The following is a 1,153,433-nucleotide window of genomic DNA, read 5'->3' as shown; positions in this document are numbered from 1 at the left end:
TTGAGATGCCATAAGAGTTTTATTAACAAACCAGAATACATGAAGATTTAATCAAGCTGTCATCTTTTCTGCTTATATTTTGTACGTAACATGAAGCAAAGACAAATCTCTATGGTTTTTCTTCCTTGCAAAGCACGTATGCAGTGGATGTACAAGCAGAAGAAATGCATAGCAGAGGGAACCTCACATTCAAATATTTGTTTGGTTTTTGATTGTTTTTTTCGAGATGAGTTATTCTAAATATTCTATAACTGAATAAAATGTGGATTCAAGGTTGAACTGCGAACCAAAGGAGACTCAACTTTCCAGCTGCAGATCACATGAGGAAGATGTTGTTACTACCTCAGAAGTGCACATAAATCTCCTGATGCGGAGGAAAATGAGAATAAATGATTTTCCTATCAGTTTTTATTACAGCACTACTCTGATCATCTGGATCTGAGGTGCAAAGCTATCCATCATTCCTGGAGCTTAAAAATTGTATATCATACACCAAGACTCCAAGCAGCTGAAGATAAAAAGAGAGACAAAGATGAAACTCACATTGCAAAACACTTGCTGCACCAGAAGTGAGAAAGACGACAGATAAATGTGTACAGAGCTGAGGGACTTGTAAGGAAACGCCAGACTCAGTGAGACGGGAAGGGCTTTTAGCGTATTAGCAGAAGGCTGCAGACAAATTGTCATCAGGAAACAAAACAGGAAAGAATTTAAAGGGCAGATGTGGTGGAGCAAAAATGAAGGGCTCAGTAGGTTTTTACAGGGAATTCAATTCCTTCCCTGTATAAGAACAGTATGGGGAGGACAAAACTTGTTTAAAAGCTTCAAAACTGAAGGAGACAAATGCATTGCAAGCTAAGCGAATGATGGATTGCACCTTCAGTTTTGAGGACGAGTTCTGAAACTGAAGACAAACAGGTTCCGCGTCGCACACGTCTGGGGATTCCAGCTCCCCAGCACAGCAAACACGTCAGCACGTGGGAAGCAGCAGAGTTTGAAAACGACCTTTGCAGCAGCACCCTGGATTGACACCGGGAAGCAAAACCCGATTCTGCAACCCTAGAAAAACGAATGATGCGATAATAAACAGCCCAAATTAGTATTTATCAATGTGAACCTCAACAAAAGGCTGAATTTAGAAGCAGCACACACACATAATCACACTTAAGGAATCACAGCCACAGCACCCAGGTCTTGTTTGGTTTTTAATTTTGACTTGGTAATAATCTGTAAATCCTGAACACTTACTACATACACCGCAGGCTCTTTAAAGAAATAGGTCAGTAGCCTCCAAAACAACATTTTAAAAAATATGTTTAGGTATTTGTCTTTTCAATCTGTACCTGAAGGATACTCTCACACACAGAATCAAAGCTGAACGCAGCTCATTATGCCTTTCTCCAGCTAACAAAACTCGAGGATAGAGGTCTCTTTGGTTTTGTAATTAAAACTGAAAGACGAACCCTTTCTTTCTGGAGTCTCAACTCCCAGCTCCAATTTCAAACCATTTACCTTGATGTTTATTAAAATCTCAACATGTCCAAAGTATTGAATTACTCAACACTCAGCAGCTGCTTGACCTCTCTCATTTAATCTCCTCCCCAGGTGAACACCCAAATTGAATTAAATGTTTACTAAATACGTGGCTCAGGGTGGAAATCTATGCCAGTTCTGAGCCTTATGCTATAAAAGGATGGTGTTGGTTACCAGCAAATAAGTAATTCAGATTTCTTTAAGCCAACAGGCAGTTTTGCTGCAAGAAATACAAAACAATGTGCCAAATTCATGGCAGAATAAGCAGAAGGGAAAAGACTTCTAAGAAGCTTAACAGATTCTCTTAGAATGTATTTACCTACCATATTTCTGTGCTTTGTTATTTTGACTTTATATTACACCTCCCTTCAGCATAGAATACCTATAACTTCAATAATAAACCTTCCAGAACGTAGCAGCATCTTTACTAAGCCTGCTCCTATTTAAGCGGCTCTAGAGTTTTACATGGTTATTCATCCAATTAAGCCTCGAGACTTCTGCTACAACTTTTGTGCTTTTCTTTTAACCTTTAAAATGAAAAAACACCAGCTCTGTGAGCTTGTGTTCTTCAGTTCATCAGCTAATTTGCTTCATTTCACCTAAATCTATACCTTTAAATAGAAAACTGCAGAGATAACCTCAGCCATACTTCCTTCCCATATGTTCATGGAAATGACAGTAATCCAAAGAGTTCCTCTCACTGACAATGTTCCTGTACCATGTTCATTACTTTGCAAAACTCGAGGCGGAAGAGCTTCATTTTGCTGTTTGCATTCATGGACGGTTGGGCCAAACCTTTAGGGACCCTTTGCTGCTGTTCCCTCTTATATATCGGAGAACATGAAATCTCCTAAAAGTTATGTGCTTCTAGCAAAGCGCATCGAATAAGGCAAGACAGTGCTTGATCCAGGCCCATCCATATCACATCTCTAAAGCTGTATTGGGAGAATTTTTTAAATTCTTTCTGTATTATTTTATGCACATTTTCATTTCTTATTTCTTTACTCTTTACATTATCAATCGAATTGTGTTACTCTGCTCACTTCCCCACTGCGCCCCATTGGTACTTGTCTCAAGTGCAAACACTTGCAGTCATCCTGCCATAGTCTCATCCATTCCTCAATTGCCATTAAAAATGAACCAGTAGCTACATCAAAAATAGACAAAAGGCAGCTGGTATTAGAGAAGCTGACCAAAATCCCAGCCTACACGCACCTACCCTGGCAGCTAACAATGAGCTCATGCTGCCATCTATTAGATCCTTTATTCTCTGTAGAGGCCAACAGCTATTCTTAAATAAAAGCCATGGTACTACCCAATTTTATGCCCTCAGACCAAATTAAATAACTATTCTGTCCTTTGGTTTGTGAGCATTTCATCCTCCCAAGTATGAAAGTATTACTAGCAGTTGTTATCCATGTGCTTAGTTCCTTTCTCCACATCAAATTACAAGCTAGCCTGTGCACATCAGTAGCTCTATGTATAATAGGATATATAAGTCATGGCAAAAGCACAGAATAGAAAATACTACAAGAAGATAACACAACAAAGTACATGCACATCAATTAAATTAAGATAAACTGAAAATTGAACACCAGCTTCAAATAATTCATATGACGGTACCACCCAGCCAAATATTAGCCATCTATCTGGTACGCAGTGTCCCCAAATTCTGTTAGAAAGCTCACAGCTCCAGTCGGACACCTGCTGAGCTCTTCTGTGTTCCTGCTGCAGCACATTTTCTACTGATTTAATTAAAGCTAACAAAGCAATGCCATCTACCCAACTTATAACTTTCCAAGGAAGTCACATGCCACATGAATTCTGAAATATTATTAGAAATATCATAAATCAAGGTAACAAGTCATCCAGTAAAATGTGGGCAAGAGGGAAAAAGCTTGGAATTGTTATACAGAAGTGCAGATGCTAAAATGCTTATACTAGAAGAAGAAAAACCAAAAACTTTGACAACTCTAGCAAACAAAAGAGACTTAATTCATAGGATTAGGGGTCATTTGGAAGCATCAACTATATCAGAGCATCTTTATAGCCCAGACCTCAGCTCAATTCTAGCTCTGTTACCAAAATTATGCAAACTGACTAAAACTTATTTCTCCACCTCAAAATAGGGGGGAAGAGGAGGAGGAGCAGCCTTTACCTACCATTTTTCTAACTATCCTATTTATTGAACTTGTGTTTCCCTTATGATCAAGCTGTTGGGTAGATGAACAAGCACAGGCTTTGAGAGAAATCCAAGTGCCTTTCTGAGTTTCTGAACTGGAGAAGCCCTCACCCTGTGTCTGGAAAACAAAATATTTAAATCTGAGGCAAAGCTGCTCACGACTTGAAAGAATCCAGGACTAATAAATGTTAAGTTGAACAAACACATCTGTATTATTTAAATCAAAACTTCGCTCTTTGAACTACATCAATAAACTTGTTAAAATAGTGCAAGAAATAGTAAAACATACATTTTCAGATGCTTCTGTTCAGAGGAAGCAGTTTTTTAAATGCACAGGGAATCAGCAGCTTCATAAACTGAGAGACTAAATCCCTGTGTATCATACTAGCAATTTATGTCAGCATAAATCACCACTACAGCAACTCTGTGTTTCGTGTATTACAACAATATTAAAAGGAAAGCAATAAGCCGTGGAATGCAATGTCAATACTGTGAAGTGGGCTAATGTAGAGGTCAACAGTTCTCAGCAGCAGCGATCGCTAAGGAGATGCAAAAAATTCCCTTTCCTCTCGGACTGTATCAAAGGAAGGATTTCTGCAAAAACAGCTCCCTGTCCCGCCAACCTCTGCAGAGACATGGGCAAAGCAAAACCAGAGTGACCGCAGGGACATGGAGCTCAACTACGGACTGACCAGAAACAAAAGGACACGCAAGGAAGGAGACAAAGCTGCAACACCCGTGGCGACGCCGGTACCTGAGCTTGGCTGGAGGCTCCTCAGCGCAGGGACACGACGCGGCAGGACAGGAGGACGCCAGGCAGGACCGGGCTGCGCGTCCAACCTGCCCCGGACACGGTTCCACCCACACAGAGCACAGCAGGGTCACTGTGATGTAACAAGTGAGCCCCAAGACGTCACACCCACCCTGTCACCCCACCGGGACCAAAACGCCAGGCAGGAGGCATCACTCGATCCGATTCCTGTACGTGTTTCCAAGCAAAATCAGCCAAACCATAATCTTCGTTCCACAGCAAAAGAAAATTACCATCACGTATCTGTCTCCTCTTCTACAGTCATGGCAAATGTAAGCACACACCACACCTCTCACATGGCAACATTATCTATGCTGTCTGCTAAAGACATTAGGTATCAAAGTTAAAATACTTCTGCGTTTGAAGCAGCAACTAACTAAGCATATGCAAGGTTATCCCACAATGCTTAAAACAGAGCGGCAGACAGGGAGGCTTTAGACTTGCTAAATCCTCTGCTTTTTTCATCATAAATTACGCTCCAGGACACAGGCTGTTATAAATTGCCACTACCAACAGTCATTTTTCAAGCTATAACTTTTAAATCTAGCGGAGAATAGGCAAGAAGAAATCTCACATACTTAACTAAAGTCTATATCCCAGATAATCCCACAAACCATTTCAGATTTGTAGAAGTCTTCTAGCCGTTTTCTGAACTGTGTTTAAGAATAACAATGCTAAGAATGAAGCAAGAGCCAAAGGGAAACCAAACAAGACCACTTCAAGTTTTCTTTCCAAGACAAGCAGCAGGCACAGTAGTAAAAAGCCCCCTGTGAGCTAACAGATAAACACAAGCCAGCGCAGGCTTGCGGCATGAATACTACCCAAGGAAAGAAGCACTGAGACGTCCCAGGGTTGCCCAAATGACACTCTCCATTTGTCTAGCACAGGAAGACGCGTCTTCATCAAAAGCACGTACAAACATTTCACTGCCGAGGACCTGAACACGACCCCACGGGCCAGACCAGGCTCTGGCTGCAAACACACCATCCGTTACTTGTGACTGCTCCAAATAACACTGTGGGATGCAGTCCCCAAGCTGAACCAATAGCAGGAAAGCTTTGCAAAGAAAATAGAGCTTTTAAGACTTGGGCTTCCAGGGATGTTTAACAGCACTTCCATCTGGTCTTACTTCACTTTTCATCTAGGCTTCGTTTCACCCCAGGAGTACGTGTATAAGCCTTTGCACCACCTCTCTCTTCAGGCACAAAAAATACCTAATCCAGTGTTGACCACTGTTTCAATCAGAAGAAGCTGCTGTATAAAGAAGCTCAGAGTTGAAGCTAAAAACCCACATAGAATTAAGATGAGGAGAATTAATTGTTAAGGGCTAAAGAACAGCATTTGTCATGGAGAAAAGGCAACATAATACACACATAACACGTGCCTTGAATCACTTGAGTGACTCACTACATGAACGTCCCTTCTACTTAATACTATAGACTACGAACACTCTGGGGACAAAAGCCTGCTCATTATATGCGGCTGGAAAGTATCTATGCAATAGGAAATAGTATTTATCTGTAAAAACCACACAAAAATAGTGCTCACCTAAACAGACCTCACACTGGTCTATCTTGGTGGAGCAAAAAGACATCTTAAAGTAAAAATTGTATTTTCCCTTAGACCGGCCACACACAGACAGATCAAGAAGAGACAAAATTACAGCAAAGGAAGTTAGAACAAAGTTAAAACTTAGAGGATTGGTATGAAGAACTATCATATACAAAGTGGTACAAAGACTGTAAAGATGAGACACCCACAAAGCCAACAACAAAATTTTAACAGAAAGTGGCATGGCACCAAAGTGTTAGTAATCATGAAATAATTACAAAGTAAATTACTTTAACAAATTGCCAAGTAAATTTGCAAAGCTATCAATGCATGAAATGTGTACACTCGCTGTAAATAAGATGTTAGAAATTACTGGCTTTTAATTAAATATATTCTGCAAATTTAATAAAAATCTACTCCAACTAAAAATCCACCTCTGCAAACACAGCAATTGGCTGGAACTCTTTGATGTTGTTTAGTAGCATAAAATAACAACAAATTCAACACCTTTGCCAAGCCTAAGCAAAATTTCTTTAAAGCAAACAGCACCATCTTCAACTTCAGGAAATCCAGGAAAAGTTAAAAACCATGTGCCTTGGTGTTAGACCACCCACATTAAACAACACCTTATTTTCGGGAAGCGCTTGTATAAAATCCCATCAGCACTAGTATGAAGAAGGCAGCAATCAAGTCCTTCTGAATTCCTTGTGATGGCAACAGCACTGAGTTTCCCAGGTTTGCGCTGAGGGGAGGAAGCTCTGGCAGCCCCTGGCTGGTGAGGCCCATGGGGGATCCACTCGGATGAACAATTGCATGAGTTGTGCTTCTTTACTAGATAATTATTTTGTTCAAGCAACCTTCAACAACCCCAGAATAACCTGTTTCCTCCATAAACGTGTAATGCCACCCGGAAACAGGATCTACTAAAGCTCTCTCTAAGGGGATGTACTTCTTCAAGGATTTTCCCACATGTGTACAGTCCAAAGTCAAACACAGGGGTTTATTTGTTTGGAGGAGGAGGTCAGGAATTAAGTGCTGGCTCAAGGTGTGAAATCAGGCGCACAGCTGCCACCTCTGACATGCCACAGTCCAGTCTCCTGTCCCGCACATCAACAGCTGCATACAGCCTGGTGACCATCCTGGTGACAGTCCTGGGGACCCCTCAGCCAGTTGCCAGGGCAATGCAGCTGAGGATGCAGCAGGATACGGGTGCCAACTGCACAACCCGGGCAGGCAAAGGGGGAGGCATATCTTGTTCAAAAACACGATACTTTTCATTCCCGTAGCAACGCTTGAGTTTTGAGCTCTTACGCCGCAGCGGTATTTGATATCTGTATCTGGACATGTCATTATTCCTATGCCAGATTATAAATTCATTTTCCAATCAACATGGAAAGAACATGACTGCACTTGATAGTCAAATACTTTATGGGAAAATGTATGTTCCAAAACACAGTGAAAACAGGATGGTTTAAACAGAACACCCAAATATTTAGGCTGTTACATCAGTTCAAACTCATGTAGTAGATGAAACAATGAATTCAGAGGCAGTTGAATATTCCTAAAGGCATATCTACGTACATCAAAGCTGAATTGCTGGCTATTTACTCATTTCAATTCCTGAGCTATATAGTGTTGGCTTCATCACATATCTGGAAGCCGTTTGCTTTTTAACAGTTCAAACGAATGAGGATTGATTCATCAGCCCACAGCTGGACTGCACGGAGCTGCTGGTCACATACAGCGATTCTGCTGCAAGTCTCATGGCATTTGATGGCTTAAAACTTCAGGTTCAGGAGCTGGGAATTAACACGAAATTGCTGGCTTTCATTTTAAGAAAGATTCCAGGAGCGGTTCCTTTTTCACATGGAAAAGCTGAAAATTGAACTAAATCATGAAAAAAATAAAAGGAATGAGAAATACAAGAAAAACACATTTTATTTTCAGTGCTTGACAAGCCAGTTTTATGTCACTTCAATGAAATGGTAATTTTTCATTTTAAAAAAGAGTGCTTATACTCAAAGTGCTAGGAAATTCTGCAGCTGTTTTTCCTATCGTTCTCCTTGAGATTCGGAACTCGGTTCCCTGCTAAGTTTCCCTCTGAAGAGCTTTGCCATCCACCAGCACTTGGACGACGAGCTCTCCCGCACGCGGTACCACGGGTGTCACACAGACCCGCAGGGGACAACACTGCAACGCAGGGCTGGCAGGAGGAGAACTTCCCAAACAAATCTAATATAAAAAAACCTAATCAAGTAGCAAATATTTCATTTGAAGAGAAACCCAGTGGTAGCCTGGTTACCGAGAAACTTTATTGATAGCAGTAATTCAAAGGTTGGTTTGTTTGCTTGCTTTGCAGATACACCAAACAGCAATTTTGTCTAAATATTTACGGATATAAGATTGCTTTCCAGGCACACGGGAAAAGATAATACAGAAAACACTCGCTGAATAACAGGCTACCAAAGCAACACTAGCAAGAATGCGCTAGAATTGCCATCGTCATTATTTTAAGTTAGTAGTTGTGAACTCTTTGAAGGTGCTGGAGAAGTGAAGAGTCCAAATACCCGCCTGACCCTGGACCTCGCTTTGCTTTCATGTTTTGCTGCACCTACGTGGAGGGGATTTCTCTGGGTGGATCCAGCTGCAAAGCCCAGGTCTGTTCTTCCCGGGCTGCAGCACCGTGATGGGCAGCAATGGGAATGTCAAGTCCTTGTTTTCTCACAAATATTCTGAGCAGAATGGCACGATTCTGCCTAAAGAGACCTGCTAAATTGAACACTACTTCAAACTAGGTTCTAACATCAATATTATTATAAAAACAAAAAGTAAGAAAGCAAATATTCAGCATGTGTTTAACATTAAACGGCTATCCACAAAAAAAGAAAATTTTCCATTATGGTCAGTAGCAAACTTGATCAAAGGATTTAAACCCTTAGAAGAGATAATTTCTAATGATCTCCAATAATTAAAAGTGCGTTTTAAAATCCAAGAGTTGTTTGTTTGTTTTAATGGGAAAGAGACTTTAAAAACTCTAATTTGTGACCTTAAATGGAACTTACTAAATGAAAAAATAACCCTCTCATAATAACAAATACTAATACTGATGCTGAAAAAAATCCATACTTCTAAAATGTAAAAGCAATGTTTTAAAAAGTTGTGTGTCATAAGCAATGGTCCAAGAGCCATTGGCAAAAACGGAGAACAGACCTGCAGAAATTCCCACCTCTAAATTGTTGGGTTTGGGGTTTTGCTTCCATTTTAATACCAGTCATTTGAATTCTCATTTAAAAATTCAACAGGCATGGAAAAAACCATCTCCTTGCAGGAACGGCAGCAGTTGTTCCCAACACAGACGGCTCAGCACGCTCGAACAAGAGAATGTGCTGCAGAGCAAGGGCAGGTCTCTCTTCACCAAGACTTCGAAAACAGAGAGACAGGAGAAGAAATGAAACGCAGACTTTTTTTACTACGCGTTTAAGTTGTCCCGGTCTTTCCAAGTTAAGTGGAGTTTAATGTTTTCTCTGGACTGCCAAGTAACTCCTGTCAGAAAACCACATGCGCTTCTACATAATAAGCAGCCTCTGCTCAAGATCTCTCCTCCGAGAAAGAATTACACACCTCACCCACGGGCAGGGTGGTCTTTCACATTAATGCTGAAGCCTTTCTGGCAGGGCAGAGAGCATGGACGAGTGCCTGGTACACAGATAAAATGAGAACAAGAAGAATTCTGCAGCACTTCATAGCCCCAAGCCTGAAAAAAACCCCTCTCATCTTTGGTGTCTGCAAACCCCGCTCACCCTGCTGGCTGTCTCAGAAATGAAACATCTTTACTAATCTACGTACACCTGAGTGAACGCTGAACTCAAGATATTATTTGTGACTGTAAAGAGAATGTATAGGGGTAAAATAAACCCCACCAAACCAGCTGTGGAATCTACCACAAACTGTGCCGTGGTGCAATCCCAGCCCAGCTCTCCCAGTCCTGCATCAGGAAGCCGCCACTTCACTGGGGTCGGCATGTTGGAGTCTCAAACACACCGACAAAACACAGCCCGGCCGACTTTGCTGCCTTTGTCAATGCCGTGACAGTCCAACGTTCACAACATCCATTTCTGAACGTGTGCTACCGTGATCACATTCCCTTCAGACAAGGGCTCCGAATGAATAACGTACCTTTGTCACACTACGAGTGCTCTTGCTGAGAGGTGGTACGAAACAGGGCTGGGTTTCCTTTGCTCGCTGAACGCAGAGGTGTTCAGGTTAGATTTGATTTCAGAAGCCTACTTTTTCCTCCAAAATAAATGGGAACTACCCAACTACTTAAAAAAAAATAAATTGCTTTCTTAAAGATAAAATTAATGCAAAATCTATCAATTGTAAGTGATAATATCATTCAGGGCACTACAGGACTACGATAGAGCTGGGACCTACAGCACTAGATTGCTTCAGAAGATAAATTGCTGTTTATAGACTCTCACTAATAAGCTGTGTAATTTGGATTTAAGTTAGTTTCAGCACTTAAACAGAGGTTTCAACCAAAGTGTGGTTGTCTGTGTGTCTGTACCCCACCACAGAAACCAGGTGAGCTCACCCAGATCTGTGCAGTGAATGACTACAGATGCGATGCTGATGCCCTACGCGGGCACAAGAGCAAGAGAGCAGCTGTAAAAGATGCTGATGAGACTTCTGACAACACACTGCTCCAGTGCCTATGACCACACAGCTCAGGAAGAGACATACAGTCAACTAGAGAAATCTGGGTACCAGCGTACTGCATGAGAGAAAATGAAAAGATCGTGGCTTGGCCGAGTAATTGGGGTTTCACGCTCAATGCCAAAACAGCAGAGGGTTTGTGTTAAGAGATCAGAACACATATCCTAAATCCTGTGGAATCATCAAAGAAAAATAGCAAGGGAAAAGAGAAGGGAAGATGAATTTCAGAGCCTGCTGAGGAGTGAGCAGGCCCTAACACTACTGCTTTGCAAATCGCAGCTGCACCAGTTCTGCCAAACGCTCCTTCCCTCCTGCCTTACCTTGCTCTGAGTGCCTGTATTCTCAGCCTCCTGCCGTGGATCTAGAGGGGTGCACTAATCCACAGCATTAGCCAAATGATGAGAAAACTAGAGCTTTTTACCCTGTTACACCTCCAGGCAAGCACATCAGAAACGCTGAGCATCTTCCACTCATTTACATCTCTTTGCTCAGACTCAACACTTCTTGCCTTTTTCAATCAAAGGCATATCAAATTACATATTCTAATCCATTATTCACAAGTGATATTTAGAGGAAGAAGCAGCAGGCAATTGCGTTTTGGGACTAGGAGCTCTCTAAAGCATTTGGCTAAGAGAGCGAAGCCCCCTAAAGAGAGTGTGTGCGGTAAAGCCAGAGAGACTCGGCCAGGGAAGCAGGACTTCAACCTGCTATGGAAGAACAACTCTTTGTTCAACCAGCTCTCCAAACCCCACACCATTCCATTGGAGCTCATCAGAAATTTCCATGTAAAACAAGTCATCGTTACAGAAAAGAAACAGTGGTTGAGTTACAGGCTTCTTGGTTTAAGACCCTGGATGCAGGACATTATTGAAGCCCCAGGCAGAGTCCCAATGGTGATGGAACCCACTCAGGTGTCAGGTGGCCCTGGGGATGCAGCAATCGCAGCTGCTCACAGAACATGATGCTCGCTGACCCTGTCATGGCCTGGGAGCTCCCAGCTTATCAGCAGCTATTTGGTTTGGGGGGCTACAGGGGTTTGCTTCTGTGAGAAGCTGCTAGAAGCTTCCCCCATTTCCCAGGCTACGAGAAGCAAAATCGCACCAGGGAAGGAAAGCACTGACCAGCCCTCAGCAAGATGAACACACTCAGAAAATAGCAATCCCAAAATGGTTTTTTAACGTATGTGAAACTTACTTTAAAGAGTAAGGGGTTGCCATTGCAACCATTTACTGTAAAATTGTGGCCTATGACTCAAAGAGCAGGAGGAACAGTTAAATTTGTTTCTTTCTATAAGGAAACAAGTTTAGGCAATTGCACACTTAGCATTTTTATGACTGCTAACAAATGGGAAGCCCACTTGAATGTATAGACATATTGACACAGGGGTCATCACTTAAGCATTTTTTTTCATATGCAGCTGAGACTTCTCAATATTGATAATAATATAAGTTTTTGTCCCTCACATGCTACAGACAGAAAAGACAAACAAACGTATAAACCATTACCCTTTAGTTCTCATTACTTTTGTCATGTACTCTGACACGGGAACCCTTCTGTTTAGTTGTCTTTGCTCCTTTATGTTCTGTGGTAAAAAAACAGTTAAACTTTCGCAAGCATCGCTGCTTGTTCACTGGCACTTTTACAAGTAGTGGAAATACACATAACATTTTAATTAATCACATTCTTCTTACAGTTAAGAAATGAAAGCTAGGAGCACATTCTACCCCTATTTCTGTGAAACATCCAGAATTTCCTGCAATATCCTCCAATATTACAGCAGTTATATTTTGCAGCCTTCTGGCCCTTATTGATCAAATAACAAAGTTGTGCTTTCCATTCTAAAATATGTTCCAACACAATTATTCAATTCTTCAGTAAATCTACATTATATATACAATGAAGATAGCTTTATATATATTATCAGTATTATAAACACATTCTCATACAACTGCAATAGGATGGAGAGAAGGGAAATGATAACCTATATCACGCTGTCCCACTGCTCTGTTAAATAGGTAAGAACTATAAGCATCTCATGGAAATCTCCAATGTTTGGAAAACCCCAATGAGCACTGACATTTCCTCAAATACTCCAGGAAATGAGCAGTTCAAGACTCCACACTATTTCAGCAAAAAAACCCATTGTCACAGTAAGACTTCCTATTTAAACACAGTATTTCATGCATATTTCCTACTCGTTCTGTTCAAACCACAAACCAAGAAGGGGTCAGAAGATAAACATATAAAAGCTTTCTTATAATTTTATCAGCATTTCTAGCAGGAGTACTTCTGTGCCACATAAATATTATCACCCGTGCAAAGACAGGGCTGTTACTCACTGGGATTCTTGGATATTCAACATTTAACTATTTTTGACAGTGATCTGGTGAAATGCTATTAAAATAGCAAAGAGATCAAAATCAAACAACCCGGTGTTTTTTTCTGCTGCCGTGTCCTGGTTTTGTTAAAAACAAGTTTCTCTTTTAGTGAATTTGCCTGTCAGCTAAAGCTTCATATGAGCTGCATGTTCCTGGAAAACCAGACACATGTTTTGGTAAACATAGCAATGGAATGTGAAGTTATTGATAAGGACAGATTCACATCTCCTGAGAGGGGCAACGAGAAACAGGTGACCAAGAAACTGACCAACGAAGTATAACATCCCATTCACCCGAATACTTCATATAAAAGTGGGAGATCATGAGGATCTCGTCCCTTTCCCTTTCTTTTCCCTTATTCCATATGGCCGACATTAGGAGAGGACCTTGCTAGTCGTCCCTGTGAAACGAGGCCTAGCGAGAGACTGAATCCAGCTCCGGTTGGCTGCAGAGTCCAGTCCAGGACTTCGGGTGCTGGCTCCACAGTTGCTGAGACTTTCAAGATTGTTTTGTATATTTTGTATTATTTTCTCTATTCTTACTAGTAGTAACATTTTTAATTTTTCCAACTCTCTTTTCTCTGTCCTTCTTTCCCTCCCGATCACCTGTCCTGAGTGGGAAGGGGGGGGAGTGAATGGGAAAGCGGATGAGAGTGGGTTAACAATACATCTGCCACAGTTTTATTGTCACCCCGCAATCAAAAACCCTCGACGTGCCGTAAAGACGAGCAGCTTGCAGTTGCCTTCCCATCCGTTGCACTTCGGGCATCTCTTCCCCATTCTCCCAGATGCTCCCATAGATGCTGAGAAATATTCCAGCTGCTTTTTCATCCTCTCCTGTGACATTTCCGCCACTGCTGCACTGGGGACTCTGTCCAAAGACCAGCACCAGTAATTCATTTTTCTGTTCTTGTATTTCTGCGTGAGAGCTCTATAAAAATGTGTGACCACATGAACCTCCTCCATGAAAGTAGGACCCATACCACAGAATCCCTTCCACTGTCTATTTCTACAAATATTCATGCATTTATACAAATAAATTCATTGTATTCTACAGCGGTATCAACGCATTTTAGCTTTCTCCAAGTATATGAACACAAAGAGAAAGATTGGTAGTGTCTAAGCAAAACATGTGAGTACAGTAGAAGAGATTTTATACTCAATTCTCAACATATTTCTCAGCATCTAAATTTAGAAAAGAAAAAAAAGAGATACAACCCTTCTCCTGGGGTGTGAATATTGGATTTCAGATCTATTCCTTCTTTCTTCGTGTTTTTATGAAAACCCCTTCAGATTTAATTTATGTAATTTCTAAGAATATGGAAACTGTAACTTTCTGCAATAGAAACAATAATAAAACGATTTTGCAGAGAGATTAATTATTTACTCTGCATAAAATTCCTCCAAAGAGCCTAAGAATGTTGTGTTCCTGGTTCAGCATAGGAAACGACAGAAAATATTCTGAAATAATCCCAAATTGGCGATGAGAACGGTTTGCTGAAGCCTTTGTGAAGACAGCAGACACAAAAATTAAATAAAGCAGGAGCAAGGAAGCTTCCTTCTTAAAAATATGGTCTATGAAACAACAACAACAGTTCTATCCAAATTCCAGGCTTGGAACATAAGTGGGAATAAAACGAAGTGGTTTAAAGCTGGCCCCTGGCTGTGGTGGTGTCAGTACTGCTGAGAACTCTCAATACTCATTTATGTCAACAGGCATTAACAGCTCTTAGAGCAGGATTAAGCGCTTGCACTTCTGGCCCCTTTACCATTCAAACATCAAATGTAGACTGTATGTCGGGTAGACCTTAAGAAATAACACACTAAGGCTAAAAAAGAATAGGGTGGGGTTTCCCAGCCTGAAATACAGTTGTCTCCCGGATTGATTCAGATGCTGTAATTGCTGATCTGGACTCCACACTACCTCAAAACTCTGAGACCTTGCCTAGATCACCGCTACCAAATCCCCTGGCACAACAGAGATCAAAGTGCTTTATAACACCTGTTTACCCTCTCTTCATGCTCCAATAATTTAAAGATGGCAGTCTCCATCGCTCTCAAAAACTAAACGTAGTTTGACACAACTTTAGAGCCTATGTAAGTAAGAAAAACTCTACAAAAAGTACAAAAAATACTTGACTGAACAGTCTGTGATAGTAAAAAAAACCCCAAACCACTACACACAGCACACACAACAATAACAAAACAACATAAAAAAGGGGGGGTGGAGGAGAATAAACATCGACCTTTGGCTGAAGATCCAAGGGAAGCAAAGGATTTGAAACATGCAAGAGAAAACAAATCTCTTTTTATTATGGAAACTACAACTCAAGAGCTGACCAAAGAGTGTGAAATCAAATGTCAGTCAAGCAAAAGAGAATGCAGTGGAACGACTTCGTTCCTTCTCGTTTCATAAAGAAAATGTAAAAACAGAGCATTTAATTTCTCAATAGAGAAATGTTCTTTTTATTGAAATGTTAAGCAGGGATTAAAGATACAATAGGTTATAACTCAATCCTTAGTTATGTTTGGTTTTCCTGAAGCATCATGGGATATTTTGGAATGAGCAGTTTTTTTCTTGTTTGCCTCCTCAGAATCAGGTTCTTTAAATTATACACTGGTTTTGTCATTCAAAATAAATTCAGTTTATTACTGTCTTTTAGACGCCACTTGAAGTATAGTTGAACAATACTCAGAAATAGCGAAAAATCACAGATTTGAATTGCTAAATGACTCATTCTCACAAAAGATCCAAGGGTGCCAGAGGCCACACAAAGTCCTAATATTAAGATAGGCATCTCATCGTATGAGTCTTTACCCGGCTTACTTGCCTTTCTCTGAGAAAGTACTCTCAAGCAAAGTTATACCCTATGCAACATCAAATAAAATGTGAGCCTTTTCTGTAAAAACCCGTGCACCCAAGCGGGATTTAATGCCGGCATTGAGCGTGGATTGCTCTTCTAGCTGATCCCAATAAATGGCACTGCAAACCATTTGTGTGCCTCCAACCCGGCAAACACAGGGCAGAAAATAGTTGCAGTGATTTTGCTGTTAGCGCAGAACATCAAACAAACCTCCCGCTAACTGCAAACATCAAGCTGTCAAAGCAACTGGTTTCTTTCCCTGGTAAAACAGTCATGCGAAACACGCTTGACAATATTTCACGAGCACACGGACAAAAGCCGGGAGCAGGAATTTAAGCAGGACTCTTAATTAACTTGTTACAGTAAGTGCCCAAGGGCTGTTTGAGACACAGTGGGCACAGCCTGAGTCTCAGGCTCTCAGCGTGCTGAGTCAGCACGCCAGCACAGAACTGGGGGCTGCATGTCAAGTCACCTCCCAGTGTGGTTTGGGTTTCTGGTGTTTCTTCAGGGTGACAGGCACACACACACCTCAGATGGACAGGATGCTTCATCTGGGCTCCACGCAAGTACGTGGAGATGTCTGTCATCCCACCTGAGTCAACTCAGTGTGTCTTTATTTTATAGCCTTCCCATCCAACTCTGAAAATGGAACGGCAGCTCGCACTCCTACTTCCTGCTTCCATGGGAAATGTAGAGTGGAGAAAGGCTTTAGATTAGAGATGCCAATGCAGAGTAAATGAACACAAAGCTAAATACTTTTTTTCCTTAGACTAACCTTTATCTGTTCGCTGCTGGGACACATTACAAGCCCAAACACTTCTGTTAAGAACAGCAGCTTCACAAAAACTCTGTCAGGTGAAGAAGACAAGGTCAGAATCTTTAATGTCACCCATGAAACAACTATCAGCATCTTCTCCTCTGAAAAGAGACTCCTAGGAACATCATAGGACGTTTCTTCAGAGGGATATGTTTATCAGGTGGGTGAAGAGATACCCAGGAGCCCTCACACTGAGCACTGCCATTCCCCTCTGCCTCTCGCATCCACACACCAGCTTTGAGGAGATACAGGTGCGCAGTGGGACACCGCACATGGCACACTGCTGGGAGATTTAACAGGTATTAAACACTTTCTCATCATTGGCTTCCTTAAGCAGCTATGTTCAACTCACATAAAATTGCCATGTTCCATCCTCAGTGTCATCCACTTCCAAATCTGACACATTTGTGAACAATGAATTAAATGGTTAAGGCTCATAGTTACTGCTTTTTTGGCTTAAGAGCCCTGTTCGTGAATTGAAAGCATTCTCTGCCCAAAATACCTTCTGTGACTACCATTTTCTGGTACTTCAGTCATCGTGGTGGCTAAAATCAAACAAATCTCCTGCAATATCCAACTGAAGGATTGGAGCTGTTTGGTACAGTAGGCTGCCTACTTGGTGACTTCATAATTACACTGCATTATTTGCAGATGTTTTTCTCTGAAAATGAATCTTTAACCACGCTAACAGTGAAAACGCTCACTGGCAAATTGCTGTCACAGTAGCATCATGATGAACACACGATTTTGTGATCACAAGTCAGGTGGTTTTCAAGAGTCAAATGGCTTTATTATTCCACTCTATGGAACAAAAGAAGATGTCAAAAGGACGCTGAGGTAGTTAATCTGAGCGAAGCCTTGCAACCAGAAAAAAACCCACACATCCTAAAATAGTAAACAGGTGTACAAAAGGGGAGGTCAAAGCAAACAAGAAATAGATCACAATAGTTTTCTGAAAGCATTTCTATCAGATATAGATACCCAGGAGGAAAAACAAAGCTCCATCTGCTTCAGTAATGTATCTCCTCTAGCGGCCAGGAGCTCTTGCCTGGGGTATTTCTCTGCAAGTAAGGAAAATACTGAACATTCTTGTCTCTATGCTAAAGGTTAGATCTAAACTACTGTGATTAATAGCCCCTGACAAAGACAACAGAACCCCCAATTAGCATTTAGGAGGTAATAAAGAGACGTAAAGACCTAGAAATAGTTGAACAGCATATGACCTATTACATCACCTATCAAAGACATGCAACTAAACATCCAAGGTGTTGCAAATCCAAAGTAATCCTTCGGCTGTGAGCACAGTCCTAACACACTGTTCTAAAGATAATATTGAAAATAATCTTCACCTTTACCAGCCACAGATTGTGCAACACTGGAAGTTATAGACAAAGCTGACAGCAAAGCAGATAGCAGAAAATGTCCAATGTTTTGGAAAAGATAACCCTCTTTTCAGTTACTTTGTTTTTCCCCCCAAAATAAGCTAAAAATTTCAGCAAAAGTGATTCTACAATTTCCCAGCAGGTTGTTAGAGAGAAATAGTTTGCCCATACGATGCATTCTTCTACAAATCTTTTGATCAGAACCAGCTGGACTTGTGCAGCCACAAGACCTGCGCACCTCCAGCAGCAACAGAACCGCGTGAAGGAAAAGCACAGACCCCACCAGCCGTATTAACAGTGCATGTGTACGTCCCATCCCCCTCACCCCAGCCAAGTTTATCCTCGCTTTGGAAATGCAGAGCCTAAAATAAGAGAGAATCCCTTCCAGCGCTATGAGAGCTGCGGCAGCATCGGCTGGACAGGCAACACTAACAGGGATGACAATTCACTTGCTCTTGTTGCAGGGATCGCCCCTATCGCACATTAGAATTTGCAACCACACTGAATTCAAATGAAATTAAAAGAACGCCACATATCAAGAAACGTTCATGCGTCTTGGGCAGAAATATTCAAACCTGCCTGTTTGTGACAGAGCTTCCTTAACTAGGCCACTCATTTTAATGTGTTTTCACATAACTAACACTAACCAGAAATTATGTAAAGCTCAGCCCTTCTGAATGCATGTAACATCAAAAAATGTGTCAGGTATCTCAACAACAATCTGTTAGGAATAGCGGAATCTATATATAGTTTAATATCTCCTGAGCTCAGATGCATATTAGCAGCCCGTTTTAGCTGTTAACTACCACAGGATTTATCATGCTGTTGTCAGAAAGTTTGCCCACTCTTTACATATTTGGAATTTTATCTGTTATCTGATATGATGTTCGGGGAACACTGGCTTTTATACACAGTGCACAATCCCTTCTATTCAGCAATTAATGCAAGATGCTATAGTACTCCCTATGTGAAAGTTAAACATCCAAAGAGCAAAATATTACACTTATTACACTTGCAGAAATTAATACCGACTTGACTTGTCCTGCGTTCACAGGACATCACTGAATAAATCTTGGAGATGATTTACAGAGACGTCCCTTCCACATGGCTCCTATCAAAAACAAGCAAAACATAAGCCTGCTTTGGTCCACACTGTTTATATTAATTTCTAGTTTGCATCACAAAAATAGATGATCTGTAATCATGGCCTGGCAGGCTGGTTCAACAAAATGAACGTATTTTTTGGTTTGTGTATGCCTCCACCATCTCTGTATATTGGTTTAATAAAACAGTAGTTAATCTAAATAGGAATGTTAGCCTTCTGTCCCAAAATAATACACCCAACTTTCAGGAATGCTTAATTTTAGAACCTATATGGGCAATAAATGATACAAATATTTATAAGTTTCAAAATAAATTAAACTGGAAAAAAAAACACTTTGCAACTGCGCTGTTTGTTCCTCCTCGCAGAGCTGCAGTCTGTGTTTGGGAGATGTACACTTTCTCTCCATGTAAAACCTCCTCTCCTCGACACTGTCATTTCCTGCACGCTTGGAGACAGAAGATGGATGTTCAGCACAGTGCACGACTGTGATTGAACTCCCAGCGCTTTCTTCATCTGCAGTCCAGCTGGCAGAGCATCCCCACTGTTCCTCTGCTATGGGAGAAGATTCTGATGTACAGAGCTTTGCAGAAAGGTGTTGGATTAAAAAAAATATAATAATCTCAAAAGACTCTCCAAAATTTATGATCCCAATACGTTATCCCTTCCTAAGGGATAAAAAGTGGAAGGTGTAAGGGCTCTGCCCAATCTCAGGAACTGTCTTTTACAGAAAAACACATTAAAAGGGAAGTGAGCCTTTACCTGTTCGTTGTGCTTTGATGTTAAATTCATAGTTAAGAACTGTTTCTCCAAACTTTATGAAGCAGTATAACATGTTTTTATAAAGATTACAACAAATACCTATGTTTTTACCACCTCTCACCACAGCCACATCCCCCCATGCACAACTCAGCAGTGACACAGCAAAGCACAAGGAAGCTTCGTTTCTTTTCACGCCAGTGCCTTCCCTACCACAGCACAAATAAAACTTCTACAAACTGCTGCCACTCAGCTCTCCCGTGTACCCATCACAGGGTGGCAGCAAGGAGTACTAAAGGCAGGGTGGACCTGTTCAATTATTTCAAGAAGCACAGGACAAACATGTCCCAGTTAAAGTTCTCAACCAGAAATTAGCTCATCCTGTCTCCCAAAACTACAAGCCTTTTACAGTCTCACATAAGTGCATTACAAATTACAGTAAAACATCACTTTTCAAAACCTGTATGTTTTTTAACCTGTGCTGCCCACATAGCACATTCCACAGCCAAGACATGAATCCCAAACACAGCTGTCTACACTGAGGACAAACGGTACCCAAGAGCAAAGTCTCTCTTCGATCTCTATGTGTCCAGGAAAAAATGAAGTCCCTTCTAAAAAAATCTCCCAAACATCTGCACATTCTAAGCTTTGAACAAATGGTTTCCTTCTGTTCACATATTTTCCATTCTCCTGGTAGTTTGGCATCCTTGCAGTTTCTACAGGGTCTCAGAATAGGTGACACTGGAAGGGACACCTGGAGGTGGAGTCCAACACCCTGCTCAAGCACAGCTGTGTCCAGTCAACCAAGGTGATCTCCATCACCTCTCTGGGCAGCCTGTGCCAGTGTTCTACAACCCTTGTAGGTGAAAAGGTCTTCCATATTTAAAAGGATTTCCTTGTGTTTCCACTGGTACCCATTGCCTCTTGCCCAGTCACTAGGCACCACTGAGAAGAGCCCAGATCTGCCTTCTTTAGTCCCCTTCATCAGGTATCTGTACACACTGATAAGATCCCCAGAGCCTCCCATGTTCCAGACTGGACAGTCCCAGCTCTCCCAGGGCCTCCCCGTGTGTCAGACACCCCAATCCCTTAATCAATCGCACGGCCCTTTGCTGGACTCATTTCAGTAAGTTCACATCTGTCTTGTGCTGGGGACATCAGCACTGGACACAGCTCCCAGATGTGTCTCAGCATGTCCTGGTGCAGGGGCTTATTCCTCCCAGGTGCAGGATGTTGCTGAGCTTCAGGAACACATCAGCCTGTTTCTCTAGGCTGGTGGGATCCCTCTCAGTTCTGTACCTGGAAATTTTCACCTTCTGAAATGGGAGGCTAAAACAAAGATAGATGCACAAGCTAGGGGGACATTCTGTTAAAGGAAAGTAAATCTGTAGTCTGCAGCTCAACAGATTTCCCTTCCACACCACCAGAATGACTTTCACAGAAATGAAAGACTTCCTTCAGCTTTAATTCACTCATATAAGCACTCAGCTTAAGTGTAATCACTAAAATAGGATTATGCTGAGAAGTCTCCCTTCGGGTCTAGCTTCCATCTGGGATTTTTGTTTTACATTTTCCAGTTGTCTGCAAAAGGAATATCTGTTATAGACACAGAACTCCATCTAGCAACACCCAGTTATTCAACTAACAGACTTCTGCTTTGCAGGGAAACAGGTCAGTGGTAATCTAGATAACATTTATTTTATGACTGGCTACAGTATATTCTATGCAGAACACACAGACTATCAGACACACATTCCTGTTCCCTAATTAAGCTCTAGGAAATACCTACTCCTTTAAGAAAAAAAAAAAACAGGCAACTTAAAATTTCACCCATCCAGTCTTGATTTTCCTTCCCCTCACTCCTCCTCTATCACTAGTACCTGTTAAATCTGTCAAATGTTCCCTTTCCTGATGCTTCCTAACTTCACAGACTCCTACTGTCTCTGATCTCCAACCATTTTCCTTATGTTTGCAGCCATGCATTGCTATACATATACAGACCTTTTAAAGTTATCAGTTTACACATGGATCTCTCTTAAAAAGAAAATACACAAACTGGAAGTTTTCCTCCTTACACAAGCACGTGTCCGAAGCCGCGGTACAGCAACGTTTGCAGCCCAAGCTAAATTCAGTAACAGAGACTGGGGCAGCCCAAATCCCGCTACAGAGCAGAGAATGGCCTATTTAATCAGTCACAGAAAAACTTCCCTTTCAGGCAATCCGTAGCAGACAGCAGAATCACCAAATCACAAGTGTTTGCAGTAATATTGTATAACACGCAGCAAGACTAAACTGCTGTGCTAGAACGCGGTCGACTTTTCAAAATACTATTGCCTACGAAGTTTCTTCTCTTTTTTTCACAGTCTTGTGCAGTTGCATAAAATCCTTCTGTGAAACTGAATCTAACACCCCTTCCATCCGCCCGTTAATTAAGGAAAAACAGAAAATGTGGAAAGATTGCTTTATGTTAAAGCAGAATGTACCAGTTGTATAAGAGCCTTTGGAGAATTTCCAACTCTATTGAAACTTCCCCCTTCAGAGGAAGGAAAAAAAGGGGGTCAGAAAAGGCCTAAATTACCTTTTTGATTATGGAAAGGCTTTACCCAATTCACATCACACATTAAAAAAAGTCCTCAGAAGCTAAGCGAGGTTTCACAGGAGCCTGAAGCACTGTGAATTCATAAAAAATGAATTTAATCGTCAAAGCTGAGACCAGGAAGAACTGTTCTACATAACAAAAAAGTTCTCAGCTGCATTATTAAAATCATTGCTTAATAGATCCATTTATTTCAAAGGGTTAACTCCCTGCATTAGAAGTTATCAAAGAGACGTGATCTAAAACGAATCTTTACCAAGCACAGTATCCATCTGCTGTAACTCCAACTCTCTTACAATTGCAATGCTTACGATCATTTTGTGTATCTGTGGTTTTATTTCTATCTAAATGTAGACATAAGATGGCTGCAAAGTCTGTTAAAGACAGAAAATGGCAGGACTGATAACACCAACAAGTGTCTTGCTTAACTGAAATAATGTTCGTATTTCCTTCGACTTCCATATAAACCATTAGATTCCATTTGGTCCCCATTCTAAGCCCAAACTGTAACCTGACGGACACAAAATAAACTGTACATACCCATCGGCTTTAATCGAAATACCCCCTTCAACAGATTGAGATAGGTTCCAGAAAACTAATACCAACATAAAGGTAAATCTGAAGGCAAAAAAAAAAAATCACTCCTCCTCTCATCAGCAACAATTTCTCCCCACACGGAAGGAAGCCTATGTACACCTGCCATGTGTTCTGCATGATGCTCGTACAAGAATGAGAATAAGTAAGGACTGAAGCCAATTCCTACTCCTCAGAAAACATATAGAAAAGCAAAAAGTCAGAAGGTGTAAGGGCTTTGCTTCTCAGTATGGCACTTTTCCCCCCTCAGTTCTCACATGTTATATTTAAAAAAGAGCCAAATTTCAACAACTATAGGTAACTGGAAGAAAAAATAAAGGACCACAAAATTAAAGAATTCCCCCTGCCACATGAATAGACCATAATAAGATTGATGTAGACATTTGGCCTACGGGTTCCACTTAAATGTAATCTACACAACCCAGAAATGCAAGTGTATTTTGCAAGACCATAATACCTCACAGTATCCACCTTACTTTCTGATTGCCCCTTAAAAGAAGTCATCACTCAGTACGATGTCTCTCCAGTCTTCTCTCTTCTTTTAAAAGCACATGTGGCTACTAAGGCGCTCAACAACAGACCGCCCAGCTCCTTTAATATCCCATCGTCTGTATTTGCCTCCGCTTAAAAGATGTAATTCTGAGAGTCTACTCTTTGTGAAATACTCTGATATAAATCTTGATGATGAGGTTTTGGACCTATAAATAACACAAGACCCCCATTGCTAACTGCGCTGTTGCTTCCCAGTAACTATGGGAAACCAGATGAAATCTGAACCCATTCATCACCACAGAAAATACTCCTCCTTCCAGCGACGGAGATTGTGCTTGTAGTATCTAAGTCACTAAACAGAACGTCGTTTCCCACTGTTACAACGTTAGATCATTTATTATACCTGCTGATAGCAAACCAAACATAAATAGAAAAGAAAAACAACCAGTCACCCAAAATAGTAATAATAAAAAAGAAATTGCTTCATCCTTCCATTTAGGAAACACCGGCATTTTTGAAACAGAATAACAAGTGTTTGCCATGAGTCCCGCTATGGATGTTGTTTAATGGGAAATAATTATTAAGCTCAAGCTTCCAACACAAGACAACGTGTAATAATGTGGTTTTAAAACAGAATGGCCATACATTTAAAATGGCAACTCTAGTCTGATACATTTAAACTCACTAATTTGGGGTTGTGTGCACAAATCTGTTTGCTTTGGTAACTCAATTTCCTAATAATTAGCTACAAGTTAAATGCTAGGAATGTAACCATCTCAGGAGCCTGCAAAGTTTTTTTACAGAATATGGTTTTAATTGCAACTTAGGTCCCTCAAAAAACTACACAGAGATAAACCTGGAAATGACAAGCGTCTTAATATCTACTCATTTATAAAAGAATATTCTCCTAAGCTCATACTAAACAACAGCTCCTTCTCCAAATATTATCAGCTTGTTTCCTCTTGTTCTCCAGTAACTACTTGTCTGAATTGGAAAGCTCCAATAAACGCTGCCTTTATTTTAACATCTGTTATCAAAGCTTGCTAGCCATGATAATTGCAATCATGCTCCAAAAATAACACAGAAAGGCAAAATTAAAGGCTAACTCCCCATCTTCAATTTGCTGTTACTACTATGGAACACATCACTTGCACAAGCTACTATGGGCAGTGCAATACCTTCTATTATGTCATAAAACACCAGGGCAAAGGCTCAAATAACCAGCTGGGTTGTAGAGATTTCCAGTTCCACATGCAGAATGCTCAAATGCTTCAAGATTCACACCTTCCCTGCGCGGCGGCTGCGAGTAACAACTGCAGCCGGAGTGCTGGTGATATTTTCTGCAGGACTGGCTGCCAATGTCCAGGTACTCAGCTCTACAGCGAGGAAGAGGAAAGTCTTATCTCCCATCACGGCATTTAATTCACAAGTGCTGCTGCAACAACTATTCAAGGTTAGGCATAAATCTGATTTCAAGACAAATGAGGTCTTGGTTCAATTTAACTTCAGTTTTCTACGGGGAATAACAAAACTTAAAATTGATGCAAGACCGGGCTTAGTCCAAGCAAACAATTCACCTTGAATTTTACCAGCTCTTGAAACACAAGTGACCATTCCACATCCTATTTTTGACAGCCAGGAGTTTTCAGTGGAAGTTCGAGACAAACAGGCTTGTAGGTCCTAAATCTCCCATAATTTATAACAACTTCATCAGGAACCAGGAGACAAGGCAGAGGAACTAGTTAGCAAGACCCAGTTTGGAGACAGATCATACCTCTGTCATACATGCCAAGTACGGTCCAGAAGGAAACAATGAGCCAAGTAAAATTACTGAGCCTGTTACTGCTGCAGATGTCATGATGTGATCAGAAAACAAAAACACTGCAGGCATTGCAAACTAAAATCTATGAAGCCACACCAATGGTAACTAGGCCTTGAGGACATTCTGGATTTGTTTCTCGCTCGCACAGGGCCATTTGGCTCAAGACTTATGAAAGTGCTTCAGCAAGGTAAAGGAAAAAACATCACTTGAAAACTGCACTGACACTGACAGATCAGGTCCCACAGTAGTGAGCATCATTCCTATGTGACTACACTAGAGCTATACAGCTAGAAAAACAAACAGCAAAGACTTGTAGTTTACACAAGGAGTTGAGTTTCTTAAGTGTTTAACGAGGAAATTATTAAAACCCAACAATTTTTACCTCCAGAGGGGAGTATCAGCCTTATCTGTGGGCTCTGTGTTTTTATTTGCTGCTTGTCACAATTACAAACTTTCAGTAAGGAACTGGACCAGTCATGGTAATTTAGTAAGAGATAAAGATCTATGAAGCCAGCTAGTAGCTCATGCTAACAGCTACAAATTGCTAAATTGGCATGGGAAATCAAGATAGTTATCAATTCATTATTATTATTTCATGTTTTCCATTCCTTCTCTATTTCTATCTTAACTATTTAAGCAACCTAGACAGACATTTTAACCCATGGTTGCTATTTTCCATAGCTATAGCTAGGGCCAAATGCAGTGATCTGAGAAGGGATGGCAGTTTCAGACCATGTGAATGTGTACTCAGTTATTTCAACTAAAGTCACCAAATTTAGTCTATAAATGTAAACATTTTGCCCATCATACACGCTAATGACTTAGCAAAGTCTCTCCTTCAGTAACCTTTATATTTCCAATACCACAAAAACAATTTAAGACTTTAACATTTCACATCCAAAGCTCAAATATAAAAATTGATGCCACCCTCACTGACAAAACCTCCTATTGTTTCATTTCAGTTACTACTTAGGCAAAAAAAACGTTTGCTGAAATTTGACCATGTCTAATAACCTCTTCCAGCGATAAATAATCAAGGTAGAGATAAAAGGTGGTTTGTTTGACCTTTGCAAAGTCTATCAAGCTTTATTCAGCCAGGACAGCTTTTAAAAAGCTATTTTAGTTTCCAAGGCTTAGATTTGTTGGCCAGACTGGACGTGTCTGCGCAGGGTCTGCATTAGTGTCTGTAAATGCTCAGCTGAACGGGACAAGCTCAGCGGAGGAAATGAATTCACACCGGGGGATCCTCCAGTTGATTAACTTCACCCGGAGCTGGGGATGTCAGTCATGGTAATTGGAATCAATACACCGCAGTTAAGGGGGCAGAGGGATAATCAGGCAGGGCAGGGGACAGGCCCATCACTTCTTAAAATAAGCTATCTGTTAACAACTTACAGTGGCATGTGACAAACCTGCCCTGCAAAGGAATGCAAAGCATCTCTAAAATTCCAATTTAACACACAAATAAAGATTATTTGGCAACACTTAGGTTACAATCTAGCAATAAAGGAAACAGTCATTACAAATTAAATCAATGTTAAACAGATCAAAGTGGTAAAATGAGAAATTAGGCTCCCAGAAAAACTTATAGGAAATCCTTGATCCAAATTTACACAGAATAAAAAGGGAAGCTAAGGTCTTAAAATCCTGCCATAGATAATTTTAATTACGCCCAGCTGCAATTCTATTGTACACCTGAGGCTGCAATTCAATGTGCAGTTTCAAAAGTGGTAATAGGCCACAAGATGAAAAGAGAATAATATCCCAAAGTTTTTCTACTCTTTAGGTGAGAAATCACACAGGATAACATTAGAATAGTCACATCTGAAGCATCTTTTTCTCTCTCACATCTAGTCCAGCACTGTGCCTTGTTCCTCCCACTCTGCAACCCAGCACGCTATCCTGACCTGGAAATGCAAGATTTGCAATGTCTGATACATGGGGTGTTGGAATAAGACACATCTAAGTATTAATGCCACACACAGAAAAGCCTCTTGGACAGATCCCACCAACAATTCCTGCAGAAAAATACAGTCTGGTCTGTAGCACCATGAGTCCTCCAAACATGGCCGGGTGCTGGCCAGGGCTGTGATACACCAGACGTCAATCCCTGTGGCATGAGAAGTTGAGAAATACGTTCCAATACAATACTAAGACAAATAATGCACCTGTAAGAAAATGTATCTTCATTTCTTTCAGAATAGGAAGTATCACAGAATTTTATTTATTTTTTTTTTTTTAAAAAAAGGAGTAAATTAACCTTTGGGCAAAGGCTTTGGTACCTTTATTCCCTTAGGGAGTGAAATGAATGCCAGATGTTTCATTGCAATATCTTCACTCTCTACAGCAAATATCTCCAAGACAGGATCAGTGTATTTTATTTGTCATTACAAAGGCATCAAATCATATTTAACAGATTTATAGAAAAGCTGTAGCCATCTTCATTCATTCTTCCCATTAAACTTGACCTAGCCTAACCAGTTAAGTGCACACATTAAGATCACAGGTTCTTTCCTCCTCAGACCTACACAAAGACTTCATGAAATCTGGTTAAGCACTTCAAGGTGGGAGGTTTTCTGTTCACCTCCTTAAGTCATTATAAAGTATAACAAAAGGAAAGGAAATAAGAGCATCCTACTCTTTACTGTCAATATCAACTGGTCAGCTCCTCTGCAAATATATTTTACAGAGCCCACAGTTGTTAAAAGAGCTCGAGTGAATCAAAAGCAATGATTTCCCCTTCAAAAATCACAGCTCTGCCTTTATAGTTTCTGCCACCTACCAGTGCTAAAATACTGACCTCATCATCGAGCAGGTCAGTCTTGCTTTGTAGATGATGGTGTCTTCCATCCACCTTAAGCTCACTTGGATATCAAGGGAAGGAGAGACATTCAGTTTGCTAATGCAGAGAAAAGAGTTTTTTCAAGCAAACAGGCTCAAAGCCATGGGCACATCACAATGAAACCTTGTTTTGAATTAATTACAAAGAAAGATTACTGATATCGCTCTGCATTTTGAGAACTTTAAAAGAATCATTTCCCAGTTCACTGGGGTTATGCATCAACATGTCCTCTGTTTCTCTATAATTATGTATCAGAACAGCCTTAGGAGATAAACCCAGTACACGTGAAAAACATTCCAACCAAATATTGCATGACTTAGGGTTCTTGAGGCTTCTTTTAGGAAGTAATCTTCTCTCACCATCTTATGCAAAGCAGCAGATCCGGTGTTGAGGGGTTTTTTTAATTCACACTATTTGCGTGATTTAAGGTGCCAGTGTGTTTTTTTGTGAAAAAGGTTCCATTTTCAGGAAGAACGTGAACACAAAGCATGGCAGGGCAGGGTTTCCAGGCCTGGATTATGTAGTAGCTGGCCTGACATCAAGTTTCTGAGTGCTCTGGCCAGAATAAGCCACCACACGATCTAGTGAAAGTCCATACTATCTCTTGACTTTCAGTTTCTTTGTATACAAAAACACTAAAATTACCACACCCAACCAAATACTGTTTAAAGTTTATGATCTTCAAAATAAATGCTTTTCTTAACATATATCTTACAAAACAAAAAGTCTGTCCACACAACAGTAAAATCTGAATGTAAACCAGACATTAGAGCACTGTACTTCTTGGGGCATCTACCTTAATTTTATGCACATTCCCACATCAACTACTTCAACAACAGGCAGAATCATCACTTGCCAAGGGAAGACTCAGATGTCAAACCAAGAGACTTGCCTATACAGGCTATGTAATAGCAGCAAATGCACAAGGTATAACATAAAAACACTGACTGGATTTCATCACCTCACTACAGTTTAAAATTTCCAGCAAAAAGGGCAGATAGTTGGACAATTCTCAAGATTATTGTTAAGTATGGGCATAGCTGGTATGATTTTTTTCCTTGGTTAAATGAAGCATAAATGAAGATGCAGTGGCTTCAGCAAATAATCTGCTTTCAGAGAAAATTCACCTGGGAAACTCTCAATACCCAAAGTACTTATTCTAACCTTTTAGTTTAATAACTGTTTTCATCAACTAATAGAGGTGATCTGGTAAGACAGAGGAATCACAAAATATCAGGGGTTGGAAGGGCCCTGGAAAGCTCATCCAGTGCAATCCCCCCATGGAGCAGGAACACCCAGATGAGGTTACACAGGAAGGTGTCCAGGCGGGTTGGAATGTCTGCACAGAAGGAGACTCCACAACCTCCCTGGGCAGTCTGGGCCAGGCTCTGCCACCCCCACCGGGAACAAGTGTCTTCTCAAACACAAGTGGAACCTCCTGTGTTCCAGTTTGTACCCATTGCCCCTTGTCCTACCACTGGTTGTCACCGAGAAGAGCCTGGCTCCATCCTCCTGACACTCACCCTTTCCATATTGATTACCATGAATGAGGTCACCCCTCAGACTCCTCTTCTATAAGCTCCAGAGCCCCAGCTCCCTCAGCCTTTCCTCACACGGGAGATGCTCCACTATCAGCTAGGCTGATATTTCTAGCACTCCTTTGGGTGAAAAGAAGAAAAACAATTATCCTTTGCTTTTGCAGAAAGCTAATTTATTTTCTTGTATTTGCCTAACTCACTTAAAATCTTCAGGCATTTCACTCTAATAGGACCACATGCAGAGCACTATGCTCTATCCTGTACCCTGTCTTTACCCCAGGAATAGACAAAGCAAAGAATGAACAAGCACAGGTTGAAAATTCAAGTAGGGTGCTCTATGATGAGTGTGCTGAACTCCCTATAGCAGGTGTGGGATCCTGGGTGCCAATGGCACTTTGGTAAGAGAATCAAATACCTTTGCTTGAAAACATCCATCCACCCCATGCTCACTAGTGGCCACACTACATTTTCAAGCTGCAGAACCCACTGAATTTCCATTTACATATTGATCTACCCAAATGCAGAGCTCCTGTCTATCCCGTGTCATTTCCTGATTGATACTGGTACACTTGCTCACTTCCAAATGGCAGCCACTGCAAATACAAGTCAATCCAACTTCATTTAAATGGAGAAAGTCAGTATCTGTATGGTTCTGGAATAAATCCCCAGTGAAGTCTTAGACCCATAGCAATTCAAGCATCAAGTTAACAAATTTTTTTTTTCAACAGTTTTGCATTAATAGATGCAAACAATATCAGTTCAACTAGACCAAGAGAAGAGACCAAGGCAGTAGTCTTGACACAGCATAGGAGTGCGAATGAGTTCAATGTGATACACTGTCAAATTTAATAGCTTTGAAAATAACAAATTAGAGATGTAATTTGAATTTTAGCTTGTTTCTGAAGCAAATAACTTCTCTTTTTAAGCAAATCAAGACTGAGGGAATGTTCTTGCATTTTCATCCTAAACTTGGAACACTATCAAAAGTGTACATGGATGAAAATGAAACAAAACGTAACGTTTGTGTAAGTATAGGATACTTTTTGCATTATTTTCATACTTTAATAATCAAAAAGCTATTGCAATTCACTTCTAGAAGAGATATTCAAACTTAAGGGATATTTGTCAGCTTCCAGAAAATAAGGATTTTCGTTCCACCATCACAAATAGTTTCAATCAAAACTTGTGTCTTGTTCTGACAGCATGTACATTTTTATATTAGCTGTATCATACCTGGAATTTTTTATATAAACCTTAGAACTATTTCTATAGTTGGTTTCCATAAACTGGGAGGAGTGGCTGACACGCCAGAAGGCTGTGCTGCCATCCAGCAGGACCTGGACAGGCTGGAGAGTTGGGCAGGGAATAACCTAATTAAATTTAACAAGGGAAAGTGTAGAGTCCTGCATCTGGGCAGGAACAACCCCAGGTTCCAGTATAGGTTGGGAAATTACATATTAGAGAGCAGTGTAGGGGAAAGGGACCTGGGGGTCCTGGGGACAGCAGGGTGACCATGAGCCAGCACTGGGCCCTTGTGGCCAGGAAGGCCAATGGTACCTGGGGTGGATTAGAAGGGGGGTGGTCAGTAGGTTGGAGAGAGGTTCTCCTGCCCCTCTACTCTGCCCTGGGGAGACCATGTCTGTAATCTTGTGTCCAGTTCTGGGCCCCTCAGTTCCAGAATGACAGGGAACTGCTGGAGAGAGTCCAGCACAGGGCAACAAAGATGATTAAGGGAGTGGAGCACCCCCCTTATGAAGAAAGGCTGAGGGAGCTGGGGCTCTTTAGTTTGGAGAAGAGGAGACTGAGGGGGGACCTCATTAATGTTTATAAATATATAAAGGATGAGTGCCATGAGGATGGAGCCAGGCTCTTCTCGGTGGCAAACAATGATAGGACAAGGGGTAATGGGATCAAGCTGGAACACAAGAGGTTCCACTTAAATTTGAGAAAAAGCTTTTTCTCAGTAAGGGTGACAGAGCACTGAACAGGCTGCCCAGGGAGGTTGTGGAGTCTCCTTCTCTGGAGACATTCAAAACCCGCCTGGACATGTTCCTGTGCGACCTCACCTGGGCGTTCCTGCTCCAGCAGGGGGATTGGACTAGATGATCTTTTGAGGTCGCTTCCAATCCCAAACATACTGTGATACTGTGAAACTGAAAAGGATTAATAATTTTAACTAGTAATTTTTTAATTCCAGCCAGTTCAAGTATGGATGTTTTATACACAATGAAGACGAGCTAGTTCTAACAAAGTCCAGTTTAACTGCCTGCATCTTGGCATAGTACTGAGACTTGCTAGGTCAGCACTATGGGTCTTGACCACCTTTCCAGATGTGAAGAGGCTTACGGGGTAAGCAAGACCACAGGTCCTTCAGACTGGAAGGGTGAGAATTAGCTGACAGTACTGGCTGCAAACATTTAAATTATCTTGAGAACTGTTAAATGCCTCTAATCGATGGATGAGGCCTGGTTCTCCCAAGGCAAGAGGCATTTGCACCTCTGGCCTATAATGCATTGATAGCTGGTTCTGGAGGAACTGAGCCTGTTACTGACATAAGGAATCACACAAAAATCAGTTAACTGAGGAATTCATACTCTCTCTCTCTCAGAAAAAAAGAAAGCTTGAAAAGCATCTGATTAGATAAGCCGTGTTTCTTATTAAATGAATCAACGCAGTATGAGCAGTCACTAATGTAAAATACTGTAAACATTTAATTAAAAATTGGCAAAGTTAGTCTAAGTCATTTCACATACCTAAAAGACTGTAAATATGAATAAGGGCCGAGTCCCCCAGCAAGAGCAAACCTAAACCTGATATTTCCTGGAATCACACTAAGAGGGCTGGTCCTGGCATTGGGTGAGCAAACTGCCAAACCCAGCTTACCCCAAGTGTCCCTCCTGCTCAACACTATAACCAGTCAGCGCTTCTTCAGGGGTCCCACTTAACAAAAGACTGCACTTAATTCAAACTGAGCAACCTAAAAAACACCATGTTACCTTTTGAACCAACAAGATGAACACAGGATTGAGGTTGAAAGTCGAAAGGAAAAGGAGCCTTCTCGGTGAAGCAGTCGGTGGGAGGCTTACTTGAGAAATTCGGGGTTTTTTCCCAATTTATTTCCTTGAGACACAAACCATATCTTTATTGAATACATATGGTACTCCATTCTTCATGAGAGTCTCTAAATACTATCTTAATAAAAGCAACACAACTAAACCCAAATATGTGTTTTGTAGTTCTTCTGAAATACATGAGAAACCAGCTCAAATATGAAGAGCTGCCAAGTACAGGATTCCCTGGAATTCAAGTGCATACAATTTGTGTTCTTACAGATTACAGTGCATCAGCCTTGCAAAGATCACATGCCCTAAATTGCTTTTTTAAAAATTTCTTTTTATCTCAGCATTAATACGCCAGCTGTATGTTTTAGAAACAAACTACATCAATCAACAGTTAAGTACTGTTGGGATTTCAGGGCTTGTCTCTTTTATTTTCATTAAAACCCATCCTTAGTTCTTTTGGCATTACAAAATTTCTCTCAATTATTGTTGCCTTACTCCATATTAACTGAAGCTACACAGAAACAACATTAATTGAAAGGTCAGAAAACAACCAACTCAGTCCCACCACATCAGTCTCAGTCTGGCTCACCCTCTGCTCTCAAGATTGCAAACCACATTTTACAGAAATACAAATGTGAGGGGGATAGCGGCCTAGAGAGAAAACGAGACAGAAATTTCCTCAGGCAGGTAGTTAATACAAGTTAGAGAACAGAGTCTTCAGCAAAGGGTAAGGTACCTCTGGAATCGAAGCTGAAAATACTCCTCCAACAGAGAATCCAGCAGGAAGGACCAGTCACACTCCATGCAAAAAGCTAATTGGGACTGCAATGAGAGCTGGTAGGAGGGACCTAAGAAAAGCAGCAGCTGATGCCTATCTAGTAAATTAATGCACAAGTGCAGGACATCAGCACTTAGAGTTCCAATCCTAAACTCAATTAACAATTCTTAGTAAAGAAGAGCAAAACTGAGAAAACCTGCCTGCATGGTAACTTCATACAGCAGTCAATCACCTTTCTGCACCCTCAACACACATTTTCTCCATTAGAGATGGACTGATGGCAAAAATCGATCTAGAGCACCCTAGAACTGCTGCTGAAAAGTGTTTAACTCCTATACCACGATTAGGATCCCTTATTGCCAAGACATGTCTTGTAAAAGCTGCTTGGCAAAAACCACAATAAATGTGCTTTGTGCTTCAAGAAAGAACTAGAAGAGACAAATGATGCTATCGGATTACCGATACACTCAACACACAGTCAAAACCAGATGCCTTCTCCTTACCTAGATGCAAAGCTCTGAAAGAAGGTTATAAAAACAACAAAGTTCTCAGCATGGCTTAAGTAGTCACAGAATTCTTGCATGCACATCATTATTTTATTAGCTACCACTCAACCACAGCATTCATGTGTCTACCTGGTTATTCATGGAAATGCATAACTAAACAGAAGATTTTTTACTCATTGCTTACTTAGATTTTTGTACTTTGCTCCCGCCAGTGTAACAACGAGTTAGTTAAAAAGCAAGATGCTGCAAGCTGAGCCGGACACAAAACAACCAGCTACAACACTTAGAAACCGGAACAGAGGAAAATGTCTCAACTAGACCAAGTTAAGTGTCATTAAAACAGCCCTAAAAGCTATTTTATTTCTTTGAGTCAAGTTGTGGCTATTGAAGTGTAGAAATTTGTCTGACAAAGAAGGAACACATGCCCTTTTCTCGAATGACTAGCAAGCTTGGGGCTGCTAACGAGAGATAATGCTCAACAGCTGAATTCATACAAGCCCCAAACAGCTCAACTCCTGAAAGAGCAGCTCCTGCTGCAAAGGTGGGTTTACACTGTACATGCCATTAAACCACCCTTGTATCTGAGAGACTATTGACAAAGCAGCTTGTTAACTCCAGGTCTTTGAAGCTTTACATAACTTTTACATTAAACTGATATATTTTTAAATCTGTTGAGTGTTGGGGGTTTTTGGTGGAGGGGTGGGTGGTTTTTTGTTGTTTTTTTTAATCAGCCTACAATTCATTTTTATTCAGGTGCTTCATATATTTATTATTCTTTAAAGATAAAACCACTTATAGTCACAAAGTTTAACAAGCACTTTATTTTGGAAAGATCATCAGTATCAACTGCAAAAATCAGGAGACAATGGAAATGGGAAAGGCTCAGCCTTACTACTGCTTTAAAGTTATTAAAATAGTTTTTTTGCTCCTACCAACACCTTCCTGGGGCAAGCAAGGGGTGGAATTTCTCACACTATTTAAGTACTTTGGTATTGATAACTTCAGGAGAACTGTTACTTTCCTAACCCTATTACATGCTGCCTTCGACTTCTTGTCTTACAGTAAAAGCCACTTGCAAACTGGCTACACATGGCATGCAAAAACTAGGGAGAATACTGCACAGAAAGCTTTGTATGATGTCTTGCATTGTAAATCTGACTCCCTGTCAGTGTTTAAACCTGTGAAATGCAGAGGGAATTTAAATAATAATTTAGTTATGGGAACAGGTGGTTGTTCAACTTGCTGAATGTTCATCCTGCTGCTAACAGCTTACACATTTATACTACAGTACATGAAACGGCACAGCACTAGAAAGAATATAAGGTGTTAACAACCACTACAAAATATTTCTGTAAGGGTACATTTCCTCAATTTCCCATCAACATAAATTCTGACAACAAAAAACAAAGTTAATCCATGCATTGATTCATCTTTAGCATCTGCTTTTAATTTACACATTAATAGAAGGCTACATTTCATAATTAATGGGGTTTTTATTAGTCATTGAATCAATATTTCTGCCTCTTTGGTAGTGTCAGTTCATTAGTTTCCTGAACCTGATCAAGTTTATCCAGATATTTCAAAAGGAGCACATATTCTATTTAAACAAACAGACAATGTAGACCATGTTGCTTCACAGAGGCTTCACTGCACATCTGCATCTCTTTAAGTGGAATCACTTCGTTAGCAGCAGAGCCTTCCCTTCCCATCTAACAAACTGAGCCAAGTTTAATCCACATGTAATCACACCACAAGAATGGGCACTTCAGTACACTCATGTCACCAAAGGCCATTTAATTGGAAAAACCACACAATGCCTGTGCCAACACAATGGTCCATATTCTGTCACCAAAATAATTGTTTTTCTAGCTCGTACCAAAATACACTCTACGCTTACGACTATGGGTGCAAATTCTCCATAGTTATAAAGTCTTTGGTAATACCAAATAGCGCATAAATTTGCAAGCCCCTTAGATAACACGTCAAAATGCGCCGGTTTAGATTTAGTAACACAGCGTAAACACAGGGCTGTTGTGAAATCATTTTTCAACCAAATTCAAAATTAGCAAAACTATCACAAATGGTGGAGAAAACCCTGACAGCAGCGTTCCTTACCAGCGCTCAACTGGTATTGTCAGAAAATAACACAGACAGATTTTGCAGCCAGAAAGCCTTTAGGCAGCAGCTTTACACTTCGGGCACACAGCACCGTGCTGACAGATCCATTTCATCCACCGAGGAAATTTTTAGGCTACCCCTAAATTCCTCTGCAGTTCTATGAGTTCAGAAAGAAGCTGTAATACAAATTCATGATGATGGGAGGGATAGAGCACCTGATCCCTTTGGAAATAATTTGCAGCAGTTAGATACGCTGTCCTTTTTCTTCTGCCAGAGATTAGAGCCCTGACAGCAAAAACTATCATGGGAGCAAGTCCATAATCCCTTCCCCTGCACAGACTGTGGTCAAGTGCTCTTTACTGCTGAACCTGCCACGGAAAAGAGACATTGTAATATCTTAATCATGATGGCTAAATTTTGAGGGGTGGGGGGTTACAAAACAACCACCCACCCAACACTTTCTTACTGTGCTGTATTAGAGGAGCAGAGACAACTGTTGGCAAGCAGTCAGCTCCTTCCTCCCAGAGAAAGCAATTGGTTGTGCACTGCGTTGCATTTAGAAACACACAGATACTACAGAGTATTATTCATTCACCTCTTCGCAGACAGTTTTTCACCCAGCATTCTGTATTCAGGACTGCTGAGGGGTTGGTTTTGGCATCTGTGTTTTGTGGTGGGGTTTTTGTTTGGTTTGTTGGGGTTTTTTTTAAGAATTTTGACAGATACCTAAATGCAAGTTGAACTAACGGAATGGCTGCAGTTGCGAAGCAAATAGTGAGTGTAAACGATGAACAATATTCTTTAGTGACACTGAAACCTGGGAAATAAGTGAAAGGCAGTTTATACAAACAACAGCTTCTGTAGCTGCATAAAAGGAGTGAGACAGCTGACAAAAACATATCACTTTTGTACTTTCAAATAATCTGTTTTGACAGTGTCAGAGTAGAACACATCCATTAGTGATTTCTCATTTGTATCAGCTTCACTGGTGGAGAATCAGAGCTAATTTCCTAACTAAAGTAAACCACATGCGTGTTTTACCACTTCCTGCCGTTTGGTAAAGTTGACCTGCAGTCCCAGCTTAGGACCCAACTTCACAGTTTCCTTTGGAAGATGACAGGAATCCACTAATGATGTTGACGACTACAAAGTTTCAGAAATTGAGACAATTACCTCTTTCAGTCTCAAAACAGGTCATCAGTTGTGACCAACTTTTCTCAATTTGCTAACAATCAGTACGTCTTAACTAAACATTCAAAAGCATACGGACTTCATTTAAAAGTTTAAGTAGAATCAGTATAAAACTTAAATGACACCATCTGTTCTTAGCAGACCACATTCTTTAAGTGTTTTAAGTAGAACAGGGCTGTACAGATCATCAAGAAAAAGAAAACCGCATGCTACAATTAAGGCAATCTATTGAAATTCAACTCCAGAAATATTGTGAAGCACTTTCTTAATTGTTATCTACCACCAAAAGGCAACATGTCCATTCATATTGCATATGCCACTGAAGGGCATAGAGGAAAACAAAAGAAGTAAAACACACCACAAAACACACCACACTGGGATTTGAGAGTAAAAGAACTTCAGATAATAATGTACGGTAATAAGAAATCATGGTTTAACTCCAATTTGTTCTGTAAAACCAGAAAAGGTGTACAAGGACTTAAATATATAAAAATATAAATAAAGTTTTAATAAGCTGGTACGGTTTTCTAATAAGCTACGGTGAAGAGAAAACACACACTAAAACTAAGTACCACAATTTCACCACAAAACCATGTCATATACTCTATAATGCTACATTCTAGTGCTTTGACAAATAATCTGATATAAACCACAGTGAAAACCTGCAGCCTGTGTCCTGTGTGGAGCAGTCAGAAACTTCAGTGTCCCCTCTGTTACGATGAAAACTCAGGTGCACGCACCACAAACCATTCTGCTTCTGCTCGTTAAGACTTTACTTAAATGATTATGGAAGTTCAACACCAGCTTCTACTAGAACGAGGTTTAACAGCAGCTAAACCCTTGGTGTTTGTCGCACTAGTCAGACTAGCTCTTCCTTTATGCAGAGCACTTGAAGTGGATTACTTGAATTTCTTTTCCCTCTAGTATTTATTTTCTGATTTGCCACCCTTGTTGAGGCATAGTTGTGATAGGGGAGGGAATTCAATAATTCTTTGCTGAAAGCCTGTTAGAAAAACTGCCAACCAGGGAACCTAAGCCACTCGTCCCTTTCCTGAAAGCATCACACTAAACACAAGGGAGAATTTGCAGCTGATGATAGCAAGCAGTGTCTTTCTCAAATATACAAAAGCCTGTCCTGTTAGGCTGGTGTTTTAGTAAGAGTTTCTGAACAGAGCAAAGGCCATAAATCACAATTCCAAGGCCGGGGTGAGGGCCGGGCCTGGGCCCGCAGGTGCAGCCTCATTCCAGCTACTCAGGAGACAAGTCACTTTATAAACCTTTGCTCTCACTCTGTCATCTGTAAAATCTGTACAAAAGCCTAAGTGATTTTCAGCACAGCGTTAGGACACACACCACATCCCAGCTACAGCAACTGTTATTTCCGCATGGATGGAAAATGATCTGGAGACACATTTGCAACCTACAAGAGGTTTGTTTCAGATTTATGAACCTACCTGACTCCACTCCAAGGCACTATTGCATTCACGTGCATAAAGCTTTCCAGCAGCGCAAGAATCTCAAAATTAATGGAGAGTACAAAAAAGTTGTGCTATAGATGTGTATTTAATATTATGGTTTTTATACCAACTCAGCCAAACCACAGTTTGCAATTGTTTGGGTTTTTCCAAGTTAAGCCTTCTGAGTTTTCACCATATACTTCTGCTGGAAAATCTCCTATAACAAAATGATGGAGAACACAAAATAGACATGAGTCTATTTTGAATCCCTGCCACATGTACTGTTATAAAGAACTATACACTTAAAATACGTCAACACCAGTGCTCAATACCCACAGAATAACACTATCTTCAGGCTTATTAGGGAAGCTGGAATAGGAAGAGGTTTATTAACCTCAATTAACCAGCATCAAATTTCCATCCAACCAAATCTTGAAACTACAAAGCCTCACAAGGAAATTATTCTCAGAAGATATGCAGACTACACACGTTTAATACCAATGTGTTAAGAGCCCTAACCTCAACGCGGCAAGTCTGCACACGTGGATACGCAGACAGAACAACAACAGCTCTTCCGTGACTAAGATTACACCCTTTTTCCTGCCCTCTGAAGCATCACTTTCCTCCCCATCTCAACAAAAAACTCAAACTTGTCTTTTCCACTGGACAACAAACAAGTCCTCGCTCAGTTACCATCTTTTACAAACATTATAATCTATTACTGAACAATTAGTGACACACCAAGAAAAAACATTATCAGCTCCACTTGGAAATACTTTTGATTTATCTATGGTCCACTATATGAAAACAGTCACTTAATCACTGCCTTGGTTTGCCATTCTGTACCATATAGACTTTGAGAGCCAGGAGACTGACATTTAATACTACTAAGTATTTTTATTTCTTGGTTTTCATTCCAATGAACTGAAGGTATCAGCTGCTATAGAAGAGTACTATATTCTCATTCAGAAATGGACAAGAACAAATTTCATGCACATTATATCATTTTCAATACTAGTACACTTTTATTCTTTATAGATTACGTTATTGATTTTCACTTTCGTTTTATAGAGAGGAAGACATTTCAGTTACTATCACTTCATTTATAAAAAGGCTATAAATGAGACACAAGTGAGATGCATTGCCTGGAAACTGCTAATATGAGACTCAAAATGTGCTGAAATACCTGAATGCAATTATTTAGCTATGATTGTAATTAGCTGCTTTTAAATCATAGTAATGAGCCAATGGAGTAGCACTCATGCAGAGGAAGTCAATGGGAATCCATTATAAAGCTAATTAAAAGACAGTCTCTAAGAAGAGTCATGGGTTCTTTTCTCCCTATTAGGTCACATAAACTACTGAATTGTGCACTTGGAAAATTTCTGGTAGCAAAGCTGGGAAGCACCACCCCCCTTGTGCCTATAAAACCGCAATCAATTTTGCTTTAAGGGAATCTTCTACTTTAAAAAAAGACAGGAAAATATTTCATTCTGTTTTATGTGCGAATAGAATACAAATAGGAGAGGTGTAATAAAGAATATGTAGGGGACACACAGCACTCATAATTACTTGCTGAATATTTATGCTGCATTAGCAATGAAGATAAATGCCAAACAACTGGGTAAGATAGAACTTGGCCAACCCTTTCACCCTTACTTCAGCGCAGAAGGAAACCTTCAAGAAAGAAAACAATGTAAAGTCGTTCACAATTTAATAATACTAACTTTAACAAAACCTATACTGAAATATTTTAGTAATGACTTGTAATTAACCCAACAGCTAAAGAATCATGGAAGATTCAACAACAGCAAAAGCAGAAGGAAATACCTGAGCAAAATTGCATTACTATTTCAGGTTGGGTAAAAAGAAAAGAGAAAAAAAGATGCCTAGAAGGCAAACATAGCTCCTAACTCATTGGTTACAGCAAGGAGCAGGATGATGAATGACTGTGCTGTGCTGAAAGGGCACATGACAAGAGGATGTTGTTCTCACCTGTGGACCTCGACTTCACTCAGATTTTAATGAATCATAGTCCTTTCAGTTCACCCACAAGTCTCAGCTCTTTACTCTCCGTACAAGAACTTTAACTGTTCCCAGTGTTCGTAAAACTACTGTTGACTGAATAATTTATTGCTCAGTGGAACTGACAGTATGCTGGAAACAGAAGAGATTTAGTCTGTCTTTCTATACATTCTCAACAACATCTCATTTTTACTCAGGAAATATTCATCATTTTCTAAAATGTCCCCCCTGCTCCTTTAGCTGCAACACAGCCAAGGAGTCAAAGAATAAAACTGTGCTACACATACGAAAACACAGACTTACTGAAAGGTTTTATTTAAAGCTTTTATTATAACTGTAGTCACAGCACAAGAAGAAAGTTCACTATACCATCACTAATGCAAAAATTCAATTTCAGGCTGCAATAAACACTTTACATGCCTCTCCTTTAAATTGAATTTAACAGAGACGTCTTTCTGCACCTATCAAAGTCATAGCATCTAATGAGGGTTTTTAATGTTTTGCCATTCTATTGCACCTGACAAATAAGCAACTGTCCAATAACCCAACAAACTGCACGTAGGTGTTTCGCCACCCTCAAAAGTTAAAGACAAAGATTAAAGTCCGTAAAGCAAAGTCGATTTAAGCTTTTCGTTAGTTTCTAATAAAAAAATAATAGAGTAAATATAGCATCTTTGATGGAACAAAATCTTCACTTTTTTTTTTTTAAATCTACGCAGTGGTGTCCAGTCAATTCTGTGCTGTCTACAGAAGCAAATCCTTGCTTCCAGGTATTTCCCTGTATTCCAACAGAAAAGCTGCAGCTTTGCAGCAACTTGCAGAGTCTCATGTTGACTATTTGTTGCCAGCGGCCACAATTTTTATTTTGCCAACACTAGAGGTTCCAACTAAAATTTGTGTAAAGCAAGAGATGGTCTACACTAAGTGCTGATAGAAGAATAGTAATTAACGATGCAACAAATATTAGTAACATATTTTTGCCTGTGACCACACAGCTAAACACCAGCAAATCTATGAACAAAACAAGTTTTCTGAATCCCAGTACAGCACCTTTTATTGGCTCAAGTTGCTTCCTGCTTTATGTTTTAGGACTCAAGAGTCCCAATACCTTCTACATTGGCACTGGAAGGTATGATACACCTTGCTTGTGGAAGCCATTTTCCATGATAAATCCCTGCTCTTGAAAGGTTAGATCCTTCATTAAGCCTAAAAGGTTAGGTTTGGGCACCAGAGATTAAGCTTTACCAAGTTTTGGGAAATGGGAGAGGTGCCTGAGGACTGAAGGAAAGCAAATGTCACTGCAGTCTTCAAAAAGGACAAGGAGGAGGACCTGGCCAGTCAGCCTCACCTCCATCCCTGGGAAACTGATGGAACGACTTCACCTTGGTGCCATCTCAAGGCATATCAGGGCTAAGAGGGTCATTAGGGGCAGTCAACATGGCTTCACCGAGGGGAAGTCGTGCTTGACCAACCTCATTGACTTTGATGAGGACATAACAAGATGGATGGATGATGGCAGAGCGGTGGACGTGATCCACCTTGACTTGAGTAAGGCATTTGACACAGTCTCCCACAGCATCCTCACAGCTAAACTGAGGGAGTGGGGTCTGGATGAGCGGGTAGTGAGGTGGACTGTGAACTGGCTGAAGGGAAGAAGCCAGAGAGTCGTGGTCAATGGGGCAGAGTCCAGTTGAGGCCTGTATCTAGTGCAGTGCCTCAGGGGTCAGTACTGGGGCCTGTATTATTAGATATATTCATCAATGATTTGGACAAGGGAATAGAGTGGCTGTCAGCAAGTTTGCTGATGACACCAAGCTGGGAGGAGTGGCTGACACACCAGAAGGCTGTGCTGCCATCAGAGACCTGGACAGGCTGGAGAGTTGGGCAGGGAAAAATTTAATGCAATATAACAAGGGCAAGTGTAGAGCCTTGTATCTGGGTAGGAACAACCCCAGGTTCCAGTATAAATTGGGGAATGACCTATTAGCGAGCAGTGTAGGGGAAAGGGCCCTGGGGTCCTGGTAGACAGCAGGATGACCATGAGCCAGCACTGGGCCCTTGTGGCCAGGAAGGCCAACGGTACCTGGGGTGGATTAGAAGGGGGGTGGTCAGTAGGTTGAGAGAGGTTCTCCTGCCCCTCTACTCTGCCCTGGTGAGACCATGTCTGTAATCTTGTGTCCAGTTGTGGCCCCTCAGTTCCAGCAGGACAGGGAACTGCTGGAGAGAGTCCAGCACAGCCACCAAGATGTTGAAGGGAGTGGAGCATCTCCCGTGTGAGGAAAGGCTGAGGGAGCTGGGGCTCTGGAGCTGGACAAGAGGAGACTGAGGGGTGACCTCATTCATGTTTACAGATATATAAAGGGGGAGTGTCAGGAGGATGGAGCCAGGCTCTTCTCAGTGACAACCAATGGTAGGACAAGGGGCAATGGGTGCAAACTGGAACACAAGAGGTTCCACCTAAAGATGAGAAGAAACTTGTTGGGGGTGAGGGCGGCAGAGCCTGGTCCAGGCTGCCCAGGGAGGTTGTGGAGTCTCCTTCTGTGCAGACATTCCAACCCGCCTGGACACCTTCCTGTGTAACCTCATCTGGGTGTTCCTGCTCCATGGGGGGATTGCACTGGATGAGCTTTCCAGGGCCCTTCCAGTCCCTGACATCCTCTGATTCTGTGAACTAAAAATTACGCTTCGAAAATATTCATATCATCTCAGAACTAAAACTCAAGCAATCATGTATTCACCTACAATAGTCATCTAAGTGGTGTCTTCCAATTTATCAAATGCTCTTAAACAATGCTGTTTTTCCATTTGGAACAACTGGCATCTCAATCCTGTAAACTGACTCCAGTCTATCAGCAGTCTATGTCCTCTACAGTCATTCAAAATAGCATGTGCTGTAGTCAAATTACTACCAACAGTAAAGCTAATTAAGCTAATGATACGGGCCATCCAAAAACATGCTCTGTGAATGGGCAGACTCTTTTTTTTCCTAATACAAAGTCATTCCAGAGCCTTCAAGCAGTTTTGGAGATTGAAACAGTGAAACAACTGATTGCACTTTTATTTCAGAAGGGTGTCACTTAAAAAGAAAAAGTCCTATCTGTCTATCAATCTGGTATTCCAAATGAATTTGAGAGCAGTCTCAAAAGTAATTATCTGTGCTTTCCTAGCACAATTTAGAAACACTTCCTTATACTCAACCTCATAAAACTCTTCTCATGTTACTAAACCTGAATAACTGCTCTGTTCTGAAACCACAGGCTTACACCTCACTAAAAAGCATTTAAGCAACTGAACAGTAGGAACTAAAAAAATACTCTGATCTTTGTGTTAAGTAATCAGTGCTTTTCATTTGTACCTGTCCATGTTATATAGTGTGTTTAAAAGGACAATGCTTTGGCCTACTTAATGAGGTGAGCAGTTACTTATCAGTGCCTACAACCTTTCCAATTTCAACCAAACCAAACCCATGGGTGGATAAACCTGCAGTATTTTACCACGTCCAACATGTGCTAATGAAGGATCATTTCTTCTGCCATCCTCAAACAGCAAGCATACGACAAGGGGCTGTGCCCTTTTGATAATTGTAGTGTTTTTGTTAAAGCGGAATGGGGAGAATTGGGCCCAGCCAGCAAAAATTGACACCTCTTGTATATCTTGTCCTGGCTGTCATGTTTTGCTTCCAATGGAACCTTCTAGGGAAAGAGCTGAACCTTCTGCAGACGATGAAAGGCACAGCAAGACGGCACAAATCTAGAGTTCATCTACAGATTAAAAGAATCCTGAAAGGACCATCTTAATTCTTTCTAAGAACCCTAACACAAAGAGTAAACTGAAAATCTGTTTGGGCTGATGAAGAAGAGGAAACTTTTCTAAAAGGACAAGAAGTTACATGACATGTGTGGGAAGGCAAGAGTGCTCTGACAGACCTACTGAAGCAAAGGATCCACTCAGCTGGAAATAAGCAGCGACAGGAGGAAAATGCCTTGGTTAACTGGAGCTCTGGAAATCAGATTCCAGTGTATGTCACTGGTTATGTCAGTGAATCGTAGTGCGACCTTTACAACATTTCAGGACAAACACTCAGATCCCCTGACCAGCTGGCACTACTATTACCATCACAAGTAGAGGTGCACACAGTAGATCTGAAATCAGAACCACAATTTCTTCAGTTTTATAAAATGAAGGACACACACTCACCTCAAATCTTTCCTTTAACTCATTCCTGGAAACACCACTGCAGTAGAGGATACTTTATTATCAGGTCTACAATTACTTAGATGTTTCAGTAATGTTTAAAAACTCTTGGTTTTTTTCTATGAAATGCTTTCCTCAGATATCAAAAAGTAACCACACATTTAAAAACAAATAAAAGGGAAAAAAAATCTGCATTTAACAGTGAAGTTGGATAATATTGCTACGCTCAGCTTCAGAAGGAGCCTTATGTTATTATGGTGAAGCAAGGCAACACATGTGCACATGCAAATACTTTAACTAGAATTTCCTATCATCCTTGCTATTCTCACACAGCTCCCAAGAGGAAGGTTCCAAACGTGTGTCCCAGTGCGGTGAGCCCGGCCAGGGTGCAGCTCTGGGTGTCCAGGACCTGCACCAGCCTCGCCAATGGAAAAACACGACGGGTTTTACAGGCTGCAAGAGCTAGTTATGCGTAGGCCGCACATTGTAAATTCTTTTACTGTTATGGAAATTCCTAATGCTGTGTGGCCTTGAAAACTAATATGACTCCCTTTCAAAGGCCTTTTTTCAGAGTTTCCAAGCTCTGGCGTTTTCCTACCATCTTTCCCAGATTTTTTGGGTTCACCTTTGCAGAGCTGCAGGGCTCGAGGATGAGCTGGGGGCACAAAAGGAGACATCCCAGAGCAGTGCATGCTGTATATTCGACTTGGGTAACAGCACTGTAGGTCGCGTTTGGGTTTAATTCCCTTCTGCCTCATTTAAAATATCAATTCTTACCTACGTTCCTGCCAAAAACTTGCAATGTTGCATAGTCAATTCCCTCAACCCCATTTCTCTTGAGCACCAAAGGGAAAAACCTTAACTGGCTGGTTTTAGTCACAGCTTTAATGTTCTGTGAATTCTTTCAGCTGTGCAATGCAAACAAGGTTTTATAAATAACTTGGGAGAAGGTTCTCAGATAACAAAATAACTGAAATTGAGGTTCTTTTTTCCCAATCCCATCATCATTTTCTTCTTGGTCTCTCTGTTAGGAAGGTGATCAGTCATTTAAAAGACCTGTTGTTTCGTTATTACCTTCAGACAACCTGCTTGTGCACCAGAGGTGATTTCAAAGCACTTATAAGAACGAAACCCCAAACCAGACTAAATACATTAGCAACACCCTCTGAAAGAGGCACCAGTTCTGTGTCAGCCTGTGCCTGATTTCAACCTGTTCAACAGCTGATATTTTAAAAGCTAAGATGCTCCACTAAATCTCTACATTCTGATCCACAGAACGCCAGGTAGAGAACAGTATGTTACTTCCCCTGAGGACTTAATAACAGGCTTTGAAAATCTTAGGGTTTAGATGTTTAATGATTCACATTTTGGGAGTTTCTGTTCCTTGGTAAATTAGAGCATCTTTGTCCTCCATTCATACATACAAAAGAAGGAGTTATACTACACTTAAAAGCTGTCTCTGAAATGAAATGAGGAATTGTAACAGAAATCACATACTGACCAAACAAAGAAAAATCTACAGAACTCCAAACCTTCACCTGAGTGCCCATCACCATCACAAAATAATACAATTGTATTAAAAAACTCAAAAGATATTGTTCTTATCTACGCACAGTAAATGTGAGCCAGGAAACTATAAATTCTTAATGAAAGTTTACTGTGTACCCTCAAATTCCTTCACAAAGGCAGCAGGAAGCATTTACTAATCTATAAAGACATTTCTTTTTACAACAGATTTCCAAGGGAGGTAAAATTTTTTTCTGACAGATCTATTTGTTGTTTGGAGAACAATCTTTCTGACATTGCATAATACAAAACTTTGGTATAACCTCCAAGTTCACAACAGCAAACAAATCTTCCTCAAAAATAATTTATAGTGTATTTACGCTCAACAGACAGTCCTTCTGCTCCTACTGATATTTTCAGTTAGGAGTTATTATAAAGTAACAGTGTATACGTATGTTTGAAAGTGTAATTTACTGTCTATATAAAGAATCACTTCTGTGCGATTACTCTGTTACCATGACAGTATTGGAGAAATATTAGAGGTATCAAGTTTTGGATGGTAGACCGTCTACTTAAACTTTGTGACTGTCAGGCAATGTTTTCATATATAAAGCTCCATTTATATGACTAAAGTAGATCGACTGGTATCAAAAAGATTGCACTCTAGTATTTTCGTCTGACTTGCTCCCAATTTTGCCTGAAGATAAAGCAGTGAAAGGGTATGGGCTCTATCAACTATGAATTTAGAAGCATTAAACCTCATGACATAATACAGGCAAATTTCATTTTGTAATCCTTGCTAAAGCATACAAAGATGATTGGAAGAGGGAATATATTATATTACAGACCAAATGACCCCTTTTAAATTAGGAAAAATCCTTAATGAATTGGACCCTGGCTACAAAAGACTGAAAACCTGCACTGAGTGTCGTATTTGCTCATCGCACAGCAACCAGCGTGCTGCTGGATGCCAGGAATGGGCTTAGTCCAAGTTAACACAGGCGAGCCTCCACATTAAGCCGTATCTGAAGCAAAGCAACTAACAGGAAATTGTTCTTGTGATCTCCTGTTCTTCAAAGCACCAGCCTCTCAAATCTGTTTATTGGTTCAAAGTTTAATTACCCATCTCCATGCGGCCAATCTGCGCACAGCGGGGAACACAAAGCACTGTCGGGGCTGCGCTGAGACGCCCCGGGCTGCGGGAACACTGAGCCTGGCGTTCCGCAGCGGCTCCCCGGATACCTGCGCACTCCTACAACCATGACATGTGCTCTGCACCTTAAATCCATAAGATTTCCCTTCACATTAGGACGCCAACTGCATTCCTGGAAACACCACTGCAGCAGAGGATACTTTATGGAACAAATACACCAAGGGAAAACACTTTTGGTATCTACAGTTTGACTGTTCTAAGAGCCCAAATACTAATTGCCAGGTTCTTAAGCTTCTATCTCAGCTGCCCTGGAAGATTTTGCAACGCAGCAAGTCCAGTTTCTTTTCTCAGCAGCAGACCTTCAGTTCAGAAACTAGTTGACAAAGTAACTAACAAAGTGACAACATGATTTCATGTCAGTAAGACAAGTTATGTGCTTAACATAGTTGTACTGGACTAGCAAAAAATTGTACGGATGCATTTTGTGGTAGACAACAATACTTCAATAGCACAAATGTATTTTAGTGGCTAAAAATACACAAAACTTATGGGAAAAAAACCAAGTAGAGTCCTACAAGTTTTTCCAAAGTTTGTGGAACGTCATACAACTGACCTACATGCTACAGATGAGGAAACTATTTCAAATCTGCAGGGAAATTTATCTAAAAAGTAGCAGTAAAAAAGAAGTTAATTGATTAAAAGGGTTTTATAACATAATTCCTATATGCAAATGGTGAGGGTGAATGAAGAAAAAGAAATCTCCCGACTCAAGTTCCATAGAAGTAGCTCAGAGAAAACTAAGTACTACTTCGATGGCATCAGCTCAGATTTATTTAAAAAAAAGAGCATAAAACCATCAAATAGTTTGGGTTGAAGGGACCTTCCCCCAGTGGCACCCCTGCCATGAGCAGGGACATCTCCACCAGCTCAGGTTGCTCAGAGCCCTGTCCAGCCTGGCCTTAAGTGGGACCGTATCTTATCTGATCCTGTGAAAACTCTAAATCAAGCCCATATTTACATAGCGATAAAAGCAAATTTCTCACTACTGACAGTGAAGCAATTGCTGTCTAGTTGCCCTATCAAAAGGGATGAAGGAAGCAAAACAAATTAATTACACAGCTCTTAGGGGCACTGACGCACCATCTGGCACAACCAAATCCCATATGCAGAGCACTCACGCACACCATCGTGCATGACAAAACCGGGTTTTTTCAGAGACCTACTTGGAGTCTAACACCCAAGTCACCCATTTTGAGAGCTGACTAACTTAATTCCTCATACAAATAATAAGAATAAAAATTTGCATTAGGGAAGGAAACCTTCTTATTTTTCTGTGTACTTGCCTATGGATCAAGTGATAGGTCCCAAACCGCTATCCTCCCTACACAAGGACAAGGAGCTGTGTAAAGACTCAGAGTTAACATTAAGTCCTTTAACTTGCTAATGGAAAGAAATGCAGAAAACCACTGAAGCCAAATTAGTTGGAGGTACCTGTAACACACAAAAAAAACGTTAGCTAAATAATCAGAAAAGTTCAATCACTGCCGGGATTTTTGATTACGCAGCAGATTTTATATTAAATGCGAACAGATTGTAGATGGTATTTTAAAAGTTTATAAACTACAAAAGCTCTCATGGCTAATGGAAAAAAAAACCAACAAAAGAGAGATAACTCATGCTTATGAATGCAAAGGGAGGAAAGCAGGAGAGTTTTCCAAAATGATATCCAGGCAAGGCTGCATTCCTGCTTGAGAGAGCACACCTGGGCCACTGCTCTGCTGTGCAAGGGAAACTTGGCACACAAAAGGTCAAGAGGAGAGTCTGACAGGCACACAAACACGGGAGGTAAACCAGAAAGCAATTTGCCACCTCCACAGGGCTGGAGATTTTCTAAATTCATAGCATACTTTGTCATCAATAAGGCCTGAAATAAAGACCAGACGCCAGAGTGAGTCAGTGCAGATAGCATTCTTTCCTTACTGATTTCCAATTTATAAACCAAACTTAGCACCTTGGAAAAAAAAACTCTGCTACTGCCCAGGGAAAGCAGAAAAAGAGACTGAAAGGTATTATGAAGTATAACTTATGATTTCACTTAATCACCACTAAATCTACACTTGGCAATTTCTGAGTACATTTACTGATTTTTAAGCAACTTACTACAAAGATTAACTGCTTTGCAAAAGAACCACCATTCAATGTATGGCTAACTTTTCATGGCTGCTTTGGAAGGAGAGAATTATTGTACAGTGCCACTTCATTTAATCCTGATATCAAAAAACTTCAGTACTACAGTTTAACTCTTGCCAAGTTGAACCCCCCCTCTGGTATACTTTCAAGCAGCTTAAATTGTGAAACTGCAAAAAGAATATCATCTGCGTTACAGAGCAAACTTTAAGAAGAAACAAGGTTTAAGGAGCAAAAAAAAAAAAATCTCTCTCAATCAATCTAATATCTCAGTAACTGAATAAATATTATTGATACATATTGATACAACAGGAAAATATTGGGGTTAAAAAGGGAGTAACAAGAGCAAAGCTCATGCATGGAAACAGCAACCTGCATGGTACAAACACACACCAAATAACCAGCTTTAAAAAGATCATAAGCTATACTTCCTACCTATATATTGCTATTTTATTAAAGAAAAATATACACACATATATATATATATATATATATGTATATATATATTTGGGGGGGAGGCTTGGCTTTGCTCCAACACAAAACCCCAGGCTTCTGAGAACATGCAGTTCCTAATCTTTCCTCCAGAATCCCATAGAAAGCAGGAGCCTCACAAACCACCGGCATGTTCCCAGTCTCCCAGGTTCCCGGTTCATTACTAAAGAGCACACTGCCAAAGAACTGTTAATTTTTTAAGTCTCCTATTCCCTAATTCTGTAGCAAATAAATCTTCCCCGAGCCCACAGCTGCGAAAACAAAAACATAGAAATACATCTGAAATATGAATGAAATTTCCAGAAATGGTGGTCCTCTCTCACTATCCCACCTACCAAAAAATGCGGGGAAGATTGCTGCAACATACTGAGGGGTTCGGTACCCTTTTAAAGTCTGTTTTTCCAGGGACATCTCATTTCTAACAATATTTCCTTTTAAATCAAGGAAGCAATTTGGACAGGGTAGAGCAGCTGTTGTATTTTGTTTCTTCTTCAGCTGAAGAGCCAGTGGAGCCAGGCGAGCAGGACCCAGCTGCACACATATTACCTGCTTTGCTGCAGGAGACGGGACTTCAGATTTATTTTGGAAGGGAGCGCTTACACCAAGGAAAGACATTCTATGTATTTTTTGCTGAACCAGTTTAGCTCTGACAGGTGTAAACAGGAAAAGAGAGATGAAGGGAAAACACAAAGTTTTCTTCTGTGAGCCCATGCACAGTCTTCAGAACGGGATACAACTGACACGTCAGTAGTTTTATGATATTCTACAGTCTCAACTACAAAATGACAGACTTTCCTAACTCTTCACATATCCTGTTTCTCCAGGATTGTCTTCCAAAAATAACACTAGTCTTACTATATAACACTGCATTGTGCTTAATTCGGCTCTTACACATGATGCTTCTAATTCCCATCACTCACTTTGCAGCCTTTAGCACCCAATTTGTTGAATTACTGTTCTGTCGCACTAGGCAGACTGTGAGGGAAAAAATATATAATAGATAGGAGATTTTTTAAATTATTTTCATTTCCCAGAGAAAAATAACAGATTTAAAAGCCCTCATATTAATATGCTTACTAACATTAAGAATACTTATAAATGCTAAACTAATTTTCATGTATTTATTCATCCTTCACACTATTTTTTTAATTCTTTTTTTTTAAAGCAATAAGCAATGGAGCTTTCATTACGCTTCAAGCATTGACTAATTCAATTAATGGTGGACTAAAAATGTCTTGCACCCAGATTTCATCTCCACAGGTAAATACAGATATCTGCTTAAGCATCGTACATCCAATAGTACTTAGTTCATTTAAAAGGGATACAATTTGAACTATACTGTATTTCATAATAAAGTTGCTGAAAAGTCTGGTCTACAAACAAACGTGCTTTCCTAAGGAGATCAACAATTCAGTCAGCTACCTGCTGTCTGCAATGAACAGCTGGAGTAGCTGTGCTATAAAGAAAAGTTGGCCCTTGCAACTTTATGTTTCTCCCTTTTTTTTTTTTTTGTAACTGTGCCATTTCTGGTTCTAGAAGAACTTGTTTCATTGAATGCACAGGATCAGCCATCCTGAACTCCTCCATATGCCTCTTTTCCCCACCAGTGAGTGGTTAAACAGGGTTGCCCAGGGAGGGGATGGAGTCTGCATCCTTGGAGATGCCCCAAACTCCAGTGGACACGGCCCCAAGGAAGCTGCTCCCGCTGATCCTGCTTTGTGTGGGCAGGTTGGACAGGATCTCCAGGCTCCTGCCAACCTCAGCTGTTCTAAGGTTCTGAACTGCTGGAATTCCTCTTATTCCAATTGTTTTCCCATCCTCCTATGTAACAAAATCTTTCCTCTTACAAAAAACATTGCGGGACATGGGGAAAAAACATTCCTTTTTCCATAACTTCATACTCAATTGAACATAGCAGTTTAGAAAACTAAATTCTAACTTCCACTGTGCTCGCATGCTGCAAAAGAGAAATGAAGTGAACATCAAGAAAAAGCAGAAAGGAGATGGAAAGTGCAGAGAAATATTCTGTGGTGGAAAAAAACAAAACAAAAAACACAAAAACAAACAAACAAACAAACCCCACAACTCCAGCTGCTGCAAAACATGACTTATCTCAGAAATTTGTGCGAGCACATGTCTCAAAGAGATGTGGTATACACAATCATTCCTCTTCTATTTCTCCAGGAAAGCTCTCTGGACCACCATTGGCAATATGTCCCTCAGAAGATGTTGTTTTCTTTTTAGTTAAGTAGAACCACACCATATGTGTCCAAGTAATGTGTTGCATCATTCCACAAAACACAGACCTACACAATAAACTCCACAGTAGCACACTTCATTTTGTCATCTTTGCGTGCTCTTAGCATATTAAGTACAACCTAAGGCTAGAACAAAGCAATATTAAATCCTCACTGGTCCTACCACTGGGATGTATTAAAACAGGGAAACAAAACCAGAAAAAAATTAGGAGGTTCTAGAGTTGATAATTCCCTCCATAAAGAATTGGGAATAAAGCTTGGAATCTTGGTCCTGACCTTCAAAAAAAGCTCTAAATTGATCCTGTTAATCTTAAAAATCTACATGTAATCCCAGCTGAAGAGTATAGTCAACATCTTAGCTCCTGTAGCACATGGGAGCTCTCCCTCTTATTCAGAAAGAGATCAGGCTCCTTGACCATAAAACAACCTCAGGATGAATGCTGAGCTGCAATCACTGTTGGATTCAATGCACTCTATGGCTAACATACATTATTTAGTTGTTTAAAGCATTCCTCAGACACCTGTGTTAGACTGCTTGAAGACAGATGTTGGCAAATCAACAATTCAAAGTTTGATCTCTGTTTTCTCAATAAAAATGTGAATATAAGCAGCAGAAACTTCTTAAAGACTGGCAGTTCAGATCAGATTTGTCTTTTCATTTATTTCAGTGAAGGTCTTTACATGCGTATGAATTAAATGAAAATTCTCCAATTTATTTATTTCAGAAGTTCTTGACTTCAGAACTTAATAGCCAAGAACTGTTCCTTCACTCCATGAGGATTCAGGTTCAAACACTTCTTAAAATTTTTATTAAACATAAGTAACAGAGTATAGGAAATTCCAGAACTGAATACTCAGCCGAATGATAAATTTCCTTTTTATAAGACTTCAGGAGGCAAAAATTGAGTGCTGAATGCTAGTTGGACAACTTCGGCTCTAGAGTCAAGTGAAGCAAAAGAGCACACATGGAAAATGAACCCATATCCCAGCAATCTGTCAAGAGGAATGCAGAGCAGCTCGACACAGGCGGACTGCAGAGTGGCTGCAGGTGAGCAGAGACTCTGCCCAGTATCAGCTCCAGATCACTGCAAACAATGGGATGTGCAGAGCCAGCCCCGCAGTGACACCCAGCAGCATGACAGAGCAGCCTGGACTGGGATCACCAGTGAGAGAAGTCTGGATGGGAAGTTTAAAAAGAGCACAGAATAACGTTCACCTTATGAGATCACAGAATCCCAGAATGTCAGGGGTTGGAAGGGCCCTGGAAAGCTCATCCAGTGCAATCCCCCCATGGAGCAGGAACACCCAGATGAGGTTACACAGGAAGGCGTCCAGGCGGGTTGGAATGTCTGCACAGAAGGAGACTCCACAACCTCCCTGGTCAGCCTGGGCCAGGCTCTGCCACCCTCACCGGGAACAAGTTTCTTCTCACATTTAAGTGGAACCTCCTGTGTTCCAGTTTGTACCCACTGCTCCCTGTCCTATCATTGCTCATCAAGATGCAGCCTTTTTATCCAGAATAACTTATTTAGAATTCTAACTGAGGCTCAGCACCTCCAGAATAACAAGCAGAGATGCATTTGAATTTATTTCATATTAACAGCATTGAAAGATGAGGTTTGAGGTGTTAGAACGTTTCTGCCTGGCTGGTGCGTTATCTCTGTATAGCTGATAACATCGGCACCTGAATCAGGAAGGGCAGGTGCTGAGCTCTTCTCTCTGTGACAGCACCCAGGGAATGGCAGAAGATGTGCCAGGGGAGGGTCAGTTGGACATGAGGAAAAGGCTCTTCACACAGAGATGCTGGACACTGAACAGGCTCCCCAGGGAGGTGTCACGGCCCCAACCTGACAGTGTTCAAGAAGAGACTGGACAACGTCCTCACGGTGTGACCTGTGGGGTGTCCTGTGCAGGGACAGGAGTTGGACTCCATGAGCCTTGGGGGTCCCTTCCAGCTCAGGACATTCTGTGATTCTATGAATCACATGTATTAAGCTTTCATATCCTGACAGTCTTGACCAAGTTCACATTTACCTTATGAATATCCACATTAGTCAAGAATTTCTCTTCCCTTTCCCCAAAATACTCAAGCAAAATTGCCAGCTATATCAAATTCACTTCTTAATCCAAATAAAATACATGAAAAGTTCAGCAGGTAATTATCACAGGTTAATTTATACATTTCTACACAGAGTGGCAATTTTTTCTTTGCATTGAGTCTTTTGCTAATTCACTACTGAACAGATTAACAAAAATGATAAAACTATAAAACGTATAGACACACTAAATTGCTTAAAATGAATACTATGAAACAAGAAACAACTACCAACACGAAGAACACTATCTGCCCATTCCGCAACATGCGTTCAAGATATTAATTATATTCTGAGCAATTACATAATCTAAAAATAAGATTGACCAGCTGTGCAACCATTTACATTGTCACTCCCTACGTTCTATTTATTTTTCTATTTTAAATTTACATTCACAGTCCCAAATACACCTTTCCACACCTTGCAATGCTATGTTCTTAAGACTTTTTTTTTCAATAGTAACATATGGCATCTTATCATCTTCTTTATCCCCCAGAAGTTACTTTAAGCATCACTGTTTGCTACAGTATGAACACAAAATGGAATGACTGAAGATCACTCCTTTTTTGCACTAGTAGCAAGAAAGATGTCAGGAATGTTTCACTGGATGATATTTTTCACTTCCTACTCTGTACATTTGCTTGTTACGAAGAAATTTTTGGGAGGAAATCTGAGTGTTACCACATCCGGGGATGCATATGTATTTGATGTTGTTTAGAAGAATATAGTATTCATCTTCTGCCAGAGCTTAAGCACTCATGTCATATTTAAGGGAAACATCAAATTGCATTTAAAAAAAAATGGGTAGAACATAGAGCGAGAGGTTATTCCTCCAAATTATACCCTTGTTATGCCAGAAATAGTCTTTGCCTCTAACTGCCCTTGCTTGGTGACTGAACAATCAAGGGAACAAACGCTGAGTGTTTGCAGCCTTTTCTGTCTGTGTGGTTTCTGCTCACAGAGAGCTTGGTTCCCTGCCTGACCACCTGGAAAGGAGACTGAAAACAACCGAATGTCTCCCAGATGTCCAGAGATGCAAAGCTCCAATTGAGCCACCGACATAACTGGCAGCCACCGCTCCTGGCACTCTTTAAAAGAGTGATATGGTAATTTAACAGCCAAATTCTCCCAATTAAGCAGCTTGGGCAACTTCATCCACCTCAAAACATCAGTGCTAAAGTAGATGGAGAAGCTCTTTTTTCACTAGATTAGGAGTGTCTTTGTCCTGTCCAAAGCTCTAACAGCTTCAAATCCACGGTTTGCACCTCAGCTCACTGTGCATCAGGCAGGATGATGGGAGAACAGGCTCAAGGGAAGGGGGTGGGAGGCCTGGACCAGCACTTTGGGGTGCACTGCAAATACCCTCCTCAGTCTCTCAGAGATAACTGTGACACCGCAAGAGCCATTTATGAAAAACAAGATTTTTTTTCTTCTTAAAACCAGCTGCATAACTTACGCTTTTTCATTTTTGCAGCTCAAGATTCACCATTCCTACATTTCCTGGGATAACAAATCCAACAAGGATGGGGTGTGTGAGGAGTAATTAATATCCAACAGCATAGCCAAGGTGGCAGTTCAAAGCCCTGCAGGATGTTTTTGGGGATTCACTGTTGGTGTTCCCAACAGCACTATGCTGACTCCTGAGCATCATCACCGTAATGAGAGCATCTATTTCTTTATTTTCTCAACGAAGAGTCCAAGCAACCGGTGAAGGAATGAGAGCACAACATTATAAACAGAATGACAGTACACGGATCACCGCACCAAGTAAAACAAGTTGGTGTTCTTATGTTGTATTGCACTGAAAAAAGTTCTTACAAGAAACATCTGTCTTTTTCCTTATAATAAACAATATCCATTTACAAAAGCCCGGCTTGCAAAATGATTACACAAACTAAAGAATCATTTTTATCAAAAGCAGAAGAACAGAACACTCCAAGAATCCTCACTTGCAGGAAAACAAGCACAGAGATCCCTATTTTTTTTGTTTGGTTCACATACCCTGCACAACTGTGTACTTCAGTCACCCCGAACTGAGCCAGCGAGGCTGCACCGGGGGGTTCTGTCCCCCGGATTGTCCCACCAGGGCATTTTGGACAGCACAGCTGAGTTCACGCGCCTGCCAGCACACACTGACACAGGCTGCAGTCCACAGTAATGACAACTCTATGGTATTTTACATCTTTTAAACAGAACTTCTAAAACCAACCCACAATTGACCTTTTTTTTTTGTAAAAAAAATAAAAAAATAAAAAAATAGTTGTTTTAATACATCACAGGTTTTCAGAGACTCTTGTCCACCCGCAGATCTTTAACTGCATTCAGGCACAAACGATGTTATATAAGTAAAATACAATACCCACATGACTTATTAAATAATCAAGCTATTGCGTGTGCTTTTTGAAATGACACCTGTGTTCACTGGAGAGTGAGGAACCAGCCAGTTCACTGGCACAGATTTGAGGGTTCTGCAAGCTAATGCATATGGAGCACCGTCCCCCTGTATTTGTAAAGATAGATTTCTAATGATCAAACGACTTAATTTACAAGTTTCAAGCTTCATTGAGTCTTAAGTATTGTTCTTCTTGTGGCACAGCTGAATTCTTGAAGGATTTAATTGCCCTAAGACATGTTCCATTGGGATAAACCTGATATTCAGCATCAGTAAAGATGAAACTCAGACATCGATGTGTTCCACAGATCCTCTCTTCTATATTGTACCATGTTGTCATCTCACAAAAACACTGCGTAAGTACGGATTCAATGCTGCTTCCCAAACACAAAAATCCCCCAGTACAGAGCTAAAAGAGGAATATTTGAGATGTCTGTATCTGAACTCAAAAACAAAAAAGAGAATTATACTCTCAAATTAACTCACATCTCCCAGAACGTTCAACTTCTCCTCCTAATGTTTGCTCTTTCCAGAACAGTCATTCAACAGATTTTTTTCATCATACACAACATCAGTTTCCTCATGCAGATCGCACTTATTAATTCTTGTGGAACAACCTAAAGGACTTATGAAGCAACGTAACAGAAACATACATCAGAATAGCAGCTTATTTGCAAATATCTATGTCTGGAAAGGGAAAGACTTCAAAATATTTTCTTCAGGGATCACCCCCTGCAGAAGTGCATGTCAAAAGTCCTCATTAACAGCCGGACACATATAATAAAACACCACAGAATAACAAGATGTAAATTAAATAACAGTTACGAAATAAAAGGAGCATTTAGTTTGCACCTTCTTAGGTATTAGATTTATATTTGGCATCTCCGAAGCCTATGTATGCTTCAAAGCATAAAACTAGAGCAGGTATTCAGGACTACATCCCACACACAGCAGAGCTGACCTGTAGGTGACATTTCAATTGTCGTAAAGCTTGGGAATCACAAATTAAAATACACTTATTTTATAACAGGTAATATGCATTAAAGAGCTCACACAGAGAGTGTGAAATACATGGACTTGGGCTGGTTTAACCCACGACATGCACTAGTGAACCCTCTGCCAAATTTTATTCACCAGGAACATGGCTTGTTTAATTGCCTTGGCAATGACATTGGATAAACATGATTTTGACATTCAGGGCCAAATTTGACAGCCATTAAATCGCAAAACAAATCAATTAATAGAAATAAGACTGGATTAGATTCATCCCAGACACACTTAGACAAACATTTGATTTCAGTTAGTGATACATTGATTTACTCAAGTTTGAAATAAATTTCATACCATTTACATAAATTTTCTTCTTAAAAACAGATCTGTCTTTTACACATTGAAGCTGAAAAGATGCCTTCAACAAGCGGGGGATTTTCTGGCACGGGCCCGTGCTGAAAGCCGATTGGTAGAATTTTCTACTAACTAATTAGTGGCATGCCCTGTTTTCCTATTGATTTATAGCTTCTGATCAGGCTGGTTGTGGAACGCATTACAAAACAGCATCACATCTGAAGTTTGTTTTATTTTGGGCTAGCCTGTTACTCATTTTCAGATACAGAGATCCTCTTAAATAGAACGTAAAATGAAGGCTGTCCTAAGTATAAATTTGCGTACAATCGAGTTCTATTACACGCTTTCATTACAGAAACAGAGGTCTTAACCCACATCTTTCCCTGCTCAACTCAGACTGCCTATTTTATGCTCTTTACATGGTTATTAGTGCAACCACTGAAATTAAACCAAGACTGCCTTAGCGTTCAGTGTAGTATTTTTGGGAGCCTCTTTTCCTCATGCTCAAATCTCACACGCACAAAAACCCCATAGTCCGTTCTTCGATAAGTAATTTCTGCAAAACTCAATAGGACAACCTGGGCAATGCTTCACTGTCCACTTCTGCAAATAAACTAGAGTTCCTAGAGATTCTCCTTAGACTTCGCTTGTTCTAGTGAAATGTTGTTCATCATCATAGCTTAGGATAAACAAGCCAGACCTTAGAGAAATTTAAGACCATGAGAATTTAGACAAACAGGCCACAAACGTCAGGCATCAGCTAACACTGCCAGCGTGCCAAAGCAGAATCAATATCTGCGAGTAAATAAATTTCCCAGTATGAATCATAAAGCCAAATGAGAAGTGCACAAACATGTTAAGAAGAAAAAACAAAGCATCCTCGGACTGTATAATCCTGATGAGGCTTCCAGGCCACAGAATGCAGGACAACCGCATTCCTCCCATACCAAGCCCTTGCTTCAAGAAATCAGGCCTGGAATCAGTTTCTGAAACGCACTGACAGACCTGCTCTGCTTTTCCCAAAGCTCAGAGAATAGACTGAAATTCAAACTAATTTGCACATGTGAAAAACAATGAATGCTCCTAATTAGTCAATCACTCCCCCAAAAAGTTTGAATGTCTCCCTATTTTAAAAGTATTTTTAAGCTTATGTAGATGTTAAAATATGATAATTTCACATGCATAATGCTAAAGGAATTTCTCCTTAGAAGTCACTAACTGTTAAGTGGTTCACAATAGTTCAGCTGGAAAAGAACAAATGTGCACAAATCAAAGGCATGTGACAGACAGGAACTGCAATTCTGGAACATTGCATTTTCCCCAAAGCCACACGCAGGATGGTGCCCTGAGTCGCAGAGGAAAAGCACGGTGGCTAAACATATTGTACAGGGAAAGAGTCACTGGAAAATTCAGTAGCAGAAGGAAAGGCCGTGTAGCAAAGGACTTAAATATCTCAAAATGAACTTCTGTTTAAACCTAAGTGAAACCTATATCTTGAGATCCTCCAAATCCCTATAAAACAATTTTAAAGTACTAGTACATTTAAAAGAAAAAAAAAACGCCTTCAAAAAACAACACCATTTGAAAGCAAACAACCCTCCAAATCGCACAGAGCTGATAAGAAAGTCAAAACATGGGCAAGTGGCAATACCGAAGTGTCCATCAACATTCCTTTCTGAAAGAAAAACATGTCTGTGGAATAAAGACCATTTCATCAAGAATTTCTTTTTGCTAAATCTGACAAAATGGTCTATCACCATTATTGTCCATCCATCCACAGCAATAATTTTCAAAGCAATCTGCAGTCTGAGTGGAAGTGTTCTACATTTTGTTAAATGCTCTCTTCTCAAAAAGAATTCAAAAGTAGCTTATCATATTTGGGAGCGACCCAGATGTGTGTGTGCATGGCCCGATGCCATGACTCCCTTTTCTCCAAGGTGTCTGTGTGTGCCTAAGAAGACTGCAAATCCTACTTGATTGTACACATACAAAACCCATTTACAGATGCACAAGGCAACTAATTTACTTATTTGGGATTAAAATCTGTAAATCAACACCACACTGGCCACCTTGGGCCTCCCCTGGTAATACTGCCTGCTACTTAGGTAGTACAAATTCAACTCAGGAGAATGAGATTTGGTTTGCCTAATGAACCACACTTAATAAACATCCTTCTTGCATCTGTCTCTTAAACTGTTGTACATCATGTTTGTTCCTACATAATCATCCACATATTACTCTCTTTAAAGCAGAGTTTGCTGATGAAGTGGCTGCTTCACACTGGCTTAGGACTGATCCTTCAGTGAAGTCTATCTAACACCACTTTTGCCTTCATGCATCTTCAAGCCTGTGTTTCCGGTTTCTTTCAACTTAAAACATGTAGTTTAAAGCTTTAGAGAAAGAATAATCTGGTATTCTGCTAAATATTCATTCAAGCAGACAATATGTTGAGTTTTTTCATAAACATATTGCAGAAGTCCTCTGATTTCATTCCTTAAAACATATTTTGTTCAATCAGCAAGAACTCCTCCAAGTAGCTGTTTGGAGAAGCTGTTAGTCTGTCTTTGCCCTCTTGCTTCACACCCAGGTTGGTGTCACTGCACCATGCTCGGCTCCTACTGCAGACAGACACCTTTCTCATGCCACTGAAGGGTTCACCTGACCAAGATGCTTTGTTCAAACAAATCACAACAGATCAAAACCACAAGGCAAATTCTGCTGGACTTGGACAGTGTCAGCTTCCATGGCTTGTTCCAACCCTTGCAGCATGGTGTCAAGCCCTGTGCTCGCACCAGCACATTTGTGGAACTGTGCTGTATGCTAGAGCATAATTTATTAAGAGAACAGTGAAGTCAGTTTCCCATTGCAATTCATCCTGTGCCTGTAAATACTGCACAGATACAGAGAAGATAGTGGTCCTACCATTGAACAGAGCTTTCCTAAGCACACAGCTCAGGAAACACCAATGCCTGTTCCTGCCTATGCACCACAGTTGAGCGCTGCCTTACCTGTGCCAGTAGGACTGGGGGGCATTCAGCTTTAATACATACAATCAGATTGAGAAAAAAATCCATACTGCAGAAAGAAAAAGACTATTGATAAAGCAGATGACTTCAGGGAGGTCCACAATCAAGTGCATCAACAAAATCAGGAGAGCTCCAGCCCGGCAGCAATGGGAAACCAAAAGGAAGGGTGATGGTACATGCAAGCAGCTTCCTTACACGCAAGGCAACATCTCAAGAAACTGCATCCTTAGACACAAGGCACCAAATAAACCTGCAGGAAACTGGTGCTTTTCCCCTGCTGCTCATTGAATGACTTAAAATCTCAAGGATCTCATGTCTCAGCTTCCCTTCTTTAGAGCACACGTTTCCCATCTGTGCTGTGCACAGTCTGACTCCATGAGGATTTTGCACACAAATAAACCAGAGCTACGTTTTGAAGGTAGTTCTATATTACCGGATGTAAAACTCCTTGGAAGAAAACATTTTATTACATAACCATGTGAACCACATGTCCACGCACAGAGGAATCAGCGTAAATGCACTCTCCTTGAAATGTAAAAGCATTTGCCAGTAGACACCAGTTGGGTGTAGAGATTGTGAGGCACATAAAAAGAAACAAGGAAGAGTGATATTCTCCATAACTTCCTTTTCAAACCATGCATAACATACAGACCTATGAGCTCAGATCCAAACCTGGATCCTCTTAGGCCACCCAGATACAACCGCTTAAGGTGGCAAGCCTAAACAAGAAGAAATCTATGTGCCCAAAATCAGAGTTTCATTTTTTCCCCCTAAGGAGCCATAAAAAGCCCAAATGAAGAACTGAATATACAGCTGAGGCTAAATTTCTGGTTGTCATCATAAAACATTGTACTCCAGTATATTAATTAGTAAACATTGCTTGTTTTCTGTACAACACTATCAGTTTACCTGACATGACAGAAACATTTAAATTAATTTTTTTAACTTAGGTCGCTATGTTAATGACACATTTATCCTAAACAGGAACCCAACCATCCGTTTCTTTGGAGATTGGCTTCATGGAAAATCTCAGCCACATCTCACCTCATCAGATCCAATTCGACACAAGTCAGCTTGTCATTGATGACATCCGAAATGGTGCCTACCACCACAGGCTCTGTGAACACCTTAAAAATATCTCTAGCAGATCCAAAGAAAGGTGTAGTATCTGCAAAAGCAGATGGTGCAATAGGTCTGGGCCAGTTGGAGAAAAGCCCAGGTTTTCATACCTTAGAATCATTTGAAAGCTTGAGCAAAATGAATCCAGCAGCTTTCTGAATATGTCCAGATTTGCACCTCGGCATAGTTTTTGCATGAGCAACCTTTCTTCACAGTCTGGAACAGTGCTTAACAAGACAAATGGAGAAAGCATGTTGCCACATAATGAAAGTAAAACCAGAATCTAGAATACAATAGTCCGTACTCAGACCGGCGAGCAGTCAGGTATAAGAAGAAAGCAAACTGGAGACAATATCACTAAGGTCTTCCTAGCAATATCACCACTAAACTTCAGGTTGAATTTGTTAATTTGTTGCTATAAAGGAAATTAATAAGCTAGTACATAGTATTAGTAGAGAACACTATGATGTACATGCCTGTGATATTTGTAGATGCAACTACAGCTACTAAGTAATTGTCAGTATTTACACCAGAGGTCCATTACAAGCTGTGACTGCAACGCTCAGGACAATCAGTGCACCACGTGTAGCCCACAGGCAGCTCAAACTCAGACCTGCCTGCAAAATACCACCTAGAGATTTACACCGGTTTTCCCTGGTCTTAGCACATCTTTGTCCCGTGGCCTTCCAGCAGCTGCAATAAACAGGACCTTGTAAGATCTAAAACAAACTGAGCTGTGCAGTCAGGTTTCATGCCCACAAGCACCTCCACAAATTCAGCAGCAGCCACATGTGTACCTGCTCACAAGCTATAGTTTGATTTACAACCCAGCTCTTCGGGAAAATACATCCTTGTCTTGACTTTGCAGCTTTTCCCACAATTTAACTAGAAACACCTAAGGAGCTGTGCAAATGCACCACTCCCCAACAGCTTTCTGCCATCACCAGACCATTCTGCTGGCTCCCCAGCTGCATTCAAGACTCCCCTTCCAAAATGGGCCTCTTGCTACAGCCGCCCTCCTCAGCACGTTCAATACATAAGGCAAACACATCTATTCAAACATCGTTGCCTTTTGACCTTTAACTCACTCGCATGCCAGTACCTCAAGGACCTCTTGATGTTTTGTGTTGCAAATTTTATGTTGCACAATAAGTTCTTGTCAAATGAACTTCAATACAATCAGCGAAATAACAAAAGGTTTCATGGTCTTTTACGCCTCTGTGAAGACAGTGGTAAACATGGACCAGAGCAGCTCCGTGAAAACATCACCACACATCAGGTTGAGGTGTTGTAATCAATGCATGTTACTAATTAAACTCACCATGCCCATAATTACTTGGCTCTGCTTTTGCCATCAACTCTGCCTTTCAGGTTATTCTCTAACTCGCTAAAGCTTAATGACAACCCATTTTTGACGCCTGTGCTTTCCAGGCTTCCCGCTTTTGAGAGTGCAACAATCTTTCCAAAAGACTTTGAATCTGCGAAAATAAAAGGCTTGAAAAACACTATTTTATATGCTCCAAAGAGCAGCATTTTGACACAACATGGTACAGTCTTTTAAAACTATGTTTGGCCAAATTACTCAGTGACACAATAGGGAGATGATTTTTTTTTTTTAAATTGGCAATATAATAAGTGAGATCACAGAATATTTCATTTTTTTCAAAGTCCACAGACAAAAAGGAAAAGCTGCTAATTCTACAGCAGCATTAAACAAACAAACAAACAACTTCTGATGTTTGCCTCAGAACGACCATAATTAGAATGATTCTGAACAGAAAAGCTTGTGTGTCAAAAGCTTTCCACTGAAACTAAAGAACACTTAAAACAGACTAAAATGCTTCAGCTTTTATCCAAATTGCAGGTACTGTTTTCATTACTTTGCAACCAGCTGCTGCAGCTCTAATGCCCACAGCTCTACTTTGTGGCAGCATCTCCAACCATGGGTTGGTATGTGACTGACAACCAAATAAAGCTCATGATTCTATGACAATTGTTTTACTTGGTTTACAAACTAACTGGCCAGTTATTCAGACCAACAGTTCAGCCCTCATTCATGTTTTTCATTCTGAAATGACTACCACTTAAAAAAAAAAAAAAATGTATCTATTAGTCCCCCTACAGCAGAAACCAGGACCTGGGCTATTTTCTCGTGAACATCATGTTCAGGCTTCCTTTGACACTGCTCCAAAATGATCACAACAAAGGAGCAAAATACACTCTTTCAATGACAGAATAACAGACTCAATGAAAATCAGACACTTGTTTTATCTGGTTTGAATGGCACTTGTAGGTCAGACTTTGTATGTTTGCTTACATATAGGCATTAAGGAAAAGAGAGTTACACTGGACAAGCAAGTGGTACATACCACGCAAACCTGAGGAAATGCCAATACATTTCCTCTCATCGACTGTGTCAGCCATAACTTCAACTCCAGTACAGGAGGCTTTCAAGTACCAGTGTCTAACAAAAACCACTGAATTTACCCTCTACCTAGCTTTACACGCACAAACCAACAAATCATGTTTTTCTCATGTTTATATGTAAGAGTAGTTTTAAGACTGCAAGAGAGTCTGCAACATTTAATCAGTGAGCTCAGGAAAAGCTCATCTGACAAGATCATGATCACACTGTAAAATAACTCCAGGTAGGAACAAAGGGCATCAGCATGTGCCACACATCTCCAGACAGACATTACAGCTTTGTTCCAGCTAATCTGAAACTTAATCTTGACAAGGAAAATGCAATATAATAAGGAAAATGCAATATAATAAAGCTTTAACTTTCTGAGAGGCTTTTCAGCCCCGAGATTACTAACTAAGGTTTAAAACTATATACAACACGTAGTATTTTACATGTTTTACCTTGTCTTCTGATGATCTGGTTATATCTTAAACTCAGTAAGTTGACTTTTTTTTTTGTATGCTGTGTGACTTTTTGGCTTTAAAAATATTTTGAGTCTTTAGGAAAAGATACAGAAACGTAATTCCTGCCCAGTGGTAGAATTTCATCCAAGTACCACCTCTGTGAGCAGAGAACCCTTGGAGCATGTCAGGAACAGCCCCACACATCCCCTGAACAGAAAGATGCTTGAACACAGCAGTTGTCTGCGAAAATGAAAAATTTATCTGCATTACCTTCTCTTTTAGCCTTCAGAAAAATCCATAATCCAAACAATGTTTTGCACATGCATTTTATACAGTTGTACCCCGGCTTAAAGCTACTGCAGGGATGCCCAGGAACATTCAGGCTCTAATCGTCCCTTACAGGTGCAAATCCAGCAGAGCCACCATGGCACCCAAGGCAAGGGCAGGACACGATGAGCACCACCACTCAATGAGAACCCAAGGAAAGGCAGGACCAAACCAGCAGATCTGGAGACACCGGAGTGAAGCTGTGAAGAATCACACATCACAGCTTTTATCGGGATCGGGAGCATTCTGTGACAGCTCTTTATGCAATATAACACATTGTATCTCACAGGTTGGGATGTCAAAGTGACAAATCACAGCAATCCTTTGCCAGCTGACTGCTCCATTCCATCACACCAGCCCATTTTTTTTACATAAAGGTTTCTGATTATCTACCGTTTAATCTAGTGCTTCATCCAAACTTTCAAACCTGAAAATACAACTTAGAACACAACGTATAAAAGGTATTCCTGGGGGAGAAGGGACACTTTGTATGGGATTATTTTTCATTTAATATCTGGTTATGGATTCAGATACATCATAATAGCTGCTGGAGAACAGTAACATTAATAAAAGGATGGTTTCCATGGAGAACAAAAAAGGTCAAATGATAATTTATTGAAAAGAATTCAACTTCATCAGTTAAGACTGGTACATGCTCTTAAAAATAATGTTTAAACCTGCCATCTATGTCAATTGTTTACACTGCGTATCATCTGCAACTCAAAGGCAGCATCTCAGGTAAAAGGTGTCATGGAAATAAATTTTTATTGAAAATGAGAAGTTGACGGGAAGAGAAAGCAGGTGAAAATAGCTAAATACATGTCCTGCACTCACGGTGTGAGGTGTGCGCATCGAATTTAACTTCTGTAATTAAAAGTCAGCTTACAAAAAGCAAGAATATAATTAGTTTAGCATAATTTAGTGCCATTCAGATGGAACTGGAGCCTTGTGTACTCTCCAAACAATTTGTACTAAAACAACACAAGCTGTTCAAATAAATTGACATTTTTAATTCCTACATATAACAGACCTTTATTACCAGTTTCTGAGATAGGATGTTTATTACAAATACAAAATCTTTCAAAATACTTTAGGAAGGATGAATGTAGAAAATGCCAGAGCCATTTACCACAAAATAATCAAGTCAACATAACGCTGCAATAATATGTATCCACTTACTAGGAACACCTAAGGAGAGGTAGCATCATATGAAAAAAGAAAAATTAAAATCTGAAGGTAATAAATTAATAATTTAGTTGGGTTACACAAAACCTTCTGCACTGAAAAGACATTTGAGTATTTCTCTATAAGGAGGTGGAATATGTGCGGGAAATGTGCTGCTCTTGATATTGGTCCAAATCCTCCCCGCTTCTGGCATTATTCAAACATCCTTTTCTCCAAGCCACTCAAGAACTGAACTTGTTCAGCATTTAAGCCCAAAGTGTTTCAAAATCAAGTGCAGTGCCTCAAAGGTCAGTACTGGGGCCTGTATTATTCAATAAATTCATCAATGATTTGGACAAGGGAAGAGAGTGCACTATCAGCAAGTTTGCTGATGTCACCAAGCTGGGAGGAGTGGCTGACACACCAGAAGGCTGTGCTGCCATCAGAGACCTGGACAGGCTGGAGAGTTGGGCAGGGAAAAACTTAATGCAATATAACAAGGGCAAGTGTAGAGTCTTGTATCTGGGTAGGAACATCCCAGGTTCCAGTATAAGTTGGGGAATGACCTATTAGAGAGCAGCATAGGGGAAAGGGACCTGACCTGGTGGACAGCAGGATGAGCATGAGCAAGCACTGGGCCCTTGTGGCCAGGAGGCCAATGGTACCTGGGGTGGGTTAGAAGGGGGGTGGTCAGTAGGTTGAGAGAGGTTCTCCTGCCCCTCTGCTCTGCCCTGGGGAGACCACACCTGGAATCTTGTGTCCAGTTGTGGCCCCTCGGTTCCAGCAGGACAGGGAACTGCTGGAGAGAGTCCAGCGCAGCCACCAAGATGCTGAAGGGAGTGGAGCATCTCCCGTGTGAGGAAAGGCTGAGGGAGCTGGGGCTCTGGAGCTGGACAAGAGGAGACTGAGGGGTGACCTTATTAATGTTTACAGATATACAAAGGGTGAGTGTCAGGAGGACAGAGCCAGGCACTTCTCTGTGACAACTAACAGTAGGACAAGGGGTAATGGGTTCAAACTGGAACACAAAAGGTTCCACCTAAATATGAGAAGAAACTTGTTCCTGGTGAGGGTGGCAGAGCCTGGCCCAGGCTGCCCAGGGAGGTTGTGGAGTCTCCTCCTCTGCAGACATTCCAACCCACCTGGACACCTTCCTGTGTAACCTCATCTGGGTGTTCCTGCTCCACGGGGGGATTGCACTGGATCAGCTTTCAAGCTCCCCTCCAATCCCTAATATTCTGTGATTATGTGAAAATATACCAAAAACTGTGATTAAAAGGAAATAAACATCCTGATGTTCCTAGAAGATGAAATAAATACCCATGATCTTGAGATAAGTCAATATCTGAAATCGTTACTCAAGAAAAAAAAAAAAAAACAAGTCATCAAGGGTAAGGATTCAGATAAGAAAAACCTACAACCCAAGCTATAAGATCCACCCCTTACTAAAATGAAAAAACTGTTAATTATTGCAAAATGTGATTAAGTTAGCTTTTACCTGTTTTTAACTTTCCTCAAAGCATTTCTGCATCAGACTACATGCAAAAATTTCCACTGGTGCTACTTTAAAAAATACAATCTTCTTCTTCATCCCAGTCAACACAAGTAATCCTACACTTTATGCATTTATCGCTAATTGTGTTTGGAATTTGACTCCTGTTGCTACCTAGTCTTAATCTTATTTAAGAAAAGATTAACCTTTATTGACTTTTCACCACAGAATCAACTCTTGAGAATCACAGTGTGAGAAGAGACACGTGACGCTCATGCATCCTGTGTCATTAAAGCACATTGCCAATTACTCTCATATTGCCTGTCTCAGGCCACATTAACTGTTTACAAGAGAAAATTTCTGTATTTCATGAAATTCTAATTAGCAAATATCAACGGACGTGTCAGAACAGTCAGTTTCTGCACAAGACAGAAAATGTTTTGATTGCAGAACACAAAGTAATTACTTCTACTTTACAGCAATGGTAGATGCATAAACACTTGTAGCTGAGTAACTATGGTAAAACCTGGCTAAAATATTCAAATAATTTAAACCACATCTATACAAGCTGAGCAATGCTGACAGTGAACATGACTTAGCTGAATGAAAAAGAGCACTGTTCCCCTCCAGAATGATATTCCCAAAGGCGGCATTTGAAATTAGGCTCCATATATATTCTTATATTTTGAATAACCCACAAAGGTTCTTAAGGTTTCCACTTGGAGTTCATTTTTATTTTTAAATATATACATGGGGGAAGGGTGTGAAGAAGTGTTGATAGCATATTAAGAAAAGGGAAGAAATTCTTCCAGAAAACAGTTCATGCACAGACGCCATAGCCTTAAATTGACAAAAAACCCATTTTCATTGAAGAGGAGCGTTCCAGAGAGCCACCAATGGTCCAGCAGTGAAACAGAGAGCACTGGGCTCTTCGATCAGTTCTACAACTCTCATCCCAAACACTGGGGCTTTGCAGAAGGAATTGTGAAGAGACCTCTTCTCTAGAGCTCCACACGGGACACTGAGATGCATCCATACGCCTAAAAGTGACTTTGTGATGCCTGGTGAAAAGCGCCTAAAGGCACACATACAAAGTAAGGCAACTGTTTGTGTTCTGAATTCACACTCTGCCAAATACTTTCTTAAGCTAATATTGATATTTTAACCACAGCTCAGTCTTTGACTGAAGTAAATATGCCTTTACAGTGGATTGCTTTTTCTGGACATTTGCCACCCCAGACATTATAGTTCGTTAATGACAGAAATTGGACTAGCCCTTGTCAAGAAATATCTTAAAAACACACATTCTGGTTGTTAGTTGTTTTTTGTTTTTGTTTTTTTTTAAACATAGAATGTGGAAAACATTAACTTAGTCAACTATAAACAGCAAATATTTCTTTAAAAATTAAAGATTTGAACTTCTTTTAGTACAATTAATTCTCATCTCCAGGTATTTTTTAAAGTATTACTCTTAGATGTCCTTGAATTCAGACTCTATTTCATCTCTGCAGAGCTACCAATGTCAGATAACTTATTTGATTCGTCATGCTACAGTGAGTGAAACACATTATACCACTGATTTTAGAAGACCAAGTGAAATGACACGTTTCTTGCACATTATGAAACTATATATCAATAGTATGTACAGCCTCTATGGTGCATTCACACACAGGCTCTGGAATTCTTTCTAGCCTATTACTTCTCAACTTAAGATTACTCTTAAAAATTTACTATTAATAAAAGCTGATCAGTGGAACTATAAATATAATGATATTATTAGTACAAGTACGATATAAAGATGCATTGCCTCTTTGTGGGTTTGGATGTTTTTTTCAATACAGCTCTTCTTCCATTAACAAGAGCATGTCAGCTCTACCGTCAGTAAACTGATGCCAATGAAATCATGTAATCACCAATAATTCAGACTAAGAAAACAGGCGAAAACAATGATGACTCATCTGAGGTGACATCCTAACAATGCATCAGCAAGGAAAATCAAAGAGATCATGGCTACAAGCAAGTCATGCTGATGCCAAGACAATCACAACAGCTGTTGGGAAAACCTTGAGGGACCATTTTTCTTCAGTTGCTGTTATTACACATGAACATTAAAAAGTCTAAAAGTGAATAACATTTTTTCCTTCAGAGAAAAGCACAAAGCAATTCCTCATTCTTAAATTTCTGAAGGAGTTAAAATTTAAGGAGTCTACTGCTATTTCTTTAAAGACAATTTGTAACATCATGTGTTTCAAATATTCTCTTACCCTGTTTTTTATTATTAAAATTGCTTGACAGATACATCAGAAGCCATTCCTATGACAATCATCACAAATAAGCAAAGCCTTGAAGAGCAGACAGGAAACTACTGGGAGGCAAACACTTCTTCCACTTCTGCTATCTTTCTGATACACTAGCAACTCCATTCACCTGTGTTCATTTTAATTACTCTGTATTGATCTTTTCTCTTTGGACAGTACCTTTCTATGAGCAAGAAAACTAAACCATCATGTACTATATAATACAAAGTTCAGGAGAGCGCCAGTGAGATCTCACAACTGTCAGCAGTTAACTCTGAACTGTATTTGAATTGGTTTGTGAAGTTGTAGGTTCAACTACCTTGGTGAAGTGGATCTGCACTTGGCAAAACCCACATGCAGAAGTTTCAAAGTTGTCAATATCTGTTTTCAAGTAGTGACAAACACTGAATTTCCATTTGTTTTACAACTCCATCAAGATTCAGAATCTTCATGGCATTAATTATATGACTCTTGGAAAAGGGAAGAAAATAAAGATGAGACTTTGCAACCCATACGTACTCTCTCAGCCCATTGTGAATTCCCAAAAATTTGTATTGGATATTTAAAGACCAACTAATGCTCAGATTCTTACAATTGCCCATAAATTAAAGCCTCCATAACTGTAATAGGAGAAATTAAAAAATTAAGGAAGATATATGCCGCAGGGGCTGGTATGAGAGGCTGCCACGCAGAGATTATTTCCCACTGCGGTGAGTGATTTAATTTTGATTTGTGTTGGGTTTGGTTGGTGTGGTTTGTTTTGGTTTGGGTTGTTGTTTTGGTTGGTTGGTTTTTTGTGGTAGTTTGGGGGTTTTGTTTGTTTTGTTTGTTATTGTTTTATGAATGTGAATCAACTGTTGTAAACACAACACTGAATAAGACAAGTCACTCGCCACTTCCCTTCCTATTGTATTCTTTGCAATGATTATTCAAGAACAGCCTTTTGCAAATCACTTTCATTTCAAAAAAGATATGAAGCTGATATAACCCATTCCCGTATCATTTTCTCCCATACCTTTTGCTCCCCTCTGCTCTTTCACTCATAACCTACAGTGAAGTAAAAAAACCTCAAAGTACTTCTGTATTTTTCTTCATTCAATTACAATTTAAGTTTCAAAGATACCAAATGACATTCACAGACTTCTGAGGAAAGAAAAGGCTGTTATTGGAACTATTCATACATAAGTATAGAGTATCACTTAACTCAGCAAGCAGCCAAGCAATAGTTCAACACACAGAAATTACTTGAATTTAAGTCCTATTCTGCATATTGGGGAGACAGAATTTCTGCTACATGGAAAAAAGCATCATAACACAATCTGCTGTTATAAGAAAGCACTGCCCTTGCACAGCCAAGCTTCCTAACCACTGTGCTGTATTTCTCTATCCTGAAAAAGATCTGTCTCCACCTTAGAGACTTAAAATAATTAAGTGATGGGGGGAGGAAGAGATTTGGTTTGTTCGCAAAGCAGAGAAACAAGAACCAAGTACAGAAAAGCTGAAATAAAGATTCTACAACACAATTTAACAAAAAAGTAGGATCAAGTTGTCACAAGGTTCTACTTAGGAGAAAAAAAAAAGTCTTCAATAAAATTACTAATTCAGTTTCAAACAAGTGCTGAATTCACATAACAGCCAGTCCTACCAATTTCCTAAATGCAAGAGTTAGTTTCTCATTCAGAGCCAGATTCTCATTACCTAATTTTCTAGGAGAGTTTCTCTCCACTCTAACCTATACATGAGCTCACCTTGGAATTAGTGTTTGTTTTTTAATTTCACTAATAACTTCACAGAATGACAAAGTCACAGAATGTCAGGGATTGGAAGGGACCTTGAAACCTTTCTCAACCTACTAACCACCCCTCTTCTAATCCACTCCAGGTACCATTGGCCTTCCTGGCCACAAGGGCCCAGTGCTGGCTCACAGTCATCCTGCTGTCTACCAGGACCCCAGGTCCCTTTCCACTAATGCTACCCTGGGAAACATTAACTTACAATTAGGAGATACACACTCAACAGAAAACTGCAGGACTTATTATAATAATCTTACGCTTTCATGACTGAAGATGAATGACCTCAGGCTAAGAAATCAAGTAATAGCATTCAAGCTTCGTTCAGAGTATATTTAGTACAAAATGTTTTTCTGTCTAAAATTCAGCTTGCTTTGCTACATATAAAGCATTCCCACTAATCCAGCTTTACTGACAAATCTCACTGAGCTACAAATACATGTTAAAAACAAGCAACACGTTACACAGTGGCTATTGCTGACACTAAGAGAGTCACAGAATCCCAGAATGTCAGGGGTTGAAGGGCCCTGGAAAGCTCATCCAGTGCAATCCCCCATGGAGCAGGAACACCCAGATGAGGTTACACAGGAAGGTGTCCAGGCGGGTTGGAATGTCTGCACAGAAGGAGACTCCACAACCTCCCTGGGCAGCCTGGGCCAGGCTCTGCCACCCTCACCATGAATAAGTTTCTTCTCAAATTTAAGTGGAACCTCCTGTGTTCCAGTTTGAACCCATTACCCCTTGTCCTATCACTGGTTGTCACTGAGAAGAGCCTGGCTCCATCCTCCTGACACTCCCCCTTTATATATCTGTAAACATTAATGAGGTCACCCCTCAGTCTCCTCTTGTCCAGCTCCAGAGCCCCAGCTCCCTCAGCCTTTCCTCACACGGGAGATGCTCCACTCCCTTCAGCATCTTGGTGGCTGCGCTGGACTCTCTCCAGCAGTTCCCTGTCCTGCTGGAACTGAGGGGCCACAACTGGACACAAGATTACAGACATGGTCTCACCAGGGCAGAGTAGAGGGGCAGGAGAACCTCTCTGACCTACTGACCACCCCCCTTCTAACCCACCCCAGGTACCATTGGCTTCCTGGCCACAAGGGCCCAGTGCTGGCTCATGGTCACCCTGCTGTCCACCAGGACCCCCAGGTCCCTTTCCCCTACACTGCTCTCTAATAGGTCATTCCCCAACTTATACTGGAACCCGGGGTTGTTCCTACCCAGATACAAGGCTCTACACCTGCCCTTGTTATATTGCATTAAATTTTTCCCTGCCCAACTCTCCAGCCTGTCCAGGTCTCTGATGGCAGCACAGCCTTCTGGTGTGTCAGCCACTCCTCCCAGCTTGGTGTCATCAGCAAACTTGCTGACAGTCACTCTATTCCCTTGTCCAAATCATTGATGAATATATCGAATAATACAGGCCCCAGTACTGACCCCTGAGGCACTGCACTAGATCCAGGCCTTGACTTGACTCTGCTCCATTGACCACGACTCTCTGGCTTCTTCCCTTCAGCCAGTTCGCAGTCCACCCCACTACCCGACCATCCAGACCCCACTCCCTCAGTTTAGCTGTGAGGATGCTGTGGGAGACCGTGTCAAATGCCTTACTCAAGTCAAGGTGGATCACATCCACCACTCTGCCATCATCCATCCATCTTGTTACGTCCTCATCAAAGTCAATGAGGTTGGTCAAGAACGACTTCCCCTCGGTGCAGCCATGCTGACTGCCCCTAATGACCCTCTTACCCCTGATATGCCTTGAGATGGCACCAAGGCAAAGCTGTTCCATCAGTTTCCCAGGGATGGAGGTGAGGCTGACCGGTCTATAGTTACCCAGGTCCTCCTCCTTGCCCTTTTTGAAGACTGGAGTGACATTTGCTTTCCTGCAGTCCTCAGGCACCTCTCCCATTTCCCAAGACTTGGCAAAGATGATGGAGAGTGATCCAGCAATGACCTCAGCCAGCTCCCTCAGCACCCGCGGGTGCATCCCATCCGGACCCATGGATTTACGGATGTCCGGATTGCCTAACTTGTACAAACAGAATATTTTTTCATTATAATTGAACTGACTCTGCAAAGTCTTTTGGAATATCTGAGAGCCAATCTTCTTACTGAATTCATCAAATTCTATAATAATTGTATTTATATAAACAAAGACAGGTAGCTTCCCATAAACACTGAGAAATATTTAGAAATGTAAAAATCAGTTACATGCTATTCACTAGAAATATCTGACTTTACAATTCAGACCTGTCACATATCACAGACACAGCTTTTGAAATATTCACAAAACCCGAACAAAGCAAAAAAAAACTAACAGAAAAAGAAATGCTAACTTGGTAAATTTAAACAACACACTCATTGTCTGATGATAGTGAACAACAGTTTGCTGAAGGAGTTATACACTAAGTTGTTCTTCATGCTCTCGTGACTTACCCAAGGACAAGGAGGTTTCATACATAAATGTTTCAGGTGTCATATAACCCAACAACTAATGTAAATTGAATACAATCAACTAAAGTGGTTGGACCCCATTTTGGCTGATGTGAGGTTACACAGAAAGGTCCTAATCATCTTAATGGGACTTGTTGGCATAGCTAAGCGCACCAGCAACTCAAACTCTGGCTAGAAGCTGATAATACAGCAAATAGAAAAGTTAATTTCTTTCAAAAAAGCACACCAAAACAAAAAAAAAATCTCACACATGCCATGCAGAAAGAAGAACAAATTCAGGAAGCAAAAAAAAAAAAAAGGCCCAGAGGAACTAGCTGCTTATTACAACAAATTATATCATGAACATTGACCTCCCAAATACTGCAAAATTCAGTCATAAAACTGTGCTTGCCTATGTACATCCAGATAACACAAGTTTTGAAGAGTCAAAAGAACCTCCAAACCTAAAGTGGTTAAATATCCCCAGACACATGTAAAGCTCTGCTATTAGAAACCAAACAAGTGAAACACCAACCCGCTCCGCGCCACCCGTGCGCTTGTTCTGCTGAGCGGGGATTCGGATCTTCCCAAACCTCCAACCCGACAGCTCATGTCCAGCAACTCCCCCCTTTGCTCTGGAAAACAGACAAGAGAGGGCTGGAGGGCACCGAGCTGGTCCTGCTCATCTCGTAAGTACTTGGGGATCTTCTCACTACTGTGATATACCCGTAAGTGTGCGAAACAAGAAGCAGGAGCCACCTTGCATGGGGAAAACAGAGGTTTAACTATTTAAATTGCAGCATCTCCTGATGACAAGCAAACCAGCTGTTTGTAGAAACTCCCCATACCTAAACCAAGAAGCTTATATGTAGCTTCACAAGTGTTATTTTACAAACTCCTCAAGCTGTTCACCTAATAAATCTTGAGAATTAAGATCCATTGCATCTGCAGTATCTATTCTATACTCTGTTATTTCTTAATTTTAAGTAGGATTTCTGATGATTCTGTAGCTTATAAATTGCAGCATATTTCTGCCTACAACTTTACACGTAGGTTACACAGCTGCCCTGTGAAATTAAGCAAGTAGCTGTAGTTACTACCTGTGTTTAGAACGCCAAAAAATAACAAATCTAGCTTCATGGGACCAGCCACCCCTGTTAGCAAATCCGTTATGACTGAAATACCGCGACAACTTCTCAAAAGATAAAGTCAGATTCCGAGTCTCCTTTCTTTCCCCATCTGCTCCCAGGCGCGCAGGGGAGGCACAAACACGTCCTGTCCTTAGGCAGGTTCTGCAGCACATGAAAATAAACAGCTTGAGCACCGTGTTCGCCTTCCAAATAAATACCTCTACGCTCTTTATTTGGGAAAGATATTTATGAAGACAAAAGATGACAGAAGTAGCAGCTTTTGTACAGGAAAGGAAGATGATCTGTAGGAGCTTTTAAAAATAGTCTATGCAAAACATACTTTTTTCTCTCCATAATCAGCAAAAGTTTGTATCTTTAAATGTCATTATTTTGTGTGTAATCAGACACTTTTGTCCAAAGGTTACAATTATCACTGATTTGCTCTGAGCTGCTATACTAATCAACCTGTAATGAGGCAGTTTTTCAATTAGGAAATGTTCATCTATAGACAAAAGTAAGACTCAATACTTAAAAGGAACTACTTTTTAACGTACTTTGTACTTCAAAAGAATGAAAAGTACATAGAATATTTATTCTTTTAAATTCTCAGATAGCTAATACAGACAACTTTAACAACTAGCTTCCTGCCTAAATAAGTACAAAAAAAATGTCTGAGTTATTCAGCTGTTTTTCTAAAAGCCCAGAAGACAAACATACATAGATTTCCAACAGCAAATATTCAGAATATTTATATTATGTGGCTCCACGTCCTTATTTACCTCTCAGGAATGGTCATTAATGAAACCTTCTCCGCTTAAAGTACCCCTGGATGCCACTATTTCACACCCATCTCTGCACTTCTTTGCTGACTTGGAACAGGAGTCATTCTTCTACACAACTGTAAGAATCTGTTCAACACTTAATAGGACAAGCTCATTTATCCTCATTGTTCAGCTGTCAGAGGAAAGATTTCATTGCCTATGGGCACCTGCAGAAATATTTTGTTACTGTACATAGCTTGTACAGCTTTATCCAAACACTTCCCATCTTAATTTCAGTGCAAACACAAACCATCAGCTGTTCTAGAAGGGCACACAGCCTAAACACGGGTCACACACAAGTGTGGGTCACTGATAAGTGGCACAGACAAAATTCATTCTTATCTGTCCCCTGAGACTTCTGCCAACAAGGGAGAAGCTGAAGAACAAGGCTTTAAAGTCTGTCTGCCTTTTTAGGATAAGGAAAACAAAAAAACCCCACCAAACAGCTGTACACTCTTTTCTATTTAAAGACTGACTGAAGCCTTCTGCATCAACAGCTCACTAATAGTGTAAACCCATTCGGAAGTAAAGCTGATGAGCAGTCCTTCTCCCAAAATGACTAAATCACAGATTTAATCTCATCTCCTTTTTAAGTTTATATTTAATTTTCTGTTTCTCTGCATGGTCTCTCTCTGCAGCAAGCTAACAGGTTTTTTAATCATACAGCGTGCATCTAAAAATGCAGTCATTAACAATGTATTCTTCCATCACATCAAAATACAATTAAAAATATCATCTTGGAGGGGGGAGGAATCAGACGGATCAAGTGAAGCATTGTAAATATAATCTCTTTGATACTGATATATTAATTCTACAGAGTATCCATAGAATAGACACATGAAAATGATTTTACACCAGATTATAAGAAGTAAAATGGTAAGTTTATCTGGCCACAGATTCCTTAAAAAACACGCAAGCAAAAATAAATAATATAGCACATTCCCCTACCCAGAAGTGAGATATTATGGTAACTGCACCTTCAACTTTGCTTTTCTGCAGTACAGTCGATGTTTGATTTATCTTGGAGCCCAAACTAAACATTAGACAAAAATAACAAAAAATGTGACTAAGTCACAGCTGGGATAAACAACACTTACCATGGAAATAGCAGAGACAGCAATGATACAGGCCATTGAAAGTATATACTTCTTACCTCTGAAAGACAAAGCCTTACAGCTTCCATCTTAACAGTAAGAACAGGCTCACCTATATAAATATTTTCTCATTTTTACATTTGCAATAACAGGTTAGCCCTAAGTTGCAAATAACCAACATCCTAACACTAAGACTAAATACATATTTCTTCATTTAATTTTGCAGTTTTAAAGAGTGTTAAAGTTATTTTAAATGTCCAAAGCAATAGAGATTAATGCTTTACTCTGTCTGTTAAAACAAATTCACGTCTGTTTATGAGGTTGCAAAGGTCGGCGTTTTAAAGCTGTCCCCACAAACAGGACTCCAGAAATACTCCAGACACATCCAGTCAGTCTCCACTGCCAAGTCACCTCCTCACTCCACCCTTGAGTTGTGGAGCTTGAAGGAGTCCCAGGTACCATTTAAGACCAGAATCCCGCCCCTAAATGTTGCAAGCCCAGAAATGAAACAGGATCAAGATGGAACCACTTCAACTCCCACCCACCCCCATGCAGTCAGCCCCATAAGCCAAACCCAGGCAAGGAGGGTTGGATACAAAATCCAGCTCCCTTGCTCAGCGTAATTCATCATCCCCACGCTTAACCAACACTGCCAGTCAGTTTCTCTCTAATTTTACATCTGTTGAGAACTATTTTCTTATCTGCTGCAACATTTCTACTCGACAAGACTTTCCCAATGCAGGCTGATGAATAGCATCACGCGGCTCATTCTCATTATCCCAACACACAGAAATGGACAAAGAAAACTATGAGCTTACTAAACTTTAATTTCACAGAACATTTACTAAGACATAGGACATTGGCTCACAAGCCCATCTTCCCTACAAGAAGCCAATTGAGAATACAAAAAAAAAAAAAAAAAAATTACCTAAAGTGACAAGGAAATGACAAACTCATGCAAAAGATTTCCAAAGCTTGAAATGAGGATCTTCACTTGGCTTATCTCAGAGACAAAAAAACAGAGACTGGCTGAGACCTGGAACAGCGCATGTTCCGTTTACACACAAATAGTAGCGCTAGACCAGTGTACAGCACCCAGCTGAGTTCAATATACAATGATCTGCACGGTGCAGTTGTAAGCATATCATACATGAACCGAATGCAACTTCGAGCTCTAATATCTCTATGTAAACAGGGAAAATGTGATTGTAAAATGAACTGGTTTTAAATCAGGCATGCTATTTTTGGTTGCTATTGTTAAGCCAACATTTTGTTGTACTTGTATTGCGTACATTCCTACGGCAAGAAATGTACTCCATAAAGACAGAGATGACTTCGAACCCCTGCCCAAATGCTAGCATGAAGAGATCTTTCAAAGCATAAAACAGTTAAGACTAACCAACATAAATTAGTAAGTTACATCAACAGAATCTAACCTAGAATTAATGGACAGTCTGCTCCATTTCCCACAACTTGGTCAATTACCTTATCAAAAATGTATTTCAAACCCTTTCTAGAAAACAGGATCACTTAATGGGATCAAATATTATTCTGTTCAGTTCATTGCAAGTTTTTACTCTAGTCACTAGATTTTCTGTTCATCTGAATAAAAGACTGAAACATTGAGTACACTTCAGCACTAGGCCTGGGCTATGCTCTATACAAAAGGAAAATTCCAATTTACTCCACCTGGATTGGTACAGTCTGTTTCTCTTTCAATAGCCCAAGAACCACTCAAAAAATATTTATGTGAATTAAATACTATGTTCAGTTATGTCTTGTTATTCTAAAAGCATCAGACTTCTCTCTGAATTCAACACTCACAGTCTCCATTCTCAGGAGACTTTTTCAACGACTAGAGAGAGAAAATTCTGCTTAGAATCCCATAGGACAGCAAAGAGTCATCTGAGTGCTAAATCCTCCTCCTGATCTTGTCTGTCAAAACCATCCCCAGATCTTTTACAAACACCTTAGTAAACCTCCATCTGTCTTGTGGCAAAACAGCAAAGCTTCACCAGAAGCACTCAAGTGTCATTTAGGCTCTAATCTGAATGTCTAATCTCTCATTAGTTTAGAATAAACCCCACAAGACTACCCTGCACTTGGTGATATAACAGTGCTGGCAAATGGACTTAGATAACCAAAACCTGGCCGGTTTCTCTCTCATCACTCGCCCTCCCCCTTTCTGCTGGCTAATACTTGGATGGCAGCTCTGATTTGGTAACTTTGGCTGCCCTCATTCAGTAGCAATGCAGAAAACCTACAGAGCAATCCAGGTAACTGTGTCCTAAACAGTAAGGTGCAAAGCAAAAAACAGCAATAAAATCAGTCCCACAAAACTCAAGACAAGGTTAGAAAACGAGTATGAAAAAAAGTAAAAGTCCAAAAAGTTTATCTAAGGCATCCTGTTTACAGAAACACAATTCCCTGACTAACAAGTTGATTTGCCCAGCGCTTAAGAACATCGTCCAGGTGCAAATCACAAACTCTCACCATTATGGAGTCTTTTTTGCCACGTTCATTCAAGAGTCCTGTTCCACCAGTCTCAGAATGGAAAATGACTCTAGGCTCTCTTTTTAAGGGCCCTCTTTCCATGTTTCATAATATATTGTTGTCCTGGGGGGAAATCTCTTTTAATCTTTCTTTCTGTGCAGAAGATTAGTTCCCCAAAGCCACACATGCGAAACAGTTCTCATGATTTGCAGTAACTGCTATTGAAAATTATCTTTATCAGGCTCGATATGGAAGTAGGTAATGAACTGCAGTAAGTTGGGCATGTTTCCAGAAGTGATTAGAAACTGTCAGTTTTTGGAATGAGTATGTCACAGAACAGCAGGGTTTCCATGAGGAGTCCGATGGACACTGAGCAGCCGGATTGGGAAGTACCACATGAGGCAACCACAGCTACTGCAAGGCAGCTACACAGAAGTAAGACGCTGTATTTAAACAGAAGCAGATTTTTTTAAACTTTAAGTCGTCCACTATCTGTTTCCTATGGCTCTAGTTCTGAGTCCAGCATGCAATCTCATTAAAGGTGCAATTTATAGCCTATCTGTCTCCATGAACTGCAGTCACTCCTTCCCATTTTGCCTTTTGAAACTTTTCATCATTTTCATGGCATGTGTTTTCCCAGCAAATAGTTCCTCACACACACCTCTCCCTCCAGCAACCAAACTGCAGTAATTTCATTACTTGGAAGACACATTAGTCTGGAAATGTGGCCTCATGTTAGTAAGGCAGCCAATAGTAAAAACACGTATGCTTTGCTGTTAGAACAACATGATCTGATCTCTGACAACAGAATCCTTGCCCATCAGGAGTTAAGACAGTTCTTTACAGATACATTTCTGGAACATTAGCTGCTACATTTCCAGTATGTTAATCGCCAGAAGACAGACCACACAGATCACAAAACGCAGTTGGACGGAGTTGTATAACTGTGCTAAATTTTGAAAGAGACAATAAGTTACCATATTTATTAATTTGCTTTGTGATTTGTTTTGTGCTGTCAAACTGCTGCCAATGACAAGCCTGCTACATACACCCTCTCATTCCTCTTTAATATAATACCTTCAGGGATCCCAAGAACCAAGTCATCTTCAAAACATGCATGAATACTTCACATATGGCAACCTTCAAAGACAGAAGATTTCTTACCATATTCTTCACACAACTTTCAGCAGTTCTACATTTCCTTTTCGGTCTGAGATGATGATGATGGGGAACAACATGCCAGTATTTCCAGGCGCAGAAATGCACTGAAAAAGCTCTCACACCATTCACGCTGTGCAGACCTAACTCCTCTTCCTCTGTGAGATCAAAATATTTCACACACAGTACTACATGAAAACAATGTAATTAAAAACATGCTTCAAAGTCATCATGTGTGTCATTATGGTATCCACACATTCAAACTAGCAATCTCTTTTACACACCTGGGCATTTTTATGCTTTCATCTTGTTTAAGAATGCAGAAAACTCAGAGCTATTAACATACATTGCCGGATGCCTCTGTTACCTCTCCATCCTTTGAAGGTTGTCCTGTGCTTCCTTCCTGTTCTTCCCTTCTCCCTCAAAAATTTGCCAGAAGCAGCAGTATATTTTGTCATTGGTTACACTGGAACACGCTCATCACCATAGCATAGCACTGCCTCATCCTCTGACTCCAGTATTACATGTTAGAAGTTCTTGCAGTAGCTTCTTAATCCCTCTATTAAGATGTTAAGATTTCTTCTGAGATACCTTTCCAATCCTGCATATCACTCTATGCAAACAGAGCCCACAACAGCACACTGCTGACAATACAGAATAGATCTGCATTTTATGCTTATCAATCCTATTCATCCTGTAGGAATGAGACATGCCCCAAATCTGGAGTCTCCCATCAAAGCAGAGACTCTGATGTCACCATAGGTGAACAACTTTATTTCACTGAAGCTCCTGCCTATTCTACTTCAGCTACTTTTTAGTGAAAAAACTCTCATTTAGGAAATGGATGTTTTTCATAAGACAACATATGAATCTCAAGCACTATATGTCCTACTAGACCGCTGCTATTGCTTCAACCTAACCTTACAAAAATATATGATAAAAAACACAGATCCATTCCAAATACTTTTTATATACTGCTTACACTTTGACAGGTTTGGGTTTTTTTGAGCAAGGGAATGCACCAGTATTATCACTGTGAAGACAACGCGTGTCCTCCAGCCAAACGCTTCCTGCTTCATCTGTGATGTCTCAACTGCTCAAACAGTCTCTCATTTAAATCTGGGGCTGCAGCAAACAATTCTCGGCTTCCACAGCAGATATTAAACTGTGTATCATAAATCACGGATGATTCTGCTGCTTCTCATTGCTCTGTGCAGAGAAGCAGAGGAAGGACGGCTCTACGTGGGAAAGAGCTCCAGTGTTTGGTATAGAGGTCTGCAAACCTCTGCTCATTTACAGTATTATTCTTGAAACATTGACCAGTAAATGCTTCGCAATCACTAAAGAAATAGGCTGGATAGTTTAATTCAAACAATCAGATTAACACAACCACTATAATTACTGACATGTAAATTGCAGGGACTCAAATTTAAGCTAAGCTTTCTGTAACATTCACATGAGTAAAGAATGTGGAATTGCATTTACTGAAATGTATTTAGTAAAACATGTAAGGAAATGAAAAAATAATGAAGATCAACTGGAAATGTCATTAGTATAGTGAAAGGAGGGAGCAAGAAATAAATAAAAGCAGTCCAGCCATCAGAAAATAAATCTCAGTCCTATGTAAGTCCTGACACACGGGCTGTTTGCAAACTGTTTGATCAGCATTTCTTTCAGTTGCAGTTGTGGCATCACCAGCCTTCACCATTTCAACGGCCCCTGCCTTGCCTGGCATGCTAGCAGCACCTGCCCGGGTGATCGGGAAACAAGGCTGCATGGCTTCAGAGTTAACACAGGTAAAAGGAATTGTCTTGTTTCCCGCCCCCCACCCCCCCACCTCAGTCAGTTCCTCCCTCTGGTCACCATGCAGAGGAGCATGTTCCCCAACCAGGGAGCTCAGCATCCTGATGCTCAAAAACCAGAGCAGGTGACTGGCAGCAAGAGCAGCGTGACCATGGTCACTGAGACTCAGACTCTAGACAGGAGGAATGCCAGGGAGCCCACACAAAGCACCCACGCTTTCCACCGCTCTTCAGGGAGGTGATTCAGAAAGGACCTGACTAACTCCTTGCGCTGTGGGTTCCTACGGTGAAACAAGCTGCTACAATCAATTGGATCTACAGCCTGTTCCCGGAGTAATTCAGAAGTATTAAAAACATGGGGTGAGGGGAAAATGAATGGTTTTGACTGTGGTTGGCCTCCACCTGTCTCAGGGAGCAGTGGCACAACCTCTCTCTGCTCAGAGCTTGGCACAAGAGCTGTTCCCAGACCCATGGGGTGGGAAACAACCACAGCAGCGCAAAAGCAAGTGCCTCTGTTTACTTAACTGAGGTGAATGACTAAAGGGGTTTGAGTCGGAAAACTGCAGCGTCCCAGAACTAGGAAAATTCTACTTGAGAGCACTCACAAATCATACCCACAGCAGGCCTGACCAATGTGGCAGGTATTTACAACAGCTTGCCTCACACCACGATTCAATGCATGTTAGTGTATTGAAAGTAGTTTCGGTTTCCTGCTTCGCTTTTCTTGCCTACAGTCATACTGTTAGAAAAAAAAAAAAAAAAGTAAAATACTTTAGCTTATTCCCTCAATATGCTCCATGATTTCTTTCAATTTAAGATTCAGGAAAAAAAACAGTTTAAAGCCATTTTGGGATCACTAATACACACAAAAAAAGACCCTTTCCTGTAGGCAAATTTCATAAGAGAAAAATCAGTGCTGATTCATGAGAGAATTCTTTTAATCCAAAGAAAAAGCAGCTGAGTCGCTATTAACTTTTCAGATTTCCTTCTCTCTCCCCCCTTCCCACTTCGCTTTTCAACAAAGTATGGCAGCAATTTGATAGCCCAGCAGTGTTTTGCCCTCCTGAACCCTGGCAATGACCCAGAGGATTTGCACTCTCCTGCTAATCAGGAGTCTGGCTGTGGCCATTTCCCATGACATAGCTGAAATTCTCCCCAACCTGCCCTCTCGACTCCACTAGCCTCGCCATGCTGAAACTATTTGCTGTATCCTTGGGCTGTCAATCACAACGCGCATCCCTGGGCCCTGCTGCACCAGCCCCGTGGTTTCGGGGCTGCAAAACCTTCCACCCGCACCCCTGACCCGCAATCAGAGCCCAGAGCTCCGTGGGGAAGCGGCTCCTTCTGCAAACCTGCTTTGCAACCACCGCAGCAGGTGCTCTTACCTGACACACGCTTTAAAAGCAAACCAAGCATTTTGGTTTGAAACTTTAAAAAAGTACTCTTGTGGACATGAATTACATTTCCTACTCAAGATAAAGCAATTTCAGATATTTCATTTTTTTCTTCAAAAATAAACCTTCCTAAAATTCAAATACTTGTATCATTCACACAGTTAAAAATCACTGCATGTTACCTATTACCTATGATTGTCATACCAGTCTGAACAAAGTAACTTTTTGGCTGACTAGCTGAGAACTCTAAACTAATTAATCTGTATAAACACAAGTGTTAGGATTTTGGAATATTTTTGATGATTTTGTATACACAAGGCTCCCACATGAATTCTGTAAGGATCTGGGGGGAGGGGAAACACTACTCTTAAGTAACTAACTCAAGTTGATCCTTTCCCATGAAGCCATTCCCTTCAGTGTGAGGTGAACTGATAATCATACAAGAAACAGTGTTATGTTTTCCTTAGCTGGAGCTTTATGACAAGTTTCAAAATTGGCACACTGGATTTCCAAAACACCCAGCGATACCCTTGAGGTTTTTCCATAAGCACAGATGATATTAAAGACTACAGACTCAACGCTATTTGTCTCCACAGGGTCATCCCAACTCTACCACCTCATTTTATATATCGTTAAACCTATTTGAATCTGCTCATCTTTTACTTCACTTAACAAACCCATGACATTGGCATAATTTAAAACATCTGAAATTCAGCATAACCCAGTGGACGTGAAGATAACATCTCCTTTTAACCATCCTTTTAAAATAGTTGGGATTTTTTTGGTAATTTAAATAGACTGCTGACATAGTAACATTACCTTAGAGGCTGTTTGGAAATAAACTTGCAAATTAAATCAAGATCATCAAGATTAAGATTAGAAAGAGAACAATCATATTTCTGTAGTTGCAACCTGAAACTAAGTTAATATAATTTAAATTCAAAGGCTGTGTTCTTAGATATTGCGAGGTTGAGACCAATTTGCCCTCCTTTCAAATTTTACCATTAGAAACATCCACAAAAATGCCACAGAGCAGAAGTGAAAATCTTGGCAGATTCAGTCATGTGCGTTCTGAAAATAATTTAAGCTATTGTAGCGTTTTCAATAATGAGAGCCCAATGCTATTAGAAAAACTGCAGGCTGGCATTATTGCTACAGCACCATGAGCACCCAGACTGTGGCCAGGAAGGGCAATGGGCTGGTAGCCAACTGGCAGCTGCCATCTCCACCACAAGACCTGTAAGAAGCTACAAATGGTACGAGCAGTGCCAACCCCGAATGTCCTGCTGGGCATCTCACCACTCGGCCTCCTGTACAAGGCAGAAAAATACGGGTCCTGCAGAAATAAACCGTGAGCCATCTATACAATACTCCCTTATTTCCTTATTATTTTTGGAGGAGAAATGGGGAAGCACCTATGTGTATTAAATTATAGAATAATCCTAACACAGCCTACTGTGCAAGTCATTCTGTTGTTACAGGGTGGTTTTGAGCAGGGCAGAATCAGGTCACATTCAGGAAAGGGATATAGCAAATAACTTGCTCTCACAATGAGATGCTAACAAGATAAAATGTAAAAATACCAAATACCAAGGCACATCCTACCTCTGAAAAGTATACCAAAGCCAACTTTACAAGCAGATCTGAACAGCACAATTTAGGGCAAGAGATAGCTAAAAATTACTTACTTTAGCAGCAGTTCATCAATTCCAGCTCCTGATGACTTTCAAATTTTGTGGGAGTTGAGAAACCCCATCTCACACTCTGCAAGATCCTGGTGATTGAGCTCAATCTTGCAGCTCTTAAGCACAATATCTTCCAGCACCCACAAAAATCCTGTCTACTACATTGAATCTTTAGTTTGGAATAGGAGAGGGAAAAAAAAAACAAAAAACAACCCACAGTCTAGTATCCCATCCACATTAACTGCCAAACCTTGAACCAGCTAAAAGCTTCCAAACCATGACATTAAATACCGTAACTAATATATTTAACCACAGAATATTTCAGGTTGTAGGGGACTTCTGGAGGTCGTGAGGTTCAACTTCCCACTCCAAGCACAGCCAGTTTCAAAGTCAAGAGAGCTTAATGCATTCCATTCTTAAACAACAGCAAGAAAAGCAGGAGAAACAATTGAGGTTGACAATGTGACAACATGAAATCCTTAAAAATTAAGCATATTCATGGGGAAAATAAAACACCCCTAAACACCCCAGTGACTGCTCATTCAAGACAAGCCACTGCCTCTATTTATACAACTAATCCTCACAACCTGATGGTCAAACACTGATGTAAGTACAGAAAAAAAAATAAGCTGAAGAAACTCTCTGCTGAACTTCTCTCATTTTGGGACAAGGCTACAGTCACACTAGAGTCAAAAGGTCTCACTTTCCCCTACATTTTGGTATGTTCAATGTGCCTTAAATGAAGAGAGTAATATTTTTTCCTTTTGATGGCATTATTGTCAAAGGAAGTACTCTATGAAATTAATTAGGAGATATTTAAAACAAAAGACAAACAGACTAGTAACAAATAAGTGTCCACTTTTAAAGGTCTATCATTTACACTTTCCATAAAATTGTATTTATTTACATACATAATCTACAAATTTTAGCTACCTAGTTTAAAGTAATCTACCCTACATTTTGCCATCAGACAAAAGGTCCATTATCAGCTACTTGCATCCACAGGCCAGACACTCTAGTGATTGGTTCTTTATTCACGCGCTTACCTAAACAGCACAAAATCGGTTTACCTCATTAAAAAGGAGCTGGAACGAGCCGCAGCCATAAGAGAGTGAGGTGGTCCTCATTTTTAAAAACTAGCAATTCTATTTGGGAACAAGAGTAACAAGCAGTGAAGAAAAAATTCCCTTCAAGCAATTGAAATACCAGTTTTGAAGACAAAATAGTGAAAAACCTGAGGCCAGTAAAAACAAACATTATTTTCTTTTGAAATTCACCACCAACTGGGGCAAGTAGCATGTTGCGTTCCCCAGGCTTATTGGAAATTTGTTTCCTGACATGTCAGGAAAAAAAATACCATTATTGCTCTGGTCTCTCTGGAACATGTAATTACTGACACATATAAATTACACTTTATCAAAAAAATCTGAAAAATGTTGCCTTGAAAGTCAAAACTAAACAGTCATCCTGAGCAATGTTAGTCTGATTCTGTTCCCATTAGAGGAAGGACTGGTAGAAATGTAAAGGATGTACCATCCACATGTATTTCCCAGTTCCATGACTGATACTGGAAAAGAATGATGGAGCTTCACTAGATAATAATTCCTTCAGGTGAGCCATCGCCTTCCGGGACAATGCTCTTGCTCAGGGTGAGATGTGCCACTACATACTCTCAATAAACCAAGTACAATTACCTTGCTAGATTTACGTGCTTTATTAAGCCAATCTTATTGCAACACAAAATCCATGGACTGGTATTTCAAGTGTAGTCTTTGGCAGTCATAAAAGTACTTACTACAGCAGAAGAAATCTGAAGCCTCTCGAGTAAATGAAGGAAGTTGTTTAAGTGAAGTACCTCCTACCGACCAACAACTACTCCCAGCAAGTAACACCAACATCAGACATTAGAACAGCTGCCACTTCTGGGTAAAAAGCTCAAGTGCTAACAAAAGCTCAGCACAATACCCCAGCAGCTCTGCCGCAAATAACGGACTGCAAGGTGTGGGGTTAATTGAGCAATTATTGGGATAAAGTAGGAAAGGGTGGTATGAGTACAAGGGACAAGAAATAAAGCAAAACTCCCATTCAAATACTTTCAAAGATTATGTGCATATGCTAGTTATGGAAAAAATCAGTCTACAGCTTGGAGACTGATAAGATCCTAGTGCACTCAGCAACCTTCTTCACTTTAGTGGTACAGAAAACACACTGAGGCAGGACCAACCCAGTGATGATTATCAGAACTAACACAATAGGGAGTTCTATTCATGTGATTGTCTGGTAGGAAACAAGATTACTCTCTTAACAAAAGAAACTAGCTGTGTAAGTATTACATTTGGTTTCGTGTCAGATGCATTCAACATTTTTCCCCTCATAGTTCATTAAGCATTGGCATTGTATCTTGCATGTAAACCACTCAGAACATGAAATTTAACATTCCTCCATACATCAATAGGAATGAAGCAAATCCATAGCCTTTTCCTGGAGAAAAATCCTTCATAGATATGTCTCTAGTAACAGCCCATCAGTGAGTCTAACAGAGCAAAGCAAAACACAGGTACTTAATTCCAAATATGCTTTGTTCAATTTTCTCAATAGTATTTGCAATTTCATTGTAGAAAACCTCAAACTTCAACAGCAGCAATTACTGTATGTTTAGATAATCCCACTAAGTTCCAAAGCATTATGTAAGGGAAACATATTAAAAATCAGCTCATGGACTTTTTATAGCACAAGGAGTTATAAGCCTTCATTTTCGGTATGTCACACTGAGTAAAGAAATAAAAGCAGCTCAAAGGCACGCTGGGTATGACATCCTTCTCCTAATCAGAATAAGATAATAAACTGCCCTTGCCACTCTATTCTTGTAGCACCATTACATTTAATGACTTGCACAAGTTATTTTCATTTTATTTCGTAAATAGTTTCTACTCTTACAAGTTTTACAACACAGACTGCATTTGAGACATGAAACTGCATCAGCCTCTAGATCAAATACCTCCTGGTTCAGCTCCGCGTTGACCCTTCTGACCGGCACACATCTGCCTCAGAGCGCGATCCCATGGCTGCTCTCAACTCATTTGAATCATAATGAAAACCTGGATCATTTATGACTGTATTACAAAAGTAACCACAGTGCATTTAAAAGTAATAGCAGTATTCATTTCGGTGACCTTTAAGTGTCAGAAATACTTTAAACAGGCGTGCCCTGTTACCCCGTGAAGCATTTTGAAAAGTTCCAGAAAGCCCAACTTAAGCTTCCCATTGCACACATTACAGTTGTCAAGAATAAAACCAAATGAGAATTAAAACACAGAAGTGTCTGGTCTTGCATCATTTTACCCACCATACCCTTAGCTCACGGGGCGCTTGGATCACACAATAAATCTCTGCTGCTGAAGCCGAGTTCTGCTGCTGGGAAACAGCAACCAGTAGAGCTGGCTGCCAGAAACCAGTGACGGGAAATGGCTTTTCAGTTTTGATGTTGCTGATCGAAATCAAGACTTCATGTTCAGTGCTTATAATTGAGCCCTCATTAGTACCTCTAGAACAATGACCACGTCCCCCACTTCTACTACCTACTTGCACACCAAAGGAAAATCTTAGAATTTGCAATGTATTTCCAAAATATTAGAAAGGACTTTTACAAGGCAACAAATGTAAACTTATCTTTAACCTCAGGATGATAGCCTATTATGGACAGCAATAAAAATACTTACATTATCATTGTTATATTTTTTCTGTTACACAGATGAGACATCTGTGCTTCATGTCACCAGGTCTATCTGCTCCTACATTCGCCTTGTGTGAGCAAGTGGCCTCAAATATGAAAAAAATGCTAAACACTCCTATTCTAATCTCCTGTTCACCAAAATATGAAAGTTACATTTATTCTGCATTTTCTCCTAGTTGCAGTAATGAAAACTTCCAAGTGAATTTAGCACTGTTCATTCTAACTGTGGCCAGTACTCCAGGAGTTCCATACCACCTACTGAACTAACCATTTGACAAAACGTTTCTCGGCTCCTTTCAACGTACAGTCAATAGGGAAAGTGCAAAAAATATTCACACATGAATTGAATAATTAAAAGTGGTATTTAAACAAGAAAAACTATATCCATATAGCAACAAATTATGTGCAAGTACACCACAATGTGCTGACATTTGCAGGATAGCTCTAGTAGCAAGGCCAAAAAGCCATGTTACCAAAGCAAATCTGACTCTGACAAACTTTGAGCGCACACAATCCAGCTAACAGGGTTATGCAGTTTGGGAAAAGAGGCTGCCTATAAACCATCAGGTCAGGATAACTACAGGTATAATACACGTGAAGGTACAACCTGCCTGTGCTCTGACCACAGTCTACACAGCTATCCAGTGCTGTCGAGCAAAAGAACAAAGTTCTGAAGACTAATGTTAGAAAATGGTGAGCCAATAGCGCCCACCCACAATTACTGTATTGTGAGAACGCTGTAATAGCTCTGTCATGTGAAAGCCCTCCCAACAAGGAGCTGAGTCACTGTGTTTTTCCCAGTTTTAACTTGTCACTCGAAACACCCAAGTTGAAACGCGTGAAAAAAAGATGCATTTCAGAGCTTATGTGACCACCCTCAGAAACCCCAGCTCCAGCTATCGAGGTGATGACTGGCCGTGGAGTCCTCCTTGAGTTCTCATTGCTGCAACCCACTTAAAGCAGAAACTCAGCCTGTGGAAGCTCTGAAAAGCCTAATTTTGCTAAACGTTTCCATGATGTTCTCAAATATCCTGACTGTGGAGAACAGAAACCTTGGGAATTAATGTCTAACTGGATAAAGTGACTACATACCAAATTTTATCAGCATCAAATTTTTTGATACTAAGAAGAAATTTAAGAAGCATCAGAAACTATTTACAACAGCCCTGTTGATGTCAAGTCCTGAGATGGACTTAAGTGTACAAAGCTACCACTGGTGTTAGTTAAATAAATTTTCCAATCCAGGATGGCATTGAGCAGGCAATAACAGCAGAATAGTTTCTAATGTTATCTCAAAGACGTGCAATTGGAAACCAGAACGTGTTTGATAGTGCTTTAAAAGTAATCACATTCAGGAAAACTGACAGCCAGCAACATGGTTAAGGCTACAAAATAACTTAGTGGCAAATTTATCTCACAAATTGTGAGCCTCGGTTTCTTGAGCTGAACACCAACCCAAAGAGCACGTTGCCTTTCTAACTGCATAGGAAAAAATAGTGAAAATGAAAGGCTGTAGTTAGCTGAGTAAAACAACTTATTTACAAAGACTGCACATGTGGTGTTTTTTTCTAGAAATGTAGAATTCTTTGCCACAAACCACCTTATTACTAAGATGACCTGATCACAGAAGTTGGCAATAGATGTCTTTGCAGAAGAAAGACGCCACTAAAACCCAGAAGTAATTTTCACAAAGAGCACCCTTCCTTCTCCAATTGCGCCTATTTCCCCTAAGAAGGGAAACAATCCATCTGGAGACTGTACAATTATAGATAACCAATTTTATACAGGGGACAAAGTAGCATTGAGGAGGGAGCCTTCTGTCTTTTTGACATATCTTCATTTGTTTTCTACTCTCACAACAATAAGAAAAATTATTAACTTTTTTTAAAATTAATCTTCTGCACTAATTTAAACAGGAAAAAATCCTTAGACTCTCCAAATAAAACCAGTATACTTGTATTAAAAAAATTGCTACATACGTTATTTAGAATCAGAGCCAAAAAGAAGATACACAGAATGACTTCAGCTTGATAAATGGTATAAATGTCATCCAGCTATCTGCAGCACAAGCCTCTGACCTAATGCACATCTTTCTCAAGCCAGAAGTGCACCCCAGAGACCAGCAAACACTTACTGTAATTATTTACTGTCTTCTAAAAAGACCTGCTGTGATCTATACACAGTAAAACTACAATTATTGGATGTGGATAAAACCACAAACACACACTGTTACAAGCCCATGCTATTTTGTCATGGCAACACCATAACTCAAAGCCATGTAACAATTGAATTGTCAGGATCCTGCTTTCATGTGAGATGATAATGGAGCTCAGAGTCAGCAATCTGTGAGATATTTCTTGCTGGAAAAAGGAACAAACAGAAAAACAAAGAGGACACTGAGGCAATTTATGAACTGATTGCTTTTGCAAACACAGCTTCTGAAGACAGCCAGGAGATAAAAGACTGAATTTGATCAGGAGTCATGATTTGATACTTCAGGCTTGCTAAGGAGCAGGCTGCAAAGGAGAGTTTACAAGGGGCAGCTCTAGCGAGGCTTTCAGCAGCAAATTCTTGGCAAATCTACACATGCGAAACAGCCTCCTAACTACAATAAACATCCTGGCTATAAACGCACCCGACAGAAAGGAGACATAGGTAAAACCTCATGCGCGCTGCCCTGGTCAAGCTCAAACCCAAAGTCACTGACTCAGCCCAGCCAACTTATGCCTGCAGGCACAGCACACAAGAAAGACACCATATTGCACATGAGCACCTTTATATTTCTGTTCCACAAGGTCAGTTTCCTAAGCAGAGCAGTAACGAGTTCCAGCTACCCCTACTAGGAATTACCTAATGAAACTACTTACACAAAATCAGATATACACACTGCACAAACACAAAAAACATAAGGAAACACACAAATCGAGAAAGGAGACGGCAAATAGTAATGTCTAAAAATAAAACTAAAAGCTAATATGATAAACAATGTAACAGACTATATAGGTCTAATACATTTATGATCAAAATTGCTTGTAAGTATGCACAGCCACACAGTAATATGCATTTCTCGCCAGCACCTCCAAAGTGTATGAATTACAGAATGAACCATTGCTTCCAGGCAGGTTTCATGTGGTTTTAACACCTAGCTTGAGGAGAAAAATGGAGCAATTAATGTATTAAAGCCAGCAAAAATAATAAAACTTGGCCTGGAAAGTCTTCAGAAGCATTTGCTATGTTTTGTGTGCGTGCACTTTCTTGTTTCTAACCTGCCTTTAAAAATTAATAACAAAGGTCAAACAGATATTCAGTTTTTCCTGGTCCTCCTATAGGCATCGCACTTGCATTTATGTATTTGACTGGTTTACACTGATACACATACCTCACTAGCTATTAACATGCATTTATTGCATAATGAACTAGAAAACTTAGATCGTCTAATAAAATGCATGGCTGTAGCTATAAAAAGCAGATAAGATGTATATCAGTGTTTTAAATTATTTTGAGGAAGAAAACATTAAATTAAATATAATAAGATAAAACACATTTTAAATTTCATTACAAATGACAGTGGATCAAGTTAAAGTTCTTACTTATTATCCTCCTTCATCCTCCCATAAGCAGCAGTTGCATACAGAGAAAGATGCCAGATAATTCCTGACAACCACTAACCAAAAGGAACATCATGATGTAGTGGGTCCAACAAAAGATTCCCCTGTATTATTTTAGAAGTTCACTAAGTAGCCCCCTTTCCCCCACTTGAGCCTTTTTTTGTTCCATGTTTGAACATTGAAGTGACACATTTCCCTTCCCAATTTGTTTCAATGAAGCATTACCTAATTACTGTCTGAGTAGCACTTTAAAAAGCCAAAGGTAATTACTGATAGTCACTGTTAGTGACTACTTGTCACTAATGCTACCCTGGGAAACATTAACTTACAATTAGGAGATACACACTCAACAGAAAACTGCAGGAGTTATTATAATAATCTTACGCTTTCATGACTGAAGATGAATGACCTCAGGCTAAGAAATCAAGTAATAGCATTCAAGCTTCGTTCAGAGTATATTTAGTACAAAATGTTTTTCTGTCTAAAATTCAGCTTGCTTTGCTACATATAAAGCATTCCCACTAATCCAGCTTTACTGACAAATCTCACTGAGCTACAAATACATGTTAAAAACAAGCAACACGTTACACAGTGGCTATTGCTGACACTAAGAGAGTCACAGAATCCCAGAATGTCAGGGGTTGGAAGGGCCCTGGAAAGCTCATCCAGTGCAATCCCCCCATGGAGCAGGAACACCCAGATGAGGTTACACAGGAAGGTGTCCAGGCGGGTTGGAATGTCTGCACAGAAGGAGACTCCACAACCTCCCTGGGCAGCCTGGGCCAGGCTCTGCCACCCTCACCATGAATAAGTTTCTTCTCAAATTTAAGTGGAACCTCCTGTGTTCCAGTTTGAACCCATTACCCCTTGTCCTATCACTGGTTGTCACTGAGAAGAGCCTGGTTCCATCCTCCTGACACTCCCCCTTTATATATCTGTAAACATTAATGAGGTCACCCCTCAGTCTCCTCTTGTCCAGCTCCAGAGCCCCAGCTCCCTCAGCCTTTCCTCACACGGGAGATGCTCCACTCCCTTCAGCATCTTGGTGGCTGCGCCGGACTCTCTCCAGCAGTTCCCTGTCCTGCTGGAACTGAGGGGCCACAACTGGACACAAGATTACAGACATGGTCTCACCAGGGCAGAGTAGAGGGGCAGGAGAACCTCTCTCAACCTACTGACCACCCCCCTTCTAATCCACCCCAGGTACCATTGGCCTTCCTGGCCACAAGGGCCCAGTGCTGGCTCATGGTCATCCTGTTGTCCACCAGGACCCCCAGGTCCCTTTCCCCTACGCTGCTCGCTAATAGGTCATTCCCCAACTTATACTGGAACCCGGGGTTGTTCCTACCCAGATACAAGGCTCTACACCTGCCCTTGTTCCATTTCATTAAATTTTTCCCTGCCCAACTCTCCAGCCTGTCCAGGTCTCTGATGGCAGCACAGCCTTCTGGTGTGTCAGCCACTCCTCCCAGCTTGGTGTCATCAGCAAGCTTGCTGACAGTCACTCTATTCCCTTGTCCAAATCATTGATGAATATATCGAATAATACAGGCCCCAGTACTGACCCCTGAGGCACTGCACTAGATACAGGCCTCAACTGGACTCTGCCCCATTGACCACGACTCTCTGGCTTCTTCCCTTCAGCCAGTTCGCAGTCCACCTCACTACCCGACCATCCAGACCCCACTCCCTCAGTTTAGCTGTGAGGATGCTGTGGGAGACTGTGTCAAATGCCTTACTCAAGTCAAGGTGGATCACAGCCACTGCTCTGCCATCATCCATCCATCTTGTTATCTCCCAGCTTGGTGACATCAGCAAACTTGCTGATAGTGCACTCTATTGGTTGTCCCATTCCATTAAAACAAATCATTTGTCTACAATATCTCCATTCTGCTTATCTTGCTACTTTAATGTCCTTTGGAAAGAACTATAGATGAATACAGTAAGACATCGGGCCACTCATAACTACAAAGCTTAAAAACCTTGAGATGTAACAGGTGGCTCCCAGGGCTCTGCTCTCACAGCGCTCAGCTTCAGTCTCAATTTTAGATTCTGATACTACCATAAAAAGTAAACTAGTTTATTTCAGAGTCTAATGGATACCTCAACTAGTCAGTTTTGGTACCAGATTTCAGTATGTTTAAGTTTCCAGAGCCTGGTTTGTTTTGTCAAGTGACAACTAGAAGAGTCCGTTAAAAGTGAATGGACCCAATAAATGGTCCATGGGTGTAAATTTGGTGGAGGTATTAAACCTCACTGCAAGATCTGAGTTTAGAGCACTTTTAAGAGTTTTTTTCATCTACACAAAGGAATTTTACCTTGACTACTTAGTGTTATGGCTTTAAGTATGGAAGTGACAACAATGAAACAAATATTTCCTTACATGATGGGGTGTTGGTGTTTTGTTTTTAAAGATATTTAAGTACTTCATGGACCACTAACATACTTGGGCTTTAGTGAAAAGCAGATGCACTCTGATCATTTTATATACCAGCTGTGCACAGAAAGGAAACTCAGGATCCCAGCATGCACAAAGCTTTGTTTACAAACTGGGCCAATAAATTTCACAAGTTGTTTTGGCTATTAGAAAATAATTGTCTTGGAATCAAACCCCAGTTATATACCTGTTAAATTATGTTTTGGTATAGTTTACTTTTTCTGTGCATTTCATCACTCATTTATATTAATAGTACTATTTATTAATATCTAGCCATAAAGAAAACAGTATCTGAAACTATATATAAAAAAATCTTGCTTGCATCCATTTCTGAATTTATTAAAAGCGCTTTTTCTTTGATTCAGTTTTCTCATTAAAAGCTTCTGTGGTTTGAATTATTAGATGCTTATTTATCCAAGATAAAATATTTAAGCTGCTTTAAAACCTAGGAAATCAAGGCAACAGAGCAATTGCAAACATTTCCACTAGAGAATCCAATCAAGGGTCCATTCACCATCCAACTTAAACTTCAAACTCTGATCTAAACTAAAGCAAACAAAACACACGAGTCTCAAAGCCACTCTTTCTAGAAGACAAGGCCCAAAATCTTATGAGAAACTCATTTTGTGGGACGTTTCGCATTCCATCTGAGGTTTATTCCCCTATATATGTATTCCTGCTTCTAATATCAACCAGATGTGACAATGAAGACTAAGCAGCACTGTGAAAGATGCAAGGGTATCTTGTAGCTCAGCATTGCAGGAGAAAAAAAGGCAAAGGTACCGGAGCTAAGTGACTGAGGAAGTCGTTCTAACCCAAGAAGCATTCTAAATTAGATTCTTTTACTTATTAGACTGCATTTCAGTGAAAATGCAGAGTGTCCTGCCATAAACACGCTCTGGTGACAAACACAAGCCACCAGGGACAACAGCAGAGTTGTCCCAAACTATGACAACATGTACATGTGAAACAAGAGAAGAACCTGATGTCACCAAACAGGTTTGTCCTCCAGCTTTTGAAACACCATTGATGGGAAAAATTAACATTCTACATTTCAATTTCTGGCAGCAACAAGGCTGAAGAGACTTTGACACTGGACTAGATGAAAAGGTTTGTTCCTTTAGTCTACTCAGCGGCAGATTTCAGCTCAGGCGACAGAGTGCTGTGAGAAGTCTTCACGTTTGTTTTGCAACCTTTAACTGCTCCTGAAACATTAACGGGTTCTTCCCTGAAACCCTCCAGTGTACAAAATTCCTGCGTGTTTAAGCAGGGCAGTCACTCCATCTCCACCTAATTCCATTAATGCTAATAAATATACCCAACTTTCGCACGATTATCAAGTTATCCAACGTAAAATGTCCCCTTTGAGTTTAGTTTTATATTTTAAAATAACTGAATCTGCACTTTCATTAACAAAGTCATAGGCTGTTACAGTTCACCACATGCCTGCTAAAGACAGCAGCTGTAAGAATCACTGCTGATTGCATCTGTATTTGCTATGTGGACAAGACCACATATGAGCTGCTCTTTCCAGCAAATAAAGTCAAATTTTTCATTTTAGCCATACCACATAGCAATATTTAGTTCTTGAAACTTTGCACCTCTGACGCTGTAGCAAGCTTAACAATTAAAACACTCAATTTTGTACTTGGTGGTTTATCAGGATCACAGCTATTAGAGTAAAATAACTGACTCACAGCTTAGTAGCCCAGACTCAGTTTGCAAATATAACAACAGAAGTAATATACCTATACTATGGAAAAGAAAAATTGAGATCGCTCTTATCTACAGTTCCTAACATCCGTTTTAATTCACTCATTGTAAATTCCAGAGATAAGTCATAACACACTTGTTATGGGAGAGAACAGCTCAGAAATTCGACCAGCAGTAGGACCAAGACAGTCACACACCCAAAGAAAAGGAAACTAACCCTCTTAGACTCACATTTCTGTTGTGCGTCAAAGTATGAAGATGCATATACATGCATGTATTTTTACAAACTCTACTGGGTAGCATATTGTGCATTCTTATGCCATCACTGAAAAACATACAACCAAACCGCAACTGGAACTGTAACAGTTCACTCAGCTAGGGTTGACTTAAATAAATATTGTGAATATTTTAAGTAACACTTGTATCTTCAAAATAAAAGGCAAATTTCTACTAACAGTGCTGAAGTGATCTGTCTAAAACATCATTGAGCAGCAAGCAAGACCCTGAATGAATGTCAGCCAATAAAGACAATGTTTCAACAGCACCCGTTGGGAGGCATTACAGAAAAGGGCATTCTTATTAATCATTTAATATAACTTGCTTGCAATCTTTATATTCTAAACCCAAAATTATTACCCTTGTTTTTAAGAACTATAAGGTATCACGATTACATGATCACTCTGGTATTGAAAAGCCTCAATTAATGTCACTTCACTTCTTTGTGCAAGGTTCCCTAAGGCAGATGCACACAAGTTCAACACACACAACCTTCCCTCGAAACCACAAATTACCAGAAAGTTCCCTTCAGTTTGATGATACCACGTACAGCACAGCCTCTCACAGAGGAAGTTCCAACATGTTCAACTGGAATTTGTGTTAGTGGATACATCTAGACTCTAGAAAAAACAATTATCTTGAAAGCATCACAACCTACATAAAGCAACTCTTCTATGAAAAAAAATATAACTGGCATCTTCTGGAGACCAGATAATGGTATCTGCAAGTCAGTACCGGCTCACACTTGAGACTCAAGAGAAGTTTCAAGATACAGAATTTCAAACACATGCAAAAACAACATTAGGAAATAGAACCAAATCACTCAGCCTTAGCAAATCCATTGAGCAAACAATTTCTAGTGCATTCAAAGGCCGCAACAAAGCTTGCAAAAACAAGTCTAACAAAGATTTTTCAAGCAAATTTTGAGATTAAGACACAGCTATTATTTACAATTATTAATATTTGTATACATATTTTTCATCTCTGAAACAACGTCATTCACTTGAACAGTTTTTCCAGAAGCATGTTGCGGCAACAAAGTTGATTACAGAAATTCTCCAAAACTGTATTAGTATCACCCCCTGGACAACACCGTTCAATGTGTCTGCTTTTAAAACATCAAAGACTCTATTTGTCTAATTAGTCAGCTGATTCCAAAATCAGTTTTCACCATCACCATGTGTTTTATATTTCCACAGGAAGAAAAACATTACTTCACTGGCTAAATGGTTTGTTTGCATACAGGGGTATTAAAACAATTATGAAAACCCCACATGGCTCTCAGCTTTTTAAGTCTCTTTTATAAATCATCCAGTCATTGTGCTAACACCCAAAAAAAAAGCCAAGCTCATATTAGTCTTCTCTCTCTGTTCAAACTGGTCTTGATACCATCTAAACATTTGATAACATGGTTTTTATTTTTCAAAGAGATCAAAAATTCTTTACCTCTCAATATTTCTTCATCTTCCTGACAAGCCAGCAGCCATAACTTTGCTAATCTACCTGACAATGCCTGAATTTAAAAATATTTTTTTAAAAACTAAAAAGAAATAACAACAATCTGTATTATGCCAACAGGCTCATTTTTAAATAAAAGCATGCCACCTCCCTCTGTGGACATCTAGACTACACTGGTGTGGCAGAATGCAAACCCCCCTCTCTCCCCCTCCCTCCTTCGATATGGAAGGAGTAGACACATCTCCCTCTCTCTCTGCTGCTTGAGGCTAACAGCATTTTTTGGCCGCAGAGCCCCTGGCCAGGGCCATTAGGAGAAGGGAGTGCTGAGGCGCCAGGAGCCGCTGGGCACCCACAGCCAGTGTGGGGGATGTTTGGAGGCTTCAGGGGCACCCACAGCCAGGGTGGGGCTGCAGAGAAGCTTCTGGAATGCCCACAGTCAGATCTGATCAGCCTATAAAAATGGGATTCTTGTCAAGACTCTGCCCCTTGCGCACGATCTCTCGGAGTTACGAGCTGAGCCACTGCCGCCAGGAGCCACTGCCCCCCGTCCCAGGACAGAGAGTCCGCTTGGCTTGCCGTCACATGTGTGAGTAAAATTAACCCTCACAGGATTACGAGTGTATCTACTTTCCGTGCACATTTGCATGCGTATTTATACTTTCCATGCTCAATACAAGCATGTGTATAAATTAATCCTCACAGAATCGTGAGTATGTTTTCCTCCTGTGCTTCCACATAAGCACATATAATATTCCGTGCACATTTGCATGTGCATTGCTCCTCACAGGATTGCGAGTGTATTATAAATTTACCCTCACGGAATCGCGAGTGTACACTTTCCGTACTCAATACGAGTACGTGTAACTCTTTAAAGTGATCCCACACCGTGTTCAGGCAAGTGTGGACTCTTCCCAGACTCAGGGACGGCTCCAGCACATTATTTTGGGTGAGGTCACGTGCATGCACGCTGTGGACCTCTTGTTTTATTAGTTGCTGCCCCTTAATAATTTTTCTCAACTGATACCCAAACCTGTATTCAAGCCACTTTTGGAGTGCTAAAACCCTCTTTCTCACCAGTTTATTAAAAGTTGTTTTGAACCCTGTTGTCCCTTAAACTAACCTCAGGGTGCCTTTGTGACAACTGGATATGAAAAGGTGACACTTTTCATAGTTGCTATAATTCTTTACAGAAGGTTGAAAATAACTTACCTTGAGGTCATCATGGTAAATATACAAGAAACGGAAAAAATATGTAGTTTCTCTTCCCTCTGATCTTTATGCTCTACTGAATTATGGCTACACAGATGCAAACTTAAGTGTTCTCAAGATCATGTGTTATCTAGCAGTTTTAAGTTCACAGAAATTAAATGTATCACAATAGTAAAAATACAAACATGCAAATCTGAATAATAAGACACAAACAACAGAAACAAATCAGATCGTACTTACAATCTCGTCAACTTCTGTGTGTTCTGAAAAAGCAGCTCTGGAAGAACTTGCAATTTATTCTTGTTCAGACGCCTAAAGAGAGTTATAGTTAGAAAATTAGATTATCTTGAAATTTAAGAAGGTTATTCCATTATGCATAAACACAATCGTATTAAACCTCATGCTACAAACTCAGCATAGAATGCATTTCGTATGTTATTCATACACAAGCCAAACAGATCATGCCATCTGGAGACCGCCTGCCTATGTGCTTCAGGTAGGGAGAGAAATGACAATCACCACAAACTCTGAATGTTTTAATGCAGATGAGTACACAAATATATTTTCTTTAATTTTGCTCTGGGTGCCTCCTAAAGGTGAGTCCTACAGCCCTCAAGGTCAGCTTCCACCTCTCCAAGAGTAGTTACCAGGAGGTATCTGGATGTCCTCTCTCCTTCTAAAAATGTAGACACGGTAAATTAAGTAATTTGACCAACTGAGACAACTTCCAGATTAGCTATTATTTCTACGGTATATACACAAGATATTACTTTAAAGAATTGCCATATGAACATACAGGTAACCAGGGTAACCAAACAACTATAGGTGATTTGAAATATTATAGAATCCTCATCTTTAAGATTCTTCCAGAAACATTGTAGACAACTGCTTGATGTTTATACATTAGTCCATTTTACTAACTGTGAAAAGCTCTACACTGATGACCACAACAAGAAAACAACTGTTCCAAGTTGCCCCAGCCTGGTAGCTATAAAAAGCTTCAGCTTCCCCTCCTTCCTAAAACACACGACAGCCCTGCAGATCTCCACAAGCCATTCCGCTTAGCAGCAACAATCGTTTTCTACAATCCTTTTTCTGCTGACAATGAAAACAGCTGATTTCACAGCCCTAACACTTATTTACATAATGAAACTGACCTAAATTACATACAACTCCACTGTTCTAAATAGGAAGCTGACTCTGTCGTGTATGTTCACGTATAAGCCTGTATTTCTGCCTCCTTTGTTCCCAGCCTACCTGAAAAGTTAACTTTGATAACAGATCTAATTTTGCTAGAGTTGGGATCTCAGCAGACACCTGGAACTTTCAGATAAGTATTGAATAGCTCAGCACCCAGTATCTGGTTTCCGGTTTTCTTGCACACTGGTAATTTCACTACCAGAATCCAAGAATTTTTCAAAATTGAGAAGCCTTCCTCAGAGATCAAACTAGTGTTGTGGGGTTTTCATACAGCAGAGTTTTCATATGGCTACCATATGAACACGTCTCGCAATATAAAAGGGTGATGGGGGAGAGGGGAATATTTCCTTCTCTTCCTGACACCTAGACCCGATCAAAGGCTGCACTCACAAGCTTGCTTACAGAGCCTAAATGTTATGTGTTATGCACACCACGGTCCAACTTAAGCAGGTTGAATAACTGGTTATTTCACCGTGTTTTTGATGACTACCCAATTACATTTGAGATAAATGAACAAACCAGTAAATGAAAAACTACACAAGAGAGACACTAAGCATTTGGGAAAATACACAGGAAGGTTTTAAGCTGGATTCCTCTACTCAAGTGAAATTTCACACTTTACGGCAAATTAAACTTAATCTTCTTTAACTTAAGGTTGATAGCAATGTGCTACTTAATCATGAAATTCATATTTTCAGTTACACATGTTCATATTCTAGAATAGTTGATCTGCTGAGCAAGACAAAATACTATGAAAAAAACTAGTTATGATAATACAGGTCTTAGCACTCTTGAGTTCCATCCTCACTCATTAAGACCATCAGTTCTTGAGAGACACTAAATATGTTGAACTTAATTATCGATCAGACGAAATCAGGACCACCAGTGAAATGCATCAATTCCACAGAGTTGTCTGATGTTTATGACTGTGTGTGATCATCATTTCAGCTCTCACCATGTACCTGCAATTAGCCACTGCCAATCCAAAGTCATGTACCTTATCTCAAAGCGATGTCCAAGGAATATGTTTTAAGAACCTTATCTCTGTGTGCCAGAATTTCACAAATGCTGAGTTTATGCTTATTGTTGTAAACCACAGAAACTAAGCCAAGTCAGATTAAGTTTCTACAACAGAACTTTGAATAGCAACAAACAGACAAGAAAATGTATATACAAACAAAATACTGTATTTTCAAGGTTCGAAAGTTAGTAACCCGAGAACTCAAATATTTACAATTTACAGTGACACAAACAACTACTTAAATAAAAAAAGGCTAACATCACTTTCTTCCCCCTAGTTCATTACAAAATTAATCCAGATCATCAAATATGTTAAGTAGTTTTCTATTCTCTGTATGGGCCCTACCTGTGACAGATGAAGAAGCAAGTTCTCAGCTGCCTTTTAAAATTGTCCTAAGCATTTTAGCATTTCATCCTGACATTACCTTAGTATTGATTTTCTTTCAAACATCACATGAAGTAAAGTACACACAATGATGCATTTGAAAAGCTCGCATTATGACCTACTGTTCACTGGCAGCAAACATTTTGTATTGGTCTAAATTTAATATTTTTAACATTATATTGTTATAAATGAAGTGTTGGTCTTTCTATCCTGCAGCAGTAAGCAAGCCAAACCCATCTATCAAGACTAATAACTTGGTGACGTTATTCCTTTGCTTTAACTCATATAAGTTCGATTTTCAAAATATCCCGTCAGCACAGGTTAGTGCTCCTGCACTGCACGTGGCCCTGACCTCAAAACACCGCACGGGCACAGCACTTGTGTCACAAGGAGACCTTGCAGCCCCCAAGCCAAGGCTATGGTAGAAAGTGATAACTAAGTGAATCTTAGGTAACAACAAACATCTGAAGAGCCCATGGCTACTGGTGGCTCTCTTCGAGCTATGGAACTCTCCAACCATCAGTTTTCTAAGATTTACCTTAAGTTGGAATTCCTGCCAAAATAATTTTATTCATCATTTGATTCTCAAGGGAACTCAAAATGAACAGGGTTTTGTTTCTCTTGAACATCACCTACTGTGTTTAAATAACTCCTACTGCAGTACTCACTTCAGTGTAAGACTAGATCACCTCATATAAACTTAGACACACTTGATGCCGGATAGATTTAACATGCTTATATTAATATTTATTATGTGCCAGAACACCACCAGTAGCCTAGGAAAAAACCCAATTACACATCTTATTTCTCCTCCTGGGCTGGAGAGGAAGGCCATTAAGAAAGTTCTCAATACAGCAGTATCAATATACCAGACAGGATGTTTTTAAATCCTATAAAAGAGACACAGAAGTGTTTCAAAATTATATAATGAAAAGAGCAAATGTTCTGAATGGTCATTTATAAGCGCTGTTTCCTCCCGTTTGACAGAGAAGTGCCAAACAAATGAAATGTAGTGGAATGGTTCCCAACACACCATTTGACAAGAACGTCACTTCATCCTCATCTATCAGTAAGCTCCAGGATAAAATACAGAAATTTCAAATACAAGGAGCGGGATTGCGAGCCCGGGACAGCACAAGCTCTAATGCAGCTGCTCCTTAGAAGTAACTCACAAGCACAGGCTGAGCTCAGCGTAAGAAAACCGGAGTGCAGCAGCCCCTGCGCACACAAAACACCCCAAAGGCAGGTATTGAAATTCCTTATGCTTGCCTATGAGAGCCTTTCACCATCATGTTACTGCCCGAGTCTTTCTGTCAGGTGTTTAATTCTAATTACAACAGTGTTTCTGATTTTATAACATACCCTGGAAAAAGTGAAGCCATATTTTATTACAATAAAATAAAAATAATCTGCAAGAAAATCATAATGAAATGAGCCAAAATCTTGTAAAATGATTTTCTGGACATTGTTCTTGTGACTGCACTGTACTAACAAATACAGATATTCCAAATTTTAAATTAGTGACTTATTTGTAATAGAAATGACATTAAGATATGATGTCTGGAAACTGGATTTAAAAGCCAAGACATTTTTGCAACTGCAGCTTACTACATCATGGAGGAATTACATCAGTTCTGTGAATCTGGAAAGCAGACCAGAATTAAAGACAGTCTCATTTACACTCTCTCATGAGCAAAATCAGCCAGATTTCGACTGTCACACTGAATCCTTTGCTCAAACTGGGAACAGCGGCTGGGACTCCAAGCACACCAACTAACATCTTCGATCCTCTTCTCTCACATTAGAACATCCACCCTGTGTTCAGCACCTGTGCACACACAACACCAACCATCGCCAGACCGGTACCAATGGACACCAGGGAAAGGAGGGAATCTGTGGCACAGAGCCAGATGAGATCTGGTCCAGGTTATTTGACCTGGGACTGCTGGATGAGAATGCAGCTGTTCAGTCTCTGTAGTATTTTGAACTGAATGCTTTACAGCTAGTAAGACCTGCAAAGTATTCCGGGAATTCAGAGCACTGGGCAGAATGATGCATAATCATCTAAAGATTAGCTCTAGTGCTGGATCAGAAGCAACTCTGGATGTGCACAGCATGGAGTCCAGACTAATAAAACCTCCTGGAAGCTGAAGAACTGTGCAGAGAGGCTCTCCAGGAGTCATATCAGCTCTGGCAATACTTGCATTGAGTCAAATTTATTAAGTCTGACTAGACACATGCTGACTGTACAGTCAACAGTCTCCATACACCGCAACTCCCTCCATCTTCCAGATTACTTTAACCACTATTATGCATCAAAAATACAACTTAGCACATTGTTTTGTTAGTCTGCTCCTCAGGTCCCCATAAGTGACTCATAAAAGCCGACCGACCACCAACCACGCACAATAGTTCTCAGCATGGAAGCAATGGGCCCCCAGGAGTCCATAGGTCACCTCCAAGGCATCCAGGTAAGATCACCTTTCTGGCACAAGGTCCTCTCACTAGTCTCAAATGTATATTCACCAGTGCTGCTGTTGGAAGATGTTTAGGAAGCTGTACATGGTAAAGGCGGAAAACCTGTATTTCTGTATGCAGGAATTCACTATAAAAGTGAATTAGTGTTTCTTCTGAAATTATTACTGGCACACTTTCCATAACTAAGATTGCTTAGTAAACCAAAAAATTCAGTCCAGGATATAAGCTTATCTAGGAATTTAGTTGTGTTTGCATACAATATGCTTTCATCCTCTTAAAATCCCTCATATGGAATCAGACGTATAAATGGTTCAACTCTTTTAATCACATTATAAAATAATAGAGAGTTAAAACTTCAGTGTATGAAGTACCAGGGTGCTATGGGAGCACTTCTATAAAATGTGTATATTATATATAATCATGTCCGTAACATCTATATGCATAGTATCTCTCCCAACCACAATGGTTTTGAATGACAGCTTTATATAACAGAAGTTGATACTTACTAGATGTGTTCATGAATTTTTAATAGAAGAAGAGCAACTCCTTCTTTCAATGCTGCAGACAGTGAGACATGTCAGCATTATTTTCTAAGATATACAGCTCAGGTGACTTGGTGACTATTGTTCTGAATATTGCATGACATTATTTTCAAGGCAGATACAAAATAACCATGAAACAAAACAAAAAAAATGAGATGTTACCTACAAGAAGATAACTAATCATACCTTTAAAAGCAACTGGTAAGCTATACACTAAGAAAGGGCTGCTTTTCTGAAACAGTGCTAAGCTACCTAATGGGCAGAAAAACAGACAAGTAGTAGGGAGAGAAGAGTGCAAAAAGAGACCAAGAAATCAGAATGCAAATAAGAACATTTTTTAAAAATTAAAAACCAAGAGACTTGCTTACTCTTCCCAGAAGGCAGAGTCTTCCACAGTACAGTCAAAAACGGGAACTGCTGGAAACAGTCCAGCACAGGGCAACAAAGATGCTGAAGGGAGTGGAGCATCTCCCGTGTGAGGAAAGGCTGAGGGAGCTGGGGCTCTGGAGCTGGACAAGAGGAGACTGAGGGGTGACCTTATTAATGTTTACACATATATAAAGGGGGAGTGTCAGGAGGATGGAGCCAGACAACCAGTGATAGGACAAGGGGCAATGGGTTCAAACTGGAACACAAGAGGTTCCACTTAAATTTGAGAAGAAACTTCTCAGTAAGGGTGATACTGGCCCAGGCTGCCCAGGGAGGTTGTGGAGTCTCCTTCTGTGCAGACATTCCAACCTGCCTGGACACCTTCCTGTGTAACCTCATCTGGGTGTTCCTGCTCCAGGAGGAGGACTGGACTAGATGAGGTTTCCAGGTCCCTTCCAATCCCTGACATTCTGTGATTCTGTGGGAAAGAGTAAGAAGGTCACCAGAAGCAAAAAAGAACTTCTATGCTGGCCCAAACTGCTCTGCATACTCATAGGTGAGCCAAAGAGTTGGAGGTGTAGGGGATAACAAAATTTGTTGAAGATATGAAGTGAAGGCTGATAAACACCAGAAAGAACTGATGGTATTTAGTGCCTGAATGGCAAAAAGACATTTATAATTCATAGCAGGTAAAATTTAACAGATATGCAAGGAAACACGTTTTAAGTCCATGCACGCAACAGCAGTCTCAAACCTGAAAGTCACTTCTTAGGAAGCAGAGCCATGAAAACATCAACTCACAGCTCTGTAGCAATCAATAGAGCAAGTGTTACAATTGTTAGAAGAGTAATGGATGAAATTGTAAACCTGTGGTATATCCACATGTCAAAGACTGAAAACTTCTGGAATTTCCACTGAGAAAGGATCCCATGAAGTCTGGATAAAGATAGCAAGGATGATCAGAATTACAGAGCAGCTTCCACATTGGAACAACTTAGACACAGACTCCCCACAAGGAAAACAGCTGACAATACACTAAAGGGCTGTACAATTATGATGCAAAGGAAGGTGATAAAAAACAGTTGTTCTCATCTTCTGTAATACAAAAAAAACTTGGAAGTATCAAACGCTGTTGATGGTAGCTTCAAAAAACAAATGGAGTTAATTTTCTCATACAACTTGCAGTTAAATTGTGTAATAACCGACTGCGTATCAACAGTCGTTACTGTGGATATAGAAGACAAACAATTAAGAAAACACATTAATATTAATTACAAAGACCAAATTGATCATTCAAGTGATCTCTGCCATTATGTAATGCACATGTATTTATGTACATATTCACTTTTTCTTCATTTCAATTGGAAATATGACACCACCTGACTTACACTTAGGGTCTCAGTTACTATGGCCATTATCTTCCGGTGCAATTTTTCTGTTCAGTCTCACCAGAAAAGAATATAAACTCAGTACTAGAGATTTTAATTGACACTAAACAACACTAATGTAGATTTTAAGCCTCTATTCAAAGCACCACTGAAAAGACTCCAGACTGTGACATTTGCCTGCTGCACAAATCCAATGTGTTCCTAATATAGGGCTTAAAAAGACTATATGAACATCAACAAGCAAAATAGAAGATTCTAATTACAGTTGCAATTAAGAGATAGTTATACATGTACGTATGAATATAGGTATATGTATATCCACATATCTGTGCATATAGCTCTAACATTACTTCCCTCTCATTTTATTTCAGCCAAAGCCCCTGTGTCCCAGCTTTGACACCCCCACATGCCTCCAAGTGAGGTCTCTGCTCCTCCTGGTTACATTGCATGATGACTTCTACTCTCATATGATATAAACACAGAAATGTCTATACTTCACAGTTTTATCACATTACAAACTGCACTTCTTTGCTTTATGATTCAGATAGCCTAAACTGTAGATTTCTAGAATTGGTGACCTTTAAAAGTCCCAAGAAGTATGCATGCAACATCGCCCTCCAGCATATTATTATTTTCTTTAGAGCAGCTACATATAGCATCAAACACACTGTTTCCACGAAGGACACACTCCCTCTCACCTCCCAAAATTATTTTGCTGACATTCACAAGTGCCAGTTTCTCCCCCTCCTGCCCGCTTGGGAGTTCTTATGTCCTGAAGGGAAAGGGACACAGGAAAACAACTTCAATGTCAATCATGGACTATCAAGGGCCCTTAAAAACAACAATGGAGAAGTTATTAACTGTGAAATTCCTACCTTCCTGGCTCCAACCAGGCTAATAAAATTTCTTCCTCTGTCTGAAGCGGGGATAGGAGAAAACTTAATAGTTAAGATTTCCCTGGCTATTGAAAAACAGAGTAAGAAACTATCACAGGAGCTTGGAAAGAGGCAACGCCAGCCCAGAGGTAGATTGGAGACATTGTCAGGACCATTCCATGAAATAAAATGTGGAAAGACCTACACTTTATAAGGGTTATTTTTACCTTTATTATATTTTTGCTTTATTCCTTTTCTTGGCCTCTGGATAACTTCTGGACGAGGAAAGCATCTCAATTTTGATTGGAAAATTATCAAGCTGTTTTCAAGCCAGAGGTCATGTTTTCCTGGAGGGGAAACTTCTTGGGGGTACTGACTCCAGCTGCATCCCTCGTGTTTACACAGTGGCAGGGTCACATCCAGCTCGGGTACTGTTGTCTCATGGATTTCCACTCACAAGAAAAGCAAACAGAGCTGAATCTAATCTATATCAAAGGCACGATCAGTGTAGATGGAAAAGAACAAGATGCATACAGAAGCTCAACTGTAACAAAGCAAGAAGCCAGCGGCAGCTTCCCCTGCCCTTTCCACCGACCGAGACAGTTTGCATTACAGTAAAATGACTATTCTTTTATCTGCCACTGCAGCCACATGTATTTAAAGCCTTTAGCTGCTCAGCTCTCAACCTTTTATTTTTTCCCCCAAGAAGGATCTAATCATATTTTTTGTTACTGCAAATTATGAAGGAGAAAATTTCAACCACCATACAGCATAATACTCCTTACATGCAGAATATCCCTTCCTTTTCAAGGCTTCCATCATCATTGAAAGTTCAGAGGAATGTCAGGGTTCAGAAGCCAAATAAATGGGTAAAAGAACATGTTAAATCTCAGAGACCTATGCATTCCATATACAATTAATTTGGAAAACTGGAAACTGTTTAAGGCAATCACACTCCTTCTTGATAGTTTTCAACTCACACATCACTATTTCTCTGTGAGTGAATGTATTTTTCTGTAATCTGCAACATGGCAGATGTGGGGTTAAGATATTACTGTTACAGTGACTTCTCTGGTTTATTTACACCAAAAGTGGACAAACACATGCTTAGTGTGAGTCTGACAGAGCAGCAACTTCAACAGATCATATCAAATATCATATAAAATACAATTGTATCCAGTATTTTCAGAAGGAACATTTTCACCTTCGTGCTTCATTCTCACAGCTGCAGAACAGTTTTACTCTGAGTAAGAAGCAAACCTCTACACTCCTTTTCTGCAAAGTTACAGTGAGGGGATGCCCAGTAACTGCATGACAAATTTCCTCAAAGACCCCGAGAGGCATTCACCTCCTTCCCATGGAATGTGTCATCAATATAAAATCCCAATGCAAAAGCAATGCAAGTGTTATTTATTCAAACTTGAGAAATTGTGCAATTTTCCAAGGCAGTTTCATTTCCCATTGTGCTACTGACTTCATTTGAAAATTATTAATCCCATAACATCAGTAAAACAGGCTTCATGCACATGGCAAATATTGAAGGCGTGAGCAGAAGTCACCACATTGACATGGCTACAGAGGAAAAAGGAAAGGACCCGGCTTCTAGTAGAAGATCTCACAACCAAAAGCTCTTACACACATCATCATTTTCTATTTAAAATATCTTGCAGTGTTTTATTTCCTAATGCTATTCTTCTATATTACTGAACACGTTCCACCTAGAAATTTAAGTTGATACACAGGCTACGATATAAACTGTCAGTTATCTGGCTTTAGCCCCATTGGCCTCCAAATACTGTGTCTGCTTTTCTACTGAGCACTGACAGCTTTACTACCAAATCCAAGTACTGCATATTTGTCATGAAATAAGTAGTACTCCATTCCTTTCCACACAAGTTCAACAACTTGAAAATTTGATTTATCATCTATATTCACATTGCTACCTATTATACAACTCAGTCTCCAACAGAAAATAAAGTCTACGGTGCTTTTAATTTTTTAAAACCGGTAGCTTTAAGGAAGCAGCCCTGGTACTCCAGCATTCAATACATAAAAATTATCCAAGTAACTTCAGGTTCACTCCCCAATTTGGTCATTTATTTTATTTCACACTTAAAACATCTGAGTCTCATTTTTGGCAATAAACAAGCTAGTTTTTTTTTCTCCTTTGTTATTAAGAGCTCTATGGCATTGTCCTCGGAGAACAGCCTCAGGGAACATGATGTAGTTGAAGCAGTTTCTAAGAGTCGGTTTAAGGGAGAAGCGGTTACATCACAAGCTTGGGCGTAACCAAGAAGCAATAAAAATGAATTAATGCAGAACAGGAGACTCAGATAGAAAGACAGAAGTTACTGAACTCTAAGGAGTGACTAAGTTTTCTCCTTTGAACAGCACTGACTTGGGAAACAGTACAGCAGGAGCACAGTCCATTTCATTCAATGGTTTCACAAGAAAATCCTATTAGCATCGAGAAATGCGTTGTGGTCGTTAAGTTGACCTCTTCCTTTGCTTTGTATCCCTTCCTTTTTGTAAGGGAAAACAGTCACGATACAGCACTCATTAAAAAACTCAACCCTGATCATTACTTTCTGTCAGCACCTCTTTATATTACTACACTAGGAAATAAAGCCAGATGACATATAACGGAATTTCAATAAGGTTGCTACAGGAAGCACAGTACAACCATAGTATAGGATTCTGGTGAAGAATAAAAGAACTTCTTTATTTACATGACATGCTAATACAGAAGCTTTTCCAAAAACTGAGAGAGATACCACTGCATGTCGCTAAGGAACTGGTTTTAGAAGGAAAACTGTTTACAGCAGTTACAACTTAGAGATCCTTTATTATAAACACAGCAGACTGGGTGGTCCTGGTTCACATTTCCAAAGCTGTCAAAAGTAATAACCTTTATTAGTAACTTTTCATTAGACTGAAAAAGATCATCTACCCTCTATCAGAAGCAGACTACATTTCCTCGTACAAAGCAGCACCATACCAACTGGTAGATCTATAATAAGTTTTAACTATAAAAATCTCACTTTATTTCCTTTTTTTTTTTTGGATCCCTTCATATGAAAAAAATCTGACATTAGGATGAAGGACAGAACTAGTATGTAAGCATTATACACAGATTTCCTCTAGCTAGGAACAAACTAGTAACATCGTCAAAAAAAATGAGGAAGAGGTTTAAATGTCAAAATTTTCCCAAAGCCAACATGAAGAATAAAGAAGTCTAAATACATTCATGTATGCATTAAATACCAAGGTGAATGCTCTACATCATACAGAAATGGACAAAAGGGTTGGTACCGGCTTAATTAGAGAAGGGAATAGAGACTCTTAAGTACCAGAGAGTGCTTATTAATGACAACGTCAAGAGCAAGAAAAGCTGTAAATCCAGAAGTAGCAAGCAAAAGTCCATGGACAATCTCTTAACTCACTGCATATTTATATAACCAATCAATTACCTTCATGCAGTATGGTACTTTAGATCTGCCTTTCTCAGCCTCTAACCTACAAAAATTTACAATTTTTATTAACTATTACACAAATTTAAAAAAGCTTGATCAATAAACCCTCAAAGAGACAGTCTCTGCAGAAGCTCTGTTTCTCAGCATCTGCAATGCTTTGAGTCAGTTCTCTAACTTCAAATTTAAAAAAATTAGAAATTCACAAAATCTTCCAATTTTCGCATTTTCAAAACTCTAATATGGATTGAGAAAGAGTCATTATTTTCTCATTATTCCTCCACAGACAATGTGAATACAACAGGACTTCATTCAAGGAATATAAAGAATCTATTGCAATAATCCTATATGTTGATCACTTTTAAAGCTTGGTCAATTATTTTAAGGACAATAAGAGTAAGACAGAAATAGTTAAACCATTTTCTTACACCAGACAGTAATCTCTCCAGATCAGGGCTGAAGTCCTATGAAGAAAGCAAGAAGTAACTTTTAGCGTGTACATCTCCAAGCCATGTTGTGCTTACCGACAAGTCTTACAAGTCTGTATTACTCAAACTAACCATTTCCAGAAGCCAGAAATAGCTGTGAATAATTAGCAAGAAAACTTGCAAGTAGAACTATTATTGCCGTTTTTACCAGAAGAAATAGAACACTATTCCTATTTGATCTGTTTTAATAACTCGATACCAGCCTGGCTCACCACGTCTCTCCATATATAGTCAAGAATTCTTGTGTGGCACCGTGCTCCTCCTCCTCCCTGGGGCTATATGCCAAGCAGAACTATTAAGAAAGGAAGACTAGCAGAATCATCTCCTGCCTGAAATCAAACTGGATGCTTCACAAAGGATGCATCATCCAAAGCCAACAGAATGAATATAAGGAAACAATTAAGTAGAACAAAGAGCACCCTGTACACTTGACTTAAATTTGAGAACGAAAAAGCAGCTCTTGTGAGTGCTTTATCCCAAGCCTGTGGGAATCACCTATCGCAACTCATTCAAAGGACATTTTTGCACTAGTAAGCCACAAGGAGTACCCGGCCACAAAATCTGTTGCTGTTAAAGCAAAAAATTGAGCACACCCAATTTCTGCAATAATTACCTCTGATCCACTTCCACTTTCCCAGCAAGTTATCAAATGCAGGGGGTCATATTGTCTGAAGTGCTTCAGTACCTACCAGTTCCTATTTATGTCTTGTATTCCTAATATACCGCATCACACCTATCCTACTCAGACTTAAAGACTAAAATTAAAACGTATATGCAATACCCATAACATCTGAAGGAACCCTAGAACCCTCTTCTTGTGATCCTCATACTATATCACTTTGAGAGAAACATCTGGCGAAGATATCATCTCCAAGCAACTGAGTACATAATACTATACCGTAAGATTGACTACAAGACAACGTGAATTAGTTTATTCTGTTCTATATGGAAGGCTGCAGCCTTCCATATAGAGTTAAATAGAGTTATGCCAGAGGAAAACCAAGATCAAAACTATCCCAGTCTGCCCAATGACAAAGTCTTCAAGACCTACATGTTCATATAATCTCCAAGAAAGAACTAAAAGCTTAAGTGCTTCAAATTCACCATCAGTGGTTCACTCAGGAACAGGATCATTTAAGGATTGCAGTGCTTGACAGCATGAAATTCAGCCAGTAACACTTAATGGTACTTCTAAGATGGCAAGCAGTATAATCCTTCTAATATGTGGAAGCTCAAAAAAACAAAACCCTTTTGATACAGTCATTTTAGCTAAACAAAGTTCATACGAATTATTCCAGACCAGTGATGCAGCAATTCTCATCCAACAGTAACTACAGATGCTGGAGAAATCACTGCTAAATCCTTAAGTGTTTTGCTTAGGCAAATTCTCCCATAAATCTTTAAAAAGTATAAAAAAAGTGCTAAAAATCAAACAAACATGCCACAGAAAAGAATTATGTTTAAAACCTCTGACGTAACATTCAATGCTGACCAGCTATTCCAACTGAATTATGGTTACATTGTAGTGGAAGTGTTGATAATCCATTTGCTTTGTAACCGTCGCTTCCAGAAGCTGAAGAATCCCATGGTTACAGAACCTCTTGTCTACACAAATGAAACGCAAATTTGTTTCTCCATGAGCTCTTATGGGTCAGTGACCTACTAGGAAAATGTTTTGCATGAACCCAGGCTCGTTTATTATCATATTGTTGAAACACCCCCCTTTGTTTTGTAGCCCTGGTCAGATGTACTAATGCAAACCAAACCCGCTCACTGGAGCATGCATCCTGCTTTCTGCGAGCTGCCCTTTGCCTGTGTTTGGATTCCTCCTGTGCAGACCTGTTGACAGAGCTGCTAATGGCTTCCTTCAGAAAAGAGGTGCCAATTTATATTTTTCTAATGTTTACAAAAGAAATAAAAGGTTCGCTCTTGCATCAGCAAAAAACAAAAAAAAGGTCTGGCTGTCCAGCAATGGCTGAGTAATATGTAACTATATAATTATGTGTTATAGACAGACAGACACAATAAACTATGAAATTTGAGGATATTAGTGCCCTCTAGGAGTCCACAGTACATAAACAACGTAATCAGGAACTATCATTTTCCCAAATGTGTAGATCCATTAGAAGACATAACCACTACACATTATATATCTACACATCTTCAAAGATTCCTTATAAGTGGTTTCTCATAACCACTTATATTCCTCAAAGGGTAAGAAAGTGACAGCTACTGTATCATTTCAAAATTTATTCCAACAACAGTCCCATATAAATAAACATGTATAGTTCTTGTTCACTTGATTTATGATAGAGTGGAAGGCATTAATCTTTGAACTAGTTTATCATTCACTATAACAAGCTTAAGAAATTTTTTGCTAAATGAAGATGGTCCCATCTAAACCTTGTTTTGGGGAAAGGTTACACTGGTGTAGAGCAACAGATAGTGCAGACTCAAAACCACCAACTGATCAGCAAATACACATCTCTTCTTCCTTGTTCTTTCCATTTTACCTCCAGATTGTGTGCACAAGATCTAGCTCATGCAAGGTATTTATCAATAGTAGAAGCCAAAGGGTAAAATTCCTACCGTTTAAGTGTGTTTGTGCCACTCACATCAACCACAATTCAAAACTAAAATGTCCTTCTGATGTGCAAGGACACACAATCAAAGCTACTGTTGATAGATATGAAGCAACTTTCACCAAGTTGACAGTGGATTTCTTTCCTGAATTGAGCTGAAACTACTTGTTCAGTCCTGAAACTTCAGGTACAGCAATCACATAGTTTTGCAGCAAACTGACAGTTCCTGTGTTTTTATAGGATAATAGAAAAAATAAGGTAATTATTACTTTTTTTTCCTCAAATGGTCATGAGAAATGTAAACTATTTCCAAGCATATAACCACTAAGTGCAAATATGTGTACAAAAAACACTACACAGATTTCAATGCTTGAAATAATGCTTGACTAACTTCAATAAATAAAGTTATATGCTTTAAAATAAGGAAAAAATGAACATCAAGATCCAAAACCGCAGATGTCTCCCATCTGAGGCAACACCCTGATCAGAGTACATTACATGGCCAGGCACTACTGGATATCTAATACACAATGCCCACAGAATGACAAAGCATGCCTCCAAAAAAACAAACAAAAAAAGCCCAAATATAGTTTTTCATGTTAAATCTTTTCTTACACTTATAGAAGAGTCATGTTTCCAGTGATGTTTCTGAAACTTCTCTGACCTTTTTACGATGTGGCTTAAACTACTTAAATATTTTGAAGCAGAAGGGTAGCAAGCTTTGTTAAGACAATAAACAGGACATGGACTTTATGCATAAGCAACATGCAGCCTGGGCATCTCTCAGAATTACCAGGTTTGGCTTCTACAAATCGTTTCATGCTTATTTTCTTCCACCACAGTCTTATTAGACTAGTGATCTATACTTAGACTTGAAACACTGTGGTCCAAAAAAAAACCCCAAGTTCTACCTGTAAATCCCTATTGACATAGGAACATAAACACTAGTTAATCTTGAGAAACTGAGACATGGATATCACAGAAGTGTGTGTATATACATATCATGCACTCACTGTGTTGTACAGTTAGCTTATATCTTATCAAGTTGTAACCTTGAATATAACACGTTCTTAGGATTTTAGTAGCTAGCCCCCAAAACTTTCTATTCTGCCTTTCTAAAATAGAACATGAATTCTTTTGTTTCAAAGTTCTAATGACACCTCAGTCCTGTGGTACATCTTTTAAAGAAAATTCAATAAGCTCTTATTAATAGGAACTAACCAAGCTTGTGGCTACAGTTTTTGTTACACAAATATGTTTTTTGAACATGCATTGTACTGCCTCACACTTGGGACCAGACAGCTTCTCAGAGCTGCAAGAAGTTGTACAGGCGTCTGAAGTGCCCAACTGCCACTTGTTGGAAAGATTTCAAGGACCAAAATCATAGCAATCGACACCACACACAGCTGGACTACGGTGTGACAGTTCACAGCAAAAGAGCCTCAAGGAAAGGCTAAAATAGAGAGTTTCACTAAACATGAAATCAACAAAAGGTATGTTGGACTTCAAAAATGTTAAGATGATCTTAAAGCTTTGATAACACTTCATTTTGGGATATGTGTTTACTGCTCACACTACATTTAAGAAATGACTTATTACTGGACAGTATCATTCTACTACAGACAAAGTAACACTGAAAATTTAATATAAATGACAGAATACATTATTCACTATAGGAACTGGGTATCTGCATGAAATAGGCCATACTCAAGTATTTTTTTCACTCCTTAACAGCTGGGAAAAGCCTGACTCTATATGGAAATGTATGTACTGGAGAACTTACAACATCCCTTTGCAACCAGAACAACTTTTTGGACTAATACTTGCAAATTCCCCTCCCCTCCCAACAAAAAGCCCAAACCTCTCCTGACCATATCTAGTATGTCATTTACACAAATGACTAACATTCCTCTAAATTACTGACAGTTAAGAAAAATAAATTTCAGTGAAATCTTCCAGAGCATCCAGCTTATAGTATTGACAGATAAGCGAAGTATGCGAGTGATATCTTGGCAACATTTATTTTAGCCATTTGAGCCAAGAGCAACACAAAGTGGAATCAAAAGCAATATAAAATTAATAAACTTCCTTCTTTCCTTCCAAGAATTAATAAAGGTGAGCTGTCAGCTTGAGCCAAAATGTGATTTGATAAGATATAGCACTTATATTCCCCCTCTATGATTTACTGAAGCATACTATTCACACTCAAGCTGTCAAGATCTGTTTTATCATTTTGTTTTTTCTTTGTAGACACACAAACCACATCTATACTAAGAACTACCACATTCTTGCTGGTTTTGTCCTGTGTGATTCCAAGTGTAAACTGAGGCATCAACCACACAGCTAAGTAAACCACCATTTGCATCTTGTACAGCAGTTTCCATCATGAAAAAAATCTGTGACTATTATTTTATCTTCTCATTATCATTCACGTTTCTCAGGATAGCTACTGATTCTGCCTGTTTTTTTGTTAATCAAGCCTTATAGGAAGCAAGGATTCCTATACCCCCCCCTCCCCATTTTCCTGTTCTTCAACCCTGAATTGCATCTACTGTATCACAGTCACTCAATCTCATCAAGTGCTTCTACAATTCCACATTAAAACTGGCCATGAAGCAGTTTTCTGGAAAGCAAGGGTCATGAGAGATAGGGCAGCTTGGGTCTCAACCACTCTGCTCACAGAGTTCATCTTTATCCTGCAGGTTATTTTACAGATAACCCCAACAGCGCAAGAGGCAAATTCATACATGTTGTTCTGTAAGAAGGAAGGGTCAAGGCTCGAGGTCTTGGCTCATACTTTAGCCAGTCAAATGAGTCAAGCCAGTTCCAAAATGTTTTGTCTGGCTGGAAATGATACTCATGGTTTAGAAGACTGGTCAATCTACCTACCAGTAATTGGATAAAGATTTAATGAAGAGCACCAAGGTTGTATTCAGAGAAGAGACCGTCAGCTGCAAGAATGAGTCAAACATTCCTGATTTAATGTTACCCAGCCCATGAGCACACAGACACAACAATTTTCTCTTGAAAGAAAGGAAAAGCATTGGTGAAGACCAGCAGCACACAAAAGAGCAGAACATCCCTGTGGTGAGACATGGGCTGTCTGGGGAACAGCAAATCATGCTTTTATCACAATACATGAAAAGATGGCATAAGGTAGGAGATCACAGCACTCAGACCAGCACCACATGGTGCGATGAGCACAGGGGAATAATGAGAAAGCAGAAGTAATGACAGAGACCAGTAAAACCTGTAGTAATCCAAGCCCACAAAAGAAACCCACAAAGCATCTCTTGAGCAGATGCCCAAAGAACTATTATACACAGTACCACAGGAAGATGCAACATTTCACTGATGAATTTGCACAAAGCCTCAACACAAGAACACTTAGGGACTCAACTTTTTTCTTCATGTGGGCATTGGGAAGCAAGAGCTTCCACTTGGCTTGTTCCACACGTGATGAACTACAACTCAAATACTGCTCTCCTGATGTCACTTTGGGACAGCCACTCTGAGATTCAACGGTAGAGACAGGAAGAATGATCCTGCAATCTGTAGAAAGAACAAGTGTGCTCTTCTCCACAGTGCAAACACCTCAGAGAGTTTAGTCTTCCTCTAGACCTGTGGTTCCAAGTCAGAAGCAGGATCAAACTGTGGAAGACTTTTAATGTAATAAGTTGATGAAGGGGCTCGTGAACTTAGAAAGCTGCTATAGGAGGGTGTTGCTGCTACTCCACTGCTATCAGGGTCAGAAAACTATGCAGATGAAGTAGTTGATGAAGTAGTGCGGCCCTCACTTAAGCAGTAAAAACTACATTATGGCCACTTGAAACAGAAGACCCACATTCCAAAACAAAACAATTCTTGAGGAATGTAGTAAGGCTGTACCCATGCAAGTTAAACCAAATAGTTGCTCCAAATACATTCATAATTTTCCCATGTATTTTTCTGAGACACTGTCTGAGAGGAAAGCCTTGGGCCAAACCCCAAGAAAAGGAAAAAGGAATGGAAGCGACTTCAAACAATACTGGGAAGATCCTGCAGTACAGCATGCTCTACTCTCCATGTTTGTTCCATCTGCATCTAGGAATAAAACCAATGGCACCTCCTCAGATACTCAACACCCCAAACATCACAGACTTCTCACAATGTGAACAGTCACACAGACACCCATTTGAAATGCAATTCTAAGCTCTTCTCAAAATCGCAAGGTAGAAGAGACTGCCTTTCTCAGATGTTGGCTATAGTATCCTTTTTCTTTAACTGGAATAATTTCTCAAAAGATATGGGACAAAAAATACTAACAATATTAATTAAATATATATAATTTTATATCCTTTGCCAGCTCCTGGGAAGAGCTGTTAGACTTAAAACTGTTGTCTTTTAGAAACTGGTTTGCCCACTTACAAAAGATACACCATTGACACATGTGATCTGGGACTAGACAGCACGGGTTCATTTTACCCCAATGACAATGGGTTGTTGCAGCAGTAACTCTGCCCAGTGTGGAAGATGAACTCAGGTTTTGACACATGCTACACCCAGTTCCTCAGAAGCCAACTGGGGGATGCTACTGTCTTTGGTATGAATGCAAAGAAATCCATCCCTCCCAGATGCAAAGACACCAGAGCTTCAAGATGCCCCAGTTTGCCATCCACACCTCCCCAGAGGGGAAAGGCCACGTGCGAGGAGCCATCTTGGGAGCAGAACAGGCAAAGGTTCCGTTTCTCACACCTAAAGCACCACCTGGTCCTGGGGACTTGAGGAGAAAACCTGGTACTGCACCAACTTACACATGATGGTTTGAAAAAGAAGAGCGAAGTACGCAAGTAATAAAATTAATTCATCATCACGCTGCAGCTCTAAATCCATTTTTGTGTGTCTTTGTTCTCCAGCATTTCCAGGTAAGCATCTTATAATCACTGATTTCCAACTAGTTATGTTATGCATAATGGCGTAGGGAAATGGAAACTCAAAACAATCAAGTTTTTTTTCTGGAAGGTTACATTCAAACTGTCTTACATTTTTATAAATCCATATGGCTTCCCAGTGTAGTATATGCTGTTCCAGCAAAACATCTAAACTGCATACACTGCAAACCTTGTATAAACACTATAGATTTGTCCGTGCTGCCAAAGATTTGCAATAAGCTTTTGTTTATAAGAAATGTCCAATGCTTTTATTATTTTGCCCGCTACTCTGAAGCACTTAGCAATCTTTCCACTCAGCATGTTAATTATGGAAGATGCTTTTTGTATTACATGATTTATTTAAAGCCTGTTCAATCTCAATTTATGAAATCCAGATTGTAAAGCATCACATAACAATTTATTCTTCTCCTTAGCATCTTTGGTCACTAATAGCGGTTTTACAGTACACTATGCCAAATAAATCTACTTTAATACCTTAATCAGGCATTTAAGAAGCTGCTTACAAAGACTCAATGCCCAGTAGCATCTCTGCAAATAAAGGTCAAACACAATTTTGATTTTGACCTCTGTCTTAGCACATGTAAAGCCACAACCATATATCTATATGCTAGGGTTAAAATCTGGATTCTAGTCAGCCTCTTTTTTTTTTTCTAGTTAATTATTTTTCCCAACTTCGAAAAGATTTTATTTGGCCATGCTTACACATTTTTCCCCCCTCCTTTAAACAACAAAAACACGTTTTTAGTGTTTTCAGATGTTGAGATCTTTTATGCTAGCTAAAGACACTAATTTGAGTAGAAAGAACCAGCCATCAGCCAAAGTCCAGTCTTTTGAAGATAATACAGCTACGTGACAATTTCTGGCAGTTGGCCGTGGAAAAGTCAGGATCAGTTGGTGTCTTATATCCTGCCTCGTTTTTCACATGAATATGTGACATACATCTGGCTCTGGAAGAAACTTCAGTTCATCTTTTAGGCCCACCAATACTCTGCTTTCATCTTGATCCTCTTAGCCTATGAAATTTCATAATCATTTTATCTTAAAATCATACGTTGTGTTAATAGCAAAGCATACAGCTGAAGTGCTAAAATGCAAAATAAATTTGGGTCTAATTGATTGTGTCAGTCTAGCACTGTGTTAGTGTGAGCATACACATGCTACTTCAAACCACAGAAAACAGGACCAGGAGAGAGGATCAAAGTCAGGCCTTTCACAGTTAACTACCAGGAAAAAAACTGCAGAAGGGAACTAGGAAAACAAATAATGAGTTTCTGAACCCTTCCTTCTGTACACCAAAAGGCATAGGTGGTGTTCTCTGATGGTTACCCTACTACTGGCAAGAAGGGCAGACTATCAAAATTTACAACTGGCATTTTCAAGTTTCAGCAGAACATTTCCATAGCTTCTTAAACGCTTACTGAACATAGACATATATTTGCCTGCAAAGTCTACTCAACATCAACTAGTGGTATTTTTGGGGAGCCAAAGGAGAGGGGATGGCTGGAAAAGCCGGGCAGAACCCACTGCACAACAGGGCAGCTATACCTGTGTGCACCAGTTACATCCACTCATCTTGTCTCCCGGCTGCTTGACTTTCAATGGTCAGCCAGCTCACCACTGATCTATATGTTCTGGAATAAAACTGGAGAAACTTATTGGAATAAAACCACTAGAAACACTTCTGGTTTTCCACTATGGTGAGAACCACTGGATATTCTGAAGAGTTCTGAATCTTAAGACTCAGCAGAACAACTCCTAAGAAAAACACCAAATTTTGCTAAGAGGCATTTCCTGCATATCTGGAAAGCTGAGTGAAAATATGCCAAAGAAAGAAGTGGTTTCCACCTTCCACATCATTCCTCAACTTTGTCCTGCTTGTCACCTTAACATACATTGCATTATGTGCTTCCTTCAATGGATATTCCAAAACTTTGTTAAGCTAATATATAATTTTGCCAATATCCTGCCCTTTACCTACCTATGCCTTTAGATGCTCCATTGGGATTGTGAGCAGTTATCTCCCACCAAGAAAAAAGAGTAAAAAAAAGAAACATCCAAATAACTAGAGCCATCACCACGGTGTTTTTGGCAGCACTAACAGCTTTACAGACATTTTATTTAATATTTACTTAGACTGTTATGCAGGACATATAAAAGAAAATTCTGTTAATTTACTCAGTTAATACTGATGGATTTACTTCAATATCCAGACAAGTGAAAATAATATTCACCTAAGGTTATGCCCTTCAAATGATATCACAGGGCACAGAGCAGAACAATATACTTCCGCTGTTACTCTGAATGCCAGACCTTTATATATGGTATTTTGCCAGGAATAGAAATTACTTCTATTTTTTTCAAGTCTGACCCAATGCAGCTGCTTTGTTTAAAAAGAAGTTAATGATCACTTCTGCATCCACTTCAACAGATCAAAACCAAACATTATTCCAAAATCGAAGCAATATAAGCAATTTTTGTTATTTGAAAGAAATTAAATGGAAGAAAGCCAGTTTTTTGAAATTCAATCATACTGTCTTCATTAACATTTTGCAATGTTTGACAATACTTAATAAAATAGCTTTAATATTACCTCAAATGTTGCAATTAAGCCTTTATAAGTTATGCCAAACTTTCCAGAGTTCATTCTCTAAAGCCTACTGACTCATAGCAAAAAAATCAGATTTATAGTTTTGTCCTAAAAATGATTTAAGCTAAAATACCAAAAAGTTGCAAGTTTCCAGACCTCCCTTTCATGCTACGTTCATTTAGGAAATACTTTAATGACGAGCAATCCTAAAAGAGAAGCCGAGATGCAGTATATTTAACGGGCCAAGTTGAGAGTTCACACAGGAAAAAAGGAGTAAGGCTTTAAAAGATCACACACTTCAACAGGCACTATTAAAGGTAGCGTATTTCCTAACTTCTGATATGAGAAAATCCATTTGCTAACAGAGCAGGCTCTACAGAGAAACAATACATTAAGACAACACTTGAGTATCTACCTAGATCAAGATATAGAAAAGATTATATATATACACACATATATAAGATAAGCTTAAAACTAGGACTTGAGATACTGACTCGAAGACAATCCATAACATGAAAAAAGGTTTTCTACAGTGTCAGGCTATGCTTAATTTTGGAAAATTAAGCTGGTTATTATTTCTTACTGCCCAAGAAATGTGAAATAAATCAAGTATGGCAAAACTATTGTCCTGAAAGTGCTTTCTGAAAAAAAAAAAAAGTTAGAACTATGACTTAAATCTCATCACCCTTATTGCCACAGAGCTTTGTACCTCGAGACAAAAATCACTTTAAAAGTTCAAGGACTAGTCAAAAAACTTAAATGCAAATCTAATCCTGAGATCATCTGAAACAGTTTTAGCACAACATATGGTCAATACTCCAAATTTCTTTTGAACAATTGCTAGTGGGAACTTAACTCTTGAAAGCTGCTTTAGAAAATACCTCTTAAAAAATACCAAGTTCTACAAAAAACACCTTGCAGACAACTGAGTTAACAGAAGCATAAAACCCCTGTTTCTCCACTTAAACAGGCATTCCACACCAGCAAGCCGTTTTGTTCTAGTCACCTTCCTCTAGCAAGGAATAATTCCCAGAAATATTGCAGTATTGCAGAGATTTTGTTCAGCTCCCATCATATGCAGACAAAATTAACCCAACTTCATGCAGACCTAAACAACACACCCGACTAAGAATGGCAACTCCGTATAGCATCGCTTTCGTACTAAAGTTTGAACTCTTGCAGGGCCAGTAGTTTTCTATAAATCAGATTCTGTATTAAGAGAACTCTCATATTCACCTGTTTTGATAAAAGAATTTGCCATCAAAAGCAGAGGAAATCTACAGTCTTTTATCCACTAAGTCTAGCATGACACCCTGGAATCCACTGGTATGCAGTATGCAACTTGAAAGGAAATTAAGCTAAAAAAAAAAAAAATTAGGTCTAAAGGCAGTTTTAGAAATACTGTGGTTCTCAAAGGATACAGTTGCAACCTCCGTTGGCATAGATGTATACATATCTATATATAAAATTACAAATGTATGTAATTATTTCATGTTACTAGATATAAACAAAACTTTCTTCACCTGCGTATCAGTTTTAAGACTCGGCCAGATCATGTCCTTTTGACAACATTGTTAAGATCCTGGTGTCACCGACAGTTGTATTTTCTTGGCAAGCAATCGTACATTTTATTTCAAGTATTAGTATCATGCAATGGAAATTCAACCGTGTTTAAGAGCATAATTTAGGCAGGTACCCATCTCTCTTAAAGGAAGTTAATTTTCTAATCATGAAATACTATGAATGAACATTAACAGTGAGGTAGAAAAACTGCAGATTTTCCATATGTATATTAATAGAGATACTTACAGCCGTTCGAGTTGTTTTAGATCCTGAAACGCTCCACGTTCTATCACACTAATCTGATTTTCTTCCAAGTGTCTGCAATTCCAGAAATACTAGTTAATTTTTAGACAACAGAATAAAAGAACTTCCCCAGTTCTCTTCACACGTGCTAGAAAATTGCTTTTCACAGAAGTACCCATAACAGTTATAATTATAGATTATTAAAACAATCTGAACAGCACAGCACTGTTGCTCTTGGTCACTTAGCAGGGCAACGATTCAAAAATTGACTCTTGACTGCCAGATCTGGTTAATGTTTTTGACTCTGAACTTCCATAACCATAACAAATACACTTATAGAGCTGTCAGTCTAGAGGTTGATTGTGACATCCATACTATATTACTCTTAGTTTATATAATGTAATTGAGATAATTGACTCCTACAGCCCATAGCAGGAACCATGTGCTGCTCCTGCAAGAGTGCCCAGACACACGGACCACATCTCTAGGCTGTCTGAACATATTATGTGACTTCTGCTAAAACATGGAAAGGAACAACTTAATGCAAAGTAAAGTCTTAGCTAACTAGCGAAAAAGCACTACAGGGGGTTTCAAAAAGATGGACCCAATGTCAAAGCAGCAGTGATTTCAGAAAGGGTCCATCTTTATGAAATATCATGTATCCTTGTCTGGTACAAACAGCTGCTCCTCTGCACCTCAATCTATGAGGATGCTGAGAGCTGTTCAACTGGGTAACAGCTGAGAAAACAGAGAGCAGAGAGTATTCCCCAGCTACAACCACATATCAAGGTTAAAAAAAACCAACAAAACACAAACTATAAAAACCCAATGACATGAATGGAAGAGGCATGTTCATTCCTAAAAGAAGGGGGAGAAAAAAATGCATGAGGAAAGGGGGAAAAAAAAATCAAGTTCAGGGATAAAAGCAAAATATTCCTTTGGGCACTTTTTTCATGTATGTTGGCCATTTAAGGCCAGAAGCTTTTTTCTGTTTACTGTTCTACCAGTTTCTGGATCCCTTGTTTGTTGTCCTCATTCTGATGACTGAAAACAGGACTTTTCTAGGAACTCTGGGACAGACTTCATGTGTCTGTGCTTCCCACTATACCCACACCACACATGGAGAGGAAAAAAAAAAAAGGAAAAAATAGGTGGTCAGTAATACAGAATAGCCAGAATTATGAAGACACCATAAGAGAAAGCAAAGAAAAAAACATCTGAAGGACTTCTAGAGACCAGAAGTGTAGGAAGTAAAAGCTGCACAAAGTAAAGTAAGAACAACTGCAAACTCATACCAGATACGACAGGAACACAGAGCACAGGGAAATAAGTAACAGTGAACAAAATTGGGTATGTCAGCAGACAGTGAAATGGCATGTCTTGGGCTTCCAGGCGGTCTTCATACATCAGAAGACAAAGTTAATACAAAATATATATACTTTTTAATAGGTGTATTCTGGTTTTATTGCTAATGACTTCTGTGGCAAACACTACACTACTGAAAGGCTGAACACACGTTACATAAACCTGTAATGAACACGGAACAAAAAAATTCATGTAAAGATGGCAATCGCATATTTTGCTTATTGTTAAGGGCGTTAAATATAAATGACTGCAGCAGCATTAGGCAATGCTATAAAAAACCAACCAAACCAAAACAGCTACTGACATTAATGATAGTATAGTACATGTATTTTAATAGACTTCCAAAATGGTATCGATGGTTGACACAGGAGCCAAGAAAATCTAAGCAAGTCCACAGCTAGAGAGGAGAGAAACATCACAGGAATGAAAAGAGAAACACCATAGGAACAAAAAGTTTTCCAATGGATTTTAGAAGTACCCTGGGCATAGAACAACTTGTTCAAAAGTGGTAAGGTAGCAGAAGAAAAGATTCAATTATCACTAAATAACTGTAACAGCTGTACTTTTAAGGACAGAACTTTGGAAAACAGTCAAAGGAAAACAGTAACCATAGAGAATTACAGAAAGGAAATTTAGGGGTTGCTGGTCAGATGACTTGTGTGTTTCTTAACTTCTGACAGCTGTTTATTTCAGAAGTAGTCAAGAGAATGAGAAATTAGTAGCATTTGCTCTCTAGAATGACAAACAGGACTAGCACCCAAAACAGTCTGTTAAAGAATGACAAGTTTCATGTTTACTCACAAGACACGGAGATTCTTCAGTCCTGTGAAGTCTGTCTTCGTGATTCTTGTGATATTATTCTTTTCTAGATCACTGTGGGGGAAGAAGAAACCAGCATTCAGGCACTATAACCGACACCCAAAAATCTATTGGCAAAAAGCATTTCCACCAATGCAGCATCTATTGGCTGCTCAAATTGTACAAACTAATGTTCCCATTAAAATCTCAAAAACAAGTCATCAATCCTGATGCATTTTGCCTCCTCTGATTACACTGCTCCCACACAGGAAGATTCTTCCACTTTTATTTCTAGTATCAGTGACCACTATATGCTGCTTTCTCCCTCAAGACTAAAATCTTGTAAGAGGCTAACTATATTCGAGACCCAGTTGGTCTAATACAGCTGAAACAGAGTACTATGTGCCAAAATGAAGATCAGGCTCTGGGGTTATTCTAAACCCAACTGAGGCCGCAGAAACGTTGGCTACGCAGAGCTTGAGAACATCTTAACTTCAGTGACTCCCAAGTGCGGTCCTATCCAAATGATCGGAAGACCTGCAAAATTATAGAACAGGTTATGATTTTGTTCAAGCACCCTAAGCAGGCAGCCACCTGACGCCGGCTTTTTGGAAGTACTCTTTTCAGAAGATGCTGTTAATTGCACTGACCTGTTTCCCATGTGTGTTCACCCTTTGCCAGTTCCTACATTCCGACTTAAAACTCTCCATTTCCTAACACCTCTGTTACGTGCTGACACATTTCCCTCAGCTGGTCACATCTCGAGTGTTACCTCTTGCAGTCTCTTTCAGTCTGTGCTAATTTATGCTCTACATTCAAAATTAATAAGTAACTGGCTTCTTTTTCACAGGAGTGAAAAGCCACTTAATGAGACCTCGAGCTTCCCACTTTTCTGCAGCTTCTCTTTGGAGTGAGAAATGCCAAAAATACAGAAGAATTTAATGTCCAAACTTACATCTTAATAGAAAAGACATGAAAATAAGACACTCCAGTTTGAGACAAATTCTATTTAATTCAAAGAAGAGTCAAATTAAAAATAAACTATTTTATAAACTAATCCTCCTTGCCAGACTGATCCTCTACTTAAGGACAGATCCCCATACACTAACTCGGGTGCTTTTAGAGTCACAGCAAACCAAGAATAACTCCTTTTGTTTCACAATGTCAAGTCTTTGTTATTTCATTTAGAACGAATACACCAAATAGCTGTTTGTGCTATAGGTCCTGTGTTCTCTCCTATAGACTTGCCTTTGCTCGGCACCTCTCAGGTTCTTCTGGTTGACCATGTCCCATTTGGGGTTTATTTGGATTTTTTTCTGTTCAGACTATTCTACCTGATCTAGTGCTAACTTACATGGGCAAGGCAAACAGCTAGTCTATCTCAGATTAACTGATATGGAGTTAATCTCCTTTTAGTGTCATTTAACATGCTGGTGCATTCACTTACTGGGGAAAAGCAAAACAAAAACAAAACCCACACACCACAACACACCACAAACCTGAGAGTCAAGAAAAATATCCTGCCTATACGTCTACAGCATTTGTGATTTGTGCCAGAGACAAACCAGCTACAGCTTAAGATCTCCATCTTTTCCACAGCACCTTAATTGGCCTTAGACAACCTGAACAAAGAACAGATTAAGGACTATTTATTTTAATTTATTTAATCCCTACATCTCAGCTATGACTATATGCACAAGACAGACAGTATCCCTGCTTGACTTACATCAACTACATTTAAAAAAAAAAATCCATTAAAGAAAAAAAATCCACATAACTACAGGGCACTTTGATTTCACGTCCCAGCCATTCTCTTCCATTTGCATTTATCCTGTTGATTGAGTTGTACTTTTCTCCAGGAATACGTTTGAATCACTGCCCACATTTTTCAGATTTTCCAGCTTAATTTCCTCTTCTGTTCTCAGTTCAGTTCTTCCACCCTGGTGCATCATTAACTACTCACTGGTGCGCCAGGGTGACCTGATTGTGAGATGCATTGGAAAGAATTAAGTTTGGAGTAAGCAACACAAATAGCTTCTGTTTTACTTGCATGATGTTTCCCATCTGCTTTTCATATCATTCCTTCACCAGTTTTCCCTTGCCTGTATCTCAGAACAGGTCTAGCAAAGCGCAGCATTAGGCTGGTCCGAATTCTGCAGGGCAGATGGGAGTCAGCCAAGGTATACAGGGCAAGGCGGTGTCATTGGTCCTGCTTTTTGTGCGTTCTCCTAAGACTTAATTTTCAGCCAGCCTGACTCAGCTTGAGCAGGTGCATGCAGAGCTGCGTTCCCGTCCTGTACATCGCAATCTCTCCACCTCACCACCCTTCCTGCCAGTCTGTGAGACCAACCATCAGCCTTACCACTCTCTACTTTCAGCCCCAAGAACACTCCTGCTAGTCAACATCCTTCCCCTGGTGAAGTCTCCAGTTTCCTATTCTGAAACAGACTTTAACATCCCTTGATCAATACATATCTTGAGATGGCTCTTTCCTCCTGCAGGTTGGCACAGGCTATGCTGTGCACATAAAATCCATCTATTAATCCCTTCTGAAGGTTAGTATCTCAGTCGAAGGTTTCCAGTTCTATAAGTACAATTACCTGGACAATGCTCCAAGACAACAGTTTTTCATGAAGTTCACTTTCTTTAAACCACTTATGATTTAACTGATAACCACTGCCTTTATTTTAAACAAAGCTGTATTTACCTTCTGAACAATTGTCTGTCCCACCATGCTCTAACACCTCAAGGTTTATCAGCCATCTGAAGAAAACCAGACTCCAACCTTGATGAACCACAACATAACACTCCTCCTCCTGCTCGCTGTAGGTCTAACACCACTGCAGAACAGATTGCCACAGGTTACTCCATCAGTCAATTAAACTTTGTGAAGTTCCTGAACTAATGCAGACGTGAGTGGTTTACAGCCAGTATTTGTGGGAAACATAATATTTTACGTTTCCTTTATAAAGTTTGGCAGCTGATTATGGGCTCTCTAGTGGGTTTCAGCTACAAAAAGCTAAACCTTAACATGTAATCTTGGTTGGCTTTCAAATACATCAGCATTCGTAAGAACTGCTGGAAGCAAACACACAGCTTTCAAAATAAATTGTCTGGGTCAAAGACATGGGGAAAATTCTACTGCAAAGGTGAATTTAGTTCATATTTAACTTGAACAAATACCTATGTGCAGATACATTCATTCTACATAAATTATTGTGCAGGATTCCAACATTTTGCATAGTATTTGGTGCCAAGCGGATCTCAGATCTTACTCAACACATCTACTTTACCCACACATACACAAGCCTGGATGCTACACTTTGTCATTTCACATTCAGGTGACATTGTTCCATCCTGTAAGAACATCTAAGGACACTGCATTAAGGAAAACAGGTCTCTTCTGGTGTGTCAGCTGCAAAGTTGATAGAACTCAAAAATAGACTAAAACCGTCACTTATACCAGCTTTAGTAAACCTGTTGGTATTAGGTCTCTCTTGTCAAAGTATTTTTCTTTTTAGCGTAAAACCTGCTCAGGACAACGCAGGTGTAGAGGCAATTTAAGCAAACAGACATGGAAGGAATTATTTCAGTGGGAATGAAACATGGACTAGAATGGTATAAGACATCATGAAAGTGAGTTCAGATCAACTATTAAAGTGAGCTTTACTCACATACGCACCCTGCTATGCTCTAATAACACTTAATTCAATACATATTTTGTAGATGTTGAAGACTAAGTCACACAATGTACACACAGGGATATTTGGAGCAACTAGAGCAAATCCTTCTTCACAGCAAGAATTCCCCTGAATTGCTTCATCTTTCATTCTTCTCTAAAGACAATTTACTGAACTTAAGACACACTTTTAGATGTTTTAAAGCATCTCTAATGTTCTCTGCAGCACGCTATTATCCAGCTTCAAATTGCACAAGGCATTCACAGATTACCTTTGTTACATTACTCACACTTCAGTTGATAATTATTCTACTTAGTCATTCTACTCTTCCAGAAGACCCAGACACTGCTCTTCTTAATCCCCACCTTCTTCTTGGACTGCATAAAGTTTATGACTTGAAAAGTAAATCCACTTGCTAGTTGAAAGCACATGCTTCTGTCCTCTAGACTCACAAACATTGGCAAATATACACACTCATCTTAGTTCTAAGCCTACACTTATTTAACATAAAAGATCAGAATTGACTTGGACAACACAACACTACCACCATAGACATTACAACTCTTACAAAAGAGCCAATAACAAAGACAAGCAAATGCTTAAGTCCTGCAACAATCTTCAAAGCAATAATACAGTATTTCCACATGAATAAAAAAATCCTTATACAAAATATAAATAATCTTATATACAAGGATGCAAAAATTCAAAACACTGCTACTAGATTGTAGCAAGTTCCTATTACTCAGATGTCATTTTGCTACCTGTTGAACCCCCTACACATTGTACTCCCCAAGATAATCCAAACTTTGGGCCCTCATCATACTTGCGAGTCTTGAACATAGCCAGGTGAACCCCTAACTTCATGCCTCAACTCTTCCAAGACTACAACTGTTTTTTTAAGTCCATTGCCCATGTTGGAGTTCACTCTGGTTGCCTACTCGTGCTTCTCTGGGCACGCAGAAGCCAAAGGCAAAAGCCTTCCTAGAGCATCAAAACCAGTTAGCCCTGAGTACAGCTCCCTCAGACTCTTGGCCTAACCCTGGTCGCTTTTAGTCAGAAGAGAAGTTGCTTAAATGTCTTTCTATTTCTAGAAGAAATAACAGTTATTTCATTTGGTTAAAGCCATTCACTGTCAATAAGTGTTGTGTAAAAACAGAGTCTTCCCCCTTCCAGAGGACTCTCAGGTGTCAATCTGGCAAATGCAGGCGCATTCGTAACAACAAAACTAAAGATCACCTCTGATGCCCAATAATTTCAAGGCAGCAGCTGATCTTGCATCTCAACGGCAAACACAAGACCTAGCTAGGAAGTACTTAGGAAAATATTAATCCATTTGTCTTTAACCTAGGGAGAAATGACATTAAATGAAAATAACCTGCAATTTAAGAAGAAGGTAATCTAGAGTACCAGTTCCAACTTCATTCAAAACCTCAGATGTTTATTCATTTACATTAATGAACAAATAATGTGATAACAGCAGTAGAGAAACTGCATACTGTATTTAGAAAAAAATAACTGCCATACACTCCAAAGGCCAGCTCCTGCCCAAGTTACACGGCACTAGGATTCTTCCCTGTCCAACTGCTTCATAACTAAGGTGAGAAAGTTTTCTAGTCATGGAACCTCAAACACAAAATCTCATTTCTGTTCCCGCTCAGTTTTCAAAGTGGCCACCATGTACCAGCCTGAAGCCACACACATTTGTGTCAATCAGCAGAAAACCCAATACTCTAAAAACAATCTTGATTAAACCAATCCTCCGTGTAACCTAGAGGGAAGATGCCTTTCTCTTCATCGCAGTTTTTGGTATTTCCCAAAAAGAGATGCATCAAATTTGGCTCACACAGAACAATGCACTTAGGAATTAATTTTTAAAAATATCTATTGTCCCTCTGAACCAAACAGGTCAGGATCTAACACGCTATCTAGAACTTATAGCAACACAAACCTCAAGCTACAACAATTCATGGAACTTCCAAAAGTTCATGAAGACCAGAAGAAAAATAGTTTCCCCCAAAAATTTAAGAGCAACTCTTTTGAAGCTAATAGCACACACTCCTTGTTATGATTTATTTTAATACATTCCAAAGGATTTATTTTAAATGATAAATTAACTTGGCAGTAACATCCAGAATGCGGAAGCCAGAATTCAAGTGATAATAATTGGATCTGGATTCCTGATCTGAATATTTTTCATTTGCCCAATTTCTCTGAATAACTCAAGCAGCACATATTCTTGGGAAACAAGGCTTTTATTGTTTTGCCATCACACTGCTGAAGAACCTTCTTGATCCAGATGACCTGCTAGAATGTCAGCTGAGTCATCCCTTTAGAATTTTCCTGCTTGATTTCGTTTCCCAGCCCCCGATCACTAGGCAAGGTAACCATGAGCACGCACATCTGAACTGGAGAAACAAGCATTTTCACAGCTAAGTTAACCATTCACTCGGCTACCTGCAGAAGCTCAGAGGCAGGAGGAACACCCGCTTTATTTTCACAAAAGCTCCCTGCAAGGTTGGAGGCAACAGGTTCTTCACTAAAGCGCTCCTCCCTTTACAAGTACTTTTGTTGTTAGCTTGGGAACATGCTAACAGCCATACCCATTAAAAAGGAGAAAAATCCACTCCCATGTGCGAATGTATCCACAGAGCAGCTTTTGGCTACCCTTTGCATTCTTTACACACCCTGTATACTTTGTTATTTCAACCATTTTACAGAATTTCAGCTAAAGAATGTATTTGTCTTTAATGGGCATGGCCCGCCACTAGTCTCCTAACCTTAAATGACTATAAATCCCCATAGAAAACGCTTGGCAATTCTCTTATGTCTTCAATCCAAAAACTTCAAAGTTACAATGATAAACTACTCAATTATAACACTACCCTAAAACCCTCTGGCAGCACAATCTGCATATCTTCAGATTTAACATATTTCCATCTCAACTTCTGCAATGCACAAAATAAAGTCCTGGGACTGGATTTTGTGAAATACACAAACACCATCAGTTTCTAAATCATTTGGGCAAGTAGGAACATCACTTATAAAGAAAGAGACAAAAAACTTCAAAATCATGTTCAGATGAAGTAATTTCATTTGCTTACAAGATGGTACATGGCTTCTCTAGAGAAGAAGGTGTTTTGGTTTTCAGCTTTTTTTTTCTTCTTAAACAGTTGACTTTGTAAAGGAGCATGAGAAATTTTAAGGGGACATCTTACTCCAGTCTATAACTACATAGTACAGGGGTATCAAACTCATTTTCACTAGGGGACACATCTGCCTCGCAGTTGCCTCCAAAAGACCAAACAGAATTCTAGGACTACATAAATGTAACTACTCCTACATTTACACAGTCCTAAAATTACATTAGGCCCTTTGAAGGCAACCACGAGGTTGATGCGGCCTCCGGTGAAAATGAGTTTCACATGCCTGACCTAGTAGGTATGAGAATCCAGACTCACTTCTCCAATTTACAGCAAGATCAGGTCAGACGCGGAAGAACATCAGTAGAGCAAAAACAAGCCCTGCTACAACCACCAGTTCTTAAAAGGATTTAAAAGTTCTTCATAACTTCAGTAACAGGTATTGCACAGAGTGTTTTAACACAGTAATACCGGGATTCAGGAATTTTGATATTCCTTGCTATCCATGTTAAACCAGAACAATAAACTTACAATCCACCATTTAATAATTTTTTGTTATTGGCTAATACCACATGCATGACACTGGGAAGTTTCAGTCTCCAGAATAATTTAAATGTAATTAAACAGCCACACAATAGCTGGAATGTGCAAATTCTGTGCTGCAGTCCATCATACTTTTGTAACACACCTACACCATACAACTTTTAATTCAAAAAAGCTAGATCATTCCTTGTGATTACGGAAGGCTTTCAGGTATGACTCAGACTGTTTTCTTTCTGTCTCAACAATGAGAGAACTGATCTTAGAGGTTAAGTGCTCTAATTTTGTGAATACGTTATCCATTCTTAAACCCATTACAGAAGTGCTTGGTTAATAACTCACATTAAGTGTCCAAATGATCTGGAACTGCTTGCAGGCAACACGCTTCTGTCCCCATCCTTATAAAAATACAATAAATGGCCTGCCAAAATCGAGGTGTTAAACACCAAGGAAGGAAAAACAAGAAAAAACACTTTTGCAGCTTGTGCAGTGGCTGAATTCCTTACTGAGCAGATTGCTGTTGTTGTACCCAAGACCTGCAGAAAGCAGCATAATGGGCTGAGTAATTCAAGTACTCTGTTTCTTGCAAGGAAACAGGTTTGTCCCAGCCTGCAGGAACTCCCAATTATTATCATTTGCAGGTTATTATTTATAAAGGAAATGCTATCCTGGAAGAATTGATACTCCCATACCCTTCACCTTTGTCCCAAAAGTTTTCTAGCTACTCTTGATGTGTTCTAGATGTCACTTGGCAGCGGCATCCATGTGCTCGTGAAAGATAGAGAACCTGCAGGAAGAACAAAACAGGCGGAGAGGATGTACTGGCACAACATGTGCCACCACACAAACACAAAGCTTATGAAACAAGGAGGAAGAACCAGTGTTTTGAGTACAGATGGAGAAACGCAGCACCACTGGAATCACTAAGATGGCGGAATAGCTCTTTTTGTGATACATACGTTTGGCGATGGTTGAGTAGACAGGCGAGGAAGAGGAGGAGAGGCTGCCCTTCACTGGAAGGAACAGCCCAAATGTCTGGTGCTCAGAGTCAAGCTCAGTGAAGGTGACATTACAGTAGGATCTTGTTGCCAACCAACCACTCAGGGTGAAAGAGGTACCAAGAGTCCTCTTGAAGGAATAGGAGGAAATCTCCAGAAGTATGAAGATTAATGGTATTACTACAACTTATGGCAAACATTTATACTTTCCCAAATTTTTAATAATCTCTCCAGCGTGTTTACTGCTTATTTAAGGTTAATTAAGGACTTGTGGAACAGAATCTCATCAATAAAGTGAAAAACAAGGACTGGCAAAACATGCTGTTTCTCATGAGACTGTTTTTCACCCTGACTCTTCTATACACTGTCAGTTTTGGTTTTTAATGCTATACACAATGCAATAAGCTCATCTGGTAGAAAAAACAAATGCATGTAAACTTCAGAAAAATTCACACTGCTTTATTTTACAAAGTCAATACCTGACGTTTGCATTTAAGTTTATATTTCATTTAACTATGTGCTATATGACTGAATATAATTGCAGTGAAGAGACCGCTATCTGTTTAAGTGCTCTTCACTAATACAGACAATTTGATGTTTAAAGACTTGAGATATTCCACACCTGCTCTGACTGCTGTAATTCATGATGGCTTGGGAAAACATTCTACCAACAAACAGGTTATTTTAGTGAAGCTTGACAAGAAAAAAAAAAAAAAAATCAAGCCTTGATTTCATCTCCTTGCTCACTTTCAGACATGCACCAGCTAGAAACTCTTCCCAGGAGATCTTTTCCTGGAAAGGTTACAGACGCTTGTCTTTGTGTTTGGAGCTTTTTGTCGCTGTTATTCAGGTTATTTTTTTAACAAGCATCCAGTTTCACCAACTCCATCCCTTCCAAGAAGTACCACACTGAGCGTTCACATCTACTGCAGCCACTAAGGAGCAGATTAGGCCAGTTAGTTGCAGTAAAAGATGGAGAACAGTTTTAATATGCAGAAAAAAAATGTGAAGGAAGTTGTGTATTGACTTAAGTTTGGATCTAGATGTTACAATGACAAGTGATTCTCTCCATTCTCAAGTAGAGTCCAACCTTCCCTATCCCCCCCATCATCCTAAAACACTTGTTTTTCAACAGTGGACTTGCTGGAGTGAACCTGAATTGATTTTATAATGTTTGCTAAATGAATACAAAACTCAAGTTTTTCTAAACAAGACTTGGCACATATTTGATGTTTCAAGTTCCTGAAACTACTCATGTTTATTAAACCACCTAGAACTAAGCCTGCTACATACCTGAGAACTACAGATTAACAACCTTGGAAAATATCTCTTCTAAAAAATAAGCTAACATCAAATGGGATTAATTCATTTTCAGTTTCAAAAAAACGTAATAAGCAATTAGCTAAAGAATTTCTCAGAGAAAAAAAAAACACACCACATAACACACACACCCCAAACCACCCCCAAAAAAAGCCATAAAACACTTTCGATTGCTCCTTATCTCTTGCTGCCTTTTCATATGTTATCTATTAAAACTCTCAACTCCAAGGATCATTGGGCTGTTTCTTATACTTTCACATTCTTATCTGTGAAAGTTATATCCAGATGTGTGTTTTCATCTCCCTCTGCAGAACCAGCTTTGCCTTGGGGCTTTATTTCTCCATATCTACTTTCACTTCTGGAAAACAAGTTTTCTTTGCTCAAGAATTTTACTTCCACGATTTGCTTCAGCACTTGAGTCTCGCCTGCAGCTTACCTCCCTCCTGCATTTGTTTAGGCATTTCAGAAATGCACAATTGCTTCCCACTGCTATCCGCTTACAATGACTTCTCTTCTTTGCTCCCCAGCTATATTCTTAGAACACAACCTCTAACCGGCTCTACCACTTCCAGGGGATGAGGCAACTTGCCTCTTCTCATCACTCTCCAACTATGGCAGAGAAGCTCGTGACCCACAAGTTCACACCTCGCTAAGTGATGCTGTAACCACTGCCAGACTCACCAAGGAAAAATGTTTCCAAAATACCTTCCAAAAAACTGTCCTGAATATAATGCCTTCTCAGTCTAAACAAAACCATCACACCGACAAAAGATGAATTTGGAGAAAAACCTGGAAGCTAAGGTCCCACTAAAGTCCACAGAAAACACACTTTGTGACTAACAGGTAGGCACAAGCCATTTGAACTGCTTTCAGGATGCAGCTTTTTCTTGCTTAAACTTATTGGAGTCATATTTCAATAACACAAGTGTTTTAATTACACATTAGTGTTTCTGTACCTGTGGACAACCAGTATGCATATATGCAGTAATTAATTTTAATGGGCTTGCTGTCATGTGATAACATTTGTTATATGAGCTTTATTTGCTATGTATTATATTCCATAACAGAGACAATGGGCAACAAAACCTTGGGCAGACAAGGATTCTGTGCTGTTTCATATTTTCTTACTGTGAAGTGGAAAAATAATGAATATAAATCTAAATGATATTATTACACAGAGCTCTGGGTAACAATTGAGAATTTCTTTGGTCATCCATCTTCTACAAGACAGCATGTCCCAAGGAATATGACCACAGATTCCTAGGGAAATGTCTTGCATTTTAGGATGAGCTTTTTGGTCTCTCTAAAGAATAACTGAAGTTAGGAGATTGGATCTTTTCGACTTGGGGGCAAGTTTTTTTTTTGTGGAAAAAGCTCTTCCAAGTGAAGTTGTTGTATTAAGTCAGTATTATGTAATATATGAAAATATATCTACTGCTAACGCTAATAACCTTTTTTGCCAGACAAGCGATACCTCTTCAACTTTAAAAGCTGCTAAACTATCTGAAGAAGTGCTCATTATTCACCAGTGCATACTCAGCGAAAACAATACAGTAGGACAGTTTGGCTGAGCGGACTGAAAAATATATAGTTCTGCTAAGACCTGTGAAAGTGCATAATGCTCACAACTCACAGGCCATATCTTTTGAAACTGTCAAGGTTATTAACTGGGGTCCCATAACAACACGCACCAGTAATACCTTACAATCTATCAAAATATTTATTTTGTACAAGTCAACTACACATTCCTTACTGGCCACTGCAATAAAGGAAAAAAAGACCAACTGTAAAAACAAAGATTAATAAACAGTCTTCTAACTATTAGTATGCACAAGAATGCACCTCCGCATCTGCTTTCATCAGGGTATTTTCATAATAATTAAGTGCTTATCTTTTGAAAGATTTCATAATGGTCATTCACGTCCTCTCGCCTTCCCCTCCAACCCTGACAGATCCGAGCTCTTCGAAAATAAAGAGTTTGGAGCCAGACAATAAAAACTGCATTGTACAGTGCTGTGATTTTGGAGATCAGAACCTCAGATGCACTAATATGAAATTGATTACCAGTTGTTATTGTGCCTAGGAGCACCCTGACAATAGCTCAAGATTTCATCATGTTAAGCGTTGCACAAAAAAGTGCCAAAGGGCTTTCAAAGACAAAAGGGTGAAGGGATGAAGACAAACAGATAAAACAGTACTGACCACCACACCCCACATCTACAAGCATGTTGGCAGGCTGCTAAAATGGGTTACTGATCTCCAAATCACCCACCTCCAGAGCAGTTTAGCCCTCCACTTACATGGAGCCCTGGTTGAAACAGAACCACCAGTCTCTTACTACGTGGACAAGAACAACTGTAAAGCCACACACAGGAAATACTCTGGAAAATTACAGGCAAGTGATTTATCTTGTTCTTTTGGGCAATTGCCTGTATGTACAGTCACAGCATAATGTACTACAGCATCCCCACACAGAGGAAGGTTGAAGCATCTCTACTGAAACTCCTAAACAGCATCCCTGCTAAAAGCCTCATACCTCCACCTGGAACAAACTGAAGTCCACACAGCAGCCAGTGAGCTATCAATGATAAGAACAATATCTCCCAAAATTATGAGCGCTGCTTGGACTCTAAATACATTTAATAGCTGTTTGTGTCTTCATTAGTAACCTGATAGTACTTCTACAAGGTTGATACTTCACCCTGAGACTGCAGTTGAGGGCAGTCATGCTTATCTCTCTTCTGCAGAAGAGAGAACAGAGGGCTCTCATAAGAAGTCCCTTTGACACAAGAATTCAAAAATAATTCCTGCAACAGCATTGCAAGCTTTCAGGAAAGGTAAAAGTGAGTTGTGGTGAGCAACACAATTCTGAAATTAATTTAGAAGTAAACTTCAAATAGGTTTTGTAGATTGCTTGATGGAAAGTCAAGGCAAGACCAGCTTTAAACCACTGAACTTTCTTCCTCATTTTAAGTGAGCTGATGCTTATTGAACATGCCCCTTCATCAGTGACAGTAGAGGAAAGAATACAGCCATTGGTCAAAATTATTTCTACCTGAGCAACAAAATTAAATTAAGGTCTCAGAAAAAGAAGCAACTCACAGCCAGAAAGGTAAAAATCTAATTAAAAGTTCCAGAAATCCATCAATCATAAGATTAAAAGCATATATTGCAGCCAAACAGATGGTGTAAAACCGAAATACAAGACAAATTTATTCTGACAGATACAACTGACAGACCAGATTCAGTTGAGGTGGAAAAAAAACACTGAAAATAACTAGCAGAGAGGTAAGAAGCAGCAGCAAACTTTTGCTACAGATGTGGCCCTCAACTCATCTAAAATTTACTCTGAGTACAAGACCACAGACCCATCCTCCTTATGTAAATAGGTAGATAGGTCTTTTATGTATTTAGCATCATTAGAAAATACTGTCAGTTGCTTACAAGGCCATTTCTCTCAGTGGGGAAGAACAAGTTCTGGGAATTCCTGAGAGCCATTCAAGACTTTAAATTATACATCTGACTGGGCAACATTGGAAACAGATTGGAAAACAGAGTATTACGGATCTCTAGAGAAAAGACTTAAATAGTGGAAACAGAATAGCTTGGGCCACTAGAATATTACTAGAACCCAGCCCTCTCTGAGCCTGAAAATTACATGAAAACAAAAAAAGTCAAATTGATATGGCTTAAAACTGGCAAGCAAAAGCTGTTAAGGAACATAAAAGGGAGTGAAAACAGCAGCCCCGAGCCAGAATTGGTACAATACTACAGTGATGCACTCAAATCAACAGGAATTAATAGAAACTCCCTGTCACCTGAGGAGCAGGAAGGAGCCAAGGGCAGGAGGCACATTCTACCTCCTGCCTGAATCACAGACTTCAACAAAAGGACAGGACACAAAATCTACCTCTAGGATAATAACACTGAACACCGCCACTCATCTATACATCCTTGCAACAGGGACATACAGACAGACAATCACTAGGAGAGATCTTGGCCACACATTACTTCTAGTCATTCTCTGTGACATCACTGACATTATCTTTCTTCAGAAAGCTTGGCCATTTGAAGTTCACTTCAGTTTTTCTCCCCGAAGTTATCCTGACTCCTTCCTTCCTCACCTGAAGTTAGAAACTTGTTTCCTCTCAACATAAAGAGGACAAACACTACTTTGCCTTGAACGAGAAAAAAATTTCAAAGAGCCAAACAGAAGAGAATCCCCTTAAGGGAGCTGTGGAACTACAAGACTGAGGATGTGCATGTTGATCGCTACAGCTGCCATCATCAAGCCTCCACCAGAAAGTTGGCCCTACTTAAAACTACTACATGTTCTGCATTTGCTCCCAGTCCCACCTTCTCCCCAGCCACAGACTGGCCGCTGGTGAAAAGGGTTTCAATACTGAGCCACAGAAATTCTTTACGTGCTCCAGTATCTGTCTGTAGTTGCAGAGAGTAAACAGGTGAAAGAACTAAGAGGTACTAGGTTACTTATGAAGAACATTCCACCACCTCCTCTTGAGGTTAATACAACATTTGAGAGAATTCAGTAGTTACAGTATTACAAGGCAGACTGAAACTTACAGTGAGACCAAAGTCCCACAGCAGACCTGCACTTCATATAAAGCATTTGAGTTCATCAGGTTAACCTGGAAAGGAAGAATCATCCCTTTAATCACAAACGCTTTAAAAGAGCCTCCAGCCTTATGAGGCTGTAGTAAAGACAAAAGAGGCTCCAGAACTTGCAAGCTCACAATCATTCCAAATTGGGAACAGCTCGTTATGCTACTTCAATAGTAAGACTTAGTTATATTATGTAGGTTCAAATTGGAGAGGCAAGTAAGGTAAAAAAATAGAGAGGAAATCAGGAATTACAGGGCAGGGAGAGGTGGAAATTTACTTCTTAATTAGATATCTTTTTAAAACCCACAAATAATTTCATTTTCTTGAAAAATTACTTGAGTGGTCAACTGCAGTCCTCAGCCAAAGACAAAAGAGAGCTCAATTCAAGTTCAGTCTTTGGAAAATTCATCTGAACATTACACCGCACTTAGGCAGGTGCAATATGTGGAAAATAAAGAGCAACACAGTTGTGATTAGGAAAAGATTCTTACAAACTGCAACTCTGAACTTGAAGCAGAACAGTTTTCCATTAATTTCTAATGAATCAAGTGCGAGCCAACACAACTACAATATTAAGCAATGGCTTCTATTCTCCATCTTTGTTCAGGAATAATTATACCTTCTAATCAAGCTAAAATGGATCCCACTAGACCAGCAGCAGACAAAAAGCTTTCCGTTTTAAAAGGTCAGCTGCAGCAACAGACAGCCAAGGGAAATCAAGCACTGTGGGCACCGCAAGAACTGTATCAAGAGTTGAAGAAAAATTAAGCTTCCAGTCACTTGAGTTGTTAGTTTCTGCGGGGGAACACATCCTGATTTAAGTCCTCTGAACAATGTCTCCAGTAAACATGCTTAATTCTTAACATATGGTGTCTGAAACTTACTCACTGAATATCCTTATTAGAGCCAAGTTCTTTTCCTCTATCATCCTTACAACTCCCCAAGCGTCTTGTGAGACTCTTGTGGGAAAACCATCTTCTTTCTGCTCTGTGGAAGCTGAGGAATAGCTTAGATACTACTGAAATGCAGACAGCAAATCATATCAGATATGCATGTCCACACAAGACAGGATATTTTTGGTTTAAATCTCAGTGGAAATTCTTTAAGTAAAAAAAAAAAAATTTAAAAAAAAAAAAAAAGTTCAGCAGTGACATTCCGAAAGATTAGTGACAGTACTCACAGTGAAGGTCAAATAACTTCATAGCCGTCAACGTACAAGTGACAGAGTGTACAATAGTAGGATTTTATACAGATTACTGTACAAATAAGAACATTAGGAGTTGCTTATTTTTGCCTCACAATTAATCTATACAGGTAAGCTAAGCCGACTTGGGTACACACATCCCCCAACTCTCAGACACACAAATTCTAGGGGGAAAAAGGCAACACTCATCTTTCAGGACTTCCTAAAAGACAACAGCTGTTGTTTAGAGGGGAAACTTTCACCTAATTCTCTTGCATGAACCCATACTCAGCTGCCAAAGTAAGAACATGGATAAAAAATGAACAGTCTCAGAGGAATGTGTTAGAATTCTGCAGTAAGTACTCTGGTTCTTCTGATGTCAAAACCTGATCCAAATTTGTGCAAACAAATACAGACAAGGTGACAATGGTCACTATTTGCTTCCATTGAGCTAATTTCATCCTCCTTCCTGGTTCAATCATTCCAAAACAAGGTAACATTTAATACTGTAAAACTCTGATCCTAGACAAGTGCATGTCAATGGCCAGTCAAGTGCAAGTAGTCTGCATCTTGTTAGTAAAGGGAAGTGTCCAAATTAAATTAAGCAACTCAGTGATGTTTTCCCAGGATGAGCACCTCCGAGAACAAGCCCTTTGAAGCAAAAGCCATGTATGTCCAGTTATTGACACATGAACAAGGAGAGGGGGGAAGAAAGAAAAGGCAGGAAAAGGAGGCTCCATGCAAGGTTTTGGAGAATATTACTACACAAACGAGTGGTAATGCCTAGTGGGAACAACTCTAGAAAAACAGAATATTAATGCAAGAGTCAGTATAATTATATTTGCATGTGTTTAACATTGCCTTCTGCAGTAATATGGAAGCATTCAAGACAGGAGCTTAGATTTAATGTGGAGACAAAATTGAGGAAGTTGAAGACTTATTACAAGCCAGTGCAACTTCAGCAGCTACATGCACCTAGGCCAAGAACACCATAATAATATATTTGTATAACAGAAACCCCAGACCACATGAAAACTCCAGAGTAAGCAGATGACTAAGCTACTAAATTGCACCTAAATGCGGACACACTCAATTTAGCTACTCAGACAAAGCACAGAACAGATTAGTCTTGCAAGCTTTATCAATTTAGCAAGGTAAAGAAGCCTTCAAAGTAAAAGACAAAACAACAATTAGCACAGGAAAGCTATCAATTAAACAAGATTCTAAGCCACCAAGCATAAATTCATCAAGAATTCAAACATGGCTAAACTCTGCGAAGTAGCCTCTATCCACACATAATGTGCTGCTAATAGACAGGGAGAGATCTAGACACAAATGGAAGGAAGGACACAAAGGCTTGTGCTTCATGTTCAAACAGAAAGCAGATAGTGATCCAGAAGACTCAGGCAGTTCCTCCCTATCACTTGTTCCTTTCAGAGCTGAGGAACACAACTGTCAGGCAGGTGGCTTTGATCTGCTCACTGCATTTACACAGCATCTCAAACTAAACTTGACTATCAGAATTATTAAGTGTTATAAAAAGCTACATGTATAATATTTTACATATATAGAAAACATTTCTACTGAAGAAAATTATATATGATTCTCTATTTACGTAAAAACTGAAGTGCTGCTACACAAACTCTAGTCAGAGGAGTCTGATGAAGCAGTCCTAAAGCACCTTTCAAAAGGATAAAAGATGAGAGATTTTTATGGTTGTCTTTACATATTCTTAATTTCTAACCTTTAACTTCTGGTTCTTTACTAGCACAAAACAGCAATTGCATAGCTTAAGAATCACTGTGCTCACCAGCAAAAGTTAACCATTACATTATTAGATTTCTCCACAACACAACAAGTTTATAAACTCACTTTGTTTTTAGTATGCTAAGCTATTTAGTAAATGTAGAACAGCTCAGTAAATACTAATGAGAAGCCCCAAAGTCAGCCATATCAGCCTGCTCATGTACCAGGTCCTCTGTGGAGCATCACATCTTGTACTTTCGGGAAAAGCCTTAGACTTAATGTCACGGCTCTCTTTTCCTGTGTGAGCTGATGGCTGCTCTGGGGGTTCCTTCTCTAGAACAAAGGTAAATGGAAGTTACTCCTTGGAGGTGACAAATATTTGTTCCATGACTTATCTTCTCCAGCCTGAATCATTTCTTTGTGTAGTACACACCGTTCACCTCCTTTCACCTCTTCATGAAACCTAATTGAGCAAAAGCTTCAATCTATACCACACAATTAGACTGCTGTAGAATGTAATAACAAGGCAAACTACAAAACAAACCTAGTACTACTTGCTATATTTGTAAAGCTGCTATTAAAAGATGAATCTGTGTAAAAAGAAAAAGCTTAGGCTAGTTCTACAACCCCATTTCTGTGATCTCTGGTTAATCTGTGAATTCCTCTCAAGACAGAAATCACAAGTACAACTATTTACACAAACTACACCTTCAAAGCATGCAAAAAATAAATTTTAAAAGTATGCATCACATTTCTCATAAAGACTCAGTAATCAAAGCTCTAAATGCCCATTTTTCAGGGTAGGAGATGATCACCAGTTAATTTAACAGAGCTCAATGATTTTCCCCCCCTAAAGAGATTTTCAGTTTTTCCTTAATGTTACATTTTCAGTTTTCCTGGGGTTTCATATTAACACAAATTTAAATAATATTTAACTTGGCTCCACTGGCCATTCTGTGACAGTTGTACAAGCATAACTCTAAAAGCTTAGTGGCAAAATATTTTAAGTGCTGCCATTAGATCTCTTATTAACTAAAGTAAAAAGTTCCCAACTTGAACACGTATGCAGAATTTGTAGCTCAAAAGAACACAGATGCGAAGACCTTTTCATAGCTTAAGTGTGTGGCCATCAAGAAACTTATTAAAAATATTTTCCTAACACATAAATATTTCTCTGAGATAAAAAATATCTTTGTCATTTCAGATATAATCAATTCAGGTTTATTTACAAATGAAACAAACTAGTTGAAGACTACACATCAAGCCAGTGTTATGTCATAAACAGTTAGAGGTTGCCATGGACCATAGGGAAAAAAATGACTCTCTGATATACCCAATAGCTGATTGATGTTTCACCTATGACCAGAATTCAGACCCAGGAGAACATAGTGTCTTTTTCTCTCTACTGCTTACATTGGAAACATCAAGTTAGTGTAATCAGTAGCAATCTAGGTTTGAAAGAGTTTATAGAAGCTTTAAAACACAGTCATAATGAAGATGACAGTGAACATCATGAAAACAGTAAAAGGCCTATCGTGGACTAATAGAAGTGAAGACAGTATTTAAAAATATGGAATAATGTGTTACTCTGCAATCCTCTGTATGCTATTTCCACAAAGTTTAAGTCACTGAATGCTCCAATAATATACTACTTGAAAAAGAAAACAAAGCATCCAACACTGCTACATTTCCTATTTGTCAGTAGTAAATCTGAGGTTAAATATTCAAACCCAATATTGTGAAATAGCTATTACTGTTCTTCATAGAGCCAGTAATCTAAAATCTAAATCTGCAAGTAACACATATTAGGACCAATAGCACAGTTATTACACTGTCTTTCATTCTTTTTAATGCTTAAAATGACAAGAAACTCTTTCAGCTTGGCCTCTTACAGAAGGCAAGGAGAAGCAACACCTCTGATGAGCATATTATCACAAATGAAACCCAGGAACAAAATTAATTCAATCCCCCTAAAATTTAGGCAATAGCAAATTACCATTTTCAAATTCTTCTCAGGTGGCCAACTGACATCACTCTTGTGAATCCCTTTTAACCTGCAACTCAAAAGCATGATTCTAGCTCTCGACCCTTAAGCCACACAAACACACCTCAGCAATGACATCTGTGTTATCACACAGACCTTGGCTGCTATCTACTTCAGGAGTGGTTTGTGGTGGAGCTTGTTGCTTTGTTTGCTTAGGGGTTGTTTTGTTTGGGTGTGGTTTTTTGTTTTTGTTTGTCTTGGGTGTGGTTTTTGTTTGTTTGGGGTTTTTTTTGATGTGTTCGGGGATTTGTGTTTTTGTCTTTAAATTGCCAGGTTGCCACCCGTTAATTCTCAAGCATCCACAGTTTCATGCACAGAAGTTAAGCTTGCTATAACACTGCCACCTGAAAACTATTGTTCACACAGCTGGGGTTAAAAGGAAGGCTGATAGGGCCACAAAACATTAAAGATGGTGGAATAATCTAGTAAGAAACAGAAACCAGCGTATTGCTATCATTTAAGAGGTCTCAGCACTAGAAAATGCATTTATAAACATTTAAGGACGCTATAAAATTTCGTTCTGGGACAGAACTTAGCCTTTAAGAGGACTCAGGACAAAAACTTTGTTTGCTTAGTAACCTCATCTAGCTTTCATTCTTAAAGGAAAAATTGCTTGAGAGTTTGAAGTTTCCTGAACTCTCTGACCCAGAAGGAAATAAAATTGGGAGTCAGGCCATACAATCTACAGCATTTGCTTACAAGTTCAAAAACATTTTAAATTATCAGCTAATCCACATAAAGCACAACTAACTACACTCTCCCGAGGTCATCTGCAGAGCCCAGCGCAGAGCCACGCCGAAGCTCTGTTTAACATTCCGGTCTGGACATCTTCCTATCTAGCAGCACCGGGCATCTGCTGAAATATGCCATATGCTCTGCATTAAGCAACATCAGAGACGCCGTCCCCTACACCAAGCAAGTGCCAAAGCTCTATCAGAGAACTCAAATTTGCTTTCAGCTCTCTCCTTCGAAACTTGTTAAGTAAAAAGAGTCAAGTAAAAAAATCCTGAAAACTTATGATACAGAAGATTTACTACGAACACGTTCATTACGTTCTCCTGTGCCAAGGTTGGAAGCACTCCACAACGTTACACTACTATTATAAACCCTGAAGTAGACTAAAAACTAAATAACCAGTTTCTCCACAGCAGTTTAAGACAGAAATTAGATGCTGCTTTAATGCGACTTCTTATCCATTTTGAGGGATTTATGGCAGCAGTCGATTTTTCCATGGTGATGAAGTCACCATGCTAAGAAATAAGGAGAAGCTGCTACCAGCAACCAGGTGAAAACAACCAGATTTCTAATTGCATATTAAATGGTTGTTTGCATTGACAATTATTATTGCTGGGAGCACCACAGGGAGAGCTCTCAACTCCACTGCAAATCACTACAAAACCCAATCAGTTCATAAGTGAAACTGAAAAGACAAACTCTTAAAATTATATTTTCTTTCTTTTCTTTTAAAGCAAGAAGAGCAAAATAGCTATGACTTCTAAAAAGCTCCTCCCCTTCTCTCCTGAAAACATTAACCTGTGTTTGGTTACTGAAACTGCTGTTAGGATGCTCTTTGCACTGATACACAGGTGCTAAGAAACTCATCTCAGGTGCTTCTACAAGCACTTGAGGAGCCCTTAACAGTTTTTACTTACAGTCTCTCTGCATTCCTGGGAATATCCCTCGGTACAGTTTTGAGTCCTAGTCCATGACAATCCACGTTGGAAGCAATACACGTACATTTATGCGGGCATCCTCCAACAGGCATCCAACTTGCGGAGCTCCAAAAGCTCAAGACCATTCCAAGGTACAGAAACGCACTTCTTCCACCCGACAACATGGTTTCTCGATCGCTTCGGTGGGTATAAAAGTGCGTGCAAGCAGCCGGCCCTTAAAGATGAAACGCCTCTAAGAAGAAAGGGAAAAGAAAACAAGAGGCTCTTAGTGCAGCCCAAGGGAACCCACCACTGCCATCACCGCCGGAGCACCAGCCAACCTTCAAAGGCGCCTGAAAAGGTTACGTTAGGTGGAAGAAGGTGGGGAATTGCCTTTCGGGCTCAGGTTTCTTTCTGTTATCTGCGAAGGGTACCAGAAGGCAGATAGTTTAACAGAGCTTGAGCCAGATGCGTCCTCAGATGAAAGAGAAACCGGGAGCGGAGGTAAACACACACAAAACATCCATCAGAAGCCGCGGCAATCTCCAAAGCAGCCTCCTCCGCTCTGCATCGCCCCACCTGGGCCGGGCAGGTAACCCGCGGAGGAGATGGCTGGCAAAAGCCACCCCGCTGCGAGCTCTTCAGGCGCTGCCTCCCGCCCCTCGGCTGCTGCTGCCGCGGGCCCGCACCGGGGGAGCCGAGACCGGGAGGCGGCGAGAGGCGCCGGTGTGGCCGGAGGTGGCTGCGCTCCCCGCCGGCGCTGCGCTCGCCGGCCGCCCGCTCTCCATTCACTGTGCATGGCAGCCGGGCGAGCGCCCGCGGCACCGTGCCACCCCTCCCCCCGCCCTCCCAAAAATATCACCCGCAGCGCCCATTGGCTGCGCAGGCCCTGACGTCACGAAACTGCTCAACTTTTGGAGCGGAGGGAGGGTGAAAGTTTGGGGGCGCCCCCGGTGGAGCTGGGCCGCCCGGGCCCGCCGCGTCCCGCAGCCCCTTCCCCAGCCCGATGGCGCGGCCGGGACGCGGGTGCCGCTCGGCTCCGCGGTGCCCAGTATAGGGGCGAGCCCGCCCCCTTCCCCCGGTTCGGGTTTCGGAAAGGAATGTGCGGGCTGGAGCACGGGAACCCCCGCCCGGCGCTCCGTGAGCCGGGATCAAGTTTCCCCCCTCCGAGGAGAAATTCACCTCGTTTTGTTCCCCGCGTTTCCACTCCCCGAGTACCCTCTGGTGGCGGCAGGAGGACGGTTCAGCTCCCGCTCCCAGCACCGGGGCTGCCCCGAGCAGCTCTGCACCCCACTGCTCTAGCGGCTGTGCTTCCAGCTCGAAAGTTCAGTGCCATGTTGAACTTCAGCAACATTTTGTTGAAATAAGAGCGACGGTAATTACGTGAGTTTAAGGCTCAAAACATTTTACCTAAACTACTGAAAAGGTACAAAAAATGCTGCACACTCTGAACATTTGTTAACATGTAACAATTGTGAGTTCTGGGAGACATAGAAGAAGGTATTGCTTTATGTCTAGGGACAGACTCTTTACCACAGCCTGTTGCAATAGCACAAGGGGAAACAGCTTTAAACTAAAAGATAGCAGATATAGGCTAGATATAAGGAAGAAATTTTTTTACAATGAATGTAGTAGAACACCAGCCCAGGGTGCCCAGAGAGGTGGTGGATGCCCCAGCCCTACAGACATCCCAGGCCAGGCTGGACAGGGCTCTGGGCAAGCTGAGCTGGTGAAGATGTCCCTGCTCATGGCAGGGGTGGCACTGGGGGAGCTTCAAAGGTCCCTTCAACCCAACTCTTAGATGGTTCTGTGATTCTAAGGTATGTCTTAACCCATTAACAGGCTGTAGAGCACAGGTGTCAAACCTGTTTTCATATTTCACTGTAGAAAGGTAACTACTCCTACTGTAGAAGTAGTTCCATTTATATAGTCCTAAAATTCCATTCAGTCCTTTGAAGGCAGCCACGAGGCTGATGTGGCCCTCAGTGAAAGTGAGTTTGACACCCTTGCTCTAGAGCATTTCCCTGTGAAAACAAATTTGCTGAAGAGCACATACACAACCACGGGTTAACCTTCGCCTCTCCAGTTCTCCCAGAAAAAGCAATAAAGTGGTTTTCTCATTTTATAGGAGATTTACATAAACAATTTCATTTTTATATAGAAAGCATTTTCATCAAGACTTAAAATTGAACCACTAACATGACTAGACTCAAAGCTCAGTTAAGTGGTCCTTATCTTTGAGTATCCAATGCCAGATGGCTCAGTGACAAATGACAAGGTTTGAAAATGCACGGAGGGACTCAGCTGTCACCCCTTTAAGAGGCTGCTTTATGCTGCTTCAGAAAAGATTAGAAAATACTGTTCTCCCACCTCTCTCACATCTACAGAAGCCCAACATTTGAGAAGGTGTATGTAATTCTGTATGGATACCCAAATGAACCAAAAAGCAAAAGGCAGAGGAAAATTGCTTTAACTTCCAGGATTAACCGATAAAGTTAGGAGCAAAGCCCCAACAAGCCCCTCTCCAGCCCTACAGTACCCAAAGCAGCAATGATAACTGCAGGAGCTTGAACCGTATCCCTCTCCTTTACCCTCTTGAGAGGGCAAAAGCACAGGCAGCTCCAGGCACATCATTGACACTCATCACTATCTATTCTGAGGCAAGCACCCTCAATCAAGTGTGAGCCTACATGAGACCAGCTCTTGTACAAGGAACAGCTGGTTCAGGCCAGACAAGACAGAAATTGCACTGCTTGGGAAGACAAAGTACACTGAAAATTCTGAAGTCTCCTTCACACAGACTGAAGATATACAGCCTTAGCTCATTCAAGCAGAGAAAATACTTTTGTTGGAAGCAAACTTTCCTTGGCAGCCCAGCAACATCATTCCGAAGAAAGATTTTTTTTTTTCCTTTCTAGTTTACTAGCAAACATCTTCCCAGCTACAAAGACATGGAGAGGCACACACCTCTCAACCTACATAAGCTATTGGATACCAAATATTATTATAAGTAATGCAAATGTCACAGCCTGATGTTTGGGGTTTTTTTCAGTTACTAATGCTTAGCTGTGATGAACTTCAAATTCTAAGAGATGCTGAAAAAACCTCTCTAAAACCCCTCCAATGCTAATCCACAGCAGTCAGCATATTCCATGCTTCACTGCTGATCTTTCACAACAAAATTTCCCTGAAAAGGACAAGTGAACCAGACAAAGTGGCAGGAAAAAAAGAATAGATAAGCCAAAAGTCAACTCCATCCTTGAAACACCATTATGGTAAAAACTAAAGAGGCTTGTTTTCCTACATTCCAGTTAAAATAGCTCTTAAGAGAAGATGATCACATATTCTCAAGCCATGCCACAGTGAAACTGACTGTTGACTCTGCTGGTTTGGTTTTTTTTAATACACCTACTACAGCTTCTGGCTCCTGGCAATTGCTGGTAGCTGGCAAACGAGTCACTATTCATCTGAGTATGCATTTGGCAGCGGTCAGCACAGCATATGTTACACAAAACAACAGATTATGGAATAATCTGCATCTATACAGTGTTTCTTGTTTGTATTTATACTAATTTAAACAAGTTATTTTTATGAAGCCATCTAAAGCCAGACAGGTTTCATCCATACCATTTCCTGAAGTATTAGAAACCTCCAACATTTCCATATATGTATAATAAAACTCCCTACAAACAAGATCATTATCAAAGGTGTGCTGTCTACTCGGCAGGGATTTAAATCTTGCCTGCTGCTTCCACTGTAAGAAATACAGTTCTTAGAAAATGAGTAGCTTCTTGTATTTTAGAACATCTTTGCATCAATTTGGAAACTATTTAATAGAAATTAATTTTTGTTTTCAAGTATGAAAAAAGTAGTTTTGTTTCTTCCTCAGAGTATGAAAGGACATTTACTGAACAGATGTTCAGAGTCCATTTATATTTAAGCAGTGCTGCCACCTAAGCAGTTCTGTAGGTGCCTTCTCTCTTGACCCTGCCAAGTATATCCTCACCACCTCCACCAGTAGCTCCACCTTGCAGTAGTGCCCACCACACCTCGTACAGTAGAGAACAGAGCACCAGGGGGACAGGGTGGACAAACAACAGATCACGGCAGCTGCCTGGGGAAGAGGTTAACTGAAAGAAAGTTACTTCTCTAGACAGTTTTGAACTTCCAATCTCTTCACAGAACACAAAAGCACAATGACTGGTTTAGAGTTAATTTCAAGGTACACTACGTGGTGTGGTATGCATAATATCACCACATTTCTTGTCAGGGATTTCCTGGGCAGTTGTGCATGCACACACACAGCATAGCAAGTGTGACATGTCTGAGAAACATGGGACTCACTGCCCTTGTGTTGTCCATGTGGCCTGCACATGTGCAGTAAGTCTGATGGCTTTCAAACCTGCTTTTCTGCATGCACAACAGACAGTTGCCTAGGGCTCCAACAGGAAATGTGGCATGGCCTGGTCAGCTGGCTGAAGCTCTGAAGTCTGAAAGTTTATGGATGAAAACTAAGATCTGTTTAAGAAATTCAGACATATGGTAACTCTGGTTCAAGCAACATAAGACCATTGCAGAACCTCATACTGCAGGTCTGCCTACAGAACAGAACAAAGCCTCCACCATCGCCAACAGTAACTGAGAGGGTGGAGAGGAAATGAGTAATTTTGATTACTTCAAAGGAATCAGGCCTCAAATCTTATCATTTAGGTCACAGCGCTCCCTGAACAGCTCTAAGAGGAGCCTCTCAAGCACATCCACCACAGCACTTTATGCTTCATCACATGATCAAGCTGATGTCTGCATTTTAAACATGCTAAGTTCAAACTCCACCTAATTTTAAAGTCACTGATGCAATCATTTGGGAAGCAATGACATATACCAAGTTAAATAAAGTATCTCAGTACATTACCTAAAAAGGACATAAAACTAACAGTTGAGAGCCCTGTCAATGCTAAGGAATTTGAACTTGATTTTTATTAGAAACTAGAAATGGAACATAGGTTAAATATGACAGATGTCAATATTGCCACGCTATTTCAGAGCACATGGCATCCTAAGCACTCAGTGATGCTCCAGCAGCACAAACACCTGTGTGCAACGCAAGAGCAGGACTCGGTGCTGCTGTCCGCAGCCTATGTTGTGTGGCGATGCCCTCTCCTGGCTGCCCAGGTCATTTGAAGATGTTGAATACTATCTGAATCTGAGAGATGGTAAAATGTGTATGCAGATATCGCCAAAGCTCTGGACAAAATAAACTTTAGGAAGATAACACCACAGAGGAGAAAAGATTCAAATCTAAGTCGAACTACGTTTTTCACTAAGTTTATCTGGGTGCTCAGAGGTTTAATGCCACAAGATTCATAAAGATACTGGTATTTTCTGCTCCTGTTTCAAGAGGAAAAATAAGCATCAATTACACACTGAAAACTGGCAGCTTTTATAAAGCTCTTCCCCTGTTACCTAAGAAAATTATTTGTTTTCTTTGTTAAGAATGTGTTAGGTTGAACAATGTTTTTACCTGTGCCTTTGTTTATTAAATCTTATGCTTATTGAAATAAGCTTGAGCTGATCTTAATATAGTCAAACTATAAAATGAAAACAACCATCAGATCTAAGACACTACTAAAGGCTACTACTTGATATGAAACATCAGATGGACTAGAAGGTCTAGCAACTGAAGCTCACCTTAGATGCCCTTCAAACAAAATAAACACATGAATATTAGCAATCTGCAAATCTTCACTCACAAGTCCATGATTCTCATGTTGAGATGTGGTAATAAGGAAGATGACTGCATGCAAGAAAGCTTACATCACTGTGCCACCTGGCACCCCATCATTCACCACACAGTCCACAAAAAGAGCAGCAATTTTGAGAAGCAAAGAATTTAAAGAGGATTTCTTCCACTTGGAGTGGGGCTCCCATTCATAGTGATTATATAGAAGACTATGAATGAAACTTAATAACCAACTGCTTTCTCTCTTGCTTAGATTCAGAGACAGAACTGCAATTGGCCTTAAAATCTGGAATTAGTTTATTCTGTCCGTTTAATTCTAATAATGGATGTTATGGAATTTACCTGCTCCTTCTTCAAGTTTCTAATATACTTTTGCTCAGGTAGTTGAAGTCAAACTGGGAAGTAGTGGAATGCTAATTGACCAACATAGAGAAAAGATCATGAACCTTCTCTGCTCAAAACATTTTAAAGAATTTTAAATTATATCTTATGAAGAAAACAAATAAGTAGTTCCACTAAAAGCTTGGTAAATTAAATTATGTTCTTTTGTATTAGATTTGTAGCATACAACAGAAAGAACACAGAAAGCCTTCCACATATTCCCTCTGTTACCTACTGTGCCATATATTGCATCAGCTACAGACCATTAACTATTGGGTTACCTTTGTCTTACAAGGTTCACATCCAGATACAACTTACTACAGCTTTTTCTGCTTCACACTCAGCAAATACTAGAGAAAAAGAACAAAAATGCAGAACACCACCTACTGCTATATGCTTTTAGTGTACAAAAGCTACCTAATAAATGAGCATTTAGTTTTATAAGGTCGGTAGTCAATAAGAATATGGCTTGCACAGAGCAGGCAATATTCAATTTATTTGATTCCATTCGCAGGTCATAGAGGCTTCTAAGAGGAATTACTGAATTAGTTGGAAAATCTAAATAATTTAAATACTTGTGGAACACATGGAAGGCTAAGGAGGCCACAGTACAGCATCCTTTCAGGCTTAAAGGTGCTACTTCAGACACAAGGCATAGCAAGTTTCAGCAACGGTAACAGGAGAGAGCAGAGAATCAAAATGCGTAATATCACCTGCGACCTTCACTGCTTCATGAAACAGTATTTCCTTGGCTTTAAACTGCTTTCTTTCAACCAGAACACTAGTTAAAGCTATTTAGAAATTCTGCAAAAGAAATTTAAGTTTTTAAAAATTATTTTTATTCAAAGCATACTAATTCATGGCTGTCTGCACCAGCAGTTGTCAAAGCAACACACCACACCACACACAAAACAAAAACCCCACACAATTCAAGGGGCACAATCATAGCTACACTAGACTATAAACATAGTCTAGAATATGTAACCCAGGGGTGTCAGACTCCTTTTCACTGGGGGCCACATCAGCCTCACAGTTTATACCAGTTTCTGGTATAAACGTGCTTTCTCTCTTTGTACTTCAGCACACAGAATACTGACAACCTTTAAACATACACAACACAGCACAGTTTCAGTGGTGGAACGTGATTTAAAATAGTACTATTTCGGCAAAAGTATAGTAGATGAATATGTTGAAGATGCACTGGTTGTAACACAAACTTGCCACAGAAATAAAGCCCATACAAACAAAAACCATTTCTTGAACTCAGAGGCTACTTGCACATAAACCGAAAGCCCCCCATTGAATAACAGTTGTGCATTCAGAATGAAGTCATATCCATTTTATCACCCCAGAAAGGTAGAAGAGGTAAGCAGAGAAGGTGCCCAGAAAAACATATTCAAAGACAGGCTCCTAGCTCAGCCGCTGAAATGTATTAAATGCAAAAGTTTTCAGAGCAGTAGACTCAGAAGAAAATAATTCTCTTAGAGAAGAGCTAAGAGCTCCATTACTTTGAGACAAAGCAGTCCTTGGGATGGAGACTATCATCTTCATAGCCTAAAATACAGATATTTAAAGTTGAATATTTGAATATTTTTTCACTTTGGAACTCAAATTAGGAGGATGAGGCTATGTACACCTATTACTCTAAATGAAGCCTTTTCACATTGAAAAATATTTATTACCTCACACTGTCTTGGAAGATGAGGCCAACCTGAAAGTCTTGACAGCTTTAGAGAAAATAAAGCATTCAAAACTGTTACTAATAGCTTCTGTATTTTGACTGAATATTAACAACTGCACATAGAACAAGCAATGTCATTGCCACAACATGAAACATTTCATTATCTCAACTGTGAATGGTTCACATTGCTCAATATGTCAAAATAGAATTGTCTTGTTTAGAAGCATAAGTAGCTTCCTAAAACTTTTCCTTCAAAAGATGCAGAAGAGAAGTAAAATAACATTTAGCATGTGCTGTCATTAGAGTTCCATATCTTAATCTATTCACACCACAATGGTTCCCCACTCCTGACATTGAAAAGTTCTCAAAAGTTTAAAAATATGGCCAGCATAAAGCTCAGGCAACTAGATCCACATTATGTCAATACATGGAATTAAAAGCTCTTAACTACAGAACTGATATATGTTGTGCTTAGAGAAGGAACCAGAAAAATCAGGATTTGGTTTCTGTGTTACTTACAGGCTATGACCTTGGCAAGTGAGCCTTCGGGCCTCCATTTACTACTTCATAAAGATTTATAACACACAAAGTCATGTAACAGTCTGAGCTTTACATAGTGTATTTCAAGCACTTTTTTTCTGTTCAACTTAAAGTCTACAATAAATATCAAGAAATGGAAGTATTTTGTAAATATGCAATATTCACAGAATCACACAATGTCAGGGGTTGGAAGGGACCTGGAAAGCTCATCCAGTGATGAGGGCACAGTGCTGGCTCATGCTCATCCTGCTGTCCACCAGGTCCCCCAGTTTCCTTTCCCCTACGCTGCTCTCTAATAGCTCATTCCCCAACTTATACTGGAACCTGGGGTTGTTCCTACCCAGATGCAAGACTCTACACTTGCTCTTGTTATATTGCATTAAATTTTTCCCTGCCCAACTCTCCAGCCTGTCCAGGTCTCTGGATGGCAGCACAGCCTTCTGGTGTGTCAGCCACTCCTCCCAGCTTGGTGTCATCAGCAAACTTGCTGACAGTCACTCTCTTCCCTTGTCCAAATCATTGATGAATATATTGAATAATTCAGGCCCCAGTACTGACCCCTGAGGCAATCCGCTAGATACAGGCCTCAATTGGACTCTGCCCCATTGACCATGACTCTCTGGCTTCTTCCCTTCAGCCAGTTCACAGTCCACCTCACTACCCAGTCATCCAGACCCCACTCCCTCAGTTTAGCTGTGAGGATGCTGTGGGAGACTGTGTCAAATGCCTTACTCAAGTCAAGGTGGATCACGTCCACTGCTCTGCCATCATCCATCCATCTTGTTATGTCCTCAAAGTCAATGAGGTTGGTCAAGCACAACTTCCCCTTGGTGAAGCCATGTTGACTGCCCCTAATGACCCTCTTATCCCTGATATGCCTTGAGATAGCACCAAGGATATGTCATTCCATCAGTTTCACAGGGATGGAGGTGAGGCTGACCAGACTATAATTACCCAGGTCCTCCTTCTTGCCCTTTAAGACTGCAGTGACATTTGCTTTCCTCCAGTCCTCAGGCACCTCTCCCATTCCCCAAGACTTGGCAAAGATGATGGAGAGCAGCCCAGCAATGACCTCAGCCAGCTCCCTCAGCACCCACAGGTGCTTCCCATCTGGACCCACAATCAGCACCCACCTCCTCTTCAAGATCCAGGGCCTCAAACCTATTATGGAGGGGCACCGGTGGAAGCAAAGCAGGTAGGGAGGGCTATTGCCCATAGCCCCAAACTGGAACTAGCTTCCAAGCCTCATCATCTTTTCTGTCCCCTACCTCAGCCTGACAGCGACAGGGCAGGGGCTGTCTCAGGTCTTCTCCCTCTCCCCAACAGGGCAAGGGGTTCATCACCTTTCGGGAGGTATCCCCCTGGAGCCTCTCTGAGTGGCACACCAGGGAGTTACTCCACCAGTCAATTTCCTTTTCACACTCCCTGATGGTCCTCGGTGTCTCAATCTCCTCCTTAAGCTTTGCAACCATGCTGAGCAGATGTTGCACCTGCTCACACCTCACACAGGTGGGATGCTGGCCATTGTCATCCAGCAGCAGCAGGCTCTGGCACTCCCTGCAGCCAGAAACCTGTATAGCCACGGTTCAGGGCAGACAGTCTGAGTTGCTACAGTCTTCTTCAGACAAGCTGTCTTTCTGGTCGAGACCATGGTTGGCAACAGTACAAGACAGTGGCAATAGGTGAGAGAGTCTACCTAGCAAAGGGTGACAACCTCTACACCCTAGTGCACGAGTTACCACACCCGCTGCTGCAGCACAGCATGGGTGCTACTCACCCGCGTCACGAGCCGAATGCCCCTTCCAGCACATGGTGGGCAGCAACACACATCTGTCCTCCCAGAAGCTTTTTCAAGACAAGGGGCATGGGGGTGATCTCCCTCGCCGCGGTAACACCTACTCCACATCAGCTGCTCTCACAAGGGCTGCTGGGAGCTGCCAGATCTCTCAAGAACCAAAGTGCCCGATTCAGAGAAAAAAAGACCCGAAAAAAGGCTTCTCTGTACCTTGAAGATTTCACTTAATCGGGACCCACCAAGCTGCCTCCAATCAGCTGATCTCAAGAACTGAGAATTTGTAGTAGACCTTCTAACCCATTCCATCGAATTATTGCTGAAATCCCTTAAGTGTTCTGGATCTGCTTAATACAAACATTATGGTTCTAACTGACTACTGGACTTGGTTTTTTTTAAGCTCTTGGACACATATTTTCATTGAGCATCTTCAAAATTATTACCATTGAGAACTCTTACATCTACAAGATTGCCTTTACCCAGAATGCAAATACTTTTAAGAAGAAAAAAAAAGTATTAGAAGTTATGTGGGTTGTTGTGGCTTTGTTGTTTTTGTTTCTTTGCCTTTGTGCCTGTGTGTTTCTTTATCATAATTTCGTTACTAGCTCACTGTTCATCTGCCAAATTAAGTGCATTACTACAAATTGCTATTCAGATAATGAATACCAAAAGTACTCTTTGAACAGTATCTGAAAAGTTCATTGCATTAAATTACTTGTTTCAAACATATGTTGACGTTTAAAATTTTAGGCTGAAACTAAAAAAAAAAAGCAAAGAGAAGAATTCATTTAACACAAAAAAGGAACAAAACTTCAACCATTATTCATCCTGAAGTACTTTCCAAAATTGGACAACAATCACTTATGGTGTCTACTGAATTGCAGAAGAGAGAATCAGCCCATTTCATACACTAACCAATGTAACTCTGCACGGTTCTTTGAGCACCCAGCACAACTGACTTTTGAAACCTCCATGGATGGAAAAAAATCTCATGTAATTTTCACTGCCCACTGCTGAGCTACCTTTTAAATATTCACTGATGTATTTATTCACTGTGAAAACCAAAACCCTTAGAGTCACTGTAAAATAAAAAAATAAGCATCACCTGTGAGAACAGAAATCAATATATCTTAACTAGATCTTTTCACACTTTGCACCAAGTTATTTTTACTCAATATGATGAGGAAAAGAAACAGCAGAAATATCAACTTGTTTCTGAATTTATACACTCAGTGCCCTGGTAATAATAGAAGCATGGAATCATCTAGGTTGGAAGAGACCCTCAAGATCATTAAGTCCAACCATAACATAAGCCTGGCACTAACCCATGTCACTAAGGAACTCACCGATGTCTTTTAGACACCTCCAGGGATGGTGACTCCACTGTCCTGGGCAGCCTGTTCCAGTGCTTGACAACTCTTTCCAGGACAAAATTTTTATCTGAACCTCCCCTGGTGCAACTTGAATTTTTATTTTATTAAGCTCAGTACAGACTCTTTGTGGTCAGTGCTCATTACAGGAAAACAGTATAAGATGGATGAATTTTCTTCACACTACAAAAGACCTAAAATATTGAGTAAACTATGTAGACTAAAAGCACATGATAGTTGGCCTTTAAAGGCTTAGAGAATGGCAAGATACTAGCAACAATAAACAACCACCACCCCTTTCCACACGTTAATCCATCACAGGTTATCAACAATGCTCAGTGAACTTAATTGTTCAAAAGTCACTTTCAAATTCTGAAACCAACAGCTATTCTCACCACAGAGGTCCCTCCCAGCTCAAGCTCATTCTCTTTCTAGCATTTTGAGGAGCACAGAAAGCAGGAAGGAATGAAGCAGTTGATATGCTGCCAACAGCATGTTTCTCTGCTCTGCCTATATTTGTTAATTCTTCAGCATTACTGCCACAAACCTTTCTGAAACTCAGTTCACTACATATGACTCTCCATTCCAAATTTAGAAGTTACAAGGTTAGTCATCACCCTCTAAGGTACAGTTATAGAATTTCAGTTAAAATGACACATTATGCAGCTATTGCTCATCAAGTGCGAGTGTGAGCGCACACACCCATCTGTCTCTCACAGCCTTTGCAGCTCCTCAACATCTGCACAAACACTAACAGTTCAGACCCAAAGCATTTAGTCTGTGTCACGAATTTGGATTTCAGAAACCCATTTTTGGAACACAAAATTTCTACAAGTCCGCTGTAACAGCTCAGTGTGCTGAAATACATGGGCAAAGTACTTTCCAGATGTAAGCAACTCAGTGTCTTCCTATCACAAGTAAAGCTGATGATTTGTGCTACTGTGTGCACCCCATCTCTAAAGCTTCAGCCTGCAGTCAGAACGTCACAGCTCCATGAGCACAAGCTGTTTGACTGATGTCTTCTTACATCATTCCAGTTTCTTCCTGAAGAGCAACACATGTTGCAATAACAGATCTCTTTCATACAGCCTTTCATGTTCAGGGGACAACTGGCATAGGAAAAAAAACCCCTGATGCTAAATTGCTTTAGTGGGTAAATGCTGTTTAAACCAAAATAATCTGTCCTGATCAAAGCTGCACAACAGCCTTTTTACTCCTTACCTGCGTACTACACCAGTAAGTTCAGAGACTTATAATACAGTCAGAGATGCCTCAAAGTAAAGAAGTAGAATAATAGCATGCAGAAGTACAAATTCAAGGATCACACAGCAGGAGTTCTGCACATGGGTCCTCCGTGGCAACTACTGGTGGAAGAAAATGAGTCAAACAAGGAAACCTTCAAAATTGCATTATTCTTGCAGTTGAATAACAGAAAAGAGATACTGAAAGGCTCAGCTTACGTGCTAAATCCTGGCCCAGGATAAAATTAACTTAACATTATTAATAAAGGCCACATCTTCTCTAATAACTCCTTAAACAAATTGTGATGACATTCTGAAAGAGAGCATTTGTACCAACTAAATATTGCTGTGAGGTAACAGCTCTTAGGGGAAAAAAAAAATATTGTGGTAAGGTGGCAGTAGATTTTTTTTCTTTAAATACTCAATTCAAAATAGATCAGATACATGCTACACATTCATTATTCACATATGTCTTTCAGCCTAGGCTCTGATGTCTTCAGATGTATTTACTTATCCTTATAAGAAAAATCTACCAGGCAAAGGAGCTAGCTATCGTTCTGTATGATACTGTGATTCAGTAGACATCCATTTAATGGCATTAAACTCAAAGGTAGGAAACTTCCAGAAAACAAAAACGTTTTCTTGTGATTACTAGTAGCCCATTTATACTCCTGTCAAATTAAGACATATCTGCTTGAATACATGTTTGAATGTTATCCTGACTATGAAATTAAACTGAAGCTATAGACAATAAGATTATTTATGTTGAACTCCAAGGAAGACATGGGAAAGCTTTGGACAGCTAACTAACATGAAAGGATATCAAGCACAGAATTTATCCACCTGTATTTAACAAGCTATTTAATGATTAATACACCTGAAAGACCTACCATAACAGTTCACAGTCTGCCACTGTTTTCAGCTGTTGCCATGTGACACATTAAAACTGAGGCACCTGTAAGAACATCCTTATGAGTCAGATCCCAAAGTGTAATGTTAAGAGACATATCAGAAATTTTTTGGCAAACTGTCACCTTCTTAAGGGACAGAATTAGTGTCATTAAAGCATCCCATATTAAGGGAAAGACCCCTTGCTGGTTTTAACTCTTAAATCAATGCAGCTATTAAGAGTTCAAAGAATCCTGCTTCTCCACTGGTGTACAGTACCCTTTCATGTTCATTTGGGCCACCATAAATTGGACCTGGTAATTCACTGTTATTTGACCACCAGCTGCCTGCCAAAAATGAGTTTTATCTTTCTGTATTCATGAGCTTCCCAACTTGATTTTTCTACAGTTACAGAGGTGAATTTTTGTGCAGTCATAAATGAATGTTTGGCGTAATCCAAATATTACTTCTGTTTCTGATGAGACTTAAATACACACACGAAATCTAAAACAATTGTTACTGACAACCCACAGACTTCCCAAAAAGACAAGGCTGGGAAACATTCCAGAAACATCCCCATGCAGCAGACAGAAAATATACATTGCCAGGATGAACAAGGTACACGCATTTTTTGTAGAGAGGACAAACCTGTCAGAATATTTTGACTTTCCTTTTGAAGCCAGTTATTAAGCCACTGAAGTATCAGACTTCACCCCCTAAAACAGCTAATTCGCAAGCAGTCATCACAAACTATGTTTAAATAGGAAGCATGTTTGCGTTGTCTTCAGTTTTGTTATTACAAAGAACTAAGGATGAGAAGCATTTTTTATCTTGCATATGTCTGAGCATTAAACTACTTCTGCACATCACACTAAGACAAAATAACTCTCTGAAATTCTAAGCATCATACACTTAAAGTCATCCAGAATTCTCTATTGAGGAAAAAACCCCTAACAAGAACATAAAACCCCAAAACTCACACTATTCTCATGTTTTCTTGTTAACACAATAGTTCTTGTGTTGCTGAAAAAAATATTATAATTAATTAACAACACATGTGGAGAATACTCTTAAGATCAAGTTGTGCTACGTGTTCCTTGAAAATATTTGTCCTTTCCTGCACTGAAAAACATCCTCAGTGTGCCTCTCAAACCTAGGGCCGAACTCCGACAGACTGTGCAATGCAAATGTTTAATAGGACCACCGGTGTCATTTATGGAGAGAGAGAAACTGTGCACATAGGATTACACTTAAATGAATTCTGAAGTATATCTTTGACTTAGTTATTTTTAAGTTTCTAATATAGTGACATGTCTTCTTAAAATTAAAACCAGCTGGATTACTACAGACTGGAAAATGCTTGTAAAGTCAATACTATCATGTCACATTGCAGGACGTGTACCAACCTTAAGAAACTTCCAATGTTTTAAGATTTAAATAGCTTAGAATTAATTACTAGGGAAAATAGCTTTTAAAAAACAGTATCTAGTAACAGCTAAATAAGTGATGAGTATGGATGTTTCTGTCAAAAAAGGCTTATACAATGGTCTGAGTGAGACAAATTATCCCAAAAGATTGTAGAGGAAAGTGACAGCAAGAGCTATTGCTTCAAGCTTGTGAATAGTCATTCAATTCCTACTAGTAACATCATAAATTAGCATCCCTGCCATCTCTAAGTATTCCATCTGAATAATGGACCTCTAAGCAAAGCAAGGAGCGATAAAAGCTCCAGAAACGCCAGGCCTAAAATTCCTTTGGTTCCACACCAGAGACACTGTAACTAACAGTGGGGGAACGCAACGGGTGGTGACAGTGGTCCAGAATATGACAATCAGAGGTGTTGATATGTTCTGCATACTGTGAATATTTTGTGTGTGCCTGTAGCAAATTCAGATGCCTGGCAACCTGCTGTGTAATAAAATCCAACTTTTGTATATGTGTCTGACAGTCTCTACTTTGTATCAAAGAAAAATTGACTTTTATCCAGTGGAATCTAAGCTTTCTACTAACAAAATACATCCATACAACCTAGTGCATGCACAGCTGATTGTTGACTGGCACAATCCCTCCACAGATACATCTCCACTCATCACTTGGCTCAAACTCCCTTGTTTTCAGAATAAGCCTGAGGGACAGGCTCCTCTTGCTTCACATCACATCACATCTGCCAGATCTGCAGATAGCCTCAAACTGATTAACTCCCCACAGCCACAACTAGCTTTGTAAGATGGGTACTGAATTAAAAGCAATGGCTGCACTTGTATCTCACACCTGGTAACTGTGACAAGGAGATACAGTCACTGCCTGCTCCTCCCCTTTCCCTATTGCAATTGAAATGTGACTGTATCTGACTTTCCCAAAAAGAATTCTAATAAAAATTAAGTTCCCTGTACCCCAAGCCTTACTGTTGTGGAGTGACCATGCGTCTCTAATCCTGCTGTGACAGTGACCAAGAGGTACCTGCCAGATCAGTGGTTTGGTTTCTTCTACATTGTCTGTGACAACCACAGTTGGACAGTGGGGCTGCATCTCAGTTGCACATCCATGCACATTCTGTTGGAGAAAGCTGAAGCACCTTCTTTCACACCACATACCCTGGCAAGTTTTAAAAGGCAGGGTAACATGTGGGTTTAGTTCATCATTCATGATGTAGCTATTAACTCTATTTGTGCTCTTACCTGATTTGTGACATATCAGCTTCATTGCATTTATGCTGAGCACAAGTTGCCTCATTTTTGCTGTGCAATAAGACTGCACAAAGGGGATAGGAAAACGTGAATTGCATTTAGTTTATTACCAGAAATGTACAAAAGGTCATAGAAATGCAGAAACTGTAGGTGTCATGAGGTTATCTATAGCTCCACCAAACCCCCTGCTATCCACTTAGCAGCAATCAATAAAATCATTCATTTGGCAACATCCTTTGCTCAATAATCCAAAACAATGAAACATGGACAGCTGAGTATCTCGGACTCCCACTTTCTGTGTGTGTTTTTGGTACGTTCTTCTTAATTGCTTCAGCATTTACATTTAAATATAACTAGTCAATACATTCTTCCATAAACAGGAAATCACTTTGAGATACTTAGCATTCTTGTCAGCTTCAGTGATAAGGGGAAGCAGTAAAATCCTCAGATCATTACATTCCTCTGCTTACTGATGAACGTATTACTGCTACATCTTCATTAAAAAACACACACCAAAAAAACCCCAATGAAAAACAAAAAGAAGCCCACGCCACCTTGTTCTTTCAAGCTCCCTTTCATTTCAGAGGGACTCCCAGAGAAGCCGGCTGGCACTCACAAACTCTCACTAGTTATTTCAAGACAAATGTTTACTTCCTTTATGGAGTGCTAAAGTAGCACATCAGTGACAGTTTAATTCCAGGGCCAAAAGCAATTTCCTGTAGAAATGAAAAAGTAACCCTGATTAAAACGATCAAGACCCGATTTTGAGACACTAAGTTATCAGCTACAACAAAGTCTAGAATTGAGTCCTGATTTTTTTTTTTGTAGCATCCTTTATTCCACTGAATAGAAAAATAAATTTTCTGTTAATTAACTACTTCAGAATTTAAGTATTGTCTTGCAGCTAAATAATACTCAGTGGTGATTCAGAGGTCAGCATGTGGGTTTTTGCGGTTGTTGTTTTTGGTTGGTTGGTTGGTTTTGGGCTTGCTTTGTTTTTCCTTCCCTCCTCCTCCCCCCCTGCCCCGTTATGTTATGAACAATCAATCTACACATTCAGATAGATGTAGGTTTTTGTTTTACTTAGTCATGAAGCAATAATCACCACCTACTGTTGTAAGGATTCCCATTGCCTTATCTTTTACTATAATTGGGAGTCTAATTTTGAGAACCTTCTCTTATCCAGCTTTGAGCTCAAACTGCTATTCCAAACCAGCTACAGGAAAATTATCTTCCATGGGTTTGGAGAAGAGACTTATTCCATGCAAGACGTTAACAAATAATAGATTTCTACTAAGGTACACCTAGCTTAATTATGCTGTCTTATAATTGATGTACACATACACTGCAGTCCATTTTTCCAACTCAAAGATTTTTCCTGTACCAGAAATAGAGTAACACATCCTAACAGTAGCTGCGTAACAGCATAGTTTGATTTTATATAGATTCCAAGATAATAAGCTTACAAAGTGAATAAAACCAAAAGCACCCCAAAGCATTAAACCTCACAGCTGTTCACTGTCTGTTTCTTCTGTGGCCTTTTGAGAGTTTAAGACTAACACTTTCTGTAAAACTTTGATCCCCGGCCAATTGCTTCCTTTTCCCCTGACACATACCAGCTTCCTGCAACTATTTCCTTGGGTTTCCAACACCTCCCCTTTTCTTAACTAGCTCATCCGTTTAGTTTAAAGCTTGCTTTGGGATATGGAGACTTTATGTATATGCTTCTATTCTTGCTCTAAAGAAAAACTATTTAACCACCTTTTCTGTAGTAACTCTGTTCTTTCACGCATTTTATCTTTACAGCTGTTAGTCAAGTCTTTCACTCACCATGAAAACTACCTGGGTATACTATACAGGGCAACAGTCAATGTGTTCCCACTGCAGGTATGATCCCACAAAGTCACACGTTCATTTCTTTAATGTTGTAATAAATGATATAAGGATACCTGAAAATATTAATATCATAATACCAGTGACAGGAATAATTTGCCACTGTAACTAAAACAACTCCATAGAAGTAGAATAAGGCATTCTTGAGTTATCTTCCTTTTTATTGCTCTTCTGTGACTTGGGATTTCTGTCAATTCATATAACCAAAGAAAACAAGATGAACAGATTCGGTGGGTTTTTTAATAAACAGAGGTATGACTATATAGTTGCCTTATGGTTTCTGCTTAAGACAGTAAAGACTATATTATTTTTTTTTCTCAGCTGGTCTTAACTGACCCATTTTTCGGTTGACCCAGTAATGAGTTCTACTCAATACAGGCTCATCAAAATCTCAGGAACTCAGAACTGACAGGATTGTGTTCATACTAGTGGACTGGTTTAGATAATTAGAATATTAGAGTAAAAAAATAAAATAAAAATCCATCAGGGAGAGTTTAAGGATTCAAAATTTTAGTTTTTAAAAGTATTTTGTCCATATAGAATGAACTACAGATACCCCACAGAAATATGGACTAGGTTACCAACTATGTTACTAAGTACCAAAACTAGACAGTAACACATGGTTGGCAGCAAATTATTTAAGGGCTAGTGATCAATATATAGTAAGGGTTGACAGCATTTCAAATTTAAACGGTAACAGGGACCTGACAAAATGTAAAAAACCCAACCAGTTGTTATTCTAAATCACAAGTCTTGACCAAAGAGAAGGAAATATCCATTCTTTCCTTAATAAGATCACAGGTACAAGCACAATAATCTGTACTGAGATCTTAACCACCAGGAAAATCACTCAAGCAAATTCTTCTAAATCCTCAAATTGCAACAAAAAAATGAGTGGGAAGAATACCAAGTTATCCTGTAATCAGTTAGGTAACTGACACATGTAAATAAGCACTTGGAATGGTAGGCTAATCAGGAACCAATAAATTGATTTCTAAGCACTTCTTCCTGTGGCCTTAGGACATGAACTAATCCAGGCTGAAACTTTTTAAAAGTCTAATTAACTCATTAGCTTAAACCTATAATTTTAAGTCAGACCTACTGAAACACCCACATGAACACTAGTTTGATGCCTGCTAGAGCAGATGATCTGAACTGCACTGCCCAAAACATTAAAGCCCTGTAATCAGATTGACAGATGTGGTATTTGTACATCACACAGCAATTCTCTAATCACAGTAGGCAGGCTCACAAGGCTAACTCCAAATACTATCCTTTAAGTCAAAAAACAGCTTAACAGTTGACCTAGAGAACTAAAAACAACAACACACCTTAACTGGAAAACTCATTGCATTGGGTTGGCAAACAGCAGGCAAAAGACCCAGAGGAAAGAAAATCTCCTTCCTGAACTGGCTTGCAGAAAAGCCTGAATTATTAAATTGACTGAAGTTCCTATTATGCAGATGCTGTATGTATTTTGCCCATCTTCAAGTGATAAGATACCAACAGCATTTTCGCACGCAGTTAATGTTATAATTTAACAGCACTAATGGTGAATATACCATGATTAATGGAATCTGATTATGAGTTAAAATACTATTAATTTTATAATTAAAATATAGTTTTCAGAACACTACGTGACAACCACCTAACACATCACTATTACATTTGTACTACTGATTCAATTTTTTTAAAATAAACAGGACTTCATAAGGGCAGATTCACTTAAGTTTTTTTCCTTGATTATGTCATTAACAACAGTTTGGAAGTTAAAGACCACAAGCTTAAGACTTGTATCAATAGGAAACATTTAAGAGAAACTCTCAAACGTTTTAATTTCAACTTAAGCCAGCTACTTAAAACACCTATTTTTCTCTTGATAACTCATTTTTGTTATTATTGTGGTAATAAATGTTCAATAATTCATTCTTAGTCTCTTCATCTGACATCCAAAGTATCCTATCAAAGAAAATGAGATAAATCAGCCAGCATTTGAAGTGACCATGTGGTTTCTATGCAAATTTTTTCTGTTTGCATCGTAAGTTCAGAAAAGCCTACCTAAACTTGGAGATAAGAAGTGGCAGCAGACCTCCCAAGTGGTACTGTGGACATCTATGCCCAGCTGAAAAAAGTAGACTTGAAGTTGAATAAAATAAAGACCAAAACCACAGCTGCTCCCTGTAGTTTTTACCTATGGAATCTGTGTTATCTGTGTTATACAAACTAATTTTGTATTTTTCTGGCATAGTTTCAAAGCAGTTTCTCCCTTCGCCCTGGAAATTTTTTACTGCTCAGATGTCAACCTAGCTCCACAGGCAGACAAATCAGTTGTGCAAGAAAGCAGCAGCAGAGTGCAGCTGAAAGCAGGTTCTTCAGAACTCTGGGGTATTGGCAGATCCTGCTTCTGTCTCAGGACCTGGCAGGGGAGGTGTATTTTTTTCAGGATTTGACTGGAGCAGGAAGGAATTCATTCACTCAGTCAAGCCTGTACTTATACCTAAGATTGAGTCCTGAGCTGCAAAGTATTCAAACCTTACATCCATGTGCAAAACCCCCAGGAAACAAAAGGTTACAGAAGAATGAGAACATCACAGGGGCAGCTTAGAGATATTTCTCAAAAAGAATAAATCATGACTTCTCAAAAAGAATAAATGGGGACTTGGTGACACTGTCCATTAATACCTCTCAGAATAAACCAGTTCCTAGCTTTGCCACTGCTTCTCTTCTTATGTAATATACAATTATGTTCTACAACTTCCTATCACTAATGTAAAGATAGCGAAGGTTTGCTTAAACCACAAATGCGAGAAGTATGACACTGTTCCTGTTTCACAGATAGCAGTTTCCCAGCTAAAGAATATTTTTCTCCCCTTTGGCTTCATCTGTGCAAAACCACAGGATAGTCATTCTGCTGAACCAGAAGAACATACATCAGTAACAGCAACATATAGGAAGGAAGGGAGAGAACACATCACTAAAATATATGCCTACAGGTGAGGCCCTTGCTGAACATGTGAAATAAAGTCAGAAAAATAGTTTTACAGAAGTAACACACGAACACAAACCATAAACTGCTTGTATTATTTACATAATTTGCACATACACAGAGGAAATCACAGAGGACATATAAAAGTTAATTCTACCGCATAGTCTGTTTTTAATGTTTGCCCTCTGGGTTCTGGGTGATTCCTACTATTTCTAGCCTCACACTAAATTTGCGGCTGAATACAAAATCTGAACAGTTGCTGCTGAATCAATGCTTGAAATGAAAATTATTGCAAACTAAAATATGACCAAAACTAAGTAGGTCTTCGCAAAACCTATCCACAATTTTTAAAAGCTCAGCGCTTTGGACAGAAGCAGATATGACTAACACCAGAATTTCACCACTAGATGGCCTTAGTTAAGTGTAGTAGTAACCGAGCATCCTTACAAAGGTGTATGAAGGAGCAGGCAGCATATAAACACTACCCAAGCTCCTTTTCTCAGTATGCAGGAAAATCTGACACTGTTGCAAGGAGCATTCCAAGAGCACCACTGCTCAGCAAAGCAGATGCCCATTTGCACCAACACAAGCAGCTGGAAATTCACACTTAGATCTGAGGCCCTGAGCCCTGTCATAGCACAACACAGAAGTTTGATCTCAGCTCTGCTCATGTCTGCAACAGTGGGCCTCCTCTTCCAGACCTCAGCTGTGTGTGTCTGTCAGTTATGATACACCAAGGCTCAAAAAAACCCAGCTGGACCCATTCCTATCCTGACAAATCACAATTTCTGATCTCCCACGACAAATATTTCAGACTGTTCTTGACCTCCAGGCTGTCTCACTGTCATTTCTTAATCTACCTTTCCTTCTCTGTTGCACTTGAGTCACAGTTAATGTGCCTCTGCATGTACTGGCAGTATTATATCTTGAACAAAGGCAAGGTGAAATTTAACCTTAACATCCAGAACCACAGAGCATTTATCTTCCTTACTTCATAATAGTACCAATACCCAAATGAGGGTAAACAACTGTGACCACAAATTCTGATAAAGACTAAATTCTGACAAAGCTGGAATAATTAAAAATAAATTTGGAAGACTTTCACCCAAATAATTAGAGTTGGGGTAGAAACCTAACAATTTTGTTCACTGAAAAGAAATACTCATGACAGAAGTCCTCCTTAGGAACAGGATCTCAGCTACCAAATAAAGTAAGAGTTTAGAAAGCTTTTTTCCTTTATGCATATTTAATGGTGGCTACATCTTTGTTTGATTCAAACTATCTTCAATAATTATCCCCAATCACTAACTATCAATTATTTATTAACTTTTAATTTAATATTTATTACTGAAAGCAATTTTGCCTCATTAACCATGAAATCAAAAGTCATGCGATACCTACAATACTTCCCAAATCTTTAAACCCAAAGATTTGGTTACTCCTGCAAAACTCAGTGCAATAACATGAATAATTCAGAGGCAGCAGATTTGTTCCCTCAGGGACCACTTGAGGCACCAGTACATAACACTATAAAACCAATAAAAGTTAGTGGGGGGAAAAAAAATATGTTCCCCAGGAAAAGGAGGTTTTCTTTGTTTGCAGGAAAACAACATGAACGTTGAAGTGACTTGTACCTCCAGTAACTCCACAAATTCATTTAAAATGATACAAATTAACACAACTGCATCAGAACTATAAATCCTAAACTAACTAACATACCAGTAAAGAATATCACAGTAGAAAGCCTACTAGCCTAGCCTGAAAATTGTTACCCTTAAATTAGTGTGATAAAATTAATTCTGTTTCAGATCAATTTTGAAACAATTTCAAGCTCCTTCAAACTTCCTAATCATTCAATTTTAAGCATCACAGAATCCCAGAATGTCAGGGATTGGAAGGGACCTGGAAAGCTCATCCAGTGCAATCCCCCCACGGAGCAGGAACACCCAGATGAGGTTACACAGGAAGGTGTCCAGGCGGGTTGGAATGTCTGCACAGAAGGAGACTCCACAACCCCCTGGGCAGCCTGGGCCAGTGTCTGTCACCCTTACTGAGAAGAAGTTTCTTCTCAAATTTAAGTGGAACCTTTTGTGTTCCACTTTGAACCCATTACCCCTTGTCCTATCATTGGTTGTCACCGAGAAGAGCCTGGACCCATCCTCCTGACACTCACCCTTTATATATCTGTAAACATGAATGAGGTCACCCCTCAGTCTCCTCTTGTCCAGCTCCAGAGCCCCAGCTCCCTCAGCCTTTCCTCACACGGGAGATGCTCCACTCCCTTCAGCATCTTTGTTGCCCTGTGCTGGACTCTCTCCAGCAGTTCCCTGTCCTGCTGGAACTGAGGGGCCCAGAACTGGACACAATATTCCAGGTGTGGTCTCCCCAAGGCAGAGTAGAGGGGAGGAAGAACCTCTTTGACCTACTGACCACGCCCCTTCTAACCCACCCCAGGTACCATTGGCCTTCCTGGCCACAAGGGCCCATTGCTGGCTCACGGTCATCCTGCTGTCCACCAGGACCCCCAGGTCCCTTTCCCCTACACTGCTCTCTAATAGGTCATTCCCCAACTTATACTGGAACCTGGGATGTTCCTACCCAGATGCAAGACTCTACACTTGCCCTTGTTATATTGCATTAAATTTTTCCCTGCCCAACTCTCCAGCCTGTCCAGGTCTCTGGATGGCAGCACAGCCTTCTGGTGTGTCAGCCACTCCTCCCAGCTTGATGACATCAGCAAACTTGCTGATAGTACACTCCGTTCCCTCATCCAAATAATTGATGAGTATATTGAATAATATAGGCCCCAGTACTGACCCCTGAGGCACTGCACTAGATACAGGCCTCTAGCTAGACTGCGCCCCATTGACCATGACTCTCTGGCTTCTTCCCTTCAGCCAGTTCGCAGTCCACCTCACTACCCAGTCATCCAGACCCCACTCCCTCAGTTTAGCTGTGAGGATGCTGTGGGAGACCATGTCAAATGCCTTACTCAAGTCGAGGTGGATCACAGCCACTGCTCTGCCATCATCCATTCATCTTGTTACGTCCTCATCAAAGTCAATGAGGTTGGTCAAGCACTACTTCCCCTTGGTGAAGCCATGCTGACCGCCCCAATGACCCTCTAATCCCTGATATGCCTTGAGATAGCACCAAGAATGTCATTCCATCAGTTTCACAGGGATGGAGGTGAGGCTGACCAGTCTATAATTACCCAGGTCCTCCTTCTTGTGCTTTTTGAAGACTGCAGTGACATTTGCTTTCCTGCAGCCCTCGGGCACCTCTCCCATTTCCCAAGACTTGGCAAAGATGATCGAGAGCGGCCCAGCAATGACCTCAGCCAGCTCCCTCAGCACCTGCAGGTGCATCCCATCCAGACCCATGGATTTATGGATGTCCAGATTGCCTAATTGCTCCCTAACTCAGTCCTCATCAACCAAGGCAAACTCCTCCATTGTCCTGCTTTCCTCTGGGACCTCAGCGGTACAGGGCTCCTCAGGACAGCCTCTGGCAGAGTAGACAGAGACAAAGAAGGCATTCAGTAACTCTGTCTTCTCTGTATCTTCTGTCACCAGGGCACACACCTCGTTCATCAGTGGGCCTGCATTGCCTCTGGTGTTAGTTTTATCTGCCACGTACGGGAAAAAGCTCTTCCTGTTGTCCTTGACCCTTCTCGCCAGGTTTACTTCTAAGGAGGCCTTAGCTTTCCTAGTTGCCTCCCTGCGCCCTCTGACAACAGCCTTATATTCTCCCCAAGTGGCCAGCCCCTCCTTCCATGATCTATAAACTCTCCTCTTCCACTTGAGCATACCCAGCAGTTCCCTGTTTAACCATGCAGGTCTCCTGGCTCCCTTCCTTCCATGCTCAGAAAAACAAGTGGAAAAAGATACATTTTCCCGTGAGTAGTTTTGACATCATGTCACTTGATATACATAAAAGAAAAATTGAGAACTGAGCCATAAATCAGCAGTGATCAATTCACTATGCAGGTGGAAACTTCAAGATAAAGAACCACAAGAAAGTGAAGTAATAAACGGCTTTTTAAAACCTGTAAAATTACAATTGGGATGCCACTAAAACCTCTGAATATGGCAATGTGGCATAACTCTGCAGAAAATAACTTTTTCATTGCCTACCTTGCAAGTGATGTTTTACAGATGCTTTCAACCACAAAAGAAAAAAACCACAACAATGCACAAACACACACAACCAACCTGAAAGTCATTCTTCTGTAGTCTTAACGTTATATAGAAAGGCTTAACTCCACCCCATTTTTCTTTGAAATAATATCTTTGATATCTTTGAAGCTACAAAGGAGCAAATGATAGATTTGCCAAGTGAGGCAAGGTAATAGTAAGCTATAATAAAGACCCAAAATAAGCAAGAATGTAACTTCTCCATTATCTTCCATCTCTGCTTCAAGGTTTAGAAGACTCATGAATTTCAGTGGTCAAAAGTTACCTGAAATTGTTATTATAGACTTGACTTAAAATGCTTAAAACATTTCTTCATTTTGTTCTTATGCTCTAAGGTTTTGCCAACTAATTTAAACGTGGTAAAGAAGTGGTGACATAAGTGAAAGTATTTCTTCTGAGGACTCAAATCTGCAAAGACAGTTATTCTGCCGCTTGCAAGGAACCACAGCACATACAGAGCTCAGTGAAAACTATGATCTTCCCAATTTCCATAAATCCAAGAGCCTTGATGTTTCAACACCACCCCTGTCTTAGTGTTCTGGGCAGGTAAGAACAGATCTGGTCACACCTGACATGACTGTGCTTCAAACACGCTTTCTAAGAAACAAGCAAAGAGAAAGCTCAGCTTTCAACAGCATAGCCTGATTCTCCAGTATTTGTTCAATTCACTGCTGGCAGTTACGTATGTTTGTTTTAGAACCTGCTCAAGTTAGTTTTTCAACTTTTGCTAGTAATTCTCCCTACCTCACTCATACAGTATTTTATTTTCTGGCATTTGTTGTTTTATTAACTGCTAGGCATTAAAGTGGCAGACTGTGAGAAAACAAATAGACATGAAGATGAAGCACAGCCAAAATTCTGGAACACTGGCTAGTTTGTTGAAGGTGCTGATGGAAGAGAGAATTGCAAACGACTCCTCAGCAGAGGAACAGAGCCAGGGCTCAGGGCTGCAATCCAAAAGTATTTTCCAGGGCCATCAGCAGGACACTCCTTGGAGGGTCACTTGATCAGATACTTCTACTAAGAGAGCATTGCCAACACTGTAATCATCATTACAGTGCAGAGTGCTTAAGGACTCCCTAGAAAACTGACCAGTGTGCAATGGGGTTTGTTCAGTGACTGAGGAAATCCATTTCAGAAAAATATACCTGGAGAATATATGGGATAATTTGCCCACAGAACATATTAGAAACTGCTTGAACTCAGCAGCTGTTGAGATTTACAGTTTCTCATTCTTTTCAATATGAAAAACTAAACTCAGCAGTTCATAAATTCTACTTCTAGTCACAGAGAACAACTTCCTGTGATAACATTTTTAAGCTCCAATTCACACCAACTAAACCTAAAATGCTTCTAGATCAACATCATTTTTCACAGAAATAAAGTGTCTGTATTTGGTTTAGGCATGAAGACACATATTGCAACAGCTAAACAAAGTTCCAGTGTTAAATATTGTGTGGAAGCCTCAAAGCCCAAGGACAGATACAGCTGGTGCCTTGGCTGGGAGGAGGAAAGGGGAAGGAACATCTGTCAGCACACCTGGCAAGAAAGCAGGTTATGAAAGAGCTCAACTGTCTCTCCAATAAAGAAGTTCCAGTTATGCGAATACAATGGAAGCAGTCAGTAAAGCTCCATTTTGTTAGCAGTGAACATCAGAAATTAATGGCATTATAATTCTGCTCATTAGCTCACTTTTAATTATGGAGAAAAGATCTACCTTTGTACAGTAGTGCAGAGGTATCCACTGCAGTCAATGGCTCATTTGGGGATATGAAAGAGACATTTAGGAGCCTATTGAGTGCATGTGATAAGTCATGTAAATGTTTTACTGCAACATATAAACACCCATCTTTTCTAACATTACTGATCATCGTGCTATAAATAACTATGCTGAGGAAAATTCAGCATTTTGTTCCCACTCTTGTAGGTCATAAAAACTGAGAACAAAGCAAGAACTCCACATACTTTGGACAAGTAGCTTAGGGGTGTTGAGGGGACTGCAGGATGAACTTGTGTTACACACCCCAATCCCAACTAAATTGTGAGGTATATATTTTTATGTGTTTGCATACATTTTTGTACAATTTGACCTTTCAGACAAAAGAATGCATCCTTCCTTCCCCAAAAAGACTAAGTTCAGAAAGAATGCTCAGAAAATACACTTCTCATAATGCAACATTTCTATTCCAGCACTCTGAAAGCTACACACAACCTGATTTCAGTGTGTCAAAGCTAAGGAAAATAACCACTACTGTCATGTTATTTATTTGAAAAACTTCAGTTTCTTAGCATGATAGTGATGAGCACTGATAATAACACTGCAAAATAGTCACAGGCTCTTCCCTAGTAAACACAGAAAGGTCTTTTACATTATCTTGTAGTTGACCCTTTTTCACCAGCTCATATTCCTATCTGCAGCCTCTATGTCAGTGTATCCAATGTTTGGAGGAAAAGAAAGTCTATCAGTGCTTGCACAGAGGTTCAATAAATACAAATTTATCTCTGTAATGGTGTAACTAGAGACAGAAAACAAAATTCTGCTCTGTCAATATCTAGTACAGGAATTTTATAACAGGGTCCAAGCCCTATATTATTGTGTATCCAAACAAAACATACAATAAAAATGAAAGAAGAGCTTGCTAAAACATGTGACACTGAAGCCATTGTCTGTTTCTAAAACGTCTGCTAATCAATCCTCAACATTAGCCATCTGGCAACGCTGTAGTCCATAGAAGAAGTAACATTTTGGCATTTGCAAAACTAACCTAAAGTGATGGCTGCTGTACAGTTTGCAGGGACTAAGACCACAGAGGAAACAACTGCAAGTAATTCACTCTATTTGTGCAGTTCTGACTCCACGTCAGAGCTGGTGTACTTCCTAAGAGCTTAAGAGCTAATGGAATTCAAGTATAACTCATTTAAGAGATATAATACTTCACCTACTCTAGTATGAACAGTATGAACATCCCTTCACTGCAAAGCAGAAGACACAAAGAGAGCTTCATATGTTTTCAGCCCTGTGTGTTTATTCCATATTTTTATACTGATGCAATCTAAGTGACAGAAGTAGCAGGAAAGGACATTAGAATAGACGATACTTTATTACTCTTGTAAGGATAAAGGATAAATGGCTTTCACTGTTGCTTTCCCACACATCATATACAGTTTACTCTCCATTTTCTACCACTGCTAAAAGGATTTCCTTTGTTGTTGCTGTTTGTTGAGGGCATGGGAAAGGGGGGAAGCAGACTTCCCACAAGGTACATTTTTAACACCTTGAGATATGTACAGACTTAATCAGTGTTCAATATACTTACATGCTTAACAGAAGTTAAAAAGGTCTGTGTTAAAAAAGTCTAATGGAAAGATCAGTCAACCACCAGTTCTCAGGTAAAAAGCAACTACTGGAGCCAATACCATGATTTCATGTATCCAACATTATCTGTCTAGATATTATTATGATTCATACTTACAGAAAAGCATGCACTTCAATCTTACAAACAATGATTCTCAAGTCTCTTAAATCAACCTACCAAACCTGAGGTACAAAGTTCATAGCTCTTTCTTTCCATAATTGAAAACTACTTTTGTAGGTGTAGAAGTATACAGTGAAGCATCAAGAACTTGCGATAGAGCACCTTACAAAATAAAACAAAAAGACCTCTAACTTGCATTTAATTTGGTGACTGCAGTAATTCAAACACATTCTTCTGTATGCAGAAACTCTTACCTCCCTCTACCATGACTCATTTCAGCAGAAGCTGAACATTCCTGGGAACTCAGTAAATCAACACTCAGCATGCTGGAGATTTTGGTTATGGGAATATCCATTCACCCACAGCTGGTAAGTCTGCCTGGTCAGTTCTTGACAGTTTTTAGGTCAAAAGATAGTTTTACTGCTGCAAAAGCCCCATCATAGCCATGAGATATACACAGGTAAGAAAAAAAAATGAAAGGAGATGCTCTAACAGGTGCATGATTTCTTTCTGTCACTGTCATCACTGGATGAATATTCGGGCTGGTACCGTGTCAATAGATTCTCATCATTAGTGTAAATGACCACCTTCTCTGAAAGCACAAGCCAACTTGTTTCATCTTGCAATAGAACTGACTCAGCCTGCTTCTACTCAATTGGAGCCAGTTACAGGAGTGGTAAATCAAATAAATTTGTTTGCTTTTCATCACTTTTCAGAAATTTGAGTTAATTAAATTACTGATTATCAGAATGAAGACAACTCCTAAGGCTGAGGCTTTATATGAGTCATCTTACTTTCAGCCTAGTGTGCCAAAAATCTGTGGGGCCTACACATTGTTCCAACTAGGAAGATAATGGAGTCTGGCACCTTTGATGCCATCTTTTTTTTCTTTATAATTACAGCCCACTATTGTACTTCCCTCAACACAGCAGAAATCAAAAAGGGCAATCTTTGTTTATAGTTCCAAACCACTTCTAATAAGACCTTGAACCAGAAAGCTTTTACTTTTTTTTTTTGGCAGTGAATAGTGGGAGGGTGGGGATGGAAGGTCACACCAAAAAGCTTTGCTCAAGGTATATTTACAGGTTGCTTGATCCAACCTTGGGGCCCTTTTCTGCAGCAGCTCTTCCTGTTGATCTCACATCTCTTCTGTTGATGCGGTACCTCCCAGAAGGCAAGTCTCTCTGCCTCTGATTCCTGGAGGGCTCCACTCCTGGAGTTAGAATCTCCTAATTGGAGCATTTGAATTTGGTTTACTTCAGGGTGAGAGACACACTAGCAGATCTTGGTGAGGGACACACTAGCAGATCTTGGTGTTATATACAACCTTGTATAAAACTGCAGAGTATCAGTTTCCCTCACGCGCAGAATAAAAGCAGCCCAGTTAAGGTTTTTTTGTACATACACAGAACTTCTTGTTATGATCTCTAGCATGTTGTACAGACACTACAGAAAGCAAGACAATAACTTAACCAATATTTCCTAGCTAAGAGAGAACCCAAGCCAACAGTTGCTTGCAAAGAAAAGTAACCCAAGGAGCCATGCATCTAAATTAGCCAAACAGCCTGTTTCATTTCCTAAACGTGCAATTACCCTAGAAGCAATACAGGTGAGAACATCTTAGACATTCCTCTCAAGTGCATAAGTGGCAACTTAAATTCCCTTAGTAACAGATATGTAGGGCAAAAGGCAAAACTCTCCCAACTCCCTCTTCCCCAACACTACCGGCCCCAGGGAAGAAACAGCATCAACAGATTCAGGATGTTTGCTTGGCCAACTAAGGTTTATGACACCTCTGGCATCAAGTGACAGCACTCTTTCTGTGGAGAAAAGAGATATTCATGGTAAAATTGCTTATCTTTCCTTTGATTTGCTTAGTAATATTCTTTTAATAGTTTTCATCAGCTATAACACTGAAGGTAAGAGCTCAGTTCCCCACTGAATAGAGAAACGTAAAGAAAGAAGCAAAGAATTCAAATGCTGAGCAGATCCCCGAGCACTGTCACTACTGCACGACCAAGTCTTCAGTCTAGGTTGACTCACTTCATTGCCAGATTACATCAAATTATGTTGCATACACATCACAAAACCCAGGATCATTGTTACCCCAAAACAGCTTCATTAAATGCAAAATTAATTTTAATGCTTAAATATTCCAAGTGATTCTGATCTGACACCATTGTGTTTTTCCTAACTTTTAAAAATCAGTTCTCTTTCGATTTACATTTATCTTCAGACTCAACTAGTCTCACATTGAAGTTTTAACATAAATCCCAACGGCCAGAAGTTCTCCCTAAGAGATCTGGTTCTCAGTCTTCTAATCCCAGCAACTCCAGTAAAGCTACAAAACAAAATTCAAGTAGTCCCAGTCAGAAGGCTTAATTGAAAGAAGATGAACATGTATTTATTAATAAACACTTGACCAGCTTTCAGTACAATTACTAGAATATTGAGATCTTAAAACACAATACTATTAGGTGCATTTTATGACCATTTTCAGCCTTTTTTTCCTGATCCTTATCTAAAATCAAGTTACTATACTTCAAACAAAAAGAGTATATTTCCTCATACTATACAAGTGAGCACTCTTGGAACTTAGATTGGAAGATCTGTATCTACTGTAGGATAAATTTAATTTCATCATTGGTTCACTAATAGAATTTTCTTTCTAGTTCTTCAAAGAATTAATCCAGTAAATGAGGAAATAAATCTGTTGATCCCACAGATTATCTACCTTAAAGTTTTTATATAATCCATATATCTGTATTCCTTAAATTGTGCATCATTTCTACTTTTTCACATCTTTATGTTAATGGATATTAAACTAGTAAACACTTCAAGGACTAGAATTGGTATTCAGATTTATTTGACTCAATTTTTACTGATCAAAAAAAGCCCTATTTGCAAGGAATCAACACACATAGAAATACAGTTAGTGAACAACAACAAAAAAAAGCAGCTTGACAATGCTGTTCCACTGTGGACAGCAAACCACAAGATTTCACTTCTTACATTTTATTTGGCTTAAGTAGCACAGACTTACTAGGAGTTCACCTGGTCAGTTGCCCCAATGCCTGTACTTAGGGCACTATTACCTGATAACTGTAAGCAGCAGCATTGCTCTGTGCTATAGCTTATGCCAGAACAAGGCTCCATAGCTCTGAAGGGAATTGCCCATGTACTTGACAACTGTGAAGCATGAAGCAGACAAGCCCATTCAGACAGTGGTTCAGCCCGGCTCACTGCAGATCAGCTCACTACCAGCCTCCTGCTCCAAGGCTTCGATAAGATGACCAAGAGCCTGACATGATCCAGGACATAACTTTTTCTGAAAGCTATTTCTCTTTATATGACCAGACACTCCTACTAGATACATAACAGTAAGCCTTAGGAAGTTCTGTATATAACAGGTCACAAAGCTTGATCTGCAAGGACACTCAGGTGATCTGAAGTAGCCAGCCAAAACACACCTTCCAAGTACTCCACAAAGCAAAACGATTCTTGCATGGCTAGTCAATACAAAAGGACTATCTTCATGGGTCATATCCAATCCCCAAAGCTGCCATTGCAACATAAAGAACTCTCATGTATCAAGGCCTTTCAAGAAAGCAAACTAGGAAAAGAAACAATCACCTCATCACTTTAGTTTCATATCTTCTGTTTTATTTTAAGGCTTACTAGTGAGGGCTTTCATGTGTCTGGGGAACTTCATATTTGTTTAAGTTTCCAGTCCTAATGTTTGCTTAAAAGAAACTATTTGTAAACTTACAGCATTGCCATGTCCAATCTCTATTTGTATTTGTTTCTCCAGCATTTTTCCTCCCTCCTGTGTTTATTTCTGTATTGACACATCAAGGGAGGGCCTACTTTTGGCACACGCTCTTGCCAAAACAAATTGTTTTATGCACAAGTTCCTTTCATCAGATCTCCAACATATTAACAACACAGTATATTGCATACAAGCATACATCAGGGTTGAAACAAACTGATGTGGGGAAAAAAAAAAATGGAGCACATGTTGAGGCAAGAAAGATTAAAGAAAAACAGTTCTCTGAATTAAATCCCTCTTAGCAGTGCAGTTGAAACGCTACACCCTAAGTTCTGTTTTGTCCTTAGACAAATTCACCCCCCGATCAAATCATGTTTACAAATATTTTGGGATCAATCCTCTTCTAGAAACAGTCAACAAGAAGTTTAAAGCAGAACTCTCTCTTTTTGGTGGGGGAGGGAGACAAGGGGGCAGGTTGTTAAAAGTTAAAGTTAGAAGAATAAAACTGAAGCAATTGGCTATTACCACTATCTCAAGTTTCCCTGTGAACTGAGAAGTAAAACACACAGCAGCTTAAGCAAATGTGCTTGGGTATATTAGGTAACATTGGTTCAAGTCAAAATCCTCCACAAAGGCCAGGTAAGTATTACATTAACCTTTGTGATTATTTTCCAGATACAGATTTGCAGATGTTATCTAGAGTAAACAACACAATGAGCTTAGCACTTCACATTCAAAATTGAGATCTAATACAGTATATTAGGTAATGTCTGTTGAATGATTTAATTGGTATCTGGCAAAAACATTTTTGAGAAAGGGTAACCGTCAAAAACATCATCTTTCAGATCCTGCTCTGAGATAGCCCATGCTTCCTTTAAAATTCTGTTCATTTTCAACAAGTTCTGTTGTTTCAACAAGTAAAGTTGAAAGGCTTTATGCCAGCTAGATTATTTTGCAGAAGTCACTTGAGAAGGTAGTAATGCAGTGTAGAATAAGCTGATGCTCATTATCAAATCAATGTTGTCACACAAGGTTAACGTATAGTCAAGTAGGTAGGAACTGACCTCCAACATACTTGCTTATGTGTTTCACTATTCCAAAGGCACTAACTGCAAGCTATTAGCCAAGGAATACCAAAGAAGCTATGGAGAAGTAGGCAGTTTGCATACGACAAGTTCACTTGGCAGTCCAAGAAGCTTGTGCATTGACACTTACCTTACATCACCAGTAGTATCCTTTAAGGACAAGAGATCTTGCAGACAAGTCACAGCACACCATAGGATTAGCATTTCATAGTTGTGTGTCAAATACACATAGCATGCCTTTCACTGATATGTGAGGAAACTTCCCAGACATGGTAGCACAAAGAAAGCTTTGTATTGCATTTGTATTGTATTAGTATTTGCATTTGCAGCATTTAAGGCTTCTTAGAAAAATAACCAAAAAGCTTGCTTGCTTTTGGTAAGTGATGAATTTATGGATTATGATTAAGAGATGAGTTAGTGGTGATGTTTGTATGTGAACATGAGCTCTGTTTCCTGTCCTCATATTTACATTAAAACTTGTTGGGTAAAATTTGACCAGCATGGAAGTTGGTTTCAGGCTCTGAATTTTAATTAAAAAAACCCACACACCATAAAACACAAAAACAGAACACACAACCACCACGAAACGAGTGTCATTTCAATGAGATCCTGAAAGCAAAGACAAGTGTAGAGGAGTCAGTTATACAAGTACCTAATTTGAGGTGAATCTGGCTGTAATGGGACTAACCTCTAAGACAAACCACCAAACAGCACTACAAATTCCCTTAGCATCTTCAGAGGAATGTTTGCCTTGATCATTCAAGTGTGTACAGGACTATTTGCTTAGATGTCAAAGGATATCATTAGCATCCCACCACCATCTTTCTTAAAACCAGAACTAATGACTATTAATTTATGAAGGTCAACTGACCATCTTCATGCATTAATTACATTTCAGTCAGTGTTATTTATGAAGCAGCTCTACCTTCAGAAGTCACAGGTGAACAACATAAATGTTTCCAAAGATTACTTGGCAACTTCCCAGTTTTAGACCAAAATAACACCTGAATCATGTTCACACCTGTGTGCCAGGACAGGAGGAAAGCTCAGGTTATCAAGATGAGCAAGATCTAAGGGAAGAGACTAAGCACTGCTCCCTACCATCCATGACTGAACTTTCTCCTTTAAATGAGAAGTCTGCCTCCTTATAAGACAAGGAATGGAGATTATGCACCAGTTTATGTTTAACAGACTATCTGGATAAAATACTCTCATTAAGGAATATGACTGTTCAGAAATATGGCTTCGTTTCAGATCACAGTAACCCTACTAGTTGTAACAAAGCAATTTAGTTCGAATCATTTGGCTGACACATAAGAGTCAGCATATACAGCCACTACCTCACCCTACTCTCCCTCAGTGTTGTGAGTACAGTGTAGATGTGGTGCAAGAAGAGTACAATCCATCTAATGTAAGCCAAGCTTTTGTCATGACTCAGCAGTATTTAAGCCACAAAACTCCTTTATAAATGTATATCCAGTGCAGGAGGAATTGACAGAATTAGGGAAAAAAATTCCAAAGTTTCTGAGCAAGCTTAGAAACTGACTGGTAGAGATGCAGAAAGGTTATGCAGAACAAACGCTATGAAGCAACTAGCCACAAAACAGTTCATATGAAATTCAGGTCTTTCTTTATGCAATGAAATATTTTCCTGAGATGACAAGCAGATCATGTAGTTACATTTTAAAAGCCCACCCATCACCATGTCCAGCCTCACAATAGTCTTACAAGGAAAAAAAAAAAGAGAATGGTCTAGACGAAATCTTGTAATTTTAAAGCCCAAGTGAATTTATGGGTTGTTTAAGTACATGTGATATAGCATTTATATACCTCTTCCCCTCAAATACTTGTAGGCAGCAGCCTTCAACCTCTCTGATCAAGCTTCAGTCTATTCTTTTCCTAAACCCAGAACAACCTTTTATGGCAATGGGTTCCCTGGTCTTCAATACACAGCAAGGGAGAAAAGGGGAAAGATGTGAAGCTGAAGAGATTTGGTGTGGAAGCAGAACATTAAATCAAATCAGTTTTAGTGTTTCCATCCTTTTTCAAGGAAAAAGTTTGCTTCTCCACATAACCAGTTTTCTCAATACAAATCGAATAGGGATAACAGGCAAACTACAGAGAGAACATGAAACACACCAAGTTAAAATAAATAGAGGGCAGATGTAGTGCTATCGCATCTTTAAAAGAGAATGTTAGCATATTTCACTTAAGTTCTACAAGTATTGGTGGTTCACTTATTAGTCCTAACATAAAGAGAAAATTTTCCTTTTAACTCGCAAAAGAATAAGGACAGTGTAGTAATCATTAATCATAATGGTGCCATATGTTATATCAATAATGCCAATTTCATAATATCCGGTGGAAACGTGTCCTCTTTCTTTTGCTTATTTCTGAATTATCAGCTGTTTCTTACAATGTATTCTTACAGTGTTCAAGTTACTGACTCTTAATAACATGACAAGATTGTAGCTGAATATCATAGCAGTAAGTCTTCATAAATTTAACTGATATTAACCTCTTTCTTAGAGAATTCCTCCAGCTGTCATGATACTGAACATCCCCTGTTCTGACAGCTTTGTGTAGTGGCAGAGAGCCCAATCATTTTCAGGGCTGGTAGGTTACATACTAGCAGGATTTTAAACTTGTTGTACAGATAATAACAGATTAAAAGAGATTGTAGTTCTTTCACAGGGTTTAATATTTGCAAGAGAACTGTAGGTATCTACTGTGTAGGCTGGAACAGAGGAACTGGGCAAAAAAAGAGACGACTTAGAGGGGCTATTTTATCCTTTAATGTTTGCTGAACAACCTGCCCATAAAGTTCTGGCGATGCTAGCAAAACTTCCAACTCAAAGACAGCTATAATACACAGAATTATTTCTGCATCCATTCACCTGTTTGTAAATACTTTCTCCACACACAAATCTGCTCTTGACACATGGAATATAAAATAAAAATCTTGCTGTGAACTAACATGATTACAAGATGCCAATTTTTTTTGTTGGTATTTTTAAAGTAACTGCATTGTGGTACACACAATGTTTTGGACACTTTGGTGCATCCAGTTTGGAAGATAAATTGAATTTATTATGAATTCTTAGCACAGCTTGAGTGAAAGATCTGTGATGATGTTAATGCAATTCATGCTATCCTCTTCTATCATCTTATCCTCATTCTAGGCTACCTCTGCAGGCTCTATATTGTTCCTTACAATCTCTGCTTTTATCACTGTCCTGCCCATAAGCACAGCATTAATTTTGCTTATGGTCAAGGCTACGGTCTCATGAAACATAACTACTAGTATGTACAAACTCTGATGAAAGGATCATTCCACAGATACACAAAGGCAAATGGCTCTGGACCCCCCACTGACAGTAAAGAGAACTTGAAGGAAGGTAAAGCAGGGAGCTGGCAGACCTAATTACACTTTCATAAGATGGATAAGATCTTACAAATTCATAAGCACTGGAACACTTCTGTATTATGTACTCAAGACCCCAGTCACACTTGCTATGATGAAAGAGTCTGTGAAACAAAACAAAACAGAAAAAGAACAAACCTACCCAGGTCTCCAGAGGATCAAGAGACATCTGCCAGTCAAGTGCAGCTCTGGCATTGAATAAAAGATTTTGATCTTGCCCAATTTTGATTAAGCAAGATAAAGCTTCAAAAGCAGCAGCACTGCTACCTACCAGGCCTTGTCCCAAAACAAAGTTCAGATGCACAGGAGACCTTTTGTCTCCAGACTGGCTTTTGCCTACAAGAATTGTTCCAGTCCCATGGGAGTTGATCACAAAGAGTGATCAGAAAGCAAGGATACACTCTGAATAGAATAAAAATACAACTTGCCAGAAATACTAAACATCTTTCAAAAAAATCACAGGTCCTTTAACATCTTGATTTGGGGAACTAGTAAATAAAGCTTGTTAAGGACAACAGCAGCACAATCCCTGAGTTGTTAATTCTTATGCCATTTTCCTTGAATTTAACATCAATAAAAAGAGATCCAGCTGTGAAAACTTACATAGAAGCACAGAATTGCAGGGCACACATGGGAAATTTTGTAATGCAACACCACAAGTTACTTGAGCAATATGAATGCAACACAAGTTTCCCTTTAAAAATACAGCTACTCATTTGGCATCCCATACAAATATACCAGATGAGCAGTGATAAGCAAGGTAAGTGCTAGGAATATTGCCTCCATGTTTTTCTCCTCTAACCTTTTCTCCATGATCGCACATGCTTGTGAGTCAGTTACAAAAACAGCTGACATGAACATTTTTATTTGGTTCAGGATGTGGTAAGCTACTTGATTAGTTATTACACCTTAATTTTGCAAGGCCAGCTTTTCAGTAACTCAGCAGCACACTACCAAGTATTGCTTTCAGAACCTGGAACAGGTAATTTTTGCCAGAGGATAGTAATATGACTTCACTGCTGGAAGAAAAGCTTTCATTATTTAAGTTACTGGCAGAATTCCATATAAGAGAATGCAGAAGATAAGCTTTCCATAGAATTTTCCATTCAGGCACATACCCATATCTTTACCTGTCTTTGTCTTAGAAATTGCAGTTTCTCTATGATTCACCTTTCAGCTCTTATAGTTAGTATAGCTTGAAAAAATCCACCCCATTAAAGACTTAGATAATTGAAAGCCCCTAGGTGAACAGAGTTCAGCCCTTTACGATACATACCAGATCTGTATCAGACTCAGCAAATGACACTGGAAATAACTTTCAAGAATAGACTTTCTAGTTAAAAAAAACCCTCAGGACTGTTGTATCCCTAGATGACACACTTAATTCTAGAATGAAAATTCACATGCACTGGGACATCTACATGGCACAGAAAGAGCTATGCGGAAATAACAGCTTAAGGGTCATTGGACACTATTTGACTACCCTCGATGGCAGTACAAGGCCCAGCCTAGGCAATAATCTTGTGATTTAGCTATATTTGCTCTAGTCCAAGAAATTAAGCTACTCCTGTCCTGGCACAGACAGCACTACAAAAAGCTGAGCCAATGGAATAACTTTGGGAGTTTTAAGATGAGCTCCATGCAAGTTGCTATGAAGTGCCAAGGATTTTTAAGAACTCTTTAAAGTTGTGTTTTAATCTCAGAATAAAGAAGATAATCAACACTTGAAAAGTTTATTCTAGTAACAAAACAAAGTGGCTGAGTCTAGATGCTCACTAGCCAAGGTCTGACATAGATACCCTGGCAAACCATTCACCATTATATCAGTTTAACATTTTTCTCCTGTTGAAGTTACTGCCAGAGTGAAGTCAAATGCCAGCGTCAATACTTATGCCAAAAATTGTACATACTAAGGCTTTTGGTAGCATACAAGCCCAACTGGAGTGGCCTTCACAGTTTATCCCCTACTAGTACAATTTTGGCGTTCACAAATGCCCTCCTTAGCATCCCTCTAGAACTGGGGTATCAAAGTCACTTTCACCTACTTCTACATTTATAGTCTTGAAATACCATTTGGCCCTTTGAAGGCCACTAAGAGGCTGATGTGGCCCCAGAGAAAGTGAGTTTGACACCCCTGCAAAGAAACACATCAAGTAACTCCAATATATACAAACAATTTCAACACAAGTTCATTATTTCCTTTTACTTCACTTAACCCATTACATCAGGGAAAATTCCAAGCCATCAGTATCTACAATATGGATTCAATATAGGCACAGACAGTGTTGTAGCTTCAAGCAGCATCACCCCTAGAGAGCTCACCACATACCTTGAAATCTAAATCCAGACACAGTTAACCAAGGCATAAAAACCTCATAATACGTTTCAAGCCCAACAATTTCTATAAACACATGCTGCAGCAGTGATGTCATTACTACAGCTGTCCAGAACAGAAATATAAATGTAGCCTTCAGAAATGACCAGATGACACCATAAAACTAAAAAAACCCCAACTAATTCCAAGCAATAAAAGCTCACAAATGTAAAACAATTATTTTTATCCAAGTGCTAAATCTTTGGTTTTCAAATCCTAAGTGCAGCTGCTTTCTTTAGCTAAATTCATGTGGCATTTCATTACTTTACCTTGATCATTCAGAACACTATTTTATGTTTGCTAACAATTTTCCACTCCAGAGCATTCAGAATGGTGCATATACAGCTCAGGCCCACCATCCCACTACTTCAGAAGACAGGATGTTTGAAGATTTGAGTAAGTCTACCTCTCGCCACAAAATCTCACTGTCCAAGGCAAAACAGAAGAGTTACATGAAAGCAGTACCTTTCCATGGTTAAAATCAGCATCTAGATAGCTATTACCATTAACCACTGACATTGAAACTCACGGTCCACTGAGAGCCATTAAGAGAAAAGGAATCATTGTATTTCCTTTTGATACTACTCCCAGACAGAGGGGTTAGGAAATTTTAACAAAGCCTAAAAGATTAATTACTGGTCAATACTACAAATGGGAAGCTGCTTGGTGTTTCTATTACATTAAGGTTAACTTTTACTAGTCTTCCTCTTCAACTTCATCACAGATGTTCTTACTACTTCAGTAAGAACTGAAATTAGAAATGTATTTTTGCAATGAAAACAGCAACATCTAAAGCAAGTGATACGAAAAATAGTTGATGTAATGGTGTCTTTCCTGTCCACTACAGAAAATTCAAACACTGCATGATGTTCTATATTAATCTGATTCAGTGTATAACATTTAATAACCCACTATACACACTGTGTCCATTTGCCAATAAGAACAAGGGGTTAGATTTGAAAAACACAAATTTGTGCAAGTATTTGCATTTATTTTCTAGCAGTTTTGGTGGCCAATATAATCAAACCAGACCAAATGCTTAACATGAAAAGCTTCAATTATTCCCTTCTTGGAATGTACATATCAAAAATTTCCCCAAATTAGTAAGCAATAACTACAGCAGAAGTGCCTAAAAGCTCTATTCATTTTCCAAGGTATTTTTCAACTGGCAAGAGAAGTTACCACAACCTTTTCAGTGTAATAACAGCACACTGCGTGCACATCAATGCTGGCACAGGCAAACAAAATCTATAATCTTGCTATGGTTTCGACAACACAGACAGTAAATGGCTAAACCCTGTCAGGACTCCAAAGGTTCCATCCAAGTACAATAAGAAACACTCAGCAATTTTTCCTGTTCGAAACCTTAACATTTTGAAGATTTAGGTTGACAGTTCTAGATTCGGGGAAATAAAGTCTGCTCTTCATGTGCCACTTCAGTGGCAACTATGTGTCCTCTCCACACTTGTAAATCTTAGTTGCAGAAGTCTCCTGCTTCACTGCAGAAACTTTAATGAAGTTTCTAATAAATGCAGCATTCTATAACACAAGTTTAACCAAGGACAGGAGAATTTTCCTCTTGCAGTTGATAGGTAAACTCATCTGTCTCTAACAGGAATCTTAGAGCCAAAATATTTATATTAAAAATAGACTTAATTACCCACCTAAAAAAATATCAAGCCTTCTAGGGCAAAGTAAGTGGAAGTCCATCAGTAAACAGTGTATTCATGCACTCTTGGAAGTTAACTATTTCAGGACATTTTTGTTTATTTGCTCTCATCATACTAAAACTGAGTTTTTCTCCACCTAAGCTTATATCCCATACATTTTCAACAAACCCAAAGAAAAACAATATTACATTGCAACTTCTAGAGGAACAAGTCAAAGGGTCTTCAGCACAAACACATACTGGAGAGTTATCTTTTCTCAATGCTGCGTCTTAGAGAGAAATACAGAAGGGCAACAGTTTTGCTTTTCACTGGAAACAAGTTACATTTCATATTCTTTAGGAAAGGTCTATGAATTAGTGAAATTAGCTCATCTACCACTATTTGACAAAAGCTACAAGGCAGATTACTAAAGGCAACGTTTTCCAGATGAAACAGTCCTCTAATTAGGCATAAAGAGTACTTTTCCTCCTTTTTCAGATGAGAATGCTGTGAGGCAACACAATAGAAATGGCACCATCTGCTAATAATCCAGTTAGAGAATTTCCAAGCAACAGCTAAAAAAACTAGCTGTTACTGATTTATTTTTCTAAACATATTTTTCAATTATACCACATGGAGGTCCACATGCTTTCCAATTACATTCTAGTTGGAAACTACAACAATTCATGAGATCAAGGAGAAATCACATCATGTAGTAATACAAAACATGAGCTTCTCCCAGTTATATTTTTGTCTCCAGTTGTGACAGAAAACAAGTGGCTTTACCACTTTCTGTCATATTCCCCCATGATGTGAGATAGTCAGACATATTGGAGATAATTTTTTGCAGAAAATTCTAAGGAATTATCTAGGATACACCCTCTCTTAACACTTGGTTTGCGGTCAAAATAATTATCAGATGCTCAAAGACAATGCTAACTTGACTACTGTGACCAAGTGTTGTATTCAGGAAGAAATTCCTGCTTATTGTCCACAATTACTTGAACAGAGATGGGAACTTGGCTGACATGGTTCAGGTGGGTCAAGTGTTTATTAATGCCAAACAGCTCATTGGCTCTTGGCCTCTTGCTGAAGATAGCCAAGTTCAAGATAACCAAAACAAGAATCGTTAACATTTGAATATGTCCCCAGAAAAACTTCTTGGAAAAGTTTTATCCTCCTTACAGGAGATGCACAAACTAAATTACTTGCTCAAAGCCTCACAACAAGTATATGGATTAATAACATACAGAATTAAATGCACATCCTGAAGTATTAAAGCACCCTGCTTCTAATACCACAGAAAGCCATTCTGTTATATGAACAGAAACGGCCAAAGGATTCATATGGCCACACATGACACTGAACACAGAACCACAGCATTAAAATTGCCTAAGGATTAGAAGCAACTTATGTTGACAAGACCTTTACTCAACCTAGATGTTTTATTTCTCATTCTGCCCGTATATCTTTACACATGTTGCAAGACAGATGTGAAAAGAACCCCACCACTGACCTCTGCAGGCAGAACCCAACTTCAGTAGGAAACAGCTGAAAACACAGTGTGAACATTTATTAATAGCTTCCTGAAATCAAATGATCAGTCTGTCCTTCAGCAAGTACACTATTCTTTGTTGCTAAAGGATGACACACTGATAGCAAGGAAAAGGGATCATCACCTCAGTTTGACACCTCTCTCTCATCATGTGATTAGCTCTTTTAACAACGAATTCTTTTAAGCATACACATCCGATTTGATCAAATACGATGTGCTTCTTTGTATTCCTGGTACATGATAATCCATGAAGATAAGTTTCATCTACATCTAAAGAAAAGATAAGCATAGGCCAATTCTTTCTGCTTAACTTGCATCCTTAGTCATCCAATGCTGCATTTCTAGAAAATAAGCATTCTTGAGGTTATTCTGCTACACACTGGAAACTGTCATTCAGAGGGTGAAGTTTCTCAGAAATGTGAGACTGACTTCAGAGAACTTGTGAACATGCCATATCATGCATTCATTTCTAATTTAAATGGATAGCCTTAATTACCTGCTGTAGCTAACTTTTAACACTGTCCTTTTCTAATTCCATGTTCTGGTGGATCAAGCAGCAAACAAAAACAAACTGGAGAAAATTCTCGTATGAAATTAACTGTACAAATGAGAAGTGGTTTCTATAGTGGGCATCTACATAAAATCCAGCTTGCATACTCACAATGGCAGAACTCCTGTGAAAGCTAATGCCCTCCTATTTGAATATGTCATTAACAAATCCTTGATAAACACCAGTGCTCTATTAAGTTCCTTCATGGAAGAAACCTCTTCTGGTCAAAAATGTTAAGGCTGAACACAAACCAGGCTAAGCAGACTTAGTCACTGCATTTGGAGATGCTTAGAACAGAACAGATGGTCAAAGAAATCAGCCCAACCCGCTGCAGATGAACCCTGTGTGGATGAGAAGGTTGGGACATCCATGCAAAGATCCCGAATCCTCACAGAATTCTAACCTAGTCACTGTTAGATACATAGGAGATACACTGAATGTTAGAGATAATTTTGCATTTGAAGCAGGCTATATGGATTGAGTGATTGACTACTACTGTCAGCCTTATGCCATCTGCATTCAGTTCTTCATTGTTCCTGTGGCCTATTAAAATAAAACAGAAACCAACCAAAAATAAAAACCCCTTTTCAGAAATGTGTCTGTAATGATATCACTCATTATTACACTATAGTTAGCAGAACAGTGAAAGCTTGCAGTCCCAATGCAGGAGATGTGGGCAGCAGGGGGTCCCTATGGGGAGATGCCCCCCCCATGCACCCTGAGAAGAGCTGCGCTGCCGTGCACCTGAAAGCTGAGACTGTTAGACGCCAGTTTAAAACCTATTGACAGAAATTAGTTCCGTTTTAGTTACATTTGCTGTGTAAAAGGCACAGGACCAGAAATGAACTTGCATGTCAAGGCCAAGCATTCATTAAACCCTTGACAACACTAGGGAAAATATATTTTAGTGCTGTACACTATGGAGGAACACCATGACACACTTCCTCCACTACAAATTTAACACCTGTATTCCTCTTAATGTTTTACCTAGATTTTTTCACTCTGAAACCTGTTGCATTTGAAAAAGCCAAGCAGAGCATCATTCAGATTATGCTTGCCTTATTTGCTTCACAATTTAACTTGTTTTTTCATAGCAACTGTATTCCCATTCCTCACTTGAGTATGCACTATGCCAAGATATGAGGTCACAGTGAGGTTTTAAAAAAATAAAAAAAAAAAAAAAAAAAAAATCAAGAAATATCTGCATGATAAGACACTGAGATCACATTTGATTGACAGCTATCACTTCTGTTTGTAGCATGCAGTTCAAAGGAAAGATATCTTCCTGAGCCATTTAATTCTGGTTTTATTCAGCTTACTTGCTGAGACAATGAAATGGTATGATAGCACAATATTTTAATGCAATCTATTTATTCAGTACATGATAAGCAAATGTGATCACCTATCACAGAATATCTAAAACTCATTTCAGGCTTTAACCTCTATTTTCCATAACTAAACTATAAAAGGAAAAGCAGAGCACACACAAATGTCTGACAAAGACATAACAAAAATGAAAAAGGCAACTCCCCACACACACCACCAGAAAGCTACTGGATATTTAATAGAGATTCTTCGGCCATGCTTGCACATTTAATATTGAGAAATGAGTTATTTGATCAAAAGATGAAATTCCACAGGTTTTCCTTTAACATTAGTTACTAGAGCCATATCACTTTCTGTAGAATAGACAATCAATTACAGACCCCAAAGACAGCTAAGCTGTTGCTTCAGGTGGTCACTGTTTCTCTGTTCACAGGGAAACACACACATTTCACTGGCCATTGTGAAATCATTGTCTGTAAACTCATCCCCAAGTAAACCCTTCAACTAGCTTGGCTTACATATCCTAGCTTTCTTTTGGAATCCTCAGTTTTACAGTACTTGAAAATTTGAAGGTTCATTACCCACATTTAGTACTTACATTCAACCAACTACTGTACTCCAATCTGGAGTGGACATAGACTGTCAATATAAACTGACCCCTAATACTTTGGTACTTGTATAAATATAAATACCACATAGGGCTCCAGTAAAAATTTCAGAAGAGACAGCTTTAGCATGTGCATATAGCTACACTTCCCTTTGTAACTGTAGTTATCCATTAACCTTCTGGTAACACAGTGTTTGAGGAAAAAAACCATAAAAGCTATTCAAAATATTATTAACAACTTGGTTTGCCAACACAAGCTTTATGTTCATTGTAAACACAGTATTTCCCAGCTTATTAAAGTTATACCAGACCTATATATGCATTCTGGTCATTGCAAATCATATCCCAAGTGCCTACAAACTAAAGTATATTTTGATTTTTCTTCAATAGCTGTCTGTTGATACCTGTGTTAAAGCAACAGAAGCTTCCGCACCTAAAAACACTCAATGTAGCAAGTTAAGCATGGTAATTTAAATACAAATTTAAATTTAAGCATGGTAATTTAAATTCAAATTCCACTCTCATTCTCCAATGAAACCAATTGTTGATAACCTGAATGCCTTTCACTGACAAGTCTGCTGTATTAAGTATGTTTCAGATTGCTCTCCTCAACAGTTCTAACCCCAAGAAAAACAAAAATGTTTCTAATGTACTCAAGTCCTGCAGCTACAATGGCTGCTTTCCACCTTGTACTTTTTAAACTTGCTTCACTCACCTGTAATTCCAGAAGCAAGACGACTAGACGCAAAGGCAAATGAAGAGGAAGCTTTAAGGGCTAATATGAGTGCTGTGCTGCAGATTAGTTACACATAATGGGAGGGAGGAGGGGAAAAAAATCATAATATGACAAATTATCTATTAGCCAAGATACACCGGGATCTGAATGACTGTACTTAAGGCTGGGATCCTCAGGACTCCTGAGGAAAGGCAGGTGCTCAACATGTAACTACTACAAACACTTCACTTGTTTGAAGATGCCAGCCAAAGAGATTAAACCTAATGTGCTCCAATTCATTTTAATTCATATTCTCTTGGAAGGACTATTAATTACATAAACTTTTGCCAGTCTTCCGCCTAAAAATAAAGCACATTTGATTCTATTCCCTTGAGGGAAAAGTAGGAATAAAGTAATTCTATCATTACAAAGGTATATGAGGAGTCAGCATAAGTGATCTCAAAACCTGTGGTAAACAATCAACTCAGTGGATGAGTCCTCCTACTCCCATCACATTTAAAGTTCGCCTGAGGAAAAGCCTTAACTGGGACTTACATTCTCTAACTGGGAAGCAGCTGCCAAAGCAGTTTGTGCTAGAAATTAAAAAGGTAAAAAAAAAAAAAACCCAAAGTACCTAGTAAGTGATCCAAGATGAAGGAAGCTCTTAAATTTAAAGTAGGACCTGATTATTACTTACAACTTATGTAATTTATGTTATTCTTCTAGTTGGTAGCATACTGTACTTGTGTAACATGACAGGACAGAAGTGGGAATAATACATAGACCTCAACTTTGTGAAAGACATACAGTGAAAGTGTAGCTGGTTCTACAGACCCATCATTTTCTCTCACTACAGAAAATAAAGCAATGGCCAGAGTAACCACACTGCCTTTTTCATAACCCCTCTGCAGGTAAAGCCATGCCTATCAGGAAAATCAAAACCAGCAATTACCTATCTTTATACTTTATCATAGTATCTAAAATCTGCGCTTCACACTTGCAGAAAGACAGTGACATCCAGTGGCTCACTATTTAGTTGGTGGTGCATTTTCAGAAATATTTCCTAAGTCCTATGACTCATCTAAATAGGATCACTTAAACTAAAGTCAGATCCCAGCTGCTCAAATCAGCACACAATTTAAAACAGATCCTGAGACACTACAAAGACATTCTGCAGACCACAGAAAAAAAAATAAGCTTATTGCAATCTTAATATTATTATTCTTTGATATGATCAGTGTGGAAAAATATCTGTTAACTCTTAAAGAACACTTGACCTCACACGTCTATGTCCTTACTGCTACAGTCAAGAATAAATGGTTCTTTAATGAGCCTAAAATGAACATAAAAGCATCTGCTACGTTGTAAATCAAGTTTTATATGTGTATATATTAAAGGAATAATACATTTGTAAATATAATAATATATGTTTGTAAAGGAAAAGACTAAACCAAAAGCTTTTCACTATGCTACTTAATTATACTCAAAAAAAGATAACTTCAGTGCTTTATTTTGACAATCTGAGAAAACATGTAATATCTCCGTCACAGGACTGTTACTGTGTTTTGTAGCATTCACTGAGGTCACAAAAAAAGTTTAACAAGTTTCTTCAAACTAAAGTATTTTATAGACCTGATACTACCCAAGATGAAAATAAAAGAAAAGCGTTAAGAAAATACAGCAAAAGTAACAAAAACTCAAGGAAATAATGTTGAAACCAACCTCTTCATAGTAATATTTCCCGGCTTACACAACATGCACTATCACAATAACGAGAACTCAGGTAAAACACTAAGTTTTCTATTGTATTCATGTTTAACTTCTCTGTCACCTTACTCTTCACCAGTGAGAATCTTTCAAGTGGAACTACTAACCCCCTTCACACTGAACTAACAAGCAGAAAACAGCGCTCCAACACTTTGTGTTAAGCAATTATGTCTTAAGTCATAGTATAATACAGCAGATTCAGTTCACCAAAAATTGACCATAAGTGCTGAATGAAGTAACCATTTGGTTGCTTTCCTAGTTAACCCCTAGAATAAACTCCATGTAGATTGAGTAAGAAGTGTCTCAGTGCCCAGAACTACTTGCATTTTGACTGTAACTGAAAAAAGCATTTACGTGTCACTGCTGTTGAGATATTCCATGGCAACTTGCCCAAATGCACACCAGCATTCTCTAGTAAATGTTGCCCAAGGTAAGACTTTGTAAAGGCTAATACATCACTTCACATTCAGATTAAACTGTTCTGTATTTTGAGATACCGAATGAAAATTTAACAACGAAATAAAAGTCAATTGTGTTTAGAACTTCAAAATTAAAACTAGGATGTAAGCTGTTGATCTGCCAGTACAGCTATTAATTAAAATAACTATGCAGCAAATTAAGTTGGGACTAAAAGCATCGCACTATTTTCCCAGGCTACGCAAATCCGCAAAGAACATATTCAAGTGATTAGACCCTTCGCTTTCATCTTTCCAAATTTACCCATTTTACAAAGTACGGTTCACTTAATTACTTTTATTTTTCCTTTTGTTTTCAAAAGTAAGTATAAGGGTGGGGGTTTTTTTGTTTGTTTGTTTTAAACAAACCTTTTCCAGAAGCTTTATTTCAGTCCTGGAATGAAACTATTGAGTTGCTGTGGCTGATGATACACTTGTGAACTGGTAGGCAAACAGGCAGCTGAAAATAGGAAAAAAAAAACAGTGTATGAAGTAGCCCAAAAAAACCTAAACCCAATAGACTTCTAGACTGCTGATTCTCTGTATGAGCAAACAAATAGCAAACACTGTTACCCTGGTTAACTTTTAAAACATTAATTTCTGGTTTATGCGGTCTCATCATGTTTATGCATCTCTACAATCAGAACAGAACCACTTAGCGCCAAACAGCATCATATAACCTTTCTCAAAAGAAAAAAGCACTTTTCAGGTTTTCCTAAAAAAGTTTTCTAGCTCACCTTTTAAAATGACATAGATGACCAGTGATTAGCATTAAAAGTAAAAACATAAATATTTACTCTGACAAAGTAGAAAAACTAATTAAAAGCACTCTCAAAAATTGAAGCTCTAGACCTGAAACAAAACAGAAAACCCTACAGCTCAATTTGTGACTCTTTATATTACAACCTAGGATAAATACACTTCACTAGGCTTAAAAAAAAGAGAATAACGCCTCCCAGTCCTCACCCCAACCACATACTCTACAATTTAAACTTTTAGTTAGCTATAAAACAATAAACATCAATCAATGAAAACAAGACTATATTGCATACATGCCCATGTGAGGCTGCTACAAACTATCCACATGTTACATCACCTACAGCATTAGCTTTATACACAACATAGGATTATGTTCATGGCTTAATTCAAACCCTTTAAGAACAATCTCAGCTTGAACACTTCACAATATTAAGCAATATCAGGCCTTAAAAGTGAAAACTATTCCCCAAGCAAAATGTTTATGCATCAAAATACAGCTCTTAAAACTCACCATACTTCAGTTTAGTTTCTGTTCTTCTTTATTGGGTTACAACTATATAACCACTAATCAATACTTCCACAGTAGAATAAAGCCTATAACCTAAACAAATACCACACATTAATACTAATAAATTCTAAAATAAACTCCTTCAGCCACAACAAAACACTTACACTACCAAACCTCCAAAAAAAAAAATGAAGATGTTTCATAGCAGGCCTGAAATGAGGTCCAGGTGAAAGCTAAATTGGCTTTGATGATGCAAAAGCTAATGACCTCCAGCTGCAACACTGATTAAACGTTTTACTCCGTTTGATTAGAAATACACAGTAACAGCACCAAAATGATTGTCCAGAATGTAGCTGATGATCTGTACAAAATTAAATTTAATCAAAAGTAAAGATAATTACCCTATCCAACTTTATACTGAAAAAAAAAAGCAGAAAATTAATTTGAAATGCACCTTTTATCAAAATGAAGCTACACTGCCTCATTAAGTAACATTTTCTCGCTGATGTTCAACAGCTATTACCTACTTCTTTTAATACGTGTGTCTGGTCATGAGAAAGAAAACTTCTACAGGGTCAGTGAGGGGCTGTGGGCCCCACTGCAGGGGCAGCTGGGGAGAGGCCGTGGAGTGAGATCAATTAATGAATTAATGAGTTATAATAAGTAGTTTTGGAGAATAGTAAGATGTTTGCCTTAGTTATTGGTTGTACAATTAGTTTTAATTATGATGTCTATACATACATTTCTATATAACAAAATGTGGCTTAAAATGCTCATTTAATGCTGTTTTCAAAATGCTTTCCTCTTGAAGAGGAGAGTAGCTGCGTGTTAGTGGAATAGATTGAATGAGAACTGGTGTCAACTAATTAAACTCGTGTGGAGAAGAGCAGTGGGGGCTCTGAAGCACCATTAAATTGCAGATTGATTGATAATGGATATCTGAATTTATACTGAAGATGAACTTAAAGGGACTTTTCTACCTACTGACTAAAGAAAGAAAAGTTAAAATGAATTTGAGTTACAATACACTCCAGGTTTTATTACAAGTTGATTTATTAAACTTGTTATGAAATTCACTGATCTCTAGAGTTACCCCAGGTATAAACAAACAAAAAAAAACTCCTGAAGTTAATATAATAAAAATTATATCATTATCTTGTTGTTTATAACAAAATCTTGCAATTGGGACTTTAATGATGGATATTTGGAAAACTTGAAAGATGCATCCAGTTTGGCCTGATATTAAAAAAGAAAAAAAGGATGCAAATCTGGAAAAGGGAAAGTGTAGTCTGCAAGATGCTTGTTGAGTCATAATGTAAATTTCTATCATAGCTTGGCTCTGAATTTACATACTGAAGTATGTATATTTTTATAATTAGACCCCTCAATTACAGAAATCCAGGAAGCTTATTGTGGGGCTCCTAACCCATTCAGGCAAGCAGTAAAAAATGTAACAAAACTAAATAAAAGTAACAGAAAGTTTTCAAGTAACTGACAGTTTTTATTTGAAAGAGACTCTCGCACCTACTTGATAGATTTGCCATGTCATCATGTTTAGCCACAGAAGGCTGGTTAAGGTCAGGTTGGTGAGAGAAATACCAAATGCATCTTTGATTAGCTCAGGTGACTGAGAGTGAGATGAAGTGATTTGCATGAGGTCAGTCACTAATAGTTTAGAGAGGATTAGGAACAGTATGTTACTGGCTCTCAATCTGTTGCTGTAATTACTGAGATACTAAAGTTCCTTGCAAAAGAGCTTCGGTATTAGTACTGCTGTTCTTGGAATTCACAGTAATAAATTAAAACATATAGACTCGTGAATTCTATTTAATGGAAGGTGGAAGGTCTCATCTCAAAAAAAAAAAAAAAAAAATCAATCTTTGCCGACTGAAAAATGTGAAAAGGGTTAAATCTGGGCTTTTATAAAGTTGCACTGAAGAAGCATGGCTTTAAATCATGCAAAATTAAGTGTTCTTAAAAAAATGAAGAGCGAGAACATGAAAACAAAACAACAAATAAACTAATCTTGTGATGCTCCAAAAACTTTTACTATAATGAACCCCAGATGTTGTGCCAATATGACTTTCACTGCTAGTGATCAGTTGCTTCTCAATAGCATTTTGGACCTTACATACAAAGAGTAAAACATTTGTCAGCTGCTATGTTACACTGAGCAATTAGCAGGGAAAAGCCAAGAGGGCTTTTTAATACCATTTTTTAATGTACAGAATGGCAACAAGCCTCCTCTTCAAGGGGAAAAACAAACAAACAAAAAACCCCAACCAACAACAAAACCAACACATCTACTTGCAGGACAAAATTATTTGTCTCCACAAAGCCCAATTTACTACAAACTATGGACTTAATGGTCTTGTCATTCTATGCTCTTCTACAACCTCATAAAGTAAAATCTAGCTTCAAATCTAAGTACAACTCAAGGAATCCTGGTATATAGTGAAATTGTAAATATTGGTATTATGTAACTTAAATATTTTGGAACACTGGTGAATAATCTTGAAGCGTTCTGACAACATGGCTACTCCACTTGACAAATCTGTATTATAAATAATTTATTAGCAACCGATGTGTATACTTTACATTCACAAGAAGCAGAAGTGATCTGTAAATGAGTATCCTAGTTAGTGCCAAATTCAGATAACAGTTCTGAAAATAATGGCATGTTTTAAATAATGATTTGGTTACTTTGTATCTAAACTCTTTGCTCTGTTATAAAGACATAAACAGAAATTCTAAGCTGAGGAAATTATTATGGAGTTTGCTAACATATTTCAGGCATTAAACATCGGCTGTTACACGTGACCATGGAACCGAAGGTGGGGGAAACAGCAGCTATTTTAACTGTTCTATGATTTAGTGTGCTACGGCAGATAATTACCTGCTGGAATAATCATAATACTTAGAATTTACAATGTGCTTTCTATTTTTCCAAGACACACTCAACTGTCAGAAGAATTATATGGATTTGTTAATTAAATCACTATTATTCTTTTAAATAAGGGGGTTTAGCTGTGGGTATTTGGAGTGGTTAATCACACAGTAAATGCGGCAGAATCAGAATGGGATTGCCTTGTTTCCTGTCCTTGTTTCAATCAACCTGGCATTCTTGCCTGTCTAGACCATTCTGTATTTAATTTTTATTCTCATTTCTATTGACATAAGCTAGACCCACACATTTTGATAGAAGAGTAGACGTAGTATAATTCTGATAGAAGTAGTAGTAGTTTTATTGGCTTCCTCTGTAGAATTTTACACTTTGTGCGTATTTTCCAAGCCCCTTGTATCTTAAGACATCTATTTCAGTCCTAGTTTCTCCAAATAGGATTGTTATCCTTACATCTTACATCCTTACATCCTTACATGAATTTAAACTTGCAAGTTTCTTTAAAGATGGATTTTGCTGTTGTACGTTTCTGTGCAATGGCTTTTGTTAAGCATGTCACACTCTTTATGAGAGTAAACCTGCCATACTAGCTGATGTGGTTGGAAAAACTGCAAGAAATATGTTAATCTTTCAGGATAGATTAGAAATTTAAACACTGCTTAAAAGGTAAAAATTACTCATGCTTTCTTTTGGGGCAGAGAAAATGGCACATAAACGACTATGCTTTGACCCTCAAACAACCATCAGACCTGCATGGTGAAATGCTTCAGCTGATTCATTTTGCTCTTTGTGTACATCATTCACATCTTCACCAGTTTAGGAAATTTACGAATTCTGGGCAATGTGGCACTATGAAATCCCTCCCTGGTGCAGGCAGGTGAGTGGAAACCAGAGCAAGACAGAGAGAAAAGCAGGAGCTGAGGAGCTGGGCTGACAGCTGTGCCGCGAGCACTGGAACTTGCCGTGCGGCTCTTGCAGTTTGGGCCAAAGCCCCCAAGGAAAGGTTTGGTTGGGTCGGACTGCGCTGACGTTCCCTGGGGCGGCAGCCTCGGCAGTCCCGCCGAAGGACATTATTGTACTTGATGTGGAAAGTGGGTAGTGGGATAACCCAGACATGGTGTCTCCTGTTAGCAAACCCTGTGTGGGATGAGTGGATTGCACCTTGGTGGGATTCTCAGATCACACACAGCACTCTTTGCACTTTGACACCCGTCACTTACTCTTTCTGCTTTCTCTGAGCAAGACGGCATTGCCTGTGGCTCTAGAGCCAAGCGTGTTCATGGCACTTCCAGTCTGCAGTGCTCTGCCCTGAGAACCACAGCTCACTCTTTTTGCAAAATTTCTCACAGTCTCTACAGAAAACATCCTTCCGCGCTGGCATCAACGGACTCCATGCCACACACCAGGCTGAAAGGAGCCACTTTCCCCTCAGCACGCAGGACACGACCTCATCGCGGGCGGCCGCACAAACGCCGTTTCCCTGACACTTCTCCTCAGGGGCTCCTCCCGCGCGCCCCGCGCATGCGCAGACCCGCCCCGCGGGCCGCCCAGAAGAGCTGCGGCGGCGGCGGTAACGGCTGCTGTCGCGAGACCTGATTTGAACTGCGCGAGCGGCGGCACTGAGGTACCGCGCGGTGCCCGTCTGTCCCTGCTCTGTGGGGCTGTTGTTTTCTCTTTGTTGTTTCTTTTCCTGCGGTCTTGTCCTGTCTCCCTCCCCCGTTTTCGTGCCGCTGCGTGTTCCTCGATGCGTGGCCTGCAGGTCCTGCCCTGCCATGGTCTTTTTGCCTGCGCCTTCTCCTTCGGTCTCCTGCGGCCCCCGGAGAAGCTGTGCCCTGTGAAGGGTGGGACACGCTCTCTACGTGCTTTTTGCCCGTACCTGTGCGGAGAACATCTCTGCCCGTAAGTCGCCGCCTGTCGTGTGTGTAGCGGTCCGGGTCTCTTTCCCAGAGCCGATTGCAGGGCCGGGCAGGTGTGTGAGTGGAGAAAACTGTGGAGTGGCCGGCCCGGCATGCCCAAGGGCCCTGTCCCCAGGTAGAGAATAGATATTGCCCTGCACTGTTCAAGCCAAGTGCTATCAGAGCCAGCTGCTGGGTTGTTGAGTACTTTGTAGTGAGTGAAAGATGGGGCTGATTTGATTTCTCTTTCCACTCACCTACAAATGTATTTTGTGGAAGGCGATGACCCCGAGAAAATTTCAGCGTGAGCGTGTGACTTGGGAGCTGAAGAGATGGACTTGTTTAAGAAACAGAAGTGAATTGTGAAACTTGGGATACTTGACTTGAGGGGGGGGAAACTCTTGCTAATTGTGTTAGTGATCAGAAAACTAGGCAGGTACTTGGGATAGATCAGAATGTTACAGAGTTGCATCTGACCATTGGGAACAGCATTTAAATAGCAAAAGTTCTATAAAGCGGGACAAGGAAGTTTTCATGCTGGGAGGTTGCCTCCTACCCTGTTATGTTTATCAAGAAGTACTTAAATGCTTGAATAACCAAGGTCTGGATCCATCAGTTTAGAATCTGTTGTAAAATGTTTGAAAATAATAAGCCAAAAGTGAGTAGCTCTCAGTAGAACAGATGGAGACTGATTTATATTATTTTGCCTCCTACATGTTGGTCTTACTGCTTATTTATGTTATCTTAAGCAACTGTTTAAGGGGTAGTTTATTAAAGCTCAGGTGTAATATTAAATTGCAGCAATTACTTTCCCATATGACAGTCTGTGTTTATGAACAAGCTGCTGGGCCTTGTCTGATTTATTTCATCTGAAATTGACCAAACAATGTTGAGGCTGGCTGTGCTCTGAAAGCTGTACTTGCTGTTTTCCCTGAAAGTTGTTAAGGGATGTGTGAGGAGGAAAACAATTTATCTTTTTCCTACGTGTTTTAACTACAAAATTAAAGTCTAAAATATTTCTTTAATATTAACCAGTACATAATTTACTAAGAGCTAGAAGATCTTGTATGTGAAACTGGAGGAGAGCATGCACAAGAGATTGAAGTAGGAGGGAGCAAGCTAAAATCCTCAACCAACCGTTACAAATCGTATGTGTGCTAGAAGAAGGTGACCCTGTGTGCAGTCTGTTTACTTGCCCCCCAGGGCGAATGCAGAGCATCCATCCTTTGGCTGCTTTGCCTGGTCTGGCTGTTTCTAAACTATCTGACAGCTGCCTCAGCTGCGATTTGAATAAGGTTTGTATTTCTCTGTGGTTTTAGTATGTGATCTGCATTTTCATGAGGAAGCCACAGGGGTTAAGCCTTTTCAGAAAAGGGCTGTGCTGTAATGGCAGCTTATAGTTGTCTGCACTAGACAACTGTTGCTTTTTTCTCTTTTAAAGGTGGAGTGTGAGAATAAGGTCAAGAAAGACTCAAAAGGACTACTGAAGGTGAGTTAAAATGTTACTCAAATTTAATTTAGGAAGCTAGGAGCAAGTAGATTGTTATGTTGCCTCTGTAGTGTTGTTTGATCAGAAAATCCTGTTTATGAAGTGAATATCCTGTCTTTCAGCAGCATGTTTTAGCGTAAGTGTGCAAAACTAGTATTTCAAGTGTTGCTGTGGTTAGGTGCAAAAAACTGCAGTTTTGGAGCCTGGCTGGATAAAGCCTCTTTGTGTGTGTTAACCTTGAATAACAATTAGTGATGAAAGACATGAAAACCAGGATTTGTTAATTTGTGTCTTATATGTCTGAAAGGAATTACCACAGTTTTGGCCTGATGTATTTTTGCCTGTTAATTTTGATTTTTCAATTATTGGAAGGTGGGGTTACCAATCTTTAAGAAAAGTTAGCAAAAAAAAAAGTGAAAATGTTACATTGCAATAATGACTCTTAAAAATAATCCCTCCTGTGCTGAGCTGTGAAATTTGCTCTTGATTAAGACTAGCATCTTGCTAACATTAATAAGGATAATATATATGCTAAATGGCAACAATTAAATTGTTTATATAAAGAGCAAAAGCACAGGATAGGGTCTTCAATGAAGAATTGCTTGCATCTTGGAGTTATATTAAAATTGATAAATCAACTGTAGATTTTTTTTGTTTGGTTGGTTTTTGTATGTAATTGTCACTGCATATATTCTGAGAGAACTCTCTGTCTGTCGTTCAGAAGCCTAAGTTGCTTAGCGGTTTCTGACTTAATAGGATTTTTTGGCGGTATGCTGATTTAGGAGATTTGGGAGCAAGCAGTCATACAAGCTTATAGGATTAGTTTGACTTGATTTTTATTCTTTTAAATATTTTGTTTACTTAGTTTTATTTTTACTAACTTTTTGCCAAATTCCTCTTTTGTCTTCTCTTATGATATAAGAATAGAGATGGATGGATTTTTCTGAAACATGTGACAAAGACTTCGTTATTAACAAATAGATCACCTGCAGTGACTTCAGTTTAAAGCAGAAAACAGTCAGGAAAGACTCCATGAAGCACTTAAGTAAAAAACTCTGTGTTAACAATCCAAATATTTTAACAGGGTTTCTGTGTTTGACTCTTTCCTTCAATTACTTTTGTCTGTTTCTATATCCCACATAATGTTATTAGGAGTAAACTACCCTGCTAATACAGCTGCCCACATGAATCTTAAGTGTTATTTGTGTACACAAGTCATGTTACAGTTAGTGTGGCTTTGTTTATAGTACCACAGAAAATATTGCTAGCCAGATGCATGAGTGTGTTTTTAGAGGGTGATTTCCTAACCTTCTCTTCCATATGGCAAGACAGCTACATATGAGATTAACTGTGGTTCTCGTGTGCTAACAATCTGGGCTGGGGCCACAGGAGCTGTTCTGCAGCGTGCTGTTGCTTGAGACCTAGTAAGGAATGACATGTTGCCTGATTTCATGGAGAAATAGCTATTGTTTTACTGTTCATAGGTCTGTTTGTTCATGAGCTTTTTTTTGTCTGTGTGTTATATTAATGCAGGAATTTATCCTTGTATCCCAATTAAGAAAGGAAATCCAATTACTTATTTCAGGTTAAGTACTGTAACTTACTGCAACATACTTTTTAAATAATTTTGATTTTGCAATGTTGAAGTGACAAAACATGGAAGCTGAGACCATCTTAAGTCTTAAACAGCAACTGAAGGAAGCAGAGAATGAGCGAAGGAAGGCCGCACAATATGGCTTGTGTTTACTGGAGTCCCAAAGTGAAGTTCAAAATCAGTTGGATCAAACTCGTCGTGAATTGACTGAGAAAATGGAGGTGATGTTTTAAATTTTCAGTAAAAAAAAAACCAAACTGTGAAGAACTTTTTATTCTAGGTGTTTTATGAATGTTGCAGGTGTTTTAAATGCCTTTTAGAGTCTAAATTATTTTTACTAAACCTGTTTGTGGTTGTAGAGAAGGCTTTTTATTTCTACTCTAAATTATTAAACATAATTTTATCTAACTGGGATAGAGTTTCATAGCTAATTATGCATTAAGTGTTCAGTACTGTGTAGGAATAGTGACCTATAATGTGGAGTAAATACTAAGTGCTGAAGTAATTTGTTTTAGAGCATGTGTTTTGTGTATGTTTAGCAGTTCATTCATGTTGTGCTCTTCCTACAAGCTTTGTATCACTTAAAGCTGTAAAAAGAATGCAGGCAGCAAGGCTGTGAAATTGATTCTTCTGTAGTGAAGGTTTTGAAGTTCTGAAATACCAAGGGATTCTGAATTTATTAGTAGATTTATTTACAGCTCAGAAAAGTAAGTAGTGTAGTGCTGAAATACAGAGGTATTATTGAGTCAGTTTTCTTAGTAGTTACACAAGAAAATTCCACTCAGGAGAATCTCTTCCACTTTTTATCAACGCTTTAATTTTGTTTGTTTTCAGACTGCTGTTCTTCAGGTTTACCAGTTCTTTCTATAGCCTGTTTCTGGCTGTGCATCCATCCCTTCTCCTGTGATAGAGCTAAAATGGTGGTGGTTTTGCTGCAGGTTTTGGTTTAGCAGCTGGAGAGTTGTAGCACCCTGTGTTTTGGAATGAACCCCAGTAACTTCTTTGGATCAGTTTGCTGTTACTAAGCTTGGTGCAAGAGAGGCAACTGGAAAGCAGAAGTGATAAGGCAGCAGGGCAGGGTCTTCCTTTTCTGCAGACAGCCTGGGACAGCAGCCACTGCTGTGTGAAACTGCTCCTGTACGTTCTAATCCAAAGTTACAGGCTGGAGCAAAGTTAGGAGCTAAGCTTTTGTGAACCAGATCAACGAATAACGCAGGACCTGTGTGCTTTCATACAGCAGAGAAACATCTTCTGTGGGAGCTGTGGTTACCCAACAGATTTTTTTCAGCTTTTGAGTCTGTGGCTCACTTTGGAATCTGAGAGCTAAAGCAATTACTGTCAATTTAAGTGTGAATTTTAGCAGTAGGCACAAGAGCCTCTCAAAAATCTGTGTTTGCTTTGGTAAAAGTTAATGTAGACACACCATACTAGATTATTTTGCCTTTCTGGGTCTGACCAGCTGTGCACTCCCAAACCTTTTCTGTGTGCTGTGTTTTGGGTTAAAACTCCTGTCCTCTCTATTTGAGAGCTAAGCCTGTCCCTGATGAGCTGGTGTCTGGGCTGTAGACATCAGTTTCATACCTGACAGCTTTTGGTTTTGTTAGGTTCCTTTTCTAAGTGCTGGTTTGTGCTTTAAGGGTTAATTTATTAAAAAAATATCCTGTATTTTATACTGATTTGGTTTTGGTATTTGTTTTCTGCTTCCAAGACTCTCGTTTTTTTCCTTTCCTTGCTAGCTGAATGGAAGAGTAAAATGAAGCTGCCCTTTCTAATTAGCAAACATATACAATCAGGCATAGAGGGAAGCTGATTGATAAGTTGTTCTTCCTTCTGGAGGGGTGCTGTGATTTATTACAAAACAGTAGGTAATTGAGATGTCTTTACCGAACATGAAACCCATCTGCTCTGCACTAGGGGCAGACTTGACACGTTGTAACAATTACAACATCATTGGGTTCCATGGTGGTAAAAAGGACATGTAGACTCTTGCTAAATATTTTTGTTACGCTTGCAGAGAAGATGCCCATACCCTTCATGTTAGGTGCAAAGAAATATACTGTTTGCACAAAGGAGAGAATATTACGCAACCAAATAAGTAATAAAATTTCAGAGCAGTTTGTTGTTTGTTTCTAACATAGATATGACAAGTCCCTAATTGGGACTTCAACAAAGAGTTGAACAAGCTTCAAGTTTTAGCATTTAGTGCCTTGGTTCTGAGCCTGTATTCAATACGTTGGTTACTAAGGATTTATTAATATTACACCTAGATTTATTAGTATGTTATTTCTTTCAGAAATTTGAACAAGAGAAATACAGTCTCCAGAGAGAAATTGAACTAAAGAATCGCATGTTGGAGAGCTTGGGATTTGAATGTGAATCCCTTAAACAACAACAAAACATGCAACTGGATAAACAGAAAGAACAGCTTGCCAGAGTCTATGGACAAGAAATCAGGGACCTTAAAAACAAGGTTTGGCAACTAATATGTAGCTGAAATGTTGTCCATAGCATTTTAAAGAATATGTGTTTAACTCATAATTGCACACTTGCTACCAAAACAAATCTAACAAATAGTTTTAATGTGTATTAGTTTTATTTAGTTTATTATGTAGCTTTAGTTTTTTTAATCACACAGCTGCAGTTACATTGTGAATTACATTATTTTGAAAAGTTTGCTTGGGTTGTATTTCTAAGACATTTTTGGTAATTAGAATAGAATTAAAATTATTGTGCTTTTCAAGAATTTGTTATAAAATAGTGCTATTAAGTTGTCAACTGTTTTTAAGTTGGAGAGCTTGAAAGCAGAACTGGAGGAAACCCAGCTGTCAGAGAAACAATTAAGGCAGAAGGTGGATCATCAGAAGGAAATAATTGCTGCCAAATCAGAAGAACTGCACATGATGTCTGAGCGTGTACATGAGACCATGTCTTCAGAAATGCTTAATCTGCAGCTAGAGCTCACTGAACTAGAGCACGTGAAGGTGTGTGACTAGTACTTAATAATTAGCGATGCAGGCTAGTTGGAGATAAAATTCTGCACTTTTGCTCGTTTTATTTTTAGATGCTTTGTGTGTATTTCTGTCTTACAATTGGCTTATTATTAAGAAAATATGTACAAAAAAAGGCCTTTCATAACTAGACTTTAATACAACCTCTTCAAGATATATTCTGTTAAAGCTATTTATTACTAACAAGCCTGTTTGATTCACTTGGGCCTGCTTTTCTTCAAGTTGTTTCATAAATGTTTTATTTCATACTTGTTTGGGTTTGTGTGTTGGGTTTTTTTTAGGTCAGTGTTGAAGAACAGCTGAATGAACTGCGGTATAGTAAAGAACAATTAGAACTCACCAACAGTAACTTACGTCATCAGCTGGAGCGTCTACAGGGAGAAAAAGAAGAGAGGGAAAAAGAAGTTATTTCTTACTGTAATGCATTAGAGGTATTCTCTTAATTTTATTCAACAGTGGGAGATATTGGGTAGATAATCCTTAAATTCCTCAAGTTGTGGTGCTTGCTTCTGATTGAAATTGGAGGAGTTTTGAGAGAGGAGTTTGGAGGAGGGAAGGCAAAAGAGAAGGGGAGGTGGGGGAGGAAGGTAATCGGGCAGTTGTTTGGTATCTCCTGTTGCAAAGTACTCTCTATGTTGACATTCTTTTGTGGAAGGCTGTGTATGCAGATCCCTTGCAGTATTCTGCTTTGTGACAGGACCTTCTCACAGGTCACTCATATAACTAATTTTTATTTCAAGTTGCTCCTGAATGCCTTGGAAAATTTTGCACTAGAGAGTAGAGGATTTGTGACTAAACAGCACAAGAAGTCTCAATACCATTAATCCAATTGATAAACATTGAAGTTTCACATGAAAGGTTTTAGTTATGCTCTTGTCCTGAAGAGCAAGTGTAATGTTAAGCCTATTCTTGAATGAAAATAGTATCTTGCTGACTAGAACTGCATGCACAGTGAAGTACTGCAGTGTAAGATAATGTGCTAAAGGCATAGGAAGTGAAGAAGAAGTAGAACTATCTGATTAAATTCATATATGCAGTATCAGATGCTAAAATGACTAATGTCCTCTTTAATCTAGAAAGCTCGTGAAGGTAATCGGGAGCTTCAAATTCAGCTGGATCATGCACTACAGCAATCTTCAGACCCTACAAGTAAAGGCAATTCTCTCTTTGCTGAGGTACAGTTATGCCACAGATATCTGTGAACATACAGAGGAGAGAAATACTTCTTAGGTTGTATTTTTTATATTGCATCGAAAATATTAGACTATTTGTACTTGATCTGGCCAGCATGAATCTCCATTCTTCAGATACTCCTAAGTTAGTAAACTTAATGGAACCATTTAAAGTTACCTGGCTATTGAGGTAGAAGATGGGACTGGGGGTTCATTGCAGTTTTGTCTGTAGCTCTTAGCTCGAAGTGGTTTTGTTCAGCTGTTAAGCCTTCTTTAATACAGAAGGCAATATATGAAATACTAAAAGATGCTGTTAAATGCTGTCTCTTAAAAATATGCTGAAAATGGCTAGATGCATGAGCATTTGGGAGGGGTTTTGAATTAGTTTTTGAATAGGAGTTCAACTGCTGCTAAATGCATAGGAAGTTATTTTGTTCTCTGATAACATCCATGGAATGGGTTGAATTGGTACACAGGTCATATTTTTCTTAAACTATTTGTTCTGATGCCAATGGACAAAACTATTCTACAGCAGCACTGAAGCATATGAAATGTTATTTCATTTTGATATCAAAAGAACAGTAGAAAAACGCATTGCAGTTTACTCTTAGGGCTTCAGCTGCTGCAGCTTCTCAGAGGTAATGATGGTAGTGTCATTTGTTGTTGTTTTTTTAAGTACTGTTGCTAGAAAAGTGGCATTTGCAGAAACACCACCAATTGCTAGGTAATGTCTACTTGTAAAACTCCTCATCCAAGTGACAACAAGTGTTTTCATAATTTTCATAGTACTAATTGTTAACAATGTTGTGTAGGTGGAGGACCGCAGGGCAGAAATGGAGCGACAGCTGATCAGTGTGAAAATAAAGTATGAGTCACTACAAAAACAGCACGCGTTCACTAGAGAGCAATGGCAAAAAACGAAGGTATGACTGTTACTGTAATACTCCAGGGTTTCCTTGGGTATTGATGCTTTAGTACCCAGGCCTAGGGTAGTTGATGATCTTTAAAATATGATACAGTAGCCTGGAGGGAGGGCAGTGGGACAAAAAGCAAGTGATATGCCATTGTGCTATTTGACTTTTATGGCACTTCAGCATTTTTATGTTGCTACTGGTGTTTTTCCTTTATTGTAGAACTCTGAGTTATGCTGAAGATAATATGTTTACTCACTTTGGCCATAGTTGTTAGATAGATAAAACACAATTCCTGTCAGTCAAACTAGCGTTCAGTTTATCTTGACAATTGACTTATCTGATGGTCATAATACATGAACCACTAATTTGTGTATTGGCTGTGGTTTGAAGGAATGAATGTAAAGAAAATGGCAGGCTTTTATGGAGAAGTAGGTTGAAAATAATTGAAACAAAGTTCTTAAAGAACAAGAAAAACTACTGGTGCAGCAAAGGAATTCTCTTACTGAAATCTGACCCTGAGAGTTAAAGATTTGAGCGAGTAAAATGATTGAATAGGACCAGTATCTTCAGAAGTTTTTTTCCTTGTAATGTGAGGGTCCATCATACTCATTGAGTGGTTTAAGAAGCATTCCTAATGCTGAAGGTTTTCACCAAGAACTGTTGATCTAGCTTGTATACAGAATCATCGATATCCTGTGTTTGGCATAAGAGATTCTGGAGGGTAAATGTTTTTCTCATTTTCTGTTAATCTGTAGTCTAATTTGTTTCAGTTGATCCTTTCCTTGTGACTTCCCCAGGTGTCCTACAGCATTACTTTGTCCATACTGACGTGACTAATAAAAAATGCTCCCATTACTACTAATACCCTGTTCAGACTTTCCATTATTGCATTTCATATTGTTTTTCCTGTTCTTTAAATGTCTGTTGTATCACTTCTAACTGTATGTGTCAAGGCCCTTGTATTGGGATGTTAACAGCATCATAAAAATCTGCTATAAATGCAGGACTCTTTGATAAACTTCTTCTTCTGTAATGGCGAAGGGTGTTCCTTTGCTTGTAAAGATGTGTTCAGCTGAACACATAGAAGCTGAAATTCTTGCTTTAATGTTACACAAAGCAAACTTAGCATTATCTGTACCTCTGAATCAGAACTGTAAAAGAAAAAAGGGCTTTTTAACTCCTTGGTGAAGTAGGGTGTTTTTCCTGAGTGAATTCTTCATAGATGCATTTTAGCTCTGATAAATAAGTCTGGATTGTAGTTTAGTTCTAGTTGACTTGGTGTTTACAGTTTGAATGTGACATTGCATGTGTGCACTTGACACATAGGTCTATAGGTTCCTTAATCAATACAGAGAAAGATACTGAACAGAGTCGTCCTGATGTTTGATAAGTTTACAGCTGTCCTGAAGATCTTCAGTGTCAACCTATGATGGTAGTTGTGGAGACTACTGAGTTTAAGCATTCTGTGTGCTTCTATATTCAGAATTAGAATTACAAGGCTTGAGTCCCCTAGCTGTTCTGGGTAGGAGATGGAGATTTTTCAGTCGCTTAACCCAGTATTTGTTTTAAGGATCATTTTTTTCCTTTTTTTACAGCTGCAAATGGCTGCGTTGCTACGGATTAAAGGATCTCAGGCAGAATTTGAGCAGTTGGAACGCTTACAGTCGATGTTAGAACTAAAGAATCGTGAGGTAGAAGATCTTCTTAGGCAAGTGAGGCAGCTAGAAAAATTTAAGGTATGTGGTCCATAATTAAGTATACAAATCATAATCAAAAGCTAAAACATGAGAGTAGTTATGAAAACTATCTGAAGTTCATGCTCAGATTTGAAAAGGGATCCAAAGGCTACTTGTACCTTTATTGACCCAAGTTCTATTTTACAACTGGAGCACATATATCTCTGAAGTTCAGAATAGAAGAAAATTCTATACTGCCCAACCCCTGGTTTGGAGAAACAATCTTTTCTGGATTCCTGTGTGTAGCATCTTAGTATTTTACATAGTTACCTGCAGTGTTTAAATTCAATTCCTTCAATTATGCAATGCTATTTGAAAAGCTTCTGGGGTTGTTTACTTGCCTCCATTTCTTTCAGTGAATGAGAGAGAACTGTCAGTTCCTGTGCTATTTGGCACTTGCAACAAACAACTGAGCTCTTGTGTGTTTAAATGCCCTTATGATAAGTCCACTGAGCTGTGTTACCTAGTGTTTCTCTTGGAAGACATAACCTTTTCATGCTTTTGCTGTGTGTACTTAGGCTCTTGCCTAAGAAGACAAAGCCTATATTGGATTTCTTGGATATTTATTTCTTTTGTCTTTGCGGTTGTAGCATGCTCTTTCCTAGAAAAACTGAATTGCTTAATCATTGTTGTAAAGCAATTTCTTCAGTGCTCTTATGCAACTTGGTAGCATCCTGTCAATATTTTGGAAGGTGAGAAATACATGATGATATCTGTATGCGCTATTGTAATGTTACTGATGTTTGCATTTGTACAGAGTAAAAAACTGTAACCTTTCTTAATTCCTTGCATACTTCTAGACTTGATTGGCACTTTCTTATCACAGCTTTGGAATGTAAACTGAGGTATACTAGCTTATGCAGTAGGATTATGCCTTCCAGGATAGTGTTCTCCATTCTGCATTAACCAAAGTGGCATAAAGCTAGGCTTAACCTGTTTTAGTAACCAGCTGAGACTGCCTGATTGCTTTACCAGTTGTGTCATGTATAAGCTTGATTGGTATTTATTTTTGTCTCTATGCCATAAATAAGTAGTGTCAGGAAATTAAGTGATAGGTTCAAGTAACTGTTGAAAGTCAGTGACTGACAGAAGCTCATGAGATGAGTGGGACAGCATTAAATATCAGTACTGCTTGTTCAGGAAAAAAACAAAATAACCAAAACCTAGACACCCTAGGATGTCACACATTACTTATTGCATTTATGGCATCTTTACTGTCAACCATCTAATATAAAAGGTGGGATTGATTTTGAGATTTTGGCTGTGGGTTAACATGGCTTGTATTCCTTACCTTTGGGGTCTAGCTGCTGAAGCCTGGAAATAAAGGCTGGAAAAAATTCCCTGTGGGTTAATTAGATATCCTGTATTCTCAGGTACAAAGGAAGATAAAAATTATGCAATGCTATTTGAAAAGCTTCTGCGGTTGCGTACTTGCCTCCATTTCTTTCAGTGAATGAGAGAGAACTGTCAGTTCCTGTGCTATCTGGCACTTGCAACAAGCAACTGAGCTCTTGTGTGTTTAAGTGCCCTTATGATGAGGTTTCTGTAGAAGAATGTGTGGAAAAAATCCCCTAAGGACTAAGTTAATGTGCTTCTGAAATGTTACTATTTGGCAACCTGACTTCTTTTTTTTTTAATCAGACTTTATATGAGAATATGAAAGAATCCAGACCGAGTAGTAGCTCGAAAGGAGGACAGTCTGAAGATGATTACTATGCAGATTTACTGCAAATGAAACTTGACAACTCGAAGTATGTATTTAATGGTCTCTTTGTATGTAGTCCCTTGAGTCTACGTGCAAATATGCTCACTGTATCATTTTTCTAATTCTGTGGAACCATTCTATCTTTGTTATAGGACTGAAAGTTGTTTTGTCATTTTATTGTTGAAAAAGATAGCAAGACTATTTTATATTGTAGTTGCTTTCTTCTAGAAATGTTGTTAATGCTCCTAGATACAAGATAATTGAGAGCACAGGGGACATGCTCTGACTATTAACATAATTAGTTTTGTGTTGGTCAGAATAACACCTTTGTGTAAAGCTTGTCTTGTTAGTTATAGAAGAAGTTATATTAATTTATATGCAGGCTAAAAAACCCCTGAGTTAACTACTGAATTTGTAAATTAGGGAAAGTTTCTCAAACCAGTTAAGCTGTGTGCCACACAACACATACATGCATTGTTTCTAACAAGCATTATATCTCTGGTAACTAAAGTCACTGCTCTAGGTCAAGTGAAAACTTTCATTGTACTGAAAAAGGTCTCTCTCATTTACTACTAGTGTATAAATACAAATTTCATGTCAAGTTGATGAATGCTTAGTTGACTTTGTTTGCCACTTTACTAAAACAGAACAAACACAACCCAACAAAACCCAACCAGGTCTGAGTGACTGTATAATTTTTCCTTCCACCCCAGCAAAGAAGTTGAAACCTTGAGAAATGAACTGTCTGTGGAGAGGATGAAAGCTCTGTGTGAGAGCCAAAGGGTTCTGGAAGTCGAAAGGAAGCTCTTCAAGGCTGAGAGGCTTTTGCAAGCTTGTCAGAGTGATAATATGAACTTGCAAGTTAAGCTGGATGAGCTAAAAATGAAATACGAACCTGAAGGTAAATAGTTATTTTTTTCCATATCAAAAAGTAATATCTGATCTTCCCAACCTTCACAAGTTGAACGACATTAAACAGAAGACACTGGGTTAGTTCCAGATATAAAGGAATGTTTAAATGGCTGCCTTTTTGATAATAACCTGGTCTAAAACCTGCTGAACTGAAAACAGTGAAGTCATACCTTGCTGAAGGACTTTGGTATGTGTACTAACAGTTTCAGAAGACTTAAGACTACAAGTCACAAAGTTGAGATGTGTTCGCATATCACTAGGTAACCATAGTGAAGTAGGGTGGGAACAAATTCTCAGGAGGTGCTTTTCATTATAGTAGCAGTATCTCTTGGAGACATAGCAGCTTTTGGAGTGTAGACAGCTGATATGAGTTTTGTAGTAAGTGTGAAGCATTTAGAGGAAAAACTGTTTAGTAGCTCAAGTTATTATAGTATGGATTAAGTTGTGAGAATAGAGCCCCACCTGAAAAACAGCTGATACCTGGGTATGTGCAGAAACAAGACAGTTGTAGCCTGTGGATGAAGATGAATGGGGAACCAGATGGGTGAGTTGGTTTTGGTACTTGTTCATAGCGAAGGATTTCAGTTCAAAATCCTCGTCGTGGAAGCCTACCTTAGCAGCCTCCAAAATGGAAATGAAATAATTGAGCATATTGATGTAGTTCAGAGCGTCTAATTAGAAGCCTTGGGAAAGAGGGCGAGTGGATGGGGAGAAATATTTTGTCTTTTTGAAGTTAACTTCTTTTGGGATACTTACTTGCTGATAACAGATTATATGAAAGGACATTCTTTAAGGGATGTATGTTGTCTATTAAGAATTATTACAAGGTCTTTAGTCATGTCAAATGTTCTTTCTTTGTTTTATTATGAGCATGTTGGCAGGAAAGTTACCTCCATCTTCACTTACGTACAAACACTGTATTCTTTTTCTTCAGAATTATTTAAAGATACTAAAATAAAAAAGAGGAGGGAGAAAATACCAGTGGACAGTACTGGTGAATTCTCGGACACTAAAAATGCTTCAGTAGAAGAAGTTGCTCTCGCTCAGTTGCCAAGTAAGGAAGAAACAAAGATGACTTCGAAGAATGTGGAGCGAAGTGGTGCATCTCTGAAAACACATGCTCTTGAAGTACCACAGAAGGAGACAGCTCTTCAAGCAAGGCAAAAAGCAGTTGAACCTGAAAGAGAAAAAAAGAGAGTTAAAATTAAAGATGAGGACCATGATGCCTCTACTTTGTGTAGGCCAAGTGAAAGTAATTCCTTGACTTCAGCGGCCCCCAGGTCAGTGTCAGCTTCTGTCTATGGTCAAGGCAATCAGCACAGACCTGCATCTCTTTTCTTTCGCTGCATGAACTGTGCTATCCACTTTTTTATCTATTTCCTCAGTCTTGCATGCAATGTAATTCCTCAGCTCCGACTGCCTACGTTGAACCTTTCAGAAGCTCTTAGAAAGACTAAAATGATGACTAATGAAAGACTCTTGAAACCATAACAATCTTTGAAACAACTTTCCCATTACTTGAAAATGCTTAAGGCATGCAGATAGCATGACTGTTCACTTGGTTTGCTCTAACTTCAGAAATCGGACCAAAATCCAAGCTGCCACACAAGGTGTTACATATCAAAGCAGCAAAGGCAATAGATACCATGCTTCAGTTTCATACCTATTTTCAGCCCTCATCAACTTTCACATTTAGCTAAAAGCCTGTGTATTATTTAAATGAAATCATTCTTAAACTGAATAGGGTTAATAAAACTTCCATTGTACAAGATAATAGGCAATTAATTATACTATTTCTGTTGTCTGATAACTGACTTCCACAGTCTAGATGCACATTAGCTAGAAACAGAACTGCTGAAATAAGATCAAGTTTTTCCCCCAAACTGAGAATCCGAGTTACTTTTTGTCAGATGGTAAAGTAACTTAGTACAGTAATGAGCTCCAGCTTTTGTCTCGATAAAAGGAATGCTGATTTTTGTGTTCTTTTTGTCCCCCAACTTATGTTTTTGTTTTCTGTTCATATTCATAATCTTAGTAAAAACATGTTTGAGGGGCGCAAAAAAAAGTCTCTGATAGTCTACATGTTTTGATCTTGCAACTTGCTATTGTCTGCTAGTAACAGTAGTTTACTGAATGCAGAAAGACAGCAGCTTCAAAGCTGGAGGGAGGTCTGACACATGGAAATCTGTACAGCATATCCCAAATCTATGGCATTTAGAAGGAGCTGGATTGATGTTTTGACTCTCAGATCAATTATTCAAGGTTGCAGTGGATGCAATTAACAGATTTAAAGTAACAGTATAATCTTTTGAAATAGGCTGGAAAGAATATGGCAGAACTAGCAGTTTAAGTAGCTATGTCAAAATGTGGAGGGGCTGTTGCTGAGCAGGAAAGGTTGGGGAGGTTAAACATGGATGGTGAAAGTTGAGAGGAAAGATTGGATAATTCAGTGATGGTGTTATGCTTTGACCATGTTCTGTACACATAAAACATGTAACATGGGTGTTGGAAGTTTGACTTTATTTCCTTGTATATATTTTGAAAGGAAGATGCAGTGTCTGCCAACAGAAACTTGTTGGAAACAGTTTATATGAACTGAAGGGATAAACCTACCAGAGAGGGAGTGGGGAGAGCAGAACACTTTGGGGTTGATGTTTGAAAACAGAGCGTGTGGGAAAAGTGGAATGGCAAGATGAAGTTGTCAAAGTTCAGAGGGGGGTTCTAATTGTGCACCCGTTGCTGTTGGTTCAAATAAGGGATAAAACATACATCCAGTAGATCTAAAAAAAAATAAATACCATGAACACACCACCACCATCACAAAACTCCAGATAAGCTTTGAAGTTGTTTTCTGTGGTGGTATGAATCTGTAAAAGGCAAGTCCAGGCAGAAAGTTCTGTTTGTTTCTGATCGTGTTAATGAACTACTAAATTTGCAGTTAATGATGTTGTTGAGATAACACCGAGGATTTACTCAACCCTGATCTGTTATGATTTATTATGAAATAGGAAGTCATGATAGAATCTGATGGAGAGGTTGGCTTTCTAAACACTAAAAAAAAAAAAAAAAAAAATTAAAAAAAATCTCTGGACTGATCTGTGGTGGATGTGGCCAAACCTTATGCAGGACTACAGCTAAAGGCCAGGGCATGAAAAATATTGGCTACTGGAGCAGGAATGTGGAGCTAAAGTTGGAGAGTTTGGGGGAGACAAAAATAAATGGCATGTGCATGGTGGATAATTTTACCTTCTGTTCAGTAAAATGTGATGCTCTGGCTGAAAAGGCTGTTGTGGTCATTGGGGGTTATTTCTGTAACTGGAGTAGGTTTTGTGCAATTATTAGTTTAGCTCGACCATTGTTGCTCCTTGAAATGTAGCAGTGAAAAGAGCCAGAGTAACTGTGACAGGACTACAAACTTTATTTCCGGAAAATTGTGTTTAAGAAGCTTTGTCACCTTAGCTTAGGGGGTAATGAAGAAGTGGTCAGAAGTGATCTGTATATACTTCTAGGGGTGACAAATTTCCTTCTTTGAAGAGTCTTGTTAATGTGTTTTAGTAAGGTAGAGCTAGATAACCTTCAACTAACAGCATATGTACATATCTGCAGTGTGCATTACATCTAGAGATGTTTAAAGCAAGTGAACACTGGAATACTTCCTTAGGTGATGGCACTGATTAGGCAATGGTATGTGAGTTGAGAACTGTCATTGAGACTAAAGATTTAAATATTGAAGTGTTCATTGTTAATTGCTAGTGTAATTCATGCAATGCAAAGGTTATAGGCAGTAATATCTTCTGTTAGGACAACTGGTCAACAAAAAGATACACTTCTGTATGGAAATGCTTTTCTTCACTTCTGAAACTGAAATAACAGATTCCAGCCTTTGCTGCTCAACTTCCTTTGCATTTAGATTTGTGGTAGTTTGCTTTAGTTTGATCTAAAGAAGGGCTTGCATGCCTAAGAGCTTATTTGCTCTAATTATTGAGTTGGATTGCATTTACCCAATCTACCTCCTTTGCACTTTGTTCAATATGGGTATGTAGGCTGTAGGCCATGCCTGCAGCCATTTGGCTCAGCAGGAGATCTGCATAACTAATATTTCCACTGAGGGCCTTTTCATGGCAGTTGTCCTCAGGAAGCAGAGCTCCTTCTGAGACTGGTTGATCTTCTGTAAATGGGTGAAGGAACCCCTATTCCATCTGGGGTTGGGAGTCTATGAAGTCAAAGCTCAGTGGAATCATGTCACAGCTCTTTTCATAGTCCTCATTTTCAGCTCTATCTCTCTATTGCAAATAAATCTCTAACAAGAACAGTAGCAGCTATTCTTGTTTGGAAAACCATCACTGAAAGCAGCTGTGGATTGTTGTGGGTCTCTCACTGAAGGTTCTTGAGACCATTAGAGATCCAAGAGGTCACTATAGAGAACTGCTTTTAACAGATGGGGTGATGAATTAGTGTAGAATTCATGTTGGTATGTGAAGTGTTACTTAACTTGGAACTTCATTTTTCTATTTTTTTTTTCCCCTGTGGAAATAATTTTGTGTAGTAGGCGGTTGGCTGTGGGTGATTTGTTGAGTAAATACCCATTGTTCATCAACTTGTTCTAACAACGCATTTTTGTTTATTAAGTAATTCTTAAATAATCAAAGCATACAACTGTACTCAAATGCCTAAATCTTCTTTTTAACTTCTTTAGCACCCATGTGGCAGTTAACATGGTATTCCCATTTACATTCCCAGCCAAATGAAAACATGCCAGTAGACAGATGATGGAACTTAGAGCCTGGCAATTTTTTCCCAACTACTTCTATTCACATCTTGAGGCATTAAGATAAAGGCAGTAGTTGTGCATAACAAGTAAGCATAGTCCTTTTTTGGTGCAAAATGCTTGACTTAATCGTGTTTGTATTATGTTGCTTGGAGTTGTGCTTCTGTGGACCTGATCCCATTTCTGTGCATGGCACAGTCACTGTTCATTTTAAATGCTGAGCCCAACCAATTAACACATTCAGTAACTTTTTTAAGCAGATATTTCAGCAGATGAGAGGCAGGGTGAAGGCTATGCTTGAAATGATGCAATGTGAGCTGATATAAAAATGTTTTAGTCTCATCTTATTATTAAACTCTGCCTGCTCTGTCTTTGCATATCGTCAGTATTCTGTGCCAGTTGGCTTGTTGATTTTGCTTAAAGCCTCTTACCTTAGCCCTGTTTATTTAACTAAACATGTATTCAGAATGGTTGCTTTGCCTATAGGTTAACAGCTGAATCCAGATCTGAAACTACAGAAAAAGAAGACAAGAAAGAAGATGAAGTTGGAACTGTGAAGAAAACTCAAAAGAAAAAATACACAGCAATACATTTATCTTCTAAGCCAACTTCTGAAACAGAATGTGCTCAGCAGTAAAATTTAAATAAACCAATTAAAATCCACTGAATAAAAGCTAAGAAATTATAATGTATGAGCTGTGTGTTGTCGTCTTTTTAGGAGAGAAACCTTAACCTTCTGATGACGCTTCTTGTAGAATGATTGTGAGAACACTTACGCAAGATCATTTGGCTCCTTATGCTGTAGTTCAAGCTTCCTATTGTGAATGAATCATCTGCTTTCTAAGTAAAAGACTCAGTAGTTAAGATAAAAGCTCTTTAAGACTTGTCCTTTTAAATCCCTTATGAAACATATCTTGGAAGAATGTTACAAGCCAGTGGTTTGTAGATTTGACAGCTTGGTATGTTAACTTTCAGTGGTACTTTATAATGTAGGAGTCCTAGCATGGCTCTGTATTTAAATAGATGTGACTTCAAGCTGATGTCAGGTACCATCCCCAAGGGATAGTAAAGGTAAATGTGCTATACAAAGAATTTATTTGTTGTATTCTAGCTTGGGTTAAATTGCTATTTCATTTGGTAGCTTACACCACAGATGCTGACTGTAATTTTTCCTACCACCAAGGGAATGGTTCCAGATAATGTACTTTACAGAGTCTTTAAGTCATATTCTGTAGACATGTAATGTTTTTTGTTACAGGCTTGCAGTGGAAGTAGTGTCTTCCATAAAAGTTTGTGCGTAGCTTTTGGAGAACCTGTGTCCTTATGAATCTGTTGAATGTTCTGGTCTGAGAGAACTGTTTGGATCTGTGTGTTTCCAGCTGTGCCCGTTCAGAGTTCTGTTAACCCTGGCTGTGCACATGGGTGGCTTTAGCTCCTCAGTCACTCATCTCAACAAATATGAATCTGGAACATTTTGAGTGATAACAGCAGTGACTAAAGGTGTATTAGTGTAAACCCAAAGGAGCAGATGTGGCTTGTCATTTCCCAGTGCAGTTTGAGCTTGTCACCAGTCCATTTCTCCATAGTTAAATTTAGGCACAGTCTGGTACCTGTTACTCTTGTTGTTAAACAAAACAAACATAAATCCATGTCTCAGAATCTAATTGTATCACTTCATCAATCTAAGAGATCTACTTATCCAATTCCTTTAGTCTTTAATTATGGAAGTCTCTATCAACTGAGAACATCTTATTTCTTGTTAACTTTTAAGATATTCCATGATCCTACAGTAAGCTAATACTTATCTAAGAAATAGTTGTTGCTCTTCTTGGCTTTGACTGTACATGTGAACTTAAGTAATACTACACTGAAGAAATCAAGCTTTATATGCTACGAACTTTGAGAAGAACATGTTTTTATGCAAATGGTGAAGGTTAACTTTGCTGTCACTGTACACTGAGATGCAGATAGCATAAACCGACTGAAATATGTAATTGTTTTCATTAGAGGAGAACCATCAATAACTTGACATTAGAGGCATATGCTTTGGGACTACTGAACTGCAGGTTGTCTACTAAGGCAGTTATGCTGAGCTATTTGGTATATGAGATTTGTAAATGTTTGCTTGTTTTTAATTGAATTAACTTGCTAATTAATGCCATAAACAAAACTAGGATGTCATTTCAGCAGCTGAGTTAAACTATATTTAAGGTTATCTACCCCCCAAAACCACTTCTACCTGTATTGCTGTAGGTCACTTAGAGTGTGTTCTGTCAGCTTAGACCATACATGCATGCTTTGGTCTCTTGCAGATTACAACCAGCAGGTGGGGGAAGATGTCTGGAATTGAGGCTTTTGTGCCAAAACATATGTAATGTCTTCTCCTTTAAATGTGTGGAAATAAGTTGTATGTTTTCTCGTGTTTTGTTGGTTTGGTTGCTTTCCTGCAGCTGTGCTCACAGATCCTGGCAAATACTAAAATTCAGAGCCACTTAAATGCAGCTGGGGTATTCTGCTTAATTTCTGTGTAATGGAAGTTAGCATAGCTAAAAATTGGTAATTAGTGAAAGCTCTACCAGGTCTTGTTTTCTGGAATCGATAGCAGTACTAAATGCATGATGAATTCTCTCCTTGCTGCTTCTGCCTGCCCCCAGTCCTTGAAAAGGTAAGTTCTACCCATGTATTCCCTTGGCACAAAGAGTTTCACCTCTTGGAAGTAAGGAGTTTTCTACTTGCCTGTGAAGACCTGCCTGGAAAAAGAGTTAAGGAAAAGATGGTAAGGTATGTGAGGGTGACAAATTATCTGGTACCATTTTCTGTGGAATAGTAATTACATTAAAAAATACTTGGAATAAAAAGAGTGTAACTGTTACCCATATTAATTTTCTAGGACCCTTGTTGGTGTTTGTTTTCTGCTGTAGGAACCCAGGATTTTAGGGTTACCATGCATGCTTTACTCTGGATGCTTTTTTTTTTTTTTCTCTTTAGGCTGAAAAAAAGAATTTGTTGCTCAATCCATTTATTTGAAATTATAACGATGGCTTTTTCAGACACAGTGAGACATGGAGACTGTGTAACTTAGGGGAAAAGGGTAATAGGTGCCAGCAGCAAAAGAGTTGCAAAAGCACCATGAGTACGATGGGAGGAAGCAAGAACAGCTGTGCACAGCTTGGGGGGGAAAGGGTGGCGGGGGGAGCAGCGATGACCTGAGGAGCTTGGGGTCTGGAGCTGGGGCAGCTGTGGTGAGCTGGGGTGGTAAGAAGGAGGACATGGCTGCTGAGGGGACAGAGCTGTGTTCAGATGCACGGGGGTGTTTGGGTGCCCTGTGCTCTGTGGAATCTGAGCTGGAGGAGATTCAGAGCACTGGAAAAGTCTTGCAAGGTTGATCCCAGTCTGGAGGTGAAATTTCTGCATACCGTTTCCTTTTGGAACATAATAGTGTTGTATTAATTAGGTTTATTAGACGTCCGTGCTGAAGCATCTGTTTGAGTGCTCGAAAGGAACCATTTTCCTCAGAACTTTTGTATTACAGGGAAACATAAGGAGGAAGAGCAATGTAGAACAAGAAAACAAGTCACAAGCTCTGGGCTGGATAGTACATGGGGAGGGGAGAATTGCTGCAGCCGAGACTCAAAGGAGTAAGGAAGATACTTATGGTAGTTAGGAAGTTCTTGCTCAAAATACCTAGTAACGGAAAAGATTAAATGGTTCAGCCTCAATCTCTTCTTGACAGATAAACAATATAAATTGGATGTTCCATGGGAAATATTTAGGACTCTCAGTTGTAGCTGATTGTAGACGGACATAATGTGAGTTGCTCAGAATCTAGCTCACTAATAACATGAATTCAATGTTATTTTAGGGGGTGGATAACTAGTTAAAAAAATAACTAGCTAAATGCTTTTACTAAACTAGTATGTGGACATGGTTATGATTAGGGCAATTCAAGCAAATCCGTGGTGAAGTTTAAGGGTTTTTTTCTCCAGGAATAGGTATCAGAATTCCATGTGCGATGAGATGGTAGTCTGTGCTTCTCGTAATTGCTGGTTCAACACATGATGTTAGTTCTTAATTTATCGAAAATAACCTGACAGATGAAACACAGCACTCTTAAACGCTTTTGGTAAACAGTGATTTCTAAGTTGCAATGCAATATCCAGAGGACAGGGTTGTCGTATAACTTTTGTACTGAACAGGAGATAAAGAAACAGTCAATCTTCGAAAGCATTTTCTTGGTCTTGTTTTGTTTTGCCTTTTTGTTGTTGGTGATTTTGTTTTGTTTTTGAAGTTCCAAACTGTAAGTGAAGAACATGAATGAAGCCAATGTACTTGCCTTCAATTCTCTATGTTGTGCTTCATCTGAATTAAAAGCAACTTGGCATGATCTTTGCACAACCAAAAGGTCATTATGTAAGTTAGTTCAGCTAGTAGCCTGTGTGAAAGTGAAGGCTGTACATATACAATAAATTAGTTTTCAAAGTTTTGTCTCGACAGTATGTCTTTAAGACAGCGCTGCTTTGTTTAGAGAATAAGGAGAAACTCTATTACTTGTTCCTCTGAAGCTAGAATGTCAGAAATAAAAAGGAATGGGTGCAGTTTGAAAACTTGTGGCTTTGTAATCATTTCATTTTTCTCATGAGGGGTAGTCTGCTGTGAAAAACAAATCCCCATTCCAGGACAGGTTAGAAGAAAGATTTTAAGATGTAGTGTCTTGTCTTGTGGAGTCAAATCTCTAAGAGTGGGTTTTGATGACATTTAAGAAATAAGGCCTGTTGATGTTTCAGAACCCAACTAACTGGTGTACAGAGTTTCTGTTTGCACACAGTAGCCTTCCAGCTTAGATCTGAAGTTTAGGGGTGGTGCGGGAGAGGACTGGGCTGGTTTTGCTCCTTTTTGTCTCCTTATGTGTTACAGCAAGTATCATGCAAAAGCAACACCCAGTTTGGGATTCCCCTCCCCCATGAGACTGGGGTACAATATCTTGAGAAAAGAGGAAGGAAGCTCAGAAGAGCAGCAGATCTCGCAGAGCCCTCGCAGCTGCCGCAGCCCGCTGGTCCTCAGCAACAGCAGCCGGGAAAGAGATCGCGGTGCCGGAGCCTGTTTGTCATCCATCTTGAGGGCCGTGTCCTACAAATCTTGGTTTCCTTGGTGGTGAGCATCCCTCAGAGCCTCATGGATTCACGTGTGATGGCGAGATGGCACAAGACAGAGAAGAGTGGCGTGGGTATGTAACTCAGTAAACTGCCATTTGAGTTTTGTCTTCATAGCTTCTGAACAGGATGTGGGTAGGTGTTTTCTCTAGTGTGATGAGTTAACACCCTCCGCTTTACCATGGTGGCTTAATTGAAGTGATTAATTTCATACAGAGTTTTAATCTTTCAAACAGAATGACAAGATGTACATGAGGGTCAGCTTGGGAGATGTAGCCCTTCCTCCCCACCCTCTCAAATCTTGAACTCTCACACTAATGCAGCACTTCCCATCTCAGTATTTTAGAAACAGCTTGAGTAAGTCAGTAGTACGTAGTATAATAAATAGCAGCTAAAAGTTATGGGGAACAAATGCAGGGGAAGGGGAATCCTACAGTTGCTTCTGAGAGACGGTCAGTGCTACAGAAAAATCTGCTTATGAGTGGGTAAGTAATAAGATTGGAAGGAAAGTCATTGTCCAACATCAGTTTATCTTAAAATGAAAGATGTTAACTTGCATGAAGGGCTGAATTGCTGTTTTTTAAAAGCCTTAAAATTAGGAATTGGTGCTGAAGTATATGAAATAAATCTCCTGCTGAAGTTAACTGCAGGTTCTCAGTACAGAAGACAGTTTATCTTGTACATATTACATTTTACTTTACCTACTACTGCATAATTATTGATCTGGAATCCCCAAATTATTCTAAAAGACACTTTTTATTTTAAGGCCACAATATTTTGTAGTATGCGTTAAAAACAAAAAACCCCACCCATCAGGCTTCATGAAATAAAATGAATCATCAAGGAATTACTAAGAGGAAAAGAATGTCTTCTTGTTCAACTTCCATATGCAGCGGTAGCAGAATTGTGAAATGGATGTAGCCTGTTCTGGTAGCAGTTTATGTTACAAAATAAAGGCCGTACATATTTTCTGTTTCAGTTTTACAAATAGTAGTGAGCACTGTATTTGCACTTGTTTTTCTGAGAGCTGTTGATTTGAGGGAAGAGAACTGGATTTGTTGGATGTGGTCTCTGGTATCCCTGTACTCGTGATGGATGTTACAGTGCATATGGATGAAAATATTAATCAGTTATTCACAGCAATAATATAACACAAGCTTCGCTTGTAGCAGCTTTTTACAGGGAGCGTTTTGGGTCAGTTTCATGTAACGACAAGAAAGGTTTGCTATTCCTGTACTGTAACTTTTAACGTTACTGGGGCCAAAGAACCTGACCCCATGCAAAGTGTCATACAGGCCTGTGATTTCTGGCACATACCCTTGCAGTGGATAAACCTGCTGGGTCTGACCAACGCCTGTCCCCTAGAAAGGCCCCTGGTTGTCATCTGTCACCTGTTCCACAGTCACCGTGCCCTGCTCTGTTTTCAGGGAAGTTTGGCCTGTTTATAACTTCATAGCCAGTATGATTACTGAGTACATAGAAAGTTAGTATGATCTAGTAGTCATACTTTGTAAACTAATGACAATGTCGTGAAGTGTTATTTTCATGAAGGCTGCAGAGCATTTTGACTGAACAATTCACTGAACTATTGGACCTGAACTATGATATTCAGAATGCACTGTTTTGTAGAGCAGTATTGTTTTCTAGCTGTGATCTAAGAAAATGTATTTCAAAATCCTAAGCTGTTAACTGAATCAGTTATGAATATTTTTAGTGCATAAAAATAAAGCAAATAATAGAAAAGAACATTTAATGGCAGTACTTGAATACTGTTAAGTTTAAACTGCTGTAGAGACAAGAAGAAGCCAGGAGTTCCAGAAAACTCAGAGGACCAGATTTTATGTGATCTGGCAGTGGACCAGTGTTCTTGCTCATCAAACACTGTCCGCTCGAACAGCTCTGGCCCCTCACTGTGGAGTATGGAACATACTCAAGAGCAAAGACTGCACAACCTTGCCTCTGCAGGACCAATAATGGGATAAATGAGATTAGGCCTTCTGTTTATAAAAATAATTCCTTAAGTTTTATGCCTGCAAGGCTTGGGGTAAATATATTTAGTTTGTAAAATTTGTAGCTGGCAGATTAGCAGATCTTAAGAAATCCACGATACAAACCGTTTCAAAGCTGGAAAATAACAGTAGCTCTTCGACGCTGCCACATGTGCTTTGAATATACATTCCCTCTACTGTAGCTACTATAGCCATAACCAATTATTGCACTGCTCTACCATATGGTTTAGACGTGCCCTCTGCAGACTGAACTGCTCCTTGAAGAAGGGTGGGTGTGATTGTGCCTTCCAATGGGAAACCCAAAACAGAGTATCATCATTAATGATCTAGAGTACACGATGGGAGAACTGATGCTGCAGACCTGGTAGTATTTGCTTTCTACTGTGCTTGTTCCCCTGCTGTTCTAGGCAACAAGAACATATGTGACTTGGTTGTAAAGGAGAATCTGTGCAAGCTGTGTCATCGTCGATGGCAATAGTACCCCCATTTGCTGTTTCTTGGCTCACCCCAAGTCAGTCTGTTTCCTGGGCTAAAGAAGGCTCTTCTGTTAAACATTGTACTATAAGACTTTTCATATTTGTAAAAAATCACAATCGTAGCCACATCTGTGGTTTAGTCTGTTGCAAAGCAGAATAGAGAAAATGAGAACAATAATCAAACGGACTTTCCAACCATAACGGAATACGAGTTATATAAGCTGCGGCGATTAGGAAGGACACATACCAGGACGCAGACAGAAATTCTTGCAGAGACGGAGATCTTGTCCTGGAAAAAGCACAGAGCCTGGCCAAGCAGAGAGCTGACCTAGGCCGCTTTCTTTATTCACCATTCACAATTTTATAGGCTTTACAGGTACATCAGATGTTTTTCCAATAATTGTTATTAAAAACACACTAAACTCATGTGGTATTTGTCTCACTTGTTTTTCCACTCATTCACAGACCAGGCCCAGCGACATTCACACATCTCACGCATTTGGGGGCGGTTATCCGGCCTGAGATACCATTCTCACAAGTCTGGGCTATAACTCTTCACAATTATGAGAAATGTATTTCAACACAATCTGTCCAAGGCCCTTTATATTTTATTATGATCTGATTATGTTAGTATTATGTCTTTGACCATGGTGGCTGGAACTACACATCTTGCATTCCCACCTTTTTACTTTCCAACAATAAGCACTCATACATGTAACTTTTTCTAGTAGGTCATCCTCAGTAAGGAGCGTTCCATTTCCGCTTATGCATAATTGCTTTAAGTTAATAGATAACTAAAAATTCAACAGCATATAGCTTCTACCCTGGAGTTCCTTATCTCAGACAAGCTGTTGGTTCACTGTCTGTTTATTTTCCTTTATTTATCTTGGATACTAAATATATTTGTTGTTTTCTTATGGACTTTGTTAAGAATAGTGGGAGAAAACCCCAAGTAAACATACACACACAGCACCACCCCCAGCTGGCCTGGCCTGTGCTTCCCCCTTCCCTTCCACCCCTAAAAACCATCAGCTGGGAAAATAGTCATACTGAGGATTTAGTTTGGAAGGGAGTTCAAAGGAGGTGTTAAAAGTTAAATAAATATATGGTCTTAAAAACTAGAGGGGAAAGTAGGGTAATTGTTAAATTTTAACTATAGAAAGTTCATGGAGTAATGAGGCCTGGAGTACGGGGTACTGACAACCGTAGTCACAAAGTACTTTTTGAGTGTAAGGTCTGTTGTAGGCATGCTTTTTGTGCCTCAGGAAAATCAAGACATATGGGCAAACCGAGTCTACTGAGACCAAGTCTAAAAGTTTACAAGCTTTTGGAGTAATATAGACTGGAACTTCTTAATGATTTAGGGATATTTTTTCTCCTATGTTTTCAAAGATCTTTGTTTTCAAGTCTCTGATGAATGATTCTCATGTTGAGTTTCTAAGTCTCTTATCAGAAATGTGCCTGACACCTTCAGTTTGCACTGATCAGCAGTGTGAGCTTGTAAGTGTCTGACCCAACCTTTGGCTGAGCAGATGAGGGAGACCACACAGTCCCCACGGGCTCCTTGGTGGTGCCAGGGTGGAGGCTGTGTGCCAACTTTGGGGTGTCACACAGTTCAATAGGGTACTCCAGATAGCGGATATTCAGCTTTGCGCTTGGAAACCTCATTGCTGATTTCCACATGAGGCTAGTTCTTGGTCTTGAAGCATGCCCAGCACAAATGTATGCTACTTTTATGGGTGCTACAGGACAGGCAAGTCATGGTAGGCTGGGGGGTTTGGATGACAGTTTCCTAGTAATGTGCAAGAGGAAAAGTGCTTGAAATCTACTCAGACATTGAGGAAACAATGATGTTTGTGAAAAAAATATGAGCTGGCAAATTATTATGTCGGCACATTAAATTTAAGTGTCAGAGTTCTGTACTGCTGAATCTGAAAATGGGTATTTGTCTACTAGAAGCATAAGCTGGGGGTACAAGTGGGTGACTTCTTTGAAACTATAGAAAAGCATGTGCCTAAGTGCAAAGACTGCTTTGTCAGATTTCAGCTGCTGAGGACCTCTGGAAATGATTTTACACCTATGTGAGATCTGTGTGGGCTGAGCCGTAACGGAGGCAGAGCTTTGTTCAGGGTGGGTGGCCGACTCCAGCAACTGCAGCCCCTGAACCCAACAGACTGTTCTTACTGCTTGGGAAACAACAGCAGTTTCATGAAATACAAGAGGCAAACTGCAGTAAGATGAGGACAAAGCTGGGAAAGGAAATTCTTTCTCTGCAATTTTTCAATAAAGGAAAAAAACACAGTTAAACCCTCTCTTCTTCATAAAGGCTTCTAGGGAAAATGGCCATGCTACTATTTCCTGTGAAAAGGTAAAGAGTCAGAAACAATATGTTCGTAAAACTAGTTGGTTCTTATACGGGCTTTATTGTTGTTTAAGAAGGAAAATAAGTAGCTCAAGTCAGCTAAAACCTCCATCTGGTGCCAAGGCTAAGCTTGTAAGAACTGTGTATTTAATTATTGTCTGAGAACTGATCCTTTGAGCATGATTTGCAATAAAATCAGCCTCTAACCCACCTTGAGCTGTGGTGCATGTCTCTGACCTGTGAAATATTAATTAGAATGGAAACAATGTCATGTTCGTTACAGAACACTTGCTCTGTGAGATTGAAGGTTCTGGGAGATCCTTAACTTGGAATATTAGACCACTAATTTTACAAGTTTCTTCCCAGAAGTCAAGAAATCCTATTAGGACTACATGATATTTCCACACGTGGTTTGTCACTGCGCCTGAGGTACAATTCAAAGCCCACTTGTGCTTGAGCACAGTGCAGTTTGGAGATTGTTTTGTGTTAGCAGTTTGACACGGTAGTTCTTAGACTTGTTTTCTGAAGCAGTATTGTTGTAGTGGTGTGTTGGCCTTCAGCTCATCTCCTGCGGGAGCTATAACAAACACCTGGAATCTAAGGGAGGTTTGGATTGTGTTGTGCTGTGTTTTGTGTGTTGTGTTTGTTCTGCTATAAAATTACCACTGAGTTTATGGTGAGCTCTAAAAAGGTAGCTTTTATTATTTGCTGATCCAGGGGAAAATTTGCAAACTGTATTCTCAAGCAACTGCAAAGTCGGTATTTAGGAGCGCTGTTTTAAGGCTGGAGTTCCCGGGCATTCTCTGTGCCTTTCTGGGAGGCTCTGACACACCTGTGTACAGACAGAGTGCTGATGGGAGCACCTCAGCCTAGCGCTGCCTGCTGGGGAGGGACGTGCTGTCCACCGCTCTCCACCAGCCTGGCTGGGACCTTGCTCCTGAGGTCACTAATTGCTATTGGAATTCAGAATGAACGCTGGTGTCCCCAAGCAGGTCACCTCGTGTGCCTTGAGGATACTGTCACCTTTTGTATTTATGGCTGGGATGGAGGATGCCAGGGAGTGGAGTGGTTCTTCAGAGTGATTTTGAAGGGGCCTTTATTTCTACTGGCTGGTGAGTTTATTTAATACAAACAAACAGACAACAACAAAAAGCAGAAAAAGAAGCCCACAAACCAACCAAACAAAACCCAAACAAGAAACCAAACACTACCACCACACAAACAAAACACTTGTGAGTCTCCTACCAAAACCCCTTTAAGTCCATGCAGGTTTTCATAAGTGAGATTTGTGTTTGTGCACACAAATCGGCATACGCACAACCCCGAAGATCTCAAAAGGGGCTGAAGGAAAGGGAACCCTCCTCTTGGCTGGTGAGTTCTGATGTGATACTTGCAATATAAGAGCGTCACAGTTTGTAAGGGAAATTATATCAGTTACAGCTGACAGAAGATGTAACTGGCTATAACAGTAGAATTTTCACAGTTAATAATCGAAAAATCAGCAAATGTGATAGTTAAGCTGTCTGGTGCTGTAGATAATATATCTGGATGCAGCTGATTGTATTAGGTTGATTGTTCACAGAGTTTTTTGCAATGGTATATGGGAAATAATTTATCAAAGAATGTCTGGATAGATTGATAGCTTAAAGCTCTGTCAAGTACTTTGTTAAACTCATCCTATCAAATGATCCACATAACACAGTAAAATCTCTCTCATTAAGTTTCCACTTGCTCATTTAGAGAAGTTTTAGCTGATATAGTCACTTCCTTTGCCAGTTTGTTACTACACTTTTCAATATATTCATTGCTGTTAAATGAAGTTTCTAAGAAAGCAAAGCCAATATGCAATGTGGATATGACTTCCCCTCCCAAACACTCCACTGGGACTATCTCTTTAAACATACCTCACCATAATTTAGGAGAGTTGTTTGCCTTCTTCTAGTTATTGAAATCTGTGTCAGGACTAATAAAAGGAAGCCAGTTAGAATATAACTACACATACCATACACATCTACTACTTAAATTCAATTTTGTGTTGAGCTAAGGCAGTTTTCTGAGGATCACCATGGAAATGTCTTCAAGATTCTCTTGAATAAGTAGCTGCATCTCTGAATCTGAACAGCAGCGCCTCACTTCACTGCTGTGTGGGGGGTGTGTGTGTGTTGGTTGTTTGTGTGTGTTTGTTTGATAGTTTTTTCTTTCCCTGCTTATGTTGGATGATTCAGACCCTGTTTTATCCAACCAGGAAGAAGAACCACTTCATGACAATAAAAATAAGAACTTATTATGGTCTAATAAGCCTCTTATTTAAATCTGAAATTCCTTCTAATTCCTGTTCCAGAAATATAATGAATATAATGATGGCAAAAGAAACAAGATACATAATTTATGGCACACTTGAAAAAGTGAAGAGGATTATTTAGCTCTACACTTGTACTGCAGGCATTTTCATGAAAAGCAATTTAATTTGAGACTTTAAACCTAATGAAGTAAAGTGTTTAAGCAAAATGTGTCATTAGGGTACGTTTTGGCCTAGCAGAGATGAACATCCTGCTTTAGAAGCCGGGAGGGGAGAGCAAAAGGAATGCAGGAATAGGCTGAAGGCAGGCTCAGCTTTCTGGATCAGTTTTCCACCATTCCCAAATGGTCCAAGTGTGGATGCTCTGTCTGTGTGGATGGACCGGAACACGGTCATGAGCAAAGGAAGAAACCCCTGCTGACCAAAATCTTTCATGCACAGCAGAGGTCCCGGTTAGCAGCTAGTGTCCTGTTCCTGCTCGTGCAGATGAATTGTGGTTTCAGGCGTACATGTTTGAATCAGTTTCCCTGTGCGACACTAGCTTCAATAGCCATTTCTACTCTATAATGCTATTGTAAAATAGCATTTCACTAAGCATTTTACATTTAACTAAGCCTGTGGAAAAAAAAATATGCAGAAACAAATGCTTGCCATAGCAGCCCACATCCTGTAGCCCTAGAGTGTAAGATCTAGTCAAGAAGATTGCTGTCTTGAATTCTTGCTGAAACTTAGCTGTTCGTTAACCACATATAGATAAGCTTCTGATTAGAACCCTTTTAAAATCTGCTGCTCCTGTGTTCTTTTCAGAGTGATTAAATACAGAAAATGACTGATATTTCTACTCTTTCCATATGAAACACAGTTTCATGTTAAGATGAAGCATCTAAACCCAGGAAAGAATCTAGTAATTTCATTTTTCATATGTGTCTCTGCATCCCTTGTCAACAGTGTCACATAAATTTCTGTAAACTGTGCACTTAAATTCTTAGTCAGCCCAGTAGACTAACAATTCTCCAGCACAATGAACAGGTATATATTGAAGACCTGTATCTAAGTAGGTGCTATTAAATCATGTGCAGAACAATTGTTATAAATAGCTGTTTTCGTGCATATACTGGATTTTTTTGGTTTTGGCACTAGCCATTTTTAACACCTCTGCATATTCATGAGAAAATATATTAAGTAATGGTAACAGATGAAGTTTGTTGATAGGTTTATGGTTCTGTTTATTTATTCTAGTTCGTTTACCCTAGTATCAGAATCTTAACCATGTATACGTTTTAGTTTAACTGCAGTGTATGGCCATGTTGAAAACCAGTATTTTTGTCCTTTAACTTTTCAGCTATTTACAATTTCAAAGGCACAGGAATACCACAACTACCTCTACAGATCGGTGATGTGGTCCATATCTTGGAGTCCTGTGAAGGTGAGTCAGTTCCCTTCAGGCTATAGGTTTCTCTGTGTGAATAACTTCATCCTTTTACTTCACAGTGTTTCCCCTGTTACTTCAGTAGTTTTCTAACACTCTTATTTGTATTGGTGGTGGGGGTTCTGTTTTGAGGAAGAACCTGTTCATTTTTGGATAGCCAAAATCAGAAGTGTTTCAGTCCATGTGGTTTCTTGGGGAAGCTATCACCAAAGGAGGAAGTCATAAAGGTGCATGTGAAGTATGTGAAGTTCATGTCAGCTTGTAGTATATCTTATGGAAGTTAGGTTAGATTTGATTGAAATTTTAATGGAGTACATTTTTGCCTCTAAATGAAAGATTTGTTGCTAGGAGATACTCAGCAGCTTCATAATCCTATAGCATAAGATGGAAATCCAGCATGTTGAATCAGTCTGTAGGTCAGCATGACAGAAATGTTTCTGAAAACCATCCAACTTACTGAAGATGCTAAACAGCTGAAGTCCATGTGGCCAACTGGCATAAGTGTAAATTAAATACAAGTAATGAAAAAACAGGTGAACATAAAATTTTATACATTTGTGAAGCTGAATTAATTGTCGATACTGTAGTGATAATGTATTTCTCCATATTGGTTTCATCTGTACCTTCACAATCTGACTGAATTCTAACAAGTCTGCCAGACCTGTTTAAGTTTTTATTACTATAAAGCAATAAGGGTGCAATTATTATTACTAACTCAACTGTTAGGTATCTGGAAAGCGTCTTTGAAATAGTAATTTATTGTCAATCTGCAGTGATGTTGTTGACCAGGTAAGAGCTTTAAAAAAAATCAAGTGCTTCAAGCTTTTCAAAATGCAATGTAAAAATATTTTCGACTACCTGCTCCCACTGTCTGTCAGCTGGATCTTATTAACTACAGTTATGTTCAAGAGAAAGGCCAATTGCTGCATTATGCAGTTATGGAGACAGCTCAGTGTTGCAAGACACTTTGGATGTTGTGGTCATAAGGCTGCAAAGAATCTGTAGCTGTTTGAGCCCAGCCCATTCCACTTCAGAGACCTCAGGTTGTTTTGCCTGGAACTCTTTGGGAGAAGAGCATCTGTGAAACTATACCTACTATGTTTTGGAGTACAGAAGTGTGTATACAAATATAAATGAATATATAAATTTATTTATCTATTTATCTATCTATTTATTTATTTTTTTTTTCCTATTTGCAAGAGAAATTCAATATCTCTAAGCATTGGTGAGCATACTGATTTCACTCATTAGACAATTAGTCAACAGATACTTTTCTTTAAGTCATGAGTAACGATTTGTGTTCTCTCCTAAAAAACATGAAAGGTCTGCATAGTTGTTAAAACCTCCATTCTAAACATTTTGGCTAAGAAAAAAATATATTGGCAAACCAGAAACCTCCTCATCTATACATTGGCTCTGTGAATTTCTAAAACAGCACTTCAGGTTTCCGACTCCTGTGGTACAATTGTTGTCAGGCCAGCCTAATAAGTTGAGTCATCACCTTATGGGGTTATTGTTTTATCTAAAAGTCTTTCCTGAATCTTCTGCCTTTAGCACGCTGTGTCATAGTTTCCTTTATGAAATCTGCTTGTCAATGAACAAGTAGAATCTTTCATATTGTGCCAGTGAGGAAGTTCATCTTTTATCAGGTATCTTAAAAATATGCTGCCAGCTGCAGCTGAAGTGTAACCACCAGTAACAGGTTATTTCCTGTGTTCATTTTATGTGCTATTTTAGTTTGTTTTGCATGCACAAAATACATTCACAGAACACACATGTGCAGTCAGAGCAAATATGGTTAAATAGATTTTATGCACTTGGTTGTAAATTGGAGACTATATGCAAATAATTCAGTTTTAGAAGTCATTCGGAATTTCATTGTTGAGAAGATACGTGGTAAAAACCTGAAAAAAAATTCTGTCCTGAGCTTGTCCTTGAGGTCAGCGGTTGTCCTGTGACTTTTAACGTTAACTTTCTCACACTACTGTTTGGGTTTGTTTTTTTTCTGATGCTTTTGTTGCGTAGCTGAATCACCTGTGCTATGTTAGAAATGGTAAGAGTGAAATGGTGGTAGGGAAGAGATAATATCTGTTCATGAAACTTTACTCAAATGCATGCTTTCAGTCATAAAATGCTTTCTTTGGGATGAAATAGAAGAAGTATTCAATGGAGTTGAATACTGTTGCTGTGCAGGTGATGCTTAATGTTGGAATGTGTACACATTAGATGTGGCTTCTTCTGTAGCTGAGTAAGGTTGAACTCTTCATTTCAGGTTCTATGTAGAAGTTTATTGTGACTCAACTGGGGCATAGAGGCAACGAAGTCTGAATTAGTATTTTAATTGGCCCTACTGCAATGCTGCAGTCTTTTCCTTCAGAAGAGCTATGAATGGAGCAGGAGCCCCATAATAGCCTTTCTTTTCTTGAGGTTCTACCTTGAACTTTACACTAGGAAGATGGTCCTTCAAGTTGGGTCCAAAAGCTGTGATTTGTCATGCAGAAATATGGCTTACTCCTCTTACATTCAAGGAAGTTGGATATACAACAGCCATGTACTGGATTGAGCAATACTAGAACACAATCGGGAGAGCTTCATGGGCTATCCGGTATCATGAGTGATCGTGGTTGAGAGAGATAAATACGTGCATGTGTGTGTTGTAGATTACATTACAAGACAGCTTTTTTATGTGAGTGTGCGGGTGTTTAACTCTGGGTAAGATTATGTCTACTTGTTATGCAAGACTTGAAAGTAGACCACACAATCATATTTGTTAAAGTGCAAGCCATGCTAAATATGCTTACTCATATTCACTTTATGTTCATCTATGTATTTATGGAGTAACTATTAATTTTTAAACATCTTATGCCAGATAGTCCTCATACAAAACAAACTCTGTGACTTTATTATATGCTTTTTATGCAAATATTCTGCATACTAAGTGTACCCTTTGTTCCTTTTAGGTTGGTACAAGGGTTACCTAGTAAGACATAAAGGATCAGAGGTAAGAGCATGCAATTCATTCCTATGAGACTATTTTTAAGGAACCAACCCATGAAGTGGGGTTTTTAGTAGCTCTTATCAGATAGTCCTATTCTGATCTCTGAAGCCACATATCTCCATTCTCTTTTCATTTCAAGATGAATAAAATGATCAGAATTTGCCCTGTGCAATGTTGGTAAATACTAGAAGTGAGGACTGGGAGGAGCAGATCAAAGAAATAAAAATTACTGTGCTTTCAGGTTAACAGACTGATGAAGACAACATTTGAAATAACTTTTTGAATTGATGTGCCTGTTTATGCACTTTTTGGCTAAGGATTCTTTAGGCTCCATTCAATATAAGTAACTCCCATCAGGCTTAAATAGATCTCTAGTGTTCAAAAATCACATTAATTAAAAAAAAAAGTCAGTATTTTTGTACCTAAAGATTGAAACCCACAAAGTAAGTTTTTTCCCTGGGTTATACTCCTGAGTTAAGCAGCAAGAAAAACAGTGTAAAAGAGGTGGGAATTTGAAGTTAGAGGCTCATGCCTATATTGCAGTAGAAATATTTGGTGGAAGTTGCTTTTCTGTAGCTGGGAAAAAGGATGTACAAAACCTTGACAGTCACTCATAAAAGGATATTTGGGATATCTGGGGAGCAGAGGGCCAGCTGTTGGCAGAGAATATGCCATCAGAACAAAATCAGACCAGTCTTAAGTCTCTATTTCTCATTTTTCTTATTTTGAGTTTAGTTGCTTGCAGGTATTAGCAATAACTTGCATTAGCTTAGAGCAACTAATTAGTGTCTGTTTTCAAACTGTATGTGATAGTAAATATTTTAGTTTCCTTTTGAAATTATTAGATGCTTCATTTACTGTTTTACTTCATTGCTCAATGACTAGACATCCTAAAAGACAGAGGAATGTATGAATGTTTGTGAAGTTCTAAAACACATGCACCCCAACTGAGAGATGCTGCAAGTTACTGCCCACTGCAAAACAACACTGGAGAGGTCTAATCACAGCATGTTGATAGGCTTTAAGTATTCAGTCAAGGTCAATTAGTTAATTTGCAAGCAGAATTTCAGATAACCTATGAAAATAAAGCAGATCTGGAGAGAAGCTTACAAAACTGATACCACAGCCTCCAAAAACAGACTACATTTTGATATGCTTAAAAACACCTTATTTTTGTTTCTTTCACCAGGGAATATTTCCTAAATCTTTCATCCACATCAAGGAAGTTACTGTTGAAAAGAAAAGGTATTGAATTTCACTGTTTTATTACATTAAGGATCTAATCTGCTAAAGAATGAGTTTTAAGACATTTATGTGCCTTGAACACAGTAGCTATAAAATAAACCCATGAAATGCAGAAACTCTTTTTTTAAATTTTCATTGTGTTAAATTTTCTTCTCTTTCCTAGACATACAGAAAATATAATACCTGCTGAAATTCCTTTAGTTCAAGAAGTCACCACTACCCTCTGGGAATGGGGGAGCATCTGGAAACAGCTCTATGTGGTATGACATTTTTGCACGCTGTGTGTGCCCTCTTAATTAGTCCTATTTATGCATATTGGGTCCTTGTTCAAATTAGTCTCTCTTCTTAGGTGCAGGGCAGTATCTGTGAGGATTTAAGAAATTACTTCTTCATCACTGCTTAGATGATTGTAATTTTCTTCAATGGCTTTAAATTAAAAGGCTGACACTGCTGAGGTGTGGTGTAATTTCATGCCTTTAGTTTCAACCTTGAATATCCTGTACATGATAAGCTTTGCTTAGTTCTTCTTTGTAGAGTTGGCAAGTTTCAAGATAGGAGTATCAAACATAACTAAGATAAAAGAAAGAAGATTCACCGTGTTCTTGGGATGCTAGAACAAAAGTTCTGGGATTGTGTAGCTATTAACAGTTGGCAATTTGAAGAAGCTGGTCTTTTTACCTTCACTATCTTAATTTTACATTTCTTAAAGAAAAACATGTTTTTTCCATCTTGAAGAAAATGATTTTTTCCTTTTCTGAATTTATCTTCTTATTTTAATTGGACCTGAAATATTTTTGCAGGCCTCAATGATCCTTTATACGGAGACCAAACCCTTCTTATGTTATACCTGTTCTTGGACTACAAGACTGAGAGATAAAACTCGAATTTGAAGTGTAGAAGGCTAATATTTACATGTACATAATAATTTTGCATGTTGTAATCCTACGTTAATCCCTGCTGATTCTAGTGACTTGTTTAAGAATTTTTGGCTGTCAGACTTAGGTTGAAATGTTGACTAGAGAAACCTCAAAATATGGTGAATTCTCTAGTACCTGAGTAGTCTCTTGTAATGGATAACTGGTTTCAAAATCTTGCATTGACTGCCTCAGGAATAAATCTTGAATATGGTGTAGTTTTTCCTCATCGGTTTATTTTCTGAAACATGTAACGTCTTAGTGTTCCTCTTGTTAAAGTCAACAATTAAAACTTGTTTCACCGAATGACGCTGGAACTGCTTTAGTGACTTCTATGCATTCATTCTCTTTTCTCTTAAATGTATTAATACCACAATCCAGTGTTACTGTTCCCAGCATGTTCTAATCACTATCTCATACAGAAGTAAATTGGTTCTATAATGTTTTCTCTTGATGAAACTTAGTTAACGAATTTTGAAACAGCACAATTAAATAAAACAAAAATCATGTTGTTTGCTGTCCCCAGACAAACTGCTTCAATTTAATGTCATTTCTTTATGGTCACATGGGAAATTCTGTCCTTCACAATTTGTGGGATGAGAGGAGGAAAGAAGCCAGGCTCAGTACTTTGCCTAATTCTTGCTCATGCAATCATTTAGCATTAAATATGACAAGTTCTTTAATGCTCAAGACCAATGTTTCGCTTCAACGTGAAGGCTGAAATCTATTATTGTCTTCTTTTGTCTCAGACAAATAAGAAAGAGCGGTTCCAGCAGGTGCAGTCTATGATGTATGACTTAATGGAGTGGCGGTCACAGCTTCTGTCCGGGACTTTGCCAAAAGATGAGCTCAAAGAGCTCAAACAGAAAGTCACTTCCAAAATTGACTATGGGAACAAGTAAGTAGTGTACGTTGCCTCTGGAAAACATGATTTTGAAGCACCCAGCTAGAACAGAGATCAAGGTTTTCTGTTTGCACAATGTGAGGGGTAGATATATTGCATCTTCCTTTTCAAACTTGTCCCTGTTATTTCTGTGATAATAGTAGATACTGTGTTGAGGCTTCCCATAGCAAATCACTTAAATATTAATTTAGTTGTTAATTATAGATATATGAGCTTGACTATTGTAAAAATTTGAGGTGAGATAACTGGCTTTTATAGACATGTAATGTTAGTGTACTTGGCACCCAAAACTTGTCCATCCTGGACAAAAATAGCCCGCCTCGAGTAGTGTTATGCTACCATTTCAGATGTGGTCCTGAGCAAAAGTCTGAGAAGTCTGAAGTGTACAGAGCCTTGGCTGAAGCCCCCACACCACCACCCTACCCCCCAATTCACTAGAGAATTTCCAGGCAGAACTCTGGTTCTGGCAATAGATGTGAAACTACCAGGGATAGACTAGTTATTTGACAAAATGCCTTGTCTGCTTCTTGCTAATGAAAAGTCACTGCAACACAACATATTTTTGGCAAAAATGGGGTTATGTGTGGTCAAGTTATGATCCATCCTCTGAGAAAGAGGGAGAACTTGGTAAACAAATCTTTGCAGTATTGGTTTTGTCGACATTGGAATCTATTTATAAACTGTATTTATCTATTGCAAGTGACTGTGGTTGTTGTGGTCTCGAAGCCTTATATGCAACTGAAAGTCTTTAGTTACCTGTGGCTAGACATGAACGATGACCATGAGATGTTATCAAACTTTTGACTTGCTCAATACGATTTGGATGCACAGATTTCTGATAAATTGTATTCTTATAAAACATGCTATGGGAATCTTTGCTACACTATGTGGGACTGAATGGTCATTCCAAGACAGATTAAGAAAACGCTAGCATTTCTTTGCTTTCAGACTTTTGTTTTCATACTCTTCTATCCAAAATATTAGACAGTAAGGTTCCTCCTTCCGAGCAACAGAGGTGAAGAGTTGTTTAAAATTGTTTGGGATTGTATAGAGGAAAAGTGCAAGTGGAAAAGTATGTGTAGGTGCCCAGAAGTGTGGGGTTGAGTTGTGATGTGTGAAGGAAACTTGCCAAACTGCAGAGAAGAAATACAGGGGAATGGCAATGGAGGCTGAGTGGGTCATTGGGGGAGAGGAGATTGAACACCAGATCAGATCATCATGAAAGGTGATGAAGATGGCTTGGAGTCCGATACAGGCTGCTTCAACAACATAAGCAGTGCCAAAAGGGCAGCCAGTCCATTTCAGACACTGTGAAAGGTACAGTCCAGCATGAACTAGATCAATTTTAGGGGGGGTGAAGGAGTGAAATCCTCGGTAGGCGAGAAAGGGTATCTCTTGCCTGAGGTGACACCATGACACTATTGGTAAGAATATGTAGGAGTTATGGAGGCAAGATTTGATTTTTGAATGTTGAGGTCAAAAAAAAAAAAGGCATGATTTGTATGAGAGCAAAGGACAACAGAGCGTAGTAGCCAGTTGAGTAATGGGACCGGGAGAGTAAGGGAGCAACATAAAAGCAAAAGGTAATAGGAAAATCCTACATATCCTGATCACATAGGTTATACGTAAAAAGCAGAAACAATGAAGTCTGCTTGGTCATTGAACATGGTGAATCTGTTTTATGTGATAGGCATTTAAAAGCTTAGGTGACATGACTATAAATTCCTAAAACATATAAATACTGTACAACAACTTGAAAAGAAATTTGAGAGGTTTAGCTACTTTTTTTCAGTCAAATATTGTTGCATGTATTTAAACTTAGTTTATTGCTTTGAAACTTGAAGCAGGTCTGTCTGCATATGTTTCTAAGCTTTATTTTTATAGAAGGAAATAATCCTGACATTTATGTTTTTTATATTTTTACAGGATACTTGAGCTAGATCTAATAGTTAGAGATGAAGACGGAAATATCTTGGATCCAGATAAAACCAGTGTCATCAGCTTATTTCATGCACATGAAGAGGCAACTAATAAAATCACTGAGCGAATTAAGGAGGAAATGGTAGGAATGACTGGCCCAACTTAATTCTTCTTTTGCTAAAATCAAAATGAAAGCCGGTACAAGGGTTGAAGGATGTAACCTTCTACTGTAAAAGCTGGTAGATACTTTCACTGACTGAACTAGGAGTAGATTCATGTGTTATAAATACAGCTAAGCCTCAAAATGCGTTAGTTGCATTTGTATACTGGATTCAGGCTGTGGGCTAGGCTGAAAGCCTGTGTCTAAAGCTGGTTCTAAATCCATTCTTGGATTCCTAAATGAAATACACCTCCTTTTCCATCTGTGGGCTACTCAATAAGCTGATTTGTGTAGCAAGCGGTTCCATACTTGGAGTTCAGGCTGCAAGCTAAGACTAACCAAAGCTCCAAAGATCTTGTGACAACAGTAGTTGTTTGCAGTGTGTTGCTGCTTGTTAGTTAGTCTGGAGTTGAAGAATCCTGCACCTTCTAACCTGCTAACATTCTAGCGTCATAGTAGAAAAGGATGTTGATACACTGGTGAAGCATCGCTGAGGGTTGGGAACTCATTTGCTAGTCATATATGTGTTATTAAGCAATGTCATTCAGAGGAATATACAGGGCAATGCCTATTTGCTGGAAACAAGTGTTTTTATCAGAATTTTCTATGATTTTTCAAGAGTAACTGTTACATATGATTAAAAATTAAGACTGCTTGTATCTCACCATGTTAATTAATGGATCTAGCTAATGATTTTTCTCCTTCTGAGTAGTCAAAGGATCAACCAGATTATGCATCATATTCCCGAATGTCCTCATCCCCCACGCACAGCCTATATGTCTTTGTGAGAAATTTTGTTTGCCGAATTGGAGAGGATGCAGAACTCTTTATGTCACTATACGATCCTCAGAAATCAAAAATTATAAGGTAAGCTTTCTTTATTGCAAAAGAGTAGCAAAAGGAGCTGGCCAGAATGAAGTAAAATAGTTGCCAATATGATAGTATTGTGTACAATATATAAAGAAAAGGAAGAAAAGCAGAAGGAAAGGAAGTGCGGACAGATTTAGTTGTTGGCAGCTACTAAAGAATTCTAGGATAAGGGATCCCAAATATTTTGACAGGTAATTACCAAATTGAACGTTTCAGAATTTTGGAAAAGCCTCAGACCATTTAAAAGTGAAGAGATTATTTTCGGTGGGGAATGTTATGGTGTTTGGACTTAAGTGCTGAAACAGGGGAAGGGGACAAAATGGGAGTAACTTGTAAATTCAAAGATACTTTAAGATTCTGTTGAGTGTTCCTGTCAAACACACCGTGATGATGGTAATGCTTCCTCCAAAAAAGGTGCCATTCCCTCTTAGGTTCAGAACTTGTTGATGGTATCTTGTATAGCATTCTACTTGTCTTTTTAGTCTGGTATTAGATTTTAAAAATCACCACAGACTGTTATGCAAACTTTGTTCTGTACTGTGTCTTTAATTTACTGTGGAAGGGAAGAATTTTTAAATCACATGACAATAAGGTATTTATCTTAAAAACAGTGAGAACTACTTGGTGAGATGGGGGAGTAAAGGCTTTCCAAAGGAAATTGATATGCTCAACAATCTCAAAGTTGTGTTCACAGTAAGTGTTTTCCAGTTTACCTTACTTTGCAAATGGGCTTGTCTCTTCTCTGTGGTCACTATCAGAACTCCTGAAGATCAAGCAAGATGAAGGAAGCAGAAGTAGTCTGCAAAACAGAGCAAGATGACCAATCATGAGTGCTTTAAGGCAGTGACAATGCTTCAGTTTACTGCCTCACAAATTTACTAATGACTTGATATTTTTGCTGTCTGTTCTACCTCTTGATTGCTGCTCTTTTCTCCATTTATCTTACCTTATATTTTCACCAAACTTTAAACTGTCAGCTTTTTCATCCTTTCTGTGGGTTCAGTTTGTGTTTGTGTGTTGTGGGTGTTGCTTTTGTTTTATTTACTTATTTATTTTTTTCATTGATTACTGAGGCTCAATTTATTACTGGAGGTCCTGTTTAAATTTCACAGTTTGGTTCTTTCCTAAATAATATTTCAATTCTTTTTTATTTGTATCATAGGATCTTGGAAACAAAGACCTTAGCAGAGACAAAATTTATTTAGTTTGTCAAATAGTCCGAGTTGGAAGGATGGATCTTAGAGACAGTAACTCGAAGAAATACACACAAGGACTAAGGCGGCCTTTTGGAGTGGCAGGTAACGGATGTATCCTGTGCTGCATCTGAAGGAGGACCCAAGGGATACTTGCCCACCCTGGGCCATAGAATCTCTACTGAGATAGATTAGAATACAAAATAGCTATATCAACTATCTTCCATATTTAATTTTTTTAAGTCCCTAAAGGCTGCACCTACATTAGCATTCTTCAGGCTAGAAATGTGCTGTTGAATTTAATTTCCTAATAATTCATACTTACTGCTGCACAGTGCAAACCAAAGCACAGTACCAAATTATAGAATTCATTGTAAAAGAAATAAAACCAACTGTCCCAAGAGCTCCACCAATGTAATCATACCTGTATTTTCAGGGTTAGACCAAAACTGGCCTGAAGTAATTCTCCCTTTACGCAATGCCATGTTCATAGTGTGGAGTTTGCACTAAACTAAACAAATCTACCCCTGGTGGGCTACAGTGCTTGCTAGTGAAAAATTTATCTTAACCTTGAGGCGCAAGAACATTAATGGACCTCATTGATAGATAATAGGAGATATTTTGTGATGCTATTATATGTTTTGATGATTTTTCTTTTCCTCTTCTAGTTATGGATATTACAGACATCATAAAAGGAAAAGCTGAAAGTGATGAAGAAAAGCAGCATTTCATTCCGTTTCACCCGTAAGACAGTCATAGATAACTTTTTTATATGCATAAAAATATTTCTGTATATTTTTGCTTTAATGATCTGAAATGTTTCGAGAATTTTATTTTAATAATTTTATGTTTTAATAGTGCTAATTATTTAAGTACCTCTAAAAGACATTTAAGACTTGACAGGGGTTACTGGGCGTGTAAAAAGATTGTATATTTCTATGAATGTGCTCCTTCACACAGTTGGTACCATGTCCTATTTAACAAAACCCAAGTTTAATAGTTATACATACCCAACAGCAAGCTTGACAAGTATGGATAACTAGTAATTTATGTGCTTCAGTCTGTTTTGAATGTGAGAAAAATCTGAGTAAAAATTTGTCTCTGGTTTAAAAGAACTTGAGCTGTCATACACTAACTACATTCAGAGAAACAAAAGTCAGACCAGCTGCCTAAAAATGTGATACTCACAGATCAGATGCAGTTCTCACTGGAAACGTATTTGTGCATTCTACATAGCACTGCTGCTATCTACTATGGAGACCAAAAATAGTTTACAATGCAATCCAACATATTTGTTATGTGAGAGTTTATTCTCTAATTTCAAAAGTAGCTGAAGAAAAATCCAAGTTCATCCGTCAGGCTGTTTATCCAGGAAGTTGGACTGGACTGGCATGTTGGTGAATGCGTTCAGGTTGTGCATCCCTACAAAATGCAAGCCTTTCATATTGTCACTCTGTCACAAAATGCCATTCCTAAAGTTGTCGATTTAATCTTTTTTCACTTCAGTGTGCCTATAAGCTTAATGGGTGAGTGTTCTGCAACTTGGAGTGAGAGGTAATGAAATTACAAATGAATAATAAGGTCAAGTACTGCAAAGAAGACTGAGGGCTGTCTGTCATTTATGTTCTCCATGTTGCTTGATATATTTAGCACTTAATTCCTAGCAGACATTGGTTTTTCTCCTGCAGGGTAGTGGCAGAGAATGACTTTTTACACAGTCTCCTAAGCAAAGTCACTGCATCAAAAGGAGACAGTGGTGGACAAGGTAAAGTAGATTATTGTTTTTCTTCCTTTAAGTAAAGTAACAAGTAATTTTTCAGGCACTTCATTTTATATTGTTTACATTCTAGAGAAAGGCTTTCCTGTTAGAGCTGTAGCAGCACCATGGAGGTGGGTCAGCGCTGAAGCTGCAAGTCAAGAATCATGAGTTTGTTGCAGAATCTTAGGAGCTATTTAAATTAGTAGCTACCGTTTTGCATTACAGAGTTCTTTCACCTAAAGGAAACGGGGGAAGTGAATTCTTATCACTGTTTTGGTGGGTAGAACAAGCAACCATCTGAAGACAGATCACTTTTTCTTTTTCCCCTTACCATAAATGTAATATATATATTTTTTTCTCTTAATAGGTGTCTGGGTAACTGTGAAAATGCTTGTTGGAGATGTGATTCAAACTAGGAAGGACTATCCGCATCTTGTAGACAGGACCACAGTTGTTGCTAGAAAGCTAGGGTTTCCTGAAATAATCATGCCAGGTAGGAGGTGCTTTATTCTCTAATGGGAATGGATATTATTTCATTCCCTGGGTTAATGAGCATCAGCTGCAGCCTTACTTATTTACTGCTGTAAGGGGTAACTCAGAAGGTCATTAGAATTCACGCTTCATTGTAAGTTTTGTTCCAATATTAGAGGCTTATGTAAAATAGTGAAATCCTTGGAAAGTTTTTTTAGTACTTAAATAGAAAAAATAAAATTAAGGCAGTAAGGGATAATCCCAGCTCCTTGTACATAGCTTCCTTGTGTTCTATGTAGATTATGGTGGATGCTTACTTGAATTTTAAATTAACTTTATTTTCGTGTAATAATTATAATGAACATGAGTTTACAATCTCTTTTTTCCATTTGTGATATTGTCCAATTGAAGTCACTCACTGCAGTGTTCTTTTTTAAAAAATAAACAGCATTCCCCACATCAAATCCTTCACGTCAACTCTCGATACTTTAAAAAGTCGTATTAATTTGTTCACAGGAGAAAACGAAAATCTGAAGCTCCCTCTAGAAAGAGAGCTGAGCATTTGGGGAAAGTCCAGTAACGACATAACCGGCCACTTCACCAGCAGGTGTCAGTGCAGGACGAGAATTGCTTCAAGTCACTTCGAGGACCCTCCTTTGGTTCCTTTCACATCACATTGTAGTATCTTTTCAGTTAAGAATAACAGAGCTGAAAGTTAATTTCAGGTGGAAAACAAGACACTTGTATCTGTTTCAATGCAGAAAGAGGTACTCTTGTGAAGTTGTTGACCCTATGCTCTTACAGCACTTTCATTGATTTTTTTAATTGTTCCATTTCTTTTTTAGGAGATATAAGAAATGACATTTATATTACATTGCTGCATGGAGATTTTGATAAATACAATAAAACAACTCAGAGAAATGTGGAGGTGATAATGTGTGTCTGTGACGAAGAAGGAAAAGTGATGCCAGTAAGTTTTCTTTTTTCTGTATGATAGACATAGAAATGAGTTACATTTATAAGTAAGCCTTAAACTTATAATTTTTTATAAAATACCATTGTTAAAAATATTGCAGTTCCCATCCTGAGCCATCTTGTGAAATCTTGTGACTGATAAGTTTTATGATGTTTAAAGTGATGCATCTGTTAAGGTCCTATAAATGTCTTGCATAAAGCTGTAATGAGGACTACCACTGAATGACCTATTTTAGCTGTGCTAAGGAACAAGTGCTATTTTTGACAATTACTGCATTCTTACTCTAGGGTTTTTCTTGTGGAAATTCCCAGAGGAATACAATTTGTAGATTTAAATGTTTAAGTACATTTTCTGCTACATAATAAACCCTTGATTTGGGCAAGGAAGACTGTGTCATTGTTCCTTGGATGAATTACATGACAAATAATTAGTGACAACAGAGGAGTGTGGATGCTGTACATATGCAACTTAAATATTTACAGTGTCTTTTTGCTTATCTGTTTCTGTTTTAAGGAATTTTTATATTTTCCTTAAGGATTTTTAAGACCAGTTCAGTATTCAGGGGGATTTCTGGCCTTTCCTTTTCTGAGTTTTATACTGTTCACTAGATCAGTACTGTGATCATGAGGGTGAAATCACACTGACACTTCTTGAGATAAAATACAGATGGAGTAACTCATTATGGTTCACGACTTGCTGAAATGTGTTTATGAACTACCATTAAACGCTTGACCTAAACTGTAACTTCAAAGCTTGGATGAAGTAAATGCTAAACTCATGTAACGCTTAGGGTCCACACGACAAGTTGTAATCCTGATTACTAAACGCTACCTGTACCTCTGAAAACACGACTTGCATGTCCAGAAGTTGGCTCTGCTGTGAAATTGACGTCACCAACCTCTGTCCTGTCTATTCACAGCTAATAAGCTTAAATGCATATACCAAAGAATTAAAGAAATTAACCTATTGTAATGCATTCAGTCTTGCATTCCAAGTTTATGTTCATTTCTGCATATGCATTGTTTCTCCCAGTGCTGGGAGAAAGTGGATTTGTCACTCTATGATCTGGAATGTATGTTGAAATCATGACTCTTTTCTGTGGGTGATATGTCTTAGACTTGTTTAAATGACAATTTTGAGGAGTCAATTGAAGTGCTGTTGAATGTAACTAATAACAAAAGTAACAGTTTTCCCGTTTTAGCCTTCAAAATCTAAATTAATACCAATAAATTTTCAAACCTATTAATTTATATTATTTTCAATGTTTCTAACTACCCACAGATGAAAACAGGTTTATGTTCACTAATCAGGAAACTCATTGGCTCTGTTTAGGTGTCACACCATCTTCAGCTGAAGAGCTAGCACTAGATTTACAATTTTAAGCAACAGGCCTTTTATTTCAAATAAATGTCACAGGATACATTCAAGCAAGTTGGTGTAGAAACCTTGAGAAATCTGGCTTCAGGCAGATGAGACATACCTTTCTTCAGTTAAATTGCTCTGACCAGACCTTACAAATCGTCTTTGGGTATCAGCATCACAGCCTTCTTGTTTCAAGGCATCCTGATGATCCCCACCAGAGGAGGTTTAGATTGGATATTGGGAGAAAATTCTTCCTGGAAAGGGCTGTTGGGCATTGGAACAGGCTGCCCAGGGCAGTGGTGGAGTCACCATCCCTGGAGGAGTTTAAAAGGCATTTAGATGAGGTTCTTTGGGACATGGTTTAGTGCTAGATTTACTTTATGATTGGGCTCAATGATCCTGTGAGTCTCTTCCAACCAAAATGATTCTATGGTGTTTGAAGCTGCCTTTGAAGATTCACTGGATTTTCAGTGTGAAAATTGCACCTTTGCAATATTTAATGTAGCTTATATAAGGTTAGTTTCATCTGTGCTTGGATGAAAGGCCCTGTCCTTCTGGAGCTGAGGGGCCACAACTGAACACAATATTCCAGGTGTGGTCTCCCCAGGGCAGAGCAGAGGGGCAGGAGAATCTCTCTGACCTACTGACCACCCCCTTCTAATCCACCCCAGGTACCATTGGCCTTCCTGGCCACAAGGGCCCAGTGCTGGCCCTGCTGTCCCCAGGACCCCCAGGTCACAGAATCACAGGTCCCTTTAGCCTACACTGCTCTCTCATAGGTCATTCCCACCTTACACTGGAAGTGGACCTGGTGCTGGCCCAGCCCGGGGCATTGCAGCCCAGGCCAACAGAGGGTGCAGCTTGCGCAGGGCTGGCAGTGCTGAGGTGAAGCCGCCATCATGGGCAGGGATGGGAATCCCGGGGAAGGCTCCGGGTCGGTGCCTGCCTGGGCTGGTTGGTTTTGCTCAAGTCATAAAACTTTACACAAAGTTAATGAGCCACTAAGCACGGTTTTCTTCCTTTCTTTTTGTAAGAATGCTGTCTGCCTGGGAGCGGGGGACAAACCTGTGAGCGAATATAGGTCAGTTCTTTACTATCAGGTCAAACAGCCTCGTTGGATGGAAACGTTAAAGGTATGGTGTAGGTGATTTTCACTTTTTTTCACTTTGTTTCTTGCTACCTCACATAGAGCTTTGTACAGCATCAGCTTTTTGTAAAAAATAATGTAGTCCCGAATACAGCTGGAAGGATGGAGCCTCAGTCATACGTCAGTTATTAGAGATACATGGTTACTGAGGCTTAAAACTTGGCCTAGAAAACAATGTAAGATTTTATTTAGCAAAGCAGATGAGCTCTTATTAGATAACCTTATATCCTAACATGGCTCATAAAAAATAGTGCATTTGCTCCTATTTGGTGAAACAGTGGAGATGAGCTTGAATTGCATGACCAGAAACTAAACCGAAACAAAAACCATATCCCACCCACCTAAATATTACAGTTTAAGAGAGAAAAGACTGTCTTGGATTTGGAGACAGACCAGTAATTATCCAATTTAGGTTTAATATCTTTGACTGGAAAATGCCCAGAAATTTCTAGTAGTTCTTATCGAGCATGCCTCAGGCTTGCTAGCAAGCATACTTTTTGAGGACAAGTCTTGAAGAGGATATTGTCATGTATATTAAAACTGTGATTAGTACACTAAGGTATATTGCTGAAATTGAACAGGACAGGAAGGAAATGGAAGTATAATTTGAAACAAGCTTATTAGTTGTTTTGAAAACATTGAACCATTCTGTTTTTTGCTTACTGTATTAGATTCTGGCTAAGCTTATTCTGTAATTCAGACGTTTATACAGAATCATTAACAGCAGATCCTTCTGAAAAGCATAGTTAAGGTGAAGGAGTGTTATTCAGTAACATTTGTAAAGAAAAGTTGTGAACGAACACAAACGAATACAAGTCTTGTCGAGTTCAGAGTTCTAAAACTTGAAATATAACAACTTGTGCTTTTTCTTACGCAGTTGGCCTTTATTGTTGTACATTTGTTATGAGTAGGTATGGTATTTTAAGAATAAAGCAGTCATGAGTTTCTGGGATTCTACTCAACCCTTTGAAATGGAAGAATTTAATAACAAAAATGTACTTAATTTATTTCACTAGAATTTTCTTAACTTTTTCACTTGTTTCTTAAAGTGGTTGTCAGTCCATGTATAAGAAAAGTGGAATTTTCATAGTGCAGAGGTGTTGCATAATTCTATATGGTTAAGGGAGTAGGTAATAAGACTGCAATATACTTTCTAGCATGCAAGCACCTGCGTGCTTTAACTCACTGGGTTCAGTACCTCACTTCTTTGGTGGTGCTAGACTTTGAGCAAAGTCCAACAGGTAACTGCTTATAAGCCACCTCTTCTCCTACTGTGATCAGCCTCAATTGTTTTAAATGGTCTTTGAAAGGCATTATGGACCCAGCAGAAGCGGTGCTTGTTTGTTCTAAGATAGGAGCTCACTACATGTGAAATTACCTGCTCCCCTTGCCCCCCATAACTCTATTGATTGTTTTCTGATTTTACAAAAGGTAGCTGTCCCCATTGAAGACATGCAAAGAATACATCTGCGCTTCATGTTCAGACACAGGTCATCTCAAGAGTGTAAGTAGGGAATTTTTACTTGAGTGAACTTTAATCCGTTGGTGGGTAGTCAACTGAAAATATTTTGCTTTGCAGCTAAAGACAAAGGAGAAAAGAATTTTGCAATGGCCTACATAAGACTAATGAAGGAGGATGGAACAACTCTTCAAGATGGAACCCATGACTTGGTAGTCCTAAAGGTATTGGATCAATTTTTTCCTTTCTTTCCCCCACGGGACACCTTTTTTCACGCTGTTGCCTTTGACTGCATTGTTCATTTTCTTAGTGCTAGGATAAATTTATTTTTCTATCAAAGAGAAATATTATATTTTTCATTTAAACACAGAAATGATGCAACTTGCTCCATGGTCAGTAAACATGGCTCTACATTCTAATTAGAGAGAGGCATTATCCTAAGCACTATGAAAGACCGTTGCTCTTTCTACTATTTTTACTGAAGTTTGTGCTTTTGACCTTCTGTAGTATAGAGGAGGTCATGCTAAAGCTCAGTACCTGGATGGTGTTCCATTGCTCTTGCTGAAGCGGGAGAAACGTGGTGTTCTGTTTCATTTAGAATCTTTGTCACATGGGAATGTGATCTTAGGGAATTGGTTGTTTGAAACTGCTCTGTGTAGTTACTTAGGTACAATAGTGAAAGTATAAGGAATTTGACTTGGGATGTGAATATCAGTTTTGCTTAGCTCTCATTTTGCGCTGAACTGAAGCAGGGAAAAGATACCTCAAGATTTGTTTTTAGTTGGTGTATTGTGGTGTTTTGTGTTTGTGTGTGGGGGGGGGTTTTTTTGTTTGTTTTGTTTTGTTTTGTTTTGTTTTTTTCCTTCCCTTGGAGAATAGTGTCTGTCAGAAATTAAGAACCAGAAATCACTTCCAAGACAGAAGAATTTTTGCTTTAGGTATTTATTAATGTTCTTTCCGTGAAACTAGTTTGCTATAACATTAAATTAGTAAGTGAGATTCATAGAACTAAATCAAGTTGTTTAGGTAGTCCAACAAAGATGAATGGCAGTGTATAGTTATTTATCTTCTCTTCATTGATACCAACACTGATAAATACTCAGACCAGAAGGAAAATAATGATCACATTGTATGGCTGCGTGGTTAATGTTGGTTGTGAAATTTCGTCTTATTAATTCCTGCATCAACCTTGTAATTTTTCCCTGAGCGACACCTTAGATGAGGAATGCTAAACAGAGTTGACCTAGTTTATGTTAGGGAGAAATGGACAGATTTTCTGACATATGTTTACCTATTCTAGCATTAAAAACAGTAATTGTAAGCTGTAAATGTTTTAAAGAGTCGTACATCTGGCCTCTCAAAATAAGTGATTTGAAAACTGCAAAGTTTAAACAGTGTACTTCATTTTTACTGCCTTCGGGTGTTGAATCATTTTAAAAGACTTTTGGACAAAAATTTGAAGTCTTTTCCCCATTGTCTATCTAACTTGTCTCAGAGGAAGTCAAGATTCTCTTCTGGTTCCAGAAATTCTGAGAAGTAATTATTTGGCAAGCTTGATACAATCTTAAAATGCTGTCTGTTTTGCTGCATAAGGGTTTTGCCTGTCTGTCTAGGTCTCTTTGTGGTCAATTTGTAGTCTATGCCCTGTGTACAGTATTCAAGGTGATGCTCAGTAGTCTATTGTGTTCTGTAGCTACTGACATTTTTATGAGAAATCAGCTCTTGCTTTTACTTTGTTAGTGATGTAACCCCTCATAGCTCCCTACAGCACCTTAAAACACGTACTTTTATAACTTCAGTGTAGTATTTTCCCTGCGTAGTCATTGCAGCCTTTCTTGCTGACCAACATTGACACGTGCTTTACTTTGACAAATCATGCTGGGACATGGACGTTTTTTATCCATTATCCAAGTCTAATTTTAAATCCAGTGGTGTGAAATATGTAATGCATAGTATGTTGTTTTTCAGGGGGACAGTAAAAAAATGGAGGATGCTAGTGCTTACTTGACATTACCTTCTACACGTCAACACGTGGAAAATAAAGGGGCAACCCTACTCAGGAACTCAAGTATTGTAGGGGGGCTTTCAGTAAGCTCACGAGATGTGTTTTATATTTCAACTCTTGTTTGTTCTACGAAGTTAACTCAGAATGGTATGTAACTTCTGAACAGGTAGGAGTTCTAGAAGACTTTTCCACAACTGATTAATCATATTTTAAATGTTAATATCTGCCAATTTATCTTCTATTAGTGGGCTTACTAGGTCTCTTGAAGTGGCGTATGAAGCCAGAGCTGCTTCAGGAGAACCTGGAAAAACTGAAGATTGTGGATGGAGAGGAAGTTGTGAAGGTACATCTTTGTATAATTGTTCCAATAATTGTTATTCTTGATGTCCCTTCATACCATGGCAGAAAAAGCGCTGCATAGTTTCAAAAAGAAACTGGGGAGTCAGTTTCGGTAAACATAAACACAGTAGTATTGGCTACTATTAGGCGGTGGAGATTTGCAAGATTACTAGTCAAATATGCCTGCTTTCCTGGTAATTAATTTATTAGGATCCTTTTCTGCTTTCTGTTGTTTTATTTTGCTGGAAATTTTGTGCATGGATAGAGAATTCAATACTGAGAGTATTATTTGGAGTCATTGTTGCTTTGATCAGGTGTTTGCTTATATGTCACAGGTAAACTTTAATTTTGAGCATGCACAGAAAGTTTTCTTTAAAGACTTGATAGGATATGAAGGCAATAACAGTAAAATATTTTCCACAATCTCTACAAGTATCTGCTTTTGTCTATCTGAAACATCACAAACAATTCCTCTTGATTTCTTTACAGTTCTTAGTATTAATTTACATGTTGATTTTTTTAAGAAAGTTTCTTATGTATCCAGTGAAGTACCTTGTTAATTTAATTGAGTATAATATGAATAAACACTTGTTAATATTTTGGAAAGCGGCAGGCTCCAGTATTCAGATTAGGAGTCTATTACATTTGTGTTACTCTTCATAAGCATTAGATGCCTCTCTGGAGAAAAGGAAGAAGAGCTGAAAGGGTGGTGTTTTGTTTTGTTTTGTTTTGTTTTTTAGCCAAACAAAGATTTGGTTCCCAAGTCAGTGGCTGCTTTCCTTTGATTTAAAGCAGGCTTTGAATCAGACCACAGAAGTATGAAGAGTCTTTTTAATCATCATGTGTATGTGAACACAGCAACTGTTAATCTGTGTCACTAAGGAACTAGGAATGCAGTTTGAGATAGTTAGGTCACTTGTATGATATTTTTAGATTTTCCATAAGCTTTGAGCTAAGCATATATTATTGTTTGCTCATGTATCTGTGGATGTAGGTTCTTAAAATTGAAGAAATTAGATCCTAAATCTGGAAATGTTACTGAATTTAAGTGATGTTTCAGTGAAGGCCTTTAAAATTCAAACTTGAGAGAAACCAAGACTGCTATCTGAAAACTGACTTGTGAGATTTTTCGAGTTGAATTGGTTGCCAGTTTGTCATTTCATGTCGTTCTATAGTTCCTGCAAGACACGCTGGATGCCCTATTTAACATCATGATGGAACATTCACACAGTGATGAGTATGACATCCTTGTCTTTGATGCATTGGTAAGAATCAGCTCCAAAGGATTTTATTTGTCGAAGTAAGGAACCTTATAATTTTGAATGAGCTATCATGTTGTTTATTTCAGAGAATTAGTTTTAAAATCTCTGTAGAACTGATGAAATGTCACTATTTGGCTGAAAAGCAGGTTTCTTTAGAAACAAATTGTGAATTATCAAAAATATTTCAGAAGACTAGTACTGACATTTAAAATGTGACTTTATGAAAAATGCTAATTATGTCCATGTCTGTTTAGATATATATCATAGGACTCATTGCAGACCGTAAGTTTCAGCATTTTAATGCTGTTTTGGAAGCATATATCCAACAGCATTTTAGTGCAACACTGGCGTACAAGTAAGTTTGTTTCCTTTTCTTTTTTCTCTTTTTTTTCCTGAACCTCCACCATCACATTAGAGAAAGTAAATCCTGTTTGTGACTTTTCTGATGTAATTAATGATGACTGCTTCTTTGCTGCTGTTTGCTTATCTGGAAACAAACCTGGCTGTGAGACATTCGCATAAGTATAGACAAATAGTAATTGACGTGGGGTTAAATGCCTCTTTGGCATTCATTCTTTCTAGTCTGGATTGTGCTGTGTCTGAGCAGTTCACCTGCATCCTGTCAAATCTGTCAAAACATACTTTGCTGTAAAGCCTCTCTCTTTACATTTCTGGCCTTAACCTGAAATCTCTTAAGTGAGGACTTGAGGATATCCTTCACACATTTATATAGGTTTTTCACATATTCTTTTACAGCGAACAAACTTATAGGGAAAAAAAGTTGTTGGGAACTATCAAGCCTTCATATGCAGTTCACAGTCTGATGTTTTCACTGCATCAAACTGGAATTCTGGTATTTGTTACGCGCTCTGCTGTGAATTGGAGTCTTGGTATTAATATTTGCTATGTGATCGTGCCAGTGGGTAGATGGACAGACTTTTTGTGCTGGTTTGCTTTTTATTTTTGGAGCTTGCAGATAATACCCAGATGGGAAGACATGGATTCATAGAAGAGAATAAAAACTGTTGAATCATGTTATGCAGTAAACTGAATGCTGGATTCCTACTTTATTTTAAAAGAGTTTTTACTGATGATGGTAGGATAAAATGCTTTGAATGGTGAAGAAAGGTAACATCTTCACGTAGTGCTCATCTTGGCGTAGTGCTGTAACAGGATAGACGTATTTTTTAATCTACCTGAAGTCTTGTTCTGGCAGCTAATGGAGTGGCAGATTGAAGCAGAACTTTAATTTGGGATGCGAATAATAGATGGAAGACTTTAGCTGAAGCTTTGGAATAGCTGAGGATATCTTGTGGTGTCCTGTGCTGAATTTGCATTAGTTCCAACTCAACAGGAAATGTCAGACAGATCGTGTGTTAGAACATTAGTTTCCTAGAACTGAAAGGCAGTGGTGCACAATCAATCCTTTCTCACAATCTAGGGAAGCTGAAGTTAGCATTATTGGGCTCAGAAAGCTCTAGCTCAGCTACCTGATCTTCCTTAGTCCTCCTTCACTCCATATGTAATAAGCACATGTAATTTAATGCTTTATATTATTGTGAAAAAAGAGAAGGTTGGGTACGGAACCTCTCAGGACAGAATTATTTGCTTAAAACATTTCTAAGACTTACCCGACTGGGATTTTCAGATGACTTAATCAAAGTGGAGATGCAAAATAATGTTTATGATGGTTCCCCATATTGCGAGTTTTCTTGGCAACATAGGTTCCATCATGGAAGATGTACTCTGTTTCAAGAATCATTTATGAAATAAACAAATAGCTGTATGTGGCCTAACTCATAGTTAGGAAGGAGATATTATGTCCTAGACATATTATGACCATGTTATGATAAGGTATTTTTGCCAAACTGTATTTATTCAGTTACTATGTAGTCATATTTTTGTACCTACCTTTTAGAGTTCTGAGTGTGCTTAATGTTGACAGTTGAGGGACCTTGAGCAGACTGCCCCTGCATACAAGTTGGATAAATTTTGTTTCAACTAAGTACAAAGCTGTGGATTCAGGGAAGCTATAAAAAGGACTAAATGGAAACACACAACGGATGTCATGCCAAGAAGGCTGAGAGGCTGAAAGCGTGATATTTGGTCCTGAAATACGAGTTAAACTAGTGCAGTGGGGCTGAGGATGTGTCTATTAGTTACACAGATAGAGATGTGCACACACACACATCTACCTACCTACCTATCTACCTACTACCTACCTACCTACCTATCTACCTACCTATCTACCTATCTACCTACCTACCTACCTGCCTATCTACCCAGCTATCTACCTATCTATCTACCTACCTACCCAGCTATCTACCTATCTATCTACCTACCTACCTACTTATCTACCTATATTCTGTGCAATTCTTGAAGCTGCTATTTGCAGCATGATATTTCCAAATATCATGGTGGTCAAGTACTATTGTTTCATCAGTCCAGTTGGTGAACTGTTAAGTTTAATCAACGTACAAGTGCTGGTTTGGTTTTTGTTGTTGGTTGGTTTTATTTGTTTAGGGTATGGACTGGTAGGTTTCCATTTTTGCGGTGTTATAAGAAAAGAATCAGCCACTCATATTAAGGCTACATTACAATTAGAATTAAGATTACATTATTAATATTAGTTTAATAGATGAAATTTAACTATAAATTAAGGGAGTTATTTTTAGATTAGATTTTGCACTTTTTTTAGCAGATTGTGTGTTTAGCAAAAATATTGCCTTTGGATACAAAGCAAGGAAATGTTTAGCTATAAAGAACAGATATTGCTGCGTACCAGAATATTGTACTGTTTACATGCAGTTAATTTAAAGCATGTAGTGGTGTTTAATCACTGCTTAATGTAGGTAGGCAGAAATAACATTTTGTGTTACCTTGTGCGTGTATATGAAAAACTTCTATAAAAGTACTTTCAAGATTGTGTAAAGTTATGCTACTGTTTCAGATTTCAGATTGCTTTCTTGCTTACACAGTTAAGAATTTGCTTGTCATTTGTTTATACTGATAGAACTTGTGCAACATAAATGCAAAAATACATGCAGTACATTTTGTTGTGTGTGCTTGACTAAGCATAAACATTTATTTCGAGTAGCCAAACAAGTGTTGTGGGTTTGGTTGTTTGTTTTGTTTTGTTTTTAAGATGGTTTAAAAGATGTTCTTTAACTTCAGGAAATTAATGACTGTTCTAAAGACTTACTTGGATACCTCCAGCCGAGGGGAGCAATGCGAGCCTATCCTAAGGACTCTGAAAGCACTGGAATATGTTTTCAAGTTCATTGTTAGATCAAGGACATTATTTTCACAGTAAGTACCTCGGCTATTTCCGTTTAACTAGTAGTTCACTGTCAGAAATAGAAGTAGAACTGAGAATTAAAAAAATTGTTCCAGAACAGAGCTGTTTTCTTTGTTCTTACAAACAGAATATAAAATCTGGCATTTGGCCTAAAATACATTCCTGAGGTATGTTTTAGAGAGGGGATCTTTAAAAATCTGCTTTCTGGTTCACAGTGCTAGTTCCAGAGATCTATTTAGTGATAGCAACTGATTTCAAGGCCTGATTATTCTTTGCATCAGATGACTTGACCTAAGACCAATGGAGAGCCAATGCTGTGACAGGCGGCTTGAAGTTGGATGCTTGTCCTTGAGATTATGGTTTTCAGCGCAGACTGTGTATAGAATGATGTAATTTTCAGTAATCGGTGTGCAACTGATTTTAGGATTTCAGTTCTCCAGTTAAGGAATTTATAGGAAAGACTCAATGGACTATGTATATAGCTCACACAGGTGAGGTGTAATATTTAGAAGTGTTATTCAAATTTAGGGAAAAGAGGGATGGGGAGAATGAAGATGATGAAAGCTGGAAGGAGAAAATCATGGTAACTGTGTCCCCCACTTCGTCCACTAGCCCTTAAGGGCTCTCCCCACATCCCACAGACCCTATCCAGATTCTGTTTCTTCTTTTCTTTTTCATCTTTCTCCATTTATTCGTAGCTGGTTTCCCCCTGATGCTTGTGCTGTTGTCCCTCTGCTGTATGACAGAGGGAAGTTTTGCAGTGGCAAACTCAGGAGTATAGGTAGACAGAGTGGCTGGATGTTGTTTGTGACTGGCAGTCAACAGAACAGAAAGGTGATCTGGTTTATCTGTCTTTTGCTCAGTGGGAGCTCTGATAAAATTTTTCTGTTATTCAACTACCCATTTTTTAAAAAAATCCATGTAGTTTTATAGTTTTGTAGAATTAAGTATGTTTGATAAATTATGAAGTGTTGGTTGGAGTAGGAGTAGATTGAGAAGTTATTTGCTGCTGGAAGATAGTCCTTTAGAAATATTCTTGTCTCTAGGAATTTACTGTTTATAGATGGATACAGATAAAGGTGAAAAGCTGTATAGGGAAGGAGATGGTGCTTACGAGAATATAATATCACTAGTAGTTCAAAAGCTTTATTTTGAATATTATTAATAGGCTTCATGGCAAAAGGGGACATTAAGAGTTTTGGAGAAGGAAGCATTGTGTAGGGGATTATGGAAATTTTCCTGTATGGATAGAAGTCAGGAAGCAGAGTTTTGTTGCAGGGAGAACTTTGGTCTCCATTGTAATCCCTGGTATTGGCTGGCAGCAAAACGTGTACATTGGACAGTCTGGTAAACTAGGTTATTGCAATATGCTGCATATTCAAGTGGTTAGCTACATATATCTGCTCCTTTGAGTTTCCCCTGTAAATGCCTTATCTGGAGGTCTGAAGCTCTAAATTCTGTTGGACAATTATCATTACTATAGGCACTAATAGCTCTTGCAAATGGCAGTCTCTGGCAAAAATAACAAAACAGTGAGCAGTATAATTTCATAGTGTATTTCTATCTATAAATGTTGTGATCTAACTTTAACAGTCCATTTGCTTTTGTCAGACTGGTCACGAAAAAGAAGAAAATATGGGGGGAAAAAAAAAGACTAATTTATTTTCTTCCTGTGAGAAAATTTAGGATTTCTGATTACCGCACTTCACTTTCAAGGGTTGAGATTAGCCTTCTTGGAGACAAATATTTTGAGTTAATAGAGCTAAGACAGATCTCTAGGTCATTCTCTAATTTGATGTGCTGCTTAAGAAACTAAGATGCCTTTTTGAAAGGTAGGAGACATTACAAAATGAAATTTGTATAGGAAAGAGAGGAATAATGACTTCTAATATTAGACATAAAATGTGAGACTTTTTTAATCTCGTTGTCAAGCAAATGCATTGAAGATAACCAAGTTCTGCTTTAATTTGCATTCACTGAATCCTGTTAAAGCTATAGAGATGTAATGAAAGCACAATTTTTTTTACTCCAGTCAGCTAAACTAACGTTGTGTCTTGCAGCTGTTTGTTCAGTGACTGTTTTGTAGAAAGGTCATATGTATTAGCCAAAGGTTTACATAATACAGACTCGGAAAACATGAAATGTTTACTTTGCTCCTTTCATTGGCCTAAGGTTATTTTTGGTGGTGAAATTCATGTATGCTGTTGTGATGAAGTTGTTTCCAAGCAAATAATTAGGCATCTTTTAAAATTTCCTTTCAGAACAAGCAATTTTTAAGATGAAATTTAGCACAGAAAATTGTGTCTAAATGGAAACTAGATGGTGAATCAGGAAATAGAATTATAATTAAACCTGGCTTAAATTAGTCCTGGTGTAAATTCAAAATGCATTTTTAATACATGTTGTGTGATGCTTCTGCCTCTCTTGTTGCCCCACATGTTTAGTCAAGAAAGCTTCAGATTTCTACTTGCACTAAAAAAAGTGTTCAAGGAACTTCATCTATTTTTTTACAGCGGCGTTGTGTAGTCAGTAAAAGCTGTATCAGTACCTTAGCCAGGTAACTTTAATTAACACTTAGACTGAGGCAGTCACGTTGTTACAACTTAGTTGTACTTCATTCCTATTGAAAAACAATTTTGAATAGGCTCCACATACCATGGTATGTTAAAAAAAAATTAAATCATTTAACCAAAAACCAATCTTCTGAAATACCACTTGATAATGAAGGTGATAACTTTACTATTCAAGTGTGCTTGTACTTCAACTTATTTATTTCAAGATGCCTTTCACATCTAAGTTTTTCTTGCATGCATATTTATACAGCTATCACACCTCAGTAGGGGTGTACCTCAAGTAGTGTGTATCATATATGTTGCATGCATCTAGATATAATTTTTTTATAATTTTTATAATTTTTTGCTCCCCATGTAATGTTCTGGATCTTGGGGTTTCTTTCTAATAACTGACTTAAGTCTCATTGACAAGCATTGACCTTAGCAGTGCAGAGGCCATGGGCCTAGATAGTATCGCTCTGTGTTTTGCTTTCCTCAAAGCTTCTTGCCAGTCACTGTATGAATAACAGGGGTTGGTTTGTTTGTTTGTTTTCCTTGCTGTAGACAAAAGCGCTTGATTTGCCTTTAGTTTTCTTAAGGACTTTAGTTTGGGGTTGAAAAAGAGAAGCACACGACACTGGAACACATGACTTGAAAAAGAGGGATTTTTCTCTTCTGATAGAGAACAGAGTACATCAGAGGTGCAACATTGAGTTCACAGTATCCACACACTTCAGGCTTCTCTTGTTGCCTTGACATTTTTCTTAACTTGTTTTTCTCTAACTTTTGACAGCTCTTTCAGGTAACTAATGTGTCACCAATTTTTTTTTTCGTGTTTATGTAAGGAATATTTAGTATTAATAGCTAGTATGAGCAATACGGGAGAGATAATCTGAAAGATTCAAACTTTAGGACAGGGAATGAAGACATAATGGAGTGAGCTTGATATAAATTCACTTTTTAACTTTCAAGCATCAAGTAGAGACCTTTCAGAAAGCAAACTGGTTAATGGAGACAGCAAAAATAGTTACTTGAAAAAATGGCAATAACAGCAGAATAAAGACACAGTGATAATATGCGAAAAATGTCCTAGAGTAGCTCAGTTGTAGTGGGAAAAGAAATCAAAAGCTTTTTGCATATAAATCACTTTGAAAGTGAAGTGACTTTCTTATAAAAAAGTTCCAATCTGGGAGGTGTTCTTTAAGGGCTTCCAAAATGTGAAAATGCTTCTGTTTTTACACAATGCAGTGAAGAGCAGATATAACCCACTGGTGAAATAGCTATGGAGTTAATATTGGATCAACTGATCAACTTATATATTTTTAAGGTAATGCTAAATCTGATCCATTTAGGACTATGAAACTTTCTGATTCTGGAAGGATAACCTCATGGATCTCTCAACAGATTGTATGAAGGCAAAGAACAAACAGAATTTGAAGAATCTATGAGGAGACTCTTTGAATCCATCAACAACCTGATGAAAAGCCAACATAAAACTGCCATTTTGTTGCAGGTTGGTGTGTGATCGGAAACAAGTTGGGTTTGTTTTTTCGTGTGGCTTTGGTTTGTGCGCTTTTTGTTTTTGTTCTTTTTAAACTGAGGAAAATACTCTTAGGAAATTTGTCCTTTGTGGCTCTTGTTATTCCCCCTCATTAGAAGATCAAGTTGTCTAATAAATTTGGAAGACTAGGTTGGAAAGGTCAGGAGAAGAGACATTCATCTAATTTTATGAATGTAGCGAGTGAAAGAACCAAAACAGAGATGCTGGAATCTTTCAAGGAATCTAATGAAGTGAAGCCTCCAGTGGGAGCTGAATGTTTAATTACCGAGTTTCTTCAGGTAATGCTAAACAGAGATTGCACTGTCTTAGTTTGAAAAGTAAACATAGTATCAGCAGTTTGGAGTTCTGCTATTTAAAGCTGAAAATAGGATCCAGTTTTCCCATTCATGTCAGTCTTAGTTATTCTAAACTTTGCAATCTGATGTTTTAAGAGAACTGGAAAAGTAGGAGCTATTAAGATCACTAGTAACAAATAATTGGTATGTAGTTCTGAATTAAAATGGAAAACTATCAGAGCTTCCTGTTAAGTAGGAAGCAGAAGATTTTATTGCACAATATTGACGCTTCATGCATTTTTATGATGCAGTTATTATATTTATTTGGCTTGACTTTTCCTTTGGTTTTGTTTTGATTCGTTTTGCTGTGACTTCCACTAGAAGTAGAATCCAGTGCAAAAGTTTGTCCTGAATAAATCCTCAGATCTTGAGATGTGTTGTCTGACACTTCCTAAAGTGTTAATGTGCAACTGCAAAAGAGCTAAGAATGTCAATGCTGCTTTAATTCTATCATACCATGATTACAGGAATCTAAATGCATATGAGAATCATTCAGATACTGTCTGCTGTTATTTAACTATTCTGTAGAGGTCTTCCTGGCAATAGTTTATACATGTGGAACACACTGCATGAGAAGCAGGTGAAACTTTGGAAGAAGAAGAAAAGTCTTTACTACAAAGTAATGCTGAAAGAGAGAGTTTATATAATAATGTTTACTCTTTTGGTACTTGTACTGTATTAATAAGTTAATTAACAAATAGATCTTGGAGGCTTTCATGCTCTACCGGAGAGGCTTGTCATATAACTGCATGTCTCCCTGCCTTAATCTCGGAACGCTGGGATTGTCCATCTGTGTTTACTGTAATGAGCAGGGTCATTTCTTCTCGAGAGTGACAAGGAGGAGTTGTAGAAGACTGTTTTGCTTGCTTGCTTGTTGCTGGGCCAAATTAATGGGTTTGCAAGTGGCAATACTGAATCTGAAATGGCTGTCAGGTATGTTTAAAACCAGTTGGTATTGTAACAGTAATGGCAGTATGGCATTGGATGTACTGATGAATGTTGATTGCGTTTACTCTGATTGACATATTTCCATATTTAATGCTAGTTCTTAATATTACACTTGTTCAGCAATATACTATATCTTTTCTGATGCTCTTAGGAAATAGCAGAACCTTGAAAATATAACATCTCTTGGAAGGACCAGACAAAATAAGTCTATGCTAACTTTAATGGGCATGTAAACATGTTTCAAAGATAGACTAGCTATTTAACAGTTATGCTCTGCTCAATGCCATCTTAAACGTTAATATTTTGGTTTTCTAAGGAGTGCTGTCAGTTGTGAAAAGTGGATCGTATTTATTCATAACCATGAAGCACTAGCAGGCTTTTAAGTATCTAAATCTGTGCCAGCCACTGTAAGTTTTCTTTTTAGCTGAAACATTTCATGGCAGATCTGAGATACTGGTTTATATCATAACTTTGCTGTTGTCCCTATTACTGGTAACGTGTACCGACATATTTCTGAAAGAAACCTACAAAGAGATTGCTTTACATACAGTAAATAAAAACTACTGCATTAACGTAATGAAATTCTAGTAGGAGAGAAACAGAATGAGAAGAGTCTATTGGAAAAACAGACTATCAGAACATCAAACCAGCCTCAAATATGTCACATTTGAAGTCATCTTTGATATGAATTAAAGGGGAACATAGATTAGTAGGATCAATTAAATGAGTTCAAGTGGATTACACTCTGAAGATATCAGAGAAGAAAGTTTTAGGAGCTCTGAAGAAAGTTAAAGTAATTTGTTTTCTCATGATATTGAAACTTAAAATGAACTAGTTTGCAGAGCCTCAGAATGCAAATTCTCAACTCTTATTTCACCCTTGGTTGTCCAAATACCTTTAGCTTTAGAAGATCTAAAGAATTATTTTGAAATGTCAGCCGTTCTCTGCTAATGATTTTTTTTTTTTTTTTACTTGGAATTCGGTATTTTAGTCAGTAGTAATTTCCCTGTCATTTTTACTGATAGCAGTCATACTCAGATTTGTGTTGAATATTAATTCAGGCAGGAAAATTTTGTTTATAAAATGACATATCATGCAAAACAGCCTAGTCAGTGCCAGAAGCACTTTATTATTTCAATTTAACCTTATCTTCTGAGTGCTATCTTACTTCCTAATCTGTTATGTGCTGCATGACTTGACAGCAAGTTAAAAGTCAGCTTTTCAATCTCTCATTCTAAAGCTGGCTGAGGTGGATAGGTGCTGTGACTTACTGAATTGTTAATTTATTGTTGGTAAACTAAATATTTACATGTAAATCCAAATTAGCCTCTTGGTTTTGGTTTGTTTTACTTCTGGATTTTTGTTTAAAGGTACAGCCAGGATGCTTTTCAATTGCAGCATAGCATGAAGACTTCTTACTACAATTAGGATTATCATTTCAATATCCTGATTTAGCTGCTGTTTGAAAGCAACCATATGAACTGGAGAGTGACCTGTTTTCAGGTCCTGGGGTGTAACTTTCTAAAGAGATTGGTCCTTGTAGTCGAGATTCAGATCGTTATAAATCCACTAGTACCAGTTTCATTGTGCATGTGTATGGTAAGGATTCCTCCTTTTAAGAGACTTTTCACATATTTTTATTGTGATTGTTTAAAACCATCATTTCAAAACTTATACTGACTTACTGGTCATAGTACTGATCCTCCTACATACTAGACTTAGACCTTTTTTTAACGTATTTGGCAGGTGTGATGTTACAGCGTCGTTTCATTTATCAGTTCTTCTCTGTACTCATTGCTGATGAATTTTTGTAGTTTTCAGAGATAGGTTTTCCTGAAGTCCGTACTTCTAAGGATAGACTTCGTGAAATAAGTTTCCAGAACCTGCAAATAGTTTGATCAAGGGGGAGTCTGGAAGTGAGAGGGAGTAGGGAGGTGTTAGTACCTTCTTTCCTTTCTCTTAGCGTTAAGGGGAAAATCCGTCATTTTCTACAGATATGTTTTTTGTCTGTGTAAATTAACCTGTGTTTCTGGGAACAAAATCTGTTGAATTATTTTTAAATTTCAGATTATATGTTTTTATGAATTTGTACTGTTGATGTCTGATTTGTAGTGAGTGTGCCCTTTCATTGACCAGCTTGTACTCTCAACCTTGAATTACAAATCAAGCACCAGCTTCTTTTCCAAAAGCTGTTCTGTCTCCCAATGGATACACCACATTCAACCTACGGACGGTCTTGTCTTTTGCATATGTCAGCTATGTACAGCTACCTTGTAGGCACTGATTTTAGAAAGTAGTACTCTTAATTTTATGCGTGCTTTCAGAAACCTTATATGACATGTTCTTAAGGTCAGGGAAGCATGGGAAGAAAAAATGGTCTCTGTCATTGAAAAGTATGAAAACAATGTATTATGAAGATGCTACCTTTCTCCTCTTATTCTTTTCCACACATTTTTGACCCATCCATACTGCTGCAGTAGATTCTAAGAATTTAAAACTGTACAGAGATGCGTAGATTACTTATGAGAGAAGGTGGCTAGAAAGGTGCTGACAGTGATTGTGGTATACAATAGAGGATGGCACAGTAACTTGTTAAAATAGCCTTTTTAGCAAATAAGATTAGAGTAAGAGCACTGATGATTTCTTCCAACGTTCTTTTCATCTCATGGGTACTTTACTTTCATGAATATGCATAATGTGATGTTGCTAAAGAGGGCAACTAAGAAAATGAGCTTGGCAAGGAGTAAACGTTAAAATAAATGTAGCAGTATATTGTACACGTAAGAAATAATTTTCTGCAATGCTGTGGGCTTATCCGTATCCCACTTAAAAAATTAATCTCTGAGGTCTGAAGAGTGCAGAACATCTTGTACTGCTTACTAGGAGATTTTTATGACTTCATTAAGGGCAGTGCTCAATTGTGTCCACAGTGCATCATTTGAAGCAATCATTGCAAATGAAACTTGAGAGTTTAAAAGAATGCAGGGGATATACTTGTTATTGTACTTCACTTGGTACTACAGATTTGCAGAGCAATGACAGATAAATGCTTCCCATTTCCTTCCTCATGCAAGTGCAGAATAGGGAATATGTGGGAAGGGAGACAGCACAACAGACCAAGTGTCATTGGAGTGCTGCTTGGAATATTTTGTGGCCACTGCTGGTGGTGTCTTTTATCAAACATCTTTCACAGTAACTGTGAATTGGTGTAAAATGAAATTGGCATGCTGCCATTGTACTGTATCATCCTACAGTATTTGCTGCGTGAAGAGCAAGAAACAACACATGGCTGAAGCAAAACTGGGGCTAGGATGAGTTTCTAGCCCAGCCCAGGTATTTGTGTGGGTGCTTTCAATAGCCTCACTGTTTCTCAGTTGTGTGTGGTGGTGTTTTTTTTTTTTTTTTTAAACAATCTCCACTTCTTTTCCTCAGCCTATTTCAAGGACCTAATGATGGCTAAGATCAGCAGAAGATACAATCTTTTTGTTGAAGTGGCAACAGCTTTTAAACACGCCTTTGACCTTCCCAGGATTGTGTGTGAATGTGGGGATGAGATTTGCAGAGGAATGAGTTTATCTGAAGTCATCTTAAGCCAGCATTATTGAGCCAGTTTGACATGCTGTACGCACCCTTGCTGCAGACTAAATTCTTCCTTTTTGAAACAAGACCTGAATAGTTTGTTCATTTTTTATTTTTTAAATCTTTTTAAGTGGCTACTACAGTGGAAGCTCATAGAAATAAAATGATAGCTTTATAGTGTTTAAAAAGGTCTAAATGGGAGCCAAAGGAAGCTGTACTCTGATTGCCTTTATTCTAACCTTCCTGCCCCCAATAAAGAAGAGATTAGGTTTTTAACAAAGAGTTTGCTGTGTAGAGAAATAGAGAAGTATTGAGCCTAGACAGGCTTCGTTCTAAGGCTTCATGGCTGACTGTTTCATCTTTGTTGAAAGTTTCAGTATAGAAGCGCTGTGATGTTGATAGCTACTGAAGAAACAGTACACAGCTTCTCATTTAGTGACAAAACCAAAAGCTTGTCAAACTGTCAGCGTGTTACAATTGTAAATTGGTAACTGGAAAGAAAAATGCTTATTCCTTGGTCTTTGTCATTTCAGCTGCATGTTTCGTTAGATGTTTTATTGTGTTTTGTGGCCGAGATTCAGTAACTTGACTGCATGCAATATAATTCTGATAGATATCTATACATTTAGCTGGAATTCACTGCACAGGAGCCAAACAGTAGACACTATTTCTGATACGATATTGTGTGGTGTTGCTTAACCTTTCTTTTTTTTTTTTTCTCTCTTTAGTTGGGAAAGGGATGAAAGTGGTGCAAGAAATTACAATTGGTCTGTTTTAAAAGGATAGCAGTCATATGGTAGTATGTTTTCTTACCCTGTTTGTTCAATTTTATAAAAATCCAGACCAGTGTGACTAATCCTAAATCCTAAAAAGGATCTACTGTAGGTGACCTACTGAAATAGGATGATGGGAGGGAAGGCAGAGACTGATGTCCTGCTTCAGACCTATATTAACGTGGCCATGTTCTCCTTCTTGACATATTATGTAGCATTTTACCAAAAATACTTTTAAAACCACGTAGTCTGTTTTTGCTTGGAATTTATTACAGCCCCCAGCCAAGAAGTGTGGCATAGCCTTTTAGGTATGTAAAGTCTTTGAGAGGTACGAGTTTGTTAGTGAGAATATAAGTCACAAGTCATTTTTGTGAATGTAAAAATTATCGTAGGCAGCTCTCAATACCTAAAGTGTAAGTAGAGAAATGAGTGGACAGTGGTGCAGCAAGTGTTAAATATGTTTAACACCTTTGTGTTTTAGTGCAAGACTTTTCACTGTGTGTGCTTTCAAAAGGTATTATCAAGGCTAAATACTTTCAGCCTACAAAGGAACTTTATGACATAGTACTATATGCTAGTCTTTAAGAATGTTAGTAAATCATCACTAGTCAATTATTATTTTTGAGCCTGAAAATTACCTGCGTAAGTATTCTTGTCTTTTTCTTACAATTGTAATCTTTTAAGGTTTAATTATTCCACTACACTGTCAAAATATACCTTGGAACTCTACAGGATAAGATAGCTCAGCTACAGGTGGCTGCTTAGGGAGATGACACTTCATTTTGGAGGTTGTAGCATGGAGGGGGTTGGTCTCTTCTCCCACGTAGCAAGTGATAGGACGAGAGGAAATGGCCTCAAGTTGTGCCAGGGGAGGTTTAGATTGGATATTAGGAAAAAATTCTTCACGGAAGGGGTTGTTGGGCATCCCTGGAGGTGTTTAAAAGGTGTTTAGACGAGGTTCTCAAGGACATGGTTAATGCCAGTGTTAGGTTACGGTTGGACTTGATGACCCTGAGGGTCTCTTCCAACTAAAATGATTCTATGACTTAATATATTCTGGAAGGCATAACTTTGGGGTGGACAAATGACCGTTATCCTGACTTCTGCCTCCTCCACAGCACACTTCTGCGGTGGAATCAATACAAAGTATGATCAAGAAGCTCCTGCTTTGATCAGTGCTTGTTTTACATATTTGCATCATAGCAGCAGTCTTGGTGGTCTACAAAGAAAATATTATCTACAAAGATGGTCTGAGCCCTTTCAGTGGTCTACGAAGAGAATGCAATCCTCTTGGTGCTATTGTATTTAAGTTTCTCTGCATATCCTCAGCATAAGAGCCTCTGCATGACTGCTACTTTTTGGTGAAATTAATATTCAAATGTGATTTAAAATTTCAGTCTGAGGAACAAGTCCAAATTTATCATTGTTTGTTTTGTTGTGCATCTGTTTCAGTAGTGTGCTGTATTGTTTGTGTGCTGTATATGCAGATAAACATACAAAACTAACAATCTATGTATCAATTCAGGTTGCTGCCTTGAAATACATACCATCGGTTCTTCATGATGTTGAAATGGTCTTTGATGCCAAGTTGCTGAGGTGAGCTGCTTTTGAACGTTTAGTAGGTGTATCACATAGTGTATACAAGTATTGTCGCTGTCAACAGTGAATTCTTACTGATCAGTTTAAGTCGAAAAAGCTATGCCAGTTTGTACTGAATAAGACAGTGGTGGAACTCTGGACATACATTTTTGACACGGAGTTCTCATCCGACTTGCATACTGACAGAATTCATTATGGTGACCCAATAATTAAGCAGCACTAATTTGGTGAATGAAATGAGGAAGTGCAACAATCTGTTTTTTCCCCTCTTCCTCCCCCTCCTTTGACTAAGCCCTATTCCAGAAAACCAGATCTGATTTTAGCAGTTTGAAATAAACATCACTCTTTATTTGTTAGACAAGGATAAATTGTCTCTACCACACACACAAATATTTTTCTTCCATTGAAAACAATAGTAAGTAATAAACATTTGTAAACATGGCTAAAATCTAGCTCATCCTCATCATTTTTCTCTTGAAAGTTCTCTTTCTAACCTTCTACTGATCTCTTGTCAATGTTTGTGATATGGTAAATACATCAAAGTTTTTAAAAGAAATAAATGTTTAGAAATAGATGGTCTTTTGCTCCTTCTGTCTTCATTAACACATGATGAATTAATCTGTATGGTATTTATGACATTTGTTCTTTACATGCAGCCAGCTACTATATGAATTTTACACTTGCATTCCACCAGTGAAACTACAGAAGCAGAAAGTGCAGTCCATGAAGGAAATAGTGCGCAGCAACCTTTTTCAGAAACAAGGTAAATCTAAGATGCCTTTAAGGCTTTAAATAAATAGGTTCGAAAATATTGACTGATGTGTATTTTGTGCAACTCGTGTTTGAAATTGAGTAGCGTTAATGCTGAGAGAATGTGAATGCCAGAAGTCTGACCTCTGGAGAGGATTCACCTCTTTCTACAAGATGCGTGTTTGGCAAAACCTGATTGCTAGCCTAGAACAGTTTTTTGTATTTTTCCTATGATATAATGATTAGATGGAGGCAACTATTTCTATCATTTCAACCCATTTGTAAGCTCTGTAGTGAAACAGGAACATGAAATGGAAGCTTGTGAACACAGCTTGTTACATAAGGGTCCTGCCAGGGCACAGGAAAAAGACTGTGCTGTAGTATAGCATAGCTGCAACATAACTAACATGTTACTGCTGCCTCAGTGGTGTTACCCAGGGATCTGTTAGGGCATTTAGTCAGAGTTTCTCTTTAGGGTGATGATCTTTACAACATTGCTTTCACCCAACTAATGGCAGAAAACCAACCTTGGGATAATTGCAAGGTGTTTTATGTCTAACTGATATTTTATGATTATTTGAATTTGTTTTGTTTTCATATTGCTTGGATTTAACCTTCAAGATGTAGTTGCCAGAGGGGAAAGTCCACAACACGTATAAGGAATGTGAAAAGACCGATACCCGGTTAAGTATCTCTGATATTGTAGTACATGAAGAAACATCTATACTGTGCTACTGTAATATTGTGCACAGTAAACAGCAAACAAGTCCTTCTTCTTGTACATTGCTGTGGTTTAAAACAGAAAATTCCGAAGATGCTTTTTTTCCTCTACGTTAAATACAGTTGATTCTGAAATTAATTGGGTAGAGAACCTCTTGTGTTCGTAGGGTGTAGACAATGCCTGATTCATTACTCCAGGCAATGAGGTGGAAGGTAATTTACAAGAATGAAAGCATATGTAGTGTATCACGAAATAGGAAGCAGCATGATAATTAAAGTAGATTGCCAACAGTATCATTAACTAAAGTTCACATTTACCTAGAACAGGTAGTATTTTTTCTGCCATAAATATGGAATATATTTAACTACTTGGCTAATTACAGTGGAGTCTATTAATTTTCACGTGTTTCAAATTATCCATTTTTCCTCTAGGCTTTAGCATTTAGTCTCTTTCCATGTAGTTCATTACAGTTCCAGTTCAATTCATTTACTTGAATTCCCAATGGTGTTGTCTTTTATAGTTTAATTGGATTTCATATATTGATATATCTTTTCCTTTACTCATTGATGTTCGCAGCATTTCTAAGGAAGTAGACTTGTGAAAACATGAAAATGTGTTTTCAAAAGATAAAAAAAGCCAGTGATGTTTGTTTTTATTTAATAAGTTACACATGAGCCTGAAGTTGGAAGCCTTGAAGTCAATCTGAATTTGGTGGTATGTACTCCTAGGCATTAGGAAGTTTTCACTGTAGACTGTCATGGAATAGAGTGCTTTTGGCAAACAGTATACACAGTCCTGTTGACTGCTACTGTAATTAATCTTCAGATCAACAGCACTGCAGGACTGTTACAAACCTCTAAATTACATTGACAGTTGTTTAAGGTGGGGTTTTTTTTGTTTGTTTTAGGCATTGATTCCTTGTTCCCGCTCTGTAACTACAATATAGCTTACAGGGGTTTTAGTGGTTCAGGTGTTTGAGTGGCTGAATGTAGCAGAACTGGTGCTTTCAACTGCTTGTGTATGTTACCATAACATTTAGGAACATACTAACAGGATGTCTGATCAAATGGACAGACATTCTTATGGATTTCTCTTCAGACAATATGATGTCGTTCTCGATCAGAGAACAGGAAATGTTCTTAAACTTAATTTTTAACACTTTCCTCTTAGATCACTTGATAATTCATTATTTAAAAATATCAGAGGGAAAGAAATGGTTGTTTTGCCCTGTATAAGCATCTCTAAAGGGATTTCAAAGTCTCATTTACGATGTAAGAAACTGTCTCCTGTCATATATCTTTCATTTGTATAGCGGAATGTAATGGATTATTCTCTTCCTCTGGTGAAATTCTCTATTGGACCTACCAAAGAGCAGTTTGATTAGAATTGCTTCATTTCTATGTAAAAGTGAATTCCCTGACCATCTCTCCATTTTTGAGAGATCACCAAATTAAGACAAAGCTGTTTACAATTACAAGCTATTTTTATTGTAGTTAGTGTTTCTGAGCTTATAGTATTTGGGGATAGATTTTTATTCTAAGCTGACCGTGGATTATTCACTGACATTATGCCAAAATTTGTAAATAAGTTAATATTGGCATGAACGTTTTTTATTGGTGTGAAATGAATATAAAATGCTTGAACATATAATCAAATGTGTATGTATTCACACTGCTTTTGACTTTGTATTCTCTAGAGGTCCTCTCCTGGTTAGGAGTCTGTGCTGTAGCAGAGCACTGTGAGATCTGCTCCGAAGAATATAAACTCTAAGTAGGTCACACAGATGGTCACTGGTAGGGGTGGGAATAGAATTTCAGCCTCTTGGCTGGAAATCCAGGTCCTCTGCTCACTGTGGCTGTAGACATAGCTACTGCATGTTCAGCATATGTGAACCGCTTGCTGATTTTGGAAGAACAGCAGCAGGAGACATATGTTAGCAGTAGGGGTTAATTTGCCAGCTGCCAGAGGAAAGGCTGAGACTATAGTGGGTTTTTTTCCCTAACTGAAGAACTCTTTCTGTTGTACTATTGTTTAAACAAGATAGGTACTTGCACACCCCCATCATTAGACTGGTTTCTTAACATCAGTATGTACATTACCAGGTTTTACCTGTGAAATATTCTGACTATTTCATTCCACTTCTTTAGAAGTATTTGTAGTTGCATGTGTTGGTGATCCAGAAGAGCAAAGATTTACGTCAGATCTGAGATAAATTCCTTAATAAATAATGCACGTATAAATGTGCCCTAAATTTTTGAGGTGTAGCTGAGGAAAGTTGTCAGTAGGTCAGTACTGTGCTATGAATATTGTATGTGTGTTATTAATCATACACAGGTTAAACTATGGCATCTTTTCAATTAGGTTATGGCCCTAAATACTGTAATATTAAATATAAGCAGAACCAGTAAAATAAAACGGGTTAACTGCAATATAGCATGTGTAATATAGCATGAAGTGAATGCAAATGGGTTTAGTAATGTTATGTTTTTGTGCAGTAGAGCCTCAGCAATCTAAGATAGTCCTGCTAGACTCTTTAATGAACTTTGCTGTCTGAAAAAAAGAAAAAACCCAAACCACCACCACCAAACTCCCAAAAAACCCCAAACAAACCAGGAAGATAATCACGTGTGCTTTCATGTTCTTTGGAACATGCTTAATATTACTATTAGTAACTTTTTGTTAGACTTGACCCATTATGGCAGTTTTGGTTATATTTTTTTTTTTAAATCTTGATATACGGGGAGAAATCTAAATCAAGTTAGGTGAACTAGTTTTAACAATGAACTTTTAAATGTATGTGTAAAAAAACTCTGTTTATTATACAACTACTTCAAGGAGAAAAGAGAGAACAAATAAGCATTACAGAATTTGATATGAAGCTGTTACTTGAGCAAAATTTTGTGTGTCAGTTAAATGAAACGTGGAAACATGCAAGTTGGAATTCATCAATATTCCATAATCCAAACACAAGGCAAATTTTTAAATCTGCCAAGGAGGATATGCTGACAAGCATTTGTGGCAGACTGGCAGACTATAATGGTTGCAAGCTGGAAAAGGCAGTGAAGGTGTAAAGTGCTGTTTTGGCTACCGCAGTGATAGTGTTAGATGTTGCTCTGGCTGCTGTCAAATACACGTGGCATTGCTCAGCTCCTGTGGGGAGCGGAGAAACCTGAAGGTAGGTCTTGAAGTGGGGCAGTGGGTGTGTTCTGTAGTGCTATGCTTGGTCGCACTGGTGTGCTGTGACTGTTAATGCTGTACTCATTCTGTGTCTAATCTTAATTGCTGACACCTCCTTTGAATGGTCAGCAATAGTGTCGTGTGCTGGCTTCACAAGATCAACTGTTGTCTTTGTTTTTCCAGGAGACAAAAAGAATTTGCATTTCATAGTGCTGTCTCCAGGTGACTTATTGTACCTTCCCTTGCTGTGGCTCTTATCTAAACTGTGAAATTGGAGTTTAGATTTAGCAATGATTAAAATATATACAATTTAAAATAAATAACTTTTGGGCTCCCAGCAAAGAGTTGAATGGCAAATAATGAAGAGAGAAGGCTTTTAATAGAAAGATGCCTGCAGTTGTGAACAGATGTCCTCTGTGAAGAAGCATGGCACTTTAATTGAGTGCTGACTGCCATCACAAGTCTCTCCTCATTGAAAGGATGGCATTTGCTGTTTTTTTTTTGTTTGAAGGCTTTACTCTAAATCTGTGTTCAGGTGACATCTACGTCCTTATTAAATTGGCATGCCAGTTTTTAAGTTGGCATGAAGCCATCCTAACAGATGGATATGACTACAGGCATGCCAGGGAATCAAGAGTAGTGTTTCCTAAGGGACACAAAAGTGGTGTTAAATCTTTATTACCATTTTGGCTGCACATATGAGGCAGTCAAGAATGAAGCCCGTCTGTGATTTTTGCTGAAGGAGACCCAAATGTCTTTTTTAATGACATTATTGCATTAATGACTTAGAGTTTGAATTTCACTTAAGTGGTACAGAAGAAACCATTAGGTATCTTTTGAAGGAGAATAAAATGAATAGAGGGGTTAAAAAAACCCAACTCAAACAAAAAACAAACAAAACAACCAACCAACAAAAACCAACCAAATAAAACCCAAACACAGATTACCAAATCTGAGAACATGTAACTGCTTAATCTTTTATGAGAATGAATCTATGTGTCCTCATTCAGGAATGTGCTACCAGGGAACTTCTTTCTGAGAAGCGTGTTGGAATTTGGGGTTGATAAATACATAGAACCTATTGTCTTTTGACAGACCTTGTGAAGTAAATGCAAGATGATCAAACTGTATCTTGATGTTTTATGTGTTCAAATACAGTTGGGGCAGCACATGTCTTATTCTGGCTTCCAGGAAAAAACAAAACCACAACAAACCCAGAATGGTTGATTTTTCATGGGTTTGAACATTAAGGAGGAGTGTATCTGTCTTTGGCAATGTTATCACATGATTTATCAAGCAAGAAAGCAGCTAGTTCTTAAATAGGCGTCTGCCCCTCCACCATGTTTCTCTCCCTTCTGTCTTGAGCTTTCTTAGGGCAGGGGGGTGGGCAGAGTATTTGTGTATGTGTGAATTGCTTAATCATAGGATTAGAGAACCAGTTAGGTTGGAAAAGACTTCTAAGATCAAGTCCAACCATAAATTTAACACTGCTAAATCCACTGTTAAGCCATATCTACATGTCTTTTAAACATCTCCAGCAATGGCGACACAACCACTTCCCTAGGCAGCATGTTCCAATGCCGGACAACCCTTGAGGCAGTTTCTTTGTGTCATAGAGTCATTGAATCATTTTGGTTGGGAGAGACCCACAGGATCGTCGAGTCCAATCATAAAGTAAAGCTAGCACTAAACCACGTCCCCAAGAACCTCATCTAAACGCCTTTTAAACCCCTCCAGGGATGGTGACTCCACCACTGCCCTGGGCAGTGTTGTGGGGTTTTTTTGAAGGAAATAATATAGCTAAAGCTAGTTAAGTGACCTTTAAATTTCCATGTAGCTTGACACTTCAACATTGTTCACATCTGAAAATGCACTGTAAATAATTCATCAGCTGCATATGTGAAGTCCTTTTAACAGATTCTGTATGTGTCAAATATGGATCAACTTTTAATTTAGAATGCCAAGTATGACTGCGAGTCATGAACCTTACAGAGTAATTAGGTCTTAAAACTGGAGGAAATCAATTGTACCTTCTACCTCAGGTGTCCTCTTAGTACAGCAGGAAAACTGTCTATGCAAGAAGCTTCACTATCTTAATGCTTAAGAAGTATCAAATGACTTTATGCAGAAGAAGAATTATCTCAAAGACTTGTTTCTGTTGCCAAAATACAGGTGTGTGTGGTTTTTTAAAAGAGTTATATATAACGGGGGGCATTTTGCATTCTCATAGGATGAGTTTGAAATGGCCTCTGAAGCCCTGGTATGGAGGAGTTTTGAATTCAATGAAGTTTACTTCCACTCCTCTTTAAAGGTGTCCAGCACAACATGTAGCTCATGATCTCTTCTGTCCATCCTGATTATTGGTCAAGGGTGTAAGACTGGCATGTCAAGTCAGATGTGATTTGATGATTAATGTACACATAATACTTACCTTGAAGTCCTAGTATTTTTCTATATGAGTACAAATTTAAAATGTCTGATAGCTAAAGTAGAAGGTTCTTGATCAATGACTTTGTTCAGTCTAGTCTTACTTTACTTTTGAAATAAAGCTCATTAAATATAGATTTTTTTTAATTATGCTTTATTATCCAGTTGCTTCCTGTAACGTTAAAAGCTCCCCAAAGAGAATTTTTATATTTGCTAGCTGTCAGACATTTCAAGGGAGATCTTAATAGTTTAAAAATCGAGATGGATATTATTTTGGAGAAGTGTGAGCAATAAGTATGTTTATCCTGGCAGATGTGAAACTGACATGTGCATATAGCATTTCATCCTCTTTGCAAGTGGTTACAAGTGACTGAGATGTCAAGTCACTTGATATGACTTTGAACTTTGTTATGAACAGGCGTGTTAGCATAACAGTCCCTACTGATTTTTTTTTTAAGTAGAAATATTTTAAGGGCACTATTTTTAAGAATGGTAGTTATAAGAAAACAGTTGCCAGCTGAGTTTCTTATGTGCTGTTGATTTGGAATCTATATACTTATGACATGTGATTGTAGATTAAAGTTTGGATGTGTTTGTCTAGTCTGGTGACTACAAATCTCCCAGTATTGATAACTTTTGGAGGGGAGTTTGTCTCCATGGACACAAACCCACACTGAAGTGCTTTAGGAGCACTAGTACACCCTGTAGTATGATCTACTAAGTGCTTTGTAAGTGCAGCTGTTTGTGTTCTGAATTGGAGTAGTTTGTGGCCTGCATTAAGTGCAGGAAGCTTGTTTACGTGCAGAATTGGTCACATAAATGAACTGTACGCTGTGTGAAATTCCTCATTATGCTGCTCTTTGAACAGGTCTTGTGTCAATATGTGTTCTTTAACTGGTGTTTTACTACTGAGTTCGTAATTTAGTCATTAAGTAAGATGCTTGGAACAAGGGTTACAGAAAATCAGATAAATAGCCTTTTATTAATGTTGTGGCGTTACCAAGAGCAGAGATACTTTGAGGCAAGAAGTCATGCTGCCACTTAGACGTGACTACAAGCTCCTGGCTTTATATGGCTTGGAGCTGTAGCTTGAAGCAACAGAAGCTACCCATGCAGATTATTCTTACGTCATCTGTAAAATTCAGAAATTTATAATCTACTTCCCTTCTTTTCCTCTTTTTCATTCTTACCCTCCTGTCTTCCTGCACTAGCACCCTTATTTTGGGGGGATTCTGAGCCCCCTGTTTGTTTTAAATCACACTGGATAAGGTTTCACTATGTCTCACGCTCCACTTGTTCATCAGTGATTATTCTCTGTGTCAGGGTATCTGTGTTCTGAATAATTCTTGAAAGAAAAAATAAAAAGCCGCATTTTAATTTTTCATTAAGAAGTTATCTAGTTTTGTTCTATTATTTTTTAACAATGTGTTATTTTGTATTGATAGAAAATAGTATCCAATTGGTGATATACTTATTTTTCCAGAGACTTAAGGCAGACAATTTTAAGCAATAAGAAATCAGTTGAGTGGAAATGAGTCAGAATTTCCGCTCACTGTCTGTGGCTAGAATGCTTATGTAGTTCTATACAAATTTTATTCTGAGATGGAACCTTTGAAGCTACATTTAACTCTGTTTCTTCCTAGGTTATTTTCATTAATATGACAGATATTTGAAGCATCTGCTCAGAGTTATTCACATTATTGTGCTGTATTCTCTTAAATTACATACCACTGTACAAGTACGTTGTTATTTAAATCATTCAGTGGCAGATATCAATTAAATTAGGAGAAAAAAATCTTATCTATCTTTGATTCCTAGACAGACAGTGCCTTCATTGAAGTTATTTCAAATTTGTGCAGCTTGTTCTCCTGACATTTCCTATAAGCACCTCTGTCTTAAAGAGTCAATGTATATGTGAGATTGAAGTATAGCTTCCAATTTGTGTCAGCGTCCTTAGATTTAAATAAGGAAGAATGTATGCATAGACCGCTATTTAATCATAGCTTATTTCCAGGTGCTTTTTATGTAAAATAAATAATTTGTCCCTAAGTGTTCAGGACATGCTAAACAGCCTTTAGAATTTGCATTTTTCATATATGAGGGATACTGTTTACTTACAAAAATACTTACAAGTTTAAGAGTATCCCTGAGGCATGATTGGAAAATCAACAATTCTATGTTGGAAGGGACTGTAGCCGTTAAAGCACATTGTGTTTCACTGGCTGGAGGAGGGTTTATTTTCAAGTAGTATTTGATTCATATTTGTTCTTAAGATAATTTTCTTGCCTTCAGAATGCAGGGACATTCTGCTTCCTGTGATTACAAAAGAGCTGAAAGAGTTACTGGAACAGAAGGATGATCAGCAGCTCCAGATCCAAGAGAAGAAGTACTGTGTTGAATTACTCAATAGCATCCTGGAGGTTCTGAGTTGTCAAGACCCTGTAAGTATTGATGATGATGTAGATGGCTCAAGTCTGTAGTAAGCCTGAGCTGATTAGGTAGTAAATTATTGATGCTGATGAATTCTCATTTAAATTTTTAATACAAAGTCAGTGGCAAGTTGAACTTTTCTCCTATTTTTCATAAATGTAAGTTAAAGGGCAGTTTAGGTATTAAAGGTGACGTACTGAAATTTATGCCATCTTTTTTTTTTATTTTTCAATTTCATATTCTTTAAATAGTCATCTGCTGCAAATCACCAGAGTATTATTAAAAGCAGTGAGGCTGCTGTGTTTTTTCCTAGAAGAGGTTTAGGCCTTCTATGTTTTGATGGGTAAAGTTCAATGGAATACATACTGAAATGAATTAGAATGTTCTGACACCGAACTGATTATTGATAGTGTTGATGACACCAAGCCGAGTGGTGCATTTGACACACCTGAGGGACAGGATGCCATCCAGAGGGACCTGAACAAGCTCAAGAAGTGGGTAAACGTGAACCACATGAGGTTCAACAAGGTCAAGTGCAAGGTCTTGCACCTGGGTTGGGGCAGCCACTGGTATATCAATCCAGGCTGGGGGCTGAAGGAGTTGAGAGCAGCCCTGTGGAGGATGTAGGTGTGCTGGTGGATGAAAACCTGGACAAGGACCAACAATGTGTGCTGGCAGCCCAGAAAGCCAACCATATCCTGGGATACATCAAAAGAAGCATGGCAAACAGGTTGAGGGAGGGAATTCTGCCCCTCTACTCTGCTCTGGTGAGACCCCCTGCAGTGCTGTGTCCAGCTCTGGGGTCCTCAGCACAGAACAGACATGGACCTGTTGGAGAGGGGCCGCAGAAATGATGGAACCCCTTACCTATGAGAACAGGCTGAGAGAGTTGGGGTTGTTCAGCAAGGAGAAGAGAAGGCTCTGCAGAGACCTTATTGCAGCCTTTCAGTGCTTAAAGGGGGCTTATAAGAAAGGTGGAGACAGACTTCTTAGTAGTGCCTGTTGCGATAGGACAAGGGGTGATGGTTTTAAACTGAGAGGAGATATTCAGGCTGGACATGAGGAAGGAATTTTTTACACTGAGGGTGGTGAGAGCCTGGCCCAGGTTGGCCAGAGAGGTGGTGGATGAACCATCCCTGGAGACATCCCAGGCCAGGCTGGATGGGGCTCTGAGCAGCCTGAGTTGGTGAAGATGTCCCTGCTCATGGCAGGGGTGGCACTGGGGGAGCTGGGAAGGTCCCTTCAACCCAAGTATTTGATGGTTCTATGAGTGTTCTAAGTATTTAGAATAATTTTCAAATTTTATCTTGCTTCATTTATAAAAACCTTTTTAATTTCTGAATAATGTTTTTCCATGTATAAATGTTCTAGGTTATGGTTTCTGCTTTCAGCAATACCTGTGTAAAACAGATTCCTTTTCACTATACTTCACTTTGGGTCTGTACTGTAGTTTCTTCCTCAGACTCCTGAAGTTCTGGAGCACTGTAAAAATTGTGATCAGGGTGGTTACTTTTCTCATTTGAGATAGTATTGAATTGACTTTTTATTCCTTTGCTTTTTAATGAGCAGTAGGTTATTTGATCGAGTTTTGAGGAATTTATTCAGAGAAAACCTCATAATTTATTACATTAGGAAAGTTGTAATTTCCTCTATGAATATGTGCTGATTTCTCCTGAACCACAGTTTTCTGATACATGTGTTCAAACTTTGCAGGCTTTGGATAAAGGCAAGTTGTCATTTTTCACTATGGATCATTTTTCTAGTAATGAAATCACTGCAGCATGTTGCTTGGTTTCATAAAAATCTTTGAGTTTGAAACTGAAGAGGCTTGTCTGTTTGCACAGGGCAAGTTTTGCTTGTGTATCATGAGTTATGTTCAGCATTGCTTTAGACATAAAAACTTCAGGAGGGGTTGATACAAGGTGATACTTGGGAGACATTGGAACATTTGGATTTCAAATGGAATTCATAAGAGAAATGTTGGAAGTATGATAGGGCAAAGAGTGAAGTTTGAAGTTTATAGGGCTGTAATGTAAAGTAAACCAATTTCATTACTGCATACTTTAAAAGGTGAAACACAGCCATGAGGCAAGATGAGTTAATACTCTCTGCATGTGTAGCACATAAATTAAGTTTATTTTCGAACTGAACGATTGGAGTCCATAGTAACAGAAGCTGACATATTAAAGATTTGTTAGTGCTGACTGAAAATACGGGTTTGTAGCTCATGTTTGTGTGAGAACATTTCTGTGTGCGGTACAGCATGAAGAAGTCGAATACTTGTTGCTTGGGATGCACATAAGTAACTACATGCAGTCTGAAGACTAGTTTGTAGATTCTAACTTGTTTATTTTCCAAGAGTAGGAACTGATATACCCAGAATGATGTAGCAACACAATGGGCTGGTTTCCAGAGAAAAAGTATTTGAAAATGTAGGGGTTTTATTTTTAAAAAATGCTATTTTATTCATTTCTTGAGCAACCATTTCTAAAGAAAAACACCCCTTTCAACCTGTATCTTATTCATATTTTAAGTGCAACTCTTGGCACACAACCAGTTACTAAGTACAATTCCTGTTAATAAGTATTTTTGTTCATTTTTGGAAGTGCTTGTTAGTTTCCATCTTGGGGAAAAAACATTTAAAAGTATAGATATATTTTATTTGTTTATTTTTCCTTAATATTAGTAGAAACATAAAGCTTGAGGGATGGAAGATGGCCAATATCTGAACTGATACATCTCCTATAGAAATGTCTATAGAAGTAAGGTGTAAATTAAGTGTTTGTTTCAGTAAATTCCACATTTGAGAGGTTTCTAACTTTGTTTTGGGCAGCTCTGTGAATGAATTACTGTATGTGTGCCTCAAGGACTTGAAACGATTAGACAAATATTGTAGACTTCATTTGGGAACATTTTAATTGAAAACTACTTGATTAGTGTGTGCTGCTGAGAGCTTTGGAAAAGCTCAATTATTTTTTCTTGAGATGTTCTCCCTTTGATATTAGGCAAATATTTAGCTGAATATAAAATCACATGCATTTTATAATTGGGGAGAATGTTATGTTTAATAACAGTGGGTGGTTTGTTTTTTTTGGTGGTTTGTGGTTGGTTGGATGGTTGTGTTTTTTTTTTTGCTTGGTTGTTTTTGTGCTTTGTTTTGTTTTACCACTCAGTATTACATGTGTGTCCAGATCAGAGGTTTAAGGGGTGATTGTACTCTTCACAGGTTTGGACTTCAGTCTTCTAAAAATCCCGTTCAAATTATAGAATTTGTCTAGAATGATGTTGTTCAAAGTATACAATGCATTCTGTGCTTTTACTTCTATTGAAGAATGTAGCCAGGCAAACTTTGTTGAATTATGACAAAAAATTGCTTTTTAGGCAACATGTAACCTATTATGTCATGAGAATTGCGGAAAATTTAACATGTGTATTTAAAAACTCCAATGCATTCACCCTTGTTTAAAACAAGTGTCTTTTCTTCAATAATTTATTTTTAGGAAGGTTGCCTATAAACTGGAGATTCTCTGTGAGATGTTTGGTGGCAGTTATCTACAGATTGTATTTGTAATAAATACTGATGAGTTTCTAATATAAGGAGAAAAGTCCCTTGGAGTAGATTTAAATCCAACAGTGGTCTCAGCATTGATGACTCCTCTGGAGATGTCATATTCAGGAGTATTAGAAACACTGTAGAATAGCTGGGACATGAACAGAAGAACCAGGTGCTTTTGTTGAGAAAAATACATACCTTGGCATGCCTGCTGGCAATACAATTCCTGACCAGAGATAATGTGGGTATTAGAATATATTAAGATATATGTCATTAAATACAAGACGGTGTTGTTTTAACTACAATGGCAAATGCACCACTGTCACCAGTATTTTCTTCTTTCCTTGGCAAGCAATCCATGGGTTACGGTCTCATTTTTTTAGCTATGCTAGACACTGGTCCTGCTTAAGTACTAAAAATCTGCTTTTGATATGACTTATCTGAAGGTGAAAGAAGACCAAAGGAAAGGAACCCCTTCAATACAGCAGTATCTAAGACATCAGGCAGTAATTTGTCTTTAAGACACAGTGCAGATTTCTCTTGAGTGCAGCACAGATGTTTATTTTCCAGCTAAAGTGAGAAACTTTGTGTCAAGGATATAAAATTCTGACTTGCAATGGGAAATACTGCGTATCACATACTTGTCCAGGGAAATGAAAAACATATGGCTAGTTTGTTATTATATGATAGTATTCAGGTATTCAGTGTGATCTACATATAGAGAATTATTTTGTTTATTAACCAGATTATTTCTTGTGGAATTGTACTTGAACATTAAGATTAATGCCATTTTCTGTTGAATAATTAATTTCCTGTAACTCTTAGTATCTTTATAAGAAAATGGATGATTTGACCTGCTAGAGGAGAAAACTTCAGGTATTAGTGGCAGACTCACTTTACAATATTAATTATAAGCCTAACTTTGTCTTGAAAACACCAACATCTTGTCCGTATTTCTTATTTTTTTCCCTCTGATTACATAAATCTGGTTTGGGATTAGTGTTTAAAAATTCTTGTAACTAATCTTCGGTATTTGTGCATTGGATTTATTCTGTTAAAATCATCAGAAGGAGAATATAAACGTAAGACAGATAAGAAGCACGTTATATGTTTTGTGTGGTCAAAATGTATATTGTGAGGTGACCTTTGAAGTTGTTACAGGATTTTTGAGGAGTTTATTTTCTTTGTCAAAGAGAAAGATGCTGTGAAATTACCAGCTCTGCTCTGCTGTTCTGCCCTACGTTGTTTGGTGAGTGGGAACATGTGAATCATCAGATCCTTGTGTTCAAACACTTGCGTCTTCAGCTGCTGTCGAGCTGCTGCAGGTAGCAAGTATGTTGTTAAGAACACTGGTCTATGGTAATGACTTCATTTTTATGAATAGACAGTCATTGTTAGGCATCTGGGTGAGATGCTTATTTTGGATTTTAAATTGCCCCTACAGCAACCAGCGTTTGGACATAGACAGCATTGTTTTGACTGAATCGTGTCTATAATTAGCCTCATAGCTTGAGAGATGCTTTTAGCACCTGTGAAATACAGTTAAAGCTTGGAACTGCAAGTAAGTTGTTGACGAAGAACATGGTGAAATCGCTGCCTTTTTGGTTGTGTTTTAATTGAAAACAGTTCCCTTTTCCCCATTTACAACAACTTTGCGTGCAATCTGACGTATGTCCTGTAGTTTAATATTTACTGTACTGGAACAAGCTTTTACTTATTCAGCTTTACATGGTTAAATGTAACAGTAAACTCTTTCTCCTGGAATCTAAAATAAAATCTTCATTTAGACTACAAATTAAAGTGAGATGTATAATGTGCACAAAGTTAGTAATTGGCAGAAGCTACATTTTAAGCTGTTGATTATGTTAGCAAACAATTCTGGAAGCATTTTAGAATTGTACAGAAATTTGTAAATAATTTGGCTAATGTATGGTATCATTTGCCTAATGTGTGGTTATGTTTTACTAGAAGAAAGTACAATTTTGTCTCTAGAGGTTTTTTAGGTGATCTTTTTTTAAAAAGAGAAAAAACAAGATAGAGACAAGGAGAGTATTGAGTTAATTATTAAAGTTGATATGGGGAGACATGCACTGTAGGTTTTTATTTCTAGTTTCACTGTTATTTCCACTGCATTTAAAATACGAATACAGTTTATGGTTTTCATATTATTTGACTGACATAAACCTTAAAGCTCAGAGTATACATATTGAGAAGTAGAGGAGATGGTAGAGAAAGCATCCTTGTCAAAGCACCCTGACAAATGTCTGCTGTGCAACAACTCTAAGGTGCCGTCTTTTCATAAATATGGGCCCGCACCAGAGAAACTTAAGTTGAAAAGATAACGCCAACTGCAAGCAAATTATTCTGTGAATACTTTGTTCATTTATAGAATATACTAAATTTTGAAACGCTGTAACAGGTGAGAAGATCGTTTTAGGCTTTCATGTGTCATAGCCACAGGACACAATAGGGTTAAATGGTAATAGTAAATAAATGAGTAGGTATGAGTGAGGTCTCTGTTGCAAGGGATGCTGGCCTGATCCAGGTTAATCAAAAGAGGAGAAAAAAAGGAGAAAATATTGGATGTCTCAGATTAAAAACAGAGTCAGAAGTGGTTTCTCCTGGAGCTCAGCCACCTAAAATATTGTTAAGAGATCACCGTGGCTTCTGTGATTGTGGTGTTCTTTTCATATGACATGTGATGACAAGAAGTGCCTTGTTTGTTGTAAGCTATTTCTTTTTCTGTTAGAAATTTGTTTAGACTTTGTTTCTTTGATTATTGAATGCTAGTTTCCAGAGTTGTCTAGTGATCAGAGTAAGGTCAGTGAAGTTGTTGAATATTGAGGTTATACCCCTCTGCTCAGTGTTCTAAAATAAACAACGAAATGTCCTTTTGCAGACAACATGTCAGAGGTGCTGATCATTTGATGTGAGTTGGTGACTATTTGCCATTGGGATGCCAAGATGACTCAAAACTTGGTTGTGACAGCTGGTGGGTCTCCAGGGGAGTGTGTCAGCCAGGTTGACCGGTACCTTGGCAATGGGGCAAAAGAGTGGACCATCTTCAGTTTGTGAAGATGAAAGGAGAAAACTTTCTCTTTGAATAATTATATACTTTGTGACTGCAAGCTAATATAATTACTGAGCTCCAGACTACCCTGAGGGCTGTTGACAGATGTGGAAAACTATGAGACAATTTGCCTCAGTTATCTGGTACCAGGGCTCCTCAGTTATTGGGAAAACATGAGTCCATTGAGTGAGGGATGTGCAGTGAATATTTCAAACCAAAACCAGTTATGGGATAGGTAGGGCTAAAATTGGACTGTGCCACTTGAAATGAGGATTCCACCAAAATTACTGCAACTAAGGAGCAGTAGGAGCCAGAAGAATTGGTGGTGTTCTTTTAGTAGAGGGGTTATATTATACAACTTGAACTGTCAACATGAAAATAGTTGGTTTCTTCTTCCTTTTACAAGACATATGGATTTAATACCAAAACTGTTTTTTTTTTTTTTCATTTACAGGCATCAACTTATCACCATATTCAAGAAATAATGGTACAGTTATTACGCACAGTGAACAGAACTGTTATTACAATGGGACGAGATGATCCCTTAATTGTGAGTAATATTTTAATGTATTTTTAATGCTTTGAAATTAATTTTATAGTTATCCTGAAAAAATGCAAATATGGTATTTGCAGAGTCCTCATTTGTGTGCTTTTTTAGGTTTAGGGTAAGAGGTCTAAAGCTTTCCTCTTTTTTCATTCAGCTGTGCGTCTGTAGTTTCTTTTGAAGTGTAGTTGAATATTGTGAGATTTGTGTATTCTCAGAAACAAATAAACACTAAAGTTAATTGCTGTTTGCAAAAAGAAGGGTTTACAAACCTACATAATAAAGGCGCACTTCAACATATTGAAAATAGTGTTTCTATCAATCTAAAGTGGAAGTGTGTGAGTAATACTAACAGAAAAAAAAACGCTATTCTGAATAGCTTACGTAAATAATTGATGGGTGCTCTGTTTTACTCATGCTTTTCTTTTTGGTGGGTTAGAGTTGCTATGGAACAGCTGCTATTCCTGGCTCTGTTTCTGGAAGGGGAAGATGATGCTCTGTGTGCACAGGGAAAATATCTGGGGATGAGCTGGCACAGAACACTCACCTGAGATTTTTGTGGAGTTTCCGTGGTTTGGGAGTTATATCCAGGGACAGATTCTGCAATTTATTCAGATTTAAGAACATATTTCATGAGCAGTCCTCTTGATTTAGAATATTTGTGAGAACGCAAGCCGGTTGTGTTCAGCAGGAATTATGGAACTTGCCATTCAGACTGTGCACTTAAGAGAAGATGTATATTAATTGTCAGTCTTTAGAGATGTACGTTATTCTGCAAAATCATGAGCAGCATTTACTTGATTGTTTTGCCACAAGAGGTACATTGCACATCTTTTAAAATGTGCTTTGTTTCCTTATTCATTTCGGAAAACAAAAAACAACAATTTTAGATCGTTGCCAGTCAGAGCATGTGTGCTAATCATTGAGGTCTTCAGAGGACATATTTGCCAATGGTTGCTTCAAACTCCCTGCTGGTATATCTGCAAGGTTCAGAAATTGTATCATTAACTGTTTATCACAACTCTAGTCTGTTATTCTTTTTGTGACCCCCTGGTTTGCACACATGGTCATAATGGGCAGAGGCTTTCAATGAAGACCCAGTTGCAAAGAAAGCAGCATGTGAGTGTCATGGAAAACGTAATCAATCTCTTAAGGAGTATTTCTGGGTACCATAAGCAGTAAATGAAGAAGTAAAATGAAACTGTAATAATTCGGCAATAAAGATCCTTATCATTAGGAAACAAGCTGGTTACAGTAAATTGAAATGGCTTCAGAAATCTGTTGTGATGTTTTTTTTTCCTCATCTACTGTAATTTGTTCAGCTGTTTTTACCTTAAAAGATCACATCCAGTATGAATTTTGAAATACAGATGTCTGCTAATAACGCTTATAAGCACCTATGCGTATGTGTATATTAAGCATTTTAGAGGTTTTTCAAAGCAGAGTTCCAATAAATTATAAAGTCTTCTAGAGCTGAGACAAGATCTCTCAACAGAGCAGTCTTTGACATGCGACACGAAGAAGTTGTTTGTAATGAACAAAGTAGCCTTGCATTCAGAAAGCACTGTTGAATTAAGCTCAGCTCATGCTCTGTGTACTACCTTCAGTTCACCCAGTTCATTTGCAGGTCTGCTTTAAAACTTCTTGAAAGGACCAAACCTGTTGAAAGCCTGAGTGCTTAATCTTTTAAAAATGAAGCACGTAGTCAGAAATTATGGCTTTCTGAGCTAAAGTTGCTGGAAGTATGGCGAACTCTGCAAGTCTAGGTGGGATGTATGGAATAGCTGCTGGTTTAAATTTACAAGACCTGTAATTCCTTGCAAGTTTAAATGTCTTGCACTGAGTAGAGTACTGGATTTTATTTACCCAAGGTTTCTTTTGCTTTCTGACAGCAATAAGCATGTTAATTTTCATATTCAGGTGTCCTTTTCACAATCTTCTACCTTGTTGGCAGAGAAGGAGTTAAAAGGATTTTGGGTTACAGTTGCCTTTATTTTTCTTGCTATAATGCCAATTGAATCTAAGGGAAGGTGCTGTGCTCAGCTGGTGAAAGCCTGCTGGGAGCTTTGCTCCTGTAATTATTGGGAAGTGAAGGCTCGGAGGACATCATCCCTTCAGGACAGGGTGTCTGTGATGGAAAAGTAATTTAGCTCTCTGCAGCTACTGCAGAGAAGACTTACTTAAACGCCAGTCTTGCCTTCATTGTGATGTTCTGCCACTTGAAGGCTTTAACAGCTGCTGGGTTATCTTCACGATATAAAAAAAATCCTTGACTGTTTGTAGTTGAAGTGCTTTTAGGCTTGTAATAGAGGGACAAGTTTGTTGTCAGAAGTTGGCTATTCGATCTTTGTATTTAATACTTTATGAAATTTAAACTCTTAATTAAAGGGTGTTGTGATGTGGTTAAGTCCCTGCTGCAGTAATTGTAGAAGTAAACCATATAGGAGCATGTGGTGTGCAGAAGTACTTGGTTAGGTAAATAAAAATATCACATTTACATTTTAAAGCTTTCCTTTGGTACTCCCAAACTTGATTTTGTTCACAATATGAATTTAGCATGATGAAGAGACTGTAGTTATGCTACGCAGAAAAGGTCTTAGAAAATATTTATGTAAGATATTGTACTAACACTTTGCAGGAAAGAAAACAGTGTGCTCAGTTAACCAAAGCTCCTCTAGATAGCACACAAGTCTTTGGGGAAATAATGACCATAGAAACAATTTGAGAGAGCTGCTGTGGTTGGAGAATATGATGTATTCAAATATACACACAGCCTAGCTGAAAGTTCCAGCTTTATTCAGTGTTCCAGTTGAAATTGAAATCCTTTTCAAAGCTACAGAATGATTTCACAAAAGAGATAAATTTCCCATTCATTTTTCTTTTCCAAGGAACAACTGTTCACTTCCTTTGTAACGTAAATGTTGTTTGTTATTAATTGACTCCTGAAACCTAAGAAAAATATCTCATTTTATTGCAAAACATAACATCACATTTAAAGAACCTAGAAATTTAGAAAATATACATTAGATAATACATTTCATTAGGAAGGTGCTTTGTATCTAAGCTAGCACAATTACTAAGGATTGTGGCTTTTTCGAAAGACCTGTAGTCCACAAAATTCTAGCAAGTCTGGTGTGAAATGCTGTTACATGAGAGACAAATCAGTATTTTATTTTCATACATTCTATATTTTTAAAGAAAGTTAGGTTGACTCCTTAAAACAGCAATTTCAAATACAGTAGTTCTGGACTCTGCCATGTTCTGTGCAATGCTTTACAAACAGCATTTTGTCATTTAAATATGTATTTCAGAGAATCCTACAATATTTTCTATGCAAGTGCTGTCAAGTAGCTTTGGGTTTGTGTTATGGGTTTTTTGGGGGGTGGGTTGTTTTTGTTTCTATTTTTTTGGGGGTGTGTGTGTGTTTATTTTCAATTTAATTGGAGACCATGTTTGTATGTATTTGTAACATATATTTCCTACTCTGGTAGCTGGTTTTAGGCATTACACTGTAATTGTCTAAATCAGAGAGGTTTTTATAGCCAGTACAGTTATCTTCTAATGCTCTACCCATTTCTGTTGCTTTTCTAAATTTGATATCATAAATTGCATAGTGTGCATCTGGTAATTTTCTTAAATTTCCTATATTAATTAATAATTGATTGCTAAAATACTTAAAAATATTAAACAAGAAAACAAAAAGCAATGCTTATATTTTTTCACATATCTTAGATTCCCCAATTATGTGTTGCAAAGCTATGAAATGTTAGGTGTTTTGTGTTGCTAGGATATCAACATTTCTCTGTTAAATCTAAACAAAACGTATAGCAACTAAGCACTCTTACCCTCTTGCTGTGGCTGATGCATACCGTGACTAACACTTTCCCACTGTTACCTTTTAATATAATAAATAGCCTTTCATGCTAATGTTGTCTAAAATTCTACGTAGAAAGCCTATTGTGTGTGAGGTGCTGTGGAGAAGACTGGGTATGAGAACTTCTTGCACTTAGGAGGTGTGGCTTTATTGTGGAACTATGATGCTTATCCTTTTGTAGGAATAATTGACTTCTGGCCTACTTTTACTTAATTTTCAGTCAAAGTATTGCATGATTGTTGTTGGCAGTCGGACTCTGGAAGAAGAATGAGGTACTTCTGTCTGTGTTTTAGATAAGTCATTTGTTTGGATGTTAAATATGTATTTTAGAACTTGGCTGGCTGGTGCTACTACTGCTTACTCAAGAAAAATCTCCTTTATACTGAAGTTCTGAAGTAGAGAACCCTGGGAGCAACCTTTCTGAAGGACAGTGCTACAGCAGCACTCTAATTTCATAGTTTCTTTCAAGGAAAATGAATGCCTTGAAGGGGGGGAACTTGAAAACACTTAACAGAGGGCAGGCTGAAAGACAAGTGAATGTTCTTAAATTGCAGCATTGGGAGCTGAGAGTCGGCTGGCCCAGATACCTGGAGTGTTCCTCTGCTGCTGGGTGTGCGTATGTCAAAAAGAGAATTTCATATCCGTATATAAATAATACTTACTTTAGTGATAGAGAATTGAAAAACAACTGACGGAGGAATACGGAGAACAAAGACTAATTTTGACTGAAAGATTAAGGATTAAAAATAGTCTAAAATTCTGAATCCCATCAAGATCAGACATTAAAATATAGAACCTGTAACCATTTTAATCAGTACATTTTAGTTTTTCAGAAGTACTGGTGTTTGTGCAGGTCATAAGAAAGACTGAGAGCCTTACTTAGAACTATCTTTGGTTGGACTTTCTTAAAGTAAATAGAGTATTCCTGTTCTTGCATAGTTTTCCTGACCCCAGCAATCGATTTTTGCTATGTGGTGAATCAAAATACTGTGGTTTGTTTAAATAGAATAATCTGGATACTTTGGAAAATATATTGAAGGCATCATATTAATTACGCATGCAAACCAAAATCAGACAGCTTAAAATGAGTTTTTTGTGCTTATTAACAAAAAGAAAGACAAAAAAATTGCTTTTACATGGTAACAAATTATTGAAAATAAATTTACTACAGAAAAATAACTTACTGGTTTCTCTAGTGTTACGCAAGTTGGTATTGCTTATTATTATACCTTTAACACAGACAATATTAATCTTAACATGTTATTTTAATACGCAAGGAAAACTTATACACTTATAAGTCCTTCATTGTATCAACTATAGAGACTAATGCAAAACGGGAACGCTGTTGGCATACCAGCATAAGCAGTATATGTATTTGAGTGTAATATAATGACATGCTCTGATGTAATAATTGAATTCTTACCTTGTTATACCTGCAAATTATTATTGAAGAGCACTTCTGACTCACTACATGCATCCTTTTTGCTCATAAGAAATTGTATAAGGCTTTTCTTTTGAGAAACCTCCAAAATAATAATGTTGTGCCTGTCATTTCCATCCTGACTGAACTTAACATGAAAATGTTTCTTGAAACTGTCAGTCCTTTACAATTTTGATAAAGTAAGCCATGTCACATATAATGTGCTCTTTTAAATGAAATCTAGTTTTATCAAAAAACTTAGTTCTTCCAGACAAAATTCTTCTGTGCAAAATTGTTTTTAATGTGTTTTTATATGTGTAATTAACCCTAAGAATTGAAGGAACACAGAATTGTACAAAAAGTGTACAGACATTTTGAACTAACATTGAACAGTTAATACAATATAAGTTAGAAAAATAGGATCCAGGAGTTAATTTATTGAATACCCTGGCACCATTTGAACTAATTAACCAGAGTCACTTCTAAGAAAAGGTCTGCAGTACATTCCACTAAACATAAAATACATTATTTGGGGTTTCAGGGTGCCCTTTAAATTTGCTTTGGAAAAGCCTTTTCCCCTCTGCCCCCCATATGAAACGTACCCATGTTTTTATGAGCAAAATAATAATATCACCAACTATTAGGTTACATTGTCATACTCTGTGCTAGCTGGTAACTCAATTATATTTGAAGGAAAGAAATAGATGCATTGACATCTGATAAAATCCTTTCAATACACATATTTTTTGGATATAATACAGATAAGTTCATTAAATAGTATTTTTTATTATCAGTTTTGTATCATGTATCAACTTATATCTTAAGGCAAAAAAACCCCACATCTTGGGACATTTTGGTATAGAGGGACAGGTCTTAAATAATTTAGCAAGACTGTAGCCAAAACGGTTATTATCCTCTGTTCAGCAGTTGTGTGATGGCATCTGAGGCGTTGTGTCCAGTTTTAGGCTTCCAGATAGATGAAAGACATGAGTTACTGAAGGGAGAGTGCCAAGGTGAGTGCACCTGCACGTAAAAGGTGAGGAGAGACAGTGAAAATTGCATTTGTTCAGGCTTTAATAAGTGTAAGCTTAGGAGAGAGGCTTTATTATCCATTTCATTCTTCTGGAAGGTGTTTTTGGATGGGGCAAGATGTAATGGACCAAAGTTAGAACACAGGAAATTCAGATCAGAAGTTAAGAATACAACTGGAACAGCTTGCGCCAAAAGGTTGTGGATCCTTGTCTATGGAGACACTCAAAGCTCAAATTCACCTAGTTGGACCTTATTTGAGTAGGGACTTAACACTCGAATTCCAGAGATATTCTATTGTCTTATGACTCTTTTTCAAAGAAGTCTTGTTAAACAGCTAAAACTTCTAAATGGGTGATTTTTAAATGGAACCAATAAAAGGACAGAATAAAACTTAACCTGAAATTCATTTTTTTGTTGTTAAATGTTAGATGACAGAAAAAAAAATCAGTGGTGATGTGAAATAATTTTAATTGTCTCTTTTGAAGAGAGATTGGTTTGAAAAATGTAGATTTCCCTGAATTTGTTCTTGATTATGCAGTTTGTTTAAAGATCAATGAAGTTTTTTACTTTCAGTCCATTTTGCTTATAAATAGGAATTAAAGAGTGTGTGGCACCATTAGCTGTGTTTACCACCATTTTTTTAAAGTAGATATTTAAACCTCTTTATTTTTGGAAAGTTGAAAAAAAATGTCCTTACAAAGCATATGAAAGTGTCCTTGTCAAAAATGAGAGCTTCCTTCTGAAAGAAACCATTTCTTTTTGAAAACAGCATCTTCATGTGCCTTTGCTCAGTGAGATGATGTAAGTAAATTCAATACTTTTGGTTTTTCAGATACTCTAATTAAACATTCTTTAGCTTTGCAGTTCTGTAATAGCACATTTTCAGGCGTGTGCTCTCCGACCTCTTTCTCTTCCAGTGTCTTTTGAAATGTAAAAGGATTCCTAAGGAAGTCAAATCCACCAGAAGCATTTTCTTTTCACCTTTTTGGTTTTTCTTCTGAACTCCTTTTTCTCGGGAGCTGGGGGATCAGGTGGCAGCTTCTGCGGTGAAGCTGAAGCTGGATCTTGGTCTACGTGGTCCAGCATTTTCAAAATCTGATGAAATCTTCCTTCTTGTTGTCTGAAGTCGTATTCCACACTATACAAAAAGGAAGCGATCTAAGTTAGTGAGAAATTCCCTCTTTAAGAAACACGTGCAAAGGATGCTTACCTCATTAGAATAATTTGGCATTAGTCGATATTAGAGCTTGGTTAAAACACAAAGGTATATAAGTTGCTACTTTGAAAATAAATCCATTCTTAAACTTTTCTGAGGGGAAACTTTTTCTTATATAAGAACTCCAGCATTGTGCCCAGAACAATGCAAAAAGAATAAGTGAGAAGAAATGAAAATGTACTAGCATGACGCTTTATCAATTTTATTCAATAGCTAGATTTTGATACTGTAATCTAATTCTGTCATATGTTTGGCATGAATTCAAAACTCTCACGTGTTTAACTTTATTAAATGTGAATGTCTCCCGCTAGGATACCTACTAGGACCAAAAAGACATGAAATTAAGCAAATATATAAGTCTTTGAGATAAGTGGTATTAGCTAACAGGAAAGTAGAATGTAACTCATTTTCTCCATTGAGACCAATAATTACAATTGATGACAAATGAGAGCCAAGATGTTAATTAGATAAGAGCAGATATGTGCATAACGTGAGGTTCGAGACAATCAATGCGGATCGTGATTAAGCAGCCTGATGCAACCAGCACAGTTAAACAAAAACAAAGAAAAAGTTAGATAAGATGCAATGCTGTCTGGTTTTTCTTTATTTCACCCATCATTTCTGGGCAGGAGAGTGGGCGCTGTGTCAAATATGTCTGCTGTGCAAGTTTTAGCAGGTGAAAGGGAGAGAAGAAAGGAGCGGGTTGTATTCTCCATAGTGCAGGAGCTTTGGGAGGAAAGAGGAGGCATCATCAGAGGGATGCTGGATGTCACCGGAATGGGGCACTGAGTAGGAAACTCTCTAAAATTAGTAAATATGCAGATCCTTAAACATTATCAGTTGTATTTGTATGCATATAGAAATCCATAAACATCGTTGAATAAATTGTTGAAATTAACTAGAAGCTTGGTTGCCTTATAATGAATATGTTTTAGGGTTTTTAATAAAATGAAACAACTCAGTTGGCAAAAAGAAAGCAACAGGAGTATTCTAATTTAGAATATCTGGAGAGGTATCTCAGGACAGGGAGCAATACATAATAAATATGAAAGAAGCAGAAGAAAGTGATATAAATGGTAAATTTGATCAGTGTCCCCAATTTTATCTGAATATTGCTACTACTGCAGCATAATGCTTTTCAGTATTCACAGATCACAAATACTAGAGAATTAAATGTCTGGTTTATAGTGTATGTAAGGACAGCATCTGCTAATGTTCCTGTTTTCTTCCCTTTTTAAAAGTTTTTAAGTTCATGTTTGAGTGATCATTTCTAGAGGCAAGAGATTCAGTCTTCATTTAATACTGTGCCTTATATGCTGAGATAACTGTTTTCCGTTGCTACTTGCATTGGCTTATTATAATACAAGTATTAGTCTTACAGGATCTAGATTGAAAGTCGCAAGTCATCTCGCATAACCTTGCTGGATAGTTAATAAAGCTAAACTTAGAGCCACTGGAGACCTATTTCCTGCTAGACTGAAAAGCTCTTTATTACTTTAGTGATCAGTGTAATCCACATTTGGATTGATATGAGATTAGGATATTGATTGACTTGAGGACTGCTTAAAATGTGCATGATAAAGATGGTTCAGTGAGAGTGACCCAACATTCTGCTTGTGCAGTGTTTGAATCACTGAGGTTCTTCAAGAGCAGGAAAATGGCGATCAGGATGAAATATGTGAATCTATAGTTAATGGCAACAGTGATGTTATGTTAGTGGAAAAATTACTTGCATGGATTTTTAGGCTACATAAATCACAAGAATTGCAAGGGTTCGTCTAGAGTAAAACCTGATAACAATTACCTCTTTCAGAATGGTGACTACTGCATATGTTATGAACATGAAATATTAGTTACTCAGGATGCTTTTTTCTTAACCATGTCTTGTGGAACATCTCTCTAAAGTGAAAACTATTATGTTTCCTTGCTGTCCTCTGTTTTATCTCTTTAAATAGAAACTCTTTAGAGGAACTGCGTTCTCTTGTATGTATTCTACTAATCATTGCACTGTAAGCCTCCAGGCATCATTATCATTATAAACTTCCTAGTAAATCAAAAAGGCACATTAGTGTTTCATTTATTCCTCCATTCTTTCCTTCAAATACTTGTGCTTGTCACTCAGAATCTTTCCTGTATTCAAACAGTGTAAACTAAAAATTCAGGGTAAGCATCATAGTTTATTCTGAAGAGAGAAAACATCCTGTGGTAAAGGGTAGTTTGTACATAAATTCTAGAGTGACCTCTGTTCCTGTCAAAATACACAGGGGTTATTTGTTCAGAGACAATGACCAAGTAAAGGAAATCTTCCTTTTTATGCAGCTTCAGCCTGTGCTTTTGGATAAGTCATGTAATTTCCTGGAGTATCCGGTGGACCGAGAAGACTAACAAATTTGTCTCAGAGGAGTTGTGGTGTTTAACGTGTGACATATCAGTTACTTTGAGAGTTCATTGCCAGAGGTTTAGGACATTGGCACTTGACTGAGTTGTATGTTGAACAATTGGGTCTAATGCTCTGTCCGTACTTGACTTTATCTAACAAGCTTCCTAAGCTTGTTGTGCTCATAGTGCTAACAAACTGGCAAAGCTCATGGTCTGACATATTCTTTGCAATAAAGGCAAATTTTTCAACCTAAAAGAGAAATTCTCTTACTCTTTATTTTTGTAAATGTAAAAATATTTAGCCATCTATAGCCTCTGGATTACTAATAAGTGTAAATATCTTTGAGGGTATAAACAATTTCTAGGAGATGTTTCAAATCAACTTCTCCTTAATTTTGCAGTGGAATGTCTAACCTGAACCCCCTATCTTCACAATATGTGACTGGAAAGCTTATTTTCCACTGAGCTTTTCAAAAAACCTGAACTTTAATACAGTACAGCACATCAGAAAGATGATACATATAGCAAGCAAAATGAGCATGCGATTTAAGTAACTAGCTCATCAGCTGCAAAGTCCTTTGAGTCTCCCTCACAAAAAAAGGAATGCAAAAAGATAAGATTAAAATAGCAGTATTATAATTTCTCCACTGCCTTTGGTTTGAATACATATTCTCTGCTTCTCCAAATAAGGCCTAAGACACCATATGTGAATGTTGACCATGCATTCACTTTCCTCTTCATCCTCTGAAGTCTGCAGCGTGTGGCACTACTGGAGAGGATCTAAAATGGCAAAGTGTGAGCTCCAGCTCCGATTACGCTGCAGTTGTGCAATATGATACTTAATATCTTGTGAAGCCCAGTAAATCTTAATCACGTAACTGAAGATGTGTGTTTTCTGCCTCATAACTGAGGTTGCAGAGAATGTGTTTACAAATTGGTGGAAGCCTTATAAAATCCTGAGTAGACAAGCTATGTGTGCGGCATAACCAAGCCTTGGTCCGTACTGTCGTTCTGGATAGTGGCTGGCGAGCTGAAGACTCTTACAGAGTGTTTGTATAGACTCAGCATTTGAAACATGCACACCTTCCAGAACACAGCACGTTCAGTCGTAAGAGCTTACCATAAACTGCAGTTTATATTTGGAGTAACTTACGCTCAAATTGCACTCTCTTAAAATAATAACAAATAAACATTTACTGAAGTGAGATGTGTGGGAGTTGTTTTTCACATAAGCATGAACTGTAGCTATAGCTTCCTGGCATTTGGAGAATTGAGTGCTTATCTTTTCCAAGATCTAAATTTGGGAATTTCATCATCTGAAACAGCATGAAAGGTTTTCAAAGCATGCTAGTGATAATAACGCTATGAAACATTAGTGGGAAATTTCTATTTGAATTTTAAGTACAGTAACTCTTTCAGATAATACCAATATGAATTATTTTCTACTCAGGAAAACAACCACCTCACATGTACCACTTCATCTTCTGTTAAAAACTGGATTAATAAAAAGTAAGACCTTTTATAGCTGTGAGCAAAACATTGTATTGTACATTTGTGAGAGAGACAGACAATACACAGTTCTGTGAAGGAGTGAAGTACCTGTAAATGATACATGCAGTGTTCTGACAGGTGCTGCAGTTGTTGAGGTCTTGACCAGTGTGATAGAAATTACGCCTGTAATAGACAGTAGTTCATTTATAGATGAATTAACAGATGTCTGAATCTTTCATGAATAAAAATAGTTCTGTTCACCACTTATTTTATCTTTATTAAAAATTCTGGTGTCAAACTCTAAATTAGAAAGTTGCTTTAAAATCCCCAAACTTTATGTTGATTTATGTTTTTATTTTTTTGTCTTCCCTATCTCATACTGTTAAGATTCTGATGGTCGGTTCTTGCATGAATACTTGTTAGGAAAACACAGATGTGCGACTGCTTCTTATAAACACACTTATATTCTTATAAACACCCTTTAAAGTATTTGAATATCCATGCTTTTGGTGAATCAATCTTATCTCTGCCCTTATGCTTTAAATTCTTTCCCCTTTTCATGTTTCCTCACTTAACTATAAACAAGTCAGGTTTTTACTGTGGGTACTATACAAATCTGGAGTGTTGAGAAAACAAGAAATTGGACTTAACACCAACTAGAGTTGAATTATTTTGATGATGGAGAGATCTGCATTATAAACAATTTGTGGTCGGTAGCTCATCTGAAGGATGTGTAACACACACTTAATGAGTGTAAGTTATTTGAAGTAGGGGAGTTCAGTTGATACCAAATAATTTCCTGATTTATTTTGGAATTAAAGTGGAGGTTCTTCAAGTACCTCATTGTGCTACTTCCACAAGTACTTTTATTATGGAAACCGTGGAAACTAACAGAAGTATTTTTTATATTAAGAGCCAGATGAACATTACTCAAAATGTTTCAAGATAAAAAAGATTATCTCTACAGAGTAAAATGAATGCTAACTTGATTTATGTTATTTTAATGTTTTAAATGAATATAAATTCATATTTGGAGCGTGAGTGGGAGAGTTATACATCAGAAATGCAAGAAGGTAATTTTAACTCCCAGATAAAATACTTTGAGAAAGAAAGAATTCTTCAAAATAGATTTACTTTTCTTCAGAAGTTGCAGGAAAATTGGAGTGTATAAAATCGTGGCTTCAGTCAGGTAAGTCCTGACAGTTTTTGCACACCCACACAAACCTCTTGTGTCCACATGGGAACAAGTGCAAAGAGTTGGTGCTGAGCCACGGGAGCAAGTCAGTGTCACATTTCGTGCTTATTCTATGCAATTGAACCTACACAAAAATCTCGATGCCACCTTCTTTTTGTCATTGCAGAGTTTGTAGAAATGTGGAAGATTATCAGATTGATTCCTTAATTGTAGTCAGTAAATACTGTTGATACCAATTATGCATAAATGATTATTCTCGATGCCTAAGCTAGCTGTGCCAAGTAAATCTATGAAAATGTAGGCTCCATGTTGTTATATCTTTAAAAAATAAATGTAAATGGAACCTTTATTCTCTTAATATTCTGAATGACAAAAATTATTTGACGGATTATAGGCCACTCTCATAAAGCAGAACTTTAAGATGTATCCTAGATGCATTTACTGTAAGTAGGAGCTGCTTAGAATAGAATAGAATGCTTTAGAAAGCATTATTAGGATATTCTAAAACCTGTTTTGAGCATAGAAATATATGAAATTCTATTTTATCTTTGTCCTACAAAGGTGTCCAATCTCTAGACATTAGTTGCATTTATAATATTATTATTATTTACAATGAGTAAGTTGCATAAATAAGCTACTTAAATAATATTTGCAACCTCGGCTAATAGTCACTGTGAGAGCAGACTGAAAATAAATACAGGTCATGAATTCTTATGATAGCGCAGAAAGTCATTCTAAAGTCAGATTCTGAAGTGAGTTCTTGCTAACAATCTTCACATGCTGTATGTTCATGGTTTTAATCCCTTTTAAACACCTACCTCCACCTCCTGTGAAATCTTCCTGACATATTGAAGCTCCTGAAGTTTACCTGGCCTCCTGCCTTTTCCTGGTTTTAAGGCGTTCCCTTTAAGGCTGTTTGTGGTGACACAAAACGTAACTGGTCCCCAAATGTCTGCAGATGCTATGCTTTAGACACTAATACTTTTGCTTGCTTATGAAGGCAGTAATAATTTACTGAACAAAAGCATGGGTTTGCTGATATAAACTGTTTCAGCAAGAGGACTGCTTTGGCACTAAGTGCGTATCTGGCCTTGCTATTTAAGGGAGAACTGACTTGCCATATGTTTCTACATACGTTATTACATTAGACTGTTGGGCTTTGTTGTTCTACTGCATAGATTTTAGCTAGCTGGAGACTGCCAACTTTCAGGTGTCAGTGGCTTTGTATCTGCCACGATAAATCTGAATAAAAAAATGAGTCAATAAACTGTGTCTCACACTGGATTTAGTAAAGGCAGTGTCATCTAAAGCCAAACTATAAAGAGACTTCCTTCTCTGTTGAAGCTCGAATACCAGAAAAAGCGTGAGATACTGGTTTTGCAAACTCATCGTTAAATATTGCAGGAAAGATTTTTTTCAGTAGCAAAGCTTAAAAGAGTGCTAACATCTACTTTACATTTGTGATGAATTACTGATATTAAAATGCACCATACCCTTCACTGAGGGCTCTGGATTTTTCCAGGTCTTGGATTACATTCAAAAGGACTTTAATCTTCTCCTGGTTTGACTGCAAGGATTCCTCTACAGACTGCAGCCTGCCTTGTAGGGCACAGAGTTCGCCATGTGCCAAATGAATTTGATTTATTTCGCTAATCTCTGTCTTGCTTTGTGGTTTTATTTCATTCCTTGGCAGATAAGACTTTGTGTGAAATCCTTCTAAACAGCTGTTACACTGAGAGACATCCGACTGGGTAGAATTTTTCTCGATTTCAGTATTACATGACAGAATAGATTTTGACGCATTACTGCTTGTCGATGACATTATTGTGTGATCATCGTTTGTTAATGTCGCACAGCTTGAATCCGTTTTGTGCTCTCCTGCCTGTTGATAGTTTCTGAGGCAACAAGGAGATGAACTGTGGTTTGATGGAGGTGATAATGGAGCAGTTGTCTTGCTGCTTGAATCTTCACTGGTAACAGGCAACTCAGAATCACTTTTGTCTGCTTCACAAGAGTCGGAATGTGGATTACATTCACTGCAGTTAGTAGAATTGCTCAGGCAAGGGTATGGTTTTTCAGAATTAGATGACAGCGTTCTGTTTTCATTATTTTTGTTTCCATTTATGACAGTAGAAGAATGTAGTGAGTTACTTAAATTCATGGTTGTGTTTGGTGCATCCCTGCAAACATTGCTGTCTTGTGGAAAACTCACATGTATGTATTCAGGTACCTGTGTAGAAACAGTTGTCTTCTCTGCTGCTGAGAAATCATCGGAGTGGATTGGTCCATTGCTTTGTGCTTTTGATGGTCTTTGACTTAACTGACCATTCACTTCACTATTCCTAAATCCATCTTCAAAATGATCAGTTATTCTTAAGTAACAGAGATCCGAAGACATAATGTCTTGTTCAGAAATATTGCCATTTACTTGGATAGAATTGGCAGGCTCAGTTGGCATTTCTGTTAATGACTTGCTTACTGTCAGCTTTTTCTTTTTAAAAACCGGGAAGTGTTTCCTGAGGCTGGGAGATGTTTGTATGGCAATATTCCGAAGCCCCTTCTGAGCTTTTGGGAAAGATGGAGATTGATGCAGCAAAAAATTGTGATCCTGAAATATTTCTGTTCTTCCAGTGCTGAATGCTAGATTTTGGGCAGGATTAGTATCCAGTTCTGCCTTTGTGTTCACACCATCATCCTTGAATCGAACTTGCTGAGATTTGCTCCTGCGGTGGTGTGGCTGTCTCATGAAATCAGCTGAATCTAGACTGTTCCTTTTCAGTAGCACTGGGCGCATTTTCATGTTTTGCTGGGCCATTGAATCACAATTTAAAGTCTGTAAGTAACGTGTTTATTTGTGAGCCATTTCATTTGTCGTTTGAACTGTATGTTATGGTTGTTCCTAAGATGCACAGGAATATCTTACACCTGAAGAAGCTAAGTTTGTCATTCTTCTTCTCATTATGTAGACTTTTAACTGACATACTCTCTTTATGGATGCTTTTTCAGAGTTAATTGCTGATTAGACCAAACACTAAAATAAAGAAGTTAAATATCAAATGGAAGGAGAGATTTCTTGTATCTAGGGAAGGCTGAAATCCTTGTGTTCTGAAGCTAATGTGATCTTTGCATTACCAAGTTGTAACAGGCTGTTTTTCTTACACATAACTAATTCAAAGGTAAGATTGAGTCTATGGCTTTTCTGATGGCTCTTGTTTGACAGTCAGCTCCATTAGTCATCCGGCTTTTTTTATGACTGACCAATCACATATGTTTTATTTGCATGTTGTCTAAACAACAACCATAATAACTTAGGGTGGCATTTTCATTTCCATTGCATAGTTGTACTGCTGGAATATATCCATTAATACCAAACTGATTTGCTTTCTTCAGAGAGAGTTTTTCTTCTTCAGCCATCTTTTTATGTTGCAAAGGAAACTAATCTTCCCAAACAGTTATGCAATGTGTAACCACTTTTGACCAGGCGAAAATCCACCATCCAGTGGGTTTCAGTGAGATGAGTTATTGACGTGCAGTTGTTATTCAGTTCATGCAGATCCAAGGCCAGTCAGATCCAAGGGACTGTTTCCTTTGGGGAAGTTCTGTACATGCTGTGGCATCAGAAGGGTGATCCAGACCAGATAACCAGGACATGCACAACAACAGCAACTGTTTCCTGAAAGTAAAAAGACAACAGATGTAGATGAATAAACTAATTTTCTTCTGCTGTCTCCTAACGACTTTTCACCTCTAGTGATTTTGTAACTTTGGCAGTGGGATACTTATATAGAAACTGAAAAATGTTTTATAATTTTGAAGTGACTAAGGTTTTCTTCATATTAAACACAAAGCACCAAAAATGGATGTAAAATATTCAGAGCAGCAGTTTTCTCCTAGTGATCTGTACTCATGTACGGGCCTTAATCTGGTCCCAAATACAGATCTTAAAACGTAAATGTTCGGATTTGATAATGGCTGTTAAATCCTGTTATGGATGAAAAGTCAAAAAACTGAACAAAACAAACGTGAACTCTTATTCTGGAGGCAAGTTAGGGTTCAAACAAAACTGGGGTTTATTTTTAATTATGATTCTTATTTTTTTAGAGTTGCTTATTTCAAAGTGTTCATATTTGAGTACAATTCTTGGTCAAGGAAAAAATTATTTTAAAATGTCATTAAGGCAAATGGAAACTTTTCTGGGGAGAAACCATCTTTTTCCCATGATGTATCAATTATTTGGGTATCAAGACTCAAATTGGCTGCACAGACAATGTAAATTGTCCTTGTCAATTTGCGTGCAGGAGATTGGCCCGTAAAGCCGTGATTTGTCATGTTTGGTCCAGAAGAAAACGAACATTAAACATTTTGAGTGACCACTAAAACTTACATTTCTAAAAAAAACCAGGCCAGTATTACAGTCATAATGAGCATGTATTACATTAGAAAGACTGGAGTAAAGTAAAAGGTGACATTTTATTGTGGAGCCAGCTGTTAGCAAAACTTTACTTGCAAGTATTTTAGTCTTTATCAAGTGTAATATAAGACCTAATCTTTTTGTAGACCCTAAAATAAAGCTTCAACACATTTTTCCCAGCTGGCTTTTCAATTATGATAATGTTTGCTGCAGTGACATCTTATTCACAGGTGAAGGGGTAATGAGCATTGACCTCTTCCAAGATCTCTCTGTTCTATAAAAACAGTAGTAGTAGTAGTGAAATTTGAAGTGCTAATGAATAGTCGCTCCAAATGCAGACCATGGATGCATCCCCTGCCTTGAGCAGCAGGATGGGCCGTTTGTATGTTAGTACTCAAGTGTACAAGCGGATGATGGATTGAAGCTGGTAGGGCGGCCAGGCTGGGTGATGGGGGTTTGATGGGTTGAAGGGTTGGGCAGTGCATTGTTTCCTTTTCCCTGGCATAGGAACCCATGATGTGTTGACCGGTGGCACAACAGGGTATGATAGAGATATGTAACAAGACATTGCTAATGAAGATGTGATATACTAGAGCTGCAAGAATAAAATATGAAGCCAGTTAAAGTGAAATCTAAGGCTTGCGCTTCAACCATGTGAGTAAGTGACTTCATATATAACTAGCAATCACATAGGCCAAGACGCATCTTGTTGCTTCAATATTTTTATGTCAAAATATAATTACTTCGATAGAATTATTGTCGGCAACCTTTCTGTTACAAATTCAGATTTGTTATGGCTTCCTGAGGTGGAACATGTAGGTGAGGGCATGTCATATATTGTTTGAATTATCTACATTTAACTTCTTTACATTTTAGCTAGGACTTCTCACTGCATATTTCTGTAGTGTTAAGGGTGGTTTTGCTGTTTTTTACCCAAATAATCACTGTGATAGACTTCCTCACAAATGTGAATTCTCCTACCCAAATCATTCCAGAATAGTTTGAGCTGAAATTTGGTATATGCAATGAATAGTGCTAACCAGCAGCAGATTTTAAGTACTGAATTCAAAATTCATTCATGAGATGTACCTCTATGTAAAATTTTCCCTGTATTTTTAATAAATTATACTACATCTGAAACCATCTGCTAGAACAGAATAGGGATAACGGTAAATTTATGCAAAACATGGGGAAATATTCTATGGGATTTTTAATAATCAAACGTAGTTTGCTTTTAGGATTACAGTGATTTTAAAGATGCACTGAATTCACAGCATATTGTTAATTTACTATTAATCCTGTTCCCTGTTAATTTACTGATGGCTTCATATAGCCTTACTACTTCCGTCATCTTTTATTTAAGCATTGCACAAACTTCACCATATTTAATTTACAAGAATTGATGAGATGGGTGCAATGGGAAGGATCTTGTTAGAGAATATATATCGATCTGTTATGTAGTCTCAGGTAACATTTAGGCAATATAATATAATTTAAGCAAAGTAATAATGTGATGTTGCTCTATTATTAAGTTTTAGAAGAAAGTGAGTGTTGGATGGTTTCACTGCACAGCAAAATGTTGCATAAGCTATTGAAGAAACAAATATGTACGTTAATACCAAATTTTGTTTTCATGATATGCTGGCATTAAGTCACTTAAATCACGGTACTGCTTGTTCACTGCAAACAAGTATACACAATAAACAAGCCAAAGAGTTCTGCAAATAAGGTTCTAGTGCCAAGTTCTGAATTCTCCTGTCATCCACTAATTACTGGAGGCTTTTTACGGTTTTGTTTGAGATTTTATCCAAATATTGCTGTAGTGTTCTCCACTTCCCATCACAGCTGCTGTGCTCCAGGCAGATGGGCTACTTTAAAGGTTATACTTGCCCAATTAAATTCAGAAAGAAGCTTAGAAATCTAATCCTTTGTGTTTTAAATACAAGTAAAAAGCCCTTAACGGTTTTGGGAGAGCTCTCTACTTTAGCTGTACAGACATGTGAGGTAGATCCTTGCGTTATTAACTTGCAAATTGCCATTTTAATGCTATGTGATTTTTAGCTGCCTTGGCATGCAATAGTCTGGGGTTCATATGAATTGTTGTAATGACAGTTTTGATGCTGTTATTTATATTAAATCAAACTGAAATAAAAAAAAAAAAAAATAGATAGGAATGCTCGAATTGAATTGAAAACCCAAATTAGTGAATTCCTATGATTTATAGCTGTCTGTTTAGATTCACAAATCAGTGTAACATTGGCAATTACTAAATTTAAATAACACGTTCCCTTGCCCAGGATGGAATTCCTCTTTCTTTTCTGGCTCGCAACTTAGAGGTCTTGTTTTGCTCGTTATTTCCCATGGACTGAAGTGTGAAACATTCTAAGGACCTATTTTATAGAAATGCTTTCAATGTACTCATTTAACTTCTGTCACTTATAACAAAAACACATATGTCAGTTTAAAATTTGTCTTGCAATGAGAACGCTTTTGGCAGGAGAAGTTCGCTGGGATTGAATGTCTCCAAGGTTCCATCACCGCACATCCAGCCCCCTCCTCCCCGTCCCTTCCCTGGGCAGCTGCTCGTCGGTGCTGTGGCAATGCCTTGTGCTTCGCTTGTTCTGTGTCATTACAACTCTGCTTGATACTTAATATTAAATGGTGCATATTTCATGCTTCTCTTTTCAATGTTTTGAGCGTGTGAATCTGACTGATAGATATCATTGCATTTTTTTCTTTTATTCTTGGCTTATATTATTAAAGCAAGTCTTAGAATTTTTGAAGTCTCTACAAGCTTTCTGCACACACTTCTTAATGGCGATAGTTACTCGCCCGTGTAACTTTATTCTAGCTGTAGTGTAATTGTATAACTGGGTGTAATATGTGAATTGCCTGGAAAAGACTAAGGTGCAAAGTCTGCCACCTCCAAATAGCAGTGGAACTGGTTTTCCAACCTCCAGATTGTGTTTTTGAGTTCTTAAATATGCACTCACAGTTTAGTCAGTCAGCCAGGCAGAAGAAATTCGACCGTAAGATATATAGATATAGATATATTTTAATAATTATTCTTCCATCTGTCCTGCCCCTGCCTTCCTGATTCCTTGAAGAGTGTCACACACAGTCTTTTGGTTGATATATCAGTGTAATGACTGAAGCTGTGGGTAGAGGAGTGCAGCTGGTAAAGATATGTGGAGATTATGGTGAAAAGCACATATAACGGCAAAGGGCAGTGGGGATCTTGGAAGGATGTAGATGTGCGAGTGTGGTGGTTCCGGGTGTTTCCTGCAGTTTGTGGGAAAAGTTAAATATTTGACATGGTTTTCAGACTCAATTGCAGTTTAACACCTTAATTTTCCATTTTACTTAGTTTGCTCAGAAAAAAATAATGTTTTTACTTGTGTTGGAAGTGTGATATATGTTTGTAGTATTTTGCTTTTATTTTATGCATGTGTTAAAGCCAGTATTTATTGAAAAACAAATTTGGACAGACCCTGTTCAATAAATAAAACTACTAGGCTAAAAGCTTTTTGTGAGGGCTTTCAACAGAAAGATTATTTATGTCATTTTCTATACTGTACTTTTGAGCATCAGCACTTCAAACTCCCTGATTCACTCTAAATTTTTGCCACTTCCACATGACACATCTACCAAAGATTAAACAGCAGATGAATTCAAGCATTACTGATACAATGATAGCTGACAGAACTGTAATAACTGTAAGATAAAACTACTCAGTCTGAATATATTATGTCGTGTCTGATTTGTGTTTTATATAATACAGATTGTCCATGATATGCAGGTAGATGGACATTTTCATTTTAAAGAGTTCTGTTGATTCAGTGTGGTTTGTGTTTGATAATAAGCTGTTCCCTTGGTGGGAGAATCATGACCCTCAGTTTCTAAGAAATATGTGTGACTGTCAGTTTCCCTTCATACTGCAAATCTCTCCGATATTCTGAGCAGTTGGCAGGACAAGAGGCTGTATGTGCTGCGGCTGTTCCGAGCTGCGTGTCTGTCAATGGCTGGATGACAGACTGAGCACTGCAGAGGACCCATTCCATATGCAGCTTCACCCCTGCCTTTCAGAAAGGAAAATCAGTGTCTGAAATGAAACTTTTTTGATTAATCAGCATGCGTTCATGCTTTAAGTGCGTTGGTTTGGATGTCAGTTGTCTTCATGTTCATTTTCTCTCTCTGGCAGGAACTTTGACAATAGATGTTGGCTGGGCTGTTTAATTTAGTCCTACCTCTACTTTTGATAAAACTCATGTTGGCTTTTTCCTCAAACTAGTGATAGGTGCTGAGGATAAGCTTAGATATGCTTCTGAAATCACTGCAGATTGAACTAAAACATGTATCACCAGATAACATGAAGAGCTAGAGATGGATTTAAAACCATTGGAATTGGGTGGTGCTCAAAAATGTCTCTTTTCCCCTTTTCCTGCCCTCTGTTACAATAACACAACCTTAGCTGAACTGCATTGGGTTCCCCTCGTTCCTGAGTCTAAACATAAACACTAGTTTGAAGCTGACTTTGTTCTCCCTCTGTCCACAGACTGAGCCAAGTTTACACAGTTTGCCTTTTTTCCTCTTTTCAGTGCAGCTCAAGTTTTAAAACATGTATGTTGGCAAAAATATGATGAGACAGATTGCTACATATTTTTGAGATGTAAAACTTAGAGCTGGGTTGAGAAATATCCAACATGGAAGCAATCCTTAAAATCTAAAAGTATAAAGCAATTTAATACTTGAATGGTTCTGTAACTGTCAGAATTTTTAATGTCATTATCAAAATTTTTCTTCAGTATTCTCTCAAAGGTAACCTCTAAAGCACCAATCACACTAAGTCATTCTAGGATGGATTTTAATGAATGTCTTACTTTTTCAAGCTCTAAGAAACCTCAGTGGATTTTACAGCCCTATTTTCTGCCAACCTCTGAGCTCAGTAAGGCTGGAAAGGGATTCATCACAGCCTGCTGGACTGCAGAATTGTTTTTAATAGTTTCATCCTTAATTTAAGGTAACCTTTGTGTTTATAGCAGGCTCTTCTATAGTAGTGTCAGATTATTGGGGGATTTTGAGAGTCTGTAGTAGAATGGCAATAGAATAATAGAATACTATTGTATAAGCAACTTATAGCATTCTCTTGATGTGAGTAGCTTTAAATATAGAATAAATAAGGGTTGTGCTTCATTAAAAACTTCCTATCCTTTTGCATCATGAAAACATTCCTATGGTATACCTTTTGCACCATGAAACCATGCCGATGTTATGCTCATTCTAAAATGTCTGTTGAGTATTTTTGAAACATTATTCTTTTTCACTATTGAATTAATCAGTTTTATGTATATATATATATATCTATATTTAAGTGCAGTTTGTAACCATATCAGTACATACTTCTAGGTTAATGTTCTGGGGAAAAATAAAAGTTATACTTGAAGTATCATTTTATGAGGAAAAGGTAAGATTGCTTCTGAATAGATTTTTCGTTTGCATATTTTCCTGCATTGTCTCAGGTTGCAGGGTGTTTTCTAATGTTATCATCACTTATTTGGGGATATGTATTACGGACACTGCAATTTGATGCTATCTTTCATCTGCCACTGTCACCAATTAGTTTCACAGTATTACAGTTTCCGGTTTGGAGGTAACTGAAATGAATAATGTTTGTGGCAGTTCTTTAAGAGTCCAAGTCAGTCTTAAAAGTGAAGTGCTGAACTGCACATGAGAAATGAAGTTGTGAACTATGATCAGCATTATATGTCATGACTGGATATCTTGGGCCTAGATGCCTGAATACCTCTTCAGATCCGCATTATCGGCCCCAGGGGTACACGGCATGCTTCTCACATCAGCATCACAGTTCTGTTGGAAAGCTTGACTCCAGAATTTGCTGGAATACTACTACGGGTTTCTGTCATATCTGAGAACATTTTTACTGCTTGTCAAAAGGGTTTGTGGCAAAGAAGAGACAAAAACCACATCACACTTTGCAGTTACCTGATGTACCACTTATATTCTTTAGGATACAGATATAATTAGCAGTTGAATTATTTTAATAGTCATTAATAGTAAGAAACTGAACTCTGGCCCCCAAATTTGTATTAGGGTCTGCAAAGGACTGTCTTGAAAATTCCATAGATGTCTTGATTTTTTTCTCTTTGTCATTCATTGTGATGTTACCAGAATACAGCTGTTTCTTGGATATGTTTTGATTTGCTTCTTGGGTTTTGCTGTTACAACTGACTTGTGTGGTGCTTGGCCCACTAATAATGTTGCTGTAAGAACGGATTGTGAGAGTCCTCAAACCAATTCCTTTAGTCTGTTTTATTTCACTATTTGCATCTGTGCTGCCAAATATCATCTATGCTACAGGCCCACATTTTGGCACAATCTTAGTCCTCTGTTTCCATCTGTGTACCCTGGTTTTATGCCCAGTGCCAGGGCAAGGGGGTAGCTGTGCTGAGCTCCCCCTGGATCACCGAGGCTCTTGGCAGACAGTATGGATGCAGCCACAGATTTATACTGATTCCCATTCTTTTCTCCCTGCTCAGGACAGATGGACTGGTGAAAAAAGCTCTGTTGTCAGGATGCATCTTTCTCACATAAATAAAAATCTAGTATGTTTCTTGGAGCTTTTGAAAAACTTAAAGGAATTGTGAAAAGGGCTAAAAGGCAAAATCAGAGAAAACTTTTTTGGCTTCCTTTTGTATTGTGCCACATGAAAGCTTCATTTTTAAAGGTCTTGCATAAAAAGCCAGTACATCCGCTTTTGCAGGAAAAATAGTACACACACTCAAACCCTGCAAAATCCAGGTAGGTACCACTTGATTTTCCTTCAAGTGAACCTCTTTAAATATAGTGTGATGCTTTATGTTTCTGGAGCAATTTTATTCACGATACCTCATTTAATTTCATCTTATAAAAGGTGGATATATTTATTCATTTAGCAGTTTAGGCTTAATTTCAAAATGGCAAAATTCTGAAATGGCAAGGTTTTAATGCTCAGAAGACTTATGTAGTATCTTTCTGAGAGCTTAATTAGACATTCTAAACCATATCGCTTTTTCCTTGCCTTTTGAACATAAAATATAAGCAGTATCTACTGAAGAGACAGTCACCAGCTTTATGTGCTAATGGTAACATGAAATGCTGTATTCTAATTATTTTCCAGTCATGACTTTTCTTCAGCTTGCAAACATCCAAAAATTGTTGAGAGAGTCAGAGACTCAAATGAACCTCAGGTTCTTCCTTCTATGAAGTTCAGAGGTAGCACATGGTGATCACATGTATTGGTTGCTAGTAAAGAACACAGAGCAAGGGCCGTCTGTCATGCAGTGAATGGATCGGTATGCAAATCTTGATGATTTCACAACATTTTCTTCCAGGATCTCATAGGCAGTAAAACAAAAAGGTTTTCTCTTTTGAAAAAGAAAAATCTTTAGAAGCAAATTTTAGCAGACAGTTTTTAGATAATGTTTCTTGCAGAAGGAAATGGATGAAAATGTCCTGAAAGTTACAGATGAACTGCAAGGAGGCTTCTGAAGGGAATATTTTCAGATTAGAATGGATAAAAGATGCAGAGCCTCAGAAGTAAAACCAGTCCCCCAAAAGGGCAAATTAGCAGCTTATTGTGATACACAGGAAAAAGCTGGCAGAGAAAAGGAAAGACGAAGCTGCTGAGATTTTTAAATGGCTCCTGTGTGCAGGGGCCAATTATTGATCACAACAAGGAGTCTTATTGCTTTGGGTCCCATGGAATAAAGCAAAAAGCTATTTATGAAGGTAAATGTGTTTATTATAAGAGACTGGATAATTTGCATATCATAGTTTGGTATCTGGAGTTTTCTCCAGTGCATAGGTTGTCTTGTGTGGTGTCCTTCTATTCCTTATTCTCACTGGCCTGCACGCAGAATATCCTATTTGGATTGTGAGCGCTGCCACAGAAGAGTTCTCTGTGTGTTCCTGTATGTGCTTAAATGTTCCCTGTTGGAAAACCCCATTGTGGGTTTGGTAGTGCTGACTGAACCTTGCTTGAGGACCTAAGAAGAAGGCGCAAACTCTTTTACAAATTGTGCTAGCAGGTTTTGTGAACCACCTCGAGGTAGGATCAAAGTGAATGGAGAGGATGATCTAACGTAGATGAATAATGCAGGATGTAGGATGTAAGCTTCTGACTTCAGAAAGGGAACATTTCAGTGATGGAAGAGATTATAGGATTTTTATCTCTGAGTAACATTACAGCAAGATTTGAAAGTTACTTCAGGTTGGGGAGGTTGGGTAGAGAAGATGCTGTGATATTTACTGCAGCAGAAAAATGGACTTAGCTAAGCAAGTTTTAGGAATGAAAATTCAATGTGGTTTCACTATATTTTGATTGAGATGATGCAGTGCCATTCTGCATGAAGTGCTGAAGATGCACTGAAAGATAAAATTATCATCATCATTTCTGAATGTAACTTTCAGAACTATGGTACTTCAAATTCCTTTATTATACTCTAATAAAAGTTCAGCCATCTCCTTTGAGGAGATGATACATTCCATTGGCTGTTTCAGAACGAAAGGCTTCATGGATTAGAACACATTTCTATCTCAATATTTCTTTTGGAGCATATATGTGAAATTGTTAGTACAAGGTTTACTGTCAGAAAATAAGATATAACACATACTTTTATCTTAAGGGAATAAATTCAGTCACATATATACAGTACACAAGTTGGGTTTTTTTTTTCCAGTGTTAGTTTGCAAAGACAAGTGTACTTAAAACAGAAATTTCTCTTAAGAAATGCTTGAGTGCCTACAGGGAGATGGGAGTTATCCAATGTGACAGGTTGGTGAGCTGGAAAGTGTTCAAATAGCTGGTTCATAACATAAAATTTCAGTGCTGTTTCTCACATAAATCTGCTATTCTTCCATTTTCTTGGTAGTTGGAAAAATACTGGGAAGTGCTTGATGTTTGTGTTAAAGTATACATACTTATGACACCTCAGATTGCTGTAAATTTCTATCCAGGCTTTATAAAATAATCTGGATCTGTATGTAGTCTGTGCCTAGGCAGATGTGCACATCTGTGTGTGTGTACGAGAGGTATCATGCTGCTTTGCAGGCCTTAGCAGTTTGATTGCAAATGTATTTGTTCATGAACCTGTGGCTATTCTTCAGGTGTCAGCTGCTCATATATTAACAAAAGCTGCTTCTCCATGTATTGGGGGGGAAAGGAGAGTTGCTTTATCTATCTATCTGTCTGTCTGTCTATCTATCTATCTTCCTGGTAGTCCCTTATCCACCTGGATATTTCAGCCCTTGTTTCATAGTGTATGTTGTTTTCACTAGTAGATTATCAATAATAACTAAAAGTAGCAACATCTGGTGATCTCATGTGCTTATTGTCTGAATTTTTGGGCTTGTTTACTCAAAATGATAGTGCAGGTGAGAGGAAATATCAGAAGTGTGTTTCTACCCCCTTGGACTTCCAGAAGGTTAACATCCCTTCATAATATACGTGCTGAATTTCTTCCTTTACAGGAACACTCCTTTTTATTTCTGCACCTGGGTAGACTGCATCTTTTCTAGACAGAAGATGAAGAGTCAAAACTATCTGAAGTGTTTTCATGGTGATTCTGTAAGAAAATCCTTTCTCATCATCCCACAGGATCTTGTTTGCTATGCTCAGAACAACAAAAATTTATGGACTGGTTGTTGTGGCACAGAAGTAACTTCATTACAGAATTCACTTCTCAGTGCTTGGCTCACACTAATATTTTCAAGGATTCTTTCTTGCGTTATGCACAGATCTATAGTATTCTTGTTGGCTGTAACATGCAGTGATAACTTTCACCTTTTAAAATGCGTCATAGTGTAGGGAAGTAAGTATCCAACTGAAGCCACTGCCTGCATAGAGAGGGATAAGTAATAGGGATCCAGATTGTGGTTTTGAAATATTTCCAGTTGTTTTAACTTTGGCAATGTATTATTCACCTTTGAATTCCATTTCATTGCATATGGAGACAAGGTAACTTTAGTTTAAATCATACTGATTGAGACAAACTGCTTATTTCCTTATTGGAATTACTTTATCTTCCTATAAGTAAAGTTCCTTTCAGGAAAAGGAAACAATCACTGCCTAGACTTTCATACACTGAACATGATTCTTCTGTCTTCATTTGCAAGCTGCAGAACTCTGATTTGATTGTGATTGATGTCCATGCAGTATGCAGGAAGACTTTAAGTGTGTAAGATGAAAAATTTTGCTATCTTCTCTAACAATGTTCTCAAGTTTTAGAAAACACTGCGGTTTTTATTGCTGTGCTTCTGGATTTTGGAACAACATTAAAAAAACTAAATATTTTCCTACAGTAACTATGTATGTTGGGAATGCTTAGCAACATGACACCATCTGCCCCAAGTTGTGTAATTTGTTGTTATGTGTATTCATGAATGATGTCGCTTGATTACTGAAGACAATTTTGCTGTTTCTGAATAGGCTGTTTAGTACAGCAGTGCACTCTAGGCGGGAATACCGGAATCTTGGATTAAGTCCTAATATTAGACACTGTGATTCCATTTAAAATATGTGGGCCACTGCATTAACAGTGCAGTTTAGCCCGACTGAGAGGTGGAACATTATTTCTTTCTGCAGAGCTCCCAGCTGACCTGTAAGTGTGATTTATAGGTTAGAATTGGCTCTCAATGAATCTGTTGAGAATATGACTAGAAAGACTGTGATTTGTCTTCTCTCCCGTGAGCAGACCCAGAAGATGCTGCAGGCAGGGAACGGAATCCAGCATTAGGCCTGAATGGACAACTGGGGGAAATAATGATTGTCTGCGTTCTGTGACTCTGCTGTTAGTCTTCCGTGTTCAAATGGATGTGCAGACTGGAAATAGAGTGAACACTAGTATTCAAAACAGAGAATTATGTTCTTTGTATATAGGCTTATATACTTGAATTTTCCAGGCAGATTTGTTCTGGATTCCTCAAGAAGTTACTGTATTAGGTGCTTTTAAAAGTATAGACAGATTTACTTTGCATCCATGCAAGTCTGAGTATTTGATGGAGTATTTCTTCCATTCCTGTCTATTTGGAGGGTGCATAATAAATTCTTCATATTGGGGTTGTTGGGTGAGTATGAAAGGAAGACTAGGGGGGTAATACTGTCATTGTACATTAAGAGCTGTTTTCCTTTTGACCTTTAGATGCATTGAAAAGATTTGAATTCCTGGAAACAAAGACTGTTTAAAAGCAGAGTGAAGCACTTGCTGAAGACTGACTTTTACACTTGAGTTGTTTTTATCATTACAGTATGTACTTACTTGCAAAAAACAACTCTTGAGTGTACTTGCTGCAGCCCCTTTGCTTTCAGTTGATTTCTGTATTTTCTGTTTTTTCAATTAATTTATCACTTCAGAGCACGAAGAATGACATGGCGAAGCTGACTCCCAACATATTTAGCAGTCTGCTGTGCTGCAGCTGTGCGTAATTCCGCCTAAGCATGGTGGTTTCAGTTGTGATTCTTCAGGATCTCCATAACGTCATCTTTTTCCTATTTTTTTTTTTACCACTTGAGTATGTGGGAGTATTCAGTAAATGTAAGGAGTCAACTGTTACTCTCACTTATATCACAAACCTTCTGGATATATTGGGAGATGGTGAGAGAAGAAATCATGCCGGGTTCTTGCTGAAATACATTGCACCATGGTTTCTGGGTTTCCTACAGAAATATTGAAACCTGTGTGGAAAGGCTGAGCCAGATCTCATCGTGATAACAGGGCTGGAATTTAAAATCTGCATCTTGAGGATTTTTTTTTACCTGTATTATTCCTTCAGGCATGTGAATGACATCAGAAACGCAAGTGGCACTGTATTTTGTCCTCATGAGACGTATTTTGTGTACTTAGCTGAATATACCTTGCTGTATCTCTTCCCAGCTGCTGGTTTTGAAAAACATTTTCAGTGTGAGGGAATTGAATTATGGCAGTTTGGAGACTGGGTTACAAGGAATTGGCTGACAGTAACTTCTGGAGAGACTGAAATTGTGCTTATTGGCTTTGGCAGGATATATGCAGAGAATGACATTTCCCATAAGCTCCCTACTTCTGGTGTGAAAAGCTGCAGGTGGAGAAAGAATGTAGGTTGACATATAATGAGCTGGGGAATCCTCTGAGAAAATCTGGTCTCAGTATCAGAGGAATCTTTTCTCAGGTTTTATCTTTCTGCAGTGTAGTCTGCTAAGACAGTCTAATGTATTGGCGTGTTTTGTCTTTCAATGATTGCAAAACAGAGCAGTGATATTATTGTTGGTAGTTTGGGTTCTTGTATGAATTCTGTTTCATTCTGTCTTCAACCTGCCATGAATGAGAATTATTCATTCTGGAGGGGACTGGTGAGAAGAGTAGAACAAAAGACAAAGCTCTGTGTATTGAGTTCCTGCTAGAAGTCATTTTACTTCAAAATACACCAACCTGATGATGTTGGAGAGATAAATGGCATATTTTTGGGCATTACAATTAAATAAATGAGAATTATATGACAGAAAAGTCTCTGGGCATGCTTGTTCTCTTCTTTTGGCTCTGTATTGCAAATTTTAGGTGGATTTCATATTGTCTCTAGTGTAGCATATTTTGCTTTTCTCACATCTGATCTGTTGTGCAGTACTTCTCTGCCAATCTGTGAGAAAGGCTGCAGGTTTAGTTTCTTTCATGAGCATTCTGAAAGTGATTGTTTTCAGTCTGGTACACCAACTTATCTGTAATTCTCTCTGACTTTATTCTGTCATCTTATAGATCACTTCCATCCTGTATATTTTAATGCTTTATGGTTCAATGTTGCTTTGAGGTACAGAGATTACTATGCAGGGCAGGTGCCTTTAAAACCGAATTGTAGCATCATTATTTCCTGAACACCTTTTCTAAAGGAGAGAGAAGCTGCTTATCAAAAGCCTTGCTGTTTGTGAGGAGAGGATTTGTAAAAAGCCCACTTCAGTTAATTATTTGCAGCCTGAAAAATGAAGTAGTCTTACAATTGCTCTCTAAGATTTGCACCACTCCCAGTGTTAGGAGCCCCAGGCATTGAGTGTAACCTTCTCCACTGCTCATTCTTTGACACAGGTACCAATTTTAAGTTACAGCATTATTGCCATATGTAGCATTATTTTAATCTATTAATGGCTAAATACTATTCATTCTTCAAAGCCACAGAAGGTCATATCAGTCAAATCTGTCCATGCTAGAGTAAGACAACTGATGATTTGTTCTTCACACTTTATTCAAATACTATTATTATTATTGCTGACTTAAAACAGGTTATGAGAGTTTAAAACTACCTCAGTATTAACAGGTACTGAGGAATGTAGGAATATTAAGTGTTCAAAGAGGAAAAAAAAAATCAAACAGCTCTGTCCCTTGATATTTAGATAGAAAATGTGGTTTTCTTCTTTATGCAAAGCTTGTTTATTTGTCAATGCAGCAAGCTGGAAAAGGTCTGAGTTACATAGGGACTGGACACTCCGCTGGAACCCAAATGCTCTTGATGATTGAGGTGCTGAGGGTGACTTGTTACAAACAAACAAAACCTGGGAGGATTGATTTATAGGTTTCAACCTTATACCTCTGTGAAGTAATTGCTTTGGTATATTCATCTCCTAATCTTCATGATATTCGTTACCCTTAATTTTAGTTTTAAAAAGCCTATATAAAGAGAATGAGACTGCCGTTAGAGGTTATTATTGAGATGCCACAGTGTTCTAAAGTCAAGGGCTGAGATGCAGTAGCTGTGGGTCTTTTGGCACACTGCATAACTGCGTCTAGAAACAGGATCAAGAACATTCTGGGCAATTGTGTAATCTTAGGAGGACAAAATACAGTAAGATAATGAAGTGGCTTTAGTGCAGGTAGTGACATGATAAAATCAATATGCTATTTAAAGGGAATGGCAGGAAAAAAAGAAAAAAGTGAAGTGATACTTCAGTATGTGTTGAGATGGGGGGAAGACAGCGAGATCTTGAAACATACTCAAGTATCGTATATTATATATATATATGTCTTCTGCTCGTGGCACTTAAAATCAACTGGATCTTGTGCCTAGTCTGTCCTGGCATGCCTCCAAAAAGCAGAGCTGCAAGAATCTGGCAAAAAACTAAAATTAAAAAAAAAAAAAAAGAAATCACAGAAGCGTAGATAAGCATTTCACTGTCCTCTTGGGAAGGGCATTCCTTAAACTTGTTGAGTTTCTAAGATGATGAAACACAAAGAACAGTAGCTCATTCTTTAATGATCTACTGATGTGGTCACTAAAGGGAAGGTTGAGATCTGTGAACACAGCAAGGGCTCTGGACTTGCTGCAGAAGTTAACTGCACATTGCTTCTCTGAGCAACATAAGCAAGTGTCCCAGTGATGCCAAGAGCAAAACAAAAGCCTATTTCTTTGCTTTTACTCATGTCAGATATTTCTTAATATCTGTATCTTGTAACTGGTTTTATAACTTGTATAAAATCAAATTTTATTTTTAGCTAGCAAAGTTATTAAACGGTCAGAGAAGTTAATCATTGGCAGACATTTCTAATAAATCTGTGCTGTGCTGAGCTGTGTGGCTCTTACTTGTCATTCAGTGTTGGGTTTTTTATTATTCAGTCTTAGGCTGGCATTTTGAAGAAATCCAGAAATTGTATGTGGGAATCAAAATAAGCTTAACTCAAAAATGGCGTGGAAATAACATGTTTTTGAGGATACTTCTATTCTGAAATTAGTTTTCCACAAGTGAAGGCAGTAAACTTCAAATCAGACAGGAAGGTAGAACATATGCACTAGGTTCTACAAATTAATAGGAAGTCCTGTTCCTCCTATGTTGCGAAATATGTGAAAGCCTTAAAAAGTAATATGTGAGTTAATCACATAAGTAAATTCATCTTGCCTTAAAATCACTTTCCCTGTGCTTTCTGGTGCTACAAATGTAGAATGGCTCATGTAATTGAGTATTTCACATGATCAAAGCATCTCTTGTGAGTTGGAGAAGAAAACAACAATGGCTACATAATACGTAGTATGGCCTGCCCTGCTTCCGTGTCTCTGGAATGAAGAACAGCTTCCTTCTTGTTTTTTCCTGGGATGTTCTCCTGGGGCCTGTTATTGTGATGTCAGTAATTTTATAGAAGTTACTTCCTTTCTTCATTATGCCTTACAAGCAGTACATTGCCTTAGTGGCTCTGCAGTGAGGTTATTGTCACAAAATTGTAGAGGTTTTATTTTAAACAATAATTTCATTCTAAAAGATCTCCTTGGGAATAGCTTTAGGTTTAACTTGGGTAAGTAGCACTCTAATTCAATGAGTATTTTGAAATTGTATTCCTGCTTTATTAACAAAACATATAAAACATAAAGACGTGGTTTCTTGGTCTCATTTCAGACATGACTGGGCATGCAGTTTTTCCAATATTTTCCAAATAAAGTCGAATGAGAAAGCAAATGGCTACCTTGCCATAAAGTTGAGTTAAGCAGGCAGCCTAGTATCCATTAGAGCGGCTTGGGTTATCTTATATGGTGTTAGCAAAAATAATTTGGTATGCATTTCAGGTTGTTGATTTCGATGGTGTTATATTCATGTGAAATTAAAACAAAACAAATCAAACAACACTTGGAAAAGATGACAGAACCTACAAAAATGTTACTGTGTGTAATCTGTCAATATTGCTATGTTTTTCTTACTATAAACCCAGAAAAAAGCCTTATAAGGCAGGAATAGAAGTCTGTCTAACTGGCAGCCTAAAGGCATGTATATCCTTGTGTAACAAGAGAGACCTAGTTCAGTGGTAACACCCTCTCCTCTCTGTCATTTTTTTCCTTTTTTTTTTTTTTTAGTTTCCAGATTTTGTATGTTGATAGAGATGTTTGTGTTCCTGATATTTGCTTTGTGAGTACCTTCCAGAAAACCATAGGATTCACATGATTATGTCTACAATAATGAACATTTCTCTATCTGTTATCAGACTGTGAATACTTATTTTCATACACTTGGCATGACCCCATGGTGCTCATAGGCTGGTTTGTTAGGTTGTTTCCTACCTTAGCTTGCCTTGAAGTGCTGATATGCCCCAAACCTGGGAGGGGGTGGGGGGGCTGCACCAGTGATAAAGGAGGAAGAGCCAGCAATAGAGAAATGCATGTCCATATCCTACATATTTATTTTCTTTAGTTTCTTTGCTGCCAAAGAACCTCTTCCCTACACAGTGCTGTGAAGTCCTGGAGAATATGTTCTTGAATTCAACAGAATGCAAGTTCTTTTTCTCTATCCTCCAAAATCCGGGTGGCTATATTATTGGTTTCCTGTTTTCATGCTTGATTACTCTGCTCTTCCAGAGCATCTGTGACTTGAGCTGTACAACCTGCTAAGTCTGACCTAATGTCCTGGAACTCTCTAATTGCAGCACTGCCATTTAGATTTTTTTATGAAAATCTGGAAGGGGTAAGGGAGCTCCACTACTGTTCATCTATTTCCAATTTGCTGCTTCTCTGTTGCCTTGTTCATTTGGCATCATATTGATGCCATATATACGATATTCTTTCACCTCGTTTGGTTGTAACTCCTTTCTGTCTTTGCATTTTTAACAAATGATTTGTAATTAGTTGCTAAAATTATTTAAACACTTAAATGTTTATTCATAGAATGGTTTGGGTTGAATGGACGTTCCCAGCTCCCCCAGTGCCACCCCTGCCGTGAGCAGGGACATCTTCACCAGCTCAGGTTGCTCAGAGCCCCGTCCAGCCTGGCCTGGGATGTCTCCAGGGATGGTTCATCCACCACCTCTCTGGACACCCTGGGCCAGGCTCTCACCACCCTCGGGGCAAAAATCTCCCCTCCTTTGGTTTAAAACCATCACCCCTTGTCCTATCGCAACAGTCCCTGCTAAAAAGTCTGGCCCCATCTTTATTTTATTTAGCAATCTCTGAGGTCAGGATATTCTACCAAGAAGAGATTAAACAAGTTACTTGTGTTTTCTAAATATGAGAAATTCTGTGGGAAAGACAGTGCAGCATCTTGTGCTGTCTTTTTTTTTTTTTTTAAATTAAGAAAAAATACTCTATGCTACTGAATTCCTGGCATTAAGCTCTGCAGTCTAGTAAGTTCTGTTTAAAACTATAAAATATTAGCACTAGCTTTTACAATAAAAACTGAGCAGAACAAGTCACTTTTTTTTCTTCTTAATAAAACATGCCTTGAAAATAATGATAATGATCTAAACGGGAGATTTGATTCCAGTCCCCTTTGAAGTTAAATAAGAGCATGAGAATCAGTCCTAGTTTTCCATATTCTTTTCTCAATATTGTACAGTTGCAACCAGGATTCTGAGGGGGCTTTGTTTCAATAGGAACCACACAATAGATCACAAGATACAGGCTTAAGAAGCTGTAATGTAGTATCCAGCACAATGGGTTCATGCTAACTGTAATGAGAAAAGAATTAGTTTATAGAACATACAATTATGATGTTGTCGGGAGGTTAGTTATCTTAAAATATGTTAATTTCTTTCAGATATGTGTTGGCGTAGCATATACCAAGTGCTTGCTCTGCCCTTCAGTTCTATAGAGGTGATTGTATAATATACTCATTACTAAATTAAAATAACAAAAAATTACTTGCTTCATAAACAGATCCTTTTGTATCATTTCAGTGGAGTGGTACAAGAAGGATGATTCTACATACCATCACCTAATAAGCTTTTACGAACAGTTTCAGTAGTCTAGTTCTAAAATGGATATTAAATGTAATAGCATTAATATAGAAATATAATTAATAGATGGGTAGGTTGCAATAGTTCTAATCACAACCTTCTTTTCTATATCTGCTCTCAGAAATATACTGATGCTCCCACGCATTCTGTATTGCAGTGACTGATCCTAAAAATAAGAGCCTTGTAGGACTGTTTAGGAGATACATACGCTAAATATCAGAGGCATAACAGATTATATTTTTCATATATGCTATTTGTCCGGCACTCCCGTTGATCAAGTCTGTTTATAAACGAGTGTGATTCTGATTTTGTTTGTTTTCTGCTAAGAATGCCATTCTCTAACATTTATCGACACCCACTGTTTCTCTGTTTGCTAGATTCAGGAGATGTTAGCACCCTGGTTTGTTAGTTAGCAAGACAATCTATTTAAATGAAATCCCAGTTTAGTGCCGAGGAAAAATAAAAAATCACTGCAAATAGCCCTGAATGTTTAGGTAGTAAAGCAACGCAAAGAAAGAAGCATCTCTCTCATGGCATATAGTTATCATCCTCCAAAGAAGTTCATGTGGACAGATGACATGGCACCACAAAAAATGTTGATATTCATGTTTGTTAAAATGCTGAAAAAAGTTTCCAAGTCAGTTTATGTTTGGGAAGAAGTGTTGTAACACAGTGCTGTTATATCTGCATTCACCTTTTATTCTGAGGAGGATTTATGTCTGGGTTTTTTTTGTGTGTGTGTGAGATGAATTTCAGAATGAATGTCAGAAGGATTTAATGCCAAGGTAGCAGAGGCATTGCCTTTGAGCGTGCTTATGTGTGTTACAAAAAACCAGCACAAATGTGGGGAGCAAGGCCAGTGTTTTGCCATACACTGTGTGACATTTTCTTCTGCTTTGACTAGTGGGAATGAGGGGAGAACAGGGATGGAAAAAATGAACTGTGAGTGGTCCATGTGGAAGAGGATGAACTCCTGTCCTGCTGCAGTTTTAGGATTTGGAGGGTCCTACATTGCATTTATTGAGAAACTAAGGGACACTCACACTACTGATGGAACATGAGAATATTCCCTGATTTAGTTATTCAAAGAAATTTCCACTCCTGTCTCCTTTTTTAGTTTTGTAGTAAGCACATAAAAAAATTCAGCTCTCATTGGACTGGTGCAGAGTTACGAAAGGGGTATGTATTCCTTACTCTGCCAGAGCTTGGGTATGGTTTGTTGGTATGACACAGTCCCTCCAGGAGAGATGAGCATGTGCGCACAAGGCTGTTTTGATAAGTTTTGTCCTGTATTATCACAATTTCACCGTTCTTTATTTCTGTGATCCTATAACAGAAACTAAATCAATTTGGCATCTGCGAAGCGGCAGTCCTTGCAAAGAGCCACAGCTAAGAAGGATGCTGCTTTGGGAGGAGTTTGCAGAATACCCACTAGAACATCATTCTGTCATTTTTGAAGTTTTATCCTTCAATGTTTATACACGTGTTCTCATGGGGTTTTCTCCTTTCACTGAGTATTCCTTATGGTTTCTATTAAACAGCTACCCAAGATTCAGTGTCTTAGGAAGACTTTTTGCTATAAACTTTCTTTTTTAGCCAGTTACTCTGCTAACCACACGCAGATCTTTTTAATGTTTAAAAGTAAAGCTCACTACCACAAAAAACCCAACCCAAACCAAAGAAACAACCAAAAAACCCAAACAAACCTAATATAAAGCCATCTTAGATATAATTTAAATATTTTTTCATATTGCATATGCAAAATAAAACTGTTACAACAGTTGGTAGTTACTCCTTTGGTTTTACTTTAAAATGAAAATATTCTTTCTGTGCACTTTGTCCCTGTTTTCATCGGTGATAGGGAGTAGCAACTTGACAGCAATATGAAGAAGTTGATATAATACCTTTTCCTAGTCTAGCTGGCTTTAAAAGCCATATAGTATTTTATCCTGTGTAGGAGTTATATAGTTACAAAATTACATGAAATTGTACGCATGCTGTGTTACACGAGCCAAGATTTATGTCAGTACATCTTCCTTCCATGATGGAAAATTCCCCATTTATGCAGACTTGGATGCATTCTATATCATTGTCTATTGATGTAGGATGAATTCTTTTTTTGTGGGGGTAAATTCACATCTCTATTTGAGCTCCTTTGTATACACATGCATGAATCTATTTCAATTGTTCTGTTTTCCCCTACTGTAGCTGTGAAAAAGCAGAGAGCAAAATTATTCTAGTGAGAGTCCCTTTACCATGGTCATGTTGGTAAATGATGGAGATAATAGGGCAGCTTCAGGGCAATTACCTCTGCATTTCCATTTATTTCAACTGTTTTGTTACCAGAATCTTGAGAGCTCTAGTGGAGGATTCAGGATGGATTTAGATATGTTGGTGCCCCTCCACATGTTCATTGTCTCGGTCCTGGGGACACCTCTTTATAAGCATTTGTGTAGTTTCCCGAAGAACTATGTAACAAGTTAACTTCTTTTTTTAAGGCAGTCTGAATGTAAAAGATTGCTTTGAAGGAAAACGTACACATTTCTCCTGGCTTTAGTCAATGTGTATTTGTGGTGTGTGCTGAGTATTTCCTTTGGTCCCCTTCAAGCACCTCCACAGAGCAGGACAGACGCACAGTTAGGCAGCTTTCACCCCGCCAGAACAACAGTCAAAACAATTTTGAAATATGGAGGCGAAGATAAATTATTATTCTTTGAAAGAAGCTATAAATGCAACGGTGATTTATTAATTCTTATTATTTCCAGTCTGATTTCATCATTCTTGTCACAAAATTAAACAAATTACCAGAGTACCAATGCAATGCTCTTAATGTGGAAGGGGGCAAATGACAATTGGAACTGCCAAATTAAAAGCACCTCAGCACTAGTGCACATTTAAAATATCAGGGAGAAGTACCAGGCTCCTTACATAAAAGTTAATCCAGTTGCTACAGCTGCTAGAAAAAGAACAGTGATTTTAAATAAATTTAATTTTAATTTCTCAGCAACTTGGATCTTATGGCTTACTTATCTAGGCCTAAGTAAAAGGACAAACTCTGACCTAAGAGAAGGGATATCAACCAGGTAAGGCATTGGGGGTTTAATCTCAGTCTAAGAGATGGCTGCATATTAGCAATTACAAGTGTTTCAATATGGGATTGCGCATACTTTGACAAAAGCAAGATTTACCCATCAACAAGAATGTCTGGTACTAAACAGAGTTGAAGAATTTGGTGAGATTTTGTTGGCCTGGTGACAAAAAACATTGTGTTTTTTGGAAGCTTAAGTGCAGCTGTCCTATTGCTTAAAAAGAATTAATAAAGTCTTACATAATTGACAATAAAATATATTAGTGGATTCCTTAGAGTTTGCTATTAATTAATCCTAAACATATGCAGTTGATAGATTTGTTAGTGTAATGGATATGAGTTGTTGGAAAATTATTTTTATTGGGCCTTATTTTCTCTGTAAGATCAATTTATAAGCAAGAGGAAAGTTTCTGGAGCTATATGACTTTCAGCAGTTGTAAGCAGAATTATTATCATAAAGCTTTGTTTTAACCATTCACAAATATATTGTATTAGTCTCATCTCTGATCATGTAGCTGAAGTTTAATTTAATTTTCCTGTCTTCAGTGAGTGCAGCTGAAAAAGAACAAAATCAATTAAAGGGTGACTTAGTTCTGAGAATACAGGAGGTGGCTCTGTTTAGTTTTAAGGAAGTGAATCAGCATCCAAGACATTCACCCTCACAATATGTGCCGATTCAGAATATGTGGATTAGGAGTAAAAGACGTTACTGCACTTTAATGAAGTTAAATTGCTCAGTTCTACCCTTTTGTGTCTGCCCCAGTTGTTGATCTCTCTTGCAGCCAGCGCATTTTGCATTGTAGTCCCATACAGCTGGCAATTCCCTCTGCGCTTTTCCTGCTGTTAAGTGTTACACCTCTGGACAGGGGATTAGCTCCAGCTCAGCCCAGCCAATGTATCATTTCCTTCAAGTTCCCAGTCTGGTTTCCAGTGCCTTTAAATGCAAGAGACTGGGTAACCATTACTGCAATAAATAAACCAGGGTTAATACTTTTAGTCTGATTCTTTGCTTGTATTTTGTGTGCACGCTGTCAGTGTTTCTGTGGAATCCCGACTGCACCATCTCTAACACGGGGATGAGCGCACTGGGCAGGACAAGCCACGCTTTGCTAATGTGACTGACCAGCTGGTTTAGTGGCACCAGGGAAGTGGAACAGCACTTGGAATGAGAAATTAGTGAAATAACCAGCCTGACAGCACTGGGATACGTGGGATTCTCAGTGGATATCTTACGTACCAGGGCAGGAAGCTTATTCTGGCCTCTGAGACTAGTCTGGAAAGTAGCTACAGTAATTGTGGTGAAGCAATTAGTGGATTGCAGAGGATGAGGGAAGAGGTGCAGCATAAAGGTACATGGAGCCCTGCAGGCAAGGATGGAAGATTTCAAATGAGACAGCACAGCTGTGACTGGGAGTGTGGGCAGCATGGGTTAAGTGAGGAGGTGGAACAGCTGGTTTTTTGGGGAGCTGTGCTCTGGATGAGACAGTTCAGGTTTCAAGCTGTGATTGCTCTTTCCAAATGGTCGTCTTCTCACTTCATCCTAAATAGTGTTATCCATAATTTATTTGTACATAGGCCTTAAAGATGAACACAATGTTAATATTCTGGGAAAAGTAATAAGTTACACAACTGTGTTTGAGCACAGACTTAAGTTGGAGCAATTACAGTAGAGTGTTCATCCTAGCCAGAGACTGCAGTAGAAGTTGTGGAGTGGATTTATAACACAAAACCAACCAAACAACAAAAACATTGCAAAGAATGAAAAATATTTTTGGAATATTGCTGGGAAACCAACACAAAGTTTAAAATAAATAAAAATTAATGGCAAAGGCTATTTTCTTAAAAAATCGTCCTGCTTTTGTCATGTCATAAACCATTGTCTATGGCTTTTATCTATGTCTGGAAAAGTCTTAAATGAAATAATTTTGAAATGGCCTTGATTGTCTAACTTGTAACATATATTTAAATCTTACAGAGCACTGCTATCACTTTTTCATTGTGTTATGAAATTGTCCTATATTTTTCCATCTGGTAGTCTGCTGTTTTTATAGTTGTATATTCTTTTGACTAAATCATACGAGTATATAGAAAACAGCAGAACAAAGTAAAACAGCCCAGCATGTGTTCAGTCAGAAATCAAAGGGTGTCAGTGAGATGCAGGAATAAGGTGCCTGAGCTTCTGTTCAGTCAGCCCGTAAAGTCAAGACGACAGACCCAACGAACTGTGTGAGTGCATAAATGGAAAATTAAAACCTTAGACCTACTAAGAATAGATGAATCTGTTATTGTAAATTAATTATCAGTAAGCTGCACTCATTGGCAAGCTACAAGTCTGCGTGCATTAAGAGCTGTTTCCCATTTCAGACACATTCTACAGATCTGGTGAATACTCCAAGTTGGTGCACAGCAGCCTGTTTTAATATTTATATTCTTTGTGCCTTTACAGCTAGAAAATGTACAGTTTAGTACAGCACATGCATTGGCAGTGACATCTGTTTCTAGAGAAGAAACAGAACTACATTAGCAGGTCACTTCAAATTCTGCTTATCTTTTTATTTCAGAGTGGCTTTGTTTAGTGTTTGCATAATACGATAAAGATGTTTGTGCTACCCTTTACATATGGTGCTGTTTTAGCATGGTTTTCTGCTGAACTGTGACTCCAAACCACTGTGGTTCTTCATGGCATCATGTCTGGTAATTACATTATTCTTTGCCTCACAATGCTCAACAGTTGTCAAGACTCAATTCTGTGAAAACAGTATATTGGGAGGTCTTCTCTATTATGTGCTTGGGCTATTAACATAAATATTGATGATTTTTAACATTGGATTGAAACAGTTGATTGGTTAACTTTTCTATAATTACATTAAAGATAATATATTTATCACTCTTCCTTTAGAAAGATTTGCAGTTGTCTCTAAACAAAACAAAACAAGAACTGCTTAGCCATTAGAAATTCTTGGTCACCCTGTTTATGTGGGCCATTTTTACAATTGCTCTCACTAAGATACAATGTGTTTTGAAACATCTATTTTAACCTGAAAAGAAGTTGAGAATTAGATCTAATCTACGTGATATGGTCGCTTCATACTCCACAAAAAGGTGTGATCTTCTGAAGATTCTTCGCTCAATACAGAAAACTGTTCATTAATCAAATGTGCACCAACACAGGGTTACAGATTGTGAGGCTGATGGCAATAGTGAGTAAAATGAGCATTTAGAACATCCAGTATTCGGCTAAAAAGGGAATATAAAAATAACTACATCATCTTCGGCCTTCAGAAATCTTTGAATTATTAGGAATTATTCATGTTTCTGTTTTGTCTGCTTTTTAATGATGTGCATGTGATTATATATTTAACTCAGGCTCTACGTTGGTGAAGTGCTCTATTAATGAGGATAAATGTTACCCAAGTGCCTACATGAAAAAAACACCCTCTTTAGTCCTTCCAGAAGTACAGCTGCATGATTACCTACCCTCCAGCCACTGAAACACTTCTGCTAGATGAGAATCCAAATGTACCTTCATTCTACGTTATTTCTGTTGCTGTTTGTTTTTCCAGTGCTTTATTTATTCTGGTGGTGCTAGTATTATCTGAAGTTACTACGGCAACCTGTCACCATCAGCTGTTATAAAGTATGCTGGGATTTAGTTGCTAGGTGGTGAAGTTTGTCATCTTACTCACATGACCTGAACGTTTTTCAGATGGTTCTTTGCCTGTACATGTTGCATCCACAGCTAATACGAACTTTCACAACAGCGGGAAAGATTCCGCATTCTTTCCCCTTGACCTTAGAAAGCCCTACGTGTTTACAGTATATGTCTATGATCCCTTTGGATGTACTTTGTACATACCGAACCAAACCAGCATTTCCTTTACCTTAGCCACTGTTTAGCAGTATTTCTATTACAGCCAGCATTATAGTTCATTTAATTTTGATATTATGTTTTGGGTTTTTTTTAAGTGGACAGGGAATTTGAATGTCTCCTGAGACATTTTTCCCCCTGTCTCATTTTCATTTGACCACCTATTTATTCATGTTTCTAACCCTGATGGAAGTGCAGTGTTCACACTATCAGTTTCCTTATTCCTTTACCCATTTTGAAAGACTGTCAGCCAAATGCTTAATTCAAAAATGAGAATTCAGTGCTGTTTCTGTTCCAGGGTTTTTTATATTTAAATGAAGATTCAAGTTTTTCACTCGGAAAACATACATCTTATTAGATCTCTTCATAGCAGTGCAGTGTATTCAGAGTTCTTTCTGTTAATTTTCCTGGTAGTATTCTCTCATTAGTCAAGTGTTTACCTTGATGCATTTATTTTTGATACATTTGACCTAGTTCCTATCAACCTGTTCTGTGGCAGTTCACAGGATAATTCCTGACATGACTGAAGAACTTCACCTTCTCTGCCATAACCTTTTGTACACTATTCAATTCCTACAGACAATGTTTGACTTAATGCAACTTTTTTTTTTAATCATAAGCATTATACTACTGTATTTGCAGGTGGTACTTTATACTGAATTTCTTCTGCCCTTCTAGTGAGGATGCAGTCTGCATCCAAAGGGTAATGCATAGTTATTGTGCAGAACTTACTGTATTTTCAAGCAGCTCATGCTCTTTGCACATTCTAGTAATAAGTACTTACACAGCATAGGGGAATTTAAGTGAATACATAGAGATACGTGCAGATTTGATCACAGCTCTTTATAGTCCTGTATTCCACTTCAAGTGCTGCCCGTGAGAATGGTGATGCTGAGAGCGTGTGAGTACTTTAAAGAGCCGAGGCTGCGTCTGAGAAGCGAATCTTTATTGCTGGCGTTTGGGGATTAGGAGGGAGGGGCAAGCTTTTAACCTATAAAGAAGCTAGCAGTTAATTTCTAATAGTTGAGATTGCTGGATTATTAAAGATCAAATAGTGTATGTTTTCCTGCTTTACAGTTACCTGGAAATGATGGAGGAAGTTTTTGTAGCAAACCAGCTTTACCATCACCTTCTTTTTTAGGTATCATTAAGTCCCACTGATGTAAATTTGACAGGTTTGGTGTGAGTTACTGGCCAGCAATATATGATCTTTGCTTATGGCTCTTTTCAGTAATCACAGCTTATCATTTGTTAATTTAAAAAGCACCACACACAGTTACTAAGAATAGGCGTCCATGCAGTACCATAATCACAGATATAGCTAGCCACGTTTTAGAAGTTGGTTTCAACAAAAGAAATAACCTTCTTAAAGTCTTTATGCCTTTAAGCAATATAATACATCTATTCAATGCTTATGAAGAAATGCTGCTTATTTCAAGAAGTGATTATTTAACGTGAACATAGAAAGGCATTCTGTGGCAAATGTTTAACTACTAAAAATACAAGCTGTTTTCTATGTACAATTCTCTAACTTGTGTCAGTATTTTTTTTTTCAAAATCAAAGCATCAGAAGAAAAACCCCTCACGATTTCATTACTGAATCCTTAGCAATTCATTATTACTTTCAGCTATACGTTTAACATCACAGAAAAGATTTGTCTGATTCATAACTGTAAAAGTGAACTACTACAGCAGGAAAACCAGCATTTCTTTTTAGAAGAGCATCGGTACCCGACAACACACGATTCCTTACCTGAAAGCTTTTGGTTTACCTGCAGAAAATCTGTCTTCTTAGTCTTAAAAAGTAGGCAAGCCACTCACTAGCACTAATGTTACTCCAAAAGAAGGTATAGTAGGTCCTTTATATCGTAATTTTCACTGTTTGTATGCAAGAAGTGTGCTGGCTCTGCTCACGTAGGAATAAATAAATAAAAAAAGGCAGTATAAACTGAACAGCAGCTAACACATGAAAGTAAAAGACCTCTAGTGGCCATAACCTGCAGTTAAAGCAGGCTTCCCTGCTCGGAGGGACAGACAAAATGGTTGGGTACCACAAACCGCAGCTGAGACTTCGGTACCGAGTGCCATCGGTGCCTTTTGATGGAGCAAAAGGAGAAAATGAACTGGAGTTAAACAGAGAACCTCATCAGTGTCGGCTGGAAATTCAGTTCTGGCCAGAGGGGCGGGGGAGCCCCTTGTGTCAATTCTAAACCAGTATGATGCAAAGATCCAAGTAAATCGAGAACATTATTTTGCATGCTCAGCTATTTCATAGTCTCTTACTTTAATGAAATCAGAGGACTTAAAGCAGGTGCACTTGTACAGTTTTAAAACAACTATTAAAAGTTCAGCAAATTGAAAGGCATCAATAAGGAGGATTCTTCACTGTCTTAAAAGCTGCACATCATTAAGCTCACTATTAGTGCTTGAGAGATAAATATCTTTGTGACTTTCAGTAAATTACAGTGAAAAGCTACGATTATAAATCGGTTTCTATTTTTCAGCAATTCTGCTTTAGGAATTGAGAAATAGTAAATTGTGTATTTTGAGCAAGTTTGCAAGAAGTTTTGAGAGGTGAAAGTTAACAGTATTCTATACAAGTTTTATGGAGTTCTTTAATAGCTACTTAAATGCCTGAGGAATGTAAAAAAAATGGCCTTTCTTTTCCAATATTTATCCCTGTGAATAACCTATGTTTCTAGAGTGATTAGAAAATTTTAATGCTAATGTATTTTTTTTCCTATGAGTTTCTAATGGAAGAATCCCAGGCAACGTCATGTGCCTTTTTGAAGTCTTAAAGTAACCTTGAGTTTTACTTTCTAGATAAAGTTTTCTTGTCACAATGTGTGATTCCATGTGGAGTTTCATAAACGATGCGGCCCTCTCACCAGAGCCGACCCTTTGTCAGGACAGCTTTTGAATTATCCTTTTTGAGTTCTTAGTATGTTTCTTTCATCTGGGCTTGAAAAAGCTAGACTATTATTTTATTTTTACATACATAAAAGGATTTATTAGGCATTTAGAGTAGTTCAGCTTTTGAAAGAATACAATCAAATATCTCATATAATCCGCATGTGTTGATTTGTGTCTGGATTTCTTTCAGAGTCACTTTGTGGCATGCATGACAGCGATCTTAAACCAGATGACCAACCAGCATTATTCAGTTTACATTGAAACTTTTCAGACAAGTTCAGAACTAGTGGTGAGTACAACATATTTGTAAATATTTCCTCTGAAAAATCAGTAGGATTGTTCTGGAGTATCTCATCTGATTCCTCTTAGAACAAAGTCTGTTTCTGTATGTTGTCTTTCTCTGTCATTGTGTTCCCTCCCTCTTCTAATGGCGACATTGGATAATACTGTAATCAGAAATTTGGAAAGAGATAAATGTCACTGTTGTTGACCCTTGCACCAAAGTGGTAATCTAATAATCAAGAATAAGTAATGCAATCTTCGTTTTGTAGTTTTCTGAGGGGAACAAAACAACAAAATCAACCCTCAACTAAGCGAACCCTCGCTCCCCGCTTTGCACATGGGGATCGCTTTCTACTTTTCATTTTCACTTTTGAGTCTATTACTGGTTCAGATAATGTTGTATGGTAAATGGACTAAATGCCTTATCATTGTAACATATCTTTTTATTCAAGTTCTGTCTGGCGATTGAATGATATTTGGGGTATATTTTTAGTTTGTACCACTGGTTACTATGTTATAAAGGTTTTGGTAGTCCTACGTCTGTTCTTCTATACTCCTCACATGACTCTGAAATAAGTCTGGGTATTGGCAAAGGTTTTGATTACACTATCAACATTTCACGGAGGTAATGTTTTCAGTTGGCAAGATTTGTCCAGTTTCCTTTTTTCTCTTAGAGTCAAAGTGGTGCTATAACTGAAACGCTAAAAGATCAAATCTTGGGTAGCTTTTGCAATTTTTCCTGTGCTTTAGCTTACTTGAAAATATAACAGTATGTTAACATAATTTCAGCTTCCAAGCAGTTTGGGTGCTCGATCCTAGAAGTTTTAGTAATCCATAAACTGCTTAAGTAATTCCTGGGGGGGAGCAAGAAGCAGGGGGAAGGTCAATATGATCAATGGATTTTGCTGTTTTTAAAGGCAATGGTTTGTTGTCTTGTCCTTTTCCACAACATATGTCAGTGAAGATGACAGAGATTTGTTTTCTAATAATGTTGTTGAGAGCTATTGTTCACTTGGTTCTATGTAAGTGATAGGACAAGAAAGGGTACAGACTTCACCAAGAGCTGCTTGGGAGGTTTTGGTGATACATGATGACATTTCAGGTTGTTCATCTCACAGACTTCTAGTTCAAGGGTAAAACCACATATGTGCACTATACATGAAATAGACCTGAAATAATTATGTTCATTTTATTTAAATTCATGGTACAGTGATCTCTAAATGCTTCTAGGAAAATAAATAGTGTTTGTTTTGATTGGAAGCTTTCAGTGCCTTCGATTTTTAATTTAGAATACTAAATTTAGACGAACTGGACTAAATAAAAAAATACAATTTTTTTCAAATCTGTTAGTTCTTTATGGATAGCGAGACTGTTTTGCTAATTAACAAATTTAACAGTGTTACTCCCATTAACTTTCCATTAATTTAGGGCTTATCTTTTCTTAAGAACCCAATGTAATGACTCTCAGCTTTCACCCATAATCTGAGACTGCTGTTTTACAGGACTTCAGTTCCAGTTTTGGGCTTACTGATACACCGGGAATTTTTCCATTGACTGCACTGGGAGTCAAGTGGAGCCCTCCATCTTAGTTCTTTAATCACAGACAGGGACACTTAAACTTTATGTCACACAGTAACCAACATATTTTGTTGTTCTAGGACTTCTTGATGGAAACATTCATCATGTTCAAAGATCTCATTGGAAAGAATGTTTACCCTTCAGACTGGATGGCCATGAGCATGGTGCAGAACAGGTAAAATGGGGCTGGAGGGAGGATTTGGGCTCATATTCCATGTGCTTGTGAAAAGCAAACTAGTTTTTCTATCTTGGAGTTTCGCCGTGCAGTCTAAGATGATGATATCATTCCAATTTGATGGATGCCAAGAAGGTCATAATCTGAAATAATTTACTGAGAATACGTTAAATTAAACTAGCTGCATGTGCTTTAACTACACTTAAAATGGAAAAGAAAAAACAACATATTGAACAGTAAAGTAGAAGTACATAGTTGGTCTCCATGTTGACAGCCAACAGAAGTCAACTGTAAAAAGCCTGTTGAATCTTAATTGTGTGATTTCTGCACAGGGTTAGAATATTGTCACTAATACATCAAAAATTCATTGTGATGCATGTTATCAAAAACAGTTTTCTTTCCAATGCCCTGAGTTTGCTTTGCTTGCTGAAAGCACTGATGATAAAGACCAAATCTTTGAGTGCAACACACTGTTTGTAGAAGGTGTCTGGATCCATTGTGTTTACTGTAGCTCACATTGTTGAGGAAATGTATTGGTATGCTATAGCTCGTTTGGGGTTTTGTCATGATTGATTGCTTCAAACTCAAGTATATTGCCTTTGTAGATCAAGGTGGCAACTAAGCAAAAGTTTGTATGTTCAGATTTATCATGCTCCATATTGTTTGCTCTATGAGAGCTTGCAATTAGTAAGAAATCTTTGAGTACTCTTATAATATAAGATTTACTGAAGGAAATATCTCTTGGACATAAACTGTGCAGATTGTATGTCTCTGCCTGCAGCTATAATCTGTCTGTTTTGGTGCCGCCATAAATTATGGTGGATAAACCAAGTATTGCTTGAGCCACAGGACCGCTGCTGTCTTGGTGTCAGGGTTGCAACTCACATAAGTTCTTTTCTTGAGATGGGAGTTTTTTTGTTTGTTGTGGGCATCAGTTACAAACGATAGTAGTTTCATCCCACTTCTTTCTCTGTCTGAGCCAGTCTTTGGCTTATAAAGGTAAAATTTAATTCAATGCACATTATGTTGCTGCTGATGGTGCAAATTGCAATTATTTTTGATGTAGCAAAGATTACTCTTAAAGTATCAGTTTAGTACTAAAGTATCACAGTATCACAGTATGTTTGGGATTGGAAGGGACCTCAAAAGATCATCTAGTCCAATCCCCCTGCTGGAGCAGGAACGCCCAGGTGAGGTCGCACAGGAACATGTCCAGGCGGGTTTTGAATGTCTCCAGACAAGGAGACTCCACAACCTCCCTGGGCAGCCTGGGCCAGGCTCTGCCACCCTCACTGAGAAGAAGTTTTTTCTCAAATTTAAGCGGAACCTCTTGTGTTCCAGCTTGATCCCATTACCCCTTGTCCTATCGTTGGCCACCGAGAAGAGCCTGGCTCCATCCTCATGGCACTCACAGTTTTATTTTGTATGTAACTATATAAAACCTTCCATATGTAAAACTGTTTCTCTTATTTAGAAAATGCTGTTAACATCTGCATTATTCACAAGTATTGCATTTTTTTACTCTGTTGGGGTGGGGGAAGTGTCAGCCCTTGTTCATTGAATATGCCTTTGGGGCTTGGGGTTTCGCCTGGTGGTATCTATATTGCCTCAGTTTCTGAGAACTGAAATCCGTTTGTGATATTGTATATTTGTTGATAAGGCCTCCTAAAGACTCTGAACTTTGTGGGACAATTTGGTCCAGTCAGGCTTTGTTGCTCTAAACCTTATCATGTGTTGGACAACGCAAATGAAAATATTTTAAGAAAAAAGTCAGCATTAAAAAAAAAAAAGTTTAGCAGCTATTTAACAGTGCTTCTGCAAACACTTTGCTTAACTAAATTGACTTGGCAGTGTTTATAGTCTTTGATTATGCTGTTGTTACCAAGATTACATGGAAATGAGTTATTGATCTTACTTTCATGTTTTAATTTTATGTTATATCAACAACTGCGAGGGGGGATTTTTATTATCAGTCTTGATAGAAATTTAGGATTGGTTTTATTTTTTGTTTGGGATTTTTTCTTGAGAGGACGTGGGTGTTCTATGAAATAAATTGAAGACTAATTTAGATTTCTAGTTTTGTCTTATTAAGATGCTTTTCTCCAGACTGAAGAAGTAGCAAAGAAAAAATATCACAATGAGTCAGGCTAGGGTCTCTTATAATGGAGAGGGAGAGACCCCACAAAAAGTGCTCGCACAGCTGAGATTTTGCATTCTTAATTCATCTGCTCTGAGTAGGAGGATACATGCAGGCCTTTTTACAGCCTGAAGAACATATTTTACCTTAAGAGTCTCCCATTTCTGATTTTGCAAAAATATTAGTTCCAGGCTGTAAGGCACATCTGCTGTGTAACCTCAGCAATGGCAGAGTGTGGTTGGCACTTCTTCCCTCCGGGCATTCGACAAAGCCTGACAGGCTCCTCAGGATGATCTCTCGTATTTTGTACCTAGCAGGGGAAGTGGGCACTGGAGGAATTTTGCTCTAGGATATACTGCAGTACAGAAACATAAAACCAGAGTACATTTACATAGAGGCAGAGGAAAGGGAAGAGCTTCAATAGTACTGTTGTACAATTGGTCCAGTTTGTGGTTAAAAGGTGTTCCTAATGAGCAGGACACTCTAATGACTCTTAAACATAAATAAAAGACAGACATTGCCTGCATGATATCAGGGATATTTCCACTAAAGGTTAGATGTCTGGCATAGATAGGGCAAAAGAGTTAAAGGTCCTGGGGATATATTTTTTTCTATTAGAGAGAGGGTATGCCAACCGGGAAGGGAGACACCTCTGTCCAAAGGAAGGGAGAATGTACACACTCATGTCCAGGAGAAGCTGTGGTAGGAGAGTTTGAAAGAACGCGAGTAGAAGCTTAATTGACTAAACTTACTTAGTCAAGCTTTGCCTGCATCAGGATGGAATAATTTAACTCAAATTAATTTAAATCACTATTATAAATAACATACTGTTTACTCTCAAAGCAGGTTCTGATTCCCAAAAGCCATTTGAAGGAGGCAGAATCTGTGTGTACTAGTCCCACTGGACTGGGAGTATTCTGTATTCTGTCAGCAGCTGAGTATCAAAAAGTGGAATGATCTGCTTTCCCCCCCCCTCCGCCCTTCTCCTTCTGTCAACAGCAAGATGGCAAGAACACTTCTTCTGGTATGCTAGATGGGGCAGAACACTTGGGGAAATAGTGAAATCCTCATTGAGGTCATGAGGATATAATATCCAAGTTATTTTTGTGATTCTCCATGGTAGATTCAATCGACTTTTGTTCTAATGAAGGTTGCTTACTGCACACTTCTTACTAGTTGCTACTGCTTGCAGGTGCACTTTATTCCACTTACGGTACTTAGACTATTGGCCATTAGCTTATTAAAAGCAGTATTTCATAGGTATGTGGCATTTGTGGGGAAATGCTTTGCTGGTTTAGATAACACCATGTAGTCTTCTTATCTCTCAGCTGTTTATAATTTTTAATTTAGAGGTACATCATTCCTCCCAGGAAATTCTTGTACCTTATTTCCACACAAAGAGCATAGGGAGTCAGATGTGCTGAGCAAAAGAAATGGTTAGGAGGGTTAGCAACTAGAGGGAAGTGTTCACATCCCTTCCTCTGGTCCTTTGGGCTCTGCAATGGTAATTGCTCAGATAGAGTTTGATCTCCTCATTATTACTACCTGGAATCAATTTTGGTTGGTGTCCAATCTAAATTGGCTTAGAAGGCACTTTCATTGTTTGGGTGTCCATTGAGTTGGTTTTTGAACCTTGTTGACATTATATTTAGGTATTTGAAAAGGAAACAGGCTTTCGACAGTATATTTCAAGGTCAGATTGTACTTGCTGAAAATCTCATGTGAGATAACACAGTAGGGTATTTTCTAACACCAGTACTTAGGCTTTTTCTAAAATATGTTTTCATTACCTGTATATCCAAGTGTTTTCAGACATCTGTTGGAGTCAAGTGTTCCCCAGCCCTTTTTAAGTTCAACTTGAAAGGGTTAGCACTGCAGGTATTTGGCAAAACAGCTGGAAATGTTGCCAGTTTTCTTTCATTATACACACTAAAAATAGCTGCTTATTTGCTGATGAGCTGCTTTGTAACACCCTCAAGACCTGGTTCTCATGGAGCTCACATGTTGCAGCAGCATTATTAATTCAGCAAAATCTCATTATGGCTTCAAATCAGTGCCACCTGCGTTCCCAAGCACCTCACCATTTCTCAGCCTGCCAGGAACTATAGATTCTCTTGGTGTCATTAGGTCCTGGCCAACCTGCAAAACGAGGCAGAATAAGTTCCTATTTGTTGCCTAGCAAGGGGCTGTAGGGATTTATTTTTAAGAGAGGGACAATAAGGATTCCTGACTTGAGGTTTTTTTATAGATCACCTGTGAATTACTCTGTTAAACAAGACTTCTGAAAACCATGTTTTTGACACTATACATATGCATGTTTCCAAACAAGTCTGCCTTTGAATAGAAAGATATATTTTCAGAATAATTAGCTGCTCGTTGTCCTGTGAAACTCAACAAGATGTTGCATTATGAAGACAAATCTTGAAGTAACAAGCACATATAGCAAATCCAGTAGCTCTTGGACTGCTTTTTCTTTTAGATTTTCTGAAGAGCAAACCTGAAGAGCTGGTAGTCACAATTTCAGTATATTTGTCTTGGGTCTGGCTGAGGCGCAGTTCCCTCGCTGGGCTGGGCAGAGGGGACACAGCTGGCCAAAGGGACTCAATGACAAGGTCTCTCTCCAAAGATGCAGAGGGTGCCCTGTGCACACGAGCTGTGCGGAGGAAGGTCGTTCTGAGTGTCCCAGCACTGATGTGTTGCCCAGATAACCCTCAGTGGTCTGCAGTGCCGGCTTCAGACCTGTAGCTGTCTAGTCACAGGATGGTTCATCTCCACCTTTCAAGTGTCATAGTTTTACTGTTGTTCTCCAAAGATGTAGTGGGAGTTAAGATTCTTTTATGTAACTGAGGTTGGATGAGGGTGTTGCATTTTATTTTGCACAAATAAGGCAGAATTCAGAAGGCTGATCTGCTGTATACAACTCCTTCCTTTGATCTCATTTTCCTCTGACAATTTTTGACTGGCCCAAGCATACTTGATAGAAATGCAGTTGATTTTCTTAAGGGCTTGAATTTTCAGGGGTCACAACACATTTACATGCAGGTTTATAGAGTATTGCACAACTTTATTTTTAATATTTGAAAAAGCACTTTAAGCAATAAGTGTGAATGTCTAATGAATATATTTCTTTATGCACATGTGCACAAAAGGGTAAATGAAATACTCTGACAAGTTGAAACAGTTTCTATTTTTCAGTCATTGCTTTAATCATGTATAGTAATAAGATGTGTTCTTGGGCAGTTTGTTTTTGCTATGAGACTGAAGATGTTCTTGCTGAAATGTAATTTCACTATTAATATAAAGTCCCTTTCAAAGGCAAGGGACATGTTATTTATTTATTTATTGTTTTTCTTGCTGGGGAATGTGGCACACGGTTTCTCAATATTTGCAGGTTTGTATCTCCTTTCCGCTACATCCAGGTGGTTGTTTCCTGGTTGTCTTCCCCAGTCCCTACAAAAGGCAGTACAGGGCAAATGGCATGAGGCAGAGAAAGAGAACAGGCAGTTGTTTCACTGTGCGTTGTAATTTTACTTCCATGGAGAGTTACACTTCCAGCTGTGGCTGATGTATCTGACTGAGTCATCTAATGCTCCGCTGTCAGCTGTGAGCTTGGCAGAGAAGTCTCTTCCATCTGCAGGTGCTCAACTCTGGTTGTGCTTGATGTAACCCTACTTCTCCATCGCTTACATCTTTCTAGCACCAAATACTACAAGATGCTTATGTTGCACTAACTCTGCATGTTGCTGGTTGTTACCCATCTTGTGGAATTATCTGCTTACTAAGAAGCTAAACAATTATGTGGTGACTGCAGCAGATCATTGCTCAGCAAGACAGGCGATTGCCTGTCGTGGTACCCAGCGGATGCCTATTACATTCTGACTGCAGTCATTTAGTCTTGTATCTGTCACACGCTGGGAGATGTCCCTTTCCCACTCCCACTGCACAGTATCTCATCTTTCTTGGTATTGACTCCTGGGATGCTCCTGCTCTTGGAGTCTGAGCTCTCCTGAACTAAAAGCAAAGTCTTCAGTGGCCAGAGCAACTCAGCACAGAAGAACAACTTGTTAGTTGGATGTTTTCAGTAAGATAAACTGTTATTTTTCCAGATACAACTTTGATTTACATATAGATATCTCTAAGGTTCTTTGCTATGTGGCCTCTTATAAAATATTTGTGTATGTTTTCAGGTACTTCAATTTTAGTAAAACATTTGAGGGTTAAGACAATAAGTAGGATTTTCCACTCTGTAGCACATACGTGCAAATGAGTTAAAAAATAATGAAGAGATTACCCATGTAAACTGTTCTAAATATGTTACTACAGAAAAGACTGAAAATATGAATTAAGTATTTGTAATTTGCACCAGGCATTGTTAATTACATTGAGCACTCTTTGTTTTCCACTTTCTGATGAGTAACTTTGGGCAGCACTTCATATCTTAAGAGATTTTAAGGAAATTTAATATATACTGTTTTATGACATTTAACGTTATTTTGTACCTTTATTTTTGTACTTTAAACAGCAGCATCACAAAATAACTGTGCTGGTGTATCATGCGTTTGCTGCATAATGATCTTTTTTTTAAAGTCTTAATTTGCTGATTCAATGCAACTCCTTTATTGATACAGTTTTGGCTGTAAAGTGGTAAGCTTGAGTGAGCAGCAATTAGACAAGAGGCAGATGCATAGTTGTCAGTACCTGTAATTACAGATCATATTTTTAGCTTCAGAAAAAGCTAGGCTGCCCTAAAAGTACAGAAGTTGTGTATTCTAGACAAAAGATATTTGCCTGCTAAATATTTCCAACAAGAATATCTGAAAAATCAGAATTACCTGTGCTGTGTTAAAATAGAATGGAGATACAGAGTAGGGAAAGCTTATGTAACAGGGGGAAGAAAAAGCAAAGCCTAAATAATACTACATTTTATCTTTAAAGTTTTATTGTGAAATTATCTGTAAAATACAGAGCTACCAAACCACACAACAAAAAAGCCAGTCCCCCAAACCAACAGTAAGCCCCAAACACCCCCAAACACTAAAAGCAGTGATAGCACTATCCAGTGTTATCCGTTGTTTTCATGTAGTTCTCTAATTCTAATCCTTTGACTTGTGAAATAATAAAAGTATTTCTAGAAAGAGGCCCTAGAAACATCCATGGAAATAGATTTACCAAAGTATCACCTCTGCACCATTCTTAGATCTATAGAAATGAAGACTAAATGATATGTACAAATATTCCAGTAAGGGTAAATTAGTGTCAAAAGGTGAAAAACAAAAATCAGTGGAAGAATGAAGAAGTAATTTCATCGTATCAGTTCAAACCTTCTTCAAAAGTAAAGGCCATGAGAGTTTTTATTAGTGTATGATATCCTGATATACCCCTGTGAAGTCACTACATTCATTTATACCAACTGGGTTTCAGCTTTGTATCTTGATCTAGCACCAAAGACACCAGGTGATTCTTTTTATTTTTCAATTCAGATTCTTTCTGCTCTGCAAACAATTAGCTGGAATGTGCAATGAAAAAGGAGAGTAGACGAAAGTGAGAAGATACTCACAATATAAGGAAAAATACTGAAAATACCTTCCGAACTGAGTTACCTCTATCAGAGTGCATTATGACAGCTTTTCGTATGCTTAGTTTCCAAGCTATGAAGTTTCTTAAAGCACGTTAAAAATCACATTTTCGAATTACTTTGGTGAACCTAATATGCGGTTTTGAAAACGTATGTTGATTCCTAAATTGGAGTTAAATGGTCTTTGAAACATGCTCTAGGTAGACACTGAAGGAAAAGCCACGTGCAAAGAGGCCGTTGCTGAAGTCAAGAGATCTCAAATGGAAACTCCGGTTGGAGGCATCAAAGCAATTGCTCATTCTTGTCTTTCTCTAGGTGTTGCTTTTGTACTGCTGTCAAATTATACATTATAGCATGTATTATTTTGTATGCTTGGCACAGCTATTCAAGGATAATTTTCAAATAATACTAATAAAGAAAATGAATTGTATGTAACAGTTTAAAATTGAGAAGCTGGATAGCAGTTAATTTTTAAGCAGTTATGTTCTGGCCATGCTATTTAGATAGACTCTTGGACTGTACAACGAAAAAGAATTTAGGAAAACGACAGTTGCTTTATCATTAGAATACAATATGACTGGTACAAAAATTATTCTTCCATCTATAGTGATACTGAGTTGACACAGAGGAGAAATATGATTAAATTATACTACTTTCTTTGCACCACTGGCCATATTTTTCCAGTTACCATGGAGTGGATTGCTTCCTAAGGCTTGCCATTATTGTGCTCTTAATAACTACGTTTCACATAGCTACAAGGTTTTTAAATAGTGTTTCCATCTTGCATTGCCCTTCATTTCTAAATCAGTGGTAGCTTGCTACATTATTAGGAGATAATTTCTGCTGTTGCTTTGTAAAGGTTTTTTTAATCTTTTCACCTGTTTTCTCAGCTTTTTTCCTGCTGCTCTGTTTTGGTCACTGAAATAGTAAATGTGAGTTTTTAATCTCTCCTGTCACACTTGTCTGTTCTCTCTTCTGTGTATTTTATATCTTCCAGGTTCAGTTTAATTGCTGGTCAGTGTTCAGTCATTGACAATGCTCAGCCTTTGGGACTGGGTCTGTCCCACTGTGCTAGTTTCTTTATTTAGCTTCCTTCCTTCTAGCTTTGCACACAAGAAGGAAGAGGAAAGCTGACAGAAGCCTACAAGAGAATCAGTTGGCTTCAGCTGCCTTTCCTTTGTGCTTGCTTCATGTTACAATACCTGTCAGATGTCTGCTGCAAAGCTTCTTATGAAGATGGAACTACCAACTCAGCATAAATTCTGGGAGTCTTATTTCAGCTCTGCTATTCTCTATTCCAGTTTTCATGTAATTGGCAGAGTGGCAAGACCATGTCTATCAGAAATCAGAAGAGATCTTCAAATAATCATCAGTGCATCATCTAGGCTTTGAAAGAACTCCCCTTATGTTCCTCATCTGCCTAAGTGGAGGGTTCACTGGTGGAAGTGCTGATTTTTCAGCCTTTGGGGATTAGAAAAAACAACACCTGCCAAACTGCTTCTGACTTTAATTTGTGACCAAGTTCTCTGAAGGAAAAGTATTTAGGTTTCGTGGGAAGTCATTTTGAGTTTTAAAAACAGTCCGTGTCTTCATTGGCTTTCAGACGTGATTTTTAAGAAAACATATTCCAGCATTTTAATGGTTTCTTTCAGTAAGAGCTTTCACAACACAGGAAATAATATTCCTTTAATACTTATCTCTATTTTTCTGTGTCCTGTAGAAGTTTGTACTTGATTAATTTTTTCCACCTGTCACTATATCAGTGTAATCACAGCTTTAGAAGACACAGGAAACATGAGTTTGAGTTGATGCTCATAAGTACCCAAGTTAATTCAGCCTTCACCTCGGTGTCTGGATTACTCATCTCAAATTTGAAGCAGTGAACTCCCAAATTTTAGTCTTGTGACCTCAAAAAGACTTTGAAGACATCTCATAGTTTTAAAAGAATTCATGTGTAAGAGTCTGAGGAAAGGTCAATTTATGATTTTGGAAAGATTTGTAATTCTGTACCCGATTTAGGCATCTTTCCCAAAATAGTTTTGCGGACCCAGAAGTGTTCTATGTCTGAAACTAGGTGCAGGAAAAGACCAGCTTCTGCAAAGCCACCTGAGAAGAGGCAGTGCCAGTTGGAGTTTGGGGATTTTGTTGTGGTGGGTTGTTTTGGTTGGTTTTTCACTGAGATCATCTCTTTGTTTGATGCTGCAAGAAGCTGATGCACTAATTCTAACATCTTTGCTAAAAATAACTTGCAGCTCTAGATCTATATTTTAGGTTTATCACCTATTTGCACTTCAAAAGCAAGGACAATGTGCAGACCTATTTTTCTGCTAAATAGAGTCATCATATTCTAAGGAATAGCCTTGAAATCCTGCTTTAAGAACATGTTGATTATGAAGATGCAATTTGTTTTTTGCTCTATCTCAGCCCTTCTCTTTTATTTTGCTTGAGGGAGAGTCAGTTTGAAATCACATTTTTATCTCAGGCTCACTTACAAATTTTCAGCTTTGTCTTTATTTATGTCACTTATGGCACTGTTCTGCTCCTGTTTAGAACATATATCAGAGTATTTGAAACTAAGTGAACTTGCACAGGATGCTACTTTATCGGCCTTTCAAGCTAAAATTTGAAAGAAATTTCTTTGACAATACAAGAAAGCGAAGCAAAAGCAGCAGGAAATATAGAAAGGTAAAGCGGATAGCAGCAGTGGAACCACAGCAGTTCTGTCACTGTCCTAAGCCAAGGCCTTGCCTTTTTATGCCCATATTAAGCCCAGAAGCTCTAGCCTTTGAAGATCATCCAGAGACCTTCAGTCCCAAGTGGTGGGTATGAACCCACCAACTTCTCATCAATGAGAAGCATTGATCCCCATACACTCAGGAAATAGCAAGGAAATTGTTGTGAGTAAAGGAATTTACAACAATTTTAGGTCACAGTTATTTAAACTGATGAGAAATTAATTAATTGCAGAAAAGTTATCATAATTAACACCTGAAAGAACATATTTGTAGCCCTATGTGATTATTAAAGGAAAATGTGACAAGAGGAGAGTGCTAAACAGAACAAGCACCTAACGGCATTATCTGTATGAGAAATCAAGATCCTGGCCTTTGGTCAGTCTAGATCAGTCTAAACTTGCAAAGCAAAAGTGAGCAGCAATCCCCAGGTTGGGAGGAATGGTAAATTCCAACGAGCTGTTATAGAAATATGGGAAATTAAGTTATATTACACTGTGACAAGATAATCCCTTTCAGTAATTTTAATCAATAACTTCTTCTGGAGTCAGACAGTACATACTGTGGTTTTCTGAGCTGTTCTGGGGGAATGCTTTTTTACCATCTTGTTTTTCTTGCTGTATCTTCTCCATTATGTCAAAATTGATAAGGGATGTTATGAATAACCATGTAAGGAATGATGATTTCTCCAATCAAGTTACTTGAACTCTCTTCTCTTGGAGCAATGTTTAGTTCTTTAAATAGGAAGATGATCTTGGTAATAATTAAAATAATATTTTCTCAGAGTGTTTTGTAAATACCTGTTTAGCTTTGTACTTGTGGCTGGTTAGTTAACACCTCTATTTTGTGAAAGACTGAGACATATAGCCATGAAATCACCGAGGTAGGACAGCATGGCATTGGCAGGAGCCAGGAATAGAATTCAAACCTCCTGCCTAACTGACTTCCAATGACAGGAATAGAGACACGCTTTAGGCAAAATACAAATGCATGAAAATACTTGGAACTTGACAGCCTGGAAGTATTGCGTGCTTCCTGCAAATATGTCATTCCGGTATGTCAGATAAAAATATCTGTGAGAATGAAAGGGATATTCACAAAAAAATAGCTTACATGTAATTATGTGATTTTTACTGGACATTAAGTTTCTCTGTATTTCTCAGGTGTCCTTGGGGCTTTTTCTGTATGGCCACAATCTCTTCACAAAAATTTAAAAATATGGCACACAAGAAGTATGTTCATATTATGAAATAGATTCGCACTAATAGATTTCATGTATGCTTAAGTTTTGATTATTTCTACGGTATCTTATATGATATTTCTGTGCTAAAAAAAAACCAAAGTACCTAAAAGTGTGAGGTCTTTTTCTGATGTGGCACAAATTATCAGCACCACACCAGATCCTGCCCAAACAGGGTGTTTTAGGTGCTGGAGTAGTGTGTCAATTCACAGAAGCTGGGAAATAAAGTCTCAAAAATGAAGGACACCTCCTCCTACCCAAGCAAAGACTTTCTGAGTGGAGGGAAATGCTGCTCTTGGAGCAGCTGGAGCTGAAGAACTTGATTATGTGAGTTGGCAAGAAATATAGTTGGTAAATCAGAGGAGAATGTAGAGTGATATAGTTCTACAGCAAAGACATGATGCTAAAAAGGCCTTGACCCAGAACTCCTACTTGGAAGAGTAATAGGGATGCTGACAGACAGAATAACATGTGGGTGTCCCTAATTCTGTCTAGCCGTGTATTTTTTGTGCTGTCTGAAGTAGAGCATGCCTTTCATTCATTTTAAGAATCTTAAAATGTTTGTGCCAAGCATCAGGCAGTTTTGTAGAGATAAATGTACCCATGCGAGTGCAGCGTTAGGGAAAAATGTGTTTATTTTCTCGTGGGTAGTGTGGGGCAGCTTGCATAGGAAATCACGTTTTCCGGAGTAAGAACTGATCACATAACAGGCTGAAAAGAAGTTACAATAGCCCGTTCAGAGCAACACAGGCTGAAATGGCAGTGGATACACAGGGCAATTCTGTGATCACGCAGGGGATGTTTGGGAGGGTGGTGACAGCCTGCAAGAACGGTACTGGGCAAAATGAGGTTTCTCCAATGTGAGATGATTTCATGACACTCAGCATTTCACAGATCAAACCCTTACTTCAGCTTGCAAGATTAACTGAGCTAGTATTAGTAAGATGAGCTCAGTCTATGCCCTAGCCCATTGGAAATAGCTCATGTGAATGTGTGGGGATGTTCAGGAGGGCAACACAGCACTCCGTTACCTTCCAGTGCCACAGTTACTGTGCTGGTTTAAATGGTAGTGTCCCTCTGATCACCTTAAAAAAAGGACTTGGCACAATGGAACACCATGTATAAATTACTTAATTGATTTGATCACACCAGCATTACAGAGATATGTTACCTGGACGGAAAGAAAACATTCTATAGGTTTTTGTAAAGCATTTTTTCCTCATTCAATACCATAATCATAACAAAGGGTTTCAATCTAGCCAGTCAGGTCATTGCCCTAACGAAGCTGTGTGCTTCATCAGACTGTTGCTTAATGGTTAAATAGGATTCCCTGTCATAAGCCTGCCAAAAGGTGAACTTCTGCTTTAACTCCCTCATGAAGAAAATGAATTCAGTGACTCCTGTTCCTGGCCGTGGCTCATGACCAGCTGCCTGGGGAACAGTGTAACAGCAGAGCTGGGGAGCAGTGATGCTGGGCTGTGCTATCCTAGTGACCAATGACATTTAGTCCTCCCTTCATTTCTGTCTTTGAAATGGCTGAGTGCTTTTGAGCCAGTATAAAATTCAGGCATTCATGGAATCCTGGAGAAATGAGATGCATAGCTGAGCAAGACTAGCATAAAAACTAGCTCTTTATGCTTATTTTGAATGCACATTCGATTTATTTATTATTTTTTGTGCTCTCCAATGCTCGTATGAGAAACAGTGAACAGCAAGTCTCTCATCTCCATGGTATTTCAATTTTATAGATTCTACCATATCCCTCCTCAGTCATGTAGCGTCCTCTGGCCACAGAAACCAGGTCACAAGCACAATCCATTACGTGTTTGATCATTTCTTTGTCACATTTATGTGCTTGTTTTCTTCCTTCTTTTTTACTTTCTGCATTTGCTTATGGTTCTGAGATGGGAGACCAGAGCACCACACAGAATCCGACACAAGGATGCAACATTGCTTTGACAGTAACATACGGGTATCCTGGGGTCTCTTAATCTTTTGCTAATCATTCTAATTATTGAATTATTGCTTTGTCTGATGCTACTAAACACTAAGGTGGTGGGGGTTTTGTGGACATGTGTGTTACAACTATTAGATCTTTTGCATATCGGTAGTGGCTATTTGGCAGTCAGTCATTGCAACTGAACAATTAGGATTGTTTCTTCCTCGTGTTCACCGCTTTCAGGTTGCGGTTTGTTTGCCCTCACAGAGGTTCCCCTAGAAATATTGCAACTTAAAACTTTACCTTTTACCTTTTACCTTTTTTTTAAAAACTTTTTTTAACTTTTAAAAGTTTTACCTATGCAGCAGAGATAAATGGATCCGTTGTTTTCAAAATTGTAAAGGGAATGAAACAGAATTATTTAAATAAACTTTATAAATATTTAGAGTTACAACTGACTTTTGTTTTACAAATCTACTGTGCTGGAAAGCTAGACAAAGAAATTAGCTTTAGAAACATAACTTTATCTTGCTGCATTCATAATGAACATAAATAGGTGGAGCTTTTCAAGCTATAAGCATGATGTTCACACTCTTCCTCTTGGAAAAAAATAACTGGACGTTAACTCAGCTTTTAATGTGTTTTTATAAAGAACCTGAGGAGGAAGATGGGCAGAGATGTCATCTTCCCCTCACAACCTGTGTTGTATACAGTACCTTTTAATTGGGAAAGTGCAGTGGCAGCTCCTAATTGACAATGTCAATACAAGGAACTCTTTCAGCTGTCAAACCGCGAGGAGGAGGCAATAACACTCTTGTAAATGTTTTGGTTTTGACACGTAGAAGGTAAAATTGTATTTGAAAGAATAGTTCTCTATGTCTTCTCATTAATGCTATGCAGTGTGCAGCAGAGGAAAAGAAATCATATTGTCTGAATTTTTCAGTGGAGACCAAGAAACTTTTGACAATCATGTGGTTAATTTTTTTTAATGTATAACAGACTATAAATAACATAGAATCATAGAATGTCAGGGGTTAAAGGGCCCTGGAAAGCTCATCCAGTGCAATCCCCCCATGGAGCAGGAACACCCAGATGAGGTTACACAGGAAGGTGTCCAGAATGGCACAGAATGTCACCTGCTGTGTTCATGCGTGTGGGACTTCTGCATCTTCCAGCATGTTCAGTGTTGACATGTGCTTCCACCAGTATCACACGTGGTTGGAATAGATTCCCAGAGATACATTCATTTACCTGTGTCATTGCTTTTCTTTTGTAGGGTGTTTTTGAGAGCCATCAACAAATTTGCGGACACAATGAACCAGAAATTTCTGGAGAACATGAATTTTGAAGTCCAAGTAAGTGTTCAGGCTTTTTAGCTGACTCGAGGTGGCATGTGCAGGTACAGTCATTCTGGTCTGTCAGAGCCTCTTCTGCTTCTTTATATCAGTATCAAAATGACTGTTGATTCGAGCTTGGCAGGATTAGGCCATCTTTGATATGACATGAAAGTGGTGCTTATGGTAAGGCACCCAAATAGAGCATTTTGTACTTTGATTCTTTCCGAACTGGTAAGCTGAGACTTTCTTTTTTTCCTTAGCCAGCCAGGTGTATTCAGAAAGGCAATCGCTGATGGAATGCACGGAGCCTGTATGGTGTCACTCCTATGTATGTAGGGCAGAAAGAGCTTCACTTTGTTTGAATCCAAGAGTATTTAGCACTTAGAATTTATTTTTATTTTTAACTTGTAGTCTTCCTTGACAAGACCGACTTTATTTATTTATTATCCTTTATTTTTCAGTAGTTCTTTCTGAAATAATTTAACATTGGGCTCGTTTTTTTAGTGTACTCAATTTCGTTTTGTATAACTTAACTACATGGTCATGCATTTTACCATATGTTTAGCTTGCTTCAGATAGAAATGGAAATGTCTCTAGTTTCCACATTCATTAAATTTTTATTAAAATGTAAATATAGCTTTAGAATCAGAATTTGTCACTAAATGATGCCTGACTATGGTACGTACTATAGATGGAAAACACACTAACTAAGTAGAGTATGAAAAATTATCCTATTTCACTCTATATTAACTGCAGCTAAGAGTAAATGTTTTCAGTTCAAAAATGCTTCCTGATTACAAAAATGTGTTCATGAGATAATAACTTATCGTCCCTCACTGTGAAGTTGAGAGAAAGTTCAGGGCTCTGCCTTCTTGGCTTCTTGGAGTTCAGATTTTATAGTTAATCTTGTAACTTGCAACCTGGTTTAAGTGATTCTACTCTACTGCATGTGAACGTTTCGGTTTACGATGTGAAAAACTGTTTGGGTATTTGTGGTAAATAGCTACAGGGCCATCATGGAACTGGTTACATGGGAGGGGTTTAAAAGGCAACAGTAAAAAGAAACGTGAAATATTCAGTTCATACCCAGTTATAATGGCCTCCAAGTATGAAATGTAGAGCTTTGTCCTCATTTATCTCATTACAAATGTTTCAAAAGGTGTGACTTTACAAATGTAGATATGTTTAATGTCAATTAAGGCTTTTGAATCAGAGGGAAAGATGTTGCTTCTGACAAACTTAACATTTCTTTTTAATAAACATCCCTGTGGGAAACTTAAATCCTTGACTAAGTTAGGCTATTTCAATTTATTAACAGCCAATTTGTAATCTATCATTTCTATAACATTTTGTCATTTTTACTGCAGAACGTGTCAGTAATTTTTAAAAGCAAATAAATTAGATCTGGTGGTCACCAGTTTGTGTAGGCTTCCGAAAACCTGCGGACTACTATTCAGCCTGAGTGCCTGCCACAATTTGGTTGAGGATTACATTGGTTATTCACATGTGAACCTGAACCTGGCAATTGGGTTTCAGATCAGTTTCCTGGGGCAATTCCGTGTATTCTGGAATGTTCTCGAACAACCAGCAATGTTGGAGTTCAACACTGAATGTTGTCGTTCAGGGAAAAGCATTAATGCTCACGCTTGTAGTCATGACTTGTCAACTATCTGGAGGCTTTGAGTAAGCTAAAGGACACTGTAGTAAATGAGTAGTGTGATCTAAAGAATTGTAGCACCCTTCTAGTTTTCAAAAGAGACTTAAAAGCAGAAGGCAGCGTGATACCTCTTCTACCATGACTAAAAGGTCTGAAAACCTTCTAATATGACCCTTAATGTACCTATTTTAAAAGCTACTACTTGACTAAAGAAGGTCTGAATGCATATTGTCTAATATTTTTAATTAAAAATTAAAATTATTTCCCACTCTTATCTGTACATATTCAGATCACTGATAGCTGAAAATTTTAATATTTTAAAGGCTCTTTTACTGTTTTCCATATTTACATTCATTAAAAAAAAAAATCTGTAAATCAATGTCTTGCAACTATTCAGACTGTGAAAACTTGAACATAGAGAAGAACTTAAAACCAAAAATGTTATTAATTGAAAGGAGAAACTTGAGCGGTCCTCTAGTGGACATTCTTCATTTTCTAAGGATCAACTGTATCCAAACAATTTATAAGAAGAATTTTGCCCAACTATTCTAGAGCCTTTCATGGTAAGAAAATAGTTTGTGTCTTCCCTTAATTGTTGTATTATCCTTAAATTATCAAGTGTTCTTAAAATGCTCTGAAGCACTGAGACATAATGGGCAGGAACCAAGAGTATGGAGTGGAAGGAGGAAGAACTTCAACCAGTTTTTCTAACAAAAACTTAGTCTTTTGAAGTTATAGCTTAAATCCTTTCTGGCTGTGGAAGTTTGGTCCTGGAGGTGTCATTTCTCTTGTGGATGGCACAGGATGGATCTTCTGTGAATTCTTCTCCCATGGTATGGATATGGTTCAAGAAAGTTCTTCTGCATCACCAGGAAATAAGCAAACGATAAAAAGAGAGGCAATATATATTTTTAACATCAGTGTGTCTTGGCTGTAAGCAAACATGAAGAGTAGTGAACTCCGAGTAAATGAGAAACTTCTGTACTTTATAAAATAGTTCAGTTTACAGTTTCAGCCTCTGGGGCTGTTTTTCTTTTTAGATTTAATATTTGTTTTTCCTCAGTTGTTTTGGAGTATTTTTAGCTAATAAACAAACAAGCAATCCTTTAAGCAGCTGTTGCAGCCCTTGTATGTTTATATTTTAGCAATTAAGGTGGTATAAGACTAATATCATAAAGTAGCTTTTATTTTAGCAGCTGCTTTGCAAAAGAAAACTCTGAATCAAACTTACTTCCGTTATTATTTATTAATTGTTAGGCTTTTTGGATACAGAATAGTGATGCGAAACTAGAGCAAAACTTGAAGATACAGATCTTTGGGATTTCTTTGAGGTGTCTCTAAAAGAAATGCAGGAGTTTTAGAGAAACATCTGTTTTAACGAAAATAAGCAATATATCATGTTCCCGAGGGAGCGTAGTCATTGCCAAAAACCATATGGTAAGTCTGCAGATGGAAACAAATGCTGGTGTGTTATTTCTTTAGTATTCACTTCAAACTATTTGGTAATAAATATTACAATGCAACAAAAGTATCAGTGGGGGAAAATTGACAATTGTTGGAAGCTCCACGTCACTGAGGTGCATTCAAAATGTCGAACAGTTTAGAATCTGTGTAGCTGTATTCTTTGTGTGCATATAGAAAAATTATGAATTGGGACTGAAACCCAGGACAATAAAGAAAGGACAGCTAAAAGGCATTTGTTACAGAGTTTTTACTATTGGGCTGGTAAGACAAAACTGTTATCTCCAAAGCATATCATTAACAGGAGAGAAGGGAATGAATTTTCATTAAGTGATTGACCAAAAAGAAAATGTGAAGCAAGGATGAATGAGGGCTCACTATATTTGTGGTGTCTTAAGCTTGAAAACAGATATAGTACCAACATGCATTCTTCAGTACTGAAATTAAGCTGGAACACAAAACGCTAATGCACAGAAGTCTGGAGTATCAGTAGCAATTACTAGAGTAGGTAAAAGCTTTCAGTATTTAGTAGTTTATATTCTATTGCTGTCTCTGTGTTTGAAAAAGATTATTAACTTGCACAGATCTAAGCACAGTTGTGTACTGAAGAGCCTATCTGGAAAGGCTAGGGAACATCTCTCACTCAGAGGCTGCACAGAGTGGATTCAGCAGACATCTGTCTGAAGCAGTTTAGCAGATCTTGCCCTGGGATACGGAGCTGGATCAGCCGACCTCTCAGGTTTCCTGCCGCATTTAAGTTCTGTGTTTACAACTGGAAGACGTTCACTGAAGTGTAAATCATGTCACTGAAGGTTTGCAACTGTGGGAAGTGTAATCAGGGGATAAGTGGCTTTCCATAAGCAGTCTAAATACCTTTACCCCACACAAGAAGTGTCTTTGTACACCCATTGCTATTTTATACTGAAGAACATCCCACTAATTGCTTTGCCATTTATTTGATTCACAAGAAAGCAAAAATTTAACAGCTGTATTTTATTTGTCCATATGGATATAGACATGTAGGTATGAAATTTAAAAAAAAACGTACAAACCTTAATTAACATTTTCTTTGTTATATAGAAATATAATGTTTAAATGACTTTCCTGTTTACCAGATGTCTTAACTGTCAGCAGTTGCCTTATTTCTATGAGTGCAGAACTGGAAAAGAAGGTTTTATTTCAGCGGCAATCCCTTATTAAACTTGCAAGTCATAGGTGTTTTCCTTTTGATTTATTTTATTTATATTTTATTTTCATTTATTTTGATTTATTTTATCAAACTATTCCAGGCTTATTTACCTTGAATGAAACATAAGCTAGTCTTCTATCAACAGTAAAATGAAGATAATAATGTTTAATGGCTCGCTTCAAATTTTCAGTTCAATTTTCCAGTGTGCACGTTCACCTTTGTAGAACCTATTTGGACCTCGTATGACATCGTGTTGTTTGTTAGCAGCTGATGTCATTAGCTATTAATAGGCGTTACCTTTGTCTCGGAGCCCAGAGCACTTCTGGTCTGTTCCTGTCACCTCTGGGCTGCAGCGGCTTTGGTTTGGTCAGTCATGCCCTGTCTAGGAAGTTTTTCCTCTCAGCGCCTGAGCGCATCAGCCCCGTGACGCAGTCACCATCCATTGCCACCGCCAATGCCACTTCATTCATTGAAATGACGGGTTTTGTGCAATATTCCTTTTATAATGTTTCTGATTGGAGGTGGCAGCTCCTGACGTATTTGGGACAGGGAAGAGCGAACAAACAGCAGCTATTTCGTTGTGGTCAGGCAGAGCTGTCGTAGGGTTTCTATTTTGGAAAATATGGTGCTATCGATTCCTGTTCCTTCACACCCTCTCTGTTAGCAGGGTTTTTACAGGGTGCTAGGATGGATTGTATTTTTAAATCTGTACTGTTGTAGCAATTATAATGTCATATTAATCATCTATATTCCCACTACAGAATTTTATTATAGACGGCATAGTCCACCTTCCATTATAATGTCAGTCTGATTTAAAAGAAAATTCCTATGTTTCATTTTTTCCTATAGTTCTTGCACCCACTAGGCGCCACTAGTGCCTCAGCAGTAATGAACTAACAGAATTGTGCAAATTATTTTTTTATTTTAAAACTTCAGTTAGAAGCCCCAAAATCAAAAGCCTCACTGCAAATATACAGGGAAAAATATACACTATATTGTACAAAATTATATGTATGATAGCAGTAGACATTGTATAAAACCCTAAGAGATGGCTGATGCAGAAGTTAATACAAGTCTTACAAAATTTAGCTAGCTGTATTAGCAATGTTACATTTTTGTATATTGCACATCGTATTGTGCATTTGAAAAGTATCAGATCTCAGAGTTTAAAGTTTATCTCTGATTTTCTACCAACATATAGTTGGGTCTTCCTAGAGTGACTTGGGATGAGGAATTTTTTAATGTTTATCTGCAAATTTCTTTGGCCTTTAGACTCATTGCTCAGAATGGAAATTAATACAGAGGTTATAAATTCTGTACAATTTTGCATATATGGAACTCATTTTTACTGGATCTGGGAGTGCCTTATTTCAGAGGTTGGGCATGTTTTCCAACATACACATGCTAGACGTTTGGAGTAGAAACTATTTGCAAGTGTTTTACTTAAGTTGCATCATTAAACAAGAAGCATATGGCAAGAACAGGGATAGAATGGGATTATGACATGAAAATCTTTAAAAACTAAAAAATGAATAAAAGATACATTTGTTGGTTTATAATGTGCTGTGTTTCTTCAAAGCTTCTATAAACATATTCTCATTAACCTGGGAATTTTCTGCCTTTGTTCCATGCTTTTGAAGTACATAACCAATGCAAAGAAATTTTGGCAGAGGTCCCAAAGGATTTTCATAGTTCTTTACTTTGAGATGCTTAATAATCTCTCTTTGACCTCAAAGAAGCCACAGCACCTGTTGTTGTCATGACCCAGTGTGTGTACCACAGGAATCAGCCCTAAATGTTGTGCTTGTAACTTCCAAAATTTATGAATGAGTTGTAACTCTGAACATTATGTTTGTCACGACTCCGCTTAGACAGAATGCAATGCTTACTTTACTCAGTTTTTAAAGTTTATCAGTTGGTGAGTTTTTCCAAATTCTACTCTTCACATTCCACTTGTGCTTCTGTTTGGCGGTTTGTGTTCTTCTAGTGTCGCATTCTAAAAGACAATGCAAAATTATTTTTGTGAATGTTGGTTCAAAATTTCAAGGCTGCATGATGCTGCATGTGCAATCTTTTTTCTGTACAGATTAATGAAAGCACGTTAATATTCTGCCCCCTCCCCAATCAAATATACTTTTTACTTTATTTTTTGTTCATTTTCTTGGAGCACCATTTAAATGGGAAGTTTGTGATATCCTTCTAATTAAAACACGGATATATCAGGTAATTTATCTTCCCAGGAACATCTAAGTCATGATCAAATTTCGGTATCTACAGTTGATCCAATTAAGCAATTTATTTAAAACCCAAGTTGTTATTCATTTATTTAAAATTGTTTGTACTCAAAAGGCTCACAAAACTAGCCAAAATAGATGTTCATTTTAAAATATTTAGTTTTAAGGGATGAAGAAATGTATTCCAGTATGTGAAAGGGAACATTACCAAGGCAAAATCATCACATATTGAGAAGGTCACACATCCTGGAAATCAGTGGATCATTTCTTATAAATGTTATTTAAAGGTTATTTCTGGCTAACCTAGCTCAATAGCTGTGAGAACTACATATAGTTTGCAATTCTGCAGACAATGCGGAAAGTTTGTAAGTGCAATTCCTCTCCAAAATCACAGTAATGAGCCCACTATCTATCTAAAATGTATTATAGCTGCTGGTCTCAAGGGGCTGAGCTTCCTTTCACCATCATATTTCAAGAAAAAAAGAAATAGAAGGGTCGTGCTGTCTGGTTGGTTCTGTGAAATGCTGGAGTGCATTTGGTATCTGCAATGATTCGTCAGAAATTCAAAAGACTTCCTGTTTCTCCTACAATATCAAAAAGAACTGAGCAAAGATGTCTGTAGAGAAAACCGTGGCTAAAGGGAGGGGTTAGTGCGGAACAGGCTTTGCGTTCACAGGTGAGCTGCGGTCACACTGGTACCATCCTGAAAAACCATCCATCTCTTCTGTGTGAGATGGCTGGAAATGTCTTACTAAATTATTTCCACATTTTCCAATCCAGCAGCTGTCACATTTCCAAGGGGGAAAGTACCTCATGTTATGTGAAAAACAAACAAACAAACAAACCACAAACAAACAAAACCAAACCAGAATGAGACATCTTCTTTGCAGGTCATTAGCCCTTACATCGAGGAGCACTGGCAGAGGTGAAGCCCTCTCAACACGGGTGGTTAGTGCCACGCTCAGCCCCTTCAGCCACTGCCTGTCAGCTCCTGCATCTCGGCAGGAGTGTGCAAGGAGTCACTGACACAGAGAAGGGTCAGTTCCAGCTCTGGCCTGGTCTCCAGTGCTCAGCCTGGCAGCTCAGCACTGCAGAGCAGGAGCATCGCCAGAGCGGAGCACGAGCGCTCGGGTCCTCTCCTGTCGCTCTGCTGCTTCCCTTCAGCCCTACCACACCCTGCGTAACTGGGATGTTCAAACACAAGACATCTTGAGATGTTATTGTGGGCATTAGAGAAAGATAAACAGGCCTCAGAAACATATTTATTTGCATTTTTATATTCTGTTTCTATCAGCTTTTGCCATTTTCTATTTTTTAGAGACTACTTCGCCTCGTGGGGTTTTAGAGTGAGTTTTGGTACTGAAAAGCTTGCGAGTCCTAAACCTGAATGTGCTATTGAAATACAAAGAATCATACTTTTTCAGCCATAATAGGGTACTCTAAGGATGAAATGTGTTTTATAAATAAGGATATTGAGTCTTTAGGATGGGTCTCTGACAATGACAGCATTGAACTGGAAATCATTAAGTGAATAAATAGACCATTAACTGTAGCAATAAGGCTTCATTTTTTTCCCCCATAATCTAGAACAGTTTGAGAAATTGTCTATTTTACTGGTGTAATTGACATATACAAATTATATTCCCTACACATTAATAAATATGGCTTCTCAAGGGACTGAGAACTGTAAATTGGTCAAATTAATATTTTAAAATCTTTGATAAGGCAGGAAAACAGGAATTTGAAGGCATAAACAACATTTATCCTGCAGAAAAAATGGCCTGAATTAGTACCTACTATTAATATACTGTCAAAAATTAGATATGAATGTAATTTAAATGCTTGTATTAAGGGAAAAACAAAACAAAACAACCTTCTGCCTTGCTAGTGCTTATATTCAAATGTAGTTTTTAATAAGGCTGTGGAAGATATGGGTGAATTCAGAGCATCTCTGAGTAGTGTAATATGTACCAGATGAGTAATTGTCTTGGGCAAATGGTCCATGAGGCCGAGTATCTGCAGAGGGGAACAGGCTTTCTGGCCCGGCAATACCTAAAGGCACAAACAGCCTCCAAAGGGCTTTTAAATAAGCAAGTCTGCGAGAAGAGCTGGACTTGGACCTCGAAGGGAGGATAAAATAAATGCAGGATCTTCTTCACATTCTAGAGGACGCTTGAGAATTTTCTTTATTATAGGAAATGTGTGTGTTTCTGTGTGTTATTTGTTTTTCCTGGTTATTTGTGCACAAGAGAGTTTTCCAGGTTATAAAGGACACAGATCACTTAAGGTTTTGATGAAACATTATATTTCTAGGCTATTTAGTGTGGGTTCACAACACAGGGTTGTAGTTCATCATGTTCTATGTTTTGCTTCCATCCTTTACATTCCCACTAAATACATTTACTGTTGCCTTTCTACTGTCTCCCTGGTACATATCAGACATATTTTTAGATGCGGTAATGTTTTGACAAGTGTCTAAAGCCATCGCTGACTGCTTAGAAGCTTCTGAAAATAGTATTTACTTCCTTTACTTCCTTCTTTTTTCCCTTTTTGTCTCTAGCACATGAGAGAAGTGCTCCCTTTGGACTGGCTGCAGAACAAGCCATTTGCTTTCAGCAATGAAGGGCTGTGCACTGCAAATAAAGGGGTGTTCTCCTAGTTCAAGTACATGACTCAGTGCTAATAGCAGTTATTTAGAGATGTATTTTGTCTTCATTTCATGTAGAGAGCTCTTAACAAAATATATTGGAATTTCACGCAAATCGATGTTGAATTAGAATCCAAAGAGAAGAAAGTAGATGCCTTTTGAAGTAGTTCACAAATCCAGTGTAATTACACTGGGTGCCTTTAGCTCCAGGTTGTTCAGATTCTCTGGCATGTCATGGATTTCCCTAGTCCTGCTCGGGTTCGTGGTTTAATGCTGTTAGCTAATGAATCTCATATGAATCCTTTTTTAGGAATATTTATTCAGCTGCTGTGTTATTAAGAGCAAATGTGTAGTGGTTGTTATTAAAATTCATCTTTCTTGCTTTTCTGCTAATTGCATAATGCTAATGATGAACATCTTTTTATAATATAAAAATCTCATGTTGCTTGCATCATTTGGTTTCATAAATTATTCAGCATTGTGCATAGTTTAATATTATTCCTGCTTTTCTCAAAACTATTATAATTTCCTTATATTCAATTTACAGCTGTGGAACAACTATTTTCATTTGGCTGTGGCTTTTATTACCCAAGATTCACTACAGCTAGAGAACCTTTCCCATGCAAAATACAACAAGATCCAGAACAAGTAAGCAAAAACATGCACTTCAGGTGATGTCTTTAATTTTGCAGTTCAATGATGATAAAGATACTTTCATAGTTCTTTTTTTTTCTAGATATGGAGATATGAGGCGTTTAATTGGCTTTGCCATCCGTGACATGTGGTACAAACTTGGTGAGTAGGCAAATGAACTTAATTGTAAATGAATCCACAGCATATTGCTTGTTTCGTTGGAAAATATCTGACATGAAGTGCTTTTGTAAATATTGCGGCTACACAATTTGCGTTTCTGTTTCAGGTCAGAATAAAATTTGTTTTATTCCGGGGATGGTTGGCCCCATCTTGGAAATGACTCTTATTCCAGAAGTTGAACTACGAAAAGCCACAATCCCCATTTTCTTTGACATGATGCTTTGTGAATATCAAAGGACAGGAGAATTCAAAAAGGTAAGTAAAAATACTTTGTGTGAAAATTCGTTAAAAGGTGATGTGGTCGTTTTTTTTTTGGTGAATATCTGTTGTGTGGGCTTTTCTGCTTACACAAAGTAAAATCAAAAATATGAAGAACAAAAGGAAGAGCCCTTGTGCAAGTGAATAGGGGCTCTCCAGAGTGATTTAGCTGGACTTCAGTAAAACTTTTGTCACAGTGACAGCAATGGGCACCGGAATAGGGGCCCAGGGAGGTTGCAGGATCTTTATCGAAATTTTCAAAGTTCTTCTGAATAAGGTTCTGAGCAAGAAGAAATGACATTGAAGTCAGCCCTCGGTTAGGTAGCAGGTAGAATTAAATGACCTCTAAGGCTCCATTCTAATCTAAACTTTTTATGATACGCCTTCCTTGTGACCTAGATATTTATAAGCCAAAACTTCTGATTTTTAATACAGAATATCTGACAAAAGTAAGAGTGAATGGTTAATTATATATTGTCAGATTTCTCCGGAAACTATGACTTGTCTAAATATTTATTGTGATAAAAATAACCATTATGAAGAATTGACATTCATAAAATATTTTTGACAGTAATTTTGAAAAGGATTTTTAAATCACAAATATAAAATATTTTTGATAGAGTAGAAATGGGGCTGGTGGGACAGGACATTTGGCAATGTAATCTGAATCTTGTCGTGCCTGCCTGGGCAGTGTCTGTCCGGTTCTTTCCTAGCTGGCTTTTCCATTCTCTGCAAGCTCTTTGGGCACAGACTTCCCTCATTCTGTGTTTGCACACTGCCTTTCCCAGCACTTTTAAAATCAGGGAGTCAGGCTTTGTAGTTACACAAACAATTCATTTAGAACAATCTGTGTAATGGTAAGTGACAAACAAAGAGTCATATCTTCGATATTCATAAGAAAGTAAATCTAAATATGTCACTCATATACCCAGCTGTGTTAAATACTTTAAATCATGTGGGGCATTTCTGTGTCGACTAACTGTGGAATAAACGAGCAGATGGAATTTCCATTTTGGTCTGTATTCCGCAGTACAAAGTCTTTGGTTCAAGGCCAAGATTAAAAACCACTTTGCTTCTGTGCATCTGTTCCCTCCGTGTCGTAATAGTCCTGTGTTTGCCTTCTTAAAAATGTTTTCCTGCTCTTGGCTTATGCTTCATCTCTTGGGAGAGATCTGTACAGACCAAAAATCCTGAAAACTCATCAGTCATACTGAGCGATTAGCAAGAACAACAGCTTAGGAGCCTGGAAGATACCAGGCACTTAGGTGACCCCTCAATCACTTATGCTACAATAAATAAGTTGCAGATGATATTTTTTCAGTGCTGAGGAACAAGGACATTCATTTTACTGCAGCCTAAAAATAAGAGGTAATTTTTGTCAGATGGCACTAAAACTATTTCATAATTGAGCAGTTGAGTCTCATTGGAATCTAATGTTCTGCTATAGAAGTTGTGATCATTTAGTGGTCAAGAATTGTGGGTTTTATTTTCTCCTTTCCCGTGGATGAGGTAGTTAAGATAAATTTCTTAAAATTGCATCTGTCAGTTTGGCAATTCTGTAAGTTTTTTAAAATATGTATTTTAAAGGAAAGGCACATTAAGTTTTATTACTTAAAACTGTTACCATCTTAATTAGAAAAGGCAAAGAAGTAGTACGTATGGAAAATTATTTGATAAACACATATAATCTAACTTTCACTAGTGAACAATTTAAAAATACAAATTGGCATTTAGTATTATAAATGATATTTCCTTAAAGGTTTAGTATAAAATTTTGAGAATGCTAACATGTTATTCCAAGACTGCATTAGGCACTCAGGAGCCTAGATTGACATTCAATTAAAACATAATTTTGCTGAATTTTAACAATAAAGAATTAACTTCTAGTGCCATCCTCTCTAATGAGAGATGGGAAAACACATAGAGATGTTTTTACAATGCGCAAACAAGAGATGTCTTTACTAGTTGAGTCTGTACCAGCACAGGAACTAGAGCTTGTCTGGTACCTTCCATGTGGTTTAATAGACTTAACCAAAAAGATGGATCTGTTACCTTGGTGTGGGGCAGCGCTCCGTTCTGGGTGGACATACACATGATGTTGGTGCCAGCTCAGGAGGCTGTGTCCTCCTTTATGTATATAATATATGTGCAATAAGGATATAAAGTTATTTAGATTTACTAAGCGGGAATTTGATTTAGTTTAGCTATTTCTAGGAGGTGAACTAATCCCAGAGAAAACAAAATTCCACCTCTAGTTATCTCAAGAATTACATAGTACACAGATATATCTAATGGAATGGAATGGATACATAGGTATATGGCGTAATAGGGCATTTACTTCATGATCCTTACTTTAACTTTGTACATGTGACTTCCATTCACCCAGAAGAAATGTTGTATAAGCTTGTAGTTTTAACTCTAATTGAAGATGTAGGGAGGAAGCCATTAGTATCTACTAATTTTAGCTATCAAGGTTCTGTCTGTTCACCAGCTCAGAGAGCTAAGAATCTTGGAAAGGCAATTTATCCAACTTACATTCAGTGTCTGTGGATAAAATTACTCCTGCAAATACATCCCTTTTTCCTTCTAATACAAAGGAAATCTAGTTGCCTCTGTGATAGACACATGATGTTAAAAGAATCCCATGCTCCAAAGGTTGACAACCCATCTTTCCTTGAAAGATCCAGTTGTACATTTGTTTTAAGACTTCCTGAAGACAGAAACATAATGAAGCAAACTAGTACTATTTGTTCTAGCTGATAGTTTTGTTAAGGATTTGTTAAGGATTTAACTTGGCTTAGGAAAGACTATTTCATTGATATTTATATTTTTATTTTTATTCAAATAAGTCATTCTGTTCTTGTTTGGTATTTTTAATTTAGCATTTCTCACTGCTTCCACCAATTGCTGAAGCCATCTAGGGAAGTTTCTCTACTGGCTTTCCTTCCCAGCTGTTGGGCTGTGGCACAAAGTGCTGAGGGACGGGGTGATTCGGGCTCACCCACCTCCTGGCGGGTGAGAGGACACATGTTCGGTCTTAGGGAAACTCTTGGAGTCTGGTACCTTTCCAAGCTAACAGCTGTACAAGGGTACTAAATGAGTGAAAATAGGTGCTCTCAGCAAGCTCCTCTGGCGCATGTGATTCATTATTGCTGTAAATACTCACATTTCTTGCTCTCAGTTCTTGAAATTTTATTTTGTGTAAGGATTTCAGAAGGATGAGAGATCGTCCCATTAGCAGAACCTATGTTTTGTGCTTTGGTCTTGAAGTGTGTCCAGAGACGTGGAGATTTCTTAGACCTATTGGATAGATAAGCAGGTGGTTTTAAAGCCAAATTGGTGCCAATGACAACTAGGCACACTGTTAAGTTAGAGAAGAAATACCCTTTCCTGGGCTTAGTGTGAGCACAGGCACATTAAAACTTTGTTCTATATTTCTGCCAGCTTTTTTATTTATTTTGGTGCAAGCAACTGACTTTTTTGCAGCTTGTTGAGAAACTGCAGGAAAGATGCTTAGGAAGAGGGTTTTTTTGTTCCGATCCAGCATCTGTGAAATTATTACTTAGAGAAGTAATCAATTCTCTACATGCTGAATAAGTGCTAGGAAGGATTTCAGAGGTGGATGATTTTTAACTGGTGCTTGAGTTGCAATGTATTCACAGATTTCTGTCTTACTGCATTAAGCCCACAGACTTCAACTCTAGAAATTGACTGGATTAGATGCTTTTGCTCAATATTGCCCTGTCTTGAAACTGCCGTGTACCTGTGTCACCAATAAACATATATACACTAATATACATACTATAATACATACACATAGAAATTAATTCTGAGCCCTTTAAACTTATTTTTTAGCCTGGACAAGCTGGAGTAATTTTTTTGTTTGTTTCTGGATATTTCAATGATAGCTCTTCATTCTCTGGTCTTGGTGTAGTACATACTGTTCCTCAGGCATTCTTTAATGTGTTAGCTAATTACAGAGAATGGGCTAATATTAGAGCAGCAAAACCTGCAAGTGGATGAAGAGTAGTTCTGGATCACAGAGTACTGGTACTCCTAACAAACCAAAATTCTTTGTGGCCTCTGAAGAAAAAATAAGGTTCCTTCTTATTTGACACTCCTATTAAAAATATTTAAGAAACAGTAGTAGTGTGGTAGTCCTTTCCTTCTGCTCAAATCAGAAATGGGATTGTTGTTTCTACTGAACAATTTATAGCTTTCTCTGAGAGCATTCCGAGAAGTAGTTCTTCAGTGGAGACTCGGAGATCTGAAGTCATTAAGTATTTTGAGGAGCAGCCCAGATCCTGTTCACTGTGTCACAGAGATTACGCATTTACCACCAACTTCTGTGGAAATACTGGGTGGCTACACGCTGCTCAGTTCTGCACAGTTAGTCCTACACCGCTAGGAATGTTTCTCATGTGTGTACTCTACAGGTTTGCAAATTCACATTCTGCAATGACCTTTTGTATGTAGGCATCTCAGTGATGATAAATAGCAATGTATTTTCTCAATTTTCCCCTTTGGCCAGGCAGCAGAATATTTTTACCATTCTATGTCTGTTTAAAACAGCGTTTTCTACTCTGTCATCTTCAAATATGCTGTACCTGGTGCTGAGCTGGAGAAGTTGCCTCTCTGTGCCATTGCACAGTGTGCACGCAACTTGTACCCGGTTTCTGGTGTATCACATTGACCACTGTGAAGTGTTTAAATATTTCTTTTTGAAGCATATCTGGTGCTGCATTATGATCATACAAACGATTTTGGTTTCTCACATTTACAGCTGTGGTTGTTTGCTGTTTTGACTTGGTCAGAGAAATATGAAATGGTTGAAATTGCTCCCTCCTCCCTCCCTTCTGGAGAAAAGAGGAGTGCATCTGTATTTTCTGCACCGGTTTTTGTTGCTTGTGTGATGAGTGATCTTTGACATTTGCTGGTCCTATTAACTAAATCTCAGGAAAAAACGGAAGGACATCAAATATTCTGGAGAAATGTGGGGAATGCTCGGCCCTTGTTATTTAAAAATGCTGAGTAATTTTTCTGAGTGTAGGGTTTTAATTATGACCATCGTAAGGAAAGTACATGTAGTGATGTGTTTTGAGCTAGAATGTCATGTTGTCTACATCTGGAAGAATTGTACCTTCCACAACAGTAGTCTGAAGGGTGTGCACGACCTGCTTGGTGTTCTAAGGGGAAGAATTATGCTCTTATACACAGCTTTGGGCCTGGCTTCTTCAGCTCAGAGCTGAACTTTTTGATGACGAGATATAACTGCATTGCAGTTATCTGAGAGTACCGCATATAAAATAGTATAGTAACTCTTCCTGCCATGGAAGGCTTCCAGTTCCCTGATGGGATGATCTGGATCCCAGTCTGCCCAAGCTCTCAGTTACACAGAATCACTTCAGGGAGAAGACAGAATTATTACACTGAAAATTGTGTGAAATTTTGTGTGAAAGAAAAACATGAAAATTTGCTGTTAGTACAGTAGTAAACTCTGTCATTTTTACAGTGCTTTTAATAATTATATCCATGTAAGCAATAGAGCATTATTTTAATGAAGACCTTCCTGTTTTCTAATGCTTTCTCTGTGCCTCTTGTTGTGATAATGGCTTGTCTAGAACCTGGTGGTAGATCTTTCCCACCTCTTCTTGAAAAATACTATGCCAAGGTTTCTTTTATTTGAAGCTCAGTCTTACTGGGACACAAATTTTACTTTAGCAACTGGAAAAAACTCTTTTAAACTTGCTTCCTGCTTTTCTCAATGTCTCCTATTTGCACTCCTGTGCGTGCTTCTCTCACTAGCGTTTGTGCTTACTCTTGGAGCATGAGTGGTCTTTCATTTTTAGTATGTCTATGCTTGATTCATAGGGCAATAAACACACAACATAAACAAGCAGTCTTGCCTTTCTGCTACCTCCCTGTACTCTATGTAACAATGAAATATCCAGTATATATGTATATATGTGTTTATGAATATACATATTTTTATGTAAATATCCATAGATATAAATTTTACTCAAGGATTTTAGTAGAAATCTTGGGGTGAAGGGATTGCGACATGTTGTGACTGCATGAAGAGGGCATCGACAGCAGCATTAGAAAGGTTTAAAAAAGTGCTGGCCTTGAAACTGTGTCATTCTCTAGCTATGCAGATTCTTTACAAATCTGTATCAAGTTGTTTTCTCCTATGATGATAACTGAACATGATACAGTAATTTGGATGAGAACAAAGAATGACTCCAGCTGCACTAAGACTTTGAGATTTGTGTGTCACGCTCCCTTTCCCAGGGCAGACCAAAGGCAATGGCAGCCTAGTGAATGGGTTTGTCCCAGCTTCCAGCAGCGCTAAAAGCCCAGACTAGGAATCAAGCCTATCAACCTTGGAATGCTTTTGTAAATTCCAGAGTTTTCATACAACAAGCCAAAAGAGATGTTGAAGAATGAAGAATCAAAGAATATTACCAGACAAGAGGCTTAGGAGCAAAAAAGGGATTCAGGAAGGGCTGAGCACCGTAAAAGATCAAACGAATGTAGGTAACAGGGAGGAGAAGTGTTGACCCGGCAGTCACAGCACAGGCTGGCTAAGGGAAGGATGGCTCTGCCTGCACGGGATTCCCACTGCTGCTGGACTCCTGTCTGTGCTCTTTCCAACCTACAGCTGCAAAGCCATACCTGCGTCTTCACAGCATCATATTTGTAGCTTGGAAAAAATTATGCTGATGGTCTGGCTGCTTTTTAGTGGATTTGTTTTTAACGTCTTAAAATCTGCAACATTTTAATATTTATTTCTGCTAAGCTTATTGTATTCAGTTATTTTCTACCATGCATTATTTTTACATTACATTAATGTTAATTATTCTTCTGTTTTCCAAGATTGCTATATCAGTTATTTTAAAACACTTAATTATTTGAAATGTTTTGGGGTTTTTTTTGGTTCCTGATCATGTCTGAAAGACAACAATAGGCTAGTACACCCAGTAATTTTGTTCAAAAATTAATATTCTGCATAACATTAACAGGGGTATATTTTCCTTGCAACCCTCTCTGTAGATTTCCAACTGAATTAAGCTCTTTTTTTTTTTCATATTCCACTGGCATTTTTCATTTTATATTGAGGGAAAAAGTAATTTCTTGTATTTCTTTTGCAAGTATACTACATAAGTATCAACTATTTGAGGACATTTATAGAACATGCAAATCTTAATGCCTTAAGGTGCTTGGAAAGGGGAGAAGAAAACCAAACCATATGTATGTATTATAGTTGCCATGGTTTTCATTTCCCAGACCTGAATGCACCTGCATAATATATGGAAACTAATTAAAATTCTGATCTAAACATGTTAGATTGGCTTAACCCTTTAAAAATTATAAAGCAGTTGCCTATATATAATGTATTGTAAAGCAAATTACAATTGTATATTTATATTGCAACAACACAATAATATTTAAAGAGGTTTCACATAATTAAGGTATGATCCTGCAAAATATTGTTAAAATATAATTCAACAAGTACTTCCATTTCTTTAAGAAGTCATTGTATATTACTATGGTATATTACCTAGAAATTCTACAGAGATGTTCCTGGAGTTTATTACACTTTAAAGATGTCAAGCTGTTGTCACTGATCATTTGCGTGCCTGTTTGTAACAACAATTTTTCAGTTTAGCATTAGTTTCTTAGCTAACTTTTTCTTTACCAGCGTGACAATCTTTGAAAATAGGCTTTATCTTTTTCTGAGTATCATGAGACGTTATGCCTTTGCTTAATTATGTGAAACTACCTGAAGAGTATATGAGAGATTGTTACAGGGTGTACCAGGAACAGCAAGTAAACAATATGGATGACATCTTTGGATACCCAGCTTTGAGAAACTCATGATGGGAATGACTGGGTCCTTACTTTTGGACCTTACAAGTAGAGAAATAAGGCTGTTAATAGCTCCAAATGACATGGTATCCTAACTGTAAAGAAAAACTGAAGAAATTATGCAGTAGAGGGGAAAAAATTGTGTTTAACTACAAAAATAGCTTGTTTGCTGTTTTTGTTTATATGCCATTGTTTCCTAATTAGGGTCTAGATAGACCTAACAAATAGCAATTGCAGACTGTAGGACTAACAAATAAGCTGTTGAATACTATAGGATTGTTCATGTTTTATCTTGGTGAAAGAGATTCTACTTACTCTGGAATCCTGCATTTGAAATTAGAGATGTTCTATGAAAACCCATAACAAAGACACTGTTAAGCCTGTTTCCTCAGGTTATTTTATCAGTTTGTACTGAGAAACAGGTATCTGGAGATAGTCAGATGTGCATTATTCAACTGGAATATATTCCAGCGTTGAACCCTGGGGAATATATGATATAACTTTACAAAGGTATTCTTTTGATGCCATATTGAAATGCGTTTGACCTCTGGATATCTGCTCAGTGTTTTGATTTTTCCTTCTTTATTAGTTTGAAAATGAAATAATTCTGAAGTTGGACCACGAGGTGGAAGGCGGGCGAGGGGATGAACACTACATGCAGTTGTTTGAGTCCATGTAAGTAGTGCATGAGAATAAATGCCCAGAGGATGTGTCATTATCTTATTATTCCCACTTCTCAAGTTGGTAACCTCACTTAAAAATAAAACACAATCTTTGCAGCTATTTTTATGAAGGGACTGGAAATAGTATACTATTTTAGTAGGCCTGAAGAGGTGCTGCAGAGGTGTTCAGACTGGCTTTTGGTAAGACCAAAACCAGGCCTTGCGAGTACATAGGTTTCCTAATAATAGTGCTGCAAAGCCTGGACCACTAAGCCTGGCTGAACTGTTGCTACAATTGATCATCTCCAATACTGGGGATTCAGCTGACACAGTAGACATTTGTGCAGTGCTAAACTTGCCCTGCTGCTAGTAAGTTGTTTTTTTTTTTTTCCAAATATCCATACTAAATCTGCCTTGCCTCAGTTTAAGCCAATTAGTTCTTGTTTTACCCACAGGGGACACAAAGAATCATTTATTCTGTTTCTCTTTGCAGCAGCCTTTGACAAATTTGAAAGTTGCTGTCAAGTTTCCTTCAGTCTTCTCTTAAGGGGGAGCAACCCGGTATTTCAGTTTATCATATGCAGTGTTTTCTGGACATTGCTACGGTGTCTACATTTATTTTGAAATACTATGTTACCTAAAAGATGGAGACAATATTCAAGCTGAGACTTCATCAATGCAAAGAGAAAAGCTTCCTTCAGATCTTGTGTATAAGACTCTTTGAAGTTTACCTTTTCTGAGCTGCGTGATGTTGTTTGCTTGTCCTGTTCACAGTTTACTCTTGCATTCAAATATTTTTCTAGAGAACTGGTACCCATCAAGTTAAACCCCATCTTTCAGCAGTGCAGTTCAATAGTCTCATCATTCTATGTAGTATTTGATCTTCCTGCCTTTCCAAGGTATCCTCCTTTCTTTGACTTATCTGTTTTTTCTTCTCGATACTCTGCCATGTTCTACACGACTTCAAGTTCAAGGGGGCCACATATCTAAGGATGTCACTTCATATTATTTCCAGATAATATTTTTTGTTCCATCCTTGAAGCTGTATAATTATGCCTGTAGAGGCACAGCTGAAGCAGAAGCTGGTGATCTGTCTGTGATAGGACCCTGTTCTCTTCTGGGGTTTTGTTTGTTTGTTTTTGAATCTTCCTACTTCACACCTTTCAAAGCAGGGATTTCAAGCCTACAACTCCCTGTTCCAACTAGATAGACACCCAGTTAAATTGGGCTCCAGACTTGTTCATGTGGTCATATTTTCTTCAACTAATTTCCTGTGGCTGTCCACCTTTCTGCAGAGTTCCGGTTGCCACCTGAATGCAGCTATTGAGCAGTAGTCAGTGTCTTGTGTGCTGCTGCTCCCCCCTGTACTCACAACTTGCCCCACTGGCTGGTTGCTGGGAACTTCACACTCAAGCTGAGCAAGACTACTTTTGAAACCTTCCCTCACGAGACAGGTCTTCCCCTCTCCTGTTCATGTTGTAGTTCTCCTCTACGTGTACTCCAGTTTGCCTGTCTTCAGTGACTGGAGTTCTGTGCTGTATGCTGGCTGAGACCCGGCAAAAGCTTGTGGTTTATGTCAATGTATATAAAAAAATGCCGTTTGTCAGATGGAATGCCAATGCAAAACCAGAATGCTAAGGAGAAGTTCTTAACCAAAGAGAGAAAATAATCCTTAATGAGATGCTGGTAATCACTTCATAATGTTTAAACAGTCAAACTTTGAAAATGAAGCAATGATAGTAATGTGAAATACCTACTCCTAAATCACTTCAGTGCTTTATAGAAACAACATATGCTAATATTTTGTTAATGTAAATTGGAATCTGATGATGATGGTGTATAAAACTCACTTTCCTATATTTTTATCAAAAGAAAAATAGCTGCTTTTTTAATCTGCAGAAAGTTTGTTTGTTTTCGTTTATTTCTCAAGGGCAAATTGCTCTGGTGAGATCTTATTCATGAATGTCTTTCTTGACTGAAAATTTATGTTAGTTTGAGCTTTCTACTCACACCTAACTGCACAAAGAGAAAGAAATAAATATCACATTTTACGTTGTACAGCAATAGAGGAAAGGAAGGTCTAATGTTTATTGCAATAGTGTGGCATTCCAAAGACTTGAGTTTGTTATATCACAGATGCAGGTTGCTCCTTTCTGCAGTGGTGGGTATACCCTTGAACTGGAAGTCATTTTCAGACAGGAAAACTAAATGTTTCATGTTTTTCCTTTTGATTTATATCCCATCTGTCTTCTAGATATCTAAGCTACCAGCCCACAAAGGGAGTTTCCAGTGCATTCTGCAGTTGCTTTAGCCCTAATTCAGTATTTCCTTTCAGATCCAAACAGTTTTTCAGTTGCTGGACCACTACTTTTCATAGTATTGTAATAACATTTTGTGTGTGTGTTTGCAGTCTTACAGAATGCGCATGTCAGCATCCCGGCATTTGTACCTTGGTTGAAAGTTTTGTCAGCCTGGTTAAAGGCCTCCTGGAGAAACTGCTGGATTACCGAACGGTGATGAATGATGAAAGCAAGGACAACCGCATGAGCTGCACTGTCAACTTACTGGTATGTTCTAGTGTGAGAAATGGGAAGAACTTCAGAATCCATTTACTGAAGATGAAGGTAAATCTTCCTGGGGACAGGAGTGGTCGACAATGCTCAGTAGTGATTTAAACTCTGAGGCAAGAGATTTTTGTATCTGTTTGCATGGCTATATGCACAAACCTGAAAGCAACGTCCACTCAGGTCTGTGGTTTTGGTTTTATGTTTTCCACTTTGATTCTGCATAAATAAGGAACTCTACTGGTCATGTGCCTTGACCTTTTGACAGGCTTTTGCCAGAGTCAAGGTTTGCATGAAGAACTGTCCTACCTGCTGCTGTAGCAACTCAGCAAACAGGGGTTTTAAATCTGGGAAAGAAATCTGCAACTTATGCTTGCAGTAAGTTGTCAAGATTTTATATTCTGATCTGGTTCTAGGCCACCGTGTCTTTTTTTCTATTCCTACTCTGTAATGAGGATATCTCGTCTAGAGATTCCTTGAAGCTGAAGAGGAACTTTCATCAGCTTTGAAGGCTGAAAGCGAATATGATTAATACGTGTTGTAATCACATACTCTGTTCCTCAGTAATCGCTGTGCAATGTGGTATAAATTTCTGCAACTCTTCAGGAGACAATTCCTGTCATACATTTAGCACAGCCTGTAACTCATATACCTGCAGAAGCGGTATGGTGACAGAAATGGAATTATTCCTGGAATTAGCCCCTTCAGAGGTTTTGCACAGCAGTGTTACATATCAACCTCAATAAATACCACCTGCTTTTCTGGCCATCAATTGTAGCCAAAATATGCAGTTTATTATGTTAATGCATTTAAATAATCATGATTCCCTCTTCTTCAACAGAAAAACTTGCACTAATGATTTCAGTAGTGAACTAGGAGAACTATACCCATGTATAATAACAACACATACTAATAAATAATTAAAATATTAATTGAAATAGTAATGCCAGGTTTAAACTTACAGTAGTCTGTAAAGAATATTTCTTGTGCTGTCCAGCTAGCAAGACAAGCAAAACCTCAGCATATTTTTTTCTTGTGTTTTAATGAAAGACATTAGGAGATAACTTTTAAATGTTTGTGTCCCTAGAATTTCTACAAGGACATTAACCGTGAAGAGATGTATATCAGGTATGGCAGTTGTTCTGTTGGATCTGTTTTGGAGAGAGGAATAATATTCTCTTATGTATTTTGGTTTTATTATTGTACTTGAATTTCTATTAGTTATTGTTAGCTACTGTCCACAGTGATGCTGTTGTAGCCCTGGCATTGTTTATATTCTTATTGCATTGTTTGATTAACCTTCAGTGATTTGGAATCAATCATATGTATTCAGCGGGTGCACTTTTTTCCCCAAAGAATCAGCTTTTAGTCGAGCACTCAACATTCGTTGTCTATTGTTTTAAAGAAAGAAAATACCACTAGATTTGAGGCTTGAGGGAGGGTGTGTCATAAATTTAGAATGGTAGAAAAAACATTTGAGTTTTGTAGAATTGTGCAGTCTGCCAAGTCTCTTTAAATATGCAACACTACATGCAGTGCAGAATTACTAGGAAGGTGTTTTTCTGTAAGAGCTATAGCTGTACTGGCAAATTCTTTCAGATGTGACAGGTCTCCAACGGTTTTGCATACGAGCTGCAGCAAATCTTGCTGTTCAAAAGCTTGCTGTTTGCTGCCTCTCATTCTGCAAAACCCACAGAACCACCTGCACCTCGGTCAGTGCAGTGCAAAGCCCAGAGTCCCAGCTGAGCTGAGCGCTGAAGGCGAGGCAGAGCTGGATCGGGAGCTGTGAGCTGGAGGGGCCAAGGAGAAACAGCGGGCATTGCTATGGGGGACATGTCTCCAGCTGGACTGACAACTGGGCTGGTAACACCATGCACTGCGGCAGCAAGGTGTCAGAGTTCCCGTGTCCAAACACCTGCTGTGTGTCAGGGTAGGATGTGCTTTTTGTTTCTCGCTGCTGGAAAACATGTCTTGAGTCACATGATGGACACTGGTTGTGCCGGTAGCAGTAACGCTGCCCCAGGGATCAAGAACACTGGCAATGTGTAATGTAGAACAACTCTTCTGCCCTTCCCACTTTCCCAACTGTACAGGGACTTGCTCTGTCTTTCTAGGCTGGTGTTTTCCAGTTTCTGCTTTACCTTGAGTTTTCTGTTGTGCTTACATCTGTTTATATGGACCATGTTTACAAACAATTGAAAAGTGCTGCAGAGAAAGGAAGGTATCATGAGTAACGGCTCAGAGGTCTGACTCAGAGCTTGAGTCCGGTTCTTCTTCTCAGAGGTGCAGCTGGCAGGAGCTCACAGGAGGAGTTCGGCTCTTTCTTCTCCTCTTGTGCACAATGTGTCAGCAAAGAAAACACAGAAAAGTCTGAACAAGAGTACAGACCTTTAACCCCTTCTAGTGTGTCCTTAAAGACTTTGGGTAGTGACTGTATGACGTCTATAAAGTCTACATTACAGAGTTTTTCTAAAACATTTTTAACACTTAATATTCCAGTAATGTCAATATCTGCTCTAATTCTTGTTTTCTCCTCTGACAGATATTTGTATAAGCTGCGAGATCTTCATTTAGATTGTGAGAATTACACAGAAGCAGCGTATACCCTTCTACTCCATACGTGGCTCTTGAAGGTTAGAATTTCTGAACTCAGTACATAAACAAGCTTTTGCAATTTTCAAATTTGTAAATTAAAAAGTGATTGTCTTAATCTCTGATTTACTGCAGTAGGTCATACAAATCTAACTATAATTGTTGAAACTCTATTTTCAATAGGTGATTAAAAGCCACATATTGGTAAAATTAAATACTCTAGCCAAAATCGCTTTTTCATCTGGGTTTTTTACGTGGTTTTGTTCTCAGTGGTCAGATGAACAGTGTGCACCTCAGGTCATGTCAACAGAGTTCCAGTGTTCACAGACCTATCGACACTTGAAAGAGAATTTGTATGAGAAGATCATAGAATACTTTGATAAAGGAAAGGTAGGTCTGTAGAGTTCTTCCCCCTGCCACAGCTCTTTTTACTGTTACTTTGTTTAGCAGTATTTAATGAATAAGATCTGTATAAGAAGTTTGTGTAGGAAATCCTCTTTGAAATGTGGGTCAAGTAAAAATTGTGTCCTGAAGGCTTATTCAAAGAGTATATCTGTTCTGTGTGAGCATATTTTTGCAATAACCATATTCGCAGATAAAGAGGGCTAATGTTTATACTGGTCACAAACTTCTCTGTCAAGCAGTAATAAAATAGTAAAAATCATTGAATGTACCTTCCTTTAGTAGGAAAAAAATATGGCCTATACAGATTGCATTTTAAGCCATTTGGTCATTATCTCTCCCCCTGCCCCGCCCAAAAAAAATCAAAATGGACATATTTGTTTCAGAGAAGTCTGAAAATTGGATCCCAAACTCCAAATGTAGTAGTTCAATGTTCAGTACCTGGGTTTAGCTCAGCTTTAAAAAAATCTGTTAATAAAATTGCCTGTCAATAGAATGACAGAGCTGAGATTTTTGGAAATAAAGCAAAAGACTAGAAAGCAGGGAAAGATTCTGCAGTGCTGGGTGACGAATCTTATGACCCAATAAGGCCTTTAAGTCATTATGTCGTTAGCTGCAGCCAAAGGGATGAAGAGGGGAGGCAATTCATTACTGCCTCTTGCAAAATAAAGGTGTAACTCCCTCACCAAAGTCCCGTCTGTAATTCAGAGGACAGAAAGTTCTTGGTGCTTCAGCACTGTGCAGGAAAATGCAGTGCTATTTATAATTCTCAGCGCTTTTTGTTGGCATCCGAAGGAACTGCAGTGTGGCAGCCCCCACCCACTTTATCGTAATATTCAAGTCCTTCTGACTTGTGTCATTTGGATTCTCCCCAGACAGACCAGAGCTGGTTTGCAGCAGCTGAACACATCATGTTCAGACCTACCCAGCCTGGGGAGTCCATGGCACCGGGTACAAGTGGTCATAACGTGTGTGACCTCCAGTGTCCTCACAGCTGTAGAAAATCCTGCTCACAAAACCCCCTTTGTTTCCTTTATTTTGAATAGATGAGAAGACTGACAGAATTTGAGAAATATCCTCAAGAGAGGGAGTTTCTATCTGCTTTAAGACCACTTTTGTGCTGCATACATGAAGTGCCTATAGCAGATGGGAAAAACTGTCCTTGTCTTTCCAATGCAGTTCTGTAATTCCTCACAGTCATTTGCAGAGGTAGCTATCAAGTTGTGTGGAAAGGAACAAGCTGCTACTCTGGGCAAGGGGCAATTTAAGTCTAAGCCTTGTGCTTTTTTTCTGCTGACTAGGAGAGCTGTCACACACAAGGTTACCTGTGACTATGTATGCTGCAGAATTTCTTATGAGATGAAGTGTATGTGTGTGTTTTCAAGAGAGACAAGTGGCAGTCCCTTCATACACTGCTCTTGTGCTTGGGGTATATTCTGGATGTTATGCACCTTAGTGATTCACTCTTTTAATCTATCTGCAAGGCTAGGTGATTTTTTTATTATCTTATTGTAAACATAAAGTAGTTTTACTTATTCCTTCCTATAATGAACCATAAAACACTTTTATTTTTTACATTAATCTGTTTTCCTAAAGTTTATGATTGCCTTGAGTCTTCCATTCCAAATGTGCAGTTAATATATGACTGGAATTTAAAGTTAGCATAATCAATAAAACTGTAGTTAAGCAGTGATGCATTAAAAAACTTATTTGTTGGTACTGGATTTACTTTGGGGATATGTGTTTGCATTGCAGATGTGGGAAGAAGCCATATCTCTATGTAAAGAACTTGCAGAGCAATATGAAAAAGAAGTTTTTGACTATGAACTACTAAGTCAAAACCTGGTAAGATTATATAGAGGTCTTCAAATTATTTCAGTCACAGAAATTGATACTTTTGAGCTATCAAACAATAGGGCTACTTATGAGCTCATTGTCTACAATTCATTTTTAATTCATTTGTCAAGAGTTGCTATTTTTTATTGTAACAATCCAGTGGTAGAGATTCATAAAGAACTGCTTGTTAAAGTTGCACAGACATCTGCTTGTTGAGATATTTTGAAACTTCTAGAGATGGCATAAACATATTCTCACTTAGCACAATTTAAAGGCCATGTATAAAAGAAATATAACAGGTTTTGAGGCCTTTGTACTGCTTTAGGGTAGAAAAAGTACCTGGATGCATTTTTTCCCCTTCATTTTTTTCTTTAAGTTTTAGGAACTGGAATCTTGACAAACCTAAAGAATTCTGTCCTAATCAGGGACTGGGAAGTAATACATCGCAAGTAATTAGAACTAGGTTCAAAGGCCAGAAGGAAAAATTTAAAAGGAGATGAAATGTTTAATTATTTGTTTTTATTAAAATTGAATTACTCTAAATCCCCCGCATACCTTACCTTCTTTTTTTCTACCCTCAATATTCCACACTTGCATGATCTTGAACAAAGAAACCATGGGAATCAAAATGTGGTGTTCTTGTGTATTAGGGAAGCTTGTTTTCCTCACCATCAGTTTTGCTTTTATCATCAACAAAAATATAGAAACAATATTTTTTGCCAATACCACTTAAGTTTCTGAGGTATGGATCCATATATTTGAGGCAGGGAGTTTTTCAGTAATGCTGTTCGTTAAGTGTTTCAAGTACCAAGTATGACTTCGGTGTTTCCTTTTTATTTTTTATGCCAGTACATTAAGGATAAGCCTGATTCTGAGGCCATATAATTGAAGTTGAAGCCATACACATTTAGCTGTGTATTATATTTGCATATAAGTGTCAACAATATTTAATGAACCACAGCAGTGTCATGTGCATGCTAACCGTTGCTGCTCTAGCTTACCACTGATAATGGATAGCTCTTGCATATTCACCGATAGCTGTAGTACTTTAGTGTGCTACTACTGGACAGGTCAAAAAGTAAATGGGAAAAAGCCCCAAACAAGTAATTGCGGTTGGTTTTGCTTTCAGATTCAACAAGCAAAATTCTATGAAAACATCATGAAAATTCTGAGACCTAAACCGGATTATTTTGCTGTTGGGTACTATGGCCAAGGATTCCCCACATTTCTAAGGGTAAACCTGTTTTTAATTCTTATTTTTCTCATCTATTTTCATGTGCTTCTAAAACCAACTTCAGTATTTGATGTTATTTTGTAGAAAAACAAAAACTTTTCTTAGATACTGCAGTGAATATGGCAGCTTTCCTCACACTTGAAAGACAATGAAAGACCTCTCTTTCCATGTTTTAAGGGCAAATTTGCCTTGAAAATGTTGGAAAAAATAGGGAAAAGGTATGCTAATATTACACCAAAGGAAATGTGGACAACTTTTCTGGTATTATAAAAGTTTCCTGATAAATGAAGCAAACTGAACTGCAAATGAGTACATTTGGGGTTAGACTGTATTGTAAATGAGGACATGTCATAATACCAAGGAGAAGGAGCAGGCAGAGGAAACCCATATATTGGTATTAGAAAGCCATAAAACCTGGACCCAGAATGTATTTTAAAGCAAATCCTTTTACCTGATAGTCAAAAAGAAAAGGAATTTTCTATTCTGATTTTATTCTGCTCTGCAGGAACATCCTCAGTGATGATGCCAGTTTATCTTCATTCAGTCTAACAGCATAAAGTATCATCCCTGGGGAGTCAGTGCTGCATTCCAGCACTTGGTCAAAGACGTGTCTTGCTTTATGGTTAATTAATATTTAGAAAATAGTAACATTCATTCCAATATTTGGAGCGTCCCTTGTATTATTGTACTGATAAACATGCATCTGTAACTTCTGCCTCAGCATCATACAGCCAAAGAAAGCAGCTGTTTATTCCTTGCAGAACAAAGTGTTCATCTATCGCGGGAAGGAATACGAGAGGAGAGAGGATTTCCAGGCACAGCTGCTGAGCCAGTTTCCCAGTGCAGAGAAGATGAACACCACCTCAGCACCTGGGGACGCCGTGAAAAACTCTCCTGGCCAATGTATCCTGGAACATGGGGGAGATCACAAAGTGGAGGCGGGTTGGGGAAACCTTGTTTTTAGCAAGAATTTATCTATGTGGAACAATCATTTCCTAAAAAGGATGAAATTTATTAATGTAGCAGCTCAGTTTGCAGTTTTACTTATTTGTCTTGCATGGCTTTTATGGCTTGTTCCTAACATATTCCTGGTTTTCTCACCATTCTAACAAGTGTGTCTTGTTAAGTCATCGCAGATTCATAGAATCATTTAGGCTGCAAAAGTCTCTTAAGATCAAGTCCAACCATGAACCTAACACTGCCAAGTGCACCACTAAATGATGTCCCTTGGCTAGGGTTAAGGCGGCAAATTGTCTGTTACCGCACATTCCTAGCTGTTGAGTCTTCCTGTCTTCCTTGAGCGTTGTTCTGACTGGCACTGCATGTGAGTATCACCTGTATTTCTTGGCAACATAAATACACCTTATGTCACTCTCAGAGTTTTTCCTGGGAAGATTAACTCATAAACATCGTTAACCACCATTTAGAAGCCCCTAAATTATTCTTGTTTGGAAGTATTCTGACAGTTGCTTGCACTCATTATATTTTTCTTCATGTTCTGATTTAAATCACTACTGGCTGAGCAGACGTGAGATCACCTCATTGTATCAGACATTTTTTTTTCATGTGTTGATTTTCCTTTATTAATTTTCAAGTTAATATCTTAACACTTCACGTGCTCTCTTGGGTTTATTCTGAAGGAACCTGCTAAATTATATTCTTATATATATATATATAAATTATATATAATAATATATATATTATTCTGAAGGAACCTGCTAAAGGAGAAAAGGAATGCTGCTTTCTTTTCCCACTGTTGGGGCTGAAGAGTATTACAGGCTTCTCTAAAATAGTACATTAAGTCTGAGAGCCAAGATCTCATAAGTCTGTCCTTGTGTCTTAACTAGTTATTTCTTTTTTTGAGATGTGTTTCAGTCCTTTCTTAAAGTAGAATTTGTTCAAGTTTATTTGCAACTACTCACTACTTATGCACTTAACAAAAAGCTACGGAATCTAACCAGAGGACATGTTTCAAATATACTGAAATATGTAAGAATATGATCTATTTACTTACAAATACAGTATTCAGATTAAAAACTAACATTTCCATAGACAAAGGAAGTCTCAGTTAAAAGGGCTGCTCAATTACCAGTTTCGAAGATGAAATGCTAAAGATCATGTTATTATGCATACTCAAAGCTGAATAGTGAAACTGTTATCAGATGTTGCTGATATTTTTGTAAGTTGGCTTGGCTTTAAAATTTAATGAATGAATGATTCAGTGTGATAAATTCAGCTACAGATACTCAAGCTCAGTAAATAAAAAAATATACAGTTCAAAATTAATATTAATATATATTCACTGGTTACTGCTGGCAGATTTTTCCTTTTTTTTTGGCCAAGAAAGCACCAGAAATGAAACCCTGAACCCTGCAGATTTTTCATCAGGAAATGTCATTTTTAAACCTTATTATTTTTTTCCCCCACAGCCTACAGTATTTCATGCTGGTAGTTAGTAACATGCCCTTAACTTTCACGATTTCAGATATCCAATGTTTTACAGTGCAACCAGTCCTGGAGGAGCAACCTAGATTCAAAAATAAGGCAGTACCTGATCAAATTATAAAGTAAGTGAATCTCTGTAATAAATAATATAGTGAAAGTCAGTCCATATTCCTAAATTGACAACCACGATTTTGTGAACTCAGTCATTTGCCAATGAATTCTATAGCTTTTATTGTCTTAGTTTACTGTCTTATGTATTCCCCCGGAATTTCATTAAAGATCATCTACCACTTGAGGAAGAGTGGATGGTTATAAGGTGGGGAGGTAGAATCCATGCTGTGGCAGCAAGTTACTGCATTTTCACCAGAGCTTCTTAGACAAGTGATGGAGAGAGGGGTCTTAGAGGTGACTAGCTCTAGGAAGACTGTTGGGTTGAAGGGTCTTGTACAACAGAATCTTGTTATGACTTCTTGCCAAGTGCAAAGCCCATGGTGGCAGAATGGTTTCCATTGATACTACAGTCAAGATTTTGTCAAGGAATGAAGAAAACCAATGTCCAAAGTATTTTGAGAACAGATTGGTAACATTTCCAAACTCCTAACTCAGTGCAGAACAGGATGAATGTACTACATGCTCCTAATTAAGTGTTCTGGCTACATACATGAAAAGTGATGGACTGTTCTAATAGATGGTGCCAAAATTGCCTACAGTACCTACTGGAATATTGGCTGATTTCAGGCTTGGGAGATTTTTTGGCTCAAAATCCATCAATATGTAAAGGAGGATTATAAGAAAGATGGAGAGAGACTTTTTAACGAGGCCCCTAGTGACAGGATGATGGGCAATGGTTTTAAACTGAAAGAGGGTAGCTTTAGATTGGATATTAGGAAGGAATTCTTCACTGTGAGGGTGCTGAGGCCCTGGCACAGGCTGCTCACAGAAGCTGTGGATGCCCCATCCCTGGAAGTGTTGAAGGGCAGGTTGGACGGGGCTTGGAGCAACCTGGTCTGGTGGGGCTGTCCCAGCCTATGGCAGGGGGGTGGAACTAGATGATCTTTGAGGTCCCTTCCAACCCAAACCATTCTATGATTTATATGATTGCAAAAAAGGTCCGTAAAACTGTTGCTTATCACTGAAACCTGAGTGGGTAATTTCAAAATAGTGTTTGTTCATTTGTAATTCAAGGACATCAAAAAGTACAAGCACCTTTCACTTAAGGCAGGCCATATTTTCTCCCTATTCTTGTCAGGGACTGGTGAAAGAACAAGGTATGACTGTATCTCCCTAATTAGAACTGTTTAAAACAGGCATCTTAAGTTAAAATTTCTCCAGGTAAACTGAGGCACCTGCACTTTTAATGCAAGAGAGGCCTTGAAATTCATTCTCCACATTTGGACAGCAAAATACAGGGCATTTCAAAGAGATGGACCCAATTTGACATCACTGTATCTCTGTAACCATGAACCAACCCAGGCCGCGGTGCAGCATGCATTTCAGCGGTGTGTTGGCATTGATCTGCCAATACCAAAGAGCATTTGTTGTTAGTACCAACAATTTGAGGAAACAGGCTGTTAATTTATTAAATTGGGTCCATCTTTTTGAAACACCCTGTACTTAGCCATAACTGTGCAATCTCTGCTCTTTCCAATTAGCCAGTGCTAGAAGTGCGGTGGTTATGAGTTTAGTGAAAAATATGTGCTCACACTGATTGAGATTTTTTTTTTAAGCTAAGTAGACTAGACCGTAACGTGCATTTGCAATAGATTATTTATATTGATGTCTCCTTCTACAAGTGTTTATATGTATTTTCTTACCTATGACAAGAATGATTATGAATGGCTTCAAATATTTAGTTTATTCAATAACTATTGTTCTGCATTGTGAGCAGAGTTGTTAGATGCTATTAAACTGATTTGGCATGTGCCATGGATGAAAAAGCGCGTGTGTTTCAGTCCAGAAGAATATATCCGCTCTGTCCAGTCCGTTATTTTTAACAAAATGTACTCCTTTTGGATGCCATTGTAAAGCAGAACAGCAGTGTGCGTGCCACAGCAAGAATACAGGAAAGTCAAGATCTTTTCCGGACCTCTATCTGTAGTTTTTAATATTAACCTGGAAATTCTGGAATTTTTATGCTTGGAAATTAGGCTCAGTCACAAGCCGAAGCTTAATATATGTAAAATAGAGTTTGTTGACTCCGATTTGTAGAAAAAGTAGTTGTCTCCTGAGTTTTCAGCAAGTGTGATTTTTCTGAGCAGTAAATTTGATTTAATTAAAAACTCACCTGACTCAAAATTGAATATTTCACTGTGATAACAAGAACCATACCTTTCTGATTTCCGTATTTTACAATAGTTTTTGTTAAATCTTTCAGTTTTTATAAGTCCAACAACGTGCAACTGTTCCACTATTCAAGACCAGTCAGAAAAGGATCGGTTGACCCTGAAAATGAATTTGCTGTAAGTAAATGAATGGCAGGGTGACGGAGGTAGTGTGACTGAATTTTAATCTAGATTCTTTCTTAGTCTCAGATTACTTATTACAGACACCCTAACTTTAGGATCTGGTTCAAAAAAAAACAAACCACAAGATTTCTTTATTTCAGCACTACTCCTACTCAATGATATATCACTGTTTCAATTGTGGGTAAACATTATGTAGTTAAGTATGCTCAACATATTTGTGTTAAGCAGTAGCATTTTCTGGTACAGATTTTCATTATGGAACAAGATGACATGTAAATAAATATCAAATGGTAGTTTATAACACTTGTGTCAGCTGCGAGCTTGGCAGTGAGAGGTGTGTGTTGTCTGCTTTCATCAGTCCTCTGAAATCTTTACAGACTACAGTGCTACCCATGACATTTTAATTCCCATTCATAATGGTGTAATGCTGCGAAATAGACTTCGTTGTTCAAATATTCTAGGAAATCTGCAACATCATAAATTATTTTTCAGTGTCATGCATAAAAATGTGGTGAATTTATATATTTTAATTTTACAGATATCTGATATTTTATAGTCTGTAATGAAAGCCATACCTTCCAATCTTTATGGCTTAATCTGTGCTCTTGGGAGACTGAAAGGAAAAGCCATTTATTTCAAAAATGTACAATTTCAGTTATGTGTGTGCTGATCAGTAGTGTCAAGAGTCTGATGTAAGGAGCTTCTTACCTGCTGTTAAATTAAATGCTTCAGATGCAAACTCTGCCCTGACATCCCAGCTCCGTACCATGTTGTCAAGACTCATGATGCACATTGGCTTCCTTTGCAAATTGAAGAGTTTTGAAACCATTTATGAATACACCTTGAAATGGCTCCACAAAAATTAGATTATAAATATTTTAGTTGCTGATGACAATAGGTAATATGCATGCTTACTTCAGACAGGTGGAAACTGGGATAGCTGGAGTGCATCTTCATTGCCTTCGTTATTATGTTTCTCAGTACTGGCAGTTTAGATGAGCTGATATTGGTAAAATAAGGAACAGTAGGTTAAATGAGCTGTGGTATTTTTGAATACCAGCAGCTAGTCAGCTAGTCTTATACTGAAGAGGAAAAAGAATGGAGGAAATAAAAAAGAGTAAGAATGCTGCCACATTGTTATAGGGCTATTATTGCTTTTAATTGCAGAAAATGAAGAGAGAAATTATGACCTGGTAGAGGTGAGAGTAACTCATTTAGTCACAGCCACTCAATCTGTAAGGGCAAAAATAGGAATAGATACTGAAAGATTCAAGAGTAATTTTCTTTTTTCTCTGCTTTGTACAGGCTTAGTGCCTCAAGATGACCTAATCTGAAATCAGAAAAATGATTTGTGCAAATTGCTGTGCTCAATTCATTTTACAGTGTCCTTTTATGCAAAAGTGTGCGTTTTCCATCTACATTCTTTTTGCTCTGACATTTCAGAAAGCAGAAAAGATTAAAGTTGAAATCCTGAAGTATCATTCTCTCCTTGCTGTGTTTTTTTAATAGTCTATGTGGATTGAGAGAACATCATTTGTTACAGCATACAAGCTTCCTGGAATTTTACGGTGGTTTGAGGTTGTCTCCATGTCACAGGTATGTATTAATGGGATAAAAACGTGCAAAACCTGTCTATGTGAATCCTTACGTACAAAATAGTTTGCAAACTTATCACGCAAGGCTGTTGTTGTTTGCTTATTTTTATACATACCAAACTATTATTACTTATGTTGTCTCTCTCTACTACTTATGTTGTCTCTCAATATATCTTACATCTGACTTGTAGCTTCAGGTCCAAGTCTTAAGAGAACTGAACAAACCTGTGGTTTTTTGCTGAACTATAAGAATATAGTGCATATACATGAAATTTTATAAAAACAAAAAGACCTTTTTATCTCTTTATAAACCTGAGAAGTCTTTTGTTTCTTTATAGACTACAATTAGTCCTTTAGAGAATGCTATTGAGACTATGTCCACAACGAATGAAAAAATTCTGATGATGATTAACCAATACCAGAGTGACGAGAACCTTCCTATTAATCCACTTTCTATGCTTCTAAATGGAATTGTTGATCCAGCTGTTATGGGTGGCTTTGCTAAATACGAGAAGGTAAGAGCTTTTAAGTCAATGCAAAGAACATATTCAGATATTAATATATTATTTCATAATCCTCCTACATCCTTTATTCAAAGTGGCAGTGGAATGTGGGCTGGGAATATGAAAGCCCTGACTCCACTGATTAAGGGATCCTCATATCCTGGTCACAGCTGCCTTTGAAAGCAGAAACCAGCAAACTAGAGTAACTGAAGCTCAATATTAATTGCACTTGCGGGGGTTTTCATATACATGTGAGACGAGATGCCCCTTTTGTCGTGAAATAAGATTCGGTCTGGAGTAAACGAATCAAGTTTCTCCTACAGTAGGTCTGGGGTATTTAGATGTGGGTCATCAATTAAACCATTATCAGGTTTTCTCATTGACTGCAGCCATTCTGCATAGCAGGTTTTGTTGTTAAAAATGGGAATCCAAATAAAAACTGTTCCAGCAATAGATGTAAAAAAGAATGTCTTAAGAAACTGAATGGTAGTAAAGTTGTCCCTGAGACCACCTTGTGAAGCGGGGGCAGGAGAGAAAACAGGAATTTTAAAACCTCATATAAATCGAAATTCTAAATCATTACTTATTAAAATTTTGCATAAAAATGGATGTGGGGTTACTCCACAGTACATTGTGTAACACTGGCTAGTGCTAGTAAATAGAGTACTTGAATAAAATTATCATTTATCAATGTAAATCATGACACTCCAAATGTGCGCCTTTTCAGTTTCAGTGCAAGATTAATAAAAGAAAGAAAAATTGGGTTTCAGAGTAAGGGTCTCAGACTCAGAGTATTGGATAAAGACTGAATACCTTTTAAAAAAATGATCAGATCACCTCAGTTCTCAACTGATACAACAAGGAAGTGTCACTAGCAGCATCTGGTTAAGGAGCATGTTTGTATGTCTCTCTTATTTAATGACCAATATTAAGGATGTCAGATGGAATCAATGGAGCAATCACTGATTTCTGTACCTGTTGAAATGATGGACTGAATTATTCTTTTTGTCTAAGGCTTTCTTTACAGAAGAATATATCAGAGACCATCCAGAGGATCAAGAAAAGCTGAATAGACTCAAAGATCTGATTGCTTGGCAGGTAACCCCTTATTGACAGCAGTCATCTGAGGCTTCATCAGCTATTCCTTTTTTCTGTACCTTTTTAGCAGAAGAATGTAGCATTTAGATAGTTGTGTCATTTTTACTTGGATATTTTTGTTGTCGCTGCTGGTTTTTACCGTTTCCCCAAGGCAGGGAGTGCTCACACAGCTCCTGCCTAGTTCTGTGATGAATTCATAGTATTTTTTTTTCTTAAAAGGGACTCAGTAAAATATTCTCTCTTAGACTAAACCTTCTATTTCAGAGTATGTGTAGTTATAAAAGGACTACCTATTTATTACCTTATTTAGATATTAGTAGTTTCCCTTAAGTAGGAAAAAGGGCTTCAACCCCTTCAGTTTTGGTGTGTCTAACAGGAAGCAGCTATTCCATTACTAACACACTAAGATCACTGCCAAAGCAACATAATTCCTTATCGTCTGGAGTGGCATGTTGCTGATAAAACATCTGTGGGGATCTAAGCGATCCTGTGCGTGAACTGGAGAAATGGCTTAATTATAAAAATCACATCACATTTCCTGAGGAAGATCATCATCATAGTGTCTGTTAAGAGTCAGTCGAAATGCTACCAGAACCTGAGGAATTACCCATGTATCACCTCCTGTCCTCGGGAAAGCAGCAGGCCAGAGAAGTGCTCTGTACAGCACCTCACTTGGAGTGGTTTATCAAAAGCCACACAGAGTGGGTTGTATTTATGGTTAAACGGGGCCAGGAATTCAAACTCTGGTTATATTCCTGAAGACAAAAGTGAGAGCATGAATAAAGTCACAGGGACTTCATGAGTTGCTGGGAAAACAAGCATTTGCAAATGTCAGAAGTTCTCTTGGGAAATAACACTTTCCTAGAGGTGATTGTTTCTTGTTGTTTGTTTCTGGTGTTCTATTTTTGTTGTTGTTTTGTTGATTTTGCTTTGGTTTGGATTTTGTTTGTTCGTGCTTTTGGTTTTGGGTTTTGTGTTTCTTGTGGCTTTTTTTGCTGTTTCTTTGTCTTTTGTTTTGTTTTTGTTTTCATTAGAAATCTTAATGGACTGATAGTTGCTCACAGGAGCTATTTTCATGCTCAATGACCCTTCAAGATTGCTGCTATACTTGTCTTTTACGTGACAAGTAACATGGAAGACCATTAGTAAATATTAAGTTATATCTCCAGAGGAAAACAGAATATTCTGCCTATAGTAGCAGCACTGAGGTTTTGGTTTTGTTGGTGTTGGTTTTGATTTTGTAGTGAGTTGAGGTTTGGGATTTTTTTTTGTTTGGTTGGGGTTTTTTTAAGTTTTCACGTACATGTGAACAACCAACCAACCTGCAGAAGCCTTTTGTCTTCAAAGAGGAAAATGGTAGCAGAAAAATTTTTGCTGAGATTCAAGGGAAAATGGCTCTTTTCATTGACCTAAGCATTTATTATATCAATGAAGGGGAGAAAAACAACGATTGCTATCAATATATGGCAAAATGAATGAGACTTACATTTTTGCACGTAGGTACTTTGTTAAGAAACCACTCACTGCTCAGTCCTCTGAAATGTAGATGATTTAAGTTTGTTGTGTATATGACTGGGCATAGTAATTGCTGTATCAAGGCATAATATATGATCTGCCTTTCCAGAGGGATGTTATGAAATAGTGTAGATGAGAAACAGCGAGAATTAACCCTTTATTCCTCTCTCAGCCTTGAAATGAATGTTCCAGATACTTTTAATGGATTTTTGGTACTACTTTCTGAATGTTTAGAAGTTTATTTTTGTTTCATGTTGATTAATCTGAATTTAGTTATTAGTTTGAGTCACCAACATTTACAGCTTTCTCCTGTGTCGTTGCCCACCACAGGCTCTGTGTATGGTTGCTTTCTGACCACAACAAACACTCAGTGGATGCAGTGGTATAATTTGACCATTACACCATCTGGCATTAGAAAATGAAGTAGTAATTTATATCTATCCCGGTAAATCCCTCTAAAGAGGACACACAGATCTGTCTGTAATATATGGGCTTTAATACCATGTTTTTAAAAGTTGTATTCAAGTTGAACTTCCATAAAATATCATCGGGTCAAAGAGTGGACCAATGTGTACAATTATTAATAATATTTTTAGGGTCAGAACACAAAAAGAAAGTATGGAATCTAAGTGGATTTTATAAAAAATCCCCAAACGTTCATGACAAATAGCTGAAAGTCAATGGTAAAGCAGTTAGAAAAGGTTACTGGCAGAAGGCTAGCTGAAATATGTTGCACAAATCTCATAAATCACGATCTTCAAAGACTAAAGAGTAATAACATGTCTTTATATTTTAAAGAGAAACACTACAAAGTTTCTCTTTGTGAATACATTCATTATGAAAGAGCATGTCAAAGTGTGCTGTCGTTATCTTTGAAGATGAGATTTGTTTTGTTTGCTTTTAGCTGGATGCTATTACACTAATATAACAGCAAAGATGATAGTAGCAATATAATAGCCAAGGAAAGCATTGTAGGAAAGAGGGGTTAGAAATGTAATATTACTATAATTTGCTTCATTATAAGAATTTACTATTTTTTTTAAGCAAGCCAGCAAGCTATTCTCTCTGAGAAAGGAGGTGGGTTTCTTAAGAAAATTAAGTGGAGAGAGAGAGTTAATGAACAGATAACCTTTTCCTAACCTTTTTGTCAGGTGTTCTCCTTTAAAGAAGCAGGGATCTATACTTTTCCTGCCTAGTTTTTAAAAGCTATTGTTATATACAGAGATCCTAACCCCTTTGGTTACTTGTCGCTGACTCCAGCCTAAAGGATAAGCAGCAAAAAGAAAAGCACAGGAGTAAAATTGACTGACTAACCAGTCAGACTGGTTAGTGCAAGCTGCCTCTGGTTGTGTTTTGAGTTGTTCTGTTTTGTATTGAACCTTTATCTTTCTGAATTTTTCTTGAGATGCGGGGCATGCAGAGGATGTCTGTAGAGTCAAATGAGGAGAAAGGAAGAGATCATCTTCAGTAATCAGACATTAACCTATTAAATTGCTGCAGCAATTATTGAAGTGATCACATGATTCGTCCTCAGTAGATGGATTTAAACCTTTCCCAGCCATCAGCTTGGAAAGAGCTTGAAACCACCTGCCTGGAATCCACTGGGATATTTTTCATCCCAACCCTTTTTCTTGTAAACTGTGGCAGGCACCTTCATAAGCAGGTGGACTGATAGTCTAAGAATTTATTAAACTCTCACATGGTGTGTTTAATTTCATAAGGGGTTAATATTAAAATACACAGAAGAGAGAAAAGTCCCTATGAGGCAGCCAACATTCTTCAAGAATGTACTGAGCAAGCCCATTTTTCAAGAGCCCTTTACATCCTGTACTTGCTGCTAAAAGCTGAAATCAACTGAAAACCTGTCGGCTGATCACAGTAAGAGTTTTGCAGTTGACTTAGCAGGTGCTTGAAATGGAGCTAGAGGGGTTGTCAGACCCAGTTTAATATTCTCATTCTTTTCCTTCTTTTTTTTTTTTCCCCTTCTTCAAGATACCTTTCCTTGGGGCCGGAATTAGAATCCATGAAAGAAGAGTTTCTGATAATCTTCGTCCTTTCCATGACCGTATGGAGGAATGTTTCAAGCATTTGAAAGTTAAAGTGGAAAAACAATATGGGGCCAGAGAATTGGTATTGCTCTCCTTTTAACCTCATCTGCACTTTTTCTTTGCTTTATACACTCGTTCTTCTAAACAAAAACATATACTAAGCTTTCATTGTTTGTGGGTTTTCTTGTGATCTGAAGGTAGCAGGACCTGAGTTTTATAGTCAAAGAGCTGGTTCAGTTCTCTGACATATCAAATATTCCTCATTCTGGATGATTTGGGTATTTTATTATGTCTATTAAAATTGCAATTCTTTTCTGCCTTATTAAGGAAGTAAAAGCAAATTTTCATGTTTCTCCTCTTTGTAATTTTTCATAGTGGTTTAGGGCTTTGATCTGCAATTGATCTCTCCCTGTGCTAGCCACTTCCAGCTGGGTTGTAAAGCAAAGCCTACCGTGTGTATAATACTATAAATATTAGTTGAGACCAAAGTGAAATATGTGGGAATTGAAAGATAACTTCTCAACACAAACTCTCCAGAAAATTCTTGAATCAAATAGTCTATCTGAGCTTGTGCAGGCTAGCAGGAATGCTCTTGGCTGGGTTTAGGGGTTGCTTTGGAAATTATTTTACATTGTCACTTTCAGCATTGATGATTTTATAAGATGGCTTATTTCTTCTGTTATAGGGGAAAAAACAGCAACCTGAATTTTGGATGTTGTGCTGTGCTATATAGCTATATGATGAAAATTCTATTTATCTCAGAATGTTTTTCTTATTTTCACTCTCATGCCACCATCCCTGCAATAATAGAGAGGCTGTAATCTGCAATTATCAATCTTGCCTAATGCTTGGACCCTTCTGCACTCTTATAGATCAGCACTTAAACAAAAGCAACGTGTTTAAAATTTTTTGGTGGCTGACCTGAGCTCTTCTATTAAAAGGAAAAAACAAAACAAAAAACACACCAACAAAGTTCTGCAGTTCTGGCCATTCAAAGGATGGGCAGCGTGTGAATTCATTGTACATAAACTCTGCAAAACACTTGAAAAAAATTATTGAAACTACAAGTGTTTCCAAGTCTCCTGCTAGACACCAGAGTCTTGGTGGTAAATGACATCAGAAGCAAAGTATTAGCACAATTAGTGTTTTGGAGCAAGGACTAACTGAATCTATTTGCCCAAGCAAGTACTTTAATGGCGTGCCCCAAGTCTGTTCCAAATAAGATCAACAGACGCTATTTATTTTAATTTCTTTTTCCAAAATGAAGTTAATTATGTCAATTGTAGTTTATTTAGCTACTCACTGTGTCATTGAGTTTAAGAGGTCTTTAAGTAAACCCAGACGGAAGAAACAATCACAGTAATTAACGGTAGCAAATAACTTCATTCATGCCAAATGTTAAAATGTCTCTGCTGTCTTTAAGACCTGGTGAAAAGGGATGAAACAAGGGTCACACAAAGTTGTTTGATAGAAAATGTTTCTCTTTTCCATCCTGCAGCCAGATTTTGATGACAAGAGAGTAGGACGGCCAAGATCAATGCTGAGATCCTATCGTCAGTTGTCAGTGATCTCACTGACTTCCATGAATTCAGACTGCAGTACTCCAAACAAAATTGCTTCAGAAAGGTTGGTTGTGAATAATACAATACCAATTTTCTTCCAAGTCCAGGTTTTTAAACAGGTTTATGGAATGAAACTGAAAGATTTAAAAAACTTTAAAAGGTATTCAAGGATGAAGACCACTAGCGGTCTCTTCAGACTAGGCCAAAACTATTTTTAACTGTAGCTGTCACTTCCTCCAGGCTGAAGGCTACAGTATTTCAACCTTAATAGACAAAATATACTAAAGTCTCACGGGAAAATAGTGTCATTTCATTTTCAGGCAGCAAGTATTTTATTATTTAAACGACATTTCAAATAAATACAAAGATCTGGGTTTTTTGCAATTTTCTCTTTCTACAACTTTTAATTAGCATCTTTTTCACCTGTAAAAATTGGAGAGGAAGAGAAAAGCCTTTACAAACTTACAAGTAAGGAGGTGGAAGGGTTTAGTAAAGACTGTGGTAACTGAAAATGCTTTGCCTAATATGCTTCCTTAACTGCAGTGCTGGGAAACACAAAGACTTTAAAGTCTGAGAGAACAGTTATAGGTGTATTGATTAACTTTTTCACCCACAAATTGTTTTGATCACTTTATAAATTATCCTTTGGGCACACAGAAATTCTTCCCAAGCGAGGCACAGATAAAATTGATCTTGCTGAGCAATGTTTGATTGTGATTTTTTTTTTAACATCTGATCTCCCTTTTTGAGCAGTTTAGTTTTAAAAGTTTTAAACAATAAAAAGTACGAAAACGTATGACCCTAACTTGGAAGTGTTTCTTCTTAAGACACCCCTCTATTCTTGCATGTTTGACTGCCAGTGCATTGTTTAACAACAGTTAATTCTATTTTTTGAGCTGTCCAACAAAGATGTGTAGTATCACACGCCCTGGGCTGCTCTTCCTGCCCTTCAGAAGGAGGTAGCACAGAAATGTGAATTGTAGTGGATCTGCCAGCTCCTATGGAACCAGGCAATGATACTTAAGCAACTGAATCATGTGCCTGTTTTTAAGTCTTGTGATGCTAATTTGTTTCTAGGAAGCACAGGTCAACAAATTCACCGTATTACTTGCTTTAACAATTATTGTTGTAAAATAAGTTCAGCCCTATGTCCAATAGGCTAGTCACATCAGCAGAGAAGAAAGTAAAACCAGCATCTATTTCATTTTTTAAAATTAAAAATAGCCCAATTTTTAAACTGTAAAAACTAGAAGAAGGAAGGAGGGGTTTTTTTATCACTACTTATGTGCATTGTTGTCCAATATGGTGAAATAAATAAGAGAGTGTGTTTAAAACAGGAGAATAAATAGTAATACTCTGTTCCACTGTTTTCAACAACCAAAATAGCATGTTTTGCTTTCAGCAGCATCATTATCGTGTGTAAACTTGCCATTTGAACTCTAACTCTCTTTAGTTTAAATATTCTTAAGCTGATGCACAAGTCTTTAAAAAGGGTTTTGCACTCATATTAATATTTTACATTCTTTGCATCATTTTAAGACTATATCATACCTCCTGAAGGCATCTTATTTGTATCTACAGTTGCTAGCTGAAGCACGTTGTACATTTTTTTGCCAAGAGCTTGCAAGGCTGCATAGAAAGTCAAAGGAAAGGATGACCCACATTTATATTTCATGGGGAAATGACATCAGAACACCAGTGGCTTTTAAAATATCACTCAGCAACTTGTACTTTTTTCTTTTCCTGCTGCAGCTTTGATCTGGAAGTAGTGCTACCAAAGCCAGTAAAAGCAGAATCAGAGGAGACTGCTCTGCAAATTAATCCCCACCCTGAAGTCAAGATGAGAAGGTCCAAAAAAAGAACAAAAAGAAGCAGTGTGGTGTTTGCTGATGAGAAGACAGCACCTGATATTTCTATCTCGGACATGAAATGTGTATGTTACTGAGTTAGAATAGTATTTTAAAATCCATAAAAAAGAGGACATTACTTCTTTGCTTAGGGAAAGAAAAACATATCACACAGAACTCTAGGTGTCACAAAGGGAAATAGGCAGGATGCAGAGACTGTGTGCCTTGCCATGAATGAAGCGTGCAAGATGCTGAGGAGGAAAGAAATCAATGGAAAAATCAGAACATCTTTACTAGCTTATGATGACAGATGATATAGCCCTCAAGGTGCAAATTCTGAAGCTTGCTTAGCTTGAAATAGAGTACTATATTGGGAGGGTTAAGCTAGCTTTCCTGTGGAGAGACAATTGACTGTGCTGACATTTCATGGCAGCTCCTCGCAGTCAGGGCTATTGCAGAAGTGATGAGCCCTGTACGTTTTGTACCTTGTTATGGAATGTGCAGCTGTTAGGAAATTGCAAGATTACAAACAGTGTTCCTTAAACGGTGCTAGACTGAAACTTGGAAGCACTGGCATCTCTTGCTCCATAGATCATCTGAGTGCTGTTATTGCACTGCTAGATCATTAGAATGACTGATATAACTTATATTGTGCACTTTTTTTTTTTGGTAGTTTAATTCTAAGGAGGCTTTTAATATAAAAAGAAATTTAAAAAAAATGGAAAGATGTCTTCTGATATACAAGTCCTATCTAAATTAAATGTCAGGCAATAAAAGATTATTGAGTTACTTGGAGAGTGCCTAAGTCATTTGATCAAAACTTTTTGGAGGAATCATCTAAGGCAACGTGAATTCAATAGAAAGCTGAGATGCTTTTGGGAAATGAAGAGAAACTTATGGAGAATCATGATTGTCTTACACTACATGTCCTCTTACATAAAAAGAGAGATAAAGCACAGTCATGGTCTGTAAAGCATTAATATACAAAAACAATTAACATCTTTGTCTTCTCATTAGATTAGGTAACGCAGACACCTGACTGTGGGAATCTCACTCCATATTGAATTACAGGATTGTTTTTTGACTTCAGAAAAACCATGTCAAGCTGAGCTGGCTGTGTTAATGCAATAGGAAAAAATGTTTTAAAACTTTTTTTACATTGCAGATCACAGTCAGAGCTGGCTGATGGTATTATTGCAAAGATATGGTGGGAATACCATCCTACAGTTCCAGATTTAAGAATCTCCTCTAACTAGCTTTTTTAGAGTAATATTTCTGCTATGTGGAATGAGAAGTATTTATTTAACTATATATCATCTGCAAAGTCGTTGCATGTTTTTAGCTAGTGTATAATATCACATGTGAATCCAATACTACTGCTTCTAATTTCTTTTATTGTTTACTCAGCAAACAAACCCGTAAAGAACTCAAGTTAGACATGATAGTTTGTTTATTAATTTTTATCTTTTATGCTTTTCACAAGATATTATTTTCCTTAGATCTTTGTTGCTCACATCTCAGTTGATCATTAAAAGCATTTTTCTTTTTAATTAAACAGCTGTCAAGGAAATACGAGTTCATGAGTGACACCAACCTCTCAGAACATGCAGTGGCGCCTCAGAAAACATCTGTCCTCAAGCAGATGAGTTCTGTCAGTCGTTCAATGCCAACTATCCCAGGTAAGCTCTTACAGTAAGAGAAGAGTTCTCACTTCTTTATGACTATGCTAAGAAAACACGGCAATAAGGGGTTTGCTCCAAGCAGAGCAGGCAGCTCTCTCTGTGTGGCTCCGTGCCCCTGAAACAGAGATTACAATGTAAGCGTGTATTGTGCACGTGAGGCTGGACTGCTGCTTGTGCTCGGTGACACTGTGCTGTCTAGTGCTAACAAGCAAATGTGGAAGTGTTACTTCTGGAGCTCCAAATTTTGCTTCCTTGTATAGTGTGGGCATTCCCCCTACCTCGAGAAGAACAAAGTTTATCCATCCTCCTTGCTGTGTGGGCTCCCACTTGCAGAAGCAAGGGTTTCTGCACTCTGCCCTCCCAGCTGAGGGCAGCGTTTGAGGCAGGAAGAGCTGCTCTGTACTTGCTTTGCCAAATATCCCCAAAGCTAGTTAAGCAGGGCTTAACTTCTGCTTTTGACATTACAGAGGGATCTCTTAAGCATCCCTCACATCAAGAGAAAGAGGAAACAAGGTAACACAACTGCCCACTTGGAAGACTGACAGTTGCCCGATAGACAAGGGCGAAGTGTAACTGAAGGTGCAACACATTTCAAAGCCAAACAAAAAAATGTGCCCTGCATCAGTACTCCGTACCCCCTACTGCTGTCCCTCCCATTGTCCCTGACTTTCCAGATGTAGCAAACATTAGGCACATTAAGCACAACAGACTGTCATGGCCCACTTCTTTTCCATGTATTTATCTTTTTTTTTCTTCTGTGACCAAATTGGTTCATTTTTTTTCACTATTCAGTTCCAGTGTAATGAAGTTTAGTGCTTCCCCATTATTTCTTTTTGTATTCTAAGGATATAGTTAAAATTAAAACGTCTAATTTCTTTCCAGTAATTGCAGTAGTTAATTATTTCAATTGCTGCTTTATCTTACACTCTGACTCTCCTTTCTTGGTTTTGTTTTGTACAACCAATATTCTGCTATTCTTAGGATTAACTCTGTCTGTCGGCCCTGTGGCACCTGATGAAACTATTGCATCACATAGGCTGAGTCATCCAGTGTTTCCTTCCACCTCAGACAGTGACAAGAAAACCTTCAAAAAAAAGAAAGTGAACCAGTTATTTAAGACAATGGTAAGTTCTGTGTGTTTATGGGGCAAAAAAAGAAAGTGTTACCTCTTTGGAAAAAAAAATAAAATAAAATCTATGCTTTGGAAATTAAGTGATTTTAAGATACAGTAAGATCATAAGTCAAACACTTATTTTTCGTTGTTGTTGAGTTTTGTTGTTGTTGAATTTGGTGGTGGTGATGGTGGTGGTTTTGTCTGTTTGTTTTTTGAATGGAAGCTCTGTGGGGAAGCAAAACTTGCCTCTGGCTCTGCTTTCAGGAGTATGGATGTGCAGCTTGTGTGTGTGTTTAACGGAAGGCTCAGATGGGCAGTTCTGCATCTGTACCACAAGAGGTCTCATTTGACCGACTGATTTTCTCTGCTTTACTTTAGACAACATTTATTAGCAAAAGATGGAAAGCAATTGTTTCTTGTTTGATTTCATTACGTTGATGCTAGTGCTAACTGCCCACAGCAGGGCAAGGACAGAATGTGTTGCAAAACATGCACAGTGTGAGTTGCATTCTGAAGTCAGAGGTGCTTATTTGAAAGTAAATACAGGCTTACACTGTAGTCATTAATGTAGCCTTCCCTTAAAGTAGGAAACCTTTCACTGATTTCTGCAGAAATGTCACGAAAGTAAATCTATTGTATTTAATGTAACTTTGGAAAGAAAAAAGTGTATTCAGTGCAGCTAATAAGATTCAAAAGTTGTATATTTTTCCTATTTTTTCAGGTAGTGGGACAGTGCAATTTAATGCAGATGTTGGTAGCTACTGACATGCATACTGCATAAGCATTCTATGGCACTTTCAATACTTTATGTGTCAACTCTTTGCTGATCTTTCAAAACAAAGGTTGTTTAAAAAATGCATTTTTTCTGGTGAATCGGTTTCATTTTCATCCATTAGGTTCTGCAGTCTTCTAAAAAATATAGATAGTGCCTTCAGGGATTATAGAGCAACATTTAGGAAAATCTGCATGTAGTTGTGTTCACAATAATATTTTTCTGGTAGGAACAAGAATAACCTGCTAATTTGGAGTCTGTAACACTTCAGTTGTATTCATTTTATCACAGACTTGTTCTTTTCAGACCCAGAAGTAACAGCTTTTCAGCATGATCTCATCCACTCACATTTAAAACTAAGCAGCATATAAAATAGGGACAGATTATCATAGAATCATAGAATAGCTTAGGTCAGACCTTCAGATGTCAGCTTCCAAACCTGAAATTCCAGCTGGCTTCCCAGGTAGGTGACACCTGAGGAAATTACAGACAGGCTTGTATCAGGTTTGGGCTGTGATTTTGGTATGGAGACTAGATTAAGGTAATGTTTTAGTGAGCAAAATTCTGTATTCATAGAATTATAGGATGTTTTAGGTTGTAAGGAACCTTCTAAGCTCCCCCAGTGCCCCCCCTGCCATGAGCAGGGACATCTTCACCAGCTCAGGCTGCTCAGAGCCCCGTCCAGCCTGGCCTGGGATGTCTCCAGGGATGGTTCATCCACCACCTCTCTGGCCAACCTGGGCCAGGCTCTCACCACCCTCCGCATAAAAAATTTCTTCCTCATGTCCAGCCTGAATCTCCCCTCTTTTAGCTTAAAACCAAGTCCTTTTTTACAAGTCTCAGAAAGAACTGAATAAAGTGAAATATCCGTTTGTATAGTGCTTCACAGCATGATGGGAATCATGTGGATGGGTTTAAATACAGGTTTATTTTTTTGCAGGGTCGAGAAATGAATTCAAAATATTCAGGATTTGTTCAACATGGATCTCTAGCTGCAGCTTAAGGCCACAAGCTAGTGCATATTACTGAATCCAATACAGTAGTTTTTTAAAATATTACTCTGTTTTTTTGATTTTGTTTTGGTTTTTTTTTGCAGCGCATTTCCAAAGTTCTCGAAGACGGAAAGCAGTCTGTGGAGCACCATTTCAAATCTCCATCTACAGATCTGTAATTCATCCCGTTATAAGACCATTCCTCAAAAACAATTATATATACTTAACTATCATGTTTTAAAGCACCGTCTACTCTAAAGAAAAACACTGATACCATAGATGGCCAATAGACAATATGAACAATATTCATGGGTGCTCATAAATTACTTGTGGTACAGTTATAGGAATAACATTTGAAGAAGATACTACAGGATGTGCCCATCGGGATATAGAAGTTCAGTGAGCCTCTGGTTATACAGGTCAAAGGACATTGTGTGTGCCCTAGTGACAAAACTTGTTCTTGAGAAGAAAGATGTATTAAAAGGCCATCTGCAAGGCTTACTAGATAATGTAAGTTGGATCTTGTTCTTTTCAAAGAGCACAGAAGTTATCGTTTTGCGTAGCTTGTATAGACACGCTCCAGCTATCTTTAAACTAGATAGTGTAGTCAAGGCAACAGATGGCTCAGCACAATATATAATAGCCACTGACAATTCACTCTGTGGCTGTAGCTGGATTTACAGTCCTCAGATTCCCCTGCTGCTCTCACCACACTGCTCTGGATCCTCAGTCTTTTTCAGGGTGATGTCCATGGCTGTGACGCCATATGCCTGAGTTACTTTCAGAACAGCATCTATCATGTTGAAAACATGTGCAAAAGTTCACTTACACACGTACAAATTGACGTTACATCCAGCAGTATGATAAACAAAAGCTGCATTTTCTGCTGTTCATCAATAAAATGTTAAAAATTTATTTGCCTTGAAACTTTCTTCTGGAATTCTCTAAATATCATCGTATATAAGGTATTACTTTCTGACAGCAAATGGAATTCTACAAACTCAAGTCTCTGCTTTCAGAATTGATTTTTCGTTTCTCTCCAACTCATGAGGTAGAGTTGGAAAATGATGTCTCATTGCCACGAAGCTAGACAGCACTGCAAGTCAGCATCTCGGGTTGCTTGATAACCTGTCAGTTCTTTCTAAAGGCAAGTATGTTATCCAAATATGAAGCTTTCTAAAAGGCAAATAATTGATTTGCTTCACTCCTCCCTTTATGTTTCAGGCACCTGCATAGGTTCATATTAGTTAAATATAATATGACCATGTATAGTGTAGTGGACAGGAAACACTGACCTCGTTACCATTTCTAGGGATATGGGAAAGACAAAGAGATTAAAATTATTCCTTGCTGAGTAAATGAATCGATAGAAAGACATCTTCAGTTTGTTCTAAGCCTCACTACTTCTATAAACACTTTTACATTCAGCATGAATAATTGATTTAATGAATTTAGGCTCCCTTTGCGGGTTGTCAGTGTGAAGCTGTTTTCTACAGAACTAATTAGCGATTGTTTTCTGGGAGAAGTTTGAAATATTTGCCATTAGAACTAATAGTGTGCCAGGAAATACTTTTCACTGGAATAATCACAGACAGCAAAACAAAATGGGTCCAGTTTTAACACTAACTACAGTGTTTGTTGGCATGGACACTGATAGACTGTTTGTTTCATTTGCTTTTCACAGCAACTTTATACTGCATCTGAGGAAGGACAAGGCTTTTCTAGGAAAAAGCTCAGTTTAATAGAGTAGGTTATCTGTGGGTGGGAGAAAGTGAAAGGCTGAGGGGTGCATGTTTAATGTCTTGCTAACCTGGGGGAAGAAGAACGAAGGTACCAAGGTTGTTCTTCAATATTATTTGCTGATTGAAGAAATATTGATATCACAAAATAAAAAGTATTTTAAAATAAAAGGTTTGGTTCTGCTAGGAACGAGTGAGAGAAGGATGATTAATCAACTGTTTATTCTTTGTAAAGATATCTGTTAAAGGTTGTCTTTTGCTTATTGTATCTTGCAACTGTGTTTTCATGTAAGAGTGGACTAAAACAGTTTTAGATCAAGCTGTTGTTAAAAATTATAATTAAAGTGCTGTGATTCAAAATAAAAAATACAAAGAATGAAAGAGAAGGAAGAAGGCAGGACAACAATGTCCAAATAAAGTTTGGTGGTGAGTGCTTAGTTACTGGTTCAAGATTCATGCTTGCATTTTGCACAGGTTTCAATATAATTTTTGATGAAGTGTTTAGATTTGCACTTAATTTACCAAATATCAGCAAAAATCTTATTAGTTGTCCCACATCACAGACTGCTGTCTTCTTGCCAGCCCAGATTTAGATCTGTTTCAAGCCTGAAATCATGTAAATAAACTCTGAGCAGAAAAGCAAAATTAACTACGAAAAAATTACTGCCCAGAACTGGAATTTTAAGGATGTTTGGAGGACAAGTTTCCAGAACCTGGGGATATGGACATGTAGTCCAAATAAGCAGCATAGCATGAAGAAGAGTGGTGCTCTGGGATAATGAAGTGTAAGTACAGCAATCTGGCAACGTCTGTTTAAAATGTAAGTCAGCATGGATTACTGTCATTTCTGTCATGAGCTAAATGGACCTTTAGTTCACATACGCAGAGGAAGATCTATTCAGGTGCAGAGAACCTATTTATTTTACATTCTTTGAGGTGAAGCACAGAGAGCAGACATTTACTCCAGAATAGGGTCAGGCTTTGCCTGCTGTCCCAGGGAATTAATGAAGCAGGGGAGCTTCACTTGTGATCTGTATAGCCCTGCCAGCTCTCACCATGCAAGGTCAGAAAAGCATTTCTGGGCACAACAATGTTTTCATATGCTTTCTGTATCACTTCTCTCAGGCATTTCAAACAGTCAGGACAGTAACAGTCTGGTTTTCTGGCTTGCATGGCACTAAGACAGTGACAAGGTAATGTGAGTCTGTGATAAATCATTTGTTTAGCAGGGGGACTGCAGGTGCAGCAGGATTTTATGTGCTGACCTGGGGAGAGCTGTTACACTGCAATAATGTCAGATGCATTGCAGCTGCATGCCATGCATGTTCAGTCAGCCGGATGTCTGAGTTTTAGATGCAGGCACCTGGGCTTTATGTCTCATGGACTGCAGCGCTGTGGTAGTAAGGATGGTCTGGCTCCAGGAGAGCTGCTGTGTCAGTGCAGGGGGGGAGGAGTTTAATGCTCTTTATATTTCAATGAAAATTACCTGGTTTGAGCTATAGGAAGGGGTTCAGAGTATAAGCCAATAAGCATCAAGTTTCTGAGCAGGAAGGAGAGTTTTATTAAAGATTTTACAGACCTTAGGAACACATTGTGTTCTTGAACTGAGAAGTAATGTGTGATAGACCTGTGTATTTGTTGCAGGTACTGCTTGACATTGAACTTTTTATCTGTATCACATGCAGTCTGTAACCTTTTTTATTAGATTATAGAAATTGTGCGTGAGTAGAATTATAGAATGGCTTGGGTTGGAGAAGATCTTAAAGAGCATCTAGTTCCAATCATCAGTGGAGGTAATGTGTGCCATACTGGTTATTCCGTGTGGAGTCCCCAGACACATTAGGCATCATTGGAACTCTGTATTCGTTTTCCTTGTTGATATTGTTTGGTGTGGCTTTTAGCGTTTTCTCTGGTTCTCAGATTTATTTCATCAAGTCCTTGATCTGATTTTAAAGACTCGTTAAGGCGGGATTATTACTCTGTCTTTGGAGAGAAAAAGATTGGATTTCTTCATAATTTCAGAAGTGCATAATTTTAAATTAAGAATTTTCTCGTTTCCTAGCCTGTTCATAGTTGATAGAAGGTCACAACAAACAAGTAAAATTAACTCAGACCAATATGTTAAACCAAAGGCAGTACAACTCGTGGAAGTAGATTTTCCTGGATGTGTTACTAACGCATCACATCAAGACTCTGAGAGTCTGGAATGTGTCCAGTTTCATCATGCTTAAATTGAAGGAACCTTGTGCCATCCTGGTCTCTGAAGAACAGAACTCATATAATCGACATGGTGAACTATACTGCTTTCCATATGAGATTTGAGATGCAGAGGCAGTTTGCTCCCACAATTACTAATCCAAGGAAGCTGTAGTGGAATACCACCCTAAAATTTTCCTCAGTCTGTAGGGCCTCGAGTAGCCAGAGTGGTGATGAGGAGTTTTTAGCACCAGCTACTATATTTTAGTCAGTGTTTTTAGTCAGTAGCTATTTTACTGTAAAAACTGGCTGAAGAGTATGTCCTAACCTGAACTGGCAAAAAGCAATAAACCTGTCCCAAGCCCTTGTTCACAGATCTTAAAAAATCATGGAACGGGTACACAGGTTAATGCTTTTGTGTCATGTTACTAAAGTGACTGAAGTTTCAATTACAATTGAGTTGCTCTCTTTAACCTATTTGATATTCACAGCTTTTGTTGTTTGGCTGTTTTGCTGTTTGCTTCATTGCTAGTGGCAATGATGGGGCAGACTCTTTCATTCAAAGTGACTTGAAGGTCTGTGTAAGGAATCCTACAAGAAAAAGCTTTGGAATGATGAAGGGGAAACTGCTGAGAAAGTGAAGCGGATTTAGATGATTTGACTTGATCGGTTTGAATATCAAGTCTCTTAGCAATTCAACAACTGATGGCTGGTAAATCACACAGTACAATCTATACCCAGAGTCATAATGAGATTTTGCATTGACTGCACTAATGAGCATACATTTCTGCTTGGACTAGGATAAATCCATATGCGTTTTATTGTACTTACAGCTATACAGACTCTGAATCAAAGCTGCTTGCTGATGTCCCAGTATTGCAGCAGCTGTATCACGTCTGGCTGCTTATCAAGGGATTTTTATTTCAGCCCAAGAGCAATGGAAGCATCTTTGAAATAATTATGTAATTTAAATCTCGAAAAGCTTGTCAAGCTCCCAATAGGTCCGTTCCACCCTGATCATGGGATGAGGGCACTTTTAAACAAAAAAAGCTGTTAAGCATGTTTTTAACATAGCAAGGCATGGCAGAAGAAGGTAGTTTTGTTTGTAATTAAATCTGGTTTCTGTTTAAGTCAGCTTAGGTCCAGGAGTTGTGTTTAAAGCCGTCTAATCACATAATTCTCTGTGCTAACTTGCTCTTCCATTTAAAGGCTTTTAGCTTAACTCTCACAAAAAGACCAAAAGACCCATTTTTATTACAGCTTCAGTGCAATGCTCTTATATTTAACAGATGAAATATTTATGCCAAACTCTGGTTTCATATATGCCAACATCCATGGGAATCATCTAGACCAAGGGCATTCTGTTTAAAACAATGGCACAGGTCAGTTCTCCAGAGTGTAGGAAAACATGTAACTTAGCCAAACACTGGATCCTTCTCATGTAGAAATCAAGAGAATTTAGCCAATTCAAAGCCAAAATCTCTTTACATTATCCATTTTTAAAGGGAGGAAAAAAAAAAAAAAAAAAAAACAATTTAAGGACCCTTTCTCTCAGTTTTTGGAGGTGGAAATGTCCATCTTTTTTACCTGTATCTTTTGTTTGTTTGTTTTTCCAAGGAATATGGAAGTCTCCATGAAAAAAGCTTGCAGCTATCTCCTATCCTGGATGCCTCAGAGTAGTCACTAGTACTACAGTATTTACTTATATTTCCTTCTGAGAACTGGGTTCCTACTTGCTCTTAGGCATTCAAGGTCCTTTTGAGAGGGAACATTGAGCAACATTCCAGGGGCTGACCTCAGTTTAAGGACTTCAGCATTGGCAATGTTTACTGCCATGGGGTGAGGAAAGTAGTTGTTCATTATTGACTCAGTCTGTAATTTTCTCCTCTGATTTGCTATCATGATGCAGTGTGTGCTAAAGATTAACACTGTAAACGAATAATTGCTCTGCAAACAAACCTCAGGTAGGACATGGATTTAATAAACTTTAAAATGTTAGATAAATTTAATCACGGTTTTCAAGTGAGGACAGTTTGATCTGATTGTTTTTTTGATAGACTTATCTCTTTTCAGTGTAGGTTTTGTCGTCCAGGATGGCAGAAAGCTCCACTGTGCTATGAGTGATCTTTTGTGTGGCCGACCCTAGAATTACACGGCTGCTGTGAACGTCTGTGCTGTAACAAATACAGTTTCTGTGTTCATGATTTTTTTTCATGGGTATGAGTGTGTGTTGTTGCTCCATATGCCCCATTATGCACGTTGGTATTCAACTTGCATTCACGAACAGGTCAGTGAGAGAGCCGTGAGTAATCTCTCATTCCCAGTTAACATTTCATAGGCGTTCCCGTTAACCCGAATTAGTTCTGCTGATGGTAGGTGTCTGTTGATGGTGTTACAATGGGTTTAGGTGGTGACTGATTCAAAAGGCACAGGAATGGTGATGAGGATCAGAAACCAGTCACTTAAGGTGTCTGTGCCTTGAAATGGCAGGTCAGCAGTCAAAAAAAAAGAGACTTATCTAGGGGAAGTAGTAGGAAACTTGCACTGTTGTTGTAACTACAAAAGTCTAAGTAAACTCCATGTTTGACAGATATTTTGAGGGAAGATTTTCCCCACAATGTTTGCTTATATACTTATGTTATTATACATAAAAATACAGCCCTGCATAGAGTTGCTTTTTAGACGCAGCTCTTTTAGCCAGGAATATTGTATTTTATCACACAATAAGGCTTGTTATGGTTGGGTACCTGGATTCTACAAATAGTAATACTCAATGTGAAGTCTTTACTACATGACTTCAGTTGCTTTGACACACTCAGCAATGCTTGAGTAGTGCTTTGACACACTCAATAGTACCAATGCACAATGCCCGGATTTGTAGTCTTTTTTATCAACCATATTTAGACTTCTTTCACGAGACAAGAAATCAGTACATTTGGAGGTCTGTAGTGGAAAACAAAAGAGCAAAGGAAACAAACCTGAAAGAAAGACATAGATCTCTAAAATTACCAGAATTTCTGCAGAGAATTTCAAAGCAAAGGAAGGATTCTAACGTGAAAAAGTTAACGATGTTTACATATACGATTAATTATTTTTACAGATCCCAGAAATACAAATCCAGGTATATATAATATTGCTAAGGGGCCAGTGATCATGCCAGTATTAAGACTTGTTACTGACTAGGTTGTCTGTAGGGGAGATCCTGACTAAATCGGTACATTTTCAAAAATTGTCACTAGGGGGAGATAAGTAGTTGCAATACTTTGCCATATACTAGAACTCCAACAATTGATCTGTCTACCCAGATACTGGGAAAACTAAAGTGGAGCAACTGAAAAGCAAGGATTATTAACACAGTAAATCATCCTATTCACAAGTTAGATGATCTTAGTTTACTGCAGTTAAACTCTGGTTACATTAAAACAACCTTAAGTTTATTTATGACGGGGTGTGTCCATAAAGTAGTTCACTGCACTTACTTGTACCAATTCACTTATCAGTTTTAGTTGCTAATTAATTTTCCCCAAGTGTTTTGTTGTGCAAGTACTAAAGGGTGTAGAACACTGTGAACAAAACATAGAAAAAAGAAGGAAGTTATGTTTTCTGAAAAATTCTTGGTTCTAAAACGTCTTTTAAATGAGATCTCCATTTAAATTGTGGAGTGGGAGGCGCTGATTTATCTATACAAGCAAATACCTTGATGCTGAAATCTGAATCAGAAGCATTAGCATGTTACTATTTTTTGTATAAATTCTGTTCTGCTTCTCATTGAACTGCACAAGAGAAAAGTGTATAGATTAATTTATTTGGTAAACACAATTGATGTTCATGCAACACCTAATTTGATTTTTAGCAGCATTTATTTCTAGTATAAACAAACATTTAGTAGCAAGCATAGAAGTATAAGCAGGTAATCTGAACGAGGCAAGAATTTCAGCTGTTCAGAAGCTGATGTGTCAAAATGTGATTGATTGAAGTGTCTCTAGTTGAACTAATTTCCCATAATTGAGAGATGCCTCAGATTTTAACATGAGGTAAATTTGTTGCAGAATCTCTCCATGTATGGTTTAGACTTGGGGTATCCTCTGTGGCAGGGCTGAGCATGTCTGTGTATCGAAATGCAGCAGACCCCATGGGAGCCATAGGCAGCCAAAGAGAGGCTGTGGATTTCTTACCTGCCTATGGCCTGTCATGACTGATGCATGAGTCAGGGGACACCTAATCCCTTCTACCATATTATAAACTGGCAAGATGTTGGAAGGTCTTTGTCGAAGCAGGAGTTATGACTTCTTTTATTACCACAGTTCTCATGGTCAAAAAGAAGCTACTAGCCCTTATGAGGTTTTACAGTCTTCTAAAACCTTGGTTATAAAGTTGCTTTAAAAAGCCACAGTGGTTTTATTCTGAAAGACTTAAAAAGTCTAAGGGCGTTGTGGCATTGCAGCATCTGTGGCACAGGTCCAAATTATATTGCCTTTTTCATTAATTTAATGTTCAACCTTCATTTCTAGAAATGAAATTCAGTTGCCTTGTTTTGCAATACTATGTTTTACATTTCCTATGCTTTTGTAATGGCCTTGAGATGACATTGTTTTGCCTGCTGTACCTTGTTTCTTTTGCTGCTGTGGTTTATATTGTGCATACACTGTGCAGATGTTTATTGGAGTAAGACATGAAGACTTCTGCAAGTAATTAATTAGACTACTAAGAACACAAATACTTTGTCATTATATGAAAATGTATTATCGATGAACACTGAAGTTTCTTTATTCAGTGTGTGGGTTCTTTGAAACTAGGTGGGTTGCTTGGTATACTGAGTTGTAGATGGACTCTTCAAAAGAAACTTTTCCCTCTTTGTGACCACATACATATCTTGTATGAACTTTTCTCCAGCAAGGTGTTGAACTGTGATAATACACCAGGACTGGGGTTATACACGATGTTAACAGTACAGCCTAAAGCTTCATATTCATTAAAAATAGATCTCTGCACTGTGGGATTTTCTGGGAAATACATATCATGATCTGAATCAAGTGTGTCTAATTTCTGACTAATTAGCTGAAGTACCTGATGCAGACTGCTTTATGTTGGCTACATGAGGAGCAGATGATATGCAGTATGTTATAAGTTTGCCAGGATGAAGTTACTACTACAAAATTTTGAACCTGTTTGAGTTCTTGGAGTGGGTTTGCCCAGTGTTATACTTTGCATCCTGCAGGCATGGGGCTTTTGATCTAAGTTCTGTGTTAATCAAACTATCATGCTGTGAAACAGCACGATGACCTAAAGGTGCTTGTGAGACTAGCAGGTATTATGCTGCATTTTGCTTTATGATTTCAAAAGATCCAGTTAAGAAGGCAGTTAGGAGTATCTCAGCCAAAACATGACAAAAGCATACAAAGAGTTCCCCATGTTATTGTCTGCCTTTTATCCCCTGTGGTTTTGCTTCCTACCGTGTGCTGGTATACATGCACTTCTCCCAAGTCACTGCGCTTCAGGAACACTGAATGTATAGGCTACTTTGGAGTACATGTGAAAAGGTTGAGGAATCCTAGTTTTAATTAACTTAGTTTGAACTTTTCATAACCCAAAATTTCAGACAAATATGGTTTTCCTTTGCAAAAGGGCAATCAGTGTGAAGAAATATTACTATTGGCTGGAGGAGAGGGCTACATAGGAGCTGACCTGGAAAACCCATGGAGAGAGACGGTTCTGCGGAGGCTCAGCTTCAACCTTGCGGATTTTGGAGCTTCACTTAAGAAATCAAGAGGAACAAATCTTTAACACAAGAGTAGCAAACAGTCCTTGGTTTGACAACGATTTGTGGTTGATCAGGGTTCTAACTGGTAGAGGTGTGAGTTGTACAGTACCATACTGTAGTAAAAAGAAATGTTTAAAAAAATACATATTCTGCCTACAAAGACCTCACCAAAACCAATGTATTATGATGTTTGGAAGTAATGATAACTAATCTATGACTCCAGCACCAGCCTCCATTTTATTTCTAGAGTTTTTCAGCCCTAAATACAATCTATTAGCATAGCTTGGCCAGCATCTCACCTTTTCCCAGCCTCTTGATATGGGAGCCTCACCAGTTTTCCTTCTCCTTTCTCCACTTCTGGGATTGCTACATTCTCCTTCCAGCCCTGCCAAGAACAGGGGTCTCAGTGGTGGGGACACCAGGACAGTATTCCTCGCTAGACCCAATAAACTGCAGTTCTGACCAGCCCTGCTCAGCAATCACAGCTTGAGCAAAGATTATTCTTTCCTTGCTGCCTTTTGCCTGCATATGAGTATCTGCATCTCAGGTGCTGGACAGGAACATGTGTTGTAGTGATTCTCAAGGTATGCCCATAGTACTGACAAAGTACCAATTTTAGTGGCATTGTTTATACTCCAATCCGAATAAGTCAGGCATAGTCAGAAGAAAAACGTTGCTGATGGGGTCGTGTCTGTGCTAGAAGCTGTGCCAGTGCACACATGGCAGGGAGGGATCAGACCTTTGCACCCTCTTTCAGAGCTCCACAGGCAGAATCCTACAGTTGTCTTTGTAGTTCATTGCTCCAGAAGCAGTACTTGCCATTCTTCACCTCAGCCCTTGTTCTACTTTGTTTTGTGTGATCCTTTACTCAGATGTCACATCAAGGTATGTCTGGTACTCAAGCAGCTGCAGAATACAGTGAGGGCTTGACCTTGCTAACAAGCACTGTACCAAAACTTCATAAAGATTAATTTGCAGAGTAAGTTTTACAACCTTCATCAGTCTCTGGTTGCAGAAGTAATGTGTTTTTTTCCTTTGCAAAGCCTGGCATATTTTCAAAGCATGTATTCACTCAGCACCCACTTCAGTGTATTTTAACTGTGATTATGTGTGCAGAGCACCTCAGGGAATAAGTATTTTAGATACTACTCATCCAATTTCATAATGCAGTTAGCCGAAAGTTTACTTCTTGGAATATACGAACCCCAAGCAGTAATAAATTTGCAAGTTTTTCTTGTTTTCAGTTGTTTTTTTTTTGTCAAAAAGGTAACGTGCTGAGAGGATCAAAAATATATTGTTTTCTTTTCATACTATATTCTGGGTCTTAGTTCATTGTAAAAGTGACTCCTGTTTTTACTCATCTGAGCATTTCTTAAATGTTTTGTTACAGTACTAGGGGTTTGTATCAGCAACAGCTGTAACACTAATATTTGCAGGACTACAGATGTGCATTTTGAAGTACATCTGTGTGTTAGTAAGTTAATTAGGAAGCTGTAGGCAACGTTGCTCCAACAGTTTTTTTGTATGTTTGTACTCAGATTCTTACAGAGAAAAAAGTTATTTCAGATGGCTTTCATGAGGAGGGAGGTACTTGTGGTATTATTTCCTGAAAAATGAATCATCATTTTGTTTTTGTCCAAGTCGCCTTTTGCACAGCAGTTGTCACTTAGAAAATAATCCAGCCCCACTAAATTCCACTTTTGTCTGTTTATTGTGTATCTCTGCATAAGCTAGTTAGCATTTACAAACTCTGAACACAGTTATTCAAATTAAAATAGCAACTTGTTTGTCCATAGTTGTAGTACAAATGATTTTATATGCAGTGAAAGCATGTATTTTATAAATAACAGCTGTAGAGACTCATTTCTGAGCTGGCAAGTTGGCTGGCTTTGTCACTCCATACTCAATATTTCAGCTGTATTTCCAGTGAAGTGTTTTTTGAACCTTTCAAAGCAACAATGATATGAATGTGACATTGGTCGATCACTAATGCTTAGGGAGGGGGGAAATGGTGGTGGTGCTGCAGCACAGAAGATAAAGTGAATTGATGAATGTGCGACAATGCAAAACAGTCTTTGGTATAGCCAGGAATTCAAATCTACAGGTCGAAACTTGTGCTTCTGCAGAAATTATAGGACTAGAGCCATCTTAAAGGCCTTGTCATACCAGGTCTGTTTTTAACTGCATGGGTTATCAAAGCTGAGTGAAGTTCCAAATGTACATTTGTGGTTTAAACATAAAAAATATGCAAATATCACTTCTAAATGGAGCTGTGACTATGCTTTTAACTACCACACAGTCTGTTCTTCAGTGACACAGCCATAAGAGCTGTCCTCACTCTGAGGCAGGTGTTGGTGAGATTGCAGCTCTGCTTTTTCCTCCTTCGAAAGTGCAGGGCGCCATGCAAAGCAGTAAGTTTTTTTTCCAGGTCATAAAAGGGCTAGAGGTTTTTCCTTCTTACTTAATTTTAAGGAATCAACTTCTGTCTGCACAGATATAAATGAAGTTATTGCAAATGAGCTGAAAAGAGCTGTGCCGAACACTGCCTCTTTCGTCTTTGGAAATTCTGCTAAGAGTTTTTATGAGCTCCCTGCACCAATCCTGCAGGAAAGAGGAGGCAGCAAATAATGATTTCCTATTTCAGTTCACCAATTTAAGCTCTAAAGGAAGGTTTGATGATTAAGCTTGAATTTTTTTTTCTCACAAGATTAATTCTTACTTTAGAGAATAATTCCGTTTATATCAGTAAGATTGCTCACGTGAGTAACCAGCTACAGAACTAGCCTGTAGTACTGTGATTGCCTAGGGGGAAGTACAAGCAACACTGCAATTAGAATTACAGAAAGAAAAGGAGGTCTGACCTTTACTTTCTTTTTTTTTTATTCAAGTGTATATCTATGCCTACAGTTTCATTGATGAGTGACAATTGTTTTTGCATTCTGAGGTCTTACTAGCAGCAGCAAAAAATGGCTTTTCTTTAAAGAGAAAGAAATACTTAATGCTGAAACTTCATTGTGAAAGGTAGAAATAGGAGGATCTCTGATTAGGGGTTTTAACTTCAAGGCACCTTAGGCTTGCTTTATGTGCATCACATTAGTGGAAAATTCCTTCATTTAAGAAGATAAACAGTTGTAACTTTCACATTTGGTTGATGTGACATCAGGGACTGACTGGAACTGCCAGCATTCCAAAAAGGATATCGTCCTCATCTGCAGCCACTCAGGGCTGTGGGGTGGAGCCTGCAGCACAAGCTGGAACATTTACAGGTGCATAAGTACGTAGGGAAGGGCACAGGTGATGCACCTGTCTCAGGAAAGGAGCACTAGCACAGGAGTGTCATAACTTATCAGCTGCCTGTGTTAGAGCATGAGCTCCTTTGATCCGCAAACGCACTCTCCACCACGCTGCAGCCCACAATTTCCAAACATTGGTCAAGAACCTCCAGAGATGAGCATCTACTATGAGAACTTTTTCCATCCACAGAACATCCCTAGTCCACAGCGACCGAGCACCTTTGAGACAACGGATTACAACACCACTCCCAATCCTTACCTCTGGCTAAATGGACCTTCCATTACCCCACCACCATATCTCCCGGGATCCAATGCCAGTCCCTTCATTCCTCAGTCTTACGGGATGCAAAGGCAGCTCTTGCCTAACATGCATGGCTTGGGAGGAGCTGACCTTGGCTGGCTTCCTCTCCCATCCCAAGAAGAGCTAATGAAGTTGGTTAGACCTCCTTACTCCTACTCAGCACTTATTGCCATGGCTATCCATGGAGCACCCGAGAAGAGGCTGACTCTCAGTCAGATCTACCAGTATGTGGCCGACAACTTCCCATTTTACAACAAAAGCAAAGCTGGCTGGCAGAACTCCATACGGCACAACTTGTCTCTCAACGACTGCTTCAAGAAGGTGCCCCGAGATGAAGATGATCCAGGTATATCTCTCTCCCCCTCTTTTGAACTCCCTCAAGTCAAACTTGATTAATTTAAAAATGCCTAATACATTTGCAAAGAGACATAGCCTAGGTACAGGACATACACATAGTAGGTCTTCTATTTTCTTAAATCTGAACTAGAAAGCAACCATGCAGAGATGAGATCTGAATCGGTGTTGCTGTTAAATCCCTGCAGGGAAGTGGATTCTTTACTGCTCTGGGTCTTCCTGAGAGCTAATCAATGTGCTGAGCATGAGGCTCAGCAGGTATCAGAGCAGTCTGAGCAAGTCACATTCAAAACCCATTTGGTGTAATACATATGACTTGCGTCAAACTTAACTGGGAATTAATGGAAACGGGATAAGGCAAACACAGAGTTGTCAAAGAAATCCAGTAACTTTAGGAAATCAACAATAGTTCTCAAGAGGAGAGCAGGCTGTTTGTTTCAAATAGCATTTTGTTTGGAATTGCACCTCTGTTTCCAAGCCCTTGGCTGATATGCTGTCAGATTGTTCCTTTATTTATTGTTTTCTATCAATAGCTGTTAAGAACCATTGGGAACATTTAAAACACATTCAATTATGCTGATGCAGAGGGCCAAAGATCTGGTTCCATCTCATTAGAAACCTATCCTACCCTCCTGAATCTGGAGGAGCAGCCCGGAATGGGATTTGATTCCTCTGCTGTAAATTCGGAAGAACAGCTATATACTGAAACCCTACTTCTCTCACCAAGAAAACAAGACAGCAACCCCTCCCAGTCATTCCACTTGTAGTCTTACCTGTGTGAAGAGTCAGGGCTAAAGGATACAGCCCAAAACCTATACACTTTTTAATGAACCCAACAGACTTCTGCTTTTGTGTGAGTAAAAAATACATGTTTTTTGCTCATGCAATTGTTCTGTTTCTGTGAAATGAGAGAAACATTGTAAAGCCCTAGATGACTGCTCTTTTCTGTGTGTGCATTTTAAACTAAAAATGTGGTTTTGTCCCCTACGACAGGAAAAGGGAATTACTGGACTCTGGACCCAAACTGTGAAAAGATGTTTGACAATGGAAACTTTCGCAGGAAGAGGAAAAGGAAGTCTGATATTGGGGCTAGTGCTGCTACTCTTGCATCTGAGAAATCAGAGGATAGTGCCCTGAGTGGCAGCCCCAAAGCTGTAGAGCATCAGGATATCTTGGAAAACTCATCACCTGGGACTGATGATTCCCCTGGGAAAGGCTCTCCACCTCCCTCTTCCAGCGGCCCATGCCTCAGTAACTTCCTCTCCAGTATGACTGCGTATGTTAATGGCTCTAACTCAGGGAGCCGCTCAGTGCCTTTGGGACTCAACTCTGAACCCATTGACAAAATGGGACAGAATATGGTAGGCTTTAATTCCTACTCTCCGCTCTCTAATATCGCCAGTCATGGTGTGGGAGACTGGTCCAATTCTATGCCTTCTAGCCACCTGGGCCACAGCAACTCTGTGCTCAACCAGTTTAACACCCATTTTTACAGTAGTATCGGCACAAATAACACACTGTATTCGAGGGAAGGAACAGAGGTCTAAATGAAGGATTCTAAGACACTGAAGCATAGCTGTTTATGAGAGGAAACGATCTGTGGGCAGATGAGTAGCGTTAGCCTGTTGTCTTGGGATCTGTGCTGCATCCTACCTTCTGACAGCTGCAGACTTGTTACCCATTATACTTACTCAGATCACAAACACTCCACATATGGCAGCTCCACGTAAAAAATCAGGGATCAAAACAGCAAGAGTAGTGAAGAGTTCTCCTGAGACACTGCTTGCATTGCTGCAAACCATGGTCCTCTACAGCCACCCTTGAGAAGTTACCGTTTGCCTTAGGCATGAAGCTTTTTTTTGCATGGTCCTAATACTGCTATGCTTTTTAAAGTGCTAACAGAAATGTGGTTATAGTTTTAAATATCCTCTCTTGCTGATATAGACTGCCTGTAGTACACATAGCAAGTTCTTATTTGGCTAAAGCCATTACTCAGACACTGAAGGATCCCAAATACTACTGTATAGTGAGTAACAACCAACACTTGAACACACTGTTTTCTCATGCTAGAGCGTACTTTGTTTAAATTTGATCCTCTTTTTAACTCCAAGGGCAATATGGCTGTGGAGCAAGCTGGCATCAGTTATTTTGAAACTGAAGGAAGCATAACGAAGTATAATGGAATTGTCTTCTGCTGCTGCAGTCAGATCTTAATGTTTTCAATTCTAATTACAGGGTATTTTTTTTTAATTGCCTTACACATGCAAATCTATTCACATAAGGAAAACAGGATCTGTCCTGAATATAGACATATTTAATATGTGTGTTTTCTAAGAAAAAAAAACATGTTTGTTCTATCTCGATGTTCTACATGAATCATTTCTATTGAGTGAAGACTTTGAATATTGAGGGGTGGGAGAGGGAAGAAGGAAGGGGAAGCAGAAAGTTTATGTGTCTCTGAGTTTCAATTCCAAAGGCTGAATCTTTCAAAGTATCAACTGCAGATACTGTAAAAAGTCCCTGTACTGTATATTTTTTTTCATTTTGTAAAAGTCCATGCTGTTCATCCTTGTGTAAATATTAGAAATAATGTTCATTTTTTTTTCTACACTCTAGCCACAAACAAACTTTCAAAATGTATGTTTTTTTCAAACCAAGACTTGAATCACGTTCCACATTTATATAGAGTACTGTCTCAAACTGGATAGCCTGCAGCATACATAGACAGCAAGTTTAACTGTTCACAGCTGGCCACTGACCAGACTTTTGGAATGACAGAAAACATATTAATGTTTTGTAACAGATACCATTTTGTCTTGATTTTTTTTTTAACTCTACATTGTTATAGTTTTGTTACAGGCCACCCCAGAAGCATTTTTAATAAAGCATTTGTATAGAAGAGTGTGTACTTGTGTGTGTGTGTATTATACTACTTATGTCTTTAAAAGTCTCCTTAATAGTTTGACTTGAACAATTTGCCTGAGGAAAAAGCAGTATAATATTCACAGAAGGTCAGAGACTGAGATAGCTCATGTCTAGGCAATCAAAATTTGCATACCTGGGGATTATAATTGGCTGCTATGATGCAAAATGCTAAATAAAAGTCATCGTTACAGTTTCCCATGCTGCAGTTAAGTGTGCCAATAATTTAAAATTTCAGAAACCATTCTTCATTTTCACCTGCTAATTGGCAAATATGACTGCATTATTTTCTGTGTTCTTATTTATTATTTTATGTTTAAACTTCTTCATTATTGAGGCTGCCCTGACTATGAATGCTTTTGTACCCACTATAGCAAGTTCTCCCTTTGGAGCTGAAACCTTCCTCGAGTGCTAACATTGTTGCTTAAGAAAAAAAAGTATAATGACCTTCTGGTGTCCTTCTGCCATGACTCCAAGTTCCTCTGAAATCAGGTGTGTGCTGAGACTTGAGCTGTGACTCCTGCCCTCAGAATTTTACAGCCCTTCCAAGAGTCTCAGCCCAGTAGGTGGGCCATAATAAGCCCTGCAACTCAGCAGCTGGCAACATTTTTTTACAGATACTTACTCACCTGGTGACTGAGAAATGCATCGTCTTGCTGTTATGTCTTGCATTCAACAGACCTACAAAAAATTGCCCAGAAACATAGTTCCTGTGGAGTGGATGGTTCACAAAACTGAGAGGAAATTGATTTCTTTAGTGGTGAGATGGAAAATGTTCCACTATGGACTTACAGAGCAAAAGTGTGGGGACAAAATAAGGTGCATATTATACTCAGAAGAATCACGTTGCTATACAACAGCAAACAGTAAAAAACAACTCCTTTGTCACTCAGCATTTTGTTTGACTCTCCAAGTTCCCAGTTCCCAATAATAAAAGGACATCCATATAGGTACAAAAAGGACAAGAGTTTGTGCCTTGTTGCTTTCCAGATGCTGTCAACCAAGTACCGCTTTTGGCTCACATGTAATGAGGAAGAGCTGCCAAAATGTCAGTTCTCCGCAGACAAAGGTATGTTTTCCAGTGGGTCCCCTGGCCACAGATTAATCTGCTCCCCTGTGACCATTCACCTGGCGCAACACAGCAGTTCAGTTGATGAAGCTGCTGTTCAAGGAGAAGTGGAAAGATGACTGCAAGCAAGGTAATCCTATTTCTCCTCAAAACAGAGCTACTTCCTGACAAAATAAATTAGGAACACCCTTCTTCATCCGTATTTTTGTGTTTTTCAGAGAGAATTATTTCTAATAACCAGCCATACTGATACGTTCTTGGAGCTCTTGCCCATCAGTCTACTACCTGGAGGGAAATTTAAATTGCTGTGCTCACATGAGCAGAAGTACAGCTTTGCCAAGGGTAATGATTCTATTTGTGTATTCTACCAATATGGTAAACATAGGGCATTTGGAGGCAAAAGCATCTGGGTTTAGGGGTGATTTTCTTGTCTTTTTTTTTTTAAGTATGCTATTAAAGAGGCTGTTAAACTGGGACCTGTAACTAAAATATATTTAAAACACTGCTGATCTTTACAGACCTGTAGTCTGATTTACAAATGTATTTACTGACTGATGCTACTTCAAAAGAGAATTTGGGCTACAAAAACTCAGTAGTTTTGCCTGTAAAGATTCTTGATTGATTATTTAATTCTTACAGTGTGTTTTGTGTTGAGATGCAACTGTCTTCACGTACCACTGTGACCACTGTGTTCCATAACTCTGCAGTTATTCATTCCTGGTTTAAATGCCAAGTTAACACTTAAAGGCTACTCCCATCTTACCACAAATATATCCAGTTCTAAAGTGGTCAGAGTAGGTTACTACCTGCTCTCCTTCTGCCATAGTTAAACTGCAAGTATTAGAAGTCTTCACTGGCAGGCAGTGTGTTTTGACTAGTGATAAATGAGTAATGAGCTCCTATGTCTGAAGTATACTGCTGGCGGATCCCTGGGACATCTTCACTGTCAGTGATCTCCTTAGATACACCTTCCCTGGGTTCTTATCCCATAGTTTCCTGGTTCCGTGTACTGCAGCAGTGACTCTTTAGCCCTGGCTCTAGTACCAGGGAGGATGTCGAAACTCAAACCATGTTGGTGATTTGGGGTTTCACAGCAGAGTTCTGGGCAGTTAGGGATCCCTCGTACCATAGCCTCAGGGCTTTCCCACCTAGCCATGGGAGCAGATGCAAGCCCTGGAGCCCTGCAATATGAGGTGCTGCGTCAGCTGAGAACATGGAGCTTTCAGGGTCCTTCATGCCCAGCAGTCCAGGTAGAGCCCCATCTACATCTCAAGAAATTTTGCTAAACCTATTACACTGTGAACAAAATGTTTCATTATTAACAAACTTTATATATATATATAAACAATACAACCCCACAAAATAAAACAAACCAAAACAAAACCCCAAAACACACAAAAAACCCCACACATAGAAACAATCTAGGTTTAAGCAAAATGAAGGCACAACAAGGAAACATAAATGTGAGACTTGCTCATCTGCCAAATCCAAACCAGTTCCTTGACCAGATAATTGCAGGCAGCTGAGGAGAAGCGTATAGAGGAGCAACATTAGATGCAAAGCTTGCAGTAATGATGAGGATACAATGGGGAGCTGTTAGCTGTAAAATCTGCTAAATCTCTTCTTGCAGTCAACATGCAGGAAATGTAATTAATCTGTATGGAAATTTTACTCTGTGCTTCAGATTTATTTTAACAGCCAAGCTTGTTGTGAAGCTCTTTACTGGATTAGGCAAAGTATTCAAAGATCATTATATCCTGGTATTTACTTCATTAATGATAATCGTTTGCCTAGATTATGAATGCAGGGTTTAATATTCACTTTCAAGCTACTGCTGCACTGTTGTGGCTGCATGTGAACTTCCCACCACTCATCACCCCCTGCTGGTAACTCTACCTGTGCAAATGCTTACGTAATCATTTCTTACTTTCATTGTCAGAGTGAACAGGGCTCAAGAAAAATGCAACAAAGGCTTGCTAACATTAACCTAAATAATTTGTGCTGAGTCAGTTTTGGGATGATTGTGATGACAAACTTGAGTGTGCAGATGCATCATCCTTTGTGACAGGCTGGGGGACAAAATCATCCCCATTTCATCAGTGGCAAGTGACAGCCAGCACACAGTGCCCTGTGAAACCATTTTGTAAAGGACAGGAAAAATTTGGTGTGGCTATTGCAAACCTTGGTTGACTTCTGTAAACAATGGGAGACTTCTAAATCACACACCAAAACAATCTGAAATGCTGTAGCCTCTTGACACAGTGATGAACATTCTTTCAATGCTCAGTAAAAATTAGTGATATAAATGTCTGGTTATGATTTATCTAGTTTTTCCAAATGTAGTATGACATTCCTAGTTATTTGATCATGTCTGAAAAAATATTAGTAAAAGAAACTGCAGGACACTGAGCAAAATATTATTAAACTGTTTAGAAATACCTTTGTTTTATAAGGCAGGCATGAAGGAAACCTAACATCTAAGACGGTGATATTCTTACAAAGTGGAAGAAGAGTAAAGTTATACCACAAGGCTTAATGATTTGTATTTAACTGTAAGATTTTTAAATGCCTGACTTTCCAAATTATAAACTGATGAGAGCTTAAATGTTACTCCTTGATCAAAGATGACACCAAGAGATGTTGTACAGATATCTGTAATGGAAAATCATATTCCAGTCCTGCCAGTATTTACTTCTCTAGTAAGTAGCAGTGGGGACTTCACCAGATGATACATTCTGAACTACAATGCACTAACCTTTCTCTCATTATGGGATACGTTAGGAAATTCTTCACTGCTTAGGAGTGTCAATACTCTACTAGTTGCTTCCTGTGAAAAGATTCCCAGGTGAGGAAAATAATGAACTTCTTCCCAGTAGTTTTGCCAATTCGTAACACTGCCAGTTTATGGCACTTTATGGTAATCCTAATCATTTACAGGTCCTAATCATTGATGAGTTACAGTAATTAGTTCCCCTTGCTTCTGATCCTCTGACAGATTCCAGAAGATAACTAAGGTAAGCGGGCGCTAAGGAGGTGTTAGCATTCCAAAAGGTGAACAGGGCTAAACCTCTGCATGCTGATACTTTCCATGAAGAGCTGTCAGAAGCTCTCATGTAACTGCATGCCATGTCAGGAGAGTTTTTCCCCATATTTAGAATTGTGTAGGTGACCTATGATGTCAGCATGTCCAGCTGGACCAGTAACAGGCTTTTACTTCTGCGAGGCCACCAGGTGCAGAAGCAATCTGCTCAATGTTCTAATGCCAAAAGTTTCATGGACTGATGTATGCTTCCAAGCAGCACACTGAAAGAGAGGGGTAACGTTTGTGTCACCAGGGAAAGCTTTTTATACTTATGCACTCTGGATACGGTTCGTCTAGGACTCTAGATTTCCCCCTTTCAGGATGTTCCACAAAGCAATGGAGATCATTGGGACTGTGGCACAATGAGGGATACAAAGTTGCTGAGTTATTCCTTTTTGTTGACTCTGTAGAGGTGTAGATTTGCTGTGGCAAAGTATCAGCAACACGGAGCAGTAGAGCAATACTGCTGTGCCTTACAGCCAGCTATTTTTGTTGTTTTTGTTTGAACAGCGTGTCCTGACATGAGCAGGTTATTGTTTGCTGGTTCATAACAGGAGTTTTGTGTATGCAAACTTGCATGCAAATCAGGCTTAAATTATTATGCTTCCCTCCAATGAGAGTGGAGGGAAAAAAAACAAAAAACACCATTAACTTCAGCAATTCATTTTCCTATGAATAGGGCAGCTATTAAATGATTCATGGAAAGAATGCTAAGAATGCAAGAAATGGAAAGAAAGTGGAGGGATATATTTTTTTTCCCCTTGTCAGCTGGGAACCTGGTTATTTAATGCTGAAAATGCCACCATCTAACTTGACTTAAACTGTCATGTCCATAAGACATACCTGCACTTCACTGTATCACAAGTGGGCATATGCCTAATTATAGGTTTTCTTTTTAAAAAATAGCAAAAGTTTTTTGCACAATTCTTGCATGGCAGAAAAAAATGATGAGGGGTTTGATATTTTTCAGTCTCCGTGTCTGTGCTTTGCAGGGAACAGTGCGGCTTCTGCTGCAAGAAGGGTTCCTGAGATCCTTCCCTCCCCCGGGCCTGCCCCAGCTGTAATAGCGCAATTTAGCTCAGGACTGAGGAATTCTCCTTGACCTGCTCTTTAATTTTGGCACCAGGAACTAGTGTTCCTTGGACAGATTCGGGTTGGGATTCTGAAACTTCTTTAACTCCCGGACTTGCATGTTGATTTCCCTCAGGTAGTGAAGGTTTGTTTGCAGTATGTTATTTCTGTTTTTCACATAGAATGTTATTTAAAGCAAATGTTATAAATCTATGCAGTTTTGGATGTTAGTATTTATGCAAATAAATATGTAAAGATGCATGGCCTTTTATCCCCTGGCAAGTTAGTAAGGTAGCCCTTAAATGTTGAAAGACCTCATAAAACAGTCAATCAGGACTTTTTTTTATTTCCTCCATTGAAGTGTGTTCAACATTCCTAACTCTGCACAGAAGGGGAAAAATAAGTTCATAGTTGTGGAAAAACCTGTAAATGATAACTGATAATATGAAAATGAAGCAACCTATGGACAGCATAGGTCAGGTCCACTTAAACAAAAGCGAAGTTAGAAATGCAGTGATAGGAACATGAACATTCTGGAATGCGAATTAAACAGCAGCCATCGATTGTGGTCAGATTAATCCTTTAATATTGCTGTTATTTCCTTGCCATGTGGGAAGGTGATGGCTGGAATTGCCAGTTATCCCAAATAACTGCTTAAAGGGGGAATAACATCAACAAACATGACAGAGAAAGGGCTAATCTAAACTCTGGAGTGGGACTTCAGAGCACCAATGAGCAAACAAAAAGTCTGCAACTTGAGAATTTTCCAAATGTTTGTTTTAAGCATGAGTGACAGTAGAGGTGTATAACCACCTCCTGTTATTTGTGAACATTAATGTTATAGCGGTTTCTGCATGACTTTTACAGTTCTTTGGGTGGCTGGGGTGTCATTAGTCTTATCCATGTGATCCAACAGTAAAGTCGTCCACAGTATAACAGGTGTGCTTTGCAAGACATATAGTCCTTAATTTGGCATATTTCACATAATACTTGTAAGATAAAAGCAGAAGAGGTACAGAATAGTTGAACCCTGTTAGGACATCCCTCACATGTTGAGGATCATATAGTCACAGAGTAGTTTGGTTTGCAAGGGACCTTCAAAGACCATCTAGTCCAACCGCCCTGCAATGAGCAGGGACATCAACTTCAACTAGATGCACGTTTATGAAGAGGCTTTCCACTGGCTGAGTTGGTGCATTTGGTTCCTGACTGCATTAATTCTGTTACCATGCAATTTGTAGCACTTCTGTAACAGAAGATCATCTAAGTAATAAGAATTGAAAACACTGTACATTCAAATAAGATAACTTTTTATACCACTACAAACATAAACAGCACATGCAACCTAAGAATCCAGCGTAAAAAGATATGATCATGCATACTAATAATCTTAGAATGTAGAAAATTAGTGAAACATGCAAAAATAAACAATCTTTTTGTTATGCATTATTTTAATAATGAAAATATCTTTATAAATTTTTGAAGTTGTGTGCTGAAATAATTTACTTCTGTTTAGATTATTTTTATCAGTTTAATATTACCTGAACAACCTAAAAGATTATGAGGTTAATATTTGTTTTGTTCAGTTTTAGTTTTTGTTTTTATTCTTCAAATGAATTCTTTAGAAGACATATTTGAACTAAAATTATTGTAGGTCTTCAAGCCTCTGACTCATAATAATATGCAAAGAAACACATAATATGTGCTGTTATATGTGCCCCGTATGTGCTATTAATGAGAAGGAAACATGTATGAAAAGAGGTTCCATAGTGTCCCAAGATACGGATATGTCACTTCTATGAATAACTAGTTCAAATTTCTCCCACAAGACTTTTGAGTATCCTTCCAAAAAAAAAGAGTTTCTAGTGTATGATTTATTTCATTTCACAGGAACTTAAGAATCATGTTAATGGTACAAAATGATAATGCTATAAATAGGAAAACACAATCATATATTTTAGATATTCTGTTTCAAGTGCAATGTGACAATACTGAAATTACCTCATAAAATCCTCTGCAGTTTGAAACAATGGGGAGAAGGATCCATGTGGCAATAGCAGCTCTCTGTGGTGAGGAATTCTGAATCTGTATAAGGAAAAACAATGGGGAAAAATATCTGCATTAACAGTCATTTAGATAGAGATATTTACAGGACAAAGACATAACCCAGTAATGTTCAGAACAGGGAAAACCAGAAATAGTCATTCTTGTAATACTGCCAGAAAAATATAATGTTCATTATACAGTATGGGTATATAATAAGGCATTGAATTGAAAAATATGGAAATATCTTTTACATTTTTATCTTCCTGAAAAATTACATATTTTTACATATTCATGTTATGTCAAAAACTCGACAGGTAATACCAGTGTTACTGAAAGGCAAACCTAAGAGTTTTACTCTAATATGAAATTAGAGTCATGTGTAAGTCACAGGTTTCTGCTATAGCCACCTAAAATTCATTAAAGTGAGATCAGAATCAGGCCCAAAACACAATTATTTGGGGGGCAGGGGGGGAATCATAGTTCTATGTTTATAATATTTAGCAATAAAATTTACAGCCCTGTTATCTGCTAGCTATGCAAAAACAAACACTTGTACAGGTGGAGCGTGCCACATGTTTATATGTAAACAAATGGCCTAATCCTGCCTTAGGGCATTGCAATGTTATAGCACACAGAGCTGCAGTGAGATAGCATTGGTTTGAGAGAAACCAGCCAGTACAGGAGAAAGTTAATTTGTCTAAATTACCTAGAGGCGGCGCAAGGTAAATTCCAGTCAAAGCTAAAGTTCACGTATATAATATAAACAGACTGTTGATTAGGCATAGATCAGAGCAGAGTGAACAAGTAAAGCAGAAATCTGAGCTTGTCCAAATCACTTCCATGCGAAGCCTGTTTAAGGAGAGCTCTGTGATGCTGCACGGCTGCCAGTGTGTTGGTGCAGAACGATGTTTGCTCTCCATGCCTTCCCCCATGGTCTCGCTACTGTTGGGCTTTTTTGTGCCACTTTCCAGTAACAAGGAGAGAGTAAGGCTCTTCAGGCATGCTCCTCTAATGTAGGAGATTCTCTCTTCGGCATCTCCCAAGCAATATAAAGAGGTGAAGGTCATAGAAGGTTCTGTGTTTCTCCTGCTTTTCTGAAAAGTTGTTTCAGGTCATTCATTAAATGTGGAACATAACTTATACTACGCAGAGCATCCTCAAACTGCATTTTTAAACATTATAGACAATGATTCCAGTTACCTTTTCCAGTCACAGCTAGTGACTTTGATAATGAAAGTTAAATTAAAGATTTACTAGCAGTCAGGCAGTTTCTCTTGATATGGCTCATCTGGTACAGAAGAAACTGAATCAAATGAATGTTACCATTCCTGGAAAGCCAGCTTGTGAAAGCTTGACAGGCTCAGCACTGAGTTATCTTCACTCAAGAGAAGGCTGTCTTTCTGCTATGAATGGTGAGACAGGTGTTGATCAGGTGTCAATTTTGCTACATAACAAGCTGTGAAAGAATGACTGTCACTAGGGGAGAGGATGATAATAGAGAACCATGAAATTCCATCCTTTCTGCAGAGGGGACTTGCTTCTTGTGCAGATCAAAGTGGTCTTACCCTGCACACAGGAGGAGGCAGCTAGTAAGTCTCAGAAAGCCTGTATCAGAACTTTTTGTGGGGGCTGTAGAAAACTTCTGATTGAAAGACCATATTTATTGTGCAAATTAGACCTTTGATGAAGTTATCAGACAGAGCAAGGTAACCTAGGCCTTAATCAAAATAATAATTCATTGCATGAGGCATCTTAAGCCTGTATTCACTGCTATAAAAAAGGAGCCATTTGGGTCATTATGTATCTACGATAGTGGTGCACATATAAGGTACACTAGTTTTCTATAAAGCAAAAGACAATTTTATTCTGTGGTAGAACTTAAGGGTTTTCTGGTTGGGTTCAGATAATTTTTATGTTTTGTTGTTGTCATTGATTAGTTGTTGTTGTTTTGTTTTGTTTTTACCTGGTGTGGTTGACATCCTAATAGCAACGTAAAGGACACACCATCTTTAGCTCTGAAAGCTTTTTTTCCAGTAGTACTAGAAGGGATCTTTACCCAACATCAGGTCTAAAGAGGAGAAACGGGTCATGAATTGTATTTACAAAGAAGTTTGCAAGGCTCATGGTCTAAGGCAGTGGCTTCACTTAAAATGAGGTCATAATGTCAGTTTCATGACGTGAAATTAAGTCTTAAGTGAAAAGACAAGTTATTTGGGTTTGGTTTTTTGTTTGTTTGTTTATCTTTAATTGGGTTTTTGTTTGTAGGATTACTTTTTCTGTTCTTGTTCGGCATGCATGGCTTTTAAGTGGATATACTGTCAATCTAGTGTTGACTTCTTCAAGGTAAATCAAAACTGGATCAATATATGCCCAAGTTTCCAAATTATTGATGACGCCTCTTCAATTTGTTTTAGCCAGTCTTTGGAACTCCTTTTCCTCCACCACCAGTTACAGTAAGGCATAGAGAGACAAACCTAAAGCTAAAGCCTACACAACTTTTACTGCACCATAGAAATTACATTCATGTTGACAATTGCTAAACTGAAAGCAGTTGGTTTTTTCTAACATAGTATTCAATGTAGGCAGGGCAGAAACAGGTCTGTCTCTGTGAATGTTTGTGTGGGGATGCTGAAGGAAAAGATTAATTTAAAAAATAAATCAGTATTTCAGGCAAAGTCCAGTCTGATTTTGAACTGTTTAGGCCTAAACAACAGATAGTGAGGCTGCTGCAGATCAGGCATAACAAGAAAAATTACTAGTTGGTGACTTCCTCCTGGTCCTTCACAGTTTTGCTTTAAAACCAAGTGTCTTGCTATTTTTACTGTAACTGTAATTTCTCCCAGTTCTCCAGCCTTCAAAATTAGGTTCTATTCCATGTTTATAATTCTACTACTGATGTTGTCAGTCTATGAACAAAATACAACTGTCTCCTGAAGAAAGGAGATTCCCCACTTCCCATTCTGAAGATTTAAAGGCAGATTGCCACACTGAGGCCAACAAGATACTCAGAAGACAATTCTGCATCATTTAACTGGCACTGTAAGCTGGAACCAAGGCACCACAGTCTCTCTGTCTTTTCTGTTTAAGAGTTTGAGGAAAACATATCCAGGGAGTTATTAAAAAGATATGCCACCTTTAATCTATAGCCAGATGACTACAAAATAAGATTTTCTTCTTTCTGCCACGCATGGGAGCAACTCATGAGAGCTCAAAAACTGACTTTGCCTCAGTGTGCAAAAATTTGTGGAAGATCTAAGCTGAGTTGCTTTTACAAACACAAGTTGTATTTCCTATACGTTTAGATATCACTTAAAGTGCTGCTCACGTAGGAACTGAAATAGGTAGTAAAGCCTATGTAAGGATGGGTTCGTTTGTGCTGAGTGTGTGAAAAGCAATCCTTTTATTAATGCTTCTTCATTATTATTATTTTTAATCTCATTCCTTGGTACTGTACACTTAGTAATTTTCTGTTTACTAACAGCAAAATTGTAGCTGGATTTAAATTAAAATTGCTTGTTACTTAGTAGTTACTGTACAGGAACAAAATGTTACGTATGATATTCTCCACAAGATCTGTAAAGTTCAGTTGGAGATAGGCAGCAAATACTGAAGTGTTCTCACAAATCACGTTTTTGTGTATATATATATGCGTATGTATGCGTATATATGTATGTAAAAATGAAGTTTCTGCTTTTCCCCTGGTACCAACCAGCTTTGTTCTGGGAATTGATCCAGCCTACTCAGCCTCCACTTTGAGAGTCTCTACAATACAATTTATTCCAGTAACTCAGGTTTCCTTCAATTCTGCGAGCAGTTCACACTGTTTTACATCTTAAGTCTGCTTATAAAGCATTTTTCTGCATCTGACATTATGGGATGAAGAAAGTCCAGTCTCTCCCTTTTAGCCTAGATCACACTTTGTCCTTCACGGTAACCTCCCTTGCAAAACCCACTTTTCCATTAGGATCCGTGTATTCATTTTTAATCAGTTTGTTCTCCAGTCAGTATTTTGACAGCAGCCCTCTTCCAGCAAGCTGGATCACAGCTGCTGAGACAGTTACTTTTGTTTGCATGAAGCCAGAATGCTGAGGTTGTGATAAAGAACACAAGTATAACAAAACTAGTGGGCATTTATTTATGAAATGGACAACGTGACAGTGACAATGGAAGACTAAGACGTGAAGGCCATGGGGTTGCTGTGGTTTGCTACAGCTTGCAGCTGTGACAAACTCTTTCCCACGCTAAGAAATTATCTCCTTGCATGAGGTTCTCTTGGTCAAAGCCTACTAGTTTGAGTTTTGATTATATTATGTTATCAAAAACTTAGCAATTTTCTTCTCAGTAGAAAATATGAAGATCAAATATTAAAAATTCTGGCTAAAGTGAGTCATTTAGGTTGTACTAAGATGAATCGTTAAATTAATGAAATTTGTCACAATTCATTCTAGGTTCTGACAGAAAGTGGCTGAAGCATTGCAAAAGCCTAGAAGGCACACAGGTTTTTTACTTTGTTTGTGTTTTGTTTTGTTTTTCAAGAGAGAGGGAAAGGAGAAATCTTTTATTAGTCAGCCAGCTAAACTGAATTCCAAGAAAAACCCTTTGACCATGCTGGCAAATATGTATGTTTCAAATGCCAAGAAACTTTCAAGTGAAAGGAATAGCCAACCTGAATTGTCAGGAAAAAAGGTCATGCCAAACCAGTCTAACTGCCTTCTTTTTGACAGGGAACCATTGCCATCACTACAGAAGCAGCAGTAACTGCAGCAAAGCTCTGGGGTCTGCGAGGACTGGGGAAGACAGAGTGTGAACCTGGCCAGATGGCGCTGAGGGCAGAGGGGTAAGATGTCACTCAAGTGTTTAGGGACTATTCTGCAGAAAGCAGCGTTAGGAGATGCTGAACTCTCAAAATGTACCTAACCAGTCTCCCCTCATATGCATAAAAATAAAATAACAAGAGTAGCAAACACGTAGATTACCAGGAATGTTCTGGTATGTGTATCACTGTAGTTTCAAAGAAAAGTTACACCAAGAGCTGTCGGCCATGACACAGGTGCTGCCAGCACCTGAGCTGAGGAGATTTACTGGTGTCCCTGAGGACGCACCCGGGTCCTGCTCCCCGCCTGCTCCAGGCACTTACAGCGCCGGGAGCCGTGATGCCTCTGAGGAAAATGAGCAAGAAGACTGCAGCTGCCTGCCCGGGTGTTCACCAGGGCCGCCATCCCCCTCAGGCCCCGCTCCACTCAGCCGGGGCTGCCGCCCGCCCGCCCCCGACACCTTCCCGCCCGCCAGCGGCCGGCGCGAGCCCTCTGCACAGCGGCCCCTCGCGCCCCGCGCCCGGGTCCTGTCAGCGAGCACAGGTGCTGCGCGGCACCCCCATTGACACCTCCCGGCAACCCCAGTGCCACCCCCGGTGACCCCCAGTGCCCCCCTGTCACCTTCCAGTGTCCCCCCGGCAACCCCAGTGTCCCCCCCGGCGCCCATTTTGGAGCAGCAGGAAGCCAGCTCAATTTTCCAAGCCCAGCTGCAGATACTGAGGTACAAAACCACCCCTGCTTTTCACCAGGGTTTTACACGACCCTTGAAATGCCCCTGAAATCTCCACCTCTAAAAACGCAACTTTTGCATAAGATGCCTCAAACAATAACGTGGTTATTTAATGCTTTGGTTTCTGGCTGGAGGGGGAAAAAGAGCAAATTGGAGAGAGAAAAAGAAAAATATATTTGTGCTAGTGTCACAATAGCAGGCAGATTGTTCTGAATCTCCCTAAGCTGCATCTTCCTTCCAGTTATTTCCTCCAGGCTCCCCAGAGGTGAATTTAAGTCCTGGTCTCTCCCCAGGACTGTGCCCGCATCGTGCACTCTAGGCTATAGATTTGTATTGTTTTAACATTATGCTGTTCCTACAAAATTAATGAAACATTTGAATTATTAACTGTTCACTTTTATTCAGCAAGTGTGAATAAAACTTGGGCTTTAATGGGGTTTAAGTGGAGTTGAGTAGTGCTTTTCAGGTGCAGCTCTTGCTGTTAAATTCTTCTTAAACAAAAGTGCAGCAACTGCGTATCTCTGCTTTTTAGAGGTCCTGGTTTGAATTTAGATTGAAAATCTTGTGGCGGTATCTTTCAGCTGCATAAGCTGCAGGGACAGTTCTCAAAGCTAAGAAACCAGAAATAACGGAACCCTTGTCACACAAGAATCTCAGTGCTCTCAGTTTGTACAAGCCAAGCATTTTGAAGACTTGGTAACCTGACTGCACCTGAGGACTTTGGAACTCTGTGAATACTAGGGAGGAATGTTTACTGCCCATGTAACAAACAAAACCCAAACAAACAAAACCGCAACCAAAACAAAACCAACAAAACTCAAACAAACCAAAACCGAAACTAACCAGACAAACAAAACCCACCAAAATTCTCCACAATTACTCATATTTTACAGCAATGCCACTTATAGCACTATGGAAGCTGTAGCTTGCCAAAAGCCTGCACTTTCAGCAGTAGGAAGGGCAAAACTGGAAGAGTCCTGTCTTTCATACTGTGGGGAAAAGAATCTTAAACCATATTTCTATCTCTTTGTATAATTTGCCTGTTGCAACATGAATTGCTAGCATACAAGAGTCATTATCTCAGCTATGTGATTAGATCTTAATATACCTACTAGAAATGCATAAAGTGTAGTAAAGACATTTGTCATTTTCATGCAAGAAACTGAAATGACATATTTTGAAATGCCATATGTTACCACAACGTAAAGCAATTTGTTACACGGGAAGGATCATATACCACTGGGTCTATAAGGGCAGTGCTGCAGACCATTTTATTTTGTGACAATGAACAGCAAATACGAGTGTGTGTTCTTCTGTGTCTTAATCTGCCTTGAGATATGGTGCATAACATGAATGAAGTACTTCAGCCTTCTTTTTGTCGCCAGGGCCAGTTTCTGAGACTCTGGAAGGGTGATTCACTGGATTTTTTTTTTTTAAAAAAGCACCTTTAAGTGCCATTAAGCTTTTGTAAAACTTTGCATTGCAAATTAGGACGAGACGTTGCAAACCTGGAAGTCTGCTATATTTCATTTCAGAAACTCTTAAATGTGAACATTTCAAACATTTTTGAAACGAGATGCAGTTGCTGAGCTCCAGGCTTAGTTGTTTCATAAATTCTTCTCTAAATTCTTAAAGCTGAACAATCTGGGATAAACCTTGAGAACTGATCTTCTGTGGCAATGCACAGAACTGGAGAATTCAAATATAGTTGTATTTGTCAGTTTATTTTTCTCTACAGTCACTCTTTATATTCAGGCTTAAAATCTGTGTATTGTGCTAAAAAGCAGAGATATATTTATCAAAACAATACCGTAGGGTACATTTGTTTTATGTAAATAGGGATCAACAAATTTAATAGTGATTTAATCTCATTTGGGTGGGGTTATGAGGGAAAGTGCATGTATATTCCAAGTGACATGAAAACATTTTACCTATGTCAAGTCATACCTACCCCTTCTGCCATCCTCCTTGGTCCAGGTGGGGGACATAACGGAGCTGCTATAATGCTGAATACAGGCAGAGCAGACTATGTGTGTTCACAGCTGCTGTCAAGTAGGATTTTTCAATTAAAAACCGAGTTACAATTGCTCAGGTTGGTGAGCTCACTTCCTTTAGGTGTAAAAACAAGTTGCTAAATAATATTTTGAAGAAATATTATGAAGATAAGAAGACACTGCTACCCAAAAGGAAAACTCAATGCAAGAAATTTGCTTCATCTTGAGGGGTTGCCTTCAATTTTATTGCTTAAAGCTACATCTCTCTGTGATGGAAGAGCAAGCAGGCTGCGAGAAAAGCAGCTGCTTCTGACCAGGTTGTACTTGACTTTTGAGCTATTTGGTTCTCCTGTATTCTCCTGTATTCTCTTGTATATTCTTATTCAAGAAAATGGGGGTATGTGACACATATAAGTTTTTTCTCCTAATGTTAACAATGAGACATGGCTTAGGATTTTTGAAGTGAGGAGACAGGATTCCTGAAAGGTGTACATGTAGATGTTTTGCCCAGGTTTGTTTCTCAGGGCAAATGCAGCAGCATTTTCACTGTTGGTAGCCAAAAGGCTTTTTAGACTTCCTACCAGTCCTGAGGCTCTGAGCAGACTTCTAGTTTAGAGTCTTTGTGTATGACACCTCACAGAAATTATATCTGAACTGCAACTTTCATCTGTCTCTACAGAAAACTAGAAAATTATAGGAAATATGTATATTTCAAGAAGGTGAAGTGTTTGGGGGCTACTCTTGTGGTTGGTTGGTTGGTTTGTTCCTCCCCCCCCTCCTTTTTCAGCCACTAATGCATCCTTCCTTGCCCCAAGGGAACCTAAGTTCCAGCAATTTATTTCCTCCCCAATGCCATTTAATCCCTTCTTCCCTCCTTCTTTTCCTGTGAAAACAAAACAAGGTATAGCCACACTCTAAAGGCAACCCGGCAAGCAGAAAACAAACTCTTGAGACCCAAACTTGAAAACTAGGGTTTGTAAGTTATTAAAGAATAATAATACAGGAGCATCCAGTCTCATTAGTGTGATGGAGTAATTATTGGACAAAAAAAGCAAAGGCAAAAGAAAGGCCAAGACATCACCTGGAAAATAGAAAGCTTTAATATTGTGGCTTTAAAAGGAGTTTCTGTGTTTAAGACTTGGGATTTGCTATGGAATTCTTTCAGAACAAGTATTTAGTTTTAATTAGCTGGGTGGTATCTTGGTTGATGGCATTCTTTGAATTCTTCAGTGGCTGTGGAACGCCAGAGCCTTATTAAAGAAGAATATAGAGAAAAAGGAGCCACGAGAGATGAGCGTACTTTCCCAGTTTCCCAAATTGAATGTTCCAAGCCTATGTGTTCATGGTTTTCAACTTTCAAATGTATTGTTAATTGAAAGAACACAATGAATGTTTATGGAAATGCAGTGGCGCATTCAGGGGTGTAGCCCATCTTCTCAGGTTGTGGATGTGCTGCAACCAGCATTACTCTGGGCTTTGTTACAGCCATGCAGCTCCTTTTGCACATTCTCCAGCTGATCTGAGAGTACTTTTATAGGATTATCTTGGCTAGAACTACTTCATGCTTTTGTGAGTTTATAAAAAAAATATTTAGAAGACACATCTAGGCCAGCATAAAAGTGCTGTGCTTGGATAGACAAAAGTGATTCACCTAATATTTTTTAATCACTTAGCTACTTAACAATACTTATGACTCCAGTCTTCTTTTAGAAAGTGGAGGATATTCAGTGTGAAGCAGAGACCTGTTACTATGGAGTGTAACTACCGTATATGGTCTATATACATGAAATACTTACACTGACTCAGACTGCTGGTCCATCTATCTCAGCATCCTGCCTTTGACAGTGGCCAGAAGAGGCCACAGGAAGAACAGAAATTCAGGCATCTTCTTAGAGATCCTAAAAGAATCTACATTCAGTATGCAAAATACTAGAAACCCTCTAATAGCCCTCCGTAAAGCTGAACCAACAACATGTTTAGCTGACTCCCAGTTCCTGGTAATGCAAATATCGATATAATTCAAAACTACAAGCTTCTGGAATTAACAGATTAATCTGATTAAATGAATAAGAAATCATCTCATGTTACCCCTAACAGTAACACAGTTAGTATTTGCATATGGTTTGAATGGAGGTTGTCAAAGACATGCAAACTAGATGTTGAGAAATAAAGCTTCTAAGTAGATAGAGATCTTGAAATATAAAAGGTGATATAGCCTGGGTCTTTGCTGATGCCCAAACTGCATTTACACATTTCTCTGTTTGGCTTACCCCCTAAGCTTTTGTAATCTTTTCAGAAAACCTTTCCAGGCAGTTCATAGAAAACTTCCAGTCTCACATTCCCTTTAGTCCTCAGAAACAAACTGGTATCACTCATGAGATCTAGTTCTTAAGTTATGTATGCACTCAAAATACACACTGTAAACTGAACAAATAGCTCTATAACAAACTTTAAGTGGTCACAGATGGCACTGCGGTCTTAAAAGGGGTCATGCCTACTCTTTTTTATTTTAATAGATAAATACTGTATTCTATGGTTTATAAGATGGTTCAAAAGAATTTACTCACAGTGAATTCCAGTGAGAGATAACAACCTAAATGCTTAAAAATACCCATTCCACACAGTTAAATTTTTTCCCTCCAGTGCTATTTGTAACAATTGTGTTGGAATTCTCTGTAATGTGTTTGTGCTGGAATCCAGTCCTAGAAGCAAACTTCTAAATTTAATGTTGATACTTGAAAAATGCTGTGACTTTCTATTAGGGAAGGTAGCATAAACAACAAATTAAAAAAGGAAAAATACAGCAACAAGTTGAACCTATGTGTCTAAGCCTTGTTTGGCTTGTTTATGCCTTCCCAGCTAAATATTTAAATCTAATAAGCAATCTGCCCTCCTACTGCCAATCTTATCTCCCCTATTTTGCTTAAATATTTGCAGTTACAAAAGTACTGAAATTACAAAATTATTAAAACTCAGTAATGGGTTAATTAGCATCTGTATAAGAACATTAACTAGAGGTACAAAGCCAAATCTTTCAATAAAAAGGCTATTCCTTTATCCTAGCCAAATAAATCCTGCTCTTTTATATGCCTAAATCAAGCTAGTCCTGTGCTTTGGCTGTATTCTTCATTTTCTGAACTAAAGCTGTTACTAATTTTCCATATGTTTTTTTAGATACATTAAATATTTAAAGCCCATAACACTTGGTGAAAACACAATATCTTTAAAGTCTGATTCTTGCTCTTTAGCTGAAAAACAAACCAGTACATAACCTATTGAAATAGTCTAAATTTTTGTGGACAAGTTTGAAACATGCTTTTAGATTAAAGATACTCTGAACAGAATAAATTCATACAGTCACTACTAGTTTAAAAAACATGCCAATTTAAAGATTAGTCTTTTCTTTGATACCAGCCCCCATTCTCCTGAGCAGGTATTCTCACTGTACTGCTCAAGAGAAGGGCTCTTACTGCTCCTTGGCAGAACCATGACATATGAAAAAAAGTAAAAAAGAACATGCTCTTCTTTTATTCTTAATAACTGTTAGGCTAGACTTACAAGTGTTGGAGTGTGTCTGTTTGTAAAGCATTAGGTCAGCAAAACAAAGCAGCAATTATTTGATTTGCATAGCCCTCTTTCGACACAGTATAAAATACTCTCTTACTATAACATGAACATCTCCTTTTTAGACCACATAACAAACCAAATACATTCAGACTTTCAGCAAATTATTCCCACAAGCCTGCTTGGGAAAGCTTCCCTTTGCTGACACGCTGACTTTTCACTAACCTCTTCACAACCCCTATTTCTCTGAGGGGTTTTGTTTTGTTTTGTTTTGGACAGAGCTCCTGGTTTAGCAGATCTACTTTCTGAGAGACCCTAATTAACCCAGTAATTTTACTTCCTCATCCCATCCATCTCTCAAGGAATGGGTGTGTTTCAAAGGCTGTTAACCCCTGTTTGCAGTGGTTTATATATGATTTCTGATTTAATACACAATAATTGCACTATCTATTTGCAGGAGCCTATGCTTTAAGAGTACTCTGCTCTCATCAGAAAACTTGTGCAAAAGCAGTCACTTTTTGTACAAGTTGAGACAGTAATGATACTATCCAGGGAGTGCTGAACAACATGCTGAATTCTTCAAATTAGGGATAGAACGCTATGACAGGAAAAGCCAGCATAGGTATATATAATTGAACTAAGTAAAAAGAGCAAAAGAAACTTCTGTGGCATTTGGCTCACTAAATCTTGTTGTAGGGTACATAACAGGTACAACTGTCTTCTCAAAATACAGTGAGCTTTGCCAAGATCTTTCCCATATCATGTCTGTAAACACAGTACAGATATCTGTGAGAATGATGCTTGGCTTAGTATGGTTGCTACTTTCCTTTTACTTTTGTTGTTTATCTTCAGAGATTATTCAACCTCAGGGATTTTACAGAAGTCATCTTTTTGTGAGAAAGACATAAAAAACCCCTCTGAGGTTCCATGACATCAGCACTTTGACAATCAAGATGGGTGTGGTGAAGCGGCCAGAGTTAAAACATACAATAAGTAAATTCTAAAATAAAGCACATAGTCTTGAGCTCCTTTGACCTTCGGGTATTTGTTAGTTTATGGATTCTGTTTAAATCTGTGGAAGCCAAACTGAACTCAAGTTTATGTAACAGCTAGGCTGGATTCCTGGGCTTCCTCGTATTCCCTGAGTCAGGCCTCTTCTGGATGCTGTTCTTGTCATCTAATTTTGTTGTAGATTTTAAGAGTTACCAGTTAACAAGACTAAAGAGCTGTTAAATCTTGGGCAAGTAACTTCCATATGAATATAGCTTGCTATTGTCCATTTCTCCAGTACCACTTAAACTATTTTTTTCCTTCACTGGGATTTGAAATCATGATTAAGCTGCTGAAAACTCTTCTCACACATGTTATTTTTGCTTTTGTACTGGTGCATTAATAGTGCATTAGGATTCAACACAATCTGTGACTTGAAGATCTTAAGCTTTTTCTCTGTAGACTGTTAATATCTGAATTTAGCACTGCAACAGAGAGCTTGGTGATTGTATCCTAAATCCACAGGAATCACTAGTTTTTTTTTCGTAGGGCCTCACTGGTTGAAGGACTGGTCGTTAGACATCATTTAGCATTTCCTTGAGATTTAGCAGCAAAGGTCAAAACTTAATCCTAAATCTTCTTTCTGACCAAAGGGAATGTTCCTCCAATCACTTCACAGTGCTTACCTGGTGCCTAAGTGGTAGAAAGAAGATCTTGAAGTTCATAATGAAGCTATTTGTTCAAACTCGTTTGGGGGAGGGCAGTCAGCCTTTCAAACTCAAGTTAGCTGGCTGTATATTTTTGCAAGCAATTCCTGGGGAATCTTGCAGTCCAGTGTAGCCTAGTTTTCCAGCTGTATGTTCTTTGTGGGTTTTTTTAAAGGAGAGTAAGCTGTAGTATCTCCTTTATAATGGTCTGATCTTGTAGAAGAGCCACTTTATTAAAAAAATATGCAATATTTGTATTGTCCAAGTCAGTGTTTAAAACACTTAATGGTATTGCTTTTTTAAATTGCTATATATATATTAATAGTCATTTTCATGATACCTCAAGGGGTTTGTTATTCCAGCCCTTGCTCTATGGAGCAATCTCTTTTGAAAGAGGCATCTCCTTGTGTTCAGTGGGATGTCCAAAAAATTGTAAGATGAGTCCTATGATATGGAATACTATATTTGAAAAAATGTTATATTGAAAGATGCATGCTTTTTTTTTGCAAATGTTTTATTAAAAAAAAATAATACTGACAATACTTACATTTTATTGATACTTTTGGTTGCTATATCTTTTTAATGCTACGTGGGAACGTGTAGAACATAAGGCACATGTTATCATGCCTGCAACAATACCAATGTGATAAGTTTTATGTCGCTATGCATCATATTAAACTAAAACAACTGACTGACAATTTCATGCCAGTTAAAGACTTTTTGGGAGGAGAGGGCTTAGCTGAAATATGGGAATTTGCTTTCTTGTTTTAGCGGTGGTGCTTCTTATTTTATTACTGCCTAAGTGACAGTGCTGTTTGATGATTGTAAGCCGTAGCAGCTGAAAGAGTGCCACCAATGAAAACAAATACATTTGAATACAGGTAGTAAATGCAGCTTTCTATATGGTATTTATTGCAGTATTAAAATTTATTAATACAGTGCATTGTACTTTTCTGGGAGAGGAAAACAGAAAGATAGAAATATTTAGAAATGTCAGTCATTTGATAGTGAGAAGACAGAATTCTCTGAAGGGAGAAACAAGTAGGGCTGGACTCTCCAAAGAAACGGAGTGGGTAGTCAAAACAGTCCTGAGAACGGAGCTGTAGCCCCACGCTGTTATGTGAAGACATCTGTACTTTTTCCTTATATTGGTAGCAGGCTGCATTAGGTCTTTATCAATGAAACTGAACACATCTTTGCAAGAAAACAGGCTGTGTGAATTCTTCAGCTTTCACCTGTGTGTAAAATTGTAATGTGATAATATTTTGGCAAGCAATAATCCATCTAAAAACTGTGTCAAAAGGTTCAACATGGTTTGCAGTCTTAGCTTTGAGTGGGGTTGTCTGCTGATTATATCACCCTTGGCAAATTCCAGGAGGTACAGTATGGCCCTGGAGTCCTGGAACAGGAGTGTAGGAATAGGCATGAGCAAGTTAAGATGATGATCTCTTTTCTTGTTTAATTAATAAAGTTCTTGTTAAGCTCCCTGTAGGAAAGGGAGAGATGCAGAGAAAGAAATATTTCCTTACTCAGACAAAATTTTCAAATTTGCTTGTCTAAACTGCAGGGGTGCAGTACTAAGGAATTCTAGGAGATCAGGACACATTTGGGAAGCGAGAAGAGTCCAAGGGCTTGGGCATTAACAGAAGTATCAGAAATTTTACATTTTGTTCCCTGACTTCATAGATGATTTTCTTTCAGCAAGTCACTTCATGTCTCTCTTTTCTCACATTAACGTGTTAGAGCTGCACATTCTTCTCAGTGTTTGCTGAGTGTCTATCACAACAGCATCCTGGTATTTTTGATGGATAGGGGGTTCTGTTACAGTAGGTACAAAATAAATTAATGAACACAGCATCAGGCCCAGCCTTTGGGTGCCAACATGTGAAGTCAGATTGTTTGGACTCCCATGTGCACCCTCTTGGAATTAGGTTTCAGGATGAATGAATCTATTATCTCTCACAGCCTTTTAGATGCTACTTACCTGCACTTTCTGGTATCCTCTGAGACTTGCAGGATGTTGTTGATTAAAATGGAATAATTTTTTTCCGAATCCTTGTGCATACAGCCTATGTTTTTTAGTGCATGTTAAATATTGCTATGGTTAAGTTGAAATGAGGAACAGGCATGCTGCATATGTTGTTATTTGATGTGATTTAACAAATATTTGAACAGCTGTTGTGGAGCAGACCCTGATGATCAGTGGTGGAATCATGAGGGCTGGTGTTTTGGTTGCTTACAGTGGAAAACGATCAATAAAATAATTTTCTACTCCAGTAAAGGATTCTATATAAATGTAATAGAGAGTTAAGGTAATTTATGATAAAGTCTGTTAAATCCAGCTTTGCGGGTATACTGAGTTCAGTTAAAGGTGCACATTTCTTATCTTTCAGAAAAGATGATGACAGGATTTTGGCAACTCCAGTAGTTGAGACAGGGAAATAGTTTTGGAGAACAGTCAGGACAGTTGCTGTTCTTTATATTACTTAATAAAATTCTGTTATTTCCTGAAATGAACAGTCTCTGAACCATAATTCTAGGTGGACCAACAAAGTGATTGCCACAAAGATTGATCATTTGTAGCAGAAAAATAACACTCTGTAGATAGCACCATTTGCCACAGAAAGGTTCTGCTCTGCACTAGTACTAGCTTGCCAATGAGTTTTTGAAGTAATGTGGTAGGGGAAAGAATTATAGTCTATATATAGTAACAAATAGTATTAAATGAACAACTAGCATTCCTGGCATACCGCAAACTCACCAAACAGGAAAAGAAAATAAGGATAGCATATTTTAATGGTTTTTACTCTTAAATATGGAAACCAGATATTCAGATCCCAAAGACCCCACTTGAACTTTCTGCTTGTGGTCTGACTTCTGATAAGAACTAATTTGTAAGGACAGATTTGGCAGTGGGCAGCCACTGTGACAGTGGGCAGCCAGTGATAGTGGAGTCTGGGTTTCAGCTTGCAGCAAAATGCACCAAGTAAAGGCCCTGAATTTTAGCACAATAATTAATTTTTTTGAAAGTCTGAATGCTGATTTTGGAACCTGGCTTGATCCTCTCTGAGTATCTGATTGCCAGGACTCAGGTTTGCCAGAGAAAACTCAAAAGGTTTAGTGGTGGCAAGCATGGTGAGTTGTTTACAAGAAGTTCATGCTTGTGGTCAGCAAGCCTGAAAGCCCTGAAGGTTCATAGGGACAGCAGTAATGCAGTGAGTCCTTCCTCACCCCTTTAGTGTGGTCCTTTGTACTGCTCTGCTTACCAGGAAAGGCAAGTGTAGAAGAGTCTTAGCAAATGAGTTGCTTTCTTATGGGCTTCATGAAAAGGAGAGCTGTGGTGTGCGTTCAGGGAGCTGCTAATGTTTATGCTGTACTTCTTTGAATGGTAAAGGAATTTAACATCTGTAATGAAACACTTTTGTATATATTTCCCCCCTGCCCCTCCCTTTCCTTCTTGCACTACAATGTATTGCATTGCCCTGGCCTCTGAGCAGTTCCCTAGGCTTTTTATAAAGAAGAAAACGTAATAGAACATAAAAAGGACTTACACTAATGAATATGGCATACTGAGGTATGCTTGTTGCCAGACTGATCTTACAAGAAGGCAGTCCTTTCCGGGAGTGTAAAGGGTGACTGAGATGCCTTTATTGCAAGGAATGCTATGTGACAATAAACATTCAGTAAAGTTTATATTGCTGCTACCATAACCGAGACATGATATTTAAATGAAGTAGCACTGCTTTTATGAGTGCGCACTGTGATATGAGTTATCAACCAAAAAGAAGAGTTTAACTGATTTTTATTTCTTCTGAAGGATAAAAGCTATCAAATTGTGTGCTGATAGCTGCTAGGGTATTCCAGGTAGCTGATGACTCAAGAGTAACATGAAGCAGTAGCTGTGAGTGTTGTGCTGCAGCTCCACTAGCAATATGCAATGTGTCTTCATATTTACTTTGCTTTGGAGGGCAAGCCATCAGAACTTCACACTTTGAATTACTTGTGTATATCTTGGAAGCCTAGAACGAGACATAGTCAAGGTATCCCCATGCTCACTACCATGAAGGCAAGGCCAGGGAACTTGTCAGGGTGGGCTTGAATACAGTCAGTGAGGAAGTTTGTGCTGCCAGTCTCTTAATGGTAACCCACGTGGCTAGCTTAAACGTCTATGTGTGCTCTTTTGTTCGTCTTCTTTGTAGTATAAGTGTAGCTGAGGACATGACACCTAAGGCCACTGGAGACTGTATCTTCCACTGATGCCACCTTCTGAACCAGTTCTCTTAGCTCCTGTCCTGTCAAGTGCTGTGAATCTCAGACTCATTGTACTGAGTCTCCCTGGCAGGAATAGGTGAGCTCATGGCTCTTTCCTTTAGAATCTGACCATGATCAGACCTTTCTTTGCAGTGAGATATCAAGTCTTTAGGAATTCAGAAAGAAGTCGTAATCCTGTGTAACTCTATATACCCAGATGTGCCTTAGCATCCTGAAAATTAAAGCTTTTTCTGCTCTATACATAGCAATGGTATTTGCTCAGCTAGTTCTGTATGCTTTCCAAAGTTTTGTTCTCAAACCAAGTGAAAGAATCATTACATTCACATTTCTTTCCTGTACAAAACATAATGAATGTTTAACTGTAATGTATAAACTCATGGGATACCTGACTGATTATACATAGCAGATTCCATCCAGAAATTTTTATTTCCTCAGTGAAAACACAGCCTCATTCTGTAGTTATAAAATAGAAGATATGTAGGTATGGAGCCTAGGGACACTGTTCAGTGGTAGACTTGGTAGTGTTAGGTTGGGCTCGATCTTAAGGGTCTTTTCCAACTGAAATGATACTATGATTTTATGATAGGTAATAGTGCCCTAGAGAAGTGTAGCCATAATCCCCTCAAAACAAAAGGAGTTACTTGTGTATGCAATGGCTAGTTCCAGTGAGTGAGGTAGGGCCTCAGCTTCTAGAAGGACAGAAGTCAAGGACTATAAAGAATGCTGTGGCTAATGGGAGGTGAAATCCAGTTACAAGTGTCCCAGCTAAGAGACTCCTGACCTATGTTTCATTTTTGGATGCCTTGACTGCCCAGTATGTTGTATGTGACCCAGCATATGAAATGAGTTTATTGTTATGGGAATGCCAAAAACAAACAGAAGAAAGTTGAATTGCCTTTGTCACCCCTACACTAAGAGCCAGACCGTGTTTGGGGTTCATGCCATGCAGAAATTTAAACTCAGACCAATTCTATTGTTTAAAAAAACATTTTTCCTGGAGGTAGCAAGTGTAAATGAGGGGGCAATACGTACCGACACTAGAGAAAACAGTGTATTGTGTCTGCAGTGCAATATGAAATAAAAAGAATATCAGTTTAAAACCAGTTTTCTTTTCCACCCTTGCCAGATGCACCAAGCAATTCACTCAGAATTTTTAAATGCAGTGAAAATGTGAGTGCTGTGCTGTTTTAAAAACAATGGTCCAAAAGTGTTTTTTTTTAAAAAAAAAAGTGTAAAAAATGTATGTCAATGAGAACACTGAATCTGTGGCTGAATTAAGCAGGTACCTCATTCTAAATATCTTGATGGTACATTAGCCAGAAACATCAACTAAGGGAAGAAAAGAGGTAATGTGTGAATCAGAGAATTTGTTACTTTCAGGTTTGAAAGACTGTAACTATTATAAGGTTTAAAGTGAATAAGTAAATAAAATGTAAGTATGGACTGGAAATTGCTGGAAAATACCTTGATTCATACATCTTTTAATTGCTGTCTAACTAGATGGCCCACTGCACCACCACTCCAGTTAAATATCTCAGTACCATTAATTGATTTTATCCTCTCAACACTCCTATACAATGCAATCTAATTTTGTAAATTATGAACTAAGAAAGTATGTGACCTAGATGACCAAAGTCACAAAGTAAATCAAGGTTTAGCCAGCAATTGATCAGGTACTCTGAGATCATGCTCCAGCAGGAGGACAGAACATGCAGCACGTGTCCTGTGCTTGTAGTGCCATTGGCACCCACAGTCCCAACTAGGCTGGGGAATCTCTTCAGTGGAAAGGCAGCTTGAGACCTGCTCTAGGTTTTCAATGTCTTACCTGGAAGTGAATTTCATATTGCTCTTCTTTGGAGACAAATTGGCTTGGGTCAGGTTGTTCTCACAGTGCAGACATGAGTTATTACATGCTGCAGTTCATACAGACTTTTCCAGCTATCTTTGAACTAGGTACTTCCCAACACCCCTAGCAATGTAACCATGGCACCATAGAATACCAAACAGCTGGGGACTGTTTTCAAATGTGCCACTAATAGTGCCTGTATTAATCTGGACTCAGGTGTATGAGCTGTAGCTACCATAACATGTATGCCCTCACAAATCATTTTTAGGGAGGGGGCTCAAACTACACCAAATGACACTTGAATGCACGATCAGCTGTGCAGGAAAGCGCTTAAGGAAGGTTTGTGCAGTGACTGAGCAGCTGCACAGCTGTGATGGTAACAGACGATGTCATTAACTTCATTCTCTACCCATACTACGACCCTCAGGTACCACAACAAGACCAATCTTGCTTTACATCTCCCTCCACCAACTGCTGCTCATTCCCTGGCACATTCTTCCCCTCAGAGGGCTTCTCCATCACAGCCAGCTGCTGTCTATCTTAGTCTCTAATCTGTGCTATAAAGCAGGCCCATTTTCCAGGCGGTGTTTACTGAAAACACAGGAGCGTGCCTGGCTCCCTCCATGCCTCCTGCTTCCTGCCCACTCCCTGGCAGGCAGAGTGGCCACGGAGGTCGGGCTGCAGGACGGTCCTGCTGCCTTTGACATAGCAGGGAGTGAAATCACCAGCCCGTAAGACCATTAACCCTGACAGGTTCACGGTTGCTTCCTCTGAGGTTCAGAGAGTTCATTGTGCCTACAGCTAGTCACAGTTGACATAGTGGTTGACAGTAAAGTGAACAGTAACATGATTGAAATCTTCATTAGAGGGAAAACTGGTGCACTAAGGAAAGATTTAAAATAGGAGAACACAGTGCAAGATCAAGGCTTTCAGTGAGATCAGTAATTTAAAAATGAAATTTCTAAAAAAAACACAGAAGAGATAATGAAAAGGGTCAAAAACTAATAATAAGGGATAATTATGAGGTTGCTGCTACTAACATGGTGCTGGAGACCTGAAAAGAAGCTACTGTATATTGCTGTGGTGCTTAGTACTGGAAGATCTTTGAATCTTTTATGAAGAAGCACATTTAAATGGTAACTTCCTTGTATTTGCTGCTGTAGATTAATTATGGCTAAGACCCATATATTCTGTAGTTACACTCATATTTCTGTAGGGATGTACTAAGTTTCGGGAAGTAGAAACTAGCCGGTGCTGCCTTGAGCAGCGTTTTTGTCTCTATTCCCTGACAACTGGGATTGTGGCAGGATAATTAGGGACCTGGCTTGAATAAAATATTTCTAGATTTCTTTGCAGCTTGCTGTGAACTGATCTACCCATTCCTATCCATCTTGACAGGTGACCTGTCTTATTCTAGGGGAGATAAGAGCTACATTCTTTGTTTTTTCCTTACTGTATGATTGGACAACTGACTGGTCTGACATGTCCCAAATGGCACCCATCATCAGCATATGCCGCAGTCACTGTACTTGGCTACTGTTTTTTTTCACCTGGGACTTGAAGGAGTACAAAGGAAGTCGGCTGTTATTTTTATTTTTTTCTCTTGATAACAGCTCCCTTTCTTGCCTGGTGTTGTCACTAAAGCTCCACAGACAAATACACCTCCATTCTCTCTAGTTATATATTTGTTCAGTAATCAACCAAACTTTAAAGTTCACAAACTCATTCTTAGTTTCTTTAAATGCTTGGTATAGAGGTTAGGAGCAGTGATCTCAAATGGGCATGAAGAACCGCAAGAGGGGTCAGTCTCTCATCCGGAATGGCCAGGAGGCACCCCATAATCCCGTATCGATCCCAAGGCTGCTTTGCTGTGCAGACCTGGCTGATGTCTGGTGTTTTAAAATGTTTGGGCACTAGCAGGATATTTTTGTGTATGTTAGTGTGTTTGTGTTTTCTGTCCAATGTTTCTGGTAACAAATGAGGAGACAACATATTTCCTGCTTTGCATTTTGTTTTCTTGTCAGCAGTTCAGCACAGGGAAGAATACTTCTTCCAAAAAAACCCTTAAAATATGTTTCAACTGTGGCCTGTCACAACTTTATTCTACTGTGTTGTGTTTCTTGGGTTGCAGTGTGAATACAGAATAGTGGCTTGCCTGGGTTTCAGCTCTAAATTGCCCCAGTTAGGGGGTGTCACAGCTTTTCGGCATGTCTCTGGCAACAAGGAAAAGACACCCACTGCCCTTCTTCATGACTAAAGGAAAAACTTTACAATCTGTGGAATCTGGGCAGGCTCCACTTCTGTGCTCCCCCCACTTGGTAACAGCTTCCCCTGGTTTACGAGGGGCAAGAGCTGGATTTTTTTTTCTTCTTAGGAAGAGGATCATTTCATTTCAGTTCTTCACTTAGGAAGAGAAATGTTTACTCATCTGACGGTGCACCTGAAGTTAAGTTGCATGATAGGCATGTGTATTAGCATTGATTAGTTGCATTAGTTGCATTGATGCATGTGTAGCATTTATTAGTGCAGTTATTTGAGGAACAGTTAAAGGGTTTTTCATTTCATTTTATTGGAATAGTGCATAGAGCGAGGATGTTCAGATCCTTTTGTGTATGTAGTTCATTGTAGAGCTGGTGTTTTCTCCTGAGACATGAATTATTTCAATTTCAAGCTTTCAGATAGGCTCCAAGGATGGAGTGCAGTTATTTTTAGAGGAATGAAAAAGACAGACAAATTTGCTTTATTTGCTGTCCAAAATGGTACTTCAAAAAATCAAACTGTGACAAATGCTGGTAATAGACTCTGCTCTGTTATTCAAAGGTAAAAGATAAAATATAAGCCTGTCAGCAACCAGAAGCCTATATCAGCAGCTTCTGAAGTGTGTCACAGACACATCTGTAGAGACATTTCATAATATCACTGATAAAGATCATGTTGTATTGAACAGATCTGCAAACATGCAAACACAGACCGAACTTGTGTGTGTCATGGTGCATATGTATTCATCTAGATTTGTGAGCAAGTGTAAGGACAACTGTTCAATAATTTTACAGTAAAGAGGAGTTTATTACTCATTAACTGTTCCATTATTTAGGTTTGTTTTGCATTTTCAGTGCATGAAAATGAGTGAGATACTAGCAAAAATGTTTCTGACTCAGCAATAGAACCTTTACATGACAGAGTAGCAAATAACATTTCCATCTTTTAGGGCTAAGACTTCGTGAAGGTAAGGGTACAAAAGATGGTGCAGCAATTGTGCTTGAGTTCCTTTTTCACTACTGGTGCTTTTTTCTGGTATCTGTATGTTGTTACTGGCTGCTGATTATATTATTCAGTGGTTATTTGAAATTCAGTGAACAAGGATTTTCCCTGAATCTAAAAACAATTATCAGTAACATGGGAGTGGAGAGGATGGTGATGGGAGGTGCTTTCTCCATTCAAACAGTAGCTCCAGCCTCCCAGAGCTCACATTTAATCTTCCTTAATGTTTTTAAGTTACCAGCCATTCTGCCCTCTTAGAAATGTGGCAACTTTTCACATTTGTGTTAATAGTACCTTAGCTGTAAATCTGCTTCCTAAGCTGCATTGATGTAGACATTCTTGACAATGCTTCCTCTTTGGCAGGACAGGATAGACTTTAACAGGAGAGAAAAGTAGGATCATGAGGAGAACAGGATAAATCAGAGCAAGAAATAAATGGTTTGCTAAGAAAATGTACATAAAGTTTTCAAGTCTGAAAATAGCATGTTCTAATTTTTCCCTCCCTGGCACTCTTGCAAAGGGTCCTATCAACTATACTGTTTAGTCTGTGACTGGTAGTGAAGCCTGTGCCGTCATCACCAAGAACAGCCAAGAATTTGGGCTAGTTCTAGTTGAATATTTGTGGTGTGTAATAAAATACAGGATAATTGGGATGCTGTTTGTTGCGCAGAATTGCATAAATCTGTATCTGACAACACCTGACAAAGCTTTATACAGGACAGTAAGTACTGTTGCCTGCATGTCATGGTGCTGTGATTTATGGAAAGAGGGACCCAGGTATGGAAGGAGCATCTTGGGTGCTGCCTCTGTTGAGAGCTCAGAAGCAGGGATGGCTTATATGGATCTGTAGTTGAAGGAAAGGAAATCTTTTCCCTGCTTTTCCAGCATCTTGTGTAGGTCCTGTCTGTGCCTTTAATCCAGGCATCGAATTCAACTGCTAGGTCTTCTTTCAAAAAAGTTTAGAAGAACCAATAATAGCTAAATGCCTCTGTTGAAGTCAGCTCTGAGATGCTAAATATGTCTGTCATAATTTTCCTGGAAGAATGCAAATTTACAGTAAATGCAGCATTGAAAGAGGAAGTATTATCCTCTAATACATTTCTGCACAGGTCAGCAGATACATTATGGAAGGCTGGCAGCAGAGACAGTCTGTCTCAGAGGCATTTTATTAATTTTCCAAGAAAATAAATTAAGGGGATTTCATGTTGAATAAAGAATAAAATGGTTTTGCTCTCATTTCCAGACTCTCAGTAATCATTAAGTACAGCAAAAAGACTGTAAGGCAATTAGCCTTTTTGCCCAGTATTCACCGACAGGAGATCCTGCTGACAGTAGGAATAGTCTTAATGAGCAGTTTTCAAGAGAAAGATTTATATTTTTTCATTATAGGCAGATTTTGTAAGATTTTTAACTTTATGGCCTGAATGGAAGCTTTGAGCCAGTTACTAAGAAAATATAGTAACACTGACTATGGTACATGAGGAGATATAATGCCTTAGAGAAATGGAGATGTGATTAGCTTCCCGGTATCTGTGTTGAATTTCTGCTGATCAGCACATCATCTTGGACTTGCATGCATTTCAAGGGATCCCTGCCCCTCCAGAGAGATCAGGAGAGATGAGTAATGCCTTCCAGAGTTGACATGGAAGCTAGATATAAATGCAGATGACGATACATATTCAACACATTCTAACTCTTCTTTGTAATTCCATAGTTCCAGTGAATCCTGGGAAGATGACTGCATCCACTTTACTTAGTGGGAGATTAGAAAGGTAGGGCTTTCTCCTGAGACATATCACAATGCGTTTGGCTTCGTGAAGCTGAAGCAAATCCATACTGCAAAAGAAAATTCAGGGAATGACTGGAACAGAATCAACGACTTTGCTAAATCACGTGAACCAACATTTATCTTTCATGTTCAAGCAAAACAATGTTACAGCTTGAGTTATAATAAATTGCTGCTCAGTAAGGCCAGAAGTAAGTCATCTCTTTTCAGCTAATTCCTGTTCAGCTTCCCCAGCTATAAAACACTTATTAAAGAAAGTTTAGCAGCTGTACTGTTCTTTGAGGCATGAAAAATCTTGATTAAGGTCGCTATACTGGAGTCAATGAAGCTTAAACCTTGATATACTGGGACATGGGGAGGGGGCAGAGTAGCTTTACACTCTGCAGCATCCTGCTGCCCAGTGCACAGAGGACTATTTGTTTTGGACTCTGAAAAGCAGCTTGCCAAACCTCCTGCCTGTAAGATAAGCATCATGTTATCTATGCCTGTCTGCAAAGTTAAGAACAACCTGCAAAAAGCTGTGGTCACAGAAGAAAAGGGCAGGATAGTTTAAGCAACTTTTGAGGCTGAGCTTCTGGCATTCCTGCTTTTGAGAAAGAAGAATGTATCAGTGTTTTTAGACTTCAGATGTTGGATTTAAAGAACACATTTCAGTTGCCTATTATAGTTGGAAAGCTGTGCCTTGCAGTATTATTTAAATCATCACTGGAAATATACTTGAATGTAACTTCATTAAAAGTGTTAATGCAATGTGATTAGCGATTGATGCAAATTGACGATGTTGATGAGTCAAGTTCTACTCTGAATCGCAGGGGTAAAATTCTTAATAGATTACTTAACCTTCATGGGCATATTCTGGTCTTTCACTTATGTAACAGAACAAAGTTTTGACAACATGATCATTCCGCCAGTTATTACAGTAATGACTGTTGAGCTCAGTATATAGACAAGTTACCAACATAAACACTCATCAGTTTAGTAGTATTAATATTAGCATTGTAGGGCTATTTCCACTGTCAATCAGAATGTTTCTCATTAGGTCTTGAATCTCATCTACGCTTTTCTAAGCAAAAGGGCAGGTTTCTTGGAATAAATGTCTGGGTTTCCTGGACCAGATTCTGTACTCAGCTACACCGTATAACTCCATGGACAAGCAGAAATGAGTGGGAATGGCACAAGTGGGGTTGATGGCAGTAACTGCTGGCAGTGGGTCACTGCCAAGCCTGATTCCATGGTGTTCACCATGCAGTTCATTAGCTCTGCTCTAAGTCTGCCTGATCATATCATATCATATCATATCATATCATATCATATCATATCATATCATATATCATACCATCATATCATACTAACCTATTTCCATCATGGATGTCAGAGCTTGAGAATTTTACCCTCTGTAGTGTGTAAAGCTTCCCTGCCTTTGGGAGGGGATGTTTTTCAGCTGTCGTGGGTGTTAGTGACTCGAAAGGCTTTTCTAAGAAGCTGCAATAAAGCAACTCAGATGTGAGAAGTTTCTGGTGCCAAATGTCTGCAGCAAATCTTTTGAGAACTGGGCTTTCCTGGGTCTGAGGCCACATCTGTTGTCTGAGTGGTGGAGCATGAGGCCGAAGAAGGAATATCTGACATGTTCATAGAAATATTCTTTCCATTTGATTTTTCCTTTTAGATGTTTCTACAAAGGAATTATATATCTTTGTACCTGTCTCAATTTAATGCATTTATGTCTGGAATGAATAATAAGTAAGATATATATATATATTTCTTTTTTTTTTTTTTTTTCTGGATAAATTAAACTTTCTCATCCTGAAACCTAAGAAATTAGCAGTTATGTCACCCTCTAGGATATAACTTCCCTAATTGTTAACCATTATTTTCATAGACAGATGCAACTGCAAAGGCATTGCAATGAACAGGACACAGACAAAGATAAAAATGGGATCCACAGCATCAGCACAGAACACGTTCGATATTTGCATGCAGACTGTTAGTATGAGCAGATTTTACTCCTGGTTTTGTTTTTAATTACTTTAATTAGTATACATTCCCTTCAATTTTTTAATGTCTTTCTTAGAAGTATTGTTTCCATTGCATATAACGAGGTTTGAATAGCATTGTGTCATGGAAAGGAATAAAACCTGGCACAAAGTGGGAATGCTAGCTGCTACAGACACAATGGTATTGCAGTCACAGGATTAACCGGGCTTTGATTCCTGCATTTTTAATACTGATTTTTTCTCCATTTATCCTGGGATCTCTGATTATAAAATTTAAGATTAAAAGAACCCTGAAATGTTGAGATTGATCTGGAAGATATTTCATCTGTAGTGTAAGCCTAGAACCTCTCTGTAACTCCTACTCATCGGCTGATATTGCAAAATATCTTAGCAAGGAAAGAAAGGATAGTAGCTGGACTAAGGCCAACTGAGCAAAACATTGATTGCGAGATTACAGTTATATGTACCAAGAATCATGTAAAAACATTTTTTATGATTAATGAAGATTGGTTAATGGGTAACTGGCAAAGAACAGTTCGCACCTCTGTATTGTGGTTATTTAGATGTAATTGGCTTTAGTGATATCACACAGTTCTTGTATTTTATTTGTATAACCTTGTCTGATTTACTAAAAAGCACTTGAGTGTTTTTACAAGTTTGTTTCTTCTTTATTGAAACAGAGAGGCTGACTCATTGTTCCTAATCCATCAGCCTCTGCTGTGCGTGCCCGCATCCATATTTAGGGAAAGGTTCAGAAAGAATGGAACTATCTTTCTGTGAGTGTAAATGGCAGCAAATTCAGGTCTTTGGTGTCATGCTATGACAACAAATTTTTCTGACATATGTTCTAATTACAAATTGACTGGTTTCAATGTATTGTTTTGGGGTTATGGTGTATAAGTTCAATGCACTGTTGGGCTGGTTATTACTGCCGCTAGCAATGTCAAAGCATGGTGTTACAATAGGAAAGATACCCTAGTCTGGACTGTCAGCCTGCGATGTGCCTGCGCATTTTGATTCAACCATGCGTTCCGAAATGCTGCAGAACAGTGTGGTCTTGCACAGCTTTTGTGGATGTGGTCTGCAGCAAAAACAAACATCTGTCATGGTTAGCTAGGTAACTTTTGTCCTGGTCATTCATTTAATCTTATTTATTGTTTCGTTGCTAATGTCTATTTGGTGATTTTCTATTTTGACAAGTACAAACCTAACTAGATCACCTTACTTGCAAAAGTCACCGGTAGTTAGAGCTCATGAAAAGCTGGCGGTTCTGCAGTTGGAACTCATAAGGTATATAGTCATATTTTTGTGTATTTACAGATCCAGTTATCCTGTGTTTTGACTACAAATGGATTTCACCAAGGATGGAGTTTCCAAGTTGTATCTATCTGCAGTAAAGCAAAAGCTAAAAAAAAGAAAAAAAAAAAAGGAAAAAAGAAAGATATTAAAGAGATCTATCATAATAAAATCAAACAATTCAGTTAGGAAATAATTTTTAAGTGCACATTGCAATATTTAAAGGCACAATGCTTAAAGATATAATACAGAAGAGCTTAAAAACAATTAGCTTTGGTTTATTTCCTGGAAGAGATCTGGTTTGGCAGATCTATGAGTATCTTAATTTCACTCTTTCTCTTCCCTGACCTCTTTTCCTTCTTCCCTTTCTCTAAACATGATAGACAGCTGAAGTTATTTCCAAGGACTCCAAACAGCCTATTGTAAAATAATAGACTTGTTTTTTGTTTTGTAATTTTATTATCGGTGTATTTTGTAAACAAGTAAGTATAGTTACATGGGATTTGCTGGAGAAACCAAGCTTAAATTATCTCCCACTTATAGTGTAAAATGAACAGAAATCAGTAGCCCAGTTCTTTAAGCTCAAACAGGCACTGCTTTATACTAAGCATAAATTCTGTTAGCTACAATGGACTTAAATGTGCCCTGTATGTAAAACGTACCCTTTGTGTTCACAGCTCATGAACATGTATTGTGATAGGTCATAAAACATATCATGGGCCATCTTCTTTTTCATTTTTCTCTGCATCTTTGTTCCTTGTAATTTGCTGTTATTTCTTGCTATACCATTTGTGAAGTGTCTTGCACAGTCATCAGAATTGAAACATTTACACTGCAAAGTACCGACAAACTTTTGCTCCCATATTAACAGTAATATTAAATATAATCGATAATTGACAAGTAGAATTGGAAATGTAAGCCATTGTGTTAAAGTGTTGTGTGTTATGAAGTAATGACACTCTCTTTGCATAAAAAGTGTTTTTTTTTCATGATAGGCTGGAAAGTTATTGAAGAGCCTTATGTCACCTTCTATAGACACCCAGAAAATGTAGATGGAAACCCAAAAGTGAATGCATAGGTTTCACTGGAAAAAGTCGCTGTAAAAATCAGTACCTTCTTATTTGATACTTCTGTTTCCTCTCTGTCAACTGTCTGTATCTATTTAGGTGAGAAAACCAAATTATTACTTCAAGAAATGTTACTCAAAGGAAGAATGTGTGGAGGTGAGTCAGATTTGGTGTTTACCTATTCATTACATACTTTCCAGCTCCGGTCTGAACATCATAATTGAGAAGTTTCTTGCTTAGACTCTTAGATGGTGATTAATTTTCCAGTGATAAAACTCCTATAAAGTATGTTTAATTGTGCATCCAAACTCTTTAAGCATGCAGAATGATCAAATATTTTCTAAGTTTTACTACCTGAGGTATACTGATATTAGCTAGTATCTGCAACAACAGATTTACCTCCCTTGGACAAGCAAAGAGGAGCTGCAGCAGGCGTAGTGACAGAATTGCCCTAGGTCTTTGTCATTTTTTTGTTAGTCTAAAATCTAATTCACCGACCCTTTTTCATGAGTATATTTAAGCTTTTTAGGTAAATTCAGGCAAATAATAACAGAATTTTATTATTTGGTACAAAGGAATTTTTTTAGCACTAACATCAGTAAACCGGGAACAGTTGGGTTTCAGTAGGAAATGTGGCAGAATTAAAGATTGTTAAGGAATTGCTTTGTAATTGCTCCTAACTATTTTCATATGCTAGAGATCCTAAGAACTAAAAAGAAAATTGGTATTCTCGCATTTGTATTCGTCTGGGATATTTTGGTTGTAGTCAAAGAGATCTTAAAATGTTCATGTAGAAAGAAATAACAAAATCAAATGTATTATTCTAGGAGCTGTTGCTATCAGTATGTTTCATGTAATAAATACGGTTCACAATACACTTATACCTTTAGGGTAAACCTGCAGGACAGAGGAAAACTAAAAGATATCTTGAAGAATAATGAACTTAGAGATTACACACAAATACATATAAACACCAAACTGGACTAATCTAGTTCTTACCAGAAAACACCTGTTTCAGGCTGGTGAATGCAGTACCTACTGGAGAGATGTGACCTTAACTACCAAGCTGGCACAGTTAACAAATCCTGCATTTTCCATATATCAAGAAATCTATTGTCTAAAACAAGAAACTGAAATTTGTGCTTACTGTAAGTGCCATGAGACCTGAAGAGAACCTGTCATCACTGCTCTGTTGCTGTGCCATCCCACCATTGTGTTCTCAGCCCAGGCTGTTTTCTGCCACTGTACTTGTATGAGCAAAGAGGGAAGAAGTGTGAATAAAAGTGGATATAGCTTAGAGACCTCCTCCCAAGCAGACCAGAGTAAAACTAATTTACCTGATATATTTATAATTTGTACTGAATTCATTACAGAGAATAATGAAGACATGTGCATTCCACTGATTTCTCCTAGGGGTGATTTAAGAAAGCAATTTGGAAGCTAGGTGGGGGGTGAGGGAAGTAATGTCTAATGCAGTACAGTTAAGTATTCTGTGTTATAGAGATTTCTGTGGCAATTTCTTCTTTGTAGATTAGCATGTGTAGACCTCCCCCAAGGACTGCTTGTCATCTCCTTTGTTATACTTAACTCTTAGAATAATTTTCCATCATTCTGCAGCACAAATGATTTGGTCATCAGCCAGGTACATCCTTCTGTGTAACCTGGGGTATACAATAATAGAGACACAAGGTTTAATAGATCAACCTCAGAGAATTTTTTTCCACTGCAGGAGATAAAGAAACTATATATATGTAACAGGTTATTTGATCAGTAAAATGTTTTCAAAGTAGCCTGTACGTGATGGTTCCTTTGATCTTGGATTGGTACCTCCACAGCTGCGTGAACTGCATTTGTTTAATTGACTGACTTACCATAGGAAACTTGGTTTAAAGCTTTAAAATGAGGCGATATGAGAATCAGAAGGTTATGATCATCTGCAGTAGTGCAGCTTTGCTGAAGAGAGTAGGTCATGTTTGTTAACACAGTTAACTGTCAGCCCACCTAAACAGTGCCATCCTACCTTCTGGAGAGGTCCCCACAGGTTATGTGCTGTAATTCTGCTGCATGGCACAAATCAGCAGAACTGCAATGAATCTGTTTGGGGTTTGTAGGTACAGTATTGACCTGTAAGCCATTTCTGTCAGAACAGTGTGTGCAGGGTAGCTTGCTCTCAAGAGAGAACATTGTCCCAAGAGAGCCGTTAATAACATAACCCACGAACTAGGAGTAGGAAGAAGAAAAGACCTGCTTAAGGGCTAGTTAGATCCCTGCTAGGTCGTGCACTTACACACCTCTCATGTTGCCCTACAGACGGGCAAGTGAAAGAGGTGGTGGTTCTACATTTATGAAGGGTATATATGGCACATGCACAGGGAATTCCCTAACGCCTTACAGGCGTTTGGCACATGCTGTTGTGAGTGCTATAATATCGCTATGAATAACAGGAATCAGTAGTGTTAGGCTGTTGTTGTTCTTACTGCTATTCTGTGAAAACTAGCAACTGCATTAAGATTGCATTCGTATGCCTCAGAAGCATCCAAGCACCTGTGACACATTGTTTGTACTTTTTGCCACAAACTGAATTTTGAATCAGAAACCAGATGGATAGTTTCAGATCTTACTTGAATGTGCACTAGGCAGCCAGTCCTACAGCAGAAATACGCTATGGCAAAGAAACCCAGTGCTTTGGGGGATTCTACATTGCGTACAGGGTTAACAGGAAAGCAGCAGGCCTAATTTGTGTGTAGTGCAGGAGTTGCCAAAGCAGCAGAAATATTGTTTTCTTTCAATGATTAATGTGCTCAATAAAAGTGTAGCATCTGCTGCCAGTTTTCATTAACAAATAAATGAAAAACAAACCCGCGTGGTAGGCAGTGTGTCTGGGGACAGCTTAAACAGGACTCAGCTGCTTTAGATTTCAGCTATTTTCTTTAGTACAACAGTGTGGAGCACTTTCTTGTTTATAGGATAAACACACAGGATTGAAGTGATCTGTGTAGCACACAGGAGTGGTTGCCAACCCATAACATTATGCAGAATGCAAAAATTCCATAGCTGCTCCCTTGGGTACAATTAGGCTACAATATTCTTGCATGTTGGTTTCAGTGTAAATAACAGTTAAATCATTAGAACAGACAAGCTGCCAGTAAGACTTTGAATAAAGTATTAGTTTTTATTCCTTCCTTCCTTCCTTCATAATACAAGTTTAGCAGACTCAGAGCTCAGTCCCTGTATTGGTTCAGGAGACATGGTATTTCACACCACATTAATACAAGTAATACATAAATGTAAGCCTGTAAATGTGTGCTTTTTTAGATTCCTCACAACTCTGAAATGTAATAGATAACTTTATTTTTAGCCTTATTTTCTATGGAAATGGGGTTTATTTGATTATGGTGTCTTTCTATTCCACCTTTTGTCCTTAGAATTTTTGAACCATATTGTCCAGTTCCACACTCTTTGACAAGGAGAAGAACTGAAGGAGGGTTTGCATATTGCCAACTTACAGACATCACAGAATCCATACAGCAGAGAACCATTGTGAGTATGTCATCCTCTTGGAGGTTTTGATCAACCAGCGCTGACTGAAGTGAGTATAGGAAATTGTAAGAAGCCCATCTTAGCTCTGGTACTGTTCAAACTGCTTTCGTTCTTGGAAGCTTGAGAATGAGGAGATCTCAGAGATCCACTGCATCACATCACAGATCTCTGACTGCATCTGTGACAAGAACTTCACTGAATCAGTCTCAGGATGTCTAGCAATTGGAGTATTGGTTTCAGCACTTCCAGACACTTGTTTAATTTTTTTTTTTTTTTTAAAGAAATTAAGTTATTTTAAACAAATAAGCAGGAACTGTTTCCAGCAATAATATGGTTGTACTTCAGGAACATAGAATCCTAACTATCTCCAGAGCCATCTGTTTGGGTACTTGCAAAATAAAACTTAATTCATAGTGGAAATAAATGACAGAATGGCAAAAACATTTTAGTAGTGAAAACAAAAGATACAAAACCATCATGGGTGTAATGGATGTAATGGTGTAATGGAGCAATCCCTGCAGGTTACATGATGAGGGACAGGGACAGCTTTGGGATTCAAAGCTATTTGTTTTAAAAGTCAATGAGTACTTTAAGCTTAATGGCAGAATGACAGAAACTAGCTGTACCTTCAACTGTACCTGTGAGCTATGCTGAAACCAAGGAAACCTTCCCCATAAATGTTAGATAGGAGACCAATTCATCTGCACTGCTGTTCCCATAAAATCAGCCTCTCCCAATTATCCTCTTGGCAAAGAGCAAAATATTTCCAGACAGAGGAGAATAAGCTAGATTTCAGCAATCACAAAGGCTAAGCTATCATGCATCAAAAAACAGGTACATACCAAGTAGATGGGATTAGATTTACAGTTTTCCTGTACATGCCTTTGGTGCTTAGTACAAACTCAGTACTCGTGTAAATTGTACAGTTACACACTGGAGAGAATTTCATGTCACTGAGAACAGAACCTAGTCCTCAATCATGACATACTATAGATATCATCATTACGCAAATGTGTTTATTTCCTAATGAACAGGCATATTTTAATTGCATCACACTTTTCAGTCTTCTATTCCTTCTATTTTGGTTATGTTCCCTGTCTAGCATGAGTCATCAGACTCCTCAGGTATGTACAGTGTGTGCAATACAGAATGATGCATCGAGCAGGTGTGGCAAAGGACAGGGCAGTTCAAGTAAAAGGAAATTGAAATGTATTTTCAAAGAGAATGTGCAAATACCTTAGTGTTTGATTTCCAGGGTGGTGATTAATTGCAAACTGTAAGATAAGAACATACAGGACAAATAAGAGCAATAGTCGTTTGTTATATCATGTAGTAGATTCACCTCTGGTTTAAGCTGGCTTTTGGTGGTATGAACCAGAAAGCAGGGACTCTGGAAGTGTAAAGAGAAGCAAAAGCCTGAATTCCCTCTCTCGGGTGAATTCCTGGGGCTGGCAAGTTGTACACAGGGGACACTGATCTCAGCAGTCTGTGTGGGCTGAGATTTTCTGTCACTCTGTGAGGCCATTAAAAATATTAGGCTTATAAGATATTATGGTGAAAATTAAAATATGGGTTGCCCACATGATCATGTAGGTTGTACCCGTGCTGAAGTTGAATACGGCGTTCTGTATTTATTCTGTTGAATACAATGACTGTATTTATTCTGTTTAATACAGTGACTGTATTTAAACCCTGAATTCAAATGTCAGCAATGTGATCTGCAGGCTCAGGAGGTGCAGTGTGTCGTCAGGCTTTGTCCAGCCTATAGTTGAGCTAGACTAAAGAGCAAAAGAAATTTGGAGCTTTTACCTCTTTCTCTTGTATTTATAAAATCATTGTATGCTTTGGTTCAACTTGCAGTTCCAGCTAAAAGCTGTAAAAGTTGCTGTGTTCCAGGTCATAAATTGGGGTAAGATCGCAGTGCTGTGTGATGAGGCTTGCACAATACCCATGTAGCTTTTATCTGACTTAAGGCTTTGCTATTAATTCCTCACTTACATGAACACAACATTCGCTTCCTGTTGTTTTTCCACTCTCTGAGGACATCTCCTATTACATGCCACAAGCAGAAATCTCTTTCTAGACAGTATAAAATTCCTCGAGATGTAACACAGTGAAGCAAGATCATCTCTGAAATGAGGTTATGCTTTTCCCCATTACTCAGTGCCTCACACCACTGGAAAATGGAATGAGTTCCAGGCCTGAACGTTCTTGCTGTTATCTAACTTTCACTGTACTTCCTTCCTGTCAATTATTAACATCACCAATGATATAAATCTTAATACATGGTAAGAAACCAGACTCTTACATAATTTTTGTTAATCTGTATTATTTTACCCTAGGATCTTTGTTTTGGAGCCTACCTTTCTCCGTCTCCTTACTCAATGTGCTCTCACAATTCGAGCATTTTGGACTGATATATTGCTTTGGAGGATATATGTCCTTGGAGAACAGGGTGCAAAATCTGTTTACTATCTCTTTCACACTTCAGCCACAAATCTTGTTAAACTTATATAAGCCTTCTGTTTATGAGTTAATTTTACCTAATAATAGCATAAAGACTTTAAGACAGTAGACACTGCTAAATGACTTAGCTGAGATCTCAGAACATATTCATATATACTAAGAAAGCCACTGAATATCTGCCTTAAGTGTCAAAAGTGTTTTTTATGTTGGCTTAGTTAATGATTTTCAGCAAATTTCAGATAGAGTAATACTCATTTGATTTTTCTCAAGGTACTAAATAATGCAGTGTAAAACCTGCTAGATGCTGACCAAGTGAACACTCCAGTTACATAAAGCTTGGGGTCTGGAGTGGAGGGGTTGTGTATGGATGTACATTCGAGGCAGTCGGAATGAAGCATGAATACAAGGGGCTGATTTGGCTTTGCTCTCCTTGCAGCGCAGGTTTGAAACAGTACATGCTGATCAGAAAGTACTCAGGATTCTCCAGCTGGAAAGGCTGAATGTGTATCCAGTCCCCAGAAAACACTGATCTTGGTACAGCATGTGTACTGAGGATGGAGGAAAATGTGACTAGAGCCATGTCTTTTTGCTGTTTCTTTTCAGAGGATACAGTTTTAAGCTTTGCCATCTGGCAAGTGTCAAAGCAGATTTCCATCTCCTTTAACCTTCTCCAGGTTTGGGTCTCAGGGAAGAGACTGAGGGAGCCATAGGTAACCTCTTGGCAGCCTCGCTTATCCTGCCTTTGTCCAACAGAAAATGTTTGCATCCTGCATCTGACTCAGGAGGAGTTTGGGGAGTGAAAGAAGTGCAGGACTAAGCTGTTGGTATGCAGACTTCTCAATAGGATCAATTATGATAGTATCCAGTACTGCATAATCCCATCCCTGTTGGTTTTCACTGCCATAATGTAATTGCGTGTGTGCAAATGGCATCGTGTGTGTCTTCTTTCTTCATGTAATTGAATGTTGCTAGATACCTGGGACAATGAAATATAGAGATCACTTACTAAAAAAGATGCCAGAAACTTTTACAGGTGGAGTTTCCCCAGCTTCATGGAGCCATATCAGAAGAGCTGTTCCAGCAGTGTGGGTATGAGCTAGTGATTTAGTCTGAAGAGTCTCAGACTGTTAGTTTTTCTCTTTTCCTTTCTCAACTAGAAAAAAGCTGGCAGGACTAACCCATAGATGTCTGTATTCATCCTTCTCTGCAAGAAAACTGATCTCTGAATCAGAATTCTGAAAGTAGTCAGCTAAACGCCAGCAAGGCTCTGGGTTGCATCTGTACAGGCCATACATTACAAGGAGCAGTAGTATTAAATAGTGACAGAATGATCCAAGCATGTAGAAGTGCTACTTTATTTAATTGCAGAGCTCACTTGGATTAGAGAGCCGTATAGGTCAGTCATAAAATTATAGCTCCTTTTTTAGTCATTGGTATGTTTTATCTTTTCAGCTGTAACATAATTCAGCCTGAAAGCTTTTTGTGTTTGCTTTATTTCACATCAAACCACTTATTAAATGTGTAGAAGCCTTATAAAATCAAGGGCATCTAACTGGACTGTTATTTTAAATGCAGAAATGTTAGAACATACTCTCCCAATAAACTTTAGGAGAGCAGGACAAATTCCTACTTAGAAAGAGAAGTTCTAATAGACAAAATAAGCTAGCAAACCAACTGTCGAACAAAGAATGTCAGAACAGTGACTTGCTATTGCATTTTCTTTTGTACTAACTGTGGCTAACCTCTGAGCTACACAGCATGCAGGAGCCAAAATATCTGTCACAACTTCCTCGAACCCTTTTTTGAAATCTGTGGTTTGTGGATCTTTCTATATTCCCATATGGCTGGAACTGGTATTTAGCTTCACCAAGCTCCTAGGCCAAGGACTAACAAAACTTGCTCTGTTTAGGACACTGCACAATGCCAGATACCCTGGGTATGGTGGTGTTTCACAGTGCGGTGTTACATGCCTGCAAGCAGAGAGAAAATTGATTGCTAGATGTGCGCATAAGGACAATGAATGTGGTAGCTCTTCCCCTGTGGCACTGCTTGTCTCCACCAAAGTCACAAACACAAACTTGTGTTTAACGGGATTCTGGCTGCCAGGGCACTAAATACATCTCACCAAGAGGCGCTGCCCTCTAGGAGGGGCTTAGCACTCACCCAAATCCTGTCACCAGAAGTACTGCAGTGTTGTGATGCTGTCTGAATGTCCCTGTTAGGGCTGCCTTAGCCTGGCCATAGATAATTTGCTGCAGGATCAAACCACACAGTGCTAAACACAAATAATTTTGGAAGAGCTGATACAGTTGGGATGAATATCAAGTGTGAGATCCTGATGATTCCTTCGTGGAATCACTGGACACTTTTCTGATGCCAGGAGCAGTTCTTTGTGTTTCAGGTCAAATGGCTTCTCAGAAACAAATCCAAAACTAACAAAAGAATATAACCTGCAAAGAAATCAGGGAGAAATTAGTCTTTATTTTGCAATGTGCTACAATTGTGAGAAAGATATTCAGAAGCAATGCTCATGAAAGTGCTGTTTTCTCCTTAGTACACAGGATTTATGACGAAACTAATCACACCGATTTCAAGTATTCCAGAGGGTATTCTCCTGGAATGAAACAGAGGTTTTATTTTAGAAAATTCAATTGAAAAAATAAATTATCATAATATGTGAACTACTGTGAGCTGTGCAGTGATGTACCACTATCAAACTCTTAGCTGACCTTGGACAGATCACGGTGAGAATTACAGCAGATCTACTACTTTAGTGAGCTGAAGGGTATGCTATTAAGACATATGGTGTGTATTAGATTTCTATGTAGTTTTGCAGCTGTGATATCAGTTATATAGTAGCATACTACCAATCAAAAATGGGATACCTGAGAGTCAGTCTTGTTTGTCTTGAACTGTTGCACAGTGATGGCAGAATTGAAGGTTGTATCTGCAGCTAACTCTCAGTTTATTCCTCCTCCAAGTCTTCAGAATACATGTCAAGGTTGCCATCCCAAACTCATCAGTGTTATAAAAGGCACATGTGGTGACATTATGAATTTCTAATAGACTTGAAGAAGTATTAAGGCCAGTGATTTGGGGATTATTCATCTGGAATATAGTTATTATCTATGATCTGTGCTTAAGGAAGGAGATTAAAATGGGAACAGGCAGAGAGAATTTTTACTAAAATGGTCAAGGAATTGGAGCAAAACAGAGGCAAGTATAGAGGCTAACAGATGATGTTGACACAAGAACCAAAAGATATAAGTTGACTAAGAATAAATTATAAAAGGTCAGTTAGAGCAAAGTTCTGTGACAGTCTTCCAAGAGAAGCAGTGAGAGGGAAAAATAATCTAACGTTAAGATGGAACATAATACTTTTAAGAAAAGATTAAATGATGCAATGCCATAAAAGGCAACTGTACCCAGTTACTCATGAGATCACCTTGCAGTCATTGTTTTGACAATCCTAAATTTCTATGAACCATTTGAAAGCATTAACAGAATTATTATCATTCTCAGGCAAGAACTTAATTATCTTAGAACTAGGCTGTTCCTTGCCCTAGGCACAGTACTATGGCAGTTGTGGACAGATTGCTGATTGTCGGTGTTGGTTAAGCAAGAACTGGCATGGAGGGCTTTGCTGATGTAGCTGCTTCAGCGCATGGGGTGTCTATCTGGAAACTACAATCCTGCATCACCTGCTACAGTGAGGTGCTGCACGGACAGCCGCAAAATGGGTGAGCTAATGATACTGCCATGGACTTAACTTATTTTTTGCCTTTTTTTAAATAATGTTTACAACAACCTTAATTCTGTGCTGTCATTAGAACCTGCTGTTTTGCTAAGGTATTATTACCTTTTTGTAAGGTGATTGTTGAAATACCATGCTGCCCTCTTGAGGTTTTATAATAAGTTTTGGGGTTGGGGTTTTTTTTAGCCAGTTATTGGAAAAAGACATTTTAATGAAAATCTGTTTCTTATGGAAATACGCAGCTTAGGCATGGACATTTCAAAGCCATCTCCGTGTTCTGGATGTCTGTAAAGGAACTGGGCATGGATGCCTTTGCAAACCTATTTGTCTTAATATCTTCACCTTAACTCCTCAAAAGATCTAGAAGATCGTGTGTGGAAGTGCCAATGGCTGGGAGTAGAGATAGGGTTCCTTGGTTACAAACATTGTTCTATTTAGATATGAACAGGGAAATAATTTGCAGCAATGGGACAAATCACATTTCTAGTACTCTGGTGTTGGCCAACAGTCTTGAATGAGTTTTGTCCTGCTACTGTCAAAAGTAGTAAGACAGTGCCTGATACGTCCTCTACTCCAGAGATCTGGCAGCACGACAGTTTCTTCCGACTGCGGTGTCTCATTTGGAATGATTGCCTAAGAGAACTCAGTGTGTCTGGATTGGCAAAATGAGGAATGCAAGTGGTTAGAACAAGTGCTGTAAGCACAGAGGAGAGAGACAGTGTGACAAAAATTACCTCTGATAGTTTGGGGTTTTTTTGTCATTGTTTTGTTTTTATTTTGTTTTATTTTACACTAAAAAAGGGAAAGTTGCTGGAGTGGCTCTGTGTAATAGTCTCTCTTAAATGAATTGTTTAACATGAGACCAGATGGACAATGGTGGGAATACAGTTAGGTGAAGTAGGTTGCCTAATTGCTTATTTTTTATTCATTGCTCTGGGAATCAATTTATAGCACAGTGTGTTTGTCAGAGACAAACAGACTGGAACAAAAGAGGAAGGAGCTGGTTAGGTCCCATGTGTTCCCATGCTGTAAGACTTGAATGTGACAGGACAGAAGACGTTTTAGCCATCTGTCTTCTGCCTTTCTGCTCCACAGTGCCTGTGCCACTCCAAGGGGTTCCTAGAGAAGATGAATGACAGCAGTTAAAAGCAAAGGCGTGCTGGGGGTGACTCATAGTGGCAGAAAGTTTGGCAAAGCTCCTACTGCATTGACTAGAGGGAAAGGTTTCCATTTGTCCACCTAGTTTTAGAATATTTGCTGCCTGTCCCTAAGGGTTCGTTTCCATCCTCAGCTGTGTCAACGTGAGTGGGACCCACAGCCAGTGCGGTGTTTGGTGAAGCTTCTTTCTGACTGTCTGCCACGCTTGGCACACAGCGCTTTGTTGGCAATGAGGGTGGGAATGACTGGCAGTTGTAATAGCAAGACCAAAATGAATGCTAGCTTTTGCATTATAAATTTCCATTCCAGCTGCTCGAACAGGAATCATGGGTCCCTGTAGTTCATCCCCAGTCTGCCTGGACTAGAAACTGGTAATTGTACTCACTGAGCAAATATCCATGGAATGACTAGTGCAAATGAGCCTCAAACCCATCCCATTACAGGGACTGCTGTAACTAAATAGAGGAGAAGTATGTATTCTTAATATTGTATAAAAGTAAAGCCAATGCCCTTTTCTGGTATCTTCTAAAATTCCTGAAAAATAGTCAATAGTCCACTTAGTTATTTTTTCAAGAGTAGAAGTAAATGCTTCTTAGCCAGTCTTTTTATATGTAAAACTTTCAGGCCCCCGGTACTGTACTTCCTCATACATATATTCAAGTATTCTTGCATTCTCTCTGTAATGATTAGCACATATAATGAGTAAACACCACTACAAATAAGAAAAATCCAAGTAAAAAAACGAACTAAAGTGTTTATAGCTGACTATGAAACAGAACTTCTTTTTCCACAGCTTGCCTGGTTGAAAGCCAAACTGTTACATTCACTTTTAAGTGATCAGATGCTTATTTCTAGATCACAATATACCTGATAAAGCCAGCAAGCATGCAAAATAAACAAACAAACAAACTGAAAACAACCCCCCAAAATGCAAAAAACCCCAAGAGCTTAAAAGAGTTTTGTTTCAAGTATGGACTACTATGTTTAGAAATACTTTACAAAGCACAGCTGCTGACACCAACCCCACAAGTTTCTTCTTGAAAATTACTATTTACTGACACTGTTGGGGGGTTGTTTGTTTGTTTGTTTGTTTCACAAAAAAACATCTCCTTATGTGGAGAGAGCTTAACTGAGTACAATCTACTTCCTTTCCCTACTGTGGAATAGGTATGTCTTATTCCTCAAAGCAATGGGACTCCAGCAGCTTTCCTCCCTGATACAGCATACCTCTGTGCTGTTCATGCCTTCTTAGAGACCTGCAAATTGAAAATACTGACATGTCCTCATGCCTTAGGATATTGGTGTGTATTATAGCAGAATAAATACTGAATAGAGAAAAGACTTGTGTTCGGCTGCCTCCCATCTCTCTTGTGATGTTGCTCTTGTAAGCTCTGTTTACTGGAGAGAAGTAGATGAAAAAAGAAAAGAAGTTAAGGTGGTGTTAAAGCTGTTCGTCCCTTTTTCTAGATAGCACTGACATCACTGTGACGGGGGGGAGAAGAGGGAACACATAGTGGCATAAAAAGACACTCTGAACCTTTTGCCAGTCACACTCCTATTGCATAATTTCTAACAGGACAGTCTACCCTTCTCAATGACTACATCTTCACCATCATAGACTGCAGAAATTTCAGGGCAGGATTTTACTTTGATAAAGAGGAACTTCAGTCTGAAAGACATCTGAAAGTGTTAAATGGAGATGTCCCAGGCACCAAAATGCCTCCCTGTAGTCCTGAAGCTTCAGGTGCACAGCCTGTATACAACCAAGGTTGAAGTAAGGACAGATTACTGGAACAGACCCTGTCTAGTCCCACTCTACTACAGCCAGACATGTTATGCTCAAGCCCGTCTTAAAGCTGTCAACATTTTCACCCCTGCTGTCTCTACTAGAGTACTCAGCCCCTCATTTGAATTTCATATACTTTCTTCTAATTTCCAACCATATTTTGCCTAAGGAATTTTAAGGCAATGTTCTCCTTGAGCTTATAGGGCTTTTCTTCTTGCCTGCTGTTAACTATAGATGTGCTTCTATTCCATTCAACCTTTGCTTGCTCAGTTATACAAAGAAAGATCTTTTGGCTCATGAGACAGTTTTCCCTAGTGACCCTTCTCTGTTCGTTCTCCCCACCATGACCATGGATGTATGGAACCATCCACAGCTATGTAGTGAAACTGAAGTTGGCAAGTGTTACATAACATCACACAAATTAGGCCCCTTAACACACTATTAGGATCACACAAATTAGACTCCTTGATGCACTATTAGGGTCTCTTTCAGACCTGGACACTTCGTCAATGTCTGTCAGATGAGGAAAAAGTTCAAAAGGGACAATGTACCACCACAGTTTATCCAAACACAGTGATGTTTAGGGCTGCTGATTTGTGGAAAAAACGTCTTGAACTTTTAATATAATAACATCTATAAACTGAAATTATTTCTGTTAAAACTGCCAATTCTGACAAAAAGGGGCAGCTTCAGGCTTCTGGAAAGCAGTGCAGATCTTTGGTGGACTTGTTCTGTGCATTCAGGACTCAGCCATGCCCAGAACACCTTCAGAGTGAACATCATCACTCCTTTTATGCAAATATGGCATCTATAAGAATATAGCTATGGTATCCCAGACTGCACAAGAATGCCTAACATCTGGGGACATATTCAGGAGCAAGAGTCCTCACCAGATACAATATTCTGGTCTTCGTAGTACAGATTTGAAAGTTATTTTCAAAATAATAAATTGTGACACATCCACAGTTTTGGAATGGTCAGAATGCAAAACTTCTTTATGAGCAAAATTTCTGGAAGAATTCACAGAAATAGAATTAGGGACATGATGAGAACTGGTAACAAATGGGCATTTTTTAAAAATACCTATCCTATATTTTATTTCTCAGTGGCAACTCTGTTCTTCAGAAATGTCTTCCTTTGAGCCAATGTATATGCAGACAGATCAATGTGTAACTTTATAAGCTGAGTGTACTCTTGATGAGGTTTTGCCTATAACCTCTAGAGCAGTACTTTCCAGCTTTTCTGTGGACCCCGAGATGCTTGAAGTGAAAACTTGCTTAGACATCTCACATGCAAAAACTGTTGTAGAGCTGTTGCTGAGATCCATGCACTTTTTCGTACTTGCTTTGTTGGTTTCCAAAAGCTCATGGAAAGCACTGTTGCAAAGTTCCTAGTTTTCCTTTCATTATTGCCAAATTAATATTAAATAGGGACTTTGTTCGTGCATGCTCAGTTTTAATATCTGGTGTTATCCTGGTGAAATATGTCCGATTTGAAACACAGGAACATGCTTAATAGGAGCTGTACAGTATGTGTATATTTGTGTGCTACATTTCATCTGTTTTATTCTGCTCACTACCACCTGTATCTTACTTATTTCCCTAAACTAGTGTGTTACAGCCTTAACACAGGAAAGCTGGAGCTTTTGTATGTGGTAGAAATATGCATCAGTAAACAAAAGCAGCAGCTGTGAACTGAGCATCTATAAAGTACGCTGTTTTATAATAACTCTGATTTTTAAACTGAAATTCTACATAACATTCAGCATAATGTCTAGGCCCAGTTCATTTTGCCTGAAGCCAGGTGACCTTGAATTCTGACACAGTCTGATTTCAAACTAAATAAGGTTGGTTTGGATCAGTAGGAAACTGTGAAGAAACAGGAAATGACCTTCAGGAACGATTCTTACTGCTGGCTCAGAGAGGACGTGTGAGCATTCAGTAAGGACACACTTCTTCCTGAGTGGGGACTGGACAAGGTGGGAGGCAAAGTGTTGTTATTAAAAAAATACTGGCCAGAGTACATCATGAAAGACTTAGATATTCACTCTTGTTCTAAATGATAAATAAGATGTCTCTTTTTACCCTTGCACTTTTACATCCAAACTGGCAAATTGTATTCGAATATGAAACAAATGATATGTAAAGTATTATTGTATTATTATTTAGTAACAAGCTGTTTCTGTCTCAGAATCTGAGGAATGTAAACAAAAAGAAATTTGATCTTGACAAAGCCAAACACATTTTTTATGAAATCTATAGAGATCCTAGGAGAGCAAAATTCTGATTTTCAGCACAAGTTCCTGTAAAAGCATAAAGCTGCAAAGATGCATGCAGCTAGAAAGGAAATGTCATGTGACTTAAGCAGATTTTCTGGGCTTGTCACGTTTTTGAGGTCTTATTGATAGAAGTGTCCAGAAATATTGTAAGGTTTGAAAGCAGCCAGTAATACTTTACTAGAAGTTCTCATGCAACTGTTTTTACGGCTTTCTTTAAAGTAAGATATTTTACACTGCTATAGTAATCCTTAGATATGTGTAATTAATAATACCAAATTACACAATTTGTCATCTCAGATTCTGTTTCTTGGTGATAGAGCATTTTGTTTTACTTGGTTTCCTTCTGCTCTTATATACTCATTGCTTCTGAAGTGGCATGACTCTAGCACTTTCAGATACACAGAGTGAAGTTCTGTTGTTTGGAACCCCTACTTTTCAGACAGCTAAGACAAAAATGATAAAGCATGGCATACATAGCAAATAGAAAATGTTGTATGCTTTTCCTTAAGCTGTCATGGGCAGCTTCCTAGTTAAGTAATGAAGGAAGTTCTTGAGGGCCTGAACCACAAGCGAAAGGTAGGAAGAACCAGAAGACATTTGCACAATCCAAAAAAGTCTGTCTTGAAAGAAGTTTCTGTCTATGGAGGTAAGGAGAGAAGTTGCTGAGAAGAACCTGACTAGACAACTTGCCCTATGCCTTCTTACTTATTCCTGCCACACAGATGCATGAGAGGAGTAGCTGTGAATTCCCATATAATAAATTTTCTGTACATGTATAATACTAAGAAATTTTAAGCATTACTTTACTCTGAAAATTATTACAAACTGTATTTTCTTATCAGTCTGATCTTCCTGCTGTGCATATTCAGTTATAACTTTTTACTTTAAGTGAAGAAAAAGGATTAAAGAAACATTGCTGACCCAACTCAGCTAATAATTAGGGAGCTGGATTAATTTTCCATTGCGTCAGCTGCATTTCTTATTAAGTTTAGATGGTGACATGTAAGCAGAGCCCTTCAGGTCAGCGCAGAGGTGATGGAATCACTACAGCCTGCAAATTTCTCCTGGTGTTTGTAGCATCAGGATTGGAAAGAACTCATTTGAAATGACAGTCCGCAAGACTGGAAATTAAAGGGGGAAAAGTGTGTGTGACATGATTGTACTAACAATTCAAGCACTTTAAAGATGCTCAAACAACATGTGTTGAGTGTAAAAAGAGTACTAACAAACCCTATGCCTTTTCAGAATCTTGAAGAAATACATTATACAAATTGCATATTTTTTCTCTTTCCTTCTAATTGACTCTCCATACAATTTTTCCCTCTGTGATTATGAGGCAGCCTTGACTCAAGTGTCCTGGAGGACATGTAGTGGTCCTTAACTAAACAAACACAGATGGCCATCTAACCATAATTTTAAGTAAGCATTTTCAGTCATATGGATAATCCACTGTGCAACTTTGCATATTCATTATTTGGACAGAATGGAACCTATTTACATTAAGATCAGATTATCAGTTAGAAGCATTCGGTAGTATAAAGTTGTTCAAGCTTCATTATAAGTAAAATTTAAAGTTTTTAATTCAGGAAAATATCTTGAGAGCACGAGGGCTTTATCTTTAAACATACATTTCAAATATTAGATTGTGATGAAACATCATCTGTATGTGACCTTCTGAAGGTCATGATGGTTGTTTTGGTAACAAGTGTATCACCAACAGTGGCAAAACAGGACAGACTGAACTTATAAACATTACATTACGTGTTGCTAGACATATCGTGTTTGCTAAACTTCTCAAAATGAGCCCATACCACAAGTCATCTCATTGTGATCAGCCCTAGGACTATTTCCTGCTGAGACTGGCTAGCAGACTGGTATATTATTGCTTGCCCAAAATATTGAACTTACAAAGCGAAGCCATCTTTATTTTGTGTAAATAAGCACAAGCGTTCTCTCCTGGAAGGACAAAAAGGTTGCTCGCAAATGCAAGTAATGGAAAATACCAGTACACTAATGATAAAGACCTTCAAAGTTATTCGCCTCCAAGGAAATCTTATTGTTACATTGATAAATGTATAATCGATACCTTTCAGTCTTTTCAAATATAAATATACATAATGGGTATTTTTTGGATTCAGCGAAATTGGGCTTTGATATTAAAATATGTTCTCTTATCGTGCTACAGGATAGATCTTAAATTTTGGAAGTTCGAAAAGCACTAGACTTAGTACTCGGTGAAGTGGGATATAAATTTGTTCAGGTTTTGCTGTATGCTATTCATTGTCTTCTCAGATATCACTTAATCTTTTGGAAGCTTCCACAAGCTCGGAGAGCAGGACAGAGTCCACTTAATTAGGAGGGCAAGGAAAAAAAGTAGAGAAATAAATGGATAAAACTAGGTCAGAGCACTTGCCTGCATTTCCAGAAGGAAGTAACTTGAATTGGTATTTTTGTAGAAATTTGTAAGTACTAAAAATGTTGGGTAGATCTTCAGGCTAATTTTCCATGTAATCTGTAAAGCCAGATTGTACTGTTATGACCCTGCATGGATCAATGATGAGTCTGTGGGAAATAACAAGTAAAATAGCAGTTGTGTTGCAAAAGATGTTCTCGTTGCTGAATAGAGAAGGATGAATATTTTGGATGAAGTGTCCCTGTTCCTTGCTTTTAACAGAGGTAGCAGCACACAACTTAAATGCTCTTATTTGCTTTAGCTTGGTTTTAATAGACTTACACGGCATCCTACTACACTAGCGACAGGTTGTGCTGCTGCAGAGCCCTGGGTTGACAATGGCTCTGTTAGCAGAGAGCTCATGCACTGGCTTGTGGATAACATTTACAGAGCAAATAATGCAAGTCAGTCTGAACAGATCTTTCAGTGATTTCTTTATACTGTGTGCTGCAGACTGGTGGGATCCTGAGCCATCTTTGGATTGAGTCATCTGGCACTGAAAACCTACTGAGGAAGCAAAGACTAGTTGACTTTGCTGAGAAGCGAGATAAAATTAGCTTTGTGCTCTGTGCTCTGTGGCTGGGTTCTATCCACTGCCTCAGGCACCTCCGCGTTAACGCAAGTGACACTTTCACTGTGCCTTTCCCTCAATTTTGTTGCATAACTTGGAAGCTTTCTTAGGGAAACAAAATGTCATTTGTTGTCTAACAAGCAAAAAACACACTTCACCTATTTCAGATATACAAGGGTGCTATGGGAAAAAAAATTAACAAGCTAGACATGCAATTTAGCACCACTCCTGCTGAAATTTGCGTCATATCTCTTTCTAATGCAATGCACAGCAACTCTGTGGTGGCAGCAGAACTGGTTCTATTATGTACCAAAGCAAATTAATACTTGGTGAAGCAAATTAATACTTTGTGTGAACGCTCAGGTCAAAACAGTTGATGGCTTGTTCTGTGCAGGAGCTGTTCTGTTATGTGATTAGGCAATACGCTATTATATAAATGGAAACCTGAACATGTACTCATATTTATTTTCTAATTTCTATTGAGACTTTTTTTTTAACAATTTTTTTTTAGGATCAGCCTTATTGACGTTTCCTGTGTTACAAGAGAACCCCGTCTACACTCAGAGTAAATGACCTTTACTAGTAACGTATGCTCAATATGTTAAATATTTAATTTTAAATAATTTCAAATAAACCAATGTGTCATATTATTTATTTGCAACATAAAAATTCTAATGACCTTGAAAGAAAATTAAGATTCTGTCCAAGTTTGTATTACCTGATCTTTGCTACTTATCAATATTTTGTTTGTTTGTCTTAGGAGCTGCAAATTGAACCCTATTTTCAGATAAATATCTTTGGAACAGACCTAAGCTAAAAATGAGAACTGTTTATATGTCACAGAGCAGAACTCCTCAGTAATCTTGGAAATATCAGTGATAGTCAGGGAATTTTCAAGTTAACTTAAAAGTGTTGTAAGCAAAGTCTTGCCCTCCCTAGGACTTCATGAGATCATTTTGATTTCCCTTTCTGCTTGTAAAAAGTCATTGAAGGAAAAATATTTGCCAAAATTACTTAGAAAGAACACGGGCTAAACTCGCAGGGCTGAATTTGCACTTAAATCCAAATACGTGTTTCTCTTTGACTTTGAGAGATCAGAAATCAGTCATGATCTATTGCTATGTATTCTGAATGTGTCGAACAATTATATTTTTGTCTCCAGCTGCCATGAGACTATGCACAGGGAAGCATGTGCTGTATGTAGTATGCAGTCACAGCCAGCTCAAGTCTGCCTGCGGTTACTTCTCTTCACCTTCAGCAAAACTTAATGGATTAATACAGAAGAAACCCTTTGCCTCATGTTCTCTTACTCCCTAGTTGCTAGAAAAGGATCTAGTTTGATTTCTGTGTCCTTATAATGATTATCTGCAGCATTATGTTTCCAAAATATTTTTTGGTAAAATGTGTCAAATTGTCAAGAAAGTTGTTTGGCATAATGGAAATGGGACACATTTTTCCTAGGGCTTGCATTTTCCATATTGATGGGATTTATGCACTGGTAATGAAATGACACCATCATGCTCTTCAATGTTTCTAAACATCAAATAATTATTTCAGTTCCTTTGTCTATGTACAAAGTAGTATTTTCCCAAAAAAAAACCAAAAACTTTCCCTCTTAAAAGAATAGGAAAATAGCACCATCATTTTATTTCCCCTGCAACTAAGAATAATTACTGAGCAGAAATCTAGGCATATTGTCCTGGGTTCATAGCTGAACTCCTTTGTGTATTACTCTGAGCCACGCGTTGGCACAAAGGACTAAACAGCCATAAATCTCTACAGTTGTCCCGATTGATATCGCATATATATGACAATTAAGGTCACACTTATCTGGCTGCTGATATGACTTGAAATATTTTCTTCTTCCATTTCAGAATTCAAAGAAATAATGCAACATTCTTGCAGTAAATCCACTGGGCAGAAAGTCTTTGCTGTTTCAGTTACAAACAAATTAAATACTTGTGCATTGTCGTATTAAAAAAACACGGCTGCACCTGCAAAACGGACATTGATGTTCTCCTAAGGTTTCTCCAGTAGTCGTTTTTTCCAAAAATGAGTAAAAATGTTTACAAAGGCAGTTGTATGTGACTTCCAAAGGCACCAGTGTTCAAACTCCATGTTGTTGTCACGACGCACACACTTTATTATTCCTTTACTTACAGCTACCTTGAATTTCTCAGTCCTTATAAGTATCCATTCCCTTTCTGTTCAGAAAAGACAGTATTTGTATTTCAAATCCTATCATACTACTTAATCCAGTTTTCTGGTGCTAGATTTGCATTTAATTTGGGATTTTAATTATGCTCAAGCTCATTGTTCCAAGTATTAGAGTTTATTAGGGTGGATATATACAATACTACACATAATGCAAAAGCCAGAAACATAAAGCTAAATTGCAAAGCCAACAGCGAACTAAAAAAGACTCAATTTTGGAAGGCCAATGTGTTTCCAAGGCCTTGTTCTCAAAAAGCATCAGGGAAGTTTCCCACAGTGCCGAGAAGATCTGTCATAATTCCTTACTAATCAGACTATGTCTAAAACCACATTCTGTACATTTCCAGAACTGGTATCAACTCCTTGAGTAATTGAGAAGAAAATGAAAATCTTCGATTATCAGAAATGTTGTGGCTTTGTTTTCATATTTCCTACACTAAGATAAGACAAACCATCCTAGAACTTATGTTCAGCACCTTCAGGAAACACCTCTGCCATTAATAAAACTCTAATAAATATTGTGAGACTGCCTTCTAATTTGCTTACACGTATGAGAGAATTTTGCCATTTGGTGTTAAAAATAGGCTTCATAAAGTAGAAAGAGGAAGAAAAAAATCATGAAAACTTATCTAGAAATTGATGATTTTATTTTGTGAAAAATTAGACTAAAAAAAAAAGAAATTAATGAGTTTTTAAGGTATTCTTAAACAAGAGGATGTATTTTTTAGAACAGATTGAATAACCAGCGTATATGAATAATCAGCATTTCTGTACATAAAAATTAACTTCTTATTTCTAGGTACAAGGTTTAAGATTGAAGAGAATTTCCAGCTACCTGTCTTATGCATCGCTAAAATGTATAAGTAAGTAAACCCAACTTAATTACACATCTAATTTCATGCATTAGAAACCATTTACTAGCTAGAGCACAAAATGTGCATAACTCTTCCTTAAAAGTAAATGTTTACTAGTGATTTCTTATTCCTTTCCCCCCCAATGCCACAATGGCTGTGCTAAATCCCAGAATTATAAGTAGTAATAAAGTAATGTTCTCGCTCCCCCCTCCCAGCCATCCCTTGCCATGATTATCTAGTGGATTTAAAGCACTAATTAGACTAAAATATCTGAAGATTACTTTGCATTAAGAATATTCACCCTTGAAAATTATTTGTATGAAATAATTCAACTTAAAATCACTTTAAAATAACCTTCCTGACTTGTGCTCCAAACTCATATCCACAATTCTTGTTGAAATAACTCTCATAGATTCATCCAGTAAACCGTACTGAAATACCGTATGATCACCTGTGTCATTGCGTGATGCTATCCCAAGAAACGGGGCTTTCTCGAAGTGAGCTTAGTGGACCTCTGCTCTGGGATTTATACAATGCAATAAAAAATGACAAAAAACATAAATGCAAATCTATTTTAAAATATAATATTAGCATTGTCAACATGAAAGACTTTATTTACTGCACAGGAAAGAAAATATTCAGAATAGTGTAATTTGTTTCGGGGAATGCACAAAAAAGTTTCAACAACTAACACACGGTGTTTCTTTGCAAAATAGCCCTTTGCATGATGCTGAAGCTGAAATGGTTTTTGCCCACTGGTATCTACGTTCTTGTAAAAGAAGGTCATTAGCCTCTATTGTGACTGCTCCTTTTGGATTACCTGTCTGTGTCTTTACGCAAGTCAAACAATAAATAAAGGTAGTCTGTTAATATAGATTAGAGGTTAAACTGTTATTTATTGTCACATTTTATGGACAGATTCTGTAGAGCCTGTTATTGACCTTCTCTGCCTACAAAATAAGAGTCATGTATTTATCCCAGGCAATCCATTTGCAATGAAAAAGAAATTAGACTCTTCCTGCAGAGGCGAGCAGGCAGAAACTGAGGGACACTGAGCAGTCCTGAGGAGGAACAGTTGCCGAGTTAAAGTGCGTCACAAATTCACATGATGCTGATGTCTCTGAATATATTAGGTGAGGAAACAGTTGAGAAACAACAGGTTTCCTCCTGCAATTTTTGAAGTTTAAACATCATCTGGGATTTTGATGGAGCTGAGCATGAGAAAAGTATATAGCACATTTTCATTCTTTTGAGTTTGTATAGCAAAGAGAGCTATATAAGTAAATTAAAAAAAAAAAAGAAAAGAAAAGAAAGAAAGAAAAGAAACCTTAACATTCTATGTTATGTGTTCCTTTAAGCAGAAATAGCTGAAAATTCAACATAACAGCCACTGTGCCTTAATCAAATGAAAAACATGTCCTTATACCAGTTTGTGACAGGACTTCTGCAACGTACCCTTCACCAGAAATAGTCTTGCAGAGGTTACTGTAACCTTGAAACCATGAAAGTACTTCCTGGCTCCATATAGTGTGGAAGCTTCTTGTTGGAATGAAAAGAAACTCCTTATCTGCACATCCTAAATTGTGAGGATGCCAGAAATCCAGACTAAGCCTCCCACAATGCTAAAAATGGAGAGGAGAGAAAGCAGGACAAGACGTCATAAAAAATGTAATTTTCTCTTGTATAAAGCCACCCAGTCTGTCTTTCAGGCCCAGACCTGACCAAATTCTGACCATTTAAAAAGCTTTAAAAGCTGTTTCCTTCTTTAACCATTCCAGTCTGCCTAGTTGTCACTTCACCTCGGACTGCACCACAGTATTGCAGACAGAAGTAAATGAACCAGAATGCCTCTGTGAAGAAGAGATGACACACATCCAAGACATGGCCTTCTTTCCTAGCCTAACTTGTCCAAGTGTGTGAAAAAATGTTCAGAGTACGCAGGAAAGAAGTCTTGCAGCTGGATAACTACTGGTAGTATAGCTGTACACTATAGCAAAAGCAGAGTAGGGAAGGGAGTGCTCTACAGCCAAGTGTGAGGTGGGTTAGAAGAAACTGTCTAACATTGCTTCTGCTTTGTGTCTTTGCAAAGCATTATGTGACTGCATCATTCTCATGTTGTCCAGAGCTGAACAATCTGCAGGACTCTGCTGGCTGCTCAGACTAGTGGAGGTAAAAGGACAGTAATTTTCCTGATTGCATCTTCCTTATTTCAAAAGCAAAATGCTGGGAAAGATTAAAATATTTTAAATGCTTGAAGAAATGTCATGGTTCTTTTCCCAACTGATGTCTGGGTAAGTACCTCTGAAGTCTGCTGCACCAAGCTACTAGAGAAGCACTCTGGTTAGCTTAACACACTCCTATATTCTTCAGAATAAACCTGAAATTCTCAGATTCATTAAATAAGACATACAGAGAAGTAAGCCCTTCTCCAATCCTTTCTTACAAATATCTTTACAAAAATTATATGAAAAACAGCCAGAAAACTTCATAAGGTAAGGAAGAAATTGTAGCATAAAAATAACACAACCAAATTTTCCAGAAACTTCTGAAGTTCTCAGGAGGATGTTTATATGGAAAAACATCCTCCTGTGAAGAGTAAACTAGATCTGATTGCACTAGCCACAGCCCTGGAGATAATGTAAGGTAAGAAAAATGTGAGACGAGACTTTAGCTCCTCAGCAGCATTTTAACTGTATGCTCCTGCTAACAACCTTGTTCTACCTAAAAGTTTGGTGAGTTTGATTGTGTTTCCCCCCTTGAAGCATTTATTCTGATTTGCAAAGAATGTCTACATGTTGGCAAGGTTTCAATAGTCCTGTATTTTTGAGACAAATCATGCCAAATGTAGTACTGATATTTTGTTTGCAAATGAATTTTTAGGAAATATGTCTTGCTGTTCATTTTTATAACAGCCTTCTTGGAAAATCTGTCATTTTAATGACTGAAGTTTTTTACCTCTCAGTCTTAGAAAATTCCAAAATCTCCAATGGAGTTCTTTTAATGATAGAATACCCATTCAGATTTGTGCTTACTCTTGGTTTTAAATTTCCCAAGGCAGGATCTCCTGAATATCTCCTAATTTTGTTTTTTATTAACATGCAAAGGATTTGTTATTTCCTTGCATATCACACTTGTATTTTAAATTGAATCCTGTCTCCAAACACCTTCCAATCCCGCCTTCCCCCCAAATTTCTTGAGAGTTCATCTTTTATATAGTTCATCCTTTATGTGTACACTTCTGTTTCTCTCTGAAGTATCCAGGCATTTGTGGATAAGTAAATTCCATCTCATTTTTTATAAGTGTACCTTAATTTAGTGAAACTGCAAGTTTTATACCTGACAGCATGTTGACTGAGGAATAAAATAAACAGAAGTGTTTTAATGAAAGTCATTACCTTCATCTAAAAGAGACAAAAGGGTCAACATTTTTGTGATGTGTGTGTGGTTTTACATTTCATGTTAAGTGGATGAGTTGTACAGTAACATTTTTTTCTGTAAAATAGGTGGTGAGGGACGTGTAGCGAAACAGTGCCCCTTGCTGGGAATTTTATGTTATTGTTCCTAATTATATCGGTTTTGAAAGCTCATGTGGAGACCAGTTTCTCATTTGAATGAGTTAATTCCTGAAGGGAATATTAAACACATTATTGGTAACAATAAGTATCGCCTTGCTTATGTCACTGAATTATTTTAGTACTGGCTATAGAAAGCAGTGGATAAGATTGGGAATGGAAGGAAATAGTGCTTAGGGTGACATATTGACATGCCCCCATTCATAAGTATATCTGTTAGATCTGTCCAAATGCACATCTGTAAAACTGATTCTCAATTGACTGTGCCACAGGAATCCAGAATGTTTGTCTCACCAGTCTGCTAACTTGAGATTTAAGAGCTAAAGTGAGTTCTTCTAAGCTGCAAATTCTACAAATGTTTTCTTGAATTGATTAATCCTATTTGTGATGCACAAACTGGTACAGAATCTGCTTTAGAGGCTGGTTTTGCAGCGTAGATTTAAGCAAGGAGCAGTTTGTTGTGTGAGGAAGTTTGCTCTTTATCGAGTTCATTTCAGATGGTAGCCATGCTTTAAATGAGATTTCGGTTTGTCTTGGGTAGCTTGGATGCATTAACATGAAGAGTTTTGAAAATTATAACTAAATAACTTCTCTTGCTCTCTCAAAAGGCAACAACTGCCTCCATTCTTTCCATCTTTATTGAGGAAACAGAGGGAATAATCACTCTTATGAGCATGCTTTGAAATAAGCAGAATGCTGAAATAAATGCTTGGCCTTTCTTACATAGAAGTATAATCCCTGAAAAATTTTAACATTTCCCTGAAATCCCTGAAAAAGTTTAAATCCATAGATAAATTAATCCCTTCCTTTCCTGTACAAGAGTTACAGAGAGCCAGACTGCTGTACTTACTCTTTCTGGCCCAAAATCTCATCACTTGCATAGCTATCCTCATTGTAGTATTCAAGCAAATAGTTTTAGATGCACTCAAAATCTAAACAATTCAGTGCAAAGTGCTTCCATTTACTGGTCACACCATTAAGGCTGAGACAGATGAATAGGAACAATAGAATTGCTAATTGTTAATACATCATGTGTCCTGGAACCTGTATTCCTGAGTAATGTGCATCATGTTTTATGTACACCCATACACAATGAAAACTCAAACCCAGCCAGATCATTTGAAATATGACCTTAAGCCTCACTTGCTCTGCCCTCTATGTTATACCCATATCATAGTTAAACAGGGATTTTTTTTTCCTTGAATATGTTTTATGATCCAGTTGTTTCTGATATAGCTCAGCCTTTTTGACCTTCAATACAGAGTCCCCTTTTACTGACAGGTTTCTGCTACTATTGCAGTTACTCACATTGATTCCTTCTGAAAACACTTCAGTGGGTTGTTACTAGGCATATTAACTAGGTTACCATTCACATCATGAGCTGTTTGCACTGTCCAAAATTTTTAGCTCTCTGACAGTTGTACAGAGCTTTATTTAAAGTGACTGTATGTCACTTGTCCAGCTGCTGTGTCCTAGTGGCAGACGTGCTAGATTTGCAAGCCCTGCAGCGAAGGTGCGAATGAAGCAGTGACTCGTGCTCTTACTTGCAATCAAGCTTCACCTTAGACTGAAGTATATTGGTAGGTGGAAGTTTAAATTTCTTCTGCATCAGCTGTAATATTTTATTTGCTCATTTTCAGTTTGACTATTTGCAGCCAAGTAAAATCAAATTTAGGGAGCTTGTTAAACCAAAATTTGCACTTGTGTATTCCAAGAGCTCTAGAGCTGCACTGTACAGAATATTAAAGATGCTTCATCACTGCCAGTTCTGCTTCCCAGCAGTGAGGAAAGAGGAATTTAATCAGATGAGAGTGCCTGGGCAAAGTAGCAAATCATGCAACACTTTCCAACAGTGGGCAATGCCAGTCTGATTAGGCACAGTAGACTCTACATCCAAAGCATTTAAAAGACCTAACAGACATATATTCATATATTATCATATCAGCAGTTGCCAACAAATCCCTCCTAGTGTAAGCAAAGCGTTAATGGACAATAGCATGAAAGTTGTTTCTTGCACCTTTTTCAAAGTGTGACCAAGGCCATGCTACTCACGCAGTAATGTTTGCCTGCTGATAGATAGAGCTTTGTGTCCCAGAAACTTTTAAGGAAGCAATAAATCAGCCTTACATAAATCACCTCTGTGAAGTAAATTGACCTCCTTATTTTGGAATGACTACATACTTGTTTTTGTAAATCGTTTTATGGCACTCTTACTCTTTTTTTCCACTGGTACAGTTATCAAAACCAAATGTATAACAGGAGACAAACTTCTCAGGGGAAAAAACAACAAACAGATATTAAAACATCGAATATAAGAGAACTGATGAATTTTGCTTCACCAAAGGTTGATTTGCAAGAGGGGCTAGGATTTGTTACATGAACACAATGCACGTTGTTCTGATGAGATGTGGTGACTGAGATAAGTCAGAGTGGGATTTTAAACTTTTAACTTCCTCTCTTTACTGTTCTTGTACTTCTCCTAAACATTCACATTGCAAGTTCTTGCTAGAGGAAAAAGCTATAAAAAGCAGCCACTGAAGAAATATAATCTAGGTGTTATAAAAAGCTCGGGCAGTAAAATGTCATAATTTTTCTCCAGAAAATAAATGCTCTCATGTCTTTCACTGGAGTCCCCCCTCTTCCTTTAAGTCATAAGGTGGGACCAGGAGAGCATGTGGCCAGTAAAAGGAGATTAAAAAAGTGATGAGCAGAGAGCAGTGACACTGATATGATCCTAAAGTTTAGTGGTCTGTCGTTGCTATCAGCCATGCCAAGGTAGCTAAGAGCATAACTTATATCTGATAAGGCGTAAAAATTAGTATGTAAATTACTGAGGGATGTGTTCCAGTCTAATGTAATTGCCTAAGCCCTTTTATGCCATGTTACTTATTCTTCCTTCTTTCTTTTTTGATTTTAGAGACACACATAGATTTTAACTGCTCAGTTGCTGAAATGAGACTGTACTGTAGCCCTTAGAGGCCAGACTTCTTGTTGCATTCAAAGCTTTGTTAACACAAAGCTTAAAAGAAAAATCTTGTATTTCTGTTTGAATACCATTTTTCTGATCCCTCAGATTCAGTTCCAGTTGTTTGACTCTTCAGCAGAGGCTGGATTCTGAGACAGATCCTTAGAGTCCCTCTAGGTCTCTCTTTTTGTAGGCAAAGCCCAGACTGGTGTCTGGGTCCTGCTCTCAGTCCACACTTCCACTTCGAGATAGCAACTAGTTTCCATGACTATTCAAGTCAAGAGATTTTGTGGCTTTTTGGACCCTTTCCTAATTCAACCATTGGATTTTTTGGCCTCTCACCTACATAAGAACAAGAAAGGGTTGTTAAAAGTACTGCCGGCTTGATAAGCATTGCTTATCCTGTGCCTAAAGATGATGTGAACCACCTCACTGCTGGGTGATGGTTGCTTGGCTGTTGATGCTGCAAGATACTGTTCAATATTGACCACACTGATGGTTAACAAGCCGTGAGGTGCTGGGTAGGGAGCATGAGGAGTCAGACAAGTCCTCACATCGTCTGCTACTCATGAAAAGGGTGTTTGAGTCAATCTGCTCTGTGCTCTCTTCTCCCTGAGACACACAAATGGACAAAAGTTAGCAGATTAAGATCTCTGTTAAGTCATACTCAGTCACTATCTGTAGTCTTTGTGTGATTCCCTTTAGAAAATAAAAGTACAAATGCACACCCTGGAATCACACACCCTAGAATCTGCAGACTTGCTTTCTGAAGAGAGGAAAGTTGCTGGGCAGGAAACGAATGCTGCAATGTCACAAGGAAGGACTGTCACAATGAACACAGGAAATGAATGTCACAATCTTAATTTCTCAAAAGACTCGACAAATCAAGACAAAAAACCCAAACCAAAATAAAACAAAAAAAAAAGGGTTTATGTTGGAAGAAGACAAACATTTACTTCTGATACTTTGAAGATGGCAAGTTGAGATTGGCTTTTGAAATTCAGATTCACAGGTGTTGATTCAGTTTTATGAACAGTTTCTATTTGAGTCTGCACTTTTTAACAGAGTTAAGTAGGAGGAAAGTTTATGGAGAAATTATTGATCGGCTGTCCTGATTACCTGAAGAGAAGTGGCTGACACTTTCACAGCATTTGTAACTTGCTGTAATTATCTTTAATCTACTGTGATGCTTTAAAAAAAAACCTGCTATCAGTAAATGTGGTTTTGTTTTATGTACTAGTAAATAAATGTTCCATTATACATAGCCTGCCTACTGGGAACTGGATGTGGGGAAAGGTAGCCCAGAGTTCCTCAGAACTATGTTTTGGGAAAGCTTTGTAGATGCAGGATGCAGAGCCGGCAGAGGGGAGGACATTGCAGAATACACTCCTGAAATAATTGCTTGGGTAACCTAAAGCGAGACTAGACACCACACTGGTGAAGTGTAGAAAAAGGCCTGATGGCTCTGTGAGGGAGCCGGAAGATCTGATCTGAGGCACAGTAACAACAACCTGCAGATTCATTGCAATCATGAACAAGGAGCCTGACCAGCAGTGAGCAATTCATTTTGTAGCTGCTCAGTTTTTAAATGATCTCCATTGCAAGCATGTAAATTGACAAGAAATATCTTCATGCAATACTAATTCAAATGAAAATGACAGGAGGGATTATTTGAATAAAATATTGAGATAATTTTACTCAGAAAAAGTGAATACTTAGGTAAAGAAGTTTCCAATTTCATAGGTTGTTTACTTATTTATGGTTAACTCTTATAATTGTCAGCAACAAAACCTGTGCAATATTATGCATAAATCAGCAATTAGTGCCAGAATATTCCTGTTTCTGTTTCACTTAGCTTCAGTATATCATCTCATATAACTTTAGAAGTAAATAAATAGTGATTTACATGTCCCAGAGGTGTCAAATTAGATATCAAGTAGTATTTGGCATAAAGAAATTATTCCGCTTTATTTTCATTCCTTCTGTAGAATGTGTCGAATAATAATGTGAATGGATTAGGAAATTGGTATAGTACCTGTCAAGTAATGTTGTGCGTGAACATCTATAAACTCTTAGAAGTCAAAAGTTCATTTTATATGAACTTCCTCAAGTGCTTGAGGAAGAAAGGTAAAAAAAAAAGAAAAATAGAAAAAGCAAACAGCAAACCTGAGGTCAGATTGGCTTGTAAAGATCCACTGTCCACTGTTCATTGGCCATTTTTATTTTCTTGATGCATACAGAACGTAATCCAGTGCATTGTAAACATTGTTTCTGGCTGAACCCATAGCTCTTTGCTGCACAGAACTTTCTACATCTTCATTGAGAGCCAAGCAGAAAAGGGGACAGCTTTGGACATGTAATTTCAGTCTTTGGAGCTGCATCAGAGCTAAAGGCTCTGCAGATGTTTGGGGGTACACCCAGCTCTGCGGCACACCCGCTGTTCTGTGGGATGCTCTGCAAGGCTGGATGACCAACCCTGTCCATGCATGGGGCTGGGAGACACTGCTACTGTCGGTTGTTGTAACTGAGTAATTTCAGGAAGCAGTCTGGGTGCAATACACACATAGCAAACAGAGCACCCTTCTATTTAAATATTATATCACGCTTCCAGAAGGTATGTCTGTGATGTTAAGGGAGAAAGCCTCACAATGTAACTGCATGATGGTTCAGGAAACAGACTTGTCTCCTGCTGAGAGGTAACTAAAGCATCTGTCTGGTCTGATGTAGGATATTTTGATTGCAAGCATTCAGACAATATGCAACTCTGCAGATGATCTAGACATGCTGATTTTAGAGTATCTGTGATGAGGGTAGAAGGTACAGTGTGTAGGTATTAATTAGTTCTGGATTTGCTGAAACTCAATAAAAACCTTTTATTGATCCTTTTATTGATATCAGCTGTGTGGTGACTCCAGCAGACTCCAGCAGAAAATACCTTGTGAGTTTACTTGAGCTGCCACACAGCTGCCACAGTTACAGAAAGCAAAGAGGCAGCTGGTATGGCTAACATGCCATAACTTGTACCCAGCAACGACTTGAGTCTGTTTCTTACCCTCCTGGAATGATACACAGGTTCATCGCATGTAAGGAAAGAAAGAGGCGAGGGCTCTGTAACGATGCCTGGATTCATGGGACAAGTACATTCTCAGCTGTTAGTAACTCTTGACAGCCTTATTCCATATTCCATTTAGTTAAATTTACATATAGTGTTATTTCTTGTTAATACAACTTGCAAATGTTAGGATTGACTTACTTTATTTAGAGCTAAAGCCAGTTCCTGTGTTATTTGTGGGAACTGGAAGCATCTACCATTTCTTCATGCTGTGATGCTCTTTGAGTATGTCTGTAGCATGCATCAATCTGATAGCAGAATTACTCGGATCCTTCTGATGATTTCTCTAGCTTCCAAATTTATTGAGAAATGCATGTAATAAAAAAGGGTTGTGAAACCTTTATTTGTTTAAATGTCAGTGCTAATTTATCAGAACATACAGAAATGGGTGTTACGTGTAACTGTAGACAATTATGCTGCCTTTAAATGTGCCTGATCTGTCATAAAATAATTTCTCTGTGGTTCCAAAGAAATCTGGTAATGTCATAAGAGATTTCACCAATTTAGAGCTTACAAGAGAACTTATCAACTCTCAGACTGGTTCCTGGAAGAGTCTTCCAAATTCTCAAGTTTGTCTTTTTGAGGAGGTTTGGCTTCTTTTTTCTTTTCTTTTTACAGTGTGATGATACATTTTACATTATTTTTATTAGAGAAAAAAATAAAAGCAATGGTATTCATGTAAAATTAACCTGAACAGGACAGACCCTGAAGAGAAGCATACTTTCAGCATTCCTTTCTATTGAATTTTTAGCTATAAATCAAGTGTGGTGAAGCAATGGGGAGAAGGACCTTATTTCCTGGGCTTGGAAACATGATCAATAATATTAGAAAGATATATGTAATTGTTCAACTTACATATTAGTTTATGTAGGAACCTCAAGAGAAGCCTTACCTTCGACATGTAGATGCATTTGTTAAACACTGTCTGCCTATTAATGCTCATCAGTGGAGTCTGAAATACTGGGAGGATGATATTATCAGAACCTAGTGGTCCTGTGAGCCAGACAGGCTTCAGAGGTGTTAATGAGTCCATTTACCCTTTGCAGGGAGTTGAAGCTTGATTAGATCTCTTTTGTGTCTTATTTCGACTGCATTTCATATTGACATCCTTGTAAGACTAAACAATAATATGTCATTCTTCGTTGCTTGTGGTACATCCAGCAGACAAAACTCAGTTTTTCATCTTTGCTCCTATCTAGACCCACCAGGCCTTGTACATTTTGTGTGAAGTTCATTCGGTTGGCGCCTGCAGCTCAGTAACATCCATCACGCAGCAGCACAGCCTCTGTCTTGCTCAGTGATCCCAGGTGCCGAATGCAAGAGAGAGAGATAAGCCACTGTTATTATTTCTTTTCCACACTCCCTCCTCCACTAAGTGATGTGCATGTAGGTACAACCCCCATCGCATGTGATACAGCTTACAGAGTTTCAGCTATTGGGTCAGAAATATGTTGAGAGTTGTGTCTACTGCATTTGTACAGTTATGTTACATTTCCTTCTCCACTTGTCACGTAGCAGTTCCTCTCTCTCACCAAAAGTGTTTTTAACATAAATACTGGCTTACTTCTGTTAATAAGTTCTATTTTTATGCTCTGTTTTGCATATTTGTTTTCAAGCTAACATTAGCATTTGTACGTGTCCTGACTCATTCAACACAACGTGGCCACTGTCAGACTGGGAGAAATCCAAGCCAGGACATGCAAAGTGTGGAGGTGAGGTCTTAGTCTTTGATGCTAAGTAGTTGCCACAAAATGATCACAGCTAACAACTTGTTAACTTATAGTTACTTCAGAGCAGTCCTGTTCATATTTGAAAGACTGTTAAACTCCAGTTGAAATAACTGATTTCACACATTCTCTCTTCCCATAAAAGAAGCTGAACAAAAAGCTAGTTTTTCAGTTTACTTATTCGTTGCATAAGATAAATCAACTTTGTCCATGTCTGCATGTACAACATGGCAGCTCATCCAGGTAGACACATAATTTGTGTGCAGACACAGACACAGCCAGGATAGGCAAATAAGAGATTTTCCACAAGATAAAGGCAAAAGCTGGATTCAAAGACCAGTAACTTAAAGTTTGTTTGAGTCAGCAGTCTGCTGAACTTGATGCTATTTTCTGAGTTCAGGGAAGAAAACAACCTGGTCACCCTTCTGTGGGTGACCCTGTGAGGGACAATGACTCTTGATGGTTTAGGGACAGCATAGTGCAAGTGGCTTTTGTGTCTTTTTCCATCTAGCTACATTCCTTCCCCTAGGGTTACAGTATCACAGAGTGAGAAGCTAATACAATACGCTATTAAGGCGTTGGCATTAATTATCTGACATCTACTACATACTTTTTTACATTTTTATTAAACCACCAGCTTTTGCAGCCCAGCAACATTGTGGCTTTCAATTGACTTTTGCCTAATGCATTTTCTTTGTGGGCAGGAGGGCCTCTAGAGGCCTCTTTTCTGTAGCTTTGTAGTGCTACGTAACTGAGAGTGTGTTATGTGGCATTTGTGACACAGTTTTATTTATACAGCATGAACACCATTGCAAAAAGGAAGTATTTTGTATTTTTTTCTTCCATACAGCCAAACTATTAAAAGCCTTAGTTACAGGAAAATCCCTCAATCAAACAGCTGAGACAGGAATTGTTTCAGGATCTTTTGTGCTACCTCCCATTGGCCATTTCATGAGTTAATAAAACAGAAATCTTCCCATAAAGCAAAAGTAATCAAGCCTGTAATTTCCAAATAATAATATTTCCCTGAGCAGATTGTTAGTCTTTTCTTTTCAATTCTCATTTCTATGCCTCTAATGCCTATAGGTTTTTTCATGTAGCAATGTATGCAAGTTGGCAAATGAAAAAAAAATGTATATAATTACAATAGAAACAGCTAATAGAAGCTGTAATATCTGCATTGTGTCTCTAACCATTACAGTTTACAGTATTAAATGAATTTAAGTGAGGCAGGGATAATTTGCGGTGTAGGAACCGATAAACCTGCCTTACTGACATTAGCATGCTCCCTTATTTCTCTCTGCAGTATTTCAGGCAGCGTGCTGTTTATGCTGTGAAAATCTAGGAAGATAAAACAGCAATCTGGTAAGATACCTGTAAAAACTGAGCTGTTACGCAATGCCTTCTCAATCAAAAGCACTCAGCATTCTCCAAAAGGCAATCTAGAATCACTGTTCTTTTAGGATCTGGAGACAATTTCACAATTTCTTGCTCCATAAACTTACTTTCCCTGTGCAGATTAGAAAAATCTTACTGAATGGCATTCAGTATGTGAAAGGATATAGAGAAGTATATGTGAACGTATATAAGAACTGAAAGCAGGTAAGTTCTATAGCTCTAGACAGTGGCATGTCAACGAGTAAAAGTTCACAGTAGCTCTAAGTCCTGTGTCATTTCCATAGCATCAGTATGAATGGAATAAAATACATAGTAATATCAGAAATCACTTTTCTTGTGAAATCCGAAGAGCATGAGTAATTCCTTGAACGCTTCTTGCAAATCTTCAACCCAGCTACTGGACGTATCTGAATCTCTCTTTAAAAAGCACGGCAAGACTAGTTGTGCTTCCAAATTCCATTGGCGCAGACTTCGGATGCTGAGCAGGACTTGTGCTTTCACGAGTAGTTCTTGCTTTCCATAATATATGGACCATGAAGAAAGCAAAAGCATCTGTGAATCTCCCAAAGTTCCATTACACATAACATTCATGATTAATAGCCCGAACTATCCCACCAGAACCTAACTGACATTTACCAATTGTCTCTTCAAAAATTCACCACCTGATCACCTGGCTTTAATAACAAACTGAATAGCACAAATGTTATCTTGAAAGAGCTGCAGGAAATACACCTTTATTTTTACATAAAAGTTATTCATACCAACTAAGCAGTTTCAACAGATGATTTTGTCTGTATTAGCATCATACATGCATTTGTCTTCCATCATTGATTATTCACATCTTTAACATCCCATATAATTATCTAAAATACTACACTCAGTAACTACTTAAAAGTTATAGTTTAAAACCTATTACCACATAAAAGAACTTTCCAGAACACCAAGTGGAAGTCTTCTAGAGTATCTGCAAAGCATAAGCTTATGTTATTTATTGTTTAATTTTTTTTTCAGAAAAATGTCTTAGCACAACAGGAAGCACCTTGTAGATTTAATGTTAGAATTTAAACTGCTCACGTAAATAAAATGGAAGACAAGAACATCTGAGATGTTAAAACCTGACGTGCTGTGAGCTTGAAAAATGTAGCACTGACCAGCGACATATTCACTGGTCAAGCAAGAGAAGGAAACAGGGCTCTAAATAGTGACATCCATCTCTCACTTAGAGGTCACCGTCCTTCTTCTTAGCACTTTGCTCACTGTAGGGAAGATATTACAGTAGGTGCTCAGGTAGGGATCCTCATGTATTGCCTTCTGTAATCTGCTGCAGTTCAGAGTCTCCTTAAATGAAAATTAGTGTCTAAAATGAAAGGCGATGATATGTGCCTCTGACACTGCTATGCGTACAGCGATCAGCAAACATGAATATGGAGACAAACACTTGCTAAATTAAATGCAGGATTTTACATGGTCTGAACAGTTGTGGGCATTTGTGTGTGTGGTGGTTTTTTTGTTGTTTTTTGTTTTTTTGGGGGGTTGTGTGTGTTTTGTTGTTTTTTTTGGTGTGTTTGTTTGTTTTAGAATGTATGCATATAATATAACCCTACACCCATTTTTCCTGGCGGCCTCTGCAGTAAAGCAAGTGTCTGTTTATCTCCATTACAGCTTCTCCTGCTGACCCCATTTCTGGCAGCCACTTAAGCATTCTCCTTCACAGGTTACTGAAGAAATGAACTTGGCTTATACTAATACAAATGTTTTCAGGAACTTGCGGGGCTTCTGCTTTACTTTTTTGTACAGAGATTTTATATACACTTTAATATATTCTTTATATATAGGAGATATATAAAACCACCTGGTTGTATATTTTCTTCGTACACACCTATACTCCAGTGTTCTGCCAGCAAAATCTGCAAGCCACAAGGACGTTTTCCTCAGAGGGGTGCAGAAAGGGCACGGCTGATTTGTCTGCACTGAGGTCCTTGCAAGACCTTACAAACGAAAAGACTGTAGTACAGGAATTAGTGCACATGTGAAGTGTTTCCTGTTCTGCATTTCTCATCTTGAGAAAGCCCCACAAGCTAAACAGTGTATCATGTTTTCTGTTTGAATCACCGTTTAATTGTGCCCTAAAGTGCTCCACAGGCAGGGCTGCAAAATACGGGAGGAAATCACCATCCACCGCTCCCCTGTTGACACTTCACTCCTCTCTTCTCCATTTCTTCTTCAGATTTTGCTCTATTCGTGGTTGCTTCTTACCTCCCACTCCTAAAATCACAAGTCCTACAGGGCTCTTGCAGCCTAGCGATGTTTCATGTGCTGGAAGAGAGACACGTCGCGGGGCTTTCCTTGCTGAGCAAAGCAGAAGGCAGCGAAGCACAAGGGCGTGAAGCCTTGTGGGCTCCCTCCTCCCACGTTCCATGGTGGAGACCAGAGCTGGTGCCCTACTGGGGAGATTCTTCATCCCGAGCAGCACCTGGTCCTGCCTGCCAGCCCATTGGCGGGGTCTGCCCCTGCTCCAGGCCATTGCTGTGCGGGAAGGAAGAAGGACACGCTCTTCTGGCTGCCCTTCCACCTATGAGCAGGGTCTTTGTCATTTCATTGCACCCTTTCTGAACACACACACAGTACCAGGGTGAAATAAACATCTTTTTTTTTCTCCTTTTTTAGTGTTCAAACAGCTTTCCAGTGCCATCACACACATAACCTTGCCCGAGGGTGTCCTCATGTGTGAGGAGAGAAGAGCAGAGAGAATGGCGGAAGAAAGAGCCCAGGGATCTGGTACTGAATCTCAGCTCTGTTACTCTACAGCAGATATTCAACACTTGACTTTTTGTCTGTGCTCTCTTCCCATAAATTGATAGTAGAAACCAACTGAAATGATGTCTTTTTAGATATTTTATAAAGTTTTCAATTAAAAATACATAGAATTTTTCTTCATCACTGTTACAAATGTTTACTCACTATTCCTAGTTCCATGTTTAACTACTAAAAAAATTCCTGAAACAGTCTCTAAAAGAAAGTAAAATAAAATCCAGGATTTAAAGAAAAAAAGTATTAATTCCTCAAGAAGAAATAAAAATATTCAACTCCTTCGACTTTACTTTCAAATAACACTAATGAAAATGAGATCTAGTGATTATATTTATCAAATGTTGTTATATATTTGATATGAGATACATACATACATATATTATATATATTACTTCATAGTAATTTGGAGGTTGTCCTTTTAGGATCTTTGGCCCTGGCTGATGACCTCAAGGCAAAGCCACTGTCTGAAGGGAACAGAGACTTGGACAAAGGATCTGTGTTAAATGTATGTCCAGTTTTTTGGCCAGACTTCTCAGTGTGTTGAGGTGTTCTACATAGTGACCATTATTTATGAATCCCCCAGAGTTTTTCCAGATTTTATTGTTAGAATTTCAGAATGACAGAGAGCTGATAGCAAGGCCAGAAAACATGATATGTGCACGTTTCTTTAATATTGTTCCTTTAAAAAAAAATCCTAAAAAGGAATGCAGTACAAATTTAAAATTCAAATTCTACTTAAATTTAAAAGGTTTCAATTCTTAATTGTCTCCAGAGTTTTGAATGTCATTTTTTTTTTTAAATGAAGTGTTAAAGGGAGAGAATCTGATCTCCTAAATAAGCAAAAATATGTTGATTGTAAAATAATTACCTATACAGACATAAATGTTCCTGGACAGATATTAGCAGATTCATTAATATCAGTTCCAATAGTGACAGTTCCAATAGTGACAGTGATTTTTTTAATGTTAACGTCACAATAGCTCCATCTCGTGGTTAACTAAATATTATGTGACAATTTCCATTTTGATTCTATACAAAGAGTAGGGTCAAAAAAATGACAAAAAAATGCTGGTGAAGAAAGGAAATTTTAGATACTATTGATTTTGTTGCAGTTATTTGTTTAAAAAAAATGAATAGAAAATAAAAATAAAGCCTTAAAAATAAAAATAAAGCCTTTGGTAGATGCAATTTGTCATATCTAAGTGGGTAAGTATGAAAGCAGGGAAGTTGTAGTTAAAATATTATTTTAGAAAATCAATGAAAAAATTTTCTGAATATTATGATTAGCTGTCTTACAGACATTGTGAATCATATGTACACTGCCACTGATGTTTTGTTTCCATTTCATACAGGAGTTCCAAAACGCTGCTGCTGATCGGCCGTTTAACCTTGAAGCTGCAATTAAAAGTGTTGAGAAAATGTCCAATGAACTGAAGAAACTAAATGGTAATTCTGAGTTGATCATCCAATTAAACAAGAAGTTGTTTAAGGCGTTGTTTAAAAAGTGTGAGGTTGTGAATGGTTTGTATTTTCTACGTGGTACAGCTGTTTTTTAATCTAATGAAACAATAGAGTTGCTCTTTTGTTTTGAAAAAATAATGAAACAGTAATTACATAGAAATGGAATCATGTTAGCTAACTGCAGAAAATGTCTGTTAGGTAGTCAAAGTCACTCCATTGCAGGAACAGTAATAGTCTAATAGAAATATTAGCAGTGTGCTAATACTAACCTTTATTGGGTTGCCTTTAAGTAAGCAAAACAAAGCAACCCTTCAGATTTTTGGAAGAGTTGATAGATAGACACTTCAAGAAGTGCTGTATATTAATTGCCATTCACTTAGCATCTACCATGTAATAATTACTATGGTGACACATTGTCCTTTGTCTTTCAGTGGAAAGCCAGCTACTGCTTTGTGACCTGATTTTGAATTTCAACCACTCAATGAAGGCCAAAGATTTAAGAGAAGCTGAAGAAAAAACTTGGAGCTTAATAGACTGAATAATAACATCTATTTTCATGCATTGTCTTCTATTCGTACTGCTTCAGTTTGAACTGTAAGATGATGGTATGGTTTCCTGCAGTTAGGCTATTTTTATTTTAAACTGAAAATGTGCAGTGGAAAAACGCTATAAGTAGATTATTGATTCTGAGATTTTTTTTTTAACTGAAATTTCCCAAATAAAGCCCAGCAGGGCTGTTAAGATTCACGTCATTAACTTTTAAACAAAGACAGATTGGAACAGTACCAAAAGATTTTAAATTACTTCAAGTCAAGTCACTGGTCTCTCATCTCAGTTGTGCTCTGGAAAATGGGATAAGAAACAGTCAGTGAAGGAGGAACTGCAACTTGTCATTTCATCTGCCTTCCTCATTCTGAAAGTGCTGCTGGGGAAGGTGGCCGAAGAGAAATTACTTCTGGAAAACCAAAAGTACTTTCATTCTGGTTTCTGTTGTGGCTTTCTAATGCACTGAGCTACAAAACTAAGAAAGAGTTAGTGGCCTAAATACTCTGTTCTGAACTCTTCTTGGTCCAAAAACTGAGTAGCCAGTATTTTCTTGTTGTTCATGACAGTTAATATTCAATTGTACTTTACTTGTGGACGTGTTTGAATGTTGAGGTGTGTTTTAATTCATATACAAAATCTATTTATCTGAATAAGCAAATCAAGATTTGCTCTGCTGAAAATAATATACATTGTTATAATTTGTTATAGTGGTTCATATTTTCTTTCTCTTTCACTGATGAGACCATTTACAACAAATAGGACACAATTCCATAGGAGGTATTTCTGGGTTATCTGGCTTTACAGGGCAATGTAATGGAGTAGAACTACAGCCCCCAGCTCACAGAGTCAGTGGTAATATGGTGGAGGTTGTTCTGAATTTTAGCATGTTTTGAAAAACATACATTTTAACTGACTTTTCTCTCAGAAGACTGGTATTGAACTTCTAAAAAATATTGGGCTAGACACAGGTTTTGTCAGCTGAAAAGCTTTTAAAATTTTATTTTTCACCTTTTGTTTTTGAGTCAAAGTTGCACGGAAATGAAATCCACTAAGTCTGAATTCCAGCCCCTACATAAATATATTAGAAATGAAGATAACATTTATGAAACATATTTAAAGTAAAACTGTTCAGGAAATCTGATTATCTCATCTGATAAGCTATGCAGATTACATGGAAGATATTTTTCTGCCTTGAATTTTGGCTCAGATGTTTCAAGTGATATACAAACTAATGGCTTTAAAGGAGAAGAAGTGTGACAAAGTCAAACATAATTATCAAACCAGGGTCTTGTCAGAAAACAAAGGTTATCAGAAAACCAAGGCAAAGGGTTGGATAAATCCCACTTAACAAAGGAGAGGGAAGAACTCTTGATACAGTATGCTGCAGTAGTCCTCAGCTGCAACTTAGAATTTACAACTGAGAACGTTATTGTGTTTTTCTTGAAAAAAATACGTTAAAACCAGAAAGCAGTTGTATAAGAGGAGCTAAGTTTAACCTGATGGTGTCTGGCTGCTTTCTAGGAGATTTGGGTGTGTTCTGCCAATTAAGAAGCACATGACGATAATCTTGTTGATGTGTCTCCTATAAAATAAAGTAGTTGCTTAATTTAGAGTCAGAAAGGCACAGCTGGTGAGAAGTCTGTGTTAAGGGAGAAAATGAGCGAGCCAAGAGGATCCTAGGAGTCACATCATTCCCATTTCTGGGCTAAGACTCGCCATCAGAGACTCGTCAGTGGTATGGCAGAGAGAACATGATATCTGTAGGTGTTTTATTTTTCTATAGACCGAATAACACAAACACAGATCTTGACAGGCAGCTGCATATCCAGTGTTGTTATTGAAACCTGGGTGTCTTTAGGGCCCAGGCTGGAGTCTGGGTCTTTTCATTGGCAAGTGTATTGTGGGAAAAAAATGGCTTTTATTGTCTTTTTCTACTCCTCAACATTGACAAGGATTTGGGCTATTCTGTATCACTTGAAATATAATTGCTGCTGCAGTTCTGATCTGAAAAACAGCTTACTGATTGTTTTTTCTTTCTCATTTGAAAGCACAGACTTGCATTGATATTTATTTCTGGCTCCTCTCATTTGGTCAGGAAATCATTTCAGGAAGATACTGATATGTTGGAAGATAAAAAATTCTCATGTCCTGTATGATTAGTGGACAGTAATAAACACATTATAGGATAATCAGATTTAGAGAGTACTGCATTTCAGACATAATTTAAAAATAACATTGTCATTTTTCCTTAAAATTAAAAGGATTTTTAATTACTTCATTATTTTAGTTTGCTGAAAAAGGAAATATCCTGAAGTTTACAAACTTTAGTAGGCTTCAATACTACATGTGGTCTTCATTGAGGTCTCGTTTAAATATGTCCTGCAGCATATTTTAACATGCACTGGTTTCTGGAACCTCTGTCTTTTCCATCAATCAGAAGAAGAGGTGTTCTTTGGAAGTAATCAATGATATCTGCTACAGAAGAAAAATCCTGTGGAATGGAAAAAAATAGACAGCTATAGAAAAATGTCAGAAATATAAGTAGTTAGCAAAACCAAAAGGTTTTTTTAAAACTCTAAATGAATATCTTATAAGGGTCCAGTAAATACTATCTGATCAGCTGTTTTCATTCCTGCCATAATCAGGAGCTCAGTAACTGTTAATCTAGTGTGTGTATGACTACTGCAATGCAGTGTAATTAACTTGTGCAGTCTTGGCCTGTTTAATACGTGATGTCATTCTGCCTGACACGATGATCACACTTGAAAGTTCAAAAGGTGACTGTTAAATTCAGAGACTGTGCTGACCAGTCTGCCCAGTGCCAGGCAATCCTGTGCAGTAATGCTGGGCCTAACTAAACCTGCTGTCTGGGAGCAAAGCAGTAACGTTGGCAGATATGGATTTGCTCTCAAGTGTGGATTTCCCTTATCTGGTATCTCAGTGGTAAACAAATATTTGCTGACCAGGTATATGGATTTCTAATAGCTATCTTCTTTGGCTACCCCTTCATTCCTTGAGTGCGAACAGGAGAGTCTGATTTTATTTCCAGCAGTAACATATTCTATCTGGAATAAGCAGAATTCCACGGGAGTGAAACAGCTGCCAGGTAGGGATGAGACAGGTGATACCTTAAGATGAAGGGAAATAGTGTGAAAAACACAGAATACCTCTTTTCCTTTTAAGCCGGTTCCTAACAAATATTTTTGATTTTCCTCCTGGTAACGAATCTGGATGTTGTATACTTTATCTCTGTATAACACCATCAGTACATATGGATGAGTTACAGTTTTTCTTGAGCTGTCTCTTACCAAGAAAGTTCCATCCTGAAAGATGAAAAAATGAAAGATGAGAAATAAATGTCGCTTCTAGGTTTGATCAACATAACAACCTTAACTAGAGCGCTCATGCTTTTAAGTGTTTTTTCCTTCTGAAAGATCTTTCCTCCTGGCAAGAGAAACTTAATTATTCAAGAGTTTAGGTCATTTCTCAAATGTTTTGTCTCTCAATTTGCTTCTTAAAAGTTTCCTGTCTGATACAAATCCAGATTTTTAGGGAAGAGAGGAATGGTATTCCCTCTCTGAGGGAGAGAATCCACTAAAGGAGGGAGTGAAATATCAAAGACAAACCTCACATCACTTTTCCCAGAAGAAAAGTTCACTTCTGGTAAGTGCCAGTCGAGATTCCTATGTGATCTATTTACAGACAGCCTAAAACAATGATAGTGTCTGTGTAATTTTGGTAAAGGCAGTGATATTGTCTGTCTCTCTCGCTGTCTCTCTGCGTTTCTTTATTTCAGATATGTTTTAATAAGCGTTCTCAAAGGCATTGAATGGGATCTCGTAAGCTGAACCTTAGGACAAGCCATTGAAACGCTGTACATGTCATCTTCAGCTCAGTGCATGTGCTGTGAATCAGTGCAAAGGGATCAGATTTCCCATAGTGGTGAGATACGGTTTGGTTTATCTCCACATGCGCAGTTAAGCCTGGGTTTCATCTGTTTGAATCTGTACTTCATTTTGCTGGTAAATGTGGCCTAGAAAAGGGTGGGATTCATCTCATCTAGTCCAAGCTATCTAAAATTTGGAATCTGCAACAAATTTCCTTCCCTCTTCCCATAGGACTGCAGGGACATCTAGCTGGGAGGTGCTGTAAGAATCACCAACCATTTAAATAGTACCTTGTTTATTTTTCGAAGAGCTGCTTCTGCTTCTGGCCGGCTAACATAAGCAACGTACCACTCAGCATTGAGCGAGTCCTGTGGTTGTCGTGAGAGAGGACAAAGGAGAAAGTCAGCTGTCAATGGGTTAGCTTGTGATGTTAACAACAGACAAATAAGTAGGGAGAAATTGGAATGTGAGGGATATTTGGGTTTATGTGCAGAATCTCTGGATGTTCGAGCTTCAGGGATCATACTGGTATATATTACTGTATAGTAAGTGTCACTAAAAGATTTTTAAATTATTTGCTGTGGTAAATATGAAAATATTATAGACCTATAATATGTCTGCAAGTAAGCTAGGAAAATGGATATTCCCAAACATTTTAAGTAAAAGATAGATTTTAAGTTATATTTCTCTCTTGTCTGCTTGGGGCACTAGCATCCTTTGCTTTCATTTCTCTGGGGTTTTTAATTTAATTATGTTTTATTTTTCAACTGTCATCCGAGGCAAAAATGCAGACTTCCTGTGAAAATACCATTTGTGGTTGCAGTTGCAGTGCTGTCACCAGGAGTGGGTGAAACAAAAGTGCACTTAAAGGACAGGAATTCTTTACCCCCCAAGGTTCTGTGGAAGAACTGAGTTCGTAATGCTGCTTGAAGGCAATTGTGCAAAACAAGTAATCCAGCAAACAAGTATTTCTCTTATTATTATATTTCTACTTTTTTTTTTTTTTTTTATTGTTTTTCTCGGTGAAAACAAAATAAGGCACTAAGGTTTGACACTGAAAAGGAAACTGAAAGCACCTATAACTTCCTGACAGTGACTACTAACCAGAAAAACAACTTTGAAAAACGGTCTCTCTTGAAATCAGAAAATTTGCTGTCTTGAGCAGTTATGGTTAATGCTTGTAATGTTTTTGTACCTCATCTTCCTCCATGTTTGTTTGGTGAATGGTCTGTCTGCTAGGAACTGGCAAAGGAGGTCTGGCATCAGCTGCACCTCTCGAAGGGGATCTGCTGTTGCCTTCAAAGATATGAAAGCGGAAAAAATGTTAAGACCAGCAAAACAATTTCACCTGTGGAGTGCATATATGGTGTACAATCTTGCTTTTGTCGGGCATGAAAAATTTATATCACTCTGATACTGAGATACGTTGAATTGGTTTGAAATCAGATTTAGGCTACTGTAAGAGAACCAGGTTCTTTACAGAAATTCATTCGTGGTGCACAGAGATTTTAACTGAACTTTTGCGTTTCAGGTTTCCTTATAATGAGATGAACTTGAAACAGAGGTTACATTTTTATAGCTTCCGTGCCACAATTACTCAGTTGAGAGCACGTAGGCACTAAAACATGTCACTGTAAGACATTGGCAGCTGTTGATTTCTAAGCTTCCTTTATTTTTCACCTGTTATTACAAGATAATTGCACAGCGTATTTCACATGGGAAGTGTTTTCTCCCTTTTCAAGAGTATTATTATACCACAGTGACCTGCAGGTACTGTTGCTCTGCTCTCAGTAGTATTAGATCCATTGAAAAAGATGGATGCTTATATGAAGTTTTGACAATGGTTTAACCAGGCAGTAAGCTCAAGCTTTATGGGAGAAAACATCTTATATTCAGACTAAGTTACACAAGATGCCTTTCAGGAACTTGCTAGTTTTCTTTTCCCAGCCCAACCAGAAACATCCTTTTAAAAAAGAAAATTATATATATGTATATATATTAACTGCGTCAAAACTATCTTTCAACCTGCAGTCCCTTTTGGTACAAGAAATGCAGGATACAAACCTAGATGTAAGCGTGGTGGGAGTGAGCCACTTGAAGACAGGTTTCTAGCACTGTTACAAAAAAAAAATAGTCAGTATAAATGCAGCATGACTATATGACATTTCTGTGCTCTGAAGAACTGATCTGGACTTTGTGCCTGCTTTTCAGAATGAGAGATCCTCTTGAGACCTGTGAGAGATTAGGAGAGCCTTCTTTTTCTTATTTTTGTTTTCTTTCCTTCTTTTTATATAAATAGAGCCACCATTCAGTTTACTTGAAGCTCAGTGTCTGGGAATAAGTTAGAGGGAATCAGTGATGGGCCACCAAGACCCCTGTATCAGCAGAAATGCAGAAACCACTGCAGCTTGTTGTGTTTTCAGAAGGAACAACCCCTGCATCCCCTATAGCAGGGGGCACAGGCAACAGCTTGCTAGAATTCTGTGGGGTTCCACTTAAAGAGTCATTTTGCTTTTGGCATCTTTAACATTGTTGATGAAAGTGCAGTTTCTCATCAGTAATGTTGCCACTGTGGATGTGGAAGCACTGGGAAGAGTCCAGTGAAGGGCCACTAACATGATAATGGACTGGAGCATCCCACACATGAGGAAAGGCTGTGGGAGCAGGGACTGTTTAGCCTGGAAAAGAGAATTCTCAGGAGGGATCTCTTTTCAGTGGTGCCCAGGGACATCAGGAAACACTTTTTTACTGTGAGGGTGACTGACAATTGGAGCAGGTTGCTGAGAAAGTTTGTGGAGTCTCCATTCCTGGAGATATTCAGAAAACGCCTGGATATGGTGCTGGGCAGCCTGCTCTGGTGACCTTGCTTGAGCAGGGGGTTGGACCCGTTGACATCCAGAGGTCTCTGCCAACCTCAGCCGCCCTGTGCTTCTGCGAGCTCTGAGCTGACAGTGGCACAGAGCTCGCACCCACCGCACCGTAACACCTCCATGTGCCTAGGCTTAGTTTACTTTCACTCCTGTGTTCATTCTTCCACTTTGCGTTAGAAAATCTATAATTTTCTCTTATGGCCTGATCCCAGAACCCACATCTGAAACTTCTTAAAAAGAAGAGTCCCAATCTTCATTTTTAAAAAAAATATTATTTCTGCAACTAATCAGGAACAAACTGCCTGCGTGCTTTTCCTTTACAGTTCGTATTTCTCTGTTGCTTAAATGAACTGTACAAAAAGCTCTGGGATTAACATGTTAATTATATTTGCAGAACAGAAACACCCTATCAAGGCTTGTGATTCATGGGGGAGAATCAGCCAAATGTGTGCCTCTGCTATAGCAAAATTTGGCAACACTGAATGTAAGCAGAAGTGTTCATCATAGGAATAGTTCACATTTGCATATGACCTTGCTATTGCTACTGCAATATTAGTTCTACTTGGGTGTCAGCAGTTCCAGAGGATGATGGTAAATGGGGGATATTCATCAAAGAGCTATTAAAAATACAGAGATTAGAAAATGTAATTCAGACTTTGACTCAAGGAGCCCACTCTAACTCATCAAAGGCTAAGTCTGTTGCACACTACATCAGACATCAAAATTTAATTAAGGGCTCTTCCATCTAGCAAATGAAGACATAACAATCTAATATTTGGAAGCTGAAGCTAGAAGAAATCATGGTTGAAGCAAGTTCCACAATTTTAAACAGGATTTATTAAACATTAGAGCAAAATTCAGTAAAAGGGTGGTGAAATTCTTTCAGATTCAACTCCGGACCACTAAGGTTCTGGATTTTTTTAGTTTTGAGGCAATTAGTAGTCTCAACTCTAGCAATTAGGTTCCCAAAATGTGTAGAACCCTTTTAAATCCTGCATGGTTTTGCAGGAGAAGATGATCTCTTCCCAAATGAGCCACATAGGCCCTAAAATACTTCCTTGGCATAAATCTGAGAGACTTGAATTTTTTCTTGGTTGTCTGATGTACACTATCTGCTTCACTGAATACAGAACTCCAATTATGTTAAGAATTCTCCTTATTAGCAGGGACAACACAAAATAGCATGCAGTGGGCCAAGGGTATAGCCTGAAGAATAATGGACTACTTAAACTAGTTACCTTGTGTTTGCCTGAGAACCCTGTAACCTAGTATATTTTATTATATGCTAAATCACAAAGGCATTGAGAACCAAAAGGAACGACACAATAATGGGTGAAACAAACCTTTCTGCACCAGGCATACTGTTGGATCCTGGCTTAGGTGGAGGCTTGACAGATTTGGATGGGAATGTGTTGGAGCTGTAGGGGGGCAGAGACAGATGTGGCACCGGTCTGGGGAGCGCGGCTGTGGAGAGGAAGAGAAGGAAACTTAAAACTTATGTGTGACATTCTTAAATGAGATAGAAATGCTGTCACATTGCTGCTGTTTAATTAAATTGTCTCCACTGTGAGGGTGCTGAGGCCCTGGCCCAGGCTGCCCGCAGAAGCTGTGGATGCCCCATCCCTGAAAGTGTTGAAGGGCAGGTTGGATGGGGCTTGGAGCAACCTGGTCTAGTGGGAGGTGTCCTTGCCCATGGCAGGGGGGTGGAATCTTTAAGGTCTCAGCCCAAACTGTTCTATGGAATAAACATAATAAACGGTTTGATAAACTAGTTACTGAGAACTTAAAATTAAGTATTAAAAATAAACTAGAACGGGCTTTAGCAACATTTACGTTTTCTACATTCTGTTTCAGATAAGCCACAATTCAGAGACCTTAATTGCAGCAGAGCTGAAGGTGGTACATAACCATGCGTCTGTTCTCCATTATGTTGCTTCTAAATAGTGTATTTGAGGTTACCTTTTGAATGTCATTCCTTTGTGAGATTTCTCCCCTACCATCATAAACAACAGCATAAAATGAAACATTTTATTTCAGTAGTGTCCTCAGACTTTACTGGTAAGGGGAGAACAGATGACCTGTGCTCTGCACAGCTTAGATAGCCCTGTTCTTTATTGAGTCTTAGAGGCAGCAGTAATTTGTAGAGACTTGACCAAACGTTCTGCTTCTGTTATGGCACCACTTTACCAACTTACTTCATTTTAGGAACCAGGATTTTGAAGTAATTTATAAAGACTATTATTGCATGAAACAAGTTTTGCTTCTGTTCTTTAGAGTAAATAACATTACACAGAAGACTAGTACCAGCAGGCTTTGACTGAAGGTTTAGCTGAAAACTGGGAGGATACCTGGTTTCCATGCCTAGCTGTTTGATGCTGTGTGCAGATCACGTGTCTCTAAAATGTAATGCGTTTCAAAATAAGAAATCCTGCTGTCTTATAACCGGCTGACTGAGGGCAGCTCTTAGCCAGTGATTTCCTGCGTTTTGCAGCTTTGCTTTGCTATATAAATCTGTGTGAGGGCCTTTGTAAGCATTCTACAACCTATCAAGATACCACCTCATTTTTGAAATGGCTCTAAAGAAACAAGTGTTTGTTTTGTTTTGTTTGTTTCAGATCTATGATGAAGAAATACTAAGTTTTAAAAATCACTGTAGAAATACTTACTCTCTTCTTCCTCCTGGGGAGCCAAAAGAAAATAAATATTAGTAACTTGTTATAGCACAATTCTTAGGAATATTTTACAAAACAAAAACCTGGAAGTTGGTGAATTTTGAGTATACCAGGACTCTAGTATCTATACTGTCACTTTATCTAAAATGCTGGGGTTTCTATCTTCATGCAACACCAAATAGTTAGGTTCCTTCATTAAGGTGCAGCTATTATTTACAAGAAGCTGTGAGGTGGATGTCCCAGAATGGATCTGAACCCATAGTAGTCAGAAACTCTCAGGAGGTGTAAACTTTCCTCGTTCTTTCAGTAAGTGTAGGCTCTCAGAGACAGCTCAAAGTGAAATCCTTAGGTCAGCTTAAGCTGAAAGAAAACAAACCAAACAAAACCAAACAAAAAAAACCCCAACCCAACCAACCAAACAAAACCCAACCCAAACAAACCTAAACAAAACAAACCCCAAACCTAAACAAAATCTGTCTTTTCTCTTCCTGTTGTCAAAGATGAAGTACTCAGGGAAGAAACTGAGATTGACGTAGAAGAACTGTTTAAAAAGAAACCATGTGCTATAAAAGATCCATCAGTATTCATTATGACTGATAAAAGAAACGAGTTTACCTTTTCCAGCATTATTAGTTTTATACAGGTACTTCATTTTACTGTAGCCCCTATACATTTAAATAATTTGCTTTGAGACTACACTTACTTCATTTTTTTTGTGTGGTGGCCAACCCTGCCTGAAATGAAACAGATTAAACAAAACAACAGTCAGAGAAGGATGATTACTCATATACTTTGTGTGCATTAGGCTGTATTTTCAACTGAGACATGAATTTATAGTTTTACAGACCAAATGAATGCAGAAACATTTTTTCCTCATTAAAAATGTATAAAAATTCTAACTTTAGAATTGAATAATATAAGACGCTATGCTAGTCCTTTGCCCATCTTGATTCTATCAACAAGGAATTTGTCTGATGAATTGATTATAAGATTATAGCTTAAAACAAGATTTTACAATAATGAAACATTAAACTTCAAATCTTGAACTCATTTGTAGTACTTTGCAACACTGTTGGAGCTCATGACAAGACTTCCAGTCTTTGTTTGTCAGATAAATTATCCTGGCTGATTAGCAGATCTCAATTACTTTCTTTGTTTGTCTAAGATCAGTCACACTGTCCAGCCCACAAGTTATCTACAAAGTGCTGGAGAATGAGCTGCTTCTGCTACAGAATGCTCTTTGATATTAAGGAGTTCTTCAGACTAGTAAAATCAATGGTAGGAAAGTAAAGCTTCCTTTTCCTAACACCCTAAAAAAGAGAGCAATAGGATTCATGAATGTTCACTAGATCAAGAACTTGATCTGCTGGAATAAGCATGGATAATATACGTCTTTGTGCAACTTGGAAGTGAGTCATGCCCTACGTGGTGGCTGGGATGTGGCTGGAGAGAGACATTTTTCACATATTCATAAAGCAAAACTTTGATATCTGCAGATATTAGTGTCATGCAGTAGCAGTAAATTATGCTATCCTGTATTGTTTATCCATATTTTTCTTAAATTTAATTTATACTGTCATTAAATTTCAATTAAAGGAACACTTACTTTACAGGGGTTTGCTTCCTTAGTTGAGACGGATTGCCTCTTTCATATCTGTCACTGGGTGGGACAGGAGGTTTTGGCATCATTGCTAGTTGTTCCCCCAGGGATCTAGAGCAGGAGCAAGGTGATGAAATAAAGGCAAAAATCTGCTTATTACAAAATGTCTGGGTAATACAGGCATGGAGAGCCTCATTTCCAAAGGCAAAACTCTTACCTTAGCTGCGAAGTCAGAGGCTGTAAAACAACAAGGAATAGTTAAGAGAATGTGTAAGTGTGTCACAATAGGTTAAAAACATTAATAAGCACCAAACAACAAAGGCCTTACCTTTTCAGGGAAGGTTGGCTTCCGCCCTGAAAATATTAAAAGATTACATTTAGATTAGGAAAAAAAAAAAAAAAAGAATAGAAAATTAAGATATTTCATTAAGCTTTCTATGAAATAAACAAGTTTTGAATATCATTGGAAGTGAATTTTGGAGACTGAAGCACTCAGCCTCCGGAGATGGAAGCCAGAAAAATATTTTTGCTTTGCAAAATTGCAGTATTTCCTATTACAGAAAAATTTAAAAATTTTCAGAGAGGCAGGTTTCACATAGTTTCTATGATTCAACTTCAAATTACTGGATACTTTTCTGTCATTATGTATCAGATGAAAGTGTTTAGACAATAAATAAAAATCATAGTCCCTTTAGATCCTCTGTAGAACATGGTTTACAAGTCTGAAACAAATGCCATTTTTGGGGTTTTTTTTTCAGTTCTCAGCATTCTTTTAAATCTGTAGGCCATGTTACATATAGTAGCGTATGCAGAGTTTTGTTACCTTTGTATGTAAGAGTTATTTCTTCCTTTAACCTACTAAATATTCTCTTGTTCATTCACTTAAATATTACATCAAACCTTTACTGCACAGGGATCTCATGATGTCTTTCTGTTCAACTAGTCCTGAACTAGGGTTGCTACGTTCTAGATACAATTTCTTTCACTTTGTGAATACTACTCCCATTATTTATCCATAAACAGATCACCTTCTGTGTGACTGGGTTACAGTACATTTGCTTGAGCCCGCTCTTTTGCATTAATGATATTCAAACTGATAATTTTGAGTGATTAATAAAAACCCCATTGATATTAGCATAAGCAAATACTGACCTGATCCCAGGCTTTCTCTTTCGAATGGGGGAGCAAGGCGATCCAGAGGGGGTTTTGTGCTTCTGTCTATGGAAGGAGCTGCGGCTAAACACAAAAGCTGTGTGAGATAATTTGCTGATATAGGTCAATATATCTTTATGTTGCATAGCCATGCACTGGTGTTACTTCTTAGAATAACAAGTGAGGCATCTGTATAAATAGTAGAAGGGAGTGGAAGTGAGGAGATACAGGCAACAGTGAAGCGCTACCCAGCCTGTGGCAAGAGCTTTACAAAGAGAAAACCAGCTGGACTTACGTTTCAAAGGCTTGATATTTCTGTCTCTACTCAAGTCACTGTTGCCTGGTGCAGGAGGAAAAGCTGGCAGCTGAAACAAATATTTTACATGTGGTTAAAGTGTGTCTTCACCTGTTTTAATTTTAGCATATTAACCGCACTGCACCACATCTGTCTCTGTCTCAGCACAGGGGTTAGGGCTCTGTCCAACGCAAGAAGGACAGAAGCCATCAGCACTCCTCAAGAGTGACCTGCATATATGTTCTTTTGTTTGATGCAGAATTGCCTCTCTTTTGTCTCACAGGGAATACTCTAGTGGGATGTTAACTTTGGGGAGGGCATGAGTATTGTCAAAGGAAAGCAACAGGAGCTTCAACAATGCTGTTGTATCTTCGCCCCTTCAGTGCAGCAGGTGTTAATTTTGAAAAGTGGTATTGAAATTAGTGGATGTAAAATTGAAGTTGACAAATATGTATTGTCTGTGTTGTTGCTTGAGGCAGGGGGAGAAAGGACTTTCTTCGTTACTGGGAGAGCTGGGGTCAAACAGCATTGTGCTGTCAGCAGCTGCAAAAGATGTTTGCATCAAAACCTACACTCTCCAGACAAAAGCCATCCAATGTCCCTTCTTATTCCAAAGAGAGCTCATGGCACCTAAGAGTCCTATGTGGTTTATTTACATAGACTGTGACACTGGGTCACACCAAAAGTCCCTCTGTCATGCTAAAATTACCTTTACTTGTGCACATGGGTAGGTCGAATATTCATCTCTTCTGGCCTAGAGTGAACCTATACTGCCACTTGTAAACAGCACAATAGCCTTTGGATTTAAAATATTCACAGGACCAAAAAAAAGGAAAAAATCTGGCTCATTAGGGTTCTCATACAGTCCCTTATACTTTTATGTGATTTTAATTCAATTGCACAATTGCTAGAAGTATAGCTTGGATATTTTTACAAATATCACTAAAGAAACAGAGGGATCTATCAAAATCTATAATTTATAGTGGAGAAGCATTTAAAAATTTCCAGCTAAGTAATGTGAAATAACTTAATATATTTTTCCTATGAAATTTAATTGTTTCATGAATAAATGGTCGGCCACTCTGGAACAGAGTTCAAATCTATTTTGATGGCTGAAATTCTTCCTCTATATACTCTATCTGTATAAAAATGGTATTACGCTTGGACTTCTGAGGAGGTAATGGCAAAGGAAATAGGTGAAATATTAAGACAGAAACATACAGAAGCACCTCTTCCCCCAAATGAGGGTGGTACTGGGGATGGACCAGGTCGCTGGGGTGGCACTGGAGGCTGGTGTGGTGATCTGGTTGATGGAGGTCTGTCTAAAGGAAACAAAAATCCCAGAGTAAACAACCACACAAAGCGTTCGGTCATTTTATTCTCATTAGATCTTTATGAAAAAGAGCCCTTGCAATAACCTGCATAGGTAAGTTAGTATACCATAAAGACATTGTTTTAGAACATAATGACAGTTGCTTTATGATCAGTGTTGTTTTGGGAGTTACAGGCTCGTCCCTTTGGGGGTGAGGTGACTCCATATGTTGGCACACACTGTTTTCATTGCTGCAGTGACTGTGAGAAACACCAGCCAGGCCAATGGGCAGTTTTGGACTCCACACCTGCAGGCTGCTGAAGAATCAGGCATTAAAAAACAACAGGCAGAGAAAGCCAATCTCTTTCTTTTCCGAATCTTTACTAGAGTTTTTTGCGACTGTTGTGACAACTTGCTCTGTTCAAAGTTGCACTACTAATAATACAGTATGCACGTGTTTAATGTCATGCAGATTCAAACCAAAGGCCAAATAATGCACACATCACACAAAGCTAATCTTTAACCCAACAGAGCTTGTCCAAAGTAGGAAATTTAGCTTTAAAAGTCACAAAGCCACCAACATGCAATAAGCCTGTGTCACTAAATCTTATTCATGAACTACACTTAAAGGAAAAAAATATATTCCATTACCAGCCACCTAAAATGTGTCTGATAATGTGTGATAATATCATTTACAAATAAATAATAACAATTTTTAGTAATTACCTATATAATCTGTGTTGTTTGCCAGGGACTTGGCAGGAAATATGACATTGTGGTGTGCTTCATCATTACTGGATGGAGGTGGCTCATAGCCATCACTGTCATGTTCTGCTTCCTCAGGTTCTTCTGTGGGTGATTCATAGTCAGCCTCATCTTCCTTTTCCTGGTCATCATCAGGGCTTTCGTAGTCATCATCATCTTCTTCATCCTGGCATATGTACAGAAAAGATGGATGCTGTAACAGGATCCTAAACGCTGCCGTGCAGTTTCCTTGTCACCTTTCTCTGGAAGATACTGAGTTTTTTTACAACTAGTTTGAGTGAAAAAATTGTCTGTTGAAATAAAATGGGGAAAGGAGGCAGCATTTTATTAATGCATACTGCACTCAACAGCTTAAGAAAGGGAACGAGTATCATTTTATGACAGTCACTGCAGTGGAAGGTTAAAATAAGGTTATTGTTTACTGAAATGCACAGTGCTTTTGTTTTAGGTGACAGACAAAGCACCAGCAAACAAATCAGTGCCTCCTAGAAACACACTGGAGCAGCAGTTTATGCCTGTTGGTATTCATTTGTAGTTAATAGTGTGTATGCTACAGCCTGCAACTCAACTTTTTAAAAATGCTTCAGAAAAAATGAGGTCTTTTATATGAGTCTTGGTGTTCTCCACTGACCAGAGCCAAAAACAGCATCATACAACTTGCAGGACCTGATAAGATCACAGTGAAAATAGGGTAATGGTCATTGCCACATCTTCTGTGCAGTCTTCCAAGACTCACAAGAAAAGGAATATTCAATTTGTCATTGGTATCTTGGCTGAAAGTTCCAGACTAGCTCTGCATTGACACAGAGCCCAGGTTCTCTATAAGTGGTTGCTTTCACCTTTTGTGCTTCTAAAATAGCAGCCAATCTCCTGCAAACTTAGTAGCCAGTATTTTTTCAAAAATCCCTCATTTTTTTTTAAAAAAAACCCGTTTTCACTGGTCAGTGTAAGAGATCTCCATAAACCCTGGCTGTGTGTCAGTTAGATTTTTCATTTAGCTACCTGAGTTGTCTGTGCTTCATCTAATGACATTCATCGATGCATTTTTTATGCTGAAACGCAAAAGGAACTTCTGCAGTCTAGCTGGCTTTGAAAAGTTAGACTCTTCAACACAGCAACTCTAGAGAATAAAACGGCAAGAATTTGCCAGTGGATAACGTAGCAACCTTTCCTTTGCTAGCCACCTCTTTTCAGAGCTTGAAACGGGTATATAAAATTCAGCTCTGGTTCTGCAGAGACCTGGCCACAGGCTGTGAGCTTCTACGTGACTCTGCTGCAGGACGGCAGCACTGCCCTGCTGGAGCTCTGCCTTGTGTCACCGGGGAGACCCTTTTCTCAGGGAAGAAATCTTTATTCAGCTGCTCCAACCATGAATGGTCCTGCTTCTCTTTCTCCTCATCCTAACAGCCCCTGCCACCGCTCACTCCATCCGTGCTGCCCCAAGCAGATAACGCAAGGAATGATAGACCTTACAAAAGAGGTAATCCATTCAACCCATAGGTTTTGTTAAACCCGATACTCACAAATGAAGACCAGCCACCATCTTCTTGATTGAATCCTGTGTAAAGAAGCATAACCACAGGGTTCTTAGCTTGTGCAACTTCAAACGATCAAGATATAACTTGAGAAAGAAGGACACAACACATCCCAGACCAGTTGTAAACCACAATACTGTGTCACAGGAACAAGGTAGGTACTACGAATAATATTCTGATTCAGAACTAAGAATATAGCTATCCCTGTGTGAGATGATATATGTGCTGTCTCTTCAGGTTTGTCCTACACTTACATTTTTAAATATGATTTGATGTAGAATGCTTTCAGAATGAGCACCAATTTCTTATCTCTTTTTTTTTTTTTTAACGCTATTTTAGCTTTCATATCAATAGTTTTTTCAATTTCAGTAGGACTGCGGGAACATGGTAGCTTGCAGAAGTTCTAAGTGCTCATGACCTATTAAGCAACTAAATGAAATAAAAATTCAGAAGATGGCAGGCACCTCGAAATGTACATCTCTAATACAGGGCGCTGCTACAAGCAGGGGCAAGGGGCAGAGGTGTTGGAACAGAAATATATAAGCACTGATACCATATATTGGGTTAAAGAAAGGGAGTGTGGGGATGCTTATGTTAATGTCTCTGTTCTTGCCTTTCTTTAGTATCTTTTCTATTTTAAAACTATTTTTTCTTGCTTGTTCTCCTGTAATTACTCTCTATTCTTTTTGCAACTTCTTTGTGCTCTGATCTTTTCTTATTTGTTGGTTTGCGTTACGCTCTCCACCCCTTTACTCCACCCTGCAACATGTTAACATTTTTTAATACATTTTCTTGTTAGAGACTATCTGCCAGTACGTACTTACCTGTATTTTCAGGACATTTTTGTGATTGGCCCCTATAACAAAGATACAAATGAATTATTTCCATTTGCAATTCTTAAATGTTTGAAGCATACTGAAATCTATTGTGAATAAAGGTGAAACTTTAACAGTAGAATGAAGTTTATATAGGTCAGGTTAATTTTGCCCCAACTGTCAAAAACACACTATGTCACATTTCACATGCAGGATCCTAATGTAAGCTAAACTGTCTTGAGAAAAAGTCAAGTCAGAGACATTGAGTATTTAGAAACAAAGTGGCTCAGTAAATAAATGTATTAGGGACACAGTCCTGAACTTAGAAACTTTCTTTACTAATTCCATTCAAGCTGCTGAAAGTCAAGTTCATACATATTTGTAGGTTTGGTAAGTATTTTTATAGGTTTCAATTCTAGTTTTGAACTCAATGCAAAGGTGTAAAATTGTTATCAGATGATGTAAAACCATGTTATGTAGACTATGCTTAGATTTCCCTTGCAAATTAATAGAAATCTTTCTTTTCTCGTGTAATGTTCTTGCAATTTTTGCTCTTTTTCTATTGCAAGAATATTATATTCAATGATAAGTTGTAAAGAATTAAAAAGTGTAACAATGTATAGGTCTGTGAAATGCATTAATGATGATTTATTGATGCAGTAATGTGTCTGGGCTCTATAGCATCCCTAAAGATTAATTTACTGAGGTGGAAAATTTTGTGAGATGTATATGTTGCTTGGTTCTGGACACGGCAGAAGTATCTAGAGTGTTCATGGGCTCAGGCTTTGCTACTCTTAACACATAATAGTAACAAAACAGAGCTTTATTTTATCTAATTTCCAGGCTGTCCCTCTGACCCAGGTATTATTGATGGAATGGAAAACAGTCCAGAAAATCTATATCTGAAAGGTTTGAAAAAGAGAGCTGAATTGTTCTACTTACCATTTTTGAAGGAAAGATGAGAGCCTCCCTTCATTTCTGTTTATTTCTTGACTTAATTTACTCACAATTCTATTTAAAAGAAACACAAAAAATAGTTTATAAAAAACTCCTTAAGACTTGTCAGTAATTTTCTTAGCTGCTTTCCCTCATTATTTGCTGAATTAAATCTGGTGATTCAGAATTATTATTTACTGTGTGGTAAGAATATTGAACTTCTCATCTTATTGCAGAGTTGCACTGTAGTATATCTCACTGTCAGTGAGTATATCTCACTGACATTTTTACATAGATAAAACCACATATTGTTGGATCAAGTTTAAAAATTAACTTGAATCCCAGCAAGCCTTAAAGGCTTTGGGTCTGGTAGACATGACGGATTTGAATACTGCTTTAAGTAATGGTGGTTTTGTTTCAAAGAAAACTTAGGATGAGTCAAGTTCTGATTCTTAATTCTCATTATTTCTTTTTGAGGAAAGGTCCCACCAGGAAAGTCCTATGGGAACCAAAGCAAATTGGTTACATACAGCTGGTTAAAAACATCCCATTTTACTGCTAGCTTATGTTATTTAGGCCTATCAGAGACAGCAATTTTGGAAATAAAGGTAGTGCAAAAAAAAATCAGGAACTCAACATGTCTGTTATCTCAGGTTTTAAATTCTGTAAAATCTTAGCTTTATTGTTTGCTGAATTCTTTTCCATACATCTTAAAACTCATCAACCAAGCTTTGTATCAGCATTATAAAATCTGTTTGTGGCCAGGCAGTTAACACTCGGTTTTGCTTTTCTTCTCCTTTCATGTCTTTTAACATACGATTTTTTTGAACCTGAATCATGCTGAAAATCTTTTTCGCACTTTGAATGTCCCTTCTCTTGCCCTTGCTACTTTCCTGATACCTACCTGACTGTAATTCAGATTGAGAGATAAATTCAAGGCTCTATTTGATTATGGAAAGTGCTATGGGGACAGATTAGGCTGCCAGCAAGTATCAGATAACAAGCAATTTCTGATCAGTATGGTCATGCTGTCTGAACAGGATGAAGATGGGTAATTTGAAGTTGAGGATATGTAAGGATCCAAGTATGTAAATAGAAAGGCAGAGGAAAAATATTTTTGGGGTTTTTTCTTCTTTTTTAAGACAGTGCTTTGGAATTTGCTGATTTGAAACAAATACTGTCATACTTGCCACTTTTGAAATAAGCATGTGCGCAAATGTCAATAATTTGAGAAGGATTACAGCTGTCTAGATCTGACATCGTTACCTAAGCAAATTGTATAAAGCAACAAAAATGCCAAGTGATAGACATAGGACTCCCCTTGCTCTTCTTTCCCATGCCATCAACACTCCCCTGCACAAGAAATTGCCTTCTGCTGCAAAGTGATAAGGCGGCTGCTGTGTGAATCATCAGTTCCATGCGAAACATCAGGAAATGTTCGGGGTGAACTGCACATAGCAGCTCTTTGGTTGAGATTACAGAACTCGTGTGTGGCTTATTCTCTGCTGTAGAAGAGGTAGAGGAAAGATCATCTGTGTTTGTGTTTGTTTTCAGTTATGAAGATCGCTGGGTTCAGAGCTAATTTTTTAGTTCAGACTTCCTTGGGTGTGAATGAGACACCAGTAGAAGTTTTCTGGAGTAAAACTAGGCTGGCCCCTATGAAAATTTACACCAATTGGTTTTTGAGGAAAAACTGAAATGGTTGCTCATCTTATCTTGCTGCCAAAAAAATCAATCATTTACTGCTTAAAATACGAGGTCTAATCTTCAAGTTTATTTGAAGTGCTTCAAACCAGTGGCTCAGAGGGGTTATTAGAAGAAAGCAAAGTTTAGAATGGTAACGCTTTACAAGGAACATGATCACAGAAGGTTGGTGCAGCCGAGTCTGTAGTCATGTGAGGAAGGAAGTGCCCAAACCACACTGCTCTCTGCACTGTGGGAGTGGATGATAGGAGAGGATAAGGCAACAGCACTTGCAGAAAATGTTACTCAGACTTCTCTTTCTACCGCCTCCACCAGACGCTTAGCTCAAAACTGGCAGGAAGTCGAAAATAAAAAAATAAAGAAACACCACCACACAACCAACCCCCAAAGCAGTAATCCAAAAGTGGCGTTTCTTTGCTAACTGCAGATATTGTTGTCACGATTAGAATCCATTCTACCTGCATTGCAATAAAGGACTCCAGATAGGTGAGTGGGGTGGAAGGCAAAGTCCTCTAGAGCCAGGAAGTTGTATAATTGCATAGTGTCAAGAGCACAGTTTGTGATGCAGTCTTTGGTTTTGGCCTTTGAGAAAAGCCTGTTGGGCAGATGCAACACTGTTATATTGGCTTCGAAACTGCCTGAATATTAGAAATGTTCTAAACCTTTCAACAACCTTTAGTGTGCCATCTGAGAGAGTGTGCACACATTCACCTCTGCCCAAGCCATGCCTTTACAGAAGAGAATGGCATCACAGATTTCTTAATTCTTAGGTTTGCACTTGGGCTTTCCTGAACGCAGAATGGCTTTCAGACTGGGCCGTGTTTGTAGGCTCAGAACTCAGCACATTTGCCACGCTCAAGATGGCAGATGCAATTATGTGCTTTAGTGCGATGATGCTCTGTTTATTACTGGAAATTTTCACAAGTACCATCAACTTTCTGACCAAGGTTGAAAATTTAAAATCTCAGGTTTGCCAGCAACCTGCCACTGAGGACAGCCAAAGGAACAACGGCCTGTTAGTACCTTGGCTTCCTGAAAACCTGGAAATATCTCAAGATGACAAACAATAAGAGTGGCAAAGACTAACTTCAGTGCTTAGATCATGGTTCAGGTATTGATCAACCACCAACATTATTTTGAATGAGATATTTGCTTTTTCTTGTTTATTAATTCTGAATTAGTGAATGTGCGTTAAAGTATTTTGCGAGACTCGCATTTGTTATCCACAACTATGAATTTTATGACCTTTTGTGATTGCCAATAGTGATAATGAGCAATAAGAAAACTCTCCCTATGTCCCTTAAGCTGTATATTAGCCTTTTGTTTCATTAGATTTATTATCAAAATGTTAATTACAACCTTGCCATTAGTTCTGAGTTTCATTTAGTGCTTAAGACAGATATTCAATGTCTGCTCTGTGTAAAATATACCATATCCCTTCCCTGTTTGACCAATGTATCGGTTCCACCACATGTGATCAGGCAGTATCAGATTTTCAAGCCAGTTCATCAGTGCCCTAGCAGATGTATGTAGGTCGCTGGAACAGAATAGAATTTTCATAGAACTGCAACTACGGGTTAATTGGTTAATATTCTTAAAAGTCAACTTTTACCTAGTGATTTAAAGGTGGTACTCTGTATCTTCAAATAGAAATGTCTTAATATATATTCAAGTAGAAATACTATGTGGTGGCATTTTCTCTCTAGCTTGAAGAAGTGCCTGAATCTCGGCATGTGTCCAAGCACTGCCTTTGGAAATGGAACTCTAAACCAGCCCAAGAATCTCTCTTTACTCCCTCTTCCCTACGTCCACCCAGAGCACTTCAACTACAACACAGAACTCGCAAATACCAAGTGACTTTTCCCACCTCCCTCTTGTCTAAAGGAAAGAGTGAAAGGGAAGCGGTGAGTGGAGCTGTTACTCTGCCTTCTGCTTTGGGACCTTGTGCTTGAGTAAGACCTTTTGTTCCGCTGTGCACATAAACCGGAAAGAAAGAAAGGAAGGCTTCCATGTTAAATCAAAACCTAGCATTAAGCAAAGTTAATTTTACCAGTTTCTCCTTATGATTGCTTTAAAAGCAGTGTGTGAGGTCTTAGGGTTCCAAGGAGTGACAGCATCATCAAGGTAAATATTCTGAATGAGAGTTGAAACTTCATATATATCAGAGAAGACCAAAATAGAATAATAGTTTCAAATTTGCAGGTTTATTTAAATGCCTAGATACTGCAAGGAATGGAGGGCTTGTGGGTTTCCAGTTGTCTAATGCTCTGTTTGGCACAGCTTTATGCATGGCTCAAAGACGAGGACAACTCTTGGTTTTGCTCCTCTCAAATACTCCATTACAAAGTTGGTGCTCACAAGCCTCCAGAAAAGATAAGGCCCCAATAGACATCACAGAATCCCAGAATGTGAGGGGTTGGAAGGGACGTGGAAAGCTCATCCAGTGCAATCCCCCCATGGAGCAGGAACACCCAGATGAGGTTACACAGGAAGGTGTCCAGGCGGGTTGGAATGTCTGCAGAGGAGGAGACTCCACAACCTCCCTGTGGAATAGATTTCCTTAATCGTGCCACTGAAGGTCACCATGTGTACGAGACCTCAGTGTCTTTGCCAGGCATAGGAGAAAGTTGGGTGGTGACCCCTACTGAGGTGGGAGGGTGTGGAGTTTGTTATGATCCCTCAGGAAGTCTCTGAGTGGCCTTTGCACTGGAGTTTGCAGTGGATCCTGTGCAGACTTACTGTCCATTAACCCTTCCACCTACAAAACAGTAGCCAGAATAAAACTTGCAGGGCCGTCTGGATGCCTCAGCCACTTTTACATGGTACCCTTATATACGTAAATTTTTAGCAAAGTTTTCAGTAAAGAGCCCATTTAGTGGAGAGTTTTAAAGACTTTACGAAGTGTTTCAGTTTTCCAAATAGTGTTTAAATCCATTTTTGGTATTTAAAAATAAGCCAAAAAAAAGATTAATTAAGATATGCACCTGTAACATGGCTCGTAGAGATTAGTTTTCAAAATAATAATTCTGTCAATAATAACAGAAGTTTGTGTGGGTTTTTATTCCTTTCAGGAAGTGGCTTTGCAATGACAACTGTCACCTATTTAGACACTTAGAGATTCTTGTAAAAGTCACAGAACCATCCCCAAGTAATGACACATTTATATTTAAAATCTGATCAGGAGATTTGCTCAAGCGTATATATTTAGTAAAACCAGAGCCTGCGCAGGAGGTCTGCGTGGATGTAGGCTGTGGTTCGCACACCCTGTAGAGTTACAAGTGCTGGGTTCTGTTCTCGATACATGTAGGTCAGCGTAACCCTGCTAAAGTTACTGGAGAATCATGGGGAATCATATGTACTTTTTATTCATTCCACTGACCAATGCTGTAAGCGTCACACTTGCTATTTATATTAAACATTTTTACAGAATATGCTCAGATTTTTGCACTGCTGTTAAGTATCAGGCACTATAAATACAATACATTTATGTGTATTTCAGCTGCTAGAAAATCTCTTCCTACTAGGTGAGGTTTGCATTATGATATAAAAGTAAGGTGTGAATGTAGTAGAAGTCTAGTAGAAGTCTAGTAGAAGTCTAGTAGAAGTCTAGTAGAAGTCAACAGCAAGCACTTTCCATTTTGGTGAGAGCATGGAGATTCTAAAGCAATGAAATTAATGTTAAAAAAGGTCAGGTTTTTCTACCCATGAAATGTATTCTGTTTGGTTTTGCTGGTGTTTGTAGGCTTTTTTGTTGTTTGTTCGTTTATTTTGGTGTTGGTTGGTTGGTGATTTTTTATTTTTCTTTCCTATTAAAGCTCTGAATTTTCATTGTAAACAGTGGCATCAATTACATGGAGGACCCCTCATCACACCAACCTTTTTCCATATATAGGCACAATATTCCAGTGAATTGTTTCCCTGTTTGTAATTGTGGAGAAAGCTGAGAACAAGGGCATTAGTTCCAGAACTTTCATTCAGATGTATTATTTTACTTATTTATTCAGTTCTTCGAGCTTTGTACCAATCCTCACTCTTCTTTCAAAGCTCCTGATTTCGACTTCTCTTCTTGTTGAGACACCCAGAAGATCTGACTAGAAAAGGTTGTTCACTTTCTGCCAGAGTGTTACAAGGTAAGTGGACTGTGAAAATTGAATTTTCAAAACATTTTTGAGACATAAATAGATTAGACAAGGAGATAGGAGCAACTCCACATTTTTACATTTCATTTTAACTGTTTGTCTATGACATTAGTGTCTCTTATATGTGTGTTCTCAAAATTAGAAGTTCAGACAAGGAGAACACAAGGCAATTTTGCCAAAGGTTGGTTAAGGAAGAACAAATTATCAGAGAAATACAAGCAATATGTTTTACAGTATGGCAAAATGAGGTTTTCACAGACAATCTGGTGTAATGCCAGTCCCTCAGTCTCGGTAACCATCGCTAAAGGTTGCTTTTAATGGACAGTAAGGTCAAAAATGGGCCCCCTTCCATCATATGCCACCAATCCCTATTATTGGGAATTTTATTATGTGAAAATATAGATATGACCTTAAGAAACATGTCCTGTCTGAGGCTTTGAAGTTCAAGTCCTTGCATATCTGATCCAATGGAGATCACATCTGATCCTGCCCTCGGATCTACCACCAGCTCACCCCTGAGTGCATGAATGTGACACACCACACAGGTATTTCAAAATTCGTCAGTGTTCTTAGCTTCACCAAAACGTCTTACACAAGCTCTGTTGCCTCAGCAAAGGCAAAGCAGACTGTACCTTCTGTAGCAAAATCAAAATATGCACAGAGGGAGTGAGTCAGGAACTGGAAAATGAGCAACAAACAAACAGCCGTGTTTTCACTGCAGACCAGCTGAGGCAATTTTTAATGTTAAATTGGCTTGTCTTTACTTACGGCACTCTGAGTTTGGGAAATTTCTGAATATCATTTTCAGACATGTTCTGAAAAGGAAACACAAGGTATATATCACAAAATTGTCCATGTGACTTACAGAAGTTTGCATATTCAAAATGTGGCGTGAAATTTCAACTGATAGGAATGTGAAGCGCATAGAGAAGCAATGCAGGATAACAGCCTGCCAGCTCACGCTACAGGACAGCAGTGAACCCATTTGCATAAAAAAATCCTCTCTCTGCTTTTTCTGGATGTTGGTGCTTACTTTATATTGCTGCCAATTGTATTAAACTAGCTAGAAGGTTAACACACACCATGTGTATCTGTTTACGCACAAAGGACTTGGGTAAAATTCTCGCATCTAATATCAAAGAGAAGTATTCCTATAGCTGGACTGTTTGAATGACGGTCTGTTAAGAAGATCTTCAAGAGATGTAAAGTCCTAAACAGTTCTTACCAGATGAGAACTGGGGAAATGTATTTACCAGCCGATAAGCCACGCTTCCAGTATTAATTTCAAACCAATGGAACTCCGGGCAACGTTGAAGTCAAGTCATTTACTTTTCAGATTTGGGTTCTAATCCTGTTCTTTATTGGTGTTACATTGTCACATGGGCTGACAGGCAAGGTTAAAATCCATTCCTGCTCTGCTTCTCAAAAGAACTGGAAATAAAACCCTCTTCTGCAACTGCTTCCTCCCTAGAGGTTGTCAGAATAGTTAAGCTGAGGCAGGTGAACAGACAGTAAACCAAGAAATTGCAGAAGTATTTTTAAGTGTTCTTTTTTTTTTTTCCTCTTTTCATTCTCTTGCTTTCTAGATATTGCTTTTCACTTGTACATTGCCATCACTTAGCATACAGGAAAACACATCCTCTCGTATTTATTCTTAAAGAAGTCTTGAGAAACTCTAATTTGTCTCGGTGGACAGTTTCAAACAATTAATCGAGTTCTACATCGTGGTAACATCATGTGCTACAGCTGATGGGTGTGAGCTCAGCAGAACGCGCACGGGCTGCTGGAAACCCTCATCAGTGGCGTTCTACCTGGCAATTCCAGATTTAGGCTTTCCACAGGAAATATGAAATGACAGAATAGTTCAAATATTTTTAATCATTTCTGTTTTTAAAGCAATGTGCAATGAAATGTCCTTTGTAAAGGGCGGCTCCTGGTAGGGAAGGCAAAATTCTACCATAGATTCCAATTCTAGGCTGGTTTTGTTTCACATCTTTTTAGTACAGCTAAAAATATAGTATTTAAGTGACTGCAGATATCTTGAATTCCTTCATGTTTGCATGGTGAAGTTAGGCAAAGTTGTGCATGACTGCAAAGTTTCAGGGTAAAACTGTGAATTTTAAAATAGCGCACCATTTCCTGGAGCAGAGTTTTGTGCTGAACCTTATCTGTAACACAACAGTATACGTAAAATCACATGTTCTAGTGGAGATGTAGCTTGAAAACTCCTTGAACTTAAGAGCAGCATTGGCAGCCTAACAAAAACCTTTGTAGAAATTGGGATGAGGAGGAGAGTTTTTCCTCCTTCAACCATGACACGGCAGTTGGGTTGCAGATTCCTCCTGAGCTGAGATGTGCAGAGTCTGCAGAGCTTTCCTGCTGCTCCTGCACAGCGTCCGCCCCTCTCTTCTTCCATCACGTGCAACTCCAAGTTTAGGACAGATTAGTGCATTACAACAACTCTTGAGAAAGCGTTTTGTTTAGTTAACCACAAGCTTTACAAACCCCCACTGGAACACGAATGATAAGCTGGTTCTTTCAGTCTTTCTTACTGCCAACAATAACAACTTTCCAGTTACACTTTGGTTCACAACCCTATCAATGATTTTGGAGGCAGAACAAATCCTATATGTGTTTTCCAGCACTATTTGGCCTCTGGGAGTACTCTCAGGATTAAAATAAAAAAAACAACAGAGAAAATATACTCCCTTTGTGGAAATGTTCTGCAGGATTTAGTGATGAATTAGATTCTTTTTCTAAACACTTTTTAAGTTTCTCTCCTCTCTTCTGGTGGTAAACCTGGTGAATATTATGGGTTTAAACTCTCATGAAAGAGCCATATTGCCATTTTAAATACTATAGAATTTTGTTAGACTAAGTTACACAGAATCCCTCTGGTTTTACTCCTACTACATCTCCACTGGTTTTTCCTTGTGGTAGCCAGTAGGTACAGAAAGGTGACTTTGAACCTAGGATGTTATCCTGATGGATAAGACAGCTTTAATTTTACAGTCAGGTTTACCATACAGCTCTGGCAACAGATAAAAAACCTGCAAATACTCAGTCTTAACAGTTTCTTCTGTGCAAATGTAATTTGACTGTTTCCAAGAACTTACAAAATGTGACAAGATGTTTCTTAGAAAAAACATTCATAGAAACAATTCTTTTTTCAAGATTGCGTTGTGCTCTAGAATATTTCACTTAAAGTCTCTTTTTATGGTTCTGTTGCACAACTGAACCTTTTTTGCATTATCAAATTGATAACTGATATGTCAAAAGCTTAAAAAGTCTCAGCAGATGTGAGCAGCTGCTTGCTTAATACAAAAACATCCTTTCAATCTTCAATGCTTCTGAAGAGACTATGTACTCTGAGCTATGTATTTACAGAAACATGCTGGAAATGCTTTTTTATAATTACCAAAACCACATGGAAATCACATCGTTATCGTACTTTACAAGCTTCCAGAATTTCATAATACTTCCAGAGCCAGAACTCCCACTCCAGCCACAGAGCCTTAGTGCTTGAGCTGAGGACAATGTGGCTGTTTGGGGTCAGTAGGATAAATCCTCTGACAGCCCCTGTATCACTCTGACTCCACCCAGGAGGAGGAGGATGTCATAGCCTGGTCCTACTAAGGGTGTCTGCAAAATGCACATTACATTTCTATGAAACGTCAAAAAGCTTGATACATTAGGACAAGTAAATAGAAAAAGAAGAAGTGTGCATAGATTTCCCCACTATGACTGCTTATACAGATTATCAAAGTGACTAATTTGGGGAAAAAATAGAATTTGGAAATAAAATAAAATAGAAGTAAAATGAAGTAATAATAAAAGCCCTGACACATCTTCATGGATGTGTATTTAAGAGCTGAAAACGGCAGCTATGTCAATGGAAGTTAACTATACTAAAGTTAAGCCAAGCTGTTGGCAAAGAATGGAGCAGTGTTGAGTTAAACCCACTGCGGCCTTGCTTACTAGTTTTGTTGCTCTTAAAGTTAATTGATTTTATGTATTGCTGCAGAAGAAATCTCATTTATCTAGAGAGGCATGAAACAGGGATTACACTAGAAGGCCAGCTATCCTCACCAGGTCTGTGTCTTCTTTAGTAGGAGAGGAAAATTTAAAAATAGGAGTTTTCTCTAGTTAGTATTTGAAAACAAGCACTTCCGACAAAGGAAGAGATTAATTCAAGACAACATTGTGGTTTTATAACTTCCCTGTCAGTTTAAAAAGTACTAAAATACATGCATATCAAATAACATGCTTGGGTTCCTAACATTCGATATTTAAAGCAAGTTGCCTGGCTGATTTTACCAAAGGCATTGAATTTTCTCTTTTGTACCTCAGTAACCATCTGCCAACTCAGTACTTTGCATCCGCTAATGCAAAGCAAGGAGGAATTGAAACAATCCCTTGATGGGAGTCTTACAGGAAAGAATTTTACAACTCTACTTACCAAAAACCTTTGTCCATTTATGCTGTGCTTTCTCACGACTTTTTCACAGTCCTTATACTTTAACTGTCAAGAAAAAGAAGACGATGATTGTACCCTTCATGATCAGAATGGATGAAGATGCTTAAACATATGGCTAGATTTGAGTAGATGCTTCAATGCTAGAGCCTACGTGGCTCATTTTCTTCATTTTTAAGACAAAGATTCTTCAGTGGACTTGAGGATTTTCATTAATTAGGAACATATAATTCCTTACATTTAAAAACCACCTCACAGTTGCCTGGTCCAAAGAAATATTTGGAAAATGAATAGTTGTGGTACTGACTGGAATGAACAGCTGTGGAAAACAGGGAATACACCAAAACCTCAGCATCTCAGTGTACTGAAGCCATGATCCTAGTCCCTGAATTCATTGTTGTGATCAAAAAGCTTCCTCTTCTGGATGGAAATGTCACTTGTTAATCCTGGAAATGATCTGTAATACTTGGAAAGCTTTTCCATAATATTACGTTTCACAGTAGCATCTCGGACAGGGACGTACATTCTGGAAGCTGATCATGTACATAAAAAGGGCAGGATCCTGCTTTTACCAGGCAAAAAAGTAGCAGTGATTTGGGGCACTTAGGGAAAATACAAACAAAACAAAACAAAGCAAACCACACACACAAACACCCCCAACAACAACACCAACACAACAACAAAAACCCACAAACAAACAAAATTGAAGTCTTTAAAGATTATTTGAAGGTTTGGTGTTTATGGTCATTCCCTGTTTTGAACGTATGGTTTCAGTTAAAATTGGTTTTAAGTTATCACACCTAGAATAATGAATTAGATATTGTTACTGTTAAGTATAAAGAAACTAAGGTCTTTGTTCATGCCAGGAATACATCGTAGCAGTGTTACATAAATTACCGATCACAGAATGTCAGGGATTGGGAGGAACCTCGAAAGATCATCCAGTCCAGTCCCCCTGCTGGAGCAGGAACTGGTGCGTATGCTCACTGAATTTTGCTAGTAGGAAGGTGTAAGCTAACAATTAATTGACTACATTCTTACCATTGCCCTGTGTCATGACCAGTCTCTTCTGGTGAGAGATCTGAATATGTTTGTCCTTTGAAAATCATCCCATAATTATAACAGTTTAGGGGGAGAAAAATATGTATCCCTCTTGGACTTGAATCCTGGACTTTGAACATATGGCTGCAGGCAAAATATGCTAGTCCGATGCAGATAAGCATTCCTAAGGTATAACATTCAACCCTTTAATGATATGTGTGTGGAAAATTGTATGTGTTTCTTTGGGGAGAAGGTCTGGTCACTTATGGCTGTTGCCCGGGGCTGGCTGACTTAGGCTGACATAATTGTCTTACACAGATTTCTTAGGTGACTCCAGGCAGCTTTTGCTCTGATTCGCCTCCCCAAAAGTGGAATGACAAGTTTACCTCTATCCTGGAGGGTGTCTGGATCAGCAGAGGGGAGGTACTCAAATATTAATGGAACCAGGCCCATTCAGTTATGGTTCATCCTTTTGTCACAGTTAAGAATATCACTATCAACTCCTTCAGGAAGCCATTTCCTCTGTTAGTCTCTTGGAAATGTTGATCCAGACCACCATGCACCACTGTTGTAATGTTTTTCTATTGGTCTGAGGTTGCCTGTTGGTAATGATCTCATCTGTTCCATCTGCAATTCTTCGTTTCACTTTCCTGTGCCTCTAACCCCCACACCCTACAATGAGAGGTCTGCAAGTAGTTAGCAGCCTCACTTCTCCGGAGACTGGGTAGGCAGAAACCTTGGGTTTGTGTTTTAATTCATTATCTTGCTTTGCGTTCTAATATCAAACTTGCCTCAGCTCCCCAAAGAAAACTCTCACAGACTTACTGGAGCTGTTGAAACACAACATTTTGCATTATTTCAAAAAGAAGCCCAAACTGTTCCAGGTTTTACAAGTGTAGCTTGACAGCTTGCTTGAAAATTAACCAGCTATGCTAGAATTACTTGAAAATCATCCTAAATCTTCTGATTGTTAAATTCCAGGGCAACAGCTTTGGACTTTGGGAGGAACATATTCAGTTTCAAGGGAGGTGGAGCAGACACTGTCTCTGATGTGAATTGAAAAATGAGCAATTTACATAGAACACACAAATTAAATTTCAGTAGAATCGGCTTAGTTACACACTCCTGGGCAATTACAAAGGTGTCAGTATTGCTGTGCAGAGGATATATATTGGCAGAGAATTCCTGTGTTGCCTTTCAAAGTATTTCTTCAGTGTGGAAACTGCTCTGCATTGTAAAATGAAATTTATAGATCATCACAAGTGAAAAGATGTCAAAAGAAACAGAGGTTCCTAGCTAGTCACAGGAGGTAACGTTCACAAAAGTAATGATGACAGGAAAGAAGCTGTAGCCAGGAATCATGAGCCATGAGTTTTGCACAAGAAGTTTTAGAATATGGAAGTCAAACCAAAAGGTGAAAGGTCTTTCCAGCTGCGTCTGAAAGAATTAGGAGTCCATGTATCCCCAACTGTCAAGTTTCTGGCTGGGTTCATATGGATGTGATTGGCAAAAACAATCAGAGGCTTGTTTGTGAACACCGAGCAATTTGAAAAAATAATACCTCTTCTGAAAATCATTAAAGATGACCTCGAAAGATCGCAACCTTCACACATTAACGTCTGCTACAGCTGTTAATGTATATCAACAATTGTTGCAGTAAAGTGTACATTTTCTCTGAAAGACAATGAGTTTCTCTTATACCAAATTTAAAACACACTTTCGAGATTTGTTTATAAATTTCAGTGGCTAGTTTAGCTCAGTTTCTTAATTGCCACTGGTTTTGCTTTTAGTTTTGCCGCAAGCTTTGCCTATTATACAAATATGTAAGTTTAATATGTATATTGTTACAGTAGTTTGCTCCTCCATCACACAAAGAGAAAACACAGCTAAACTTACCGTCCTAAAATACTCTGCTAAGTCATCTGGGTTCCACGTAACCACGTCTGAACGGTAGGGAATGTTTCGCAAATCCATGGTAAGTCTTCTCCTCTAGGCAGTTACAGAACGTTCATAGCAGTGCTGTGGATGAACCAGCCATACATTCCCTCTGCATGAGCACCTCCAGCATGTCCAGTATCCCTTCCCTAATACGCAGCTCCTGTTTGAGTCCTGTTTAATTAAAAACGACCTTGTTAGGACACCCCAGAGAGCTGCTGCTTCCTCTAATACAAAATGGTCTCTTCTGAGAACAGTTGTCAGCTCGTCAGCCTCACCACTTCCTTTGTCTGAATGTAAATGAGTAAACAAGGAAGAACAGCAAAGGGTTGAAAATGTTCTGTCTGCTACATATAAGAAAGCTCCTATGGGCGCTGTTTGTTTGTAATACTGTACGTGAATATTTGCATATTTACACACTCTGTACAGTACAAAAATATTGCGTATTTTCTGCATAAACTTTGGTTACTGCTTCTGTGCAAGTCTGGCTCAGATAAGCCACCCCAAAATGAGAAAGTGTTCACTTAAGAGAAACTTCTTCAACTTACTACCCGAAGTCTCACGTTGGCTTTCTTTGATTTGTACAATACAAGCTTAGTGTTGGAGTTGTACATAAGGAGTTTTGTGAGAAGTAAGGATGAAATTACAGTCAACATTCCTTCAAATGAGGAATTATTATCTCTTACTAATAAATGGACAAGCTTAGATGAAAAGGTATTACACTTGTATTGTTTCAGTGCTTCATTTTCCAGCTACCTCTAATGAGGATTTTTGTGTCCAAAAAAGAATCCACAGGACCACGATATTGCCAGTTCATCTGTCATGTATAGCCAGCTCAGGCAGCATCTTATCAGCAGGTCCCCTTTGTGGGACTACATTGAGTAATTCCAGATGTGTCGGGTTTAAAAAAAACCCCAGTGTATCCATTCTCCCTTTTCTTGCCGTGGAGCTTCCTCCCAAAGCTGTGCTGCTGGGAATCTTGGGGGCGCTGCACACACCTGCTCCAGCAGACTGCACCAGCGGGGGTATTTTGTGAGCTTCCTATATTAGTAACAATAACTCACAGTTCTGAAGCACTGGAAAGTCTCTCTTCTTTCTAATGAAATGCATCACTCTCGCTGTTTCGAGTCATTGAAGACCTTCTGACCTTGGGCCTGTAATTCACAAGTGCATTGCATACAAGTACATTTATTTGAGATCATGTCTAGAGGTCTCTATATTATTACACATATGAGTTTTCCATTCAAAATTTACAGTCTGATTTAAAGTAGCTGACTTTTTCTGGAGAAATTTTGGTAACTGTTGGCAGCATGGTATTTAAAACTCTCTAAGACTAAACTGCTGCAACAGCTGTTCTGAACAGTTTCACATTTCTCAAGTACATGATATAGCTGTGTTTAATGGGTTCTTATTTGAACTGACCTGTATGAATCATCTCAGGCTTGTACTGACAGTATCACAGAAATATCATCACCTCTTCCTTGTAAATCTAGGTTTGGGGACAAAATAGGACTAAATCATCTTGAGGCAAAGAATACTCAAAGGAGAAGCTGTTTCGGTGGTGCTTTATCAGCCCTGGTAAAGGGGAGATGGCACAGCGCGTATCTCAGACACCCCATCACACACCATGTCTTTCAACAGAGAAGCAAGTTTCTTACCATATGGAGACAAGAAGCCTGTGCTATGATTTGTAATCGTTCATTCTGTTACCATATTTCATCACCTTCTTTGACGTTCTGGAATCTAATTTCTATCCCAAATCCAGTGTAGCAGCTCTAATTTCAATTGTCTTACTCCTTACTTGTACTAATAGAAAACTAGTTAGATCAAAACTCACGCTGTTAGTGTTCCAGAAGAATCACAGCACCATTTATTTGGATGCTGAGACAGGAGAAAAGCAGTTCAACTTTGAAGTCAACCTCCTAGTCTAGAGAGCAAGTAACACAGAAATTCTAACACATTTAGCCAATCATTATTTGTTTGAATCCTGTGTATGGCACCAAATGTACATTATCACTACATGCATGTTTCACACATTTTGCAAAACTCAGCTACACACATACTTGAGCTTTGTCTAGAACTTCTTTTGTAATGTGATGAACACATAGGATGTGGTGGCCAAGTGAGGCTTGCTGAAGAAACATAACTTTGTGTTTTCTACATTTGAATTTTCAAATATACTGATAGATTAGTGTAACAAATTGAAATTGAATTTCCAACGTATCTATGTATTTGAGTGTATGAATGTAAAATGTTGTTCAGCTCACAAATAACAGTGCCTGAGTCACGGCCCCCAGTCCCAGCCAGGCTGCAGAAAGTTGTTTTGAAAGATGCTTTTAAATATCTGCCTTTGTGGCCCAGAAATGCAATGTGGCCAATCCCATATTCCATATTGATCCTGGAAAAAAAAATGCCATGTTATTTCCTCACTCTTTTAATTGTTTTCCTATTCACTCTTCCCATACTTACCCGCTTGGGGTTGCTAAATGAACTGCAGCCAGCACACAGGGCCACAGAGACATCCTGGGGAAGAATGTTAAGTTTGACAGGCTACATGCAAGAATTTAACTAGATACCCTAGATAACCAGGTGACAATCCTCACCATCTGCTGGGAATGGTCACATTTTGAATCTCAGTAGTTCAATCTTATTTTGCAAGAAATGAAGACACAATAAGTAGGCAGCACAAGATACATAACTTGTTATATATTTCAGCTGACAATCTTCCATGAAATGGATTTGAAGCTCTTAGATCTTCAAATGCTGAGAAACATTGACTTTACAACGACTATCATGTGCATACCTTTTCTGTTGTGACCTTTTTTCCTCTTTTTAAAGAATTAGGTCTCTTACAGTCGATGCCTCCAGTGACACAACCCTCACATAAAAAATACCTCTTGAAGTACCAGCTGCCGATGGTATAGTTCTTTCAGATGTGGTGATGGTCTGGTGACTGCTATTTGAGAACGTGAGTGTGTAACCATGTCAGGCAGCATAGGAGGGAAATTCACACTGCTCACATGCTGCTGCCTTCAAAGAGCCTCAATATTTTCCACTTTCTCTCACCTCTTTTTGGCATTCTGTGCCACAGCACCCTGTTTTAAGCGGTGTCAGGGGCTTAGTTTGAACAGCTTTTCGAATGGCTTGTTTTTCTAGAATAACTCAGTTTACATATCAGTTTTATGTCAAACTTCATAAGAATTTAGTCTTCATGTTTCTCTCAGTCCCAAAGCAAAGCGGATCTTCATGACAGGTGTTTCTTTTGCCCTGCCCATTTTCTTTTCCTTTTAAAGACTTGGGTACTTTCTTCCTTTTATCCTGAGAATATTTAACATTGACAGCCTATATTTCATTTATTAACATGGCATGCCTATTCCCAAGCTGTAAAGACATGGTAAAAAATGCTTTCATTTTTATACACTCCTAAAGTTGTGGCAGTAGTGCTATATATTTGTTGATGTCTTTAGTATTCACTGAGCCACACTTTCTACTCCTCAAATGTCTTCATCCATTATTTCCTTAATTCTTGTAGTCAAATGTTAACCTTGACTTTGCAATGTCTGTGCATTAACACAAGATGCAAAACTGAGTCTTTGTCAACTTCAAAAAGCTCTTTTGCAGGAATGGGACGATGAGTCTTCCTCACCACCTAGTGGCGAAGTCCCAGACCAACAGCGAACACTACCTAGTGCTGCTGCTTTTCAGAACAGGGATGGGCACTGAATCACTGTCACTGTACGAACTTGATACCTGGGTTATATATATGGCACTTCAATGGGATTGGCAGCCAAGGCAGATGCTCACAAACCCACCCCCATCTGAACTATATGGTTTGAATGAAACTGTGTCTGAGATTCTGGCTTCTAATCCAATTTCACACACAAAAAATCTACATATTCTTTCTGAACTCAACCCTCAGCAATTATTTTCCTGGATGGAAAAGGAAAAAAAAGTGCATATTTGAAGATGCATATCTTCCATTGCTAGTGAATTGTTACTTTGAGTAGGTGGAAATATGGAGTTTAGACTCCTACAAAATGCTTGAAATCCTAAAATACAGCCACTAGAGTGCAGCTGAACTCTATTCAGAAAACACAGAGGCTCAAATACCTATGAAGGTGCTATTAAAAAAAAAAAAGGGCATGTAATTAGAGATATTCTAGCAAAAGTCCTGTTTTTTCAGGTTCATACTTTGTTCCACTCTGTTAGAGTCATAAGTTGGATAACATGGTAGCTTGTCTGGAGAAACTGCAAACAAATGTGAAGGAGAACGCATAGCAGACCTTGGAAAAAACATCTGCTGATGGAAGACTGGAAAAACTGTTTTGCTCAGCCTGAGAATGAGAAGTTAGAGATGAGGGAAGGAAAAAGGAGATAAACTTAGAGACTTGGGCTGATAGCAATCAGTTGTTCTCAAGGCCTGTGAAAGGCTCTGCTAACAAGAAAAGCAGCTGCAGGCATGACAATTGGGTACTGCAGACTGAGGAACTCTGCTGCCCCGCGTTTGGACTGTTCAGTGCCATTCAACAGCTCTGTTCATAAACCAGCAAACATTGCCAGCTGTGCCAGGACTCAGCACGAAACTAAGGGGGCCAGCAGACAACTGGGAAGGATGTTCAGTTTGGGATTTGATATTCCATTTTAGTACAGTGTCTTTCAGGTACAGAACTCTGCCCGCGAACACACGGGTTTCGTAATTGAATATGCAAGTTTGACAGATACATTGAAGTTACTTAAGTTGATGAAGTAAGTTAGAAATACACCCTTTGGCCTGGGGTGACTGCTCAGCCCCCTTCAGCTAGCAGAAAGCACAGGTTTCCTCCCACCAGCTCTGGACAAAACTGCTGCCAAGGGAACAGTAGCCACGATCTTGGCTCTGCAGGGCTCCGGTTCCCCTCAAGATCCTCTTCCACCGGTGCAGCTCCCATTTGCTATAACAGCTGGGAAAGGAAGAAAAAAGACAAAAGTGAACCCAGCTAGGGATGGTTCTTTCCAGTGTCTTAGACCATATATGCCCTGGTTTCCTTCTGAAGGGCTGAAGCGCGGCAGAAGGTGCTGTGACCTGAGGAGCAGCAGGCAATGGCTGTACCAAGCAGTGGCCACTCGTGGCGGCATGGATGGAAAGTGCTCACCTCTGCAGCTGCTCAGAAGGATGGAGAAAGAGGCTGGCTTCAGGACTCTTGCTAGTCTGCCCTAAAAGATGATAGTTTTGCCTATTATTTGACTTACTGGATGGCTTTTTTGGGGGTGTGGTTTCTCCTTCGCCTGTAAGAGACCTGTTGCGTTAAACCCTTTGAGTTAGTGTTTGTGAGTGGGCTGATACTGCCTCTTGCACAGGGCTGAAGGCAGCTGCTGGGGAATATTGAATGTTATTTAATTTCTTTACTATGAAACAGCACCTGGTAATGGTTATACATGGCTCTGCAATCATGCAGTGTATCTGAAGTCGCACCCAGCTCATTATCCAGATGACAACTGGGCAGTGGCTCCTTTTGGGTTGAACCCCCTCATGCTGTGAGGAGCTGTGACCCCAGAACTGCCTCACAGGCCCTAGGAATCCACTTCAGTACTCTTCATATCACAAATAGTGCTTTTGAAGTTAAAAGTGATCTTAACCCGTGAGGAAGAGAAGCTTTTGCTGCAGTTGGGTAAAATACATGTAAGACATAGTTGCTTTTGATTTATTTTGGTTGACAGTACGGCTTTGAAAGGAGCTTCCAGGAGTGCAAATGCAAGAGAAGACATCTGTGCAAACCGTGACAAGGGCTGGTCTGCTGTCCTCACCTTTGCTACTGGAGGTCAGTGGCCGCAGGAGCTGCCGCCCCAGATGGTACCAAAGCCGGAGATGTTCCCCTTCGCTGCTTCTGTAATTCGCTTTCAGTTTGCTTTGCCTTTTTTTGGTACATGCTTACTTTAAAAACAAACAAACCGAAACAAAGCAAAACCAAGCAGCAAACAGTTCTCTTTCAGCAAAGATGACTGAACAGTAACAAAAACTATGATTTTTATTTCATCAGTTTTTTAAATAGCAGTATTTCAATTTCATCCGACTATTCTGACAGCTAAATATAGGGTGATTATTCTAACTCAGCCCATTTTGTTATATTTATCAAATGAACTGTGGGCACCAATAAACTTACTGGCCCTGACATTCAGGTTGTAAGTGATCTCTTTTTATTTAGACAAACAGGTTTTTTTTCTTAACCTGAACAAAACTAACTTTATAGACCTTGCAGGGTTTACACCTTTTTCAGCTCAAATCTATAGTGGTTAACATCAAGTTTTGTCATTGTACCCGTCATCAGGAAGGCCTGACAACCCGATCAAAAAGAAAACAATTCCTGTTTAATTCAAAGTCAAAGTCTGGAGTGAATGTTGCAATTGCAGAGCATTGTGTCCATACACAAACTCAGAAATCGATTCCTATCCTAGTATATTTCTAATTCTCTAAATATTTAAACAGCTTACTGAACAATAAGAAAACCACTAGTGATTTAGCAATGCTGAGAAACAGAAAAGAGCTTCAACAGCCTATACACCGATATGAATTCATTTAATGGGAAACATTTTTGTCAACGCTGAAGGTTTTTGAGAGTGAATTTCATACCAGATCAGAAAATATGTTACTTGTGAGAACATTTTGATGAAAATAATGGCATTTCAGCTTCTTAGTTACACTTGCAACCCAGTGGTGCAATTGGCACTTCATTCCTGCCACGTTCCCAGCAGCCGGAGCGGAGCTGGGCCTCAGCAGAAACGCCTGGCATCCTCATCTCTGCAGCACAGATATTTTCTTGCAGGCAGAGGAGACACCATCCCATGAATGCCAGAACATTTCCCCCTCTGCAGACTTGCTGAAGGCTTCTGAACCAGTAGTTTAGATGCAGCTAAACCAGCATGGGCTGGAGGTACAGATGACTAAGAGAAAAAAAGAGCTGCTGCTAACCAACATAGTCTCAGATATAGTTCTGGTTTTAGTGTTAGTTTTGGTTTCAATATTTATATTCCTCTCTATGACTGGCTCAGAGTTTCCAGGGAGCTGAATTCTCAAAGACCCGATTCTTTTCAAATTTCCAGTGTCACCTTATGTTCAAAATAATGCTCATAAGAAGAGATAATTTTTTCTCATAAACAAGCTTATATTTTAATCTGTTTATGTGTACAGTACTATGAGTGGACTTCTTTTTAACCCTCTGGCTTATAATGAAGGAGAGTCAGCACAGATCAGAAGTAATTATCCAGTTGGGGCAGTCCTAACCAGTTAGGTCTCTCATCCAAGACATAGATTAAAGTAACAGCAGTGCCAGAGCAGGACCTCACCTTGCTGCTTGCTTATGAGAGATAAAATACATTCTTTTACACAGGACAGGAATATCCACCGCCCAGAGCAGTGAAGGGATGTGGTTTGGGCTTCCTCCGTCTGCTGCTGTGGTGTAAAAGCTCCAAACCACAGGAGGAAGAGCTGTGACTGACCTTTCGCACTCCCCTGAAGGCGGCATCAGCTGGTGCTGCAGCTGCAAGATGTGGTCCTGGCCCAGCCGCTGGGGTCGGGGTTTGTGCCACTCCTGCTTGTGCCAGCGTAAGCATTGGCAGGACCACATGTGGAAACAGGATCAGGGATCTTATGAGGAAAGGCTGAGGGAGCTGGGGCTCTTGAGCTTGGAGAAGAGACTGAGAGGTGACTTTATTAATGTTTACAGATGTATAAAGGGTGAGTGTCAGAAGGATGGAGCCAGGCTCTTCTCGGTGACAACCAATGGTAGGACAAGAGGTAATATGTTCAAACTGGAACACAGGAGGTTCTATTTAAATTTGAGAAGAAACTTCTTCATGGTGGGGGTGTCAGAGCCTGGCCCAGGCTGCCCAGGGAGGTTGTGGAGTCTCCTTCTGTGCAGACATTCCAACCCGCCTGGACACCTTCCTGTGTAACCTCATCTGGGTGTTCCTGCTCCATGGGGGGATTGCACTGGATGAGCTTTCCAGGGCCCTTCAACCCCTGACATTCTGGAATTCTGTGATTCTGTGATCTGGCTGTGTTAGCTAATCTAACAAAAACTAAAGATGGGCCACTTGGTTTCAGACTGTAGCACTTCCCTGATGTGGCTGTGCTGTATGACTGTGCAAGTGCTTGTACCTGCAGACAGTAGGAGGTGTAGCATAGCAAGAAAAGGTTTTGGCACTGGGTCTGTGGGGAAGTCTGGGCTGTTTCTTTCAGCAGCAATGCCAGTTCTGACTGTACATTAAATTATGATGTAGGCAAGGTGAATCGTCCAGAAAAAAAAAACAAACCCCTTTTCATTTTTGCTGTGTTTCATGTGTTTCATGTGTTTCATGCCCATCTTGTTTCACAGATGGGCATGCACTACTTCTCGTTTAGGATTTAAACTTACAGAATTAAAACCCTGTTTTGCAAAGAAAGTTGAGCATTATTTTATGTGCTTCTTTTTGACTGTTATCCTCTATATAGTTAAATATGTTGCAGAATTTAGACATTGGTTTCAGGTAGTTTTATTATAACCAATTTATAAATAACAAGCTGTGACACTGAAAGAAGGCTGCGGGCAGACGCTGAAGTGTCTGAACTGTCTGCTACTTAGCACAGAAAGTGTTGAAAGTTTCCTACAACTGTCTATTTTTAACTATTCTGCAAAACTCCCACTTGTTTCTCATCCCATATCACTTTTAAGTTATTAAGGTTCAATGAAGAAGATTCAGCATTAAGCTCTTGAATGTTTGTGTGAACTGGATATGCGATACAAAGCCTGTGAAGAAATAGAACTGCTCCTTATTATACTTGTCTTTTCCATGTTGGGTTTTTTTTTGCTATGGAAAGACACAGTTTGTCACTGATCTTAGATTCTGCGAACAGATTTTCTTTCTCAGTGTCCACACACTATCCTACTGGGCACTTCTCATCAGACTGGCTTATGCTGAAGTTCTGGTGATTACAGAAGTCTCACATTCAGATGTTATTTCTGCCCTATGTGCTCTTGCTTGCAGGAGTTCAGACAAGAGAAGCTGGTTTGCCTTCAGTGGTAGCAGCTCTTCATCCAAGGACCTTCCCTCAGGTTCTGTCATGTGGACTTGACTGTCTCCTACTGTCACCCTACTGCCACTGCACTGGGTCTGTCTGCCTAGCACAGAAGTTAAAGAGAAAGCAAGCAAGCCCCATATTTGAAAAGATTCTTCCATACAGGGAGCTGCTGATCTGAAACAGTATTCATAAGCTAATAGGTTTTCCAAGCCATTATGTCATCAACAAATTAATCTTGCTCATGGTTTAGCATGTCTGGAGGCAGAAGTCATGAGTGGATATCAGGAGACTGCAAGCATGTGCTCTGCCAGCAAAAGTCTCTCTCTTGTATGTCAGTACGAAAAACTTATCTCTACTTTTCATTTAGTTCTCACTTAGAGAAATTCTGTCCTTGTATCACTCAAGAATATTTGTGCCTATCCTGTGTTCCTGGGTATCTGGGTCCTGAGGGCACTAACAGGCCCTAATGGCCCTGACTATCTTCACCTGGGGCCTCCATCCACCCCCATGCCCATGGTGTGGGGCTGTATGTAAGCTCATCTCACAACTCCACTAAGGTATTTGTCATTGAAAGTTTCAGTGGGTCTCCTCAGATAGGGTAACATTTACTTTCCATTAAAAATTTTGCTTTCAAGCAAAAGTTTCTGTTTTCTATTTTCATTGCATCACTCAGAGACTTACCCTGGTATGTAAGTGGGGATGCTGAATGTCTGGATTTCTCTAACTATAGTCATTTAAAGGCATGGGCTGTTCAATGCTTTTATTTAGGTTACCATGTTACTTTATGGTGGTCTTGAAAATGAATGACTTCTTAATGTTAGTAGTTTCTGGAGCGTGAACTTGAGGACAAATTTCCTGATGCTGTTATGAAGTGTGTGTGGGACTGTTGGATGCTTCCTCTCTTTCCCAGCATTTGCACTGATTTAATGGTGTTGGGGAGCTGAAGTAATTGTCCTGATAAGAGGGATATAAGGAATGAGTTATATGAACGTGGTACCTTGTTCTGCAGGATGTATGAACAGCACAGAGGACCAAGATGACAGAGCTCAAGTGTGATCATACACAGCAGGGTGCACGCAGGCTGCACGCTTGTGCTGCAGTTCCAGTGCAGAGGCTCTAAAGCTATTCCAGCTGACAGTCAGGCACTCCTGATGGGGACTGGGACTCCATATCCACCGTGCCACAGCTGTGCCACTGTTACCACTTTCTGGCTGTAGTTTTTCACTCTTCTGGCTGGTGTGGCCATGCGAAGAAGGGCTGTGTTTCTTCCCTTCTGTAGACTGTAGGTGTGCCTGCTGTTACACCTGCAAGACCCCTCTTATTGACTGTCTTGTGTGTTGTGCAGTCTGATTAATCCAAACTGCCTGAATATTCGTGAAAGTCCTGTTAAAGATTGTTTTGTACTTTCTGTACATGCAGGGTCAGACTTCTGCGCTTTAATGTGTTCTGTGGTATGGATGCAGCCTTCCAGAGGTTATGAAGTGAAGTTATGGGTTTTTTTTGTCTTGGTCCAACCAAGACAGAATCATTATTGATCAGCATGAAGTTCTGTAAAGAGGCTAATATTGTGTTCAGGCTCCTGGAGTTGGATCTGTATACAAATCTTGAACTTACTTGGCCTTTCCTCAGATGCCATTTCTAAAGTAAAATGGAAATAAATATGTAAAAATAGGAGTAAAGTAGGGCTATCTTCCATGGCACATATCCCATGTAAACAACTTGCTAAGCTAAGTGCTTGTCCTGCTCAGTTAAACAAAGAGCTGCTGGTTGCAGACTGCTTTCTCATACCATTAGAATTCAATGGACAGTGTAGTTCCAGAATGTACTTTGGCCACCTGTGTTAGCGGGTGGACAGGTTAACAAGAGGAACCCTTTGTTCAAAGACAGCTCAATCTCCCGTCTGTGTGCAGCACCAATCAGAGCTACGTTAATACAACATCTGTCCTAATGCAACTGCACAAACCATATTTACATTGCAGAGAGCAGGTATTAATTATATATTAATAAAAATCAATTTTCTATAGGTATTCTTAGTTTCAGGCTCCTGTTTCTTAAATCTCAATGTTTATTGTGGCAGTTTCTGTTAAGTGAAGATGTTCATTTTAAATAAATAAAAGCAATAGTGCGTTCCTGTGGGTGTGAAGCAAATCAAGCTCTATTACTCTGGGCTGGTTGTGAGAGCTCAGCTTATTGGCATTTAAGTCCATGTGGAGAAGGAGCTGGTGGGTGTGTGTGTGGCAGAAGCAACACGGAGATGTTGGTGGGGAAAACAGGGATGTGCTGAAGATGGGTCTGGGACACCCTGTCTGCTCACCCAGTGTTTGTATCATTACTGCAGAAAGCTTCCCAGGAGTCGTTTTCACAAAAGGAAGTTAAACTGGATTATGAAGGGTGGAACTGGAGGTGGTAAACTCAGGGCCAGATCTGGTGTGGAGGTATATGGCCAGTGATCTGCTGATATTGACTGGTTTTGAAGACAGACCCAGTGATTCCTCTATGACGGGGGTGTCAAACTCATTTTCACTGGGGGCTACGGCAGCCTCGCGGTTGCCTTCAAAGGGCCGAATGTAATTTTAGGACTGTGTAAATGTAGGAGTAGTTACACAAAAACCCGCAAAGCTTTATGCCCCGTCTTCTTAGAGCTGATATAAAATTTGTGAACAATGTACAGAGTCACTAGTGTGGCAGTTAATATCACGTCCTGTATTCCTTCTGCCAAGTTCATAGGGTAAAGATTGCAATAAGAAATATTGGGAGGAGCAGGGTAGAAAAGGCACTAAGTTGGAGGCTGGACATGATCCACCTCACATGTGGCTTTGGGTATATATAGCTTAAAAGGGTTGATGAAAAGAAGAAAAATCACGCAAATAGTAAGAATCAGTCTATGATGGGGAAAATATAAAGAGAAGGCTGGGTGGAAAGGGGAAAAGTGTTGATTATAGAATTATAGGTATTCATTTTACTGCAGGACTTGCTAGAAGAGGTACAAAATAATTTTGTTGCATTTTAAATGGTCAGAGGCTTTGGATGACTGCGTGCCTTGCAATTAGATGATACTTGCTGTTTTTCTGGAGAGGAAACCCAGAAACAGGCAGCTGTTAATCCTGTAATGTAACCTATGGGAGCACTTTTACCATGGCTACAGTGTGCTTTAAGGTAAATATTTTTATTTATGAAAAAGCAGTAAGCAAGCTAAAACTGTGGGTAGGGCTGGGAAAGAATTCAAATCATGTTTTAAGCACAGTGCTTTCTGAGGCTGTTAGTTATATTCACGTCCTGAGCCACAGTATTTCCATTTATTATACCAGAATTATTCATGAATTTAAATCAGGTCTGAACACTGATCTTTAACAGAAAGATTCAAGCTTTCCTCTCCCAACCAGGCATATGACCATTTTCCAAAACAAACTGTAGGGAATGAAGTATGTATAGTATAATATCTGGTAATTTAATCATTTCTAAAGATATTTTTTTCTGAAAAGCAGTAAGTCACATTCCTTAAGCCTTGTAACAGAAGAAGCTCATTTGCTAAATAACTACTGGTCAGAGATCAGGTGATGGGAAATCTTGCATGGGGCATGTAAGTGATGTTTTCCATTACACTTATTTTTCACCTGCAAGCTCTGCACATAAAGAGGGCACACATCTCAAGTGTAGCAGGGAAGAAAATAGTGTCTATTTCCAGCTAGACCACAATGATGCTTTAGATATCTCCTTTACAGCTTTCTTTTACCATACTGCTTTGCTGCAGCTGAGATGAGGACCTTATTCTAGCAGCTGCTTCCTGAAGGCACAGTTCTTGCTCCATGTAACTTATGGAAAAATCCTTCAGGAGCTAGAGAAACTTCCTGAGATCTCAAGATCCACAAATCCCCCTACCTAATATATAGGTATTTGAGCCTGCTTAGACATGTTACATTTTTACTGAAGTACCTTGCATGTATATGCAGCACTGCTGTTCTTGTGCCGGCTGGAGTGTCATAAATTTGCATTCCTCACAGCTGCCTAGTGCCAAGTGTGGTGAGACCAAGCACCCAGTGCTCTATCCTTCTGCAGGCCTTGTAATATGGATGACTAGCTCAGCTGAGAAGAGAAAGGTGACTAATTTACAGTTCACAAATGAGCAACTGAAAACTCCAGAACAAGTTAATTTTCTAGGAATGACTGATTGTCATCACAGACATCATCTTCCTGTGCGGGTGCAAGATCTGTTCCTTTAACCTTTTCCTTTTGCTAATGCAACTGTGCAGGTGTGGATGAGCTGGAAGATGCCTGGAGGTTAGAGGGATGAGCATTGGATAATCTGCATAGTATAGAATATCACCAAGGTCATCCAGAAACCATATAGCAGAGCAGCAGCTTTAATCCACATAGTCTGAGCTCCAGGCCAGTACACTGTCTACCAGAATCAGTCATCACTTGGCATAAATATGAAGAATTTTGCAGTACAGAGGTGTTATTAAACCAGGTGTTTCCTGCTCTGGGGTAGCATCCAATGCATGTTTAGTCCGAAAGCCATTTTGCTATTGCTTATCCTTAGTAAGGAAACATCTCTTGTGTGGGCAAGTTCCGTGCATCTGTCAGACTTGTAACGGTGTGGCTGGTTTGATTCCTGTGCACATACTGGTACACCCAGGGCAACTGGTAAAGAGGGAGAGTGTAAAGGTGACTCAGAGCAAGCTTTGTATAGCTGTGGTTGTTGTCGGCTCAAGGGACAACCATTCTTTTCCCCATTCAAGTCCTGTTCTTCTGGTTTTACCCTCTTTTATGATCTGTGAATGAGAGTTTGCTTTGAGTGGATGTGAATTCAGGGTCAAGTTTTGCTAGGCTGAAGTATTTTGAACCTGTTTATAGATAGCTTCTGATGAGCTGTTTTAAGTGACACACAATTCATCTAAATTTAACTTCACCCTTCACGAAAGAACAACTTTGAAAAGGAAAATATGGTAAGAAATTGAATTAGATTTCCCATTGTTGAAAGTGTATGAACAGCAGCTAAATGCAGTAAGGCCAATAATGAGGATGGAGTGCAGTGTTAGCAAGGCCTTGACATTAAAGGGAAAAAACAGATGATTATATGGGACCGCAGTGTTGTGAACAAATTATCTGTATTCAAAAGAAGGTATAGAGCAAACATTAAACTTTAATAGAATAATCTCAGGGGGAAGGTTATTTTCATGCAGCTGAACATTTTTCTTATTAGCATAACATGTGGTCACTTTTGCAACAAGCATAATAATGGTGTTCATCATCCATTTATTCTGTGTAAAGGTTAAGTCTCCTTGGAAGTATAGGCAAATGAACTAGTTTACAATCCACTTTGGAATGCAGTTCTCCCTGTGATGAGGGCGTATTTGAGTTCTAGGCACTACCTCAGAGCCAGTGGAAAGGGTATTACTAAGGCTTTGTATTAGCCACCTTTGGAGATCAGACTTCCTTATGAAATGTCTGTACCTACCCATTGTAATGTGTTCCCTGTGAGATAAACAGGATTCTTACTCTATGTGGAAAGCGTGGAGAGGGATTTGGTACCAAAATTTCAAAGCAGGGTATATGAAGTGTGGCACCTGATACCTCGACAATGAATTCTTACATTCTAAAGTGATCAGTGGTGGCAGACACCAGCTTATTAATGATGCCTAGAAGTTGGGGCTCTGTTTAGAATAGTTTTGAGCCTCAATGATTGCTGAGATTGGACAGGGCTGCTTGGTCAGATTATTGGGAGTTGGTCACTACTTGATTCTCCCATTAGTTCACCAGGATGGTGTAACCTTTGGGAGGCCCTTCCCTCTCTGTGCTGTTTTGGTTGTGCTGCCTTCTTCATTTGTGAGAAAGAGGAGCAATGGCTTTACAGCCTTACTATGGTCTGCTGTATGGATGGTCTTGATCCCAGAATTAAAATACTATTGTTAAGTAGCAAGTTCAATAAGGAATCAGTGAGCACTGAAGCTGCAATTACTGGAGGCTGAAAATCACATAAGGTCAACTATATATGCTAGCTGATATCTAGGCCTCAGATGAAAGTTTAATAATTATTGCAGTAAAGTTTCTCCTAAGAATATTCTTTGTCAACCCTACGATCCAAACCTATTACCTGCAGGACTAGTTTAAGAATTTCATATGATAGCTAGAGGCAATAATTGTTGCAGTCCATGCTTTGTACTTGGTGCAGTGTTTGCTTTTTATCTATTCTCACACTTGCTGTTAAAGCAGCACACTTATTGCCTTTTCCATACAGAATTTCTGCCTAGCTCTACTCTTTCCTTACTTCCCCCTGCACTAGTAAGCACTGTTTTTTATAACTATTAAAGCTAAACCCAGCTCTACAAAGGTGAATTTATACACAGCATAAACACAAACTGTACATGAGTTTAAGCTTGATTTTCTCTCTTTATGCAAATGTTCTAGTTTCTTTAAAAAAACAAGTACTTTAAAGCAATATTCTCGGGTGTGCAGTGAGAACACTGTGCTTTCTCACCTCAGTACCTGTTGTTCAAACATGCTACAGTCCACTTCCAAAAAAAGGTATATAGTTATTACAGCAGGAAGCTGGGACATCTAGTGATGAGAGCAGGAGACTAAACATGGATGAAATCTTCATGTGTGTGTCTTCAGCCTTCGGTCAGTCATCTGGGAGATGGTTCTACCAATGTCCTCATCGTGGGAGGACTGAATTTCCAGGGCTGATCCTGCTAAATCTCGAGTTCCCCAGCTCCTGCCAGATTTCCTCACTGATACACCAAGTCACTCACGGAGATGCCCGGGACCCCGCTGCCTCAAGCTGATAATCAGCGGAAAGGACATGTACAGAACACTTCATTCCTACTCATTGCTTTGGGAACACTGACATATAAATATTTATTTGTTGCAACTGTAGGCTGTGACTAATTAATTTATGAATTCCCTGAATTATGGCTCTTCATGTTGTATCAGGAGTTCAATTTTTGCATGTAGAAAAGAACCCACTGTGATTTCAAATGTAAATCAGCAGGATTTGTGCTTCGAACTTCCAAGCCTTTATAAATGCTGTGCAGGAAGTCTATTTCCCATTGTCCACTCTTAGTACTTAATAATCATGGTTAAACTCTTCCAGTGCACAAGTTCGAATCCTGGAGTGGTGAAAACCGTATGATTAGGGTTTTTTTTCTGATATTCATTAAGAACCTTGCAATACTAATTTTTCTCCATTAAGGCTTGAGTGTTTGAAGTGTTTAATTTTTTTACAAAAAATAATTTCTGACCTTTACAGTAGATATGAGCACCCAAAGATACCAAATAACAGAACCTGAGTGCACACATTGTGGACTTGAGACTGGAAATCTGGTTTGGTGCGTATGGTCCATGTTAAACATACAAGTACAAAGTGCTTAATCTCTGGGACAGGAAAGTGCTTCATTCTGTGTTTTTTTTTTTAAAAAAAAAAAAAAACAATCAAACAAAAAACCAACCTCAGGCTTTAAATACTGAAAATTCCAAGTGTTGTCACTGTTCAGTGGTTTTGTTAGATACCACAATGTCTCTCTTATTGGTGGATACTAACTGAAGCCATGAAAAACTATGGAACATTTTATAACACAGTTTTTATTAAGACATTCAGAATGGTGGAAGCAAACTATGAACAATCACTAAATATTTCTGAAATGCGAACACTGTAGTCTGTTACTCCTGGAGAAGCTACAGAAATTTATACTCATTCCATCTTTAGTTACTCATAAATCTATTGTGGTGAGCCAAGCCTTTTCTTAGATCAAAATCAGATGTCTCTAATAGTAAAGATTAGATAGATACTGCTAACACACTGGTTCTAAAACAGGATATTATTTACTAGGTCTTGGTCCTTGTTCCATTTACTTATGCTGTTATTCCATTTGAGGATTTGGAACATTATTTCACAAGTCTTTAAAAAAAAACCCTGGATGATGACAGGAGGCACAATTTAAAGTGAGTTTTAAAAAAAATCCCTACAGACTAGAGGGGAGATGACTAACAATGCTCAGGCTCTTAGGTTTTTGGTTTATAACTGAAGACAATGCCAAATTTTACTTGAACTGTGAAGCAAAGTCCATATATTGTTACAAACACCAGCCAGCATAAAATAATTTAAGACACCTACCAACTCTAAGGATGCCATAAAAAATTGCCTAATCTACCAAGTGTATAATAAAAGACAGTGAACATGTCAGCTAGTCTTGACTTTTAAGGTGTATGTTTTTCTTCCAGTTCTTAAATGGCTGGAATATTTTCCTGTTGGAAAGAGTTGAAGCTTTACAGTTTGTCTTTCCACATTAAGGTGGGCAAAGCATTTATGCAGTCCTGTCCTGTTGGCTGGGTTCTGAGACTGAGAGGGGCTGTGTGATTTTACAGGACTCTTCTCTAGTTTCTGATTTATATCCTGATCCTCACGATCACTAATTTGTCTAATCACTGTTCAGTAATTTGTTCCTTTCCAGGAAAGGAAAGAATTTATGTTGGATGCTTTAATGGAAGTAGAAGAATATAAAGCTAGTAACACTTCAGAGTTGCTTGATGGTCTCGTGGACCCCGGTCACTCAGTATAATCTGGTTTGTGTTTTTTCCCCCACTGTCTTTGCATGTAGCATAGATTTAAAGGCTCTATATTATAATAACATGTAACAGATTAAAATGTTTTTTCCTGGATTAAAATACTGAATTCCTTTGAGAGGATGCAAATAAGCTGCATATCACCACTACGGTATCAGGAATCTTACCTGTCCCTTCTGTCTTCCCACTACCAACTTTGGAACACACCTTGTTATTAGCAGGTTCTGGACAATATGAATGGGGGATGATTTATCTTGTAATGAATCCAATAAAAATGTTGCCAGGATTCTGAATGGAAATTAAAGCAGTCAAAGCAGTCATATGTAATGTTCATTTGTTTTTTTATTTCCTTATCATTAGTGTCTTAAATGTTCAGTGTACCATGACTGTTATTAGTGACACTTCTAATGACGCTTCCAAGCAGTTCTTATGACTGTGAACATTAGTTGTTTAATAAAGAGGAACACATCAATGAATCTCTTGCGTTAATATGCTCGACTGTGGTATGTACATCACAGTAAGCTATAAGGATTCCACTGGGTGACTTTACGGCTGGAGTAATCACATTCAATACTGAATCAAGACAGACCAGCTTTAGCTCACCTATCTTTAGTCACCTGTTTTACCTAAACTTCAAGGTGGCATCTAGCAAACGGAGAGAAAAAGAGAGAGACACCTTGTATTTGTTTCTTCCTTTACTGAATAACCCTTGTCTAAAATGCAATCACCTGAAGATAGCTGGGTTCATTTGCCCTCCAGAAATGTCCAGTTTTCTTCATTGGCTTTCAAAAGGGTTAAGGTGACCAACTTAGTCTGGAGGAATAAGGTTAGATAATGCAAATGGCACAAAGAGATTTTATTGCTTATCCGACAAAGAAGCAGCTTTAGTTTTTTTGTCATTGTGGCAGTTTCACTGATTTCTGCTTCAAAAATCTCAAGAGATGTGATTGTATGGTGCTTTTTCTTTGCCACTGCTTATATCATTAGTTTGAACTTATTTAAATTCAATCAAGTTTTTTGTTATTGAGTCAGTTGTTTTTCCTGCACAAGCTCAGGGGCAGTGATACTGACCTAACTAATTCAGAAAAGATTGAATGTATTGATCAGTCTGGAATGAAGTGGAAATTGTCTTTGAAACCCATGAGGTCTATACTTGATTCCGCTTAACTTCTTGAAAAGAGGTCAACAGTGTGAATGTATATTACTGTGCTAGATTGGCTCAAATATATTTATTTCACTAATAAATTTGCTACATGCTTAAAGATGTAGCAAGAATCCTCTGTTCTAATAAACAGCTTCCCCTGCAGTGATGTCTTTTACAGTAATACATGTGAATGTGTGTTTCCTCTAGGGGTGTTTGTGGGTAATAGGTTCTTCAGCAGCTGTACATTTCTGAGTAATGGATACATCTAGAGTGGATAAATCAGATAAAACTGAGTGTTTTGTTTGAGCTGTGGGTTCAGTCATTGCACCCTGTTCTATTTATGGCACAAATTATCTAATTAGTACTCGGAAAGACTATTGTTAGGCTTGCATTCCTACAGAGTTAGGGACTGAGCTTCCCTGCAGCTCCAAATTACAATGCGGCTGCAAGCTACGGGCAAAAGCCATTCTCCTAGTTAGGAAGAGGAGTTGGCTGCAGAGCCAGTTCCCTGATGCAGTTTTATTTATTTTTATGGGACGTTTAATTCCCTGTACGCTGCAGGTCTCGAACAGAAGAAGATAATGTGCCTGTGCTTGTTCTTATACATCTCTGCAGCTGGGACTTTGCTTTGAGATGTTCCCCTTTCCCTCCTAAGGGTGAGTGATACTATTAATGCGCACAATATTTTCCTCTTCTTGACAGTCTCGTGCAACTTCAAATGGTTTGGGTTGGAAGGGATCGTAAAGATCATCTCGTTCCACCCCCCTGCCATGGGCGGGGACACATCCCAGTAGAACAGGTTTCTCAGAGCCCCGTCCAACCTGCCCTTGAACACTTCCAGGATGGGGCATCCACAGCTTCTCTGGGCAGCCTGGGCCAGCACCTCACCAGCCTCATGGGGAATAATTTCTCCCTTATACCTACTCTAAATATACCCTCTTTCAGTTTAAAGCCATTAGCCCTTGTGCTTCTTAGAAGTTACACTCAAATTCTAAAATACATCAGGTATCTCGTGCACCTTTGCCTAAGGTAGGTGTGTTTTCCCACACTGAGGCTTCTTCCAGCTGTTGCTGCTACACCATTCTGTGAAACGTGTCATTCCTTCCCCATTGCTGTCTCTGCCAAAATTCAAGACAGCAGTTACATCCCCACTTCTAAGTACCTTCCTTGCTTTAAATCATCCTACTAATAGTTGCAAATGGAATTGCATAAAGAACATAAATATTAACGTCTTTCTACAGTGTGTTTAGGGGTTTTTTTTGGATTATAAAAATCTGCTGGTCCTTTTTGAAAACTGTTAAATTATGGAAAAAAGCAAAATCAATTCCATGTTTGTCTGTCCAAATTAGATTTGAAGAAATTGATACAATTTTCAAAAAATTGTCAGAAGAAACTACCTATACCACATTCCTAGTGTAGAATAGTTCAGGCTCAGTTGTCCTGGCCATGTCTAGTCCTATAGTTTTGAACATGCTTCTGAAACCTTCAGAGGGACTGAGGTTTTTCCCCTTGATACTAACTATATATTTTAAATGCCTCTTATTATAATAATCCCACTTTTGATTTCTTTGTTTGATATGGCTCTCAGTTCTGGGAAATTTTTCTTTAATGTAATCAGGTTTTCCCAAGTGAATAATGTTAGAAAATTGGATAATAAGAGATAAATGTGGGAATTTCTCAGTACCTGTCATCATTAGTGTGATCAGGCAGTGTGCAGCAGAGTATGCAAAGACCAGCTGTTATCACAATTCCTAGATTTAACTTTGACTTTTTTGGATGACAATTAGATCAAGGTGAGACACTTAAAATGAAATGACATAGTATTTCAAAACTGTTTCTTTGTGTGCAGATCAGATTGTTCTAGGCAGCCCCCCTGGGATTTATCATACCAGTTCTTTAGTGGTGCTTGAAAGCTTTTGACTACATTCACATGGTGCTCCCACAATGAGCAGCGGATTCTTGAAAATTAAGTGTACTTTGCATCCTGAAACATCCTCCCCCTCAGATCTCTCGTATGATTGAGCCTCTCTGTCTAAAAGCCAAGTGGGGAAGAAGAACAAAGGAAATAATTGTCATTTTATAAATTTACTACTAAAAAGTCTTTGTAGCTTTTTCTCTCACTCTTTTGTGATGATCTCTTAAGCATGACACTTTGAAGACAGTGATAGATTATATGATAGATTACACAATCACACGTAGGTTAAACAAAACTGGCAGAATTTCGGCAGGCTTGACAAATCCCTTCTGCATAAGCATATATAGCTGAGAAAGTGTAAGATAGTCTGAAGCTTACAATACTCAATATGGAGAGTTATATTTTTATGTAGAAAATCACTTCATGTGCTGGAAGTTGTTTAAAACTTGGCTGTGGTTTAGTGTCAAAGTAAGGTGCAACTTGGCTTTGCTTCTGAAAGGGCAGAAAGTTCTTCATCTAAAACATTAGACTGCCGCTGAGTTCAAGAGAAGATAGTAGTAATCTCCCATGCTGATCATCTGAAAACACAACTAATATCTTCAGTGTGCTGGTTGAACTCACTTAAGAGGCTTCTTCAGAAAACAGTCACGCACTGGAAGTCAGCAGAGAACAGAAAGAAACGGAGCCTTATCCAACTGAACTATTACATAAAATGTTGAAACCCTGGTCTGATACATAAGAGCTCATTTTAAAGGAAATCATGTGGCTATATTACAAATGCAAAGTATACCCTCGCCTCCCTAATTCTGCTACCTGGTCCCTTCATGTTTGAGAGAAAATGCTTTGTAACATCTCAAAGAAGGCCATATGTTTTCTACATCTAAGTTCAGGTAAGAAAGCAGAAAGGATCTTGTTCAAAGGTGAGTGGATTGCCTACAGAGGACATCAGAATGAGAGTTCTGCTCTAGATCTCTGCAGGGGGGTGACAGGATAATCTGCAAGAGCCAGTGAAATTAGGATGCACGTCAACACAGAATGTTCTAAACACTATATTAATCTGGGGTGAAACGCTGAATTAATTGATAGATTGTATTCAACATAAATGGTGACAGTGGGAATCACCTTGGACTTACATTAGTAGAAGTATTTATTTTCCTATACTGGGAGGGTTATCCTGGGATGCAGTGTTTTAACTTAGGCAGACAAGGCCACTGTAGCTGTACTGTAATAACTGAAGTAGCAAAAACTACAGTTAAGTACTTAAGCACTTAAAGCTTAATTGGAAATTTACTTTTCCATTGGAAACAATTTTACTTTTTCTCACTTCATGAGTTTTCCAATTGCAAGTCAGGGCAGCTGTAGTCAATAGCAGCTCTTGGGCTGGTACATATGAGGAGATTCCCACAGGGTTCAGGCTGTAGAGACCGAAACTGAGTCACTCCAGAGGTAAGAATTGACAGGTTTTCCTTTGTACCTGTACAAACCAGTGGATGGTACTCGTACATGCTCTTTATGTACAATTAGTATTCAATTCTGAAATTAAAAATACATTCCCTGACTTTCAGAGTACTTGACATCAAGTTTTGTGCAAAAGGTATATTCATTATTGAAATAAAGAAAATATTTGGGAGCACCTTGCCAGAAGCAGGTTCTTTTTGGTGAGCAAGGTTGGCTTAAAGGCAACAGAAGCCATTGGCAAACAAAACCAGCTTGAGGTCAGTATATTTCACTCTGCACAAACATGTATGTAAGCAAATTAAAATACAACAGTCTGGGTTTAAACTGCTCTCATGAGAGACCCATAAAAGACAAGGTAAATGACACACTCAGTGGCTAAATACACAGGGTTAATTAGGCACAGACACACACAGACTCATGAAGTATATCCAAGTAACTCTCTAGCAATTTACAGGAGGGGGATCATTCAGCATGGAAAAGCCTCAAGAGTATTTCAAGAGCACAGAACAGACTTGTAATCTGTTCTTACAAGTATTTGTACCACATCTTGTATCAAGATTGTTTAGAATCATTCATTTCTAGGAGAGAAACCTTTCATATCATGTCAGATTAAAACAGCACATCATGACTAACTCTGTTACTATAAAATATGTCAGGACCATGAAAAAGCAGGAGTTCCTCTGCTTTTATATTTACTCTTCTCTCTTGTCCTTGCAGAACATTTTTATAGCTTGATTTCCACTGAAAGTTCTTTTTGAATATAAAGCCATCAGCATTTATGTTCAACAGCCAATTTGTTTGCTAGATCCCACCAACACAGTGCTTCCCCACAACAGTTTCACCTTCTGTTCCTCTCTGCAGAGAGGGACAGAGACCCAGAGATGCCCTGGGCCCACCTTTTAGGGGCTGGTGAGTTGGTCCTGCCTTCCCTTGTAGTTTGATAGCAAGTTTCTCAAAAAGGGGGATGGTTTTCGTTGTCCTCTGTCCTCAGTTCATGCAGAAAACATGCATCTTAATCAGTGAAGTTCAGGCCTCTTGCAATCAGAAGTCTTCCAGTGATTGTTTTTATTCTAATTGCTTTGTCATTGCAAGTCTATCTTTGCCAGTTAAGTATGTTTGATATTTACTCCAGAAGTTTCTGCCTACTGAATATTTTCATGCTTGGTGGCAACTTTCAGATTACAACCTACCTGCCTCGTTCAACTGACCTGAAGTCTTGTTCTTGAATTAGGAAAACCATGACCACAATTTCATGTAGATCCAAACTGATTTGGCTCTGTGGTGGAAATATTGACATTTTAATGTATTCCCTATGCTTTAACAAAAACATAAAAGATACCTGGTTGGCTGGACACAAATCGGGGTGAAGTTGCTATATAATTCATAGTGAAGTTGCTATATAATTTGTAGTGAAGTTGCTATATAATTCATAGGAAGCCCATGCACTGTTCAGGTACATTCCTGACAGTATGATGGCTCAGGCTCAGTACAGACACTAGAAGTCATTAAGACCAAGGCAAATAATTTGATGTGTCATTGTATAATCCCTCATAAAAATAATATGATGGGGATTTTGGCTAGTAAAAAAGAACTAATCAAATATATGAGTGGTGGGACATTTTTTTTGTATTTCTAATTTGGCTTTGGATTTTGAAACTCAGTGATTCACAAGCTTTGACCATTGGTCCTGAATTTTGAAAGGCATAATTGCCTGGTTTTTGATGGATCTAGTGACTCCATAATCAACCTTTGCTTAATCCTGTTATGTGTAAGAGCAAGCGTAATCAAAACCATGTTGTAACTTTTTCTACCTCTCTGTTTGTCTGGGAGTGCCTCTGTGCTATTCTGTAGCAGTCACAGTACTGAAACAGTGGCCTAAGGGCCAGCTGTGTATGCAATCTGAGAAGACGTAAGAAGCCGAAACAGAAAATACACTTAAATGTTCTTCACTGACACTAGAACACCAAAATGGGAAAAAATATTTTGTTAAGCAGCTGTTTGAACAACTCCGGGGTTTCTAAGTAGACTCATAAAGCACAGAAAGGCACAAAATGGGATCTGTAAAGCATAAGGAAAATCGAAGGAGAACATTTTTTTTTTAAATAATACATTGAAATTGTGGGATAATAGTACAGATATCTGAGGACAGTAAAAGAACTGGGTCTACTGAGGCTTGCCCACTCATTTTAGAATGAAAAATAAAGCAAATTTATCCTTTCTCTCTTCAACTTGTTGTTTTCACAGTATCTAAAGCTTCCGGAGCTCTTTGCGCATTGCGTCAGTAAAGTTCTCCCTAGCTCCTGTGGCTGTTCTTGTGGACCAGCTTCAGGTTGATTGTACAGCTGCAGGAGAGGCAGGCATTCTATCAGCCTTCTCCTGCTGCTAGTCTGTCATTTTATTGCCTCTTTGATGAATCTCAACAGCTTTAATTGATTTTAAAAATAGAAATGGCAAAAATAGAATAAAAACAAAAACATATCACCCACTGTTTCCCATATAGCATATTATAATTGACTTTCAGAGCAGCCAACAGCAATGCTCATGGAGGCAGTTCACCTGGGAATTTCTGAGATGGAGCCCACTTCTGCAACGTGACCAGTTTACCAAGGGGTGGGGTGGGTTTTCTGTTACTTGACCACAAAGAGCTCAACTTGGTGATGGACCAAGCTCTGCAGTCTGTGTTACACAGAAAGTCAGGAGGGACTTCTCATTGTTGGTGAATGTGATGTACAAGCATGATCCTGAACATCAGTTACAATTTAATCTCCTTTTACCTGCTGAAACTGCTGTAGTTTTTAGAAACCTTCTATGCTCCACTCAGGGGGATGGGAGAAGCTTCTAAATTCCTGGGCCACATAGCCAGAAGAGATGGATAATGATCGTTGAAGTTGGTCAGCCTTTTCCTATTAGCAGGCTGGCTGTTTGTCTTGATCATTGTCACCATAATTTATATTACACTGTGGCAAGATGGGGAGGTTTACAATGAGGAAAGGCTTGTAGTGAGTGAAAGAGGAGGCGGAGATGTTTCAAAGTGCAGAGGTCCAAAATCAGCAAGATGCAATAGTATCTGCCTTTGGTTTTGAGAACAGTAATGGATGATAGATGTACAGTGAGAAGTGATGCTGTAGGACACTGGAATTGATGGCATGACACACAGTGGGAACAGAATATTACACCAGTAAGCATATTCTGAAAGACTGAACTTGTCTAAATGGCAGAATAATGCAGAAGAAAACATTGTTTCCCTTTTACTTGTATAGGTAAGTTGAAGTGCTTAACAAAATATGGAGGCGTGCTGAGAAGTAACCTTGGACCATCATTTCCTCCTAACCCATAATTAACTAGGAGGATCATTGCAGCTCAGATAAAATCTACCAGCCTCAGAAAAGCCTTGCAAATGAGATAAATGTGGGGTTGGAGAAGTCACATTTGTTCATGAGGGGAAGTGTCTTTCATTGGACTGGGAGCCAAGAGACCTGACTGCTGTAGCTGCCCCAGGTACAAATTTCTGTTCTTGCTGTGTATGTCACTCTGAGTTCAGTTATGTTCTTTCCTTCCAATCATTTGTTAATTCTACCTATTTATACCTTGGTCTTGCCCCATAGCAAAACTGCTCTGATAGACATAGTCCTGTTCAGGCTGTCAGCAAATAAATACCTCTTTCATGATCTCTGTAGAATGGAGGGTGATCAAAGTGTATCTGCCATAAGCTGGTAGATCTAAGTAATCTTCAGGAAAGTTTTGCTTACTTTCTATGTATACTTCTGGGGTCTGGTGAAGGCTTGGAAATATACAATTGTGCAGGAAGTTCTCAGTGTTCCTCCAAATTCTCATAAGCTAATGTAGGGTTTAAATAAAATCATTAATAAATCTCAGATGCAATGGGAGATGAACATATTTCTGGACCCCAGCTACTCTGGCTAAATTCTCTCTGGCTGCTTTAATTCAGAATAGAGCTGATAAACTTGTGCAGTGCACAGTTTATACTTAATTTCAGATGGATTTAATTTGATTAGCTTTGAGAGAGAACAGAACAGCAACAAAAATTCCACACAATGAACAGTAACCTCCAGAATTCTGACAGCTTTTCCACAGCATGCTGTGTCGATTCACAAGGTCCTTAAGCCAAAAAGCTGTCTTGTTCTGATTCCTGGCACACAGTAATCAACCTCGGTCTCTTTGGACAAGTGTGCAAAATTCACATTATGCTAAACTCATGCAGGTGATGAGTATGGGCTGATGTGCAAAGGAACATTCCCTTAAACACCATGTTAGGGCCTTGCAAAAGTCTAGTGTGAAGGTTGGCTGTGGGGCTGACTGCTGGTATATAGAAGTAATGATACTCGTGGTGCTTAATAACTCAGAATACTGTTGCTGAGCATCTTCAGAGAAAGCTAGATAAGCATCACTCTGCCTTTTCTGAGGGTGTTTTAGCTGCACTATCTGGAAAGCTATTTATCAGACCATGGATGAACCCACAGAAGGAAGCAGTTATAGTCTCCTTTCAAAATGTTCAAAATCTCACCAGGCACCCGTATGTGTTGGAGTGCCTGAAAGTGCACGTCAAATAAAGGAGTACAAAAGAGAGGTGGGAAAAAGTTATCCTCAGACTGTGATCCAGCTGAGATATCACATTGCTGAGCTGTTTGGAAAGGGATGCTGGTTCTCAGTCATCTGTATCTAGTGATTGAAGAGTTCTTTTCCTTAAAGTCTATCTACCCAGATCTAGTAGATAGAGCAGTGGGCTGTAGTACAGGTTCCATCACTCGCTGCTGCAAGAAACTGAGTGTGTGAACATCTTGGCACCAGCGTTCATCTGGCAGCTAGGGAGAATACCATCGCTTTTCTCACTTAGCTGTTTATTTTTTCAAAATTATTCTGAGATTTAGCGATCAGAGTTCCTTGGCATAGAAATAAATTAAAATATTAAAAAGCAGAGTATATAAACAAAACAAAACAAAACACTAAAGTAACAAGGCTTTACCATGCAGGAGAATCAGACAGGGGCAAAGGACACCTGTTATGTGGGGTTTGTAAGCAAAGGGAACTGATGGTTAGAGTGCTGGCTTTTTGTACAATGTGTGCAGAAAAATGAGCTGCAATAAGTAGAAAACAGCAGACTCCCTGTTTTACTGTTTAAATAACAGGAACTAAACCCTACATTCCTTCAAGACAACAGATAGTTTGCCATTGTTGGCTAAGCCAGGACTTCTTCCCTTGATGTATTTTCCTAAAGTGCTATAGTTGAGAAGAATATGTTCTTAAAAAGGAACATGGGTAAAGCCAATTTGAATAAATTTATCATGAATCTACACTTTTAAATAATGATTGCCTTTTATATTTTTAGAATGAAGCTGAACTTCCAAATGCTGAGTATTTATAACTATTTGTGGATTTGCCTAGATGAACAGATTTCACCTGAGGGTAATTTAGAGACTGTTTGCTTTGATTTTACTGTAATCATACACATATGGTTCATCTGCTGATTCTAGGCTGCTATGTCTACTCTGTGTTTTGCTTATTGGTGAATTTTAAAGAAGATAATATTAGAACTATAATGTATATTTTTATTAGTGGAACTTTAAGGAGTCATGTTAACCTAAAAAAATAGTATCACAGACACTTAAAAATGTACAAATTTCATAATCACATTATTGTAGCCTGTATTGAATTTTATTGCTCTGTATCATAACAGTCTCAGGGTTCTTCTTCACAGGGCAACTAAGACACTTTTCTTCAAACAGTAGTTGTGTCCAAAAGCCATTTGTAGCTTTCTATCCATTAGAGATTTGCCACTTAGTCATTATCAGAATCCAGCTGCTAACAGCCATGTTTAGATGCATCTACTCAAACGCAATTGAAAGGGGTATAAACCTAGTCACAAAATCAGACATATTGATACACATTGAAGTTTTCAAATCAATAAAATATTTTTATTAGAGTTCAAATAATATTTTAACCTAAAAGAAAAAAAAGCCCTTGTCATTTTTTTTACTTTGAAACTATTATAAGTTTGACAAAATAGGCTGGGCATGTTCTCTTAAGAGGAAAACAAAGAAAGCTTAAGAGTTGTGAAGGCTATGTTTAGATCGATTGGTTTTGGTTGTTGCATACAGTCCTTATGCTTCAGGGTTTTTTTTTTTAGTCAGCTGAATCATTGATTTTGTATAGCTATTCCCTTCATTTATCTGAAGAATGATAGCTTCAAAAGTGTAGGTTCAGTAGTTATTTTGTGCCTAAAGAAAAAAAAGATGGTGAAAGCAAAAGGAGTTTAGTTAGGAAGTATGACCTGTGTTCCCTATCCTGCATGACTTCATTTATGTAAGTCTTGTTTTCACCAGAATTTATTTTTTCTGAACTAGAACAAGTTGTTATAGCTCATTAAAATGTATAAGCATATAATCTCTCTTGCTGCTTTCTGAGAAGTTCGGTGTCTGCTGCATGAATTAACACACCCACACCTCAAGAATGGACAGGATGCAAAAAGCAGTACAGATTACTGACTTTAGAAAGAAGATTGGCTGGAGGTACCTTGTTTCATAATGCCTGCACCAAGATAGAGTTTGCCTTAAAGCCGTCAGGTGCCAAGTCATTAAACCTTATTTTATTGAGGCAAATAGATTCTTGGGATGCCAAAAATAAGTATGAGGGAGGTACATGTTATTAGATCCACTTCATAACAATATAAAAGAAATTGAAAGAGTATTTTCAATCAATTCTGAGATCATCACTGCAATGTAAAGAAAATACTTTAGTCAAGGTATATACCAGTTCCAGACCAAGGAATGCATTAGTGAACTAACTTAAATTTGAGTGAAAATGTAGTATGTGAGGAATGGAGTGTGAAGGAAACATATTTCTAATTTTCCCTGAAATACAAATGCTGAGGAAATTTCATTTTGGAAACTCCATGACATAGTGCCTCTGGAAGGAGCTATGCCCCCCTTACTGCCATAGTTGTTCTTCCAATTGATGTTCTCATCAGGGTTATTTCATTTTTACTTTTTTTCTGACCTGTCCTACCAAGCCACTGAAGCACAGCTAATGCATTAGCCATTGTCTTCCCCCTTCTTCACTCAGGGACAGCTCAAGCTCATGTGTGCTCTGATACTATTATAAATTAAAAATAAATGTGTGCATCCTTCCATGATATTGGAGCTGGGAGGCATAAGAGCAGCCATTGATTCAACATTAACACTCCCAGCCCACCAGTGTGGACATCCCTTTGATAAATTATTGCCAACAAAGTGAAGGGAAGCACAGCGGTTTGGGTTTTTTTTCTTCCTACTTTGGTCCTCTGTAATCCCCTCTGCCAAGGCTGACTTATCCATGGAGCCTACACACTTACCTACGAGGAGTAAATCTCTTGCCTTCAGACTAGATGTTTTTTTCTGAATGGTGAATGTCTTCCTGCAAAAAGCTGCCTTCATCTCCCACTAACACATGTGCAAGGGCAAGATCATTACCACTCTTTCCCCACTGCCAGATTTACAAGCTGACTATAATCACTGTGCTCAGTGTGTGCTGTTTGCTCTCTGAGCAAGTCTGTGTTTGCCAAGTAGTATCTCTGTCCTTAGTTATGGTCAAGCAAACTGTGATTGAGTTTGAATGACAGAACAAAGGAAGAATGTGTCTAACACTCCTCCATGCCGTAACTTTCCTGAGAATACAGGGCTAAGGTTGGAAGTTAAGCAGGACCTCATTAAAATATCGACATCATCTCACTGCTGGAAGCATGGCACAAGGGTGCATTTTGTATGTTAAACCATCAAGTTTCTATCTGCTGAGCAGGATTCACTTCCAAATGGAACATTTCTTTGGAGCCTCTGTGTGGCTCTGCTTCTCCTGCTGCTTTTAATCTCCTATGGACACACATGTGACAAGGATGGATTTAAGGAAAGCTAAGACATGTCACTAGAATGTTTTCTGGACTCATAGCCAAGAGCTGTGAAACTGGGACCAGTGTTTGGCTAGATTTATGTTTTCTTTATGACAGAATCTCTGTGTAATTTTGGGGGATGTGGCGTAGCAACCTTTTGCTTTAGACCTTGCATTAAATCTCTTAAAGAGTCTGAAAAAGTATCCAGTCTCATTCCAGTCTGATTTATGATGTCACCAGTAGATTTTAGCAAGAGTGGCAAACTTAACCCAAGAGAAGTCTAGGGCTGGCACATCACAAGTGCTGGAACTTCAGTCTGTTTCTCTGCAGGAAGTTTGCATGGCAAGTAATGGGCTTGGAAAGAAGGATCTGGGCTCTGGCCTCAGCCTTCTCTGTGGGGAAAAGCTGTCTGCACAAAACTCCAGAGAAGACAAAGTGGATTTCCACAGGCAGAGGTCAACCATTTGCTTGGAGTAACTTCCAAGTGTAAGGTGTCAGGCTGTTATTGCCAGGGGGCGGGGGGGATGTCAGAATTGTAACATCAATTTATGTGCACTCTGTATATGAATGCCTGGACTTCAGGCAAAAGGTTTTGTACCAAAACCTTGATTCTCTTAGTTCTCATTTTTCTCATTTTCTCATTTTCTTAGTTTCTCACTTTTAAAAGCCCATTTTAGTGTGTGCGCTTTTTCATAAGCACCCATTCTTCCCCTAGATTTCTGTATAAATAAACAATTAGTCATGCTTGACAGATGGGATATTAAACAAACAGATGATCCAATTTGAGTGGAGAGTTTGTGGAAAATACTGATGTGATGCTTTCTATATACATTCCTCTTCAATGAGGAGTGCTGCCTGAGTCTAGAGATAACTATTGTGCCACAAAAAAAAGCACAAGTTCTATAATGATGAGGAAGTCTCCATGTGATGTTTCTGAGACTCTGATTGATAGTGTTAACTGGAATTACAGAATGAATGAAAACGCAGTATGGCCATTATCAGCCTGGCAGCTATGCCAGAAACCAGTGGAGAAGAGAAAATCAGGACTGGGACGCTGTTGCTGAAGTGCCAGACTGGTACAAAGGAGATGTTGATTCTAAACTTGCTGCTGCTTTGTTCTTGGTAATCATAGGTAGGTCAGTCCATCTGGCTATATTTTAGTTTACCACATTTGAAAAACATATTAGTACATACTTCCTTGGGAGTCTAATGTATTTGTATTTCTATGCATGGAAAATGCTCAATATTAACACTGGTATTATTGCAGATAATAATGGCATGGGATATGGCATGCTGAGAGCTCCACCACACAGGCTACATGTATTCAAGTGAGGTGTCAGTTCTTCATTTTAAGTAGATCAACTTTCAAAACTGTTCCTTGAAGTCATGCTTTTCTTAGGGGCCAATAAAACTATAATTCTTGATGTGCTAGGTTATCTCAAATCTAGAGGAAATTAGGCTTGTAGGAACAATTGCCTGTACTTGCTAGATTTGCTTCCAAACAGATTATTTATGGTCTGTCCTGAGACAGCTGTCCCTTTGGGAGTGCAACGAAGATAATATGTCCTTGACAGCACTTGTGGACCTAAGAGAACACCTGGCACCTCTCCACATCCATGTCTGGGTGAGACTCGGTGCATATCATGTGTTTCCGTGCCTCTTCTCTCTGGGAAGCGGAGCTGGGTGCACAGGCTGGGCAAGAATCTCTAGAATGCTCCAGTCAAGTCTCCAGCTTTGACAATCAGGAACATAAGGTACCACTAGGCTAAAGATGAGTATGTGGAGACTGAAACCAATATCCAGTACAGGAGGCAAGATCCTGCTCTTTCTTACTTGATGTAACAGTGCATCATACCCACATGAAAAACTTCCTAAGAACATAAATTATGGCAAGGATTTTGAGAGGAGGTAGTTTCTGCCATGACACACTTCCCCAAACCACAGGGAAAAGGAGTGACTTGGATTATCCTTCTTAGGGTGAGAACTTTCTGGCTTCCCTGCAAAAGTATTTCTGCAGCCAGATATAAGAATAGACCCGACTCAATACCCAACTAGTTGATAATTGTTTCCCACAATGCCAAGTAGCAAAAACTTAGGAAAAGAACATAAAAGATATATATATAAATACCAGATTGTATTCTATGACAGTACACAGGATCTCTGATGGATCCCAGCCACCATGGCCTTTGCCTCTTTGGCCTCCACAGCATGATGACAATGTCAGTGGGATGAACTGGGTAACATGAGTGCTGTACCCTGACACCCTTGGCAGCAGTTAGCTCTGAAATTGCTCTTTCAAAACCTAATGCACCCACAGAAAAACAGGGATATTTCCTTTATGCTAGAGAGGGCTGTAAGAAAGCAGGGCATACAAGTTCACACTCTGTTCATGCTTATTCCAGAGATTACTCTTGAGCATTCGCTGTGTGGTTTCAAATTAAGGGATTAAACTTTCTCCTGATGCAAATAGGTTTAACTGTCTTTGATGTCAGTGGAAACTGTACTGGCTGACCCCCTGGTTGAACTTAGCTCATACAAGACTTACATACTCAGAGAATTTTTTCACCTCTTCTCCACCCACACTGTGATCCTGAATAGCAAATTAGGAAAGAACAATTTCCTACAATGTACTTTTGTATCTCTTTGGGATGACAATTAACTTGTTATGTAGTGTTCTCAGACTTTACATGCAGAAAATTAAACTAAGCCTGGGTGTGAGTGCACCAGTTACATTTCTGAATGTTGTGTAACTACTGTAGTCCCTTATTAAGCATGCTGAAAATCCATGTAAAAAAAATTAGAGGGCATATTCTGTATTATTTTGGAGTTTATTATATAAAAGCCTTCAGGGAAAAATACCTTCCCCTGCATCGCAAACTTCTCTTTGATAAATCTTTCTTTTGTATGCCTTTCTACCTTTGACTGACCCTCTTAGTCTTCTAGAAATACAGTAATATATAGAAATACCGTCTATACTCATTGTCTGAAATGGCCATTATAAAAAAGCTGAAACAGGACATAATACCTTTGTTTCTCAGTTGTTCAGTCATTTACTGAATACTATCTACATTTGCCTTCCAGCAGAATAAGCCGCCTTTGTACTTTCCCACAGGTAAGGGCAGTAATTTGAGGCCCTTAATGTTCAGTATCTTCCATTCTGTCTCATTCGCTCTTTCAGAGGGCTGATTTCTACCTCAAAACAGCAATTATAGCCAGTCCTGATTTTCCAACATGCTGAACTTCAAGTAAGCAGCCCTGTGCTGTTATACTGGCCCTTACAGTTGGGAAACATCTACCAAACATCATTATCCTCCTGCCTTTAAAGCTTGTTTTCCCATAACGGGTGCAAGACAGCATGGTTAGACTGTGCCACAGCTAATGATGGCCATGCTTTGTGCTTCCTTATCTGTCTGACTGTCTTCTTACACTTTGTCTGCAACATTTTTTAATAGGAACCATCCTATTTATTCTAGGTTTGTGCCACACCTAGCACAAGGGAGTGCTGGGACTTCAGGAGTCACTGTACTACAAATACTAAATAATTCCCTTAGCAGTACACTAGACATAGGGCAGAGGAGTTCAGTGTCATGGAACATTCACATGTTGTCTCAATGCCAGAGTAATGCATCCAGCATATTTCTGTGCCCAAGTATTTTTTTTTTAGGACTGTCAGTGTTAGGGGCTACATTTAGGGAGCCTTTTTGCTGCTGAAACTTCTGCTGGAAGCCTGGTTAATTCCAGCTTTCACTAAGCTATGGGGCTGCAAATCTTCACCACTCTACTGAACCTGCTGCAGCTTTTTTGCAATGCTGTGGTTAAGATGATCCACTCCTATAGGCTTCTGTACATTTTATTCCTTGTGGCCCATTTTTCCCTGTGTGATATGGGCCAAAAGAGGCAAGTGGATGTCTGAGAGGAAATCTCATTTTCTGTGTGAAACTGGAGGGCCAAAGAGGCTTGAAGTGCTGTCTGGGGCACAACACAGTTTACTTCTCCAACCATGTGAGAGCTCTCGGTTTTCATAACTTCATCTAATACAGCTCCTAGCACTTGTTATGCCCATTGTCCTACATTTTCCCCTCTCAAATTGTATCATGATGCATATATAAATGCAGTTAAACATGTTACAAAATTTTGACACAGAGATGTACTAATTAACAACCTGCTGACTCCTTGATTTCCCTATTGTCATTTTACTGCTGTATTAAAATTTATTTTTTCTTCTGAAGAATCACATTTCCAACTTTGAATTGGGTCTCTGGGAATAAAGGACACCCTTGGAGATGGCTTTATGAAGGAGTTACTTAGCACTGTGTTTTCCAAAAATCTATTGATTCATTTTGTGTATTCAGCCAAGGTTATCAAGCCAAGAATGATCCAAAGAAGTGGTTCTTGGCTTTTTCAACCCAGGTCTTGCTGCTGCCCTCCCTGCAAATACCTTCATCTTTTCTTCCCCTCTGTCCTTACATCACCCTGTACTGTTTACCTTACTGGTTAGAAATCTGTGGTGTGGGGTGCAGAAATATAATTTTACAAATTAAACTCATGTACCACCCTCTACTCAGCCCTGTATTTCTAACAGTGATCAGGAACGTATTTAATCTCTGCTTCAGTTTCCCATTCATCTGTGAAATAGGCGAACTCATGTTATATATAATAAAGGCTCTGCGATGTGTGGAGGTGAGAGTGTCAGGAACCACAAACCTTTGGGTATTTGCTGAAATCCAGGTGGGGAGGAGCAGGAGCCCTGTTCCCCTCCTCTGCCTGCAGCACCCTGAGTCAGTCAGCTGGCTGACTTCGGCCTGGCAGAGTATAATAAAGGAAAGAGCAAAGCCTTATGAGGAACTTACAGGAAAATGTACCTGAAAGGTTGTGTGGGAGCACAACCCCAAGACAGAGGCTGCAGCTGCAGGGAATGTCTGTGTGGGGCTGGCGGGAGCTTTCCCGCCACCTCACCGGCCCCGGGCCACCCCTCTTCATGAGCTTGCACCAGCCATGTACAGAACATTTACATAGATAGATAGATAGATTATTTTTTTTTTTTAAACTTTTCAGCTGGAGACTGTTAAATCTGGCAAAACAAACAAATAAACCCGGAAATTGAGTGTTAGGTGTTGAAGGCTAGAGGCAACTCATTGGAAGTCAGTGGGCAGCAAAATATCCTGTGGCTGACAGCTCAGCTCAGGGATAATTAAAGTCAAATTGTCTGTACATTTCTTTTTACGTGCTGATGTACCTTTTTCTGAGGTAAAACGAGGCGGTGGAAGCCTCTTGGAGCAGTGCTCAGTGGCTCCCTGCCTGAGGAGGAGGTGAGGAGGGGATGAGGGCGCTTCCAGCCAGGAGGGACAGAGTCGCCTATCTCACAGCAAGGTGAACCGCTTGGCAAAGCCCAAAATTTTGCCTGAGAGGAGTGTAAATTATACTGTAAAGCAGTTTAGTGCTCCCTGAGTGAAGGGGATTATTGTTGTTCCCTGAAGTGAAAAGCTGTTTGTTGTGCTTTTTTTCTCAGTAAATGCAGATAACTCAGCTGTTGCTGCTTGGAGGTGATGACTGGCTCCAGGTGGCTTCGTTAAAGACAGGGCCGATCAAGTCATCTAACGAGTGGCAGCTGGATGTGAGCACAAGCCTGAGGTAATCTGCTTTGTAACCCCCCCCAGGACAAGCAAATACTGCATTTTCGGAGTTGTTTGAAAACATCTGAGAGGTCATCCATGTGAATTAAAGCCTGAAGATAGCTGCCGTACTCTACCTAGCATTCAGGTGGGGTCAGAAACTCTGAGGCACCTCCACTTGGCTGCTTTATAGTGAGTATTCCAGGCACGCAGAAATAATTGACTGAACTAGAGAAGCCAGAGCTGTGGCTGTTGCTAGGGGATAAGCACATTGTACAGTAACAGGGAGCCTTGTGAACATCGGACGAGCACAACGTGAGGTACAGCACAAAAAGTAAAGGTGTGGAACAGCCCTAGTTACACAGAGGTGTGAGCGTGAGCCCCACAGGAGGCACATCCTTCAGTGTTGAGCAAATAACCAGCTGAGCAGCATCTTAGCTGGTAAAATTAAAAGAAAGGAGACTTTTTCTGGGCACAGCTTTGTTTTCCTACTTCTAGCAGGTTTTGTGAGGGAATACTCTGCAGCCTTCTACATGCAAAGTGTGAGTACAGTGTTGGTAGAATTAAAAAAAAAAACCAAACAAACTTATTTTTAGGATCCCTTGGTCCTGATGAGAGTAAAATTGACAACTTAATTGAAATCAGCAGGAAAAGAGCATCAGGAAAACGGTCTTCAAGCAGCAGCTGCTTTTGTTCGCAGCGGCCGCCACCCTGTGACTCCGGCGTTAATCGCTGCATTAGCAGCCTGCGCAGCCTGGGGACGCGAACCCCTCCTTCCCTGGGGTGCTGGTGCTCAGCGACTTCCAGCAGGCTATCGCGACATGGGTGTGCAGTCTCCGCCGGGAGGCTGATGGGGAGACCTGTGCCTTTAACAAAAAAAGGGGGATGCAAATTGCTCATCTGCTTCGGAGAGGCAAAGCTCGGTGCAGAGCCTGGGGCTCGCTGCGTGGAGCGGAGTTTTGTGCTCTGCACAGGCTGTCGGCTCAACTTCATCAAGGACTCGCTTTTTAAAATTATTTTATTGTTACTTCTGAACTCTGTAAGAGAGAAGAGCCTTTCCTGCACGTTTGAACCATGAGCGGCTGTTCGAAGAGATGCAAGCACGGGATCGTCAAATTTGCTCAGACTGTTTTTAAGCTCATCACAGGCACTCTCAGCAAAGGTAAGAGAAAACATTTCGGTTCATTCTGTTCTCTGCTGTTAGCTTTGTGGGGGGAGTTTTGTAGCCCTTTATTATTGTTTCTTCAGAGGTGTTCTGGTTTAATTTTGGGAATTGGCTGCTTTGATGTAAGTTGCTGCGTGCAGTGAAGGCTGGAGCTGTGCTGTAAAGCCTTATGCAGTTGTTTCTAACTTGTGTAGTTTATAACCTGTATTTGTCTATTTGCCATAGCTCACAACTGTACTGGGCTATTTTGGAGATGTGTTTCTGAAAGCAATTGATGTGCAGCTTTAAAAATTTAAAGGCTTCGTACCTGTCAGTAATCAGTACTTTCCTGTGTCGTTTTTACTTTACTTTTTTTGTTTGTTTGAAGCATGTGTGTACTTTAGCTCAAAATCTAGGTCACTGCTTGTGGCATGCATTTGAGTACCTTCCATTTATCTACATTTTGCTTGTCACCTGGCCCCTGTGTGCCTTACCATGAGCAGGTGGAACAGTACCAAACTTATTACTGCTGTCCTCTTCACTAAAATCAAACAGTTAACCAAATAAATCTTCTGTTCTTTGTAAATCTAATCGTTCCTGTGATGGTGCACAGAGGTAAGTTGTTACCTTGTTCTTGTTGGTCGTTCCTTTCATAATGATGCTTCTCAGCACCACCCATGGCAGCTGATTAAATGAGTATTGGTGATCAATTTGGGAACTTCTGGCAATAGTAAACCATGTTATACCTGACTGCTGTTTGCCTCTTGAAATGTGGACAATGTTTAGGTGAGGGTCAGACTTCTCCAAGTTCTGTGTGTGTTTGATTGGATGGGGTGTGATTTTTGGAACTGATAATACAGTTCAGACTAAATGATTAGCAGAGAGATTTGTGTAAGGTTGAAGAGTCTTTGTTATGATGTGTTTTATTTAAATATGAAGCCTGAAGCTTTTTTAATGTGTTCACAGTGAAGGAGCAAAATAGGTTATTTATTTTTCAGTTAAGTTTAGAATCCTCTGAGGTATGTGGCTGCATTTGCTGTCGGGAGCATGTGAGTTCCTGCGTGAATTGTAACATTTAAGTTGTTCTTAGAATAAACTAAAGGAGTCTGAGGTGACTTTTACAATAGCAAATGTGAAAGTGCCAAGAGCTGTCCAGTGTAGCTTCCTTCTACAGAAACTGGGGAAACTTATTAAATCTATTTCTCTAGAAGAGAAATGTAGTTGTAAGACAGCTTTCTCACATTAACCTTACTGGCTTTCGAAAGAAATCTGCCTGAGAAAATGTTTGTTTCATGTTAGGAATACGGGACAGATTGGTTGTTTTTACAATCAAGATTGGTTTAAAATGGCATCTTCTTGTATTTAATTATTCTTTTTCCACTTTATTTTTTTCACCCCCCGTCATCTAGAGGCTGTCAAACACCAGCAGAGGAGAGATTAAAAACTTGTAAATGTCTGTCACAGAAAAGAGCTGTCAGATGTTGGATATAATTCATGATTAATGCTAGGATGTCTCTTTAATATTAAAAACAAAAGAGAAATTCACAGAAGAAAATACAGTGGAATATATTACTTATTTTTGTGGTAGGGAAGAGAAAGTCGTGGGAGAATGCTGTCTGCAAGACCTCGTCCTCTACAGCACATCAGTGTAGTGTATTTGGTGTATTTTGTGGGGTTTTTAGGAGATAATGGAACATGGGGTGTACACTGCTGTATTTACAAATGATTGACAATAAACTTTGTTCTGTTTGTTTGAGCTTCCCTCAAGACAAGGGGAAACCTGTGTTCTGGTGGCATTTCCCCATGTGCTTGTCAGTTCATCTAACAGGGAGTTTTCAAGCAGTCCTTGTGCCTCTACTTTGGCAAAGGGTTGCATCAATATTTGAGTCTGACATCAGAATAATACTATACAGAGAGCTAGACGTTAGCGTATAACACGTTCAAGGCTTGGTTCCCCCCCCTTTCCTTGTGAAAGATGCCAGCGTTGCACTATCATTGTATGATACTGTTTTCTTGGCTGTAAAGACAGTTTTACCCACGCCTTTCCAATGGCAGTGTCTCATTTCAAGCTGCTTGGATTAGATAAGAGAGGCTTCCTAGGATTCAAAGAATTTAAAACTCAGATAAACTTTTTTTCCCGGCTCAGCTGCTTGAGTTTTGAACTGGAAGAACCAGATTTAGGAAGGAATAAACCACGTGAATGAGTTTGTTGCATAGATATTGAAGACCTTCTGTAATTAAAATAAATGTTTCTGTATCATTACTTATGAAACTCATAACTAGAAAGAATTGACTAGAAATATTTCTCAGGAGTGTTGATTTCAAAATGTTGAAGTATGCACATTTATCCCAGAGGTTATTGTTTAGTATTTATTTTACTGAAACTTCTGCATTTAAAGCGAAGAAGTATAAACTGTTGCATATTGCTATCATTATGGTATTTCTAACTTACACTATATATGTGCTCTCGAATATGCAAGCATACATATCCCCTGTGTTCTCCATCCCACTCCTGTCTCATTTCCTTCTTACTGTTTAATGTGTTATTTGTGTGGGGGTTGTTTTTTGGGTGTGATTTTGGTTGTTTTTTTTACTTGAAACGCTTTTTACAAGGAAAATACTTGGGGAGGCACAGGATTCATTTTCTTATGCTTCCATCTTTCTGAGGGTTACTGTGGTGGGAGATATTACATCTCATTGAACTGTGGACTCTTTAGTTGTGCTGTATGGCTTCTGCTTGTCTTTAATATTTTTCTTTCCCCTTGATTATTTATGATAATAAAATGAGGCTGTCTGAGCTGTAGCTGTGAAAACCTTCCTTTTGCAACAGGGTGTGATGGGACAGCCGCCTCTCTTCAGAGTCAGTAAGGCAAGAGATACACCTGGTACCACTGTGTTTGCCAGCCTATTCTGTATGTCCCGGTTTAAATCTATGAAGTTGTAAAGCCAAGAAGTTCATAGCTGGTACCTCTGCAGAGCTGGACTAGCACCAGCTTTCCTTACAGTGTGTTCTTGTTTGGAAAACCTTGGTAGCAGAGCAGAGACCTCTGCTGCTGTGTGAAGGAAGTCCTCGGCCACCAAGAGCTCTGGGTGGTGAGATATATGCATTATAGACCATGTGCCTGGAGAAGTGTGCCCCCTTACAGCTGGGGAGAGCAGAATAACTCATTTATTCTCTTTCATTGTTTGGATGGGGTCCAGCACCTGCAGGGAAGAGACCAGAAAAGGCTCTTGGAAGTGTGTGCTGATGGACAGTGTGCGAGCAAAAGCCCCTTGTTACCTCCATTGCAGGGGGGGAAAGATGTTTTATGTGAGGTTTGAGTGTTCTTTCATGTTACCTCTGCTGTGGTGCATGATGAGGTAGTTCATCCTTCTTGCCGTGGGATCAAATATGGGTGGTAAGAATGAGTTTGGTGTTCTCTGTTGAGCAGAATAATTAAACAAGCCTGTGTGTGTGTGAAGATATTGCTGATGTCGTTTAAAAACCTAGTACAGGAGCGCCTTGCTGAGTGACTAAAAATGAAGCTGGAATGAGACCTCTTGGATTTCTATTAATGTGTTCTAATTATCAGTACAAGAAAAGCAAGATTATTTTAGGGACCAACTCCTTCAAAATGTTCCGTTGCAAAAGATAAGCTACTGCAAATTAACGACCCTTTCACCTTTGTTTCTGAGGTGCCCCTCTTCTAGTTGTGCTATTAAAATGTTTGCCAAAGCCCTTGTTTCCGTTTTCTTGCTTCTCCCATCTCAGTTCTGCAGTGCATTTCATCGGGAACTGGTAATTTGTCTGCTTTTCATAGTTTTAATTGCCTAATTATCTGTTTCACTGGAGTGATAAAGTCTTCAAACATCTTGCTTTCCCCGTAGCCTTCCCCAGCATGCAAGAAAAGTATTCTGAGTGTTTCCCAGCACTGTGTCCTGGTTTGCTGTTTCTTTGTGAATCCAGATTATAGCGAGTCTTCTGAGATGTTCTGTGAGCTGGTAAGGAAAGCGCAAAGTCCCTTTTAGTCCCACGCAGGCTGTGTCTCCTCTCAGTACAAGTCACCCTTGTGCCTTTGGAGCTTGTTGCCACTGCATCAGGTTTGTGTTCCTGACTCCAGCCTCTGAAAATGCAAGGGTAGGGTAAATCTTGCTTGATGCTCTTAACGATGCAGGAAGATTCCTTGCAGTTGTTCAGCTCATGCCAGGGTTCCTGCACCTGTGTGACAAATCAAGATGTTTTGATTCTCCTGCTGCTGTGTAGCCCACCTTCACCCTTTGAATTCTGGTTACTGCCTTGAAATTTAGAGATGCTGTGATTCAGAGGGCTCTTGTAAAAGCTCTTCTGTGTCAGTTCTCTCTTAGTAAAACTTTTCTGAGTGTTTTAAATGTTCTTTAATAAGGAAAGTGGTTACAGAAGCCAGGTGAATAACATGCTTTTACAGAGTGGGGGTAGAGCTTTTCCGTGTGGAAAGCCCCAGTTAGAGAGGGGCAGAATCACTTTCTCCACTGTGCATTCTGGAGAAGAGCCCACAGTCCGGCACCTGATCCTGACTCTACACAGTGAAACTCTCCAAATCCATTGCATGGCGGGTAGAAACCCCTGCATGGTGTGTGTGGTTTTATTTTGCTTTTTGAAAACCCAGCATACCCAGTGATATTTTCCTCATACTGATGAATCCTTGCATCTTTGAGCCACTCGGCAAAATTCACCTGTATTTGGCACGTTACACGCTTGTATGCCTATGAAAAATGAACTGCAAATAAATATATTTTCCATGAGGGCTGCACTACCCGACCAATCTGAATGTATGTATGTGCATTCCACTTCTGTCTTTTGTCGGGACTGAGGTGTATTTTAAGAACTGAGAGTGAGGGAGGTGCTAATACTCTAGTCTTCCTTTTAAATCTCTTTATAAAGCTTTGCTTGTAGAAACTAATAGCTCTGCAAATGTATGGCTAGCGGCGTGTGCTAGAAACTTATTAAGAACTTAATTGTTTGCAGCAGTGTATCCCAAAAGATAAGTATGTGATGTTACTTATTCAAAAACCAGAATATTTTCTTCTGGGAAGCTATTGAGGAATGTTTTTAATGGTGTTTTGCAATAAATGTGTGTAAGTTGTGTCTGATAGCCAGGAATATTGTGGAATCTTAGGTATAGTTAGACAGTCGGGTTCTCTTCTGTCATCTAAACTAATGACAATTGGTGTAACAGCTGCAATATTTCTGTTCTGAACATGCTTGAAAAATACAAAGCATATCACTTTAACTTTCTAAGTCTGTATTCAAGACCATAGTAATAGACTTTCTCTAGACAAAATATGTGTAGTTTGGGGTTTTTAATGGTAATTATTATTTTGCATAATTCATGAATTAATCTGCAGGTTAATTAAAAAAAAAAAAAGAAAAACCAGTGAAGTGGTGATGTTAGATTCTATAGCACTGGAACAACTTATAAAAGTTTGGTATCCTGTGTAGGGGGGAGACTTTTAGGTTTTTTTGGTGGATTGGGTTGTTGGTGGTGGTTGTTGTTGGTTTGTTTGTGCAGGGGGTGTGTGTGTTGTAGGTTTTTTTCTTTCCTTTTATTTTTTCCTTTTTCATAATCAGTGGGTTAGACAAGAATTATGTTACTGGCAAATGGGCTAAGGCATTTATATCCATGCTATAGCTAGATTGATATGTTAATTTGCTAAATAAATTTTGCCATTTAAAGTGGTGCAAATTGAACATGCTACAGTATAGTTTGACCTAATTGACCCTATTACTGTTCACCTAATGGATGGATTTAAGTGTAAATGGATAACTCTTGAAGATGGCTTGACTTAAGTGGAAAGTAGCATGGACTAAATCATCCTAAAATTTGTTTAAATTAGCACAAGAACTAATTTTAAGATGTAGTTTTATCTCCAGTAAGTTATTTCCAGTAGTGCAATACTAAAGGGTAACTATAAGGTTACACAGGTCTGTCTTTTCTATGCTCAGAAACTAGTCTTGAGCTGCAATTTCACTGTGTTTAGGGCTATAGTCTATATGCATTTTTATGAATTATTCCAGGTCTGTAGAATGTTTTGAGATGTTGATCACCTTGGTGCAAACAACAAAACATGCTCTGGTGTTTCTGCTTCATGCTGGGTGCCTGGTAAAAATAACTGGTTTCCTGAGCAGGAGTCTCATTCTTAGGGATACACATGAAATTCTGTCCTGACTCTTAGTTATGATGGTATCTGTGGGATTCCTTTTCTTGGGTCTTTGCTGCTTTAGTATGACTAGTAAAACTCATAAATGGTAATGTAATGGAAAGCAGGCACGGGAAGGGTTTAACTATGGCAGCATTTAAGCTCGTGATGTAATTGTAATGAATATTCATGGTCAACTTCTTCCACATTTGCACAGCTTTACTAAAAACCAATAGCATGCATATATAATTTGACTTCCACTCCTCAGCTGGCTTTAACTTCTAATTTCATTCTTTGTAATGACTGTTTCACAACATTTGGCTTGCAGGGCATGTGGGTGGAGTACATTTAATGCTGATAACTAGAAGCAAAGTAGTCTGAGGTTTAAAATAAGAGAGATTAATGCTTTCTTTTATAAATGAGAGACCTGGTACAGTAGACTTACACTATAGAGTGAGAGAGAAATCACTGCTACAGGCTTGATGAGGTGCTCATCTTGTAAAGCCAAAATAGAGTTTTGAGAGTGTAAAAATAAAACCTTGTTATATAATTTACATAATTGCATCTAGCAAAAGTTAATACAGTTTTAATCTATTGCGATCTGAAAATTGTCCCAAGCATTTAAAAAAATCTAGTAAAGAGCAAGTGTTTAACTTGCCTGCTTTTGAAATTTTGAGTGGCACCACCAACTTTTAGGTAAATTTGCCTTTCAGATGTGCAATAATGGTATGATATTTTTCTAGTGCTTTCCTTATGTTGCATGATATGATGGTGCTTTCTTTTCCCATTTGTAACTTCTTGTAGCTGAAAGAATGTTTGTTTTTGTATTATTTCAGCAAGATTCATGTTTAAACTAAGTAATGGAAGGACATGATGAACAAATTTCCATTGTGAAGGGGTTACAGTGTGTTTGACTCAGTGAAACAGCAACTGTCTTATATTGAAATTGCTTTCCAAACTCGGGCTCTGAAGCATGTAGAAGGCTAAATCTACATAGAAAATGAGATGATGTGGAGGTTCTCAAACTCTTGTCTGCTTCCTTGGTCTTCTAGTGATGAACAGCTGTGCCAAAGCTGCTGGTAAGTGTGAGGAAAATCACATCAACTCTGAACAAAGGTTTTTGGTGCCCTCATGGAAATCTGAATCCCAGAAAGAATTACTCAACTCAACACCCAAGGTCATCTGTGGAATTAGGTCAGGGAGGGGTGACCATCTTCTAGGGGTTTGGGTTGAGCTGTTCTGCTGAAGCTGCTCCAGTTCATGGAGCTGATTAGACAGCAACAATTTAGACCTGGAATGCATGTATGACCGATGCTCTGCCTTTTTCTGACCCTCTTGTAGCTTTCTTGCTAATGAGGCCAGGCCATTTTCCTCTTTTTTTATGGGCTCCTGACTATCACACTTTGAAAATCTCCACTGGCTGAGTGGGCACAGGGTGACCAGCAGAGTGGACTTCAAAGTCAGGATCCAGAGAAGTGTGTTACTTATTTGTCTCTGTTGATCCAGCTTTACTTGTATAGAAACTCACCTGAATGCAATGTAAGTGATGTGATACTTTGCCTGCCTGAAATTGTTCCTTTATGTTATCAGACCTTGCGATAAGGGTGTTTGCCTTCAAAAAATACAGTTTTAAAAATGTCTTTGGATTGGTTCTATTTCCATATGATTTGCTGCTGAGGGTGACAGGTTCTGGTTTTGGGTGGTGGTTTGTTTGTGGTTTTTTTTTTTTTTTTGGTCTATACCCTCATAGTTTTGGTATAAATGCCATTTATTTTTTAATAAATATTGTTTCATCTGTGGATTTTATTACTAAAATGTTTAATGCCTCAGGTGAATGTGTTGCATGATGCTTTGTGTTTAAGGCAACAATTCCCAATAGTATCAAGTACCTTATTCAGCCTAAATTAGAAATGTGTGTTGGTTACAAATGAAATCAACAACAGGCACCTGGGAAAGCCACACTACTGGGAATATCATTCTATGTTTTAAGTGTTTGTGTATGTTCATTTAGAAAGATGATAATGGAGGATGATGTTTGGGAGGGAGTATTCCAATTAATTAAGTGCTCCTTGTGTGTGCTTTTCACTCCTTCTGCCAATTCACAACTCAACAGCAGTTTTCCTGATTTGTCTGTGGTGCCGTTGGGGCTCAGAAAAGAGAATGATAAGGCCTATGGGATCTTGCTTCTGGTGTCCATCAGGTGTCCTCTGGGAAGGGGCAGGGGAACTTTGAGCTTTGGGTTCAGTTTAGCGAGCCAACGAATTCCCATTCTCTTAATTCCCAATATTGCTGTGTGATATGGGGAACAGGAAGACAAATTGCATAGATTAAAATCTGGAGATCTGAATAGGTTATCTGCTGAAATATGTACACTTTAACTATTCGCAAACATGAGTTGCTGTTAACAGCTTGAGTATCTGCTTTAGTGATAATAGAGTAAATGATAAACACAGATCATCTGTCTTTCCAAGAATAATGTAATCATAGATAGCAATACTTAGAGAGGTACAGTCTGGTTGTTGCCTTTTACATTCACAGCTCCTCATGGTCACCCATGAAAAAGTACCATTACTACTGCATAGTAAAGCTCGGGACAGTTTTCAGCAGCAGCCTCTGATAGTCCATACATGTTCCAACCATTGCATGCAGTTCCTGGAGTAAAGATTGTGTGGGATTTTTATCATTTACATTTTGGTAAAGATAAACATTACTTTAGAGGAATAAGCATGAGATGATCTTCATCTAAATGTTTAGCCTAATACTATAAAATATGGCTCTTGCCCTGTCATCTTGAAGTAGTAAAACTGTAGCTGAATGTTGATTAAAACTGAGTAAAAACCATCTGGATTCAGTCTAAGAGGAGGTCAACAGAAAGGAAAACCACATTTCCAAACATAAAACTGTGGGAGAGCTAAGTAAACATAAAACTGACAAAAGCATTAAAAGTGAAATAGACTCCTCAATTTCCTACTTAAGGTCTGTTTGCTGTGGTGTATTGACATATATATATATATATATATATATATATATACACACACAAACTTTTTTAATCCCCTGTCTGTAACATCCTATGTATATGGGGAGTAGCAGTTCTTTAGGTTATCTGTTTCAGGGAAACTGATAAATGCCCAGAGTTTTTCTCTTGGCTCAAAAATGTTTGCATGCAAGCCTCTCAGTTGTTGAATTGTGTGTTTATGCTGGTACCCTGAAAGGAGTTTTATCACTTGTTCCATGAGAAGCAATTTGAGGTTCAAAGAATAAAAGCAGTGCGTAAATGTAATCCACAGGGCAACCGTGGGAAGGCAGGATGCTGCAGGGTAAAATTAATGTGCCATTTCCTGGTGGTGAGGTTTTGTAAATGCTACGCCAGGAAAAGAATAATATTCCTGATAAGTATAAATATTTCTCAAATAGAAGAATCTTGGGTTTACGCTTGAAAAGGACAGTGTAATTTCCTTGAGTCTTCATCCACTGAAAGTATTTCAGTCTCCTTCGTCCACTGTTGTAGGTCCTAAGGGATAGATAGACAATGTTTGAAAAACTGATCTCTCTTTAGGTAAATATGTTCCTATGTCTAAACTGAAGGGTGTTTCTTAAATATCTTAGGAAGAGGAGTAAGATATTTCAGAGGAGTTTCTAGATTATTGTGAATATGATTCTGGTTCTTTCAAGCTTCTGTTCAGCTGAAATTTATTACTCGATCCATGTAGAGATATATAAAGTAGATTTTAAAAACACGCACACATTTTCATGATTATGTGAAAATAATTGGTGTACTTAATACCGCATGAAGAATCCAGTGAGTGCTATCACTGAAGAAAAGAAAATAAAACCCAGCATTGTGTTGAAAAACCTAATATACTCTCTAGAGGTGTTCCATTCTGCTGCCTCAAGTCCAGTGTTTCCTAAGATGAAATAAACTGGTGAATTGCACTTTAAAATGATAAAACTCAAGTGACTTTCTTGTGGTATATTTGTGACCTTTTGGGTTGTTTTAAATGTTCCAAATTAGCTGAAAATAGTCCCAGAAGCCCCATGAGGAGCTGCAGAAGAGGATGCAATGTTCATGCTGGGCAAGACATCCTTTGATTTATATGCAGAGTTTTTGTTGTTTATTATTTTTAATAAAGCCTTTATTCTCTAGTTTCAAAGGAAAAAAGTATTCTGGTGCACTTCAAGGAACACTGCACACATTAGTGTGGCTACAAGGCCTATAAGTGCTTGCTTTATTGAAGAACAAACCACCATAAACACCATTTACCTTTCAAGAAGTGAGTGTGGAATAGAGTTTGGCATGTGTGTCTCCTAGCAGTAGCATCAAATGAGCTTTAGATTTGTAGCCATTATTGTTCCTTGCTAGATTGCTGGTACCCAGCTCATGGACATGGATGAGATCTGCAGAATAGCACACAGAGAATGTTCCTGTTGAGCAGAACATGTTTAGGTATTGGATTCCTTTGTCCTCACTCATAAACTTGACCAATGCTACTGCACTATCAAGGGCTACATGTGGCAGAGGTGAAGAGTTTAATCAAATCTCTGCTCTTTGCCTTCCAGCCAGGACACACATTAAGCTGCATGAAGTGGTGAAGTGGCCACAAGTCTCTTTGCCTGCTGCTTGCTGCCACTTTGTGATGTGTGCAGTAAATTCTGTTTTCCTGTAAGCTGAAATGTCTCCTTTCAGTGTGTTGAAGTACTTAACTGTAGTGTTTCCATCAATTACCTCTTTCTCCTCCAGTTATTCGGCTATAATTTAGCCCCGTTGTGTGGTTTAACAGTTAACTGATAAAATGTGGATAAAACTAAAACCTGAGAAGTGGCCTATGTGAAAAAACAAACAAATGAATAAAAACCCACTGCCAACAACAAAAACCACCCCAGAACATGATGCAAACATGGCAACTTCCTTAACTTGTTTGTATCAAATAGTCCTCTCTGGGCTAAAAAAATATGAAGCATGCTAGTTTTGAAAGCAAGTCAAGTAAGTTAGACTAGAAACAACTAAACTGTGGCTGTTCTTCCAGTTTGAGCACCCTTTTCACTTTGGAGCTTCCTGATGTACACTTCAGGTTATCAGAGTAAGGAAAAACAACTATAACATCTGTTTCCAAAGTTTTGTATCCCATCTGAAAGCAATTACTTTCCATGGGTCCTGTTCCTACATCCTCTTTAAGGTAGAACATCCCTTGTTTTTAGACAGTGTAGTTCCATGTGTACTTATCACGCTTTGTAGGTGCTCCAGCAGAAGCCACAAGCCACGTACAACTTGAATAAATCATCACCGTGTCTATACTGAACTGCTGGAGTGGTGCAGTTACCTCCCTGCATCAAACCAACCCTTCACGCCATAGAGTCTGACTTGGAAGTCACTTGGGAAGCAGAAGGTGAATTTCTGAAGGAGGTTGTGTGACATCATTCCAGTTAAATCTCACCATTAATTATTTTCTTTCCGTGTTTGTATTTTTAGCTTCATTCTTAAACTTTTAATTATCAAATTGGACTGGAACTTTAACAGCTGGAACTTTGAGATACTTTTATTGGTTGTGTAAATAAAGATCTTCATAGGTTTTCTTTTATCTATATATACTTCTGCCATCAGTGTCTTGTATATTTCCACTTATATTCCTTTGTAAGGCTGCAGTAGTGCTGTAATGTAGTCTACGTTTTCATCCCCCATTCTACTTTATGAAAAGATATTTCTAAGCAAGTTATATATATATTACATTAGCATGCTCTTTATGACCAAAGTTGATAGTAACCTCTTGGCAATAAATACCCATATATCGTCTTAGTGCATATATAAAGGACTGAGTAGTTGGCAGTTGTATAAATTCAAACCAAACTAAACTAGTAGTGTACTGTGTACACAAACAGCAGTTGCAAGTGCATCTATTCCTCTTCATGAATTGAACTTGCTCATGCTGCCATAGGAGTGCCTTGTGTTGTGCAAACCAAGGAGCAAAACGATGTTTCCTTACAGTAGTTGTTTGTAGGAGATCAAGGGCAGGCAGCTGTCCAAGAGCTCAGTTCTTGGGCCCTGAATTCTGAACTCAATGGCATAAGGATAAAGAACTAAAACAGATAAAACGACTTGTGGCTCAGAAATTGGAAAATTGTATGTGACTCTAAAACATCTCCTCATAAGACAGCTTACATAAACCCCCCATTATTTCACAGTGTTTGGCATTAACACAGAGCTGTAAATGCAGAGAATTAAATTAAATTGAATACCACTACTGCAATAATATAATTAAGTCCAGTAACAAAAGCTTCCTCTTTTGCAAATATTGGCTTTTGTTACCAGCCTTAAACCTCTTAGAACAATTCTTATTGACTTACCCAAGTATCTAAAGAAGTTTCAAAAAACAAGCTGCTTTTAAATCTCTAGCTTTAACAAAGCAACTACCAAAATGTAGCCTTGTCTATGTAACCTGAGCTGCTCTGGCACTAGGAACCCAGAACACTGATGTGTTTACAAGGACTCGGCGAAGTAGTATTAGAAACTACTTCTTGAGGTATTTTGTGGGGGGATCTATAATGAAATAAATATGGATTTGGTGACAGCTGGTAAAAGTGTGGTTTTGAAGGCGAATGTGCGTTGCACCCAGCTCCCTGTTTGCCCTCCTGTCCCTAAGCTACGCAAGGGTTGCACAGGGGATGTACCTTGTGGCATCAGACTGCTGGAGGAGAGGACAGGAACGCTCTCCAGCTGAAGGGGAGCCTGAAAAAGCTGATGACAGGAGAGCGGAACTGAGGCACAAGAGGCTCTGGCTGCTCCCGGCTGCTTCTCATGACAAGGGACATTGCCATTAGTTTAGGACTTACTGGGAAAGAGACATAATGGTATAAGCAACTGATATCTTTCATGCAAAACATTTTTTTTTTTAAGTAAAATATTATGTAAAGGTATCCCCAACCCCTCCTTTTTTTTTTTTTTTTTTTTTCTCCTTCTAATTTGTCAGGAGAATGACTGCAATTCTTGTGGTTGACATTTGCTAAACCGTTCTCTCTGCAAGCCCTGGGTTGCAAGGGACTCTTATTTTCCACTTATCTGCAGCAACCTCTCTTGGTGTTCTCACTGCTTTTTGCTTCTAACACTGATAAAACAAGCTATCAACAGGTTCCTGATTTGATCATTTCATAGAACAAGTATCATCCATTTTGTAATGTAGCACAGCTATAATACTTCAGTAAGATTGCCCAGGGGACTTGCTGGCAGTCTTTCTGGTTTTCACTCGTCTTTCCAGTGGAGCTGTATGTAAACCAGCATAGATATATCAGCCAACCAAAGAGGAAGATGTATGGGCTCTAAACGATGGAGTAAGAAAGTAGAGAATGAAGTTGCCTAAGGGACCAAGGAGGAAGAAGGTCTGTAAGCTTGAAGAGGCACGAAGAGCCCAAGCAAAGAAATACTCTATGCGAGCAACTGTCTTAGCGCAACTTGACCAACAGGCGTGTTTTCCCTGCTCCAGCGTTGCACTAATATTAAACAATGCATTACAGAGCTCAAAGAGCTCCCTTATGTGTTTCTTAAACAACAAAAAAATTGCTGAAAAACAAAACAAACCAAACTAACAAAAAACCCACCCAAAGAAAAAAACAGACCTGCCCAAGCCAAATATAATTCTGTGAAGCAGCTTTTAGGTTGTTTTTTTTTAATCTCATGGGAGCAAGGGGAATGTGGTTTCTGTACACCAGCAGTCAGAGTTGTTTCCAGGTGGTTTAGAAGCCCTAGTGAACTATAAAACAATTAAGATGAGTTACTTTTGCTCTCTTTTTTGAAGTCCTTTGTGTAACAATATGGTGGGGTTTTTTGGTTTGGTTGGTTGTGGGTTTTTTTCGTGGTTTGTTTGTTTGTTTTGTTTTTTTGGGTTTTTTTTCAGCTTAAATCAACTGGCTTATATGCATGGAAATACAATAATGCAGACTTCTCCCTTTGACTTTCTGTGCAGGAATTAAAGTTGGCATTTTTTCTGATGAGACCAGCAACAGCATGGGATGGAATCTCAAAAAGGAGCTTTTTTTCTTTTTGGTCCTGGTTTCAGGAGAATCATCAGAAATGGTCACGTTTTTTCTGTGTTGTCTGCTGCAGTGCTATACCACACTGAAAATACTGCATTATATCCTCAGAGTTTTTCAGCTTGCTCAATATTGAAGTTTTAAATTTTCAATACCAATTTTATAATTGCATGAGATGTCCATGCTATTAGAATTATAAAATGGAGATTTCGGTTTTGAGATGTTGAAGTAGGAGGCCAGCAAAATGAAATCATTTAGGTGCTAGTGTCTAATTTTAATGGAGAAGACTGTCATAACTCAGGAATAGCTGAAATTTATGCTCAGTTTCAAGTCCTCTGTGTACAAAACTGTCTTGGTCGCTGTCTTCCAGGTAAAGCGTGGACAATAATTTAACTTCCTCGTTATTCTCCATCCTTGATTTTTGAAATGGCGAAGCCCCATTTCTTATCTGTAACTTAAACTTTGTATCAACCTGTGTGTGTTTCCTTTCTAAATTCACTAGTTCATTAATTTTTATCCTTGCTTCTTGTTGAATTTCCAGTAATATAGTAGGAGAAAGCCAAGAAAACTGTCTGCTGGAGACATTTCTTTTAATGATTTTTGTATTAGTGCTACCATGCACCTGCATACAATTCATTTGGTAAGAAGGCTTTACAGGAAAACCTATCTCATGCCACTTGGCAGAGAAGACACACTGCTTAGTTGCAAGAAGTATTGATTGTTTTTAATTTGTTTGGTGTACATTAAGAACCAACTTTTACATCAATTAAGGAAGAGAAGTGCAAGAGGAGGGACTCTCATCTCCCCCCTGCCGGGGCTGCTCTCCCTGGAGCGGTGCCGGGTACCAGAGCAGATCCTGGTCCTTGGGCAGCTGGCGAGGGAGCCCAGAGATCTGTTTGCTTGGGATAGCAAACAGCAACGAACTTCCTCAGTTACTCAATGGGAATCATCTCCCCACAAGCTGCAGTTCGAGAGGGTATGGTTGATTTGGCATTGGAAAAGCACTTGGTGCTGTCTCTTACCTGAGTCACATTTCTTTTAGAGCTCTGGTTTCATAGTTAACTATGGTTTTGTTTTATTCTTTCATGTTTCTTCTGTTAGTCCATGAACAATCACCATGTCTACATATCAGCTCTTTTTTTTTTTTTTAAAAAAAAAAAAAAAAAACATTGAATCACAAATACAAGGAAATTCCTGCTTTAGTGCTGTTCCCTCACCCACCAGATTTTGAATGAGTTAAAACTTCAGCCAGTTTCCCTGATAATTTCTTCCTAGGAGGTGTTTCTTCTCAATAGGGTGGAGCATAATCTGTATTTGAAGACAAAATTTCAAAATGACAGTAATAGATCTAAAGATGGCATCTCTTTTTTTAATATGTTATTGTTTATTTAGGTTGAGAAGTGGAAGAAGGATCTCTTTTCTTGCTTCCTTTAAATTTGTTCAATATTGTAATGCCTTTGTCCATCACAGGTGATGATGCTGTGTTTTATTTTTTCTTCTGTAATTTAGAAATTTGTTTATGGATTGAAATATTTTAAGAGAGTGACACAAATATTAGTGATAAACCTTGATGCAAGACTTTGTATTTAGATTTGAGTCAGCTCAAAAACATATTTTAAAGATAAGAAAAATAGACCGCAAGCAGCCAGGCTATTTAGTACTGGCTGCACATCTGAAGCAGTTTAATTGTTAAAGTAATTCCATTACAGGTGCAGAATGAATTATTTATGAAGAAATTTGGAGCAGACTTAGTGGATTTATAGACAGGTATGTTGGGCTAAGATCTGCTGACATCTGCCATTGTGTGTACACAGGTATCACTGTGGCACTATTCCATTTTCAGATCAAAATAACTTCAGGCTTGGTTTGACCAGGTAGTAAAGCCATTTCCAAGTGTTGCACTGGGGTTGATGCCTGTGGCCCTGCACCCTTGTGTGGGGAATATGGATGAGGGTACTGTCTTTGAGACCCCTGGCATCCTGTCAGTTGCATCATTGAACAGAGGCATCATTCAGAGCAGGCTGAGGGTTATTGCAATAAAAGAACTTCCAACATTCAAGCAATGTATGGAAAGTCACTTGCTTGGTGTAGTAATAAAGAAAAAAGGAAAAAGCTTGTTCTGCTCATCGTTCTAATGGGGGATCTCTTGGTCTCTGCATGGGGTTCCCAGGCTCCATTGCAAGAGGAAGATTCAAACAGCTAATGAAATCAAGGAGCAAAAAGTTAATGACATTTAATCAAATTCATTAAACTTGGAAGTAAACTTTTAAAGTATATTGTCCTCACTCATCCAAAATGAAATGTCGTAAATGCAAATCTCTTCTAAACACCCTTGTATCCTCACTGATGTTAATGAAAACCTATGTGCTGCTCATGCAGTCATGCCTGCTGGGAGGCACTGGGAAGACGGTCACTGGCTGTCACTCTCAGCACTGCAAGATAAAGCCCAGCTTTTCTCCCAGCCTGGCAGCTGTGGTGCTGGGGAGGTGCTGTGTTCTGTGCCATTGCCTGGCTTTCCTGAGCGTGCTGACAGGAGATGGAGGACAGGAGGAGTAAACTTCTTTCTCTGTATTCTTACCAGTAGCTGGTACTTGACGCATCTCTGACTGAATATCCAACCGATCAAGGTGAAAGGACCTGTGTTCCAGACCTGGCTTTGGGGCAGGATGGCTGTGTGTGTGTCACTGGATGCTCATCACTATTCCTGCACTCGCCAGCAAATGCAAAAAGGAGAATGTAGTATTCTCTATAAAAATGCTGTTGTTTTCCTATTATGCAAACGGAAAACACACTTTGTTCTTTATTGGGTGGTATATGCAATTATTTGTATTCATAGTAATTTATAGACAGTCTATTTCCAAATGGTTCTGTTGTTAAAATGCTTAAAATACTCTGAGAATACATGTTCTATGCTGGCTTGCAGCAATTCACTTACTACCAAAGTTTACCTTATATCACAATAAAACTATATTGCAATGTATATTCAATATACATTGTACAGACTTGGAGGTTTTAGAGCTGAAGGAACTTCAAGTTTGCGGTTTGAAAACATTGATGGTGAAAAGTTTGGTGTGTAAAAAGCAATTTAATAGCACTTGTGCTGTGAAGAACACCCAATAAATACATGTCAGAATGCTGTATTGCATGCTGCTTTTCAGAATGAATTAAGAAGTGAACTGTGCAAGATGCCAGCCAGCAGGAGCTGATTTGAGAAATGAAGGCTAATGGCTGCCTTTTTATTACTGGACTTTATAAAGCATCGTGTATTTATTTAACAGATAATGTTCTGCTTGGGTGCAGCCTTTGGTAAAGGGAGCTGACTCATGTCTGAATGAAATCTTTGCTCCAGTCTTGTGCAGGACTTGACTGATTGCCTTTTCATAGCCATCTATTTGATTAATAATAAATAATGTCTTCTGGTAATTTAAGCTAATTGAGGTTTTGGCAATATTTGCGTATTGGGAAGGAGAGATCAGCAGGTCCTTACTTCCCTAATTAACCTGTGTTAGGGTGAGAGCTGAGGTTCTGTGTGAATGCAGAAATCCGCAGACTTCTGTGGAAAACACAAACCTTGATTTTAGTGGTTGTAGGTGTTTAACATCCATGCTGAAAGTTAACCTTTCTTTGTGTTAAGTCTGAGTGCCACAACACCCTTTTATTAATTTAAGAGCTCGACTGGTCTAAAACTAACCTCATAAGGCAAACACTGCTTTTCTGTGAGCCAGGTCCCAAGGCCAAGGTGGGAGCTGGCGTCCGGATCAAAGGGAATGTTGTGCACCTAGAGGAGAGATCGTCTTTGGATCAAATTAGCTGGAACACTGACTCAGCCATAAGAGTGCTCCGGTGATCAAGCTTTTAGGTGTTTTGGGACAGTTAATTTCAACCTGTTGGTAGACTCAAGCATTTCAAGGACTGTTTCAGGGCTGGAGGTGATTCAGCAGCCTGACCAAGAGCTGGTGCCCTCATTGACTCTTATCTCAGGATTAAATAGGAATTGCCTGTGTGCCAAGATCTCTCAGTTCTCAAGAGTACTATGTGATCAAGCAGCAGTTGTCTGACAGCGTTTAAAAAATACAGGTTACGGCATGTTAACACAGTAGATTGTTCACAGAGTAGCTTTGGTTTCTTGAGCAGAGGACCGGTAGGATGGAGCATATCTGAGAGCTTTATGGGATGTAAAAATAGAAAATGGAAACATTATGGCTTGTATTGTGGAGAAAGGCTGTTATCATAACATTTCTTCTGAGACACGAAGTATATCAAGTCTGTAAAGTTTGGGCTGTTTTTAGTTTGTTTTTGTATGTTGCATATTGGCTCTTTGCCTAAATGGTATCGCATAGGATTTTCTTTTATATTTTTCTATAAATGCCTGTCAGAAGATGTATTACACTAAAAATTTAAACCCACACAGCAATATCATGTTTCAAATGACACTGCAGCAGTAATGCAGAAAAGATTAGAAATGGAAGTTAAGATTTAATGTGGGAATAGTCATGATTAATGACAGACGTCAAGGTTTGCTTCCGTGAAGAGTGCCTTTGAATTGGTTGGATTGATTAGTCGTACATGGAGCAGGTATGGTAGTTTTTGGTTTTCTCTTTTGGAGAAGGCAGTGCAAGGGAAACGATCCAAGTTACAAAAGAAAAAGAATCCTAATTATATGGCAGGAGGCTTCTTTGATTATGTGCGACGCATACAGTTGACTCCTTGTTATGGAGTAAGGTGTGAGAGGAATGTTTCACTGGGATTCACTAGTGCTGGATTCCAAAATGAATAGAAGTGAGAGGGGAGTCTTATTTTAAAATGGTAATATGTGGTTAAAAGCTATAAAAATGTAAACTGTTTTTTTTTATTCTCTGAATTCAATGCAATAGGGTTTTTCTCACTTTGACCTTAACTGGCTAGAATTTTTCAAGTCAGACTTGTTGACTGTTATCTCTTAGTTCTCTTTTTTAATGAAGAATAAAAGATCAGAGAGGCAAAACTGGAGTAGATCTAGTATGATTTTTAAGCGTTAAATTTCTAACAGGTTCCCTAAAGAATGGTCATATGTGAAATACAAACTTCTCTCACTGCGGTTTTACTTTTGCGTACACCCTTTGTTCTGCTATTTCCTTTGCACAGAGTTGGATGCTGTTGCGGATGTCTTCCTTTGGAATTTTGTAGCCTGGTTTTCCTTACGAAATGAATTGTGCAGGAGGGACACCAAAGTGAGAAAATGTGGAAAATAGAAAAAGAAATCAGTGCAAAAGCAAAACCCTACAAAAGAGATAAGTTGGAGAAGACAGAAGAAAATAAGTACAAAAAATAGCCCCAGTCCCGCCTGTCAAGGCAAGGCGAGAGTCCCATTTGTTTCTGCCAAAGATGCATACAAACAGAAACAAAAAATTGCCCTGTTTTAATGATTTAAAAGAAGTATTAAAATACAGTTTCTGCGCTCCGATCTCTGATGAAAACTCAGCATTAGTCCTGCTTATCTCTTCAGCTGTGTTCATGGGTTTAATGGAACTGGAGAACAAATTAATGTTACTTAAAACAAATGTCTTACAGCCAACTTGTAACTTCTGCCTATAATGTTGTTCTTTTTCCTTATTGTTTGCAGTTGTGTGATGAGGGGTGCAGAGAGTATGGGAGGTGGGGGTGTGTGGACTGTCATCCGGGTAAATATGTTGTTACTTTGAAAGATTGTGACTGGCAGTTTTCAAACGCTGTTCCCGTCTACTGTACTCCAGCACTAATTATTACATTTATTACTACAGGTACAGATAAGGGAGTCAAAAGTTTCAGTCTTAATTGCGCACTAGCTTGAGGCTCTTGGATCTTTCAGCAGAGTGGTCCTGTGTCATCAGTTGAACAGGCTGTTATTAATTTTATTCTCATTATTAAACTGAAGATTGCTAAACATCAGTTTTTGTTGTTTAGCCCTTATATTTCATTTTGCTCCACTACAGTATCTGTACATGTCTTTAATCTCCTTGAAATATGTGCTTGATTTTTATATTTCAGTTTTGTGTTCATCAAATGCCAATATCTTTACTGGCCAAAAACATATTAAGGGTAATAAAAAGCTCTTTATATCAGTCAGGCAGTGGATATAATATGATGTATAATGGATAACACTAGCTGCAGGTGAAGTTAAAGAATGTATGAATAAACCAAGTGTTATAATTTTTTGTGGCTCAGAACTGCGTAATTTTAGGGTGCTCTGAAGGAGGCGGCAGTGTTAGGCATTTGTTGAATGGCAGAGCTTGGAGTCCTGCATGAAGAAGGGAAAGCAGTAGCAGTGTACATATATCTATATCTCTCTCTATATAATATGGGCTTCAAAAAAAGTTTTTCAGCAGGCTTGGGAAGCTGGTGTGTAGTCTTCTGGGAAGGTAATATTAAGAAGGCTGGTGGCTGCTAGAAAGGGCAGGTGATGATCCTGATTGTACAGGAAGATAAGCACCGTCAGAGACTAATACAGATGAAATAGTGGAAGCATGTTGGGATAAGATCAGGAAGGCCAAGGTGCAAAATGAGTTATTACAACTGGCAAGGGTCTTAAGAGATGGCAATAAAAGATGCTAAAAATACCCTGGAAATGCGAAAGACAACAGACAAGGATTGTGAGTGCTAAGTGGCTCAGGGCTGCAGGAATGACTGATTCTTACTTTAGCCTTCAAAAAACAGTTGATATGACTTGTTGCTTTATCTGATTAATTACCACAAGGAAAGAGAACAACAGATGGGAACAACGGATAAACAATATTTAGATAAGTCAGACATGATTCAATTCATATTGCCTAAATCTCTGCAATCTTTTAGCGGTTAGAATTTATTTCTGAGAACTTGGGAAGAGCAATTACTGTACCTGTAACATGGTGTGGGGAATGAGCAATTCATAGGCCAACAAGCCTGACTTTCCTGAACAGAAAGATAACAGCATAAACTATGGGGAAAAGCCCAACTGTTTGAGAGATGAGCTAATTTTTAAATTACTTCCTCTTCTCTGCCCACCCAACAAACAATACACCCTAACTAGCCAGCTTTGTTTTGTCAAAAATCAAACATGCAAAAACCCACAACAAAAGAAACAAAAAAAATCCCACTTGTGCTTTCATTAGCAAAACTTCCCTAGTGGGAATGTTGGAAACAGTAGATGCAGTGCTGCTTTATTAGGTTTTCTTTTGAAATTACTATACCTGACATTTTAGAATAAAAGTAAGGAAATATGCAGTTGAAATTGCTGTTAAAGTTCTATTAAAAAAAAAAAAAACAAACCAAACCATTTAAATATATCACCCAGATCTAGTATCAACTGAATCTGGTGATACATTGCTCTGGTTAGGTGTATTCAGCTGGGGACTTTGCTGTTTTACAGCTGGTGAGATAAATCAGCAGAAATTGAGATTAGAAGTCTGACAGCTCTGTACAACTTCATAGAAGGAGGGTTAATGTTCACTATCATACAAAGACCAGTAGTATCCTAGAAGGGAGGTTAGAGACTGTTCTTCCTTCCATTGGTGTTGTCTGAGCTCTTACAACCAGCTTTCCAAAGTGCTTTGATCTAATTAGTTTATTAGTGATAATTTTTCATCCTTTTCCTAATTTTTCCTTGTCACCAGCTTGTCAGTGATTATGTGCAGCACCTGGTGGGTTTATAGTTTTGGTTTAATGCGATTTTGCATTTTGCTGGATTTTTCGTTGTTGATTTGAGATCATGAAGTATCATCAGTTTGAGTCTTTAAATTTCATTATTTTTTTCAAACTACCTTCCTGTACAGTCTGGATGTTTCAAAGCTGTATAAAATACTTGCTCTCAACACTGTCTGAGAGACTTTAAATGTCAGCTGAATGGGTGATTTGCTGCATTTTTATTCAGATAAATTCTGTGCAAACATGAACCTAAACAGTGCTGATTTTCAGAATATAAAATAGTGGAACAAGCATGTTGTTAATATTCTTCCAAACCAGCTACTTTATGTTTTTATTCATGGCTTTTAAAAAAAAAATGATTCCCACTTTCCAGTGTAGAACCAGCCGGGCATCACATTTCCTGTATTGATCCGTTCATTGAACTTCTAAAGCAGCTGTGAGACTACAGGACTCTTCATATATCAGCAGTTTTTTCAAGTTGCTGGAGATTGTGAGAGCTTCAGTTACGAGATGTCCCACGGTGACAACCGCGGGTTTACACGGTGCAATCTGGAATTTGGATCCTGTATGTCCCATCCGCATTTTGGGCTTCTTCATTTTGACAGATGTGTGCAGTACTCTCTTTCATCCATGAGAGAGCACATTTCTGAGATTGGAGTATATTGGTGAAGCTGTTACGTGACCTTTACAGTCAGGACTATGGTTCTTGTATTTCTCGCAAAGATTTCCAGAACCTCCACGGTGCTTATATGCTCTTTAGTTCAAGGAAAATATTTTGATGCTTTTTGAAAGCAGCTGGCTCTTAGACACACTGCTGTGTAGAGAATGTTTGCAAAAAAACCTCAGCAAAAGTTTTGTCATGCAGGTGTTGTATGGTTGCTGATATTTAGTGTGCTTTAGTTATTCTTCAGTACTAACTGAAATATTTAGGATTTTTTAGTCGGTTTAAGCAAACTTTATAACGGTCATTCTGAAACAAATACATAATGTTTTGGCTTTTTCAATTCAGTCCATAACTCAAGCAAGTTGCTAACTCTCTTTACATTAATTTGTTTATATTGAAGCATCTGGTTTTTATCCTCTTACATTAAGCCTCATTTATGAGACTAATACTGTGATATTATCCCAACAGTTTCTTGACTCCATTGCCTTAAATCCTGCTCTCTGTTTTTGTCTGCCTCACCAGTTCAGTGTAAACTGTATCTCTCTCTGTAATCTTTCTTTTATTTACAGGTTTTTCTGTAGCAGATTATATACTGCATATTTAAATGCTCTGGGAAAACAACTGATGTTTTATCTATTAAAAATACTAAATAGTTTTGTGGCTTTTCTGAATCCAATTTAGTATGTGACTTCTGGGAGGTAGATGTGACAAAGACTGGAATTTGATCATCTGCATTCATCGCCTCCTTGACCTTTCGTAAAAATGAGGTGTCATTCAGCAGCCCTGGCCTGGAGCTGCCACTGAGTCAGCTCTGAGGCGATTAAATACTTGGTGCTTCTGCTGAAATCAGCAGTAACAGCACAGCTGACACTTCTCATCGCTGTTGGAAAGGGAATGGCTTTTCCTGGGCTGGTGCCTCAGAACAGAAATGTATATGTGTCCCATGTCTGAGCCAAAAGTTCGCTTCACTTTCCTCATCTCCAGTGGCAGACCCGATCATCTAATACATGTTGCTATGCTGAGACCCAAGCCAAGAGGTCCTGTGCCTGAAGCACAAGCAGCAGGACACACTGTATTCATTCAGAAAATGCACAAGCGCCCCTTAGGATGGCAGTTTTTGGAGGACTAAGCCACCTTGTATAAATCAGTTCCTCAGCTTGGGCTGAATGTTTACTTGAGGGCTGTTGGCAGCATATTCTGCTGCTCTGGAAGAGACTCTGGAGCGCAGCACTGTTACAGCATTACAGAACAAAAGCTGCCAGGAACCATTGCAGTTGGTTGGGAATTTTTGTGCACTGCAAGAATGAGAAAGCTGAGAATGCTCTGTGGCTGCAGGCACAGCATCAGCCCTGCCAGGATCATTTGATTCTTCCAGTCTAAGTGATTTGCTTGTATGGAGTTATTTGGGCAAGAATCAGACAACAGATAGTACTTCTACCTGACCAGAAAAAAAAACCCAAATATTTTTTTGAGGTATGGGGGTGTACTTGAATTCGCCTATAGTATTTGCCTATAGTGTGTTGAGTCACAACAACCCCCTGCAACGCTACAGGCTGGGTGCAGAGTGGCTGGAGAGCAGTCAGAGAGAAAGGGACCTGGGGGTACTAATTGACAAGAAGCTCAACATGAGCCAACAGTGTGCCCAGGTGGCCAAGAAAGCCAACGGTATCCTGTCCTGTATCAAAAATAGCGTGGTCAGCAGGACAAGGGAAGTGATCCTTCCCCTGCACTCTGCATTGGCGAGGCCACACCTGGAGTATTGTGTTCAGTTCTGGGCCCCTCAGTTCAGGAAAGACATTGAAGTGCTGGAGCGGGTCCAGAGAAGAGCAACAAGACTGGGGAAGGGACTTGAACACAAGCCCTATGGGGAGAGGCTGAGGGAGCTGGGCTTGTTTAGTCTGGAGAAGAGGAGGCTTAGAGGTGAGCTCAGCACTCTCTATAACTACCTGAAGGGCAGTTCTAGCCAGGTGGGGATTGGTCTCTTCTCCCAGGCAGTCAGCAATAGGACAAGGGGGCATGGGCTTCAACTCTGCCAGGGGAAATTTAGGCTGGATATTAGAAAGAAATTCTTTACAGAGAGAGTGGTCAGGCATTGGAATGGTTGCCCAGGGAGGTAGTGGACTTGCCGTCCCTGGAAGTTTTTAAACTGAGATTGGACATGGCACTCAGTGCCATGATCTAGTAAACGGACTAGAGTTGGACCAAGGGTTGGACTCGATGATCTCTGAGGTCTTTTCCAACCCAGTCGATTCTGTGATTCTGTGATTCTGTGTGAGTCTCCATGTTAACATGCTACTTCTGAAGAGTAAATGATTGAGCTATATCATAACACATTCAAAAGTTCTGTTCATTGGTGCTATGTCATTGCTCTACTGAAAGCAGCTGAGGAGGCAATGAATTATTTCCTGTTCACTAGTGAGGCATGAAGAACCATTTCAGAGGCTGTAGAGGGGAACATCAGTAGCTATAAAAGGAACAATGGATACTTTTCAACTTTTTATCTATGAAAAGGCACTAAAACTTTTATAAGCTGTTTTAAAGCTTCTACTAATATATTTATTCAGCTGTCTCAGTGCTGTATTCTGAATGAATTGCCTGATAGAGAATTTCTCCTACAGATTTAATTTCTGTTGTCACAGTCTGTCTGATAAACGTGCATTTGCAGAAGGCTTAGAAAACCAAACCCAGATGCCCCCAAAACAACCATGCAGTTATTCCTTTAGAGGGCTGGCTATTCTTTCATGCCAAGTCGAAGGCAAAAACTTTGGTATGATAAGGTCAGAGTTGGAGAAAGAGGAATCTTGATCAGCTCTTGCTGTCATCTCCGTGTCAGCACTGAAGCACATCAGTGCCCTTGCTCATAGGAATTCAATTCTACCTTGGTTAGCCAGACATCTCGGTTTTGCAGTTGTAACTCCCTGGTTTTCCAGCCGCTGGCACGTAAGGATAAAAGGGTGCTGGTTCCCCTACTCCTGTCGTTGGTTTCAGGATCATAAAAAAGAAAATAACATTATGTTTAAGTAAAGGCATCAAGTGTTTACTCATACAACAATACCTCTATGCAGCAAGCTTAATATAGTCTTAAAATAAAAAAAAACAAACACTGTAAGGGCAAAACCTGTGGTGCCAAAACACTCGACAGGCCAGATAGTTTATTTACTCACATTGTTCAGGGTTTATTTACTCACACTGTTTATCTGTTTCATCCTAGCTGTGTATTTTATAGGCTGCAGGAGGGACAGACTCTACATTATTCTGGGGATACAAGATTCAGCCATGCTTGTGGGGATTTTCTTCAAAAAAAACAGAGAGTAATTCAATTTCAAGGCCTGTCCAGTCATTATCTTTTTGTCAATCTTTATATCACAAGAATACTTGATGTGAGACATTTGTTCATCACAACTATTTCATGAGCCAAGAGGTGGTGGTCATTATTTTCTGTAGACTAGGCTTAAAGTCTGGCCCTGTGGTTTCAGGCTGCTGAGGCTGCCAGCCGTGTGGAATTAGGGGTCATGTGGAGTCTCCAAAAAGAAATCAATATTTCTTTCTTGCATTTACTTCAAAAATAAGCACGTCCAATGTTTTGAAATGTTGCAGCGGAGAGAAAATTATGCAGTGCTTTAGCAAACATGATTCTTTTTCTCAACTTGGAGCTTTTTCTGTAAACACCTCTTTAGTACATTGTACTGTCTCATTTGATTTTAAGGCATATGAATAAAATTATTTAAAAACTACTCGAATTTTTGTAAGAATGGCCTTGAGTCTGATTGGACTGAACAGCCTGTATTTACTTTATTCGGGCTGTCTTGTTCGAAGTGTGGTACCGATACTTTATTGAAGAGATGGAGCCTTGAAAACAACTCTCTCCCCTGCCCCCCTTCTGTAATATTAATCTCGTGTTATCTTTTTGCTAAAGCTGAAGTATTTTCAGGTGCTCTCTTTACTTGCTCTTGTGCTGAATGCAGAATAACTTGTTCAGCATGCTGAGACTTTCTGAAAATCTGCCTGGAATTATAAGAGGTAAGAAGTAGAAAGTACCTCTTTAAACAGTAGGTTTTCCTAGATAAGGCAAGTACAGTAAAGCATATCTAGCAAAGATAATATCAGATTTTTTGATTTATTATAGGCAGAAATATGCGATCAGAGAAAAAAAGGGGCATACCTGTGCTGGTTTGGGTATGGCAATGTGTGAATGTTTGTATCCATTTGACAGCTTAATTTCTGTGTAAATGTCATATGGCACTTATAGGGAAAGGAGTGCAGGGTGTAATGAGACTACTTGTATTTATTTAAGCGATGTATAGATATTTTTAGCAAGCTTTGAAAGGACAGCTTGTCAGTCCTTCAACTTTGACAAGATTGGTTTTTTTTTTCATTGCCATTTCTTCTAGGGCAGCATAATAAAAAATAGACTCTTTAATCTGTATTTCATTATTTTACTTGGAAGTTGAGTGTAGTCACCTCTCTCTGTCTGATCTTTGCTATCTTTTCCCTTTCTGTTGATAATCTTGAGAGTGTGGGGAATAGGGGTCAACAAGAGAAGAACATCTAATGTTGCAACTCGCCAATATAATTTATATTCATCAAAGCTGACACTGAAGTCTCATAGCAGCACAGAAAATGAAACCTTACTCCAGGAGATCTAAACAACAAAAAACCCTATATGCACTCTTTAACATTCTTACTGTTTACAAACACTTTAGGGGGGAAAAATAAACTTCCAGTTTGCTTGGCAGATCCTCTGTTCCCCTTGAGCTTCCGAGGAACCTGTGAGGTGATTCCCAATGTCACCTTCTGACTGAGAGCAGCTGTGTGCTCATGCACCAGATGTGTGTCCTGCCTGGGGTCTGGATGGCAGACCTGCACCCCTGCTGTGTGAACAAGGCAGAACCGCCTCCAATCTATACTTATCATTATTTTTCATCAATTAAAACCTTTTCTAACTTCAAGCCAGCTTGTACATTTAGACTCATCCACTTAACCTGAAATGCTATTTTTTTTTTCTGTTATGGAAATGACCAAAAGCAAAGTATCTTCATTGTTTTGTGTGGCTTCTGAACAGCAAATAGTTTAGAAGACCCCCAGCTGGCTTTTTGTGAAGTTTTTTCTCATTTCCTTATTTTAAAAACAAACAACAACAACGCAGGGACAAAACCAAACCCCAAACAAACAAATAATAATAAAAAAAAAAAAAGAAAAAAAACACAAAACTTAAAACTGAGGCCAAAGTACCAGTTACTCAGTTGGAAGCTATTTTTTTGTCATGTGCAGTGGGTTAATGCAATGAGTGAGGACTCTTTGGGGACCAGAGTCTTCTCTATGTTAACTGCTGCTTTGAGGACAAGGTAATAAAAATCACATGAGACAGCAGGATACTTAAATCACAATTGTCAGAAGTAGCCAGAAGGTACCAGTTATTGTTGATGCGCATTAAGAACATGCTGGTGACTCAGGTGGCTTCTTAGTGAAATACTGTTCACCTTCCAATGGTAGAATTACAATAATAATTTACAATTAGAGTATTCATCGTCATGAGGGTCTAAAATCTGTTCTGGTTCTTCTTGTGTTCCTTGGATGTTCCAGTTGACTCAAGCGCTGTTACTGTGGTCTGAGCATCAGCACTGGTGAAATCTGTTTGTAGTCAAACAGGTTGCAAGGATGAAGTTCATCTCCAGCTGCTTGCACCACCACTTTTCTTCCCCTGGCAGGACTTTCAGTGCTGTGATATATGCTTGATCACCTCCTCTGCCTTGAGAAAGTGAGTTGTGTACACCTGTCACTGCTTGTATTGGAGCACTTCTCATACGAAATGTTTTGCTGGATCTCAGAAAAATAGAATTTTATTTATTGATTTATTGTAGACTTGATGGTATAATCCAATAATATTAAAAAACCCCAAACAAGCAAAAACCCCTGAGGGCTCTATAGCTTCCTTGTGTGCTGCTGTAAGAAGCAGCATGTGTTATTAAAACCCCATACTCTGGTGAATTACAGCTTTTACAGCTGGAAAAAGAACAGAAAAATGTCCAAGGAAGTTCAGTAGTAGTTCAGGAGCCTTGGCACACTGTTAAAATACTTAGTTTCAACTTTAAGAGAAAGTGCAAGTGTGAAGGAGAAAAGAATATTTGTGACTTGAATGCTAAATTATCTCAGAACTGTAGAAAATAATCAGCTCTGTATAGATGGGCAAAGAAGTATTTAAAAACAAGAACAGACTTCTCTGGTGCTTGTATGTTTTTTGTGTTAGTTTTCTACATTAAAATATTTGGCTTTCTTGCGCTTAAATCCCCATTTTTATTTGGGTAAAAGAGGAAGCTGAGTTTGGGAGTCCAAAACAATGGAGTTTCCTAATCTGTGGGAGGTTTTTCCCCTGCACCAGGTGTTTTCACTTGGAATATCTCCCGCACAAATGGGAAATGTGACTTTATCAGAGAAAAAACATTGTGGAAAGTTTTTCTTCTATACTTGTAATGCATACATGTTGGAGGGAACTAACTTTTCATGTAATAAATCAATTTTGGTAGAGGCGAATCTGTACACACAGCTTTCACTCTGAATAAATTTTCATCAGTCCAGTGCATTGGCTTCAACAGGTATCCCTCTCTGGTTACTGTATTTTTAAGCAGTTACCATAGTCCTGCCTCACCTTTTGGTGAACTAACAAATCAGAATCTCTTCTCTTTCTCATGTCATTGGTACCAGTGTCAGCCGCACTGTCACTTTGCTGAACGAGACAGGTAGAATCGCATAGACAGATGCATTTCACCAAAGTGTTGTATCAAGATGTAATTTTTTTCCTCTTTCTTGTGGAAATAATTCTTCTCTTACACCTTTTTTTTTTTTTTTTTTTTTAAGAGCCCCCATTACACTGCCTGAATCTTAACCAGTTCAGCAGGTTATTTTTCCTCTGGTAGGTTTCTAGTAAATAACCATCTAGATTGGGCATGTTGAGCAAGTGTTGCTGATGTTACTAACTGTTATTTTCTATTATCCTGGTTGAATTTTGACTTGCTGATCATGATGAAAAGCAAACTCTGACAGTGTTCCATAGTAATGTTGGAAAATGCATATAATGGGTTAATATTTCAGCCTTCCTATTTTTTATAATCACTGTACTACGTTAATGAGAATAACTTTTTTCCACTGAATTTTTGCTGTGGATGATAGTGGTTCATCAGCTGTGTGGGGAAAAAGTCTCTACTAGTTGTGTCCCAAGTGCCAAATACTGTGTGCAGGAAGCATCTTATGTTCCTCCTGTTTCCAGCTGCAATTTGAAAACTGGCTGAGAAAAACAGAGTCGTTTTCAGAGAACAGCAAATGTGTCCGTATATGATTCAGAGTAGTGCTAAGAGTCTTGGCGCTAGAAACAAGCATGTCTCTATTGTGAAATCTCTTTGTCCTAAGCATGCAAACTTCTGTGATTCTGGGAGATTAACGCATTTAGTAAGACTTAATAGATTTTTCTACTACATAATTGTGTTATTTATATTGTGACTTTCTTTCCTTAACAGTTTCATCATATATGCCGATGTCAGGCAGGTAGCCTTTCTTGAGTGGCATATCTATTTCAAAGTAAAGCAAAGCTAAGATTTGAGTTAAATACAAAAACTTCTAATATAAGCTTATATTTTGTGCAAATATTTCACTATATGCAATTAGTGTTAGATATTTAGAGTACAAACTTTGTAATATCTGTGTGTATATTTTGTTTTCAGGTGATTTTTTCCCCCTTCCCCAGAAGCAGAGAGATCCATGGTAACAAATATCTCTTTGGTTCAAACCAAAACTTCTTTTTTTGACAGATTATATGCCATGAATCCATACTGTATCAGTACTGAAGTATATAAAGGGTGTGTCTGCCAGTAATGGTGTATATGGATCTGGCTCCAACTGGTCTCAATCAGCCAGAAGATTAGGACCCTGACTAAAAAGTAGAGCAGGAGTTCAGTAGTAAACTTGAATCGTAGTTCTGTAAAGCAACTGTACCTCAGAAAACCCAAGGAAACAATAGACAGTAACTCAGTCTGTGTTCTTCAGAGATAGTTTCAGGCATTCCTGGGCATCAATTCTATATTTTGTCATCATGTAATGGATTGCCATCCGTACTGGGTGCCATTCAGTTTTCTGGAATGCCTGCCCTCGGATTGACATCTAGAGTGTTAAAAATCACAAAATGCAGATAAAGACAGGCAGAACAAAGGCGCTGGAATATCTTGCAACCCTCTGTGCTAGATATTTATTTTATACTGCCAAGCAGAAAGAACAGAAACATACTGACTAATTTTTACCAGAACAATAATCAGACATCCACCAGTAAACATGAGCGTAGGCCAAAGGAAAGCAAAGAGGAGGCCTTTTGGGGGATAAAGTCTGCTTAAAATGACGTTGGTCTGTGTTCCTCCTGGGTCGTAGTAGCACGGGAAAGTCTGGTATTTTTTGAAATTGCTTGCAATTGTTTCTATTCGTGCTTTAACTTCTTTAGAGTTCTCCGACTTGCCTGGGACATATGAGCACTGGAATAAGAAATCAAGGTGATTGATTACCACAGATACTCTAATACAGGGTTTGTAGTTAAGTCAGGTTGAGTAAAACAAACATGCCAGTACTGACAAAACTTTCTGTGGTTTGGCCAGCACCCCTGGAGATTGGGTTGGTTTCCTTATGTCTACAAGCCATTTGCCATTCCTCCCTGTTCCCATCAGTGTCTCTGCGCTCCCAGTTTGCAGATTCACAGGTTGGAGTAATGTTGTTGGAAGCCAATAATTTATACGTGCTCAAAATAAAACTGCGGACTTTGGGCCTGTCACTTCATTAGTGCAGTGCCAAGCTCATATTCCCAACAGAGCTCCTGGGCACCACGGCAGCAAAAATGCGTCAGTTGTGCAGAAATTCCCAACTGGCTGCTCAGGGTGCGGAAAACAAAGTGGGTTCGCTGTGCAGCTCGGGAAACCACGGCTGTTGGGGGCTTCCTACTTTTACTTGGAACACAGAACTCTTTTGAGCTGTTGTAATAACGCAAAGTTATTTAGTCTTCAGTGAAAATAGTATTAGACTTTGAAGAGCTCATTTTTTGTTGTTGTTGTTCATAAGTTTCTTTTCTGCACTATTATTTTTATACATAATAATGCGTAGGTGTGTTTAGCTGGAAACTGGCCAAGGCATAAATGGGATAGTTCCTGACCTGTAGGCTTATACTTGATGTAACACAAACAAGAGGTAGGAAATCAGCAAATCACCTCCTCTTGCAGTGAGCAAGATTTTTGTTTCAACCTACAGTGGATAATTTCTGCTTTACCGCTTCATTTTACATAGCTTCTCCTGAGATAGGCACTACCTTTAAGAAGATGAGAACTTGTAGTCTGAACATGTACGTTTTGGATTCTGTAAGTGCTCTTGTCTTGGGCACCTGAGATCTGAATTTCACTTTATCTCTCCTTAGAGAATGTTGAGCTGGAATAAGGCCTCTGAAATACTTGTGATTTTGGAACCGAACCCGACCTTCCTTGGGCCAGTGTATGTGCAGGAGCACTTCTGGTTGTAAGGGAACAAGCCTAAAAACATTGAGCTCTTTGCCGATTCCCCAGCAGCAATGCTGGCAGAAACAAAAGGATAACACCATCCTTTTTTCCCCTTTTGCAATCTTGCAGGCACCTCTAAAGCCAAAATAATACTGCACACCCACATTTCCATCCCAGCCATGGTCTGCACTCTTCCTTTGGGGAAGAGATCCGTAAAATGACTGATCATCTAAATTTACTGTTTTTTCTCTTCTCTGTCTAAAATGTTCCCCAACAGTATTCTCATTTTCCCTTTCTTGGCTTTCTTTATTCCCTTTCTTCATTCCTTTATATCACACACCTAAAATGGAACAAAATTGGTATTTGTCCTCTTACTAAGGACAGTTTTTAACTTAAGGTCTCTTCTGTGACAATTCAATAAGCAACTGAGCAACCCACAGTTTATAAAGTATTTCTTAACATTGCTCTTCACCTTGGAGACTTACATATTTTTAAATGTTTATAGATGTTAAGAAATTACACCAACTAAACATGAATATTTAACAAGTATTAACTTAATGTTTGATGTAATGCTCAAAGCAAAATCCAAATCTGTGTAATTTCTGGAATATTAAAAAAAATACCTTGGCCTAAGTACTAACATTAACATGTAAAAGACAACTCCTGCACTTACTTTGCCGTTTGGTTTAAAAACAATCACCCCTTCCCCTCGAAGGTGTTAGATAGCAGCAGGGTGATTATTCAGTCTATATTACAAGTACCTTAGGATTTCTTTCCAGTGTATCTTCTGTCTGGTACAGCATAACGTCTTGTCCTGAGGCTGTCAGGTTAACCCACACCTGCAGACAGGGATAAGGGAAGATATCCTCATCCTCCGAGCCTTCGCTGTTTGGGCAGAGAACTTTGTCCTTGATGTTGACTTTGAGTACCTTGCACACAGTTTCTGTTGTCCAAACACTACAAAAACAAAACAGAAGTTTTGAAATGCATTAGCAGCATCTGCTAGGAGTCGCGTGCTGGAGATGCATGTGTGCCAGGCACAGGTGGTGGCACAGCTGGAGTGCACATCTGGATATCGCAGCTGCATGGTCCCAGCATGATGAGCTCTGCCCATCCCAGGCTGATGAAGGGCTGCCCTGGGCAGCAGGGCAGAAAAGCAGTTGTTGTTGTTGTTGTTCGTTACACCTTCTGTGGTGTGAAGTCAGATTCTAACTCCATCTGTTCATCAGCGACAAGAATTATTCAAGGAAGAAAAATTGCTATGGATTTAATATTTGGTAGTAAATATTTGGAAGTGCAGTACACTAGTAGAGCCTGACATTATTTGAAATCTGGCTTAGCATAGCGGAACTTCCGATTTCTCAGAAATAGGTAATTCAATAATTCACAGAACTCAGATTGCTTCCCATGTTTTTCCCCTCTTTTCCTTTTCTTTCCTTCATTACATGGACCTTTTGCATGAAGATGCAGCAGGATTTTTGTCTGGCAGAACTTAATTTTTTGCTGTTACTTTTCTCAAAAATTACCCTTTTATTATTGAAACCACAGCAAGCTTTTGCTTACAGCAATACACTTTGGTGGCAAAAAACCCCCGTAAATAATCTGACTTCAGTTTGTAAGAAACTAGTCTTTTTACATGTAAATGTCTCTTGGCATGTAACGGAAGATATATCTAAAATAAATGTGAATTACTCTGTTTTAAAGGTAATGTTTTTCAAACACTTTTGAGTGTTTAAAGATGCTCTTAAGGAGAATGAGGTGGATGTACCTGCTTTCTACATCAATCTTCAAGCATGAAAAATTGAGCTGAATTCTTTGTCTTGTTACTTTGTGTGGGGTTTTTTTGCAAATTGATTTTGTGTGTGGAGGCAAAACTTGCAGAATGAAATAATAATGTGCATAATAGTAACTTCTTCAGCATTCAACGTATTCTGCAACATTTGCTGTGGTAGACGGGCCTGTTGAAGGTGATAGTTGAGTGTGATGGTCGATTTGGAGATCAGATAGAGAGTCTTGGATGAAAAATTTTACCGTGACTTCTGTTGCCCAAGTTTTTATCATTTTATTAAAACAACACACCCTCCTTGCCGCACATGGAAAAGTGCCTTTTTTTTTCTTCTTTTATGCAAGACTTAGCTTTCCATTATCTAGCTTTGATAAGCATGGTTGGTTTTTGTTTAACGTGTTTCTGTAGTAAATGTTTCCATTTAGTCTGTTCTCATTCTAGCCCTGAGGATGATCATTCTCTTTCTTGTGCTTACCTGTAAATGGCTGATGACTTCTTGCCTCACTTTTTTCTTTCTCTTTTCAGTCTTAAATTCTTATGAACTCTTCAAGAACATATTGTTTACTTATTGTATTATGCACTAACATTTACTTTTGGCACCATTTTAATAACTGTATTTGATGCTGAAAGGGAAAAGAAATAGCTCTGTATTCATAACCAAATGGCTTTTGTTACCTCTTAGTGTAGAAAGGCACAATGGTGATCCCAATAAAGAAGTACATCATCATGGAGCAGGCGACCATGCCCAGGCCCAGGCACAGGGCTCTTGTCTCCCCTCGCTTCTGTGCAGTCACCAGCTTTTTTGCCAACATAACTGCGAGTTGTGAAATCTGAACGATCTCTTCCTGGTATGAAACAAAATACAGAAAGGAGAAGGTAAATATGAGTAGCATCAGTTACAATTATCACGGTTGTGTAACACATTTCTGAAATATAATGTATTTCAAGGAGGAACGGTCCCATTTTGGTAAAAAAAAGCTACAGTTTAAAAAAACATTACTGTTTTTTTAATCAGTAGACTCCTTTTTTTACTTTCTGATATTTACCATATAGTACTTTAAAGTGTGTGTGTGGAGGCTAAGAGATGGGGTAGGAAAACCTGGTTATTTTTGGGGAGAGTTCTGTTACCAACCTGGTTGTGCAGGTTGGGCGGAAAGGTAAATGGAATAAAGGAGAAACATCAGTCCTGGAGCACGAGCCCTGAGAGCGTGTGGTACCTGAGTGGTAGTTCCTTATAACACAGGGGGAAACTAATGATGGACAAGCGAAAATCTGTGTTAGTGAGAAATTCTTATGTGCAGTAACTGCGATAAATCCTTAATTAGTTCTGTGGGAAAATGAAAAAAGGAGAGATTGGTACTGCTACCATGAGTTGTGGAAAACATTGAGTGTCTGGTGCTATAAATCTCTTGTTTTAGATAAACCATATTGTTTACAGGGCTGTCCCAGTTATGCTGAGAAATAGCGGGGTAATCAGACCCCTTGGTACATGGAAAACAAGAACTGTGCGACTATTAACCAAAGAATTAATAGGAAATGTTATTGCTCTACCAGTCTGTTTGAATGTCAGCCACATACACAGCAGAAATACCAGTAAGCTCATCCTTCCTAATAATCTTAAACTGCCAGACTGCTCTTTTAAGACAAATAAGGAATTTGTTTGTGTAAACTGGAAATTTTCCCAAGTGGCCAAGAGGTTTTCCCAGTACTGTGCGCTGTGTTGCTCCCCATCCCAACACCAGCCGGGCTGCTGGGTGATCCTGATTGCCTCTGCTCCCCCAGTTCAGGTGTCTGCTCTGCCCCAGAGAGAATAAGGACATATGAATTATGCAGAGAATGTTAACAAGAAAGATTGGTCTAAAAATATCTCACCAAGTGCCTCTATAAACATAAAAAAATAACTGGCTTCGTGTTCAGGCAGTGTAAATCAGAGGTGCTCACGTCACTGTTGTGTTGCTGCACCAGATTAGCTGTAAATGCAGTCCCTAAAACACATACTTCCTGCTGCATTTTTTTAATGCTTTAAAATTTAGAAGACTAGAAAAATCTGTATTGCTATTTCATGCATGTGTAGAATTATGTAAGAGGAAACCCAAGTCAGTGAAAGAAACTCCATGTGCTTGGATTTTCTCCTTTCATATATAAATATTCTTGTGTTCTTGTGCTGAAGATCCTGTGTTTTTTGGCTCTCGAGACAGAGGAATGCTACATGCATAGAGAAAAATATTTATTTGGAATTTCCCCATTCTTTAAAAGGTTATTTTTTTTTTTTCGGATTAAAAATTCGTCAGTGTCCTAGCTCTGTCGAGTGTATCAGGAAGAATGTTGAAAGAAGTAATTATTTCCTGTGGCAAAATCATTACGTCTTTGAAAAACGAAGCACTGCAGAGTTCTTGATTGGCTCAGGAAGTCTCGGAATGTATTTGAATTGGAAGATGTTTAAGTACATAATGTGGGTTTTAGTCTGGCCTTCAAGAGCAGATCTAAATGTATCTTTGGCACTGATGATTGTGGGGTGCCTCTGTAATTATTAGGAAAATATAAGCTCCAAATCTTTTCATAATGTTTCCTCTCCGTAATCTTCTTCAGTCTAGTTAAATTATACAATGCATTAGCTGTGCAGTTTCAATGTATAATCACTGCACTGACAGCTGCTGGTGATAATCCTAGGGATGCCATCTGCTCAGGTTTGGAATAGAGTCCTCTGCTTTGATGAGTAGACACGTTTGGTACTCAGTGGGGAGGCTCTGTCTACTCCTCCCCATCTCTCAAGGGCTTTCCAGTGCTGTGACTGCGGTCAGTTCAGCTGGGAATCTCTCTCCTGGGCTGTTCAGGCTGCTCTGAATTTGGGTACAGCAGTACTGATAGCACTGCAGAATTCATTGCATTTGCTGAAGAAAGAGTGCTAAACCCTTCTCTCAAGCCTAAGTTGGGAATAAATATTAACAATGAGCTAGTCATTTTTTTTGAGCTGGTTTATCCTACGCCATATGGTGAATTTTCAGTGAGCGTTTATGTATTGCTTCCAGATGAGTATCAAGTGCTAATGCTACATCACACCAGAAGAGTGGTGCAAGTCACCCGCATCTCTAAAGTGATGAGGAGCTTTTAAACAAGCCTGGACCCTTTCATCCCTAATGCCTCTGCATACAAAATAACCATTTGCTTTCTCCTGTCTGTGTCAATTTAGTAGTCACCTTATTTTATTCTGAACACACCTTGTGTGGATAAAACTTGCTGGCTTTGCTGGGTGTGTAGGAGCAGCATAGTGTTCCTTGCCAGGTACTTCATGAAGCAGAAGGCAATCATAAGTTTTACATCCATAAATATGAGCTCTGTCCTGATTGTGCTGCTGTGACAGAGCTGCACAGCTTATGTATTTACTACTGTCTCTGAGTAGAATTAGTTTGATTGCTCACACTTGCCTACCTGCTTCCATGAGTTTTTAACACTGCTTAGATAATTATTCCTTTCTGTTTCAATCCTGCCCTCATCCTTTTCTTATCAACTGCCCCACCACTCACACCCAGCCCTGAAGTCCAGACTGCATTTGTGTTGGCACTTGCTCCCCCACACACACCCTCCATCTCCTCCTCGAGCATTTATGTGTGTTTCTTGCTGGTCAGCTCTGCCAGGGGTGCAGGGGCCAGGGAACATCAGTTTTGTTCATTGCAAATCAATAAGAACTCATTACTTAAAAAGCCTTCTGTGCATCTGGGACCACAAATCCTGTGTGTGATACAGAATGAGGTGAAGTTAAATCTCAGCAGAAATGCGCACAGGAGATTCTGCCATGTACTCATGCAGCTGTCTTGGCTACCTGAAGCACCAATATTTTGACTGTGTAAAATGATTCAACTACATTTATTTTGTGAAATACACTGTATCATTTTGCTTTACTAATGAACTGTTTACCTGATGTGACACTCAAGTGAATTAAATAAATTAGGTTTTTGTTTAAAAACCTATGCAGTGGTTTAAGAGCAATTGTTAGCTTTTAAACCTGCTAGTTCTTAAAAAAAGTTTCTTGTTCAGTTCAGCACTTCTGAAGTTTTTTCTAGAGTGCTTCTTTTGTACCCTGTGCACTGCAGGGCTGTGCAGAATGAATCTGTTTTAGAGTAGTTCTGAGGGAAGTCTGAAAGAGTTGCAGTGCCTGGTTCTTCTCTTAGACAAGCACAGCCCCTGAAGGAATGCTGAACACCCAAAGCCATGAAACTCCCGAGACATGCATTTACCATTTAAATGTATAAAAGCTTTGATCTCACATGGGCTGCAGACTACTAAGAATCTGTTGTTTGTGAAAACATTACCATTACCTTTGCTAATAATTCTGACAATTATCAGATTGATTCCAGTTGAGAGAGAACTCAAGTTTTCTGTAGCATGGGGGTCACCCGGGCTGTCCCCCGGAGTGCTGCAAGTCAGTAAGAGTGTTGCTCCTGAAGCCACTGTACTTTTTAAAACCCGAAACTATTGCATGCTCCTGAGGAAAAACAGTTGATTAAAAATATACTTACTGTTTTGGATGAAAAGCTGCTTTCTCCGATGGAAAAAACTTCTGTTGCATTACACGCTTGGGATAGTAGTGGAACTTAGTGCCGAAGGGATTTTTGTTGTTTTTTTTTTTCCTTTCCTGTATTTCTCTTGGTTTGCTTTGCTGTGGCTGAACTCCTAACTTAGCTCCCCTATTCTGAAGCTTTCTGTAACCATAAATGGTAAGGTATGAAAGAGCACTGTCCTTTTTGAGATTAATTGCTGAAAACCAGGAAGCCACAATACCAAGACCAACTACAGCTGAAGACACTGAGTGTTCTTATATCCCAGGGCCCCTTTAGCACGTATCCCAGTGGATCTGTCCAAGCTGTGGCCCTGCTCCTTTTGTACAGCTCTCTAGAAATCTTGATAGGTCTTTTGAATAAGATTTAGGGAATTTATTGTATCAGTGACCGGTGGTATTGATTCCTAATGCCTAAGCTATTACCAGCTGTGTGTGAATGAGTTGTTGCAAGTAATTTTGGTCATTTGGATGCAACAGATGCTAAATTTTTTACTGTATATCAGAGTCTTATAGACAAGAACAAAGAATCCATCCGCCATAAATACCTGAGTGTCCAGTATGCTCCTCTAGCCAAAAAGCCAAGTCTGATTCTGGGACATATAAACAGATGATTCCTAGCACAGAGATTCAGAAGAGAGTTTTTGTTGGTTGGTTTTCAGAGAGAAAGAGAGAGGGGGAAGCTTTTATTGAGAGACTAAAGGAACTGAAATGAGTTAATCCAGTAAAAGCATTAAGAGTTCTGAGCATTGTAAACAAGGGTAGGATCCCCTCTACCCTGTTTAGGTATCTAAGAATTAGCTGTTTCAGCTTGAGCTGATCTTCCAGGCTTGCTTTTGGTACAGGTTTTCAAGTTGGCTTGTTCAGAGAGTTCATGCTGTCTGAAGATAACAGATGAAACTCCCCCAAAAGGACATTTTCTATTATTATTGATGCAGAAGAGAGCACACACAGCTAACTTGGATTCAGAAAACTGTCTGTTAGGCATTTAAAGCTCAGTAAGATGAAGCCTGCTACCATGATCTAGATTGGAAAGATTTATGACCATAGTCATTTTTTAATATTTGAGAAGTGATGTAGCTAAATTTAAAGAATGACATTTGAAGGTTGGAAAAAGAGCCTGATGAACAAAATGTGTTTCCAGATAAAACATTATCCGGTTGGGTGGAGTTTTCTATCATGTTTTGATACTTAGGTAAAAAAGACCAGATATTTCAAAGATGCAGGCTCTGGCTCAAACAGAAGCCATGACTTTCATGATTAATTTATTAAAAGTGATTTTGGGGCTGTGTGATTCAGGAGTCAAGGTAAAAGCCAAGGTAACCCCTGCCCACTGAAATTCATGAATCTCCAAATCTAGCTGTCTCTTGTGCCTGCTCTCCTTAACTGCCATGCCTAATACACACGAATCCATTTTTAGCTGTGGCACTAAGGAGTTCTACTGCAAAGTGAACACAAAATTTGTGGATTCCACAGGCAAAACAGAGATGACATCTTCAGAGTTCCTCAGGGCGCTGAAGGAGGCGGTGGCAGAGTGCTTTGGCTCACTTTGGGGTGCACGGGTGATTTATTGGAATGGACAGAAGCTGTGCCTCACGTCTGGTGCCACACACCTTCTCCCTGTTTCTTTTCCTCTCACGTATGCTGCAGATGTGCAAGTCCAGGGGGCTACTGGCTATGGGAACCAACCTAATACAGTACCTGGGGTGTGCTAAATGGAGATGCTGTGCTGATACCCACTTCTCACTGCGGGAAGTTTGGAGGTGCCGCTGACACGCACCGAGCGATGTGCATGCGTGAGAGCTGTATCAATAGCAAACTAAATGTTTGTTGTGTTATAAACTGTAATTCTGTATTGCAGTCTAAAACAGCCTCACAGTGACCCAGAGAGAGGGTGTGGGGTCACTGATGGACAGACTGAGCTCCTGAGCGCTCTCTGAGTACGAGGGGCAGAACAAACCAAGGCCAGTTTAGGGTTGGTAGGGGCTAAAGGCAGCAACCCCTCCTGGTCTAACATCCTTTTGCAAATACCAGCTTCTAGCCAAAATAAAGAGTTTTGCAGGGGCCTTCCCAAGGTTTGCTTGAGGTGCTGTTTTAATGTTTGATCCCTGACTATAATTGGGGGAAGAAAGAGGGAAGAAATTGTCAGAGTAGGCTTTTCTGAACTTCAAATACTCTATTTTGAATCTGAACAAGTTTATTTTCAATGTCATGCTTCCCACTTGTTTTATTCCATTGTATTAAACCCTTTGGCTAAGGCCAAAATAAATTAAATTTAAGGGATAGTTTTCCCATGGTTCTTTAAAAAACAAGCAATGCTTCGACTTGGAAAAAGCTGCTGTGCCTGTAAGTTAGTGAAGTATCTACACTTTAAATTATTATTCTCCTGAACTGCAAGAAGCTATCAGACACAGAGAATTAAGATAAATATTTCTGAGGAGTTATTTTCTCTGTAAGTGCTAGTGAAAGGAAAAAGTGTGGGAGAAGAATGCATGTGGCTCTGAAAGAGAAATTGTGTAAACATTCGTATACAAGGATTGTAGCTCTATTTTGTAACTAAAAATATGAAGAGACTGTAAACATGACAGCAGTGGTAAGGGAAAAGGGTTTCTGGTGTTTATTTGCTGTATACCCTGTAGTGAGTATTCAAACCCTTGCCTTTGCACCATTTGTATTGCAGAGTGCTTTGTGCCAGGGCCTGGCCATTGCAGGGGTGTGTTAATTCAGGGGACTCTTAACTCTCCCAGAGAATCCAACTGACTTTGCTGTGATAAGGAAGCTCGGACCCCATGTGCTACTGAAGTTCATTGCAGTGATATCACATAAACTAGACTGGTCTGGTGTTTGCAGGTGACCTGTGATGCATTAGGCTGTCCCATGTATCAGGTGGATATTGCTGGAAGTCCTAGTTAGATTATATAGTGGCTGCAGGCAAGCAGAAATTATGTGACTTTGCAAACTCCAGACTTCTTTTTGGCGCTAATGTAAAGAGCAGTTCAGGAGTTAAAAAGGGGAAAGGAGAAAAAAAAACAACTCCAAAACAGTATATTTTTCAGAACTGCTTATTCCATTCTTCTAAGCTGATCATCCGTAAGGGTTGTTTTCATGTTTGGGCATAAGAAAAACTAAATGGCTGTGAGGCAGAGCCAGTTCAATAAGTATTGCCATTTTATTTCCAGGACTTTCTGGTGCTTCTAAAGAATCAGTGAGCTGTGAAATGAGAACAGTTGTTTGGATCTTCAAAGAGCCCCGCAAAGTTATTAGCTCCCACTTTCCTAATTGAAACATATTCACAGCATAGTACATTGTCATTTTTAATGGGCATCATAAAGAGAAGCTGTGGCTGTTGAACAAGGAACAGTCAAATATTAAAAATGATGTGAGTTAGGAGGAAGAGGATGTCCTAAGTGTTGGCATATCTGAATCAGGCACTGGCAAACTTCAGGACTCAGCTGCTTCCTTTTAAATAACTAAATTAACAAACTGTTTGCTGCACTTGCTGATAACTTGCCAGTTTCATGAGGACTGAGGGAGTCCTCAGAACTTGTTGCAGATATATAAGCAGAGATTTTGAGTTGTTTGTTTTGCTTCCAACTTCCCAGCGTGGTGGATGCACGCTTGTGATGATTCCCTGTGTGAACAGTAGCTGTGCCATGATGGGCTCCTGTGATGTGTTGTAGTAAAGCATCAAGCTGTGGTAGGACTTAATTTCTCTCTGAAGTTACAGAGAACTCTTTTACTGCTGTGTCTTGAAACTGAAGTTAGAGACGATGCTTAACTGTTTTTTGCATCCATCTATGGATACACAATGATTTTGGAGAATAAAGGCATGGTTTTCAATCAGAATAAGAGCATATGCTCTTAGATACAAGGCCTTTACTGAATTTGGGACCTTAGTACAGCAACTTTCTGATACAATCAAGCATGAAATCTAGTATACAGGGACCATGTGCTCATGCTGGGAGGTGTAAGCATTGCCAAATCACCAGGGCAGATGGTCATCCAGTCTGGCATGGAGGGCTGACTCTGGTGCTAAGGATCTCTGCTGTCATCTGTGAAGCTGCTTTCTGCAGTGAAATGGGTACATTTCTGTTTCTGAACCTTGTCTGTTCAGTGTTGGTACTGTATCTGAAATAAGGGCTTTCAGCTCCTCATCTATAGAATAGGAACAACATTTCCTTTCTTACTATCCTAAGGCCAAATAGGTTAATGAAATGTAATTTTTTAATGGAAGGCACTCAGTATATTAGCTGAGTGTAACTCAATATGTATTCTGGCCATTGAAAAGAAAATTGTCTTTTCCCTGTGTTGGATAGTTCACCAAACTGACAAAATGCAGGCAGAAAAGAGGATAAATGCAAAGAAGCTTTCACAAAATAAGATATTTAGACATGACAGTCTGTGATTTTAAATAAGCCTATGGGAATGTTATTGCTGAGCAGATGAGCAGAATTCCATTGTACTGTATAACAGAAGAGATCAGAGAGTTGTTATGACTTCTTTCTTTTTGCTTTTTGAAACGAAATAGAGCTCCTGTATTTGTGTAACGAAGCCCAGGCAGCAGCATGGCCACGTGCAGCCTGAGCTTCTGGCTATGGCAGAACTGCTGCAGATGCAGTTTGCACACAAGTGCCGCAAGCCAAGCGAATCCAGCGTGTTCTGCATGACTTAATTTACTGTCTAAGTTCTGGACATCAGACAGTCTGGTTATAGCAAGTCATTACAGAAATGATAAAAACTTTTTTCTAGTTTAAGGGAGAACCTCTGTGTTTTGGGGAGCCTGGATGTTGATAACTTGAGTACAAGGCATGGTGATGTTTCTCATTTTTCTGGAATTAAATTGCTTAATGGCAGGATTTTAAAAAATTTTATATATATATATATATATATATATAAAATGAAATGCCCTTTGTTTCTATTCTACACCTGTTCTGTATAGAAAAGTTCACTATTTGTTTCTTCTTTCTTTTGTCCCAAGTCAGACTGTTATACGGAATTAAAGTAAATCTTCTTTTTCTTAACATTATTCTTTTGTTGCAGAAAGTTACTGTAAATTAGACTGTTGTCTATAAATAATAGCATTGATTTTGTGTTCCCTGAAGCAGTTAAATTTCCTTTTGGAGAGCTGTCCAAATATTTGGAAGTTTTATTGTGCTTTACTCTACACTTCTCATGAAAGTAACATGATTATTTTGAGCTCTTCCTTTACCTGGGGAATTTTAATCTATTTCAAAGTAACTTTGCCCCAAGAAGTTAAGGGCAGATAAGTTTTAGGCTTATGGAGCCATTTCCCCTGTGATTAAAAATGAGCCATTGGTAGCAGAGATCCTTAACTGTGGCTGTGGAAGAGGGGAGGTTGTGCAGGGCTCTGGTACTGGCGCTGGGCTTCTCCAGCACATGGGGGTCTCAGCTGAAGGGAGACTGAGACACAGGGCAGGTCAGAGGAACATGGTTTGTGATTTGTGTTTTTGCACATTCCCTGCTACCTTTGCTCTGTGCTGATGTAGAGGAACAAAAGCCTCAGCTGCTCTGGGTGTGGAGCACGGGAGGAGAGCGCTGGAGGGAGATGTGTGGTAGGAATTTGGTGGAGAGAATTGCTGGGAAATTGTCTTTTTCACACATCAGAAACCCTGACGCACTGTCTTGACAGAATAGAGGCAGAAATAGAGGTAATTTTCAAAGTTCTCCACCTTTTCCTTCTGGTCCTCTCTTTGGGTTGGCAGCATTTTTATTCTGTAATCTTGGTCTTTGTGCTTCTAGTACAGTGTTTTGCTTCCTTTCTTTATTGATAACTGAAGATTGAAATATCAAGACAAGGCACAGATAATGGTCAGGAAGAGCAATTCTTGTGGACAGGCAAAAATGAAAGGTCATTATATGATGCTTGGTCATTTCAATGTCTCTTCTGCCCCCAGTTTTGCTGTGGGGCTGGTTTCTCTTGGTGCAGCACCTGGCATTGTGAGGTCCTGGGTGCCAGAATCTGTGGTTAAGTAAATGGTTCTTGTGCCATGTGGATCTGTTTGTATCTCAAAGAAAGGGGAAAAAAGAGCTGATGGAAATACCTAACACCCATATACTCTACCACAGAGAGCAAAAAGGAGTTTTGTGTGCAAATTTAAGTTTCACAAAGAGAAAAGAGGAATGAAAGCTGAGCAAAACAAATTATTAGGGCCACTAGGATATATGTGCTATTGGAAACATTATATATACACACACACACATATACATACATACACACATACACATATAAATATATATAGGCTGCACTTGCACACAAATCATTCCTGCCTTGAGTTCTTATCCGTCTTCTCCCCACCAGGAAGGTTTGAGAATACACCTGCATGGACTTGATCCAGCTTGCATAGGCTCAATTACACCACATTGACTTCCCTTTCACTAACAAAAATGTGCTTCGATGTGTAAATTCTTCCTCCTCTCAATGATTATATGTAGAGAAAAATCAATTGAAATTTGATTTAGTTTTGCCAGCTGTCTCAGCCTGAGTTGTCAGTCTTCAAAGATGTAAATTAAAAAATGTGTTGTTAGAGGAGACAGCACTAATTCTTTCTTCTGGGGAGAAAAAGCCAACAGACCTTACTCTGTAACTGTCAGATTTCCTTACTTTTACTGTATATTTCTTCCATGGACCTTCGTGCTGTGTTTACTGTTGGTGTTTAGTTTTTGGTTTCTGTGTTATTGCTGCTGACCCTGCAGTGCTGTGAGAAGAGATGGACCGATGAGCTGAGATATAAATCAGGAGGAGTTGGATGTTTGTGCATCCCATCTGCACTTATAGAGGAAAACGGGTTCTGCAATAGCAGGAGACTTTGCTACAAGTGAAGGGAATGAGTGCTCTGTTTAGGAGGTATGATGTGGTTTGCTGCTTGTTTTAAAAATGCAGATGGAAATGAAGAATTACTTAGCTGCCAGGGCCTAAATGTTTCAGCACATCCTTTTCCTTCAGGAAGACGTGTTCTGTTCTTTGGAGGCCTGGATGTGTTTAACAAGCCTCTGAGAAGGACGTCTGACCAGGATTAGTGTGAAATGCTTTGCTCTGGTTCACCTTGTTCCTAACCATGAATGCAGGTGTGACTAAAATAAGGACATTCCTTCTACTCTCATAAACTCAGGCTATTTTTTTTCTGATCTCAAGTGCAGTGAGTGCTGATGCCTGTGTGGTTTGTAGCCTCATTCTATTGACTCAGTTTCTTGCAATGCAGGGCGTTAGGAGAGGGATGGCCTTTAGAGCTGAGCAGAATCCCCAGCAGAGTGAAATGTTTCTGCTGCACTTAAAAAATTGTACTTGGAGAACTGGATACCAATAGTGTAGATTTTGCTTTTGCTTGCAGAGAAAGGGAGTTGAACACTAAGAAGTTATTTTTCTTATCCTTCTCATCCTCTTTCACATCTCATGGTACTGTAATTTGAGCTCAGTAAACAAGAATATATGGAAACAAGTTTCATGTCATAGTTCTGATTGCCTAAACCAGAGATGTTGAAACCAAAAGCAATTTTAGGACATTTCCTGAACCTTTGAGCTGTCACATCATAAAACTGAAGAGGAGGATGTGTGTGGACTTGGCAAAACTGCAAGACCTCTGTCTAAAACTTTACTTTGAATCAAGAAAGAAGTTTTTTCTACTTGGCCTTGAGAAATGGATCCAAGTCAAACAGATTAGTTCAGCCTCCCAACTAAAATACCAACTGTTTGTATGTGACTGTTCTCAACAGAGTTGTTGTTTAGTTTTGGGTTTGTTTTTTTTTTTTTTTTTTAAGAAGATTTACGAAAATACAAGCATTCTATGTTAATTTTTTACTGGTCTTGACACACAATTTCCATCCAAAGCAAACTTATAAACCCCAGCCCTTCATTAGTGAGCTTCATTAATAGTGCTTGCACTTTACTGGGAACTTCTGAGGCATTTTACAGTATTTGGAAACCTCTTGAGGAGGTGCCATGGCTCACTACTTTAGGGCATAAATGGTGGCAAAGTTTAATCTTTGTTATCTCTCTTTGTATTTGCTCAGCAGTTCTGCACTCTCCCTGGATTTCTTTGTTCTTAGCAAAATTATTTTATTCCCCTCAGGTTCTTTCAGTGTGTTGCTTTTCTTATTCAATTTCTAGGTGAATAAGCTTTTTTTTTTTTTAGGCTAAAGGAAAGAAAAGGTGAAAACTGCTTCCTGAACTTCAAATGTGTGTGATCAGTTACGAAAAACTGCAGTGTTCATGGGATGGTGCATGAAAGATGGGTACTGTGCAGTTTTGAATTGGGCCTCATGTCAATGGTCTTCAATTTTAGATATATTGAGGGGGGATGGCGGTGTCTCTAACAAGGGCTGGATTTTTTAAAAAACATTAATATATAAGAGTGGGTGAAGAATACTAGATAAAAAGTTGTTCCCTCTGGGCTCTACAAGATGGGATTTTTGACAACTTGACTTCAATGCCAAAAGGATCTGTGCAGCCAACCTGTGCAGAGCTTAAGTGGTGTTATTTAAAACTTGGTGTAAGCAACTGGATCAAATTTTTGACAAAAGGAATAATTTGTTACTGTAGTATTTCTTGTAGGTTTGCTGAAAAAGAAGTAAAGAGATAAGGAAAAAGGTTAGGAACCAGTGCTTTAGTGGATCAATATCTCTAGTGTGTTTTCTCCACCTTAAGGTATGGGCATCCTTTTGTCTGGAGGAGAAGCTAAAGGAATAGTGAATGGTGATGTGGGAGCGGACAGATTGGGTGTCTGTGGCGCACCAGGTGCAATGTCATAACTACGGTTACTGAAAATAATCATCAAGTATTACTGTGTAAACTATTTGAGGCTAATCTAATACTTGATGATTATGTTATGTTATATTATACCTTATGAAAATGTATGTGTATTTCTCCCTTTCCCCCACCCTGCTTCTGATGCAGAGGCTCTCTAATAAGCTTACAGATTGTGGCACTGATGAAGTACATGCAGGAAGTTTGATAAGCTTCCTGTATATAACCTTTTTTTTTTTTTGTAATGTACTAAATAGCTGTGTGTATAAGGTACCATTTATATGAAGTGTTTTACATCTTGCATTTGAATTAACAATTTCAGTTTCCTGCAAAGGTAATTATGCCAGGATAATAGCCGCACATGGGAACATATCCATGGTTTCATCATTAAAATATTTGGAAATAACTAAGAACCTGCTAGCCAAAGCCTCTTCAAAATCTACAGGAACTGGCAGGTGAACTATCCTTTGGAACAGGCAAGAGGATTGATTGAGATTTTTTGCGGGGTTTGCAAACTTCTTGTAGAATTTGAGAGCCAAGTTCAAGACCTCAAAACGATCTGCAAATTATTACAATGGAAACTAAGATGAAGGGACACTTGCAACTTGCATTTATGTGGTGTGCTCATGATCCAGAATGTGTAGCACGTGTCTGCCTGCTGTTCACCTGTTAAGACCTCTCTAATGCCCAAATAATAAAATGGCATGAATTTCTCATGTGATGTCCTGCTGCTAGCCTTCGTGGGCCAAAAAGCAACTGCATGCAGACTTCTAAAGATCTGACCTCTGACTGTGCTCATTGGATTGGTGCTTGAGAGCTGAGATAGCACAGGGACTAGAAACGTGTGCATGCCAAGAATTTATGATGACACAATATCCAGCTGCTCTAATATATTGCCTCATTTGCCCACATGATATTACCACAAGGTGTTTCCCAGCCCCTTCCAGTTTCCTTATGTGCTGCTTCTAGCAGGGGTGCTGAGACAAACCTGGGTACCCGCAGCAGATGCTCGGAAAAAGGAGTATTTTCTAATTCCTACTATTTCTCTCTTGCATGTAGAAAGGAAGACTCTTTCAAAGCATTGGCAAGCAGGCTTTGAGTAGTTAACTACTTCAGCTTTGAATTCAATTACATTTACCTTATGTGTGGGGGAAAAAAAAAGCTCTATGCCAGACTTTTCGTTGGGCAAAACAGGTGGTAGGCTTTGTGCTAAGTATTCTGGTTTCCTTTAGGCCTCTTCATTGGTTTTGACACTACAAACTTTTGGATAGCTCCAGATTTACACGGAGCTTTTTGGACTTGTTTCTGAGACTGGCCAGCCTCTCGTGCCCCTCAACCAGAGCTCTCCCATACTTCATACCATCTTGGGAGTCACGATTTGCTTTTCCTCGTTGCATTTCCTATCAAATGTGTATCCGTTTACAGTCAAAGTTCTGGGTTTTCTCAATATACGTCATGGTTCACAGAGCTTAGTAACTCTCTTCTTCTAATGACTTCAGACTGCTTTCATTTTGCTGCAGTCATTTTTTTTCAAAAAAGGGGAGAGGGTAGGAGGTGGAATGATTGTCGGTTTTCTTAGTGGCAGCAGCTACCTTGAAAATAGACCAAATCTTGTGATGCTTCTCTTGAAAGTAACGTAGATGGAAAACAGCCTTAGTTCTTCAGCATCTTCTCTTTAAAATAGCATCCTAGCAGGATGCTGAAAACCCCAGAAACAGGCTTGTAAGAGAAAGCATGACTTTTTGGTTTTGTCTTGGACTACTAAGGTTTAGAGCATTTTTGGAAGTAACTTCCTGGATCCATTGTCATTTCTAGACAAAAGTTACCAGCATAGGGAAGGCACTCTTTCATTTAACATAGTAGTTCAATAAAATAATATGTGTGGTCAAGTTCTGGAAGACGTGATACATCCAAGGCAGGACTGAGGTGGGGTGTTGGTGTGAATGATTCCTACAGAGCCTGCCAGTGCTTTTCAGGAAAGGTCTGTGAGGAAATGTGCTGTGACACCTTTCTTAAATCGCAGACCTACTTAAACCTGAAGAGAGTTGTTCTGCAGGCTGCTAACCTGAGTGGTGAAGGATCGTTTCCACAATGGAATAAAGCACGTGTTGATACTCTTACATCCCCATCTTTTCTCCGATCACAACAGACTTAAAACTGGGGAAAACATTTTTTTGCTTTCTTCTACTAGCAGTCAATTTTGGCCTTTTTTAAAAAAACACTTGAGTATCTGCCATGCTGGATCCAGCTGCTAGGACTTGTAAGTGTACAGGAACCAGAATCATAGAGATGCACATGTTTTTGTGTTGCATCATTAAGGCCACTATCTATTCTGCTGGGAAACAGAAAGAAGACCAAAGGAAATAAAATAATGGGAAAGAAGAGAAATTATGAGAAGAGTCTACTTGAAAAGGGAAACAGAGGATGATAAGAAAGATCAGAAGAAATGAGGAGCAATATTCAGCTTACTTTTTCATGCCTGTGACAGTTGTGGAGCTCAGTAATCATGACTCTGTGGGGATGATATCCGACTAGGAAGATTAGTAACAGGAACCAAAATCTGTCATAAGACATTGTTGAAAGCTGATGTTTCCATAAGCACATGTTGAGATCACACCCCGCACTGAGCTTTCCTTATCTCTGAGCCTGTGAATAGCTTTTGGAAATGGATGGGTTTTTGATTTTTATTCCCCAGTATACTGCAAAGAGGTAGATAAGAAGCTGAAATACTTTAAAACTTCTTTGTCATCCATCACTCCATCTTCTTCAGGGCTTAGCACACATCCCTGATCCTGTGGTGCTGAACTTTATGGGACATGCTTGTCTCTCATATTTCTTTAAAGTGAAGAACACGGGCAACAATGAATTCAGGAGTTGTCTTGATATGTGTAGCCTTTTAAATTTTGCTTCTCTCTTTAACTATTTCAATTGCAAGGCAAACTGCCTGCTATGTAGCTTGGTGGAAAGTCTTTTTGTTACAAATACAGTCTGTGTAACGCCAGGATACACATAGCTATGGACAGGTGCCATCAGCTGAAAAAGGGAACCCAATTTTGAGGATGACTTGTGAGTAAACTGGAGATGACATCCTTGCACACAGTAAGTGGAACTGATCTGTTATATAGATGGCTACTAACAGCAAATTCTAACTAATGTTTAAATTTACACTGTTTACTTTAAATATCTGTTCTCTTTTCAAGAAAAAAAAGTGTATCAAACACAAAACCTATTTAGGAAAGAGATCCAATTTTTAGGAGTACTCTGAAGTGTTTAGGGGTTTTTATTTTTACTTTTCCCCTAACATGTAAATTGCAAAATACTGCAGTTTTACCACCCCTTCCACCCCGCCTATGACTGACTAAACTTTTCTGTGAGAAAATTACAGCCTTAGTTCTGAATTCCTCCTGGTTTGTAAGCATGTTCTTGACTTGCAGGATGAATTTAACTGAGCCAAACTGATAATGCTCATGGGAATGGAGCAGGGAATGAAAATACCACATTTACTGAGGGATTTTGGCAGTATTTCTATCAGCAAGCAAGAAGGGCAAATCCTCAGTGGCTTAAAAACTAAGGTAGCATCAGGAAAATACATGCAGGCTGGCAGCTGGTATAGGAAGATTAGGATATCTGCTTCTTGGACTAGATGATCTTTCGAGGTCTCTTCCAGTCTCGAACATTCTGTGATTCTGTGTGATTCTATCCAATATTTGTATCTAGAGCAGCAGAGTGCCTTTTGTAATTTGGGGGGTAAGGTATCTTTCTGTGAGCACAGCCAAGACTTCAGATGAGCATGTGTACCTGACATGGACATGTTCTGTCCTTCAGGAATAGATTCAACTATGAAAATACTCCTTCCCCATTATTATCTCGACCAGTGATGAGCTGCTAAATGCCCCAAGGTTTATAAATTACTGCCAGTGGTCACTTGACTTAGTTATAGGATCTTAACTCTGCTTGGCTCATATAACTCATAGGACAATTGCCTTGTCTGGGATTAGAAGAGCTGGTCCTGTGATGAAAGAAAGGATTTACCAGAGGTAAAGAATTCTAGGTACTTGCTGAGACAGCAGTAGAGAAGATCAGAGACTCCGCAGTATTTTTGTTCTTTTTTTAAAAATATATTTTTTAATATTTGAAAATTTATTACATAAAGATAACAGACAAGAGCACCCAAGAAGATGGATTGCCTTGGCTGTAGGTATATAAGATATAGTGTAATTCTGAATATCTCCTTGCTTTCCTTTTGTAAATTCGTTGATTGGGAGAAAGGAAAGATGGTGTAACTGTTGTGGGAGTATGATCTGCACTGAACAGGGTCAGGTGGTGGTGGTGGTGTTACTTTTTGTGCTGAGGATGCAAAGCTGTAAGGTTGTGCTAGCAGGGAAGATTCCCCAGAAACATTTGTAAAACAAGAGTAGATTCCTCCCAGGCTCTCAGGATGCTTGAAGAATGTGTAATGAGTTGGACTGCATGAGACCCTGGCAAGGTAGAAAACTGATTTGTAGTCTCTTTGAATCTCAAACATTGATCCAGACAGTATGTGGTCGAAAGAAGCGCTTGTGCAGTGCCCCCTCCCTGGCCGCAGCAGCTCCGTGCGGGTCTGTGCAGGCACAGAACGGTACCTGGAGCGAGACGGGAGATGCTTGGCGGGCAGCTGATGGGTCCCCTGTGCCTTTGCTGCAGTCTGCTAAACCCATCACCTACCTTGATGGTCACTGCCCAGTTCAGAAAGTGGGGACATGAATTCTTGCTCGAGGAAGAATTTCTCCTGCCCTACTGACCATGAGCACCAGTGCAGAAGGTGGCAGCTGGTGAGAACCATTGGGGTGGAGCTCTGTGAAACAGCTCTGCGGTATTGGGAGAGTCGTTTCATAACCGTATCTTTCCCCCATTTGGTGTGCACAAGTTATTAGATACAGCGCAAAGCAGTCATAAAACATCTTTTTGCTGAAAACATAGTAGAGAGGTATCTATATTTTTTTATTTTTCTTTTCGGTCTCTCTGCCATTGCTCACTTCACACATTAAGGAACAGAGTGATGCTGAATGTTAAGTTAATCTGTTTCAAAAGATTTTCAATCTTTGAATGCAAAATGGATTCTGCAGAAATTCGGCCCCTAATCTGTGTTATAACTTAGTTATATTTTTAATGGTTGTTAACTGTATTAATTAAATTTAGCAGGTTTAAACAAATTATCTGTACACCTTTTTATTATTATTATTATTTTATGAAGATGAATTTTTCCTGTCAGTTAAGGTCAAAAAGCTTGCTCATTAAAGTTGCCTGATTAATATTAATCAGGACTCTTTTCTGTAAGATAGATGTTGAAAGATGTCTTGCTGTCATTTCTGTTTACATTGTTTTCTTTTAATTTTTTTCCTCCTATCTCATGGCACTTCTCTTCCTCTTCTTGAACCAACAACCATTGCTTTGCATTATTGGTGATTGTGTTTTCCTGTAACATACCCTCCTCGAAGACCACAGTGCTAATGGATACCAGTGGTGTAAAGTCAGCCTTAGCTGTGTAAACATCTGCTGTACTCAGTAGATCTCGCATTAGTTTATTCTGGTTTTTCCCCGTTTTCCATTTTACACCACTCATGTTTCCCGCAGAAGTTATTTTGTCACATTATTCTGAGCCTCAGCCTCCCTAAGCAGGCTGCTGTGTAACACTTCTGACAAGCTATTTCTTTAATTCCACAATTTAGATTGTTATGTGATGATTTTCATTCAGTATAGATAAAACTAAGGAACAAATTATACCATGAAAACACCAGGTCCTTTCAGGACAAATGAGATGCAGAAGCTGTTGCCCTCTCAAATCTTGAGGATCTTTGTACAGACTCTCTGACAAGGGAAATATTTTAAACCTCATCATAGAGAAACCTGCACAGTTTCTTGTAGTTACGACATAGCTCGCTGCTCTCCTGAACTTGCAAAATGTACAGCCTTTGAAATGTGAAACTACGTTAGTGTCTGAATTGTGCAGGTAATACTATCTTGTGTAATCAAATTGTTTAAAGTAATATTTTGGGGTTTGCTTGTTTTTAAGGTTGAGCTCTGTGTGATTGGATTCATGCATTCTTAATTGCTGTTACTTTAACAGTCTGCATTACTTGAGAAAGATTTCTCAAGACAATACCCAGCTAGCCAGCATTTCTAAAATTAGCCTATCTAATTACATTGGCACTTTATTTCTAAGAATAGTTTATCTATTGAGGATCAAAAGAAGCAAAAATAGATCTTTTCGCAGTGAAGTGTATGTCAGTGTTTTGAATTTAAGTGTGTCTGTGGAAACACACGCCGTTTTCTTCCACTGTCACTTAAAAAAAAGAGTCAGCAAATGAGTTGTTAGAAGGCACCATAATGCAGTGGGGATAAGAGGGAGGAGAGGGCGACGGGTGGGTTTGTGTGCGTGGTGCCCCATGCTCTCACAGAGCAGCGTTGCTGTGTTGTGTGGGCTCCATCGCTTTCCTCTTTGTTTTGAACACAGCTCATCCTATTTCATACAAGCAATGTTATTCCTGTGCTATCTGATGATATGGTTCTTTCTTTTTTAGGGTCCAGTAGTACTGAATGATTGTAATGTGATGTACCGTCACTCTATACAACAAGCAGTGTGCTGTAAGCAGCAGTAAATTTTACTTAGCCTGGCCTTGATCATTAAATTGGCTTGGCTGTTAACATTTTTGGCGAGTACAAAGCAGTAATGTACTGCTCACAAGCTGGGAAGTGTTGGTACTGGCTCAAGATGTGGTGTGCTGTGTGGTACAGCAGATTAAACACAACCAGAAAAACCAACAGTTTTAGCTAGAGTTCACTTTGCTTTACAACCAAAACATCAATGAGCTGCTGGGCCCAAGAGGTTTGGTTCTCTGGAGCTAAACCAGCCTGCACTGCTGGTTTTTAGTATCTCAACAAGTAGAACCGGTGCAGGATGAGTGGCTCTTGGCCACATGCACTCAGAAAAGATAATATTGAGAGGATTACAAGCTTGCTTCAGAGTTTCCCAAGACACCTTCAGGCAAGGACAGTCCTTCACAAAGACAGTCAAAATGTTTTATTTATTACTTTTTTCAAATATTATTATTCTAGGATGCACATGAACATCCAAGTATGTATCTTTGTAGATTTATTTTCTTATTCAAGTAATTTTAGCAGGATCAATTTCAAATTCTGTATGTGTTGCAAAACTTACCATCTTAAGCAATATAAAGTATGTGCTATTACAAATTAAAGTTATGAAATATCAAAACCATAAATTACAGTACAGATCTAGCTTTTGAAGTCACAAAAGAATGAAAAAACAATGCTGCTATTGTTTCTTTTTTTCATAATATTATTTGAAGATGATATAACTTGTTGTATGGAAAGCTTTTTCTCTTTTATGGTCTGGTTTTAATTTCTATGCACACTTTTGTCTGTACAAGAAGAATATTTGAATATTAGACCTTTTATATAAGATCAACTAGGTAAGAAAGTTCTTGATACAGTTTATATATGCTCTTTATCTAAAGTTTCTTGTCTTTAGTGAAATTTCTGTGAAGTTTCAATGTTGTAGTGCTATTCAGGATTAAAAGCACAGCATAGTATTAAACAGGGCGTACCCCCAGTTGTGATCTCTATTCTTCCATCTGGTGTGGTCTGGGATCGTTGTACATTTGTTAATAGGAATGGAGGTCACTGCCGTGGCAGCCCTGACAATGTGATCAACACTGCAACAGCACCAGCCAAGCGGGTAAAACACAAGCAGTGTTTTTCAGCTGGGAGTGTCCTGGCAGGTGTTAAAACCAGAATTCCTACTGCACTTCTTCACCCGTGGCTTGGTAGAGGCAAGTCGTGAATGGGTTTTGGTTGGTTGGCTGTTTGTTTGCTTTTCTTCTTTCCAGTTTTCTGGTAATTAAAGAAGTCATTAGAGGCGAGCAGGTCCTCTCAGCAGGTACTGAAAGACTAACACAGAGATGGAAGGATAAATTGTGTCCAACACTCCATCGATGTCTCAGTCTAGTACATTTGCATCATGCTTTGTGTTGCTACGTTAAGGACACTTGGTATTAATCTGTCAGAATTATCCAGATAAATTTACCCTCTGTTGTGTCAGTGTTCCAGTGAGATGTCACAAGCACTTTTTTTTTTAATTGCAGAATATATGCAGTATTCATTATCTAAAAGTCTTAACAAAAACATACTTCTCGTTCAGACCTTGTCAAATGGTCCTTCTGCTCCAAACCCAGGCTTTCTGGTCAGGGTTCATCTCCATGGAAAGGCAAAGGCACGTTATCCCAGCTTCTAACTGGCTATGTGTGTTTGGATCAAAGAGACTCCTGAGCACACTCTTGAGCTCTGGGAACAAAAGTTGTGTGTGTGTTTATTTTTCAGGAGATGAAGGACAAACTGAAGGTATCTGTCTCATATAGTTTTTCTCCTTAGCTCATCTAGCCAACAGCTCTACCTCTTTTGCTTTACGATATTCCTATTGGTAAAATATCTCGAAGTTCTACCGTGAAGGTCTAAGGGCTCTAGGAATGCGTGAGCTGAAGTTCCAGGTCTCTCTGGGCAGGTGGAAGCTCTGGTATGGGTTGATAGGAATGGTTGCCGTTGGCTGGCCAGCTGGGGATGAGTTTGAACAGAAACCATCTTGCCATCCTGTGCCTGTTCCAGCTGCTCTGCCTTAGTTAATGAGAAATGGACAGACTTAGGCTGATGCAAGCCCAAGGGCTACACTGCATAGATCAGGGTACTTGCCTTTGGTGGGATTGCCTTCAAATGGACAGGCCTTCAGCTTTTCTTAGTGTACTTAATTTTAATTTCAACAGATTAGCTGATTTTCTCTCGTGTGCATTGAGTTCTTTGCCCATTTAGAAGAACTGCAAAGGAGAGGAAGATGTACCATCTACTGCTCTCTTGCCGAGTAACATCTTGAATTAATGCTTTCATGCTTAATAAAATTTTTACAACAATTACTTTTTCTGTTTGAATTTTTAATATTTACAGATTGCATTTTATATGGATGCAAGGAAATAGGAAGCCAAACTTAAAATAAGTAATAAACTCTGCTTCTAAACCCAGCTGCTGAAGGTAGAAATTTACTCAAGCGTTGAGCTTGTATTTTGCTGATCAGCCTCACACTGAGGAATAAAATCAGCAGTATGTGATTTTTTGAGAACATGCTTATTCCTCAGTTGAAGGTGTGTTGTCAGTTTGTGAGGCAAAAACTCCATTAAGCTGTGTTCCCTCTGACATAACTGAAGAGCAGCAAGTCTCATAAATATTTACTGAATTATAACTGAATTTTAATCCTATTAGTGTGTACCATTATCTGTGTCAGCTTCTTTTAAAACAGTATCCCTGTCCTCTAAAAATGAAGTATTTAAGTTTTAATATTTCATCAGTATGGTGTTAAAGTATAGATTAAATTAGTTTAAATCACTTTGTGTCCAAATACTTTAAAACACTGTCTCTGCTTAAATATGCACAGAGTAATCGCTGGCTGAATGAATAAAGATACTTCAAATAAAAATTGGAGGGGGGTGAATGGAAGGGTAATTATGACTGACTTAATGTTTATATGGCATTAAGCTAAATCACTTATTTCAAGCTCGTTATATGAAATCTGGCGATGATGGTACTGTAGTGCATATGACAACTGAAGGTAAAGCTAAGTGTGAAGAGAAGGGAAACTTCAACAAACTAATAAAAGTTGCTGCTTGGAAGCAAGGAAGTGCAAATAACCATAAACAACTTTTAAAATAGAAACATGTTCTGTCGCAGTCTTAGATTGTGGCGTATTTGCCCATCCTGAGAGTACCCTGCCTGGACTCAAAGCTTCTGTTGAAATTTTACTATTCTTTGGTAAGAGTAATCAGTCCAAATGCTTCATGTATTTTTGTTGTTGTTGGTGGTGGTGTTTTTGTCAGGGGCAGTGCTTTGTTTTCCACGGCTAGGGGTTTTGTTTTGGTTTTTGACAAGGTTGTAGCAGGTCATCCTGTTGGTGGGCTGCATGCAAGGGAAGAGGACAGCACAAAGTTCTGTCTGTGTTCTTGGGAGGTGATACTGGTGTCTGTCCCTGTGCACACCTGCTGTGTGACTGCTGCAGGAGAAGGGGACACAGGAAGAAATGCTCCTGAGGAGCACAGGCCACATAAGCCCTGTTGTCTGCAACTGCCTGGGTTTGCTTGGCTAAAATCTTTAAACTCGAGTCTTTCAGAAGAAGGGAGGGTGCAGAGAAAAACGAGTGTATAGAAAGCTCTATTACCTTCAGCTTTGGTGGTCGGTCTTCATACATCTGTAACTCAAAGTGGTGGAAAATGATTTGCAATAGCAACTCTCATCAGGCTGTTCAACTGGTTATTTCCAAGTGTTTGACCAAAGAGCTAGCTGTGGTATTTCTACCATACGTGTTGGGAGCTAGGGCAGCTATTAATTCCGGATGGAAATCCCTCCTCTTCCCTAGGCATTTGGCAGCGTGTGCTCTGCAATAGTGAGGGGATTCTAGATAGAAAACTAGAAGTCAGTAACAGCAGCGAGGGGTCACAACCAGGTTGCTCCATGGTCCTGTAATACAGGTTCATTCAACTGATTTTTTTTTTCCTGGGTTATATTGGCTTTAGTATGTGAAATAAGTACTTTAATCATAAGTTCTCAGTTTGTTTGTTAGGTTTTTTTTCCCCAGGGAAAATAGTTTGGGTTGTAACGTATTCATGCAAACCCATTTTTAATCTTTGAATGCATAGCCTTGGCTAATCATGGCTAATTTTCATTAGTATTGATAACTACAGATGACATTTTATGTTGATGGTACTACTCCAGAGTGAGCTATTGTGTTTTATTGAAGTAGTTTCTTTCCCAAATATTCAGCCACTACGTGATTCAAAATCATTTAACTTTAGAGAAAAATTCTTCAGTGTGTTCTGTCCATCTATATTACCCTTGTTTTGAAGCATGTCCTTACGGAAACATTGTCTTCAATAGCAAAACTTGTCTTCCATATTTTCAGAGTTAAACTAATGTGGATGAGCTTGCAAAATTCATGCAGTGAGGTGCTGAATTTGACATAGAGCTGCAAAAATACTGGAGATTTGAAGTGCAGGTTTGTGGCCACTGCATGAAACACTCATGCAAACATGTACCTGGCAGCACAGACAGCTACAGCAGTCGAGTGTAAATCGGGGCAGTGAATAAGCAGCTGCTTTTGGGCAAGTGTTCAACTGGATTAGCCACTGAGCCATTTATTAAAGCTCCCAATGCCGCGTTACAACTCTGTAGGATGAGAGAGCGCTGTGTTGTGCTGAGGACTTAATTCAGGCTGCTTGTGAATTCTCTGAATCTTTTCTTGTGCCTGAAGCTGTTGCAGAAGCCTTAGATTTTTGCATCAGGTAATTAACCCGCTTCTCAGCTGCCGTGCACAGCAAATACGCTATATATACCTCTTATCCATGTTTTTATTATTGTCACCTCACTGTGACAGACCATGACATACTGCATGTTGTATGTTTTTCAGAAAATAAATCTCAAAAGACAAGAGATGTGGAAGTATTACCAGATTTGCTGCAGGGGCTGAAATGCAGAGAATAAATGACTGTTCTATTCTGACTTCTCAACAACAGGTCTGCATATGGAGCTCAGACCTCATGTCTGACTTGTTTTGCTTCAGAGCATCATTTCTAGCAGTTCTTGCTGTTGCACAGGCAAACCATGTAGGAAAAGCATTGCTTTCCTCGTTGAAAAAATAGGAGAGATACTGTAATTATTCTCCAAGCACACAGAGCACCACAAATAACCAAGGTTCAGCAAACAAGTGTTAGAATAGTTCTTGCTACATTAAAGCATTTTGAAAATAATAGAAATTGCTGTTGTGTTCAACTCAGTGTAGTCATGATTTAAGGTCAAGAGATAATGAAAAAAACCTTCTCCATATTAGTTTGATGGATTAACTTCTACTGGAAATATAGGAAATATTCTGTGAAGCAAAATAAGCATTATGGAGAAAAACCTTGTGTGGAAATTGCTGGAAACAGATTTCTTCAAGGTGGTGGTTTGTTTTGTTTGTTTGGTTGGGTTTTTTTTGGTTATTTTGAGGTGGTTTTTTTGGTTGTTGGGTGGGGTTGGTTTGTTTTTTCGTAAGGTTTCCTGCACAACTTCATTACATCCGATTATAGCCTTGATGTTACCTGTCAGGCTTTTTTCTGTTGGTGTCTCTTGTGCTGCCTGTCTGGATGCAAACAGGATCCCCTGGGGGTACAAAGGATGTACAGAGGCAAAGAAACTAAGCCAGATCAGTATACAGGTGTGTTTCTGAGGTATTCCAGGGAATAAGAATTCTGAGGTAATTGTCTTTCTAAAGTTTTCTCAAAGCAGTACCTAGGATGAAAAACACAGTGGTTTGAACAAATTTTGTTCTGCTTCTGTGTTTTGAGCTACTCAAGTGAGGAAAAGGAAATGTCTACAAAGATAGAGAAGGTAAAATGAAATTTTAAAGCCATCTCTAATGAATTAAATATTCTTCTAAAATCATATTAGATAACTTTAAACAGAGATAGTTTAGAGGAGATTAGTGAGGGTAACAAATAATAGAATATATATAAAGTATTAACTGGCTGATTCCTTGAAAGTTAAACAGATCCTAGAACTATTGCCGAAACAGTGCAGGCTGCTGAACAGAGACATGGAGTAAGAATCCCAGTTCAGTCATTGTGTCCTGCCCTGTTCCCTGCACCTCTTAGAGCTCACACATCTCATCTTCTATTCTCTGGAGTCCTCAGGAGTCCTTTCTCTCTTCTTTCCCTCCTCAAATCTGTCTTGTCTTCTCTCATTAACCTTCCAAGGCTATTGGAGAGGGTCTCACTTCTAGGTAGATTTTCAGCTTTTATTCTCCACTTTTGTGGTATGGTGTTTGTTTTTTTTACATAAATGTATGGGTGCTCCCACACATACCAAAATGTGTGAAATGATTGTAGACAGGCAAATGTTTAAGAGAAACAAGTGCAGAGAGTGGAAGACTTGAAGTGATGGAGGAGGAGAGAGAAGTGACAAACTGTTAATGGGATTTAAATCTGACCTAGGAAAAACATGTGTTTCATGTGCTGATGGGAGAAAGAACAGATGTTCTTTCACTTTCCTGGGTTAGAGTCCCAGGAAAACGGAGTGTACAGCTGCCCACATACTGCTGGGATCCCCTCTGCCACTGCTCCCTGCAGGCAGTCTGAGTTTGGTGCCGCAACGAGGGGAGGAGAGGACGTGAAAATAGACCTGGACACCAGATATCAGGAAAATTAATGTCAGTTTGTTGGTGGTGCTAAGGCCTAACATTCTGCGGGACCTTTCTGGTTTACTAATCCTCACCAGCAATCTGAAGCATTCCCCTCTGCCACTTGCCTGCTCCTTTCTGAAACGGTAACCTTCGGCAGTTCAGGAATTGGCATTTGTGTGCGTAACAGCGGTCCATCTAATCCAGTACCGTTCCACACACAGCACTGAAGTCAGCATTTAGAAATAAATAGCTCTGACTTCTGAGAGTGTCAAAGGATGTCAGAGAGGTAACTTGCTCTTGATTCCCTCCCAGATTTGCTGCTGCAGTTTCCAGATGTTTTGGCTCTCAATAAAGAGTTGTCAAGGAATAAAAATAGCTCTGAGAGTTTGGATTTTTTTTTTTCTTCTTCCCCGCCTCCCCTATCAACTTTCAGGTGAGAAGTTCAATCCTGATAGGTTACATACCATACCTCTTCCATGCTGTACATACAGTCCAAATTTAGTATGGGAGATGTACATTAATTTGTCATTAGCCATCAGCTGTGTATGTTGCTCTAGGGCCAGTGGACATGCAGCTTCTAATTACAGCTCATTTTGTTGTTCAGCTCAATTGTTTCTGCTGCTTTCAATAAAGTAAGCCTGCTGAAAGCAAATTGTATCCTCATTAGGACTAATTAATAGTTGCCTTTTCCAAAGAGCATCATGTGAGGCTTTGCACAGAGCGATAAACTAAAATATTGTCCAGCTGCAGACTTAATGTCAAACTTTGCAAAGGGAGACAGATGCTATATTGAAATAGTTCTGCAGACCCTAGCACTTTTGTTGCATTTTATGCACTGCCAAATGGCTGTTGTTACTTTTGTTCTCTTTTCCGACTAACAAAACTTGTAAAGTTTGGGTTAGATCCTGCTGGCCTGGAAATCAGGGGAAGTAGGAGCTGAAACCAGTCATATTTCTTAAAACTGATTCTCATAACCTATTTCCTGAGGAAATTCTGTTCCAGGGTTGCTTTGGCCTTTGCTGATAAGACTTAGGACATTTATCTATCTGTACAGCTTGCTGAAATACTATCTTGTCAAAAGCCATCTAAATAACTTCTAGGTAATGAGAACAAGACAGTGAGGGTGAGGGATCAATTAGCTTTGCTCTTTTCTTTCAGGTCACACAAAACTTCAGCTTTTTCATCGCTCTTTCTTTCTTTAAAGTTTAGTTCATGCCCACAAGACAAAAATGCGTTGTGACCCAACTATGATACAGGCAGCTCCCATGCTCTAACGCCAAAGCACAGCAGCTGGATGAGACCCGTGTGGGTGCGGCTGGTAGGGACAAAGCCACCAAGTGATGCTTCATGCTTGCTGTTCAGGCTGTTTTGCAGCAACAAGTCTCCTCAAGGGAGACATTGTAGTTGCCGCAGTCCGCCACCCCAGGTCCTTTGTAGTGCCTTGTCTAATCCCCCCGAGGATGCGGATCCCTCAGTCCTTTCCATTGACTGTTGCTCTGAGAGCAGTGGGAGACCTTACACTGTGCACAACCCTTTCTCTCCTGTTTGTAAAATGAAATACTGGTTTGTCTTCCTTTACAATGTTCTTATTTTTCTGTGATTTCAGATCAAACTAGGCACACCCGCATCCATCAGAAAGCATATTCATTGTATAGGACTGAGAGGGCTTGTTCTTTGTTTGTATTTACAGTAATATATTTGTTTATCTGTTCTTGTTAAGTGTCAGCTATGGGTCCAGCAGGATGTAGTACTTCTTCCAGGGATGTCTGAATTTGTCCTGGTGATTGCTTTTGATCTTACGTTTAGAATTAATTAATATGTCTGAATAAAATAGAAATAACAGCAACAGAAGTTTTACTTGCTGTTTCATTTCATCTTTCATCTGCATGCAGGTCCTTGGAAAGCCTTAGGATTTGACCACTGCTTTGCTCTTTGTTTCTTGCACCAGCTGGTGTAAAAGGCCCCTTTCAGATGCATGAAAACAACTTGTCAATGTGGGCAGAAGGAATGCCAGGTGAGCAGTCCTACTCCTGAAACACTGGCAAGTTGCTGTGTTCAGTCTTCTCTTGGTGTTTCCCAGGGACTGCAGGAATTGGGGTTAAGTGTGAATTTTGGAGCACTGTCTGGCATGGGGTATATATGTGCCATCGGCACCCAGCAAGGACTGCCTGCCTTCTTGCATTGCTAAGGAGAAGATGAAAAAGTTGGGCATGGGTTAGCAGCAGTGCTGGCATAATCAGGATGTGGGTCACTCAAGGATATTATCCATGGCTTAAGAATGCATGCAAAAGTTTGTGATCCCTTTGGAAGAGGAGGAAAACTTGAGGAGACTTCTGCTGTGGATGGGCACAATGCCCCATGGCTTGGTCCATGTGAACAGCCAAGCACTCATCCCTCAGAATGTGCCTCCGTGTTATGTGTTGCGCCTTTACTGAGAGCAAAATAGGAATAGATCATGGTCTTGTGGCTTTTATTGCCTTTTAATTCCACACAACAGTGGGTACTTGATTTTGAAGTTCATAGTTCCCAGCTCAAGAGAAAGCACAATTTGTATGATTAATGGCTCTCAAGGAAGAAGTACAAGGGAAATGGCATTTCAGAGAAAAGAGTGTTGCATGGGGGCTTGTGGGTTACCAAAATGACAGAGCTGTTAAGGAGAACAGGGCTTAAATAAACAAAATAATTCCTGTGATTGTTTCTCGCTGCATTAATTCTGGGATGTACTTTTGGTTTTGGTCCCAACTCCACCACAATTTTGGAGAAGCCATGATTAGGGCTGTGGAAAGGCTTTTGTTTCACAGCTGTACCCAGGGCTGGCAAATAAGGAATCATTTTAGACTGCAATAAACAAGTAATTTTTGTATTTTACTTGCCAAATATAATGCTGGATTTTTTTTTTTTTATTTCAAAAGGAAATCTTCTTTTGCAGAATAAATTGTTTTACTGTGGACACATATAGAATAAATGACAGAAATAAAGTGAAATGTTTGGAAAGGGAGGTTTCCAAATATTGCAGAGGTTTGACAGCATACATTTCAGGTGCAATGAGATATTCTTCTGAGTGCCTGCACCCTCCTCTGCTACTGTTTAGGAAAGCCAAGAGCCAGAGTTTGTTAGGGAGATGTGAGACTCTGGTCCCTGTATGTCTTTAGTTACTGAATGTGCTTTTGTATGAAGAATTAAGTCTTTGTCAGAACAGGGACTGGGACCCAAGAATCCTTTTCTTGGGCTGGTGCTGTGAATATTTGTGCAAAATACAGGGCAAGGCACCACCAGCTTCTTGAAGTGTTTGATCAGGTTGTTTCTTATGGTCAGTGGGGCTGTTTCAGATGGAACTTTGTATTGAATTTGACTTAAATTTGAGTGGTTTTGGAAAACTAAAGTTAAATTTCTCTGTTAAAGCTCATAGTTACAGGAAAGTTTTTTGGGGGATGTGACCTGGTTGACCAAGTTATTACTGCTGTGATTATATAAGATAAGAAGTATCACTTCAACTGTAGTGCTTTTGTTAGGGGAAAAAATTTCTTGTCACCTGCAACTGAGACAAGTGCAAGAGTCCGCAAACCAGCAAATCTCATTTCTGTACATTCCGAAAGTAAATATATTACCACTTTTGTAATATGGAGAAATAAGATATCTAGATATCTGTTTTCAGGAAATGGTGAGCAAATGTACAAGACAGCTCCCTGTTAGCATATTCTGTCTGGTAAATATTTGAAGACTGTTTCCCCCCAGCAGGCAGAAGCTGTGCAGAGCAATTAGCCATTTGGTTGTGTGGTGTCTTCACACTCTGTGTAGAAGTTTTCTTCAATGTTGGTTTTTTCTTCAATACAAAAAACCATGTAACAGCTGGTGTCTGGATTGTGGCTCTTTTTCTGGTACAGTGTTTACCTGCTGCCAGACTTGGGCAGAAAAGCAAACTGTTAGAGAAGCAACATAGCATTGGCCTGCAGAGAGGTTTTGCTTGGCGGTTGTACAGTCCATAGCTTTTGGATGCCCTCTGCAGTTTTCCCAGTGGAGTTTCAGCTCTGCTGCACCTTGGGGTCCGGGTGCCCATTGTCTCGCTCCACCCACGTCCTGGGTGTCTGCACCTGGGAGCCCAGCACCAGCTCTGGGTGTTTGTTCTCCTTCACCCAGCTGGATGCTGCGAGCCCTACTGCGCTGCTACTGAAACGCTGATATTAAACCAATAGACTAGGTGTTCTTTCGAGAATCCCCATGCTTTAACGCTTTTAACCACTCATTTAATGAGTCACGTTATGTATTCATTCACCTTGTACTTTACAACATCACCACCTTATGGAAAGCAGAGACCGTTTAAGCAGAAACTAATATAATTTTAAAACTTTCTGCTGTACAGTCTCCGGAAAAGGTAGTTTAAGCCTGCTGAGCTTGGTCCAGTTTGATTTCCCCATAGACCAGATGACAGTGTGAAACCAGGCAAGTAGCTCCCGGAGTGGCAGATATCTTCTGAGTTCATCTAGTTTTGCCTCTTGTATTTGGGCTGGGTGGTGTCTAACTTGTAAGTTAAGTTTTTCACGACTGGACTGTTTGTATTTTTCTCTGTGTGGATTTTCTGATTTGTAACAACGATCAGGCCTTGCCCTATGTGGGGGCATTAATGCAGCACCTCACCTCCACCTACTCATCCGTTTTCTTGATTTTGGAAGGTGATTATCGTCTCGAGGATCACTTCTCAAATCTAGTTGAACATGGCCAGCTGGGGCAAGAGATCTGGAATGGGACATTGCAATTCTATAAAACTAATTTCCTTAAGAAATTGGGCCAAAAATGCTCTCAAGGTTTACTTAGCTTTCCAAACAGCTCTAAGTATCATTTACCACATGTTTAAGTTAGGTTTTCACTTTCAGGTGTTAGCAGCCACATTCCTCACCTAGTGCTGGCTTCTGCTCCTCTTTGCCCAGGGAACACTGAGCTGAGCCAGACGGCTGTGGGGGCCGGCAGCTGCGTGCTGGGCTACCTGAGGCCCCCTGGGAACTGCCAGGAGGTTGAAGGTCCCAGCAAGCCATAAAGAAGGCCATATGTCTCCTATAGCACCATTGCCTGAACTTCCAAATGCAGAGTCAGCTGTTGGCAGTGGCCGCTTTTCCCATTGGTTTGGCTGCAGAGTTCTCACAGTTCTTCCTGAGCTCCTGCCTTGACTTCCTGTAATGATCTGTGTTCTTGGCCAGCTCATCTCACCCTCCAGAGAGGAATCGTCTTTAATAACAAGAGCTATCTATAGGTTCTAATAGAGATTAGACTGCAGAATCTAAACCATAGGGATTTATTTTTTTAAGTTTATTGGTGGTGTTCCTTAGGAATTGCATCCTGTTCTAGCAAGGATACCCAAGATTTTCCCTCCCTTTGCTTGTGCTAAATCCAGTTCCTAAAAAAGCAGCCTGGTTGTTTAAATCAACAAATAGCATTCATAGTCAAGCAAAGAAATAGTTTGTCAAATGTTCATATTCTAGTTATAAATAATAATAATAATAAATGTGATCAGCCAAGTTGCTTATCTATCTGAAAAAAAATGCCAGTATATGTAGTATCATTTTTAGGAATTTAAGATAACTGTGTTTTGAACTAATCTAAAGTATTCATGGTGTTTCTTATTGAAGAATATTTGCAGGTACTCCGCGGCTGGTGTTCTCCCAATGCATATGCAAAACGGGAGCTTTTAGCTCTGAAGTTCCTTTTCCGACATCCCCTCCAGAGAGGGTGGGAGCTCTCTGGAGACAGGGACTTATCAAAGTGTCAGAGCATTATTAGCAATAGCATGGATATAATTTTCATCTTCTTAAAATAACTACACCTCCGGACTTTCAATAGATGTGGTTGTGCCTTTTTTTTTTGTCTTGTGAATTATTAGCTTTAGAGTGGTGTCTTTTAATGTGTCCTCTAAAGAAACTCAGTGTACTTCTGAAGAGATAGGATCTTGACATAAGGACAACTGTGAGCTGTTGCCAAGTGCAGTCTGTAATAAAAAGAGTGTTCTGTTATGAATGAATTTTACATTTAATATAGCCTTGGGGAAATTCTTGCCCTTTTGTGTATTTCTAAAGCTTATAATAATGTATCAGTGCAGAAGGAAAACGGTAATTATTAATCTGCTAAAATAATATATCCCTTCAGCCACACTAGAGAGTTTGAATATTCAATTTCAATATTTCTTTGGGGAAAAGCAGGAAAAATGCTGAGGTTGCAGCATTCGGTTCTGGCTGAATACTTCGCCCCCCGCTAAGGGAAGTAGCTGAGGCTCGGGCTGTGCAGTTGGACCTGACAGTGGCTGTATTTTGTCAGCTGCCATTCTTTTTATGTGTTTATTTTAACTAACTTGCATGGTGCTTAATCTAGTCCTCTCTATAGAACTAGTAAACAAAACTAACAAAAAAATCACACTTTCAAGTTTCTGTCCAGCTTTTCTGTGCTGTTATTTGCATTTGATGTCCATATTTCTGCCCCAGGCTTGGAGATAATCAGAACTGCAGTGAGTGGGGGTTATGGGTGAGAAGGTAGTTCCCAAATACCAGCTTCTTACTGCTTAATCTCCTGCACACTGCTAAAACAGCTCTTTAAAAGTTGCCTTATCAGCAGCTGATTTTACAAGAAGCTGCACTTTCTGCTTGAGCTAAGACTGGATGGGAAAACAACAGGATTTTCAGAGGCTGAAAACGTTTAGTGCTTTGTGCTCAGTCAGTGAAGCTCCTGGTCAGTAACCCTTAGGCTATGATCAGCACACCACAATCTCTTTGTGTGGTGAACAGTGAAATTCCATTTTCGCATATCCCAGGAGGGCTGTGGCGGAGGATTCCAATAGACTACTGCTCTGGTTTAGGATGATACTAGACTGTCAGCTTAAGACCAAGCTGGTTTTGCTGGCCTCAGCCTTTTGACATATGGCAGCAGGGATTATCCAGCACAGCCATGCCATTAATGGTGTGAAATAGCTATGGCATGGGCCTTGGCTTTCCTGTTTCGGAGCTACATGTGACTTGAGCCATTCCTGGCTCTTAGGCTGGCCTGGCTGAGTGGTGGGGGTTCACCCTGAGGATGGGCGAATCACTGTGTGCTGGGCAGCCCCTGCATGGGCTGAGCCTGACTGCTCTCTGGGGGTTGATGCAGGCATGTAGTGGTTGGGTTGAATTGTGTGGTTTTATTGTTCAGCACTCACAGCAGCTGTCTCTTGGGGTACGTGGGCTAATAACTCTCTTCAAAAGCTTTAACGTTCTGTGGGATGCCAAGGCTCGTTCTGGACAGTGTGCAAAGGATGCTGAGCAGCAAAAATGTCAGTGTGCTGTGACTTGACAATCCACCATGTAATGGGCTTGGTTCTGCTCCGATTTGGCAGCACGGTGCCTGGACCAGGAGCACCCTGCTCAGGCGATGGGCAGTGCAAAGTCAGCTCCGCAGTCAGCTTCGTTGATGCATCTGCTCTTTTTTTCAAAGGAACATCTCCTTTGTCCATCGGTGTTTGCAACATAGGCATTGCTCTTATGTCACAGGGGATTACAGAGGAAAAATTAAGTTACCCCCATATCTCTGTACTTCCAGTTGTACATTTTAAGAGTGTGTAGATCCAAAAGAGAGTTTACAGTGGCAGTTTTAGAGAGCTGCATCTTTCTTTGCCCTGGGAGTACAGCAGAGCAGTAGAAAGGCTTGTACCTTTTTACCGCATATAGGGATTATGGGAGGCATGCATGATCCATACCAGCACTTGGAACTAGAGCAGCCCCTAGTCATTTATACTGGCATGAAGATCAAAATTTTGTTTTCAGCCCTACATGTTGGGGGACTGGCTCCTGACCTCATCAACCTAGGGTTTCACTGGGGAATGTATGTTGGACATTGTGATGTAAGCAAGAAAAACATTTTCTTTAGTATGTTCCAGACAACAAACAGTGTCATTTAGGCACTTCTGTTTGTAGTTGCAGTAGCTTTTGGCACACTGCTGTACTTAATGCTTTTTTTAATGTTTTATTGGATGGCAGCATTAGTTCATGGCGAGGTACCTAGATTGTTGCAGCGAACAGAGACATAAAAATAAGCAAGCACTATCATTATGACAGCAGCAGCAGTTGCTGCCAGCCATTATTAGCGAGCAGACTTCATCCGAGAAACAAATTGTCCCCTCCTGTGGGCTAGGGCAGTAGACTGTTTTCATTATGTATGCACTATACACGGTGTAGTGAAAACTGATGGTAGTCAGCTTGGTTTATAGCCACATGGCATGTTACTGAGTAATTTTAAGGAAGAAGATGAAGTTTTGCAATAGTTATTTGAACTTGTTTAAGTAAGACTGAGTGTGTTTTCCCTTACTGTGGCTATGACCCCAGGCCGCAGAGAGAGGAGCTGGTTCTCCTCTCCCAAAAGAACTGGAGCTCCCTTGTTGTCCCAGTGTCCCATGAAGCAGAACTGCTCCAGTGGGCGACAGGGAGGGAGCTCTGGGGGCATTCAGCACCCCAGGTGAGTCAAGCTGCTTCTCGGCCTCTTTCCAGTGAAACCTCGGGGTCCTGGGGGGCAGCAGCCCTGTGATGCACACTCGGCCGTGCCAGGCAGTTGTCTGCATTTCTGCAGACCTGGGTGTTACTTTGCACACAGTGCCTTGTCCTTGTAGCTGTTAAGCAGAGAAGGCAGGGGTTGGTTCTTGGTGTGATAGTATGGCTGTGTGAGCACTTTTTGTTCTCCAGGGTGAGGCTGATTGCGAGGGATTTGAAAAATGAGGATGGAATAGTAAAAGAAGGTAACGATTTGATATGGAATCTTATTGCGGAGTTTTGATAAGTTCGTATCTCCACCTTCATTGCATTGCTGCTCCACTGTGTAAATTCTCTTTCAAAAATGCATGAAATGTTTTCCCTAAAGCCTTGGGCTTTCTGGACTGCTCTTCACATTTCTCATTTGAAACAAATGAAGAGGAGAGATAGAAAGTTATCTTTCTGCCCTACTGTGCAAGGGCTTTTTGGTTCTCTCTTGTTATGCAGCAATTTGAAAGTGGAAATCTTCTGAGAACTCACTGTCTCTGTCCTGGCTTTACTTTAGTGTCCTGACTCTAGCAGAAACTGTTGAAGCTCAAACCCAAATGCCTTTTTATATGAAAGTGTATCAAGTGGATGCTCTCGAGTCACAGGAACAAGACTTTGCAAGTTTATCGCCATGGTCACTTTTCATTCTGATTCCTGCCAGAAGTGTGGTGATTTTATAGCACTAATAAGTGAAAGAATGAGGGAGGTTGCTGATAGGGTTTATTCTTAGCTTAAATAGAAGTGCTTCCTCAAGTTCCCTGCTACTATATAGAGCAGTTCCTGTTTCTGTATACTATGAAGTGAGAATAAAAAGTTCAGAGATCTCTTTTTACAGTTTACTTCTCTGTACTGATTTCCCAGTGATTGACTGTGTTCTGCACGAGCAGCCATGATACATTGGGTCCTAAGGGTCAAAGCCTGTAGTGGTATAAACCAGTGCTGGCTTCACTGAATCAATACCAGCTTGCGCTGTTGGAGGTTTGGCTCTCAATACTTGCTGTGGAAGGCAAAGTTATTCAAGCACTGAATGCTTGCAACAGCATTGATCTTTGTTACGTTACGTTTTTCCTTTCTTTTTTCTTTCTGAAGGAGAGCAAACCTGAGACCTTTTACAGTCCTCAATAAAAGTATAGACTACCTTTGTCCTCTTTGCTTTCTGTTTCAGTTAACCTGCATGATGGCTAATGAATGGACCTACTGGATAAGCGAGCAAAAGGGAAGTTCTATGTTTGCAGCAGTGTCCCAGCACTCACCCTGTGTGAGCCTCAGGGCTGGGCAGGTTCAGAGCGAGGGGATCTGCCCGGGATGAGTCCCCGGTGAAGTCTGCGGTGAGATGAGCAGCACTGGTGGGGAAGCTGCATTTGTGCTGCTGATATGGGCTCCTGGCAGCAGAGCAGCTGGCTGGATCCTGCCAACATCTCTCACACGTCGTGCTGGAGCCGGGGTAGCTGCAGATGCGGGCAGCAGTGTGCAGGGTGTGAGGGATGGAAGGGATGGGGTGGCAGCACCACCTGCATCCCCAGCGCACGAGAGCTGCTATTCCTATTGCAAACAACCAGCACACTCCAGTGGAGCAAGGCTGTACTGCTCCTCCTGCAGCCGACCAAATTATTATTGTTATTTTTTTAAAAAAAACCCTAATTCAGCCAGCTATTTGCCTGCTTCAGGCAATCACTTCATCTCTCTTTCAAACAGCCTAACTCTCCAAAATAAATGTAGTGTCTTCTTTTCGTTGCCACTTGTTTTAATTTCTGTTCTTTTTTGTTGTCTGCGGTCCAAATACAGAGTGGAAGAGAGTGGACCAGAAGATAGGATGGCTCATCCCAATGGAGCCCATTGCCATTTTATTTTTCATTGTTGAGCACAAGCTGAGTCTCTGCATTTGCAATCTCTCTTACACATGCAGTGGTTATATTTTCCTCTTATATATTGGTAAAAAAATAGACATGAGAGTGCTGTGCTGTGCTGTGCCCATCCTCAACCTAATGGGTGACTTGGGCCTCTTAACTTTTACTAGCAGTTTAGTTGTGTGTTTGAAAATCGTGGCAAAAAGCACATTCCTTGCTCTCAAAGGGTGGTCGTGTAATGTAACTGAGCAGCACCAGGTGGCACCGTGGCAGATTGTCTCATGTGGAGTCTACAGACAGACAAAAACGTCCCATTGCTGCCTGGGATGCAGATTCTTCCAAGTGCTGGGCATGGTGTCACCTGCAAAGCATGTTTTTATTGTGATTCTTTGAATTATCCTTCTTGAACGCAGGAGATGATACTTCCACAAAGAAAGAAAACAATACGTGCTGAGAAATTACTTTTACCTATAGGAAAAAAAATCCACGATGAAAGTATCCAGAACTGGAAGCAGAAGTCTTGAGCATGTTGTCTGGCTGTACAGAAGTTGTGCTTATGTACCCCACAGGGATGTAAATTCAAGTGAGGAGTTACTGACACTTAGTCTTCGAGCTGAAGTACTAGCAAAGGGATAAGACCTCTGCATGAACATGAGGTTCCCTGTGCTGTACTGCTGTTTGGATAAATGACATAGGCTAATGAAGTGTCTGGTCCTCGGATCTGCTAATCTAGAGGGTTAAAGAATTTTTATTTGGTCTCAAAGAAAAATAAATAAAAGGATGCACTGGTGATGCAGGACAATCAGCAGGAAATGCACATTTGCAGCATTGAAAATAATGGTGTCTAGTTCAGTTAATTTAGGCCAAAGTAATCTGCAAAATTAAAAGGAGTGGTAAACAGAACACACGGACTAATGAAATGTGAGAGGAACAGAACAAAAGAGAAGGTTGAGGTGAAATCTAGATGTGCAAATAACTTCGCTGTGAGGTGGGGTTTTTGTCCTGCCTTGTCTCTTTATCTTTAGTTTGTTTTTTGGAAGTTTTGTGTTGTCACGGGGCACAGTCATGGTTCTTATTCCTAAATGGTCTCTTTCTCAGATCTGCATACGGTTGGCTGTGTCATGCAGCACCAAGCTGCATATGTGTTTAATTGCAAAGGTAGAAAGTTTGTAGTCAGTGGCTTTGAATGAGCTTAAGTTTCCATGGAAAAAGCTGACTAGCCAAGTGCCACTCTTCAGTGACAATGGCAATAAGGTCTGGTTAAATCAAGCTCTCTGAAGTGTGCAGCCACTCAGATAAATGTTTCATGTTGTCTGCATGATGCTTTTCAAACATAGCAGTTGCCTCTGTAACCATTGCACAGGAAATAAATAATTGATGGCATTTATGGCAATCAAAGTGTAATTTCTGCTTCCATTTGATGGTGGTACATTTCATAAAAACAATTTATTTCCCAATTTTGCGCTCAGAAAAGAGCTTTGTGCCACTGGGGAGTGAAAATTCTACAGTGTTAAGAATTTGTTTGTGCTAAGTTAATTCTCAGAAATGGTCAGAATGCTTGTGAATACTTCATGAATAACTGTGAATTACTATGGGTGCTGTATGCAAATGTTCAGTCTTTATTTGGGGACTCTCTTTTGCTTCTCTTCTGTATTTGTTGCTTTGTAATAGTTTACTTTGATGAAGCAAATTAATGAATAGTAAACAAGGATTTTAAAAAATGTTTTATGGTTAGACCACTTGGCCACATTGCAGCATCTGCCTTAGTGCCATCTTAGTAAACTAACAAACTACCCTAATAACCTTAAGCAAAGGAATGATCAGACATGAATGAAAATATATTTCATAATAATTGATGCTTTGGATTTGATTTGGATCAAAACGTAATTTGCCCAGGAAGCAGCCTAATAGTTATCCCAGGCTGTCTTTATTGTACCGTCAGGAGCTGGTGATGCCGTAACACTCGTGCCACTGGGTGGTGGTGCAGCCCAGCGTGGTTTGTCTCAGGAGATGTGCCCTTGCTGCTGATCCGAGAGCTTTTTGGTTCCTTGTGTATTTTGGCTCTTGGGCTGTAAACGGACCGTGGTGCTTCCTTTCTTTAGTGGGGTGCTTTGAAATGTATGAACACAAAGTATAGTAGTATATAGAATTAGTGGGTTTTCCTACATTCTAGTGTGTTCTTGCTCTAATTTCCTTTGAAAAAGACTTACAGGAAATGCTTTCTTGACTCTCAGTAAAGCCATCAAAAACTTTCCTTCATCTAAAAAGGAATCCACAGTCTCATAATATGCACACCATCACTTTTTTTGTTTTGTTTGTTTGGAGGGCCTTGTTCTGAGGCTTGCTGTCCTTCAGCATTTACACACAATGCTGGGCAATGGATTACACAGGACTGTGAAGCTGTACCGGACACCTGCAGGACAAAATCCAAACAGACTTCTTGCATGTTGACTTTGGATTTTTTTTTCTTCCCAGGAGTCTCAGTGCTGAGCTCACTGCTCCTGCCCAGCCGAAGGGGAGGGATAGTTAGTTTAGCGTTGACTCCAGCTTGGCTCTGGTAGGTAAGCAGTTCTGTGCCTTAAAATGAGAAGGTATCAAGGAAATGAGGGAATGGAGAGGCTGCATGGTGACAGGCAACCTTAGGCAGGTGACAGTGCATGGTGGGTTACATGAGAAATGACTTGTCTTTCCATTTTCCCTCATGCCACGAGCCCTGAGCAAGGCAGAGGTGTCATCCCCAGCCTCTTTCTGTAACAAACAGCAGAGAGTAACAGCTCCAGCTCCAGAGAAAGTGGATTTGAGCTACAAAGCTGTTGAGGGCTTTGGGGGGAAATGTGTTTATCTGCAGCTTTTGGAACTGTAATCACACCACTAACTGCTTTTCCACTTCACATTGCGGGAAAAGAGAGCTCAGCCAACAAGAGGCATTTCCAAAATCCCCATTTGTGCACATTTATTCAACTCAGCAGTGTTATCAAGGGCTTTTCATATTGCTCCACTCATCCTAAAACTGCAGGTGGGTTCAGCCTCAGTCCTGATGCCCTAACTCTTTGGGCATTGCACTTTAAAGTGTGCACAGTGCTGGTATCACCTGAGCAGCACAGATACTGTGTATTGAATTAAAAAAGAAGAGTTAAAGCTGTGCAAGCAGGCAGGGTCTGTCTGTGGCAGGGACCCACCTCCCTATTTGCAATGCAGTGAACGTAGAGGTTGTTGGCAGATGCTGTGCAAACCATTTGATGCATAGTCTGCCAAAGTCCTCACCCTTCCCACCCTGCCCTAATAGTGCTCTGCTTTCACTCGCCAGTTCAAATAATCAGCAGCCCTCTGTACATTTTTGCAAGTATTTATGTAAAGCTGCTGGTACAAGATAATGGGGTGAGGTGGGGGGGAAGTAATTGCTTGCAATTTTGCCAGAATATCTTTTCTGCAATGTCAAATCCAGTCATTAAGCAGAATTTCAAGCCTCCCTATGCTCTGCCCTAATTAAATAGGTTGACTGTACTTTTTTTGTTCTGGCAGCACTAGGGATTGTTTAACCTGGAGAAGAGAAGGCTCTGGGGAGACCTTATAGTGCCTCCCAGTGCAGAAAGGAAAGATAGGGAGGGACTCTTTATCAGGCAGTGGACTCATAGGACAAGGGGTAATGGGTTTACACTGAAAGATATTCCTAGATATTAGGAAGAAATTTGTCACCATGAGGGTGCTGAGGCCCTGGCCCAGGCTGCCCACAGAAGCTGTGGATGCCCCATCCCTGGAAGTGTTGACGGGCAGGTTGGACGGGGCTCTGAGAAACCTGGTCTGGGTGTCCCTGCCCATGGCAGGGGTTGGAACAAGATGGTCTTTAAAGATCCCTTCCAACCCAAACCATTCTATGATTTACCAGATTTTGTAGTTAGTAGATCACAAAGTAGTACCAAGTTTCTCATCCAAAAAGAGCTTTGCAAAATCATGCATGCTCTCTGGAGTTTTAGAGCGGAGGGCTGGCATGGAAGGAGACACGTGGGCTCTGCATGCATTGGGACAAGGAGAGGTGACAGTGTGGCAGAAGTGTAGTGGAATAGTTAATGGTCTCAGGTCTCCACTGCTGTGCATCTCTCTTGGGGTGTTGCTTTGGCAAACCCCATCCTCAGCTCAGTACCATTCAGCTAGCGGGACAGGGCTCATTTCTAAGGTGGGCTCTGGGTTGTGCCTCTATTTCAGAGATGTAGAAGCTGAGAGGCAGAGCAAAGGAGATGAGCCCATGGTGAGAAATCCTCTCTTTAGCAAAGCTGGGTGCAAATCCGTAATAAAAGACTCAAATTTTGCAGGCAAGTTTAAGATCACTTAACACCTACTTTTAGGCTTTTGCTGGGGATGAGTAGGCAAGAGAACACCATAATGCAATGTGGTGTATATTTTAGAATTAATATTACTTGTTATAGTAATTGGTTCAATATATTTCAGGTCTGATTTTTAAGATTGTGAGCTTACAATAGAGAATATTGCTCAGAAAACTCTGCCTGCCTCTCTCCTTTTCTAGTTTTCCTGCAGCAATGGATTGAGTGAGCATGGGTGATTCTTTATCTACATGACTTTATTATTTTTTCCCATTAATTGTTTTTGTTCCTGCCTCTTCCTTCAATAGTGAAGCTTGAATGAAAAATAATAGAATTAAAAAGCACTTGGATAAAGCAATCATTTAAGGGTGTTATTTGTTTATGCCTTACTCGTAAGCATAAGAACTGTAGCAGTGCCTTTGGTGTGCCACATCTTTCAATTCATTTTCAGGCTCCACAGTGTGGAGCTCAGGTTTGCTCTCTTGGAGCAGAGCTGCTGAAGCATCATCCCAACCTTCTGGCCTTGGGTTGTTTTTACAGGCAATGAATGAAATTCTAGATCTATAAGTTTATAATTTGCTCTTTTGCTATTTTAAGGGTGTTAAAAAAACCAAAACAATTCAGCTGTGTGTAGTCTGGTCTGTTAGTTTTGGGAGCTTAGTTTCTTGCTAAAAGGCTAGAGTACTAGTAAGGAGCATTTGCTGTAAGGGGCACACTCTGGTATCACAGATATCTATAATACACACAATCACTCTTTCCTTCCTGGTGCCAGAATTGCCTGTCTGGAGACCTCTAGTTTGAGTCTGAATGATGTTCTCCTGAGTCTTTCAGATAAGCTATTATTCAGCTGCTGGCTGCAAAAAAGTTCCAGAAATTCCTGTTGAAGTGCAGTAGATTGACCTCTCAGCTGTTTGTGATCTTTGTAGCCATAGCTTTTGAACCTCTCACAGTCTTTAACAAGCTCATTGCTGCATAAGCATTGTGACAAAAAGAAATGCTGTAATTTCTGCATTGTGGATGGAAACTTAAAATGATCGCACAGGAACTGTGTTCCTGAGGAGGGCAGCTTGGTGTCCCCCCTACTTGTCTAGAATTTGCCATGTTCTCTGCGAAATTCTCCATTCCCAGGCTGTAATTCCTCTGTTTCTTCAGCCTCTAAAGCAGCTGTTTTCCAGACCTTTGCCTCAATTTCCTAGCTTAGGTCAGCTCTGTTTCTGGCATGCTGACCTAATGTGTGAAGTCAGTCTGTATTTGTTACAGTGCATTAAATCCTAGAGCTGCTGATTTTCTTTCTCAGAATTTAAGTACCCATAATGCTCCTCCTTTTACTTCACTTTCAAAATAAAATAAATTGAATCCAACAAAGGGTACTTCAGTTTTGGCTAGAGACTCTCAGCATTAGAAACAAGTGGGTGTAATGCATAATAACTAAGCCACTTTTTAAAGCAACACAAATGTTGTTTACTGACTGTTCTCTATAGATAAAGCCTAGGGCTGGGACTTAGAACTCTTGCCTGTTTTCACAGAATCCTTGCAGCTGCATAATTTTCTACATTTCATTTTAACAGTGCAATCCCTAAAATGTATTTTCTTGGCCACAAGTGCTGCCATACTGGGTTATCCCAAAAACCCTGTCTTAGGTGGTCCAGGTATCCGGTGCCAAGGAAAGGCTGTTAGAGCATGGCAAGTGTATCCAGTGTATCCCTAAATCTCTAATCCCTAATCCCTCTAAATCCCTAATCTCTAGAGATCAGTAATCTAGAAACTTACTGTACTTTAGAAGCAAGGCCTTTGAATGTAATAAGACTTTATGAAGTTTTTTGTTTCTTTTTTTCCCCAGCTTAACCATGTATTACCTGGTGAAACACCTTCCCTGTGCAGAATCTCCAGTCTCAATGGGTTCATTTGATGGCTCATTCTAGCCGCATATATTTCTTTGGGTAACTTCTATAGTGTGAGGCTTGCTTGTCTTCACTGAGCATGCCAGACGCAGCACTGTGGCCTGGGGTTGTGACAAAAGGGACATGTGGAAAGGGACATGCTGCTGTTCAGGGCAGTTGGGCTGACCTGTATAGAAACAAACAGCCAGTGCAGGCTGTTGCAGCAGTTCAAAAGCAGGGCAGTGGTGGATACTTCTCTGTGGAGAGAGTTTAAGGTAATCAAGATCAATAGATGTGGGAGTGGGTTTTTGTGAAAGGATTTATAGGCTTAATGTGTCTCCCCCACCTCCTTCACGCTTAGATTTGGTGCTATCTCATTTTGCCCAGACATATGTAAAGTTGGGGTTTTCAAATGCCTTCAGTGTGGAAGCTGCTAGAGGAACAGACTATTAGATAACAGGACTTGATGTCTTTCATGCAACTTAAGATACTATTTAGCTACTGCAGATGTCCTAGCTCCTGTTCTGGAGCTTAGACATAAATCAGTGCAAACAAGAGCTCTACCTACACAGGTCCTTCCAGCACCCCAGCAGTCTCAGCTCAGAGATGGTTTTGCCCTTAGTAAATGTGCTACAGAAAAGTTCCATACCTACTGTCCTGTTTGTTGAATGGATCGAGTTGTTATTGCCCAGCTAATCTGGTCTTTGCAAAACAGAAGCTGAAGTTGTAGTGTTGTGATTTGAAACACATAAATCATCTTCTGACTAAAGAACCTCAGGCTTGAACACTTTTCTGCGGTCCAGCTGCCTTGCTGTGTTGTGAGGAGTGCAGCTAGATATGCTGCAAGTTCACTTGTGCCATCTGTCTTTGTAATATTTTCTGAAATGTCTAAAACTATAAGTATCACACTCCTCCCCTAAAGTTGTCCTTGGCCCTTCTGATTCTTTTATGCTAAATTGGCAGCGGCAGTACCAGGGGGACAGCAGTTGAATTTTCAGGGTTAGTGGGCTGAAATCCAGGTCCAAACCTTTTCCATTTCACCTCTTTTTGAGCGAATCCTACATGGCATTGAGTTGTGCTTGCCCTGTGGAGGGACGGGAGCTGGGCTGTATCCTCAGTGTGTGATGCTTGAGCGGATCACAGCCTGGGGCTGCCTCTCCATCTCCAGCTTTCCTAGGGCTGTGAGTACAGGAGCCCTGGGGACGGGGACCACGGCTGCCCTGTTCTGCTGGGTTCAGGGGGTAAGGCAGGATCCAGCTCTCAGCGAACCCCTCTTGCCCATCCTCAGCGTGCAGCCTGGGAATGCAGAATTTCTCAGGCTGGGGTTTATAAAGCAGGTAACAGTGCTCTCTGCTGTCTGCATGGTGTATGCCATCCCCATGGAAAGAAGAGGGTGCCCCAGGGGCTGGGGAGACCCCTCAGCACAAGCTGGGGTGCCCTGGAAGAGGAGAAGCTTCAGCAGCCCTGATCTCTGCTCTGCCGGGCAAAGCTGAGCTGTAGGCTCTCATTTTAGGCTGTTTACTGCAACAAAGCAACTACGTTTCTTTTTCTGCCTTCTAGGAAGTAAATATTTGGGTCAGATCACTCTGTGATTGGAACAGGGAACAGAATGAGACAAGAGGAAAGGGTAATAAAAGACTCAACGTAGAAATCATTTATATGTAGTATAAATTATAAATGAATATCAAAAAGAGCAAATGCCGAAGTGAGTATATTTCAATACAGACACGCTTTAAACTATGTAATTCAGTGCATTTATTTTTATAAAACCTCTGATAGTCCGTATCATACCCAAGGAGCAATCCCCTTGTTTTCAGAGCCAGCGGGATGGCTGTGAGGTGGGTTACAGGCAGAATGTGTCCCCAGGGCCGTGGGGACCATGGCTGTCCCTGCTGCCACCACACCCCGCACAGCTGTGGGGCAGCACCCAGGATGTGCTGTGGGTGACCGGCTGGGGACAGCACCACGGGGGAGGTGACAGTGTCCCAGGGCTGGTGGCTGTGTACTGTGCGGTTCCTACAGCAGAGGGTGGTGTTACCTGTGTCTGCGCCGCTGGAAACCGAGGTTGAGTCAAAACGATGGGCGTATTTAGTCTGCTTGTTTCAAGCTGGTGTGGAGTTGTTAAATATTTATAGATGTATATGCGCGTCTTTGCTGCTTCACTGAAAATATTTTTTCTGTCAAGCAAACATACAACCCATTAGCTCTCTAAATCTACCACAGTGCTGCTATTTAGCTTGGAAAGCTTACCAGGCTGCTGATTTCCTGAGAGGATTCCTGTGTCGCCTGTAATAGCTTCCTCTGCTAACATTTCGACTTACTTCTTTATTCTTGGTGAAATTTTCTTTTTTCCAATGTCACACCTTTTGCGGAAATGCATTTCCTCTGGTGACACTGCCTCCCAGGTGCACGAGATCAGATATGCACCAAAAGCTAATGAAAGGCAGCCATACAGTTACCGTTCCTGTTTGCTCAGTGCCATGGGTGGGTGATTCTGGGTTGTCCATCCTGGCGTGGAGCTGTGGAGAGGAGCCCCACGCCCCCTGTCCCGCAGCCCCTGGGCGAAGCCATGCACACCTGGGCTGATGCTGGAGCCACAGCTGGAGGTGGTACCTGAGCTGGCGGAGGAGCCCATGCAGGCACTTTGGGGTTTGGGGGGCAGTGAGGGCTCCCAGCCGGCTGAAGGTTGAAATGCTGGAGCCGAGGTGTGTGCCATGTCCCTCGGACCTCTGGGCCTTCATCACCAGCATGTCCTCAGCGGGCTGGCACAAGAACAGGGTATTGCCAAGGAGGGAAGAAACAGTAAAACTGAAGAGTCAATTTCTCTGAAGTAATACAAAGGGAAAGTCAAACCAGCTTAAAGGTAACTTAGAGATGAGTTCTGAATATTGAAATTTCCTAGATTTTTAAGGATCTTGCTTATACTGGAAAGCTGCTGCTCTGTGTCCTGTCTCTCCACCCTGATTCTGAGCAGACTGTGACATGGGCTGTGCTGGGCAGTGACCAGATGTTTCCCCCACCTCTTGCCTCTGAATATTGGGTAGTACCTCAGGAAAGGTGACTCTGTGAGCTCTTCATCTGATCCATTGCTTGGCAAATATTTGGCTTGATTTGTGTTTTATTTTGAACTTCCTAAGCCATCCCTAGATGTGTTTTCTCTGAATCTGATAGATTTCTTGGAAGTGATACTATCTGAGGGTTGAAGGAGGAGTTTCTACAAACCTGCTACTGATTTACGTGGAGTGTTTTCATCCCACAGGTCAGGAATTGGGTAGGAAAGGCTGGAATATCATTTTAATGGGGAGTGTCCCTGCTAGATTTCTCTCATCTATACATTGCTTCACAGTTGTGTGAGCACCTCTTTACACACATATACATTACCCAGTTCAGAGACAGCACTGAGTTTTGTATTCAGAAACCAAGTATCTAATTTAATAAGAAGTTTAGAACTTGTCTTTCAGGTTAAAAAAATGAGCTCTGTTGTCAACTTGATGGTGCTTTACCAAGGTTGCACTGACGTGTGAAAACAACTTTACAACCTATAAAGTCATAAAACTTTACAACTCACAAAGTTATAAAGAAGGTGTTTTCGATGTCGGGCGCAAGGGGGATTGTTCCACCGTTCATGCGCAACTTCTAACAATGAGGTGTGTTTAAATACAGTAAGGTGTTACATATTCATAATGACCTCAGGAATGCCTATACATGTTCATAACCTTTTCCCACTTCTTATTAAAATGAGTCCCAGGTAATCATTTCCATAGTCTCCTCCTTGACCCCGCGCTGTTGCGCCTGCGCAGTGCCATCTGGTGGTCTTGAGGAGGGGTCTTTGGGGGTCTTTGGATGAAGGCTCCTTCAGCTTTGTCAGTGACCTTTTTACCTTTGGCTCATTATGTTGAATTGACTGGAACCCAAGCTGCCAAGTCGATTGAAACCAGACTGGCGCCCCTTTTTGCTGTAAATCTTCGTTATCTTGTCTCCTCAAGTTTACAGCTAGGTGCAGTAAAACTTCTTATCTTGGCATTCGATGGGGTTCTGTTTTTCTTAACATAAGTTTACATAAAGCTCTAAACTAAACATTTATTGTGTGGCTAAGCCTTAAAGTGTTAGTTCGTTAGTAGGCACCCATTATATGTTTAGTTAACCCTTAAAATGTTAGTTGCCTCTATCAGCATGTGGCAGAATGCTCCTAGTGCTGAAGGTCCTGTAGATGTTTGGGGCTTTCTTCCTCACACAAGTCTGCAAGAATGAGATTTTCAGATTACATGCAATGGACAGGAAATGCTGACACATGGTTTCATTTGTTTGCATTGTTAATTAGTGTTTAAGATTTAAAAGGTGTTGTGACTCTCCCTTATTCTCCTTATTCTGTTTTGAAATTGTAACCATTTTTAAACAATTTTTTCTTATGCAATCTTGCACATTTTCTTCATATATTCTTATCTTGCTTCCTTCCCTTTGCCACTTCCTTTCATTTCCTTTTTTTTCTAGTTTAAAAAACTGCAACTTGCTGAAACTAACTTGATTCTCACCAAAGTTGGCATCACATTCTGAACATTTTCTTTAGATATTATCCATCAGCTCTAATTACATAGTTGTGCATTTCTCTCTCTGCTGACATGATTACCTATTTCACATTTCAAAGCTGAATTTTAAACACTGCACTGCTTAAAGAGGAAGAGAAATTAAAAAGAGAGTGGGGGGGGAAAGAAGAAAGAAGGAATAAAAACCAGCCATGCAGGTGAACTTTTAAACCTCATTTAAGACATTTCTGCTTTGCTGGGGAGATGCTTGGACTGCACATCATGGTGTCAGGTCAGCCGACAGCACCAAGTTAGGATGCAGATTGGGTTGGTGTGATACATGATGATAGAGCTGCTGGTGGCTGAAGTGACTTCTCCTTCAGCAGGACAAGTTGTTGCTGCTCTGGTTCAGCGCAGTGAGATGGTTGCTGGATGTGTCTCTGAGCTGCAGCTGATGTGCTGACCCTTGTGGGTAAACTGCTGTTCCCTTGAGCTTGATCTACAAACAGGTTGTTCAGCGTTGTCCTAACTTGCATTTTTCAGGCACTGTTCACTTCCATCTTCACTCTTAGTTCCTTCATACATTCCTACAGAGACTGGCACCAGCCAGTCTAAATCTTCAAGCACCTTCCAGGAGCTGCTCATTGAGGGGTGAGGGGTAGAAAACCCCAAACAAACAACAAAACAAAATATTGAAAAACCTGCTTATCAGAAAACTGATTCTATCGTTTCCCATAAGGTAAACTTTTCCATACACATACAGCCTGATCTTGAGTCCTGGGAGAGGAAACATTTAGTGCTGAACAAAGAAGGGATTTAAGGACTGATTGTTTTGCCTCCCCAAAAGGGCTCAGATGCCCTGAGCTGGAGCGCCCAGAATGCACATTGCTCTCTGCACACACAGCACAGGCTCTTTTGGCTTAATACAACCCATTTGTCACTTTGTTTTTTTCTAATTCTGGTGAGAGTATTTCAAAACCATGCGTTTGTTAGTTTAGCTCATAAATGTGCTGTTATGTGCTACCCACTTAGCTTTTGCTGAGATTCTGTGTGTATACATTTATACTTAGGAAGGCACTATGAATTTAAAAATCAGGGCTGTAAATTGTGCGTGTGGGCCTGGAAGTCAAAACATCTCTTAAGAAAGAAGGTGGATCTTATCATCAGGAAGAAAAACATCCTTTCTAAAAATATTCTAGTCTAAAACCATCAGCAAATAACAAAGTTCCCCATAAATTACCACGTCTAAGAAAGAACATGTATTTAACAGTATTTGCCACAGAAGATTAAAATTATGGGATTCAATGTGATGAATTATGGTACTGAAAATGGATCATGTGCTGCATTGAACTGTAGCAAATACCAGTGTAAGGGCTGGCGAAATACATTCACAGGAATGTTAGCAGTTTTACTATCATAGTTTAGATAATTATTTAAATCAAATAGCAAATGTTTTCATTTCTTCAGACAGGGCATCTCATTATTATTGTTCTGTCTTTTAGAATCCGAAAAACGTCATTTAAAAAGTATTTGTTTGGTATTGCAGCAGAGTGATTGTGGGATGTTTCTAATACTTCATAGCTCTGGAAATTACCATGAATTTTGACTCTCTGAACAGGAGCTGGGAACAGGGAGAGTTCCAGGGTCTGCTCAAAGAGTCTAAGTGGGTTGCAAGAAAATGAGCCATTTTGACTCAGCTGAATAGAGAAGCACCATTCTGCAGTTCAAATGCAGTTCAAACATATTTGTCAGTTGTGGAGCTGTGATTGTTGAAATGTTGCGTTCTGTTTTGTTTTCCTTGTCTTTCCTTAAAGTGCTGGTTTCTTTGAGGCTTGTTTGTAGAGTTTGGTGTTAAGATTCAAGTCCACTTTATATGAGGCATTTTCTCAAGTCTGTGACTCCTTTAATCATGAAGGAGCATCCAGCCTCAGGACAGACAGAGGTGCACATATGCTATCACCTCTTGCCTGGGCAAAAATAAAACCACGATATGTTCTCACATAAAACAGCACATGGGAACACTGAAGTTAAGTGAATGCACAAATTATCAAATATAGCCTTACATCGTCCATATGAGATATGCACACGCCTATTATTACACATATGGATGCAGACAAACATAGTGTAAGTGCGATAGTCATTAAAATGAGTTGCAGAAAAGAGCAAGAGCTTTTACACAGCATGGTTCGCAGTAGCAGGTTGTTCCTAGAGAGCTGTGAAGGGTTTTGCCTGCAGCTGGAGGAAGCAGCTCACCGGGACCAGCTGCGGCTCTGGGTAGGAGGCTGCACTGTGTGACAGCGGCTGATTCACTTCACTGCTTTGCAGCCTCAAGCGTCACCCTTACTAAACCATTGAGGGTCTGCAGAACTCTCAAATGCCAGGGTCAAGACTTAAATATTTAAAGTTTCTAAAAACAAACCATCCAATTTGGTTTTAGATACTATGGAAGTCTGGAGGCATTAGATCTGCGGGTCTGATTTGGCTCTAGACTAAACCAGAGAAGCACATTTCAGTTGTTGCATCCAAAAGAAGGCTGACTTTGGCAATACTTTTTCTCCCACCCTCCACATGTTTTAATGCACACTAACATTTCTCAGGGAGATGTTTCTGTCTGATATTATGACTTGGGGCCTGTTGGCGGTAAATGTTCTTGCATTGAGCCTTAGGTGGGAACTGTTTCCATTGGGTTTGTTTGCGGGGTTTGCTTTTGTGTGTGTGTTTGTTTTTTTTGTTTTTCAGTTCCATTAGCATGTGCCATAGAAACACATGCTTAATCAAATTGGTATGGTATTTGTACATGAAGCCGCAAGGTATGTAACGTCTCTTCGTAGAGGTTCTTTGCTTAATGACCAACGTTTTTCTCACTACTGCATCAACAGAACTGTGCTGGTGGTGCAGGAGGTCTTAGGTGCTAGAGAACAGATGACTAATGAACGCAAACGCCAGTGACGCAGCAATAAATGGCTTGGTTTGCTGGGATTTCTTTTTTGTTTCCTAAAAGGTACTTAGAAGTTGGAAATATTCCTGACCACAAGGGTAACAGCTGCCTGTACCTATTGTATAATCATTAATAAGTGTATATTTGTTTACCTAAGGTAAATACTACAGGCAGCTCTGCAGTCTTGAAGGTTTCCTTGGGGACAGCTGAGCTGTCTGTGCATAAACCCCAACTCCTCAGGTAACGAGCTGCTCGGTTACAGCTGGAGACAGCGGGAGCTCCTGTGCCCTGCAGCCACACACAGGCATCCAGTGGAGCAACGCAACTGCAATCTCGGTGTGTTTCTAGAGCGGAAAAAATCGTCTGAACGACAAGTTCTGTGGAAAATTGCTGATGGAAAGTCTTCGTGGTTCCCTTCTGCCAGAACAGCAGGGAGAAGATTGTCCTACTTCTGCCTGTGCTTTCCTCCTTGGATGATTTGCTCATGACTTTTGATGTTTATTTTATATTTCACACACTTCTGCATGGTTTGGGCACGGTGCAGAAGAGGAATTCCTCCACTGAAAAGTGAGAAAGTGAACTTCTCATTGCAAAGTTTTGCGCAAAGCTGCTAATTATTGCCGGGAGAGGTCAGAAAGCTCGCACGAGAGGCTAAACAGCACGAATGCGCAGAGGAAGTCCTGGAGGCCATGCTCCTGTGAGCCATTCCAGAGGTGTCACCTGCTGCTCTGCATGGCTCTCCACTGCCTCTCACCGCGCCGCTCTGTGCTCTGGCTCTCAGCTGCCAAGCAGGGCATGTTTTTCTAATTCATTTGTCACTTTGCAGTTCATGAATGTATGATTTCTTCCATTTGGCTCCAGCAGTTACCCGTGACAGTTCCACTGCAATAGAGAGGAATGCCAAGTGCTGTACTTCCCTTGTGCTCCTTCCATCCTGAAGTCATAAATAAATGAAATCGGGGCTGGTAAGGAAGGTAGGCAGAGTCCTGCTGCACGCAGTGGGAAGGCACAGTTATGCCATCATCTGCGCATTTCCACAGTCCCCTACAGGCTTGTGTTTATTGAAATTCAGGGTAAGTTTCTTCATACGTGGTTCTGCCTGCGCTTCTGTTTGCCCGTAGTACTGATCAAAGTCAGAACCTGCGTTAATAGGTGGGTTCATTCAAACTCATTAACTTCTCAACTGAACCTCAGAGTGATTTCCAACCTTTTTTCCCTGACTATTATGTCAGCTCAGCAAGTCTTTTTGTCATGCAGAACTCATTAATTTCAGTGGAATTTTGTTTTGAAATTTTGGGTTCATTAACACCCACAATGGAAAACAAAGTACAAAGCCAACAGCAATTAAAACTGCAAAAGGTTGCTGTTGGTTTCTTTGGTGGTGTTTTTTTTTTTTGTGTGTGTGTTTTGTTTTGTTTTGCATAACTGCATGGTGAGGTCCTTTTGCAGGCTGTGTCCTGGCAGCTGTGAGAAATGACGTTTCTTGCCATACTAATATGAATGTGTTTGAAAGGATTATTACGTCAGATATCTTGTTTGTGTAAACTTGCCAAGTCTCTAGTTTATATTCATTTGAAGCTAAGGATCTGGCCTGAGTTATCCAGAACTCGTGTGTATAAATGTAGGCTTTACATTACAAACAGGTTGATGGGCTGATATACCACTCCCACGCTCAAAATTGCTTGAAGGGTTTTGTGGCCACGTTCCTTTTTAAATAAATAGCATTGACTCTCTTAGCTTTAAGAAACTCAGAGGCACATCAGCAGTGATTACACACTAGCACTGCTTTGTGATTGTGTGCATAGCAGTGGTTGGAGTTGGTGTGGGCTTTGTCCTGCTTTTGCAGTCCTACCAACCTTGGTGGCTTTCTGCAGGCCTTCGTGTTTTCCTGTGACTTTGTAAGTGTATTCCATGTTGTTCTGATGACTGAATAATTGTTTTCTATCTCGTAGTGTCTGTTCATTGAGCCAAGCCCAAAGCTACACATGCTTTGAATCCTAATATTACCAGTAATTGTAACAAACCTAACTGCACAACTTCAGCTTTCCACTGTAGCTTGTATTTGATTCGGTCTTTCAGGGAGTATTGTTCCTATTTAATTTTTGGTTTCACCAGTTTATGGGGTTTTTCATTCAGATTTCCACATTTTGAAGTTGAAGCATGATTGCTGATGTGTAATTCTAAGAGTTATATCAAATAGAGCTGTATCATCAACTGCTGAGGGTAATGGGGCATCGTCTCAGCTCTTCTTGTTGCTGGTGGCCATCCCTCGGGCTGGATATTCTTTTTGCTTTGGTACAGTGTATTTGAAATGCTGGAGATTATTTGGGGCTGTACTTTTCCTATATCTTTTGTAACGCTTTATTTTGCATTTCTCTTTTGATCAGTGAAATCTCTTCTGAATTCTTACTCTTAGGTCTTTCTGTTTTTCAGTGTCCTCTCTAAATGGTGAGTCCCTAGTCTAGTTTCACCTTGCTTTCACTATAACACTTCCATTCAACGCAATATGATTTTTCGGAAACAGCCTTGCCTGTAGATGTGATTTCTCAGCAGTCTCTTCTTTGAGCACAGTCACTGTCTTATAAGAAAAGCTGCCAAAGTATCACAGTTCTGTTTTGGCTTATTAATTTAAGAGCATTCAAAACTGCTTCAGTGGGCTCTCCTTCCTTCTGCAGGCATCTTTAACATTCATATCTCCTAACAGGTGTGTTTTGGATTACGATATTCTTCAGGCTTGCAAACTGGAGGTTAATAGCTTGCCCTCTCATTCTGGCTGACTTGAATGAGATATTTAGGAGATCAATATCTTCAGGGCTTCAGGGCAACGTTTAAGAAAAATCGCTGTTTTCTGTGTGTCTTCATTGTGCTCAAGTCCATCTCCTTCCTGGGCAATACCAGGACTCTGTTTAAATGTTCCAGGATTTTGAAATTTCATTAGTTACTTTAATTATTCCACTTCTGGTGGAGCCCTTTTTTTAAACCCTCTGTTTTTCACTCTTCAAAATTTTGCTTGGAGGACTCATCTTCTCTCAATGTGATTGGAGGCTGTTCCAGTTTTGGATAGTAACAGAGGAGGGAGGTGATGCCTCAGTACATGGAGATTTCTGTGCTCCCAGAATCTCATATTCTTTTAACTGGATCCAGTAATTGTAAGCATCTCAGTCATGCATAATTTATTTATATGTCAAGAGAGATGCGGATAAGATGAACGTTACAGAAAGAAATGAACCAAAGGACCCATTTCAGTGCTGCTTTCGAAGCAGAAGGGTGTAACTCCTTTTAAAAGAAGGGGAGGTTTTATCTGCCACAAAGCTCATAAATTATTTTTGAGGTTAACCTGGAAGGCTGGAGAATAAAAACGGTAATGAAGGACTATAGTTTTCCCAAATTTAGTTGGGTGATAGTTCCTCGAGGCTGGAAATGCTGACTTGATACTTGTTGCCCACCAGGAAAATATTTTTTTTTGCTTCAGAACTCAGCTTAGAAAGGAAAACAGCATTTCTTTTTTTTTCCAAAGGTGAAATGCTTTTCCAGCTCTGTATGTATGACTGTGTTAGGGAAACTGCTTTCTGGTAGTGCAAACCTGCCTTTTGCTGTCCTGGACAGCCGGTTATTTCTGTTTGGCTCCTCCAACACCTGATACTCTGTTGGATGTCTGTCTGTACCATGCTCTGTCCTTGGGATGTAGATCCAGTGGGGCTCACTGCCCATTGCACAGCCTGAAGAAAGTCTGAGCCTCCACCTTTCCCACTGGAGGAGCAGATCTTTGTGGAATAACTCCATTTTTAACAGTCTGGAGCATTTCAGCAGCACAGCAGGAGCTGTCTGCTCGGTTCTGAACATTGCAGCAACACGGAAGCACTCAGGTGTCTCCTCTTCCTGGTGCACGTCTGGCTGGGAGCACAACATGCTTATGATTGATGGCTTTTTGACTTGGAGATTATAGCCATATCCTGAAAACAGTTAATGTGATATACTGGCAGTAATAAAGCTTTCAAAATCCCATCATTTGATCTTCCTGCTTTATCTCCTGCTGCTTCTTGAATATGTGCAAGATATCCAAAAACCTGAGTTATGAAAAGGCAATTTCTTAGACATTATGAGATGAGGTTACAGCCACGAGCAGTGACCCTGCAGCCCCGTGCGTTCCATAGGAGAGGATGTGGGTACCGAGTCACGCCTCACCGTCAGCACTGAAATCAGAGGTACCTCTCGGGACTCATTACAATTAACCTGTATAAAACTATTCTATATGTGAAGAGTAAGTCTGGATAAGCGATCTTTCAACCTGCTGAAAAACCATGTGCATGCATGAAAACAATAAGCTGCAAGCATATTTATTGTAGTTATGATCTCTTTGTGGATGTCAGCAAGAGTTAAAATTACCAGGCAATAAATATTTAACCAGCTTTGGCTGTAATGCTGCTGGGTTTTCAGTCCTGCGTGAGTCAGAAGTTCTTCTGAATGCATTCGGCCGGCTGGGTTTGCTGCAGGGGCTGGAGTTTGAGGGGCTGTTGTCTGAGGGTACGGCTTGCAGCATGGAAACCCCTTTCACAGGTGGTCACATACCAGCTGGGGCCCACTTTTGCTCATGTTCAGTGAAGGCCAGACCTAATTTCAGTTAAATTTAAAAGAGAAAGTCACTCTTAACTTTATGGGAAGCTCCTCTTCCTACTCTTGATACACAAGAAATCTGTTACGATCATTTACCGGCTTCCCTGTGGCCTTTGCCGAATGCAGAACAGGGTATATAACAGTGTGTCAGAGGATTGGAAATAAGTCGATGTTCTCAGTTTAAAGATGAAAAGAAAAAAATCTCAGAGGAGACTGCAAGTAGAGGCACATAAGAAACCTGCAAAATAGATGGCTTTGTTGAACCAAATTCCTCTCTCTTTAATAATTCCTGACGATTTTCAGCAGCTATTTGCATAAATAGTCCTTTTTTTGCCAACATAGATTTTACTTTTTCTGCAGAAAAATTATAGAATGCTGACTTTTTGACAGTTCAATCTTCTGCCCTATTTTACATTTACATGCTCTCCAAGCTTAGCTGTTAGTCACCTTTACCAAGAGCATTTTAAAGGTTTAATATTAATCCTGGTATATGCCATTTCATCTGTGAAATGGATGCCTGATTTTCCTTTGGAAAGCACAGAAGACACACCCGCCAAAGTGATTTCTCACTTGGAGTCGTACTTAGATCTAAAAGCAGAGTATTCATTTGTAACGGTGTCTTGCTGGAATGTCCATGGAAATGACTTCTGCTGGAGAAAAGCTGCATGTTCGGAGGTTATGGATAAACACCCAGTGCAAGCCTCTTTGGATCTGCCTCTTTATTATGCTCGCTAAGCTGGTTTATCAAGACAGAAGCCCGTTTCCTGGACCAGAGGAACAGCTGAGCCTGTCAGTGTTATTTATTCATTGTTCATAGCGGTACGGAGCCGTTGCCAAACTGCCAGTGGTGTCCAGTGTCTGTAAGGAACTTGCCAAAAAATGTCCTGTTTGGGAGCGCTTGAATAGCTCACCAAGCCATCTGGTGTGGAAGAACGCATAAACACAGGAATTAATTAACTGTAACTGCTCTCTACTGAGCATGTACAAGATGAGATTTCTTTTTGAATGTTTATAACTTGGATGAAAACTACCTGGTTGCAGATCTGTAATTCCGTTTAACAAAGCGCAGAGCTGAGCGGGTGTGAAGAGTTGCTGGATGCTGTCAGAGTGGTGCAGTCCCCCCGGCCCCGCACCGCAGTGCTGCCGAACGGGATCTCTTGGTGACTGCCAAGAAAATACTCTGTGTGAGAACAGGTGCCCAGTGTGCTTATTTAGATCTCAACTTTCATAATTTTTTTGAATTTTATAAAGTATTGAGGATCTTTCACCTGCCTGTTTCTGCATGTTAGCAATGCAGGATCAAGTAAAACCTTCCTTATTGAAATCCTTCATATGCATGACATTCCATCATTGTATTTGATACAAAGACATTGACTTAAAAATAAGTAAATGTTTCAACACGTAGCAATGTTTGCATCCCTCCTTCCAACATTTTAGTTTTTCATTTACATCCTGCAGGAATTCAACAGCACAGCGGCTATTTTATGTACAGAATGTTTACAGCATATGGTGCGATGCCCCAGTGGAGTTGGGTATTCTGTGGTAAAACCAGGAAAGACTTCCTCACAAGAGTGGGATGTGACAGCGCTAGAATACAAATATTATAAATTGGTGTCTCCTTGTAAGCTCCCTCTTTCTTTTTCGATATGTGCCAGGAAGGAGATTTGATGTTGTAAATCTCAGCAAATTTCTGGGCAAAGTGCGAAGACAAAATTCCCTTTGGCTTTTCTGACAGCTTTGGCACTGGAAATAAACTCTCATCTTTGTTTAGAACAAAAGTGGTGTTGCAAACTTTGGGCTTTAACAATGACAGGAGAATGTTTGTTGAAGCTGCTTTCTTTTTGCAATTTACACAAAGCTGTCATCAGGGAAATACTTTGAGTTTTCAAGAAGCCTGTTGCTAATAACAGCTTAAAATTGCTCTATTTCATGCCTGAAGTTGTTAGGGTTCTCATACATAGCCATGTAGCTACAGGGCAGCTTTTCCACCTCATGTATGTGTTGTTACACCCAGAGCAAACCTGGTGCTGATACCTGCTGCTATGTGCTGGGCTCTCTTTAGAGCTGAGCTGTAGTGGATTTAGTAATTTGCTGTGGAAGTGGAAGAAGACGCCAGGCTCAGTCACGAACAGGTTGGAGCTGATTTCTTCCCTCTAGAACATCAGGTCCTGACTTCACTTACTGATTGGTTCATGTCTACTGCTCTATTTGCTTCACCTTCTCTACAAGGTAATACACTGATTTATGTGAACTGGGGAGTGGGGCACATAGCAAGGGCAATATCCTGCTGGATTCTTTCCAGCGATTTCACTCCCAACTGGGAAACCTTAAAGAACTTACATTTAGAGAGAGGATGTAGATACGTGACAAGCCAGTCAGCCTGAATGTGCGCTTTACCGCAGCTCTGCTCACCCAAAATGAAAGCAGCCATGAGCCAGGTTATTTTTCAATGACTGGACTGTTAGTGGTAGATTTTTATTGCATTGAAACGGTCTGTTGGTGATTAATGGCAGATCTATGTGTGTATTATGTCCCCCTGACAGAAACGTGAAATTTTTCTCACTGGGATGATCTCTGGTTGGAATGACCAGTCCCTGGGGTGTTTCTGTAGTTTGTAGTGATCTTCTGTCTTCCACAAAATGCAGTGTAAGCTTTCATCATGGCAAGAGAGATGTCTGTGTTTAAGGCAGTGTAGTGCAAACCCAATTTGGCATGTGATAAATACTGACAGGAGCCTGAGAATGGGCTTTTCGTCTGTGTTGTGGAGCATATTTACCTCTGTTGGGGAGTCTCTGCAGCTTTTATCCTGCTCGAGGTCATGACATCTCTTCTTGTATTTAGATAATTGCTCTCAAAACTCATGTTTCCTCTTACTAACACAGAGCTCATCATTGCAAAGAAGAGAGACAGCAAGAGAAAGGCTCTAGTCAACAGCGAAGACCATTCTGAAGATGCTTCTAGGTCATCTCTTCTCCTTTTTCTAGCCCAGGATGGGCTATTGTTAGCCTCTCATGTTATTCATGTGGAAAAAGTATTCATTATATTGGGCATATTAGCAAACTCAAGTCCAAAAGCTTCCAAAATTCATCACAGTTAGAGATTAGTTCTGAACCATTTTTGCCTTCAGGTTTTATAACATGCATCTTTTAACACAACCTATTCAAAACTTCAAATTAAAATGTGAATACGTATGTAAGTAAAAATTGAAATATATTTTTTATGGTTCAAGAACACTTCCTTTTAACTGTGTGATTTTTGACTGTCACAAAGTTAATGTCTTGGATGACAAGTAATCCTTTCAAATCTTTCTTTGTTGTAAACTATAATTAAGTGAGAAGTTTCACTGGCTGGAGTGCTCTATCAATGTGCGCTTCAAATTATTTTTGTACCTGGCAAAAATGTGAGGAAAACCAATGTTTTCACACACACAAAAGAAGCAACATTGTTCTCTGATCTTTTACCTTGTAAAATTTGCAAAAAGAGAAGCTGAACTTTATTCAACAATTGAGGAGAAACTAAATAGTTTGTTTTAGCTTGAGGCAAAGTCTAGAGGTAGCTTTTTTTTGTTGAAGTATCTTTTGGGAAATGATGGAAAATCTAGTATTCGAGTGGGTACTCTTATCTTCCTTTCAAAGAAAAAAAATATTGGAAATGGTCATATTTCTGGTATAATGCATGAAAATTAGACCCTGAGTTGACAGCAGTATCTCTGAAAAGTACTCTGTGCCCCTGCCTGTGCGCTACTGAACGGCTCCAGGGAACTGAATAGCTTTAAAATGCTGAGCATACCTTCTGCAAATCCCTGCAGCGGATTAAATATTGATACAGGTGGGATCATGGATAGGAACCATGTCCATGTTTTCAAAGCAGAGTCAGACAGGTTTCTTTAGTTTTACTTAATAGTCTTTACTCAGTCTTGAATCTGGTTTAACCTGAACACTCCTTGCTTGGGTTGGAGACGTTATTTTAGCAGCACAGCTGAGTGGGTGTCCCTGGAATTCCCTCATAGGAAACACTTCACATCATGTGCTTAATGACAGCTTGGTCACACAAAAATTAACAGTATTGAGCTGTAGGAGAACAGGCTGCCCGGGAATTGCCACCTAATTGTCAAGTAAGTTCCTGGGGAGGGTTTAAGCTGTTGCCATCAGCAGAGGCTGTTGGAGCTGCCCTGTGTGGTGATGCCTGTGCCACCAAAGGGACATTGGGGCTTGGAAAGTGAACAGACAGATCGGTGTGGTTAGAGGAATAAGTGGGATGGTGGAGTAAAGGATGGCAAGGATCCCATGAGTGAGGAAACAAGCGTCCCCTGTACGTGCAGTACAGGAAAAGCAACGCTGAAATGCGTCATTTTTATTGCTGAGGGCTCTGCGTGCAGCAAGGAAAGATGGAGTTTGAGAATCAGAGAATCTTCTAGCAGCAGTTTGCATTTTTATGAGCGCAGTACGAGGCAGGTGCCCACAGAGTGAGTGGAGTTGCACTAGTAACGCTATTCACTCTGCAATAATTTATTTTAGCCTCCTGAGTGAAACACGCCAAACCTGGAGACACACTGGGATTTTTCAAAGCCTAGAGTGTGTTGTTAAGGGAAGCAGCTTATGCAAACCTGGGGAATAAGCCCTCTCGGAGGTTTTGAAAGAAAACAAATAATATATTATTGAGAATTGCCAGTATGCAATGAAGGGGAACGGTCCAGTGGAGATGCTGGGGAGGTGCAGTAACACAGGCTACTTACACTTTTGCAAGTGTTTTTAGCAAACAATTGCTGTTCCTCTCTTCTACATGGGGAAGGTGGATATGCCAAAATGTCTTCTTTCAATTTTTCTCTTGCTTTATTAATATTTGCTAGACACTTCCGTATAACCTAAAGCTATGGCAATTGTGGTGCATGGAGGGAACTGATGTAGTGGCTCAGGTGCTGGCACAGGTGACTGTAAGTTTCAAGTGCACATATTCTTTTTTTCTATATTGTATAGCATATAATAACTATAAATAGTTTTGCTTGTTATCTTCATAGCATTTTTAGAAATGGCATGCTTCTGGGATGATAGACAAGATTGATAGAAATAATTCTTAGGAGAGTGTTTCATGTAGAGGAGAATAATATAAGTGACTCAACCAGGGTCAGTTCTCTCCTACCAGATTTCTATGTTAAGATTTTATGAAGAATCATGGAAAAGTGTAGTTCTCATTTGCTAAAAAGAGTTTGTAGTGTCATGGAAGCTGTATAGGACAGTGAATTAAAACCGAAGGCAGTAAGAGACAGAGGCTGCTGGGAGGATATGAAGGTATGTGCTTATTTACAATTGTGTGAGGCATAGTTGCAAAAAGGGAGAGGTGAATACTTTTAATACTCTAACTTCATAGTGTAAAATCAAAGTTAAAGATTAAAACCTTCAGGAGTGGTCCAGAAGCAGCACAGCAGCAAAGTCCCATGACAATGTGGGTGCTTTTTTTGGTGCTGCTTATCCTGCTGCCCTGAGTTTCCACACTGCCAGGGAATAGTCAGTGAAGAAAAAAGGAGCCATGCCAAAGGAGAAACCGAAGGGATATAGGTTAATCCCCACCTCATATCTCTAGGCTACTTCCTACGTAGACTTCTGTTGGGGGGAAAATGTTATTCAAACAAATGTTTGGTTACTCTCCTTTTTTTGTCTAAGCTTTTCTACCTGGGAAACAAATTCCCAGGGTTCCCATTCTGTGTTGCAATGTTTGTTGTGTGGGAGTCAGATCTGTTGGAGGAAATTTAAGTATAATGTCCTATTAGTAGTATTTGGGGCTTAAATGACAAATTGGTAATTTTAAGTAATAGCTATGAGAAATCTAGATGGCATTACATAAATCACAGTGAAGTGGCTTGAGTCTGCTGTTCTTTCTATTTTGGCTCTTAAAGCAGATGTGTTCAGCTGTGGGTTCAAGGGGGTTTTAAAATGGTTTACAGGCTTTGTGCATGTCTGTACATGCACTTTTTGTGTACAAGAAAGCACAAAATCTTGTACGTGAGAAGCTGCCGATGTGAAAATTCACACTGATTCAGATTGTTAATGTGAATGCATAGTCTTCCAGTGAAATATCTTTGATTTCCACAACTGGGCAAAAATAGGCATGTTCTTACAAAAGTAATCCTACAAATAAGAGAATAGCTCCTCTTTTTGGACATTCTCTTATAATTAATTCAGGTTTGAAAACTACTGTATTAAATAATTTAACTAATTTTTCACACCAAGAAACTAGTGAGTTGATACAACAACTTTTATACTTTTATGTAGAAGCCCTGACTTCTTTAATATAAGCACATTTTGGGATATTCCTGTCTGCCTGACCGGATACTCATGCATGTAAAAAGAGCTACTTTCATGTTTGAATCCTCATTTGGTATCTTAATATCAGAGCTGGTATTGCGTTTGAAACCAGTTTTGTACGAATAGAGTCCGCAAATTATTTCTTACGTATCTAGAAGTCCGCTAGTCATCTAATTGAGCAGGTTATTTAAATTGTTGGCAACATCTGAACTCTTCTGAATGCTTATCCACCTTCTGGGAGTTGAATACAATCTGTGGATGGAGGTGCTCAGTTGACGCTGCGATAGCTGATGAAAATGCAGAAGGAAGAGAATCCGTGAGAGATAACAAAAAGACAGGCAGTTACCATCTTGCTCTATGGGTACCTTTGCAAGTTAATCTTGGGTGAAACACTATTTCATAACCCCTATAAGCACAAGCAGATATCAGGCTGTTTCTTACTGACTTATGCACATATATTTTGGGTTGCCCTCTCCCATTTCCATCCAGTTATCACGGCAGTAGATTGTGGGAATAGAGACGGGGTTCCTTATTTCTTGTCTGTCCCTATGAATTTTCTCACAGGGGGAGCTTGTGGGTCCCAGCAATGACAGGAACTACAGATCCTTCCTGCTCTTAAACTCTTCCAACTTGACATTTGCTCAGAAATTCATGTATCCTCCTACCTTTTCTTACCAGGAACTTGACTGTTAAAAGGCTTTGTTATAAATCGGACAGTTTTGTGCTAAACTCTCTCAATATTTGGTTTTTAGCTTTGAATTTTGGTGCTGTGTGTATGGAGAAACTGGACAGTATTTATAGTTTTAGCACAGCACAGTTTCTGCTACTTTCCCTCTGGCCTTGGGCGTACAGTCCGACCCCACAGGGCTGAAAGCCAAAGCCATGAGAAAAATGAAAACAAACAGCAAATTATTATTCATTCGTGACTGTTATTCTAGTGCACATATAAGATCTAAATGCCTGTGCATATATTTAAAAGAGCGTTAGCGTCTCTTAGGAGAAGAACTGAATTCTCTTGTTCTCAAGTTTAAAACTAATTGCTTCTGCAAGATTACACTTCTAAAGCAAGCACCCTAGATTTAATGTTTCCTCACCTTCCATAAATGAAAGCTTTGGATTTGCCTGTGGGAAATAATTATATTAATGTGTGTAAAGTCTTTTACTCTCCCAATAGAAAAAGAATACCCTGAAATTTGGACTGGTGGGATTTTACACTGTTCCCCTAAAAAGGAAACAGATAGCTAAATGGTAGAGATAATGTCTACAAAGCGTATCTTCCAACAAGACTGGCACAAGTGTGGGTCGAAATTACCATTCCTTGGGTGAAAATCTGGGCTAACTTCTTTAGTGACAGTGGGTATACAAGAGCATCAGTAAGATTAGAATGTGGCCTTAGCTCCTTAGCCAGATTTTCAAGTAGTCTCAAAGTAGGAATTGAATGTTAGCATGCAATTTTAAGTACAATGGTCTTGAATCAGGTAAGGATTCTTTTTAATGTGGTAAACTTGCTAAGATCCCCTTTCTTTAAAGTTAGTTGCGTGATTAAACATTTATTTTTGATGTCTCTTGGCTTGCCCAGAGATAAATAATTTTCCTTTTCGTGTGTCAGATTTCTGGGCATAGCAAAATGTAATGTATATGCACAAATAGCATTTGTGTGCTCTGATCCCACGAAATGACATCTGCTTGCCCAGTTTTTATGTGCAAATTACTTTTGGGAATGTGGACTGAAAACCCAATATGAAAATGGCCTGGTTGAAATTGATTATCTTGAAGGAAGAAGGGAGGTACATACCAGTTTGTCTCTTTTTCTCTTTTGAGTAGATTGAGGGAGTTTGCTGTGTGGCATTTGCTTGTGCTCTAGAACCAGACTCGTGCTCCTCAAACTTTTGATGGGCATTGGGGGTCGTGTCCCGCCCCTCTTTTTGGTGATCCGCTTTGGGATGGGGCAGGGGGTTGGATCTCTGCTTGCTCCTCAAGGTCCCTGGGATACTATCATAGATCCATTAGAATTGCTTAAAAACTGTCTCCTGAGGGTTGCAGAAAGTCTTCTGGAGGGTATGACAGAAGCTGGCCTTTCATCTTGGGATCTCATGAGAGTAGTGAATTAAATGAGGCATGGGACATGCTCTGAACCAGAAAGATTCACAAGGAAGATCAAGGCTGTCAGGCAGGAACGTGTCCTTCAACAGAAGAGGCAGTTCCTGAGGTACAACGCAGGGGAATTTCAGTACTGTTCTCATCTTTGTGAGAGCACGAGGCAGTAAGAAAACAAAAAAATGCCTGTATAAGTTTTTCCTTCCACGCAGATACTAAGAAATTACTTTCCAGATGATTGTTCAGCCAGTAACGAGGCCCTGCAGCCACACGTCTCTGGCTGCTTGTGCACAGCTCTGTGCCCAGGGTGTCGATTCTTGTCGCTGTGGAGTGTATTATCAGCCATTACCAGGTCTTAAGTGGGAATAAAAAAAACTACTGTAATTCCAATCTCATCTCATGATTCTTTTGTAATGGCACCTCTGGTCTTATTCCAGCGGGGAGAGTTGGTTTTGTGCACCGTGTAGGATCACATGGCAGAAAAAAACATGTAGATCTTTAGTGCCATTTCTTCTTCCTCTGAGGATGCAGAGAGCTTTGTCTGAAAACATACCCTCTATTTTTGCAGTAACTTATGATTGTTTTTTATTTTTGCTTTATTTTTCAGAAGGTGTAGGGACCATTATGCTTTCAGTTCTTTATCTGAGTAATTTTTGTAAAGAAATTGCAAATATAATTGAATATTTTGGGGAACCCATGAATTCAAATGAGGCAACAATAAAAGGAATGGGGTGATTAAGGAATTGTGATTCATTTGTTGTACATCATTACAGACAAAGCTTTGCTGGATTCCTTGCAGACGAAGTCACTGAACTATGATTATATTTCAGAAAATGAAAGGGGACAAAAATAAAAAGGCAATAAAACAAATTAGTAGATGTCTTGAGGGACACGATTATTACTGACTGACTATGTTTTGTACCATAAATGTTCCAAAAGTCTGGCATTTTAGATTAGATATCCATGAAGGCAAAACTCTTACCGGTATAAAAATCTTCGTTTGGCTGCTGCTGCTATGTTCTCTTTGAAGTCCCAAATTGGGGGGGAGAAAAAACAATAAAGTCGTGTTTCAGTTATGTTTCTAAAAGATAGAGTGAAATTGTTGAAATACCATCTTTTAAACAAAAAAAGTCATCTGAGCATTTAAAACCTTTACCTTAACATGACTGATATGCTCATACTCTATGTCCATCATGATACCACATTGTATTTTGCATTCAGATTTGAAGCAGAATGGATAACTAGATTAAACATGTGCAGAACATTTGACAAACAACCGTCGGGGAAAGACCCCTCAGCAGCATTTTCTGTGTGGGTAAGCGAAGGCAGCAGGGGTGAGAGCCCCTCAGGGATGTGGGGGACCCTGCCCCAGTGATGGGGGCTGGAGACCTTTAGCCTGCACTAACTGGGATCTGGCTGCAGAGCCGCCTGCCGTCTGGCATGACTTACCCTTTTGGCAGGGCTGGAACCGTGTTGTCCTTTTCCTTCTGCCCAAGAAGTGCTTAAAAACTCATGTTTCTGTTACTAAAATGTATTCACAAAAAATATTGCTGCCTGCCGTAATGGTGTTAAGTGCTTGTTTGCTTGAGATGAGTTTATGGACAACCTGCAATCCACATGTAAATACCCGGTCCATGCTCCCTGAAACAAAGCAGTGAGTGCTGCTGGCATGGACACTAAGCAAAGCAGCGTGGGCTGGAATAAAACATCTGTAGGTGCCCAAAGGGTCTATCTTCAAGCTGTTCAATTGTAATACTTTTATCTGTCTCTATAATGATACGCAACAATTAATCTGTCTACCTAACATTATATAGATAGAGAGCCAAAACAACTTCTATGGTGATCTCTGCTTGGTTTGATGTATTTTGATTTTGCATGCATCTTATGGAAGAGCATTGCTACACGCATGTGCAGGGTTGGCATCTTTCCATTCCCCTATAAGAGATTTGAAGGTGAAGTTGCCTTTTTTGATGGAGAGGTTGGAAACCATCACCTTTGAGACCCTTCTGTTTCCTTTGAGCAGGTTCATAAAATGCATAACTAGGGGTGCGTGCTGGTGGGACACAAGTGTCATGTTCAAGGGGTTTCCTGGCAGCGTGGAGCCCGCTGCGGTGGTGTTCAACACCCCAGCCATCCTGGGAGAACCGCTGCTCTCCTAGGATGCGGGGCAAATAATGAACAGTTTGTTGAACATCACTGTTATAACCACTGACTGGGCTGGAAAGGGAGAGGATTTTGCCAGCATGTTCCTGAAGCACTGAAGTTCATAAATACAGGGTTTGTGATGTGCATCAACTGCCTCTGAGCCCTGGTCCCTGCAAGCTCCGTGTGTGGCAGTGCCGAGGGTGTTCCCAAGTCCCTGGCACTCAAAAGCTGATACTGGTTTTCTCCTAATTTGACGTGGTGGAGCGGAGAGCCACTGCTGGGATCAGCAAGGCAGAACTGGATCTTGCCCTGTCCTAATCGCCACCTCCTCCTGTCACTGTGACTGGAGGAAACGCTTAAAAAGGGAAAGACACTGCCTCAGGGCTGGGGGAGAGGGAAAGAAAACCACCAAACTAAAGAATATAACTTCGTAATGGTAGGTCTGAGGCTTTGCTGGCAGAATGGAAATAATATCAGTTGGGACAACGTTGATGTCTCACATTACCTGAGTGACACGAAGCAGAGGCTGATTTTGGCTGGTGTGCAGTGCTGGCGGCTTCTGCTGCCTGTCACAGGGAGGGGACGTGGCTGCTGGAGGAGTCCCAGGGGAGCGAGGATGCAGGTTTGCACTCAAGGCTGAGGTTAAGCCTCATAATTGCACTCCATCGCTGTACAAAGGGGTTTGCGCCTTTGCGTGAATGTGGTGCTGAGGAAGGACTCCAGTACAGCAAATTTTGACAAGGGAGGTCTTGTCACAGGGGAGCAGCAGCGCTGTGAGCTGGAGGGGCTTTTTTGTATGCAGAGAAGTGTCTTTGTCATAGAGCAGGTCAGCAAATGCTGCTGCAACTCTTTCCTTCCTCTCTCCCATCAAATGCATTTTTCAAAGCTAATAGAATCCTTCACAAAGAAGGTCCCTCTCTGACCAAACTTAAGTATCCGAGTTTTGACATTTTGTGTCCTTCCTACATTTTTCTTTCCTCTTGTTTGCCTACTTGCTTTTTCCTCAGTTGAAGAAAGGAAGAGACAAATAATTTTATTCCACAAAAGATGCCCAATTGTGAAGTGCTTTTGCTTTTGAAACCAAGGCTGTTTTAATAGTCTTTCATGGAAAGCCTTTGTCATTTTAAAATCTGTTCTAGCACAATGGGATAGGGTTGCTATGTGTCTGCTGTGATTGTTCCTGAAATCCTTCATGTTCACATAGCGCTTGCAAGAACCTGAGCTGACTTATAAGTCTGTGCCAGGTAGACTGGCTCAGCTGGTGAGTCTGCAGATAAACACATGGTTTGGCTCACTGTCATCTGTCATTTATTATCTGTGTTAAAATAATTTCTTACGTAGGCGTTTGCTCCAAGACAGACATCTTTGACAAGGTATCAGGTCTGTCTGAAGCCTTTAAAAGTATTCACAAAAATATCGGGTGCTGACCAAAGCATTCTCAGCCAAGGATTGTATAAAGTCATAGTTACAATGAGGACCAAAAAAAAGGCAAATTATGTGGAAATGTGTATTATACATATATATGAATATTTTTATAGAAAAGTATGTATAAAAATGAGCATGCTGCCCCCAGACATGGCTGTGGTTCCCCGTGTGCAAGGGACATTCCAGCAGGACGTTTCCCCAGCGCTGAGCCCAGCTCTGCGGCAGCTTCATCTGCCCAAGGTACTTGGTTCATACTCATTATTTTACCGTTCCCAAGCACAAAGCTGACAAGTGTCAGTGTGAGCACGGCCGCCAACATCACATTGCAGGGAGCAGGAAAGCTCCATGGGATGTACTTCAAGGAAGTTTAAAGAAAACCTTAGATGATATCCAGCAGTCCTTACTGGGATGACTTACAGCAGCTTACTGAAAAGAAAATTCAGCTTTTCCTTAACAAAGGAGCTCACCAGCTGGGCATCTCTTTCCTTCCTGTGTGTTCCCTTCAAAACCCAATGGGATGTAGTGGTTAGTTGACTCAAAAGAATAAGGTATAGAAGCAGCAAGCTCTCATCCTTTCTCCTAGAGAAGACTGTATCTGGTGTCTCAGAGTGAAAGAAGTGTAGCTGGGTTTGCAAAGCTGCACATAGAGTGTAATTCTTTCCTGACGCCCCAATGTGCGCCTTGAAGCACGATGCTTTGCTGACCTCATTACTTCATCTTGCGTAACTAGTTATACACATGGTTATACAATTAGCCAGTCCTTTTGAAATTCTGCATCTATAGGATTGGTTTCAATTGCTATAATAATGAATGTTATAATCCTTTGGAGAACAGCAAGGTTAGGAGATTAATGCAGAATTTGGTGGTGAACTGTGTCAAGTAACTCAGTAAATTATCTCAATGAGGACATAGCATAGAAATAAAGCACCACTCAGTTGCTTTTTTTTTTTTTTAATGTTACTTATTTCTTGAGATCTGTTTCAGTCCTGTCCTTCCTACCCTATAACCTTCTTGCAGCAATAAGATTATGATGTAACTTGCTTCTTAATCTCCTGAAATGAAGGACCTGGTGTTTAATATAGAGCTGTTGCTGTGGCTGTGATGTGAAACCCAGCACCCTCCAAAAGGCAAGGTGTCCTCCTGCAGAGTGGGGACAGTTCAGGTTGCACACAGGGCAGAATTCGACAAAGATGCCATGAAAATCAGTATCTTGTTACAAAATTAAAATGTGATGGGTACATGAAAGAAGTTTGCAGTCTAAGATGTCAAAGTCTTAAAAAAACCCCAAAACAGTAGTGGTGGCTCAGCACAGATCAGAAGTTGAAGCAGGGATGCAGCAGGTACCTGTTAGTCTGGCAGTGGGAAACAAAAGTGGAGATATTTGTTTCTGAGCTCTTGTAATAGCATGCTGGCGTATACCAGCCCATGCTCAGTACCCTACCACTGCTGTTTTCAGTATATTTCTAGGTAGAAGTACAGAAATTTAACAGATGGTGGGAAATCATTATTCTGGGATCATATGGTCATATTTTGAACTGGAGGAGATCAGCTCTGAAACCAATGGTGTTACACCAATGTACAACAGCCAAGAGAACTGACTGATCAAAAGTCACAGGCTGGAAACAGTTTTTGTTTTAGGTGGTGGTGATTTTTTTTTTTCTCTCTCCCTAAGGTTAAATTTGTAACTTGTTGCAGCTTTCCCACTTGTGTATGTGGTATGCAAGATATCTAAAACACAGACCATTGAGGCAGTCATTTGTAGGCAGCCAACGATGGTGATGTGTTCCTATAAACACGACTCTGCCACGTGTCCCCTGATTCTCCAAGGGCTCCCGTGCAGCTGAAAGCCGGGAATGCAGGGGCTGCCTCTCCCAAAGCCGTTGGCCTTGGGAAGGGCTGGGCAGCGACTGGTTTTCTGATGGGGTGGCACGTGGAAAGCGCATGGAGAAAAGCTGGAGACACGGAAGGATGCTGTCCTGGGTTTGGACTGCTTTCTTTGAAGTTCTGGTGTTCATCGACTCAAGAGGAATTTGCAAACTGTCTCAGTTTTTCTGTGTTTTCATTTTTTTTCTCCCCATAAGAGCTTTTTGGTTGTGTTTTGTGTCGCAGCTCCTTCAGACGGGGAGGTCCAGTCTCTCATTGTGGGTATGCAAGCAGCAGTGTTCGCTCATCTCTCTTCTCATTGAAGCAGTTATTAACAGGTTGTGTGCTGTTTTCTTGTGCAGCTGTGGTGAGTAATTTCCTGAGCTTTAATTCAAATGCATGGTTAGATCCCGCAGAGGAAAGTTGCACCATTTCACATCTACTGGAATCACAGGGGGAATCTTGCATGTTGTCTTATAAGTTTAAAACAGACAAAGAAAAACAAAACACCCCTTTACAAAATCCAAACAAACAAACAAAAAAAAAATCCACAAACAAAAAACCCCACTAAATAAAAGGAAAGGAGATAAACAGATGTGCAAATAGCAGACAGAGCTGCTGGACCGCGCAGGGCTGGCGTGGCTGCCCAGTGTGAAAGCTGTCAGCTATTTCCCTGCGGTTTTGCAGAGTATGGCATTAATAAAGGGCTATAATAGATAAATGTGCATGGAATGGTCGAGACCTCTGTACAAAAAGCCACAGGGCCAGAATGCCTGTTGAATGAGCTTACCTGCTGGTGTGTAATCGATGGCAGTAGAAGGGGCTGGGGCCATGGCTGTAGTGGGTGACAGCTGAGTCACTTTTCCTATGCCAGAGATACACAGAGTTGATAATAATTTAAAATATATATTTTCCAGTTTGTCTTAAAGGTGTTGGATCCTGCTTGTCTTGCCACAGTGTGCTATGGACTTGTCAAAGCATCTGCTGGGGTCAGTAAGTACAGGGAGGAGACCTGGGAAAAGTCCAAGTCCTGGTTCTTAGTAGAAAACGCAGTTTGATTTGTAGTTGCTGCTGTGCCCAGTTCTACTCTACGGTGCTGGGAATGCCAGATTTTATATGCCACCCTTGCTCTATAAAGATGTATGATAGTAGTAGCTTGGCATAGACAATTACATTTGTTTCTGTAAATCTTTGGTTGCATTTCCTTTACTTCATAACCGGAAATGAAACCATGTTTGGTGGTAAGAATTCTTCGGTTCAGGAGCAGTTGGTGACGGATGGATGAGGTCACGCCACCAGACATGTTTTGAAGACGACTAACTTTTTGACCAGCTTTTCTGTGGATGTTTAAAGGGCTGCTGATACTACCAAAGATATCAGTGGAGCTTTAAAATGTTGCTGTGTGCCATCCCAAACCACAGTTATTACTCCTGCTTCTCTCTTGCCAGCACAACCTGACCTGGAGATATCTCAATTGTGCTGCACTCTCTTCCGGTGTGAGACAGTGAAATACCTCCATGGTAAATACAATTACATCAGTGTAGTCGTGTTTCTGGAGGTATATCTGTTCTCACACAAGAGACTGTTGAGCTCAACTGATTTAAGTCACACTTATACTAGGATTAGCTGTGATTTAACTATGTTAGCTTTAAGAAAGAATGATTGGATTCCTTGTGCCCTCATACTTTTGGTTATAGACTTGAATAATGTCTTTTGGTGAGGAAAATAGCATCAATATAATGACAATAAGTTTTTAGAATCTGAATCCAGTTTGTTTCAACAGTAATATGAAAACTGAGATACACTTTCTCAAATATACTTTTCAGATTTGCATAGTGCATCTTGGATTGTTGTTTCTTGCTTCCTCTTCTGCTTTTTGATCTCTATTATATCCTTATCTTTCTTTCCTTGTCTTTGCTTCACACCTGGGCAATGTAGCAATTTCCAGTCTACCAGGGTGTACATATCAGGGACACATCTGAGGAGAAAACCAATTTTCTTGTCCCCATGTGGTCCCTGCTATGGTGTGTGACGTGGAGCAGCTCATACTCACCATCTCAGTGACGCGATGAGCAGGATGATAATAGGTGTCAGAAGGAATGAGTATCAAAATGTGTCTAAGAGCTAGAAAATAATACAAGTTTCCTTTAGCAAGCACAGTGAGATCTTGGATCCTGTGCCAAACCAGCAAATCTTGGTGACAGTGAGAATTGTCTCCAAAATACTGATTTTCTTTCTGTGGCTCCTTAAGCCACTAAGTATTGGTTTGAGATCTCATCTTAACTTCAAAACAGAGATTAACTGAAACTGTGGAATAGAATCAAATAGTTTAAATTGTCAATCTGTGTTTATATTAAAAAATGTGCTGGTCTTCCGGGGTCTGTGGAAACTAGAGAGTTCACGTACTTAGAGAATCTTCCCTGAAGAGAGGCTGAACAAGCAGGTAAACATGAGTTTCTGCTAGAGAAGTTAATGGATCGTTTGTTTCATCAGTACCACTGAAAGCAGAGGGAGGAATGTTAATGGGTAGGCTGGGAATAAATTTAGTGGCTTTCCTTTGTACGTGGGTTTGGGGTGGTGGGAACACCACTTTGCTTTTTACCGTATAGGAAAATTTCAATGTGTATTGAGAGATGAGCAGTTTTATTGCTATTTAGAGGCAGTACAATTTGGGCTCTTATTCCTGTATCAGAATGAAACGTGCCAGTGTTGAATTTTGCCCATTAGACTGTTTTGTGGATGCTGAGGATGGTGCAGATAGATGATGCAAATTATCGGGTGAGGGAACAATGTGTAATTGCTGGTCTGGGAGTGTTACAGGTGTTATGTCAGGTGGTGCAACTGTTTCTCAGCATCTTTGTGCAAGTTATGTAAATTTTAGCAAAATCTGTAACCTTGTATGAGCACTTTTATAAATATTTAGAGTTCTCTTTTAATTTTTGTAAACAAAGTGAAGAAAAAAATGTTTTTCTAAGAGATGGCTGCTCTTCGGCAACAGATTATCTGTTATTTTTTAGCATTTATTTATGAAAAAGCTCATACTTAAGGCAGAAGATATATAGCCATAGTGAATCAGATTTTTTCCGAAGAAAAATGGTAATGCATTTACATGCATCGTAAGTATTTTCTTTCTAATTTGTTGTGCATGCAATTGCCACAAACAAATAGCAGAACTGCTTGTGTTGTCACAGGAGTTGCAGAGTTCCTCAAACCTTTACATGAATTTTCGGGTTTGTTCTGAAGTGGTTTTCCTGACTTTGTACGGTCACTTTGGCTATACGGGAGGATTATATAAATCTGAACTTTTATTATTACAACCCTTTGTTCACAACTCCGCCAGAACTTTGCAGTAGTTCTCAGAAGTAACTTGTGAGAGGGCCACAGTAATTGAGGTCAGATGAGCCGTTTGTTTGATGCACAGCATGCTAGGAGCTGCATTAAGTGGTCAGCACCCATCTGGAGATAAGTTTTTCTTTCACAAGCCTTTGTTGTTGAATAATTAACTGTGCACTTGCTTCTGATGGTCACTATTTTGGAAAAGTGGCTCCTGCCTTCTGAATGGGCTTCAACAATTTTTCCATCAAAAGAAAGGTTCTGATGATGATGATGCTTTTATGAAGACCTAGCTAGCTAGCTTGTGGGGGTGGGATAAGTTTTGGTTAAAAGCTCAGTGAATGCACATTGCAGAAGGAGTTGTGGCTTCCTGGGAGCTGGTGCTGCTTATGAACCGGTTGGTACAGCTGACAGAGGATAAACTACCTGATTTTTCATCATCATCTTGTTCTTCTGTAAGGGAAAACGGTTGATGGTTTGTAGGTAAGGCAAGATTGGTTCGTTCCTTTGGGTGCAGCCAGGCCATGCTGGGGACACGAGGAGCCACTTGCACTGGGTCACCTCTTCGTGTGGTTCTGTCACCAGCCCCTCGGGAGCCTTCCTGCAACCCAACTTATTTTTCTCCTTATTTTGTTTTCCTTTTTCACAGGCCAAACAGGAGACTTTTAAATTTATCTGTCTTACAATTTTTTTATGTCATGTGACTTAGCACCTCAAACAAAATCCATTGCTGATGCCCCTTTGGAAATAGTGGCTGTGGTGGGGAGGTTTGTGTGTGCAAATGCAAAGTTAGGCAAAATTTAGAAGTTTTTGTGGCTTCATTGTTGCTGTGGGAATTGTAAGAGGAGAAATTAGAGAAAATACATCGCACTGCAGGAGCTTGCATTGCTAGGAATCTTTAATTTGCTAATCGTCATGGGGCTGTTTACCCAGTCTGATAAAACAAGTACAGTTGTATATTGAACGTATTGTGTACAGGCACGCTTTGTATCTTGTTAGCTTGGTGTTCACTGTCTGTTTTCCCAGCCTTGTTTCTAGATTTTATTACATTTTCTCAGTAATAAGATGCCAAGCTTTCAGGTTATGTAATGTTCTTCATATTCCAACATGGTTGCTTGCGGAGGTTTTTTTTGTACGTCATAAACAGGCAATGTGACAGTTTTACCTGTATGGAAATCTTCATCTCAGAAAATTATGATCTTAAAAATTACCTCCTTAATGAAAGAGCTGGGCAACAGTTAATACAAAATTAAGGAAAGAAGCAAACCAGTTAAGTTTGTGCAGTAATAATTGAGGTAAGGTATGCTACGAGATGACATGTCACTGGACAGTCCCTCTTTGTAACCATCCTAGAAAGTGACTAAATGAAGTGAGCTCCAGGAGAGATCTGTGCAATTTCTTAGAGTGACAGATTAAATTGTGCTAGAAAATTCCAAAAGGTAGTTTTTACATGTGTTATTTATCCATGTATTATCGATGACAGGTGAATTTAAAAGAGCAAATTCCTTCCTTCCTTATCGAACCAACCTATGTTTCCTTAGGTTTGTTCACACAGTTCTAATAACAAGGGTCTGTGAAAAACTATAAATAAGAAGCTCTGCTATCTGAGGGTGTCATCTTTGCCTTTTTATTTCTGAGACAAATTGTATTTTAAGTGAGAGAGGAAGACTAAGACTGAAGTTATTATAATAGGTGCGGGTAGGTGTGGCTGGGGCGCATAGAACCTGTCAGAGGGGCTGCTGGTTGCAGACACACCAGCATCTCGTTCAGCAAGTCCACGGGGAAGGACTTGCTGGTGCTTTGCAGAGCTGCAGATCCAGAGCCTGGTGAACGGCTCCCTGACAGCTTCACTTGTCAAAAGTTGCTAGAAGCTGGAACCTGCAGAAGGCAATTGGGAAAGGTTATGTATTTATTTCATAGCACAGTGAAGTTAAACAGCCTTCCAGCTGTTTGTTCAATACTAATGATTCACTTCATCTACACAGGCTACACTGCTTCAGAGTAATTTAATTTCTTTCATTTAAGGAATGTTTTCTTTTTGATAAAAATCCATGGTATATTTGGACTGTTCTGTCAGTGTCCTCTTAGGTAGCTAACGTATCTCTCTCAGGAATTCTGCTGTCAGTTCTCTGTACAGGCACCACCAGTCTGTCATCTGGTGACAGCAGCTGTGCTGGTTCCTGTGGCACCTTTGAGGGCAGAAGATCATCTTGAACTCCTGGAGCCCCAAACCTCAGGCAGCTGTGACCAGTGCTGGCCTTCAACACACAGTTTGTGGAAGCTCTCACAGGGTTTAATATCTTTTTCTTTGCTATGGCTGCTGAGCCAGGAGGAAGGGACTTTTCTTTTTCTTTTAAACTCCACTGCATGTTGTGTCTGCAGCTTCATAAAGCATAGTGCCTTTCCCAGAGCAGTACAGCACTAGAATATTTGTGTTTGAAATATAGTTTCTGCTGCCTGTAGTATGGTTCCTATTTGAATTTTTAGAAGCCCATAGGTGTGGGAAGCCCATAGAATTTTTAAGTTTTCACTGTATACAGGAACATATTTTTATGTCTATGACTTGTTTGGGTCTGTGCAAATGAGTTATTGCCTGTGGACTCTCATTAACTTGCCTAATAGTATTGCATTTTATACCTTTCACTGCCATTTATACTTTCACTTTGGCTCTCCTGAAAGGAGCATCTTAAACCAGCTGAGTTTCTGTAGGAAACCAGCTCAATTCTTGGCATGTGAGTATCAAATAAAGTAAAACTCTGCAGTTCCTGTTGTCCTCTTATTAACCCAGGTTTAAAGCTGATGAAACTATTGACTTCCAGTACTTTACAGCCTAGTTAAGCTGGAGGGGCGGGGGGAGCAGAACAACAAAGGGAAAAAAAATCTGCCTGCTGGTCAAATTGAAGATTGCAACGAACACATGAATGCGAAGTGCATGAAATGAATGGCACCTCAGACTATCTGCCTTAATTCTCTGAACAGGTCCAGCGTGATGCAGTCTCTGCACACATCTGCTTGTGCTACTTTTTGTTTTCACTCGTCACTGTAGGGTACTGGACAAAGCAGGAGTTTCAATTCCTTGGATGTTCTTTGAGGCAGAAATAAATAAAATCTCTGTTTCTGGTCTCTGGAGGCCTTCAAGCTAAGGAAGCAACTCTTTCACCTTTTCATGCAACTTAAAAGAAGGCAAGCTCGGAACTGGAGGCTTATATGAGCATTGTCATGTCTAGGAAGACAGTTTTCATTGTCAAAAAAGGGTAGTGAAAACCAGAAGTGAGTCAATGAGACAATAGCCTGCCTATGTGCATATGCTGCCACCAGATAAGAGCAGGAGCTTCTGTTTCTGGGGTCCTGCCATAGCAAAGAGCCGATGAGATATGGCTGTTTCTACTGGCTGAAGAAAGCAATAAACCCATGCTTCCTGCCAACAGGATGCAATGGAAATAATCCCTGCTGGCAGCAGATTTGGAGATTGGTATGACTCTGTGCTGCTTAGATACAGGAATGTATTGGCAAAGGCTAATTTCAGCCTGGTGAGGCTCTTCTCTGTGGGGGCCCCAGTACAGAGAGCGAAGGCTGAGTAGCTCTTCTCCTATGGGGAGGGACAGGGAGCAGGAGCCCAATTTAGCTGCTCCGACTCGGCCTCCAGAGCCGCGCTCTGACTGTCGGCTGCCGAGAGCATCCCCGTTAGGCTAAAGATAACCCCTGTGAATACTCTTCTGTCTGAGGAAAAATCCACCGTGCCTGGATCCATATGTAAAATGGAGCTATTCAAACACATTTAACCTGCTATTATCTTCAGAGCAGCCAGTCTGCAGAGGGATATCTACCTGCTTCTCGTGTCTGCTGCTGTAGCCTCGCCTTCAGCACAAGTGGTAGAGATGGGAGCCCTGGTTTGCACATCCTCCTTGGGTCCCACAGAATGGGATTTTTTCCCCTTTTAGGAAAAGAGGAAATTTTATGCAACACACTGTGCTCAGTCAATTTTTTTTTTTTTTTTCAAATACGTCAAGCTCTCTGAAGTAGGACAGAATTGACAATGTTTGTGCAACGATATTTCCCTCCCTTATGAACCCACATTTTGACAGAGCCTTCAGTTACATGACTCCACAGTGTATTTTCCACAGGGCACCACTCAGTGAATGGCAACTCTAAGTTGTCCAATATTTCTCTCTGTGCTCGTCTCTCAACGCGTGTGCCCCCCAAGCAGGTTTCTCCTTCTCAGAGCCTCCCTGCACAGCACACGCTCAGGAGCTGCCTGCAAGGTGTTCAGTGCTTAGAAAAAGAGCAGATGGTGTCATAATTCTGCATGTTATATCATCAATAACACTGCGTATATATTTGTTAGTGGAAAAAGAGCTCAGCTGACAGTCACATGTTTTTACGGTAGCTCAATTTAATTGTAAAATCCACTGTATGTTTAGATGTTAATTGTAAATGTTATTTAAAGCCTAGTATTGAGTATGCCATTTGAGTTTTGGACGTGATTAACTCAGACAGCGGCCTCTCTGGCCTTTTCTTGCTCAGCCACGGGAAATACAAATTGTTTGTCCTATGCAAAGTCAATGCTTGACTCTGCCACTCACCTTTACTGAGGGCAAACCCCATTCTGTGGTTCCTCATGAGCAGAAGGTGCAGCCAACCATCCGATGGTGCTCACCCCACCGCCTGCAGTGTCAGTACATTCCTAGAGCTGGTTTGATTCCCAAAGTCTGGCCAAGAAGCCAGCTCAGCTGTTTCGGATTCTAAGGTCAATGACAGGATTAGAAGCCTGAAGAGGGTTGTGTGTTGTGGTGGTAGTTGTTGGTTTGTGGGGGTGGGGTTAGGTGGTTGGTTTGTGTTGATTTAAATTTCTACTCCCTTCACCAAATCTGATAGCTAAAAAAGAGGGAACTTGAAGGAACAGCCCTATCACTTGCAAACCTGCTTAGGCTGATCGCGGGGATAAGTGTCCGGTGTGTAGATCCCTGAGATTTGCCCCTGCAAATCCAGCGGCTCCTTGCTGGGTGCTCTGCTCCCCAGCTCTGCCTTGGCAGCAGTGTGGGGATACTTTCAGCAGGGCATCTCCTGCAATGCTAAAGCAGAATAAAGCAGGCAGGAAGAATTTTGACACCTGCAATTCTTCTGTCATGTTATTTTCCAGCTCTAACCCCAACAAGAAAACAAAGTGGGCAACTTCATGGTGATTTGTGGAATTGAATGTTGCACCTGCATAGTCTTTGCCCTGGGGGATATTTCTAGGGTATGGAAGGTAGGGCAGTTCCAGCACTCGTTGTTTGCAACACCCCACTGTAACGTAGACATTCACCTCTTGTATTTGTATGGTATGTTGAGAGAGGCAGAAGGGAAAGTCTTAAAACCCTTAAATGGGTCCTGAAATGCTGGCAGGTGAGTCCCCTCCTGTGGCCCAGCCCAAGCCTCTGCTGCTTCAGGGAGGAATTTCCACCCGGCAATGTTCAGGTTGGATATTAGGAAAAAAAAAGAGGGGGATTTGCACTGTCAGACCACGTATCCTGTCATTTCAGAGCTTTAAAGCAAAATGAAAGGAGCAAATCTGCCCTATGAAGCAGTAAAACCACAACTTGAGATCTTAAAAACCAAGCTAGAGGAAATGTTTTTAAGAAATGTTTGAATGTTTTGTGTTAAGTTTTGTATTATTTTTAATTATTGTTATATTTTAGTAGCTGTCATTTTAAGTATAATGTCTATGGAATGCTGGAATATAAGATGACCCAATTGTGTAATTAGTCCAAATTCAATTAGAAGCATTAACTGATAGGAAGGAGAAAAGAACCAGTAATGACGGAACTGACAATTCTGTTCCGCAGAGAAGGTCTACAGCATCCAAATACCTTATATACCAGCCTAGAAGCTCTCAGGTAAATCTCATGGGTGTGTGTTTCCATGGAAATTTTTTATTTCTGGGGAGCCTGAAAGTCTTTGTAAGAAATGGAAAAAGTAATCTGAAAACTGTGATTTGAGAATGCTGCATTGGAGTAATATAAATACCCCAGAGCCTCACGGAGCATGCTTCAGCGTAGGAGCCAAGTGGCATCGGTGCACGTCTGAAGTGTTTAATTAGAGAAGAGTAAAACCAGATAGAAGAGAAACGTGTTCAGCTCCCCCTCCACTGCCTGCCTAAACCATGAAACAGCTCTTTGTAGTTGATTCACACGCCTTGAGCTTGGCTTAGGGAAAAGAATTTTCCCTTGTTAATATTTTGATTTTTCAAATATGTAATGGCTTTTGGAAGGAAATACTGATAATTTTCCAAGCCTCTGCCTCATATGCATGATTTCAGCAGTGAGGTCTGTGCTTTTGAAAAGCATCTGTGTGCTGCACACTACAACTTCTCGATACTTTCTGAAGCTTTTGCTGGGTACTTTTTCACTGACTGTTGGATTTTATGTGTGCTTTGGGTTCAGTGCTTTTACCCCCAGAGCAGTATAAAACAGTGATGTTCTGGTAAACAACTTCAGAGTGCCAGCCTTGTCCTGCAGTAGACAAAAAATTGTTAAAACACACAGACACAGAAGATGTTCTCACCTGTGCAACTGAAGATCAGCACCCTAATTAACATTTAAGAAACCCTTGACTGGGGTAGCAGAGCAGGGAAGGAATGGGAAAGGTGTGTGGAGTAGTTTTAGAAGTTGATTTCCAGAAACCACTAAATGTCACGGTACTTCAAGGGAATTGTGTTCCTGGTGTTTGGATGCACTGGGCAGTAAGAACAGTAATGGAGAGTTCAGCTCGCCCAACATGCTCAGAGAGCACATGTGATGCTTTAACTGTGGGCATGCTTAACAACATGAGTACGTTTTACACCAAGTAACCTTTAGTGTTATTAATATATAACTTTTAGGTTGATAAATGGCAAGAGATTGAATTATTGAAGATGTTAATTGAGTTTAATACTGATCAGTTCCATTAAGGGGCTGTAATAGTTGTACTGCAGGAAGAAATGTGTTATAATGAAGAAGAAAGTGCATCTCTGGCTCTGTGCAGAGTTCCTGTATGAAGCCAGCGATGAGCCTGCGTTGGTCCCTGGTGCCCGGCAGAGGGGGGACCGTGCTGGGGGTGCTGCTGTGGTGGGGTCACCAGCCAGGTGAGGCTTTCTGCCAACCCCATTCAGAAATCGGTGTGTGTAAATGGCCAGAGGACATACCAAGCCACAGATGATACTGCTAGACTGGCAGCACGACGGTAACGTCATTTTGCGGGTGCTTGAACTCGCAGCATGTTGGGTACTTGAGCTCTGTGGTTTTGTACACGCCTGAGCAGTGGAATGCCCAACAGGCATTGCTCAAGCTGTCTGTGCCCTCACACTGCACTTCAAAGAGAAGCCTTCTTACACAGTCGTTTCCCATAATCTTTTCCGTGCTGCAAGGCAATATGTCAGGAGATTTCCTCATATTAATCTAAATAGAATTCTTAATAATTAAGACAACCTAGTCAAGTCAAAATAAATTTAATGGCTTGTACTTAATATTCTTGTTAGAGTCCATATGAATCAAGCAGAAATGTTAGAAAAATTCAACTCGGCACATGTCAGTAGTAAATAATAGAAGCCTGGATTGCACTCAAGTCAGGTCCTAAACTGATTAGTACAAGCAACTGGCTGTAAGTCTTCCCTGCAGTCTGATAGTTTTAAGGCTGCTAATACCAGTGTAGGTTGCATAGGGATGTATTTCAAAACCTAAGTCCAACTTCTGAGGAAGCTCATGCAAAATCAGTACTTGTTAGCATATGTTGACAGCTTGGATACTACTTATGTACTTACTGTTAGATATTGTTTGGTGATTAGTATTCGGTGCAGCTAGCGTCTTCCCAAAGCAAGACGTGCTTTTTTTAAGTGCTGAAAATAAGCAGGTAGTTGTAAAATAACATCATTTATTAAGTGCTTGTTGCACAGTGGGGCAACGCAGGACTTGAGGGCATTCAAAGCTGGTGCTCCAAACAAGGGACTCTGCCTGTGGCAGAAGCAGGTTTCCCTTGGTGGTGGCTTTTGGCTGTGAGCCTCACAAAACTGCCGGCCTGGTGTTTTGACTTCATGTTCTGGCAAGTCCCATGTTTTGGAAAATTTCTGTTAAATACCTTAGCATATTTATGAAACGTGGATACGCAATCACAAGGTGCCACTAGAAGTCCCTTTAGACTTGTGGTCCTATTTCACTTCTCAGAAATCAGTCACAGCATCATGAGCACAAGGTAAAGCAGTTCAAAAGAGCTTTGGAGCCAAGAGGCCCCGCAGAGCCACGTTCCCTGGGGCTGTCACCTCTCACAGCTCAGTAACAGAGCTGGCTTTGCCTAGTTCTAGCAGAAATTGTGTTTCTGTGTGTAGTGCACAAACACTGCTAAATTTTGAGACCTCAGTTTGGTGCATTTGTTTTTTCTCCCTGTCCGGTGAACTCATAGCCTGTGTGTCACACACAAATAAAGAGGGTGAGTTCTATCATTAAGCATCACAACTCGTAACATATTAAACAGCTGAGATGTAAACGAGCCCTGAAGAAATTAAATGAGGTGTTCAGGGCCAAACAGTGATTTTTCTAGAAAATGACAAATGGCTCTAAATCTCGGGTTTATGTACAAGTAATGACTCAAGAGGTCACTTGATCTGGGCTTTCCACCACTAAAGCCTGGCCAGCAGCTGTCTCTGTGCAGGCCACCATGGCCACTGCTTGGGCCAGAGGAACAGCTCCCCCAGATCCTCCTTGGCTCCGTATATAGTGGTCTACCAAGGTTTGTCTCCCTCTTATTTCTTTATTTTAAATTATAATTAGTCTATCACGGCTGATTGTGTGATTGCTATTGAAGCAGTTTAGCTGGATTGCACGGCATTTTTAAACTATTTCCTCTCTTCAGATACCCACTTTAACAGCTCCACAGTGCTCTGTTTGGAGGTTTTCTCTATAAATGCCGTTGACCGATTTATTTTCACTTAATTATTGCTGTAACTGCTTCAGTGGATTAAGAGAATGCACCTGATATGGTATATTTGGATTTTAATAACTCGGTTGATATTTCCTCATTCAGATTTCCATTTTATTAAGGAAAAAACAAGTCCCAGTTGGTTTGAATGGGGCCACAGCCACATGGACCCACAGCTGGCTGAAAGATTGGAGACAAAGGCAGCACTGACGTGGGGAAGGCTTGTGGTGGAGAGCTGCCAGAATCAATTGCAGGACCTGATTCAAGTTCATTGCTAGTTGGGAAAATGTGTTAAACAGGACGTTAATGAAATTTGCAGTTGTTACTAAATTGGAAGGCATTGGAACACCACTGAAGAGAGAGAAATTTAAACGGCATCAGTGACCACTAGAAAAATGAGTGGAATATCTACTAAGAACTGATTCATTTTAGGGGGAAAAAAGAGCATATTTCTAAAGGAAGATTGCCATGCAGAGCTCTGAAAGGGAAGGAGAAAGCTTGGAGGTAGAAATGAAGTCACTGCATGTCTCACTGCAGATAAAATAGTCTATTCCTGTGTGTTATGGTTGTGAAAAAGCTATTGTAATTTTGGGAGCCATGTCTGAAAATATCTTGTTCTGAGCAGGGCGTTAACTCTTTTTCAACAGCAGCTTGGCTGGTCCTGGCACCAGTGCAAGGAGCACACCAAGGGCAGGTGCTGGTTTTGTTCCTCTCCTCTCCATGGTGTCTTTGTCAAGGTAAAGACACAACTTGTTGCAAATTGTGGGGTTTTGGTTTGGTGTTCAGTGTAAAGTTTGTGAGTCCCAGTCTGTCAAAAAGCAACACTGGCTGAATGGTTTGTTGCAAAGAGTACTGAGTTACTGATATTTCCTCTATTAGTAGATTATTTTAAAATAAATACTTCTCTTTCCTGCAGCTCCACAGAAAAGATCGTCCCTCATCTGCACAGCTAAAGGGCAAATTCAGATTTAATTATTGTTAAGTTCTCTGTGTGGCTCTAGAGGTCTGTGACGTGGAGCTAAGGATGCAGAACTGCAGTAGCTACTCCCATCAGTAATGTCTCCTGTTACCCATAATTAATAAGTATTGCACTCTGAATGGCCCTGGGTTTTTTTTCCTGAAAGCTATGAAGTGTATTTTTCTTATTTCCAGTTTCCTCCCCCGTCCTCAAGAAAACAAACTTTCTTCTGATTGACCTGAAGTCAATGTCAGAGCAAGTGTTATTGCTCACTCTCAATAATCAGCGCATGATAACTGTGCTTATTAAAAAACTGATTTATTTTATTAATATGAAGACCAACAGCATTACAGATGCCTAACACAGCCCCAGTAGGACCTAATAAGAATTTGCATTTGCTGCTGGTGGCCGTCAAAATTCAAATTTCTTTGTTGCTTCTTTCAAGGTTGTTCTTCCCACCGGTTTATAGGTTGCATTCACTGAAGTGCCTGCAAATCTGTTCTGATCTGATATATAGAAACATAAGTGGTAACCAGCTGATAAAGTTTCCTGCTAACATGGGACTATGATCATGCTGCGATGAAATACTTTAAATATACTACTTTAAAAATAGAGACTTCTGATTTAAAGAAAAAAAAAGGGATGGAGAATTAATCTGGATTTTTAAAAATGTGTAAAAGTATCAAGGTAAAAGAAAATATGTGGTGCTTTTTTTTAAGGGACATGCTAATAGTGAAATCAACAATTCTGAAACTTGTTACGTGCAAACACAGATGTAACTCTGCTTAAAAATTATTCTTTTGGTTTCGTCATTCAGTACTCCTTAGTCATTCAAGAGATGGAGTCCACCGAGAACTTGTTTTATCCTTACTGACTTTCAGGTATTGCAAGGCAGAGCTCATGGTCTGAAAGCTCACAAAAATCAGGGTAATAAGTGAAACCTGTGTTTTTGTAATAGTTAGATGATAAAATCTGCCACGATCTTGATCTCCCTCTGCTTTCTTCATGTACTACACATGGGGCTTGTTTGTTATTTACTGAAGCTTGAGTGGTTCACTGGCTAGTTGTGTTTTCCTTTCCTTTTTGAGACTGGAAGAAGAATAGCAAATATTTTACTTCTTGCTTCATTGGGCTACGTGTTTACTAGGGACATTCCTATAAAACTTGAAAACAATAATGATGCTGAGGCCCATGCAGTCACCTTGCAAACTCTATTATGAAAAAAGGAGCTCGAGATGTATGTACTGCCTATGTAATACATAAGTCTCTTGCTGACTGGCTGCAAACTTGTATCTTGGTTGGTATCAGCCATGGTGTGAAATTTCTATATGAGTTGAAAGCTTGGTTTTCAGCACAAACATCTGATGAGGAATTCTGTGGAAATACAGAAATAACTGTTTGAAGTTAGGCACATCCCATTTCTTATGCTCTGTAGTGTACTTGCGAGCAGATGGTGAAACCTCCATATTCTTATAGCGATAATAAGTAACCTGTAAAAATACAGATGTGATCAAATCAGGAGCTGGCTGTGTATGCTGGGAGCAGCTCAGTTGTTTTGGATGGCAGTGGAGGTCGTATTTGCAGTTTTCTTCACTGGCGGCTGGTGATTAAACTTCTAATCAACCACAATGTTCCTGAAAGATTTTAATTACATTTGCCATTTCTAGGCTGTTTTGATAGCAAGTGAACTTTTAAAAAGCCGCCATCATCTTCCACAGAACTAAAAACAAATTGAAATTCTGCCATGCAGTTTTGAGCTGACATTTTTATAATTACAGAGAAGCTGCTTACATAAAAATCATGTTCACGCTGAGCACCAGAGCCCAAGGCTGTCCCTGTGCGGGTCCCTTGGGTCGGAGTCTAGAGCTGGGCAGGGCTCTGCAGAGCATTCTGCACAATCACCCGTGGCCAGAAAGGACGGCTGGATTTTGGGGAGAAGGGATGAAGGACAGAAATGCCTTTAGTGGAGCCGTGGCTGCTGTTTGCAGCTTTGCTGTGGGCATGGCTGCTGCCATGTTTCTGAAGCACAGTAAAAAGTGCTCGTCAACTCGTGTAAAAATAACTGTCGTAAGGACGGGGAAAGTTCAGCAGAGAGTCGGCATGCAAAATTAATGGGCTGAATAGTGGGAGTTTTCACACTGACTGATCGGATCAAATCCATATGCTGTAGATGATAACATTGTGATCCCGGTTCTTTTATGCTTTGATTTCTGTTGAAAGGTATTTTGAGATAAATTCCTGACTCTGTAATATTTTATCTCATTCTGGTGAAAAGTGCGCAGCACTTCTGCGCCTTGTACCAGCACAGACTGAAGTTTAGAAATAAAGGAAAGTAATTATACCAGGATGTTTATTAATAGGATGTTGGTAGTGGCATATTGGAGCAACTGGAGTGGAACATTTCTTAATGTTAGTTAAATTCACATATCGTGTTTATTTGCAAATACGACTAACTTTGAGAAGTGTTCTAGTGTTAGCTATATGTTAGTGGTATATTTTACTGAAGAATTCTGCAGTTCTGAGAAGACTGAGATGTAGAAATCTCAGGGAGGAAATAGCCTATTTTTAAGATTCCTTTTCTAAGACCGAGAGGTGATTTGGTTTCTGTTAATCTGTTGCCCGCAGAAGTATGACTTAAGCCAGTTATACTGTCCAAAATCTCTAATGTCAATACCTGAGAAGATTTCAATTGCCTACCTTAGCTGGCTACCAGAATTGTCAGAAATTATTAATTTCCAGCTTTCTTTGCTTAGGCAAAACACTCTCCACCCTTTGCTCTGAAATGTGATTAGTTAGTTGTAGGAGGGTGGTACTTGCTGACTTGGCAGTTTGCTTCTATCTTGTTTCGCAAGCCCTGAAGACCATCTATTAGAAATGCAGTTATTCAAGGAGAAGAAATTTGCTGCAGGTCTGATGGTTTATTTAGGGGCTGGTTCAGTGTTGGGAGGATGGATATGCAGCCATTCCTGTTTTGGGGGCTGGTAATGTGCCAGAGTTGCACAGCACCAATATTAGGCTTAGTTAATCCTCAGCTTCTGCAGGTCTGAAATATGGGTTATTGTTTTATGTGAATGAAGGTCTTCAAATTTTCTTTTAAGGAGTTTTCAGCTGGATTTTAGAATGAAGCCTCTTGGTGAATGTTGATTTCATGTTAGTTGACAGTGCAGGTCTAGGCTGTGCCTAACTGCACCTCAGATGTCAGTGGGATCCAACAAGTCCTGGGTGTTCGTTGGTGCAGTCTTAGTGTGCATGTTTCTATTGCATCCTTGTGGCAGCAGCACAAAGGTTTCTGTCAGCTTTTGCCACATGCAGTGGCCACGTCCTGCCTGCCTTGTATGTCTCTTCTGTCACGCAGCACGCTTACCATGCATAAAAGGCCCTCAAGTGACAGCTCTCGCACTGTCTCTTTGTTCCATTATCCTCTGAAAATGCAGAACACAGGTTATAAGTGAACAGATGTCCTAAGTATCCCACCTTAATAGGAGTTTTTTAGTGAAGAGTCCCACAGAACTAAACCTGAAGTAGAGCATGATTGACGGGTCACAGAAAGCCAGGGACCCACAGGCTGGGTGCTTTCCATGGGTGCCTTCGTTCTGTTGATCAAGGCTGCTCCGTTCCCCTCACCTGCGCTTCAGATGCAGGTGGTTCCCCGAGAAGCTGTCCTGAAGTATCGAGCTTTTCTATATCCAACTATTTAATAAGCTAAAAAAACTGTTACTTGGCTAGAAGCTGATGCCATAAAGACACAAGGATAGAAGAGAGAACCTGTCTAAGCCAGCAAAGTAATTACCTGGGCTTTAGGGGTTTAGCATGAACCATTTTTTAAATTTGTGACATATTATCACAGAGATAAATGCAGGTTTAGTTTCTGTAAACGTGGCAGGCTTTGTTGTTGTCATATGTGCAGTGAAGAAGGCAAGGTACTGTTTGTTATTTACATGTTCATGCTTTCAGCTTGATCTGGATAAGTAATATAAGTTGTAACCCAACGTAAGTCTACTATATTGAAAGTCAAGTTGGATTAAAAGCAAGCAGCAATTTTGAAAACATATGACGGAAGTTAACAGTCCCAGTGCAGTAGGAATTTTGCCCTTTTGGATGTGTTGATCCCAGCATTCCTGGCCTGGAATGCTCTTTAACTCATAAGTAACAAGTCCAGATACTTTGCAATTAAATCAGCACTAAGCTTTAATACTATAGAAAAGACAAGCTATGTTGATCTGTTGTACTGGTTTGTTCAACAGTTCATCGCTGATGGAATGAATGCAGACTACAGCACTTATCTAGGCTGTCAGAAAATTATATTAATGGCAAAAAATGAAAGGGAAGTATTAATTGCTGGAACTAATTGTGGTACATCTGAAGTTGTGTATTATCTACCTCAAAGTAATGATGAAGCCATGATACAATATCTAGTTAAAGTCTTTCTGCTTCCCAAGGGAAACAATTAGAAAATATGACAATCAAAATAGCTCTTTGAATTATTTGGAGTTACCATCATTAAACAGAAAGCGTGAATATTTGATGACAAATGGAATCAGGAGGGAGAATACGGCTTGTTGCAGTATTACCACTGGTGGGTGCGATGGCTCTGCCTGGCGACCCCTGGGGAAGGGTCCAGCAGGTTAGAAGATTCAGTCTGTTCTCTGGCAGCCAAGAAAAACAGCACTTACCACACAAGGAGCCTCCATACGCTGAGGAGAGTGAAGCAGGGCACAGCAAAGGCCCTTATTTACTGTTCAAAACAACAGTGCTTTGCGTTCATCCTGCCCTCCATGATTTCCTACACGGTCACGCAGGGGCTGTTTGCCCTGATCCACCTTTCCTGGGTGCTGGCGTGTGGCAATGAGACCTCCCTTATCTATTGCTGCAAGCCAGCCTAGCCAGCCTTTCCACCTCGCTGAAGGGAAAAGCAGACACATCCCCTTAGCACATCCCCAAACCTCTCACCAGTATTTTCAAGGCCAGAACATCGTTCCCCTGGGAAAAGGAGCCCCTCTCTTCTACTCGTAAGGAAGAGTTTTACTCATTTCCTTGCCTGAAGCACGTTCATGTAAATTGTCCTCTGGGCTATGTTTTTGTTGCTGAGTTAACCTGAGCCATCCCTGCTTGTATTAATTACTACAGAATTAATTTAGCTTGTGTGAGAGCTGCTGCACCACCAACTAATGTTTGAATCATGCAGTGTAAATATATTAACAGCTGGCGAGCTGTGTTAACTTGAGCTCAGGTTTGTAATCCCTAGCAGGCTAATAAAGCTCACTGTAAGGCAACACCACATGGAAATTAAGGGGAGGTTTAGGTGTTCTTTGGAATTGAATTTGAAGGAGTGGTAAGAGTGTTTTACACAACGTGATCCCCGATAGCGATCCCAAGGGAGCCGTGCTGGGGGCTGGAGGGAATCAGTCGTATTGGAAACACCAGTTCCCTGTTTTACTAAGTCAAAGTTTAAATAGGGAAAAAAACAAACAAAAAAGATTTGGAAAAAAGTCTTAAATCATTTCAGCCCTTTATTGCTAAGATAAAGCTTCTACTCCTGTTACTTAGTGCTGTGTAAGTTATTGCATCATGACAGTATCTTTAGCGCATTCTTCAAATAGTCACTTTCTCAAATCAGTTTGCTCCAGATACCCACATCTCATTTGTTTAGTGAAGACAGTAGTTCAAAAAGAATAGTTATGTGGACTTTTCTTAACACATAGTAGACCTAAGATTAAGTTATATCTTTTGTGCCTATATTGATACTTAAAACCAGATTTATTAATTTTATCCCATTAATTTTGTAGTTTGTCTGTTTTCAAGAGGTACTTCTCAGTAAATCCTTATTCTCTTGGCTTCAGAAGCACCAGGCAAGAGCTTTTGTGAAAGTACTAGATGCATGGAGTTAAAATAAGTATGAAAAGGATAATGCTATTCAATACAGAATATATTCAACTTTCTATCACAAAATCCCACTGTATATTTGAGTTAGGTAACCACACATTTAAAAGAATCAGTCACTGCTCTCCCTATTGTTTTTTTAACCATCAAGAAAATTCAGCCTTCCAAAACACCTTCAGAAAGGTATGGGTGAGCGGGGGCATCAGATGTAATTACAAAAGAAGAATCAGGAGATCAAAGAACAACATGAGCACAATGGAGGAGAAGACTGCAAAGCTCAAGGGAGAAAAGGAGCTTGCAGAAAAAGTTAAAGAACTCAAAAATTTTCAGGCACAAAAGGAACAAGAGGTCACTGAAAAATTCAGCAGGGCTTCAAGAAGCAATTTATTGACAAAAGCAGCAGACATTTCTCAGAGGAACTGGCTGAATTCTCAACCTCTGTGCTCAGCCGGGCAGGTGGAGGGTCGGCTGCCAGGACATGGAAACCTGCCACGAGGAGGGGGTAAGGCTGGAGGAAATCCCACTCACCCTGGGTCAGCCAAAGTGTAACAAGCCTGTGATGCTTCCCAGGGCTCCAGGAAGGCAGCCTCTGTGAAGTGATGCTTAATCAACTTCAAGTGGGCCAAGGATCAAATATTTTTTTTAAAAAAGAAAGGTGTTGTTTGTTTGGTTTTGTTTTTTGTTTTTGTTTGTATGGGGGTTTTTTTTTAAATCCTCATCTCTTGTTTTTGTTTTCATTCTCTATATGCCTTCTCTCTCCCTACCCCAATTCAATATTTCATGTGCTGTTAACATTTGTGGACATGTCTGAGTGTGAGAGACTAAAGGCAAAGCCGGGCTTTAACAAACCTGTTGAGTATTTTGTTTATCTCACACATCCTCTCACGTGGTGCCCTACAGCTCAGCCCCGTGCTGCTCCTTTCAGCTGCCTTTGGTACGTGTCGAATTCAGTTTTATTGCTGTCTGCCCTTGGACACAGAGTGCAACCGAGGCGGAGAAAACACCGGGAATACGGACCTGAGGTAGCATTGGGCTGGTCGTCTAGATAGAGCACAAGGTATAGAGTGAGCATCAGATATTCGGATGCTGATTAGCAAAGAAGGAAATATTGGTGTATATGAAATAGGGAGGCATTGGTTGAGTAGAATTTATCTAAAACAGTTTCTGCTTGTAATGGTTTGTTCGCTTACAGAGTTTGCGTTCCAGAGCTGCACCCTTTCCCTTCCCAGCTGCTGAGCTGTGATCAGCGTCTTGCAGGGCCAGCGCTTGTCAGCTCTGTGGAAAACAGCTTTTCTCAGCAATAATCAGGCTCTACCCATGCTACCCACCAATTTCTGTAACTTCATCCGGTGGAGACACTTTCCGCTCATCACCCAAGGAGTGAGCTCTTTTTAAGGTCTATCTGGGACAGCACATTTAATACATGACATCCCTGTTAAAATGTTATTAATGTTGGATTGGATGTACTGATGAAATGACATCAAATGCATATGCTGCTGCTGATCTTTCGCTTCTCTCTGGACCAGCCATTTTCACATGTGAATACTTATGTTATGCTAATCCATGCCTGGTTAATATATTTAGTATCAATTAGCATAAGCAAGGTTGCTGAATGCCGTAATTTAAATTCTAGGCACGGCTATTTTGCCTATGATACGAAGGTATGGAAAATAATTTAAAAATACATTTTTAATCAAAAAATGATGGAGAAATTGCTTTTGAATGGCTATATGACAACCAGAATGCAAGTCCCAGGGTACTGGCCACCAGTTCTGTAACCAGCATAGATCTGAAGCCAGGAAAGTTGGCTTCTTTACCAACATGAGAAGAAACAAAATTAGAAGGAATGCTTTTTATTACTCATTTTTACTTTTTTTTTTCCTTATGCTGCAAAGTGTATCATGTTGTAGCTTTATAACATGTATCCCATTGAGCTGATATGCAAAGTAGATATAAATGGAAAAGCCCCTTTGGACTTGGCTCTTATTTCAAATGGAGGACTTGAGCAATAGGTCAGGCTTAACCCCGACACAAGCACTATAGCAGCTCAGTGCCAAAAGAACCGTTCTTGGGATCTATACATCCTTCAGATCCCAGGCTAATTAGGTTAAACTTTTAATTCAGCTTAAATGTGGAGACAGCTCCTTCAGGTGTTTTGGACTAGGACCTAACTCCAGGTATATACGTTATACAGTGCTGCAGGTATGTGAACGTGTGCTCAGACCTGTGTGTTCACTGCCCAGCACTGTGAGCGTCTGTGCAAGAACACTGTTCTCTAGGGAAAGCCTACAGCTCTGTGTGTGCCTGTACTTTTCTGTATCCACTTTCTAGAACAATGGCTATATGTGTGTTTAGGTATATGTTAAGCATTTGGCTAAGTATAGTCTAAATTTCCATTTTGTATCCGAGTCTTTATCTTAAGGTAAATGGCAGTAAGGAAGAAAATAATTGAGATTTAGGAGTTTGTGTTGTTACCCACAAATGTATATCTAGAGTGAACATTGAAGATGAATGTAAAAAAAACAAACAACAGAATATGCTCAACCTTTGTGTAACACTTGCTCAAATTTCAGCAGTTTTTGAAATTGTCATTTTGATGTTCCCCAAAATTTATACTGTTAGAATTGGGCCAATTCTGGTGCATCGGGGATTCTTTTTTTCCCCCTTGTTTTTTTTTTTTTCCTCCTCCTTCCCTTCCCTTGTCATTGGAAATAATTCCAGGTTATTACATGACACTGCTTTGTTCATATTGCCAGCCCGGTATTAGCAGGCTAGGAAAGGCCAGTGCCATCCCGGCAGGTGTTTCATTGTGAGGGGTTAGGGGAGTGTCGGATTTATGTTCCTGGGATGCTGTGATATTCACAACAGGAATGAAGAATGACTTTGAGTATATTTTTACTGCTATATCTTACACCAATGAAGCCGGTGACCCCACTAAGATCAGAAGCACTGGACCTTTATTCCCATTTTTTTCTGGTGCTGAATTGGGAATTTTTCTTTCCATGTGGGAAGGCAAGAAAATATTAGACTTTCTCATGTAGATTCATTAAGAAGTTAATACATATTTCAGTTTTTAAAATGGTATTGTAGTCTGAATGTCATAGGGAAGATGATAACCTCGTGCATAATACTTTTCTGTGTTTGTCCAGTTAGGGTTTGCATATTTAATTTAAAGCTGAAGTCTGCCTGTCTCACTCTGCCTTCCTTCAGAGGCAGGTGAACCCATCTGCATCTTTTAGATTCCTGATGGCCGGTTTATACCAGGGCTTTTTCCACTAGATTGATGAAATCTTGATGGCAATCTTCATAGCTCACAAAAGAGGATTGCTGAAGATTTGTTTGCTCTAAGTTTGCCATTAATTTTTTTCCCCCTATCATTTCTTTGGCAAGAATTGAATCTAAAGCAAGGAGTAAGTCTTCTGCAGAAGCCAAATGGAGAGGACCTGGAAAGAAAACAAAGGGCTGACTGGAATTTACTGATCTGTGCCTGATGAGAAGTTATTCATCAGCTTCATGAGAAAATTGCCAATGCTGTAGTCGTCTGGCCATTTAACATACCCTCCGTGTTACGGCAAAGGTTTGTGTAGCTTTTCTTTCACTGAGAGGCACTCCCAGTTCCATCCTGCTACTCTGCATGAGTGTAAAAGTTCCGCCCTGTATGGATTAGCAGGCAGGTTTTATTAAGGGGGGGGATCAATGGGAACATTAATCACTCGCCCGTTGTGCAGCACAGGAATAAAACACAGAACACCAACTCCCTTGTAAGAACACCAAACAGGTCGGACAACTGCTGGCTAACAGTGAATTTGCTGTGGTGGATGATTGCTTGCCCAGAGAAGATTAGTGCCCGCTATTGGTGTACATGTAGTCTATGTGTGTTGAAATGAGTCTCCTGTAACAAATAACAGTTTTATATACTACTAACAGCAATCTAGTCTGGATCAATGTCTTAGGCTGTTGGAAAGCACGCTCTGGGCGCTGACAGAGGAAGGGAAAAAGGCAAAAGTAACAGTACCACTTTCTGTGTGTTTTGAATGCACGCGATGCGCAAGGCAGTAATGCTGTTTGCTTTGAAAATTTTATTCTGCAAACAGGATTTTTTCCTTTTGTCCATACACATCTATTGTGTATGAGGTTTGGGACACTAGGAATGACTTCTCTGTGTGTGTGTGATCGGCATGGCTTTCAGAACGGGCACAGTGTGCTGGCTCTTTCCTCTGTGTGAGCTTTGGCCGTGGTAGCACTGCAGAGACATGGGCAGGGACATCACTGCCCTCTCAGCCTTCCCCTGGGGCAGGGGAAACCCTGCTCCACCATCATCTTTCTTCACCTCACACTTTAAAGGTGATGTGTTCCAAGAAGCGTTGATGCTCAGTTCTGAAGATGCGCTCCACTGGGTAAATGGAAAAAATATAGATATTCTGACCTGAATATCTGCATTTGAGTTTTGGGTCCGTTCGCTTTAGTTGGGGTTATTGCACGCACCAGTGTGCTGCCAGAATGGAGTAGTGCCGCAAGTTGTCTTTGAGCCATCTCTGGTACATCTTGAAATCAAATGTTTTTAATTAGTTAATAACTCCAGAGAGTATCTGGATCGGTGTGTTGGACAAAAATTGAAAGTAACTATCACCAATGATGTGATTTGGGGAGCACTTCAGCATCAAGATAAGTTATTACGTAATTGTAATAATAAAAATTCAGTCCATCAGCTAGCAGTATATGAATGGCATATATCCCTTTTATTGGAAGCATTCTTCATCTGCTGTGACCTTAATGTGAATTCTCTCACATAAATGAAGTTAAGATGGAGTTACAGATGGAAATACTCACTGGTACTGCTGAGAGAAACACATTACAGGCACACTGCAGTTGTTTCCTAAAACAGACTAGCTTCTTAATAAACAGATTTTCTAAACCTTTTTTTCCCAAAAAGAGTGCTGTTTTTCCTTGGTCTAAAAAAAGGTAGGATTCGGCTCTGTTATGATTTCAGGATTTTATAAATCCTGGAAGTATTTGTGGAAAATGTCAGTGATTTTAACTACTTGGAAGCTACCTGGTTTGTTTGTTTGGTTGGTTTTCCCTGTGAAACCTACTGTAGAATAAACCTTATTTTGTCCTCTGGGTCCCATGGTAAGGAGGTTTCATTTTAAAGATCATGTTGTTGCACTACTTTCTCAGTCATCCCAATCTCACTTATGTTTGCTTGTATATGTAAGCTGGAATGTGATCTTTCTGGTGCGATTTAGTCTTGATCTTAATTTGGTGAGTGATTCAATATATTAACTGCTGGCAGTAATCATCGCACATGTCGCAGACCTTGAGGTTTCCATAGGGACGATGTGATTCCCCATGATTGCTTGCACAGACTGGTAAACCACTGCCCTGCTCACATCTGGTGCTTGTTCCTAAACTGGCTTTGGTCTAGAATTGCATGGGATATCAGACACAATCTGGGGTTAGTTGGGTGTTCAGGGCAGGTGCCACATCTTATCTTCAAAGCCTGTTTATATCCAATCTGCAGCAAAGAGTCTGCTCCACCTTGCACAAAAAAAGTGTAGTTCCATACCCATTGAAAACAAATCAAAATACCCCCAGGCAATCTGTTAGACTGATATTAATGTACTGAGAGACACCTTTGTATTATATCAACCCCAAACTCTTAGTTTAGTCCAGGTAGGTTGCACAGGCCAGGCATCAGCAGATGTGCATTTGCAGGGTGGAAAACTCAGGGACAGATAAACCCGGCTGTTTGCACAGGATATTGTGAGTTTGGGAGGCGTTGGTGCCCACCTTAATGAAAGAAACTTGCCAAGCTAATCTCCATTTCAATGCATTGTTTTATCCACTTTCAAATAGCGAACATCTGAGTGCAATAATCCTATCAGGTTGGTTGGTTGGTTTGTTTGTTTTTTTCTAGCAGGAAAGATTACAGCATAGAACATAAACATAAGATTATGAACCTTCATTAAGAAAGACATGCTTATTTTGGAAGTTACAAAATGGTGCACTGAATGTTGTACATCATTTCAGTTAAAGCGTTATGCCATTAATTACTAGAAAACTAAGAATTCTGACTTTGCTAGGGCATCTTGTAGTAGGACCTGGCCAGGTAACTGTCTGTGCCTGTTGTGCATTCCTAGTACATGCAGAATGAAACAGTACCAATGTACACACACAGTATCCTCATATTTATCATACTTTTTGCCTGATGTGATTTAACTTGACACAGACTGAACATACCTAGGGGTGTCTAATGGCTGCTCTTGTTCTCTTTTACAAGACTCTATGGTGAAATGTGAAACAAAAACAGCTGGTTAACTGTCCACATTAGTTACCCAGCAGGATGTTCATCTCTTCAATGACCTGGATTTTACATAGTTAGTTTGGCACGTTTCTCTGAAGTGCACTAAAGCGAAAGGAAAGGAGGGATCCAGGATCATCTGAAAGTCTTCTCTACCCTCTTCTCCTCCCTAAAGTGAACTCACTGACTGTAGAATTGTTTGGAGTCAATTCGTGAGTCATACATGTAAATACTGAATAAATAAAAATTGCTTTTTCTTTCTCAGTGAGGCCTCTTTGACCATTATCGCAAGACAGGAATGATACTAGCTGTTAACCTGGATTGACATTGATCGTTCACATTCCCTGCGTAGTTTTGACATATTCTTTTAATGCTTCTGGGAACAAAACACCATTGAATTCCTGTCTGTCATTCAGTGTGCTTTGTTTGTGAGCTCAAACGGTGCTGAGCTGACATGGGGTGCAAGCTCTGGCACCGCCTGTCCCACCTGTCGGGAGACGTGTCCTTGTCACCACACACACCCGGGATCTTTTTCTGTGTTTGCTCACAGTATACGTCCCTCTGAGCCTGTTAATTTGGCTATGTCGTTCCTCTGTAATGTTCACAGAAGCTCTGGATGTGATAGAAGTGCTTGTGTATTAAGATAAAAAGGTGGTTTACTGAGCTTTGTGTTTGTGAATGGACCTGGTACGTGGTGTTGGCTGCTTGATGCTACCCGTGGTGTTTTTAGTATGAAAGTGCCTATTTTGTGAATATCGCTGTTGCAGCTGCCCGTGCTGTCACAGAAGGCAGGACTGAACGCCTGCCTGGCAGCCAGGTCGTTGTGTTCCCCCTACACAGGCCAGTCCTGATCGGGCTTTGTGGGACACGGTGTGATGAGCATCTCTGCCTCGGCCTCTCTTCCTGCACAGGGAAAAGGCTTTGGGGCTCTGCTGTTACTACTGGCTCCCAAAATTCCCTTAAAAAGCCCTCCCCTCATTCTGCATGGGAGAGATGCCTTAACACATCACACACATCCATACACAACTTTTCAAATGACATTAACTCTTTTTGGTGTGGTTGCCGCAGTGCAGCACAGTGCAGCAGCTTCTCAGCCTTCTCTGTGGCATGATGGTTCTGGCTAATACTCCTCAGGGTTTTCTGCTTCAAACCATCTTGAAGTTTCTTACTTATGGAATTTATAATTTTGAAAGGCCAGACTTCACTGGGCACAATGGGAACAGGTTTCATGGGATAATAGATGGTTTTCATTACTGAAATGTGAGCTTTTTCATCCTCGGGCATTACTGTAAGGGCATCCTGAGAACAAAAGGTTGCAGTTTGATTCCTCTGCATGCAGCCTTCCCCTGGTGTCCCTGGCTCTTCCTCTGAGCCCTCTGGCTCCACAGCTGCTTCCAGGACTGACTGCTGTCCTTCATCCCCGCCCAGAGGGACACTGTCATGAAATTCTTCCAGTGTTTCTGTTTCCCCATCACTAACCCGACCATGTACTGACAGTTTCTCTGCCGAAGGCTGATGATTTGGGGAGCAGCACAGCAGTTTCCTATTCCTGCTACCCAGCTACTCAGTTCTGTCCCTTCACCAGACAGGTTCACATCACAGATTCACCACCTTCCTTTCACTTTAGCACGCTGATGCCATAGGTCTTTTCTGATTGTCTCCTGGCTCTCTCACCTCCTTCCTAGCTGCAGTTATTTGTTGTCACCTTCACAGGGTTCAGCACAGTGTCCTGTCCATTGACATTCACTCCCTCCCGCTGGCAGGGCTGTGCCAGGACTGCTCTGCTCCACACTCCCCCAGCATCCCTCCTCTCTTGCTCTCCATCCTTTCTCTGTGCTCTTCGGTAAAGTGCTTTGCACAGGTTTAGTTTTTCTCCTGTTTTTTTTCAGGTTTTTGCCCGGAAGCAATCGCCCCCCCCTCCCCATTTACAGAAGAAATATTCCAACCAAAGATATAAACCAGGATCTACCTCATGTTTTGTTGAAGTTGTCACTAGAAATGTGAAGTATTCCCTTCCCGAGCTCTCAGCTATCTCTTTTTGAGTGTGACATCCTTAGGGCAAACATTAGGTCTGCTCTGTGGAGTTCTGCCCAGTTTTATTGCTATAACAAAGAAGAACCAGCAGACAATAAAGTAGTTTTATTTTCAGTTCTCACTATGCTGCTTCTAATAGGCAGAACAGTACCTCAGTCCTGTTTTTATTTCCATTAAGTACATGAATGTTTATGTCCATGCATACCTATGTGCAGCTGCAGGGGTGATCTGTTTGGGTATTTGCAAAAAGAAAGGCGGGAGCAGGCACATCTGGTCTTGATTTTAGCTTGGCTGCTTGCTCGGAACAATAGGATTGGAATGTCAACTCTGTTCTCCGCTCTCCTTCTCCAGATACTAAAGAGGAAGAGCACCCCTGATTTCCTCAGAAACTCGATGCCTGGCTTTTTGTTCCCTATTTGGTGGCATTAAGTGACCGTGGCATTTATTTTGTTTGGTTTTGCATAGCTGTATTTGTTATAGACCAGAAAGCAAGTGGCTTTCCAAAACTTGAATATTGTCGATGCCTTATTTACATGAGAATCTAGATGATCCCTAAGCTTTAAGCCTCATCTATTCCATCTGATTTCTCAGGATTATTATTCCCTGGCTTTCACATAATGAAAAATATATTTCCATCAAAATGGGAGGACCTCTAGCTTTAGAGATCTGGCAAAGCTAGCTGCCATGAGAATTTGCTTTGGGCCTGTAGAGATGTAGTAATAAATCTTTTAATGGCTTCTGATCTGCTATCTTGTTCTTATAGAGAGCAAAACCGTTTCTTTGAAACCTTTCCTGTTTATTACAAGGTCTTGTGAGTGAAGAAAAAGAGGATGAAATTAGGCTCTTGTGTGGTGTTGCTTTTTTTTTTTTTGGACAAAAACATTCCCAAAAAATAGGTGCTGGGGAAAAAAACGGCGTACGTGGTGAATTCCGACTTAGTGAAAATCTAGAGTAGGAAGACCTGGTATGTCCTTACCTTGACAAAAAGGCAAATGATGGCCCACAAAGATCCCCAAACACTTTTTACGGGTATAGACCAGCAAAATGCTGCCTCTTCTTGGTGTCTCTGTGAGCAAGTTGGTTTCCAGTGGCAGAACAGATTGTCCCATGCTGCTTCAGTTTATCCCTGTAGGCCTTTACTGTGGATGTATGTGCTTGTTTGGTAGGCAGACTTTTCTTAGCTGTCTGTCTTCCTGCTTAAATGTTAGTGTAACTGAAACCTTAGCAGTCTAATCAAAGAATTATTTTTAGTAATAGCAGAGAAATTAAGAAAAGGATATCAATGACTGCTACTGCAAGACAAATGGTGCGCTCGCCGTTCTCCTGCTCCTTGGAGTCCTGCAGGTTCAGTCTGGGGGCTTGTACTATGGAGGCTCGTCAGCATCCCAAGCATGCGGTCACAAGGGTGACAATTTCTTCCTCTTCTCCCCAGGGTCCATCTGGAGTTATTTTTTATTTATTTTCCTACCACACATTTGCACCTTGGTCTAACTTTGTCGGTCTGTGACTGTGTTGAGCCGCACTGCCCGGAGCCCTCAGCTCTGAGGTGACCTGGAGCATGAGTCCTTCAGCAGGGCTGGGGGAACCCCTGGAGGGCTCAAGTGTGGTGCGGTGGATGTGCCTCCCCCAGACAAGCAGCAACCCTAGCAGTCGGGCAGGTCGTGGCTCAGAAAGGCTCCTGCCAGGTCTCCTGCCGAGCCTTGGGCTTAGGGTCGGGCAAAGCACTTGGCAGAGGATGTTTTGGCACAAACAGCTGAGGACAGCAACTGGTTAAACATTTGCTAAGCAACAGAAACTCTCATTACATTCTCTTAGAAAAGGAACATTTTCCATCTTGCTTTCGATTTTTACTCCTCCCCGGTAGCCAAGTCTCAGTGTCTCACAAGCTGCTTTAAAAATTCGAGAGCTGAGACAGAGGGCAAGAGCCTGTGGGCAGCTCTGCTGGTGCACAGGCAGCATCTGCAGGGAGCTGCCATCTCGGTGCCTGTGCAGTCGATGCAAAATTCGTGTTTCCTGCTTCTCCTCCCCACCTGCCATCCCTCGTGGAGGAATCCATGCTCAGAGGATTGCGGGAGCAACTGTGTTTGTGCTGTTGGGGGGGCGCAGCTTGTCGCTCTGGCTGGAGGCGGTTTTGTGCCGGAGCACTGAGAAGTAATTGGGCTGGTGTCGGTGGCTCCCAGTGACGAACATCTGATGAGGCTACAGTTGAGTGGACACAGCTGAGAGCACGAGTCCTGGCATTTCTGTGTCAGGGCTCCTGTGGCATCGGCCCGGCTCCCAGGCTGCTGCTTGTGCACTCGCCTTTGCTTCTTGGAAGGACTTGGTTTACATTTGGCCTCAAGATAATTGGTAGCTCTCAGGTGAACAGAGTGTCACCTTTGTCTTGAAGTGAAGCACTTCTTGTTGGGTACATGTAAAATGCTTCCTTGAAACAGGTGTTAGTTACTGGAACGTGAAAAATGAAATTCCTTTAATCTTAAGCACTCTGGCCAGTGCTGCCTAGGTCTCATTCCTAAAATACCCGGAAGGGAAAAGGAATCAGTCACTTCCAGCTCCATTTAGGCTTTTTAAAGCAGAACCACCCTGGAACCGCTCAAACCTGATAGATGCAGAGTGAATTACAAGGGCTTGCTACAAACAGGCAGTTTGCAGGTGTTATTTGTGTTCCTATTATGCAAATGCTCATTACTGTACTTTAGGAGACAAAAAGAAAATACATCAGAATTAATTTCACCAGTGCTCTAAGCTTTAAAATCTATGTACGTCTGAGGCATTCTCTTGCTAGTCCTACAGATTGACGTTGCTAACTTTGCCTTGAAGGAGGGGATGGCTGATGAACCAGAGATTACATCCCTAGATACTGTGCTTAGGGAGGGTGTTTTCTCCTGGCAACAGTCCATGTTTCTACATGATTAAAAAAAACAGCCTCCCTCTCTACTTTACTCACAAAAATACCAGAAATGCATAGTTCAGGATAGATATAACGTGTGTTGTCTGGCTGTGCTTTGTACCAGTTGTCTTTAGTGGGAAGAGGACCTAATCCAGAGTCATGGGGCAGAGCCGTACCAGTCCCTGTGACCTTGCTCCCAGGAGCTTTCTGTCCCATCCCAATATCAACTAGCTGGTGATACAGCTCCCTATGCTGTATTTGCATTTATTAAAAATAATGGACTACTTATTCTGACCAAATCTTTTGGCTGCCTCCAATGAATAAGCACCCACGTCACTGTCAGTGTCTATTTTGCTCTGATGTTTCAAAGTCTCACAGGCACATACTAAAAGAAATATTATGGGCTTAAGAGGCAGAAAGAAATCAGGAGGAGATTCAGTGAATATTAGGTCTTGGTTTTGTTAGTAGACAGACATTATTTTGATATGGTATATAGTAGTGGTAAAAGGATGGAATGGGGTTTAATCACTGGCAGACACTACTGATGGATTAGTGGTGACCGGTGGGACGTGTCTGCCCTGCCGATCTGGCTCAGAGATCAGCACCCAGGACTGAATGCTTGGCTGTGGATGTACACGGGCTTTGGCTGGGGCAGAGGTGTCCCTGGAGGATGCTCTTTATGTGCTGCCGTGTCCCTGCGTGCCAGGCGTGTGTCTGCCCATCACCTGCCTGGAGCACTTGGGGCCCTTTCCTGCAGAGGACTTCCCTCCTTAGCAGTGACTGTTGGGATGGTCATGCAAGTCACCTCCTGGGTCAACCCTTTTGGGGAAAGCAGATGGTCTTAGGCATGGCACAGGCATCATCACAGTATCACAGTATCACAGTATGTTTGGGATTGGAAGGGACCTCAAAAGATCATCTAGTCCAATCCCCCTGCTGGAGCAGGAACGCCTAGGTGAGCTCTCACAGGAACATGTCCAGGCGGGTTTTGAATGTCTGCAGAGAAGGAGACTCCACAACCTCCCTGGGCAGCCTGTTCCAGTGTCTGTCACCCTCACTGAGAAGAAGTTTTTTCTCAAATTTAAGCGGAACCTCTTGTGTTCCAGCTTGATCCCATTACCCCTTGTCCTATCATTGTTGGCCACCGAGAAGAGCCTGGCTCCATCCTCGTGGCACTCACCCTTTATATATTTATAAACATTAATGAGGTCACCCCTCAGTCTCCTCTTCTCCAAACTAAAGAGCCCCAGCTCCCTCAGCCTTTCTTCATAAGGGAGGTGCTCCACTCCCTTAATCATCTTGGTTGCCCTACGCTGGACTCTCTCCAGCAGTTCCCTGTCCTTCTTGAACTGAGGGGCCCAGAACTGGACACAATATTCCAGATGTCGTCTCACCAGGGCGGAGTAGAGGGGAAGGAGAACCTCTCTCGGTCTACTAGCCACCCCCCTTCTAATACACCCCAGGATGCCATTGGCCTTCCTGGCCACAAGGGCCCAGTGCTGGCTCATGGTCATCCTGTTGTCCACCAGGACCCCCAGGTCCCTTTCACCCAAAACTGCTCTCTAATATGTAATTTCCCAACCTACACTGGAACCTGGGGTTGTTCCTGCCCAGATGCAGGACTCTACACTTGCCCTTGTTAAATTTCATCAGGTTATTCCCCGCCCAACTCTCCAGCCTGTCCAGGTCCCGCTGGATGGCAGCACAGCCTTCTGGTGTGTCAGCGGTACATACTTTCAGCTGTGCAAACTAATACTTGAGAACTGTAAGTTGTGCCATGATAGAGCCCCAGGATGAGCAGCTGGGGTTCCTGGCTGCTCTGGGCAGCGAGCAGCAGTGGCTCTGGAGCGCTGCACGTCGATACTGGGGCTGCAGTCAGGTTCAGCACAACACAGTGTCTCCTTTCCCAAGGTGCTGTTGATCCTTTGGCAGCTGCTCTTACCCAGGACTCTGGCTTAGGTAGCCAAACAGCTAGAACTGTTCTCTTCACCATCACAGTCAGAGCTTGGTCTGCATTTTATATCTGAAGGAAATACTCTGAAAAATATTCTGCTCCTCAGGTAGTGATGATCAGCACTTGTTACATTTCAAATATCATCTCCTGGGTTGGTAAATTTGGGTGGTCATCTTTGGGGAAAGAGAATTCCTGCCTGCTGTGGCAAATACACTAGTGCTTATGATGTGTCTGTTCCTCTGAGGTCTTGCTTTTCAGCTATGAGAAAAAGCTGCTTTTGAACTGGTGATTTGGGATTCTGTGTTCGTCTGCCCAGGCACAGATATGGTCCCTCCTCTTGTCCCCATTCTTGTATATTTGAGTTATACAAACAAAAATGCATGTAACTGTTTATCCCCATGATTTCACAGGGATCTGTCAATACTGGTTTCCAGCCAAGACAAATCTTTTTTTTATTTCAAGTTTCAAAGAAAACCAAACATTCACATTTGCCCTCCGCCTTCTTATACCGTGCTGTTTCAAGTAAACAACAGTGCAGCATGAGGGGTGCAGTTTTATCTTCCTAAATTACTTTTTTCTAGGGTATATCACCATATGGGCAAGCTAATCTATTGCGCCCAGGCTGAGCTCTTTCTGTGTGGCTGAGATCCAGCTGATGTCAGGAGGAATCCTGAAGCCACCTACTTCCTAGGGGCTATTTGCTGAAAAGAGGTGGTAGTGAGGTGGGTTTCAGTCTCTTTTCCCGAGTAACAAGCGATAGGATGAGAGGGAGTGGCCTCAAGTTGCACCAGGGGATGTCGAGACAGGATATTCAGAAAAATTCCTTCACTGAAAGGGCTGTTGGGCATTGGAACAGCCAGCCCAGAGATGTGGTCGAATCACCAACCCTGGAGGTGATTAAAAGATGCATAGATGTTGTGCTTAGTGACGTGGTTTAGTGGCGGAGTTGGAGGTGTTAGGTTTACCATTGTACTTGAGGATCTTAAAGGTCTTTTCCACCCTAAATGATGCTATGATAATCTGTTCAGTTCTTTGCAGCCGTTTACGTTGCAGCTCTCAGATTTGTAACCCTGTTTTCCTAGTGCATGAGTCAACTGACATGTGGTTTTGCAAGTGGATGATGTGACAGGGGTTGTGGTTAGTCAAATTCTGCTAGACACAGCTTTGCCTGGATTGAGGAGCTTTCCTTTTTTGACATCTTGGAGACATCATAGCAAGGAGCAGAGGCCAGGGGAGCTCAGCATCCCCAAGGCATCTATTGCATTTGGTGGGAGGATGCTTCTAGCTGTCTTAATGCCAGTGGCAGAGCCCAGAGCTGGCGTGATGGTTCAGCCGCAGGAGCAGAGATGTACCCCAGGCCCCATGAGGCTCTGCCACAGCACCCATGTTCAGTAGGGGTAATGGTGTATCACTGAGGTGGCAAAGGGGGTGCAAGCCCAGCCTGCCAAACAGGAGCCCCACCATCTCTCTCTGCTCCCTGTTTGTATGAGAAATTATATATTCTGGAACATCCTCACCTGTTGGTTGTTCATTTGGGCAATCATGGGGTGAAGCATCTGCTGTTACATGAGGGCACACCTGCTGTGGCCTCTGGTCACCCTTCAGCCCTCGTTGTGCGCACAAATACCAGGAGCAGGCATTTTCCACGTGCGCACTGTAGCCTATCTAATATTTTAATACATAAGTACAAGTAAAATATTCATACATTCAATATAAATATTTAAATTAAAAAGAAGTTAAGAATCTCATACAGCTTTTCAGTGCCTTGTGGAGATCACCTTGGTCTGAGGGACCTCCATCTGGACCTGGGTGGCTGGAGAAGCCTGTGGGACCACAACCATGGCCAAGCTTGGGGAGGAATTTGGGGTGGGGAGGCAAGAAGTGTTGCACAAGCCAGGACAGGGTCCCCCCATGACGACAAGAGCAGCACTGTGTGCCCTAAGTCTCAGGCACTTTGTACCTGCTTTGCAAACTGATTCACTTCAGCTCAGGACTTTGGTATCTGAACAGGACCTTATGTCAGCCGTTCCTCAAGAAGAGTTCAATAGCTGTGTTTTGAGTTGTAAAACAAGAGAAAGAAAAAAAAAATAATGAATGATTTTGTGTAGTGCCTTTTGCAGGTAGCAAATAATTGAAAGCTCTTTGCTGGTATACATTTGGGATGTAAATACACCTGTGCATGCAAAGACAGCATTGCTGGCAGGCTGTGAGCAGAAGGTAACACAGGGCTTTACCATCCAGGGGCATGGATGCTGCAAAGCTTGTGATTCAGGGGGTGCTGGGATCTGATTTGATGAAATCTTTACTCCAAAGTTAGAGGAAAACTGGGGAAACCTCTTGAGGCAAAGTGCTTTGGGATCTGGTGTAGGAATGAATTAAATACAGTATTTGCACAGATGCTGCCTTAATCTCAGTCATCATGTACAAACAGCAAATTAATTCTGGTTCTGATAGCTACCTTGGTATATTTAACTCTCTCTGTAGGTGGGCACTTGCTGTTTCACCTTCTGATAAATAACAACATGCATAAGTGATTTTTTGAAATATGAAAGAACTGAACAAAATGCTGAGAATTGTCTGGTTCCTTCAAGCCACTGGATGTTTGCAGAATTTTGTTTCAACAGTTTGTTGTTTTAATATCCTTTAAAAGGATGTGCACATGCATACTTCGTGGAAAAATAAGTTAACAATTGCGTATGTTTCTGATGCGTGAGAAAGGATGTGCAGGAAAAGGATGGTGGTGAAATGTTCTGCTTTCCCCCATTGCACGTGCTTGTTTTCCCCTGACTTTTCTGCTTGCGAAGACTGCTAGAGATTGCTGCTTCCTACCTTTCTGTCAGACTCTTAATTAGCAGGAGCACGCACACCGCGCAGCTGGGGCTTTGATGCCTCGCTCGCTCTCGTTTCCCACTCCGAAGATTTCCATTCATCCCAAACTGGTACCCAGCCCAAAGCCCTGGCTCCCCCTCGCCGTGGCTCCAGGACTCCAGTTGGTGTGCCCGGGAAGAGATGCCCTGACGCTCCCTCGCTAGACCTCCAGCCTGCTGGTTGGAGCCATAAGGGAACGGGAGGAAGAATTAGCCTGTGTGTTTATGTGGCTGTGCTCCAGTAAATATTTTGATGCATCTGCTGCCAGCTCTGGTCTGAGGGAATCTACCTAGCATTTAAATTTTGATGGGGAGCTGTTTTGAATAATAACAGTGCAGCCGGCTGTGAGTCAGTGCATGTGTGTTGACTTAAAAAAAAAAGAAAGCCCTCAAAGCTTAACGCTTGCTGAACGCTGAGCTGCAGTGCTTTGCTTTTTTCTCTCCTCCTTCTTTTCTTTCTTTCTTCTCTTGACTTCCTCTGTTTTGTTTTATTCTTGGGAGCATTTCACATAGATTTTGTTCCCTGGTGGGGGTGGGGTGAGAGGAATTAGGGGGAAAAAAAAAAAACAAACCTCAGCAAAAATAATTCCTCCCCAAAAACTCACAAGTAGCTTTTGCAATGGGTGCTGTAATGGGTACGTTCTCTTCTCTACAAACGAAACAAAGAAGACCATCAAAAGGTAAGACCTGTTTTGCTTTTCCTATCCCTTCTGTATATTTGCTAGGAGGGAAATTTATATTAGCAAGAAAATGAACATGTGCCACTTGCAAGTGAGCCAGCAATGTTTATGTGAGGTGTAATTTGCAGGGGAGAGTGGGATGCAAGGTGGTGGAGGAAACGTGTGGGCATGAGGAAATTGCTGTGGAGGGGTTTGGGGGGATGAAAAGCATCTGAAATGTAGTAATCCGGTGTACAGGCGTGTATGAGGAGGAGAAACTCGGTGGCTCCATATGCAGAGCACTTGCAGAAAAGACCTGTTTATTCCTAAATCCCATGCTTTGTAAACCCTTTGAGGAGGAATAAAATGTAGATACACAGCAAATTCTTCCTAATACCTTGTGGTTTCTTCCTCAGAAACTATTGTTAGAGGCAGTGTTGCATATTCAGTAATCCAACACCAAGTGTGTGGTACTAATAATGTGTGTTTTATAGAAAAGATTATCAAGGGGTTTGGGGGCGGGGGGTGGAATTAGGATGTTTTCATAAAGATGGGGAGGAAGAGAAGCTCATGAAAAATTAAGAAACAAGGAGTAATCCCAGGTTTTTTAATCCTTAAGTGCATAAATATTGGCTGCAAATTGCTGATTTTTCAGTTGGTTTGGTTTGTGTAGTGTTTGCCTGAGCTCTGCTCCATTTCCTTCAGGGTTAATTCAAAAATTCCAGGGTGCTGCTGAGCAGAAAGTTGAAAGCCCTGTGGGGGGCACGTCCATACCGTACAGAATGATTATTGTTTAGAAAACACAAAAGACACTAACTTTGGCAAGTCTTTCTGCTATTTCAAAATATTCCCTGCCAACACCTCTGCATTTCACAGCCTTTCAGTGTTTCTAGGGTAAGTCTCTATTTCCACTGAATCTGGTGCTCAGCTTATAGATATGATCTTGAATTGAAAGTTGGTATGGGTTTTCTAGCAATTTACAATTAAAAAATGGTCTTAGGAAATATCAAACATCAAGTAATCACTCTAAAAACAAATGGGAAGAGCTGTGCATGGTGTTTGATCATGGTAAGTTTGTGAGCGAGTGTTAAATTCTGTGTTTCTGCTGTAAAACAGGTAGTGGACTTGGTAGGGTAAAATTTTACAGTAGTGTGGGTGTATATGCTTTAGAGCTCACCTTTCTGTGTTATTATAACGCAACCATAGTTGTACAATGGTCTGGGATGTGTATGATATTATTTATAACACAAGCATAGCTGTAGAATTGTCTAAGCATTGGCTCGCACCTGGAGCTGTGAGTGGTGCTTGGGCATGGTGTGCTGGGCTTGGTGGCTGCTGTGACACAAAGGGGTGTCTTGTCCACCTGCCAGAAACCTGGGAGCTGGATCTGATTTCCACTTAACATAAATAATTTTTGGCTGAATGTATCTGTTCTCTACTACTTAGTTGTCTCACAATTGGCTCAGCTCTCTAGCGGGTGGAAAAAATTGCTTTTTGTTGTAGTTCACAGGCAGTAAAAATCCAGCATCTGGTCACACATTTGAACATTTACAGTGGGATTCAATCTTGCTGCTGGCTGCTGGCAGTGGTTGGTAGGTTGTATTTGTCAAAACTTGTGTTCCCAGAGTTATCTCCTCTTGGCTCTGATGCATTATCCATGTTGTGTTGCTGGATAGTATGGGACCCAGTAGGAGAGAGCAAGCTGAAAGAAATTCCTTCAATTTTTCTTGGCTATTTTCAAAGCCTGTACAGAATTTCACACCTTGTAGTCACTATTTACCTGTCAGGAAGAGCATTAGAGAACAACGCTGCTGGTTTTGGCTGGGTGAAGCCTGTTGCAGATGCTCCTCTAGACCAATGCCCTGAGGATCCCCCAAGTCTCCAACGAGCAGCAGCAGGTTGGCCCCTTGTGCCGCTCGGCTGCTTGGTGTGTTTTACACTGTGAGCACTTCACCTTCTCAACAACGAGACACCAATACTTGCTGGGTTTGAAAACCATCTGAAATTGTTCTTTGTGAGTGAAAGAGTTAGTAGAGGTCTATCACTGCTATGTTACAGATTCCTTGGTGTTGACCACCTGCATCTCCTTCAGCTCCTGACAATCCTGGTGGCCTCTGCTGGACTGTGCTCTAGTGTATCCATGTTTTTCGTATACGGGTGAGCCCAAAACTGGCCATGATGCTCTGGATGTGTTGAGCAGAGGGGAAGGATCGCTCGTCCCAGTGCTGGCTGCCCAGTTGCTGGTCCAGCCCACTGAGGGGCTTGACCGCTCTTCCACAGGGCACTTGCTAATGATGCCTGGGTGAACCGCTCTATTTTATATTGCTGCATCTATCTTTTATTGAGTAAAGTGTTTATTGTTTATTTTGTTATTAGATTAGCATCTACTGTCATTTATTATATTTATCTGTGTGTTTATTTGAATTTTTCAGGATTTATGTAGGAGTGAAATACTGCTGTTAAAACAAGGGCTTGAAAAAATAGTTGTAACAATGTTAGATCCACACCTCTGCAAATACAGTGTCATTTTGGTAAATGTGAGCCCTTCCAAGTATTTTGAAGATAATTTTGTGTGGCCTTTTCTGGCTAAACAAGCTCACACGTGTATCTGTGGCTACTTCACTGTTATAAACTCAAAGCAAAAAACCAGGCACATATATTGTTTTAAGAATAGATAAACAAGCCGTGTCTAAAGCGAGGAGTTTTCAGAGATGGGTTAATATCAGTAAGGATGTGGTAGATCCCATCCTGAACCCATTCAGCCTCAGGGCAGGACTCAGCTCCCCCCATGCTGCTCGTCACCAGGTCTGGGACACTGGCAGTGGGACTCATGGCTGGTTCAGTTATTCCAGCTCTGAGCAGGAGGATGTATTGTAGCATTTTTCAAAGGTACAACATTTAATTCCTTTTTAAAATGAAAACGGGGAGGCTGAATCAATATAGGTTCAGGAGTAGCACGGAGATTGCCTTAAAGTTGAGAGCAGTGGTCCATCAACTGCAAGACCTTTTCTCTGGGACTGGAGAAAGTTGTGGGTTGTATAGAAGGGAGATCGTTTGTTTGACTTGAATGTGAAAAGTTAATCCAATATAATTGGGCATTTTGTCTAGGCAAGTTATGAGCCATGCACCTTGTCCTGTGGGATAAATATTTCTACTTCTTAGATTTGCAATCCTATCAGTAAAGCTGCAGAAGCTTCCCCTGTTTGCTGGAGTGTCCCTGGATAATCTGAGATTTGTGTCATTTGTTTCAGTAGTGGCTTGGGGCAGTTCCACAGATTATTTGTACATTTAATCAGAAATTATTTCTTCTGATCTCAGTCAATTGCTGGCATTTTAACTTCACTGTTGGGATTCTTCTTGTCTGCCTTTCCCAGCATTCTGAGTTGGCTTAGTAAAATATAATAGCTCTTTCCACCACATTTTCTTCACTTGCATCTCAACCCAGCAAAGCTGCACATGTTCCTGGGGCCCTGGTGGGGCCTGGCTGAGGTTGTGGGGGGCAAGTTGATTGGGGGACAGCAAAATATCCCCCAGCAAAAGTGACCAGCAGACTCCTGGGCTGCGTTAGAACATCTCTAGCAGGTCAGGGGAGGCAAGGGCTTCTCCTCTGTCCAGCACCAGGGAGACACCCACAGTGCTATGTGCAGTGCCCAGTACAGGGGAGACGGGGACTTACTGGACTGAGTCCACCAAGGGACCACAAGGAATATTAAGTGATTGGATCACTGGACGTGTGTGGAGAGGCTGAGAGCTGGGACTGTCCAGCCTGCAGCAGAGAATGCTCAGGGGGATCTTATCAGAGTGAATAAATCCCTGATGGGGAGGAGTTGAGGTGATGGAACCAGGCTCTTCTCGGTGGTGCTCAGTGACAGGACACAGGACAATGGGCACAAGTGGAAATACAAGAAACTCCACTTCAGAAAAAAAAACTGTACTGTGAGGGTGACTGAACCCTGGGACAGGCTTCCCAGAGAGACTGTGGAGTCTCCATCCTCGGAAATACTCAAAACCCAAGTGGACGCAGTCCTGAGCGACCTGCTGTGGTTAACCTCGCCTTGAAGAGGGGGTTGGATGAGTCAGTCTCCTGAGGTCCCTTCCAGCCTCATCCACTCTCTGACTCTGGGATTACTGTCCTTGAAAACTGGTGAAGAAGTAAGGGTTTGGGGGTGCTGGGAACGTGCAGAAGCGTTGAGAGCTCTGTACAGAACAAATACCAACAAAGGTGAGAGGAGTTCTTGATCCTCTCTTAGTACGTTAGCAGTTCGTACTTACACAGAAGATTAAAATGGGCTTGAGAATTTCAAGTTGCTTGTATATCCTCCAGCAAACATAAGCAATAAAACGTTAAATGAGTTAAGGAAAAAAAGGAACGCTAAACCACAACAACGCTATCTGCCGTGCTGGCCCTCTGCCTTCTAATGCACACACAAATGCATTTCTGGTTTCAGCTAGTTGCAAAAATAGAGATTTTTTCGTGTGTTTTTACAGTCTGCAGCCAATTATGAACAAATTTGTGGCTAGAATCAGCCATTTCCATATTTGTCATGGAAACGTTTGGATTAGCAGATTGCTAAAGCAGGGGGAATTTCTTGTTTTGACTGCTTTCCGTACCTCCGCGGGTAGCGTGCGGTGGGGATGGTTATACTGTCATTTCTGGGCAAATTCAATTACAGTAGAAAAGGAAAATAATAATAAAGGATTAGCTATGTAACTCAAGTATTTCTCAATACCTGAATCTTGTTGGCCTTAGAGCCATGAGCTGCAGCTCTAACCCTGATTGCACCAGCAGAAGGCAGCACCGCTTTCAGTTGGGAATCTGAGTCTGTCGAACGTGAACAACTGTATTTTGATTCAAGACCACCCAAACCTAAACTATCAAAAGGAACTTGACACTGTTGTTTGATTTTGCAAGAGCTAACAGCAGGAATTCCCTTTGCTTACAATGTCAGCTGTGCCATTTTTACAGTGACCAATTTCTAGACTTTGTTTTGAAGGAAAGTTTGCTTTGACATGGCTTATTGCCCAGAAGCATCAGATTTTGTGTCTGACCAGCTGTACTTTCAAGTTTTTTATTTACCAGGAAACTACTCAATATTGCTTGACTTGTCTTCATAAGAAGATGAAGTGGTAGTCAATGGTGCGGAGTCTAGTTGGAGGCCAGTATCTAGTGGGGTGCCTCAGGGGTCAGTACTGGGGCCAATATTATTCAATATATTCATTAACAATTTAGACGAGGGAATAGAGTGCACTATCAGCAAGTTTGCTGATGTCACCAAGCTGGGAGGAGTGGCTGACACACCAGAAGGCTGTGCTGCCATCCAGAGACCTGGACAGGCTGGAGAGTTGGGCGGGGAATAACCTGATGAAATTTAACAAGGGAAAGTGTAGAGTCCTGCATCTGGGCAGGAACAACCCCAGGTTCCAGTATAGGTTGGGAAATTACATATTAGAGAGCAGTGTAGGGGAAAGGGACCTGGGGGTCCTGGTGGACAACAGGATGACCATGAGCCAGCACTGTGCCCTTGTGGCCAGGAAGGCCAATGGCATCCTGGGGTGTATTAGAAGGGGGGTGGCTAGTAGATCGAGAGACGTTCTCCTTCCCCTCTACTCCGCCCTGCTGAGACCACGTCTGGAATATTGTGTCCAGTTCTGGGCCCCTCAGTTCAAGAAGGACGGGGAACTGCTGGAGAGGGTCCAGCGTAGGGCAACCAAGATGATTAAGGGAGTGGAGCACCTCCCTTATGAAGAAAGGCTGAGGGATCTGGGTCTCTTTAGTTTGGAGAAGAGGAGACTGAGGGGTGACCTCATTAATGTTTATAAATATATAAAGGGTGAGTGCCATGAGGATGGAGCCAGGCTCTTCTCGGTGGCCAACAATGATAGGACAAGGGGTAATGGGATCAAGCTGGAACACAAGAGGTTCCGCTTAAATTTGAGAAAAAACTTCTTCTCAGTGAGGGTGACAGACACTGGCCCAGGCTGCCCAGGGAGGTTGTGGAGCCTCCTTCCCTGGAGACATTCAAAACCCACCTGGACATATTCCTGTGCGACCTCATCTGGGCGTTCCTGCTCCAGCAGGGGGATTGGACTAGATGATCTTTTGAGGTCCCTTCCAGTCCCAAACATACTGTGATACTGTGATCTGACTGACCTGAGCTCCTAAAATTGCTGGTCCTGGCTGTGCCCTTTCAGTTCCTTGCACTGGTACAACCTCCTTTTCTGCTCAAAGGAGATGTGGTTCAGTGGTGTTTCAAAGAATCAATCCTGTTCAGCTCTAGGCCCGCAGATGCAGAACAGAAATGACAGATCTGAGTAGGGGAGCTGCCCTGGTATTTACTTTGCCTTGTACATACCATTACAAAATACATTTGTAATTCTCTATAGGCCTTTGAAATTCATCTGGGAGGAGCGAGAGAGTTGCCCTTATCCCTGAAAAATCTGTTCAGGTTTAGCAGAAAGCAAAGCTCTGGAAGTTGCCCTTGTCTTCCTTCTGCTCCTCAAAGAAACGTGACAGTCTGCTGCTGTTGTTCGTGAACATGTGTGTCCTGAAGCCTTGGACCATGCAGCCGTGTGTCCTGGGTATGTTGGTAAGAGACATCTCAGTTCCCCACTTGCTTTCTTTCTAGAGCAAGGAGAGGGTCCTTCCCTCTGGTTGGAGACCTGAGCCTGCAGGTGCTGGAGGGAATGGAGGATATGGCTGATTTGGTTTCTTCTGGCTGTGCCCAAGAGCCAGTACACAACACTGACATCTCATTTTCTCTCCCTAGTTTTTTCTGATCATCACTTGATACAGTCTGGCAGGTCAGGTATGTGTTTGGCTGCCTGTGCTGAAAACTGAGGGTTTGACAGGCAGTTTTTACTAGTTTTTTAGTCTTTGTAATGGGTGCACAGAACAGCACTCAGCAACAAAACGGTTTGATGTAAGCACTCAATCAGAAGCAATTTGGAAAAACTGTGATGACCAATAAACATTTTTCAGAATATGCCACTCTCTGTGAAAAGCTTTGGTTTCTCTGGAGTGCAAAGAGGTGTGTGGGAGGCTGTTTGGCGTTGCAGTAACCGAATGTCCCAGCCACGGGGCTGGGGATGCGCCCGTGATGGTGGCACAGAGTGTTGGAGCTGTTTGCACCCCATGTTCTCAGCAACCCAGCAACCCTCTGCCAGAGCTTGCATGGGTGTGGGTTTTTTTTAGAGAGGTGGGTAGGACTTACGGCTCCTTCCATTCCCCACTTCCCCATCTTTCAACCCAAATTTCTTTAGCTCCATGCAGTTGCTAGCTCTAAATTTCTTCCCTTGTCTTTTGTTTCCTGTTTGCGTCCCTGTAAGTCCGACTGCTGGCAGTGAGGCAGAGGGATCTCAAATACCTGGTCTTGAGAGTGGATAGCACTGATTAAATTAAAATTAGCTATGTGTGTCCCTGATTGCTTCTCACAGGCACACAGCGCCTGCCTGAAGTGCCGTAGTCAGACCCAGCTTGGAGGTTTGGAATAGCAAAAAATGGATGATGGAAAGTATATTATACATAGTATATATGCATATGTATATGCATATGTTATGTTGCATTAGCAGACGTATGTGCTTATTTCCTGCCCTTGGGTATGGGCACTATGTGCCATGAAATCCCACCACAAAAGAGGTGATTAGAGACTTTGGCTTCACATGCCTGTAGGCTGCAGCACTTTGAAGTTTCTTTTTGTTCCACGATAATCCAAAAGAGTGAAACAGAAAACGTTTTCTGACTTCCAGCCTTTGTAATCTTCCAACCTTTATCATCATCAGCTCTTCCAGTATGAATTACTGGATATTTAATGTTTGGAAAGCACTTGTATTTTTGCAACTGAAAATATTTAACGTTGTAGGTGTAAAAAGCTTGGAACTCGATACTTTACAGAGGTTTTGGTCACTTCCCAGCCTTGCAGTTGTTAATGTCACCAAATCTGTAAACAGGAGTCAGGGTTGTAGAAATATTTTGAGGAAAAACTTATCTATAAAAAAGCAGACCAGGGTCTATCAAAGCAAGACACAAACTCATGCTGATTTTGGTCAAATATGAGGGGAAAAATAAAAATGTTTCATTTCTGCACTTCTAAACCTACAGTCAAAATGTTTATTTTTATATTTATTTAAGGTTTATTAAAAAACCTTAAGATTAAGTTTTTTTCAAAAATTAAGTGATTTTTTTTTCCTTTTATCTGAACTGTTTCATTAATTAAAATGGATGTTAATTGTAGTTACTCACCAGAAATCACCAAACACTTTATTGGCTTGTAAATGTACTATAGTTTTAGATATGAATAGAGAAGTGGGACTGTTAAAGTTCTTCCATTGAGATGGGAGATAGACCTGGTTATTTATGTCAAGTGCCGTGTTTCTTATTCAGAATCATTACCTTGAGAATGAAACGGCTCAGTGATGCCAAAAGTTTGGGTGCCTTCTCAGGGTCTCCAAGCCGTGTCACTGCTCACACCATGACTATTTGCAAGGTAAGAAACTTGAGCCTTTCTCTCCCTGAGATGTTTCCCAGCAGGTTCAGGATGCTCCAGACACCCCGTATCCTCCCTGCAGGAAGGTACCTGAATGCCTGGCAGGGGTTTTATGTAGCTGGGAAAAGCAGGTTAGAGCCATGTGCTACCACAGCAGCATTTCTGATGGAAATATATTTAGGGTTCCAAGTCAGGTGTTTAATTTTTCCTCTTTTATTCATTCTGAAATGTCAGAGGGAAGGGGAATAACTGTTATTGTAAGTTGGATTGCACTTAACAAAAAAAGAATAAAAAAACTGTATCGATGTTTTCAAAATAGGCGAGTCAAAAATGAAGGAAACCGTGCCCAGATATCTCCAGTGTGTTTGTGTTTGTTGTGTGTTTGTGGCTGTCACTGTGAGGTGCTGTCTTTGGGCTGGGCTGGAAACAACGCATGTAGTGCTCAGTGAATTTCTAACAACAGCGTTTACGAAAACGGGTGTGTAAGCAGTGCCGGTGCTGCTGGGGACAGGGAGGGTGTGGGGAGGGCTGGTCTGAGGAGTTTAAATAAACCACAGCAGAGATGAGGTGACGTTCACAGGTATGAGCGTGGCTGGTGGGAGGCAGGGAAGGGCTGTGCCAATGGACAGGCACGGGACAGCAGGGCTGACCAGGAGACTGAGCGGGGTGGTCAGGAAGGAGGGGAGCTGGTCTAGCTCTGCCGTGGTGCACAGAGGTTTTAAGGAAGACATGAAGTGGGTAACAGAGCCATCCTTTCCTGGCAGAGCTCTGCTACATCTGTTTGGCTTTCCTCAATGCAAACATTACTTTCTTGACATATTCAACAACCGCAGCTCTTCACACACACCAGCGTTTGCTTTTCTCCACTCTCTCCTGAAGCCGGTTCTGTGTGTGGCTGGTTGGGAAGTGCCCAGAATTTCCATAGATGGCCACAGCGACAATCTCCACAAGCCAACGGGTAGGCACAGGACATTTTATATTGTGACTGAGAACAGCTAATGGAGAACACGATTGTGAAGGTGCATGTCATGCTGCTGGAGGCAGGTTTCTAGGAAACCCGAGAGAAGTCGGCATCATTCTGCTGAAGGGTCCTTAGTGCGAAGGGAGAGTGACCCCTTGGGAGGGGGAGAGCATCCCTTTGGGAGGGAGGAGCTGAATTACGGCATGCCAGAGATCAGAACTGAACATCAGAGCCTTCTTAGTGCTCTGACAAAATAAATGTATCTGCCTGTCAAATTTTCATGCAAGAAAATGTGGATGAAACAAGCCATGCTCACAAGATTTAGTCAGTTAGAGGATGGTTTTAGACAGAGCGCTTGAATGTTTTAAAACCAATTCTAACTTTGCCTGCCTGCTTCTTGGGGTCAAGCTCCCAGGTACATTTACCCAGGCTGCTGTTGCTTTCTTCTAGTGAGCAATGCTGCGCATCAGCCCCATAGATTTTTTGATTATCAGCTGAAACCTCAGGCAAGGCTCCTGATTTAGCACATCAAGCTGCAGGAGCTGAGGTTTGCTCTCTGTGGGGTACGCACGCAGCCCTGTGAAGGGTAACGCCATCAGCTTCACGGCTGCAAATGTCAGGAGCCAGTGCAGCATCTGCGGGAAGGACAATTTCCCCCAGGGAAACTGTTTCATCCCGAGCAGGTGAACCCGTGATGCAGCAGGGAGCATCAGCACCGCTTTGCATTCTTAATCCTCGCAGTTCAGGGGACTTGTGTGTTGCCATCTGAACTGGGAGCAGAGCATGAAAAGGAAAATTGGGAAGCAGGAGACTTTTGTGTTAGTGCTAATCCTAATAAGCCATTGTAAGTGAACTGACATACTAGCTTCCATGCTTTGCTGGGAAAGTCAGATGTGACCCCAAACAGTGATACTAGTGCCCCAGGAACTGAAAGCATGTCCTTGTGTGGATGTGAACCCCTGTAACATGGTGTTTGTTGTTTTAACACGTGAGCTGACAGAACATCTGTTTTGCAGTCCTGTGCATACAGAACTAGCCAGGCTGCAGGTAGCCAGACAAAGAGCTGCATTAGGACATGAGGAACGTTCTGCCTGGGTGGACGTTTGTATGTACTGAATGACAGGCAAAGACAAGCGTGTGCAGTTCTGCAGAGGAAATCTGGTCCCACAAGGTCCGTTCCTGTTTGTATAGGCAGTGACCGGACCTGCATGCAGAGCAGGTTTGGTGCTGGGACAGAAAGCCAACCAGAGACTCATCTTTCAGGAAAGTGCCTTTCATTTCCAGGGCTTTAAGGAATCAAAAAGAGCTATTTATAATAGCAATTTGGCACCCTCTACTTGGCATGGGTTGAGGACATTACAGCTGAGCCTGCTGCCCTATCATTTCTAATCACCTCCGCGCTGGAGCACTGGAGCGCTGGGCTGCACGTGGCTCACCGCAGCCCGCCGGGAAAGCACGTTCTCAAAGAAAGGGAATTTTCTCATCAGGCATTTTCTGGGCATGCCATCAGCTGTAGCACTTTACATGGCTACATTTGCATTTTTTTTCAGCTGATGCTGCCTTTTCTCTTTCCTCTGTCTGGACTATTGATGAAGATAAAGTATGTGCAGTTCAGAAGTTCATGCGGTGCGGGAAATCAGAGCACTGTGTGCTTTCCTAGGGCACTGGCTGTTGCTGCTGTTCAGCAGTGCACAGGAGAGGATGCAGCAGTGTGCCGTTTTGAATGCCACCCACAGCCCAACTCGGAGCTGGGCACAGGCTGTGCCGCTTAAACATGGGGCCATGTCTGGTGGAGTAAATGCACTCTTGTGTCGTGCATACTAGTGGTTTGTAAAACATACAAAGCAAATTAATTGTTAGACTAGAAGGTTGGTCCAAACCTGCAACTTGACTTTACCGCATGGAGTTTGAGATGTTTTGGAAACTTTGGAAATGCTCCAACTTTGAATGGATTTTGTCATGTCTCTTTGCAAAACTGTGTCCCTTTACAGTCATTGCCTGGAAAATATTGATAGTGAGGAATTAGCTGGTAAACATTCTTAACCTTCATCTGGATCCAAACCAGACAGAGAGCTGTTAGAAGCTGCTGGGGTGTGAAGTTAGCAACCCAACCTAACCCTTTGATGCCCACACTGGCTCTGACATGTCAAGCTCTGATCGCTCAGAAGACACAGACCTCCTACCTTGGCTGCTTCCCTGTCACCCTGCTGTGCTGCTGCTTTTCCCTTGCGTTCTGCTTGGGCTCCAGCAGCGCCGGGGCCACGGCCAAGCTCATGGCCCAGGCAGAGCCGGGGAGCACAGGTCCAGCTTTGCTCTCTGCATCAGTGTTGCATCTGGCATTGCTGAGGGAAGTGTGCCCGCTTGGAGATCAGTGCCCTGAAACGCTCCGTATAGTTTATGGGCTCTGTTTTTTTGGGTAATATGCCTGAATTGTGTGTGTAAAAGTAGCTAAACAAATATAAGCAAATACTAGAAGCGTGTGCATATCTGGTAATGTTTTCCACCAGCAAGAATGTTTCAAACTCTACTGCATTCCTGAAAGAACAAAAAGTGAGGAGCAAGCCTTTGATCATCTCCCTGTTTCTGTGAAGAGGTGCTTCCCTGCAGAAGCTGTCACAAATCATGCTCATTTACTTAATGTGCGTGTTTCTGTCCTCTTAGCCATGAATGCAAAACACTCTGTTTCAGGAGATTCATTTCCTTATAAATTAAACTCCTGAGGCAGGATGAGGTGGGGATGATGCTGCAGGAGATCCAGTTCGGTCTGTGCTTTCCCTGTGACCTGGCACAAGGTGCCACACCTGTGTCTCTGCAGCACCCTCTGCTCTGGGTTTGCTGATCTGCAGTTTGGTAATGTGATGCTTCCAAGTGCAGTGTCAATGCCCTACCTCATCATCACTGGCTACCTGTCCTTTTTGTGCAATACCTGTTACAGCTGTAGAGTTTTGCCTAATTGCTTGTCACTTGCCTGCTTGCTATGATTTAGTTTTATTGTATTTTGTGAAGCATGATGAGATAGTTCCCAACCATGTGAGATTTAGGAGGGTTGGAGGTCAAAGCTAAGGCATTGTTATTCATATTACGAGTGCTGTTTTGCAGTATCAGACAGCACAGAGCCCACCCTGACGAGTGCCACAAGAGACAGACATTGTGCACACAGATGGGGCTTTTGGCTCAGGAGCTCACTGGGGCTGTTGCCACTGGTGAAGGGCAAGGACGGCGTTAAGCAGCTGGTCTGACACAGCTTTTCTCTGCAGAACAATGTGCCTGGTTTCAGTCAACTAGTAGACTAGTAGACAACATGTGGACATGAGAGAATGAACCAGTTGTATCCTTTGCAGCTGAAGGAGCTCAGGACAGCGTGGTGGTTCTTGTAATACTGGCAGATTAAGCAACATTGCAGTGCAACAAGTTGGCCATCAGCCATGAGTACCTGTGCGCCGAGGACCTTCACTCCTGTGTGCCAGATGTGGGGGGACACTTGGGCTGTCCTGGAAGTGGGTAAGAGGCTCCCACAGCATTCTGAGGAGCTGCCTCTGCACTGCAGGGCACCAACAGGAACATTTGTGGTCAACAGCGTGTGGGGATGTTTGAATGTGTCCTTTCCTGAACGGACAGAGAAAGCTGGGGACCTGCAGAGCCAGGCTGGGCCACATGTGTGAGGAAATCAGTATCGACTTCCTGAGATCACTCTGTGTCATTTACCGTAAAACATTGTAGAGAGTGAACAGAACCCAGCAAGTAACTGCTTGAATCCTTACGATTTAAATTCTCTATGCATTTTGAAGTGTGTCCTTATCCTGATTCAAGGCAATGCACCCTTGGTCAAGTTGAAGTTACCTCAAGCTAAGTGGCAAGGCAAATTAATGTACGTTTTCTGTTCTCTTCCTGTTTCCCCAATTTTCCGAGTCTAATATTTCAGTAAACAGCATTTTGGATTTTTAACTTGTTTGCTGTTGTGAAAGGTGATGTGAAGGAACCTGCAATGGGGAGAAAGCAGATAAGCCAGAGAACTGGCGGTGTTAGTGTCTGTGCTGGAAAAGACAGGAGAGTATGACTTAAATTCTAACCAAGTTATTATTAAAGTGGTTTTCAGGTCTGGTTCCCAGCGAACAACACATTTGTTAACTGTATATTTCTTGTACTAATAAGAGAGCCTCAAATTGGTTTTCATTTCATGGTCCACATAAATGTGTAGACGCTGCCAAAATTCTCTTTGCCTCCTCTGTTTTCATTGTAGGCATTCCAGAAAATGGAGCAAAACATTTTTCCTTGCTGTTTAGCTCTTCGTTTCATGCATATGTATTTCTGGGACACACACTCCTGTAGCATGCAGCTGAGTGCACGTGCCCAAAGTCTCTGAAGGCTTGTCTGGCCTTGAAGCAGAGAACCTTAAGCACAAGAAAGATATTTTCAGAATTAAAGAGAATTTAGAGGAAAAACAGTAGAGATTTTCAATTCCTGTAAATAAGTTCAGCCTCAAAACCAGAGATGAGTTTTCAACTGCCTTCTGCTTCTGTCATTTACAGAATGAAACTGCTCACAAATGTGAAGAAAAACACTTGTGGTTACTCTTTTCTGTTGATGTTCAGTATAATGCAGTTTGTGTTGACATGACATTACAGAAGAGATTTGTTAGTGAATAATCTTGGGTGTTAAACCTCCTGACACATAGCAGTGTAGGGGAGCGCTGCAAATAAGTTGGATAGCTTTATTTTTGCAGCACTCTAATTAGTCACCCTTAGCACCTCTATAAAATAGACATGCAGATTTTTGAAATCCAGCCCCCAAAATCTCCTTGCTTCCCAGCTGGAACATATGTGAGATTCTCAGTTTGAACATCTGAAGCTGGCATGTGTCTTGTTTTCCCCCAGCCTCAGCTTTTAAACTTCAGCAAGTACAGGAAAAATGTGAGCCTGCCTTTTACAGCATCCTCTGATTCTAGGATAAGATTTTCAAGTTATGAACTAATTGTCCAGGAACTTATCAAGTCGTCTTGTGCTTGATTCAGCCTGGAAGGCTTGGGGCTGGCCCTGCTGCTGATGCAGCTCTGTTCAGTGAGTCCCTTCCCATTTATTCTGGAGTTGCACTCTTTGGTATTGCAGGTGGGCAGAAAGAAGATGAACATACAGGTTAATTTACAGGCTCTTGCTTCCCTTGGTGGCAATAACCTACTTAAAGCAGCGGAAGCAAAGTCTCCACTTTCACATTACTCCACTTTTCCAGCAATGGAAACCCTCTCTTGCTTAAGAGGGCGAGGGGGCCCGACACATTTGATTTTACAGCGATGCTGCAACAACAGTAGCTGGAAAGCAAGGAATAGGCTTGTGTAACAACAAATGATGTGGTCCTTGTTCTCTGGGTAGAAACGTATTTCAAGAGCTTCCCCTCTAGCAGCAGCCTCCACAAGTTCCTTTCAAGCCCAATAGGACGTGTCCTTCTGTGCAAGGCTGGCAGGCAGAAGTAGAGCAGGGTTTGTCCTTTTGAACTGTTAATACAGATCACAAAAATGTACAGAAAGATAAGGAAACCTTCAAAAATATTATGAAACTTCACTTATTTTTTCATTACACCTAATATTGTATGTGGTGTAAAACACAAAGCTTGTTTCGATATCTTCTTTCCCAGGTAGAAAAGCAGTCAAAAAGGAGAATCCAAATTCACTCTCGATTAAAACCTCTTGAACCCTACATCTTTTTTTTCCCCTGTAAGGTACTGTTCAAGAAGACATTTTTCATTTCATTTCTAAAGCCCAAGGAAAAAAGAAATCGTGGCCAGCCCAACTGAGCACACAGTGCTGCTGTCTCTGAAGGAGTTTCAGCAAGTGTGTGGGATGATAAATCACCCAACATCAGCCTTGGCGCCTGTGTGGGGTTGAAGAGGAATACAGCTTCTCTCCAATGTATCCATTTTCTCCGGCATAAGGCAGAAATAATTATATTAATATTAGCTATTTTAAAAGAGCTTCTGTATATACAATGCCTATATGATTTTCAGAATGATTTAAATATCTGTAGATACCAGGTCTCCAAGGAATTTTGTCTATTATGACTCACATCCTATATTACAAATTTATCTGTAAGTGTCGTCTTTTACTGAAGGATCCACAAAACTTGAAATATTTTCAGTCATTAATTATAAATATTAGCTCTATTGTCAGCAGCAACAGTTTGGATTGTTTTATTGTAGGAAAGTGGGAGGAAGCCACTGTTTTGGCAAGTGACAAGCAAATAGTATATCATTAAAAGCCAAGTGTTGGATTGGAGTCATTAAATCCTGTAGCAGCAGATACTGAGAGTCGAGTTCAGCAGTGAGTTCCTAGCTGGTGAAGGCAGCTGTGCCAGATGTGTGTGTGAGATGCAGATTTGTGTTCCTCAGAGAAAACTTTGAACTGGACCTCGCAGGTTCCCCAAGCCCTGTGGTAACCAGAGGAGTTCGTGCTGCTGCTTTTCCAAAGTGGCTGACAAGTGTTTCTCTTTCTAGAGGGCAGGTTGTTCAGTAGTTTTCCTGTGTTAACCTGTAGATGTTTAGCCATTGCCTGGGCAAATTGCATTAGAGAAAAAAATTATGAAACCACTAAACAAAGTCGATTTTGCACTTGTCCTGTATCTAACCATCTTCAGCAAGAGGACACCGACAGGGCTGCTGCCCCTTTTCTTTGTACACCCCCCGTCTCCTCTTGCAGGTCCCAACCTGTCCATTCTCTCTTGCCCTCCACGGGATCTGTGCAGTTCATTACGGGTTGTGCTCTTCCAGCCCGTCCTTGCAGGCTTTGGCAAAACTGAGCTGTGGCTAAACACACTGAAAGCTGTCGGCTTTCCCCGCTGACTTTTAGGAATGTGCAGGGGTATTGTACCTACATCCAGTTTGTTGTTTTTCATGTACAGTTTGTGCTGAATACAGTCACTGCCTACGCTTAGTAAATAATTTTGGTGTAGATTGTAGACTGGCCCCAACAGATAATAACTCAGTACTCCTAAATATAAGCACATAGCTCTGCGATCAGCATGCTATAGAGAGAGCCTCCCAAATGCCAGGCTGGATGGGCACGCGTTTTCCCTTGTTGCTGGCGACACTGCGCTGCGCCCATAGTTTTGCCTTCACCAAAGCAGCTGCATTACCTGGGGCTGGAAATAGCCTCCCTGCTCTTCATGGCCTGAGGTGAGTTCCCTGCTACCACTGCCAGCTGCTGAGATGCTGCTGCAAACAGCTCAGGAAGCTGTTTGTGTGCTGCTTAGAAACTACAGCATTTCCTCCACAGAAAGATTATTGAATTAATGTCATAAATTTATAAAGTCAAAAGCAGGGTTTTTTTGTTGGTTTAAAGCCCTGTTGCCTTCATCCAAAGATCTTGTCTATCTGTAACACAGCCTTTGTGGTGACTGATGTTTTTAATCTTTGTCCTAGTTTGTAGTTTTTTAAAAATTTTTAGTTTTAATCAAGCATGGCAGGAATAGGAGTGGTCAATATTGAGAAAAATTTGCAGCTGCCCAACCTCAGAAACTCCTCTTTTCATCCTTCCAAATAAGCAGATTAGATTTTGCCTAAACTCAAGATGTTAAGCCTTTGAAAGATGAAAGTTCACTTTATTAAGCTCTCAAAAAGAAGCCCGAGGTCTAGTCCCACCTCTCACTTTTTATGATGGGCTGTCCTCACTGTTTCACTGCTTTCTGAGCTTCAGGGACAAGCTCAGAAAAGAATATAAGGGAATGAGGTTTTTGCCCTTGGCAAGATACCTTTTTTTGCTCCCTCACTGATGTGCCTGGAGCCAGCCTGCCTCTGGGAGCCACCGTCGGGAGCTGGGACTGAAATGAGTGAGAAGGTCGAGAAGTTCCAGCCTGAATTCCAACCCTGTGCATCCACAGGGTAGGTTGGTGTTGTCTTAGGGAGCATGGTAAGAGGTCAGGATCAGAAGGAAGTAGCGGTCATGAAAATTCACGGAGAAGGATCTGCATCTCTGTCAACAGGAGTGTAGAAGCTGACGTTTAGAACCCACGTGTTTATTTTCTTAGGTACAACATTAATCTGTTGCGAGGATAGTCAAGATTGCCTCACCAGGGTTTATATGTGTTTGTAAGTTTAAATACAGCGTAACAAACCTGTGCTACACAAAGCCAGCTTGACATTTGTTACGGATACATGCAAAATTGCTTCAAGCAAGAAGCAAGACTTCTTTTTTTCCTATTAAAAAGTGGTACACATTTCTAGTATCGGCATTGTTTCTGTATGTTTCCCAGTCTTAGTCAAGGGAAGAGTTATTTGATAGCAATTTGTAAAAGGAAAATGCAGAAAGAAAAAGGAGGGGGGGGGGAAAAAAGAGGAAAGTGGATAAGGTTCTCAAGATGACAAGGAGAATATGAAGGTCCATCTAGCTCAGCCAGAAAAAGGCAGGGTAACAATTTGCTTCTGCTGAACAAGGCTTAGAAGTGAGCAGGAAGGTAGGACATGTCCAAGGGCAGCCAGGGCGAGCTTTTGGGTCAGGCCCTGCTAAACCATGTTGTAAAGCTGCTCTGAGATCTGGCTTTCAGCTGGATGAGGAAGTGACCCCTCTGATAAGTATTTTGCTTATTCTTACTATTCATGCTGTGTTATTCTTAGCGCTTTGTCTCATGCAGCATAAGCGAGGAATTCTCTGGAAAGGCGGTGACCACTGCAGCCTGGGCTCTTGTATTATCTCGATACAAAGAAAGAGTTTGAGTTTCGGAAACCTTGAAGTCTATTATTGTCACAAGCCACATGAGATGGGACAGGTGGGGACAGCAACTGATGGCAGCAGGAGCTTCCCGGCATCAGCAGCTGCCTGGGCAGAGGAATGACTTGTGCTCTTGCTAATCTGTTTTCCATGGCTTGATGATTATGTATGGCTATAACATAAAGGGTAAAAATAACTCATGTTACACTAGGCTGGTGCAAAAAAAAGCTTCCCTGCAGTCCAAATCCCTCCACTTTGGACCACTGGTAGATTGTGGAACATGGGTTCTGTCTTGTATTTTTAACAGCTAAATTGCATCAACAAGCTGCTGAGTTAGATCTGTTGCTATAATGGGCACCTGAGGAGGGGAGGAGATTGTCTCTGAAAGCAGGAACTCGATATAAAGCCGCCCGTGGATGGGCTCCGTTGAAAGGTTTGTGCAGCCCGGCTGAAATAGCTCAGGCAGCAGCAGGTGTCAGAGTTACCACTGTGTGGCCACGCTGGCATGGGTTAGCTGGGGAGCTTTAAAGTCTGATGTTTCCCATCTCACCCATGTGTAAGCATATGCAGGAGAACAGAATCTTAGATGCCGCGTGACTGGCAACACAAAAACGTGAATGTTAACATTCCTCTTCAACTCAGCTACCTCTGTATGTCCTTCAGATCCGTCCCTTCTGATCTAATATTCTTCTTGTCCAGAGTCTCACAGGTGAGACAACTCGGTGAGGACTTGCTGGGGCAGCAGTGCAGAGATCCCTGCCCTCCTCTGCTGCCCATTTATTCCCCTCTTGTGCACCACACACAGGACACAGCACAGTTGACTTGAACAGTGATGTTTCAGAGATGCAGACCTAAAAATCATGACTGGATTAGCTCCATGTGCAGTGTGTGTGGCACTGTTTCCTTCCCTTGCTGTCCCTCACCCAGCCAGAGAAGCAACAAAGTCCTGGGGGATCTCCTTGGTGGCTCAAACCCAGACAAATACTTCACTCATCCAAGCTCACAGTTTTTCTCACAAAGCTAAAAGGAACGTCTCTCTGGATGTTGCAGAGGATGACAGTGTGATGCCACTGTCTGTGTAGACATGTAACGAGTCACGGGTTGCTAGAACAGTGGTTTGGTTGGTGGGATGTTTCCCTTGCTGTGGCAAATGCTTGGTGTCACCCTTCAGGTGGGGCTCTGTAGTTTTTCTATAGGATTAGTGAGGTTTTATCTGCATAGGGTATCTCTGAGGGCCTTTAACAAAGCACTCATATACTTTCTACGCTTTCCAGCTTCAAAACGGCTGTATTTTGAATAATAAAAGGGCCCTGATGAAGAAGTTATTCCTAATGCAGATTCTGCCATGTGCTGTTCTGCTGCCAAAGCTCTGGGCTGGTCTCCAGGCATTTTGGCACTGATGATTTTAATTGCTTCTTGATTTCAACATCCTGCTCTTTTCTAAACCTTTCTTTTTACATTTCATTTTTTTTTTTTTTTTTTCCTTTCTTCCTGCCGTGTGATTCTCCTCCCTTTCTTCCCTTTTGTATTCCTGATCTTCTTTCTCTGGTTGTTTTGCTGTCTTCTTTTTACATCTTTCAACCTCTCTGTTCCTGCCGTGGGGAGGTGACTTGTCACTCCGTCCCACTGCTCTGGCGCTGTGCAGCTCCTCAGGAGAATGGATTTCTTCCAGAGGTGGGTGATTTGGAGGAAAGAGGGTGGATTACACCTGACAAAGAGCAAGCCCTGGGATCCCACTTCTCAGCTACCATTGCCCTCCTGGCTTGGGTATTTCTGTATTCCTCAAAGCACAGCAATCATCAGAAATGTTGCAAAGTCTTTCTGACCCTGCTTGCCCTTGTGGTTCCCTCCGTGGGCCGGTATTGAGTGGCTTGTGGGTTCAAGGCACTCTAAACCTGTCAAGCACTTTACAAATGTCTGCAGTAACTACTGTGCTTCCCTTCCACGCCAAGTTTCTCCTCCTTGCTTCTGTTTGTCCTTGCTCCCTTCCACACCCTCCCTTTCTGCATCATTCTGATGGCTTCTAGCATCACCTTTATGCAGATCTGGTTTATTAATCGCTGCAGGAACTCTGGTTTTTAAATGGAATTTTAAGTATCTAACAAAACAAAACCAGTAACGAACTCGAGGCTAACTCCTCCTGCAACGCCCCCGCACCCCCTTCTGCTCTGTGATAACCTGTTGAAAAGCATTTTCTGCACTATCTGAGTTTTAAGCATGGGGCCATCCAGCAGGGAGTCAGCTGGGTGACAGTTCAAAGCCTTTGGATCACTTAAACCTCACAAAGTGGCTTATGAAGTTTGTGTTTGGTATAAAAGCTTCGTGTTCAGGCTTTTGGTGGGGGGGGAGGGGGGATGGATTATATCCCTAATGAGCCATTTTTAAACGTGCTTTTCTGATTTGGTCTAAAACCTCAGCTGAGGAGCTTGTTGTTCTTGCTTTGTACAGGATTGGACAAATTAATTCTCCATAAATACAATATAATCACTCATGGCCTTGACATTTCCCGTACTAATGATTAATTCCTTAATTTTACAGTTTCTTACATGCCTAATATAGCACTCTGAGTGTGAGGGAGACTTTTCCTTTTGACTTGTCTTGCCAGCTTTGCTTGTGATGTTCAGAGATGACATTTAGTCTGAGAATTCTGTGCTGCTCGTGTCCAGTTCACGTAACGTGGGGACAGCAAGTGACAGCAGATGAGAGCTTCAAGGACACTGCATGACACTGCGTGTCTTCCTGCGCTCCACATCAAACATCGGCTGCTTCTTTCAGTGGGCGTTTTGCACGGTAGAATGAAACTCCAAGTACGTTCTGTGTTTGAATAAGCTTTCTTGAATACCCAGACAGTGGCTTCTAGGTCAAGTCGTCCCTGAGTCACAAATAGCTGGAACCTGGGAAGGCACATCCATGTATTTCCCGTGTTCCTGTGCTCTTCCCAAAGCATTTACTGTCCCGTGGTCCAATCTAGTACAAATGTTCTGATGTAATTTTTCTTCATTTGAACTGGATTTCAGTGTTTCCTCCAAAAGCGGTGCAAATATTATGCCTGACTCCAACTGTAAGGGAGCAAAATGTTCAGCTGGTTTAAGGGGCAATTTGGATGAAGTGCGTTTCTGCTGTCTGAGGTTGGAAAGAGCTCTGTTTACTGTTCCTGTCTGAAAAACATGCCTGAAGGACAGACGTGTATTCCAAAAATCCTCAGATGCATCTGTACAGAAACAAAAATAGATACGTTGGTAGTGTGTAAAAAGAATTCTAGTATTCTGCAAAATCTAGTAAAAATGGTGGTGGAAAGCTTTGAGATGTTGTCAGAGAACAGGGGAAACATTCCCACCCTGGTGCTCTGTCCTGTGCTTCGCAGCCTCACTCCATCACCCTTTCAGCTGGGGCCTGCAGGGTGTCTTCCCGGGGGATGTGCTGGGGACAGGTGGCTGCACGGACCCCAGCACGTCCATCCTGCCTCACCAGCCTGCCCTAGTTTGGTAATGCCCTTTGCTGAGGCAGATTCACCTGTTGGACAACTAAGGCTACAGTATAAAAGCTTAGCATGTGTTAAAAATGCGGGCAACTCTCTTTGCTCCCTATGTGGCATAATTTCTTCCAAATCCTTTAGAAACATATACCAGCTGTGTTCCTAGACAAGGATTCTGACCTTCTTTGCTGCAACACGCACATACTCAGATTTGGAGATGAAACATAACAAGTGAAACTCTCTGTGTTTGAAAAATGCTTTCTTGTGCTTCCAGTTTTACCTGGTGAAGGTAAAACACCTACCTGTACGCCCTGCATAAGGGAAGGCAGAGTAGGAGAGGGATGCCATCTGTACATTGTAAATGAATTAAATGTTCTGCATGTTGTTAAAAGAGGTGACAGAGTCTCTGTCCCAGCTGATCCCCCTGCAGTGCCCACACTCTCACAGTTGGTTCAAGGCTGTACCACCATCATGGGTAACACAAGGTTGGAACAACGTTCCGAGAGTTTCGTTCTAATGGTTCATGAGAAATCAGCACACTGATGAGAAAAACAGTGTCTGAGAATGGTGTTTCTTCCTACTCGGAGCAGGTTGCAGACAGGGATTAATGCTGATTTCTGTAGAGCAGGAAAACTGAAACTCCTGTGAGGGCTTGGTTACCTTCGCAGGATGCTGGGCTGTGCTTGGGTGTATGTTGCTTAGAGATAAAAATCTTTGGTATGTTTCACGTGTGTATCTGTAGCTCTGTAGCACAACCTCCAACATGGATGGTCAGTCTGAAGTCTCACAATTGCCATAGAACAGCGTTTTCCAAAAGTGTAAGTAGGTAATTTGTGCATTTGCTTTCCCAAGCTGTCCATCACTGCAGCACTCCGTGCTTTATAAACCCCAGTGTGTTTATTCTGACCGCACTTGGGCACGGTACAGCTGTGATCACACGGACCATCAGCACGCAGGGCCCAGCTGTAGTGGCGAGGAATACCCATGGCCTCGCTTTTCCAGTTATTCCATGTTTTGTAGTGCTTTAGAGGATCAAAGCACAACTGACATTGATTTCAGTAGAAGCTGTTGAGCGCTCAACATTTTACAAATCAAGTCCTAGCCTCTCAGGCTGAGCACAGAATGATGAACATGCAATTAGTGACTATTCCTGCAATTAGTGATTTAACAAGACCTCTGTAGCAGAGGTGTAGGCTGTTCTCCAGAACAATGATGTTACGCAGTTTTGAGACCATCCGTTCCTTTTCCTGCAGCTCCCTGCCTTTCATTGCTGAACTGGGGGAGAGACGTTCCCTCACTGGTTACAGCCCAGGGGGTTATTCCCAAAGCTTTTCCATCCCTTCTGAGTGAATAAAAACAACATCCCACTTATGAATAATACGTGTTTACTCCATGAGGCTTACCAGATCTGGTAACCAGTTATTCTGGGTTTTCTCACACACACCTGAATTCAGGCTAATCCAGTATATCTGTTCCTGCAGTTTCAAGTTTATGCCCTTGTGTTAGAAGCAGAATTTGCCCCAGTGCGTAGGAAGCTATGGAGTCCAGCTCGTTCATTTGGCCATTTCCAAGCTCCTTTTAATGGGACAACTTGATGTTACTTTGCAGCATTGCTGCTGGATGTCACAACAGGAGGAGGGAGCCTCACGCATCATTGAGTAACGTCTAGGACACTTGTAAGGAAATGTGCATTGTTTCCCTTTCAGAGATGTAAAAAAGCTTTGGGGGCATCGGAAGAACCTGCGCTTAACAGCTTAGATCTGGAAGCACTGTGGCAGTTGTTGTCCAGCCAGATTAAAAGCCCTTGTTGGCATGAGTGGCAGGATCCCATTTATTTTCTTCAGTGTGTGGTAAGCACGTCTGTGGGGATGGGCCAGGACATCTTGTGCCTCCTGTACAAGCTTGGCAGCAAGCGGGGAATGAGACTGGTTTTGAGCAAAGAGAAAGGACGCTCCTCTTGCTAAGGAAACATCTGCATTGGAAAATTGTGCTGCCCCAGCCTCTGCTCCAGATTCATGTTGTGATGGCTCTTAAATCACCTGTGCCACGTTTCACAGCTGGCCTTTAGTTTCATGGTGCCACATTTGGATGCTGAGGCTGTGAGTGCAAAGCACCTTGGCCGAGCTCACGCACAGGGAATCAGGTCTCTGTCTCAGAGACTTTCCTGGAAACCCAAAGGGCACATCTGACATGTGCAAGAGATTGGGGCCACAACCTCAGTCTTGTTTGAATGTCCCGGGAGGCTGATGCAGGATGAGCCATGAACCCCAGAAGGTGCTTGGGAAGCACCTCCCTCGCCAGGGCAGCCCTGTTTTCAGGTACTTTGCTCCCTATGCCTCAAATAGAAGTAGACATGGACTCTTCTGCAGCTTCAGATTCATCTTTCTCAATTCTGCTCAAATGTAGCAGGGTTTGCCATGGTGCAGTGTGTCACCAGCAGCCTACAATGGTTCATGACAGGTCTATTAACATTCATGTCTGGTGCAGTAATTCAGATTCCTACGAACTTTCTATAAGCAAAGAACAAATTGAAACATTTTCTGAACCTCAGTTTGGCTTGCCAGGGTCATAAAGATGTAATTCACAGCAATACAGCGGTTGTAATCACACCTCTGTCCTAGGCTGGGGAACATTTTACAGACTGATTAGACTGTAGAAACCCCTTGAAATAAAATAAGAGACGGCTGCTAATGGAAAGTCAACTGTTACATAAAACAAACAAATGAGCAAAGTGATCCTCACACCAAAAAACAGGCACTTAGTCCCCTACTATTCTATAAAAAGTCATCTGCCTGCTTTATTCACTGAATTGAATTTAATTATATTGTAAGCAGTCTGTTGCTCACTCCTGTCTGTTGTTTTTTGATTCCATCATTATTAAATGGTACTACTGCTTATTTATTGAAGGGAGTGGATCCAATTCACTGAAGCTAAAGGGAGTCTTTCCATCAGCTTATATGGATTGCGCCTTCCCACCCTGCTAAGCCAGCCAGCTTTCCAATACAGTAACAGAGTCCTTAAACAGATTTCTGAAATAATTTACCTCTATTATTTAAAAGAAAAAACCAAACAAACAATAAAACATTCCTAGGGTTTTTAATGCTGGAACCATGTGTGTCACCCTCTGGAACATTTCTGTAAATACCTGTCCTATTGCACTGCTGGTTAGATCTGAGTTTGTACAGTATCTGGGGAAATAGCAATTGTTTTTGAGAAGTACCACCTTTCACAGCTCACGTCTTGCTTTTCTCTCCTCTTTCATTTGTATTGTGGTTTTCTGTATGAGGCCCAGGGTGTGCTCAGGAATGTGTCTTTAAATGCCTTCACTTGCATCCCACATCACAAGTTTATCTCCCTCCCAAGTGTACTGGGTTGAATTTTTGGGCAAATTGTTAAAAAAAACCTCCAGAAGTCTGCAGAACCCTAGCAGAGCTCTGAACCCACTTTATTACATGTTTCCTTCTTAACTTCTGAAATTCTATATGAAAGGCAAGGCAAATCCCTGTTTGCTTTTCATTTTGCTGGCAGTGGGGAGGTGACGGGGACACTGGGCAGCGCATCCCTTGCAGGTGCTGTCATTTTCCACATAGAGATGATACAATGAGGTTCGCACTAGCTGCAGCTTTAAGAAGAATTCTAAATATATTTAAATACCCAAGGTTAACAAATAGCTCGATTAGCATCAGCAAAGACCGCTTGGAGTTGATAGTTTGTTCATGAAGTTATAAATAAACCTGTCAGCGCTCTAACGTGTGTCAGGCAGATATTTGATCTTTAACACTGACGGAGCTTACAAGCCGAGGAAAAGAGTGATTTATATCTAGAAGAGGCTGCAGTTAAGACTAATGATGTACCCAGAAAGAACAGCAGTCTTTAATGCATTAAATTGGTTAGATGCTGTCCTGTTCCCCAGTGGGAGGAACCACATGGAACTGGGCTCAGCTGCCGGTGACACTGGCAAAAAAAAAACACGGTTTGTGTTGCCATTTGCTGCTGCATGGTTTTATTATACTAATGGCTGTAGCTGATGTGTGTCCCTGACCCCACACAGCTGCGTGTTTGAAACAGTTGGTGGCTGCACTTCTAGCTTGCTGGCTGGTGGCTGTACATTCCAGGGATGTACATCTATTGTCTTTTCATCTGCTGTCTTGAAACTGCGATATAAATACCTTGCTGCTCACATACAAGCCAGTAGATTATCTGTAGCCTGTTGTGTTGCTTCAATTTTAAGGTACATATATGCATTATATGTTCCTTTAGACATTCCGTAGTACAAAGCACAGGGTACCTCTTAGGTTCCCACAGCGCTGAGCTCCCTCGTGGTTTGCCTGGGGCTGGCAGTGTCTCATAAGGATAATTCTGTTTTGCTACTGACTGTTCAAGGTGCCTTCCTGCAATAGCAGGCATGTTGTATCTAAGCAGGGGGGAAAAAAAAGTATTCTGACAAGAAGAAAAATAGAGACAGAACAAGTTTTGAGTCTTTCTTTCTCATCTCCCAGATCTCTGTCCTGGGCAGCTTGTTCCTGCTGCTGTGCTCCCTGTTCTGCCCCAGCCCAGGCAGGTGGGACTGGCCTGAACCTGGCGGGTGCCTCTGGGCTCCAGGCTCTGTGTAGCCCTGAGATGGTTCCCTTTGCGATTCTAGAACTCGGAGAACCAGGTTTATGTTTTATATGAAATCCTTACGCAGCGATTATATATTGCCTATTTTCTGTAAAATTTTCAAAAGCTTACAAATACCACCTTTAGCAAGGTAAGTTTATACCTTGTTTTAAAAGGGAGAACCATTATTCTATGCAGTATTAGTCAAAGCAGAAAAATACTCTTGTTCTATTCTCTTCTTCCTACTCAGTCACATATCCAGAAAATGTCAAGAGAGGTGAACTAATATATTTCTGCATCGTCTCCTCCCTGGGAGACGATGCTCTGAGTGGTTTGTGCCTGAGTTGTTGCTGGTGCCCCTGTGGCACTTCTCCCCTTCCCCAGGGTGTTGCAGACCTGCAGACACAAGTACCTGAACACCTGAGATGCTCCAGAGCATCTATTTAAACATCTCTTTAAACACACACCAACAAGAACACTTAGAATTACAAACCTACCATAACTAGAGTTTTTGAGAAAAAGCGGTGTAATAATAATAGTATGTTGGCAGTTTTTCATAAGGTTGATGACTTGCAGATCTGCTAATTAATGATGTGTTTTCTTTGCTGGCACTACAGGGAGGCACTTCATGAGGAAAAATGTAACTGAAGCCAAAGACTGACTGTGTCAGAAATTCACTTTGTCTCTCACAGTTATTGCAAAATACCGAGCTCGCTTGGTGCTGTAAGGGAAAATAGTGTGTTTGGAGATGCTTGCTGATGGCAGCATCAGTGAAGGGAAGCATGTGGAAGTCTCTATCTTAGTGAACTCCAGGGCTGTCTGGGAGTCCTCCCAGGCTGGAATTGAGTTCTAATCAACTGAAACATCATTTTCTCTCTGTACATGTGACACATTCATCAGAAGGTGACAAAGGATTTCCTGCATCGTGCATGAGGCAGCATGTGTGCTCAGCCCCTCTCTTAGAGGATGAGATACTCGAATGGTGAACTGAATGCTCACCTTTTGTGTCCTCCTGAAACACATGGAGTATGTTTTCAATACAGGAGCAGTTAAAATATACTGGGATTTGTTTATTTTAACAATAAAAAAAACAACAAGATGTTTGCAGAAGGGTGAGTTCTTGAATGCTTGTTTCTTTATTTGAGTAGAGAGTTCAGTCAGACCAGTAAAGAAAGTTTAGTATTTTTGATTCTTTCAGCATTAAATTCCAAGTTTACACTTGGATAAGAAAATAAAAGGTAATGGTATGATACTGTCAATCATTCTAAATGATGCTATAGGGACATGGTTTAGAGGTGGACCTGGAAGTGCTAAATTAACAGTTGGAGGTCTTTTCCAACCAAACTGATTGAAAAGTATTTTTGAACAACAATGAAAAAATGTTATTTTTTTTGCTATTACAAAAATTTTGCTAGCATCAAAGCATCCACCTATTACTTCAAAGCTACTATTTCTAATTGTCTTGGGATATGGGTTATTCGTAACAAATCTTGGCATTTTCTATTTCTAGAGTCACAGGAATAGCTAGCTACCTTTTAAACTCCTTTTCCATTATTTTCAAATTGTCCATAGACAACTGAAACATCTAAAGAGTGAAGAAAACTGTACAGAACCCTTTCCCTCCACCCTGGATTTTCCTCTGTTAGCTATGATGGAAGGGTTCTTGAAGCGAGAGCGGAGTCAGGGCTGGAACCTGCAACCAGACATGGACAGAAGGTGCTCAGTTACAATCTGGATTCATCTTCAGGATCAGTTGCAAATTTGGAACTTTGGGCCAAACAAGAATGGAAGTCTGGATCTCACGATGATCCGAACTGATGAAATTTCAATTTTATGTATTTATGTTCTATCTATGTTTGTGGTAAAAATGGAATTAGTTAATAGGAGATATTTCAGAAGAGCTTACTAAAAGCTGATGTGAGATCAAAAGAGACTTAAGTCAGTTGTGCAATTTTTGCCATACGTCTGTCATGGGCGGTCAGCACTCAGTATGTCTTCACTGGTGGTCATGTGACTCTTTTCCATGTTACTCCTGTCTTAGGAACTGTGATTCTCTACCCAGCTTGTTTCGCCTACTGGCCAACCACTTGTTTATCTTTTTAAGCCACCGTGATGTTTCAGTGCTTGAGTAATTCCCTTGCTGCTGCCAGCCTCTGCTCTTTTCATCCACTCTGGCTGGTCTTCAATACAATGTTCACCTTGATTTTTGTTTTTGTTAATCAAAGTATTTTGCCTCAACAGGTAGAGTTTAGGGTGCTAAAGGGAGCACAGGTTTCAGAGAGGACCCTGTCCTGGTTTCTAGCAGCTGCATTTGCTGTGGTGATGTTGGTTCATCTCCCAGCATGTCAGCCCAGCAGCCCTGGGAGGAGGAGGAGGATGAAGAGGAAGGGTATGGCTGAAGTGGACACGTGTTGTCAGCTAACATGGAGAAACGCTCTGTGCTTCCAGTTTGGATTACTGTGCTTCCAATTAGGATTTCTCACCTGCTGAAATAAAGGGAGTGTTTGGCTCACGGCTGGAAGAAAGCTGCAGGAGCACTATTGCAGAGTTCTCTTCCAGTGCTTTCCCCAGGGATGATTAACTCCAACAGCCGGCTTGTTTTGCATTAGGATGTGAGATTCAGTTTGGGGCTCTTTTCCCCCCTCTCTGGATACATGTCACACTGACTTATTTTCTCACTGCATGCAGTAATGAAGGAGAAAAGTGATGTCAGTCCATAGAGAAGGATGTGCTGGGGTTGGGCAGGGCAGAGGATGGGTGTTGATCCCAGCACCGTGCTCAGCCTGTGCCCGTGTCCCCATGGGCACCCAGGGAGAATGCGGTGGCACCTTGTCTGTGGAAGCCTGGCAGCTTATGGCCACTGCTTTTACAAAATACCTTCTGCAGCAAAGTTCCCCATTCCCTGCGGTGAATTATTATCTCTCTTCCAACTTCCAAGCTTGCCTCAGCTCTTCACAGAGCAGGGCTGCAAAGCAAAGCTTTCATGAGGAGAAACTCATTAGCTTATTTAGGATACTTTAGCAAAACCCAATCTCTAGGAAAAAAAAAAAAAAAAGAGAGATACTCCCAAATACAGTATCTTAAAAAAATAAGATGGTGCAGTTGGCCTGGGTCAGTTGCTTGATTTATAGTGAATTACTGTACGCTGGCTGTGACTGATGGCACCTCCAGCCGAGTGCAGCTGCATGTGGTGAGACAGCACCTTTGCCAGGGGGCTGCAGCAAATCCCCTGTTTGTCTTGCAGGCTGTGGTTTGGAGGGCAGGTAACGTCCCATGTCAGAGCTGACTAATTAATCTTTCTGTGCAAGGATTCCCTCTTGGCGTTATCCCCAAAGTCCTACTGTGTACATTCGTTGCCTCCAGCTTGCTGCCCTTCTACTCTTCGTATTTTTCTCGAGAAAAATAGAAGCCAAGACATACCTCAGAGCAGATTTGCTGCTTGGGGAAACTCTGATCTTGGTTTAATGGTTCCCTGAGGAAAACGTCCTTTTGTCTATCCCTTGCTCCCTCTGCACCCCAATGCACCACGCTGAATTTCCACAGCTGAGCTGTGGGGTTGTGGCTGTGAAGTGTGAGCCCACAGCTGGGAATGGCTGGGCTGGGACTCTGATCCCTGGGGAGCCACAGACACCCCCTGTGAGCAGCAACAAGTCCCTCAAGGTATACATGATCAAAGGCATTTTGATCCAAAATGGTTTTATGTAGATAGTCAGGCACTCAACAGGAGGTGGTGGCTGTTGTGGGGTTTCTGCCTTATTTTTTTCCCTCTTTTTTTTTCCTCCCCCTACAATTATTTAAGCACTTTCAGTTGCCTTTTATCTCATTTGAACACCTAACCAGCTCTGGCACATCTTAAAATCCAAGCAAGTGCCTATCTGCCTTTTCAGGTGCCTAAATACATTTAAAAACTGGCTCATAGTACACTCTTTGTTTTCTTCTCTGTGAAATAGAGTAGGATGGTTCAGAAAGGAAAAGGTTAATTTCTAACAGTGAGGACAGGCATGAGGGCTATCTAGGAATAAAAAAGGATCATATATATGAAATTACTGTGAAGTCTTTTACCCAAATAAGGTGTTCAGCAGTGTCTACTACAGACATCTTTCCATTATCTGCAACCCCCTTATTGACATATGCTGTGACTCCTGTTTAGGAACAAAAACTGATGCTGAGGGATTAGTTCAGCAGCAGCACAAAGGTAAGGACTGACCTATGGGCTTAGGAAAGAAGTCAGTCCATAGGCATGCTCAAAATAAAATCCTGGAGACTGGCATAATCTCAGCCCTGATATAAATCATGTGGTAGCATCAAAGCTTAATATTTGGAAAAATACTTCCCAACAGTTCCCCAAAGCTGTTCAGACTCTCCTTCACTCTTCACCTCCTCAAGAGAACTGGTTTCTGTCCAGAGAGAAGCACTGGTGCAAACTGTTCACCAGCCTCCTGGTTGGACATCTTTCCTGCCACTTTTGCCTTGGTGAAAAGGGAACGCTTTAATGGAATTTTTCTAATTCTGAAGGTATAAGGCTTTTATACACAACTCTCAAACTCTCTCATTCTCCAGAGCTGGTACCCAATAAAAGCAGCAATCCAGGTCTTTCCCTGCGGCTGTGTTACCCTTGTGCCTCCCTGTGGCTTCATCTTTTCAGAACGCATCCATCAAAAGTCAGCATATGTTCTGCTTTTGCAACTATAAATAAGGCTGTTGACACCAGAAAACCTTTCCAAAGACTTCACTTTAGAAAACAAAAAAAATGTTAAGTAGGATCATTTGTGACTTTGATGTTTGTGTGTTGTATGCTAACATAAACCCACAGGATTTTATGATATCTTTGGGTTAAGTCTGAAATGATGATAAAAAGCTATGCACTCCATAGCTTGAGGGAATGTATATAGCACCTTCTGAATTTCTTTATCTACAGAAAGATAGCCTTTCCTTTCTCAGATCTCCAAATACTTTTATGGTTACTGTATTTAATTTCAGCTCCTACAGTGCTACGAAGAACTTTTGCCCTAAATGTGGTGACACTTCTGTCGCACAGCATTTTGTGTAAAAACAGACATTATCTTTTAAACTTCTTCTGTCTCATATGTTCCTGCAGGGCCGTTCAAGCATCCTGGTCTGACCAGGTGCATGGGGCAGAAGTGTGGCTGTGGCAGGTCACTGGCCTTGCTCGTTACCTCTTGTCCCCATGTCACCTGTGCCCTGGGAGGTGCGGTTCAGAAGTGCTCACATTCAAACACTGTCCCATGTAAAGAGGTATCTCGAAAGGCCAGGAGATGAAACAACATCCCACCTACAGGCTGAAGCTTTGATAAATCTCAACTGGAGAGCAGCCTGAGCTTGAAGTGCCTTAGCACAGGGCAGGGGACACTCAGGGATACTCAGAAAAGCTGAATCTAAGCATTTGCATCAGGAGCGAAGTGGATGTGCAAAAGTTACGGTTCTGCGGGGCAGAGCTCAGAGGGCCAGGCTGCACCAGGAAAAAGCAGAATAATTTATTTTTTAAAATGATTTTTGTCATACAAATGGATAAACACAAGCAGATCGGGACTTTGGGTGAATTGGGGTTGAATGTGACCATGTAAGTCACGCTCTCGGTAATCTGAAGACAGCTTAAGGAAATATTTTAAGGTATTTTAAAGAAGAACATTTTTAATCCATAACAGCCACTGGCCACAAAACTGAAGAGGGAAAGGAAATGTTTCAGGCATCCTATGCTGCTAATCAAAGGAGTTTAAAAATTTAGTGCTACATACTAAAGTATCCAAAGGTCAACGGCAATTTAAAAAAGAACATTTAAAGTTCATGGGAAGGTTCTGAACAAAAAGAAGACTATGCAGATACTTACTCTGTTCCAGACTGGTTAATAAATGTTACAGTCACCTGGAATGCCAGAACTCACCCTATTAGCAGTAACTGGTGTGGAGTTTTCACTGTGGGAAAGCTATAAACTGGTGGGATTAGCTGCTTCTTGTCCTCGGCTCCAGTAGTGACTGCCAGGGCTTGGGCATGTGGTTGCACATCTCGCTTTCTTTGCCTTGCTCAGATAAGAGGTGTCATGTGTCTGCTCCAGGACTTGTTTGTCATTGCTGGTGAAGGTGACATAATCTGGCCTTGGTTTGCAAAGTTGTTTCCAATAAATAATTGAGGGTTATGTTCTGGAAGTGAGCTAAGGGTGAAACCCTGCCATACTTTGCTTCTTATAATAAAATCTCTCTTTTCTGAAATGCATCTTTCTCTCATTAGTATACCCAAGCAGGGGAAAAAAATATTGGGTGGTAGTGAAGCAATGTCATAACAGGTAAGTTTACAAGGAGAATTGGGTCAGTCCTGAACATCCCTTATTCTGTATGCTGTCAATCAGTAAAATGCCCTGGGAGTGATGGAGTGAGCTTGTAATCAGTGCAGAACAGACACGTGGATCTTGTTTAATCCTATTTGACTTGTCATTTTAATGACTCGGGTTTGGGGGTGAGCTGTTGTATACGACTCCAAGAGATGCTGCTGCTTTTAAATTCCTGTAGTTTCGTATGTTGTATAACTGCTAAACAAACAGTAGTCTGCAGAGCTGACCTGCCGTGAATTCTTTAGTTATTCCTCCCGTGCCTTAGTTACCACTCATATCAGTGCAGAACTCAAAAGCCACATCACAATTTAGATGAGTTGAAAATACATTATCAGAAACAAGTTTAGATCTAAAATCAAGAGTTCCCCTCATTTAAATATGCTTTGCATATGCATTTCTTTAAAGTCAAATGATTTGGAGACTAGGAAGCCTTTCTTGCTGAATTGCTAGATAATTTGATGCTGTTTTAACCACTAAGTAATAGATCATCTGAGCTACCAAGACTGACAGCAGTAATTCTCCTGTGCTTGACCCCACTCATCAGCTGCCTCCTGTCCATCTTGCTCATCTGCCATTCTTGTTATGAAGTAAGGTTTGGTTCGGTAGTTGACTTTTAGCATGACCAAGAACAGTGCTTGCCTTTCTGCTTTTGAGGACCTGGAGGAGCAGCAGGAGGGGAGGTAAACTGGAGACTATGTTCCTTCTCTCAAGTTCCCATGGTGAAAGGTCTTCAGCAGCAAGTGAAGACTGTGGACTGGGTAAGCTGCAGCAGCCCTCGTTCTGTGCTTTGGAAAAAAGTCTTCACTTCTTATCAGCCCTTCTAAGGATGAAAAGCCCATGGAGCTCTTATAGGAGAAAGAGACTGAAGGATGGAGAAGGGAGAACCACTCACTGCTTTTGGTCATGCTTCAATGGTCAAAACTGGGGAACTTGGCAAAGAGGAACAGAGCCTGTGTGGAGTTATTGGCCTTTTGGGAGGTATTTAGAGTTCTATTTTAGTACATGAATTCTGAGAATGGACCTTTTTTCATTACTTTGAATGCTAGTTGGGCCTGATTTCCACTACCCAAGGCTGCCTGCTTTGTCATTGATACACCAGCAGACGTGGGAATGTATCTCCCTTAGAAAATACAAACTACAAAGGGCTATTGCAGCTGACAGCACCCATCCCGTTCCTCTCTTTTCTAGTAAGTGTCCTTTAAACATAGACTTTAGGGCTTTTTGATCTCCTGACCCTGTTTGAACATGGCTTTAGAAAAGCAGTACCTTTCTAGTCCAATTTCATACTGTCGGTAGCATCTGGGAGGTATTATCCATTCAGGCTTGCTTTTGAATGTTAGGTACTAATTTCAGACAAGTGTCTATCACTTGAACATGAAGTGTGCAGCTGCAGCAGCCCCCAAATGATGATTACCTCTAAGTGGCAGCCATTTGGTTCTTTTTCCTTTTTCATCTCCATAGTATTTGTGTGAGTACCCACGTATGATTCATTTCCCCCACCTCTAGCTGGCTGAAAGGTAGATGTTGAGATCAGCTTTTTTCACTGTAAGGCACAGTTACAGTCAATGGGGAGTGATCCATCCCTCCAAAGGACAATCCATCCATCAAAAAGAAAGTGGAATGAATTGCATATTGCTCTTCACTGACTATTCTTTAGATGCTATGCCTGAATTTTTGATGGGCAAAACAGGAAAAATGAATCCCAAACAAAAAATGGATGTGATAGAGGGTGTTTGTGGCCCCTTTGTATTACTAGTGGTTAGTAAGTGGGGAAATGTGTCTCCCTGTCCCTCAGGTAGCTGCTCTGCTTGTTACTAAGTGCTACTAAGTTACCACTGCTTTTCCTTCCCTCTTTTAAAGCAGTGTCTAACATTAGGCTTCAGGATCCTTCTTTTGTAGTCAGTACAGAAGAGGTCTATTTTAGAGCTCCTAAGGAACTAGTGATTCAAATCAAACCCATTTCTCTTTATCACTGGAGATGTGAGGTAGGATGCCTTGCTTAGGACCTAGTTTAGTAACTGCAGCAGCTGTAATACTAATTGGACTTCAGGGCCGTGTGCTGGAGCGGCAGGTTCTCTCTCATGTGTGTAGGAAAAGCAGCTCTCTCTGGAGGCAGTTGAGTCTCAATTAGTTGTTCAACTGGTGATTACTTGCTGACTCATTCAAATTTTGGCATTATTCAGCTAGGTTGGGTGTTCATGTTGTAACTCAAATCACAGACTTAATTTCAGAACAAAATCAGCTGTAAACCAATAAGTAGGTGTAGCTTTGAAAGGCTTTGGAAGAAAACTCAGTACAACTTTACCTGGATATCTTTAAAACTTTAAAAAAAAAAAAAACCAAAAGCAAAACCCAAAACTTAGTTAAACATGCAATTTTAGTGAAACATAAGGGTTTTTTTTCATTTGTATTGATCACTTAATTAATGGTTTGACGTAGTTTCTGCTCAGTACTGTGCATATTACTCACTACGATGTCATTCTACAGCTGTTTAAACCATTGGTTCTCTTGCATGTGATTCCTTGCTTAGCAACTGCTTTATCAAAGTGGGAAATGATTTCACAGTTAGGCATAAAGCATTTAATATGCCGTTGGCTGCCCCCTGATCCTTGCATAGGCCTCAGTCTTAGAAGGAGCATGTCAAAAACCATGGCGTGCACTGTGAGAAGGGAGCCCTTATATGTACGTGTGTGTAAATACAGTACAAGATAAGGGTGTTGCAGGGATAAGGTTGGCTATAGTGTATGCTTGCACTTCCTTTTATTGAACAAAATTAACAAAAATCATTCTGTTTTGAGCATTGTACTCTTCTAGATCAATTATGGTTATGTTATGCCTTCATACCATCTATTTACATTATGCTTTCATACTATCTGTGAGAGTAGGCCACAACGTTTTTTCCTACAGGCACTGGATTGGTGTTATTGTTTTTAAACTATATCACAATGTGAATTTATCAGAGGAGAAGCCTTGGGACAATAAAACTTCTTATCGTGGTACATACAGAGTTTGGGAGATGCTAGTGTTTTTATTCAGTGAGTGATAATTCATAAGCATAAGGAGGAAAAAATGCAAGAATAGTATTCCTATTCTGAGGATGAGCACATCCTCAGAGGTGACCTGAGCATCAGCTCACCTGGGAGGGGAGGAGGGCAAAGAGGTCCTGGTACCAGGGGCAGCACGTTTGGGGTGCTCACCTGATCCCAAAGCCCAAGCCCAGTTCTCGTGATTCCAGCAGGAGTGCAGCCCCCAGGTCAGTCTGACACAGCACCAAACTGAATTTAGGGTTGTAGGGGAACTCCTAATTGCACAAAAGGATTTGCTGTCGTCAGTGAGAACGAGAGGCAAGCTCTGTGCTACGGGGCGCTCCCTATGCCAGGCAGCTGCTGCTGCTCTTCGGTTGCATCAACACATTTCCTTGAGAGTGGAGTTAATAGAGTGTCTAGGTGAAGCATTTCCAGTGTAACTGCAACCTCTATCTTTTCCAGATTAAATATTGTCCACAGAGAGATCATTTTTTCATCTCTTCTTCCCACTTAAAATCTTCATTTTCTGTGCTTGCTGGCTGAAAGCACGTGGCACTGCAGCTCTGCTCTGACAATGTGGTGCATTCAGGCAGTGGGAGATAAAATGTCAAAGAGCTTCAAACATTCACAGTCTGCTGCTGGGCTTCCCAAATTCACCAGACTTTTCTGGATAATTTAATCAAGACTGCTGCTTTTCCCCCTGGGGATTATCTCAGTGGGGTTACAAGCTCCATGCAGAGCAGGTTCAGGGCTTTCAGGCCACCAGCTTGATATCCATTCCCTACAGACAGTGGGAACTTTGGCAATATGCCCCTAAAAGACCAGAATATTATTAAAAAGCATTTGCGTTTAAAACCATCTACCAGAAAGATAGGAACATCCCATTTCTGTAGACTTGGCAAAAATCCATCTAAGTCCAGGCTGGAATGAGGTCCCTAAGTGCACTGGACTGTGGGTCCCCTGGAAGAACTGAGACTACCTGAGCTTTGGGGCAATTTTAATATTTGACATCTATATTGAACGCTTTCTATCATCAGTTGAGGGGGAGTGATGCAGTGTGAAAGCTGACGTTGGGGTTAGGACCCAGATTAGAGAGAAATTTCCTCTGTAATCTCTCTTGTACCCTCACTGCTTTCATTGTGCTGCTCTCCTTTCCGTTACGATTGCAAGTGCTGTTGTTCAGAGACCACTTTCATCCTGATTATCTGTAATTAGGAGTAGAAATGACTGTCTAGCTAATGGCTATTGCTCTGCAAATGTATTGCATTTTTCTAAAGTCATATTGGAATCCTCGGCAGCAAAACAAATTTTTCTACCTTTTCAATTTATTAAAAATGAAAAACAAGCCCTGTTTAGGACTGCATAAAAGATTATCACTCTTTAATGGCAGCATATATTCCTTGAAGTTAATAATATTTGAAATGTTACCTGCTAGATGCAAGCTGTTATTTACTAGCCTACAGCAGAGTTTATGGCAATGTCACTGTGCCTGCTTCGTGTAGGAATTAAATGTCCATCAATTGTTGCCTTTCTGCAAATGAAGCAGCTTTAAGAGAACCATTTTAGCATGAGTTGGTGCAACTTCTTTTCCATTCTGAGGCTTTTTAAAGAGCTCCAGGCATGGCCATGTCTGTCTCAGGCCAGGTTTTCTGCCTGCCCTCCCTCTCTCCGCCCTCGGTAGCTGCCAGCTTTCCCAAGCAGTTATCTGTATGAATTTGTTGCCATTTCTTTACGGCATAGAGTTTAGGTGAAGGAACGGGTTATATAGATTTCTGATACAGAGTGCAATCCAATTAACTACTTTGTTTTAAGAAATTACTGACAGGCTCAACAGCGGTATATTTCTACTTCAAGTTTCAGCCTTCAGTCTCATCTCTCCTCTTCAGCTGTGTGTTGCATCTCTCCTTCAGCTCACCTTCCTTTGTCCTCCCACCCCAACAACTGCAGGTTCTTATTCTTTGGTTGTCTTGCAGAAGCCAAGAATTATACCATTGCTTTTGATTAAGAATCACACTTTCCCAGTTATTTCCATGCAGTTCTTCTAAAGATTATAAAGAGATTTTTGCAGTAGCCATTAATTCTTCTTAGCCCATCCTCTGTATTTACAAAGTTATTTCAGAGAGATGAATGCGCTTCAGTTCAGTGTTGATGCAACCGTTTACTGTTTTCTGTGCTGAAATATAGGCTAATGTATCAGATAATGCTACCTGGTTCCAGTAGTTTTACTCCTGGCTATGCGGGGGCTTGCTGTATGAACCCTAATTGCTTGCACTGTGTTTAGGACTAGAAAGTAAGTTATATTAATCACTTTTTGCAAGTAGTTTCAAAGTTATAAACCATTGATCAATAAAGGTGAGAAAAAAGTCTGGGGCCTTCAGGCAACTAGTAATACATTCATTACTGTGAACAAATTCAATACAAGGAATGAATCAATGTCATAACTTGCAAGCAACGTATTACATATTGTCCCACATAATCTAGTGCAGACCAGACTGGTATTTCTTTCACGTGGTGTCTGAAAAGTGATTGTCCTTCCCCCACTGAATTGCTGATTGCTATTTTCTGCAGAAGAGAATATGAAACAATAATGAGAGGGTCAAATGCTGCCCTTTCCTGGGCACGTGGCAGTCTCGCTCGAGTCCACAGCCCACCTGCCAGCATGTCTCTATGTGCCTAAAATCTGTATTGATGAGAGCCCTCCGGAAAGTCATACGGAATGGCAGCTCTGAGCCACTAACACCAACAGCAAGATGAATGCATTGCATGACCCCAAAAGGACTGAACAAAAAGAAAATGAAAAATTTGATTAAAATAGTTCAGACCCTAATCAATGGCAAGGAGTGATGTGGTTAAGGTTGTGGAGTGTGGGGTGGTGGAATGGAATAATTTTAAAAAGTCATCCCACAAACTCTTATTTGCTGCAGGTGGTAAACAGGTTAACACCTTAATTAGGCTGGAAAGCCAGACAATGAAAATGTGAGGAAAAAAATATTTAACTTGCATAATAAATGCATGAATCAGGCAGTATTAGACTCCATCAAAAAAAAGCTGAGTGTCTTTTGTGCTGACTTCTCATTATTGACTGATTTACTTGAAGCCAGAACCTTAAAAAAACCCTAACTAAATATGAAAACATGAAAAAGTAGTGCAGAACTTTGAAAGATTTTGCATAAATTGGGCTCTCTCTCAGGGTCTGCAGGCCACAGGGTTGGGTTCTGGTTTGGTTTGATTTTTTCCTACCTTCTTGTTGTGTGTGGTGGGATCTCCATGGGGAGATGGTGCCCATGACGGGGGCAGGAGACTTCTTGAGGCTTAAGATGGCAGTTTCATTCATAAGTAATTATATTCACTTCTACATCTTCAGAGCCTGTTCAGTAACTTTTCACACTGTTAGGTGTAGTCAGCCCCAATACCAGGAACTTGAAGATCTTCCTGGACTAGTGGTTAGGCTCTGTGTCAGTTCTAGCAGGGCCCAAGCCTGTCAATGAAGCACAAGTTTTGGGGCTGGTGGTGGAAGCCGAGCTGTGCTGTGTCCATCAGTGCAGTCAGTGGCCACCCAGGCACTGGTGGGGCTCCCCCTCCCTCCCAACAACTCTGCTGTCAGCAGATCAGGGGTTTGCCTCTCTGCAGCACAATTCTGATCTCTTAAAACTGCATTTCAGTGGTTTCCAGTTCTGGCTGAAGGGATAAAATACTTTATTTATTTGTCTGACCAACAGCAACAAATCATTGACCAGAGCTAATAGCCAAAGGTATTAAGTGGACAGTGAGCATCAAGTACAGCTTGTGAGGGCCTTTAGCTATCAATTCTAGCTGAGATTCTGCTGGGGATTTTCTTGCCTCCTGTAATCCCTGTGATAAAGACAGGGCTAGTGCACAATCGTGTGGTTTCTCCATGAGATAAGTAATGGGTTCTTTCTCTTGGATTCTATCCAAAAGCAGCTGAATCATGCTGAACTGGATTTCCTATCCCTCCTTCCAGCCCTATGCCAGTGGTGGTGGGACTGAAGAGCATCAGGTACCATCTGTCAGTAATAGTGCCCAAGTTGGCAGGGGATGCTTCTGGTTACAATGGATCCAAGCAAATGCCCTCCCTCTGCCCTCCCAGCACAAGACATACTGTCCATGATTTTTGACATAGTGTGTGACTCTGCTGCAGAGATTGCTTTAGACATATTCATCTCATTGTCTTTAAGTATTTTCTCCATGTCAGTTCTCCTTGATATAATAGCAACATTATTTATCTGCCGTTTGCTGTCCTCTGCTTTATAAGGTACTGCTCTTTTATTACATTAGGGAATTCAATAAGGACTAGAAAGATTAAATTAGATCAAATGAAAAGTATACTTTGTAAGAAGGAAGGTCTAACTGGGAGGAGATGTCAGAACATACAGAGCAGTTTCATACTGAGAAAGGTGTGGGGTTAAGCATGTCTGATTCGAAACTCTGTTGGCGTGTCTGCAGAGCAAGCAGAGGTGACCGTGGTGTGCGCAGGCACGGTCGTGTTGGTGCGACTCCAGCAACAGCCAAGACATGGGGGGATCAGGGAAGCCCCTGAATGTTCCAGCAGCAGCACATGGTGGCACCTGGGTCCTTCACCTCGCTGCCATCTGTGTCACCAAAATAAAGCCAGGGCAGGGATGGCTCCCCTGACACAGTGGTCACCTTTGCTTGCTGTGCAGCTGTGCTGGCGGTTCATGGTCTAATCGTTTTTGTTAATACAAACCAAAAAAGTAAATTACGTATCAGATGAGGAGTGATGGTTCGTCTGTCTCTGTCCTTTGGGTCCATAATGGACCCACGGAAGCTCCATATCCCCCATTTGATGATGGGTAGCTGTTCCTGGAAGGACTTAGACTCCCATGTATTCCTCAAGCTCCGCTGAGTGTTTATCATCAGTCTGTGATGGCCATACACCTTGCACGGCTGTTTGGATAGTTGTTTTTGTGTCAGTTGCTGCACTGCAGTTGGGGTTTCAATTTCCAGACCAGAGGCTGAGAAGGCAAGGGAAGCAATCACTCCTGCTGGCACACATTCCCTGAATGACCACGCTGAAGTGATGAATTTATGCTTTTGACATGTTCTTCACAGTAATATTAATAGCACAGATTACTGCAGATGACAGCAAATTAGATAAAGTGGGGTCCCCCAACACTTTCGGCCTGCCACTGAATTAGTTTTGACTTTAATATTTCCCTTGATTGAAGAGTGGTGCTTAAAATCTGTACAGTGCCCCATATTTTTAACTTTCTCCAAGAAACAGAAAATAAGAGTTGGGCCACGAACAGGGCATTGACATTTGTGTCTGTGTGACGTTTGCCTTGGAAAAAACGGATGGAGTTGCATGGGTTGGGAGTTCCCACCTTAGCAAATCCTGTTGGGGGGCAGGGGCAGGGAGAAGTCACAACTGCTCTCTTGCTTTAGAGACCAAAACCTGATTTGTAAATGTGTATCCTGACAGCTAAGGGAGGTCAGCAAAAAGGCAAGTTTATCAAGGTCTTTTCCATAAAATTTCAGGCATGGTACTTTATGGTGGGGGTGATGGTGATGATGGTAGGGGTTAGTGGTTTTTTTGGGTTTGTTTTTCCTTGTTTGGCTTGGCAGGCAGAAGCAAGGGACAGCTTCTGATGTTGATTCAATGCAAATGTTTGTCAATACAAAAGCCAGAGTAGCAATAAAGTTTCATCATGAAAAGCTAAGTCGGTGGAAGACAGATAATGAGCACTTCAAAATACTTAATGAGAAGGCACAGCCAAATAGGAAACTTAAAGTACCCTCTTGTGCACTGTCTGGTGACATCTGTGCTGTGCTGCAATGGCAAGAGTGGGCTGGGAAAAACAGTCCATATGGGGCACGGACACCCCCTCGCAGCCTCTCGTTAAGCCAAGATGCTACATGGAGCCAGGGTGAAGGTGTCCAAGTGGTTTTAAGACGGCAGGGCAGGCAGGGTTAGCAGGGCACTGCGCCTCAGCAAAGAAACATTCATTTTCTAAGTGGTTAGCAGCCGTGACGGCAGTTTCTATGCTCACGTCACTGTTTGGTTGTGGGATCCAGAGCTCATTTTGTCACATTTGCATTTGTCCCACAGTCTGCATGTTGTGTCATGCTGTGGGTATAGTGCTGATCTCCAGGTGGAAGGGTAGGCTGAATTAATCATCATTTGTAGCACCTAAGAGTGATACCAGTGCTGCTTTGCTGGAAAATCTCAGCTGTTTTTTCTTGACTGTTGTTGATCAGACCCAGGCTGGTGTATCCCCACATCCCAGTTGTTGAGTACCCATTAATTTGATGAAAATTTAATTTTAGAACTTGTTGTCATAACACGACCAGGATTAATTAACTGACAACAGCACAGCTGTATTGCACACCGCTTGTTTGGAGATGGTGAGTCCTTTTAGCAGGAAGAGCTGAGAGCAGTGGCACAGAGTCCTTCAGGGCTGCTTTATTTTTGCTGAGATATTGACCAAAGGAAAAGGTTTATAGTGAAGTTCTTCCTCCTCTTTTTCGTGGGGGCTGTTGGGTTGGTTGGCTTGTTTTACTGATGTGTTGCTTTTAACAAAGGACTTAAATACTTGATCAGTGTTTGAATGTGAAAAAGCCAGCATTATTTTACCAGGAAAAGCCAACACACGATCCTTGGCCAAAACTGAGACCATCAGTTTGTGCACGATTTATACATTATTTCTGTGGGCCTGACCCCCATGCAGACACTGGCTGTTCTTATTTGAGACATACAAATTGCAGAGAAGGGCTCAAGTAAAACCATATATTTACTCTCCATGTGTTTTCCTGTTGAAAATCTGCTGCCATTGAAGCTTGAAAAAGCACCAAAAGTACAGATATTACTAAGAAAACCTCCTCTTGAATTATTATTGGGTTTTGAAGGGTCAAATCATTGTGCTCAGTCAACACCTGGCTGTTACAAATTGCTGTGGTTCAGCATGAGCTCCCCTAGCATTGGAGAAGCACCATCAGGAGGCCCTCTGGCACATGAAACAGCTGCTGTCTCTCATGGCAAATACAGATACAGGATGATTTCCACATGTTTTGCATTGTTCTTATTGGACTGATAACTTAGTGAAACTGATAGGATCAGAAAAATAAATATCAACCCCGTTGTTTTACTGAAACTTAAAAGCAGCCTAATAGAGATTTCAGTGTGTTGAGTGCAGGGAAGTTTATATTCATGACCTAAATTCTTCTTGGTTTTTTTGGTTAATTGATGAATGATTTATTTGCAAGTTCATTTTCCCTGTGTGCTCATTTCCATAAATATAAAAAGAATTACAAAGGCTTTCCTGGAGGGCTAGAGGACTGGCAGATCATCTCTCTCTCTTAGTAAATACTACATGTTTTTAGACAGCTAGCGTGACTCTCTTAACTGAATGGGTGTTTTGCTTCTCTCTCAAGTCCTGGTTGGCATCAGCTGCAGATGTAATGGTGGTTCTTGCAGTGGTTAAAGCAGAATGGTGGGATATGCAGTGCTAGTTTAATGCAGTCAACAAAGATAACGCCAGTATAGCCATGCAGATCCGTTTATTCATCAGTTTTAATTAAGTACAACAAAAATGTGTTAGAAATGACCTGAAAGTATTTTATTATGAGAACAGCAACTAAAGGCTTCACACAAATATGCTGGGACCTTTGGGCCCGTTTGCTCCTCAGTGCAGATCCCTGAAGCTCAGCGGCTGGGGGTACATTTGAGTATTTGCTTAGTTCCTTTCTCAGGCTCATGTGCTCTTTGGGCATCCCTAGGGATGACAGTGCAGTGTCCTGGGACCCGCTCAGCTCTGGTGCTGCCATTCAGGGTGAAGGTGTAGTGAAAAAAAGGACTGAAACGAATACCAAGGGGAAAGATTATAACTCTTCTTCCTTTTTCATTTGGATATGGTGATACTGAGGACTGAACAAAGGTGGAAAGTAGCTCTGAAGTCCTGCAGACATTACAGTCCATGTGTTAATGGATGAATCAGAGAAACCTGTAACTGACAGTGAAGACTTGGGGGTGAGAGCTGCTTGGTGAAGGGCCTGATTTTGAGAGCCAGGTGGGAGCACTGGGAGGAATTCTCAGTGGGATTTGAAGTATTGAGTGTAATCCCATGGGCAGCCCCTGTTACGATTGCTCACAGACGACTGCAAGGTTTGGGTCACCCATGTGTGAACAAAGGTCTCATACCAAGGGTATTTCTGCCCACAGATGTGACCTGCTCCAGCACCAGGTGACACTAACACAGCCCCCACACTGATGCATGGGCTGGGCTGGCAGTCAGACGATGTCTCATGGGGTCCCTGCTCTCCAGATGATAACACCCACGAGTTGGTACCAAATAAATCCGGTGGCTGTGGCTTTGGCAAACTCTGGCACTGCTGAACCTGCAGGGCTGGTTGATTTTTACTTGAGTATTATACGACAGGGTATTAATTTAAGTCATGTGTCATTTAAAAGCACGATCCCTTCTGCAAAGCTTTCTGGTGTTTAGTGCTAGTGTCTGAATGGGCTGTGTCAGAGGAGCTGAGATGGTCTTTATTGAATGCGTTCAATAGCACCTTTTTGATTGCAAGCCAGTTTGTTTTGGTCTCACTTAGGAGAAATTGTGCAAAAGTTGAAATCTAGTTTGGTAGAAATGCATGTAAGTGACATTATAATATATTTTTGCCTTTACATTTTCTTTTATTTTTTTCTTGGGTACTTTTATTTGTCCTGTCTTAAGGATGCTGGCTGTATTTGCTACTTGATGTGGTTACAGTAAAACACATGAATGTGATTTCGGACAGCCTTTGGCCTCGTGATATTTTAATGCTTTTTCAGAATCGTTTCAATCCGTAAAATTGCACTGGGATCTATAAGTTCAAGGCCCATTGATTTAAGTGACAGATGCATGAGTACACCTGTGAACTGAATCAGAAATAAGGGTCTTTAGCTATCGGCAGAGGGGAATTGTCCTCATTTCCCTGACAGCTTGAGTTGTTTCTGCAATGCATTCTTCCAGATGAGCGAAAAAAGATCCTGCTTATTACATGAGTGTATGCAACATTATGACTAAACATCCTGTTCCAGATAGGACATCGCAGCTATGGCTTAAGCCCTGGAAATTTGCTATTCTGGCAGAAGGAGCACCTGCCTTTGCCACACTCCATAAAGCACTCACGGAGGAGGTTGCGCTGGAGTAGCTGAGAGCAAAAGGATTTCTCAGCCTCATTTGTTTCTCTGTCTCCAGGTGCATGAAAAGCTTGATTATGAAACATTGAGGAAAATATGGTTTGTGAAATCAGCTTGCATGTGGAAAATATCAAACTAATCTCTGGGCTGGGAGCTGCGTTTCCCAGTCAGAGGAAAAGTGTCAATCTCACTCCGTCTATCTCCAAGCCTTGGGATTTACAGTGGCACATTCACAGCCGTGGATGTGCCTCCTTTCAAGGAGCACAGATCAGTATGCCTGGGCTGTACATCCTCATCATTCAAAGGCAGGCTTTATTATACTGGGTGAATTGCCTTCAAAATACGGGGAGTTTCTGTAACGTTGCTTTGTTTAAATCCTTACTGTAGCAATAATAAGATCAGCTTGCATGGCTTTTACATAGTTCATGACTTTGCACTGGGCTGTGTTCTTCGGCTGAAAACACGATTTTCATATAACAATTCTTAGAGATGATCTGTCTTAATTGAGGTAGCTATCTCTTGTTGTCAGTGGTTGTATTGTTTGATCCTTAAAACCCTTGACCTCTGGTTTCATTCTGGGACTTTCGGATTCACTGATATTGCCGGGAATGTCTGTGGTCCCAAGGGCTGTGCTCACATCTTGCTGTGGGAGGTTTGGCAGGTCTGGCTCCTTACATCCCCGCTTAGCCGGACACCGAGGGTGATGCTCTCCGTGTCACCCTTGAACCTGCGTGCCCCTATGTATTGCAAACAACACTTTGCAGCAACTTTGTTAACAAAATATTCACGAAGCTCTTCTGATGCACTAGGTAGAGAGATGTACTCCAAGCCTATCAGGGAAATAGCTAAAAACAATCTGATAATGATGGAGGGTCCACAAGAATGTTTTGGTGACACTGAGCTTGTGGTAACAGAATTGGTTCTTTGTCAGACCAAGATGGAGGTGAGAGGTGGACCAAAGGAAATAAGAGATGGAAATGCTCCAGAGTCAGAGCATAATGAATGTTACTTTGCTTTACATGAGATTCACAGCCCCTGCCATGTTGTACAAGGGGTGGAAGATGCTTTTCCAGATTAGGTGAATATTACTGGTTAAAACTACCAATCCAGACCAAGGGGGGAAGGATAATCTGGAGCTGAGCGCACCCAACTCATGTGCTTGGTCAGTGTGCGCAGCGGAGAAGGGAAACCCAAGGTGTGAGTAAGCAATCAAACTGAATTGAGCTTCTGTGTTTTATTTGCACTTGCACTTTTCTTCTCATAATAGAATTGCTAAAACAACCTTTACCTGAAATATTAAGCCCTAAAGATTTGCTGCCACAGTAAATATTACACTTGAATTGATTAGGTGCACTTCAGAAATCAAGCCACATTCTTAATAGAGGAGCAGCACATATTTTCAGTGTTTATAATACTGTATTAGGTGTTTAATTAAAAAGAGGTTCCCAGAGGACTAACCAGATTCATGTTGATGGCAGAAGCAGATCTGTTAGCAATTTTTGGCAGGTAATTATAATGTAGAACTGGATGGCTTGAGCTGAATATTTTATGATAGCAGCTCTAGTTGGAATGAAGAGAAATATAATGACTCGTTTTGCTGGGGGGGGGGGGAGAAAACCAAAAAACAACAAACAAGTACACACACCTGTTTGCTTCTGCAGGTTTGCTAGCTTGGTAAATTAGGAAGGAAGTAATGTCGATATTATCCAGATGAGTGGGCTGAGCTCCACAGCAGGGAGCACGGGAGCTGGCTGATGGCTCTCACTGCTCGCGCTTCTGCAAACACCTGCTCTCCCTGCTCCTCAGGGAGCGGGGGGATTTGACTGCCATTGTCTGCTCTTATGTTGGATTAAACGGGATCAGCAGGACAGGATGTAGCCCTGCGTGTGAGAGGTAGAGGATGGCAATGTCCTGCCTGTCTGGTTGTGATTTTCAAGAATTTTCTTGAGATCAGAATCATGGAATCATAGAATGATGGGTTGGAAGGGACCTTCCCAGCTCCCCCAGTGCCACCCCTGCCATGAGCAGGGACATCTTCACCAGCTCAGGTTGCTCAGAGCCCCGTCCAGCCTGGCCTGGGATGTCTCCAGGGACAGGGCATCCACCACCTCTCTGGCCAACCTGGGCCAGGCTCTCACCACCATCATCATAAAATGTCTGGCTGAGCAAATCTGGCCCTTATCAATGTTTGATCTTAAAACCACACGCGGCAGCAAGTAGTTGGTGTGAGAGGACATAAACAACAGTTTGAAGAGTGTAACAGGGTCATTGCAGAGCCAGCACAGATTCCCCACCACCCAGCTGTTGCTGCATTAGGGCTTACATGGCAGATCTTCAGGGCGGGTTAGTCCTGCACATGCCATGTGCCTTTGCTGCTGCTCATGGTGCTCAAAAAGCTGCATATGAATAGGTCTTGTTGCATCAAATCATTAATCCCTGAAGTCCAGCAGCAATCCTCTACCAGTGGCTGATGCCTGAGGTCTCACAGGAGAACAGAAGGACCTGCTCTCGCTGTGCTGCTGGGAATCTTCTGTACATTGTCAGTCTGCAAAACAAAGTATTTAGTTTAATGACTCTCCCAGGAGCAGCCCTGTGCGAGGCATTAGTGAATGCGGCATTTACTTAACATGGATCTATCTAATCACTCAGTGACTCCATGGAGATGAGGGAGCTTAAGAGGAAGGTGGGAGAACTCAACCGTGTATTGACAGGTTTGTTAGCATTAGGGTCTGAATTAACTAAAAAATATATCTATTTTTAATTGTTATGATTTGGTGTTGACTGCAGCATTAGATGTCCCTGCTCTCAGCTCGCCCCTGCACGGTGGGACATGTTTGCACGAGAGCACATGTGTGTCCTGGCCATGCCCAGGATATGTGTGTCCATGGGAGCTGCCAGATCCAGGACACGGCTGCTGGACTGACACGGGACCTTAGAGAAGCCCTGAAACATTGGGCTCAGCATTTTATAGGCATTAGGCTGAACAAGCTGATATAAGGAGAAGGGGAAAGCAGATGGGAGAGAGCATTTATGAAGCAGCTGCCTGTTAACCAATAATTTGGTACATTTCCTTCAGTTCTTTTCATTAAGCCACAATATGTGGATGTCTCATTTTCTGTGAGATGCATTGAATGTTCAAAAGACTCGGCTATAATTACACAAATGCTGAAAGAGCAGAGACATGCACTGTGTCAGGAATAGTTGTCTCTCTGTGTTTTGGAGCACAACAGCCCAACAGAGCACCCTTCTTCTACACCCATCACTTCTTTCTGAATTCTTTTCAGCAATTAACAAGGTAATGAGATGAACTGACAACTTGCAGTGAATGTTGTTTAAATCTGAGAACTCCCTGTGGAGGGTATGGCTTCAGGTCTCAGACCCTGTAGTGGCAGCTCAGTGTGGTAACCTAGGATTTATCAATGTACAGAGCAAAACTTGCTTGTCTGTGTTCTCTATTACAGGAGAGAATTTGAGCTTTCATTCTGTTAACAGCCAGATACGGTGACATTTTTGTACTAATTTGAGACCTCTTGTACCTGCAGTTAAAAATATAGGACCAAATTTTTATAAGAACTCAAAATAGTAACACCTGTTTTCCTGACTCTATTGCACAGTTTGTAAATGGCGTTGTGCTAATTATATTAATGACTCAAACTTTCCCTGTTGCTTGCCCCCCCACCAAAACGTGAGCTGATCCTTCTAGGGGTCCATGTTGTGGGATAAGCGGGGAAAGGCCACGTTTTACAGAGCACATCCATCCCCCAGCTGGAAGGCGATCCTGGCTTGGTGCTGGTTCCCCAGCCTGGGAGCAGGGAGGGAGGTGCGGTGAAACTCCATTCCTGGTCCTCTGTATTCAACAATAGGATATTTGACTTGCACCAGTCCCAGGTGGCAGAAGGGAACATCATTCCCAGTGTTTGTGGTCAATATAAGCAGTTCCCTTGGTGACCATGTGTGTAGAGACTGGGTGCTGAATGAGAAGAGGTGGCTTCAAGTACACTCTTAAATGGGCAAGAAATTATAGCAGATTCCAGGCAGAAAGGGCTTTTGTATGGGAAGACATAACACACCATCTTTCAATAGGCAGTCATGGTAAGCAAGCCTCTCAATGTTTGAAGTTTCCATTATGTGAAATAAGGCCTCAGTAATCAAGGCTGCCTGCAGGAAACTCATATTGTTTTTAAATTAGGGGTGAAAAGAAAACCAAATCTTTACATGCACAGTAGGTGCTGCCTGATGCAGAGACCTGCCAGGCACCCTGCCTTTTCAGATGCCATGAGATCAACTGGAAAGGAAACTTGAATTTTTGTAACCTATACCCACTCGTTCTTCCAGCAAAATTTCCAGTGTTTCATTCTGTCTCTGGTTTTTGATTTCGGAGTCAAAGGGAAAAATATTCAGCTGCTGGCAACTATCAGAGCTTTGTTAAGATAAGTACAGTCCCATGGAGCTGTGACAAATACTACCAATTAGGCAGTACATGAAGGATCTCCTTAACCTTCTAGCTCAGTGAACTCCACAGATTGATTTCCGTTATTTCCTAAAGCTTTAAAAATATTAAAGTCAGAAAATAGTAACTTTCTTGTGAGCTTCAGTTGGGCTTATGTGGAGACATGGTAGTGCAGGGGTGTGCAGAAAGTCAGTTTATCAGTGTCCACCCCACTCACCAGGCAGGCTGCTTCATCCTCTAATGCTAAGACCCTGACTTGCCTTGTTGATGACTCAGATTGATCATTAGCTTCTTATTAGTCTTGGTCATCCACCTTATTAATTTTCAGAGATCATTAGGGAGCCTGAGATGATCGGAGGATACAGTACCTCTTGTGGCAGCCCATTCTCATTTGCGTCGCACCCAGAGAAGCTGTGGTGCCTCCAGCCCTGCTCGCCAGTGAACAGCACAGGAGAGAGGCTTTTCCTATCTGGGTTGTCTTTGCTCCCCAAACACAGATTGTTTCAGCTCCTCTGTGGGCACTAGCAGCCCCCAGCTCCACTCTCTTGTGCTTTGCTCTCCTGAACTGGAATCCAGACCCACAGCCTGGTCGCAGGCGGCGTTTCTACACTGGGACCAGTGGGAGGTTTGCATCTGCAAAAGGCTCTGGCTCCTGAGGAACACAATTACCATTGATCAGGCTGAAATGGAGATGTGTGCTTTGAGTTCAGCTTTTCACGCCGGTATTGTTATCTGCCGAATTCATTAACTCTGCAGTGTAGCTCAGGGTGCTTTAAAAACTTAAATGGAATTGACTGAAAACCAAAACCTAAGTGCAGATGAGTGTTATTTACCTCCAGTACTCCCTGTAATTCTTAGTCTGGAGCTAAAGCAGCAGCAGTATTTTTCCCACCTCCTCTGGATAACAGTCATCTACATTAATAATTAGTCTGTGTGTCTCCATTTCCCTGAAGAAAGGCAGGATCCACCCGCACAAGGGCTGGGGCCAGTGCAGAGGAGCTGGTGGCACAGAGAGGTGGTCTTGCTGCTTGTCTGATGGCCACACCGTGTGACAGGTCAAAAAGCTGCTTGGCCTGAGTGCTGCAGGGGCTGATGTCAACAGAGCTTTGGTTTTGGCCACAATATTTGTACCACATGTTTCTCATGCTAATTCTCTAATGGTTTCTGATGCTGGAGCTCTTCTTACCATGAAGGTACTTGTAGGAGGTTTCTCCTCTGGCTACTGCCTGTATATTACCTGTTTTTTGTGGCACCAGTAGCAGTTTAACTCTGCTTGAGGCTCTTCTCCTGTTTTCCCCTCCAGCAGCTCTAGTTGGTTGGACTGAGATGGAACGTGCAGTTGTTACGGAGGGGTGACGGGGAGACATTGAGAGGGGGACTTTTGGAAGACTTTTATCCTAGAGGAAATCAGCCCCTTTTAGTTTTCTTTCATGATCATTTACAATGTCTAAAATCTGAAAAGGTGGATATTTCCAGAGTAGGAACATGCAGCCAAAGAATAGGGGCCGAGCCTTGACAGACCAATTTTCCCCATCCCACCTGTAACACTGTAGTAAGCGCTGCAGTGGAACAGCGCGACCCAGGTGCTGGTCAGACTGGTGGTGGAAGAAACCTACCCTGTGCTGACACAAAAATAGTGTGAAAATCAGTTCTTCCTGTTTTCAATAATATCGTCCATACATCTGAGGGAGCTCAGGCTGAGCACAGAGTCATGAACACCACTGGCAGTCTGGGCTTTCCTGGTACATTTGGAGATGTCTCTGCCAGTGCCCTGGTGCCTGCACAGTGAGGAGCTGCTCTGTTCCCTCTGTGTCCTGTGCTCCAGTTTCATGTTACTGGAAAATTACCGATTGTGCAGAATCTGGAACAACAGATTCATAACTGGGTTACTAGAGGCAGCACATTGTGCAATCAGCATTTTTCTTTCTGTTCCTGGAGAAGGAAACAAGACAAATTTAACCAGGGACAAGATACTGTTCCTACAAAACTGGTGCCAGACTTACCAAGACAACTTAAATGTTTCTGCTCTAGTTACAAGTATAATATGATTACTTCTCCATGTTTGCATCAGGTAGCTTTTTTGTTTCAGTTGCCATATTTTGTAAGGTTAGAAGGAAAAACTAATCATAAGTGATATTTGAGGAGAATATAAAGTTTGAGATACTCAAGGTCAAATTTTTAATAGCTCTAAGTGCGGCTGACAGGGCTTGGGCGTTGTTGGCTTCAGCAGAAACCAAGTGCTCTCTGCATCTGAAGCCTGAGTGCCTGCAGTGCTAGAGTTGCTTTCTAACCATTAATTAAAATGTTCTCCTAAAATGGTAAAATCATAATTGATACTCTGCAGTTGGTATAATGAATTATCACGTCTCTAACTGAAATTGTGGCTTTGTGAAAGGAAAAGAAGTTTTATTACCAGTTTGGTGTTACGCCTCTACATTACAGCCTTATTGCCTGGATACAGGTTATTACTAAATCCAGTTATATGTAAGCTAGTTACATGTCTGAAGTATTAGTGCCTACCCCTGCATTTCTATAAACAAAGATATATATTTTTTAGAAATTAAGGTAGATATATGCAATCAATACTGGGACTGGTTTGCAGTTACATTTTGTTTAAATACACTAATGTTAAGCAAACCATGTTTCTTTTAGTTTTGTAATTTTTTAGATCCTGTTTACTTTATCAAGCTATGTTAGTCCTGAATTAATTACTCCTGAAGTAGTCCTGAATAGATAAACAAAGGCAAATGGTCAGTTGTCCTTTCTTGACAGGGCCAGGCTTTTCTTTTGTGCTTTGAGCAGGAATTTCCAAACCCATTCATTCTGAAAGATGAGAAATTTCCCATAGCCAGTGGCAATTCAGTGCCAGAGCTGTCTGTAACAAGAGAATCATCATTAATAGCATAACGAACAATAAAGCATTTCTGTATTGTCATTTTATTGTTGGGGAATAAAATAGAGAAAGGCGGTCCGTACATAAGGCATCAACAAAGCCATGCTAGAAGGCAATTTGAGGAAATCTGAGCCTCAAACTACCATTTAAGAACAAACTACTTCTCGTTAAAAGAAATAAGAGTGCTAATAAGCATTAAGAAAATTAGTGTGATGAAAATCAGGCTGACCAAGGGAAAAAGAAATTTATTAACAGAAGCATCCAAATTTTACTGAATTAATTAATCTGGTCAGGAAGGTGGTCAGAGGAGGAATGCTGTGTGTTCCCACTCCAAACAGCTCCGCATGGCTCTTGCAGGCAGAATCAGCGAGAAGGGGACTGTGTTGTCTCCTTTTAAATTCTTTTTGCCATCAAGATTTTAGAGAGATGAGCACGAATTATTGCACAAAACATGGAAAGGCATCCTGCGAGCAAAGAAATCTTTAGCTCCCGCTGTGTTTGCTATTTCTGTGCTACACTGAGCACAGATTTGAAATGTAATGTAGTAATTTTAGTCAAAATCCAGCTAAGAGCAAGACAGTAGCAGTCACACTGTCTAGGACTTACATGCTGCGTTGGCCCTAATCTGTACAAAAATGAATCCTTGGTACTTTGGTTCACAGGAAGGTCGTGCTCCTCTTGCTCCAGCTGCTGTATCTGTTAGGGCTGAGTGCAATAATGTTCTGGAGAGCCTATTTTTCCTCTAAACCTTGAATATGTAAAGCAGCGAAAGCACCCCTGGCAGACACCCGTATCACCTCCTCCCTCCCTATTTCTGCATGGGGGGATCGTGCATCCCCTGCCAGGAGCACCTGTGGCCCAAAGCTGGCAAAGGGTTTGAAGAGTCCCCTGAGCATCCCTGGCGCTGACAGCCGGGGTGGCAGGAGGCAGGACCGGTCTCCGCTGCTGCTCAGGTTGAACTAAAGCCAGGGCACAAGCTCGACCTTATGGCAAGTCTGCAGGAGCGTTACTGAGGGGACTGTATAGGTGAGTTCATAACAGACACCTAAATGACCACATATAGCTTTCCATATAGGATATTTCCATAAGAAAGCTAGAAATTAGATAGCTAGTCATGTTTACGCATGGATTACGTAAATCTCGGTGTTTCTGCCCAATAATATCAGCTACAATAATGAAAATTACAGCTTAATTATCCACTTGGGCGTAGGTACAAAATACTAATCCTGCCTCACTTGTCAAAACTGAGATGATGGCTGATGATGGCAGCCATGTGGTTCTCTCTGCCCTAGCCATGAATTTCATTAATTCTGTCAAGGTGACAACTGCCAAGTCCTGCTATTGACAGAAACTCCATGGTAAATTTGCTAAATTTCTTGGCTTGCACTGCTACTCAGCTGTGTTATAATGCAAGGATCTTTTAATGAATCCCAGGAGCAAAACAATCTCTACCATAAAGACTCTTCCATAACTTTTCATTCCTATACAATATGTGGAAACTTGTGATTGAGTTCTTGAAGGGAGCAGAGAATGCATTGAGTTCACCTACCTGGCTATGCATGGTTCAGCGCTCATCATGATATGATCATTTATCAGTGACAGTACTGGAGGCAGTTTTAAAATTCAGCACCTTTGCCATTTCTGAGATGAGCACCGCATGTTGCTGGGACACCTGTCAACTGCTGGGTACTAAATCATTTGTTATATCTTTTTATAATTCTTTATAGCAGTTCAGGCCTTTTTTCAAACAAGTCTAGTTTACTTCTTTAATCACTATGTAATCTTCACACACTCCCTCACCAAATAATACATACATATATGGCTCTTTTTGATTTGAAAGGGGTTACTTTTGCATAGGAGCAAAGATTAGGAAGATTAAATGTCTTAATTATATTCTATATTCTCATTATTTTTTTATGCCTAAGGACAGGCAGAAAAAGAACATCTTGCTTTCTCAGATAAAATCGCAGTCTTTGCTATTTGTTGATATGTTTTTAGTGAAATACTGTAGACCTGGTTGAGATTGCAAGCATCAGAAGCAGGGCAGAAGTGGGCGTTTGGTGTCACAGCTGCTGCCCCACAGACACAGGGGTCTGGGCTGGCTGTGGACCTTGGCCTGTGTCATATCCTTTGTCACTTCAGCTGCGAAGCCAAAGAGTCATGGGCGAAGAAGCAGGATTATTTCTTAGGTGCTAATCACCTTGGCAGAAGGTATCAGAGGGTAATTAGAGGAGTGCAGACTTGCTGATGGTCCTTTCCAGACCTGATTCCCTTATCTTCCACAGTAGTAGCTGTATTTTGAAAGCCTGCTGTAGCCCAGGGAGAGAGCTTGAGTTCTAGGTGACCTCAAGAAATTAGTATTTTTGGCCAGTAGTTATCACAGCGCAACTCTGACTAATGAAAATTAAAATTTGACACCCTACATACATTGCCAGAAATGCCTGTGCGGTATTAACAAATGCTAACAAACATTAGCGAATACCATGTGTATGACTCTTACTGCGATCCACTCTCTGACAGCCGTGGCAGGTTTTCTGCAGGTGGGTTTTGGAATATCAAATATTGATCTGAATATTTCATTACTCCCTTGGTGGCTTTGGCACCGTACGTCTATCATCTACTTGTAACTTTATTTAGCCTGTTTTTGCAGTTTTGAAAGACATGTTGTTGGGTTTGCCAAGTGTGACCAATTCTTTTACCTTTCAAAGAATTTATTGGACTGTGGTGTATTACTTTAATTCAGAGAGATTATTGCTAGTACCCTTTTTGAATTACAGGTACAAGGCTAATGGGTCGTTTCAGATAAATGGAGATTGTGAAAGGAATAGCACCGCTGACAGTCTTCTAGGCAAACACTGGGCTGTGGACAACGAGTTACTACTCTCTCTCTTACAATGAACTTTTCACTTGGGTTTTCAGTTGGGTTTAGCCCTTGAGGCTCTGGTAGGATACCAGCAGGAGAAGGGCAGGTTTACAGTAAGCAAAGCAAAAAAGAATCAATACAACTCTGGGAATAGGACTTTTTCAGAAAGAATGAATTTATTATCTTTGAAATAATTATTTTGATAGACACTCTGTGGGCTACTGATGAAGATGTGTTTGGGTTTGCATTCGTGCAGCTGCATCAGGTAGATATCCATCAGCCCTGGTTAAACACATCATTTGTAGTTGTCTTTCCAGGTGCCAAAGCCCATCAACTTTTAATGTGGTTGATTATTAAGGAGCTTTTGATGTGTTCATGCTTCTCCTGGGCTGAGCAATGAAATGCCCATAACATTTAACACAGTAGCTTGACATTTAAATGTCAGTTAAAAGCCTTTTCTTGAGCTGGCACCATTTCCAGCGGGATGTGTGTTTCATTATTGGGATAGCCTCACAAATAGCTAGATAATGTGACTGTGATTTCAGGTCCTTGCCACAGTTTTGTTCTGCAAAGAGATAATTTAATATTAATTATTCCCAGGACCTGCGTAACTTATGGAGCTGGTAATGACAGGGACAGCAGCCACTGTGTGCACAGGCAGGTGGGGACAGGCACTGGGAAGGTTTGACTGACTCAGGAAATATTGCTGGGAATACTTGTGAAAATGCCATTTATTTTCTGAATGCTTCAACTGCTACCCAACAAAAATCTACTTGGGAATAACAAAGGACCACAGCAGTTTATACTGTGACTGTAGGACAAGCCGCCTCAGTGACCACAGACCACAAATGTCCTGTATGTTGGTGGCTGCTTTATCTTTAGGAGGTTTTCCTGAGGCAAAGGTAGGGCAGAAGGAAATGGTAGAGGAGGGCACCAGCCAACATGGAGCAGCTTGCAGGGTGCTCTAGGACTTTGGGCTTGAGCAGAGGAGGCTGCATCGCAATGGGTTTTCCAGCACGTCCTTTGCCCTGGGGTTTCTCTTTGAACGGTACCGGCTGAGCAGCTCTGAGCAATTGTTGGCCACATTCATTATTTTTATTTCCCTTACGATGCAATAAAACAGTTCCAGCTTGACTGCAGTGGAATGGCAACAGAGCCAAAAGCAAAATTTGCCCTTCTTGTTTTCTATTCTGCAGCATTCTTTTTAATTTTTAATGATTACAAATTACCCTATTCATGAGGCTTTGGAATAATCAATAATGTATGCAGGTTTGGTGCAGGACAAGTGATGTCATCTGTCTTTTTCATGTCTGAGATTATAATGTTAGATGTGGTACTGACAGTTTGAAGTCCTTTATAAATGAATTAAATTGCTTTGTGACAGCTAAAAATAATAGGCTGCACTTGATCAAAACTGTTCCTTTCTGAGGTAATAAATAAAGTAATAATACGATTCTTAATGTCATTGTTTGAGGTCTGGAATCAAATTTAGGAAGAAAAAATTGAACATAGTGTGAATTCCTCTTCCTAAGAGTTGTTTTTTCTCAGAAGGATCTTGGGTTTCCTTTCCATAGGAGAGTAGTTGGGTTGTGTTGAGAAGCAGCTTGATATAAAATGCAAGCTAAAGAAGACAAACCAAGGAAATTAACCCAGAACTTCCAAAAACTACTTTGATTAATGTTCACTTTGAGTGAACTTTGATGGTACCAGCTTGTCCAGTTGTGCACTTAGGGAGAGAATGTGGTTCTTGTGCCCATGCCAGGTGCTGGTGCTGTCAGGCTGTGTGTGTTGGGGGCTGCAGTCTGTTGATCGGGGATCACTTCTTACTGGGACACCGTGCTAAGCAGAGTTCACTGTGAATTAATTAACGTTAAAAATACATTTCTACAGGTTGTTTCTTTCTGCTTGCTGAAAGGGATCTTCAAAAAATAGAATAGTTGGTTTCTTAGAGATTCAGTCTGTCCGTCCATAAATGCCCCCTAGGACATAACCAGGAATTCTGCTCACCCTGATTCAAAAATACCTCTAAAAATCCACAATTTATTTGTGTCTTGGAGGGGCAGATATAATCTGTTCATGGTTAAAAATGTTTCAGTAAGGAAATCTGTGCCCAGTCACTGGCACGTGCTGGCACGTTAGAGGTGTCGGCGCTCCGGGGACCAAGGAGATGCCCTGAGCACACTGTGCTATACTCCCTGCTTATGCAGTCTCACAGATAAATTCTGAACAAATCACGTTAATTAGGAAATAAGAATGATCTATTTGAGACTGTGGCAGTTGCACATCCCTCTGAGATCTGGAGCCTTCAATGGGGCACTTTAATGGGACCCTGAGTCAGTTGACAGGGTCTTTAGCAGAGAAGGTGCCCAGAGTAGCTGAGTGATCTTCTCGGAGCTGTGGGTCTGTGAACTAAAGCCCTTCCCTTAGACTGGGACGCCGTCCAAGGAGACTTCTCGGGACTGAGAGCGCCTCATCTCTGTGTTTGAGTGAGTGGTAATTTACGGGATATATCCTTGAATAAGTCCTTGCCTAACGAGGCGAGTGTGAGTCCTTGCCTAACCCAGGCGAGTGATTATTTCTTGTGGGTACCCTGGAGTCAGAGGGCTCTGGTTTATTTCTTGTGAGTGTGTGCATGCACACCGTAGATCCTCACTATTCTTATTTTGCTGCACCCCAAAAATCTCCTCAATTGATATCCGAACCTGTATTTTATGTTGTCGGAGTGCTAACTAATTCTTTAAACCCTGTTTCTAGTCCGTCGATTTGTTGTACTTTTCTGGCCAGAATAAAGTCTGTTTTGGAACTTGTTGTCTGCCTAAAAGTGACTTTGGGGTGCCTCTGTGACAGGGATCACAACCATTTGAGATTTCAAAATATGTACCTTGCCTTACTCATGCTGTTATTCTGTCTTTTTTATTACCTCCTCTATGGGCTAGGACGGCAAGGTATGAAACAGTTTGGTTCTTTTCAAACTATGCTAATTAGTAACTTTCCTCTGTTTGCAAGGAAATAGAGATTCTGGTTTATTAGTTTGGTGAGTGTTTTTTCCTGTTTGTTTTGTGTTTTTGTTTTTTTGTGGGATTTTGTTTGTTTGGTTTTGTTTTTTGTTTGTTGGTTTGGTTTTTCGCTTGTTTGTGGTGGTTTTGTTTGCTTTTTCCATTAAGCTTTTTCAGTGTCATGTCCAAGTAGAATCTACTGCTTGTATTGGATCCTGAGTCATTAAGGAATGATCACAGAAGGCAAAGGTGATCTCTCCTTCTATTTGCAAATCTCTTCTTGTATAGGACAGTATTAACTCAATATTAATCCAAGATGTACTAAATAAAATTGCTCTAAGATGTAAACAGTTGGTATGAAGGGGAAGCAGAGGAAGACAGAGGGCAATCCGAGTGTTTGAGCTCAAGTCTGGAATGTAAGAGCTTGAATTTCTCCTTTTAAACATTTACTTATTGTTTATTCCACCTGTGCAGTCATTTTTAACACTGCCACAATTTGTTGAATGTGATCAATATTCCCCTGTTTCTCACTGAGAGTCCAAGTCTTGTGCACATTTACTTTCCCATATTATATTTTGCATAAGCACTATTAACATAAAACTACTCACTCTGGTGCCATCTATGCTGAACAGAAATGCAAATCACTATCCTAAAGGCAATTCAGAGGAACACTGAGTACTGTATACTTGTTAATCATCGTCTTGTTACCTTTACCATTAGCAACAATAATTAGTACCATTAGCAACAACTGTGTGTGGTTATGATTTGGCAATATTTACTGCTGTGAGGGAAAGGGTCAGGGCATAAGAATTAGAAATACAAGAACAACTGTATGAAACAAGAGCAACGAGGTTTTAGCATTTGAATTAATTTTGTGTTGGGGTGCAATTGAGACTTCTTACTATTCTGTCAAATGGTAGATTTATGAAATGCAGAGCAGACCCATGGGCAGAGCAAGCATCTGCACCATGGAAGATAGGTCTGAAGCTGGTTCTGCTGGATTTGCCCCCCCAGATCCTGGCTGAGTGCCTGGGTCAGCTGTCAAACCGGTGAGCAGCACCTTAAATGTGCAGTTTAGGAGCAGACCTAGTAATGTGGATCCAGGAGTTAATCCAGCTCTATTCCTGTTCACAGGAGAAAAACAAGGAGCAGGAAAGCATTTTCCTGCCAATACCCTGCAGCATTAATGGAGTTCGGAGAGATACACAGAATTTGCAGCTCTGCGCCACACTAAATTAACCTTGTTTCTGAGCCTGTCCATCCTCATCAAATAGGTTCTTTTTTATATTTCTCTGCTGAAGCTTGAGGTTTGATCTCTTCAGCTGAATTTAGCTCAAAAGTAGTCAAGATACCAGGTGCTTCCAAAGTAGATGCTGTCAAAACCAAGACTTTTAACTCTGCTGTCTGGCTGTGCCCATCACTTGCAGGTGCAGAGGGAGGTCTGTGCTGAACTTTTCCCAGTTCCCTTCTAAAACATAGGTGGATTTGCAGTTGCCTTGTTCTTCGTTAGTTCATTTTGTTCCTGGTTCCCCATGCTGTTCAATAATAATTTACAAAGGCTAGGGTGAGCTATATTAATTAATTCCGTATAATTAATCTTGCTTAAATTAGCAATGTAGAAGTTCTGAGCCACGACTGGACCAGTGAGGCGGATTCTCAGGGTGCTCCTGGGGACAGGCATCTCCATGCAAGTCTCCATCCCACCTCCCTTGGGCACCTATTTTAGTAGGAGATGAGTCACTTGCTTTTTCTCTCCTTTGAGTAGGAAGATACTGGGTGACTCACAGACACTAGTGAAGAGCTTAAATGTTAGATGGCCCGGGTAAGCTCATTCCGTAAGCTCCTTCAGAAGTAGGTATTTTCAGAGACCGACTCATTTGGCTTATGTTGGAGGAGTGTTTCTGGCTGCCGGTGTCAGTGTTAGAGCATCAATGGACTATCCCCATCATGCACAACATGAGGTTGTAGTTGTGCACCATGGCATAACCTGTCAGCCCTGGGTGACAACAGCCTCATGCCTGACCCTGGTACAGACCTGGTGAAGCACAACTCCAGCAGCTGACATGTAAAATCCCTTTCCAGACCTAAGGAAGGCTTATGAGTGCCTCTGGCATTGCAGGTGTGGGTAGAAAGACTCATGTTGCTGCAGTATGAGATTATCCTTTTCTTACTCTTCGGCCTCATCTTGTCAATTGTTATTCAGGAGGGAACAGAAACCATTTTGTTTCATTTGTTGTCTACTAAATGTATTAATAAAGGCAACTGGAGGATGTGGTTGCCACATAAGTAGTATGAAGCCCCATTTCAGCAATGCTTTTGAACGTGTTTCAGGCTCACTGCTGTTTGCAGGTACAAAACGTGTCAGAGTGCTTTGCTGAGCCAGGGCAGATTTAGGTAATTGTGGAAGTATGTCTTCAGTCCCAGGTTGTGTTTTCATCATGGCATTTGTCCTGGATGTCCTAAACTTGCTGAAACTCCAAAAATCTCAGACGCATCCATTCTTATTGCTTATGTCCTTTAGGTGTAGGTATTTTGCTAAAACTGTCTGCTCTTTGTGTGGATATTAGGAAACATTTCTCCCTGGAAAGGGTTGTGAGGCATCCGAACAGGCTGCCCAGGGCAGTGGTGGAGTCACCATCCTTGGAGGAGTTTAAAAAAACATATAGATGAGGTTCTTAGGGACGTGGTTTAGTGCCAGAGTTAGGTTACTGGTTGGACTCGATGATCATGAGGGTCTCTTCCAGCCAAAATCACAGAATGGTAGGGATTGGAAGGGACCTCGAAAGATCATTCTATGATTTCTGGTCCAGTGCTTCTCATTACAACAAATGCCTTTCTCTTAAAAATATAGGTAAAATAATACTTCCTTTTACAGCCCACACTAAAGATTTTAGTTAAGAGCTCTGAAGGAGCATTTCACCATCCAAAGCAATAGGAATATTCACCAGTGCTGGTGCTGAGAAATGCCCGAACCCTCTTGGGGCAGAACCTGTTGCAGGGTCCTCAGTTTGATGAGGATGCCAGGCCAAGCTCCACAGCTTCTTCCCAGGTCTGAAATTAAACTTCATCACAGATGAACTAACATATTTCCAAACAGCTGTGCCGCTCGATAAGTAAATTGATATTTGCCATGGAAGGTTACATGCTCTGTGCTTTTCTACTTCGTGCTCATTGTTACTTTTCCTCCACTTGGCTTTAGAATAGTTGTCATTCTGCTTGATTAGCTCCCGGCTGATGGAAAAGGCAGCAAACTGCTTCTAATGGAAACATAGCGGTCTGTGTCTGGAAATGGGTTGTTGGAAGTGAATTTAAAATATAACAAATTTAGGAAATGGAAGATGTGTTTTCCATTTCATTGTGAAGATGGTCTCCTTGCAGCTGTGCAAAGAGCCACACCAGGGTGCTGTTGAATAATGGCACTTTGGAAGAGCTGGTTGAGAATTTCCCATTCAAAAGATTTTCTTGAGAAGATGCAGTTCCCAGAAAAGAAAATAATTTCCCAGAAATTCTTTTTTATTATGAAAAATAAAAAATACAGATTTTACAGTCATTTTGACCTAAGTATTAACACTTTTGCCAAAGTGGCCCAAGGCATTTAATATTGTGTTGGTATAATATTAGCCAGAACTCCCATATCACTGTGCCTGGGTCCACTGAGCCACAGCTCGGGACTCCCCATGTTTTGCTGCCTGAAGGCTGATCTATTCCTCAGCTATAGTTGACTTTCTGGCCACTGTCTGCCATTTGTTTGAACAAAGGGTCCAGGCAGGGCTGGGACCTCTGGGAGGGCAGGAGCCATGGGGACCTGGTGGTTTGGACACCGTCTTGGACCACACTCGCGTGGCTGGGAGGTTATGTTCTCAGGTGAGTGGAAAATCAGCAGAATCAGGCTCAAAACTAGACTGATCACATATTTAAACTTTTCCGATGAGTCAGGTTACTAATATTTTCTTTTGCTTAAAGCAATAGCTTCAGAGGATGTACTCGTTACAGCACAAAATCTGTGGCACCAGATTAGCAGCATCATTTCAGGAGAAAGCAGGCTTGGGAAGGGATGTCTTTGGAGGGGGCTGGTGAAAGCTGCCTGAAAGCAATCTGCAGTCCCTCAGGAAAATGAAGTTAATCCATTTCAGCTTGTTTAAAAAAAAAAAAAAAAAGAAAGAAAGAAAGAAAAAAATATTGAATTTCAATTCCCAAGTTGTTTTGCTTATTTTATCCTGGCCACTATACTCAGTTTGCCTCTGTACTGCAACTCAGGACTTGCTGTCTGTAATGTCTCTGTCAGACCGATCGCATTGATTTACAGCTCTGCTGCTCCTGTCCAGTTTATCTCCCTTGTGCCCAAGAAGGCAGTTCTTCTGATGTTGTGACTTTTTTATTATTGGGATTTATCTTGGAACTGTGACTATGGTACAGAGTGTGCTCGTGCCTCTTGGAAGGACAAGCGCAGTAGCTCGGCAGCTGCTCACTGCTCTGGGGCAGCAGCGCTTCCCTCTCCCTGCCCTGGGAACCCGAGTAGCATGCAAGGAACAATTAGTGACCTATTGCCTGTGAAACTCTGTTTCCATTAAATTACTAGAGCTGAAAAGGCAAACATGAAGAAGAAAACATTTTTTCTTATTGTGGCAGATCAATTCAAGGAGTTGTTTCCAACTTTGTAATGCTCTAGATGCTCTTACTAATGAAAACTTTTTAATCTCTGTGGCAGGCTAAATGTACCTGATGGACTATACGTGCTGTCTCCAGCTTGTGTAGATAAAATAGTTTTATTGTTACCATCAATAATTCTGTTTCCACTAAAAGCTCTTCAGCGTTATTCACAGGCATTGAAATATAGACAGCAGAAGTTGTTCTGAACGGGAGCAGATGCAGCAGGCGGGAGCTGAGCCCCGGTGCTGGCTCCATGGGGGCGGCTTTTGGTGCCCCAGGGGAGCACAGGCTGCTCTTGAGGGACGCTGGGGGAGGGACGACGGATGGCTGAAATGGGGTTATCCTCTATACAAGTCAGGCTTTTGTAGAGTCAGCTAGGCTGGCACCAGAGATTGAGAAGGTGCAACTCAGTGAAAATACACCTGGTAATGCTCAAAAAGGTTCCTGACACTTCAAAATGTTTGCACGGGACTCAGGCACTACTATTCTTTTAGTTACTTTCCCATCCAAGAAGCACAACGCAATTGGTGAGGTTTCTAAGTTAAAAGAATTCCACTTCTTGCATTCCACTATGGAAACTGGGAGATTTAGTCAAATCTGAAAATGTACTTGGTAAAATAATAGAAAAAAGTATCTGGAAGGAGAGAGCCCTTGTCCCCAGGCCTAGATACATCGGCGGGTATGGGGCTACCTGGCTGCGGGTTTGGGCAGTTGAATCCCTTCACAAACCTCCTGTCAAGTCTCTTTTCAGAAGGGCTGTAAGGATATAGGAGTTGAGTCTCCCTGACGAGCTTTGGGAATTGGAACTTAGTTTCCTATACACCTTGTGTCTTTAGAGAATCAGATGTAAGCACCTGTAAAATGCCCTGTCTCTGTTTCAGCTTCTCCGTGACTAGGAGAGCACCTGGTGCACGGAGGGGATGGGGTTCTGGACGGACATGGGGGGTCAGCAGTGGTGCAGGTGCCACTGTCCCCAGAGCAGTGAGGGCTACAGGTGCTGCAGAGCACAGGGCAGCAGCATGCATAGTATTTGTGCTCCCATTTACATGTTGCCTTAAAGCTGGCATGCCTAGCTCTGCAAAAGTTAGTTTATTTCAAAAGTTAAATTTTAAAAGGTTAAGGAGAACAAACCAGAAAGTTGAAAATATCACCAGGGTTAAGATGCAGCTGTGCACTTCTGCGGTCCCTTCTGCAAGCGCATGTGTTGGATGTGTCGTGGTAGACCAGGAGTGGTGACTGAACGCAATATTCACCTGGCTTACTCAGGGCACAGATCTCCTGTCCTTCTGTGCTCTACATTTTTATAAACTGACCTAAAATGTGTGATGCAATCAGACGTAAAGCACGATGTTTTTTTCCTGCTTTCCTTTTCGATAGTTATTTTTGGGTGTGTGCGCATGTGCTTAAATGGAGCGGGCTACAAATCATGTCTTAGGCTCTGCTGTTTCCGAAAGCAATTACAAAGGGAGAAAAAAAGATCTCAAAAAAGGGAAGACCTAAATATAAAGTACAGAATGGATGAAGATGGGTGACAGTGGATAAAAAGAAGAAACGTGAACTAGCCAATTATTAGGAAAGCCTCTGATTTTTAAAAAGGACAGTCTTTGATGGAAGAAAAAAAAGTGTTGTTTGATATAATTTGATTTGCTGCTGTTCCAAATTGCTAATTAGCGTGCAATAATAGGGCAGCACTCCTCATAACTTACCAACACCTTTCGTTTCCTACTTTCTCTGTCGGGCTGTTTTATCTAAATGAGTCTGTTTAGCCCAAGAGCTGTGTACCTCCTCATTAGATCTGCAGAGCCTTATTAGACCTTATCCCCATAATGATTATCCCTCAGATAATAATATCATGTAGTTTTAGATCAGTTGCTATTCCCTGATCTAAAGCAATGATCATTTTCTGTGCATAAGGAAATTTGCCATCCATTCCATTGATGCTGGATCATTTCTTTCTATGGGTAATAAGAGCTTTAGCATGGCCCATTTCTTTCCAAACAGCTTGACTTATTATAAAGATGCTGTAGAAGCCATGAACTCTGTTATTAATGGGAAGCGAAACGGGAGCATATGGCAAAGCATCTTTCTGAGGAGTTCGAACCCCATGTTGTTTGCCTCTGCAGGCGCAGGCTGCCTGCACACCAGGGTGGAAGTGCCCTCGTTCAAGGGCTCCCAGGACAAGCCCTTGCTCTGGAAAGATCAACTCGCTACTCGTTGTTTCTGTAAAAGGCATGTTTCCAATATTGTGTGCTCTTAGCTCGTGTCATTGAATTGTTAACTGTTAATGCAGATCCCAGCGTGGCTGGGAGCCAATGGAAGGCGGGGTGCAGCTGTCTGTGCTCCCCGATTCTGTGCATTGCAGGTGGACTGTGCTCGTCTAGGGAATGTTGGCAGGACCAGGAAAACCTGGTTGAGGCATCTGGAGAAGCCGAGGCTTTGCTGAGCACACCGGGAGGCTGATGCTGGCAAGTTCAGCTGGCAATTTTTGTGGTGTGAGAGGGTGTTCTCCGAGGGAGATGTAAACACAGGACAGATTTTTCATGATGAATGAATCTAAACATACCAAACCCTGCAGACACCAAGTGACTCGGTGTGGACTGGTGAGCGCACACACCAGCCCAAGGCATGACGTGGGGCAGGAGCTGCGTGTATCGGCATACGGCTCCATTTCTCCACGTCTCCTACGCACATCTCTGCGCCCCGGGGTGACCGACTGTGACTGAATCCAGGGTTCCCGTTGCTTGGATACACTCAGTCAAATGCTGGATCCGACAAGAGAAACCCATGTATTCATGTGCCACAGTGACAGCCACAGCTATTCTCCCGTATTTGTCAGCCTTCCAGGTTTGTCTTTCAAGGACAAACTCTCAGCTTTTAGCACTGTCCCTCAAAACAACAGGAGTTCCCAGACACCTCATCCTGAGCGAGCGCAGGGCTCTGTTTTCACATCTTCTCCTTCACCTTGAAGTTTTGTATTTGAAGTGGAAGGTTTTGCTTTGGAGTTGGGCGGGTGTAGGCAGTGTGGAACATGGCCAGAACCTGCATTCTCTGCACTCCCACCACATCCCAACCTTCCCGACTTCCACAACGCCTTGCACATTATAGAGGTACAATGTGACAAGGAAATGCATTTTTAATGCATTTACTGTTCTGTATTCTGTACATCACAAGTGCCTTTAAAAATTGAAAGCAGTAATACCAAAATAAGAGAAAGTTGCCGCAGTACAAAGCGCTTGCCACTGTTTCTTATTACTGGTCTAATTTTTTTTTTTTTAGGTATTTCAGTTTCTGTGAAGTAAAATGCCACTGTCCCTTCCTTTCCTTTCTCTTCCCTGCTTGCTGTTATTCCTTTCCAAGAATGAGCCTATAATTCAGTTATTGAATAATAACTGTCACATTTCCTGAGAGTATGAAACTTATTTATGGCTTTGCCCCCAGGCAGGAGGAAGCGAGGAGCTGCTGACAAAGACCCAGATAGCTATTTATGTCAAATTTCATTTTAGGGAAGGAGCATCTTGACTTGCTTTTGTGATCTCCGAAGCGGTGCCAGCGTGGGGTACGGGGGCTGAGAGCCCTCAGGGGGACATTCAGAAGCCGCAGGTCACACCTGCCGGAGCATCAGCTCCTGCCTTGGCCAGGACAAACCTGGGCTGCCACCGGGCTCCAGCACTCGAAATCCAGGATGCAAGTGTTACCAGTGAGCAGAATGGCAGCTGGTGAGCGGGGCTTGTGCTGCGGTCCCTGGGGTGGAGGGCGTCCTCAGATCTCCAACAAGCAGATGTAGATTTAGGCATGGCATCCTCTGCTTCATCTGCAAAGCAATTGGGGGTCATCTTCTCTCTGTTGTGTTCAGACGCCTACCCTGAACACTGACAGCCTAAAGGGAACTCTGATGTTTTATTGATTAATTACAAACCAAGGACAAGTCACAAGTGGTCAGTGGAATAACTTGGCAGAATCAGACTCTCCCCTCTTTACACACTTTTCCTGGATAAACTTGTGTATATATGGATATGTTTCCTATACATAGTGTTTGGAAATGGCTTGTGAACTCGATCTGCCTGGTGCTTAACAAGTTGATGGTGTAAGATGACAGTCCAGCACTGTGTAAAACTGAGCTCCCTGTCAAGGATGAGAGAGAGCACAAAAGGCATAAATCAGTTCAGGGGGAGCTTTAACAGGCTCCTCTTCAGCACAAAGCCCAAAGGCTGATTCAGCCCTCATGGGTTTTATCTCTCTGGCTGAGTTACCACTGGGGAGATGAGAGACTTTTGCACCTTGATCTTCCCACCAGTGGTGGGGCGGGTTGTCCCCTGCAAGGCTCGGTGGCCCCAAGTTGCTATCCCAGTTCTGGGGATGCTGGCAGTGGAGTCTGGTCAAGTTAGTCATATGTCCACTCTGCGCCAAAAGTGAAGGTTATCACAAAGATCCAATCTACTTTATAGAGCTTTAAAATAACTTTCTTGGTACGTTGCTATTAAAGTCTATAAGTGTCTTCCTTGAGGGACACCATAAATAAGCATAATAATAATTAGATATATCCCAAGTGAAGAGCCAGGACAAGAGCTCTGCAGCACATGCCAAGGACTGCAGTAAGATTAAAACGTTCTGGAGAAAAGAGCTCACCAGCAAGAATAGTGGCAGTTGCCAATTATTTTAGCTGACAGTCACTTCTGTGTAGCCAATACAGACAAGTACTAAAAGCTGCTGTTCTCTGCTGTTCTCTCCTGCTTAATGATGCAGGGGAACAAAGAATAAGCTGTTGTCAGAAAGGGACTGCGTAGATGACTGTAATCCATGTGCCTCTTGGGATAAATATTACCAATTAAATTAGGACTCTACCAGGAACTATAACAGTGTCAGTACTTAAAGATTTGGATAAGCAAGAATATATCTGTTAGTTTCTGCTTCTGTGAGGTGCTTTGCTCAGTGGAGACACTGGAGTTGGTGAACTCACAGCTGAGCTATGGGAGCTGGATCGTCCATACCTGCAATTTCCATTTTACATTGTGAAAAAGATGTTTCATTCTAACCACTTCCTGAAGAAGTCCTGCTATTATGTTGTGTTGGTTCTACCTTCACGTACCTCTCAAGAAAGAGAATTAAAAAAAAGTTTTTTTTTTTTGTTTTAATTCTATTAAAGTATGCAAGACAAGTGTAAAGTGAGCCTCTAGATGAATGAAGTCTATTATAGAGCATCTACTCAAGCACCTAGTAGTAGCTGCTGTAAGGCTGGACATAGGTAATATTAATGCCTCCCCATAGGATCCAATAACCAAGCATGACTTTTTTTTCACTGCTGAGTGCTGAATCCATGTTTGGAGTTAATATGTGGGTGCCAATACTGCTGCAGTCCCAGGTATAAGCCTGGTCCCTGACTTGTTGTGCTTCTGTAATTGAATGTCTCTCTTACGATGGGGATTGGAGCAACAAGCTGATAATTTTTAAATATGCTTTCTCTTTTGTTAAAAGTATTTTTCCTTTTTCCTTAGGCCCTAGTTTTGTTGGCACTTTGAGCAGTCACCTGTATTACTTCTGCATTTGGAGAATTCACCTGCTCTGAAATGCATTTATTAAGCAACATAGTCCTATTCTCACAACTAAAACCATCTTGGGAAATGTCTCCGTAACTTAAGAGGAATTTTTGTGGCACTGAGAATTCAGTGTTCCCAGTGTGCTTGGAGAAGTGTTTGGAAATCTCCTGTGCCATTTAATTCTTTGATTGTGTTTAGTGTTCAAGGACTGTCTGTTGAGATACAGCAGTAGGATGTATTTTATTGTTTGAGAACATAATAACTAAAGGAACAGCATTAGTGCCAATACATCAGTATTAATTTAAAGCAAATGGGTAACCACAGTTAAAAGTACTCTGCAGCTGTGCCAGAGTATTCAGAGGAAAAGAAAATGCCAGAAGAGAAGTCTCTTTAAAAATCCAGCTCTCCGGTTTTGGTTCTCTTTATTTTGCTTGAAAAACTTATAATCTCAAGCATTCACTTTGGCAGTATGCTTTCCCCATTAAGAGCCATGCTGTGGTGGAAGGGCTGTGGTTGCTCTGTGTGATCTGCTCTCCAAGATCCACAGGGTAAATGTGACAGAGGAACCGTCCATCCTCCAGCCATGATGGAACTGCTTCCTTCTGTTGCTCTCTTTGTGTTAATGGAAGATTTACAGAAGAAGAGAGTGTAATGGGGTATATAACCTCCTTTATGTAACAGTGCAGCTCTAAATAGCGTGTTCAGAGACTGGACCCCTTTCGAAGAAGCTCAAGGTTACTGAGCAGCTGGGGTGCGTGTTGCTGCGATACAGCTTGAGAAGGCGAAGCTCTGCAGCGCATCGCTGCGGTGCGAATGAGGATGGGCTCGGGTGCTGGGTGTGACGTTGCTGTGCTCACCCCACGGCTCTTGTCACGGTGATTTTTGTAGCTGGCCCTGCTGCGTTTCACAGGAGCCATCTGCTCAACACGAGGGAGGGATGGAGCAGCAAGCATTATGTAGACCTGTGTGCAGAGCAGGACAGATCTGAGCTGCCAAGATGCAGACAGGCAGCTGAGAGGTCTGGTGGCTATTTTCACTGCTGGGTCACCAGTCTGGGTCTGGCCAAGGCCACCATGCAGCAGTTGGGAGATGACTGGGAGCTGGGGGGCTCAGCATTGCCGGTGGGAAACGCGTGTTGGGGTCAGAAGTGCTAATATGTGTCCAAGAGCAGGAAGGCTGTAAAGGCTGTTCACACCTGTACAACAGCTCATTTTGAGAGCACTTAAAAATCTAGGAGCTACATCCCTGTGCTTGGTGTCTTCTCTTGACATGCTTTGGAGCTTCCCAGACATCTTGCCCATGGGAAACGTAAAGTCAAATTTAGTATTTGAGGTGTGCAGGTCTTTAATAGTGCTTGACTCATGCTGGGAAGGGAGGAGGAGGAGAACTGTCACTTGGCTACATTTTCTTGTTTTGGCATATAGAAAAATTGTTATTTCTCATAAAAATAGATTATGATACTCTAAGATGGTACAGCATGTGAATGTCTACACTATTCATCATCTTGCTGGCTGAAAGGTGTGTGTGAAGTACAGAAAGAGGCAGCTAAAAATGTCTTGCTTAAGGTTGGTCCCTGTGACTGATGCCTGGTGACTTTGACCTTACTGCTGGTACATAGTAGTTGTCCTCCAGAAAGGAAATTATATTCTCTTACACTAGTATGCTGTGACCATAGCATGTCAAATTCTTAATTCTGATTTATTTAAGGGCAATCAACCCCATGTTGTTTCCATTGGAAGTAATGCCAATGGCTTGTCTCATTCAGACCCCAAGCTGCATGGTGGGACCTCGGGCATGGCCTGGCTTTATGCAGATGCTCAGGCTGAGCTTTGCTGAGCCTCTGCCACCTGCAAAATGAGCTGGAGACATTATAACAACAGGCTCCTTCATAAACTGCCATTGCTTCTGTGAAGAGCAGCTTCATTCATGAGCACAAGTCCTGAGTGTGCATACAGTAATTGATGTAGTTCTTTAAACACCCCTGGGTTTCATTAGCTTTAGGGGTAAGTTTGGTGGCAGAAGATCACCCTGCTCATCTCCAGTACTCATTCTAAGCACAGTTTCTGCTTTAGTGCACAATTGCACATGATTTCTGTAAGTCCTCTGAAATTGCATCTTGTATGTCTCAAACTGAAACACGTCACGTGAATTCTTTTTCTTGTCCAAATCTGTGACACTGTATTGCCATAACAACATTGCGGCCAATGTGAGATGTTCTGCGTGATAAAACACACACAGAGATCCCCACAAAGTGATCTGGAGATGCCTTGGTGAGACATTAACTTGATTAAACCTTTCTGGGAATTGGGAAAAGAAGCTGGACTAGCACGTACGATGTGTCTCATGGATTGGCCTTTCGATGCTCACATGGAGTAATATAAACCCAGGTGTCAAATGTGGCATTAAAACCAGCTCCCCACAAAGCAATCTAATAGTAAAGATGTGTAAACAGCAGCATGGTACCAATAAAGGCAATTACCAGTAAACTGGGTTACACAGAAGAGGCGGAGATGACTCCTGCTGTCACTTCTGGGGAATACAGACGAAATGCTGCCAAGTGTTGGGGAGCAGGGCGCTGGCAGCAGATGCTTTGCTGCACCGGGAGCCGTCCCCGGCTCCTGGAGATGCCCCAGGCACAGTCAGCACCTTGCTGCGCTCTGAGCACCCGAATGCCAGCTCCTCCTGTGCTCGGCAGTTGCACGTCTGTCCCAGTTGCACGTCTGTCCCAGTTGCACGTCTGTCCCAGTTGCACATCTGTCCCAGTTGCACATCTGTCCCAGTTGCACATCTGTCCCAGTTGCATGTGTCCATGGAGAAGGTGCCTTTGGCTGTGCTAGGGGACAGTGCTCCTGCTTTTGGAGCAGAGTGTCAGGGTTTGCAATGCACTGCAGGTGACCTGGCCATCAAAAGGTGTGCCTTGGAGGGTTAGAGTTGATCTCTTGTAAACATCAGTGTTGCTTCCGAGCCAGTTTATCTTGCTTCTTGAACTATCTCTTCTACTTGACCATGGCAAAGGAGCTGGCACTGTCACCTTGTGACAGCGAGAGCCAAGGGCCAGTTCGTAGCACTGATTTTTACCAGGCTTAGCTTTAGGGCTGTTAGTTTGCCTCTGGCTACTAACCTGGGGAATGAGTGGAGTTGGGATGGGCCCCACTTCTCATCTCCTGAGTACTCTTGCCTTTGAGAAAAGGGAAACAGAAGGTGCTTTGTCCCTTCTAGAAGCTGGTGTAGATAATTAGCCATGCTCCTCACCTTACTAACCACGATAGTTCTGGTAGTCTCAATGCTAACAGTGAACAACACTTTTTAAAAAAAATGTATAGATAATTATTATGTCTCTTTAGCATAATTTTAGTCTAAAAATAAGTTTATCACACAATACTAGAAGTGAAGATAACATAAAAGAGAAGACTTTGCAGCGTGATGACCTGCCTTGTCTTTGAAAGGTGATCCTTCAAATTTAGCAGTGTAATACCCAAGGGAATCAGCGTTACACACAACAAAATTAGTTTCTCACATCCGAAGATGAATTGGACATTTGTGAGCAAATGCAGAAAAGCTGCTTCCTCCTGCCTCTTTTCTGAGAACCAAAACCTGCTTGTCGGCATTGGTTGATTGACTGTATTAGACAGCAGTGCAATTCAGATGAATGATCATCTGACATTTTCAATATCTGTAAGTTTAATGTAACAGGTAAAGACTGTCTCACAGGGATATTATATCTGCGGAGTCCCAGTTTTACGAGGTGATTATAACGCAAGCAATTGACTGCCATGTGGAGTGTGTGCTAAATGATATCTTGAATGATAACGATGGTTCATTTGGCAGCCTGACAGGTCTCTGATCCATTTATAACTGCACAGAAACTGTAGTGCAGGAGCTGCTGACAGACGGTCCTTGCAATAATGGGGCAAAACTCATGGCCAGTCAGCGAACTGCCCAGCTGAGCCATGGGCAGGGCTCGGTTCTGCGGCCGGGTCCATGGTGGTGGGAGATGCTGATGCTGGGACACCTGGGACCTGTGGGTCTGGCTGTAGTGTCTGTGTGGGAGCCAGACAGCACCATTTAGACATGGGAAAAAAATACCTGATAAGTCTTCCTTTAATTGTTCTCTTCACCCAAAATCATATTAGACACAAGAACATTAGAACTAATGAATTGCATTAATTCTTTTTCTTCAAAAAATGTGTTTGTATCACTTGTTTTTATGACAGCTTTTATTACTCTCGTCACAAACTACATCTGGCCAAATTTTTTGTTAAACAGAAAAATGTAAACTTTGTAGCAATCTTGTCACCACGGATAAGAAAAAAGTGCAAACATGCAACTGGAGCAAATGATTTTGTGTGTTTATTTGTTTGTCAAGGAGGCAGCTGGAACTTTGCATGGCGTGTTTAGCAAGTGGTGCTCAGCATCGCCTCGGAGATTATAATTAGGCCCGTTCCTCTTGCACGGTGCTGAGCCCGATGTCATGGCAGTTATTCTCTTTAATTATTTTCATGCCTGTCTGTGGATGGTAAGACCTTGTTTTCTTAGTTTCTTTCAGGCAGTCGCAAGAGAACGTAGGGCTGTTTCAGCACAGATTTGTGGTTTTGGGAGGTTTGTGATTTTTTGAGAGGACTCTGCCAGAAACTGCGCCCTGATGTAGATAAAAGCCTGATGAATTACAGCTCCTCAAGTCTTGAGTACAATGAAATGTTATGCAAAGAAAAAGAGCACGAGACCATTTCAGAGCCTTTTATGGTGATTCATCTGGGAAATTATCTGGGAGCAGATAATTTAATGCTAATGGCACTTTTTTTTGTCCGGCATCCTTGTGAGATGATATTCCAGCATCCTCTCTCCATGTAAAACGGGCTGGTTTTTGCTTTGAACTTCATCAGCTATGCAGCCAGTGAGATGAATAAGTAACGAGCAACCAGGAGCAGGAAATATTTTGGGGAGGATTATGGTACCTCCCAGGGACTGAAGTTTTTACAGACTCTGTTTCATATATAGCAAAATTATGGCCTAGAGACTAAATCATCAGATGGTGCCAGGTGGGTTAACTGCAGTGGATTTAAGGAATTGTACCTCACGGGAGTTGCAGACCGCAGGAAATGCGATGTGTGCAGAGAACAAGCAGGAGAAGTGCTTGAAAGTAGGAGTGGCAGAGAATGGGCAGAGCAGGGGAATGTTTTTTGCCAAATAGTTTACTGAGAATGCTGGAATTGTTCATTCGTTGTGCAAACAACTTTAAGTTTTCAAGCCTTTATAATAAATCCAGTGCAGCAAAGAGCCAGGTGCTTTGTTAGCACGTGGTGGCGTCTCCCCCTCTCCAAGCCCGTTAACTGAGCAATTATTGCATGGGAGAGGCCGATTTAGACCTCGCCTCTGCAGCATCTTCTCCTGGAGCATGTCCTTGCTGCCGCCTTTCTGCATTTTATTTCCTCCTCTCGACATGTCCAGCCTGTAAGAGCAGCTTGCCTGAGCAGCCAGCACTGTAGGCAGGACTTATTTTTCCTCTCAAAGTGTCTAAAATGTTCCTACACTGTGTCCCACAACTTGAAGCTGCTCTTCATTTTACTGTTCCCCCAGTTGACGAAAAGCTCATGATTTCTGATATTCATACCTATTAAAAAGTGCCCTTTAGTCTAGAGAGTTCAAACCAAATGTTTTCCACATTATTACACAGTCCCTGATACACACTCTTGCTACCACCAGTTCTTTTTTGGATAATAATTGAACCCAACGGTATTCCAAGACTTGGCATATAATAGAAAATAGCCTGAAACCAATTGGAAGAAAACGCATTTGCGATCAGAACGGCCCCAAGGCATAGCACATGTTCTTTCCGCCCTGTCTCATGAGGAACGGCGCTGCAGGCACACAGCTGAGACGTTGGGACCACAATGACAAACTGTTTCCTTCATGTCAAAAAGCGATGCTCAGGCACGGCTGATATTTTTATGCCAGGTGATCCATAAAACCTCTAGTGCAAGAGCTGTATCTATAGAGTAGAAGAAACGTTACATGCAGGTAAATACAGATTCTGCAAGATCATGGCTTATTTCTGCGTGCAGGAAATGAAGGAAAATAGTTTCACTGATTTAATTTCAATTCTACATATCTCTAAATATACTAACAGACCTTTTACCTGCTTAATGCTTTATTAGGTGTGAAAACCTCTGGATGGAGAGCTTCATAATTTTGTATCCCCATGCACAATTTTGACATAATACTTTGCGTTCTTAAAAAACCTTTGAAACCTTTTACCCTGTCCTTATTCTTGTACCACAAGAGAATTCTTGTGGTACAAAAGAAAAGTCAAGATTGTCATTTCATAGTAGAAAAATAGATAAGTAAATTATTTGATAGTGAAATTCTGGGAAATCTCTTTATTTTACTTTTACTTTTACTTTACTTTTCTTTTACTTTTACTTTTACTTTTAACTTTTAACTTTAACTTTTACTTTTACTTTATTTTTTTTACTAACAATTTTTAAACATTAGCTAGGTAGCAAGAGGGAAATGGGAAAACACATAAGAGCTGTTGTTTACTCAATTCTGCTACCTGAGCAGGCTTCAAAGCAGCAGGAATCAGTTCCACGCTAAAGCCTTCCTGTTTCTTTTATGGCTCTGACAATCTTAATTGTAAATAAAATTTAAAATGGCAGATGTGAAAGCTTGCAGAACAATTTCTCTCAGGGTAAAAAGCTGGCAACAGATTTGGTGCTGATCCTGGGAATTTTCTGGGGTGGCTTTCCAAGCCTGACTGGTATCTTATACCCAGGTTTCCTGGTATTTTGGATGGCCTCATAGCCTGAAAGGTACTTTCAAAAGAATGGTATTCCGTGGATGTTCAAACAAGGACATGGAATTTAAGTGCTGCTCAAAGAACATTTTGGGCCTCCCATACAGTGCTGTTGTGCAGCAGGGATGCAAGAAACGGTCCCTCAAGTTCCAGGGAGCAGATGTGGCGAAACTTCAGATTTCCTCATATTCTGTTTTTCTGTCGAACAGCTGCCCATGGACTTTTTATTGGTTTTGTTCTCCAGGGCCAGATTTCCATCCTTCCCCCATAGCGTGAGCCCTGTGGGAAGGGCTCCCACCCCAGTTGCTGTCCAGTGAGTGTTGTCCGTTCTCTCAAATTCTTAAAACCATAAAGTACAGCGTCTAGAGACATAAAGTGTAAGAAAAATAAATTATGAATATTACAGATACAAGCATTAAACAGAATGGTACTTTAAAGTCACAAATGGTTTCTAGACGGTCCTAAAAAAAAAAATAAAAATAGCCAGGCCCTATGGCTGATCCGGGTTGCTCTCAAGTCTTCAGTCCCCCATCCCTTTGCTCTCTGTCTCATCTGGGGAGGGTTGCTGAGGTTAATGACAATGCATGCCGCTGTCTTCAGACACGTGGGAGTTGTCTAAAGCCCCACATGTGGCCAAAACTTCTGCTCTGGTATTTCTGGCACCGCCGGGCTCTGAGCTCAGTGTAGGAACCAGATCGACCCTGACCGCCTGTGTGAACCTATTGCTCCTTTGAGGGCTCTCTCCAGCTTGTGTTGTAGGTGATAGGAGTCAAGGAATTCGGGAAAACATTTTGGCATGTTTTGTGTGAAATTCCATGACAGTTCTTTCTTTCGTTGGTTTTGCTTTGATTTTGTATTCATCTCTGTTACAGTCATTTGGTTCAAGGCCACAGTGAGCAGTAAGACATGGTTTATTTTAGTCTCTGTAACAAGATTTCATAGAACCATGGAATGTCCTGAGTTGGAAGGACCCACAAGGATCATCAAGTCCAACCCCAAGATTCACACCATGTGTCTAAGGGACTTGTCCAATTGCTTCTTGAACACTGTTGGGCTTTGAACTTTCTAATAAAAATGATTCTGTGTCCTTATTTCTCCTCCAGTCATGCCTGCACCTTTTAAACTGCAGTTCGCTACTTGAAATTCTGTTTTAAGGAAAATCTGGTTTGAAAAGCATTTTGTTTGGCTGCTTCAAACAATAAATAATTCAGCATCCCCCAAATGGCTTTTTGTAATGAAAAAAAAAATCTTGTTTATGCCATTGAGTTAAAATATTGAAGGCAGAGTATGATGACCGTGGGTAATACAGACATGAATCTCATTCACATTTCTGCAATCTGCTGTTCCCCTCTTCTTATTAGTTATTTGCTAACTGCTTTGACAACAGTGGAAAAGCACAGAATAACTTCTCTGGGCTGGCCTGGCAGGAGGCAAAAGAATACTATTTTGAAAGTTTAGTGTGGTTTGTTGTGCCAAATATAAGGAGTAACAAGGTTGTGACTGTTAGTAAACACTGACCTTTAGAATGGTTATGTATGTCGTTTACCCTGTTGCTTTATGTACGTGCACTTTGCTTTGTCACGGTCCCCAGCATGAGACGTGGTGTGTTCAGGCGGTGCAGCGAGAGGGATGTGGCCGTGTATAAGCCTGCCCCGCAACTGTGGGCACAGAGGTTCAGAAGAGCATCTCCCAGTTGGAGCGTGCAAAAGTGAGGTGCTTTTTTCAGAGGTGCCTTTGCTGAGGTGGGTTTTGACCCCAGTCACTCCTCTGAGGCCGCTGTGCAGGTCCAAGGCCACGCTGGGCTGGGTCGGCTGCAGAGATGCGGGTGCAGGGCTCTCGCTGGGCACCCATGTCTGTCCTCACACCACATTTTGTATGTCACTCCTCGTGCTTGAGCTCCCAGGAGCTCCTCCAAGGAAATCCAGTGGCACCTGTGATAAAAATGCAAAGGGAATCAGGGAGGTGAAATTTCCCCTTTTCCCTGGCACCATATAGCTGTTTGTTTATCTTACTAGGCATGAAGTGATGCATATTTATATTTTCCCCATGCTATGAACCTTCCTTCTGTCAATGAAAGGGCACACAGTAGGTGGGTTTGCAAATGTAAAATCGTGAATACTGAAGGTAAGCATTCAACAGCAGTTTTCCCGAGCAGTTCTTTTTTGAGGCTAGTGGTATGTGTAAAGAGATTCCTGTGGCCTTTCATCTGCAGTGCGTGATGCTCAGTCTTGTCGGACTGGCTGTAGCTTATCTGAAGTGAGGGACAGTCTGTGTTTGTGCTTCAAATAGCTGACTCAGCAACCTTTCAGCCCTCACTTATCCTTGGTTTTACTGGGAAAGTGTTCTTCCTTTCTTATTGTGAGCTGGGTTTAGCTGTAACAGCTCAATAAAGTGTGATTTATGTTCCCTTGTATGTGACGGTTCTTCTAGCAGGGACAATGGCTTCATGTTGATCTTCCATCGGATGCGGATGGTACTTCCCATCACTAGAACACCAATGGTGCCAAGTTAAGCACTCAAGACACAATGATGCTAGAAGGAAAATTTTCCCTACAAAATTAACATCCAGTCCTGGCTATGAATCCTGGAAATGCAGGTGTGGTGGGGAGAAACCCATCAGAAGCCAAGGGAAAGGAAAAGCCTATTTGAGCTGACAAAGAGATTGTCCAATTATTTTAATAAAAGAAAAAGCAAGTGGTTTTCTGTAGCTTCACCTACAAAACCAGCTGAGTTGCTATGACTGAATTTCCAAAATGAAAAAAAAAAAAAAGCTGCTGACATATTTTTCAGATTCTATAAAGTTTTAACTGGAAACACTGAGCAGAGGATGTTGTAGGGGGCACGGTCAGGTAGCAGCGCTAACAGGCTGCTCCCAGCCCCATAAATGTACGCTTCATAAATAAGATTATTACAAAGATTTAATCCATGAGTGTCTGTGTGATCTGTATTTGCATGATATAAGGCTTCTTGTATCTACTGTTTTTATATTTACTGACTCTGTAGTTAATCCTATAGACATTACTTTGAAATTAGTTTGGCAAACAGGCAACCTATTGCCAGGTAGCGCTCGTCATTGAGACTTCTCAGAAGTGATTTACTGGTAGCAAAACATTAAATAACAAAATGTTGTACACAACCTGCTTTGAGAAAAGTCTCCCTTGTTTTCTCTGCCATAGTAGCTTCCATTGATTGATTCCACAAAGCTGATCATGTTTTAAGGAACAGGCCCATCAATCATGTCTCTCGGGCTGTTGCAGAGGGAGAATGCAGTTGTAGCAATCTGAGTGAATACAAATGTGTTGCCAAAACATCCATCGCTGGGAGAGGCATCATGAGAGTGGAGATGAAGAATATTATTCATTCTAAGCAGGAGGGGGTTCAGATCTCTGGAGGTGTGTTGCCTAGAAGAAAACTAGAGAGAAATTCAGGCATATCAATTAATCTAGTCTCAAAGTGTTAATTGATAGTTGCTAGGCATCAGATAAATCTAATAATTTATCAGTCAACCATAAAAGCAAAGCATTAGGAAGCTGGTGCCAAATGTTGGTTGAAATTCACTGGGGGATTGAGCACGAAAGGCATCCAAGTACAATGCCTCCTTTCTCCTTATTTTCTTCCATTCTTTATGCTAAAACTCTCTGCTTATTTGCTTGCACAGAATAAATGGCTGCTCACTGCTTTCTCTGCAGCACTGTAACTTGTTACCTTCCATTCAGAAACATTCACAACAAAGGGAAAAGCAAAAAAGAATGACAACAAAAAGCTGTAGAAAGCCTTGTTTTCATTTCACAGACCTGTCAGCTAGAACAGGTGGTAACTCATGTATTTGCATTTACAAGAATATGAAAGGAATCTCTAAGAGGAACAGATTTGATTTTTGCCCACTGTCTCAGTTTTGTGCATCTCTGTTCAACATGAGAAATAGTAAAAAAGTGAAATAATCCCCTCCAGGCTGTCAAACACCCCCAGCACAGGTGCTCTGCATCCTACCACATCGCTCCTTTCTGCTCACTCCCACCAAGCATCGGTATCTCTTTCTGCAGGGTGATTATTTATCGTCTTGATGTCATTTTAGCCACTGGTTGGGCTTTTATTGTCACTGACGTTGCACAAAATGCCTCTGGAAATCAGCCAGGTGCTTGAGCGCTTGCTCCATGTGGGCAGTGGCTGGGGGAGCGCGTCCCCTGGGTATTTGGTGCCGCAAGGTGTCAGGGCTCTGCCAGGCACCCCCTTGGCCAACGTGAGGAAAAAAGAAAGAAATGGACCACTTAACTGTATGTTATTTCTATTTCTCATCCTCTGTGGTGAAGAGGTGTTCTGCCTGAATGTCCATCGCTATCTCTCCTTGTAAGTCTTCCAGCTAATCTGATTACATGAAATGTTCTCTTTATGAAATAGAGAAAAAAAGCGGGGGGGAAGCACAGCTTGTTTTCAGGGAGGGGCTGTAGTAAAATCCCATCCCCACAGTACAATCCTCAGTGTTGACTTTTCCGTGGTGTATCCTATGCCAAGCTGTAACACCGATACAAGCTCCGGTGTTCGGTGTCCCCAGGTTTTTGCCAAGCTGGGGCTGGCAGGTTGGCAGCAGCTCTGTGGCACTGAGGTGGGAGTTTTTCTGTGCTGAGCCCTCCGAACCAGCTTTACCTCTGACAGGCGTCTCAGTGCTTTATCTCCCCCTATAAAACACAGAAATGAGTTGTACTAATGGTTGGCACGTTGTGTAATAACATATCACCACTTGGGGATTTGCTGGCAAATAAACATCCCGCAATTAAATTACAGCTATACCTCCCTTGGGTCACCTCCCTTCTCTCCTTCATGCAGCTTTCTGTGTAAAGCAGGTGAATTTGTAAGGGACACGTGCCCAAACATCGCGGTGTGCTGATAGCATTATAGCAGCAGAAAACATTGATTTGTTTTTCTCGGATGGAAGCAAATATTAATGTTGTCCTATTTCAATCGTTTTTCTTTGTGAAAGGCAGCTGGAAGATGTTACATCAGATTGTCTTCACCTACTCTGTTGTGTGAGTGTGGGAGCAGGGCAGCTCCTGCCCCTCCTGCCCGTGCCCTGTGCTGCACACCAGGACCTGTGCACGGGACGTATGTACCTCCAGTTGACACCAAGGCTGTCTACTCTTTCTGATTGCTACCACAATAATATGGTGTGTGCAATGTAGTAAATGTTGTGGTGGTCGCAGTCAGGATAACACAGATGCTCTGAATTCAGTACCTAGAGATGACAGAATCGGGCTCCCCTGATCCATTGGCACAGCCAGAGCCATCCCCTGCCTTGCTGCGTAAGATCTGTCAGTTGTTCCCTGCCATTGCATTTGCTAAAATGGTTTGTGAGAGATGAGAACTGGGTTTTATGAGTACGTAGGCACCGGGAACAGCCTACACCTTCCATTTCCATCTTGGCAGGATATATGCCCCTGAGCAGAGTTTTATGTGAAGCATTTACATAGAAATTTGCCTGACTTTCTGAAGAGTTGTCTTATTTGAGATGCAAAGATTTTATCCAAATCTGACTTTTCAGTGTGTAAAGAAAATAAGGGCAAACATTTAGCACTAAATAAATTAGATGCACAATGAAATAACTGAGTTTCATCTGCCAGAACTACTCAGCAGAAACATTTCATTAACATTAAAGGCTCATCAATTGGTTTACAAGTTAAAGTGGTCTAACAACTTCCCAGTGACTTCAGGCAAGTGCCAAGTGGCAAGATGAGCAACGAGCCCCGCCGGGGGGGTCAGCCCATCCCACTCACAGGACTGTGCTGGGGTCTTTGCTGACTCAGCATGCTTGTCCAGCAATCACCCTGGGGGATGCTGCAGTTGTTCTTGCTGTGAAATGAATCCACTCATGCAGGGTTGTTACTGGACTTCCTGAAAAGAAAACTCAAATGAAGCTATAAACCATTATTTAACTGATATAGTGCTTTTCCTCATTCCTTCCACAGTGGACTAAATCACGAAGAAAGCTCTTAGGTGGCTCTGTTGTTGCTGCTGGGACGCTGCTACTAGAATCTAGGAGGATGCTGTTTTCCTGTCTCTTCTGCACTGTAGGGCCTTTCCAGTGTTGGGTAGTAGGAAAGTTCAGGGTTGCACTCATGAAACTCATCCTAATTAGTCCTTAAATAGTCACTTTATGTGATTTCATGGAGGGAGGTCACAGTCAGGACTGGTTTTACCCACAGCGGCCTTCTCACCGCGCTTAGAAGCGATGGAGAGATGTATCCCTGCCCACCTCCCTGTCCCATGGTGTGATTGCTGTCAGTGGCGGTTTTCCCATCTGCACAGCCAGCCAGCAAGCACAAGACTTGCCTGGTGTCATATAATAAGGTGGCAATCAAGAGAGAAGCTGAAGCAAGCGCTCATTAACCATTAGCTCTCCCTTCTGGGCAAGGTGTTTTTTCAGGCTGATATGGTCCAGAGAACACATACATATATATATAAAAAAGTATGTACATATACATGAACATATAAATATATAAAAAGAAAACAGAAATGTTCAGTCCAGAGCACTAGACTGAAGAAGCCCCTTGATGGAGCTGGATGGGGTCAAGTTTCGCTCTGTGAATAATCTCCGCCAGCATCTGGCTCTGCGTGTGGAGCTTTTGCTTCTATTCCAAGGATGGAATCATTCCCTCGGGTACCTCTGTCCCAGCATCAGTGTCAAAGTAGGTTTTCTGTTTTCTGCTGGTATCCTTACGTCAGCAGGACATTTAGGTGGTAAAATAGGATGTGAACTAAAAAGGATGAAACTATGCGTGTAATGCTGTGCCAACGAACAGCCTCTCATTTGTGCACGATTTCCATGTTATTTACACCATGAGCTTCACCATCTCCAGGTACCCTGCATGAAAGATTTGTGGAGCAAACCCCAGCGGTTTTGAATACCACGCTACAAATATATTCCAGAAGATAGAGACTTGGTGCATCCTCAGGTGGAGAACATTTAAAAAAACCTTCCTTTCTCAGATTTACCTGGAAAATATCCAGGCAGCAGCTTTTTGCAATTTTAATGCTATTTATATATTAATGTTCCCTAGCATTAATATAACAAGCTCAGTATAGAAGATAACTGGGGACTTTAGGATACATCAAGAAGAAGATGGCTTCACGAAAACAACATTTGGAGCTAATTACAAGACCAGCGGGTTAGAACAACACTAAGCTGCCAAAAATCCCTGGATAGTTACTTATTCACAGTGAAATGAAATCCAGCAATTGAGTGGGGAAATGTAGCTGTAATAGAAATCATGCCTGGAATATTCATAGAGAAGTTTATCAAACAGAGTTCTGTGGAAAATACAGTATTAACATTTACAGGCCTTGAACACATCCTTTAGGACACTCTTCTAATTTCACTTGGAGCTACATCATCTTTATGCAGCAATAAGTTTATTTTAGCACACCATGTTAATTAAAAAAAGAAAAAAAAAGACTGCTTGAACAGAAACATACTTAATGAAATGGTGGGCTGGAAGGACAGATACCTGCAGCAATATTAACCATATCTAGGAAGGATGGGATGTATTAGGATTGTTCATATTTAGCTGCTTGTAGTCAGGGTTAATCTTTGCTGTTCCTGCTGTCACACCATTAAAAAAAATCTGTCTGATTACAAAACAGAGGAGAATTTTGCTGTTGTGCGAAGATATGAGCATCATTTTTGCTCCAACAGGAGGGTGTTTTGTGCCCCTTTGACTTATACAAACCTGAGTTACTTTAGCATGCTATTTGTAGAGTTTTTCTTGTACATATTGTTCTTTCAGGGTGTTTTTTGTTGAAGATAAATTGAGAGCCCCATGTGCTTTTGATGGTATGTAGCGTTGTTTTAGAAGGTTTTGCCTCTTATATTCTGTTATAGAGGACTGGAAGTAGCTGTCTCTTTTCCTAGCAGAAGGGTTAAAACGAGAAATAGTTGGGAAATGTTTCTGAATATTTTTTGCCTTCTGGAAGATCTCTGCAAAGAAAACAGGAATGCCCGTCTACTGATGTGACAGCTGGTATCTTGTGATTTGCTGCTAGCTGTGAGGAGTTATAGAAGATGAAGCCATTCCATGGAAGATCCTATTTCATTCACAAAAGCATTTTTTCCCAATGAGGTAAAAGCCGCTTTCACCACCTACACTTGCGTTGTGCGTGTAGGTGGTGCAGCTCCCAACTATCTCTGTACTGCATTTGGGAAAAGGATTCAAATGTTTCTTACCAGCCTGCACAGAGCTTTGGTTCTCCTCCACTACCCTGATGATAATTTTGGCATCTCTGTGCCTTTGCACCCAAATCCTGGAATCACATCTTCCAGCCGTTTCCCATTGACATCAGCCTGTTGGGAACACCCACTGTCTATTGAAAGGCTGAAATGTCGTCTGTCAGACGGTCTGCCTGAAACTTTGCGTTTCTGATAAGTGGCATTAAATTTTACCCTTTTAACGTCTGCATTGGAGGAGACGCTTCTTTTGCTTTTTGAGGTTTAATGAAAGATTCGGGGTGGGGTGTGTGTGGTTCTTTTGTCACTAGGGGAATGCCACCACAGCTAACAGTGTCAAATACTCTTCTGGTGCCAGTTTGCAGTCAGAATCACCTTTCTTCACTTTCATCTATTCCTTTCCTCCTTCATCTCCCATCCAATCTCCTAAATCAGTTGCAGGAATCTTGCAGTTACAGGGATTATCTGCCTGCCTGCTCTAACGCCGTGTTTTTACAGTCATGTTTCTGTGTTTTTAAAGAATATATGAAAAAGGCTTGTGTTGCCCACAGGCTTACCCAGCGCACCATCAGCTAAACAGTAAATTCAATTCATGAGCTGTAAAGATTGATGGTGGCACGAAAGGATCATTATTAAAGGCTGCGACAAGAGTCTTTTCTCCAGGTGATGCTTAACCTGATAATCCGGAAGGATCCATCCTTTTTCTCTGCTCTGCAAGGAAGGTACTGCTGAGCTCAGCACTGCCAGATGTGCCTGCACTGAACTTTATTAATGCATCAACATGTTGTCTGAGGAATGAAAACTTCTTCAAGACTTAAGCTCCTTTTCCTTTGGCTTAAGCCTCTTTGCTTCCTGCTCTGAGTGAACCTCAATCACTACCCTTCTTGACCCTCTCCATTGCCAACCTGATGTGTGGAAGGGGAGGGAAAGGGAGTCTAGCCAGTAAAACATTACCTTGTGCTGTATGTACACCCTGGCAACTGAAATGTAATGAAAAATGGGACTTTTATTCTGGACAAAAATCTATAGAATAAATACTTACTTTAAAATAAGAGAAGAATCATCCCAGACAATCATAACACCAAATAGTAAAAGAGCAGCTTTTACTGTCATTACCTGACGATCCATGGTGGCAAGGTTTGGAAAGAGGAGTCTTGTGTTTCATGAGACCAACCAATGTAACCAGCAAACATGACAAACCCTGGAGGCTCAAGCACTTCAAATCCCTTCTCTGTTTTAGACTGATTATTTCATTTAGTCTACCAAAAGATATTACTTTTTCCTACAAATCTTGTTGCCTTTACTTGTGGTAACGACTTATTATTTTCTGCCTTCAAGAAAAGCCACTTACAGCACAACTTTTTTCAGTAAAACTGTTTTCAGTTTATTAAATTTATTTTTTGTAAGCTGTTCACCTGCAAGATTATCCCTGACTGACCACTGCACGTGATCCAGTGCTGCCGGCTGGATTGCTTCTCCCTTTTTCTGTAGGGAAAGCCTCTTCTGTAATGATCTAGTTCCACGTAGGTGCTGCTTTGGAATATTTAAGCTTCAGTTAACCCTGATACACCTCAGTTTGTGCTGCTGCTCTTTGGTCTGTACTAAGAGGAAGGGTTTAAAGTCTGTATTTAGATAATGTGCTTGTTATTCTAGGTATATATCATGTGGTGTGTGTCTGACCTGTCCCATCTGTCTGGTTCAAAGGCTGTGGAGGGGCTGAATGTGGCTCCAGGTGGTAATTAGTGCTAGATTTAGGTTATGGTTGGACTAGATGGTCTTAATGGTCTCTTCCAGCCCAAGCGATTCTGTGATTTTGTGATTCTGTGCTAGGGCTGCACAGCCAGGGCACGTCCCGGCTCCCATCGCTGCCCTGGGTAGTGTCTGCTCAGCTATGGCTTATGTAAGGCTTGCTGGATAATGTGAACGTCAGGGTGACTCCTCTGCATCCAGGCTTACACCTTCTCACAGTGTTTTACTGAATTCTGATATAAGGGTAACCCAAACTGTCAGGAAGACCCAGCTGAGGTGTGTGGAAAGCAGAGGTTTTATAATAGTTGATTTGAAACGGCACAAGAAATGCGTTCAGCTGTAATTCCCATCCTGACCTGTGTGATCTGGGAACTCAGAGCACATGCAGTTATGGTGCTCTTGGGGCAAATATTCCCTCCCGTCTCCATGTACTTGTGCAAACCCGCTGCGGTTCGGTTCCCCGCGTGGCTGTGGGCTGCAGCACATCTGCTCATCTCCTGCTCTCCTCCCATTGAGTCACTGCAGCCTATTTTCTAGGGAACTTCTCACCATTTATTTGAATACGCAAACATCTCTATTTTTTTTTCCAGTGAATAAACAAAATTTTTATTTTATGGAAACAAAAATGCATTCAAAAGGTGGAATGTCTCGTAGCACTTGTTTTTTGGTTGTTGTTTCCTTTGCGGTTCTTTGAATATTTTTTATTATAGTCTCTGTTTCCCTAAAAAACGTGGGGAAAAAACCCAAAGCTTCCCTCCTTGCATGCACAGCTGCCAGATCTGGGTGTGAATTAAACAAGCAAGCCATTTGTGATGATACAGAATGCTATTACATGCCAAATGGTTGTGGTGGGAAGGACCTGCTTCAATTATTTTTTGCAGATTTAGCCACTTCATTTTGGTTTCCATGTTATTTTGTGAATCAGTTCTGATTTCAGTGAAATCAGTTGTTTGTTACTAAGCATTCGCAAGAGAGAGATTCTTAGTTTATGAACGTTTTCGTTTGACTGTCTGTTGCAATGATGGGTCATCTAATTACTTGTGGATATCTGTGCTTGGTGTGTGGGTCTCTGAAATCTCCGGCTGTATCAGCGGACTCTTATTTTCCATTGTGATATTCTCCTTGGCATCGCCCCACCAATAAAACCTTTCAAGCAGTGGGATTTCACCAGTTCCCTCTTCTGTGTCCCCAATAGTCCTCAGAAGTCAAGTATTTGTTGTGTTATAGTCTGTTGTTCTTACTCAAAACCTCAGCTTTTCTCACTCCTTCATGTTCAGACAAGCAGGCTTGTATTTGCTAGCAGCTAAATCTTCTATTTGCACCAAAATGAAGTCTGGATTTTTCAAAGGGAATAAGATGCTTGTATAGCTTTAACTTTAAAGAACTGGGCACATAATTTCTTTAAGTATAGACACAAAAAATTCCTATGTGGAACTTCTGCTGCTGTGGGGAATGAACGGCCCCTTTATCTGCCGGTATACCTGACACCAGTTTTCTTATACGTTTTCCTGGGGATACTGAGAATATAAATATCCAGCCAAAGCTAAGGTCTTAATGAGGCTGTCTTATATATTGAGTTGTAATTAGACTGGAAAAGACCAAATTAACACAGATAAGAATGTGCCTGGATAAGCCACGAGAGAGCACGCTATAAAAAGATGCGTGAAAGTCTCCTTGTCCTAATATATCTTAGCAAGAGGTGCAAGGCTTCCCCTGTGGGGATGCTTCCTAGGGAAAAAGGGGTTAATGTAGTAGACAGGTGGAGCATTTGAATATTCAGTATAGACGCATCTTAAAATTAGACAATAACTGTGATGTTTGCAAAGCTGGACCAGTGTATCAGCACTGCTGCTTTCTGGTGGTCTCTCTGTACACTTCAGGTAATTTGAAGCATAAATGATTTTACAAAGCTGTTTATTTCTGTGAAGAAATAGTGCTGTATTTGGCCATTCATTAACAGTACGGCAAATTCAGAACTGGTGTTGGGTTATACAATGGTCAGCAGAATTGGGATAAATCATTTTGGGTGTATGTAGGAGTCTTGGTACTTTTGTAGCTGGATGTTCATGTGCACTGAGCCAGACTTCTCTGGCTCTGATTCCTTGCCCAGATGAAGGAGGAGATGCAGGAGTAAGGAGCTAGTGGCTAGCTCTGAAGTTCACAGAGATACTGATGTTTCCTTGGATTTCCTTCATTCCAGGCTTCTTGGAGAGCCAAACTCAGCTTAGCCTGAAGACTCTATACCCCCTGAGACCTGGGGAATGTGGGCAGCACCGGCACGTCCAGCTGGTCTCTCCCCACAGCAGACACAGCCACCGTGGCTTCATGGGGTGCACAGAGAGCCCGAGGGCTCTTGATTGCTGTTTTGAATTCTGTTGCAAAACTTGGCAAAGCATTTGGATGCTAGCACTGTGTGACAGCACGGGTAGTTGGTCCCCACTCCACATGAACAGTGGAGGGAACAATATCTCTACCAAAGCAGATGGGGAAAAAATCATCCTGACCGCTGCATTGTGATAAATCACGCAGCTCCACTGCTAGCTGTGGGAGGGCTAGATTTAAACCACTGGCTTTCCGAATCCCAAGTACAAAGACAGAAAAGCAAGGAAAAACCCCTTGCTGGACACTCACCCGACACCATACGCAGCAGAGAGGGTCTGGGGTGCCACTGATCCAGGCTGCCCTGGGGTCACCAGTCCCGCGTTGGGTGTTACGAGGCAGATTCGCATCCAGAGCACTTGAATCTTTGAAAATGTACAATAGCCGCAGTACCAGGGACAAGCTGCCAACAACCAAGGTGTCACGTAAAGACTTGAGGCAAAAGCAGCCCCATGCAGAGGGGTGGCTGCAGGGCTGGGGCACAGTCCTGTGGGGCGCTCTGCTTCATCCTGCACAGGTAACAAGGCCAGGGGAGATGGGGTGAGGCTGTCGTGGTCCCTGGGTGACACACCATTACAGGCTGAGATCCAGAGTAACCTAGACCTAAACATGCTTCTGTAGGCACAAAATACAACCCCTCTTCCTCAAGATTTGTGTTTCAAAAACCTTTGCTGCTCGTTGACTTTGTGTGAGCCATGCAGCAATGCCTCTTTTGATTTTGAGATGTAATTTGCGTGTGTGCAAAATCCTTGTCCATCTTCCAGCAAAGAGCTTGCCTTTCTAGCGATAATACTGGGAACTGCAACCAGTGAACACGCCGTAACAGGAGCCAATTCCAGTTACTTTCCTGAAGTGTTTTGTCTCTGTTTCAGGTGTCACTTCCCAATGGGTGGCTGCTGTGTTTTGCTGTTGTTTTGCCACTCTCCTGTGGCAAGTTTGGGTTTTCATACCAGCTTTCTGTTTCTTTCTTCAGGGAGTTTGTGTGTCTTTTAGTACATCCCATGAGCAGGGACATTGTTATAAAGCAAGCTGGCACGAAGTGACACCAGGAGGGAATTTTTAGCTCAGATGTAGCCTCTGGAAGCAGAATATACAATATAAAGCTACAAGTCTTGACATGCAAGCCCTGAAACCAAACAGCTCTAGGTGGTTTGTTCCATTGAGTTCTTGGTTTTTAAAGTGTAAGTTTAACCAAACTTTTACCCACAGTAGAACAGCATGAAAGCAATCTAAAACCAACTCACGTTAGTGTCTTCTTATGCCTTTTATAACTGCTACTGCAAACAAGATTTCTTCATGAAGCTCTCTCAAGTTGTAGGAAGTAAATTGCATATTATATGGAAATTATGGAGCTCAAGCAAATAATAGTGTTAAATAGCATGTGTTTCTTTTTCCATTCCTAAAACATCAAATCGCATATTTTTCCTGGTTTGTGGGTATCCTTTACCAAGTCTCTACTCTCTTTTAATGGTCACATCTGTTCCTTAGAGGTGTTAGATGAGGGATTTGCAGTGGTAGCTGCTGGAGTCAGGCTCTGTCAGCAGGAATGCCCAGCTAAAGACACCATTTCATACCTTATCACCAAATCTTTCAATTCTTCTATTTCTTCAGATTTCTCTGTGTTTTCCATGGAAGCACTCCACAGGCCATGGAGCTCCCTGGGTGTTTGTCCTCTGGTAGTTCTGATTATATTATATTAGGGTATCCTGACTTTGGGGCTTATGTTGAGCATCTGAGCCTAAGCCACACAAGCCACCTGTTTGTCTTAAATCCTGCACAAGAACTGTGTTTAACAAGGCCGTTCCTTCTTCAAGGAAAACCTGTCGAGGCAACTAGGAATGTGAGACCCAAGCTACTGCTCCTTCTCTGGGCCAAGGAAAAGGTGAAAAAACTCATATAAAGCAATATATAGCAATTGAAATGAATGCGCAGGGAGCAGAGTGCTGGCACCACCCAGCTGGTTGCAGCTGGAATGCCTGGCTTTCCATCTGATGGGGCCAATTGTTTCAAAAACCGTGCCCTCTGTCTTTCAGATTTTGTGTGGCACAACCCAGAGCTTTAATTCTGTTTTCTTGTTCTTCAATGCTTTTACTTGTCCTGTGCTTGGAGAGCTGTTTTTTCCTTTTGTATAATTTGTTATGTTTCACGCAGACTGCTTTTGCGCCTGGCGTCTTCACGCTTGTAACAGATCTAGGACTCATCTCACTGTTTAGAACAGTTTTGTTAATCTGCTTATAATTTTCCCTTTCTCAAGTAAAACAGCGCTCGACAGCAAGCCAACAGGGTCTTTGCTCAGTTTCATATTAAATTCCAATTGAAAGGCAGTGTGTCGTAACAGAAAAACCTGGTGCTTTTCTTTCAAATGACTCCAACAGTTCAATCCACCACTGACAGATATCTGATTGTGAGAGGCCACCCATGTGCCAGCCCCATCCTGCACCCAGGGCTGGGTCCTGCTCCTTGCCCCATGGCAGACCTGGGAGATTTCTCTTTCTCTCTCGTGTTTGGGTGGTATCCCTCCCCATACACTGCCATGCACTCACATGCTGCTATGGAGAAAGAAGCAGAAAAACTTCAGAGCTTTAGAAATATACTTTCTTTAATACGGAGCCCTATGGGAAGCAAGAGAAAGTATTGAAATTCTGATGGCGAGCACTGGATCTTTCAGCTCGCAGCTACACTGAAAATCCCCAGTGTTAGAATAAATCTTCCGAATGAGAGATCTGAGGTTGGTATTAAACCTCGGTTTAATCAGTCCTGAGGTTAGAAGAGTCACCTCGTCCAGTCAGACCACTTATTAATTTTAGTCTGGAGCTAAATTCTCCAAATTGGACCAAACCTGTAAGTGAAGAGAACTCTTTCAGAAGCTGCAGCAGGCTTGCCAGTGGTTTTGCTGCTCTCCTGCGGGGCTGTGACCTGTCACCACTCACGTTAAATTGGTTGCCTGGCTGGCTGAATGTTGTAGCCACTTTCTAGAACAAAACCACCCCATTTTAGCACTGCAGTCTTCATGAAATGAACTCTGCGAGACAAGACAACCCCTCAGTGCATGCTGCAATTATTTCTACCTTTCCATTTTATTTTCTTCTGCCCTCAAAAGACCTGAAAAATCCTGTTTAAACCTGCACTATCCTCCTGGCTTTTCTCCCTCAAGTGGCAGATCGTTCTGTCACAGAGGAACATAGCCATATAGGGGATGGGTGCCTTGAATGAGAATATTTTAATATTTGCTTTAAGATTATTCTGGGCAAATGGATCAACATATCAACTGTGGAGCTCATCAACTCTTAAAACATGTACTCTGGAAAGTAAAGGAAAATGTGGTTTAACCTGAAGGACAGTAGAGAGCTGTGACTCATCCCTCAGGCAAAGTTTTGCTTTTGAATCATGAATTGATGCACTGTAGGTCAGGAAGGTAATTCAGAGAAGTACACAGCAAAAAGACTCTTAACTTAGAGAAAAGTTTTTGTTTTGACAGCACAAATGATATAAGTAATTTGTTTGAAATTATTACTTTCTCTAAAGTAATTCATGGTTCAGGAAATTATTCTCTTTGGTTAGAAGCTTTCCTGTTTTATGAACAGATCTACTTCTGTTAGCCAGTGAGTCATGCTGCTCCCTCCAGCTAATACAGAATGATGCTTGCAATTATGGGAGCTATCAGCTCCTTAATGATAAGGATTTTAATTTGGCTGCTTCTAAGCCATGCCATGAATAGAAATCACAAGGGCTTCAACTCCTTCTGTTCAAATCTTAACTGCAAGTGAAACTTCAGCAACTGGTTTACAGGATAAGCCTTCTTTAAGGTACCGTCCGTATGGACACGTTCACTGCTGAGGCCCTGGGGAGATCTGCCAGTAGCTGGGGCTTGTGCTGGCCGGGAGCCATGGAAATAAATTCTTCTGCTTAAAGTTGGGGTTCAGCTGTGCTTCTGCAGTGGCGGAACTTGTGGCACAGCCCGAGAGGGGAGTAGGGTGCTGTACTCTGGCACTTTTTTTAAGCACATTTGCTTTTTTCCCTCTACACCAGGACCTGCTGGATTGCAGGAGACCTCTGTGTTACTGCATACAATAAATACTTTTAACATAGTTCCATGTCTTCTACCCTCTCTGAAATGATTAAGAGCCCTATTTGGATTCTAAGCCATGCATGCAAGACGGCATTAACGCCTCTGTCTTAATGAAAAAGGTTTGCCCACATTTGGGCGGAAATAAATGACATTTAACTTTATGAGGACTCTGTTTTGAAATGTCTTTGAAAGCAGTAGCCTCTATCAAGAGCTTCATTTTGTATATGGCTCAAGGCTTTCCTGCTCTGCCAGTGACGGTGGCTCCATGAACAGCAGTGAATCACTCTGACCCGGCTGGCTGCCGCAATTAATGTGGGCACACGCTGCCTTCCCGTAATTACTGTGCACTCAGTGCAGATTTGGAGTGATGCTTCAGCACGTGGTCCATGTGCTGCAGACACAGAACAGCCTTGCTCTCGGTGTCCTCTCTCCCATTCTCCTCTGGGTGTCACAGCTCAGCCAAACAGGAGCAGATTTCTGTAAATAATTTAGATGCCTATGTTCTCTCATTTTTTTTTTTTCTTTTTTTTTTAAATTTTTTTTGTATTTTCCATGTGTTTTCACAGCAGGTTTCATACTGGTTGTGTCATGCATTGGTTGCTGATAGCTACAGGTAGCGTTGATTGATAAGCATTTATTTCCAGTTCAAAACTCTTAAATTTAAACTCTTTGATTTTGGGGTGAGGAAGTTGGTTTATTTTAGCTGAGACAAACCCAGATGTTCACAAACTAGAAAGCCTCCATGAGTCATGAACATGAGTTTCAGTGGGAGCTCTCCCTGTGACTTGGATATCAGGGCTCTCAGCAGCAGCAGGGTTGGGACTTGATAAACTGGCATTTATGGTGGCCAAAGATTTCCTACCAGCCCTACTTCCAGCTGCAAACTGATGCTCTGTGTATGGTCCTGTATGAGATTTACTTTATCTTGAGAAAAATTGGGACCTACAGTCACCTATGTGAATGTTTGACTCTATGCACTCCCTGCCTGTGCTGCTGGAAGGACCTTCCCTTTTAGTATTTGTTAGTGATTTATGAAGAATAAGTTGGCAGTGTATATCCAATGTCTGTTGGAAAATACATGTTCCCCTCATGTTTGGCATCCTTCTTGGCAGAGGCAGTAGTGACAACAAGGGGAGAATTCATCTCCTGGTTATGGCCTTCTCAGCCACCAGTGGGAATGGAACGGGAGGCTGGTGCATTGGAGAGCTGAAACAGAGATGTGACCAGATTTCAGTAGCACAACATTGATTTGTTTTAGAAAGATATATCTTACAGTTCAAGATATAAAATTGACATTTGAGACAGCTTCTGAACTTAACAGTCTTCAGCCAAAGGATTTTTATTTAGAGAAGTGTGTCTCTTGGAGCCCTCCTGGTCTTTCATGCTTGGTGTGGTGTGACACTTTCCATAGCTGTGACTGCAAGTGGTCTTGATCTACTCAACAGTTAAATGTAGAAGGGGATGTAACTTCACGTGGTGAAAGAGAAAATCTTCTGTTGATCTTTTGTTTGAAGAATCCAGGCGCTGCCTCATGAAGGAGCCATCTCAAACCGCAGTTGGTTGACTTCACAGATGAGCTTTTGAAAGCTTCTACCTAAAATAGCTGTGTGCACTGGGGGGTTTGCAGTTAAGACACTGTGGTCCTGCTGTGAGCTGCTGACTAATTGCTGTCAGCTTTCTTTAGCTGATTTAAGCTCCATTGCTTGTTCCTTCCCAGCAACTGATGCTCTTGGCCCTTTGCTCTTTCCTCTCCAAGTGGTAGGAGGAGGACAAGCAACGTGAAGTGGGAGTAAGAGAAGTTGAATGTTACAGAGTTTTTGTGCTTGAATGTGAGGTTTATGCATGCTACAGAGGTTCATTTGCCCATCCTGAAAAATGGATAAAATGAGCTGAAATCTCATTTTCTGCATGGTTTTTTTCCTAAGTAGTCATGTACCTCGGGCTCCTGAGAGAGTAGGGTCCACGTCAGACTTTGTGAGGCAGGTGATTTGCAGTAAGCTGAGCTTTTAACAACTATGAGTTATGGGGCAAGGCAGCTGCTGGAAAACCCTGGTAACCTCCCTGCTGTGGGCATGACAAAGATCGCTGCAGGGGCTGCGGGTGGGTCATGGGGAAAAACCTTCTCTGATGGAGCATCTCTCACATGCTGTGCCCCATGGATAAAACCTACTGAGTGAGGACAGGCTGCGGAGCTCCTTTTCCCCAGGTGAATGCTGCCCCTGTTTTCCTGGCAGTTCTTAGCTCAGCTTTTTCCTGAGTTCTGCAGACTCCAAAGGTTTTGTTGGCACGACCTGGTCCAGCTGCTGCTAGTGGGAGTCCAGCTTTGCTCACGTCCTTGGCACGCCTGGCACCGGGGTAACTCTGCTTGATGGGTTTGTAACGCCTCAGCAGGATGCCCCAGCCATAGCAACAGCCTTTGATCTCTTGAGATTTAGTATTTGTTACTGCTTTGGTGCAGGGAACGTAACCAGGAGGTCTCTAGACAGATGCAGGACACAAAACGGGAATCCCTAGTGTTTCTGTGTAGGTTCCTGTTGGTGTGAAGGTGAAGGGAGTGCTCCAAGCCAGCATCCGTTCCCATCTTCACCCTGGGGAGGTGCCTGCGTGTGAGCCTGCACCCATCCTTATGTGATGCTAAATCAGACTCCATCTGCCTTAAAATTCTCTTCAACTATGCCCTTTCCAAAAACAACGAGGCTAATAAAACAAACCCCCAACCCACCTATAAATGGGCAGAATTTGTTCTGTCTCTTCTCTAAGAGGAGACAATTAATTATTTGTCATGATCAAGGATTAGTGGAAAAGACTCTCATGCTACTATCCTCACTGTATGCAGGGTGGGATGGGGGAGGGGGGGAAGCCAATTTGAAAATGAGAAATGTGAGGATCCAAACTGAACTGTGAGGCTGTGACGCTCCAGCCACAGGTTTGGAAGGGAAGACTACAACCACTTCCCTCACCATATGGTGCAAACACATTCCTTGTTTACAACCCCTTTAAGCTTTACAAGTTATGTGGTCTCATAAATCAGATAGTTAAACGTGGCTTTATTAACTCTGGTTTGTGACAGTGCTGTGCAGTGCAGCCGCCGGCCAAGCTCTGAGCCCTCCTGTCCCCCACCTGCTGCCACCACGGCCTCGGGGGCTGCCAGAGCCTTTAACCCTCCTTCCTCAGCTGGGTTTGTGCCGTGGCAGTGGATGGACGCGGTGCTGAGCTCTCATCTCCATCTGCCTGCGTCCAGCCAGTGTGGAGGGCACCTGCTGCACGCCCCAGCCAGCGTGAGCAGGTTCAGATCGGCCCTTGCTGTTAACTGCAGATGCCAAAAATGCCAAAGGCTTTACAAGGAAAGAAATAAAAGGAAATCTGTCCTTTAAAAATATATTAAAATATTGCTTTTTAGGCATTAACTCCTTTTGCCAGAAGAGTTTCTCTTACTCATTAGTCAAATCCCTTCTGAAAATGCGTTTATTCTGAGGCTCACAAGTACTAATCTGCATGCATCATGACATTACCTTTGTGGTTTACAAGGAAAGGGATTTACATCTAGCTCTGAGATCTCCTGCCGTGTGGGTGTCTTCTCTGATTATTATATTTTGCACTATTTATTTTGTACATGTGGGGAGGCAGAGAGCACTCCTTTCTCTCTTACAGCACCAGCCATATTGTCAGCACATACGGATCAAATCATAGCTGTCACACCCTTTCCTATTTTACTGTTCCAGAGGTAACTGACAACCTGCGAACCACATATTCTAGTGGTTCCGTATTCCACTGATGTTTTAGCAGCCCACTCTGTGTTTTGTTGTTTAATTCTTCGGCTGATGGTTTGAAAGGAAATTCTGAAGATCGTGCCTCCCAGGGGAAGCAGCGGTTTGGTATCCTGCACCTGGTGATAGTATAATTGATACATCCTTTGTTGTTTGGTCTGAACAGCAGAAAACAGTATTCCTCACAAGCAACTTGTTGCCTCTAACAAGGTTAAAACTATGGCCTTGTGCAATGGAAAAAACGTAATGCAAAATGAGTTTTTATTATTGGTGGTGGCATAAGCAGGAGTGCAGCTTCAGGGAACAGTGAGGAGCTTTGGCCTAATTACTACAAATGTGTGATTCAGCGTGTGATAAGACTCGATAGCACAGGGCATGCTGTGCGGGTCAGAGAAGGATGGAAATTAATGTGATGAACGGTACGGGGAAGTGGAGTGATAAACTTTGCTGCTCTGAAGTTTCTGTGACACCAGAGTCGGATGTGTTTGGTACTGGCGGGCAGGAAGGGTGGGAAGGTTTATTGCTTGGAAGGGGCTCGTTTCACTGACATGTAAAATCTCAACTGATTTTGACAACATTTTGAAAAAAATTCAAAGGTGTAAGGAGCCGAAGTTCTCATGGCAGATGACTGTATAGGCAGGAAAATAAAATGTTTGCAGTTTCTTCTAAGTAATTTAGGCTATTTGAAATGTTTGTGAGTACACACAAACATGTATCTATCTGTAGACATATATACATGACTAAAACTAAGGAGCAGTGAAGACACCTGAAAATGAACCCAGGCAATTCTTGAAGCAACTGTATTGCTTAGGATGAGGTAGCATTTAACTTCATCAACAGCATGAGGATCTATAATCTGCATTTTATAGCATAATCTATGTAATTTAAAAGCCACATTAATGCTTTTTCATGTAAATCCCCAGTGTGAGCATCTCGGCTGCTGAAATGGTTGGTCTGGGGAGAATCTGCAGACTCCTCTGGTCTGGGAACTCACTCAGGTGTCAGAGATGGGGGGCAGATCCACCTCTGCCCATGGGGCTGTGGGACCGTTCTGAGCTGGTCCTGCTTACCCAGCAGTTGGGTGACAATTCCATCTGCTTTTAGGTGCTTCAGAATGACCTTTCTCTCCAGACTGAATGAGACATTTTAGCTCTATCGAAGCTGAGATCGAGCTGAAACATTTGCTTATTTTCTTCCCTGGTAGCAATCCAAACAGGAATTATTTGTACTGCCAAACTATCAAGTTACACCGGTATGGAAGAAAATGCTCTGGTTACTTAGGTGGCTGTTTCAGGATGCTCAGCAGGTCGGTAGGTGTGTGTGCCTGCGTGCACACAAAGGGACTGAGCTAAGGAATTGAACAGTTTGGTAGGCAGGGCTGTCCCGGGGCTGTGTCACACTGTTCTGCCTGTGTCACTGGTGGCCTTGCAGGGCTGTTGTACCTCTGGGGAAAACCCAGCGCTTGGGGTGCAAAGGGCAATGAAAAGAGAAGAAAGTCTCCGGAGGTCAAGGTAGACCAGTTTCCACAGGTGTGTTGTGCCGGGGTGCAACAATGGTGTTTCTGTTTAGTTGCAGTGGACTTCAAGGTTTTGTTTTAGGGAAAAATATTTTTAAAAGAGAACTGCTATCTTAAAACTGGAATTAACCATATTGAGTGAGTGCATTCCAGGTCAAGTGCCAAAAAGTGTGAGAAGATTTGCTAACAGGAGGAACAGTAGGTGGTAAATGGGAAGGGCTTTTAAGACCTGCCTGATGGTGTAAAATAATCAGATTTGTAAGGCCCAGTGCAAACTGTTCTTTAAAATCACTCAACTGTTGAAATGTAAACACACATCGGAAATAATTACAGCAGCTCTAACCTGCTTTGCCTCTCTGACACCCGTGTGCTTCCTCTCACTGACAGCTCTGCACTTGTACAGGGTAGTAAACCAACACTCCGGCAGGATCAAAATCACAAAGAGACATTCTGAATAAAATTAAGGATTTTTAAAGGGTGCTTAATTGCGTGAGAATTATTGCCCTCTCACGTGGTCTATGCTGCAAGCTACACTGCAGAAACTGTGCTTCCTGCAGACCTGGTGTTGATAAGTCTGGATAATATAATGATGGTCTAAAACATGTAAGATGAACTGGCAAAAAGGAGCTTTAGGTCTGTGTCGATGCAGTTGCAGGATGCTGCTGGAAACTCCGGTGTAGCTGGGGACTGCTGACCTCGTCTGGCAAAACACAGGCAGGCAACAGGAAAGGCAGCTGCCCTGACCCGGCTCCCGCACTAGGACAGGGTTTATCTCACCGTGGGAGGTAAAGCTCAGGATGCCCAGAGCTGAGACGGTGATAATTTGGCCGTAAGGGCACACACAGGTTGAGCTGTGCCCCCACTGTTGGCAGCCTGAGCTCTGGGTGCTGCGAGGTGCCCGGGCTGCTCCTTCCTGGGGAGGCAATTTTATAAACAGGGCAATGCTTTTCCACACAAAAATTAGGCCAGTCTCAAATTTTTGTCACTTTAAATGAAATGACAGGATTTCTACTTTCTTCTTCAGGTTTTTAAATCTCTTGTTTAACTTTTCCTGGGATGGAAGTATGTTTCATCAACATTCATGTATGCCGAGTACAGAAGAGTGAAAGGCTGAACTATCGGAACAGCTTCACAAAATTAAGTGTGCCAAAATATTTCTATACCTCCCTATTTTCTGCACCTTCCTTCCCTGTGCTAAAGATACCCATGCTAATTACATGTATCTCTTTTTTTCATGTGAGCTGTGTCACTGGGGCACCACTCTGAGTTCTTCCTTGTCCCATAACCCAACTTCTAGTCTTGTAAATAAGCAAACTGTGCTCCTTCTACTGCATGCCCAGTTTGGGTTGATTTTCCATCTAGATATTGTGTTAAAATTCATGACCATACAGCATTCAGGGTCTCTCCAGCACAGACTTTCTATCCCATGCAAAGGCAATCTCCAGGGAAAGACTGAGAGTTTCCAGTTTAACATGTTCCAGTGTCTCTTTCTGAAGCTTCTTCCTTGGCTGTAGGTTTTGCACATCTGTAATGTGAGGATAATGCTGATCGGAGCAAAACCACAATGTGTAATACCCTTGAATATTTTTCACTACAGTTACACTACAGAGAATATGGGGAAGGATGTTCAGAGCTTAATTTCTGGCATATTTTAAAGTCTCCTTTCCCAAACTCACATTACAGACAGTGTTAGTAATTTGTTACACAGAAACCTACTAATTCATTTGTAAGCACCTCACAGCTGGAGCTTAAGCCAAGAGCCAAAGAAAAAAGAACTACAAAGGTCGTTAACTCACATCCTTAACAAGTCAGTCTCATTGGAATTTCTGTTTCTTTAATGCAAGAACATTAGAGTCCATTATCAATAAGTCTGTATTGTTTTAATAGCTCAAACTCAATCAACCCTGCAAGCCTCGTTTTCCATAAGTTTCTGCTTTAAGAGAGCTAGTAATTTCATATTTAAATAAATGACCTTTTATCTCATGGGTAATAACTTTAAAATAATAGGAGAGCCATAACAGGATCAAAGGGCATAAAACACAAGGATTATTCTGATATACTGTGGGTTGTACTGCTAGACCTCATAGCTTTTTGCAGATGCTTTTTAAATTTTTCCTCTGATGCCAAGCACCACCCCCCCTGCAGCTACAGCTGGTTTACACCGTGAGAGGTCCCGCGAGCCACGTGCACCGTCCTCCTTCCCTGCCACACACCTCACGCCTCCCAAACACCTCACACCTCCCCAACATGAGAGGTGGCCTGTCCCCAGACTGTGGCTGTGGCTCCTTCGCGCTCGGTCTCACCTCCTGGGACCGATCCTGGGCCCCTGTGGCTGAGCTGCTGTGCTGCTCTTAGGTAAAAAATTAGGGAAGGCTGCGCAAACAGGGATCGCTCCCTGCTCCCAAGATTTACAGCCGGGCTTTTAAGCTACAGGGGAGTATGGTCACTTTGAAGTACAGCCTTAGAAAGAAAGATTAAATACATCTCTTTGGGTATTAGCTCATTAAAACACTGCTTATTATATGCTACTGTGCATGCAGAGAATGGACTTAACTAGTAAAATAATAATTAAAATTCTTAAGATATTTACTACGTTTCTTGTGATCATTATAATGATGCTGGTGCCAGCAGAACTTCTGAACTATTTGCTGTGTCTGCTCAATGAAATCTGCAGGACAATTTGCTAAACCTTTTGAAATTCCCCCCAAGTTATGCAGTAGAAGGCTGCATTTATTCATTGAGCATAAAACAATGAGAAGGCACAAACCAGCAGATGGTTATTCCATTGTGTTGTCCTGTTTCAAAAGGCATTCTCAGATGGTGAAGGATCACATCAGTATCACTCGTTGAGCTTCTTAACCTGGTGTTGGACCTGCTGTTGTACCAATGCAGGATGTTTTTCTGCTGGGGTTTTAAATAGTGCACCCTGTGCACCATCACTTTTATTCTTAGTCACATTTCCTATATCCAGGTGTGTAGAGCTGGCTATTTAAGTTTCAAGTGTTTCAATTAAGGGGTGGTGTAAGACTCTCACCTGGAAGAGGAATTGTTGGAAGGACAAAAAGCCAGAATGGCAAAATCTTTTGTAGTCACAAAGTAATGTTTTTCAGAAGCAAGGTATTGAGAAAAGCCTTTAAAAATAAATCTTTGTAGGCCCATAACTGTGCGGTCACATGTACAGACGTGACCTGTTCCTTCACAAACTTGCCACAGATGTTTCTGGTTTCTCCAGAGCAGGTCTGGGGCTGTTCCTGAGCTAGAGCTGTACATGCAGCACGCTCCTGCATACTGGTGCTATTAGGGCTGGAATTAGGGTCTCGGCGGTGCCTGGGCTCAGGATTTGCTCTGTTAAAGCCTCGGGCAGGGCGGCTGCAGCCACGTTTGGGCTGGCTGAGTGGCAGTGTGAGCTCACAGGCTCTGCAGCATGGGCTGAGCTTCCATTCTAAGTTTAAGTGTGAAATTCACAGGAGAAATATTTACCTTTGGAAAACCAACATTTGCTGTATATTGAAGCTAAACTATTGGGGAGATTGTGCTGCATGGAAAACAAAACCACCTATGCTAGTTAACCCTCCATTAAGTAGTTTGGCTCCAGAGGCCCCTTCCAACCTCAACTTTTTGTTGATTTAATGAGACACTCAAATTACTCATTATAACATTTACTCCGGTCTAATTATGTCAATAATACAGCTTCCAGCCTGAAGCAGGTGCACATCCCTTTTGCTGCAAGTCTTAACCTGATAGAGACATCCACATCCCACTTTTGCTCATAAACTGGTGATGCTGACGGCTGAACTGACACCAGCTTGGGGAGAACTGGCTGTGTTAGAATAACCTGCGCTTGTCCTCTCCCTTGAGTGCCAGATCTTGGCAGCCCTGGGCTTTGGTTCACCTTACAAAATGACAGCCCATGCTGTGGCAGTTCACAGCTGAGATAAAAAAAAGAGGGATAGTGATTTTTCAGTATTAATCTGCCATTTCTTAGTAGACTTCTAATGCAAGTTGATTAGATTAGCTCCTTAACATGAGTATATGCAAGGATTAGGGAAGTACATGATATATGTCAAATGGTTTGAAACCTCAGTAATGCAGCCTCATGGTGATGTTGGTGGCACCGCAAAAAACATGTTTCAGGTTATTGCTGAGATGGAGAATGAGCTTATTTGTGGTTCTGCTGGTCTAACAGAAACTATTTGAAGCTCTGTTCCTCGTTTCTGCCAGACAGGTATCCCGCTGCATCCGCTAGCTTTATTTCTCCCTGCCTGGCATCATCCCAGCTGTTGTGATATAAACCCTGTTTCCATCAAAGCAAAGGCTGTTCTTGTGTTAGTTGGTAAAAATGCACTACTATTCTCTACACAGTTACAACTAATTGAGTTAACAGACTGTTTTCCTGCTTATATTCATTCTTGAAAGAACTCACTATGAGAAGGTTTGTTCTTAAAAATCCCATTTATTAGCCCTGGTTAAGTACACACAGTAATGCCTATCTACTGTGGCAGCTGCTCATTTAGCACTACCCGGGGATAATGCTGCTCTACTCCAGCCTCTATTATTAATCACCCTGCCTATAAAAATTCATTTCAAAAAGGTGCTATTATGTGGAAAACAGATCTGCTGCCAAAGGAATTGAAATCTCTTCTTCAGTGCAAAGCAACTTAGCGTGTTTTATTTCTTTTGGTACCTGAGTGATTGTTTTTAGGGGGGTTCTCCTCTGTTGATAGCCTCTGTCATGTCTGTAATAATGTCAACCCGTAACACATGATTTCCCTTTTAGAAAGCTGTGATGATCTTCTCAAGTAAACCATTTACCTAGATAGCGTCTTATTCTAGTCTTCATTTTAATTTCCACTAATTCTTTTAAATGTCTTGGATCAGCACTGCCTGATCCCTCAAACAGCTAAGATGTCCTATATAGTCTGTGGAGTTTATTTATTGTTCTGAAGGCTGTCAAGCGAGTGGATCTGGGCTTGGCTGTAACTCTGGCGTGGAATCTTTATGGTCAAAATAAGAGGTTTTGTGAGACGTTATACACTGCTGGGCCATGTGCTCTCCCACTGGGGTTGAAACATCTCCTGGCTAACGCTTTAGGGATAAGAATCAGAGAGAAAATCCCAGTGCCAGCTCTGGGAGCACCATCCCTGCCTCTTCTTTACCAGAAAGACCATTGTCGTGACCTGTCATGTCCATGCAATGCAACCTAATTGTATCTGCTTGTGTCACAGGAGCACATTCCATTTTGGTGGGGTCAGATGCTCCTTTCACAAAAGCCTGGCATTTCTTAAAATTGGCTCCAGGGTAGGGTCTGCTTCTGGCTGGAGACCAGAGACACATTTTGGAAGGCACATTGGGCTCCTGAAGCAGCCCGTTTGCTGTTAACAGCAGCCAGCAGAACGGTTTGAATCGCGTTGCTATTCCAGGACAAATTCATTGCTTTTCTTGGGGGTTGAGCACACGTCCCTGCCTGACCTTAACTGCTGTTGAGGCAATAATTCGTCTTGCTCAAACACTTGACAAATCCCTGACATTAAAATTTTAAATTATAATCAAGATGAAATAAAGAAATCACACGTTGCCTCTCACAGCCTCATTATTTCATGCTGATTAATGTTGCTGCAAACTTTTCATTGAAGCTCAGAGGAGCTGAGGTTAAGTCTTAACCTTTAAAAGCCCCGTGGAGTTTTATCAGGGCCAGTAGCCTTTCAGATGATTTTTTTTTTATACCAACCTGTATTTTTTTCATAGCAGGGTATAACTGTGTGTTTAATTGCATAGGAAGGTCTGAAGAGCCTGCAGAGAGGAAGGAACTTACTGTCAGGTAGTCCTGAACTTTCGGAGCCCTTGCTGTGGTTTAGTATTACTGCTGTGGTGTCTTGCCGAGGCAGTCATGTCCTGCAAATAACAACACTTTCTAAAATTGCTCTACGAATCTGAAATCACTGTGGAGGTCATGCAGGTGCTTGTTAATGCAAAGCCATTTTTAATGGATTTTTGTTCTCCATCAATGAGGTTGCAGCTCAGGAGAGCCCTTCATTAGTGCCCCAGTCACCTATTTCTCAAGTGGGATGGTTTCAGTGCAGATGTTGTGGATTCACGGTGTAGCATTCTGGTCAGTTAGAGCAAAAATCTTCAGTAGCATTGGTGAAAATATGTGCACTTACCAACAGGCAGGGACTGCTGGAAGGCTGTCTGCTCTCGCCAGGGAGAAGCAATTCCCTCCCTTGTCCTCACAGCACTGGCTCACTGATGGGTGGTGATGGACTGGGTCGGGTCCTGGGCATCACCTCGAATCCAGCGGGCAGCCCCCATCACCAGCAGTTTCCATTTTCAGAGGGGTTCAAGAGCTCTAGCAAGTCACACCATTAAAATAATAATTCCCCAAAGGAGGGGGGTTGTGTGTGCAGTTTTATAGCCAGATACCTGTTAAATTCATTCCTTCCTAGCTAAGAATATGGCCACATTCTGCAACTCTGGCATTAAAATATCCTGGTAATGTGCCTCATATGAGAGCCCTGGCTTTCACCTGATTAGCTGTCTGGGAATCTGTTCTCAATGTAGCCCTGATTGTCAGTAATAATGACAATTTGATTCTCCCTTATGCCTCAGCTGCCTGTTAAATTCACTTTGGACAGATAACATCATCATTTTGCAAAGGCATGTTAAAAAGATTTAAATGTTATTTCTTACAAAAAGATCAAACCACTGAGTCTCTGAGACACTCACTGAAGAACCCTAAGAGCTGGTTAAATGCTGCAGGCAGATTGGTACAAGTCTTTTGTTTTGCTCTGGTTTTGCACACAGTATCAGAATCAAATCCACGCAGGATGGATTTGTTAGACTGGTACTGTGGGCACTGCACACCGAGTAAATCCAGCCACAACCCGACGGCATCCACAGACACGCGTGGACACTGCTGTGTTGTGCTGACATCGGCAGCTTTGACCCTGTATATTAACAAAGCACCTCAATATTTGTTAGGATGAGAGATGTAGGTACATGTATCAAACACATCTACATTTCTCTTGGCTCTGGCACTGTACTGGGGATAATGCTGCGAAGGGGCTGCTCTGTTCCAGGACTTGGAAAGTGAGCACGAGGTTTGGTAGCACCTGTTTGTGTCACCAGGAAACACGGCTCCTATTGCACATCTGGGTTGGATAGCAGTAAATGATGTGCTGACTACGGAGCAGGCTGTTGTGATTGCATCCCTGTGCAGTGAAGCCAGGCTTAGATTAATGTGTGTCTGTAGAAGCACCATGATACAATTTCAGGAGTGATTATTATTTATTTAAATGGCAAATACAGACATTTAGTGTCGTGATGCAGTGTATGGGAAATTCCAAATTTTACCAGCTACTGTGTGATCTTTAGGTGGAGCTGCCTGCTCAAGTCAGATGTCTCTGTAAAGGAGCAGAAGACACTAATGGGGATCTAACACGAGCCCATGAACTGCTGGGATCCTCTTTGCTGCAGTAGATTTAGGAAACTGGACCCAAAACCTTGGAGCTCGAGATGTCTGGTTTGCACTGATTGGGTTTTTCTCCATATTAAATAAAACAGCACTGCCTTGTAGCAGAATTTAGCAGCAATTCTTTGAGACATGCTTGAAAAGTAATACACACATGCACAATTTGAAACTTCAGATAAAAAGTCACAAGTAAATGTGCATGTTATGTGCAGTTCAAAAAATTCAAATCAATGGCATGTCAGGGAACAGACTCCAGGGACTGAAGACCATTTTGGTGGTTGCTAATGCAGTGATTATTTCCTGTCTAAAGCCGAAGGAATCAATAATTTCAGTTAGAAATAAAGCCCTTCAGGGGAAGAACTTGTGTCAGAGGAGCTCTCTGGACTGTTTAAGTAACACTGTTTTATAGATCCAACAAACAAGGTATTCCCAGCCCAGTAAGCAATGTTCCTCAGTTGCAGGTCAGGTACAGCAGAAATTAATTTAGCTCAATAATGTGTGTAGCTTGTAGTACCATCCACAGCATTACAGAATTAATTTGGCAACAATTCCCATTTGATCCAGGCTCTCCGCGAGGCAGCTTACCAAGGGGGATCAGAGACTCACACGTACCTACATGAAATGCTTGGGAGAACACCGTGTAGAATTCATCCCGTGTGGCTGGATAGGTGTTTCCCTTCTGTGTCACTGTAACAGGAAGGTTTTATCCATCCCAGAAGATCGATGTCTGCTTGAAATACAGTCACAAAAGAGCATCACCTCTGCCTAATTAAAGCAGGTCGGAGAATACTTCCTAAACCAGGCCATCAGGGTCGCTTGACCTGGGAAAATGTTTGCTGATGAGGCTGTGGGTTTTGCATTCACACGTGAACAGCAGTGAAGGACCCGACAGGGGTCAGCTCAAATCTCCTCCCTCCCAGAGCTGTTGATTGCCGTTGTCTGTTCTCAGTCAAGAGCTGGTAATGAGCTGCATATATTATATTAAATGCCAACTATGGTTTCAATTTACATGTTGATGCAAAGTATAAATTCGGTCTATGAAAAGGTTGTCTGCAGAGATTTACCCGTTGTCCACAGAATGAGAAAGAAATTCTGTCTCTTCATGTAGCAGAAACGTACTAGGAGGTGGGGAGTCCTGCATTTGATGACTGCCTGCCAAAGGGACATTCTGTTTTCTGAAGAAGGGAGGACAGTCCTTGTGGACAGGGAGTAATGAAAGTGCTTCCTGATGTGCTGAAGGCTTGGGAATCTGTGAGACCTTTAGGTGACAACTCAGGCAAACCCTGAAAAGGCATGGGCTCTGGGATCTGGACCAGCCGAGAGCCCAGGCTGGGGTATGTGCCTGCAGGTCTGGGGCGATGGATGAGGAAGAAAGGCAGCTTTCTTACTATGGGGCTGAGCGAAGTAGCTTAAGTGTTATTTTTCCTTTTAGCGCCTGTGTCTTTGCAATTTTTTTTTTTTTCTAACTGTGCCCATTGTATGTGGTCTATAAATATCGTTTATATTTTTAAGATAGCTGATTTGTGTGAAGGGCGATTTTGAAGCAAGGGGAGAGCTCTGTTGCGATGGCTGTAGTGATGCTTATAACCGATTTGCTCATACAGAGCCTGGGACAGTGGCACGTCACTTCCAAATGCCCAGAAGGCAGCAGGACAGGTGCCCACTTTACCAGAGATACCTGCTGGTGCTGGGGCAGGGACCCTCCCTGGCTTTGGGATGTCAGGGGACACTTCTGCAGTCGGTCTGATCTGTGGCAGAAACTTGTGGCTGGCACCCTTGGATTTGAGAGGATTTCTCCATATGCTGCTGTGCATCACTCTGCCCAAAGTGGGGCTCATCAGCATTTAGCTCCATCTTAGACTGCCGCTGGGAATGATTCTCCTTAATTTGCTTTAGCCAAGCGTACCTCTAACCCTAAAAAAATGGGTAGTCTTGTTTCTCTCCTCTGTTCTCACAGGTTCTTTTCTGGCACTGCAGATATTGATCTGGAATCAGTGTAGTCCTAGCTCTGCTCCCATGGAACTGCAGAATAATTTAGAAGGACTGCACTTAAAATAACAGTTGTTTTGACTACCTTATTCTTTATATGAAGTGACAGTTTTTCTCAATGAGTTATATCAAATCACCAGTGTTGCGTAGACTGTCTTACCCCTATGGAGGAGTATCATTCTATGCTTAGCACCTGGAACAGAATTTTCAGATCTCTATATTTAGCTCTTCTTGTTTCAAAGCTATTCAACTGGCAAATCCCTGTGCTTCTATTTCATATAAATCCTATTTCAGGTATTTGCATTTAAAATTCAATTGGACTTACGTGAAAGGCTCTGCATAGCGTAAACCAGCTTGCTTTGGAGGCAGAAAAATAGAAATACCTCCCACGGCAAAGTAACGACCGGTAGTTCAAGGCATGTTCCTCCAAATCACGTCTCACAGTCCTATTTTTCCACTGTGACTCAGGCCCCCATTCCAGTCCCCCCACCTATCTTTGCCAGTACAAAACATTGTAATTCAAGCAGGGAGCTCTAACCACAGACACAGATGCCAAGAACACTTAGCAGCCTATGATGCAGTTCAGCAGACAAAGATAATGCATCCTATACCTAAAGAAAAAGATGCTTTTAGTCTACTACTAATGTTTTTTTCTCTGAAAGGAAGGGAATTATCTGAGCAGGGTGCTCCTATTCTCCAAAGCTAACAGCTCTGCAGAGATGGAAACGCTGGTGTGTATATAGAGCCTTGCCAGTCCTTGGGGTAAATGTAGCTTCTTAAACACTCCCTGGAGCGGGAGGGAAACCAATCTCTGCTCTTCTCATCCCCCAGAAAAAAATGGGACTGTCGCCCTAGTTTGCAGGGGCTCTCTGGAGAAAGAGGTGGTTAAAGTGGGCTCTGGTTCCCATGAATCACACCAGAAGGTTGGACAGTAGTGAAAGGCAACTCCTTTCACTGCTCTGGCACTTTGTTTCATGGTGGAAAACGTCCATCCGCTGGCTCGGTGGATGATTTTCAGCTTCATGTGAAATCAGCAGGCTTTCGTGGTGAGAGTGGCTTGTGACCTGTGTGTTCAGTGACCTGTGCTGAAGGTCAAAAGAACATCCAAAAAGCAGCAGTAATAGATGCAATACCTGCCTTATGAAGAATAAACAAACACTATTCTAGAGTACAGATGTGAGAAGAATCAGGGCTGTAGGATGTCAGATTGGAGCTCCATCTCCAAAGCACCTGGTGGGTGGCTTTGCTCCAAAGCAGGGCTGTCAAACTCATTTTCACCATAGGCCACATCAGCATCGCGGCTGCCTTCAAATGGCTAAATGTAATTCACTTATACAGTCCTAAAATTATATTCAGCCCTTTGAAGGCAACCACGATGCCGGTGTGGCCCCACTGAAAATGAGTTTGACACCCCTGCCCTAAAGCACAGCAAAGCGCAACCAGATGCTGTTAGTGCTCTGTCAGCTGGCGTGACCTGACCTCGGGACAAATGGCTGCCAAAGATCACCTTTGTAGAACTGTTATAATGACAGGAGGTTTTTAATCATAGATTCAAATTCTACCAGCGACATCAAACCGTCAATAAACAAGATTTTGTAATGACCAAAATTGCAGTGAAGGGCTGGGGTAGGGGAGGCTGTGCCTTCAGCAAAACAGTTAAAATAATGAGTTAAATGCAGCCAATTTTGTCTCAAAACATCACTTCAAAATGGAAGCCAGAACACTGGAACATTTTTTATTTGGTTTTATCTTTAAGGTGGAATTAGCTATTGAATTTGGTGCCAGTCAGAAAAAGACCAGATTGACCCAACCTAGTAAACACAAATGTTATTTTTATTTGTCATCTTTTGTTTGCTTGTTTTTTTTCCCTTGTGACTTTTGAAGTGTTGGTAATTTTAAGGTTTTGTTGAAAATGTAAAAGGCTGATGGCCCCCATCCCCACTGGGCAGAGAACAGCTGGAATGTCATGTTTTCAGGCTCATGGGAGCAGCAAGCCCTTCCACTCCAGCATCAGCTTTGTGGGCAGACTGCTGTAATGTGCTGGTAGGATATCCAAATTACCCCCCTTTTATTGTGTGCTTTGTCACTTGGAAAACCATGCTTCGCTTTTGTGAGCAGTATAGCCCAATACAGCAGAGAGGAAGCGAATCTTTTGGCTCCTAATCTGTACCCAGAAGTTTAGCTGGAGGTGCAGAGGAGCAGCTGGAGCTGATGCCGTTCACCAGCTGCCCGGCTCTGCCTGGCACAAGTGTCTTTATCATTTCCTTCCTGCAGTGATCACTGGGGTTAGTCCTCCAGAGCTATTTACTTCGTTTTGTGAAGCAGAAAGTTGTTTTCCACGTTTTGTTCGCATCCAGTTGTTTTTGCTAATTGCATCTAGCCACCCACAGGAATGCAACTGCCTTTTAGGGCAAGAAGTTTGTGCAAGGTTTCTGTAATTCCAGTGCCCACGAGGCAGAGCAGGGGTTGTGCTGGGCAGTGTCCGTGTGGACGCTGTGGGATTCGCAGGCAGGAGGGACAGCACGTGTCTGACGCTGGTTCTGAGCGATGGCCTCAGGCTTTGCTCCTTGGAATCCTACCTATAGTATGTTGCAAAGTAATCTTACTGAAATGAGCCTGTACAAACCACTTAAAATCAGTGACTGATTTAGCTGCAGTACAGTAATTCAAGAAAAAAGGAAAAGAAAAAAAAAAAGTAAATTAAACAAATTAAACCCCCATAAACTTCCCATTTACTGCAAATTCCCAGACTTTAAACATCTACATACCCAAGAAGAGATTTAATACTTTTTCTCACTTTGATGCTGTTGTGACACAACGCTTTACATCATCTGAGCCTCCCAAGAGTGTGAAATGGGGATGGCCTTTGAGACTGTAGAAAACTCCAAGTGGAAATGAATTCACTGGAGACAGGTTAGTTCCTGTAAGTCTCTTTATAAAAATGTTTCAGTCTGTTAAGATTATCAGCTGCTATGCCAACTGCCTGTGATAACACGGGAAATGAAAAAGTGGTGGCATGAAATCTCAGGCTGCTTATTATGCCTTTTTTTAGCCATCATATAAAACCAAGGGAGCAATGTACTCAGAGGAGGGTTTCCCAGTCTCTCAGAAACACAAACACCAGTAGATTGGGCTGCACTTGGTATGTGGATAAGGGAAAAAAGTTACGGGGGGTTAGTTTGGTTTTTTTTATTTATTTTTTTTAAATTGTTCTTTATAAAATGTTTAAAAAACAAACAACATGAAAATCATCAGCTTACTAGTTTTTATTTCTTGTCTCCCTGACTGGTTTTTATTTCTTGTCTCTTGTGACTGGAGTCCCCTGAGTTGCATATTGGCAAAAATAACATGAGTTAAAGGTACGTTTTCTCTAATCATTCTCTTTTTCTCACACCTACAACAGAAAGTCACATTGTTTGAATCTTCTGTAAATGTAATTGTTGCCGTGTGTATTGTGAGAGAAGGACTAGAGTAAAAGAGAAGTTAGCGTTTTAGCTTTGGCCTTGCCCCATCTGTTTGGCCTTGCCCCATCTGCCAAGGACCTGAGGGACTCCACCTCCCCAGCACCCCAGATGCATCTTCGCACTTTTTATAAAGTGTTTCATGCTGTAATGTTTGGTGTTGAGACAAAAATGTTGTTACGGGCACAGTTGAATTATATGTATTTCACTAGGCTTGTAGGGAATTTCCTTTCCCTCCTCCTTCACCCTGGGCCTTCCAAGGAGAAGGAGTTTCCCTGGAGGAAGGAAAGGGTGAAAAGAGAATGTTTCCAGGGGCTGCAGTCTGCACTTCTGTCTCTACTAGTTGTAAATTACTGACTGATAATGAAAAGGCTTGGTTTGTGTGTTAGGTTAGCTGAATAAAAGCAGTATTAAGGGCAGCTTTTAAAACCATCAAGCGAGGAGCTGTATGGCTTTGTTTGAAGTGTGTTAATTTACGGATGGGCAGTCTGCAAAATGTTCTGACCCAGCAGTTACAAGGGGTGTAGCTCATTCAATTCATTCACTCACTTTTCAGAAGATCTTGCTTTCACTTAAGGTTCTCTGTGTTATCCATCACTGTATCTCCAGGCTTTTTTCAAGTCAGTAATTAGGAATGTGCTTAGATCTCATCAACTAGAAAGCCAAGTATATCCTTGAGTGCCCTGGATAGAGATGGGAATACCCATAGGCCTGAATGCTTTTCTAAATGGGGTTAAAATGTGGAATATAGCCCATCCTGTACTATTTGCACTATGACAATTTGTCTTTGGTGCAGTGGGCTATCAGTAATGCTAAGATGAACAGTGTGTTCATCACACTGTCTGTGCCCTTTAAACCACGTAGTTCCTGGACACCAGGATGTTTTCTCTACTTTCCTGCTCCCCAGAGTGTCCTCAAAGCTGAAGATGTTTAGTTTATTTGCAATGTTAGAGGTCAGACATTAATGACTAAATTTCCCTCTTCTCCTGTAAGCTGTGAGTAGTTAATTCCAAAGGAGGTGGGCAAAGAAGCAGCTGCCTTGCGGTGCTTGCATGAAAGTACAGGTTTGCTGGGGGTGATCCTTGCTGTCTTACTCTGGGAGCTCTGGGTCATGAACTTGACAGTGCAGTAACTGCCATCAAACAGGACTTCATGGTCACCTATGAGAGATTGACTGTGGATCCCTGTGTCTCCAGGGTGACACGAGGCTCCTTGAGATGGACTGTTGGGCTGGGATCTGCTTCCTTTTTGACATGCCAGAGCAGTTGGCATAAGGCTTTGAATCCTTGTGACGATGGCCAGGTACAGTTTGCATGTATATGTACTGAGTACTAAAATATCATATTACTCTGTGTATCTATATCTAAGGTAACAGTTTTATATCCTTAGGAAGTATAAGAGCGAAAGGAAAGGGTCATAGCATAACATGTTTTGTTGGGAGATGCAAAGAGATTGAAAGTGGAAATGTAAAACATCGGCCGAGTATTTGACGTGTTTGGTGCAGATTAACTATCTATTGTTGCTGTGGTCTGGAGATCGGGTGCTGGCCTGTGCCACTGGCAAATGCTTGGCAATTACGCCAAAAGTTGTCTATATTACGATAGTTTTTTCATAAAACAATCCTGAGAATGCAAAGCTCCTTTAGCTTCAGGGTTATGATCTCTTTCATGAGATTGTCAATTTAATCATAATTAGAAGCTGTTAATAGAGCACCTACAAATTAGATATGCTGTCAAAAAACTGAGCCTTTCTCCACATACTTTCTTTGTACGTGGAAGGTGTCTTTGCAGCCTGTAAAGCAGACTTTCTAATAAGGGGGAATTTTTGCTTTCCTTGCTTTCCTCCTAAAACCTGAAATGTTGTGTGCGTATATCTGACTGCTACTGTCAGAATGAGCCCATCACACGGGCACTGGTCACTTCCAGACAGGCCTGCACTGCTCCGGAGGGGAGTATGAAACCAGGAAAGAAGGAAAATGCCTCGTAGAGATAAACCTCAATTTGTGGAGGTATCACCAGTTTTCGATTTCCTCCTGCAATATCCATCACCCCTGTCCTGGGCTGGTGGGGGTGGAGTGCAGGGTGTCCGTCCGTGCGGCAGGATATCCGTCCGTGCGGCTGGGTGCCTGTCCGTGTCACAGGGTGCTTGTCCGTGTGATAGGTGACAGCAGAGGGCAGCAGCGCCCCGCGGTCGCTGCCGTTGCCACCGCTCCGGGAGGCACCGGGAAGCGGCGACAGTCCCCGGCGCTTCGGGGACGGTGCGGATCGAGCGGTGACAGCTGCAGCGGCCCTTCTCTTGTTAAATGATTGCCGTCCTTCGTTAGTTTTGGACTCCAGGAATCTGATCGTGTTTTAACTATATCTGCCATGAGCTGTTAGCGTTTGACAAACACTGAATAATATATTCGTTATCATAGGACTGCAATGCAATTAGGAGAAAATGGCATTTCCAAGCTAAGGCTGATTGCTGGCTCTTTGCTTGTGTTTCTTAACAATTATATCAGTGCCACCAGGTGGAGATAAGATCCTTTTTACATTTCTATTGGAATGTCGTTCCCAGTTACTGGGTGGTGCTGGGTCCTCCAGCCGTGTTTAGGTACGGTCCTGGCGGGTTCAGCGGTGCCGGCTAGAGCTCTGCCAGCAGGTAACCGTGGGGACACCACGCTCCAGTGGCCTTTTCCAGTGGCCTCTTGACCGTTGTGCCTGAATCAGCAGTGTAGTGGTAAAATTTTAAAGTAGATAAATTAAACTTGATTTCTGGTTGGAGATGGTGAAAGGCGGAGGTAAATTTTGGTGCGTTTACCTCTCATTCACCCTGAGCTGACTGCCTCAGAACACCTCTCGGGACAGGGCAATGCTGTCTTCCTCATGGATGGAGCACTGGGGTGGTGTTTTAGCAAGCTGGACTTGCCCCAGGTCCCAGCAGAAGCAGGTGGGACGTCTTTCTGTATCTCTTTAACTAAGGCTACATATCCTAAATAGCAAGGAAGTTTTATGTCATGTTAGGGAAGTGTTTCCAGTGCCTTCTGAATTATCTCTAGATATATTTCATTTTTCATATTGGCTCATGCAAATGTCATTTTCCATAATATTTGGAATTGATTGTCCAGCTGGTCAAAAAAGTATCCCATCCCCTATCCTCCTATTATGCTGTAGTTATTACTCTATATTTGTGTAGGCAACACTGGCAGAGCCTCATAGTACCAGATTCTGTATAGCAGTAAATGAATTTAGTTATTTTTCAGTCTAGTGTGTGTGTGTATATATATATATATATATGTATAACTCCTGTGTTTAGCTAAAGATTACAATATTATAATAGGGGAAACAATGGGTTATCAAGAAGTGGAAATAGCAGGTTTAGCCTGATGTTATTTCATCTTATTTTTGTCACTGTTTCTGTTTCTTGAGTCTCTAGCAGAGACATATAAACCCATCCTTTTCTGCTTGCTTCTCCCTGTTTCTCAAAGAGCCCTTTCAACCACAACACCCTCCCTGAGCATCTCTTGCTGGAGCAATTTGCATACGCTCATGTTCTTGTCCCACTTTCCAAGAAATCCTTTGCTTTGTGGATTCTTGCACAGATGTTGCTTTCTGTGTTAATGTAAGACAGGAATAAAACAGAAATGTGAATCGCGTAGCAACTGCCAACCAGTGTGTGGCCCCACACAGACACTTTGAAGGCAACGGTGAGAAGATACACAGCAGGAACTTGGGAACAAGCTTGTTAGGCCATTAAATTCTTCTTGAGGTTACAACATTTACATTCGCCTTTTCAGAAAATGGTAGATAATATTTATTATTGATTTATAAGCAAAATCACCAACAGACTCTATGCTATACAGCATCAGCAGCCAGTCCACGTAGCTGTTGGCATGCTGCCAGTGGCTGAATCTGATTATTTCTGCAGAATTTAATGAAGGAAAAATACTCTAGAAGTGCACAAGAAAATAATGTGCAGCGATATTTTCAATGGAAGGTGGTCAGAGTAATGTCAGGTATCACGGGCTTCCACAGACTGGTCTTTGTTAGTAAATTGCTCATCTGTTAATGCAACATTTCCACAAAGAGTTGCATTATGTTGCTGTCTTTATAGTATAAGGATGGCGTATAGCCAAATATCAACGTTGATCTGACTGGCTCAGCTTTCCATACACTCAGGTCAAAGTGTAGTACTCTTTGTCCTAAAATCTTTTATAAAAAATGATTTCATTGTCATGTTGTGGTAGCTGGACACCTGGCTTTCCACAGCTGTCTAGGCATGGGGTGAGGAGGTCCCTGTGCAAAGTTATAAAAGTAAAAATAGAAAGTGTTTTAGCTCAATAATTTTAGTAGCCCAGGTATGTGCAAAATGAGGAGGTCCACATGTTTGAGTTGTCAATGATTCTCACAATAAAAAGTGGTAGCTGAGATCCTTAACTTTAAACCACCTACTTTTGACTTGTCTTAGACCAACTCTTCTGAAATACATTAGTGGTTATAACACAACACAGAAATTCCACTTAACCTTAAGATTCCTCGAGGTTTTCTTGCTCCTTCTCTCACAGCTAAGTGCGAGTTTGCTATTTGCAATAAAGCTACATGATGGAGGAGTCCAACATAATGCTGCTCTTTAGGTCCCTGGGGTTCACCATGCCTCTTTTCCAGACTCCTGCTAGTACGGTTCCCAGAAAGCCATGTTCACATTCCTGAGGGAAGCACCTGTAGCAGAAGTTGTTCTTCTTTTTTACCATCTTCTTTATAGCAGATAATGGTGATAATTATTTTCCCCAACTGGCCAAAGCAAGGAGATGCACTCCTTGGAGTGCATCACGTAACATTCACCTGGCAAGCAGTGTCACTGTTGCTTTCCAGTGCACTAAGTACTGTGTGTGTGGGGCTGTAGTAAAATCTCAGGGTCAGAGTGCTGAACCTGGGAGTCACTTTCTTTCAGGATCTTTTCATGTAAATGTTGAGTTTTCAGCTGAGGAGCTGGGACATGCCGCATGGAGCACTCTGAGCTGGAGATGGCAGCCACCACCCCTCGTGGGAGCAGCCCTTCACATGGTGCTTGTTAAACCACCATTAATTAATTTCCTGTGCTTTGGCAAATGGTAAAAGTACTTCTCTCGGAAATTTTTCACCCAGATCTCTTTCTGTAAAGAAAACTGCTGGGAGACTGATGTGAGGACACTGCTATAAAAGCTCAGCTAACTGCACCCAACAGTTTGAGGTCCAAGCAACTGCTTCCATTGTAGGGGCAGATCATTACTATGTGGCTGGTGGCTTCTTACCTTTCTTCTGTTTAAAAGCTCAATTAGAAGTGTACAAAACCCATCTTCCCTAGTGTGCTCATCCTTGCACTCGAGTGTTGTTTCCAGCAATGCTGCAATACTCGTGTTGTGAAGCAGCAGGAGAAGGGAAAGCTGGGGTGGAGGACAAGACCATGAGCAGACAAAACAGCACTTTGCTATAAGAAGGAAGGCAACAGATGTTTTGCCCTTTGGCAATGCAACCTTTTGTAATTAAATTATCAGTATGAAAAAGGCTATCTTAATTATTTAAGGACTTGGGAAAAAGTACAGTCAAATAAATAATTCATTAAACTGCAAAAAGTTATTTTAACTCAAAGTACTGTGAAATTTTTCAAGGTTTATTTATTTTCACTTCTCAGTGACAGATTTTTTGTTAAGTTTGGAGCTGTAACCCAAAATTTGTATTCTGTTTTCTTGCAGGTAAGTGTGGATTGCTGTGTTTGAACTGGGAATGTAAGAGAACAAAGTAAGCCTTCTTCAAGCTGTCCCAGCCTGTTAACAAGGTCAGAGTGTTGTCTTAATTTTTGAGTTCTAATATTTCAAATTAAAATAAAAATGGAACGGATAACGTAACTGCAGATTGATATGGCCATGCAGACACAATGCGATCTCTCTGTTTAGGTTGGATGTGAATGCCACAGAACAAATATGTGTTGTTGGGAATTATTATACAGGCTACTATTCCTCTGGTTCATCCTTAAACCAAGATTGGGTGGAGATAATATTAAATATTCACATTACTGATATTTGAAAGGGCAATACAGCTTTTTCTAACCTTTTTTTCATTGATCATTTAAAAGGGTTCTCTAGTTATGATTGATTCCCAGAGATAAAAAATTTCAGTGCTGCCTCTTGAGTGGAGCCAAGTTAACAGGTCGCATGCTGAAAAGCTTACTTTGTGGATGGCTCAGAACTGGTTATTTTTTATTAATCACCTGGCAGTAGGATCTTGCTGTGAGGCAGTGAGGTGCTGCTGTTGGACTGGCATGCTTGGCTTCCTACCTGAGCCGTGCTCTGGGACCACTCCTGCTCTCACCCTTGCAAGCGTCCTGGCGTTGGAACGAGCCCACTCCATTGAGATGGTGTCGTGTTTATTGTGTCACACTTGAAAGTTATTTCCTTTGAATTTTTCTTCCTCTCTTTTCTCCTCCTGTTATCTCCAGCAACAATTAAATCCACCTCTTGTCAAACTCCAGTGTGGCTTTCTTTTGAAGTGTTGTCTGTGTTAATCAAACTGTGGCTGCCTTAGAAGTCCATGCTATGAAGGATTCTGTTCTCCTGATCTCTGATTCCTATTCATGTACCAGTAACAAAAACCTTTTTGCAGTATTTCTGTACGCCCATGTTGTGGTATCTGTTCAGATCAGTGCTATTTTAATACTAATTACAGGAGAGATGTTGATGATCAATATACCGAAAATGGTACACAAAGCACGTTCTCTCGCAGTTATTTGTGAAGCTTAGAAGTGTTCGCTTTCCAAATACAGCTTTTTTCATATTTCAACTGGACACTGTAAAAGCTACTCACTGTCCTCAAATTCATTTATTTGCACTGCACTACTCTGGATTTTATGCATTGGGTTATCCAATTTGAATTACTATTCAGATCAGAGTGCAAAATTTTATATGAGTGCTAAGAAACTTTCTATGCTCGGCTTTTTTCCTTTCCACTTCTGCTGACTGATGTTAGGATGGTTTTTATCAGCTGAGAAAAAGGGCCGTATGTTCTTTACAGCTTTACCACTGCTACCGTTTTGAGGATGAAATAACAAGGGAGTATTTTCCCGTGTCAGTGAGTGCGTCACTTTTAGAGTGAAGCTGAGATTTGAGATGGCAGCAAAATGTGTTGCTAGATTCATGTATGCTATATTTCTATCTCTGAATGACCTATGGTTTTGTAGTGGCTCTTGTATTTTTTCATTGTATTTTATTCATTGCGTCCAAAAGCAATAAGCATCACTTTGAACCAGGCACATTGCACATTATCAGAAGAATAAATATGCTGTAGTGTAACAAGGCTCTGTAATATTTCTCTCATTTTAAGGAAGTCTGGAACTATTATTGAAAGAGGAGTTGACTGAAAATACCACATCTAATCGAAATAAAAAGCAGGCTTGTATTTCAGCATTTCTGTTTGAAATGTATAGATGCCTCTGTCAAGGGTTTTTAGATGTAACCAGATAAAAAGCTATTAGAAGTGAATATGAATACTGACAAATCAAAAATAAAGCCTTAAAACCCCATCTGATGTAGTGTGGGCTATAAGCAGCATTTTGGACAGAAGCTTCAATTTAAAGAAATACACAAAAAAGAACCCTCTGCAGATCCAGTGATGTCAAAATAAATATGCAGGTCATATGGTCCTTACACTGGCTGCAGAAACAGTGCTGGAGGTTTGGGAAGATAAGTTAAAAATGAATGCTTTAAAAAATGCTTTCCGTATAGCCACTGTTTACCCAGCGTATCTCAGAATTCAGCACTATGGCAGATTTCATCAGGCTTTAGAATTTCATTTTTTAAAGCATACCTCTTCTGTAAGCCTCACCTAATGAGTAGTATTCCTTTGTTGCCCTTGGGCTAATGGTTATATACAGAGAAAAATATTCTGCCTTAAAACAAAATGAGTCCTAAAAGCCAGAAGACTAGGACTGGCAGTTACCGTCAGTAATAACTCATGTGTGTGGTGTCTAGAGCTGCACTGTCGATTTAGACCTTGTCGGGCTGCAAAACAAGGAGCATTGGGAATTACATATACGTGGGAGTCCTTCGTAGGAAATAGAATTGTTCTGGGAAGCTTCTACTCCAGCTCACCTGGTGGGCTGTGCTCAGAGGATTGATTGTAGTATTGTGCTCTGAAATCTACTGTGACAGCCTTTAGTTTGTGATTTATACCTTGATGTTGCTGCTGAAATCCTCCTTGTCGTTGTTTCAGTAGAGAAAGGAAACAAGTCAGAACCTATTGCTCTGGGCTAAGTGTCGGAGGAGAGGCTTGCGATGAGACTGTTGATCAGGCAGGTTTTTGGGATGCCACCAGCAACAAGGAAATTCAGCAAAGAGAAGGGGTGCAATGGATTCCTACTTTTGAGATATTTGCAATTTTAGTGTGAGAAATGAGTAAGTTGATTTGTTGTGTTTAATATCAAACAAGTATTTATAAAGGCTGGGCTATATTTATTTATGAAAATAATTCTGCTTGTTCAGAGTCTTTATGCTGTTCTTGGGAGAACAGAGTGCAGAGCTATAACACATTTTAAAACTCATTTTCAAACATATTCTTAAAGATATTTGTTTGGTGTCTGGGATTAGCAGAGGAGCCTTGCAGGGTGCAGGGGGCACCTTCATTTTCCATCTTGCCTACTTGATGAGGCAAAGCACAATCCAAGACATTTCTGTGACTGTGATGTGACCTAAAAAGTGTTTTTAATGATTGAGCTCGCTGGACACTTTTGCAAAAGAAATTGCTAATATGGTTCGGAGGGGGAAAAAATAAAGGTTGAAAGATTAAAAGTATACTTATTCATCTTAAAACCTTGCAGTTCTGGAAGTCCAATGATACTCGCTAGCCCAAATAAAGCAGCAATGGTACTTTAGCCCTGCTTGTGTTTACTGCACTTTGTAGCGACAGTTCCCCAAGTACCCTTGGGCTTGGGAACTGGTGGTGCTCACGTTCATGTATAAAGACTTCTCCAATTCGGAATGAAAAATGTGGCTTCTGTGTTTAATTGATAGAACTGTTTGCTCAGCTTTAGCCATAGAGTCAGAATTTCATGCTTTTCCTTCTGTAGATTTATATATTGGACAGGCATGGGCTTCAAAGCACCAATATGATGCAAGATGCTGAAGAACCAAGTGCTCAAGCAGACTCAGCCATTCCGGTCCTTGATCAACTCCATGAGGCCTTTCTAGGTGGAAAATCATACTGGTACCATTGGGCATTGTGCGGGCAGTAATGCAGCAGTGGAAATGTCTAAGCCCGTAAACTTAAGTCAAAATAAAAAGTAACAAACTGTAAGAAAAGCCCAGAGGAAACCTCAGGCTGCTCGTGGTTTTCTGCTGCAATTCAGAAGCTGAGAAAGAAGCTTATCTCCCCTGACACAAAACTGCTGGCTGCAACCAAATGACTTACCACCTCGAGTAGAGATGCTCAGTGCTTTGGAGTTAAATGGCTTAAATTTATTGTGAAACAGACTGTGGAGGGATTAAATCAAGGCTTATTTTGATTTTTTTTCTTTTCTGGAGATTTTTTCTTCTCTCGCGTGGTTTTACTTTATCAGTGTTCCTTTTCCCATAACAACGTCTCCTGACGAAAGAATTTTGAGTTTGTTCAGGGGGTCTGAATAATCCACCTATTTCTGAAGCCTGCAACATGGTTCTGGAAAGAAGTGTCTGAAAGACAGACCATGTCTTAAGATTTCTGGTAAGTAATTTATGTAGAAAATGAAGCTTTGTATTGGAACCCCATTTTACCATCTCCTCTTCAAACATTTTCTTCCCTGAGGTGGAGGTTGAATGCTCAGTGGTAATTTATATATTGAGGAGTACACAGGCTTTTAAAATAATGTCTCATTAGTGCACATATATATATATATTAAGTGCCACATCATGAACATGGGCACAGCTCAGTTCTTGCCAAACCCAGAGACAAATCTATTTTGTTCTAAAGCACTTTTCTGGTGCTTGTGACAATGTAAAATTGCAAATATCTGTGGCCGTCTCAAGCACAGTTTAGATTTTTTAAAACTTTAGTCCTGTTACAAGGGGACTATGTTTACACCGATGTTTCTGAGGACAAAAGGCTTCCTATATTGGGATAACATATATTTAGTTCACAGCATCACTTTCGGTCTTCTGAGGAGAATGAAGCTGGTGCCTTGTGTTCCTGGAGCAGTTTTCTCTCATGATGTTGAGACATAATAAGAATGCAAATCCAACTACTTATCTTGTGATAGTGCCTTCCTTTCTGATGGAGAATGTAAACTCCCTCCAGTAATACAGAATCAGGTAGTCTCTTATTTCATGAGATTCACTATTCCAGCTTTTTCTTCACGTGGTTCCCATATTTCAGATCTCATTCAGCATTTCTTCACCTTTGTTGTCTGAAATTACCACTACCAAAAAAAGTGGAAAACACCGCATGTAAGAAAATATTTGCTGTGCTGCTGTTTCCTGTACACCAAAGCAACGGCAACATCCGTACAACCAACAGATATGTATCCTGGGTGTTTGAAAGCTATCACATTACTGCCCATCTGCTTTCTAGTTCAGTCATTATGTTATTTCCTGTAGAAATGGAAAACACTGAGCGCAGATACACATTCGCTCCTGCCACTCAAGCTGTTATGAGTGTCTGGATCACCAACGCTTTGCTCTCAATAAATGCAATATTTTGCTATTGGGAAAATGTTTGACAGTGAAAAGACGAATACTCTACACCGAGCAAAGCGTTGTGGTTTTCAGCTGGGAAGCATGGCTGTAAGGCAGCCTGGCTGTGAAGTCTCACACAAGTAAATTCTTCAGTTCAGATCCAGTAATGCATGTAAAACATCAGCTGCTTTTTCCTGCTTTCAACTTGCTCCCAACTGACTTTAACTCCATAGTTCAGTTATTTCAATTTTTTCTCTTCTTGAGCAGAAGGGCCTTGGGAAAGGATGGATCTGTTCTGTTCCATGGCCAGAGTATGTTGTCTTTTTTATTGTTCCTATATCTCATCAGTGACTTGTTTCTTGCTGTATCTATCTCCCTCCCTTACCGCAGATTGCACATCTTCACCATTTTTCTCTCTACAGGTCTGTGATATTTCGTCTCTCCTTGTTTGTTACAGCCATAAACAGTTTAGAGGGTAAATAAGTTGTCACTATAATGCAACTATTGTGACAAAACATGATTTCCTAATTTCGTGTAGTTTTTTTAGATCTTCTGGATATCTTTCTCCAAATCTGTCGGAGATTATTACCCCAAAGTGATTGGGTTTTGTTGTATTTGGTCCGAGTTGAAAAGTGTCAGTGAGACTCATGCATTTATCTACATGCTTCAGGAAAGTTTCTTTCTTGACATGTCTCTTAAATATAAACACAGTGAATGGAAATACTAAACTTTGTTTCACCAAATTCAAAAGCATATTTTCAATCTGAGTTTACAGCTTCTTAGTACTTCAGGCAAGACCAGGGAGTGGCACTTGGACTACCAGATAGTTATCAGCTCCTCTAAAGAGCTGAGGAGCTTCAGGAGGAGAAAGTGGAATTTTCTTATTAAATAGTTAAGAACTATTCAAGCTATGAGGGAGTGGGGGATTTTGAAGGTAAAAGAAAAGCTGTATGGCTGCTGTCTTCTTGTAGGTGTCCACCTAACTACAGCTCCTCTGTAAAATATGGTTGTTGACCGTGTTTGCACAACTTTATTTGGAGTTCACAGGGATCAGATGTCACTGTTATCGGGCTCCTGTGTTATCCACTAGTCTGTATCAAGAAAGATCAAACCACACATTCAGATTTTCACCACACTGCTGGGGTGTGTGTTGATTTGTGTTATGTGGAACGAGGTCTTGCATTTCCCTGGGTTTCTGTTCAGGCATCTTCAGTAGAGAGTGCAACTCCATTACACAAGTCCATATTTCAAAGTGCCCCTGGCACACGCTGGGACAGCACAAGAGACAAGCCAGCCCTTTGAAAATGTTCTCAGCGTGCAAATGATCTCAGTGATATTCATGGCTGATGCTCTTCATAGTGAGTGCAGATTTCAGTGAATATTTCAGGAAATCTTCATTAACTCAGAATACTAAAAAGTGAAATTCTGTGGATCCACGTAGGATTCTTGCCCATATAATGAAGATCAAGGTCAGACCTGCACTTTCCTTTGGCACTCATCCCATTATTTTCAGTTATGCCCTGCAAACCTCTGCAACAATTCCTCTTCCTCCTTGATATTTATGTCCTTTAAATATAAATGGACAGTTAACACCTTTTCTTGAGCCGTTATAAATATTTATTTTGGTAATCTCTCTCTGTAAGTCATCTCCAGCAGCCTTGTAGGCACAACCCTGTCATTCTCGCTGACGTTCAGGATCAGCTGCTCTGCTCGAGTCTCTTCGAGCGGTTGGGCCACAGGGCTGCAATTACCGCGCAGTGTGTGACCCGCTGAGCTGCAGAGGCCATACCTTCATATCTGCTGCACAGCTCAATTTACAGCTCTAATTTCTGAAAAGAGAAAGGGAGAAAGTCAGTGGTGAGTTTTGACTGAGTCTGAAATTATTTTCTAACTAAGCCAGTGTGATAGGAAACGCTGTCAGAGAAATGAGTATTTCCACACATAAGACCAGCTGGGTAACTTTCTGCACAGTCTTACTTGCCAAACAGCACGTTGCATCTTCATTTCTTAAATGCTCCATTTGGGGCTATGATAAAAGGAATATATCTGCTAACATAACAGACTGCCTTTGAATGTGAGATAATATTTCAGAATGCTGCTTCAAAACAAATATAGTGTTTCCTTCCATTAATAGATAACCTTTCCTAAGCCTTTAATATGTTTTCTGACTTGATATTGGCTAAACTTGCTGTTTCAGAGAGCAGTGATAAAGTGTAAGATTTGGTTCCTTCGAAAAGGAGGTGGTATTTTGGATTCTCTGATAAAATTGAATCACCAGGGACTTGCAGTAGATCTGGAAGCAAACCCAAGTTGGTGGTTCTCAGGGTATTTTTGCAGTCCTGATTTTGGTACTGGTTTAAAATGACACCAAAAGCAATGTATTTTGTGAGATGTGCTGGACCAAGATATTCTCAGATACTCAGTGGTTGATCCTCTCATTATTTTCCCCAGCACCAGTATGTCCAGAATACCAGTCTCACTGCACAGATTGGCTCTCCCGCATCCCCTGGGACAGGCAGGACGTCCTGTGATAAGAATCCCACAGCTTCCAGCAGTCTTTGGGCTTCTGCCATACCTTGGACAAGCTTTAATTAAATGCCAGGTGCTTTGTACAACTAATTATCAGTTTTGAAGAACCATATATCTTGATCTACTTGAAGGCAATTTTGAATCCTCTGTGTCAGGGGGACAGAGGATTCACAGGTGCGTTCGAAGGGCCGAATGGAATTTTAGGACTGTATAAATGTAGGAGTAGTTACATTTATACAGTCCTAAAATTTCATTCGGCCATTTGAAGGCAACCGCGAGGCTGATGTGGCCCTGGTGAAAATGAGGTTGATACCCCTGCTCTGTGTTGTTTCTGTTGCATTAAGATTCACTCTAGTTGTTTGAACATGCAAGTGTGAACTTGCATGATTTAAGTAATGATATCGTCCAGTCATGGCTAAAGAAATAACTGTTTTCACCCCTAAACCTGTTCACTTTTACCCACTAGAAATGGGAGTGTTATGCCATTATACACTGCTGTGAAGTGCTTTATTTCATGGGCTAGTTTCTTGCAGTGTTTTCTCTGATGAAAATTCTGAAGTTATGTCTGTTTTCAAGCTATCGATTGAGTAGTAGGGTTGAATATATACTTTGAATATATATTAAGTTAAATATCTGACTGAGTGATAGCAGAGTGCTTTTACAGCTCATTAGCAATGTTGGTGGGTAACTCGATTCCATCCTTTGACATCAGCAACTGTACTAAATGAGTCAATAAAGTACGAAGTAATGGAGGTTTTTCAATGGGTTTCTCAAGTGCTAAAGCTTTCTAAATGATGTAAAGAGAATTAGATATGAATCTAAAGGAAGCAGAGACTTCCATGCAAAACCACCTTAATGCACTGGGATATCTGTGTCTTTCAAAGTGTGCCTGTGCCACAACATTGCATTTGTACTTCATTTTTAGCCCAAGTCAGAACCTTCGCTTCAGGCACTAGTTCTGCTACTTTTAATGGTGAAATTGATATTTATGATGGGAGAGTTTACAAGATACTTTGCCTTCAAATATAGTTCTCATTTTTCATCTTGAATGTGACCTTGTATTGATATTGAGGGTTTATTTTCTCATCATAATTAGAATTCAGAAAGTGAAGGCAACTGGCCTGCTAATGCTGCCATGCAGTTTTAAAAACTAATGGCAAAAGCTGTAGGTCAGACATTGTGGCCGGGCTTTAAGTCACACCTGGGATGAGAATGTGGCGATGTCCCCACACAGGGTAGTGCTGCAGTGGCCCCACAGCTGCTGCACGTTCCAGTATAAGCCAGATATGGGATTTAGCCACTGGGCTGCTTATTTTCTAAAACAACACCAGGCGGCTGACAGCTTCACATAATTAAGTAAAAGATTAAAATAGATCTTGATGTTTTGGTAAGTCTGTGTGTTGTGCTAAGACAGGAGTTTTTTTTCTCAACGAAGCATCTTGAAATGGATTCCTGTATGATAACCATAAATTGGGACTAAAATGTAAAAAGGGCAAAACATTTTCTTTCTTGGATATCGTACACAGCTGGTTGAGGCAGGGTTGGTTCAATCCAGTGGTGCCTCTTCGTGTTTGAGCAGGCTCCTGGTTTACTGACCTTCCTGTTGTATATTAAAGATAGTTATGATAGCTGCTCTTAGAATCGTGAAAAAGCAGGAAAAAAAATGGAGTATCCATAAAAAGCAGAGGAGTTACATGTTTTCCTCATGCAGTTTTTTTTTTTGGTGAAGGGAATCCTTCTCACAGATTTTTGCACACATTTCTGTAATGACAACAGTAACACATTTGAGCCTTGTGCTTTGTTGGGATGGAGTTTTGTGCAGTGAATACTCGACACGGTTTTGCTTGTCACAAACTGGTGACTGCCTGCTCAGATGCTGGATGTTTCTGGTTTTTCCTGCTGGTAGGTCCTGTCCTTAAGCCTTGTTAGCTGCTATGATGATTATTCAAACTAAAATTGCACCAAAATTCTGAAAACTTGCTTTACATTTCCTCTGCTCTGCACCATATGGATATTTTACTCATATCATTAGCACCCTCTGACTCCTTTTCATAGCAGAGAAAAGACAGTTGCAGTATTTGCTCTGTTGGGTACCTTGAACGCTCTCCGTGTCATTCACCCGAGGCTCCTCTGAAGCCCCATCAGTGTGGTGCATCCAACTAGACGAAAGCTTCAGGAAGGAAATGAGAATCCATGAGCAGTATTTTGCAGACAGCCATGCAAGCCTGTGGTGGCTGTCTTAACCCCAGTTTCACGCTTCATCTGAAATGTCAGGTTTTTACACAAGGAAGCATTCGTGTCACCTTTACACATTCATTTCTTTAACATGGGAGGTTCAGCTGCTTTCCATGCTTGGTGTTATCTGTCCTCCTTGCTGAATCCATGGGACCAGAATGGCCTAGTGTGGTTGGGAGGACACTGCAGAGAGATTTGGGAGCCTCGTTCTCTGCCACTGGCTCTACAAGGGCAGGCTCAGTGCCCTCAGCCGAATCACTTTGTCACACCCTGCATCCCACCTCCTGTGACCTGGGTCTGTGATACACCCGCAATGGCTCATAAGGTGAATTATTGAGCATTAGGTGATGTTGCTGCTGCTGCCTCTTGGCTTTTTCTTCCACAGCAACTCTTGGTGCTCATGGCTGACTTTGCTGCGGGTGCAGGCGTCCAGCAAACGTGCGTATGGAAACATGAACTTTGGTTACTAAGTCAGGCTTAAACAGCCTCTTCAAAAAACAGACTATGCTGTAACTAGAAGTTTAGTACAGCTGTAAACTGTTAGTTTGGAATTGAATGTGTTCCTTGTAATTGCTTTGGAGATCACTGGTATTGCTGAACCATAATCAAAGCATCATATTTTAAGTGACTCAGGCAGGATTTTCTCCTCAGCATTCTCCTGAAAATTAAATCTTTACCTGAGATGTCTTAATTTAGTGTTTTATCATTTATTTAAACTGAGAAAGCCCCACGTTGCTGCTGAAATCAGAACTGTAAAAATAAAGCATTAGAGCATGAGCTGCTAGCAGAGCCTGAGGGCTGGGAAAACCAGCAAGTGTTTCGAAGGGGCTTTTCTAGGATGGAGTAGCAAACAGAAGTGGGGCAGTTGCTTATGTTAAAACTGTAATTCGGCATTCATACTTCTAATTGTTCCTGGGTTAAATCGTTGAACACTGTTGATAGTGTCTATATCAAGAACACAGTACTCTGAAAAAAAAAGCTGACACTATCTATATTCAGGCTATGACTAGGATGCTTTAAAACCAAACCAAACCAAACCAACCAACCGAACAAAAAAACAAACAGAAAAACCAAACCCCAAACAAAAAAAACCACCAAACCCAAACAAACAATAGTGTGGCAAAGTTTATTTGTGAAACACTGAGATATGAAAATACTGCCCTGGGCACCTAATCAATACTCACTGTACTGTTCCATTATACAGCACATAAAGTAGGAAAATGACAACTCTCTTTTTTTGGAGATTTAATTCCAATTTGCATTAAATTCTCACTTCACCTTTTTGTATGAGTATATTAAAAAAGGAATTATATTATTGGATGTGTGGATTTTATTCACTGAATAAATTGGCCTGGAATTTAACATTATTAGCATTTGAGAAAATACTGAGAGCATTAAAGGAAATATTGCATGAGCTGGAACTGACACATTTACCATAAGTTTAACAGCGCTGTATTTAAGAAAGATGCATACTGCAAAGATACTGAGGCATAATAAAGCCTCCTACACACACCACAGAATGAAATATTTATACTGTAATCATACTATTAATAAAATGATGGATCAGGGAGCGTCTGCTGCAACAAGAGACTGGTTCCTGTCTGGAGGAGCAAAGCAACGTAGCAGCTGAGGAGCAGAAGCATATGGTCTGGCTTGGGAGTCCCTGTCCTGAATTAGCTGTGAAATACATTGTGCAAAACACTCTCACATGACAGGCAGTGCTGTCCCCTTTATGTCTGGTGTGACGGGAAGGATCAGGGAGTGGGGGGAAGGTCTGCAGCACCAGGGTGGGTGCCCGTGGGTGCTGTAGGGCTCTCTGCAGGGATCTGCTGCCTTCTCAGCTGCTGGCAGGTGGAATTTGGAGGCCATCAGAAATGGTTGGGCTTGATCAGAGCCAGACAATCTCAGGGGCTTTGCTGTTGGTTGCTGCCCTAATCAGAGTGCTGTTGTGATGATGAGCCCGGTCATCTTCTCCTCTTTGGACTTGGGCTAGTTTCCAAAGTTTAAAGAAAAACAGAATGTTTGTGTAGGGGAGAAATGAGAGATGGAAGTGAGAGGAAAAGTGTACCTGGACTGTGAACTGGCACAGTGGGCTCAAACCTTAGACATGTACTTAAGGGTAATTCTACAGAAAGGTTTAATTAACAAATAGAGACAGTGTTGGTGCTCTCCTGATTGCTTTCCCAATTTGTGCTGTTTGATGCATCAGTTAGCTTAGGCATCTCTCCTGTTTGCTGGATGATGCTTCTCACAAGCATGGCGAGGACACTGGCACGAGCCGTTTATTCTGGTGGATCCCCAGCCTTGCACCCAGCACCTTACCTGCCAGACCCACCTGGATGCCCAGTTCTGCACTGGTTCAGCGTTTATCCAACATCACTTATGTGAGCATCTCCCACAGACTGTCTAGAGATAAGTTGTCTGTAGTTTAGCTTTTATTTTACCCATACTTGTCTCCTCTTTCTCTCTCCTTTTTGTTCTGTCCTTCATGCACCTTAATTTTTATCTCATGCTGATAAAACTGTCCACAAGGCAGCTGCTAATTAAGCAGTTACTTAGGGCTATCGTCAACATATAATGAACTCTTAGGAATGTAGGATTTTGTGTGTGCATTGTAGTGATAAACAGATTGATTTCCTGCTGTCCATGCACTGTGATGGCCTGGAAGTCTGGCCAGATAACTTGTCCACTGGCCGGGCACCCACCTTCCTCCCAGAAGAGAAGAAGAATCAGGGCAGTGATGCCAACGTTTCACTGCCTGCGGGCAGGTGAACGGATAATCAGATACCGCAGTCAGCGGGAACTGGGTATGTACCTCCCAGAACACTCCTGTGCTTCTCAGCCAACAGGAGGGTTTTCCTTCACCGTGAATCGCCCAGGCTCAAAACAGAAGAATTGAAAATTATATTGAGAGCGTGTTACGAATCTGATATATTGCGTTGAGGAAGTAACTAGTATGGAATGCACAGCCTGCAGCTCTGTTCTGTGGGCTCACTCAAGCTAAATAAGTTTTGATTGGAGTCTATTTGAGTACGTTCATTTTCTCTCTCTGTCTCTCCTTCTCTCTTCCCAAAGACACTGTTACTGGTGGCTTGGGCTGGCCAGAAAACAGCTGGGAAGTAATCTGAGGTTTAAAAATTGGGTCCCTTCACTATTTTGGGGGTGGCAGGTGCCCTTCCCGGTGTGAGCTCTGGCACCAACGAGGACACATCCCTGCTCAGCACGGGCCAGAGCTGAACTTGGACTTTGCCTCTTGAATCCCCGCGGGGAGGGAGGATTCTGCAACAGGTCAAGGAGCCGGGCTGCTCCAGAAATGCTGCTTTTGTCAAAAGGTTTGCATTCTGCCACAGTCCCTTTCTGTGGAACAGTTTTATTTTCCACAAAACGGATTTTTTGACAAGAAAAATAAATTTTACATTTGTGAATTGGTTGTGTTGGTGGCTCAGCTGAGAGCAGCAGCAAAGCAGAACAGTGGTACAACTGCGCTGGGCTGTGAGAAATCCCCTTTGCAAACAGAAATAAAACTAATTTTGAATGCCTATTGATATCACCCAGTTCATATCACTTTTAGTAGGAGCAGAGGTTTTAAAATTGACCAAAATTAAGCTTAAGTTACTTCCTTGTTTTTGTCCTCTGTCCCAGTCCATTTCCATCGGGTAGTGTTCCTTTCTTTTGCTTTCTGTACTAAAACACTATTTATTGTTGTAAATTATAACACCTTATGTCTGGGCTGTCCCAAAGATGGTTTCATTTCTGTGGTAATTGGATTTGATACCTCAGTAAATTCTTAAGCTCCCCACAGGAGGGTTCAGGCTCAATGAGAAATTTGGTGAGGAGTTACAAGATCCTCAAATGAGGTTTGTTAGTAAAGAGAAAAGTATAAGATTTATTTTTGAATGGGGATACCTAAGGAAATCTGTACATCCTGACGATTGAATTATATTGATAATGAAGGGATACCTCTCAAATATTAATACATATGGGAAACAGCTTTGCTTGGGCCTTTAGCATAACCTGCAACACAGCAAAGCAGTGCTGAAGTCAATAATAAAACCATTTACCAGCTTTCAAGAGAGTCTGTGGGACTGATTCTGCTATATACAGCGATATGGGTCCATTTGATAGTTCCAGGTACTCGAGTCCTTGTAGCATCAGTAAGTATTCAATACAACTTGACAAGAATATCCTGGGAGACATGAACATAAAACATCAGGTAAAGATAGAAGAACACAAGTGGTTAAAAAACAGTAACTGAAAACAGTGAGTCAGTTTTCAGTCTTTAATGTGTATTATTAATTTAATATTATAATAATTACAATATTAACATAAGCTTATACTTTTAGATAGATATACTTAGAGAGAACGAGCTTTCAGAGTCAGACTATCCCAAAATGAGTTAAACGAAGGAGTGCAGTAGGTGACTTTGTGCACTGAAGTGGCAGCCATTGCAGGGCAAATAATCAAAAGTTACCAGAACAAGTGGCCAGACTTTCAAAAGGCTTTTTTGGTGTTGGTTTTGTTTGCTTGTTGTTTTGTTTATCTTTTCTCATTTGTTTGTTTGCTTCTGGGGTTTTTTGTTTGGTTGGTTGTGGCAGTTTTGTGTGTGGTTGGTTGTTTTGGGGGTGTTTTGGTAATTTTGTGCATGTCTGAAACTGCTCATGTGGAGGGCCGAGTAGAAGGTAAGTGGAAAGGGCAGAGAGGTGCTCGTTGATGTTTGTGATTAAGGTTCTCAGGTGAGAATAAGTTGCTTTAGAGAATCTGTTCCTGTCAGGAACAAGGACTTAGAAACAACTTCAATTTTTCTGAGTGCTTGGAAAAGTGCTTCCTGAGGCAGAGCAGTTCTGGCCATGGCATCCTGTGTCCTTGATGCCATTTCTTGTCTTTCCTCGTCTGGAAACAGCCCGGGGAGCAGGAGGTGACCCACACCAAGGGCAGATGTTCCACCATCTGCACGGAGCCCCCTGGGCTGCACAGCAAAAGGAAAGGTTTTTGTTTCTTGCATATCCCTCAAACTTTCAAACTGATTTCCCTCTAACAAGTCTCTTCTTACCATACATAATATTTTACTAGATTCCTGGATTTGATGTAAAATGGGGGTGCAGTGTGGGAAAACAAGATACTCAAACGTTATTAACCTTCTGTAATTGTATTTCACTTGGTAGGGAAATACAGCAATAGGTCATCTTGTAAATGAAATTATTTTGCTTTGAGTTTTGTGAAGTTCACTTTAGTATCAAGCAAAGACTGTTTTTTCTTCTGTGTTGTTAAACTGTGGGATCTGTCTATAAACTGTAATTCAGTGTGAAAAAAGAACATCTAATTTTACTAGAATTCAGACAGATTTGGTGAATTTTGGCTGTGACTGAGAGGAAATGCTAAACAAAGTGGTTACTGTATATTCTGTTGCCTTAGAGACTGAAACATCTGTATCCATGCAGGCAAGTGATGCAGACATGGTAAGATTTGACTTCCTTACATTCCTGTGTTCATCTTGCTGTCAATGGAAATGTTTTATGGTGGGAATATGCTGGGCTTCTTTAGCATTGTATTTATCTCGTTCCGTGGCATGTCTTGGATTAGGAGGGCTTTTTAATTAAAGTCTAACTCTGAAGTCAGGACGCTCTTTAAGAAAAGATGCTTTTACCTGAATAATTTTTCAAGATGAACTTGGAGGGACTTGAAATGATTGTTGTACTGGTGATAATTGTTGGATTTGTGAAGGCACTAGAGCACCTGGGTCTCCTAGAAGGCAATTATGAAGGTAGGATGTTAAGAAATAAAAGATATTTTATTCTGAAGCCATTTGCTGCAGAGCATTAGACTTTAATCTGTACGTGCATGTGCAGCGTTCGACTATCAGAGGAGCTGAATACTAGCTGAAATAACTTTAAATGCTTTCTTTGGGCAAATTAAATGTATTTTATATGTCAATATAGTATTGTAGTTTTCATTGCAGCTCTGAAAACAAATGTGACATAATCTTAAATCATTTTTTGTCTATGCTTAAGATTGTTTTGAGAACTTGAATACAGATTTGTATGTTTAACAAACTGCAGCCTGCATCCCAAAGCTCTGAATGAAAGAAGGGGTTACATTTTAGTAAGTTTATCATTGTAACTTCTCAATTTGTTCTAATTGCTGGAAGCATCATGGCTTATTTTTAGATATTGGCTGTTATTAAGAGAAAATCCAAACCCCTCACTGAGCTTATTTGGATGAATGTTTCTGTTGTAACCAGTTTAGCTCTCTTTCAGAATATTTATCTTTAACAAATCTGTCTGGTCTTGCTCTCTAGTCTCACATATGCGTTAGGAAAACACTACCGATTGAAATGTAAATCTTGTTTGTTGAAGATAGCCTGAGGGAGCTGACTGCTAAAGATACTTTAATTCTTGTTACCTTTCTGTTTTTATAAACAATGCAATTCACGTAGAAACATGGAAATATTAAATAGAGGCAGAAGGGATGAATTTTAGGCAGTGAGCTCAAAATATGCCTGTGCAGCTAGCCTCACTGTTTAATAGGAAGAATAGATTTACAGTGTTGCTAAACGTTCTGAATATGATACACATTGAACAACTGCTTTTTATAGAAACGTGAGGGTCATTTTTCACGGAAAGCTCGAGGTACACAGGTATTAAAAATACCCTCCAGCTACTCACAGATACCTAACAATTATTCCTTTCTGCTTCGGAGCTCACGACAATCTGGGAAAAGCAAGGTTGCTGGCCTCGTATTAATTACTTGACAACATTTAGTACGGGGTTCAAAGAACCTTGGAGACCAGCAGTGAGTACTTTACAGGAGGAAAGAAGTTATGAAACTTTTGGTTTGTTGGTTGCTTGCTTTATTTTAGTTCTCATGCATGTGCCTATTTCTCCTGCTTTCTGATGCTCTGAGTATTTTTCTCAACTTCTAAAATATATTTGGATTAATTCAGAGGTGCCTGGTTATAATTGTTGCACAGCCTTTTGAAGCTAGGGCAGTCATACAGATTGTTTAGCAATTGCTTTATGGACTAGCTCTAGCTTTGCAAGGTCTATCAAAATGATCAAATTGTGCAAGCAGGACAGAACGCCAACATAAAAATGCATTTATTCTGGCTTTTGTGAGCTTTCAGAAATCTCTGTTCTTCTTATAGAAAAGTGTTACGTGGTACCTGATGTGCAGTTAATTTCCTGTCTGCAGTCCCGTCTCCAGCTCTAGCAAGGTCCGTTATGAATTGGCTGTCTGAGCACCTGGGTTTTTTGGAATCTTGTTGTCTGCCTGAATGCATTGAAGAAGGAGAAAGCACTTGGGCTTGGGTAACTGCATCTTCCCGGCGCCCCGTCTCCTCACATACTTGTGAGCTATACCCATGTCACGAGGAGGGAATTGCACATTTGGTACCACTGACCACTAAAGACGAAGTCTGGGATATTTATATAATTCGGAGGGAATTGTAATATGTCTAGCTGTTTTCCAATGAAGTTACATTAAAATACTGAGCAGGAGATTGGTGTTACTTTGTGAATTATACTGAAAAAGGGGAAAGATGTTAGAATTTCGGGTGAAGTTGACATATTCAGACTCAGTAGTTTGAACACGTACACAATTACGGCTTCATTGCAGTTGCTCCTGCAATGTCCACCCTTGTGTAAGGACACACAGCATTACACATACTTTGATGACCTCTTGTCCTTGTGAAGTCTGCTGCTTGCTTTGCTTTAATGGTGTGATGGCTTAAGTGAGTCTGTCACTCATCATTTTCCAGCAGAGCCTCTTGAGTCTCTGTTAAAACAGGTTATTTCTTACCACTTGCATGCTGGTTGTTATATGAAGAAATTCTATTTAATATTGTCGTGAGAAAAAGTTTTAAATGCTATTAATTTCTATTAATGTTAGTAGCCCTGCTTAACCCTGTAGGACTTATAGAGTATGATACTACATAGGAACCTACACTGCCAATATCAGTTCCTCAGGTGTGAGTTATCTTAGCAAGAAAACAAATTTCTTTGGCCACCTTTGCTATGCCAGTAGAAAACAGGTATCAGATACATACAGCAGCAGCAAGATGCATACTAAATCTCCAGCACAGCATATGGAGTGCTAGCAAACAGCAGCTGAACTAGCTGGAAGGTGCCTTTGGCCTAGAAAACTCATTGCTGTGGGTCCAGCTTCTGAAATGGTTCTGGACCTTGTTTTTACTGAGCAGCTCGTGGAAATTCACTGCTGACATACTGCCTACATGTTGAAGCCACTGTAATTGTTATTTAAACTCATCAGTAATATCTATATAGAGACTTTCAAAGTGACTTTTACAGCTATGAAATCTAGAATTGATATGTTTTTAAATGGAAGTAAAGGATCGGAATTGCCATGGGCAGAAACAGGCTAAACTTCTTGAAACTCTGCAGCCTTCCAGCCGGTAATGGATCAGCTCTTCTGGAGGTCACTGTCTCTAAAAGGGGGTGCCAGCCTCCGAATCTGAGTTTTTGGCTCTGGCTGGGCTTCTGGTCGTAACCCCACGTTTTTGGGATGTGGACAGGAGAGACAGCTGAGAAGACTCTGTGCTCCTGAGAAAGCGCCTCTGTCTAAACTTCATGGGGAGCACTTAAACTCATTAACTGCTTTGCAAAAGCATTAGCCCAAACCACCTGTCACTAACTGAGTCAAGTGGAGGACTTCAGAGTTTTCCTAACTGAGCTTCTGTTTGTATCCAAAACTGGTTCTTAAACAATATACAAAAGTTCAGAAAAACCAAAATCCTTCCATGCCCTTCCCCATCTGCTCCATTTGTATTTAAATACAGTGTAGAACAGTTTCTGTAGCAGCTGCTCAACAACTAGATGTTCCTGGGGAAAACGACTTTCAGCTTCAGCCTGTGGTTTTCGAGGTGCTAAAATTTGTCATGGGGCAAAGGGAAGGAGTGGAGTTCCCCCTGACAGGCCAGGCAGCAACTCCCAGTTTCCCTGAGACAGGAGATTTGGCATCTCTTAGTGATGAGGAGCCACAGCTCCTCTTCAAAGTCTCATGGACTGGCTATGACTTAGAAGAGAGTATTAAGCTAAAATTATATTTTGGGCTGTTAAAAGCCAAACTTGCATTTCCTTTTTGATTTAGCATAATGCCCATCTCTTCTACCACTGGAATGTACAGTGACCTGGTGGTGTGACAGATTTATATTGTCCCTCAGCTATGGTTCAGGCTCATAAACCACTTTATTTAAAGACAGAAGAATCTCATCGTAGGCCAGTCTGGACCAAATGTGAGTAATATGCACCAAGAATCATCACCACATATGAATTGACTGGTCTAAAATATCACCCAGTATTCTCCCAGTATTTATCTTTTGCCTTCGTTTCTAGCATATTCTGTCCTTCCTAACAACACTGCAGTAATTATTTGTAATAATTATTTAATATATAAATTCTTAGCCCTTTGTGGGAGTCGTCTTAGCCATACTAGGAAAATTGTATTCTTGTGAACATTGCATGGGAGCAATGACCCAGTGTCTGCAGTGCACAGTGAAGAGCTGCCATGTATTGGAGCAGAGAAGGGATGCTGAGGGTCTCTGGAGAAAGGCGGACTGATGAGATGATTCTTTTGACAACTAAAGTTCAAATCTCTGTGTGGACCCTGGAGTCTTAGTTTGGTTTGAACACGTGTATAATAATTCTCCTCTTTTTGGGAGCCGGTAGCATGTAATCTTGAACTTTAAACTATCTGTTCCTCAGATCTCTTGACTCCTTTTCATTTTCCTCCTCTTGCCTTTTTAAGTCTAGGTCCTGGCTCACTTCCCAAACATTGCCTTCCTCTGGCCTGGCTGTTTGGCAGCTCTGGGGCGCTGGACAAGGGTTTTCACAAAAGCCAGCAGCGATGCTCTTGAGGCAGTGGAACGAGTGATGCTGCTGCAGGACATGTGGCTCTGTGTGTGGGGGTAACTGGATGATGTGTGAACCTGAGCAGGACGTCTCAGACTGCACTAGCACTTTTACATAGCAAAAGGCAAGGGAACTGCTAGAAATATAAGGTCAGAGAATAGATTGAAAGGCCTGATTTTGTATTTTCTGGTGCCCACACTCAGGTTTCTTCCTTTGCTAATTCCCTTTCTGGCCCATCTGTGACTGCTCTTCCTCTTCAGAAAAACATTAATCATGCCAGTGCTCCTGAATGAGCTCAGAAGGCTGTCCCTGAGTGTACGGACTGGCTGTGGGTAGACGGAGCCAGAACAGCATCTTCCACAACAACAAAGAAGACAATTCTGTGTATACGTATGCGTATTTGCCTTTGTGAACTGTGAGATACAGCCTGTACTTGCAAAAGGTGACACAGCTGGCCAGCTGTCACACACTTGCTGGTGGAAAGGAAATCGTTATCAAAGCTGTAATATTTCCTTTGTGTTACCCTAGCAGTTACAGCATGGTTATTTGCTGTCTCTCCTATAGGTGTTGGTACTTGGTGCACACAGACTCCTTTGCCCGCAGCACGTCACACAGCGTGCCTTGAGGAGAGCCTCCAGCCCTGGGTCAGCACCTCTGCTTCGGTCTGCACCAAGTTATCACAATCTAAAAATGGGCAGTTTCAGTGGTGTTCACCTGGTGGCCTCACCTGGAGCACCATGTGCAGTTCTGAGCATCACAGTATGAAAAAGATACTAAGCTGCTAGAGAGTGTCCAGAAGAGGGTACGAAGCTGGTGAAGGGTTTGTAGTGGAAGCCATATGAGGAGCAGCTAAAGTCAGTTGGTTTGTTCAGCCTGGAGAAGAGGAGACTGAGGGGAGAGCTCATCATGGTCTACAGCTTCCTCACAAGGGGAGGAGGAGGGACAGGTGCTGACCTCTTCTCTTTAGTGACCAACAGCAGAACCCGAGGGAATGACTGGAACATGCGCCAGGGCAGGGTCAGTTGGACATGAGGAAAAGGTTCTTCACCCAGAGGTGCTGGACAGGACACTGAACAGGCTCCCTAGGAAGGTGTCACGGCCCCAACCTGACAGTGTTCAAGAGACTGGACAACGTCTCGGACACACGGAGTGACCTGTGGGGTGTTCTATGCAGGGACAGGAGTTGGACTCGATCCGTGTGGGTCCCTTCCAGCTCAGGACATTTGATGATTCTATGGTTACATAGTGTCATTAATGACAATACTGGGGGTGTATGCTTCAGCTGTAGACTCAGTATGAGCTGTTTGTAGTGAGTACTCAGTGTTCTGTTCCAGCTTTGAGATTTTTACCTGTTGCACATTCTTGGCTTTCTGAGTGGCTGATGAAATCTGTAGAAAGCATTCATACCTGCAGAGGAGCTCTGGCCTGCTCATCACCTGTGTGCACTTGTGTAAGCTGACGGGACCGTACCACTGTTTGTGAGTGCAGCATAACCAAATGACAGGGGACTCCTGAACAGAAATAAGCCAATTTGCTACTTTCTGCCTTAGTTTTCTACACCCTAACTATGACAGGAATGTGTCAGAGGTTTTCCTCACTTCTCCAAGATGATGCTTAGCCTGACAGAATTTCTTTTTCTCTCCATACTCAATTTATTCATGTGTAAAATGGAGTTAAAAGTAATGAACAGGTTCAGTTTCCTCCAAGCTTAACCTTGACCATAAAATACTTGGAACTTTTATATGGAAAGGTACTAAATCAGTAGACTTCAAACCCTAAGAATCTGCTAACAGTGTGCGCTGTGTACCGCTGTGCACGTAACAAACGTCTCTCTTCTCCCTGCCACCAGTGACAGACTCATCTAGTGATCACCTAATTCACTCCTTAGAAGCTGGCTGAGAGATAGTCACAGGAGACTTGGTGGGTGTAATGCAGAAACAAGATGCTAACTTTTTTCCAGTAATCGTACATCGTGCTTGGTTTGTAGTATCAGCTGGATATCTTACATCTCTTGCTTATCAGCTACACCTGAAAAATCTTTCCACTGAAAGTGCTTGATGCTTTCCAGGTAGACATACAGCTGCACTTTTCTCATATTCAGTGTACTCCTCAGGCATAGGTGCTTCCTTCAGATGTAGAAAGTAACAAATATAATGTGTATAAATCCTAATAAGCTGTCAAGACGAAGGCAGCAGAGCATGTTAGGGCAGAAAAATGTACCTCCTCTCAGGTGGGGAGGACTGTCCACTACAGATAGAGCAGGAGGGGAAGCAATAGTTTTTCCCTGACTCCTAGTACTACATAAGAAAACTTCTAAAACCAAAAATTTTGTCTTCTGTGTGCATTTTTCAGTGTTGTCTTGTGTCATGGTGGCTAAGTGAAATTGATTTCCCTCACTGGCAAACTGCAGTCATTCCTGATCTTTCTCCATATCAAGCAATAAGGTTATTTTATTCTGGCAGAGAGCCTGTGTATATTTGAGCTGCTATTTCAGTTTACCGAGCATCCTAGTTAGAGGACATGAGCAAGGAGGGTGAGACAACCCGGTAATTCTGATAGGAGTGGGACTGACTTTTTGGGAGAGATAAGGTCTGTTTCTTACACATCATCTAGATGTGTCTGGCATCTCATCAGGCAGCTCAGAGCGTGGAGGGAGAAGAGATGTCAGTGGGGCCAGCCTGCTCCATGTATTGGAGGAGACCAAAGCGGGAGTTGTAGCTGAAGGCTAAATGTAACGAGACAAACCCAAATAGATCTCAGCAGTACAAACAGCAAGCAGGCATTTTAGTCAGTACTGAATGTTCTTTCCTCCTTTCTTCCTGAAAGGCAACAATAAAACTCAGTGCTTTATCTTGGGAATCTGCATGGTGAGTCTCTTACCGTGATCATGGTCCTTTTTGTGCTACCGTAACAATTGTGTGTGGCTGAGACCTACAGCAGGCACAGGGTGCAGCTGGGTTGAGATGTCCTGGGGAAGGTCCAAGAGCACTGGGCACCAGCACTGTTCTTTCTGCCTTTGGGTCCTTTAGCTGGAAGGGTTTAGTTCAGTTCCTTACAAAGTCTCCTCCACTGAGGGAATCAGTAAATAGCTGAGTCTCTCAGAAACATAGTATCCACCTGCAGAGCATGTGAATTAGAGATCCAGGTTAATGAGGGTGCTGGGCTGGTATGACTGTCTCTAGTTAAACGCCCAGGCTCCTTACGCAGCCCGCCCTCCTTAGCCCGAGCAGTTGTCAGCAATGCCAGATGGAGCCTGAAGGCTCCCGGGCAGTGTCCTTTTTGTCCCGTTTGTCCAGGCTTCTTTTTATACACAATTCCAAGGCTATTTTCTTCATTTTTCAGACCTCCATATCCCAGGAGGTGTTTCAGTCCAGTGAGCAGGTACAGAACAGTCCATCTGCTGGTGGTGCACTGGGTGATCATGTTTCCTCTTGTTGCTCAGACAGAAACGCCAGGGCAGAAGTTAGCCCGGCCAGCACATTGTGCAAAAGCAGCGAAAGAAACAGTCACTCACAATTGTTGGAAGAATAATGCAGAATTCCCACGCTGTTCTTCACAAGGGTTTTCTCCTGAAGCTGGAAATGCTGTATTATGGCCCTGATTTTTGTGAGCACATTTGCACAACTTCCAAACGTAGTGTGCACACAGCTGCTTCTTCGCTTTGAATCAAGGATTGCTACCCGCATTTTGAAGTGGTGTTTGATCAATTTTTTTGTCAAGAAAATGATCTGTGTACATATGAAAGGAGGCTGCCTATAAAGTCCAGTCGTTCACTTGGGTTTTATACACATGGTTATTTGCTCAAAGGCAGAGGCAGCTTTGGTGCAATGTAGGATTAACTTATTGGCCCTTAAAATAATATTTTAAAGACTTTCTATAACTTTTAAAAATCACACTTAATACAGGTATGGTCAAACCACCCTATATTCTTATGAAACAGTTTGAATGATTTATTTCCACTTAGCTTGAAGCAAGTTGAGTTGCAGGTGGGCTGCAAGTAGCCGTTGTGTGTACATAGCTGTGATACCCAGTGAAGCCTCTGTTTGTCTGTTTTTTAATGAAAACTGAACAGTTCTTTCCCCTTTGTCACTAAGTGGGCATGAGGAGTTGCTTTAATGTGGGCTAGTGAAGTGCTGGTTTATGGGGCTTTAAATATGCTTGTGCAACCACCAATTCCCTTGTATCATGATTTAGATTAGAACTCTTGTAAAGAAAATGGATCTTTTCCACTTAATTTCTTTGGTGTTTTCATTGAGAGAAGACTTCTGAGATGTTGATACATTCACAGCTGTAAAAGATTCCCTAGGCCATGCTGAAGCACTGTTCATGGTGGCTGAGGAGCCAGAAGCACGTACAGCCTCTTTGGCTACAGTACATTAGTATCTCATGACTATGAGCGATAGGTACACTGTCCCTTCAAGTGCACACCAGGCAGTTTCCTTTGCCTCAACACCCAACAAAGGAGAGGATCATGATAATAATAATAATAATAATAATAATAATAATGCCTCACAAATAGTCCAACACTTCATGCTCCAGTTGTAGCAACTACGTCTGCTCAAGAGACCGAGAAGTTCCTTGAGCTTGGGGTTAAAAAGTAGATTTTTGCCGTTGAGCTTCAACTAATATATAGTGAGTAGAGGCAGGCTCAATGCTGCAGACACCCAGTCTCGCCAGGGTTGCAAACTCTTTTTCTAACTATATTAAATTATTTGTATTTACAAATATGCGGTGATACATGATACCACTGAGCCTGAGTGGGCATCCTTGGAGACAGCGCCCTGGGAGGCTCCAGAGGAACATTTTAAACCTCAAGAGCTGGGAACACTTAAAGAAGCTCAGAAGTGGAATAGCATAGCTTTTATCATCCTGATTGGTCTCCAAAAAATCATACATTTCTTTTCTGAGGCAGGAACCGCTAGTATATGTGTGTCCCCAGGGAAATTGTATCGGCAGAAGAAAGGGTGAGCTCCGAGTGTCACTGCGAACTGTAGTTTTGATAGATCTGCTGTTAACATGTTGGTAATGGCACATGGCTCCAGGTCAGCATCGTACCTCCATTCACAAGGGAACACAGATATCACTGAAAATTCCTACTCTAGAACAAGGCAGGTAGAAATTGGGGAGCTGATATGAGAGCCTGTCTCTGTTTACAGCTACATCATCTCAGATCTTTCTGAAAGGTTAGAGGAGCTTCTGCGGCCCCATGATACCCACAGAGTCCATGTGATGGACATCATCTCTCTGGGGCTCCCACAGGATTCTTCTTACTAACCAATCCCAAGTTCATATTGACAGAATGTCAATTTTATTTTTATATCTCAAAACCTTACAGCTTTGGGCTTGTTATTTAATCCAAGTTTGCCGTACTGTGAAGTGGAAAAAAACTTTTTTGCTTTAGTCTGTGCTTTTCCATTAAACACCTGACCCACTTTTGTCCTAACTGGATGCTTCTGTGCTTAAAATTCCTTCATAGTTCAGTTCGCCTGGATTCAAAGGATTTTACCACTTGTCAAAATTGTCCCTTTTTTTTGCCTCTTGTCCTGACCCCTGAATTGTTACTATTCTTAAAGAATTTCTTCTATTGTGTCATTTGATGAAGTGGAAAAATATGAATTCAATAAACATCCCAACAATGTTGAGATGACCTAATTCTGACATCCTCAGAAAGTTTTTTTCTTTCCTCCAGTTCATTCTTGTGAAAATTTTACAGTAAAATATGCATATTTTAAGAGGAGAAAAGGAAGAAGTACTCCATAAAACTGTGAAGCATCTTAGTTTTCATTTATTATATAGTTCAAAATATTGTGCTTTCTATAGGGCACTTTTCAATGCTTTGAACTCACGTCATCTCACAGTCACTAATTTGTAGTGCCATGGTTAATATACATTGAATTAATGTATTCTATGGAAAATGTAGGCAAGTAATTTTCTCCTGCCTCAGTGGTGATATACTGTAGTTCTGTCAGGTGTCGCGGTGCTATACTCTGTATGAGAATCAGAGATTTCTTTTGATGGTGGAGGGTTGTTGCCTTGTATGAACCAAAAAGCACAGGGCGAAGAGCCAGCCCAGAAATGAACACAAGAGGAGGATCTCAGGGATCCCATTTCAGGAGGTATCTTCCCACACCCAAAAAAAGAAGAAAGGGAGCCCACAGGAATGAAATAGCCTGAAGAAAAAGCACTTGTATGACACCTCAGGAGGTTAAATACAGCCTGGGGAGGTGGACGGATCAGAGTTCAGTGGACCAAAGAGAAGTTATGGACCAGAGGGCTTCTTCTGCACTGGTGCTTTGACCGTGGCTGGTCCTCAGGGACCTCCCTGTGTGGGCCCAGTGCCCATGCACCAGGCGGGCTGGTGGCTGCAAGAGCAGCAGCTGGTGGACACACCTCATGGCTTTCTTTTGGTGGGGGTGATACATTGCAACTCAAGGGCCATCAGGTCTAGGACAGAAAGCAAGCTGTTCTACCAGTCTAATATGACTTGAAAACTTACTAGGATGATAAAAGTAAATCATGACACAGGACTGGAACGTGAGAGGGTTGAGTCTCTTGCCCATGCTGTCACTTACCTGCTTCCTTTACCGTACCCTATGATGTTTTTTCCTCTTTCTAAGTAAGAATAGCCCTAGTGATAGCTTTCTCAGTTTTTCTTTCCCAAGAACATGAACATGTCACTTGTTCCCTGATGATCTAAGTTTATTTCCTAGCAGGGTTGTGTGCTGGCTTGTCTCTCCTTGCAAGGAGGACCATTGGCTGTTGCTGGCCATCTGCTCATGAGCCAGTGTCCCTTACCTACTGCTGGATGCTTGCTTTCCTTGATTTTTCTTTTCATGTTTATAAAACTCAAGGATCCTACGCTGAGACTCCAGACCAGAGAGTTTGATGAGTGGTGAGGAATGCTGTAAGGACCAAGCTCCTGTCACCAGCTGGTCCCTGCAGTGGCGCTGAGGACAAGCCTGCAGTCAGTCCTGCTTAGGATTGCCCTACAGATGCAGCCACTGCTGCCAGGTTTGCATCCTGCATCAACACACAGTGAATCAGCAGGCTGGACAGGAGCATTAATGCTCCTTTCCACCTTTTGAAGGTTTCAGTACTGCTCCCTGCAGCTATTTGCACTTTTGCTTCTTGATTTTAAAAGCATCTTTTTGAACTCGGCTGCTTAGAACTCCCAGCTGGGCTTTTTAAATACAAAAGGAAAAGGTTGAAAGCAGCTACCGTGAGTACTGAGCACAAATGACAACCCCAGATATAACATGCACACATTGTTGAGAAGAAGAAAGAAAACAAACGTGATGGGACTTGTAGGAGAAACTTGAGGGCCAGCAGTGCAAGCATTAGAGACAAATTTAAAAGTGTGTCCTGTGTGTGATTTTGTGAAGCTTTGTCTTTTAACCTTTCATTACTCCTGGCCTCTCCCCTTACCTGCAGGTCTGACTCTCCCACATCTATTCAATAGGAACGGAGACTGGTTCAAAAATAAAGAACTAGGTAAGAAATCTGGCAGAAGCAAAGAGCCTGCTTGCTCAGGTATGGGATAGCAGCACCTCCATCCCAATAGGAACTGCCCGCTTGTCTTTAGCAGGTCTCAAAACACTTGCAAAGGAGATTGTTTATTTTGATTTTGTTTTTGCAGGCAGAAATGGTGTGACTAGGCTTGTCATACAGCTCTCAGCTCTTGTTGTAGACCAGCTTCATGGCTCTAAGTTCCTTGGGACATTGGCTCTGTCCCTGCAGAAGCTTTTAAACATCTCCCATTCACTGTATCTTTAGAGTTCTCATTTTGCTTTCAATGGGGAGGCCAGTTCTGCCTGTGAACGGCCTTTAGAGCAATACCTGTGAGGAAAGGTATTCTTCCTGGTGTTGGCTTGGATACTTGGGGCTGGCCGACCACAAATATGCTGAACTGCTGTGCCTCTACCTGCAGAGCAGGTTAATAATGTTACGCTGCATACCCACAGCTGCTATTGTACAGAACTTTCACTTAATGTAGTGTTCAGGCTACATTAATTTGTACATTAATATCCTATGCAAAAAAGATTCTGAATTACCTGAAAACCAGCATTACAAGTTTCAGAAAACCTACATGGTAGGTTACTGTAGGCTTCGGCAAACCCTTCAGTAGTCCTTGGCTAAAAAGGAAGCATTTACTATAGGTCATAAAAGTAAACACAAATGCAGCAAATCCAATTACTGTGGAAAATCAAACATCTGAGTGCAAGATGAAGGAAGTTGTACGTGAATGCCTGACAAGAAATCTATTGAACATATTAAATTATACACCTCTCCCAGAATAGCTAGAGTTTTAAAAAGAATATAGTGCAGCAGTACTCAATCAAGAACAAAAATACAAGCCTGGTGCACATCAGACTTGGGACAACTTACACACAAGGACTACTTTGAAAGTGAGAAAAAAGCTTTGAACTCCACAGCATGCCATTACGCAAATACACACGCATTCAGATTATAAAGAAATCTCTCAATAAAGTGAAGCAATCTGACAGCCACCCTCCGCTATAAACCAGGACATGGGCGATAGAAATAGAAAGAGGAGGTGGGAGGAACAGAGCACAGAGGCAATGCCCAGGGGCTTGGGCTGACTCCAGATCCAGCCAGGAGCACAGCTTGGGTTCCCAAGGAGGGACGATGCTGATGGCAAGTCCAGCCCTGCCTCCTCACAGGCCACCAGCCACCCCATGGAGCACTTACTCTCCAGAATACTTGCAGGACTCTCTGTAGCAAGTTTAGTAAATAACCAAAAGCCAGGAAAGCAGAACAAAATCTACAACTGCATTGAATTCTAGGTGTGTGCAGTAGCAGGGTGGTTGTTAATAAATGACGCTTTCAGGAGCCAGGTGACAGCCCATGCTGCAGAAGGAAGAATTTACCTCCAGATGTGGCCCAGGAGTGTGTCCCAGGGTGCACCAGCAGGAACACAGAGAGAATTCAGTTCATTGCTGAAGTGGGGTTTTGTGTTAAAATACTGTGTGGGGAACCTGGCCCAGAGAGGCGCAAACAGGTATTTTTAAATTTTATTATTATTTCCTGTGGTATAAAGTGAGTGTTAATTCTAGCAGACTGTAGTCAGGATGAATGTGTCCCATCCCCTGGGAACTAGCTGATATAGAGCTTATAATTCTGTGGTATGCAGTTCTGTTGCCTGAACTATGATAATTAACAATTTACTGTCCAGAAAATTAAATTGGTTCTAAATTTATGCATTGGAACAAGATAGCAATAACTTCCTGAGCAGCTCAGGAAAGTGGAGTTGGATTTTAGTTTTCTGGTCTGGTGAGAAAGGTTAATGAATATTGTATATCCATATTAAAGTAGTTGAGGGGAGATTGAGCAGCTGGCGACCACAAGGGTGCCTGAGCCAGAGGAAACAGCATTATTTGTTCTCTCCCTGACTTTCTGTGTGACCTTGTGCGTTCTTGCTGGGAATTTTATCTATCACATCTCTTAATATCCTCTAATACCTATAGGGATGTACAGAGCTTTAGCACTTAGTGCATTATAGACGTGCAAGGTGTTAAGATGTGGAAAGGCTTCAGAAGGGGAAGATACACTTTTTAAGTAGTTTCTCTACCAAATACAGAGTATCTGTTGGCTTTTGGTTGTTTGCCCGTGGTTGGTATGAAAGTGGGCTGGCAGACTGCGCTGTGGGTACCACGCAGCAGAGGCACTGAGATTGCCCAGGCTCCTGTGGACCCAATTTGATCCATCCATCTGCCCCAAGGCTGCCTCTGGCAGCTGTTTTCTGACTCCTTCATAAAACCCTCCCAACACGGAGGCTCCACAGTCTCTCCAGGCAATTTATTGCAGTTTGTTACCTTCTCCAGTGGAAAGCTTTTTCCTCATACCAAATTGATTCCTCCTTGCTAAACTTGAAGCTTGTTACATCTCTCACCCACTGAGGACATGTGGAATAGATTAACCTCTTCCTCTGCACTGGTCTTTTGTGTACTTCTCCTTTTGGTCTCTCCTTTCCTGAGCAACCTCAATTTGTTTAGGTCTTGTTTATTAGACTATTGATCATTCTCACTGCTCTGGACTTTCTTTAATTGACTTTTATCTTTCTGGGTGTGCATGATCCAAAATTGGATCCTGTACTCCAGCTGAGGCCTTGATAACATGGAGAAGAGTAGAAGGGCTATTCCATTTTTCTTGCCAAGCTATCTCCATGCTAGTACTTCTAGAAGACTATTTTCCTCGGTTTTGTCACATATGGGTTTGATCCTTTATAGCTCCTAGATTTTTTTTTATGGAGCTCTAATACCTATAAAATAATTTTCTGCCCTATATTTGTGCAGATTATAATTCCAGCATAGGTGTAGATTTCTGCATTTGTTCTTACTGAATAGAAACCCAGGTTTGTTTGGTTTAAGACTTCAAGTTTTAAGATACTTTTTAGATCTACATTTCATCTTCAACCTCTTTCCCAGCTTGGCATTATTTGCAAATCTAGTAAGTGCACTAATTCAGCTGCCGTTCATAATGACTGATACCAGACCTAAGACAGCCCCTCATGAGGCTCGGGTTTTGTGTATCTTCTATTTTGCAATGAGCCTTTGACACTATTCTGAGTAGTTTTTCACATAGTTCTGCATCCACACCCTAGTATTTTCATCCAGACTCTGTTTTCTTAGCTTATATAAAAGAAAGATGAAATACTGTGAAAAGCTTTGGAGAAATCAAGATGTGACACAAAATCTATTGCCTTAGTGTTGAAGGAAACGAGACTGGTTTGACACCAATTACTCTGAACAGATCCAATCGCACAGCCACTCATTTTCTTGTGATTTTTCTCTCTGGTTACCAATTGTTCGGTTTTGTTTCTAGGAACTGCAGCTAAGCTGATAGATATCTAATTCCCCACCCCCTCATTCTCTGCCATTTGTAAAGGCAGGAAGTGTATTTATCTTGTTTTAGTCTTCTGCACCTCATCCTTGTTCTTTGACACTGGGATGCCAATAGCTGCTAACAGCCCTGAGATTTCATCGGCTGAGGATGAATCATATCAGGCCCAGCCCATTTCAAAACCTCTGGCTTATCTAAGTATCCTCTAACCTCTCCTTCCCTATTAAAAAAATCTAGTCCCATGCCATTGATTTTATTAGTTTCCACACTTTTGGTTAGAATCCAGTCTGGGTCATCCCTTTTCTAGCTGTTTTTTTTTTTTTTTTTCATAACCTATGTGAAAAAAAATGCTGAATTTGACAACCTTGATGGCAATATCATGCTTTCCCAGGCATGTCTGTATAGTATGACTTTCTAGAGGCTGCTTTGTTGCTCAAGGTCATTTTTTCACATGCTCACAGACACAAAAAGCTGCATTCCCCATATCTTCCTGGATTATTAAACTCTCTACTATGATAGGAACCAAGGGGTTTTTTTCCCCAGCTAGCACCTTCTCCTACAGTGTGGCTTTTGGATGTTCATCTTTGAGGTCGTCTTCCTCTTGATTTCAAAAGCCAAATACTTGTAGCAAACAAATAAATCCCTTTACAACTTGCATGACAGCGGGTCAGATGATCCTCGGAGCACTTGGAAAAGTTGCATTTAAACTGCTGGCTGCTCAGGCCTGGGCACAAGCCTGTTTTCTTCCTACTGTTTTTCTGCAAGGTACAGATGCAGTCAGGCATCTCACGCTTTTCTCCTTGGTGACCTAATGACTCTAACAGTGAACAGCTGCAGAGCAGGAAACACAGTGGAAGAGAAGGGGTAGGGTTAAACAGAAAGTGTCAAATCCTCCCCAGAAGTTATGAATTAATATCCTCGTCTGGGAGGTACTTTCCAAACTTTGCACGGTTGGTTAATAACTTAAAGGAGGTTTGATTCCAGCCATGTATTTTAGCAAACATAGCGGTGTAGCTTTGCTGTGCTTGTATCCTTAGTCAGGGTGATGGAGAAGGAAGGCGTCCTGCATTTATTTGTTGTTTCTATTGCTAGCATTTGCATGTTTTCATCTTCCTTCTGGGACCTCAATGAACGACCAGGTTTTTAAGCCTTACTAAGGGTTAAGCGCTAAATGCCTTTGAAAAATTGTATATTAATTCTCTGCGCAAAGTTTTATCCATTGGTAGGGTAAGAATGGTAATGTGCACCTCAAGAAGTTGCTGAAGATTAATGAAGAATGTTTGTAAAGCACTTTAAAAGCTTTCCATGGTGTGTTACTTCTTGAAGTGCAGATTACTGAGCACTGTTTAAAGAGATAACTAACAAACTGAATGCTACCATATGCAGTATTAATTGCATATGCAAATACAGCAGGCTTCATTAGAGGATTCGCTGGCATTTAGTGTGAACTCTGTGACACATTGCTATAACAGCATGCTTTTATTTGAAGTAAAAGAAAATAAATGAGTCCAAAATTACTTTGGGGATATCTTCAGCAAATCTTTCCTTTACTTTGAAATAGTCAATTAGCCACCATTCAAATTTTATATCAGACCTGCCATCCTGTACCAGAAAACGTTAGAAGTCAATAGATGCTTCCAGCAAAACTTTCTGTTCTGAAGGATGACACCGAACTGAAAAGGGGAGGGTACATCACCAGCTGATTTTCTTCACCATAGGAAAATGTAAAAAACAAAAAACAAAAACAAACAAACAAAAAACCACACACGCACAAAACAAAACAAACCCACAATCAAGAAAAAACAAACCTCAACAAAAACCCAAACAAACAGAACCTAAACAAATACTTACTGAAAGGACATTTGAGGAGGTGTGAAGGGAGGTGAAATGTGGCAGGAACTAGAAATACCATGAGGTTCTGGGGATTGCAAGGGCGAGTGGCTAATCGATGCTGAAGGAGAAAATGAAAGGACCTTGAGTTAATCTGAGAAGGTTCATTCAAAAGTTCAGATGTGAGATTTTGTCTGGAAATGGGATATTCTGGCACAGTACCTGGAGCTAGTGCTGTGATGACAAATTTCTGCTGCAAGAGAACCCCTTGAAGTACAGAAGGTCATACCAAAGAGGTAGCAACCTTTCTTTTCTCTACTGGAATCAGTATGCAGTATTTGCAGAAGTAACTTGCTGGCCAAAGGGGAAAAATAATAAATGGCCTATTTTAAGTGTATTTAAAGCTTGTAATGGTCGCAGCTTTACAGTTCTGCTAATTTATGAGGAAGGATGAGATGCAGCTTCAGTGGCAGTTGGTGACAGCTCTTCACTTCAAACGTTTCCTATTAAGCAATGCACCAAAATTGCACAGAAGCAGAAACAACGTATATTATTTAGATATATATGTTACCACATGGCTTTTGTCTGTTTGTTTACACTGAAAACAGAATGTCTGCTTTCTCTGCTGGGTTTATTTGTTCTCCCAGCTATATCAAGTGTAATTGCTTACTCAAACATTGAGACAGTGCAGTATTTAGGGCTAACTTTCTTTGTAAATCTGTCACTCATTTCACTCACTGAGAATTGATACACTTAGGCTTTGTATAAGGTGCTGTCTTTCAAGGTGGGTTATTTTTGGACTGTCTGACTTGAGGTGTTTCAGACCTGTGTTTCAGAGGCAGGGACGGCACCCACCCCAAGATGCTCATTGCTGTGAAATCTGCCCTGCAGTGAAGGGTTGGGGCAGCAATGAGGCTTGGTCCCTGCAACTCAGGGAGGGCAGCAAAGCTCTGGGTGGGAATCATTAGATATTGCTCTTTATCTAGGGCTCAGTACTGCTGTGATTGCAGTGGTTTGGACAACAGGAAAACCTTCTGGCTTCGATTGCAAAAGGATACATGCACCTCTGGGATTGGGGAGAAGGAAAGTCTGCATAACACACCAGAGAAAAAGAGGTTTCCTGGCTTTAGGTGTTTCTAGAGCTGTGAGGGTGACGGGAAGTGAAAGAGGTAGATTGAGGATTTAAATAGCCAAAATCTAGCCAGTGTTTAAATGGAGAAACTAAACTGGAAGCAATGTCCAAGTAAGAATCTAGAGAAGGTAGGAAAAACCTCTAGAGAAGAGCCTGCTCTGGGAGCTGGAAGGTGTCGCTGTGCAGAGATCATGGGGAAAGCCCACGCTGTGGGGGAACAGGAGGGACAGGAGGGGACCTGCTGGGGTGGCCATGGGGCAGCCTGGCCTTCCCAGCATGGAAAGGTTGGTAGGTGCGAGACAGGACGATGACAACTATGGTGCCCTCAGAAGAGCGTTTGATTTCTGAACCTTGCTAACAAGAGCCTGTACCAGTTGTGTGAACACATGCTGCCTGACACAACGCAGAAGTTGTGTAAATTGTAAAACTAGGCTCTCAGAAAGTTAGAAAATATTATAATTAGATTCACTAACAGAGCTTTAATTTAGTGCCATGAGCAAATAGTTCATAAGCAAATGTCTCCTTACTTCCCCAAGCAGTCTCATTTCTTTTATTGCATAGCAAGATGTTGCCTCCTTAATCTTCTAGGACTTTTTACAGAGAAAGTGGTGTATTTTAACCCTACCCAAGATCAAAAGCATACGGCCTTTTTTTTTTGTTAGCCTTTTTTCAGTTTGTTATTTTAATGACATCCTGATATAGGCATATATCCTTAATAATCCCAGCTGCAAGCAAGTAAAGGTACAGTGAGAGCATCAGCTGAACTGAAGGATGCAGGGCACATATATGTAATACACTTTTCTTCTCAGATACTATTGATTGTCAGAGATTACTGATAAAGAAAGACAATGTTGCAGTGAAAGGTCTCTGATTTGTATCCAACTCAAATCATGGGAATCACAAATTATTCCATTTGGTATGTGTTTGACAGTCTAAAGCTGTTTGCGCTTTATTTCCAGTTTCACTGCTAGGTCATTAAGATTGCACTAACATCTTTTAATGGTGAAGAGCTTAATTAAATTAAAATATTCCCTCAAATCTGAGTTGCATGCAAATATGAAAATCAATTAGTGAATTTTCTTTGTGTCCTTAGGAAGACATTGTGCATAGCATAAATAATTGGTCCCATGAAAGTCCTAAATTTTTCTTTAAATATCATTTTGAAGAAATTATTAACTAAAGTTGTGTGTCTTTAGAGCTTGCGTATCATTTGCAATGATTTGACTGCTGTAATATGCAAGCCAGTATAGATCCTGTGAAGGAATTGCTGAAGTGATTTGTCAGTTTTTATGTATTATAGATATACTTTTTAGACAGATAAATTTTAGTTGAGTTTTATATTGACATTAAGGTGTCATAAAATGGACACTGAACACTCAAGTTAGTTCCCCACTTCTGATGTGATTTAATCAGTCCTGCTTACAGGTTGGGACAAGAACCTTCCATTTCCACTGATCCTTTCCATTCTTCTCGATCAGACCTTCCTAAATGTACTATTTGATTTAATGCTTTTTACAACTAATTTGCTCTTTAACTGTGGTGTCATAAAATGTTTCTCACCTTTAAAGTTTTCTAAGTTAAACTTTCCAGTGCACATTACAAAAATTGTAGATGAGTGTCATGTGCCGGGGACAGTATTAGTTATGACGACTGGTTGTGTGACACTACTCTTAAGATAATTTTCAGTACATTTCTCTTAAATACTTAAAGTACTACTTTTTAAAAACACACCAAAAAAATGGGGAAAACAAAAACAACCCCAAACTACTTTTTGATTCAAGCCAGGGGTTTTAGATTAATTTGTAGCTAACTTGGAAGTTTTGCATTTCAGCTGTTAAAATGCAAAATCTGTTCCCTGCTTAGTCCTGATAGTCTTGGTCAGCTTACCCACACCTCTCATGACTTTGCACTCCCAGAGGCAAAGGGACTTCTCGTGTTTCCAAGGTCCTGTAAATTTGGTGTAAATGGACCATATACCTTCATACAGAAGGGGTGGGACAAGGCTGGCTGGTGGACACGGTTTGTCGCAGTGTTGCGTTCTGTCTGAGCACTTTGGATTTCCCCACGCATAACTGAACCTTTTTTCCTGCAAGCCAAGATCAAGCAGTTGAGGAATAGGCATGTAACAGTGAATTTGTTTGTGTCATGAGCGAAGACATATGGCTACAGACCACGCAGACATTCCTCACGTTGTTGGCAGCTCGTGTGAGCAAGCAGAGCGAAATGGGCTGGGGCTGGAAGACCTCAAACAGGAATGTTTCGGTTTACTGAGACACCACTTGTCTAAAAAAATAGTTTGAAGTGTCATTCATCACCTTTGCCTTGGGTTTTGCCATCACACCTACATTTCATGTCTTTTCTAGAGCCTATTTAAGGTAGGGCAAAGACCACCCCGACCTTTCCAGTGTTCTGCAACGTGATGAGCTTTTCCTGCTCTCCCCAAATTACAATCCTGGCAATGTTTGTGTAAGAAAGATGAGCCAACTAACTGAAAGCAGAATTTTTAAAAGGTTAAGTCCAGCCTGCCGTCTGGGCTGGTACAGTTCCAGCTGCTGAGTCATGAGGAAGGCTTGGGCAAGACCAGAAAGCATGGTCTCCTGGTGGGGGAGAACTCACCTGGAAAGGCAAATACTTGTCTACAGGGATTATTTTTAGAGAGAGAGAGTCCTGTCACAGGAGATGAAGCCTAACAGCAGTGTCCAGATAGGTGGCAGCAACATCAGGAAAGCATTTTCCTTTTCATTGCTGTGGTGAAACTGGGCCAGTAGTATGAACCACTATTACTGGAAATCAATTGTTGTTCTGATTGTATACGTAAGGAGATGGTTGCCCCTCCTTTTCTCTTTGCTGTTCTTAAATACACCAACTGTGAGAAAAATGAAACACATACTGTCTCTTCACAAAATATCACAGGATTTCTCTGGTTGTGGTGGCTCAGCCATGGCCAGCCGCCCACGCAGCCACTCTCTCACTCCCTCTCCTCCTGTTACAGGCTCGTTTCTTACATGTTTTCCCTCACTCCCAGGCAGCCTTTAGCCTTTTTTTAAACAGGCTTTCCCAGAGGTGCCACCAGCTTTGCTGAGGGGCTCAGCTGTGCTGTGGGAACTCTGCACAGCGGGCTGAGTCCAACACGGGGCAGCACCAGCCTCTCCCCACAGAGCCCCTTTGCAGCATCTCAGCAACACTTGGGCACAGACCCCCAGCTCGCTGATGGACATCTTAATGTCCTTCTTTGGTCAGAAAGGATTTCTGCTTTATGTCCTGAGAGGAATCTGGGCTTTTGGTGGCTGAAACGGGAAGGGTGGGAGAGGGAAACCTAACAGCTCTGACCAAGGAGCTGCAACCAGCTGGCCCAGGGGAAAGACAGGTCAGAGGGGCCCTGGCAAACAAGATGTCCCACCTGGAAAACACTTGTGAAAATACAGTGAAGGTAAGCTTTGACCTAGAATAGAAACCCTAGAAGAAGGTGTGCTTAAGAGGTTGTTTCTGGTTAGTGATGCCTTTCCTTATTTTAAAGATTATATAGAGACTTTTGGATATCAGTGCTCATCGTAAGCATCGCATAATGTGAAGCTCATGATATAATGCTGAAACGAAAATTCAATTTCAATTATTCCAAATGAATTCCCAGAATTCCCGAGCAAAAAGTTTGCTGCTGATTTCCTCAAAAGCCAAGGTACTTTTCAAAATGTCTTAGTTTTTAAACAAAGGAGTTTTACTTGAAAAATGTATAATGGGATATCCATTGGATTGTAATAATTTCTAAATGACCAGTCTTTTATTTCACATGAACAAAATCCCCAAACCACATTTGTGTCTTGGGCTTGAGAAAAAATGTGAGGATTAAAAGTTTCTGAGAGAATGGGATTCAGCGTGCAGGGAAAAGCCTAACACCAATTTATAAACCAAATAAACATGAGATCAGTATGAGATGCCACAAGCAGCTACCTGATCTTCTCTCATTATGAAGTTTTAAATGAAAATACTTGCTTTTCTAACAATATAAAGTAACAGAAAATTACTCCATTCAAGATTTATGCCTTTAAAAAAATATGATACAGACAATATAATTTAATTTGGTTGTTCTTTATCTCTGAAGATCAGCCCTAACTTGGGGAAGCACGTACCACCAGCGTAGACCTGTAAAAGCCAAGGGACCCATTCAATTAAAACCTACATTTCACTGTTTTCTCAGTGAAAGCGTGGCCTTCTCCCAGATACATTCGGCTTAAATTTTCTTCAGTAGTGTGAGTAAAACATCTGTTGTTTTTAATATTATTTGCTGCAAGTTCTGGTGCCTGTCTGTCATCCATTTTAATAGTAAATTACTAATTACTCCAAGAATTAATCCAAACAAAGAAGTGGTTCTTACAATAGAATTGATTCCAGCTAGTCGTCTGCCATGATCTGTAATACATGCAGTATTGGAGACAAAGCCTGAGCCTATGTGAAGACAAAGGTCTACAAACTTGGATTCTGGGATGTTTGTTGAGTCATGTGTAAAACTTGTGTAGCATAAACAGAAAAGCTGGGATTAGGCAAGCAGACAAGGAAATTCAGCCATGTCAGCTCCATGTATTTTAATGAGCTGGTAACTGAACCCTTGGCAGGCTTTAATCTCTGTGTGTAGAGTAATCAGAGGATTTGGTAGTCACTGCTCTAAGCACCATAAATTAATGCTTGTTGGAAGTTTGCTTCTTAGCTGGATTTAACGCAAGACTTCAGCTATTTGGCTGAATTCTCTTTTTTTAGTTTTGCGATGTTTCTTTTTCTTTGGTGTTACAGCAAGTGCTTTGAAAACTGTAATACTTGCTTGTAAAACCAGTGGGGGAATGTATCAGTTATGTGCCTCTGTTATTGGTGCCTTTTAGCTGGGGATGGTGAGACTCATCCTGAAATTTGAAGGAGAAATGGTCAATGTTGGACATGCTCCAACATCCAACTTGCTTTTGTGTGTTTGTGATGAACGCCAGGATTCCTGTTCCCCAAACTCTGAAGCTGTGTCCCAGGAAAGGCTTCATGGCACTGAATGCGCATTGGAGGGAAGTGCCACATTCTCTGTGTGACAGGACCTGTCCTCTTCTTCACCTTTCCCACCACCCTCCTGCTACTGGGGAGCCCCTCGGAGCCCGTCTCCCCATTCAGGGAAAGGTTGGCCCATGCTTAGGTTGAGAGTTCCCCTAAGTACCAGCTTATTAAGAACATAAGTGGCGCTTAAGTGCGTAATCCTGTTCCTTGCCATCATCACTAAGCTAATATTAAAAATGCTCTGCATCGGGATTTTGCTGCCATTTGAGCTATTCTGCATGAAAGCCTGTGATTACAGAATGATAATGTTTTGACACAGTGATAAAAGCCAGGAAATTCATTATTAGCCGTGTTGTTTCTCTCTGTCCTGCCTTTACTCTGTGACAGCTTTAGTGTAGGCAGTAATGGAGTAGAAATGACAATGGCAATTAACTTATAACCTTCTGCTTCAGTACACATTTTAGCACTTATTGAAGCAAAAATGTCCATTAAGAAAGTAAATATTTGTATGTGAGTGATCTGTAATAAAAATTCATTCAGCTTGGAAAATCAGCTGTGAATACCAACATGAATGTAAGTGTGACTAGGATTTTCAATTACCCTTGCAGGTTTTGCTGTAAAAATATCATGAATCTCTTTTCTTTCCTAGTTTTGTGCCTTCCCTGTTAACACTAATTAGTCAGAAAACGGAAGTTTAGATAATGTTCTTTGAGCAATTACTACCAATTGGTTAAATAGGCCATTTTAGCATTGTTATTTTTCCTCAAGAATCCATTAAGTTTTTTGTTCATGGTTCATTACTGGTTTTGATTAGTGAGGTGGGAAAAGAAACGGGAAATAGTGATTTATGTTACATGAATGACAGTTTGCTATTTCTGGTTGCTCTGTATCTGTGGTTTAAAGCCTGCTTTATTAATTAGTAAGTAGAATTTCTCTGCTTCTTTGATCATTGATACTATCACACAGAATACTGAATATTTAAAAGTAGTTTCCAGTTAATCTCTAGTACGTGTGCTGTATCACAAGTCAAAGCATCACCTTACAAGAATTGTGCTCAATGTCTCAATATATAAGATGCTCACTTTCCAACTTGGAGTGAGTGTACTGTTGATGAAAGTGATAAGTCTAACACTGATTTGAATTGATCAAGTGTAGGGTAGACTATGACATGTCTCCTAAAACAGCTGCGGAAGAAACTCAAACGAAATTATTTTTTAAAAATATCCATGTTAATAGCCAGGTCTGAAAAGGAATAACTCGGTTTTCTGAAGTCCTGAACCTTTCAGAGATTTTTATGGGTTTCAATACTTCTGAAAGACAAGTTATTTCATTAAAACAACTAACGTGCACCTACAATTAGGAAAAAAACCCCTCAAAACAAACAAAATCAACCTTCAACACCAGACAGCACCAGCTCCTTCTAGTTTATTGCTGGTTTCTGAGGATCTGCTTAATATGAAAACTGCTCGTATAGACTTTGGTCTCAAGTGCCTGTCAGTGTCAGCACTGCCTACCAGTTCATGCATCACAGGTGAATTTTAAGAGGAACCTGCGTGTGATAATGAATGGGCATTGTTACCTGCGTAAAGCTTTCCTTTTCTGTACTTACGCATGTGCTGCTGAAAGCTTTTGATTCAAAGGACGTGGCGTGAGCCCCAGCTGATCTGCACCTGTGCTGTGCATACACACTGGCGGGGGCTGCAGCTGGACAGGCTGGTGCTGGTGGACACAGGGACAGAGCAGCTCTGCTGCTGTCCCCACACAGGGACACGGGCTCTGCTGGTGGCACCGCACACGGACAGCGGCTGAACGGGGCAGGGGGACATCAGGGACCCTGCACTGGGTGCTTGGTCGCAGGCTGCAGGGCTCTGATCAGCTCCAGCTGCTGCAGGCAGAGCTTGGGTGAGGTGAGGGCTCGTCTGCCAGCGAGCAAACCTCCCATCATTCAGCAAAGCTCCCCTCATTCAGTCCACCTCCTTGCAGTTTATTTGCAGCTGTTTCCACTAAATCTGTGATATATGTTCCAGGTTAATAAATGCCTCCATTGCAATGTGTTCTGGGGGTGTGTGCTTTCCTCTGCTAAATTCTAGAGTTATGTTTGCTAATATAATGTTAGTTTTACTATTGAGGTTCATTTGTTATGTGACATTTCCACTTGGAAAAAATGTGTTTGTGTGAAACACAAACTAGCCCCTTGCTAGGAGGGGCTCTTGGTGCTAGGTGAGCACCTGAGCTGAGTGCTAATGCAAGGAAAGCTGGATACCAGGCAAAAAAAGAGAAGGCTCCAAGGGGTAAGTGCAGTGTCTGTCCACCCTGGCACCCTCCAATGGCTTGGAGGAATGCTCTGATGCAGTAGAACTGTTTTTTTCTTTGAGATGTCTTTAAATATTTTCCTGTGTGAGTTTCAACACTTTTTTTTCCTGAAGTATATTGAGTGCTTCTGAAACCTATTTTGTATGTTTCTTTTTTCTTTACTTGTTTATTTGTTATAATAGCTGTAAATAGCCTTGCTAGTTTCCTTAGTTTGGCAAAAAATTGGGGGTGTGTGCCAGGGAGCTTGTGTAGCTGCATGGGTAGATCAGGCAGCAGTGCTCTGAAGCTGAACTGAAGGCATTGCTTAGTTTTGATTCTCTGCTAGAATTAAGTCTGGCTCAAAATCCTGGTGGGCTGTGGACATGACTTCAGAATGAAGATTGATTGAGGCTGTGGAGTTGTTTTAGACCTGCATGTTTTAAATATTGAGTTCTTGTTGCAAACTACTCTTAAGTCCTCAAGGGAAGCAAGAGGGCTTTGAACAACCAGCTTGTAAATGTGTTGATAATAAGAACTCTGTGTCTCCGTTGTTTTGTTTTAGCAGAGGCAGATGCGCTGTATCGAGGACTCAAGTGTGGTTTATGAGCTGGTGGCCTGGGAGCTCCCAGGGAAGAGATGTGCATCATAGCTGCTCAAGGAGCTTGGCACAGGCTTTGGAAACAACAAATTCTAGGAGAGTGTGGGATTTCCTGCTGGATTTTGCAATTTTGGAGGGTTTTTTTCCAATATATGGAAATACGGATTGAAAGGGGGCGATCAGGTTCAAGTTAGACCTGGTTCAGGGCTTCCTGGTACTGTGGATAAAGCTGAATTTTGTCAATGTGAGACTACTGTGTTTAGTAAATTGAATTCTCTGGGGTCAGTGTGAGTTTGGAGGAAGGAGCCCTGTGGGTTCGGGGTGCTGAAGAGCTGGGGCATGGGGCACTGTCAGTAAGGCACATTTGGACTTGTTTTTCCCTCTACCTGTGACTTCCACACACCCACATTTGTCCATGTAGCCTTTTACTTCCAGTCAGTTTTTCAAGAAACACCCTGTTCTCCTACCCCTGCAAAATCCAGCAACCAAACAAATAAAGATGCTAATTACACTCTAGCAAAAGCAAATGCTTCCACGAGGCGAATGCTGATGGGCATCTAGTCCGGATGTGCTCTTTCCACCTCTCTTTTCCCCAAACCAGCCATGTTAGCGGCTGAGGAGGGAAGAGGAAACGAGGCTGAGGGTAAGAACAGACCTGGGGAGGTGAGGGCAGAACTGTCAGAAGCACCGTGGAGCAAAGGGGCTCTGCCTTTTCTTCCCCTGCTAGCAGGGACTGCTGCTCCATCTCCAGCTTTGATGAGCATCTCATCCCATAACTGTCTTTACTTAAAAGCAGGATACAATCAAATCCACAGTGTGAGGTGTAGGAGTGTCTGCACTCGCAAGGAAAAGCCTTTCTGGTTTTCTATAGCACTGGCATAGAGAGAAGTGGATGTATTACCTACCATTGAGTCTACATCAGCAACCCATTTGTCAAAGAGCAAGGGAGAAAGTGAAGGATGAAAGTTTATAGAGTATATTTTCTTCTCAATGTGCTATTAACATTAATGGGAAATGCACTCGAAGAGAAGAGAATATGCACCCTTGTGTGCTTAATGGTCGAGATCCCAGGTCACTGCTAAATCTCACGTACTTGATGCGCTCCTCCATGCAAGGTTTCTGCACTGTGATTTAAGAAGGGGTAAATTATACTGCAGACCTTAGTTAATTGCTGTCAGTGAAGCAATATCGTAGCCAAGAGCAGGGCAGCTCTTAGAATAACTCGGGCCCTGTGCTTACCCCAGAGCAGCCCTTGGAGGCGAATCCAGACCATGCGTTCAAAGCACTGAAACCTGCGTTGTTGTCCTTCCTTCTTACAGGGGCAGCAGAATGAGGTTTCATCATTTTGGATTTGCTTTCAGGCAGGTCTTCATTCAGCGGGTTAAAAGAAGTATTCCTGGGGAAATGTCAGTGTGCAGACAGAGGCTTCAGGCTATAACACTGAAAATGGTGACAGTGTAAAGGGTGAATAGGGAAACAGGCTGCCATGATAAAATACAGCCCACAGGAATAAATGTCTGCTGAAATCTCTCTGAAATGGGAGGAAAGGAGTAGGTTTTTGAGAGACAGAGGAGTGACCTGAAAGTCAGAAAATGGGCATTGAGTTTGTGACTTCTTTTTCTGGAAGAATGGCATTTTCTTGGTTAGGAAGATTTCCTTTTGTCTTGTTGAAAGGAAGGGGGAATAAATATTCTTATAAGTTAAAGGAGCTTCATACACACACAAATATTTGCCTGTGCATTCACAGCACATATAGAACAAGTGTTATGCAGGTAACTGGCAGAAATATTGTGTAATGGTAGGTGAATAATACAATGTAGAGAGTTATTGGGTGGATGAAAACAGAAGAGGCATGTGATCTTAATGTCCATGTACTGTGCTGAAGAGCATGTATATTTTTTTTTAAAGTGGTAGGTTTAGATCAAAATACCAGTATTTTAGCAGTGTCTGTTGTTATCCAGAAACCTGATGAAATGCCATGATCAACAAAAATATGTTTAGCTCTTTGTTATTTCAGATTGTTGTAGCATCTGACTACTTCTAAAAAAAAAAAAGTCTAGTCATCATGGCACTTGCCAGCAACAGTGCTCAGGTTTTATTTCCCTTCTCCACTCCTTTTTTATTATATGTTTTGGGTTTGCTGCTTGTCATCTGTGAATATCCAGATGGATCTCTGAGTTGTTTGTATTAAATTATACTTACAAGAACGTGCAAATTGAAAGGAACTACATTGTTTCACTCATAAGGAAATTAATGATTTCTTAATTAACTGTTTAATTAAAACAAAGAATCTAGATGATGCAAAGAACAGCTGGTTGGAAAAGCTTTTCTGCAGTCTTTGCAAAAACCTGGGCTGTACTGGGGATAGGAAGCAGAGCTGCAAAATCCACTCTGGAAATCACCAAACTGTTCTCAGCAACAAGGCTGAAGGTCTGTTTGTCTATTCTGTTCACAAAACATGCAGCAGTGACATAAAGGCAAGGGAGCAAAGCAATACAAACTGAGTTATAAACTTAGTTGCACTGTCATCCCTTGCAAAAGCAAACAATGCTTTCTTTAGAAAAAAAAAAAAAGTGTGGTAAAAATAGATTTATTTTCTAAATATTTTCTTAATCTCCCAGAATCCATTGTTCTTCTAAAATTAGCTAGGAATTCTGTGAGACTGAGGAATTTAAGTAGAATAAGAGAAAGTCCTTGGTCTAATTGTGTCTATGCTTAAAATCTTCCGTTGTTCCTCTTCTCTAGAATATCCAGGCCTTATCATTATTACATTTCTGAACAGGTAAACTTGTAATAGACTTTATGATCTCTGGCTTACAGTGAGTCATTTGACTTTTTGTTCTAAACCACAGCTGAAATAGTACTACAACTTACAGATGCATTTCCAGAAAGAAGAGAGTCCTAATTAGCGACGGCCAAACTGAGCTGATTAAGTTCAGTTAAAATAGCAGTGAAGATGGCTGCTATTGCTATATGCCTCTGGCATTCTGCTTCCCTCCCTGCACAATGCACTCAAACAGTTAAAAGCAAACAGAACACATATTGTTCAACCCAACAGCATGGAGGTTCAGAAGATAAGAAGTGCTTCTCAGCATAAATGTACTGTGAAATGTATTTGAGGAAGAAGCTTTTGATGAGAATTTACATTAAAAAAAAACCCAACCCAAACTTCCATTTAAAAACACATCACAGTATTTATTCCCGCAGAGCAGTCTTATCTTTTGAATTTCAGACTGTTGTACTGAACAAAGTTTTTTAAAGATGTTGTAATGGCAATTGACATTTGAACCCTCACAACTGTGGGGGGGAAAATCCTCTTTTCTTGGCTTTTCTTTCCTTGCTGCAGGTATAATATCCTTGGAATATTTTTAGGCCAAATGCCCTTTCAGAATTATACAAGGTTTTGGCTCTTAGATGGTCTGTCTGAGCAAAATAAGGAAAGCTTTCCTGCAAATGGCATTGCAAACGTTGCAGCAGAGTTATCTCCAAGCAAACTTCTTTGGTTACTTGGTGTGTGATAAATGCTCTTGAACATCCAGAGATGAGTGTAACAGCAGAATCGCTTTTCTAGCCATACTGCACACAGCGTATGCACTGCAGGTAGACAGCTCACTGCTGCCTACATGTGTTTGCACAAGTTCCTGAAAATACCTGTTCTACTAAGTGTGGAAAATCAGTTATATCAGGAAATGGAGTGAAATTTTAATATGGTATAAGCAAACTTAATGAAAAAGAGTTTCCTTGAAGCACTTATTTCCTGTTTTTAAATGTCAGTTTTAGCATTTAAAGAGACTGATAAAATTGAGCTGACACTAGGGGCACAAAACAAGTTGTCAGGTATAATAACTTTCACAAGCACTAGTGCCATTTAGCTGTAATAGAAAATGAAATAATTCAGCTGTCATAAACATATAGTAGAACTCCTCTGAATGTACTGTGGTCCATATGTATTTTCAGGAATCCTTTAAAAAATTTCCATTTTGTGGATTACATTTAATATCGATCTGCATGCATGCGGAAGAATAATCATACTGGACCTTTCCTCATGATGCTTCTTGCACGTGCTCAAAAGGAAGATGCCAGCATCACCTGCTGCTTGGACTGAAGATCTCTCAAGCAGGTTACAGATTTATTCCAGCCCTGGATTAGCCAGGTTGGGATGAAGCACTATTCCAACCTATGGAAGGAAAAATCTTTTGCAGAGCCTTGTCCCGTGATGTCCATCACTGTGCTATCATTTCTCAAATCTTACAGTTCTGCATGAAATAAAGCATGGCTCTGTTCCACTGAGCTTACTCATTTCTAGTGTATTCTGATTCAGTAAAGCTTTAATATGCAATTAGCTTGCTTGGTAATACGTATTTATTTTCCCTCTGTGTGAAGAGATAGCTCAGCAACCTGATACCAGGGTGTAGGGTTTTCATCTCCAAATCCTTTTGTCCAAGGATGTGTTAGGCTGTTTCTATCCCACAGTTGTTGGAAAGCAGTTCAGTTCCAAAAAGACATAGAGTCTAACTGCTAATGCTGCAGTGTGGGATGACAGCAGCCTGCATTTGAACAGGTGGAACCAAAAGCCTCTCTCACTGTGGCTTTCAGAATCTTTCTGAAGACTGAGGATCCAATTAGGGACCTTGTGTTACTTTTAAAACTTCTTCCAAGCGTCAGTCTTTCACCTTTACAGTGTGAAGTTAATTTATTGCCCGGGGAGGTTGCCCACAGCAACGTATTGATGACAAAGGTGTAGTACCTGCGTCCTCACAGATGGACCGATGTCCTGCTATGTCCTTGCAAGGTTTTTCCTTATGTGGACGATAAAGAACTGCAGAAGGAGCCTCTGAGTTCAGGTCTGCAAGTCCAAGATGTGGAACCAATAGCTGAGACCTGCATGTTCCTGTTCCACTGGAGCTACAGATCTTTATCCATTAAAAAATTAAGTGTAAATCAACTTTATGAGGTAAAGAGTCAGAAAATAGATATTGCTCAAACTGTGTCTTCAGAGTTTCTTTCTAATGTCTGTGACCATAACAGTTAGTACTTATTATATTAAAGTAGTGACCTGCTTTTTATCATACGCATATCTTCACATCTGCTTTATTACTTCTTGGCTCATTTGGGTTTTTGCTGCTTTCTTGTGGAAAACTAAAGTTTATGTTCATTTAGGGAACATTTTAGCAAAATTTCTGTACAGTGTGGAGATCAGTGCAAGAGTCATGTTTTGTGCTATTAAGTGGTTGTCAGAATCTAAGTTTGTTTGAGCTGCTTGGGGACACAGGTGACTTGCCCAACATTGCTTGTGAGGTGAGTTGGCAAACTGGGAGTAAAACCTGTATCTATTGTCTAGATATTTGGATCAGTCTGTCTTTTCTCATTTTATCTCTTGCTTCTTTTTCCTTCGGCAAAAATAGAACTGAACCCCTTTCAATCCAAACCAACTGAGAAATCCAATTAGCACTACAACTTGCAGGGCACTGTTATCATGTTGACTTTTAATCATGCTATTGTGAGCACGTTTCTCTTCTGAGCCCTGGCTGTTATGGAAGAATTAACTTGAATATACTGAGGTGGAACAATTTTCTTAAAAAACTATTTTTTAAATATTATGTATTTATTAGCTGTTTATGCGATATTTTAAGAAAAAATGATAAAGCAGCCATTCAAACTGAAAGGATGAGCTTAAAATATGAGTTATTTGTAACAGTTCTCCATGAGTAAAACCGTTTGTCTTGCGTCAGAAAGTGCATGTTGACTAGCAGAATTAGCTGAAGGATTCCAAAATTGAGCCTCCTTGCTAAAAGGCTGACCACAGCTTTCAGTGATCTCTGAAGGTTTGTGTAATCGATTCTCATGGCTGTGTTGTAGTTATGAAATGTTTTCTTTTTAATTAGACCACTTCTTTAATTTGGTTTCTCATTAGGGAAGGAACTAATGGTGTACATTGCTTAGAACTCGCAGAATACCAAGTGAATAATAAAGAGCTGTACAGAATGTCAAGTCTTGTTAGGATGTTTTCACCATCCCCCTCCCCCAAGTCTTGTTCCTACACTTGGGTTTTATCCGTGCTGTAGTTTTAATGGTTGCAAGGTCTATTAACACAGTCATGATAAAACAGATAAGTAAAAAGTTTAACTTAATCTCTATGAACAGGAGTTGGGAGGAATATAATGCATTGGGGTGAGGTGGGGCAGGGAGAGGGGGGAAGTCTGGGAAACTCCTTTCTTCAAGTGTGGACTTAATTGCCTTGCAAAATCTGGCAAGCCCAGGGGAGGAAAATGCTCTGTCTGTTCCCATGGTACACCTGCAGTAGGATGTGATTTAACACGCTGCCACCTTTGCTGAGCCTAAAAAGAAAGGAGCCAGCTTGCAGTAGTTAATGGGATGGAGATTTTTTCAGTTTTCAACATTTTAAGCAGCAGTTTTGTCCCATGGTATTTCCTTTCTGTTAAAGACAGTAGAATTTATTCCCTCCTTAAGGTGTAGAGAATAGAATGGATATACTGAATCATCAGAAACTTGAAACGGATTGCTTTAGGTTTATGGTCTGCCTGTGCTTGTCTCCTGAGTATGTCAAGAGGCAAAAAAGACACAAAGCCACTTTTGGCCCTCTATAATTCACTTTCCCCATCCAAACTGCCTGAATTTAGCCACGAAGTTTCAGCTTTTCCTGATAGTACTGATGCATCGGTCAGTGTGAGGCAGGACAACTTGAAAAAAAGAAAAGGAGGTAGGCACAGCAGAAAAGGCTTTACCCAAGTGTTTGCCTTTATTGTAGACTTCAGTATCTAAATGCAGAGTGGGGTGAGAAAATCCTGGTGCTATGTCAAGAGGTATTTGCTCCTAAGTACTGATTTTCTTTGACTCTTTTTTAAAATTCTATTATTCTTTCCAATAAAGTCATACCTTCCAAGCACCAACACCTCTTTAAAGTTTTGGTTCTAGATAATGAAAACTGGTGGTCAATTACTACAACGATACTTAATTTGTTTTTAAGCCAAGGTCTTTTTATTTTACATTGTTGCAAGTCTTTAAAGCCAAACTATCTAGATAAATTCAGTATAAACAAGAAAAACAATTTATCTGCTTTTAAATTGTGACTAATGAGAGCATGTTTGAGAAATCTACACTGGTCTTTGTCTCAAATGAAATGTGGGAAATTGATAAATATGCAGCTGTCAAGCTATTTGACTCCAGCTTGTTCTGAGTGGTTTCTGTACTGTTCCCATACCACTGCATCGAACATCTTATGAAGTAGAGTGCGAAAGCACTTGATTTAAGAAACTCTAGAAGGATCTTGGAGGTTATTTATGAGCCTAAATCGTGAGTGGGATTGTGCAGGGCAGCTCAGTATGTGTTGAAGTCAGCAGAAGGTTGGTTGTTGAGTGCAGCAGGTTTTAGGTCAAACACTGGAACCGGTTGCTCTGAGAGACTGTGGAGTCTCCATCCTTGGAAACAGTAAAAACCTGGCTGTAGAACAACCCGAGCAACCTGCTGTAGTTAAGCCTCATCTGACCAGTGCCTGCCGGCCTTTGTAACATCAACTGTTCTATGGAAAAAAACAGCATCTCAATCTTACACTAGAAGAAAGAGGAGATGAAATAGCAAATCAAGTATTTAGCAGAGAACTCGGGTCTCTTAAAGTGGATGCTATATTTATCTTGAAATAAATTAGACTTTCTTGATTTATTTTGGTGAAATGAAAAGTACAGGGATGACTTCAGCTCATTCCAGCAGGGGGTAGAGAAAGTTTAGAAACTTCTATTATACTGTGTGCTGCATATAATGGGGAATGAGATTTGCCCTCCCTGCATGTAATTATTGTTTCCGTTGGACACGTAGCAGAGACAGGCATCCTGGTTTTGATTGACCTTGTAGGTGATAGAGTAAATGTTGCCTCTGTCATTACATGATAATAACTGTTGGATTTACCATCTGTGAAATAAGGCAGTCTTACTCCAGTTGTCACTGGCCGGGGAGCTCTTCTCTGTCACAGCTGGATGTAATACATGTTCTTGCTGATAATATCAGCAAAGAAATCAAGCATGGAAATATCCTGGCCCAGACTTTGCTGGGCATTCCAGCAAGGTTCTTTGGAAAGAATTGCCAGTACCACCTTCAACAACATGGAAGATTTATGTTTATCGCTGTAAATCTTGTAAAGTCAAACTTAAGCTGAAGTGTGCGTGTGGTTTATGGTCCCTTCAGAAATCTTAAATGAGATCTAAAAGAATACCATGTCTAAATGAGAATATTGCCTAGCTTGAAGGAGAAATTGTATGTTACAGCTGCTTTCCGAATATAAAGAATTGCTTGTGATCCAGTGGCAGCTCGAAGACAATCTCTGAAAGGACAGGCAATTAGCCTTGCAGTCATGAGTTGTCAGATCTGTAGGACAGTGGAATAATTGTGACCTTTGGTGATCGCTCAGAGACCTGGAGTCTTGCAGAGGTTCCTTGTCAGTGCCATGGTCGAGAGCATGTGCACACAGCAGCTACTTCCAAATGCTCTAGAAAATGCAGTTCTTCATTATTTTCTTCCCCAGCCAATATTGTAATTACAATTTCTATTGTTCATGTCATCCAGAATTTCAAATGCATATGGAATTTTCTAATCTAAATACAGTCATGTTCAGTCAGTCTTTGACATACGTCACTCTCTGGGATGGATTTGCAGAAAACAAGTGTCTTGTTTTCATCTGTTGTAAGTCCGTATACCCTCACTTATGCCTTGTCTTTGGCTCAGTCCTGCCATCCTGATTTTTGTGGTGGCGTTTGTTTCTTTGTTTCTTTGTGGTTTGTTGTTTTTATTATTTTTTTTATTCTTCTTTCCACCCCTCACTCCCACCCAGGTCTAAAGGGATAACAATAGGTCTTTATTTCCCCTTTGGGGAATCAGAACAGCATTGTCTATCCCTTCATCATCAGTATCCAGTTGTGGTTCCAGCTCTGGCTGACCTGGTGCCACCTCTCTCATGCCACTTTTTTCCTATAGTTTTGCACTGCAGAAGTGGAGCATGTTGCTTCAGAAGTGATGTCACCTCGGTGCTCCATGTCCAACAGGGACACTTGTTTTGCATTGTCTCTGTCTCCCAGGTCTCTGGTGAACCCAGCATCCATTTTCAAGCAGTTTCTCATGTCAGCATCAGCAGCAAGTAGCTGCAGCATGTTTTGAAATCCCATGGGAACTATCTAGCATGCTAGGTTACATGTGGCCAGTGCTGTACAGAGCTTTGCTTACTAGATATGTGTCATTGTCACTAGCAAAGAGTGTCTGTGCCCTGTAATGCCAGGCTGCAGGGATGTGCCATGGGAAAATGTTGTCTTTGATTGCAACAGGATGCATGTTTTGACTCTGAAATATGTACCTAGCCCATTAGCATAGGTCACTAATTGAAAGCAGTATGGGACATCTCTCCTGTGCTTGCTGATGGGCTAAACTCATCGCTGGTGACGAAGTGAGCAGCTCGGTGGGAAACATTTGCCTCTGTTTCCTCTCAATTCCATGTTGGTGAGATCACTCTCTGCATTAAGTCTTATCTAGCAGGAAAATGTAAGCCATTTCTAATGCTGCCAGACAGTCCTAATAACCTGCAAAAATGGGATAAAATTGAAAAACTAGGAACAAGATCAAGTTAGGACATCATGTGAATCGGTGCAAGGACTGGTACTGTTAAGAAGTGTTGTTTCAGTTATAGGTGATACTGAGGCTGCCAAGTGCAAGTTGACCACCAAGTCTGGAATTTCACAACCAGGTACTTGGAAATAGGTCTGTTTGAGGCATATATCATGTCCAGTCTCCACTGAGTTGAGGTGTCCTCCAGATACCTCGGTTCTGTGGAGACATCCAGGTTGTGTCCTTCAGCTCTGCCTCGCTGGACTCGGCGAAAGTGAAGCGTAGTTCTTGGCACACAGATATCAAGGGTAGACATAAATGTTTATGCTGGATTTGGCTTCCGTAGGCAGAGGCTCTCTGTTTGTGTTCGGTCTGTCACTTGTGGGCCTTCTGGCTTCAGCTGGAATATCCCAGCATTTATTCCCAGTGCACAGAGCACGAAACTCTAAGGACAGAATTGTTCCTTAAAGAAGGTGATGTTTATGCTCTTCTGGAGGTATGACATGAAAGGGGTGTTAATGTGCAGGTGAAAATAACCTGCCAGGAGTTTGCCGTCTGCCAGGCAGGCTTCTTCCCCAGCTTTGGGCAGCTCCAGCTTATTACTCATGTAGAAAAACATCATTTGAATAGTTTTCCTGGTTTGCTTCACAGAGAGCCTGGTGTATTACATTAAAAGTAGTATATTTCCGCCCTTGAATTTGAGCAGGTTTAAGGTGGTCAGTTAACCAGCCTGATTTCTAGACAAGCCAAACTATTTCCTGAAGCACCAGATTCATTTTAAGATTCCCCATCCCCCTCTCCATCATGTCATGTGCAAATTAGTCTTTCAGAGAGCAATTTGAAAACGGGCTTACGTGTGACAAGAATGTGTGATGTGAAATGTGTGGTACTTTTGTTTTCAGTTAATTAGAAACTTGAGATCTCTCATTACTAATAAAGCTTCAGGTTTCTGCTCTTTGAGGCAGACAATTTTCCAATCAGGCATAATTACTGAGAAAAGCTCCTTGGCTGGATCCATTAAGTTCCCCTCCTGGTTTTTTTTTTCCTCTCCTTTTCCTCGGATCTTGGCCTTGAGGCAGTAAAAGGCATGGCAAACCTCCAATAATTACCTGAATGGCAGACATTTAATAGCTTTATAATGTATCTGAGTGAAGGTTATTAAGTCTGTTATACTGAGCTTTTCAGCTACAGCTCTTTTATTCTCTCTCTATGTAGAACTTTCAAAATTCTCTGTGCAAAAGGAAAAGTATTGCTTTCCAAATACATGTTAATTAGTTGTCCATTTTTATTGATGCTAGACATAATTAATGAAAAATTCTTATGAAGTGCCTGCCCTTGAATGGTTGTCTGGATAGACCACCAAATGTAAATGCTTCTTATTGTTACAGCTTGCCCGTCTCTGTGTCCAGTTGAAATTGGTGCTTTCTCCTGAGCAGTGAAAAACTACATATTTCAAATTACTTCCTCAGAGCTCATCACTTCAGAAACAATAACACCGTTGTCTATTTGTAACCTGCCTTTTGATGTTCTTGATTATAGCTCAGAGTCTAGAATGAATTTCTGGTTTTATGGGTTGGTGTAAAGCTGCTGAAGTCAAATATCATTGCCTGAAAATTTAGCATAGTATGTATGATGAAATACTCTTCTTGGAACAGGCTTTTTTTCTTCTCTGTTGTGATATAGGAAAGCATGAGAGGAATAACTTGTGATAAGACCCGGAAGGAGAAATGCTGCAGGCATTGCTGTCATTGTAGACGGTGATTACAAATTGCCTTAGAAAAGTGATCCAGCACGATTCTGAGAACCAACATGCATAAAAATCTTTTTCTTATACATTACTGAGTAAATTACACTGGCATAATATCCAGGTATCTTATGCATGGCTTTTAAAGGTCTCTGTTATGGTACCACTGCAAAGGTTGTTGGAAAGGGATTTAAAATATCTTTGTTTATCCTCACAGAATGCATTAGCTGGTGTTAAGCAAGGATCCAACTTAATGTAAAGTGGGCTTAAAATTCCTGTGGCGTAAGCAGAACGTAGTGTGGCTTAAAATAGACAACTTATGGGTGTGTATATAATTTTACAGTATGCTTCTGAAGGTCTAGTTTAAATTCAGTGCTGAAAGCCACTGAACTGTGAAATAGTTTTTACTTAAAATCCAGACTCCGGTAGGGGACTTGGCCTGGCAGAGCAGGTCTGACTCACTTTAAGGAAATACCTTTGTCTGTTTAAATCTACTTCTTTATTGGAGATACCCAAAGATACATGCAGGTCCAGTAATGAAGGCGAGAGAATTCTGATTTTATGTCCCAAAGGTGACTTATTCTTTTGCAAATGTGTTATTGAACTTCAGCATTCCCACCCTGTCCAGTTATTGCTGTCTACTTGTTCCGCTCTCTTACTGCTCTTGCTGCTGCTTCCTGGGGAAGAAAATAACAAATGGAAATGTAATATCTGGTAGTTTGTACAAAAGTTTGTTTTTTTAAGACAGTTCTTTAATTCTGAAGTGTCTGTTGGCCATTTCAGTCTTCCCCTGAAATGAAATGAGCCTGCTCTCTGGGTGATGTGTGTTGGTACGTTTCTCAGCACAAATGCAGTATTTGCTTGTCTTTATTGCTAAAGGAATCATTATTGCTAATCCACTTATCATGTGCTTTTCTTGTGTCGTACCATAGTTCACTCCAAAAGAGTCTTTTGAAGAGAAAATAGAATTTGCCAATTCGATTTACATTTATTTTTTCACTCAAATGAGTAGCTTCCCAATGAAGTTAAACCTTTTATTGTTCAAAGAATTTGTGGGGTTTGCATTAACTCAACAAACAAAATGCTCAGCCATGAGCTACAATATGGCTTTCTCCTTCAGTGCTTAATTCCTTTTCAACTGTCTACAACCTTAGTGCTTCTGTGTTTTTTTTTCCCCACATGATTGTTGTGTTTTTCTCTCTGCAAAGTCAGAATGGCTTCACGGGTATTTGCTTGAGCAAAAGCAAAGGGCCTCAAGAACTGCCCTGTAAGTTTTAATGAGCTGCAGTCTGCCTGCATCTCCATCAGTTTTGAGTCCAAGAGTGATCTTTGTTCAGCACAATTTCAAATGGCTTTATAAAATTATTCCTTGAAATGAAATCCTACTGGGAGAACCTGCTGCTGGCCTCTGCTTTGTCTTTGTCTGTGCCAAATATCACCTGCAGGGGTAACAAATTGCTCTTGTTGGGTAACTGCAGATTTAAACAAGGAGTACCTGGCATTAGCCTGTGCTCCCCCTACCACCAGAAGTATTTGGATGTAGATAGGTGTTTTAGATCCCTACTGGGTTTTTAGCTGCTTATTGAGGCTGTGGTAGGCTATCTCCTTATTTTTAACGTTTTTATCTGACTTTGAAATGCATTTTTCCTCAAGGTTGGTTCAGTAAATTGCCATGCTTCCTATAACAAAGGCAGGCATCTCTATTTAGGATTAGAAGACTATTCAACGTATGTTTGACTGGCACTTGTAGCATGGACAAACTGGCTTTTATCTGATGTTTCTTTTCTTTCCTTTTTAGTCTTGATTTATCATTCGGTTTTCACCATTTCCTCCTGTCTTTTGTCTTTTTTTCCCCCTCTGCATATTCTTTTCTCATCTGTTTTGAAGCTTGCTAAATGATGAGACTATTCAACAGCAGCCAAGGAATAGTGAAACCTTCAAACCAGTGATTTTGGAAGAAAAACAGACTTTATTGAACAAGTAAAAAAAAAAAATCTTTAAAGTTAAGAGCCAACAAAATGAAGGGTAAATTGTGTATAGGCATAAACCTGAATAATTTGAATTAAGGGGTTCAGGTAAGACAGTGGGACGAAGGCAATGTACCAAACTAAGCTGCTTCAAAACTCAGGAAACCCAACCTCTGGCTCTGGGAAACATCCTCTTGTTTTGTCTCAATTTCCTTACTAGGGTTTTCTTTGTAAAAATCTTCCAAAACGACAGGTGAAAACTCTGTAATTGTAGCAGTAATTATCTCCTGACTGGTATTTGCATAAGATGAATTTCTACTAAGTAATTTGCCCGTTTTTCTTATTTTGCAAGTATTTGTTTATTTCATAGGTTGTGTGGACATTTTCTCTCTTTTCTTAACCTTTTGCTGAATTTTTAAGCACTATGTACATTTAAAGCCCATTTAAGCAACATTATCTACAAATCATATCATCTAGAATTGGAAAAAATATCTGCAGATTTACTAAAAATAAGTGAGGATCTCAGGACTTATTTCCATTTTCCTATAGCTGGGAATGGAGACCTTTGTGTCAGCTCTGCCTCTCAAGAAATAATCCTGTAGTATAAGAAGCCTGAATTGCGGTGCCTGTTCAGAACACAGCTAGTGAATGGTTTCCTAGTTAACAGAGGCTAAGACAGATTTTATGGCTTGATTTATAAGCAGAAATGAAAATAAAACCAGCTTCTTTATGTTTTTCCTTCTCTTTAATGCTAAGAAAGGAAGGAGGCAGAGATTATTGTGTACACGCTGTGTTGTCAGAGTGGGGTCTTGCAGAAAAGTTTTGAGACGTCTCTAGATAGCGTGTCCTGAATGTTTTGATATGTCAGGCCCTTCATCTGGGCCAGTTCATCAATAGTTCAATATAATGTTCAGTTTACCACTTAAAATTATCTGCATTTTGTGTAATGGCAGCTGGCTCTGGGCAAACCTGCCAGTTGCTGAGTCCCTTCAGGTTTTCTTGGAGCAGGGTTGACCGTGCAACGTGGGGTGGATTTGGAGTGCGCTTGGAGACTGTGTAGCAGTTGAACTAGACATCTGCCGCTGGGTCTCACCTGTCCCACCTTTTTCTGCAATTAGAATTAGCTGGAAACCGAGGCCAGGAGGAGAAATTAATGAAACAAGAACATGCAACTTCTTAATGAATTAGATTTGAGATAATTAATTGACTAATTACAAGAACTTGTTCATTTCCAATTACTGGAACTACCTTCCCCAATGGCATCTTTTTGTAACTGACTTCTTTATTAAAATGGAAATGTTGGTCTATGCCTCCCCTAAAGTCACAGCAAACCCGTACTACAACATGCTCAGCATGTTACTGAGCACCATTACTTAAAGCAGACCCTGGTCTGGGCAGCCTCTAAAATTGAATGCAGGGAACATATCTTTATTTCCTACCTGCTGGTACAGCGGGGCAGAACTACTTTTCAAGAAACCTCCTTCAAAATTACGCCAAGGAGACCTGGGGAAGGGATCTGGTGTCGTCCCAAATGACTTGCTGGAAGACAAGTTTCCTTGCCTGCTTGTGAGGAAATCAGCAGTGATTTGCCAGTGAATTTGCAGAAATTCATATAAAGAGGTTATTAAGATTTTGTGACATATAGTTATTTTCTTATGTTAAGGCCTGCGTTGGTACCAAAGGATGCTTCATGGCTTCAATTGTTGTACTGTGTTTCACATTGACCTTTCCTCTAGCTGTTTATATATATTAGCCCTGCTTCCAGACTCTCTAAATGCCCCCATACTGTAACTTCCCAGGGTTTTCCAGCACTCAGCACGCTCAACAGTGCAATCGGGTTTCCCGAGTATTGGGCTAAAATCCACATTTTCTCTCTTTTTGTGACTCCCCACTGGGGAGTCAGCAAGGGCTGACACGGACCACCCATTAGTTAAAGGCTGTTAATGGGCTGAAGCAATATGTGGGTGATCACCCAGCAGTAACTCAGGAGTACCATAGTGGCAGTGACACAGAACAACATTTCAGCCATGCAAGACGGAACATCAAAGAGAAGATGTCAATTCCACTATCAAATGGTGTTGACTTACATGTGCCCAAGATTTAAAAAAAAGGGGGGGGATAGAAATAGACCACTACCCCCAAAGCCAAACTATTAATATCGTATATGAGTCAGGCAGGATATGGGTATGCAGAGAAGAACTTAACGTACCTCCCATCCAGGTGATGGTGCCAATTCTGGTGCACCTGCAGCCAGCCCCACTAAGTCACAGCAGGGCCTCTGGTGCCCTGATGGTTCATTTGTGTCTGTCTGTGACACAAAGCATGAAGAGTTTACCCTGCTCCGCTGTGTGGGAGTCTGCATCCTTTTCATTCAGCCTACCGAGGGAGAGAGGTGTTGAGAAAATTGCTCCCATGAAGGCTCAGGCTCTGCTTTGACACTTCATCACGATGCACCGTGCGGTTCTTCACCTGTGTACGGCACAGCTTTCCTTTCAAGTAATGCCTCTGTTTAACATTTGTCGGTTCCAATTTTGTGGCACAGTTAATTCCTCCATCTCTGTGCTTTGGAGTTTTAGCAGAGACCAAAACAAAGCCTGAAATGACATTGTGCTGTTAAAGTCAATTGAGTGTCTGTGCAGTTAACATCACCATAAACAAGTGATAACCAGAATCCTCAGCTGACATGTAAAGTTTAAAGCTGTTGTATGGCATTTCCAAGTCTATTCTCTGTGTAATGCCCCCTCTGAGCACAATTACTGTGTAAACTGAACTGAATGTATTGAATAAATATGCTAACTTCACCTTCTCTTTCTAGAGCTATAACAGTGAAATTTTTAGTAGAGTTGACATGATGTTATTTGAGAAGATGCTATTTGTCTTTTCACTGACTCTCCAGGCACTCTTCTGTTGTTCAGGAAGATATATAGATATATATGTTCCACTGGAAAATAGTTTATACTCAGGTCTGAAGAAACTTATGTATTAATGCTTGCTGGTGCTTATATCCTAGCAGCTGCAGACTACTTATTTGGGATTCAGGAGAAATACAGAGGAATTGAATTTTTGTGCATGTTAGCACAAAAGATTGTAGCTTTGCAACAAATTAGATGCTAGAAAATTCCTTCCTGTTCAGAACAATTATTTGGCAGAGACCATGCCAATTGCCTCCGTGCTTAGGTGTGAAATCAAGCGGTTTTCCACTTTCCTGTTTTGATGTTGTTGGCGCTAGGGACTCAGTTGGGATTAGTGCACTTTGTGGAACTGATCATTTGCAAGTCTTGCAAACAGTTTCCAGGCTCACAAAGCTTCACATATTCATAAATATATTTATAGGGTTTTGTTTTTGCGGGTTTTGTTCTTTGATTGCTTTGGTTTTGTCTGTGGGTTTTTTTGTGTGTGTGTGTGTTGGGTTTTTTTTGTTGTTTGGAGTTTTTGTTCTTTTTAAGTGATTATGATGAATGGATTTTTCTATGGTACCTTAAGAGGCAGGTGCACATATTTGTTTCTAATCTAAACCCAATCCTTCTTGTAAGTAGCCCATAGAGCTGAAATGGTGAACCTATGCAGAAAGGTGCTAATCGTGCCAGCTGAGCCTCTGTTCCAGCTCAGTTGTAGGTGGTAGCCAACCTGCAAAGGCTGCCTTTCTGATAACCAAATACTACACAAAACAGTGGGAATGGAAGGCAGGAAAATAGTGCGTTTTCTCAACACAGATCATTCAGCTTCCCTCAAGTAAAGTAAACCTTTGTATCGTTGCTTAAATGGTTAAATTTATGTCACCAAGATGTAATGGTTCTGTCTGGTGGAAGCTTAAACTGGTGGAATGGTTTTATGATCTGCCAGAACTGGAAGGAATTTTACATTTCTTCATTTCCTAGATGTTTTTCCTGCGCACTTTTCTTTCTCTGCAGAGAAGCGTTCTTCAGTTTTCAAGGCCAGCTGGAAATGGGATATTGCTCAGTACTTGCTTAATGAGTAAAGATTTAAGTGATCAGATGATGTGCCATCTTTTTTCTCTCTGAAAATGGCAGAAGTACATCTAGAGATATATCTCTAGAATTCTTACTGCTACTTGTGTTCTAATTTTTTTAAGTTGTAACAAGAGGATAAATCCCAAATGAAAACAAGTTTATTGTAGTGTATGGTTTTCTGATGAGTAACAGAAGAGTTAATCGTAATTAGCTCCTCACTGTGAATGTAAAATGCTTAAGGATAGAGAAAGCTGCAACCAAGGTTTTTTCAATGTACTGAAGAGTGTTTTGTGTTTTAGATTAACTAAACTGTCATCTCCAATACCTCTGGACATAACTTGGCATCATTACTAGATTTTGGGTTTGCTTTTTGCCTGAAAGAGCTCTGAACAGAATAAGTACCGACAACTGAAATACCCTTTGATTTCATCTAAATGTATTACCCTCTAGGCCTGAGCTATGATACATATGAGCAGCAGTGAAAAATCCACCGATGTATCCAAGCTGATATTTAGTTTAATAAAGGCAATTAAGCATGGGTCTTTTTTTTCACAAGAACGTACCTTGCAATTAATAAGCGGCAGTTTAATTAAATTGTGGGGAGGGAGGGAAAAGTCCTCTATCATACTCTTTTCCTTTAATTAGAATATGTTCCAATCAGCAAATTGACAGGAATATTTAAGTAGAGACAGAGATTTATTAAAGTCTCCAGTGAATACTGCAGACCACCATGAAAATAGTTAATTGCTATGGACATATTTCATCAACTCTTCCTTAAAAAACTCTTTAGATAGTCAGTTATAATGTTCTGAAGAGCAATGATCTTCCTATGCTTGAACTGAACAAAGTTTAGATTTACACTGGAACTGGACCAGCAGAATTCAGAATGGGATTTGTCTTTCCATCTTCACACCTTGCATGTTGTGTATTTGATTTTTATTAAGAAATGGCATAGTACAAACAATACATGTAAATGACCATGGGGTGATTTTTTTATATGTATCTAAACGCACACAGGGTAAACTGTTTGGCTCACAGCACCACCGTTAGTGTTGTCCCACAGTACAGCAGCTGTCCATGGAGAGACATTCTTCTGTGAGTGTTGGAAGAAACCATCCAGTCCCCAGGTCTAGCGCTTCTAAAACACACTGAACTCTGTCCATCTTTGCTGAAACCTGGTTTTGTCCTATTTGACACTGGGATTAGCTCAAGAGATGTGCAGCTCTTCAACTTCGGAGGCTAAGTGCCTTGGCAATAAGGTACAAAAAACTTGTTCATGCAGCCAGATGTTTCTTTTATCAATACATGGCTCTCAAGTGTCTTATGTTTTCATGGGAAAAAGCTAGCCTTTGAGTTGTATGTGTTGAGGACTTTGAAGAAGTTCACCCTCCCCACCTCCCCCCACTGCATTGGTACTTCTGATACCTTCAACCATGGAAATGCAACTGTGATACATAGAGTTATTCAGGAGGATTGTGAGCTATTGGGGGAGTATTCTGACTGCTGAAGGGTGTATGATATGTAGTGCATCCCAAATATGAATATTTACAGACCTGGGATGTGCTGTGTACAAATCATTATTTTGCCTGTGCTGCCCTTTCCCAGATGTGACTTTATAGTCATAAATCTACTTCAGTTTGCTTTTGCCCTTGAATTTCAGTTTAAATTCTGAATGTAAATCTGCTTGCAGAAAACTCTGGGCACCTTTATTTTCTTTACTACTCTTTTCCATGCATATTATATCTTCTGATGTGCTTTCAGCATTTCACTTTCCTTCGTGATCTCCTGATTTTCTTCAACGGGCTATCTCTCAGGCTGGCTCCTCTTCCCTTCCTGTCCTTGCAGCTCCCCTGTACAGACACTATATGCTTTTGCCATACTGTATTTCTTTTCTTCCCTCTGCTGTGTGACTGGTAGCAGCAATGTGGGAGTGAGTAGCACACTGGCTCCATCACCATTGTCCAGCTTATTTGGTAGTAGGAATATTTTTAGATACACATACGGGAAGAGACCTGAAGGAGGGTGATTATCTCAGGCTACTGTTTAGCTTCAACATCCGAAGTTATCATTTCTGTTGTGTGCATGTATATTACAGGTCTTCAGGTACTTCGCTGATCAGAGCTCCATGTTTCCATGAATGTCAGTCTATCTGTGCTGTGCCCAGAAGCAGACTTTAACTAGTGGTGCTACTAGAGGAGCAGTTAAACTGTAATTCATAAATTGGAGGCAGTTTGGCAAACTCTGGAGACCTGACCCTTCTACTGAGTAGAATCATAGAATCCTTTAATATATAATTGTATTTTTTTTCTTAGTATGACAACTTTTAACAAGCATATATATTAACACATGTCACAGGCCATTTATTGAATATTTTCCATTCTAATCTTTCTGAGCATGGACTCACCTGCCTTCAGGAACATAAGAGTTAAGGTCCCATTATATATTTCAGTAGTAATCTGAGAGATATGTCTTCATCTTTAAGAGAAATACTTTGATTTCTGTATGCCTCATTCCAGTGACTGCTGAGAACGGTAATGCATTTAACTCAGATTTGGCTTATAATTTTTAGGTTGTGAACTTCCTCTCGAGAGTAGACATAGTGGTACTGACTCCCATTTTCAGGGAGCCCTCCAGAAGTTCTCCTACTCTCTCTGTATTCAGAACTACAGCATAAATTGCCTTTTTTTTAGGTTTTCTTGTCTATGTATACCTTACAAACTTGCTATTACTTCTTTAGAAAGTCTCACTTCAGACATTGACTTTATAAATTAGCCTTTTTGTTCTTAGTTTCTGTTTTGTTGCAAAGCATTAATTGCTGAGAGTTTTGCTATTTGGCCCACGTTTCCAGACATTTGCAGGATAATGTGATTTCAGACTGTATCTAAAAAACCCAGTGTTGTAGTATTTCATAAGTCGCAGTGATATATGTAAAATATAATTAGTTTTGCAGAGTTTCATAATTCTTTCATGAATTTATTATGCTGATATCCTAGTAGAATAACCTTAGTTTTGTGGTGTTATCTTTTGTAGAATAATTATGCAAATAACTAATTAAATCTTTCCAGCTGGAGGGAAGAATAGGAATACAAATTACAAATGATAAAATAAGAACTTAAGTGCAAGTAATGCATAGATGGTGCAGTGGAGATGCTAGTAAAGAGTCAACAATAATATTTGAAGTTATTTCTTCATAGAACAGATCAGTAAGTGAAAGAAACATAGGCTTATTTAGAAAACTGTATGCATGTATTTATTGCTTGAGGCTGCTTAAAAGAAATCCAGAACAGCATGAAAAGTGGTGAGAAAACATGGTTTAATATACCAGGGAAAGGAACAGTATTCTTCAAGTGTCAAGAAGGGGTTCAGTGCTTAAGCCTGTAATACAGACATTGTAACTAAGAAAAATGTATGAGATCTTTATGGGGAAACATTCTGCATCATTCTCATGCAGAAATAAGAGCAACACAGCATGAGGAAAAAATGCACCAAACAGAATGATTTTTCACTTCACTATTTGAAAATAAAAGAAAACGGGTAGTTAAGTTAGGAGAAGCCAATGGATTGGAGACCCAGTAAGTGAGAAACTGCCACTGCAAAGCACATCTGTCTTCTGGCGGTTGTGGGTTTTGGACAGGTCCTTTCAGCTGCTCTTCAGTGCCATCAGTTTTGTGTATCTGCTGATGAGAAGGGTGCTCATCTCTGAGTATGGGGAAATGCTGGGCTGGACGTGAGGCTCTGCACAGCCTGGCTGCATGGACTGCTGCAGCGGCATTTTCCTTGTTTGGGGAATGAACCACCAGTGTAATTGAAACATCAGGTTTTATATTTTGTGCACAGTTTGGGGTTATACGTGGTAGTCCCTCCCAGATCTGCTCTTCATATTACATCCCCTTGTTCAGTGTTCCTAATTTCAGACTTGAAATACCCTCTTGTGCTGTTTCTTCTTTTAACTTTTCACTTCTTCTCCCCTACTTTCCCCTCACAGCATGTGTCCTCCTCAACTTTCAGTTTCTTTTCAAAAAGTAGGACAATGGGAAAGTCCTGTAGCCTTTCCCCATCTCCCCTCGTAGTGCAGCTGAGGTATGAAGTAGTTGTTAGCAATTCATCCAGCCTACACAACAGCACTGAAAACAGAGCAAGTTTGGTGCAGGAGAACTTTCTTGGGTCAGTCCTGAGAGCAGCCATCGCATTTCTGCAGGTGTGATAGTGATTTGTGACTTACAGGAGGCTGCTGACTTTAGTTTTGCCACTGTGGTTCATGCAACTATGTTGGTTTCCAAATAAAAGTCTAGAGAAATAGGTCGAAAACCAGAAGAATAGAAGGAAAAAGTGCAATAGAGCTTGTCTGATTTCCTGTCAATTATATTTAATAGTTGGGAGAGGTTCTTATTACTCTTTCATTAATTATATATTGTGCCAATTGTGTACTACCCAATTTCAGTGTGCATGTAAGCTGTGGTTCAAGTTAGTCCTTCCAGGTTACATGGTTTCTTCATTAGTTGCTGGTCTTCCCACAATTTGTAGCTTGGTAGGAAGCTTACTTTAGCTTTGATCTCTGTGTCCGTCATTAACGTTCACCGGCATTTGCCACCATGAGGTCCAGAGTAAAGCAAAGTCCTCTATTCAGCAGCTTGTCTGTGCCTCCAACTGGTCTAGAAAATTCAGTAGTAATGTACTGGATTTCTGGAGTCTTTCAAAGGTGTTTTCTCAAAGTCAGTGATGTGAATTGTGCTAATGTGCTCGCAGGAGGCTGGAATCGCTAATCGCTCAGGCAGTCTTTGTAAGGAGAAAAATGTGTGGGCTCCTCCTGCTTCTCTGCATGAATTGTCCATGGGTCCTCAGACCCAACATCATCACACCGTTGCCAGCGAGCCGGGAGACGTTGACAGAACAAAGCAGCTCCTTCACGTGAATCAGAAGAACTGAATTAGGGCAGAAATTGTTGATGGAATTGTAACTGGTTTTGTTTTAGCAGAGCAATTTATATTATGTCAGGACAAGGGTTGATCTTTAGGTTACTTCCCTGGATCGAGCAAGGAACTGGCAGACTGAGGAGTGAGCTGAGCTCCTTGTTCCCAGCTCCCTGTGCAGCACTAACAGGAAAACATCCAAATTCCTGTATTATCCAAACCAACTAATGATACATTTGAGGTTCACCTATCATCATACAGAATGTCTCTCTAGTGACAAAACTAATAAGTGGTAACTATCCAAGGCTTCCAAAACCACTTATAACTGGTGAATAACCACTTAAAAGCACAAATGTGAAATGAAGCCAAATTAATTTGCAGGCAGAGGGGTCGGGGTGGGATTCTAGTGGTGCAAATGGGAGGGACCTCAGCTCATTGTCACCAAATGACTGTCAGTTTAACTGGAGATTGCCCATACTTTAGATGGGGCCATCAATTACTTAAATATTAGATTTGCTAATTTACTAAGAGCATTTTTAAAAATTGTAGTCAGCAGTTATTAATCAATAGTTATCTCTTCACACAATTTGCAAATGGTACTAATTACCTAGGGTTAGTCAGATCCAGAGACATGTGAGAAACAGCAAAGGGATTTAATCACCTGTGGTGAATGGGGCAGATTATTGTTGACCAAGGCAAGGTGATAAGAAGCTGGAATTTAAGCAGTTAACTTACCTAGTCCCAAGCAATGATATTAAAATCACTCCTAAGAAGGGCCTAGTTTTCATTTTGGTTTCTTTAGCCTAAGATGCAAACAGCAATAAAACCCACTAACTTTATGCACTCACAAAAGAAATCATACTGGATAAATATGTATGGAATAGTAATTTTATCCTTTTGATGCTGTTAGCCAGCTGCAATACTGTGAATGATCTCATTGTGGCATTTCTAAAATGCAATAGAAGTGGAAGGGTTTCGGAGATCTGCAATGAAAATAGATTTATGGACAGCAGCCATGTGAGAAGACTGGTCAGGACTGCTAAGCGTTAGAAGAACCAGGAACAGAGGTGTTCTAGAGATATTTGAAACAAAGAACTGTACAAGAAGAATCAGATGCACCTGTTTATTCTTTATCATAACACAAGAGCAAAGGCATATTCAATCAAAATTACAAAAATGTAATATTTAGGGGTTTACACCAGGCTAATAATAGAATACAAATGGAGTTTTCTTAAAAGGTGTGGGTAGTGAGTACATGTCATGCTGCATTTGTTTTAAAACAAAGTGAGGAGACAAATCTTCCTCTTTGAAAGCATAAATGTGTTCCAAATAGCTTGGTCACTGGCAGAAGCTTCTGCTGTGGGGAATATTATTCTCTATTTTGCACCTTCACATGATGTATTTTTCCCCCAACCAGTTTCAAGAGCTGATTATAGATTACATAAATCATTGATATGATTCATCATAGCAATTCTTTTATTACCACAAAGTCCTTTTCATTACGTGTTATTTTGATCGATCTTTATAAAGTTCCTCCTTATGTTCCCACAGGGCACACGTTGTGCATACACAGCATAAACCTTTTTTGCAGGCATTCTGCCCCTTTTGTGGCATGCAGGAGATACGTACTCTAGGCATTAGCAGGTACATCTATTTCCACTATCAAGACATCTGGTATTTTAAACATTTGGCTGTTTACGTTCTTTTTTTTTTTGGATTTGGCAAAAATAAAGCGTACTGCTTCACTGGTGAGCTTAACCTTGGCTCCATATAACTAGAAAAATGTTCTTCCAGCTGCTGTTTCACAAAATCTATTGTTCAGTGGCTGCAGTAGAAAAGCAGGCACTTAAGTTTGTGCCATTTATTTTATGTGTGATTCTAGTTAAAATCATTTAGTCCCTTGAGCTACCCTCTCTGAGGATAACGGGATGTATTTTGCAGCAGAGTTATGAATGTTTGGGAAGCACTGACACAAAAGCTGCTGCAGGTCTGCAGGATGTTTTTTAGGCTGTAGAATATTTATTTTGTAGAACTCAATTTTTAATCCCACTATTTATTTGGCATTGGTTTGGTTTGGGTTTTTCCTTATTGCTCTGGGAGTGAGTCAAATAAGATAGCTAATAAGCTCTTGATTAATATTTCTGCCTCTTGTTAAGAGTTCATGATTCTCTATTTCTCTGCAGATTCCTATTGGAGAACTAAACTGTGGAGCCTTTCTTTGGCTTAGATCACAGAACCGTTTTCTCTCATTAGCTCAATACCACAGTAAACAATGAGTGTCTGTAGGTAACGGGTGGGTAAAGTTTTGAGGAAGGATGCTATCTTTTGCTTAAATCAGTTCTTATAGCAGGGAAAGCACAGCGAGTATTTGGGCCCATAGGATTTGCCTTCCATAAGGCATCCGTAGCCAACTCTCTAGACAGTCACTTCTGATGATTTGAATGTTTAAACAGCAGCTGAAAGCTGATTAGCTTTAATTAATTGTATGCTGTAACAGCAGATCAGTATTGTGGCTTCCAGGCTGGATGGATGGAGGGACCTGGTGCTCTGTCTGTGAGGCAACTAGCAGCAATTTCCACAAAAAATTAGCACGATGTGACACCAACACATCCCTAACATAAGGAATCATTGGGCAGTAATGGGCAGGTGAAGAATGAGCCAAATGACTTGGAAGGAGGGAAGTTTTAGGAAATGAGGGAGAAGAAACAGCATCCAGGAAGAGCAGCTGGCTACAGGGTGATCCCAAACCAGCCTGAAGGTCCTGAATTCAAGAGTTCTCCTTCAACATTCCATCCAAGTCTGTTTAAGCACTGAGTCACTCACAAAAACAATTATTTGGCTTTGACAGCATTGGATATCCTGTCTAATGCATTCTGAGCTTCTGGCATGCATGAGTTTTGACAGTGCAGTAATATCAGTTCCTTGATAGTTTTAAAGCTGAATGTGTTAATCTGGGAAATATGAACCATAATGTGGCTTCACAGCCAGGCGTGCAGCCAGGGCAGTGGAAACCTAATGTGACAGATGCTACAGAGTAGCAAAAAAAACCAATTTGGTCTAAAGTATTTATCAGCAGAAGTGGCTTCAATATCATACGATTTGAGGACAGGATAGGTAGATGCCAATGACAGAGAACCCTCATGAATAACACATTTGCAAATGTGATCTCTACCTAGGCCACCTGCATATGGAAACAAAGCTCAAATTCAATTAAAGTGTTCATTACTTGTTGACTTGATCACTCAAGTATGTATGAGTACTCTGCACCTCCAACCTGGCTTTAATGCGAACATCTCTAAGCAATTCAAGTGTATTACTTAGTTAATGTGATATACAAAATCCCTTTGAGGCTCTGCACCTGATGTTATTGTTCAGCAGTAGTTTGAAGCATCGGCAGCATCAGAAGAGGTTACGGGAGCGATGTGGGGGGTGCAAACCAGCCTGCCCTGCCCGTCTGGGACTGGGGAGAAGGTGGCTGCTGTGGGAACAGCGTGGGGCAAACGCCAGCCTGAGTCCTGTGAAATAAAAGGCATTGGTTCTCTCTGTTCCGAACATCCCATATGGGGCATACCCACATCTTCCACTAATCGCATGCTTGGAAAATCCAGCTCTTACTGGTGTTGCAGACTTGCACCTGCCATCCTGACAAAACACTCAACCTGCCAAGTGTTTATTCATCTGTGGCGATAAGGGGGAAGTACATAATTGACTTGAGAGCAACCTGCAGTGCTACCCCCGTGCCAGCAGCCTGGTGAAATATTGCAAAGACGAGCAAGTGCAAAGTGTATCTGTCTGTCTGTCTGCAAAGGATGCTTGTTCCAGGCCAGCGCTGGTCCACAGTGATGTCTTGATAAATGCTAAATTCCAGCAAAATGCACTCTCTGCTGTCCAGCAGCTAACCCAGAGTAACAGCTCGGAGCTGTTGCTTACCAACAGAATTGCTGTGTAGGTCCTGGCCTCTATATGAGCATACACATGTATGTGGGAAGTGCATTTATGTATATTGCAGCATATCGGGGGAGGAGAAAGGGAAATACCTTTCCTTTCTTCCCTTACAATGTGCCGTATTTTCTTATGCAGTGGAGAAGAGGCATTGGCAAAAAGTATCTGCAGTGGCAGGATGACCAAGAAAATCGCAAATGCAAAAATTGACAGGTATCACAGATATTTTAAAAAGCGTGAGATGTTTCTGAGGTTTGTAGCACAGCGCTAAGTTGTTCAGGGGCAGAATAAACTCTTTAGAGAATTACCATGAAGTGAAAGAAAATAAAACTATAGATTACAGTTAAATGCAGAAACTGCTTGAGTGTTTAAAGTAAAAAAGCAAATGAGGGAGGGGGGGAAGAGGAGAACTGGAAATGGGGGAGAGGTTGAGAGCAGGAGTGTGAGAATGAGGGGGGGGAGAGGGAAATGTGCTGTACACTGAGCCGAGCAGCAGGAAGAAAAGCTTCAAACAGAGGATTTCTCAGCTTTAGATGCCTGGCAGTTGTTTGCAGGCTCACCAGTGGGTATCGTGTGGTGCCGGTCGGGATGTGGACGGAAGGCGAGTCGGAGGGGCTCCAGACGTTAGGGATTGTGGTGGTGGTGTGCTCCTCTCTGAAACTTTTGCACTACCTCGGGCTAATTGACTTGTCAGATGGTAAGAGAACTTGCAACTTTTCCAGCTCCTGTTTACTTTGGTTTAAATCTCTTTCAGCAAAGCCACTGTAAGTAGCAGGTAGGCAGTGGGAAGGAAAGTGTTGTCTGTCAGTGTACTGATTCTCAATGTTGTCTTCATCTTTACTAAGAGGGAATTATGCTTTATTGAGGACTTTTGTTTGCTTTTAGTATTTTACCATAGCCAGAGAGAATCTGAAGCTGTGATTTTTATATTTTTTTTGTCTTGTATATTGTCCATTTTTCTTAATTAATTTTTCTTAGTGTTATTTTTTTTCTCTCTTGAAAATAAATTAGTTCTAACCAGGAAAAAGGAAAAGCTCTCTTGGGGTAATAGAAGCACAGCTGATAATTAGGTATATGATTTCATATGGCTACCTGAAATAATTCTGTTGTGACATTTGCCGATTAAAGACATGATGGAATGAATGTGAATAAAAGAAAATTTCTGTATTTGCTCTTCCAGACATTTCAGCAAAGTAACCAGAAGCAAAATAACCTGGGGACAAATATTTCTGTTTTCACATACTGAATTGGAAGATTTGTTTTCTCTTCACTTTACTAATGTAATGAACATTTTTCTTCTTAAAGGTTTTGCTGGCTGAGCAAAGCCTATGTGTTTAAACAATTAAGTGAGCTTCGGTGATCATATTATCTATTGGTAAAGGAATGTAGGTATCGCTGAATTTTGAAAGAACAACTTCTTGATGAAGCAAATGAAATAAAAAAAAAAAACAAAACCCACAAACAAACATAAAAACCAAACAAACAAAGGGAATCCCCCAGTCACTGAGTGTATTCCTGCTTTGATCACTAACTGTGCCAAGTTTATCTAACAAAGGAAATAACAATGTTACTTTATTCAGATTTTTTTCATTAAAATATGGGTTAGCCAAAGCTGATGAAAAGATTGAATAGAAGTAGAAGAAATTTATATATTAAATGTGTTTTACTGGATGATGTTGAAAGCAAGAAAAGCAGATGTAGTTTTAACCTTGCTGCTGTAAAATTGGTGCTGTCACATAATCCTGGAAATCTGCAAGACTAGGAACAAATATGAAAACTGGCCCAAGTAAGGCTTATTTTATTTAGACTAAGAGAAGATAGAAATTGGCATGGATTTGTCGTTATGTGGATGTTGATATTCCTTTGTACAAAATCAGTATCACAGGAGCTTTTAGTTTATTCCTAGAATGTCACTGGAGTTCAATTATACAGTTACATATAGATTAAGATATCTGACAATGACAACTGAGATCAAATAATATCAACAGACGTCCTCACCTTAAAAATAAGCTGTCAGGTGAAATGCTGAGGTAATCGCATCACTCCCTGTTCAACTGCAAGAACGTTTTTATACCTTCTTTCCAGACCTAATTACTGTAATTCTAGTGTCTGCTCTTTTCAAAGTAATTGCTTTCCCCAGAAGAGTCTTCCCAGTGTTTCTCCAGCAAAGTCAAATACGTGACAGGTAATGAAGTTGCCTGGTCAAAGAAAAAAAAGAGCTAAAGTGAGCAAATAGTCCCAACTTGTAGTCACTGAACAGCTCTGGCTGCATTTTGTTTGTGGTCATCAGTCAATAATCACTCAATTCATACAAGTGTAGAAGGGGATACCATCTTCTTTCAAATATCTGTAAGGGAACACTATCAGAATTACTGATACACGTAATTCCTGATTGCTGATGGATTACCTGACAGTGTATAGGAGCACGATACTATAAACCTTTTTAGCTATGGATAACTTCTGTTGGATTGTTTGTTTGTTTGTTTTTCTGGCTGCAAACTAGTTTGCTTGGAGACCAAGATATATTTATTAGGTATTCATTAAATTATATGAGGTTGTGTTCTTCCCTTCTGACTCTGTACCTGTGCTAAGAATTACTTATATGTGTAAATAGTGACATTAATGCAGGTGGTCATTAATGTAGTGCAATGCAGACTTCAATCACTTGGAAATCTTTAAAGGTGGCATTAACCTGTTTCTGTTGTGCTAGGTGGGTGCTTATATTGCAACATAAATATTTTGAACATGTTTATATTTACTAGAAATGATTGCTGCTTTTCATTTATAAATATATAGAATTCCATGTGCTTTCTCACGGCTTTGTGTAATAACACTAAAATTAAGACACTGAAATTAGCTATATTCTTATTCCTTCCTTGAACTGGAATTGCTGTCTCCTGTAGATGTAACAGGCTTACTTAGCATTCCTGTTTAAACAAAAACAAACAACAACAAACCAAATCAAACAATAACAACAAAAAAACACCACACAGCTGAGTGCGAGTGCTTCATTAGTCTGACATAACGCAATAATTGTGGAGAGGGAAATAGTGTAGACAGTAATTTGTAAAATGTGAAACTTCAGAACTTGCTGCAGCTGAATGTTTGTTTGCTCAGTTCCACCTTCTGTTAGTTTATATTCCAGAGGTGAGGTCTTGCTCTTGCTATTGGTTCATTCAGGTGTTTGACTGGAAATGCCCAAAGCCAGGAACATCAGTGGCAGTTTTAATCTCCAAGCACAACCGAAAGCTGTTGAGCATTTAATAACAAAATACTCAATCTATAAAAGGAATCTTTTCCTGATTTCTTTTGTTCTGCCTGAAATGCAGGGGAATAAAGCCTATGTGAAATGCTCCCCTAAAACTCAACCAAACAGAAGAGCTCCGGTGAGATCAGACCTTTGCCAGTTGCACTGGTTGTGTTTTCTGAATTCTTCATTGAAGTGTTCCTATTAGCTTAAAACCAGGGGAAAGGGAGCGTAGTGTCTAGATACAGTTCAGAGAAGAGGTCTGCAAAGCACAGGGCAAGTCATTGTGACCCTAATAGATATACAGATGATGATGACTTGTTGCTTTATGCTTCTCTCACTGTTCTGTCTCTTGGGGTTTTGTGATTGTTGGCTGTGTCCTTGCTGCCGTTCTGTGCTGCCCCAGAGAGATGCTGCCGCCTGATTAGGTTAGTTCCCAGCTTCTCGTTGTAACGCAACCACATCTAGTATGCGGTGCTAAGAGCTGAAGACCTGTTTTCCTTAGTGCAACAAGGCATCTACAAAGAATTATGTGTATTACACATCACTTAGTGGAAATCTGGTGAAACCTTGTACTAACTTCTGGTTGGAGACCAAAAACCTCTGTAAAGTGAGAGTAAATCCTGGCTGTACATCCGTTTTATGAGTTTGGCTTTAAGTGAATTTATTTGTAGAACATCCATCCACCCTCCAGGTACCCTTGAAGCATTCATAAATCATATATCTTCAAATTAGAGGGATCCAGAGCAATATGAATTCTGGTTTTGGACTAGTTTGGTATTGATTCAGAATCAATACCCTGAAGTAGAGTACAATATACTGTGAAGTATATTGTCAGGGATTCAGCTTTTTAGTGTGGAAAAGCTTGCCTTCCTTAGTAGTAGTCATTTATTTTATGACAGAAGATTAGAAGCAGGCACTGAAATGTTTTACTTGATTGCATAAATAAATTTACAAATTGGCTATCTCAAATGCTTCAGAGGTTGTTACTGTATGTGTCTCTATAATTCAACAGTATGTCAAAAATATACTGCCAGTTGAGAGATATCTTTTTAATGTGATTGTCAATGGAGATGGGTTCTTAAAGGCAGTTGCCTATAACCTTAATGAACACTTCCAAGTCTTAGAGCAGGTGTTTCCACATATTGTGTCCAGCACAACATGTTGTATGGAGAGAAGAGACAGACATCTACTGTTGCATCAAGTAACCCTAAAGGTAATTGAGACCTTGGACTGGGAGGCTTGTTCCTCGTAGTGCCGCTGAGTTCAAAACAAAACCAGGTGAATCCTGAAGCAGGAACTCTGCCCTACTTCAGATCCTCGGTAACCGCAAAGAGAGAAGGTGTATAATGTGGTAATTGGTCATGTCAAATTGTGTTATTATTGACTGTGGTACTGTTGCAAGTGCTGGGGCTGGGAATATCTGAGACAAATCATGCCTGATATTGATTTGATTCATTAAGTGCTGTATGGTTTTAAGTAATAGTATGTAAGGGTTAAAGCCTCTGAAGGAGAGTTCAGTTCTGCACACTCTGTAGAGCAGGGTTCCTGGTCTGGCTCTCTGAGCCCAGCTCTACAAAGATATTTATTGCCCAGCTACTACAGATATTAGCCAACCTGCAGTGAAGCGTATAGTCTGGCATGTTCTCAGCTTCTCTACTAGATCTCAAGTTTTCCATGGGATCCTGGTCTTGCTGATTTCATGTGATTATTTACTCAGATCAGCTACAAACAGTGAGACCCTGGGTCTGATATATGGCAGTAAAAATATTTTTTTTTAAACCCAAACAAACAACAAGACTTTGGTGGATTATCAATTTCAGATCCTCATTTTATATATATATAAATATTTGTTTGTTTGGTTTTTTGGCCAGGGATGTATCATGGGATCATTGTGCTCATCTGCCCATGTTTGCATGGGTGTAACACACTTTCAGATATTCAGCTCATGTAGACACATTGGCCACTTGCAAGACAAAGTCCTATGTTACAAAGGGAAGCAGTCAGAGGATAAATGCCTAAACTATTGCTGCTGCTCAGTCTTAATACTTCTGAGCATGGTCTTCCTTCATGAGGATATTATTCATGTCCATATGGTAAAGCAACTGCATGATCTATACCCATGAGGGGACAGAACTGGAGTTGTGCGGCCATAATTAACTTGAGGGTTCCTGGTGTTTTATATGTTGTCTGTGCTCTCCTTGCATAGGGTTTTGCCCATGTAAATCTGGGGAAGCACATGATACGCCTTTATAATCTTCTTTTTTTAGCTTTTGATAAAGTTATTCCAACTGATTATTACAGGCTTCCTGTAACAAAATCTCTAAATTTGTTGCAGCAGTCTCAGTTTTCAGGGTTTCCTCATGCAATTAGATAGCCCCTAGACTTCATTATACAGTCTGTGCCAGAAGCTCCTGAAGATGAGTAGCCTTGTTACAGCCTGAGCTGTTGGCTCCCAATTGGGGATGAAGTGAATTTTGTTCCCTGCACATCATCTTCTGGTTTCCCAGGCCCGATGGCATTTGCTAGTGCTTAAGGAGTCTCTCCAGATTAGCTTCTGACAGCCGCTTTTGGTGTCCTGTGGCTTTTCTCTCAGCTTCAGCTCTGCTACGGAGTGTGAGAGGTTTTGACATTGTGGATTAATTGCAGTCGTTCCACTCCCCGAGGAACTTAATTTGAGTTGTTTGTGCCATTGCTGTCTTAACAGGGAAGCTTTTAGTGTCCAGGACTCTTTCAGACAGACAATTCAAGCCTTTTAACTAGAAGGAGTTTGTTTTAGCAGCACAGATTCTGCCTCAACCCTCTGGATCTATGGAGTGATTCATTTAGTAGCTGTAATTACTCGTGGCTGCATGTTTACCAGAGCAAATTGCATTACTCTGCTCTTTAAACACTGTTTATCATAGTTGCTCTGCTGCTAACCTTCCTCTTGAAATAGCAATTTCTTATTCATTTGTGTTCACGTTGTACTAAAGCTTCCCATGTTTCACAGCTCTGTCCTGTGTCCTCGTGTCTGTAAAACTGCCATGTGTGTTTGTACACATGCATACCACTTTTTCTTGTGGCTTATGAATTTACCTCTGCTCTTCATGTCACCCTTCCCTGGCTTTCAGATTTAATCTAGATATGTATGCTGTTTCCATTGCTGCTGCAGCTGCTGTGTTGCCTCCTCTTGCACTCCTGCGTTTACCTTCCTGCAGGCATGGCATACGAGAGCAGGAACAGCTGGTCCAGACCCCTGGGTTGAGCTCCTTACAGTGAGATACTAGTGCTATGTAAGAAGTTTGAAGGCGGGGGATGCTGGCTCACTCTGTTTTCTTTGGCTGACACCTCCCACCCACTCCTGTCAAGTCATATTCTTTAATTTCTGGTATATGACTTAAAGAACTGTACCACTTTATGACCACTTAGTTCTATTCCATACTTTTTGATGTGAGACTATGTTTGTGGGACCGTACTATCCGCCCGAAATTACTAACAAGTAATTTAAGGACCACTATATTACCAAGAAGATGGAGAATGCCCTTTTTTATGTGACAAAAATACACTGCCTGTGTTTTACAATTTCTGTCTAAAGTAATCAGCTATGCAAGTGTTCAGCCTGAGGTCAATAACGTTTCATGGGATTGTCACAGAGGTGTAATTCAGTCAGTCATCCCTTAGGATGTACTCTGTGTTTGTGTTCCCCCTTCAACTTTAACAGGTCTAATTGAATAGATATGGATTTTATTTGTAGTCTGTCTGTGCAACAGCCATTCCAGGTGCAGCACGGCAAGCCTTCCTCTTCAGAAAGCGTCTCAGCATCACCAGACCCTTCTTCAACAGGAAGCATTGCAGAAAAGAAGTAGATTTGCATGATACTTACCTGTGGTAGCACAGAGACTAAGAACCGCTATTTTAACTTTCATTCATGTTCTGGTGAGGAGGATGCATCAGGCTGTAGTGGTGAAAGATATAGGAGTGAGATAAGACTGTGTAGAAAAACAGAGCAAGAACCACCTCTTTTTGAAAGCACAAACCACGTGTTTTAATCAGTCAATACATGAAAACAGAAAACCCAGATTGTATGTAAGTGTTCTGGGGCAGTGAGCATGACTGGATGTAGAAGTACCCTCCATGAAATTCTGCAGCAGGTGGTCAAGGGAAGAAAGGGATGTGTTTTCAGTGGGATAGAGCACTGGAGGGGGAGAGAAAGAGTACTCTGAAATAGAAGTGCTTATTGTGCTTTATGCATTAGTGCTTGAAGAACTTAGGTGTTGAGCTGACTTAGAAGTTTGTTAATGGTTTGAAAAGTGCAGACCTTTGTGATAGTGATGAATCAGCTTGGTAACTATCTTAATTAGTGATTTTACTAAGCATAACTTCAAAGGGGACTGCTTGGTCCTTTTTTAAAAAACACAGTAGGTATGCAAAAAGAAGGTACCAATATACCCTAGCAAAACTTTTAATACACCGTCATTCCATTATTTCTGTGCTTCTGTTAATTCCTAATGTATATAAAAATGCATTAGTGTATGACTTTTGTACCTATTTATGTATCTTCCCTTCTGTCTTGCCTCTCTCCCATCAGACTCCATCCCTAAATCCATCACTTTATCTTCTGGGTTAGAAGGATGATAGAAGAGATTAATATTCTGTAGCCTATTAAAAAAAATGGAATCGTGTGAAACTTGATGGATGTCCTCAGCTTCATTGAAAGGATTTTTGTTTGCCTTCACTTTTAATTTATTATTTTTTTTTTAAGATAGAACACATAGATGATAAGCTGTTCTAGTGTGTTTCTAAAGAGGAGGATCTTATGCTTTACCAGAGCTGCAAGAGATACTGTGGACTGTGGAATGCTGCATTAAATCCACTTTGCAGAATAGCAAGCTCAGGGTGGCCTCTCCATTTTAGAAACACTATGTCCATGAGGCAAGATTCGGCAAGATTTGATGCTATGTGATGCACTTGGACATGTGGATCATATCACATCGCAGTGGGGGTAAAGGCAATCAGAGTGGAGATTCTGGTGCATGTGGTGCCTGCAAAGCAGATGCTTGTTTTAAGGAAAAGCTGGTGTGGGTTAAGAAAAATATATGCACAGCATTTCTTAAAGTGAATGGCAGCATCCTTGAGGATGTTTGTCCTTGTGCAAAGCTTATTTCTGAGAGGCTGTCAAAGCTATTCTTAATTTATAACCTGTGGAAGTGTTGGCTACGGAAGTTAGAGATTCCCCAGTGCTGTGGAACGGTGTGTCAGGCTGCTTGGCAGATGTTGTAGTGTCTAATTTATCGGTGCAGATCAAATTGGGTGCACTTGTTGAGCCTGGTCTTCTGTTCTCTCACTGTTTGCTTCTTCCCCTTTAAGACCTTTCTCTGATGTATTTTGGGATGGAAGAGCAGTTGGAGGATGGGACATTCAGGCAGGATTGTGCCTCAGTCCCATGAAGGTTACTCTGTTTATCAGGGAGAGTGTTTCCAAAACAGTGTAATCAAGAAACCTTAGCCTTCTGAAGGTTAAAGCAGAGTTTTTAAGTATAATCTGGAGGGATTTCATTTTGACAGGAAGGTTGTTTGTGTTTTTTTTTTCCTTTCAAATACATCACAACAGTGAGGTTGCATAGTGTCAAGCAATGTGAGGGATCCAGTCTAACCTCTAGTTGTCCTTATCTACTTATCCTTAGAGGAATAGATGCAATCTTCTGTGAAGCACATCTTTGCCAAAAAATTTAATTAAAATGTATGAGCAAGTTCGAGACACAAGTTGAAGATGTTTGAAATGAAAAGCTCAGTCTGTGTGGATGCCGAGAGGTTTCATTTCTGTGCAGTGAGAGCCTGTGTCACTGCAGGGGGTTGGAACGGGTGAGGTGTGAGCTGCCCCTGAACACAGCCGTGCTGGGGCTGCGGGAGATGCTGAGGAAGCGGGGGGCTCTTGCTGGGGTGGGTGGAGAGCAGGGACAAGCTTTTGAAGAAACCCATCTTGTGACACTCAATCTGTCTAAATATCTTCTTGCAAAACACCTTTGGGCACACTTGGTTTTGGAGAAGGCTTCAGAATGTTGCTGAAGGGGTGGAAGCATCAGCCAGTTTTGTGTGGAAGGAATTTGGACATTTCTGTTAATCCAGCTCTCCCACCTACTTCAGATGCCTTCAGGTTTTGTGACATTTAGACCCCGGCAGGGTGATGTCATTTTTCTCTTCAATTGAGCAATTGCCTGTATGCCTGAGAGGTTCCTGTAACAATACACTGATCCTTTAAGGCCTGTTTTGGAGGTAATTCACTGCATGTACTGGTGAAACAATACTGTGTTTTGTCTGCTTTAGTATATCTAGTGTGGTGACTTTCTCCTATGCAGCAGGCATTGCAATAGCACAAGAACTCTGTCACTGAGGGAATACCAATATAGTTTTTATCAAATCTAGAAATCCAAACAAACTAGCAGAATATAACTGCTCCAGCTGTTCATGCTGTTTACCTCCCTTCTAATGGGATGTATAACTTGAAATGTCATCTGATAGCTGAAATTCAGGGTTGAGGCTTAAAAAGATGTGGGTTTCAATCCTGGCTGGCCCCTGTCCTGCTGGCTGACTGCCCACAAAGTCAGCCCCATCAGTAAGGTCTGGGCAATGAAGATGAACTTCAAATGCAAATTCTTTGCCTGCTAAAAGTGTTCAGGGAATTGTCTGAAGCCAGAATGGACCTTACTTAAATTTTCTTTTCAGCCTGTTTTGGAAGTATAACACTTTAATAATGACTATGAGTTTAATTAGTCTATTTGTCACCAGTAAAGTTTTCTCAGAGCACTATTTGCATGCATCTTTCTTTCCCTCAATTCAACATTTTTACAGAAGCAACAGGAAAAAAAATAACCTTATCTGTGCATGGCTTGCAATGGATAATACTTTCCAGACAGAAGCTTTTAAATTCTGTTGGTGTCAAATACGTTTTTGCATTTATACTGAGCTGCAAGATGATAATCCAGGCTTTTGTTGTGGAATCAGAACATAATAGAGTTTGGGAGAGGCATAGCACTTATGCAGATGGGGAGCTGGTGTTTGGTTGCAGGTTGATTTATAAATGATTGAAAATCTTGGTGTGTTCTCTAGCAGACTGTGATCACGTTAATACAGATTACTTGTGGCCATGCACACGTATCTGTTCTTTCAGATTCCTCCCCCATTTTTATCTGTCTTTGATGAAAACTTAATTCATATCCCCAAAACACGGTAAGAATATAAATAATTTACATATACTAATTAGCTGTCTGGAAGATGCCAAAAGACATTTCACCAACCCTGAAATTGTACCTCTTTCAGAATAAAACGGAAGCATGCTGTGATATTAACACCATTGCAAACTTTCTGAGGTAGTTAATAGCATAGAAAATGTGTTTTGTATGCAAGACTCTGTTCGTGAGCTACAGAACCAGTTTGAAAATGCAGAGTACACACAGAGGCTTGAATTCCACGTGCCTTCTCCATTCAGGTCCGAAAGGGTGAGAGCAGCGAACGGTGCTGCACCCCTGAGAGGGGAGATTCCTGTGTTGGAACACCAGCTTGTCATTTTGCTGCCTTTCAAATGACAATAGGAATCACAGTGGTGCTGGATAAGTGTAAAATGATGTGATCTTATTTTGCAACCTGCTTTGCTTTTAATGGGATTCAGCTGAAGTCCTCTGGCTTCTGTTTCTTTCTGATGAGGAGTACCTGTCCCTTCGAGCTCACTCTGTACCTCATAAATTCCCATTCTCTGTTAAGAGGGGTGTTGGAGAGCATCAGCTGGGGGCTGCTGGTCATAACTTGGCTGCATCTGACACTGCCTGGTAAAGTTTGGACAAAGCTATTCAGCTTGTTCATTCTCAAATTCTACGGCTTTCTCAACCATAAACCTACCCACTGATTACTGAGATAGACAAGAACAGGATCAGCTTCATAATATAATCATGGGGGCTGCAGATCGTCAGTGCACCACTGGCCAAAGTGAGTGTGTGGGTAAAAGGGAGGAGAGCAAACATATTGTATTCAAGTACTCTCCCACCTCAAAAGCTTTTCGTCTTAAGGATTGTATCTTGTATCAAGAATGTACTTTTTGCAGTCATCCTCAACAGGTTTCTCTTTCCTTGTTGTGAGAGAAAACAGTTCTTTCCTCAAAGAAGAAATGAGCAGCTTGGCTTGGCCTCCTGAAGGACACCAGCAAAAAAAAAAGCCACATAATTATCAGCAGGGATGTTGCTGATATTTCAAATACAGGGTCCATCCTTATTTATTTATTTGCTTTGGACCTGAGCAGTTTTCCATGTGGAAAGAGTGAAGAAGAAAGATTTCTTCAAAACAGAAATATAAAAACACAGACATCCTGTCCTAGTGAGTTTTGGTTATAAATTAATAACTTAGCTGTGCAGATTTATTTCAGAGTGAAGTTTGGCAGCTTATCTTTCAGTCTTAGAAGACAATCCCATAGGTGAGTTCAATAATGCAAAGCTCTGACTAGCTGCTGAGTAGCCAAAAAAGAAACCAGCAGTTTCTTGAGGCTTTGAGTTGGATCCTATAATAGTAGTGTATTTTAGCTTTAATAAATACACTGCGACCTGAATTTTGTACATTAAAAAGGTCAAGATGAATAACCTTGCTCCTTGGGGCCAAAAAAAAAAGCTGTTCACCAAATGCTAAAGGTGGGATGACCAGAGCACCCATGAAAACTAAATACAGCCAGGTATCTAAAAGAAAATGCAGATAGTAAGAACTTCTAACACTTTAGTGAGCAAAATGGCATCACTGCCTGCCTTAGCCAGGCAAGACAGACTTATTTCTCAATATGTTTTGACTCTTCTGTCCTACCACTGCATTGCGATGCAAATGGCAATTATTCCATTGGTAGATGTTACTGGAATGATTGTCCTGAGTGAAGCTTTGCAAGCTCCGCTCTCCAAGGAACAAGTAACTGAGAGGTTGGTTATAAAGAGCTGACCGTGAACCTGTGTGATGAGCAACAGAAGTCTCTGAACGAGGAAAAAACAAATCTGCCACTCAAGAAGAAATCCTCATCAGACAAAATTGCTGCTTGTGAAGAGGTGCAATGTTAGAGTATGTGGAGAAGAAACTGCTCCTTCCGGGTATGCATCTTAAATGCAAAGATGAGAAGAAAACTTCTCTTTTGTTTTCATATGAGAATTTAGCAGAACTAGCAGATAATATTTTGTGCTTCCCCAAAAAAATCTTTTTTTTGATCTTGCTTCTGCCTCCTACTTTGGGTATTTTAAAAATATTATGAGGCTCTTTAAACCAGTTTCCTTACAGTTACTTCCCCCTCTCCTCAGGCAGCTGCAGCTTTATGTACCAAATTCTTATTATACCCAGAAGCTTTCCACCTGCTAATAAATAATGGTGGTAAATTTTTATATGAAATAAATGTGGTTTCTCATTGCAGCAGAAAGGATTTTTTTTTCTCTCTCCATGCATCTTTAAATTATAGAAATTAAATAGTGGGAAAACAGTATTCATTTTAAAGAGACATGCCCAGGTTAAATATATAAATTTGAGTTATGCCGTCACTGCTGACTTGGATAATCATGACACAAAAGGTGTTTGGAATCTTATAAACAGATGTTTTTTAAATAACTTTTAACGTAGTCTGTAAAGAGTGATCAGACGTGCTTTCTGTTCTTGTCCTGAAAGTGAGATCCCGTGAGCAGTATCGACCCTGGAGAGTTTTCAAAAACTTGCAATAATCACAAGAGAGCTACCCTTAACATGCCGTGTTTTCAAATCCAGAGTCGTTTCACTTGGCTTCAATAAATTAACAGTTGTAGGAGGAGACTTTGCCTGAAGAACATCCTTGAGAATTTCAGGATAAGGATGCTTTTCTTGAAGAAATTGAGTTAGAGAGACTTAAAATTGAAAAGGGATAGCTGTTTAAACAGTCAATACAAATGGAATATAATTAACATTACCTTAATCCCTCTCCCATGGTTCTTAAATCTACACATGGGAACCTCAAATTGAGGATGCATGTCCAAATGTATCTTAATTAAGTCCTAATTAATTTAACTACTTAAACGGTTAATCCTTTCTCTCTTAAAGTAAGCTTTCGCACTGTGGAAGGAATAAAACCTTTCCTCTGTCTGTTTGATGTCCACTGCGCTTCCTGACACTGGTGCTGGGATGGTCCATGGTGCCATCCACAGGCATCTGCTGCTACGGCCAAGTACTCATCTGATGGTGGGTAGGAGGCTTTTTTAGGCACTAACAGTGGAAAGAAAGGTGAAGGTGCCAGACCTGTCTCCAAGGCAAGGAGGGGGCACAGTGCCTTGTTCCCACCCCCTTGGCTGGTGTGCCCCAGGGTGGGCTGGCAGCACAACAACTCCAGCCACAGAGGTTCCCTTTATGTGTCTTTGTGGATGTAAAGCTCTGTTTCTCCATTTTTCTGTTATTCTGGAATTAGGCCAAAGCTTTATTAAATTTCTCGTACATGATTAAAAGGGGAATTGAAATTACAAGATGAAGTCTGAAGCATTCAGAAAGGGAAACTTTCCTTCCTTATTCTGCACACATTCCAGTTAAACTATTTCAAGCTAAATGTTCCTTTCTCCCTAAAATAAATAGAAGGGAGCACTTGCACAGACAGATCAGACTTCCCTAGGTAGATCCTAGACCAGAGGTTCCCATCAGCAGGCAGGTTGTGGGTCTTGGTTATCCCTTCCCATTGTCGGTGGTGCCGTGACACTGATGGCAGAGCCCAGAGCAGAAGGGAAAGACCCAAAGGGCTCATCCGCACAAGCAGCTCTGGATTTGAGATGCTCTTGGGCTAGTGTTGGCATGAGCTCACCCATGGTGGTATGTCCCTCTAAAGCTGTTTCTTTTCCCTCTTGCTGTGTTAGAATTTTGCTCGTACAGAATAGATCAGAGTTGCTCAGCCTATATTGAGGATGTTTCAGACAAAATACCCCAATTTAATCCTGGTCCTATATGGAGTGGTTTTTTTGATTCCTTTTAAAAAAATGTTCTTAGCAATGCTCCGCTGTCTTTTCCTCACTCATTTGTGGACTACAGTGTGACTTCTTTAAAACAGAATGGAATAATCAGAATTATGAAACCTAATACATTAAAATGTTTTCATGGCTTCTTTATTGTAAAATCAAGTCACTGGTAAGAGCTGATAAGGGCACATGTGAGCAGCATTTGCTCTAAGTGGCTGGTTTCCAAATCTTGCTCATATTGCCAACCATTTCTCAGTACTCGTGGGCACCATATCTCCTCATCCTGGTTGCACATCTGTGTTGCTAAATGAAAGTAATCAGAGTCAGCATGAAAATTTAATAAGCTGCGTTCTGGCATTGGTCATGTCCTCAACTGTGTATTTGTTTTCTGCCTGCAGAAGTCCTCAGACATTGTCAACCAGAACAGCTCTGGTGTTCACAAGCACTGATGTTTATTAGCCTCAAATCGCTCTCTGTTGGTGGTATTATGAAAGCAGAACAGATCTCTGCCAGTATTTTTAGGGGGTTGGACAAAGCCAGACCCCAGCTTGGGAAGCCAGAAGCCCTTCCCCTTCCAGTCTGAAAATTAATGTTTCAGAAACAGAAATATCCTTAGCTAAATTAGTGGAATATAAATCTCATTATTTTACCACAGTCAAGTTGTAAATAATTACACATTTTGACTTCACAGCAGTTCATTGAGTATGTAGTTGGTTGTATCTACATCCTACCAGGGTGTCTCTTACATTGTGGAGCCTTGTTGCAGTCCCTATTTCCCTGCCAGGAGAAGCAAAATAAAGAATGGAAGCAAGTTTTGCGCTTGTCCCATTAACCTTTTCCTGCAGGAACAAAGTTTTAAGGCTCCTAGCACCCCCAACTGGGCCAAATTTGGGGAATTACGAAGCTGTTGTCGGTCTCCTGATCCATTCCTACCATGTCTGCTGGGTTTCAGCTGCCTGTGTATTTGCTTTGCTGTCTGGCTAGTAACTGCCTGTGCTTTGGCTCCTGCATGGGACTTAGGGAGTTCTAGCTCAGCTCTGCGCCTGATTTGGTGTATGGTGCTGGTATGTTAATATTTGATATATTGATCATACTGCAGTGGTCTGTCACCGTATGTGTGGCAGACTTGGGTTTTAGCTCCTGTTTTATGGGGTTGCTTACTGGTTGGTACCAATGTGTCTGGTCTTTTGTCCTCCCCCCTCCTCGACTTCTGTGCTTCTCAGTGGGACATAGAATCCCATGCAAAAATTCTGTTCATCTTCACACTGTGCCTGTGTTTCTGTGTGCTTGCTCTAAAAGGCACAAGTGGCTAAAGGCACTTCCAAAGGGACCTGCTGACTGAAAGGAAAGACTTAGCTGGAAGCCGTTTGCTTCCCTGAGTGCTACCGTGTCACTTCTCAGTGAAAATAAATAACTTTTTAGTAATTCTTACTAAAACTCCCATTTCATTCCTGGGAGGGGGGGATGTTTTAAATTGTTTTCTACTAATCCTCAGAATGCTTAGATCCGGATCAAAATGCTGCAGTGAGATTTGATCTGCGCCCATGTACAATCTGAAGCTGCCTGCTGTCCCCATGGCTGAGGCTCGATGAGCTTCGGAGAGCAGCCATGGGGTGTGAGGATGCTCTGGATCAATTCTGCTCTGTCGAGCAGCTCCTCAGCACCTCCGCGGAGGTGGGAGCATGAGGGAGGGTGAGGAGCAAAGAGCACCTGAGAAGATGGGGAGGGATTAGTAGCCAAGCAAGCTGACTGAAATAGCTGCTCTTAGGAGGCATCACTGTGCTCCAGGTACAGCCCTGGCAAAAAGGAAGAGGGATTCTTTGTAAGTAAATAAGATCTCTGTTAGGTGTTTTGAAACAAATTGGTGCTTTCACACTGGAGTCTTACAAATGCCAAAGAATCTAGTGTGTTGGATGTATTTTTTCGTATTTCTTCAGTTAACATCAGGAGCTGACATTTATTTGGATGGAGTTTTCAGCGAGCTAATATCCTCAGTCCTGAGCAGTGGTGCATACATAAAAAAGCAAGTTTCTGAATCAGGAAGAGGTGTATAGATTGTATTTAAAGAGATGCCAGTGGCAGAAGGGCACTGTCCATTTACCTTAGTGCTCTGAAGACCCAATTCTTGTTCAGCTTCTTGGCACACCAGAAATTAGGATGCTGATGTTCATCTGAATTAGTTCTAACATCCTTGTTCAGATGAACAAGAAGTCCAGGAGCTATTGGTTGCTTCCATATGTTGCCTGAGATCAGATCCTCTCAAATGCTTGAGGTGTAGGTGCTGCCCTCTAACATCATATCTGCAGAAATTTAAATACAACCCGTGCAACGCTGCCGGCTCTGCATTCCTAGAGCTGTAACTGAGGCGCGATGCTGCCAGCTCCCCCACAGCCACACACTGGGTATTTCAGCAAAAAGCCTTCTTAGGTGATAAAATGCATTTCAGTGAAGCTTCTCTTGTCCTATTGAAAAATCTGGATGTGTGTTGGAACGATATTTTCTGAGCAGTTTCTTCTGTGCAAATAGAGTTTAATTGGTACTTACGTTCTGCTTAATTATGCTTCACATTTTGGAGCAATCTGCTCAACTTAAACACCAGTTCTGTGAAATGGAAAGTAGTAATCCTTTTGGGTGACGCTGTCTCATTTGGATGTGATGTGTAGCGTGCTTATTTAGTCGTGGTGTTTTACTCAATTCTGCCTGGACCTAAACAATTTGTACTTTTGATAGTCTTTGCACAGGTGAATTGCCATAAGGTGGTGGTGAGCTGTCCTGTGTGCTATTACAGGAGTCACGTTGCTCCCAAATTCACTCCTGCTGGGCGTGCTAGCATTTTTTAAACATCTGTAATGTGAAATTTCTGCTGTGCAGAATGCCAGTATAGGTGTCTAGCTCTGAACATATATATGTTACAGCTCTGCTCATTCACTGTGCAGTTGCCAGTAATGAAGTCAAAATTTCTGAAACTGGGTAACTTAACAGAGAAAAAGCTGCAACAAGCTGCTGCACTGTAAATAGGCTGAGACAAGCTGACCGCAAACATGGTGCAGGTGGACATGGCTTCTGCCTGCATTAGTGAGCTGTTAACTTTTGTGAGCAATGACATTTGAAAGATCTTCTAAAGCGAAGTTTTCTAAATCACAGTCAAAACACTCATTTTGTGGAAAATCAGGGGGTTTTATTTCTTTTCCCAATCTGGTCTTCCTAACGTCTGCTTAGTTCTCACGTCAGTTCTGCAGCCAGTGCCAAGTGTTCAAAAAAGGTGCCTCTGAGTGGGTAAAAAACTTAAATTTTAGACTGTAGTGAAAACCTGCCTTAATGCACAAACATAAAGTTGTCTTTTTCCCATAACCAGCCAAGGGTAACACGTCCTTGAATTAGGCACTGAACTAATTACTATTTCTGATTGCTTGATTCCCCTCCATTATATATTCATTGATTATTGTTCTTCCAAAAGTCTTTTTCTAACTGAAAGCTAGAGCAAACTGATGTTCATGGAAATCTATGCAGTAATAAGTCAGGGACTTGAAGTGTCTGATTTGCTTTTCAATGAGGAAAAAAAAAAAACACTGGCAGCAATAATTCTCAGAAAAGATAAGTCCATTTGTAATGCATTGTCTTGGCTCATCTGAGGTTTTTTGATGAATAACCTATTCCAAAAAAAAAGAGAAAAATTTGAGTTCAGTAACTTCATTTATAATTCAGAATTCTCCTATGACTATTTCATTTATTAAGTGCCTTCTGAAGAGTTTCTGATAGTTCTTCTGCAGGGGGAAGCACCACAGTTTGATGGCTTGACATATTCTTAGAGTTTTTCTTTTCCATTCTGCCATAGCCTTGGTGCACAGGAAAAGCTGCTCTGCTCTGAGCACTGCTTCTTGACAGCTGATACTGAAAGAACGCTCTTTATGCTTTGTTTCCTGCTGAGATAACAAACCTTTGGTGTAAGAACTGTCCTTACTATGTATTTGTTTAGTGTTGGGACCTTGACTTTGGGATCACTGATGTGACTGACAGAGACCAGGATCAAGTCAAGCTCCAGAAGAGGGGTTGTCCTCTGTGAGATCAGCTATGAACATTATTGTTCTCTGTGATGATGCTCAGTGCTATCCAGATTACATTTTACTACAGTGGGTAGGCTTGTTATATTACACTTGTGCCTATTGAGAAAGTACATGGGCTCAAAATTCGCTGAAGAGCTGTGCATGTCTTGGGTACAAAGACATCAACTCAGGACTGGGAAACTGAGCTCAGATTGCTGGAGACCGGGATGGGGCTCTGCCTCAGAGTCTTGCTCTGTGTTCATCTGGTTCTTATTCCATTCCCTGGGTTAGCTGATTTTTTTGGTCTGACACAAGACAGCCATTCTTCTGTGTCACCTTTTCCAATAAGAAAATCCTACAATGTGTGAATAGATTGATTGATTAGGAGACAATAATGCTGCAGGGCTATTCCCAGGGCACACTGCACTAGACTGTGAAGTGCCAAGAACTGCAGCTTTTTGGAATTCTGATTTATTCAGTCTGCAGGCAGGAATGGTACTTGGCTTTAGTTCTGCTGCTGGTTTGTACAGTGAAGGATTCTTGCTGGAAGGTGTTCAGCACCTGCCCCAGATCTAGAGGGTGCACAGAAACAACTCTATAAGGTGAGCTCTCTTACAGAGCCTGAGCTGGCAAAAAAAGTCAGGAGCAAACCTAGGCACAGAACTAACGTGCCTCTATTGGGAACGTTCATCTCCTTTTTGGAAATCACCCTGGCTTGCTCTATGAAATATTATGAACAACTAGATGGCTTTTAGGTTGTATTGCAATTCATGTTAGACATTCATCTTTTTGAATACCCGAGTTCTGCAGTCTGAGTTCTGCTAAGGATGTGAGAACTAATTCAGATGAACTGTTTTGTATTTCCAGCAAAACGCTGCAGGTTCTGCAGAACTCCTCTTCCAGGGGAACAATGTATTCTAATATTTGTTTCTTAGATTCCCCTAAAGGGAAATTACTTCTTATGAGTTCTGCTGTGAGGCCATTAATGTGCTAGGAGAATTTTCTTGCTGGCCTGGAGGTTTCCTGCTGCAGGGCAGCTGAGGAGGAGCAGGGAGCTTGGCAGTTTTTTGGAGGGGTGGGAAAAATGCTTTCTCATCTGCTCCCTTGCAATCCTACAGTTTAATTGTAGCCAGGACTTAAGTGCCATTTAGTGTTTGAAAGGGGTTGATTGTGGGTGCTTGTCCTTTAACTCTTCAGCCAGGCTTTTTCACAGCTTCTACAGGTATAAAATTGTGTTTGAGACAGAGAGGAGAATCTCTTTTTCTGTGAAGTTCATTACTGGTGGTTGAGAAAAAGTTGTATAAACTGAAGCTTGGATTGCTGTTAGGAAGCTAAAGAATTTCTAGAAAACCACGGCAAACATTACAAAACACATAAGTGGCATTGGTGGTGCTTTGGAGATGGCTCTGGACAGTGTCTCTTCCTTAACTCCCGCCTGGACCTGAGCTCCTGAGGTCGAGCACGATGCAGGTGATTTGCAGCCCTGAAAACTGTTTCCCAAAGTGCCTGGTGAGTGTGTGCTGCTCCACACGCGGCCCCTGCACCCCTCAGCACACCCTAAAAAAAGGTGTTCAGGGAGGTGTTGCAAGGTTCACTGTGGCAATGAGCACATCTCTGAACTCGTAGACACTGTGTCCAGACTGCCACCAACCTGAGAGACTGCAAGCTATATACTCATCTATTGAACTAAAATGGTATGTGCTTGGGGGAGATGGCCTTTAACAGCCCAACAAAACACACCAAAGAGAACCGCTCTCAGAAGGTGACTGTATGTCAGGCTGAGCTTGATTTTATGCAGAGGTGTTTGAAGTTGAATAGAATAAATGATGCTGAATATATTCACAATTTCATATAAACAGAGTAAAATGGAGAGACCTGCCTGATTCCATGGCCTGTGAAATGTATGTATTGCAGGAAATACATTTGTTTAACAAACCATAAAAAGAATCATTCAACTAAATATGAAGTTAGTATATGAATATTTTTCATTTTTTGTTTCTTTTCACTTTGGAAGTGTTGTGTTACCAAATGGCGTTTCAATCTCTTGTTTCAACACTAAGTGATGTACTATGTTTCTTAGAAAGCACAAAAGTATTCAAGAGTACGCCTCTCACTTTCCAGTGTGGGTAGTGTGACGTGAAGCTTTATTTGTGGTGTGAATTGCTGTGTTATGGCAATGTAGGGAAATGTGGCTTTTTAAACAGTAAGGAGCAACTCTGAGAAATGGAATGTGCAGCAGATCACAGAATCTGAGGAAGCTTTTCAGCTGGCCTAGCTAGGTCCTGCCAAGGGCAAAGCAGCTCCTGGCATGGGTTTACTTGTCTCCTTCATAACAGATGTGACACAATTGCAGGACAGCAGCCTTACCAGTGGCTCTGTTATGTTTATGAAACAAATTTATTTCTCCCAGAGGGCAGGGAGGTTGTGTTGGGGCTCCTGTAACTGGGAAAACAACGGAACTGGCTGAAAACAATCCTGGAGCTAAGGACCCATCCCTTCTGGATGGTTGGCAGTGAGGGATTTGTGCATAAGCCATTTATATATATTCTGTTGAGTTCCTTTAAATTCATTCTATTAAACAGTCTGGTTTAGAATCTACAAAACTTGCCTTCTGATTTTGAAAGCGTTCCTGATAAAAAGAAACCTGGGCAGCTGCACCCTGGCCAGCTCCATGTCCCGTCCCATCCTGCAGCACTCGAGTCAGTGCTCTGCTTTCCCCAAAATAAAACGAAAAGGAACCTTGTACCACAACTTTGCTCTACAACAGGCTTGGTTTCTGCATAGAAATAAACGCTATCAGCCGTGTTTATTTTCTCAGAGAATAGGAACAAAGTCAAGCGCTAATGTTGGGATGCATAACATGTTCCCAACCAGCAACAACTGGAACAACGTAAAATCCACTGTTGTTCAGGTAGTCACCAAACTTTGAGGATTGGGCATGAGCACAAATGAAAAATGCTGCTATGCAGGTGTTGCAGGGAAAATATAACTATCTTATTAGCACGTAACTGCTGAAATAGGATTATATGGCTGCAAATTCAATATTTTTCTCTTTTTTTTTTTCATCTCTACTTCCGGTATCATCTTCTGGTACCTGCAAGATCTCTGTTTTTCCTTCATCCTTCTTTAGGCTACAAAGGAAAGAAAATATTTGAGCTCACATTGAAAAATGCAACTGGATTTGTATTATTTTGAGAGTCTTATATGGGGTTCTCTACTCCAGTGCTGTTGCAGCTCACCCTGGCCGGGTACAGGTGGGCACCCCAATTCCACACACACAGCCCTGGTGGTTTGGTTATGGCGTTACCTGCTCTTCGGAAACAAGCATTTAGCATGTTAGAAATAAGCCTCAGAAATGATGAACTGAGCTTCTGCCAGTTTCTTTTCCTTTTCATTGATCTGTTGTTGCTGAGAAATTGCTCTGTTTTGCTCAGGAACTGCTTCTGCATGTTTTAGCCAGAGGTTTTATACCTGGTGGTAGCAACATCATAGTGCCTCGCATTTGTACTATTCAATATGCTAAGTAGATATAAGCGTATGAATTTTAGATTATGTTGTTGAGGCATTTTTCAAAAAACAACAATTCAGTGTTAAAAAATATAGACTGTGAACCAAAAACATTGTTTTAATTTTAATAATCTGGAAGGGAATTAATTTTCAATTGGACCATTGAAAGCTGACTTGCAAGTTTTCTATACAGTGGTGTGTGTATATATATATATATATACACACACAATATAACATATATAACAATATAATATATTGTTACAAGAAGCTTTTATTTCTGTTTATCATTTTAAAGGCTTTTCTCCTGTCTCTGTAAAGAGGAAGAATAAACATTGTTTATATTCAGAAGGTATTATCTACAGTCTAAAGTTCTGATAACCCACAAGGTTACTCAATACAGAAAAAAGATATCATATTTCTCTTCAGCATATCAATTGTCTTCCTGTTATCTCTTAATCATCTCTGATGCACTTTCATGTTTTCAAGCCCAATATTTATAGTGAGACCTGTTCATGTGCTCTAGCTCTTTTTATTCATTAATTTCACCCTTAATAAATCAGGGAACTAATTATCATGCTTTCTCTAATGACTGAATTTACATTTCTTTGTTCTTATCAATGGAAATTAGTTTGCAGCTAGTGTTAGAACTATGCTTATTAGACCTGAAGTGGGACATTTTTTTTCCTGTCCTCAGGATACCCCACAAAGTGGGATTTCCCTGCCGATGGAGATTTCATGGCTAATGGTTCAACACTTTTGCTTCAGTGGAGATTCAGAGTGTCTTTAACCAACCTACTCATTTAGTTATTGCTAACCTATCTTGGTGGATAGGTTAGAGAAGGTTTAAAAGTCTTGTGATTACAGTGCATGTGGTACAGAGGAGTTTATTAAATGTTACTGATTGTTTTTACAAGCTTTCAGTGAAGGTCCTGGTATGAACTGCTCTGTCGCTCGTACATGTTGTGATCTGCTATACGATTCAAGTCCATGGTTTGTTGTAGGTTCTTTGCTCTTGAAACCAACTTCTCTTGGAAGTATTCCTGAAGTTTCATTTCAAAAGGGGCAAATGTGGAGGGCTGCTGTATTTGCCAATCTGTGAATGACATCCCTGTGTGAGCAGTCAGGATGTCAGGATTCAGTTCTGTTATTGATCGTCTCACGTGGTTGTTCTCAGCATCACCATTGCTCTTGCACTGCAGCAGCCAACTGGAGCTTCTGCTTTGGTTTTCTGGTCTTAGTCTTGGGTTTTTCCTTGAGTTGTTACGTTCTCAGGGTGAAAACAGCTGAGCCAGAGTGAGCAAGGCCAAGCTCAATGACTCCGCATTACTCTCTGGCCAGGCATTTTCTCAGCTCACGGGTGATGCTGCTGGGAAACCACTTCCTCATATTTACTTCTGCTGATCTTTTCTGCAGCCAGATACATGAGTAAATTCTCTAATGGAGAGTAGATTTTCTCTATTCCTGTACCAGTTTAACATCCCATCCCAAAGATTCATCAAAAGCAAGCTAAACTTCTTTTTAAAAAAAAGAGCTCAGAGTGGGAGGTGGGAGTAATGAAGGGAGGTTCAACCCCTCCAACAGCTTAATACTGCTGCAACGTGTGCGAGTCGCATTCTCTAACATGCCAGAAGGAAAATGTGTGTCTGCTTCGGAACTTTTTTTCTATTTAAGATGAAAGTATTGAGCATGAGGTTTGTTCAGGTGGCTTTAAAAAAAACTCAAGGTGGAATTTCTCAGCCTTAAGGTTAAAGGGCCAGGCCTTGAGGTGGTCACAGCTTGTTCAGGGTCACCACAGGCTTTTGCAGAGATGGGCTGCTGCAAAATTTAGCTGCAGAGCAAGGTCTCAGGGCTCTGTCTATGTGCAGTGTGAGCTTAGACAGTCTTCATACACTGCTTTTCCTGTAACCCCCTCTACAGAGAAACAGAGCAGCGAGAACTGATCAGCTTTTGTGCCTGTTTGATCCAGTGTCCATTCAGGGGGACACACAGATGTACCATCTGTGGGACAAAATGCGCTGGCTGGTGTGGGAGAGGAAAGCAGGTGGGTTTACTGGTACTCTCCAGGAGGCGGCAGCAAGGGAGATGCAGCAGATCCGATGGAGCAGTGAGGGGGTGTTCAGGGAGGTTTGGGCAGCTGGAAGCACAGGTGACATGGAATGAAGGAAATAGGTGATGCCGGATGGACTTGTGGACAGGGGAGCTGCAGGTGGTCAAATTCTGACCAAAACTCTTGTGCTTTTTGCAGGTTTTATTACAGATCACATTGTGTACCCAGTTTTTCCAGTAAAAAGTAACTGATGCTATAGGAAGCCATATACATATATTGAAATATTTGTATTTATTTATTTATTTTTTGCTTTGAATCAAATTTGTTAATGATTTTTTTTCCCAGGGGCCATGAGGATAGTGCAGAATGACTCTGTTGCAAGTGACTGCAAAGAGCGCTAGTTAGAGTCTTCCAGACCACCTGAGACTTCTTCACCCTGGTTGATCACTTTTTTATGTCTACAGCTGTCAAAGAGCTAGGCTGCAGAGAGGAGGCAGAAGGCTTTGGGTTCCTCTTGTTGCCTCTCAGCAGACTTCAACAATTGCATGCAAAGTCCTCCTTATCCCTTCTCAGAGTTGCTGGGGTGACTACCGCATTGCTGGGTGCATGGATGCATGGATGCTTGCAGGGGTGCACGACTGTGTGCATGCTGCCCTTCACATGCTGCCCCAAGCTTCATGGGCATGCAGGGGACAGCAAGCTCTGATTTTCTCTCCTGTCCCTTGGGGTAAGGAAAAGAAGCAATTTGGGAAAGAAAATAAAATTAAAAAGAAGTAAAATACACCTGAAAGCAATCTTATAGTCACTGTGAAAGGGGACCCCATGGCACTTGTAGAACCTATCCAGTGTCACCTTAAAATTAACAAAAGACAAAGTTGTGTATGGTTGTCACTTTCTTTTTGTTAAATTTGTTTCTTTTTTCCTAGACCCCGCCCGCTGGTTTTACGTATATCAGAGAGGTAAAATTTAAACCGGTTTGACTCTCTCGGTCATATAATTCTTGTAGCAAAAGTTTTCTTTAGCTGGGAACCAGGTTCCCCCTGGCTGAGCTTATTTCCGCAGTGGTAGCAAACCAAATTATAGGTACATGAAAACTGCCCGGTTCCTGGGTAAGGCTGTAGCCTATGGAGCATCTGAGTCCCCTTTGATGAAGGTTGAGCTTCCACTCAACCTCCAAGTCCTTCTGCTTGTGCAGTGCTCACCTGACATGCTAATGCACGTACTTAGGAGTTCAGGTGCTCTCCGTGTGAAGTTTTTAGATGGTATCAGTGGGAATTTTCCAAAAATCGTCAGTGAAACAATTTTCTAACACTTCTAGTGAGGTTTATTTGCATATTCACTTTTGAATAACTGCTTGGAGGAAAGCACTTGTCCCAAAAGCACTTTTTTCTGCAGCATCCTCCTGGAAAAGCAGAGAAGCACCCAGCAATCTTGCAGTGGATTTCCACCCATTTCAACAACTTGCCTCCTTTATAAATGTTGCTAGAGACAGGTGGGAATGGGCAAGGAAGATAGAAAAGAAAATGCTGTCCTAAGTAAGGTCCAGTGTACTGCAAGGGTATGGCCAAAGCACTGCTATTTCTAATGATGAGTAGAGTTTAAAAGCGTCTGCAGATACATTTAAAGTCAAATTTTGAATTGTTCATATTCAAATAATTTTACCTGATATTAGTTCTGTATCAGAAAGACATTTTGGAGGTACCTGTGGCCTCAGACTGTTCCCGTACCTCCTTATTCAGAGTATAACCTTGTTCAAGTTTCCCTGTGTAGGACTATGAAACTAATTGCAGGAGTACAGAGGCACAGGAAAGTATTTATACGTGACATTTTTCATAGATCATTGCAAGGATTAGCCAAGAAATATGAAAATTAAATTTTTTTAAACTCTGAATTCTATTAGGTGTTGGTTTTTCACATAGCTTTCATCTGCAACTGGTCTTATTCCAGTTTCACACAGGCAGAACATCCTTGTTAAGCTTGACTGTGTAATGAATTTGATTTTGCAGATTTAGTTGTGAAAACAGAGCTGGAAGAGTCCAAGAATCATTTGCAGGGAAAGGGAGTGGATAAGGAGACATCAATTCCTTTTTGTTTTATTGGCTGGAGAGTCCCTTTGGTTTGGTAATTGATCTATCCAGCTGGACAATTATATAAATGATAATAATAAAGATTTCTTAATAAAGTACTCTTTAAATTCAGTTAAATGTGTTTAATATTTGATACCTCAGTAGATATCTTATTGCCATTTTTTAATCGATGTTTGCCGTGAGCAGATTTTAATAACCCCTTTTCAGGATTCATAGAAGTGCGGCTACGTTTTTAAATTTAAGTTCTACCTGAGCTGTCATTCTGAGAGCATCAGCAGGAGCAAGGCCATAGGATTCTCGTTATCTGCTGTGTTAGTCTGGTTGATTTGTAAGTGTTTGCCAGGTGGGGTCGCTTAAAGGCTGATGCTTGGGTTTTGCCTTGGTGGAAGCACAAGGAACTGCACAGGAATATTTTGCCTGTTCCTTGGGAGCCGCCTTTGCCCCAGCGATGGGAACCACTGACCTCCAAGGGCTTCACAAAAGCGATATTTCCTGCAGCTCCTGCCTTCGCCAATGGAGGGAATGCCCAAGCCAACATGCGTTCGGGGTTTGCATCTGTAATCCAGCTTTCGCCTGGCTCCCCTTCCCATAACATTCTGCTGTATATGAGCATTCATAAACTCAGGCCTTTAGATTATTTCTCTTCATGAAATTTTCAAATATTTGCAATTGGTTTCCCACAGGCAGGATCTATTTCCTAAGAGATCTGGCCAAGCAAGTATTTTGTCTGGAGATTAATTTCAAAGATGTTGTGGGTAAATTGGAATTAATTTTTTCTTCAGGTCCTTGTTCCTAAAATATAGCTAATGTTTTTTTAATATACATATGATGCAGCCTAATAATTCTTGCACATAATTTAATCCCCTTCTGCTGTATTTGTAAAATTACCCATTTAATCTAGTCCTTGTCAGTTTTACAGTTAACACTGGGCACATTAGCTGTGTTTTACATCTTGAGTTTTTTCTTAAACAAAAAGAGAATTTATTATAAGCAACATGTTTTCAAAACCCTCCCATTAGCCATGGAGCCTGGCATTACAGATTTTCACCTCGCAGCCTTTGGAAGCAGGAGACGTGGTCATTTGCATTTTTATTAAATCATTATTTATACCGTCCATTTAAACCGTGTCTTAGGCCTTGGGTTGTCCTTGGCCAGCCCTAACAATATCATGAGGCATCGCTACAGCTCGTTTTCCAGGCATATAGGTTGGAAGGCTGGGAAACGCTGTGGTGTTTCAGGTGTTTGTGGTGGGAAAGGTGCTTATTTCTTGTGTTTCACAAGTGAGTTTGGCCCCATTAAACCAATCCTGTGCTTTTTGCAAGCCTATCCTATGGGGTAAGAAAATAGCGATGATATTTTGAAAAAAAAAGAAAAAAGGCAAAATTAAGTAATTATAACCTGGTCTACTTTGGAGTAAGATTACTGGAGATGCTTCTAACAGACCCAGACATCATAAAAATATGGTCAGAGGCAAATTCTAAATCCGGAGGTGATACTTCCCATTCCTTCAGTTTCAAATACAATGCAAGTAAAACAGCGAAGCAAATTCACAAGCGTGTTCTGCACCAGCTGAACAGCACAGGACATCTTTAGCCTGGGATGCAACTTGCTGCAGCCACCCGGTGTGCAAGGCATTAATCCAGGGATGGTTTCAACAAGTGCTAGAGCGAAAAAGAAGGAATTAATTATCAGTTATCCGTACCTGCAAGCAGAAGAAACCTCCTGTTTTAGTTTTTTGAAGCCACCTAATTGGTAAGCACAGCTAACCTAACAAAAAAAAATAATACTGTGCTTTGAGATCCTTGATAATCAATTTGGACCTATTTGTGAGCACCTCCCCAGCCCAGGGCAGGACTGGGCGCCAGCTCCACGGGGATGCTGTGACACCAGCTGTCACCCACCTCTGCTGCAGCTGGTCACAATGTCCCCTGTGCTGGGGAGGTGACCACGTGTGTCCCCTGTGGTGCCTGTGGTCAGTCCTGAGGTCTGTTCCTGCACTTGCACATTGAAGGAGATAAAATTAACTTTAAACCAGTGGTGTGCCTGTTGCCCCACGCTCCGATCTCTCAGGTACTCAGCAAGCTGTAAACAAGTCAAAACTGTGGAAGAACATGACATTAGATAAAGTGTCTTAACATCATGCTTTTCTACTAAAATTTTAAATTTGCATGTGTGTATGTACATATACTTTTGCTTGCACTCACCACCATAAAGTGAGACTCAGTTTAATAAAATTGCAGTGTTTATAAATGCAAGGGCTCCTGTATCACACAGTGACATCCCAGAAGATCTGAGAGGGACTGAGCCAGTGTGATAATGAAAATGTCAATAAGAAGAAATACAATATATATGACAAAAGGGCAGATGAGGAAGTGACATTCTCCTTTCTTGCCACTGCTGTTACTGTGGTTAATTTATAGGGTGCCAGAGAATGGAAGAAAAAGGTTTAAAAGAGCTGACTTAAGAGAAAACCTTGAAAGGAAACAAATAACGACAAAAAAAATCTATCTAGGACATGCAGACTATTGAGTTGGAAAAGATCAGCTTGCACAGAAGAGCAGTTTGTGTCCTTAGATTTGGGGCTATAGGTCCACCCAGCTCTGAGTTTTGTACATACACATGGAGTGGGCTCTGGCCAGGAGGGATGAACAGGGCTGTTGGTGACCGGAAATCTTTGAAGCTAGGATGACAACTGAGAAAAGTTTAAATGTCAGTATCTGGTGAACACAAGGGAAGGGAACATTTGATTTGTAAGGCCTATTAACGTGAAATAGTTACTCCTAAAATTAGTTTTATTTTTTAAAACAGATCTCATGAAACACCACGGAAAGTAGCTCTTGGTTGGCAAGTGATAGACAAAATAAGTCCTTATTTAATTTCTGCAGTGAGTCTTCAAGCAATGCCCAGGGCTGCTCTGTTGCACCAGGGCACGTTCCACTGAAGGAACAATTTCTACTATTTTTAGAGCATATTTACTGGAAAATTGTTGGTCTGGTGTCATTTTGAGTGCCCCTTTGGCCAGATCTAAAGCTTTACAAGTTCGGGATTTTTTGCTAAATTTCAAAATGTTTCCCTTGGGAGGGGGAGAGGAAGCAGATGAAAAGATTAACCTGCAGGGAACCATCAGATACTATTCAGAGGCAGAGATTAATGCTGGGTCTGGAATAGAGAATGGAAGGAAAAAATAGAGCGCCCCTTTGAAAAGGGATGAATTTTTCATAATTTCCTCTCTGCAGTTTGTTATATAAAAAAAAAAAAAAGGAACCACATTTCTCAGCATGGGAAATAGAATAAAATCTACAACAATAATCTGGCTTATTTTTAACATAGACGTATCTGCCCTCTGGGACCAAAGCTCATGAACCGATTGTTGGAAAAACCTATTCTTGCGGGACAAGCTGAAGAAGATGAATTGCATTCTTTTGAAATAATGATTCACTGAGTGAGGCTAGTATTGTCAAAACACAATATATCATTATTAAATTACAATGTTCACCAAGTAATATTTTATTCAAGAATATTTTGAAAAAAATATATCCAAGACCCTTATTTTGGGTCTGCTCATGTAAAGGACATCTGGATAAGCCAAAGAACCACAAGTTTTGAGCTGTAATTCTGCAGATTTTGTTTAAAGCTACAGAGCAGCTTTTCCATTTTTTCTTTAATAACTTGGTTTTTGGAGTACTGATGAAAATTCCAATAAGCATTTTGGAAAACTGGTTGCTTAAGAATTATATGGCAAATAACATACCCACCGAAAAATTAGTCATGTCAAAACGCAGTTGCAAAGTGTGTGACTTCTCAGCTGGATCTTTCTGGCCTCTGGAGAAACCACCTGAGCAGCCACATTGTAGGAATATAAATAAAACCAGGTATGAGAGTAATCCAACAGCTGGCTCCCCTCACCCGCCTCAGCACTTACCTGAGGTTGCATAGATCTTGTTTCGTTCTCTGTTGGATTATATTACAGGATATAAGGACTAGATGGCTTGTGTTTTACACTTGCATTTTACATTGAGGGAAGTTCTAAATAGATTGACTTAGTCAATAGGAGATGTCAGTGTCAGCTGGGCATGTTTAGCTGGTTACAGAGCAGAGAAAGGCTCAGAGCCCTATTTGCTTATATACTGCACAGCACGAAATGCATGGCTTCCTATGGAAAAATGAAATAACCGGCAAGGTCACGTGTAAGCTTCTTATTGCATTGAGGGACAGCAGGAAAATGCAGGGGAAGGAGGCTGGGGTTACATGGGTTTTGTAAAGGGTTTTGGGTAACTTATGGTTAACCAAAGATAAACAACAAGGTATTTCCTATACAATGTATGGATTAGTAATGAGTCCCCCTCCTGAATGGATTTTCTCTCCTTTTCTAAACCACTTATTCCCCTTCCCGTATTTAAGGAATTTCCTCCTGCTTGTTTTTCTCTCTACAGCTGCCTCTGATTTCCTTCATTTTGTGGCATGTGTTCTCTTTCAAAGAAAATGGCTTTTCCCTCCTTATTTCACCTGATCTGTTTGTTTTTTTTTGACACCAGACATCCTTTTCCATCTCCTTTCTTCTAACAGGAGCTATAATTTCTAGTCTGTTTTCCCTTTGTGTGGAGAAGGTGTCTCTTTCAGGCCTCTTCTGGCCACTTGCCAGGTGTTCACTAATTTTTTCTGCATCATAAAGATTGTGATACTCCCCTCCTGTCCCACACCATTAACTTTATTCCCTTGCTGTGCGAGGACCCTTGAGCACAATGTTCAGCCATGGATTTTCACTGCTCAAGCCCCACAAATGCTGACGGAAACTCCAGACGCATAGGATTAAGGAGGATGGCTCATCCTGAATTCACCAATATTTAAACTCATTTCTTAATACTGAAACAACCACTGTTAATTAACCATTGTCGCTCTCTTATATGTGTCCTCCCTTAATAACCTTCATATATATGTACAGAATAAATTATGGAAAGATATTTTTATTCTGATCTGTTCTTTCACTGAGCCAGTCTGCTCTGAATTCACACTTTTCCTGTATTCAGAGCAAATCCATTTCCTTTCACATTTCTTGTGAAATCCTTGTCTTGCAGGAATCACTATGTTATAATTGAGCCCAACAAACTAAAACATTTTTACAGGGCGAAAACTGTGCAGTTTTGATAATAAGGAGAGTGTTAGCTTTTATGCCAAGCAATTTTTGTATGTCGATGGGGTTTTCATGTCAGCTGTGAAACCTGCATCTGGTCCTTGATGTTTAAAGAATCTCAAATTGACATAGACTAAGCGTCTGTATACATTTTAGCATTACCAACACTGCTGGGGAAATAGACCTGACAGGTAAAACCATGCATCAGAAAAGAGGTGAGATTACAGTAATACAGGATGTGATGCGTCTTGAGTATTTTTCTTCTTTGCAGGAGAACATTGTTTTGAATGAAATGCACAGAAGTATTTTTTACTGCTTATCTGTTTCCCCCAAAAATCCATAGAAATGTGGGCTGGATTCATTCCAGATTCAGCAAGTGCGGATATCATTTGAATTTCTCCTAGGATTGAAGTGACCTTTAGTGTCTTTATAGCAAGGTTTCTGGTTAGCACACAGAAGAATTTCCCTCACTGTTTACCCTCAGTATAATGTCATTGTCTAATATGCTTAAGCATGTCTGCTCTCTCACTTATATTTGCACACCTTTTTTAAAAGCTAGTACTTTGAAAGGCCCACTCCTCCCGCTGTTTCAATATTTATATAAGAAATATCTGGTGTTGCCTTTCGTAGCAACGTATCTGCTGCCTGCCCTTCTGTTCTCACCACTGGTTTTGGCTTTGTGAATGGGGAGCTAATTGGCAGCCCAGTGAGAAATGTGAACTATTGATTTACTGATATGGCTTTTCTTTTGCTTTCAAGAGGCTGAAAACAGTTATACAGTTCAGTTCTGTTGATGGTCTCTTTTTCCCTGTTGTTGCTGAAATCCAGACTGTCCTATCCGTCATGTTAATAAAGCAAACGTAACAACCAAAATAAATATTTTCCTCTCTTCTCTTTCAGATAAAATTGAAGATGAATTAGAAATGGCTACAGTGTGTCACAGACCCGAAGGACTGGAACAGCTTGAAGCACAAACGAATTTCACTAAAAGGGAACTTCAGGTGCTTTACAGAGGATTTAAAAATGTAAGAACAATACAGAGTCTAGTATGTATGTCCCCACCAGCCGCAACTGCTCAGCTGCATTTTGTATCATTCCCCCGTTGAACATTAGCGCTTTTGTGCTTGATCTCCCCTACCACAGTGAAATGAACACAATCTGCCTCTCCATCTAATATTTATGACACCTTAATCTGCCTAAAACTGGGTTTGGATGAATATTCAGCACATAATATTCTCATTAAATTTGTTCCCCAAATGTCAGTATGCACACTGCAATTTCCTCAGCTGTGCTAGTACTTCAGGATAACCTGAAGATGGCTTTATGGTTACGTATTTAATTCTTGCTGTCCGTTGCTGTGTTCAGATATGAGCAGTACTGTACAGAATTCCAGGTCACCTGCTGCTGCCTCGTAGGGACTCCTCATAATAAATAGAAACAGGGAATTTTGAGGCTACGTGAAGCAGATGTTTGATGGACCTTGAAGAATGAATACTCATTACATGGTTGCCTGAGGGCCTGGATTTAGTCACCCAGGTGGTTTGTGCCAGCTGATGTTTTTGTGGTGATTAATAGATCAGTATCAAGCTAGCTCAATAAACACAGGGTGGTTTTGAAGTTGTCTTGTGGGACAGCCCCAGTATTTCTGCAACCGCCACAGTGAAATGCTGGAATTTCTTTGAAAAAAGAATTCAAGTCTGTTGGGTAAAAACTTGCCAAAAGAAAGCTGAGTTACCTTAAATCCAGGCAATATTGAGGGAAACCTGATGGGCGTTTGAGAAGCGCCTTTCTTTTTGATAGATTCTTGACATCGGATTGAATCACATCTACAGCGTATGCTTGATTTCTCAAAGGGATCTTGTGGTTTCATCCTTTATTTCGCTGCTCACCTAAGCCGGGCAAGGCACAGCTCAGCTTTCTGTATTTTTCTGTTTGGTGCACGTGCTGTATCTATATAGCCTTTGCTTCACATGGAGTGTCATTTAGCCTGTGAAGTTTTCTAACCATTGAAGACTGATGTTCTGACACATCTCCATGCTTTGGGCACTCAGCGAGAAAACATGGCTTTTGAGGCAGAGTTTGACAAGTTAACCTACAGTCTAATATGACACGACCGCCTACAGCAGGAGACTAAACTCGGAGTTCTTAACCGCTGTGTTTCGCTCAGATCTCTGAAACGCCTCCTGGATTTCTGTGTTTGGTGGGAACCCTGCGTGGGGAGCGCTGCCCCGTGCTGAGAGGAGCTGGCTGTGCCACAGCTGCGGTGCAAACCAGCGCGGCAGCCTCGCCGCGCAGACCTGACAGCCACCCGCTGACCCTCCCGACTTTGCTATCGCTTTGCATTACAGAGGCACTACCTCCCAGGGCAAAAGCGATAGACAAGCGCACTAAACTTGTGACATAAACCCTTTTCTAAGACCTCACTGAAGGTTTCAGTATTAATTGGCAGTGCTGGCAAGATCTTGTTTTGTATCAGATTGTTAGGACAAAGCAGTCTGTTTTCCTCCAGCTGCTATGCATGCAGTGCACATGAAGCTTTAATATTTAAGGTTTAAATTGAAATGGAAGGGCAGCTTTAGCATTTGTAGCCTGCAAATCATAGTTTCAATGGGATGGGTAATTATGCACAGCAGGCAGACTGACTCAGCTGTTACCATATTTGCTATTGTACCGAACCGTCTGCTTTTTGGGATGATGTTACAGTGCCATCTGGAGATTCAAAATCCCGGTGGGAATACAGTCATTTTCCTCTCTCTGGTTTGTACTTACTGCTTGCTCTCAGTGATCACAGGTCCTGTTTAATCATGAGGCAGCACCTGGATGATCACAAAGCCATTTCCAGGCACTTGTGATGGCCGCAGGGAACCAGGTCTCACTCAGCCCGGCTGTGGTCGCTGCATCTGGGGGTTGGATGTTCATGAACGTTGGATGGTGTTTGACCGGAGGCACCAACACAGCCTGGGGCAGTTCCTGGACTACTGCCCCAGCTGACCAGTGTCATCATACTCAGTACTTTTCTTCTTTCTTTGTCTCTGAAATCTGTTTCCACACTCCCTCCAAATCTTCACAGTCTATTCCCAGTGTGTCACTGGTCAGGTCTGGTGTCTCTGCACCAAACTGATGGAGGCTTCCACTAAATTCAGCTCCTTTGCCATTTCAGAGAAGCTGAGCACACTAACCTGGCCAGTGTCCTTGCTGCTTGGCCAAATGGCCACTCTCTCTTTGCCCTCTTCTTTCTTTTCCAGTTGTGAAAGCTGCTGTCCTCCAAGACCTCATGATGCCACAACCAAAAGTTCACTTTTATCTTAGCAGTTATTTCTGCCCCAAGATGCATTCTGCATTATATGGAATAGCATCTTTTGTGCTTTGGAGATAGCTGCTGTCAGACTGGAGCCACATGAACGCAAGGCATTTGGTCTGATTTATTTGGCTGTGGTTCTGCAAAAGCAAGGTAGCAGAGGTGGCAAAAACCGACAGAATCTCTGGTGGATCTTGACTTGATATAGCTCTCAGGAGAGATAACTGTTTGAGAAAAACAGCAATATTGGCATGGGAACAAAAGGCTGTGAATAGGTAAAGGCTGGACTTAGAATAAAGTTTTCATTCCCCAGAAGAGTAAAGTTTGGGCAACAGTTTCAGAATGGGAGGGAGGGGGAATGAGAAACTATTTTTAAGATTCAAATTGATAAATTGATGACTGATGAAATGACCAACAATGACAGAGATTTGAGCTGAGTAGTTCAATACCTCTCATTTAGACGATGTTTCTAATGACTACATCCTTTGGAATTTAGTTCATGTGTTTAAAAGGATTGACATTTTTATAGTTTGGTTGGTTTTTTTTCCGCAGTTTGTGGGGGTTCTGTGCTGTTAGGGGAAATGGTTGTTGGCTACAAGGGATAATTTTATAATACTAAATCAGAAAACAGATAACCTAAATAATTGTGGGGCTGCTGGAGACATTCTTACCTTGTTCTAGTGTGGCTATTTTGCCAAATCTGTAATGGAGTGTAGCATGAGATGTAATTATCTGTACAAATCAGCTTTTTTTGGAGATGAAAGCAAGCAATATGAGCAAGGTAGAAATGTTCTGATACTTTAATAATCCTCAAAATATCTCCAAACTGGGAAGAAGTAGTAAGAGCAACAAAGTAGGTTTGATGTGCAAATGCTCAGAGATGCAAATCTGGGTTGTGGATACCAAAGGAGAATATGTTAGAGTCTTGGTGTCTGGTCAGCAACTGAATACGCCCCAAGTACTTTTCATGAGCTGGCCGAGTTAGCTGAGAACAATCTGATGGGCAAGTTGTGTTTCGTCCCACTTCAATTCTGCTGTTGCTCCCTGCCTGTCTGCATTGCACATCTTTGAAAGCAATCAATAAAGTTAATTTCTGATTCCAGCAGAAGAAAGAACAGCAAGCGAAACTTCTGTTTGATTTTTCTTTTCTTTTTTTTTTTTAATTTGGATTCAGCTCTTTTGTAGTTTAGTATTTGAGAAGAAGCCTGAGAGGGTAGATTCAAGTGCATGACTCATGCTGCCCCTGCCAGTGCTCCGTAGTTGGCTTTTGGAAAATGTGGGGTTGTTCTCATGCTTGATAACAATATGAAAAAATGTTTACTTTTCTTGTTAGACATTTTAATATAATTCTTAAGTTAAAGAAGTGAGAAATGTTTACCTGAAATCTAATCCTCTGCCATTGAAAAGCCTTATGAGTGTTATGGAGTAGGACCGTGCTTTTTCATACTGCCAAGAATTTTTTCTTAAATGAGTAAAACTTTATTATCTTCAGTGGAATTTAAACTGACACTAAGCTTACCTGCTCCTTTTCACAAGAGAGATTTCTTTCGAGTCAGCTGTATTAAGTCATACTGTAGCACTAATGAGGCCTCTTGAGCATTATTTGACTCTTATAAAAACAAAATTGTGATCAATTAAGTGCAAATGAATTGGTACCAGCATATGTGTCTGAAAGCAATCCAGTTACAGAGAGCTAAATGGGCTGATCAACGTCAGCGCTGCCTCTCCCCAGCACTCCCGGTGCTTTGATGCAAACTTTCATTTGGCTTCCAGATGGAGCATCAGAAGCAATAAGGATCACGTGGAAATTCGGAAAATGTAATCAGGAAGAGTGGCCAAAGCTGCTGTGGAGATGTTGCCTGTGCGAGCAGAGCGCCTGCAGCAGCAGCCTCTGCTCTGCCCGCCCTTGGCAGCCTTGAACTTCGTTCTTGGGCTTGCTGGTGGTGGGATGGGAATCTTGGTAGACATGGGCTATTAATACAGTGTGGAACAGGTCCAAGAAAACCAGTCCCTGCATTTATAAAATGCATTTAAGCATGTGAAGTGATGGTTCTTAGTGAATATAATAGTTGTATTTATCAAGATGAGAGAAAGGAATACACCTTCATGTTGTGTGTTTGGTCTGTGGCACTATGCTGGAAAGGATGGTTGGGCACTCTGCTAGGCTTGGTTTTTAAAAGAATGACAATTTGGTCAAATACTCTGAAGTTTGCCAAGGGCTGATGTGGGTCTTGGGGCAGCAGCACTGCAGTGACCAGGGGAAAACTTCTCCCCAGCAATGGCTGTTGATAGGGTACTTGCTCTGACCTATCATTAAAAGGTACCATAAATAAATATCAGATTATTTATTTAAGATACATTAAAACACAAGTTTTATGAAACGTAAACTTTAGGAGAATACCTTTATGGTATTTATTGCCTAATTATTTTTCTTCTAATGCTTTCTAGCTTATTAGAAGTGGTAAGAACAGATGAAAATGTGACTGTTTTTCTCATGATAAAGAAACCAGGCAGTGGCTGTTATGTTAGGAGCCTTGGAATGTTTTGAGAGTTCTCATCTAACCAGGAATTCTGCCATCTGGAATCAAAGTCTTGTTTTGTCTGTGACAACCCAGGATCTGGTCCTGCAGCTACTGGCTTTAGGTGGTCCAGCCAGTTTGTTCATCCCCTGGCTGTGGAACAAGCCCTCAACTTTAAGGCTGTAGAACAGGTGGCCCTGGCAAGGTCAAGACCACAGTGACAGATTTGGATTTTAGTTGGGACACTTAAATGTAATCAGTGGAAGGACAGTTGTCAGGACATAAAGACAAATTATCTTTTGCTTAGCTCAAATCTGTCCCAAATCACTGATAGTTTTCTACCCACATAGTGGGTAGAAGGCAGCAGGATTTCTTCTGTGTTGGACGAAGGAATTCAGATCTGATAACCCTAATTTCAATAGCAAGCAGGTATGTATTTAAAGAACTGTGTCCGATGTCACCTGAAGTACCCCTCCTTGCTCTCCTCTTTGACTTGCACAGGATAAAGTGATTTCTCTTGTTCATTCTGTCCTTTTCCATGGGCAGTGAATGCACATCAGCAGGTGATGCTGGCAGATCAGAGACTTTATAAAAAAGCCTTTTTTCTTTTATAGGCATTTCATGGTAGAAGAATTTCTTGTCAAAATCTTTTTTGTTCTTAAAAGGTATCTAAAGAACTCGTCAATAAGTGAGTCATAGGCTTGAATCTTCCCCCAGATTTCCATGTCACCAACTCAAAGGGATTTTCTTAGACTTCCTGAGTTTGCTCATCTCAAATTCAACAACCTGTAACGCTACCGGAATAAGGATTTGCCTGTCTTGGATCTGCAGAGTGCGGTGTAACATGCAGCGAGAGTGTGTTTGTCTGTAGCAGCTCCAGGCTGCTGGTTGTAACTGCAGCACCACTCAAATCTTTCCTGCCTTCAAACCTACCTAGGGCCATGGCACACACCCCCAAACCTGCTCGTTAATTAACTCCAGGGATTTCCATTGTGAGGTGTGGCAGGTGTATTCCAGGTAGGGTCAACTGGCAGCAGTGTGTTTGGATGGAAGGGCTGCAGCTCTGTGCTCTTTCAAACTCATTTCTGTCCATCCCCAAGCTTGCTTGTGCTACCATGACATCTCAGTCTGCACAGGGGCACAGTCCTAGCTGTGCTAGTGCAGAACAATGAACTCTTAAATTAATTTCCATTACTTTAGCAGGTAAGTCTAGGAGGAAAATATGATAGCAGCCTGAAAACTAGCCAGAGTTAGTCAATAGAGTGGATAAGCCATAGCATTACTGAAAAGATCTGAAAAACAGTTTCCGTCCTATTTCTCCAATAATCACAATTAGAATTTATTAGGAAAAGAACAGAGGGACAGGGAGGGAACACCATTATGCTGCAGGATGAATGACTGGTGTACTGGCATCTTGAACATGGCTTGCAGTGCTGGGCTGCTGTCTCACAAAAGGTATGGTGCAAATAGAAAGATGCAGAGAAGAGATGGCCAAAGGATGCCCAGTGCCTTCTGTGCTCCTCAGGGTGGGATGCTTCCGCCTGGAAAAGATATAACAAAGGGAAGATCTACAACAGCAAACATGGCAAGTAGAAAAAGTGGCGGGATCAATTGTTTGTTCTGTATCTCTGTACAGAAGTAATTCTGTGCTCTGTGACAAAGGATCAGTGCCGTCGTTATTTTATTGGTTTGTTCTAGTTTGGTTTTCAAAATTGCCTTCAGATCTGTGAGGAAGAGTGTTGTCAACTGGGAAATATTCTATATGACTGAAAACTTCACATAGGCAGATCACGGTGCCTGAGGTTCTCTGTAATGCACGAACATGTGTTATAACAGCACTGAGCTGGTGGGGGGTGGTAAAGCACCATAGTTAAGCTAAATTTCCTCTCAAATGTTTCTTGAATTGTCCAAATGATGGAAGTTTTTGAAAAAGAGTTGAAAGTAGGGAAACAGGATTCACAAAACAGGGACAATTTTTGTGTCATTTTTTCACCCCTCCCTTCCATTGCCTGTGGTCCTGCACCCTGCTGGGAGGAGCTGAGGACCACATCTCCCTTTTCTCGAGTGCTGTCCAGACTCTGCAAACGTACCCAGGGAGCATCTTCTCTAGAAGATTACCGTAATAGCTTGGATTTTGCTTGGCTGCAGCAGAGCAAGTGTGAGCCCTCCAGGCAGGGATCCCCTTTTCCCTTCCTGAATGCTGCTCTGTGGGGCTCAGTATTAGGTTGGGAAGTTCAAGGCAGAAAATCTGCCACCTTCTTGCCCATGTTTGAAGCAGCAAAAATTGAAAAGAAATCCCTTGCAGTCTAGTACCAGAGCTTAAAAATAAAATAACCCCACAGGTTGCCAGGTTAGAAAATCAGCATGGACACAGTCTGGCTGCTCAGAAGTTTACAGAAGACTGAGCGAATAAACAGGTTAAAAATTATCCAGTCTTTTCAGCCTAATACTAATGCTTGTTTGTAAGGACTTACGAGTATGGCATATACCCTGAGTCTTTAGGGAGCTGGTGTAGGATATCTGGCTACAGCATCCTGCTGAGGATTAATGAATTCACATATGTGCAAGCATCAGACAGGGAAGTGTTAGCTGCAACTAACATGATTGGTAATTATTAGATGGAAGCTTCATATGACAGAAGGCATGAGCTGCCTTTCTAGGTCATCCTATGAAACAGCCATTAAACACTGCTGAAAGCACTGTTAGACTTGTTGCACCACTATTAACGTTTTGACGAGATGCTGAAGATGAAATTGCAGTCTGAATTATTTTAATTTCTTCAGCTGTGCAACCGGAACACTGCAATTTAATTGTTCTCTTTGGGCTTGTAGAGTTTTGCAAATGAACCTTTACAAAGATGGGGGTTTTTTTCTTAACTTTTTTTTTTTTTCTTTCTTTTTTGGTTTTCCAACAGGAATGTCCTAGTGGGGTTGTTAATGAAGAGACATTCAAACAGATCTATGCACAGTTCTTCCCTCACGGAGGTAAGCGGAATACTTTGCGTCTGTGGGGTTTATTGAAGCATGACTTAACATTCATGACTGCCAGCTGGCTGCAAAACAACTTCAGGTAATCTGTGCAAGAAATGTGAATTGAGCTTAAACTCTGCAGGATCCTAAAAACACAGACTTCAAGGTAATAAAATTAAGTTAGGCCCTTTGAACAGTTATTTCACAAAACTATACGTAAACCCACATTAAAGATGGCCCCTAGTTGTCAGCTCTTTGATCCCCAAGTCCAAAATAGAAACTGGAGTTGATGCTGGTTTTGTGCTGACTCTGTGGATGGCAGAAATCTAAATCACTTCCCCTCGTGTTAAGAATCTATATGTTCTTCTAACTGGATATGTTCTGTGGGGAGTCTGTTTTCAAACTGAAAGAAGTGAGTTATGGGTTTGAGTGGCTGGTTAGTACAAGATTCAGTATTTGAGGCTTTCCACTCTGTAGCAGCTGTGGAATACATAGATTTATTGTGGAATGACAACTGAAGTTTTGCAAGAGTGTTTGTGGGCATGTGCATTAAGAAGGTCATTAACAAGTGTTTTTTCAACTAAATGTGAAGATAAAACACATTATGTCTTACAATGCATGTGACCTCAAGGATATACACCTATAAAAAGTTTAAGTTATATTTCGTTTTGGACTTGATGATTTCCTATTGTGGTTGCTTTTGGTTTTATTATAAAAGCAACCAGTTTGTTTCATTTTTTTAACAAATATGCAAAAATTTAAGTATTTATAATCTTAATGTATTTTTGGATATATTCTGTGTTTTCAACCTAAGCTCCAGTATGTCCAAGGAACTCCAGTTACCCCAAGTGATTGCACTAACTCCTTTAAGAGACACACCTCGGGTGACTCCTTCCTTCCCATGGGTGAAAAACAATCAGGCACAGAAACATCATATTTTCTTCCGTTCCCTTGAAATGTGGTCCTCCCTTGTTTAATGATGGCGGTAGTAAATTCATGCTTAATAATAAATCAGTGTGACAGCAGACGTGGTTTTGTATTTTCCACTGTTTTCTTTCACTTGGTTTCCAAACAGTTTGGATAACCTTAGCATCATAGATTTTGAGGTTTTAGATTCCTCAGAGATTTTTTTCACTTTTATGGCTCTCTGTACAGATAAACTTGTACATGCCAGAGGCAGTAAAGTAGCTCTGAATTATGACAACTTTGTACAGTGTCATCCCAGGCTTCTGATATTTTTGTTACATTGGGACCCTGTCCTTGACAGATTTTCATTTTTGCTAATCCGTCATCAAATTACACCAGTGATCCTGTATTTCTTAATGTACTTCATACCTTATTGAAATAAGATCTCTAGTTTAATATTTTTAATTCACTGTTTAGTTGATCTGAATTAGTTTTTGGTAGCCCTGTCCCATAAGTAATTCTGTGGTTTCCTTTTGGAGCTATTTTATTTCAGAATCATTCTCTTAAAAATCATAAAATCATTTTGGTTGGAAGAGACCCTCAGGATCATCAAGTCCAACCATAACCCAACTCTAGCACTAAACCATGTCCTTGAGAACCTCCTCTAAATGCCTTTTAAATACCTTCAGAGATGGTGACCCCACCACAATTTTTTTCCCCTACAGTCCAGTGTATTCTATTGTTATGGATGATAGTAACTTAAGTATTTGATTTTTCTGCACAGTTATACTTTCCTGGATTTGAATAATATGAAAATATTTAATAATTTCATAGAGATCAGAGTAGAGAGATGCTGGGTGATTCCCCCTGGATGTTTGCATAGCTTGTGGCACCAGGCTTCACCTGAATACCCACACATAGGATATAAAGGCTCAGGTTGACCAGTGCTGTGTGCTAGAGGCAAATAGAAGGGACAAAAAAGTACCTGGCTGCTAGAGAATCAATGAAATAATTAATGAGACCTAATGTCACTTTCTTCCATCTTGAAAAGCTGGGCTCTGGTAATACAGCAAGCAGTGTGACTTGCCTGCAGAGCCCAGGCCAGTGAAGGTCCTGAGCTCAGACACCCATTTGATTTTTTTTCTGCACACCATTACTGTTTTTCCCAGTTAACAGCCATCCTTCCCCTGGCCATAGAAACTGTTCTTCTCAATAGAAAGGATTTTTCTAAACCTGGCAGTTTAAGATTCGAAAGGAAGAAAATATGTCTCGGATGAGATTGCTCTTCGGCAGTCATGGGCCAAACTCAAGTGACAGGAACTGGCCCTTTCCAAGGCTGGAGAGTCTCATCCGTATCTCACACAAAGCAGAAGGCAGAGCAAGGAAGTACACGGGCTGCGATCACTGCTTGGGGCTTTTGCTGCATTTCCCACCAGCACTAATACTCCATTTGCCCCAGAGATGCTCTTGGGAGTGTTTTTTTTCTTTCTCATTCTTTCAAGTACAGCCACATAATCCAGGTTGTTTCTACTCTATCAAAAGCTTTTACATTTCAAGGCTGTTTTAAGGGACCATGTGGGGAGTGTGCAAGTCCATGTTAACATTTACTAGTTCACAGAATATCTGGCAATGCTGCAAGGTTGGATTTTCTACAAAAGGAAAATAAGATCATGAATCTTGTTTAGAGCCATGGGTGTATAATGAACTGTTGTACCAATCAGTGCCCTTTGTGTTTTTCAGATGCTAGCATGTATGCACATTATCTCTTTAATGCATTTGACACTGCACAGAACGGCTCAGTGAAGTTTGAGGTAATTGTTTTACATCCTCCTTCAATATCTCTTTCTCAGTTTTGTGTTTTTCAGCTTCTCCATCCATTCTTCACTGTAAACTAGTAGGACATGCTGGATTATGGGTTAGAGGTTTCAGTCTAAAACCGTTTTAAAATCTTGTTCAGTTTAGTTTATGCAGATGGAGTTGCATGTTTTCTTTCACTAAAGAAGCATGTAGATCACATTTTTCAGTACCACAAGGAGAAAGTGCAGAGATTTATATAGCAGAGAGGTCAAGGGCAGTTCCATCCAGTGATTTCCACAGATAATTCAGACATTGAAGAAAAACCAGTACATTGTATGTCTTCATCAGTCATCATGCATTGCATGGCTATGTTTGTATGTTCCTGGAATACGGCTTTTTAAACTTCAGTTGATATGTTGAACAAGCATCTCAGGTACTTCATTCCTAGGGAAACCAAACCAAACTAAAAGGCTTGTTGTTGTGGCTACAAATAACCATTCTCCAAGCTCCTACACATAGCTGGAGGGCAGCGAAAGGATATGTTAGGTCATAGGCCTGTGGAGGATGAACTTCAGAATTTTAAAGACAGTTTACTGTGATCATAAAACTAGAAATCATAGGCAGTCTTGCTTTTGCCATCAAATAGCTAAGAACTCCAGTAATTTCCAGGTGAGACGGAGAAATTAGTTCATTTATCAAATGTAAAATGGGGATGTTACACACACATATATATATATTTGTGTGTGTGTGTGTAAGCGATGGCTGCAGTGGGAGTTTTGCACATGGCAGCTACTCAGCAGTTAGAGACTTCCAGAAACCTAAACACACTGAGACACAGCAAAATGCTTAGATAAGAATTTATTTTTTCTTTTCTCTTAAAAAAGTGCTGAGCTTTCCTTCCTGGAAAACCTGCCTGTTTAGTGGTTGTCAAACATAAGCCTTTTGTCCTCTTTTTTGTACTGTTCAGAAAATTCAAATTCCTCTTAGCTTTGGAAAAAAGGAGCAACGGTTTGTAAGGAGTGATGCGCTGCCCCATGCAGAGCTGATGGAGATAACACAGGAAGCACTAAGTGTGTTAAATGGGGTATCAGGAACGGTATGGCTCTGTTAGATTGAAGATCAGCCTAATAATAAATAATAAATCCATGTAGTGATGCTACTTAGATTGAATGAGCCACCATGCAGTATAACCAATGAATCAAAGTTATTAGAAGCAATAACTTTACTGTAAGCAGAAAATAAAATGCTGTGTCTCAGACTGAGTAATTAGCGGTGGGAATCACATCTGGTCAATCCAGAGAACAAACCCCACGGCTGTCCATGTTAGAGGACTTTCAGATCTTTCTGTCTCCAGGTGGACACAGAGAAAACGCTGGATTTTCCTCCTCCTTCAGTAGCAGCCTGGGGCTGGGGGTGAGAAAGCATCAGCAGTGACTCCTTGTTGCAGACCATTTCTAGGAGGAGAATTGCCACTGGAGCATCTTGTGGTGCTCTTAAAAACCAGACATGTTTTTTCCCATGCTTACGTTCATGCAGCATTTAGAGTTTAGAGCACGATAAATTTGGATGGGTAGCAAGGAAGGCATCACAGCTTCTGGCCTTGAGCAAACAGTGCTGATTCTGGCAAGTCCAAGGAGCCAGAGCAGCCACTGTCCTTTAGGACAGAGAGGACACGTTTTTGAAAAGGGAGTCAGAAGAGTGATAACCACATGTTCTATCCTAAAAAGATAAGCTTTTTAACTGGCATTATACAAAGAAGGTAACTTATAAGAGGATATTATGAAAATTCATGTTTCTCTTTCTGCCTTAAACCAGGATTTTGTGATGGCATTGTCCATTCTGTTGCGGGGAACTGTTCATGAAAAGCTAAGGTGGACGTTTAATCTGTACGACATAAATAAGGACGGCTACATAAACAAGGAGGTAAGGCTGTTTCTGGCAAATGTGGTTGATTTCTGAAGAGAACTGACTGGTTTCTGTTGCAGAGCACAATTAATTTTGCGTGCATCTAATTAAATGCAAATCAGGCTGGACTTGATCATTTGGTGTGTAAGTGAAGTGCACAATCATCTTATATTGCATGATTTTGTAGACATATTTTCCTATATTATAGTGTCTTAGTGGATTGCTTTAGCCGGGAGCAAAATCCTTTTTATGGCTGCAAGCAGCATAAGCTTTGCAAAGGGGAGGGTGACGGTGACAATAGCCACCCAGTGACTGAGATACAAGTGGTTTGTGGCTGCACTGGGAGGTACAGTGTGGGCTCACCCAAAACACTACGAGCCCCCAGCACCACTCCCAAATCCTGCATTATCATCTGGTTGTATCTTCTTATCAGGTATTGCTTGTTCCCTTTGTGGGAAGCCTTGGTTTTGAGCATGGCAACCTGAATACTTTGTGAAGACATCTTGGTTTATCTTTTCAAAACTATTGTGCATACCTGGAGGGTTTGTGGTTAGTGCTGCTGGTCGTGGAGCTGTGTCGTGGTTTGTGCGAGGTGTGGAGAAGGGGTTGGGTTTTCTAGATGAACTTGAGTGTGATGATACGTCATGCACATGTAAAGGTATTCTCTGTGTTGTTTTGTAATAGGAAAAGGAGAGTGAGGAAAAAGGTAGTAAAAATAAAAATAAATGAGCTATCATTTCTATTAATTTCCCTTTTGTGTTTGTGCTGGCACGTCACTACTGCAGGAAATGATGGATATTGTGAAGGCAATTTATGACATGATGGGAAAGTACACATATCCAGTGCTCAAGGAAGATGCTCCAAGGCAGCATGTAGAAGTATTCTTCCAGGTACTTGATTTTTTATGTGTTTTTCTTAACACTTGAGCTATGCACTGATATACTTTACTGTAAGGTTAGCCCCAAGTTCAGTCCTATGCCCCACTATATATTTAACAATAAACCCTAGCATCCATTCAGCTTAATCCTACAGTGTCTGCTGTTTTCCTGGCTCCAGGGAGTCCCATTTCTCTCTCAGCACAACCCTTTGTGTTGGGATGTGCCACATCCAGAAAGCCTGAAGCCTCTGCACATGTTGTAGCCCTTCTGTGCTTCTCTCAACTGCCCATAAAGAGAGACAGGAATATGGGTGCTGGTTGGTGAGACAGTGAATAAATAAATTATGTAATAAGGACAGAGGTTGCTGTGCATGCCAAGGAAGGAATAGCTGGAGGTGACCTCAAAAGTGCTCCAAATACCAGAGCAAACAAGTCCTTAGCAGTCAGCAAATTTATCCAATGACACTGAGTCTGTAATCTAAGCTTGTAAAGTGCCACCACAGTTTTATACGGTTGCATCAAATAATATATTATGCTATAACTGTAGTATTACCTATGGAAACAATTGTGTCTTTTTATTTTGCAGAAAATGGATAAAAACAAAGATGGTGTTGTAACTTTAGATGAGTTTATTGAATCGTGTCAGGAGGTAAGGACAAAATTATAACTGCAATGAAAGGTCTAGCTCATGCCACAGCATTTGCTGAATAGGGAAGCAGGGTCAGGACAGGGTCTCTTCATTTCCACTGCTGGTGGCCAGTGCTTTTATTTTCCAGAGTGAACTGTACTACCTGATTCTGTGGACAAGCAAATAACTCTAGGGAAAGCTCATAATGCCCCAAAACTTCCCTGGGTTGGTTTATTTTGGTGGGTTTTGGTGGTTTGGGGTTGGTTGGTTTGGTTTGTTGGTTTGGGGGTTTTGTTTTGGTTTTGTAAGAGGCTGATGTTGTCTCTGTGTGCTGCCCCCGGGTGTCATTAGCAGGTACCACATTGCTGGAACTGCCCATAGCCAAAGGTCTCAAAATCATGTAGTTACAGCAATGATTTATAAAACTACTTGATGTTTTCATGATCAAACATTGAAAGCAAATGCTGTTATCAGGGCAATTTTTTATTTGTTTTTCTGTTTTGGAAATAAGCTTCCTCTTGCAAGTTTCATACATTAGGTTGACTGTAATAAATATTTGTATTTTTACCAATGGCACAAACATCTACATTAACATGCAGTTGGCCAAGTGTCTGTTGTCTTAGGCTGTAATTCACTGTGTGAATGTTTGCTCAGAGATATCTCTAATATTTAATCAGTTCAATAATGGCTGGTGCAAATAATTGTATAGCAGCCCTCCTGTGTATTTTATTTCCCTGATAAAACCTCTTCTCTTGCGCAGTCAGACAGCTCTGTGTACTGAGCGATGGGGAGGGCTGGGCTGGTTCCCACTGGTCCTGGGTTAAGTCTGGCTCTAGCATCCACAGTATCACAGTATGTTTGGGATTGGAAGGGACCTCAAAAGATCATCTAGTCCAATCCCCCTGCTGGAGCAGGAACGCCCAGGTGAGGTCGCACAGGAACATGTCCAGGCGGGTTCTGAATGTCTCCAGAGAAGGAGACTCCACAACCTCCCTGGGCAGCCTGGGCCAGTGCTCTGATTACTCCAGATTACTTCTCACTCAGGGACTTCAGGTGGCAAAATTCTCGTTAGCAGATGCATAATACAAGGCTCGTTTTTTTCATTTACTTCATTCTTGGTCCCTCCTGATTGTTTAGCTTATTTTTGGCCTTGTCTTTAATCATGTGTGTTGTGTATTGTTTTTCACACTCATAATTTGCCCTCAGGCTGGATGCGTGTGTATGATTAGTGGTCTCAGTATTGAAGCAGCTTTATGTTAGGTTTAACTGTTAGAGTTTAATACTCTGCCCTAGTTTGGGTTTGTTCCTTCTGCTGCCAGACTTGCAGTGGAGCTGTGCAGGCTGATGCACTGTCACACGTGGGTTCCTGGCAGACAGGACTGAGCCCTGCAGCACTAAGATATTTTTTTTCCCTTATGAAAAACAACCCAAAGTGCACTATAGTGCTTACCGCTGCAGTTTCTGAGGGTATGGCTCATGGGCAGTGAAGTCCTTGCATCACTTTGAGGAGGACGATGGGTTTCCCGTGCAAGGTGATACCTCATACTGGTACCCACCGAAGTGTGTTAGAAGTGAGAGAGATGGATGCAGCCTCAAAATAAGATGGAGGAGTGAGATGCAATAGCTCTTCTCAGTGGCTCAACGTGGAAAATTATTTTCATGTTACAGACAAACAGTTGTTCTAACTTTTGGAACAACTGAATTTATTGGGGGCAGAGAGTAGAATCATCATTATGTTTTCAAACATTACTCTGCTTATTACATTGAAGTATGATTTTGAGACTTCATGAGAAGCAATCTGGGATTTCCCTTGTGTGTCCAACTTTCTCATTTGGATCTAGGAACCTCGCAGGGGCTGAGATTGCATGTATTCAGGCTTTGAGCTGGTTGTATTTCTGGGATGAAGTGGTCCTTCAAGGCAGCTTGCTCATCAGTTCAAAACCTGCAGCCGCTTTTGGATTTTTGAAGCATATTAGCTAAGTGCATATTTGCATATTCAGGATCAATGAAATGCCCTGAACTCTGAGGGTTCAGTACAGTCACAAGCTCAGTGCTGCTGTCTGGTTTTCCTCAGTAAAGTGTAGCTCATGCTGGATGTCAAGCTTATGAGAAGATCCTGTGCTTGTGAAACCAGCTAAGGTGCCAAAGTAAGAGACGACTGCTTTGCTGAAGCAGGACCTGATCACTGAATCTGTTCCAGCTAATCGAGGATGAGAAGCATTATAAAAGCAAGGCTTTTGATTGTGTGCTGTGCAAAGTTACAAGTCACGCTTGTCAGTGCTGGTTTTATGAAAATGTCTGTCTTCTCGTTGCTTTCAGGACGACAATATCATGCGATCCTTACAGCTCTTTGAGAACGTGATGTAACCATGTCTGGCGAGCACCGGAGGAGCCAGAGACCTTCCGTGTAACAAGGACCTCCTTTCTGGGTGAAAGCTTTTTACAATTGAGCCATGTTCCAATTGTGAGGATTTTGTATGACATCTCCAGCCAAATGGCAACCGAATGCAATCGATCCCACCTCTTCTCCCCAGGAGACACCGGTGGACCTTTGTTTCGTTTTGGAAGCATGTGAATATTTTAATAAAACCTGACAAGAGAGAACTGCTGTTCGAAGTTCAATGAGTAATATACAGCATTGTTTGCTAGGCACAAGTTCTGCTTTTAATCTAGCAAGCTTAATTACGTATGATAGCACATGTTGATAGCTTACTCAGCCATCTATTGCAAGTGAAAAGCTCAGTCCATACTACCATACAGCAAAATGTTTTATGAATGCCTTGCTGTTAATCTGCTTTGACAAAAATCAAACCTACCAGGGCAGCCAGTGAAAAACGAACTGTAAACCATTAAGCAGATAGCCTATGTAGCCAATATCCCCATTTCTGCGGAGATCCTGCTTTTCCTCTCACATGCACTGATACCACCACACTGAGTTTGGTGGAGTTTCTCCTGAACACAGTAACTAGAGGAACTTCATGCCAGGGTGAGCCAGAAAGGAGCAAAACATGTGTTACATGTACAAAATTCAAACTGCAGAACGAATCCTGTTCAATGACGATAAGTTCTTGCAAGACCAGGCAGGTCCATAAGGGCTGGTACAGGAAGATGAACACCTGCTCTGTCCCCAGCCAACTTCTGCCGTCCCAGCACATGGTGGGACACCAGGTGATCTCCAGTGTGCGTCTCAGCAGCACCGTGCTCGTGTCCTCTGGTCCTTTCGGTGTAGTTTGGCACATGCTTCCTAGAATCATTGTTTGAATGTTCGTATTTTTCCATTGGAAATTGTCCACTTTATGGATTTATTTAAGCTTTCCAGCTTTAGTTAGTGCAGAAAAGGGCCCAGATGATGCAACTGTTTCACATACAGACCTCAGCACCCACAAGGTGCCCCGTAAGTTTAATTGGGACCTACTTAGTTAACTGCCAGGCCCTTATGTCCCTTTGGGTAATTTAACGTTTTCTATAGCAAAATCTTTTTTCCCACAAGGCTTGAACAAGTCCCATTTCCTTACTATTGCCAAACAGAGCATTGGTTAGAGGGGCTGGGTTTTTTGATTAGTAAAACAGAAAGAATCACATAACGAATCTACACCAAGGTTGGATTTTGCCCAGTAGATTATTTGTCAGAGCCTGCTTTGCGGAGGACCTTTAGGAAAGTGAGCGCACCAGGGTGCCGTTGCCATCCCCAGGCAGCCGATGGCCGAGAAGCCAAGGGAAGGAGGGAACAGCCAACTTTCCAGCTGCACAGAGCACACAGAGAGGAGAGTCCCTGCCATAGAGCTACATCACTCCCATCCAGTAAGCATATATATTTTTATTATATCAGATACTATATTACAAAGATACTGTTAGCAGTGAAGATATATTTTAAAAATTACGTAAGTGGAAGCTTTTTATAATACAAAATATATAGAATGACTCATTTCTGTAACCCTATATTTTATAAAAATAGAATCTGTTGAAGTATTCCTGATTATAGAGGTAGATCTGATCAGTACTAGAGTAATGCTATGCTAATTCTCCAAGATGGGACATTTTCCCCTTTTACTGTGCTCCTCCATACACTTCTATGTAGTCTTAACTTTACTCCTTTCAGTTGCTGACTTGTCATCAAAAGCGCTATACAACTGAGTGAAGCTACATGTATGCAGGAGGGACACCCTAGTCTACCCTGTTTATTGCCTTTCATGCAAATACCATTAATTAATTTCTTCCTGGCAGCGACACAGAACATAGCAGCTCTAATAACATGCTGTGATTCGCAGAGGTGATGCGATGCTGTGAGTAGCCTTGTCCCCCAGGTGTCCGGTATTGTCTGTTCAGTTCTTATTTAATAGGCACTTGATAACGACATCAGTTGTAGCTGAAATAAGGCACAATGTTTACACTGTTCCTTCTTGATTCTTCTTGCAATTGCTTTAGCAAATGACAGAAGTCAATGAAATTAATTACCTGCTTTTTTCCCTATACCAAAAGAGCATCTGTTTATTATCTGTTAACTTCAGATGAGGGAAAAGTGGTCAGGATAATGGAAACACAGCATTTGTGATGGGCTAGCACAGTGCCTTTGTCCTCTAACAGTGTGCTCATGACATGGCTCATACAGCCTGAAAAGTTTTGAATGTGCCCTTTTCAAAAGAAAATGTTGTTAGTGGGATGATACTGTGGTCCCTGAAGCTACATTAAGTACTGGAGTTACTGCGATGAATTTGGCCTGAGCTGTCTTATGTGTGTACATGGCCTGTGTGCTCCAGCCAACAGATAAAACAGATCCAGTGACTGTGAGAGAACCGTACTCTGCATGGAAACGTCTTTGGGTTTGTTTTTTATGTTTTCTGTGAATGTTACTTTGTAAACTTGCAAAGCCTCCCATCACTCATAAATGGGGCTTGCAATATTTATGGCAAATACTTACTACAGCTTTCTAAATAAAACATAGTATGCAATTCTAATCTCATACCATTGTAAATCCTCCTGCCGGTACGTGGAAGGTAGTTACTATGCTGGCTTCTAAGCTGCAGTTAGACTATCTGTCAGTGCTATCAGCTGTGCAAATTTTCTCAGTTGTGAATGTTTAAATAACGTCTGAATCCTTAGTCTGTTTCATTAGTTACAAATGGTTAGTCTGCATCTTCATGCCGGCATTTCTTAAAAAAAAAAAGCCTTTCTAACATGCATTTAGGTAACAATCTGTTGAAAAATAGGAATGTGATTGATAATGCAAAAAAAAAAATGTAATGTGCCTGTTACTGTCAGTGTTTGTTTTCCTGTTACTTCGAATGCATTGCAATATTGTGAGTAATCACACATGGAGCTATACACCTGAGGGTACGGCCATCCCGCGGGTCAGGCGTCGCGGGCAGAGCTTTGGTGTTGCCTGTGACAAGAGTTGAGGACAAAGCGCGGCGTGGCCAAGTGTGATCTCTGATGGGGATGGTAGCAGCAGCCTAACAGACTTTTTCTTCTTCTTCATGGAAGTGCCATGAAAGACCTAGGGAAATGTGCAAATACTAAAAGTTGAGATAACTAAAGCCATGTTAATGGAGCAGCAATGCATAGCTTCACTCTTACAAATGCTGTTCTCTGACAGCAATTTCTGTTACATTTTATTGAATGGTTTTAAAAATGTTGGTTTCAATAATAAAAAGAAAATATCTATAGGAAGGTGTCCTGTCATAAGCCCTGTATGTACTTTTACCTTAAGGGACACTGTCAGGTTAAAAATTTCCGGGGAAACTTTTAAAAGCAAGATCTTATAAACATGTATCAATCTGCACAGAGGCTGTGAAAGTGCTAAACTGTGCTGTGAGCATAACATTTATGTGCTAATTATTTAGCTGCATCACTCATTCGGGGGTGCTCTCATATTTGGTGCAGTGACACACACCTATTACTAACTGATAGTCTGGCCCTTGTGTAAATAACTGTCCAAAAATGTTCTACCTGCATCATTGATGTTATCTCGGTATAGTAAAAATTGAAAGCTTATAGGCATATCTTTGCTCTTCAGCATTTTTGCTTAAGTATAACCAGGAGAACAGGCAACAAAGTCAAAGAAAAACACAAGCACTATTTTATTTTACAGATAGAAATAAAACAGAACCTCGCAGTGTCCCTTCAGCTCTGGTTTGTTGTAAACATCCATTCTGACACATGGAGTAATGCAGAAGATATTTTGCGAGACTATATATATGTGTGTACATATATATAAATATAAAATTTGCTAAACTCCATTCTGTAGGGTATCATATGTCTACTAGCACATCCCAGGAAAAAGCCCATTCTCTTGAAAACATGCAGAAATGTGAAAATAAAGCTGTCTGTGTGAAAACTGGTATTGGTGTCGCTGCGGTGCCTGAGCAGGTTGTGTTGCCCCGGCCAGCTCTTGGCCACATGGATGGGCAGCCAGCGACCTGGGGACAGTCACCTTTGCCACTGAGCCACCAGCCTGCTTGGAGAGACACCAGCGCCCCGTGGGAAGCACCAGACCTGACTTGTTGTTGTCCCTGCCGACTCTGGCTCACCGGCACGTGCGTATGCTTTCTATTCATTTTTCAGCATCAGTTTTGCTCGAGCGGCTGTCCAAAGTCCCAGTTACTGCTGTGAGATGTTAGACACCTGTGATTTGATTCTCAGCCTGTCACCATTGCAGGATGAGCATCCCATCCTGCTGCCTGTGCAGTCTGGAGCGCTGTGTCTGCTCCAAGGGACAGTGGGTAGGAGGGTGGGTGGCAATGAGGTCTGTCCCCACAGCATCTCTGGGAACGTCCTCCAGAGCATGGTAGGGTGAAACTGAGGCATGTGCCACAACTCAGCCTGTGAAAAAAGGTACTTTTGAATGCAATAATAACTTTTTCTTACCGTGGGATTAATTCTGTAATCTTTGCTCGTCCACAGAGGTGGAAAAGCTGGAAACAGAAGAGCCCTCAACATGTTAGTGCATGAAGATCTACTTATCTGCACAAGTAGAAGTTATTGGCCACCCAGTTCTCCTTCATTTGGGGCCAGAAGATGCATCTGAAGTGGAGAAACCAGGCAGCATGCTGGGGGAAGTGAGGCTTCTGTCCTGCTGGAGTGGGATGTGACTGGGAGCGCTTGTGGAATAACAGGTGTCTGTTGGTCAGCAACGTATATTTGCCTAAAGGTAAGAAATCCCAGGTTATCATCATCTCTGAAACCAGATGGCTGGGGAGTCAGTCCTGAGAGGTCCAAATGGAGCTGAGCACTCCTGCTGGAAAGAGGGCAGCTTGTTAACTTCCTGTTCATATGTACCAATTGTCAGCCACATTTTCAGCCCCTGTATCAACCCAAATGTGGGATAGTTCTCAAATACTTTTAAAAAGAAAAAAGGAAGGTTAAGATAAGTATGTATGTAGATAAGAGTTCTAGATCCTTCACCTGCATTCAGCTCTAACAAATCCAGGTATATCATATCTATATGTATGTACTACTCTGATTCGAGATGTGGAAAAAAGTAATAATCAAGGGAACTGAACAGCCTCTTTGTTGCCCTAAATCACATTGCCATTTTTACCATGATAATTTTTTACTACAGCTTTTATGTCATAGCACAGACCCTGGTGTAAGGTTAGCTAACAGGAGCTGTCCCACTAACGATTCTTGCTCTTCTCAGAATTAACATATTTGATGCCCTGTCAGCAGCACTTACTCCACGTGCTATCTTCCCACTTGGAGAAGAGATTTGGTTTCTGTGAAAATTAGTTACCCTCATCAGGATTTACAGCTCCTGCTTAAATAACTTGTGTTGATGCAGACAGTAAAGAGACGTCTGGATTTCAGAAGACAGGGCCTGACAGGCAGCACAAGGTGTCACCAGGACCTGTCCCTGTGTGCATGGTCAGTGCCAGCGGGCAGGTTCCAGCACAGATCATGTTTAATTATCTGGGGCAGATGTCAGGTCTCACATAGTGCAAACATAACCACTTTCATACGTAAACATCTTCAACAGCTGGCTTTGAGAACTAATTAAAAAAAAAATCAGGTCCATGGTAATACTATGTAAAATTCATCATTAAAAATATATCTAAAAATGTATCTAAGGGTAGGGAAGATGAACTTAGAAGAAGAGAATATAGGGGAAATTAATTATTTCTAAGTCACAGAAAGAACTGAAGCAAAATTTTATGTCCTTTCATCACATCAGGTGCGTACTGTATGGAATCAGGCACGGGAGCTGTGTGGGCAGAAATCCTGCATGTTCTAATTGAGCAGAGAGCTGGAGATGGACCTATTAATCCTCCTACTGCTGTGCTGGGAGAGGCTGGTTCTTTGCGAGCAGCAGCCTCCAGGAGGTGGGAAATGAACTGAGGATCTCCAGATACTCCCTGGATGTGGTTACTTCCAGCTTGTTTTGTTTAAGCTGTCATTTATATCTTATAAAAGAAAAGTGTGTCTTTCTCCATCTGTTATTGTAGGCACTCAGAATCACTGTGAGGCTCTGGCTGGAAACCCACATGGGGGGAAGGTGCCTCTTGGGTGCACAGAATAAGTTGCCGTATTTGATTGTGGAGTCCCCTGGGAGCTCATCCTGGGGCTGCATTTCCCAGCACAGGCAGCTCCTGTGCAGCCAAGGTGGGACCCGGGTGATCTGCACCCCGTTCAGGACAAGGGCTCCTGCGGGAGGCTGGCGGGGCTTCTGGTGCTGAGGAGAGGGGAGTGTTTCCTTCAGAAACCTGGGACGCTTTTAAAGTTGCTTTTTGTTGAGATCTGCAAGCACAGCCAGCTGCCGGGAAAGGGAGAACGGGCAGGGTTGCAGCACAACAAAGCGATGTTTCTCTCCTAGAAATCAGTTCTGATCTGCGGTTTAGCAGCAGAAGAAAATCAGTCTGAATGGTTACTGCCCTCACCCAGGGCCAGGAATCCAGATTAAAAAAAAGATAAGAATGAGGCTGTTCTGGTCAGCCTGAACACTCCTCACAAAACACTGTGACCTTTCTTCCCTACACTACAGGTTTTCTTATGACCGTGTTCCTATTGTCTCCAAAACCCAAGCCAGCGCTCGGGTCCCTCTGCCTGTGACTGAAGGGGACACGAGAATGATAAAGCCACGTTGCCTCTTTCTTTTTTTTTAAAGAGTATTTAGTCTTTACATTTGCAGGGAAAGCCAAGGAGTGCATACACTGGTGGTGTGAACGATGGAGGTGCAATTATTGCTGTTAGTAATGTACAGCCCGCTCTTTTGTTAAAACATCTGTGAAAAGTTAGTGCTGACCCAGAACTTTCCAGAAGTGATTGGAAAGTGTTGATTTAAAAAAAATCAAAGATTGATTTTATACTCCCAGGGTTAGATTGACTTTGTTGACATTTTCACAGAAACTTATCCGACATTTTAATTCTAATTACTTTCTTGATTTACTGATAAATCAATATAAATTGAAAATATATAACAACGTAAGTATACAAGGAGGTAGAAGTCAGTACAAAGTTTTCTGTCTGAACACATATTCTAAATTTTAGAGAATTAAGAACATGAAGAAGTACAAGAGACTATTGTTTCCTTAACATGGACCAAACTGTTGTGGAAAACCATTTGCCATTATGTTACCAACCAGCTCTATGTAAGAAAAATAATGTGAATTTTAGTGGGTGAGCATTGCACTGATGGGAGATAAGACTTACCTGTGCTGTAATTGATAATTAGTAAAACTCCTTGGTGTGTTTCTGTGACAATCTGAGCTGCAAAAATACTTCTAAGTTCTCAGTTTTTGTTCAGGATTTTTAAAATTTATCTTAATGTAGTTACTTTGCCTTATATTTGTTTAATTTTGCACTAAACTTTGATATAGTGATGCTAAAATCTTTAAAGACATCTGCTACAAACAAGTTGTTGAACTGTTCTCTGGATCAGTTTCCGTCTGTATTTAAGCGAAACAGCTGGACACAAGCAAACAAGAGACACTTTAGAATGACAAGAAGGTAAGAGATTTCAATCAGAACAATGCCTTGCAGTGATTTTAGCAATAAAATAAAATTAACAGAATAATTAAATATTTAGGTTATGTCTTACTGTAGCAGTGAATATTGAGTGCATGCCATAAAGTAATGTGTAAGAATGCAAAACCAGGAAAACGTGGTCTAAATTTTGGCAACTACAAAGTTCAAAAGCAAAATTTCAGAACTCAAAAGGTCACTTTCCTGAGAGCACATTTAATCCCCATTTGGAACAGAAATGTCATTAGAGCCTGTGAAGAGGATATTCCAGGGTTCGAGTGGCCGTGCTCAGCTGAGCCGAAAAAGATCATTGCGAGAATCAGTGTGACGTTGCAGAGACCTGTGGATAAGTTTCAATATAGTAAAAGCCATGTTCAGACATTTAGTAGACAAGGAGAGGCATATTGTTGCTTCACTCTAGCTTTGCTATGGCTTTGGAGAGGTATTTATAACACTTCTATGACTTCTCTATTGACAGATCCGGCCACCTTGCTATGTCTTACGCGAACCTCCCAGACCTCCGGTGAGGTGGGAGGTGCTGCCTTGTGCCGAAGCTGAGAAAACCCATGTGATGGTGGAGGTAATTGTGACAAAACCAGGATCCAAGCCAGTCTTTCATGTCCTAGGTGAGTCCTTGTGCATTAACTATTCTGTTCCTCCAAGGACAGGTCCATGGAGTAAGAAGATGTCCTGTTGTAGGGGTTTGGAGAAGGTTAATGCAGTGGGCTGAGTGGGAAAGGGGCCTGAGGTGCCTCCTGATACGGACAGAACTGGGAAGGGACAGACAAAGCCCTGCCTGGGTCTGTGTTAGACAGCAGAGAGAGCACAAAAATGTCACGCACCTGGTCAAACCTGTTCCTGGTGCTGGGGTTTTTCTCCTTTGGCTTTTTTTAGCGCTTGGCAAAGAGGGGAGAAATAGATGTTGTCTGGCTGCTTTTCTGCAGTTTCGCTCTCGAGGTATTTTCAGTGCAGTGATCTACGGGCACGGGGGCCCTGGCTGTGTGGTTTGCTTCCCTGTTTTTGGTGAGAGGCAAAGCTGCAGCCCTCCCAAACCCTCAGCTTGCACCCACAGCATGGGCAGAGTCAGGAATTAACCCAGAAGACAGTTGGCATTTGGGAACAAGCACGTGGTCTGACACCTCCATGGGGAATGGGCTGTGCCCATCCCACGGCTCCAGGTGCCTCTGGGTGCTCCCACACTCCCTGCCTGGAGCTGGGCAAAATATCCAGTGTTGTCATTATTGTGATGATATAATAGATTTTGCAGTCAACAACATTGTCCAGAAAATATCACTGCATGTCAGTATAGTCTGAATTTCTCAGTATGATGTCGTTTTCTTACCACTGAAATGACATTTATTAAAACAGCTTCAAAGGCCCCTTTACTTGCGCTGCTCCTGTTGAGTTCACAGAACAGCCAGCTGGTGTCTGCAGCGGAGGTGTCCAATGTTCAGGAATATTTTGGAATATTGTTGGTGTTCGATGGTCAGATGAAGGAACAGAGTCTAGTGCAGCGGTGTCTGGCCTCTTAGGCAGTCGTGAAAATGAATCTTAACTTTTATAGCAATGGATGAGGGAGGATCTGAAGAGCAAAAGGGAGCCCGTATAAGACAAAATGGCTTCTTGTTTCACCCACAAATAATTCACACTGCACTGCTCCAACCTTGCAAAGCAGATTTTTCCCCTAGGCAGATGCTGCTGCAGGATGTTTGGGGATCAAAGAGTTTGGAGTACCTCAGTGCAGGGGTCTGTAGTGAAAATGTTTTGCTGCTATAGAGAAAATGCTGGCTGTGCCTCACGTAGTCCCTGCCTGGCAAACAGAAAAGCAAAAACACATGTTTTTTGTTCGAGGTTGCTGAGAATGTTAATGAAAGGCAATTAGAAAGGATGTGGTGGTTGGTCCCTATGTATTAATCTTTATTAGAGATAATTTTTCCCTTGTAAACGTGATGTGCCATCAGGTTTCTGTCCCGAGTGTGCTTTGTGAGACATTACATGGAAGAGTGTGGAAAGTAGCTGTTAATTTCCCCAAAGTGCTTTTAGCAGACTTGCAGAGAGCCAGCTAACCCGAGCCAGGGTGGCACCTGAGCCGCTGGGGGAGCAGCTGAGGACACCGCTGTCACTCTTGTCTGCACCACGTAATGCAGTCCAGCACCTCTGAACGGTGGGTACAGTTCACCAGGGTTGCATAGCTTGGGGTGGTGGTGTAGCTTTCTTTCATTAGCCATTTTTATTTGAGTGGCAACTACTTTAATGTGGCAACAGAAGTTAATTGTAAGTAATTACATGAGTGACAACATCAGTTTTATTCCTCCTCTTGGCGATCTCCCGCTTGGTACAGTGCATGCATTCACTGGCAGGCAGATGTATGGCCCCAGCATAAGCAAGTTACCTCTGATAATTGAGCTGGGGCTCTGCCAGGACACCTGGGTACCGGCAGTCCCGTGAGGACATCCTGGTCAGTACTTTTCCAGATGCCACGGAACTTCTTCAGGGGTGTGCAATGGTCTGGCGTGACCAGAGATGTAGCAGTAAATAGGCTGTAGGGCTTTTGAGGACACCAGACATTTTCTGTCACATAGTTATCAGTGTTGCACCAAAGGTCACGTTCTCTGTCAGGTCACAAGTGCTTCAATGATTTTTGGTGACAGGAACTTGTTATCTTATTTGTGCTAGGGCTGGAGGTACTTTATACTGAAACATAAACTGTAAAAATAACATTGGAGCAAAAATGTCGGATTTCTTCCTCCTTTTTGCGATTTTCCACTTGATTTGGTGTGTGTGTTCCCTGGCAGACAGATATATGTCCCTGACGCATTTTAAAGATCAAGAATGACCCTGAGAAGGAGTGACCTGAAACCTGCATTATCCCTGAAGCACCAGGAGCATCCATCTGGCTCCGACTCAGTGCCCGTGGGACACCGACGGCAGCTCCGTGACACGCAGAGGGGCAGGGGACTCTGCAGGTAGCACCGCTGAACTATGTAAATGCTGTTAACACCTTTTCTTTATCTTTTGAAATGCAAAACCAAAGGTAAGTGTGCAGTTCTTTCTTTTTATCCCTTTATAGTCTTTCTATAGCCCTCTGGGAAACCTCCGCTATATAAAATTCTCTCCTTTTCCTCATTTCCTCAGTGCTCAAAATAACCTGCACCAAAAGTAAACATTTCAGTGAATACTTCAACAAAATGAAAGGCGTGTATTGTGATACCATTCGAGCTCAGTTTTGAAGACCTCTAAGTTCATGCCCTCAAAAGAAAGCCCAGCAATGTTTTTGTTCAGGGTTTATATTCCATCATAATTCAAAGGTAAGTTAATGTTTCACCTGGGGCTGCAGGAACTTAGCTAAAACAGTATTTCCTCATTCACAGAGTAACAACAGTTAGCCTTTTATTTTGTCTGCACTGCTATGTTGTGTTCATAGAGGAAAAAAACCATTGCCTAATCCTTTCTAACAATAGGTGAGGCTATTTTTAAACACAGAATATGTTTCTGTACTGTATTGCCTGTATTGCCTGTTGCTGAGGCATTTTTAAGACCGCTAAGCCTCTCCTAGGTGATGAGAGCTGCCTGTCTGGCGGCAAACCCAGACCACTACTATTTTATAATTAAACATAAAGCTAAACCAACGTGAACCTCAAGGTGATTTGTCCACCTTGTTTTGTTTCACCCAAAAGCAGAAAATGCTTGTTTGTAGGAAATAACTCAAAGTGCTCTACGATTAAGCTCTTGAGAGACGTCCTTTCCAACGGAGACACCGAACGCTCACATACCCAGGCCTGATGCAGCCGACAAGCGGCACCTGAATCAGTTTTGGCCGAGGAGCTGTTCCCGTGCCCATTGTGCTGGTCAGAGAGGCTGCGGGGCTGCAACTCCCCGTGAAATGGAGGGTGAGAGCTGCAGGTACGACTTCAGCTGCTTTTACTCATCCCCTGTCAGGGCACACAGCTGCTTTCGCATCCCATGTGGGTAGTATGAGTCTAATGTCTCCACTAACCAGAGCTATTCAGCTCAAAAATAACATAAAGCAAGAATTATTATTCTTGAATAGTGAAAATAATAATATAAAGCGTTTTCTTGTAGCCAGCACCCAGCCACTTCATAAGCAAAACGCATCCATATCATCTCTCCGTGACTGTTTGGGACAAAACGGAAAACGTGAAAGCTTTTGAATTGGGCATGTGAGACACATGGGGTGCTGGGGGTCCCTGCTGCATTGTCACCCCCCAAGGCATCGCGGCCGCTCCAGGGGGGACACTGCTGGTGCTGCAGGGGGATGGATCCCACCAGTGAGTCCAGCCCATTTGGAGAGAAGCATAAAGCATTCATGTAGGAATTTAAAGTGTTCATCCAAGTATTTTGGCTTTTTTTTTTACCTTAAAAATATTTCCACCCCTCTCTTGAACGAAATCAATATAACAATATAGACCTAGGTCTTTTGGGGGGAAAGTTCTTAATATTTTTTTTTAAAAAGCATTTTAATTAAGCTTCTTTTATGGTGTTCAGTACAGTTCCAAAAAACATGCACTACCAATAGAGAATAACTTTCCTTTTCATGAACATGCAAACCAGAAACTAGTACTAATTGTAACTTAGCTAATAAGTACATCTTGATCAGATCTGCTGTCTCAGAATGTGTTTCATCCTATTAACATAAAAACAAGCAATACTTTGCAATAGATTCTAATCTAGTGCCAGTTAAAATATCTGCCCGGCTTTTGACAACTGAAGTCACTTGCGTGGATGAAATATATATTTAATAAGTTAGGGAGCAGAAAGGAATGACTTCATATCAGATCAGAGTTTGGGCCAAAGATTAAACCACAATTGTGCATTAATCTGAGATAGTAACAAAATGTTGTGCACCTGAAACTGAGTGTACAATTAATTGCCTGTTCCAAAACTCATTCTTGTATCTGACAAGAGGTTACACCGACCTTTTTTTTTTTTACTTTCAAAGTGTATTCTTTATTTTAAAGCAAAGTTAGAACAAATCTAGGCATGAACACTGAGGTGGGCACAGATAAAATAATGTCTTCAGGTTGCAACAGGCAATGTCATAATGGAATTATGCAGCCTGAACTCAGGCTAGGGCTGGATGTGGCTCCTGGCTGCCCTGGCCCTTCAGTCTGCCAGAGAAAAGAACAACAAACCCTGGGGACTGAGTGTCAAAATAAGAAAAGACTGATAGAAAAGCCATTCCCTCGGGTTCTGCTGTTGGTCACTAAAGAGAAGAGATCAGCACCTGTCCCTCCTCCTCCCCTTGTGAGGAAGCTGTAGACCATGATGAGCTCTCCCCTCAGTCTCCTCTTCTCCAGGCTGAACAAACCAACTGACTTTAGCTGCTCCTCATATGGCTTCCACTACAAACCCTTCACCAGCTTCATATCCTCTTCTGGACACTCTTTAGCAGCTTTTCCAGTTAATCAATTAAAGAACACTTCAAAAGGTGGGGAGAAAAACATTGCTGTGTTGAATCTGCCACGTAATTAATAGGAAAAAATAGAAGCATGCTGATTACATCTCCCAGAGCTTTGGTTTTCTGAGCTGTGGTGGGTGCCTTCTGCATTATAGCCCCTTTGCTAGCGCAGGAGGAGGCTGCAGAGCAGAGGTGACTTGGGGACAGGAGCCAGGCACTGACGGGTTGGTATCACCTGCGCTGCTCACATCAGACACATGGTGAAGTGCTGGAAAGTGGGAAGAAAGGGTCAGTACTTGGATTTACACATCCCCTGGCAAAAGGCCTGAGCCGATGGCTGAGCTGCGCTGCAGGGCTGGGGAGCACAGCCGGGGCCAGGACCTGGCTGGGAAAGCACAGACCAGCAAGAGCTTCCTGAGCTCTGTTTCGAGGCTTGTGTTTGCTTTAGCGTTGCACACAAAAAGAGCACACTGCTAACAACCAAGTGTTTTATTTTCTTTGTTGCTGTAGACACTGTCGTCAAGTCACAGAGTTTGCTGTAAATCAGTCTGCAGTATAAAATGACAATTCTTTTCTCACAGTATCAGTTTTCTGCCTCATTTTTCTACCCTGTCTTTCAGGCGTTTATTTTAGAAAAGCCATAAAGATAAGCTATGCAATGGGTCTGGATTGACAGTCTCCTTAGAGGCTGAAATGGGGCAGAAATACTGCTGGAGTGATGGTGTCCAGCCCCAGGTCACTGCTGTAGCTGTGCCACCACACTGCCCTGCCTGCGCACTGGGCAACCCCTCCTTTCTGCAGGTAACCTTTGGTAAGAGCCTGATCTTTATCTCTTTCTGTAGCAAGAGGGGGTGTCACTGCTGTTTTAAGCTGCCAGGAACCCAACGCATAGTTACGGAAAATAAATGTGGTATGAGCTGATGGATTTATCTGCATTTTCTAGCCCAGCAATTAACTCTGCTTTTGGGAGGCAGAATCAAAGCAGCAAGTGTGCTGTAACGCCAGATCGGAGCTGATAATGTATTCCTCCCTTCCTCGGTCCTTTGCCAGCACACAGATCAGCCTGTTAAGGAATCATCTCCCAAAGCATCAGTGAGGAGCATCGCTGGCTGTACCATGGCAGAGCAGAGCTGGAGACAGAGCGGGAGCCACAGGTGCTGGGGACAGGAGGGAGGTGGCAGCAGGGGCTCAGAGGGTCGGCCACCCGCTGGCCAAGCTCCCAAGGAGCCACAAGGCTGCAACCCACTATACAGAGCTGGGAAGTCTTTGATGTAACCTTACTTTTTGCTCAATTGCTTTGAAACTTATTACTACACAGATACACTTTGCTGTTATCTTAAGAGCTAAGTGGCCCTAAACGTAATAGAGCCCTGTGCTGGTGGGTGGTGTCTGCGTGGGTTGTCCATGGGCAGTGGGGTCAGCATGTGCGGCATCGCGTGTTGGGGAAAGCTGTGGCTGCTCACGACTGCTAAACGTGCAGTCTGCGGGGAAACTGAGGCAGGTGGGATATTTCTGACCTGGAGCAGCGTTTGGGAAGTGGTGCCTGAACACCCCATGGTAGCACAGGCACAGCCGTGGGCTCCAGTCCTGGGGAGGTGGGAGGAGAGGAAGGGGAGCTGCTCTTTCCTCTGCTTGCCTCTCCCCCTGAACCCCTCTCCCTGCCCACAAGCTCCCTCTGTCTCGATTTCTCACTTGTGTGAGCTGGGGTTATATTTATCCCAGCCCCTCACTGAGAAGTGAATTCAGATGCTGTGCTTAAAAGCTACAGCACATAAGCAAGCATTCCTGCTGGGGAGCACTTCGTGTCACCAGACCAAAACCTCGCTGATGCATCAGTTGGGAATGCAACAGGTACCTGGTCAGATCAATGCCATAAAGAGGAGACTGCACCCAAAGCCATCTCCCTGATCCATTGTTAAATTTCCTGTGTTTAAGTGTCTCTGTGGGTGGCTTTTGATGGAATTTCCCTCTATCTAAGGCAAAAGAAATAAGCTGAATCTATGGTCGCTTTTACAAACCTTTCTGACTCAGTCTAGTGGAATCAGCGTGGGCATTTTTTCACCCTGACTTATGTCTTTTATGTGTATCTTGCAGTTTGGGACTGAATTGTTCATAAATGTACAAACAGAAAAAGTAAGAACTGGAAACACATCAATTTTTGAGGCTTGCTCTGATCTTCCTCAGCCAGGACCGAGAAAGTCGTGTGGGCTCTGAACCAGCAGAAAAGAGCACTTTGGTTATAAAAAATCAAAATCTCATCAAACTGATAACTGAGTGCAAGGAAAACAGAGACTTTCTGTTCCTTGTGGTGTTCCTGTTGATCGTTGTCTGCACAAGGCATCTCGTTTACCTGCACTGTCTTAGGAATGCATGTGTCTTCACACTATTCTGAGCTTAGGCCTATCCCCTGGGGACGTGTGCCTGACTTTTGGGGCAGCACAGCTCCAGGGCTGCCCCTCTCTGCGTATGGACATCCCATGGGCAGGCAGTGGTGTCTGGCAGCTGCTCCCAGCAGAGAACCAAGCCATGGGGTGCGACCTGCACATCTCCCAACATTGCAGACTGCCCGTGCAGGGCTGTCCTGGCCTTCGGGGCAGAACAGGCAGAGCAAGCCAGGCTGTGCTCACCTGAGAAAAGCAGCTTCTCCAATGAAGCTCTGGTAGTGGTACAATAGTGCACAGTGTGTGCGTGGTTTGTAACTTCACAAAAAAAATGGGGCCAAAAACACAGCTGGTGAGAGTACATGCAAGGGACAGCCAAGGTGTGACTCTGCTGTTGCTCCAGGTTCATCTTGCCAGCTCAGAGACTGCAGAGCTGTAATACTCTTTTTGAAATATCAGGGGCCTTTGGCATGAAATATGGCTCTAATTAATCGTGGTGGTGTGGCTTTCTCATTGCTGCAATCAATTCATCGATAAGAAGAGGGAAAATGCATTGACAGGAGGTGTGGGGTGATGAATGGGCTTGTACATACTTTATGTTTGGTTGAAACTGCAAACACCTGCTATGGCTGAAGCTTTAACCACCATCACCCTATGAGCTGTGGGGTCGTTCGGGCATATGTAGGTAGAAGATGGTGGTTTGCAGGCTGAAGGACTTGTACTGAATTAACTAGTGCCATGTCAAGCCTCATGGGTTTTACCTGGTACAGTCTTGGCTGAAGCTCAGGTGGCCAAACAGTGGCACAGTAGCCCAGCCCAGCATCTGTGCCCAGCATCTGAGAATCTTTAAGCCTGACAGTGTTCAAGAAGAGACTGGACAACATCCTCAGACACATGGTGTGATCTGAGGGGTTGTCCTGCTCAGGAACAGGAGTTGAACTTGATGATCCTTGTGGTTCCCTTCCAACTCAGAACATTCTATGATTGTATGATCTGGTCCCAGAGCTGCTTTGGAGTTGAGCAGAGATCTCTGTATTTGGAGAACTGAAACCACGTGGCCCAACCTAAGAAAATGTAATGACTTAATTTTCTGAACATTTCCTCCTCCCTTCCAGAAGGGATGCCTTCAGTTTTTTTAAAAAAAGAAGTCCATTTAAAACAAAAGACTAATGAATATGGTAGCCCTTCCTCTTTTGCAAGTTAAACACCTCATCTTTCCTCAGAGTACAGCTCTAAATCATTTTATTTGCAAGCCCTAAGCAGGAATTTGTATTCATGGTAAGACATTTATTGAGTTAATTTATTTAAGGCTGGGGCATAATTTCTAATAATGGAGGAGTCTCTAGGCCCAGTGAAATTGTCTCCCTGATAGGGCATTAATATTTTTAAGGGGTTATAATACTCTGTCAATTGATCTGTGTCATTTAGGGAGTAGGTTAGCAGTTATTGATGGTTGCTCACATGACGGATTATCTCAAATAAAGCTGGTGCTCCGCAGACCGGCGCCTGCCCCAGGGCCGCATCGCCACACTGGGAGCAGGGTTCAGGGTAAATGGGCGCGAATGAGACGAGGAGGAGAAATATAATAGCACAGAGCAAATCTGCAGGGTGGCTGCTGCTTCTGCAGCCTTGGGCTCGGGGGGCAGCACAGGGAAGCCCTCGATGCTTCATATGTGTCTGTCTGTCTGTCTGTCCAGCAGAACTCCCGAAGAGACAGGAAATCGAGTGCTGGGCTGAGCGAGGAGGTGTTGGCGTGTACTCTGCAGGTGGCTCGGATGTGGCAGCACATAGTCTGTTACTGGTAATAGTTAAGAGACAAATAACTTGACTCATTAGTACCTTAGTTTCTCTGTTCTTAGAAACAGGAATATTAATGCTATTTCTTGAGTGATTTTAAAAAGAAAAGTCCACATTAAAAAAATAAAACAACTGTTTTGCTTGTTTAAATGCTATATTAAATTGCATATTGCACTAAGAAACATGGTGCAGAATCGCCTTTAAAAACAAGGTAACATAAAAACAAAACCAGATTAAATAGCTTTAGGTAAAGCCTGTTGCAGGAAAGGGATGATGGGACCACCGAGGCCCAGGCAGAGTTTTCTGGGGCATGTTCAGACCCTCCCAGCCCAGGCTTGATGGTACCAAACTCTGGCAATGTGATGGCCTGGGAAGGGGACAACGTGAGCAAGTGATGTAATGCTGCTGTCAAACAGTTGGCAAGAGCTGACAAACATGAAATAATATCAAGGCACCTTTGAAGTCAGTCACCTCATCTCTTGTGTTTTGGGTGGACTCTGCCTAGTTTGTGGGAAGCATTAAACACAGGGACTTGGGGAGAATGGAGATGAAGTTGTCTCTGTGTCAGGCCGTGGCTCTGCTGCCTGGGACACCAGTGCGCTGTCTTCTTTGCGACGTGGAGCGAGCCAAAGGCAAAGAGCTGTGAAAGGGTTGTACATACAGCAAAACTGTTCACACTAAGCTGCAGTGGCCTCTTGTGGGTGTGTTTGCTGTCTTTGAGCATAAGGTTTTGTTTATTCACGTATAAATTATTCCTCTTGATGTAGTAGGTAAAAGCTAAACTCTGCTCCGAGTCAAATGCTGCACTTTTTATTTCTATGTGCTTGCTTTTATTTGGGATATTGAGTATTTACTGAGGAAAAATTAATGTTGGTGTGGAAGGACGTGCAGCTGCAGTGCAGCTTTGTGCTGCCTGCAAAAGCAAAATAAATATGTTGGCAGAAAGTGGGTGGTGGAGGCATTCAGGACGTTACGTGGCTGGTTTTCCCCTAAAACTTACTGTGGTGAGGAGTGTTTCACTGCCCTACTGAGATGCAGACTAATATATGTGTAAGATGAATTATTATGTCTGAACTGCGCTCCTTGGGGGCCCCATTGAACAGTTTTTCTTACATGCTCGTTTATCAGTGTGCTGCCAAGCCTTCAATTAACGAGTTGCTGGCAGTTCTGTGAATTGCTCCTTCCCTTCCATGGTGCTGGGTGCGTTCCTGTCCTCCTTGGCAAGGTGCTGTGGGGCTGGTGCTCTACAGCACCGTCTGCTCAGGGAGGCAGATGCTCAGCAAGAATGAAGACAAAGTGATTCTGTTCATCTCCTTCTCTCCTCTGAGAGGTCAGCGTGTACCTCCTGCTTTTTTCTCCCAGAGGGGTGGGCCAGGGCACACAGCGATTGCTCAACTAAATCACATCTGTTGCTTAACAGCCCCCAGCTCAGCCTGCAACGCATGTCAGGAGATGGTACAGAAAATCACGATAGAGACCAGCCAGCACCGTGCTACAAGGGAAACTGTTTCCCTTTGCCATGGCCATCAAAGAGCAATCCAAAATTACCCCACGCATCTCTAGGTTTCGTATGGTGTGTTTACCTGTTACCTGGAAGCTTGGAAGAAAAAATTCCACATGTTCCCTGTGGGCTTGTGTGTCTGCTGTAGCCTTTTGGTGTATTGACCATGCCCTTGGTCTGACAGAATGTGAGAATAATCAGAAACAAAATGTCTGATACATTTTCTCTATGTATCCCTTTACTTTCGCTTTGTACTTTCCAGTTCCTTTCTGTCTAAGTGGCACACTCTCGTGCTTTCTCTCATGAGAATCTTTCCACGCTAATTACCTTTTATTTTCCATTTTCTCCTCTGGTACACCCAGAACTGAGCAGAACAATCAGCAAAGCTCCTCAGTAAACCTGTCCTTATTTGCCATTAATGTAACAAGTACCGGTAGTTGTTATCCTCTTATTTACGTGTACAGTTCAGAAGGTACTCAGGGTGCACCATTTTGTGTCCCACAAGGGAGTTAATCTTGTGCATGCTTGTCTCAGCTGATAGGAACAAGAATAATTACATCTCACATAAAATACCTGCATACACACAATGGAGGAGGCTGAGAGACCAGAACTGCTGAGGTGGGAGGGACCTTATATATAGGGTTGCAATTACGGGGCTGGCAAGTCGAGAGCGAAATCATGGGAAGCAGCGCTGCTGGGCTTGGGAGCTGCCTGCCTGCGGGAGGAGGAAGGTGAACTCTGTGCACCCAGCCCTGGATCGCTGCCCGCGCCGAGGGGCCGGTTTGCCGAGTGAATGAACCTGCAGCGATTGCCCAACGTGACCGAGCGCACGGATCCGCAGCCGGAGATTGACAATTGCAGGCAAGTTGAGATCGGAGCTGGAGTTAAGGTTTCTCGTGCAGGAGAAGAGCTGCCTGAAGCATGCCAAATTGCTGGATAAAATTTTAATTACTTAGACATTTTATGCACATCGTATTTGCTCAGAGTAAATGAACTGACCAAACAGAAACCAAACTTGACATTTTGGACGAAGAATTTATTTCACGTAAGTAAATCTCACAAACCTTCCTTTTTACATAAGTGAAGACTTCTGTTTTTATTTAAAGAACTCCGTCCTGCAAGCCACAGGCAGAGCTGCGTACCACGCCGGGTGGGAAGATGTGAGCATGAGCTGCCGCTTCCCACAAGCAGCTTGAAGGACGCGAGTTTACATCTTGAAAACACGAATGCATTACTCAGGCGTGGTTTTAACATTCTTACAAAAGGACTGAATCTAATTTTACACAAACCATTCTTGTACCGTGGAGTTGCTTCTGACTTTCTTTGGAGTAAAGTAAGATGGGAATAAGGCCTGTGGTTTATCGGGTGTCACATAAATAATAGGTCTGATCCTCCTGTCTCTCACACTAAGAGTAGTATTAAGTCTGGGTGAATAAATGTATGTGCCACTCGTACCAGGATACATGAAATTAGGAGTGAGCTCTGTATTTTTAAGGTACCTGGTGCTGGTTTGTCCCACGCAGCCCAGGCCTCTCTCTGGGCAGTTGCTGATGGTCTGTGGGTGCGGGAGCTGCTCCGTGTCACCCACCGTGTCACCCGCCATGGAGACCAGCCTGTCCCTGAGGCTCAGCTGTGAGCTGAAACTCGGCCAGGGTTGGCTCCGGCCATCAAGTCACCTGATTAACTGCCCGTGGTTCCAGATAACCACTCAAGCACATGAAGAAAAAAATAAAAGGCAGAATAAAGCAGTTGGTGTCTGCCCTGGGCAGGCAGCACTCGGCACTGGTGTCCACCCACCACGGTCTGCACGTGTCTGCTGGGGCCTGGGCTCCCACAGCCTCTGCTCCTGCCCTCCCAGGAAAACGTGGGCCAATAATGACCTTCTAGACCTGGTCAAGGTGTTAAACAACCTGGCTGACCTGAGATTTTCTCAAACAGCAGGACAGAAAAAGGTTCAGTTCCAAACAAACTTTCTGAGGTTTTGACAGAATACAAAACCATTAAGGACTTAAGTCAACATGAGACGTTCCTTGCAGCCCAAAATCATGTGCTTTGTTTTATCTGCTCTTATTTAACATGCTCAAAGTCTTTTCCCAATTTCTTGTTTTAGTCAGAAAATACTATAAACAAGAAAATAGATTTTTGAAGCTAAAAGATCAGAAACATTTAATTTCAATATTGTCTGTGCCCTGGTACAGGTGCTGCTTCCAGGTTCTGCTCCCTTGTTCTCTATCAGCCCCTAATGTCCCTTTTTGTCCTGACCAGCCAAGGAGTGAGCCTGTGTATCTGCTGACACATGATGGGATCCCACCAGCTCTTCAATTCTGTAATAATGGGATTTGTTTTGTATAAGTTGATTTCAGTGTCAAATAACTAAGTTTTCCACTAAGAGTGGCTTGCATAAAAAGGTTGCACAAAAACGTTTCCCTGTTGCTAACTCCATTCTCTTCCTTGTAGTTGCTTCAGATTCTCTTCTGGCCTGCCCAAATAGATTTTCAACATTCAAAATTTAAAAAGATAGCGCTTTTTTTTTTTTTTTTCTGGGAAGAACAAGCTTTAAAGATTAAAAAAAAAATAAAGATCATCTTGAAGTTTGAAGTTGAGGAAACTGAGAGGCAAATAATGTTAGATCAACTGAAAATGAGAGCCTTTAATGATTTGCTTGGTCAGTACGTTAGAATTTGAACAGCTCTCATAATAAATTATCAGACTGCCCAACTCTTTCACGGCAGCCGTCATGCCGTGAACCTTTCCTTCCCAAATCCCTGCCCACGCACATCCCCTGGGTAGTCGCCTTCCAAGATCAGACAACTGCTCGTGCGGCACGATCTGCAGGCGCAGCAATTTGGCTCTAGTAAAATCTGACCTTATGAATTTTACCCTAAGCTTAGTAAACTGGTCGAATGGGTTTGGTTCCCAGGGTGGCTTTTTAGATTCTCATAAATGGTCCTGTTGCCTGGCAATGCGATGTTGCCAGACGGTAGAAAATCGGAGGATACGCTGATGTGCTCTGTGCAGTGAGACAGGCGGTGCGCTCAGGTGTGAAGCAGAAAGTAATGCAGAATTAAGGCAGCAAAGACTGAGCTGTAGCGGAGACACATGCTGCTGGTGTTCTTGGGGTAAAGAAGCATTATTTCATTAGATTCTCTGGGAACAGACACAGGCTTCCACAGAGGGCTCTAGTGCGATCTATTTTACTATAATACTTGCATCTTCATATAATTTTCATAGCAAATTGGGAGAACACAGAGGTGAGCGAGATCAAGGTTTTCATTATCTCTGAGTGTACATAACGTATGATTTTTACATAACTCTGGCATTGGAAGCAATCCCTCCACCAGCTGTACTAGTGCTGCTGTTCTGGTAGTGCCTGTGCCGTGCTTTCACTGACCATGGAAAAGTGTCTAGATTTAAACAGTGTTTAAGATGGTTTGTGGGGTTTTTTGTTGTTGTTTTGTATGGGGTTATTTGTTTAGGTTGTTGTTTGTTTGTGGGTTTTGTTTGTTTTTCTATTAGAGTAAACAGAAATCCTTTACTGGATAGAGAAACACAAATAATCTAGTAGTAATGTCTTCCCCATGTACTGTACTAAAGAAGCTGGTAACCTTTGATGGAAGCTGCTGTATTATAAGAGCAGAATTGTAATTGCATTAACTGATACAATGAATAGTGAAGAAATGCTTTGGTTATATTCAGCTCTGGGCACTGGTGTCACCTTTTTCTCGCTCGCAAGGGCTTTAATACGCCCAGCTCTCTTAGGTACCTACAGGTCCCCATTTCACTGCCATGCAGTCTTAGGATCTATTATCTTCACAGCCATCCTCTGAAGGAGGAAAAGAAGATTTTCCTTGTTTTGCAAAGAATTAGAAGAGTCACAGAGAAATGGAGACTAGTTCACTCAGATCTGTGGCAGCAGCAGCTATAAATTTATCTGAGTTGGTTTGTTTCCACGGTCTTCGCTAGGTAGTGAGGTTCAGGCTTCACTTCTGTTAGCCTTCTTGGGACTCCGTTATGTCTTCAGTTAACAGAAGTTTTTTACTACATAAGAGGTCTCCATCCATTACTCACTCATCAAAATAAATAGAATTTGGCTTGCTTTGTTCAAACTAAGGCTTTAGTAACTAATATCAGATGGCATAAAGCTGTTTAGAAACCTATTCTGTTGCAACAAAATGCTTCCAACCACAGCCCCTGTGCCAAACAGATGCTCATGAAGGAGGCTCAGGAGGGCTTGTTCCTCAGCTGAAGTTTCTGAGTTCTCATACTTTAACAAATACTAATTTGTAGAATTATCTTGTCTTCCTATACGTTCTTCTTTAAACTGTCTGGACTAATCTGTCTTCTTTCCCATCAAAACTGTGGTCTTACATTGCTCTAAGCAGGTAAATTATTCTCTAGCGCTGCATGATCATGTTATAATGAGGACCACTCACTAACATCTGGAAACAGCTGAACACCATGTTCAGAAAAGGGCTGGAAGTGCAAAGCCTTGTTAGGAATTCAGATGTTGGACAGATATTAGAGCATATTTTATTTAGAGAAACATACTTTTTCTAGTGGGCTGCCCTGCCTTTGTGGTGCTTGAATGTCCAGGTGTTTTTACTGGCTCTGTCTGGGCACAGCTGTTCCCCTGGCCTGGAGCCCTGCTGTCCCACAGCATCAGAGCTGTACAACCAGCTGAGAAAGCAGAGTGTCCCCTGGGCTGTGGTGACTGACCACAGGAATAATCTAATCCCTGCAGAGAATTCCTGGTATTTAGGTTACTATGGAAGAGCTAGGTTTGACGTTGAGGCCATAATTGCTGTGTGTGATGAGAAAGGCACCAAATGTATAGCTGGGATCTTGCTCTCACTGGTGCCAAGGCACAGGAACTAATGATTTTCACAGCCATTCCCAATTTGTAACAGTGTACTAAAGAGGAAGGCTTGTATCCACCCCAGAATGATGTTGCCTTGCAGGCAACGGGAATCTGCAGGAATACTGCTGTCCCGGTGGACAGCAGGATGACCATGAGCCAGCACTGTGCCCTTGTGGCCAGGAAGGCCAATGGGGGATGGTCAGTAGGTCAGAGAGGTTCTCCTGCCCCTCTGCTCTGCCCTGGGGAGACCACATCTGGAATATTGTGTCCAGTTGTGGCCCCTCAGTTCCAGCAGGACAGGGAACTGCTGCAGAGAGTCCAGCGCAGCCACCAAGATGCTGAAGGGAGTGGAGCATCTCCCGTGTGAGGAAAGGCTGAGGGAGCTGGGGCTCTGGAGCTGGACAAGAGGAGACTGAGGGGTGACTCATTCATGGGAATCAATATGGAAAGGGGGAGTGTCAGAAGGATGGAGCCAGGCTCTTCTCAGTGACAACCAATGGTAGGACAAGGGGTAATGGGTTCAAACTGGAACACAGGAGGTTCCACTTAAGTTTGAGAAGAAACTTCTTCCTGGTGAGGATGCCAGAGCCTGGCCCAGGCTGCCCAGGGGGGTTGTGGAGTCTCCTTCTCTGCAGACATTCAAACCCACCTGGACACCTTCCTGTGTAACCTCATCTGGGTGTTCCTGCTCTGGCAGGGAGACTGGACTCTTTTGAGGTCACTTCCAATCCCTGACGTTCTGTGAAAACTCTCACCCATGGGTACACTTCATAGTGCAGCAGAGCAGGTCGAGCAGATTTCTGTTTCCAGCTCACACCAACGAGGTCTGAGTGACACGCTCCCCTTGGCGGCCGTGGCAGTCGCACTGCTCCCGCAGCAGCTTGCAGTGGCAGCAGCAGGAGGTGAATGGCAGAGCAGCATCCGCTGTTCCTGTGCTCCACAAACAGTCTGCATCCAATGCAGCATTTCAGGCAGGGAGTAAAACCACCAAGCGCAGCAGCGCTGCCCATCGTGGCACCTGCTCCAAGGCCAGCACAAGCCCAGGGGAGGCTCAGGCTAGATGCCAAGATTTGGTTTCACTCCCAGAAAAGTCAACGAAACCCATTTAAAGTGGAATGATTTCATCCTGTACTGCATGCAGAGTGACTTGCCAACAGTACTATTAAGAGCAGGGGTTTATCCCAGGTACGAGCTAATGGAGCGCAGAGCTACAGCATTTCTGCAGAGCTGATCAGCGGAGCCCTGGACTAACAGATGCTGAATCTGTCACATGTGGGTGGGCAGGATCTCACTCAGCTTCAGAGTCTGACTACCTCTAGGAACTGCCTAAACCTTTTCCTAATTAATAAATCCCTTCCCATGGTGCTGTTCTTGACACCAGCTAATAGCCATCCCATGCTGAAAGAAGAAAAGCCCTATCTAAAACAAAGTGGCACCTAAAATGTGGTGACCCTGTCAAGGATTTCAGGACCTGAGTTGCCACTAGTGTCTGTTTGTGAAAAATGTTGAGATAGCACAGTGCTGAGAAATGACACAAGCTGAAAAAAAAAGGGTAGGAGCCACTATTTGTTGGGAATGTTAAACATCACACAGTATGTGGTTCTGACTGTGTAGGATTTCTTTTCCCTGTCCTCTTCCCTTAAAATAGTTTTTCTTAAACCACAAAACTTCACCTTTCTTTTCTGTTTTACAGACAAGCAGAGCAAATACAGAAATAATCTCCAGAGATGTTTTGCAGATATTTTTGCTTCTTCAGTTTGTGTCTTTTCCTTCCAATCCAAAGGTAAGTGGACTGTTTGTTTTGTTTTACAGGGAATGTCTGAATTATGTCTCATATAAATAACACGGATCAAAAGGAAACTCTGCTCCCAATTATCCAGCCCATCCAAAGAAAGCTGGGTGCAGTAGGGGATGTGGCATAGAAGAGAGCAACCCGCATCGGTTCCAAAAACACAACATGTACATTAGCAGTGCAGCTCCTTATTCCTCTTCAGGACCAGAACAGTTTGTGGTTTTTGCTGGACATGCCCCCCCTGGACTCCCAGCTCTGTTTTTACCATTCCTCAAACTGCAAGTCCTGCATTTCTTGAATGGTTTATGTTTATGCTGTGCACTAACTGGTTCAGTTCTCCTGCAAGGTCCTTTTTGGGCTAAAACGTGCAGCAGAGCTTTAACTAACTCACAATGCTTTAAAGGGAACAGGAGAAAAAAATCATTAGAGCTTTGAGTAACTACATCGCGAAGTTTCTTACCACACAGAGCAGTGGGGCTGAGGCTCTGGGGATGGAGAGAGGTGCTGCCTCCTGCCTCCTTCAGCCCTTCACAGAGCAGTGACAACCATTCTTTCATTTACACTGCACCATAAAACTCACTTTTTACAGCCAAAACTGTGTCTCTAGTTGTCTATATGGTGGTACAGATCTGTGAGCCTCATAGTGTCATGTACTAGCTTTGTTGTCTGTCCACAAAACAATGATTTTGACAGTGTAACTTAGAGTTGGACCTTCTGTACCCCCAGCAGCGAGGGGTGGCTCAGCCTGCAAAGCTTTGTTGGTGTCTGTGAAGTGCTTGGTGCTTCATCTTTCCCCTCCGGTGTACTCGGGGGTTTTGCTCCTGACAGCAGCTGTAGAGACACTGCCTGACACCAGCAGAGGAGGATGAAAGCTGCTTTAGGGGATGAGTAATTAGGGAGGAGGAGCTGCTGGTCAGTAAGATTTGTCTCATGCTGTTAAAAGCAGGAGAAAAAAGAAATGCACATTCCTTATATAGACTGTATGAGGAGGAGTGGGAAGGGGGAGATTGCAGATTAATATTAAGACTTGTTATATATAGACCCTGCTTGATTTGTCTGGGACATTTTAAGAATGTCCTTAAGCTACTGTGTGTGCAAACTGGTAGCTATTAGCTGAGGTAATTTGATGTTTTCCCACCTCTTCAAGGTGCTAGTTATTCAGCTAAGATAAGCAACGTGAGCAAGTGCTTGTGGTTTCAATGATCTACTTATTTTTAATAAGCATTTTATGCAATTTATTTGTTTGAGCACGAGCTGGAAACACATCTACAGACCAGATGTGCCCAGCTACATGTAACAGTTCATGTTTGTGTCCCCAGAAGGTGCTCCCTGGGTCACGTATCCAACTTGCAGAGCAGCGACACAAGGTCCCTCCCTGGATTTGAGAACCTCACCATGGGATACAACAAATACCTCCGGCCCTACTTTGGCGGTATGTTGGCTCCACACGTTTGACACTTTGAAGAACAGTCTGTAAGACTTGTGGGGAAAGTAGAGCATGCTTTAAGCTTTCTTTAGCATGCCGCAGTTCAAAAGGCTGTGTTCCTTTTAAATTAGGTGGTAGCCAGGGCTGCCATCCTTTCTGTGCATCCACTGTTGTCTTGGATAGATTGTGGTTGTACATGTGGGGCACGAAATCATGTCCACCTGTGAGGTGAAGGGCAGGGAATTTATAAACTTCAGCACCTCTAGGAAAGACGTACCAGAGTAACTGAATTGTACATGTGTTTGTTTGGAGTCTGACCCTTGTCATTCGCCGCTTTGTTTTTGTTCATGTACATCTATTTAGCGGATTGCAGCTATAGAGGAATAAAGCCATTCTCCTTGCCAGAAATATCGACTTTTGACACAGGCTTTCACTTCACACTGAGACACAGGCTAAACCTGCCTTAACCCCTTGTGAAACTCTAGGGAGTAGGGAGCACTCGAAGGACAGTCAGGTGTTCAGGAACTTTGCTGGGGCTATTGTCCAATTTGGGTGTCAGGTCTCCCACCTTCCAGATGAGTGCTGTCAATCAGAGAAAAGGGTTTATCAGAACAAACATTCAGAACCTGAAAAATATTGATGGAAATTTAAAAAACAGCTATAAAAATTTTTATCAAATTTGCTTTTCTGCCAGAACTCATTAATGAATCTATGCTTAATAGAAAAACTCCCCATCAGCTTTCAGCAGGACTTGGATGTTTCCACTGTAGCTCCTGTGACTGACCTGCTACTGGCAGCTTTTGGCTTCTTCCTTTTTCTGACCATGGTGATAAATTTCTGGGACAATATACATTTTACCAGTTTGTTATGCCTAGAATGTCTGATCTCATGCAGGAATTAAAAAGCTCCTCTAGATCCTGTCACATCAGTGAACAGATGCTTCTGAATGGAGATTAACCACACCTACACCGGTCTATGCCTACCAGAGCCATAAATAGTAAACAAAAATGGTCAGGGCTGTGGTTTGACCTCCTCCAGGGGCCCCAAGTCCTCACAGATCTTCCCTCTGGTCATTAATGTGAGTGGGCTTCAAGTGTCTCAATGTCTAAAATGAAGATGGAGAATGTGAATGACAGCTACTAAAACAAACAAACAAAAGGCAAATGAAATATATTTTGGGGTTTGGAACAGTTTAAAACAAATTCAAAACTGTTTAAAAACAGTTTAAAACAAACAAAAAACCCCAAAACACCTGGAAGGAAATTTAGGAACTATGTCCCTGGGACTTCTGCAAGTGTGATTTAGATGACTGAGGAAAGGCATTGCTGTGTTGTCACCTAAGCAGAGAGCTGCCTTGGAAAGCACTGAGCCCTACTCAGAGCCCAAATCCGTGCTGGGGATTAGACAAACCAGGCCCAGCCTCAGGGACAGTGTGTGTCTTTGTGTAATTGTCTGTTGATCCCCCAGCCCCTGCCCGGACATGCCTGGGGAGGAGCTGCCCTCTCGTGGTGGATTTTCAGAGCGTCACAAAGCGGGCGCGACCGGGATTCAGGACTTGGAATCCCGAAAAGTCGCTTTTACGTAGAACAGTAATAATATAATAAGTAAAAAGAGGCAAAAGCTCTTGCATTTTGCTGTTTGTAGCCCAGTGTATGGACTCAGGGATCACTGAATTTCTCTGCCTTGTAGTTTTTCCTCTCTGAGAAACAAGGACGCCGATTGCTACCTGTGCGTGAGAAATCCTTCGAGAGCTGTGCCTAAATGCTGCTTGGTGCACAGTTCATCCTTCTTGCCACTGTGTGGGTGTTGTGGATGGGGTGACAAGGCATAAGGTAGCCCTGTCACAAATGTCACTGAAATGGTGCTTATCTCAACTGTACATCTTCATAGTTGGTGGATGTTTGCTCTCTGGTCTCATCACCAAACACAGAATTTTATTTCGGATCATAATGTCATTTGTGACCCTAATGCTCTAAAACTATGTCTCACTCTTTGGGCTCCTGCAGTTTTAGAGAAGGCACCACACACCATCTGGAGCCCTTTTATTGTGCCTTTCACTCTTCTCTCTGCTTAAGTTTTTTTTTTCCCTCCACAGGAGACCCTGTTCAAATTGCAATGACTCTGGACGTCGCAAGTATTTCTAGTATATCTGAGAGCGACATGGTAAGTGAAAACATTTTTATAAGAGATAAGAGTAAGATCTGCCTGAGAGACTTGTCATATATTCCTGCATGTTCAGCACAGCATTTTCAAGGAGCTTTGCTTTACTCTCTTGACCACTTTCAGAGGTGTGATGAGAACAGAGCTAATTTATGACTGCTAACTATGTAGATGTCGTAGTAATGTGGGCTTGTCAGTAGATAGAGATGGCTCTGAAGGTCTTAGTGGTGCAAAACTCAGCACCCATTGGAAATCAGGCCCCTTGAAAATGGGAAAAATGGAATTTCCTCTCCCTTAGCTTTCCAGTGTGCAGGGTAGAGGTGGCCTCTGTTAGATGTGCTGGTGTTGTTTGAAGACACAGATGGGGTTTCTTCTCAAGGAGGAGAAATGAGGCTGTGAGCTGCAACACAGTCTAAGGCTCAAAGGACTGGTCATCCTCATAGGAAAAACAAAAAGTCAAACACACAGAGAACATATTCCCCCCACTGATGAGTCTGGTTCCCCTCACTTCTGATAACAGCCGGATTTCAAACACAGATCGCTGAAAACTCCAGTTTCAGGCTGACCAAAACTGTGGGTAACTTGGGTAAATGCAGCAAATAGTTCAAGTCCAAACAGCTGGAAGTTCCATCAGGAACAATTTCAACATTAATTTCAGCATTTTCAAGAACAGCACTGACTTTCTCTTCTAGAGAAACAAAATATTGTAACTTTGCTAAAGCTCTTCATTTTGGGGAAGGGGCAGAACCAACAAAATCAATTACTCACATATCTCTAACTAAATTAAAGGGCCTTGTAAAATAGGTCCTCTTCTGCAGTTTTTCTTTTTGATGGTCCATCTAAGTTGCTCTGACCACATGAAAAACATTGCAGTGGCTTACTCTGTGCTTCAATAAAACCTGGAAATCAACTAAGATTCTTCACTTTTGTCAATATTATAATTCACTGTATTGAAAGCCTTAACAGTGCATTATTTGGTGTTTTTTCCTCTGTCACAGACCGAGAGCAAAATTTTTAAAGTTGCAAAAGCCAATGCTGACACCGGATACTTATTTAGACCTTTTCTCGTAAAGCATTTCACAAATTATAGATTGAATGGAACAGAATTGCTTCATCTTCCATGGACAGGCACTATATCTGTGGTAAAACATAGTGACTGGTATCAGACTGTCTGTGACAGAAATGTTTTGAAAATAAAAAGCATTACTGCGTGCATTTACTTCATGTATAAGGAAGCAAGTGAAATAGTACAACAGTGCCCTGTGACTGTCCAGAAGGCTCAGTAAAGAATTCTCTGCAGGGCTGAGTACTCATTAGTATTTTTATGAAAATACTCCAGTCACTGCAGGTAGATTTTGGCAGGCTAACCTCAACTGCATCCCAGTGTCCTTAGATTCAAAATTCCTATTAAACAAGATGCTACAAGTTTTGTTCTTTGATTTGTTTGTGGGATTTTTTAAGACCTCAGTGAAATAACAGGTTGGTTTTGCTTACTTATTTTTCTCCAAAGTGCCCATGTCTCTTTCATGATGGTGTTTATAATATACGTGTCATTTTCCAAATCTAGACAATGACTGATTTTTAATGTCCATGATTTGCTGAGTGGCCTCAAGTGTGCGTTGCCCATCTGTTTTATTACCTGTAAAATAGACACAAAAAAATATCAATTACAACAATTGCTCTTTTAAAAAGAAATACTATGAGAATAATCTTTAGTCCTCAAACACTACACCTCAGAATGTAAGTACATTAGAAATGTAATAGAGTAAATAAAAGCATGGTGAAAATCTACCAGATCTGCTGCATGTACCTGAATCTGAGCTGTTGTGGTATGTTGAAGAAATGTGTGTTCTGGCTCCTGTGACACATGGCACACCCTTGCTGTGCTCAGAGGTGTTCTGGACACACATCCACACATCCACGCAGGTTTTTTTCTCTTTCCCAGGATTACACAGCTACGATCTATCTGCAGCAGCGCTGGACAGACCCCCGCTTGGTCTTTCATGGCAACAAGAGCTTCTCGCTAGATGCTCGTCTCGTGGAATTGCTCTGGGTACCAGACACGTACATTGTGGAGTCCAAAAGGTCCTTCCTGCACGATGTTACTGTGGGGAACCGCCTCATCAGGCTGTTCTCTAATGGCACTATCTTGTATGCCTTAAGGTAAATCAACCTTTGGCTTTGCTGCTGCTGCTGGTTCAGAATAGGTCTCCAGAATGCTGCTGGACAGGAGCAGATACCAGATGTTACGAGTTTGGGGTCAACAAGCCAACTGTGACCATACTCTTCTGACCCATTACCCCCTGTTCTGGGCACCTGGCAATGCTGGTCCAGGGTCAGGATTCCCATCGTGGTCTGCGCTGTGTCCTGAGCACAGCACTGGCTCACAAAGCTCACAAGCTCAGGTGTCATGCAGGACATGTCCAGCAGAGTCAGATGGAGGAAGGACATCACAACAGTAACACTTTAACAGACAGTGGAAAGCTCTGTGCTTGCCCAGTGCCATGCAGCCCCGATTTCTGGTTTTTAGCAAAAAGCATGTTTGTACGTGTACTGCAGAAACGTGCACTGCAATTGTTAGTAGTTCATACAGCGGTATTTCTTTTGTGTCCCAGTTACCTGCAAAGTAAACTGTGTTTACCCTCCACATTAGAGCAAGTCAGAGTGTGTGTGCAGTTAGTTACTGTGCCTCAGGTGACAAGTGGTGACTTCATAAAATGTGCAATGCACTGGAAAACCTATGAATCTACAAGCTAAGTCTCCCACCACAGCAAAGCAAAATTCCTCCTTTAGTTACTTTTTCATTGAAGTGGCTGCAGAGAGCACATCTCCTTAAGGAGGGTTCTCTCTGATTGCCATCAGTCCATTCATTTCAGAGGTCAACACTATCTAAATGACAGAGCAGACTCTTAGTGGTCTAGTTTGCTAAGAAAAACAGAGAGATTTTATTATGTGCCTTTATTGCAACTTTTGAAGTTCTTTCTTTTCCTACAGAATCACTACTACTGTTGCTTGTAACATGGACCTGTCAAAATACCCCATGGACACACAAACATGCAGACTGCAGCTAGAAAGCTGTAAGTAAAACATTCTAGAAAAAAACTCATTTATATTAATTTATTCATATGTAACTACGCATTCTGAATGTTTGCATTCATCATGGTACTTTCTGGAGTAGACTTTTATTCCTGCAAATACTAGAGTCCAAAAGAAAACAACTTGGCTTCATCATTCTTCAACTGTTTGTGTTGAAATGCACGGTTCAGAGGATTCATGTCACTGGAATTTCTATTAAAATAATAATATTTTATTAAAGTGTAGATAGTTCAATTTTGCACATAAATGATGGAGAAATAACAGCTGGTTTGCCAAATTGGGTCCCTTTTGCACAGACAGCTTCTTCGAAAGTAACTTGTGGGGTAAGTGCACAGGACAAGTACAGCAAGGAACAACTTCTCACATTTTTAGTTATCTACTACCTGTTGCATCTCTGTAACAAGACAGTGTGAATGCTGGTGCTGCCAGACATGACTTGAACATGCCTCTCAAACACATGATCTGAAACCAAGGCCAACCCCAACATTGTGGTATATGCTTCTAGATGGGGCTAATGGCACCCTTGTCAATAGGAGGAATCTCAGCCTTGAAAGTCTCAAGAAAAGGAATAATCAGTGAGTTCTGTTCTCAATTAATTAAAGGCTCATCCACGGCAAAGCTGGTTGGGAAAGACTCCAGGTAAATTTAGGACATGACAGGGCTCTTAGCCAGCAGCTCGGACAGAGCAGTGCTGCTGTTCTGTGCCTGTGATGCTCCACAACAAGCAAGCATCTCCCACTTCATGTCACAAAAAGAAACACCTAAAAATCTCAGTGCTGAAAACACCAGATTTTAACTTCTGGAGCTGCAGCATGAAGCACCTAGGGAAGCACATATTATTTTCACATTAAAATCGTATTAGTTCACCATGGTTAACTTTATTACAAAGAATAGCTCCTGAAATAATAATGAGTGGCCTCTTCTGCTAAAGCACAGCTTGTTTGGGCCTGTTTTAAAAGTGATTGGGTCCTACATCATGCTCTGTTGCTGTATAATTCCAATGAAATTACAAGCACATTGCTCACTGGAGATTTCATTAGGATAAGTGCCCAGAAATAACGCTATTTAAATATATGCCAGATGAATTAACAATCATCTATCATTTATTATAAAATTTTCCTGAGTACCCACGATTTATAAAACAGCTTAGAAACTTTGAAACGTCACATGCTTAGGATTTTACACAGGGATTCATACCCTGGACACCTGATTTAGGAGTTCATCACACTCAAGCTCTGGTAATTTGTGTCTAACAAGAAAACACAATTAGATAAAAATAGAGCTGCAACTGAGTCTTATTCCTTCTACCAGGACAAACAGGTTGTTATCAGAATCAGTGTGTCCCTACTCATTTCCTCAAAGAGGGGCACTTAATAAAAGAATCAAATTAGTGAGACTGATGGGCTTGTTTCCTAAATTAAGTGATATTTTTGAAGTGAATGGCAGGCTGGTAACTCAGTGCCAGTTTTATCCCTCAATCCAACCTGAGGTCATGTTGTGTCATCATTTACATTCCTTGAGGCAATTACTCAGACGGTAAATACGGAGTTTAATGATAACTGCTTGAATTGTTGATCCCATCATTTTGAGGCAGGAGTTTGGTGTTTCCTAAATGTTGGATGCATGTATTTGTCTTCAGTAACTTAAAGCCTTTGGGGATAGGAGGAATGATATGTAGAAAAAGCTGCACTAATGAGCAAGTTTTCTGGACAAAACATACACAGTCGGAAGAGCCTGGTTCAAAACCACATAGCAGCTTCAGCTCCAAGCTCTTGACTAACTGAAAACACCTTTTCTGATATTTTTAAGCACTTGAATAGATTATTCAGTGAAATGTGCTTCTGATACCTGGTAAGGGTTCAATGGGATCTGTATTCTGTTTTTTTAACCACTGCGTTTCTCCTGCTCTTCTCTCACGACTGGAGAGATTGTGTTTGAGGGTTGATCGCTGCAGTAGTTTTATCTTGCTGCATGTAATCAAACTGCAGATGACAGGAATACATTATCTTTTAAAGTGTTAAAACATTTAAAAATAGAAATACGCCACGTAAACGATTAAAAGAGGTTCTCGGCAGCTTTGCGTGTTGTTCAGCGTTCACAGCGGTGCATGTTCCTGTGGAGATCTGAACCATCAGACTCGAAGTCCAGCACTGAAGGACCAGCCAATGTCTGCCCAGTCCAACATAGCTCAGAGGGTCTTTGTCCACCTACAACACCTGGGTCGTGTTCCTGCCCCCACTCGGGACACAGGGCAGGGCAATAGCCGGGCCTTTACTGGCTGAACCACAGTAACGTGGGTCTTTATGTTCTCCTTAGGGGGATATGATGAAAACGATGTTGTCTTCACGTGGTTGAGAGGGAATGATTCTGTCCACGGCTTGGAGAAGTTGCAGCTCTCTCAGTACACAGTGGAACATTACTACACCCTGGTCTCGAAGTCACAGATGGAAACAGGTAAATCCATGAAAGAGAAAAGCAAGAGAAGCTCTCAAGTGTTTCCCTTCCATGGGCCAGTATCTTTTGACTCAAGCCTGAGCCAGTGAAGTCTTTAACAAATCTTAATTTCACAGAAACAGATGGACAGAAAGCTGGTGAAATAAAATTAAGAATAGTTGCAATTAGGATATTCTGTAAGATGGAAATCTACAGAAAGATGGGGCTTTTAATATGCTATATTCACTTGATGGATTTTCCTTTACCTATTTTTAAAAAATTCTCCACTTCTTTCCTTCTCCACCCCTACCTGAAGAAACTCTCTCCCTTCCTCCCAGGTGTGCAAACTATAAATGCTTCAGAGACACATGGTTACAGTCACTGGGAATAAAAATAACCTTTAAAATACACTTTTGTTTGGAAATTACAGCTCTATCATGATGGAATAAGATCTTTGTACATCAGAATTCCATGTCTTTTTCATTATCAGTGTAAATACTCTTAGCTCCGATCCAGACACTATGAAAGGAGGCAAAACTTCCTTAGAATGACCAAGTTTTAAAAATAACAATGTTTTGTTGTTTTCTGTTGTGTACACAGCCCACAAACAACATGGGGTTTGTTTCTCCATTTCAAATGGAACTATTGTTTAAACAGCAGAAATGTCTCCTGAAAATACTAGCAATCCAGCTCCAGAACCCTTATGTCAGTATTATGACAAACTGTTTTTAAAAAAATTACTGATTTTTTTTTTTTCAGCACAAAAAGACGCAATTATAAAAGATCACTAATTACTAATGAATACAGGGGTTCTAATTCCCTGTGATGACAAGACATTGGGATGCTTTGGGACATTAGCCAAAGCCTGCTGGAATTGAGAGAAAAATCTTCTGTTTATTTCTAAGCCATCAGATAAGACTGAACCTGGCAATGCCTTTTCAAAGCAGTGATTGGGCAAAATGTGCTGTGCTGAGTACAAGAGAACAGATGAAAGCATCAACCCTTCTCTGCTCTAAGACACAAGTATAAAATGTTTTCACTGTGGATGAAGTTCAGGAGCCCCTTTACAAGCCCCACGTTGTTCTAGATGTCTCTTGTCCAGCAACGCTGTGTGTTTGTGTCCTCTCATCGAGGGTACATTAGATAAACCTCAGCTGCAGGGCTGGTGTGGGCTCTCCCAGTTCAAGTGTCCTTGGGAATCTCATGGTCGCTGTGTTTCTTCCTTTCATGAACAGGCAATTACCCACGACTGATATTGCAGTTCGAGCTGAGAAGAAATGTCCTTTACTTCATTTTGGAGACCTACGTGCCCTCCACTCTGCTCGTCATGTTGTCCTGGGTTTCTTTTTGGATCACATTGGATTCAGTGCCTGCAAGAACCTGCATTGGTGAGTTACTGCCTGAGGAAGGGAGAAGGTTTAAGCAGGCAGGGGAACCTCCGAGGGCCGGGTAGACGGTAGTTTGTTTGAGCTCTCTGCTCTGTGATAACTGGAGCGCTCATGTGCTGCTTTTCCTTGTGGCAGAGCTGGGTGATCTGTAAGGAGCATGGAAAATGTGCTGCGGCTGGCACACTTGTCCACCCGCAGAGCTGTGTGTGGCCAAGGCTCCGGGTCGAGGGCAGAGGACACATTCTGTGATGTGCTTTGGAGGGGGCAGGGATGGGGGTCTTCTTTTACCGAAAGCAGGAAAAATACAAGAGCCAAGTGCCTGTTGGAGCCAAGGTGTCAAAGACAGGGACAGCTTATGTGAAATGAGTAGCTAACGCTACTAGAGCATTTTACTTGACAGATTATTTGGATTTGGGTAAGGAGTGATGTGCTTTATCTGGCTCACACTAGAGCACGTGCAGAAGGACAGGCCAAGCTTTTCCAGTGTGTCTGCAAGAGAAGGTCTTTCCTTTTCTGCTTTCCAAGGAGTAACAACAGTGCTTTCCATGACAACTCTGATGATCGGCTCACGAAGTTCACTTTCGAAAACCAACTGTTTCATTAAGGCCATTGACGTTTACCTCGGCATCTGCTTCAGCTTCATCTTTGGTGCCCTGGTGGAATATGCCATGGCTCACTACAGCTCATCACAGAAATGTGGAGCTAAAGCACCTCAAGAGGTAAAGCCTGATCCACCTTAATAAGCCTAGTTATCTTGGATAGACAGTAATTAGCCCTCCATTAGCTGAATAAGACAATTGGTCTTCCTGTTATGGATACAGGAAAAATTGCTTCTCCTAATTGTCGCTAAGTCTAAATCTTTATGTGCAACAAACATGTGAATAACACCAGAGCGCTGTGTCTGTGCCATAACCTGCTGCACAACAGCCTTAGCTGACAGGTTAGATTTGCAGGACCACATTTGGGAAGGCACTTTGGCCAGCTGCTGGAACTGGATCTGTAGCCCTGAGCTGCGCTCATGTCAGAGCATGAAGCACCTTTGCAAAAGGCAGCCAAAGAAGCACCAGTATAACACACCTCTTCGCTCTTCTATGGAATAACTCCGATTAGGACACTGATCTGGAAGATAATTCCTGTATCAGAGGAAAGCTGAGCTCTTCTTCCTTCCTTCCTGGAAGACAGCACCAAACATCATTCCCACCATGTTCTGTGGGGGTTGTGAGGGTGAATGAATTGTTCAAAGAGCTCTGCTAAAGCAGTGCGAGAAATTAAATAGTCAATTATGATAGTAGTCCAGTGGTCATCAAGGGTCCAAATCCTGTCAGAGGGAAAAGAGGTTTCCCACCTCGATGCCGAGCTCCCCAGCCATTAAGTCACTGTGCAGATGTGAAGAGATGGATGTCTTGGAGGAGATGGATATTGGGTTGCTCAGTGACGCAGTGAGACTTGCTCTAAGATCTCAAAATACCTCCAGGAATACAGTGGTGGAAACACAGGCATTTCTGGGAATTCAGGCACCCTTAAAAATAGGCAGCAGCTGAAAGGCATGTTTGAATATTGAGATGAATACATATGAACCTGTGTTGTTTTATCTTTATCCTTATGGTCTCCTTCTTTATTAAAGCACTTTTCCTCTGCAGGAGAAGACAAACCCTAAAATGAACTGTACATTCTTGTCTCCTAGGGGCCTGCAAATGAACTCACTAAAGAAATGAGAGAAGTCAACATCACTAACGTCCTCAACAGCTCCATCACCAGCTATAAACAGAAAATCAGCTTTACAAGCATTGAGATTTCAAGTGATAATGTGAACCGCAGTGACTTGACCATGAAAACTCATGAGAAAATCAAATGTGTCTTGAGAAACAAAATGCACAGGATTATTGGTTATTTCACAATTCAGAACCCCAGCAATGTAGACCACTACTCCAAATTGCTTTTCCCTTTGTTTTTCCTGCTGGTCAATGTGTTTTATTGGGCCTATTACCTATATTTTTAGTAGAAATGAGTCGCTTCATTTTCCTACTTCAGCAGGGGAGAGGAATCTTGCCAACGGGCATCCAGGTATGTAACCTCAGTGAATCCAACGTGGACAAAATGCTCTGTTGCATTTCCTGAGGTGCAGAGCAGAAGAGTGTGTGAAGCGTGCGAGATTCAAAGCCTTGGTGCTCCAGCATTGGCAACATTGACTCTGGACAACTGCTTGTTCAGCTGAGTGGCTGTGCTGGGCTCCTGTGCTTGTACCTGCTTTTCGTTCCAGCATCCCACCTCTCACCTGGCCAGGGGTGGGTGTGTAGGACAGCATGTGGCAGGCCATAGAGTGCTACAGGTGCCAGAATTATCTCAGTATTCAGAAGCAGGCTGTAACCTTCTAGTTTAGATGTCCAAGAGGATGTAGGATAAGAGCTGTTATTCTTTGTTTGCTAGAGAGAACAGCAGCAGAGGGACTGTGACTGCTGTCTCAATAGCTCCTGTGTCTGAGGTTCTCCTGCCCCTCTACTCTGCCCTGGGGAGACAACATCTGGAATATTGTGTCCAGTTGTGGCCCCTCAGTTCCAGCTGGACAGGGAACTGCTGGAGAGAGTCCAGCGCAGCCACCAAGATGCTGGAGGGAGTGGAGCATCTCCCGTGTGAGGAAAGGCTGAGGGAGCTGGGGCTCTGGAGCTGGACAAGAGGACACTGAGGGGTGACCTTATTAGTGTTTACAGATATATAAAGGGTGAGTGTCAGGAGGATGGAGCCAGGCTCTTCTCAGTGACAACCAATGATAGGACAAGGGGCAATGGGTACAAACTGGAACACAAGAGGTTCCACTTAAGTTTGAGAAGAAACTTCTTCTTAGTGAGGGTGGCAGAGCCTGGCCCAGGCTGCCCAGGGGGGTTGTGGAGTCTCCTTCTGTGCAGACATTCCAACCCGCCTGGACACCTTCCTGTGTAACCTCATCTGGGTGTTCCTGCTCCGGTGGGGGAACACAAAATGCAGCCAGCAAAATTGTTTTGTAACCCATATACTCTTCCTGTTGTGCTGCAGTTCAGCAGATAATGCTACCAGCTCCCATGTCTTCCTCACAAACAGATTATTTTTCATGCTGGGGAGTGCCTCCTTCGGCTCTCACTGCTACAAGCAGCTCTTGTTTCTTGCCAGCCACAGGCAAGTGGCCAATTTGTCATCCCCTGCTTCATGTGGCTGTGCAGCTGTGGCAAGAGAGCAGCGCTGCTGGGTGAAAAACCCAGGCATGGGCTGAGCCACAATGATCTAAATCAGCCTTTCACTCTTTATTTTAGGCTGACACAGTGTTATGTTTCTGCAGAAATTCAGAATCAAAGGGGGCTCTGGGAACTGTCAGTCAGCTTTGTTTATCCTGCAATCAGCAGGACCTGAGAGCTTTGTTTTAGAAATAAATTAACTACGTGGCACACACAGTTTATGTTTGAGAACTGAATGCCATTTGGTACTGTGCAGCTTAAGGCTACTGGAAGACTTCCTGATTTTAAAATGAACGCTTTATGGCAGTTTTTCCCCCTCCTTTTTTGGTCTGTGCAACTCTCATAACTTTCAGGGCATGATCCTGCAGTGCTGTAGGCAAAGCAGTGGTTGCCTGCAGGGGCTGCGGCTCAGCGGGAGCTTTGGCTGAATGAGGCGTCTGAGCGTGTAACTCGTGTTGCAGCCTCATGCACGTGGTGTTTGCTCAGTGTAAAAGTCTCGTACTGGGGTTTCCTATAGGAGGTGGGAAAAGCACGCAAAAATATAGATTTTTTTTTTTTTTTACTTTAATAACTTTTTATCGAACCGCTTCACCACACTATATTGGGAAGGATCTAAACCACATATTCATAAATCATGGCTTTTACAAAGAGCGGCACAAGAAGACAAAGGGGACCAGACTGACTATGGCAAGTGAATAAACACAAACTCCAATAATGAAATGTTGGCTTGTATATACTGGCATTTAAAGTCCATTCCATAAAATGTAATAAAGTGAATGTTTGTGATATGAACACAACCCCCCTGGAGAGATCTTCTATTAAAAAAATCATTACCTTCTTTCTGTGTCAATTCCTTTATTTAAAACCCAACTAAAATGCCCTTATGTGTTCTACACTGGCTGCCAAATATTAATGTTAACAAAAATAATTTCTTTGTAGCTTATAGTAGACTGCTCGTCTCAAGGCTTGCTTTCATTAGATGCGGCTTTTGTTACAACTTCATGCTTTGAACTTGCTCAGAACTCGTTCTAAGTTAAAGCTCTGTGCAGCAAAATGTTTTTTTATTGACGGGGCCCAGCAAACAGCACATTGTCTTGAAAAGCATCAGCTCTGTCTGTTCTCATTTATTGCTGATTTTGATAACTTCAAGAGGAAGGGAGGGACAGAAAGGAGTAGGGGAAGGAGGGGTTTGGTGGGTATTTTTTGGTGTTTGTTTTGTTTTTCTTTTCCAGATACTTTATGAGAATATTCTGAAAGAGTTGTTGGCTTGGCCAGGGGAAACATCTTACTTCAGAAACTCTTAAAATCTAGGAAGTATGGACTCCTGCTTTATTTTCTCCTATGTATAATTTTGTTCTCACCTTGATAGAATTTTCCACTTCAATACAGCTCACATGTGATTGTTTCCCTCTATAGCCCTGCTGTAACACAAGATATTGACTCTGGCCTCAGCAGGGCACACACAGTGGTCCCAAGGCCATTTTGGTGGTCAAACAGATGCTTGGCAAGGACCAGGTATGGAAAGTAAGTGACAAAGTAAGCAAGCCACTCAGCCCTTATCCTACTGCAAGTAGGTCAGGCATGTCAGAGGCACCAAAATCAATTTTTGCTAATATATCCTACAGCGAAGCAAGTCAGCCTGTGTGCAGTGGTGTCCTGGAAGAGGCTGGTGTTATGACTGGTGTTGCTGTGGCCCCAGAGGTGACGCTGGGCAGAGGGCAGTGACATGAGCCCAGGCAGGTTCTTTGGAGCAGCCAGGATGATGCGCTGCACAGTCCTGAGTCTGCCTCATCTCTTTCAGGTGTTGTCTAACACAAGCTATAGAAGTACCACTGAACTCAAGGCTTTCATATCCTGATAAGCGTGGAGCACAGAGCGGCTCCTGTGTTAACAGTGTGCAAAGATAAACCCTTATATCTTGACAGACACCAACTGAAAATCAGCTTTTCCCACAACGGACTGGTGTGCAACACGTAAGCTACGGGTGAGAACAAAGCCACAGGCCTGTTTTGCTTATGGGTTCAGCTGTGCTTGGGCTCCGGGCTCAGGAGAGGTTTGGGGTAGCAGCCTGCTCTCCAAAAGAGCCTCTAGGCTGGGAGCTCTTTTGGCTCCCACCAACCTCATCTGCCCTTCAGCAGAGGGAACTTGGCGCCATGAATCTGGATGAGCCACAGGACAGAGTTACCCCCAATGTTTATTATTCCACCACAGTGCCAGTTTGTTTGTGCTCTTGGCAGAACGTGTGGAGGAAAACACTGGACTTGCTTTTTGAGATAACTGCTTTGCAGCGACATTCTGGTGCGTCGTAACCTTTCCTTACATGCACTTCCTAAAGCTGCAGCTTCTGAAGTCTTTGTCTCTCTTTAAGAACATTGGCACTTACTGTAAGCCTTTGTGGACAAACGCTTGTGAGCGTGCGTGAGCACAGAACGCGTGATGGATAGCGAGCAGCAGGCAGGCAACGCGTGTAACTCGAGGAGCCTTCAAGAGATGCAAATGCTTGTATCTGATGCATAGAGGAATAGAACGCCTCACACCATGCTATGGAGAGTTGTCCTAGCCAGCACAGGGAACAAAAGCAGTCTAGCCACAGCAGCATAAAGCATTTTGGGAATTAATATAAAAATGTTGATTTAATATAAATACATGAAGGAACTGTGCTATAGAGGAGAGCTAGAACAGGCTAATACAGCCTGTTTGCAGCCATCCTCTGGAGCTAATGTCTTAGAGTGTAGCAGTGAATGACAGGAAATATCACCTTTTAGTACCTCCCAACATCCCCCTGCTTCCTCCTAAGCCCCCACCCTTGTTTTTCCCCCTTCACCACAGCACAAGCAGGAGCTGGCCCTGCTGCAGCAGCCACCAGTCTGAGCTTGGAGAGTGTTATTTTTCATTTTCAGGAGGATGAAGGGTTCAGCTCAGGAATGCTATTGTTTCAGAGCATGTGGTTTACATTACGATTTCCAAGAGGTATTTGTATATGCAAACACTACCATCTGCTGTAAAGAATACTTGGCATTTTTAAAAGGTTAATTCAATTTCAAACCTACTGATTGAATTGGTAGCGGAAACCACTCTCATTTGCTTACTGTATTTAGTGTCACAACACCAGTCAGCCAGAAAGCCATGTCTTTACAAGAAAAGACTGTTTAGTGCTGGTAATTGGCATAGGTTTTCTCCAAATTCTCATTGAAATAACTTTTCTATTCATTAATGAATAAAAGCTGTTTTAAATTACAGCCTCTTGTCACACTTGAGATCAGACAATGGGCTTGTTAATCTGAGGTGAGTGTTAAGTCTGTAATGAATAATTTGATGCATTTTCTTTCTTTCTCCTTCCCTTTTTGAGATCTGTGCCTCACACTGTGGTTTTCCTCAAAGGTTCATGTGGTTTAAAACTCCTTTTTATTGTGTCTTACTCACTTAGCTATTCAACAGGAGAATTCAGTATTGAACTGCACGCTGCTTTGTTTGGGCACAAAAATGTCTTCTGTATTACGGTTTTAAACTAGGAGAGATTCAGGTTAGACATGAGGAAGACATTTTTTATGTGGAGGGTGGTGAGAGCCTGGCCCAGGTTGGCCAGAGAGGTGGTGGATGAACCATCCCTGGAGACATCCCAGGCCAGGCTGGACGGGGCTCTGAGCAACCTGAGCTGGTGAAGATGTCCCTGCTCATGGCAGGGGTGGCACTGGGAAGGTCCATTCAACCCAAGCCCTTCTGTGATTCTATGATAATGTCTTATTCTCTCAGATTAGCCCAGGTACTTATGACTGCAAACAAGAAATCCATATTTTGGGTGGCCATCTCTGCTAGTAAGCTATATCAACAGAATAGTTATGAATTGTGAACTGAGAAGATGAGGCAAATCTGGTTCTAGATACGGAGGTTTTTTTTCCTCCTCAAAAAAGAAAGGCGTTTGTATAATGCCGGTGTACTCTACAGTGAGGTCCCAGATCCTAAGCAGAGATGTGCGTATACTGGCACAGTTTTGAAATAGAAGAGATTTTCAGATTCAGCATGTACCAGCACGATGAGGCTCTGACTCCTGCCTTGACAGGGCTTCAGCTGGGTCCCCTGGGCACTGACCTGTCTGGAGACACAGCCTGACAACCTGTCCCTGTGGGAGCCTGCAAATCTGGAATTACTCAGCTGGCTTGGGCTTTTTCAGTATGTTGTTGGGGTTTTATTGTCAGTCACACTGCAGAGCCCATCCATTTACTCAAACTTCTATCAGAGGAGGGATTTGGATGGAAATGGCCTGTACTTATTTCAATGTTGGTTTTTGTTTTTGTTTTGGTTTTTTTTACTTCCACTAAGTTTATAAAGTTTGAGATATATGTCCACCTGCAGTGCCTTGTTTTAAATACAGAGATTACTCCCCTCCCTCGCAAAGAGACAGTCCCAGAGACGTCCTGCCGTTTTCACTCCCTGCAGTCCACAGTCCCCAGCTCTAAAGCACAAACAAGCATGGGTCTACCTTTGCAATGCTCTGTGGTACAGAAAAGCAGCAAGACAGCAGTAGCCTTTTCACTCCACTGCTATAGCAACAGCAACCTACTCCTGCAGCATCAATGGACACCATTTAGCTGGTATTTTCTACAAGCTGATGTAGTTACTTAATAGAATACCTCTCTAGTGCACACTTAGATTCATGTCAGCTGTCAGGAAATGTAATGACAAACATAAGACCAGACCAGCTTTTCAAGACATCCAGTTTAGGACAAACAGGTCAGCATTCAATGCAAAAAAAAGATTAACATCTTGCATGCACTGAAAATAGTAGCCACACTGTGGCTGGAATAGACTGAGATCCCCAAGAGTGTTTCATCATCCTGGACAGAAAAAGAACCCCAAGTACGCCCTGCCGGACAGGGACAAAGACATTTGCCCTGCCAACTCAAACAGGAAGGCAGCAAAGCTAAAAGCGCTGGGTGGAATCCTGAGCCCATTTAAGTTAATGGGAGTCCAGCTATCGATTTCAATGGACTCAGGCTTTTACTTCTCAACTCATCCTCATGCACATTTTTCATTCATATTCCTCTCAATGCTGTTTCCAGCTTCCAGACCTTTTCTTAGGAGCAAACACACAAAGCTAAAAGCTATCAGATGAAGTACCCACGTTACTGTGACCCTCAGAACCAGCAGGACAGGGCAGAGGCCAAGATTAAAACCGGCCTTCTAGAAATGGGCAAATGCAGCCCCATCCTGACCCAGAGGGCACGAGCGTTCACGAAAGCAGGAGTAGCAAATATCCCCAGACAAGCCTCATCTTCCCAGGAGCACATTGTGGTTTCACATTTGTGATAGAGACCCACTAATGATTTTGTTTGTTGTTTAACTTCCAAGTATTTAGACGGATGGTCTTGCTTGGAGATTACTCCTTCTGACTGGAGGCATGAGCCTGAAAGCTGAGGGGTGCCAATCTGCAGGATTCTTTGATACAGCCATGTTTGTAGACAGCACAGAAAGCTCTGAAAACAGCAGGAAATCTTGACAGTGACAAACTGAGAAACACCATCTGCGCATGCAGCCGCTCCTTCAGTGGTAAGCGCTGCCCCTCCGAGCTTTCCTCAAGCGCTGCTTTCTGTCCTTACTCTGAAGCTTCCCCCTTGTCCTCTCTCACAATTTCCACCTCCTACCACTGCAGAACACGGGCGCCCAAACAACCCCAGACTAAAGCCAGCAAATCCTCCCCTCCCCACACAGAACCTACACGTCACCTCTGCCGGACAGCACAGCACATCTCTGGTCACAGGTGAACATAAATGTTTGTCAGAAGTGTTGAATTCTGGAGCAATTCCAACTGAAGCACAGTGGTGGGAGGGGGATTCCTGCGCTCCTCTCCAGCTTCTTTGGTGAGTCATTTTGATCTGACCACCACTGTCCAGGCAATAGGCTTTTTGCAAGACTTATTTGCTCACAGCCTAGACCTGTGCCTGTCGCAGACTTATTTCCCTTTGCAGCAATCATCAGGGCTGAGTATGTCCTTGAAGGAGATATGGGAAGAAGGGCTGGAGTCTGATTTATGGTTTGGGCTGAGGAAAGGGAGGCTTCAGCCCAGCTGACAGGTCCAGGACCACAGGGTCCTCCTAACACCATGTGGGCTGCACCGACTGCAGACTTTAGCTCTGCACACTCCAAACGGGTGAGGAATCATTTGAGAATATCCCATTTATAGCACTACCCTGGTGCAAAACAGGAAAGACTTGCACTTTAAAAAAGACCCTTGGAAGTTTCAGAGGGGGTGTTACTGATACCTCCTCCGTAGCCCTGCTCCTCTGTACATCTCAGAGCAACCCCGGCCTGGTGCAGTATCGGAGTGAATCCTGTTCCCCTCAAGAGATAAGAGTATTTTATGCGAGAGATGAATTGCTGCAAGAAACAAGAATTTTGCTTTATATCAGAAATTGGCTTCTAGTTGCTTTTCTTGAGGAGGATCATTACAGTCTCTTTGTACATTTACTTTCTTCAGTATTGCAGTGCTAGAGAAAGCAGGTGAAGTTGAAGGAAAGTCCCCCAAGTTTCCTCTCTGTGCCTGATTTCCTGGCTGCTTTTAGGGACAGGTATTTTTTGCTAATGAGACTTTCCATTATAAAGTTTTCATTGCTTTGGAAAATATTAACTTTGCTGGGCAGATCAAACAGGCCCTGAAGTTATAGTTAGAATATCCTAAAGATCTAGTTCCCAGTAATAACAAGGCTGAACCGCAGCACTGCCAGAGGCAAAAACTATATTATTTGAAATGAAACTTCTCATAAATATCCAGCTATGAAGTCATTTTATATCAGCTGCTCTTATATAAGCAGGACAAGGCAAACTGTCCTATCCATCAACATGAAGTCTGCCAACTCAAATGACTCTATATTCATTGTCTACAAGTTTCAGAGATTTCCCTCTCTCTGTTAGGTTTTCCCAGGAAAAAAAAAACTGTTGGGTTTTTCCTGTTTTTAGGAACTTTGCTGGCACAAGTAACTAATAACACCACCAGTGTGAAATTTGGGCTCAAGCATCCTCTCACTGTCTCTCTGCAGGAAAGGGATGGACACACATGCACAAACCCACCTGGCTCGCACCAGCCACTGGCCAGAGATAACGCTACTTTTCAGTCTTCATTTGGTAGAAGCACCTCAAAATATTAGCAGAGCCAGACCTATGTTTGTTTTGGTTTGTTGGTTTGTTTTTTTCTTGTTTGGTTGGGTCTTTGTTCATTTGTTTTTCCTTCTAGCCCCTGTCCAAATGCTTGGAGCATGTTTGTTGCAGGTCTGCAACAAAGACCTTCTTCAAACATAGTGCTCAAAGTTGCACTCCAAGCTCCAGCCTGAGCCCTGTTGTACCTGATGGCACTACGGTGTCACTGCTGATGTAGACAGCAACTGCCTTTGACACAAAAACTGTTTAACTCTGCATTAAACTGCAGCATCTGCTGCAGTAAAACATGACACTGAAAATACTGTGGTCTGCGCAAAATACAGGGATGCTTTTCCATTAGGTGTCTCTAAAATTAAGGCAGAAGGTCGACAAATCTTCATGCCCCAGTCCCTCTAGAGGAAGGAGAATGATGCTGGCTACTGCTTCTATATTGCACTTGTGATTGAAATAGTATGGAGAAAGGTTAAGATGAGCAACTGAGATTTGCTAGGCTGGAAACGTGGGCAGGACACACGAGGAAAATGTCCTCATGATACTTTCTGTAAAAGTTTCTTCACTATAACTCCCGCCTCTCAAAAGAATGGCTTCAGAGAAATGCCCGATTAGCTACTGCTGACTCCCTAAATGTTTCCAGTATCACTTTCCTGTTATGCGACAGGACTCTCAGGTGTTTCTGGGTAAAACTACAAAGTTTGCAGAAGTCTGGTCTACTTAAAGAACAGCAGAGACATGAAGCAGGCTTGAAAAGAACCCTTGAAATATCTGGCCCCTCAGAAGGAAATACTAGCTTGTGAGAAGGGATTTCTAGAGGTGTTTGTGTAAAAAGCCTATATTAAATATATTAAAAGCCTATATTAAATCAAACCCAAGCATTTGGTGTCAGAACAGTGCTAGCAGGGCCTGCTTTTGTCTTTGCAAGTTAAAATTTGAATGCCTACAGTCACCGATAAGGAAGATGCTGAAATGTGAAACAGAAGAAATAAATCTATAGCCAGCCATTCCATTTTTGGAAAAAAAAAAAAATCTCCATTTTAACTTTGCAAAGAAAATAATTAAAATATATGTTATTAAAACATGCAAAATTTATAATTTAATTATATAATTACATAGTCTTATCACCTAATAGCCCCACTGAATTTTGCATATTAGTGAACAATTGCTGTCTTAAAGCTCACAGCAGAATCATTTACCTGATGCTGGAGAATAAGTTAATTACGGATCTCCTGCCTTTGATTAATGGATTTAATAATCATGTTACAATACAATTAACTTATTCTTCATGTGCTTACAGCACTAATGATGAGTTTCATGAAAATAATGTGTCAGCAAATAGGACTGGCACCAAAAAAGGAAATGTGTGGAGATCCCAGGACGGCCTGTGCCTGGTCAGCAGTTCTGTTAGAATTCCACAGATGGTACCCAACCATTTTGGCCTCATCTGTCATTAATGTCCACTATTTGCCACTTATTTCTACAAAACCGAATACCATTTTCGAGTGAGCTGAGCAGCTCAACTGAAGCTCAATTTTGGATACTGGGGGGGGAAGTCACCAATGAGATTAGTGCATGATCAGGTAACGTATACACCCAAGAGGCACAGCCACCTATAGTGTGCTATTATCTGATATAACAGACTCAGCATTACTGTTCTTCAATGCTCCTTTTGTGCACATGATAAAAGTATAAAGTTCCTTGGATGGAAACACATGTTGAGTCAGCCAAGATTTACTTTCTCTAAAGGAATCTCAACATTAGGCACTTAATATAACCTAAGAGACAGGGCACTATAATTTCCAAACTTCACCCATTGAACGAGAGGAACCATTGCAGGACAAAAAAGGTAGAAGGGACACTTCAATTTTTTCTGTTTTGCTGTTAATCCTCAGAGGGCTCCTATGTGTATCTGTGTAGGAACCAGATCTGCAAGGCTGTCAGGAGCCAGATTCAGAAACCTTTACTTAAATAAAACTCACATTGATGCAAATAAAAACAGAACAACAAGCTGAACCACATTTTGTCTGAAAGCAGTACCTCAGGAATTGCTAGCAATAAGACTGCAAATTGCATCAGCCATGTACCTTATCTATTACCATGCAAAGCAGAATAATGCAATACAAGTCAGCAGCTTAGCATAACATCATGCCCCCAGAAGAAAGCAGGAAATGAATAAGAACACAATTTCCTTAACAATTACTCTGCAAAACATTGTCTGTGTCCCAGTAGAAGATGCAATCTGAAGGTACAAGAAGCTCTGGGCTGGTTTGCAGTGTCCTCTCACTGCCCACCATCCAGCTTGGGTGCCGTTTCTTCCATGAGGTGGTGACACAACTCACACTGACCATGGTACATGGAAACACCTAGAAAATCCAGGGAAATTGCTGTATAGCCAGCACTACCCTGCCTGCTGAGACCAAGGGGACACTAATGCTGTTCAGCCTGCCTGCTAAAGAAATTATTCACCAAAACATCATTTCACAGCTGATGGTAATAGCTGCCCTCATGCACTGCACCTGCTTCCCTCCTCCCCTCGTTGGAGGGGTCATGGAGGCTTCATCTGCACTGTGGGTCAGCTCTCCAGGCAGCTTTTGGGAGATGGTGTCCAAAAAGCAGCACATTTTGGTGCCTGTCTTGCAGCTCCACCAGTGACATTAATCCAGTGCTGTTTGTGTTCTGTTCTGGGAGATATTTAGGGTTAGGATAATTCAAGGTTTGTGATGAAAGTCAACACTTTTTTCTGCCAAACCCACCAAAGCAAGCTTCAGGGCTTAGGGCCATACTGAAATAATGCATATTTTATTACTGAACTAGATGGGACTATGCTTTTAGATGTGCCACTTCAAATGTGGCTTCATTTTCCTTGCTCCCCCTTTTATCTCCTGTGCTGCAACCCCACACATCCATCCAGTGTGGAGAGTTACAGCAACACTCTGCACAGCTTGTCATGGCTGGCTTGCTAATGAAACACACTGCAGACACCTATCAGGCCATTTCTCCGTGTCATACCACAGGGCTTTAACCTCTCCCCCTCCTCAGTTTGTTCCAGGTGAGCTCAGGAATAAGTGGCCAAATCACCTTCAGCTGCAGATCACCTGCCAAGGGGCATCTGTGCAAACGGGGCCACAGGCATACACAGGTGTTAATTTAGAGGCTGAACCCACTAAGAACTGAGATTACATTAGTCAGTTAAATACCAGAAATGCTCTCTAGGATATTCATGATGGGTTTCCTCAGTGCCAGGACACAGGAGGTACTTCCTTGTGTACTTCTGTTTTACAGCCCACAAATCCCACGTCAGCCATAGCAGGAGCCCCTGCAACCCTCCCTGCTTTGGCACCACTTTGCATATATGGCTTTATCACTATAAATATTTTTTGTTACTTTATATGAGCCTTAGCAAAACCTTGTCCTCTAGATTCTCATCCCCTACAGCAGCAGGCACAAATAATAAAATAGACAGTGATAAGTAGACCCTATAATGCAAAACTAAATGTCCAATTAGAATTTGATGGGGAAGTGTGAAATAAAACACATTAAACAGAATAAGATGATGAGACAAGAAATCAATTTTCCATTAAATTCAGTGGTTATTTTTTTTTCTGATTCTCAATGTTAAAAGCATCAATTACACACATAATTTACTCCTTTACAGTCTGATTCTGTGTTCAAAGCAAAAACATGCATTACGGAATGCGAATTAGGCCAGCCGTCAGATGGAAGTAAGCAGGGCCCTGGAGGTCTCTCCAGGCTGGCTTTGAAAAGTGTCCTATACAGATGTCTTGAAATTGTGATGCACATAGTTATTTTAAGTTAACAAACAAGCAAAGCTGTTTCATTCGTAGGAGTGGTGATCCCTGACCCACGCTATTGAGCCGTACTTGCAGGGTCTGTAATTCCACCATGCTTCACTTCTGTCTCCAACAGAGAGCGAGATGCGTCTCCACTGAGCTGCATGTGGTTCGAACAGTGGAAACAGCAGCTGACGGTCTATAGACAAGAAATCTCCTCAGCTTTGCAAGGGTTTTCTGCTCTGAGGTAGGACGATAGGGAGCATGCCTGAATACTGAGATGTACAAAGAAAAGGGCAACACCTGGTGAGAAATGACCCTGTCTGAAATTTATGCACAGAAGTGGGAAAAGAAATCAGAGTTACCTCTTCCATCTTCCTTCACAACTCATGGTGTAAGTGCATCTTAAGAAACAAGGACAGAAAAGCACTAGGAAAAGACAAGTGATGCATCTAATCCTTCAGCAAAACCTTCTGCTGTGTCTGAAGGTGCTGTGGTGGCTTGCACGTGTTTGTTGTACTTTGGTGCTAAACATGGACCATGTTATTTTGGGTTGCAAACTAGAGATGCCCATAAACACTGAAAAGAGGCTAAATGCAGAGAGAACAAGGCGTTCTTTAATGGGTCCAGGCACCTCTCGGCTTAAATCCAGGAGTTTAAAGCCAATTCCAGCTGTCTTGGATTGTCCCTTGCTCGTAAAGAGCCTGTAAGTGAATTGTTAACTCACAACCCCCTAGCTGTGATCATTAATAGATGAAATTTGGTGTTAAACCTTGTTCCAGTCTCCAGGGTACTGCTACCTTGGGTGCTACTTTGTACCCATGTTTATCTTTTTTGTGACCATCTTTTTCAACTGACGGGGTTGGGAGGGAGCTCGTAGCAGTTAATTTCTTCATTTTACACTAATTTAGCCTGTTTTCCTTTCTTCAATAGCTGCAATTTAATGTTGTTTCAGTAGAGCAATGCTTTGCAAATTTGGCTGAAGGAGACAGGGAGCAAACAGCTTTTCAGAGAGCTTCAACTCAGCTGTCAGAAGGGGCAGTTTGGTTTCTGTGCAAGCAATACTCGCATTCCAAACTGCATTAAAGAAAAGCCAGTGGGTTCGTATGCATTTTTATTATCAGTTCCAGATTAGGAATCTGACGCTAATTTCTTTTAAAAGCCTGTGTTTGCAGTAGAATTTATAGTCTAAAACAAAAAAAGGATTGTGATGTTTTTCTCCCAGTAGCTGGCTCTTTTTCCCCCCGCCCTGGCTTTACTCCAAGGACCTTTTCTGCTTGTTCGTTACATTCTCAAGATGAAGCACCCGATGGCTACAGCAGTGCTGGTACTATTGGTGCAGGTTTCTCAGAGTTTCCCTGCTTTGTACCACCGAGGTTGGTGGAGGCTGTTACGGGAAGGAGACAGTTGTGGAAAATGCGATTTGGCACTTTGCTCTGAGCCGAAAGACTGTGTGGCCGGGACTGTTTTGGACCGTTGCGGCTGCTGTCGCGAATGTGGAAACGCGGAAGGTCAGATCTGTGACCTGGACCAGGGCAATCATTTTTACGGGCAGTGTGGGGACAACCTGGAGTGCAGGCTGGATGCTGATGAAACAAGGTTCGGGGAAGTCCCTGAACCCCAGTGCGTGTGCAAGTCTCAAGAGAGCGTCTGCGGACCTGAAGGGAAAACCTACGAGAACATCTGTCAGTTCAACAAGGCTTATGCTACGAAAAGAAATATCAGCATGAAACATAAAGGACCGTGTGAATCAGGTAATATGCACAGAGGTGCTTTCAAACTGAAAAAAATCTGATTCTTATTTTTAGATGTGTTACTAGATGCTCTACTCTAATGAACTAATACTGCATTTTTGTTTAAATTGTCATCATTTTGCTATAATACTACTTTGTATCAAACATGCCATTTAGCAGCTGGTACTTAATCTTCTATGTTATAAACCTCTATACTAGACTAGTGGATTTAAATTACATAGTGACTAATAAGCTATAGACTTTCAGACTAGCTCTGCTATGAATAAACCGAGTATGAGATATTTTCTGCAAAAGTTGTATGTGTAGTTGGGCGTAGGTGAATAGGATAGTCTGGGATGACTGGACAAATAACTTATATGAACACTGACTTGATATTAAAGTGGTTATAGCAAGGCAGGTCTCATCATACATTTACACACATATATATCTATGTATGTGTGTCTGCATGCGTGTATCCACCTGTATGTATATATGCTCATCAGCAAAGCAGAGGCAATACAAGAAGACAGGGCTTAATTAACAGATCTGTTTTTTTAAAAAAAAAAAAAAAAAGTCCAAAATAATCAAATTTTGGAATCATAAAATCTAAGTATTAATAACTTATGAAATGGAAATCTAAAATTAGAACAAAATCAAGCTGAACTAATTTCCCTAAAAGCAATGACTGTTAGTGGAAGGATTCTTAGCTGGGTTGTACAGAGGAATCCTGCCTCCTGCTCATATGCTGTTCTCATTCTTCACATTATTACGAGTCTTTACTCCTGGGCACCTTTCACCTAAGTCACATGAATATAAAGTGAAAAGGGAAAAATGAACAGGCTTTTGTTTTCTGAATGAGATTATTTATTTTTTTTTTTAAAGTTAATGAAATATTGTCTCAAATGAGCTGAGTAGAAGAGGTCTGTGGGTCACAAATGGGTCATGGTCCTGGGAATCCAAAATCCAAAATTGCATCTCTGGCAAAGTCCGTATATGAGAGTAACTTGGGTACATTTTACCCACCGCTTGCTCGCAATCTGTTGCCTCCAATTTAGACTGTATGCTGTGCTTTTATATTGAATGAACACTGGATATTGAATACTTAAAAGGAAAAGTGATGAACAGCTAATAGCAGACTTCTTTCCCCTTTCTTTAGTTGCAAGATACATCCATTAAAGAATCCCTTATTTGTCGTTAGGGTTTTAAGCTGGGAAATGAGGCTTGTCAGTAAAGAGACATTCAGGAAACTCAATACGTACCAGTCCAGAGTATGACTGAAAGCCCGCTGGCCATCGGGTAGGTGTTCTTATCTGGGATTAAAATAGCACTGGTTCTTGCAGCATAATCCCCCCACGGAGATTTCAGTTAGAAGTGCCACTCCAGTAGCAACTGATGTTGACTTTGCAGCAGAAGCAGCTGTTCAGGCACATGGGCTGAGAGCCAACAGTCTGCTCTAATTAATTAAACAGAACTGGCCACGTACAAAACGCTTTAATTTGGAAGCAATATCACTTTTAATTGCTGGTGTTGCCATCCACCAGGCCTCACAATCACCCTGGGGAACACAAGTGCTCATCAAGCAGGAGCCATGAGCTCAGCACCTTCCCACTGCTGCCCTGCGCCCCCACAAACTGCACCCTCTCTCCAGGAATGCTGAGAAATTTCCTCCCGTTGCTCTGCTTACTGAATTGCAAGGAAGCCCGGAGGAAAGTTCACAGCCGTGTCAGTGCTGTGCAGAGTTTAGTTAAGAAAAATAAGAGTCTACCAGGACTTGCCGCCGCAGCGATCTGAAGCGGCACCGTGGGCATGTGAACGCGCACGCGAATTCAGACGGGTTTTTCGTGGCTGCAGCTGGTGACAAAAGGCAAGAGGGAGCCTGGCTCCTGGAGCAGCAACCTGCACCCGCTTGCTGCTCACTCCCATTTGCATGAGAAACAAACACTGAACACTGTGGGGTTTTGGTACCAAGCTATAAATATAACCTTCACTCAACTCCAAGTGCTTTGTTTTGCTGTTTCTCCTTCAAAGCATCTGCTGTTTCCTATTGATGCCAAATGGATTAATTGTATACAGCAACCAATGAATAAATAAATAACAATCAAGTCCTTTCATCAGAAGAGCAGAGCCTTTTATCTTTTGTCTGTCACCAGAAAAAGGGGAAGAAAAAGGCCTAGATCCCTACAGAAATACTGAAAAACCCCCTTCTTTTCCTGAAAGCTAGTTTTGATCAGTTTATCTAATAATTCAACAGGGCTACTAAGTACATTGATTATATACAGATTCTCTGCACTTAATCCATCCCCATTCACATTTAAACCTCTCTAGCAAGTGATTTAACAAAGTAACATAACCATCTAGCAGTGATTCTCTTTATATTCAGCTGTGTCACATAATTTAAATGTAAATTTTAGTGTAAAAAACCCAAACAAAGAAGCCACAAAATTTTCTGCCATTTTCATCAAATCAGACATAGATTAGCAAAAATTATTAGGAGTTAAGAAGCAAAAAAAATCACATTATCTAGTTCATTAGTCTGGAGTGATATTGGGTTAACGCTGATTGTGAAAGGTGAAGCAGCATTTTGACTTTTCCTGGCTTCTGGTATATGTCTTCTGTAGCACACATGGATAATTCATGACTGGGACTGTAAAAGGAAAGGAGAAACTACTGTGCACTCAGCTCTAGACACTGCAACATCAGAATGCTTTGTATAGCTTTCAAGAAAAATTTAACCACTCCAGAAATCAAAATGACAGGTTATCATAACAGCAAAGATCTGTGCAAAAAAAAGTGCACACAGATATGCGTGGGAGAATTTGGCTGAACACAAAATCTGAAACACTCAAAAAGCAAGTTTGTAAATATCTGTTAAAATGATACAACATAATGTCAATTTTCTCCTGTAAAGTACAGCAAAATGGTGGTGTGAGACACATATTTTCTTTCGGGATGCACTTCAAGTTTGAGTAGGCAAGGCAAGTATTTATTGTCTGGTCAGATTCAGAAAAGGCGGTTTGGTTAGAGCAAACTGTGGTTCCTCCTGCTTGCTGTGAGTGTGATCCCGCGTGACGCCAGCGCTGGGCAGCCCTGGTCCAGCAAAGCCTTAACTACCTCTGTGGACGTATCAGCCGGGCAGGACTCAGAGCACACCCTGACATTTCTGAGCTGTCGCCTGGATTCTCCTTACAGCTAACGGTGGAATTCGGCTTGGTTATGCTATAGAGTACAAGACACATTTCTCATATGTGCGCAGCAATAATGTAGGTTTGTAACTCAGCCCCTCGCCTGGCTGCTGCCACATGCGGGGACCCCACTCTTGGCAACACTTCAGCGTTGTCCCTGTGTCCACAGGACACCTGTGTCGGCACCAGGACAAAAGTTCTGACCACTCAACATCTGCCTAGTGAAAAAAGCTTTTCCTGCTGTCTCTCTACAGGAATAATGTAAGGAACTCATGTGAGCCAATGGAGACATTTGGTTTCTTGTTTTACACTTTAAGCTTAACTACAGGGGATGTACCATTAAAAGGAGTGTGGTTGCAATGAGTTTTAATATTCTAAAGTGTGTTTTAATATCAGACCCTATAAGTTCATAGGCAAAAAAGTTCTCATCTAAGATATTCACTTAATGCTTATTTGAATACAGGATTTTAGAAATAATTTACAGATTCTGAATGTACAGTTCTCATGAAAGAAGAACTATTTAAGGGTTTAAATCTTTAAGAGTTTGAAAATCTCACTTTTGAAGTGTACCAGAAATGTTTAATGAGGCATTCCTAAGTGGGGAAATGGATGTTTTGCTGTATAATCTGTTTGCAATTAATTTTAATCAGTATGGGTTTTGTATTTTCTGCAAAGATATAAATCCTGGAAAACAGACAAAGGTGTTAGAAACTTTGCTTGAAACCCTGGAACAGGCCATTACAATTTGAAATGCTGAAGCACAAATGCTGTACCCGCATGCTGACTCAAACATTGCAAGTACAAATATATTAATTATTTACTACAAGTTTCTATTTCCAAGCATCGGGGATCTGTACAAAAACAAAAGTAATAATTAAATAGAAGTCTAATGGCCTGGAAAATGCATTCATTTTTAAACACTGGTATGGAAATAGAAAGAAAACAGACTTTAAATGGAAAAACATTTCTTGCTGAGGACAACTAGATGAGGAAAAAAAGCAGAGATCTCGAAAACAGGTGAGCTGTGATAACAGCAAATGTTATTTTGCACTCTACTGCTAAAGATCATAATCTCCTGTTAACATTCAGTATGTTCATACATGCTTACAGAGGGCTATGCATTTAAATCCTGTATGAATGCATGAGGTGATAGTTTCCTTTTAGAATGTCTTCAAATCCCTGGGCTGGCTCCCTCTCGTGGTTAATGTCAGCTTTTTCTTGGGAAAAAGTGGGAGAGGATAATTCAGAGGCAATAAACAAACAGTGGAGGGGGATGAGGGTAAGAGAACAATGGGAAACAAGTAAGTGGAAATCGCATAATTGTAATAAACATAACATAAACCCTTATAAAAATAATGGGATTTGAATCACTTTTATTACTTGTCTCTTAAGAAGATCAGATGAAATTGATAGCAATTCAGGATGGCTGCGAAATGCATTAATGCTGTTGTTCTGCAACTTGCTGCAGTGACTTCCATGGGTAACAGAGGGAGACAAGATTTTAACAAGTGCAAAGCAATGATGTGCTCAGAAAACAAATGTTGACAAGTTAGCAATCATCTCAGTATTTTAGCTTTTAAGCTAAGCAAAATGTACGAAAAATTAAGAGCTATCACATACAATCAAGTTATTCTGTGGTTATCTGCTATGGAGTTTCTTAGACTCTCCTCTGAAGGTCTAGCTGAGTAGTGACTGCCAGGCTGGTGGGCTTTGAGACTTGCCCACAATGACAGCTCACAGGACACAAATTAAACCTTCAACTTCAGCGTAAATTTCACGATCATGTGCAAGGGGAGGCACAGACATGTCCTCTGAAATAGGTGTTTTTAAAAAGCCTGTTTACCCTCTAATGGGACATAAAGTGTTCTGAGCTTTAAAAGCCACTTGGAATCCTGCAGTTCTTCATAACTTGTCAGATGACAAAAGGCAAACTGGTTTTATCATGTAACACAAGGATTAATGTTCTTATGCATTTGTGCTGCCTTTTGCTCACTGTCTTCTCAACCGCCGTTCTGTTGGTTCTTTGCAGCTCCTGTTATTTCTATGCCACCTCAGGATGTCCAGAATTTCACAGGCAATGATGTCATTTTTGGCTGTGAGGTGTCAGCCTATCCTATGCCTCACATCGAATGGAAAAAAAAGGGGAATAAAATGTTTCTGCCGGGAGATGACACCCACATCTCAGTACAGGTAAAACCTGAGTTCTCCACGTGTCATACAGTTCGGGATGAGGAGTAGCAGGATTAATCAGAGAATTCCCCCTACAGGATACACTACTGTTGTAATAAATAGATTTCCAATAGGGGCCCTCTGACTACATAAATAATTCTGATTTCAGTCAGTGCAAGGATCATTATTTTGGCAGTCCAAGCAGAAGAAATAACAGGGACGGTACCACCCGGCCCGCTTCAGAGCAAGAAAAGATGGAAGATTCTCTTTATGTAGGTATGACTCTGAAAAAAAAATGAATTAACATATTAAGCGGAACTGTTTTGGCTACTGGCTAAAAGCAAATGCCTTCTGGGAAGGATGCCTGTTGGCAACTATTTTTCTGCTCTTGATGCCAAAGCACAATTCTGGCAGGTATCTAAACTTCTCCTTTGCAAGGCGCTGTTTATGAAGAACTGCCTGAGAACCCTGAGAACCCTGAGAACCCTGAGAGGTTCAAAAGAAAAGCAAAGAAACTTGCTTATTGTATGGAAGACACTGTGTTTTAATCTGAGGGGAAAGAGGAGAATGGCATTAGTATGGACTCCAAGCAAATACAGAAACAGCCTGAAAGTTTGAGCTAGAATTAAATAAATCAAAACTCTATTTAAAATGGAAATAACGTTCTGTGGAGATAAGCTAATAAAGCCAGATGTACAGGCAGACTTCAGTAAGGCTGAAGCCTGCATCTGCATGTCTTGTCCAAAGGACAAAGAATGTAAAGAGACTATGCAGAGGAATGCATAGAAAATGTAGTTGTCTGGATACACAGCCCCAAAATGAGAAGATGCAGTGGATAGGGGGCATAACCTGAACAAAAAGGTAGATAGACAAAGCATAGAGAAAACTAATTAAAGTACCTAAGTCTAAATTATTTAGAAATGTTTCCAGAGGCAGCACAAACACAAGTGCGATTAGTGAATTGAAAAGTTGCTCAGAAAAAAACATGTGAGGAGCCCCATCCAAATGCTGGTCACCTCAGAGACTAAACTGAACCCTGTTAACTGGTCTTGTCAATAGACTCAGCATGAAAACATCTCTGTGAACATCTGTGAATGGTTTTATTTGTTTGGAAAAGAAAACTCAGCCTTTTCGGAGGCTTTAGCCTGAGTAAGTTGAAACTACCTGTCATGGAAGTGTGGAAGTTAAAACACAGGGTGTCAGAAACAAACAGAATCAAAGCATGGTGACAGTCACCAAAAAGCAAAAGTTGGAACAATGTTTAAGCCATCCACAACTATTTTGAGAGATGTTATGGTATCTCCTAGACACCTAATTACAACTGTTTCTTCCTCTTCCCAAAGGCACGAGGTGGGCCTCAGAAGTACGGTGTGACAGGCTGGCTGCAGATACAAGGCCTCAAAAAATCAGATGAAGGGGTTTACATCTGCCACACCAAAAATAAGCATGGTGCGACCTATGCCTCTGCAAGATTGAAAGTCATTGAAGGTGCAGTTTGTTTTGTTTTGGTTTGTTTTCAATTTGTTTGTGAAGAACATAAAAATGCATATAAGCAGGCTGCAAAGGGCGGGTTTGTCAGAGTGCAAATGAAGGATGCGAAACATTGCCTAAAGATGTCTATACTTTAACTTTTCTGTGTGCATTTCCTTTGTTTTATCCCCTAATAGGAGATTCAGTCCTAAGTATTTAAAAGCCTGAAATGCTTATGAATTCTGGGAAAACAAACAAACAAACTTACATGGTAAAATTGTAATATTTTGCTGCAAATTATACCAGCTTCCAGAAAACAGAAAGCTGTGGATCACAGCCACACAGCTGAGACACTTACTATTCCACTATCCTTATCCTACAGACGCCCTTTGATGTTAGTAGGAGCTCTGCCCCCAGAACAGCAGCGGCTGTACCTGAGGGAGCCTTTGAACCATGGAAGTTCTGCTTGGCTGTTTATTTTTCAAAAAGTTAGGAAGGAAACAGTTGTTGCTCCTTAATGAGAGTGTTTAGAAAGATCTAATAGTTTACTATTGTTTTGCATTGGGCCCAGTGCTGCAGAATAGCACCCTTCTTCCTCCAGGGAGGAAAGATAAAGATGTGTTGTCTTGTGTTTGCCTCCTGGTCTAGGGGGTTTGTCACTGGTCTAGTTTGTCATTGGCTTTGTCTCAGCAAGTGGTTTTCAAAGCTTTATTTGCTTTGGTCATATTTTCAGGTGCATAGGATCTGCAGAGGACTGAACTCATAGTTTACTAGTATTAGGAGTTAAATGTATTTTCAACATCATATGTGTGAATGATACAGGAATTTTCTCATTTACTATGAGCTTTAATGGTAGGAGGTCAAGTCATCAGATAAAATCACTCTCCTTTTAATAAATGATTTAATGAGGATTCAGAAACACTGAGCTTGCTATGCAGATGCAAACCCATACTTTCCTCTTCATTCCCACCTACAACTAATTTAATCTGGATTCAATCATGTCTTGCAGACTCATCTGGTTTTGCATTTACCGATGGCAGTAGAAGTGCAAGCTATAGTATCGAATATGGGGAATATTATGACCATTCTGATGATGAAGATGAAGAAGAATATGAATCCGGGGACTATGAAAATTGAAACATCTCAGAATAATAATTTTTATACATCTGTTATCCGATACCTTTCACACTCTTACATTTATGAGTAGTCTCGATGCTGTAAATGGCTCCTCTGATAACACGCACATTCATTTACGTATCCGTCTTCCTGAAACTCAGCTTTGGCTGAAGTGTATCATGCTACTTACCAGACATAAGAACAGTTGTAAATTCACACATTAAGACTGTTAAACAAAATTCTTAAACATGCACCTGTCTACTAAGTATACTGAAGGGATCAAACTGTATATTCATTTTTTAAATGTAAATTATAATTTCCTTCAAGCATTCTAATTTGTCTACCAAAAATGTCCATAGTTAAAGAAAATTTGTACCTTGTATCAATTTCCTTTTTTCTGTAACGTACTAAGAAATACCAAGAGATTGTTCACATGGCAACAAGCCTAAGTATGAAGGTTGCAAAAGAGCCTTTAATCCCTTAGTTCATATTTTCTCATAAATTTTAGCAGGATTTTCCATCTCATTTGAAATTTTCCATGGTTAGTCTCATCAAGGGTCAATTATCTGTCTTTTGGGGCGTTGTTTACTTTTAACAGATACATGAAGCAATCACAGTTTAAAGCATAAGTGCTGTTTTACTAACAATACTCAATTGTTTTACTAACAATACTCAAAAAGACTTCTCATGCATGCAAGCAGAGACACATACCTTTCAACTTCTTTTTGTGACAGTTCTAGCGCTACTCCTGACAGTGTCAGCTCCTTCCCTCCAGCCTAGGCAACAGTTTAAGATTTGGGATCATTATTTTTACTCTGAACAGCATCGTGTTTGGTGAGAATCACCGCAGTCTAAAGGCAGCGGCTGTTCTGTAGCTCAATACGTGCCCTTCAAACGCACAGAGATCTGCACAACAGGGCCTGTCCAAGACTTGCTCCTACATCTGACATATCTATATTATGTCCAAGTAAAGCGCATTCGGTATCACCACACTTTTGCAAATGGCAGACAGAAAACAAGCATCATTTTTTCTGAAAACCAACAGAACGTGTGCACATTTCTCAAATAGTCTCAACCACTTCTTGATCAGCCTGAACCAGACAGAGAATGTAACACAATTTAAACAGAACACTTCAAAGTGTAAAGTGATCACACAGAAAAATTTCTCCAGTTGCTTTTAACTAATGACATGAAGGCTGGCTCTGCGTTAATGGACGATGGAAGATACTAAGCTATGAAAACCACTTTTGGGAGGCAGTTACACCTAACGGTTGCTATGGGCTGGGGACAGATGAATAGCAGTGAATTACTGAACACCATTAATGACTAAAGAAGCAAAAGTTCAGGTATCGGATTGTAAAGCCACAGTATTTGCAGTCTTCTTTATCCAGAGCACATAAACATGCAGTGATTACTGTGCACACTGATGTAACTCAAATTAATGGTGTTAAGGAAGTTTTAAAGGCAATTTCACTGTATGACTACACATACTGCCTAGATTTTTTTAATGTATATACAGTGCATCACAAACTCCTCCTTTAATGTTGTGCTGTCTTGTGCTTTTGTGACATTAGGCAGATTTTTCCTTTCAATTTGAATTACATTAAGAGATTTGCTATAGACTGTGTTTGCCCTGAGGCGCTATTGATCTTTGCCCATGTAGCAAACAATCAAAGAATAATTAATTTTGTTTCAGACTTCCCAGAGCATTGTCAGCATAGGAGTAGAAAACATGCCACTGTGTCATTGAAAAGATTAATTAGTTTTAATTAGGAGTATCAAATGGCTTCACTTTTAACTACTGATTTTGTTATTTGCCACCTTGGTGATATGTCTAATCTTTTTTTGGCTTATCCACTGTATATTAATTCAAACATAATATTGTCTGGTAGAAATCACTTGTTTTTGTTTGGTTGGTTGGTTTTTAAGTGGGCTTTTAAAATTAGAGATGAATTGTGACCTGCATTGTAAACGAACAGATTACTAAACCAATCACTAAATTGTGGCAATATATACTGGCATAGACTAGTATGTGGCACAGAAAATAATCTTGAAATCATTAGCTATAGAAATAAATTAGAATTCTTCAGGGGCTTTTGCTGCTGTTAATGTCAAATGAAAACCACAAAGAAATGAATGCTTGAATGAGAAAATGTGTATCAGAATCATATCAAAACCAGATGGCAAGTGTTCGGCCTGATGGACTATGCCTGTTTAAAAAAAATTAACCTTTCAAAAGGTTAACAAAAGATTCCAAATTAAATATATTGCATTTGTCTCTGTTATGTATTTTTTATACATTTAATAATTTGCTGTAAATTATCAGCCATTCCTTTTAGTAAGAAAACTGCATGTTAGGAAAAGTCCTGATGTGATACAAAAAAATAAGGAACACCAATACCCTGACCACTTGATAGTTCTTTTCTTGGAGGGACTGATATGGCTGGTTTTCTTTATATACTTTAGTCAGCTCACTTAAAATCAAATAAATTAAAAAAAAAAAAAAAAAAAAAAGCATGGGGAAAGATCCAGCCCTCACTAAGCTGCATGGCAAATGAATGGATCTAATTATGGATCCATTGAATGTAGCAACAGATCTATTCACATAATCCAAAGTACCAACAAATTCAGGGAGTTGGTTTTACTCCACCTAGCAGAAAATATGACAGACTGGAGCTGGAAGCTGTCTGTTAACACTGCAGGGAGGGCTCAGCACTGCATCTTATGAGCCAGACCCAAAGCCTTTCTTAAATTCAGCCTCCATAGAACACAGCAAGAATTTTGTTGTCCTGTTCCACGGGACAAGTCTCAGTTTCATGGCACAACTTTCTTCTGTTGATGCCTGTCACACAAGTACCGTCACGATGCCACTCCCCCCTCCCCTGTCAACAGAAGCTCCTAAATAAATTACACTCCTAAATGCGGCTTTGGACTAGGACTCTGACGTAGTCTGGGGTAGTTTCACAATCTAACACTCTTATTGCTGTGTTAAATCTCTGGAGTTTTGTGAATTAGTAGCCTAGGAATCCATTAATTCTTTAGTTCGACCAGTTTTTTTCCCCTTGAAATAATCAGGCTATAGCTGACAGAAATCGGATAGAGAAATGCAATTGCTGCGTCTGAGACATTAAATGATTCAATTGCTGATTAAATAAGGCCCAAAGAGTCGCGGGGCTGCGCCGTGCAGCTGAGCGCACGGCAGAGCCTGTGCTCCCCACTCACCCCGTGGGATGGGCTCTGTGCTCCTTGCTTCTGTCCACAGAAAGAGACCCAGGCAACAGGGTCTCTTTGCAGTACTTTAAGAAATAAAATATCCATGGTAATTCTGATGTCACAGACTCCACCTGTTACTTGAACCAGTGGTAAGTGAAGATGGGATTCTCATCAACGGGAAACTGAGACCTTTGCTCTGTGTTTAGTTTATCCACCTCTTTATAGCACCTGTAGAGGGGGGTTCTGCTCTTTCTGGAAAACTGAGGATCTGTCCCTTTGGACGCAGCTGTAAGCACCTGAGCACCATCTCCTCAGCCCTCTGGATTGCAGCAGTGTTCTTGCATTTTCCACTCTCAGGAACCTTCCAGCACTTTGCAAAGCAAAACCAAACTCCCCTCTGCTGCCCTGGTCCAAAAACATCTAAACACCCCAAGCTTTGGTTTGGATCTTTTAAGAAGCACTGACAGAGCAGCATCACACTGGCTTGTTCCATGTTTATTGACTCTTGATTTATAAACATAGGAAATTAACGTTACATTGAATTGCATGCAACTTCTGAGTTGCTGGCTGTAAAATGGGAATACTTTTATAACTGGTCATGGTCTGTTTGACCCAATGCTCCCACATTCACCAAGGAAACTTTCCTTTTGTTTGTGCTGCCACTACCCAAGAGTAAATCCTTTGGAAATGGAATCCTGATCTGCACTGTAGACAAGACAATTAAACAGTATTCCCTGAAAATAAAACAGTTTCAGAACAAATATGAGGCCTTGGTACTTTAAGCTCCAATGATTGTTTGCTACTACCCTTATCTACAGTCATGCTGAATAAAGCTATAGCTAAATGGAAAGTTAAATGTATCCATGAGATGTTAATGTCTACATCTTACTATTTGCAGTCTCTCAGCAAAAGTAACTACAAATAGCGCTATGCCAGAAACTGGTTTCTTGACCAACAATGTTGCTTCAGCATGCAATGGACTGGCTCATTCTAAAGTGGTCACAGCTGTTGACGACAAATGCCTTTGTATTTGAATATGGCACGTCTTTTGGTCCATGTGAAAACAAGTTTGAACGTTAAATATTTACTGACATTTTGGAGTTACTGTTGCTGTTTCCATTTTCTTCAGGTCAACATATGGTTCATGGTTTACTGTACAGGTCTAAAATCTCTATACAGGAAGTAGTCTGGAAGTCTGCGCTTAAATGTTGGATATTAGGAAAAAATTCTTCCTGGAAAGGAAATGTTAATTCATCAGAAGGTTACCCTTTTGTTGCACAGGCAACAAACAATCTACGGGTAAAGATAACATCCGAAAAGGTAACAGTGCTAACATCCAAACTTAGAAAGATATAGAGCAGCTGGAAATCCTCATGCTCAAGATGGGCTGAAAGACACTCAGGTATTTACAAATATTTGAAATGAAAGTTCTTCTTCTAGTTGTAGAAAAGTATCCTTCTGTAGACCCTTTGTAGAAGAATCATTAGTTCCTCACTCACCCTTACTGAAGAATAGCTATTCAAACTCCCCAAAAATTACTTTCCTACATTGGTCCAAGCTACTTATCAGGCCCTGGAACAGGCTGCCCAGGGTGGTGGTGGAGTCGCCATCCCTGGAGGGGTTTAAAAGGCGTTTAGACGAGGTTCTCAGGGACATGATTTAGTGCTAGAGTGCGGTTATGACTTGATGATCCTGAGGGTCTCTTCCAACCGACATGATTCTACGAACTACTGAAAAACACGGTCTTCTCAGCCTGGAGAGACTCCTCTGCCCGACCGCTGGCACCGTGAGCGGAAGAACAACAGCCGCCGTGCCGCAGCCCGCCCCGCGTGGGGCTCCACGGGCGGAGCGGCGCCTTGACCTTGGCCCGGGCGGGGCCGCTGCCGCGCACCGCCCGCGCGAGCGGGACACGCACCCGAGCCCTGCACGCGCTGCTCCGCCCCAACGGCCGCCCCGCTCCGCCCCGCGCCGCCCCAACGGCCGTCCCGCCCGCGCCTCGCAGCCGGCGCGGCTCGGCACTGCCCCCTATCCCCGGCCGGGCGCGCCGCCCCTCCCCGGCCCGCTCCCGGCGCCGCTCGGGAAGATGGCGCTGCGCGTCCAGGTCAGTGCAGCCGGCGCGGCGCGGGCAGGCGGGGACCGGTGGCACCTGCGCTGGCTGTTGCGAGACAACGAGCCGTGCAGAGCTGGGGCCGCCGTGGGGGGCGGCGGGCTCCGGAGAGCGCGGGGAGGGCGGTCCTGAGGTGCGCGGTGAGGGGAGCGCGGGTGCCGCGGTTCGCCCTGGCGCAGCGGCCAAAGCCGCCGAGGAGCTGCGGGGCGGGCTCCGTGCGAGCCCTAGAGCCGTGGTCACGGTCTCGGGTGGGCGGTTGCCAGGCGGGGCGGCCGCGCACGGCGCAGGTGGGAGGTCGGTGTCGCTCTCCGGGGCTGGCGCACGGGCGGTGCGGCTGCCGGCGAGGCCGGGCGGCTGCGCTGCGGGGCGGGTTTGTCGTGCTTCCCATTGCATGAGTGCGTGTCCACTCGGGACTCCAGTCTGTGGCGGCTCCGCACCGGCGGGAGCTGCCCACACCTGCCCTCCTACCGCCGCTTCCTCCCGGGGGCACTGGACGCTTCCCTGAAAAGCCGAGGCAGCCCCGCTCCGGGACTTGTCAGAGATGGACATCAGCCGCTTAAAGTGGGTCTCAAACAGCGAAGGAAGGGAGGGGTGGGAAAAGACGCCCCAAAATCCTTGCTGAGATGTTAAGCATTCATCTGGAGACCCTCGTGGTTTCACTGAATTGGTGGCAGAAGGCTTTGGCAATGTTCGAGAGGCCATTTTAGGCTTTTATTTAAATTCTTGGGTACCAGGCACACTTCGTCTTTTCCCCCCACGCCTTTTTTCTTTTTTTCTAAACTGCAGCGTTTCAACAGCTATGGCCATCCTGTTGCTCTTGCACAGAGCCGGGGGAACTTTCTCAATAGAACATTTTCAGTCAGAAAATGCTGATCAAAATCAAAATGTCTGTGGGAAATGTTCAGTGTCAGCAAAACTTTGGTCAGAAACGCACCTGGTTTGCTGCCAGTTTGCCTGGCTCCTTGGCCGCCGGCCCGGTGGGTCGCTGCGGAGCAGCCCCCGGCGGCTCTGGCCCTTGGCTCTTTCCCAGGAGAGCTGCTGGGGCTTCCCAGAGCTGGAGAAGCAGGACCAGAAGTATCTGGAGAACTGTATTTAGCTTACTCTTGACTATTATGAAACTGAAAAGAAAAAAAAAAATCACAGTCACCTTTTGCATCAGGATGTGAATCTGTTTCTCAGAAAAAATTACACTTCTTTGGGATCAAAAGTGTCACTTTTTACACAGGTCTGTGTCTGCTCCTGGCTCAAAGCAGCCAGCGATTAACTGCTAAATCCTCTCCATTGACACTATCTTTTTCTTTCACCTTTCAGCTACTGATAAGAATTTGAGTAAAGGAGGTATCTGAACGTGTCAATTTCACATGGTTTCGTCTCACAAGGAAAAAGGGGTTGTGACAATCTTCTGTTTTTTGAAGGAAATACATATATAATATTGAGAGCTAGTTTTTGACTTCTCATTGGTTTCTCCAACTATTTTTTTCTTAATGAAGTTGGATAATATCTCTGTTGCTGAACTGAGTTGCCAGCATGCACAAGATCGTTGTATTTGCTGATTTCAGGTTGTACTTTGTTGATTTCACTATCTCAATCAAGGGAAATGAGCGTGTTTCCTCAGGATTACACATAAAATACAATCCCGGGGACATCCAACCATTTCTTTGGCAGTCTGAGAATTCTGAGCAATTTCTGGCCATACCTCAAACCTACCAATAAGAAACTTTGTCATAATGTTCTTCTGAGACCAAATATGTGCAGATAAAGCATTTCAAAGTGTAGAAGGACATCAGTCTCAATATCTGATAAACCAGCTTTTCTCTGAAGTTCGTTGTCTAGTTTTTGTTCAGCCTTGCTTTAAAAATTTGTGGTGGGTTTCCCTCATTGGCCTGCAGAGGTTTGCTGTTTAATGCCAGTTAGAACACAGATGATTTAGACCTTGGTGACTAGCCTGATATCTCAGTTTTATTCTGGACTTTCTCGAACTTGTTGCAAAGTTGGTCCAGACTTGTAAGTCAAATTTCAGATCAAATAAAGGAGGGTCTTTAACTTTTGCTGGTTACGGCTTGATAATTTGATTGATGCTTCTCAGATTGTATTGGAATTATTCCATTGTGGAAAGATGTGTCGTAATTTATGTCTGAAGACTATCTTTGTTAGCTGTCTTTATTCCTATGCTTTACCCAAATTATGTGGTTTTTTCTGTTGTATTATATTTTCCCTAATGTGTACACTTGAGTTTCATGAGTCTTAGTTTTCACCTTAATTGGTATAGATCCTGCTTTATTTAAAATTGCCTTACTGGAGTTATCTGTTCCTTATTTTTCCTCTGCTCTCTTAACATGAGAAAACAGAAACAAAGGATGTCTCTGTTGGACTCAGTATTTGAGGTGTTTGGTCTGTTCATTCCAGAAGCAAATGTATAAAATTTCTCCAAGGAACAAGTGCATGGTGACTTTTTGACTGAAAATCAGGGACTCTTAAAATGTCATTATTACTGAAATTCAGAAAAAGCTGACCAAAGCCAGGAACTCCATATGCACCACAACAACGACAAAAGAAAAAGACCACAATTATTGTTTTTTATCATAAGAAGCATGTCTCTAGGAAATGACATGCTTTGATTGACAACGCCAATGTACTTTGGTTGCCAAAGACACTAATGCTGTCTTAGATTTTTAAAAGGTGTCAGAGCTACATTATAAGTAATGCTAGAACCAAAATCTTATTTCAAGTACAAACTATCTTTTTGGAAGGGCTGATGAACAGGACTTTGACTTAGACTTTTAAATGAGACTGCTCAAATACTGCATGTTCTCTTTTCCTCGTCTTCGTAGGCCACACTCAAATAATGAAAACTTATCTACTGGGTAAGTTCTAATGATGTGGCTGGTTCTTGATGAGAGTTCCATAGGCTTTGGGAACCTGATGGATGCTAAAACTTGTGTTTGTGTAATGATTCCAAAACATGCTCAAAAGGTTCATTTCTCCTGTGAGACAGGAACTGGTAGATATAAATCATATCCCTCATGTAGGAGATATTGCCCCTCTCTCCTCACTTGCTTTACCAAAGAGAACGTTTTCAGCTTTTAAATGGAGAGGAATTTTAGCTCTTCTGTTGCTACCGTAGCTTCTGAATTGCCCCTTCTTTCACTGACACATGCATCAACAAATGCAGACAATGCTAGTTTCTTTCAGGTGTTGCAATTTGTTGAGGAATTACAGCTTTTAAATTAAATTTGTCAGAAATTTTCCAAGTAGCATAGCTCAAACTGTTTTTGTCTCTTCAGAAAAGCGATGGACTTCCCATCTGAATAGTCAGAGAAACAGATGGATTGAACCACATTAAAAATACTTTGGTAGCTGAAAGAATAAGAAATGGCAGCTTGATTTGCGGAGTTATTTTTGGCTTCTTGTCACAGGAAGCCTCGTGGTTTTTGGTAATTTCAATTTGAAGCGAATGGAAAACTTAGCTTAAGTAATGGTTCATGTTACTGGCGTAGTATGTTGACTTATAAACACTTAAAGAAGTCTCATGTGGTCTTCATGGAAGTTTCAGTTGTGTTCTTTCCTGACAGAGCCTGGCAGATCTAGAGGTACTATGTAAGCACCTGTATGAAGGAACGGATCTAGCACAGCGAATGCAAGCTGAGAAGGTTGTCTTGGAGCTTATTGATAGCCCAGAATGTCTTAATCAATGCCAGCTTCTATTAGAACAAGGAACAGTAAGTAACCAAAAGACGTGTTATCCAAATTGTAATTGTGCTGGTAGAAGCTCACGTAGGTTTCTCAGTCCTGGGCCATTACCATGTCAGTGCAATAAAGGCAAAATACCTTTCCCTTTTTTGTACATATTTTGCTTCATAAGCGATTCCAGGATTTTTTTCCTGTGGAGGTGGTCTTTGTAGAAGTACTAATACGTTGCATTAGAGATGTCGGGGACAAAAAGGGAAAGCATCTGGGGTTGGGTCATCTGTAGAGCAGTGTTGGGATACAGTGTGGTATAACCTGGTGTTTGAACATCACCGTGTTCTTGTTTTTAGCTACTAGCTACAATGAAAAAAAAAAGTATTAATAAAGTCCTTAAACTGCTTATCTGTTATCTAATAGTTTAAACCATTCTCTCATCATCACTCTGATTCATTTTTGGTGTTTAATTTCATGGTTAACTCTAGATAAACTGATAGGGGAGTTGATTTTGATTTCATAGTCCAAGCTAAGTCCAGTATAGTTCTTGGTACGTTTTTCAAATCATTCAAAAACAGAGAGAAATAAAAAGAGAAACACATTTGAATCTATATTTAATCCAGGGCTGGACCCTCACTAATCATCACATGGTTCTAAATTATGAAGTAATTTAAAAAGAGGTTTCAAAACTAAAGAACTCCACTGAATAGTGAACAGTTTCAGTCAAAAGGGATGATATTTTTAGGTCTCCACTGTTTCATTATTGTAATATATTTTGATTTATAATGAAACAAAGATATTACTAAAATACATATTTTATAAATTTTCGGAACACTTAACAAACATAACCAACACCTGATAACCTATCTGATTTATTGATTATTTATCAGGTTTTGACTTAGTGTCCCTGCCTTTAACTAGCCTGTTTTTGAATAATGTCTATTCATGTCTTTTGCAGACATCCTATGCTCAGCTTCTAGCAGCAACGTGCCTGTCTAAGCTTGTAAGCAGGGCATCGCCGTTACCTATTGAGCAAAGGATTGACATTCGTAAGTAATGTTTGTGGTTAAAGTTTCCTTATATCAGTTTGATCTAAAGCGTCCTGTTAGCACAGTAATCATTCAGTGGATAGTCTGTGTCTTTCTCTAGTTCTCTCCATTTACCAAGCCTGCGATGTAGTCATTGTGAGAGAGCGAACATAAAGGTGATTGTGAGCTCTTTAACCATTTCGCTGCAATTAGCTCACAAATAACATCCTAGTTTCAAAATTAAGATAAATAAATCCAGAATCATAGAATGGTTTGAGTTGGAAGGGGCCTTAAAGATCATCTGGTCCTGACCCTCCTGCCATGGGCAGAGTCACCTCCCACTAGACCGGGTTTCTCCAAAGGGATGTTCTAGAATGAATTGAGAACATTCAGCAGGGACTCTTGGCTGAAAAAAACCTTTGTGTGTCATGGGTTGACTGAGAGCTGCTGTGACACAGTGAAACAATCAGTGCCCAGTACACGGGACTGTAATGAAAAATCACTCTGTTGTAGCTGCCAGTGTTCTCTGAATTCACAAACTGCTGTCAGATGTGTCCTAGAATGATGATCATGTATGTCACGTGCTTTGCTACTACAGGTTTACCTGTATTTAGTGATTTAATGCAACTTACAGTTATTGTACTAACTGTAAGAATATAGTTGTTTGGTTTTTTTAAAATCATGCCTTTGGTTTCTATTAGAACCATGTAATTAATTTTCTTTGCATAAGACTTTTGTTGCTGATTTTAAAATGGTTCTTTACAGGAAATTACATTCTGAACTATGTAGCATCTCAACCCAAACTGGCTCCTTTTGTCATCCAAGCTCTCGTTCAAGTCATTGCTAAAATTACAAAATTAGGATGGTTTGAGGTACTAAAAGATCAGCTCATCTTCAGAAACATTATTACTGATGTAAAAAAGTTTTTGCAGGTAGGAAACAATAATTCACTTCTGCCTTTATTTTTGTTTGGACCTCTTCATTTTTCGTGATTGGCATGTTATGTCACTTACTTGTTACACACTTGAGTGGGGGAAGTGTGAAGAGCATTGCTTAAAACAGAAGATTGCCCTACAGTGAAGAACCAGGGTGGGTTTGGTACTTGTGGGAGTTTGTGGGTTTTGATCTCTCACAGTATTCATAGTGCTGTCTTGGTTTATTCGTTGGTTTTCTTTTTCCAGAGCACTCTTTGATAGTGTGGTTGTAAAACATCAGCCCCTGTTGTCAAGCCATTCTGTTAAATGCTTTAATTTTTTTCAAGTGATGTGGAGATACGTTTCTGATAGCGTTAGCTCCAGTTACCTGGTTAGAAACGCTGGTGCTGCACCATCTGAAGAATAAGACTGTCAAACGTTTTAAAGCATGAGTCTGATTGCGATTTTATAATAATGACCACTGAAATTGTGCTGAACTGTTCAGTTCTAGAACTAGTTCAAATGGACTTTTGCAAGTACCTGTCATAGAGAGTTGATCAAAAAGATACCTTTATAAACGATTTGCTGGAGTGTTCACTGTGATGATCTTATATTGTTGCTTTTCTGTATAAGCAGTGGGACTTTACCTGCACTTCAGTGTTCAGCAGAAATCACTAGAAACCCCTGTATGATGTTATTGAGGAAAGCTTGTGTAAAGATAGAACTGTTGGTACACAAAATTGCAAGACGTTGTAAATATTTGTTATGTGGTTGTGGTCCTTGTTTGCCCCATTCCTTTTTCACTTTATGAGAAACCCACGATTCATATTTGTGTGCATGGATACTTAGGTACGTGCTTATATGTATGAAAAGAGGAGTAAAAACACCAAACCAAACCATTCTGTCTCTCCTAGGGTTATGGTGTACAATATAGGGAGGTAGATAATAAATTTAATGGGGTTTTATAACTTTACCTGTTTTAGCATACGTATTTAAATCTAACATATCACAAAAATGTTGCATTCTAGGCAGGGATATGGGGAAATTTGGGAGGAATGATCATTCATCTTCCCTCTCCAGTAACTGGGTGAGGCAGGAATGTTCTTGGTTTACATTTCATTCCACGTTAGTTCCTGTTCCCCCATGGCATTGGTTACTGTTACATAGAAGATGCGTTGCAGGACAGAGAGGTGATCTTGGTATGTAGTATTTGAAAATTGGAAATAATTTCTCCTAATGACAGAGTGCAGTTATTCACTATGGATTGTTCACTCTGCAAATTTACATGTCCAGTCTAAAGTACTGCCAGACGCAGTGGCTAAAGATACAGGCTATACAGCATCTTCTGGGAAGGAATTTTGGAGAAAGTGGTTTGATGTTGTAGGTTAGTAGCCAGACTTGGTTATTTTATATGTATAACATGTATTAAATGGTTCTTAAAAACTTTTCTGGGACATGGCTAATCTGCTTTAAAAGTTTATACAGATTAATCTTTCTGAGTGTCTATAGAAATGTAAAGCCTAGTACTTATTTTGAGAAAAAATAATCAGAAAATTTAAGCTCTTTGGAGATTTATTGTCCTTGCAAAGTGATCCATTATATGTGTCTGTGTTGGTGATCCTGGCAACTCAACAAGAAAAGATGAAGTTAACAGTTTGTTTCTTGCCAATGAGTTTCTTATTGTTTTTCAGTTTTACTTTGTTTATAATACTGTTCAAGTTAATGTACACTTTGAGTTACATTGGGAATGTCTAATAAAAGATAAGTTGCAATATTCTGTTTATTAAAAACAAACTCAAGTATACTTCTCCACCATTTTGCAGTTATTTTTATGAACGTAATGTAATTGGATTTTGCATTTATTATTAAAATGGTTGCAGTGTGACTCTTCAGCGTGTAGCTCATTAAAAATAGAGATTTAAATATGAAATTTAGCTTCTTAAGAGATTTCTTTAGTTAAATTAAGAATTCCCGTAGAAAAGAAAATTAAGCCATAGATCTACTAGTGAATTGAATTGTAGATAAAAATTGCAAAAATAATCCCGAAACAACACTAAGAGATGTTAATAATTAGCATATGGTAGTTCCAAATACATATGCATTAGTGTTGCAGATTGAAGTTCATCCAGTGTGAATCTGAGTGTGATTTAATACAGAAAGAGGGATTAGTAGTTGTGTTCCCAACTCCTGAATTCACCACACAGCTTTTCACACCTGTGAACAGGGGTGGTTGGGTTTTCTGTGCTTGCAGGTTTGTGTCATCTAATGAACATTCAAACCAACTGTTTTAAGAATTTGAAATGTAAAAGAAAGGTACTTTCAAATTACAGTATAAAATATTTAATCTTACCAAACGCAGAGAGGGCACCAATATAGGTTTTGCCTGAGACTTCTTTGAAATTTTCATTTTTGATTTGCTCTGGTGCAAGTGATAACACAGACTAGGTGTCAGTGCAAAGCCAGGCCCCTTGGTAGTTAACCAGATTCTTCATTAATTGAACTTCGGGTAATCCTCAGAGTTGGAAAATGAGGGTGGTTGTGACAAATATCAGGAAAATTCTGGCCAGGATGACATGGCTTTTTGGATGCCAGGGAAGCTGAGGCTGCAAACTGCAGCTGTGAAAGTAGATACAGAGATCTTCCCTCTGACTCAATGGCAAGGCCTAATTGCAGTTGATTTTAATTGGTTTTAACAAAGCAGATTTAATTTTTCTATAAATGCTTTATGGTAGCTCAGTGAAGACAGATGAATTTTATTAATTAAATGCAAAATTATGCATTGTATCTCAATTTTGAAACATTCCAAGGAACTTAAATAGTGATGATCAGATTGCACCCTGAGGTGCAAATATTTGACACCTACTGCCTTGCTTTTTAGACACAACTGCTCACAGCTGGAAAATATCATTCGATTCAAACCAATATATTGTATACTACTGTGGTGGAAGAGAATTAGGTTTTTTTTCCAGAGCTAATTAGGGAGTTGGAAGGTTTAGTTCTATTAATGTTGATAGAATTTGGCATGGAAGCTTTCTAAACAGCTTAGGATAGCTCAGCCTAAACATTCCTCTTGATTCTAGAAATGTTGGAAGATAGCGAATACAAGCTGCGATGTTTGAGCAATCCTGTCTTTTTTTGTTTGTTTTCTGTAGGGCACTGTGGACCATTATATAATAGGAGTAATGATTCTCTCAGAACTGACTCAGGAAATGAATCTAGTAAGCGTGTTTGCTTTTTTTACCTTCTGCAAGGGACGTCTGTATGTATTGCTGAGAAAGCAGCGTGTTGGCTGTTTGTGCCCTTCATAAAAATGATTGGAGAAGCCTTTCTTAGATGTGAAGGGATTAACACACCTTCCTTCCTCTGCCAAAATATATAGAGACAAGAAATTCTTTGTGCAAGGACTTTACCTGTACCAGGTACATACCCTATCTGATACAGACCATAATTTTCATTTATAGTGTCAAATAATTAATCTGCCAGATAAACCCATCATATAGTTTTAGAAAAGAAGGGAGCGGTTTTTTATTATGTACTAACTTTTCTTAGGTTGATTATTCAAGGTCTTCAGCAAAACATCGGAAAATAGCTACCTCATTCTGTGACACCTCTCTAAAGGACATAATGATGCTTGCGTGCTCTCTTCTGAAGGAGGTGAGGCTCTTTATAACTGAACCTAAAGTGTTAACATCCTAATTGTCCCAGTTGGAGTCCTTAATATTTTCTGAGTTGATGAATTCTGCACTTAAACAGATTACATGACACGCAGTCAAACTTAAGTGATCAAAAAACATTCGAAGACAAAAATTCCAGTTTTCTTCCCTCCATGCCTCTCTTGCTTTCAGTGTTTTTTCTGTACCACCTCCTCTCTTTATATCTTGCTTGAAGCATGAATTATCCAAATTTGAGCTTGTCTTTTGGGATATTTTTTCTTAATTTAATTGTATCTGAGTTTTGCTGGGCCCACCATCTCAGTATTTGCTAAGAGAATAATGATAATAATAATGATTTCCCCCTTGCCTTTAAAGAAAGACTACACCTTCTGTTGTTGAAGGATTTATTTTTGGCTTAGTCTGTGTTCTCTTGCTCTGAACTTCTCGGTGTTACATGTGAGCATTTTCCTTTTTAAAATTGTTTTTAAAGTGTGTTCTGTGCAGGTGGCCTGACAAGATTTCTTTTCTCCTTAGCTCTTCGCAAAACCTTTAATCCTTCATGACCAACGGCAACAAAGTCTAGCAGTGCAACTTCTGAAGCTTGTACTTAACTGTCTTAATTTTGATTTCATTGGAAGTTCAGCTGATGAATCTGCAGATGACCTGTGCACTGTGCAGATCCCAACAAACTGGAGAGCAAGTAAGAAAGGATTGTAACTGGTAATAGTCTGAAGTCTATACCCAGTGGATTGTGTAACTTCTTTAAAGAAAATACTTGCAAAAATAAAATGGTTTTTAACATAGAGTAGAGCATTTTGCTGGTGAGTTATTGGTGAACATTTGCTATTTCTGTCACACTTTTGCTGTTGTTCTTTTTACAGACAGAAAGAATAAATGTAGTTGGTAACATAAATATTAACAATAAACCAAATTATTCTAATTAGACAAAGAATATTATTCTCATCCCTGGCATATGAACACCTTAAAGAGGTACAGCATTTGTAGCATGTCTTGTTTGTTTTCTTCCTGATGAGAAATCTGTGTGAATTTTTATTTTTAGCGTGCTTGTTTGCTCTGTGTGCTTGTTAATGATGACAGCAGAAGGGTTGTGTCTTGGTTCTTAGGCTCTGGAGGTTTGACTTTGTGGGCTTATACAGTGCAGATGGCGGTCTAGTATAAATATGTCCAAGCCAGCTTTAACGAAATTACCTTGGGTAACGGAGGCAGTTTAGCCCTAGCAGCATGGAGCTCCTTGTAGGCTAATTTATCCTGCTTTTTGGCAGAGTAGATGAGCCTGATTGGAAGTCTGTTAGGTCTAGTTAAAACTGCTACACTGTTTCCCATACCCAAGATGGGAGGTTTAAGTCTGGCTTACCTGCATAGCCTGACACTCTGTAGTGTTTGATATTTCTCCTTATTTCGATGATACTGTTCTTCATCAGTTTCCATGCCCAACTCCATTCCTTCGTCATTAATCTAATTGCAGTGTGAGGGATGAAGGGCACTAGTAACGGCAAGCAGGGGAATCCTGACAAAAGGCTGAATTTGGGCAAGTGCAGTAATTTCCCAAGACCCTCTAGGAAGGAGAAGGGGACAGGTTTTCCCAAAATTTTAGTTGAGTTGGTGGAAGGATGTCCCTTTAGTCATTAAACACAGAGAGTGCCTGAGGAAATGAACCTTTGTTAGGTGATGCTTTATTTTTTTCCATAGGTCTTCATATAAAACAATGCTTATAAATGGAACAACTTTGAAATATTACTTAATTTGTGAGATTACTTATTTTTGAAATATTGGTGAACTTTTTCTACCCTGCTGTTACCGCTTCATAAAGTATGGTAATGTTATAGTCATTTGATGTGATTCCACAGTAAATTGGTTACTCAGTGTTTAATAAATTTCTTCCTGTTTATCAGTCTGTAGACTTCAGGATAGGAACTTGTATTTGTTTAAATACAGAATAAACTAATCCTTAGTATCTGGAACATGTCTTAGCGTACTACTATAGTATAGTAAGCTGAAGAAATCAGTTTACCTACATCTGTTACAGAACAGCGTTCTGCAAGCAACTGACAAAGTATTGAATCATTTGCAGTTTAAAGGATGTATTCTTCATGAGCTATAGGATAGATTTAATGTGATAAAAAGAGAACTGTGCTTTGTTTAATATTGTACAATGAAGTAATTAATGCATCTATTTACTGTTGAGTCTCAACTACAGTGGTATCTCATTCTTTTTGTTTTTGTTAAAAATAAGGTGATTCTATTAAAATAAAGATAATGAATTATTGCTTGTAGAGAGTGATAAAACCAATTTATTTTTTTGCGTAGTCTTCCTGGAGCCAGAGACCTTGGACCTGTTTTTTGATTTGTACCATTCCCTTCCACCAGTGCTGTCTCAGTTGGTAAGTGACATGTAATGATTTACACTCAACTAATTAGGGAAAACAGTCTTTTTGCATCTATACTTTGTCCAAAAGACCCTGTTTTATTCTGTGCATGTTATGAGTCCCGTGGCTCAGTGCCCAGTCACAATGTCTTGTCTTTGAACTTCAGCCCCAGTTTTCATTTCTGAGTCTGAAAACATTCAAATCCTTCCTCCCTCAATTCAGCACTACTCAACCACATAGCAAACACCTAATTATTTTGAATTAGTCAGCTGTTGTAAAAGGGAACTTTAAAACTAAGCTATATTTGTGTTCAGTGATCAAATAGACATTGCTGCAAAAATAATCTTCAGACACAGAATGTACTACACACAGCAGTAGGTTGGATTGCTCCAAACATTAAGAGGTGATTATTCTGAAAGTTTTAATTTTTTAAATCTTACAGTATTTTTTTTATTCTTCAGGCACTTTCTTGTTTAGTTCAGTTTGCTTCTACAAGGAGATCTTTATTCAGCAATCCAGAACGTGCCAAATATCTTGGTAATCTAACCAAAGGAGTGAAACAAATACTTGAAAATCCACAGGTATCTTTTTATTTCTCATTTTATTTATTTGAAATGCTAACACAGCTGTGATTTGATTTTTTCCAGTTACAGTCTTCATTAATTTACTGGATCTATTAAAACCACTTTCAGCCAGACATTGATTTTTGTATTCAAAACAAAGCAAAACCCCTATGCAAATAAAACTGTTGTCCAATTAGCAATAACACTCATAAAATTTCTGTCAGATTAAGCTGTTAACTTTTTAAAATTTTCTTCTTCAAATTTAGGGTTTGTCCGATCCAGGTAATTACCATGAATTCTGTCGGTTTTTGGCTCGGCTAAAGACAAACTATCAACTAGGAGAGCTAGTAATGGTGAAAGATTACCCAGAAGTCATCCAACTTATAGCAAATTTTACGATTACTAGCCTACAGGTAAGAATATATACAGAAGTGTTCTCTTCTGTTCAACTCTTGAATGACAGAGAGGACTGATCCTGGTTCTCTGTGTTGGTGCTTTTTGAGGAGGGAGTGAGGCTTGTCTTTACCTACAAATATATTTTGTCGGGGCTGTAACTCAGATTTCTAAATTGTCTTGAACTGGTTCCCACTCTTCTTATGAAGTTTTTTAATGGGAGCAGATTTAAAGAAGAAAATGACAACTGAAGTAGAGGATAGATGGATGTAAGTCCTCCAGCCTTAGTGTTCACCATCTCAAAAAATCCAACAAACTAAATTCTTTATCCAACCCTAAAATACTTACACCAGTGCTCCCATGTAAACTTTCAAGTGCCTATGCTGACTAGGTTCTTGAGTTCTGCTTTTGTGCGTGTATATGTACAAATGCATGCAGTTGCCTATATAGTAATCTGCTGGAGCACAGACTTTCCATCTGAGCTGGATGGAAATAATAGCTAAATTTTTGGGGGACCCACATCTGTATAAGAAGGATACACATCACAGGATCAGGATTCTCACAGCGTTAAAAATGTTACAGATTGATTTTTGAAGCACACCAAGGTAAAGGCATGCACACTGTTTTAATAATGCAGAAGTTGTCATTTTAGAATTTCCTGCAGAGTCTTTGTCTGGTCTTCAGAATAACAGCTGAAGATAGTGACTTCTAGGAGATTTTGACATTTGAATTCCTGAGTTGCCAATGGCAGCTCCATGGCTTAGAAAAGAAAGCAGAGGTGCATTTCTGGTCTTTACATTTCCTGTTAGGTGGCTCTAGACAGTTTCCCACTCAGCAGTTAGGATTTCTGAAGGGCCCTTTATAGCACTTTAATCTCACCATGCCCTGTCTGAGAACCTAGGCCTAGCTCTGAGTTTTGAATCATGGATTTCACCTGACGGAGGTAAGCATGCATGCAAGTAATTCTGGATCTGGTCTATAATGTGTGCCATAGTGTGTCTCTGTTCCGACTGGCTCCTTCAGTAGTTACGTGAATAAAGAAGACTTTTTAAGATAAAAGTGTCATATTTCACAACTAAAATGTCCCACTGGGCTGCTTTAACAGAAGTATGTTTTGTTTTCTTATAGCACTGGGAGTTTGCTCCAAATAGTGTTCATTATTTGCTAACTCTTTGGCAAAGACTGGTGGCGTCTGTACCCTTTGTGAAAACGGCAGAACCCCACCTCTTAGATACGTATGCACCTGAGATAACAAAAGCTTATATTACTTCTAGACTGGAGTGTGTTCCTGTAGTTATAAGGTAAACTTGGAATTACAACTTTAAAATTCTAATATGGAATGTTTGATTTTCTGATTTGTTGGCATTATTATCTTTTGGCTATGTTTAAAATCTAAGTACACTGGCTCTAATTAACATGGCGATTTCTTTAGAGTATCTTAATTGGCTGATATAAGTTTACTCCTTTTGCTTATTGAATCCAGGCCAAAATCAAATGTAAATTCTAATTGTTTTCCTTGTCATATACCTTCATGTTTTGAAAAAAAAAAAAAACAACTATTCCACCCCTCACCTTTTTTAAGACTGTCTAAATGAACTATGCTGTTCAGCTGTGAAATGTTTTCTTGATGAGTCCCTTTGTATGGCCATGGTGGGGGAAAGCAGAATGAACCCCATGCACAAGAAGGGGTGAGATCAACTAGAGCAAGCTAGAGAGTGGCAAGATTGAAACTGGCCGATTTAAAATTTCTTACTTCAAATCTTCTTTTTAATAGTTTAACTAAATGACCTTGTAGTCTGCACTATAATAGAGCAAATAAGAAAGAAGTGTTTAGATTGCTGAAAGGATTTAATTTTCTCCAAGGGCTTTTATGAATTCCTGCCAGACTATGGGACTGCAGAACAAGGCATATCTGCTTTTCCTTTTCAGTTTTACATTACTGCAATGATGTTGTTTATTCAGTTTGTGTGAGGAAGTGCATTCAGCTTTACCACCGCTGTGCTTTTGTCTCAGCCAAAATGTCATGTCTGCAAATTACATAACCTGTCATCCTGCTGCTTACTGACTAAGCTGTAGGTGGTGTTATTTATGTTATCACCACAGGTATGTTAAAGGCTGAGTTCCTAGTGGTTCAAAATCGTGAGCTTCTCTATCATTGTCTCAGGAAAAATAATTAATAGTATCTAGGGGAGCTTCCAGTGTTCCGGTGCTAGGACATAGAAGGACCAGTCAGCTTTCCTGACAGCCTTGATAAAGCTTTTGGCATGTGTCCATTCCTAGCTTTAAGTGATTTGTATACCACTGTGGTATTGTCTTTACTCTCTTAACTGATGAAGATCTCAGTTGTGGCATTTCTGTAGACAGCAACATCAAATGCAGACTTTAATATCAAACGTCCAGGCCATTCTTGAGAAACATGGGATGTCTGGGAGCTGGTTTCATAAGACGTCTTCCGTTTGGTCCCAGGAGATTAATTGATGCCTTTGCAAACAAATTCTGTTTTCTGGAGTGACCGTTTTTCTTACAAACCAGTATAGTGGATAACACCACCTTCCATTCAGGAGCCATGGCCCTTCAGACAGAGAAAGAAGTATCATAGAATCAAATCAGTTGGAAGAGACCCTCAGGATCATCAACTTCAACCATAACCTCACTCTAGCACTAAACCATGTCCCTAAGAACCTCGTCTAGACACCTTTTAAACCCCTCCAGGGATGGTGACTCCACCACCATCCTGGGCAGCCTGTTCCAAGGCCTGACAAGTAGCTTGGACCAATGTAGGAAAGTAACTTTTGGGGGGTTTGCATAGCTATTCTCCTCCTTCAGTAAGGGTGAGTGAGGAACTAACGGTTCTTCTACAAAGGATCTACAGAAGGATGCTTTTCTACAACTAGAAGAAGAACTTTTATTTCAAATGTTTGTAAATACCCGAGAAGAGGTCTCTTTCAGCCCATCTTGAGCATGAGGATTTCCAGCTGCTGTGTGTCTAAGTTTGGATATTAGCGCTGTTACCTTTGTTAGCTTTTCGGATGTTATCTTTACTCATAGATTGTTTGTTACCTGTGCAACAAAAGGGTAACCTTCTGATGAATTAACCTTTCCTATGGTGATTTGTGTAATGAGTATAGTTACACTTTGTAGCAAGAGCTATCTGTCTCTTTGTTCCATGAGGTCACAGCTTGTTTTCAGTGGAAGAAAATAAAGATTTGTAAAGCAGTTGCATGGAATTTTACTGCAGCTTGCCTGTTGGCTTTGGTATCATGGTCTTGTGCTTAATCTGATAAATATAAAAAACTCTTTTCAACTAAGTATTCCATTCTTTCGTCCCTGTGAGAAAGGTGCTGCTTGTTAATATTCTATTCAGGCACAGTGGGCCTTAGTTCTTGAGGATTTACCTTTCTGTTTTCATACAACCAGCCTCATCTCCTCTCCTTGCTTTTTAAAATAGGTATTATGAGGAAGGCACAAATAGAATAGTCTTCTGTGTTTGTGTGGATGCGTAAGGGTATGGATGTAAATAAAACAAGATCTTATGTGTGTCTGTTGTATTCACCAGTTGCTAGGGTTGTTATAGTTCAGCAGTTCAGTGACAGTGATTCAAGAGCTGGATGGGAAAACAGCGTCAGCTTTTAAGCAATACTGGCTAAATGGTTACTTTTAATGTCTATTCCAGAGATGGCTTAGAAGATCCACTGGATGATACAGCTACAGTTTTCCAGCAGCTGGAGCAACTGTGCACAGTTAGCAGGTGTGAATACGAAAAGACCTGTACACTTCTTGTACAGTTGTTTGACCAAAATGCACAAAATTATCAAAAACTATTGCACTCTTCTAGTAGGAATCCAATAGAAATCACAGTTCAGGAAGGTTAGTATTTAATTTAGTTTTTAGCCTGTGTATTATGTGCCAATAACCATATACTTGCATATGAAAAAGAGAGGTGATCTTGTGGAAGATATACCTACACCTTTTCTCAAACTAGAAGTTGATGATCCCAGTCACCTTACACCACATTGTCACTAGTTGTCTTTTATTAAATAGGGTGTATTGGCAGTTGATGTGTTTGTTTTAACATCTTGTTTCATCTTTAGAATATAGACATGAGAGCTCTAAAAACTTTTAATTTCTAAAAAATCCACATTTTAATACCTGAGTTGCCGTTGGGGAATCAGCTGCAACTTGATGAACATTTTTTGAAAATGAAGATGTTAACTTTCATTCTTTTTGCATTTGTCTGTCTCTCAAAAAATAATCTAACACTAAAAACCTTAATTTATTTTGTATAGCTCTGTTAAGATGAATTACCTAATTTTCAAGAAACTCAAGTTAGTTGTTGTAGTGTAAGTTGTAAAAATAATATGTACCTTTTTTTTTCCATATACCTATTTCAGTCCTTTCTGTGTCTCACTTAAATTGTCTTTATAACTACTGGCTCTTTCCTAATATAGTTATACTATGGCTGTTGCATCTTTACATGGATAAATGGTGTTGTTTTGAAAAGGTGAGACAGGTTACTGCATAATACAACTGTTCTTTGCATGCTATTAAATATTTGTGATTTATTTTGCTGTTCTTTTGGTGATAGCAGTTTGAATATCCTGATTTTTCTTCTATGTAGGAGGCATTTTTTCACTAATTTATAGACGACCTCCTACTTTTTTATTAATTCCAGTTTCTTCCATGCACCTATCAACTTCTATTTGGGAGAACTTTCATTGATGACCTGATTTCATTGACCAGCTGCAGTCTGAATTTATGCGGCATTCTCCAGTCATGGGGGGTTGAAGGGAAACAATCGGTGTCAGTGCTCTGGGGGTCGCTGTTATGCATTAGAAAACATTCGATGCAGTTTAAATATTGTGTTTCTCTTCTGCAAACTAAACATTTGTGCTCATATTGAACAATAACTGTGCTATCCCCTAGATATACATAGTTAAATTTAGATATTTAATGGCTTTTAATGTTCCAAAATAAGTTAATGTAATATTAAGATCTCTTTTTATTATACTGTCTTGCTCTCTGTATCAATAGTCGTGCGGTCCTGGTTTACTAAAACAATAATCCCCAAGAAATGGGTCATTAACAGTAGTTAATGATTACTTGTGATCTATGGTAATGACTGATTTCTTTGGGATTATTGCTGTTGTAAACCATAATTACAGATTATTACAGCAATAATTATTTTCTAAAAGAAAAGATGTTGTCTGCCTCAATAATTGCAAAAGCAAATGCACTGAAAGTTTTAAATAGCAAAGGTATAAAAGAGGGAAAGAAGTCATACCTATCAGTTGATATTGTGCTAAGAGAAGAGGGCTATCATCAGAAAAATAACTATGCACTTAAAAATTAGCTACTGCAATTTGTAAAAAGGAAGACATGGTTTTATTTTGAGAAATATTATTGGCCAAAGCGGTGGCTCTGCTCTTTGAGCCAGCTGGTGCCACTTCACAGTTGGTTTTGATACCATCTTCAAATGGCCGTTCTATAGTAGCTGGTTGTGCTAAATTCGTTTGAGCGATGCCTGTTCTGTTGGATGCTTCAGCTCCTCGGTGTTTTGCTAATGATAGTGCATTCTCTTCATGTCCTAAATTAACAGCGGTTTGTGCTGTGATGTGCCATGTGTCCGATGGGGTTTTGTGTCACAGTGTCCTGTTTGTGAAGAAGCACAGGTCCTGAAATAGGGAAATCTGGTGGCTGTTGGGCAGCTGATATCAGATTATTAGGAACGGAACAGTAACAATCTGAGAAGACGTTTGGAGGTCTTCCTCATCTATCTTGTCTCAAAGTTAACACTTGTTCCCTGTCACAAAGTGTTTTACATTGCAGATCTCAGAATGTATTACATATTCATGTGTGTGTTTGGTTTTCTGTTTGTTTGTTTTTTTAATAGGAGTGAGATTTAAGATAAGTCTGAATGCTTTCCTTTGCTTGTGTTGAAATCATCTGCATGTTATTGCATACTCTGCATTATCTTTTTGTGTATATTTAGTCTCAGCATCTTTTTTTTTATGTCTAGAATGCACTTACTATATACCTCTGAGTGAACCAGAATTAGGTATGATGGAGAGGCTTGTGTTCAGGCCATGAAGATACTGGAAGCCCTCAGAACTACTAATGGTTCCTGGGTGAAGGAGCTTAGGAAGTAGAGCGTTCAGTGCTCTCTGTTCTGTGTTTTTCAAATTAAAGCAATGCAAAGCATGAGCGAAATTAAGTGAAATTTAATGGTATATAAATGAAGAGTATTTTGTCAGAGATTTGAAACAAATGTGAAACAAAACCTCAAAGGTTTCAGTAGATACTGTGCATCTAGCAGTCCTGACATGTACCTAGAAACATCCAAGATAGAATATTGTTTTACTGTCATAACTTCATTTGTTTATCTGCAGTTATCCTTTATGTTAAACTTCCAAATGTGTTCAGACACTGTTCAGGGTATTGTCTTCTCTTGTAAGTGATGTTGTCATCACTTGGTAAAATCCCAGCAATGAGGGCAAGACATCATCTGGCTTACGTAACTATCTCACTTACTGAGAAGCCTGGTTATACTTGGTTTTACTTACACGGAAAATGTTCCAAGTTGTCTTCAATGGGTTGATATTTTCAAGCAGTTCATTTGAATTTATTATAAAGTCTATTTTGCTAAATGAAGATGGAGTCTAAAAGTAGCTTTGCTGTTCTCTAGTCTTAAGTGCATTTCAGTTGAGGAAGAAACCTTTAATGGTATCCTGAAGTTTTAACAGTTCTGCATGTCACTTTGCTATTCAGGTCTTAGTTTTCATCCTACTTTAGGGAAAATACTGCGTCTTTCCAGAGAGGGGATACTGTTAGTTACTGGATTCGCAGCTTAAAAAGCCGAAGCAGGAAACTGTGGGACTTCAATAGGTATCAGTAGGTCAAATTTAAAGATATTCCACCTTAATGAGCCAGAGAAATTAAAATCATCCAGGTTTTGCAATCTGGAAAGGATTTTCCAGCAGAGAACTGCCAGAAGAATTCTCCTGAGTTGCATGTTTGTAAACTTAAGAGTTCCATATTTATGAAGCAGTGTTGCACTATTCGAAAGCCTGTACAAAATACACTACATGCATAGACTGAAGGAGTTATTTATGGATACGCAGCTTTTCAGAAATGAAGAGCCTTACATTGCACTGTACTTGATAAGGACTTTGCCAGTGCTTTAGGGAAAACTGACAGCTAAATGATCTGGGAGATGAGAAGACACAGCAGCATGGCTTGAAATGGATGAGCTCTGTCCTTCAAACCCTTTCACAGAACAGTCCACAGAGACCTTCAAAACTATGTCCTAGCTCTCAAACTCTTTTCTCGAAGAATATGTCTGGTTTATCACATCAGTATTTTCTTACATGCAGATCTCTTCTAACTTTCAAAATTACAGAATTCAGATATTAGTTTAATATGACAAAGAAATCTTTATTTGAAATAGAACTAAAAAGTACATCGTATTGAGTCTTAATTCCTTCCTAATGCTATAAGTAAATGTAACAGACCCAGTGTATATAGTATTGTTCCATGCCTTGAAGTGACTTGTAGCAGGCAAGTGAGGATACTAGATTAATTGCATAGCTAATCTTATCAGGCCGAGTTTGCTTAATTTGTGTTCTAGGTTATTTCTTTTCTGTTTTATTTATAAGCATGTCCAGGTTAATACACTGTTCTACTTTATCTGTCGGTTCTGCTCAGAATTTTGTGTTGATTTGTCTGGTTAAGTTGGAAATCCAGTGAGGGCAGAAACCTAACCATTCTCTTGACAGTGTTCCGTAGTCTGATACCTTATAGAAGTGCTGATACCTTATGGAGGTGTATTGTGTTAGCATAATGGTTTATAACCATTAACCGTTCTTCTTTCTTTTTAATGGTAGGACGGCTGGCATGGCTTGTGTATTTTGTGGGTGCTTTTGTGGGAGGACGATTAACATACACTAGTACTGACGAACATGATGCCATGGATGGAGAATTATCCTGTCGGTAAGTATTGCGTGTTTTACATTATTTATTTTGATTTTTTTAAATGATGTTTAGTATCAGCAGATATTTTGAATTTAAATGAGACAAATTTTGTCCAGTTCTTGGATGGTGGGTGCTCAGGGACTGTGCTGACTTTCTGTGGATTAAGACTATTCCAGTGGCTTTTACCTTTTCAGTGTCATCATCCGGGGCAGTGAAAGAGTCATTAGGTCTATAATTTGAAAACTATGCTTCAGAGGAAGGGAAGAAGATTAAAGGCAAATGTGTCTCTAACTATAGCAGTGTTTAGATATGCCCATGTAGCTGCCTGTATTCATGTGTGCATTATACTTGTATACAATTGTTAATTTTCTTAGTTGTGAGTTACGGCTATTATTTTCTGTACGACTTCCTTTACATTAATTATTGCGGGTGAAGAAGTGCGGAGGAACTGCTGGTCAACCATTGAAAATTTAGACTCATTTTAGAACAAAAATGCTTGGAATTAAAAAAGAAGGCCTAGATTTTAAATGTATGTACTAGAGCCTTCTTTCTGCAAGTTGTGGGGCAAGAGGTGAGCTAGGGATTATTGTGAATGATGTGTATTCCTTGTGGCTAAGCCCAAATATGTGGCAAAAACTTCCTATTCCCTGTTCTCACCCACAAGGATGTTTAAAAGGGCGTGCATATTTGATCCTGCTATCTGCGTCCACTAGCTAACGTGTGAAAAAGGGCACACCATTTAGAATTGCGTAAGAAGCTGTACATTATCACTTTTGTTTCTTGCCTTCCTAGTCTACCCTGGGGCTCTGTGTTGTTAGCAATCTTCCACTATCTTTTTATTAAAAGTGAGAGGTTTTAATATACAGGCTTGCAGATGAAGTAGCTACTGACTTCTAATGCAGTGATTATATATTTCAGAATTGGCAAAGGTGAGAGTAATTTTTTGAATTGCTAGGGAATTAGGATGTCAAGGAATAGATAGCAGAAGAGCATGGGAAATTAAATAAAGGGAATATTCCTTTAAAAAAAAAGTATTAAATTTTCTTAGCTGACATAGGCTGAAATCAATTCTTTGAAATCAGTTCTGGTAATATGGACATACACACCAAGTAGGGATTTAGGTCAGAAAATATGTGTTTGTTCAGATGTTTTAGGAGGGACACAAGTGGGAAGAAGCAAGGCAGACAGTGCGTTATATACAATATGTGTAAACTTATTTCTAAGTACAATAGTTTCAATTTCCAGGGAACCTGAACATTTCTTACTTGCAGTTTGAGACCCATGCTTCCCAAATTTCTTTGTTTCTTTCATCACAGAATTGATGCTGTAAGAAAGAAAACAACATTTTACGAACTCACCACAGTGTAACACATGTTTCTGAGAAAATTTCAAGTGCCAAAATAATTAGAAAAGCATTACGTTGATGTTTATGTTTATTAGTCGTCAATTAGCAGAATTTGCATCTAAACAAATCAAAATCCTAGGAGAAACTTGGGCAAACAAAAAATGGCGGATGGGTTCCTAGAGAAATTAGCTGTCACAATATCTTTTAATTTGAGAATTCTTCCTGAAAATGTTGTTTTTTTTCTGTCATTAAGAGTTTTTCAGCTGATGTCTTTGATGGATGCCCAGTTACCACAGTCTAGTAATGAAAAAGTAGAACTGGCAATTCTCTGGTTCATGGATCAGTTCCGAAAAACATATGTTGGAGACCAGCTTCAGCACACCTCAAAGGTAAATATTTGCTCTAAACCACAGCATTGAAGATCAAAATGCCTTTGAATAAATTGACCTGCCAATATATGTTACACATAAAAGCTGTTGAGCTCGGCCGGTGGCTGCTTGGCTAGATGGACAGATGGACAAGTTATTTATGTGTTGTTCATCTGTACAGGCTTGCTACCATGTGTGCTTTTGAGTGGTGGCATGCAAGGAGTTAATATTTTAACAGCTATGTTCATTAAACAATTTTAGGTTACTTTGCATTTCAATTTTTTATTTCAAACATTTAGCTGGGTTCTGCTATATTGTGTTATATTTCACAGCTGGGTACACAAGATTTATTCTTTTAATAGTTCTGTTCTTTTGACAGTTACTCATTTATGTGGTTTCCACTGTATTTCTCACATTACTTGGCTTTTCTGCATTTTAAATAGGGAAGGGGGAAAAGTAAGATGTATTTTTGAAGAAGCGGCAGTTAATTCACCTTAACTGTAGGGGACAGTCATAATATAGATGTTATAAAGAGAATGTCAGTAAGATGAGATCAATTGATCTTGAGAAAGACGGCAAGAATTCTGTTGGAGCCTCAAGCAAATCTTTAGCAAGAATTGTGACAGTGACGGAGATTTGGTTTTACTTATCTAGTACTTGGTCCTTGCTTTCTGGTGCACAGTCCCAATCTCAAGAATTCTTTTATCCCTTCATGTTTGAACTGTACTTTATTGAATGGTTCCTCACTTAATGTTAAAAATAAAGTTTTCCACTATACTGAACTACTTCTTCACAAAAGCGATGTGTTCCTTTCAGCTGTCAAAGCCGATTTGTTATTTTTAAATCTGGTGCCCTGCTCTAATGCGAAGTAACAGAAGGTACACAGTACAAATGTGCTCACGCTCCTGGTATTTTCATTAGCAAAACTCCTGCTGGCGGCAGTTCAAAGGCAACACGGCTGTACAGTAGTTGTAATTGCCAGATTATTTTTTAATTTCTGTCTGGTTTTGAGGCTTTTGATTTCACCTTGTGCTCTGGCTGCTGGAGGTGTAACTGTGTGAGGAAACCCTAGCAATGTCTAGTATGCTATAACAGGTTGTTTTAGGAAATTGTATATCTGAGGTTTTTGTGTCCACCCTTACAGCACACTGCAAGAAGCGTTTGTATGCGGGTGAAACAGCAGGCAAAATACTGAAGTGCATTATTTATACTTAATCACCTGGAGCTCCGTTGTCAGTAGGAAAAAATGTAGACTTGAACATTTGCCAGCTACACCAGAATTCAATACGTATTAATTTATCCAGCTCAGCCTTGTGTTTTGAATAACCATAAGACTGTCTCTGCAATTGCATTGTGTGCGGAAGGTCAAATGGTTAATTATTGAGTAAAATGCTGGGTAATGTTTCCATTTGATTTATTGAAGAGCACTTTGAACAGAAAGAATTAACTTTTACTGAGAGGACATGGGGGAAAACTGTAGGAAGTATTCAAGAAAATGGTTTTGTGTTGTTTTGTTTTATTGTCTTGGTTTTCCCCCGCCCTGATAAGTGGACACAAATCTAACTGGTAATACATCATATTCCGTATACTGCCTTTGCTTATGATGTGTCTTGTATGTAACCAGACTGGGAAGGTGGGAATTTTGCAAGGCTTTGATGGTGCATAACATTTCAAGGAGTGTTTCTAAATTCTAGCCCCAGTCTAGCAACTCCATAGTTCATTGCAAATGCAATCTCAAAGTGTGGGGTGTTTTTAAATTTTGTGCTTAGATTACTTTATCTACTGATAGAATTTAGTTTGCAGTCAAATTCCACTTTTGTTCTAGTAGGCCTGGTAAAACAGCCTCTCATTTCCATTGATAGAATCCCATGGCCCACATCACATTGTTTTACCAGATCTTACAACAAAGGCTGCGTGTGAAGGCGTCTGAGCTCCTGGTTTTGGTGTTTGTGTTTTTTTAATTTTTAATAAAACTAAATGATATGCTTGTACACATTTTGCAGTTAAGAGGAAGGCAGAAGGCAGCGCTTGTAACAATTCTTCTGTTTTATCCTGCTATAGCAGCAAGTAAAGCAGCAGATGGCATTCTACCCTCACAGTTGTAAATCCTCCAGTACTGTGTCTTGCTGGCAGCGATCTACTAATATGCAATAAAAAGGCTCACACTTGGAAGCAGGAAAATCAAACATATATCAAACGACTAAGTTAATACACATTTATATAAATATTCAGGATTGCTTGAATTGCTTTATTTACAGAATGGATAATGGAAATTCTGCATGCTTCAGCCATGTTGAAATAATTTTTGAGAATATTTCTCTATTTGGTCATATGCTTACATAAAAACAGACAATGGTGAGAGAAAGCTAAATAGTCTAATGAAATTGTAGAACAAGGCTTCTATATAAATATACAAACATGTATATAATAAAAGCGAACTCACTATAGAAAATTGGCTAGGTAAATTAATGCATTCTTATTAAACAGTCCAGTGAGACTTGCTGTCCAAGGAAGAATAGCAAAACCTTGGAGATCTCTTCCATGGTGCTGTAGTACACTTTTAGTACCATTACATTCCCAACATGAAAATAATACATCAAGATGCTGTCCTTTGGATCAGATAGACCTTTGAATGAATATATGTATTGTATTTCTGTTGAATACTAGACTGTATACTGTACAGCACTATTAATATCTATTTGTCTATCAATATGTAGTTTGTTTTAATGCTGATATGACTTGGCCTTCACAGAGTCCTCTTTTTGTGGCCTATTGCTGCTTTGGCTGCTGGCAGGGTTCTAGAAAATTATTTGGCTGGAAAAGCCATTGTAGCTTCTATTTTGTCTGTGGTGGCTCCAGCATTGCTGGAGTATGTCACTGTAAGAGTGTAATATTGCATTGAAACCTGATTCCTGACAGCAAAAGCAAACACATGTTCTTTGTTAGAGAAAACATTCCTGTTTTGAATGAGACTTAACATAACATAACTTTAACATAACAACAACTATGCAATTATATGTGTATATTCACAAGTGACACTAGACTGGGGGGAAGTGTTATTGCAAAGGATGGGATTTGAATTCAGAAAGGTCTTCATAAGCTGGAGAAATAACCTGAAAGTTTAAAATGCTGGTGAAACACCATCCTTAGGAATGAAAATTTCTGCTTACAGTTACCACCGGGAAATCTCTGAGCAGGCGGTATTATTTCAGAAAATGCTGTGGAGGTGTCTTGCAAGCAGGGGTAACTCAACAGTATGTGTTGGTTTTGCACACGGGGGAAAAATACATTGTTTTTGTGCATGTAGCAACAGCAATATTGTGTCAGGTGCTGGAATTTCTTATTTCTGTGTATTTGGCTCTTACTGGGCTTCAGCTGGAAGAATATGTCTAGTTATGGGCACCACACTTTTAGAAAACTGGAGACAAATGGGAGAGTATGACAATGCAAGTAAGATGTAGAAGATAGTGCTTTGGTTTGGTTTAGCAAATAGAATACTGGGCTGGGACAAAAATCAAGGCTGTCAAGAGTTGTTCTTGAAAAGCCAGTGATCAGATGTTTTCAGAGCCCTTCAAGGAAAAGACAGGATGTAATTCGCTTAATTTGTAGCAAGGAAGGCCTAGAGGAAGCTTTTTAAGTATGCCAGTAGCGGAGTGCTGGTGTGTACTGCCCAAGATGCTATGGGGAATTTTGGTTTATGTCTAGGTGTACTTAATTCATTCTTCTATAAAGTACATGATAAACCAGAAGCCTCACTGGTCTAATCTCATGCTTCCTAGTAAGACAATTATAAATGGTCATGGTTGTTTGCTCTGGCTTAGCCAGTGAAAAGTGTGCTTAGGGGGGAAATGAGCCCTACTATTTGTACTATATGTGTATTTTAATCAACCACCAATATGGAATTTTTCAGCTATATCAGGATTTTATTTTAGCCTGTCATGTTTCAATTAACTCATTACCGCCATTTAAAAATGAATATGAGTACCAAGCATGACAGGAATTATAGTGTCTTTGAACATGAAGAGCTGGCAGAGGAGACAGACTCCTTTTCCAGCTCAAAGCATGTGTTCACTCATTCTTCCATGCTAAGGAATATTTCTTATTTATCCAGGCACAGGTGGGACTGTTACTGGATAGCCTCCAGTTTAGAGAGACTACCTGGTGACATCTCTGCCAAGTCATGTAATTTCCCATGGCAAGTGTGAAATGTAAGTTGGAGGTGCTAAGAATGTGTTTTAGCGGCTTTTTTTTTATCATGGGTTAGAGCAGAGTTGTCACTTAAGGAGCAGGCACTTTGTGAGTTACGTGCAAGTTCTTACTTTGCTGGGGCAGGCAGACCAGATCTGGAGCTCTGTCTGCTCCTTGTGCTGTTGCAGAGTGTATTTGGTAACACAGATAATATAGGTCAAGATTTTTGCACTTGGGATGCTAATTTAGGCTAAACAATACTAATTGCACTTGGGATGCTAATTTAGGCCGATGCCATGGGTGGGTGTATTTGGCTCTGTGTAATGGGTAGTGAGAGACTGCCAAGAGTAACTTGTTGGATAAATTTTACCAATTAATATAACATAAGAAATACAACTTAGCCAAGTTAATGACTAAAATTTCGTACATTCACTTAGAACTGTGTCTTTACCATGAAACAAGTTTAACAGTAAAGCATCTTCATAATCTGGAGTCCTGACAGTGGTCACTTTTTCACATCTGTACAGCTTATAGTGATTTCATTAAAAAGGTGGTTTTGGTTGATGCTTTTCTCTTGAGGTACAGTTAAGAGTTATTCCAGTAGTGTGCTCTTGAAAAATGCGTGCATACAGAAACAAGGTTCTTTTTCTTGTTAGTTCATTTGCATCTTGAGTTTCTTGGTTGAATGGTTTTATTTGTTAAATATTTTGTGCTTGTAAATTTAAGTATTTAGCGGACTCTTACAATGGCTTTATACGTGAGAAAGAAATTACATTAAAATATTAATGTAATTAATAAGTGTTAAATAGGGTTTAGAATTAGGGTATAGAACTGTCTGCCGTGTCACTTATTTACACTCCTTTTTTTATTTGGCATTCTAACTGAGATTAAGGATTTTATTTTTATTTTGTACTTGTCATGTTTACTTTCTACAGCATGTGGTGCTATTTAACTAGAATTATGCCTTTAGCTTACTGTTGCCATTCCTGAAACATAGATGTTTGATAAGGGTAGTGTGCTAAAAACATTAGTAATAGCAAGTGTTTGAGGCTGAGCTCTGCTCTTTAGCAGAGCCTGATTACAGATTATTTCTGGAGTTCTGTTCTCAGCTTTTCAATAAGCAGAACAATTTTTAAGAAATCCCACCCTTAATCTTAACCAGAATAGTTATGCTTGCGAGGCTGGTGTTTGGTTTGTATATAGAAAGGAATTTATTGGTTAAAATGCTTTTAGGTAAACTCTTTTGCTGTGCTGTGAGGCAACTATTGGTTCCCTGTTCCGCTCCTTCTAATCAAACAGTAGCCCTGGATGTGATTAGAGAAGTCTGGAGGTGAGTTAATTGGTAGCAGATGGCTCTAGTTTGCGGGACACTTCCGAGGTGAAGCTCAATGGCCCAGCTTTGCTTCTGCCCAGGCTTAAGTCAAAGCAATAGGGACCCAAGGTAGAAAAGTAGGAGCCGGAATTCTGGATCCGGGCTGGTTTCCAGTCTGGGGCAGGTGAGAGTGAAGAAGGAAGTAGGAGTGTGGATTAATGTGTCATAAAGAACCTTTACAGATATAAGTTGAAGCGTGATGATAAAGTGGGGTTGGGGGTTGCAAATGAGATTTCTTATGCTATCCAGCACGTATTTTATTGCCTTATGTGATCGATATAAAGAAGTTACTGTATTAACATTTAGGATTGCAGCTGTATGTGTTGTTATAGCTTTTAAACTATAGACCTGAATTATGAGGTAGATCTGCATTGTGATAAAAACAACATCTGGAGGATTTAGAATTCAGACTACAATGTGTTTAGAGGGGTGGAAAAAAAACATAATTTCCTTGCTATGCATTGTTTGCGGTAGCTGAAAGCAATAACATACATAACTAGGTATTATCTAACCACTGAACACAGTGTGGTCTTCTGATGTGTAATGTGTATTCTGTTGACTTATGTTATTTTGATATTTCTTCAGTGTATGTATATTTCTTTGATTACATGGCCTGCAGACACAGAAGCATGATCTGGGGGGAGAGGGAATGGAAATAAATACCTAGTTGTGCAGAACGTGACTCCTTTTCACCCTGCACAATGTAGGACCTGGAGATCTGCAGCAGTCGCACTGACTTTAGTGGGGATCTTTGCAAGTAAAGGTGTTGGTCTGTGTACGTGTCATAAAAGATTCTGGGTCCTGGTGTCTTCATGATTAATGATATCTTTCCTCTTATGAATGATTATCTTTTTCTGAGCTGTAAAATATATATACTGTTTTATTTCATTACAATGAGGTGAAGATCACAATGCTGACAGGTGCTGGAAATTAGCAGGCCGCTTGGAAATTGTTCTGTGCACTAGAAATTAGATCTCATTTTAATTCAGCTTTTCCAAAGTAGTAAATGAGGTTAATGCCATACATATTCAGCTGATATGGATGAAGAAATTGATATAAAGTAGATCAACATAGCTACAGGGCTACTTTAATTTATAGGTAAAGAGGCAGTGATAAATGAAGGTAATGTAGTAGTGGTCACTAAACTCCTCAGCCATCAGGGATTCAATACTGTTAGCTGCTCATTAAAGACATTGTTGGGGTACATCAAATAGGAATTTGAAAAGAAATAGCCAACTAACCCTTAATTATCAAAACATAGAAAATACTAATTATGCCTTAATTAGCTTTTCTTTTAATGTACTGAAAGTGTTAGTTTTTGTGTAGCACAAATGGATAGTTATATCAACAATAAATAGGTTGTTTTAATAACTTTCTTTTACCTCTGGGAAAACCACACTCCAATTTTTAATATGCAATAATGCTTCTCTCTAGCCTGTAGGAGATGAAAATTATTAAGTAGCTTTATTTTTTGAAGATTTTACAGCAGCTTTGGGAAGAATTATTTCACCATGCATCAATTATTTTTAATTGAACCGAATATTTTTCAGATTGCATGAAATGCCTCTCATTTAAGTTTAACACTTAGAGTTTGTTAAGGAAGCATCATAGTGAGAATTGGGTACAACTTATTTCTGTGGCATATTCTGAGAAGAGTGATTGTTTCAGGAAGAAAAATATAATCACTGGTATTTGAATGTCATGAGCAGAAATGGGTTTTTTTATCAAACACAACAGGTATGTGTTTTTTCCTGATAAGTGATAAGGAGGGGTAGACTACATAGTCCTGGTCGGAAAAGCCTCCAAATTCGTGTAACAGTCAAGTCCTAGTACAGAAATTAAATTAAGTAGGTATTATACTGGTGGGTGATTCCAAATCTGTAGAACTGATACAAACATCCTACAAAATCTTACTAATGACTTCTTTTGTGAACTTCCTCTTCTAAACACTTTTGGCTTTGAAATAGAGCAAGGAAGATATTAAGCTTATCTATAGAACTGAAGAGTTTACAAGCTACCAACTTAAATTTCACAGAGATTTCAAGCATTGTACATACATTCAGCATTCAGTATGGTCAAAGTGCCAGGAGAGAGATAAGGCTGAAGTGGACAAATACAGTTGTATTATTTGACAAGTCATTTCCTGATTATTTTAGTCGTACCTTTAAAGAAAAATCTTGTTTCCCAAGCTTTGAAGTGCAAAAGTGATATGAGAACACGTAATGTTTCTTGTACTAAGTATCTGTCTGCTAGCATGGAGACAACCACAAAGTCAGCCAAAACTGTAGCTCAGAACTTGAAGTTGTAGGATCTGTTTGTGGGATTGGAGTTGCTGTAATAGTTTGGCTTGCAGCAGCTCCATGTTGAGAATTCATCAGTTTGCTGGACCAAAGATTTATCAGTATGGTGGTTTTTTGTTATTGTCCTCAGAAAACAATGTTGCTTTGTATGTACGTGAAGTAGTTTGGTTCTCTCCTCTATGAGGCTCTGACTTCTCGACTGACTTAGCAATTTCTAGCAGGCTTAGGAGATAAAGTTGACATAAGTCAATGTTATGCAGGCAGATCTCCTTTCATGTTTTCTGTCATTGTTCCTATCCTGCCATGAGCAGAAAGAACTATCAGCAAATATTCCTGAATTAATATTTCCCTTATTTGCCCAAAGATTGGACAAGCTGAGGTAATTGTGACCTTGCTTGTAAACATGGAGAGTTATTTCAAGCTTTGTATTGTGGCTTGTACTGACAACCATCCTGCTTCATGTGAAAAATAATCCTTTGACAAAATGCTTCCTTTGAAGGAATCTACTACTTTGAAGGATTCTTTAAGTGTTTAGTGCAAGATTTTTTGCTATTGTATTTTTAAATTAGAACAACAACAACAAACCATTTGCGCTAGAATCTGTGACATTTGATTTCATGGGACTAGGCAGTGATTTTTACTTACTACACCCTGGCAAACTTTAAATCACAATACATGGTGCCTATTCTTTAACTACTTTCAGAAAACTCTTTATTAAATTTCTCTCTTACTTAGGCATTCTATACAGCAAATAACCTATTGGGACATAAAGGCAAACACCTAAGAACTTTGCAGAGTCCTAAACATTGGTTTCCTCAGCAGGTTGAGTTGTATTCTTCATTTTACATATCCTCAGTTTTGTAATGTTTTACTTGGCTGTTTTATGCAGGAATCAATGTGGTTTGCTTCATGGACTATACAGCACTTACCCTTCTGTGTTTACTTGGGGAAATTTTGGTTTGGTTTTTCTTTTCTTAAATTCTACATTAAATGCTCCTTGTCTTCCTCCTTTTCTTGCAATGCTGTTTAAAGTCTTTAAATCCTCAAAGTGCTGTGGTTTGTTTTTAAGTGTAATTTATTTGCTGTTCAGTTACCTACACCTTTATCTTACTAGCTTATCTTTTGGCTCATTGCTCATGACAACTGAAAAGTGCATGAATCTTTATATAGATATTATTTAATCACATATTTGCAGTTAAAGCACTGGTTTAAGTAAAGTGCTGTGCTATTTTGTTTTAGAATTTTATACCACAAATCAGGCAGTCTTAAAAATAAATAATTAGCCTAGTTCAGCTCTGCACTTGGCTGTAACTGAGCTTTATTTTGTAGCTGCTAATAAAGGCACATTATCATGTTCAGGCATTGCAATTATCATTGAAATGTGTATGTCCATTAACTGCAACATTAGGCTGAGAATATAATTACTGTCTAGAGCCAATATCTTTGTGAAGTTACGTCTATGATGCTATTAAGCTATAAGCAATATTTGTAAACTAATATTTAAATGTTTCAGAATTGATACCATCACTTGCGGACTTAAAAACTAATCCTACTTCCACTCCAGATTATTGACTTCTTAAGTGTTGAGCAAATGTATTATTAGGTTATTTGGATGTGAATATTTGTGATTTGAGAGAGACTACTGTTTTTCTAATAGCAAGTGCCCAGAACAGATTGAACTGGTGTCAGGAGAAGTTGTGGGAACAGCAAAATGCTGATAAAACAATGGTACCGTATGTCACAAAATGCTGCCAACACAATTAATTTTTCTTGTGATAGAGTTACATTTCAGACTATTTAGTATAGCAATTTAAATGCAAGAGGCTATCCTAATTATTTTACAAGTATGTTTTAAAGAGGAATGAGTGAGTCTTTACACTGATTTGCTTTCTGAAAATTTCTTGTATTTATGCTGACAGAAAAACCTGAAATTTCCTGTGAAGTTAGGTGGGTAGTTCATTTGCAAAACTTGGCCAGGTCACCTGTAGGTGATTCCACACATGTGGAGATGTTTGGACCTATAATGTAATGCCCTGTTTTTCACATTTTGCTTTTATATACAAAATAAGCATGGTAGTAGTTTACTTTTAAGTATTTGCATCAATTAATTTTCTCTTCTATTCCCTGGGTATGTGAGTGATAGCCATTCATTTGTTTAATTTGCTTACCTGTCTCAGAAATCGACGTTTAGGGAAAGCTGATGGAAAGAGATACGTGTTAAACAGAAACAATCTTAGAGCATTTTTCATCTTATTTTGAATGCAAGTGTTTTAAATTTTTTCTAGCACAGAGGAACTATCGCATTGCTTAGTGCCTTTTATCTGATATAGCCTAATATCATTCCTTTTTCTGTTTTACAAATCTAGTTTCAAATTTTGCTTTCACGTATGTCTGCTTTATGGCTTAACTGCCTCTGCTTTGTCATTGATGACTGGACTCTGGTGTAAGGATGCTACTTATATTTTCTGTCCATGTCAGTAAATACTTTGCATTTTTTACATTGTTTGTATTTATTATATTATGTTCTTTGTTTAATAATTCAGTTATCATTTCACCTCAAGCAGATCCTCTTCTAATTGCTGGACCTTTCCACTTGTGCTGTATATCCCATACCAATGTAGCAAGAAGGAATAAACAGCAGACAGGGCATCTCAAGGAAGAAAACAAAAAACCAAACAGGCTATTTTGTGACTTATCCCTCTATATTGGTTTTGTTGCTGTATGTTGGCCTCATATCCTCATTATTTAAGTAGCTTAATGAATTAATGTCCCAGACCTTGCAGTAAGTAAATTAACCATCAGAGTTCAGAGCAAAGTGAATAGTTTTTTAATACCGGACTACAGCAATTTTTATGACTCAGACTCAATTATGAAATTGCTTATTGCATATTTGTTTAATTCAGAGAGGAAAAATATGCAAAATAACATGTGATAAGTATGTCTGTTAAAAAAGAACAAAACAGTAAAACCCTAGGCAGTTAGATTACTCTGTTGATACTGGTTGCATTAAACGTGGTTCAGTTTAGGTGCTGTGTTCATAGTCTGCCTTGGTCAGCAACGCTCCAAGGTTTTGTGTTTGAGTTTAGCTGTTCAGCTGTTACCAGCAACTAGTATATTGCTAAAACAGCCCTCTACATGATCCTCTGTTTTTTCCTTTGTAATAGTGTTGTCATTTTAGATTTATATGGGAAATGTGTATTTGTATAGCAGTGTTCTTAAATGGGAATTGTTCTAGAGCACTAACTTTTTTTTCTGACAAAATATTTGACACAAGTAATTATCTTTCCAGGTAGCTTTATGCGCTGACATTTTCTATTCTTACATGTGAAACAAATGTCATAATTGAGTAGACAAAGTACAAAATTCCACTCTTTGTGACCTCAGGGTCAATTGGTTTTGAGCTCACAAAAGCATGCAGTTTCTCACCTGTGTTAAACATTGCACGTAAACTGTCAGTCTCTTGGAGTATTTTCTGCTTTTGTTACAGGCACAAGTTCTGGAATAATCCAGAGTTGCAACGAACATTCTGTTTCTCCTTTTATCTTTTCCTCTCATGTCACTACTCCTGTTTTTTTAATTAAACAGGATTGGATAGTTTGCATTCCTATTATTATGACTTATTCGTATTTTTTCCTGCACTTTTTCGACTTATTTACAAGTATTTGTGTTGAGTGATCAACGTTGACCTGACCCCTTGAAAATGAAGATGACAGGCATTTGCAGAGCAGCATGTACGACAAGCTTTGTCTCTTTTGATCAAGCTGTTGTCACGTAACCAGTCTAACCAGCAGTACATCACTTCCACTCCAGAAGAGAGAAAGTCAATGGAGCTGAATTGCTGAGGACTATTTCCTGCAGTCAGCTCCAGGGTAAAGGATAAGAAACCTTTTGGGGTTTGAGATATAAATGAGGCTTCAGCTACTTCCTCTATTTTGTAGTTCCTTTGATCTGGAAACTTTCCAGGTTGATGAAGTCATCAGATTTTCCAATCAATTTTTTTTTTAATTTGAACCGCCTTTATCTTCACATGCCTTATGTAAACGGCCTGCTATGCTTTCTGAGACATCCACATCATTGTAAAATGCTTCATGATGAATTAAGTGAAAGGTTTGCTCTGAGACAGATGAGATATTGTACCTGTGCCCTTCCTTCTGCATCTTGTGCTGTTTTGACTGAAATTAAGCTATTTTTCTTTATGCAGTTAGAAACTTTGCTTCTTCATAGCTATCACAGTTGTTTAGATTTTAGTTTGAGGAAAAATAACACCCCAGGACAGAAATAATGTTTGTCTTCAAGTAACTTGTCAGTGTTTTTGAGTTGGAACAAGGGGATTGTAAAAACTTATTGTTATCTGAGTTGTTGTCTGGCAGCCAAGGTCTTTCTGGGCTTTGATCTGCAGGTGTGGGGCAGCTGGGGAGGGGACATGGATGGGACAGACCCGCACTGACATCCAAACTGATCAATGAGAATGGTCCACGCCATTAGCATCGTGCTCCATATTTAATGTGAGTCAGGTTCTCTGGCTGATAAGCCCCGTTTGGCTTTTGCTCTGTTTCGGTGGAGTTTCATCTGGGAGTTCCTTAAGTTCAGCCTTTTCTTGTTCTGCTGTTTTGCAGTGGTCTCTGGGCCTTTTCTGCTTCTTTGGTCTTTCCTCTTGCTCGCTGGGATCGACTGTTCAGGACCAGGCTGCTCTTTTTCTGGGACCGGCTGCTCAGCGCAGGTGGAGTTCATGAGAATTGCATTGAATATATTCTATTTTATATTCTATTTTCCATTTTTATACATATTATTACTAGTAGTATATTAGTATTATTTTTGTTATTTTATTAAACTGTTTTTATCTCAGGCCAGAAGTTTCTCCCTTTTGATTCTCTCCCTGGTTTGAGGGTGGGGAGAGTGCAGTGAGCAAGTGGCTGTCATGGCTTTGATCACTAGCTGGGGTTAAACTGCGACACATCTGTACAAGAATAACTTTTCCAAGAAAGGGTTGCACAGAAATCGCTGCAGAATCTGCATTTTGCTCAGTCAAGGAAGGAGCTTCCAGCTTGCATTCCCATTCCTGTTTGTATGTCAGTTCCTCCAAACATTTTGATAATGTCTGCACTCTCTTTTCCCAGTGCTTTCAACAAATTATAGATATACTCCAGTGAATTAAGATATTCCAGGCAAGGCTTGGTTTAGTGAAACTTGTTTCCAGATATAGAAAAAAAGAGGTGAACCATGAGGGATTTCTGGATGTCTCTGCTGTTGATGTTCATGTAAATATGGACAGTCCGGTTTTTTGTTTATAATTTATTGTCTACCTACCTTGTGGATACTGTTATGAACGTCAAATAAATCAAACTTCAGACATGATGAGGTTCAGGATTTACATCTATCTTTCCAAAAGCTTTCAGCAGCATTTCTTCCTGATAAATAACAGGTCAGCCATGGTCTTTCCATCTTGAGGACTTGATAGTCATCAGCTGTAAGATGGGTATTTGCTAGACCTTTAATGTTACTCCACGCAGTGCTTTGAAATTTCCCAGGATATTGGAAATATTTTTGTACTGGTCTGCGTAACTACACCAGACAGTCTTATGCTTCAAGTTGATTGACGAGATCTAAGGACATCGAAGAAACAACAGTTGTTAATTCCTAGTAGGAATAGGAGATGGTAAATAAACTTGTGTAGTAGTTGGTGATCAGATGATCAGTAATTCTGGGCAGAGGAATTTCCCTTCTTCAGTTGAGATTTAAAGGTTCGTGCTATTACATAAGTGGTGAATCTTTGTGACAGAAAGTTTTAACTTAATTTTATATTTTCTGGCTGCTGCTCTTAGTCCCTCTCTTGATTACATGGTGGACACATGAAATCCCTGAAATGTGCTTTTCTGGGAGAATGAACTTATTGGGCTGAGAACACATGAAACCAACAGTTCCAAATGTCTATCCAAACATCAATTAAGTGCAGATTCCTTCAATACAGTAGTGGGATCTTTCATTTAAGTCAGTTACTCTGGTGAGTTTCTTCTTAGTTACTATTTTAGGCTTTTTCTATAGTAAACCCAGGGAGTGCAGAAACTGAAGTTCTTCCCTTCCTGTCATTAAAAGTAATCAATGAAACAAAGAGGCAAAGAAAAACAGATTGCTGCAGAGAGATTGTGAGTGACTCTTACGGACATCTGAATTTTAATTGGGTATTAAAAACCTATTTTTCTCATGCTTTTTTAAAGTTCTTCTTGTTTCAGTGCTCACTGTAAATATTTAGCTACAACAGCAGACTCATAAAAGTGGGGGTGAAAGGAAGACGTTGAATCATTCTCAAGTCGGATTTTTTTCTTTCTGATGAGATAATTCTGAGTGTAGAAAATGCATATAGTGATTATTCATTAGAACAGAGCTATTTCATAAGATACTGAAGTGTGTACTCAGATGTTATCTTTCCTTCAGCAAATATATTTCCTTACAAATAGGTAGGGAGAATTTTAGCAGGTCTGAGAAATTTGCTCAGCTTTCTGTGAATTACTGTTTAAGGCCTTATTTTCTATTCAGTTGACCTAGTGAGTTCAGAAACTAAGGCAACCAGTATTATGTAAAGTTTCTGGCTCTGGTATGAAAGTCTGGGAAAGATATTGCATGTCCTTGAAAATTTGGAGCAAAAATTAAAGACAAAAGTTTACTTGACTGGAAACTGAATGACCAAGACAATTTAATGGGGTTGGTATGAGAGTTTTTTAGCCCAGCAGCACGCTGAAACTATTCGGAAATGGGCTGGTGAAAGTGGGCACGTTGGTGTAAAAAAAACCAAACTAATTATATGTTTAAACAAACACACACATCCTGTGAACTACAGAAGAATACTGATTTCATGAACGTTAATCTAAATAATCCCATGCCAGCTCACTGAAGTCAATTAGTTGTTCCTAGGTCAAGGGAGGGATTTTAGAATTTTTACTAGACAACAGCCGCAGATGAAATAATTCACTAGCAATTGTGTTTGCTTCTCCCTGTCTGTCTCACAGAGATAAGTATCACTTATCTTTCCATGTAGATGCCTACATAAGAATATTACTGTATGTAGCTTTTTGAATCAGAGAGAGATTTGTTAACTTAGCATCCTTCAAGTTAGTGTCAGTTATGATTGTTGGACATTGGAATGCAGTGAAGTGAGAATGACAAGTTGCTTCCCTGGATTCTTTCCTAAAACTAATGATCTCATTCTTCTCATGGTAATCAGGAATTTCTGAACGTGATAACATCATTTGCTTTGTGTCAGTCACTGTCGAAATTCATTGACATGATAAATTCCACTTATTTCCTCAACATCATCATCTTTTGGAGCAGTTGCTTGCTGAAGTGTGGAGATAGTCTGCGTCACAGGAGAGAATTGCTCTAACTATACAGGCTTTGTAGCTCACTTTTGCTTATACAGCCCTTCTGCATAAGTGTTTCTGAGTGTCATGGTGCTGTGGCTAAATTCATTGTAACCTGGACTACTTTATAAAGCTGCCAGTACCCTTTGAAGCTGACGAGGAAAAGTGTTCTCCTGAAGCAACTGGGATTTAAATGAAATTTGTATTTTGCTAAGTAAATATCTAGAATCACAGAGACACACTATGGTGCATATTTATTAGTACTTGTTGTAATCCTTTTAAAAACAGAGAGTTTTAATTGTACAAGTTATGAAAGCCACCATTTTCTTTACAAATAAATAAATAAATAGCATCTATTGGGAAAGATACAGTATGTCTTACAACAATAAAGTCAGCAGAGGGAGCACAAGCCAGCAAAGAGAATTGCATTCGGTGTGATGAACTGGGGGCGGGAACGATTCTAGTGAACAAGCAGTGAATAATCAAATACTTGCTTGTTTCGTATTCTCTCAGGATTTAATCACAACAACACTTTTCATGCTACCAGCTTGAATACACTTGGGTGGTAAACTACACAATGTGATTGCTAGAGGCATCTAGAACTGTCAGGTAGATCTGAGCCATGACGTGTAGGGGTGTTTCTATCGTAAACCTTGCGTTACTCTAGCAGTTGATTATGAGATAGTTTGACTTGTTCCTGGTTGGCCTTTTTTGGCAGTACCCTGTACAAATATATCCCCTCTGTGCATCTCCGGAGGGCTGGGGAAGGGCAAGCAGGTGGATGGGGACCACTTGCTCTTCAGTGTCTTCATCCACAGGTTGGTGGCACTAAGCTTCCTACTTGCCTTGACACTTAAGAAAACATGTTTCCTTTTTAAGTATGCTTAACCTTACTAGTCATGACAAGTTTTTAAAAATCTCTGCATTTGTGACAGCATTAATAATTCAGTGTGTTTCATTAAAAAAAGAACGAACGTCTGTGGGGTCATTAAATTCTTACTTGGCTAAGATTGTCAAAGTTTAGATGACCTAAAATGGTACGTTGTTGGGATCATAACATGCTGCTTGAACAAAACATACCCTGTGATTTAGTTTTGATTCTGACAATACTCAAAAGGATTTGTTATGTCTTACAGACCTTTCTGCAAACTACTAATGGGATGAACACAATATATCACTTTTATAATAGTGAGCTATTAAAGGCAAACATAAAGCAGTCTGAAGCCCATAAGTGCTGCCAACAGCTCCTGCTTTAATGAATTCCCTTTTAGATGTCCATTAAATGCTCATGGCAAATGTACTCATAATGGAAATGGCAAATCTAAATGGGTAGATATGAATAATCCATGGAGTTTAAATTCTGTTTATGATCATCTTCACATTTAGTTTTCAAGACAACGCAGTTTAGTTTTCATTACAGTTTGGAATAAAGAGGACAGGGAGTAATTGATTGCTTCAAGCAGATTAAAATCAATGGGTTGCTTTTCAAAGAACCCGTTCAATGCAGTAATTTCAACTTTAAACATTGATTTAGGAAACTCAACGCAAAATGTTTTGTGCCGTGTGAACTTTTATGTGGAAAGACTAATACTAATTTTATTTCTATATATCTGTGTATAGAAATATATAGAGGTTGTTATCAGTATGTGCATGAGTAAATAGTGATCTATGTTTAGTCATTTTGATATTATTGCACTCATATAATGAATCAATGAGATTCCCGTCATCATTGTGATACTGTTTGTAACCCATTAGCACACAGAAATTACAGCCCATCATACATCATTACTGTGATTGAGGCTTTATTACCATATTCTCAAATTGCTTGCTTGCTATAAAACTAAATAGACACCAGACAACTATAGGTAGACGATAGACTGTGCATTATTGTACTGGAATAATGAAGGATTATTGTAGCATAATGGGGCACAACTTATGAGGAAAATAAACTTGGCAGCAAAGGAGAACTTGAGTGTTTTTAATGTTTGTTGTTACTACTTTAAAGGTCAAATATATTTGTTATGATCAAGTTACTGTTTCCTCATTTCATGAATCATACCCTTTTCATATTTCAAATAGGACTTCTTTTATGTTTAAGCGCTTAAAACCTGGGAACTGCCCTGTAACATCCAGCTCCAGAGGCATGCTGACAGCAGTTGATGTACTGGTGGAGGTGCTGGGGTGGGCGGCGGGGCCGCCCTAACAGTGCACAGTTATATTGGCTTGTGCTGAAAAGCAGCAGAGAAGAAAAAATGCATCAACAGCCATCAGCTGGTAAGGAGTGATTAACTGCTCCAAACAGACAGAGGCAAAGTGCACATTAGGAATTTGAGGAGCTATGGTGAGAGAATTTGTGGTATCTTGATCCTAAAATAGGCAAAACACTGAATCTGGACTTTGGGAACTGAACGATCTCTTGTGAAGAACTGGGGACTTTATTGTACGGCAGCAGGACTCGCAGGGTACACTCAAGGTTTTACTTCCTCCAGCTACAAGAACTGTCAGTTTTACTTTAATTTTCTAAACTTTGGCTTGAATTTAGACCTGTAGGACACCCAGTGTTAATCCCAAAGAGTCAGTGGAGACAGAACTGCAGCTCCAACAGCAGTTTTGTGATGTTCTCTGGAGATACCTAGAGCCCGCTCATATGCTCGCTCTATCCCACCTCTCTTTCCACGTTCTTACACCGGTGTCTTTCACAGCAAGTTCCTTCTGTGATAACATCTCATCAGTGAATTCAAAGTGACCTTTGAGATAACTCATTCATAATGCTGGAGCTTATTTTTTGTGAAAAACCTAAGATATTCCATGACACGATTTATTCTGACTAGGCCAAGTAGGCACTGTATGGCTGAGGAGTGATGGAAACATGCTCAAGTGGTTCCACGTTGTTATTGTGATCAATTACTTGTGTTTCAGTAGGACCTACAAGTACCAAACTATTAGTGTATGTATGTGTCAGCCCTATTTGGAAAACTTGTAGAAATATACTTTGCTTTAACAATGGTTGTTATAAATCATAATGAAAACATAATTGTTGTTTCTTGGAGCTTGTAGTCAAGTGTACAGCAAGAGATCCTTACAACAAATAGAAAGGAAAATAAGAATGTGATTGTATACCCCTATACAGTCTGGGAGCGGGATTCAATATCTGGGAGTCTTATTTTATGACAAAACTGGAATGATTGGCTGCTGAATGCTGATAAACCTTCATGTTTACCCTGCTGTAGCTCGACTGGGATCTTGGGGACTCGGTTCTGTGCTCTCAACTCCTGTATTCATTGTCAAGTAGCAGTAGGTGTGTTGATTCTAGTAACTTATTAAAAACAGACATCTAACATATTTCTTTAGGAGGAATCATCTAAATATAGGCATAAAATTCACTTTGCTGGGTAGTGCTAATACTTGCCATCATCCAAGAGCTTTATTATCATTTGTCCATTAGACGCATAGAACTGAATGAGTTCAGAGACAAAGAGAATCAAGCATAGTTAATTTTTAAAAAATGTATTGCTGGTATAATATGAATGTATAAACTATGCATGAGAATAAATATGTGTCATTATTTTCAATTTTCCTGAGTTGGATGTTGTATGTGAAAAATAGTCGAACTTTCTAGTCAGAAGGCATAGGTATAAATAAGTGCTTTTTTTTTTTTTTTAATTTTTTTTTGTATAAAAGCTACAGGACAGAATGAGTGAAAGTATTTAAATGTTAATGCAGTTGTTCGGGTAGATATTTAACCATTTTAAAGTGTATTGCAATTGGCTGTGTCAGCGCCATAACTGAGCAGAGAGCCAAAGTCAGGTTAGTAAGTACATAAGATACTGGAATCAAATATACCTTCAGAGTTTTCTTGCCACACACAGCTGCTTGATTTCTCATTTTTGTCAAATATATTTCTTATTTTAGCATCATCAATACAACAGTTTCTCTAGCAGTCAAGCTCGGGTAGGTACGTTCTGGAGATAAACGAGATTTCTTAAGGCTTTCAGATAAGTTACTTTAAATAAAATTACACTTAACCTGTTCATCACTTAATCATGACCTGTCAGCCATTTTTATTAAAAGTAGATTTAGCAAGTGTAAATAAGGCTTTGACTGTAAATGCAAGTCTTCTACAGAAATAAATGATTACTTTGGCTTTGGTGGGTTTGGTTTGGTTTTGTTTTGCTTTGGCTTTTTGCGTTTGGTTTTGTTTGTTTAATATTTTTCCAAGTTCTTGGACAGTTCTTAGGAATGTATTTCTGTGTAACTGACTGAACAGATGCTACAATGTTTTCATTATGAATGGTTGTTGTTAAAGAGGGTAAATGTAAATAGCCTTTAAGCTTCTTGCATTTTTGCATGTGTTGCTGTTCTGTAAACAAATCTTCCATTCTCACCAGAGGGTTTGTGCCAGTACCTCTGCTGCTCCAGTCGTACAGGTAGAACATCGTGTTCTCACACCCCGTCCTCTGTCATCCCCACTGCATGAGTGTAAAGGCAAAATACTCTGAGCTCTATTTAAGTTCTTCTTTTTATAACAAAGCTCTTCGTGTATTCTTTCAATTCCTTCCGTATCATTAAATTGCTTCAGATTGGTCACCTCTCCTGAACAGACAACCCAACTGAAGGCAGTTTTTGGCTGCCTGGTCTGAAATGTAAGTGCATTTTCCTAACTGCTTTTAAGATCTGTATGTCCATTAAGCTGTATTCGTGCTGTGAACAGAAAGAGAATCTTGGGGATTTTCTTCTTAGAAAAATGTTGATATACTTTACTATAGATAAGTGAAAAATTGAGATTAGCTCTATACTTTCTCATAATCTCACATGATTGTAAATCTGCTTACACAATAAGGCTCTTAGGGATGTGGTTTAGTGCTAGATTTAGTTTATGCTTGGACTTGATGATAGTAAGGGTCTCTTCCAACTGAAATGATTCTATGGTTCTCAGACTGTTGATCTCACACAGAAAGATCTTGCTGTTTTTTAGGAGAATCATTCCCCATCATCACTACAATGAAGGAATCATATTCAGCACTGTCCAAAGTGTCACACGGATGTGGTTCTCCGCTCTCGAAATGATCTGTCCGTGTCTGTTCATTTATAACACTTCAGGCACGGACATCCAGGTCTTGAACTTGTGTTCCTTTGGTTGCTCTCTCGGAAGGTTACAGTAAAAAATTCTCTCTCCTGTCTTTAATCAGAGAATTTTTACCCTCTGAAACCTAGAGTTTGAAGTACCCGCTGCTTTTCCTGAAAACTCATGCCAGGGATAGTTGGTAGCTAAGCCCTGAGAAAGCCAAATTGGGCAGTATTGATTGGAAGAGGTGCTTTAGGGTGGAGATGGATGTGTTTTCACCTGTCTGCCTTGGTGTGATGGGGTCAAAAAGCAAAATTAAATTCAGTCCTCCTTATTTACAGGCGACTGGTACTTAGGCCTTCCGGCTGTGAGACATTTAAAGAGGGAAGCTTCTCTTTTTACTCCTCTTTATTATTATGAGATTTCAACAATAGGTTCTGAAAGAGAAAAAGACATCATGGTCTGTTATGGTGCCAAGAAGGTATCAACATCCTTCAACAATTTTCGAACATCCCTTTTACTGGCCTCCTCAGAAGGATCCAAATCTTCACCTCCTTCTAAATTTCTTCTGTAGTCTGTGTCATCTTCCATCAGTATTAAGTTCTTCCTTTCTAGACTTTTTAGAATATTACATCAAAATGCAGTAACTGTTTCTCATTTTAGGAAGGCAGAAACATGTTGCTTCTGGAAGTTATGAGTAGCTGAATTTTTGCATGAGCAAGGGTTGTGAGCATTTTGATGCTGTCGACTCCTTAGGGCTTGGTTATCTCCATCTGAAAAACCTAACAGGCGGTGTTTAAACTTCTCAGAGGCTATCAAAATGAAGCCTTGTCCATTTATCCCAATGCTTTCTGCTAGAGATAAATCTACATTTGTGTCCACACAGACAAGTTTCTTCATTTTTCTCATCTGCTGAGCAGCTACCTGAAGCTTTCTATAACATAAATATGAATCTCAATGGTATTACTTGTTTTTTCTCGCTCTATGAATATCCATCTGAATTATTATTAAAAAAAAAAAAATAAATAAAGAAGAATTACTTACCAGTAAAAGGAATCTTGGAGATGCATAGTCCAAATACACATTTACTCCCTGTCTTCCCTTTCTCAGCTCACTTATCTCTAACACTCCGGGAAATGGTGCTGGACATATTTTGCATTAAGTAGTCTTGTCATGCATGCAGCAGTCAGGGTTTAAGTTTAATCTTGTAGATACAATGTGTTTACCAAAAGAAAAGAAAAAAACAACACAACAGCAAAAAACCAAAACAAACACTATCCTTAAGTAATAGGCTGTATTTGCAATAGTTGTAAAACACATAAGCGGACCTTGCACTGCAGGGAGTTCTGGGTATTGGTAAGTGATCTCATTTGACTAAAAAGCTGATTTTGTGCTTGAAGTGCACATATGGTAGAAATAGGATCTGTTGGAAGGGGAATCGATGTAGATGTCGCAGCTCCGGGAGTCACATCTAATTAAGTTTGACAGTACAGTTTCAAGGTCCATTTAAGTTGATATAAAACCACCCCACTGCTAGAAAGGTAATCCTGCCCTTTTCCTTTCTCTCTTGCGTTGTCATTGCTATTTGTATGGTGGTGTAGGACTGGCTTTTGATCCTGACTGTGTAATTACTAGTGTCCGTGCAGGAAAGCAAGTGGGAGCTACCAGAGATGTGACTATCTGGCTAGCAAGCAGTCTTGTGAAAAAAACATGTTGGATAATCATTCTTCTTCGCTATTCATTCTTCTTTACTATTCATTATATGCTACCACTGTTCTCAGGCTCATGTGCAGCTGTCAGGAAGGAATTTTCAGAATACATTCATTCATTTTATAACTTTCTTTGTTATTTTAGTTACAGGTTTCCAGTTAAAGCAACAGATCTTAATTTGGGAGTTTCCTTGCAAGAACTTATGCAGTTCTTCCTGTCGAATGCATCACAGCTGAGCAGCTGTTGTCACCAACAAATTATTGAGATGCCCATTTTCTATAAAGTATGCTACAGCACTTGTTGCATCAGGACTTCTGTATTAAATGGAAGTAAAAGCCTTTAAGTGCATGAAGAGTCCTGTAGAGTGAATACAGTATACAGTATATATATACAGTATCGAGTAAAATACAGTACATTCACTCTAAGTTAATGTACTATTCTGTACCTGACAATTCAAGTTTCAGAACATAATAATAATATTCCATATTTCTGTATGATAGTTTCTGGACTTCTTAATTGGCGCCAGTGAAACCATCAATGTAGAGTGTGCAATTACTGAGAGGCAGCAAGTGACTCAATGTGAAATCACTTTTGCCAGGGTTTTTTTGAAAGATGTGCTTTTTAATAAAGTACATTTAACCTTTCTATTGCTTCCATTTGGCATAAATTCACAAGGTTATTTCAGTTCTTAAAGAAGCAGAAGCAATGTGTGAAACCACAATACGTTCTTGTACACCAGTCCAAATAGAAGGAGGTAACAATAGGGCAGGAAGTGATGGTTTGGTTTATTTTATAGAGGTTTAACCATAAACGTGTATTAAAGATATTTTTAACTAGGATATTTACAATAAGAGCATTCCACATTAAGAAATGGTCCCAATATATCACTGATACAGAGTCTACGTACAAAAACGTGTTTGCTTCTTCCAAATAGGAAGTGTTAGACCTGGAAATCCTGAAGAGCTTTTATCTGAGGTTCCCGTGAACAACTCTAGGTTCACTATTCAGCAGGTTTTCCTGTTCGGATGCTGATGGACACTAAGTGTGGGCTTCATTTTCGTTTGATGGCTCCGATATTCAGCTGCAGTCCTTCTCCTTTGCAGCTGTAAACCTCCTTACAGTCCCCCACCTTCTAAAAGCAACTTCCTTGTCTTGAGGAAAAATACTTTGAAGTAGTAATGCTGTTCTAATATATTGATAGAAGTTTGCGTAATTCCATTATCTCTTTAATGGACGTTCGTTTAGATGGAGCTTTTCCATTGTCCTCTGGTCCTTTCATCATGAATTGGTTAGCCCCCTTGTAAATGAGTCAGTATCTTATTTCTTTAAAGAGAGATGTCTGTCAAGAGGTTGGAATATTCTGGGAATAATCTTTGTTAGGCAATATTCTTTTCTTAAGACAGCTGTAATTATAAACATCTCACCAAGTGGGTTTTTAATAGACGTGATTTCTGACAGCAAGTATCTTCATATTAGGTGTGGAGAATCCATTTCTATTAATGTTTAGGCAATTCTTTCATGTTGCAAGAGTCTCTAACTTTATGTGGTGGCAATACCATTTTTATATAATAATGCCTTTTGTCTTCTAGAACGCTACGTGAAGCCATTTATTAATGTTAAATCTCTTCATATATATTTGGCAATATTCTTGTGTGTGTTTCCGTTTAGTCAGCTAGTGGAAATCAAATAATTTGTTTTCTTATTTCTTAGAAATTGTGGGTATGTCTTTTTTGTTTTTAATAATTTAAATTATTTGGGTTTAAAATACTTCCCCATTAAATGCTCAAAAAAGTATCACTCGGGTTTTGACTATTAGATTTAACACATGATTGCATTTGGTTTGCTCATCAAAAGTGGAGAACATTTAATATTTATTCATAACAAAAGTATTAGAGAAGCTGTCAATAAATTTTCTGTCATAATTGAATCATAGGATATCTAAATTGTTGATAATATGATCTGCTAGTTAAACAAAAGTGTCTGGAGAAAATGATGGATTAATTGACTGATGGCTAAGGTTTCTCTCAAATATAATGGTTTACCCAGTTTGATTTGATTTGTGTAAAATAACTTTCTCTAATAAACAATTTGCTCAGAGGCAATAGAAGAAATGAATGGTTATCAAACCAAACTTAATTAGTCTATCCTAGATTGATATTACTTGGGGAGTCTTCGTTTTAATTGTGGAGGGCTGGATACAAAGAGTTTGGTTCATTATATTTTTCCTGTATAAACGCTATTGTGTAACTACCTATGGAATATAACATGTGAATTCATTTTAATAAATGCTTGTAAAGTGAATTACCTAATTATGCCAGGCTAAAAATGATTCCTTTAATTATTTTAGATATTTAACTAGTACTTCAATTTTATTATTGTTAGTCTGTAAATGTAATTTGTATTAGCTCTGCCAAACTAATTAAAATATATAACTTAAACAGTTTCATTGGTTTTGTAATGCTCACAATGGACTCTGCTCTGAAAAACACATTTCTATCTTCAAAGTATTCAAAGGATGGGAAATTCTTGGCATAGAAAGATTTTTGAAATGTGAGGCAGAATTAACTTTTTCTGAAAAATACAATTGCAGAAAAGTTTATATGATTCAAGACTCTTGAATGTTTGTCAAGTGAAGCAAAAAATCACTTTTCCTCAGAAATGAGATCAAACTAGGCATAAATCATTGAGTAACATACTTCCCTGGTGTTCCAGATCAGTAGGTTATCCATGTATATTATAAAACACAGATACAGTTAAATTCCACTCTTTTCAAACATTAAGCACATGCTTAGTTGCATTAGTAGATGAAAAGCTGAACATTCGAACTAAGAAGAGTTGGCCTTAAAGGCTTCTAGTTAGTTTAGTCTAAGTAATTTCCTCTTTCCTTAAAAAAAAACAATATCAGAACATCTGTAGAAGGTTTACGAGATTTTAATATAAAATGTACATGAGAGAGCTGTTGTTTGAGGCTGAGTGAGTATGGAAAGCAAAACATTATTAGTGAAGAGTAATTTAGGTGTTCTTAATTATATTCCTTCGTGAATAATCTCAGGTTTATAAAAGCAGAAGTTAATCTGTTTTATTGTTTCTTCTCACACATGAAGTTTTCGTTTTGACAGTCTGATACTTCAGTTTTTCTTTAGATAGCATGGGAAACTTAGTTTTACAGATAACTGAAAATGCAGTGAGGAAATAAGGACCACTTCTTTGTCTACGTATAGTCATTGAATGGAGGTTTGTGTTCTGACTTTGAAAAGTAAAGATTTATGTGGCTTCTCTCTGATATATGGCTGCTTTACTTTTCTTTCTCTCTTGATTATCCAGCCTTCTAAAGAACAGTTCTTGAGCAGGTATATTTATATATCTGTATATGTACTCATCACTAGTGTGATTCGCCCTGAGTCTCAAAGAGGATTTTGAGAGCAAGGTACTGAGAATATATAGTAGCTTCTGGACTATCGTAGGTTGATAAAGATAAACTTGAAAATTAAAGTCTAGCAACTCCCTAGACTAGAGTATGAAACTTTATCTGTTGAATCTCAGTGAAGTCAGTGAGAGTCTCACAAGTACCCTGAGGATTAGGCGGTGTTTTCAGTGCAGGATTTGGGGAGCGCCCGTTCTATGGCGCCAGGAGGATTTCTCTTGCCCCAGGAATGACTGGAATTCTTCACTACTTTTGGAGGTCTAGAACGGGCCCTTGCTCTTCTGCTCAAATCAACAGAATTTCTTCCTCTGGCTTTGGAAAAAAATCACCAATATGCTTTTCAATTTTGAGCTTCATTTGATTTCTTTATAATATCAACATCAAGTATCTGCTCATTAAGAAGCACTAAACGTCATTCCTTGTACCCACTGGTTTAGCTCCTGCTGTGAATCAACAGTGCAGCAGACAGACCGTGTGGCCACTGAATCAAATTCAAATGTTGGATTCGGGAATATGTGAACATCATTCTGCTGCAAATACTGCATTATTTTGCTGTGTCATGCTGGGCCGTTAAATATTTGGTTAAAAAACTCAACGAGGAGCTTGAGTCTTTCCAAAAAGATGAGAAGTCTTCACAGCCTATAGTAGCATAAGACTTGCAAACTTCAAGAGATCCAAGAGCCAGAAAAACATAAGAAATGGGATATCTTACAAGGTAGCAGTTTATTTTCATAATGAGCATGTAGTGTAAAAATTACGGTTGAAATTTAGACTCCTCGCTCCATCCTTAGGAGCTATTTCTTTTGTACAAAAGTAGTGGTGAGTTTTTTTCAGTTAGTTTTTTATTTTGGCTTGTTGGGTTTTTGGTTTGTGGTTTTTGGGGTTGTTTTTTTTTTTTTGGTGTGCACTGTTGGGTTTGTTTGTTTTGTGCTCATTGTGTTCCCAAGGAGTATTTTATGGGAACATGCATAATTCTTTGTTAAATATATCACAGAACTAATGTAGATCTCACAGGTTCCTTCCATTCCCTGTTTTCTCTGTTCTATCAGGGCCAGGCCATAAGCATGTCTGATAATCTCTCCTTCTTTTCCTATCCACTGAACAAAGTGTATAAAGTGAACAACTACTGTTTAATGTTGTATTTGACAGTCAGGGATTGTGACCATTCACAGGCATCTCTTTGCACATCAGAGCCTTATAGGAGCAAGGCAGAATTCCAACAAAGTTGGCATATAGCAAATTGCAATTCCCTGTGGTAGTTATTTTGATTTAAAAGCTGACCAGTTGGTTATTAATTAGAAGAGTAACAACTTTGGGTTTACTATACTTCATGATTTTTAATGATCTCTGGTGAAAATTTATTGTATTTTATTAATATCCATAGCTTGATATGAAAGCCTATCACAGAATCATCCTCCTTGTTCTCCAGAACGATGATGTCCTGTCGGATCTCCTGTCATCCCTCCTTACAAGAGCAATGCAGGCAGCATTAGGTATTATCGCTTTCAGTGTACAGAGCACAGCTTTGACAAGAGCTGCTCTTAAATCAGGTGCTGTTGCTGATAAGTGAGCTAGCTCTTACAAGAGTTCAGCAAATCCATCTTGCTTATGCAAATCCATGTGCAATACTCTTATTTACTTCCTCAGTTTCTAGGCAGGTGCACAAAATACATGCACAGTTCCTTAGATAAGAAGTGTCCATAAATAAATAGAGCTGTTTCCGCTACAAACTGTGAATAATCTGCACGTGCTCGGTAGATGAACTCAAAGACGACAGCAGTGAGCAGTCCCTTACCGCTTATAGACAACACCACAAAAGCAAAAATGGTTTAAGTTTTGTCATTTAGAACCTGCTGAGTGTAAAGAGATTCTTTCCTCAGCCTGGCACCTGTGAATATCTCATTCACATTGTTAACGTATTCTAAACTAGAGCAATCTTTTGTAGTTTGATTGGCAAGCTGGACCAAAACTTTAAAGTTAACTGCTTAAATAATCTCCCAGCTAGGTATACAAAGCTAGTGTTTTCACCCTTGGCCATTTTTGTGCTTTCTTTAAGATTTACATTCACAGTTTATTACTTGCAGGCTTCCAACCACCATGAAGTTTGGCTCTACACATGTTGGTTTCTTGCTTTTCCTTGGGATACGAGTAACTGTTTAAAAGGTTAAAGAAAGTAATTAGTTTTAGGATTGAGCTTGATCAATTTATGAATGAAGTAATACGTTCTGGTTGCCTGAAGTAGCAGCAGTCTGGATAAAAAGCCATGGGAAGCCTCTTTCCAGGGCTGTGTTGTATATTCCTCTGTTCATGCATGTATATATTCAAGCATACAATGGTTTCTGGTTTAAAATGCTGTATAGATCATTAACAATTAATTTGCTTTTGGTTTAGGGGGTCCTTTGAATTTACCTGTATACTGGCTTTGTGCTCAGCAGCAGCTGTAAAAATACAATTTGCTTCCTGGATGAAGTTCAGAGTGAAATAAAAACAATCTTCGTAATTTTTCAGTCATATAGTAAATGGCATTTGGGGGTAAATAAGAGGAGACAACTACAAGCTTTAATGGAAAAAGGATTTTTAAAAGGATTGTGTCAAACATAGTACAATAACTCTAAAATAAGAAAAGGGGTTAAAGATGCAAAAGTGAAAGAATGCTCTTACCTGTTGCCAAATGTTTTTTCATGTATGCATTATAGCTCTCTTTTGTAATGGTCAGTATTACCCTTATTGTGTACTGTTTACATGTCTGACTTCTTGTTTGGATTTTACTTGGTGATTTGGTATTAATTTTTAATGTGAAAGCACTTAGCATTAGGAGTTTGACATTTTGTCTGACCTTAATCACCAAGAGGATCATGAGAGGTTTATTCAGTGGGAAGAGAACTGTTACAGCTCTGACAGAAATGATGGGAAATAAGTAAACAGCCTTTTAAATCTTCACCAGAAATCAATAGAGTTTAAAGATGATGGACGTTGGTGTTTTTTGCTGCTTAAGGACTTCAACCTTTTACGGGAAAATATCTTCTCAAAGTGTCAGCATTTTTTCCCCCAGCACAATGAATCACCGCTGCAAATAGAACACTCTGCATAGAACACTTCATCATTATTACAAAGATGATGTTATATATGTCTCTTTATGATAATGCCGGTGGTTTGTATTTTTACACGTAGAAGTGCGGTGCTACTTTGTAACATTGCTAATTAATGGATGGTGCAGGTCAGCAAATAATTTTACGTGCATTTGCTAACATTTAAACTGATGAACTGGTGTCTTTATTCTGTCATTACAGTAGCTGCTGTTTACAACTTTTTCAGTTTTAGCTGGTTTCCCCATGTCAATAGAAATAGCTTTACTTAAGCAAGAGTTCTCAGCTTCTTTTAATAACTGAGAATAAAAGCTACCCTGAAGTCGTTGCATCAGCAGTCATTTAGAAACGATGCAGGTTTTGAGCAGTTGCACAACAAATTGTATAGTTTTTGCTTTTCATGAATGATTTATTAGACGCTAGGATGGTACAGTATTTAGCAATAACATCCGCAAGCAGCACTATTCAGACCCAAGTATTCGTACATTTGCATCATCATCAATCATTTGTTGTGCTATTTGGGTTTTTATTACACAGTATTGGATTCCATTTTAAAACAGCTAAGTATACAGTAAATTATATTCAAATACAGTAAAGTCGCTGTTAAATAGTAATTGAGAACTTGACTTTCAAGCTTTCAGTTTATTTGTTTGCGTCCTTATGCAGCCATTTACTCTGAATAAAGTGAAGGGGATTTAATTTTGATTTGTGGACAACCTTTTATATTGAAAAGAACTGTGGCGACTGTAGTTTTATGCTAATATCTAAGCATGCCACATATACTCTTAGACAAAACCGTCCCTTAAGACCTCCTGATATGAAGTGATCTTTGATTTAAGGTTGCAGTACTTTGGCTACAACTGTGTTCAATGATTATTAAACTGGAGTTATTACATACAAGCTGATGGAATATTTTCAGTACTTTATCTCAATTGATTAGCCATATTGAGTACAGGGTGGCAAAAAAACCCATTTGAAGCGGCTCCTCCTGGTTTCTTGGGAAGCAGCCTGGCTCTGTCTGCGTTGCGTTCAGCTTTGTGCTTCCCTCGTCTCACGTCTTGGAGCTGCAATACAGCCGGATCAGATGCACGGATCATTTCTGCAAAGAAATCTGAGCTCAGGCAGCAAGTTGCCTGAGCACATGCTTATTTTTAAATAGTCCTCCTAAAATTTGTGGGAATATGTACCTGCTTGGGGTTGGGAGCAATGTGTGTTTGTATTGTCTCTTGTTAGCCAGTGAGCCCATTGCAGAGTACACAAATTTGAGAACAGTGCGTGGAGGATACAGAAAATCTTCCTTGTAGGACAGCTCTATAGACATTTTCCTACATGTCTTTCCAGTATGTGGATTTTGATGGCAGCAGGTAGTCTTGCTTTCATTTAACAGAAAGCTAATCTCTGTCTAACAGAAATGGCAGTAATATTTCAGGACCGGAACCTTATTTTTTGATAACTTTGATGTCTTTATCTATAAATACTCATTTTTAATAACTAATAATACACAGCAAAGAAACACAGAAAAGAGAAATATGTATATAATGTGCCAGATCTTTAACTCATGTTTAGTAGTATAGCTGATCATGGCCTAGATTTGCCATTGTTAAGTAGATAATTCTGCTTACTTTGTAGTAGATTTTTATACATTCAGGGAGTTCTTACTCTATGATGACAGGCAAGTTTTGCCTTCTTTTTCATTATTTCTAAAAGAAAGGTAGCGATAATGACTCTGGGCCAGAGGGATCTTGACTCTTGCATGGCCTGAAGTTTGGGCTTCTCTTGAGGTCTGTCAAGCACTTCTATTTATGTTTTTCAATGTTTCAGCATCACATACTTTTTAGCATTTTAATACCTACAAGATATTCTTGTTGAATATGGATTTTCTTTACTAGTTTTTTTTTTGTTTGTTTGTTTGTTTGTTTTTTTTTTAATTTCATGTAGTTTTACTAAAGATGAAGAAGCTTTCTGTGGATAGATTAACCACTGAGTGCTTCAGTCGTATACTTTGTATTTCTCAAATTATTTATTTTTTCCCTTTTTTTACATCCATTTATGAGATTGTGTTATCTTAAAAAAAATAAATCACCTCCTTTGGCCTGGAGGTTCAGTATTTTTATTTGGCTTATCTTTATATAATAATAGCGGCATGGCGAGATGATGACAAAAAGTTGTGTTCTAGTGGCTTAATTGCTCGGTACCTGAGGTATAGCAATGTATTATCAGAGACTTGCAAATGTTGCAAACGTCAAGTGAAAAAATGTGTGAACGTGAACCACCTTGCATGGAACGTCAGAGATTCTATCATAGCTGCGTCCTTTTGAGAGAGATTCATTCAAAATAGAACAGAACGGCCATGAACATGAGATGAAGACCTTGTGTTGCTGCTTTGGTGGCCCTGGAGAGGAGAGCGGAGAGAGGACGGGATCGATGGCCAGCAGTGTGTCTGGGGCCTAAAAATGAGGGCAGGTCGAAGCGCTTTTCAAACCGAGGATGCTGTTGGCACAGGAACAAATGGATATGGCTATCAGTAATCTTTGGCTACAAATGCAAAAATGGTTTCTACTCATCCAAAGATCGAGGTTCCAGAACAGCCTCCCAAAGGGGGAATTAGGGAGGGAAAATTATTAACAGATTTTAAAATGAAGTTTGAGTGATTTATAAAAGGATTAAGTGACGTGGTTACCTGTATTGATATGAAACTGTACTCGGCATCCATAAGGTCCCTTCTTTATATTTTAGGTCTCATTATATAATTTAACCATTCTTTAGCATAACTGAATCAGATAGATGTTAATATTGGATTTCCCTTTTAAAATCTTGTGTTAATACATTTGAATCGATGAATATAGGATATATCTACTAAGATTTTTGTCTCCTTGTTCTATCTGAAAACAAAACTTGAAAAATCTCTAACTCAAAGATTTTTGGGTTGGAGAGAAAAAAAAATAGTCGGACTTCTTCAGAAAGTAGTCATGTTTCTGCAGATGGAGCATCCTCATTGAGTTAGCTGGAAAAACGCAACTGTCTGGCTTTATTTTTTCACTGCCTATTTGACTTTCCGAGCTGCCGTCAATGATGGCCTTTTGCAGAAGGAGTACAATGCAGTAGGTCAAGAGAGGGTTTAGCTAATCTGTGCTCTGTAACGTAAGTCAAAGTTGGAAAATACTGTTACTGTTCTCCAGTGCACACCGATAAGTAATTGTGGTGCTAAGGATCTCCGAGATGATGGTATTGGTGCATCTGAAAAAAACACACCGTGCATCTGCAGGAAACTTCTGCTTCTTTTTTTGAGCAGTGGAATTGGTCGTGTGGCTGGAAGTTGGAGCTTTGGTACCGCTAGTGTAGCTCTACATGGGATGGTTGGTCTTGTAGGTTTTCTGCTCTGTCATCTTAGATTTTTGTTAAGTTGGAAGTCGCTTTCTTCTGTGCTAGCAACTGTGTTTTATGTGTGAACTATGTAGGAGAGTCTTATTTTTGCTGGTCTTCTGGATAAAATAATTGATTCATTTATAGTGTAATGCCGGTTATATCATTGCCACAACAAACCACTTACAAGGCAAGCAGTTTCCAGATGTCTTTAAAATGTATATATTTCATGTGTGCATAGCATTAAAAGACGCAGAGACTACTATGAAGCACAATTAAATGCAGTGTTTCAGCAGAAGGTGACTGAAAAAGCAGCAAAGCGTTAATCCTCATGTTAATTTTGCTGGATATTAATCAGTAACACGTTTTCAATTGACACACTATTATCGATCTCTGGATTTAATAAAATCAAAAGTGAAGCAAAAGGTATCTGAAAGGCCAAACAGAGCAATATATTTCTTGAATGAAAGGGTGCCGGGGTTGCAGAGCGTGACGTTGGCACTTGAACTGACAGCGAGAATGTTAATTCTCCTCGCGGTGCTGTCGGGGGTCCCGGCCAGAACACGCGCCGTACATCTTCATTAACCAGCCTCGCGCTTCCCGTGAGCTGTGGCCGGGCCATAATTAACCTTTTGAACCCGGATTTGTAACAGAATGTAAAATCGGCTGAGGTTATCAATTACAGTCACACTCAATTGATAGTTGCCCAAAGAGGGCTTCTTATGAAGGGGAAGACATTATAATTTGCTCATTTCCTCTGAAAGTAATGAGGGTACTTACGATTCATTAAATAATAAATATAAGTAATATCTAATTCATAGCTTTAATATCACTTCACTTTGGTGCATTATACACAGAAGGTCACAGGCAATACTGTGTCATTAACAGGGCTCACAAACAAATTAGTTATAAAACTGAGTTAGGAGATGTTTTGTAAAAAGAAATTAATGTTTTTTTAAATGAGAGAATTTTATTAATGTTTGAGATTTTAATGTGAACCTTTTGATCCATATTGCAAATGCTTAACCTGTCAGTCTGTGGAAAACTAGTTTTACAAACTTTAGAGACTTCAGAGTCAAAATATTTGTTGTAGCTTTTAAACAAAATGATGAATTAAAAACAATAGTTGACATTAATATCCGTTAAGCCTGTTATAAACTGTCCTCAGATAAACTGGGTTTATATATTTATTTCTATTTGTACTCAATGATAATGCTTTATAGCATATACATATATGCTTTTATTAAAGCATATATAGCTTTGTTATTTCCAAAGCAAATTATATTCTGGTTAGATTTAATTTTTTGTTGTTACACAGTACTGTATGAATATGCAGAGTATTTTTAAACAAGCTTTTTACATTTGTTTTCCCTATAATATACTTCATCATAAAAATGAATGAGACTGTCAGTCAGGGACTGACTGCTTTTTCTTAGGTTGATTGCTGCTGTCACCAGTGTTTTACAGATCTGGAAGGATTTCCCTTTAAGAGTAGTTTTTCATTGTTATTCTGCGAATATAGACAGTAATTTATCTGCCCGTTCCTGCAATATCTTATGATAGAGAAAAAAATCCTATTATGTGACCATAATATATAGAAAATTTTTAACATGCACTTCAATAATTCTTATTTGCTCTTTTCTCTTGTTAGTACAGAAAATTTGATTTTAAAACCTGCTTAAATAAATAAACACAGAATTACTAGAATATGTCATCTTTGAAAGGCAATAAATGTTATTTTCCTGAGAAGACTTGTAACATACTTTTGGTCTTTCACATATTATTGTCCTTACCTACTAATAATACCACATGCCATGCATGAACAGTCTTTTTTTTTAAACTTCCCTTAGATCTTTTTCCTTACTTCATTTTCTGTAAGCATGGGTTTGTTAGCTGGTTTAAAGATACTTGGGTCATATTGTTAATTAAGGCTGGCCATCAATAAGTAAGGGGCCTTTAGGAGACCATTTGTCCTCACCAGAAAGAGTCTTATAAAGTTGTTGTGGGGTTTTTTGTTTGTTTTGGTGGTTTTTACCAGCAAACACCTTAAACCTGTGACTACATGGCCCATTTGTGCAAGTGTTGATTTTGAAGTCCATTGAGGGAAATCGCTGTTTGCTAGTTCAGCTTTTCTATGTCTGGCAAAAATTCTTCATGGCCGTATGCAAGCATTGACACCACATTACCAATTACCAGTGCATGAAGCGTCCCCCGAATTCAACTCTGAATCTTTGAAACCAATTCAAAAATATGTTATTACATATTACTCCGTCATTCCTTTCTCTGTCTTCTCCTGTCTTTCTGGAGAATGAATGACTTCACTAAAAGATATTATGAAGATTTGCTTAAATAATAGTATAAAACACAGCGTTAAAATTGTTATCCTTCCTAAACCTATTTGCATATGGATCAAACAGACACCTTCCAGTTTCTTTTTTAACATGTGCAGACACAGGCTCAAAATCTTGGAAAAAACATGATTGCTTAATGTGCTTTCCCCCCATTCCCATCTTAATTAGGAAAGGGGAAGAGTTTTCCCCACAAGTATAAATGTATAAAATAGAAACAAGGCTTCCCTACCAGAACAATATATTCCATATCACACTTTTGCTACAATATTTAAGATACATGAACGGGAAAGCCCATTGGCCTAATTTCTGGAAGCGATGAGCATTATTAGTGCCATGGAAATCAGCAGGAATTTAACACACCTGAAAATCAGATCAGTTAATAATAAGATCTCTTCTCTTGCATTTGGGAACCTAAAATTTCTTTAATTCACAGATTTATCATTTCAGGCTCTTAAAGTTCATTTCTTCCCTCGATCTGAAGGTGATTTATGGTTGCTCTGTTATAGATCAAATAGTTTCATCTTTCAAACTTGCTGCATTTTCTCTAGCATTTCTATCACTTATGACTTGGACTCTCAAAATAAAGGCAAGGTAAGATGAATGTGTGTGTATGGAAGAACTCTCAATTGGACCCACCCACAGGTATCTGAAACTTCACAGTTTTCAAAGTTTAATGAATGCTTATTGTTCTCAGCATAGAAAATCTGAAAGGTCAAACGAAAAACAAAAGTAATGTTCCGCTCCTTTTTCACTGATTTTCTTCATGGTGCCGCTACTGTTTTGTGTTGTGTAAAACAATCTAAACCAAACTTTTGTCAAAAGGGGCATTATCTAATTAAAGAAAAAGAAAAAACCTCCAAACCTTAAACTCAAGCTTCTGTACTGTGAATAAGAGTTTACTTTTCACCCATAGTTCCATGGTGATGTTCGTGCCTTCACTTAGGAGAACTCTGCACTAGGTTTTTTCTTGATTTGCCCCTTCACAATGGACTTTTCAATCCTAAGTCATAATTTTGAAGATATTTGAAGTAAAGGTGATCTGTTGTAGAAGAGAGCTGTAGAAAAATAATTAGAGGCAGTTCTGTGTTTGTAAATTGTCCCCTTCTGGTAGTACAGCTGACGTCAGTGTGCATTGAGAAGAATGCAAACTTAGTATAACCTACACAAAAATAAGTAATATTTGAGGGTTTAGTTATTATAGTTCTGGAGATCAGATGAATCCCCGTCACAGAGATTTTGCCTGAATATGCAGGTTCATGAGGTCTGTTTTTTATGTTACATCCATGTCTTCAAAAGCTGGATAGAAGGACTTAAAAATTCCTTTCACTGATTCTGCTGCCATTGAAGACACGAGATACAAAGTACAAGGTGCCTTCTGTCCACACGTCCCATCACTCGTGTCTGAGATTACAGGTGGGATTTAGCGCCATGCCCAGCACGATGCCCGCACCAAATACTCCTTCCCAGCTACTGCACTCATCATCTGCAGTTTGAGCTCTGAATGTTACATCTGCCCATCATTTTGAGTTAAAAAAACCAGAAATCCTAAAGCGTATTTTAACCTGCATATGCTCAATAGCCCAAGGTACTCTGAATCTTCTTTTGATTTTTCCTAGTGAATGTTGGGGCTGGTTTAAGAGGCTCTGTAGCTGAACCCTGGCCTGGATGATGGCTTCAGTGGATGTATGTATTACCCAGCAGTAAATGTACGGCTGTCTATGGGATACATAAACACATACCTTTATATTTCCTGAGTTCATCCTTTCATTTTATTGCCAGTTATGTAGTGGAGGAAAAAAATGTATTTTGTAGGAAAATGAGCATGCCATTTCCTATATTCACGTAGTTGGCACACATGGGGAATGCATGTGGGCAGAGCTGACACACCTGCATGCTTGGGTGTGCAATTCTAGCACATTTATTTCCCAGTTTGTGTATTCCTTTAAAGATAGCAAGATACAAAAATGTGCAAATAATGATCTTAGTATAAAAGAAGTAAGTGGCTGTGTAAGTAGGAGGAAATATCCTCTCCTTCATTGACTGTTTTCATTTGTTCTAAGCAAAGGGCAAGAATCTGCAATAAGGTATTTTGGTGTGAGTCTGAAGGCGCAGGTAGATCCTGGGCGCTTCAGCGCGTAGACTTGTGTGTACCCGCGTTCTCCGGCAGCAGCCGCGTTGGTGTCCGAGGAGGGCGACTGTTTGCTCGCGTCTGTGCTGAATTGTGCTGAGAACCACGTCTAAGGAAGCCGGATAATGAGCAGTAGAGTCGGGCGCGGTGATTTATGATCCCCGTTCCTGACAGCTATAGTGCCGAGATTCCCCGGGTGTCTGAGCGCGGCATTAGCATGCTGACAGCTCAGCATTTAGGACATTATGGTAATTTATCCTGCGTACGCTGTCACCTGCACTGTCAGAGTTTCTTTTTAATGATGGTATAACTATTTTGTTTGTTTGTACTGCATTCTTTTCATTTGGCTAATGTCTTCTCATTAGATTGCACCTAGTAAATGAGAGTAATTAAGTGTTTCCTATAGCTCAGATGCAATGATTAAGCTGCAGAGTTGGTGCTGATTATGTTTTGTCATTTATCTCTATTAATCTGAGAATAATCCAGATGATAAACACATGTAATTTTTTAGCTAATGTTCAATAGATGAAATTTATAGCTTCTCAATGGAGCCAAACAGTAAGTGTGTATTTATATAAGAATAGTAAGTTATTGTACTTGTATTTCTGTTAAATAAACATAGAATTATCTGTGCAACCAAGAAGAAAAACAGACGATCTACTGAATATACAGGTTTTCACCTTTTTAAAACACATTTTTATATGAGAAACTACTATTCATAATTCACAGTTAAGTGACTTTTTATTCTTCTTTCTCAAGTATCTACATAGAGAATCCTGTGGTGATACTTTGGGCATTTTTCCTACAGTTGTTTCCTCTATTTGTTACTATTAATTCTAGAATACAAAACTCGTCTCCAGTAGCAAAATGTAGTTTTTGTATAAACAGTTCCAAGTTAAAGTACTCAGTTTGTAAAAGAGAAAAAATTACAGCAATGCATCAAATTAAGCACCCCGCAACAATTTTTGTATCTTTATTTAACTTTCAAGCTGCAGATAGAGAAAAAACCTCCACAGTTTATTCTTCAACATATGAAGTTGCAATAATAAAATATTGATACAAATAATAATGGCAACACTAAGTATCAGGAGCACCCTGAGTTGTTTGATCATGTTCCTTTGTTTTCCTGGTTCTGTAAACTTCCTACTGCATCCCATTATTTTTTTCTAAATATGCAATTTAAGGAAGGTAGACAGCACAACCCCATAGTTGTTTGGGTTTCATACACCATAGTTCTGCTTGGTTCCAAAAGTAGCAAGTTTTGTGTGTCACGAATTAATAAACTACTTTAAAATGTAGAACATGCAATTATAATAGATGCTGAAAAAGAGACCCAGGTAGTTGGAGGTTTGTCTTAAATATAGTGATATATAAATAAAAGAGCTAAACAGTTTAACATATGCATCCTGTACTATATTACTGTCTAATATAGGAATGCTGTCTTATATCTGTGTCCATACAGTATCTGAAACTCTGTTTTGACAAGTGTCATTTAATAACGTGAGTCGCGACCAGCAGCCTTTGTTGCGTGCTTCTGTCAGGTTTGTGCTTTAATGTAACATCATGAAACGTGGAATTACATCTTGATGTGGAACAGTTCCTCTGATATCGACAACTGTTTCTTCCTTGTTGCTTTTCACCAAAATAATTACCGACCTTTTCTGGGGAAATCTTTCCCCAGATAAGTGTTGTACCATGTTCCGGTTTGGTTACTGAAGCTCAGGAGCCAACTCCCCCCCAGGTTTGACTCTCCTCTGTGCACTCCAGGGCACGGTTCAGGCTGAACCACTTTTGCTGTCATGCAGCTGAACTGCAGGAGCTGTTTTCTGTCCAGAACGACTCTCTCAATACCATGAAGACCGGTCAGTAAAACCACTCAGATTTGTCATTTGTCCCTGTTCTGAGGTGCTGCCACCCTCAGCAGTTGAAGAGGGGATGACGGTGGGTTTGGGGCTGTCGGGGTGAGGTGGGGACAGCAGAGGCTGGACGCAGAGATTTGTGATGAGGTTGAGCAGGGTGCAAAGGGGCAGGAGAACCAGCAGGTCTGATGGGGTCAGTCCAGCATTAGTCCGTACGTTTAAGGGATCTTTTCAGTCTATGCACATTTGTTAGACTTGCTCACGTTTTTCAATATGTCTTCTAGATGATTTTTTTATTATGTAAGGATTCAGTTTTCATACAACTCAGTAGGTGCTAGCTTGAAATATGTGTTAAGCAGATCAAATTGTTGTTCATTAGCAATTATTTTCTTCATATGAACATAAATTTTAGGGCATCATCATTCTTTCCGGAAAAGCAAATACTGTTCTGTTTATGTGGGTCAGTTCTAGAATAGCTGCTTAAAATCCCATGTACTGAATTCTGTTATCTTTTCTCCTGGGTGGATCAGGAAAACACTTGGAGCAGCCAGTGATGGCTGCTGGGCTTTCATTTCTTTGTGACTGGTAAATGAAACACATGCAGCCTCACCAAACTACATGACTAATGACAACCTCCAGTGGCTCCTGCAATCAAAGATTAATTTGCTTTATCAAGTTTAAAGAATAGTAGGCGATAAATCATGTCAAAAAGAAATAATCAGTGGCAGGCTGATGTTCTTTTGCACAGTGGAGGACAGGTGCAATAGAGAATTCATCTGCCATAGAGCGTTAATTTTGTTCTCATGCTGTTGTGTTAATCTTAATTTTTATTTAGTTGATTTTTTTTAAAGTCAAACAGGATGCATTGTCAACTAATAGTTTTGTCTAAAATGTATAGTGTTGGTGTCTAGCTGTAAAATTAAATACTTATTTAGAGTCTATCTCTCGGTGCTGAAATGTTTTCAACTTAATTCCTTTAATAATTGATAGATATATTTCATTCCCATTGGTTTTGCTGTCTTGGAGCACAGTTTAATGTGGACAGGAATAAAAATGTGTTGTATGTATCTGATGCATACATAATATATTTCTTTTCCTTCCTGTTGATTCCTGTTTAGCTAGATCTCCTCTTGCTCTGTATAATGATAGTCCTAGCAGTTGCTCTACTGCTGCCCTTGTTTTGGCTCTTGGCCTCTGAAGTGGAAAACCGATGATTCTGGGCAATACAAGCCTGACCTGCCATAGGATTTTGTTCTATCTACTGGTATCCCAGTTGACAGCACCGCACGGGAAGCGATGGGCACATTGCAGGCTGAGTTCTAGATGGTTCTCGCTTAATTCAGTGATTCGGAGGCAGCATCTCGATCACATTTGTAATTACTGAATATAATCATTCCAATTAAACCTGCATTTAAAAGAAATACTGAGATTAAGTCTCCATTAAGTGGGTAAGGCTATATATAGTGTGTCATTATAGTATTACATTACATAGTATGACACTCTGACCTGCATTTAATAGTGAATTGTGTTGAGAGTGGAGTGCAACAGAAAGCAAGGATTGCAGCTGTTTATTTTTCACAGAAAATACAGATATCCTGTGCTGACTTAATACTCCAACTACACAATTGATTGTTGGCCACTTTCAGTCGATTATTTCAGTTAAACCATAGCCAAATAACGTATTTGGCAACCGTGGGGTTTTTTTCTGTGTTTAAACGCAGTGGAATCATGCAGATTCTGTAAACTTCCATAATGCATAGAAATGCTGTGATATCTTTATAATAATATGTGAGCCCTCTAGTGGCATTCTCCACGTTCCGGGTTTCAGTAACTAATTGTGTACAAGAACATACAGCACATGTGCAGAGAGGAGATGGAGCAGCAGAATAGAATTCTCCTGTGCAAAGGGGCCTAAGGCAAAGGCTGGGAACAGGGATGGCAGGCAACGAGGCTTCCGCGGCTCTCAGGGCAATCCAGATATTTGCAGTTAAGCTTTTAATACTGATGGAGTTGCTTTGTGCAAGGGGAAAAATTGTAGAACTTCGAACCAACTCATCTTGTGTATACAAGTCCCAATTTCTTCCTGTTTAGATTGAAAGATGCGACAGTTTTCGTGCAGATATTAAAAGTTACGTTGCGTAAAGTTTAAAAAAAAAAAAATCCGCAAGTTCTGAGCTTGACAAAAGTAGGTTTTGAATAAGCCATTAGTAATTTTAATGTAGCTTCTGGGTGTGCGTAGGCTAGAGGCAGTGCTGTTAAATGTGGTTTCATTAGAGTGTCAGAGTTAACTACCTGCCTTCCCTTCTGCTGAATTTGTATGTCCTTAGTCTGTTGGTTGTAAAGGCTGAATAGTAAGAAGGAGAGTAAAATGATGGGTTATGTGTCATGTTGTATTAATAGGTCTGGTTTTTCACGATACCATTTGAAGATCTGTACCTGCATCCTGACGTGGGCACTGGCGCTCTCAAGAATGACCGATGCTGATTTCTTAGTCTTGCTAACAATGCTGGAAAAACTAAAGCAGGAATGGATGGGGAGTCCTGAAAGTACAGCTGTGTAAAAAGCGACCTCCTTCACCTGTTATATTATTTCATTTTATTATTAGTAATGCAGATTTCTGAAAAGATACAGCAATGCTGCTTTAGTTCCTGTGTGCTGTTCTGGTGATGCTAGAAAGCTGAAAATTAAAGTTAATCCCCCGGTAAAATTTTGCTACTTGTGAATCTATATTTAAAAGTGGGGGAAAACAACTCAACACTTATTTGTATGTATCTTTAGTTACTAAAAAATCCATGTTGACTGTTTTTTGTGGCTCTCTTAATTTTTAATATAAAGGTTTAACATGTAAATTAGTGATTAATTCTCAGAGTGAAAACTCAAAACAGAATTAAATTTGAGTCAGCAGCAGTGATTTAAATTTAACATTAATAAAAGTAGGTATTACAAGAAAATAGAAGTGTATGACCAGATCGGCTGTGTCTCCTGGTGCTGAGCAGAGGGAAGACTCAGTTCCCTCCACCTGCCTCAGCCCCACGTGCTCTCTTTATCTCATGTACGGCATGGTTCAGTTAAAAGACATTCAGATGTTGAGGTAAGAAATGCCTACAAAGCCATCTTAAATTACATTGTGATGCTGATCTGAAGGAAAAAGAGTACTTCAAAATGTTTCTTTAAAAGCACAATCCTCTCGTAGCTGAAATCTCACATGCTGTTAGGCTGTCACAGTATGGAGGACGGGGTGATATTGCTCATCATTTCCACCACTGCGTATTCTGTAACTTGGTGTCTTTTCATGCTCTGGGACTTAGAGTGCAACGCAAACTTGAATTGCAGTTCATAAGGCTGGAATTGACATAATTATAGTTATGCCTGTTTTACTGTCATGTTACTCATACGTAAGTCAAATCTTGGCTTCTTTTTAATATAGTGATGCCTCTGGGAATGGATTTGGGGAGAGAAGTGAGAAGAGTCTGTGATTGTTTCTTTTGGGCCAAAAAAAAAAAAAAAAAAAAAAAGAAAAAATATCCTCCTCTCAATTTTAATCTATAGTTCTGTAACCAAAATGGCAGAATTAAGACATTTCATGAATTTCTTGCAACAGTCCTTAGGAATATAAGCCATCATAGCAGCTCTTTCACCCCAGAAAAAAATGTCTGTCTTCAAGTTGATAACAGATGAGTGAAGATAGGTAATAAATAATAGTATGGAAACTCTTCTTGTTTGAACATATTTTGCCAAAAGCACTGAATATGAGAGAAAGGAGAAACATTTTCTGAGTATTACTGACATACTTTATGATGACTTAGTGGAACAGCTTACAGCCAACTGTCTCCTTTATTCACAGATGCTCTAATGCTGTCAGAGCTCCATTCCTTTCACACAACAGAGTCAAGGGCTAATTCACTGTTAATTGTTGAGTGTTCTTATTTATAGTAACTAGAGAAGCTACAGGAGCCACTTGGCTTCCTTACCTTGTGTATAATGCATTCAAAAATTGGGAGACACTGGCAACCTTCATATTTAATGCAGTATGACTTGGTTTTATATGTGGCGTGCTTGAACTCGGAAAGTTTGGGTTTGGGTTGGGTTGGGTTTTTTTCCCTTATGAGGCTGTGTATTTCAGTTAAAAAAACCCCTGCGAATAAACATTTTCTCCAGAGTGTCTGGTTCAGGTTTGTGTTAGACTTGTTCAGTATCTTGTGTACCAGCATGTGATTTTCATACCTAATTGGATTAGAATGAGGCAGAACAACTAGTTGATGTTTGTGCGTCTGAGCAGTGACAGAGCAGTGACACAGCCGTCTCACCGGCCAGGGCCGGGGCAGCAGTGACTGTTAGCTGTGTATAGGCATTTTCCATGTCCTGGAATCAAATTTGCAGAATTTAGAGCATTTGAGCTTTACTTTGTGTCTCACTAGATACACAGATCCTCCCAAAAATATTTTTATGGGACTATTCAGAGCTCTTTCTGGCATATCCTTTTGTGACTTAGAGACTAAGCCACAATTTTTAGTGATGTTGCCCTCGTATAGATCTGTTTCACATACAGGAATATATTTTTAAGTACTCTTCTCAGACTTAAATGCACTTGTTAAACATCATAGGAGGGCAAGCAGTTGTCTGTCTTCTCCCCTTTGCTGTTCTTCTGAAGCAAGGAGGAAAAAAACCCCAGTTTTTTAATGATGTGTTCCACACAGGTTTCATCTGTGTGTCCTTTGTTGGGAGAGTCGGTAGTTGGCATCAATTTGGATCAAAAGGCCTGCAGTTAGCAAGGCCATGAGGAAGGTTCCATATTATTTCTCCAGAGCATTCTCACTCCTGACGAGTTGTTTCTGGAGGCATGCAGCTCTATTGAGAAAGAAGTCTGTGGGGAACAAAAGGGTTTTTTCTGAAGCAGGGGTTTTATATCAATTTAAGTATTAAGTTATTTGTATAGATATCACCTATACAATAATATGGCTTGTTGCAAGATACAGAGAAATTTTTGTTTGTAAGTTGATATAAAATTATATTATTATTATTTTAGATTTTGCAAAAATACACACCAGAACTGATTATTTAAGTAGCATTAATATAATAGACCATCTTCAAATGAGCTTTGAACAGCACAAATACATTTGAGTTTATGTGTTTTCTGTTACAACCAATTTCATTCTAATCTTCTGAATAGCAATAACATTTGGAATATTATTTAGATTTTAATGGAATCATCTAAATGTATGGAATCATCTAAAAAATTAGTTTTGCGGTGTCCCTGAAGATAAGTGTGAGTCAGCGCCTGACAGTACGTCTCCCCAGCTCACTTTGCCTCTGAAGCATTTCAGATGATTTGACTGTAGAGAGTAGTCGCGTCTGACAGCGTTCTGTTATCTGTCATGTTTGCGTAGATTTGATTATCTCGTTTGCTTAAGAGGTCAGCAAAACAAACCCAAATATTTCTCTGTGTATCGTTAAAGACCATTATTATCAGTCATAGTGTGAAATGATGACGTGACGTGGGGACTGCGTACAGGATGGATGATAGAGCCACGCGGGACCTGGGGATGCGTGTGTGTGACGTCAGGCCGGTGCAGGTGCCACTGTGAGGTCACAGTGTGGTGCTTCTGAGGTCACAGTGTCGTGCTTGTGAGGTCACGGGTGGTGCTGCCTGACTCCCTGCCAGGAACCACCCTGCTCCTTGCTGGATTCGTTCTAGTCAGACTAATTCCAACGTCGGATGAGACGGCTTCTCTTTTATTTTATTCTATATTTTTCCCTCCTAGTCTGCGTTTCTCCAGGCAGAGCCATGATACTTCAGGCTCTTTGTTTCTCTGTGCACAATTTCAGGGTCTCACCCTTTTCTTTCAGAAGATGTGAACATCAGAGGCTGAAGTCTGAAACTTCCCACGTCACTGACAATAATTATTGATCAAGATTCTTGACCAATTTTCATTGATCAGTTTCATGAGTTTCCATTAGTTTTGTAAGCTTTTCAGTAAATACTCGTGTAACTATAATTCTGTTCCCTGCTGGTGATCCCAAGTTGGATCTATTTCGGTGTTATCTGTGCAGTATATTTGTTTGGAATTCCTTAACTTATAGCACACCCTGTCAATTTTGGCTACGTTTGTAGTTGTTCAATTTCAACAAAAGCTTGGTATGGACAACTTTCTCTTGAAAATACACCTCTCAAATACTATTTGGTTTTGTCGCTTCTTTCTTCTAAGCTCTTGCATGATTGCGGTGTCCTGTGTTTTAGCTGTGAAATTAGGAGTTGTTGTATTTTCAGTGTCTTAAGAATCACTGGTTTTGTATTTAGATATATCTACAGCTCTGCTTGAACCGAAGTGGCATTTGTAAGAGTCCTGTTAAATTCTTTCTCCACTCTTTACTGTGCGTTGTAGGGATCCTGGTACGCAAAGGACACTCTCTGGTAGAGACACGCCAGGGTCCATTCTTTATTCTCTGCCATCTTAAAATTGCACCTATATTTCATCCCCACAAGCAGACAGAATAACCTGGATCAGGAAACCATGGGCTTTGCTTTGTTTGTTGTCCTGGGCGCTTGGTTTGTTAAACCTCCTTTTTTGTCTGCTTTAGATAACGAATGTCTTTGTCTTCATATTTTAAGCGCTGATGACGTGCAAAATACAAGAAAACACATATTACCCAAGGAAGCCTTTGGTTACCATAGGGAAGGGTAGCCCTAGGATTAAGGGAGTGGAAAAGTGTCTGCAAACTATTTCCCATCTCATTTTGCATCAAGTAATGCTCAGTGAGACAGAAAGATCTGCCCCACAGCATCTCCGTTCGGAGTGATTGATGGGGATGGTGCTGGTGTGCGGGGCGAGGAACCCAGAGCCGTGCGGCGGCTTTACTAACATGTCATGGGTTCCTCTCTTCAAATGGAATCGTGGTGTTTTAAATGGTTTTACTTATTAGCAGGAAGTTAAGCTTTGTTTTCCTGCTCAATTAAGGAACTACCATTTTGGAACTGCAGCAATGAGAAAAAGTTACGCAAGCAAAGCAAAACCAAAGCCCCAGATGCTATAAAAATAACTGCGAGTGGAGGAAATTAATATTAGAACTGCACGTCTGAAATTTAGACGTGTGATGATATCGAGACAATTAAAAATAATGTGATGCTTAGTTTAGTTTTATGAGACAATCAAATTCTAAGGAACAAATGTATGAAAATAGTTTAGCACATCAGCCTAAAAATAATGCAGAACAAAAATAAGAGACGATGCACCTCAGTGTTTTGTCCAGGTTAGCGGTAATTGCCAGGCCAGCCACAAATTTAATAGATATGTAGAGATGTAAAGCATTTCTTGAAGAGAGATGCAAGATGAGATAAAACTGCAGGGTTTTTTTTTTTTTGTTTTAAATCTGTTTTAACCAAAAAATGCTTTCCCAAAGATCTGATATTTATTTTCATTAAAAATACAACTTTGCTTTTCATGGTATGTGATGGATAATTATTGTTTTATATTACAGTAATATATTGCAATTATTATTGAAAACCTTACATAATGTTTAGATTTAGGAGTTTGCATTGTTATTGTGCAATAGCTGCAAGATTGGGGATCACTTTTTTCCTTAAGGTAGCTTGAAAGACATACTTAAAAATGTGTTTTATTTTAAAAATACTTTGTACCTGAACTGCTTAGACCAATTTTTGCTTACATTTTATGTTTAATTGTGTGAATCTGTAGAAAAGCCTTAAAAAGTTACCCTTTGTTTAATCTCACGCGTAGCCCTTGTTTCATCCTCAGCTGTTTAATAAAGGGTCAGATTTTATTTATGTGGTTAAATAGAACATAAATATAGACATTTCACACGATGTACCATGTAAATGTAAGCCTTTGTAGTTACAAGTTTTTGTAGCTGGAGAATTGTTTTAAAAGGCATGTAATTTATTAGCTATCAGTAGCTGCTTTATTGCCTTGCCGCGCTGCAGTAATAAATAAAAGAAAGTGAGCTGATTTTACAAATGGCACACAAGGTGCACATTTTGTGAAAAAAAGTCTTTTTTTAAAGAATTGGCATTAAATCCTTTTTTTGTGATGACAAAGAGGCTAAGAGTGCAAACTGTATTTTCTGTTTATCGAAAACAGAGTCTCTTTTTCTCGAGGGCATTTTTCCCTATGATCATCAAGGGATTTCAAAAGCAATAAAGTGTGGAATCATTGTTCGACTTGAACAGTATTAAAACTTAGGTTTTAATTTCAGTGAAGTAATAAGATTTGAACCTGTCTCACATTACAGCACTGTAAGGCATTTAGCAATTGTATTTTAAAGGAGGTTTTTAAAATGCAGCTCACTTGTAAGCTAACTGTCTGTCTAGTAATTAATAGTTTCTCTTCAGCAGAGGCTGTTGTGAATCATACTAAGAAATCTCGGTTTTGTTAATAACAAATTACGATAATTGTAAGGATGTTAATTCCTAATTAGTTTAAACCTACAATCTTTTTTGCCCCTTTCTGAGATTGATTTTCAAATGAAGACAAAACAGTAGAGACGGAGGGATTCAACACGATTTTCACCCTGGAATTAAGAAGAAATTACCCACGTTTATCTGTAAATTTCCAGAAACTGTATTCCTTGGTTAATAGTGTACATTGGCTTCCCACTAAGAACCGGTGAAGTATCTAATCTGTGAAGATAATTTGTGTCATTAATGCAATTCCCTTTTCAAAATGGGACACTAAAGATAATTCCGCAGGGCGCCTCTGGTTTCTGTACCGACACAGTGAACCCCAGGATCCTGGAGCTTGCTGTGCGTATTTTTGTGCAGATATTCTCAGGGTTCAAAAAGTAAATATTTCTTGGGGTTGGCTGATAAAATGTTGGCTGATGAGGCCCCAGCAGTCACCGTACGTTGTAGCTGGAAATGTGCACGTATTATTTTGGAGGAGGGAAAGTTTGGAGGCGGGTGCGTGTTGGAAAGAGCCATCAGCCTTTAACGCTGGAGTGGTGAGCTATGACCTTCCGTGATGATTTTGAACGGTAACTGCCTCCATTAGCCATAAGGTTTGTTTCTTTATTTTAGTAGATGGCCTAGACTGTAAATATTAGAGGATCTAAAATAAATCAACATATTATCCTAAGGATACAAAACGTAAGAGCTATTTGTGGTTAGGAACCTTTGACAGATAGTTTGGATGAGGCAGATGATTGCCCGCCTCTCGTCTCTGCCTCCCATTGCCGTGCCTGCAGGCAGTTTAGTGTTATAGTTGTATATTGATGTCAGGGTTACTACTGAGTGGCTAGCAATGACAGATGTCTATAATTACAGGCAATGCTTCCAGTATTTCAGAAGAGCCAGCCTATGTTGAACAATTATCTTATTTCTCGCTTGCCAAAGAGGGTTGTTCAAATTGCTGGTATTAGCTGTGGTGGCTGTAACACCTCTCCTTACGCCGTGGGATAAATGTGCAAAAGCGCTCTCATGTACAAGCCCACTGCAAAACCTTTTTAAAATATGTGATATTGCTAAATTTCCTGTGCTTAGGGCTTGATCCTGAAATGCAGAATGCCTGCAGCTGTTAGTACAATGAAATAGTTCTAAAATTTTTATATCAAAAACTAGAATAAGTAGCCATGATGTTTGCTTATTTTTACGTGCCAAACTAATGTTGATGCTTATTGTACATAAGTATGCTGAGCAGGCCTCTCGTTTAGATACAATTAAGCAATTGAATAAAATTAAGATGGACACTTTCAATAGTTACAGGGGCAAGTAGGAGTGTCAATTACAGCTACTGAAGTACCTCTAATACTTTATCTTTCAGACTTTTCTGACTGGCACAACTCTGCTCTTGTAATCTGTACAATATCAGTTTGTTTCAGTCAACAGAGGATTTTAAAGCAGCTTTTTGGCTTCTTGTTAAGCAACTACCTGGCTGCATATACAGCTTGAATCTCTGCAGTGCAGTGTGTAGCTCTGATGGAAAGTGCAGCTCAGAACTGTGCTTCGAAAACTAAAGATCTGTCAGATGACATTCAAAAAGTCATCGTTGTTAATAGTATATCTCAGCTTTCACTATAATATTTGTACTTTAAGCCCTGGGAGGGGACAAAAGAGACAGTAGAATTAAAAATCTGTGATGGTACTTTACAAAATTGAATGTCTAAACAAGACTAAGCGAAGCCCTTTTTTAACAATTGACCAGCTGAAGACCTAGCAGATAAACCAATTATATTTTTCTCCTTTTTTTTTTGAGAGAGAGAGGATGGTTCTTATGCTGCATCAGTAATAGCAGCCATTAGTTCATAGTAGGTGTCCCATAGTAAGTTCACCAGAATTGTAAATCTTTCTTTCAAGATTTTCAGAAAACAGGAATTAAGAAATAAGTAAATAAAGGCTGAGAGAAAGTCATTGAAATAGGGAATAATTCCCCTCTAAGAACAGGTCTATTGCTGGCATAGCTTGGGCACTTTGTGGAGCAAGAGGCGGGGAGTAAATCACTCGGGCACCCCAGAATCTGTGAACTCTCGTTCTGCGTTGAGCTCACAGGCAGGAACTGGGGAGGGTTGGAAACCAGCCCCTGCGGAGCCGTCAGTGCCTCTCGCTCCCTCAGCTTGGGGTGACAGAGCATTTCAACAGACTAGGCAGGAGATAACATCCCTAACCATGGTTCTGACTCACACAGCAGATTTATCCTTTCCTGTACAGCCTTACACTTTGTAATAACAACACCTGAATTTTTAAACGTTGTTGTAGAGTAGGTCTCTTTCAATCGAGGATAACTTCATGCAGTATTTTGATTATGCTAGGTTTATAGGTAAGACAGTAGATAGCATATAATTTATGTAATCAGCGTAGTTTCTCTGGTTGCTTACAAACACATGTAGCTGTGATTTGGATAGTATCCTACTTTTTATGTAGTGCAAAGCCTGACTTAATCTTCAGAGATCCTGTCTGAAAATAGTTGAGGCAAATTCTTATGGCCCATCCTTGAATTATGTTTCATTTAGGAGCTAACTATGAAACAACAGATCAACCCATTCTCATGTTTCAGCCTCTGAGTTAAGGGTGTTTTGAGATCTTTTGAAGGTAGCTGGTCAGGAATGGAGGTTTTATTGGTTGACCAAGGTTTTCCTCTCTTACTAGTTTGGTCAGGAGGTAAAGGTGCATCGTGTGGCACCCTAGTGTGCTAATTTGGGGATTCAGTTCAGATTTTCAGAAATGGTCTGTGGGATTTTGAAGTTAGATTTCTGCTGTGTTATAATGGGGCTTTTAAGTGCTGCAAATTCAAAATGCCCGATTTTGATTTAATAAGCAGTGGAAACTATTAAATGTGTTGTGGCACTAGACACTGAGAAAGAAACTCGTGATTAGTTGGGAGGTGGGTGGCAGCTCCAGAGCTCCGTGTCCCCCACGTCCCCCCAGCCTGGCGTCCCCGCTCAACTTCTGCCAGCTCAGGGTAAACAGGGTTAAGCTCTGGGTTTGCCCTCAATGTTCATGACAAAATACTTTAATGTTGCAGTGATAGTGCTCTGCGGCAAGGCCTGGAGAGCTTCAAGGAAGTTATAATATCTTAAGCATTTACGCAGTGCCTACGGGTAATAACTTTGCTGTAATTTTCTGAAGATTCATTATCCAAAAATCTTAATTCATTATAATAGCCCTTATGAAACATATAGAAAACAACATTTTCTTGTGTTTTCTTATTTGCACAGTGTGAGAGATTCATTGCTCTGTTTTAATTTGTTTCATGGGGTGCGTTTGAGTACATTCCATACAGTGCTGTTATTGAATTTCTGTGACTGTCATTATATAGCCATCCAACCTTTAGGAACTCATATTCTGAGCTTCCCAGTTCTGTAATCTGCTTCACATTTTAAGAATTGACATAATTAGCTTCTTCAGAGTTATAATAGTAGTACCAAAAAGAGAAGACCTCCAAAGACAAAGCAAAGTTAAGTGTATCTAGGGCCAAAGAGGAGAGGAGATAGTGGAAACAAAGTTTTAGTGTGATTACTGAATTATTTCTCCATTTTCTTGAAATGTGTTTACATACAACTGCTTTACTTTGTAAATCATTGCCTCCACAATTTTATTTTCTCATCCTTTTGAAATATGGCAGGTACCGTTCGAATAGGTGGGAAGTATTACAGTTATGTACTGATAAATCTGCTAGATCACACAAAACTTCATGGCACGAGAGCTTGTGAACCTGTGGCCTTCCTTAAACATCCTCATCCCACCGAGGTGGCTATAATGGGACAAACAGGGCAAAAGAAGAGGATCTCTGGATCCCTCACTTTCACACTTGCTTTAATGTGTTTGAAGTTATTGATTATTCTTGAAGGTGTTTTGCTGGTCTCTTCTCTCCGCTGCCATGACCTTTGAATTCAGGATGCCCCTGGGAGTTGGGTGCCGTGGTGGTATCAGCCCCACTTGCTTTGAGGACCTCTAGCATGGACTTGGACCTGTGAAGCTCATTGAACATTGTAGCGTCATGTTATCGTGGTATTTTGCCTACGTTCATAACAGTTGTAAGAATGAGATGGTGGTGATGGGATATTTTACTGTTAAGAAATTTACATTTTGAGGATCTCACAGCATGATTGCATCCTATGTTTTGATGCAGGATTGGAATTTATAAATCCTGCAGTTGTAAGGATTTTGGAATGATTGTGTAAAGCTTCTCGAGAAGTCTAAAACTGGTTGTTTCCTATTGAGAGTTAATTCTGCTCCTTACTTGAAGTGTCCAGAGGGAACTGGAAACATAAACCCTGGGTTTTTTCCGGCTGGCAGAAGGACGGGGAGGCCTGAGGTGGAGGGACCTGGTGGGTGGGTGGCCCTGGGGTCCCACAGCCCCAGCCTTGGCTGGTTCCATGGTGGGAAACGAGCTGCCACGTCCTTCCAGCACCCCTTCAACAGGATATTTCTCTGCCTTTTGAATATGTAGCATGGTCTTTGTTGTTGAAGTGTGTTTTATTATTATACGTCCAAAATGCTTTATCATTAATTTTTTATAGTGCTTAAAAGTCTTAAGGGCGTTTCATTGTTGTGGTTGGGGGTTGTTTGCTTTTCTATTTTTACATACGAAGAGTGTGTGTTGGCTTTGAAAATGATTCTGAAGAAGGTGTTTAGAATATCACATTTATTTTAGCTTACAATTTGTCACATTAGGGAACGGGTAGTAGTTTTTATTACAAGCACTGTATTCACGCTGACTTGCAATGACCCTGTCACATGTGAAAACAAATCAGATTGTTGCTGTTAATGAGCTTTTCAATTTACTATTCAGTGGATCAGATAAGTGGATTTAAGAGGTAATGATCCTGCTTAGCACTCAGGCTTGGCTGTCAGATCCTTGTAGTTGTGGGAAATCCCCAGGGACAAAAGCGTTGACACAGTCCTTGATGGGATAATGGGAATCAAAGCTAATGGATGATAAAAGGAGTAGTAAGAGTTACAAGGATAATTGTGGATTAAAGCACTGCCCTTTGTCAACACTGACTGCTGGTTTAGTGTTTTATTTGTTAAACTCTGAAGTGGGGAGAGCCTGGTGTGACAGCAGAGCACAAAGCGGCTGCCGCCCCCTGATCCCGCTGATCCCAGGGCAGGGGGGGAGCTCCAAACACGACTGTGTGTGTGCTGTGAACACATTCCTCGCTGTCTCCTTCTGTCCTTTCCTCATCTCAAGCACGGGGATTCTTAAATTTTGCTAAAAGTGCGGCTGTTATAGCATTTCAGCAGTGCAGTAGTTAGAGAGATTTGGTTTTTTTGAATGAGAAGATATTCGTTTTATATTTGAATATATTTTTCTAGCTATGTTTAATGACTGTAAATGCTAACTTCACATTTACAGTGTGAACATATTCTTTTGCAAAGTTTGAAAGATTGTATATTTTGACTGTTCTTTCACTGCTGATTTTGTCACAAGAAATTACAGTCATACAGTTATAACAGCATGAGTTAGCTTACAAGTTAAGTTATCCTTGATCTTGGTGCAACTTCTGCTTAGAGCTGCAAGTGTATTTACTCATGCCTTTATTGAGCTCGAATTTAAAACTAAAATCTTTGGAACGTCAAAATACAGTTTTAACTGCACTATTCATTATTTGTGTTGTTATTTTTATCGACACCCTCAGAAGCAGAATGCTGCTGGTTTGGTTTTTAAGCAAAATTATGGGATCACATCACTAGCAGAAAGGAAATAGGTGCAAAGGAGTTTAGGTTCAGTGACGGAAGTACTGAGTGAGCTGAAGTTCATGGGTGTTTCTGTGGAATATGTAATGTCAGGGCAATAATGCGACAGCTAGATGGCAGCCGGCTCTCATCGCTGCCTGCGCTGTGCACGCCTCAGTGCGATCACCTGCATCACGTCATAGGGAAGAATTACATATCACCCATAATATTTCCTTTAGTGGCACTAAAGGTGAAAATGAATGAAATGAAATTGACTGCCCGGTAGATCTGTGTTTAGCCCAGCCGTAAGCAAACAGCAGAGTGACTCGAGCTGAGGGTAGAGTGCTGGCAGAGGAATTTCGCCGTGCTTGTCTGCCTTCTGTTCTCAAGCTGGTTGAGGCAAGGGGAGTTTAGATTGGATATTAGGAAAAAATTCTTCCCTGAAAGCATTGTCAGGCATTGGAACAGGCTGCCCAGGGCAGTGGTGGAGTCACCATCCCTGGAGGGGTTTAAAAGGCGTTTAGATGAGGTTTAGTGCCGGAGTTAGGTTGTGGTTGGACTCGATGATCCTGAGGGTCTCTTCCAACCAAAATGATTCTATGATTTAACCCAACTAAGTGTTATTATCCAAACTAAATATTAGTCTGCTAAAAGTACCAGAAAACTGTCTGAAGATTACACAGTGAGGAAAAACTATACTTGCTGTGTCCTGTGCTTTTGTTACTGCATCATAGCAGTAGTTTGATCCGAGAGGGGAAAACTTGGCTGGTAATATATGTCTTGGATCTGAAATAAAGGGGGAAAGTATACAACTGCAGTTACATGGCCTCCAAAGCCTTTGTTCTTCCTTTGAGAACACAGAACTGAATGTCTGAAAAGTGCCTAATTTACCAGATTTTATGACTGGCAGTGCAAGAACTTGCAAATGCAAGCTAAAGGAGAGTGTTGAATCATGTCCCACTGAGGCCAGGGACCAACTCAGGAATGTTTTCTCCATCCCTTTACAATTTTGTATAATAAAATGGTTTTTTTGGAGTAGAGACTGTACTGTTTTGTGAACAACGAAGTGAGTTTAATGTTGACAATTTACATTTTTTTTGTGGGAAGAAATGTATTCAAGGGCAAGTAAAAGCCCATCGGTCCCAAATTCAAAAAATGCTATTGGAGAGCATATAAGCCACCTCTTATAAATGTTTCTGCTACGTAAGATGGACAGGCATTTGTGCCTGGACTTTTCTCATTCAAAATCAAAATAGGAAAGGTTTTAAACCAAATTAAAATGTTGGTACTGGTAAATGCCTATAATATGTTACTGTTGAAATGTTTGTTTCCAGGTATATGCCCGAATGTCAGAAGTCTTAGGAATAACAGACGACAACCAGGTTCTGGAAACATTTATGACAAAAATGTGAGTTTGCGCTTGGGTTCCAGTCTGTATGTATTTTGGTTTTGTCTTTAATATTTACATCAAATCCAAGTTATATTTTGTTGTTTTTTTGCTAGGAAAAATGTCTTGCATAGATTTAAAATATTTGAAGTAAAGGATAACCTTTTTCCAAAGGTACTCTAGGCCCCTAAATAAACACTTGCAGCTAGATATGTCCTCCACAGTGCTTGCATCACCTCTGGAAATGGCTTATGGGAGAACAGAGCCGAGATTTCATAGAGTTGTTCAGTGACAGCCCAGCGTAAGCAGCCCCTCCCTTCCCTACTTCTTATTCCAGACACCCTCAGGGGTCAGTGGAATTGCCTGTAAAACTTGATGGTACTTTACAGTGGGGAACTAACCAAGTTAAACTAATCTTTCCTTGTTTTGGGGAAGCTCTTTTGGATTGCATTTGGGCAAGATCTGGAAAAATTGGGCAAAATTTGCTCTCTTTAAAAATACACGTTCCCAGAGGAGGATTTTAAGGCCTCATACTGAAGGAAACAAGGGGCATTATTATCAGCCGTCTTCTCATCTCTGGTGTTTGGCAGAATAAGATGCTGTGTTATTCTGGCAGATGAGGATTGCAATACTTTCTATTAAGAATAATCCTAGAAAATCACTCTGGAGAAGCTACCTTTATCTCCTGCCTCTGCTGCAGCCGCTTTCCTTGGGTGCCAGGAAGGCTACCAGGATTTTGCCTTTTATTACTTATGTCTTTCATGAGATTTGATAGTTTCTCCTGCCTCAAAAAGAGTTTCATCTAAAATCAGTTTAGCTCTTGAAACAAAACAAAATGGTCCCTCGGAAAAATAGTGAATATCCACTAAAAAAATCTGGGAGTCCCCGGGAGACGATGAGTTTTGTGCGAGCCTGGAGAAAGAGAAACAAGTACCTTACCTCTTTATTCTACAGTGAAGAAGATGCTGCATCTTGTCATTTACTTCATATCTTCTAAATCTGACTTGTAAGACCTCTAAATTATTTCAGTAGACTTTGATCTACTAGAGAAACATCTCTGCCGATGTTGCCAGGTTAGCCATGACCTGTTCGGACAGTGTGAAACAGTATTAAACGTGGCTTGTCTTTTGCGACCATGACTACCAGCCTTGAGAAATAGTAGCAATTAAGCCAGGCCATCTGCTAATATGGCTTAACTTTTCTGTGGCAAACAAGGTATAAACCAGAAGCCGAGTGTTATATCTTGCCTTAGGATAACAATAGTGCCCATCAAACCTTGATATTTATCTGGAGTACACTTTGAAGACGGGTAAATGGAGGGTGATGAGTGGAAAAATATTGATGGATACTTACTGTCCGGTCTCTGGAAGCAGTCCGTGCCATGGTACTAGGTGGCTAGGCTTCATTTTGTTGTTTTAAACTGCTGTGAAACTTGAGCAACTGAAAAAAAAGGACTTGTTTGGAGACCAGATGTGTAAGTTAACGTTTCTACATGTTGCTGCCATTGAGGTGAAATCTCTGTTGCCTTTCGCAGTTGAGGAAATAACAGTATATCATTTAACAAGTTGTACGATAAGCCCTACATGTATTTAGATTGAATAGGACTGTATTTGCACAAGAACTGTAAATTAAGAAAAAAACACGGTTAAGGTTTTAGTGCTACATGGAAGATTTAAAAAAAAAACCCTAAGTAAAAGTCAGTGCCGCTTTTCAGATTTTTTTCCTCTTTCCTCATGGCTTACTGTATTTTCCTAAAAACATGAATTATTCATTGATTAGATTTAAGATCAGTTTCATTTTCCAGAATGAATGTTACAGCTCGAAATGGACAATTCAGTCAGCAGTGTTGAGTTAGCTGTGAAACTACTGTCTAAACACGTTCACGTATCAGTTGAAATAAATGAGCTTCTCCCCAGTGATGGCACCTCAATTGGAAAATCTGGGTGTGAAACCGTAACGTACCAATATATAATGCAAAAACTGGGGTCTAATGGGGCAACCCAGTGTGGCAGCATTTCTGATGCTCTGTTCTTACCACGTTGTTAACAGCAGCGGGCAGGACATGACTGAGACCACTCGCCTTTTTCTCTTGGGGGTGTAGTCAGTATTTTTGACGACATTGTTATTTTAGAAAGCCGCTACTCTACCATTCTGTCTTAGCCTACAAATCCTTTTTTTTTTTTTTCTTTAAGTAGGTGAAATTTGTCATATATTATTCCTTAACATTAGGATTAAAAGGAAACACTAGGGAATATTTAGTGTGCACTTTCTAGTTAAAGTGCTGGTATTCTCATATAGTAACTGCACAACAGTGTTTGAGGCTCTGTAGTTTGTGTTTTGTTAATGCTGAGCGTTATGTGAAATAGAGGAGTTGTGCTTCAAACAATAGTGTTGTCTGGCTAATGTCAACCAGTCTTTCCAATCAGAGAGTGCTGGAGAAAATACCTTATCGTCATCTGCCACTAGCACTGTGGGAGGATCAAAAGACAATGTCAGGTTATTTCCTTCCATTTTGCCACTAAATAATCTGATGAAGATTGGATGCAGGAAGGATTTTATACTTGGTGTGAAAAGTAAACAGAGCCATCGAATTTATGGTAGTCAAACAACTTTTAGTCTACCGGGACATATTAATTAATTTTTTTTATCTGCTATTAGAAACTGAACCTCTTTTTGTGATAGCTTATTGGCTGACACACAGAGTTTCTAATTTCTTGAAGTCCAATGTGAACTTGGTAATGTTTGATGGATAAATGGCATTTTTCTTTGCTTTCCTGGGATGCTAAACACATTTTCTGTTGAGCCATGTTTTCCCGGATCTCTCTGTTTTCAGTAGTTCACTTTCTTGTATGTAGCTTTAATCTGGTTTTGAATTTGTTAGTAGTAGCTTTGCAGTGGAGGATTGGTGATCAAACTCTGTGTGTTCTTTCATTAACAGAAAACAATTTGAAATACTTGTGTCATAGCTACTAGTAGCTGCAATAGCCACTGTTCCATTTATGGATTAAAGGCTGTATGAAATAGATATTCTTGAAAGTACAGAAACATTCTGAGATTTGCTTAGGTAATAGGTGTCCTTTAGACCTTCTGACTGCATTTAAAGTACTACTGCCAGATCAGATCCTAGACCTTTACCACCTTTCCATTGGAAGTTAATGAATGTGCCTTTTACTGAATTCCTGTTAAACCGTTTCTGCAGACATGGAGTTTTATGTAATCTGAATATCCATTAATGGCTGGATTTTCATCACAGACTTACCAGAAACCTTATAGGTTGCATGCTGGGCAGGGGAAATATTCATCTCAAACTAGGTTTTTCTAATGTCCAAAGCATCTTAAGTCTTCTCAGCCATGTTCAGCATTGTAGCAACAGCAGAGCAGGTTCAAGGAGGGACGAGCTGGGAGGAGTTATGTGAGGGTGAAGACAGGCAAAAGGGGCAATGGGATTTTGGAGGAGCTAGTAGGGTTGGAGTGGATGATAAGGTTCTGGAGAAGGACAATGATTTAAGGTCCCTGCCTGTCTCTTTAGACTTTCTTCTTAGCCTGTGGCCCTGAGGCACTGGCCATTCCTCCATCTTTATGAAGTTCTCCATCCTTTTTGCTCCTGCTTCTTCCCCCAAAAGCCTGATCTGATGGTTTTACACCTCTTGGCCTACTGGGAAGTGGATCCAGGCCAGGACTCGTGAGGCAGTGTGCTTACAACCAGTAGCAGTCCTCTCCTTCCACTGCTCACCCTTTGAGCAGTAGCTACCTGGAGTAATGGAGTAATAGCTACCTGGAGACTGGAGTAATTTTTGTTCCATCTGCTCCTTGAGCCTGTCCTGGGCGTTTGGCTGAAAGCGTCTTGTATTCAAGCTGGCTACAAGGACCTTTCCTTTTCTTCACTTAGTCTTTGTGAACCTCTTCTGGTTCTTTTCAGTTATCATCAAATTCATGTGGAAGGGATTTATCATGAGGTAGATTTACAACATATTTACTGAAATATTTATTATTTTTGATCATGATAAAATAACTGAAATATTACTAAAATATGCATATCCAAATGTTGCTCTTGTATGCTTTTTACCTTTTTTATTTTTACTGTTGAAATTATTTCACTATGGTGGATGCACATATGCATAGAAGGGGATATTTTCTGTGTGACAACATTTAAGTAATACATAAGTATAAAAACTCTGGATCCCCAAATATTTTTCTGAACACTCATACTGATATGACTCCATGAATCATAGCAAACTAACACTTGGCACTTTTATTCACGACAATGTGCATTTTTTTAACTATTCACCTTTGTTCAGATCTAATGAAAAGTATATATCCAATCACTGTCATTGAGCCACAGAGAGCTTTCATTGTAAATGATGATAATCTGCAAGAAACAATCAAAACATGACTGTACAGAGCTTTCTTGCCAACAAATTGCTATCTGGTATGACTGAAACTTAAGCACCACATAAGGAAGAGATTTTCAGCGTCTTTTTAGGAGATTTGGATGCCCGTTTTTCTTGCACATTAATGGGAATTGGATAGCACACATCTTAAGCAACTTGGAAAGTTTTGTTTAAAATGTATAATTTTTTAAATCTTTATGATTTTTATAATATAAGCCTAATTGTTACAGCCTTGATCCGAGACTATTCCTACATTTACACAGTTCAGGCTTTCCAATTCATGTTGTCCTTATATAAGTTTAAAAGGTTTTTTACTCTCTGCTTTAATTATTTAAAAACAAAACATTAATAAAAAACAACCAACCAACCAGGGAAACCACCACACCCAAACTTGGTGGTTTACAGCGCTTGTCTTCTCTTCTGGCTGCTGGCAACTTATCTTTTATGAGTGTTTCTTCGTGGTTTACCAGATTCCCTAAGCTGAGGACAGGAAATAAAGGACAATAGACTAGTACGGGGGGAAAAAAAGGTCATGAAATGGATTGAAGAGGCTGGAAGTGGATATCTTTGCCTTCATTCTTTACCCGGCCAAGTATCATCATGAGTTAGAACACGCGAAGAATTTCTGTTCCTCTGTGGATGCTGTGGTAACCCTGTTCCCAGAGAACTGTAAATTGGAGTGTGTAATCTTTTTTTATCTTCCCTTTCTAGATTTTATGTTAAAAATACACAGCCTCTTAGAATAATACTTTAAGTCGCTGTACTAAGGGAAGAGCTGTTCGGGGTCTGATGGAGCTGTGTTAGGAAACAGTTGTGGTGACAGATGAAGTCTCACAGGAAACTGGAAGGTTTGGAGGTTGGAAAGCCTTTTAGAAGCTAAGGGTTTCTTCTCATCTTCTTACTAAAGGCAAACTAAAAACAAATGTTTGAAACTGTACTGGATTCTTAATGCTGTTTCACTTAAAATGTTTAAATTCTCGTAGCTTTTCAGAGTGGATGAGTGTTACTGTTGCTTTTCTGGTTTTGTGTTTGTGTGTGTAGTTCTGTATTTTGATACTGATATTGTTACCAGAATTGGAAATATTCTGCCATTTTTTTAAATTCCACTTTTTGTACTTGCCTTTAAAATGTGTTCAGTGCTTATCGACCATGTTTTGGTGAATTTGGTATTGGCATAGCTTTTGATGAAGCTCTTACTTTCTGTGTCTCATCTGAAACTTGATGGTTAGTTTCTTTGACTCTGTTTCATTTAGTTCATATTTTAAATCTATAATAAGCCACTTGAGAGATGAAGCAGCAGGAACACTAGCACTTGGATTTCAGTGCTATCTTGCCATGATTTCTCTGAGAGCTGTAAAGTTTTCTTCTCTTTCATTCCTTGGCTTCTCTTCCTACATAGTGGAAAACTGCTTTTGTGTTATGAGGTAGATCTTCACACATTTTCTTAGCTACTTATAATGTTTTGTAGATGTTTCTTAGAATATTACATTTTATGTGTCTTTCATCTTGCCTGATATTGATAACACAGAAACAGAAATGGGAATTGCTATGATTATAATTGAAGTTTTTCAGCCTCTGTTCACTCACGAGTATTTTCTGGCTTTTATTTTATTACTTCATCTTTCAGCATCCAAATACAACCATGAACTAAAAGAATAGGTGTATACAAAAGTACCTGAATGTTGGAAGGAGAGCCTTCGTTATGCAGTTTTAATTTTCTCTTAATTTTCTCTTTAGGGTGTCACAGTGACTTCTTATTTTCTTTAAATGGCTACCGAAGGACAAAGATTTTGCTCTTTTGCAAAATAGCCTTTTTAAGATTTTGATATTGATGTCAAATCTGGGTAGTCCAAATTCATTTTTATTGCTTTGTATGGTATATACTTGTTAAGGATTTAGTGCAACTATAAACATCTCCAGAACTCCCCATAGTAGGGATGAACTGTGAATTATGGACTTGCTAGAGTGGGCTATTTCTTTAAGGCAATCTGAACCTCTGTAGCTCTTCATAGAGATTTTATAAAGTAAATCAATGTTTGTTTGTAAAGCTAAACTGAGGAATACTGCTTTGGCAATTGCCTTGTTATTTGCCTTTTCCTGAGCAAATAATACAAAACAGTTAAATGCTTTAAACTGTATTCTTGAGTTTATAACTTCCTGAAAAAGAGATTTAGTTTATGTGGTATAGTGCATTCCTTAGTCTGTGAAGATGTAAAAGCAATAATCAATGCTGATTTTAAGGCATTTAACATCTATTCTTCAAGATGTGTGTTCACAAAATTGAAATCCTATTACCTTATGGTATAAATAGCTAGTACTGATTTTATCTCCTACATCGTGGTCTTTCAATGCTTAAAGCATGTTCTACAGACAAGGAAACTGAGGCATACGAATCTGAAGTGACTTACTCTGGATCACAGGGTAGTTTGAGATTCACCCCAGCAATGTGATGTCACCATCAGGAATAGGTGCAGGGCTTCTGAGCCAGGGAGCTATGCTGCCTTTTTATTAAGCTGTGTTTAATTAGGCTGTGTTTTATTTGGCTGTTTTTAACAGGCTGTGATGGCCTGATTTTTGTTTCTCTAGATGAATCCAGTATCAGAAACTCTGCTGTGAATCTCTCTGTCTGGAGGAAGGAGGGACATTCAACTTTCTTTTGCCTTTTTAAGCAATTAAGGGTGATGGTGGGTGTCCCAGAAGAGCAGGGCATAGTATGTGTCTTCAAAAAAGGGAATTTGAGAGGGTGCAACTTGTTCTAGGCTGACCAGACCAGCTTGGATTCTCAAAGGAGTACTTGAAAAAGTTACTAGGAGTCAGTGTATAATTAAGTGATAAATGCATTTGGGCTACTTGGGGAGTGTGGGTGTAATTTCTTCTTGGACTCACTGGCTGGAGTTTCCAACAGGAACAGTAAGCAGCAGACGTTTGGAGTCAGTAAGATTGTTGGTGCTGGCCTACAGGACCTTCTCATAAACAAACTAGGAAAAGACCAATACAAGATCAGTGACTCTCAACTTATTGTTGTAACCACTCGTTTGAAAAAAAAAAATACATTCCTTTGCTTTACTGGCTTTGATTTACTGTTTTCATCTGAAAGCTACTGCCACCTCTTCACCTCCTAATACATCTAGTAGAACACCCCAGATTCCATCCCAGGTCACTGACTGCATCCCAGAACAGAAGAAGCTGTAGAAGGTCCCAGCTCTGTGCTCTGTGTCTCACACAGAACCTATGGAAAAGGTGGTAGAGCAAGTCATCATCAAGGGAAAAATTTCTCATGGAAAGGGTTATCAGTCTTTGGAACAGGCTGCCCAGGGCAGTGATGGAGTCACCATCCCTGGAGGGGTTTAAAAGGCGTTTAGACAGGATTCCCAGGGACATGGTTTAGTGCTAGAGTTAAGTTATGGTTGGACTCAATGATCTTGAAGGTCTCTTCCAGCCAAAATGGTTCTGTTCTATCTCTGGTGTTAGCTGCCCTATACCACTGAAAGGTGTACTATAAGAGTTTGCTTTCAAAAATGGAAAGTTGTTTTATGTAGTGTTCCCCAAGGATTGATAATAGGTCTGGTGTTATCCTATATCATAATTTATGCATTGGTTCATTAATCAGAGTGTGCTTTCTAAATGCACTGAGAGGGCCTCCAATTAGGGAAATGCAGTATCTCCCATGTATCTTGCCTTCACTAAAGTGTTTGGTGTAGAGAAGAGGAAAAATAGGGATTAGTACCAGAACTTTTGGTAGAGTTTTATTGGGAATTGAGTTTATCAGTAGCTCTGTAAATTGGCCCTTAGTTTTTCTGTGCCCTGTTTCTCTTATGAAAATTTTCATAGGGAATTTGTAAGAGTTTGGTTTTTATCTTGTGAAGAATTGAGCAGATAAATACTACAGAAGTTAAGTGTCCAGATATTGTGTTGAAAAGATAGATACAAGTAGGGGTAAGCTTCAGATAATTTATTTCAATATGACAGATGATGGATTTTTTAAAAAATGAATATATTTCTTACAGTATTAGAAAAATGTTTTAATCCCATGTTCAGGAAAAAGAATGGCATGTTTTTGTAGCTTTTCTGTCTCACAAATGGAAAATCCTAAGACATGACAGAAATACAGTTATAGTACAATGCACTGCTACTCTGAGCTTTTGCACTGCACTTGTCAAAAAGAGGAAAATGTGTTACAAAATCTCACTCTTGTTTGGTTTGGTTTCTTTGTTTTTATTCTAGTGTTACAAATCTTAAATACCAGGGAAGATGTGAGCCCGTGATTTCAAGAACTCTTCAGTTTCTAAATGACATTTCTGTTGGATATCCTTTTTATTGTATATGCCATAATGTATTATTTGAAAATATTAAGGTAAAAATTAATATGTGTTTTTTATTGTTTAATATGGCACATTTTTAAACAATTAGGTTATTAATATTTATTCTTCTTGGTTTATCGTTTTCTGTGCACATATTTTAAAAGGGGTGCTTATTTCCACCTACTTTTTATCAACAAAAGAGAACTCATAACGAGTTGCTTATGGTTGTCTGTCCCCTTCCTAGTATTCTTGAAGTCAATACCACTCATGAATCAACAATATTGAGGATTGATTCTGGTAGCAGTTGAGAACAGGACTGGTTTTACTTTGAGAATGGGTTAGTTAAGACATGAAGCACACATTAGATTTAAAGCACAAGCCTCTTGACGTGTTTCATTGTTGCCCAATTCTAAGCTCCTCACTGTATCATGTGGGATTTTTGCATGTGAATTTTTGTCTGGGCTCAAGGAGTTTTGTGAAATTCTTACCTAAATCATGGTTGCTAACTTGCTATCCACTGCAAACATTGTGCATCTTATCCTAAATTCACTTATAAGCTGGAGAAGGATGTTTGCTCTTTGAATTTTCAGTCAATTGAGCAAGAAGATTTAAAAAAAAAATATATATATAGTACCTGGTTTTGATGTGACACAATCTTTAAAGGTATATGACAGATAATAAACCACCAGAGCTCATGAAAACATGCAATATAGAAATCCTTCTCTATTTTAAAATAAAAACAACCTTTCAGTAATTTTCTAGAGAAGATTGTTAGACAAGCAGAGGGGAAGGCACCTGGAATATGACAACTGGTATCATTTTATTTCTCCATAGAACTCTAATCGTATAAGAAGAACTTTAATATATTTCCTTGGGTTGAAAGATGAGTGTGGGTTTCCACATTCTGTAAGTGAATTTTGTTTAATGAAAATCATACAATGTGTACTTCTATATGTTTACTTGAAATACCATTAAGCGGCTAACTTGATATTTTAAATATGCGTGTGTTTATGGTCTCATGGCATCACAGAAACAGGACTGGAAAGGACTTGAAAATGAAACATTACTAAGGAATTTGACAAAAACAGAAGGGAGACATTTCTTTCATTGATAAGATTTATGGAGAGACTAACGAGCTCTCTCCTCTTTTATACTATATACTTATTGCTTCACTAGGTTTCAAAACACTTCCAAAATAACCAAGAAATTTAACATAGTGCACCGAACTTATAAGTCCTTGCTTATTTACTTATGTACGTATACTTGCTGAAATAATCAGCCTCGTATTACTATTGAAGCCAACAAGCATCCAGCATTTCACGTCTTGTGGAGGCTTTCAAAGGCATCTGTTCATGTGGTAGCTCTCAGAAATGAGGGTCAGCATAAACCATTGGTGCCAATAATACTTTTAAAAGGCTGGAATGTCTGCATAGTTTGAGGTTTGAAAATATATTTGCAGTAAATGAGTTTCTGCTCATGAAATAGGTAAATAATATCAGGACCTAGAAAGGATTAAAAAGTACATACTTAACAACCTAAGTTCTCTACAAGAGTAGATTTGTGATGAAATTGTGGGGTTTTTCTTTGCAGGAACTTGTGAAATGTTGCAAGAGCAGTTGCAGGGCCCCCTGCATAGTCAGGATGTAAAGCAGCACTGCCTGCATAAATATACATCTGAAACATCCATGTGAAATGGTTAAAAACTAGTAAATAGAGAGATTAACGAATAACATAAATAGCGAAAATGCATTCAATGGCTTTTGGATGGAAATACTTCAAACAAAAATGCCGAGAACAGTAGCTTAGATGGGTGGGGTTGTACAAAGCTTTAATGCTGGTTCACTTCACCGCGATGTTGTATTAGTTAAGTTTAAAATTGTGTTCCCTGGCAAACCATAAAAGATTTCAAAAGTATTAGACACCCACTTTTGTGCTGGAATTTAATATGCAACTTTTTATTGGAAAATAATCGTCCTTGTCTGGCAAAATCCACCATGCAATATTTCTGTTAGTAGGCATAATGCAATAAAGACTGGGAGGGCTATTTATCACTACAAATTTTGAGGATTTCAGGATTCTTTTTATTATTTTAATATATTTATTTGGTATTAAATCAGAAAAATGATAAATTACACCTGTCGAGGCTGTTTTTCCTTTTTCCCAGAAAATGATGTACAACCCAATTTCACTGGTCATTTTGGCTTTTAAAGATATGTATTTTTTTCCTATAAAAACTCTACCAATAGTTTTTTTTTAATAATAATACTGAAGTACTTTTTATTTCAAACATATGAAGTAGTTTATAACTACTTCCTGGCATTGCAAACTTTGGCCTTTTCACATTATATTAGGGGTTTTTTTAAAGGCATTAAGTATATATTGCTTTGAAAGAAATAGTGTATTGTTAAGATGCTGGATCCAGTGGATCAATTTTCAGTATTTGATATAGATTAAATTGTGGCTAGCCTGAAAGGTTAAAATAATAATTTATTTAATTTCAGTGCTTTACGTCAATCAGCTTCTATACGTCATAGAAATTGGTATTTTTCTTTTTTTTATATGGATAAGTATCTTTTTTCCAAAGGATAATCTAGAATTAAAAGCATACCTTAATTCCAGCAACTATACTGTAAAATGGGGTGGGAAGAAAAAACATGAGACAGTATTAACAACAAAGGCAACAAATGAGTGGAGGTGGTGTCATGGTTTACATTACTTTCACAATTATTCCAGGTTTGCATATTTCGAAATATATTAGCCCAATTTGATTTCAAAGCTCAGTTATTTGAATTATAAATCATTATGTCCCTCCTAGCTGATCAGTCGTGAAATATCTTTGAATTCATTTACATAATGGAATATGTTAGTCATTCCTTTATGTCTTTGAAGCCATAGTGCTCCCTCATGCACATTTAGTTCTTTCTAATAATTAACTTTTCCACTGTATATTTTGGTAGCAAAATCACTACAGTTTCATTGTTGTTTTGTACAATAACTTTGGGTAAGATATTTATAGTCTCTCAAAAATTCTTTATCCGTGTCTTTGTTAGCTTTATGTTATGAAAGGCTCTCCCTTGTAACAGAGAAAAAAAGAAAACTATGTAGCTTTGCAATATAAAACCAGCTAATGCTATATCAATTGTTACAGATTGACAAAGGAACATAATCTTAAAACTGGATTAGGAGGTTTTCTAATAGCAGCTATAAAATCTATTCTTACAATTTTAACTGTTTAAAAAGAATTTAATCCATTTAAAATGAAAAGGGAAATTGTTTGTTCCCATAAAAGTAATCAAGCTCTTCAATCAATTATGTGCAGGAATGGCAGAGTGAAGCAAGCAGCAAGGACTGAAAAAAAATAGTAACAATACTAAGTGTTATATGGGCAGTGGTTTGTAAGATCTTCTGTGTTTGTACAGGACTGTAGGCACTGCTGTACAGTCTAAAGTTATGCAGTCGTACTAATTATTTCTTAAAGAATTTCAGTGCCAGAGAACAACAGTGTTTGGTAAACTAACGAGTCCTGGTTTTATAGTATTCATTGTAGAATGTACAGGCCTGTAAGTCATTTCATTCATTTGATACTGTCAATGCCAATAAGTGTTTCTGGGGTTTAATTTTTTCTATGGCATTCCTTAAAAAGTGTATTAGTATATTTGGATACCACAAAGCCTTTTATATCCCATTTTATGGATGCGGAACTGAGACAGTGAAATTTAACTGACTTGTGGAAAGTCATGCAGCAATTTTATCTCAAGCGAAGGAGAAGCAGGAGTCGGAAAGTCCAGGCTGTTCCTTTGGCCGTTCTCTGGCACCTTTTTTGCAAACATCCCTCGGGACAGCGATTCCTTCTCTAATAAAGCTCACCAAGATGTCATCATGGCTCTTTCTGGAATACACAGGATTATCTCCTTTGCCCAGCCCAAATGTTCGAATCATTCGATACAGGGAATTAGTGTGTGCTCGTGTTATTAACAATGCTCATAGTTAGGAAAGGATTCATGTTGTGAAACCAGTCTTAACCATCTGACCATTAAGGTCTTCTGGAACATAGTTTTTGCAAACTCAGGTTTTGACTTAATATGATCTCTCATGTTTCTTAAAAGAAACCTTAAGAAAAATACTACATTTCATCAGGTGTAACTGCCTAATAAGTCATGCCAGAATATGCCACCAGTAGAATAAATAGAGTCCGGGAAATATGTTGCTGTGTCATTTAGCGTGTGTCTCCCTGAGAGCCTTTGGGGACAAGGAGGTGCAAATGGACTCAAGCTTATCCCACCTCAGCACAGTGCGGTGGATCGACTGGAGCCCTTCGTGCTTAGTTCATGCTTAGCCTAGTCAATTAGATTGGCTTTGTGTTTTATAAGGTTGAGGAAATGGGGATTTCAGTGGAAATATCTGTAGATACATCCAAAATTCCCAGCTACACCACCTTCTAATGGCCTTCGCTCTGGCTCTGAGACTCTTTATGTTCCTAGAAATTTTCGTTCAGTTCTTACATATCTGAAAATATTTTGGTTAGGTGTTTAAAATCACTTAGTATGTACGAGGTGTATTTTTTTCTGTTGTAACTGAAACAAATTAAATGTGATTTTTGGTGGGTCTGGAAGATCACCTCTGATTTTGAGGCCATTACTTCAGAGCTGCTCAGAGCTGCTGCCAGCCCCATTGCCAAGTGCCAGTCTTCTTCAACACAGGCAGTTGCAAAACCTCTTATTTCTTAAAAAAAAAAAAAACATGCAGATGACATTGGTCTATCTGGGAAAAAAAAAAACAGTGCCATTTATTATCAGAAAATCCCCATTTAATTATAAAAGTCACTTAGTTCATTCATCTCTTTTGTGACTAGAATATATGCCATGCAAAGTAATTTCTTTAATTAATAATAGATTCTGGTCTTTAATGTTCTAAAGAACATCTCTGGGACATAAATTTCGAGATGAAATTCAGATTTTTTTACATACATTTGTTGTTGCTTCAGTTAGAATTTTTTACTCACTAAAAATTCTCGAGAGCTTGTACAACCTGATAATGTAATTGTGATGCTGCAAGGCTGATTTTTCCTTAACACCTGCTACTTATGGTCTCCTGAAAAGGCTTGTGAAAATAGAGGCTGTGAAATTCATGCTTCAGAATCACACAGTAAGTTTTCTTATTATGGTAACAAACATTGTGTGTAGTACGTTTCGTAGAACACTTTAACTTTTCATACGCTTCTGTTTGACCAGAGTAAGCACTTCCCTTTCCTGGGCGTCGGTGGTGAGTGCAGGCTCAGTGACCTGCGGTGCCGGACGGTGTTCTACACGGCGCTCACGCGGCTGCTCATGGTAGATTTAGGTAAGGTCGTCCTCCCATGTCCCTGAGACACCTCACTGTTCTGTGTAATACTATGTTTTTTCAACGTTAATCAGTCAATCAAACCGCAGCTTAATTGTACAGTATGTTATAGTTGGTATTTGAATCACTGCCTATCAACTTCTGAGATTATGGCATTAAGCAATAAACCTGTATTCATTTGTTGTCTTCTGTTGGAGAAATAAGCAGGATGAGCCGACTTTTTGCACAGAAGCATTTTTTGTATTAACTATGAGAACTTACCTGAGTAAGCGTTTTGCATTTCTAGGCGAGATCCTGATTATGCCAGAACCTTCCAGCTTACAGTAGGTTTTTTATTTCACCTCTTCAGACAAGTTCCCAATATACAAGGACTCTGAGTTTTAACAAACATTGACAAGAGCTCTGCAATTCAACCAGCAATACTTAAGCCTGCACTTGGGCTTACCTTTTGAGCTGTCCCTTGGAAATGAGAGAGGTTAGACACCTGTAAAACCACGTGCATGCTTTAATAGGGAGATGTGATGAAGGGTTCAGTCACTTTGAATCTACTCGCTGCCCTTAGCAATACTTTTGTGTCCTGATTTCCAGCTCTCACACAAGGACTTAACCAGGCAACGTGTGTGCAGAAGAGATTGACACTGTCATAGGCAACGGTGGTTGTTTCTGTCCTTGGTGACGATGGGTGCCTGTACTGGCTACTGCTGAGCAGAGCTGGAAACAGTCAATTTTGTGGCAAGACCGAACCACATTCATCAGCATTTTCTTAAAAAATGGCAACTGTGAGCTGGACCTGCCTCCCTTGCAGTTAAACTGTGTTCAGCACTGCCTCAGTGTTGTATCACATAAGCAATAGGCACATTTTCTAATATAAAATGGGTTACACATGCAGTTTCAGTAACTTTTCCTACGGGGGGAAAAAAAAAGAAAAGGACTTGGTAAACACAAGCTCACAGGTGCTAAAAATTAATCTCTAAGCAGAGGTTGTGCAAATATATGTCAGGCAAAATTCAGGCACGTGACTTAAAACAGGCTGCAAGCTGATAGAGGTCGTTGTGATTCCTCTGTTTAAAAGCTCTACAAGATCTTAAGTGATTAGGAATATAGGGGAAAAACAAACATCAGTGTTTGGTCTATTGTCCTTTGTGTCCCTAGTGGAATAAATTTGGGCTTGAACTGGTAGAAAAGCACACCTAGAGACACAAACAGGTACAAATCGTGTTTTAGGGTGCAAATTTTGAAAGTAAGGCATATACAAGCCGTCCTTTCTGCGTGTTTGTGCAAGCATTAAAGGGCAGCATTCTTACCTGATGAATTCAACTATGCAAACGGGTGTTTTTAGACTAAAATGCATTGTACCGACTGTCATTTTTGTTTTTTTCAAATTATACAAAGAACTTATATATAATCATTTTATTTGAACAATAAACGATTTGCATGGAACCCAAAATTTAAATGTATTTTATTGGTGGTTGTGGTTTTAAGTATTTGTTTGATGTAGAAATATTTTTGGAGATTACTTAAGTACAATAAATTCAGAATATTAATATTTTAAACAATGTAATGTTGGAATGACTGGCAAAAGTTAATTGTAGTAGGAAAAAATCAGCAATGTATTAATTGGTATTTGCTTCAAAATGCACTTTGGCTTCTGTTGAATTACTTTAACCTTATATGAATATAATTAGGCACTGAATCCCCTATGTGCCCCAGATTGAGTTGTAAATATTTTTTTGGCATTTAGAATTGCAATATTTTGTCCAAAATTTCTAAAGTAAATTGAATATTCTTTAGTGTGAAGTTATAGTAACCAAAACTAATACAAGAACATCTGTAAAAGTTAGGTTTAAATCAAAGTTTTTACTAGGATTAATAAATTTTAATTACTTTTTCTTTTGCACTACCAAAAGGAATAGATCTAAGCTGTATAAAATAGGCTCAGGAGGTATTTGGCATGATTTGTCAGGGTCCTGCGTTACCAGGTGTCTGTGCTCGTGCTCCATGCCCAACCTCACCAAGTGAGGCAGGTTTCAATCACTGCTGCTGTAACCCACACGCAGATCTGCCAGAATTTACACGTGAGGCTTCTCTTTTCTTTCAAATGACATCGTAAGGATGTGTACACATAGTTTGCATTAGGAAATGAACAGTTTACCATGGTAGATTTGTTTAGGATAGTTTCTTCCTTATTAATCCTGTACTATTCCTGGGATCTGAATGTGGCTTGTACAGGAATGCGAAAGACGTGTAAAGGCAGTAATTTGTGTTTCCTTTCTAAAACTTATAAACTATTTTATTAATAGGGCAATACTGTATAGGATACTAATAGTATATTCTTTCTTCATTGCCTATGCTGAAGTTTTAAACAGAAATAGTACATAAGATTTCCCCTTACCCTGTTTACAGAATGAGTTGGTTGGTCATCCAAGTGTTGGTCCCAATCAGCATTGGACATTCTAGCAGTTCTTTGGTCTTCTCAACTTCTTAAAAAGTATGCTTGAGAGTCTACCTTTAGGAAGGCTTCGTCTTGAATTTGGCTGTGTATATAGTATCTTTGTGGAGTTCCTCTTCTAATGATACACAGCACTCTAGAAGAAGTGAACTCTTACTTTTGCTATGTCGTGATAATTCACATTTCTCCGGAGAACTCTATAAATAGCCAGTGAGCCCTGATGTTGCATAAGGCAGAATCCGAATGACTTCGTGAGACTCTACACTGGCATGGGACAATACCAGAACTGGGATTTTCCTAAAGGATTGATCTTTTTATTTTTTTTATGCTCTGGGGAAAATGTGATAAGCAATTAAAAGGAGAAAAGCATTAGGATACGCAATGCATATAGAAATAGTTTAGCTTCTAGGAGGGTAAGAGGAAGCCGACACTGATCAAGCAAAGAGATTGGGAGCAGAGAAACTCGTACTTGTTGGAACAGGATGCACATCCCAGATTTGGCCCTTTACTTCGCTCCTATAAGAAAGTTCTTGAGCATGGATTGTGATTTGAAGTGTGTGTAACTGGGGCTGAGCAGTGCAGTAGCAGTAATTTACTGAAAGTATTTCCTTTGCTTTTAAAAAAATGTGGAAAACTGGGCACAAAGGCCTGTGGTACAGGTAGCAGTTCAGGTCACGAGGGGAAGTATTCAGAACTGAGGAAACGCCATCATTAGGATTGCCTCTGCAGTTTGCTTTCCCTCTCCGTTGTAAATATTTACATTGTTAGGAGGCCGTTTTAATTGCAGGATCACAATTATTCCTCTCAGAGGATATTTGCCTCTTTCTGTTCAGAAGATGTGTCATCCTAGCTTAATGAGGAGCTACTGGGTATTTTGATTTTTTTTGTGTGTGTGCGTTGTCAATCTGGATTTAAGTGTTAGTCCACGCTTTGCTTTCTATTGTGACTGTTTTTCCTGGCCTTTTACTGTTGCACTGGGGTGAGTGATGGGGTCTGCACAGTATCCCTAGGGACAAGAGGCTGAAATTAGGCCCATTTTACAGGTGGGTATGTGAAGTGTAGAAGCTAAACTGTAAAGCTCAGCCTAATTCTGCACAACCAGTTTGGCACACAAAAGACTCCTCCTAACTCCTAACCTCAGTTGCAACTTAGTTTGCCAGACTTTGCTGCTGAAGAGGGAGGGAAGCCCTATAGCAAAGAGCTCTTTAAAGAACATAAATTAAGTTCCTACTCTGAATTACTCTCGAGGGGAATCTGCATGCGAGAGGCAAGCTGCCCTCATTAAGGGCCCACAGATAAGTAGTGTGAGTACCAATCCTCAAGCAAATTGCCATTTCTAAGAAGTTGTTGTTGTTTAGAGTTACTTGTTCAGCATCATGACAAAAACAATCCAGACTTCCCGGTTATCTAAATGAGACAATCTTTTTTTTCCCTACCCTACCACAATATCTTGGTTCTTTTACTCTAAATTCACACCTGAAAAAAATGAGGCAATAGTGTTATACAAATAACTCCAACACACTCCAGATGTTTCTCCATGGCAGCTTCATTCCGTATACTAAATAGGCAGGAGGTAGCAAAAAAAAATAGCATATGATCATAAATGTTAGTGATTTAAACATCATACTACAAACTACACACGTGAAAGGCTCTAATTTGTCATTGCTGTTTTAAATTTAACGTTTTTTGACTGTTGAGTCTTGACTTTCTTATGTGAATATTCTTCTAGGGTACTGAAAAAATGCTGTCAGCTTAACAGAGAAAACAGAAATATGAAAAGGAGACAGATGTGAAAAGCAGAGATGTGCCAGCCTCAGATACAAGTTGTTTGCGATCAACAATTTGTCTTTGTTTATAGCTCAGTAAAAATATGTCAAACCTCAGATTTTTATTCCTGTAGGTTATATGAAAGTTCTGATTATGTCAGTGAGACCTTTCTATAAAAGCTGAAGAGACTGACCCTGCCAAACAAGCCTCAATATTATGTGATGCTTTTGCTGTTTTGGTTTCTTTTCCTGTAGGTGAAGATGAAGAAGAGTTTGAGAATTTCATGTTCCCCCTCACAGTTTCGTTTGAAAGTGTGACTCGGATATTCAACAGTAGTTTTGAACAAGAAGAAGCAAAGGTAGGTTTATTTCAATTATGGGGAAACAAATTATTGATGGGAAAAACTAATAGTGGGGCAAGCATTTAACAACAAGCTTGTCCTGTCTTCTGTCTCTCTTGGCATGTATTCTTATATTTATGCCTGTATACATATATATATTTAGGAATGTAGACAGTAGAAAAACAAACACTACAAATGACTATCCTAAATAAACTTTGTACAAAGATTTTTATAAAGGCCTTGGGATTTTTCGGTACTTTGCATATCTGGTGACCCCATTTGATCCCCATTTATAATCAAAGCGACAAATCTGTCTCCAGTGATAGCTTATCTCTTTCGTGTGTAATATTCCCCTTTGCCATGCAAGTATCCTGTTTGTGTATATTAACATATTTATTTGGGGGTATGAGGAGACATGTTGTAACACACTTGATAAAACACTGCTGCTTTAAAGTATTTTTTCAAACAAGAATTTATTATATAAATCAGGACTTTATTAAATGGCTGGGCATATATGTATAAATAGGAACTGGTCTTGAAGTATTGCACCCTTAAACTGAACAAAGTGATTAGGATAACTGATAGCTAAATAAGGTTTTTATGTGCCTGTGGGAGCCATATTAGGATTGATTTGACAAGTCAGTTCAGCTGTGGCAACAGTCATAATATCTAACACAACATTATGTTTTATTAGTAAAATCCTTAAGTGTAGCAAGCTGTTTGTGTCAAAACAACAGTATATTTTAGGGAAGGAAAAGACTTGCTAGATAGAAGCTGCATCATCAGGAATGATAATATATTAGAGCACTATTGCATTAAAGAGATCCCCTTCTCCCGTCACTGAATAAATAGTTAACAATACACACTGGAGCGCTTGCTGTAGCTACACAGGGTAATTTCGAAGAAACCTTAACAGTAATTTTTAATTTGCAATGTGATGGAAACTTAAATACTACGTCATCGTATTTATCCACTTCCTTTCATAAGAAAATAACAGCTATGCTAGAAAGATTTAGTAAATAACTTGTCTGAGTACATCTCTGACATTACCAGAAGATGCACAATTCAAAATGATAGCTTGAATTAAGCTTAATATTTTTTTAAATAGAACTTAAAGCTATTTCAACAATTACTTAATTCTAGCTTCCTCATTTGTTGTTGCTTTATGTATTTAGTTTTAATAACTTTTCATTTATTAAATAGGCACAATTCAGATGCAGTTCATCTGTCTTGGATTCACCTCTCATATTTTCAAGTTACAGATCCTAAAAATCAGAACAATTAGGTCATTTGATAGCAGCACCCTCTCTATAGGAAACTGTATTTGTGGCATGTGAGGATTCAGTTTATTAAAATAATTTTGCCATTGTCCTGTCTGGTTTGCTTGACACCACCTTAGTAGAGAAATTTTAATGGAGTGCCAGTGATATATTCCTAAACTAGCAAGTTCTTAACGACCCTGGAAAGTGACTGCTTGATTACACTTTAACGGTATTTGCAAATAAAATCACAAGTAATTAAGGGGAAATCTCCAGGCTTTTGAGCAAGTTTGATGCATGATAACTGCCTGATTCAGCTTCATCTAGAGTAATGCTGTGTAGACAAGAGCTACTGAGATCAATAGCAACATAATGATAGTGGCAGAATTAAGTGAGTAACCTGAGAACTGTGTCTTCAGAATGCATGCAGCTGCCACCAGGCAGGGCCACACAGTGCACTCCCGCTTCCGTCCTAAATGTTCATCAAAAGACGCCCTGCAGGAAAATGGAGTTAGATGCTCTTTATTGCTGATCGTGTCTCTTGCCACATTTATCAGGGAAATTGGATTAGCAGTTGGCAGCTGCAGGTAGACAAGGTTCTGCAGTGATTAAATATGCAGCTTGGCTGCATTTGTTGTGACAGACCTTTAGTAAATTCTACTGTAAGCACCATCTGTCTAATTTGTATAAAGAAAACTTGGTGCTTTAAGCTACTGATAAAGGACTGAATCTGTTGCTTTATCATAAACAAAACTTTTGCTCTAAATTCTCTTAAGCGTAATTTATTAGGTTAAAGCTATTTTTCTATCATGATGAATAAATAATACATGCAAAAGTGCTTTCAGGTACTTCATTTTGCAAGTACTGCAAACAAAAACAGTTCAGTTCTTCAATAAAATGCTTAGTATTCCGATCCACAGGGAGATGACACTGTGAAAATATCACTATGAAAATGGTCCAGGACTGCCAAATTCATTTAATTTGTGGGTTTTACTAGGACTTTCTAACTGGCTAGGGGTTTCTTTGTTTTTTAATATTTCTGAAATACACCATTGAAAAACAGTCACAACAAGGGAGCCCTTTCTTTTTAAGATACATTTGTAATCATTAAATCTGCATACAAAACATATGTTTAGCTTTCTTTTCCAGGGAGATCAAATATAATTGAGGATGGCTTAAGTAATTATGCGCTTTGCTTTCCTTTTTGCTGTTGGTTTTGGGTTGTTCCTTCTTCCCATTTTTTCGTTAACATGAAAAAATGTCCAGTATTAAAACCGCAGCTAATTTTCTCCTAGGAATTTCAAGGTTTCTCTTGACAATCCAGTTAAGTAATATATGGACGGGGTGGCCGGAATCTCAGTAGCACTTTGTTTATAGTTGTGACATCATCAGATTTGCTAGAAACGCATGAAAAAAGGGATGTGAGGAAAAAGCTGTTAAATAGCAACATGCTATCTTTAGCCGGTTTGTAGAAACTCCATGCTGTTAAATTATTTAAAATCCTTGATTTTCAGCTTGCACACATTAAAAGTTTTCACACTAAGTGCCAAATGTTGCAAACAGCACTTTAACAGAATGATTTTGCTTTGATCCCTGTAGCAGTTCCTGAATAATTTATCACAGGTTATTGCCTTAATTCTGGAGAGGGATAGAGCAATAAAGGCAGATGAAAACACTCCAGTTGAAACACCTTGGGGCCTGCTCATTCCTCTGACACGGCTCTTTTGTTGGAACTATTTAGAGGTTATTAAGACGTGTCTCCAGAATTAAGAGTATGCTGTAAGGATGAAGACAGCCATCTTAATTCTAAAGACAAAGCGCAATGACCCTTCACCTTTTTTTTCCTTTGTTGTTATTATATAGTAGAATTATGAGGGTAATATTATAGCTGCACCCAGTAGTGCCACTGTAGTTAAGGGTCTGTCAGACTTTCCATTACAAGCCCTGTTTTGGGGGTGGGTGGCGTGAGTCGTCTCGTCTGGTTTAAATTGCGTTAGTCAGACACTTGGCACATGTTGGCAAGTCGTAGGGTTTGCTCTCTCAATATTGAAATTTTCCCCTCCCTTCATTTGAAAAATAGGTTGAAAAATCTTCTTTGGAACTTTGAAACAAAAAATCTGGATTTCTTTTAAAAATTGCTTTGCTTTAATTTATCTTAAGTAAATCTATCCCTGACATTCAGGGAAGAATATTTCAAAATAGAAATTTGAACAAAATTGTTTCTTTGGCAAGAAAAGCAATGTATAAAGCCCCATGCCACTGACAAGCTCCTCTTGCAATGTTTCTTGTATTTATTGTTCTTCACTTCTCATCTGACTCGTTTTGCAGTTGCTGGTGTTGTTATTAACTGTCACTTTGCCCCAGAAAGGGCTGGTGTTCGGTTGTGTGTTCTTCAAATTACTCTGTTAAGTTTGCAAGGCCCTTCGAATCCCACAGGGTGACAGACAAAAAGTAGATGTCCAGGTGTATAGTGTTGTTTGTCATAAGGGCTATTTGAAAACTCATAATGGGCTAAAACTAGTCTGTCTTGGGATTTTAGCATTTTGGGGTTTTTTTCTTACTAAATGTGACTTAAGCAAGCAGGAAATCTGGGCGATTTTTGCACCTGTTAGAGTTGAAAGGTATTTTTACCAGTGACCTAAGCGGATCAGGACTGATCTCAAGATTCTGTGGGCTATTAAATAGGCTGTTTGGCCATTGCCAACTATAGGCAGTGTTATTTTATAAAGTTGAGTTCCAAGGGATATCTAAACCACCAAGTTTTCTGGGATCTTATAGAACAAGAATCTTATGGTGACTTGTAGACTGAGGTCATTTATTAAGAACAGTGTTGTAAATGGCTTGGGCTTTTTAATAACAACACCTGAACTTAAAGAACAGAACATCAAGAAATGTAGTTTGAGTAGTAGTTGTTCTCCTTTCTTTAGAATTCCAGGTCAAATAGTGTCTGAAATTGCTTGGTGTTTGTGTAAGTTCCCCAAAACCTGGGACTATAGTTTAAAGAATACGCACATAAGCTTTTATTAGTAGTTTTTAAAGTCTCACAACCAAACTGTTCCTTAAATATCTTTTCAAAAGAGTGTTTTCCTACAACCAGTTGTTTTTATAAAGACGGAATAAGCATGTTAGAGGAATATGGGTTATTTTCTAAGCCGCGTTGTGCAGAGCACAGTGAGATGGGAGCTCCTGCTGTCCCAGCGCATCTGCAAACAAAGGCAAGTTCACGTCGTGCGGGGCCGTGGGTCCCTGTGGTCCCTGCCCCGTCCCTACCTCTGCAGTCCCGCTCGGCCCCTTTTTTGTGGCTGGAATGGCCAAAGGAACCCAAATGAAATCTGGAAGATTTCCACTTCCTTGTTGCATCTCCGTATCCTTTCAGAAAGAAGTATAAAGTGATGCTGATGAGTTCTTTCAATTCTTTACATTTTGGCCACCATGTCTGCTAAGCACTTATTTTCTGTGTGGACAAAACAACACAACCAAGTATGAAAATACAGATTAATATAAACATACAATTTTATATTGCGTCTTCTCAGCATTGAATGCTTCCTCTCTAGTGATTTCAGAGTCCCTTTAAAGTTAATGAGAGTTGAGACCTCTGAGCATCTTGCAAGTTCAGGCCATTTCAATGCATGGCAGAAAGGAAATGCAAATACTACTCCTAGCAACCGCACCAGTGGTTTGCAGATAGCTCAGTATATCCTTGGATAAACATGTGCGTGCCATCCAAGTCAGGTGGACTATTGGGTCTGGATGCGAAAAGCAGAGATTAGCCCTCGTGTAAGATTACGTTTAGGCATCAACCATAATTTGCTCTTTATGTGATCAATTAAAATTAATCTGTGAATCTTACCTTTTATATTTCCAAACACTATAAATATTACACCGTTACCACCCAGGGGTACATTATTGAAAACTCTGGTTTTAAAGAGAGAACTCTTTACCCTTTTTTTGCCATGCTTCTGTGATTCTTTGCCAGGCTCTGTGGTCTTCTATTATGGTAAAAAAAGTGCAAACCCCACCTGCAACAAACAAATAAAATTTATTAAAACTACTTAATTTTCAAAAAAGAATGTTTAAATCAAAGTAAACTGAGAACTTTGGTTATATTGTTAAATTTTGGGGTTTTATTGATGTCTATTAATTATCCTGAAAACTTCCTTTTAGTGGGGGCTAATTATCTGTGTACAAAATGTTTGGCTGCATTTGAGGTGGAAGGGTTCTGAAACCACATTCAGGCATTAGAAGGAAAAAAGAAATTCATCTCAGAACTGATGGTAATGTAGAGATTTGCATGTTTTTCTGGGAAAACAGAAAAGGAAAAGAAAAGTTGCTTTTTGAAGAAACCAAACTTGAAAAAATACTTTAAAAAAAAAAAAAAGTGTTAAAATAACAGTACAATGAGAATCTCAGTGCAACCTTAATTGTAGCTTATTATGAGTATCAGTTAGTCTTACACTTCATTCAAAATATTACAAGCTTAAATTAACGTTTTATTGTTATTGTTACTTTAAATGTATTAATACAGGAAGCACTTTTAAACTTTAATACACGGTATTCATATATTGTGTTTTAATTTGCATTATTCATTAGGATAGCATATTGAATAATCAAAAGCATTTCCTAAGCATTTTGCTAGTGTTAGCGCTATAAAACTTGTGGCAATCTTGTCTGTTCAAAGAATCTTTGTGGTTTTTATTAAAAAAAAAAAAAAAGAAACAGAGCGAGCCATTTAAACTAATGAATCAAAATCAGATACGCGGCCATTATTGGCTGATTATTACTCCATCTGCTCGGCGCTAACGTGAAAATCAATTACGGTGCCTCTTTCCCACTGACAGCGTCTGCTGGTGGGGCTGGCGCGGGACCTTCGCGGGATCGCCTGCGCGCTCAACACAAAGAGCAGCTACTCCCTGCTGTTCGGCTGGCTGTATCCTTCCTTCCCGCGGGGACAATGCCCGCTCTGTGCGGGGACACCAGGCCCCTCGCATTAGTGGCACCGCGCGGCGCAGCGGGGAACGGGAAACAAAGCTCAACGAGCTCGTGCGCCATCGGCCAAAATTACAGCACAATGGCAACCATGCGGTTAACCGGGGGAGGACCACCGAGAGGTCACTTTTTCTTTGCCGTGTCACACTGCTAATCTAGGAAACGTAGCCAAGTGGTTTTCTTCCCTTCTTAAATCCCAAATGTTTTCATAAAAAGCTACATCTTAAACTCCAAACACAATGTACCTACATTTGGTTTAACATCAAAAGTGCTTAAAAAACACTGTACAAGTGCTGTCTGGGGAGATTTCTCTCTCTGGTATGAATCATGTCTTTAATTTAGTCAGTTACTTTCTATTTATGTCAACTCTATTAATATCGCAACACCTGCAATCTTCTCGATCCAGAAGAAAATGGACATCTGAAAACTAAATCAAAATCTCTAGATTGTAGTTTTCTTCAATAAGTAATGACAAAGGAGTTCTATTTCTTTAAATGTTGTGTGTGTTTTTATGCCAACAAATACAAGAATACTCCTGGGTATATTTCTAATACTATAGAGAAAGATTTTGTATTTTTATAAATACAGTAGCTGCAATTCTCTCTTAGGCACACAGTCATATTAGTAACAAACTGCTAAAATATATAGTGGAGTAATTACGAAAATATTTGTTTTATAATTTAGATTTCACGAAACTATGGAAGTAATGACGTATTTGTTTATTTTATGGACAGAAAAAATACCATTTGAGTACAATTACATGCTTTACTAGAAATTAAGCTTTTAAAAATAATTTTATTTTAAGCAAATAATGAAACCTTACCATTCACTAATAATCTTCCTGGTTAATAAAGAGGAATGCATCAATATGGAATTGCAACTAAGAAATGAGCCTTTAAGGACTGAAACGCTGCACAGTGGAGCGTGGTCCTTGCGTGGTGGACAGTGGGTCCTGATGACCATCCAGATAAGTCCTATTTAAGACCTTTGCAAGCCTGCGGTGATTCTGGCTCAGCTTGCAGAAGGTAAGCCCAAAACATAAAGCAGTGTCATGTTTATTCCTCTAAAAATCGGGGGAAAGCATCCCTTAATTTCAGTTCTAGAGAACAGAAGGGGGGAAAAAAAAAAAAAAGAAAAAAGCACTCCTGAAGCCAGGCTGTGAATTAGCAGCACATTTTCCAGTGGGCACCATTGGGTACATTTAACTTCGTTAGTCCTGCTTGTGCTTGCGTTACACTAAAACGTAATAATAAAATCAGGAAGATGTGTAAAAGCAGATCAGTGCTGCTTCTATTTCAGATTGGTTTTAATTTGTTTTGCCTCGTGCAGCATGAGTATCGCAGTCCTCTCCTGTGCACAACTGCACATCTCCAGGTGCGGGAGGAGGGACAGCACACACTCACCTCCTCTCCCTTTGAAAGAAGTGGAGTTATCCACGGAGGTGCTTTTATATGCAAGGATCCAGGATATGTAATCCTCAGGACCCTTTCCTGATTTTTAAAATGTAATTAATTTATTCCTTCCAGTTTCTGAATTAAGTTTACTTCAAATAAATAAGACCAGCCTCCAACTTTTAGATTTCATTATTCTGTATTACAAATAAAAACAGATTGAGATGCAGCAGTGTGTGGAGTGCAAAGCTCAGGCCTTCTCAGTTTCTTTTCCCTTGCACAGGTTCAAATTTTTCGTTTCTTCCACCCCTTTGGGTGTGAAGGATAAGTGCTCGCTCACGTTCAGTGGGTTTCACCTCATTTGCCCAAGTGCAGCTTCATCCAGGTATTGATCCAAAGCATTAGAGCCGCATAAGCTGCTATTATTGCAACTCTGATTTGCTCTGTATAAAGACAGATAAAGGAGAAGGGTTGGTCAGATGCCAGTTGTATCCTATAAAGTTTGAATATCCTTTGATTAACATGTTTCTTTTATAGTTTCAAACATATAATCAGAGAATGGTTTTAATAGCAAAGAATAGCTGTTTTTCAAACAGATTTTATTCTGTTATGTTTGAAGCCCTAGTATTCCAGTATTGAAAATGGCAAATACAGAATATTAGCCAAAATAAATCAGATTTATTTGCATTCGTTCAATAAATAACAATACAAAGAGGCAAGGAATAGAAGGCTAAGCTTTTCACATGCCATCAGGTGATGCTTATTCTGTATTGAAGACTATGAGAAATAGTCACTTGTAAATTGTTGGTAGAATAATGTATCGATAAGCTTTTCAAGTGATTTCAGGAAATATTTTGGGTATGAGTCCTGTCCATAACAAAACACATTACACTCAGTGATCTCTCACCTGGGAGATTCTTCTGGTTTTTGGTTTAGGTTTGTTTTTTTTTCTGATCACAGTGTTTAGGATTTAACTCTTGTCCAGTAGATGGCAAGAATGAGCAGAAATAATTTCTTTAAAGTCCTTTTGGTCTGGGGAGGGGAGCAGGCGCAGGGGACTCCGTTGTATCTTGTATTTTACCATGCTGATTCAGTTATTAGGATCATGGTTTAGAGGTGAATCGTCAGGTATGCTGAAGCTGCGCTACATTGCCAAATAGGGCTGTTTTGTAGCAGGCTTGCTTATACTAATTGAGTTTCTCTAGCAAATCAGGCTCCTTGGAAAAAGGCCAAAGGCTTTTCATAATTGTATTGACAAGAAAATGAATATGATAAATGGTGTTCATTCAGCTGAGACAAGATTTATAGTTTTCCTCTGGCGAGGGATGAAGAGAAAATACTTATAGTAAAATTTGTTTTAAAGTTGTATTAGGTGATCTCTCAAAAGACTTCATTAAAATATTTCCAAATATTTTAAGCAGCTTTAGGTGTTAAGTGTGGCATCTTCCCAAAGCAGCCAGTAATGAAAGATGGAGAAAAACATCACACAAACAAACAAAACAAAAAACCCAAAACCCTGGATATGAAAGTCATTTATTCTTCCTGAAATATTGATATGTCAAGCTGTCAATGACTATTCCAGTACCACAGCTTTGCAAAGTTTATTTGCCATTTGTATTCATAACATGTGGTCTCTGTAATTTGTAGGTCAGTCCCGAACATGCAGGTGTGGCCTGAAAAAACCTGAATACCAATTTGAGTAGAATCAAACCCGTTTTTTCTTAACTGTGAGGATTTTCCTTATGTATCTCATTCTGCTCTTTAATTCAAGACTGCCTGGATAAGACGTTGGATGTTTGATCTGCTTTATTCCTTACTAATATCAGGCTGTAGTCTGAGGTCCTTGATCTCGATTCACATACGTCCATGGAGATTCGGTTGTGAGTTCAGGGTAATATCCACTTTTTTGTACTTTCATTTACTGTTTCTTACAGTTAGGTGGTAACCTATAGGCAATTTTTCCTTTGTTCCTCCCAGCTGATTCTCAGTATTTAATGACTTCTGTTGTCTGTAAAAGAAAAAGACTGCAATAAGAAAATGGGTTGCAAGAATTGAATTATTAGGTTGACTCAGAGTTGCAGTCAGGTAGATAGCACATGATGTAGATGTGTGAGTGCATTAAATTATCTGCCTATATAAAATGCCTATGTGTGTAGATCCATAGACACTAAGGTTATAGAAAAGTGAGCTGCCATTGAAATGTTTTATCTAGTGGCCATTTAAAAGTTGCAGTTGACCGAGGTGTCCAGGTGTCTGATCCTGTGCTGCTTCGGGTGTGGATTGCCAGAATAGGAAACCAATCTTCCCACCAAACTACCATTGTTACATTTTAATCCAAATTTGTGTCCTATTTCTTAATGAAATAAAACCATAGGTGGCAGTAAGATGGCTTTTTCAAAACAATTCTGCTTTTGAAGAACTAAATTTTTAAGTTTATGTGTTTTAATGACTTGGGATTGGGTACAAAATTGAAAGAGCCAAACAAAGAGCTGTAGAGAATGAAATGTACTGATCACAAGAGAAGAGGAGAGCACGTTTCCTCAGTTAGCAATGCTGCCCGATCAGTAATCTGTTTGTAATTGCTGTTATTGCCAGTTGCATTGATTCAAACCTCAGTATCATTTTTTGCAGTTTAAATTCCTTTGAGCTTGAACTGACTGGTCAGGCTAAGTTCATGACTTAGCCAGATTCCTTGAAGCTTGTGGTTAAAACTACTTAAAAATGATACTCTGTTTAAGACCAATTTATTCCACTTGGTTAGATTTATAAAAGAAGCAAACAATTGCCGAAGCCTTTCTGTTGACCCTAGCTTTTATAAAATTAGACTATAGTTTCCAGTCTCTCTTTGTCAGTGAATGTGGACTCAGTGCTTAAGTTTTTGAATTAAGATAACTCATCATATTGGATGTGTTGGCAGCCTTTGATACTGCTGTCTTGCATTTTAGTTGTAGGGTTTGACTGTCAAGTTACTCTCCTGGCCATGAAAATTGAAAAGGCAATTGCTCTCTACCCTGCAAAATTCCTCAGTGGGGCTTTGCAGTGTCTCACATCTCCCTTTTGTGCACCAGGGACTACTAGGAATGCTGAGGAGGCACAACTTAGGAGAATGAGAGTGCAGCTCACTTCTGTACCTTCCGTGGCATCTGCTGCATTGTGAGAATATTGACCATCTTCTGGTGAGAGCGAGCTGGACTGGAAGTCCACCTCGGAAAAAATGGAGCTGGCATTAGTGAATTTGTAAAGGTATGAGGTGGATCATCTATGCCCTTTCAGGGTATTTAATGCAAATAGAATTTGAATCCTTGATAGGGTGAGAGGAAATGGCCTCAAGTTGCACCAGGGGAGGTTGAGGTTGGATCTCGGTAACAATTTCTTCCTGGAAAGAAGACACGGAGATGAGGTTCTCAGGGACGTGGTTTAGTGCCAGAGGTGGGTTATGGTTGGACTCGATGATCTTGAGGGTCTTTTCAAACCAAAATGATTCCATGATTCTATGAATTTAAATCCCAGTTTATTACTGTGTGGCTCTCCATGTTACGTGTAACTCTAGTTTGTCCGATTTAAAACTTAAAGGACCCCATAAAGGAGTGAGAAGCAAGGCCTAGAAGTATATCTCACCTGTCAGCCTCATCAGTTGGTGGCTGCAGTGCTTCGAGCAGCTGGCAGCAAAAGCACAGGAGGTGCTGGACGCCTCCGACGGGCAGCGTGGCCAGGACGCCGTCCATCTGTCTGCAGCCCTGGCGCTCGCACTGGCGCTGGCTCTGCCGCTCCTGCCTCACCAGAGGAGCCACAGCAAACTGAGACGTGTCTGCATTTCCTAGAAGCCTGTAAACCTGTATGTATTTCAGACTCTTCTTTCACAAGCCCGTGTTGACTGCTTGGCTAGTATTCTACTTCGTAAGATTAACAAGAGTTGCCTTTCTTGTCTGAATAGGCAATAGCTTTCTCCTAAGAATCCTCACTGTTTTTATAAAATAAAAATAAAGCAGAATTATATGACACGAAACAAAGTTAAAAATTAAAAATAAGTTTATTATTAAACAAAACCATTGACTAGCTAGGCCATGTTTTAATAGTAAATCATATAGTTAAAATCTCTTGGTTCAGTATAAAAAAACCTGTTTAGTTCTTTGCCAGTTAGGCTGTGCCATATCGTTTCCATTTACTGGTCTGCATTCTTATCCAAATAAACTCTTTTTTTCCAGCATGTTGGGAAGATTAAGGGTCAACTTTGTATCAAATAATTTTATGAAATATTTTGATACAGTCAGTAACTCATAAGATTTTTTTAAGTTAAATTGCAGAGTCTACTAAACTTGTTGTTTGGGTTTTTTTCTGTATTGCATTCTCTTAAATCCTGCTTCAGAAGAACAGATATCTCAGATATCTCTGGGGTGCTGGTGAGCAAACAGCTCTCCTGAAAGAGTTCTTAGAAATCTAACTACTCTCTCCCCCGCAGTTTGGCTGAATTCTCTTCTTGAACGCTCTGAGAGCAACTTCGCACAATAAAATTGTTTTCAACCATTTATATAGCAAATATGATATATATGAGGTGGCACTGAAATTTGGGACTCATGATTTGCTAATATATAAATTTGTGCTGTTTTAAAATTAAGTTGCCATTTGCGACGTATGCCATTCATTTAAAATCCAAGCACATTTTATATATGTAATTATAGGTTAGCTTCACGTATACACACTGCTTTCCTTATTAACTATAGAATATGCATTTGAGTTGCAGACAGTACCTCAACCACAGCGTTCCTCACTGCAATGTGTGCACATAAGAATTTTTCTTATTATACTTGATAAATAAAACTATGATGCATGGCATGGTCAAGCAGGAGAGAGATTTATATCCCACTTAACTATTTACTATAACTTAACTATTTACTATAACTATATATAACTATTAACTATATCCCACTTAACCATTAACATTTTCAAAGCATTTAGTCTTCTAAGCAGAGACTTGCTTAAATTCATGGGTTCTGGCAGTCCCTCTGCCAAAATGGGCGGCCAGGGTTTATATCTGGCCCACCCATCTAATGGTGTTTGGAGGGGACGTTGTTTTGCAAGTTGATGTTTTATCAGTGAGCTCTTTAACTCGGTTTGGTGAAGATACCCTGCGTACATCTCTGTTCTGCAAAGAGCCATTGAACTGTGGTACCGTGAACCTGCGTGTACAACCCCCATCTTGAAGCTGATGGCAGAATTCGTGCAGAACAGGTAAGAAGCCCGTGAAAATTAGATAAGCGATGAATACCACAGTGGTACGCATTCTCTGGTCCATCTTCCTATGCTTTGCTTATCCTCACGATGTCTGACTTTGACTTAAGACTGCTACTTTTGTATTGTGGAACAAGGTTTGCAAGCGGAACTCAGCTTTCAGTGTCATTGTATGGTTTTACCAAAATGGTAGATGTTACAAAATCAGCTGGTGAGGATTCATTACAGGAGCGTATGTGAGGGACTACTGTGATTTTATATTCAGTGTTAGTGAAAGTGCGTGCTTTAACCAGGGATAAATTCCGACTCTATAATTAAATATCAGAAAATTGTCTGCTGTCAAGATTTGCTGCAGGCTGAATTTTTGCCTTAAGCCAAGCAGCACACACATGTGCCTGTAAGACCACAGCTCCCTTTACAGCTTCTTTTGCAACTCAACTCTTCCAGCCAAAGTAGGAAAGAATGGTATCTAATACAGCAGTATCAACATGTAGGTGACTTCTCCCACATGTAAAATCTGCTCTGTGGGCTAACCAAAAAAACCTCAGAATTATTCTGGGAGGTGATTTTGGTACTTGACATTGCAGTAGTTAGAATGAAATTCCTGTTTTACCACAAGTAAAGGGATAATTTATGTGGGGAAATGATCATTGCACTTGGAAATATTTAGTGTACCGCCCAAAGGAAAAAAATATTTTTAAATGAAAAATGGTTGGTTAAAGTCTCTGTGCTGCATATCTTCATGACCAAAGGAATTAGAGTTTTCAGCAGAGAAGTGATGAGAACACATACTTCTCATTTTGCCTTGTGAGTCAAACTTACAAGTAAAGAAGTTGAAATATTTGAAATTTGGGGGAAAAAATATTTAGTTTAATCTAGTGGCAGGAAATCGATGCCTTAAATTTCAGAACTGGCTCCCAGTCAAGCGCTGGCGTGTCTGATGTGCACTTAATCCCTGATTAAGGCTACACAAACCTTAGGGCAGAGTTCCCCGTTTCTTGCTCGTGTTGACTTGCTTGCTGTGACTCCCTCTGTGGTTTGTACAGGCTAATCATGTCTGTCATCCTGGCAGCTGTAAAATGAACTCCTGGAGAAGTTTAACCTATTTTTATTCATGGTGCAGTGCACAAGTAGTACATGCTAATAGTGCTGCAACTTATTTCAATGAGGAGATCATTAAAGCATAAGCACAGAACTCTAATAATGGTAAAGAAAAACAAGAGGAACTGGAACAATAAACCTTATGCAAAAAACAGCTCTTCAAGCTACTTTCCATATTCATGTTATTCTTCTGCCTATTGGTATTCACAAAATCTGCCTTGTTCCCTTTGGAAAACATTGTCCAGGATGGTATTTTTCGCAAGCTGTGTGCTGCATCAGCTTTTACAGGTTAGAATGCACTATACAATATACTTTGACATGGTTAAAATGTGTTACGAAGTATCAGATTGTGCATTATGCCACTCTGACGTTGAGATGATGTGCTGGTTTGAGGGTGTTGGTTTTGCCTCTGCCAGCCATTATCATTTTGTGCATATGGAATACATAAGTGTTTTATACAAGGCATGTTGTATTCATTTATAAACACCCAGATCTACACCAGGAACTTGCAAATAGGGACTCACGTGGAAAAAAATTGGACTTGCAGCACAAATAGTTGCCTACTGCAAATAGGTCAGTCAGGGGATACAGGGTTTACAGCACTCAGTCCAAATAAACACTAAGGGTAAGTTTTGCTGAAGTTATTTAGAAGCTTAAGACCTATATTCAAAGCTAACTTTTAGGCCTGAACTAGGAGTTAAGCTTCTTTAAGACAAAGAAAAATTGGAAAGATACACCAGGGACTTTGACGAGGACTCTTGTGTTTCCAGACTGGGAACAAAGTGCTTCTTGGTGGCTTTGGTAGCACCAGTGCCCCAGGGAAGACAACATGGTGCAATCTGCTTCGGGTCTGAATGGTCATAAAAAGCACAGGTTACAATTTAAACTCAGAGAACTGGCTTGATTGCCACAGATTTTACGTAGCAGAATAACCAGGGGGGATTAGTTTATTTTTAAAAGCTATACGGATCCAGAAGCAGGGTAAAAGTCAGCCTAACTGCTCCGATTTTGGAGCTTTTGTGGCGTTTTTCTGGCCTGTATGCAGGCACAGGGTGGTCACTGAAAGCTGTGTCTGTGTTGTCTGGTTACCTGCTCTGCTTGAACTTGGTCTTTTGCTGTAGGATTGTTTCTTTGGCAACATGTGGAGATAACTAGAGTGCACGTGGTTAGACTGAAAGCAGGAATTGGTTTATCAAATAATTGTACTTGGTAACCAGCAAATGTTTCTTTTGTTTTAGGAATGAACCCATTGCAGTTTTCTGCTTCCATGACCATCTGAATATTTTTGCTGTTATTTTTTAGATCACAACGTTTAAATTTTGATGGATCATCTCCAAATGGAATTCTTCTCTTCAGAGAAGCTAGTAAAATGATTTGTACGTATGGTAGGTATTCGTTAATGGTTCCTCCCTCTGTCGTGTCATTCTTTGCCTGCCTTGTGATACAAAAATCCAGAGCGCTGATGGATCTGTGGGACCAATACGTGGCAGGACTGTAAGAACTGCAGCCCGTGCCGTCCCGTTGGGAAGCACAGAGCACCCCAGGCAGCCCTTGGAGCTCCTTCCCTTCCATCGCTCGCGGTTCATCCACGTAACGTTCTTGCTTGTGTCGCTTTTTTAACTCAAACGCCTGTCCTCCAGCAACTGGAAATGTATTTCAGCAAAGACGCAAATACTCAGGAGGTGTTTGATCTAGGCTGCTGATTGATAGGTGTGGGTTGATTTTATGTATTCAAATTATATTCCAGTAGTTCCAAAACATAATAGGGCCATAACAGCTTTACCCTAGAGCGCTGTTAAAAGTGTTTATAATAAGTTGCTCCATTTTACTGCTCCCACTCACACATGCAACTGCAGCAGGTCTTTGACACCAGCAGTTTATATTACATTGCAACTAACTTTGTAGCTTGCAGTTTTGCTTTCTAAATATTTTGAAAGGAACCTTACCAAGCAATCTCATTTGCAATTTATGTGAACGGGAAGAGCCATAAATGTCCTGTTACTTTTAAAGAAAGAAAATTGGTGCATCAAGTTTGCTTTTACTGAAATCAAGTTGCTTTTTGGGTCTGGAAACTGTGTTACATGACTGTCTGTATATTAAAAAAAAAAATCAACTGTAATTTTGCATTTGATCTGTAGGGCATGGAAACAGTATGTGCAAAATGCATAAAGCATTTACTTATGACAGGAAAAATTACATCGAAGTAACTCTCGGTCCTTGCAAAATCATTTTTCTGTTCCTTTTTTTAAATATACCATGTAGTAAGTTAGCACGTTTTTTTCAGCTATGTTATTAAGTAAATTTGTTAGAACAGTGAGGCAGAATAAAAACATTTTCCGTGTATGAAAAGATAAAAGATAAACTTCTAGATTTTACTACTCATTTTCTGGTAGCTTTTGTACTTAATTGCTGTAAGCCCTCTTTGGTGATTTAAAAAAAAAAAACCAAACAGGTGTAGTCATGATGATGCTTCAGCCCTACTTGTCTTGTGGTACCTGATCCCATCGCAGTTGTATTTTCCTTTTTAATTTTTGTTTTATTGCAATCAGCCTTTATCATCCTTTTTGCACGTATGAAAAACATACTGTATTGTTGGGCATCCATTTGTCTCGGTTGTTGGCATCAAAATTCAAAACCTTGCTGAGTAAACCACACTAGTTGGTTTCAACCTGCTTCATTCCTCATTCATTGCCTGAAAAACACTTTGTAAAGAAGCCTTTTCCTTTCAGTTGCAGCTTTTTACAGTGTGTATGTGAAGTTCACAGAATTCTCAGCCCTAAAGTATGGGTAGCTCTTGCACATGAGGACCAGACAACATTTCTGGCCTGTGCTAGAATTAGTTATGCAATGTAAAAGGAAGTTTCAGGGCAGTCTGGATTTAAGATTTAAAACTAAGTGGTGAACATACAGAGCCTGTTGAAGCCTCTGTCCAAACACCCATCACCCTCTTCGTTAAATCGTATGGAAGATACTCAGGGATGTGTGGTATCTGTCTGGAGATGTGTGCCATGGGAAGAAGTGAAATGACCAGAAGAGCTTTCACACGTCTCTTTTGCATCTTTGATAACTGAGTTCCTACAGCAGGATGACATTGTACTCAACACAGGGCAGAACTGTTCTTAAAGTCTTCCAAAAGAAAAACTTAAAATCCGCGATCAACTACAAGTGGAGGAAATACGTAGATGTGGGAGATGAGCCTCCACTCAATATATAATCATAGAATCGTTTTGGTTGGAAGATATCATTAAGATCATACAGTCCAACCATAATATGTATGTATATTTTTAATTTTGCTTTTAAAACACATTCATATTATCATCAGTGTCCGAAAGGGCCCCATCAGTGATCTTCCCATGACTTAGGTGTAACATTTAGGGGAATTGTTCATGTTTTCTGTGAGTGATTGCCAGTAGTTACTCCAGGACCACAGAGTCCACATGGAAGAACTGCCGGTGCAGGGGGATGAACTGGCCTCTTGGAGCCCAGATTTTGGATAATCCAGCCTGCTCTGCACTGGCTGCAGCTCAGATGCAAGAAACCTCCGAGATCAGTGCTATTCTGAACTGTCGCAGCTAGTTCCGAACTGGTCGCTGCCTTACACTCTAGGAAGGCTTTACTGCCCACTGTATTTCAAAAGGCTACAATTAATCAGCTTTGTATAACTGCTGCTAACATTTTTAGCTTCTGTCACCAATAACTAGCCTATGAGGTTTCCATTCCAGCATACAGAAAAATATAACTCTTCTGGAAATCCAAAATGCCTGTCTTTAATATATACTAAGCATATTCAGTTGTCACTGAGTAAAATTTAAAATACAAATTATTTTTATTTTTTAAAATTAGCACCTCAGCAGGTGCTTAATTCTGTTTAACAGATCCAGCTTTGCGATTAGGGCAGTACTAGTGCGTCCTGTCCTTCTGCTCATTTATCACTGATACTGATACAGTGCTGAAGACAATTGTAAGATGTCTTTATAAATGCTATATGTTCAAAAGATGTAAAGCCTGGCGTAGGATGCAGAAAGCACTTAGAGAGTCAATTATCCTTGTTAGGAGCTGCAGCTGCTTGGCAAGGGGTGTTGTGTCTTGTCCATTACGGCAAGAGCCGGTGTGACTGAGTGATAGAGTGATTTGAAATAAACTGAGAGGAGAAAATTGAAAGGAGTTGGAATAGTACAGTCCACCATTCCTCATCCCCAATATATTTCACTTTTAATTCTGTATGTACAAGTCTCCTTACTCTGTGTTTTTGAACTCCCAGTTGTACAGGAATGATGTTTCAGTGCATCTTGGGACTGTCTGTTTTTGTTTTGTGGCTTCTTTACATTTTAGTAAACCTCTTTCATTATAGGAGACTGACATAAAAATAATACTTTCAATATGCTGTTTTTATTTATCTACATTCTGTCATGATATACTTTGATGTAAGTTTTTAATTTTGCTTCAGCTTTCAGCTGTTGTAGCAGTTACTGCTCAAGGTCAGAGCTGAGGTTACCCACAGTAGCACAGAACAATTTCCTGTTCTCACAGCCCAGGTAGCATTTGGATGTGGATTAAATTTTACCACATTTTCCAGTAGCCAGACACAATTATTTCTAATGAGCTTTAAATTGCTTCTAGAACATGTATTTCAAAACTTAGTGTGGTAATCCATTCAGTGCCAGCAACTTCAGAAGATAACAGTTCTTCAGAATTTTGGTTGAAGTGGTTCTTGCTGTAGAACAGGTATTTTTAATCAGCAGCTTCGCTTACAGGGGAGCGTCCACTGGTCTTGGTTGCCATTGATCAGCTCTCCTCTCCTTTGTGATGGCAGTTCCAGAATATATTGCTCTTCATTACTGACTCAGATTTCATAATCGGTTTCTTTTGGCAAATTTATCTTGGCACTATGCATGCTCGTTGTGCTGATTTGAGAGGGTTTATGCATGTTTTGTTGTTGTGGAAGCTTTAAAAAATTAGTTTTTGAAGCTCATTCTCATCTTTATGATTCATGCTTTCCTTTCATTCTCTATATACGGCCACATCTTTATACTGCCCCAGCATTCTGAACGCCTGGAAAGCATACATTCCAAACCATCTTTATGAGGCAGTAGTGAATAATAAAAACAGGAAAGGGGAAAAGGCAAAAAACACTTTTTCTCTATAAATGTGATACATTTTCACAACCTTTGTTTAATCTCACCAAAGTCTTTTTTTAATCTTCATCTAATTCACACATGTTTTAACATGATTTAGTTATATTATTATACATAGCGCTTATTGGACTGAAATCTAGAACAAGCCCGGCTTAAATGAAACTCAGCCATAAGGAAACATTTTTTGTATTATAGCTTCTACTGTAAGAGCAATTAAGGAGGAGAAGGGAAAGGGAAGCTGCCTGTCCTGACATGCTCCTGCATCCCCATAACGGGGATGTTCTCTCCCTCAGAGCATCTCCCTTCAGGATTTTGCTGCCTTTATGTTCTCCCTCTGCACAGACACACTTGGTTCTTCCAGGTCCTTTCCTTATCTACTAAGGAGTCTTTTGGTAATGAACCATTTAAACTGTCAGCCAAACTCAAGCCTTTATTTCCTATCTAGCAATTTTGCCCAGTAACTTTAAAAGTTATTTCTTATTCCTGTCAGACTTTTCTGTCACCTCTGAGGCTGAATTTATATTTTTCTAAGTGACGTTGCTGTCAATGCAGGGCAAAAATTTGTATTAAAGGAAATTACTGAGCATTTTGAAAGACGGTGTATTTTAAAATTGTGAGATACAGTTTCTCCCACATTAAGAAGAATGTGGTGCAAGTTAGATGTTTTTGATTTGATTTTTAACTCGGGAGTAGCACTGGCCGTTCACTGATTAGTCTCCATAGAGTTTTCATTTTGACAGGAACTATGCATTTCAAACACAGTTTTTAAATTCAGCATGCCAAAGGCCACTTTTATGTCAATTCAATTTCTTTAAATTGTTTCTTTTAACAATAGGAGTTTATAAAATGGTGGTTTGGTCCTCTGCTACAGGGATTATAAATGTAAGCATATCCTCAGTAGCTGAGGAGTCGTTCTTGACCTGATTCCAAGTACCTCAGTAAATTAGTTTATGTTCAGTAGTATCCATGATGTGTAAAAATATTCCCCTGCAGCTCCTGCTAAATGTTACAAGTAGATCATTCTTTGTTTTATCTAGTCAGGCGTAGCTCCATGCTTCATTTTTTTTTCAATAACTAATGCTAAAACACTAGTATTTGCTCTAGCAGTGCCTCCCTTGGATCAGAGGCTCATGGCTTGGGGCACTAGTAAGAGACACCGTGTGGTCTTTCACCTCTGCTACTGATTTGAAATCAGCTGTTCCCACTCTTAAGCCCTTTTAAAATGAGTCCATGAACACAGAACAGATCTCTGTGGGCTCTGTCAGTTTGCAAAAAGCAGCTTTTAGTCTTGCACTTAGACCCAGGTTCTGTGCTTTCATTATTATAGAAGGGATAGGCACGAAATTCCTCTCTGCCAGGGCAGCCCGGGGGAGCAGGGCTTGTGCTTTATGCTGAGCAATGGATTGAAAGTTTTAATTATAGGGGGATTTTTTTTGCAAAGTAATAAAAATGACAGAAGATCAGCGCTAGTGGGATACCTCCTAGAATTCATGTTCCCAGGCTAAGGCAGTCCTAGGGTTTTATCAGCTTCTTTCCTCTTCATCCTTTTTTTTCCATTGACTTCCAATTAATTTCCATATTAAGTACATAATTGCCTCGTTGACAACTACTAAGCTCTTTCCATCTGTTGTTCATGTGACACTGAGTCCTTCAAGGACCAAGGATTGCACAATGTCATGCTTGGACAGCTCAGCTGTAAACCCAAGGCTGTTACTTTCTTGGATCCAGAACTTCGCTTATTTCTGAAGCCAGATATTTATTTTTCTTATTAAAGCAGAGATTTTTAGCAGGAAATTTAATACTGGAGAAGAGCAGATGAGGTTAGTTTACAGCACACTTACCTTTCTGTCTTGTTTTCACCCTAACAATTGTACACCGTTTACATAGTGGGGTTTGAAAAGTGTGCGCCTTCCCACTTTATCTCACAGACCAAATTTTGTATTTCATTTTATTTTTTTCACAAAATTTGAAATTCACTGATCTTCTCAGTAACTAGACTAGTTCTTGGCAAAAAGATTAGTGCTGATTAAGGTGACCTGGCTGGGATATCTTAAATGAGGCACTGTAGGAAGCTAAATGGAGTTTATCTTTATTGAGAAATTGTATTTACATAAAATGAGTGTAAAGTATTACAATAAATGAATACTCAGATACACTAGAAGACATTCTTCTTTTTCTGCTTTCTTCTACTTTTCAAAGAGGATCTTTTGGATGCTGGTAATTTTTAGTAAAACAGTCATTTAACACCATTTGGAATGAATTACTATGCAGTAGCAGTCACTGGGGTGGCACCTTCTTCCCCAGTCACACTGTGTTCATGAGTACAGCATCAGGGTAGTAGAGGTGCTTATACAACTATTTACAGTAGCAAAACCATTTGGTATTGTCATTAATTATTTTTTTAATAATTATTCAATAATTATTTTCTAAGAGGCCTTGATTTTGATTGACCATCTTTCCCAGCTAAATATTTGATTCTTCTCCTCCCATAATTCTAGCAATGCCATTCCCACTTCTTACAGACCCCAGTTATTATACTTCTCTGATCGCACTCCCTGTCTTTTTTTGTAAATCTACTTTTCCTATACAACCTGATGGATAAATTGCCTTGGACTTGCTAGAAGTGCTCAACAAGATTAATGTTTTAAACGGTAACCTAGGCCTTCCCTCTTTGCATTAAATAATACTAAATGGGTGATACTTCGATGCATTAGGTGTTTAGAAACAAGGTTTTCTGGCTCATTTTTCCAGTCATATGATGTAAACTCCTCATTGCCAGTAATCAATAGCATTAAGAGAAAGAATTAAAATCAGACTGGTATGTGATTTGCAGGTGGAAATGGAAATCTGCATGGGTAGAAGGGAGAGCTGTGTGCAGACAGACCCAGTTTAATATTAGGCCTCCACATATACTAAACAATCCTACACAATCTATGAAATCTGTGTGACTTCAGGCAAGTTTTTAGGGGCATATTTAATTGCCGATTATAAAAGCAAAACTGAGTTGTCATAACTACCTGTCTCAACTGGCAACGTTTGGATTTGTGAATAGTTAATGTCCAGTTCACTCTTTCTTCTTGATCCAAGTTGTTGTCATAGCCATGACAACAAGATTAGACACTTAAAGCAGATGAGCCAAGCATCTGATCTGCAGAGCGTTGTGCTTTTATTTGTAGGAATGCTTTTAAAAATGTACAGGTTTGCATTATTTTCCTCTATTTAAAATTATCAAGAATGATAAGTAATAACAGAGTGAAAATGTGGCACTTGGTTCTTGTGGAGGCCAAGCTTGCCAAGGCCAACGTCAGATGGGGTCAACCTAATAAGGCCACTTCGTGGTAGAACTGAAGTGCTTCACCTTTGCCGTGTTCATTCTGCTGCTTTAGCTCATTTTCATTCATTACTTCAGGTTAAAAAAAAACTTGTCATGAAGACAAACTAACTCTGGGGTGCTGTGAAGATGAGCATTAAATTATTACAAGATACTTAGAAAACTTGGTAATGAGGCCTTGTGAATAATTAGATTTGTACAGGGGATTTCAGCGGGACCTACTGCGCTGCTGCACACTGGGTCCAAAAGTCACTATTGCCTGCGAATAGCAACAGCAAATATTTACAGTTAGCTGTTATTTTTACATTATAAACATGGATTTTAATTAAAAAGTCATTCCCATCTGTGACTGGTAAAATAGAGGTTTTGTAATGGACATATTTGTTTTCGGAGGGATATGTTTAGTGTGTGTGTGCATCAGCAACCGTCCCAAGAGACTGTCATGGTAATGGATCAAAACCAGGCTTTGCTGCAGCATGAGAAATTATAAAAACATGTGTTTCAACTCTGTTCAGATTAAGGAATTCATGCTGATAAATCCACTATCATGGTCTGGCTGTACATCAATGATGGGAATTCCATAGCTTATATTGTAAATTTCACATACTAATTCCTTGGTGGCTTTTAAGCTCTAGTCATGCTTAATTAACAGATCTTTTACATCAAAATCAGCAGCAGTTTTTCTTCCAAACAGTAAAGAAAATAAAGACAAAAAAAAGTTTAGATAGTGCCATCTAAATATTTTAGATTTGCAGCTGCTTATGTAAGTTTCTTTCTTTCTTTCTTTTTATGAAAACAGGTAATCAGATCCTCTCTCTTGGGACTTTGTCAAAAGATCAGGTTTATCCGTTGAAACTCAAGGGCATTTCCATCTGTTACTCTGCACTCAAATCTGCCTTATGTGGAAATTATGTCAGCTTTGGCGTCTTCAAGTTGTACGGGGACAACCACTTTGACAATGTACTTCAGGCCTTTGTCAAAATGCTGCTTTCAGTATCCCACAGTGACTTGCTAGTAAGCAATTACTCATCTCGGGAGTCTTTACATGAAATATGAAGTAACACCACCACAGGCTTTGTATGGTTATAATGAGACAGAGGGCTCTAGAGCAGCTCAAATGCAGTTTTCAGTTCCATTACTTGAATTTATTCATATAGTAACATCTAAAATACAGGTATGATGGACCTGCTGTGCGAAACGGGAGGTTTTCCAGAATTTTCCCTAAGCTGCTTGTGAAGGAGAGAAATGCTAAATTTTGTTCCTTTCTGTACTTGCAACCCACGTGGTTTGCTTGCGTGCTCTGTAAAACATCCTCACCTATTCAGCCACTCTGCAATTAGTTTCAATCTGTAAATTGTCACTGTGCATTCCCCATAAAATTTAAAACTGTAGAATTAAAGTACGCTATGTTCTCAGTTCTCTGGGGGAAGACAAGAGTTCTGGCACAATATCAGCCTAAATTTGAACTGTGACATTTTCTTCATGACACTTTCATTCAGAACTGTCATTTTCAGGGTTGTTAAAGGTAGTTAATACCCAGATTTATCCCTGCCACATAAATAAAGTCATTGGAACTGAAAAGTTGCTCTTAATTAAAATTGGTGTATCAGTCGTTTAATGAAGTGTGCACATCCTAACTACCCAACAATAAATGCCCTAAATAAGAGTCCTTGAGGTGGTGATTGAGCCAGTGGGTTCAAGCAAGTGCCTTTGCCTGCACAGAGCCTGTTACAGGACCTCACTTAGCACAAAAAAGTCCTTGTCTGAGATAATTTGGGAAAATCTGTGATAAATCTCAATAAGATTTCTTGCAGAAGATACGGGCCATAAGCCTGTCAAACTGGCACCTGTACGGAACACTATACTATTTTACCAGACTGATAGCTGTGTAGAATCTGTGGTGCTTTGATTGCTTTATTGTGTTCTCCTGAGCTTATTTTAAACCAATAGCAAGTTTATATCCTGTGGTAAATTTGAAAAGTTAAAATCTACCGAAGACAAGAAAATATTTTGCCTCTATAAATATTTTGATTTAATGGCTGAATTAGAGTTTATCATGTCATAAAAAGGATAAGGTTATTCTTCTGTCATCCATTAATGTTGTTAATGTTAGTCAGTGGTAATATCTATGTTTACTATGAATGTGTACTCTTTTTGCAGCAATATCGAAAATTAAGCCAGTCCTACTACCCGCTGTTGGAGTGTCTGACCCAAGATCACATGAGTTTCATTAGCAGTTTAGAACCTCACGTCTTCTTCTATATTCTTACCTCTATATCTGAAGGACTTACGGCAGTAGGTAAGAATGGCTTGCACTCGGCTAAAGAAAGAATTCGAGTATTTAGAATTTTCAAAGAAGCACATTCATTTGTGTTGTAAAAAATAAATATAAAATGGCAATGGAAGATGCTGGCTTTTGAGCATTTTAAGAATGTGCTTATTTCAGGTCATGGAGTTAAGTTATTTTAAACATCTAACCTGTAGGTTTTAACCGCTAGTATTTTTAAATTGTTTTTTTCTTACAAGCCAGAATTGTTGAAATTATTATTGTGCCTCCACAAGGATTGCACTGAAAATTCATGCATTTGTTTTTCAGAAGTAAAGTGTATTCAAATGTGTACAGGAATCTGTGGGGTTTTGTTTTTATTTGATCAACATAGCTGATGTATAAATAATACTTGTTCTGCACAGCTGTGATATGATTTCAGAAATTTAAAGGTATCTTTATCCGTAGAAAAAAACAAACTAGTTATTCAGTACTTCCTGAATATACTTTAGAGGAGAATCAGGGTCATAGGAGCACACCTGGAATAAAGATAAAAATACAGCAGTCTGATTGCAGCTGATTCCATTCTCCTGCATGGTTTAATTCATGCTTTTAAACCAGATGACTGTCCAAATGTTTAGGTTTGGGGGCAGGAGAAGGCTGGTAGCCTGAAGTCATTTGGAATATGGGGAAGGAGGCAGGGCATTTGGGGGAAGAAAGAAATCATGCAGCTACATCCGGATCACCTGTGAACACCATGCATTTACATAGCTTTTGACTGGGAAGCCATTCAAACCTTACAGTAGTATTTATTGATTGGGGTGGTTATTAAGGGATAGGAAAAAAGAGTGTATAACATTAGTGTGTAGATGTCAGTCTGTAATAGCTGGTGTTTCTCATCACCACCAAGTGTCAGTCAGGCCCAGTAGGAATGTGTGAATGCACCGAGACTCCCCAGCATCCCTTGTGTTAAACATGCTCAGCAGTTTTTGCGGCAAGAGGGAACCGACTCTTAGAGTGAAAATGGGTAGTGAATAGCTAAGCAGCAGTAGTAAGGAAGTATTCAGGTCATTTTATTATATAATGCTGAAATCCATCTTCTCCCAGGTATTTTAAATGCTTTTCACCTGTAATAACGGTACCCTGATTTTTGCCCGGGGGCTGATTCTGCTGGGATCTGCCTGTTGATCCTTTGCAAATGGATATATTGTGTGAGCTTGACTGGCAGCTGACAGTTTATTGATAGGAAGCCCTGTTCCTGCTCTCTGTTATCACTTTGCATCTCTTCCATTTGAGATATTGGTTATATTCATTTGGATAATTCACTGTCATACCAAGTTTCCTTTAACCACCTCTTTGAAACCCAATTGAAATTCAAGTAAAAGAGAGGGAAGAAAATGTAAAAGCTGTATAAGCTTCAACTTTTGTGTGTTATGTTTATTTTCCTCTCTCGGAAAGTGGTGTTCTCTCACTCAAAGTGAGGAGGAGTAAGAAAATATGTCAGTTCAGTATCTGGGAATTTAGTAATGAAGAATCATTAATTTTTAGGAACATAGATGTGTTCTTAGAAGACTTTGATTTGGTGGAATTGCTGATGTTCTGCTGAGAAAAGTATGAACAAAAATGTTAACACCTCACTTTTTTTTCCATTTCATAAACCACAGAAGTGCTTCACCCATGTGCTCTTTCAGTTCATCTTAAGGTCCTTAAAGTGCTTCAAACAAATGCAAGCATACGAGACTAAAACAAAGTGTGTAGGAATTTTTAACTCCTGCACGTTAAAAATAATACTTACTTTCCATGATTAGTCAGATGGAAAACACTTTTTTTAATTGCCTTTCATGTTAAAGTGATAAAGTGATTATTTTTCCTTAATACTATGTTTCTTAATATGGCATATATCAAGAATGGATATTGCTGTCAGCATTTGAATTCCTCATTTGTGCTCAAGAGGGTTTATTTTTGTTGTGAACTGAATAAGTTTCCATACTTTCATGATGACATGTCCAGATGAACTACTCTTTGATCAGTTTATAGCTTTTAATGTTAATTTATTTATTTTGAATAATCTCAAGAATTAGTTACCTGTCACTGCGTTTTCTTAACGTTTTCTTAACATTTTATCCTTTTTAAAATTTTGGTGTTTGGGGTATTACCAAGTGTCAGGCAGGGTAATATGAATCTATTTCTTATGTGTTACTTGGTCACATACATCCTTCTGCCTTTGGAAAATAAGTAGATCCAAGCGTTGCCTTTTTCACTGAATTGTATCAGTGCCACAAGAACATCTCAGAATAGCAGAGCTCAGGGCTATAAGCCATCTGAGGAGGAATTGTGTTTTAAACGGATTAGAACATACGAGTCATTTTCAGAAATGTTTATAAAAATGAAATAGCTGTCTTTTTACTTTAAAAATTAAATACCAAGAGACCACTTCCCTTCACAGACAGAAAGTATCTGACTTTTTTTCTCTACTCTGTTTACATACGTGAAGCCTTTGAGACTCTCATTGTTATCAGCTGTAGGATAAACATTCCCCAAATCCTTATTTCTCAGGAACGTTCATTCTGCTGCTGAGTAAATACCTTGCTTGATTCCACTCTTTATAAACATCGGGAAAGAACATGTATTCCTTTGGAAGCGCCTCACCGTAAATCAGCTATAATGGAAGCCTCGTCTAAGCTTTTATTGCGAGGATAAACACTCCAATAGTTCTCTTCTAAAGTGTTTACCTGGCTTTTTCACAGCTGACTCAGTGGATCGGAGCCTTTTAATGTAGTCTGCCTGGCATGCTGTCACTAATCTCTGCAAAGCTTTTCTAATTCCCGTATGATTAATAGTATAGTGTGCTATTCATTGAGGAAAAAGTAAAACATTTCTTCTGTCTTGCTGCCTAATTTAGATGTTAAATTGCTAAATCCATTTACTCTCCAGGTTTAGTCTCAAAGGCAAATAATGCCACTATTGAACCGTAAGCAATTGATGGACAAGGAAAATACCACTTAACTCTCCCTCTCATCGCCTTTGTGTGAAAAACAAAATATTCAATTTGCAGAGATTCAGCCATGTCATTAAACTGTCGATAAATAATTCCCCTTCAGCATGTCGTTGTCAAATTGTTGAGACCGAAGGGCATCCTCAAGTTGTTTTGGGCTTTTCTTGGCTTTTTAAAAATAATATATCCTATTGTAACACACATGCTCAGCTTCCCGTTACTTGAGCTAGGGGCCTGCTTGTTTCGTGATCCCAGTGATTAGTTCACGGGTGACAGAGCTGAGTTGACCAGAAATGAGAACCGCGGTTTGACCTGATTTTTTCCTGGTTATCCCAAGCTTTAAGCTCAGTTTCTTTTATTATTCTATCTCTATTCTGTCTTCTCCATCCATTTCTTCTGTCCGTAACTCAGAAGTGGTAGCTCCTTGTTGCTCTTGTTCATTCTGTTTATTCGGTTGGCTGGCTTGTCTTGCCAAGATTTAGTGAGAACACTATTCTGCTCCAGCACAAGGTTCCACATGCCCAGAAGAGTCATTCAAGGGAGTTTGCTTGACGCTCCCTGTCTGTTATATCCTTGCAATCAAAAGGAAAAATGAGCATAGGGAAGCATATTTGATATATAGTTATGGGCAAATTTAAGTAGCTCTTAACACTCATATCAGATTCTCATGAGCAAATGATAGCACAGACCTGTCTGCTGTCCTGCTAAAATCACTTACTGTCGAATGTAAAATATCTACTTGTACAGTATCAGCATGTTTAGAACTACTGCTGTTTTGTAAACTGATGATAGTGATTTACTTTGTATTATTCAATTTAAAAAGAAATAGAGTTAAGCACTGGTTTAGAAATACAGCAGAGCCCTCCTATGAAATACGTATTTTCAAGTCTCTCACTTGTTGTTATTGACGGTGATTCAATTCCACCATGAATCCATGAATTGCATTTCTAGTTTATATGCAGGACTGTTTTGGTTGAGAACATGATGAGTGCCAGATTGTGCAGTCTTTACTTTGGCAAGACTCATAACTTTGAGCTCAGCTTTGTTCCAGAAGCGTGTCTTAACATCCTGCCCTGGTGCATTCGGTCCTAGGAAGGCCACTGGTCCAGTGAAGACCGTGGGGATGCTCCAGCTCATTTCTGGGAGCCGCTAGATCAACACCTGCTGCTAAGTCAGCTGGTTGCTTTAGAAAATCAAGTCTTAGGAGACCATTTGTACCTTCTTTGTCTTTAAATGTTTCTTCAGTGTTTATTTCAGAACACTTTTAGCAAAGCACAATTAGTTTTTAAATCATGAAGGGTTAATAGTGTCAGCACAGAGCTGAAGGAGTTAAACAGGCACAGATCAAAATACTTCAGTGTCTAGAGGGATGTGTTTAAATGAACACTGCAAGGTTGGCAGGCCTCCAAATTAGCATAGTTTAAAGAATTCAAGGTACATTTAATTGGATCCTTCTAATCCCTTTTCCCTCAGAATGAGCATTTTAACAGTTTAATTCCTTTTGCAACCCCCACACATCCCTTACTCCAGTGGCCCATCTAAAATAAAAACTGTGAACTATAAAAGGCCTAGACAAGTTCTAGCTGCTGTCAGCAACAGCAGGATGGAGTCCTAAACACTCCACTCCGTTGGATCTGATGGTTGAAATTGCAGAGAATCTCAGGTAGGGCTAAACCTTGCACCCGGCAGGTTAAAGCGCTGCGTGTGTGCCAGGAGTTTCGGTCGGTGTTGGCATCGCGAGGAGCCGCGTTGAAACACAGGAGGCAGCTCCGCTGTCAATGTTGAAGCGCAGCCGCTGGTCTGGGGGCCGAGGAGCATCTGGGGTGTCAGGGGAGGACGGGGCAGCACCGCGATCGGGAGGCGAGAGGAGTGTGCGTGAGGAGCAGGGACCGCACACGGTTACCGCCGTGCTGCTGCACAGAAGGAGCAGAATCCTCCTGCGCAGCAGCGGCGCAGCAGGCAACACCTAGCAAGAAAATAACTTACATAAATCAGACAGACATATTTACTCTGCAAATAGGTTTAAGCTTTTAATCTCCCTTACTTGTAGCAACAGTAAGTAAAGATGTGAAGAGGCTTTTGCTTCTGCTTTTCAGCAGTATCCTCCTTTGCTGTCATGACTTTTAGTTTTGGGGATGTTTATGAAGTATTTATTAGCTAATGCCATTGTGTTGTTGCCAACCATACTTAATGTACTTTAACCTACTTGAATTATTGGTTGTTAAGAAAAATTACTAACTAGCTGTTCAGTGATCACCCTTTTACTACCTTTAATGGCCTTTGTTAATTGTTTGCCACCTGCCATTGATTTCAAGTTATTTGAAGCAGAGAAACATTGTGAAATACTAAAGAAAAACCTGGGCAACAGCTCTATTTGATTGAGCCTTGCCTTTTCAGTAAGCAGATCAAACCAGAATCTTAGTTTCCAGGAATCTGGAGCCTTCTGAATGTGAAACTGAATACCAGTACAATTTCCACGCTCAGCCTGTGCTTTCCAATAGGCAGAGGGGCAGCAGCGTTCATACAAGAGTGAATGAAGTTGACTGGAGTTGATAGGATTTTTAGGACATGGAGCTATCCAGTTACTCAAAAGCAAAGGTTTAATACTGCTGTCTGTTAATAAAAGCAGTGTTCAAAGCTAGTCGACTCATGTATCAAAAATAGTCCTGTCAATGTATCGATTAGCCTAATGTCAAAGAGATTATGGAAGTTGAGCTCTGCAAGTACTATAAAATGTCATTATTAATTATTCTTTTAAAGAAACAATTTCAAAACTGTTTCATTTTTTACACAGATACAATAGTCTCCTCCAGCTGTTGCGCTAGTTTAGACTACATTGTCACCTACCTCTTCAAGCACCTCTCTAAAGGCAAGAAGACTCCAAGATGTAGAGAGATTTCCCAGGATGGACAGAGATTGCTTCATTTCATGCAGCAGAACCCAGATGTTCTACAGCAGGTGAATTAGCAGTCTTTTCAATGGGCTATTATTAAATTTCTGAATTTTCCTGGTGCTTTGGTGGTACTGGACCCCGGGGTATCATTGGCTATTTAGCAACAGAACAAACTTCCCCTTGCTGGTATGCAACCCTGAGTCGCTTCAGCCATGTTCTCATGAAAACCAAAGATCGAAGGTGGCTTTTGTCAGACTGAAAAGTATCGATGCTATATTTGGCTGTAAAAACTTGGCTCTTAAAACTTGGTGTTTCATTTTTGCTTGTGAAGGTGTGTAAGATCATCCGTACATTTCTATAGGCAAATGGGAAGGATTTTATGAGAAAGAACAAATTCCGGCATTGAAACACACACTTTGATAATTAAATGTGTAAATGACATGGCTGTATGCTATTGAGTTTCAATATTTTATTTTGCAGTAGGTGACTCAGTGGGGTTTTTTTCTGTTAAAGATAAATACAATAGAAATTCAATCTCATGCTTCTGAAAAGGAAGTGGCCGCTGCAGCTCTTGGGAGAGATTTCCCTTCCCGTCTCTGTCAGGTTCATCACAGCCCACGTCCATTACGGGGAGGTCACAATGTTCATAGCTATGTATCTCCACATCTGCTCTGTGCGACATTCCCTTAAAATCTCAATCAGCTATTTGAAAATGTGTATTTACAAGAATCTCTGGATTCCTAATGCAGTTGCAAAGATGCTGTTTGAGGAGACGTGTCTGGAGGCTTTTAATGAAAACGGAAGTTATTAACAAAATGCAAATGACTCGTGTGGTTGTCTTTGTGTTTCCCTAATAGATACGCTGTCATTTGGAAAAAGCCTGGCGTACAGTCACCACAGTTATTGTTGTCATTTGTTTACTCTTCTAATTGAAGGTGAAAAGTAACTAATGGTACCTAATATATTCCTGGCAGTATACAGCATATTGTGAGGATATTAATGATGTTTATTATTGACATCATTATCAGAATACGATGATTCCCTTGTCATATTACAGGTTCTTATGTTTTACTTGCCTGATAGGGGTTTCATGGCAAGTAGCAGTGAAGTCAGCGCTGGGCTGTGTCAGATTGCTCAGTACCGTACTGTGTGTGCAGTGATTTGAGCAGAAAGGACAGAACAGCAACCTGGGCTCTGGACTTCCCTGCGTTTGTGGCAATCTTGATGTAATAACTTTGTTAATATGCAGTAATCTTTCACTTCACAGCATATGACTAGGTGGTGATCTGTCTTTATTAACTTCAGGTTCTGCGGAATACGTTACATTTATTTTGAATGCAGGCTTTCACATACTCTTTTAAATATTAATGGCTGGTCTCCAGTAGTCAGCATAAATATGATTTGCATTAGCACTAGTCATATCATATTGAGTGCCTCTGATGTCAACTACTCAGTGTACTAATATCTGACATCATCTCCCGAGGTCACTGACAACTTTGACCTTTATTCTCATGCACAGTTTCTGTTGTCTCAGAAGCTCTTTTGAATTGATTTGAAATTTTGACTCTTCCCTTTATGAGGCAGTAAAATTGATAATTATTCAGATGGGAACTGAGCACTGAGTGAAAAATCAATTCCACCCGCTCTCTGCTGCGTATAAAATTACTTCTGAGTCTGCTGGACTGAACGGATGGCCAAGGTAAAAGCAGCAGGCAGAAATAGTAGAGAGGATTAGCTGGACGAAACTAATAGCCTAAAGGGATGGCTTTTGAGATGAGGGAGTGGGCCGGTTGGGGGTTATTATCAGCAATGATGGGACTCATTGATCATATGTTTACATCAGGTTTCCATTGGGTTATAAATCAGCCCTGAATAGAAACGGAACCCAAGGCCTCGCGTTTTACCAGGGGGATGGTGTATTAGATTATTCTCACTTTCACACTCAGATGAAAAGTGAGACATTGATTATTCATCGGCTGGCCATTAAACACCGGTTTTATAGATGATTTGACTATCATGGAACCTAATGAACAAGGTTGCTGCTTCATAACTAGAGGTTTCAGTTTTCAAGACATCTGTGTCGGTTAAGTAATGCATAACCCTATTAAAAGGAATGGGTTACAAATTGCTTAACAGTGCTGAAAAACTAGACCCTAATGACTAATTGTGCTTTGAGTTTAGAGAGGTTTGTCAGCTCTTTAAACTAAACTGATGCAATGATAACTGCAATTATTTACTAGTTAGAACATTTCTTCCAAGTTGGATCTCATGAAGTAGCTGGATAATTAAAATTTCCAGCAGGTTCGGGTCGATGGATACACGGATGTCCCCGGGCTCCTGTGCCGGGCGGGGACTGCGGACCCTTCTGCCGGACCTGGGGCGCGAACCGGTGTCACCGCGGCAGCGGCGCCATCGGGGCGGAGCGGGGCGGCACCGCGCCCCCTGCCGGCGGGGCCGGGGCGGGCTGCGGGGCCGGAAGGCGGCTCTGCCGTGTTCCCCGCCTCCCCGCGGCGCGGCGGGACAGCCCCGCCGTGTTCCCCCGCCTCCCCCCGGCCCGGGCAGGGTGCGGGTCCGAGCGCCCGGCGGAGCGGCCCCTGCTCGTCCGTCCTCGCGAGTTTGCGGGGGTGTCGCGGTGATCTGCGGCACGTTGCGATTTCTCAACAGTACCTGTAATAGCGGCAGCATTATTTCATGGCTTTTCTGTTTATATACCTGCAGCTGAGCACTCGTTTGCTATTAAGTGGGGTGATCCAGCATCTGAATGCAGTTGAGGTGATAGGTGCAGATTGGGGCTTTACTCTTTAGCCTCTGGCGTGACAGAAGTGCGTACTTGAAGTTTATTAATTCTCGTTTGTTTATGTATGTCCTATAGCAGCTCTGGTTTATTAATACATAGATGTGACTGTACAGACACGTCGAAGTAAACCAACTTTTTAATGTTTAGGTGTAAGTTACAGCATACTTTCAACACCTAACAGTGGCTGTTGGCTTTGGCCCCGCTTTTTGCTGTGCTACAGGCTTTGTGCCCCCAGGCGAACTACTTACTTAGTCTGAGCTTAATCTGCAAGCAACTGCTTCATGATGGTGTCTTACAACCAAACTGAATTATCGCGTGTAAAGTAATTTGAGATATATGGATAGGAAGCGGTATTAAGTTTATTACATTCAACTATTGCTGTTACATTATGTTGTGTTATAAGTACTTTAATAAATAATTTTTAAAAGCTCCTACTTTCATATGCTGTTATTGCAGGATTGACAGGTGAAACCAGTGTTTGCTCTGCTTTATAAATGAAAGTATAATTTTTGGTTTTAAGATGCTGTCTTTATCTTCTGTTATTGCTTATTTTGCTGAATTGTACACATTAGGCTCTTAGTTCAGTTTGAGTGCAGTAAAGTATTATTCATGTTAGTTACTTCCAAAACTCAATCAGTTTCGTAGTGTCTTTCACCCATAGTTCTGATAAATGTTCTGCGGAGCCATGCATGATAAGTAAACAGTTCTGTTTGCATAGCCGTTATTGAACTAATTCTTTGCTAGATGCGAGAGGGGGTAAAGGGTTGGCTGGTTGGATGGAAACAGGATTTCAGTGGTGTTTCAGTGCTCAGTGCCTGTCCTGGGTTTGTCTTGGAGAGGTGCATGAGGTGTAAGGTCATGAATGAGGGTATCACGTGGTGAATATGTCCTGTGCATCAATTTCAGGAGGACTGTGTGGATAAGAATAAAGATGGGTTTTGGTAAGTTTGAGCATTGCTGGGGTCAGGTGGTAGATGAGAAGGCACATGTGTGAACAAGGAACTTGGGGACTGTGGTGATGGTGCATGTGGTAGTGCCAAAAAGGGGTTGAGAGTGAGGTGGGCAGTGCTGCGGTGGCAGGAGGATCTGTGGCGTGAATCACAGAATGTTAGGGATTGGAAGGGACCTCAAAAGATCATCTAGTCCAATCCCCCTGCGTGAAGGTGACAGGTAAACCCTCCCCAGGCTGCTCTTTGGAGCTGAGCTCATGACTTCGAACTTAGAACCCAGTGACAAACGCACGCTAAATGAAGCAGTACAGCAGCGCTGCATAGCAAACCTTAAACAGAAAGTAAAGGCGCCAGTTGCAATGAAATATTCAAGTGGCATTACTAAAATAAAAATTGCTGCTTTCCTTTTTTTCCCTTTTATGTAGTAAAATCAGTGATGGTTTTGTTTTTCAGATAAACCTCAGTGCCGCATGCAGCTAGTGTGGAGTTATGCACAGTAATTGAAATAGAAACCTGAAGAGGAGCTGTGTTTATAATGCATGGCCCCTGCAGAAGCACTTGCATATAAACACATCACCAAAAGAAATCTGGCTTGTACTGACACAGGGCAGGTGTACAAGATGTACCTGAGCACCGTGAGCCACATACCTGAGCATCTGCTTAATTTTAAGAGCAGATCAAACCCACAGGTGCAATTGTTCCTGTGCTTAAAATTAAATGTGTTTAAAGGCTCAGCTGAATGGGGACCAGAGTGCTCAGCTTAAAGAGGTTTGATAACAGCAGTGAGGGAGATTTTCATTGGGACATCTGTTTTCAGCCTCTTAGCACAATTTTAAAATGTTATCCAATACTATCATAACTTTCTTTATTAATTGAAAGGGATGGAGATATACCAGCTGTAGCCCAAGCCAGCAGAGACTTGGGTGGCTAAGCAACAGAAAAGGCACCATATTGAGTGAGCCAAAATTCAGTCTCAAAGTCATTTATTTTAACCAGTGACAATACGTTTAGACTCTAGTGTTTTGATTTGATTGATGGTTTAATATCATATATAATTTTTTTAATGAAGGGAACCCATTTAAATATGTTAACATTTGCACTAGTAGTCTCCCATGTACATAACTGCATTTAATCATTACTCTGATTGTTTTTGTGGTTGTGTAATTTGTATCAGCAAAATAACTATTGTCAAAGCCATCTTATCTTAATGAAAAATATGGTTGCTTCTCTTTCATACATACTGTCTTACTGCACATGAAGAAAGGCAGCAGCAGCCTCAGTCTCAAGTATATTGCTAAACGTATAGCTGTCACTACAAGAGGGCTGTCAATTAAGAAATCAAAAAATATTAATGAGCTCAGTGTCTTCTCTAATTCTGCTTTGTTTAAAGCCCTTGTTGTGATTCGTTGTCATGTGAATCGAGTAATTTAATTTTAAGACTTTTAATGTTAAAATACATCATCATTAGCGACGTATCCAAAGATTTCCCGCTCTTAATAACGGCGCTAAATCAAATTGGGAAGCTCCTCTTAATCACGCAAGCTGCGCTGCCGCTTACACAAACAGTTTTGGGGATGGAGAGAAGTTGCGTTGGGTGGAGTAACAAGTATTGTACAGAATCCGCAGACGGCAACAAAAAGCGGGGCCGTGGCTGGCGAGGTGTCGGTGTTGGATGTTCGCCCTCGGGCCAGGCAGCTGCTGCGTGTCCGCTTTTGTTCCGCCGTGGCTGGTTTATGTAGCCTTTAGGCCAGCGCATGGAACAATCGTTCCTACAGGGTCAGCTGCTGGTCAGAAGCGAAGTAAGAAAAGACTTTGCCTTGCAACGCGCGGGCCATAATTTTCGTGCAGCTGGCACCTGCTACTGGTGCACAGCGGGAGGGTTAGAGGTCAAAGAGGCAGTTGTTCTAAACTCAGTGATGGCTTAAAGGGACTTGTAGATTAATCTGCTTTATTAACTTCTCTATATTAGATAACTATTGCAGTGAATGACAGTCCGTCTTTCTGAATAAGTCCCTTCACCTCTTTCTCTTTTAAATTGGCTTTTGAGTAATGAATATTAAATAGAATATATTTCAGGGTAATTAAATGAAAACATTAGGATGATGTTGTTTTACAATCATATCTATAAGTTTCTTGTGTATTTATCTTGCATTATTACTGTTCATTGCTTTTTGCTAGCACAACAAAAAGCATAAATGTTTCAATTAAAGAAGAGGAGCTAGCTGTATTTCTCAATAACCTCGTGTGTTCTATGCTGCATAAATATTTTCAAAAAGCAAATAAGTTTAAGGGGAAGTATAAAAATGTTTTATTCCTTGTTTACCCTGTGCAATGCAATACTTTACATTACTTGGAAATGTTCGATTTCTGCTGGCCGTGGTTGTTTTATATAAAACACTAAGAGGTGCTGGTTTGGGAAAGGGCAAAAAATATTGCCGCTCTGTAGAATCTAACTAGCGATATGAATAGCACCAATAATTTTGTAAAGTTCACATTATAATTCAAAATCCAGTTAGAAGTGATGCTTGCAGTCTGGAAAGAAAGCAATATCTTTACAAAATGGATAGGGAAAGGTAACAATCCATTCCGTGCTCTGCTACTGGCAGAGTTGCCATGTGAGTAATGAAACTCGCTCTCAGTGAACAAACGCCCTCCCTTACCCCATTTAAAAAAAAAAAAAATCAAATTTAAAATTCTGGAAGAGCAGCGGCTTACAAGGATGCTTAATTGCTGTTGCCTATGATAGCAGCGGCCCATCAAAGCCGGTAGCGGGTGAGATGATGCCTGTGTATAGATCCGGTGCTTGACGAGGCGATCGCTGCGTCGCTCTGAAGCAGCCGCTGTTATTTTGAGCAGTGGGAAGGTGCCTGTCAGGTGAAAAGGGCTGTTTTGTTGCCAAAAACATTCTTATACACTGAACGCGTGTCCCACTTAACCCTGGCAGATTTCTGATTTTCAGCACTCTGGAACTGAACCTCAAAACACATGTTTATCCCAGGCTAAGAAATTGCTGTCAGTTTTGTTTGTGATCCTCAGAGATATTTGTGTGTTCAGGGTGTTTTCTGAAATCAGAAACTTACTTTGTTGTTTTTGTGGGTTTTTTTTTCCTCTGGTGTTTGCTTTTTCAGGGATTTTTTAACTGAAAATTGAGATTTGTGTGCATTTACATGTCACCAGGAACCTGCACAGCTTAAAAATAAAATAAAATACATTTCTTAAAATGGATGAGATTTGGGAATACTGTTAGTTTATATCTGCTTAGCTTAGTGCAGTGTAGGTTAGTTCAGTTTAACTTCAGCAAATCCTCCCGGTGCTTTGCTGGGCACATCAGAGACGAGCCAGTTCAGCTATTGAAAGAGCACTACACACAAAGGATGGCTGCACAACGTGGGATTTGCCCTTTCAGTATAACCGTGTTTCTGAATTCATGCCTCGTTTCCCTTTAACAAAAAAAGGAAATAAAAAAAATTAAAAATGAAGTGTGTGCAACCATTCTTTAAAATCTCTTTAGCGTGACAAGTAAAGTAATCTTCCATTGATACTTAAAAGTCCATCTGCAGAAATTCAGGGAGAATGTTAGAGAGACGCAATATCTATTGAAATGTTGAGTGTCAAACTGCCAGGGTAATGTATTTAGTATGAAATATAATATTCAGTGCATTTTGTTTTGATGACTGCATGAAATAGCCTTGTGCTCTTATCCTTTGTTGTTGTTGTGAAAGATGATATTCACTAAGAAGTGTCGGTGACTATTCAGGACACAGCAGCAATATGCTTATTACCATCTTTATCATCCGTCTCTTATGTTTGTTTGCAATGGCTTTGGTTACAGTTCAGTTCATCAGGATAACAAAAGTACTTTTAATTGTTCTACAGAAGAAATTAGAATCAATTTAGGAACAGTTTGAGAACAGATGAGGTGTGAAATCTGTTAGGAAGTTGGTAATTATTACTTGGATTAGTCGGTTTAAGCTCTACGCTCCTGTAGAGCTGAGTAGGTCGCTTTGCTTTGCGGCCGGTCCTTGAGCAGGGCTTAGAGCCAAGCTTCTGCCTTCCTTATCCTCAGATTTCCTTCAAGGTGCTGCTTGAAAGCCCAGCCTGCCTCCCCATCCCTGCTGATTTTCTCCATATCGGTGCTAAACAAAGGTAAATACGGCTAAAATCATCACCGTGGTGCTAATTTCTTGGCGCTGTGCAGGGGATGCCCTGGGCTCTGCTGGCAGCAGCCCATGCACCCCAGCCCACGCTGGAGCTGCCGGCAAACCCAGGTGTGAGAGATGCACATCTAGTGCTGCGGCAAGGCCGGGTGGGTGGTGTGATAGAGGCCAGGCTGGGCTTGACTTGCAGGTGAGTGCAGGCTTGAGCCCAGCTTAAGGACTTGCTCCTTGGTGTGTGGGGTTGGCGTCCCCAAGGGCTGTGCTGAGCACGCTGCCATGCGGTGTCACCGTGAGCCCGGGTCACATTCAGGTTTGAGGTACCTTGGAGTTCCTTGGACAAGGGGTTTAGAGCCGATCTCACACTCAGCCTTTCCCTCCCTATGCAGCTTTTTACATGTTTGGAACATTTCTGTAGATTAAGTTTGAGAGTAGCCTCCAATTGTTTTTAGACGAAATGATTTTACGTTTCCAGTAATAGCATTTTCTGACCTTATCTTCCCTCCCCACGTGACTGGCATTTTGGAAGGCCTCCCTGTAACAGAGATTTCAGAAAACTAATGATCCAGCAGGTGAAGATCCCCATTTCAGTGCTGAAGTCCTGGTGTAACACTGAAAATTCCTCACTGCTGTTGTGCATCAACTCCCAGCACTTGATGCAAGGGAAGGCCCGGGTGGATTTCTCAGGAGCTGGAGACGAGAAAAGCAACGGCTCACACTTGAGGAATTGAAAGATGATGCACACTGTAAGTCCTACTGTCAGTCAAGGAGAAGACTGAAAGATTTGGACATAGGACCATTCAGATTCCTGAAGACAGACTTGCTGGAAGGCGTTGGTGTAGGTGAAACTGCTGTTCTCCCCTCCCAAGAGGATTAAAGAAGCTGTAATTAGTCATTTGGTCAGAGATGCTGGTTGCAGACAACGACCTCATCCTGTGTCACCTCTCAGAAGTTCTGGCTGTGTGAGAAAGGACGAGGCTCTTGCCATGAGGACTGGAAAAAAATGCTTCAGGATCTTCTGAGATGAGGCTGATTGGGTTTACAAAGACCTGAACCTCGCTGCGTCTTTACATACTGCTAAGAGCAGAAGGGAAGGTGTATTAATTTTTTATAAGGTTTTTAAAGAGCTCAGCCTTCTACACCAAAGGAACCTGAAGTTTGTGTTATAAATGATGACAAGTTGTACATTCCAAAAGTCTCAGTTAATCACAGTTCTGTCATCTTTAAAAACAGCTGTAATGCTCTGTAGTCACAGCCGCTTGTTTAGAAATGGGTGATTCTTAAATAAACAGCTTAGGTTAATTTAAAATTATACTCCAGTATCTGTAACTGAAAAATCTCTGAATGCTACCAGCTAAAAAATGCAGATTAAGGGTTGATGTGACAACCTTAAATTATTCCAGCCTGAGGAGGTATACTTTGCTGTCTATCAGGGAGCACAGATGGATAGGCAAAAAGAAGCTGTGCAGATACACGAGTTTGTAAACATCTGTCAGCTACACCAGATATCCAAATACAAAATCAAGCACTTCAGGCAGCATGTGAGTATGTGACATTCAACAGAGGGTTTACATGAAATTCAGCACAGACAGAAGCAAGTCAGCATGCCCTGGAAGGTAATAATTAATGAAATGTATCCCCTCCTCCCTGCAGAAAGAGGAGGTATTTGATTCATCAGCCATCTCTGGCGATGCCGCAGTTAACTGTTCTGCTTCCAGTGTTTAGACTACGCAAAACTGCTCCATCCCATGAGATTTACCACTGTGCTATAGATGAGTGTATAGCAGCCAGCTGCATCTCTTCTCCAGCCCACCCAGGAGCACCTAGGTCTGACAGACCGAGTATGGCAGCCCTTCAATAAAAGATTCACATACACCCGTAGTTTGAAAATAACATGTTCTATCGTGTCAGAATGTACCCTCAAATTAGAGGCAAGATACTAAAAATACTGTTTGCAAACACAGAATCTTTGGCTGTGAACAGCTCGCATGCAGGATGGAGCTGCAGCTCCAGCGTGTTCCAGCTGTGCTGCAGTGACTCCCTCGCGTAGCACCAACATCTGCTTAGTGATCCTATCGACTGCTTGAAAGGCAGGTCACTGCAGGCTAAAGGCAGGAAATTCTGGAAGTATGCCTTAGCTTCGAAAAGTCCGCTTTGCATTACTGGTCTATGTTATTGTTCTATTAACATACCGCCGTTAATATTTTAACAGTGGAAAAAATAGAACAGTGGATGTGGTATAATAAATTTGATGGGCATGTTGCAGGTGCTTCTCATTAGCATTAAGTCGTCATCCTAAATGAATCCTTTTGAGTATGCGCGCATCTTTCCCTTTCAGATACAAAGTCAGGTTTGATGTAAGTTAGTACAGTCTAATTTTATGATTATTTCTGCTGGCTCATGATTTGCACCTACTTCAAGTGAATCTCCCATCCTCAGCCCTTTGGCCAGTTCTGAAGATACATCCAGGAAAAAGCCAAGCTCCGTGCTCTCTGTGACAGTTCCATTTTCACATCTGTAGCCATCCCTTTTCCGTCCCTTCTGAACGCTGGGAGAACAGTCCTCTCCCAGCAGGACAAGACATACAACTGATAGGAAAACCCTGGGAAAGATAACACTTAAATCATATTTCAGTCCATCAGCTGCAGGGATATAGTTCATGTGTCACCCAGGTGGCTTATCCTGGCAGAGTTGGAGATTTTTCAGACATTTATACCTTAATTTCTTTTCCTAAAAGGAAGCAAATAGGCCAGACCCAATTGAATTATTCCAAACCGACTTAAAAGATTGGGTCCCTCGCAGTTTTATTAAATCTTGATAATTCCTGCAGCTTCTTTAAGCTTCAGCTGTTGAGGCATCAAATGTTAGTTATTACTGTTTATTTACTTATATATATTTTGGAAGTACGTATGAATAGGGTGAACTGTTATATTCTGAACAGAAATCTGGAGGAATCTGGCCTCTATAGGCTGGAAGAAAGGCTCGGTCTAAGGGTAGGTGCGGAGGCTTAGAGCAGAAAGCAGCTCTGCGGCTGCGTTAGCCGGGTTTCATGGACTGCCTGTGTTGTCTGCCCTCCCTCCTTCCACAAGTCCTCCCCTCTTCCTATACTTGTCATCAATATTAGCGCTAGGACGTTGGGGAGCGGGAGGCTGTGCGGATGAGAAGCCGCCGCGGTGGAACCCGGCCCGTTAGAGGTGCTGAGGTCGAGCCTGCCCGCGTCTGCTGGGACAACTCGCTTAAAGCTCTTTGTCGGTCTAATCTGATTTCGTCATGCAGTGGGACTCAATGCGTGATTCTTAAACTCTTGCGTATTACAAATCTTAACAGATTTGCCGTTTCTGACAGTTAAATATTTTTAGTTCAGAAATAACGGGCTGGATCTCACTTTCGTAATAAATAAAGCCTTTAGTGTTCTTATTTCACCTGGAAATTGTGGCTTTGAACACGGAAAATATCAATCTGAAAGTTAGGCTTTCAAGTAAAATAAATATTTTAAAACAACAGATTAAAATTTAAGGTATTTAATAATATTGGAGCATTTAAATCTTACTAATATTATTAGTAAATGATGATCCATTTATCGATACAGAAAGAATTGATGATGAAAGAACTCAAAGGTCATTTAAATTAGTAATCACAACTCCTAAAGTGGACTATCTGAAGCTAGATCTACAAAAACCTACCAAGTTTTGCATGCTTCAGTGAAGATCTGTACAGAAAAAAGGAGTGTTCTGACCAGCCAAGAGCTTGGTTAATAGCTGTGTATGTTCTTAGACCATTCTAAACCTTTTGTAAAGGAATATATACCGCTGTCTCTGGTGTTAACATCCTGTTCTTTTATGTTAAAATGTGAGTAGTTGCAGCAAAATGAAATATTCATCCCAACATATGGGAGAGAGAAAGGAGTTACAGGACCTGTAATGTTGCAAGTGCTCTCTTTAGATAAAATGGAGCAGCAAAAAAAAAGCCTTTTTAATGGAAAGGCAGCTTCCTTCCCACCTTCCTGTAGAAAAACAGTTTTCATAATTAGGGTTATCTTGACCAACATTTTCCTCCTCCCCCCAAGAAAGAAAAAGGCTCTGAAAGAAGAGAGGCTCTGAAAAATTAATCTATTGGAAGAACACTTCTTTATTCTGGCCTGTTCTGTCAATAGTTCCTTTTGTAAAGAACAAACATGTCAGGAGAAACATTATTGAACCAGATCAAGTGATGCCCTGTGTTGAAGAGAAGAGAGCAGAGGCAAGGCTGCTGTTTTGAGCTAAGGAAGAAATGGATTGTGTGTTCCCCCAGCCCCTTCCTTTTTAATGTCTCTTTCCCCACCTTGAGACCTTGTTTTCTGCCTGACGCGGTGCTGCCAGCTGCCCTGCCTCCGGGGCAGCTTCCGAGAAGTCATTTTCCTAAAACAAAATGTTTCCATTTCTCCCAAAAGGCTATTTTCCACCTAGAAAACAAACAAACAAAAAATGGGTACGTTGGATCAGTTCTGCTTCTGAGTTCTGTGCTTTGTGTGGCCACTGGATTGCTTTGACGAGGCTGTGGCAAAGGTGGAGCACGGAGGATGCACCGCAGCGTGGGTTTCCCCCTGACATCTACATGCAAGTCCACCTGAACCCCACCAGCTGGTTCTGCTGCCTGGCAAGAGGGGCTGCAGGTCTCCAGAAACAGTGTGACCAAGGGTGGGTGATGGCTGGAAGGAGCTGAGGGAATGAGGAGGTGCCCCAGGCTCAGCCTGTTTCGCTGTGGCTTTGCATAGATTTTGTTCCTCAGCCAGCCCCTCTGTAAAATGTGATGGTAATGCTGATGTATCCGTGGCACACTTTGAAGCTAACTAACGTCTGGGAAATCCTCCACAGTTCTCCAAAGATTTGCAGTAAAAATGCAGGCAGTGCTGCTTGCCCATGTGCTTGCTTTGGGGCTGCGGTGCTGGCCAGGTAACTGCATTCATCTCCTCATTTATAGAAATTATTGGGCAAGATCTCCTCTTCAGAAAACTGCCATTATCATTTCTGCATGTGTTGCCATCATAAATACATGTACATGTGTTTCAGCAAATGAAATATGAAGAAGGCATGTTATTTCAGAGCCTCCTCCAGAAGCTTAAAGAGTTTCAGTTCCTTCATGACCTGAACAACTCAGGCGAACAACAAAAATGGGCATTTACATGGAGCTGTGTGTCATGTATCCAGAAATTCTTTCCTGCGTGGGCCAACCTGCTTCTGGTTACAACAGCATCAAATCGTTGATCAGAGGAGACCTGAAAGAGGGAGCTGAGGATGTCACTTGTCAGTGTAGGAAGAAGGTGTTCTATGTGGTGGGGGATTAGTGAAATTAAATGAAAGCTTGCTGTCTCTGCTCGAGAAAGAGTTAAAGTCTGGTGCATCACCAGTAAATGTGCTGTTTGCTGAGGCGAAGCTTCATTATAAAGTAGCATGAGGCTCGTCTAGACGAGCTCTGTTGCCTTGCAGATGAATGTGTGCAGGCTGCCTCCCTTAGACAGAAGTTCTTTCCAGCAGGGATGGTCTCCGAGCGCTTGTTTGCGGGTGCAATCTCTCTTGGAGTGTGTCAGCAGCGCTGTAAAACAAAGAAGGATCTGGAATGCAAACAGCTTGCTGTAGGCTCATGCAGAAACAGCACGGGAAACCCAATATATGGAGCAAACAAGGCGGCAACAATAGTTTTGAGAAGAGAAACACGGAAAACAGGAAAAGGAAGTTTAAGGCTGTTTGGATTTTGGTGCCCTTCATCTTGGTGCAGTTACGCTCCGTAATTGCTGATCACGTTTTGCTTGCGCTGTCATGCACTCCTGATGATTTCCAACAGGTACTGGTATGACAGATAGGTTTGCCCCAGTTTTATGTATGCAACTCTCAATGCCGAGCCGTACACCTTGATTATTTTTTTAAATCTTTGCAGAAAGCGAAATGTCTAAGCTATCTGCAAAGACAACACAATAGGATTCCAAATTGTCCACCTGTGCAAGTAATAAAGTTGCATAACTTCCTGAGAGACATTAATCACTGTTGGGAGAGCTCACGGGCAGATGTTACAACCTTGTTCATATTAGTGCAGCGGTACCACGAGTCCCAGCAGTTTCTTTAAACAGAGGCAACCTTGTGTGAAGCATTAGCTCTTGGTGGTGGTGTAACTAGTTTAATTGAAAGGAATGGGTTGGTCCATGAAGAAGACAAACGTTCACATGTCCAGGTATGAGATGTAGCTGACTCCTGAATGCAGTGCTGTTCCCTGCATGGCTAATGATTTCTAAAAGGGTTGTCTTTCATTAATCCTTAGAGTCAGATGTGGAATTAATAATGTTTGACAGTATGTTCTTGTCAGAGGAAAAGCTTGGAAGTGGAAGGGAGGTTTTCAATGTTTCATGTCCTGGTTGGCCAATATCAGAACACACAATTAATAGTTACTGTTATGTAAGTTGCTTTGTATTGGCTTTTTTTTATGAATTGTGACATTCATCATATTCCTTGCTTATTCAGTACTGTCTGTACTACTTATGCACGGAGGCAAATAAGTGTTTCCCCCGTGAATTTTGGACATTTTGGTCTTCTTCCATATTTTTTGCTCTGCAGTTCATTTGCAATTCAGTAACAATTCTGGGCTAGACACGTGCTGAGGAGTTGTTTGGTAAGCCAGAGTTTGAAGAGGTGCCACTTTGCATCCGTTGTGAACTTGTCTCTGAGCAGGCCCTTTTTAGGTTAAGCATCACACTGAAAGTCTTTCTACATGCACAGCACTTTTGCTAATAAATACGGGTATGTTAGTCGTGCTCCTCTGACTAAATCACAGCTTGAGTTTTAAAAATGCTTTAAAAATGCTTTAAAAATGCTTCCATCCTACAGCTGGCTTTGTTACAAGCTACAGAGATTGAAACCTGAAGATTAATTTATTATAAGAACTTCCATTATTATTCATATTTGGAAAACAAGCCCCTATTAGTGCTTGTGCAGAGGGTTTGAATTGTTTGCTTTAGTTCTAAAGCAGTATAGATCTGGTTTTGCCCTGTGAGTAATGGAAAGCAGTTTGCCTGATACATAAACTGTAAAGTCAGGTGAAGAATTGGCTTTTCCCATGCCAGACCACATGTTCGTAACTTGAAAGCTCAAATAATTTGTGGATATCTCTGTTCCAGGTGATTTGTAGTGCTAGGATTCATCTTTTTCATTTAGCGAAACATGCTGTTTGACTTGGCCTTGGTCAGTTATTACAGGCTGGTTTGCAGTGTGGCAGCTCTCTGGAGACCCTGCTCATAGCTGCTCATTGGCCTAGAAGAAAGGATTTAATGATTTTCTACTTCCTCTATGTTTGGTTTTAGGGTGTAGATATTTTATAAATGTGAGTCAAACTATTTACTGGTGACATTTTACAAATTTTCACTCTGCTTAATCTCTGAGTAATGTTTTTAGGTTCATATATGTTGTGGCCTTTGGCATTTTGGACTAACATATCTCAAGGATATCTTAGAGCATTTTATCTTTAAATGGATTCTGTAGTTATTTTGTAATTTCTTTTTACAAAAGTTGTGCCAGTCCGTAAATAAGTCCTACCCTTCCTAGCGATGCACACCAGAGGGTACAGGAGCACGGCAAGAGCCGATTCTCCGAGGGAGAACATTCCACGTGGCATTAGCTGAAGGCTCTGGTTACGTGCCAGCCCACGAGCAAAGTGAATTATGTACCTTCACTTTGGGTGCCAGTAGAACTTAATTGTGTGAGCTGATAGATCTTGGTGCTTTATAAAGTTGATGAAGTGGCTTTATGACTGCTCTAGAGCTCCATAAAGTAGGTCGCAGAAATAAAGTAAAATGTCTCAAATCAGAGGCTGGACTTGCAACTGTGATGGAAATGGTATGGATTTATCGACTTGTTGCTCTAATTAGGGTTGTCTTCATTGAAATAGGTAGTGCACCCTTCAGATGCCTTGCAGTGTCGTGCATGAAGAAACGTAGATGTGAGAAAAGGAGAAGCTTGAAGAAAAGCTAGGGATTAATCTGAAACTAATTGAGATTACTGGTCACACGTGTGTTGCTCTCCTAGATGTAGTGTGACAATGGGGCAAATCCCTGTAGTAAAGCCTGTACCTTAAATTAGCGCAGCCCTAAATCTCAATTCATATTTGTTTTAACTTCAACTTTGTCTTTAGAGCTGAGCTCTGACATTCATTTTCTACAACTTTCTTCACCTGGTAGTTTTGGTTATTGAATATTTGTTGGGAAGAATTACTTCTGTAATACCACGCTCATATATGAAATCTCAGTGATTTCAGTCATGGTTAGTAAAGGTTTCATTAATTTTTCCTTCTCACAACATCACACAGTATAACAACAGTATCCATATTCTTGTAAGCGGTCTGAATTTTCTTTCAGATGATGTCGATCCTACTCAACACCATCATTTTTGAAGACTGCAGAAACCAATGGTCTGTGTCAAGACCGCTGCTTGGACTGATACTTCTCAATGAGAAAGTGAGTACTTAAGAAACTCCACCAGATCCACTCTTCTGGTTCTCAAATAGATGAAATAATTATTTCACATAGAACCAAGTTACCTGTTGCCCTTCAAATTCCCCTTCAGCTCCTGTACTGTATGGGCATTTTACAGATTCGTTCACAGTGGATGAATGGCTTCATTTTGCTGAAAAACCCTCTCAAACCTTTACCCCAACTTCTACACCCAACCTTAGATCATGCAAGTATATAATTAACGTTTTTTAGTAAATTCTGTGTCTCCGCTTTTCCAGAATTAAGCGAGAGTAGAAGTTATGCAAGTTCATCTGGCTTTTAGATAGAAATATGAAACAAGAACACTGTGGAAATCACATCAGAAAAATTGCTTCCTAGAAAAATAGTTAACCAATTTCTTTTTCTGAAAGGTTTCGCAGGAACAACTAGCTTTGGGGGGTATTATCTGAGCGCTTACGCTTAAGTACTCGCATTGATTGCAATTTGGATCGTGTGCATCTGTGGCAGATTCTCTAAACCAGGAAATACTCTGCAATTTGTCCTTTCAATAAAATCTGAAACTATGAATTTGGATATACCCATCATGTTTCCCTGGTGACTTAATAGAGACAATATTGTCTGAAATGGAAACCATCTGAGTAAATGGATGCGAGTTGATCTAAATGTGTGCATTTTTTGTACAGCATGGCATTGTTTCTGGAATAGTGACCTGTTGTATTCGCCATACTTCAGAGCCAGCTCTAACTTTATTCTGAATTGCTTTATCTCTTGGGCAGTCACAAGCCTCAGTGTATTACTGCTTTGGAGAATGAATTGTCTATACAATAAGAGGGTGCTGGAAAAAAATAAGACACTAAGATTAGCAGCAACTGCATACATTAAAATTCAAACTGAAATCCCAGCTATGGAAGGAAACTAATAGAAGAAGAAAATATATCAGGAAGAGAAGCGCTGTCTCATCATTCACCTGTGCTGAAGGATCCAATTTTAGCCATATCCAATAGCACTGTCATTCATCTTCTTGGTGTGTTATTGTGATTTAAATCCAAGCTCTATAAGAGAGAGCAGTTCTTTTAAAATGATTGAGAGGGAATAAGGGCAAATTCAGTGTTTAGGAAAACTTTATGACATCACAATATTATACTTTACAGATGGAAGCAATATTTCCTACTTTGGAAGGAAAACTAATCATTTTCTATCTGCTGTGAGTCACTGCATCATTATAAAAGTGGGAAATAAGTAGTTTTGTGCATTCCCAATCTTGTTCAGGACGACACTTTTGTTTATATAATGCTTCTGATTTATAGCGTTTAAGTATTAGCCTGACTACATATTAATTATGGGGGTTTGATGCTTCAGTATAAGAAGAAATTAAATATTTCACTTGAAGATAAAACCATGGAGCTGTAAATCATAAGGAATAAATTTGTGACTGGCAGAATATTCTTTTTACTGAAATTAGACTACTTCTAATGATTATGTGTTTTGCTTAGCAGACATGGATATGTACAAGCACCTTTATGTACAAACAAGCCTTACATTTATTTTGGAAGGGTGGAGAACAGGAAATAGAATTTACAGTATTTGTATTGCCCCTTTTGCATCAACGTTATTTATTTTACATTTGGAAAAAGTAGGACACACACTTATTTTGGCTGTAAAAGTCATCTTTTCTTGGCTCATTTCAGTGCACCGCTGGTTTGTTTATTGGAAATGGCTTCCTTTATTTGATGTAGGGTCTCTGTCTCTGCAGTTCCTGAGACAGCAAACACACATTTATCATGTGTTACTGCTTGTTCACTATTTCTTTTGTTTTAATGAGATCTTATTTGCCCGTGATTCATCTCAAAATAAGGCATCAGGTTTACCTGGGGACTTAGGGCAATTGGGATTTAGACATGCTTGCACCCATAGGAGTAACTATGTCAAAATGAGCATCATACTCAGAGTCCACCCCAAAGAAATGCCGGATCTTTCGAGACGGTCTCAGCTTAGTGTGAAACGCAGGTGGCTCAGAGTACACAGGCAAAGGGTGATGTTAGGGCAGAGAAGCCCTGGAGACCCCAGGGCTGAGAACGGCTCCTTCGTGTGGAAACGCCGGTGGCAGGAGAGAGGCTTCAGGGGATGCTGTCGCAGTAGCGGCCAGCAGGGATGTTCTTCCTCACTGTTACCCCAGGATGCTGCAAATACTTCCCATTTTGGGCTTGACTGAAGAAGTTCTTGGAATGCCTCTTTTCTATAAACAGCTTATGTCACTGGGCAAGATCTCGGGGTTGTGGCCTTCTCTACATTGAACTCTGCATTTGTCACCTCGAGATGGGGCTGCTGGGAAAGTGTTTGCTGCAGGCAGATAATGCATCTTTCACACCAGCTCCAGGTGATTTCTGGTTTAGAGTTACAAAGTATTTTGGGTGCCAGCTATTTGATCAGCTGGTGCCTCCGCTGCCAGTCCTGCTGGAGCGGTCACCAGAGACGTGCAACACAGGATGTTTCTGGTTTGAGAGGAACCGGGTTGAGGGCAGGTAATTTGCCAAGCAAATGCTTCCTATAATCCCGTTGAGTTGTCAGGGCTTAGCGGTAGAGTGCTGTGGTTTTACTACATTTTCTTTAGTTATCCCATTTTTTTAATCTGTGCAGGAGAGCTGTAGTTTTGATGGAAAAGTTGTGTGTTTAACTTGAGATTTGTTTAAGGTTTAAACAGCTTTAAACCTGTTAAACATCTTAAAAAGATCTAGCAAACAGATCATAGACTTCCGTGCTTTCTGACACTCCATATGACACCCTACAAGTTGTATTAGCTTCAAAAGTCTACTAAATTTTGCATACTGAAAACTGATTTTTATCCTACCTTTAAACAAGTTATACACCTGAAATTTGGGGAATACCAGCAATACTATTCTTGACTGCAATATCAGACTGCTCAGAAACTCTGCCAGGTACTTGGGCACAGGTTCATCAGGATGGTTCATTCTCCTCTGAATAATTGTATATATCAGTGCTTATAGCATGGATGTGCTTACGCCCAAGGCCGTGAGACTTTGACTGACACAGCGAATATAATAAAGACTAAACAGGATTATGTGACTTGCTTGGCTGTAGTAGTAGGGTAGTGGATAGCCCTGGACGTCCCCTCCTGGTCTGTATTCCTAGACTAAACCTAGTTTTTTCTAAGGTGATAAAAAGTTCTTTTTTAACTAGTTTAAATTTCCAAACCTCATTTTTAATATTTTTCCACTTTGCTTTGCTAGTACTTCAGTGAACTAAGGGCAACCTTGATAAGCAGCCAGCCTGACAACAAACGTGAAGTCCTGGACCAGTGCTTCAGGAACCTCATGGAAGGAGTCGAGCAAAACCTTCTGGTAAAGAACAGAGACAGGTACGTTCATAACACATAAGTAAGCCGAAAGAGTGAAAGGCAAAGGGAAACTTTAACTGGAAGAAAATATAACATTGGCAGTATTCCAGATAGCTTTACACTGCATTTCCTTTTGAAAGGAAGAAAATATCCTATCACATAATTCATCCCTACACCTAACAGAGCCTGAACATTTGATAATTATGTATTTTCTTGGTCAGAAATGTATTTCCTACTATAGTCCCAAAGTCGAGGTGTGCCAGGCTGCAGTCAAGGTGTGCCTTTTTCCAACCTGAAACCCCTCTGATAAAACACTCACTGCAGCCTCCAGCAGTGCTGTTTTTCTGACAGAGCCTTTGCTTGCTGCTTGTGGGGTTGTGCAGCTGCTTGTGAAATGCCAGAATGAGAAGGGATCCAGTGGGGCCACTTCCATGCTGTAGATACATGAGGCAAGATTTTTTCTTCAGCGTGAATCACAAATTTTCTCAATCTTGGCCTCATTTGAAGAAGAGAATAGAAGTCTTAACAAAAGAAATGTCAAGTTTGTCTGTATGTAGTGTTCATGCTGATGTTTTATTACTAGCTAGCTGCATTTTCTCTTTCATGTACCTTATTCAACCAAAGCAAACCTTGGAAGTTTAGCAACACAAGCTAAATTGAGACTGTGGAACTGCCCTGGAAAGCTTGAAACAAACTGGAAATAGCCTTGGAGAGAAGTGATGGCTAAAACCATTTGCTGATTCTATTTCTCTGACTTAGTCTCTGTTTGTTGTCTGAAAATGTCATTGAACTTGTTTAATTCTTAATTAGTTTTGCATTAATTATGGTCTCCACTGTTTTGTTTCACTTTCCTATGAAATTTTGGTTCTACATGTATAAGTTCCCTATGGCCTAACAGGATGATTGCCAGAGACAGGGGAGTTTGGAAGCAAACCCAGAGAAGCACAGGGATCACATCCATGGTGCTAATAAATCAGATGGACTTGTATTATGGATCAGCAGAAAACTTGGGAAAAAGGCAGGGAGCCACCGGGAAGCAGGAGAACGTCTGTTCAAACAAAAACTGAGCTGGCAGCGGTGGGCTGGAGGACGTAGTGTGACCTTATTGCTGTAAATGCCAAGGGGAGGTGTTTGACTCAAGATCTTAGAAAAAAAAAAGAAAAAAATAAAAAACAGAGTAAAACTCGTTCTTCTAATAAATTTTTAGTTCCCTATTTATGTGTCTTGAAGGCAAGAAGCCCCTAAGATAACATTGTTTTCTGAGAAGAACGTACTTTGCTGTGAGGTTTCTGTGAGCTGCCCTGTTCTGCAAGCAGCCTGGGCGCAGGGGGCTGGGGTTGGTTTCCCTTTCTACCTCCTTATTTGTAATCCTCAGACTTATTATTTGGAACAGAAGGATTCTTGTAACTGTGATTGTTTAAAATTGAGCAGAAATCAATTTCCATTAGTAAGGAAATAAACACAGACGCAAAAAAATTATGAATAGAATAAAGAACGAACTCATAATTGCATCCTGTGTTTGCACACACTGCAAGCCCCGGTTTACCGCACATACCCATGAAGTACTGTACGGTGGAGACAGTCGGGAAGGGTTGTTGCCTCTGGTCCTGCAAAGAGCCCTTTGGAGATCCCATGGGTGTTGCAAGCCCCTGCCCACCAGCCCCGTGCAGGAATGAGCCCTGAGGAGCCGTTCTTTGGGAAACTTTATTACCTTCGCTATAGCGAGCCAGCAAAGTCTGACACAATCAAAGTGAAAAGCATTGAGGCAACAAGCAAAAGAACATTTGAAAAACCCTCAATGCAGCGTGCAATACATGTTTCTGACATTTTAGTTCATTTTTTATGTGATTTTGGGGTTATGTGTTGGTTTGGTTTTTTTTAATCGATGCATGAGATGTGATAAATGGTAATTAAACTCTTCAGCTGAAGACAAACCGAGGCAGTGGACAAGTTTTGGGCTGTGGTACAAGCTGAGTCAGGGTTGCCGTTTGATCTCGAGTGTGATGCCACTGGCGGACGTCACGTCCTTCACCTGCCAGCAGAGAACGGTTGGGGAATATTGTTGCGAGTTCCTTCTGTGCCAGATGGGTGGTGGTGCCGCTGTCACCGAGCCAGGCTGAACTCTGACACCGCTCCAGAGGGGACAGCGGGGCTGGGGGAGCCCGGCATTGGGGCCATCTGGACACGTCCCAAAGAGCCCTGGCCTGGAGCACCTGAGGCTCGGGAGATGGAAAGGTTTCTCATTGCATACATTTCCCAGCTGACTTTTAAAATATTTCACGCTGTCGGTGGGCTGAGTTGGTGATGCCACCCGCACACATTGATATGCTCTTAGTTATTTTACAGGACTGGGTTTTGTGGGCACCTAGTGATTTTGTTCGGGAGTTTTCCTCTGTTTTCCTCTCAACTTAGTAGTTATCCTTTTCAGTGATTTCTGAAATACATCTCTCGGTATCAGTTCTCCTTTAAGCTGACGTCTGGGTTCTCTTTCGCCCAGGTTCACTCAGAACATGTCAGTGTTCCGAAGAGACGTGGCCGAAGCTCTGCACGGCGAAGGGGCCTCGGATCCCGGCACTTCAGACGCCATGAGCTGACGATGACTTTGGCAACGCTAACAAACCAACGCTCAAAGTTTGGGGACCCTCTTATATTGTTAGATAGATTTTTGACCCTCGTGAAAACTATTTTTTTAAGATGTCTTCTGCCTTTTTTAATCGCTGGTCTAAATGTGAGGATTTATAACGGCAAAAGCAATGGGAAATGAGCCTTAGTTTGAAGAACGTTTTTTCAGCTTTTCTTATCAAAATTTGTTATCTTGTTATTTTATCTTTCTAAAATGGTGTAGAAACAGTACTTAACCAAAGAACAAAATAAATATGCATTCCTTCTAAGCTTGTATCACTTAATGATTCTCAGTTTTATACATAATAGTAAATAATATCTCATGAATGAAGAACTCCAAGCTCACTCTGACTGAGGTCTTACTTGTTTGAAAATGAGATGAAAGCCAGTACAAATTTTATATGATGTGGTTTTGAAATAATAAAATTACTATTTTTCTACAAAATGTTATATATTTCTTCTCAGCACTGGCAGTTAATGACAGCATGGACAACAAAGTAGAAAACTAAAAATGAGCATTTGAGGCTGTAAGTATAGCAAGAAAATTTAGAATATTGTACGTAATAACATAAGAGCTGATGGAACAAGCATTAATGAAGAACTGGTAATCTTTTAATTTCACAAGTACACATTTTCCGGGTCTTTGGACAATGAGAAAAAATAAAACACACAGAAGAAAATAAAGTTGTTAAAACAATGTATAAAAAAGAAAAAAAATCTATCCACCGCTACAAAAAAGAAAGCAGATAGTTACAGAGAGTTATGGTCCATATTTAAACGTCATGTGGCACAATGAAGATGAACGTTGCATCCAAACAGCAAATTCAGCAGTTTTGTCTCCGCCTCTCAGAGATGGTTCAGTTTGGTTTGTTCCAGAACAAAATCCTCCTCCAGTCTGAAGCTCATGCTCTGGTTTTGTGGGGAGCAATTACCACCATTCCATGATGGGCAGGAGGCGCTGTGTTGGCGCAGGAAATACAGAAATTAATTGTAGCAAGATCTGACAAAAATTAGAACTATTTAAGCAATAAGCCAATTAGCTTAGAATGTAGAAAAGCCACTATGTGCAAACTATTGGTGTTAGTTTTGAATTGGGTTGTTTTTTTTCTTTTTTCTTGTGTAAATAATTGATTTATGTGTTTTTCGTGCTTGCTTACATTTGCATATTTAGTAATATTTCAATACTGTTCATATAAGAATGGGAATTTTTATTTGTGACCAACAGGGAGGAAAAGTTCATACCCATATTTCTTAGAGCTTTTTTCTAGTTGTTTTTTTTCTTTGCAACTCTTTTCTGCACATTTTTAAATTGCAAGAAATAAACCTGAAAGGAAGTGACTTTATTAAGCAGTTTTCTGTTGACATTTAAGCTCACCTGGAGCGAGTATTTAATCTGCAGCCAAAGGCTCTGATTTCCAAGAGTGCTGAGCACTTGAGAAAATAATCAATCGAGGCGACTGAAGCGCTGCAGATTCGGGGTGTTCCTCACAGGGATCATGTGCCGAGGTTTGTAAACTTTGCGGAAAGCGTGTGATCCTTACCAACGCATCCAACGTGTGAGAGTTAGTGCAGCCATTCGCTCTCCATTTTAGTCCTTAAGGGAAACTGGAATTTGTGCTGCTGAGTCAGATCGTAAAAGCTGCAGAACTCGACTGTTGGAGACGCATGTAGGTCGCTGGTGGCTGGGATGTGGGCAGAGGTTTGGGACCCAGGCAGGGGTTTGGGACCCAGGCAGAGGTTTCTCTTTGTCCTTACTGATGCTCTGTACTGAGGTGGGTGCCACCTCCTCACTGGCTGTATAAACCCTTCACCTCCATGCGGTAGCGTTAATGACTCAGGTGAAAGCTCGTGGGTTCTGTGACTGTTTGCTTTGTCATGTGGTGGAAATAGTGGTTCCAAACTATCAGTGTGTGCTCTCAAACCAGCCCGTTTGCTGGTGCCATCAGCTGCTCTGCAGAGTGCAGGGCTTTGGCACATGGAGCAGGAGAGGACGTGTGTGTCCTCGCAGCTCGGCACTCGGACTTCAAGACAGCTTTGATACATGGCTGCTGACTCCCCAGGGCGCTCGAGTACATTTCTGAAATTTCCCTTCCAACCTTGCCTTGTTACAATGTGCCAGTGAGGTTCTACAGAGCATCTCACAAATTGGGCAAACCCCAGGCGTGTATTTGAGCAGTGTTTCAACCTTGGTTGGCAGTAGACAACAGGAACTTATTTAGAGTAGCTGGTGGTGTAAATAGGCTTGCTTTTAGGTTAGGAAATGGATGGCAGAGCAAACAGAGAGTGTGTTTTATGACTCCAGATTATTTGTTGACAGTCTTTACTGTCAGCTTTTTAAAAGGGCGCCGTGAAAGGGGGTACAGCCCAGAATCTCGTGTTTACAAAGTGCGTGTGAGGCCTTATACTCTTTTTTTAAAGATATAATTGCCTTAAGGGGGTTGGATTTTTTTTCCATTTAAAAAGAAAAGTGGCAACAGTGGGAAAGGAAACATCAGCAAGGAGATGCCACTTGGCCCCTGAGTGATTTCATCTCAAGAAACCAATACGAGCCTGAATGGCGATGCAAACAACGTGGTCTGATTCTGCCCCAAATGACATTGTACAGTAAGCATTGTTACAGGTAAGTGTCTGCCCCTCCGCAAGGGAGAGCAAACCGTCCCCAGAGCAGCCTGCGCAGGTCCGGCTCTGCCTGGTGGAGCGGGCAAAGGAAGCTTTGGGGAAAACATTAAACTTTTAACACCCTGCCCTGCTTGCGTTATGCAGCTTTGGAGAAACTCAGCCACCGGTATATGCACACCTTACAAAATAATTCCTTACACTTGTTAATGTTTTATTGTAGTACGAGTTTATGATGACAGCAAACCTTTCAAACCGTAGAGGGATAACACGCTTCCTCGCTGTATTAAAAAATAATGTTAGTGTAGATTTTATGTACTGTAGTTTAGGCTGCTGTTAAGAGGCGCTTCTTTGACAACATTCTTTTTGAGGTTTACAGAAAGCATAATAAAATATGTAAGTTACATTTCTACAAACAAAAGCCATAACATAAGTTATTTATAAGCGTGAGATCCAAACAGTATCACGATAAATAAACCTTAATGGATACCTGCGGCATCCATCCTAATGTGATTTGCCCAGCAAAAGTCATATTTAGTGGAAAAATCTGGCAGCAGCTGCGTGTTGGTATATAAAATAAGAATAAAAGAGGGAAGGCAGGCACGTTGAAACACCGTCTGCTTTCCCCGGTTTACGCGCAGACCTGCGGTACCTCCCAGCCTTCTCCTAGCTGGGGCTGGCGCTGCTGCTGGGGGACACCAGGTGTCTCTGCATCTTTCAGGGTCTGTCCCCAGTACCGGGACATTCCCCATCGGCTTCACTACTGCCTGATTTATATCAGACAGCAGAAAGAAACTGAACCCCCTCTGCCTGTCACCCTCTGTGTTCTCTTTCCTTTCCCAGTGCTTCCCTCGTACCCTCCCCATCTCATCCAGTCTTATGGACCAGTGCATAGATTCTGAACGAGAGCAAAGTTTCAGCTTTTTTAATATAACAATTAGGGTTACAAACCTCACAAAGGTGTGCTTTGAAACGCGAACTGAAACTAAGGCACCTTCATCTGTCAGAGGCTTCGAGCCACCTTTAACTGTTGGATCTATGAATAGCATTTAGCTGTTTCCATCCGCTTCACCGAGACACAGGGGACAAAGGAGGCTTTTTGGTGTCCGTGCTCAGCCCCCGCTCACAGGGCTGGCACCTCCAGCTCCTCCGTGGAGGGGGACAGGGAATAACACAGCTTGGCTGATGGAGAAAGGGCCGATGGGGGTGGCTCGGGTCCCCCTCCCGCCTGCAGTGGGGTGAAGCTGTCCCAGCTGCAGCCGGGGGTGCAGCCTCCCAAGCCCAAAGGAAGGGGCAGAGGGGAATGACCTTTAGACTCCGCAGCACCAGGGCTCTTGTCTCAGAAAAAGAGCAGCTGATTTAACCCTTGTGGGTGACAAAACTGCTGCTGCGCTCTGCTGAGCGCTGGGAGCTGAGTGCCCGAGCCCGGCATTGCTCCCAGGGAGCGAGCTGCCTGCCGGCAAACAGATGGCCATGGGGACAACACCCCAAACGGCTCGTAACGGGGTCCCTTTCCATCACTAGGATGTGGTGGTGAGGCCAGTGCATAAACTGTTTTCAACCATCACCTCCTCCATGCCAGGATGCAGAACACCCGTGTCCCTCTCCAGCCAGAACACCAGCATCACCCCACCAGCCCTGAACGGATGCTGCTTACAGGGCTACAGCTGAGGAACAACTTCTTAGTGTTCTCTGTGGTGCTGACATCCACATGAATTGTAAGTAACCAGGGGTGTGCTAAACGCTTAAAACTGTGTTGGGTTTATGCAGCAATATCCATCTAGTAAAGGCTGCGGAGAACAGGGCTGGCCTTGCCCAACCCGAGATCCACTGCCAAAGCCAGGAGCTGCAGCAAAAGCATCTCAGCATCTGCTGCTGCTTTCTCACACAGCAAGATATCACTGTTCCCTGTCACCCTAAGGGAAGAGACAAAACCTGAAGCAACGGGTGATGCATTTAGGGGCTGGTACGTCCCCGCAGCTGCCGGTGCCTCCTGCAGCCCTGCGCTGGGCTCTGGCAGTGGCCACAGGTTGTAGCGCGCTTGGGCTCATGAGAATTCCCAGCTGAGGAGGACAGAGACTGGTTCCCAGCCTGGGAGTTCCTGTGTGTTAAAGGAGGGTGTGAGAATAACAGAGGAGTTTGATATGTGAGAGCTGACAGAGTCTTTAAGCATCCTTTAAGAAAGAAGATTTATTCGTAGCAGCACAATGGCCAGCAAGGCAGCACGAATACACTGCTGGAGACCCGAGCTGTGGGTCAGACACTGAGCAAACCACTTTTCCTTCAAGCCCTGCTTCCAGCTGGTGCGCAGCACCTCAGGTGAGGGTCACTGCAACCATCGTCGGTCCCAAACCCCAATGCTTTCAAAGGAATCAGAGCTTCTGGAGCCCCAGATGTGCAGAACAACGTGCTGTGGTGGGCAGTCCAGGGCATGCACAGCCCAAGGGTTGGGGAGGGGCAGTGAGCAGAGCTGGAAACGCAGAACAGTGGCTGAGCCGATGCAGCAGACTGGCGAATGCTCCATGGAGCTCCTCAAGGTGGTACAAGGGCTGGCGCTCAGCTGGACCAAAGCTCCAGCACAGCAGGTGAGCAGCACTGGGAGAAGCCCGTGCCCAGCGGTTTCGGGTGTAATCCAGCTCCTCACCTGCCCAGCCTCGCTGCAGACCCTGGATTTCCACAGCGTTGTCCCAGGTGAGTTCTCACTGCCGCTGCCATCTCTGGGATGAGGTCTGTGGGCACTGCGAGTGCTGCAGCCCCAGGGACAATGGGGACACTTGTCAGGCACCACCATGACCAAGTGTGCCCACAGCACTCACACCTCTACACCTCCAGCCACGCCGTGCACACAGCAGCTGTGAGCTGCATGGCTATTCGCAGTCTGCGTGGTGGAAGTTCCCCAGCTCTGGGCACAGGGGGGTATTACCCACCCGCCAGCCTCCGTGCAGCCTCACAGCAGCTGCTCCAGCCCCACCGAGCATCCGAACGGGCCTCCCTGCCCCTGGGTTTCGTGCGAGCGCATCCATCAGGCTGCGGCCCTGCTCTCGAGCGGCTGCGCCAGGCAGCGCAGGAGGAGCTGCGCAGTAATGCACCATCAATTAACGGCCCGTTATTATAAAACGCTGCCTACTGGTTTGAAAAGACTGGAGAAGCCTCGCAGTGGTTTCTCTTGGTCTCATGCCCAGAGACCTGTCTCTCTCACCTTAGAAAAAAATGCCTCATTTTAAAAATAATTAATGGTAAACATTAAAGGAAAAAAAGATGGAATGGATCATTTGGCCCATGCTAAATTTTGATGGTAAACATTTAACCGAGGCTACTTTACAGCAGAGCAGCTGAGCTGCATAGGGGGATGCTGTGTGATGGTTGGAGCTGTGCATCCCCCCAGCCCGTGGGGCTGAGCCCATCTGTGGTGGGTGGCATGGGACCCTCTGGGGGTGCAGACAGATCTAAATGTGTGAGCCCCCATTGTGCCATCCATCACTGGCCCCATGGTGATGGCACGATGATGGGGTGGGGGGGATGGACCTTCTCTGTTTGGTCTCCAGCTGCTTAGTGCTGGGTCTAGTCCTAGCAGGGACCGCTTGTCCTTGCTCCCATGTATTGTGCTTGTCCTCGGGGAACCTCCCGGTCCCTCAGTAGGAAGGATCTGAAGACCCTCTACATGCTGTGACCCACCAGCCCATGCCACCTCCCCATCCACACAACCCCTGGGCACTAAACAACCACCTGGCACTGCCAACGTCCTCCCTATGGGGATTTTGTTTCCTCTGGCTCTGGGACATGCCCAGAAGAGGGACCACCCCTGTGACTCCTCTGCTTTCCATGGCTGCGGCGGCTCAAGCTCCATTTCTTTCCCTTTGTGGTGCAGCCGAGGGCCTGGCCATGTGTGCAGGTGTCTGCGGTGTGCAGGAGCACATGGTGGTGGCACAGATGGGGTCACCATGGGCAAACCCGCTCCAAATGCAGATAGGAAATGTCTGGTGCTGCAGTGGAAGAGGATGCTGGAGCTACCTCACTCTTGGAAAGCAGAGACTCTTGGGGTTGGGTCAGTGTGTCATTGCGTGTTTTTATTATTTCATTCTACAAGAAACACTTGAAAACTCAATGGTGGCATTAGCTACTGTCAGAAACGTGGCAGGTCCTGTGCAGACACTCTCCCTTTGGGGCCTTCCGTGTTTTGAGACCAAAGACATTCCCAGGGCTGAAGGGTGCATGTGCACACCATAACCAAACCCAGTGACAGTGCTGTGCCATGTCCCCCCATGGCAGCCAGGCCTGGGCACAGCTCTAGGTTTTGGGGATGGGTGAGGTGGATGCAGCTTTTCTGCCTGCAATGACAAAGTGGGCAGGGGTCCCTTCTGCCCAGTGGTGCCAGGGAGGTGGTCACTCCTCTTGCACAGAGTTAATTACTTTTTTCCCCTCTCTTAACTAGGTCCCCCTGTGCCTTCACAGGTGGCTGTGTGCAGCGCTCTCTGGACCCGCACCACCGCACCACCCCAGCTCGGCATAGTCGTCCCAGCCACGCTCCCCACCGTGGCCAAAGGAGCTGTGCCGCAGCGTGGCCGCACTGCGCTTCTTCCTGCCCGTGCCGTGTGCTCAGCCATACATCTCTGTTAATACTTGTACAATGTGCTGGCTGAGTTTTACAGGGAATGACGTCTCACCTCTCACCCCAGAGCAGCCCTCCCTTCCCAGCCTCCCCCTGCTCACATGGCTGCCCGCTGCTGCTGTGGGGCTGCCTGGCCATGGGGTTGCAGCTGTGCACCCCAACCCAACTGGACACTGTCCTGCTGGTGCTGCACCCGTTCAGTCCCCCTGTGCCTGGGTTAGAGGTGACCCTGCAGCCAGCTGCTTGCCGCTGGGCACTTGCAGGCTGGTGTCACACCATGCAGTGCAAAGGCCGTGCCATGGTGTGCTGTGCTGTACTGTGCAAAGATCATGATGTGCCACGCCATGCAAAGGCTGTGCGGTACCCTGCCTGGGGCCTGGCTGGAGGCCAGACAGGTGCAGAGCTCTTTGCACCCAGCTGCAGTGGGGACACGTTGTGGATGCCCCCTGCCTGGCCAGGGGACCCACTGCCCCCCAACAGAGCCAGTCCTGAGCTGGGTCTGGCTCCCCGGCGGCACAAAGCAGCCACGTTTGGGTGGGTACATTCACCCCCGCAGCACAGTCACCCCGGCAGGCACCACTCGGCCCCGGGTGCTGCGGGGATCCCGGGGGCCGGGCCGCGCCGTCGGGGCTGCAGCTCTGCTCCGAACGGACGGTGGGTCCCGGGGAGGCGGGAGCAGGGCCCGGCGCGGAGCCACGACAAACGGCGCTTGGTAAAGCGGAGGCGGTTTTTGGGAGCGGAGCGCTGCCGCGGGGCTGCGCGGAGCTGCGCGCCCCCAGCCCGCGGAGGGGTGAGGGAGACGGGGTGGCTGCGGGAGAGCTGCATTTAAGGATACCATACGTCCCGAGTTATTAATTATAAAACATAATTAAAGTAAAACTGCAGAACGTCAACATATTAAATTTAAAAGCTAATATTAAAATAGAGTTAATATTTAATAAGGTAGCCGAGCGTTACAAAGCTGTACGCTGATACTCTATATTTAACTGTGTAAAACCAGGAGAGTTTTCCCAAAGAAAAATGTATTGTTTAGCTGATTATCAAAGACTCTGTGATATATTATCCATTTCACAAAAATAATATAGATATCTTTTTAAATATAGTAATAAAAACATACTAGCGCCTTTTAAATATACTATTACTTACCACCCCTTTTCATATTGTACTATCACAGACACTTTGGAATTGGTTTAAAAGCACATCATTCATTATTCAAAGCTCATCTTTGCATATTATTCCAGCTCAAGTCTGCCAGGCTCCCTGTGAAATCGTTCACAAAATTGATAACAGCAGACACACATGCAATAAAAAGATAGCCTTGGGCAGCCCGAGTTCCCATTATGCAGATCAAGCTGCAATTTTCTCTAACAAAGCCTGCCCTGATTCAGGACTGGGTGTCACTTTATTTATTTATTTATCCTCCCCCGGTTGCCTTTTTTTTCTCTCCTTTTTCTTCCTCCCTCCTTTTCTCCCCGCCCCGTCGCCTCCCCGCCCTCCCCGCCGGCCCGGCCGGAGCGGAGCCCCGAAGGCTGGTCCGTTCCCGGTGGCGCCGGGCGGTCCCGCACCATCTTGCCGGGACCGTGTCATTCCGATTATCTCCGCTCCGGGGGAGCCCCGGCTGATGGCGGCCCCGCTCGCACCCGCCGCACCGAGCGGGAACAATCCGATTACGCTGCCCGGGGCTGCGGGTGGCACCGGGCGGTTCCCCTCCGGGGGTGGGTGTTTAATAGCCGTGTTAATGACCGTGCCTCCATGCGGTGAAGCGGGGAAGCTTCCCCGACGGCCGCCGGCAGGGACGCGCCTCTGTCGGGGCCGGCGCCCCCCGCGCCGCGCCGGGAAACTTCAGCCGGTAGCTCCGCAGCGGCCGTCGGGGCCAGTGCCGAACCGGAGCCCGCGGGCCAGGAGGGGACGGGAACGGCACCCCCGGCCCCACAAACCTTTCGCCGCGGGGCCGAGGCGGCGGGGAAAGAGCCAGCGGGGCCGCGGCCGCTGCCGGTGCCGTCCGCCGCCGGGCGGGCTCCGGGCGGCAGCGCCGGTGGCTCGGCAGGTCGGGCCGCGTTCGCTGCCGTTGGAGCGAATCGGCGCGTTGCGGTAATTGAATCCTAAGGTTTAAAAACTAATCACGTCCCTCCTGTCACCGCTCCGGCATCCCGGGATCGCCCTGCCAGGTGCCGATCAAATGCCATTACATTCTATTAACAGGGAAATTCTATTCCCTGTTTTCATTTCCCTTTATAAGAAGGAAACTAAGTAAATGGGACTGAACGTTATTTAATTTTTAACGCCTTTAGTCCAATTTGGACGTTAGGGAGCGTCTGCAAACTCGCTCTGCGGCCGCGCCGGGCTCCCGCTGCCTGGGCGCCAATGGAGCCCGAACGGAATCTGGCCCCGGGGCGCACCGGGGTCCCCCGGCCCGGCCGCGGGCACTGCCGTCGGGGCGGCCGCGCGGCCTCGCCGTTCGAGCGGCGCCCGGGGCGGCCGCGGGGCGCGGGGCCCGAGCCGGTGCGGGACCGGGAGCGCCGCGGAGCAGCCGTCGGGGGTCGCGGCTCGGGCGGACGGGCAGGGGCGGGAGCGGGACGGAGCCCCCAACGTGCGGCCCGGCCCCTCCCGCTCCCTCCCCTCGCGCCGCCCCGCCCGCCGCGCGCGGCCCCATTGTTCGTGCGCCCCAGTGATGTCACCGCGGCGGCGGCGGCGGGGCCCCCCGCGCCCGGGCGCGAGGCCGGTGCCGGGCGGCGGGAGCCAATGGGAGCGCAGAGGCTGGGCGGCGGCGGCCAATGGCGGCGGCGGGGGCGCACGCGGCGCGGGGCGCGCGGCGGGCCCCGAGGAGATGACGGGGCGGCTGCCGGGGCGGCGCGCGCTCCGCAAAGTTTCCGCGCGGCGCACGCGGGGCCGGCCGGGCCGCGGAGCGCGGCGGAGCGGACGCGCCTTTATAGCGGGCGCGGAGGGGCGCGCGGTGGAGGAGCATGGAGCCGCCGGCGGGCGCGCAGGGCCAGCACCAGCACGAGCCCATCAGCTTCGGCATCGACCAGATCCTCAACGGCCCCGAGCAGGACAGCGCTCCCCCGCCGCCCCCCCGGGGCCCCGACGGCGCGACCTTCCTGGGCGGCCCCGGCGGCGGCGGCGGCCGCGGCGGCGCGCCCTACGCGGCCCTGCCGGCCCCCTTCCCGGCCATCGCCGCGCCCTTCGAGGACTCGGGATCTTACAGTGTGAACCTCAGCCTGGCCCCGGCCGGCGTGATCCGGGTGCCGGCGCACAGGCCCATCCCCGGGGCCGTGCCGCCGCCCATCTCCAGCGCCATCCCGGCCATGCCCGCCGTGCCCAGCCTGGGCAGCCTCAACTTCCCCTGGATGGAGAGCAGCAGGCGCTTCGTCAAGGACAGGTTCACAGGTAAGGCGCCGGGGCGGGGCAGGCGAGCCGCGCCGCGCCCCCCAACATCCCGCGGCAACGAACGGAGAGGCGAACAAAAAATAGGAAACGAAATAATAGCAGTGATAATAATAAGAATAAAAACACAGGCGCCCCGCTGGATCTTTCCCTCCCCCGCGCTCGCAGCGATCCGAAAAATCGCTCTCCTCCTGGCGTGGATAGCGCGGCCGGACGGGGCTGGCGGGGGGACGGCCGGGCCCCGCTCGCCTCCGCATCCGTTCGGCGAAATATGGAAGCCGGACCTCGGGGAGACACAGTCCCTTCGGGGGGCGGCGGGCGGCCGTCGGGCAAAGCTGCGGCCCCGGGGGGGCGGCCGGCACTGAGCGGGCGTGGGGCTGACCCCTGTGCTTCCCACCCGGGCAGCGGCGGCGGCGCTGACGCCCTTCACGGTGACACGGCGGATCGGGCATCCCTACCAGAACCGGACCCCGCCGAAGCGCAAGAAGCCGCGGACGTCCTTCTCCCGGGTGCAGATCTGCGAGCTGGAGAAGCGCTTCCACCGACAGAAGTACCTGGCCTCGGCCGAGCGCGCTGCCCTCGCCAAGTCCCTCAAGATGACGGACGCCCAGGTGAAGACCTGGTTCCAGAACCGGCGCACCAAGTGGCGGTGAGTCCCGCGCCCCCGGGGCCGCCCCGTCCCGCCGCCACCCCCGGCGGAGTTCCCCGCCCGCCGCCCACGGGAAGCCCCGGGTTCGGACGGGAACGCACCCGCACAACCCCCATCGCCGGCTGCCGGCAGCGAACGGTTGGGGTGAATTTTTATTTTTAGAATATTATGATTATTGTTATTTATTTTTCTCTTTTTTTTATAGTCCCCCATTCGGAAAACGGGGGATTATTCGTAAAAACGAGGGTTAATTCGAAAAACGGGGAATTATTCGAAAAAAAACGAGGAATTCTTGGGAAAATCGGGGAATGTTCGGAAACGGGATTATTGGGAAACAGAGGGTTTCCAGGCGTCTTCCGCCGCCCGGAATCCCTCCGTTACAGGCCGCCTGGCGCTGCCCGGCCCCGGTAGAAGCGGCGCCGCTGCCCCGCTGCCCGCCGGAGCCGCACCGGCCGCACAGCACGGCGCTCCCGCGTCCGGCGGCACCCGGAGTCCCGCGGTCGCGCCCCGCCACTGAAGCGGCCGCTTCCCGCGGAGCCCCGGGCGGAGCATCCCGGGGCGTCCCGGGGCGCGGGCTGAGCGTGTCCCTCGGCAGGCGGCAGACGGCGGAGGAGCGGGAGGCCGAGCGGCAGCAGGCGAGCCGGCTGATGCTGCAGCTGCAGCACGACGCCTTCCAGAAGTCTCTGAACGAATCGATCCAGCCCGACCCGCTGTGCCTGCACAACTCGTCGCTATTCGCGCTGCAGAACCTGCAGCCATGGGAGGAGGAGAGCGCCAAGATCCCCCCGGTCACTTCCCTCGTCTGAGCCCGGCAGCCCGGGCACGCAGCGGACTCGCCCGCGGGGCTCGGCTGGCGGCTCCCCCCGCCTCCGGGGCCGCGGCTCAGCCCAGACGGGGCGGGCGCGGAGGCGGCGAGCGGCGCCCGCGGGGCCGGGGCTCGGGCCGGGCCGGGGCCGCGGCGGCTCTTCCCCGGTGCCGGCTCGGAGCGGAGCCACCGGGCGCTGCCGTGGCGGGGCCCCACGCTCCGCTTGTATATTCGTGTCGATGTTCCACTAGGAAGGGAAATATGTCACTTTTTGTAAGAAGTGTTAATAATTTAATTTATTTATGCATCGAGATTTTGGGCACTATTAATATGGAATTATATAAAACCACGATTATTTATATCGAAATCTGAACATAGGTATTTTGTGTTGGCTTTGGAACAAAAGGCTATTTTTTTTTCCTGTTCTGAGGATAGTTAGAAAAAAATACCTACCTATCACTTAACGGAGGGGACTCAGTGGAGCCGGTGATGACTCATTAGCTTAGGAAACCCTATTAAGCTGAAAAACAGTAGCTTCCAGCTGTCCCAGGTGAAGTTAATGTCAGCTATAATTGATTCACCGTAGTAATAAGGGCTCCTTTCAGGCAACACACACTCGGTTTTGTCCTCACCTTTCTAGCCGATGAGCTTTAGCGCACCGAAACAGCCCCTGCGCCCTCTCCTTTCGCCACCGACTCTAGAGAAAGCGCCTTATGTTTCATAATAAAGAAGATTTGGGGTTGACACAGACCATGTATAATACTTTGTACTTGCTAAGACGTGTAAATAAACGTTTTCTTTAAAAACGCCTCTCCGCTCCCTGCCTGACGCTGCGCCAGAGAAAAGCCGAGCCCGGGGCGGACACCAGCCGAAAAGCAGCCGCAGTCGTTCAGCGGACACGGAGGTGAAGACCCGGCCGGGATCGGGAGCGGCGGGGTGAACGGGAACCGGGCTGGGGAACGGGGGCGGCGGGCAGGCTCGGAGCGGAGCTCTGGCAGCTCACCCGGGGGCAGGTGTACGCGGTGCTGCCGGTCGCTCGGCCGGGGGAAGCGGCAGCAACAGCCGCAGGTTTGGGGCACGGTTGGAACCGCTGCGTAGGAGTGAGCGAGTGGCCGGGCGGGTTTTGCGGGGCCCGCCGCTTCCCGGGACCGGCGGCGTGGCTGGGGAAAGGCCCCGCCGATCGCCGGGAATTTTTCCACCCCAGCCCCGTGGTACCGAAACGCCTACCCGTAGCCAGACGGCGATTTTCGTTTTCGCTGCCTTTGCTGCGGGGACAGCCGGCCGGCGTGTGGCCGTGGCCCTGCCCTGCCGAGTGCTGCTTCCTCGGGCGCTCGCCAACCCCGGAGCTGCTTTAACAGCCTGGGTACGGGGCGGGGTATTTTTCACAACAAACTCCCATAGTTTTGCGGGTCCTGGTGACCGATCCTCCAGCAAGGGGGGAAGCTGCAAAAATTACTTTTTTTAGAAACCTGCGAAGATCCAGGCGGGTTTCCCCCAGCCAGGACCCGGAGCATCCCGTGTCCGGGAGAGGTGGGCTCTGCCTCTCCCACAGTCCCAGTCACCGTGGGTCTGCAGAAGTTCAAAGGCGTTCCCGGTCCTGGGTTCACTGTTCCGCCTGCCCGGTTACGGCAAAGGACATTTTAGGGGCGGTCAGTCACTCACGGTGAGGGATTAAGAAAATATTTCCTTAGCTAGTCCTTGTCTCAGCGGTACCGGAGCACAGGCTCAGGTGGTAGCCGGGATTTGGTTTGTCGGGGAAGGTTGTGCGGGTCCAAAGGCAGGGCCAAATCCTGCCATACCCTGCGTGATGGGGGTGCTGGGACCGTGCAGCTGCTCGACTGGTATCGTTCACCAGCCACAAATATGCGCTAGAAAACATGGATCGAGGGGAGGTGTTTGGAAGGTAAATTAAACCAAACCAAACAAAAAAAAAAACATCATAACAAACATACGGAAAAAAAAACAACGGGGAAATTTATACCTGGCTATAGGATCAGGGGAAACGCCGCGCTCCTGCGGTGCGTGGCCCTGCCACTGTCCCCACGCATGGCCCTGCTGCTGCTGTGCATCAGTCAAAACCTTTCCCCGTTTGTTTCCTTCGTTTCCCCACTGCGGTTCGCTGCGCAGCGATGCGCTTTTGGCGCTGCCGGGGACACAGCCCGGCCGTGGGGCCGGCCCCAGTTTTCTGCGCTGGGTTTGTCACTTGCTGCTCCTCGGGCACAGCGGCAAGGGTTGTGGCTGTGCTGCTCTCTGCATTAGCACCGTATGCAGAGCAGAGAGACCCCAAGTACCGTATGCAGAACAGGCAGGAGAAATCTGCGTGTCAGCTAAAATGTGCAAGAGTTGAGCTCAGAATTATGCAAGGGGGCTGGAATAAACGGGTGCCCGTACTCACATGTGTATTTGATGTTTTCATCTGTACCCCCTGACATCTAAAAACCGAGTCGTTTTTGAGGCAGCCTTGTTCTTTAACTGTTTGAGCGTCCCATGGCCATGAACTTCTGTATTCCTGATTTCCCTGCAGTTTTTCCCAAACTGCTGTAAGCTAGAAGCTGTGTATTTGCACAGAGCATAATGATGCTGCATATTGCAGTAAGCAACTTGGTGGCAGGCGAGGATCTAGTGCAAAGCCACAGAGCGTTTTCAGCCTTGTTATTAAAAGCAGCCCGAGTGGGTCTGAGCTCAGGGGTGACCCTCCAGGCAGGACTTGGGGTCCCCTCACCACTGCTGCCCAGGGAATGTGCTGCAGGCAGCAGGATCAAGCCTCAGTGTGTGCCAGCTTTCCAGAGGACTTTAGAAACCAGTAGCTTCCATTTCAGCTGTCTGAACAGTCACCAAATGGTGGGGCTTATGTACTGGGATCTGCATGCGTGGGTTTGCTAGGCTTGTGGCTGGTGTCTTTGTTTTGGAGGAGCTGGTCTCGAGGTTTTGGGATGTGCTGAGTACGAGGGAGACTGGCTGCCTTGTGCATCCATGTCATGTAAGACAAGATCGCACGGGTGGGACCAGGGTACCGATGTGAGTGGTCATGCTGAAGGGGACAGAAGTAGGGGTTACCTCCAATTACTTTGTCCAGTAATCCCAGTGTTTATAGGAGCCTCAGGAAAACACTGGTGGGAATAAATACACAATATTTCCACCTCTGTGAATGACAGCCATGTTCCCTGTTAACCTGATTCAGGTGTGACAGGGCTGTCTGATGGTCCCTGCTGTGCATCTCTGAAGGTCTGTCAACAAAGCCACCCACGGGGATTGCACGGACTTTAGACCCTACCAGCTTGGGCCCCTCTATCCCAAGGAGTGTAATCCTGGGGGATATGTATGCTCCATGGGGGAGAGGGCACATTTTTGGGGTGGGATGGCTGTTTTCCTGATCCCGTTGACTGTCCTGTCCATGTACTGCACTTGGACTGTGTGGTGGACAAGTGGAGTCAGGCTGTTGTGTGCGGGCAGCAGTGTGATTTCCCAGTTTCTGCTACAGACTTCTTGTGGTATGGGCTCTGGCTAGTTGAGGAGGAGTGTGGTTTATCCCCAGACCTCTCACTCATTACTAAACTTTCCTTTACCTCAATGGGAGCTTTCTTAAAATGCTCCACTCAGCAGAGGATGAGGACCAGTGGTGTGCAGGCAGTGTGAGAGCAGCTGCAGCTCCTGCAACCGTATTACAGCACAGATAATTTTGGGGGAGTCATTTGAGTGCAGATAGCGTAAGACTTGTGACAGAGATGTGGCCTGAGAAGGCTGGAGATGCTGCACATCCTATCAAATTGAGTTTTAATATGTTGATGCTTGATGCTGCTGTGAAATTGATAATTCTTTGCATTTGGGTGATCTTTCTGAAGCAGTATGAAATTTGCAAATGAAATGTTGCCTCTGTCCATGTGTGCTCTGGAAAGCGCAATGTGTGCTCACATTCCCTCCTTTTGGGAAGTTTTAAGCCCAGGAAAACTCGTGTGTGCTGAAGAGTGATGGAAAAAGGCAACAAGAGTTAAGAATTATTGAATTATCAGTGGGACTTAACTTTGGGCAGATCACCTTCTGAACTTTGCTTAATCACGTGCGTAAGTGAATTCCCACGAAGGGCCGAGCAGCTGAGTGGGTGGATGCAGAAGGCAGAGCTCAGGGTAACTAGAGCTGTGTGGAAGAACATTTTCTCGGAGTCCCTCCTGACTTTGCTTTAAGTCCAAACCCCCAAACAGCCCCCATACCACACTCGCAGGCAGAGGCACAACCCCTCTCAGGATAAAAATGGCTTTGTAATTTGCATGTCTCAGCATTATTTTGTGCCCAGGGTATTAGATGTTACAAAGTAATGCATGGTGATCAGATCTGTATAGGCAATTCTTTTCCTAAATGGGCCTTAAAATCAATGGGTTATTTGCTCTCCTTCTCCACTCCATGATGAAAGCCTGGTCCTGTTAAACATGCAAACTACACAATATTCAAAGCCTTGGTTTACAAAAGTGTTTTGCTCAGCTAGGTCATAATTTAGCTCATTTATCGCTAACGTAATTAATACTGAGGTTTTTGCCTCACGCCTAGGAATTTTCCTTGAAGCATATATTTCTGCACTGTGATCATCCCCACCATTGATGAGGAATAAATTAAGGGCCATGACTCACCCAGGTGAGTGCTTACTCATGTAGTTGGTAGAATTCTCTTCATGTGTTGCCTGAGCAAGCTGGACCAGGTGGATGAAAGTATTTGCTTTCTGTGCAGATGGGCATTTTGGGGAGGGGGGTGTTCACGCCATTTGTTTTAGGCTATTTGGGGCATTTCCCTTGAATGCTCTGTGTTTCCCTTGCCTGATCTGAGTCCATCAAGCTCCTAACTTTTTCCTGACTCACAGCAATGGAACAAATATTTCTATTTGGTGCCTGCTTGTTTCTGAGGGTCTGAGTTTGCCCAGTTAGCTTTGATGGGCAGGGCTACAGTACAGTTGGCAGCAGTTTGGCACCTATGTGCTTTTCCCCCTTTTGGGGAAGGTCTCTGCATTTCTAGGCATTTAAATCTCCTAAAAATCTGCTGTTAAGCTTAGAGCAGTAATGGTATTTAGATATTTTACTCCCATGAATTTAGTTTAAGGGTAAGAGATAAACTATTCTTTCCAGGTCATTGTGGAAAACAGAAGCTGGCTGCCTAAAGGCATCTCTGCATTGTGCGTTCAGAAATGTCCACGTCTCCTTTCTAGGATGTGCCCGGAGCTGGAAATGCAGGGGGGTGTGGAGCAGAGATGTTTGAGATGGGTCTCACACTCTTTCTGCAGCACAGGTGAGTGTTTTGGCACTTCTGCAGGAGTGATAGGTTGTTCTGGGCTGTGCTGGGTGGTCTGAGCCCAGAGAACGGCTGGGATGTGGGATGTCCAGGTGCTGGGCTCCACTGATGGGTGGCCCAAGCTTGCTGGGGTGGTGAGTAGGGAAGGTTTAAGTACCTTAATAAATCCAGATTTTAGGCCATTTTTCAAAACACCTGCACTCTTGTTCATACCAGTGCGTCCTCCTTGTTTGGGCCCATTTGCCAGCATTTGGGAGCATCTGCTGTCCCGCACAGGGAGGGAACGGGGATGTAGCAGAAAATTGCTGTGTATCCAGCTCTGTGACTCATCTGAGCTGCTCGAGCGAATCTCTGCAGCTCATCACGTGATTCTGTATGTCATACGCTGGCGGTGAGATGCGTTTCAGGAACTAATCCAAGTAGGAAGCAGACACCATGGGAAATTGGTGTGAGCCCCACAGCCCAGTGCAGGTCCCCAAGAGCAGCAGGAAAGTTGGACTGTACATGCACAACTGGCAGCATCAGGCCCATCGTCTGTGTGCTGAACCTCCAGCTCCCTGCTCAGGGGAATCTCTATGTATTTTGTTATAGGGATGCCAGGTC

The 1,153,433-nt window shown here is 40.2% G+C and overlaps 13 protein-coding genes and 1 long non-coding RNA gene across 51 annotated transcripts in view; 9 read left to right on the top strand and 5 right to left on the bottom strand.

Moving 5' to 3' along the window:
• Positions 1-197,009, bottom strand: part of SLIT3 (slit guidance ligand 3) — a 535,141-nt gene extending 338,132 nt beyond the window's left edge. The window contains exons 1-5 of one of the 4 annotated variants that reach the window (XM_065030140.1): positions 196,991-197,009; positions 148,475-148,727; positions 127,552-127,623; positions 125,389-125,460; positions 101,505-101,576 (exon numbers count right to left, since the gene is read on the bottom strand). In XM_065030140.1, coding sequence (XP_064886212.1) covers positions 101,505-101,576; positions 125,389-125,460; positions 127,552-127,623; positions 148,475-148,659 — 401 coding nt within the window. In that variant the 5' untranslated portion in view covers positions 148,660-148,727; positions 196,991-197,009. Of the gene's footprint in view, positions 1-101,504; positions 101,577-125,388; positions 125,461-127,551; positions 127,624-148,474; positions 148,728-148,815; positions 149,463-194,399; positions 194,416-196,990 lie in introns of those variants that run through there. The other 3 variants (XM_065030141.1, XM_065030138.1, XM_065030139.1) reach the window with 3 other exon arrangements.
• Positions 197,010-202,303: 5,294 nt separating this feature from the next.
• SPDL1 (spindle apparatus coiled-coil protein 1) lies at positions 202,304-220,675 on the top strand. 15 transcript variants are annotated; one of them, XR_010466215.1, is made up of 14 exons: positions 202,324-202,689; positions 204,127-204,174; positions 205,822-205,989; positions 208,062-208,238; positions 208,555-208,749; positions 209,058-209,207; positions 209,853-209,951; positions 210,761-210,871; positions 212,458-212,598; positions 214,240-214,349; positions 215,017-215,204; positions 216,150-216,495; positions 219,912-220,072; positions 220,470-220,675. XR_010466215.1 is itself a non-coding variant. In XM_065030130.1 (13 exons), the coding sequence occupies exons 3-13, from the start codon at positions 205,831-205,833 to the stop codon at positions 220,618-220,620; spliced, it is 1,827 nt and encodes a 608-aa protein (XP_064886202.1). In that variant the 5' UTR covers positions 202,304-202,414; positions 204,127-204,174; positions 205,822-205,830; the 3' UTR covers positions 220,621-220,675. The 15 variants fall into 15 exon arrangements, 14 of the variants coding, with proteins under 14 accessions (XP_064886202.1, XP_064886195.1, XP_064886204.1 ...); XM_065030130.1 differs by lacking the exon at positions 219,912-220,072 and having other exon boundaries at positions 202,304-202,414; XM_065030132.1 differs by lacking the exon at positions 219,912-220,072 and having other exon boundaries at positions 202,318-202,414; positions 205,760-205,989.
• Positions 220,676-224,985: 4,310 nt separating this feature from the next.
• DOCK2 (dedicator of cytokinesis 2) lies at positions 224,986-395,588 on the top strand. The gene is made up of 52 exons (XM_065030122.1): positions 224,986-225,207; positions 233,622-233,705; positions 236,669-236,709; positions 237,896-237,951; positions 238,115-238,211; positions 239,615-239,763; positions 241,696-241,831; positions 242,562-242,716; positions 243,331-243,412; positions 243,882-244,017; positions 244,581-244,656; positions 245,601-245,677; positions 246,039-246,164; positions 246,988-247,112; positions 249,515-249,613; positions 251,059-251,131; positions 251,207-251,310; positions 253,055-253,238; positions 253,337-253,434; positions 254,606-254,695; positions 254,947-255,047; positions 257,867-258,001; positions 261,947-262,055; positions 269,264-269,334; positions 269,994-270,100; positions 278,705-278,853; positions 285,920-286,015; positions 330,813-330,911; positions 332,563-332,657; positions 347,557-347,635; positions 357,353-357,453; positions 357,542-357,600; positions 357,725-357,873; positions 366,335-366,420; positions 368,818-368,974; positions 370,059-370,099; positions 371,514-371,604; positions 371,834-371,953; positions 373,721-373,810; positions 374,931-375,035; positions 375,797-375,938; positions 377,521-377,602; positions 379,855-379,939; positions 381,455-381,541; positions 381,879-382,055; positions 383,058-383,141; positions 386,649-386,786; positions 388,203-388,330; positions 390,019-390,199; positions 391,672-391,792; positions 392,777-392,919; positions 394,778-395,588. The coding sequence occupies exons 1-52, from the start codon at positions 225,156-225,158 to the stop codon at positions 394,850-394,852; spliced, it is 5,523 nt and encodes a 1,840-aa protein (XP_064886194.1). The 5' UTR covers positions 224,986-225,155; the 3' UTR covers positions 394,853-395,588.
• On the bottom strand, positions 291,581-329,649 carry INSYN2B (inhibitory synaptic factor family member 2B). Its single transcript, XM_013367329.3, has 4 exons — positions 329,463-329,649; positions 300,110-302,289; positions 297,530-297,604; positions 291,581-293,473 (listed from the first exon to the last, which is right to left on the bottom strand). Exons 2-4 carry the CDS (start codon positions 301,429-301,431, stop codon positions 293,287-293,289), a joined length of 1,584 nt encoding a protein of 527 aa, XP_013222783.2. The 5' UTR covers positions 301,432-302,289; positions 329,463-329,649; the 3' UTR covers positions 291,581-293,286.
• A 12,019-nt stretch (positions 395,589-407,607) lies between the features above and the next one.
• On the top strand, positions 407,608-411,216 carry FOXI1 (forkhead box I1). The gene is made up of 2 exons (XM_005503532.3): positions 407,608-408,309; positions 409,311-411,216. The coding sequence occupies exons 1-2, from the start codon at positions 407,736-407,738 to the stop codon at positions 409,862-409,864; spliced, it is 1,128 nt and encodes a 375-aa protein (XP_005503589.1). The 5' UTR covers positions 407,608-407,735; the 3' UTR covers positions 409,865-411,216.
• A 65,899-nt stretch (positions 411,217-477,115) lies between these two features.
• Positions 477,116-486,196, top strand: C14H5orf58 (chromosome 14 C5orf58 homolog). 5 transcript variants are annotated; one of them, XM_065030120.1, is made up of 6 exons: positions 477,116-479,262; positions 480,584-480,642; positions 483,343-483,453; positions 483,909-483,991; positions 484,839-484,932; positions 485,379-486,196. In XM_065030120.1, the coding sequence occupies exons 3-6, from the start codon at positions 483,399-483,401 to the stop codon at positions 485,483-485,485; spliced, it is 339 nt and encodes a 112-aa protein (XP_064886192.1). In that variant the 5' UTR covers positions 477,116-479,262; positions 480,584-480,642; positions 483,343-483,398; the 3' UTR covers positions 485,486-486,196. The 5 variants fall into 5 exon arrangements, 3 of the variants coding, with proteins under 3 accessions (XP_064886192.1, XP_021144560.2, XP_064886193.1); XR_010466213.1 differs by lacking the exon at positions 483,909-483,991; XM_021288885.2 differs by lacking the exon at positions 480,584-480,642.
• A 266-nt stretch (positions 486,197-486,462) lies between these two features.
• On the bottom strand, positions 486,463-516,909 carry LCP2 (lymphocyte cytosolic protein 2). The gene is made up of 21 exons (XM_005503531.3): positions 516,587-516,909; positions 513,635-513,697; positions 509,944-509,990; positions 503,339-503,407; positions 502,406-502,437; positions 501,570-501,604; positions 500,008-500,212; positions 499,191-499,291; positions 497,970-498,039; positions 497,675-497,758; positions 496,851-496,876; positions 496,740-496,759; positions 496,529-496,633; positions 495,626-495,656; positions 494,917-494,929; positions 493,594-493,714; positions 491,445-491,494; positions 490,576-490,676; positions 489,671-489,748; positions 488,661-488,816; positions 486,463-487,984 (listed from the first exon to the last, which is right to left on the bottom strand). Exons 1-21 carry the CDS (start codon positions 516,662-516,664, stop codon positions 487,862-487,864), a joined length of 1,608 nt encoding a protein of 535 aa, XP_005503588.1. The 5' UTR covers positions 516,665-516,909; the 3' UTR covers positions 486,463-487,861.
• Positions 516,910-552,492: 35,583 nt separating this feature from the next.
• KCNIP1 (potassium voltage-gated channel interacting protein 1) lies at positions 552,493-926,955 on the top strand. 8 transcript variants are annotated; one of them, XM_065030114.1, is made up of 9 exons: positions 691,589-692,022; positions 899,427-899,459; positions 906,619-906,743; positions 914,450-914,519; positions 917,151-917,221; positions 919,023-919,130; positions 919,898-920,002; positions 920,576-920,638; positions 922,937-926,955. In XM_065030114.1, the coding sequence occupies exons 1-9, from the start codon at positions 691,962-691,964 to the stop codon at positions 922,982-922,984; spliced, it is 684 nt and encodes a 227-aa protein (XP_064886186.1). In that variant the 5' UTR covers positions 691,589-691,961; the 3' UTR covers positions 922,985-926,955. The 8 variants fall into 8 exon arrangements, with proteins under 8 accessions (XP_064886187.1, XP_064886190.1, XP_005503585.1 ...); XM_065030117.1 differs by lacking the exon at positions 899,427-899,459 and adding an exon at positions 802,732-802,837 and having other exon boundaries at positions 691,595-692,022; XM_065030115.1 differs by lacking the exons at positions 691,589-692,022; positions 899,427-899,459 and adding an exon at positions 552,493-553,391.
• Positions 584,060-591,963, bottom strand: KCNMB1 (potassium calcium-activated channel subfamily M regulatory beta subunit 1). Its single transcript, XM_005503530.3, has 4 exons — positions 591,672-591,963; positions 587,830-587,999; positions 586,130-586,325; positions 584,060-584,363 (listed from the first exon to the last, which is right to left on the bottom strand). Exons 2-4 carry the CDS (start codon positions 587,964-587,966, stop codon positions 584,079-584,081), a joined length of 618 nt encoding a protein of 205 aa, XP_005503587.1. The 5' UTR covers positions 587,967-587,999; positions 591,672-591,963; the 3' UTR covers positions 584,060-584,078.
• Positions 926,956-926,964: 9 nt separating the features above from the next.
• GABRP (gamma-aminobutyric acid type A receptor subunit pi) lies at positions 926,965-962,866 on the top strand. Of its 9 annotated transcripts, XM_065030110.1 has the most exons (16): positions 926,965-927,150; positions 927,518-927,764; positions 928,785-933,879; positions 934,249-934,474; positions 936,611-936,801; positions 936,934-937,144; positions 940,069-940,172; positions 948,221-948,310; positions 949,639-949,751; positions 951,841-951,908; positions 953,851-954,068; positions 954,900-954,982; positions 957,318-957,455; positions 958,670-958,822; positions 959,273-959,541; positions 960,507-962,866. In XM_065030110.1, exons 8-16 carry the CDS (start codon positions 948,255-948,257, stop codon positions 960,819-960,821), a joined length of 1,413 nt encoding a protein of 470 aa, XP_064886182.1. In that variant the 5' UTR covers positions 926,965-927,150; positions 927,518-927,764; positions 928,785-933,879; positions 934,249-934,474; positions 936,611-936,801; positions 936,934-937,144; positions 940,069-940,172; positions 948,221-948,254; the 3' UTR covers positions 960,822-962,866. The 9 variants fall into 9 exon arrangements, with proteins under 9 accessions (XP_064886182.1, XP_064886183.1, XP_064886180.1 ...); XM_065030111.1 differs by lacking the exon at positions 940,069-940,172 and having other exon boundaries at positions 937,041-937,144; positions 959,348-959,541; XM_065030108.1 differs by lacking the exon at positions 940,069-940,172 and having other exon boundaries at positions 937,041-937,144.
• LOC135575432 (uncharacterized) lies at positions 949,637-976,299 on the bottom strand. The gene is made up of 3 exons (XR_010466212.1): positions 975,958-976,299; positions 953,400-953,544; positions 949,637-950,327 (listed from the first exon to the last, which is right to left on the bottom strand). It is a non-coding gene; the product is annotated as an uncharacterized LOC135575432 (long non-coding RNA).
• Positions 973,969-985,149, top strand: LOC102085569 (kazal-type serine protease inhibitor domain-containing protein 1). The gene is made up of 4 exons (XM_013367354.3): positions 973,969-974,719; positions 979,910-980,070; positions 981,393-981,537; positions 982,529-985,149. Exons 1-4 carry the CDS (start codon positions 974,263-974,265, stop codon positions 982,654-982,656), a joined length of 891 nt encoding a protein of 296 aa, XP_013222808.2. The 5' UTR covers positions 973,969-974,262; the 3' UTR covers positions 982,657-985,149.
• Positions 985,150-987,795: 2,646 nt separating this feature from the next.
• Positions 987,796-1,136,177, top strand: RANBP17 (RAN binding protein 17). Of its 2 annotated transcripts, XM_065030105.1 has the most exons (28): positions 987,797-987,949; positions 991,528-991,674; positions 992,595-992,685; positions 993,430-993,596; positions 996,731-996,796; positions 997,128-997,232; positions 997,766-997,931; positions 999,560-999,633; positions 1,000,080-1,000,199; positions 1,000,448-1,000,594; positions 1,001,703-1,001,875; positions 1,004,248-1,004,441; positions 1,008,455-1,008,560; positions 1,010,141-1,010,276; positions 1,063,916-1,063,989; positions 1,072,584-1,072,664; positions 1,077,742-1,077,805; positions 1,077,892-1,078,000; positions 1,082,471-1,082,574; positions 1,088,654-1,088,742; positions 1,095,314-1,095,421; positions 1,097,825-1,097,907; positions 1,105,788-1,106,002; positions 1,107,149-1,107,287; positions 1,113,044-1,113,207; positions 1,129,421-1,129,519; positions 1,132,765-1,132,892; positions 1,135,369-1,136,177. In XM_065030105.1, exons 1-28 carry the CDS (start codon positions 987,932-987,934, stop codon positions 1,135,463-1,135,465), a joined length of 3,264 nt encoding a protein of 1,087 aa, XP_064886177.1. In that variant the 5' UTR covers positions 987,797-987,931; the 3' UTR covers positions 1,135,466-1,136,177. The 2 variants fall into 2 exon arrangements, with proteins under 2 accessions (XP_064886178.1, XP_064886177.1); XM_065030106.1 differs by lacking the exons at positions 1,105,788-1,106,002; positions 1,107,149-1,107,287 and having other exon boundaries at positions 987,796-987,949.
• A 9,381-nt stretch (positions 1,136,178-1,145,558) lies between these two features.
• On the top strand, positions 1,145,559-1,152,184 carry TLX3 (T cell leukemia homeobox 3). The gene is made up of 4 exons (XM_065029309.1): positions 1,145,559-1,146,105; positions 1,146,508-1,146,751; positions 1,147,347-1,148,460; positions 1,152,099-1,152,184. The coding sequence occupies exons 1-3, from the start codon at positions 1,145,682-1,145,684 to the stop codon at positions 1,147,555-1,147,557; spliced, it is 879 nt and encodes a 292-aa protein (XP_064885381.1). The 5' UTR covers positions 1,145,559-1,145,681; the 3' UTR covers positions 1,147,558-1,148,460; positions 1,152,099-1,152,184.
• The last annotated feature ends 1,249 nt before the right edge of the window (positions 1,152,185-1,153,433 follow it).

Source organism: Columba livia, chromosome 14, assembly GCF_036013475.1.
Source record: "Columba livia isolate bColLiv1 breed racing homer chromosome 14, bColLiv1.pat.W.v2, whole genome shotgun sequence".
Taxonomy (NCBI): Eukaryota; Metazoa; Chordata; class Aves; order Columbiformes; family Columbidae; genus Columba; species Columba livia.
The sequence above is the reverse complement of the archived record's forward strand: the minus strand, read 5'-3'. Positions and strand labels throughout refer to the sequence as shown.

Coding starts and splice junctions, on each gene's coding strand:
- GABRP (XM_065030108.1), top strand. CDS start 948,255: ATGTTTTGCAGATATTTTTGCTTCTTCAGTTTGTGTCTTTTCCTTCCA. Junction 949,752..951,840: donor CCTCCGGCCCTACTTTGGCG/GTATGTTGGCTC, acceptor TTCCCTCCACAG/GAGACCCTGTTCAAATTGCA. Junction 957,456..958,669: donor GAAGTCACAGATGGAAACAG/GTAAATCCATGA, acceptor TTTCATGAACAG/GCAATTACCCACGACTGATA.
- SPDL1 (XM_065030123.1), top strand. CDS start 205,831: ATGGAAGCTGAGACCATCTTAAGTCTTAAACAGCAACTGAAGGAAGCA. Junction 205,990..208,061: donor AATTGACTGAGAAAATGGAG/GTGATGTTTTAA, acceptor TATTTCTTTCAG/AAATTTGAACAAGAGAAATA. Junction 214,350..215,016: donor ATGAAACTTGACAACTCGAA/GTATGTATTTAA, acceptor CTTCCACCCCAG/CAAAGAAGTTGAAACCTTGA.
- C14H5orf58 (XM_021288885.2), top strand. CDS start 483,399: ATGTGTGAGGAGAGAAGAGCAGAGAGAATGGCGGAAGAAAGAGCCCAG. Junction 483,454..483,908: donor AGAAAGAGCCCAGGGATCTG/GTACTGAATCTC, acceptor TTGTCCTTTTAG/GATCTTTGGCCCTGGCTGAT. Junction 484,933..485,378: donor TGAACTGAAGAAACTAAATG/GTAATTCTGAGT, acceptor TTTGTCTTTCAG/TGGAAAGCCAGCTACTGCTT.
- RANBP17 (XM_065030105.1), top strand. Junction 997,233..997,765: donor CGTGCTCTCTTCTGAAGGAG/GTGAGGCTCTTT, acceptor TTTTCTCCTTAG/CTCTTCGCAAAACCTTTAAT. Junction 1,000,200..1,000,447: donor AAATACTTGAAAATCCACAG/GTATCTTTTTAT, acceptor CTTCAAATTTAG/GGTTTGTCCGATCCAGGTAA.
- TLX3 (XM_065029309.1), top strand. CDS start 1,145,682: ATGGAGCCGCCGGCGGGCGCGCAGGGCCAGCACCAGCACGAGCCCATC. Junction 1,146,106..1,146,507: donor CGTCAAGGACAGGTTCACAG/GTAAGGCGCCGG, acceptor CCACCCGGGCAG/CGGCGGCGGCGCTGACGCCC. Junction 1,146,752..1,147,346: donor AACCGGCGCACCAAGTGGCG/GTGAGTCCCGCG, acceptor GTCCCTCGGCAG/GCGGCAGACGGCGGAGGAGC.
- LOC102085569 (XM_013367354.3), top strand. CDS start 974,263: ATGAAGCACCCGATGGCTACAGCAGTGCTGGTACTATTGGTGCAGGTT. Junction 974,720..979,909: donor TAAAGGACCGTGTGAATCAG/GTAATATGCACA, acceptor GGTTCTTTGCAG/CTCCTGTTATTTCTATGCCA. Junction 980,071..981,392: donor ACACCCACATCTCAGTACAG/GTAAAACCTGAG, acceptor CTCTTCCCAAAG/GCACGAGGTGGGCCTCAGAA.
- INSYN2B (XM_013367329.3), bottom strand. CDS start 301,431: ATGGCCCAGCAAAACATGAAAATGCGCCCAGTGCTACTGAAAAGGAAC. Junction 297,605..300,109: donor TCCAGAGCCCTCAGTGAAGG/GTATGGTGCATT, acceptor TGTCTATTACAG/GCGTAATTTCTATCACACTG. Junction 293,474..297,529: donor ACTGCATGTATCATTTACAG/GTACTTCACTCC, acceptor CTTTTTGTATAG/TGTGGAATACGACTTCAGAC.
- LCP2 (XM_005503531.3), bottom strand. CDS start 516,664: ATGGATTTGCGAAACATTCCCTACCGTTCAGACGTGGTTACGTGGAAC. Junction 502,438..503,338: donor TCATCTTTCCTTCAAAAATG/GTAAGTAGAACA, acceptor TCTTTGTTATAG/GGGCCAATCACAAAAATGTC. Junction 497,759..497,969: donor AAATATCAAGCCTTTGAAAC/GTAAGTCCAGCT, acceptor TTTTGTGTTTAG/CCGCAGCTCCTTCCATAGAC.
- FOXI1 (XM_005503532.3), top strand. CDS start 407,736: ATGAGCTCCTTTGATCCGCAAACGCACTCTCCACCACGCTGCAGCCCA. Junction 408,310..409,310: donor CCGAGATGAAGATGATCCAG/GTATATCTCTCT, acceptor CCCCTACGACAG/GAAAAGGGAATTACTGGACT.
- DOCK2 (XM_065030122.1), top strand. CDS start 225,156: ATGGATTCACGTGTGATGGCGAGATGGCACAAGACAGAGAAGAGTGGC. Junction 238,212..239,614: donor TCTGGAAACAGCTCTATGTG/GTATGACATTTT, acceptor CTTTTGTCTCAG/ACAAATAAGAAAGAGCGGTT. Junction 258,002..261,946: donor TCAAGGACATTATTTTCACA/GTAAGTACCTCG, acceptor ATCTCTCAACAG/ATTGTATGAAGGCAAAGAAC.
- KCNMB1 (XM_005503530.3), bottom strand. CDS start 587,966: ATGTTGGCAAAAAAGCTGGTGACTGCACAGAAGCGAGGGGAGACAAGA. Junction 586,326..587,829: donor GTGCCTTTCTACACTAAGAG/GTAACAAAAGCC, acceptor TTGTTTTTGTAG/TGTTTGGACAACAGAAACTG. Junction 584,364..586,129: donor CACTGGAAAGAAATCCTAAG/GTACTTGTAATA, acceptor TTCTTATTCCAG/TGCTCATATGTCCCAGGCAA.
- KCNIP1 (XM_013367336.3), top strand. CDS start 875,288: ATGTGGACGGAAGGCGAGTCGGAGGGGCTCCAGACGTTAGGGATTGTG. Junction 914,520..917,150: donor ACAGTTCTTCCCTCACGGAG/GTAAGCGGAATA, acceptor TGTGTTTTTCAG/ATGCTAGCATGTATGCACAT. Junction 920,639..922,936: donor TTATTGAATCGTGTCAGGAG/GTAAGGACAAAA, acceptor CGTTGCTTTCAG/GACGACAATATCATGCGATC.